Source organism: Carassius gibelio, chromosome A1, assembly GCF_023724105.1.
Source record: "Carassius gibelio isolate Cgi1373 ecotype wild population from Czech Republic chromosome A1, carGib1.2-hapl.c, whole genome shotgun sequence".
NCBI lineage: Eukaryota > Metazoa > Chordata > Actinopteri > Cypriniformes > Cyprinidae > Carassius > Carassius gibelio.
In genome coordinates this window covers 10,099,228-11,224,472 of record NC_068371.1, presented here as the reverse complement: position 1 = coordinate 11,224,472, position 1,125,245 = coordinate 10,099,228, and the positions used below count along the sequence as shown (strand labels likewise).

General features: G+C 36.5%; 12 protein-coding genes and 2 long non-coding RNA genes across 20 annotated transcripts in view; 10 read left to right on the top strand and 4 right to left on the bottom strand.

The window, feature by feature from the left end:
* LOC127990713 (partitioning defective 3 homolog B) overlaps positions 1-129,433 on the bottom strand; it is a 159,970-nt gene extending 30,537 nt beyond the window's left edge. The window contains exons 1-21 of the mRNA XM_052591522.1: positions 128,989-129,433; positions 119,606-119,707; positions 90,275-90,443; positions 79,344-79,444; positions 70,097-70,188; positions 63,721-63,807; positions 62,050-62,175; positions 58,896-59,329; positions 56,133-56,272; positions 55,680-55,805; positions 49,249-49,434; positions 45,500-45,673; positions 38,198-38,327; positions 36,694-36,823; positions 35,753-35,865; positions 31,778-31,822; positions 27,078-27,293; positions 25,098-25,281; positions 8,683-8,775; positions 7,763-8,023; positions 952-1,060 (exon numbers count right to left, since the gene is read on the bottom strand). Coding sequence (XP_052447482.1) covers positions 952-1,060; positions 7,763-8,023; positions 8,683-8,775; positions 25,098-25,281; positions 27,078-27,293; positions 31,778-31,822; positions 35,753-35,865; positions 36,694-36,823; positions 38,198-38,327; positions 45,500-45,673; positions 49,249-49,434; positions 55,680-55,805; positions 56,133-56,272; positions 58,896-59,329; positions 62,050-62,175; positions 63,721-63,807; positions 70,097-70,188; positions 79,344-79,444; positions 90,275-90,443; positions 119,606-119,707; positions 128,989-129,105 — 3,135 coding nt within the window. The 5' untranslated portion in view covers positions 129,106-129,433. The remainder of the gene's footprint in view (positions 1-951; positions 1,061-7,762; positions 8,024-8,682; positions 8,776-25,097; positions 25,282-27,077; positions 27,294-31,777; positions 31,823-35,752; positions 35,866-36,693; positions 36,824-38,197; positions 38,328-45,499; positions 45,674-49,248; positions 49,435-55,679; positions 55,806-56,132; positions 56,273-58,895; positions 59,330-62,049; positions 62,176-63,720; positions 63,808-70,096; positions 70,189-79,343; positions 79,445-90,274; positions 90,444-119,605; positions 119,708-128,988) is intronic.
* A 23,057-nt stretch (positions 129,434-152,490) lies between these two features.
* Positions 152,491-154,265, bottom strand: LOC127993157 (uncharacterized). Its single transcript, XR_008166231.1, has 2 exons — positions 153,849-154,265; positions 152,491-152,622 (listed from the first exon to the last, which is right to left on the bottom strand). It is a non-coding gene; the product is annotated as an uncharacterized LOC127993157 (long non-coding RNA).
* Positions 154,266-171,481: 17,216 nt separating this feature from the next.
* Positions 171,482-602,927, bottom strand: LOC127992420 (uncharacterized). Of its 2 annotated transcripts, none has more exons than XM_052591656.1 (2): positions 601,731-602,927; positions 171,482-171,807 (listed from the first exon to the last, which is right to left on the bottom strand). In XM_052591656.1, exon 1 carries the CDS (start codon positions 602,619-602,621, stop codon positions 601,734-601,736), a length of 888 nt encoding a protein of 295 aa, XP_052447616.1. In that variant the 5' UTR covers positions 602,622-602,927; the 3' UTR covers positions 171,482-171,807; positions 601,731-601,733. The 2 variants fall into 2 exon arrangements, with proteins under 2 accessions (XP_052447616.1, XP_052447625.1); XM_052591665.1 differs by lacking the exon at positions 171,482-171,807 and having other exon boundaries at positions 601,398-602,415; positions 602,478-602,927.
* LOC127991025 (ATP-binding cassette sub-family B member 6) lies at positions 187,361-200,920 on the top strand. Of its 2 annotated transcripts, none has more exons than XM_052591555.1 (20): positions 187,361-187,520; positions 188,676-189,231; positions 190,654-190,791; positions 190,883-191,072; positions 192,134-192,226; positions 192,329-192,521; positions 192,751-192,872; positions 193,481-193,590; positions 193,743-193,808; positions 193,946-194,071; positions 194,351-194,427; positions 194,528-194,591; positions 195,011-195,096; positions 195,200-195,257; positions 195,695-195,799; positions 195,951-196,125; positions 196,814-196,926; positions 199,079-199,173; positions 199,306-199,374; positions 199,467-200,920. In XM_052591555.1, exons 2-20 carry the CDS (start codon positions 188,716-188,718, stop codon positions 199,618-199,620), a joined length of 2,550 nt encoding a protein of 849 aa, XP_052447515.1. In that variant the 5' UTR covers positions 187,361-187,520; positions 188,676-188,715; the 3' UTR covers positions 199,621-200,920. The 2 variants fall into 2 exon arrangements, with proteins under 2 accessions (XP_052447515.1, XP_052447507.1); XM_052591547.1 differs by having other exon boundaries at positions 187,440-187,635.
* Positions 201,987-209,064, top strand: LOC127991804 (protein CNPPD1-like). The gene is made up of 8 exons (XM_052591614.1): positions 201,987-202,241; positions 202,598-202,700; positions 204,881-204,962; positions 205,069-205,189; positions 205,313-205,441; positions 205,588-205,649; positions 206,086-206,203; positions 208,411-209,064. Exons 1-8 carry the CDS (start codon positions 202,179-202,181, stop codon positions 209,026-209,028), a joined length of 1,296 nt encoding a protein of 431 aa, XP_052447574.1. The 5' UTR covers positions 201,987-202,178; the 3' UTR covers positions 209,029-209,064.
* On the top strand, positions 210,256-216,751 carry LOC127991955 (5'-AMP-activated protein kinase subunit gamma-1-like). Its single transcript, XM_052591630.1, has 12 exons — positions 210,256-210,640; positions 211,041-211,077; positions 211,192-211,298; positions 211,445-211,672; positions 212,225-212,270; positions 213,839-213,893; positions 214,309-214,435; positions 214,532-214,697; positions 214,830-214,867; positions 214,991-215,137; positions 216,264-216,357; positions 216,685-216,751. Exons 1-12 carry the CDS (start codon positions 210,623-210,625, stop codon positions 216,720-216,722), a joined length of 1,101 nt encoding a protein of 366 aa, XP_052447590.1. The 5' UTR covers positions 210,256-210,622; the 3' UTR covers positions 216,723-216,751.
* On the top strand, positions 218,119-228,731 carry LOC127991285 (reticulophagy regulator 2-like). 2 transcript variants are annotated; one of them, XM_052591568.1, is made up of 9 exons: positions 218,119-218,490; positions 219,527-219,630; positions 220,603-220,633; positions 220,751-220,880; positions 221,432-221,516; positions 222,858-222,995; positions 223,438-223,532; positions 224,141-224,276; positions 225,727-228,731. In XM_052591568.1, exons 1-9 carry the CDS (start codon positions 218,264-218,266, stop codon positions 226,491-226,493), a joined length of 1,713 nt encoding a protein of 570 aa, XP_052447528.1. In that variant the 5' UTR covers positions 218,119-218,263; the 3' UTR covers positions 226,494-228,731. The 2 variants fall into 2 exon arrangements, with proteins under 2 accessions (XP_052447528.1, XP_052447535.1); XM_052591575.1 differs by having other exon boundaries at positions 218,120-218,490; positions 225,730-228,731.
* Positions 256,188-302,833, top strand: LOC127990132 (E3 ubiquitin-protein ligase HECW2). Of its 2 annotated transcripts, XM_052591479.1 has the most exons (30): positions 256,188-256,656; positions 274,436-276,023; positions 280,526-280,633; positions 281,423-281,517; positions 282,920-282,995; positions 283,593-283,762; positions 284,224-284,366; positions 284,533-284,633; positions 284,997-285,676; positions 286,348-286,660; positions 288,084-288,185; positions 288,374-288,524; positions 289,873-289,973; positions 290,128-290,252; positions 290,569-290,754; positions 291,358-291,492; positions 292,459-292,558; positions 292,683-292,779; positions 292,860-292,943; positions 293,853-293,962; positions 294,888-295,008; positions 295,090-295,203; positions 295,414-295,566; positions 295,770-295,868; positions 297,268-297,397; positions 297,491-297,637; positions 299,181-299,295; positions 299,531-299,616; positions 299,709-299,821; positions 300,847-302,833. In XM_052591479.1, exons 2-30 carry the CDS (start codon positions 275,690-275,692, stop codon positions 300,956-300,958), a joined length of 4,401 nt encoding a protein of 1,466 aa, XP_052447439.1. In that variant the 5' UTR covers positions 256,188-256,656; positions 274,436-275,689; the 3' UTR covers positions 300,959-302,833. The 2 variants fall into 2 exon arrangements, with proteins under 2 accessions (XP_052447439.1, XP_052447447.1); XM_052591487.1 differs by lacking the exons at positions 299,181-299,295; positions 299,531-299,616; positions 299,709-299,821; positions 300,847-302,833 and having other exon boundaries at positions 297,498-297,633.
* On the bottom strand, positions 316,667-358,858 carry LOC127992683 (Krueppel-like factor 7). The gene is made up of 4 exons (XM_052591674.1): positions 358,486-358,858; positions 330,384-330,990; positions 326,530-326,653; positions 316,667-321,858 (listed from the first exon to the last, which is right to left on the bottom strand). The coding sequence occupies exons 1-4, from the start codon at positions 358,672-358,674 to the stop codon at positions 321,807-321,809; spliced, it is 972 nt and encodes a 323-aa protein (XP_052447634.1). The 5' UTR covers positions 358,675-358,858; the 3' UTR covers positions 316,667-321,806.
* Positions 359,107-363,948, top strand: LOC127993260 (uncharacterized). Of its 2 annotated transcripts, none has more exons than XR_008166332.1 (4): positions 359,107-359,170; positions 360,352-360,440; positions 360,569-360,967; positions 361,056-363,948. It is a non-coding gene; the product is annotated as an uncharacterized LOC127993260 (long non-coding RNA). The 2 variants fall into 2 exon arrangements; XR_008166384.1 differs by having other exon boundaries at positions 360,352-360,453.
* On the top strand, positions 437,635-444,936 carry LOC127991549 (uncharacterized). 2 transcript variants are annotated; one of them, XM_052591587.1, is made up of 9 exons: positions 437,635-439,041; positions 439,508-439,671; positions 439,760-439,896; positions 440,085-440,178; positions 440,336-440,680; positions 440,815-440,992; positions 441,515-441,642; positions 441,854-441,904; positions 442,108-444,936. In XM_052591587.1, exons 1-9 carry the CDS (start codon positions 438,930-438,932, stop codon positions 442,420-442,422), a joined length of 1,524 nt encoding a protein of 507 aa, XP_052447547.1. In that variant the 5' UTR covers positions 437,635-438,929; the 3' UTR covers positions 442,423-444,936. The 2 variants fall into 2 exon arrangements, with proteins under 2 accessions (XP_052447547.1, XP_052447557.1); XM_052591597.1 differs by lacking the exon at positions 441,854-441,904 and having other exon boundaries at positions 437,639-439,041.
* Positions 446,785-457,654, top strand: LOC127992842 (NEDD8-conjugating enzyme UBE2F). The gene is made up of 10 exons (XM_052591685.1): positions 446,785-446,997; positions 448,235-448,384; positions 450,208-450,237; positions 452,861-452,926; positions 453,716-453,783; positions 454,288-454,358; positions 454,603-454,660; positions 455,289-455,321; positions 455,431-455,493; positions 455,727-457,654. Exons 2-10 carry the CDS (start codon positions 448,267-448,269, stop codon positions 455,775-455,777), a joined length of 558 nt encoding a protein of 185 aa, XP_052447645.1. The 5' UTR covers positions 446,785-446,997; positions 448,235-448,266; the 3' UTR covers positions 455,778-457,654.
* Positions 460,087-678,078, top strand: LOC127990397 (receptor tyrosine-protein kinase erbB-4-like). Its single transcript, XM_052591497.1, has 27 exons — positions 460,087-460,421; positions 577,161-577,312; positions 608,700-608,886; positions 628,977-629,111; positions 629,609-629,674; positions 631,673-631,791; positions 631,976-632,117; positions 632,322-632,435; positions 633,915-634,041; positions 634,999-635,072; positions 635,718-635,808; positions 637,257-637,456; positions 639,704-639,836; positions 640,330-640,423; positions 642,082-642,236; positions 642,939-642,983; positions 645,006-645,138; positions 647,182-647,304; positions 647,401-647,499; positions 650,918-651,103; positions 662,585-662,740; positions 663,043-663,118; positions 665,048-665,194; positions 670,425-670,522; positions 670,640-670,810; positions 671,932-672,232; positions 674,898-678,078. The coding sequence occupies exons 1-27, from the start codon at positions 460,322-460,324 to the stop codon at positions 675,722-675,724; spliced, it is 4,251 nt and encodes a 1,416-aa protein (XP_052447457.1). The 5' UTR covers positions 460,087-460,321; the 3' UTR covers positions 675,725-678,078.
* Positions 678,079-884,481: 206,403 nt separating this feature from the next.
* Positions 884,482-1,093,923, top strand: LOC127990556 (receptor tyrosine-protein kinase erbB-4-like). Its single transcript, XM_052591508.1, has 28 exons — positions 884,482-884,766; positions 990,380-990,531; positions 1,010,050-1,010,236; positions 1,020,997-1,021,131; positions 1,022,197-1,022,262; positions 1,026,555-1,026,673; positions 1,026,875-1,027,016; positions 1,027,160-1,027,273; positions 1,027,358-1,027,484; positions 1,028,168-1,028,241; positions 1,028,796-1,028,886; positions 1,029,174-1,029,373; positions 1,032,238-1,032,370; positions 1,040,133-1,040,226; positions 1,040,861-1,041,015; positions 1,043,215-1,043,259; positions 1,043,811-1,043,943; positions 1,045,807-1,045,929; positions 1,046,043-1,046,141; positions 1,053,424-1,053,609; positions 1,086,491-1,086,646; positions 1,086,964-1,087,039; positions 1,087,556-1,087,702; positions 1,088,333-1,088,430; positions 1,088,515-1,088,685; positions 1,088,948-1,088,953; positions 1,090,332-1,090,632; positions 1,091,506-1,093,923. The coding sequence occupies exons 1-28, from the start codon at positions 884,688-884,690 to the stop codon at positions 1,092,285-1,092,287; spliced, it is 4,191 nt and encodes a 1,396-aa protein (XP_052447468.1). The 5' UTR covers positions 884,482-884,687; the 3' UTR covers positions 1,092,288-1,093,923.
* The last annotated feature ends 31,322 nt before the right edge of the window (positions 1,093,924-1,125,245 follow it).

The window sequence follows — 1,125,245 nt, the reverse complement described above, 5'->3', positions numbered from 1 at the left end:
AGGATTACTGCAGCTGAATTTGCATTTGTGCCCAGCAGTGCGGTGTGTAGATGCGGGATGTCAAGGGACGGGTCAGATCACTTGAAGCTCTGGGCGACGCAGACACACACACCCACACAAACTACTACCTAGAGAACATGCTAACTAGACAACATCAGGATCTAAAAATACATCTGGCTTCATACAGTGTGCATGCAGGAGACCATACCACAATATTGCAAGCCTTCAATTTTACAGCAAAACTGTAAAAAAATCTTTCAAAAAAAAAGATACAAAGGGTTTGAAAAAGAAAGGTGGGGATATATGGAAATAAGTGGTTGGGATATAGTTTGCAGGGCAGATCAGAAAATAAACTAACATGATTAAAGGGTGAAAGAGGAACTCAGAGTTGACTTTGAAGTTCTCAAAGTTGCATAGGAATTCAGAACACAGTTTCATTTTAACAATGTCTGACAGTGCACTTTTGAAAGTGGCACTTAAAGTTCAAATCTGGGATTGAAACATTTGAAAAATGTAGTGAAAGAAACAAAAGGAGGATCATAACCTTCAGAAAAGAGCAAAAAAGTAATATAGGATTTTTATTTTATTTATTTTTAATGTCACTTGCTGTATATGACAAATCGTGGGGTGTTCCATTTTTTAATAAAAGAAAATTATGTGTTAGCTCAGCAAATATGACATAGGGTTTATAGTCTTAAAGACAAAACAAAACAACAACAAAAATATTATAATGCTCACATAATGATTATTCTAGTGCTGTGCAGTGTCTAAGCAGATGAACAGATTAGTCTGAGTACTTTAGATCTGGCCCCAAACACACCACGAGATGAACCCCGATAATCTGAGCTTTGAATAAGTGCCTGAGAAAGCAGCCAGACCTCAGTCTGTCACTTCCTGTCTGACAGAAGAGAAAGAAAGAAAGAAAGAGCAAGAAAGCACACAGGCACTCACTCGTGAAGGGTCGTACTCTGGACGTCTTCGGGCTGTCAGGTCATCGTAGGATGGAGCTGGTCTCACCTGCTGAAGATGATTCCTGATTTGCTGCAATCGTCCTTCATTACTGCATAATGCGGACAGACAAACAAAACAGTTAAAAGACATTCTCCATTCAAACACTCTGGGGCCTATAATAAACAACGCAAGGTGCAGCGCAAGTGTGTTTGCTAGTTTCAGTACATTGCCGTTCGCATATTCCCATCCAGCAACACGTCGTTCAATTAGCAAATGCATTTGCGCGTTCAGGCGCATTGCTGGTACAAGCTGAAAATAGACTGGGCCATAGACCAACTCAAACCTGGTCTAAAGTCATGTTCATTTATGATGTACTGAATATGTACTAAAACTGAACAAAAATGTATAAAAACTACAGAAATATATATATATATATATAAAAAAGATTATTACAAATGAGTATGAGTATTAATGTATTAAACCCCAGTATCAGTAGCTCAATGATATTAATGATATTAAACAGTATCTCAATGATATTAAAATAACATAATAAATGATTCTAATACCTAATATTTTTATCTAATAATAAGATTTTAGATACAAATATACAACTGCAATCATTATAAAAAGACAGTCCTTCAGAAGAAAACGTAAACAAACATATGGATCAAAAGTAAGGAGAAATTAGTAGCAAATATGTCACCACAGCAAAAACATTAACCATTTATACCATAGTAAACTTGTCTCATCCTACGGTTAAAAAAAAAAGGGTTTGACTTGAGGCCGAAGTTAATGTGAAAATCTGTTTGTCAGATTTCCAAAATGAATGCAGCTAAAATAAACCGCACTTGATGTAAAATTCAGTGCATTAAATTATCCATCTGTAAGCTCCATAAACGCACGTAACCTAAGGGCATGCATTGATTCAGAGCAGAACTAGCATAATAAAAACAACATTTAAACTGTCAACTTTTACTTCAAATGAATGATACAGCGACCATATAGGAAATACATTTTTTTTTTCTGCTAATCAGATGAATATGTAATTGAATGTTAATAATTAAGAATTATAATATATAATTATAAATCTAACTTAAATATATACTTATAATTATATATAATTATTAACATTACACACACACACACACACACACACACACACACACACACACACACACACACACACACACACACACACAGACACACACACATATATATATATATATATATATATATATATATATATAAAACAATTAAAAATATATTACATATACATATTCATATATAACTAATTATAATAATACTATTAATAATAATAATAATAATAATAATAATAATAATAATAATAATAATAATAATAATAATAATAAATATTATTATTATTATTATTAAGGTATAATTACATAGGCAATTACATTAGAAAGTTATTAAATATATTTAATGACACACTTAAAAATAATTACACATATTTCTTGTGCAGTTAAATAGTTATTAAAATAAATGTAAAGACATTTTGTGGCAATTAAATGTGTAAAATAATATGAATAATTTATTTTAGTGCATATGCAATAACATATTAAATTAAATGAATGCAAATAAATAAACACATAAATAAAAGACGATCCAAACAAACCTAACTTAAAGTGAACATTTGAAATTACCTGGTAGTGCTTTGATTCATGTTCAAACATAAATAAATAAATAAATAAATAAATAAATAAATAAATAAATAAATACATTCTTTGAACTTATGTATGCAAAAAATGCCTAACTTTCTAGAAACTTCATCCACAGATGTTGTCAACTTCAAAATAATTGAAACTAGTAGAGGCAGCAATCTATGGCACTCCAGCAGCTGGTGGAAGACAAGAAGAGCAGGGAACGACATCCATTATCTAATCCCACAGAACGCAATTAGAGCTGCCATTTTGATTGAGAGTCCACATGACCCTCTGAACGAGAAACACTATCAATGTTTAATTAGCTCCCGTCGAGCACGTATGCATCATATTCATATTAGTTACAGGACTGGAGCCGACCTGAAGTGCTTTAGAGGGACTGGCTGAAGAAACACAGGGATAAGAATACTGCAAAAATACCACACATTTACATGGATGATTAAACACACTCATCCACGAACAAATGAGAGACCATCTGAAGACTGACTGTCATCACCAGTTCATTTAGTGTATTATGATAGTGAGTAAAGCCGGAGATATTACCTTTCCCTCTCCGAGACTGAGAATTAGACAGAGCAATCTGAGATCATCATCACAGACCGAGGCTGTTTCCTGCTGTGATTTACTCATTTACATTACATTTGAGGAAAGCTAATTAGTGATTGTGTTGAGCAATAGAATGCAGTTCTTACTGTGTGTGGGCTCCAGTCATGAATGTGAGTTATTATCAATGAATCATTCAACAGTTTTCTAACTCTCAACACAAACATTAATGGCCTTATCATACACCAGGCAGAATGCGGCACAGGGCACAGTGCAAGTGTATTAAGCTGCATAGTTGGCACGTTGCTATTTTGAGGAACTGAAAATAGACTGCGTCATAGACCAACTCAAACCTGGTCTAAAGTCTTGTGCAATATTTTTTCTTTGTTATTTAAAGAGTGCATTATTTATATGCGCCTATAGATGGTTGCACAATGTGCGTACACTTTGCTTATTTCACACAGCAGGACACAAACATTTTAAAAAATGAAAAAAATTACATTCCGCCATGTAAATAGCGAACCCGCCATGGCGCGAGCGCAAATGGTTTTTAAAGGGGATGGAAGATGAGACTCTGATTGGTTTACTGCATGTTACGCCCCCAAAACACCCATTATTTATTAAGAGAATAGGGACAACCTGTTAAGACCATGCGCCCGGTTATTTGACCGTCGTTAAACTAGCAAAAGTGGATTCGGACTGCACATTTGGCGTGCGCTTTAGACCATGCGCTTAGATCGTTAAAACAGGGCCCTAAATATTTATGTTTAAAATATCTTTATGTAAAACATATTTAAAAATATGTATTTAAAATATGAATTCATTAAAAATATATACTAAACATTTTTATATATTTTGTTTTTTCAATTCATAGCTGAAACATTGTGTCATGATAATTTGGTTTAATAATTCTAAGCCAATTAATTAAATTAATAATAATAATACTGTTCAGATGATGTTATGATAAGATGACAGATTTTGTGGTGCTTAAAAAAAAAAAAATCTAATTAGACTTGGTGGACAGGGGACTTTATTTAATAAAAATGTTAAATAATACAAATATTTTTGACCCAGATTCAACTTTTTTTTTTAAAGATTTTGTCACCTTGGAATTACAAGGTTCTATCTGCATTCTGAGCAGTTGCGAGATATTGAGCTTCAAAGTTTTTGCATTCCAAATAGTGATACGGGATATGTGGAACAAGTCTCTTTTGTACATCAGTCCCAAAACGGACACAACTTATACAAAAATAAAATAATAAAATAAACAATTTTTTAGATAGAACCTCATATAATTCCAAGGTGACGATTTACATCTTTAATTTCGCTGTTGCTTTCACTTTTATTTTAATAAAACACAAATATATATTTCTAGTCTTTCTGACAACGAATGCTAGTCTTGGATCAGTTTTCACTAACTAATGAATATGATTATGTAGATGGGGGAATTAATCCACAATCTGACTGTGAAGCTGTCAACACATGGAGCCCGAGCAGCCAAATAATACATGAATGAATAGATATTGACATACAGGTAATACAGTGTCTCTACTTCCTTGTTCATTTCATCTCTATAACTCTATCTTACTTCTGCAGGACATATTGTATAATGAGATCTGACAAACAGGCTGCCATCATTACCAGCTGGACACCACCACACAGGCCAGTAATCAGGAATGACACCCTTTTCTAAACACACCTGCCATTGAGGTCTTAATGAATATGTCCGCTGTTCAATTACACAGTCTTGCTCTGCCTTGATAGGGCTGTCAGAGATGTGTATGGCCAAAAAGAGACATTATAGGAAATGCTCACAGAAATGAGATACAAATAGCTTCTGATGTATTTCTTTGAACATCCTGTAAATGTAGTCAAAGGTTAAAGGCCCGTTCACACCAAGCACGATAACTATAAAGATAACGATAAAGATATAGTTCGAAAAATCGTTCTCAATATTATAGAATAGCGGAGTCCACATCACAACTATAACTTTAAAGGCACAGAGAAACGATATCATTGGAATCACTTTCAGAAAGATTTTTCTTTCTGATGAATGATAAAAACATTGCCAACCAATCAGAATCAATCCTGCGTGTCCGCTTATACACAAACAATATCGTTCGCTGGTGTGGACGCTAATATCATTATCTTTATAGTTATCGTTCTTGGTGTGAACTGGCCTTAAAGATTACAGTTAAGGTACTGTCAAACTTTCGTTCTCACAGTGATTGCAACTAAAATTTAACTGTAGCATTTTTTTTTTTATTTGGCATATAAATAATTTGTAATTATACTAGAACTTACTACTGAATATTATTAATATTATAAGTAGTATATTTTTAAGCACACTTTCATCGGGAACCTATGGTGTAATGGAAAATGTCTGTAGAAGAAATGCTGAAGTTGGACTGTGCACTAACCCTTTTTGTTAGGGTTGCGCCTTACTTCCTAAGCACTAAATTTATGGGAAGATGTAGGAATACAAGCAAGATGGCTACAAATCCATCTTAACAGCATTTACTGCTCCAACGTGCTGGAGAACAAGGCAGAGGTGGAGGAAAGGCGTTGAGAAACAGCAGTTTCTTCAAAGAATTAGAGTTGGCCACAGTACACGGCCGGTGGGCCATTAGTTCGATTAAGCCCATTCCTCAGCGCTGGATGCTGTCCAAATATCTGGAGCTGAGTCCAGCTTTGTTGGCTGCCACTGACTCTGCATCAGCATTTTCTGCCGGAAAATGGCCATGCGGCGCTCAAACTCTCCTAAACAAGAAAAGCGAGGCTCTATTTCCCATGTTTGATCAGCACTAACATTTATTAGTCACATCTATTATACACCAAATGCCGGCAAGAACAAAGGGCTGTTAGGAGCAGTCAGGCGACACACGCGAGAGAGAATGGTAATTAAGTACCCTGCTAAAGTAGATGAGACATCAGCACTTGGAGAAAGCGAGACCGTGAGATGAGGAGGGGGCCTTTGCATATCTGTCTGGCTGTTACTTTGTGGTTAATTGACCGTCTCTTTCCTGCCATCTTTCTCTCTTATTTGCTCTCTGATATGAAAATCGAGGGTCGTGCACACACACACACACACACACACACACACTGAAAACGATGTTTCGATTCATAGCTCTGCTTCAGACGAGACATTTCTCACACTTTCTTCTTGACACACAACTCGTACCCGTGTCGCTGTAAGTTACCGAAACCACACATGAAAATGCGAAACACAAGATAGACACGCGTTTGTGCACCAGAGCGGTTCTCTCGTACTGTGACGTGATAGAAAACTAGCGCACAGGGCGGGTCTAGAAATTTAAATGGACGTGAGCTCAGTTACAGAATGTGGTTGTACTCCCATAAATAACTCTACTGTGTTTGAACGTAACAATATTATGAACTCAAATGCAGGACTTACAACAGTATTCGGCTGCTGTGTGAACGTGGCATTGGTGATAGGATTACAGCTCTACTGAGCTCAGTACAGCGCACGGAAGATAATCTTGTACCAATCGATGACGGGACAAGAGCAAGAATGAACACGGCCCCCACGGACACTGCAACACTCACGCATAATTAACGCCAGACAACAAATCAATGCTCTCTGTCGTTGAGACCACTCAGCCTGGACTAAAAACTCACCAGTGAGACATACATTCCCTCTGTAAATACAGTCTATACAGCTAAACAGTAAATCACAAATTAATTCACAAAAAGGCCAAAACGTTCGTTACGTTCGACGTGCCTGGATTTTCGGCATGTTGCATGTACATCGCCAAAGCTAATTTTTTTATGCTTTCAATAACCGGATCAACAAGTTTTATAACGTCCACTGATTTACTTTTACTGAGTGACAATACTGAGGAGTTTGTGAAAATCAGTTTGAATAATAATGACAGTAATATTGAATAGTAGTATTTTACTACAACAGTAAAACAAATCATATGTATTATGAAAAATAAATAATATATATATATTTTATAATAGTACATTAACAAAATATATAAATATATAAACACTTATAAATTTATTCATGAGTAAATATATTCAACATTATTATTATTATTATTATTATTATTATGTTTTACTTTTTTATTCTAATAACTGTGCAATTATTATTGTCAAAAAGAACTGCAGAATGAACAGATTTGACCGATAACGATGATAATAATAAAAAATAAAAAGAATATTAAATATATATAAATATATAATTAATAACAGTAATACACTAAAATATTATACAAATTATTATTGTACATAATATTTTTTTAATAATTTTATAATAATAATATTGTCCAATAATATATTATTATTATTATTATTAGTATTATTATTAGTATTATTGTTATTATTATTATTATTAGTATTATTATATCACATGTATTTATTGTTGTACTATAACAACTGTCTTACTATTATTTTATTTTATTAATATTGTGTCAAAAAGCAAAATAATTAAATAAATGGTTCTGCTATTGGTTATTGCATACTTAATCGGTACTAATCTGAAAAAAAAAAAAAAAAAAAAACACTTTTGCACACTACTTTTATACACGTTAGTCATTAAAAAAAATATATGTATTGGTCCTCACCTGTCAGTGTTTGGAGGAGCGGTTCTTTGCTTATTCACTTTTGCATAAAGCCCCTCTAGCGCGTCCTCATTGGGTGGCTCTCTATTGGGGGCGGGGAGAGGCTGAGTGTAGTTATGGGTGGGAGTTCCAGGTGGATAGGGGGAGTGGCTGGAGGCGGGAGGTTCTCTGAAATTGTCGATGCGAGCATAGTTGGGATCCAGGTCATCGTCCTCGACGTCCGGGAAGATGGCGCGGTCAGGAGCAGGGCTGTTCCTTTCACTCCTATAGAGTTGAAAACCATTTGAAGTGCTGAAATAGCCTTGTCATTTGTAACTTTTTTAACTAAAACTATTTGCTTCCACAAACCCTCACGTTTTTTCACTAGATTCTTGCAACACACTTTTCTTATTAAAAACAATTAATTGTGTATGTGTATGTATATATACAGAATTATTGACTAAGTTAATTATGAAATAGAAAGTAATACTAGAACTCAAAATCATATCCATGATTATGATCCAATCATATTGTCATGATTTAGTCATGATTTGAAGGAAAAAAAAAAAATTCCCCCCAGTTTCAATTTTTTTTTTTATAGAATTGTGTGATAACATTTCCACTATTACTATCATATTTACTTCTAGTATGTCATAATTTTGATGTTTTATCTCATAATGCAGAAGGGTTAAACATTAAAAAACAAGTCACGTTAACATATACTTATATGATATGACTTTTAATATGTTTCGATTAAATCATTAGTCTTGAGTCTTTAATTACTATGAAAAGAACAACCAATTAAACCAACAGGGCAATTATCATGAGTTCAAAACTGGTTTAATCATTTCTACAGCTTTAGATTGATACATTTGCATAGTCTTCTATTTTCTAATTGAACTCTGTGGATGAAATAAAACATGTTATATAAGTGGTGAACATACTTTGACAGAAACATCTCAGGTTCACTCTTGTACACCTCCTCTTCGCTCAAAGCTCCCATTTCTTTAGCCTTGGGTTTGTTTTTTCTCCCAAACCTGGATGAGGGTTTGAAGAAAGCAAGGATGGAAGGAAAGAAAGAAAGAGCACAGACAAAAAGAGAAAAGGGGAGGATGTATTATTTTTTCAATAATGAATGACTCAACAGATTCCCTGTTCTTTCAAGTACCAAAGCAGAATTTACTCTAGGAAATCTAATGATTGGTTCCCCATGTACCAGCCTGAAAACACACACACACACACACACACACACACACACACACACACACACACAAACACACACACACACACACACACACGCCTGCAAAACCAAGCAGTATCAGTGTCCAATGCCCTGCAGTGATTTTTCTAGCCCATCTCCACGCCAAACCTTCAGAAACTCACATATTCTTCTGCTCTGTTCTGAGGTCAGGTGGGGTCTCCATGCTGACAGCATATAAAGACAGAAGAGGGAAAGATTATATAAAGAGTAAAGCTAATAAAGACAGAGAGTGGATGAGAAGATCACTCGATCTCAGGCCAGTGAGGCCGTAATGAAACATCAGTGTCAGTTGTAAAAAGAAACAGCTTCTGGATCATCAACTGGATGATCAATGTGAAACTCATGAATAGCTCCTTAGTAGTATTAGTCTTTATCTACATAAAAAAAAAAAAAAAAAAAAAAATTAAGTTGTATTAGGGATAATGCTTTTTCCCCTCAAATCCGAACTAATAAAAATATATAAATATAAAATTAAATTGATAAAATAAAATAAAATATTTAATAAGGAATAAGTCTTGAAGCGGACCAAATTAAAAATAATAATAATAATAATTTCAACAACTAATACCATGATGATGCAAATGTACAATTCAGCATTACCAATAGTGGATAATTTAAATATATATATATATATATATATATATATATATATATATATATATATATATATATATATATATATATATATATATATATATATATATATATATATAAAACACAATTATTAATTAATGTTGTGAAATTTAAATCTGTAAATCTTCCAAAAATAATTAATGTGTAAATATGACTATTTTGCATTACAGCACTAAGAATTCAATTGTAATGCATCATCAAAAGTAACTGCAGAAATTTGGGGTGGAGGAAAATGTGCTAAATTTTCATGTCAAAAAAAAAAAAAAAAAGATTAAAAAAAAAGATTAAAAAAAAATTCTTAATGGTCCTAAAATAGGCTTATTTTCATTATGAAAATCTATAATCGTTTTTTTTTTTTTTCATGTGAAAAACGACCTGAGAATTTCTTGACAGTCTTCATGAGATTCACCCTGACAAACACACATATGAATAAAAATGACAGCTGTGCAATGTCTATTAACAAATGAGTATTCAATTACATTTCCACAAACACACATTTTAATCAGGAATAACCACAAACCTCGCTCCCAAGATTCCTAATTGTATTTTTTTATTTGACACAGATATCACACCCGAGGACAAATATGCATGTTTGCTCAAGATAAGCCATGACTACATGTTCCAAACACTGGCTCATGAGCAATTCAAGTGTCCGGTTGGATCCAGCATCATCTCACCGTGTCTCTGTGCATTAAGCCTCAAGAGTACTCTATTTCCCAGCCCCACACACGCACTAATGACTGTATTTATCTCATTAGGCTGGAGCGATCTAATACCAGCAGCTGGCATGCTAGCTCTGCCTTGCCCTTAAGCACTCTCATTAAAACCAGAGGGAGTCGTGGCCTGAATATCAATGTGCCGCAGTCCTGCTCAATCAAAGTGAGCGCAGCGCAGTTCATCATGCAACACAGAGCTCACATAACTCACATACTTGATTACTGGCCACTTGACATTTGTCACTGTGACCATAACACAATACAGAGTAACCTGATCCTTCTGAAAACTGATCATGCTAACTGCAGCTTGCACAGTTATTATTGTTAAACATAATAAATAATATGGGATCTACAATGGCATGTCCAAACAAACTACTTTACATGTCATATGTGACCCTGGACCACAAAGCGAGTCTTAAGTCGCTGGGGTATTTTTGGTAGTGATGCGAGAGTATTTAAAATATAGCTTTGTTTAATCATTCAGATTTTCACTGGTTTGGAATTTGCATAATCCTCCTTTACTGTGTTTTTGAGGCTAATTATATGTAATCCATTTAATCTGTCAAACCTCTCTTTCTCATTGCTTTATTTATTGTTACTTTATCCTTCATTTCTCCTTGTCCAAATCTCTTGTACACTCAGTTGCACTGTTTAGCCTTGTTAATCACCTAAATGCCATTAAATGAAGTCAAGTATAAACATGCCTTTGTACCAAAAAACAGTGAATGGGTCAAAATTATATATTTTTCTTATATGCCAAAAATCAATAGGATATTAAGTAAAGGTCATCTTCCATGAAGATATTTTGTAAATTTCCTATCATAAATACCTGTATATCAAGACTACATTTTTGATTAGTAATATGAATTACTAAGAATTAATTTGGACAAATGGAAAAAACATGATTTTGGATTTTTTTTTTTACCCTCAGATTCCAGATTTTAAATAGTTGTATCTCGGCCAAATATTGTCCAATCCTTATAAACCACACATCAATGGAAAGCTTATCTATTCACTTATTATTCCAATAAAGACTGGTTTTGTGGTCCAGGGTCACATATCTGTTGGTTTTTGGCCATAAAAAGCTGTAAATAAGACTAACCTTCATTCTGACAGTCAAAAGTCTGGTTAAGCGAAACTAAGGAGTAGCTAAGCACTAGGTTTACTGACACCAGTTTGCAATTCAGGCAATGGGCCTAATCATACACCCGACGCAATGTGGCGCAAGGCACAGCGAAAGTGTTTTTGCTAGCTTCAGCCTGACGCAGTTCTCATAATCCCGTCATGCACTGCGTTGTTTAAAAAGCAAATGCATTGCGCACATTTGTGCACCCATGGGTGTGCTGGTCTAAAAGAGCTGAACTGAAAATAGACTGCGCCATAGACCAACTCAAACCTGGTCTAAAGTCTGGCACAATATTTTTTCTTTGTTATTTAAAGAGTGTGTTAGTAATTTGCAACTATAGCCGGGTGTTAATGTAAATAGCATTATGTATTTAATGTAAATAGCATCTGAATTTTTATGTAAATAGCAAACCCGCAATGGTGCGAGCGCAACTGTCTTTTAAAGGGGATGGGAGATGAGACTCTGATTGGTTTACAGCATTCAGGTGGATTTGATTGTCGCAGTGAATGTGAAACATGCCCTTGGAAGCTGATTACATTTCTAAGTGTTGTCAGCACAAGGTTGAAGTACGTAGACCAAAGTAGCATACTAACATTTTAATACGGTCTAAATTAAATTAGCAAAGTGAATTAACATTACTTTGGTTGTTAACCTGAGATTAAAATGGTCTATGTAGCTTTTGGGAGACTTAACATTTAGGCGGTGGAAATTACAGGCTAACATTAATGGCGAAGATGGTGTGAAATCAGACAAAACGACATGAATGTTGATGAGAAACGTGTGTGCTGTAATTGCAAGTCTAAAACCCAATTATGCTGTAATGTAAAGTACAATACCGAAGCTGTCTTCGTAAAGAGCTTTTTCTCTGGCTGTGTGCTGGCAGCTCTTGGTTTATCGATTGACAAGTTTACTGAGTGTTGCAATTTATCAGTCTAAACCTGAGGCTCATATTTTAGCAGACAAAACCTACATTTTCACACAGACAGACGGCTGATCCATGGGAACTGGGAACGTACTGCTAAGATGATCATTATGTTTGCATATATTAATGCCTGCTTCTCCCCTGCCTAGTTTTAAGGATCTTTCTAATTAGGTAAAACTGTCAGGAATGGATCTGCTTCTTTCTTTTAAGATTTCCCATCTCTGGTTCCTGTTCCCTTTTTTTGTTGGCCAACTAGTCGCTTTTGATTTACATTAAATCTTTCATTAAATACATACTGTACACTACCATTCAAAAGTTCGGAGTCTGTACAATTTTTTTATGTTTTTGAAAGTCATCTCTTATGCTCACCAAGGCTGCAATTATTTGATAAAAAATGCAGTAAAATTACTTATATACTCAAGTCTTCAGATATGCTTTTATTTAAAACAATGTTTTTTTTCAGGATTCTTTGATGAAAAAGTTAAAACAACATTTAATTACTGTTACTTTTAAATACAGAATTTAAATGTCTAAAATGTAATGCGCCCTTGCTGAATAAATTTGTGTGTGTGTGTGTGTGTGTGTGTGTATGTGTGTATATATATATATATATATATATATATATATATATACACACACACACATACACACACACACACACACCACACTTGCACCACAATTTATCTCTAATCTGAAGATGCATGTAGTATATGGTTTGTTGAAAATAATGCGTAAAACAGACCTACTGGCTTCCCATATTACAACAGCAATGATCAAAAAACATGCACAAACAACACAGAATGCCATATGCATTCTAGTATACCAGTCATTTACACCTTTGTCACCTGGGTGTTGAAAGTGTGTGAATGTAGGTGAGATGAACAGCACTTGGGCTGGGCGGTATGACAGTATATATCATTACTGCAAAATAAAGTGTCTGTCATTAGAGATTTGCTATATTGTGTATTCCGCAGTATGCAAATATGTCTGCGCAACATATTCCTGATTAAACAGTATACAACTTTGAGTCATAGGGAAACGTGCATGAATGAGAAAAAAAGAGTGGTTCGCAATTGGTAGATTTAAGTGCAATCACAAAAGGTGATCAGACAATTTTTACCCAGACGATAAGGCACAAAAACGAAAAATTGGTAGCACTTTATTTTACAGTCCTGTTCCTCATGTACATACTATGTACTTATTATAGTAATTACAATAACTATGTAATAACTAGGTACTAACCCTGAACCTACCCCTAAACCTAACCCTACCCCATGTAGTTACCTTGTATTACCAGAACTTTCTTAGATAAATACACTGTAAGTACACTATAAGTACATGTAAGTACACGTACTGTAAAATAAAGTGCAACCGAAAAATTTAATCCAAGCAACTGCAAGCTATTCCCTATGAAAAATCCTAAACTCTCCCTAACAATCACCTTGAACACCCTAGCAACTACTAATCAACACCTTAGAAACAGTTTAGGGTGCCAGCTGCCAATTAAGAAACACCCAAAACCCTCAGTCATCTCTGTTTTAGTTGGTAGAAAAGCTAGTACTAAACAAAAATGTATATTTCAATATGGATATAACAGCATGAGAAAAGGCATGTTTATACTTGACTTCATTAAATGGCATTTAGGTGATTAACAAGGCTAAACAGTGCAACTGAGTGTACAATAAATTTGAACAAGGAGAAATGAAGGCTAAAGTAACAATAAATAAAGAAATGAGACTGAGAGGTTTGACAGATTAAATGGATTAAATATAATTATCTTAAAAAAAAAAACAGTAAAAAGGGGATTATTATGCAAATTCCAAACCAGTGGAAAACTGAATGATTAAACAAAGCTATATTTTAAATACTCTAGCATCATTAGCAGTACCAGAATTCAAAAGGAAAAAAGCTTAAAAATGTTAGTGAGAAAACATTGACAAGACTCCTGAACAACGAAAGAGCTACAATCTAATTGCAAGTCTTCACAAGATCCAGCCAATCTGACAACACAAAATTACTGTGGTAAGAACACCGTAAAAATGCCATACTACTTTCATTACTGAAACCTCCCCTTATTAGCAGTTAATCACTACTGGAACAGTTGACACTCAATATTTGTTCAATATTACACAAAATTTTATTGTTGACCACAATTATTGACACGTATAAAAGTTTAGTGTCATTTCCATCAAATGGAGTAATAGTGTTTAAGATGTTAAATGATAAGAGCAGTCTAATCCACTTTATAAACAGAAAAAAATGGTCTCTCATTCTGAATGGTTGAAATCACATTAGCCGCTTTTCCACTGTCGGGCCAGTGCTTTAAAAGGGCAAGGCGGGGCAAAGAAGCCTCGGACCTGTAGCACCGATGCCAAAATATTTAAGCCCAAGGAGAAATCATCGCCTAATGGTTACAGAGTTTGACTCCTAACCCTAAAGTTGTGTGTTCGAATCTCGGGCCGGTAATACCACGACTGAGGTGCCCTTGAGCAAGGCACAAACCCCCAACAGCTCCCAGGGTGCCGCAGCATATATGGCTGTATGTCAAAATTGCTGTTTTCCACCGTCAGGCCAGAAGCTCTGCTGTGCTTCACTAAAACCTGTCCTTTGCATGCCTCTCAGGAACAACATCATGCAACCCCATCATTTCACCAACAAAGAGAAGTTATCAGAAAACTAAGGCCCCGTCCACACGGAGACGGAGCTTACCCCAATCCGATCTTTTTTTTCCTCGTCCCAAGAAATATCCGCGTCCACACGAAACCGCAAAATGGTGTAGTATACATGCCAGACCAGTATGTGGCGCTGTAATTCTGCCACAGAGATACACTAAAAACAGAGAAGAAGACTTGGACTATGCTCGTAAACCTTGCGCGTGGTACACAAACGAACATGGAACAATACATTTATTAATTCAGTGTTAATGTTAGTTAATAAAAAGACAACCGTTCAGTGTTTGTTCATGTTTTTGTTGCTGTTACGTGACGTAGAGGTGTCTGACTTGACGTGAGGTGGGAGACGTGGGCTGATGATGTCATCGTTTCAGAAAATACACGGATTAGCCGTCCAGACGAAAACGCAAAGACGGCGTTTTCAAATTTATCCACTTTGGGACCCGGTTTCAAAAAATAGCGGTTTCACCTTGTGAAAACGCCGGATCCGTGTGGACGAAATGCCTATCCGATAAAAAATTTGTGCGTATTCACAGAAACGCGTCTCCGTGTGGACGGAGCCTAATAAGAAATACGTCACTGGAACTAGTGCGATCACAAAATCGATAAATGATAAAAGCGTCCATTTGTTTAAATCCAAAAGCATTGATGTTTCACAATGTTAAGTGATACATTGATCATAATGAATTAATTTATCAGGATTGAAAATAAGTCATAGAAATAAAGCGTTACGAGTCTCCTTCTGTTTATTTGTAGCCACTGTAGCCTATAGAATGATAATTTCTATATTTTTATAAAAGCTCCTGAACAAAAACCATTATTATATTTTTATGACATAGGCTATGCAGAGATAAACTCTTGAGATGAGACTTATGACAGGTAAAGTATGTTACTAAATAAACACACGATTGTGTTAGAGAATAAGAAGCTGAGAAGTTTTGAGCTCAACTTATTTTATAAAGTTTTTAATGCTGGCGTTATAACTGTTATAGCTTATAGCTGTTATCTATCTATAAGAAATAATCTGCGGCACTGATGCTCTCCAGATGCAGAGAAACTCCGCCTTTGTTAATAACAACTCCTCTAGACCAAGCTGGCCCGCTTTGGCCAAAGGTTTTCGTCGGGCCAAAAAACCTAGGCCGTTGGCTTAGAGGAAGCGCCGACGAGGCACGATCAAGCCCTGTAAGTTGCAGTGGAATCGCGACTGGCCCTGGCATCCACTAGCACACCCGCTTTTGGCCAGGCAATGGAAACGAGGCTATTATCTCTCTTATCATCACCAAAATTGCAGACTATTACAGAAAACCAGTATGTTCAGACACTGCACTTCTGATGAAGTTGTTAAATCTTTTGTTCACCAGTGTTAGTAGGTGAGAAGCACATTTTGTGACATAAATCTTCATCTTTCTGGCTTGAAATGTTTAAAATCATATGCGTGTTATGTTTTACACTGTTGACCAATCTGTAAAGTCTTGTTACAGTTTTGAATGGCATGTGTCCAGGCTGCAGATTGTCGCTTCCATAAAGTATACATCAATCAAAACAGCCGGCGAAGTTCTGCAAGAAAGACACTTTGACTGTCGGTTTGTCAGCATGCATCTGTCACTTCCCACCAGACTGGAGCAACAACTCTGTATCTAATATTCAAATAGATGATGTTCATTGCAATGTAGAGGGTTGTGTTATTTGAGCATCTGCCCAATACTGCTATAGTTTTTATAAAGGGTTTGCAGCAGAGTCAATATCTGTGTCTGTATCTATCTCAAAATATGTTTAGAGCTGATTAGACTTCAGATTTTCACATGATATGGTTTTAATGATTTTAAAACTTGATCGAATATTAAAAAAATAATAAAAAGTTGAATCTGCCATGCATGCTGGTCTTTTATATTTGAGCATATTGAATCTCCATAAGCCTTTTTTTTCAGCACTTGCTAATATTAAAAAGGCGTGAAAGTAAAGGTTAATGTGATTTGACCACTTTCATGCCAGGCCTGTCTCTGATGGGAAAGAGGCAGTTAACCTTTACCGTCAGAGCAGCATTCCCTGAGCCCGGGCCTGCTGGAGAGAAGTCCATCAATCACACAGCTGTCTCATAACATCGTTCACAATGAATGCATGCTGGAGGTTGAAGACGAGGAACAAGTGTCATGAGATACTACTTGTGGTTTCCAGACTAAACCTTGACAGACACAATACAGCAGTGTTGTATTACAACACTTAAATTGACACTCTCACTGTCTGTCTAACACACAAGTGAATGCGCACATACAGTAATATGAGTGCAGTTATGAGTAGCACTTACATATCCTGGCCATTCATACTCCCATTGTTCACGAAAAAACACAACTATATTAGTAATGCACTTTTATTATCCTATATACAAACACGATTCCAAAAAAGTTAGGACACTGTACAAATTGTGAGTAAAAAAGGAATGAATAATTTACAAATGGCATAAACTTATATTTTATTCACAATAGAATATAGATAAAATATCAAATGTTGAAAGTGAGACACTTTGAAATGTCATGCCAAATGTTGTCTCATTTTGGATTTCATGAGAGCTACATATTGCAAAAAAAGTTGGGACAGGTAGCAATAAGAGGCCAGAAAAGTTAAATGTACATATAACGAACAGCTGGAGGACCAATTTGCAAATTATTAGGTCAACTGTCAACATTACTGGGTATAAAAAGAGCCTCTCAGAGTGGCAGTGTTTCTCAGAAGTCAAGATGGGCAGAGGATCCCCAATTCTGCAATGAAAAATAGTGGAGCAATATCAGAAAGAAGTTTCTCAGAGAAAAATTGCAAAGAGTTTGAAGTTATCATCATCTACAGTGCATAATATCATCCAGAGATTCAGAGAATCTGGAACAATCTCTGTCCGTAAGGGTCATGGCCGGAAAACCATACTGAATGCCTGTGATCTTTGGGCCCTTTAGACGGCACTGCATCACATACAGGAATGCTACTGTAATGGAAATCACAACACGGGCTCAGGAATACTTCCAGAAAACATTGTTGGTGAAGACAATACACCGTGCCATTCACCTCTGACAGCTAAAACTCTATAGGTAAATGAAGAAGCCATATCTAAATATGATCCAGAAGCGCAGGCATTTTCTCTGGGCCAAGGCTCATTTAAAATGGACTGTGGTAAAGTGGAAAACTGTTCTGTGGTCAGACGAATCAAAATTTGAAAACTGGCATGGGCAGCTTACACTTCTGGAAAGGCACCATCAATGCTGAAAGGTATATCCAAGTTCTATAACAACATATGTTCCCATACAGATGTCGTCTCTTTAAAGGAAGACCTTGCATTTTCTTACATGACAATACCATACCACATACTGCATCAATTACAACATCATGGCTGTGTAGAAGAAGGATCCGGGTACTGAATCTTTCACCTATAGAAATCATTTGGCGCATCATAAAGAGGAAGATCTAAGAAAGTTGAGCAACTAGAAGTCTGTATTAGACAAGAATGGGACAACATTCCTATTCCTAAACTTAAGCAACTTGTCTCCTCAGTCCCCAGACGTTTGCAGACTGTTATAAAAAGAAGATGGGATGCCACACAGTGGTAAACATGGCCTTGTCCCAACTTTTTTGAGATGTGTTGATGCCTTTAATATGATATAATATAATACATGGGACTCAAAAGTACATATATATAGTTAAATGATCAATCTGCTCATTTCCATACAATGAAAGTGAATGGGGACCACTGTCAAACAAGATTTTCAAGGCAAAATACCAAATGAATAACTATTTCATATACAGTCTGTCTGTTATAGAGAGCTAAAGTGTACATTCAGAAAACTTGGAAAACAGTGCATAAGTCATATGGACTCATTTTGGGATGCTTTTCTCATGCTTTCTTGTCCTTTTTGGAGCTTGACAGCACCTGGTCCCCATCTTATAAACTCAAATATAAGCATAATGATTGTCTTCATTTTACAAAAGTTTTGTTTATATATAGTGACTGGGTTTCAGCTTAAAGTACCATCTTGAGTTGTCAAAATACACATAGGCATATCATTAAATGTCTAAGATTTAATACCTCTCATGGCAATTTAGCTTAAGCATTTCATTACGTTCAAAATAGATGTGCACCGCGTCGAAACCCGCGTGAAGCTTGAAGGCACAGACGAACCTAAAAATGAACCCCCACAAACAAACACGGAAAGGAGGGCCTGCCACAAGTGATTAAGTGTGCATAAGCTCATTAATATTCATAAGTCCCTGCACCTTCTCTGCTAATAGGAATATGTGTTTTTATTCCATAACGTCTGACTGACAGAACACATCGGCATGAATAAATGAGGAAATCACTGCAGAATGGGGTTTAATTTTAGAAACAGATTTCAGTAATTAGCCTCTCCCGGGCTGCACTGAGCGATTGTGTTAACAGCTTCATATGTTCCCACTCAGACGGGAAATAAAATGTGATCTGTCCATCCCGCACCCTGCTGAAGCATGTGTGCCATTCTAAATATAAGCTATAATTCTAGTAGTCAATAAACAGATATGGAATCCATTATAAACGTCATTGTATGATTATATGTGCACCAAATGTCATAACCACGCACTGTGTGTGTGTGTGTGTGTGTGTGTGTGAGAGAGAAAGTATATTGTGCTCATGTGTGTGCTAAGACAGTTAAATAGTAGCTACCCTTATCTCCTTTCCCCACACATCATTTGTTGTAAATCGGCTCTTAAAGGTAAAGTTTGTAAGATTTGTTTTAAATCAAAATGCATTCTCTACCCAGTTTATTGTTCATTGACTACAGTAAGTACACCATTCATGGGTTTATTTAAGTGTAAATATTAAGCCTCCCAAGAACCATCAAAACATTTTGAGCAATACGCTCAGAACTGTCAGTCATTCCAGCTAAGCCAGCAGCAAGATCTTGGTGCATGGCTGCTGTAGAGATGGCAACTGACCTCTCCGCCCACTTTGAGCTTCAAAAAGGCTCTTACAAAATCTACGGGTAACGTCACGGACAATACGTCCATGTTTTTGTAAAGTCTATGTGTACAAGTAACCCTATTCCGCGAGAAAACCGCGGACTTGGCAACACCGAGCGGCAACCTTCCAATCTCTCTTGTGAAACCAACACGGTCGTGACTAAAACTGCAATTAATAAACCGGCAGCTAGAGGCTGCCTCCAAAAGGAATTAATTCCCATAGATTCCCAATCTTAAAAAGCCCAACTTTACAGCAGAAAAAAAAATTGTTTACAGCTTGGTACAAAAAGTGGTTTTGGTATATATAGCTAATTGTGCCCTTCATGACAACTGTGAGGGCAATGAATATTTTTGTGTAACTCATCTGTTTAAATTATATTAAGCCTTAAAGTTCTCCATAATTATGGCCGTGGCTACTTGAGTGAAACGTATGCATTTCTAATTAATTTCTAATTTTATAGCACCCAGAAAGAGATCGGGATGGCCCCCTTCAAATTTTTAATTCAATAATCCGGCCCTCAAATGAAGTTAATAAAACCGGTCAGCCTTAGTTACTGCATCAGCAAATAGTGAAAAAAATTCAGAATGTTTTTAGGCCAAATCCGAGCTCATGATGGTGAGTTTTACACAAGCAAATACCACTAAAACTTTCTTCAGGAAATGTAAAATCTAATTTATAATGTTAAAGTTTTGCAGCATTTTAATTAGAAATATAATGTTTCTGGGTTCGATTGTCAGTCGCTATTCCTTGTTTTCAGAATGGGGTAAGTATTAGCTGTTTAATGGGCTGTGCAACTCTAAGTCACTGTAATTGAAGCCACAGTTGAATGTTTCTCTATGGAGTCGTAAAAGACTATTCAAACGTGCCTGCCATTACTATACACAATCACAAACACAAATGATCTTTGAAAGAATCTAAAGCAAACCAATTGCAATTTAAATAATTTATAAATGTACAACTTTTGCAAAAAAAAGCTACAACTTTAATAACTTCAATAACACAAAACTGTAAGAGCACCATAAACTCAACAACATTCAAAACATGTCAAGAGCGAAGCAGGAGAGAGCTGACTTTCTTAAAAAATCGTCCAGGGATTAAACACAGCCAAATGCTAAATTTAAGTAAATTAAAGAATTATCTCCTTTTCAGATTACTGTCAAAGTCATCTGCTCATTCATAAACAAACACTAGAAGCATGTTTATAGCTATACTAGAAGGTGTCTAACTGTTGCTGGCTTAGGAATGCAAGATGAGGGGTGGTGTGTAATCTCGATGTGCAAACACAACTCTTGTATGATGCATTTTGGGTAGAGGAAGTACAGGCGTATTAATAGGCTTAATGTAGCATTGGATTTGTTAATTCAGATTTGGAAAGTTACACGGAGTTGAAGTGGACTGATCTGAAAGCAGCAGACGTGAGTGTTTTGTATCAGAGCGTGGGTTAGTATGACACACCAGAGAAAAATGTGTGCTCAGTGTCAAAATAACCACATGTGGTTATTAGCATTAGCATTTTTAAAAGGTTGAATACTGTAGTGCATGTTTTAAGTGACTTTCAGCTAAAATATGTAGTTAACAATCACACTAAAACATCCAATATCATAAAAAGACAGTAACATATTTTTTTAAGTAAACAAGTATATGTCTATTTTGGCAACACTTTACAATTAGGTTCATTAGTTAAGTACTTTAGGTAACATGAACTAAAAATGAACAATGCTTCTACAGCATTCATTAATCTTAGTTAATGTTAATTTCAACATTTATTAATGCATTAAAATCAAGAGTTGTGCTTGTTAACATTAATTAATGCACTGTGAATTAGCATGAACTAACAATGAACGACTGTATTTTCATTAACTAACTTTAACAAAGATGAATCAATACTGTATTAAATGTACAGTTCATTATTCTTTAATGTTAATATATCAACTAACATTAACTAGTGGAACCTTACTGTAAAGTGTTACCAAAGAGGGGAGCACGTGCCTCTTACCTGGACCCTTCATTTCTGAACACTACCTGCCCTTCACAAACCCCATAGCACAACGAGGACACCAGATCCCCTTTGGACACTTTTATTCCCTGTTTTGGTAAGTTTTTTTGTTAATAAAAGCCTCTCCAATGCCTGACACCACCCCACTGTGTCTGTCATTTGCTCCTCTGCCACAATACACACACATATACATATACATATGTGTATGTATGTATGTATGTATGTATGTATGTATGTATATATATATATATATATATATATATATATATATATATATATATTACAAAATAACTTTTGTAAAATCTTGTGGAATGCTAGGATTGTCAATGTTAATGAATTATTAATAATTTCAAGTTGAAATTTTGTGGCTTATTTTCCACCTCCTGGGTGAAAAATGTATATCTGATTGTTTAGAATGAAAACTCCATTATTACTTATCCCTAACAGAAACTCAATAATACAGAGAGCTTTAATCTCTGTTTCACAGACATTTTGCTTAAGCAGTGAAATACCTCTAATTGTGGAAACACTGAAAAACAAGTGAATCGAAAGATATAATGGCAGGCAGCCAAAGCATGAAGCTCCAAAAATCTGATGCTCTATTGTTGTCAAGTTGAAAGCAGCCTACAAATCTATCTGTAACTGCAGCCCATACAAACAGCACATCTGTCTTCAAAACCACACGATAAACACAACATTTTCACCCCTAAAAGGGAAGAAATAAAAATCACCAGTAAGTTGAAAAACGAACCATGAATCACACTCTCACATGTTTATAATTTGCCTTTTTCTTTCGTTTTTAGATGATGAAAAGCATCCGTGAAGACATTACAATTAGATTAAATTGCACCATAACACAATGGCTAATTAAGTCATTTTTCAAATTCAATAAGGAAGCAGATTGGAAAGCAGAGATGTGATACGAGTTGTCTGGCAAAAAACCCTCAATGAATACGTCCAAGCTGTTCGGCTGACTGATATTTGGCCACGAGATTGAATCTCTGGGAATTTTATAAGCGTTAAAGAGAGACGAAGAGTAAGATTCACATGACTCGCATCAGGGTTTCAACACGTAATTGTCGTGGCGCTTTGACCTCAGCATGAAAGCACTGCAGTCACAAAAGGATGATTTTACAATTTAGTAATGTAGCAAGAAGTGTAGTGTACACAGCAAATGGTGAAAATAGTATGAAACAAAGGAAAGCAGTAACATATTTAAACTAAAAACAAGAGTCCTTGACGGCCATCCATTCTTTTCTCGGATTTTACACAATCTAGTCAATTACTGGGTGGACAGGATCTACACCTTTTCATGTTGAACATCTAATTTCAATCAGAACAATGTCATTATGGAAGTCAAACGGTTTGTGGATACAATTTCTCGTTGACTTTGTAAGCTAGCAGCGACAAAAAAGGTAAAAAGGATAAAATCACACACACCAAAAACCAAATCAAAATGAAGGTTTCCATGCAACTACAAGGTTCTACTGATCAACTGTTAGTCAGAGCTGGAAAAACAGAGGTCAGTCCTCACAGAGGAGACATCTGGAGGTCTATAGTTCAGAGACACATGCGTTGTCATTCAATCTTGTCATCTTATTTGTCTCTGCTTATATTTATAAAATCACACAAAGACAGCATACAGCATACAGTTAGTTCACTTTTCTTGTTCTCAATTATATAGGAAGGCCTCCTTGTTCAGCTGAATCAGAGGGCCCTTATGCAGTACCATCAATCACCCCCTCGAAAATCCTGACTATCTATCAATAGATCAGCACAAATTTAGTTCTATATGAATATTTTCTAACTTCATTTGGATCATTAGGATTAAATATATTTTCTGTTAAGAGCTGCCAGAATCATTTGGCAGAAATCACTGCATTTCTTGTGAAGATTTCCTTTTATAAATTTACACTAGAGTGAAACTGTGATTTGTGTGCGAATTTATAGCTTTTTTAGACTAGTCAAGTTTTAGTCGACTAAAAGTCTCGTCATTTAAGTCTAGTTTTAGTCAAAAGAAAACTCAAGGTATCGTAGTCAAGTTTTAGTCGACTAAAAGTCTTTTAATTTTAGTCTAGTTTTAGTAAAAAAAAATGTTAGTCTTTTTTTAAAATAACACATTATTACTGAGATTATTACTGATAAACATTTCAGTAAAAAAGTGTTTCACATATCTCAAACATTGGTCAAATGTAATAATTACCTGACAAAATACACTTGTTGGATGATTTTGGTTGAATGCAAATGTTGTCTGGTTTTTCGTCGAATTCTTTCTACGCACACACTATTTTATTTCTTGATAACAGACCGCTGCTAACTATAACACACAAATATCGAGCCTCTTCCTTCGACCTAGCATGTCGTCGTCGCTCGTCACTCGTGTTTGCTTGGGGTGTTGTGTGTTCAGCAGTTTCGTGTTGCAGCCACAGGCTGCCAGCAACAGGAGTATGAGACCTGTAACTTGAGCAAAAGCGCAAAGCCATGAACTCGTTCTGAATATTTTAAAGGCGTAACAGCTGATGAAAAAGCAGAGACGATTGTAGACAATTACAAAACATTTTCGTCTCGTTTTTTTTCGTCAACAATAATGCATGTTACCTTAGTCTAAAGCCCCGTTCACACCAAGAATGATAACTATAAAGATAACTATATTAGCGTCCACACCAGCGAACGATAACGTCTGTTAATTCTGAGCGCACGAGTGTCTGCCGCTTTAAATCCTTGAGCATGTTACAGCAGGATGGATTCTGATTAGATGTCAATGTTTGTATCGTTCATCAGCTGGAAAAAAAATTGTTCTGAAAATGATTCCAATGATATCGTTTCTCTGTGCCTTTATCGTTATAGTTGTAGTGTGGACTCTGCTATTCTTTAATATTGAGAACGATTTTTAGAACTATATCTTTAGCGTTATCTTTATTGTTATCGTGCTCGGTGTGAACGGCATTTTTGGACAGTTGTGCAGTCTTGTCATCGTCTCGTCTTAGTCGTGAAAAAAAAAAGGTAGTTGACGAACATATTTCGTCTCGTCTCGTCTGAAGAAATTAACACTAACCTCAACAATCCAAATCCTTTTTTCTTTGTCTTTTTCTCAGGGTCTTCTGGCTCATCCTTCTTTTTGCTCTTTTTCTCTTTCTTCTTTTTGGTTTTCTTTTTCTTTACCTTCTTGTCATCGTCTACTTCCTGTCGAGAGGAGCTGCTGGCAGGCGTGTCTCTTCCAGAGTCTTCCTCAGAGTCATCTGTTGGTGAAGAACAAAGACATGAGCGAACACCTGATGAGGTCTAATCATGAGGAATCAAACAATAATCCCTGAGCCAGACTCTTGTTTCTCATGAAATGATATAGACAATCTTCATGGTGTTTTTCCTGTAAATCAAATACAGATTTGAAATGTGGCCTGGAAATATCTTAGTGTGATTCACCCTCAGGCTCCGGTTGATTAAAGAAACTGATATATTAATTCATTACACCTTATAGGCTCCAATCGAAGGCATCTCTAGTGCTCAAGTTCTGTCTCTATTTCTTATTTAAAAGGGTCTTTAGTGTCAAAGAGAAAGAGCAGGGGTGATACATGCCGTTAAATGTGCTGGCTTGTTGATGGAGGTTCACACAGAAATCAGTGATACTTGCATTTGCTGATTCACTCTTAACTGGCTCACAAAACTAAATGAGTCACGGAGAGTCAAATCCATCTCTCAAATGAGCTTCTAAAAGTAAAGGAGCTTCTCTGGCACCCAACTGCTTTTAAAGTCTACATGAGACAACATTTGCAACCCATTTTACTTCCATAATGTGACATTTCTAAAAGTTCAAGTTTTATATTTTTTATTTTATTTGGAATATTGTGCAATTATGACAATAATAGTGCATTTCAAAATCATGCTGACTATAATTTCCATAATGCAACAGGATATACAATACTGAAAAATGCTTATTAAGGCTTATAAGCTGATGGGGTGTTTTGCTGAGACTAATGAATGTGAAGGGGCCAGATGCACTTTTGGCAAAGCGAGAAGGGGTGGTATGCAGTTTTAACTGTGAGCACATGTTTGGCAAACTCATGACACTCACTACTGTGCTCAACAACATGCATTTACTGGTATGCAGCACACACATTTCTCATTAATGTACTTTAGCTGCTGGGAGCAATACATGCAGAAAGCCACTGAAGGCCTTCTGTTTAAATGACAACACAATTACAGAGTAACACTGACAAAATATATTTTTGAAAATAAAAAGGGTTATCATGTCGCATTAGACAAAAACAACTGATTTCACCAAATTTCACAACATATGTCATGTTGGTTGTAATGATGAGTTGATAAGTAACTTACAAAACATAATACAATTTTAATAAATGAATACTTTTGTTCTTGATTTAATAAGTTAATTATTTAGATAAGTTAGTTATCATGTCGCATTATTTAAAATAAAAATATATACCAGTTAAAAAATAATAATGAATCACATCAAATAATCATAATAAAATAATAAAATTATTAATATTTAAATAAATGGTTTTAAATCAGCTCAGATTACACAACAACAACAACAGTTTTGTTACTGTTAAATACTGAAAACTAAAATTAAACAAAATGTGTGTAAAACAAATTATTTGTCTTGGCAACTAATGGAAATGTAGTTATTTTAAATTACTACATTTACTAAAACTGAAATTAAAAATACAACTAAATAGAAAAATATTAAGAAAAATGAGCGAAGCACATAACAAAATTACTTTTTTACAAAATTACAAATTAAAACCTAATCTAAAATTAAAGATGAAAACTGAAAATATAACAATAAAAGCTCATTCAAATGAATAATAAACACTACAGTAGTATATAAATAATAAAATTACACTGATTCTGACTAGTCTTAACTATTTTAATTATTATAATAATAATAATAATTTATTTTGTAAGCATTTAATTAATACTGCATTTCATTATTTACATATTTGTGACTTATTTATAATTATTATTTACTGTTATGTAACTCTTTCAAGGATTTTCAGTTCTTCTCTGAACTCACCATCCTCGGGTTCAGACGGCCCTTCGTAGGACTTGTCGATGGCGTGGCGAAAGCTGAGGTTGCAGCCTCGGCCCCTCACCATGTGTGTGCGTGGACGATGGTTGGGCAGCTCGTCCTTTCTGACCTCTTCCATCGCTGTCTGGAGACTCTCCAGAGAACTGGACTTCTGCAGACCTAACCTGGGTCCCAGCGCCGTCCCGTTAGAAGAGAGGGGTTCTGACATGGGGAGACGGAGGGGATGTTAGTGATGGAGGATGGTAATGAAAGCGAAAGTTCAAAGATGAGGTCAAGATTAGAAACGTAACATATAGTGCGCCCTGCAGGACTAGCCAGCTTGGATCATCAAGAAGATACCCGGTGGTCTAAGCTGATCTTTTCAACAGGGCGGTCATAAGTGAACTGAAAATGCAACAGCTGTGCGGTGAAATGAGCTGAAAATCTAATGGATTTGGACACATTCAAAGAACAGATGGAGGTGAAATATGTAAAGACTTGTGAAGGGTGGTTGTTGAAACCTCAAGGTGAGGATGCAAGAGCATCACAGAATAAGTGAGGTGTTGGAAACATGTACCAGACGTTCAGAAATATTAAACAGAAAAGTAGTAGAAGTAGTAATGCAGGGGAGAGGAGCATTAAATGAAGTACTATGAGATGAAGACCAACCATGAAGCCGTAAACAATACAAACGACTGAGAACAATGACACCAGGAGGAGGAGGAGAAGATGGGGGATTGCAACAAGCACAAACAAGAAGATGAAATGGAGGAATAGCACAAATCCAAGGGCTCCAAACACTGAAAGGGCAAAAGAAAGTTGGGGAAAAGAAGAAAAGAGAAATGCTTGGTGCATGAGAGGTAAAAAAGTGGCATGCAGGAAAGAGAAAACTAAAAATCTGTCATCATTTATTCACTCTCATGTCGTTCCAAACATGAATGACTTTGAGTGGAACTCAAATGGGTGTTTAAAATCTCCCCTTTTATGCTTCACAGGAGAGAGTGAGTCATTTGGGTTTGGAATGAAATGAGGGTGAGTAAACCATGACAGGGTTTTCATGTTTGGCTCAAGTACTATACTTTTAAGAAATATATTTTTCGAAAACCAGCAGTGAAAATGTGTATAGAAAATGATAAAACAATAAGCCACTGAAAGACACATGTAATTTTACCAGAGTAAAATAACATTTATAAGCACAAAACTAATTTGACTCTGGAAAAGTCACTGTTCAAATGTAAAATCTAACTTTTACAAACCATCAGCAACAGTAAAATGATAAAAAACACTTTTTTTTATGTAAATTGTGGAAACCAGCGGAAATGACACCATAACTGTGAAACGGTTGTTATCTTTGAAATTTTTTTTATTTCACTTTATATTTATATTATAATCTTACTTTATGAGAGATTTTCCTTTCTTTAAACATTTTGATAAAAATCTATCTCTGGGACAAAAAAAAAAAAAAGAGCTTGTAGTTAAACAAAACACAGAGATGTACACTACCTTTTAAAATTCTTTATATATATATATATATATATATATATATATATATATATATATATATATATATATATATATATATATATATATATATATTTATGTGTTTGAAAAAAACATATTGTATGCTCATAAAGGCTGGATTTTATTACTAAAAATATTACTAAAATTTAAAATAAATGTATCCAATTTGATTATTTAAACATTTAATTTATTCCTGTGATGCTAAAGCTGAATTTTTAGCATCATTCCTCCAGTCTTCAGTGTCACATGATTCTTCAGAAATCATTCTAATATGCTGATTTGCTGCTCAAGAAACATTTCACAGTATTATCCATTTTATAAACAGTTGTGTTGCGGTATTTCAGGATTCTTCGATGCATTGACAGCTTTTTTTTTTTATTTTCTTTTGTCAATATTATAAATGTCTTCAATGTCACTTTTGATCAACATAATGCATCTTTGCTGAATATATTATTTATTTATTAATAATTATTTCTTATTTATGTAGTGCATATACAACTTAAATTCCCAACTGGTTGCAGCTAATTCGGTCTGTCTTCAGATTCATAAATGTAACTACCGACTAAATATGTTGAAAAACTTCATGACTGGTCCTTGTTCTTGGATTTCATAATGCACAAATTAAGCACTGGATACAAATATTGAAATTCCATGAAACGCAGCCGTAACCGTATCTAAGCAGTGAAATGTTTCAAAAATGTAGGTTTCATTTCCACAGTGCTACATGCATGCACGCCGACACGAACAAACATGCATCACAAACGGTCCTCCCTGGGATCTAAACCAGCACAACATGGCTGCTCTAAACCTGAATCAACAACAAACCAGCAAGAAAGAGCAAGAAACAGAAACAGACCGAGAGAACGACAGCAAGACAGGGAAAGTCATATGAACAAGTTCTTATAGTAAATAAAACGCTAATTGGCGAAGTCTCTCCGGCAGACAGATACCTGTATGCTGCCATTATCACGAAAAGGAAAAAATAATGAGACGGAGAGAAAAACAAACAAATCAGCAGAAGCAGCGCTGCAGGGCCGAACAGTAACTGGGCGGCTGCCATGCAGCTCCTGGAAGAGAGATGAATTGGAGGATGTTGAACTGTGAACTAAAGCGCCACAGAGTCTCTATGAGTGGTCTTCATTTAGATGAGAGGGGCCACAGGAAAATGTGGGTGTGAGAGAGAGAGAGCGGTGCCTCCAGCAACTTTCATCCATCCTCTTAATGGACATGTTCTTCTCTCCTGTGGACCGAGACTCGCTCTTCATTGTATCAACTAACACACACATATACAACCATACACACGCTTCTTTGTCTGCAAGAAGGAAAGTTATACTTCACTAATTTGTGTGCATCAACAACTCTTTATAGAAATAATGGATTATGATTTCCAGGATGCAATTTTCTTATGAATTATGACTAACCATAAAGGGAACATCACATGAGTGCAATGTTTTTTAGGTTGCTTTAGGTAAGGCTGATTCTCAATAACATACGCAATATATTTGGCTTCGACTTTTTAAATAAACTGCAGCATAATTCCATATTATTGTTCTAGAAATTATAAAAAAATAACTAATAAAATGACCTTAAGCTATTCATTTTTAGTGAAATATTTAGCAGACACTGTAAAAACCTAATAATAATTAATAATAATAGTACCTGCATAATGCTGAACTAGATTGTGAATTCACAGAAAAAAAATGCATAAAAAATGCTGTGTTTACTGCAAAGCAGATGCAATAAAAGAGAGAGAGAAAAAGAAAGATGTCTTGGAGTACCGCAGCGGTTGGCTTGGCCGGCACTAGCTGGGGGTTTTTAGTCAGATTAAACTCAGAGCTGCCACGTTTTCAAGACCATCCTAATAATGAAATACGTCAGAGAATATAAAGGACTCTGGCGTAGGTACAGCGTGCCAGAGGGAAGAGAGAAAAAAATGAGTGTGTCAGCACAGTAGCCTGCAACCTGTCAATATCTATCGGATCCCACATCTGTAAAACTACACTCCAATCAGCCTTCCATGTATTTACCAATGTCCCTGACCCCTGAGAAGTACACAGAAGAATCACAAATAGACTATGCATGAAAATTTCAGATTTTTTTATGCATGCACTGCTGTGAGCGCAGCTAAATTTCAGTCTGGACTGTGTGCATGTGGTTTTGATTATTTAATTTATGATCCAATGCCATGAGTCTGAGTCTGTGCGTACAGTACATCTGTGGTCAAGTTTTGTACAGTGTATATAAATATAAAAAAATGTTACAGTTATACAATTTTACATTCTCTCTCTCATTCTCTCTAAATATAATAAAATTACATCTCTTTAATTTTAATTATATATATATATATATATATATATATATATATATATATATATATATATATATATATATATATATACACAAACACACACACACAAATGCATATACTGTATACAACTATAAAATTATACTGTATTTGAATTTATATTCACATTAAACATTTATTTAAAAATATAGAGTATAATATATAACAAGTCCCGATTAAAAATCTGCAAAGCTATGTGACAAGATATGAAAATGTTATACTATTGTTTATTTTTACTGAACTAATATTTTGTAACAGACTTTGCATGTGTCTGTGGTCACTGCTTTCCCTTTGTCTGTCTGTTTCCTCCACTAACTCAATCACTCCTTGCAGCAACTCACTCTCTCACCTCACCGGACAGGCTACAAATGGCCAACAGTCGCCTTCCGTTTATCTTCATTTGACTTGGCTGAGACACAGACAATGATCTGGAGTCAGATTACTGGCCTGCGAGTCAACTGACACAGCTCTTTACAGATCGCATGCTTGATCTTAGGCCAGTCTTGTAGCGTTTGACCACAAATGAGTTGTTGGCTTTTAAAGAAGTATGGTGCAACTGATGTTGCAGGGCTGTTAAACTATACAAATTGGAGAAGCAATTGCACACTTATTGTTTGTTAATAAAATGAATTACGTATTGAACATTGGTATCTTTTATAATTTTTCTGTTGCTGCGATTAATGAGAATTTTTTTTTGTATTTTACCAGGTTAAAGAGGGCTCCAACTTACTCTCCTTAACATGCCTTACAAAACTCCTTAACCATAGTAAAATCACATTCTCATGTGGCATGCTGCTTTTATATGTGCAGTGTGCGTGTGTCTCTGTGTTCAAGTTCTTACCAGGTCTCTGTCCTTGAATGGAGGCCACATTTCTCTCACCCGCCCCTGAAATACACAAACAAAACATCCATGAGCTCATCAAACTCTCATTTGTGTCTCCCAGTGGACATTCCAGACTGGATGTAACTTCACAACAAGGTCATGTTATGTGTAAATTTACAGCACACGTCTCTGGTAGATCTTGTAGAACTGTTCTAGATCCTATACTGACGTAGGAGCTTATATGAGGGCGAGTAAATGCTGACAAATATTTCTATTTTGGGTGAACTATTTCAAGTTTTATTTTATAGGATTTTTAAACCATATTTATATACTATAAACTATAACTGGAATAAGCTGTTGTTATTCATATGAGTCCTAGCATGACTTACAACTGTCTTCTAAACTACACCTTTATAAGAAGAGAAAGTGATATAATAATACACTGGACTGTTAGAAATCTCTTTTGCTTAATTTTAAATTTTTCCACATGTGTTCTGATGTATGGATTTAGCTCCATCTCTCTCTCTCTCCTGCAAGTAGCCACACTTGGTTTTTAATTAGGAAAGGCTGTGCAGGGTCAGTTACGCTTCTGTACAGCTGAGAACATCTGCGGTTTGCCTATAAACACACAACAACACACAGACACACACACACACACACACACGCTCTCTCTCTCTCTCTCTCTCTCTTTCAAAAAAGTTCAAGTTACATTGTGCACACATAGCAAAATTCATAACAAAAAAAAAAAAAATATATATATATATATATATATATATATATATATATATATATTTTTTTTTTTTTTTTTTTTTTTTTTCTCTTCTCTCTCTTTACAGCAGCTTTTAAAAAAGAAATGTCCTGCACTTTCCAAGACTGGATTTAAAAATAACCACAGTTAACATATTTTAATAACACTTTTTCCTGTGATTCAAAGCTGAATTTTCAGCATCATTACTTCAGTTAAATCATTATAATATGCTGATGCTCTGCTCATTTTTGGGATTTATTCATTTATTTGTTAATGTAAGATAAAATGATGAAAACACTTGAGCTGCTTAATATTTTTGTGGAAACTGCAATACTATTTTTTCAGGATTCTATCATGAATGGAAAGTTGAATAGAACATAATTTATTTAAAATAGTCATATTTAAAATCAATGTAATGCATCCTTGCTATATTAAATAATTTCTTTTAAAATAATCTATCTGATCACAAATGTTAGAACTCTCTTTTCTTTTTCACCTTCAGTTTGGTCTCTTAATCTTGTTTTAAGAATGCTCAGGTTTCTTTCTCTTACTTTCTTTCTTTGTGGAAAACAAAAAAAGGAGAATTATAACAAATATGATTTTCTGCAGTACATATGTGCGATTATATCTATGTACACTAAGCCACAATGACACATTCAAGACCGTAGCACCTAATGGAGGAAAACAATTAATTATTAGTGTGTTTGAGCCTGAGTGTGAGTGGTTAAAACAGTGTGTCTCTGCGTGTGTGTGTGTGTGTGTGTGTGTGAGAGAGAGAGAGAGAGAGAGAGAGAGAGAGAGACTAATCCGCACAAACAGGATTGAGCAGTGAAGACCAGCTGCTGCCACAGGCATTGCACCATGGGATACAATAATGGGGTTTCATTACACTGCAATTTCTCTTAAATAAGCCTTTTCATCTTTTATGAGCTCAATTTCACCAGCAGAGAAATAACACTGGAAGAGAGGCTTGTGTGAGCCGGTGTGGGTTCACACATGCGTGTGTAAATATGGACACATATGTGAAAGAACACAGACGGGGCTGATGAAAAAATAAGTAAAAAAGAATAAAACCCCAAACATCCTAACAACAATAATGCAACAATGGCGAACTATACTGAAAACACAAGCAACAATGAACACCCTAGTAACTATCCCAATGACCCTCAGCAATCACTCATAACACCACATCAAATCCCAGAACTCCCTAGCAACCACCCATAATCCCTTATCAACACCATGGCAACAACCCTGAACATCCTAGCAATACCCAAAACACCAAAGCCACATGCAAAATGCCCTAAAAACCACCCGACACATCACAGCACCATCAGAACCCCAAAACAACAACTAAACACCCTAGAAACATGCATAATGTCCTAGCAACCACCGATCAACAACACTTTCTTAGGAACCACCCCGAATTCCCAAGCAACATACAAAATGCTCTAGATAACACCCAAGATAACACCGAAACACCTAGAACATCCTAGCAACCACCCAAAATGCCCAAGAAAAAAACCCGACAATGTTAGCAACACCCAAGCACCCTTCCAAAATGCATCACACCCTAGCAACCACCCAAAACATCACAGCGATACCTCATCAACCACCTTAAACACCCTAGCAACATGCAAAATGGCCTAGAAAATCAACCACAACACCACAGCAACACCCAGAACACCAAGAAACATGCAGCACAACCTAGCAATCACCCCAAACATCCTAGAAACCAGTCAGTAAACTTAGCAACTGTTTAAAAAAGACCTGCCAACCACACAAAACACATTAGCATTGAATATGTATTATTTTACTTTTATTTTAACTAAAATGGCATGCAAAAAAATTAAAAATCTAGTTATACATATTCTGATAAAACCAAATTTGCAGGTGTGTTATACTTCTGCAAGAAAGTAAAGGTAAAAGGCCTGAAAGCAATCAGCAAATGAGAAATTAAGAGCATTTTCACATGAACTCCAGACTAAAAAAAACACACAGCTGCTAATGATGCGACTGGCAGAATAAACCTCTTTCCGACAGACTCAAGCTGAGCCAAAACTCTGAACTCCAAACGCTAGCCTCCAGAACTCCAGCCAAATCTCTCACAGGGACCGCGCTTGACTGAGGAAAACCTTTGTCTTTCAACGTTTCGCAAAATCACAGAGGAAAACATTGGCCAGGCTGAAATTACATGCCTTGAAGATAAGAAAAGTGGACCCTTGGGTGATGGATAGATTACTGTAAGGGTTAGTAGAAAGCTTGTAAATTTAGATTAATAAATATTTTGCCTATTTTTGCATTTGGATAAAAACATGACCTGTATTCCGCTGAAGGCAGTTAATGCTAGAGTGAACATCTGTAATTGCTCCCAACTTCAGTAACTTTAGCCATGACCCTGACTGGAAATCTATTACCCAAAAACTCATCCAAAAACAATCACTTATATCAAAATCATTGATGCAATGTGCATACATTATACAGCTTTGTAAGTTATGCCTTGAAACAGAAAACTTTAAATAATTGACCTTAAAATATAGGTAATGCACCACAGTAATGCTAAATGTATGCAAAAAGAAATAGCAACTGAACCACAGACCACAGGGCCTATACAGAAAAATTGAAAGAGTAACTTAAAGAACAAAATGAAAAGGCGAGAGAGAGAGAGAGAGAAAGAGAGAGAGAGCAAGATATAGAAATAAATAGAGGAGAAAAGTTTTAGATGGCAGCAAAGCACGACACTATGAGATGTGTGTAATGAAAACCAATCAGCTTTCAGCAGTGAGGAGATTAGCACAGTGGCAGTGGCGCTGAGGCCAATACTCCACCCTAATGAAAAGTAATTGGAAACGGGCAAAAACTTCCCATTGTGGAGCTCCGAAATATCTCTCATGTTTCTGACAGTGGTGGAAAAGAGAGAGGATAAGTCATCAGGGTCATCCGTGGCTAATACTGGGAAATGTGTAGCTATAGGGCTTTATTTTGTGTTCAATTTTCACTGTAATTCAGATATACAGACCAAAATCTTTCAAATGGGCTTCTAGGTCTTAATAGAACTTTTAATCTTTGTCTATAAGGCTTTAATGCACAAGATTTCACCTCAAACACCTGTCTTATTCACTAACCACCCACAATCCAAGTTAACCAAGCGCTAAATGCACTGAAATAGCTTTGTATTGAAATTAAGTCATTGTCGGCACAGAATCAGTTTTTAGCAGAGGTTGTGTATGTGTGTTTCCTTTCCATACCTAAATCCATGCTCTTAGAGGACTTGCTGGTGGGGTAATCTGGGACGTTCTGTCTTTGAGGGTTTTGTTGGTCGGTGGGGTGGATCATATATGAAGCAGGCTCCATTTCAGCCCTACAAGACACATATCACACTTTTTAAAAGCTACGCATTCTCTGCTGATTCTATAATAAGCATAAAATACCATGCACTACATCTCAAATATTAGGGTGTAAAATGTTTTTGAATGAAGTATTTTAGTACTATTTTTAAATACTATTACAATTTCAAATTTCATATTTTTTTTGTTATATACTTTAAAAATGTTTTATTCCTGTGATGCAAAGCTGAATTTTCAGCATCATTACCCCAGTCTTCAGTGTCACATGATCCTTCAGAAATCATTCTAATATGCTGATTTACTGCTCAAGAAACACTTATTATTATCAATGTTCAAATAATAATAATTATCAATAATAAATTATAATAAATAATTGAAATGCTTCAATAATAATAATTATCAATAAGAAATTATACAATTTACTAGCAAGTATATTTGAAAGAGATCTTTTGTAACACCATAAATTATTATTATAATTTTTTTTTATTAAACTTACAGACAACAGTAATGTGTAATGTAGTGTAACACGCAGAAACATTGGATAAAATAGTCAATTATTTAATATGTAATTATAAACTAATTACTGATATGTTTTAGTACTGAATGACAAAGTATTTACAACCGGCCTTCATCTCATTTATGTCTACTTATCCTGCAAATAAAAGTTTCTCTGTGGGTCTATACAAATAGTGTATAGACCCACAGAGTGTGTGAATAAAATTTGGTATTTCACCAAATATTTAATGGTACAACTAGATAATGACATAAATAACTCTTCTGCATGGTATCTTTACAAAGCAATGTATTATCTCAAACTTTACTCTTTAAGCACTATAACTAACCGATCTTGTTGGTGTCTGTGTGGAGCGTTTGTTTCCAGCAGGTCCAGATCAGAAGGTGGAGGGGGGAAACCCTCTTCATCGTAATCTTCCTCTGGAAGTTCCATTTTTTCGTCATTGGATCCATGCACAGCTGTTTGGAAATATGAGTTTTGTTGTTATATACAATTATTACAGCTGATGTTCGTCACACAAAGCCATTGATTTGCTACAGAAGACTCAAGTTTTTGTAATTTTTAGTTTTTTTAGTTCACTTTTATGGTATGGGAAACAGCAATGTACAATATAATTTTGTGTTCCACTGAGAAACAAATTCATACAGGTTAAAAATGACAAAAGTGTGAGTTATTTCTTAATGAAAGTCCTCCCAATATGTGGAATAAGACACACTTGACCACGTTCACTGTGTTTTGAATGATCTAACATGTGAGAAACACATTGAGACCTTCTCTACGAGCGCACAACGGTTTGAACAATGACGGAAATATCTCCATTACGACTCAATTTTCTGCACTACCGTCCACGTTTCTTCCATCATTTAGCAAGTTATCGTAAAGCGAGTGCATAGTGACTGTGTCATATATATGCAGCGACATGAAATATTAATGCTGGCGCTGACAAAAACATGTGATTAAAACTACACATGTATATGCAGAGTTCTGTTTTAAATTTCTCAGATTCTACCAAATCTAAATGCAGGGAATGTGGAAAGCAATTTGAATTTGAAATGAGATGTGTGTAAACATCACATCCCTCTTTGTGCGACTAAAGTACAGTCACATACTTTGACGGACAAGGGACGCTAATCAGTAAACAATGGTTTCCCAGAAAACACGGGAAAAGCCTTTTGTGTTGGCACGGCAACTCTCTGGAGAATCGGCGGGAAAGAATAGTGGGAATTTAAAACAGTTTGTTATCCGTTCTCGAGCACTCGGCACAATTGCGAGTATGCTAATAAGGCCCACTTAGAATCCATTTCATCAGCTTAATGATTTCAAGGTCAGACCGCATTGCATAAAAGCAAAAGGGAATGTAGCAAAAATATTGTCATTGGCTTTTTCAGTCCTATTGATGAGATGGGCAGATATCCAACTTGTAGATGTTGAAAAAGATAATGGAAAGCTATGCTGGCATGGAAAATGAGGCGACATTGAAAATAAACTCATTTTGTCCCCTTACAGAGAAGCAAAGCACTTTTAACATGCTGTTGATGATGAGCGCATGCTTTTTTGTTGCTGTTGTTGAGCACTGATCAATTTCATTTGTCTTTAACAGTATGATAGCATTTTACATTACATAAAAGCAATTATTTCATCATTTGGTGTGCATTTAAGAAAGCAGTCAACAAGTTAAGATGCATTCACACAGGACATGATTTGGCAACCACCAAGGGAATCCGCCACATGATCCTTTTGGATTCTACAGCTGACTGTGAAAAAGGAATGAATAGTACAGCAACTTTATGTCACGACCTAGAGCAATTTAATCAGTGGCAGTGCGTACTTACCAGAAGTAGGCTCGTACATACGACTGCTTGCTGTGGACGGTGGAACCGAACTGTTGGTGTGGTTGCTGTTAGGAAGCTGATGAGCAGGAGAGTCGTTTCTGGTGACAGTTTGACTGCTTTCTTGATTTTCCTAAAGAAGAGGGTGAAACGTTGTAGAGAATTCATTTTAGCATCCAACGAAACATTGATCTGGAAGATGCTGATTGGGAAAAGGTCTTGAGAACAAATATGGACATTTTAAAAGCATGTTGACCAACTTCCTTATTGGGTTCATGCAATCAGAAAGTCAACAAGTGGAACATCTGCCATGAAGCACTAGAAAACAAGGTTAAGGAAATGGACGTGGTTTGGGTCTACATGATGACACACAAAAATCATAACATAATGCAATTTACATTCAAGTATATTCAAATATGGAGTGCAAAACTCATAATACACACTCTGTTTTGTGTTTTCTTACTGCCATAAAAAGTGGAGCATCATGTCCTGCTGCTTCGTATTTGATGTAAGCAACATACACAAAAATTCAAAAGTTCAAAAGATATTAATACTTTAATTCTGCAAGAATGCATTCCATTTATCAATAATGGCAGTAAAGACATTTCTGATGTTATAAAACATTAAAATAAATACAGTTATTTTAGAGCTTTCTATTCATCAAAGAATCCTGAAAAAATCATTATTTCCGCAATAAATATTAAGCAGCATAACTGTTTCCAACATTGATAATAATAAGAAATGTTTCTCAGCCAACAAATCAGCATATTAGAATGATTTCTGGAAGATCTTGGGACACTGAAGACTGGAGTAATGATGCAGAAAATTCAGCATTGCATCACAGAAATAAATGACATCTTAAAACATATTCAAAAAACAAAACTATTATCTTAAATGATAATAATTTCCACAATATTACTGTTTTTAAAAATATTCGGCATGAAAGACGGGGGAAGTGAGGGGTCTCAATGACAGCCTACGATTGCAAGACAAACTGTAGAAACTAAAAAATAAAAAGACTTTCTGTGAGAGAACAACGCTGATATATAAATATATAAAAACACCGGGGATGTAAATGACAAATAGATAAAAGCAACCGTATGACATAGATAGAAATATTCATATTCCAAAGGCATTCCCATCAGACAGTACTAGTCAAGACAGATATGGAAACATGTGTCAATATGAAGACGTGAGGCCACCGAATGATGCGTCCTTATGGATTATTCTCAGAAGACAAAGAAGCTAAAGCTGTCACCCGTCTGGGTGTCTACAACCCGGAGGGGGAATGCCATAGACTTTATACTGTCATACAAACCATGTGCTACACACGCAAACACGCTACTTACGGTAAAAAAAAGCCCAGACTGACTGGAGGGACATGAAAGGTATGAGGATATCACCATATCAAAGTGTGCTTAAATGCATTCACACCATACTATTCCGCATGGCAAAAAACAGATGAAAGCTTCATTCTTTTGTTCCGGCGCTAAGCCTCAGTTGGAGGATAGTCATTAGTGGGGATGATGGCTCTTTACATGTGGAAATGTCATTCTTGTCATCTACCTCCTGCTCACTGTCTTACAGGACGCACAGATATCATCGATGGACCAAAGGACCGATTCTCAGACTCTTTTTCTCCACAGAAACTGCTTCTCATGAAAAATGACTCTAAAACCTGAGACTAAGCAACACTTTTTCTGTCATTTCACTGTGATCAGTGCCTTGGCAACGGTTAACATGTTATATGCATGTGTTTAACATGCATAAACTGAGAGCTGGCAGGAAGATATCAAAAGATACTTGAAGAATGATGGGACACCGACTGCTAGAATCCAGACGGAGGGAAACTAAAAATGTAAAGTCAATTTAAACAGTCGATGTTATTGATTTACGTGTTCACCTCCCACCGACTTCAACCGCTGCATCGTCCTTATTAGTGAGGCTTTGTTAAGGCAAGGATCACTATTATTTTTGCTCATACTGATTTGAACAAACCGCTGACCACTAATCTTTGGTGCAAAACACATGTAACACTATTTGGAAACACGCATAAATGACACCTCGAATTTAACAACAAATTTAGCCTTAATCAACCTATTAATAAAATTTCAAATGATATCAAATAAACAATTGTCAAGACAGCTTAAGCAACCAAGAGCAACTTTGCAACTTAACAACAAAGCAGTCTTTTAAACATGGCATGTTTTACATGGTAACATGACCACATAACAGCGCCATAGCCCAAAACTCTGTATAACAACGCATTAGCCGCCACCCAGAATACCCTAGCAACTGCACAGCAAACCCTGACAAGCATTCACAGCACACAAGCATCTGAAGATAATGTCAAAGCCTAATTTCTCTGAGCATCAGTCAATGTGTCTGTAACATGATCATTTTCTCATTGATTTAAAAATCACCTTAATTTTAGGTGTACAACTCCCACAGCACACACACGTACACACCAAGAACCTTTCTGACAACTTCAAAGGCTGTGCGCTGCACGTCTTAATCAGACAACAATCACAAGGTAGCTTGGGTCTACAGTCGAAGACAAAGAACCAGCAAAGCAGCCTCTGGAACAAGACCCTAAACCCATGGACATCTCCACCCCCTCCACACACGGACAGCAGTGAGGGTGATCTGAGGTTAGGGACCCCCAGGGTAGCCCGGGGCTGCCTTTCATTAAAACCTCAAATTTGCCTTTTATTCAAGGAACCCACGGTGTAATCTGATTAACTTGCTGAGTAAGAGGAGATCCAGCGAGGTAACGGGATTAGACAGCAGACTGGGTGGAGAAACAGGAAAGAGAAGAACATGGAGGACGGAGGAAGAAAGATGGTGGTTTCACATGAAATCACTCTAAAGTACATTTCTGTTCATTACTGAATTAATTACAATTGCATTCAGAATAAATGCATGAGAGGGATCAAAAGTGACAGTAAAGACATTATACTTCTTCTATTTTTTTTTTTTTAAATTAAATTATTATGCAACACACCCGTTTTATATATTTCCAAACATACACACACATACATACTCAAATATAATTTATATTATATATACATAATATTTATATACAAATAATTTTTTTTCTTAAACATATACATGCATTTCATGTGTGTATTTATTTATATATATATATATATATATATACACACACACACACACACCTAATAAATATACACGGTACACACACATATGTATGTTTATTTTTTTATGCGATTATTCATTATTTGGCAGCAATAATTTATACTTGCATACATATACATCACTATTTTTTACTAAAATGTTGAAATCAAAAATTTTATCAAAAGTTCTGTATTTTATCTTGAATTGAGGAACCAACCCATGAAGTTTTGTCCACAAACACTTTTGATTCTCTAACCTCCCACTCATTCTCTTATCATTTAACTCTGTCTGAATGATTAATGGCATATTGATCACTCCGTCTGCATGTGATTAATGAAGAATGCATCTCAGCAACATATCACCTTCTATCGAGCGTCATTACCGCCCGCACGTTCACCATCCTTCCACCAGCAGATTGGTTTGAGGATAAGCTAATGCTCCCCAATAACACTCCACCCACCCAAAGACAGACCGCTGAAGGTGGAGTCAATAACCATTTGTCTTCATATTCATTGGGTGGTGATGAGGAGCTGCCCGAATTGATGAACCGTCCCAGATTAACCTTGGATATAAAGATTCCAAACTCAAATCCAGCTGCGGAAACCTAAGCATGTGACCTTTGAGGATCGAAAGCAAAGCTTCCATCAGAAAAAAAGATTCTGCTATTATCTCTTGGCTGAAAACTGACATTTAAGTGAGCTGCTGATGCACGGAAATGGATTCTCCTTCCCAATAAATTAGCCTTGACACTACTTCCAATAATAGAAAGGGGGGGAATAAAACCTTACATTAAATAACTCTATTTCTTAAAAATATGCTAAAAATATGCTTAGATAAACACACCTATTTTCTGAAATGATCAGCATTTTTCCATAGACAACCGGAGTTCAGAAAGGTATGCATCAAAAATATTGTTTTAGTTGCCTCTCTTTCTTTTTCATGTGAAACCACTTCTATTATCAAGGATATTGTCATGCAGGTTTAATACACCAACCGGCAACTACTTAAACTTACCACCAGTTTAACAAAAGGGGGACCCCAGTGAACATGGCGGACCCCCTGAAACACAGAGACATGTCAAACTGACAATATTAAAAGAAGACCAGACTTCTGTGCTTGTGTCCTATTAATGCAAGCACCAACTAAACAAACTCATGAATAGAATTATACACATTAAATGTTTCAAACATATATTTAGTGAAAATATACAGGATAATATGGAATATTTTTAGTGTATTAACTAGATTTATGAGTATGTACAGTATTGTTCAAAATAATAGCAGTACAATGTGACTAACCAGAATAATCAAGGTTTTTAGTATATTTTTTATTGCTACGTGGCAAACAAGTTACCAGTAGGTTCAGTAGATTCTCAGAAAACAAACAAGACCCAGCATTCATGATATGCACGCTCTTAAGGCTGTGCAATTGGGCAATTAGTTGAAAGGGATGTGTTCAAAAAAATAGCAGTGTCTACCTTTGACTGTACAAGCTCAAAACTATTTTGTACAAACATTTTTTTTTTCTGGGATTTAGCAATCCTGTGAATCACTAAACTAATATTTAGTTGTATGACCACAGTTTTTTAAAACTGCTTGACATCTGTGTGGCATGGAGTCAACCAACTTGTGGCACCTCTCAGCTGTTATTCCACTCCATGATTCTTTAACAACATTCCACAATTCATTCACATTTCTTGGTTTTGCTTCAGAAACAGCATTTTTGATATCACCCCACAAGTTCTCAATTGGATTAAGGTCCGGGGATTGGGCTGGCCACTCCATAACATTAGTTTTGTTGGTTTGGAACCAAGGCTTTGCCCGTTTACTAGTGTGTTTTGGGTCATTGTCTTGTTGAAACAACCATTTCAAGGGCATGTCCTCTTCAGCATAGGGCAACATGACCTCTTCAAGTATTTTAACATATGCAAACTGATCCATGATCCCTGGTATGCGATAAATAGGCCCAACACCATAGTAGGAGAAACATGCCCATATCATGATGCTTGCACCTCCATGCTTCACTGTCTTCACTGTGTACTGTGGCTTGAATTCAGAGTTTGGGGGTCGTCTCACAAACTGCCTGTGGCCCTTGGACCCAAAAAGAACAATTTTACTCTCATCAGTCCACAAAATGTTCCTCCATTTCTCTTTAGGCCAGTCGATGTGTTCTTTGGCAAATTGTAACCTCTTCTGCACATGCCTTTTTTTTAACAGAGGGACTTTGCGGGGAATTCTTGAAAATAGATTAGCTTCACACAGACGTCTTCTAACTGTCACAGTACTTACAGGTAACTCCAGACTGTCTTTGATCATCCTGGAGGTGATCATTGGCTGAGCCTTTGCCATTCTGGTTATTCTTCTATCCATTTTGATGGTTGTCTTCCGTTTTCTTCCACGTCTCTCTGGTTTTGCTCTCCATTTTAAGGCATTGGAGATCATTTTAGCTGAACAGCCTATCATTTTTTGCACCTCTTTATAGGTTTTCCCCTCTCTAATCAACTTTTTAATCAAAGTACGCTGTTCTTCTGAACAATGTCTTGAACGACCCATTTTCCTCCGCTTTCAAATGCATGTTCAACAAGTGTTGGCTTCATCCTTAAATAGGGGCCACCTGATTCACACCTGTTTCTTCACAAAATTGATGACCTCAGTGATTGAATGCCACACTGCTATTTTTTTGAACATACCCCTTTCAACTAATTCAACTAATTGCCCAATTGCACAGCCTTAAGAGCGTGCATATCATGAATGCTGGGTCTCATTTGTTTTCTGAGAATCTACTGAACCTACTGGTAACTTGTTTGCCACGTAGCAATAAAAAAATATATGAAAAACCTTGATTATTCTGGTTAGTCACATTGTACTGCTATTATTTTGAACAATACTGTATGCTCAAAGGACATGCACTGATATGATGAAGTGCAGTGCTTCTCAGATTTTGGAATATAAACTGTACATAAATTGCACTGTTTTGAACTCGTTTTTCATGCATTCTAATTTCTTACAATTATCACATGTTAGGTAACTTAGTACCCACTTTATTGTCGGATATTTTTGTTAATTTCAAATTTGATCTGGTATGGCACTACCATTCAAAAGTCTTGGGTCAATAAGATGTTTCAGAAAAAAATCTCTTATGCTCACCATTTATTTGATCAAAAAACCATAAAAATAAGAAATAAAATTAAATTAAATAAATAAATAAATAAATATATTTTTTTGTTGTTGTTTTTTATAAATAGTCAAAATCTTTACAGTCACTTTTGATCAATTCAATGCATCCTTGCTGAATAAAAGTATACAATTCTTTAAAAATAAATAAATCTTACTGACCCCAAACTTTTAAACGTATTGTACATATTACATTAACAAGTTCAATACAGCATGACTGTGTAAACTGGATAAATTTCTCAATAAACAAAAGAAAGAATCACACCACATGCTCTTTACAGAATAAAAAGTGAAGATCCAAGAAGAAAAGCCCAGAGGGTTAGAAGGAAACAGAGTGCATGCAAAGATGTAAGAGTATTTTATTTGAAAAGAAAACTTCAGTCATACAAAAAAAATTCAAAAGAACAGCAGACATGGACAATTAGATGTTCTAGCAATAAGTGAAAACAGTAAATGAAAATGCAAGCATGTGCACAATGTTAGTACAAAAGCAGAAAGCAGAAGAGAAGAACAAGCGCTTTCTCATGAAGTCAGAGAGAAACAAGGAAAAGAACAATCTTCAATGTGTCAAAAGAAAATGTATCTACAATGATTATATTTGAAGGAATTCCTCCGCAAACGTCCATAACAACACTGCAATGCCTCAAAGAAAACTCAGTGAAATATTGTCAAGAGCTTTGTTTAGGAAAATGGACAGTTTGGCTTTTTTAACCGAGAACATTTTTTTATCTATTGACAGTTTTTTTTTTAACCAGATGCCTATTTTTTTTGTTGCTTATAGGATAACAACAGTACTTTAAAGTAAAATGGGGATATTAAAACCTTTTCCCTTTTTAGCCAAAGCATATGTGTGCATTTCCTTGAGCACAATAACTAACAATCAGAGGTCACCTGAGAGCCTGTGATGCCGATAGTGGTGATACCAGCGGCCTACAGCCAGGGACTCGGGTTCAGAGGCCCTGCGGGAAAGCGCTCTGTAGTGGTACGCATGGCATACCTGTACAGGTGTGTGCTCCAGAGCACGCAGAACCACCAACTGGATGGTTCCTCTGAGGTTCCCTTCAGTCGACATAGAGTGGCGCAGGGTCTCCATGGCATCATGGTTGGAGCGTCCGATCAGAGATTCGCCATTAACAGCTATCAGTTGGTCATTGATACGCAAGCGACCGTCCTGCAAACAAGAGAAGTTAAAACACCAATGTTACATGTACAAGCTACTGAGAATTTATAAAAGTTTAACCTCTGTAAAAAAAGAAAAAAAAAATTATATAAAGAGTTGTCAGCTAGTAGCTATGCTAAACCTTGCCTAAACGAGTAGCAAATCATTTCAAAGGTCTAAGTTTGTTTTTTTTGTTTTATTATTTGCATTACTGAATCACAAAATATAGTACTAGTTACAGACATATTAATGGATAAAAAAAAACTTTCAATTTTACTATAATACTAGTATATATACAAGACAATAAGAGAGAGAGAGAGAGAGAGAGAAGGTAGATATATAATTTACATAAATATTCAGTTAAGTACAAAACATGAGACTACAAATCTTATTATTAGTTACATGCATTAACCAGACTTACAGAGCTTACATTTTTACTATAATAAAATACATATCTTTTACCCATACATTTAGTTTGCATTTAAATTTAAATATAAACAATCCAAAATGAGTCAAAAATGTAATACAAAACAAAACACAGACACACACAAAATAAAAAATAAAAACAAGCAACTAAATAAATGAATTCATTAAAAAGTAAAACAAGACTAAAAAGACTACCATTTACATGTTTGCTATAAGGTATATAATTTAACAATAAATACAATAATTAAAAATGAAATATTAAAACATGTAACAAAAATCATATCATATTACTTGTTATAGGCAGATTAATTATATTAAAAGCCCTTAAATTTTTACTATTTTGTTATAATATAATAAAATAATATAAAAAAACTTAACCCTCTAACACTAGCATTCTCTATTCTTTTTATATTATATTGTACTTGTTTTCTTTTTATTTAGAATAAAAAAAAATAAAAAAAATAAACTGACTCTCTAACACTAGCTCTAGCTATTCTGTTTCTTTCCTATCAACTTTTTATATTTTTTTATTATTATAATACATACATAAATAAATAAATGAATAAATTACTATGGGTAGTGCGGCAGACTTAACGGGACTTGTTATATTCATAGCAGTATTTAAATGAATTAGTTATTTAATATTATTTACTTCATTAAATAATAATAATAAATAGGTTCTAAATACAGCATTAAAGTTAAAAATACTTTTAGTCTTAATTGTGAATTCATTGTTCTTTGGAATAGGTTATTTTCAATGAACCACCACAATACTGTTACCAATAAATTTTTTAACAGACTGAATTACTGTCACACTCAAGCATGTAGTGAAGTTAGGACCACAGCTACTTTTAGCTAGCTTCTCCCAACAATGAAGCCCTATAGTGTGATTTAAAAACATTTATGCAGCGCAGCCTCACTTTTAAATGTTTAACGCATCCCACTGTGAATTCATATACAATTGCAGATGCATATCATTAGCGTGCAAGGGCCAGGCCGGAATCAATTGGATTGAGGTTCACAGCTGTGGTTTCCTAAATAAAACTCAGCTGAGGAGGAACAAAAGAGATTAGCAGCTAAAAGCCACTGGAGCCGCTAAAGACTCCTGAGAGTCTGTGTCACAGTGGATGAACCTGACCCCTGGGCGAGGTCACTGACCACAGACCACCGATACCGCTCTGGGAGGGGGTCTCAGGCAGAACAGACACAAACACTTGTGTCCATCTATTGAGTAAATATACTCATGCATACATAAGCAGACACTCTGGAAGCTCACAACCCAAGATAGCCTTCAGCATGTTTTAATTCATTAACTGGCAGAATAATACAACAATTTATTGCAGAAATGAGCATGCAGTTTTTAAAATTCATACCCATTTGATCTCAATCCCGGAGTGTAAATGCTAGAGGAGCAACAGAATCCAGAGAGAGAGTGATAAGGGTGAACATCAGAAGTCAAATGAAGAGCTCAGCCTCTGAAAATGTCTATTTCTTTGAGCGTCTCTCTGATGGGGGCCTGTGATGCAGCTTGCTCTCTGAGCCCACTCTCCACTGGAGTGCTGATAGAGGCCAGAGATGCAGCTCCACCTGTGAGCCCACTCTTGATTACACTGCTGATAGGAGACAGTAGATGTGCCCTTATCTACACACAGACACAACACCTGCTGCCTGGCTGGACTGATTGAGGAGAGGAGTATTCATATTTCTGTAACAGCATTTGGTGAAGTTCACCTATAATCACAGATACAGCATATCCCAAACCACTTAAAAAGGCTACAAAAAAAAAAAAAAAAAAAAAAACACTTTTCATCATTCATCTAATTTTGTTTTGTGGTTTAAGGCCACTTTGGGTGAATCACAATTACCATAATAACGTGTATTCTACATAATAAGTAAGGATTGTATTGCTTCCCTAATCATAGTACTAGTTACAGACAGATCAATCTGAAAATATTTGGACTGATTAACTTTGACTGAAAACTATGCCTCATCAATGTGCATTTTCGTATCGATGTAAAATATTGCTTTGTGAATTGCTTATTGATATTATGCAAACCAAATGTTCAACTTGAATTTAAAGAATCTTAAAGTGATAGTTCACCCAAAAATGAATATTACCCCATGATTTACTCACCCTCAAGCCATCTTCGGTGTATAAGACTTTCTTCTTTCAGAGAAATACAATACATTTATTAAAAAACAATGTCATGACTTTTCCTAGTTTTATAAATGGCAGTGAACGGTGGTCAAGATTTTAAAGCCCCAAAAAGTGTATCCATCCAACATAAAAAGTGTTCCACACAGCAAGGGGGGTGGTTAAAGATATTGTTTTAAATATGGATATTTTTTTTTCTTACACCACAAAATCATTGATTAACTTCAGAAGGCATTTATTAACCCCCCAGTGCCATGTGGAGCACTTTTTATGATGGATGGATGTATTTTTTAGTGCTTCAAAATCTTGACCACCATTCACTGCCATTATAAAGCTTGGAAAAGCCAGGAATTTTTTTTTTTTTTTTTTTTAATAACTCCGATTGTATTTGTCCGGTTACATGGAATGATTCGTTCGCGAACCGGATATCACAAACTGCTGTGTTTTGAAATCTCTCACAACAGACCCGGAAGAGAAGACAATGCTGAATAAAGTCTTAGTTTTTGCTATTTTTGGACCAAAATGTATTTTCGATGCTTCAACAAATTCTAACTGACCCTCTGATGTCACATGCACTACTTTGATGATGTTTTTCTTACCTTTGTGGACATGGACAGTATACCGTACACGCAGCTTCAATGGAGGGACTGAGAGCTCTCGGACTAAATCTAAAATATCTTAAACTGTGTTCCGAAAATAAACGGAGGTCTTATGGGTTTGGAACGACATGAGGATGAGTTATTAATGACATAATTTTGATTTTTCAGTGAACTAACCCTTTAATAGGAGAATGAGCCTAATATCGTCTTGACTATCGACAGAGACATCTGCTATCGTCAATATCTCTAACTATCGTCGACACACGATATTATCATCGATACACTATATTATCGTCTATCGGCTCAACCCTACTGAGCCATTCTGTAGTGCCATGCACAGGATTGAAGCGACATTCATGACTGAAGCTCTTGATGACTGGACGTTGGATGAATGGGTTGCTCTTTACCTTGTGTGCAGCGCCGCCGTGGATGATGGACTTGATGAAGATGCCCAGGTCTTCTCCAGTCTCTCGAGACTTATTACCCTTCAGACTGACCCCTAGACCAGCTGAGCCGGAGTCATTCAAAGGAACTTCAAACATCAGCTGCTCTCGCCCGTCTTCAGACAGAAGTGGACCTGCTGGTTCTCCTTTCTACAAATAACACACACACACACACACACACACACACAAACACACACACACTTAGGTCAGTATCTCAGCTGACTTTCAAAACCAAATAAATCTTAGCATTTATCCCGGTTTAGTATACTACCCCAGTGACTACAACTGCATTACTGCACATGTAATTTTATTGACAATGATTCTATAGAAATCATTCTAATATGCTGATTTGCTTAAGAAAAATGTCTAGTATTATTAATGTTGAAAACAGTTGCTTAGTTTTGTGGAAAATGTATATGCATCATGAAAAAAAAAACAGCATTTATTCGAAAAATATTTGCAATAAAGTTTTTATTTTAGAGATGGATCCCAGTTAAAATGAAACCAGATGTACCAAAATGCACCAATGATTGATGAATATATAAAGCAGGATTAGGATGGAATGAATGCATGTCTAATGGAGAGGCAGGAAACACGTTGGGGGTCATTTGATTTGTACATGAAAGAGCAAGAGCATGAGAATGAGTCAGTTCACAATGAAACATAAAAAGCTTTTGACAGAGATACATTTGGGAGGGAGGGGTTTGGGGACAAAATTTTAGAATAATATCTCATTATTGAACACATTTATACACACACAACCATCCACACATTTCATTTCTCTTTTTGCATTGACTCTTAAGGGTGTCAGTGCCGTGGTCTTTGACCTTTCTTCACATCATTTCCTTCTTCTATCCACCATCACATCAATAAAACATGGCAAAAAGAGCTAGAATAAAGTGCAATGCCTAAATGTGACCGACATCCTCCTGGAAACCACATTAAGCAACAGCATTATCCTGTTACTAAGCTACTGTGGAAATGGGCCAGGGGAAAAAGAAACAAAAATGACTTTGTAGGAGCACAGAGTTGGGCAAAAAGCATTAAGTAAGAGCTAATGATGAAAAATAGGAGGGCCAATGGGGCAAAGCTTCAAGTAGTCCTTTTAGCATGTCCTCTTACTGAAGATAATGTGTCGTACATGGCCTGAGGCAGACTACAAATCAGAGTTTTAGCACACAATAAAAGGCCTGTTTGTGAGTGAGGTCAAGCTTTGGGTCCAGCGAGAATATCAGATTGTCTGATGCCTCCTCACATGAGGAGGGAGATGACGCTCTGGTGGTCCTATCGACACTTGAGGCCCAGACATCACATGATGACCTCCTGAGGGCAAATACACACTAATATCCTCTCATACGTTCAGTATGATGGACTGTTTTAACTAAAGAACATGAGTATTGCTGGCAAAAAATATCAGCAGCACTATAGAGTAATAAAGGATCCGTGTCGAGAATAAGTGGAATGAGTTAATCAGCACTGACAGATAAACACAGGCCTATGGGAAACGCATATCCACCATATTTGGGCACCTGCAACTCTAAATTAATAACAATATTAACATTAGTGTTAGCAATTAACATTAATATTAACTACTACTACTACTACTATTAAAATATGAATATAAATTAAAATTAATAGGCTAAACTGAAATAAATAACTGTATTAATAACAATTAACATATTAATTAACATGATAAAAATTACAATATATCCATATCACTTAACTGTCAATAGATAAGTATGAATACATTCATATTACAGTATATTATTAAGAATTAACATTAAAAAGATACTAATGGACTAATATTGACACTAATATGAATTCATGTCAGTACTAAGAGTAATTACATTATAGTATTATATAGTATTCATATTTATATTGATCGATAATATGATTTTTATATATATATATATATATATATATATATATATATATATATATATATATATATATACCACTTAAAGCTGCAGTAGGTAACTTTTTTAAATATATATTTTTTACATATTTGTTAAACCTGTCATTATGTCCTGACAGTAGAATATGAGACAGATAATCTGTGAAAAAAATCAAGCTCCTCTGGCTCCTCCCAGTGGTCCTATTGCCATTTGCAGAAACTCCATCGCTCCCGGTAAAAAACAACCAATCAGAGCTGCGGTCCGTAACTTTGTTTGTGTTCAAAATGTAGAAAAATTTATATAATAAGCGAGTACACCATGAATCCATTTTCCAAACCATGTTTTTAGCTTGTCCTGAATCACTAGGGTGCACCTATAATAAGTGTTTATATTCGGACTATTTTAGATTGCTTCGGGGGTACCGCGGTGGAGTAAGCCAGTACCTTTGTGATTCTTCATAGACATAAACAGAGAGAAGTAGTTCCGGTTACGATGTTCTTCCGCAAGACGCAAGCAGTTCTGTTTATTAACCGCTAGAGTGTCAAAAGTTCCCTACTGCAGCTTTAATATGTAATAACTAAAATATAATACATCATAAATATCAACAGTAACAAGCATAAGAAAATGTCTTCTTCAAATAATAATAATAATCATATGTAAATTAATATTTAATAGAAATAAACAACATTAACTGACATTAATATAGGATAATATATTATACATTATACTAACAGGATAATATCAGTTAATATCCATTGATAATAACTGATAATATTAATATTCATAAATGTTATCAATAGTAATATTACAAATTTATATGTTTGTGTGTGTGTGTGTGTGTGTGTGTGTGTGTGTGTGTGTGTGTGTGTGTGTGTGTGTGTTTTTTAGGAGAAACAACTAAGACAAAACTGATACTTCAGTGAATATCATCAACATCTGAGAAATTTTAAGAGGAAGAATTTTGAGAGGAAGTCTTTGTATCATTTACACCAAAATAATCCACGGGAAATGTGTTTTGATGCCCTGGTTGGAAGTCAATGCACCTTCACCCAGATACTGACCAAAATTAAAACTGATGTCAGAAGGCCGTTTGCTTTCACATGAAAGCATGTACAGTTACAGTTTATATCACTCAAAGCTTTTTTAAAAAGCCCACTGAGTTTGGAAAGAAGTGGCCGTGACCCAAATAACAAATATAATTAAATAGGTCAGACAAAAGCAAAACACATCCTGTGTGTAGGAAGAGAAATTATTATTGAGACCATCTCAAGGACATCTAAAGGCTCCACCAGCCCTGTGGCCGACCTCTCTTCTGTGAGTGCAACTGTGTGCAATGTGCATCCTCACAGAAAACCTATATGAATCAAATGGCGGAGAACAGCAGCTCAAACATCTAACTATACAGGCACTTCAGAGGCTAGATTATGACTGCAAATCGGTTACAAAAATAAATATTCAGCTTTTACAGCAAATTTCCCGTGAGAATATCACATTACAGTGGTGGTATTAGATATAATATACTCGGATAAACACACTGGTTTAGATCATTTAGCTTGAATATACAGTCTAGTGGAACACCACAAAAATCACTAAATAAAGCCATTTTATAATTAAATGAAAGATATGTTTGTAGTCCATGCTGGAAAAGATCTAAATACATGTCTAGTGGGCACAAAATAAAAACAAAAAAATAAATAACATTACAATTTTGATGTTTGGCTGATTTATTGCTGCTGGCTATCAGGTATAATTCATATGTTCCTGAAAACATTAATTCCACCTTCTGCATTCATTTACCCTTACAGTACATGACAAATTGATGCCAAATCCAGTCGGCTTAGCTTTAATGCAATGGTCATCTCTAGACATTTATAGTTTGCCAAAGCAATCTCTTTAATATACATTTTCAAAACAAGCCCACAAACTCTTGTATATGTCTGATACTTGAAAATGAATTTCTATACAATGATTCAGATGCTCTTTAAAAGAAACACGTGACTCCACCACCGTTCATCAGATTTAAAATACACAACGCTTATTAAATGCAAGAAACATGTTGACTTCAATGTTTCAAATAACTTCTACGAAAATAAAATGCCAAAATATGGTTGAAATAACATTCCATCGTTGCTATTGCTTAACTTTCCCCAAAGCTGATAATCCAGTACAATAACAACATTTAAATTGATAAAAATGACTATGTTTTTGGGAATGTACCATGGTATTCTTTCAAGTACCTTATCGTTTAATAATCAGCTCTGACCAGTGCAAGACCATCCTATGCCAGTTCATAACTAGTTTGTGACGTAAGATGATTTTAGATGGTTTTTCCAGCAGGGCGGGATGTTTAGCACTTGCTTTTGCGTATCCAGGATGACCAGTCACATCGACCAGATCCCACAGGGATTCAGTCAGAAAAACAAGACTTGACTCTGTCAATGATCACAAGTCACGCCGACTTATCCATCACCAACTGGACATGTTAACAGGATGGACATTTATGGTATAAGCTATTTTCTTGCTGGATTCTCACAGGTCGTTATAAAAGATGCTTTTTTTTTTTTTTTTTTTTTGCTAATGGCTGATTATTAGCCAAATCCACCTTTGGGAATTAAGATTGTATATTTTTTTGTTGACACTGGGTGGTGGTCAGTGGGACGAATTCTGTGTGAAATTGGGAGTTTATGGAGGATATTTCAGGTTTACATGCATTCATCGGTTGGAATCAAATACAAACACACACACACACACACACACATACATGCATATCCTCTAAAAAAAGGCAGAAATGTGAAATCTACACAACACTGTCATTATATCTTTTCTAACTCTTCCATTTTTCCTTTTGCCTGCAGTCGAATTTCTGCCGTAATTTACCCTGGCTAAGCAGTGGCACAGCTAAACCATTTTCAGTTTGAATAGGGTGGAAAGCATCTTTTCGCTCTGAATAGATACGGCGGAGAAGCTCTTTAGGACGCTTTTTGTGCCTAACCAGAATTAATGCTCCAATAATAGTCAGTGTCAATGACATACAGCTGCTCTTCTTGAACAAATCTAGCACAGCAAAGATTTAACAAAGTACAAAACAGCTAAATCCATTAATAAACCGCAAATGTAACCATGCATTCGTTTTTTACATTAGCAATTCAATACACAATGTTTATATAAATAAATAATATTATGAAATAATAATTAGTATATTATAATAATGAAATATAATATTATATTTGTATTTGTTTTCAAAGTAAATTTTATAATAGAATAAAAATAATAAAATACAAAATAAATGCAATATATATTATATATGGCTCAGGCAAGGTCTGTGGAGTTTAATTAATAAAGCAGTTATGGCCTGATTTGTACAGGTGGTTCAAACCCCGGCTCCACCTGACCGAGTGTTGAGGTGTCCTTAAGCAAGACAGCTAACCCCAGCTGCTCCCGACGAGCTGGATGGCGCCTTGCATGGCTGACATCGCTGTCGGTTTGTGAATGAGTGAGCGAATGGGTGAATGTGAGGCAATTTGTAAAGCGCTTTGGATGGCCATGGGGTCTGTTGAAAGCGCTATATAAATACAGTCCATTTACATTTCAGTAATGCATGAGAGAAATGATTGTTTGTGTATGTGACCCCTCTAAACCCGAAGCCTTTGATGAGCAGACACTACGGTGCAAATGAACTGAATATAGACCACTGATCTATAATGGAGAACTGAATTGCTCATGACGTCATAAAATTGGACACAACAAAGAGATGTGGTCTTTCTTCCTTTGATGAGGAATCAATGGGTGCCACAATTGCATTTTTACTCTAAAGGGGGTCTGATGTTTAAAAGAAAAACATTAGGTCAGCGATCAACATCTGTGAGAGGAGATGGACCAGCACTGGCCCGAGGCTTCCTGTTAGACCGCTGTCAAGTTCCTGTCACAAGCTGATTCAACACTTTCAGTGTAAAGGAGGGGATTGCTTGGGTTTATATGGTTGTTTGGATTTGCCATAAAATATGCATATATATATATATATATATATATATATATATATATATATATATATATATATATATGTATATATGTTTGTATATAAAATTTCATGATTATAATTTGTTTGGTCACATTTTACATTGGGGGACAATTCTCAATATTAACTACAGGTTTTGCCTCAAATTCCTAGTTTGCTGCATATAAAAAGTTGTTAAGTTTAGGAATGAGGTAGAATTAAGGGATCTAAAATATGCTCAAGCAGAATAAGGGATTAATATGTGCTATATGTGTGTGTGAGTGTGTAAGTGTATGTGTGTTTGTGTGTGTGTGTGCGCTAGTAATATGAATGCTAATAAACAACTAGTTAATAGTGAGGACTGGTCCTTAAAATATAATGTTACCATTTTTTTTTTTTCAAACCTAAGTTTACAGTTTTCATTATACAAACATTGTGGTTTTCTAAGATATAATTCGAGGTACCATTCATTTTTGTTGTGCCTTGAGGTTTGCAAATGATCTTACCAGTTCTCTGGGCAAAAATTCCTCATGTCTTCCGACTACAAGAGACACGGTTTCTCCCAGTTTGGTGCTCCGCAGCATAGCCACCAGTTCCTCTTGTGTGCGCCCTGTGATGTCCACTCCATTTACCTAGGGAAAGAGAGAAAATGATTTCTTGTAACTGCCAATACAGAGAGCAAAAGTTCCATTTAGACTTCTCAGAGATGAAAAACATGTCAGTGATAATTCCATCTCATGGCCAGGTGCAATACAAGACAGACAATTGGCCTAATTATGTCAAGGAAGCATTATGTTTTCTGAGACAATATCTTTAAATTGAATTTAAAACAATACCTTTTGATTGCATGACTGGTGGGAAAGGAAAAGCATAATTTAATTTCCCATAAATAAACTGCGATTTTGCAATTTTCCATGTTGTTCTCTCATGATTGCATTGATGCAGGATGCATGTAATACCTCCAGGATACGGTCTCCAGACTTGAGCCGTCCATCTTTAACAGCAGCTCCGCGGGGCATGATGCTCTTGACCATAATGGGTCCTGGACCATGAAGGGACGAGTCTCTGGTTACCACGGTGAATCCTAGGCCCTCAGTACCTGCAAACAGAGGAAGGCCAGAAACATGTATTTAATGACCCAGTGAACCAGAAAACCTGAACTGAACATATCTTACCCTCCTGTATGATGCAAAATAACATTCTCCTTAGGATCCGGTCATAGTAAAAGTGTGTTTGAATTTATACCCACAGTTCACACTCACTGTAGTACCAAATAGAATTGAGATCTTTTAAAGACATGTTGAAAATCTACATAATTGTTCCACTAAAATCCCTTCCACAATAGATTAAAGAGTTGAGGATGTCAACAGTTATAAAGACGAGTCTCGAAATATATCATTTAAAAGCTCATGTCTTAAGGGGGTCGCACACCGGACGGGAAGCGCAGCGCCGCGTCGCGTCGCGCCACGTCTTTAAAATTCGAACACATTATTCTCTATGGGTGTACACACACCGGCGGCGCCATTCGGCATCTGTCCGCGGCGCCCAGCTACGACTCAGAACGCTGTTCAAATTTCTGCCGCGCCACAGAGCGCCATCCGCAGTTTTATATTAAAAAACCCAGATGTTATAAACTGAAACTGAAATTAAAACACAGTACACTTGTCTCATTCAAATAAAACATTACAAAGTGTTTGGTTACGTTTTCAGCTGCACAGTTGCCTAGACAACAGATACAACAAAACAATAACAGACTTATTATAATAACACAGATTCTTTTCATTAATTAACGTTCAAAACTCAGCTTTTATCAATTAAAATTATATATTTAAAATAATAATAATAGATTTAGTTAAAACTCTCCCATCTTGCTGCGAAATTGAGCTCACGCATACAGAATGTGCGCGTCCGGTGTGCGATACCTTGAGTTGTCCTACATGTGGCGCGACGCGACGCGGCGCTTCTCGTCCAATGTGCGACCGCCTTCAATTGTGGTTGTATTTTTTGACTAGCAACGTAAAATACCCATGCAAATTTTAAACTAAAAAGAAACGTAAAAGAAAATAAAGAATTAGACCCATAAAAGAAATTAAAAGTACTTTGTCCAATATTATTGCATTAATTTTCAATATCCATTTCTAAAACATTTAATTAGAAATTTACTTAGAGTGTCACTATTAGCACTGAATTCTGGTTAAAAAATGACTGCCTACAAATATGGGTTTTTCAAAAGTGGATACTGATGTCTGGAGAGCAAGATGGTGAAAATTATGTACAGAATATATACATCTACATACAATTTAATAAGAGCACAAGCACCAGTTACCGGTTATGACCCTCATTGATCTTTACAGATATATCCAGCTTTATCAGATCCAAGATCAGGTCAAAAGGTCAGTGGCATGCTGATGATAGCCTTCAAGCACTCTGGACTGATAACCTGTGTTTAAGCTGTTGTTTTCTCTGCAGAGGTTTGAACACCTCTGTTTCCAACCCTGCACGTTGATAAATGTTTCCTTACAGGGATTAGACAGCTCTGCACTTTAATTTCACACGTGAACACATCTACAGGAGATGAGAGATGCAGAGAGCAGGATGCAGGATGAGGAGAGAGAGAAAAAGAGAAAGAGACAGAGAGATGGTGTGAAAGAGGAGCGCTAGAAACAATGACAAAGGGTGTGGTCTGAAAAAAAAAACTGATTAGAGACATTGGAAGCTGGAAAAAGATGGAAGAGTGAATCTCACAGAAATATGTCAGGGTCATATTTCACCCCAAAATAGTAAGGGACTTTTTTATATTTATATTTTTTGGTATATTTATTATATAGTGCATACATACTAATATTTAACACACACACAGACACAGACACACACACATATATACACATATATATATATATATATATATATATATATATATATATATATATATATATATATATATATATATATATATATATACTGTGTGTGTGTGTGTGTGTGTGTGTGTATGTATATATATATATATATATATATATATATATATATATATAGTGTGTGTGAGTGTGTGTCTGTATATATATATGTATATATATTTTGTTTTTATACAAAATTAGTATTCATTCATTCATTCATTTGTTTGCTTGTTTATTATTTATTGTTTGTAAAATCTGCATAAATTAAAAGCTGTAAATTTAAATTAATAAATAAATAGTAATTCACAGCACATTTATCCAGACACACAGAAAGAGAAGAAAAAAAAAAAAAAAAAGAGGCCTAAGACCTAATCATGCTAAGAAAGCAATTCCCTTAAGTTTCTCATCCACAGGGACACGTGCGATTACTGAAGTCTCTCTCTCACACACACTTGAGAGAGAGATGTCATAAAGGATAGCGGCCAATCCAGCATAGTAAAGACGGCAAATGATGAAATCTTGATTCCCAGAAGAGCACCTGACATTAAAGTTTTAAACAAAAGCAGCTGTCAATCAGCTGAGAGGAGGGATACAGACAGAGAGGTGAGAAAATAAGGAAGCAGTTTTGACAGCTCATGATGGCACCTTGTGGTCAACTGGGTGGAGTTTCCACTATTCGAGCTTGAAATCAACATAAAATGACATTTGCGACCCATTTAACTTGCATAATGTGGCATATTTTTGAGTGAAAAAAATGCTACAGGAAGAATGATTTTAATGATTTTTTTAAATTCAGTGAGTTCAAATTTGAGTTCACATCCAGCTTACCTTTCTTCAAATCGATCTTCATTTTCTTCCCAGGCTTTTTGTTGTTCGTATTAACTAGTGTAGTTAGGGCAGGGGTCTTTTTGGGGGTGGGGCTCTCGCTGCGATCTTTCAGGGTGGGTGACGCACTGACCGGAGGAGAAGGCGTGGCTCTGCGATGGTCTGTTTCAATGGGGGTGTGTCTTGCAGGCTGAATCTCCTCCTCCTTTTGGGGCGGGGTTTGTGAGGCAGGTGGCTCTGGAGATGGCGTAGATGTATTGCTTATGAGTTTATGAACCAAGAAAGGACTCTTGACCTTAGGGACCACAGGGTCTGGTTCAGTGTTGTTGAAAAGCTGCCCGATGAGGCTCTTCTCATAGCGGAGCTTGTTGGCGACAGGAAGCACCTCCAAACGTATGGTGGGTGAAGACATGGCTTTGCGAAACACCTCTTGAGACCTGAAACATTGAGAGTGAAACTTTGTCTTACTGTACTGTAATGCATATTTGTAGATAATGTGAATAAAAAGGTGTTTAGTGCTTCAAAGACTCAACAGCCTTCTTCATTATCACCATTCAAGAGCCTTTTCCCTTAAGGACTTCCAGTGGGAATCACTTCTCAGCACTTCCATCTTACTACAAAAGAACTACGTGGAATTCACCTTTATGGGCTTGTGTTCAAATTGTCAACCAAGAGAGTGTGGTGCATTACAGATTTTACAGGTAGTTCACAATGAGATTGTTAAGATGCATTTAGAAAATAGATGGAAAATAAGTGGAAATTCATGTTGACTTTAACATGAGTAAAATAGCATTGAAAATAAAAAAATAAATATATTTTGAAGCTTAATTCAAGGTTTTACAAACATTGTATAAATTCGTACAGCTTGTATTTTACAAATCAGGCCCACTCTAACATACAAGTTATAGCTTTTAATGCTGGCAAAACGACTAATTTATTAATACTGATAAGCAAAATAAATAATAAACTTGCCCAACTATATGGTGTTTACTGGTACCAAGGAACATACTGATCAAAGACTGTTCTATATGCAAAACACTTGCATGTTAATATGGAATTTAAATGGACTGATGCCAAATTTCATATAACACAATTGAAAAGGATGAAATTTCTGATTCGTTTGCGTAAAATTATGCTAACTACATGCAACAGATCTGCAGCAAAATTTGCATAAATCAGCAAATTTACAATGACTACTAATTGAGTCTGGCTTCTGTATCTGACCACCAAAGTCCTGAGACCATGGACACAATTCAAGTTCCATTTCATGCTGACATCAACCTCGGTAATATCACTGGGACTGAATCTCTCCATTTCTTAATTGTTCATAAAATCAATAATGTAAATTCTTATGCTTAATGATAGAATAGTATTAATACTAATAATCCAAATAAACAATACTAACACCAAGCATAAAAAACTTATTTACTTATTAACTGTAGGTTGTTTTACACATACCATGCAATGTAACAATCATATTACTATTACATGAGAAAAAAACTGATACTTTAATATGGAATTTAACCCTCTGGAGTCTAAGGGTATTTTTGGGGCCTGGAGAAGTTTTATCATGCCCTGACCTTTGTGCTTTTTTCAGTTGCTTATACACATCTAAATGGCTGAAGTCTAATCTCACTGTAATCAGCACAAACTGGGCTATAATAATATGTGAGCAGAATGCATGTACATGATTGTGTTTTTGAGAAAAAAAAAATGTTATGCGTGGTTAGTGAAAAACTAAAAATGAAAAACAAATCAATTGAATAAGGCAATAAAACACATAAAGAACATTGGTTCCCGGGACTTTTGAGAACTGGAGCTTGTAGCCTAGAATTTTTCTTTCTAAATTATGTGAAAATCATCTTGCTTACTCACTCACAGAAAACAATATATTGATTTAAGTTTTCTAAGACACTTTTTTTGGTAAAAGTCATATGCGAGTAGGCATCAACTACCATGAATATCATTGTGATTTACACATGAGAAGACAAAGGCTGCATAATGAGCCTGTCAGTCAGCTTGTGTCACTGAGAGGGAGGAGTTACAAGAAAGAATGTGAGGACAAAATAAATCGATATAATTTTATTTATTTAGAATATATTTAATTATCCCACAATATAATTTAGTATTCACTTTTGAGTGCAGATAAAAAGTTTATTAGGAACAATCAAAGCCAACTTTCAAACTGAATTTTTTGCATCAATACTGCGGGGGCGTGATCGCATTAGAAGATAATGAATGGAGACGTGAAAAACAGACATCGCTTTGTTTTCATATGGATTACTTTATCACATATTTTTGTTTTCGGCAGCACTTGTTTAGTGTAAAAGTAGACATGTCAAGCTTTCTATAGATATCTCTCATGTCTCTTCGTTGAGTATTCACGAAGTTATACTTCATTTTAATGACGTGTTTGTACATGAAGATCAGTGCAGACAAAGGCTGCAGACAGCACACCGTGTTTGTTTTCTTTATTTTGTTATGTTTTATAAATGACTCATAACACGTATACTCGTTAATCAACTCCAAAGGGATAATGAACTTTAGTCAGGATACCATACTTGGCCACACGTCACTTCACACTCACTTTAATTAAAGTCTAACATTACTAAGACTAGATATCAGAGGAAAAGAGAATACGAGTCATGTTGCATTGAATGTGATGAGCAAACTTTCAGAGTTCAGTTCAGGATGCTGCAGAAGTAAAAACTGACTTGCTTGATTGAAGTCTTTTTCTTTTCTGCTTCAAAATCTTTAACTCGTACTCATTTATCCAACTCTTCCTCTAATAGTGCCACTTCGTTTAATCTATCGCCCTTTTGAAGGCTGTTCGATACCACTATAGCCACTTAATAGGGCAATTTCACACTCGTGGCAAGAGCAAACCATTCTCTTTTGTTGCGTTGAAGTTACAGCACTGAAACTCTGCAGAAAGGTGAGGAAAATGAGAGAGGATGGGTAGATAAATAGGTTCGGTACGATTGTGTTTGCACGCTACGAGCGAGTAGGACAGAGAACAATCGCATGAAAGCAAAACCAACACAAAAGATGGATAATAAAAGAAGAGAATGAAGTGGAGAGAAAGAAAGCGGGTGGATGATTAGTAATCCACATGACAACAATGAAAGTGTGACGGATGGAAGAGTCAGACACTCACTGAGCAAAGGACTTGTCTATTAACTCGGTGTCATTGATCTGCACGATGCACTCGTCCTCTTCAAAGATCCCCTCTTGTTCGGAGCGGCTGTTCTTCTCGATGGCTCGGATATTTAGACCCAGAGTCCTGAAGACAGAAGCAACAAACAGAATTCAGACAGGGAAGGGCATTCAGGAAATAACTGAAAGTATTAACTTGTACAGAAGAAACAGAATTCCAAATGAAAATAACATCTATAGTGTTAATACAATAAATACAATGGTGGTGGAACTGTGGCCTAGTAGTTTGCTTATTCTGCAAATGCAGTGAGAGGTTACATAAATTATCTGAAGTAATGCAATTAAAAAAAAAGTTATAAGATACAATTGTAATAAAATAAAATTGAATATCTAAAAATGGGAAAACAGAAAAAAGTAAATGATAAAAGTATATGAAGTATATAAAAAAAAATGGATTGTGGAATATGACACACCAGGAAGGCAAGCATTATTTACTTTTTTATGATTTGAATGAAAAACGGTCTCTCAATATTAGAGACATCAGCATCTTTCTGTTTTGAGAACTGCTCAGGCAACCATTTTAATGATCAAAGCTTTTATGTGCTGTTACTTCCTTTAAGACTTGAGGGTTTCCTTTGGGTCTTACACACCCTAAAGCTTAGTTCAGCAGGCCACCGAACAGGTTTGCCCACCTACAGAGAGAGGGTCTATTTCCATCCGGAGCTCAACAGGGTGCAGAGGCCTCAACAACAGGAAGCTTGTCATCGTCTACCCAGGGAGGACTTCCTGTCATGCAGCATGTGTGTGTCCTTGCCCTGAAAACCTAACTTTTGACCCATTCATGCAGTCTGAAAGAGCCATTCTCCTAGCTACTTCCTCTAAGTGTTTGAGTGTGTGTCTATGGGCAAATATGAATGGGACACTGTTGACTTATAACATTAAAATTACAAAAGTGAAACTACTAAGTAATCCACACATGCCACAGATAGCGTTTATAAATGTGAAATAAGGTGATGCTATTCCTTTATAGAGTAAAGGCCCGTTCACACCAAGCATGATAACTATAAAGATAACGATAAAGATATAGTTCTAAAATTGTTCTAAATATTATAGAATAGCGGAGTCCACATCACAACTATAACGATAAAGGCAAAGAGAAATGATAACGTTGGAATCACTTTCAGAACGATTTTTCTGATGAACGATAAAAACATTGCCAACCAATCAGAATCAATTATGCTGTAATGAGCTTGAGAATTTAAAGCAGCAGACGTGTGTCCAATTAGAATACACAGACAATATCGTTCGCTGGTGTGGACGCTAATATCTTTATCTTTATAGTTATCTTAAAACATATTTATGTTATTCACATTTAATTAAGTTAGACTAATGGTCAGTTATTACTGTTTTATATAATGGCCAGTGCTGAAGAAAATAAATAAGGTCAACTTAAAGTAATTGAGAAATGGTCGGCTGGCATTGTTTTATATAATGATGGAAATTAAATAAAATACTCATAGGATAAAATAAAATCAATGTCAATACTCAAAAATCGAAAGGGAGAATTTGCACAACAGTGCATCTCATGGTTTATTATCAGGCAAGTGTGTAAAGACACCACAAATCTGTGTGTGTACGTGTGTGTGTGTGTGTGTGTGTGTGCAAGCTTTACCTTCCACTCAGTGAGGAGCAGTATGATATGACTTTGATGCCCAAAGGCCCGAGGTCTCCAGAAATATCTACTGTCCGTGTTAGACTTCTGCAGAAAAAAAAGAAAAAAAAACACAATGGTCACGGTGGTTAGTTACATTTTTCATGACAGAAAAAAAGAAATAAAAAACCTGAAAAATATATTTTGGAAGAGGAAACTTTCAGAGGAACGCAATTACATTAGCAGAACAATGGTCACATTTCAAAATGACAAGCCAAAAAACCATTACGGTAGAAAGTGTCTTGGATATCAATGGAGTATACTTCTCCTGTCACCTGCATCATTTCCTCAGGTCTAGAGCTCTCGAAGTGTGTGTAATGTTATGCTGTTCAGTCAGAATCCTCCGACCTTGCTCTTACATTGAAACACAAACAAATACACACAGGATACACTCGAGTTTTATATTTAATGAAAGAAAACGGAGCGCTGTTTGTCCATGCAAAACCTCACACAACAATTGTATGATGCTCTAAAGGTTTTTTATGTGGTTACAAGGGTATTCTGGGTGGGAAGAGCACACAGCACACAAATAAATTAGAAAACAGTAGATTTTGTAATTTCTTAACTGAAACCTTTCACCTTATTGGTTTTACTTCTTTCATGGATGGATGGATAGATATCAAAAGAACTATCAAAAGTACTCGACGATAAGAATAAGAAATAATAATTATAACTGAACTAAACTTTTGTTTTATCAGTTCAATTGACCCATTATTCTTGCAGTTTGGTACAGCCACTGCCATCAGCATCTGCTTCAATGTACTTGCACAGAGAATGTTTCTGGCCTAAAGCAGTCAATGCATTATAGACACAAACCCACACACAAAAGTGTTCACAAAAGTATTAACCAGCTACTTCTGTCAACACACACTGAAAATCCATTTGCTGTTTATGACCTGCGGGACGACATTAATGACCAAACAAACGAGTCAGACGCCAGAGTCACTGCCATTCAGTGTGTCTAAGATGAGAGCCGAAGGCAAAAGTGCCTACCTGCATCTCTCATCGCAATAAAGACAGAATGGAGGAGAGGAGAAGATGAGAGACAGAGGAAGCCAGAGAGGGGATGTGAGCTCTTCCATCTCTGTCAGAAAAAAAAAAAAAAAGATTCTTCTCGAAGATTCAGACAAGCTAGACAAATTGCAGTTACTTACTAAATAAAACTTTTTATTTTATTTATTTTACAAATTTTAACTTATTTTTGGATGGATGGATTTTTTTTAAATTTATTTTACAAATGTATTTTCCTTTTGAACTATTTGTATTTATTTCAAATTATTACATTGTATTGTATTATTTGTGGTGTTGTCTGATGTTTGATATTACTCCCGTTTAAATTTGATGATTTTTTTTTTTTTTAACAAATCACTTTAAAAAAATATTATCTGAAAAAAATATTACAATTATGAAATATTATTACAATAATTTATTTTTAATACATTTTAAAATGCAAATTATCACTTATGAAAAGCTGAATTATTATCATCATTACTCAATGACTTGCTGCTAAAGAAACACTTATTATTATTTTCAAAGTTGAAAATAGTTGTACTGCTTAATTTTGGGAAATGGTTTTATGTATTATTTAATGAATAGGAAATTCAAACAAAAGAACAGCATTTTATATGAAATAGGCATTATAAGTCTTTACTGTCAGTTATGATCATTTTAATGCATCAGTTCATAGCTGTAACCAAGGAAACACTGTGCTGTTCCACAAGCGCCACCTGCTGTCAGAGAATTTAGAGTTTTCAATAAACCTGTCTGCTAGTGAAAATACTGTTGGTGCAAATAAAAATTTAAAATTTAAACAACAGTAGAAAAATCCTTATCGTTGTGCCATGCACACAAAAATTTCACACAAAAAAGAAAAGTTTGTCAATATCGGTTGCTGTGTATGTGGGCGCCTGAATAAACTTCCATGTGACTTTCTGCTGACAGTCTAGTTACAGCCTACTTTCAATGTAACATTATGAAGCGCTGCCGCATCTGCTAAACAATGATGTAAACTACCAATACACACAAACAAACTCGACCAGCTAGTGAGATCAGGAAACATTCATGCACACGACTTGATCTGCAGAGTTCATAACCACAAAAATAAAACCTCCTCTTCTACATTTGCATTCCTCCAAAAATAAAACCCCTCTGCCAATTTGCAGGTGCCCAGTGTAGCACAGAGCATCCATGAATTTACATGAATGAAAACTGAGACTGGCAGCAGCTCACCAGACAGATGCAGAGCTTATTACTGCTCAAACACCACAATAGCACGACACACAGAGAGTGTGTTTATGTGCGCTGAGAGAGTGTCAAAGAGGGAAAAACACTTTCTCAATTTCTGTGATCAATTTGAAGATAAAAGAGAAAAATACTTCCTGAAATATTTTCTAGTCCCATATCACAACTCCACAAATTATCTGAAAAAGAAATGAAAGATGCCCTCAGAAACTGAATAAACCTACACAAGTCATCTATGCATATATATATATATATATGCATATATATATATATATATATATATATATATATATATATATATATATATATATATATATTGTTATTGTGTGTTTATCATTTGCATTTGTCTTATTTAGTCTGTTTTTTTTTTTTTGTTTTTTTTTACTTTATAGTATTAGTGATAGTTTGTGATTACTCTTGCTTAAATTTGAACAATCTCATATTACAAACATACAATATATGCCTGGCTGATGATAAAAAAATGCAAAAAATAATAATAATAATGTGGAATGTTTTAATTATTTTTAGTTATTTTTATATATTTTAAATATAAAATATTGGCATTATTTTATTTTATTTGTGTTGCTTTCTAAGGTGCTTAATATTATTATTGCTTAAATTTGAATAAACTCACATTAATAACAACATTTGCCTGATGGATGCTAAAACAGTCAAAAAAACTCCAATAGACTAGAAGGATCCGAAATGTATACGAGACTAGATTTCTTTTTTAATTTATCACTATTATTTGTGTGGTTGCTTTGTTAATACCATGTGTAAATCATAATAAAAATTTATAAAAAAATTAAATCTGTGATTGAGAAACCAAAGTACAGACCATTCAATAATATTTTCCACAGTTTCTGTCCACTGGACATTTATGGAAAGACATATTTCAGTATTTGGTGGCTGAACAGTCAATGCACTCTACCAGTCCCTCAACTCCCCATTTTCATTTTTGTCAAATTCAATGGCATCTTATCTGACTTTACCCAGAGCATCTAACCAACTTGTGCCGGTAATATCCATATCCAGCTAAAAAAAAAAAAAAAAAAATTACATTAATATAAAGACTGGACCTAAAAAAAAAAAAATTTTTTATCTCTCATAATACACAGAACCTAAATAAGAACTCTTACTGAAACCTGATTGAATCCCAGAAGGACCTGAGGGGCTTCAGCTGAGGTGATGCACTACTGTAGAGCACTTCAATCTTTAATGAACTGTAAAAGTGTGTGTGCGTGTGTGGGTGCGTGTGTGTGTGTGTGTGTGTGTGTGTGTGTGTGTGTGTGTGTGTGTGTGTGTGTGCGCACACGTGTGCATCAGTAATACTGATTGACAGAGGTGGTGAAGAGAGGCAAGAGATAAACTCCATCCCACTCTCCAGAAGATGTGATGAGGTCACATGACCTGTGATAAGAGGCACGAATTGAGAAAACGTAATGTAGTTACGCCTCCCATTCTGTGACTATGGCAACAAGTGTAAATATTAACTCCAAGAATGATGATATATACACATAAGCTCTTGTGCTACTTGTATATCTCAACGTGAAATCATCTACTGAAATCACAATGCTCAGAAGAGCCAAAACTTACAGGCTGAGATCAGTTTAGCCGTTTCTGCATTTCAACCTGATAAGAATTTCAATAAGAAAAGCAGCTTCTAGATAAGCATTAAAAAGCTCATTTAAAACAGAAATTAAGCCTGGCTCTTAAACATGGATAAACTGTTGAAATATTATATTATTCGGTTCAATTGTTATAAAAGCGCTTTGCTAGGTTAAATCGCTTGAAATTTTACCTCAAGCCCTTTCCAAAATTGTTTATTTTGTCCAAAGCTTGAATGTTTATATTTATATATTTATGCATTTAGCAGACGCTTTTAACCAAAGCCACTTAGTGCATTCAGGCTATACATTTTTTACCTAACATGTGTACCCTGGGAATCGAAACAACAACCTTGAGCTGCTAAGCAATAATGATCTACCACTGAGCCACAGGAACACTAATTTAAGAATGTATAATATAACAAAAAGTTATGGCTACCTGAAGTTGGCTGATGGCTAAAGTTTCCTGGAATGGAATTTTGAGAAAATTGTGTTTAAAGTCAGATGGGTTTCACTTTCACCTCTACATAAAGGGTTAGTTCACCCAAATATTATTAAAGAGCAACACAGATGGGAAATCAAAAATTACCTGTATTACAGTGTATGCTGTCCATCAGTGTAAACAATGTGCAAAGTAATTAAACCAAAAAGTACACGATTTATAAAGTTATTGGCTTCTAAAGTAAGGAGTCAACTCTGAATCGCTGAAAGGAGTCGTTATAGATTTCAAATCTTTTGCCCATCTCTATGTACGTCACTAGGAACACTTTGCATAATAATCTCTGCCTACCGTGTTGGGAGAAACGGAACTCTGACCTGCCCCACCCCCCACACAGACGCTCTGGTTGGTGTGATAGCATCATGTCGAGGAGACGGTGTATTTTTAATTGTAAAGGCAAGTTTGTTTTATTTTCAAGAAGAACCAATGGCTAAAATTCATTTTTACCACAATACCAGAGCTGTACAACAAATCCCTTTTGTTGTGTTCACAACATTTCTCTGATGACTGCTTTTCTAATCTCGGTGAGTACAAGGCGGGATTTTCAAAGCGTTTAGCCATAAAAGAGTGTTCTTTACCAAATGTATTTAGAACAACGAGCATCTTCGAATCACAACGCGAAGTATGATTATGGAGTTATTTGTCTGATTTCTCCCGAGCGTCTTATAAGTATGTGTGGTGTCTGCAGCCTGTCTGCGCTGATCGTCATGTACAAACATGTCATTAAAATGAAGTGTAACTCCGTGAATACTCAACGAAGAGACATGAGAGAGATATCTATAGAAAGCTTGACATGTCTACTTTAAAACTAAACAAGTGCTGCCAAACAGATATTCTGTGATAAAGTAATCCATATGAAAAAAACGCTATGTCTGTTTTTCATGTCTCCCTTCGTTATATCTTATGTGACCACGCCCCCGCGCTGAACGCGCTATTCAGATTCAAACTGAAGCGCGCGGTTTGAATACACCCACACAGAAGAAAAAGCAGCGAGACTGTTCAAGTTTTTTTATTTTACTGTTTGCTTCATGATGAGAGGAATAAGACATAATTCACCCCAAACAGATGCTAACGCATAGTTTACCGTGGAGGTGTGTGCGGAACAACCAATCAAACCTGACTATGTTAGTTGACCAATCAGAACACAGTATGCTACCGAAAGGTGGGGTTTAAGGAAACTGAATCTTTTGAACAGCTTCACGCGAACCGTTTGGGGATCTCTGAGAATTGAGGTAATTTTAAAATGATATTTTGACAAAATGACAATGTTTTTTAACCTTGGATGGATTTAAACGTAATGTACAGGACTTATAAACAGTGATAGGAAGCTTAGAATTTTCATCTTACTGGCTCTTTAATGACTCACCCTCATGTCGTTCCAAACCCGTAAAAAAAAACTCGAAAATATATTTCGGTCCAAAAATAACAAAAATTAAGACTGCTGACGTGTTTTCCAATAACAAAGATAACATGTCAGCAGCGTCATACGTCAGCAGCATCGTGAACACGCTCACAACACACCCGGAAGAGAAGACAATGCTGAATAAAGTTGTCATTTTTGGAACAAATTTTTTTTTCGATGCTTCAACAAATTCTAACTGACCCTCTGATGTCACATGGACAACTTTGATGATGTTTTCATTACCTTTCTTGGACATGGACAGTATAACGTACATAAAGCTTCAATGGAGAAAAAAAAGGAACCAAACTCTTTTTTTATTTTTTTGTTAACAACTGTTTTGGAACCAAACTCTTATATATAAACAGCATGCAAAGACCACACCCAAAACACACAGGGCCCCACAAACACACACACACACTTAAATAACCTTAATCTGACAACAAAGAGCTTTTCACAATACAATGATCCAAAAGTAATCTCAGGACAGATTGCGGCTTACACTGATCATTGAATTATTATTATTATTTATCCCTGGCTTAAGAGTGCACATACACAATAATGTATATATGTGTACACAAACTCCCTCACCTTAAGTCGAATTGTCCAGTTCTGGAGTTGGGGACGTCCACCTTGGGTTTGTCCATGGCTCCTCCCTTCACAGCGGACGCATGACCAACACCCTGTCAACACAAATATACACTCACCATGACTTCAGTTTCACTAGAGCACCCAAAACAACCACACCGAGCTTCAAAGTTTCATAATCAGAACCATCCCAATGTGGTTGAACAGTTCTGCACTGTCCTTGACGTCCATATGTCACTACCTTTCACTTCTTTTTAAATGATTAATATCTCATCTTGTGACAGCGATCAAAACAGATAAAAGGCAAATAACTAGAAAACAAACACAAAGATAAAGAAAAACTAAATGATGCACCGTAAAAGGGAAGGTCCACTTTCCTCACCGTGAAGACGCCACTAATGCTGGTCCAGAATGTACCCAGTTCTCATCCCAACACGCACACAAACATGCTCCCCCCCCCCCCCCCTACACGGGACGCAGCAAACAAAAAAGTGACCTAGATTATCTGAGTAGAAAGCGATTATCCCCCGCTAGGCCACATGCTCCTGAGGGCTACTGGGGCAGCAGAAGCAGTGGGGCTATTGTTAATGTGCATCACCCTTCTTTACTGAGTGCACACATGAGACATAGAGAGACTTTAATGGGATGGTCCGATGACATAACAGTTTAGAAAAGGGAAAGCAGAAAAAATGACTATAGTTTCTGACTTCATGTTTTCAACATTGATAATCATAAGAAATATTTCTTGATCAGCAAATCAGCATATTAGAATGATTTCTGAAGGATCACGTGACACTGAAGACTGGAGTAGCATTTTAAAAACATTTTTTTTTTTTTTAATTGCAATAATATTTCACTGTTTGTATATTTAAGTGTAGTCAGAACATGTATTATAAACTGCAAAAGCAAAAATGAATCTACCGCTGTTGAAATGCTCTCCACAAACAATTTGGGCTCACGTAATACACGTACTAACTTGTGGTTTGCACATGTTCTGTGCACCTGACATTAATTGCATTATATAAAAGTCACAGCTTATAAAAAATAAAATAAAATAAAAAACGGATGATTAAAAAAAACAAAAAATGTGTGGCCTTTTTTATACAAGAATTATGAGTGGGTAAGTAAACTCATGGGAATACAGCAATTGAATAAATGTCAAAGCCCAATGAGACAGAGAGAGAGAGAGAGATTTGCATCACAATTGTGTTTCTCCATGAACTTTGAGTCCATCTCATCCATCTAACTGTGGAGCTGACAGATAATATACTGTAACAACAAAGCCTGATCATCAATCTACTGTACATGATAACTCAGCACAAATTCTAACATAAGACCTAGACAAAAAGACACTAACCCCAAACAGTTAAGAGTACCATGGTGCCTTAGTAATGCCATGGTATTCTTGGGGTACCATACCATACACATATACAATGATATTTGAGCCATTTAAAGGGTTAGTTCACCCAGATAGCAAAATTGTGTAATTAAGAACTTACCCTCATGTTGTTTCAAACCCGTAAGACCTCCGTTTATCTTTGGAACATAGTTTAAGATATTTTAGATTTAGTCCGAGAGCTCTCAGTCCCTCCATTGAAGCTGTGTGTACGGTATACTGTCCATGTCCACAAAGGTAAGAAAAACATCATCAAAGTAGTCCATGCGACATCAGAGGGTCGGTTAGAATTTTTTGAAGTATCAAAAATAAATTTTGGTCCAAAAATTGCAAAAACTACGACTTTATTCAGCATTGTCTTCTCTTTCGTGTCTGTTGTAAAAGAGAGTTTTAAACAAAGCAGTCTAGATATCCGGTTCGCGAACGAATCAATCAGTTCACCAAATTGAACTGAATCGTTTTAAACGGTTCGCATCTCTAATACGCATTAATCCACAAATGACTTAAAGCTGCAGTAGGTAACTTTTGTAAATATATATATTTTTACATTTGTTAAACCTGTCATTATGTCCTGACAGTAGAATATGAGACAGATAATCTGTGAAAAAAAATCAAGCTCCTCTGGCTCCTCCCAGTGGTCCTATTGCCATTTGCAGTTACAGACCGCTTCCCGGTAAGAAATCAACCAATCAGAGCTGCGGTGCGTAACTTTGTTTGTGTTCAAAATGTAGGAAAATGTATATAATAAGCGAGTACACCATGAATCCATTTTCCAAACCGTGTTTTTAGCTTGTCCTGAATCACTAGGGTGCACCTATAATAAGTGTTTATATTCTGACTATTTTAGATTGCTTCGGGGGTACCGCGGCGGTACATAAACAGAGAGAAGTAGTTCCGGCTACGATGTTCTTCCGCAAGACGCAAGCAGTTCTGTTTATTAACCGCTAGAGCATCAAAAGTTACCTACCGCAGCTTTAAGCTGTTAACTTTTTTAATGTGGCTGACACTCCCTCTGAGTTCAAACAAAACCAATATCCTGGAGTAATTAATTTACTCAAACAGTACACTGACTGAACTGATGTGACTAGAGAACTTAAGATGAACACCGAGCCGAGCCAGATAATGAACAACAAAACTGACTCGTTCACGAGTCAAGAACCGTTTCTGTCAGATGCTTCCGATTAGAGAATCGAGGAGCTGATGATACTGCACATGTGTGATTCAGTGTGAAGCAGACTGACACACAGAGCTCCTGAACCGAACTGATTCTTTTGGTGATTGATTCTGAACTGATTCTGTGCTAATGTTATGAGCCCAGGTAAACTGAAGGCTTGAATCAAGGGCAATCATCGCAAATGACGCCAATACGTCGAGCGCAAAAGAACCTGTGAACCATTTTCTTCAACCGGTTTATTGAATCGAACTGTCCGAAAGAACTACTGGTGATCCGAAAACCAATGCAACCTGTTCTTGACTCGTGAACGAGTCATTATCTGGCTCGGCTCGGTGTTCATCTTCAGTTCTCTCTTCACAGCAGTTCAGTCAGTGTACTGTTTGAGTGCATGCATTACTCCGGGATATTGGTTTGTTTGAATTCAGAGGGAGTGTCAGCCACATTAAAAAAGTTAACAGCTTAAGTAATTTGTGGTTAATGCGTATTAGAGATGCAAACAGTTTAAAACAATTCAGTTCGATTTGGTGAACTGAATGATTCGTTCACGAACCGGATATCCAGCCTGCTTTGTTTTGAACTCTCTCTCACAACAGACACGGAACAGAAGACAATGCTGAATAAAGTTGTCTTTTTTGGTATTTTTGGACCAAAATGTACTTTCGATGCTTCAAAAAATTCTAACGGACCCTATGATGTCACATGGACTACTTAGATGATGTTTTTCTTACCTTTCTGGACATGGACAGTATACCGTACACACAGCTTCAATGGAGGGACTGAGAGCTCTCGGACTAAATCTAAAATATCTTAAACTGTGTTACAAAGATAAACTGAGGTCTTACGGGTTTGGAACAACATGAGGGTAAGTTATTAATTACATAATATTGATATCTGGGTGAAGTAACCCTTTAATGCTCTGCTTTTAACACAACATTATCTATCACTCATTACCTATCACAACATTATCTATCAGTTAGCATTTAATGTTGATTTTCATGAACAAGCTTCTTTTTCTCTGAAAAGTTTCTGATTTGATCCAAAACTAAAGTCTTGATGGCTTCATTGCAATATTGTTCCAGGCTGAATGTGAAATCAAACCGAACCGACTAGAAACAAGTACTTTTTAGTCCTGGAACAATAATCCATAACCAGACCACATCAGATTTTTAGATTAGGTTTAGGGTAATGAATTTTATCTTTAAATGAACCTCAGCAGGTTGTTCGAGGACTTTCAGATCAGAACGCAATGTATCACTTGTGTAAATCACGTGTTTGAAGTACACACTACAGTTTCTGATCTAATGTGATTCCTTTCTGAAAACTCCCTGGAGGAACTCGGAGCTTCATGTTCATGTTATAGCAGGAAAGGGGAACACTGAAGCTCCCCCAGTCCCTTATCATTTATCCCAGGAGCTCAAGCTCACAGCCGGCGGTCTCCTCCACTGAAGCACAGCACACCGTTAAATGATTCTAGGAGTTTCTCTGGGCTGCTGACCTCTTTCTGCAGCTGGATGTACAGGAGAGTCAGGTAATTATGAATGTGGGATGGTGATTCTCTGCCCCGCTTTGTTGGTCACAAGATGATTATCAGCACATATAAACATGAATGTGAGATGTGTAGTTATGGTCAGTGCTCTAATAAACACCCAAGACCTTTAATAGATTTTTGTACAATGCTATGATCTGGGGACATTCGCTTTGTTGGTTCTTGTTGGTTGGTTGGATTTTCTTTCTTTCTTAATTTGATCATTCAATGATTGGTTTATTCTTTGTTTATTTCAGTAGTTTACTTGTTTCCAGAGACGGGAATAAATACATGAAAAGGTATAAATTAATAAATATTGTGTGGAAAAATGCATTTAAATACAAATACAGTATTTAGCATTTTGAAAATACATCCCTGTAGGCTGAAATCTATCTGGAATTATTCTGGAGAAAGAAAAAACAAACAAACACATTTCGATGTGCAAAACTGCTTAGAAACTTTTGATTTCATTTTACATACCTCTTAGAATTTTTTTTTTTAAAAGCATATTTATTTCATGTTAAGTTTATTTTGTTGTATATAAAGTTTAATCAAATGAGAAAGTTTATCTAAAATTAAAATTTCACAATTACAAATTTATTAAGATAGCATTTAACACTATTTGCTCAAAGAATTTGCACTATTTTGTTTTTGTTTTTTAACAATAAAACAAAACCTTCTTCACAAATTAAATTGTTGATGACAGACAGAGATTAACGTAATTATTTTGTCTCTACATAAACATACATTTTCACAGATGGGTGAACACAACCACCTCCATCTCTTTCGCCAAGCATTCGAATAATGTATCTCTTAAATTGTGGGTGTAGTTGCATCTGTTCAAATGTGCATTCTTATTATTTAGCTTGGGTTAAACTAATTAATTTCACTTTGTTGGATCAGCAGCTATGCTAATGATGTCTTTATTTGTTTCTATGTTTTGCCACGGGATGCAACTAGGATTTACACAAGCTCCAGTCTGGATCCAGAACACCTGACAAGAGAGGATGCTGACCCCTCAGAGGACAAACAGAACTAACAAATATTTCTACAAGTGCGACTGCATCATATAATAATTATTAATTATTAATAATATTAATAATGTTCATCATCTGGCTGACTACGTCTTCTATTAATTTTTCTAAAAATCCTGTCATACGTGCACAAACTGACAGTCACCACTTATAAGCAACTACTAAATATTGTAGAAACATAATTTTCTGTAAAGTTGCTTTGTAACGATTTGTATTGTAAAAAGCGCTATGCAAAATAAACTTGAATTTAATTGAATTGATTTTGTAAACGTGACAGATTTTTCATTAAGCTCCAAGCTTGCACTTGTCTAAAATGTAAAATGCTTACATTTACAAAATGAGCCTGCAATATCAGAAATAATGAATAAAGTAATAGTCCATGTTAAATAGAAAAAACAATTAAAAGAAAATGTTTAGTGAATAAATAAAAAAAACATTATTTAATTATGTTATCATATTTATAGGGTTTGTTCTAATGTCACAAATCATAATCTCAAATTTACTGCATTTTCCTGCCCACTAAAGGCTGCACGGATACATTTCTTACCCCAATAGGCCCTATGTAAACGATTTTTTAAAAATTCAATCGACTCACACTGTATATCAGTGCCAAGTCATTTCACCCAGGCCTAACATGAAGCAATGCTTTAAACACATTTGACAAGCTAGGTGATACAAAACAACAACAGATTAAAGGTGCTGTAGGGAACTTTTGTAAAAAAATATTTTTTACATATTTATTAAACCTGTCATTATGTCCTGACAGTAGAATATGAGACAGATAATCTGTGAAAAAAATCAAGCTCCTCTGGCTCCTCCCAGTGGTCCTATTGCCATTTGCAGAAACTCCATCGCTCCCGGTAAAAAACAACCAATCAGAGCTGCGGTCCGTAACTTTGTTTGTGTTCAAATTGTAGAAAAATGTATATAATAAGCGAGTACACCATGAATCCATTTTCCAAACCGTGTTTTTAGCTTGTCCTGAATCACTAGGGTGCACCTATAATAAGTGTTTATATTCGGACTATTTTAGATTGCTTCGGGGGTACCGCAGCGGAGTAACCCAGTACCTTTGTGATTCTTCATAGACATAAACAGAGAGAAGTAGCTCCGGCTACGATGTTCTTCTGCAAGACGCAAGCAGTTCTGTTTATTAACCGCTAGAGCGTCAAAAGTTACCTACCGCAGCTTTAACTATCAAAACTGATTGGCTAACACTATTCGGTGCTCTTTTCTTCTTTCATGTTAACTGAAGGCAAACCTGAATGATGCACTATTTTAACATCAATCGACAAGTTTTAATTGTATTCCAGTAAACTCACTTAGTCAATGAAGCTCACAGGATGAATGTTGGGGGGAGGGTGCATGTCTTTCATGTTTTGAATTTCAAATACTGCCAGTCCTTGCTTTTTTCCTTGTTTTGTTGGTTTACCTTTTATTTTATTTTACCATTATTGTTTGCTTGTTGTTGTTTCATTAATTAGTTTGTTTGTCCATTCATGTATTGGTTTATTCTTCGTTTGTTTGTTTCTTTAGTTTGCCTTTTTGATCATTTGTTGTTTTTTATCTTTATTTTGTTACTTTATTTGTTCATTCATTTATTCTTTAGTTGGTTCATTAGTCACTTATTTTTTGTTTCGGAAGTTTGCTTGTTTCTTTGGTTTATTGCTTTCTTTCTGTCTTTCTTATCTGTAAAGGCGGCTCATACGCGGTGCGATTCTGAATGTCCAAACTTCTTAAGCCCTCGCACATTTGATGATTGATTTTATCCGAAAATCATATGGAGGCAGTCACACGACATGAATTTACTACGATTTTACAAACTCACTGGCATTCATGAAAATATGGATTCTGAGGACAAAATCATTTTCTTTGTGGCAGCTACGGTTTGTGATGTCCAAAAAAAGAAACTGAAAAGCAGAGAAAAGCATGGACTTTCTGTTCTTCATAAACAACTCGAGGTGAGAAGGCTGTTTATGAATTTCTAGTCATTTTGCCAGGAATACAACAGGTAAGTTATATTCATTCATAAAGCTGAAAGGCAAATTTGGCACAATTGGGAATAACAAATAAAATATAAGGCTGTTTAAAACTAAAATTACTATATAGACTATTTACATACATGATATGTGGGGTTTATCATCTTCTAACTGCGACAAGCATCCAATTTTTTTTTTACATGTTTGAAAATTATCGGGAGGTCGGGAGGTGCTAGTAACATTTTTGGATCGGCCCATAATTGTTCTTACACGGTATGGGCCGCAACAATGTGAGCATCTCCGCTTTTCTACTGAGAGAAACAACAACAAAAATCGCACTGTGTACACCAGCCTTAAGTTGTTTGCTATTCATGTTTTATTAGATTACTTGTGGTTTATTTTTGTTTTGAAAATTAGTTTGCCCTTTTTCATCATTCATTTGTTCTTTCTTTAGTTCATTTGTTTGTTTGGTTTGTTCATTTATTGGTTGATTCATTCTTGTTTAAATTTTGTTGTTGTTTTACTTTAAATAGTTTGCTTGTTTCCTTTTTTTTTTGGTCTTTGTTTCCTTTTATTTTTGAGCAAATAAATTCAGCCTTGGTGAGAGACTTCTTTCAAAAACATTATAAAATCTTACTCAACCCAAAATTTTGACCTATAGTGTAAATTTACAAGATAAAAAAATGACACATGCAGATATACGGCATAATGTTAAATATTACAGCATTAATGAAATTGAAACTTTAATGAAATTCAACTTAATTTTTAGTGGGGTTCAGGCTTATCAGGTCAGGTCAGGTCAGGATTTTCCAGTGCATCACTAGAAATAGCATTCCTATCATCTAACGTTAAGCTGGCCTCTGACTTTAGGAACTGATTGATTGATAGAAATGTTGATCCAGTCCTAGCTGTATAAATTACGTTCTGACTAGCTAAAACAAAATAGCAGTGCAGCACTGGTATTGTATCTGGAACTAAATTCTCTAAGAATTCTTTACAAGTGTCACCTGAGTGCTGAAGAAGTCGTACAGGAGGAATTGGAATCTGCAGCGGTGGCACTGACAGAAGAAGATATTTATTTGGGTGCAGAGAGAATAGGCATTTATTTATGAACCCTCACTAAGTGCTGTCGTTGATGCATTAGCATGCCCTTACCCTGTCATTGAGGAGTGCACCGCAATGATTACTGTCACTCACAGCCATCTGGGACATACACTTTCTTTTACCGTTTGATGCTAATATTTTAGAAATATTTGACAGTTTTATGTAATCCTAAAACACTTCTGTGTGACTCCGAGGCACATACAGCAAAGTCCTAAACAACTGTTCACTCAAATTGAAACTTACACTACTATTCAAAAGTTTAAGGTTGACAAGATTTTTAAATGGTTTCGAAAACTTCTCCTCTGCTCACCAAGGCTGCATTTATTTGATGAAAAATACAATAAAAACTATTATATATATAATAAGAAATATTATTACAATTTAAAATTACATTTTATAAGGTATTCAAATAGAAAACTGTTATTTGTTCCTGTGATGCAAAGCTGAATTTTCAGCATCATTATTCCAGTCTTGTGTCACAGGATTCTTCAGAAATCATTCTAATATGCTGATTCGCTGCTCAAGAAACATTTCTTATTATCAGTGTTGAAATTGGTTGTGCTGTTGTCTAATATTTTTGAAAAGAACACAATTTATTTGAAACTGAAATCTACTGTAACATTATTAATGTCTCTACTTTTGATCACTTTAACACATTCTTGCTAAATAAAAGTATTAGAAAACTTTTGAGCAATAGTATATGTTCCGTTTGTCTTTCGAATGTGATAGCAAAATGAGTTGTTAATAGATGACCTCAAATACAAAGAATGAAAGATGAAAACAATCATGGAAGAAAGTAAGATAATGATGCCAGAGCTACAGCAAAAGGTCAAACTTAAGCTCAAATACAATATGACCATGAATGTTGAGTTTTCAGTGTAAATTCTGCAAGCAAGGACAGGATTCATCAGATTAATAAGTAGTCTTGTTTTACTTCCAAAACACAATATAAATTTGGCCTTTATTTAGTGTAACTGAACTGAAAAAAAGAAAGTTGACACTTTCCCAGACACTCCTATCAAACATCAGTTCACTCACAGTGGACTGGGGTCTGCTGGGGTCCTCGGGGTCCATTGAATTGACATCCAGGGGCGGGGCGAGGGCGGGGTCACTGCTGCTTCGCACGGATAGAGGAGTGGCTGATGGGGAAAAAGTCAAAGAACACATTTTTAAATCTAGAATAGAACCATACTGCATTTTAAAACCTAGGTTAAGTGTAAAATGTAAGGACTTAGACTTTAAAAAAGCACTGTGGTCCATGACAATCATTCAGCACCAAACATTGTTATTTTAGTATCATTGAGATACTATTATAGGTTTTGTTAATACTTTGAATTAGATTTTATCAATATATTCCGTTTTAATTTTGTGTGTTTTTTTGTCATTAGTATTAGCCTTTTTAATAGGTCTTTGGTTTTATTTCAGTTGATGTAATGTTTAGTTTCAGTTAACAATAATTAAAACAATAACCTATAAAAAATATATAATTATTTGTTTAATGTGCCATGGTATTTACATAGTGCTTCAAACAATACCACTGTAGCAGCACATTAAATTTCAGAAGTATTATGTCTCATTATGCCTGCTTTCATGTTGGCGAGTTTAGTTTGATTTTAATGGTGTCTAAAAGATTGAATGTGTGTCTGAAAATAAAAGCAAAAAGTGTGTGACCAGCACTTGTCTGTTTGAGAAGATCAAACTGAATAATGGCATAAACGCTTTTTGAACAGCACCAAGAGTGTTTTCATTTTCACACACACATTAGATCATTTAAACACGATTAAAATCACACTAAACTCGCCACATGAAAGCACAACAATAAAGTCTCACGGAACACATCTGAATGAGTAAGAGCAGCCTTCTTAAACATACTTAGTCCTGCCAAATGTCTCCCATCACACACATTTGTCTGGTTGCAATAAAAGGGACAACAGCCACTAGGCTCTAGGCTCAGCAGAAACGGCTACGGGAACAGGATGCCAGATCCGTCAAAAACAGCTCTGGCTTTTACAGGAACAAAATAATACAACAGAAAAAATGCAATGAAGGAGTTTGATATCAGCACTGTACAACTCTTCCATACTAAAGAGGATCTCCAAGTCCTCCTGAGATAAGGCCGGGGACACCGTGACATCTCTGGTAGCAAGGTCACTGCTGGTGAACGAGATACATGAGCTGAATCATAAGAAACAGGGTTTTGTTTTTTACCACAGGGAAAAACTGTTTTATGTACCATGTATATATATACGAGTATGAAAAACATATACTAAGTAGCTAAAATGACTAATTCAGAAACCGTAAACACACTAATGAGCTCATTAGCATATGACTGTCCTACATTTACATGTTAACAACTAGAGCCTATGTAGTCTTGAGCAATTACATTCACCCTAATGAATTTCGGTGTGTACTACATAGGTTAGCTATTTATGCTACATAGTTGTTTTCTTTTCTTAAAAAAAAAAAAAAAAAAATCTGATTATGTGTCACCTTAGGTTTGTACATATAAAAGTGCTCTTTTTTTATGTGCAAGGAAAAAGGTTCAAGCAAAATAGCAAAAATAACAACAGGTCTGGAAACACAAATGCTTCCCCTTATTCTTTATTAGATGCATTTAGTTTAGTTTATTTTTAGTTTCTTCTTCACATAAATACTGCTCTGACTGCCTAAACATATATATATATATATATATATATATATATATATATATATATAAACAAAGATTTTACTTCCTAAAATTAAATAAGGAAGAATGTTTTTAGGGTAGTAACAGGGTGTATAAGTTTATACATTGATTTGGAAAGTGAGATTTTGCCCTTTTTTATTTTTTCAAAGATGCATTAAATTGATCAAAAATGACAATAAAACACATTTATAATGTTACTAAATATTTGTTTCCTGAAAAATGTATCACAGTTTCCACAAAGATGTGAAGCAGCACAACTGTTTTCATATTTATAATATTAAGAAATGTTTCTTGTCAGCTTATTAGCATGTTAGAATGATTACAATGATTTCCGAAGAATCATGTGACACTGAATACTGGAGTAATGATGCTGAAAATTCAGCTTTGAATCAAAGGAATAAATTGCATTTTAAAATATATTCTTATAGTTAACCACTTTTTAAAATTATACAAATATTTTATCATTTGTTTTTATGAATAGTCTTGGTGAGCATAAAAGACTTTCAATGTACAGTTTTAAAGTAGCTTCCTACACTGACAAGAACTCATTATTATGTATTGATAAAAGTGACAGAACACAATACTGCTGACTTCTGCCAGCCGCAAATAACAGAAAGTACAAGTCTGACACTGAAAAGCAAAGAAAAAAGCACTGAGAGAGAGAGAGAGAGAGAGAAATCAAGCACAATGTTTAAAAAAAAGTTAACATTTTCCCTTGTCAAACAGACACTTCCATCAGCAAAGACTGTTCATATCCTTTAGTCTGCTACTAGAAATCATCAAAAACGCTTTTGGTATGATCCCACTAGCACAGAAACACTCATTAAGGAGAAGTTAGCATTTTCTGGGAGTCATTAACACAGACTCTGTGTTCTGTATTTTTACCTCTGTCATTTTAATAAGGTACTGGTACCAAAAGCAAGCTTTAACACGTCTCCTAGTTTGTTAGGAAAGCCATTGGTATTGCTTTTTGAGCAATATATCAACTTATCAGGGCCATCTTTAGATTTAACAATGAGCTACTGAACTATATTTCTCTGCATTTCAATGCTGATGTGCAAATGAGAGAGACAGGTAAGGCCAAAGAAAAAGACTTAGAACGAAAGAAAAGCCTTCTCAGGCCTGAGATGAGTTCATTTATATGACAAAGATATATGTCCCAGTGCCCTTAGTATCCTTTTCCATGAATATTATATTTTAGGAGTTTTGTTTGTCCCCTCCGTGTGTATGCCACCTTAGAGCAACTCTTAAACCATAACCTTCATTGCCATCATTTCTCTACACCACGAGACCTCCAACATCCACCGTTAACTACACCCTATAGACCTTACGAAGGACGCGCGCAATAAGAAAGTTCTTAGACCTTTGTGATGTTTACGAATTCTCATAAAGGAGTGGTACATCTGTGCAGGGTCTGGATGAAGAGTTTCCCTCAACTCCAATCAATCTTCCCAAACCTGCAGAATCTGGTGGAGCTTGGCACTAAACTCCAGGCTCAAGGTTAATCGTCAAGAGGATTGTTCATGCAAACTCATTTTAGGCATTCATTTTGGCTTTATGCCCCTTAAAAGAAGACAGAGGTAAGAATCTGTGGGAAATCTGTAAATGCCAGAGCTATTCAAGGTAAAACCTTTAATTACTGGCTATTCTGACACAGGAGTGGAACAACCCATCTGGTGGGTTCATCTTCAAGGAAAAGCACAATATTTGGAGTGTGCTATGAATATGTGCTTCCAGCTGAATAAATAAGAAAGCCAGTAATCAGGCTAAAATAAGGAGAATTTGAGTGAGAAAATATTATTAATAGACTAAAGGTTAGACATTCACAGACCTGAAGCTATACATCAAATGTTTTAATAAGAACTGTTTGCCTTTTATATAGGCTATAAAAAAGTTGAATTACATATTAATTGTCTTATTAAAGTTGTGTAAAGGTAAATAACTAAAATGTGTTTAAATGCTTTTATTAAAACAAACATTAATACTTAAGTCTGCTTTTAAATTGACAATGTTTTTACCAGTTGTTTTTCGTAAAAAAAAAATAATAATAATAATGTTTAAAATGTACAGTAGTTTAACCAGGACATACAGTACTGTAGAAAAGTACACTTTGCCATATGAAATACTGTAATACATATTAGGGCTGTCAATAGATAACATTTGTTAAATGAATTAATCACTGCCTTTTTTAATTAATCGCGATTAATCACACAAGCATATACCATTTATCTTGTTTAAAGTAAACCAAGTAAAACAAAAAAATTAAGCTTATTTTTCAGAAAACTGTATTTTCTGCTAGATTATTTCAAAATAAAGTTAGATTTCTTTTACTGGCTATGCTAGCGCTCTCTCTGCTCAAAAAACGCACTGACAGTAAATTTCTATGTAGTATACACTAGTTCCTGTTTGCTATAGCGCTACTGTGCTGTAACATGGTGTAGTACAGCTGTACTGGGCAATTATGTTGTTCAAATGAAGCTACTGTCTCGAACTTCTGATACATGCAACATGATTGCGTGAACATTTCTGAGCGGCAAAAATGATAGATTTGTAAAGCAATATACTGTGAGAGGGCCGTTTGTTACCGTGTCCAAGACGACTCAAAGTAATTAACCACAAAGTTCACAAAACGATGCACTCCACTGAGATGAGCGAGAGCGCTTCTCTGATGCCTTTGAAGTGCAGTTGGAAACTTTCTATTTCCCACTTATGAAGACGTGAGCCCTTCATGTGAACGCTGCTGCAGTCTTAGGCCCACCCCAAATTCTCATTGGTCGAGATGACACCCATCCCAAGCCAGTACGGATCAACATCCCACCCCTCCTGTGACCAATGGTTTGTCTGTATGTGTATTCAGAGCCAGTCAATCAATTAATACCCAGCCCTAATATGGATGGAAGGAAGGATTTTCAGTAAACATTGATTGCCTTCCAAAAAAAACGTATACATCTTAATTTTCAGTGGTTACAGAGACAAGAAAATTATCCAAACACATCTGGCGCCTCTAGCATATTGGCCAAGATCATGTGCAGGTAGAATCCAGAGTCTGGATTTCATCAACACAATATATTTACGATGGAGATTCACCATCCTGAATAATGTGCTGTGTTTATATAGAGATACTTCTGTCAAAGATTTTCTTGGTGGAAAATCAACTTAAATGTCAAGTCCCGAATTTATCTACACGCCTCAGATAGTTTCCCACTCAACTGCAATCCGTAAAGCATTGTAAAAGTGATCAGGAATCTGGGTGCAAACTTCCAGGATGAAGGACAGCAAGGCGAATCCTCTTGACCTTTGACCCCTGAGAGGTCTGTCATGTGAAATGGGGTCAAGTGGGCACATTCTTTTAGTCAGGCGTCGTCTGTTTGGCACGGCTCTACGCTGCTCTAAGAGCAGTTGAAGTTATCAGCCCCCCCACACCCCACCCACCCCCCCAAAAAATAAAAGGAAAAACAGCATGCACCAAGAACCAAATTCAAAGAGAAGTTTGATATCGACAGTCTGTTAACCTGTAATTCAGTTTTATTGGTAATCAATGTCTGACAGGTATGAGCTGCGGCCCACCTCAGGTGCTGCTGGGAGCCGTGAGAGAGAGCATGTGTGTGTAATGAGAGCGAGTAGGTCAGGGATCGATGCTGCTGTAATCATAGTGCCGTGCCGTAGAGACAGTCAGAGCTGAGACCGATTTGACCTGTTTCTGAGGACTGTTATGGCTCGAACAGGAACAAACTCATGGTCTCTGGATGGCGGAAACAAACCGCCATTCCATAATTACGTCTGAAAAAACCCCTTCCTCAATCCTTTCCTTGTGCACTGACTAAGTAAACATGAACAGCAGGTTTAATTTGTTTAAAGTGCACCGCACTAATGTGACACCCATGGTTGGAATGTGTTACCCATGACAACTGATCACATATCTTTGAATGCATCATGATCTCACAAGAAAAACAAGCTTATATGCTTTTAAATCCTTAAGTGTCTCTCTTCAGTTCCATTTTAAGCTAATTATAACTGCTATAAACTAACCTTCCACATAAAATAAAAGCAATTAAAAAAAAAAAAAACATACAAACGTAAAGCTTAATCTTTCAAATAAGGCCTATAGAATCAGGAAAATGTATTAAAGGGGAGGTCTACTGCTATTTCATGCATGTTGAGTTATTTACACTGTTATGTGTTCAAGTGTTATGCTAACTCATGCTAAACATGAGTTATACAATTGTATGATTGTAGAACAGAGTATTTCTGTGTCAAATATACTCCTTCCTTTTTTGCACAAGTTTCAGAGAGTTAATTTTTATTTTGTTTTTCAATCTTGGCTCTTCATGTCGAAATGAAGGCAGGGTTTTTCCTGGCTCAAAATGAGGCGGAGGGGATCCCATCCTGATCGTGTACACAATGTAACCACCCTTTAACTGGCTGAAACAAACACTTTATACACGCAACATATTTTAGGTGCTATAATAATTATATAATTGGAAAAAAAAAAAATATATATATATATATATATATATATATATATATATATATATATATATATATATATATATATATATATATATATATATACATATATATATATACACACACACAAACACAATATGTTTTTTTCAAAAACAAATCGGTTGAACATGAAATTAAACCAAACATACCAACTAACTACCCATTTAGAGTATAGGTGAACTTATAACATTAGGTTATTAAACATTTCATGAAAACCAAAATGTTTATCCACTCCTTATAGTCTCCAGGTCCACATCACTTTAATCCAATATACATTTATCCACTTAAAGTGTCTTTCCAGAAAATAAAATATTTTCTTGCAACCTTACGTGAATTGTTAAGAAAACATTCCCAAATTCCATTAAAGTAACATACAAACCATATACTACTGTAATCGTTTGTTAAATATAAATTCTGTTTTGTAGCATGTCTAATTATTTGATGCATAAAAAAACTGAATTTATTCACATTTATTCTTAAAATAGCCTTATGAAATGTTCTCTTTTTCCTCAGAAATGGTGTGTTGTGTATCTGGTTATCAAAGGAAGGTGTAAAACAAATGTAATGTATCTTTAAATTATTTAAAATTAAGCTTTTTTTGGCAAACAAAGGGGATTTACTATTCAAATTAAAACATGAAAGAAATGTTGTGTGATAATTTCTTTAACAAATAAAGTTTAACAAATTTTAGTAGTAGTAGTACTAGTAGCAGCAGCAGTTGTAGTACCAAGCGGCAACCTCTCTCTCTCTTGTGAAGCCCATACAGAAGTGACATAAACTATAATTCATTGACTGGCCACTTGAGGATGGCTGCAAAAGGGAGTCAATCTCATAGACTCCCCATGCTAAAATGCCTTACATTACAGCAGAAAAAAAAAACATGTTTACAGCCTGGTTCAAAAAAAAAAATTTTTGTTCTATATAGCTAATTTTGCCCTTCATGACAACTGTGAGGCGGGTGAATTTTATTTTAACTCATCGGTTTAAATTATATTAAGCCTTAAAGTTCTGAATAATTAGAAAGGTGGATTGCCACTGCTGTCACCGCCATCGAGCTAGGTGGGCGTGGTTTCAGCATCCAGCTTCTGCCTTTTTGCCCATTTTTGATTATCCGGGATTTACACGCGGTGGCACGCTGCCAAGATGGTGACAGCCTGCTCCACCTACTTTTGGCTTCTCTTCTGAAACCTATGGGTGACGTCACGGACACTATGTCCCTGTTTTCATACAGTCTATGAGTAGTAGGTACATTCTGCTAATGTATTTAAGTTAAACCGGACTTTTATTTTGACGGGTTGCCGTGAATACCTTTATTTTTCTTTGTGTATATCATATGACGCTATAGTTTTACTCAAATGAAATGGTAAAATACTCATGAAGTGACTCTCAGAACAGTTCTGAAGATGTTGTTTGTGTATTTATGTCCTCATTTAGTGAGATGAAAGATTCAGGGTTGCCAGGTTTTCACTTCAAAACCCGCCAAATTGCTACCAAAAACTAGCCCAAAACTACACCCGTCGCACCATGTTAAAAAATAGCATTTCGGGGGGGTAAAATACACATTTTTGGCGAGCTTCGACTGGTAAAATGTGCACTCCAGGGGCTAAATATCAGTTGTTGAGGTCTTTTTAACCCGCGCAACAGTGATAAACAGTGATATTCCGCGAAAACCACAGACTTGGCAACACTGCAAATGCTGAAATCACTGCAAACGTCCCGCGTACTTCAGTGTGTATAATAAACAAAACTGCACCTCATTCATTCATACAAACATATGATTGCGTAATTTGAGTTAATGCTCAGATCGTGTATGAACTAAAAGCTCTGATGGGAGCAGTTCAGTGACGCTTGCACGTGACTGCGACAACAAGAGATAGCACAAAATGTATTATTTCTCTATGCAGGTGCAAGTGTGTTGACAAACGTTTTATAAGCAAGGCCCAGTTCTGCAATAGATTTGCACATCGTTTGATATTGGAAGATGGAGCGGTCCCAGCTATAAAAGATCTGCATCATTTAGAACTGCAGACAGTAACGTTATATGAAACGGCATCAAATGTCTATTTTGTTAGCATATAAGGGAAAGTGCTCATCAATCTTTAGCGCCACCCACAGCACGCCTATAGGAGCTTGGCTGCTTTGAAGAGAATCGGAAAGCTGTATTTTTCTTTCCTTTATAATTAATTATGATAAAACTAAAGACTTTTTGGAGCAATGAATGATGCTATACCACTCTATAGGTTCTCAAGATCAACATGAGATTGGGTGAAACTGTGTGTGTTGTGTCCCATTTAATGTCATGAATTTAAAAACAGGAAAATTATATCATATATGACAAACATATCTGTATATTTATAACATTTCTGGTGACAAATGTGAAAAATAAATGTTTAATAAAAAAAAATAAAAAAACGTAGTGTATATACACATACATTACATGTTGCATGTTAATTTTTGTTTTCCACAAGCTGAAGTGCCAATTCAACCCATCTCTTATGTCTTTTCACTCTTTGACTGACATCTGTCACACTGCCAATCATCCTCTGTATCCTCTTTAACCTCACATTTACTCAGCTCTTTAATGTATGTCTTTGACCCACAGGCTGAGTGGTGACCCACTGCCCCTATCTATAGCTATCTTCTTTCAGCAGTCACCGCCTGTCACTCAATCTTATGCTCCACATCCCGACATAATAAAAAACAAAAACATTTATTGTTTGTTTGGTTTTAATTGGGAGAATCTCATAGTGCTTTTGTGCAGAATTCTCTGTTTAACCCTTAGAGACCCACTGTTGGAAACAAAAATAATCATGGATCAAAACAACAGCTCACCCTATTAAAAAAATAATAATAATAATAAATAATTATATATATATATATTTTATATAGGGTGAGCTGTTGTTTTGATAAATATTTTTCTGAATATTGTGAGGTATAGCGAAAAGAAACAACAAATGCTGGATACTACACTTAATTATTTACTTGCAATAAGGAAAATAAAGAAACCATTCCAATAAAGTGAGACATATTGACAACACTTAACCATTTTTTTGGGGGGGGGGCCTTTTCATATAAAAGCCCATTATAAATCACAATTAACTAAATAAAAATGAATTCAAATATTATTGAACTATTATTAAATATTCTATTTTTAAAAATGCAATAAATGTTTTGTTTTAATATTAAAATTAATATACATATATGCATAATATATATACACATAAATGAAACATATATACATACTAGGGATGCACCGATATATATCGGTTTCAGATTAGAGAACCGGCTTTACCGACGAGATGCGCATTAATCATCGGCCGTTATATATCGGTGCACCCCTAATAGATACACACATACACACAAAATAAAACAAATTTGAATACAAATTTAAATAAAACTAAAATGACAAAATAAAGAATACAAAAAGGAAAATAAAACAAAATGTAGTAAAACTGATGCATATACTTTTTTTTAAATGTAAAATTCAACAAGATGTTTGTTTATGTTCATTTATAGCAAACATCTAGGGACAATATTGCCCTCCAAGTACAGCAACTTAAAAGGACAACATCCACATCAACTAACCAGATTATCAGCGTACACTGTTCTGAAGTCAACCAAGCTCCGGCCAAGCATATACGGATTCAAATGCTGCCATTATTCCTGTTTGCACCCCAGACACACACACACACACACACACACACTAATTAAGTTAACCCTGATCCCGTGAAGGCCTTTCCTCCTCTTTAGTGCCACTGATTCAATAAGCCTCCTTTTTGACTTCCCTGTCTCCCCTGGCTGCGTTTCAACAACAGATCCCAAGTGCTGACACACACACACACACACACACACCGACACAGCTCCTAAACTACATTGTGCACGGTTCCTTTGTCCCGGCATCATTTAATTGATAAATGAGAGAGACGAGCATTGTGTGTGCAGTTGACTGTGGACTTTTTGTAACGTAATGACATGGCAATGTTTGAGGTGTACACTGGGGCATCTGCCTCCAGTCTGGCTTCAGAGAGGGGCATTATGGGAAGGTTAGCCATGGCAAGGCTGAGTGAGCAGTCAAAATGACGGATTCAGAAATGGCAAGTGTAACATTTGCATTCATTTGAATTTATACAGCTGTGACAGTCACGCGTTGAGCGAGAATTAGCCACAAATCGGTTGCTGAGTAGTTGCTAGGCCATTGTGGTTGGTCATCACCAACAAGTCTTAAAGGGATAGTGATCCATAAAAAAAAATAATTCTGTTATCATTTACTCACCCTAGTGTCTTTCCAAAGACATTATACAAAACAGCGGGTTAACACTAAACCACATAAACCTACACTAAAACAGCTTCAATTATGGGCTGCTAATAATGCAATTAAACATGCACTACAACTCTGTTCCTAAAAACTGTGTAAGAGACACATGTTAAAACCACCACACACACTCATGCTGATATACACATACAGATGTGTTCTCCATTCAGTCGGCCTGTGGTCACTAGAAATGAAAGACACTTGTGAATTTTGTAAACAAAGTACTGTTTAACCCTTAGAGGCTTCAGGGATTCAAACTTTTTTATAATAATTTATAATTGTATTTTGAATAAGGCTTTAAAACAAACTTCAATTTAATTTTGACAATCTAACTTATAAGATCAAAGACATTATTTATTTGGCAGAAAAATCAATTAATAGAATTCAAATAGAATAGAATCCAATAGAAATGATTCATCTTTTTCTTTGTGATTGATGTGAATGTGAATTCCAGCTCTGACATACTTGATTTGAGTGTGGAGGGGGTGACCTCTATCTCACTGCCCAGGTAGGGCTGCAGGACGCTGAGCTCAGGTTCAGAGGGGTCAGGGCTGGAGCGACCGGACGCCACACTCCCTCCAGGACTCACCATCGCCCTCTGCTGGAGCTCCGTCTTCTCAAACACAGCCTTCAGCTGAGGACAACAAACACAAATCAGATTAGAAAACAGAAAAAAAAAAAAAAAAAAAAAACATCACTAACTTACAAACATTCAAAATTTATACTGTATATACACATCACATTTATTTTACAGGACACACAATGCTGAAAACAAAGAGAACTGGAGATCCCAATATAACAGCAACAGCATCGATCAAACGGTTTCTTTATTCCACAAATCATTCATCTAACAAAATTACAGCATGAAAATGGTTAACACTGAAAATGACATTACTGATCAAGCTCATATATGTAAAAGTATACACAAAACAAAAAAAAGGCACACAGATTTGTTCAGTGGAGGGTAGAGTGGCTTATCGGTGTAATGCTGATAATTCATTCTCACTCAGACATATATGAAGTGAAAAACACAGGCCAATATTAATAGAAAATAATTACTATGAATGTAATACTGGAAATACTGGAAATGTTTTTGGACACTTCAGCCACACTTTTTTTATGCAAATTAAAAAATAATAATAAATAAAAAGAAAATAAAAAAAATGCTTCATTAACACTCAGTTCACAATAGTTTTCATTTAAAATAAAATAAAATAATAATTTATAATAATAATAATAATAATAGTTTAATAAAATAAAACATTTCTTAAAATATGTATTCTAAAATACTTAATTTTAAATATTATGTAATAAAAAAAATATATAATGACTTAAAAATCATACCAAAACAAAACATTGCATGAATATATTTAGCATGTCCTGATGCTGGCAGTCTAATCACATAATGAATCAGGAAGATGTTAAAAATCACAGCTGATGCTACTGCTGGTTCATTCTCCACACTGGAAAGGTCAAGTTGAGTGCATTGCGTTGTGGGATACAGTGCTCCCTGATGTGTTTGCGATTCACATGTTGGCAGATATAGGCAATCCTGGTTTTCCATTCAATCAAACCAAGCAAACAGTATGTATGTTCGGAGTATGTTAGTATGCTATACAGAAAATAACACACACACTTATCTCTTGGTGAGAGATGTTATTATTCCATCAGGTGCCTCAAATGGCCGAAATGTAATAAGTAATTACTAATGAGTTAATATACACAGCCATCAGACAATAATTAGACACATTACACCAGCAACCGCTAATTGTCTAACGTAACGGCTGAAAGCCCATGTGAAATGCATCAGTCGAATAGCTTACAGCATTTTTCCAAATCGTATAAATACGACAGGCAGTATGATAAACAAATCTAAAATGAAATTAAAAAATAAACCCCAAGCCGACAAGTGTCTGTTTGTGAGCACATGCGTTAGGCATCAATGGTCAAATTAGATGTGACAAGGGAATCAGAAGCTGTCAAACGTTATCTCACGGTAGCACTATGAGCTGAGGACGATGTCGGTAATGAGAGAGAATATGTTTGTGTGCGCTGTGCTCTCTGACCGTCTCCGATTGGCACGTTGACAAGCGGTCATAAAGCCGGCCGTCTGATGAATTCATTCGCCAGCCACTAATGAATTAACACTTCCCTTCTTTGCCCACACTCGCCTTTCCAATCACGTCAAAGGCCTGGCAGAGGAAACAACAGCTTAATGAAAGACAAAAAAAAACGCCAGGGAGGGTGAGACGGAAGCTCGATATGAAGTCATCTGCATCTGTTTTTCAGGAAAACAATAACCGGTGACACGCGACAGGAATACGCATCATCAATCATGGGGAAATATTGTGCCCGGTCCATGTGATTCGATGGCCTGACATTTCTCGTGCTGAAAAACAAACCGAAATCATCCGGATCAGATGGCAAATGTGGGAGAGTGGGGGAAAGTAATCTTGGGGAATCACTTCTCCTCTGGTTTGATAGATGGCCGTCTCTCTCCGGTTCTTCCTCTAAGTGCCTCATACCTGATCAAACTCTATTTCTGGGTCTGAAGTGTGTGGGCTGGGATATCCATCACCACAGTTGTGTGTATGCATGCTGCACATTATTCCTGAAAGATCGTAGAGGTGTGTGACTCGATAGAAATAAGTGTGTATCGGTTTCAGCCAATCAAAGAGCTGCAAACAGAACAACAACAAAAAACTATGAAAACTCCTTCCCTCATAATAGCAGTCAAGCAGGTCACAGATGTGTGAGGTGAGGGCTGTAACACGGACAAACTGAGCTTTTCTATTCTATTGAGAGGCATTCATCAACGACACAACCTCTGAGAGGATATGTGAATGTATATTTTTGTATTAAAAGGAATATAGACTGTTAGGTTTCAACAGAGTAAGTGACATTTCTCGATCTTAGGAAAGAGTTGCTGGCAGAGCCCCAAACTGTAAAAATGCTGTTTGATTTTTCAATTTATGATTCGATTTCTACTGGGAAATGAACGTACGGCCATACACATTCATTGTGTTGCTTTCTAAGCACCCTGCCATGACGGTTGGGTTTTAAAGGCGTGCGATCATTAAACATTTGCTTGTTAACATCTAAAGCTCACTTAAATTTGTTCTAGATCATTAGATGCGATGTTATGGTGCCTTGGTCTGAAACTGGGTTCCTTACAAAAAAACTAAAAACAAATACAAAACACTGTCTGTTCAATCATTAAGTCAACGGCTCAATCACATGAATAGAAAACCCATTTTACCTCAGTTAAACATAAAAAAGGTAATTGAGTGGGGAAAAAAAATCTAAAGTGTCACATTGTTTTGTACATAACTGTAAAACTGGGACATATAAAGTTACAGTTGTGAAAAAAAATGTCAATTTGGGGCATTCAAAATCAATTTGTTGCAAGTAAAGTTAAAATTATGAGATATACAATCAACTTTGCAAGATAAATTCTCATTGTGGCATATACAGTCACAATCGTAAGAAAAAAAATCACTTTTGTGACAAAATTTTTCATAATATAAAGTAGTTGTGGAATATAGTTAAATGTAAAATATAAAGTCAGATTGTGGCACAATGTCAAAACTATGGCAAATTATGAAAAAGTCATAATAGTGAGCTGAATGTGGTGGCATATAAAGAAATTTAAGATAAAAAGAAAAAATTGTGACGATAGAGCATACAAAGTCCAAATTAAATTTTAAGTTTAAAAGGGACATCGGATGCACATTTTCCAAGAGTTGTTATAATTCTTAGCGCTTTCATGAAATGTCTGTACTTTAACAGGTTACGTAACAGGTTAAAACGCTTGCTTGCTAGAAATAGAACCGACGCCTATTTTTACCGCGAGACACGCACGTGTTGGAAGCGTTTCCAGGCAAAATATAATAGGAAAATGTCATTTTGTACACAGATACATATGAATTCCTGATATTTTGATATTTGAAAGTCTATAGGTTGACATAAATTCAGATATAAATGTAATTTAATAAATAAATAAATAATTATCGATTTTCAAATATTGCAACTGTCCAACATAATCTATTTCGCCGTCAATACTTTTGACGGTGTCCTTTATCAGTAGGCGTAGGTGTGTAAAAAAAAAGTTGATATTGTTGTAATGAAGACATAAGCCTGGTCTGTCAACGGTCTCCCTCTACAGCAGCAGCGCGCCAGCGCCGCGCCAGGCACGGATCTGCTGTGTAAAGACACAGAAAACACGAGGCAGCCACCATGCTTCTGGGATGCTTCAGACACCCGGCGCTCACGCCACGCAGCCAGTGTGTCACCGGCCTAACTGTCTGACTGTCTGAGGGTGGAAATATGCTAATACAGGAAAGTCAGTCAACAGTCGTAGGCCGTGCCTGAGCTATATGATGTCATACTATTCAGATAACACTATTCAGGGAGTGAATGGATTTTAATCATTGCAGGGTGGTTGTGTCCACAAACTGCTAAGACAGATTTATATGTAAACACTATGTAAAAAGGAATTCTGCATTTAATTTGTGAGAAATTGAGATATAAAGTTACACTGACAAAGACACGATGTGACTATGAAACAGTTTGTGGCATATAGTTAAAATTGTGAGATATACAATTTAAAAAGTCTGAGATTTAGTAACAATTTTGAGATTGTCACATTGATGCATAAAAAGTCAAAACTGAAACATAAAGTCACAACTGAGACATAAAAAAAGATTATGTAGCATATAAATTCTAAATGTCACAATGTGCAAAATATAGTCAGTCATTATATAATGTCAAAACTGTGGCAAATACATTTGAGACATAAAGTCACATTTTAAGTTAAATGTGAGATACAGAAAGAAAGATGGATAAACAGAGAAGAACCAGTTGCCCAAACAAACATTGCAACTTTCTTCTCATGTGTGGCAAAATCAAATGAATTGATTTGCATTCAAGTTAGCAGCCATATCACCCTGTCTTCTCTCAGCTCAAATGCAGATAATGGCCTGAGGAAATATGATGTCAAACAATGCTGACTAATGTCACTTCCTCCTGTAATCCATTATCTTCTCCACCTACATGCTGATGAGATGGAGCCTGTTGTCATGCCAACCCCACCTGCCAATCAACACCTAGGTCATGACAGGATTTCACAGGTACAAGTAAAAAAGCTGTTAATTTGTCAAAATGATAAGTGATTTTGAGCATTACTGTGGAGAGCAGGATCGTCTGTAAAAAGCTGATGTAAGACATCAGGAAGGCAGAGAAGAGCTTACTGTTATTTCAAGCTTTTCTTCCAGAATTTCTCCTCTGTTATTATAGCACTATGAAATCCATTTTAGTTTTTCTTAAATTATGTGCGTTCAGTTTATTATTATTTTTTTTCTGGGTTGTGTTGTAATAAAAATAAGTGGGTTGTTTTCATTAGAATTCATACAATTTTAACAAATTATTATTATTATTATTATTATCATTATTATTATTATTATTATTTTCAACAATAGTACCCAGATTGTGTGTTGTCTGTATAAATTTTTCTGGATACTGAAATGTGTAATTTTATACAAATATATTATCAAATACATTCATTTTGTAATCAAATAAATGCATGAAACTTGAATATTTAAAACAAATAAACAAATTCAATTTGAAAAACTAACAAAGTTCTGCACAACAGAGGCTTATGGTTTAAATAAATGAAAAATTGTTTGGCATTGTTTGATATTCCTTAAATATGTTGTCATGTTTTAATAAGCTGTATTTTTTGTTTCTGTACAGTACAATGTACTGTAACTTATTTAACTTATCAATTTATTTAAAAGCAGCCTATTTGCAGTTTAATATTCATTGACACTAGTCCATATTGCAATGTGATTCATTATACAGCCTTATTTTTTATTTATTCATCCAAGTTTTGCCAAATTCTGTGACATTTTGCATTATACAGTAAATACCACTGATTCTGTTATTAGAGTCCTACTTTATATCACATTCCTAATTTTTGCTCCTGTTTCCTGTAGTGTCTTTCATCTTTTCATTCGTGTTTTCTTTCACTCCAGATGACAAATAAACCTGACAAAAACACTAAATCTATCTAAATCTCCCACCGTGGTTGCCCACAGAGGGACATCGACATCAATCACACCTGTGTGACCTGCGCTGAAGTCTTCACAAACACAGGTAAAATCCTTGGTATGTGATTGTGGGTGATGCCGTGTAAAAAAGGCAGGAATTACAGGGATTAAGGAAAAGAAGACCAGACTAATCTGAGCTCGGCAGCCCTGTGTCATGAACATCGGCTCCAGGTGTGTGAGATTACTTCTCCAAAAGACACACCTGGGCCGCAGCTTTCACCTGCAGTGAATATTGGGTAACCGCTAAAACACAAACACACATGTATGAGAGCTTCCAGCCTAAAACAGGGCATCCCACAGAAAAATGAATACATAAATACACATGGTAATATACAAAAGACATAAAACATTCTTCATCAGTAACAATTGGGGATGTAACGATTCCCTCAACGCACATTGTGAAATGATTCACAGTACTGATTTCACAAATGATTTTCTTCATGATTTAACTAAATGAGATTTAAAACAAGTTACAAATAAAAAGGTGTCTTTTTATAATTTTCAGACAAAGTCTATGTGCATTTCAATGTGAAATTGAACAAAACAAACAAATAAATCAAATAAAAGAAATATCTTCGTATAAACAAACTAAGACTTTGCCTGTGCTCTTTCCATTTAAAATTTAGATGCAACCACTACATTTTAATCACGATCCAAAAAAAGATGCTGCAGACATGCAGTATGAACAGTTTTTGTTTAAATTAGATTGCATAATTTCGAAATTTGAAGCAAAAACAGAACGGTCTGACTTCAGCTGCGTGAAACTGTACATACTACATAAAACATATCTCCATGAAACAAAAACAGCTGATGGGCTGCATGAGAAAGCAAATTCAATGTCTGTAATAGGGTTTTGTTAATAGACAATAGTATCGTGTATCGACGATAGTCAAACATACAGTATCAACGATTGCAGATGTCTCTGTCGAAAGTCAAGACTATATCAAGCTTATTCTCCTATTCGTGTATTAAATTATATTAATAATAATTTGTATTACTTTTTGTTTTTATTAGGCGGCATATTATAATTCGGCTATCAAACTGCCCAGCTGTTTCACTTCAGCACCCCATTGGGGCGGGGCAAGTGCGTTAAATGCGTTAATGATTTTAATGCCTTATTTTTCACCATAATTAATTTATCTAGTTAACGTGTTAAATTACCAGCCCTAATATATATACAGAGAGAGATACAGAGAGATCATAAAATACACAAAATAAATTGTATTGTATTGTATTGTTTATAACTTGTATATCACATTTAAAAGCAACTCATGTTGGCCCAAGTGCTTTCCAATAAAACAACATATAACCAAAACTAAAACTAAAGCAAGAACACAAAATAACATGATAACACAATAACACAAACAAGACCATCAGATATATAACAACTATCTCACATCAAATGCCCTGGCAAGTGCCCTCTAAATAAAAACAAATATATGCATAAACAAGCAAATAAATGCAACATAAGAAATAAGAAGTAAATGCATGAACAAATAAAAGCATAAATGAATAAATGCACAAACAAATGGATTAAATAAATGCTAAAAATTCATAAATAAATAGTCCTCTAAAAACACAATTAAAGAAACATACCTGGATAAGTCATGTTCAAAATAAATGTGACCACATAGCAATCAGATTCTATATTAATATGCCAATCATTCATTTATAGAATGATCTGGGATCATTATGTTGCTTGCCAACTGCATAAAGCCTATACATATGCAAATAAAATTATTAATACATTTATTTAATTCCTTATCTTATTACTGCTGCTTCCATTTCATATAAGCAATAAGGCTTATCATTTTAATACAAAGCAGTGTGATAAAAGATGACAATGTTCAATAAACAAGTGAAAATGTATTACTGTGTATTTTCTCATATTTATGACATTGCAGCCTAACAATGTATTCTTTATTTCATTTTCACTTTTTCAGGCCTTTTTTTAATTCACACACACACACACACACACATCTAATCTCAGTTGAATTCCTCTTTAACAAAGTGTTGGAGACGCAGAGACAGGCTGTGAACACTCAGGAAATGAAGCACCTCATTCACAGTCTTTGAAGAGAACATGACACCTGACCTCTGCTAATCAAACGCACCTACAGCTCTGCCTGTGTGTGTGTGTGTGTGTGTGTGTGTGTGTGTGTGTGTGTGTGTGTGTGTGTGTGTGTGTGTGCTTGAGAGGGAGAGAGAGAGAGAGAGAGAGAGAGAGAGAGAGAGAGAGAGAGAGATCAACGTGACTTGAGTGGCCACCAGAGACAAAATACTGAAGCAGTACCATGATACAATGATTTATATATTTTTCTTTATTCCACACTTTCATTAGAAAGCGTAGATTATATATTTACAATTTAATGTATTATTAGATACTTCACTGAATAGCATTACCACACTTTAACTAATCAAATCAAATTAAAGATACTCCATATATCATAACAATGTTTTAGTCACCCTAATGGATTTTTTTTCTCTTGGATTTCAACATAAAACAAAATATATATATATATATATATATATATATATATATATATATATATACAGTATAATAATTTGGACTATAATGGAATTATCTGTTGGTCATTATAATATGATCAAGAATTTTACACCATAACGACTTTGAATTGGCAAACAATTATATCAGTTATCAATAATCAGTTATCAGTATCAATTTTGTAAATAAAATTCTTATTTAAAAAAAGAGCTTCCCCTAAAGTAAACAAACAAACAAATAAATAAATACAATCCAAATAAAACACAAACTATGCATGTCATGTTTAACCAAAAAATTAGAACTATGATCATAAGCGAAACTACTGAAATATCAATTTAATTTCAGACGTACTCATAGAGGTAAAATATTATATGTATAAGTGGGTTTGCCGCACCAAAAAATTAATGAATAAATAAATAATCTTTGGGAACTTGTGCTGTAAATGAATTTTGATGGAAATAAAATGGAGAGTTAAGCAAAGAATGAAACTGAGAAAGTGAGAATGTGAGAGCGAGAGTGGGTCAAAGAGAAAGCAGTTACAGTGGCGGCTGTGCTCCACAGGTATCTGCCGCCCCCTCTTCTCCTTAATCACTCCTTCCATTTGACTGTCAGCCCCTCTGGAGCTTCTGAGGGGGGTAAATGTGTCAGTGAAGTGGGGGACAGATGGAGGGTCTTACATGAGGGTGAAAGAGAGCAGCTGACATTAGCTTAGCACTAGAGAGAGCTAATTATTAGACTGCTGGAAGGGGAAGAAAACATGACGGATGTGTTCACATGAGCATTGTGATGAATGAGTGGGCTTTTTTAACGTGAGCTACTTTGTGGGAAACAATGTGCCAAAATCCCCGCTGGGCTGTGGTGTGTGTAAGATTAATGACAAATTTACCCTTTCTCTTTATGAATGCTTATAAATAATAATAAGACCTGTCACTTCGCAGGGTGCACTGTGCAAGCACAGCTGCCTTTTACTGGAACCTGCAGTAAATCAAAGCATCTATATGTGTGTGCGCGTGGAGGGTGCTGTTCTCCATTCAGATCCGTGCTTCAGGGGGTTTATGAGGAATTGCGGCTGCGGCACATGTTTGGAAACATGCTGAATGCATGTGAACTTGATTTTAGCTCTGAAACTTGTTTGCACTTCTGAGCAACAGGAAACACTCAGCTAGGTCAATAACAAATAATGACAAAGAATAAATAATGACCACCATAGCAATAATGACAAATAATGACCACAATAGCAAGGCTCTTAAAGCCAGAAAATGGACTTATCTGCTTTTTAGGGTGTCAAAAAACTGCCTGCAAATGTCAAGGTTGCACAAATGTGTTTTGTTCTCCATGATATTCTGCCGACACTGAACTGAAATAGTTTTTTATATATATATACATTTTGCAGGCAGTTTTTTGACACCCTAAAAAGCAGATATGTCCATTTTCTGGCTTTAATAGCCTTGCTATGGTGGTAATCAAACACACACACACAAGCACAGCTTGAGACTAATTGACTACAAGGCATTTGACATCCCAGTAACTGGAAGCAAGTTGTCCATCTCACTTAAACGTTTGGCCTCTTTGTTCCTAATGTCTGACCTGTGGGGAAAAGGGAGGATGCACTGAAAAACAGAAGCACACGGGCTCCGTGGAGGAATACAAAGTGTTAATCAGGCATCTTGCATTGCCTAACAAGCCGGAAACATCCAATGCGGGTTCAATCTGACCTAATCATCCGTCCATCCAACACCCCCTTCCAATCTCTCAGAATTTCACACACACTAAAAACAGCATAGCTTTAGTAAAGCCTTAAAAATAGTCAAAAAACAAAACAAAAAAATAAAAATAAAACTTGAACATTTGGAACCAATCCTAAAGGATATTACTGGGAATTTTCTTTTAGGCTTCTGACATAACACAAAACAACTACTAGATCAACAACAAACTAGATCTTGCAGAAAACACAATATGATAAAATGCCTTTAAAGCAATTCTTTTATGATTTTTTTTTTCCATCCTTTATCTATCAAGATGTTACTACAACACAACAGCCAACAGGACTCTGACAATGAAATATGAATCAAAAAACCCTGTAATAATTACAGTTTATCGCCTAGGATCGTATTTGACTCTTAAGGGATTCTTGCATTACTCAACTGGGATTATGGGATTGGCTCCAATTAGAAAACCCCACTAGGAATTCCAATAAAATATTTAAGGCATGTGAAGCTAATTCAAGCAAGTGTGTGTGTGTGTAAATGGTTTAACGTGTGAATATCATTAGTCATTGTCTCTAAAATTGCAACAGGTTAAATGAAATCCATTTAAACATGTTGCCTGCTGGTATCAGCCATAGGTTTATCTCCCAGCAGAGGGCACACATACACACATCCTTTACCAGCCTCTGGCACAGTGCTGGCAACATTCACATTCTAGTGTCATTTACTGAATCGTTTTTGTTTTTTAAAATCTCTTATGCCAACCAAAACTGCATTTATTTGATCAAAAGTACAGTAAAAACAGTGAAAAAGTTAAACAATATTACAATTTAAAAACAATTGTTTTGTATTTTAATAGATTTTAAAATTTAATTTATTCCTGTGATGCAAAGCTGAATTTTCAGCATCATCACTACTGTCTTCGGTGTCACATGATCCTTCAGAAATCATTCCAATATGATGATTTGCTGCTTAAGAAATATTTCTTATTGTCCCAATACAACATTTACATCTCTAATAAAAGCCATTACTTTATACTTAACCATGAGAGACAAACAAGTACAATCCATCAAGTCTTTGAGACGTTCTCAGAGAAATCAGAGGTGACAGCATGTATCTGATAAGCCCAGACGAACCACGTCTGTTTCAAGAGGGCTATTCAGACTCATTACTATCTCATCAAGAAAGGCCCATTCGTTAAGATGATTAATTAGAGTAGCAGACGCCTGTGAAAATTGACAATAATAATAGAGGGCGTGATGACTGCTGATTGGTTGGCAGGGCAGGGACCCATGTGCGGGTTTCTGATTTTAAATTGCAGTCGAGCTTTTTGCACAATGTGTTTTATTAGTTTTATCCTCCGTGGATGACTTGCTAACCTCTTCTGAAGTGGTGCGCGGGGAGCACTGATATGTGTGACTTGTCACTTGTGTGAAGAGTTAGCAAATTAACAGTGAAGAGGATGAGCTGAGATTCAAGAAATGCTCTCAAGCTGTCAGTCAAGTGTTACTAAGAGTGTGAGGCCTAATGAAGACGCCGTGGAGCTCCGCTGGAGGCCTGGAATTAACAGTTTAGAAAGGAAACTCAAGTGCAATGTTGGCACATTAATTAAAGCAGTGGTGCTTAAAAAAAATATATATATATATATATATATATATATATAATAATAATAATAATAATAATAATAATAACAGTTATCACAATAATAATTATAATTATCCTTATCATTAAAGTATTCATTATAATAATTATTTATTTTAAGCCCCAGTTATTATTATTATTTATATTATTATTAGTAATAATAATAATAAATGCATTCATAATTTGTATTAATATTATTGCAAAAAAAATTAATCTTATCACATTTATTTTATCTACAAATGTGTGTATACATATATATATACACACACACACACACACACACTCACCTAAGGGGTTATTAGGAACACCATACTAATACTGTGTTTGACCCCCTTTCGCCTTCAGAACTGCCTTAATTCTACATGGCATTGATTCAACAAGGTGCTGAAAGTATTCTTTAGAAATGTTGGTTCATATTGATAGGATAGCATCTTGCAGTTGATGGAGATTTGTTGGGTTTACATCCAGGGCACGAAGCTCCCGTTCCACCACATCCCAAAGATGCTCTATTGGATTGAGATCTGGTGACTGTGGGGGCCATTTTAGTACAGTGAGCTCATTGTCATGTTCAAGAAACTAATTTGAAATGATTCAAGCTTTGTAACATGGTGCATTATCCTGCTGGAAGTAGCCATCAGAGGATGGGTACATGGTGGTCATAAAAGGATGGACATGGTCAGAAACAATGCTCAGGTAGGCCGTGGCATGTAAACGATGCCCAATTAGCACTAAGGGGCCTAAAGTGTGCCAAGAAAACATCCCCCACACCATTACACCACCACCACCAGCAGCCTGCACAGTGGTAACAAGTCATGATGGGTCCATGTTCTCATTCCGTTTACGCCAAATTCTGACTCTACTATCTGAATTTCTCAACAGAAATCGAGACTCATCAGACCAGGCAACATTTTTCCAGTCATCAACTGTCCAATTTTGGTGAGCTCATGCAAATTGTAGCCTCTTTTTCCTATTTGTAGTGGAGATGAGTGGTACCCGGTGGGGTCTTCTCCTGTTGTAGCCCATCCGCCTCAAGGTTGTGTGTGTTGTGGCTTCACAAATGCTTTGCTGCATACCTCGGTTGTAACGAGTGGTTATTTCAGTCAAAGTTGCTCTTCTATCAGCTTGAATCAGTCGGCACATCCTCCATTGACCTCTAGCATCAACAAGGCATTTTCACCCACAGGACTGCCGCATACTGGATGTTTTTCCCTTTTCACACCATTCTTTGTAAACCCTAGAAATGGTTGTGCGTGGAAATCCCAGTAACTGAGCAGATTGTGAAATACTCAGACCGGTCTGGCACCAACAACCATGCCACGCTCAAAATTGCTTAAATCACCTTTCTTTCCCATTCTGACATTCAGTTTGGAGTTCAGGAGATTGTCTTGACCAGGACCACACCCATAAATACATTGAAGCAACTGCCGTGTGATTGGTTGATTAGATAATTGCATTAATGAGAAATTGAACAGGTGTTCCTAATAATCCTTTAGGTGAGTATATATCTACAATTTTCAAAGTCATGAAAATAAAGAAAACTCTTTGAATGAGAAGGTGTGTCCAAACTTTTGAACTGAACTGAACTGTACTGTACGTACGTACGTACGTACGTACGTATGTATGCATGTATATATACACATATATATATATATATATATATTAGGGGTGCTCCGATCACGATCGGCCCGATCGTTAATGCGCATCTCGTCAGTCAAGCTGGTTATCTAATCAGCGGTTAATTGCATCAGGTGCGTGGTTTCACACAGAGCTGTTACTACACAGAGCCGTTGTTAATAGAGAAGATGCACCAAAAAACGCTGAAAATGAAGTGGATTTGCGCATCTTCTCAGTTAACAACGGCTCTGTGTAGTAACAGCTGCTCTATGTCAAATCACGCACCTGATGGAATTAACCGGTAATTAGAGAACCGGCTTTACTGACGAGATGCGCATTAACAATCGGCCAATCGTGATCGGAGCACCCCTAATATATATATATATATATATATATATATATATATATATATATATATATATATATATATATATATATATATATAAATATAAATATTAGGGCCGGGACTCGATTAAAAAAAATAATCTAATTAATTAGAGGCTTTATACTTAATTAATCAAAATTAATCGCATTTTAATCGCATATAAATATTTGAGTGAGAAGTGGGAAGTAATTTTTTTTTCACTTGGATTTATAGTATACCATTGAATAATGACTGAATACATAAGCTTAAGCAACAAAATATTGTTTATTTTTGTTCAACCAAGTCTAGCAGACCAGTGCCACTTTTGCCATGGAGTGCAGCAATGGCATATTTAGAAACAATTTAGAAATAGTACATTTAAGAAATTCAGGAAGCTTATAGGTGCTGGAACCTTCTGTAAAGTGTTTTTTTTAAGTAAAATACAATACTGTCAATTACATTCAGAACATTTGAAACACTGACTATTAGAAAACATCTCTCTGTTGCTTCAGAGGCCATAACATACTAAGTCCAACTCTCAATAACCTTGGCCAAAACGATAAAGAGTTCAACATAAACTGTTGCACCAACAAAATAATACTACATAGTTCAACATAAAGTGTAAAGTCCACGCTAGCTGCTATATGTTTTGCGTTGAGGTGATACTTGAGGCTCGATGTGCTGCGGTGATATGCGAACGCTAGTTGGTGCTCCAGTATAATCGGTCCGCCGAAACTCATCCAGTGAGAAACGTTCCGCGGTGCAAAAATAAGTTATTAAAAATGCGGGAATTTTATTTCTGTAATTAATCTTAGTTAACGCGTTATTTTTTGTGTAATTAATTAATCTCAATTAACGCGTTAAAGTCCCGGCCCTAATATATATATATATATATATATATATATATATATATATATATATATATATATATATATATATATATATATATATATTTATATTATATATATATATATATATATATATATATATATATATATATATATATATATATATATATATATATACATACACACATACATACATACACACATACATACACATACACACACACACACACCTCAACTATTCACAATTGTCAATTAAAAGTCTATATCAATTGTGTGTGTACTTTGTGTTAGTATGAAATATCTAATACATGAGAACATGGACTTATTCTTGATCAAAGTTAGTCAGAAGTATGTTAGTACAATTTCAACACAGATGTTTTAATCACTCTAACAAGCCATCCATAATGAAGCCATCTGCTGAGGAGTGACCACCTGAAAGTAAAAAAAATGTAACACATAGTCTGGTTGTAAAACATGCCAATCTCATCAGAGAAACCTTAAGAAAGTGTCAGATGAGAAAGTCAGTAGAGACTAAAAAGACAGACACTGACTCATGCCGGGTTAAAGCATGGAAGGCTATGGAATCTTAAATGAGCAGAGAGTGAAGTCCCAATTCATCTCTTATTCATCTTCTCTGAGGTCTGGAAAAACCGATAAGACTTAGTCTAGAAAGGGGTGATGGAAAAAATATTCAGAGTAACCTTTACAAAAGTAAAAAAGGAACCATGATATTACTCATAAATTGTATAATGCAAAAATCGACTACCATGACACTTATGATGGAAACTGACCAATGTAATGATAGTAAATATTAGGGCTGCTCCGATCACGATCGGCCGATCGTTAATGCGCATCTCGACAGTAAAGCTGGTTCTCTAATCAGCGGTAAATTCCATCAGGTGGGTGATTTCACATAGAGCAGCTGAGCAACTGAGAAGATGCGAAAATCCACTTCATTTTCAGCGTTTATTTGCGCATCTTCTCAGTTAACAAGGGCTCTGTGTAGTAACAGCTGCTCTATGTGAAATCACGCACCTGAGGGAATTTACCGCTGACTAGAGAACCAGCTTTACTGAAGAGATGCGCATTAACGATCGGCCGATCGTGATTGGAGCAGCCCTAGGAAATATTATGTAGATATACATTTTATAAGTGTGCTTATTTTACACAGTATTTACTCAAAATAAATATATATATATATATATATATATATATATATATATATATATATATATATATATATATATAAACAAAGACTTCATTGTAAAGGACAAAAGGACCTGGTTAAATGAGAGTTAAATATCATGTTCAAATCTATTGCTATCCTTTTAAAACAAAAAATTTGCAGAAACGGCTAAATATCCAAATCTGAATACAATATATATTTTTTTTTAAATGCCAAACATCTGCCATTAATTAATATAATGCCTATATTGTGCATCCTTGCGGTTAATTAAACAGTAAAATGATATTACCATTGGAGACTAACAATGAATTTTGGTACTGGCACTGTACTATTTGTACAGAAACGCTGTATCCATAACACACGAGTATTGTAGCAAATAAGATAAATACAAGTCACTGAAAGTTTCAAATGAAGTTCCCAAACCCAAACAGTGAATGAAAAATGAGTGCGCAAATGTACATCAGCAGCTGTTCTTTGAAATTAGTCACTCTAAATTATCCATGTTTCATGTTTGCTGCTAAATATCTGATTAAAAAAATAAGTTCTTTATTTTGTGTTCAAAAATAAACTACTGGCAAAGGACAGTCTTCTCTCATCAAAGCCTCTGTTCTCAGAGTCGAGAAACATTCCCCCAGTCTGAGAAATCAATGCTGGGAAGAGGACAGAGCAAAACACATGGAAATGAGAATGCATAATACATATATGCCCAATGAGATCGAACCTGATTCATACTGCCGGATTCCTTTCTTCTGCTAATAGGAGAAGCCAAAAGCAGCTCATGCTCTTAGAAATGCAAAGTGACAGCATCAGCCCACCATCACAACTACAATGAATATTAATATTTAGTATCAGGAGAAACATAAAAAAATTTAATGCCACATGCCAAGCCATACATCACTGATAGTCGTGCTCAAAGGCAAGCAACTCTCTACTAGGGATGGGCATTTTGGGAAATTTCTCATTTCGATCATCGATAGGTTTCAAAAATGACTAATCGATTAATCGTGGGTGGGGCTTATGCGGGGGGTCGGGGCATGGTCATAACGCATATAATGAAAAAAATCTGAAGATTGTTATGAAAATGAAAAAATAAAAAAATAAAAATCTGAAAACATGAACATGATTAGGACAGGTTAGATAATGATTATGATGAAGCAATGTTATTAATAAAGGAGCAAGAAATATCTGACTGAGGTGAAGAGTATACCAATAAACAGAAGATAATTCTATGACACATCCTATGATAAATCAGATAACAGATACATATCAGACGTAACATTACAACTTGTATCAGCATAGGATGCTAAGTTATGCGTTAGACAGAGAGAGAGAGAGAGAGAGAGAGAGAGAGAGAGAGAGAGAGAGAGAGAGAGAGAGAGAGCACGCGAGCTCCCGCTGATGCGTTTTCATGACAGTGCGCTGAAAGATGGGCAAGGACAGATTTTACTATAGATTCCTATAGTTCTCATTATAAATGTATGGCAGATTTGTGCTATATTTTCATCTAAGCTATATAATTTAATAGTTGTAATTAAGTTTTATTTTTAAGTTAAGTTTTATATTCCATAAACCACCTGCGCGTTTTCGAAGCCATATGAATTGAATTATGCCCACAAATATGACGGGAAAAAAAGCTCGGCTGCATTATTATAACATCAGTAATAAAATATCAATAATAGTAGAAAAATAAAACATTTAAGAGCAATATCATTATTGGGCATTGCTTATATGAGCATGAAACGAATGGATTTCAGCATAATTGTTCATGTTAATTAAATCAGACGTCGACTAGCTCTTGCAACTTTTATCTGAAAAAAATTCACCGATGCAGATGTGAACTTGACCGAAAGTGTAACTCGATCGGATTGTGCTTCACAAACACGAAAGTACAATAAATTCACATTAGTGTCACTATCGTTATTTTTCTATGTATTTTAGGCTAATATTTAATTAATATGTTGTATTCAATTTGCACTTTCTGATCAACCAAAATATTATTTAAATATTATTTAACAGCATGGAAATTACTGATTATTGCTAAATAATTGAATGAGATTTGAAATATATTTAAGATAAAAACTATGACAAACAAATAATTTTGATTTTCGTCATCTCTACAAATATAATGTAATTAGGCTACAAATATATCCAGTGCATTTTTATTTTATAAAGACCATTTCATTATTTGTCTGTGATTTAACAATTAAAACACAAAGATACTTTTTCTTTTTTTACTACTTTATTCAACGGCATTTTTTTTAACAAAACACTGACTACGTTTACATGCAGCCAATAACCCGGTTTAAAAACCGGTATATTATACCTGGGGTACCCCTTTTCTAACCCGAATATTTGGTCTTGTAAACGCGTTTTGGCATATCCCCATCAAAATGTGTGTTCTGCCCATGTTCTATTCGCAAGGAATCTTGGTCTTTTGAGTCTTTGGATACAGGAAGAAGAATCGGAAATTACGCATATTGCGTCTTACGTCCAGACGCTAACCGTGCGTCGCCGTTTACATCGGGATATTGGCGACTGATTACACATTCCATGTATACAGGAGTAACTCTCTCTGCTCACGCATGTAAACGGGTTATCCCGAATGTTTCAGAAACCCAAATACTGACCTTAACCCGACCATAACCCGAATTTTAACAGCTTGTGAACGTAGTCATTGGCAGCATATTTTGATCCAGCGGTGAAACGTAGTTTGTAAAAGATAAGAAAAAAGTTTACCAAGTTTAACCAAACAACTATTATAAGGTATAAAGCAGAGACCAAATAGCCTAGATATTTTAATTATGGCTAAAACTCAACACTAAAATAATATTATTAAAAAATAAAAAAACATAAGGCGGTCTAAGTGCTCAGATGAGAGCCGAGTGCGCAGCCTGTTCACATTTAGTGATATAAATTCGCTCTGCTGGAACAGATGTTGCAGGAACAGCCAGGCACCACTGGACAAGTAAACCTTCTCTGTCCCTGAAACTAATGGGCAGCAAATCTTTCACCACCATTTCAGCGAATAGCTTTGTCGTCTTCTCGGTTCTGCCTGCGTTGCATTTAGGTCTTACGGCAAGTGATTCAATGCTTGTCTGAGTTGCCGTTCTGTTATCGCCAGATATTTTATGTACAAATTTTAGATGATAGCGCATTGTATTTGTCGTAGATTTGTGTGAAAGCTTGGCGCTGCACAGCTTACCCTGAACTTTTTTTTCATCGTTCTTCTCAAAGGGAAGCCAGCCATCACTTTGAGGCCATTATTATGTCTTCTTACGTCTTTTGAGGAATCAAGTGGGAAGCTAACCAATCAGAGATCAGGGCGCCGCCCAACGCGCTGCCAATAACCAATCAAAAAAAATTATAATAATTTCGATCATCGTTTACGTGAACTCGAGTACTCGATCACTGTTGCACATCCCTACTCTCTACACTGAGAGTAAATCACTTGCATACTGTATGTGACTAAATCTTCACTCTGAGCGACTAAATGAAGTCTAGCGTAAGCCATTGGCTACTAAATTTTTATATTTTACTTTACAGTTTGTCAGTTGGAGGCCAAGTATAAGTTTAGCACAGATATATTTTCACTCGCTGAATGCTCTGATTGAGCGCTTCAGAGTTTCGTTATCCAATCAAGTCATTTTTCAATTGATCTCAATGGATGTGCAGCACATGTGTATTTGACACACCATAAACTCTAACATGAAGGCACACAATTTGCTGTTGCTTTACTGACAGTTTCTCTTATACATGTAAAGAGACAGAGTATAACATTGTTCATCGTTGTATTTTCCTGTCAAAATAATGGAGTTCATTTAGAATTATTCAGCTTAAGAACAAGCAGAAGATATGCAGGTTTCTCCTGTAGTGAACGGAACTAATGTGCAAACCGCGATCTCATTGGCTGGCGCTCAAGTCTCTGTTTTGATTTCAGCAAATCAGTTCGAGCGAATGCTGACAACATGATATTAATGAATGTCATACTTTGAGATCATAAACCAGTGGTCAGCACAATCAATAAATAAATATATGTGTTTTTATTGGTGTATTACTGGTTTATAATGGTGAAAGTCTTTGCGAAAGGAGACCCCACCCCATTTTGGAGGTTCTGCCCAATTTTGGAGTTTACGCCCTATTTTGGAGATCTCCGGTCTGCAGTTATACCCATTTGGGAAAACCGATCTCATCGATTCCACTTGTCGGAGAACGCAATTCTCACAATTCTAAAAACAAGATTAGAAAACTAAACAAAATAACAATTTACAAAATGTTAATTGCTTAAGTCTTTTTAAAAATGTATACATATATATTCATTTGAACTAAATGTAAATAAAAAATAATAATAATAATAATTAAATTAGGGAGTCAGTGTCTCAGTTAGAATCTTTTAAATGAACGATTCAATAATAAATACTTTTTTAAACAGGCAGTTGTCGCCGCCTAGTTGCGGAAGAAGATAAGCGTTACAATACATACACATATTAAGATACTTTCGTTTTGATCGCTACTGTAGAGAGAATAAGTTTTTATACCCAAACTTTAAACTTTTATATCAGTACTGCTCTTATCTAAATGTCTGTAACAAAGAAATAATAATGTGTGGTTGAAAAAAAAACTGTTTGTGTTGCTCTTTCTGGATCAGCTGCAGCATGATTAATTAACATGGACAGCAACGAAACATGCTTCTCGCGCTCCACTGACACTCGCGATGTGAAACAGCTGAATCGTTGTCATTCCCGAATCACATCGCATGGGTGTTTGAATTGAGATCGCCATCTTTAATTGATTAATTGTGCAACTCTACTGTAAACACTAAAAACACTGTTCTGCGAGGATATCGTCATGTTCTCACGAGACCAGTCAGATCTCGTCACATCCCTAACGATACCCATCAAAAACATATTATTATTATTATTGTTGAAAATAATTGTGTTGCTAAATATTTTTGTGAAAAGCATGATACTTTTTGCAAGATTATTTTTTAATTTGCATCCTTGATGGGAAAAAAAAGCACTTACTGACACCAAACATTTGAACAGTAATCGGTAAATCTAGGCTGAAATATCATAGACCCAGAACACCTTAGCAACCATAAATTACTGCTCCACAAGCCACTTCGAACACCTTAGCAACTGCCTAGCAATGAAATGGCTATTAGCTGCGCATGGAACCTCTTCTGTGTTATGGCTGTTGCCATAGAAACAAATGAAAACATAATTATGGTAATTCAGAAAAGAATCCACAAGTCTGTCTACCTAAGGAACAAAAAGATACATCATAGCACATTAAAAACACACAAAAGACATTAAAGATCTAACTTGAAAACGTAAGGCCAAAAAATCTATCGAATATAAAAATATTAATAAATGAATAAAAAGTAGTTCAGATCATTGGCCATCATATTTTCAGTCGATCTCTGTACTGTAATTCTACTCACTCCTGAATGCTTTAAGTAGCTGAAACTGTGACTTTGTGGCATCAAATCAAAGCATGAAATCATTGCTGCGTTTTGTTCATCAGTGAAAATGAGTTCCCACAGCTATCTCCCCAGTTTCTGAATAGTCTTAACCAATCAAATACTTCATATATTATGATTTTTTTTTTATTAGAATCATCCTTCTGCATTTGAAAAGTAATCGAATTAACCCGCAAGCTCACATTAGCTGAATAGTGCTTAACAATGCCCGCAAATTGAGAAAATCGCAATATTTAAATGTTCAGCTCGAGCAATCAGGCTCTATTCAACGAGCATGATCACACTCTCAATGACGACAGATGTGAAATGAAAAAAAGACAAATGTGCTTCAAAATTAGCAGCATGCCAGTGATGCTAACTATTGATTTAAAATGCATGCTGGCCTGCTATATATTTTAAATGTTTGTGGACTAGAGACACACCACAATGAATATTAATTTGCACTTTACAATTACATCAATTACTCAGAAGTCATTTATTCTGATTAGCTTTTGAAATATGTGCTAATTACCACCGCAAATTCATTAGGCCTATTTACGAGGAAAAAAAAAAACATCACAAGGAAGACTTGGAGGAAAAAATTAAATTATTAAATAAATAAATAAATAATAAAGGGACAAATGTTTCAGAAATGCTAGATGAATCAAAAGCTGGTAAATTACACAATTGCACAAAAACAGAAGGATCGGAATTAACATTGGAGATAATTAAAACAATCACAACTGTCTTTTATCTCTCAGAACCTCTTTCTTAATCCTTTTAATAGCTAACTTCACTCTTGTCACACAGAAAGGAAGATAATGAGTTATAGGATTATTTTTTAAAATGCATAACTATATATATATATATATATATATATATATATATATATATATATATATATATATATAGGTCACTGTAAAAATGAAAAACAGATGACAACTGTTACATAAAAGAACTACTATTGCTACTGTTGCATAAAGAATACTGCGACTTTCACATTAAAATGTTTAAATGTCTGGTGTCAGTACAACTTTGTTTGAAGAAAACTAATACTTTTATTGAAGAAGGACACATTAAATTTCTCAAAAGTGACAATAAAGATATATATAATGTTACAACAGATTTCTATTTCAAATAAATGCTGTTCTTTTTAACTTTCTATTCATCGAAGATTCATGAAAAAAATATATTATGGTTGACAAAAATAGTATGCGGTTTTCAACACTGATAATAATTTAAAAGCAAATGTTCTTGAACAGAAAAATCAACAAATTAGAATTATTTCTGAAGGATCCTGATTTCCTGATTCTTTTTGTCACAAGAATAAATTACATTTAAAAAGACATTTAAAAAATTCAATTATAATATTAATAATATTTCAAAATATTTCAGTTTTATACTGAAATACTGCCATTACGGTCTCACCTGTCTGATCACCAAAAAAAAAAAAAAAACAATTGCAAATTAAATTGTTTTAATAGGCCTCGTAAAATAAAAAGTACTTAGATTTTTCCAACCAAAGAACAAAAAAAAAAAACTCCAATCTCCAATCAAAATAAATGTTTATTTTTATTTTATTTTTTTATTAAATACCTCACATATACGTTTCAGTTCATTAAGTAGCATTTAAGATAATCATTTTCCCCATCAGAATCAGAAACGTTTGGTCCCAAATAACAATGTAAAAGCCAATGGGAAACCTGTTCTAATTCCATTTGGAGTTTTTTCTGACTAGGTGCCGAATAAAACTTTCTTCTCTAATGGCTGTTAACCTGTCCGTTCTGATGGGCTGCTATGACAGCACTGGCACACAGGGACAGGCCCATAATGCATCAGTGAGTGACAGTGAGTGGAAGTGAATGATAGGGCTGTACAGGTAATGCGGATCTTGGGAAAGTAAAGTGCTCTGTTATCATAGGGGCATAGGTGCTTTATCAGAGAAACTTTCTCTCTCTCACACACACACACACACACACACAATCACCATTCATCTTAGACAAAGTGATGAGTGGCTGTACGCATGGTAAGCTCGGAAAGGTGGGTGAGGAATCCTTTATGGTCAGTATGATAAGGCCGGATATCAGGTATATTGCTGTATTGAGCTGCTCTTAAACATTTGTCTTTGAAGCTGACAGCAGTGTAAAGCATGCAGAATGAGGGCGGGAGTAAATATAACCAAAACCTAATTAATCCAGGAAGTTGCCTCAGAAGTGGCTCTTAAAATTCTTATTTATCAGTTTAATAATTTAAGAAATCAGTATCCACCACTCACTCAATGAGCAAAAGTGCAGGGTCAATCCTTCTTCATCGGTCTCAAAACTTTAAATTAAATATTTCTGTAGATTTTCTGTAATTAAGTGTATGTTTCTTTTATAGAGCCCCAAAGGAGTTGTTGTTGCACAATGATCTATATAATGATCTATATACAATCAGTATATTATATATGGAACAAAACAGATTTTAGTAGGCTGGTATATTAACCTTATTTAATGAAATATACGTTTACTGTAAAGTTAGATTTAAAACATAAAACCTAAAATGTTACTACAATATTTTTCTAGGAAAGTTCAGGCAATAGCTAAGTCTTTAAACATTTTTCTTTACAGTTAACTTTTAAGTTAATGTTTTTCCTTTTACTGTATTGTTAATTAACTTATTTTGCATTCCACTTGAAAAAGTAAGTCATACAAAATCAGATTTGGTCTGACATGACGGCAAGTAAATAATGATCATTTTTGGATGCCTTTCAGACATCTACCCACACAAGCAGACACCAAAGATCATCATAATCAACCCAAAATGAGCGAAAGTTCATAATACCAGCACAAAAACAGAATATTACATTTCAAAGTGAAGAACTGGAGTGATTAAGTGTTTCATTGACTAAAGGAAACAGTGCAGCACATCCTCCCAGCATGACCTCTCCATCTCACAGAGTCCACCAGGCCCCCAATTACAGCAACTACACGTCATTCATCATCCCGCACTGAATATTCATGGGCAGGGCCCGAGGGTCATCTTTTCTTGCTGGGGGTTAGAGGCATCAGAGCAGGGGTTGGGCCATAATCTGATTCCATCGCCATGGCAACTTCACCCTAATCAACCTCCGTAGGAGGTGAAGAACAATCTAATGAAGATGCTGTTACTCTCTCGCACTGGCTTTCTATTAAAGTTGATTAGCATGCGCTACTAACGGTGAGACCTCATCTCAATGGAATGTTTCCAAAAGATGACAAAGATTATTATAAGATACGAAAGCCGCTTGACTGCATAATGGGCAATAATGGGCCCAGGCAGTGTGAAAAATGGGTTTGCAAGAATGGTTTTTCAGTCTAAATGGAAGGAAAACACTTTCAGGAGGAAAAGGAAAAATGCGTTTCGAATGCAATATCGTGCAGGAATCAATAGCAGCGAGTTAAAGAGTAGAAATTTATCCTCATTTCCTATTCAGCCTAAACTTTATGCCAGAAAGTTTGCCGATAAGCTGTTTTATTGGAGTCAGAAAGTCTCTGTTCCAAATCTAAGTGGGCTGCTTATAGAAACAGCAATTTTAGGTATCGAAATGCTTTGGATATGAAGACAGATGTAAACAGGATGAAAGAAAATTATTAATGCAAGCTTCACTTTGCTGTTTCTGGAACTCAGTGTTAAGGGTCTGTTTAAATTAACCCTAACACTGTGTCTACACCAGATGCGACAGTCATCGCGTCGCAACAGCTAAAGTCTGTCTACACTGGATGCGACCATTGCAAATCATTTGAATTTTGTGTCAGTACGTCATAGATAGAATGAGGCAGCAGATTACTGTCAGGAATCTCGTGTACTTTCCGGAACTCATTTTCACCTGGTGGACAACAAACTGTCAAATGGACCATGTCTCGAGACCACAATATCAGAAATTTGAGAATTAGCAACTACCCAGAACACACTTTCAACTCCATGGCAAAAACAAAAACAAAACACTCAGAACACCTAAAGGCATAACAACACCCTGGCACTAAGAACATTAATGTATTTTCATAAATATTAAATGAACAGAATCTCTCCTCTCTTATACACAAATACTGTACACTCACTTTTCATGCATCTTCATGCGTCAACATCTGTAGATCTATTATTTGTAATTCGTATATCCATATCACAACAAATGCACACAAACCATACGAACAAGAACAATAAATTAGAAAGGAGCTTAGAGGGAAATATCAAATCATTTTTCCATGTCCCTAATAACTAAACGGTTGAATTCTGCCAACAACTTCTTCCCCAGAATAACAATTTAATTCCTAATAAACTGAACCAGTTTTAAGATCTAAAAAATATGAAAGTTCTAATGAAAGAAGGAACTTAATCATTAATAACTTTGAATATCATATGAATATTTTAGTAGCAATTATTCAACCCGTCTGAGTAAGAATTTATAATCTGTTCCATATATGCGACTAGACTTATTATTATGCTTATTACTTAAATTGAAAACAATTTATATGATTCTAAAAAATAAAATAAAAAAACAAACCCATAAATGCCGTCAAACTGGTTCCAAACTGGAGCCATCCATCCATCCATCATCTTCCGCTTATCCGGGGCCGGGTCGCGGGGGCAACAGTCTAAGCAGAGACGCCCAGACTTCCCTCTCCCTAGCCACTTCCTCCAGCTCTTCCGGGGGGACCCCGAGGCGTTCCCAGGCCAGCCGGGAGACATAGTCCCTCCAGCGTGTCCTAGGTCTTCCCCGGGGCCTCCTCCCGGTGAGACGTGCCTGGAACACCTCCCTGGGAAGGCGTCCAGGAGGCATCCGAAATAGATGCCCGAGCCACCTCAGCTGGCTCCTCTCGATGTGGAGGAGCAACGGCTCTACTCTGAGCTCCTCCCGAGTGACCGAGCTTCTCACCCTATCTCTAAGGGAGCGCCCAGCCACCCGACGGAGAAAGCTCATTTCGGCCGCCTGTATCCGGGATCTTGTCCTTTCGGTCATGACCCACAGCTCATGACCATAGGTGAGAGTAGGAACGTAGATTGACCGGTAAATCGAGAGCTTTGCCTTACAGCTCAGCTCCTTCTTCACCACGACAGACCGGTACAGCGACCGCATTACTGCAGAAGCTGCACCGATCCGTCTGTCAATCTCACGTTCCATCCTTCCCTCACTCGTGAACAAGACTCCAAGATACCTGAACTCCTCCACTTGAGGCAGGAACTCTCCACCAACCTGGAGTGGGCAATCCACCCTTTTCCGACTGAGAACCATGGCCTCGGACTTGGAGGTGCTGATTCTCATCCCAGCCGATTCACACTCGGCTGCAAACCGTCCCAATGCACACTGAAGGTCCTGGTCTGAGGATGCCAACACGACAACATCATCCGCAAAAAGCAGCGACGAAATCGTATGGTCCCCAAACCGGACACTCTCCGGCCCTTGGCTGCGCCTAGAAATTCTGTCCATAAAAATTATGAACAGAACCGGTGACAAAGGGCAGCCCTGCCGGAGTCCAACATGCACCGGGAACAGGTCTGACTTACTGCCGGCAATGCGAACCAAGCTCTTGCTCCGGTCGTACAGGGACCGAACAGCCCTAAGTAGGGAGCCGCCGACCCCATACTCCCGGAGCACCCTCCACAGGATGTCGCGAGGAACACGGTCGAATGCCTTCTCCAAGTCCACAAAACACATGTGGACTGGTTGGGCAAACTCCCATGAACCCTCCAGCACCCTGGAAAGGGTATAGAGCTGGTCCAGTGTTCCACGACCGGGACGAAAACCACACTGTTCCTCCTGGATCCGAGGTTCCACTATCGGCCGAATTCTCCTCTCCAGTACCCTGGCATAGACTTTTCCAGGGAGGCTGAGAAGTGTGATCCCCCTATAGTTGGAACACACTCTCCGGTCCCCCTTCTTGAAAAGAGGGACCACCACCCCGGTCTGCCAGTCCAGAGGTACTGTCCCCAACCGCCATGCGATGTTGCAGAGGCGTGCCAGCCAAGACAGCCCCACAACATCCAGAGACTTGAGGTACTCGGGGCGGATCTCGTCCACCCCCGGTGCCTTGCCACCGAGGAGCTTTTTAACTACCTCGATGACTTCAGCCCGGGTGATGGACGAGTGCCCCCCCGAGTCCCCAGCCACTGCTTCCTCAACGGAACACAAGTCGGTGGGATTGAGAAGATCCTCGAAGTATTCCTTCCACCGCCCGACGATATCCCCAGTTGAGGTCAACAGGTGCCCATCTCTACTGTAAACAGTGTTGGTAGGGCACTGCTTCCCCCTCCTGAGGCGTCGAACAGTTTGCCAGAATCTCTTCGAGGCCAACCGATAGTCCTTCTCCATGGCCTCACCGAACTCCTCCCAGGCCCGAGTTTTTGCCTCCACGACTACCCGGGCTGCAGTCCGCTTGGCCTGCCGGTACCCGTCAGCTGCCTCCGGAGTCCCACAAGCCATCCAGGCCCGATAGGACTCCTTCTTCAGCTTGACAGCATCCCTTACTTCCGGTGTCCACCACCGGGTTCGGGGATTGCCGCCTCGACAGGCACCGGAGACCTTACGGCCACAGCTCCGAGCAGCCGCAGCGACAATGGAGGTGGAGAACATGGTCCACTCGGACTCAATATCTCCAGACTCCCTCGGGATCCGGTCGAAGCTCTGCCGGAGGTGGGAGTTGAAGATCTCTCTGACAGGGGGCTCGGCCAAACGTTCCCAACAGACCCTCACAGTACGTTTGGGTCTGCCGAGTCTGTCCAGCTTCCTCCCCCGCCATCGGATCCAACTCACCACCAGGTGGTGATCAGTTGACAGCTCCGCCCCTCTCTTCACCCGAGTGTCCAAGACATATGACCGAAGGTCTGATGACACGACCACAAAGTCGATCATCGACCTCCGGCCAAGGGTGTCCTGGTGCCACGTGCACTGGTGGACACCCTTATGCTTGAACATGGTGTTCGTTATGGACAAACCGTGGTTAGCACAGAAATCCAATAACAGAACACCGCTCGGATTCAGGTCAGGGGGGCCGTTCCTCCCAATCACGCCCCTCCAGGTGTCACTGTCACTGCCCACGTGAGCGTTGAAGTCCCCCAGTAGAACTACGGAGTCTCCAGTTGGAGCACTTTCCAGCACCCCTCCCAGAGACTCCAAGAAGGCCGGGTAGTCCGCACTGCCGTTCGGCCCGTAGGCACAAACGACAGTGAGAGACCTATCCCCGACTCGAAGGCGCAGGGAAGCGACCCTCTCGTTCACCGGGGTAAACTCCAACACATGGCGGCTGAGCTGGGGGGCTATTAGCAAACCCACTCCTGCCCTCCGCCTCTCACCATGGGCAACTCCAGAGTGGTAGAGAGTCCAGCCTCTCTCAAGAAGTGTGGTTCCAGAGCCCAAGCTGTGCGTTGAGGTGAGCCCGACTATCTCTAGTCGGTACCTCTCGACCTCCCGCACAAGCTCAGGCTCCTTCCCCGCCAACGAGGTGACATTCCACGTCCCTAAAGCCAGATTCCGTGTCCAGAGATCGGGTCGTCGGGGGTCTCGCCTTCGACTGTCGCCCGATCCTCTATGCACCGGCCCCTTACGCTCCCTCCTGCAGGTGGTGAGCCCACAGGAGGGCGGCCCCACGTCACTCCTTCGGGCTAAGCCCGGCCGGACCCCATGGGGGAAGGCCCGGCCACCAGGCGCTCGCATACGGGCCCCAACCCCGGGCCTGGCTCCAGGGTGGGGCCCCGGCTGCGCCATGCCGGGCGACGTCACGGTCCTTGATTTTAAATCTGCCATAAGGGGTTTTATGAACTGTTCTTAGTCTGGCCCGTCACCAAGGACCTGTTTGCCTTGGGAGACCCTACCAGGAGCATATAGCCCCAGACAACATAGCTCCCAGGATCATTCGGGTACTCAAACCTCTCCACCACGATAAGGTGACAGTTCAAGGAGAGGCAAACTGGAGCCGAAGTTCCTGAAATAGTGATGATGTCATTGGTGTGTAAACCAATCCGCTCAAGGCAGGGAGTACAGGTTAAACAAGTCCCAGCTAAACGTCGGTTTAACACACTGAAGTAACTTGTTTTGCTAGTTCCCAGTGCTTCTAGACGTAGAATGTCCAGACAGCTAAACAAAACTTGGCAGACTCCAAATATATTACAATAGATTTAGTTATTAATTAAAGACTTAACATTATATTCAGACAAAAACTAAATTAATAATGCACTAAACAACCTGAACTCAGATTTCCTGCAAGTAACTTGTTACTTGCAGGAAAAGTAACTGCATTCAAACCAACCATTCATTTTAGAGCCAGACATGCTAGATAACAGTATTCATAACATGATAAAAAACCTCTCTGCCCAGCTGTAGTGTTTGTGAACAAGTACCGCGATAGACTTACCTTGTCTTTGTCCTCCACCAGGTCTATTAGCATATCATCTGGGTCCAGGATCCCCCCGTCCATATACTCCACATGGAGCGTGCGCACCAGGAATTCCCCATCCTGTTGAAAACAATAGATCCATTAGAAGTCCCCAGTTCAACAACAAAACAAAAGAGTAACGAGGAGTTTGAAAGTGAAAGTGACGTGACATACAGCCAAGTATGGTGACCCATACTCAGAATTCGTGCTCTGCATTTACCCCATCTAAAGTGCACACACACAGCAGTGAACACACACACACCATGAACACACACCCAAAGCAGTGGGCAGCCATTTATGCTGCGGCGCCCGGGGAGCAAATTTTTGATAATTATTGATATTGAGTGTCCAGGGAATATTTCTGCAGTGGTTTGGTTCTGACTGATTGAAAATCCTAGGACTAGTTTGTAGGTTTGAGAGTTAGGTCAATTTTACGGAAAAACGGTGCGTCGTAGAGTAAAAAAAGGCACAGAGCAATTTTGTTTGTACTATCCCAAGGCTAACAACGATGTATAGTTTTTCAGTCTACGTCTAGTTTGCAAAGATTGTTAAAATTAAATGTTAATTTGTCATTCAAAGATTTGATTAAATTATAGAAATGCGTATTTGCTAAATGCTGACGGCAAACGAGAAAGTGTTTGCCTTTCTATTACTAATAATAATTTAAAAAATGCAATCGTTATAATACTTTATGTATACATTTATTCCTTTATTTAACTGTTCTATCGGATTATTAGACAGACTTATATCCGTATTAGAAAGAACTGTTAATGACAGTAAACAAGAGGGAGAATATGAGCACTGTATGCTCTGCCGATGCTAGGGCTGCACAATGTGTCATTTAAGCATCGCAATGTACGAATCCACGATAGTCACATCACAGGATGTGCGATGTAGGTTGTCGTAGTTGTTCCGTTATTCATTAACTGTATGGGCTATTAAATTGATTAAATGTTAGTAAAGACTTCTATAATGATTAAAAAAAATATATATTATATATATAAAATAATATATTTCAAATCGCCTAAATTCGTTTGAACTTTCTATTCATTGAGAAGAAGAATTGCACTGTTTTCCACAGAAATATTAGTCTCAAAACTGCTTTCAAAATTAATAATAAGAAACGTTTCTTGAGCAGCAAATCAGCCTACTGTATTAGAATGATTTCTGAAGAATTATGTGACATGGAAGACTGGAGTAATGAAACTGAAAATTAAGCTTTGCATCACAGGAATACATTACATTTTAAAATATATTCAAATAGAAATATGTTGTTTTAAATTGTAATACATCACAAAACAGATAAAATGCGGTGATGATTTTTTTCCATTGACCCTGACAAGACAACAGGATGAGATGGGTTACAAGTTGAAGGAGAACTTCAGTTTATGGTGTGAACAAATACCATCATGTGTACACATGTAATCAGATAAGATAATCACAGTTGAGAGTTTGTCATAGTTTGAATCAGCTCATTACCAAACAAACCCGCCGAACGACTTTCCTACTTGAGCTGCGGTTTGGAAACTACTATAAATGTATTAAAAAATGTGTTTGGCTGATAATGCATGACATAACAGATCCAGATCCATGCCTTTTCAGTAGAAACCTCGATGAAACAGTAAACACACAATTTACAATCATCATGTCATGTAACCTTGCTGAATATCAAACAGCAGTCAACAAAACTGGTGCACTTTGATACAAACAATGGAAGTTATTTTGTAAAAACTGCATTATGTTTTATTTATTCATTTATTTTGAATTCAATTTAAACCCAAATCAAGTTCAGTCAAAACTGTGTGAATGATCTATGATCGTCTTAAAGACATCAAACAAACCAGTAATAATTTACACCATATGCCACCCAATTATTTAATACATTTTATGGAGTTACATTATAGCAAATGAAAAAAAAAAAATTTCAACATTTAATGAAATTACATATTCTTTTTCTGATACATAAAATAAGCTGCTAAAATTAATTTGCACGTTTTTTAATTAGGTCAGTCAACAAAATGTACAGGACTCGATAGAACAACTACACTTTATTTAAAATCTAAACTTTTTTAAAAACCTTAGATTAAACAAAGTGTATATAGTATAGTATAATGTTAAGCCACGTCAGAATCTGGGGCTATTTTCATGGCAAAAACTCAATTAATAATACAAATATCACATAAATACAATAAAACCAAGCGAACAGACGTAAACAGTAAGTAATATTATAATAAATATTATATTATAGCAATATATATATATATTTTAATTAACATACAATTACATTTCTAAAACCTTTTCAGGCAACTAATAGTGTAAGGATTTTGAAAAAAGATATACATCAAATCTAACATATTTAAGAATTAAATTAAATTGTACTAAATAAAGAATTGTACTATTTCTGTACTGAAAAAAATGGTGTTGGATACTTTGAAACAATTTTCACTCAAAATGTGCGATTCAATTTCACAAATAATTACAAAGAAACTACAAGCAACATTGAATTTAAAGGGGTCATATGATGCTTTTTTTAAAGAATTTGGTGTAACAGAATGTTGTCATGCTTCAATGTCCAAAAAACACATTATTTTTCAAATTCTCTTCATTATTGTAGGTCTTCTATGCCCCACCTCTCTCAAACGTGTCGTTTCCTACAAAGTCCCTCCTTCTGACAAGAGCAGTCTGCTCTGATTGGCCAACTGACCCATTGCATTGTGATTGGCCGATCACAGCAAGCACTCATCAGAAATGTAACTTTCCATAATCGTGAGCTTTATCTTACAAAATAAATGTAAAGACAGTTAATAAAGTCCTCAGGTCAAGCCCGAAAGGGGAACAGATTGTTGTGACTTTAGTCTTTACAACTTTACAGATCTTCTTTATTCACCAAGAGCTTGTAACAGTCCAAAGAGAAAGGAAAAATTGAAATCGCATCATATGACAGAAATTTTGATTTAATATTATTTTGAAAAACATATTCCAATAATCTGTTTTTAATTATTATTTATAAACTTTGAAAAAAAAAAAAATTGTCACTGATCATGACTCCTTTGTCGGGATGGTCAGAAGATCTTCTAGCTTAAACTGAAGAATACTGTAGGTTTATCTTTGCAAACAAGTAAAAACTCTGTAGAAGTTCAAAAGAAAACCAGTGCTCAAAAAAAACTCCATATTTGTTCATCAAAGCAGCTTCAAATCTCAAAGAAACACTTTAAAATGGAAGCTGATACCATCTGAGCACAGGGGAAAAAAAGCAGTTCCTCCAATCCAGAATGAAAAATCAACTCAGATTAACACACACTGGTATTCTTTTTTTGTTACAATTCTCCACCTCAGTCTCAGCAGGAAGCAGCGGTCTACATCCACCCTGCTGGTGTGGAAAAGTTTTCATGCTGTTCAGGCAGATATGTCCATCTGATGGGACAGTTTTCAGCTTCATGAAACCATCTGAGCAACATTTGCCATGGAAGAACTCACCTGGTGCTTTTTTACTGTACATACACCCTTTATACTTGGGGGGGGGGGGGGGGCACATGGTCCAACAGCTGAGGTACAAGCTTCCCACAGCAAAAAACTGTAAATATGAATTCAGATTCATTATCAGTAATATTACATTATACCAATGACATGGAAATATGGAGTATGGGTGAAACTATATGACCTAAACTATCTTGTTCGGTCTTGATCAATGTTTTTCCACAACAAATCATCAAAACGACATGAGAAACCAAACACACAAGGTTTGATTACCTGTGCATGAAACGGCAGGAAGTTCTGAGAAGTTGTTTGGTCTCAAATGTCAAACACAACCAGTAATCAGTCTCTCCATCTATGAGAACTGAGAAGTCATTTCAACATCCATTAACTGTAAATGATTCCTCAGAGCTACAGTCTTTAAATAGGGAGATTTTCTTTTTTTTTTTTTGCTAAGACAAGCACATTATGATTTATTTTGTGTACGGGTTAATAATCTGAAGAAACTCCTAACACAAAGTATTAAATGTCAGCATAACTCATCCTGCATGGTTTATGCTACAATTGTGCTCAAGTGACTCATTGCACTTACATTTTTTTGATAAACTGACTGAAAAGACTTGCATTTTGTCATCATTTATTACACAATGGCATTTTTACATTTGCTTTGACCTTACAGTTATTAATAAATCAACGCTAAACTGTCTCAACAACATTTGCAAACAATTTCACCTTCATAACCTGAAGTGTTCCCAAGAGAACCAGGATTTTCAACAAGAAAAAAAAAATGACAGGATGGTGAAATGTGAGTAAATGGAACAGTTTTTGGAGCAGAGGTGTTGAAAAATAAGGTTTGGGCTTATACTCTACTTTTAGAGGGTTTAGATGATACCAAAATTAAAAAATAACTTCAGAAGCTGAGAAATTCTGAAAAGAGATTGTATAGACAAACTGTTCTTCTTTGGAAAACAAGCACAGATGAACAGTTGACAATAAAATACCAGTAACATGCATTAATGATGTAAATACGGTCAATATATAGTGATTGCATATAATGATTGCATTTTGTCAGCCGTATTGCTTAAGGCCTTAGACTTTCTATCACGTGATAAAACAGAAAAAGAGAAAACTACAGACACACTGGACTCACACTTGTTCTGTAAAAAAAGAAACAGTTCACACAAAAATAAATGTTTGCTGAAAATGTATTCACACTGAATGGGTGCCATCAGAATGGGAGTCCAAACAGCTGATAAAAACATCACAATAAGTCACAAGTAGTCCACACAACTCCAGTCAATCAATTAACATCTTAAGTGAAAAGGTGCATATTTCTGAGAAACAAATGAAACTGAAAAAGTGACGTGACATTGAGCCAAGTATGGTGACCCATACTCAGAATTTGTGCTCTGCATTTAGCCCATCCAAAGTGCACACACACACAGCAGTGAACACACACCTGGAGCAGTGGGACGCAATTTATGCTGCGGCACACAGGGAGCAGTTGGGGGTTCGGTGCCTTGCTCAAGGGCACCTCAGTCATGGTATTGCATGACTCAAACCCACAACCTTAAGGTTAGGAGTCAAACTCTCTAACCACTAGGCCACGACTTCATTAACAAGATTTTGAATTTAAAGGCCATGTTGGAGGTTAACTATCACTTTCGATTAATGGGTACATAAATCACTTAAGATATGTATATCATTTTTAAAATGTCTCAAAAATGGTCTTAAAAGACCTATTTTTTAAGTTTTTGGTATTAACGTTTTTTTTACGCAACTCAGTGATGACGTCACATTGGGGAGAAGTTGAGGAAAGGTAGCCTCAGCCAAGTATGATGCCGTGTTCCAGGCAACCCGTAACCCATGTTTTCCCAAAGTGAAACCCGTGAAAGTGCACTGGAACAGCAATTAAACCCGTGACTTCCCACCAGTGAACTCGTATCTTGTACTAGATCGATGTACTCCGAGTTCTGAGGTCACACAGCACGCGAAACAACAATGACAGCCCCTACGAATAATTAGATAATAATTAAAAAGTGGTAAACATTGAAAAAACGATTTTAAGTCAATGTAACGTTGCAATAAAATACATTATCTAGTTACAATTCCTTGCGCTCAGAAAGTTTGGCGTAACTTGCCTGGAAGTCGTTAGTAGTGGTATGAAATAGTGATTACGAGCTCAAAAACCTGACTGGGATGAGGAAGAGGTGGCACGAACCAACACGTATGATGGCCCGCTGCTGTATAATTTCAATCAAGCCGGCCGTGAGAGGGCAAATGAGGAACTGCCAAGAACTGATGTCCATCAAATCCTATGCATGGTCCGAGGAGAATGAGTGGAGAGTTGATGAAGTGTCCTGGTGAGTTGCTATCATTTAGCATCACAGCAATGAGCACTGAAGATAGTCTACAAGCAGCAGTGTACAATAACGACACACACACACATATATATACACACACACACACACACACATATACACATTTTCAGCAAATTTTAATTTTGGGGTGAACTATAACTTATAACCTATTGGACCATCCTATTGCATTGTGACATTTAAAGCCAAAGCAATTTGTTGTAGTGATGGCTGCTGACGATGAAGGCTTTGTGCTCTTGGAAGTGTGCCACTTGCAGTGATCTCAGCAGTGCTGCCTGCCAAGTCAGCTCTCCAGCCATCCTCAGAGGTTAAAAGAGGCCTGACAGAGTCCAGCTATGGCAGGATAATAAAGAAGTTTTCCTCTGCTGTCGGTGAGGTAATCTCAACCGGTGTGTGAGATCTTGCTGTACACGTAAACATTATGGAGCGGAACAGATAGTTTTACTTCCCTGTGGACTACTAACTATTTTCAAAAGCATTGCAGTAGCTCAGCAGGTTGAAAAGGGTGGATTTACCAGTAACAGTTTTCCTTTAAAAAAAAAAAAACACGTTTGTTTTACACCAAATTTAATAAAATGTTATCCAACTCAATTTCACCATTTTTTTTTATTTCTCAACCTCTCCCCTCCTAACACCTGAAGAGACCACTTTTTTCTGTGTTTTTCAACTTTAAAATGGTCTGCCAATTGCAATAAATAACGAAAAAAAGCATTGTTCTTTCTTTAATATATCATATAGATTTATACAGTAGTTATTTCAATAAAGATATATTGCCCCCCTTAGCTTCAATGTACACTACTGTTCAAAAGTTTGGTTACTAAAATCATACAACTGGCAACACAATTGAACATAAAATATGCAAAGATTTTGATTTTCTGATCGTTACAAAGCACAACCACTGCAAATACACGCTGCATCCTAAATGGAACTGGAGAAGATCTAAACGGGCAGCCAAAAATTGTAACTGTGCAGCCCTGGTAGAGTTAACCTTAACTTATTCAAATAATCATTCAGCGACATTAACTAAATGGGACCCTGCCCTTCATGAATAATTCATAATGTGATTACATTGTTGATATCATTATAAATCGGCCATACCATAAACTAATAACAACTCATATCTCAAAGTAAGTGTAAAATAAAACATCAATCCATAGCAGTCACATTAGCATCTCAAAATTTGCAACTAACATCAACACAAATTGCCCATTTGTTATGCGAATATGCACAAGGTCTAATCAAGGAAAACTGCATCATGGATGCACCGCTATCATAGATGATGGGCTCAATCCTTCAGTGACGCATGAGACCTGAGAGGTGGGTTGACAGAATAGATAAAGCTCCCACGTCTACCTGGCACCATCCAATCCCATCCCATCCCATCCGACTGTACCAATCTCAGCCGATAACGTCCATCAGTCAGGCATACTAAAACCTCCCATAAATTCAGCCTTCTCAGCCCAAGAGCCAAGACAAAATTAATCAAACACAGCCTGCCACCTGCATTTGGAGATAGGCAGCGATTAATGACACGGCTGTGTTCATCAAGTAAATCCTGCTTTATTTCAACAGGAATTTAGTGCAGAAGCTGGACAAAAGGAATAGAACAGTTAACGGTGACCAACCATTGCAGTATTAAATAGGACTGGTGATCACAAAGGAAAACACAAACAGGTTCTGATTCCAAAGATCCCCTCTATAGTGGAATAGAGTTGAGATGTGTTTGTTTATTTCTAAATTAATGACAAAATTAAGAAGATCTGAGTATCGCGTTAATTAATTAGAAGATCTTAAAACTGCACTACTTATTATTAAGCAGCAATATTTCACCCATTATAACCTAGAACAGGGATACTCAAATCTGGCTCACGAGATCCACTTTCCTGGGACTTTTATTTTGACGGCACTAAGAGCGGCAGTGCCTGAGCGCACTCTTGTTTACTGTCTTTGTTAACAGTTCTGTCTAATATGGATAGAAGTCTGTCTAATAATCAAATAGAACAGTTAAACAAATGAGTTAAGCTATACAAAAAAGTATTGTAACGATTGCTTTTATATTATTAGTAACAGAAAGGCAAACGTTATAATACTTTAGCGTTTGCCGTCAGCATTTAGCAAATACGCATTTATATCATTTAAAAAAATCTTTGAATGGCTAATGAACATTTCATTTCACAAACCTTGCAAACTTAGTTGAATCCAGCTGTGAGATCTTGTAAAGTGTGTATGTGTATCTAGCATGATGGCATGTTCTCTGTGTGAGGTTCTGTCTGTGTGAACTGAATGCTTTAAACTCGTGAATTCAAATTATGCTGCGCTTTATTCATTTGCCCACTGTCATATTCATGAAATTTCCTCTGTGTGCTGTATGTGAAATGAGTTTTACCCTGACTTTATTTGAAAAATCTGATTCCCAATGCACACAAACTTCCCAGAATACAGAGTGCCCCGTTGGTAACAGTTTACTTCCTTTTTAATTATATTTTTATTAAATATTTATGTATTTGTAAAAAATCCTTTGTCATCTAAAGTATAAGTATGTTTAATTTACAAAAAAAAAAAAAAAAAAAAAAAAATTAATCCTTTGACAAATGATTTCGAATTTCTTAAATATTAATAAATAAAAATAATAATAATAATAATTATATAGGCTTCATATCGGCTATCGGAACCCTGCTTTCCAAGATATCGGCATCGGACATCAAAAAAACAATATCAGCCAACCACTAATTCTGAACAATCATGACTTTTACTTATAAAAATGTCAAATACTGCAAATAACAAACACCAAAATAAATGTAAACAATGCAAAAGTAATCACCAAATAAACGGTCTACTAGAACACATTTTACACTTTTAAGTTATGATTAAAAGAAAGATTACTAAGAGCATGTTTTACAAGAAAATGCTATTTCTGTCTTTTTACTTTACTTTTTTTTTTTTTTTTTTTTACTGTCATAAACATTCACACCAAAGTGAAGTGAAAGTCACTTCTGGTAACAGGTCTTTCAGTAGCCGACCTAATTTCCCAGACATATACTCTGCAGTCTTAAATATCATATTTGCATGTTTAAGGCGCTGGACAAAACTTTTACTCCGGTATAAGAATACAGAAATGTCTAGCGATACTGAATATTCAAAACATTAGCCAGAAATCTGAAAAATGTCAGTGTTGACAGCTTGAGGTCACATGATCTGCGGACACACCCTGTTACCAATCGTACTATAGTGAAGGATTCCGTTTGGTATAGAAACGTCAGCACGGCATACGTAATATTAATGAGCTCCGATTTCCTTCTCAGGCAGCCTTAAGTGGGGTCTAATTAATAATCATGAGCCATGCCTTCGTCATAGTAGGATTCGCTACCCCGGTAAACAGGTGTAGTTTTTTTTCAATAATTCAAAACAATTGTCTCAAAGTAATCATATTTAAACTATCCACAGTGAATATGATACAATAGTTATACAATATTGTTTATCTGTTTTTCAAACTTAAAAACAAAGCGTTACCTGTTCAATAATCTTCTTGTATCTTAGAGTGGCTTGATCAATCAAATCCCGTACCATCCAGCTGTCTTTACACGGGACGACAATCCTCGTTTCCCCGAAATTTACAGTCACTTTCATCGTAACTGCGTCATCAAACGTTCAAATATCCCCGTGGTTTGTTTACAGATTCACAGATTCTCTTAAACCGAGCGCAGAAAAGACAACAGGTGTCATCGGTCAACTGTTACAGGTGATCTTCTTTCTCTTTGAAGTGCTACGAAAGATTGAGTAAGCCAGTACTAAGTCCATGAACGGAATAAGTGTTCAGTGGTCATTCCAAACCACAGTTGGAACAGAATTAAAAGTCCTGGATGACAGAGAAAAGTCTCGATATATCTTTCCCGAGTTCACGCGCGCTGACGTCCAGAGTGAAACCGGAAGCTGGAGAGTGAATAACTCTGACTGTCGTGATTGACGGCCTGCTTTATTCAAGCTAGTTCATAGAGAATCGTTACTGCTGAAAAGAGGGAGTACTCTCGCTGCTAAATAGCTTGCCAAAGAATGAATAAGTAGTACTAAAGACTGACAGGGAAATGTTCTGAATCTTAGTGAATAAAAATAGAGCTTCTCCTTGCTTGTCACTAAGTAATCCCTTATAATGTCGTTTGCATATTCAAAATATACAGAAATATCAAAGGAGGAGGAGATCTTCCTTTAAAAGATGGATGGAGTTTTTGTTTGTTTTGTGTTCCATTTGTTTAACTTTTAATACGTTTGTAATTGGTTGTTTAATTGCAGGTTCCAGTTGTGACTACATGCCCCACTATTACCAAAACTTTTTATATAAACTGGATCTTTTTCCTTGGAAACAACAGTGGAAATAGCTGTTTTGTTGCAGAGACTTTATGGTATGTATGCAGAAATGTATTATTAAATGTAAAGGTTTGAGAAATATCATTTGACTGTGAAGATGTGCAATCAAATTAGTTGTAAAGTGCATCTAAATAAAAGGGACCTATTATGCAAAATTCACCTTAAAATTTATGCATTTAGCAGACGCTTTATCCAAAGTGACTTACAGGGCATTCAGGCTAACAGTTTTTACCTATCCTGTTTATATTATATATAATATTAATATATAATATATATTTATATATCTGTTAACATGTTTATATCATCGCCAGAGCAGGCCCATGTGTATTTACAGAGACCATAGCTATGTTGTTATTTTTATTTTCAACCCAAAAATGCTCACCATCTGTATAATTCATAAACGCACATTTATTGCTTCTTAAAATAAATAATGACATAGCTCTGGTCTCTGTGAATACAGTCAGAGACAATGGTAGCCTTAGCCACATTAGCCGTGCTGCATTCATTTATTATTTTATTATTAGCCGTGCTACATGCTATAAAGCACATTCAGAAAGGCGAATAAAATATAAAGCATACTTATGTGTTCTGGATATGAAGTTGGATCACAAACAGTTGGTACTGATCCATCTTTGAGAATTCTATTAGTTGACTTGAGGTTATGAGGTTATGTTTGGGCCTTATACAATACAAATCTAGAACATCATTATGGAGTAGTTGGAAGATGTTAGCCCCGACTGGCCCGTTTAGCCCTTGCATGTACAGTGGAAATGTGGGAAAATAATTTCTGACTGGCATAACTGAACAAATCAAACAAATGTGAACATGGAACGGTGAGGCTCCCTTCAGGGACCCATGGGCTGCACCCCAGTCAAGCCCAAGGGTTAAGTCCGGCCATGGCTCTGTGACTCATTCTTCAGTTTCATTACAGGAGTACCCGAAGCACAAGCTTTATAGGCTCCACCCTTTTCTGGAAGGGGGCGGGGAGAAGCAGCTCATTCGCATTTTAGACATACACGAAAACAGCGTGTTTCTGCGCACACCCAAAAAGGGTAATTTTGGGCATGGTATAGTAAATGATCTGTGTAATCTGAGCTGAAACTTCATAGACACATTCTGTGGACACCAGAAACTTAAATTACATCTGGTAAAAAAGTGGTAAAAAGGTCCCCTTTGTTTCCACTATAGACCTCTGGTTACCATTCACATCCTGTCTATTATATGAATAACAAACAAAATTTCCCAAACTGTAGACTCTAGACATTCTTTTTGAAATATTAGTTCACAGTCCACAGGCTCTGCATAAAGACAATGGGTTATTCTCAGAGGACTACTGTGTGTCCCATTTGGCAAGTGTTTCATTGACCCAATTATACCATCAACCTTCCTCTACACCCTTCCAGTCCTATAATCATCCATACACATGAAGATGTGACGTCTTTAGTCTTCTCACAGTTTGAATAAATTCTAAATAGCATTCATGTTCTGTGATCAGAATCAGAAAGAGCTTTTTTACAAGGAATTTGTTTTGATTACATAAGCTTCCAGTACACAGAGACAACAACACAGACCAAAAAAAAAAAAAAAACCTTTGCAACTAAACAAGTGTATAAACAATTGTGCTATAAATGGTAATGGAATATGATTGAGTAAGATGCAAGGATGTACTGGGATGGAGTTGTAACAAATAAATATAAGGATATTTCACATTTTTATTGATTGCCTGGGGGAAGAAACTGTTCTTGTGCCTGACTGTCCAGATGGCAAAAATTCAAAGATGGTGTAACTTGGATGTGAGGGATCCAGTGTGATTTTCTGAGCCCTTTTCCTCACTCTGGATTTATACAGTTCTTGAAGGGTGGGCAGGGGAGTACCAATAATTGATTAGTTGATTAGTTCAGATTAATTATGCTGTATTTTTTTATTGCCCCCCAGACTAGAAGTCTTAAACTACTATTCAATGGTTTGGCATCAGTAAGATTGGTTTTATATTTTTAAGTGTTTTAATCACAAATACAACTAAACAGTAATATTATAATTTTTTGTTCAATTTAAAATACATGTTTCCTGTTTTGATATAATTTAAATGTAATGTATTTCTGTTATAATTTATTTCTTGAAAGTTCACAAATCCAGCATTTAAATAAAAATTTTTGGTAACAATGTAAAAAAAATCTTTACTGTCGCTTTTAACAAATGAAGTGCATCCATTTGAAAGATTGTTGCTGATGTAGATGTTTTCAAACAAAATCTTACTGACCCCAAACCCTTGTGTTATTGTGCGTGTTTAGACAAAGTTATTGAACCCTTTGAGTAGTAAACTGTTCTTGTATTGTATACACCAATATGAGAATAATACACTGGATAGTAAGCTGGCACTGCTAGGCCTGGGCCATCCCTTCATTATAAAAGGAGATGCCAAACTGTGCCATCTGGAGGGGTGTCTGTGTCAGCCAAAACCCAGGCTTGTCTCTTTCTATTATCCGATTTTTCATATACGCAATTCAACAGCACGTTTAATGGTAGTATTACCATAACCATTTAGAGAAAGTTACAGTTTACAATCCTGTTCCTCCCCATAAAATATAATGAGGAAAATATAGTGCAAGATGTTTTTGGAACATTGATTTATTTAGAAAATGTAGATGGTCTCACAGTACATGAGGTTTATGAGGAACACATTTAAAGCGAGCATGACAGATGTGTCAAACATGAAAAATACTGCTTAGCCAGCACAAAGGAGTTAATGGTGCTTGTGTAGCTATCCGAAAACCATTATAACTATAAAACAGCATGCTTCAAGTGCTCAGAATTGTTTAAGCATGAGACCATTTAAAACATCTCTAGGGTATCAAGCAATCGTTTAACATGATGGCTACAATCAGCAGGAAGCGATAACATAAATCAACTATTAAGTCCTTATATAAACAAACTTTTCACTGCCAATTAACTTTTCATTGTCTACAGCTTTTAATAGCCAGTCAAGTGCTCTCATTTGTGTCATATCATTTATTTGCATAAATTATTTTCTTGTTCCATGTTGTTTTAATGCCTGCAAGGTGATTAAGCTGGATTTGAATTTTAAGTAGCTGCAAACCAATCTATTACCTTCTGGCAATGTGTGAAAAAAATAAATATTAGGAGATAATGATGGTCAGCCAATTGTCTTCGGCACATCTTAGGCCAGTACTATCTCGAATAAATTTGGTGAACCCAAAATCCAGAATGTCAGTCAGAAGTCATCCTAATCCTCCAGGACTCCACTGAATCACAGTAAGAGCTGCTTTCTCCAAATAAGTAACATTGGGAACAGAAGTGAATCATCATGGGGTCCCAGTCTGTCAACATTTTCTCGGGGTGGCCATGTGCAATTATCCAATATTCCAAGAAGAATTAAAAAAAAAATGGTAAAAGAACAACCAAAACTATTATTGCATCAACGGTCATTAGAGCAACTTGAAAAAATTTCAAGGCAAATATGAAAAAAAAAAGTCTTTATCAGTGACGGATAATGGGAGAAATTCAAAACATTCAAAGTGGCAGTTTCAGTTAAAAAAGTCAGTTGTTTGGTCTAAAAAAGGAAAAGTTCACCCAAAAATGAAAAGTTTGGGATCATATTCATGTACTCTGTTTTGCATGTAATGAAAGTCAACTGATTCCAAATATATTATTTTTTACTTATGAATTCACATATTATCACTTTTGTTGTATGGGCCAATAAAAAAAATACACAACACGTTACACATTTTTTGAGCATTTTTTTTTAAATATCGTTTTTCTAACCAAAACTAAATTTTCTGCAAATTTGGTGTAACAAAAATAGTCTTTTATATAATTTTTTATCATTCGAATAAATTAGCTAAATTCTGCACAGGAACTGCATCATTTTAATAAATTAACAATCTCAGATAAAACTGCACAGGTTTAAAATAAAATAAATGTGAGTAAATTATGAATTTTAATTTTGGGGCAAATTATCCTTTTAAATCGACTCTTGCTTAAACTAACACAAACTGAATGATTCCCAAACCCATTGGCTCTATATCACCTATATGTTGATGTTCAGAACAGTCAAAAATGAAATGTCTTGGACAACATCCTAAACAAATAGCTGTAAGCCGAAACTGCATTCCATATACCCAACATCAACTAAAACTCTACATGGTATTGATGGCGTCGTAGTGTGGGAGTGCTTTTCTGACTCTTGCTGGCTCGCTCTGTTCCGGCACATTCTGAAGGAAAAATACATCTGAAACTGAAGTTGAGCAGTCAGCATGTGAATGATTTTAAGCAAAGAAAGGAAACCTAAATCTGAATTATACAAAATGAAACAAAAAGTATGTGAAGGCCTAGTCAAAACTAGTCAAGATGCTGAAACAAGGAGTTTCTGGAACATTCCTGGAGTTCCTGGGGGTTCTGTTGAAAGCTTAAATTCCAACAAAGTGATATAAGAAACCAATATCAAATTTCAGAAGGCCATCATTGCTGTTAACTGGTTGTGTGAGGGAAGAATTACATTTCACATAGTGATAACAGGTGTTCGAAAACATCATTGAATTATTTAGTAAAACAGAAAGATTATTTCTTAAGCTTTCCTTTATCTTATAATTTTTTTATTAAAATCAAAAAAAAGAAATAAGCCGCAAAAGATCAAAACAATGAGGAAGCTCATATTTTTTCATGGCACTGTTGTGGGAGTGTAATATCATTTTACCACTCTCTTTTTGTGTGGAGGCAAAGTATTATTTTCATGCCTATAACCTCAGTCTGTAGTGTTTTAATTAATTGGGCTTTATTAAATGGCTTATTTTTGATTGCACTGGCAAGTATGAAAGTAGTAAAGAACTATTCTGCAGCTGCTAGACAGTAAGCATAATTTCATTGAGTTCATGGAAAGGGCAACAGAAAGAATGAGAATTAGTTTTGGTTGAAGAAAAGCTGTTTATCTTTTCCTTATTGTGAAATATTATGCTCAGTAGGGATAGAGGCCTGCATGCAAAAAAAAATAGCTTGTTTAAACAAATGCTCATTCATGCTGTTCATCAAAAACATGTTTATTGCTTTAAATACATGGTTTTCTTGAAATAAAAGCGATTATTATGTGCTGAGTTCAGAATGGAAAAGCATACTCATGAAATAAAAAATTGGCATTTTAATGATTAGCTGCTTCTATTTTAAGTAAACTTTGTAAAAAAATATATTATTTTGGTTATTGTTACAAAAAGACACAAACATCTGTACTTTGAATCTGTTTAATAAATGACTAATTCACATGAACCATTTGAAAGAACCTATACATTTTACAAATAATTGCAATGACAATATAAACAAAAAACGAACTTGGAATCACAAGCTTCAAACAGCTGGCTTACGGGTCACGTCACTTAAAACCGTTCTGTTCTTGTCCCTAGCATCGGTCAAGCGGTTAGGTGACTTGCAGCTCCTGTCTGTCAGCACTTCCTTGTTTGAATTTGTACCCAACAACTGTAAAGTTGTTCTTCAACCCCGCAGCGGTTACTTACCCAATGTGCTCTCCACTCCATTTAGAGGCCAGGTTATTTCCCTGTTAGCCCTCGCCATGACGGACGGTGAGCTGGGTCCCAACTGTTTGGGCACTCAGGGTGTACATTGAACACTCTTTGTGTGCTTTGGAGGCCACTCTAAAGTGCTGCCAGTTACAAGTCAAAGATTATCTCACTGGAGGTGCCATAACTCTGGCTTATGCCTCGGCTTGCTTGTAATGCCCTATAGTCATTAGGGCCCATTCCATTAGAGAAATGGCCTCCTCCTGTACTTGGTCCAGTGAAATCTCTATCGGAGATATTTGTGTGGCTAACAGCTGGTCTTTGTTAGATTTTATAATTTGGAAATCCCTGCCCTGCAGATATCATCTGCTTAATATCTACCCATTTCCCCCTCAGGTGGTTAGAGCCAGGGGCGTAGCAGCCATTTTAAAAGTGGGGGGGACAGCTGTATGGTGATTTGACCCAAAGCTGATGTTCATAATAAATTCTAAATAGAATACCAATTGGCATTTTACTTTTTCAAATTTGGGAACATGACATGATAGCTTACAGGAACCTATTTTTGTTAAATCATACTCAAAATTTAAAAATACTGCAGGACTTTGAGACCAATGGGAGACCATCTATAATTTTTTTTTATTTTTTATGAAATAAAGATATTTTATGATATTTACAATATTTCAGTTGCACTACATTTGAACAATAACTTTTTTTTTTTAACAGTTGGACAAAAACAGGTGTTAAATGAGTATACAGATTACATCTACAGTAATTTTATACAAACATACATTTTATGAAAAATATGAGACAGATGATCTGTGAAAAAATCAAGCTCCTCTGGCTCCTCCCAGTGTCCTATTGCCATTTGCAGAAATACATCACTCCCGGTAAAAAACAACCAATCAGAGCTGCGGTCCGTAACTTTGTGTGTTTTCAAAATGTAGAAAAATGTATATAATAAGCGAGTACACCATGAATCCATTTTCCAAACCGTGTTTTTGGCTTGTCCTGAATCACTAGGGTGCACCTATAATAAGTTTTTATATTCGGACTATTTTAGATTGCTTCGGGGGGACCGCGGCGGAGTAACACAGTACCTTTGTGATTCTTCATAGACATAAATGGAGAGAAGTAGTTCCGGCTACGATGTTCTTCCGCAAGTCGCAAGCAGTTCTGTTTATTAACCGCTAGAGCGTCAAAAGTTCCCTACCGCAGATTTAAGATAGTCAATCTGCTTTTTTTTATACAAATCTCACCTGTACACATTCTGGAGAGGTTGAGCAACTGACCCCTCTCTCTGCCAGTGACGTCACAGCCTGCCCTTCCTACAGACTAGTTAGGACATAAAGTAACAGTTATGAATTAAAAGAATAAAATTTGATAAAGTATTGTAAGATATTCGTTGCAAAACAAATATGATTTATTGTGAAATGATAATTTTACTCCGCGAGCAGCACGTAGACAAACAAAAGACAGCAGAAACCAATAACATTGTTACGTCTTATTTAGCAGACGCTTTTATCCAAAGTGACAATTAGGAGAGCATTTAACACACTGAATCCGGCGCGACATGACGAGGTTCATACGGGTTCAATAGGTTAAATCATAACATGAAAACTTTATCGCGCGATTCGTGTCATCGCGACATACTGTAACATACTTACAGTGTGTGTTTGAAAAAAGGATGTAATCGTCCTTTGCTTTTTTCTGGGGTGCATTTTATCCCAGACGTCCTAATAGCAAAGTGAACGAACGAACGAAAATTCAGAAGAGCAACAAGAGATTTGAAGCTCATAGCAGACGCGCCCAGGAGATGATTCGCTCTGTGATTGGCTGAATGTTACTTCACTCAAATCTAAGTAACAAATCAGAGAACACTACAGGAAATATTCACGCTGGATCATAAAAAAAAAAATTAGCAGGGGTCAGAATCACCTGTTTCTAAAAGTGCGGGGGACGTGTCCCCCCGTCCCCCCCGGTTGCTACGCCCCTGGTTAGAGCTATGTCAGGTAGACCTCAGTTATACTTGGTTCTCTTCTGTGGCTCAGGCTTACAAAGCTCTCGCTTATAACACGGCGCTGCTGCATTCACCATGGGTCATCTAAGATGATGCAACGAGAGTTACCTTTCAAAAGGGAACTAACGTAACCTCTGTTTCCCTGAGACAAGGCAACAAGAGCTCCGTAAATAGCAGTGATATAAGCTGCATGCAAATTTATGAGTGTTGCTTCATTTGAGTGGTTCTGATGAAATGGCGCTCTGATCCTGTCAGGCCACCCTGCCCATTCTGCTGAGCTAGAACGCCATTGGTTTGTGCAGCTACAAAACTGGAACAAATCAGGTTTCAGTACAAGAGTAAAACAGACTTCGCACAGAATATGAAGAATATTAAAAGCTTTGGGAGTTCGCTGTCCACGGTGGTCCTAAACCTGTAATAGTTTATAATATAAAATATAATATAAATATAATCTTGTCATTGTTTATAAAAAAAAAAAATTTGTCATCACACACCCTATGTTATGCTATTTCAAAAGCAAAGAACGTGTATTGTAGGTTTGAAGGGTCATGTATCAAATGTACTTTTGTAAGGGAGCACATTCATTCACAAGCCCTTCCTGTTTTAAGTGGAACTATGTGGTTTAATCTTTGTGTACCCAGTGAAGAAAAGGGAAGAGATCTGTTTAATGCACTGTGTGTCTGTTCAAAAAAAAAAAAAAAACCCTCCTTTATTTTATCTCATGACGACGAGATTTTGACTGGACATGACTTTCCCACAAGGCAGTTCTGCTCTCCTTATCAAACCAACAAGAGAGATAGTTTAAACATCATAGGAATGAAATATATCAGGCCCGTTTTAAACTTTCCAAGTAAGTGATACCAAATTATGAAGTACTAGAGTACAAGATGTATGTTTGTTTATCATGTAAATTATTTATGCATGGTTGAGCTCCACATTCCTTCTATTATTATGCATGCACATGACTTCCATTGCACTCAGTGTGGGTGTATTTAATTGCATCTTGCGTGTGTCAGAAAAAAAACAACTTGATTGCATTTTCAGAGGTTACCGAAAGCCTTTTTCTCAGAAGATCTTTGTGGACATTGTCTTGGCTCTTATTCAATCATTCTCATCAGTCTCTCCTCCACATCTGGCCAGTATCTTCCATTTAATCCATCTCCGGCCCCTACAGACACCGAGCACTTTCCCAAAGCAGAAGACGTATTGTTTGAGAGGCATATGTTCATTACACACAGTTATGGCAGGCTGGGACTGGATGTGTCAGGATATGACAGGTTTGTGCAAACAGACAGGATTGTGTCATCTGTTTTTATTGCCTAATCTGGGCTTTGGTGGGTACCAAGTGATGTTTTAAAAATCCTAAATCAATTTCCACCTCATAACCAAAAAAACAGGTGGGGATCCCAAATCTGTTTGCCTTGAACAAACCATGTCTGGAAAGAAAACAGCTTAGCGTAGGGGTGACAGCAGATATTGGATATAAAGAAGAGCTGTTAGTTGCCTATTTAACTCCCTTTTTTATTTGGCTTGATTTTTGTCACTTTAAATATAAAACTTATTTAGAAAAATGTGAGACTATGTTGGGTTGATACTTAAATTCAATATCTGTTTTTATTATATCTTTAAACACACTTGATCGCTATTTCTATACTTCTAATATTTTAGTACATTTTGAGTAAATATTGTGTAAAACAAATTAAATTGAATAGAATGTGTTTGCTAAATTATTATTTTTTTAGTTACACAGGCACATATGGCCATTAAATTGTAGGGAATTAATTAATTAAATATATTTTTTATTTAATATATTTGCTTATATTAACTGACATTGCAAAATATATCAGTTGTATTAGATATTTATATTAGAAATAATTCTGTTATGTTGGTTTCGTGTGTAAGAAAGTTATAGTTTTGAGGTTATCTATAGGAAGTTTTCTTTTACATATTGAAAAACTGTGAAAAAGAACTGCTTTATTTTTAACGGTCCATTGTGAGCTTTCAGGGAAACCTGTGTGGGCGACTATGATAAAGATCTGTTCCTTCAATCACAAAACCATGAACAAAGCTATCCTTTAAGTAATGAAAACAGCATTTGACCATGTCTACAAATGGCCCACACAAAGCCCCTCTCTGTTCATGGCTGATCAAAGTCAAAAAGAGATTATTAGACGAAGAGGTGCATTTGGGGTTATATTTTTGACCCTGGATTGTAAACGCAATTACTGCTCCTGCTTCATTACTTTAATAGCCAAATATATCATCCTTGATCACTTCTTTATTAAAAATACAAAATACCAGGTACATTATACGACCAGCTGAAAATTGAATTGAATTGAAAAATAAGTTTACATAATACAGTTCTGAAAATCCTGAAAAAGTACAAAACTAAGCCTTATTGAATTCCTTTGAGAACCAAAAACTGACTGGTGAAAGTTGATAGATTAACTTAATTGACCTTATTCCTAAGTGTCAATGTTTACACAAACTGCTTATAAAGCCACAAAAACAAAAGTTGAAATGTTGATCTGTTCATACTAAGCTAATGTAGTGATTTAGAAATTCACAACTTTTTAAATAAACATCCATTGAATTAAATTATATCATATATAATACTATTAATTATATTACATCTGTAATTGACCATGAAAAATGACAGATTGTAATTTTTTAGGATAACCATTCCTTTTTATTTTTTGTTTATTTTATTTTTTCACAGCTTATGTTAAAAGAATAAATAAAAAAATTGTTTTTTTCGACTTGGCCTGTTAAAAATGAAAAAGAAAATAAGCTACAACCTAAAATCTTTACAATTTGACAGATTCTCATCTCTAGCATTACCACAGACTTAAACCTTTGCCTAATGGATCAGATTAGCAGATTGTCCCACATCTTTCCCCACCTTGGTGCTGTCTCACTCAAACTGCAATTTCCGCTACGTTTGGGGAGCTGCTTAATTAAAGTTCATTATGGCATGCTAACACTTAGCAAAGAGTGAGCAAATTTTGTGATGAAGAACTATGGCATTTCCGGTGCGAGCATGACATTCCTAATTTCACGACAATTGCTTCTATGTCTAACAGTTATTTGGACAATTTTGATATACATTTCGAACAAAAGCAAATAGGGTTGAGGTAATGCCACTAAAAACAGGAACTGGCTTGGTGAGGTTGTGATGAATTGAATTGAATTTGGGGGGTAACACAATTGTCGAGCCGAGGCAACAGCTGGCTTGCGTGAAAACTCACTGGTTTAATATGACTGAATGGTACTGTTCATTTATCACAATGAAAAACCTTGTTGGACTTTGCAACACATGCTCACCACGTTAACTGACGATGCTACACTAATACATTCTTCTGCTTTTTGGAGCCAGCTGGATGCTTAACGCTGTCATAGTAGCTTACTTTATTAGTTTACTACACCTCACAGAATTATACTAATGCTATATTTCTCTTTTAATGTCTCCTTTAAACTATTTTGGTTGTACTTGTTCTGCAAGTCTCTACATGTTTTTACGACTGTCAGGATATTCAAAAAGTACTAAAACTAAACTAGCATTTAAGTTTTCCAAGTTATAGTCGTTATTTTTGGGTTATTTTTTCAACCCAATTGCTGAGTTGAGCCTTAAGAGGGGTTATTTTTTTTAGTGTTTGTGTGGTTTTGTGTTACCCAGCTCCTGGGTCAAATGTAACAACGCATTGTTTGGTTAGGTTTTGTTTTACCCAGATCCTAGGTCAAACTCAACCCAGTGGATGAGTTATTTATCACAGGGTGTTTGCGTCCTTTTCAAGACGTCAAAGTTTATAATTAGTTTTCTGATGTAAATTTCTAGAAAATGAAATAAATGATGGAATAAACTTCATTTAAAATGTGGTTTAACTTTTTTATTTATTTTATTTTTGTAATATTTATATATATATATATATATATATATATATATATAGATATAGATATAGATAGATAGATAGATAGATAGATAGATAGATAGATAGATAGATAGATAGATAGATAGATAGATAGATAGATATAGATGAGATGTCCTCACTAATATCATGAAATGCATTTGTGCAGGTATGTTTTACGTATTTTATATGTGTATATAATGTAAATGTAAACATAAAAGTATGTGTTATACTTAACAATATTTTGGGGACAAAATAAAAATTTGGAGACATATGTTAAAATCCAAGTGGATATTATTATATAGTAATATATCAACTAAGGTAATATATATTATCAATGTGGTTTTGGAAGATTTTATCATATACATATATGTAATGAATTATACATTACTGCCGCAGAACTACAATTGCGAGTACATTTTCTGCAGTACATTTACTTGCAGGAGTGTAATATAAAACAACAATGCAGGAACAAACCATAAATAAATCTTCTCTGTGCAAAAACATTGTCTCGGTCTGGATAGAAGGCGAGAAAAAATTTAGAAAAAGATGCATTTTCACATTTATCTACATCAATATGGAGACAGGACTGAGTGTAAACCTGGGGACACAACTAAAATGTGTATTCTATCTAAAATATAAAAGATATATTTTGAAATGTATTTAAATCACAGTTGGGGTAAGATGCAAAGATGCAAAATTAAAAAAGAATTTAGGAATTTTAGTTAATTTTTATAATCTTTTTCCATTATATATTTTAAATTTGCTGTTAAATTAATGTCCAGGACACTTTGCCTAATAATAAAATGTATTGTATAGTTAATTTTCATGCATATTTGTACACATAATGACCTGGGGACAGAAATGGATTTGGAGGAATGGCCCTTCAACTGCCGGAACACATCCCTGATCTTAGGAGCCCCTAGCATGGCATGAACTTTAACCTCTGTCTTTAAAGTGCTGGCTAAGATGACCCCAAAAGTGCTGAGCTTTCAAACCAATAGTATGGAAGATTTTGGTTGAAAAAGAACATTAGAGTCTCAAGAGAGATGAGAAGGAAAGGAAGGAAGAAAGGGTCCAAAGAATGAGAGTCACTATGAAAGGAAAGAGCTAAGGATAAAGGAAATCATAAAGTCTGCTTTGGTTGATGTTGTTAAAATGACTCCAGAGGAGCTGAGAGCTGCTTCTAGCATGCGTTTCCTTTTCAACCTTTGTATTTAGATTAGTTCCACAGTTTCTAATTATGATGCATATTGCAAGTGTTTTGAGAATGCATTGTTCAGAGGAAAACAAATCTGTTCATGTACGAGGGTCAGCTTTGAAAGGAATTGATACAATAGCACAGAAATTATGTTCTGCATGAAGAAAATACTTTTTGCATTGTGCCATTATTTTTTATTCTCAATTCTCATTACTATAGTGCATCTCATTCACATCAATGTCCATTCTCATTAGATTTCCATTATTGCATTTTTTTACTATCTACTTAATATTATGATGTAAATTGACTATATTACAGTCAATATAAATACATTCATATTGAAAAGATGAATATTTATACATTTATATTGACTATAATATTAGCAATTATTTTTATCATTTATTTTAATATACAGTTTTTTTTTTTCATTACAGTATTTATATATTCATTCATTCATTTAGCAAAATAATGTCTCAAAAATTAGTAATAGTCCAAAAAACAAAAAGTTCAGTCACTTTTTAATAGAGACTTTTGATTGTTTGTTTACTCTAGGCTGACCGGTCAGATGTGTCTTTTTCATTTTTTAGCCTATTTTGAGCTAAAGAAGTTGGTTTATGATAACTTTTCTGTCAGATTTGATTAATTTGAAATACGTTATTGAATCAGAATCCTGATAAACAGTTTTCGAAATTGTGGTCTTTTGTAATTCAAGAGCTGTACTTGTTTGACTTGTATGATGGGAGAGTTTCCCAAATTGAGCAAAGAACTGCAAAGCGTTACACAGACCAGAATCAAAGTATGTGTGCAGATTTCATTACAATCAAAGGAAATGCAAAATAACTTCCTTTTAAGTTTGCTCAGCCTTGTAGAATAGTAGAAAGCAAGATAAGAGCACTCCAGCTCGATTATGAAATAATCTCTTTATCATGAAGCAGAAATAATTCTAGGCAGAAAAAACCTTTTCTATTGTTGTGGTTTGAAGTGTTTTTCAGTTCTTTCCAAACCACAGCAAAGACAAAGTAGCTCATTTTCTCAGGATGAGAAAGTCTGTCTTGCCCTCTGTATCCCGTTCCCCAACAACAGATCAATTAGAATTGAGTTGCTGTAAGCGGGATGTATTGATCTATGATCATAATTTCCATAAATGCCATGAGTCCAGAGACACAATTGATCCAGGCCATTCTTGGACCATTTTGTCTATATGAGCATTATTTGCATCATAATGGGAGACACCATGGCTATAGACTGAAGAAACATTTTTACATGTAGATCATGTTATGGGAAATAACAATCACAAGTTAGACCTCTTTTTTGTAAATCACTTTGGATAAAAGCGTCTGCAAATTGACTAAATGTAAATGTAAATGTGTTCTCTCAACTGCTTGTCAGTCTCATTAAGAGAATAAATAGAGATTGAATGGAGGCTTTCAAACATCTTTATCCTCCAAACTTATTTCTTCCTCTTCTTCAATCCCGTGTTTATTCATAATGATTGCACTTTATTTCACAAGTGCATAAATTGTTGGAACAATAAAAAGCTCCTCTAATTTTAACATTGGTGACATTTTTTACTGTACATCTCCTAGTGAAATTGGTTATTTGCTGACAATAACTCCCTTTCAAATGCAATGATGTGTTTTGAGCATATACATTTTTATTAGAGAATGCAGTGAAGTGTCAAGATCTTTTGGAGGTAAATGTTGTTGAAATGTCACTAAAGTAGTTTAATAATATTATTTTTTCTATTCTGTTGTTACCCCTCATAATGCCCCATTTTGCCATAATAATAATATAGATTTTTTTTTTTACATTCTCTAGGGCAAAACTTGCCTCCACCATGCTTTATTTCTACAGTACATGGTTTCTAAGGAGTTGCTATGTAGTTGCTAGTGCATTCTGGGTAGTTTCTAAGCTGTCTCTTGTTCAATATGTATATTTTTTTATTTCATTTTATTATGCAAAACTCAAAAGTATGATTGCTTAAAGGCAAATATTAAATATATTGGGTAAACTGTATGTTCAGCGTATTTGTTGTAAAAAACTGGCTAAAGCAAAAGTATTTTAAAGATAAAGGTTTTAGATGGAAGGACACACACAATGTAAAAACATTATTTCAAACACTATTCATTCTTATCGCACGGATTAATATTAATCGTGGCCCTGTTTCAACATCCACAAAGGAAATCAATAAATGTACAGTTTCACACAGTGCTGTGTGTTAAAACAATCTTAGAAGGTCAGCAGCTAGTCAGTCGATGGCCGGGAAGTTAAAATATCACTTCAAGTCTTCAGAGCAAATAGCACATTATTGTCTGAGATTCGTCTTTTTCCAGCCCAGCAGGGAACTGGGATTGAGGCTGAAGACAGTTTTCTTGGTTTTAGCAACACATTGCCACCTACAGTCGTAAACTCTTCTTTTAAGGCACTGTTAAATGTATTCTGAACACCACATACATTTTTATTTAGTTTTGGTCTTTTGGCACTTTATTCAGAGGAAAATACGAATGTATTTCTATAAAGGACAGGATGAGAGAGGATGTGCAACTGCGCAGTCCACGTCTTTGACAAAAATATTAATTCATTCATTTAAAAAATAAATACAAACAAACGTGAAGTTCAAAACTTATCCAGTAACCGATCTGATCACTTCTGTAAATTCTTCCGGTTAGCAATGACAAAAACCGGTTAAACAAGTGAGTAAAAGAACCGGCTCATTGAGTCATTCGTTCAAAAGTTAAAGGGATAGTACACCCCAAAATGAAAACTTTGTCATTAATCACTTAACCCCCCATGTCTTTCCAAACCCAGAAAAGCTTGGTTTATTTTTGGAACACAATTTATAAAAAGATATTTTGTATGAAAGCCGGGACGCTTATGACTGTCCCATAGACTGCAAAGTAAGTTACACTGTATGAAAGACATTGTTCGAATAGTCCATCTGCCAACAGTGGTCCAACCGTAACGTTATGAAGTGGCGAGGATACTGTTTTTAAGCAAAGAAAACAAAAATAATGACTTTATTCAACATTTCCTTTGTCAACAGTCTCCTCCGTGTCTCTCCACATCATTCAAACTGTATACGCTCTTCTGTGTCGTTTACTGTCAGTTTGATTGATGTGGAGAGACACAGAGAGGACTGTTGACAAAGGAATTGTTGAATAAAATCATTCTTTTTGAAACATGACGTCCTTCATACTTTTCTGGACTTTGACAGTGTAACTTTCTCTGCAGTCTATGGGACAGTCACAAGCCTCCCGGTTTTCATTCAAAATAAATTTAGTCTTAAATTGTGTTCCGAAGAACAACGATTTTTTACGGGTAAGTGATTAATGAAAAAAAAAAGTGGAGTATCCCTTTAAACTACTCATGTTTGTGAATCACTATATAGAAATGCATCATGATTGTTATTGTTGTGAATCGTGTTGTATGCTTTGATGCACTAAAGATACATTAAGATTCAAGAACCGATCATTTGTTAGAAAAAGGTGGCTCCGATGCTCAACTGTGCATGTAAATTTGTTTTTTTGAATATATAATTTTTTTTCGTGAATGTGAATTATGCATTGTGCTCCATATTTCTTATGCTGCAGCGCTTAAATTTCAGTAGTGGGGAGCAACAGGTACTCCAAAGTAAAATTTTACTAGATTTGTACATTTTCTTTTGTTTGCTTGTCCTAAAGGTGCCAAGATGTTGCCAGTGTGGTTGACATGGCGTTCCTATAGCCTATATCAACCGGCTTAATGCCTGTTTCACACATGCTCCGTCTGCAGTGCTTATGCGGTCCGTGTGTGTTATGTATGAGGTGTAGAAGCAGTACAGACTTAGCCTATACTGAAAGGGCTTTTTCAGCACTGTGATCCTCTTTCTTTTCACAGAAATATTCACATTTAAACTCAACGCACTGGTGGACCGCAACCACGCGCAGTGTGAAAGCTCTAATCCGTTAACATGGGTGTGTAAAAAAAAACTCAATGCACACACACTGCAGACAGAGTGTGTGTGAAAAATATATACATGTTATTAACAAGAGAATCCCAAAATCCATCTTCTAAACCATGTTTTTACCCAACCCAAATGCACTTTGATAAATCTGCAGTAATGGAAATTTATGTTTTAGAATTGTCCATGTGGATTTGGATTGGAGCAGAGCCGAAGCAGAAACAAAACAATACTCTTCTGCAAGATACATGTAGATTGTTTAACCGATCAAGGTCCAGATGTTGCACAGTGTTAATTTAAGGTTAAAGATTTGTTTCTCTAATGTCAGACAGTCATCTAGACCACAGGAAAAGTGTGTAAATATAACATCAAGGTTTCAACCATTTCCATTTTGTTAACAAACTCCAGTATTGATATATACAAGAGAAAGTTATAATGAGATTTACCAAAGCAAATGCAGATAATCCAGGGAATATATCTTGTGTGTGTCCCGGGGGATTCAATTACGGCAAAATGACACGATCAGACATGATGGATAACTGGCTGCAACTAAATGTGTTTGGACTGCAGCTTCACAAACAGTAATGCAGTGAAATGCGGGAATGTGTAATGGCCTTTTTGTGTACAAATGTGTCTCAATGTGCATATACTGTATATGGATGCATGTGCGAGCTGTTTTCGGACTCAAAATGACCAAATCACTGCCAGTCATCATTTCTTTCACTGTCATTAAGCATTAGTCCATTTTTCTATCTCTACACCATTACCTTGATTGAAAAATGGTAATGAAGATGCACAATGAAGAGAGCTAATATCCTGCAGTCAATAAAACAACCTAATAAAGTCAGTAGACTTCCATCTATGCACCACAGCACCAGACAGCTGAAGTTTATTATCGCACAGATGACTCAATTACCTTCTCAAAACAAGGTGAAAGTCTTTTGATGACAATGGTGACTAGTATCTCAAAAGGGATTATTAGGGATAATTGTTTGTTAGCAAGCATCACTGTTGCCCATACTTGATCAAAGTTGTTAAGGTGCAGTCACATTATTCATTGTCCGTGAAATTTTGCGTGTGAAATCCAGTCAACTGTGAAATATTTTCCCATGCAAATTTCACTGTACTGACCAACAATACACTAGAAACCACTTCGAAATAGCAGCTCTAGCGACATGCTAAAAAAAAAAACACTCAAATACAGGCTATCCCCAAAAAACTACAAAGATCCTGCTGTCTGTTTAAACTAAACACCCTTGCTGGTGAGTTTTGCACAGGTAAACACCACATCATTTTAATTAAAAATCTAGTTAGTGACATGCTGATAACATCAGTGATTTTATTCTTTTTAAATTTGAATGTGTTTAATCATATAAGATTAGATGTGCACAGTGCGGTAGGTCTGTACGGAAAGCCGCGGAATATCCTGTGGAGACACCATATGATGCATGTCTTCAATAACAGCACATTTCTAATCAGCTGGAAAGGAACGCTGATGGTTTTTAAATCAAAGCCCCTCTTTTATAACTCCATCTGTTTCCTCTGGATATGGCTGGCATTTAGTTTCTTGGTTGTAAAACCACATTTGATTTTGTCTCGTTTTTATTTTACTCACAACTGTCCCTTTATTTCAGGTAGATTAATATTATCATTTTTTTAATATATAATTTTTTTTTGTCTGTTTAACAGCATTTCCCACAGGAAAGGAAAATCACAAATTGGATCTTTAACATCTCAGTTGTTTCTCCTAGACGAAAAAATGAGATTACATGGACAGCAAATGAAGACTGAACACCTACTCAAAATCCTGCTCCCAGGAACCCAAGAAGAAAGTCATTTGTGAGTTTGAAAAATGTCCGATGTTTCAGGATGGGCACATGATTTTCACCCTGAGCTTCACAAGTTATTCTGTGTTCTTGATTTCCATCAGATTCCATTGTCATTGCTATCATGATGTTTGGTAACAGCCACATACTGGTAATAAAATACAAATATTGTCTTAATAAAGTCTTCTAACTTTTTGATTATTTGGCACGCATTGTGATCTTAAGGTCATAATTTTTTAATGCAAAAATAAATAAATAAAATGAAAATACTATATTGTTTCTTTATTGAAAAAAATATTTTTTACAATATATCAACAGGGTTCCCACAGCTGACCAATAATGCATCTCTAAGACTTTTCCAGTTATTTGTGATTAATCTATCTATCTATCTATCTATCTATCTATCTATCTATCTATATATATATATATATATATATATATATATATTATATATATATATATATATATATTATATATATATATATCTCAATAATGTATTATTAATAATTTAAGTGTAAATACATTTATATAATTAACACAATATACAGTATATGTAACAATTTCATTTTAATCAATTTCATAAATGATTTAATACATATGCACTCAAAATTAACAGTTTCTGACTGATCAAATATTTTAGAGGAGAGAATAGTTAGAAAATATAGACATTTGCATTATTCCCAGACCTCACAATCAAAATGTAAAAATTTCATTACATTTTCTTTGTAGAAATACCGAACCACAATCTGAAATCAGAGATTTCAATATGAATTCATCACTTATCAAATTCCTCCATGACTAAATAATCTGAGCTGCTTTCAAACTTCACTTTATATATCTATACCCTTACTGTGTCAAAAAATTGTCTCACTTGTGACTTTTTCTATTTCTTTTAAGGAGCTGTTGGAGAAACAACTTTCAACAGTTTTGATACTTGAATGAAACATAATCGAGAACACAGTCAAGTCTCATAAGGTGGGAAACAGTCAGCCCAGAAAAGCTCATGTTGAGCAGGTGTCCTCGAGCACCTCATTCCCACAGAATGCAGTAGAAATCCAGCTGCACCTCCCAAATATTTGATGGTCTCAGAAAAGCCTTTGATCATGTGACTTTCTGAGTGCTCAAGCTCTGAAATAACAAACCTTGGCTTAAACAAAGACAAGCTCTAGCAGATGTGTGGGAGCAGCAGGCTTCAGATCAGTCAACAGACACGTAAAGCTGCCTGATGCACTTCTTTTGTCATCCACATCCACTCAGAGCCAAGCTTTTGGCCAGTATCTTTATCGTTTCTAACCACGTTGCTGCCGTACAAAGAAACACAACTGAAAACATCATGTAGCTTGCAGGTATGTAGGAAGCAAGAACCACAAACAAGGTTAACAGACATGAGATACATAAATATCAAATGGAGACTTTTGCTTAAAGGAATAGAAAAGTCATTGCAATAATTTTTATTTCAACTAAGACAGTTTAGCAGAAAGTTGATACTGTGAATGAAGGTAATTAAACAGCAGTCACTGCAAAAAGTCTGTTATATGATTCAAATAACAATAGAGATTTCACGCACACACACACACACACACATATAAAAGAGGAAGACACCAGTATTATATACTGGTGTCTTCCTCTTATATATGTGTGTATATATGAGAGAGAGAGAGATAGAGAGAGAGTATATTAAAGGCAAAGTATATATATATATATATATATATATATATATATATATATATATATATATATATATAAATAATTTTTTTATGTACTTAGGCAAATCTGATTACTAGTGTCTTCCTCTATTTTTCTTGATATAGAAAAAAAAATTAAGCACAAAAAAATAATCTCCGTTTTCTGTCCATTTAATCTGTGTCCATTTACTGCCATCGATGAAGAACAAGTGAGATATTAAATATATATTTTTGTGATTTACTTATTTATTTATTGAATACAAATATTTATACAAAGTACATAGTATGCATGCTACAAAATTTACCTAAACGTAGACTGAATTTGGAATAGCATATTAACATGCTAATCTTTCTGTCATATTAAGATGGGCCTGAAATAGTAAGAACGCTAATATGCTATTCTGAATGCAAATGAAACATAATTACAGCTGGCACTGCCCTCTACTGGTGTGAGACTCTCTGGATGACAGGCTCAGAGCTCATTTAGCATGTTTAATAATGAGCAGCTGCTGTCTGTCTGTGTCTGCAGGGAGTAGAGGGGTCACGGATACCTGCTTCCTGTGGTCCCCAGCAGATGGCCCTGCTTTCTGGCACAGGAGTCGCAGACGCCACCGGCCCGTTCAGATCCCCTGGGCCAAATTAGAGGCCATTAATGGAGTTACTGAGAATGGCATAATAGAGTTGATAGGCAGCTCCAGCTGATCTGAGATCTGTCCTCTCACAGCTTCCTTCTCGTGTCGGAGCACAGCATGTTGTAATATTCTGTGAAAGACTAACACAACACACCACCTGATACACACGCTTTATGCTTGTGAGGGAATCTGCAAAAGTGAGGTTGAATGTTGTTTTGGTGTTGTTGTTGGAAAATTGGCAATTCTTGACTCTATCCGACTTCATGAACATGAGCTGAGTAATGATACACTATATATATATATATATATATATATATATATACATATATATATATATATATACATATATATATATATATATATATATATATATATATATATATATATATATATATGAGAGAGACAACAACTTCCAACAGCAGCTCATTGAGCTTAAGAAGGCCAAACTGGCCTTAGAAGAGAGGATGCTTGCACTAGAGGAGATGAGTTTTGCAAGGCCCTCAATTTCTGTGCCAATTATCTTGCCAGAAGACACAGGTAATGTGATTTATTGTTTCAGTAATTTGTGCAATGTGAAATGTTTTCTATATGTAGTTATGACTCATCTCACAGTACAATGTATTTTGCAGGTTGTTCGGAACTGAATAACCTAAATTAATAAAACTATGCAATGTTTTTTTTTATTAATAAAGCTATATGAAGTGTTTTTGATGTCCATGTGTTTGTTGAACCATGCACACCAGGCCTAAGACCATATGAAATAATATAATAATTGTTATGAGTTCTTCCAAATGTTTCTGAACTAAATGGCTAATGGTTGATGATTATTTTCAGACATAAGCATTTAAGTTTCAATATTATTAATATAAAGTCTATATATTTGGCGTGACAGATAACACAAATATATATACAGTACTTCATCTAGCCAATACATTTCTACAGGTATAGACAAAAAAATCAACAACATTTGTTACCAGTACTGTTCTATGTATACATTTTTATAATAAGCACAACCTTTCATCATTATGAACAGAGGATTGATTAAAGGAATATAATATGTAATCTATACAGTTTCTAAGCATGCCACACCTTCACTTTCTTCAAGGTAGGGCCTAATGTCATTACTGAAATTGATGATAGGCAGTGGGATATGTGAACATTATCACAGCCTGATGACCTTCACATGGTTTCTTCAATTAAGCTAGGATTAGTATACACCTCACTAGACTTGCAGAGGAAATCATGGCTGCACTACAGCGTGTTCTTCAATTGAGGGTCAGAGAAAGACAAAGACAGAGACGACCACGAAGTAGACTGGTGACTTTAAATGCCTTCATCAGACAGCATCAAACCCCCTTGGATATCCTTGATCAGGGTATCTTCACATTTTTTAACAGCAAATTTAATGACTTTTAAGACCTTTTTAAGTCCTCTAAAAGGTAAATTTAAGACTTCATCTAAACAAAACAAAAAAAAAGGAAAATGTTCAGTCCGACAACACAGATTGATGTGGCGAAGCATTAGTGTGGCACAACACATCACAACCACGCTCAAGACAGGTCAAAGGGGCGCGGAAACTTTTATACCGAGTGCTGATTGACCTTACAACCCTGACATGGTTGACTATGTATAAACTATCAGCCTTTAAGGTACTTCAGGTAATTTCTAAATTCTGGCCCCTCATAGCAGTTTGAAAAAGACATGGAAGACAGCCCCAGGACATTACAAAAGCCCATTTCATCATACTTGATCTAAATTATGGTTAAATGTTGCTGCCTAATAGCCTTGAGCTGGGTTTAGGGGTTCTCCCCCAAGAAAATGTTGTTCAGGGTCTGATTAGTGTTTTCTATGTCATTTCAGACCAGATAAATGCAAGCACATTCAATAATCTATGCATAGACCTAATGAATGACAGACAATTGTAGGAAAGATCAGGATCAGAAATTTATTGCATGTTCCAGTTGTAGGAAATCCATGACTTTCCAATTTACTGTGGGTCCATCCATTGACACAGAAAGCATGTTCCTTAAATTAAGTTCCTTGGTGCCCTCCTGAAATTATAAAAAAATAAAATCAAAACAAAGTCCACCTCAAGAATGATAACATTTTCATTCATGTTCACTCAGATTAGATGGTTTGTCTAAAGTAGTGATTCTCAAACTGGGGACCACTGGAGGTATGCCAGATTACCAAAGAGGTCTGTGAGCAAAAGTCATCAACCAAAAATGACTGACATGGACTGTGACACCGTTGAACATTTCCAATTCACTTCTCATGACTTGTTTTCTAATCATGCACATTATTAGCAGGTGAAGTTAGCCATGGTTTCAGAAGACTAAAATGGCCTGCATTTTTACATGCATTAGGGATGATCATTAAGCCAAATATGTTAAGTTTTTTTTTTTTTTTTTTTAATTGGCTAAGTGGTCCTTGATTTGAAAGAAAAAATGTTTGAGAAACAAGTTTAGCCATAATAGTGAATGCTCACAAATTGGGCCTATCTGATAGGGTTCAGTGTCAACGTTGTTAACCTAAAATTGAGAAGCACAATTATTTGGAGTCTAATTATGAACTGGGCTACATTATTTAATTCAATTCAATTTTACTTTTAACATAAAAAATATGCAAGAAGCATAATGCATATTGAATGCTTTATACAATAAAGTTATTTACAGCACTGCCTTCCATCCATAATGCAGTAGTCCTATGCCTAGATGTCACCCACCCACAACATTTTTTTAACTGATTGGCTGGGACAATATATCGATGCATTTTGAATCGAGAAATTATTCTGGATCGATTCCAATTTTTCTGAATGCATTTCGATTCTCTCTCGAATCGATTCTTAGTTTAGTTTTTAACAGCAGATGCCACTGCGTGATTTATATGCCTTACACACACCACTTGAACCTACTATAAAATAATAATTAATAAAGTTCGAAAAGGTTGAAGCGAAGTACAAGGGTGTTTGCAGTGGGGCATTTACATTAATCTCGCGTCATTAAAGCAATATATCAATAACATTCTCAGACTCAGCAGAACGCACGAGCGCTCTTCGTCGTGAGCATTTGAGTGTTCGGTTAAAAACTAGCCTAGAGCGCAATGTGCAAAAACTAAGCTCAGAATCAATTCGCAACGCATTCGGAAAAAAATTAAATCAATCCAAGAATTGTGACGCATCGATATATTGTCCCAAATATTCATTAGGAAATAACAAAAACACATGAAGCATTTTAACATATTCAAATAATTTTAAATGTTACTTTTAGAGTCTTACCTTAAAGTGCTCCAGCAAGTCTTCTGCCGTTGAGGGGCTCAAAAACTGAGAACCAAGATAGCGAGACCTGACAATCGTGGTCTTGTCCACAGGTTTATCGTCTTTGCCCATGCTTGCGATTTCGCAAACTGCCGTGGTGGCGAACCATCAACGCAACGCGTTCATCAATCACTTACTCGTATGTCACCTATGGAATGATGCAGGTTGCACCTACGAAGTGCTGCCCCCAAATGTTGCGCTGGTCAAATTGCGGTTGAAAAAATAAATAAAAATGACGAGTCGGACATGAAATTTAAGATCCCACATGAAATTTAAGACATTCATATGGAAAATTCCAGGATTCAAGACATTTTAAGACCTTAAAAATCGAAAATTGTATTTAAGACATTTCAAGACTTTTTAAGGACCCGCGGGGACCCTGTTGATGACATGGCTATAATAAGGCGATACCGTCTGCCAAGAGGACAAATAGCCCAATTGCTAAATAGCATTGGACCTCAGCTGATGCGTGCCACCAGGAGAAATTTTGCCTTGTCCCCTGAAATCCAACTCCTATATCAGCCTTGAGATTTTATGCAACAGGCAGTTTTCTCCAGGTACTTGGTGATGGGCTAGGACTATGTAAGGCATCAGTTTCAAGAGCTGTTCAAGCGGTCACCAATGCATTACTTCCACTTGCTGTGGAACACATTCAATTTCCAGCATCAAGACAGGACATCACAGAAATACAACAGTATTTTTTAACACATCATCACATCCCACAGGTCATTGGAGTGATCGATGGTACCTTGATCCCTATCCTTACACCATCTGTGGATGGCCATATATATTTAAATGCCGCAAAGGCTATGCATCTATCAACTGCCAGGTGATCTGTGACCATAAGGGTTTGATTACAGACATTGTGGCAAGGTGGCCCGCGAAGCACACACAACTCCTTCATGTTCACCAATTCATCTGTTGGTCAGGAGGCACAAAACTTACAGGGACAGTGGAGGCTGCTTGGGGACAGTGGTTACCCACTGAGGCCATATCTCTTCACGCCTGTGGCTAATCCTATGAATAACAGGGAGACAAATTTCAACGAGGCACACCGTGTTGCACGTAGTATTGTGGAACGCACAATAGGGAGGTGGAAGATGCGCTTTCGGGCAATTCACCAGTCCAGCGGTGGTCTTTTGTTTGCTCCACAAAAGTGCTGTGCAGTAATAATAGTAACAGCTATGCTGCACAACATTGCAGTGCAGATGAGAGTGCCCTTACTTAACAGGGAGGAAGATGAAGAGGTGGAGGAGGAGGAGGATGTGGAGGACGAAGATGGCATGGGACCACATGGCCAACCAAGAGATGCCCAATACATGGCTGGCTTTCGTGCACGTCAGCAAGTCATTGACAGATTTTTTTGAATTCATTCCTATTTTGCCCAGTCTTTGAAGCAAATTTCCCACATTACTTCTTTTATGATTTTTTTGTTGTTGTTGTTGTTGTTGTTGTTGTTCATTCATTTAATTTAGATGTGTTTTTTTTTTATCTTGTTTTCCCCTTTTTTATTTATTTCATTTATAAATTCATGTAAACAAAAAACGAGTACAATAAAGTGTACAATAAAGTACAATCAAAATATTATTATATTACTCGCGTTGCAGTGTGTTAAATCTAGATTAAAGTGTAATCTGCTGGTTGTCCTGCAGGTGTCCTCATAAATCTGTCTTCTTACGATGCACTTGGGGATGTACGATTACTCCAGAGCACTCGTAGATCTGCGAAGATTTTCAAGTGCTACTTAAGTTACGATGCTTTTAGGAAACAGTCCGTAATATTAAGATCAATCGTACGATCGTTTTTACGATCAATTTAGGCTTACGATGCTTTTGGGAAACGCAGCCCAGGACAGGATTGTTGCCTTGGAATCCGAGCTAGGATGTTGAGCACATTAATGGTACTGTATGCCCTCATATAAACATTGTTTCTCCAGCTGTTTGCTGTTTTGTAGTTGTGATCCTGTCAAGACTGGTCTAAAATGGAACTTGCCCATGATGCTCTTTGACAAATAACTGTATGTTGTCACCTGAATTAGAAACGTGGCTCTTCAGGGGCATCAGTACGTGAACATTAATTTTTTTTTATTATTTTTTTATTGGTTTGTTCATTACTTACATTTTTATCATATCTATATATATCTATCTTGTGTATTTCTTGCATTTATTGAATGCTTAGTTTCTTCTTTCTTTTGATAAATGTATTTTTGTCTTTACTACTTTCTTCTTAATTGTATGTATGAACACCGTTTTAATATTAGTCTGTGGAATACTGTGGAGGCACTTGTGTATTCATTTGTTTTGGTGTATTCCTTCACCTGTTCTTAACACGCCTATTGTGAAGACTAATGAAGCTGTGGTTGAAATGGCTTGATCATTGCATCTACAAGGTAAACATTTGAAACCAAAATGTTTACATGACCAGTTTTTAGTTTATACTTTAAAAACTATGCTGGAGTGAGAGCTGGTGGAGAACATCTGAATTTCTCCCTCGAACTCATGACTGGTAAGGAGTCTTTTATTGTTATTTTGTTTAAATTGTTGGTCTAATGGTAACCTGTCCTAAAGATGACTGGAGGTATGAGTGACCATCTAATGCCTATCTGGGAGATTTCATTTACCAAGAAGCCTCAGTGGTTTGTGCTAATCTCGTTCCTCCGTGGGTGTTTGTGGAAAGCTGTGCAGCTGCTATGGGCCCCAGTGGGGAAGCCACCACCATCTGTTTGCCTAGAACATCGGGTGAGCAACGTTTCCAGATAGTCCTTTTGAGGACTTTACTATTGTGTGCCATTGAGTTAAGCTGTTAACTACAATCTTGAGATGCATGATGGATGCCAAGCTGACAGAGTCCAGGTTCATGTCCAGGATAAGTTCCAATTTCAGATCGAAGCATTCACATTTGAGCATGATTCCAGCAGAATGGTGAGTCAATTAAGGCCCCAAAATCAAAGATTTCTAACAATAACAGATTACAACTAAGTTTATTAATTTGAAGCCACTTCCCAAAGCAAACCTTCTGTAAAAGTTTGCTCTGTCTGGTACACATTCAAACTACCATTAGCGATTACTGTTGATCTGAAGCTATTATGTAATCGTTAGGTGTGGTTCTGAAGCTCCGCCATCATTGACATGGAAATATTGTGTGATTTGTTTCTTCAGTCCATCAAGATCGGACTCATGTAAAAATTTAAAGCATCTCTTCAATGTGTTCTAGTAAAAACACAGCTGCCATTCACAGCTGTAATTCTAATTGAAAGCAACACTTAAAATGTATATTTACAAATCTGCTTGCTTTAAGTTCTACTGAATAAAGTGCCTTCTAAATAAACATAACATGATTACACTGCTGAATTGCCGAGCTGTAGCAAACATTTCCACATCACTACTATCAGATGCTTTCTTAACTGCTGTTTTTATTTTTATTGATGTTACATTTACATATTCAACTAAAAGGGATTTTTATGCTACTGTACCACTATGTTGCTACTCTGGTATTTCAAAGTTCTTATCTAAGTGAAGGGAAGGTGTGCTGATTCTTAGGTATAATTCTTGGTTATCGCCATGGAGTGTCGGTAAGGACAAGGAGACAGGAATTCCAGTTTGGTTACTTTAATATCCATCAAGTTTGCCGGTTACATTGGTATGTTGTAGGGATGCACCGAAATTTCGGCCACCGAAAATTTTCGGCCGAAAATGGCCTTTTCGGTTTTCGGCCGATAGACTTTTATCACCGAAACAACACGGCCGAAATGTTGTGATGACGCAAACAGAAACCGCGACCTGCACGTGCACCTGCATAGCAAAGACAACGAGCTCCACGCGACATTCACTTCACACCAGTGAAAACATTCTCTCTCTTCGTATTCCTTTATTCGCAGCACTAAAACGTCTCCTAACAAAGAGATTAAGACGGACCACGAAGTGAAAACAAAGAAAAGTACAGTCTTATAGAGTCTGTTAGCACACGTCTCACTGAGATCTTTTCGGATCCTCTGCACTTCATCGCGAATGTGCTTGATCCGCGTTATAATGACCATTACTTGTATGCGGAAATAAGGCAGCGCGCACGAGAAATGATCCAGGCCGCGCAGGATGCAAAAAACCCGCGTGGAGACGGAGAAGCGCCAAGCGCAGGAGACAGATCAGAGCGCAGAAAAAAAAGACTCGTCTCTGCACCAGATGAGTGCCATGCACCATCGTTGTCTGATATGTTCAGTGGAATTCCGCAAGAAAGTGCCTCAAATAATAATAATACGTTGGCTATTTTGTTCTTATACACACACACAAACATATATACATACATAATATCAGATTGTAGCCATATTTATGCTAGATTTTCTGCTAGATTTCTGCTTTAATTTGATAAAAATGTTTATTTATGCCCTGGCCCTATTTAAATACACTCTCTCAAATATTTCTCAAATGTCAGGCAGATGACAAGCTCAACAGCTAGATGGTTATCTGTCTGAAGTCCCCATCCCCAGAAGTGATAACAGTCTTGCCTACTGGAGAAGTAATGCACTTTCTAGTCCTAGAAAAATTTAAAATGCACTTCACCTAAATGCACTTTGTTTTTATGAGAGAACTGTTCGTTTTAAAACCTTTCTGCAGGCCAGTAGGCCTGTACATTATTATTAAATATACACATGAGTGGGATAAATTTTTAGTTTGAATTTTATTTTATACTGTGCATTGTTGCAATGTGCTTAATAAATATTTACATCATTTGTAATTATGTATTTTTATGTTTTTTTTTTATAAGTTATGTAATTGTAATTATCTTTGAAACTTTAATATTAATTTATGCAATTGCAATGTCTTAATTTTAGTAAAGTTAGTACACGGTCATAGCAATAAATGCAATGGTACTAATAATTGGGATAATTTATTTCGGTGTTTCGGTTTCGGTTTTCGGCCTTGGTTTTCTCTTTTTCGGTTTTCGGTTTCGGCCAAGAATTTTCATTTCGGTGCATCCCTAGTATGTTGGCATTGCTCTATACAAACTTGTGCATGGTCATATGGATATAGGCACGAGTGTGTATTTGTGGTCTAAACAAAGGAAAGGAGAAATAAAATTACATAAATCAAGTGATTTAGAACAAACAAGATAACATTATCAAATGTAAACAATCAGTTTAGCATATAAACTTATAGAATGTAAACCTTAGAAACTAAGCAGCATATGTAAACATATGGAGATATGCATTAAATGTACATTTGAAACATTAACCACACTTCTGAACTGATTACACATTCGAATTAGTTGGAAATATTGCACAATCACAATAATGATTTGAATATGAAGATTCTACGTATACATATTTGGTCTACAGCGCTTATGTTTACATAAACAAATGATCTTGCGGAGCCGCGGGTCTTCCGTGCGATCGTCTAATCTTATACATAAACATCTCAACAAATGATCTTAATCAGCGTTAACAACACCATCCAAGATAAACAAACACTTACTTTTGGTCATTAACGCACACGACTTTGACAGGAATCAGGAGAAAACAACACAAACCATCTCTTTCTGACCATGCAAAACGAAGCTTAAAGGTTCTATTTTAACAATTGTCCGATAACACAGTGATTTGATTGGCTGTCCTGTCGCGTGATCAGTGCATGATAACTACGGTGGCCTGGATGCTTGTTAACCTGGATACCCAAGAGTGTCCAGCAGATGGTGCAGTTGACTTTACTTTTCTACAGCCGCCCCTACATTTGCTGTGCAAATGTAATTTCTAACCTCCTTGTTTAGTCTGTTGCAGGGTCATTATCTGGAATGGCGGGCAGTGTGATAAGACGAGACACTGGTCGATGGTAATGCTTGTTTTTTACTTCAATTTCTGCAGAACGGATGTTGCCATCTGATCCAGGGTATATGGTTACTACTTTGCCGACAGGCCAAAGAGCTCGGGGGAGTTGGTAGTCAATTATCATCACATCAGTCCCAGGTGTGAGGTTGCTGGAATCTCTCATCCATTTCTGCCGTGGTTGCAGGGTGGGCAAGTAATTCTTTATAAAACTTGTCCAAAATTGATCTGCCAGTACTTGTGATTGCCGCCATCTTTTCCGACTAAGAATTTTGGAGTCTGGGTAAATCACTTGTGGTAGTGATGCATCTGGCCGCCCCATCAACAGGTAATTTGGGGTCACTGGATCTGGATCCGCTACATCAGAAAAAACATAACCCAATGGCTTTGCATTGAGTATAGCCTCAACTTCTATAAGGAGTGTTCTGAGGACTTCCTCTGTGAGAGTTTGGGACCCGATGATGGTACGCATGGCAGTTTTAACAGAGCGGATTTCACGCTCCCACATACCTCCAAAATGTGGGGCATTTGGGGGATTGTATTGAAACTGAATCTTCTGTTTTGCTAACTGGGTTTGGAGGTCTGGGCTCATGGAACTGAAAGCTGTCTGTAGTTCCTTTTCACCTTCTCGAAAGTTGGTGCCCTGATCTGACAGGATTTCAGAAGGCATTCCACGTCGAGCAACCATACGCCTAAGGGCCATCAGAAACGAGTCTGTATCCATGTTACTCAGTAAATCCAAGTGGACACAGTGGGTCGTCATACATTAAAAAAATATTCCCCACCTCTTTTCATTACTCCTTCCTCGCTTTACCAGGAATGGGCCGAAGCAATCTACACCTGTGGAGTAGAAAGCTGGTTTCATCAGGCGGAGTCTGGCGGGGGGAAGCTCTGCCATTTTTGGAATTTTAGGTTTAGCTCTCCACTTTTGGCAATCGACACAGGAATGCTGATGGCGCCGTATTGCTTGTCTCCCTCTGAGTATCCAGTAATATCTTCGCATTTCTGTAAAGACCCTTTCTGGACCAGGATGGCCGAGTTTAGTATCATACTGCTTTATAAGGAGGCGGGTAATAGGGTGTTTTGGGTCCAAGACTATGGGATGCAGAGTACTGTAACTCAGGTTGGTAGTTTGCCGCAGTCTTTCTCCTACACGGATGAGTGCAGTTGTTTTATCCAACTCTGGTGACAAAGTGAGCAGACGACTGGACAAAGGGAGTGGCTTGCCAGTTGTTAGGGCCTGATATTCTGTAGGGAAACTGTCTAATTGAGCTTGCCTCAAAAGACTTGATTCAGACTGCTGGTACTCCAGTGCTCCTGGGTCACCCGTTTCCCCCACCAACCCCTGACTGGATCTGCAAGTAGCTTCCCGAAGTTCTTCAAAGGTCGAGAACTGGGTAGCATCTGGCAGTGATAATCCAGTACAAGTCAAAGTGAGGCCACAAAACTTTGTGTTACGAAGCTCGGTGGGGTCCTCATTCAGCCCAATGGCAGGACTTTCTGGCCATGTTGCGGGTGGTAGGTAGAGGAAGTCTGGCCCTTTATACCATCGATTGGGTTGGGATAATTCAAGCAAGGTTTTGCCACGTGTGATGTCATCTGCAACATTGTTTCCTGAATCTACATAGCGCCAGCAGTAACCTTCTGTGAGTTCTTGTATCTCGCTTACTCTGGTTCCTACAAAAACTTTAAATCTGCAGGACTCTGATTTTAGCCAGGTGAGTACTGTTGTTGAGTCACTCCACAAGAATGTGTTCCTAATTTCCAATGATATCTCATTATGAAGTATCTTGGCTAACTGCGCTCCAGTGAGGGCGGCACAAAGTTCAAGCCTAGGCATTGATTGTTGCCTTTTTGGAGATACTCTTGATCTGGCATGGATAAATGCCAATTCCACTAGGCCTTGGTGTTCAGTACGAAGGTATGCTACTGATCCATAGGCTGTCTCAGAGGCGTCGCAGAAGATGTGAAGTTCTCGTTCTGCCTCTGGGATGTCCAGCATGGCTGACACATAACAACGAGGTATGGTGATCAGTGGTAGATGTTCTAGTTCTGCTTCCCATTTTTGCCAGGCTTTTAGCAGATCTGATGGAAGAAGGGGGTCATCCCATTCTCTTTCCTTCACCCACAGTTGTCGCACTAAGGTTTTAGCCCTGATTGTGAAAGGTATTATGTAGCCTAAGGGGTCGTACTGGCTGGTGAGAACATGGTAGATATTTCTCATCGTTACCTCATGGTAGGATAGAGGACGATGGCGGTAATGGAGGGTGTCTACCACACAGCGCCAGTTTAATCCCAAGGTCATCTCTTGTGGATCTGACTGGCTGAGAGAAATCCACAACTCAGTGTTCTCTGACCTAGCCTCTTTGGGGAGATGGCTAACCACTGAGGCCTCATTGCTCGCCCACTGATGGATTTCAAACCCGCCTGAACCCAGTAGGGACCTTAACCCATTGATCAGCTCCTTGGCTTCTGTCAAGGATGCAGTACTCTGTAAACAGTTGTCAACATAAAAGCAGCGTTCAACTGACTGTCGTAGCTTATCACCAGGTTGGCAATGAGTAAAAACGTGTCGCTGTACTGCGATTGTCGCACAACAGGGGCTACAGGTTGTGCCAAATGGAAGAACCTGCCACTCGTACACATCAGGTGGGTTTTCTGGCTTTAGGTCTCGCCACAGGAACCTTAGGAGGGGTCTGTCTCTGGGGAGCAGGCGGACCTGATGGAACATTCCCTTTATGTCTCCACTAATGGCTACTCTATGTTCTCTGAAGCGGATCAACACTCCAAGGAGAGAGGGGTCTAGAGTAGGTCCAGGTAACAGCTGCTTGTTTAGATTTTGACCATTGTAGGTGTACGAGCAGTTAAACACCACTCTATGTTTGCCATTGTGGGTGACAATATGGTGGGGTAGATACCATGATTCTGTAGATTGGGCTGCTTCTTCAGGTGATATCTTAGTGGCGTAACCATTTTTCTCCAATTTCTGGATCTCGTCTTTGTACTTGTTAGCTAATGTTAGGTCCTTTGCCAACCGACGTTCAGTGCTACGGAGATGGCACATAACAGCATCCTTTGGAGCATGTAACAGAGGCATAGTTTTAACTCGCAAAAGTGGAGTGGCGTATCGTCAGTGGTGTCAAAAGTATTGGCATTCATTACTCAAGTAGAAGTATAGATACTAGGGTTTAAAAAGACTTTTGTAGAAGTTGAAGTATCAACTCAAGCTTTTTACTCAAGTAAAAGTGTAAAAGTACTGGTTTAAAAAACTACTTAAAGTATAAAAGTAAAAGTAATGTAAGGAAAAAAAATGCCATTAAGAACAAAAGCTTGGGCCGTGCCACAAGGGCCTATTGTGCACTACCCCACCTCCTCAAAAAACTTTTTTCTAAAGGCCATAGGCCATAATGACTATAATGTTATATTGAAATGTTCATGTTGAAAAATTTGGGAGGCACTAGGCTACCTGTTTCAGCCACATATATGCCCATTGAAAATGAACTCATTTTAGTACAATGCAAATACATTAAAGAGCTAGAGATATGATGACTAGTTGCCAATAAGTATTGTTATGGTGCAAAAAGTCAAACTTCAGAGGCATGTCATCAATAACCTTGAATGGAATGTAAATGTACATCCAAGCTTAGCTGCAGGACTCTGTGAGGGCAATGGACAAGAACATTGGTGCAGGCTAAGAAACAATTACTCTTGTGTGGTTGACTATTTACAATAAACATTATAGTGCTGTCAAAATGAATGATTAATCTAAGTGATTATTCAAAAACTAAAAATGAAAAATAACTCATAATCCTGATACCTTCTTGATTGATAGCTTCTTGTATTCGGTACATACGTCTGCTATGTCCAGTGTTCGGAGGGTAACGAGTTACAAAGTTGATATAGAGCTTCACAGTCCCACCCACAGCCCGAGAGAGCTCTGGTGCCGGAAGTAAATTTCCCATTCATTTCTCCCATTCACTTTCGGAAAAATCCGTATCTAAAGAGTTTTAGAGCATGTGTGAGGATAACCAGCTACGGCTGAACTCATAAGCATATAACATATCATTTCAAGTGAAAAAATTAAGACAAAATCCAAAAAAAGTCAAAGGTACAAGACTGTGAACATATTTTCATTTCGAGCGCAGGAACTACTCATCCCATAAACCACCGCGCCCCATTGAATTCGACTGAAGCCACAACTGCGAACGAGGCAACGAGCCTTTTGAGCGACATCCAAATCTGATGACGGCCGCTCGCGCGAACTTTTTCCTCCAGTGAATTTTATTTTATATAGTGAATGTGCAGTAATAGCAGTTCTTTCAGTATTAATCGTGTAAATAAATAGTGTTTTATATATGTATTGTGTATTGATTTTTATTTTATCATCGTGTATTTTATATTGTGTGCGTGTGTGAAAGTGGTTAACGATAACGTCAGCAATGGTGCAATGCTTTGTATCTGACTGCAATCACTGCTCAGTTGTCAACACATGTCTTTGCCATTACACAAATGTTCAGTAAATGCACAAAAAGGTATGTCTAGGCTAAATATTGTTTTGACAGTGGCATTATAAAATGCTTGATATGACTCATTTCATATGGAGGCTACAGTAGCCTAGCTAAAGTGGACGATAATGCTAACTAAAGTTACCAACCTCCCTGCAAAACTCTCAATGGCAGCCAAGGAGATCATGATTGCACTGATATCTCTACCGTGCAAAAACGCAATACAGGTTTTTATTTTATTTTATTTTTTTATTAATGATCTTCAGTCTTCACGGACCTTCGAGGGGTTTAACCAGACGGTTATACGAGCTCCACCAATCAGATGCATCACTGTGGGATTGTGGGATTGTTCAGGATTGTGGGTAATGAAGTACTTAGCCAAGACATAGCGAATAAAAGGCATTTAGATCAAAACAAGGTTAGTGCCCCCATGATCTTTTTACGTTTATATGAGCATATACTGTTGCTTAGTACAGCCGTAGCTGGTTTTAAGTCTACCATGTATGGTATATATGCTTATACCCCAAATGTCAATGCAGAAATTGCATTGAATTTTTAGTTCCGGCACCAGCTGTGGGTGGGACTGTGATGCTCTATAGCCTAGATATCACAACATTGTCATTTGCGTCATTAATCGCAAACGATAATTTATTAAAACGTCTCACTACCCAACTACCTACAGTAGCTTAATTTGTGGAGGACGAAGAGAAAGCACCCATTTGGCAAATGAGCCAGTAGTGAGAAATAAATAATAACTTTTAAGTAGGGTCCAGTGCCTTTTCGATACTTTTAAAATGTACTGGCGCCTCAACATGCCTGAACCGATACTTAAAAAAAAAAAAGAACTACAAAAAAAAACTATGGATAACATTAAAGAACATTACAAATATTTAAAATAAATCCATAGCTTTCACCTTGGATGCTCTCATTTCCCAAGTTGTGCTTCCCTTAATCTAAGGCTAATAAATGTATTTCACAATCTGGGTCATTATTTAATACAAAAGTACACATAATGTTTCTACTGTATCTCTGTCACTCACTCTGATATTTAGTTAAGATGAGTGCTGTCTGTCACTGTCTTAAATCAGTTCTGTGAATGACTGTATGCTCATTCTTTATAAAGTAGCAACAATCTCGTTTTTAAAATACAGTACTGTGCAAAAGTCTTATGGAAAAGAAAGAATAGTGTTTTCACCATAAAAAAAGTGTTTTAAGCCAGTTATTTATATCTTTTGCTGCAATGTGTCAGTAGGACAGTAGTTTGCCATTAATTTTAATAATAATCTAGTGCGATTTTGAATGCACAAGCAGTTTGACGATGGCAAAATGAATGTTTGGAATTGTAAACTGATATTTTATACTGACAGTGACACTCTACAGCAAAATATATAAATAACTGGCCGAACACCATTCTTTTAAGTGAAAATACTGCCTAAGACTTTTGCACAGTAGTGTATGTACGTATGATTAAATGAAGTATATTTAAATAAGTGTAAGGAAACAGCTGTTTCGTGATTAGCGGTGACAAGCGAAAACTTTACACTAGATGAGAAACCGACTGATCGTGACCTTTTGTAAACTGTATTTATGACAAAGAACTTCACAGATACAGATATTCTAACAATCTATCGGTAAACACACACCTTGTGTCCTCTGTCTCTGTTTGAGCTCGCGCTGCTCCAACGTGGTCGGCGGATTGAAGAGCGCGCTGAAAGACGGGAGGAGACCGGATTGACGCCGGTTTCATTTGAAATTTAAGCGGACGGACTCTGAGGCGATCGGATACTACTGGTTCCAACCTACTTTTAAGAAATATATTTTTTGATAAACGAACCCAAAACTGTCTATGCAGTGTGATGTGACTTGTGTCATGTGCAGGTGTGATGGATCGCGTATAGACCAATAGGGTGTCGGAATGGTATGTGTATACTTCTCATCCAACCACAATCAAATTCACTCCATCCTGATCGCGCGATTTATCTGGATAGGGTTTTTTTCTTTCTCTCTCTCTGAACGATAACAATCCGGAATGAAATAGCAGTAACGAAGCTATTTTTTTAAATGTAAGGAGTAGAAAGTACAGATACTTGCGTGAAAATGTAAGGAGTAGAAGTAAAAAGTCGGCTGAAAAATAATTACTCAAGTAAAGTATAGATACCCCAAATATCTACTTAAGTACAGTAACGAAGTATTTGTACTTCGTTACTTGACACCTCTGCGTATCGTTCAACTCCATCTACTTTTACTCGGACAGTCTGTGTCTCCAGCATGTTCAGTGCTTCTCTGTCCTGTTGTGACCTTATTACCATCTTTTCACAGCGATAAGGCAGGATGTCCATCTGCCATAACCGTTCAACGTGATGAAACAGATCTACAGATGGGGAGCAGTTGGATGTGAACAGACAATGGGATACTGAGAGTTGATCCTGCAGATGTTTGGAAGGGCCTTGCAGGGTCCAGCCTAGGCGAGTTCTGACTGCAACTGGACCCCCAGGTGGACCCAGTCGCACTGGTTCAATTGGGGTGATAAACTCAGGGTGATCTGAACCAATAAGAAGAAGTGGGCAAGCTTTCACCAGAGGTGGTATAGGAGTCCCTCTCAGGTGTATGTACCTTTCCTGCTGGGTACTCACAGGGTAGGTGTATTCTGCTAAACCAAACTGATCAGCTGTGAAGGCCCCCTGAATGCAATGCAAGCGCGATTAGCGGCTACCACGCTGTTGATGCTAAATAGCGAGACCAGGAAATGAAAATAAAACTAGTGACAACAAGTTTGTTTCTGTTGTAGAATATGATAGAGGATATATTCACGTGTTATAGGAATGAAAATTATGGTGTATAAAATTGATTTTTAAGATAAAGATAGTCTATTAAAAAAATAACGTGACGGAGCTCAAATGCAATACACACTGCAGCAACAAACAGGAATTGACGAATCAAAATACATTTTATGTTTTATGTATATGTGTTACTATTTTATTTACTCAGGTTCATATTTGAAAAAATTAATTAATCAGCAAATTTGCATCCTTGCATCCACTTCAGAAATTAAGACCAAGATATGTGGACTTGTGAAACTGGGACTATGTGTAAAGAATAAAGATAACACGATTTGGTCACACAGATTATTTTTTAAAAGCTGTGGGCAATTATAGTGGATTTTTCACTGGAATCGTTGTTGTTTTTTTCAGTTCCTGGTCTTGTATAGCACTGAATCATGCCTTTAGTATTATTATCAACACTTAAGTATCTTAAATATACTTAAAGTCTTTTATTTGTTATAAACATCTACATTTTTCCCTCATTCTGTGAACAGTTTCTATGTGGTAAAGCATTTATTCTGCACAGTTATTTTCTGATAAAATAATGTTTAAGCTATACATACTGTATATTCATACATGACTGAAGGGACACAATGATAATAATAATAATTATGCATTTATGCTGTCATATAAAGAGAACATTTAGAGTTATAGGGTCAGATTTAAGATTCATATTCATAACCTGAATGGTTAAAATATATTTTACAAATCTGTTTTAAAAGTCCAACAACTATTTTATTTTATGACCACTTATAACCACCACTTCAGAATCCAGAATAAGCTGCTGAAATGACCTCTGTGTTCATTCATTTTACAAAGATAATCTGAAGACGTATATGTATTATTAATAAAGGAGTCCAGACTCAAGGCCATTACACAGACTAACAGGTACTTAATTGTTTCCTCAGTGTCTGGGACTTGAACTGCAACAGAAAGGTAATTAAATGTCCTCCTCCATTATGAAGATTTCATTGATGACAGGGGTCTTCATAAAGGGGGTTAATTATGAGCTCTGACAGGGTTCGTCTCGCTTCACGACAGGAGGCCTTTTGTCATCTTTATCTGAGTTGGTCTACCTTCCTCATTCAAATACTATAGGAATAAGAGAGTACAATAACTGAAGTGCTTTATTGGGCTTCTCTTAAGCATTAAACAAAAGAAATTACACCGTGCAAATCTAGAATGACATTTACAAACTGGCAAAAATACAGAAACAGTAAAGAATTATAAAAGTGTCAAACTTTTTTTTTTTTATGAATACTAAAATACATTTATATACTGACACAAAAAAAAACTAATAAAATAAAAATAATAAAATGTAATAAAAAAAACAATAATGAAGTCGTTATGCTTAAAAAAAAGTCCAATGGAAGAAAAAAAAACATGTTAAACATGAGTTATTGAAAAACAATATAACACCCTTTTAATAATATTGTATATATTATAGATATGCAAGATAAAAAATACTAATATTTAGTGAAATCTAATGCACATACATATAAAAATACACATTCAAAATATATGATCTTATAGGTAATATCTCAAGAACGTTTGACTCCTAGATTTTATCTGAAAAGGTTTTTATTTTTATTTTGTGCAATGTTTGCAGGTACTTCTTACTCTATAGTTATGTCATTAAAATTTGCTCACCTTATGGATTTACTTCAATTTAATTTGTTATTTTATTAAATGCAATGTCAGTTTAATTCATTTTGAATCATTTACTTTGAGTACAAACATTTTATGACCTGAAATCATCTGAATTTTCTTTTGAAGACAAACACGTTTTAATTTGACAATACCATTTAGTAAGTTATCATAACTGCCTATAATAAAGCATATAATTATGCTAAAGCATATAATTATGCTTTCCACTTGAGCATTCCCTCTTTGCCATCGTCAGCATCTCTTTCTGGGCATTTGGAGGGCAGCAAAATGCCACACCATAAAAACTGGAGGCATTAGTAAAACACACAAAAATGACACAATATCAGCCGGCTACAAACAAACCATTATCATCTATGTCCTACTTCATATTAATAAAGCTTCCTATTGCTTTTATGGCCATTTTAATTACGTCTGTTTGTCTTCCTGTTCCCATGAGCCCCGTGCATGGATGCAGTCCATTTCAAATGCAGACATGGACCATAAAACTCAATCACCAAAATATAAAATTGGATTTTAATGCAAGTGGCTGTGTATTAGTCTGACTGCTCCATGATCTCTAATGTGAAATATAACAAAGCTTGGAACAGTGACGATATCAAATGCATTATTCAGAGGACAAACAAAAGGTTTATATAACCAACTTAGGATATACACTATCATTCAAACATTTGGGATTTATGAAGGTTTTTGAAAGAAGTCTCTTATCACCTTATTGAAAGGTGGTTTAGCACTCATCATTCAGAAATCATTTGGATTGAAGTTGGATTTTTTTTCCTCCAAATCATAAAAGCATACTCAGACACATACACCAGTGCATTTCCACATCTTTTACAGTGAAACACTGAAAAACTGAATTGTTACCATGCTCCGAATCGCCGAAGAGTTCTGCATCAGCCCTTTTAAAAGTTGCTGGGACCATTGCTACAGATGGGACCCCTTGAAAAGAAATAAGAAGCTAATGGGCTTTAACCAACTAACTGCGAAAGAACTGCATCAAAAGAAAACAGTGTTCCAAGTATAATTACACACAAAAGTCCAATTGCAACCACCAAACCAGCCATGATTTTCAATTTGATAGATAAATATTTTTCTTTAATTTAAAAGAAGGTGAAAAGTAAGGGTTGTGACAAAAACCTACATCATTGTATATACAGTGGACCCAAAAGGTATTTGAACTAGGGTTGGTAATGTAACGCGTTAATTAAATTAATTAATTATGGAGAAAAATAATTAACACGTTTAACACTTGCCTCGCCCCAGACCTATGTGGATCATCTGCCATTTCATACAGTCGACTGATGACTAATATGAGGCAGAGCAACAACTTACTGCATGATGAAGCCTAGAGAGAATATCCCTCAAATACAAGATATGGGTCAAAATGCCTGTTTTAAATTTTGTCTCATTTACATCACATAGTTAAGAAATATCACACGAGCTGTAGGCTAAGTGCAATATCACACGAGTGCAAATGTGATATTCATCGTTTACAACAGTTCATTAACAAAATATTAATATTGTGTTTCTTTTAGACACAATGTTGTCTGTTTTGCTTGATTTTGCCAACCAAAATATAAAGACAAAATCAAAACTGTTCATCTCAGAGCAACCCACAGCGGCATTTCATTTCTTAATCCACGTTTTGAATGAATTGGGTGAACCCTGGGCGCTGCACAGACCGATAGGTGTAAGACATTAAAGTACCGCGAGAGCGAATCAAAAGCACAAGGAGTCGTCTGCCCTCTAAGCTCTTGCTGTTCTTTGATGTCACACACAGATCGGTCTGATTGTGATGATCCACTTCAAGTCGAACAAATGATTCAATGAACCTTTCATAAAGAACCCTAAACAGGGGCAGTTCTAGAGGCGGGGCCACAGAGGCCCTGGCCCCTGCTGAAATCTGATTGGCCCCCGTTCCATCAATCGTCGACGAGAAGAGCAACTGGAGAATTCTTCACAACGACCACAGATGCAATTCCACCCCTAAACAATTTGCGGCACTCGTGGCAGTAATGTGTCGATGCAACTTTGGAAAAGAAGCAGAGGTCTTGGCTTCATATTATATTTGCTTGAAATTTTGACTGTGAATGGCTTTGGCTTGAGCGATACCAGAACATTCTCTGACGTTATGCCAGTAGGCAGGAGAAAGAATCCATCTATCTATCCAACTTGAAGACAATTCTTTGGGAGGCACAAATCCTCGTGTTGGTTGCCATTAAAATATGCAGGGATATTTAGCTGCTGCTCTCACTTATTTTAGGTATGTTAACTAAATTGTGGAAGGACTGTCAAAGTAAACCAATAAACTTGTTATCCTTTGGCACGTACGATCACACAGGTGTGATTAGAACTTTCAGTGTGTCACGTCATCAACTGCTGAATTTAAAGACGCTTTCGCTCTTTCACTGGTGCTGAGCCAGATCAGACGCGCTGAGCACTGGTCACATGACTCAAATCACAAATATTAAGTGTTTTCAAGCATATAATGCTTATTTTAGGTTTAAGACATTTAAATACACATAAGTACAAGCAAAACCATACATTTACAGTTTGTAAAATACACGCTGATGTCTATGGAAATGGCAATAATGATCCTTACAAATATAATCTGACTTCATGTTATTATTGATATCATATACAGATTGTGTAGGTAACTAAAGTTTACTCTGCCCTTCTCTGAGTATACCAGAGACCAACTGCAACATGTTTCGGGAGGAGAGGATGAATGTGCGTGTTGTAAATCTCACAGCTCAGATTCAGCGCAAACTAACATTCAAGTTTATTTGTATAGCGCTTTTTACAAAACAAATCGTTACAAAGCAACTTTACAGAAAATTATGTTTCTACAATATTTAGTAGTAGCTAGTAGTTTGTGCACATTTGACAGGATTTTAGAAAAAATAAAAATAATAATAATAATACAAGACGTAGTCAGCTAGACGATGAATTATCAATATTATTAATTAAGTTAATATATGATTCAGTCACACATTTAGCAATAATTGTTAGTTCTGTTTGTTGATTCAGGGTTAGCATCATCTGAGGTCCTCTGAGGGTCAGCATCATCTCTTCTCAGGTGTTCTGGATCCAGACTGGAGCTTGTGTAAATCCTAGTTACCACGGGATGTGAATCCCGTGGGGAAACATAGAAACAAAATAGAGACATAATTTGCATAGCTGCTGATCCAACAAAGTAAAATTAGTTTAACCCAAGCTAATGAATAAAAATGCACCTTTGATCAGATGCAACTACACTCACAAATAAAAGATGCATTATTCGAATGCTTGGCGAAAGGGATGTGTTTTTAATCTAGATTTAAACAGAGAGAGTGTGTCTGAACCCCGAACATTATCAGGAAGGCTATTCCAGAGTTTGGGAGCCAAATGTGAGAAAGCTCTACCTCCTTTAGTGGACTTTGCTATCCTAGGATCTACCAAAAGTCCAGCGTTTTGTGACCTTAGGGTGCGTGATGGGTTGTAACGTGGTAGAAGGCTAGTTAGGTACCCAGGAGCTAAACCATTTAGGGCCTTATAGGTAAGTAATGATAATTTGTAACTGATACAGAACTTAATAGGTAGCCAGTGCATAGACTGTAAAATTGGGGTAATATGATCATATTTTCTTGACCTCGTAAGGACTCTAGCTGCTGCATTTTGGACTACCTGTAGCTTGTTTATTGACAAAGCAGGAGAACCACCTAGAAGTGCATTACAATAGTCCAGTCTAGAGGTCATGAATGCATGAACTAGCTTTTCTGCATCAGAAACAGATAACATGTTTCGTAGCTTGGCAATGTTTCTAAGATGGAAGAAGGCAGTTTTTGTAACATTGGAAATATGATTTTCAAAAGACAAATTGCTGTCTAATATAACACCCAAATTTCTGACTGTAGAGGAAGTAACAGTACATCCGTCTAGCTGCAGATTGTAATCTACAAGATTCTGTGTAGTGTTTTTTGGTCCAATAATTAGTATCTCTGTCTTATCCGAATTTAATTGGAGAAAATTATTTGTCATCCAATCTTTTACATTTTTAACACACTCTGTTAGCTTAGATAATTGGGAAGTTTCATCTGGTCTCGTTAAGATATATAGCTGAGTATCATCAGCATAACAGTGGAAGCTAATTCCGTATTTTCGAATAATATTACCAAGGGGCAACATGTATATTGAAAATAGAAGGGGACCTAGGACGGATCCTTGTGGCACTCCATATTTTACTGATGATAAATGAGATAACTCCCCATTTAAGTAAACAAAATGGTAGCGATCGGACAGGTAGGATCTAAACCATCTTAGAGCCTGCCCTTGAATACCTGTATAGTTTTGTAATAAATCTATGAGTATGTCATGATCTATGGTGTCGAACGCAGCATTAAGATCAAGTAAGACTAGAAATGAGATGCAGCCTTGATCTGACGCAAGAAGCAGGTCATTTGTAATTTTAACAAGTGCAGTTTCTGTGCTATGGTGGGGCCTAAAACCTGACTGAAATTCTTCATACAGATCATTTTTATGCAGGAAGGTGCTCAATTGAGCAGATATGCTCTGCTCTAGCAGTTTTTAGAGCCTGTCTATAGCTGGACATACTGTTTTTCCATGCAATTCTAAAAACTTCTAAGTTAGTTTTTCTCCATTTGCGTTCAAGACTACGAGTTACTTTCTTGAGAGAGTGAGAATTACTGTTATACCATGGTACAGTACGTTTTTCTCTAACCTTTTTCAATTTGATCGGAGCAACAGCTTCTAATGTATTAGAGAAAATAGTGCCCATGTTGTCAGTAATTTGGTCTAATTCATGTGTATTTTTGGGTACAAATAGCAGTTGAGATAGATCAGGCAGGTTATTTGCGAATCTTTCTTTGGTGACTGGAACAATAGTTCTGCCCAGATGGTATCACTGCGACATATAGTTAATATCAGTGAGACGCAGCATGCACGATACAAGGAAATGGTCTGTAATATCATCACTTTGAGGTACAATATCTATAGCAGTAAGATCGACTCCATGCGATATAATTAAATCTAGTGTATGATTAAAACGATGAGTGGGTCCGGTGACATTTTGCTTGACTCCAAAGGAGTAATGTATCATTTGCATTATCAACGTGAATATTAAAATCTCCCATGATTAGCGCCTTATCAACTGTAACTAGAAGGTCTGAGAGGAACTCTGCAAATTCTTTTAGGAATTCTGTATACAGCCCTGGTGGTCTATACACAGTAGCCAGAGCAAGAGATACATTAGATTTCTTTTGCATGTCCGGCAGAGTAACATTTAGCAGAAGTATTTCAAAAGAGTTAAACCTGTATCCTGTTTTCTGGGTAACATTGAGAATATCACTATATATTGTTGCAACACCTCCGCCACGACCAGTCTGACGGGGCTCATGCTTATAACAATAGTTTGGTGGAGTAGACTCATTTAGACCAAAATAATCATTTGGTTTTAGCCAGGTTTCAGTCAAGCAGACTAAATCAAAACTATTATCTGTGATCATTTCATTTACAATAACTGCTTTTGGTGTGAGTGATCTAATATTTATGAGCCCAAACTTTAAAAATTGTTTTTGTTCATTTACTTTAAATTTTTCTGGTTTAATTACGATAAGATTTTTTCTAGATCCTACATTATATTTATATTTTGACCTCACTATTCGGGGAACAGACACAGTCTTAATAGGTTTTACAGCGCAAGTACTTTCATCATTTAAGCGGGTGGAACAAAACTCATCATAATGGTAATTTGAGAATTGTTTACTAGTCGCATGGAGCGAAGTGTCCTGGAGATGTTGTCAGAGAGCAGCTCCGCTCCGACTCTGCTGGGGTGTAATCCATCAGCGCGAAACAGTCTAGGACGCTCCCAGAAAAGATTCCAGTTATTAACAAATAGCAGTTTCTGTTCTTTACACCATGACAACAACCATTCATTTAAAGCAAAAAGTCTACTGAACCTTTCGTGTCCTCGTCGATACGTGGGCAGTGGTCCTGACACGATGATCGTCGCCGCGGGCGTCGTGCTGCGAACCGTCTCGATCAGGCTGCTAAAGTCCCTCTTCAGCGTCTCCGTCTGCCGCAGCGTGGTGTCGTTAACCCCGGCGTGAAGCACGACCGCTCTGAAAACATGGCGGCGCCCATCACCTGGTATAGATCAACTAACACGGTCGATATAAAAGTGTTTAAGCTACCAAATACATTTACTTGCACATATTTCAGAATCGGAATATCAGATATTTCATAATATAGTGAGTATGTTTGCAAATGTTTTGAATAAAACAGGAAAAACGAAATAAAAGTGATCCATGTGTCATTCAGGTCTATTTTGGCTGTGTTGTGTCACATGACAAGCACGACGCGTCGCCATGGAAACAATATAAGGCGGTACATTCTTTACGTGGCTGGAGTATTCTGTCTCTAGAGACTCTGTTTTTTGTTACCCTTGTCGCCACTTTTCGCTCCCAAATTCCCCAATGTCTATATTCATGTCAGGATCAGGGATATTAATTGGAAAAAACCACTGTGCAGAAATGGTGGCTTTAGAGATCATTGCAAATCAGAACATCACAGAAGTGCTGTGTTTGCTTGCAATTTCTTAGCCATCTTGGAATGCAATTGCACAGCACGATTCATTCATTGAGAAAAGCATGAATGCACATGGCAATGCAAAATACACCAGTAGGAACATTCAAAATGAAATTTGTGTGTGTGTGTGTGTGTGTTTATTTGTTTATTTGTTTATTTATTTGGGTCCCCATTAGCTTCCACAATGTGGTTGCTAGTCTTCCTGGGGCCCATAAATGTGCTGAAACGTATGTACAATTAAAAATACACAAATATAACATACATATAACTTACATATAACATAACCACATGTATACATTTATCCACATATACACATTCACACACATACAACATTTGAAAATGTCAGTACCTATATAACAGTCACAAATTAACTGGTGTAATGCTATTAATAATAATCTGTTTTAGAGTCTTCTTAAAATTACATATGTTGGATATATGCCTTGTTCTTAAGTCCAATTTATTCCAAGCAGATGACGATCTAACTAAAACTGTTCTTGTCATACAATTGGACCTTGCGGATGGAACCACTAACAGACCTGAGCTCACCTGACGCGTAACATGTGCGTGACAATTCCCACTAAAAACCAATTTATCTACAAAAGATTTTGGATTGCTTTTAAATAGAGCATTGTGCATATAACAGAGAAGACTTATATTAAGTTTGTCCTCCACCTTTAGCCAGCCCAAACAGGTATGCATTTTATCCACACTGGAGCGAAAAGAGCAACCAAGGGCTACTCTTGCGGCTCTGTTCTGAATAATTTGTAATTTTTTCAGATGTCCCTGTGCAGCACTGGACCAAATTACTGGGCAGTTCCCTTAGATGTGACAGAACTAAGGATTGGACAACTGTTTTCATAACTAATGGTGGACAATATACTGAACATCTCCGGGAAAAAGCAATGCCTTTGGCCATTTTAGACACAATGTGGTCAATCTGATCAGCCCAAGAGAGCTGACTATCCAGCTTCACACCCAAGAGTTTAGTCTGACTCACCTGCTCTACCACAGATGTATCAATAATTAGATTTAAGTTGCAAGGCTTGCCAAGCATACGTTTAGTACCAAAGACTATACATTTAGTTTTAGATATATTGAGAGCTAGTTTATTAAGTTTCACCCAATTTGTAATGGCATTAAGTTCATTCTGCAAGGTACAACTTATATCAGTTATTGTAGGTGATGCATAAAACATTGTAGCATCATCTGCATACAGTACAACATCTGCTCTTGAAACAGCATGTGGCAAATCATTGACAAACACAGAAAACAACAATGGACCCAAACAGCTGCCCTGAGGAATACCACATGACAACTGTTTACAATCAGAAAAGCTCCCAGAGAGATAACTGCATATCAAGGACACAGACTGATGTGAAAACCCATAGCACTTAAGCTTAGACAGTAAAATGTCATGGTCAATAACATCAAAAGCTGCTGTGAAATCCAGCAGCACAGCACCCACAAGCTTTTTGTCATCCATAAAAGTTAGCCACTGGTCTACCATTTGTACCAATGCAGTGTTAGTGGAGTGTCCTGGCTTATAAGCATGCTGTGAATTGGAGAGCAAATTATTTGATACAAAGTACTGCATCATTTGATTAAAAAGTAACTTTTCAAATATTTTGCTCAATATAGGTAAAATGTTAATTGGTCTACAATTTGATTCAGTGAGACCTAATCTATCATCTTTCACTAAAGGTATAATTTTAGACTGCTTCCAAATTTCCGGAAACACCCCACTTATCACAGATCTATTAAAAATGTGACTGATAGGCTTGCATAAGATATTAGCAACAGTTTTAAATATTTTGCCATCCAAGTGATCTATACCTGCAGTTTTTTCCTCCGGTAGAGAGAGCAACATCTTTTCAACAATTTCCTCTTTAACTGTACCAAATGTCATTGAACAAGATTTATTCCTCATAATGTTCTTCACATTACTACAAGGTGAATCCTTAGGGTATGATAACATACTAGATCTTAAATTTGCAGTTTTCTTTATAAAAAATTCATTCAAATTATTTGCTATATCTAAAGGTTTAGTGATTATTTCTGCTGCTGTTTCCAAATACATATTATTTCATTTATAACTTTCCACAATTGCTTACTATTATTTGATGAGTTACTAATCTTTTGGCTAAAATATATTTTCTTTTTTAATCTATTTAATTTTGTCACTTTATTTCTCAACTTACAATAATACCTTTCATCCATATCACTTTTAGATTTTAGAGTTTCAGCTTTGGCATTATCCCTTTCCCTCAATATAGATTTTAGCTCTGCATCTAACCAAGGAGCATTATTGCTTTTTATCTACCTTTTTCTAATTGGTGCATGTTTGTCAACTATTTTCACAAACCTATCCATAAAAATACATAAAGAAGCATTAACATCCTCCTCGTCACAAACCGCCGACCAACTGGACCTCTCAACATCTTCCACAAACGCATTAGGATCGAATGTTTTATAAGACCTACGATAGACAATCCTTGCACCAAATTTAGGTAATTTAGTTTTCTTTGTTGTGATGATTAAATTATGATCACTGCATCCTACTCCAACTGAGATGACATGTGAACACAACTCATACACATTGGTAAAAATGTGGTCAATGCATGCTGATTTAAATTTACCATTCAAAGAAATTATTGTGGGTTGTGTAACAATCTGCTTAAGGTTAGAAGCATTAGTTATAGTAATCATCTTTCTACGTAAATAACACTTCTTTGAAAACCAATCAATGTTGAAATCCCCCAAAAGAAAGATATCTTTGGTTTGAGCAGATGCCTTCTCAATGTTATCACATATCTTTTCCAAGTAATCTATATTTGAACTGGGAGGTCGGTAACAGCAGCCCACTAAAATGGGTTTGTTAAACTGAATATTTAACTGTAACCATATCATTTCAATATCGCTGCCCATCAAATCTTCCCTTGGAGTGACTGCAATATTTTCTCTAATATAGAATGCAACACCCCCACCATTTTGATTTCTATCTTTTCTAAATAGTCTGTACCCCTCAACAGCTAGCTGTGAATTATTAAAACTGCGGTCTAAGTGTGTTTCTGATAAGGCCAATACATGAATCCCATTGGAACAGATGTTTATAATTTCATGAACCTTATTTCTGAGACTACAAATGTTCAAATGAGCTAAAACTAAACCTTTCTTAGGCAAGTTTGAAAGTAAATTTGACATATTAATAAGATTAAAACATCAAAACAAAACCATCAGGATAAGAATCTAAATAAAGGTCATGAGCAGTTAGTCAGATGCTTGCTTTTGTCCATTTGCCGGCCAAATTATAAGCTTATCGTACCTTAAGCTGGCTCTTTCACCTTTCTCTCTTGCCTCTTTCAGTTTTGGCAGCAGTTCACGTCTCCTTTGCTGCACCAAATCAGAAAAGTCTTCATTGATATAAATGTTTGTACCCTTTAATTTCTTGGTGGAGGAAAGGATGCGCTGTCGGTCTTTCAATCTAAGAAGCTTCACAACAATTTTTCTTGGCTTTCTTCCCTCATGGAATTGGCCAATCCGGTGGACCCTTTCCATCTCAATTGTAGAACTATCCAGACCCAAGTTATTAGACAGCATTTGTTGAATCTTCATTTCTAATCCACTAATTGTTTCGCCTTTTTCCTCCGCGATCCCATCAATTAGTAGATTAGATCTCCTTAACTGATTTTCAATGTGATCCAGCTTCTCAAACAGATCCTCCAATTCCTGCTTTGATTTTAAAATGCTGCTCTCAAATGATCGAATTTTTATATCAATGTCATTCTTCTTAGCTTTCATCTCATCCATGATGCCTTGTGTGAACTGTAGACTAGTTTTTAGTTCTTGTACATCTCTAATCACACCATCCAACCTTTTTGCATTTCCATCCATAATGATTTGAATGAAACTCTTGAAGTTGTCCTGTTGTTGTTTTAACATTTCCTTATAAAATTCTCTCTGCTGATCCATCATGTGGGTCAACACACCCATAGTTACAATATCATCCTCTGATGGTTGTTTACTACCTTTGGGAGGCATGATTCCACAATCCCAAGATGTACTAAGATAGGAGTGGCAGGCCCACCAAACCCAGAAGCCTCTCAAACAGTTGAAACAATGAAAACAGTCCAATTCACTCGCCGCACAAGTCCAATATTCAAAATGTGAAGACTAAATGTGTGTGTGTGTGTGTGTGTGTGTGTGTGTGTGTGTGTGTGTGTGTGTGTGTGTGTGTGTGCGTGTGTGTGTGTGTGTGTGTTGCATTGTGTCCTTTATGCACAGTATAAATAAATTAAAAAAAAAAAAAATCATTAATAACTTTACTGACTCATATTTTTTTATTTGAGCGTTTGAAAAAGGAATGACTGCCGAAATGTATTTGCACCGTACTGAAAAAAGTATTTTATGTGCTTGAATGTACCCTGTACTTGGCCCCTGAATGTAACATGTGGCCCCTTATTGGCCCCTGTTACAGAAAGATCCTAGAACCGCCACTTGCTCCTAAATGATTCAAACAAATGAATAAATGGCTCAATGACTTAATCATTAAGACATTTACCACCACCTACTGACAGTTTTAGTTTATTATTTAGAGTTTCATTTCATTAAAGAAATTATTTAATATTTCCATAGTAATAATAAGAAAATTAAGAAAATTAATTAAATGTATAGTTCACCCAACCAAAAATGACCATTCTGTCATCATTTACTCATTACTTTTTGTAATCTCTGATGACCAATAATTTTCTTCTATTAAATTAGGATAAGACAGACTTTACTTATTGGACCAAAAAAAAATTAAATACAGAGTCTAGACTACAATTTGCAACTAGACGGATGTACTGTTACTTCCTCTTCAGTCAAGACTCTGGGTGTTATATTAGACAGCAACTTGTCTTTAGAAAACCATATTTCCCATGTTATAAAAACAGCATTCATCCATCTTAGTAACATTGCCAAGCTACGAAATGTTACCTGTTTCTGATGCAGAAAAGCTAGTTCATGCATTCATGACCTCTAGACTGGACTATTGTAACACACTTCTTGGTGGTTGTCCTGCTTCTTCAATAAACAAGCTACAGGTAGTCCAAAATGCAGCAGCTAGAGTCCTTACCAGGTCAAGAAAATATGATCATATTACCCCAATTTTACAAGTCTCTGCACTGGCTACCTATTAAGTTCCGTATCAGTTTCAAATTATCATTACTTACCTATAAGGCCCTAAATGGTTTAGCTCCTGCGTACCTAACTAGCCTTATACCAAGCTACAACCCATCACGCACCCTAAGGCCAAAAAATATACTGGACTTTTGGTAGTTTCTAGGATAGCAAAGTCCACTTAAGGAGGTAGAGCTCAAAAACTCTGGAATAGCCTTCCTGATAATGTTCAGGGTTCAGACACACTCTCTCTGTTTAAATCTAGATTAAAAACATATCTCTTTCACCAAGCATTCGAAAAATGCATCTCATAATTTGTGACTGCAGTTGTATCTGATCAAATGCACATTCTTATTCTTTAGCTTGGGTTAAACTATTTGATTTTACTTTGTTGGAACAGCAGCTATGCTAATGATGTCTCTATTTGTTTCTCTGTTTTGAAACTTGGATTTACACAAGCTCCAGTTTGGACCCAGAACACCTGAGAAGATATGATGCCAACCCCTCAGAGGACCTCAGATGATGCTAACCCTGAAACAACATACATAACTAACAAATATTGTTACTTACTATGCAATCACATTATAATTGCTGTTAATGGTATTTATCGTTTGGTTGACTATGTCTTGTATACATTTTTCTGAAAATTCCTGTCACTTGCACATAAACTGATCACCACTTATAAGCTACTACTAAATATTGTAGAAACGTAATTTTCTTTTAAGTTGCTTTGCAATGATTTGTATCGTAAAAAGCACTATACAAATAAACTGAATTACTGAATCAAATGAATTGAATTAAATATACACAGACAAAATGACAAGAAGTTACATAAATAGACTAGCAGGGTTTTTCTTTCTTCATGTGTTAAGTGTGCAAAAGCATGGAGTAAGTAAAAAAATGACATTACCCTCAGCACAATGCAAAACAAAGAAAGGGCCTGAGTTTGCAAAACCACACTGCTATATTCTACACTTACTATTGCTGTAGTATTCTACAGTATATTTTGCACAATATGTAATTTTCTTCTGTATATATGGAATATCTGGATGGCTTACAACAGAGCACACTGCACATATACTACTGTGCAATGCAACAACGTGACCTTCCATTTCCATTGTGATGTGTGGACCTGAAGTAATGACAGCATTTGTCTGGTTTACTCATTTTATCAGATTGCTAAATGAGAATGCATTTTATTTATACTGTTGCACAAAAATATTAGGTAGTAGCGGGTAGTGTAGGCAGTGTGTACAGGGCACGTTCATGACAAACATTGTCTGTATAATATTGCTCTCTGCTGGTGAAATTCCAGTTTGCAGCAAAAAGAGTTAGCATATTTAAAGTAATAGTTCAGTCAAAAATGACATAGTTTACTTGTCCTCAAATAGTCTCAAATTTGTAGGAATTTCATATTTCTGTTCAACACAAACAAGATATTCTGAAGAATGTTTGTAACCAAACATATGTTATAACCACTGACTTCCATTGTATGGAAAAACAATGGCTACTAGCAACTGTTTTACACAATAAATGTTGCTGTTTAGTCTGTCTCTTAAAATAAATCAATAATAATAGTAATAATAATAAACGTACACTGAAAAAAAATGATTAATTGAATTTACAAAATTTTTGTATAGTAAGTGGTTGCAATCAATATACTTTACATTTAAATAAACAAATTTTGCTGAAATTGAATCAACTAAATTAGTTTGTTTAAATATAGCTAAAATAAATTGATTGCAACCACTTAACATTACTAAAAAATTAGTAAATTCAATTAATCATTTTTTTCAACTATTAACACCTATTTATTCCTCCAGGAGGTGCTTGGCGCATCTACAGAATTGTCCAATGAGTCGCATTCAAATGTCTTATAAATATGTCTTACATTTCTTTGTCTTACATTTATGTTCCAAAAAGTATAATAATTTTAATTATTGTGTCCCCAAATTCTATATTTTACATACAATGGAAATTCACAGCAAAATGGCAAGCCGGGTTAACATGTAATCTTTAAAGAGGGGGGGGTGAAATGCTTGTTTTCACTCAATATCCTGCTAATCTTGAGTACCTATAGAGTAGTACTGCATCCTTCATAACTCAAAAAGTAGGGGTGCTCCGATCACGATCGGCCGATCGTTAATGCGTATCTCGTCAGTAAACCTGGTTCTCTAATCAGCGGTTAATTCCATCAGGTGCGTGATTTCACATAGAGCAGCTGTTACTACAGAGAGCTGTTGTTAATAGAGAAGATGCGCAAATCCACTTCATTTTCAGTGTTTTTTGGTGCATTTTCTCAGTTAACAACGGCTCTGTGTAGTAACAGCTGCTCTATGTGAAATCATGCACCTGATGGAATTAACCGCTGATTATAGAGAACCGGCTTTACTGATGAGATGCGCATTAACGATCGGCCGATCGTGATCGGAGCACCCCTACCAAAAAGTCTTTAGTTTTATTTTATTCATAAGAGGAAGATAGTCTGTACCAATTTTTCCCGGAAAAACACGACCGACTGGAGGCGTGACGTGTGGGCGGAGCTAAAGAATCACGAGCGCCAGTAGGCTTTTGCGTTGAGAGCGTCTGGAAGCTGTGACTTTACCGTAAGGGAAAAACCATCATCCAAAACAAACCATGGCTAACAGTCAGATTCAGCGTATATTTATGATCCAGAATCAGATCCCGAGGCTGAAACTGAACAAGAGCAGCAGCAGCAATGACTCGCTCCGAGCGGGGCTCGAACCCAGGTCTCCGATGGGAGGCGGACGCACTAACAAGGAGGCAGAGATATTTTAAGCAGTTTTACTCACCGCCTGCGGTTCCAACACACGATCGTGACCCTTTTTCGTTGGGATTGCATCATCCTTAAGAAATAAACGATATGCAAATCCATCGTCAAACTGGGCCTTGTTTGTAAAACAAGCATTTTCGAAATGCAGGGAACAAACACAAACACTTGCACAACTCTGTTGATGCTCTGTAAAAATAAACTCCATCCACTGGTCCCTTAATGCTGTTTTTTCTTTGGTAATCTGTGCAGGGTTGTCTTGCCCTGGCAACCAAAAACACACTCCTTTTGTGACATTTCGCGACGCTCTCGCTCTGATCAGTGAATGTCTGTTGTGCTCTCAGTGCTCTACTATACGGGAGCGCGCGCTCTTCTGGCAGACGTGCCCTCAGGACCCATATAAGGAAATTCCGCTCCATCTAACGTCACACAGAGCCATACTCGAAAAAAACTTTCCGAAACTTGTGACAAACCGGAAGAGGTACTTTTGGAACAGAAATACTCCTTCAAACGTACAACTTAATTTTTGAAACTTTGTCCATGTTTAGCATGGGAATCCAACTCTTTAAGAGTGTAAAAAACTCAGTATGCATGAAATAGCATTTCACCCCCCCTTTAAAATGTTCAAGTGTCTATTTTCATGCTTCTAGAACTTATTTTTTAGCTACTAGTATAAGCTATCCCATTACTTATTCATTAGCGACTAGTGCTTATTCTTTAGGTTCTGGCAACTTTTTAAAGATAGTCTACTATTTATTTATTAGATACTAATTCTTATTTATTAGACACTAATATTTCACTAATGACTACTAGTAATTATTATTATACCATTTTATTATTAGTAGTATACTATTATGAGGATCGGTCATTCCGATATCAACTATTCAGTTCTGATTGTGTTCCAATTGTGACTTGTTGCTTTTTTAAATCATACTTGTAAGTATTCATTAGATACTAGTTGTAACATGGAGTCAGGGGCATTCGGATCCTTTCTAAATGTTTATTAGTATACATACAACCATGCAGAGGTCTATCAACAGCGTCAAGGATATCACAGATAATCTGAATCGAGGTTTGTTACCAGGCTTGGATCAGGGCAGGCAAGTAACAGGTCACAATCAAAGCAGAGAATCAATAGAAGAGGGACAGTCCAAGATAATGTATTACAAATCAAGAAGCAAATGCTCAGAAATGCTAGACGGGGATAAACAAGACTTTGCAATCATTGACAGTCCAAACACAGTATATATAGGGGAGTCGTAATGGGGAACACCTGGCGCTGATTAGCCCTAAGCACGGGATTATGGGAAATGGACACCAAATGCAAGAGTCCTGAGAGGAGTGCCCTCTACTGGAGTTCATGAACACTCCAGCTGATGATCGTGTCACTATACATAATCGTTACTAATAAATGTCACACCTGCTTTTTTAGCCTGTAGAGTTCAGTCAAATTATTATAAAAAATCTTACATTTGGAATAAGAACTACTATCTAATTAACATGTATCTACTGAATATGTAGCTAATCAATAAGTATATGAATAAGTTCAGTTCAGTTCATCTTTTTTATTTTTTTATAAATCTCTTTTTCAAGAGTGTCCTGGCCAAGATAGGCAGCAGTACAACCATACATACACCACAGAATACACAATAACATAAGACAACTAAAATAGCAGATACAACAACCACAAATCCGTAGCATTTCATGCAGAACAACTACAGCCAGATGTGGCTGCTTCCATCCTTGAGGTGACCCATTAGATGACACCAGCCATTCGGAAAAGATTTCTCTGCACAAGAAAATCTAAAATCCATCCTACAAGATTAAAATCCAATCTAAATTAATCAATGAGTTGCTCAACTAAAATGTTTGGCTGAATGGTTTTAAAAGCGGATGAAAAATCAATAATAAGTAACTTAACAATGTTTTTGGCTTATCTAAATGCTAAAGTTTAAGAGAGTTACTACTAAATCCTCTACACAGTTTACGCAAAGTGAAGGGGGTCTGAAGATCTCTGTGTACTTTGCATAATTTCTCTCTGAACTAAATATTTTAAAAACATTTCATAACTAAAGATCTAAACATCACAAATCATCAAATGTCTGTGCACTATGCATTTTTGTCACTGGAATCACTCAATAAAGACTAGAATACTAGTGTTAGGGATTCTGAATCATTGTAGACTGCTTCCACCATGCAGGTAGGTTTTTTTTTTTTTTTTTTTGAAGGGACAGACACATTTTTTTTCCTAGCGGCTCAGCAAAAAAATACATAAGCATGGTCCCTGTTTACCCGTACATTAAATTTTCAAACACTAGATTTCCTGTTTAAAATCATAAGTAACAAATCTTAAATACAAAATATTAAATTCCTGTGACAAAACTGTCTTAACTGAATCCATTCAAATTAATTATATTACTGGTTTTCCTACTCTCCTGACCTTTTATTAAATGCATCCCCTCCCAAACAGAACCTGAATTCCCTATTTTCAATTTTGACTCAAAATCTTCTTATAAACTGCTTTAGCTCTCTTAATTTCACACTTAATTTATCTGTAGCCTATGATATTTTAATGTGTTTCTCTCTTTAAAGGCGAACGATTTTGAACAGTTTCACAGGTGTTAACATATCCTCACAAAACGTCATATACTGTGATTACAAATGGCATCTGTTACTTTATCAGTGTCCATAAAAACAATCCAATCTGTAGGCTACATTTCACGTAGCCTTTTAATCGAAACGTATCATCCAACCAATAACAAATACTTGTTTGTAATCATATGTATTAGTGTCTATTTATTAGGTACAATCTAATTAATAAACACTGTTATATAAGAATAAAGTACTCTCTAATGACATGTAGGCCAATAGTTTTAAAAATAAATTAATAAAAAATGGAACAAGTGGAACATAATATCAAAGCTGATATCTATTTCCATAGATGTGGATGACAAAAATTGGAAATGTGTTTTTAGTAACAACTGAATAGTTACTATCTTATAAATAACAACTAATTAATAATCTTTTTAAAAAGTACTAGAATCTAAAAACTTATTCAACAAATAAATAATAGTACCTAATGGAACAGGTATTAGAACCTAAAAAAAGTAGTAGCATGAAAATGGATTCTGGGATTCTGGGATTCAAGTCGTGGCCTAGTGGTTAGAGAGTTTGACTCATAACCCTAAGATTGTGGGTTTGAGTCTCAGGCTGGCAATACCACGACTTTGGTGCCCTTGAGCAAAGCACCGAACCCTCAGCTTCTCCCTGGGCGCTGCAGCATAAATGGCTGCTCACTGCTCTGGGTGTGTGTGTGTGTGTGTGTGTGTTCACTGCTGTGTGTGCACTTTGGATGGGGTAAATGCAAAGCACAAATTCTGAGTATGGGTCACCATACTTGACTGTATGACAAGTAACTTTTCACACAAATACATATCATAGCAAAGCAGCTTTACAGGAAATTAAGTTTCTACAATATATTTAGTAGTAGTTTGTCAGTGGTAACTACTGTATGTCAAATTGATTTACATAGGCTAAAATGTATGGGAAAGTTCATTTCATCAAACAGACGAACAGCAATGATTATATTTTGCAATCAAAATCTAGCAAAATTTGGTAGTTCTGTTGTTTCAGAGTTGGCATCATCTGATGTCCTCTGAGAGGTTGGCATCAGGTGTTCAGGATCCAGATTGGAGCTTGTGTAGTTACCACAGGATGTCAATTTCATGGCAGAAAGAGAAATAAATAAAGAAAATAAATAGAGACATAATTAGTGTGGCTGTTCCAACCAAGCAAAATTGATTTGTAATATTTTGTAACTGATACGGAACTTAATGGGTGGCCAGTGCAGATACTGTAAAATTTGGGTAAATTATCAATTTCTTGACCTGGTAAGAAACTCTGGACTCTAGCCGCTGCATTTTGGACTAAACCTGTAGGCCTACATTTAATGAAGATGCAGAACAACCACCTAGCAGTGCATTACAATAGTCCAGTCTAGAGGTCATGAATGCATGAAGATTTTCTGCATCAGAAACAGGTTTATATACTAAATGGCTTGACATAATCGCAATAATTAACCTTTTTATTTTTAAAAGCTCATCGAGTAATCACAACGACGTGTTATTGGACCATTCTAATTAGCGCTGAAAAAAAGTAACACTACCCACGCCACCTGTTGACATTACATCAGAGTAGGATATTTAGTGCGCTAGGACCCTGAGAAGTGTGAGGTCTGTCTGCCCCGGTGTTATTGTGTAGGCAGGCTGTATTATGTCATGGATAGTGAACAAGGTGAGTTTATGACCGCGACAGCAAACACAGACGTGTAAATGTTTTAGCTGCAGTAACGGTCATCTGAGGGGATAATTATTCAAAGACGCACTTAAAGCAGTGACATTTGAAAAAGGTTAGTTCATAATCTTTTTTTTTATTATTATTATTAACGTGGTATCATGTGGTAATACTATGGTATGATATGATAATAAATTACTCATAAAGAATAACTTTATTTTTTGGACATGGTATAGTAGCGAGGCAGTACCGTGTTATGAGTGCAATATATTTTACTACGGTGACGACGTTAGAGTTTTAGTAAGTTCGTCACAACTGTTTGACTTCTGTATATCACATTTAAATATAATATATTCTTGTAAAAGGTTTCAGAGTTTATTGTTGTTGATGTTTTTTGTTGTTGTACTATGGTATTATCCTGGTATTATTTGAAGTACCTTGGGTTGCATGTAAATACCAGGGTATATGAATATGTTAATAATTTTTGAACCATAGTAGTAGTGTCACTGTACTATGCCATGCTATTTTATTGAATATTAGGCCTATAGTTTTGTTATATTTAGATATTTTTTATTAGAGTTAAAATTTTAAGATGTAAAAAAAAGTTATAGTTTTAGTAATTTTATTTTGTATTTTTGCCATTTAAAATGTATTGTTAAAACTATGTATTTTTCTTCATCATTTTGTATTTCATTTTAGTTATTTTACTACATCAAGTTAAACAAAATAAAAATAAGAAATGTTTTCTTGCTTAGTTTTTCCATTTAATCTGAAGTAATGATTTTCTTTATTATTATTTCAGTTGTCAGTTGTTTATCTATAATAATGCAGGTAGTACCATGGATGTGGTACAGCCACAGAACTTTATAAATTTACTTCAGTAGTACCATTTTGGAGCATGTACCATGGTAATACTAATTTTTTTGCACATGTCCATGAAAATACAACATCTTCCACATGTACATGACACTACTTAGGTATTTTTTGTCATTTGTAGTAAATGCCTTGGAGTTAAACACTGTAGTATATGAATATGGAAACCATACTGTACCATGGCATTCCCATTACAATCCCTATACTATGGTACTGCCACGGTATATTTTTGTTGTGGGAAATAAAAGTTAATTAGGTTTCTCACCATTTTGTTTTTTCCAGATATTCTTTTTGTGGGTCCACCCCCACCACCACCATCATCATGGTGGAGATAAAGAGTTACTGTGAAGCAGGAGTCTCCATGCAGCATGTCTGGACAGAGGGCGGTCTGACTCTCTGCTTCTACTTCACCCTGGTGCCATCCGTTCTCCTCACCCTCTCCTTCCTCTTCGGCACTTTTCTGTGTATATGCTACAGACGCTACGGCACAGACATGGAGCCCAAGTTCATCCCTCGCTCTCGACTTTACCTGCTCCAAGTGGGCCTGTCGGTGCTGCTCGTCCTGCAGGCTCTGGGCTGGATGGTGTTTCGAATCATTCGGAGCGGAGAGCTACCGGGATACGTGGTTCTGTCGGGCTGTCTCTCCATGCTGGGCTGGATTTGGGCCGTGGCCCTGCTGCATCTGGAGAGGAGGAGGGCTCTGGTGAGGGACAGAACCAGAGGACACAGTACGCTACTGTTGCTGTTCTGGGCCGTAGCATTTGCGGCTGAAAACCTGGCGTTTGTGTCTTGGATGAGCCCTCAGTGGTGGTGGACTCTGGAAAAGTCTGATCAACAGGTACGTGTGTGTGATCGGTTAGGGAGTGGTGTTTATGTTAATAATGTTTATTTGTTGCAATAATCGAAGTCAATTTTTTTGACTTTTTATCATCCACCAGTTGGAAAGTAATGGCTTATTTCTCCTAAACTTTCTTCATGTTGAGTTTTGTCAAGTTACATGCCAGGTTTTGTCAAGTTATGCAGATTATATTACAAAGGGTTCTTTTTAGTGCTTTTAAATGTAATTTCTATTGTAATTATAATGCATTTCTGTGCTTTAATAACCTTTGGCACTGATGCCATTGTTCTGTCTGAAGTGGAAATATTTCAAAGTGGTGACATGTGGGAATGCTGCTCACACAGCATGAATCGGCATTATGGTAATAATGTGAAATTTATGATAAATAGAGGATCCAACAAATGACTCCAGTTCTATCAATTCTCTCTTGATGGTCATTAACAATATTGTTGAGTCATTATGTGTACTTAAATAGCAGGCAGGGCCATGTGCCACTGGCTGCATTCCTTCCTGCCACACCCTGACTGTTTAAGATTGACCAATCAGATAACAGTTTCTGCGAAACTTCATGACATGGCACTTTTACTCTACTCGCTCTTGCTTTAAACTATGAATGTTGAAAGCAGAAGTTAAATGCATGTTTAAAAAATGGCATCTAATTTACCAGATTTTCCTAAATAAGCATTTACAAAAATAGTCCAGTTTTCAAATAATAATAAAAGGCTTTGCATATATACATGTATAATAAAATAAGATAAAAATTATTATTATTGCATTAACTATTATAATTATCTCAGGACAAAATACAATAGGATAGAATTAAAATCAGGATAAATATAGAGTAGATAGATATATGTATTATACTATGTATAATCTAAATATTTTATATTTACAAATATTGTTAAAACTTTAATAGATGAGCAATAATCATTAATTATTAAACATGAATTCAATTTAGAAATTACATATGACTGTAATTAATTGTAATATAAATAATATGATTATAAATGTTAGTTGACGTAAAAATGAATCTGAAACTATTTTATATTTTATTAAATTAGGCTTATATATTTTATATTTAAAAATGTTTTTGATTCTCTTTTTTTTATGCATTTTGTTCTAAATTTGTTTTAAACACAACTTACGAGTGCTACAGATTTTTTACTTTAAGTTACTAATTAAAGGAGATAAATTCACTGGATCGAATTCCAATTAATTCCACACCACAAAATAACATTTTATTAAAGCCAAAGAAACCACAAAAGCTAAAGTCCTTTGTTTTAAAGCTAATGACTAAAACTCTCGAAATGTGAGACATATTATAGTAATGTCATACTTTAATTATTATTACACATTATAGTAATGTCATTCTTTGTCATAATCACTGTATACATAATGTTCATTGTGACTTTATGTCTGCAGATGGAGTTTGCTTTCTGGTTAGTTCGATACTTCGCCTCAGGATTGCTGTTCCTGTTAGGCCTCAAAGCTCCAGGCTTGCCACGCCGACCGTACATGCTTCTGGTCAATGAAAACGAGCGAGATGTGGAGCACAGTGTAGTAAGACATTAGATTCACTCTCAAATCTGCATGAATGCATCTTATTCTCTTCATTATTAATCTCATTAATACATCTCTTGCATCTTTTTAGCCACTCTTGGGTAATTCTGATGAGAATCAGTCTACTTGGAAAGATTTTGGGAAGAAGCTCCGTCTTTTGGTGCCGTACATGTGGCCTAAAGGGAACGCCCTGCTCCAGCTGCTAGTTCTGCTTTGTCTCGGGTTGCTGGTAGTGGAGCGTGTCATCAATGTGTTTGTACCCATCTTCTACAAGAACATAGGTACACAATAAGAGTCTTACTCTCATAAATAGCTCTATTCAGTTATTTATGCGATGGAAGGGAAATACATAATTGCACTTTCGGTGCAGTTGTCTTATCTCAAATTGGATCCTTAGCCCTATTTGCATGCATTGGCTGTCGATTTCATGCTGTATCAATTCATGCTTTGAAACGAATTTAGAATTTTTTTTTTCATATACAATGAAAATACCCATTGCTTTTTTAGAATAATAAAATTTAGAATAATATTCATATTATATAAATAATACTGCACACCTAGTAAATGTGTCAAATCTAAAATATGGTGTAATTCTGTGAAGCTTAGAGAAAGTATAAGCACAGGATCATAGGCTTGACATTTATCCTGCTTGAATTCGTTCTAAGAAACGCACATAACTTCAGAAGTAATCAACTTTCATCTGTGAATATTCAATATTTTAACTACAGTGTTTTTCTTTCATTTTTCTTGACTGCAGCTGTAAAGAAAGACTTGATTTTCAAAAGTCAACGAATTTGACAGATGAATGAAACGTCAGTTTCTGAGTAACGTAATTATTTTAAGCTATGAAAAAAACATAATTTCCTAAAATAAATATAATTAACTTCACACAAACACACACACACACACAAAACATTTCTCCTGCAAATTGTATAATTACAGAAATGTCTGTCAAAAAACTGTCTGTCGGTTTATTAGTACTAAAACATCAATATAACACACTTCACATCAATCACTGAATACTTGCAGCTAAAAAAATAAATAATTGTTACCTTAAAAAATCCATCTCTTTTTAAATCCACATCATTCATCGATCATGTCACAACATCAATGTCTCTCAAAAAATAACATGCACAATACATTCTCATATGCTGATACATAGATTCGGGAACGTGAAAAGCTTAAAGCAGCTATCAAAGTGTAATCAAATGTTTAATTTTCCAAATAAACGTTTTAACATGATTTGTTACATTTAGCTACCCTTTTGCAGATTTGGAGACTTTTCCAAATTGATTATTAATCTCTTTTACATGCTAACACATTGATTTTCCTCCTGTCCCAGTGAACCAGCTGACAGATGGGAGCTCTTGGAAGACTCTGGCGACTACAGTGTGTGTTTACGGGCTCCTGAAGTTCCTGCAGGGAGGTGGAGCTGGTGAGGGGAACATCTCCTAATTTCATGATATCTTTGTAGCATGACATGGAATATCCTTTAGAATCTAACCACAGTCTGATCTTCATTTGTATCGATCTCCAGGTGCGTCTGGGTTTGTGAGTAACTTGCGTTCGTTCTTGTGGATTCGTGTGCAGCAGTACACTAACTGTTTGGTCCAGGTGCGTCTCTTCGCTCATCTGCACTCTCTGTCTCTGCGCTGGCACCTGGGTCGCCGCACAGGGGACGTCCTGAGAAGCATCGACAGAGGAACCTCATCTATCAACAGCCTGCTGAGGTGAGAGCTAGCTTTACAGTATCTTGATACTAGAGACCTTCTTACCTCAAGGTGTTTGCATTTAAATGCAAGAATAAACAAGGTCAATTAGGTCTGTGTGCAATATTAATTCTCGGATGCATTAGCATGTATGTATATAAAACTTAAGAGCCGACAGTATGCTTTCGCACTAGAAGTGATCTCAGTTTGTATTATCTTGAAATATATATTTTTGTTTATTTTCCGACAGCTACATCGTGTTCAGCATCTTCCCCACCATTGCTGATATAGTCATCGCCATCGTCTATTTCATATCCAATTTTAATGCCTGGTTTGGCCTCATAGTGTTCGTTTGCATGGCCCTCTACCTCAGTAAGTATTTAACAATGGTCATTTCTAAATGTGAATACATGAACACACACATTGCTGAAGATGCTATAGTTGCTTCTTTTCTGGTTTCTTTTCATGTAGGATTGGTTTTATTAAAACTTCATTACTTAAAGTATTTGTTTATTCATTCATTCATTTATTTATTTATTTATTTATATAAACAACCATTTTGAGTTTTGTTCAATAAATTTAAGACATTTCAAGTCAAAAACGGATATGAAAAATATTGAAATGACAAAAGCACATAACAAATTACAAAAAAAAAAGATCAAAATTACAATGAGAACTGAAAATATCAAACTTCATGTATAATATAAAATCAAATTCAAGCTAATTAAAAAAAAAAACACTTATAGTATTTAAATAATGCCAAAATATCAGTCAGTGTACCTCTTTGTGCCGCTTCTTGAATTCTTTTGATCTTGTGAATAAAATTTATTATACGGCATACTGCTGTATAATATACCTAAACTCTGCAGGATTGTTTTTGATTCTTTCGTCTCAGGAGTCACTAATGAAAGAAGAATGGAAATACTTGGATTATAGCATTTGATTTATTGATTAATAGTTGTAATCTGTGTGTCTGTCAGCTCTCACTATTGTAATCACTGAATGGAGAACAAAATACAGACGAGATATGAACATACAAGATAATAATGCCAAATCGAAAGCTGTGGACTCTTTATTGAACTTCGAGACAGTATGGCTTTGCTTTGTTCTCTCTTTGTTTAAGTAAAGCATCTGAATGTGTTTTATAAAAAAAATATGCTATATGCATTATTGTGAAATACAATATAATGCACATAATAAAACATTGCATATGCTGTGATTAAATTATGATATTGTCGACAGGTGAAATATTACAATGCAGAGGTTTATGAAGTAGGACGCTTTGAGGATGCTATCTTGAAATATCAGGTAATATTTTTTTTTTAAACGATCCACACATAATTTGTTATATTTCATCTGTATTTTATAGGTTATTGATTTTAAATTAATTTAATGTTGGAAGAGCTCACTGTAATATAAATAAATGCAATTTTTCTTTTGCTTAGGTATCGGAGTGGAAGACCAACGCCTCTCTGGCGTTTTTAAATCAAACGCAGAACCTCATCATCGGTTTGGGTCTTTTGACCGGATCTCTGCTCTGTGCGTACTTCGTGACAGAGGGAAAGTTTCAGGTACGAACAGTCAGGACACCTCAGATATCAGACCATTGGTAGTTCATTCTGAAGCCATCAAGTAAGCTATGTTTTATAGCAGAAAAATTTGAATGTTGCTTCATAAATAGCCTACAGCTTGGCTAATGCACTACATAACTTCATTTCAGAGGTTCTCAACCAGGGATTTATTAGATTGTAATTGTCATAAAATTCCATATAGTTATTTTTATAAAATGTAGTAAAATAAAACCTTTTTTTTTATTACTATTGTATATGTGACTCCTCATGGTCTTCCAGGTAGGAGATTATGTGCTGTTTGGGACGTACATCATCCAGCTTTACACTCCTCTCAACTGGTTTGGAACATACTACAGGTATGAAGCTTTTGTCTTGGCTAATAGTTTATCTCAGTGTATAGATACATATATATTTTTTAAAAGAACAAAGAGTAAACATGTATCTTTCCTGTAAAAGAATGATCCAGAACTCTTTCATTGATATGGAAAGCATGTTCAAGCTCTTCACTGAGGAAGAAGAGGTGAGTGGATGAATTTTTCATTGAAATGTATTTGATAGATACTGCGCCCCGCACATGACATGCAAGAAAAAATAAATAAATTGTGCGCGCGATTTTCTAATTCGTTCCTTCAATGTACTACAACGTGCACATGATTACTATTGTGTTCCCTCGATTTACTATTGCGTTCGCTCGATTTGCTAAAATTTATCGAATCGAGGGAACGAATTAGTAAATTGTGCCCACAATTTATAAATCGAGTGAATGGAATAGTAAATCGAGGGAACGCTATAGTAATTGTGTGCACGTTTTAGTACATTCAGGGAACGAATTAGTAAATCGTGCACACAATTTAGCCTTATATTTTTTCCTGCGTGTCATGTGCGGGGCTCTGTAGATAGAAGCTTTTGTATAATTAATGACATGATGATTTGATTTAGGTGAAGGATGATGTCAACGCAGGAAACCTAGACTACACACAGGGAAAAGTAGAGTTTGAAAATGTCTTCTTCAGCTACACAGAAGGGTTAGCAGCTTCAGTTGTATTCATTTTATTATTATTAGAAAAACTTGGGTAAAAAATAAGCAATGTTCATTCAGCTTTTAATATGCTTTGGATATTTTTGCAGCAAGGAGATTCTAAAAGATGTCTCTTTCACCGTACTTCCCGGTCAAACAGCTGCACTTGTAAGTCTATTCTGTTCTATTCTACTCTATTCTCTGCTGCTCAGGAAACATTTCTTATTATCAAGAACTGTGCTTCTTAATATTTTTGTGCAAACTCTGATATACTACACACATTTAAAAGTGTGGGTAAGTAAGATCTTGTTAAAACTTAAAGATATTAATACTTTTATTAAATGAATCGAAAATGACAGTAAAGACATATACTGAATGTTAAAAAAGACTATTTATTTCATGGGAGATTTTTTTTTTGTTTCATTTCATAAAATAATCATGAGAAAATATTGTCATTTCCACAAAAATGTTAAGCAGCAAACACTAATAATAAAAAGAACCATTATTAATAATTGAGCACCAAACCAGCATAACAGAATAAATGAATCTTAATTATTCCGCTAGTGTATGTGTAACCACTTTAGGCTTGCTTTGGTTTATTTCAGATTGGACAGTCTGGATCAGGAAAGAGCACCATCGTTCGTCTGATTTTCCGTTTTTATGATGTTCAGGGAGGGTGTATAAAGATAGACGGCCAGGACATCTCAAAGGTGAAGCGGTCATTGATACAAACACAGAAGGGCACCCAAATATTCCCTGTAAAATCCTGCTTCGACGATTTCAATTCCTGTATTTTATGTTTCACGTTGTTTTGCACTAAATATGGGAAGCTCTTAATTTATTTGTCTGGTTGCATTTCAGGTGAAGCAGTCCTCTCTGCGCGCTCACATTGGCGTCGTCCCTCAGGATACCGTCCTGTTTAATGACAACATTCGAGACAACATCCGCTATGGTCGTGTTACCTCTACTGACCAGGAGGTGGAGGAGGCTGCGATTGCCGCTGACATCCATGACAAAATCATAACCTTTCCGGATGGTGAGAATCATTTAATTGTACACAAAAATCCACAACTTTTCAGCATTGAAAGCATAATTCAATGGTAGAAAATTCATATAAAATGTAATAAGATTATTTTAGATCAATGCAATGGACAGAGCATTTAATTTAGTTTTTGTATGCCACAGAGTTATTATAAATGGCATTGGGCGATGTCTACTAAATTGGCGTCAGACAATGTCTATGGTGAAACATCACAATGGACGATGACATCATGGCAGACTCAACTGCAGAAGTCCAGCATCATGATGTCTGGACGATGACATCATCCATTGGCCCAACTCTAATTATAAATAAAATTAAAACCATTTAAAAAAAAAAATTATTGGAAAAAAAAAAGAAAAAGAAAAACATACTGGAAATAAAATTGTAAAAAAATATCTCTTTGCTTAGGCAACATTTCTCATTTTCATTTTGTTTAACCTAATGTACTAAAATAAGATATACAATAAAATATAGTTTATACTAATAGACAGATTTTAAAAAGACAAAAAGTAATGACATGGAAAAATCATACAACTAATTTACTAAAACACAAAATTAATAATATTAATGAAATCTAAAATGGTATCTCAGTGATGCTAAAATTAAACTAGTATGCAATCCATTTTGAGACTGTATAGTATTTAGATTATAGCTGATATTCATAATTGATATTTATTTGCAGGCTATGACACTCAGGTGGGTGAGAGAGGGCTAAAGTTGAGCGGAGGAGAGAAGCAGAGAGTCGCCATCGCTCGCACCATCCTCAAAGCGCCACAAATTATCCTCCTCGATGAGGTACAACATCACCAGTGCATTATGGGAGAACGTGTACACTATGAGGGAATTATCCCAGTTTTGCCTGGTGTTTTTTTATTTCTTGTTGAGAAGTTGTCTAATTGCTTTAGCAAGTTTTGGTAATGCTGTGGAAATACACTATTGTTGAATGATTATTAAGCAATAAATATTTCCCATTCATAATATCACAAAAGATAAATGCTGGGGAAAAAATTAATGCTGCTCCTTTGAACTTTGAAAAAAGTTCATTTTCCATGAAACTGTTTTATAAAAGTTATATATCTTTCAAATATATAAAAAAAAATTATCTGATTCCAAACCTCGCAATGCAGTAAAATCACAGTCTGTCAGGACAAGTTTAAAGGGATAGTTCACCCAAAAATCATAATTATGTGATTAATAACTCACCCTCATGTCGTTCCAAACCCGTAAGACCTCCGTTTATCTTCGGAACACAGTTTAAGATATTTTAGATTTAGTCCGAGAGCTCTCAGTCCCTCCATTGAAGCTGTGTGAACTGTCTACTGTCCATGTCCAGAAAGGTAAGAAAAACATCATCAAAGTAGTCCATGTGACATCAGAGGGTCAGTTAGAATTCGTTGAAGCATCGAAAATACATTTTGGTCCAAAAATAGCAAAAACTACGACTTTATTCAGCATTGTTTTCACTTCCGTGTCTGTTGTGAGTGAATTAAAAACAAAAAGGTTTGTGATATCCGTTTCACGAACGAATCATTCGATATAACCGGATCTTTTTGAAACAGTTCACCAAATCGAACTGAATCGTTTTAAACGGTTCACATCTCTAATACGCATTAATCCACAAATTACTTAAGCTGTTAACAAATCAATATCCCTGAGTAATTCATGTACTCAAACAGTACACTCACTGAACTGCTGTGAAGAGAGAACTGAAGATGAACACCGAGCCGAGCCAGATAACGAACAACAGACTGACTCGTTCTCGAGTCAAGAAACGTTTCTGTCAGACGCGTCCGATTTGAGAACTGAGGAGCTGATGATACTGCGCATGTGTGATTCAGCGTGAAGCAGACCGACACACAGAGCGTCTGAACTGAACTGATTCTTTTGGTGATTGATTCTGAACTGATTCTGTGCTAATGTTATGAGCGCAGGTAAACTGAAGGCTTGAATCAAGGGCAATCATCGCAAATGACGCCATTACGTAGAGCACAAAAGAACCGGTGAACCAATTTCTTCAACCGGTTTATTGAATCGAACTGTCCGAAAGAACCGATTCGCAGAAAAGAACCGAACTTCCCATTACTACTGGTGATCCGACAACCGATGCAACCGGTTCTTAACTCGAGAACGAGTCAGTCTATTGTTCGTTATCTGGCTCGGCTTGGTTTTCATCTTCAGTTCTCTCTTCACAGCAGTTCAGTCAATGTACTGTTTGAGTAAATGAATTACTCCGGGATATTGATTTGTTTGAACTCAGAGGCAGTGTCAGCCACATTAAAAAAGTTAACAGCTTAAGTCATTTGTGGATTAATGTGTATTGGAGACCCGAACCATTTAAAAAGATACAGTTCGATTTGGTGAACTGGTTCAAAAAGATCCGGTTACATCGAATGATTCGTTTGTGAATCCCGGAAATGACAAACTGCTTTGTTTTGAACTCGCTCACAACAGACCCGGAAGTGAAGACAATGCTGAAAAAAGTCGTAGTTTTTGCTATTTTTGGACCAAAATGTATTTTTGATGCTTCAAAATATTCTAACTTACCCTCTGATGTCACATGGACTACTTTGATGATGTTTTTCTTACCTTTCTGGACATGGACAGTATACCATACACACAGCTTCAATGGAGGGACTGAGAGCTCTCGGACTAAATCTAAAATATATTAAACTGTGTTCCGAAGATAAACGGAGGTCTCACAGGTTTGGAACGACATGAGGGTGAGCTATTAATAACATAATTATGATTTTGGGGTGAAGTATCCCTTTAATATTCGGTTAAGATTTGGGTCTAATGAAATTTCAGTGAGTGGAGCTTCTCAGCTATACTGGAAAGAAATAGAAAACAAGTAACCGATTGTCTTCATGTGATTTCTTTGTGAATTGATTGACGAGATTTCAAAGTACTTTTATCTTCATTGACTAAGTTACTGATTCTCTATCCATAGGCCACATCTGCTCTAGACACACAGACTGAGCGAAATATTCAGGCCTCACTGGCTAAAGTCTGCACCAACAGAACCACCATTGTGGTGGCACACAGGTAAACCCATCACTGAATTCATTGAGAGATGTTTCCACTCAAAGCATCTTCCATCGATTATTGTAGTGAAAAAACAATCATGAAACTAGATTCCAGAAGTTCTTAACACCATCATTGACATGCATATTATAGATTGTCGACTGTCATTGGAGCCAATGTGATTCTTGTACTTCGTGATGGACAGATTGTGGAGAGAGGAAGGTGAGTTTATTCACTGGTATACTGAATGCAAATTCAGATGGGTTAATACATGAACTATGCGGTTTGAAGCCCAGTATTATTATTTGTGGTAGACATGAGGAGCTGTTGGCGAAGGGAGGCCTGTACTCGGACATGTGGCTGAAACAGCAGCAGGCGCAGGATTCAGACTCGGCCTCTGACACGGAGACGAAAGACAGGAAATCTGAGAAACTACAGCCACAAACATCCACTGCAGGACACAACTGACATTAGACACTTGGGACATGCAACCAGATCTGGTTTTGTGTGTATTTAAAGCTCATAAATAGATGATAATTATTCAATATCATATTATGTTTTTACCAGTTCTTAAAAGTGGTACATAATGCCTAAGGATTTATTTATTTATTTATTTAAGTCCAATTTGATATTTCTTTGCAATAACGTCCCACTCCTTTCCCTCAAAGTGCAATAATATCTCTAATTAATATGGCCATAAATGTATTATTTTTTACATTTAGGATTTAGTTATAGCCAGAGGGGGAAAATCTTTTTGTCAATTTTAATATTAATTTCTGACATTATGTGCACATTTGCCTGACTTTTTTACTTTCTTTATGATCATGTGTGTGTTTTAAGATCATGCTGTAATATGTGGAGTGCTAGTTATTGCATATATGCAATAGATTTCTGTAGTGTACAACTTCAGTTCAACTAAAGGGGCAAAAGAAGCATGTTCATTTTATAGGACTGACACTAAACTCAGGGGAAAAGGTTGAAATGATAATCATCCCCCATTGGGATGTTGTTGTTCACTCATACTGTATTTAAATACAGTTAAAAACACAAAAGTTTTTTTTAAGTACATTTTTATTGATTATTCAAAGAACAGGTGGAGTTTGCCTTGGATAAAATAACTCAGTGGTAAATGGATAAAGTCAGATTTTTTTGTATGTACTTTACTGTACAGTAAAGACAAGAAGGGCATACGTGAAGCGGAGTGGTTCTTTGCCTCCACAAAGTGCATTTAATATCCTTTAATGGATGGAAAACCATTGATTATCCCTTACAAGTAGGTTATATTACCAAGCTAACTCTCCTAGAGTCTTCATGACAAAACTGTAATTAATTTTCTCAAATTAAATTGCAGTAACTTAATAAAAATTTTCTAATTAACTTTGAAATTTGGTAGGTTTTTAGTTCCCAGCCTGCTTTGCATAGGACTGGACAAGGAAAATAAATACTGAAAATAAGCTTTATTTTATGTTTTGTGTTTGTAGTGCAGGGAAAGACATTTCATGCTTAATGCTGTTATGCTTGACATTTAAAAGAATTTCTGTTTGTTGTTATATCATCGTGTTGAAAGTGCTGGTGGTTTGGTTGTTGGAGGCTATATTAGATAAATACTAATATTTTACCTGTTTATTATGCCAAATAGCTACATTTAGGCTACATTTAGAATGTGATATGTAAGCTGGTGATTTTTTTCTTGAAAATAAAATTATTAATAATAATAATTATAATAATAAAATAATTGGATTAGGCCTAATTGATTCTAGGGCCACAACTCAGCTTAATGTGTTCAATAATCAACCTTTCAAAAATGTGTAACGGATAAATCAGAAGAAAATCAAAAAGATTGATGCAAAAGGTTGAGGATTTTTTTTCATTCTTTCTTTTTTTTGAGCCAACCCATTTTTTTTTATTTTTTTTTAGAGTGCATGCTGCTCATTGTATGTGTGCAGAGTAAAACTGAAAGTGCTTATACTGACTGATGTAGATTGAATCACTTGATTTAATAACAGCTCTTTTGGTATTTAAAAAAAAAAAAAAACTACTGTCAAGATTAACTAATGACGGCGTGCATTGTAAATATTTTGTTGCTGACCTTGACACTGAATCTTTAAAATAGTTTCAAATTAATTCAAAAGACTACATTATTCACTGATGCTATAACATATGAGCGACGTTATCGAAGATATGGCTTATGAATATTAAATAGGTTACGTGATTGGACTCTAGACCAGACGACATAAGGTTCATGAAGCTTTCGCCATAATAGTACAGATAAACTGGCACTACCATACTGATTTAGATTAATATTGTATATCAGTATTACATTGCCAGTTTGCCTAGAGTCTAGAAAATGCATTAACTTCCTCTAGGGGGCGCCTGACGGACAAAAATACGAATCCTCTCCTGAATCTCATTAAAATCGCAGCGTGTTTTTGTTTGTTATTGGGTATATTTATACACTAAACAAATAATCGTTTAAATCTATTCCTCTACTTCTGTGAAGTAATTGCATTATAAATAGATTTTTAAAAAAATGCTTTCAAATAAAAAATATTTTTTAAAAGTCACAGAGATTAATCATATTCTACTGCGATCGGTCAATCAAAAACAGCGATGAGAAAAGTAGCATTTATCATAGACAGTAAAAGGCATTTATCACATTGGCGTAGTGTTCCGTGATGCTGGGGAACTTTTAACAGCACTTGTTAAAATGGGGTTAGTTAAAATGTAAAACTATGTATTTATTAAAAAAATAATGAGACCCTATTAAAATGTTTGACCCAAAATCGGTCCAATAAGTCCCACTCCTGTACTCCTTCTCTAGTCATGCTGATCCACATGACATCCACTTCCACCGCTGTTATTCTAATTCTACGCAACTGAGCCAAAGCACAAACACTGTCTTGCGTAACAGTGGTTGTGAATTCGTCGCAACGCAGCTGTCGCGTCAGAGAGAGGGCGCCTCCACGACGCCTTCCTTCGGCCTTGTCGTGTTTTCAGTCCTTTTAATTTAATGCTGGAAGCCCAAAATGGATTTTGGTGATTTATTTGACGAGCGGACGTTCACCTTTTCTGACTTCCAGGAGTTTACGGTCAGTATCTGGGGTGTTTTTGTTCTAGTGGCTCTGTTTTGGCGGGTGACAGAAACTCACGGGAAACGGACTAAAATAGGGTTTAACGTCTTCTTTCATATAAAGCCCAGAATGTTAGACTGGAAGAAAATAATTATTCTTAAATACAGCAAATATCTGCTTTATTTTAGTTTGTAAGACAGTACCTAGTTGTTGTGAGTATAGTTCGAGGCTTCCCCAGGGGCCCTGTGTTTGGGTGTGATAAGAAAAACACACCATAGTGTTGTCGTTGTTTTCCTGATGTTAAGTAGTCTTAATAAAAATGAAGACCTTTGACATTTAAACCATGAAACGTTGTGTTCTGTTATCATGATTAGTTTCTTCCTGGACATGAGCAGTGGTCAGAGAGAGTGAGGAAACGACTGTATTATGGTCTTGATTCTGACAGCCCGTTGGATGCTCTATCATGTCCCATGACAGGTGAGTCAACTAACCTTATTGCTAGTAAAACTAGTGCCAGCGTCTGTGGTTGTTTCTGCAGTGCCAATTATTGATTTACTCCTTGTTTTGTCTCATGTATTAACAATTATTTTATTTTTTTAAACGTGTAACATACAAATTTGGATTGGACCATAAGTGCATTTTTCTTCTTCTTTTGTTACATATTTTAGTTTAGAATACATTTTAATAAAAATAATTAAGAATTATGTGCACATTTATTTTAGTATTCAAACTATTTCGGTTATATTATGCCTTAATTATATTCATGTTTACAATGATTAGATTTTAAAATCTAAAATTTTAGGTCAGGCCAGAGCCATATAGAGAGAGAGTTGCGACAACGGAAGTTCGAAATGTTTGGTTGTCACGTGATTCATGAAGACTTCAGATAGTTCCAGGAAGTGAGATGAGTGACAGAACTGATTTCTGGTAATAAGGAGTCAATAAATGCATTTATTTTATATATTTATACAACACACCGACATGTGTATGTAGCATGAGTATGTAGTTACAGCGATGTTGTTTTTAAAATATCAAATCAGGTCATTTTGGAGGATTAGTGTTCAATTACTGTTATTTAAAAAACTTATTTCAGGCTAACGTTAAGTTGTATAAACACGGGTTGCTGTTACCTTTTTACGTTACATATTGTTCTTTTTTTTCACTGATCTCATGTTAACTAATGTCATATTGATGACTTTCAGATAGTACAGAGACAGGGTGGTGACAGGTCATTTTCAGCTCGCACCGCACAATGGGTCAATTAACTGTCAACAGCAGTAATTAGCATGTTAAGTAAACGTAAAATGAAGCTTATTGTTTACATTTCTTACAATTACATATAGTACTATAATTATGTATTATATTATATCTAATGTAGAATTCTTACAACACTTACTTATTCATGTACACAATATATTCAGGTTTAAAACAACTTAAGCATACTCGTATATAAACATGTACACTGCCATTGAAAAGTAATGATGCTGAAAATTCAGGTTGGCATCACAGGAGTATATTCCATTTTAAAATAGAAAACAGTTATTTTAAAAAGTAATTATATATTACGAGATTACTTTGTAAAATAAGGAAAAAGCAAAGCCTGGCAAAACCCAGGGAGCTGAGATTCCCCCCTGCTCCACGATGCACCCCAGACCTGTAAACAAACAGCAAATCGCTGCTGATCACATCTATATTATTTTCAGATGATACATATATAATAAGTACAAACTGGTACTAGTTGAAGTAATATTTCTAATTTTGAAGTGATGTGACATTTTCAATATTTAAAATTAGCAATACCATGTATTCTGCCTCTTTCAGTTTCAAAGGTTGAGGAAAAAAAGAATGAGGACACTCAGAGAAGGGAAAGTGACAGTGAAGAAATAGAGGACATGGCTAGAGAGGAGAGACAGGGACAGGTGACACTACTTAGTCAGCATTCCAGTGAACCATCAGCCAGTTACCTGGGTCTATTAAAAAAATTAAAGAGACAAGAAAATATATAATTTTTACCACTTCCACTCACCGCTGTCACACGCAGTAAAATGTTGTATGGAACTAATAGGCTATGTAACGTTAGCTAACTTTACCCACCCTGCTAAAAAACATGTTTAGACTCCTTTTCTCTAATTACAAACACAATTGGTGAAACTGAATTAAGAGAACAGATTTTACAATTAATAGGGTGTTCGTTACTAACTTTATTCAGCTCCAATCCTAGCCTAATCCGTTAGTTATCTGATAACATCCCTTAAATCTACTGATTTAATGAGTAATAATCTACTAGAAGGTTTTAATATACAATCAATTATCATTTAGATGTACTGATAATATACAATCTTATTATTTAACCGTCTTCCCTTTATAAAGTGCGTTGCAAACGGTTTGTTCTGCTGCATCTCTATGGCGTGGCATCAGTTTGCTGCTACTTCCTGGAACTTATGAGAGCCTCCACGAGCCGCCATTGCTGTAAAAAAAGCATTCCATTGGAGTCAATGGATTGGTCGCAACTCTTTCTATATGGCTCTGGGTCAGGCAAAGTTTCTATATCAAAGCATTCCTAGATAGGGCTGTTTTTAGGTAGATATATATATAAAAGAAATTCTATTAATTTTTTTCCAGTACTGGTAGATCACTCATCATTGTATTTCCTCTAGATATTGCTGTGGAACTGCTCCAGAAATCTGCCCCAAGTCCCATAAGGAAACTCCACAAGAAGTACGCTGCACACGTGGCCAGGTAGGATCGCATTATATCTTTTGATTTCAAAATGTAATTTCATTATAATAAATTGTGTATAAAACATTTTCACTGGATTAACATTGAATCCTTTTTTGTGTTACAGGGAAGCATGTATATCTCCCTGCGCTATGATGTTGGCCTTGATATACATTGAAAGACTGCGACACAGAAACCCTGAATACCTACAACAGATCTCATCCTCAGACCTCTTTTTGATATCCATGGTATGCACATCCAAGTATTCATTTTTTTTTTATGTTTTAAAAAGTCAATTTGCTATTTTAGTCAGTTTCAGTGACTGTTTAATTGAGAGTCTAATTTCTCTGAATTTCTCATGTTATCTCCAGATGGTTGCCAGTAAATATTTGTATGATGAAGGAGAAGAGGAGGAGGTTTTCAATGATGAATGGGGCACTGCGGCCAAGCTGGATATTCAGACTGTCAACACTTTGGAGATTAACTTCCTCAATGCGATCGTAAGCGTGACCCTCCACCTTTCCAAAGAACCACGGCTGTTTACAGTAGTTCGACTTGTTTTTTAAGGCTAATTCTGGACTGTTGCATTACTGGTTGTGAGTTTTCTATCGAAATTGATATGAATCAAAATCTTTCACATTTACAGGACTGGAACCTCTTCACTGAGCCCAGCGACTTCTTTAAAGTCCTCAGTCAGGTGGAAAGCAGGTTGGTTAACATCCAGTACTTTATCTACATCTCAAACTATACTGAGACAAACGTTCTTCTTTTTAAAAGATCAAGGAGGATTTTTAATGACATGATCTGTTTTAATTGCCCATAAGTATTTATGTCTTTTGCAAACTACACATTGACTCGCTTAGACTTAATGCAGTTGCCCTTGTCAGTCTAATGTTTATAAAAGTTGGTTTAGCAGTACATTTCTGTTTCTCACAGTTCAAGGCATTCACACATGCTCATTTTGTTGTTTGGTTATGTTCCTATATATATATATATATATATATATATATATATATATATATATATATATATATATATATATATATATATATATATACACACACACACACACACACACACACACACACACACACACACACGTGTGATATTAAAATCTGTATTTCAATGGACTTTGTCCTTGTAGCATTGCGGAGCGACAAGGTATGAAACGAGGTTGGTTCACCTACACAGATCTCTGTGTCCTGATGGAGCAAACCAATTGGAGGGAAGCACTATCAGTTATCTACCAGCACTTTACCAAGGTGAATAATCACAGTTAAAACATGTATGAGCTCCAAAATACAGTAGAAGCTCATATAGGTTTCATAAAATAGCCCATATGACATCACCTAAAACACACTCACACACACACATATATACTGTGGCAATGTCTCCAAAATGCTTCAAGAAACCTGTAAAGCTACAGTTCTGTACAAAGTTTTAGGCACTTGTGTAAAAATGCTGTAAAGTGAGGATGCCGTCAAAAATAATGCCATAAATAGATTTTATTAATTAAGTTCTATTAACTTAATTAAATTAAATCAACATTTGGTGTGACCACACAATGCGTTAAAAAAACCTTTCATCCTGGGTGAGCTTTCGCATTGTTTTTCAGGTGGCTTTGCCAGTCGGTGTCTTGAAGTGTCTTGGAGACATTGTAACAGTTCTTGTGTATGTAGTCTGTCTCAGTTTGTTCTGTTTCTTCCTGTAATTCCAGACAGACTGGATTATGGTTAGATCAGATCTCTGTGTGGAGCACTGGCTGCTGTCAGACTCCTTGTGCCAACAAAACATCCACACTGGATTATTACATTTAATGGCAAAAATAATGTTTGGAAATGTAAACTGATATTTCCTACTAACACAATACAGCAAAACAGAAATAACTGACAGAAAACCATTTTTTGGTGGTGAAAATACTAGTGGCCTGAGACTTTTGCACAGTAGTGTATAGACTTGAACAGTTTTACTGTGTTGCAAAAGTTGGACAAAATTGTATTTATATTTATTTATATATACAGTATACATATATATACAGTGGGGATCGAAAGTTTGGGCACCCCTTGCAGAATCTGTGAAAATATGAGTAATTTTCAAAAAATAAGAGAGATCATACTAAATGCATGTTATATTTTATTTAGTACTGTCCTGAGTAAGATATTGTACATAAAAGATATTAACATTTAGTCCACAAGACAAAAAATTATGTGCTGAAATTATTAAAATAACCCCACTCAAAAGTCTGGGAACCCTTGGTTCTTATACTGTGTTCTGTTACCTGATGATCCTCGACTGTCTTTCTGTTTTCTGATGGTTGTGCATGAGTCCCTTGTTTGTTCTGAACAGTTAAACTGAGCAGCTTTCTTCAGAAAAATCTTTAAGGTCCTGCAGATTCTTCAGTTTTCCAGCATCTTTGCATATTTGAACCCTTTCCAGCAGTGACTTTATGATTTTGAGATACACCTTATCACACTGAGGACATCTGAGGGACTCAAACACAACTATTTAAAAAGATTCAAACATTCACTGATGCTCCAGAAGGAAACAAGATGCATTATTTCACTGGGGGTGAAAACTTTTGAACACAATGAAGATGGCCAAATTTGTCTTATATTGTTGAAATATAATTTTTTTCCGTTTAGTTCTGCCCTTCGTAAGCAACAGAAGATACTTGTATGTTTCCCGGTACACAAATTAAGTAAAATTTACCTTGATCTTCAAATTCCAGAAGTTTTCACCCCCAGTGAAATAATGCATCTTGTTTCCTTCTGGAGCATCAGTGAATGTTTGAATCTTTTTAAATAGTTGTGTTTGAGTCCCTCAAATGTCCTCAGTGTGATAAGGTGCATCTCAAAATCATAAAGTCACTGCTGGAGAGGGTTCAAATATGCAAAGATGCTGGAAAACTGAAGAATCTGCAGGACCTTAAAGATTTTTCTGAAGAACGCTGCTCAGTTTAACTGATCAGAACAAACAAGGGACTCATGCACAACCATCAGAAAACAGAAAGACAGTCGATGATCATCAGGTAACAGAACACAGTACTAAGAACCAAGGGTTCCCAAACTTTTGAGTAGGGTTATTTTAATAATTTCAGCATTTTTTTTGTCTTGTGGACTAAATGTTAATATCTTTAATGTACAATATCTTACTCAGGACAGTACTAAATAAAAAATAACATGCATTTAGTATGATCTCTCTTATTTTTTGAAAATTACTCATATTTTCACAGATTCTGCAAGGGGTGCCCAAACTTTCGATCCCCACTGTAAATAATATGAGCTTTACTTTAAAATCATTGGGAAAAACGCAGGAAGCCCTTAAAGCCTCTTCTTTTCACAATAGCTAGTTTCACAAGTTTTAGAAGATGGTTGACACACGTTGCATTCCCAAATGCATAAGTAACGCTTTCCGATTTAATAATCACACTAAGACATTGTTGACGTTGTGTTTTCTCTCTTCCCTGCAGGTTACCTGTATGTTGGGTCTCCTGTACTTGACTAGCGTAGCCGGTTTCATTGCTTCTTCTGCTGTCATCCACAAGCTCAGCTGTATTCCCAATACCAGCCACACTTACCTGGACCCGATGAAGCACACATCCACTCATAAACCAGCACTTCTCCCTGAGCTCTTGCCAGACACGCAGCACCCAACATCAAACCTCCATTGCTGCAGCCTGACCAACAATAACTTGAAGCCACTGCCGAGTGTTGTTCTGTCAGAACAGCAGAGTTCTACCTCTTCATCGTGTCAGAACATGGTGCTTTGTTTCTGGGGCTCCATCATCTCCACTCTTTCCTACTCAAACTCCTCGTTGGATATTCAGCCACAAGACTGTTTGGTATCAGAAGTGATCTCTCACTGTCACACCGGTGGTTTCCCCCACTGCGCAATAGCTCGCAATGGCTCGGCGCTTCTTACTTCTCCATGGTATGCTCGTCTCACAGCACTTTTAGCTCCATTTAGCGAAGACTTGATATTTCCGGACCCCCATCTTAGCTCCATGCCACCATTTCAAAGACACTCATGTTGCCAAGAGACGACTTTGCCATTTGGGAAATCACCATCTCTTCTGATGCCTGGCTAGATGAGTAAAATAAAACCAGCAAAGTTTACATACACAGTCAAGTCCATTGGTTTCCTTAATGTTGAATACAAACCAGTCATATGGATTGGTTATAACTGGCTTGTGGTGAGATATCAGTACGTTGGGGAGAAGGTTGTAAGGAAGTTTATTACAAAAGTGGCATATGATATGCTGATTGACAGTTTGAGCTTTGATGTGTGTGATGCAGTGTGTGCCAATGCAGTATGAATGAACAGGCTTTCTTTTCTCTCTCTTTCTGGATGGGCTAGTTTGGTTTATTTTAGCTGTTAAATTAAACCTCCAAGAAAAAGTAATGGTAAGTAGTTACAGAAGTTAACAAAAGGGCCTGCTGTTATGTGCAGAAGTGTGTGTTCTTGTTTTGAATAGCTTGCCTGGCTTTGCGCTACATGGCATTGTCCAGAGGAGGACTCTATTGTTTTGAAGTTCCTTCCTGCGAAAGCCTTTATTGTCAAGTTGGGAAATAGGTTGAATTTAAGCCTGGTTTTGTTCACTTGGGTTCAAAGAGGAAGGGTAGAAGGAAAGCAAAAAGGGATGTCAGTTATACAATTTAGTTAGATATTCTTAAGATTTGTAATGGTCAGATGGTTGATGCAAGCATTCATCATAGATTGCTTTAGTTAACTGTTCGAAGAAATAGTCCTCAATATTTTGATAACCTAAAGTAGTAAAGTATTGAAATTGCAGAGCAGATTAATTTAATAGATTCGGGCTCATCGCTTGACTTTTCTAAAGTTTAATTTTGGATTTATATTCATTAAACGTAATGTAATTAAATTATATTTTATTACAACTTGGACATAAAAGAACCCTTTATAATATCTTTAATAATGATATATGTGATATAATGATACATATCTACCATTATATGTTAATAACTTCTAAAGTCAGTTAGCCATTTTCTGTCCCAATTTTGTACATTTGTAGAGAAATTATACATACATACAGCTGCAACAATGCAAATAATAAAAATATATCAATCTCAAACTTGTTTTGGTCTTTTCTGGGTTTATTTATTTATTGTATGTGTCTATATTCTTTTTTATACATTTTTAGTATGAAGTACTTCAACTTAAACTGAACAACAATGAAAACTGTTCGTGACTAGTAGAAATAAATTGTGTAATGATTTATTATATTTTATTTCAGTAAATGATTTTTGGCATGGATTTAGTTACTTCATACTTAATTTTAACAAAATAATAGCCTATTAAAACCCGTTTAATGGCTAAATATTTGAAGTAATATTTAAGAACATTTTTAGCTGGCAGGTGTGGCATAAAGTTAATTTTGGAATGAATGGTCGCGCGCATATCACAAAAGTCACACGCTATATTTAGAAACAACCTGCGCGCGCTCCAACGCGTCTGCTCGCGCTGTCGGTCAGTGTCAAACAATACACCTTTACACCACATTTAACCGGACTCATAGCCTAAAACAAGTGGTTTTCGCTTCACCACTGTGCCGTCCATCGGACCTACAGTACTGCGTTTAGAGGGAGCATAGTCGTGTCTTAAATAACGAGCGACCTCAATTGATCAGCGAGCATGCGCAGGAAGCGGGTGCACACGCACTAATGGACACTGTCACGCAGGTAAGTGACAGCAGCCAGGTAACAGAGTAAACAAAACTTTCTGTGTTAACATAAAGGGTTGAAAGAAGCGTATTTTTATTTTATTTTTTAGAAGGGGTATAATGGTAATACATTTTTTTTGCGTTATTTACAAAACTACTATTGCTGTGGTATCACATTGTCTTTTAGGAAAATGTAATGTAATGTAATAAAACTATGGCGGTCTGGAAGATCAGTTAAATAAACTTTATTACGATGGCATAGCCTATATTAAAGTACCATAGTACTGATAGCCTACATAACTACTGAGGAATATAACAGCAAGGGAAACAGTAAGATAATGCTCATAATTGTTATTAATGCATTTCTGGCAGAATCAGATTTTTTATTTTATTTATTTATTTATTTTTGTTCCCGGCAGGAGAATTGTCATGAGGACTATTTCATGAACAGAACAGGTACTGTACTGCAGTGTTCCTTAAGTCTGAACTTAAGTCTGTTCAATATTGGACATTTACTCACAGCATCTTTAAACATCCGATGTTGTTTGGTTTGTTTTCATGTCTCTCCAGACCCCGATCCAAATGCAGAAGCTTATATGAACTTTGTGAAGAAACACTGTTGTTATGATGCAATTCCCACCAGCTGCAAACTGGTCATTTTTGACACCACACTGCAGGTTGGGATACAATGAAAATCCTTGGTGTAACAGAAAATGTTATTGTTTAATATGATATATATATATAAAAAAAATGGGATTCTCATTAACAACAATAATTCATAAAGATCAAATATTTGTTTAGAATTCATCTGCTGTATTGACAGGTGAAGAAGGCCTTTTTTGCTTTGGTTGCAAATGGCCTGAGAGCAGCCCCTCTCTGGGACAACAAACTGCAGAGATTTGTGGGTAAGACTGAACTTGCTGAATGTGTGCATATTATTTTTATCTATGAATTGTTCTCTTGTTTATTTCATTCCCTTGCCATTTTCGCAGGTATGCTGACAATCACAGATTTCATCAATATTCTTCATCGGTATTACAGGTCACCTATGGTGGGTTGTGATCCCTGCCTCTTCTCTAATGATCACCTTGTGTTCTTCTTCATTATTTAAATCGTATTTATTTTGCATTGACTGTGTCCACATAATGCTGCATCACAACGCAGATACTGTATCTTTGGTAGAAGATAACAAAGTGACTTGAAATAGATTTGGCCTAAACTCTGCAACAGAGACAAAATGTATTTTTATTTTATTATATATTTATTTATTTTTTTTATATATATTTTGTTCCTACCTTTTATAGCTTACATTTTTAGGGTTAGTAAGATTGATTGATTAATTGATTGATTTATTACTCTTTTTACCAATGAAGCATTAAGACCTTTAGAATGTTACAAATATTTATATTTCAAGAATTGCTGTTCTTTTGAGCTTCAATAAAATAAATTCAGCCTTGGCGAAGATAAGAGAAATAAATAAATAAATACAAATGTTTAAAAAATCAAACCGGCCCCAAGCTTTTAAACAGTAGTCTATATTTATATATACACATTACACTGTGTCATTCTTCTATATTTTATGATTGTTTTCTTTCTCTTGTAGGTTCAGATCTATGAACTGGAGGAGCACAAGATTGAGACATGGAGAGGTGATTCATTTCAAAGTAAAAAATCTGAACTTCACAGATGATGCTGTCCAGTGCACATATTGTGACCAACCCAAAATACAGTCACTACCAGTTCATTATATTTATGTCTTAAGGGATTATATAGGTTTGACTTACTAAAACATTTAAATATACTATACATGTTTATAATAAGCATTCTTTAGTTAAGATTTTAGGATAACACATGTATTAGTGAAACATTATCAGGCTGCCTGTATCTCTAGAGTGCTCAATATACACTCGCCTAAAGGATTATTAGGAACACCATACTAATACTGTGTTTGATCCCCTTTTGCCTTCAGAACTGCCTTAATTCCACATTGCATTGATTCAACAAGGTGCTGAAAGTATTCTTTAGAAATGTTGGCCCATATTGATAGGATAGCATCTTGCAGTTGATGGAGATTTGTGGGATGCACATCCAGGGCACGAAGATGCTCTATTGGGTTGAGATCTGTGGGGGCCATTTTAGTACAGTGAACTCATTGTCATGTTCAAGAAACCAGTTTGAAATTATTTGAGCTTTGTGACATGGTGCATTATCCTGCTGGAAGTAGCCATCAGAGGATGGGTACATGGTGGTCATAAAGGGATGGACATGGTCAGAAACAATGCTCAGGTTGGCCTTGGCATTTAAACGATGCCCAATTGGATCTGGGGGCTTAAGTGTGCAAAGAAAACATCCCCCACACCATTACACCACCACCACCAGCAGCCTGCACAGTGGTAACAAGGCATGATGGATCCATGTTCTCATTCTGTTTACGCAAAATTCTGACTCCACCATCTGAATGTCTCAACAGAAATCGAGACTCATCAGACCAGGCAACATTTTTTCAGTCTTCAACTGTCCAATTTTGGTGAGCTCTTGCAAATTGTAGCCTCTTTTTCCTATTTGTAGTGGAGATGAGTGGTACCCGGTGGGGTCTTCTCCTGTTGTAGCCCATCTGCCTCAATGTTGTCCATGTTGTGGCTTCACAAATACACAAATACACATACCTCGGTTGTAACGAGTGGTTATTTCAGTCAAAGTTGCTCTTCTATCAGCTTGAATCAGTCAGCACATCCTCCATTGACCTCTAGCATCAACAAGGCATTTTCGCCCACAGGACTGCCGCATACTGGATGTTTTTCCCTTTTCACACCATTCTTTGTAAACCCTAGAAATGGTTGTGTGTGGAAATCCCAGTAACTGAGCAGATTGTGAATTACTCAGACCAGCCGTCTGGCACCAACAACCATGCCACGCTCAAAATTGCTTAAATCACCTTTCTTTCTCATTCTGACATTCAGTTTGGAGTTCAGAAGATTGTCTTGACCAGGAGCACACCCCTAAATGAATTGAAGCAACTGCCATGTGATTGGTTGATTAGATAATTGCATTAATGAGAAACTGAACAGGTGTTCCTAATAATCCTTTAGGTGAGTGTATCTCACACAGATGTCATTGACCATCATTGTGTGATTATAGGGCACATTTACTGCCTAGTGTTACTTGAGATGAACGACTTGCATTTAGATATTTTTTCAATGTTTCTCTGTTTCTGTAGACGTGTATCTGCAATATCATGATCAGTGTCTTATCAGTATCACACCAGATGCGAGGTATTAAAACTTTGTGCTTGCTTATGTAGTTGACGCAATTGAGTTTTCTTGGTGGTTGTCAGTGTTTCTGGCACCATGTATGATAAGAATAATCATAACTTGCTTATGAGGTGCTACATAGACTTTCCTATCTATACTGCCATTTAAAACTTTTGAGGGCTGTTTTTTTTTTTTTTTTTTTTTTGAAACCATGCTGAAAAAAAATGTATAAAAAAAATCAGAATGCTTTGTATAAAGTTCAAAAGAACAGCATATATTTGAAATATAAACTCTATTGAAACTTTATCTTTGATTTAATGCATCCTTGCTGAATGAAAGTATTAATTTCTTTAAAAAAATAAACTCACTGACTTTTGAACAGTAGTGTATGTATTTGTAATATATTTTTATATGTATATTTTCTGTCTGTACACAGCCTTTTTGATGCAGTCTACTCTTTACTGAAACACAAAATCCACAGGCTGCCAGTCATCGATCCACAATCTGGAAATGTCCTTCACATACTGACCCATAAGAGAATCCTCAAGTTCCTTCATATATTTGTAAGACGAGTAAATCCAGTAATTGATTCGATTTGAACTCATCATGTTCATCAAGTTTATAAATGTGTATACGTATGATTTTCTCTTCATCACCAGGGAGCTGCAGTGCCCAAGCCACGCTTCTTGAAGATGCAAATTAAAGATGCAGGAATAGGAACTTTCACAGATGTGGCGACTGTCTCACAGACAGCCTCTGTGTACGATGCACTTTCGGTGTTTGTTGAGCGACGTGTGTCCGCTCTCCCAGTGGTGGATGACAATGGTACATCTAACTCAAAACACAAAGTAAAATAAGTCAAGTTACAGGTCAACAACGGAATAATTGTGCTTCATTTTACTTTGATTCCTTGCGTTTGTTTTTTATTATTATTTTTTTATTTTTATTTTTTTCTAGGCAAGGTGGTTGCCCTGTATTCCAGATTTGACGTGATTGTGAGAATCTTTTCTTTTGTTTTAATTTCAGACGTTAAAAGCAAAACTGGCTTATTGAGAGAACTTGAAGCCAGTATCTTTTATGGTGATATTTAAGTTGTGTGATACGCGCTCTTTTGGTAGAATCTTGCAGCACAGAAAACCTACAACAACCTTAGCATGAGCATGCAGGAGGCCATGCGGAGGAGATGCTGTTCTGTGGAAGGAGTCATTAAATGTTACCCTGATGAGACTTTGGAAACTGCTATTGACAGAATAGTCAAGGCCGAGGTAAGGAAGTGTATTCTAAACTGTTGTTTGAGTTTTATTTATTAGATTTTGTTATAGGGATAGTTCACCCAAAAATGAAAATTTGATGTTTATCTGCTTACCCCCAGGGCATCCAAGATGTACATTACACTGTAAAAACTAAAGGTGCCTCAGGTATCCTTTTGAGTACTCCAGGAACCTTAAAATGTATTTTAAGTGCCTCAAAGCTCTTTTTCTCATAATATGGTTCCTGGAGGAACCATTATAGTCTTTGCAGTTCGTGCAGGAACTCATGGGATCCTTGAAGCACTTTGTTCCCAGCTCTGAGGTTCTGGAGTCACCCTTTCATTACACTGAGACCTCAAAGTGCTCTGAAGGTTCCTGGAGGAACTCACATTTTAAAAAAGGGTTACTGTAAGCTCTGTTAACATTAAAGTGGTTCCTGGAAGATCTCACTTGTAAAAGCCAGCATCTGGAAGAACCAAGAGATTAATGTGACAAAAATTTAATGTGACTGATTATTATTATTATGAATAATTACTTTTTAGGAATGTGATGGAACAATGACTTTTGTGGCACTTTCCATGTGAAAAAAAAAACTAAATGTAAAAATCTTCACACTTCTGTCAAAACATAAATAAATAAAATAACTTATTAACTTAAAATAGTTTTATTGAAATAGGCTAAATGTTAAATCATTTGAAGGTGGATAGTTTACCTTGAAACTTTAAAGCAAACATTAAAAATATGATTGAACTAAATATGACTCATTACGCATTACTTTAATAAAAAAATATTCTAATTATAACAATCGGTACAATAGTAGCTAATATTTAGAGTTTTTTTTTTTTTTTTTTTTTAAGTTTTATTGTATGTTTTAGCCGTGATTCCCATCCTCTTACATTATAAGACTGATAGACTGCAACGGTTTGAGCTAAAAATATTGGTTTGTGTTCTACCGAAGAAACAAATTCAGCTACATCTTAGATGCCCTGGGGGTAAGCAGATAAACATCAAATTGTCATTTTTTGGATGAACCATTCCTTTATTTACTTTTTTAAATTATTTTGTTTTAAATGTGTGTTCTGTCGTGTCTTATTTTCTCTGTCATTTAATTTGAGCGGTTTATTCTTGGTTCTGTGTGCAGGTCCATAGGCTGGTGCTTGTGGACAGAGATGACGTGGTCCGAGGAATAATCTCTCTCTCAGACCTGCTGCAGGCCTTCGTTTTATCTCCAGCAGGTATTGATGTTCTGTTTTCCTAACCTGAGAAGATGTTTTCTCCTGGTCCCTCATCTGACCTGCACTAGTAAACAGATAAGCATTACTCTGCCTTCCTAGCCCAGCTTTGTCAACACTTACATTGCCATTCCGCATAGCACTAGTCAGACATTTGGACACCTACTTTTTCTTAATTAGGATTATTTTACATAAAATCATCAAAACTATTCGATAACATGGAAGTGTGGGGAAAACAACAGCAACAACAACAGCTATCTTTTATTTGAAGTGCGTAATGTAAAGTTTTACACACTGTTTTTTATTAATAATAATACCTTTTATTTATAGGCACATTTCAAGACACTCAAGGACCCCGTACAATATAATACAAAACAATAAAAATACAAAATACTCTATTGTATCTAGACTATTGTATATTGATTCACACGTATGCTTGACATTTGTAGATCATTTTTCTTCACCAGCTAATTTATTTGGAAGAAAGATGTTCAATAATAAAAATTATTTTTACTTAGAAATGACTTTGTCTACTATTTGTCTAAAAAGGTTTGTTTAAATGTTTGACTGGTACTGTAAAATAATTTTGCCACAGTATAGCTTGCCTTTATTAATATATTCTCTTTAGTCATTAAATCATCTGATGGCATCATGTGTCTTGTTATGTGAAGCTCCAGCTTCCATGAATCACAGCCTAATACCTTTTGGTTTCCACAGTGCTGATGTATTTTCTCTCTACTTTTAGATATTCACAACCAGTGAGCAATGAAAATAATTGAAAGCGCTTATATGCAGTACTAATCATCAATTGCTGATGAATAGAGTACTTTCCGCATGCTTTGTGCATGACCTGTTTGTTAGTTGTATGAGTATTTGAATGTTTGAGAATACGCTGGTGGGTCAGAGATGTGACCTGGGGCCCTTTGTTATGGACATTTAACACCAGTGTGGTTGGAAACACAGTCACTGTCTTGTGCTCGCTGTATGATCTAGTTCAAAAAGCATGGTAATACCATGCTACTCTTTGTAAGTGCATTCTCTTATCCTATTTTTTTACAATATATGTTCATATTGTAAAATTTCATGTTCATTTACAGTGTGTAATATATTAAACAACACATTTTTTCATTTAACTGAGAAAGTATGATAAATGAGTACTGTTGCATTGTGTTTTCTTGTATGAGTGAGCACATGGACTGGGATTTTGATCAAATTGATCATCTAGTTTGTCTTAAATTTTAATTACATTTTATGAAATAATTTACATTTTATGTTTTAACATTTTTGTTAGTAAAAATGTTTAATGAATAATTCATATAAATAATTCATATATATAATTCATATAAATATTGTATCTTTTATATTTAGTTACATTAATATTTAATTACATATGTTTTATTTAAATTATAATAAAATGAAACAACAATGCATAAATGTATTTACACTGAAATATTTTATTTCTGTATTTTAAATTATTTACAATCAATTCAAGCTCAGTAATGATAATATCCTCCCTGCTTAATCTATCTATCTATCTATCTATCTATCTATCTATCTATCTATCTATATATATATATATATATATATATATATATATATATATATATATATATATATATATATATATATATATATATATATCATAGTATAAGTATTTTAATTAAAAATAAACAACACTGAATGAATAACTCAAATTAAATAAATGCCAAGTTCAATTCTTGGCGTTTGTGTGTATATGCTGCAGCCAGCAGATGTCACCCATGGGCGCAGTAAACACTGAGCATGTGACACTGTCAGAGCCTGTAAGATCCGCGGTGCGCTTCTGTTTTTTCTAATAATCCATGACGAGCCTCCTCTGACCAAACCCCGTCATCAACACACACAAACAAACAACACTGGACAAGTGACAATGGCGAGCAGACGGGCCTCGGTGTCCTCCTCATCGGCGGGTCTGGAGGCCTGGTTCCCCGCGCCCGGTAGCGCGGAGGACGAGCCGGAGCTGCGGCGGCTTCGGGAGCGGCTGCGCGGGTGGCTGTCGCAGTGTGAGCCCGCGGTGATCTGCGCGCAGCGGCTGCTGGTGTGGGAGAGGCCGCTGTACAGCAGCATCGCCGCGCTCGCGCTCAACACGCTGTTCTGGTGAGACACGAGCGAATAACGGCTGTTCATCCTGACGAGTAACGTTAGTTAGTAATCGGCTTAATCTGCTCGTTAGTAGTTGCTTCGGGTCGAAGTTCTCCCGTGTTGCTTTTTTGGCAGCTTCGCTTTACGCTTACTGTTCTTCGGACATGTGCTAATTTGTTTTGTTTTGGATACTATCATTACTACAATACCATGGTATTCTTGGGTGACCGTGTAAATACCATAGTAATTGTACTTTACCGTAGTATACACCAGTACTATTGGTTTTGGACGTCTTACCATCGTTACTGTGCCATACCATTTACTAAAAGTACTTTGGCAGTACCATAGTTCAGTCATTATGATATCGGACGGCAATAATGTATGCCATAGTCATATACAGTACAGTACCATGGTATTTACAGTAGTACCATGCTATTTACAGTACATGGTACTGTTTTTGTATGATATGTTCAAAAACTATGATAGCATCTTGTCCAAAAAACATAATAATAATTTTTTTTTGTTAGGGGTAAACACCATGGTGTATGATTATTGTATTATTGAACAAATGTCAGTGTAATACTGTGTTTGCTTTTGGACATTTACTGCGGTATTACCATGACATTTTTCAAACAGATTTTACCACAAAAATATGTATTTTACCATGATAATACCATCTGCAACACGGAACTTCCACCGTTCGTTTAATATATAACATGCAATATTTATAACAATATAATATGTATTTTATACATATGAAATAAACATCAAAATATAATATTTAGAATTATATTTATAATAACATAATAATAAACATAAAATAAATTTCTACTTACACAAACACAGTGCACAGAAAGATATTTATCTGTCCATAATATGGTAAATGTATACCAATGTTACCTTTGTTCATTATGGTGATAATATCACAGTTAGAAGGCAATAACTATGGTCAATTTTCATAAATGGGAAAATTACATACATGACTTATTTCTGTCATATTTTGTCATATATGTCAGATAGTGATGTTTGAACAGATATATGTGTGTTTTAGGCTCCTGTCGTCCACATCTCTGAGACCCTTGTTCCTCCTGAGTGTGTCTCTCATTGGACTGACGTTACTGGAGAGATGGAAAGGCAAGCTGCCGCAGATCACCGGTAATCTACTGATGCCACTATATTGTGTATCTGATTCATAGCAACACATACAGATGCAAACTGAAGGAGTGGGGATATAGCTGACATATAGCTTATATATAACACATGTTTTGCAGCATTGTGAAGATGCTTTGATCTGCAATGCTCTGAAATGAATAGTTTTAAATTAGTTAATCGGAATAATTTCAACTTGAACAGTGACGGTTGTTAAGTAGATTGAAATCTTTAGAGCAAGAACTAAAAAGCAATCAAATCTTGCCAAAATGAAGGCATGTTTTACACACCACAAATTTAAACATTTGGATTATTATTATTATTATTTTGATTTATATGCCCCAATGTAACAATAATAATACAGAGCTATTCAATAAATACATAGAATTTATTTATTTTTTTGGTATTATGTTGCTTTTATAATTATAAATATGTTTATAATGCTGCAAAGTATAAATGCTGTTTATTTGAACTTTCTATTAATCAAGTAATCCAGACAAAATCTATTATCACTTCCACCAAAAATATCAAATAGCACAACTGTTTTCATTATTGATAGTAATAAGGAATGTTAATGATTTCTGAAGGATCATGTGACACTGAAGATTGCAGTAATGATGCTGAAAATGTAGCTTTGCATCACAGGAATAAATAACAGTGTAAAAAAAAAAATCATGTAGAAAACATGACTTCATATAGAAGTCATTTAAATTTAATTAATTATTCACAATATTACAGTTTTTACTGAATTAAACAAATACAGCCTGTAAAACCTTTTAGACTTATTGTTACAGACACTGCTATTGTAAAACATCTCTGTTTTCAAGACACAAGGAGGGATTGCAAAACTGGTCCAATGAGAGTTTAACATGTTTGAGATCGCATGATATTTTAATTTTAAGATGCCCATACAGTCACAGTTTATTGTAGGAACCTCTTTTATTTTGCTCTTACTGTGTGCTCCTCTGTTCTCTACAGTGTGGCATCCAGAGCCGTCTGTCGTTGAGAGGTATGTGTCTTGATCTGTGCATGTCTCAACAGCACCTGATCTTAACAGATTGTTTCCTTATTAAATTAGTTTCAATTTGTCCGAACTGCAGAAGTAAATTTGTAAATGCTGTTACAGAGAAACGCTAAGTGAGCAGCCACGTTTGTTAAGCATCGAGGAGCTCAGCCATCATCTTGCAGAGAGTTACCTCACCTTCAGGCTTTACATCCAAGAAATGCTTCAGTATAAACAACAAAACCATGGCAAGGTGCGGAGAATGTTTTTATGTTTCAAAGTGACATAAAAGGGATAAATCTGTCTTTATTCATCCTCATGTCATTCAAAACCTCAAAAGTCTACACCATTTAAAAGTTTGGGGTCAATAAGATACATATTTGAATTTAATAGTTTACTTTAGCAAGTCTGCATTAATTTGATCAAAAGTGGCAGTAAAGACTTTGACAAGGTCTTTAGAATTCATCAAAGAATCATTAAAAAAATATAAAGCAGCACAACTGTTGAGAATAATAATAAGAAATATTTCTTGAGCAGCAAATCAGCATGTTTGAATGATTTCTGAAGGATCATGTGACACTGAAGAGTGCAGTAATGATGCTGAAAATTCAGCTTTGCATAAATCACATTTTATAATGCTTTCAAATAGAAAACAATTATTTTAAATCATAATACAATTTTACAATATTACTGTTTTACTGTATTTGTGATTCAATAACTGCACCCTTGGTGAGCAGGAGAGATCCCAAACATGTTATGTCCAGAAAGTGTTTACTGATCAGTCGTTCTGTTTCTCCTCATCAGTTCTGCATCATGATGTGTTCAGGATGTGTCCTGCTGGCCATGGTTGGACATTACGTTCCCGGGATTATGATCTCCTACATCATATGTGAGCAAACTTCCCTCGGTTGTGTTTGTTGATATCCATACATTACTTTTTCACACACGGCTGCCCTTTTGCACCAGCTACTTAAATTGCACAACACACAACTATTCGAGTCCACTGACTGGCTGTACGGCCCAATAGAATACACTTCACCCCTCTAGAAGTCACTTCGAAACAGAGTAAGAGACACACAATGCCATTAGGAAACTATGACTTCTTTCATTAACTCATAGCAACTTATATCGGGGGTTGCCCCCCTTGGTAGAAATCGCGGTCATGGGGCATCTAGATTGTACTGAAAGGGCATTTTAGTGTCGGTGATTGAAGTGGCAGGGGCTTGAGCCCCCCGGCCTCCCCCCCGTGTAAGGCACTGGAGTGTATTATTACTCTCCTTGTATATTTTCTTTTGGATTGTATACTGTTTTATGCATGCATTATGATAGTTGATAAAACCTCATCTATATCATGCTTGATATCTTCGAATTTGTATTTTGAATATCTAAATGGTAGGGTATATTATAGGTTGATACCTGTGCAACATATTAGTATTACAAGAATCTTTAATAGTTTTTGCATTAACAACCAATCCAATTACATATGCAAAGCACCATGCTAGAAATCAAAGAGTCATATACTTTCCCTCCGAAAGTTAAAAGGGGTCTTATTATGCAATTTCAAGTTTTCGTTTCTCTTTGGAGTGTAACAAGCTCTTCGTACATAGATAAAATACCCAAAGTTGCAAAGACAAAAGTCTCAAACACTAAGAGAAATTCCTCGTCCACGTCCTGAAACGCCTCGTTTAAACATGACCCCACATGTTTACATCACTGTGTGGGAAGATTTGCATTACAATGCCCAAATGTTCACGCAAAGAAAGAAGGCATCACTTTTTTCTCGCTGTAGTATTGTTGTTGCCGTCGCCATCACCACCATGTCATGGAGACGCTGTGTATTTCGTGAAACTATTTAGTTTGGCCTTCCAAAAGAGGACGATATTCGCTTCACCATGCCTAAAGCTGATATGTGCTGTTCGCTCAAGAAATACATCAACTTTGGATCGTCGGATCGGCTTTCACCGTGGACGAAGTATATTCGGCCAATCACAACACACTAGATAGCTGGTCAATCAGAGCACACCTCGCTTTTCAGAACGATGAGCTTTGTAAAAGGCGGGGCATAGGGGAGCAACAGTAATGTAGTCTCCCAATCACCACCGAGGCAGAGTAACATCTGTGGAGTTCATAACTTTTCAAACCCAGAAGAATCCGGTTGCAATTCCAACACCAAACTTTTGAATGGTACTGTATGTAGGGGTTAACTGTATTTTTCTCTGTCCTGCATTAGTGCTGAGTGTGCTGCTGTGGCCGTTGGTGGTTTACCATGAGCTGATCCAGAAAATGTACACCGGACTGGAGCCCATACTGATGAAACTCGACTACAGCATGAAAGGAGACACACAGCGCCGCAAATACGACAAGAGAAGTGAGAGCGTTGCCTTTTAGTCTCTTAGATTGCTAAATAAACACAATATTATTTAAACTATATTATGCACAGAATGTTTGGTTAGGAAATAAGTTTTACATAGTGGTGACAATTAATTATATAATGGCTGATAATTAATCTGGTATGTCTGATATTTTTGACACGCCTGTTCATGAAATCAGGCATCAAGGCATTTTAAATACAGTAAATTATGTTACAGAAACATGGCATGAGTTTACAGCTTGGACTTAAATAAATATTCCCCTATATTGTCTGAATCCAATATTGGATTGATAACAACAATAAAAACTGTTCAATATTGGTGCCAGTATATTGTGCGCTCTTGCTGCTGATTATCACAGTTGATGGCTCATCGCAAACCGGGTTGTTAGTGTGTCACTTCCTGTTAGAATGCGCTCAGGAGACGTGTGTGTTTGTGCAGGGCTAAAGAAGGAGCAGGGAGAGGGTGATGAACCGAGGGCAGAGACGGAGAGCGAGAGCGAGAGCGAGGAGGAGCTGTCATGTTTCGCCCCTACTGTGAGTGTCCTGATACAAGGTCCTTCGTTTCATGTTTGATGATGAGGAGACTCACTATATAACATCTTAAAGGGGCCATATTCTATATGCAAACTTTTAGAACTTGTAAATATATTGTAAGTGTATGGATACAGGCTTCAGTGTCACATGATCCTTTAGAAAACGTTCTAATATGCTGATTTGCTGCTCAAGAAACATGATCAATGCCGAAAAGAGTTGTGCTAATGTTTTTGTGATACTTTATTTTTTTTTTTTTTTTTTTTTTGATAAATAGAATGTTCAGTTACGCTTTATTTTGGAGACCAGTTTTCAATACTGTACTGACTAACTATTATCATCGACTTTTGCCTCAATAAACTCTTAAATCACTAATAAACAGCCAATATTTTAATAAGATGCATGCTAATAAGCAATTAGCTAATAGGGAGAATTTTGAAGCTCTAAAATAAAGTGTTACCAAAAGTTCAAAAGAACAGCATTTATTTTATTTTATCTTTTATAACATTCTAAATCTCTTCTGATCAATTTAATTCATGTTTGTTGATTAAAAGTATTAATTTTCAACAAACACTACTGAACAGTGTAATTGTGGTTGTTTGTTCGAGCAGGTGGATGTGAAGACTACGGCTCTGGCGATGGCCATCACAGACTCTGAGCTGTCCGATGAGGAGGCGTCCATACTGGAGAGTGGAGGATTCTCTGTATCTAGAGCCACTACACCACAGCTCACAGACGTCTCTGAAGGTACTCTACGCTCTTTCATGTGCTTGAAGAGTTTAGTCAGACTGATTCAAATAAATGGGTCAGTACCACAGATGACAAACATTTAACATGCGTTATTTACTCCATACACTACCGAATGTTTTCAAATGTTTGGGGACTATATTTTTCTTTTTAACGTTTTTTGAAAGACTATCTTATGCTTATCAAGCCTGCATTTATATGATCAGAAATACAGTAAAACAGTACTGTTGTATAACAATACAATTTAAAGTACTTTAAAGTAACTAAAATGTCATTTATTCCTGTGATGCAAAGCTGAATTGTCAGCAGCCAGCTACTACAGTCTTCAGATTTGCTGTTTAAGAATAAATGCTTATTATTATTAGTGTTGAAAACTCTTGTGCTGCTTATTGTTTTTAGAAAACAATAAGCCATTTTTTCAGGATTCTTTGATAAATCGAAAGTTCAAAAGAACAGCATTTATTTGAAATAAAAATTATTTATGACATTACAAATGTATTTACCATCACTTTTGATCAATTTAATGTATCCTTGCTGAATGAAAGTATTAATTTCTTTCAAAAACAAACACATTTTATTTTTACATTTTTGAATGTAGTGTATAAAATATAATATAATATATTTAAAAAATATTGTCTTTGTCGTATTGTGCCTAAAAATGGTACATTTTTTACTGAGCAATAATACATGAAAAATAAAAATGCATATATATATATATATATATATATGAAACATAAGTCAACATGAAATCAAAATGTATACTATTTACTTAGCACACATTGCTAGTCTTAATGATTAATCAATGGAAATGAATCCACTGAAAAAATAGTTTGTCTTGGTAATCTTTATCAAAATCTGAACATTTGCTTCAAGTCTGGAATGGCATTTTTTCTCTGATGATGTCAGTTTGATGACTTGGGCAGATAATCCTTAACCCCTCCCATTCATTAGTTTCATTAGTAATCCTTAACGTCTCCCATTAGTTTGCTAGTTAGCGAGAGATGGAGATGAGGAGTGCTAAAATAAAACTCCGCTCTCTATTCAATATTCCGCTTCAGTTGGAAATACATCATAATAGTCGGCAGCTACTTCTAGTTCATGCAGACTTTAAATGCAATGTTGCCTAAAAGTTCTGAGCTAGTCCAGACTGTATGCTAATAAGAAAAAGCCTCTTTTATTGCACACGGGCAACAAATATTTGTGTAATAATTCTAAAAAACAATGTTATGTCAATTCAAATTGCTGCTGTATAATAGTTGCTTTGCACAAATTGCACAACAATTCATAAAACCTATTTGTTTGATTTAGTTAATCATTTAACTGTTCTTACTAGGACTGTCACTTAAACACGAACAACCAAGAAAGACTCTTTAATTATTTTAACAGAAAAAAGCTTTTACATTCTGCTTTATCAATGGTTTTACTCCAAAACTGTCTGTGTTTTCATCAGCAGACCTGGATCAGCAGAGCGTGCACAGTGAACCGGAGGAGGCGTTCACTAGAGATCTAGCGGAGTTCCCGTCGGTGGATGAACTGCCTTCTATTGAACCGGGGCTGTTCCATTTCCCGTTGGGTGTCCTGGGGTCCGAGCAGACGGGAGCGTCCGGCTCCGAGCTCCAGGAGGAACCGCTGTCTCCTGCCAGCCTCCTCATCCAGCACTTAGCATCGCCGCTCCACTTTGTCAACACGCACTTCAATGGACACAGACAAGCAGCGGGGGCAGACCAAAGCATTGTGGGTACTGATAAAGAGGGAAGGGGATTGGCTGAGGATGTTTCGAGACCCACTCGGTCCCTGGAAGCCCTTAGTGAGGAGATAGTGAGCACGGCCATCTCTACTGTTGTACAGAACACTCTCTCAGCCCTGTTGCGATCTACAGAGGCTAGCGAAGGCGAAGGAGAAGGAGACCTGGCTTCGTTTCTTCCCACCGAACCGCCTCCTTGTCCGATTGAATCGTCCCTCGAGTCACCATCATCCAAAGAAGCCAGTGTAGAGGAAGAGGAAGAGGATGGTGACGTCACCGAAGCAAGCACCGAAGAGCAGCCGGATCTCACGCTCGTACCCGCGGAGGAAGAGGACTTTGAGCTTCTGGACCAAAGTGAACTGGAACAAATGGACGAGGGGTTGGGCCTTGGTGTTGATGGACAGGAAGTGGGCGGGGCTTCCACAGAAACACCCCCAAGCAGTCAGCAGCACGCAGACCAGCATGATTCTTAGCTTCCCATCATCTAAACTGTTTATTTTATTTATAGTCTTTGTAGATACCATATACTGACAAAAGATTTGTGAAAGGGAATTTTGCGGTCATCTATGCCTTTATTTTGTCGTTATCGGGAGTGAGATCACTGTGATTGTTAATGCCTCCGCAGGTGAATGTCCAAAATGTAAAATGTATGACACAAATCCTTTTTTTGACAGATCCAAATAGCCTTCAGCCTCAACTCAAATTTTAAAGGTGATTTAAAATAAATGTAGTTTTAATCATTTACTGTATCTTTTGTCAAAGACCACATGTCTGCGACAGATGACAAGAGCCCTCTGGTTCATCAATCCCACGCTGAGTGTTGTCATAAGTCCTGGGAACAAGCCATTTGGGCTGAATTTTAGGACTGTGGAAGGAGAGGATGAGTAGGATATGACTGAAGACTGAAAACATTAGTGATGTCAAACATTTATTTTCATCATCATAGCTAAACTAATATATTCTATAATATATTCCTCTGAAATGGATGGTTTTATTTATTCAAATTGGTTAAAGTGAAGAATAGTTCACTATTAAATATGCCTCAAATAAATGCTTGTGAATAAATGAGTGACAAAACTTTAGCACATTTGGCTGCATTCCAGATTAATTTATTGGATTTTAATTGGATCGTGCCATTTTTAATTGGACACCCCCCCCCCCACACACACACACACACACACCATGTAGGTGTTTAACTCTGTTCATATTCATTCAATATATTATAATTGGATGCACTTTAGCATTTTTGTTTGTGTGCACTTACTAGTTTACTTATTACTTATTAGTTTGCAGGACTTTTTCCTGGATACCAAATACCCTACTGTTCAAAAGTTTGGGTCAGTATTTTTTATATATTTATTTAAAGGTATGAATACTTTTAAGCAGCGAGGATCAAAAAGCATTCATATGATTGAAAGTGATTAAAAGATTTCTATTTCAAATTCATAGAAATGTTTCTTGAGCAGCAAATCAGTATATTAGAATGATTTCTGAAGGGTCATGTGACACTGAAAACTGAAGTAATGATGTTGAAAATTCAGCTTTAGCATCACTGCAATAAATGACACCTAAAATTTTAGACTTTACATTTTTTTAATTCTAATAATTTCACAATTTGACTGTTTTTACTGTTTGATCAAATAAAATGCAGGCAGGGAGAGCATAAGTGAATTACTGACTCTAAACTTTTGAACGGTAGTGTATGTTGTATTGCATTGTAAAATTTACATCGAAAGGTCACAGATTGCCTGAAATATAATTCAAATGATAAACAAACATTTTTGGGTGTAGTTTGTGCATGGGCTTGACTGAATTATTATTATTATTTTATTTTTTTATTTAAATGCACATAAAAGGGGAATCCTAAGCAAATGATTGCACCTTATTTGTATGTCATTGAAAGACTTACACAATAAGTCATCAAGTTATTTCTAGAATTGACAATGTAAAGCTCTTCTAGAATATTTGGGCTTATTTTTAAAGAAATTGATTATTCGTTTCTCTTTATGTCAGTTCAAAGGCCATAGTGACTCCTTACATGACATGACACTGAATGAATATTATAAGATTTTATGATCTGATATATATATATATATATTTAATTATTAATAATACTAGAGGGAAATATCTTTAAAACTGGAAATGTGTATATAAAAACAATCTTTCACATACAAAGACAGTTTTACAGATCTGTTCATTGATTAGAGGCAGGTGGACATTCCTTTAAAGTCAAAAGTTATTCTTACACTTTGTCTTAAAGAGTCATAGTGTAAATATATATATATATAGAATATATATATATGTAGAATCTGATTAGTCTAAAATCCTGCAGCAAATATGGTCTGCATTGCTGTGATTGTATTTTTTATTTCAATGTGGAAAAAACAAGCTCTTTGCCGCATTGCAGTTTTTTTGGATAAGAAACCGTGTTTTTGCTTTGCACGATAGAGTGCGTTTTGTCTCTTCTCCTGTAGATAACTCTAAGCTTACACATCTTATACAGACCGCAGAGATTTGTGTTTTCTGATATTTAAGGAGAGATTATCCTTGTGTAATATTGATTGTTTTGCTCATGTTGTTACTGCTTATGATAAAAAAAAACACTTGGAGCATTTAACTACAAAATGTATTGTTGAATGTCATTTTTCTACTCTGACTTTGACCTCCACATAATTCTAATATACACCCATAAGCTGGTTTTCAACTTCAAATGCTTTGTGTTCATTCAGGAAAAATAGGGATGGTTTTCACTGAATGGGACTGATATGTAAATTGTGAACTATAGGAGAATTGGACAATCCTGGTGTCCAATCAGGCCATCAAATATACAGATGAGTTTGTTTCTTCTTTGGAACACATCACATTACTTGATGAACTGAAGTCGTGTGAACTACTTGTGGATTATTGTGATGGTTTTTATCAGCTGTTTGGACTCTCATTCTGATGGCACCCATTCACTGCAGAGAATTCATTGGTGAGCAAGTGATGTGTTAATTTTCTCCAAATCTGTTCCAATGAAGGAATAAACTAATCGGTAACACTTTAGAATACTGTTTCTTACTTACTACATAACTTATAAGGAATTATTGAAGAACTAACAGGTGATTATTCATTAACACTTAACTCACTACTGTTAACTACTAAGGAAGATGTGTTAATTAATCAGTATGTAATATAATTTTATGATTGTGTTAAGTAACAGTTAGCTAATCAATATCTAATGTATTCTGTCATACCTCCTGAATAACTACTATTGATTGTCTACTACTTAGGGTTCTAGAAAAATAACTATGAAGTAACTACTAATGAACAGTTTTACACTATTACATTGAATTTTGACCCTTTCATATAAATGCTATTAGCAATAATAGTAGTAGTATGAAAATGCAATATTAATAAATGCAATACATTTTATAGAGGTTTTGCCTATGTAGTAAATTGTTTTGTGAGTGTGTTTTGTAAGAAATCACCTTCTAGTAGGAACCCCACTCCAGTGCCTTGTGATAACTTACCTTAGTTTTTATATTTTATATACAGTACTGTATGTGTGCCTCCTCAGCATATACCACATTATATATATATATATATATATATATATATATATATATATATATATATATATATATATATATATATATATATATACCAGGAAAAGTGAAAATACAGGTACCCAAATTGTAATTAATAAAGAATTATAAAATAATTATGCAGGACTTATTTTGAACCTGAAACATTAGGCCTATTCTAAAGTGAAAATATTGGGAACCCATTAGTAATTAACAAAGAATTATCAGATAATTCCTGAAGAATTACTTAGAATCTGAAACAGTATTCTAAAGTGAAAACATAGGCAACCCATTATTAATTAATAATTAATTATCAAATAATTCTGAATGACTTATTTTGAACCTGAAACATTTTGCAATATTTAGCTGTGCGATTTTCTCCTATCCAATGAGTGGCATTACAACCATAGATACACAAAAGCACAGCATGAAATTACAAATCACATCCATTTTATTTGTTTGCTGTACTCCATATCTTTAGAATCCAGAAGTTTGCAAGGAACATATCCAAATTCAGCCCTTTATCAATCGATCTTCATCTTCATTCTCAGTAACAGCGACCATCCCTCGAGAAACGTTACGACACGGTTTACGGCACTGATATCAAACTCTCATTGGTTCTCACCTAATTCGTCACAGATTGCGACATGCCGTGTTTCAGTTGATAGACATTTGAAATCAGTACTGCGCCAGTGCGCCTTCACGGAGAGAAGACAGATTCATAATTTCACGGATTAATAAATTAAATTCTGCTCTGTACCTTATAAAAACTATTACCTGCAGAGAGGACTGCGACTGGAACTCATTATCATTTGAACTACTTTTGGTACCACTTTTGATCTTTTCGCAAAAAATAAATGATTAATGTTACGTTTGTCTGTTATTTGTTTATTTATAACAGTAACGTTATGTAATTTTAAGAAATGGTTATTGGTAGGTTTAGGAGTAGGTGTAGAATTAACGTTAGTGGCTCAAAATAACGTTTTAATGTTATATTTTTACTAAAATTGTGTTTTATTATGTTTTATTCTTTTAACATTCTGTATAAATTGGGTAGGTTTAGGTTCGGGTGGGGTTACGCATTTTTCTATGGATAACTGACTTGTCAGAGAACACGTTCTATCTGTACGTATTTTAGGTTGTTTTTATGTAAATTTAGTTATGTATCGAACCTGTAATTACGTCCGGATAATACGTAAATAACACTGTAAATACGTAAAGGCACATAGGTATTGGACAGTTTTAATTTACGTCTAAATATGTACGTTTTGATTGTGAGATCAGGCTGAATTATTAGATAATTCCTCAAGAATTACTTAGAATCTGAAACAGTATTCTAAAGTGAAAACATAGGGAACCGATTAGTAATTAATAAAGAATTATCAAATAATTCCTGAAGAATTAATTAGAATCTGAAACAGTATTCTAAAGTGAAAACATAGGGAACCCATTAGTAATTAATAATTAATTATCAAATAATTCCTGAAGAATTACTTAGAATCTGAAACAGTATTCTAAAGTGAAAACATAGGGAACCCATTAGTAATTAATAAATAATTATCAGATAATTTTGCAGAACTTACAGAATTCTAAAGTGAACCTAGTAAATAATAAACTACATCATTTTGACTAAGAACAACCTATAAAAGTAATCATAAACTTTGTAAAATACTCTCATCTGTTTATTTCAGATGAGAACATTTCTTAATACAGCATATTTTATTCCATTTTAACATGTATACTGCCCACATTTTAATTAATGTAACAAACATTTCATAATCAAAAGTTAAACATTAAGAAGCAAACTAAATCCATATTTCATTTCCATTATAGGCTAATAATTGGGCAGTAACAAAGTTGCTACTGTAGTAGTTCTTTGTACTTTTCCTTTTACTCAAGTAATTTTGAAAATTAACAAGCCTACTTATAATTTTACTGGAGTAATATTTTATTGGGGTATCTGTACTTTTACTCAAGTACTTGATTTGTGGGACACAGCCTGATTATTATAGTTTTTTTTTTTTTTTTTTTTTTTTGCGTATAACTGTTCAGAAGTAGTTATTTCATAGTTATTTTTCTTGAACCTTAACTAGTAGATATTTAATAGTAGTTATTCAGGAGGTATCACAGAATATATTAGTTACTGATTAGCTAACTGTTACTTAACACAATCATAAAATTATATTACATACTGATTAGTTAACACATCTTTCTTAGTAGTTAACAGTAGTGAGTTAAGTGTTAATGAATAATCACCTGTTAGTTCTTCAATAATTCCTAATTAGTTATGTAGTAAGTAAGAAACAGTATTATAAAGTGTTACCAACTAATCTACATCTTGAATGGCTCGAGAGGGAGTCAATTTTAGAAGAAGAAATATATCTACATTAGCGTTCACATCAGTGGACAATAACGTTGTTTTTGTTATAATCTTGCACTGTAGTTTTGTTGTCTGCTCAAGCTCTCTAAAGTTCATCAACTAAAAAAAAAAAAGCTTTGAAAATGATTCCAACAAATTCGTTTCTCTGTGTCGTTATCTTTTTGGTTGTGGTAGTCTTGCGTAGCCAGATCTTCAGACCTTCAGACTGACGGAAGAAGGTCTGGAATCCATGGCTGCTTTCTTTGGCCAAGGCCTGCCCATGAGGCTCTTTGACCAACATGTCAAACAATCAATCAGAGTTCATTTCGTTCATTGTCACGTTTCGGGGAGTGGAAATGTTGCATCCTTAGTGTAAAACTCTATGACGTATTTTAAAGATTCTATGCCACAAACGTTCAATATTTTGCATACTTTTGAAACTCCAACGTTTAGTCGATCCTGATAAGCACTCATCGTAACACTTTCTTCTCTCGTGAAAGGGTTTGGCAACACGGCATCAATCTCCTGGTGTTTCCTTCTTCAAATGATGATGTTTTCCACATACTGCATGAGGTTTAATCAAAATAACCAATACTACTACTACAACTACAACAAGAGAAAAATACTAAACTAACACATAAAAAAAACCCACGGTATGTAACAGATGTGAAGACTTATTATGTTTATGGAAAACAAAAACAAGGAATCAATGTAGCTGTGGTTGTGTTTGTCATGGTTGTGTTTGTCATGTTCTTCATGTTTCCTCGTGTTTCTTGGCTGACCACTCCTTTTTAAGGTGTAACTTGCCCAGAAATGACAAGACTTATAAAGTTGGAATGCAAAAAAAGATGTATATAAAAAGCATGTGGTTGTGTGAGAGACATTCAGACACACTACTACAATGGCTCTGACAGTGATCAGTTTCCTGTGCTTTGCAGCTTTGCTACCTTTCCTAGGGTTGGGGGGACCTGAAGACTGCTCAGGTAAGATTTCTTCTCTAAAGCCAGGATTTCTGCTTAAGATTAGGGAAAATATGACTGGAATAAAACCCATTCAGGTCTAACATATTCAATAATGTTTGAAAAGTATAATTTAATATGTTGTTATAGGACTCTCTGAGACTCTTTTACAGCATGTACAAAACCTCTCCTTTAGAAATCAGGGACCTGAAGGTGTCTGTCACTAATAAATTTGCTAACACGAAAATCACCTAACAGGTTGTTGGGTGTCTTGCGGAAAATGATTAAAAACTTCCTTATCCCTGTTCTATTTTGTTATTTTTATTTCAAATCAGTGCTATTGGTTATAGTTATGTCTGTTTTACAAATATTTTACCAATGAAAAGCATTCTAAAGAGCTTGTGACTAAACCTCTTAGTTGTAATGCCATTGAATCCTCAAAATGTCAGTTAAACGACATAACTCCACCCGCCTCCATTCAGAATGAAGTGCCGTGCATTTTAAAGCGAGAAATCTACAGCTTCTTCACAATGCAAGGGTAAATAAAGAAATGATGTTTGAATAAGTATAGCATCTCCTTTACTCAAGAAATTCTGTTTAGAAAAATTAATGTTTTTGTGTGTTTAAAAAGCAGAGAAGGGTCTTAGCATTTGCTGTCTAGTTAGCTAACACACTTTTATACGTTTGAAATATCCTGTGGATAGCAGTTTATTTATTTCATGAGATTTTGGCCAAATGTATTAAGCAACAAGAGAAACTGAGCGCCCGTATAGCCACAATAAACTTTATAACCAGCAAACTGATGAAAACATAATGTGATTAATTAACTGGCTCAGATGCGGTTTTTCTATGATGGATAAAACACAGATCTCCATCATTCTGTCATCAAAAACCTTGATAACTCCATTTTAGTATGATTTTCAGAAATTAAGTGCAAGTGTCTAATTATATATAAAGCCAAAATACCAACATTAATGACACATTATTTAATTATAAAAACACCCCCCCCCCCAAAAAAAAAACTCCCATTTATGGAAAGCAAAAACAAATACTCAATGTAACTATCATGGTTGTGTTTGTCATGTTCTTCATGCTTCCTCGTGTTTCTTGGCTGACACACCTTGTCCAGAAATGACAAGACTTATGAAGCTGGAATGCAAAAAAAAAAAAAAAAAAAAAAAACTCTGACAAGTGATCGGTTTTCTGTGCTTTGCAGCTTTGCTACCTTTCTTAGGGTTGCGGGGACCTGAAGTCTGCTCAGGTAAGATTTCTTCTCTAAAGCCATGATTTCTGATTAAAATGAGGGAAAATATGACTGGATTCAAATCCATTCAGGTCTAACATATTCAATAATATTTGAAAAGTATAATTTAATATGTTGATATAGGACTCTCTCTTACAGCATGTACAACATCTCTCCTTTAAACAGGAAATCAGGGACTGTTCTCTATGAAGGTGTCTGTCACTAATAAATTTGCTAAGACGGACATCACCTACTCCACTACTGTGAAAGAGGGAATCCCGATGTTTGGGGTCTTAAATCAACTACACAAAACGAATAGCAGCTTTAAGTATGGCACAAAATATTATCAAATTATTTTGGTTACATGTACCTCCCAAGCAGTAAAGAAAGTATAGGATAGTAGGGTAATAGGTTATTGGAAATTTTTTGACATTGTCAGTCTATTGTACAAGACTCAAGAGTCAAAACCACAAGGAACTGTTGTACTGCTAATTTCATTTGTTTGTGGTAATTATGCTCCATTTACGTTTTTCTATTAGCTTCACCTACACTATTGACGATAACTATGGCATATTTGTGAATGGTGTGAACGGAGTGAATGGATCTACTGAAAACTGCACATATTGGGAGCTTCTGTCACAGAGCGGAAGCTCTATAGAGCCACTGAGCGTGGGTAAGTGCATGAGTTTAATTAAACAGCAGGCAGTATGGGTGCAAATATGTTGGAGCAAGAACATATTTTTTTTCACTTTATGTACAACACAAATATGAAATTCAATTTCCCTCAATCTTTTACAGGAATTGGCTGCTACCTAACCAAGAAAAATGAAAATTTCATTATGAATTTCACCACTTGGCACTGTCCTATTTATGGTTATAAATAAGACTTCTCTGATTCTGATTAATCTATATTAATGGCATACGATATTAATCTTGTATCAGACTTCTGTAATAATCTTGCGTGTATCAATGTAATAATAATAAGAAAAAAACCATCAGTCTAATAATAATAAAGTCACTAATGGAACTGAAATCTGTCTCACACCTTTCCACAGTTGTGACTAACTACGCGACTATAAGTAGCATCAGTCCAAAAATACGTCATGACGAGGAAAAACAACATATACAGGTCCTTCTCAAAAAATTAGCATATTGTGAAAAAGTTCATTATTTTCCATATTACCAATTTTCATATATTTTAGATTCATTGCACACCAACTGAAATATTTCAGGGCTTTTATTGTTTAAATACTGATGATTTTGGCATACAGCTCACGAAAACCCAAAATTCCTATCTCAAAAAATTTGCATATCATGAAAAGGTTCCCTAAACGAGCTATTAACCTAATCATCTAAATCAACTAATTAACTCTAAACACCTACAAAAGATTCCTGAAGCTTTTAAAAACTCCCAGCCTGGTTCATTACTCAAAACTGCAATCATGGGTAAGACTGCCGACCTGACTGCTGTCCAGAAGGCCATCATTGACACAGAAAGACATTTCTGAACGAATAGGCTGTTCCCAGAGTGCTGTATCAAGTCACCTCAGTGGGAAGTCTGTGGGAAGGAAAAAGTGTGGCAAAAAACGCTGCACAACGAGAAGAGGTGACCGGACTCTGAGGAAGATTGTGGAGAAGGACCGATTCCAGATCTTGGGGGACCTGCGGAAGCAGTGGACTGAGTCTGGAGTAGAAACATCCAGAGCCACCATGCACAGGCGTGTGCAGGAAATGGGCTACAGAGAAGCAGCACTGGACTGTTACTCAGTGGTCCAAAGTACTTTTTCGGATGAAAGCAAATTTTGCCTATCATTCGGAAATCAAGGTGCAAGAGTCTGGAGGAAGACTGGGGAGAAGGAAATGCCAAAATGCATGGGCCCGTGTTCATAAAGAATCTTAATGTAAAACGTAGCTCCTAGTGACAAAATTCTAAGAAAATTCTTAGAAATGTGGGCGTTTACTCTTAAAATTAAATAAAAAATCCTAGTAAAGAAAAAAGTAATTCAGAAAGCATCTTAACCCTTAAAAGAGGTCTTAAGGTCAAACTTGTTAGGAGCACAGACGAGGACTTTTAAGAGGCTTGAGAGTTTCTTTAGCAGAGGAGAAAATGGCAGAGAGACGAAGAGGCAGAAGAAATGTTTTGCAGACCATGGATGACAGTGAGTTAATTAGACAGTATAGATTATATAATAATTTATAAATTAATATATAAATTAAAGTAATCACTACATTACGATATTTGGCAACTGGCAAAATGCAACAATGCAATAGCGATGATTTGGGTCTGTCACAACCTTCTGTAAGAGTGATCACACAAACAATTATAGCACTTTCAGAACATCTTATTGTGTCGCAGTTCATTTCGTTTCCACTGGACATTCCCACCTTGCAGGCTCAAAAAACTGCATTTATGAATATAGCAGGCTTATAGGTGCGCACAAGCAGGGGGAATGAACCGTTAATAGTTTGTGCCATACGTTGCCATGTGTGCTTCTTGTCCCTTGCTGTGACACCCGGCCCAAATTTTCCTTTAAAAATGGCCTTGTGTTCATCCACTAACTGGGATGAACCTATTCTTAAAATCACTCTTTTTTTCCTTCTTGGACAACCAACCAATCATAGTCTTCAAAAGATTGTGTCATACATAGCAACGGGGTCAACCCCGCCTCCTCACTAAGATGAAAGTTTTTGTCTTTTCATTACTCAGAGTTGCTCTCAGATCGGTCCCGAGTCTCTTTTAAGCTAAGACTCCTACGTAAAAGTTTTTAAGCTAAATTAAGAGTTTTGAATACGGGCCCTGAAGTCCAGTGTCAAGTACCCACAATCAGTGATGGTCTGGGGTGCCATGTCAGCTGCTGGTGTTGGTCCACTGTGTTTTATCAAAGGCAGGGACAATGCAGCTAGTTATCAGGAGATTTTGGAGCACTTCATGCTTCCATCTGCTGAAAAGCTTTATGGAGATGAAGATATCGTTTTTCAGCATGACCTGGCACCTGCTCACAGTGCCAAAACCACTGGTAAATGGTTTACTGACCATAGTATTACTGTGCTCAATTGTCCTGCCAACTCTCCTGACCTGAACCCCATAGAGAATCTGTGGGATATTGTGAAGAGAAAGTTGAGAGACGCAAGACCCAACACTCTGGATGAGTTTAAGGCCGCTATCAAAGCATCCTGGGCCTCCATAACACCTCAACAGTGCCACAAAACCACTAAATGGTACAAGACTATTTTTTTCATTTTGTTGATATTGCAGTGGTGAACAGTTTCATTCTCCACCAGCATCTCTCCAGAGCTCAGAACAAAAGTCCTCTCAGCCAGAAAGAATTTCGAGAGAAACTTGTATCTGAGCTGGCTGCAGTTTCCAGTACCTCAGCTGCCCAAGACCCACCTGCATCACATGCACCAGAGCCAACTGCATCCACAGCACATGCCCCAGACCTGCCTGCATCTGCCACAACAGCATCAGAGCCATGTTTACCAGAGTACTTTGGGTCAGATGCCAGGAGTGGGACGAGAGTTTGTGCTCTGTGCAAACTTTCAGGCCTCAAAGTAAAGACTTCTGCGTACTGTACAAAATGCAGTGTACCTTTGTGCTTGGTGGCATCCAGAAATTGCTTTAGGAAATGGCACACTGATGGACACACTCAGACTGTCTAAGTGAGCTCTTGTGTTCCATTACTTTTTTTCTCAGATTTGTATATTATTTTTGCACTTTTTTTCCCCCTCTTTACATTTTATTTACTTTGAGTTTTTTTTGTGTGTGTGTGTACAATAGAATGCAAGAACAGAACTTTTGCTTATTTTGCTTATTACATGACATGAGTTTTTTGAGGAAACTTGGAGACATAAGACATTCTGTCTCCTCAGGTAAAGCTACAGAACTTGGAGACTCCAACGCCTCCTTTAGGTTAAAGCTAAATAACTTTTGCTTAGAAGATGCAACAAAATTCTTTTTTTATATATTTTTACTGTCACCTAGTGGAATCAAAAGAAACTTTCTGCAGGGAAATAGACCTAACTGGTCCTAAATAACAGACTCCTAAATAAAAACTTACTTTAAAAAAATAATACAAATCTGACTTTGTTTCTGTGTTTATCACAATATTGTAAAAATACAAAATATGCAATATCTTGTGCTTGTGTTAAACTTCCGGGAGTTTTCTGTAAAATAAGACAATTTTTATAAATTTATTCCAAAGTATGTGGGTAGGGCTGTCTTTTAAGTTCAGGTATGCCTACTGATTTCAGAAATCAAAAATGGTGACTGTAAAAGTACACTTGGAGACTCCAATGCCCCCTTTCAATTAAAGCTAAATAACTTTTGCTTAGATGTTATCAAAAAATTATTTTTTCTCCTGTTTATTGCCACCTAGTGGAATCAAAAGAGATTGTCTGAAGCGACATAGACCAAACAAGTCCTAAATTAGGCCGGTGACACACTGGATGCGTGGCGCAAGCGTCTCAGCCGCGTGGCGTGTCGGTTTTTAATTCGGCTCACATGTTAACAGAATCCGCCACGCTTCTGGGACGCTTCTGGGACGCTTCAGACACGCGGCGCTCACGCCACGCAGCCAGTGTGTCACCGGCCTTAAATGCAAGAATACCATATAAGCATAATCTCATTAAAGAGCAATAAAATCACACAAATTTATACATATTATAAAACATTACTCAAGACTAAAGACTTAACAGATTAATCAGTAATCGTGTTAGCATTGTTTTCGTGCACTTACTTTACTTTCCGATTAAGCTATGTCATCACGTATTACATCAAATTGGAGTTGTTCAAATATACTCATATTTTTCATATTAAAAAATAACTAGTTTCACCATCTTAAACATGACATATCCTCCTTCCAGATAGCAAATAGCATGTTACCCAGGTCTGGCCAACTTCTCCCACATTTTTCTGGCCCACATACTGCGTGGAATGACACTGACGATTCAACCTGAGTCTGGGTGATATATGTCAGCCACAACTGAACCGAATCTAGGCTATATCTCAGAAGTGGCGTGGGTGACTTCTGGGCCACATCTGATGTCACCAGGGACGGACTGGGAGTGAAAAGCGGAGGGGATTGAAATAAATGAATTATTGTATGAACTAAAATACTTGAAATCAATAGAAAAGGAGCAGAATGCAAAATGTATAATATGACAATAATAAGCATAAACCTAGAACCTAGAAACCTGAAACAACTTAATTCTTCAATTTGAGTATTTTCTCTCTCTCTCTCTCTCTCTTTCTGTGTGTGCGTGTATGTCATGTTAATCAGACTTATCACCTTATAGACCATATAGGCGATTTCATTTACTCTATTTTCTAACTCGATAGGCCAATCTCTCAAATGTAACCCATTGTAGAATCACTGCTGTCTCTTTGTGAATGAATGGAATATTCATGTCAGACAATGCAAAGTAATAAACAGCAGTGAACATTCGGACTAGGGGTGTCCTGGGATTTTAATAGTGCTCATCTAGCAGGGATGGGCAACTTTGATAGTGACGAGGGCCAGCATTTTTTCTCCTTTATATCGAGGGGCCAGTTTACAAATCCACTTCCACACACCTTTTACATCATTTTACTCAATTTTCCTGTTTATCAAAGGAAATTAAAGAATAATTTATGTCATTTGTTTTTAAAGATTTTAACTATATTAATTAACTATAAACCTTGTGCAGTTTGGTCAATTTAGAAGGGAAACTTTGTTGTCAGTTGACAGTTATATCCCCCATGCAAATAAACATTTAAATTTCATTGTCTGTACATTTTTGTATTTTTTATTACAGAACATTCTCAAATCAACTTAAGAGGACAGATAAAAAGGGCTTATTAGAAATAAATAAATAAATAGTTATTGCAAGTACCATAAAATAACTGGGTGACTGTAGGATTTTTAAGATAAAATTTAAGAGCTTGAAAGACCTTTTAAGACATGCAATTCACATTTCAGCCTTTAATTTTTTTTTAGGGAATTGTGAAAAGAGTCAGTTATTTTATTTATATTATATAAACAATTAGGCTATTATTAATCAATTATTACATTAAATAACATAAATATATCTTAGTGTCTTAAAGGTGCTGTAGGGAACTTTTGTAAAAAAAATATTTTTTACATATTTATTAAACCTGTCATTATGTCCTGACAGTAGAATATGAGACAGATAATGAAAAAAATCAAGCTCCTCTGGCTCCTCCCAGTGGTCCTATTGCTATTTGCAGAAACTCCATCGCTCCCGGTAAAAAACAACCAATCCGAGCTGCGGTCCGTAACTTTGTTTTTGTTCAAAATGTAGAAAAATGTATATAATAAGCGAGTACACCTTGAATCCATATTCCAAACCGTGTTTTTAGCTTGTCCTGAATCACTAGGGTGCACCTATAATAAGTGTTTATATTCAGACTATTTTAGATTGCTTCGGGGTACCGCGGCGGAGTAACCCAGTACCTTTGTGATTCTTCATAGACATACACAGAGAGAAGTAGTTCCGGCTATGATGTTCTTCCGCAAGACGCAAGCAGTTCTGTTTATTAACAGCTAAAACGTCAAAAGTTCCCTACCGCAGCTTTAATTGTTTAGATTTTTATAATGCATTAGCTTTTTCTCGATCCACTGGTTCACATTTAAAAATATGTAGCAAAAATGGCAGAGGGCTTATTGAAAAAAAAAAAAATCATAATCTGAAAAGATCATCTGTTCACCAACTTGACTGGAGAATGCTGTTTTCATGGTCAGTTTTTCATTTATTATTTGCCAATGTTAGTGAATGTTTACATTAGAAAGCACGTCCTACTCACAGACTGTAAAAACTCTGAAATTAATACGTGGAGCGGCTGGAAACTAGCGACCTCTGCTGGTTGGAGATAGTATAAACCTGAACGCAATCTTGCTTCAAGTATCCCAGAGTGCAGTCTGGACGATGGGGCGGGGCGACACGTTGGGGCGGAGCGACACGTGTCGCCCCGCCCACCTCAGCGATTATTGGTTTATGATTAAGATGAGCTTATTGGTGTACAGATGAGTGACGATTTTACAGCTTATTGGTATAGAGAATTATGACGCTATTAGCAGGATTGGAATAAGGAAGTAGACACTCAGATGAATACACTTTTAATATAAATTAAAAAGTGAATATAAATGTTGTGTTTTTGCATTTATTGTTGCATTTCCACAACATCCCGTCTAAATATAAAAAGTTTGGGATTACGACGAACAGAATAGAAATAAATGGTCTACTCCCTCAATGGCTGTAGTGTAGACGCTACCTCGGCATTACTCGCTGGTTTGAAAATGACACGGCAATATTATGCGAAGTATGGTTATGTAGATAGTCATGGAGTACCTTGATTTATATATTCAAATTATATATACATACATATATATATATATATATATATATGTGTGTGTGTGTGTGTGTGTGTGTGCGTGCGTCTTGTGTGTAACAAATTGTCACCAGTCTCTGAACGTCACAAATAATATTCTGAACATTCCCTTGGCCCCTACGAAAATTTACCATGGTTCTGCTACAGTAACTATAGTAAAACTATGGTGTTTTTATAATTACAGCTCACAGTAATTAATATGCCAACAAATATTTTTACTACAATAAATCCATGGCTGCGTTCGACACCATAGATCATGACATACTCATAGATCGATTACAAAACTATACAGGTATTCAAGGGCAGGCTCTAAGATGGTTTAGATCCTACCTGTCCGATCGCTACCATTTTGTTTACTTAAATGGGGAGTCATCTCATTTATCATCAGTAAAATATGGAGTGCCACAAGGATCCGTCCTAGGTCCCCTTCTATTTTCAGTATATATGTTGCCCCTTGGTAATATTATTAGAAAATACGGAATTAGCTTCCACTGTTATGCTGATGATACTCAGCTATATATCTCAACGAGACCAGATGAAACTTCCCAATTATCTAAGCTAACAGAGTGTGTTAAAAATGTAAAAGATTGGATGACACACAATTTTCTCCAATTAAATTCGGATAAGACAGAGATACTAATTATTGGACCAAAAAACACTACACAGAATCTTGTAGATTACAATCTGCAACTAGACGGATGTACTGTTACTTCCTCTACAGTCAGAAATCTGGGTGTTATATTAGACAGCAATTTGTCTTTTGAAAATCATATTTCCAATGTTACAAAAACTGCATTCTTCCATCTTAGAAACATTGCCAAGCTACGAAACATGTTATCTGTTTCTGATGCAGAAAAGCTAGTTCATGCATTCATGACCTCTAGACTGGACTATTGTAATGCACTTCTAGGTGGTTGTCCTGCTTCGTCATTAAACAAGCTACAGGTCGTCCAAAATGCAGCAGCTAGAGTCCTTACCAGGTCAAGAAAATATGATCATATTACCCCAATTTTACAGTCTCTGCACTGGCTACCTATTAAGTTCCGTATCAGTTACAAATTATCATTACTTACCTATAAGGCCCTAAATGGTTTAGCTCCAGCGTACCTAACTAGCCTTTTACCACGTTACAACCCATCACGCACCCTAAGGTCACAAAACGCTGGACTTTTGGTTGTTCCTAGGATAGCAAAATCCACTAAAGGAGGTAGAGCTTTCTCACATTTGGCTCCCAAACTCTGGAATAGCCTTCCTGATAATGTTCGGGGTTCAGACACACTCTCTCTGTTTAAATCTAGATTAAAAACACATCTCTTTCGCCAAGCATTCGAATAATGTATCTTTTTAACTGTGAGTGTAGTTGCATCTGTTCAAAGGTGCATTTTTATTCATTAACTTGGGTTAAACTAATTTTACTTTGTTGGATCAGCAGCTATGCTAATGATGTCTGTATTTTGTTTCTATGTTTCGCCACGGGATTTACATCCCGTGGTAACTAGGATTTAAACAAGCTCCAGTCTGGATCCAGAACACCTGAGAAGAGATGATGCTGACCCCAGATGATGCTACCTTGAATCAACAAACAGAACTAACAATTATTGCTAAATGTGTCACTGAATCATATAATAACTTAATTAATAATATTGATAGTTCATCGTCTAGCTGACTACGTCTTATATTATTATTATTATTATTTTTATTTTTTCTAAAATCCTGTCAAATGTGCACAAACTACTAGCTACTACTAAATATTTTAGAAACATAATTTTCTGTAAAGTTGCTTTGTAACGATTTATTTTGTAAAAAGCGCTATACAAATAAATAAACTTGAATTGAATGGTTACTTTTTGCAAGGAAGGAACTATACAGGTTCTAAAGAAGTTGCCCAAAAACACTTGTTACTTTCTGTTATTTGTTTTCTGAACTGCAATACTGAAAACCTCATTAATCCTCACAATCCTGTCACAACTAAATTAAGAATCCATTATGAGCAATGCATAGCAAATGATGTTATCATCAAATATGAGAAACCTTAAAGAATGATAGACTGATGTAAATGACTGAAACCTGTTGTCATGCACGTGTTTTCCATAGCTTTTTTATTAAAACATTATACACTGCAAAGTTGAACTTTAAATGACATCAATTAATACATCAAAACCAGTTGATCTCAGTCCATTCTCTATTTCCCTTCAATGAACTTAACACACAAATGTGTTTCATGCCGCAAAAAAAAAAAAAAAAAAAAAAAAAAAAAAACTGTCCTTGGAACAAAATCCTGTGTAAACAACAGCCCAGAAGATCACCATGCCGTCCTCTTCTCTGTACCCTGGTGGGTTAAACTTGAAAAGGGCTCTGCACTGCAAGCATTCCCTGATGCTGTACATCCGTCTGAACTCGTTCCGGTCAGGAGACAGGAGGACAATTCTTCCAGTTGGCCACAACTTATAGTGTAAAGACAAAATACATGAAAGATAATAATAATAATAAAAAAAAAGTTTAACAGCCTTCTACTACAAAATTCAATTGGAGAATGAGCATTAAACGGGGAAATCTTACTGTCTAGCCAGGCAAACTGTGCCGCTTTCCGAAAAACTTCGGAGCACATCCCTAAACCATCTGCAAACCAGAGAAAGTGTCAAATATGCTGAGTCACCCGCCGACAAAATAACTTCCCTGAGGATTTCCAGTGGAAGCTGTTGAATCAAAAACATACATAGGTTTATTTATACATGTATATAAAAGTTATTAAACATTATATAAACACTGAATACAGACAACCTTGCTTTAAAACTCTCATTAAAAACTCTTTAGATTGTTGTCACAACTGCATACTCATTCTTTTATAATAACACTAATAAAATGTTAATATATACAGTACTGTGCAGAAGTATTAGGCATGTTAGTATTTTCACATTGAAAAAAAAAACAGTTTTAAGCCAATTATTTATATCTTTTGCTGTTGTGTGTTGTGTGTAGGATATATTAGTTTACATTTCCACACATTCATTTTGCCATTAATTGTAATAATCCAGTGAGATATTTGTATATATTTGTATGCATGACCCACATGAAGATCTTTTACATTGAATATAAATATTTCTGTCTTATATGGTGAACAAAATCCACATTAGATCGCAAACAGAAGTTATTTAAAACACTCGCTGCTGTCTGAAAATGAATTAAGCTGAAATGTTTTTAAATGTCTTTGATGCTGATGTTAACTGATAGCTATATATTAAATAATCCACAGTGCTGACCAATATAGTACTTGTACATAATACCAGTTTCATATCTGAACAACTATGTAGCTGTAATAACTAAAATACCTCTGCATGTACACACATATGTAATTATTAGTTCTTAATGAATGTATGTGCACAAATAACCTGCTTTGCTGGACTCTGCCTGAAGACATTGTCTTTTGAATGGTGAAGTTCCTCCCCTCAGTGGTTGAGCTCTAAAAGAACAAATGTCAAGAGGTAGGTATATTGCTAGATATAGTACAGAGTAATGTTTCATGTAGCAACATTCAAACAGCTACATGCATTTGCGGAGTGAAGCTGTCCAGGAGAACAGAACACCACCACCTCCTGATCATGTCATCCTGAAAAATAATAATAATAATAATATACACACAAAAATCATGCATGTCTGTTCAAATAACTTGACAAATGTGATGCCATACCTCTGTAAAATCGAACCTATGAACTAAGGCCATGTACAGAGTGTACTGTTACAATCCACAAAGAACAATAAAATTAGCAATTTATAACAATTATTAACAATAATTATTCAAATTGAACGTACCATGGATAAATAAATGATCGAACATCGCATTTCATATTATAAGATATTTACACAACCACTTTTACTCACCTCAAGCAATCAACGGAATAGCGTTATTACTCTGCTGCTGTAGTTGCCACCGTTCTGTTTGTTTCAACGCAAACTGCCCCCTGCTGGCTCAGAGGAAAATGTCAAAGGCGGGGAAAACAAATATGGGCGGGGCGACACATGTCACTCCGCCTCGAAGTGTCGCCCCGACCCATCGTCCAGACTGCACTCTGGGGTTACTCTCTTGCTTTCAAACGTGACTTACATTTCAGATATTTAAAAATTGATCATCCGAGTCTAAAATGATCCAGCGGGCCGTACCTTTTTGTCGGCTGCCAACCAGGGGCGGAGCCAGAAGATGTAAACATTCGGGGCTTAGCCCAAACCTAGGGGGCTGCAGGGGTGTACTCCGCAGGGGAGATTTTTTTCCCCCATTTATGTCAGCTAAATGCACTATTTTTCAGGCTGTTTGAGATAACAGAATGCCTTAAAATCTATACACTATCTGGGAAAATGATGGTTACTCAGAAAAAAAAATATTCACCCAGTAGAGCCTACAAACTATTTTGTATTTAATTGTTCTCCAGCTATATTTCTCAATTAATCTATCTTCTTATCCCACTAATGTACCGAGAACAGTTGTAAAACATGCCCTGAAATAACTTAGCATTTGATACATTGGGATATATTGCTTTTGAATCTCTCTCTGGCCGGTGAGGTTTGCTGTTACGAGTTCCTTTTAAAAAAAATTGTTATGTCCATAATGTTAATTTCAGGCGGTTAGTCAGTGAGCTCGCTACGACGGCGGTGAAATAAAAAGCCCACCAGCCCCTAATGACAACGACGAAGAAGATGATTTATATTCTTCTTCGTTAGTTTTTATCAGCAGTTGGCAAACAAGCGAAGTGATGCGTGATGCGTGATGCTTTACCGTCCGCCACAACGCACAGTAATAGAGCTTTTGTTTCTTTTTTTTTGCCGCTCCAGTCTGAGAGACTGAGAGGAAATGAAACAAAGTTGAAGTTATTTTAAAAAAGCTAAAAGATTCGGGGCTTTTGACAAAACATTCGGGGCTTAAGCCCCATTAGCCACACCCCGCTCCGCCCCTCTTGCCAACGTCACTTTATCTGACACTTTCTCTTTGATGATGAATCAGGAGGCCGACGACCATTCATGACTTCTCCAGAACATCCAGATGGCCAGTCCTCCCCTGTCTGCAAATATGATTAAAAGATATGAATATGAGACAAAACTACAGAATGTCACTCTTTTATTATTGGGTGATTCAAGATCAGCACAGGGAAAGTTTCCACAAGAAACTGTGTCCTGTTGCATTCATTGTTCAGATATTAAAAGCAGGGAATGTGATGTACAAGTTATAGCCATTGCTTCTGCATTCTGAATCTTGCATGTGTTGACACACACACAAACCAGAATGAAGATGAGGGAGCTGACTTTCAGAGAGACAAGCAAGCAATTTGGATGCTAAAAGAAAAGAGGAACTCAGTTAGCGCTATATCAAAAATAATGCAATAAGAAAAAAGAAAGAAAAACACCCTGATAGCTCAGACAAGGACTTTATCAGGGCAAAGAAGTGGGATGTCTTAGATTGTCAGTCTCCAGATTTAAATACTACATGAATTTCACCAGCTAAAGTGAAGACTAAAGGCATAAACTCCCCAAACCGAGCAACAGTTGAAACTGGCTTTGTTAAAGGGGTAGCCGTGATTTTGCCAAGTAAGACCATTAAGATCATTTGACGATCCTGGATCAACATTATTTTCCAAAAATATAGACTTAACCCAACCCCTACCCCTAAACCTATCCGTATAATTTATTCCTAAAATCAGTGGGAAATGATAACTGATTAACAAGCGTGTAGAAGCACCTACCCCTGATTGTAAGTCTAACACAGATATTTCTTGAAAAGTTATATCTCAATTCTGATTGGTTGATAGTTGGTGAGAATGACCACGTTCCTCTCAGATGTTCCCAGAACTACAGTAAACAGATTGAATGAGTGAATCTATCACTGTCACTTTACCTCTCATTGCATACTGTAGAATACGCGCATTTCCCTTCGGTAGACTTCTGTCGGTCCTGATGTCCTGCCATGAGCTTCACTACAGGAACTACACCCTCTTCAGCTCGATCTCAGAGTACGTGGCCAACACATTTGATATGTGGTCCAACAAACAAGTACGATATCTGCAGATCTAAGCCTGAAATTAAACTTGACCCAGTTAAAATGTACTTCACATTTAAAGAGTGATACACAATATATTCATAAATATATTCAACCACCACTCACATTTTCTTTCAAAGATGTATAAATGTAATATTAGACATTATGTAATTCAAATAATGAGAAAATATTTCTGTGCCAGGTTATTAAGTTACCAAACAACAGGAATGATTTTTGAAGGATCGTGTGACACTGAAGACTGGAGTAATGATGTTTTGCCAATCAGCTTTGCCATTACATGAATCAATTACATTTTGAAATATATTACAGTGGAAAACAACATCTGTTAAATTATATTGGTGCATCCCTGCCTTTTTAATATTAGATATATAGATATATAGACAATATCAGACAAATCAGTTGGTTTTAATGTATACATTATGACATAATACTAAGATGGTCATAACCATTAACAAGCTAATATTGCTTACTTCACAATCAAATCCTGATGGATAAAATCTAATTCCTCCCTACATTTCCCAAAGAATCATTTATTTTACCCAGAAACATTATGGCTTTTAAATATGTTGTTGATGCATTTCATGCTGAATAACTGTGTGCACATTGTTTGAAACGGTCTTGTCTTTGCTTTAGACCGTGTGATTACTCTGCCTCATCAAACAGAAGAAACCATTGGCCTCAATGCAGAGGAATGTGCCCAAAGGTAAAGCACAACACAAGACGAGGCAGCTGTGATGTTTATATGAAGAATCATACCTAGATGTTGATTGTATGTTGAAGTCGTTTTAACAGCTCTTCTCTCTCCTTTATTTTAGGATTGCAGTGTTCTGCACTCCACCCACTTCATTCTGCTTTGGTACAACACATCCTCGAGCCAGCTCGGCTATCAAACTTCACCATCTTGAAAAACTTAAACCTGTTGTGGGAAATTAGTTTTTAATTCCTCTGACATACTAAATCGCACCAAAACCTGATATTTTTGCTATATGTTGTTGATGAATATTGTGGTTTTTAAACGGTGACACTGTTTTTTATACCATGGATCATAATAATGTTATTGCGATTTTTGAAATAGGCCTACCTCAGACTGTCATGTTAATACCAAATATGGTAATGACATCAGTAATGCTAGTCATGATCAACTGGAGGGATTTAGCCAACCATTCAAGCTGTGGCTTTCAGTTTTGCATTTTCAGTAACATTCCTCACATGTTTCACTCGTTTAGGTTCCAGTCCTCGAGCTCAACTCTAAAACCGATGAGGAAGAAAATATTGAGATGCTAGAGAGGTTCATATTTCCTGCACAGGAACCCACTGGAACACAGGAAATACCGAACAACATTCCAAAAGCAGAGTGAAGTTCATAACTGTTCCTAAGGCTGTAGTTTTCCTTCATGCTTGAAGGACATTTTGAGCTTACTCAGAGATCGATACAGGAGACATATTTGTTGATGTATAATATCAATATTGTACAGTTATGTATTTAAAAAAAAAACTGAATGAAACAATGAAAGAAGAATTTTTTATCATAATAAAAAAGCATGACTTTGACTCACATATATGAATATATGAATAATAACTAATGAATAAATTATTACGAATATTTCCTGGGAATATTTTGTGGGAAAATGCATCCGTTATTCTTCCCCAGGGTTTACCACGACAAGTCTGGATTGCGCTATATTACTTAGACGCTTGATGGCGATGTTGTGTTTCGCCACAGTCGAAGATATCCATTCCATCCCTGATTGGCTAAAAGACAGAAACACAGTAGACAGAGCTCGTGCTTTGAAAGGCAGAGAGAGAGGAAATAAAAGCAAAGGATGAGGTATATTACACTGCTTTTGGTCATTTTTTAATTTGATCCAGAAACGCCAAACAAGTGGAACTAATACGTGGTATTGCCAGGGTACTTTTTCTACCTGTCAGTAACATGACTCGAGGTGAAAAGCGTAAAAAGTTATGATATGTTCTTATGAAGCGTCACCAATCAAGTCATTTATTTACATATTTTTCACACACACACACACACACACACACACACACACACACACACACACACACACACACACACACACACACACACACACATATTGAATCTGTGTTAAAGGGATAGTTCACTCTCAAATTAAATTTTGGTATGTTTTAGCTTACCTCAAGGACATCAAAGAAAACCGTTTTTGTCTATGACTCATATAATGGAGGTCCATGCCCTTATGAAACAAAAATATATTGCAGTATATTTGAAAATATCATGTAATATATTAGGCATATATTCTTATATATATTTATTTTTTCCAATATATTGCAATATATTGAAAGCGGCAATCATTTGTATATTTTGCAATATATAATATAATATATGTGTCATCAATATATTAGTAAATGTATTCAAATATATAAAATATTAGAAATAAAAAGGGAAAATAATATATTACAATATATCACAATATATTTTAAGAAATATATTGGTAAATATATTTTCCTTTCGTAAGGGTGGTCACCACCTCAAAGAGCAGGCACAGAGGAGTGAAAATATCAAAAATATCAAAATGGGAAATACTGCAGAAAAGGAAACCTACATCTTGGATGTCCTTGAGGTAAGCTAAAACATAGCAAAATTTAATTTGAGAGAGAACTATCCCTTTAAATTGGATGTATAAATTACCATTAAAATGTTTTGGGGTAACGCTGGGTATTTTTTAATGTTTTGAATTTGATGTTTTTTATGCTCAAAAAGACTGAATTTATTAGAAAAATAACAGAAACAGACAGTAAGAACAGTAAAATTGTATTAAATTACGATTTAAAAGAACTGTTTACTATTTGAAGATACTATTAAAAAAAGTCATTTATTCCTTATGCAAAGCTGAATTTTCAACGTCATTACTCCAGTCTTTAGTTTCATAAGAATTTTCAGCAATCATAAAATGCTGATTTGCTGCTCAAGAAACATTTCTTATTGTTAACAGAACAGTTCTGCTGTTTAATATTTTTGTGGGAACTGTGATTTAAATATTTTTTTTTTTTGTTTGTCACGATGCTTTGATAAATAGAAATTCAAAAGACAAGCATTTATTAGAATTCTTTTTTTGGTAACATTATAAATATCTGCACCATCGCTTTTGATCAGTTTAATGCAGATTTGCTGAATAAATGTACTGTTTTTTTTTAAAAAACAAAGAAAAAAAAAATTACAGACCCTGAACTTTTAAACATTGGTGTATGTTTTTATCCCAAAATTCTAAATTCACTGACTGCTTTTAGATCAGATAGATCAGATGTAGTTTCATATTCTTGCTCGTGTGGCAAATGTATGAAGATGATTTGAACGAGGCAGGTGGGAATCAGTATTCAGCATCACACAACATCACATCACAAAGTGTATTTTGTGTGATCTCTGACAGAGACGACAGAAGAGGGAGTCAGTCCATCTGTTCAGAAAGCTTTCGCCTCCATGATCGGAGAGGGACTGGAGGAGTGTGTGGAGGAGGGGGAAAATGATGAAGATGGAAAGATGGATTGGAGAGACACTGGAGAGGAGGATGGTGACGATGATGATGACAGTGACGATGATGATGAAGAAGAAGAGGAAATATGACAGAAATCAAGTCACACCTAGAGATATGTTCGCCCTTGAAATGGAGCTGAACCGTGAGAACAAGAAAATAATGATGGTCAGTACATCGCTCTGCTAGGTCAGCATTAATAATCAATAAAAATAAATGACACTTTGATCTAAATAATTTAAAAAAATTGTAATTGATTTGATCATTCATCATCTTTTGCTTAAGGTTGGGAACTACTCTAGAAATAGATTACATTTCTGAATAAAGAAATAGAAGAAATATCCTAAATTATTTAGCTTTAATGTTCATATACATGTCATAATGCACCATTGATGCATACAATTATTATTGTAATGATTAGTAATGATTTATGATAATAAAAATGTGTACTTGTAGTAAAATTAACAATTGTTTACAAAAATTTAATCTAATGTTAAATATAACAATTGGTTAATTGAATGAATTAATTATATTTTGCTTAATAAGTTAGGAAGTACTCTTTTATTATTTTTATTTTGTTTGCTAAAACATCTCCAGGCATTAATAATCACTATCATGATCATTTTGTAGTATTGATCCAATTTCCAAGTTTGTTTTTTAAGCATACTAGCTTCATTATTTTTAGAGGAGATAAGGAGGATGCCATCCTGATGTGCATGGAGGTCATTCACAAAGGAGAGTTTTGTTGGTTTAGTTATTTGGGGTTTAAAATTCCTTGGTGTGATAATGAAAAGTTGATGTAGGTCACTTGATCGAATAAACCCAGTCTCCCGCTTCTCTCAGCTCCTGTGGAATACAAGCCACTCTCCATGCTGGCTATGATCTATGCACCTCTCAAAAGATATGGGAAAGTATGAAGCTCCCATATCTGATCACAGTTTATTCAAAATCTTAGGTCAAGACTTTTTGCACCATAATTTTGTTTCATGATATTCTACCCTTTTGCTGACCCTTAATAATAAACCATTTTGTTACTGTACATTTAGGATTTGACACACTGTATGTAAGTGGCCTCTGTTATTAGATGTTCCGATGTAAATTGGTGTTTATATGTAAATGTTGACATGTTAATGAGCTCATAGTTGTGCCATCAAAGCCATATAGTGCATATCTCCACTTTTATAGTTTTAGCCATGCAATGGCGTGGTTAAGAAAGGTTTTGTAAGTGAAAAAGACAAACTTCATGATGGCATGCAAAACAAAGTATTATTTGAAACATATATACAAATCAGTGCTGAATTAAGTTAGAAAACTACTGTGTATTTTCTTTAAAATAAAATGCTTACAAAAAAGTGAAAATAAAAAATTTTGATCCAGAAAAAATAGAAAAAAATAGTGCATAATGAATTATGTTTTGCTTAAAGCTGCGAACTACTGAAGAAATGAAAAGTTCTGAAAAAAACATTTTATTTTATAATGCACACTTGAAGCATAAAATTAGTATTCCGTAATTATACTCCAGTTATTTTTTTATTATTATTAATAATTTTATTTTGTTTGTATTATTACTATTATTTGAAATCTAAATATTAATTCTGAATGGTTAAATAATTAAAATGTATTAATCTGCAATAAAATTAGCTAAATGTTTACAAAAAAGATGTTATATGCACAAATAATTCTTTATTTATTATATTTTGCTTAATAAGCTGCTCTAACAAATTAAGAGTTTCTGAATAAAGAAATATATATCTTTTTTTTTTCTTCATGGGTATGATGCCGAAACCCTCGCACAGGACTCTTCAGCTGCCCAGCAGGTGTGATTATGTCATAGTCTTGTGTTTATGGTGTTGCACTTGTGTGTGATTATATGTGTGATGTTTTACAGGAACTAAAGCTGGACTCTTCTGCCTGCTCAAGGACGCACTGATGATTACATTGATACTGTATTGACGTTGCTATCCATGCTCCTTAAGGTCAGAATCGGACTTCATGTCTAATATAAAGAGAGCAGTGTGTGGCTAGTGGCAAGTATAATATGATATATACATAATGCAATTCAATACTGGCAGAGATTTACACAAATTGGTAGAAATTATAATGTTCACTACTGTTCAGAAGTTTGGGGTTTGTTAAGATTTTTATTTTTTTTAAAGGAAGACACTTGTGCTCAATAATGGTACGTTTATTTGATCAAACATACAATAAAAACAGTAATATTGTGAAATATTATTACAGTTTTAAATAACTGTTTTTTGAATATATTTTAAAATGTAATTAATTCCTGTGATGCAAAGCACAATTTTCAGTCATCAGTCTTCAATGTCACATGATCCTTCAGAAATCATTGTAAATGATTACAGAAAATACAGTTTTGGTGGAAAAAATGGAATTCTGCTTTTTAAACAAAACTGAAATACTCCACACATCGTCGCACAAGGGGCAGGACGTGTAAAACTCTTGATAAACTCAAGTCTAATGAATGGTTCTCTTTGAGAAACAGTGTGAATGTTTCATTAATTGATTGCAACGTGCTATTTATTTGATTGACAAGTGACCATTTGGGGTTCTTTCTCAACAGAGAACTTGTCTTTTGTGAGTATGCGCATATTTGGAATGTTTGTCAGGGATTCTTATTCCTGTGGCAAGATGTGGATCCCAGAGTTCATTGTCAAGAGTCTCTGTATAATATCAGTCGGGCTTTACACCAGCTTGGACTAACCAACACATTTAGCCATTCACTACTATGAGAAATCCCTCCCCCTCCCCACACTCAAACCGGATGTAAGATGCTTAAAATTTAATATCTGTTTGATCCAACATGCATCCATAATTAATCACAGAGACCTCCCAGATTCTCAGCATGAGAGACACATTCATAGGCTCTGTGCTGTATATATATATATATATATATATATATATATATATATATATATATATATATATATGTATATTTATCCCTTGCATTTGTTTAAAAAGCTTTGTGAAATGTAAATGATTTCTCGTCATTTGAAGGGGATTGATGATGATCTTATGAACTTATAATTTCCATGCATTATTTGATTTTGATTTATGTGTGAGCTCAGGTGAAGAATGAGGTTTAAATATTAAGAAGGTTAAAAAATGTAAGAATTTAATTTAAACCGGTTCACAAAATGAAACTAATTAGAATTGTCAGCTTAGTCAAATATTTATGGAGCCTCAAAGCACATTTACAGTTCATTACATGGTGTTATATTTGAGCAGAATCCTATAGCCAGAGTCTGACTGTTTACATGCTTTTAAAAGGATGAGGTGAGGATTATATGGAAATACCTAGTACTTTATATTCATCTACACACTCTACTGAAATTAATTAAACTCCAGGCAGACTTTGTTCACACTGTGTTTTGTAAGTAATTCAGCCTTAGGTGTGCTAACGTTTTGTAAGGGTAATGTTATTACAGTGGTTGCAAGGTGAACCCAAAAATGAACATTGGCTGAAAGTACTCCATCCACGATGTTGAGGAGCTATTCATTGGAACAGATTTGGAGAAATGTAGCATTACATCACTTGCTCACCCAACGGTTTCTCTGCAGTGAATGGGTGCCGTCAGAATGAGAGTCCAACAGCTGAAAAAATTATAATAATCCACAAGTAATCCACACGACTCCAGTCCATCAATTAACGTCTTGTGAAGCATAAACCTGCTTGGTTTGATAAAAACATTTTCAACAGATTTAAAATTTTAGGTTACTTATTTTAGGTCTCTGCCCACATATCACCCCTCTGTCTGAAAAAGAATCGTTTGACCTAATTGAATCGGTTCGTTTGGGTGATTCATTTCCATGAATTGTGTCCAAGCAAAAGGTTCAGTGGGTACTTTGTGTCTTCACTTGAAAGTGTTTCAACAGGTTGTTTCCACAATCTATATTTTAGACACACATCTTTTACAGCACTCTGTTACAGCGCTTTTAAGACAGAGTGGCATTTTATGTTCAAATTTGTTGAAAAATACATGTATAGTAGAATACTGCTGTTTACATCTTATTTGACACATGGTGCCTTTTAGATTTTTCTTGTATTCTGTCTGTGCAGTTATCATTTAGGTCTTTGGCTATTGCTGTTTTAAGCATTTGAAGAGTTTTTTTTTTCCAAAACACTATAAATCTATTTTGATTTGAGTAAAAATATTTTTCTTTACCAAGAAAATGGCAAGATGAAAACTATTCTTTTCCGTTTCAAACTTTTACATAGCATCTTTAGGTTATATTAACATAAACAATTTCAAATCCAGATTTAGATTTTCAAAGATTTATTATGAAATTGTATATTTTCATGTACAATTTATCATGCAGCCCTTGTTTGTTGATCACAAAGTATAAAGTAGATGAGGAAAACTAGGACGCCAGGTGTATTCAAAGCACTGCCATTACTGTCTAGAGTGCGTGGAATGGTGCGCTGTGATTGGTTGAGCGGTTATATTGCGTCCTGCAGAGAAAGGAGACCAGCGTTTGTCAACCTGACCTAACTCTTCGGGTATCTAATTTTGCATAAAATTAAAAGTTTGTTTTTCAGTACTGACTACAATACTGTTTTTGGTGTAGACTCAACTATTTTTAAAGTGGCTTTTATCACGTTTTGGAACCAAACTCTTAATTTCATCTTGGGTGTATTTTTAAGATGGTGGATACAGTTTAAAAATGCATTTTACTATTTATTATTTTATTTAATTTGCTTAATTTCACCCTGCTTAAAAAAAAAAAAAAGTAACCTTCCCAAAATCAAAAAGCTGTTTTTTTCAGTCTGACCAAGCTGGTTTAGGCTGGATGTCCAGCTTGTCTCCCAGCCTGATCAGCTAAAGAAGTGGCCAAAACCCCTCTAAAACCAGCATGCTGACCTGATCTGGATGACCAGCTTAAGTCTGGTTTTATTTTATTATTTTATTTAGCAGGCATTTTGCAAAGGGACGAAAAGCAGACTCGGCTGTCTGTATATAAAATCGGTATCTACATTTATATAAAATTTGTGTGAACAGCCCATAACACAACCCATTCGAATCGTTTCGATCGAATCATTCAAAAGAACCGGTTCACCAGCATGACTCGTTGGCGAATTGAACGTCACAACAGTGTGAGTGAACGCCTCCCTTTTGTAAACTGCACGGATGCTCAAAACAAAAAGCAGATGCAAAGCTGGTGGAAATAATCAAACACTAATGCAAAGCAACGTTTACCACAACGCATCTATTACGCGTTCAGATGAAGCTGTACGCCCGGTCACGAGCGAGTGTTTTCGGTGGATGTAAAGTGGCATTGAGCGAATACGGGGCTCTTTGTAAATGAATAAGAGATGAACGCGGCTGTATCCAGGCTGGCAGACCGCGCGCACGGACGCAGATCGACACTGCGCAGTAAATATCAGCTGGACTGGGTTTGGGGAGGTTGGGTCGGGTTGTGGAGCTGTTGAGGCGGATGGTTTAGGAAGAAGAGAAGGAAGAAGCGCGCTGAACCCGCACAGAGGCCATCAGCTGCGCACATCAACTGCGTGCTTATTTGAGCTCTCAATTCACCATCACCTTTATTTGACTGTAAGTTACAACGTTTACATCTCCATACGGGTTTCATTTAGATTTATTGCTAAATTAATATATGCATTAATATGCACCAGGAAATATTTACGTTTTACTCTATATTTTAGACTTTAACTGTGCCATGAACTGATTGTCGGATAATTTGGCCCTCACAAATGCTACAGGTTCTGGGTGTTTTACAGTTGGTTTAAGGATGAACACAACAGAAACCTTATGTGCATAGAATTCAATTCATTGTTGGGAGAATTTGGACACCAAATGGTTCAGGGTTTCATGTGTGCATATGCTTGAACCAACTAGTGACACACTAGGTTGAAAGTTGGTTATTTTTTCTTGCACAGAGTAAATCACTGCCTCACACAACCAGATTCATTTGACAGTATTTATGCAGATTTTGTTTGTGTTAATTGCCAGAATTGATTGGCAGTGTTGCATAGGGATTAAAAAAGGAAAATGCAAATGTGTAATAACAAGTGTTTGTTTGTTTAGGGTGTTGATTGAGCATTTGTTTTTATACGTTAAATCTACATCTGTATTTTATAAAATATGCATACATACTTGTAGCTACTTCAGCAATTCTGAGGTTCAGTAAAGAAACCTCCAAAACAACAGTGGCTGTTGTAGGGTTTTTGAGTTGAGTCCTTATGGTCCTTTAGAGTTGAAAACATGACATTTCCTTATTTATAACAGTTCTGTTTTACTGAAACTTGCTTTTTTGGAGCAAGCAACTAAACCTAAAGTAGAACCTAAGGGCCATGTAGCCTATCAATAATACTATAAATAAGAGTCTTTCTGTTCCAAATTTGTTCCAGAATATTTAAAGTATCCTACTGTCAATCCTCAGTTGAAAAAATCTAACCTAGCAGTTCTCACAAAAATCTAACAGTTCTCTCAAATTTTATGCCAATTTCTACTTTACCTTTTATTTCTAAAATCCCTGAGAATGTAGTTTCTGTCCAATCACAGTGTATTTTTATTTTTTTTGTCTAATGAAATCTTGTAATCGTAACAGTCTGGTTTAGGAAAGGTCATGCACTAAACTGGTTCTAATATTATTTGAACAATAGAACATTTTCTGTTTATATAAATGATGGTCTGTCTTGTAAAGCACGTTTGACCTGATTCCCCAAGGATTTATTCTTGCCCCCGTTTTCTTTATGAGTATTATATACAGAGTATTATTTCATTTTTTATGCAGACGATACTCAAATATGTGCCAATCAAGCATAATGACAATGCTGGACTGTGTGCTTTAATTGCCAATTAGTTTGTCAGACATTAAGGCATGGATATATCCCTTAAATTTCTCAAGATTAAAACTGAGGGAATTGTGTTTGGACCTTTAGCTGTCTCTGGAAGCTTAAATCAAGCGTTGGGTAGCTTAGCTGCTTATGCAAAGCCATCTGTTAAAAACGTAGGTGTTGTCTTTGACTCTGCCCTGTTATCTGATAAACAGGTAAATGCAGTAGTGTAACCCGCAATAAAAAGGCAGCCTACATGAATACACACAAATATAAACACTGAAACTCATGATATTGCAAGACAACGATAATAAATATGAAATGATAAGTTAAAAGAGTTTGTAGAAACACAGACATCTACATGGCATTGTCCTGATGCTTCCCCTTTAAGAAATCTGCACATAGTGCGTTTGCAGCTATAGTGTGTATCATTTGTATAGTAAAGGTCGAATTGGAGAAGAAGCTGAGAAATCAAGTGATTAATGTTGTTTAACTTGTTAAACGTTTATTTAAAGATGCTAAAGATGAATAAATAATAATACTTTCCTGGTTTGGATTCAGTTTTGGGTAAACTACATCTGTAAATGAGTTGCTGAACTTGTTCAATTGTATTTGCTGTTTAGCAAAGTAGTCCGCTGTTACATTGCTAAAGCTATGAATATGAAATATTTATGTATGCTGTCTGTAATGAAATTTCTTTGTATTAAACACTGAAGTAGTGAATACAAAATGCTATTCTGCTTGAATAATAGTGAAGTTGTGCTTTATGGTTTTGAATAGTTTAATAGTTATTTTAATTATTTGTATTGATGGAGTAATATGATGTTCTTATGGCCTGTTGTGGAGGTGAGGTCACATTTTATGTTCCAGTTAAAACCTTTGATGTTGGACAAAGATTATTTCGTGATATGTGTGTGAGTGTCGAACCGATAAGTGAATTTGGCCAATATCTTAGAGACGATAAATTATGCATTATTTCCTGCAGAGACACTTCAGATGCATACTGTTCACCGTGATGGTTTTTAATTGCTTAAAATATCATTGAAAACACTTCGAAAGTGAAAATAGTTTGGTTTGTTTTCCTTGTTTCAGTGCGTTGTTGCGGGAAGAGCCAAGAGCGCATCCACAACAGAAGTTAAACATTCTGATTAGCACGTAACTTAGTCCGAGTTAACATGTGGATTTGGTCTTTTTGTATGTATATAAGTTGTAATATTATATTTATGTTGTATAAATATCTGAATATATGATACGTTTCCCTGTCAAATAAGCTGGCAGCACTTCAGTTTACTGGTGTTCATTCAGCTCTTCAACTTCAGCACACACAGCTTGTGCACAACAGCAATGCACAACATTAATAACTATAATCTGGAATGTCATAAACATAATATTATAAAGAGAACATTACCATAATAAAAAAAAAGGGATGCATAAAAAAGGGATTTTAGGGCTGCATCGATCCGATACTCGGGATCGGTATCGGCTCCAATCCAGGCATTTTCTACGGATCGGGTATCGGGCAGACGAGACCGATCCAAATCCGATCATGTGTATACTATTCTGTGTTATTGTTGAGCTTCATGAAAGGCACAAAAACATTATAAAGCACCAAAACATTTTCATGGACATATTTCAAGTGTTCTGGAGCTATTCCATAGTTCAATGTGAGTTACAGATTAATATTGAAGTCATTTAATTCAGTTCACATAAACTCTTCTCTCCGCTGCGGCTGTCTTTCATCCTTCATTCAGCAATCAAACTGCATGCAAACTGTAGCGTTACTACAGTCGAAGAGATGAAACTCTCTTCAAGAGCACACAATAACTGTAATATTTTCCTATAAAGATATTGAGATATATATTCTATGTCGAGATCTATCAAAATATTGCCGGGCCCTACCCCTGACAATGTAAAGCGCTATGAGTGCCTAGAAGAGTGCTATATAAATGTAAGAAATTATTACTGAAGTGTAACAATTTTATTTAGACTATAGGCTTATAATTCATTATAGGCTATAATAAACCTGTTTTAAAATACATTTTTAAAACATTTTCATTGAGGAGTAGCCTAACAATTTTTTTTCCTCACAGGCTGCGAGTCACAGTGTGTCAGTTATGTGATGCGCTATGAAATTGTTTGCGAAGAAGTGCACTTTAAGTGGCCTTTAAATTTATTAATATTATATTATCTGCAAGTACATTTATTTTTTATTTTTCAATGTGCATTACAAGTGCACATTCAATACAATTTGCCGCACGTATTTTTCTAATTGTGTTTCCCTGGTTTTTGTAATAGTTTAAATACTTTTTTTTTTTTATTCAGTTGTTTCAAAAATTTAATGAATTTTTTTTATTTTTTACTTTTATTATTTTTTTAAATGTAATTTATAATAACATTGACAAATTATCTATGATGTTTTGGTTGACAGTGTATGGTTACCGAGTTTGTGTGCCCATTCGCTTGATGAGCCCAGAATTTTTTCCCTAAATGTCTCATGGCATTTGTTATATGGCCATTTCCTGATCCTGCCTTTTTTTTTTTTTGAAGGAAAGTAAAACAGATATACACACAATGAAGAATATTGATGATCTTTTAGATTCTATACCATAAAGGTTAAATTCAAGGCTTCTGAAATTTTAAAATACCCAAATAGTTATTGTGGTGCATGTGTCGTCCCATCAGGCCATCGTTTAGCCTGAGTGGTCTGAGAAGGGTAAGGTCTGTCAGTGGAGGCATTAGACAGGATTTAGCCGTGCTGGCTCAGACCTGGAGCACTGAGTAAGTCATCCGCTGCCTGAATGGCTTCGAAAGGAAGTGCGCCTAGGACTGGACAGGATGTAAGATCATTAGCTAATGCATCTTAGGTGAGGTGACCATTCCTGGCAGTGTAACAGTCACAGGCATCGGCACAACAAACAGATCGTCTGAAGTCTGCGGGCAGAGCTGATATCGCCCTTGCCCATTACTTTATGCATGCTGGCATAGTCCAGTAACCAGCAGTTAAAGTTGTATGGACCGTACTAACTGGACGAATGGAGGGGTAAGGTTTATGGTTGCATGTTCAATTGTTTCTTTGCTTGTTTAGCCTTCGAAAGGTTTTATTTCTACGTTTTATGGTTTATACTATGCACTGTGGGCTTGTATTCCCAAAACATAATCGGCAGAAGAATGTGAATACTAATGATACATTCAAGTCTAAACTGACAGACGACAAAACAATGGACTTTGATTTTACGAATAACAAATTACATTAATGGAGGGATCCATATATTTATATGATCATCAAGTTTCATGAATATCATAAAGGCAACATACACTGTACAGCTAAATTCAGTTGCCAGTTCACCTTTTATACAATTTATAACTATAATTTAGTCATTTTGTCCTTTGATTTTGTCATTTGTCAACTTTTTTTTCAGTTAGTCAAATCATACTCAACGGAATAATGTGAATTTTAATGGAGCATTCAATTCATGTCAGAAACATTGCATTTATGAATTGAATGTGCATTATCTTGACAATGTTGTTATGAATTTGAAATTCTGAACCTTCATTTAAGCACATTGCATAAATATGTGGCACATAGTGAAGGGCTGGACGATTATGGCTAAATTCAAAACCTCGATTAATTGAACATTTTACCTCGATTACGATTAATGAACGATTATTTTGTTTCTGTTTTTTTTTTTTTTGCCCTCATAGTCCACTGCCAAGGTTTGTACTGTAAGCAGGGCCATAGCTGGGGATAGCAGGGCCCCGGTGAAGGTTGTACCAGTGGGCCCTGTTTGAAAGTGTTTAATTTGTATGTTCGTTCTGTTTATTTGTTTGTGCTATTTACACAGTGTTTAAGTTTTTTCAAGTTTGTAAGTGTCCAGTTACAGAAACCGAATAATTAAATGTAAAATAGCACTGTAAAATTTAAACATACAGTCAAACCAAAATTTATTCAGACACCTTCAACTTGTCTCACATTATCAGTTTATTTGTTAGAGTTTAGAAACTCAGAGTTAAACTGTCAGAACAAATTCATCTTGATAATTTCAGATAACTTTGATTGTTATCCATTACATATCTTTCTATCAAACAAAACTTCATACAAGAGTCAATACTTTGTTGGCCAATTACCAAGCAATGATTAATTGTGTTCAGTGTGAAAAGGCCTTAGCAATTCGGTGAAGGAGAGCTCAGTTCAGTGTTACTGTCTGTGAGACGCGGCTCTCTCTCTCGTGCGCACCGAGCATAGCGCGAGTAACAAGCTGCTCAGTTCAGCTTTTCCGCGTCTTGTGTTTGAATCCTTTAAAGTCTTTTGAATGGTTACATTTGCAAGTGGCCAGGCTTAATAACACGTGAAAATGATACGCTTTCATGACGACACGCAGCAGCGTTCTGTCAACTGTCCTGAGCATCTTTTTAGACTGGCCTCAGCCAGACGGTTGAGATTGACTAGTAAAGGGGATATTTTTTCCTATTGAAAGCGCGATCTGACATCATAGCTCACTATCAGCAGTTATTTTATCTATGTTTGTATCATTTCTTATAGATTATTGCTCGGTGTAAGAGATAAATAAAGATCAGATAAAGATAAATTAGCACAGTACCAGTATGAGTGATTGCGTGTGTGAATTAGCTCGCGTGCTATCACTATGTGTTGAACAGGCGTTCACCTCCGTGTTTTGCTTTTATGCCACTGATTGGAGAGCGGAGTCATGTGACTACACACGCGGTAGTATGGTTTTTAGAGGGAAGTATTAACAGGATTAAAAAACGGGAATAACCGACATGGGAAAATAAAGTCGGTTAGAGGTTCTGAATTTCGGTTTCGATTACTTTTCGATTAATCATCCAGCCCTAATGTAGTGTCTATATTGATTCAAATTTGATGAAATTATTATTTTTCCATTTACCATATTTTTCGGACTATAAGTTGCACCGGACTATAAGTCGCATTTATTTAGAACCAAGAACCAACAGAAAACATTACCGTCTACAGCCGCGAGAGGGCGCTCTATGTCTTCAGTGTAGACTACAGGAGCACTGAGCAGCATAGAACGCCCTCTCGTGGCTGTAGACGGTAATGTTTTCTGTTAGTTCATTTCTCTTGGTTCATGTCAAATTAATTTTGATAAATAAGTCGCACCTGACTATAAGTCGCAGGACCAGCCAAACTATGGAAATAAGTGCGACTTATAGTCCAGAAAATACAGGACAATAAAACTAGCTAAAAGTGGCATGTACAAGATACGGCAAAATGCTTCTTTCACTGATTAAGTTATTATACTTTTCCCCTAAAGCATCTGTAATCACAAACAAAGTACGATCAAAATCCTTTTAGCCTATCAAGGGGTAAAAGACAAGGTCCCCCTATATATCTATAGCATTAAGAATCTATTTAAGGTGATATTAAATGATAACAATATGAAGAAACTTATGAGCATCATATGAGACAATGTCATACGATGTTGTAATTACAACTAGTTGAGAATAAAATCTATAGACATAAAATACTTAAAGCATATCACAGTGTTAACATTGAAATTTAACCTATATAAGTGTGCACTATTAGGCGCATATTCAATCGTTTGTGCAGAGAGTGGAAGCTGCGGGCTTCAGGACATTAGTGGAAACATATTAAATACTAGGGCTGGTCCAAATACCACTTTGACCTTTGAAGCTTTGGTAGTAATCAACACCATATATTTGAAGCTTCGGAGGGAGGAAATGAACATATTCTTCTCTCTAATAAAGGCTGGAATCTCTGTGTGTCTGTCTGTCTGTTTGCATTTATATTATGTCAGAACTGTTCAAACAATTGACTTCACGCATGGTAGGTGTGTTGCTGCAGACCCAAGGGAGTGCAGTGTCGCATTTTGGTGCAATATTGACACACGACACATTCAGAATTGATCAACTTTTAATAAACTACAGAAGAGCGCAAGCCGGGAGCTGTGTGCCTCACGCGGGCAGGGCTTATATGCTCATAGACAGACACTGCACTAGTGATACAAAACACACAGGTCTGTTAAGAGCAAAACTTTAAATATAGACAAATTATTATTTGGCAGGGCTACTGTATTTTTTTATGGCTGCTGTATTCACAAGTATTTTCCAAGCAAATTAAGTGCACTTTTTTTTATCATGAGTAAAATTACTGATTAACAATTTGATGTTGTCATTTTCAATGTTCACTGTTCATTTTGTGTGTGTGTTCTTGTGGGTGGGATGTGAAAAAGGGGAAAAATATAAAATTAAGAGGTGCATTGTTGTTTGCAAATCCAAGTACTTCATTAATGTGGTATGTTTTTAAATAGATTCAAAGTCCTGGTCTGTGTAGTTCTGCTGTGTGTGGGACATCAAGAACATTACTGACCTAGTTTTTCTTTATACTTTACCCTTCTGATTGTATCCCAATCATCTCAGCGTGGGGTGCTCTGGTGTGAAAATATCCTGCTGACCATCACATAAAGAACTCACATCAGAGGAGAATAATAAAAAATTAGTTATCTAACACTCCCTGTCAGCTCCTCTGGTAGTGTGAAACTCCTCTTCACCCTATTTAGTTTCACCTGCTACCAACACCTACTGTGATGCTCTCAAAGCAATCTGAGACTAATTGATGTTTTCTCCTGCATGGAGCGCGAAATCTCCACTTTACGCATGCACTGTGAGATGTAGGTTACTACTGAGTGAACCACTGATAAGGGTTGAAGTATATTTTCTCATCAAAACATTACTTATTGCTTTTGTAACTGCAGGTTTAATGCATTTGTTTCCTGCATTAAATAGTCGGTATAAATGTATATATAAATGCCACCTCAGATGCAGATTCTTGTGCCATCTCTGTATTGCAAACAAAAATTTTGTGGATAAAAATTTCATTTAATTGGTAGCCCTATAGTGTCTTATCTTTTACATTTATTGATTAAATGTATGAATTTGACAGAAAAGATTAGGGATGCACCGATACTTTAATTTTTGGTACTCGTCGTTACCAATGCCAATACCTTTATTTTCATGTTGCTAGGCTTTTTTAGCGGGGCTTTAACAAATTTGTGATTGCCTCAGAGTCTGTCCCCTTAAATTTCATATGAAAACGGTGGCAGACCAGTCTCCTCCCCGTCTTTCAGCATGCTCATCAATCCGCAGACTGCGGCGAAGCAGCGCAAGCGGACTCAAACACAAACAGAGGCAAGGTGTTTGTTTATCGATAGATTGTTAGAATTTCTGCATCTGTGCAGTTCATTGTCATAAATACAGTTTACAAAGGTAACAGGAGAGCAATCGGTTTCCCATCTACTGTAAAGTTTTTGCTCTGTTCACCGCTCATCACAGCTGTTTCCTCCAGTGAAAATTTAGCCCTTACCACATATGAGCACATACTTTAATTATACTTATTTAAATATACTTAATTCAATTATAATTACTTTATATATACACTACTGTGCAAAAGTCTTATGCACGTTAGTATTTTCACCCCAAAGAAAGGTGTTTGGCCAGTTATTTATATATTTTGCTGTGGTGTGGCAGTCGAAAATATCAGTTTACATTTCCAAACATTCATTTTACCATTAAATTGAATAATAATCTAGTGAGATTTGTGAATGCACAAGCATTCTGACAACAGCCGGTGCTTCACATGGAGACCTGATCTCACTAATCCTGAGACCTGATTAAATTCTCAAGTTAATTGATATTAAAATTAATGGCAAAATGAATGTTTGGAAATGTAAACTGATTTCCTACTAACACACTACAGCAAAATATATAAATAACTGGCTTAAAACTAGGGATGCACTGAATCCAGGATTCGGATTTGGATTCGGCCGAATTACTGGGCTTTTTGACGGGGTTCGGTTTCGGCCGAACCTTAGTTATTTTTTTTATCGAACCGAACCCTAGATTTGCACTATGCTGGTCGTCGTCACGCGGCCGTTGATTGCGTGAAGGTGTTTATGAGGAGGAACACGGCCCGACAGTTCGCTCTAAACCAGGGGTTTTCAAAGTCTAAGACAGAGGGCCTCCCTTTTGACACAACTTACCCAATGGCGCCCCCCCCCCCCCCAACACGCACACACACACACACACACAAACACAAAGATACAACACACAGAACAATGTCAGACTGTTTGCTCACTTTTATTATTATTTTTGCAGTTATTTTTAGAGTAATAACAAGTACCGTAGGTTAATATAACGTTTTTAAAACTAAGAATAATGAAACAAAAACAATGATGGATATTTTTTTTTTTAGCAATTTACAATTCCAAGAACTGTCCACCCCAGTCAAAACAGTCAGATGACCTGTAACAGAGGGTGTGGAAAGAACTTTAAACAAGGTCAAAATTTAAACATCTCTACTATTGATTAATATGCTTACATAATTATATCCCTACCTTAATGAACGGTATGCATTTGATTCCTTGCTGTGCAGACTAATTCGTGGTTGCAGTGACGTCAGAATCAGATGAAGGTCATCCTCCACTTGAAGACGTGAACGATATTTGTTCTTGATGAATGTCAGAACAGAAAATCCTGATTCGCACAAATACGTTAAAACGAATGGTAAAATTTTCCTCAGTGTCCTTTGTGAAAGTTCAGGATATTCATTTTGAATAGAGAGCCAGAAATGTCCAAACTCAATTATATTTTTAATTTATTATTATATTTTCTAAAAATTATAAATTATATATTTTTTAAATCTACCTCTGTGCCCATTGAAAGCCTTTTCAGTACTGCTGGGGACATTCGTTCCCACACTCGCAACCAGCTCTCACCTGTCAATGCAGAGCGTTTAAAAAAAAAAATTAAACTCATTTCATGTGAAAGATTAGAGGTTTTACGTTAATTTAATAATGATGCAGGAGATGTGTGTGATCTTCCGTAATATTTTTCGTAATATTTGGCTACTGTTCTAATCGTAGCCTATTCTACTGTTATAAACGAAAACTAAACAGCCTACTATCCATGTTTATTGAGTTAATGTTCAATTACATTCATTTCACTTAAGTCACCAAACATATTCTGATTTGTAAAAAGAAAAGAAATACACTTTTCTTTGCATTGCTGCACTTTTATTGAAAGGTTTTGGTTGTTTACGTGGGTAAGCATGAGCTTGGTAATTGGCAAAAAAGTTTTTCTCATCATCCTGGCATAATGTTGCCTATTCTTTTTTTCTTTTCTTTTTTTACAGTTAAAATAAAATAAAATGAAAAATACATTGCTGTGGACGTTGCACTGTAAAAAAAAAATATGCCTCTCCATCATAAAAATTTCTAGTGACCCGTTGCACCTAAAATTTTTAGTTGGCCCAATTTAAGTTGCGGAAACCAACTTTTTTGTGTTGTGCTGACTACCCCTGCATGTAGACTGAACTTGAAATAGAATGTTGTGTCAATTAAATATTTTCTGTTGACTAAACATAGCTTGTTGGGCCAACAAGCAGACTCAAATTGAAATAAAATGTTGTATTAAATATTTATTCTTGGTCAAAATAGTCTATTTTTCATTATTTCAAATAAATTACACACTAGGCTTTGATAAAAAAAAAAAAAACATTTTATTTATTTATTTAAATACATATGAATTTGCCTGTTAGGCTCAAGTAAAATATTACACAAGTATTCAACCAGTGCCGAAACAAACATCATGAGGGAATTTGTGAAGTCTCCCAGATTGTCCATGACAACTTCCTCCTCCACTACTACAGCCACATTGACCACTGTGGGATAAGGTCCTGAGTTGGTAGAACTGTCAGTCACTTCATTTTCATGGCCTTTGTGTGTGGCCCCAGTGCCTCAGTATCCTGTGAAACACAATAAATGTCTTTTAGTGTCAGACTGAAAGCATAATGTCTTATGCAATCACTACTGCACCACAAACAGTAATACCATAATAAAGATATTCAAATTAATTACCTTAATAGTCTTTGAAATTGAAGCTGGCTCTCTCAAGTACAGGGGAAGACCACGAAGAACAGCAGACCTTCAATGAGTAGTTAGATCTGTGGTCTGCCAAAAAGACCATCAATAAGACATTATTAAGTCGCTTAATTAACAAAGGGGTTACACATATACTCTACCAACAGTTTAGGATCACCTACTCTTTTCACCATTGGGCGTCATTTCAACCAACTTCATGAAATAGTTTCCTGAAATACAATCAAGATTACAATCTGAGAGGGATAATCAGCTAACAAGTGCAGCAAGTCTACAGATCCCTTAAAGAGATACTCCACCGAAAAATGTAAGTTCTGTCATCATATACTCATCCTCATGTTGTTTCAAACCTGTATGAATTTCTTTCTTCTGCTGAACAGAAAGGAAGATATTTAGAAGAATGTCAGTGGGGTATCCCTTTAAGACTGTTTGAATAACATTACCAGAGTCTACTTTGGTTAGATACTGAGAGTGGTTTTCTAACAGTCCTAAAATAGGTCTCAAACATGCTGTGCGCACGATGGCTGTTTTTTGTTCAGTCATATTGACCAAAAGCATGTCAGGTGACTTTCATGAGGCTGATCAAGATTAACCAATGGTGAAATGAGTCAATTCTGCCCAGTATGTAGGTGCTGGTCAAACGGAGCTATATGATAGGAGAAAAACAGCTTAATACTACACCAAAATATTTCTCTCTAATGCATACATGTTGATCTCAAGGTCTTAATCAGGGAAGTTGACTGCTTTGCCCATTTTGTTATCCATACCAATTGAAACAATAAAATAGCACCATAATCAAAATCTCAACCAAGGTTCCATGTACACTCCATGTAAATAAGATAACGTAAACAATACGTGTGGCATCCCACAAGCAAAAAAATAAGCCATCATCTCTGAACGCCATTTATGGCATACATTATATTATGTATTTGCGGGATTTGTACATGTATTGTAGATCATCAAAATCAAGTATACATTGAACCTTTTTGACAAATTCTGATCATATAATATAATTCTATTGTTTACATAATGAGCAATGGATAAATGTCACAAGACAATTATCAACTCAACTGCCAGAGACCTTGAAATTAAAATGTTGAGTTTTGCAGTTAAGTTTTTGTGGATCAGTGAGCTGTTGGCAGTTTGTTCTCTTAAACAGGTATCAGTAAATTATGTTACACTGTTTAACACTGTTATATTTTATACAAAGAAATGATTAATATACCTGGGCATCCAGTTGTTCCAGAAGTTCATCCAAGTTGTTCCACCTTCCCAGTCTTGCTTTTGGCTCTGTACATCTTTAGCAACCCCTGGGTGTGATTGTCCAGCGATGTCAGGAATGCTGACTTCAGGTCAATACGGTAGATGCGGAAGAATTCAGCACAAACCCGTGGGTAATGAAAGATTCAGAAGCAAACAATTAAAAGCAAAGCAAATTATTTCTTAGCCTAAATTATCAGTCACTCTGTGATAGCAAAAGCACAAGTTGTCAAGACTAGCTGTCTGTTACAGTCAATTATCATATATATCATAAGCCAAAATGCAAATGGAATTTGAAAATATTGACCATTAAAAATATTAAACGGAAACATGTAACCGTATGGAAAACTGATAACGTTAAACAGCTTACAAATCTGATAACATTAGCAGCTATTAATTTTCGTGTTAGCACAACTCTTTATTTATTTTTATCAGACTGAAATGTTATTTCACTCTTGCAAATTGAGGCTTTGTGCAAAGTACTAGCTGCTAACACGAAGGCACATGTGCTTTGAATGCCACTAACAGTTAGAACTAACGTTAGCCTAAATTATCAGTCACTCTGTGATAGCAATAGCACAAGTTGTCAAGACTAGCTGTCTGTTACAGTCAATTATCATATATATCATAAGCCAAAATGTAAATGGAATTTGAAAATATTGACCATTAAATATATTAAACGGGAACATGTCATGCTTAATAACCGTTAGGGTCGACTTTAAATCACATGCCAGTTGGAAAGGAATGCTAAGCTTTATGAGTTAAACGTTATTTTCCAGCACTGCTAATCACTGTAGGTACTCACAATAAAGCTATTTCAAACTTTGTTGATAGACAATCGATATATTATTAACCTAAATTTGCTCATTAACTCTCAGCACAAGGTACTCACCAATGCAATGTCGTGACTCCAGCCTGCTGCAGCGCTGCCTGGTAGAACTCCTTTGCGCATGCTCAGACGATTGACACTGTTCTCTCTTGCTCGGCCAACATAATATTTTTTGTGCAACGTTAAAAGTTATCTCAACATAATTATTTATTTTCTCTTGATGAACATTTTGTAGTACAATCATGGAAATCATGCAATCATTGACCAAACATATTTTTCTTTTTTGACACAACCATTATGTTGAGCCAACATGTATTTCCTCATTTGTACAACTTTTTGCATCAGTAATTTTTTACAGTGTGTTTACTTCAATTAATGTGTTTTACTGTGTAAATGGAATAAGGATGCGAGTAGGATTCGGTATTCGGTTTCGGATTCGTCCGAATCTTAAACAGTGGATTCGGTATTCGGCCGAACCCCAAAAATCTGGATTCGGTGCATCCCTCCTTTAAAACCCTTTTTTTTGGGGTGAAAATACTAATGTGCCTAAGCCTTTTGCACAGTAACCTACTGTACTTCAAAAATGACATTGTTGCTACTTTATAAAGAATGAGCATACAGTAATTCACAGAACTGATTAAAGACAGTGGCAGACATAACTAATTTTAACTAAATATCAGAGTGATTGACAGAGATACAGTAGAAACATTATGTTTGGTTTTGTATTAAAAAATTACCCAGATCGTGAAATAAATTTATTAGCTTTAGAGTAAGGGAAGCACAACTTGGGAAATGAGAGCATCCAAGGAATGTGTAAAGCTATGGATTTATTTTAAATATTTGTAATGTTCTTTAATCCATAGTTTTTTGTGACTCTTTTTTTAAAGTATCATTTCAGGAACCATTTAGACACCGGTACCATTTTAAAAGTATCGAAATGGCACCGGTATCATAAAAAACCCAATCCTAGCAGGGAACGACTCGTTATAAATTATGTGATTACGGCGTACTATTATGGTGATTTAATTTGCATCATGCTCACTGTACGCTGACCCTCGCGTACAAAAAAAAACATAATTTTAAAGCAAACTAAACACGTTTGCATCGGTGCAGGATGATAGAGACAGACACTTCTAGCCTAGCGCATTTCATACAGTTTGCTAGTTCCACTTAGTTCCACTTATATGGCTGACGTTTAAAATAAATGTTGTTTATAGTGAATGCCTATATAATTTTACAAGCCCTTTTCCTCACTCTAGAGCTGTAAAGTTCTTGGAGGTTAGGCAGGAGGGCACCAATAATCCTCTCAGCAGCTCTGACCATTCGCTGGGTCAGTTTGGCTGAGAGAAGATAAGGCATGATGATATTGATATGACCGAGATGAAATGACCGAGATGAAGTCCACAAATAAGATCCATGCATAATTCCCAGGTCTGTCGAGGTGTTGCAGGATGTAATGCAGTCCCATGATGGTCTGTAGGTAAACTATAGAGGATCCAGCAAGGGTCCAGTGACATTCTTCGGGGAAGGCTAAGACCAGTTTTTCTAATTATTTCATGACCACAGACCTGAAAGAGACAGGTCTGTAATCATTAATCATTGTAATCAAGTCCACTGATTTGGGTTTTTTGGGGACCGGAATTATAGTGGAGCTTTTAAAGCAGCGGGGAACATGGGAGAAGATGGGGGCCAGTTAGTCAGTAAAGACTTTTAGACAAACTTTTAGACACTGTGTGCTTTCCACAACCATGAAGTTCTAATATTTGGTTTCCTAAAAGCTTAACTAACCAACACCCAGCTAATTTGATTCATTTATCTTTAACATGCCATTGGAAAGAGCACAAGCTACATCTCACAATGCTTTTCACTGTCTGCTGTTGCTGTTGTAAAATAGAGCAGCTGCTCCTCTGAGGATTTTCTGAGAGTGGCGTACAGATGCAGTACGCAGGTGAAGTAATGATGAAAAGTTTCATTTGAAGCTTTGCATAACTGTGACGAGGGCTAATTTTAGCTTTAAAAAATGTGAAGACAGAAAAAAATCCTTGAAATGTCTGATGGTGTCGGTGAGCACAGCGCTTCTCAAGTGTTAGTGTGACGTCTGAAAAACTGTGGTGAGCGTAATCTGTATCTATATTAAAAAAGATTATTCTGTCATCATTTACACACCATAATGTTGTTCCAAACCTGTATGAATTCCTTTCAATTGTTGAACACAAAAGAAGATATTTAGAAGTATGTTGGTAACCAAACAGTTGATTGTAGTTATTAACTTCTGTAGCAAAAAAAAAAAAAAAATTATATATATATATATATATATATATATATATATATATATATATAGTGGAAGTCCATGGCTACTGTCAACTGTTTGGTTATCAAAATTCTTCAAAACATCTTCTTTTGTGTTCAGCAGGACAAAGAAACTAATAGAGTAATGACAATGAATAGGTGAATTCAGCAAATTATCATTATGAAAACATAATTTAAATAAAAGAGATATTTTTTTTTTTTTGGTCTTTTACCATCGTTTGAATGTCACCACATCCAGCACATGTGTAATGCAGCACATTTATACTGGCTTGCATGTTCTGTTTGACAGTATGAGCAATCCTGCGCTCTTGAGAGTAAGATTACAAAAGCATGCTTCACGGAAAGGTAAACATACTTCACCTGTCCCCCCTCAACCACCCTTCTTCCCGTTTTCATTGAAAATGACATTTCCCAGGAAAGTTCCTCGCTGCCACACTTTTAAACAATGCAGCAGAGATGTGTGGGAGAGTGAGTGAACACCATGGTAGTTACATAAGAACCAGACCGCCCAGTGGGACCTTCTCAACTCGACAGCCTTACTTGCCCATTTATTTATTTTTATCTTAAGCCACATTCACAACAGCATATTCACATGGTTAACTAAACTGCCATTAGAAATGTTAGTATACTTCCGTTCAAAAGTTTGGGTGAAAATGTAGAGTGAAAAAATGTCATCATGAATGCACAAAAGAGAACAAAGGCGTGTGTCAAAACTTTCAGTGAATAATGACAGACAATTTTTCTCTATGAAGTTTAAAAGCACCAGTCCTCATGCACTTGGATTTTATCCAGAATGTTCAAAATTCCTTTTGTCTTTCACAGAAGAAATACTGACATACAGGTTTGAGTAAAGGATGTGTAAATAATGCCATTTTTGGGTAAACTATTTTTTTAAGATCTCTGCACCAATCAGAGTACATCTAACCATGTAAACAGTATATGGCTACAGAAGTCATTAAAGTATTATGTTTATGATCTTATGCCTTGGCTGTGTTCATATGTCATATCTGATAAATGGTTTTCATTTTGTCTCTATCATTTGCTCTGTCTCCTCTGTAGTTATGTAACTTCCCCTGCAACGTCTGATCTTGATCACATTTTCTCTCCAGACTTTCATTGCTTTCTCTTCTGTTTCTTGTTTGCTCTGTCTCTGTTTTTCTCTCCACTTCTCTATATCTGGGTAATTGGATCCATATTAAACCAGAGCACTGTGATTTGTTACAATGGCTTCACTCTGTCAAAAGCAAACTACTTGTGGTGTATTTGAAAACATAAAATGAAGAAATTAAACATTTTTGGAAATAAGCAGAACTGTATTTGTTCTTTTTTTTTAAAGGCAGCATCTAACTGATAAAGTCCCCATTCGAAAAAATGCAATGGCGTATTATGGTATTAGAGGCAAATGTTTTTATATACCATATGCGTCTTAAGTGTCAAGTTTTGAAATTGAGATTTATACATCATCTGAAATCTAAATAAGCTTTCCATTTATGTATGGTTTACTAAGATAGGACAATATTTGGCCGAGGTAACAACTATTTAAAAATCTGGAATCTGAGGGGTGCCAAAAAATCTAAATACTGAGAAAATCACCTTTAAAGTTGTCCAAATGAATTCTTAGCAATTCATGTTACTAATCAAAAATTACATTTTGATATATTTGATATATGTAGTGTAGGAAATGTACAAAATATCTTCATGGAACATGATCTTTACTTAATACCCTAAAGAAAAATGGTACTGATTAATCATCACAATCATGTTCTGTAGTGTTTATTTCAAAACATCGCATTGGGATGGGGCAATATCTATAACTGGTCTATAGACACAGTGAGACAGCTCGTGGATGATTTTGGCAGTTGTATAGAAGACTTTTGCGTTTGGTTGTTGGCCAGGATGTCCTGAGGTAAGTTGGGCAGGCCACGTCACTCTGTGTTTCACACCCTTTTGGAAATCTGCACAGACAACTCGACCAGAAACAGCTAATTTAGGAGCCTCTATGCTTTTAGAAAGCAGGGCTGACTGAGAGAGAGAGAGAGAGAGAGAGAGAGAGAAAGGGAGGGAAAAATGGTAGTGTCATCATTCAAATAAGAAAGAGCGTTACAAAAGGATTACCCAGTGATGCTTCTGGGCAATATTTTAAGATATTTTGTGTGTGTGTGTTTCTACCTTTTCAATATATTCATTTTTCCCTTTTCTTTTAGACATCACTCGTCCTCCCACTATGTCTGCTGCTACCTGGCCCATTGACCAAACTCCAGCATGGAATCCCACCATGTCTCAACCCATATCTTGGACCTGAAGGCAAAGCGGAGATCAGATTTTTAACATCCTAATCTTATCTTAATCTTATTCCACATTTAGCTTCTACAAATGGACAGGAACAATCCTGCCTGCATTAAACGAAAGGAAGAAGTGATGTCCATAGCAGGCCATTCAGACAGAAACAATTATGATACTGAGAAAGTTCCTATAATCAGTTCATTTGTGTCTTTCAATGCTTTAATCCCTCAGAGACTGTGAATATGGACCGTTGAGGGTCCTGACTGGTGTCCAGCAGTGTTTGTTTTCTTTTTCATTTCTGGATTGGATGCTTATGTGATACTTCAGTGGCATAAACACAAGGACATTGGGTATTTCGGAAGTGGGTATATAATTGTCTTTTTAGTTGCAAAAGCCCAATTCCACAGAACTTGAAAAAAATAGAAAATCGTGTCAATCCAAATCTCAACCTTGAGTTAAAGCCCATTGGCACATAGAAACAACCTCTGCATGACTTCCACCATTTCTCAAAGACTTTGTAAATTAACTTTTGAGAGATCTGACTTGCATTGGATACTCTTCATTTTAGATGTTTTTTTTTTTTTTTTTTTTTTTTAAGGAAGGAAAAATACTTCTGCCAATAAGGGCATGTTGGCACTTTGTAAGGCAACTACAGGGCTAATAAGGCCACTTGGCACACAGAAACAAGCCCTGATATACTTCGATCATTCCTCAAAGACTTTGAATGTGAACCTTTGAGAGATCTGACTGGCATTGGATGCTCTTGGAGAGTTTTTTTTTTTTTTTTTTTTTTTTTGGAGGCCCATCAATCCTTCAATCTTCTGGATTAGTTGTGTTTAAGATACCATAAACCCTAGATTGTTAGGAGTTTTGGAAATCAAGTTTACTCATCGTTTTAGATGACACCAACACTTTCAGAGAACTTAAGGAAGGAGAAAATTTCTGTCAACTAGTGCTGTTGGTGCCTCTTGGCCGTGAACCCATATCCCGACCCCTTTCTCTTCTTTTTTGGCCATTTGGCACCTATTTCTTACCTTCATCTCATCCCGACCATCACCATTCGCCCCTCACTTGCCACGGCAGTCCTCCCTCCCAGTTCCTGCCCCCACCATCCTCCTCCTCATCACCCTACACCTTCCCAACACCACACTTCCCACCCCTCCAATCAAGTCACCATGGCCACAGGTACTACCACCACCGCCCGTGAACATCTCCTGGTGGTGCGGAGGCGCACCCCGCACATGCATTACACACTGTGCCCAGAAAACCTTCGCAGCCTTTCGGCACAGGGTGGCTCTGGGAATGGGGTGAACTCTAGAGAAGGAGTTTCTGAACCGATGGGCCTGCAGCGGGCAAACAGTGACACTGACCTGGTGACATCGGATAGCCGTTCCTCCTTAACTGCCTCTACATACCAGTTTACGCTTGGGCGAGGGCAAAACCTGGTCATCTCTTGGGATATCAAGGAAGAGGTGGATGCCACTGACTGGATTGGGCTGTACCACATTGGTAAGAGGCTTTGGGGTCTGGGTAAACTCTGTTGAAAGTAATTCCTTTTTATGGAAGGTAGACTTATATTTATTTATTGTTAATTACTTTGCATTCATTTTTATCACTGGCTCTTTTACTTTTGTTATGGAAACACTACTTGCAGGACTTTTATAATGCTCCAATGCATGATTTCTGTGGAGCTAACAGAATTACAGAAAATAATAAACACTCCCCCAGTCTAGTCAAGACTTAGCTTTGTTTGATCTAATGTTGTTAATTAAGGATACTCAAGCAAGCAAATTGTAATTACGTTTGGAGGTAAAGGTTTGTTGTCTAAAAATAGTAATTTTTCATGCAAAGCATGTAACCTATCGATGTTGAGCAGTTTAGAATGTTTAGTTAAATTTTTATCAGGGGTTCATTTTTATCTGGTTAAAGTTAATTGAGTAAATGTTTAAATTACGTTTTGAAAGATATATGAACAGGTTCTCAAAATTAGAGTTAGAGAAAAAAAATTCTGGGGTGAAAAGGAGGATGAATGCTGTAAAAATATTATTCTCTTTTGCTGCTCCATTGATTTGAATACAGACATTCTCTGACCCAGAGGTTTTTGTATGACTAATTGACCAATGACAATAGTCATTGCATGAGTGGTTCTGGTAATGGTATATTATAATATAAAATAAAATAATATATAAACATCCATGTTTAATGGGGACATTCCATAGCCATAATGGTTTTTCTACTGTACAAACTATTTTCTATTTCCCTACCCCAGTATTGCTATCTTTGTGGGGACAATTTGTTCCCCTAAGTTTAAACCTGAACCACACACACACAAACGCTTATTTATTGATATTTAAGTTAATTAAATATTTTAACAAATGAATGGTGCTTTGTCATTTGATTGGACTCAAACCAATGTAAAATTGTTTTCAAATGGGTAAAAACCACTGATCTATAATGACCTCATGAAAGTGAAGCCACTGCGCACCATATTGGTAATCCCTAGTGTGCGTAAACATTCTATTGAATTAATAGGAAATTGTATTTTTTTATGAGAAAACATCACATCACAAGCCAGCGTTAAAACATTCATTACAGTAGCAAACATCATGAACATGTTAAACATCAGACAGACACAACCTCAACATGTATATAACAAATGACAAAGTGCTCATTCTGAAATCTGAAGAAAGATTTATGCTTTGTATACTTTTATTTTCCTTGTAAAGTTATTCATTGTTTATATCATTTTGTTATAATGTTTTTATACTTAATTCGGCGCTAAGTGCAAATGTTTCAACAGTGATTTTGTTAACATCATTAATTTGGAAGCAGGTAATGATTTGAACGGTGGTTAAATTCATTATTAATTTAGCTTACAACATTTTACATGCAAACAGTATTGCTAGTAAACATATTTGCACGATGTATGGAGGTAAGAGGAAAAGAAAATTCCATCAAAACATTTCTGAAGATGGTCAGATCCTCTCAGAGATACATTCATATAAACCACGTTTGTCTTTATTTCGAGCATTTAACAGTGAGCTTGATCTGCCTTGTACAGTGTTTTTTCCTCTTTACAGACTTACAGACACAAATTACATTTTGTGAAATTATTGCAATGCACTTTGTTTGCAATTCTGGAATAAAAATAGGCCAGAATAAAACAAAAAATCTATTCTGATTTATGGCTGGTCGACTGGTGCATCTCTAGAACCCAATACTTTCCCACACTTCTGATGTAAAACAAGTAGGTGGTACTTCAGCTTTTGCGTGTCATTTGAATTAAATGTTCTTGTTTTGGGTTGGTGCATATATCGTCTGTTCTTCTGCTCTTTCTTGTTGTGATGGTTAGCGGTGCATTAGCGTGGATTCCCCGTAAATTAATTTGTTGTCTGACTACATGAACCGAACCGTGACATCTGTATTGGGATGGTTTGAGACAAATATTTTTACCAGTACACCCCTACATTACAAATAATATAACAGAAACCATACATTTCTGCCTTGCACAGTAAATACTGTCATACTACCCACTGTGTGGGTTTATTAAGTTGATGAAGCAAGTGAATGAGCAAATTAAAACAAATGGATTGCTGACTCTGTTATGCACTGGGTGAATTGCACGGTGTTATTAGCTACATTTTATCTTGTCTTCTCCTCCGCACTTGCACTGATGGTTGAATCTGTTTACTCAGCACTATTTCTTGAAATTATAATTGCTATTATTAAAGCTCCAATATGTAGGAATTTTGTAATAAAATTACGAAAATAACTTGCACAGTGTGATATATTTCCTCCAGTTGTGTACTTACAATATCTCAAGAGTCTCCAAAGATTTTTTATTTCAGAGAAATTCCGATTTTAAATAACTGGCCATCCCAGAAAAGAAATGTCGCCTCTCAGTGACGCAATGTCCGCTCTATACGTTTTTTCCGGTGTAGACCATGTGATGTTCCACCACACCGGAATATCACATGGTCAAATGCGGAAGTGGTGGTTATGTTATAGCTGCGCGTATGGTTTGGTTGTCGTTGTTATGGATCACGATTACTCTTTGGCGAGTATTGAAGTGCCAGTAAAACGTAAGCGTCCATATTCGGATACACGCAGACTGTGTGACAAACGGAGGAATAAAACCAGGATAAATATCGGCCAGGCGTTTACGAGATGGAGAGAGCTGCGCGAAAATCTTGGACTTGACAGAGACTCTGCTCTCGCGAGTGTATTGATAGACAGGTAAGCAAATCAATTATTTATTTTGTTATTGTACAAGTAACGTAATAGTTACAGTAAAGATGATTTTTATAGATATGAATTACACCACATGCCTGTACATTCTGTCACTGTAGCATTTTTTTATCACTAACGTTACCTGTGAGAAAATAACATAACGTGGCAAATGGACTGTTATATTGCTCTTTCAGCGTAAGAGAGGACCCGGGAGAGAGGGGTTACATATAGTATATCATTTCACGTTCCTTGCAGTTCATTAATTATGATGACATAAAATAATACGATCAGATATACAGGTAATACAAAAACGAATAAATTACCTCATCCGTGATCATGATTCGTTTATCCAATTTAGATACATTGCTATGGTGAAAACGCATTAAAAAGGACATCTCCCATCATCACCTGCTTCATAGCGTCATCAAGCTTTGCCTTTGTTATTGTTGGAAATTTGTTATTGTTGGAAAAAATTGCATACTGGAGCTTTAATTCTGATTATCACAATTTACATTGAATGATGTTTATATCATTGTTTGATGCAAGTGCATGCTGTATTTTTATATGAAATAAACAAGCTGAAATCACTCTAACAGAAAAACATTTTGTGCTTTTCTAAAGTATTGAGCCACAAATGTCAACTATACATCGGATTGGTTTCTTCTTTAAATTATAAAAAAGTAAAAATATGAATGGTATTATAATGTTATACTAAAACTTAAATTAAAATAATGGGGAAAATCCTTAAGATAACATGTTGAGCACACAGAATAACATAAGTGGACTTTGAATGATTAATTGCCGTTTTGAACGATTACGTAATGGTGGCATCCTTAATTGTTATCGCGTTTAAAAGTTTTATTAATTGTTCAGCCATAGCTCACATGCTTTTTTCAGGATTTATGGATGAATGAAAACTTGTGAACAGTGTTTATTCAAAATAGAAATCTTTTCTAACAATATAAGTCTTTACTATTACTTTTTAAATTAATTTTACACATCCTTGTTGAATAAAAGTATTGATTTATTAAAAAAAAAATAATAAAATACTGACCCCACACTTTTGAATGGTAGTGTTAAAAAAGATTCCTATTTTCAATAAATGCTGTTCTTTTTTAACTCGTTATTCATCAAAGATGAAAGATATGCAATGTTTAAAACATTAAAATAGTAATGTTTCCAACTTTTGACCAGTACTGTACTTCTGTATGATAACAGAAAACTGGCTAGCAGAAAGAGCATCACAGCTTGAGCTAGTTTGTACCTCGTAAATTGTCGATTAAAGTGCTAACTCGCTTAAATTTTTCATATCTTAATTTTACTGGCTTTATATAAATGTAACATTTATATGCCACATCATGCATAACATTACCAATACTGGTTATTTAATGGTTAATTTATGTTTGACTATTCTATATTATGCATGCACGACTGTACTGAGCTATATTTCTGTTTTCTGTATGAAGTAGGATTTTTTAAAGACCCAATCAGATGGAAGCTGGTTGTTTGTATGATCAGGGGCATGTTGAGTTGAGCACTTAAACAACTAAGGTCCATTACCTTCAAGACAAACCCTTTACCATTTGTTTGTTCTCAAGACCCTTAGAAAAGACTTTAAGCCCTTGAGAGAACAGGCGTGAGGTGTGGCACTATCGATCAGCCAACCCTATGTTTTTTCACAGCTGTGCGTTTATTATGAGATCTATTGACTCCTGGTGGAGGCCTTTCTTCTTCGTCATATTTATGAATGTCAAATATTTACATGATATTTCCTGACCCAGATGAGACGTGTCTCGCTAACGTTTGGGATTCGAAGAACCGTGGGGTGAACGGCACTCAGAGGGGACAGATCGTCTGGAGGTTGGAGCCCGGACAGTACTTTATGGAACGTAAGCGAGAGTTTTGAAAGGTCATATGCACTTCCTTTTTCAAGGATCTGGGCTTTTGTTGAAGAATGGGTTTGACGAAGTATATATATATATATATATATATATATATATATATTTTTTTTTATCAAATAAATGCAGCCTTGATGAGAATAAGAGACTTCTTTCAAAAACACCCTAAACTTTTGAACAGTTGTGTAGATACTTAAAATTTTGCCTAAAAAGCAAGCTTATAGCAAACTAACTAGATATTCAACAGTAAAAGAACATATTATGTGAAGTCTTATATAATTTTTTCATGCAAATCTGTTAGTTCTCTTTATTTGAGATTAATCTGCCTCTTTACAGTATGTAAAAACATAACAAACAATGCTAGAATGCTTTACATGTTGGTCAGACAAACGTGTCCTGTACCACTCTGCAATATATATTTCTGTATATTCTGTATATTTCAGTGGACACTGTAAAAAAATTTTTTTTCAAAGTTGTAAACAAGTTTGACAAGAAAACACTATTTCACATTTTCTACTTTACGATTGTATGTTCAATTCAACCTCAAAACGGAGTCAAAATAGTTTCCAATTTTTCAGTGTAGCAGCCTTGGAACTTGAATACACCACTTTGTTTCTCAGCAGACTGATAAATCCTGTGCATACTGATTCCTGAGAATTACATGAAGCCAGCCAAACAGATTTCAGCTTGTCCTTTTGAGAAAGCGTTGCCATTTTTGTGTGGATTATGGATCAGCCATATGAGCTCTTAGAAACATGTACTTGTGTTTATATTTCACAGCGGAGACCAAAATCTGTTTCAAATATTACCATGGAGTGAGTGGAGCGTTGAGGGCCATAACACCCTGCATTACTGTCAAGAACCCTGGAGTTACAGTAAGTGTGTGTGTCTGTGTTACGTATTTGACTTAAAAGTATTAGGATGTTTGTTGATGTTGGTTATTTTATAATGCTTCGAAATGGTGCACAAGTGCTGCAGATACATCTTTCTTAGTCTTTCTCTGCCTGCGTGTCTGCAAGCTGAGGTTTGCTTTATGTGCTTTATCAGGCGCTGGAGTTGACTAAACTCCACAGAGACATATCATGTTCGCAGGCATGCAGGGAATGCACAGGAAGTAGAGAGCGCTCTTTGATATGCTGAGTGCCTGGCTGCCGACAAAGCCACAGAACTAGTGTAAAGGGCACGTTCCACCCTCTGTGACATGAGCCTGAATTTAAACCCCTTGTTTTTGTCCTATGGAAGTGATTGAATATGTCAGATCATGTGATCTGAGGCGTGCTGAAATGCGGATCTGTGACTCCTCGAGCAAATAGAGCATGAGATGAACTTATGAGCTCATGAGATGGAGATATGTTCTATCATCTGATTTTTTAACTTGTATTTTGAAAATGTATGTTTAGGTCAAATTAATGTTGCTACTTTGTATGGTTTGGATTGATGCAGAACACGTTTTGAGAGAATACACACCCCAAACAACTGACTTAAGTGAGAGTTTCATGTGCAATGGTTATCATATGGAAATTATAATAGCTCAGTCTCACCATCATTCAGAAGCCGTCAAGTTGGGGCTCTGCAGCTGAACAAGAGTCTCTAATCATAAATCAACACACTGCCACATCAATGAGCAGGAACATTATAATGCTATTGAAATATTCATGACAACGATCCTGAACCCCTCTCTTGCTAATATATTACATAGTTTCAACCAAAATGCAGCTGTAATGTATTAAATTGAATAAATATGCGAAATCATTATTAAATACATGAGATCTCCATCAAGAAGATATATTTATTTATTTATTGTTTTGCATTGAAATAGGGGTTAATGCCAGATTAACACAGTTTTATTGTTATCGCTATTGCAGAAACTATTTGATATGATTTCAAATATTAATACAGGTCAGGGATTCTCTGGGCATTGTAAACCATAAACAAAAAACTAAAACCATAAAAAACTATTTTGAAATAAAATAGACATTAACTTAAATACAATTATATATATATATATATATATATATATATATATATATATATATATATATATATATATATATATATAAAAATTTATAAAGCAACATAATAAAATAATAAAAATAAAATATTTATAAAATAAAAGTTACAAAAACAACAAAATTACTAAAACGAAAAAAAAAAAAATCTAATTTAAAATACGAACAAAAGCTGTGATAGTATACAGTTTCTCAGTGATCCTGAAATAACACTGTTGTTTATCTCTGTGTGATGTTGTGTAATAGTGTGTTATTGTGTGCTCTACAGGTCGGGGCGGAGGGGCAGATGGATGGACAGTCTGTCACTGAACACTGCAGGAAATTGGTCAGCTTTACTCTGTCAGGTAACAATGCTTGGTATTTACGACACCTACTCTCACTTTAATAAAAGAGACTGAAGTTTTCTTAATGAAACTGATTTACGTATACATAAATTGAGAGGCAGCACTATGATTTTCCCACCCAATCCATCCTTAACCATGGTAAAATCATTGCAATGCACTGATATCTTTATATTGATATGTTGATCTTTATACTGATATTGCATGATATCTTTGCTGTTAAAAAAACACCAACAATGGATACATTATAACAACACTAATGGTCAATAAATTATAACCTTTTTTAACTAACAATAAACAATTCATGCACCAAGTAATATAGTTAATTTGGCTGAATGTATTCAATATTACAGACTAATTTACAATTATTTAAAATGTGTCTTATCCTACCTTAAATCTCACATATAAAGCAATGTGTTGTCTTTTTAATTAAAGCTCTTCTATATATCTGCCCTCTAATGGCTATGAACAGCTAGTGCACATAGAAAGATAGATAGATAGATAGATAGATAGATAGATAGATAGATAGATAGATAGATAGATAGATAGATAGATAGATAGATAGATAGATAGATCACGTTGTGTGTGTTTATATTGCAGACATCAGGGCTCAGGGTCTGAAAAAGGGCATGTTTTTTAATCCGGACCCCTATCTGAAGATGAGCATTCACCCTGGGAAGAGGCACGGCTTCCCTACATTCACCCACCACGGCCAGGAGAGGCGGACCTCCATCATATCAAACACGACTAACCCTGTGTGGCACGGAGAGGTACTTTCTATTCATATGTGATCCCAGACTGGGCCAGTTAATGATGTGTGCTGTTTGCGTTCACTTCTTCAGCGCTTAACCTCGGATGCTGCAGGGTGACGCCCCTGCTGTCAGTCCACTGTGAGGAGCTGAGAAGTTAGTGGGATGTGACCAAACAGGGGTGACTCTGAAACCAGAAGTTTTCAGTAAATGCATTGTTCCCTTGAGCAAGGCTTCAGATTTCTTCAGAAATTACTGTTGGTTAAATTAAGTTGGTAACATTTCCTAAATGTTTTTTTCTTCTTTTTATATATATATAAATGGTACATTTATAAATGTTGTATTTAAAGTAAATAAGAGTAAAGTTCTGTAACCATACATGAGACTGGGTATTGTAGGATTGAATATTATGTTACCTCCACTGCACAGAAACATAACTGTAAACCTTCATTTTCATACTTCTTTTCTTTTTTCCCCTACAGAAGTACACTTTTGTTGCTCTGATGACAGATGTTTTGGAAATTGAGGTGAAGGACAAATTTGCAAAAAGTCGGCCAATCATCAAACGCTTTTTAGGTCAGCTGACAATCCCGGTGCAGAGACTGCTGGAGAGACATACAGCCGGGTCAGTATCACCTGTCAGTATCATCAGTAACACCTGCTGTTCATTTCTGTCTACAGAGGTTTATCGAAACATAACTTTTTTGCATCCCAAGATGTTACATTTAGAGGTACATACTGTATGTGGTCATATTTTCATTGACAAAACAATATTTATTGTATGAAAAAAGGGATCAACATGTGAGCTACACCCTTTCACGTCGTCTACCGACAGAACATGTGAGCGGACAACTTCTCTTCAGGGCGGAGATCACCTCCAACGGACATGAAGGTAAGGATTACATTATGCTTACAGTAAAACGTACAGTATTCTTATTTTTACAGTAAATGAGCCATGTTCAGCCGTTTAATGAGCCATGTTCAGAATTGTTCTAAAATACTACCATTAATGTAATTCTTGTAACTTATAACCAGCCTAATAAAGTATATTACTTGGTCGAAATATATATTTATTAATTTAAGGGGTTTTTAATGGGTCCCCTTCAAGCCATGCCTCAAAATAGCATTTTTCAGAGTTCTGTGGTGAACAGAAATTTCAAAAACAGATATATTTTGTAACATTTTAAATGTCTTCACTGTCTGTGTTGATCAATTTAATGTATCCTTGCTGAATAAAGGTATTATGCTTTTGTAGATGCCATGGGATCTCTGCTGGGAGCCTCCTCTATGAACGGAGATCCTGAGAGCCCATCGGACGATGAGGATGTTTTGCATCCTTCATCCTGCATTGCCAGGGGCCCCTCGCCCACCGGCTCCGAAGGGTCCCTGCAAGGTGATGCCTTTAGGACTGACGAGTGCATGATGGGCCCTGATGAGGGTCAGCTCTTGAGAGATGGAGCTCCAGAGTCTATCGAAGGAACCCCGGGCCACAGTCATCGGCAGGCCTCGCTTAACGACTACCTGGATGCTATTGAAGCTCCTAAAGGCCTTGGAGACAGACCGCTTGGGGCCGCCTCACCTAAACTACGCTCAAGTTTCCCCACGGACACGCGGCTCAATGCTATGTTACATATAGATTCTGATGAAGATGAGGAAGGACACGCCTCCAGGGAGATGACATTGACCAATGGCGCTCATCGGCCTGATGGACACACCTCCTCTGAACAGGACAAAGGGGAGTGTCCCGTGAAAGAGAGGCTTGAGGCAGAAGCAGCGAGCAGCGCCACAGATACGTTGGCCAAGGCATTAGGATCGAGCAGTGGCACCACAAAGAGCCAAAATGGAGGTGCTGAGGTTGGTCAGGATGGAGCTGCTGCCTCTGGAGACTCGCCCAAGAGCACCGGCAGCACTCAGCAATCAGCTCCCAAAATACTGGTCTGTAGGGCCTGGCTTCCCACCATATATTTTTTTTTTTTTACCTGTTATGGGAATACGTTTTATCAGCCTATTTTCCATGCAGGTTTTATATATATATATATATATATATATATATATATATATATATATAATGTACATTTTTATATGGATAAGTTTATTTTAAACCTTATTTATATTAATTTGATACATGAAATTTCTCTGAAGATTAAAAATACTTATTAATACCAGAGTATTAACTGGGGAACAGGTGTGTGAAAACCCCCCCAAAAAACAAAACCCATATATATATATATATATATATGTGTGTGGGTGGGTGTGGGTGGGTGGGCGTGTGTAGTAAAAATAAAATTGTAATACAATTATAATCTGTAATTAATTTTTATGGATTTTTAAAACCCATTTATGACATGTTATTTAAATATGTTTTCATTAAGGTTTTATATTGTTAATGGTTATTTATTTACAAAAAAAAAAAAATCCCCCTAATTTTATTTATATATATTTTTTGACAAACTCATAATTTATTTTACATTTTATAGCACACCTCATGCATGTTAAATCACTCGAGCAGTTTCTTGTGATGATCATCATCGTCGTCATCATTTTCCCAATTTATATTGTTATGTAGTTCTTCCTTTGCATCATTTCACCTAATACTTTTCTTACAGGATGAGGAAGGAGTTGCTCCCAAGGTGATCACTGGGGAAGAAGGATCATCAGAGGTCGCTACCCCCGAGTCCTCAGCGTCTGTCAACAGTGCAGCTGGTGAAGAGGGCGGAGCCACAGCAGTTAAGCAGCCGGAGCAGGGGAACTCCAGTGAGGCAGCCAATGAGGGGGAGGAAGATGCCAAAATCTGGCAAAGGAGGCAGAGTCTGCAAGCATCAGGGAACTCATCACAGGCTGAAGGGATGGAATTAACCAATGAAGTGAGGAGGTCAGCTGATGCAGCACAGGTTGCCGCAGTAACAGAAGGAGAGACAGGTAACTTCCTGTGTGATGCTACCTCATTTATTTTGTAAATCTGGAGAATATTATGAGTTGTCATCAAACTTTCATCAGCTTTTCCCAACAGTTTTTACTTTTCTGCATATTGAATATAAAATAATAAAATAAATAAATTAAAAAGATAATAAAAAATAGTAATATTATAAATAATAATATTAAACATTTATTTTAATTGTATTATGTAACACATTTAAATATTAACTATTAAGAACATAAATAATAATAATACTTTTAATAAAAAATTTATATATATATATATATATATATATATATATATATATATATATATATATATATATATATATATAATTTGTTGTTGTTGAAGATGATGATAATATAAAATATGATGATAGTATTACAATGTCTATATATATATATATATATATATATATATATATATATATATATATATATATATATATATATATATATATATATATATATATATATATATATATATATATATATGTGTATGTATTTATATATGTATTTTAATAAGGATAATTTATTTTATTTATTGTAATATCTTTTTCATTTATTATTATCATCCTCATCATCACCAACAACAAATCTGATACAATACTTGACTGTCACGATCATTACATGGAGTGCCCATGAACTTTTGTAGAGCGCACTCCAATCACGACAATTCCACATTAACCACCAGATGTCACTCGGACTCTAGCACCTCTTATCTGTTGCACCACACCCTAACTACATGTCCCATGAGTCTCTGCATCACAATCACCCTGCCACACCTGCACATCATTCCTCAGTCAATCTCCTTGCCACACCTGCACCTCTTTTACACACACACATAAGCAGCACTCTCACTCTCACTCTCTGCGAAGTCTTGATTTGCTGTGTCTGTTATTTCTGAGCGTTTTCCTTGTGTTGATCTCTCTGTACCTGACCTTTGGATTGTTTATACCGACTCTGATTATCTGCTGCCTGCCCCCGACATCTGCTTGTTCCTGTTTTCGATTCTGGTTATCCCTATATACCTGACGCCGTTGCTGATCATTGCCTGTCTGACCATTCTCATTAAAAGTTCTGCACATGGATCCGAACCTCTCTGTCTCATCATTACTTTGTCATTTATAATTTTTATTATAATAAATATTGTTTTAAATATTATTTGTTCTATCTATCTTTAAATATGAATAATAAAAATAATTATGATAATAATACATAAAAAATAAACATCGCAATAAAGAATAAAATAATTATTAATTATTTAAATATATTATATACATATTAAGGACATGAATAATAATCAAAAAAGTAATATGTATAAACATAGAAAATATTGTAATAATATATAGAAATAATGTTATATTAAATATATATACACTATTATTCAAATATTATTAATTCTATTCTGTTTGCCTTTCTGAAGGAGCCAGTGCTCAAGTGAATGGCCATCAGCTGATACGATCTGTTCCTTCAGTGCGTCATGATATCAGCCGCTATCAGAGAGTGGACGAGCCTCTTCCACCAAGTGAGGGAATATTTTTGTCTTTGTATGATTTCCTTAACCTGTCCTAAACGGGACATAATCATCGAAAATTATATTTATTTTTTGCTCTTTTGAATGAGGGTATTTACGTAATTATATTTTATTAACATTTGTATTTTTATATTTAATTTTTTAACATTATAAGTGGACTTTAAATGTGTATGTTGAAGACTGGGAGGCTCGTATTGACAGCCATGGCAGGATTTTCTATGTGGATCATGTAAATAGGACCACCACCTGGCAACGGCCGACTGCTCCACCTGCACCTCAGGTCCTACAGAGATCCAACTCCATTCAACAGATGGAGCAGCTCAACCGGAGGTCAGTCACACGTGAAGACAATATTCACACATCAGTGTGTTTACTTCAGCAAGTATCTGTCAAGGTGGAATGAAATCAGCATTGATTAGAGTGAATTCTGACAGAAGGAGTGTTTTGAGTGCACGGTGACCTTATCTTGGGATTTATCCGAGTCCAAAATACCATTTGTTAATCTTCACTTGTATGGAAAAACAGCTCTTTAAAAATGTCACCCAGCAGTCACCACAGCAACCTAATCTCTTCTGCCATTATCATGCTCTATCAAAACATCTCTCACATGCTCTCTCTCATCTGCGTTCTCTCCCTTAACTCGATTTCAGTTCATTGTACTTGATTAGCATGCATTTCACTTGCAAAAGTAATTGTGGCATAGCTTTGAACAGCATCCAAAATGAACAGTTCGCCAAGCAAAAAAAAAGTCAGCAAAAATTGTCAAATCAGTCTTTTTAAATGTCGTTTTTTCTTTTTCTTTGAGCCCTTGAGAACAGTATGTGGCAATATTGCCTTCACAGCTGAAAATAATCCAAAATACACTGTCATGGTACGCTGCCGGAAGGAGCGAAGGAGACGTGGATAAATTAAACTGTCCTTTATTAAATCCAGCACATAGGGCAAATCCGAGGAAGGGAAGAAAGAACACGTACACAACTGGTAGACCAGACAAAGGAGGAACACACAGACTGGAACTAAATACATGACTTAAAGAGGGAATAACAAAGAACATTTGGAGGAACACAGGTGCACATAATAACTAATTAGACAAAACGAGACCAGGAACAGGAAACCCATATATGTCTAGGAAACATGGGAGAAATCTGGCAACAAGCATGTGAGGAAGGAAAACACAGCATGAAACAGTCCAGGAATTATTTGTGGCACATACATTTTTTTTTAATTCACAGGTTTTTAATTTAACTAAATGTAATTTAGCATCATTCATTTGATTTCATTTGCAAAAATTATGTTTATACTATTTAAATGAAATTGAATGAAATTACATTAAATTACATTCATACATTTATAATTAATTCGAATTTCCTTGAAGAAATCATTGTAATGTGCTGTTTTGGTGCTCAAGAAATATGTCTTATAATAAAATGTATGTATATTAAAAACAGTTGTGCTGTTGTAGTAATAATAATAATAATATAATTTAATAATATATTTATTATTCACATTTTTGTGTCTGTGTTAACATGTTTTTTTTTTTTTTTACTGCCAGCCAAGATAGCAATAACTGATTTAGCAATAACATATACATTACAGAAGATAAAACACAATTATCTTTGTGAAAAGATTATTACTTGAGAAAGGCAAAGTAATTTAAGTACCTTTTTGTTTTGTTCAGGTATCAGAGTATTCGGAGGACAATAACCAATGAGAGGACAGACGAACAGGCCGCAGAGATGCCTACAGACGAAACTGACCTGCTGCTTCTCTCCATACCTGGTACTCTCTCACAACAGAAATACACACACCACGTACATGCACTGCATTTAGAGGAGCCTGGTTCCTCTAGATTAATGTAAATATGGAATAGAGAAAAAAGATATTTTGATTTAACCCAACATCATTATCACACTATAGTTGTATTCTCTTTCAGAGTACCGTCGGGACGGTGTGGTTGGGCCTTCTAGCTCTCGCTCCCGCCTGTCTCTGCTGCTTCAGTCCCCCTGCGCCAAGTTTCTCACCAGCCCGGATTTCTTTACCGTACTGCATTCCAACCCTGTTAGTCTCTCAACACATTAATTATTCACACATTTATTTATTTTTTACCCCAAGCTGATTTTCAGACCCTTGAAATAAATATGTGGTAAATCATGCCATAAAAACAACTGATTCTCACTTCTGTCATTAATTTTGTTGAAACGTTTCTTTAAAATGTCATGTGATATATTGTTACATAATAAATCATTGTTATTGACTGTTGAAGTTTTTGTTGAATTTGTTGTTAATTTTTGTTGAATTTGTACTTTTTAAAAGGCCACAAGCATTACTTAAAGACTAAGAAACACTCTTGTCTGTTTTTTTCCTTCTTTCTCAGAGTGCCTATCGCATGTTTACAAGTAACACATGTCTAAAACACATGATCAGTAAAGTGCGGCGGGATTCGCACCACTTTGAGCGCTACCAGCACAATCGAGACCTGGTTGCCTTCCTCAACATGTTCGCCAACAAACAGCTAGATCTCCCGCGAGGCTGGGAAATGAAACACGACCACATGGGAAAGGTCTGGAAACAGCCATCTTTCCTCCCCTTGCTTTTAATTTAAAATTTTCTAAATAAAATATGCTTTTATATGATTTTTATATGCCATTCATTGTCTGACTTTCTCTACTAAGTTTGATTCATTTTAAATTTAGTACCTTATATTTTACAGTATATATATATATATATATATATACATATATATATATATATATATATATATATATATATATATATATATATATATATATATATATATATATATATGAAATATAAAAAACAGTTTGCTATAAAATTAGAAACAAACAATATAATTAAAATATAAAATGTTATAATTTAATATTCGATTGTTATACACTATTATTTAATTTTCTAGACATTCATTATTTTCTATCGGGAAGAGCTTTACAATTATACACTTATAATGGACACTTATCAGGAAAGCAGGCGGTATTCCAGATAAATGTTTAAAATGCGTACATCCTTAACACTTCATGTAAATATTTCATGTGCTAGTGTTTTACTGACGCATTCTTGTAAGTGCTTTAACATGAATGTGAGGATTACGTTTGTGCTTTTAAATCCTTCGACCCACTTGCTCGACATGATTATGTCTTCTCCTCAGCCTTTCTTTGTGGACCATAACTGCAGGGCGACCACCTTCATAGACCCACGACTGCCGCTGCAGAGCGCCCGTCCCAGCAGCATCCTTGCCCACCGCCAGCACCTCAGCCGCCAGCGCAGCCACAGCGCAGGGGAGGTGAGCACACGACACCTGGTTTGAATGCAAAGGATAGTTTTAAAATGTTCTTACCAGGTTTCTCATTGTGGAATCTGATCTTCTGTCACGTTGTGTGGAGAACATATCGCCCTCTCAGGGCTCTTTAGATATGCTGATTAATTTCGTAGCGTCGACTTTCGCTGTGTCCCAGCATGCACTGTGTCATTTTCACATCAGTCCATCCAAAATCCATCCAAAGTCCCCTGTGTGAACGTGTTTTCCAGTTAAATTCAATTCATTTCAAGTTTATTTGTATAGCGCTTTATACAATAAGAGAAAATTACGTTTCTACAATATTTAATAGTAGCTTATCAGTGGTGGCTGTCAGTTTATGAGCGTATGGCAGAAATTTTATTTTAATTAATAAAAGACATAGTCAAACAGACGATGAACACTATTAACAGCCAGTGGGCCATATGTGGATGCATGTAAGCATATTGTGTCTAAATATTATTCCACTAATCTTAAAATTCTCTGTTCTCATTACATAAAAAATGCAAATTAACCCACTTAATTAAAAAGTCGTACTTTTCAAGTTTTACAATCCACTTAGCTTTAGCAGAAGCACTGTCAGATCTTTAGTCAGAGGGCCCTTAATGAAGCTTTCATCTTTACAGTACACTCACTAGGGAGCAAATACACAGCGAATTATACAAAAGCCTCATAATCCGTATCTTGATACGTTTCTTAATACAGTGATTAACATCTTTCCTTGTAGCTATTATTTTTTTATTTGTTTATTTGTTTACATTTGTGAAACATTGTTAAACATTTGAGTTGACTGTTTTATTTCATAGACATATCAATATACATATTAAATGAAAGGCATTTTTAATTCTGTGATACTCATACAGTGTTTCTGCAGTACAATGGTGTTTTCTTGTGTGACTTGATGTGGATGTGAAGTACATAGTGGTCACTTCCTGTTTGGTTTCTGTGCTTCAGGTGGGCGATGACCCTCGGCATGCTGGACCCCCTGTACTGCCACGCCCCTCAAACACTTTCACAGCCAGTCGCAACCAGTGTCAAGATATAGTTCCTGTTGGTGAGTCATTTCAACAGAATTTGATTTTTTGGTTTTATAAAAATGCGGTGCCACAAAAGTTATAACTTTTTTTGTAGAGTCTTCATTTGACATTTGACTAATTGCTTTGTTCCTCTCTTTATAGCCTATAATGATAAAATAGTGGCATTTTTGCGGCAGCCGAACATATTTGAGATCCTTCAGGAGAGGCAGTCTGAGCTCATGAGGAATCACTCACTCAGGTGAGACTCACACAATTCGTACAAAACAAACCTCAGTCCTGAGCTATTGATTATGAAATGTTGAATTTTCTAATCCACAGGGAGAAGGTGCAGTTTATTCGTAATGAAGGAGTGTCAGGTTTAACTCGCCTCTCCAGCGATGCAGACTTGGTGATTTTGCTCAGGTACTTTTCCAATGACTTCAATGATTTTTTTTACCCTGCAAAAAATGTCTGTTAGGAATATCACATTTTTGTAAGGTTTAATATTGGCAAAATAATATTGTTAAAAAAATAAAATAAAAACATTTTACATCACCTATAGTTTTTTTTTTTTTTTTTGTAACAAAAGAATGAAGATTTTTCAAAGCATATATTTTTCAGCTTTAATGCATTTACAGTGTCAATAAAAAAAGCAGTCACATGTTAAAAGTTTGTTTTAATGACAAAAAAAATTATATTTAAAAAAATTATAATTTTACTTAAAATCTGCAAAGGAGTGGAAAAGAATTTTCAAATGGTCAATTTAATGAAAAAAAAAAAAAAAAAACCTTGGAAATGTCTTTTTGGATTTAGTGATTCACCCAGCGATGTAGTGGAAAACATCTGGGCCATGTTGGCTTTTTCTTCTGTCACTGGCCTTAATTCTATCCTTAAAATCAGGATTCGCCATAAAATATTGTTTGCAAGATCATTCATATTCGAAAATGTGCTGAGAATTGAACAAATAGTCGAAATGTCGTTTAGAGAAAGATACGAATCATGCCTTTGTGGCAGTTTTTCTTGTGATTGAGGGAAAAACAAGATGTCTTCACCCTACAGATGGTTTTCAAAAGCAAAAATGCTACAAAATACAAATATTTCATGAGCAAGTGTCTAGCATCTAGCAAAACATGCACTATTTTTGGAATCAGCACTCCAAAATTAGTACAAAAAACAAAACAAAACGTATTGTATTTCATTTAGCAAATATAATACATCTGGTATAATTATTATATTTTGGCTTCTCGGGTAAATTTATCTTTTTTGTCTTTTCCTGGATACATGTGTTTGCCTCCAAACACTAATAATCTTTGCCTCTTTTTCTTGCTGTAGCTTGTTTGAAGAGGAAGTGATGTCGTATGTGCCACCTCATGCCTTACTGCACCCCAGCTACTGTCAATCACCACGAGGGTCTCCAGTCTCCTCCCCTCAGAGCTCTCCTGGTCCGTTCCTCTCAGTCACGTTGGAAAAAATTCAAGAAACATTTATGAATAGTATTGCAAAACGATTGAATACCTTACATTTCAAAATGGCAAATATAAGAGAGTCTCTGATTCTCTGGTGCTGCTCATCTTTCCACAGCATTGCTTTAGTTTGGTCGTAGAGCTTGACATGCAGTCCACCAGATTTCCTGGGTATTTTTTGAGTTCGCTGCCAAAGCATCAAATCCGCTGAGTGGGATTTGATGTGTAGTTGGAGTCCAGGGTTTTTGGCTAATCTCTGCACGCTGGTTTTTAACCGTTACACTGACACTCAGATTTTCACAAGTCTGTTTGGAGAGTGGCAGACATCACGTTGCCAGAGGGAATCATGGTCTAATTCACCATGATCTGACTTTAGTCACCGCTGACACTCTGGGATTACAGTGTCCGCTGGTTATAGCGGGTTTTGTGAATTCTACACTCCTTTTTTGGTTGAATAGAAAGCATTCTTATACAATTCTGCTGGACTTTATACTTAGGAATAGCATAATTTTGGACCATATCCAGTTTAAACAACAACAATACGACTACTACTACTAATAGTAATAATAATAATAATAAATTATTGTTGTTGTTTACATATTGTCTACATTTTTAAAGCTTTCTTTATTTTTGTTTGTTTTACTTATCCCTGTATATATCCCCCATATATATATGAGGAGATATAATGGAAATTTCAGTTTTTTTTTATGTTTAATTGAAATAGTCTGAGTCTAAGAAAAATGACTGATATATAAAAGAGAACTCATTTGTCATCAAATTTGACAAATAAAGCTGCAATTGTTCTGCATTATCTATACATTTTCTGCACATTTATTTATGTTTGATTACAAGATTTTCATTTTTTTAGCTGTACTGTATTGTAACTTTGATCTCTTCCTATTAGGTACACAGCGAGCCAACGCACGGGCACCTGCACCATACAAACGGGACTTTGAAGCCAAACTTCGGAATTTCTGTCGCAAACTGGAGACTAAAGGCTACGGTCAGGGTCCAGGCAAAGTGAAGTAAGCATCTGTACAGGTAGCCTGAGGTCTTGTTTTATAACACATTGTCAAACTCCCGCTGACTTGTTGTGCTTGTTTTAGGTTGATGATCCGCAGAGATCATCTCCTGGAGGATGCGTTCAATCAGATCATGTGCTACTCTCGCAAAGATCTACAGAGAAGTAAACTCTATGTCAGCTTTGTTGGAGAAGAAGGGTCAGTGTTTCCACAATGTTAAAACATAATCAGACTTTGCACTCTATAACAGTTAAATAAAGAAAGATAAATTGTCAGAAATAAATTAAACTAATTGTGTAATTATCTTCTTTTAAAATTATTATTAATGAAATAATTAAAAATAAAATATTTACTGAGTTGATTTATTTATTTTTGATTCTAAACATATGCAATTTTGCTCCCGTTCAGACTGGATTACAGTGGCCCCTCAAGAGAGTTTTTCTTTCTGGTGTCTCGGGAGCTTTTTAACCCATACTATGGTCTGTTTGAGTATTCAGCAAATGACACTTACACCGTCCAGATCAGCCCCATGTCTGCCTTCGTTGACAACCATCATGAGTGGTGAGTGCACAGTTGCTTTTAAGTACAGTTTTTACAGTTTTTTGCCGCATGTGAAGCTTGATTTGATTTGATCAATGCACATTCGATATTTTGAAGGTAAGGTTTAAAAGGGGCTCGGCTCGATCTGTGCCTACAAAATCTTTTAATAGACCAAACTAGCCGAAATGTATCCAATGTTTTTTTTCAACATGTTCTGTTGTCAGGTTTCGGTTTAGTGGCCGTATTCTGGGTCTCGCTCTTATCCATCAATACCTACTGGATGCCTTCTTCACACAACCTTTTTACAAAGGCCTACTTCGAATGTAAGTTAAGCATTTATGTCCCTTTTTTGTCTATTTTTTTTTTTAGAAATAGACAGTTATGAATTTTTTTTTCTTATAATTTGAGCAAAAAAAAAAAAAAAAAGTTATATAGAGTTACATAAAGTTGAAAGCATTAGCATTAAACCTTTAGCATTAGGGTTGGACCGACAGATGATGCCATTATCCATCATCAATGAAAATAAATGAGAATTACATTTTAATGATGTAATTGTTTTCAGTTTTTTGCCACTTGGCCATCTAGCTAACTAATTTCCCCCATTCCCATGATGTCATTGTCCGTTGCGATGTTTCACTTGTAGACATTGTCTGATGCCAATTTGGTAGACATTTGGTAGCACAACTCTATTTAGTATGAAGTGTTCTGTTCAGGTGTCAAGATTTGTGCCTTAAAACTATTTTTATAAGTATATATTGTATTTTTTGTAAACAAATATACAATTATGACAAAATAAAATGAGCATGGCTTGCAGTGCTTAAGATAAAATAATGTGTGAAATAACATAGAAAATATTAAAAGAATGAATCTCTAACTATATTAATATTAAGAATATTCAAAAAAGTAAAAAATGACCGTGAATTTAACGGTAAAAGACTTTAAAAATGCTACAGTACAAACCTGTTAAATGGTTAACTGTAAATTCCCCTAATATATATGGTAAAAAAACTGTATTGGATATTATATGTAATTTTACAGTAGTGTACCATTTTTGGAAGTGAAAAAGAATGTATAATTGACAGTGAATAACTGTAAATTGACATTCCCAGAATTCCTTCATTACTTTTCAAATTTGATGTTTTTTTGTTGTTGTTGTCGAAATAACTATGTTTCTTCTTAGTTTTTTCTTATCAGTTTTGTACATTAGGGTTGTATATTAACATAGTACAACATAATGTTGTTAAAAATAATTTTTATTGCAGTTTATTTCGGTTTCGTGTGTTACCATGATGGTTTTTAGTGTTTGTGTGAATAACACTGTGCACCTTCTATGTATGTTATTATTTTAAAAGCTGCTTGTGATGGGCTTTGGTTCATCATGTGACTTTCTCATCACCACCTGCTTTTGGTGGTTTTCAGTGTATTACAAAGGTACAAAACAGATTTCAGTACTTCAGTAGGCTGATGTATTAACATTATATCAGTTAAGGAAATTATGGTATTTAACTCTAAATGTAAGTTAAAACTTTAAAACCTCAAATGTTGCTACCGTATTTTTCACAGTAAAATTCTGGCAACCCCAGCTTTTTGTGTGTGTATTTAAACGATACTAATGTGAACTTGACATGTGCGGGTGCTTGAAATAGACTTTACACTTTCTGTGTGATTACCTAGATCACGAGCATTATTTCATGTTTGTATGTGTGTAACCTGTGTGTGTAGTCCGTGTGATCTGAGTGATCTGGAGTATCTTGATGAGGAGTTTCATCAGAGTCTTCAGTGGATGAAGGACAATGACATAGAGGACATGCTGGACCTGACCTTCACGGTCAATGAGGAAGTGTTTGGACAGGTCAGTGTGTACACAAACAGTGTTTAAGCTTGCACAACCTCTCTCCATTGGCTCACAGAATTGTGTGTGTGTGTGTGTGTGTGTGTGTGTAAGATCACAGAGCGCGAGCTAAAGCCTGACGGTGCAAATATCCCAGTGTCAGAGACGAATAAGAAAGAGTACATCGAGTGCATGGTGAAGTGGCGTATAGAGCGCGGTGTCGTCCAACAGACGGAGAGTCTGGTGCGAGGCTTTTACGAGGTACTGAAATCAAATCAACACTCCGGAAGATTTCAGTCACATAAAAACACTCCACTTCTGCCATGTAGAGTTGCCATGAGATATTTCAGAATCTCTTATTTTTATTATTATTATTGGAGTTCTGTTTGATAGATTTGGGTCAATGTACAATTTTGGTTTCAGATGTTTTGTTTGCTTTAATACTTTAAGACTTTAAATCATTTAAAAACTTGGGGTAATTAAGAATTAATTTTAAAGAAATTATTATTTTTATTCAGCAATTTAAAGTGACAGTAAAGACATAACTACACAAATACAGTGGGTATAGATTATATTGTTTTTGTTTTATCCAGCTGTATTGACTATAACATCCAAAAAGATACAACACCAGCATAACATAAAAAAAAGTAAATATTGTGTGATTGATTTCTTTAAGAAGTTTTAGATATTTTTTTGTTCAACAGTAATGGCAGTATCACATACATTCTACTAAATAAAAGTAATATTTCTAGCACAATGCCTTTATGTAAAAATGAACTTTTTATTTTGAAGGGTTGATGTGAAAACCTTTAAATTGACACTGGTTTTCCTCAAATGAAATAGAAACTCAGAACAGTTCTGGTGATGTTGTTTATGTATTTGTCCTCATTGAGACGGCAGATGCTGAAATTACTGCAAGCTTCACGCGCTTCAGTCTATGTAGTAAACAAACCCGCATGTCTCTGCCATTCATTCATTCACACAGAGACGCGCAGGACATGCAAGATTCAGATTTCAACCAACTTTTGCGGCTGAATATTTACAGATACTGGTCCATAAGGAGATTTGATTTGATTAATTTATGCTAACCTGTGACTGTTCCTTATTGAAATGTAAGTTTCATTTTCATGACTGGATTTTGAGTCCGCGTTTTCTGCTTCGCGGAAATCGTACCACCGGTACTTAAAGAAACCTGGTACCGGTACATTTTAATTTTTTAGTACCAACTTGGTACCGAAGTACCGGGTCTTTTGACAACACTACAGCCTTTAGTCTGTTGGGATATTTATGTTTTTAGCATATTTTTACCAAATAAATGCAGCTTTGGTAAGTGTAAAAGACGTCCTTCAAAAACATGGAAAACATTTTTTCACTCTTATGCACTTTCTTTTTCTGTGTGTGTGTGGAACATGACGTAATTCTGAAAAATGTCTGTCTTTAAATTTCAGCAGTGCTTCTGTTGCTGTTTCACATTACCTTTAATTAGCATCTCTGACAAAAGATCACGTCAGCCAATGAGGAATGAAGTGCATTTTTTAAATCCTAAATTATTTAGAGTAACCTTGAATGAAATGAGAAAGATTCGTTAATTAATACAACACGGACGGTTTAATGTATGTTTGATGAGTTTTATTTCTGAATTGTTTTAATTGTCTTTAGGGTATAACTAAGCAATGATACGTTTACTATTGTCTTACCCATCAGGAATACAAGTTACTAATTATCTAATAAAACCAAGAATTTCACATCATATTTCATCATATTTGTGGAAGCTGATGTTCTATGGCTGTGTTTATGGCTGCAGGTTGTAGATGTGCGGCTGGTGTCTGTGTTTGATGCACGGGAGCTGGAGCTGGTGATCGCTGGAACAGCGGAGATCGATCTGGCAGACTGGAGGAACAACACCGAGTACAGAGGAGGTACAGGCTGACAGCTTCACTACAGCACTAATAATGGACCAAATGATTACCGTATTTATGATATTACCATCATGGTGTCCAAAACTGTGGTACAACCATGGTATCACGATGTGAAGCAAATGATTTATGGCCGAAATATTATCCAGCAGATAGACCGTGGGATTTTACAGCCTTTGCTAGCCGTACAGGTCACATTTGGAGTTTATTGGAACAAGTTTATTGGCTTTCCCTCCAGGTTACCATGACAACCACATCGTGATTCGCTGGTTCTGGGCAGCAGTGGAGCGGTTCAACAATGAGCAGAGACTCAGATTGCTCCAAGTGAGTGATGAAAGAGAAACGCAAGCTCTTTTTATTAGCTAGAGTATAGTCTGTACACTTGACCTGTGGCTGAAATGTCTGTGTTGTCTCAGTTTGTGACGGGGACGTCCAGTATCCCGTACGAGGGCTTCGCCTCCCTAAGGGGCAGCAATGGTCCACGACGCTTCTGTGTAGAGAAATGGGGAAAAATTACATCTCTGCCCAGGTAATCTACTTCTCAATTCAAGATCCGTTTTATAAAAGTTTTAAATAGATGTCAGAGCCCTTTATGATCCCATGAAGTCTGCAAGCATTCATTTATATTTAACGTCCACGTTTTATTTCAATCATCGTGTAATGCATTTCATCATGTATCATGCCAGCTACAAAAAAATCTAATAGCATTTGACCAAAACGTATTTATAGGAATCTAAAAATATATAAAATATACATTTATATACATATAAATGACTATAAACATAATGGGGTCTGTAAGTTTTTTTTTTAATGCCTTTGAAAAATGTCACTTCTGCTCACCAAGGCTGCGTTTATTTGATCAAAAATACAGTAAAAACAGTAATGTTGTGAAATATTATTACAATTGAAAGTGATTTTCTATTTTCAAATATTATAAAATGTGACGTTATAAGTGAGTTTTCAGCTCCAGTCTTCCGTTGTTGCATCATCTTTAAAAAATCATTATATTATGCTGATTTGCTGCTCAAGAAACATTTCTTCTTATTATTTCTAATTATTATCAATGTTGAAAACAGTTGTGCAGCTTGATATTTTTGTGAAAACTGATGCATAGAAAAGTTCAAAATGCATTTTCACGTGAAATAAAAATCACATTATGAATGTCTTTAATGTCACTTTTAAACAATTTAATGCCTGATGTATCCAGTGTTACATAAAAATGGCACACATTTATCTATTAAGTCTCATTGATGAAAATGATTTCTGATGTAAATCACTTGTTAAATCCATCTCACATGAGAATGTTTGTGTTAAGATTGTACAAACAATATAAAAAAGAAAAATCACAGTTCATGTTTAATGTATGAAGTCCAATAATGGCACATTTGTCTCAAATAAACCTTTTTTCCCCCCACAGATCTCATTGCTTATGTGATCCACAAGATGGCACAATCTGGCAATTCATAAAACAGTCCCTGAAAAATTGTATGGCGGGAAATCTATGCGATCAGAAAATGAGAGTCATACTTAACTTGTGTTTCTTTGCCGTTGTAGAGCTCACACGTGTTTCAATCGTCTGGACCTCCCCCCGTACCCCTCGTTCTCCATGCTGTATGAGAAGATGCTGACAGCAGTGGAGGAGACCAGCACTTTCGGTTTGGAGTGAATGCTGACCTTTGCACTTTGAGCTGAGCATATATATATATATATATATATATATATATATATACACATTTCCACCACCTGTCTAGAAGAGCAAAGAAAGTATCCATCTAAACAGACACCAGAAGCACTTAGTTGTATATTTTGTACACCGGATCACTTAAATATACTCTCTTGGAAAGAATCAAACAGAAACAGTCAGTCACACACGTGTGAGTTGAACTGTGTGGATGTTCACTGAATGTTTCTCAGGCGTAAACATTGATGACGCCGCCTTGATCGGCTCTGATTGAATCGAGGAGGATGTGACCAGCCAAATGAAAGGATGAGTTACTTTCACTGAAGAACAAAACAAAACCAAAGGACTTTGATATTCTCATATTCTTTTTATCTTTAAAAACAACTTTTCTACATAGCATCGAAATGCAACGTGAAAGAACAAATATTGTGTTGTGAAATCTTTTTCAGATGTCTCAGATCGCCTCGAACACTATCACACACATCACATGACAGCGCTGCCCTCTGCATTCAAATGAAATGTACCGTGTATGTTCTCTCTTCTTTTCATCCTATTCATACATTAGTCCATGTCATGTTTGTTTTGACACCATATGCTATCCAAGGAGCAGTCATGTCAGATTTGGGACACTTTTGAATGAATTTGGTTGTTTATATACTCCCACACGCAGTGTTTTCAAAGGGCTTGTTACACTGAAGTGCACTCGCAGACCTACTACAACATTATGAATGTGACCACTATGTGCAAATGATAAAAAAAAAATGAAAAACAGATTATTTTTTTTACTTTGTAGCCCAACCTTGGCCTTTCTTTTGTCCTCGTATAACCTAATTTTATTTCTGATGACATTTTGAAAGAGAATGGTCACATACTGTACCTAGTAAATAAAGCTATCGATAGAAACAAAGTCAACATGAAATTAAAACGGATCTGATTTGTGTTATGAATATGCCTCATTATGGTATGATCACATTTAATAACATGAAGTAAGATGGCTTTTGTTGCCATTTCATGTTGTCTTCCATATCCTTATATAGCTTTATTGTGACATTCATGTTTGCTTATATTTTTTTTCTCCTCCAATCCCCTTACCTTCTCATTTTTCACTCTCTTCTCTTGAGTCTGACAGTGTTTTCTTGTATAATGTGAAACTTGAATATCAAACCCACAAAAGCATATCAAGACATTCCAGACTTTTCCATTTGCGTTAACTCAACCCAGCCTTTTATAAAACACTCCCGTGGCTGCGGGATGCTGGATTGTACTCTAGTTCTGAATGTTTTGTAACTTAAATTTTGTGTAAGAAATGAATATTGCTTCCAGTGAAAACTGGTGTCGTTAAAACTGCCATGGGGCTTTATAAGGACCATCAAATTTTGGAATAGCAACAGAAGAATTTGATTATAGCTGGCTAGATCATTAATACATACCAGATAGATCTTCGTTCTTTTTTGTATTACGGTATTTGCAGTGCCATGCTGACACCGTATTTGTGCTGAATGTACCAAAGATTTAAGGCTGCCATAGACGTGTGGATTTGAGGGGAAGTAAATTAATTTTCCATCTCTAAGTCAACTGTTCCTTTAAAATGTACTCTGCCTTTCTAAAGACCAGAGGCTTCAGACAGAGATCCCACTTAAGTTCTGGCTTTCTGCTGATGTTCATTACTAGAAAGCTGCTGCTTTTGACTTTCTGTACGACTTTAATTTTGCACCATTCACGTGCTCTGAAACAGGTGACTGTTGATTGGATAACAGCTTTCAGAGCTCCATATTTTGGTTTTTCTCTTTTTTTATTATTATTTTATTTTTTATTGATTCAGCTCAGCTGATGTTATAAAGCTGTTTATCTCACGGAAAATGCCTCAGAGTCTTGATTCCATAATCAGATGGGTTATTGCTGATTTTGGTCTTGTTTTGATGAAATGACTGTGTATTCAGATTAGTCAAACCAAGTTGTCAAACCATATAAAAATTCCATTCCTTTTATTTTTCCCCCGTGTAAGTTTTTTTATTTTATTTTATGTATTTATTTTATTGTTATTAACAAACGGTCTTAACCCAGTCATGGCAAATGCAAAATTAGATTTAAAGATTAGATTTTTTTTTTTTTTTCAGTGAATCATCTTGTTTAATCACATGGCTCTTTTTAAGTTTCCACTGTTCACAGTGACCAATGACATGTTTATGTTTTCTGTGAGTTCAAACAATATTCTTAATAAATCAATAGTTCACTATTTGAATATAAAATGCATCCAAAATGGTACTTGTATCTGCATTATGATTTATGAGATATAATTGTAACTTGTTTCCTTTTTATTTTTTGGAATCATCTTGCACACTGAACTAGAATTACATACTATTTACAGTAGCCATGCTAAAAAGAAATCGAAACCGTGCATAATGAACCTTATTGTTTCAGTCTAAAATTATTTAAATATAAATAAATAATTAAAATAAATAAATTCATACTATATCTCTCAATGTGATGCATGCATGGCCATTTGTGAACAGCAGATGGCAGACCACCCACTTGGTTTCCTGAGTGGGTCTCCTGCCAAAAGATTTTCACAGACTTTCAAATGTCCATCTGAAATGTTTATTAACCTCTGAATCTCACTGAGAGAGACCTCAAAGCCACTTTATTAGCCACTACACAGAAATGCACAATGATGTAAGATTTCAGTCAGTCTAACAATATGCCAGTCAACAAGATGAATGAAAATAGATGCTAATTAGCACTTTCCACTGTAAAGAGTGCACATCCACCACTGGGAGAGAAGCTTGTGTTTGCTGCATGAAAGCGTGTGCTGATGTGGGTGCTAGAAGCGCTCTCGCTGTACAATCACACAGGCCTTGATTGCTGGCTGTGTGAACGCCAGGCCCACCTCCTCTGTTCAATGAGGCAGTATTTTCAGGGTCCCTTAGAAACCTATTTCAGCTGTTTTATCTGTTCAGTAGCGCTTTGCTGACACTAACCATAAACCCTTGTGCTTTTAGTGTGACATGGACCATGCTCTATTTGTGTGTGTGTGTGTGTGTGTGAGTGGGGGTGACCCTGAGCTGTAACAGCTGGTGTGTAGGATCCCATGAGACGTGATAAACTCATCCAATATATAATAATAAATCAAGGTTACTTGTTTTTCCACAAAATACAGTAAATGCAATCTCTCGCATTGAAGCATTAAACGAGCGTTCCCAGATTCAGTGATTGACAATTTTGACTTGCCATTCCATGCACTCTAATATCTCACAAATGTGCACATGCAGATGCGCGCACACACACACACACACACACACACACACACACACACACACACACACACACACACACACACACACACACACACACACACAGACATATTGAGTTATTGACCTTGAGGGACAACAAAAGCTCACAAGTATAGGTCTCTGCAGGAAAGTAATGGGAGTTACCTGATCAGGGTGTTTTTAGACCATGATAGTGCCTCTGAAAGATTCACTGCGAATCATTTTGCTCAGGAGAAATTATGTACCCTCCCTCCCCTGGGTGGAGCAAACAAGAAACCTAAATAGAAACCCTTGTAGTCAACAAAATCAAGACTGATATTCAATATTTAGGAGTATTTAATTTTTTTTTTTTTTTGAAATTTGGACCCACATTATGTTGTGTCTTTACCTACTTACATTTAAAATAATAATTTGATACAGTGCTCTTATTGTGTACATACATGTTTGTATACTGTACTTATATTTAAAAAAAAAGTACAGTCAATGACAGACAGGAAAAAGCAATAAATACTGTGGCAATATAATAATAGGCTAATACACTTTAGTACTATGGTATATAGCCTAGGATACTATGTACTAAATACTAAAGTACTTACAAGAATATATCATGTTCATGTTACATGTTCAAAAAAACTAAATATTAGCTTTTATTTAAGTGACATTGTACCATGCAGCTACTATGGTTTTACAGATGAGGACAGTGGAAATGCCATATTTTTATTTAGCCTATATAAAAATAATTAAATGTTATCGAGGAAATGCAAAATGTCAAATCTTCAAAGCCATTTCTTTACCCAATATACTTTGATAAATCATTTAAAATGATTTACATTTGTAACTGTCGGGACTAATTTTGCGATACACACATCATTCGCTCGTGCGTGTCAAGCCATAAACGTGCACAGAGATAAGTAGTTTTGTAACGTTCTTTCGTAAGATGCATGCAGCTTTTTCAATTAACCACTAGAGTTGCTAAGTAAAACACCAAGTAAATACCATGGTAAAGGCTATACATTAAATATGTTAATCAGATATTATCATGGTGATTTGGACATATACCATTGTATCATTCCAGTACCATAGTATTTGAAATGCAAAATAATGTATCACTGTACCATGATAAAATCACAGTATTTTTTTTTTTATAGAGAGTTGCCTACTGTGTTTTTGGACACTTTTGCCAAGTAGAACATGGTTTTGTATCAACAGTTTTTTAGTCCAAGAATAACATATATTTTTTTAACTAATCAGATTTTAGGGTTACGTTCATAGATATGGTTTATCTTTAATAATATTCCTAATTTCTTAGTTCCTTTCAGTTTTAAGAGTAGTTCCTGCTTGTGACTGGGATTGAGTATATGTTTATTTAATGTGTTGCTCTAGAACAGAAAAGATCCCGAAACATTCAGCTTGCCAAAATCACTTTTCATAACGGTGAAAATAAAAGCCTTGAAAGCTCCTTCCCAAATAAATGTTGTATTGCTTAGGCTACATACTGTATCTATTCAATCAAGCTTTATCTTGAGATGGATTAATGTCTTTCTGCAAAATACAGACTAAACGTGAACCATGCAACAGACGGACATCAGTTTCTCCGTCTAACAATTTAGCAGCCACAGCTCACCAGACACCTTATCATCACACATTTACAAAAAACACATCTGTTCTGAAGTTGACATATAGCTCTGATGCGATTGGCTACATTGTGGAGGACAGGAGTATGCATGATATAATAACAAAGCAGGAATGGCATGGACCTCCACGGGTCTATTTTTGCAGGCATGGCAGGAGGAAGTGGAATGGAAAGGCTATCTTGAATTATGCATGGCCTGAGAGAAAGACAGAAAAAAACTGCACTTCCTCTAGTGGGACACCAGACAAAAGAATGACAAAAGCATGCTTTTATATTTAGTGTTTATGTGCTGTATGTATATATGCATTTCTATGAGCTGTGCTATGGCATGAGGAAAAAAAAATAGCTGCACAAGCTATTATTATTAATAATCATAGTAACTATTTTATTGTGAATGATCTTGCTTATGGAAAACTAGCTGCAACAATCGGTTGCTAGGGTTGTCTGAGTGATTTTACATGTGTTCCTATATGGTTGCTAAAGGTTCTGGGTGTTTTTTTTTATTATTTTGTTCTGTGTTTATAGGATGGGTGGTTGCTAGGGTGTTGCTATATGGTACAGTATTGTTCAAAATAATAGCAGTACAATGTGACTAACCAGAATAATCAAGGTTTTTAGTATATTTTTTATTGCTACGTGGCAAACAAGTTACCAGTAGGTTCAGTAGATTCTCAGAAAACAAACAAGACCCAGCATTCATGATATGCACACTCTTAAGGCTGTGCAATTGGGCAATTAGTTGAAAGGGGTGTGTTCAAAAAAATAGCAGTGTCTACCTTTGACTGTACAAACTCAAAACTATTTTGTACAAACATTTTTTTTTTTCTGGGATTTAGCAATCCTGTGAATCACTAAACTAATATTTAGTTGTATGACCACAGTTTTTTAAAACTGCTTGACATCTGTGTGGCATGGAGTCAACCAACTTGTGGCACCTCTCAGCTGTTATTCCACTCCATGATTCTTTAACAACATTCCACAATTCATTCACATTTCTTGGTTTTTCTTCAGAAACAGCATTTTTGATATCACCCCACAAGTTCTCAATTGGATTAAGGTCTGGAGATTGGGCTGGCCACTCCATAACATTAATTTTGTTGGTTTGGAACCAAGACTTTGCCCGTTTACTAGTGAGTTTTGGGTCATTGTCTTGTTGAAACAACCATTTCAAGGGCATGTCCTCTTCAGCATAGGGCAACATGACCTCTTCAAGTATTTTAACATATGCAAACTGATCCATGATCCCTGGTATGCGATAAATAGGCCCAACACCATAGTAGGAGAAACATGCCCATATCATGATGCTTGCACCTCCATGCTTCACTGTCTTCACTGTGTACTGTGGCTTGAATTCAGAGTTTGGGGGTCGTCTCACAAACTGCCTGTGGCCCTTGGACCCAAAAATAACAATTTTACTCTCATCAGTCCACAAAATGTTCCTCCATTTCTCTTTAGGCCAGTTGATGTGTTCTTTGGCAAATTGTAACCTCTTCTGCACATGCCTTTTTTTTAACAGAGGGACTTTGCGGGGGATTCTTGAAAATAGATTAGCTTCACACAGACGTCTTCTAACTGTCACAGTACTTACAGGTAACTCCAGACTGTCTTTGATCATCCTGGAGGTGATCATTGGCTGAGCCTTTGCCATTCTGGTTATTCTTCTATCCATTTTGATGGTTGTCTTCCGTTTTCTTCCACGTCTCTCTGGTTTTGCTCTCCATTTTAAGGCATTGGAGATCATTTTAGCTGAACAGCCTATCATTTTTTGCACCTCTTTATAGGTTTTCCCCTCTCTAATCAACTTTTTAATCAAAGTACGCTGTTCTTCTGAACAATGTCTTGAACGACCCATTTTCCTTAGCTTTCAATTGCATGTTCAACAAGTGTTGGCTTCATCCTTAAATAGGGGCCACCTGATTCACACCTGTTTCTTCACAAAATTGATGACCTCAGTGATTGAATGCCACACTGCTATTTTTTTGAACACACCCCTTTCAACTAATTGCCCAATTGCACAGCCTTAAGAGCGTGCATATCATGAATGCTGGGTCTCATTTGTTTTCTGAGAATCTACTGAACCTACTGGTAACTTGTTTGCCACGTAGCATTAAAAAAATATACGAAAAACCTTGATTATTCTGGTTAGTCACATTGTACTGCTATTATTTTGAACAATACTGTACATGGTAGTGATTTTTAGTGTGATGTAATGTGGTTGATAGGTGTTCTGGATGGTTGCAATATGGTAGTTAAAGTTTTCCGGAAGGTTTTTAACATGTTTTATGTTGTTGCAAGGGTATTCTGAGTAGATTTTATTATATTGTTAGGGGTTCTGGGTGTTAGGTTTTTTATATTAGTTTTTAGTGTGTTATATGGTCGCGGTAGGTTCTGGGTGGTTGCTAGGGCATTGCTATATGGTTGCTAGGGTCTTTTAAATAGATATTAGTCTGTTGTTATATGGATCCCATAAGTTCTGGGTGGTTGCTAGGGCATTGCTATATGGTTGCTAGGGTCTTTTAAATAGATATTAGTCTGTTGTTATATGGATCCCATAAGTTCTGGGTGGTTGCTAGGGCATTGCTATATGGTTGCTAGGGTCTTTTAAATAGATATTAGTCTGTTGTTATATGGATCCCATAAGTTCTGGGTGGTTGCTAGGGCATTGCTATATGGTTGCTTCGGGTTTCTGAGTGTAGTAGTAATGTGGTTGCTGTGTGTTCTGGGTAGGTGCTAGGTAGGGTGGCCATATACACCGTTCATATGGGACACGTCCTGGGCCAAAAACATCCAAAGCAGTTTGACCAATAACATGTAGGTACAGTATTGTAAATAATTGACCAATCATGGGGCTGCGTAGGAGAAGGTGAGATCCACAGGGAACGATCAAAGCGATGCAAATATGCGAACATGTTTGTCCGTTCGTTTGAATTGAAACGCCGCTGCGCACCGATAAAAAAAGACACCAAGTGTGAGAGCGATTCGAAATCAGAAGGAGCAGTCTGCTCTGCTCTCTGAATATCACACAACGATCGACCTGCACAGTGCAAACAGCCAAAACCTGGATATTTTAGGCAATATTAAAATCCTGGCCTCAACGAGTGGTTGCTGGGTGGATTTGGTCTGTTACTACAGTATGCTGTAGCTATTTGTTCTGAGTGGTTGCTAAGGCATTATCATATGGCTTCTAGCGTGTTTTGAGTAGTTTTTAGTGTGTTACTATATGGTTGCAGAGGGTTCTGGGTGGCTTCTAGGGTGTTGCTGTATGGTTGCTAGGGGTATTGGGTGGATTTAGTCTGTTCCTGTGGTTGCTGTATTGTGTTTTAGGAGTTCTGAGTAGATTTAGTTTAGGTGTGTTCCATTCGACTGTAAGTGGACTGTGAAGTGGACTTCAGAGCTGGGTATTCCGCGATCTTGAGTGAGATTCCAATCCGAAGGGAGTGAACATGTTCAGTCCGAAGGGCACTGTGAACGGCATAGGGAATAAGGGAACATGAATACATTACTTCACAGGAAGTGAAAACTGTAAATCACCCAATTGCCCACCGGGTCACCAGTCAGAACTAACAATGGAGCAGAGCCGTTGAAAGAGTTTTTAAAGGCTCTGCAATAGAAGGGTTCATGCAAGTATTTGAGTATTTACACATTTTGTTATTATTATACAAACTCTAGTATTTACCACTACAATTCTTTAATCGTCAGTTAGCCATACAAGTATAATAAACATATATATTTAGACTATAATTATTAGATATATAAGATACATAGATACACATGAAAATCTTAATGTTAGCCAGTGCTAATCAAGCAAAAACTAAATTCTGTGCAGGTTTAGAGAAGTTCGGGGAATTTAAAATTGTGGCACTATGATAAAAGCCCCGTTGGGCGATAAGTAATGCATATTTGATTTAGCCAAATGAAGGCTGATTTGAATAAAAAGCTCTGTGTGAAGTGTGTTTCTCATGAGCAGAAGCAGCGGGTCTGGATCTCTGGAGACAGGTGTTGACTAATGAGAAGCTTTTTCTGAATCCAGCCATGATGATTAAGTGTATTTACAACAGGTCAGCTTGACACATTTCCAATAACTGGGAAATATTTCGACGCTTTTTGATTTGCAGGACAACACTAAAGAATAATTTAGTAATGAAATGTATGTATCTATGTAGCTCACCACTGACTCTCGTGACTTTCTGGTGTCTCCTTCAAGGACTATTCAGAGTTTAAAGAAAGAAATTCATCAACCAGCTAGTAGTCAAAATCATTGTCAGAATGTATTTTTTCCTCTTTTCAAGACTCATGTTCAATACATCAGTTTTCAACAAAACAGTGGAATGGAAGACCCAGCCTCAATCTTCTACCTTCTAGTAAAACAATATCGGAAAATGTTACTTCATATCTAACAATGCCACTTCACTTCTTGTTTTAAACTTTTTTTTTTTTTTTTAAAGTTCACTCTGAGGTGGAAACTAATGACCATATAGTAATTGCAAATGTGTTGATAGGCTCTGCTCCTTTAAGACAGTTGTGATGCTTGCCCTTTAAGATCAATCACCTCAAACAGGAAGCAGTCAATGATTTGCTAAAGGAGAGTCTTAAAATGCTCCTTAAAAACTCTCCTTTGTCCTCTATCTCAGCTCCCTTTTTAATAAAAATAAATAAATATATAAACACACATATTTTAATATTTTCATGTGGTTTATGCCAAAAAGTATTTATTTATTTGTCGGTTTATTTGAATATTTATTGTGGATTAATTTGAAGCCAAATGCTGTTTTTGTTTTAAACTATACTATCACTGAGATTCTTTTATATATATTTTTTAAAGTTCATATTTTATTCATGTTTAAACATATTGAGTATGGTTTACCATTGATGGCCTACACGTCAAGCCATCATGTAAAAATAAATAAAAAAGTAAAACTACCAAACTTTTTTTTTTTTTTTGGTATCATTATATAGTACAATGATCTTTTTAAGTAAGTCTTTATGTAAACACCACATATTCCTGTGGTAAATATTCATAGCGCATATCAAAGAATCACCTGATACCATCATTGCACCACCATGACACTTTTTGTAAGTTGTTTCTAAATGTCTAAACCATAATAAATGGTGTTGTTTCTTTACAAATATAAGTGAAATAGAAACCATTGTAATGTTTAACTAACCATGGTAATGCGAATGGTGTTATTTGTGCCTATGTGTGATGACTACAAATATACCATAGTTAAATTATGGATACACTGTAAAAAAAAAAAACTTTGGCTTGGCACACTGATTTAATGCTTTAGTTACGATTTTCGAATTACGCTCTTGTGTGATTGAATTTAACTGGATTGAATGAATGAGTGATGAATTTGTTGAGGGTGGTGAATTTAGGTCTAAAGCAGAGTGCCGTAGTAAACCCTCGCAGCTACGCCAGGCTAGTTTATAATAAAGCTGTAGTAAGGAGCAAGATAAGCAGAGATGCTGAACTCTATTTCTAACTTGGCAGACTTGTAAACACTGCCAAATGTGACGACAATGTCCCGTAACCGCTGCCAGTTGCCTGCCAGATACCTGACAGCTCTCAATGATTCTGCTGTTTCCCCGCCAATAAGGATGGTAAAGCCTGTCCCGCTGCATTAAGAGCCCTGAAGCTTCCAGATTTTTCTCCCGCTTTGAAAACGCACCCTTAGCACCACACTGACAACATTCAGAGGAGCTTGTTTTGGTATTACCAAGATGCAGCAGCTAAATCTCAGAGCGTTCCAGTGTTTTTAAGGTAGTGAAGCTTTCAGATTCTTCTCCTGCTTTGAAAACGCACCCTTAGCGCCAGACTGGCGACATCCAAAGGAGAACGTTTTGATATTACCAAGGTGCAGAAGCTAAATCTCAGAGCGTTCCAATTTATGCGTTTTTAAGACAATAGTGAGGTTTCTCAGAATTTGAAGCTTATAATTGTCAATTATCGCAATTGTATTGTTTCAAAGAATGAAAGGGGACACCAAATAGTCGAATTTTATAAACATACAGTTGGTTGAAGAAGTAGTTGACACCTGAAAAATGTGATGCATTTGAAGAAAAGGCTTCCATTGAATTCAATCACACTGAGATTCTCACTTAGAGGACTAATTCAATTAGGCTAGAATCCACCCCTTTGTCTTGGTGCCTGGATGAATTAAAGTTTAAACAGACTTGATACGGACTGTCAGACCCCATTAGAAAACAGCAATCTGACAAAAAAAGAGACGGAGTGAGAGCTATGGCACAAAGCTACTAGTGCCAACGTTATTCAGGCTGTTGGTATAAATTAAACATTGACTGTTCTCATACGACTACAGGGACACAAACGCTCCACTGATTATATGCTGTCAGCGTGCAGCAAACACAACCAGCAAAAGTGAAGGTCAAACACGTCAGGACTTTACATGAGAGAGAGACTTCACTCTACTGTTTGATGGATGCCGCTATTTCATCTGACATCACCTTTCTTGCAGCTTTCCAAACATGAAATGATGCAAGAGATGAGGACTGGATGACAGATTTGCTCAAAACTCAAATCCTTTTGAAGACAGCACTACAGTTTAGGAAAGAAACCAACCGGAAAATACCATTTTAGAGACCCTTAGCACTTCATAATAAAGAATATAAAACCTATAATATATGAAAACTGTTAAAAACACCTTGTGATAAATTTTGCTATCTCCATTTATTTCGAGGTCTGCATCAGACTCTGCTTCTGGAATTCTGTGAATATGTATTTTTAATACACACTGTCGTATGAGCAACGAGTAAACAGAAAGATAACAAAAAGGTCTCCCGCATTGATTCTGGATCACTGCGAATCAGTTGTGAACTTCTGCTGAACACAATTCATTGAGTATCTGATTCAAATGACCGTTACGATTTAAGATAACTATAACAATAATTAGATTCACATCCACAGACTTGTACCATGATGGTGGCTTAAAGATTAGATTTAAAGATTTTGCTGGTACCAAGACACTGATCATCAACTTGAGTTGTGTTGATCCTGAATTTATGAAGCATTTGCACATGAAAGTGTGACATTAGTAACAAACAGCCAATCATATGCCTTGAAACTCTGATTCACTTCAGTGTGATTCAAATATTAAAAGATTGATTAACATGAAGGATTTAAACACATTTACACAGCAAGATGAAACGATTTATCAATGAAAGAGGACAACTTAAAGAAAACATTTAGCCGTATTATGGGATTACTTTTGGGCCAATAAAAATGAAAATGTCTTTGAAACTAACTAACTAAATAAATAAATCCTTCACACAACAACAAACACCGCATGAGCAGTCATGTCCGATTCCCCGGCCGAAACCCTTCTAAAACCAGCCTGCTGACCGGTTATGACCAGGCTGGATGACCAGCTAAAACCAGCCACCTAGGTTGGCTTTAGAAGGTTGTTTTTTTTTCAACAGGGGATTCGGATATCACGGCTCATGTAGTGTTTGTTGTTGTGTGAAGGAAACACCTGCATGCACTTGCAAGATGGAATCATATACCTCATGAGTTTCTGACGAAATGGCAAGGTTTATTTAAATTCGTTTGTTTACATTATTGTCACGGTCTTCTTCGACTGGTCCTGTGTGAACACAGGATTCAGAATCAGGGACGCTTGTTCCATCATGAGCTCGGATTTCCTCTGTGCTAGAAAAGCATTATGCCATCACTGTATATGTCTGATATGATGAGATGTGAAATCGGAGAACAGGTCAGTGCAGATATAGGGCAATGAGTATTTCTCTGTGCGGGTCTTTGCGCTGACATTTGATCGTGATGAATTTTAAAGCAGGATCAAGGGGAAGCGACAGTCCAGGGCGGTTCATGAAGACAGTGGGAGGTATTGTGCCTTATATGTTTGTTCAGGACTGCACTGAATCACAGAGTGGGATCAGAAGACCTTGGGGCTGAAGGGCAGTGTGTTTAGTCTATGCAGTCAGTGTGGGGTGTTTTTGTTATAAAACTCCACCCCTCTCACCCAGGCTTGTATTCACCCAGCTATTGAACATTCAGTAAGAATATATTGGTATAGTGTCCACACTGTAAAAATATCTTACTCTTCAGACTCAAAAAAAAAAAAAAAAAAGGTGCATATCCTTTGCACTCCTATGGATTCTTTGAAACCAGTGGTTCTCAGTTCCAGTCCTCATGTACAGTACCAACATTTTATATGTCTCTTTTATTTAACACACCTGATGCAGATAACCAGCTCGATAGAAGAGAGCCCTATGCATGACCTGTGTTCCTATGCATGACCTGACATGGTCCCTACAGTGTTCATTGCTCACTATTCCCTGCGCAGAGGAAATCCCTTGAAGATATTAATTCTCATTATTGTAATATTGAAAACAGTAATGTTTTCAGGTTGTTCAAGCTGTAGTTTACAAGCAGTCTACAAACAGTCTGTAGTAACTGTCTACAATATTTACAACTGTCCTCAAAGCAAATGTCTTCAGAGTACAATTAAAGCAAACTCTACAGCTGGGTTGTGTGGTATTACAGTATCTCTCCAGTCACTGTCTTTGATCAGAACATCCCTCCAGCCTCCCTGTTTCCAGGCAGTAGAGCCCCCGGAGCTGCTCTCATCTGTCATTTTTTCCCTTTACACATCCTTCAACCCTCTCTCCCCCTGCTTCTAAGAAATATTTCTCCCGGGACTGTCTTTGTTTAAAGCAAATAGGCAGAATCCAAGCCAAAAGCAGAAAATGAGTGCTTCCATTCATATACATGCGTTGTTCCTGGTTCTGAGGCCAAGAGCTGACTAAGCCAAGGCAATGCTGAGTAAATCTGTTGCATTCAACCTGCTGCTATTTGAAAAAAAAAAGAAAAAAAAAAAAACAGAACAGTAGATTATTACTCAAGTTTGCTGTGTATATACATAAATATATTTCATACTCAAACAGAACAATGTATTTTGGCTGTAATCTCACAAAATCATGTCATTTTTCAACCTAAGATCAAAGGAAAAGAGTAATACATTTTTGCATTAAGAAGATTAAGCCTGTTATTAAAGACCGTTTATTTTAAAATGTTATATATTAAGTAATAACATCAATATTTTTTATTATATGATTTTTAAAAAGATACAATGTAATAATAATAATAATAATGTACATAAATACTACACCGTTTAAAGCGACTCTTTCCAGTGCATTTATTATATTAATGAGATTGTTTTGTAGTATGGTAATGAGATCTGCGGTTTAAAATGTGCTTAATGAAACAAATGCTGTAATTGCCTTCATTTTCACAATGCAAAATCTAATTTCTTGATTTTTGGGTGAAATATGACCTGCACATGATCTAGACAGGCTTTGTGTGATTCACCCTTCAGGTGAAAGGAGAGTCATATCCAGAGATTTTTCTCTATTGCGAACGGATTCCCAGTCCCCAAAGCACTCTAGACATGAACCATCATGTCAGTATAATTGTAAAATGATAGGCAATAAGTCAGAAAGATACAAGTGAATGAATCGTAAGATGAGGGTGCCCGTTTCAATTATGTACATTAGTTATAGATGAGGAACCTTTTGGGATTAACCCATACCAAATACATTTGCAGAATTAATACACTGTGGAAGGCCATTTTCTTGTACATAATTGCACCCTAATTATCCATTAGTTATTGAATTACCCTTTTATCTGTTTGTCACAGGCAAAGGCTTAATAAATGGAAGAGAAGTCATCAACTTGGTTATCAACGCTCCAAATTTGCAACACAGTGAGCGAGGGAATATACAGAGAGAGAGAGGGATGGAGAGAGATACACTACAGCAGCAGAGAAAGATGAAGACAGACAGAAAGAGATGGAGAGATAGAGAGAAAGATACATACATATATTCATGAGTCTCTTCGGGATGTAATTAAGAATCAAATAGCTACAAGGAAGCCATTAGTAAGAGTGGAAGGGAAGTTTTAAGAGACTGTGCAAGTAACTCAGAAGAGTTTTGCTTTACGCTGTCTCTGCTGATGTACAGCAATCTGAAAAAAATAATTTGGCAAATGATTTCAACTGAGAATGCCCCCCCCCCCCCAACATCCATTTATAATAATTTATATTGTACTGTGAATAGTGTATTCGGAGTTTGCTTACGTTAGTTAATTTGAAACCGAATGTGACCATAAAAATGTAAAATATCAAAATATCTATGAAAAAAAAAAAAAAATATATATATATATATATATATTGTGGATTATTGATGTATTTAATCAAAAGTTGGATCTATACTTTTTTTTTCTCTCTTGGTTGAAAAACAGTTTTCACTTGGAAATGCATTGTAATTGGGAAATTATTTAGGAAATTATTTAATAATTATGTTTCAATAATAATAATAATAATAATAATAATAATAATAATAATAATAATAATAAATAAATAAATAAATAAATAAATAAATAAATAAATAAATAAATAAATAAAATATTATTATTATTATATAATATGATTTGTGGATGTGGATGCAGTTTGCTTAACTTATTTGAAACAGAATCCAACCACAATATCAAAACTAAAAATGCATTAGCAATTTTAATTTATTATACACTGCATATTACATGTATTTTTTATATAAAATATTGATTTAGAAAAAATATATATATTTGGCTTTTTATAATTAACTTAGAAGTTTTGGTACCAAATTATAATATAAATACCACGCATTCTGTTATGAAATTCTGTAGAATCTTTCATGACATTCAGACTTCAACTTCGGGACATCTAAAAAGGCTTAAAAATAACAGGGAAACTACAATATCAATAAGATTCTACCATTTATTACACATAATGACATTCTTAAATAAAAATGCTTGACTTAACAGTTCTTGCATAGATATATTACAATACCAATTTAAAAAAGAATTATGAAACAAACCAGTAACAAAAATAAACTCTTTTCCTTTTTTTTCTTAATAAAGAACATTGTCATACTAACATCATATAATACAAATAATATATGCAAACACTTTTTACAACAAATAAAACATTAAACAAACAACAGAAATTATAATAAAAATAAAAATCGGCATAAATATAGGAGCAAAGTGGAAAGCATGAAATGCCTGCATAAAGCAGAGGGATTGGAACAGATTTAATTTACAGCAGGAAGTGTGGAAAAAAAGCTTTTAACCGGAAAACTACACTACAAGTGCAACAAACATTGGAAATTACTCTGTTTATCAGCGTCATACCATCCATTTGAAAGCTTTTAGCACAGTGTTTTGAGCAATGGAAGGGTACAAAGAAAACAATGCTTCAGATGTCTAGTGAGCAAACCCAGACCAGCTGCTAATGTGAATGTACAGACTAATGCGTCAATCCAAAAACAATGTACAGACCTCTAAAACGGACTAATCATAGTACCACGAGATATGAAATGCATTCAGACTCCTAATTTAGTGATCCCTGCATGTTTAGTAGTGTCTCAGCTCATGTTAGATCTTCAGGATGTAACATTTTCCATTGTAGAATGTAAAAACATACCTGCAAGTGTGCATTACAAATAATTGCATTATCCCACAGCAAAAAGGTCAGTTAGTTGTCTGTGTGATTTAAAAGTGGGTAACATATAAGGTTTATAAACACTTGAGAAAAACTAAAGACAGTGCACTTAAAGCAAAAAAAAAAAAAAAAAAAAAAAAAACACTGACAACGAGCTTCTCTGTGGGGTTTCTCAGGACCATTAAGACAAACTCATTAGCTAGTTTTTGCCAAGGTAACATCCCTAATTGGTCCGGCTGGAGGATGTTAAAGAAGGATTTTAGGAAAAAGGGGCACTTAAAGTTAACAAATGGTCAAAAATTCCACAAGGAAAACTACACGTGAAGATCATATATCCTTATCGGTAGAATTCCAAAATTTGTCAAGCTCTATGAGAATTTTAGCAAACGATTTGCAGTGTGAACACTCTTTCTATCCCATGAGCATTTAAGTAAATAGTAAATCCTCACAAAACCTGATGAAAAATGCCTAGGTCATATTTTACCTAGAATTGCCTATTAAGAAGACTATTCAAATATTATTTTGCTTTGTGACAATATTGTCATGACTGACAATTTCCCCAACTTCTCATGAACAAACTGCAGTACAAGAGACTGTACAGTACACAGTACACACACACACACACACACACAAACTACACTAAATCAGGCTGATGTGACCCTGGACGACAAAACCAGTCTTAAGTGTCGAATTTTCAAAATTGAGATTTATACAGCGTCTGAAAGCCGAAATAAATAAGCTTTCTATTGCTGTATGATTTATTAGGATCTGACAATATTTGGTCAGGTTACAACTATTTGAATATCTGGAATCTGAGGGTTGAAAAAAAAAATAGAAATACTGAGAAAATCACCTTTGAAGTTGTCCAAATGAATTCTTAACAATGCATATTACTAATCAAAAATTAAAAAATTAGGAAATTTACAAAATATCTTCATGGAACATGATCTTAATATCCTAATGATTTTTGGCATAAAAGGAAAATCGATAATTCTGACCCGTAATGTGTGTGTGTGTGTTTTTTTGTGTGTTTTTTTGCTATTGCTAAAAATATACCCCAGCAACTTCAGACTGGTTTTGTGGTCCGGGTAACATATATTTATTTAAATGAGAATTAGGTAATGGTGTCACTATGCAGAAAAAAGTCTTACTTAATCCAAATCTTTCTTTTAATCTTTGAGGTGAAATGTGAAACATGTTTTTGACCGGTTCTGTGATAATCATTTTTTTTATATATATAATTATATGTGTTTTACCCTTCTTGCCAGAGAATCTAAAATAAACACCTGATGCCGTTATTTGCATCTATCGTTCGGATCGATCTTCTAATAGTTGTTGACAGGTTTCATTCATGTAAATATTGGATTGTGTTGCCCAAAAATATGGAATAAAATGATGCTTTAATTGCTAGTCTGCATAGCCCAAGATCATGTTTGCTACAATTTCGTAACATTTCAGGTTGCGTCCTCTATGAATAGCATGTTTCACGCACTAGATTTTAACTGGAAAAGCGGCCAGTATGATGGTCTCTTGAGGACATCAGATGCACACGGCTCTGTTCTGGATTCAGGTGACCTTGTGTCTTTGTTATTTTTCATAGACTAATGTGGCCAGGGAGGGAGGTAAGCTGACACCCGGCTACACAGTGAAATTGACTGTGTCGGGCAGTTGCGATAAGATCTCCTGGTCAGCATAAGTGTGGCATGCGGCCTCCAGTGTGGTCCTACTCCGTTCCACCCCATTGAGGGGCTAGCCACTGCTGGGAGAGCCCAATTTCTTTCTCATTACCCAGACCACCATTCTGTCAGACGTGCCTCCCGTTGGTCCATGTTAGACAAGTGAGTGAGAAGGACAAGGCACTGACAGACGGTTTGAACAAGACATGAATATCCTTGTCCAGCACCAATTGTTGAGTGATATAAATCAAATGGTATTTAAAATCTTCAGATATGGTTAAAACCATCACTGATTTTGATTTTGCATCTGATCTCACACTTTGAATAAGCCAAAGCATCAGTATCTGCATCATGATGTTTATATACAGTATGCAATGATTAAAAATAAATCACATACATTTGATACATTTTTCAGTTCTGGGCCTCTGAGTTCAATCATACAATGTGGTTTCCACCACAACGCACACAAAACAGGATGTTGGGAAAAAGGGATAGTTCACATAAAAATGCAAACTGTCATAATTTACTCACCCTTATGTTGAGTCTAAATCTGTATGACTTTCTTTTAGCAGAACGCTTATAATATTTAACAAATATTATGAAAGTGAAGAGGAACTAGTGGAGCTCCGAAAAGACCAGCTGCAAAAGTAGTCAAAACAACTTAAATGAAAAAATCTGAAATGTTATGCATTATAACTATGCTTGAAAGATACATTTCATCACTTTTGATATCCCAAAATCCATTATTTTGCACGTCTTGTAATAGTTTGTTGCAAATTTGAAAATGTGAAAAAGATATTCAAGACCTATTGCACAAAGTTAGTAAAATTTTGGTCTGTTTTTAGACACAGAAGTCTTGAAATATAGTCACATGGACTATTTTTATGGTGCTCCCATGTCATTTTATTGAGTCTGACAGCCTATTCCTGTTTTTCACTGTAGGAAAAAGAGCATTTTTCAAAACATCTTCGTCTTACACTAAGTAAAGAAAGTCTTACACGTTCAGAATGACACAAAGGTGAGTAAACGATGACAGATATTAAATTTTATGTGAGCTCTTCCTTCATCAGCAAGCATTTCTGTAGATCTTTATGCATGAGCCACAGTGGGATCTATCTGGAGCAGATCAGGCCTTTCAGTGGTCTGAATGATTGCATAAGTGCAGGGCCATCCACAATCAAACAACCTTACATTCACGAACACTTTCCATCCCACACTTGATTGTACGTTAAAATTTAAAACTCACTTTTACTATACAATTTCCACACTGTACAGCCATTTTTTACCAGCAACACAAGGTAGATATGTGTAAGTAAAAAACAAAAAACAAAAAAAACATGTCTAAACATGTATATGTCACCTATAGGACCAGCAAAACACAACACACACCTTTTTTATGATGCTTTCATCCGTGCAAACTAAAATAATTGATGGGAAATGTCTGTCCGGAGAGTTTTCAGGACATTCTGTGATGCATTTACAAAATCTAAACTTTGTGATCGCAAATCTCTGCCTTGAATGATTGAAGTCATTGTTCTGTAATGAAGTCCGCAAATAAACCATGGTACTTTTCTCGTTTCATGCTAGTCCTAGAAATTCTGAAAGAACCCAAGTTTATGGGAAAACATTTCATGGGTGCTAAATAATGTTGAGGAATGCTCAAAACCTGTGCAACAACAACATTGCTTTTCTTTTCTTTTCTTTTTTTTTGCCACTAAAAGTTTGCGTTTCTATAGAAATGAAGTCCACCTTAGATGCGGTCTGTGCCAGTGCAGAATCCACTACTCTTCGCTTGTGCATATGGCAGTTATTTCTTTATATTTTTTTTGGTCCATTTTTATTTCGTTATCTTTTGTCTAATTTGTACACATCCACAGGAGAAAAGCAAAAAAGAAGTCTTCTGAATTATATAACATAGTCATCATTCAAAAAGATATCTTCCTTATTTTTTTTTCCTTTATAAAAAGTCACAAAGTGTCGCTGCGCAGCAGTTGGTTGGCAGGGAGGGATTTCAAAGAGAGATATTGGTCCATCTACGAAGAAGGTGAGAGTGTTTCCTCCACTGCCCCTATTAAGATTCACATTTGAGCATTGGGTGATTCCACTTGGTTGCCTTTTGCCTTTGAAATCCAGATTTCTCTGGATGGACATTCCACTTTAGATCTTGGTTGTGCATTGGTGGGATCAAAGCAGAAAGGTAATCCTTACTCAAAATGAAAAAAATTAAATCCTCTTTGGATTGACGTCCTACCGCTATGATATTTTCCAAAATTTCTCAAGGAGATGCATTCGGGACACGTCCTACACGGTGCAGTAAATCAAATCAATGTTCAATTGTAGCTTGTCCGTCTGTCACAATCTGTGTAAGATGTACTCTATGTAAAATTGACGAAAGCTTTAAATGGATCTTGGAGACACTGGAACACAATAATAGTAGTAACTAAATTGAGTCATTGATTTTTTTAAGTATTAGGCAAATACCTACTGAAGCACATTGTCTTTCAATGACATACGACGTCGTACCACCTTCTCAGATCTGTAGACCTCCAAATTCTACAAATACACTTGGCCGACCAAATCTCAAGACCTGTTCCCTCATGGGGGGCCTCTCTCTGGTGGGATGAGCGAATGGTCTGAGTGGTATCCGACTCCTTCCCATAATCCCTCTCTTTCTCTCCCTCTACTTTCTCTCTGTCTCTTTCTCCACCTTGCCATTTTGCCGCATCCTCCTCTTCCTCCTCAGATGTGCCTCTTCATGTGCAGTGCCAAGTGATCAGATCGAGAGAAACACCTAAAGGGAAAGAAAAAGCTAACTGATTAGGAAACCTGTGTGATCTGAAATCTCCATCTTTTTTAATCTAAGAACTTATTTTAATTTTAAAGAATTTATTATAATAGCTTTTAACTTTTTTTTTTAATTCTGTCTGTTAAATAACTTTAGTAACACTTTAGATAAGGGAAAACTATTCACTATTGATTAGTTGCTTATTACACTGTGTCTACACCAGCTAAAGTCTGTCTACACTAGACGCGACAAAGTGACCATTGAAAATCAATTGAAACTTGTGTCAATACGTCATAAATAGAATGCAGCAGCAGTTTTCTGTTGGGGATTTGTCTATACCTAAACATAACTACTACTACAACAGGTAACACTTTAGAATAAGGTTCCATTAGTTAATGTTAGTTAACTACTTTCGTTAACATGAACTAAGCAAGAACAATCCTTCTACAGCATTTATAAGTCTTAGTTCATGTTAATGTCAACATTTACTAATGCATTATTTAAATCAAAAGTTGTGCTTGTTAACATTAGTTAATGCACTGTGAATTACCATGAACTAACAATGAATAACTGTATTTTCATTAACTAACATTAACAAAGATGAATAAATACAGTAATAAATGTATTATTCATTGTTTGTTCATGTTAATTAACACATTAACTAACATTAACTAATGGAACCTTATTCTAAAGTGTTACCCTACAACAACTACCTTACTCATAATCTATAAGAAGCAAAGTAGGATTTTGCGGGACATTTTTATTAATATTGAATATTCCTAATCTTTGATTATTGGAGCATCTTGACCCATCCCTAAAACATATGCTTTCATCCTAAGTCTCAACTGTCCTGGAACGGCAAGGGGAGAAACACGAATTGGGAAATCACGGGTGTGTTTTTAGCAGGGTCACAGATGGCAGATTAAGCCTCTGCCAGGAGGCACCAAACCAGCTGGTGTACCTCCACCCTCTTCCACACCCCCACCCCGCTGTCCTGACAGGGGGTCCGGACACGGTCGGGCCAGATTAAGAATGGGCCTGAGGGCCATCTACAGGTCTAGCATCTCGGTCTACTGTATTTACTGTTCAGACAAGACGGGGAGCCCCATCCGCATGTTGCTTTCCACTGTTTACGTCAACTCCATAATTGTAATGGTAATCCGGGGCTCCCTGGACAAGGACAGAATGGATTCCCCAAGGTGTATGAGCAGCCAGGATGACAAGAGAGGGTGGAGCTGAGCTCAAAGTGAGATGCGCAAGTCTAACAAGCATGAAGGACCTATTTATACATCAAAGCAAAGACAAATTAAGATTCACTTCAGAGGTGGAAACTCTTGGTCAATACCAGGAGGCAACAGTCTCGCAGGCACTGCACCCAAATTGAAAATATTCTGAAAGAAAGCACAGCTCTACGTGCTTAGCTTTGTACCCAAATGGAAATGCATTCATTTTGTATTTTATTATGTTTCTTTTATGAAATTAAAAGTCCTTCCATGTAAAGAATGGTGGAGCATTTAGAGTCTTCCAGCATGCATTTACAGTAATTAATGCTTTTTTGAGGAGTCTCCAAAATCTTTTAAATGTATTAATGTCTTAGGCCACATTCACACTGCAGGTCTTGATGCCCAATTCTGATTTGTTGACTTCACCAAATTACATCATACCTCATACAACCATCTTACATCATATTTTAAAAGTGACCCATATCCAATATCTGCATTTACACTATACATAAAATAATTAAAACCTCAAAATAACTCTCTTGGTTAAGACAATTGTGCCATTGAAAAGAGTCATGTGATCGCATGTTGATATCATTGATATAATTTTGATATAATTTGCTGCCGCCATCGCTTTTTCAATGTCGTACGACACACATTGACAGGGGAATATCCATTCTGTCCGCTTATCTGTTCATATCAGATTTATTTTCACATATTAAAGAGGCCTGTAACCAATCTGAGAATATCATAGTCCATGATATATATATATATAGTGTGTGTGAGTGTGTCTGTGATCCTGGACCAAAAAAAAAAAAACAGTCAAAGGGGTCAATTATTTTAATTGTAATTTTTTTTTTTAAGCTTTTGACCAAGAGGTAACAAATATAAATTAAAAAACAGTGGTCCTAAAACTGATCCCTGAGGAACCCCACGATACTTTGAAATGTTCAGACAAGGTATTATTAATTAATAGATACTACAAATTTGAACTTTTGATGGCGCAGTGGATAAGATGCATGCCATTGGTCGGAGAGACCTGGGTTCGAAACCACTGGTTGACACCAATGTGTCCCTGAGCAAGACACTTAACCTCTAGTTGCTCCAGAGGCGTGCGACCTCTGACATATATAGCAATTGTAAGTCGCTTTGGATAAAAGCGTCAGATAAATGTAAATGTAATGAATTCTTAGCAATGCATATTACTAATCAAAAATTAAGTTTTGATATATTTACAGTAGGTAATTTACAAATTATCTTTATGGAACATGATCTTTACTTAATATCCTAATTATTTTTGGCATAAAAGAAAAATCTATAATTTTGACCCATACAATGTTTTTTGGCTATTGCTTAAAATGTACCCCAGCGACTTAAGCCTGGTTTTGTGGTCAAGGGTCACAAATGTTCAGAAAGGTATGATTAAAAACCATTTCAAAACCATTCCAAGTTCTAGATAGATCAACAATCGCTTAATCTATTTATGAGAATCTGGTAATCTATTGTATCAAACGCAGCACTCAAATCCAGAAGAACTATTTCAGGATCTACTATGTATAAATAATGATTATATATTAAAAAAATAAAGTTTGTCTACTGGCCAGTTCAAATTAATTGATTCACTAGAATGAATTGGCATAAGAAATAAAGAAAATATGTCATGATATTTTAACTTCCCCAACACTAATGTGAGTAAATTTAATAGTGGAAAAATGGGGCAGATAATTCCACTTGTCACTCACCATGTTCAGTCCGAAAGCTTATTTACAAGATCTGGTGAATACAGAGAAACCATTGTCTGAATAGCAGATGTTTTTAATCATTAAGCTACATTTAGCGGCACAGGTGACAGGTGGACCATCTTAGGTGTAGATTTGAAAATGAAAATATTTCAGACTATTCATCACTTTTTTAGAATTGTGATGAATAAGCACACACAGGGCACCTGTGTTAGATTTTGCTATGAAAAATAATGTTTAAGATATAAATCAGTTAAAAAAAATTGCTGACCAAGAATTCCCAAAATCCCTACAAGGTAAATGAGGCTTAGTAAGAATTAAATGAGTCTTATTTAGTATTTAGTATAGGCCAAAATAGTATTACGATATACACTACTGTGCAAAAGTTTTTTGTAATTGTTTGTAATTTTGTAATTTCACCAACAAAAATGGTTTTAATTCAGTTATTTCTGTCTTTTGCTGTAGAGTGTCAGTAGGAAATATCAGTTTACATTTCTAAACATTTATTTTGCCATTAATTGGAAAAATGCAGGGAGATTTTTTTATGCACAAGGAGTCTGACAGCAGCCAGTGCTCCACACAGAGATCTGATCTCACCATCATCCAGTCTGTCTGGGATTACATGGAGAAACAGAAAACTTGAGATAGACTAAATCCAGAAGAACTGTGTCAATGACTCAAAGACGCTTCAAGAACACTATCTGCAAGGCTACCTGAATAAGTGGATCTAGGATCAAATTTAGCACAAGAGCTGTTTTAAAAGCAAAGTTTGTTTACACCAAATGTTGAATTGACTTAGTTAATATAAGTTAATTGATAAATAAACATTATGACATTATTTACATTATATAATACTTGACAGAATTTTTACACAAGCACCTAAAACTTTTCACAGTATTGTAGCTTTGTAGGAAGGTTTCTAGAAACATCTTGGAGACAATGCCACAGTTCTTCTGGATTTAGTCTCACTTTTTTTCTTTCTTTTTTCTTCATATCATTTCAGACGGACTGGATGATGGTGGGATCAGATTTCTGTGTGGAGCACACTGACAAACAAAAATCTAACTGAATTACAACAATTAATGGCAAAATGTAAAATGATATTTCCTATTGACACAACAAATAGAAATAACTATCTTAAATTTTTTCTTTTTTTTTTTTTGTGAAAATACTAATGGCATACATACAATACTAATTTGTATGTGTGTATATATATATATATATATATATATATATATATATATATATATATATATATATATATATATATATATATATAGCAGAAGTGCAACTAAATAGAATGCTCTGTTTAAACATTTGTTTAATGTTTACATTTTTATTTTTAACATTACAAACAAGTATTACAAAATAGTATTTTTTTTATTAATTGTAAATATAGCATTATATTTATTAATTTCAACATAGTATTTTTTTTCATTAATATATACGGTACTGGGAAACGGTCTAGTTGCTGGTCACCATTAAATTGTCTTGCATTTCAGAAATTAATATTACATGCCGTCTCATTCATATTGCATGTATATTGTTTCCAATTGAAAATGGAAATAAAGGTTGAAAATGTAAATAAATTAACTTCATTTTATTTGTTATAATGTGATGTTTATTAATATAAAGTTATAACATAAAGTGTAACAATGTGACATTGTAGCATTTGTTTAGGCGTCACATTCATGATTATCTGGAGTTTTGAGTCTCACCTGTCGCAGTGATTGCACTTGAAAGGCTTAGCGCCGGTATGTTTTCGGTAGTGCCTTGTCAATTCATCGCTTCTCGCAAACCGCCATTCACAGCCTTCCCATGAGCACTTGTATGGCTTCTCTCCTGGTACGGACACACAAACAGACATGCACACACCTGATTAAACAAACGCTTCCTCATGGGGCCTTGAAATCAACGGCTCGGTCCAGCCAGCCGTCTAATTAATTTGTTTTAGGACGATTTGCCTATCAGAAGAGTGTTGACACAGTTGGAGTTTATGAAATACATGATCGTCATTAGGGCTCACAGCTGTCGGACCAAATGAACTCGCACTCGATGGGCTTCCAATATGATCTCCAGTGTGTTTAACAGATGTGAGAGGCTGCATTCACATTTTTGATGTTCTATGTTTTCGTGGTGGATTGGAGCTGCCTCGCAGGAGAGCTGTGGTTCGTGTGGGGTCTCATCACTTCTTCATTAGCGCTGCTGAACGTAACGTATGAAATGGGGGGCAGGCAGAGTTTATTTGGATCTCTGGGAGAGGTGATAATTGGAGTAGTAATGATGGGTAATGGGGAGGAACCTCATATTTACTGTCAACCAGCTGGCCCTGTCTCCTCTGTTGCCACATCTACAAATCTTCTGAAACAAGACTGTGGCTTCACATAAATAGCTTGACAATAAAATAAGTCAGATTTTCATGCAAAAACGGCTCCTAAATTTAACTCATAGTCATTAAATCAACATTAAAAGAAACATTAAATCACCATTGATCCTATTTACATATCAGTCTATGGCAAAAAAAAATATATATATTTTTTTTATTTAAATAAAGAAACATAATATAGAAAACTAACAAAATGAAAACAACTTTCATTTTTACTTTTATTTACTTATTTTTTGGGGTTATTTTTAAAACATTACTTTTTGTTTATTTATAAAATAAATGTATTTATTTTTAAAACATAAATTTACTCAGATCCCACTATGTAAATAAAATGGCCTGTGTGTTACTTTCATGTTGTCTTCTTGTCTAGCATCGAAAACTTTCCATGACGGCCACAATTTCATTCTGAGCTGTAAAAACAACAACAAGTTATATTTAGCTCAGGATTTATGTGCTAAATTGCATCCCCCTTTCACACACATTCACAAGCTAGCCACATTAAGCAGGACAGGTTTAGACCTGTGTTCGCTATGACCACAGCACCAGCCAATTATAAGTCAGGGAGGCATGGATGCTCGAGTTTGTCGCCTAGCAACCGGGCAGGAGCGTAACGTAGGAGGCAGCAGTGGAGCCGGCTCGATCTGGCATCGTCTGTCCCTCTGAGCCACCAGCCAATTACGGCTCATACTGGCAGGGGAGGATGCAGTTGCCTGGCAACCAGGATGTTACATGATACATATATGTACAAGTGGATATAGGTGCGTATGTGCGAGTGCATGCATACATGCTCGTGGGAATAAAAGTGGACGAGGCTAGCAATGTAAGCTGATACCAGCACAGAGACCTGAGAATCGTTCCCAATTATAGAGTCCCGTTCAGAGACACACCAGTTGCCTGGCAACTCCCCACCCCCAACACACAACCTTTCCTCTCTCACACACACTTTTTCTCTCTCTGAGCACCCTTACAGGTGCCAGAGTCTCGCTTAATTAAATTTTCTCAGTTAAGCCGGAGACAGAAAGACTCATTATGATCTGTGGAGCTCGTGGCAGCACCAAGCAGAAAGCCTATTTCTGCCCTTCACCTCTCTTCCAAGTTTTTTTTTACGAATCAGACTTCGTTATAATGGAATCCAGAGTGAGAGACAGAGTGGAAACGAGTGTCGCCAGAGTTCCACTCTTCACCCCTCTGTGTCTCCCTGAAAATTCGCTCTTATCTTGTTCCCAAAACCCATTCATAAAACGCTCCAGAGGGCAATGTCATTTCCATTCACTCCACCTTCAGTTCTGTACAAATCTCAATCACAGAAAAAAATGCAGTTTTACTTCGCAAAATGGAATTATGATTCGCATTATTGTGGCAAGTAAGCAACAGGACAGTTAGAATTTTGACTTTTGCTGCATATAATATAATATAATATTTTTTTACGCACAAGGAGTTCATACAAAGGAGTAATATAATGTCATATTTTTGAGTAAAAACATCTAAACATTCTTTAATATTGTTTGGCATCAGATTTTAACAGTTTATTGCTTTGTTTTTTTTCAATACAGAAATTGCTCAGAAATGCTATGGCTAATGAATAATGCGGTTTTAGTTAGCAAAGAGGAAATACAATTTGATTGATACAGCAAGCAATCAAGCAGAACAGTTTTAAGACTGTTTTTATATATTTCTATTGTTTTTTTTTTCTTTCCATTGGCACATTAAAATGTCCCCCACCAATGTAGCTCTCAAATATTATTTGTGTTCCAGAATATTTACCATATTATAACACTTTTGGCTTTTGTGTGTCTCTTTCACATCAAACCTGGTGTGACATGTCAAGCTTGACTATGCACAAATTAGATTTAGGTGCTATGGTGGGGGGGTGCAATATTTTCAGAGAATTGTTACTTAAAGCTAGTGTGTGACTCCAGAAAACTTGGAAAGCACACAAATCATATCAAATACTATTGCTTTTTGGACCTTTGCAAGGTGTCCTGGTATTCTTGTGCATTCCGGACCATCAGTCCTTGCATCATAATATGTATGCCTAAAATGCTACTAATACATCAGAAGGGAGCCATTAACATGTGGCATTTTCTGGTTTCAAGACTTGTGGATCTGCCCTGGTGTGTTAACAGGCACGTAGCAGGCGTAGGGAAATATACAGGCGGGTATGTCTCATTCCAGCCGGTCCATCCATCATGAGGCAGTTATTCACTCCGTGGACAGCTTTGGGACAGCCGTCTGAGTGCTTTTGGATTGAGATCGAAGAGACAGAGAATTATGGCCATTTCCTGCGCCATTCGAATCTGCTGAGGAAGTACTGTCGCAACCTTGAGAAAATATTTGCCGCCGAAGGGGCTGGACAGGCATGCTGCCATGGTGACGACGAAGTACCATTAATTACTTCAGTTTGTCACTTATTGTGTAAGTTACGATTGAATGCGCATAATAAGAAAAATGTATGATAAATGTGGAGGAAATTACTGAATATATATTTATATAATGCAAGAGCAAGTAAAGTGGTTGTTTCAAACTGCAAAAAAAAAGTAAACACTTAATTAAATTAGGAACTACATCAAAAAAATGATTCCAGGTATTGCTAAGTTGTTGCAAAGCAAAGATATGTTTTGGCTTCCACCGTTAATAAGTTTATAGTCTGTGGTATTTTCGGTAGACCTTCGGTAGAGTGAATCATTGACTCTATATATGATTCACTTAATTATTCTACTCATTTATTCATGACTCATTTATTCAACCCATACTTTATATACACAGACATAAAAAGATTATAATAAAAAAAAAAAAACATTGGTTGAATGAATGATTCAATGGCTCACTCAAATACAGTAACTTGTCTCGCTCCTGAATGAATCAGTGCTTTAGAATAAAACAAATAAATTCTACAGTACAAGTACTTCAGTGACTCACTAATAATGAAAGTCCCTGATCTAAAAGTCAGTGTTTTAGAATAAAACTGTTCTATAATTGATTCAATGACTCATTCATAAAGCCAGTTAATTGTTTTGCTCCTGAACAAATCAGTGTTTTTATATGAGTCAGCTAAGTGAATGATTCATAGACAGTCACTTGCCATGTACCAGTGTAACTTTGTAATGTGCAGGAAGGGTCGCTGAAAAAAATGCAAAAATCTGCAGAATAATCCCTGTAAATGATTCAAAAAATATGCATGCTTACCTGTGTGTGTCCTCTGATGCGCCTTCAGATGTGAACTCTTGGTGTAGACCTTCCGACACCCGTTAAACTGGCAGCGATGGACCCTCTTCTTGTTCTCTGCCATCTCACCGGCCCCGATTGTGCAGGTGCCACCCTGTTCCCCGTCACTCTGTGCACCACTGCTGCCATGCTGGGGAGAAAGTGGCACCGGGTGGGCTGCCACAAGCTTGGCAGAACTCAATCCCACCTTTCGGGCCACTAGCTTGAGCGTTAGGGTCCCGTCGGGTGAGGCACTGAGGGTGTGCATGGGTTTGACTAAGTGACGGCCCAGTTCTGGAGATGAGGGTGGTGTTAAGGAGGTGACAGCGTTCAGCTGGGCTGCGTTAACCCCTAAGGTGATGTCTGGAGAGGTCGAAGTGGAGGAGAGGGTTTCTTTACGTGGGGTGAGGTGAGGAGGAGGAGGAGGGCTGGGGGGGTTGTTGAGGCTGGGAAGGAGGGGGTCTAACAGGTCTTCATCTGCATCTTCCTTTATGAAGGACGGGGTAAGAAGACCATCCAGTTCCTCATCGAAAAGGTCGGACAGCCATTTGGGCTCCGTCTGCAGATAGCGTTCCAATTCCAAACATGTCTGTGGAAAAAGATTTATGAATTTTTATTGACCTGAACATTTCAAATGATTCGTCTTTTTTGTGCAAGCAAGAAACACCTACACATCATAAATGGCACGATTTATTCAGAAAACTAAGTAAAGATTTCATAATGTTTTTTTTTTTTTTTTTTTTTTTTTTTAAGTAACACATAAATGTAATAATTTATTCTTAAAAACCTTTGTAAAGCATTTGTAATTTTACAGTTTAATGATAAATACATATGTACAGTGTTTGTAAAACCTTTCTTAATTCACGTTTAAACATTTTTTTTTTGTAGTTTATTCTTAAAAACTTTAAGTGTTTGTAAAAAAAGTCTTACGTTAATCATTCTGTAAACAGTTCAGTTCATTTGTAAATTGTTGCAAGAACCAATTAAATAAAAAATTTTCATTAAAAAAAAAACATTATTTGCATTAAATCTTTATGCAAGAATTACATTGTAATTTACACAGGCTTGTTGCGCTTGTTTCATGAATTAGATCTGTTCATCATAGTCATAAAACTTACTTCACATGCTTTTTTAACTTACTTAACATGGCCTGCTGAAAGCATTGTATCTTGATGTTACTCAGATATATCAAAAATGCAGTTGTTACTTGACACCGGATCCATTTCTTCTTTTAATATCACTTTAAATATCACATTTATGCTTTGTTTGTACCGATTAAACAACTCAAGCAATCAAATGAAAGATAAAATCATCCAAGCTAATCTACCTCACTAATGGTGCGTGCAACATGATTTTTTTCTTCTTTTTCTGACTAACCCCTTTCTGGGCCGTTAACTGGGTACTGAGACTGCAACTGCATATCATTTGCTTCAGCAGGTCTTCAGGAATAGATGGTTACACTGTGATTGATTACACTGGCTAGACTGGAGCTCTCCGGAGCTGAAGAAACAGACCTGGCCTGAATTGCTTGTTAGAGCGCTTTATGTGGAGCAAAACTGGCTATTCAGACAGAAGGGGAGAGAGGGTGTGAGAGAGAAAGAACCATTAGACATGTATTCCTCTTTTTTGGATGGGCTTTTATATTTCAGCCTATAGAATTGTGCGCAGAACAGCAGTGTCAACACAATATAATTTAATGGCAACTCAAGATACTTCAAGGGGCCATATAAATGAACATTAATAATGTTCTTTCGAAATTAAACGACACAAAACCTCTTTGAGTGTACACTATTTTTAAACTGTAATCCCATTTTAAAAAATCAGTAAAATGCTCTGTTATGACTCTTGCATGTGTGTGTGTGTGTGATATATATATATATATATATATATATATATATATATATATATATATATATATATATATATATATATATATATATATATATTATAATTATCGAAATAAAGTTGGAGCCTGAAAAATGCACATTTGTAAATAATAAGTTACAAATATAATTATAATATGAATAATATGAATAATAATAATAGTAATTCCAAATAACAATTTGTAAATAACTGAATACATTTATATAAAATTATTTATATAAAATTATTATAATTTATTCTAGAAAGAAATAGAAATAAAGTTAGAGCCAAAGTTAAAGTAAGTTTCATAAATCCAAATAATAGGCAAATAGTTTGTAAAAAATACTTTTTTTTTTATATTGTAAAAAATAAAATGCTCCAAAAGTGCATAATGTTTCTCCCTTAAAGTGCTTTTTTTTTTGCAATAAAGTTAAGTTTTTATTTTCTGAAATGTTTTTCATAACATGACCCAAACCTTTTACAAAATGATAAAGAAGAGTAACCTATCATCTCAGACGAACACTGGCCTCGAGCTATAAATGTCTCGCTTGAATCTCTGGTTCCAAACACAACAGCGGCTCGGCACAGCTTCTGTTGCTAGGCGATGTTGTTTGCTTGTCATTTTATGAAAGGATCATCTGCCATTTTTTTTCTCAGTGTTAAAAGCATTTTAATGTTTGTGCTGAACTTGAAGGTTTCAGAAGCCAAGTAAACAGAGCATAAACTGACATTACATGAGACGTCACCCAGAATATCTAAACATGACTGAAAATGTTATAGTTAGAAGACACAGATCTTCACATAACCAGCTCAGGGCAATCTGCTAAAAGAACCATTTCACTTAACTTGTTAAAAATAAATATTTGCATTTCTACGGAGCCCCTCTGGTCCCACATTGTCAAAAAAAAAAAAAAAAAAACACTATCTTGTGGCCTTAAGATACTGACTCGTGGCCTCAAGATACTATCTCAGGGCCTCAAGGTACTAACTCGTGGCCTTTAAGATACTGTCTCGTGGCCTCAAGATAAGAAACTCGTGGCCTCAAGATACTAACTCGTGGCCTCAAGATACTATCTCGTGGCCTCAAGATAAGAAACTCGTGGCCTCAAGATACTATCTCGTGGCCTCAAGATACTAACTCGGGGCCTCAAGATACTATCTCGTGGCCACAAGATAAGAAACTCGTGGCCTCAAGATACTATCTTGTGGCCTCAAGATACTAACTCGTGGCCTCAAGATACTAACTCGTGGCCTCAAGATAGTGAAGTGTCTGACACATGGAGCCTTTGTTATTAAACTGGACCCTGTACTGTAGTGCAATGTAATACTTCACATTCTGTGCAATATTGTCTGTTTTAATATTCAGTGTAATATAGTTTGCTGCAGTTCTGCTTCTAATTATTTACTAGTTCGGTTCATCACAATCTATTCAATTCAGTTAATACAGTAATGTAAATCTTGTAGGCTGCATATCCATAGTCCTTTATAATTGTTCTTCATATTTTATAGCATATGTTTCTGAGTTAAACAAAACAAAGTAATTGCAATGTTACATAATACAACACACGGTTAATCTTTGTAACGTAAATCTCCTCAGATGACATAGACGCCTGACAACTTTGTTGTTGTGATTAACGTAAACACGCAATTAATATTTTGCAGCCACGTGACTACAATGGATACCTGGAGGGCAACAAACGCTGACAAAATTAATCCAAGTGTGCATTCAATCACACAACAACTATCTGGCATGCAGGCAACAATTGTTAACACCTCAAAACACCAACTTCTGTATATTAAAACTGGCAACGTCCTGGCAAGATCCTATTTATTCATACTTTGTACGTGACGTCACAAGTGCTGGCTGGAAAATACCAGGAAATACACAAAAATGCATACAGCCAGATGGAGGTACCATGACCTAAGCCTAGAACGACCTCTGCTGACGTTTTATCGTAGGCTACACAGACATGCTTTTCCAAAATGTGAAACACTTCAATAATTAAGGAACCAGTCTGCACACTACTATAGGTTAACTTAAAATCAGAATCAGAAATACTTTATTGATCTTTATTGATATTGATAACCCGGGGGACAATTCTTGTGTCACAGTTGATGTGCACATCAAGACATTTAAAGGAATATAAATAATAATAGAAGTTGGTTAATAAACAAGTAGCCTATATACATGTAAAAAGTATAAATAGATGCTATAAAATATGAAGAAGAATTATAAAGGACTATGGATATGCAGCCTACAAGATTGACATTACTGTATTAACAGAATTGAATTGATTGTGATGAACAGTACTAGTAAATAAATAGAAACAGAACTGCAGTAAATTCTATTACACTGAATATTAAAACAGAAAATATTGCACAGAATGTGAAATATTACATTGCACAACAGTACAGGGTCAAGTTTAATAACAAAGGATCCATGTGTCAGACACTTCACTATCTTGAGGCCAGGAGTTAGTATCTTGAGGCCACGAGATAGTATCTTGAGGCCAGGAGTTAGTATCTTGAGGCCACGAGATAGTATCTTGAGGCCAGGAGTTAGTATCCTGAGGCCACAAGACAGTATCTTGAGGGCCACGAGACAGTATCTTGAGGCCAGGAGTTAGTATCTTGAGGCCACGAGACAGTATCATGAGGCCACGAGAGAGTATCTTGAGGCCACGAGTTAGTATCTCGAGGTCACGGGACAGTATCTTGAGGCCACGAGAGAGTATCTTGAGGCTACGAGACAGTATCTTGAGGCCACGAGTTAGTATCTCGAGGCCACGGGACAGTATCTTGTGGCCATGAGACAGTATCTTGAGGCCATGAGACAGTATCTTGAGGCCACGAGACAGTATCTTGAGGCCACGAGACAGTATCTTGAGGCCACGAGACAGTATCTTGAGGCCACGAGACAGTATCTTGAGGCCACAAGTTATTATCTTGAGGCTATGAGTTAGTATCTTGAGGCTATGAGTTAGTATCTTGAGGCCACAAGATAGTTATAATTTTTTTTTGACAGAGTGGGACGAGAGGGGCTCCGTACATTTCTAGAAATCTGATGTTTTCTCTTTCACAAACACACATACGGTTTCTCGCTGCGCCCTGGACTGATGGGCAATTAGTCACTTAAATGAAGCAGTAAAGAGATACTCTCCATTCACTGAAAGCTCTGATGGGCTCGTGCATCTCTTTGCATGTTTCCCAGCTCAACCAATGACATTTAAAAGCCTCTGCTCAGCATGCCGGCAGTGGTGCGCGCTGTATGGGCCCTTTGGACACACGCTGACACAGGAGGGATTGATTTTCTAATGTGCCATAGGTCTGCAGTGGTCTTGGTTGTCATGCCTGCATGCTGTTGAACCGTCTCACGTATGACAGGAACACAGGCAAACTAAGTTCATAGGAGTTTGTGTGAGCAAGTCACATTGAGAAAGGGCAGACGTGTGCATGTGTTGGGGGAAAAGGGACAGATACATTTTGAAGATGAGGCGTTTGTGAGTCAAGGAGAGCAGGTTTTCCTTATCGCTCTTTTGCTTTTCTCCGTCTCGTCACTCTTCCACTTGCCCCTCCTCCCGCAGGCCCAGAGGAAGTGACATTCAGGGGATATTGTTACTAAAATGGCAGCAAATTCAATGCGACCAGTGCCGTCTGGGTCGCTTTGGGCTGTGTGATTTAGTGGCAGACTTGGATGCCAATCGAGTCGAAAGCGATGCAATAAAAGCTACACGACAGATTTGCAGATCTCCAGATCTCCGACAATTTGGATGTTTAATCAAAACTGATCGCAACTCAACACCACAGTTTTGACATAAAATAGGCACTAAAAAGGCAAAGCGTCAATCTGTTGGATAACAGATGGCTTGAATTTCATGTTGTAGTTCCTGTGTGGGTCACTCATGATCTGCGAGAGACTGTGACATAAAACAAACCTCAAGTCCCAAGTCAAGGTCATTCTGTGTCTTCCAGGCATTTCATTGCAATCAGAAAGCCAAGCCAAGCAAGCTGATATGTATGAATTACTGTAGTATAAACAGATCAGATTTTCATCAGCAAAATCCAATTAGATGAAACACCATTAGAGTTACATAAACTTTCTAAAAATCATTTTTTTCTAGATTCAGTAAGACACATTCAAGCAGTTGTACAATAGCAGATATACACAACCTGAGAAACAAACTGGTAATCGTAAACGGGCAACATTATTAAATTTAATTATTATTATTTATTATTATTGTCGTTGTTGTTGATTTCAAAATAATACATAATATATTATCATTAATAAAAAATATGATTATAATAAGTACTAACAATATTGAGTATTATTATTATTATTATTGTTATATATACAAATCATAATAAATTATTTAATTAATTATTTTGAATAATATTTAAATACATGTAATGCTATGACAGTATACAATATTTCTCCTTTTAAAAACATATTTTACATAGATTTAGCTACAACACAAGTGTCAGCATCCCTTTACCAAGGTAAAAATAACTGCCATGACTGATCAATGATTGATCATGAATATGTTTTGAAAGCTCACAAACTTTTCATTTTTTAATCTGGTGGTCCAATTGGTTAGAATTTGCCCATATAGTGTTTAGTTCAAAAACACTACACACAGCTCTGAGGCATTTTTTTTCTTTTTCTTTTACATTTCCACTTGACATGCTGTCTTAAAAATTCAAAATTCAAGGCACAAGATGTTTATAAATATGACAAGATGTGATGCGTCGGTAAAACATGTTCTGATGCATATGTACATTGACAGGCAATTTAAAAATAGTGCAGACAGAACTCGTTCTACCCTTGGCTGATTGATTTTTCATACTTGGCTGAGTATTTATGCAAAATGAGCATCCCCAGTGCCAATCACTATACTAATGACAAAAGCATCAGCACATAAATACAACAAAAAATGAAACACATCATCTAACACTAATCAGATGTGACATTTTTTTTTCTTTTTGTCCTAAGAAACCAGATCTTGTTCCAGATTTCTTTCAACTGGCTGTAATTGGTCATGTCATGCAGAGGTTTCAACATTTGACTGAAAGTGAAAACCTGCTGTGCCAATACACTACTGTTTAATTGCCATATATGGTTCCATAAAGAACCTTCAACATCCATGGAACCTTTCCAATGAACAAAATTTTCTTTATATTGGAAAAAGGTTCTTTAGATTATTAAACAATGTTCCTCAGGCTAAGAAAACAAAAATAGATTATTTTAAGAACTGATCACTGGAAAGTGCTTTTGGAAACCTACAATGGTTCTTCAGATTATTAAAATGTTCTACACACTACAGTCTTAAAAATAAAGGTTCCAAAAGAGTGTTTTGCAGTGATGCCATACCACATTTTTGGTTCTCCAAATAACCTTTCGGTGAACACAATTATTATTATTATTATTTTTTACATTTATTATTATTATTTTTTATTTTTTTTTATTTTTTTTGTGTGAAGGTTTTTTATGGAATCAATGCCAAAAAAGAACCTTCATTTTTCATTTTTAAGAACTGTTTACCGAAAGGTTCTCTTGGAAACCTAAAATTGTACTTCAGATGATTACAACATTCTTCACACTAAGAAAATGTTTACTTTTAAGAATTGTTCACTGAAAGGTTGTTTTAGGAACCCAAAATGAGATCGCTGCAAAAACACCCTTCTGGAACCTTCATCTATAAGATTGTAGTTAAGATATGGTACACAAATATAACAAAATGCAAATAAATAAATCATCATCAACTTCAGCTGCTTGTCTTCCACCTTATAAACCACGCAAATATCGAACAGAATCTAATGTCACTGGGTGCAGAAACCAAGCAAGTGAAGACCCCCTGCCGGCATCTCGCACTACGTTGTAGAAGGAGCGACTGTCAAACACCGTGAGGTTTGAACTGATAAAGTGAGTCATCTGTGACGTGCCCCGCAGCGAGCACAGCTGAGAATATGAGAGTGAGAAATGACTCACATAGGTGCTCTTTTTTTTGGAAGCCTGTCCATCGATGCCGATTTGTGACCTGTTCCTTGCCACGGGTTTGACACTGATCCATCATCTGTAAAGTGACAAACCTAGCTCGCGATCAGTTGTTATGGCAGTGATGTTGACATGTCTGTCTTCCGTAGTCGAACCCGCTGCGTAATTATCTTTTCTGCATCTGTGCACCTATGACAACACGTCACTTCCTCTTGCATCTCAGCACGCCCTCTAGCTGTCTAACCCATCCCAATGCTGCCGTATATTCGGCATAAACGAAACAACGGGTGAGTGCAATATAAACCCGGCTATTGCTTGCACTATATTAAGTTTAATGTACGGTAATTTGATTTTGAGAAAGAAGTCGGAGATATCCCCATACAATCTTCCCGTCGCACCATGACGCTCAGCGGGAATACCGTGATGCGGTGCGCCAATTAACAGCGAAGCACTGCCTCCCTCCAGCAGACAAAGCTAATAAAACAAGCTGGTTATAAAAATGAATGAGGAGCCCGTGGAAGAGAAGCAGCACCGACATCCAGACCAAATGCAAACAGCTGTTAAGCTAGTTGACAGGGAAATGCTCTATTAATTTTTGGGAGATGATTTAGCATCAGCTGTCCCCAGCTAAATGCCATTGCATAGCAGAGATGCACCAAGCTCTCTGAAAACATGGGAACAGGGGTTATCTGTCAGGTCAGGTTGTTGATCTCTGTCCTAGAGCATTTGTTAAAAGGTCCAAAACGTGCTTGTGGAAAATAATCGTTCCCAGCGAATGGAATAATCGTTCGCTGCACAGGACGCATGATGTTTCCACACTGTCCTCCATTTAAAAGCATGTGCACCTTAATGCATTATCCCTAGTGCTGTGCTGAAAATCTTTTAACAAATTTGGTGTTTCAATGACCAGCCTTTTAACAATAATATTCTATATTATCATAAATCCTGGACTCAATCCTTTTATCACCTTGTTTCTTTCAAATATAACCAGTTTGCATTTCTTTTTCTAACTAATTGATCGTAGGCCTCATAGATCTGAGCTGCACCTCAGTTTTTGATTGAGTAAAGCGTTATTTGTGGAACATTTTGGCAATATTCACCCAAAAACTGGGGTACATGAGTTCAGATCAGTGAGGCCTACAATCAGTTCCAAAATGGAATACAAGCCCTGTGCTAACTGAAAGAAACCAAAAGAAAACGAGTTGGGTAAAAATAATGAAACCAGTATTTTATTTTATTTTTGAGGGAACACATCAACTATAATAAGATGGATGAAAAAATCTTCGAAAAAAGTACAAAAGTTATAGGTTTTTTTAATTTGGGTAACTAAAGCAGTCACTAAATTTTATTCGAATGTGCTGACATTAACTAGCATTTTGTTTGGGTGGTGGGGGAATCACATTTTCTCCAAACCAAAATATATGGCTAATTTACCATTTTTGTGAAAAATTAATACTTATGCAGTTTCCTCGGTTACACCAGTGTCACCAATACTGCATTTGTTCCCCAACAATACTATGAAATATTATTACAACTTAAAATAAATTCAGCATCAACATTGCAGTCTTCAGTGCCACAAGACCCTTACGAAATAATTCTAATATGCCAATTTTCTGCTCAAGAAATCTTTCTTATTATTATTATTATCAGTGTTAAAAACAATTGTCCTCTATTTTTTTTAGGATGTTGAAGGTTCTTTATGGAACCATATATGGCAATTAAACAGTAGTGTATTGGCACAGCAGGTTTTCACTTTCAGTCAAATGTTGAAACCTCTGCATGACATGACCAATTACAGCCAGTTGAAAGAAATCTGGAACAAGATCTGGTTTCTTAGGACAAAAAGAAAAAAAATGTCACATCTGATTAGTGTTAGATGATGTGTTTCATTTTTTGTTGTATTTATGTGCTGATGCTTTTGTCATTAGTATAGTGATTGGCACTGGGGATGCTCATTTTGCTTAAATACTCAGCCAAGTATGAAAAATCAATCAGCCAAGGGTAGAACGAGTTCTGTCTGCACTATTTTTAAATTGCCTGTCAATGTACATATGCATCAGAACATGTTTTACCGACGCATCACATCTTGTCATATTTATAAACATCTTGTGCCTTGAATAAAAACTTATGCAGTTTCCTCGGTTACACCAGTGTCACCAATACTGCATTTGTTCCCCAACAATACTATGAAATATTATTACAACTTAAAATAAATTCAGCATCAACATTGCAGTCTTCAGTGCCACAAGACCCTTACGAAATAATTCTAATATGCCAATTTTCTGCTCAAGAAATCTTTCTTATTATTATTATTATCAGTGTTAAAAACAATTGTCCTCTATTTTTTTTAGGGAACTTTGATACTTAACGATTCCAAACTTTTAATTGGTAATGTGTTTTGTATTTATTCGTGTTACATATTTATAAGGAACATCATTCCTCACTGTAAATTGCTAAATGAGTAACGTAAATAGTATTTTGTTGCAATTCTGACCATACCAACTGTCTGATATACATCTGACAAAACACATGGACGTTGATTAGCCATCGGACAGAACAAAGAAACCCTTCCAAAAGGCTTTTTAAAAGATCGGGCACTGTTAGATATACACCGACTCCATGATCTAGTTACTCCAATGACACGCTCCTGACGAATGGGCTTAGAAATGAAACTCATCCAGCCTGTTCTCTGATAAGTCATTGATCTGTAATGTAAGACTTGGGCTAAATGGAGAGGGGGGCCACAAATGACCACCTGCCAGTGCTTTGATTCAGGAAGGGACTGACCAGCTGGCGGCACCCTGAGACACAATCCCACTTCAGGCCGCAGTCGATCGATAAGACGGCGGGAATGATGGGGCCATGTGTGATCTCATTCAACAGTGGCCCTCACAACTCGCCCTGCCTCCCATTTACAGCCTCGCCAGGCGGCAACTAAAACTAACCTACATCTCATCTGTAGGAAGATCGTGGACACACACTCACACCTAGTCTCAGGCATGAACAACTGAAGAAATGTGAGAGCCAGATAACTTTAGGCTTTATAGTGAGTTAGAAGCATTTACATGACCAAGTTACTAATCCTTTGAATATTAAACAGGTCAAAATGGGACACAACATGAAAAAATTAAAGGCTAAAATAAACTTAAATTCATTGCTATGTTTAATATATTATTTGATTTGATTGAATCATTTGATTTCGATGAAGGAGACAAAATAAAAACGACTACAACTTCCTTGAGTATTGAAGTTTGCTACCATCACACTTATGCAAAAATGCATGCTAAGTTCAGGCACTGTGTTAGCCAAGCATCTGCATGCGTGTATTTAAATACGTTTCTGATCTTGCTTGACATTGTAAACCTAAAATGAACAACACAAAACATATTAAATTATTACCCAGACTCCAAAGCAGTTTCTAAGCACCCCTTCTGACATTTTCAATGGAACGACATTGATCTAAGTGTACGAATGCTCACATTATCAGAGCGGGCCGTTTGCTGAATGTAGGCTAATGCCTCCTGACACCTTTAAGTAACCATAAAGGCAAAGCTGGCATTCGTGAAATGGATCCTGAAAAACCCTGTTGACATAAGCATTAATAGGAGCGTATGCAGTGAGGGACAAAATAAAGGCCTCCACTAAAGATGTAAATGTTTCCGCTGAGGACGTTTGTCATCTCCTTGCTGATATACTGTATGGACCTGTCCTATTCCAAACACGCCATTCGGCTCCGTCGCATATAATGGTAGAAGAGCATAATTACTTAATTATGTTTGTGCTTATCAAGGAACCTCTGCAAACAGAATATCTTCATTTCCAAGTTTTAGTGGCGCTGCTTGTCGCAGCTCGTTTAAAGATGTTAAAGGTGTGGAGTAGCAAGCATTTCGGGCCTGATAAACCAGTTGCCGGCAATATAGCAGATATGACATAACGCCAATTAAGAAATCACACTCTCGCACAGAGGCCCTGGCATATTTTTACAAGCCAAAGGCAAATAAAGCACTCCAAGTGTTCTTGTCCCTCCTGAGCTGTAGCGCTAATCTTATGCTCGCACTTATGGGGGAAAGGCAATGTAATTAGCAATAAACCAGCACTCTGATGTGTGTGGATCAATCAGCACTAAACCATTTGAAGCTAGTTTTACTGCGGGAGGAGGAAATCGCTTGAAAATAATGTGCTTTGACCATTAATTCTTATAATGTGACTGTTCCAAGCTAAACCAGGGTCTCCAACAGCATTTTGCTTTGCGCCCTGTCCTCCCTATAAACATATAAATGAATAAACATAAATGTAGAAGTAAAAAAATATGTATAGCACCTGTCATTTAATATTTAACTTAATAATTTAATATACAATACAAAAAGGAATAAAATATTAACATTCTCACCCATCTACATACATTCTCACTAATATACATACAAATAAACAATTTAAATAATAAAATTTCTAAACATTTAGAAATATATACATCAATTTGCTTTAATATAAATACTATTTAATATATAATTTTTATGTAATATATAAATATTTTTTACTTACAAATATTTAACTATGCTATAATTATTTAATAATACATATCATTGATTATTTAATATTTAATATAACAATGCATTATAAAACATAAACATTTAAATAAAATTATAATGTATTATAAATATCTACACACACACACACACACACAGACACACATATGTATTATAATTACCAAATAAAGGCAAAAAATTACATAACTGAACATAATGAGAACCTGCAGTTCGGTAAATGAATCAGGATGCTGATTCTGATGTTCTGATTTTGGTTTGTCCAAGAATCAGAAGTACACTCCTAGTGTTTCTAATTCACCGAAAAGAACTTGCACACAAGAATCACTTGTTCATGAATCAGACTACACTGTTCACACTGTATGTTTTTGATTCACCAATAAATAGGCTAATATGAATCACTTGTTCATGAATCAGACACTGTTCAAGCTGTATGTTTCTGATATACTACTAAGAACAACCTCAGAGTCATTTATGTGTAATGAGCTGTTGATAACTGACTGCAGGCTCAGTTGACTTCTGATACCAAGTCAATGATAGTGACTTTGCATTGTTTCAGGCATTTTTGCACAATAGAGCCATAGTGCCAATATAGTGGCTTGTTAAAAACCCCAGGTTAGAGGTCACTGCATGGGTACAGAGCCCCAGTCAGACACTTCATCAGCAATAATATGCCAGGCGCACAATAGCCCTTTTTGTGGGCTTTGCAGCTCGCACTTCACCAGTGTTCTCTCCACACTCGTTGCATGCGTCAAGGGCTTTGTCACTCTAATTGTCAGAGGGAGTTCATTTGAATATGAATTAGTGTTGACATTTTCCATTGCAATGATTTGGGTGGAAGCTAAAAGGGAGTAGGCGCTTTCCTATCAGCACGTCGTATTAATCCACAAAAATTGTGCGAGGGCTAAATCAGGATTTAAGGAAGAATAAACATTAGTGGTGTGCCTTGAAAAGTCAATCCAGTATATTTTTCATTGATTTGAATGCTTGAACCGTGCAGCGATGCCTCTTGAAGGATAATAATAAAAGATGGGGTGCCAGAGATAATCCGAGTGACAATGCCATAGCACTGTATGGGATCCTCTATCTAGCTTTAACAGGATTTGGTTGTTTATGTGTTTACAGGTTGCCTTACGGGCCACAGACTGGCAATGCAAACTAATCTTATCAAGATCCACCAATTTTCATTAAAGCACTTAAAGTATTATGCCCCAGCATGAATCCATTGATAGCGGGGGAGTGAAGGGGTGTTGCTTATTCAAACCGAGAGTTAACAGCTTGTCACCATACAAGGGGCGTCTGTCTGCCCTGAGGATGGGACGACCTGTTGTGGAATGAGGCAGCGGGCCTAATCCTCATAATGAGAGCCACAAAAACCAAAGCATTAAAGCATGGAGAAAAATAAGGATAATGGGTGAAAAAAAACTAGGAGACATTCCTTAATGAGCTAAAGGGAAATGCTTTTTCAGACAACTTGATCTGTGGATCTATGATCACGTCTCAGCTTTGACAATGTAAACAACACATCCCCACCCAAACCTTAAACTGCTTTCTGTAATGTGTTCTGACATGTTGCATGGTGGTTATGATTATTAACTGGAATTAAATGGATTGACATTTATTCATTTAGCTGACACTTTTATCCAAGGCGACTTACAATTGCTATATATGTCAGAGGACACACACCTCTGGAGCAATTAGGGGTTAAGAGTCTTGCTCAGGGACACATTGGTGTCTCACAGTGGATTCGAACCCACATCTCTCACACCACCCCATTATTACTAGGAATGGTATTGGTGAATAATGATTCAGATTCTTTGAAAGTTCTATTAATGATTGGGCTAGTACTTAAGTAAACCAATTCATGTTCTAATTTCAATAAATAATTTAATTTAAATAAATGATATATTATTATATATCAAAATACTACTCAAATAAGTTTAAATATCTTTTGCATACTCTCAACACTGTAAAAAGTTTATATATATATATATATATATATATATATACACACAACAAAAATTATTCAAATATAGAAAATACGATTTCAGACTTTCTAATTCAACATTTTCTTTTTAATTAATGCGTTATTTGCACTTTATAATTATTAGTGAAATTTACTAGCAATTAATGTCTGAAAATAGTTGCAAAGTAAATCCTACACCATTTTTTCCTCCAGTGTGCAGTAAATATTCTGTAAAAAAAATAATAATAATGTTTTTGATTTGAGCGATTTTGTGTCATTTGTCAAGTTGTGTTTTATTAGCATTGTATAGCTTCTGGCCATCCTGCTCATTAAACATTAGCATCAGCCATTTAAAACCCATACTGGTCAACCACTTTCTTCCGCTGTCCTATAAAAGCAAAATTCCCATAACATTAAATAAAGTTTTGTACAAATTCATTAGGACACTAGAGATACTGTGTCCATATCTTACCTGCACGAGTCAGTACATTAGCCGCATTTCCACTGTCGGGCCAGTGCGAGCCAGGGCTTAAAGCGGGCCGGGCAGGGCTCATAGCCCCGAGCCAGTAGATCCGAGGCCAGAATAGCGCAGGGTTTCCACAGTGGAGCTTGAAGCACCGCTGCACGTCACTAAAACACGCCCTTTACACGCCTCTCAGAACAACGCCATGCAACTAGGGGTGCTCCGATCACGATCGGCCGATCGTTAATGCGCATCTCGTCAGTAAAGCCGGTTCTCTAATCAGCGGTTAATTCCATCAGGTGCGTGATTTCACATAGAACAGCTGTTACTACAAAGAGCCGTTGTTAATAGAGAATATGCACAAATCCACTTCATTTTCAGTGTTTTTTGGCGCATCTTCTCAGTTAACAACGGCTCTGTGTAGTAACAGCTGCTCTATGTGAAATCACGCACCTGATGGAATTAACTGCTGATAAGAGAACCGGCTTTACTGACGAGATGCGCATTAACGATCGGCCGATCGTGATCGGAGCACCCCTACATGCAACCTCAAAATTTTACCATCAAAGAGAAGTTATCAGAAAACTAAGAAATAAGTCACTGGAACATGCGCGATCACAAAACGAAGATGATAAAAGCAGCCGTTTGTTTGCATGCTTTGTTATATATTCAAATTCAAAGCATCGATGTTTTAACTATAGAATAAGTGATACATTGATCATATTGTTTTAATTTATTAGGACTCAAAATTATTCACACATAAATACACTTATTTCTATTTTATTTATTTTTAACGCTCATGAAATAGCCTGTTTATTCAGTCGAGTCTGTTTATGTTTATTAGCCACAGTAACCGTCACATTTAGAATGAATGATAATATCTCTATTTTTGTAAGCTCCCGAACAAAAAAAAAAAACATTATTATGCTATATTCTTTTATGATAGGCAACGTGAGCTAAACTCTCGAGACGAGGCTTGTGACAGATAATATTAAGTTACTTAATAAATACACGATTGTGATAGAGAATAAAAAGCTGATGATTTCTTCAAGCAGTCATATTTTACCATGTTCACTATGGTAACAAGTTTAGCGTGCATATCTTTTACATCGCTTATAAATATTTCTGCCTTGTTTAGTGATTATAATCCACATCAGATCAAGTTATTTCAAACACTCGCTGCTGACTGAAAGAGAGTTTTGAGCTCGACTTATTTAAAAAAAAAAGTGTTCAATGCTGATGTTAAAGCGGTTATCTTTCTGAAATGATCCTCAGCGCAGACTCTCTATTTTTATAAAAGCTCCCAAACAAAAATAATTATTATATTTTGATGATATGCAACGTGGAGCTAAACTCACGAAACGAGACAACAGATAAAATGTTACTTAATAAATACACAATTATAATAGAGAATAAGAAGCTGACGTCTGATTTATCCAAGCGGTCATATTTAGCATGTTTACTATAGTAACGTTAATGTTTAGCATGCATAGTTTTTTTACATCGCTTATAAATATTTCTGCCTTGTTTAATGATTATAATCCACATCGGATCAAGTTATTTCAAACACTTGCTGCTAACTAAGAGTGAGTTTTGAGCTCAACTTATTTTAAAACATCTTTAATGCTGGTGTTAAAGCTGTTATCTGTCTGAAATGATCTGCGCTGACACTCTCTAGACACGGAGAAACTCCGCCTTTGTTCGTAACCCCTCCTCTAGCCCCAACTGGCCCGCTTTGGCCCAAGGATTTCTTTGGGCCGAAAAAACCTGGTCGTTGGCCCCAAGGAAGCCCCGGCGAGGCACGATCAAGCCCCGGAAGTGACTGTGGAAACGCGACTGGCCCTGGCACGCACTAGCACGCCCGGTCCTAGCTCGATAGTGGAAACACGGCTATTGTCAAATGCATCTAGATTAACTGTGTAGGCCAAGTTTCGAGTGACAAGTTGACAGCTGCACCCCCTCTATCAGCATGAACCATGGTACCATCATGAAGATTCTCCCTGGTGTCCTACTCTCTCCTCCTTTTGATTTGCATTACAAAGAGCAGGATCAAAGGACTCTGGTTGGGTAAGCTGGCAGTGAACATCCCTCTACAGCGAGCCATTGTGTTGTTATGCAGCGCACATTCGACACAGTGCAACTGGCCTGGTGTGAGGAGATTCTCAGCGCTGCTCTGACGTATCCGATGCAGCTTTTAGTTTTGGCCAGTTTCTGACCAAAAGGCGAGGGATATTTGGGGTTTATGGTGGGGATTGCACAAAATTCTTTGGTGGCTTGCTTGCATGTTAGTCTTAAATATCTCAGTAACTCTAGTAGCAAGAAACGATCGTTATTTCTACAACTGAAGGCTGCTCTGTCTGTGAGGATTATGATATTGGAAGAGATGAACAGAGAAGTCTCATCTTAAATAATAGGTGATTACACACATTCACATGCCTGTTTTTCATTCAAATCAACAGTATTTTTTTGGGTAGATGTCATATGTGACACCCATTTTCGTATATTAGACTATATATAGCTGGCCTTGTGGGACCTAAACATATTCCTAATACTCTAGGGTATCTCCATGCTTAGGAATTAAACAATACATAAAACACATTTTAAGACTTTAATTCCATTTTAGAAATAAGACCAACTTTGACATAAAAAAGGAAGAAAAACGTATTTAGCAGTTAACAGCTAAAATCTTTAAAATATATGGTAGGGCTGGATGACTCATTTTTTCTTTTTTTCTTTAAATATGTCCATCAATGCTGCAAAGGTACAATACGGTTGAAAAGTTATATGTTATTAAGATTTGTTTAAAGGAACTAATAATTTTATTCAGCATATTACAGTTCTGAAGGATCATGTGACACTGAAGACTGGAGTAATGATGCTGAAAATTCAGTTTGGCACCACAGCAATTAATGACATTATTATTACATTAACATTAAAAAACATTGAAAATGTAACGAAAAGCCTTTACATTATCATAAAAGATATCTGCAAACAACATTTAAGACTTATACAATGCTATTAAAACGTTTAATGGCCCTAGAGTTTGAAAATTGTTTTTAAGGAACCCTGGATCCATTGTATAGTGTGATCCAGATTTATAAATTCTAGTGAAATTGGCCACATGCTTTGGCTAATTTTTCACATCGGTTGATTATCAAAGTCTATCCATTTAAAAATCTTCTGACATCTTGACAGTAAAACGTGTTCTGTTTCCCATACTTCTATGATAGTGTCTTCATACACACCTTACTACAACTGCAAACAAACTCTTTTCTCCTCAGTATAATGTCACATACTGCCTACAGGATGAAAGTGTTGCTGTAGTTAAACTCATCCCCTCTTACCGTAGACACACACAACGTTATAATAAATGAACAGATCCACTGTGCCGACTGCAAGCGGATGCACCTCAAGGAAGTGCAGAGCTTTTCATATTCCCTCCATCTCAGGGAAGCGCGACAGCCCCCACCTTTCCTTTCCATGGTGAGTTCATTGAGTTCAGTCCATTATGGCAGAGCTGCTATAGCCTACTTACTGTGGCCATTTTGAGTCATCGCAAATAATTTACAGCTAAGTTTTCCATTGTCTTTAGAGTAGACCGAAGATGCAAGATGGAGATCTCAAAACTCCCACTCTTGGACCAGTTTTCTCATGCTGACCCTTCTCTGTTGCTGTATGTGATTAACATGCCAGCTAATGGAGCACGGTTAGTCACACTTTCGGATGGCAATGCTAGCCTATTGTTCTCGAGCCACGTGTGTAATGTTTCAACCTCCAAGGGATGAATATGAGTTTCTGAGCCAAGAGTGAAAGCGAAACCTTGGGATTTGAGATGGGAGGACAATCTTTTCAAACCTGCTTGAGTTTGTTCACATCTGCTGTGATTCAATTGATTCATAATTGGATTCATTAGAAGTAGATGATTACATACCATTAAGCCCAGAGCATGAATACATGGTGCGTGAGAGCTAGAGAAATACTGTAGATTTTGACTCTTAAATGCTTTTAAGGACATCTGTATGTTCATACACAGAAATAAATGAAAGGATAACGACAACGGTGTTGGTTGATTTCAAATGAACGTGACACATATGTAAATGAGTACACACAAACTAACTTAAAGATGGTCTCATTTCAACTATTACTCAATCCCACAGGTATTTCTAGCAATGCATCCCAAAATAACTTCCGACCCAAATAGCTCTCCCATGCTAAAACAAAGACAAACCTCCTTATGCCACAAGAACTCGTGAGTTTCTGCATGCTCTTCTAAAGAAGAATTGTGAGAACCGAAGCTCTGTGTTTCTTCTTTTAAGAAGAGTGAAAATAAAATACAAAAAATTGACATGCATTACTAAAATGAAAAATTACTTTTAACAGATTTTATATTATTTGCCATTTTGCATTATATTTTGTTAACACGAGATAATCAGGATTATTTCATTCTACTGAAATATTTTTTCTTTGCAATTATAAATAACATCAAAACTGTATATACATAGGTTGAAAATCCCTTTTCTAAGTGATCAAACTTAAAATTTCTAGCTAGCAGAAAACAAAACAGGCTAAAAAACATCAATGATTTGCTTAGCTTTAAATATTAATAACCAATCTCTCATTCAATCTTATTTGAGTTTCTTTTTGTGGGCTTATAATTAAGATACAACACGCTGCCAGTGTTGTGCAATCGTGACATGAACCAGTTCAGCTTGACTGATGTACATCCAAACTCGGACAGTGCTTTGCCAGCCTTCCTTTCACTTCCTCCAGTAAGCAGCAACTAAAGGAAGAATGCCTTTTTCTGCTTCAGCTTAAGGAATGGGGTGGTGGTGAGACTGGGTTTTGTTGTATCCAGGTGTTACAATGCAGGCCAATACTGGAGCCAGGTCAGGTCATATGGAAATAAAGCTGGCTTTGCATATATGCCATGGCTGAGTAAGTCGCATATGCACACACACACACACACACACACACACACACACGCTGTAGAAGTGCTGAGCTAAGCGATATTTTGTGGAGAAATCCCTCATCTGACACTCACATGCATGCATGCTGCTTGCATATAAGCTTTCAGACATGCTTTCCCAAAACATTTAGAACCTTTAGAATGTGCAAATGTCTCGTTATTGTAACAATTGCACAGTGCATGTTTTTCATGCATAACTGATCCAAACTCAATCCATGTTGAACAAAAAAAGCTGAATTTCTCTCCTTTGTAGAATAGTGTTCAACTTGCCTCTGTGCAGCAATAGGTGGAGTGACTGACTGAAGCTTGCATAAACCTTGATAAACAATGCCTTTTGTCGTTTCATGACCCATTTTGAGGTTGAATTGTTGCCGGCGGTGATTGATGGCTTCAGATGAAAAAAAAAAAAGAAAAGAAAAGAGATGGGATATTTACAGAGAGAACCTTGTCCTTCATTGTATTTCTCAAGGTCTGTTGGAAGACTTTCTCTGGAGCTATCACAGGAGACACTGGCTGTGAGATTCCATGCATACAGAGACCGATGAGAAGAACCACACCAAAACAAACTAGCTGTAACAAAATGTGGTTCCTTCGCAAAGTTTTTCTTTAATAATCCCGCTGTCAATGGCAAACAGTATGATTAAAAATGTTATTGTTGATAATACAACCATTTTAATTCTGTAATGTTTCAAATTTCCAATTGAAATACCAAGTTTCTAGTTATTTTTAAGATTGAAAACACTGGCATATCTTGCACCGATAAATTGTGCACGGTAATGTTTCAAAATGAAGTATCTTATGTTCATTAAGGCTGCATTTTTTAATTAAAAAATGGGAATAGGAAGTAGATGGGACGTAGAAATGGGAATATTGTGAAATATTATTACTATTTAGTGTTTTCTATTTTAATATATTTGTGAATGTAATTTATTCTTGTGATGACAAAGCTGATTTTTCAGCATTATTCCAATCTTCAGTGTCACATTATCATTTAGAGATCATTCTATTATGCTGAATTACATTTCTTCTTATTATCAATGTTGAAAACAGTTGAGCTGCTTAATACCTTTGTGGAAACAGCAATGCATTTTTTATGGATTCTTTAATGAATAGAAAGTCCAAAAGAACATTTATATATATATATATATATATATATATATATATATATATATATATATATATATATATATATATATATATATATATATAAATATATATATATATATACAGAGAGAGAGAGAGAGAGAGAGAGAGAAAATTGTAAAAAATGTAAAGTCTTAGTGGTCATATTTGATCAATTATTTTTTTTTTTCTGAAGGAAACTATTCTGACCCCAAACTTTTGAACAGTAGTGTATATTAAAGTAACTAGTGTCAATTTTGATTCCACGTTGACTTGAAAAGACCAATCGTCCTGAAACTTTCCACATGAAGGTGAGACATTTACATTTCTTATGCACTTTATTGCCGGTCCAATCATTCCCTGCCTTGCGCCGCCTTGTAAAAGTTTTACATTCTATCTTAAATGAAGTGAAAATCGCTGTCAAGCTGTGCGCAAGAGCGAGAAAAGTGCTCAGTTCTACTCGGCCTGTTAATCAAAGCCTTGAGTTCAAGTGCTGTGTCTCCCGTCTGCGCTAGATTCGGGACTCATACATAAAGATGCTCCACTTCACTCCTTTTCCCCCATTCCGCAGCTCTGGGTGCTGACACTTACTCCAGAGGCCTTCTACAAATGAGTGCACCATCTCCCGTCTCCTCTTTCATCAAACGCTAACCTTTTCATCACCCTTCAATGTGGCAGCCATCATGGGCAATCATCTGGCCCCAGTCAGATTAATGATCTCAGTGCCTACAGTGGGTTGTATACTCACTGCTGTAGTGCAGGAGTCTAATTGGATTGCTAGGGGTCAGCTTGAGTATTGTTACAGGGTGACCCTGACAGTTGCACTTAAGTTTGGCAGTGGGAAGACTGTTGTCATTGTTTAGATAAGTTTCATATGCGACAACAAAGTAAGTGCATGTGAGTTTGTGATACAAAGAATGGGGAAAAACATTAGATGCTCTGACACAAATGTCAATGGTGGTAGTGGAGCCGTGGCCGTTGGGTTACCGGACAACAATACATACATGTGCATACTACCCTTTTGGATCATTTTATTTATTCATTTTTTCTCAATAAATGTATAATTTTATTCAGCAAGGATGCATTAAATTGATCAAAACATTAAAGATATTAAAGACTAAATTTTTACAAAAAATTATATTTCAAGTAAATACTGTTCTTTTGAACTTTTGATTGATCAAAGAATCTGTAAAAATAAAATGTATAATGGTTTCCACAAAATATAAAAAATAATATTTTATGATTTTGTAAAATTGTAAAAAAATAGTATTGATAAGAAATATATCTTGATGCTTCATCCAATTAATATATAAGAATGATTTCTGAAGGATCATGTGGCAGGTGAAAATTCAGCATTACCTTCACAGTAACTAATTTAAATGTAAAATATACTACAACAGGCAAAAGTTAGATTAATTTGCAAAAAAAAATAAAATAAAAGTTAACAACCCCAAACTTTTGAATACATATTTCACATATGTTGGTAATACTTTAACAGAAATTTATCAAAAAAAAAAAAAGTTTATTACATGTTAAAAATTGCAATAATTATAAATAATAATAATACAAAATCTATAAATAAAAATAATTAACTAATAAATAGTTGTACAATTACACAGGATCTGAACATTCAAAACATTAGTGTATAATACATTTTTTTGATTGTTTCATAACCCTGAAGATAAAGATAAAAACAGGATGTATTTACCGTGCTGAAAACCACTGAATCCAATACAGGTCATGCTGACACCCTTTATGCATTCTTGTAGGTTTTTTTGGGGTCATGCATTCTAGGGTTAAAAACAAAATTGATGTCACAAGCTTGCAAAACAGCCTACCGAATATTATTTAAAACGAGATTGCTGCACAATTACTGAATTATCAGAAGCTGACAAGCATGTCATGCAAGAGCCGAATGCAACCACATTCTTAAGTAATCTTGAGAAAGCACCATATGTCTGCTTGCAGGAGCCAAGACTACTGATGAAACAGGCTCTGTTTTTTACACCTGAATTCCACCCGCAGAAGTGAACCTGTCAGGAGGTACAGCGAGACATCTCGGCCGAGGCACTAATGATATCTCTGCATATTTAAAGACGCTTCACCTCTTGTAAGGCCCATTTCTCACTCGAGCCGACTGTCTTAAAGCAGTAGACATGCGCTCTGCATGACAACTATATTGCAATAACTCCCAGCTTTGACTCATGCGATGGAGAGTGCTGTTGCTTTGCCATTTTCAATTGCCGATGCTTGTCAGTAGCAATGGGATCAGTGCATTGATGATATCTCAAGCAACCAGATCATTTCAGCTCCATTACACGGCATGTTATCCCAAAAATCTGTCACTGGTTTCGATGATAAATGAGTACTGTGATGTAGTTAATAGGAGCCAGCACATCTGATAATGTAGAGGACTCAATTTCAGAGCCGTGCAATCAAGCGAAAAGTGTGAATGGAATATCTAAAGGGTGCGAATGGACGCGTTTATGGATGCATATTGGTTTGGAATAAGTGGTTATGATAGCTAATGGTGTCTCAATAACATTAGGGGGTTGTGGATGCAATCTGAAAGTCCCTTTTGTGTAACATTTTATGAAGGAAAACAAGTCAGTCAGAGGACAGACAGTATCATTTTCTTCTCAAAGCGAGCCACATCTACTAAACAAGTCTATAAATTATTCTTAAGAGGAGGAACTCTGTGTATTTTATTGAATGATCCTTATGGTCTGTCACCCAGCATGAAGACATGGCCCACAGAGCCATGTGATCCGGAAACCTCTTTAAGATTTCACGGTGATGTGGCTGGATTTGGCTCTCTCCTGCGGGCTGACTTGCACACTGTAAGAGGGCAGCTGTAGTGCTGAGAGAATTACATTACACACATTTCAGCAGTCATCGCCTATGATAATGGGAATCTGCTCGGATCCATGGGCCTAATCGAGGAGACTGATATGTGAGAGCTTGTGGCCACTGCCTGCACTGGCCCGACCTTGGGTTGAAGATGGTTTTGTGGGATGCAAAACTAAATTCCAATGCAACCAAGAATTGGAAAGTATATGGAAATACGGTTTCATCTTTTCTGTCATTTTTTCTTTCGGGATTCTCGGTAGCCAGGGTTTCAGAGTGGCAGAGACTGCAGCACGGAATATGCATGCTTGGCACTTTTGCTCAGTGCCTCCTGTCAATCCTCATAAGCATGCAGCTACAGGAGCTATTCTGAAGTTTGGGACATGGGGCTGTGACACAGGATAGATTTCAAAGGGGAAACGAGGAACGTGGTATGTTTTTGGATGTTTTTTTTTTAGGCTTGGCATTCAGGTTTGGCTACTGTAAAAAATTAGGTGCAGAAACATTGTTCACTAAGAAACTGTTAGTATGAAACAGCAAATAACAGACTGAATAGAACAAATTCTGAAGTAGAACAAAATAAATGGTAATTTCTTGTAAAACATAAAAAAAATCTTTATTTACAGCTCTGAATAAAACAAATGACTCCATGTTTGAGTCACTGAATCATTTACTCAACTGATTTGTTCAAATCATTTAGTAACGTCACTACTGTGTATGATTTTTATTATTACATTTATTTATTTATTTTTCATTTCATTTTTATCATTTTTTTTCGCTGTTTTTCTTTCGGCTTTGCATTAAGGGATTGGCTAAACTGGAAAACAAAAAATAATTTTCACTCAGAAATTGTAAAGTTCACAAACATTTACAAACAAACAGCAATTAACACAATTACTAAAGTAGAAAAACTGAAATGTTTTCTTGTAAAACATGCTACAATAACCATTATTTTCAACTTTGAAAAATATTTTTTTTAAGTATAATTGGGAGGTATGAGTTAAACTGGTATGGTTTATTATTAGACTTTTCTACCAACTTTTCCTTGGGGTGTTTAGTCAAGAAAGCAACGTAATGACTTTAGAGAAGCGTTTGTGTAAGTAGTTGACACTGTGAAACACACAATGTGCTGCCATAGCACAGTGCATTAGGCTCTTTGGAGAGTCATTACAGTTTTAGTTTGCCCTGGCCTGAAAAAAACGTCTGTGTTGAATCAGTGTGCGAAAAGATCCAAAAGTACAAAAACATTTTCTTACTGATTACAATCCTGACATGGAAATGTAAGAACCTTTTATTATAAAGGGTAAAACATCCTCGCTGTGATTATAGTATTACCACATAAATTAAACGTTGTAAAGTTATTTCAGAGAGCTGTAAGTGTAATTTTCCTTTTTTGCTTGTCAGTCAGACTTCTAATGGTTATTAGAAGTTCATTGCTTGCCATATGACACATCGTGTAAAAACAGCTGGGAAGCATCATTAACTAGCACCATTAAATGACTGAAACTTCATGCTGTGGAAAAAGTACTATTTTTAATATCTACACCCATTAACATTTTTTTTTCTTAATCTCAAAGCTGGGTAACGTGCAATGCAGCAGTAGAAATTTTACTATAAAGTTTACATGTCTAATAGCGTGCAAGACTACTTGACAGTATGCAATTAGGAAAATACAGAGCAAGCCATAATGGAGAAATTAAAACTCACTTTTTTTGTGTATTTTTTTAAGTATTTGCACTGATCTCAGAATTATCATTTGTTATTTATAATTGTATCTTTTGATTGGCATAACTTTTCAAATAAAATAATATGTACTATTTGCAAAATACTTAAATATTTAATTAATTAAATACACACACACACACACACACACACACACACACACACACACATATATATATATATATATATATATATATATATATATATATATATAAAATAAAAAATAAAAAAATGCATTAATGGGCAGTTTCTGTTCTGAATATTTCTGCAGGTTACACCAGTTTATATTGTACAAGATTCTGGTCATTTCATCCACCCCTAATACTTATTATTGTGGTTAAATGGGGAAACATCTTATGCAGTCATTCTTTTACCACACCACAACATGATATTGCAGCTGCAAGCAAAACCAAGACCATTTTAAAACCAAGTCCCAAAATATCAGACAGTTGAAATAAAAGCGATGAGAACAGAAGACATTTCAAGTTCCCCTATGTCCCAAAATAGATGTTACGAGACAAAAGCTCTCCAGAATAGTCTGATGTGGCACTGTATCCCATGAGTTCCAGAATGGTCATTCAGTTTCAATGGGAAGAGCCGCCATTCTCTGTTCAAATATTGCAGATACCCTTCTCCACAGGAGTAGGTAAGTCACACTGACATTCTCTTCAAGGTGAGATTTTTTTGGATATCCTCTGTCATGGCTATAGGGCATGTGATGGTTGATGGAGTGGCTTCGGGCAAAGAACTTTTGTTCTATATTGAATCTTGCGACTACACAATCCCTCCTCAACACTTTTCAATAGCTCTTGGCTTGACAAATCGTACATAAAACAAAATGAATGGGATTTTTCTTGTAATATCATATGTATGACCTGAAATGGTCTCTGAGGTTGCTTCGAGAGCAACGTGTCAATATGTTGACTGACATTTCACTTAGCTAAAGGATGATTTTACACAGAGTCTCACAAGTCATCTCCATCCACAGAGTCAATTCTAAAAACACAATCAGAAGCTTAACCTCAGGTGAAAAGCTGCAGCGTCTAGAGAATAAGAAGTCTTGTAGGCCTATTAAAGCTTGGAAGAAGGTCTCTAACTGTTCTGGCCTATTTCTTTCCACTTACTAGGGATTACACGGTTTGTGAGCAATATTTGCTGCTCTGAAAGAAGTAGTCTGGTTTTTAGGATCACTTAGCAATATAGAGCACCAAGGGCATAGGAGCTCTGTTGAGGTCAAATGTCAGTCTTTGAGCATTTCTTATTCATACAAACCATTGAAAGTCAATGGCAAAGCCAAACACTGCTTCTCCAGCTTTTATACACACACCTATAGTCATTTTACCACAACACACTGTAGTTGAGATATCTATGAATTTTTCTTCTTCAACATCAAGATCTTAGATAAAACATTTTAGGAATTTTGAAGTGCATATTTTAGTTTCAGTAAATGGATACCATTCTACAATTTGTAATTGCCTTTAGATTATTTGCAGTTCACTAAACTGTCTTGAAAAGTGGGTTTTTAAAATAACACATATTTCAATTAACAACATGTATGTGCATATGGATTATCATATTAAATGTATAGGCTCTTACATACAAGCATATCCATTTTCAAAATGACCAATATTGCATGACCATCTCAAAATTTAGGGCTAGAGCCATAATGACCAAATAATTCAACCAATAAATCAGGGTGCCAAAGCACCCATCATTGCATGCACATGCATTCACTTTTCATATAGAGAAGAATGCAATGCATGGCAGTGAAATCACAACCCATAGTTTATAAAACTGGCTGAGCAATCTAAAAATCAATGCACGTTGAGAAGGCAATGCACCGGCATCAATGGATGGACCATACATTGCGCCTTCAGCACTGCGGAGAGCTCAACTCTGCGCAAAGCATGCCTCCATCCATGCGCTCGCGACACATCACAGTCATTACTCACATGTGCACGGACGGTGCAAACCAATTCTTTTCCCTAAATGGATTTCATAAATCTCAAGTCATTATGAATGCACGGCAGTGCTTAAACCAACGTCCATGCAAGTGTCAGTGTGCTTTGTCCACACGCCGGATGGCTCCACGAAAATGAGTTGAGTGTACGTAAGACCCTTTACAGTTGTAAAGATGCGCACTATGTATAGTCATGCACGTTCAACTGCCAGACACATTATGAGTTAATCACGCGCCTGTATTTATATATAATGCAGTAGAGCCGAGACTCTGTGCAAGCCTGATGGGACTGAAAAAAAGAAAGAAAGAAAAAACCCTGATAGGACAGATGTAGATCTATAATTCAAAGAGTCTATCTTTGTATTATTCAGATCTTAATTCCCCAGCATGTTTAGCTACATTGCACTTGGTCGCAAGAAGTAAACTGTATAGCATGAAAACATTAACATATTTCAAACATAGGCTACGGTATTTTAAGATGCATATGCAATAGAATGCAGAGTTGCAATTATGCAAAACGCAATAAATATTGTTTGTCGCGTCTTCCTAAGTTGAGTGAACACGCACGAGCGCACTGACACGCGAAAAAAAAAAAAAAAAGTTGGACAAATTGCAAAGACAGAGATAAAAGCAATTCACCTGCTGCCAGTTTTCCTCCAGAGACGGCATCGCAGAGAAGTAGCCAGTGTCATGAACAAGTTGAAGTTCTTGAAAAATACTGTAATTGGCCAGAACATCCATTTTTGTGCAGCTAAACGGTACGTTTGAGAGACTTTGATTATCTGCGCGAGGAATCCGCGTTCGCTTCACCGCGAGCGATTGAAACATTCAGATCAATCGCGAAATCCGAAACGTTTCAGTTCATTCACGGTCACTAAAATATGTTTAAAAGTAAAGGATCCATCCATGCAGGTTTGTTTTCTTTCCTCACAATGTTTCTGGAAGGGGAGAAGCAGGAGCACAGTAGCTCACAGGTTACTGTGTCAGCCAGTGTGGAGCCAGCGTAGCGTCTGCGGATGCCCGCGAATCGAGGGGGCGTGCATATCTGTCAATCAACTTCGTGCGTAACCATATACGGAAAAAAGGGAGGACAACTTTAATGGCGATTCAGAGAGGCTGGGCTAAACTCGGATAACGGGAGGAGTTAGATTTTGTTTTGGATCTCTGATTGGTTCTTAGACATGTCACTCACAATATACAGGCCTTTGATAGCCAAACTATATTTTTAGACCTCTATATAAAACACGAATCAGCGTTCGAGTCTCATTCGAAGCAAGAGCTTCCAGAGAGCGGCAACGTGGTGTCCAACACACAGACCTGGGTGGTAAAAATACATTTTTTTTAAACGTGACACTTTAAATGTTTATAACAAACATAAACAGTGCTCGAAATATCACGGTTAAAACGACAGTCACTGTAACTGTGATAGTAAAATGTTTTTGCAATCCATGTTTAATTTGATGTATTATCTCTGCCGTTTCATCGCACAAACGGACATAAGTACATTTGTCTGATAAAAGTTAAAATCGTCTGCAGAGTTCTGTCAGAGATAAACGGCTCAATATGACTTGCTTTTGAAAATCCCTCAATGTAAAAACCATATGATACATAATATTCATGCATACTTATTCATATTATATTTTTCTTCAAGATACTTCAAAGACTAGAAAATGTCATGATAATTTATTTTTGTAAATGCTATATGGCTTATCTATCTATCTATCTATCTATCTATCTATCTATCTATCTATCTATCTATCTATCTATCTATCTGTCTGTCTGTCTGTCTGTCTGTCTGTCTGTCTGTCTGTCTGTCTGTCTGTCTGTCTGCCTGCCTGCCTGCCTGTCTGTCTGTCTGTCTGTCTGTCTGCCTGTCTGTCCGTCCTTCCATCTCTCTCGCTCTCTCTCTCACTCTCTCTCTGTCTGTCTGTCTAGCTAGCTATAGCTATATATAGCTATATAGCTCTCTGTCTATCTATCATGCACTCTATAACCCTGACTTTTGATTTGCTATGTGCCACTTAACTTACATGTTATTTACATGGAAATCAGGAGGCATATAAGCTTGAGTACCTCTTTGAACTAAAAGTACTCCTCAGCCATCTCACTCTGAGTCACCTGACCTTGTGTCATGCATGTAATTAGATAAGTGGAACCTATAAACTGTGAGAGCCTCTGAAAGGAAAATCTTGACCAAACCTGTTCGCTCTTTCACTTCAGCTGGAAAAAAAAGAGGGGGGAGAATTGTGGAATATGCTTTAGTTGTTATGGCTCATTTGATTTGAATTATTCATATTCTTCACCAGATGATGCTTTGGCTCTTGGTGAGCATGTGTTATTTCTTTCATCTGGTACCTGCACTGCAGATGGAATGAATGAAGTATGAATTAATTCATGAATTCACCAGTGAATCCAAGATTGACCTTAAAAAATAAAATAAAATAAAATAAACACTCTGGAGACAGAGGAGATAAAGAACAAATGCGTTTCTCTCTTCTACAACAGTTTTCATCCAAGATGGTCTGAGACGCTGGGATTTTCCTCTGTGCTATTAAAACAGAAGGCTGGAGGACAAGGGGATTGATCCATTAAAAGTGCGATATTAAGGTTTTAGTATATGAACTAATCTCACTTCTCGATTTGACTGACCCATTTGGATGTAAGATAGCATATGGTTCTTTAGAGATTGTAAAGGATGCTTTTTATATGTTCTTCAATTTAGTGCTTCACAGTTGATTTTCTGAAGAATGAAAAAAGAAGAGGAAGAAAAAAAAATCACTGAATCATCACTGAAGAGTTGTATTCATCATTGTCTGTAAATTGCATTTTTAATGTGTTTTGAAAAATTTAGATTTAGAAGATGAGCTTGATTACTTTTTTTATTTATTTTTTATTTCTACCTTGAGATATTATTTTCAAGAGAGTGTGAGAAATTTGTCCCTCCTGTTATCTGAGCAAACATTCATCTCTGCTAAATCAACTGTGCATGTTAACTGCATGTTATGCAAATATGTGGAAATGAGAAGTTTGGAGGCAGTTCGATATGAGCGAGAGACTGGAGAGATAACGTAACTAGAAGAGTGACCGACTGTGAAAGACAGTTGGAAAGTGAGAAAGTGAGGTAATTGTAATCTGTCTCCGTGTAAAAGTATACTTTTTCCTTCAGCGTGTGTGAAATGTAGCTGATTTGCTCTCTTTGTGTAAGCCAGGTTTATGTGTGCCTGCCCAGCCCACCCCTGTGCGTCCACAGTGGCAGCGAATGCTGTAATCTCATTATTCTGCTCTGGGAGGCTGGCTGTCGGCCCTGGAACTACGATTTACACATGGCATTTCAACAGGGAGGGGAGGGCCTGCTATCGATGAAGCGCCCTGTGACATTTATCCATTTGACACGTTCCTCTCTCTCTCTCTTTCTTTTTCTAACTTACATGCACAAACACCAAATGTGCTTGCCATTTCACTAGAACCATAACACAGCTATATAATGTTTATTGGCACTATAGTTTTAGCCAGCATCATAGGGATTTCAACAAACTAAGAGATAAATGAATATTTCACCCCAAAATGTAGAAGTCTTGTTGATGAACCATGTTGATGTCAAGAAACGTAATGACAGAAATTTTACACATCTGGGAAAACTAAAGAAATAAGCGTGCTATATTGTTTTGTGTTCCACAGAAGAAAGATAACCATATATGTTATACAGGTTTGGAATAACTTATGACAGAGTAAATATGACACAGAGTTGATTATATTTTTTAAAGATGCTGCATGTCCTGAGTCGCAGAACTTATATTTTCTTTGGAAAATGTAACATTTTAGTTTTTAAATCGTAATCTGACTAAAGTAATAAAAAATGAACTCATAATGACCTCACAGAAATTCTGCTTTTACTCTTCTGAGCTCTGCACAACTCTGCAAGTCTTCTCCATTCTTTTCCAAAACGCTGCTAATTTTACATTAATATTAAAGCAGATGCACAGACTTTAAAGGATATTTAAACCAAAGAGCCAATTACCGTCAACATACTGCTTCAGAAAACCTGTCATCTGACTTTTCTCTACAATAAGTACATTCATATTGACCTGATTTTATGGCAAAGGCAATAATGTGTCCATAACCACTCAGAGGAACTGACAAATACATTAATCTCCACTCTCCTGCATTTCGTTTCACTGCTGACATAGCTATTTACTGACAGTTAGTGGTATTTCAGCATTAATAATGGAAAAGATGCCATCCACCACACCACCATGAATAGGCTAATGGCAGCAAACTGCATATTTGGAGTTTTTCATCTTTCTTGTAATGCCACAGTGCAAGAATCAAGAATAAAAAATAATTGATGTGCATGAAATTACATTTATTAGCTGCCATTGATCGATGTCTTTTGAAAACACAACATTTTCTTTTTTCTTTTCTTTTCAGGGCAAAAATACTGGTTATGAAGATAATTTTTGTAGTGTTTTGAATGTTGAATAGCCACAGAGCATAAATGGAATGTTGGACTTTATTTTTGCAATAGATTTTTGAGGCTTTATCTCGAAGATGTACAAGTAATGGGAATATCATTATTGCGGACTCTGAATGTTGAGGCTTCCATTGCACAAGAAAAGAGAATAGAGTGCTACAAAATGCCCTATCAGCTCGCTCTCACAGTTAATGCTGCGCTGGGGCTTCTCATGCCAAGTGAGTGGAATAAACAGCAGAAAGCAGACAAGAGAAAATGCAGACAGGACCACAAAGGGCAGAGCCTCTCAAGCCAATTAAATGAGAGAGAATGGCACACAGACAGGAAATTTCTCCTGACCTCCCTGCCTTCCTCTGAAAGGTTACAGGGATGTAAATGTAGTCTCTGTGGAGAATATTGATAATCATGCTTCTCTTTTGTTGGGCTGTGTGGTTTTGTAATGGGCCCAGGAGAGATGGGATTTTAGAATGCAATTCAGAGACTTAGTGATTTTGTAGAAGATACCGAAGGTTTATATGCTTTACACTTAGTGTAAAATTTAACAAATTAGAAATATCACAAATTAGTTCTCCTTAATATCTCATATTTTCTTGTAGGGGGCATTGAGATGAGTGAATGAGTTTTTCAGTTTCCTGGTTAGGTTTTTCATCTTGAGAAAAATAGCCCAGCAATCTCTCATGTGTCTCGGAGTTGTCTCAAATTGTGCTCAGATATGTAAAGATACAAAAGTCTGCAGTCTAAAGTCAAAATGAACTCAATTTAATCAAATTCTCCCTAAATCAAATTACCTCAGCAATCCACTTTTGTTTTATGCTCTATGCTGAACCTGAGCATTAAATCTTTGAGCGAAGCACTGAGAACAAACAAACAAGCATACAGAGACTGAGTTGTTGCAATCAATCCACTATCACTGAGTTCAGTGATAATGTATGCAAGTCAATATATTTAAATAAGTCATCTGCATGATGACAAAAGCCATTTGAAAGAGCATAATTTTCATTGATCAAGCTCCCTTCAGATCTGTATGTTGTCAATGTTTGTTAAATAGCTTTAACAAGCATTTAAAAGAGCCTTGTGAGAAATCAAAAGAGTGCTTAGTGGGAATCTACATAAAGACGAACCTGCATTGATCCAAACCCACTGTAGCTCTTTTTGTGCTGGATATGCGAAATGAAAGAAGGCAATTATAACTCTGCTTTGTATAATGTTGACATAATTCAGAGATTAATTCAGATTTGCCTCAGATGAGCAGTGAACAGTTCATTTATGTGTGTGTGGACTGTGTTAGGTTTGTGATGTTTGCATGGTGACTGAGCACAAAAGAGAAGTCAGAGGTCACAGATTTGAACCATTCATCAGAAAACCATAGCAACAGTCACAGCGTAGCAGCTGTCAGGTAATGACACTTACTGACTGGTGTGTGTCTTTGTGTAGAGGGGGATGGTGGTGTCTTTACACAAATCATTCATCAACTGGAGAGTGACATATGTCTCTTTAAGTGCCAAACCATTACTGTATACAAACCATTCAAATCTCACAAATCTTTCAAATATACCATAATTTTCACTAAAATACTATGTGTTCTTGTAGCTCAAGTGGTAAGCCATTGCAAGGTTGGGGGTTCGAATCCCAGGGAACACATGTTAGGAGAAAATTGTTACCCTGAATGCAATGTAAGTCGCTTTGGATAAAAGTGTCTGCTAAATGCATAAATGTAATAGAAATGTAATGTTTACTACACTACAGTTATTGTTACTGTAATAAAACTACAGTTATTGTTACTGTAATTGGTTTGGTTTTTTCAACCACTGTCATTAAAACAAAACAAACAAAAAAGATAAATGATACATATTAGTACTATTTACTACTTTTAATTTTGTCTGAGGGTGTACAGACAAATTCTGAAATATAGTTGTTTGAATTTAAATGTATTTTTATGGAAGATATAATAATTTCAAAGCAGCAAATGTAAGTTTTGCATTTTAGTCAAATGGTTAATATAATAATGAAAGGGGGGATGAAAATGGAAGTTAACTTAAAATGAATATTGTTATTTTAAGTATTTTTAATCTAAATAAAATGGTTGATATGACATTAAAAAAGTGCAATACAGAAACAAGCGCATAATATTCACTGTGCATGCATTAGCTTTTCATATTTCTATTTTATTTATTAATCAATTATCCATTATACAATATTTTGATTTGAAGAGAGCCTGTAGACTTTAGTCATCATGGGGGCTTTATTTAATTGGACCCAAAGTGGTGGAAGTACAGACAGTTTTTTGAGCTTTTGAAACATTGAAAATCAAGTTTACGAATGAAACCCTAGTTCCTCGAGGGAACGAGACATTGCGTTGAACACTTTGGGGAACGCCTTTGGTGAGACCAATTCTGAATATTGTGTGCAATCTCTCCAATGGAAGGGCATGACATCACGGGTGGGGTGACATAGCGACCAGGAAGCTATAAAAGCACGTGCCACGCAGCTGGCTTCAGCTTCGAGTAGGGAAGCAAGCGCTGGCAGGGGTGTGAGTAAGGCGATGCGACGCAGCATCTCGTTCCCTCGAGGAACTAGAGTTACATTCGTAACCTTTGTGAAGTTCCTCTTCAGGAACTTGAGCTGCATCGAACGCTTTGAGGAATGATGTGCCCACGCTGCCAGACTTCCAAATCCCTGCCTAGAATGTATCCGAAGAGCACAGAGCGACACACCTGCTGAGACGGCCTTAGAAGCCACCATACACTGAGTAGAGTGAGCCTTGACTCCCAAATGAGGGTATAGACCAGCAATGGCTGCCACGTACAACTTTAAGGTGGAGTGAGTTAACCCCCGCAGAGAGCCTAGCTTGGAGAAACTCCATAACTGTACCAACTGGGCAGTTAACAGGGTCAATCTGGCCGTCTCTGCACCATGAGGTGAAGAGTTTCCACCTCAGGGTGTACAGTTTCCCCGTAGAGGGAGCTCTGGATTGGTGGAGGGTCTCAAGAACCTTGGTTGAGAGACTGGATGCTATGAGCTGTGCCCCCTCAGGGGTCACACCCACAGTTTCCACAACTCTGGGTGAGGGTGAATTATCTTGCCCTGCGCCTGAGAGAGTAGATCTGTCCAAATCGAAATCTCCCATGGAGAGCCTTCGATGAGAGAAATCAGATCTGCAAACCATACTCGGCCCAGCCAGAACGGGGCTACTAACAACAGATGGACCCCATTCCAGCGTACTCTCGTCAGAACTCCCGGGAACAGAGCAATAGTGGGAAATGCATGCAGACGAATCCTCGGCCAGGTCTGTACCATAGCATCCGGTCCCAGAGGAGCTGGATGAACTAGAGATAACCAGAGGGGACATTGCGATGTCTCCCGAGTCGCAGAGAGGTCAACCTCGGCTATGCCAGACATTCTCCGTGTCTGCTTCACCACCTCGGGGTGAAGCCTCCATTCCCCGGGTCAGTGCGCACCAACACATGGTGACCTCTCAGGTCTAGGAGGAAATGTTTTAATTCTTGATACACAGCAAGCATCTTTAGACAATTGATATGCCATGTCAGATGGCGAAAGCTCCACAGACCGCGGGCAGGGTGGCAACACATGACCGCACCCCAACCGGTGAGGGACGTATCTGTCGCTAGCGTTACTCGCCGACAAAGAGCTTGCAGCACCGGGCCCTGATTTAAGAACCAAGGTTTCTTCCACATGTCTAAGGCATGAAGACATCGCCAAGTGACCTTGATAGTTCGAAGTGGATCCCCCCTCAGGGAAAAGCCCTTGGACTTGAGGCACCACTGTAGGGGTCTCATGTACAGCAGGCCAAAAGGTATCACGTTGGACGCAGCTGCCATCAGACCTAATAGTCTGAAACTGTTTGACAGTGAGTGACTGGCCTTCTTTGACTCTCTTGACTGACGTGAGGATCGACTCGATCAATGCAGGAAACAGATGTGCCTGCATCGTGGTCGAATCCCACACTACGCCTAGATAGGTGGTCCTCTGAACTGGAGAAAGTACATTCTTCTTGGCGTTTAGTCTCAAACCCAGCTCTCCCGTGTGTGCGAGAACGACATCTCGATGTCGAACCGCCATGTGCTCTGATTGAGTTAAAATCTACCAATCTTTGATATAATTCAGAATGCGGATGCCCTGCATACGCAGAGGAACCAGAGCCGCATCTACACATATTGTGAATGTGTGGGGTTACAGTGCAAGGCCGAAAGGAAGTGCTTTCGATTAACGCGTATATGCGTTATGAGTCATTTTCTCCTTATAACCCCGAAAAGAACTCAAATTACACTTTCAGTTTTAATCGTACAGATAAGAGCAATACATCAATCGAATCTTTAAAGGGTCTTCTTTTTTTGTATACAGACGTAATAACATCAAAACTTTGTGCACTTATAAAATAAAGATAACAAACAAGGTGTGCTGTCTGCAGCCTTTGTCTGCGCTGATCTTCATTTACAAACACGTCATTAAGATGAACTGTAACTCAGTGAATAGTCAACGAAGAGACATGAGAGATATCTATAGAAAGCTTGAAATGTCTGCTTTTAAACTAAACAAGTGCCGCCGAAAACAAATATTCTGTGATAAAGTAATCCATATGAAAACAATGCAATGTCCGTTTTTTATGTCTCTCTTCATTATATCTAATGAGACCACGCCCCCGCGCTGAACGTGCTATTCAGATTCAAACTGAAGCACACGGCTTGAATACGCCCACACAGAAGAAAAAGCAGCAAGACTGTTCTTCAAGTTTTTTTTATTTTACTGTTTGCTTCGCGATGAGAGGAATAAGACATAATTCACCCCAAAAAGATCTGATGTGGTTGAGGATTTGAGAAATGGATTTCCTCAGAAAAAAAAGATGAAGTGCTTTATTCAGCAGAGATCATAAACATCAGTAAGTCTCTTTTTATTTATTTATATACTTGTACTAGTTTTCACATAATGTGTAAACATTTTACTAGTTAGACTTTTTCCGAATACTTTTTCTAAACTATAATTCCTGAATACATGTATAATTAAGTGAAATATTATGAAGTTTCAATAACAATACACAATACTATACCAATCAAAAGCTTGATGTAAATAATATAAATGTAACTAATAAAGATAACTGTAACAGATGTAACAGACAATGCTGTTCTTTCAGTTTATCCCCCCTAAAAAAACAGAAAAAAAAAACAATTCTCAGCTCTTTTCAACATTAATAATAATAATAATAATAATAATAATAATAATAATAATAATACATGTTTTTTTGTGTGACTGGAGTAATGATGCAAAGAAATTAGTTTGAAAGTCAGCTTTGATTGTTCCTAATAAACTGTTTAACTGCTCCCTCAAGTGGATATTAAATCATTTTGTGGGATAATTAAATATATTCTAAATAAACTACAAACATAAAATTATATAGATTTATTTTGTCCTCACATTCTTTCTTGTAACTCCTCCCTCTCAGTGACACAAGCTGACTGAGAGGCTCATTATGCAGCTCATTAAGCGGGCCTTTGTCTTCTCAGGTGTAAATCACAATGATATTCATGGTAGTTGACGCCTACTCGAATATGACTTTTACCAACAAAAAGTGTCTTAGAAAATTTTAATCAATATATCGTTTTCTGTGAGTGAGTAAATAAGATGATTTTCATATTATCTAGAAAGAAACATTCTAGGCTATAAGCTCCAGTTCTCAAAAGTCCTGGGAACCAATGTTCTGTATGTGTTTTATTGCCTTATTCAAGTGATTTAACATTTTTAGTTTTTCACTAACCAAGCATAATATTGTTTTTCTCAAAAACACAATCATGTACATACATGCTGCTCACATATTATTGTAGCCCAGTATGTGCTGATTACAGTGAGATTAGACTTTACCCATTTAGATATTTATAAGAAACTGAAAAAGCACAAATGTCAGGGCATGACAAAACTTCTCCAGGCCCCAAAAATACCCTTAGACTCCAGAGGGTTACAGTGCAAGGCCGAAAGGAAGTACTCAATATTGGTAAGAAACGTCCTGTATTGTGGAAGGATGGATATGTGGAAGTATGCATATTTGAGATCTATTGTGACAAACCAGTCCTCGGATCTGATTTGAGCTACAACATGCTTGATGGTGAGAATTTTGAACTTCAGTGACATAACATGTCTTGTGGAGGGACCACCTCGATGGCCTCCTTCCTTAATAGGGTATTCACTTCTTGTTACATAACCAGAGCCTGCTGGGGGCCGGTATGAGCTATGTGGCGTGGGCATCTCCCGCCCAGATGCCCCACAAGAGTGACAAGGGAGGAAACTATGGAACGCCGCCTGTTTGCGTGCCTCCTGGAACCTGTCGATGACAGTATTGACTGTGTCGCCAAACAGGCCAGAATGCTGAAGCAAGGCGTCCAGGAGGCAGACCCTGTCTCGTTTTTTTTTTTTTATCTCTGACAGGGTCAGCCACAAATGCATCTCCTCGGCCACTAAGGGTGCCATAGACTGCCCAAAAGCGCGAGCGGTCTCTTTAGAGGCGCGGAGGGAGAGATCAGTGGTCTGTCTAAGCTTTTCGATATCTTTGGACTTGATCCCCTCGTCGATATCTCCCAGCAGGTCGGCTTGATATGCTTGAAGGACTGCCATAGTGTGAAGGCACGCCCCAGCCTGACCTGCTGCTACATAACCCTTGCCCACCAGCGTAGATTTCGTTTTAAGTGGCTTAGTAGGCAACACCGGAGCCTTTAGAGACGATGCCAATCTGGGGGACAGATTGCCCACGACCGTCTGTTCGACCCGTGACATCAATCTACAACCCCGCTCTCCCAGCCCCATCACATTGCCATAATATTGTGGCTTGGGGCTGAAGTGGCGGGTAGAATAAGGGTGATTCCACGATCTCATGATTTCGTCATGGAGATCGGGAAAGAAAGGAAGGCTCCGGCAAGGAAGTGGTTGCCTCGGCCGCAGAAAGCGTTCATCTAGCTTGCTTTTCTGCAGCTAGGTGTGTTTCTCAGCATGCCAGTCGATTTTTAACCTACTTACTGCGCGAGTAACCACCTCCAACAGCTCCTCATATTGGGGCGATAGGTGTGGCGAATCCAAGCTAACAGTCTCCACATCAACCTCCTCGGAGGAAGAGAGGTGAAGTGTTGATCCTCTGCCTCAGCAGAAGCGGGGTCAGCACCGCAGGGAAGGCTGGTGAAGGCTCCCTTCTCGAAGAGAGCCCTCCGGGATCGAAGCGTCCGCATTGGCAATTGTTCATTGTATCAGATCCCAGGCAAACCTGTGATATACTGTGTATATGCCCGCTCGTAATGTAGCGACGGCAGGGAGGAAAACATAATTTATAACGCGATCTGGAATCGCCCCTTACATGCTTTGTCTTTGCCTTGCTTTTTGGCATATTGAGCTGCTTTTCATTTTTAAGACAGACAACAATAAATAAGACTGACAGGACAGACTTTTTGACATGCAAACACAGAGTGCTTGCTGAAAGACGCAAAGCTGAAGCCAGCTGCGCGGCACATGGTTTTATAGCTTCCTGGTCGCTACGTCACCCTGCCTGTGATGTCACGCACTTCCATTGGACAGATTGCACACGATATTCAGAGTAGGTCTCGCCAAAGGCATTCCCCAAAGCGTTCGATGCAACTTGAGTTCCTGAAGAGAAACTGTACATTTCTAGTGGATAAAAACTCTTAGACTTTGCCTAGAACCTTCAAATGCTGTTGATGCTGACTGAAGTTTACTGAAACTTTCTCAAGGCAATATATTTAGGCAGGAAGACATCAAGGTACAAAGAAATACAATGTTTTTAAAGGTTGCGTAAATCTGTCCTTTGCTGCTTGTTGTATTGTGCTTGTGAAAAAAAAATGCATCCCATAGAGCTGATGGGGGGAAAGAAAAACTGACATAAACTTATTCTTTTTCCAGATCATATTATTGTAAGGGCCGTTTCATAGTCAACACATCAGTACACATACGCATCCCCGAGGCTACGCATCCCCGAGGCTACGCATCGTTATGCTTCGGCCGCCATTATGCGTCGGTGCGTAGCCAAATGTGTCGTCCTAGTTTTTGATACGTGACGCGCCGATGCACGCAATACTATGCGTTGTCGGTGGGGGCGACATTGCAAGTATTGTACAATAATTCAAGTATATTGTGTTTACAGAAGAAGAAGGTTTGAATACAATGGCGGGCCAAGAGGAAAAATTATGCGAACTTATACGTATTCATCAACATTTAATCTCTGCGTTGCCTTTGTTGCCACCGATGTAAAATCAGCAACATAATACACTTCTCTTCAGTTGCCATTGTGATCTGAATATCACGCGACCCGACTCTACTAATATCACCTGACTCTGAAGGTAGTTTGCTGTTGAGGGACCTTCAAACTAAAATTCCATCTGTTAAGTCACCTACTGACCGTACAGTGAAGTTTCAGACACAGGCTACACTTCAGCCAATGGGAGAAAGATTGTCTGCACATCCATCTATCCAGCAGCTCAGGCCATACACACACATCTGCTCTGACTCTGGACAGTCTTTATCATGAGTGAACAGCTCCCTCAGTTCATGCGAGGCTACTGATAACAGGTTTCTCCAATCAATATACAACATGCCCCCGCAGACAATCTCAGGCAATGTTTTCATCAGTGCTATACAATTCTGTGAAATAACTTCTTTTTTAATTATGTCATTACCCTTAGGCTTCAGAGGAAATCATAACTTGTCCAGTCTGAGGTCAACTTAGGCAGAGAATCCAAAAGCTGCACTTGTCCACAAGTGGATGGAGCTATTAAATTTGTATCAAGGTCTACAGGTACTTATCAAGGCACAGATATTTGACAAAACAAATTGCCACTTTATTTACTATAATGTTGTAATCATTATATAGATAGATAGATAGATAGATAGATAGATAGATAGATAGATAGATAGATAGATAGATAATTGCATATATTTTATTGTTTCTAATATATAATGAAATAAAAGATGGGTGAGAATAGTCTTGCTGTCAGTTTGTTGTTGACTGAAGGAGGGTAGAGATCACATGTTCTGTGTCTGATCTCAGTCTCCTGACCTTCATGTGGCTTCAGTAATACACATTCCAAGAAACACTCAAAAGATGACAGTAACAGCACAAAGTGAGGTCTTTTATAATAACATCTGGTCTATCCACCGATCATGCTGCTTTTAGGGGGAAACCCAGCATACCATGTGTCATATGATATGTGAATTTATAAAAACTCAGCTGCACATGTAACTCTTTTTATCTTTGAGCACATGCTATTTATATGCTCACAAACATAATTATTATTAATATTTTATTATTATTATTATCATGATGATGATGATGATTATTATTATTATTTTATAAGCACATAATTTTTGTCATGGCATAGCAAAAATATTATGTAACCTTTTATTTTACTTTTTGCAGTCTAGTTACTTAATTATAGCTGTCATAAAGTCATTATCATATGTTACATAGTGATTTACAGATTAATCATTTATCTGCTTTCAATTAAGAATTTGAAAATGTATGAATCAAAGTTCCATTACATTAACTGGTTATCCATTAAAAAATTATGTAAAAATGCCTGGTAGTGCTATGAATAACATTAATAGTTAATTTAACACACTTTTAATCATACACCCCTTTATGACAAATAAATAATTGTAAGTAGGCTATTCTGAGAGATAATAAATGACATATGTCTGCTAATATCTACTTTTTTTTTGGTGCGGGGTTTGGGGAGGGGAGGGTTTTTTTCCCACTATATTTTTGCATTATATGTTGCATTATATATATATATATATATATATATATATATATATATATATATATATATATATATATATATATATATATATATATATATATATATATTACCTCCTGTTAATCAGACAGCCTCTGTTCCTAGAGTGTCTCTGCCATGGAATTCAATTAAGATGTCAGATTGTGAGAACTGTAATGGTGAACATAGATGAAATCCTTTTGGGACAGTTAAAAGCCTCAGAATCCATGACCTCCAGAAATGAGAGAGAAGGATAGATGGCTTTTTCAGAGAAGATTCATAACTCTTTGTTCTTGTAGATTGAAACTGCAGTACACATTTGATTATATGGTTTAAAGCTAGATTTAACCAGGCAGAAAATCATAGCAGCTGTAGTAGATGACAGTGCAATAATCTGGAGGAATTGTCTTTCTATCATGGAATCATATAAACCTTCTGCTTGTGCTGTTCAAAACAAAAGCTACCAATATTGATTCCTTTCAAAGCTTAAAATTAATCTGGGAATATTTTTATAGGGAACATGTGGTTTAAAGATTCTGCTGATAGCAAGGTTTGAGCGGGTCATCAAGGTACAGTATTTTCTTTTAGTGCATCAATATGGATTTTCAAGTTCTTTAGTGCTTTGTTAATAAGTCCACCTCCATAAATTGTATTTGTTTTTCATCCATAAGTGGCAAAAAAAGGATAAAAAACCTAAAGCAAAGATTGTCTTGTTCTGTGTTTCACTGATGTAAAGCTTTACTCTTAATAATTAATCCCAGATAGTAAGGTTTCAGAATGTTAACACAAGCATTACATTTTCATTTTTTTTTCTTCAGTCACAGAAATGCAGCGCATGCAGGTTTAGATGTTTGAAAACTGTATGTGTATGTGTGTGTGTGTGTGTGTGTGTGTGTGTGTGTGTATATATGTAATAATAAAAACTCCATAGTCGTCGGGAAGAAGGAGGCGGGAACTGGCACACAATCAAATAACACTTTAATATTCAAAATAAACAAAAAACAGCGCATCAGCCCCTCGCGGACGACTGGTGAGCATAAATAAAAACCAAAACATAAAATAATGTCCCAGGCCTGGTCCTCTCTCGTCTTTCACTATAGTTGCTCCAGTTTTATATCCTTCCATCTCCTACGTGGGACTCGATACCGGCGGTGGAGCGCATCTCCAATCACTACACCTGGCCTCACTCCTCGTTCCCACGCCTCTCGGCCCCGCCCCACTCGCCACAATATGTATATACAAAAATTGTGGCCCCAAAAAAAGATGTTGACCCAGTTTTAAGCATATACTTGCAAGCCTTTTATTGCATAGACATCACTTCTGTGAATGTAACAAAATTATGACATACTAGTTTGGTAAAGATTTTAGATATCAAGATAAATAACATACAACATTTGAAAGCTTTGACTTTTACCACTTTGACCATCATATAGAAACAGGCATGTTTTTTGACAGTTAAGCGATTCTCAGTGTGTTTTGCAGATGAATAAATACACAAATGACAGGTGGTTGGAGGTCAATGTTGGCTGAATGGCATCCATTGTTGTTTGTCCAATGTTGTTCTTCAACATATCTTTGTTTCTGTTCCAAAGAAGAATGAAAGTCATACAAGTTCAGCTAAGTTTAATTTAACTTGTAACATTCCATTAAACGTTTTATCCGTCAATTAACATGAGTTTGCAGTGCAATGGGAGATGCAACCTACTGAAATAACCAACACTAAGTGCCCTACCGAAGGGCAAAACAACGATTGGGCAGGAAATGGTTCATAGCAGCCCATCAGTGACGTTCTAGCCTGCAGCGTCTGTGTCAGAACCCTAACCGCTAGACTGTCATCATTCCAGATCATGTGGTCTGTACTGCTCATTTTATTGCAGACAAAAGAAGAAATGAGCTAAATCATATCTCAGCCAAGCCGCTCACCAGGAATCACTCTAAGAAGATGCTGCTGTGCTCATTTGAAGTAATTAGACCCTTCCTGAGATAGTTCATCAGGGATTGCCTCTCACCCAATCAGCTAGACATATACATCCTCCTCCACCTGTCTGGACCACAGGAATCTCTCCTGGTAGCTGTCAAAACCAATGTTTTATACACTTACGAGTTGCACTACCATGCCCTCGTTAGGTATCATACCTTCTTCAACGATGGGGGCAGTAGTTCTCTCTGCCTGGGGGCCCATATCATCTCTGTCACAGGGGCCCGTACCTTCCCCCATGGTGGAGCTCATGCAGTATTGATGAAGCAGTAGTGCTTTATGGGGACACTGTAATTAAATCCCTTCATAAGGCCAATTTTGGCTGGGTGGGCTCATAACCTTGCTTGGCTGTATGTGAATCAGGGGCCCATGAGACAGAGTTCATTAGGGTCTGAAACCACATTTGACAGGGAGTATTGGGCCAGGGTGAAGCTTGCTGTTTATCTTAGGCCACAGAGGCTAATGATGGGGGTGTAATGTGTGTGTGTGCGCACGCGCATGCTATTGAGCCAGCCTTGGGGGTACAGAGATTCCATTAATAGGCAAAAGGCATGGTACACCACTTTCATTATTAGAGCTTTTGAAGCTGGCTGATTGCTCACGGCTCTGCATACAGCTGGGGGCTTATTTAGTTATTTATTTATTTGTGCCCCATCCTGACAGAGATGATAGCACTCCAAAAATGTGCTTTTAGGGCAGTCATAAACAAAAATCGTATATGACATAAAGGTGACATAAATGCTAATGAAACTTTATATGGCCCAACTGTCGTTCCCTAGATGAACTGTTATTCAATTTATCACCAAGAATAGTGGAAGTAAACGCACAAATAACGAATACACACGTACATTTGCACATTCTGAAGAAATTACAATGCTTTTATAGCAGACAAAGAGTAGTGTTAATGTTTCATAGTAGGTAGATTTAGGTTTTTATATGCGGGTTTTGTGTCAATTAAATGTCGCATCTTAGCGGCCAACATGTTGCTATATCACAATTTAAATAACTGTTTTATTTTTTAATTTGCGTAAAAATAATATGTATTCATGTAATGGTAAAGCTGAATTTTCCACTATTCAGTGTCGCTTGATCCTTCAGAAATCAGTCTAATATGCTCATTTGCTGCTCTAGAGATATTAAAGAAATGTGAGATATCAGTTTGAAAACGGATGTGCAGCTTAATATTTTTTGGAAACCATGCTACATTTTTTTCTACATGTATTGCATGTAGAAAGCATTGATTCATTAAAACAACAGCAAAAAGTAAGGAAAAAATTATTACATGTTACTATAGGATTGCAAACACACACACACATACAAACCGCCTTTTGGACAATTAATAAACGCGGATCTCAAATGGACTTGTGGTGATCACCGAGGGACCAGCTGAGACTGAGTAGTGCAAGAAGCTCATTTAGTTGATGCAAATTTTTCATGCATTGAGCTCTGTTTCACTCCATGGGTGTGCACTAACATGCCGAGGAGGCTGTCAAAAACCTTGCTTTGATCGCGCAGCAATGGGCCCCAACGGTAACATCACAGCAAGGCAGCAAAGCAGGCAGTTAGGGAAGAGGGTATTATTACACTTAGCCAAGGACTGCTGTGCGTGCATGTGAGTGTGTGTGTGTCATTTGCTGGCCTGGCTGCAGGAGTTACAGCCAGATTGCTTTGATGAGATAGGAAGATCTTAAAGTAGGTTAGAGCCAACATGCACACGTTCCCCTGGAAAATCCCTTTACAAAATATGATAATCTCAGTCAGGACCTCTGACCCTGTTCAAACAGCGACAACCACGGTGGCAACACTGTCCCCTTTGTTCATCTAAACACTATTCTGTCATCAGCAACAGCTGTAGAGTATAGATACAGCCTGAGGTCACATGTTAGTTTACTACTGTCGGATTTTATTGGGCACAATCCTCTGATTTTGTTTCTAGACATCTAGAATGAGTATAAAGAATATGGTCAAGCCCCATGTGGCACAAAACCAAAATATAATAACTACGACAAGTAAAAAATAACAACAAAGGAAAAATGTGATATGAAAGTGCCACACAATATAAATGTTGTCTCGCTCTGTGTGCCACACTCTATGTGACACTTTAACTCTGTCCTTTGATGGCAATTTCAAGATTTCCCGGAATCTTCCACAGTGTATTAGTCAAACATTTGTTCCAAAACACAGTGTGCAGACTCGATGTCTACTGCCTACACGATCAGCTTCCTACTAAGGCAGCAGTCATGGAACAGTCAAGCTGCTGATTTCAAATTTTCTACATAAGTGGCTATTGGCTACAAACAGTGCTGCTTACACAAAGTGTGCGAGACTTAACTTGATTTATTTTTCATACTTTGTTATTTTGACACGCAATGTGAGGGGAATGCTGATACTCGCATAAATATATGGGAGAACAATATACTTCTCAGGATTTTGTTGACAAAATATACAATTAAGACACATCAATTGAATATGGTGAAAAAAGTATGTTCAGATTTATCACAATAGTATAAGACAACATGGTATTTAGATTTAAGATTTAATATTGTGATATTTACAATCTTAAATCGTAAATCTAAATATCATGTTGTTTTATAGTGCAATCTCTTATTTTCTACTCAATGCGACATTTAATGAACTGTAATTAAGCTATAAGTGACAAAATATATTTTTATTTTTTATATTTTCTTATATTATATTTTTATGTATTCTTCATTTTGTGTTATTTTAGTGAAAAACATTAACATGCCTCTTCAAACTTGATATCACTTTTACTTGATGAATTTAATATAATTTTTGTACTGAATTTTATTCATGGTATTCATGACATGTGTTTTTCATCTGATTGGTTAAGAGAGCTGACTGAAAAAAAATAAATCTTTAATGCTATGATATATATTTAATATTCTCAAATAGCTAAAAAACACTTTAATCTTTTTTGTCCTTTTTGGAGCCCTGTATGCTGCCATTCTGTGCTATTCTGATTTTAAATGTTGTGTTCCATGGAAGAAAGCATTTTTTTTGTGGGTTTGAAACAACATGAGGGTGATTAAATCAATTTGCGCTAACTTTTATTTTAATATAGCCATCTACAGTAGTATTGTGGGAATCAGATCCCACTAAGACAACGTGAGATTAAGTCAACAAGAGTTTTTACAAATGTCACAAGATAATCCCAATGCAATTTCTTTTTTAATGAACTAGGAGAGGTTTCATTGCTCTTTTTCATGATATAATTAAATTTGTGTTCGCTGAAGTCATACAGCTATCAGGTTGGGAAAAAAATTTGTGAAAAAAATACAATTCATTCCCAATCCTATCTGAGCTATCGCTGTTGTTGAATGCGATAAATTGAAAACCTCAAATGTACCTATGACTGTCAAGTGTGGCTATTCCCTCTAGCATGGCTGGCCTGGGACCTTATGATTGTCTTATGATTGCATTGGATCCTGATGGTTATGGGGAAAGTGGTGTCTGCAATAGGGTTGATTACATCTTCTTGGACCAATGGGGAGCAGGTGAAGTGCTGGAGTAATTAATATATCTGTATTTTCAAGCCTGTATTGTCATGCTTAGGGCCTGTGCTTGGACAAATCAAGAGTATGAGGGCATTTTCTTTGCCTGCGTGAGCTAATACACTAATACATGGAAAGACAACACACATGCACATAGACGAACATTTTCACATTCTTCTCTGCTCTATCAATTTCAGATTTGTGTACCTTGCTAATTCCTTTACCTTCCTTTTGCTCAGAATTTGCTTTGATTTTCTGCGACACACAACTTGCCTCGTTCAGCCTATAGAGCACCAGACACTCGTTATCAGTGCTAAAGTGCTAATACCCCATCTAAACCGGAAGCAAATGATGTGGCATGACATGACAAACACCATCTGCTTTCAACACAATGAGCAACATCACAATTATTAGCGTTCATGTTTTGATGCATTGCTAATGGTGTAGAACAAGTCAGTCCTTTGTGAGAGCAACATTATGCAATGCTACGAAACTAGTATTCTTATAATACACAAAGCTTCATTCAAGTACGCAGCACTAAAAAATAATATAATAATTGGCGCAGGATTTACTTTGACATAGTTTTCACTCAGAATTAAAATGTGTGGGTAGTATTAGCCAAAATCATGCATGGATGCACACTTTACAAATCCATTGGAAATTGTATAACTTTGGCACCATTTTCATCATTCCATGATTTGAGACACACTATTCCTAATATCCGCACTGTTTAGGATGACTAATATGCAAATTGAGATGTTGCCACGGCTAGAAGCACCGCATTCTGACAAACTTTCTATCACTCAGCTCTTCTCAGCCAGCCCAATCACGGCATGTGTTTACTTAATTGGAAGGCACTGAAGGATGAAAAGACACTACTGGTGGTGAACGAGGCACAGCATCAGAGAGACATACACGCTGCAATATGACACTAAACGAAAGCCGATGCTGAATAAACTTTCCTTGACCAGAAATAAGACTTATTAAGGGGTAAGTCGGCTGGCGAAATTATAACTGTATCATATTAAATTGCAGGCTGATGTCAAAGGTTAGTGTTAAAGGAATATAGTTCACCTAAAAATGAAAATGTTATTTAATCAGCCTAACATTGTTCTAAATCTTTTCACAGAAACAGTTTATTTGATTCACATAAAGATTTTTTTCACAAATTGGACAAATCAGTTAGGCTACTCATGTTCAAGTTCATGTTTCGAAAGTGACTTCTCTGTTAGCAGTGCTTCATACTTTGCTATACACTATCGCTATACAAGTCTGCAAAATTTCGTCTTAATTTCATGTGACCACACCTTTAGTCTGCTCATCACACAAACCTCCATAATGTTACTCCAAAAGACTTGAAATATAGCACATTGACCACTTTTTGATGCCTTTTTGGTGCTTTTTTAAGCTTGGAAGATTCAGTTCATAATAATGTTGAATTTATGGCAAAGAGCAATTTGTAAAATAACAATTTCTCCTTCTGTGTTTCACAGAATAGAGAAAGTCATACAGGTTTAGAATGACACGAGGGTGAGTAAATGATGAAAGAATCTTTCAATCAGAATTGAAAGACTTTTTAAAATGAAACAAACATCATGCTTATCTTTGTTCTTTTTTAATATCCTTCCTCTTTTTTAATCAAATCTAGATTTGAGAGTATAGACTTATCAGTTGTCACTATTAAAATGCTGATTTGGGTTTTGCTCGGCTTGATGCAGAGATGACTGTGATGTTTTTCCTGTATAACAATAACAGCAATATGACCAGCCAGGCTAACTGCTCTGATCGAATCAGTCTCTAGATCTGTTGTCTTCCGGTACTGTCGTTCAGACTCAAATAAGACCCAAAACACCTCAGCTCAGATATTAATCCCCCCACATGCTCAAACAGAAGGAGGGAAGAAGACAGAAAATGAGATGGATAAAGGTAAACAGAGGAACAGATGAAAAAGAAAGAAAGTTAGAGAATGACACAATCAGATGAGCCAGGTGACTTGGCGAGGGCTATTATAAAAAAAAAAAAAAATATATATATATATATATATATATATATATATATTTTCTATTTTTCATGAAAAAAATTCAGAACTTATGTATTCGTTGAGTTATTTTTTTTTTTGTTTGTTTTTAGATGACCGTTATTTGGGAATGTACTGCCTTGTCATGTGACACAATGCAGTCACAATAGATCTGTATTTACATGGATCTCTTTTATTTAGTTTTTCCTGTTTTATTCAAAATATTCACAAACATGCTCACTATACTATGAAATATCTGCTATTCCGATTCTGAAATATGTGCAAGTTTTATTTTACAAACTGTAAATGTATGGTTTTGCTAGTACTTATGTGTATTTAAATATCTGAAACCTAAAATAAGCATTATATGGTTGAAAACATTGAATATTTGTGACATGTGACAAGCACTCAGCGTGTCAGGTCTGGCTCTGTGACAGCCAAAGTGCGAAAGTGGATTTAAATTCAGCAGTTGATGATGTGATGCACTGAAAATTCAACTCACACCGGTGTGATCGAATGCTTCAGGGACCAGCCAAGACTGATCACACCGGTGTGATCGTGCGCGTTAAAGGTTTAATAAAGATTATGTAATATGATAATGTGTCACGATACTGAAAACCGTGATATTCAAATCATTAAATATCGAGATTGTGTTAATTTAGGGTGTGACGATATACCGGTATTGGTAATGACCATGATATTGAAACACATGACACTTACGATAACGCGACACGCAAATAGCCTGCGCCAGTTCCTGGTTGACCTCCCAGGTGGCAGTATTGCTCCTTAACGCTGACACCTGTCACACAAGAAGAAGACGCAGCGTGCGACCACATTACTGCGTGAAGAACAAATAGTATCCATGCTGCGGGTCTGGAGATGAATATATCTCAGAAGAACCATGTTCAATATTGTCCAGACAGTAAACTACAAATATTTTACTAGTCATTGAATGGGAAATGTTACATTAATCTGTTCACAGCAGTTTCCTGTTTTCATTTATTTAAATAAGAGTGATTCTTTTAATAAGTACCGTGTTTTCCTTACCCGTCTAATTTTTGTATTTTTGTATTTGCAATCAAGTGGTCAATGGCCAATACTGCCTTTTGAGTAGTAATTGATTTCTTTGTTCAAGTCTACTACACGATTAAAACTGATCTAGAAAAACTGAGCGACCACATTAAAATCTGTAAAAATGTTACGTTGGTCGCGGTGCCATTCACTTAATGTCTTATCTGCTTTGTTTTAATTAGAAGCGTGTGCATGACTGCATGACTTCATTGACTTCATTTACTCTGTGTTTATCAGTATCCTTATGTTTATCGGTTAAAAATAAAAACTAAATAAAAGTAAAAAAAAATAATTTGGCTGTTTAATACTGTTTAATGCTGTTTAATAAAAATCTAATACCGTGACAGCCCTATCTCCGATGTTTATGGAGATGTGAGCTCCAGGATGTTAGTGGCTGTTCAGCTCTCATGAACCTGCCGAGAGCAGCCTCCCTCACTTGGGTCAGATCTTCTGGAATTTGCAGCTGGCTCTGATGTCTCTTCAGTGGTAAAACATGAGAGACACACTGAACAAAATGATGAACGCAACACTTTTGTTTTTGCCCCATTTTTCATGAGCTGACTTTTTCTCTGTACACAAAAGGCCTATTTCTCTCAAATATTGTTAGTGAGCAATTCTCCTTTGCCAAGATAATCCATCCACCTCATTTACAGATGTGGCATATCAAGATGCTGATTAGACAGCATGATCATTGCACAGTTGTGCCTTAGGCTGGCCACAATAAAAGGCTACTCTAAAATGTGCAGATTTACTCAACATGAGGTGATGGTCATGGATGAGTGGCACAACAATGGCTCTCAGGATCTCATCACCATATCTCTGTGCAGCCAAAATGCCATCAATAAAATGCACCTGTGTTCGCTGTCCATATCATACCCATACCATAACCCCACCACCACCATGGGCCTCTCGATCCACAACATTGACATCAGCAAACCGCTCACCCACACAAAGTCATACACGCTGTATGCCATCTGTCCTGTACAGTGAAAAGCGGGATTCATCCGTGAAGAGAACACCTCTCCAAAGTGCCAGACGCCATCGAATGTCGAGCATCGAACGAGCATTTTCCCACTCAAATTGGTTACGAAGACAAACTGCAGTCAGGTTGAGACCCTGATGAGGACGACGAGCATGAAAATGAGCCTCCCTGAGATGGTTTCTGACAGTTTGTTCAGAAATTCTTTGGTTATGCAATTCAATTGTTGCAGCAGCTGTCTGGGAGCTGGTCTCAGACGATCTTGGAGGTGAAGATGCTGGATGTGAAGGTCCTGGGCTGGTGTGGTTACATGTGATCTACGGTTGTGAGGCCAGTTGGATGTACTGCCAAGTTCTTTGAAACGCCTTTGGAGATGGCTTATGGTAGAGAAATGACCATTCAATTCATGAGCAACAGCTCTGCTGCACAGTCCTGCAGTCAGCAGGCCAACTGCACGCTCCCTAAAAACTTGCAACATCTGTGGCATTGTGCTGTGTGAGAAATCTGCACATTTCAGAGTGGCCTTTTATCGGTTTTGTAGTGTTACCATTGTGGTGAAAAATAGAGCCTGTGGTTAGGTTGAGGATGGTTAACAAAAGACTTAAATTGAGTGTATTTCCCATATTATATGAGTTGAAAAATAGAGAACATTTTGAGTGAATTTCTCTCTAATTATAAGTTGAGAAATATCGATATTTATAAGATAACTGAGATAATTTAAGGCAACTGGAAATGTATTTTTAAAAACATCACTTAAATGTTTTTGTGTAATCTGTTACAATATATTTTTTTGAGTTCTGTGAACTTATTAGAGTTTACAGTTTAGTATTTAGCATTGGAAAAATGGTGTGTTCCTGCTAAAAATGAATAAATAAAAATAAATAAATTGGTTAGCTGGTTTTAGCTGCTCATCAGGTTGATTTTAGAGGGGTTTGAATAGTTCTTTAGCTGGGAGACAAATAGCTAAGAGCTTATAGCTTAAAACTGCTAAGGGTTGCTTATGGAAAACTTTGTGAATGTCCTTAAGTGGCCCATCCAGAGCCTGGGTTTGAACCCAATCAAACATTTCTGGAAAAACCTGAAAATGTCTGTTGGCCATCATCCAACCTGACAGAGCTTGATAGGTGATGTGCAGACTTTGTCACGTCATACCCAAAAAGACTTGAGGCTGTACATGTGCTTAAACTAAGTACTGAGTTAATTATTTATGCAAAGTACTTAAAAAAATTTATTCCCCTTTTTAATAAATTTGCAAAGTTGTCACATCAGATTTTATTTATTTATTATTTGCGCTTTGTCATTAAGTCATATTAGATTGATGTGAAAAAAGTAATTTAAAGGCTTTTAATTTCCTTAAAGGGTAAGTTCATCCAAAAATGAAAATTATGTAATTAATGACTTACCATCATGTCGTTCTAAACCCATAAGACCTCAGTTCATCTTCGAAACACAGTTTAAGATATTTTAGATTTAGTCCTTGAGCTTTCTGTCCCTCCATTGAAAATGTATGTACGGTATACTGTCCATGTCCAGAAAGGTAAGAAAAACATCATCAAAGTAGTCCATGTGACATCAGAGGGTAAGTTAGAATTTGCTGAAGCATTGAAAATATATTTTGGTCCAAATATAACAAAAATAACGACTTTAATCAGTGTTGTCTTCTCTTCCAGGTCTGTTGTTAGTGCAACTGCTGTGACTGTTCACGTACAACGCTACTGACATAATTTTAATTTTTGGATAAACTAACCCTTTAACATAAGGCAGCAACATATGAAATGTGAAAAAATATATAATAATGATAATAATAATAATAATAATAATAATAATAATAATAATAATAATAATAATAATAATAAAAAAGGGGTATGAACACTTGTGCAAGGCACAATATATACACTGTAGTTCAAAAGTTTGGGGCCAGAATGTTATCATTCTAATCATATGTAATATATTTGATATCATTATATTTACTGTATACTTATTTCCTTAATAGTGCTTGAATGGAAGGCTTCATTATAATTTATGTATCCTTCCACAAGAGGATATTCTCCCTGTCATGTACATAATAACAGAATGTTATTCTCTGCACCGTGGACAGGTGTTTTGCATCATAACTGTTACTATATTGTGTGTTTGTAGCAAGCTTAACACTTGCCATAGAATGATTTAGAGAACAGAACGATGAGGGTATGCCAGCTGAGGAGAGCAGCTGGACTCACGAGTGCTTGTCACCTTAGCTGTATGTGTCGTCCTCTCAGCCCCAGCAGCTCTAATTGATGATGCAGCGTCTCAGTCATGCTCTCCAGCCAATCTGCTGCCTCACAGATGGCTCTGTGTGGGCCACATGTGAGAGCCACTCACCCAATATTTGCTTCTAAAGAAAGTGCTGGCTTGTTTTAATAATGCTTGGTGTTTGGTCGGCATGAGATGTACATACAGGTGGCTTGCTTTGCCCGAGCCCTTTTTTCAGCACCTTGTCAGATCGGTTTTAGACAGTCTGCTTGACTCTGATATTATATGGACAAGTAGCATTGTTTGATGTTGGCTTATGAATATTATCATGTCTATATGTAATAAATAAAAGGAAAATAACCACCACTTGGATGTAAGGACTGATAGATCAATCTTTCTTAAGCACTCAATGTTTTTTTTTTTTTTTTTTTTTCAAAAAAGATGTATATAAAAATATAAAAAAGTAAAGGAGAAATGTATGAAATATAAAGTAAAATACAATATTAGATTTTACAACTTGAGCGTGAGTAAATGATGACAGAATTGTAATTTTTAGGTGAACTATTCTTTAAGATATACTGTATTTTCTCAATATTTTATGCAATTAAATGAGTCTTTTGGACAGACAGACAGGCAGATAGATTTTGTTGGTGCAGGTCATGTCATAACAAACAGGTGTCTGGATCAGAGCATGTTTGCTGTTGTGATGTCCTCATAAAAACCTGATTAATGACTAGTAATCAAGTTAACAACTGCCTCCTACCTGCAAAAAATCCAGCCCATGGTGCAGGACTCAAAGCAATCAACCCTGCAAATTTAATCAAAGAAGTTCGGTTGAGTTTTTCAAATTGCACTTTTAAAGGAACACTTCCCTCTAACCTGACCTGAAAACACTAACAGGTTTGAAATGTTTGAAAATATTTTCCTAAAAATCATAAGATTGTTGAGATCATCAAGCACACAGGATCTTCTCTGGTCAGCATATGGGAGAGCTAGATTCTCACATTTTATGAAGCAGATGTGAGTGATTAGTAAAAATATCAGAAAATCAATGAAATATTAAAAAGATATATTTACTTGAGATTCAACATTGCATAAGATGTTAACTTGTTTTAATAGATTGTATCTTAGTGTTAACTAAGTGTATTTTGTCTTCTTGTATGCAGATCTTTTCATTTGTTTTCAACTTGTTTATATCGAAAATATGTGGAAAACATTTATAATATGTATAATACAATTTGGTCAAAAAGCTGCTCAATTTATATATTATTTCTAATATTTTATTATATTTCAGCTTAATTTTATTAAGTCTCTTCTTTAATGCAAGTTGTTTTTCACCTGTTTTATCACATAAAAATAACAGCATTTCTCCTTAAAAAGCTGCACAGTTTTTCATTTGATTTGCTTGTCAAAATTGAATTCTTAGGGTTATAGATGAGTACAAACAGCAAGCAAGCATCACTAAATATGTGAAGCTAATGATAAAGCATTGGACAATTAAACTCTTTGGGCAAATTAAACATGTGGGCTCAGTGTACTTCCTGTTAGCTGCAGGATATGTAAAACAGTCCTTCTAATCTGGGTTTGTGAGCATCTGCAGTGTTTTTTTTTAATACTTATCCTGGATTTTGCAGAATGTTTAATGAGGCCGTTGAGGCAATTTGGCGAGACTTGAGTCTACTGTCCATGTTAAAGACAAGTCTGCTGATTTGTGCCTAAGGGGACATTTTGCACCAAAACAGCTCAGCCTCTCTGGTGGGTGAAGGCCACTTGAGACAGACAGTTAGGGGGTGTGGGGTTTGTTGGAGAGAAAGAGAGGCACAAATATATGACAGAATTAGAATTACAAGCCACAAATAATTGATGTTCTAAAGCTTGATTAGAGACGGTCTGATGTGAGAGGACATTTGAACATTTTCTGATCATGACGCTCGCCCATACAAAAGTCGCCACCATAAATCTAGGATGTGTGGGTGGTTGTCAGGGCATTGTTATGCAGTTGTTAAGATGCTATTCAGTTGCTATACTGATTGCTAAGACGTTGATAAGTGGGTTGCAAGGGTGCTCTGGATGGTTACTTACTGACCCAATATGAAACTCTGGTTAGGGTTGCACCAGCCATTTGGGACGTAAAGTTTGCACTAGATGCTTAGTGATTACTAGTCAGTTTGGACTATTCAATTTAGTTAAAACCATTCGTTCTCAATTATAAATAATATATACATTTTATTTTATTTTTACAAACCATGCTGAAAAAAAAAATCTCATAATCTCTGCTGACACATTCCAAGCATTACCACATGGGTACATTTAATTTAAAGTATTTTAACTTCATATAGTTGTTTGTGTTGGTGCTTAATTTTACACTATTTAATAATTTAATAAGCTGCTTTTAATTTGTAAATAGATGTAGAGTTGAAAAGAAATTTGGACATAACTCTCACTGGTATTAAATTGTATGTTAATAATAATTATTAGGGAACTGTGTAAGCGCAGAGCAAGAAAGTAATACTAATACAACAAACTTGTATTTGGGGGAAGTCGTGGCCTAATGGTTAAGATTTGGACTTGTAATCTAAATGTTGCAAGTTCGAGTCTCGGGCTGGCAGGAATTGTAGGTGGGGGGGTGTATGTACAGTGTTCTCTTGACCCTCAATACCATGACTGAGGTGCCCTTGGCACTGAACTCCCAACTGCTCTCTGGGTGCCGCAGCATAAATAGCTGCCCACTGCTCCAGGTGTGTATTCATGGTGTGTGTGTGTTCACTGCTGCTGTGTTAAAAAACCCACCAACCAACTCTTGATATAGCTTGAACATAGGAATTTCTGCCCGCCAACAAGATGGAAATTGTAAGTATGTTAACTTAAAAAGAAGTAGAAGCAATTCATGACTTGCAAGCAAAAATACTTGTTGTTAGATTTCTGTTCAGATAATCTAGTATATATGCAATAGCAATAGGGTTCTTGCCCAAACAAACAAAATATTAATGCACAAAGAGACGGGAGCTGTTTGGTCCCTCGCTCAGACACTCAAGCGCAGGAAATGTTGTAGACAAGGGGGCTGGGGTGGCAGGGGACCCTGGGATAGCTTGAGGACTGGAGACATCTTGTGTCTGGCTTCCAGCTCCTACACACACCAGAGAGAGGGCTTAACCTCCTGCTGAGCCTAGCATCCCACTCCAACACACACATGCAAAGTCCACCCACATACACTGACAAACATCCTCAGCACATGCACAAACCCCACTCCCACTCAGATGTTCCTTCCTAAACAGCACACGCTAACACACAAACATGCTCGCCATCCCACCAGGAAGAGAAGAGACGTTTGAATTATTTATCTCTGCTTCCCTAGTTTTCCAGACTTGAACCAGCCAGAAGGTGCCCTGAACTGCTGAGACCTCTACGGTGGAAAAAGTGGCTCTTCTATGGCATCACTTTGAAAACCCCATTCAAGTGTGTTGATAAGCAAATAAGACCCAAATCTTACCAACCCCAAACTTTTAAATTGGAATGTATTGAGCAAAGAATATATGACAGTTGGAATAAGTGTACATTTTGCCCTAGTTAAATTGGGGTAAAATGTCAGTTTTGTAATAGAACAAACAAACCAGCAAATATTTCCATTTATTACCCACAGAATGATGCATTCCATTGACTGAAATACTTGCATAAGAAGTAATACATGTATGTTGCTTTTGTATATATGTATATATATATATATATATATATATATATATATATATATATTTTTTAAACTCTTATTTGTATTTATTCATTGTAATAGCATGGAAAAGAGTTACCAGTAGAATTTACAGTTTCTCTCTTTGTGCTCCATAGAAGAATGTCAGTCAAACAGACTATTAATGACATGGGGGCGAATAAACAATGACAGAATGGTGGTCTATTCCTTTAATAATAAAATATGAAGTAATGGATCTGTGTGGTCTGTGTTCCGATGGATGATATCACTGCTTTGCAGGAGCGGAAAAAAACTGCAAGTCTGATGCGTAGGAGTGAACTGGCCTTCTCTCACTTTCTTCCAATGATTACCCCTGCACTCCAACTCCCTGATACATCCGTCTTAAGTCTTCTGTGCTGTCACAAGGCATGCACATCATAACGCATGGAACAAATGCACACACCAGCTCTGCAGCAAAACCTGTGAGCTTACTGTCAACATTGGCAGCTGCCTTCTAGAAGATATTGTTCCCCATCATGTTGCTAAGCTAATGACACGGCTCTTTTAAGCATAAAAAACACATGTATTACTATTTAAAAGTTTGAGGTTGGTAAGATTATTATTATTTTTGTTTTATGTTTTTGAAATAATTCTTTGATAATTGGACAAAAATATAGTAAAAACTATAAAACTGTAAAATGTTATCACAGCTTGTAATAACTGTTCCATGTGAATACTTTTTCAAATGTAATTTATTCCTGTGATAGTAAAACTGAATTTCAGTAGCCATTACTCCTCGTTGTCAAATTAATATGTCCATTTGGTGCTAAAAAAAAAAAAACATTATTTTAGTCATTGTATCCCTCCATGTTTTTTTTTTTTCAATCTGTGATAATGTTTTCAGCATTTTGATTTATGCAAATTTCAATGGAAAGAATAATTTAAAAACTTTAGAAATGTCTTTACCACCAATTTTAATCAAAAAAAATGCATCCTTACTGAGGATATTTCTCACAAATCATCTGCCATCTTTTCTCTGAACTTGAAAGTATTATTTAATAATAATAATATTTATGCTCATTTTTGGAACAGATTTACATGTGAAGTGCACCTATATGTTTCCATCTACATATTTTTATGCAAATGTATGTACTGATCTCATTGCACAATATCTGTTGGTTAAGTCATTCTGAAATGTCAAAAAGCCAAAGTCTGTCATCACAGTGATTTGGTATAATTACCTTCCAGAACTGTCTCAAATGAATGTATTCCTCAAGATCAGGAATCCACCTCTGAACACAAGATAACATGACAGTGTTAATCGTGTCTATTATATACAAAAAAGAGCCACAATGGCTTCTCTAAATGAAGAAACTTCTGTTTTTCTTACTGATATTTGGTGCCAGTTTAGCAGGAAGTGACAATTTTGTTCTCTTGAACTCATTGGATGGAAATGGTGCTTTATTCACAAATGTTTTATGCGATATTCCAATTTTACTCATATGTTAAATTCACAACTTTGAATGGAAACAGAGCTAATGATGGCTTAAAATGCTGCCCAGAATTTTGGAACAGAGTCACAGTAAAAAACAAAGACTACAAGAGCACTATACAAACTGCATCACAAACAGCTCTGTTATACTGTATTTAGAGAATGAAAAGTACATGCACATAGACTCTCATACTCACAGATGGTTAGTACAGTATGCCACATTGCACCATGCGTGTATTGTCACACTAGAGCACTGTTGCTCAGTCTCGGCTGTTTCTAAAGCAAGTAAGAGTGGATGAGTGTTTCCTGTGGAGAAGGGTAGTGAGGTTGAGAGCGGGCGTCTGTGCAGGGCCGTAGGGTCAAGCAGATACTGGACTTTACCAGCGGGAACCTTAAGACCTAACACACTCTCTGCTGAACTCACAGCCACAATACACACTCTCAACAGTAACTTTGGCCATAGAGGTACTATACAGAAAACAACACAAAGGGTGTGCAAGGAATTTCAAACTACAATATCTCATGTTTCTGGCTTATGTGCACTGCTATATAATTTTGTTTGTGGTATGCCTAAAATACCCAGATGATCCACTAAATTTGGCAAAGTGGGTTGTACATAACCACAACAGACTGTGTTGAATGTTATATCCCACAATGGAGTAAAAAAATAAATAAGTAATCATGAAAATAAATAAATCCTCCCACCCTTTCTCACCAAAGCTGCATTTATTTGATCAAAATACAATATTGAGAAATATTGTAGCTCAACTGGTAGAGCACTGCGCTAGCAAACAAGCAAGCGCAAGGTTGGGGGTTCGATTCCCCGGGAACACTTGATATGTAAAAATTGATAGCCTGAATGCACTGTAAGTCGCTTTGGATAAATTTAATTTTAATTTTTAATTTTAACTATTTGCTTTTAGAATATAATTTGGCAATATTTATAATATTAATATTGTTATAAATTATAAATTTATAATATAAGATGTCAAAGCTGGATTTTTAGCAGCCATTTCTTCTTATATATTCATTATCTCTAATATCTTCCAGTGTTAAGAACAGTATTCCACAACATTCCACAAGTGTTCCGTTTTATTACAGATAATCTCAAAATGCAAAATTGCATCTGATTAATCTGGATTTCATAATAGCTTGTCACTACATCCACAATGGACTCATTGTCATCACTAATATTTCTGAAAAATACAAAAGAAGATTGAAGAGAGTTGGAGCTCCTTGAATGTCATCGTATGACCAGAAAAACAGGAACCCCTCTATAGACCTTTTTCACATGTTATTTTATGTTCCACTGAAGAAAGAAAGGTTTGGAATTTATTGGATTTGTTAAAATATTTTTTTGGGTACTATTCGTTTAAGTATCCACAGAGATATGGGACATCAGCATTGCACATTTACAGCCAGCCTTAAAAACCTAACAACTCCTCTGTTAGCTTATCATACCTTCTTACGCACACTAAGAAGGCCCTATTTAACCTGCAATGTTTAGAGATTCTGAAATGCAACCTATTTGAGTATCGATTGTGCCTTGAGCCTGCCCGCATAACATCCCTGAATCGGCCCTGCAGGAAACAGCGCTGTCCACAGGGGCTATCGCTCTGACTAAAGCAGGCAGCAGAGGTCAGCACCCATTGACAGCACTGGCACAGCGTACTGTAGCTTGCTTTCTGCTGTTGGGGATCGGAAGCAAGTGGTCAATAAATCCGAAACCACTGTGGTCTGCAAGCTTCAGACAACAGATCTGAAAGACAAAGCATTTATACATACATACATAATAGCATGTGGCACTCAGATGGGAAGTGAGCAGCTTAATTTTCAAAACCATAATCAAAGTGGCATGACACCCATGATCTATTTTGGGACAGCTATGTCTGTTCGACCTAAAAGGAAATTCCCACTGGAATATTGTATTGAGAGTTTGCTCTTTTATCGTTTAGGAGATGAAATAATGTTAACAGAATAGTTTTTTTTTTTTTTTTTTACTTTTTTTTTTTTTGACATACGATGAATTCGTAAATGGAATGAGTAATACTTGAGTACATCTTTACATTTTTTTTTTACTTTTCCCACATCTCATCTTCTAAATAGAAATGAGATCAAATCCTTAGGAAGTGGAGAGTTTTGGGTTGCACTTTATTTTACAGTACGTGAACTAACATGTACTTATAGTGTACTTACAGTGTATTTATCTAAGAAAGTTCTGGTAATACAAGGTAACTACATGGGGTAGGGTTAGGTTTAGGGGTAGGTTCAGGGTTAGTACCTAGTTATTACATAGTTATTGTAATTACTATAATAAGTACATAGTATGTACATGAGGAACAGGACTGTAAAATAAAGTGCTACCGAGTTTTGCTTGAGATTTACATTCAAATTTTGTAAGCAATTAGATTAGAAAAAATTTTATACTTTTATTCAATAAGGACACATTGTTTAAAAGTTACAGTTATTATTATTATTATTTAATAAGAAATGCTTCTTGAGCAGCCAATCAGCATATTAGACTGATTTCATGAAGTACCACGTTATACTGAAGACTAGAGCAGTGATGCTGAAAATTCAGCTTTGCATCACAAGAATATTCTATTTGAAAACAGTTATTTGAATTTTGCTGTTTTTTCTTTCTTTCTTTCTTTCTTTCTTTCTTTCTTTCTTTCTTTCTTTCTTTTTTACTGTATTTTTGTTAAATGACTAAATACTTCTTTCATAAACTTAAAAAAATAAACAATCCTATCACCCACCACTTTTGAATATTTCACAGTATTACTGTTTACTGTATTTTTTATCGAATAAATGCAGCCTTGGTGAGCACAAGAGACTTATTTCAAGAACATAAATTTACATACATTTAAAAGCTCTGTATTTTCACTGTAAGTCAACATTGTATTAAAATCAATTTTTATGTCTTCTAAGACATTTCAGGAGAAAAAACTGACACTAAATATTTAAATTGAAACTCAAGCTTTTGATTTTGATATCAGATTTTGATATCTTGGCAACTCTGAGCAAGGTTTGAGATATAGTTAAGACATATGATCAATACGATTTCTGGGAGTCTTTTTCTCAGGAGAACATCTGAGAAGCCCATAATTAGACAGATGCCTTTGTTTGCTCTCAATATAATCATATCATTCTAAGAGAAGCAATTGAGATATTAAAAAGATCTCATTTGTGATTTTCTTTCCAGCTGCTTCAGTCATTATATGCATGACTGAACTATGAACTGTGATGAAACACCCTTTGTTTTCCACACTTATACTAATATCTGTGTAGTACTGTGTCTTTGTTAGAGTCTGTGATGTCTGCACCAGCATCACCCCAAGCACAATAGTCAGTAAAGCCATCAAAGAGTTTGTGGGGTTAAGCGCCCGTCTGGCATTATCCACACTAAGGATGCTAATGCCATTGAAATAGCCAGATCCATGAATGTAAATCTGGATTACTGGCTAAAAGGATAAAATCCATGTCAGCCCTAATCGAGGATGATTTCTACTGGTGAGCATGGCAGAACTTAGAGCTCAGCGGAAGAAAATGCATTGAAATTGACACTTAACCTGCAGATGCCACTTAGCAGGCTTACTGATGGAGATAACAATCTCTCTTTGTGTGTTTGCACTAATGGAATAAAACACTTCCATACTTACCGTCATGATTTGCTGCTATACCAAAACATTGATTATTCTGATTCAATAACCCTGAATATACATAATGTTGCCATGGTACAGTGATGTGTTAGATGGTCTTACAAATGGTACTTTGATATTTACTACACCAATGCACTGAAGGGGAATTTAGGTAAACCATGGTATTAGATGGTTACAGTACTTTGAAATGTACCATGGGTTTGTGGTATGCCATGGTACTAACAAAGGACCATTGTTTTATCATGATATTGTAAAATTTTTCTAATTTTTTTTTTTCTAATTTGCATAAAAAACAATGTGTATTACATTGTTAACATTCAAATAAATAATGTTTTTTTTTTCCTTTTTTTTTTTTTTTTTTTTTTTTGTAAATAGCCAGGCAGAAAACCATAAAATGATGGAAATCATAAAATTATGTTAAATGCCACAAAATAATGGTTTTAACATGGTTCATTTCCAGAGAAACATGGTAATACTGTACTGTATAAAATTGGGATATTTAAAAATAGTATTATTTATATACTACTATAGAATTTTATTTCAATGTTTGAATAATGTCCTTTATTTTTATATTTGTATCTTTTAATTATAGCAATGCTATGCACTTTTATTTAGATTTTTTTAATTATTATTTTATTTTATTTATTTTTATTTTAGTTTGAGTAATTTTATTATTTCAACTTAAGTATTATTTATATACTATTATATATTTGTTATATTTTAATAATTGTAATTTTTGTATATATTTAGTTTTCATTATATTATAAGTTTTAGTATATATATATATATATATATATATATATATATATATATATATATATATATATATATATATATATATATATATATATATATATATAATTTTTATATTTATTTTATTTAGTTTAGTAATTTTAGCTCTTTGTATTATATTATATTATATTATATTATATTATATTATATTATATTATATTATATTATATTATATTATATTTTTATTTATTTATTATACAGTTTTTTCTTTGAGTTTAAGTTATCAAAAACAACATTACATACCATTGTACGTCCTTGAGCTGAAAAAAACTAGGCTGTCTACAGTAAATAGAAATATATGCTGGTTCTAATTTTATAAAGCCAATATTTCTCCGGCAGAGACATCACACTCTTAGTGCAAACTGAACTGTCTTCTGTCACTTAGAAAACAGCTTCTATGATGAATTGTGTAGAAACATGCATTTGTGAACTGCAATTTCTTTACAATATTTTTTCTTGCAACAAGCATTGGCTACTCTACCCACCCTAGACACCAATATATATATTTTCTTTTTCAAAGGCTGATTCATAAATCCACCCTTCACACTCCTTAATATGTGGTTACAGCCATGCTTTACACATCAGTTTTGCGTACACTCAGCAGCCCACTTTGCTGTAATGTGCAACGCTTCTTTTTTCATAAATAAGTGAAAATGCCTGAGACTAGGAGCATTGCAATATGACAGGTGCCTATCAAAGAAATAACTTGTGACACGTGGTAGAACCAAGTCATTTACAATGCCTCGCTCACTCACCTTTCAGTCCTCAAAGTCAGACATCTGTAGGTTTCTTGAGGAAAAATATGAAAATGAGAAGACACCTCCCTCCCATGCCAATATTACCATATATAAAACGTTCCTGGTCTTTGCAGGTGGCATATGCAAGTGGTTGTTGTACACACGTGGTCAAATGGCTTGGTGGTTAGCTTACTAATACAAGTGGTTCATTTAGAAATGCAATTACATAGGTACATGAAAGCATATCTTGCACATAGGTCTGGAATAGGGTTCTTATTCACTGTGCTATGAAGCAGATCTTTTTCTCACTGGCAGCGGGGTTATAGTATTCTTCAAGGGTTTGTGGTTGCAAAGGCATTGATTGTCGAAATAGAGTACTCTAAGCTCTGAAAAAGACCTTCTCTTGCTGTATATTTCTGTTTGGTTATCTTTCCCAACAGACCTCCACATCACTGACCGGGTATCTAAACTAATGCTGTCTTTTTTGGGATATTCCTGCTTAAAGGAATAGTTCATCCAAAAATAAAAAAAAAAAATATGAAAATTTTACATTTTTTTCTTCTTCATTGGAACAGGTCTGGAGAAATTTAGCAATACATCACTTGCTCCCCAATGAATCATCTGCAGTAAATGGGTGCCATCAGAATGAGAGTCCAAAAAGCTGATAAAACTTAATAATTTACAAATAATCCACACAAATCCAGTCTACCTGTTAACTTCATGTGAAGTGAAAAACTGTGCGTTTGTAATAAACAAATTCATTGTTATGATTCAAACCATTGCGGAAGTCTTCTATCTCCAATACTGGTTTCTGCAGTGAACATGCTGTCTTGACTGATATGGAAGCATATGGGTAGCAATATTCAATTTGGAATGTAATATGCAAAATGACAATGCAATATGTAAAATGGCAAAATATTTAAATTTACATTTTCCAATACATTTGTGCAACGTTTGGTGCAAAATGAAAATGAAAATTAAATTACATAATTTTCATTTGCCATTTCACACATTCATTTTAATATGTAAAATGAATACTAATTTTAACGCTTTGTAAGTTGCAAAATTAAAATGAAAATTACAGAAATGATTAGATATGTATAACATGTTCAAGCAAAAACTGTGGCAAAATTATCATTCAAATGCTATTTTTCTTAATTGCATTTACACTCACAGTCAACACTCTTACGATTGCATTTTCATTCAGTGTCCCGCAATGAATGTAGCAAAATTCAATGTGCACATTGAAAATGGATTCCAAGCTGATCGCGTCTCCGCCCACTCACGCCACGTCAATCACTGCATGAACAAGGCGGACAAGGCAAAGATTATCTATACAGAGAATGGCCCAAGAGCAAATACATTTTTCTGGACATTTTCAACATTCATTGTGATGTGCATTTAGATGATTTTGGTAAGAATAAATTTGATTTTGGTTTCAAATTTCTAAGCAGCAAAAACTTTTTAGTGCTAATGGAACGAAATGAAGAATAAATGTAATTTGTGCAAATCTAACGGGAGCAATTGATATTTCACTTTGTTTAATATTATCAGCTCCCATTTGAATGCAGTTGAATAGAGTGTTGGGATTAATATAGTAGTTTTGTAACTCTTAAACATGGCTACAAAGCAGTATTTTCCATAAAAAAATCCCCAGTATGATAAATGTAACAAAAAAATTTGGTAATAGTTTAAGAATCAGCCAAATCAAAAACTGATTTGCTGACCTCAAATCTAAATATTAGGAGAACAATTTTATATATGGCAGTTACCACCCCTGAACCGAGGTAACATGTTTCTTTCAAGCACAAATTGCACCATTTACTGTGAATGACCCCTTTTTATTTGTTTAATAAGAAAACAAAAAAACACCTTAAATACATAAAACGCAACTGAAAACCCTTTAAGTCTCCAAAGTTATAAAATGTTCATCTGGGGAAATTTATCTTTGGAGTAAAAAAATAAGATAAAATGTGTAATTTTTGACTGAATATCTGGTGCTGCAGCATACTGCCTTTATCTGCTCCTGAAGTCAATCAGCAAGAGATTCTAGTTGTTTCGGAGAGCAGAGAGGAGCGTAGTTAGTTTTACTCCCTGTCTGCCCACTCACAGTCCAAGGTGACAAGCCAATATCCTCCTCTTCAGACGGCCTTCTTTTCTGACCTAGATTTCTCACAAAGCTCTTGGAAAGCCCACATACATGTTCACATGCTATCCCTTGTTCTCCTTTCGTATATTCTGCTCCATATTTTTGTGACATTCATGCATTCAGTGCATGCACACAATGATTTCCTTACATTGTCAGAATAATAGTCAGAGACTTACATAAGTGGGAATGCCAGTGAATGCATCTGTGCACACACATATATCTTTAAATTATATCTCAGTATTTGCAGGGAAAGTCTCCTTGAATGATAAGATTCTCATTTGAGAGGAGACAGTCTACCGGCGGAGGAGGAGGGTGACATATATGGAGCGCATGTAGACAACAGTCTGTTTAATATTCATGATTGTACACTTGCAGCTTGACATGTGTACAGCAGATGCTCGTCGTGAGTATGTGTGTGTGTGGGTATTTGCATGTGGGTGGGCTGTGTTTGTTTCTTGTAGGTAAGGAAAGGCCATGGTTGCATTGTGTTGGTTTGTGCGTGTGTGATTGTTGTGCATCTGTGCAGAAGCCGAATAGATTTTGGCTGGTACACCTGTTTTTCTTGATGGTGCACATTAGGGGAAAATGAAGGGGTTGGAAGGTACAAAATGTATCTGGGTAATGCATGAGCTCTTTACTCATGCAACATAATGGAAAAGTGTATTTATCACACTGTGACTCCAGCCAAAAGTTTCAAAACAAGAATAAATTTTGCCGATATGAAAAATACCTGTGGTTTTCATGTTTGTGATCTGGGTTATGGTCAATTATTTGTTTTTTTTCGTGTGAAGTTTAAAATTGCAACAGTGCATGCTTATTTTTTTTTTATGTTTTTTGTTTTTTTTATTAGAGAGAAAAAAAAAATGCTGTACATCAGAAGCTAAGGTTTTGTGTAAACTGCAGAAATCCTATTTCTCTCTAAGAATGTTTTTTTTTATGTTGGTCAAACATCTAATCCTTTTTGATTGGGACTTTTTTTTTTCTAAATTCTGTCCTCCTGTCCTAGTGTTAAAACACAAAACCATACTGGCATACATTTAGAGAGATGTCAAATGTATTAATTAATGTTCATTTTTACCTGAATGGGTTTTACTGTTAAAAAAAAAATATATATATATATATATATATATATATATATATATATATATATATATATATATATATATATATATATATTTATATATATATATATATATATATATATATGTGTCTACAACGTTTTGAATGCCACAGGGTATCAGACTCAATGTGGAGGGGGACAACCTTGACTCCAACTTGACTCTCAATGCTTTAACCTGTTAGCCTTCACCCCGATGCCCACATCCTCAAAACCCCTCAACTCGCATGTGTCAGTGTTTACAATAGATTAAATGAAATGGGACAAATTTAATCTTGACAAGCTATATATCATTATAAAGATATAAGCCTCAAGCATCGACGACAGATCGCTGTTTTTCAATGGAAAGCTTATAAAGACTGTATTTGCTACATTTGCGTAAGCAGTACACTTCAAAACATGAATAATGGAAACGCAGTACATACCAGATTCGTCGTAGATATAGTCTCATAAAAATATTTGCAGAAGCTTAATTTTTCATGATATCTTATTCAGGTTTGATATAGAAACTCATGAACACGGCCGAAATGTTGTGATGACGCAAACAGAAACCGCGACCTGCACGTGCACCTGCATAGCCCAGACCACGAGCTCCACGCGACATTCACTTAACACCAGTGAAAACATTCTCTCTCTTCGTATTCCTTTATTCGCAGCAGTAAAGCGTCTCCTAAAGAGATTAAGACGGACCACGAAGTAAAAACAAAGAAAAGTACAGTCTTATAGAGTCTGTTAGCACACCTCTCATTGAGATTTTTTTGGATCCTCTGCACTTCATCGCGAATGTGCTTGATCCGCGTTATAAAGACCATTGACGTTACTTGGATGCGGAAATAAGGCAGCGCGCACAATAAATGATCCAGGCTGCGCTAGATGTGGAGAACCCGCGTGGAGACGGAGAAGTGCCAAGCGCAGGAGACTGATCAGAGCGCAGAAAAAAAGACTGATCTCTGCACCAGATGAGTGGCATGCACCATCGTTGTCTGATATGTTCAGTGGAATTCTGCAAGAAAGTGCCTCAAATAATAATAATACGTTGGCTATTTTGTTCTTAGGCTACTATATATATACAGACACACACACAAACATACATACATATTATCAGATTGTAGCCATATTTATGCTAGATTTCTGCTTTAATTTGATAAAAAATGTTTATTTATGCCCTGGCCCTATTTAAATACTCTCTCAACTATTTCTCAAATGTCAGGCAGATGACAAGCTCAACTGCTCAACAGCTAGATGGTTATCTGTCTGAAGTCCCCATCCCAGAAGTGATAACAGTCTTGCCAACTGGAGAAGTAATGCACTTTCTAGTCCTACATAGAAAAATTTCAAATGCACTTGACCTAAATGCACTTTGTTTTTATGAGAGAACTGTTCATTTTAAAACCTTTCTGCAGGCCAGTAGGCCTGTACATTATTATTAAATATACACATGAGTGGGATACATTTTTAGTTTGAATTTTATTTTATACTGTGCATTGTTGCAATGATTGTTGCAATGTGCTTAATAAATATTTGCCTCATTTGTAATTATGTATTTTTATGTATTTTTTTTTTTTTAAATAAGTTATGTAATTGTAATTATCTTTGAAACTTTAATATTAATTTATGCAATTGCAATGTCTTAATTTTAGTAAAGTTAGTACACGGTCATAGCAATAAATGCAATGGTACTAATAATTGACATCATTTCTTTCGGTGTTCCGGTTTCGGTTTTCGGCCTTGGTTTTCTCTTTTTCGGTTTTCGGTTTCGGCCAAGAATTTTCATTTCGGTGCATCCCTAGTAACAAGGCATGATGGATCCATGTTCTCATTCTGTTTACGCCAAATTCTGACTCCACCATCTGAATGTCTCAACAGAAAACGAGACTCATCAGACCAGCCAACATTTTTCCAGTCTTCAACTGTCCAATTGTGTTGAGCAAATTGTAGCCTCTTTTCCCTATTTGTAGTGGGGATGAGTGGTACTCATTTTCTGCTGTTGTAGCCCATCTGCCTCAAGGTTGTGCGTGTTTTGGCTTCCCAAATGCTTTGCTGCATACCTCGGTTGTAATGAGTGGTTATTTCAGTCAAAGTTGCTCTTCTATCAGCTTGAATCAGTCGGCACATTCTCCATTGACCTCTAGCATCAACAAGGCATTTTTGCCCACAGGACTGCCGCATACTGGATGTTTTTCCCTTTTCACACCATTCTTTGTAAACCCTAGAAATGGATTTGCATGTGAAATACTCAGACCGGCCCGTTTGGCACCAACAACCATGCCACGCTCAAAATTGCTTAAATCACCTTTCTTTCCCATTCTGACATTCAGTTTGGAGTTCAGGAGATTGTCTTGACCAGGACCACAGCCCTAAATGCATTGAAGCAACTGCCATGTGATTGGTTGATTAGATAATTGCATTAATGAGAAACTGAACAGTTGTTCCAAATAATCCTTTAGGTGAGTGCATATTTCCCCTTATGTATAAGCACTGGCATTAACTTTGAGGAATGCAAATGTAGTTATATGTTCTTTATTTTATTTATGTATTTATTTATTTTTGCGATTACCATGAAAAAAAAAAATCTGCTTAGATTTTGTAATAGTGATTAAGTAGGATTTGAGGTTAAAAATCCATGATATTATATGGATCAGACATTATATCAGAGGAACAGCAGCTTCAGTCTCCCCAAGCAAACCGTGAATCGGCAGTGTATGCGTTTGCAGCTCAAATCAATCTTGGTTTATGTGTCTAGAATTAGAAGCAGTGTGCAGTGAGGTGTTGCGTCCGCCACTACATTCACACTGCTGAGGAAGCATTAAAAACTCCACTGCTAATATTGTGTGTATAGTACAGGTTCCTTCAGACAGCGGCACCATTATTAGCTTTAGATGAGTACTGGTAGTGCTGAATATTATATGTGAACGCCCTGAAAAACTCAATGGAGGAGAATGATTGTGCTGCTTTGTCTGTGTAATGATGTCCCTGCGCTCGCCTCCACCTGTTCGAATTCACCATATATTGTACGATTGTGTGCAAGAGAGGAATACAGGTGTGAGAAGAGAGAGTGGTAGACTAAAAGCTAATGATACCGTCAGCAGCCCTCGGCTCTTTGAAGAATCTTCCAGCACTGTGTGCTAGTAAAGTCGACAAACACTCCATCACTGTCAGCTCTCAAATTCACAGGGAAAGCCTGTTTCCTCCAGTCAACACAAATCTCAAAAAGCCCTTTTGTGTCTGTCAGTCTCCAACACTTTCATTTTGACAGGTAAACACAAGAAAAGGTAATCGACTAATGCTAGGGGGATACAAAGAGGAAATACTAGATCAGCTTCACGTGTCCGTGTACATTTGGGATATTTTCCCTTTCCCATCGTTGTATTAATTTAAACTAGGGTTATTAAACCTCCATAATCTTAGTGTTCCATTGAGGGAAAACTCCATTTAGGAAAATAACAACAACATATGGGTGGGGAGTATCCACAATGGTAAATTGAAAGTGAGACATTTTAAATTGATGGAAACTATTGCATTACAAAAATACTCTTCCAAAATCATCTTCGTAAGTTGTATCTATTTTCCAATTTGTTTATTTTTCAGAATGTCTCAAAATCATTAAAATTTACAAAGTGAATTTATTTAAAGCAATATTCAATATATTAAGACTTATTTTCAAATGTATTTTGTCTGCACAGGCAAACAAAAATACTTTTGAAAAAAAAAAAAAAGAAAAATCTTCTTGTGCATTAAGGCGCGTAAAAATATATGAAAACAAGTTGTTTACTATGGAGTATTGCTTCTCAAGTCTTGTTGGCATGTTTTTTTTTTATTTTTATTGTGCATTAAGAAAAAGTCTCCATGCATTTGCTTTCCATTTAAACAATTAATATTAAAGAGTTGCGATTTGTGATCTTTCTTTCAAGTCTCAGGTTGTAGTCCCAGCTTTTCACATTATTTTATGTTTTGTTAATAGCATCAATCAGTCATGCCATTGTTAACTGCTCAAATGTTCATACTAAAGCAAAATATGACACATTTATCACATTTCTCTACTATTGCATGCTATTTAAAATCATCATACCACCCAGTGTATGCCAGTGTAAATGATGAACAGTATTGCCATTCCCAACAAACCCCACCTGGGTCATGCAGGTCACATTATATTGAGAGCTCGTTTCATTGCACAGTATCCCACCATTATATTAGATGTTTCACAGTGTGTTGAGACTCTCAAACCTGTAATTACATTTTGAATAGTCCCACTGGCTGAAACCCAGCATCCAAGCTTTTGGATAATTGACTGGCCGTAATGGAGAGGAATAAAACATCAGGAGAATGAAGGCAGCCGGTACATGTGAAGGAAGAAAAGCTGTTGGGTGTTTTGCTGTCAAAAAATAAAATAAAAATAATAATAAAATGTGTCTTTGTCTTGAGGGAGACTTGTGGACTAAAATCTGATTTGTTATGTTTGGGTTTGCTTTGTCTCAATTTGTAAAACAAGACGTCTCACAATATAATATACATACCGGAGGATAATTTGTATAGAACTGTTACTGAACACTGCATATTTATTTTCTGATCCAGATGAGACGACATTTCACTGGAGAAAGCAGTATAATGGACAGAGGATTCATATTTTAGCTAGAAACAGTGGGTTGAAGTTAAAAATGTCTCGATGGATTTGTTTATTATATTCGATGAAGTGAAGTTAAATGATGGACTGGACTCATGTGCACTATTTTGATGTTTTTATCAGCTGTTTGGACTCTCATTCTGACGGCACCCATTAACTGCAGAGAATTCATTGGTGAGTAAGTGATGTAATGGTAAATTTCGCTAAATCTGTCCACATGAAAAAACAAACTCAACCACAACTTGGATGGGCTGTGTTAGAGTTTAATTAATTAATTTAGTTTTATGGATTATATTTTGAAATATGCTGTAATTCAAAACAGAATAAGTTAACATTACGTCAACTGAAGTGAAGGTTTTTTTTTCTGTTTTCTTTTTTCTTCTCTCTGTAAACCACTGGGTCAACTATTTAGCAAAGGCTTGTTTTCCTCAAAATCTCAAATCAAACTTTAGTTCAAAAAGCAGTGACATAAGAGCAAAGAGATAAGGATGACAATAAAAGAATGTTTGAAGGTCAAGGATGCTTGAACCCAGAACATTACTCTCAATTAACTGAATTATGGTGAATTATGCATAAACGTCATGTGAACCAAAGGAACCCTCTTTGACCAATATAGCCTATGCAAGAAAACACTAACATAAGATTTTCCTTTCCAGTTTGCTTGGATATAAAAAGCTGGGTTAAAATTCAAAGTGAAATAACCATCTGGCAGGAGATTTGTGGTGAAGAGCAAAACACTCACTATGTCAGGAAAAGCAGAGTTAACAGAAGCCAGAGGCAACGTCCAAGTTTCCACACTGCAGCTGTTTTCTTGGCATTACAGATATTTCTTAAGACTGTGGGGGATGCTGATGCTTGTGAGATCAAGGATACGTTTTTCAAAGATGTTTATTGAAGATTAGTGTGTTTCTCCATTTAAAGCAATAGTTCACACAACAATGAAAATTCTGTCATTTGCTTGCCTTCATTTCATCTCAAACGACAGCTCTTTTCTCTAGTAGCCTATGGTTGTCATTGTTTTTGTAACAATATTAAGTACTGTATACCTTAAACAAGACAAATTTAGCTGAGAAGCTCTTTTTTAGAGAACATACGGTGTCTCTGTTGTATATGACATAAAACTATTTTTGACATGATTAGATTAACAAAAGTTTCTCCAAGGCTAATGCATACTTGATTCAGTAAATTTGTACAAAAAAAAAAAAAAAAATTAAATTCCATTCAAAAGTATGCTGTCATTTCGATGTGTTTTTCTTGTTGTTTTAAATCTATTCATATTTTAATCAGCAAGGATGCATAAAAAAATTGATCAAAATTGATAGAGACATTTTTTGATAAAAATAATACATTTTATGAGCAAATCAGCATATTAGAATTATTTCCGATAGATTCTGAAGGCTTGAGTTATAATGAAAATTCAGCTTTTCCATCAGTGACATAAATTACATTTTACAATATATTAAATTAGAATATGATTACATTTACAGTTTAAATTCTAATAATAATTAGAATTAATAAATTCTAATAATTTTTGATCAACTAAATGCAGCCTTGATGGTCTGGTAGCACTTTATTTTACAGTCCTGTTCCTCATGTACAAACTATGTACTTATTATAGAAATTACAATAATAACTATGTAATAACTATGTACTAACCCTGAACCTACCCCATGTAGTTACCTTGTATTACCAGAAAACTCTTAGATAAATACACTGTAAGTAAACTATAAGTACATGTTAGTACACGTACTGTAAAATAAAGTGCAACCGATCTTCTTTCAGAAAGATAAGAGAACCTTAGTGAGCCAATTAAAAAATAAATAGATAAATAGATACAACAAAAAATATAAAACTACATTAAATAAATAAATAAATACATTATTTAAATAGCAAACTTTTCAATATTTGAATATTTTAGGATTCATCTTTTTTTTCTTCTTTTTTTTTAACAACCCGAAATTTACTAGGTTCAAGAATTCTCAGTTTTTTCTTGCTTGATTGTGAGACATTTTGCTTGATTTCAAGACATTTATTTTCTATATTGAAACGTTTCATAGCAAATTGTGTTAAAATCTCTTGAATAGAACTGTAAATAGTAGCACTTGTGTCCCACTGAAGAAAGAAAGCATTGCGGGTTTGGAACAACATGAGGGTGAGAAAATAAAGACAGTATTGTCACGTTATAATAACATGATAATAATAACATGATAACATGTTTTTCTCTTCATAATGAATGCACCACTTCCACTCAGCTGCAGTTCATTTTCCCCTTTTTACCTCATTTCGTTTGTCCCTCCCTTTCTCTCTTTCTTGTCTGTTTCGGAGCTTAAGGGCCTGTAGCTCTGCTTCTGTTAATCGGCATAACCTTTCTGTGTGCTTTGTTGGTGACACAGAGGCTGGCATAAAAAGATGGTTCTCAGCATCTGCGCTGGCTTTGTGTTTTCTCTCCCAGTGCCTTTCGATTTCCTTCGCAGGAAAAAGGCAGCTCTGTAGATAGTGGACGCTTCCCATTTGAAGTCTGTCATCGGCGAAGAAGAGGAAAAGGGATTTGTGGATGAGGAACCCTACCTTTCATCCCACGATGCCTTGCCCTGAGGAGGGATATCCTAATTAAAGCACAGGCATGCTGGTATAAGATGGAATAGAGGCTCATGTAACTGTGGGTTTTCGCCCTGGTAGAAACTGGCACTGATGGAGGAAAAAATCTGGGTGGTGGACTTCAAGATCGCTTTCTCTTTTCGGTCTTGTTTGAGGTTTTGATCTATAGGCTGTGGATTGTATGGTATCTTGGCCTCATGGTCGGCTATATGCAAGATCTTGAATCTGTGGCTTAATTGCCCAACTTCTGCTTAGAAACCAGGAGGGGAGGGTTCACACCGCATCCTAAAGTGATTGCTGCACACTGCGATCTTAAAGCATGTCTCTAATTGTACGAGGGCCTCCCTTGAGGAAACCCTACAGAGAGAACTAGGAGAAACTCCAAATGTCAGAAGTGTTTGGGATCACTTTGAATGGGATCTCTTGAAAACTTTGCTCCTCAAAAAGACTGCTTTTCAGATACCCCTCAAAAAGGTTGCATTATATGTAGATGAAAAGCCAAGTAACATTAATTTGAGGACCAAATCCAGTAAGTTCATTCAATCACTATTGCTTATAAACAGTTTGTTTAAAACCCCAAACACGTAACTTTTAGCCTATAAATAAATAAATAAAAGACAGGGCATAAAAAGGCAGGTGGTCAAGCCCCCTTGGATGTGTGTGTGCACGTGTCTGATCAAAACACAAAAAAAGGGGGGGGGGGGGGTAATGTTGTGAAATATTCATACCATTTTACATAATTGTTTTCAATTGTAATACATTTTAAAATATAATTTATTCCTGTAATGGTCAAGCTGAATTTTAACAGCCATTACTTCATTCTTTTAATGTTACATGTTCATTCAGCAATCATTCTAACATGCTGATTGGTGCTCATGAAGCATTTCTTATTATTAGCAATGTTCAAAACATTGATGCATAATATTTTTTTCGGACACTGCGATACTCTTTTTAGGATTATTTGATGAATAGAAATTTTAAAAGAACATCATTTATTTTAAATAGAATTATTTTGTTAAGTTATACATGTTTTACAGCCACATTTAATCACCTAAATACAGGTTTGCTGAATAACAGTATTAATTTAATTAAAAATAAACGGACCCCAAACTTTTGAATGGTAGAATGTGTTTATTAGATATTTTTTGTTTAAGTTGAGTCTCTCATTGTGTATTTCTGGAGTTGCTGCCTATAGTGTTCCAAATCAATCGCTTGGTTCCTTGACAGTTTGGATGCCGTCTGTGTAGACAGCGAAAATATTTATGAGAAAGATGAAATTCTGATATGATTTTAACAATCTCTCAAATTTGACACAAAAGGCCTTCACAACAGCCACCACATTCCACAAAACCAGCCAGGAGAAGGAAATCGAACCTTAAGCATATTAAATGGACAATGTCCCCGAGGCGCTGATGCCATTTGCACTACAATCGTCAACTATATATTTCCCTCCATGCAGTTTTTCATTCTGTTTTTATGTCTGCTTCTGTGATAAACATGTCCAGTTTCGATCCGGTGTGACAGTGTAATTGAGTGAGTCGCACTTCCCTCGTCGAGTTGACCGTCAAGAGGCATTTTAGTCATTCTCTTGCTCAGTTGTAAATCCCAGCGCGGCCTTGACTCGCTAAACCTGTCTTCCAGCCTATTTTTGCCTCACCTTGTGTTTATTTTCCTCATAGCTTTTGGCAGATTTATCCATGTTCTTCTCTGTGTTTTAAATGGCATGCGGCTTATGTCATAACTGGCCGTACCCTCCGTGAATTGTAACGATTTTCGGTTTATGTCTCTCTTCCCGTTCTCTTTATTTCCTGCCTCCGTGTTTATAGCTGAATTGTGGGAATGAGACGTGCAACCTTGGCTTTAGGACAGATGGTCATGCAGCCTGACAATGAGGCCAGAGAGAGGCAGACAGAAATGGCACAGTAAAATAATTGTAAGATAAAAAAAAATATATATGCCTCATTTATTTATTTATTTTTGTGTAGGAGAGAAAATATGTGGAAGCTAATTTCCGACACAGAAGAAAAATATATAAAAAAGGTCATTGCGACTTTTTATCTATCGCTTGAACACGCTCTCAAGTGGCCAAGAACACAAGTGTGGGTAGTTGGGCAATAGAGGCAATAAACTAGCAATTCAGAGAAAAGTAATCTGACTTGTGAGTCTATGGCTTGCTATGAGATATAAATTCGCAATTTTGAGGGTAAAAAATGTGAATTGCGAGGTTATATCTTGCAACTGTGAAATATTTAGTTCTCAGAATTTTGAGTTTACAAAAAAGATGTAAACTTACAGAAAGGTAAGTTTACATCTCACAATTAATAACTAGCAATTTGTAGAAAACAAAAAAGCCCAAACTGAGAGTTTGAACTCAAAATTGAACACAAAATTGCGATGAAATTGTGAGTTTATATTTTGCAATACAGATTTTTTTTTTCTAATTTTGAGTTTACATCTTGTAATTGCGATATATATATATATATATATATATATATATATATATATATATATATATATATATAATTTTATTCTGGTGAAATATATGATAATAAAAGTGTTCAATCACGGTAGAGGAGACAGTGGCAGCACTGAGGCTGGAATATTTAAGTGAGATGTGCAGAGAGAGTCAGATAATGGGGAGAGAGAGACAGACACATTGAATACAAGCTTCATCAGCTGCTTAAGAGCTAAAAACATGCCAAAAAATAAAGCGTCAGACTTAAAAGATCTTCGTAATTAATAAGACTATGTAATGACAACTGCTGAAGTTCACCACGGGATGTCACATCTCTGCACATGTTCAAACAAACTTCAAATCAAAAAATTTGCTTTTGATTTAGTGATTGTTTTGATGGTGTTATTCTCTTTGTCTTTTTCGATAACAGACGGATCTGTCTCACTTTATGCGAGCCGCCCACTCATGCAGCAAGTGTCATCTGTATGTGTGGCATATTAAAGGCCTGTGGGAACTCATTAGGGTGACAGACGCAGGGCTTACTCTCCCTCCCTTGGATTGCCATGTCTGTGCCATGACGGGTTCAGAACGTGCAGCGAGAGGGCAGAGGTGGCGTGCAGTGGGGATGAATATTTTTCAGTCGGATGTAAATTGGTGTTCCAGCTGCATTTGATATTCATGTTCAAAGGTATTTACTTCAACTATGGGCACTTTTGACCTCAAAAGTAAACTCTTAAAATACACTTTTTACACTTTCATGAGTTCAGTGTCATTTTCAAATCTCAAATGATCGTGTTGGCATTCTGTGGTCAAAATTTTCATAAATAAAATAAAAAAGAAATACAGCTTAATTGGAAATTACACTTGAGTACTTGTTAAGAAGTGTACTAACTTTTAAGAAAACATTATGAGGGGCAAAGTTGCTGTTAGCAGTGAAAAAGACATCAACACTAATCATTTTTGGAAATTCAAATCACTTTCATAAAATATTACTTTCACTCTTTTAAATTTAGTATTTTATTTTAATTAATACAATTAATTTAATTTATATTATATAAAATAGTTAATAGAAAGTAATACATTTAATCCATTTAAAAAAAATTAAAAATAAAAAAGTTTATCTATAAAATATATAAAGTTAATAAGTTTTATATTCCTTTTCAAATTATATTTATTTACATAACATTTCAGTAAGGTGTTAATAATTTCCCCTTTTTGTATTTATTTTTTGTATTTATTTTTTTGTATTTAGTCAATAGCTACATTAATAGTTACATTTTCAACATTAGTCAACAAATCACCACTAAATACCTAAATAACAATGACTGTTGCAGACTTGGAAATACACTTTAATTTGAATTTTCAGGGTCTGATTCTTCTGAGCTGAATGGTCAGAACCTTTTTGAGTTATTTCAAGTTGCAATTTGGGAACAACCAAAAACAATGACCTCCATGTAGGTGAGTTGCTTATTTTAGAAAAAGCCTATTTGTTTTTCAGAATTTTGACTTCCACCAACATTCATTCCGGTCATTTTTGGGCCATTTGCAAACATAATAGTGGGGCATTATTGCACTGACAGGGTTGGCCCACCAATCCTTATGTCAATCAAGCCCTAATTACTGTATACTGTGACTATTATCTCACCCATATCTCGCCATGATTTAGGAGAAGAGTGTCTCCCTCTGAAGCCCACTGTGGTTTGACAGTGTTACTTATATCGTATATTTCATAATATTATTTTTTTTGCCTTTTTTTCTGTTCTATGCATTATTTTGAGGAGACACTGCCTCCTTTGCTTCCTTGGAGAAAACGACTCTGGAGTGTTTGTGTGTGTGTGTGTGTTTTTTTTTTTTTTTTTTTTTGTGTGAGTGCTTCAGAAGTGTGTTCTGTGTAAAAGGTACTTTCCTTGGGGACCAGGTGACTCAGAAGTTTAACAGATGTCATAATCGCACACACAAACACACCAAAGCAGAGGTGAGAGAGAGGATCACATGACTGAATTGAGATCGAGCATGTCATGTGTGATCGGGTCAAATATATGCAGTTGCTAAGCCAGTTGCTTGTGTGATGTGCACACATGATAATAAAGCCCCCAGAGCTAATGTGCTTGTACTTGTTGTTTGGGATGAATATGTGAATAATGAAGACATTGTACTGATAGTATCATCATCATTTCGGTTTCTGTCAACAAGCACGGGTCTTGCTGGAGCAAGAGTTTTAATCATCCATGACATGCAATCTGTAGAGCCGTCTTGTTGACAACAGGGTAGTGCTTATGTCTGTCTTGAGGCCAATAGGTTTTAGGTATGATGAGGGATTTCTTTAAGGCAGTTTCTTTGGAGGTGAAGTATCGCTTTAGTGTGCAACTAGTGTCAACAAACAGAATTGACAAAATGGTTTTCTTAACATATCTACTATTGGTCAGTGATACAGTTCACCACACCCAAAACGCATGCGTTTGGTTCTTTGTAATGTTCTTGTTTCATGCTAAAATAAACAGAGAAATTAGACATTTTTTGATAATATTGCAGAGCTATCAAATCAACTTATGAATTATGAATACACAAAATGTTGAAATTTCTGCTCTCTTCCCTTGGAGACAACATTTCAAACTCTTTCATAACCAATTTAAAATTCATTATAATTTCAACATGTATGCAAATTAGAAGACTTTAACTTGGTGATAATACCTTTGCAGAAAATGATGCATAGCTATTATAGAAACCAGCATGTCAGCAGGATTTAATTAACTGACGAGTAAACAACAAGCATGTTAAAGGATATGAATTAAACATTGCCAGTGTTTACTGCACGCTTAACTACTTTGTGCACATTTTCTTGAGTTTGATTTGAGTGAATCATAATTTGTTTGATTGTTTTTGCTAGATGTGCAAATGTGTTCTCTTTCACGCTTCAACAATGCAGATTCCCTTATAATTTTTGAATTAATATCACAGATTAATTTGTTTCCCGCTTCCAATTTGCCCCAGACAAATGGCAGATTCAACCCGCCACAATGATCAGCCACAACATAAAGCTGGATTCCTACTGAATCAAGGCACTTGACATTCACATCTGCAGAGGTCTCATTATCCAGACGGCGTCGTCTTGCCCGTATCCGTCTCTTCTGAATGCATTTTGGCTTTTACAGCGTTCTCTTTTCCTGCTCCATTATCTGTGTGATCTTCCTCTCCCTCTCCATGTTGCTGGAGGTAAATGCGGAATGTCACACTCAATATTCTGGATGTGCCGTGATTAATTCCCTAGAGTTTCTCTTGGCCAGTTTACTAGCAGCCAGCCTGTGGTCGTCGGATGCTCCTTTGTCTCCTCCAATTCCCATTACGCTTTGCTGGCACTGACCTAATTTCCTTGCCACCCGTTTGGCTTCCAACTTGGAGCCCACCGCTGTCACCGGCTGAACTGCCCCACAGGGACCCATTCACAAACTGATGGGCAGTTTTATAGCCCAGTGTTTTATAGCTATTTTTTTTGTTTCTGAATTGTTTCAGTCAGCTATCTCGGTTCATCTTTTGATTCTAAACCCCCAGGGTACAGCAGTGCAGGGAGTTCGAGGAATCAAATGAATCTCGCCATATTTTCCACCTCTATAAAAAAAAATTAATAAATACACTGCAACAGTTTGTCAGCTTTGCACCCACAGAGGCATTTGCGGTGCACTGACCAAGGCCATAATCTCCTAAAGACGTAAAGTGATTAGTTTGGAAATAACACTGTTGCTTCAGGGACGCTAGTTTTATGGGCCAAAGCTCGAACAGTCGAATGGAATTATAACTTCAGAGGCGATTTTCTTGAGGTGGTCTCTTCGCACCCATTTTCAATCTGATAAATGTTTTTTTTTTTTCTACCAAGTATATTCCTGTCGCTAGTCACTTGCATGTTGTTGAGCTACTAGCATTACCATCCTTGTCCAAGCATACATTTCCTGGCAGTGCTACTGAACAGGGCTCTGAAAAGCTTCTATTGAGCACGACGAAAGTTCTTTCAGCCCTTGTTTCAATAGATTGGTTTCCTACGCAAGCTACGACTATTCAGGTTCGTCTTATTTGTGGATTATCTGCCATGTGCTTTGTTTCTTTTCACTCCATCACCTATCTTCAGACTTAATGGAAAATATTAAGGCGGCCTCTATTAGCATGACGCATGCCTGTTCAGCTTTTGACCGGAATGGGCTGCAATGCAAATAAGTTCGCGGGAATAGCCCGGGAACCTTGTATCAGGGTGATCCCGGGGGTGCGGCCTCTATCGCCTCGACGTATCTTAATGTACGTCTTCCAGAACAAATTGGCCTCTTTACTTAAGAATTGGCAGTCACCCATGAATATTTGATAGCGAGCGACTGTTGATGGCCGCATACAATGAGTCCCTTATCTTATTTAGCCAGCCTGGCAGGCTCACGCCTCACAACACTTCCTCTGAGAGAAGGACGCTGCTGAAAAGGTGTGCAATCCAATACGGCTGCTGCACACCAAAGCCAGTGGTTATCATTGAGAGCGCAGGGCCATCTAAGCCTTTCCCACTTTCCCCAACCACTGGGTATACAGGATATTAGCTCGAACATCACATATCACCTTTGCCGCAACAGCTAATAATACAGCAGGCTGGAAATCAATGAAGCCGCCCTAGATTTTGGCTTGCCGCTCTCCATAAAGGGATCTAGAGGGCAGTGAGGTTTTCGTTTTCTCACCATTTCACTCTTTTTTCTTATCATAGGGGAAGAAAAATGGGTGACTGTGACTCAAAGATCATTTCTCCTGCTCTGAAAGTGCTAGCTGCTCTCTCCAGGGTGGTGAGTGTTTCACTGGTGTCTATACTATGCTATAACAGTAACTGTCTCTCTTCATTAGTGCACAGGCCTTTGCCTCCTTAATTCAGCAACACAGGATTGTGCTGAGTGCGCAGAGGAGGATTCTGGGTGGGCTGATAGAGATGAGATCTGGTTTCACTCTCAAGGCCAGTGGTGGGCAACCTCATCCGAAAAGGACCCCTAAGGCTCTGTGTTTTCACTCTAAATACACCTGCTTCAACAAAAAGGAAGTGTTTTTATTGCATTTTGATTGATTATTGTTTAATAGCGTTTCCTCTGAATCAAAGCTCATTTGTCAGAGAATTGAACTCCAAAGCATGATAACAAGACAATTTGTTAAAACAATCAAACATATGCACAGATTAATAGTTGAAGGAAGATCAATGAAAAAAAAAAATGGATCGATAGGATTAGTTTTAATTTCAAGCTGACTCATCAAGGATAATCATCTAGGTTTGCAGAATCTGTTAAATGTTATTTATAGATTAGATCTTTCATCAACTTATCTACACACTTCCAGCCATTCAGAGCAGGGAGTCACAAGTAAGTTGCAAGTCATTTAGCCTTGGTTTTGTCCAAAGCTACTTAAGACACTCATGTTACATGGACAATCTCCTAGGAAAAACCTGGGGTTAAGTGTCTTACTCAAGACCACAACAGTGATGGGTCATAGTTTACTTCTTAAAGGTCCCGTTTTACGCGCTTTTTTGAAGCTTTGATTGTGTTTACAGTGTGCAATATAACATGTGTTCATGTTTCGCTTGTAAAAAAACACAGTATTTTTCATACAATTCACCTATCTGTATAACGCTGTTTTCACTGTCATAAAAACAGGCAGATGTCTTCCTTGCTCTATAAAGTCCCTCCTTCAGAAATACGTGACGAGTTCTGATTGGGCCAGCGGTTCCTGTGTTGTGATTCGACAGCAGCTTACAGCACACTGCCCTCCTGCAAACACTAGTTTTGGAGTAGTTTTGAGAAGCAAGTGGGCAGGAGTATGTGCTGGAGATGTACTTATAATCACAGGAGCGTTTTTACTGACGAGATGCGCATGAAAATCTCATTCGTTTTTTTGCACAGCCCTAACATCTAGTTAACAAAGCTAAACAGTGTTGCCCTTTGTGTAATAAGTTACAGAAACTGTTAAACCCACCAACTTAAATAATAAAATACAATTACCGGTTGTGGTCCATAAACAACGCCTTCTCCAGACAAAGAGGGAACTGCTCCATCTTTCAAGAATAATCTTTGTGCCTTTCAATTGAATTGAATTGTGCGAATCTGGTATTAAACTGATTGAAAAAGTTGTCCTCAGCAAGCTGTCCTCAGCAAAATTTGCTGCACATAGTTTTACATGTGGATTATAATTTTCCGGAACCGAGTTAAACATAAATTGTAACCATTAATCTCAAAGTACAGCGTCCCTGGGAAGCCCAAACAAAGATGATTGGACTCAGAGATGAAAATAACAGCGTTTCAACGACATGGCAAACACAAATGCAGCTCTTCATTCTTCTCCGTCGGAGCCTGACAAGGCCACGCCCCCCTTTTTGTGAATTCATGTGGGCGGAGGTTAGTCAAATAAACTGTTTTAGTGACGTCATTACTGCAGGAACTAGAGGGCTGTAGTCCAAACGGATCGTTTTTTGTATAGGCAAATTCTGTTAAATCCAATATCTCGCTTGGCATTGAACTTAGAGCTTTAGAATTTTACAGATATTATTTATACTCTAACAACAACATTACACACTAACTAAAGTTTAAAACATGGAATCACGAAGAAGGGGACCTTTAAAAGTGTTAAACCTGTAGCCTTCTGATTACAAGCCCTAAACTGTATTGTGATATAGTGGATGTTCAAAGTATTTACACAATTTTTGAACAGTTTGCTACAACCTAATCCGTATAAATTTGTAAAATGGAAGTTATCTTAATCCTTTATTGTTGACAACTTAACAGTGGATTTCTAGTTCCCACATGCTTTGCTTTTTTTGAGTGAAAGGAAAGACTTCGTGTTTATAGTATGTCTGTGTGGCAACATTGCTCTCAATAAGGCAATGCCTTACTTTAGCTCTTTATTTCCACCCATACTGTTGCCATTGTGCCAGTAATCACATTAATAATTAATAAAGTTAAAGTCTCTTAGCTTGGCATGCCTTCCTTTAAAATACATCATTAAATGAAAACACAAGCGAGTTACAGAGTTCAAAAAGGCACTTTTAACTCCGCCCTCTTTTAAAATGCAGATTCCTAAAATGTAAATGGATGTAGTTAGTAAAAAGAATAGGGTACTTAAATTCAGTTTCCTTTTAGTTCTGCAAATCTCCTTTTGCTGAATACTGAAGAGCTGTGTTTTGTGAGTGAACATTAGGTCAACAGGTTAAATTGACACCGGTGCTGTCATTCCCCCTTCAACAGTCTCTTTCAACAGCTCATTGTCTCTTTGTGAATTTAAATCTCTGTTATTGGCTTATGACATAGAGTAGCCAAGGCCAAAACTGAATATGAGGACTGATTAAAGTGGAATGAACTATTTTCCCTCCCTTTTTATAACACATTTCAAAGCACTTCTGATAGACTATAATATGACTACTGAAATATTAAGACACATGCTCTTCGGATCTCACTGGTCTACTCATTGAAAAGAAACTCATCTGATGCCAGAATCGATCTATGTGCTTTCTTTATGCAGTCAGCTGCTATTCATTGCAATGATTATGTGCTTAAAGGAATCTTCCTTTTTAAACTCTCAGTTATATAAGGTTATTTAATCAGATAATGGAAGTTGTTTTACAAAGCCTCCTGCTTTCTTTTATGGAACTCTTCTGCATATTTTATATGCTGTGATGTAAGATTTGACATTTGCTGATATAAAGGTACACACAGGATCATCAGCCTCAGACTCAAAACTAAACCAGAAATGAGCTCTTTTTTAAAATTCATAATGCATTTCATTTATATATTGTGGCGAGGTGAGGAACTACACGACAACCGATAGACAGAGAAAATCCCCGAAGGGTGGATTTATTGAAAAACTTTGTGCTCTGAGTGAAGACGGTGCTCTCCGTAGTGCTCCAACTCCCTCGTGCTCTCTGTGCCTTGAGTGGTGGATCCCGTGCTATGCTCTCCTGGTTGGGGCTGACGGTCACACGCTGCTCTCTATAACAGAGGAGGAAAGAGTTAGTGTCTTCGTCGGGAGACATTGCTCACCATACTGCTTTCCTCCCCGGCTTAAGTAGACGCCGATTAACGAGCTGCAGGTGCGGGCGCTCAGCCCGTGACGAGCTAGTGCCGGTGATTCCACTGTGTTGCCAGGGCGAGCGCTCGGGACACACTTCACACTCCACCCCCCCCAAGCGTCGACCTGCGCCTGCGGAACAATGGGGAGATATGGGGAGGGTGGGGAGTGGAGCCTGACAGACCTGCGAAAGCTGCCCCTATCCTGGAGAGGCCGTCCGCGTTGGCGTTGGCTGTCCCCGCCCGGTGTTGTACGGTGAAGTGGAAGTCCTGGAGCGCAAGGAACCACCGGGTCACCCTGGGATTGGTGTCCTTTGCGCGGGCCATCCACTGCAGTGGCGCATGATCTGTCAGCAGGGTGAACCGGCGGCCGAGGAGGTAATAGCGAAGCTCCAGGACTGCCCACTTGACAGCCAACGCTTCCTTCTCCACGGCGGCATACCGTTGTTCGGTCGGGGTCAGCTTCCGGCTAATATAGATCACCGGGTGTTCCTCGTCGTCCTGGACCTGGGAGAGAACGGCTCCCAACCCGGTGTCTGAGGCGTCGGTTTGCACCAGAAAGGGGCAGTTGAAATCTGGGGCTCGCAGGACTGGCTCGTGGTGAGGGCTGACTTCACCTGCTGGAATGCCTCTTCCGCTTCTGGACTCCAGGCTACCTTCTCGGGTTGCCCCTTCCTGGTCAGATCTGTCAGGGAAGAGGCTAAGGAGGAGAAGTTAGGGATAAAACAACAGTAGTATCCCGCCAACCCCAAAAAGGCTCGTACCTGGGTCTTGGTAGTGGGCCGCGGTGCCGAGAGGATAGCGGTCACCTTCTTTTCCTGGGGGCGGATGAGGCTATGACCCACGCAGAAGCCCAGGTACTTGGCTTCGGAGAGAGCCAGGTGACATTTCCGGGGGTTGGCGGTGAGCCCCGCCCGGCAGAGTTCCAGCAGCACCCTCCGGAGCCGCTCTAAATGCTCCCCCCAGGTCTCGGAATGGATGACCACGTCGTCGATGTAGGCCGCGGCGTAGGCCATATGGGGCCTCAGCAGGACATCCATGAGCCTCTGGAAGGTGGCGGGGGCCCCGTGCAGGCCGAAGGGAAGGACCCGGTACTGCCAGTGGCCACTGGGGGTTGAGAAGGCTGTCTTGGGCTTGGCATCCTTAGACAGAGGGACTTGCCAATAACCTTTGGTGAGGTCGAGAGTCGATATGAACCGGGCCCTTCCCAGTCGATCCAGGAGCTCATCGACCCGGGGCATGGGGTAGCCATCGAATTCAGAGACCTCATTTAGGCGGCGGAAGTCGTTGAAGAACCGGAGGGTGCCGTCGGACTTCGGGACCATTACGATGGGGCCGGACCAGGGACTCCGCGAGGGCTCAATTACCCCCAACTTCAACATCTCCTATACCTCTGTCTCGATTGCGTGTCGCCGAGCCTCCGGGACACGATAGGGCCGCTGCCGGACGATAACTCCTGGTGGTGTTCGGACTTCGTGCTGGATGACGGTCGTCCGCCCTGGCAGGGGGGAGAACACATCCAAGAACTGACCGACCAGGTGCTGCAATTCCGTCTTCTGGGCCGCGGAGAGATTGGGATCCATGTCTACAACCACGGGAGAGGTGGTGGCGAGGGCCGAGAGCTGGGGTCCGGTCCCCACCCAGCGCTTCAACAGATTTATATGATAGAGCTGCTCGTCTCTTCGGCGACCTGGTTGGCGCACTTTATAGGTGACGGTTCCTACCCGTTCGGTGACCGTGTATGGGCCCTGCCAGCGTGCCAGGAATTTACAGGCGGAGGTGGGGACCAGAACCATGACGTAGTCTCCCGGCTGGGACTCCCGTGGTTGGGCGGCCCGATTGAAGAGGCGCTGCTGGTCTTGCTGGGCCTTGGAAAAGTGCTCCCGGACCAATGGCATGACCCTGTCGATCCGCTCTCTCATGGCCTTGATGTGCTCGAGGGTGGTCCGACATACCGCAGGCTGTTGCTCCCAGGCCTCCCGGGCGACATCTAGAAGCCCTCGGGGTTGGCGGCCAAAGAGGAGCTCGAAGGGCGTGAAGCCGGTGGAAGCCTGGGGCACCTCCCGGATCCCGAACAGCACATACGGGATCATTTGGTCCCAGTCACGTTGGTCCTCGGCCACGACTCGTCGCAGCATCTGCTTAAGGGTCTTGTTAAAACGTTCCACGAGCCCATCAGTTTGTGGATGGTACACGCTGGTCCGGCTCTTCCTGGACTTTGAGGAGCTTGCAGAGGTCAGCCATGATCCGGGACATGAAAGGGGTGCCCTGGTCGGTCAAGATCTCCGCTGGTAGGCCAACCCGACTACTCAGTAGGAAGAGCTCCTGTGCGATGTTCTTTGCAGTGGCCTTGCGGAGGGGAATGGCCTCTGGGTAGCGGGTGGCATAATCCACGATAACTAGGATGTGTTCATGCCCCCGGGCGGACTTCGGCAGCGGCCCCACCAGGTCCATCCCGATGCGCTCGAAGGGCACCTCAATGATAGGCAGCGGGATCAGCGGGCTGGGGGGAGGAGTATGTGGCGATGTCCGTTGGCACGTCGGGCAAGCTTGGCAGTACCGCTTGACATCCGCCTCCAGTCCTGGCCAGTGGAAGCGATCCCGGATCCGTTGCGCGGTGTTTTGAGCGCCGAGGTGGCCAGCCATCGGGTGGGCATGGGCGAGTTCCAACACCGTCTGGATTTTGCTTCGCGGTACCACCAGCAACGTCTTTTCCTCCCCCCTTCGCCGCGCGACACAGTAAAGCAGGCCGTTTTGGATGACGAAATGGGGGGTGGGGTGGGGAGCCGGTTGTAGATCCTCTCCTTCTGCCACCCGCACTTGAGACCAGCAATGCTTGAGGCGTTCGTCCCCATGCCGCTCTTTGGCGAGCGTTCCCCCTCCCGCTATCTGCTGGAAGACATCAAAGAACAGGTTAGAGTTTTGGGAGGGGGACTCACCTCCTCGAGGGCTGTCCGACGTCAGCAGCGCGGGGCGTCGTCGAGGGCGCCTTGCTGATCTCCGGCGTCGGCGGTTCCCAGCCAGGCTAGCAGGCTGTGTGCTGGAGGTGAGGAGCTAATCGAATCCCGGCCAATCCCGGCCCAGGAGAACGGGTACCGGTAGGCCCTTTAAGATTCCCACTTCGACGGGCCAGGAACCAGGTGTCGCGGTGATGGTCACTCGCCGTGCTGGTACATGTCTGGTATCCCCGTGCACGCACGTTATCGCCAGCCGGGCTCTGGAACCTGTTCGGGGCAGAAGGACAGTTGGTTGTATCAAGCTTACCCCGCTGCCCGAGTCGAGGAGGGCGATGAACGGCCGGCCATTGATGTGCACCTCGGCTCGCGGTGCCTCCGGCGGCGGATCGTGAACTGAACAGCCTGCTAGCCACGTCCGTCCTGGGGAGCGCGGCGGCTCGGTGGGCATCGGCTCATCCTGGGGGCCGGGAACCGCAGGCCTGCTCACGGGTCGCTGGGTGCCCTCCGGCGAGCGTCGCTACTGGACCACCCTTCGGGGAAAAGGCGGCGCTCACTCCCCTACCTCCCGGTGTTGGGCGGCCTCCGCCAGCTCAATGGCCTCCACGAGCTCGTCGAGATCGGTGGGATTCCTCATGCCAGCCGCCTGCCTCAACGCGCGGGGGAGGGCGCGGAGGAGTCGGTCGATCACCACACGCTCAGCTACCTTGTGTGCGGAGGGACCCCCTGTCAACAGCCAATGTTGGGCCAACCGAGTTAGTTCTGCTGCTTGGGCGCGAGCGGGCTGTCGAGCTCGATATTCCCAGTCATGGAACTGCTGCGCCGCACAGATTGGGGAGAGGCCTACTCGGCTCAGGATTTCCTTTTTCACCTCTCCATAGTCCCGGCTTCTCTCAGCCGTCATGGTGAAATACGCCCGCTGCGCTTCCCCGGTCAGCAGCAGCGCGAGAAGTCTGGCCCACTCGTCCTCTGGCCACGCCTCCCGGATCGCGGTGGCCTCAAACATTTGAATATACATCTCCACATCGTCGTGCGCCGTCATTCGCGGCATCAGCTGTATGGCTTGGACACGGGGGTCAGGCAGCGGCGTGCGGTGGGCGGCGGTGCGGAGGGCGGCGAGCTCGCGTTCGGCGTCTCCTTGACTTGAGGCCATGTGCTCCATTATTTGCTGCTGGCAGATGCTCACCTCGGTGAGGTGTTTAAGCAGCTCTTCCATGCCGGGGGAGGAGCGGCTGCCTGTGGAAACAGAGCAGAGGGAAAAGAAAAAACCAATAAAGAAAAAAAGAAAAAAAAGAAAAGGGTGACGGTGACTTTAACGATCTCCTCGGGGGTCGGTTGTCGTTTCCACCTCAAACTTCTGCTCGCATTCTCCACCAGTGTGGCGAGGTGAGGAACTACACGACAACCGATAGACAGAGAAAATCCCCGAAGGGTGGATTTATTGAAAAACTTTGTGCTCTGAGTGACGACCGTGCTCTCCGTAGTGCTCCAACTCCCTCGTGCTCTCTGTGCCTTGAGTGGTGGATCCCGTGCTGTGCTCTCCTGGTTGGGGCTGACGGTCACACGCTGCTCTCTATAACAGAGGAGGAAAGAGTTAGTGTCTGCGTCGGAAGACATTGCTCACCATACTGCTTTCCTCCCCGGCTTAAGTAGACGCCGCTTAACGAGCTGCAGGTGCGGCCGCTCAGCCCGTGACGAGCTAGTGCCAGTGATTCCACTGTGTTGCCAGGGCGACGCTGACGAGCGCTCGGGACACACTTCACAATATATATATATATATATATATATATATATATATATATATAATTAAAAAAATTTATCTAAACAATACTAGGTTTTATTATTCAGTTGTTAAGTGTTGACGTAAGAAGTGCTTTTTCCGCCGTTTATGAGCACTATTTATTCATATTAAACATTTATGCTAAGCGTTTTCAAACATTTTACACATTTTTAAACGGCTCACAGCATCCCAAACACAAATAAGTTGTATATATTTTTTTGTTTATATTTATATTTATATTTTAATTGTCTGTTTGTTTGTTTGTTTATTTATTTAAAAGGGTCAATCCACATTAATAAACATAAGGACAATGTCCAAATGTAAATAGATACAGATATAGCCGTACAGACTAATTTTCATCTGGAGTCCCTGGCAGGTTGTTATTATAAAACTGTAAAAAACATTGCATACATACACATTAAAAACATAAACAGATTACATAGACACAGTCAACATCAAACAAGCACCAGTAAAGTCACATAGGATATATCAACCTGTGAGTGAATAACTGCACTACTGCAGATTATGACAACATATTTGATTGTCTGTCTATCTGGTATTTTGGTATGAAGATAAAGGTTAGGATTATAATTTTTTGGGGCAGTATTATATCACATTGTGAGTGTATATTAGCACCTTTTGTTGTTTTTTCATGGTATCTGATAGAGCTTTTGGACATGGAAGTGGAGACACGTGCAGTCAGACTTTACAAGCGGATTAATTGTGAAATTCATTGTTGTGTTGTTCTTCTTCTTTTAGTGTTTTGCTGTGAGGTTGCTAGATATTCTAGGTGGTTGCTATGGTGGTTGCTGCCATCTTTCAGGACCAAAACACATTATAAAAAATAAATAAATAAAAAAATAAAAAAATAAAAAAAATAAAAAATTGCATCACACTTCTTCTCTGTGATAATTTATGCATTTAGCACAAACAGTTCCAAAATGGACCTAAATGTGGATTTGAAGTGGATTGCAGGGGACTATTTTTGAAAGATTCCCTCCCTTTTTTTTTTTAAAGGGACAATAAGTAACTTTTTAGGTATTTTATTATCTAAAATCAATATTTTTATTCATAAATATGCCCTCAATGGTGTACAAATACCTATGCCAATGTTTAAACTAATCCTCGTAAATGAAGAATTTATTATCTTTATATACATGGGACGGGTAGGTCGACGGAGGCTTCCATGTAGTTCCGCCATCTTGCAAAACTATAATAGCAGAGAGGGACAAAAAGTACTAAGCCAACGCGTTTCCACAACGCGTTTTCGGTCAGAGCCAGAAACGCAGGTGCAGAGCAGTGAGAGGCGCTTGAAACTGCACTGGCAAGTTTAAAAGTCTGGATTGCATTCTTATTATGGACCATACATATGCCGCGCCACAGGAGAAGAAAACATAGTCGCCAAAACAGTCAAAAATAGAACGTAAAAGGAAACGTGACCGTAGATTACAGAAAACAAGAGTTAATGTCGGGGAAGTTTTTTCTAGGTGGAAAGAGCTAATGCTTGATAAAGATTTCAAAAGAGACGCTGAAGTGGCCAGTTTTCTTCTCGACAGGTAAGTCAGTGTTACAATCTATATTATAATATTTTTTTTTATATCTAACAATGCATATAATTCAGAAAATAGAACGAATAAAGAAGACATAACTACTAATTACAATATTTCATGTTTTCCACAGTCAGTAATTCATACTGTAACATTCGTTTGTTAGTTGTCATGTTGCAGTTTGTTTGAAATAACACACCTGTTCACCTGAAGGAAAACTCGACGAAGTGCTATTAGAAGACATCCTGTCAAAGCTTTTTGGTACATATCGCCTACCGTAGATGCAACGCGCATTTGAAAAAGCGAGGCGCTGGAGAGCAAAATTAGTTTGAATGCAAAATATAATTTCACCACTAGATGGGAGTAATTCTTACTTACTGTCCCTTTAAATCTTACAAAAACGAAATTGTGAAATAAAAAGTTTAAATTACTTCACTTAATTTTATCCAATGCCAGAAATAAGCTTCTACACTGTTGAGTTGACTTAATTCAAACAAAAATGCTGTTCAATGAACTTTATATCTATCAAAGAATCATGAAAAACATATAACACAGTTTCCATAAAAAATATTAAGCAGAAGAAACATTGATACTAATAAGAACTATGATTAATAAGTGAGCACCGATAACTGCTAATAATTGCAAATCAGCATATTACAATGATTTCTGAAGGATCTTAGTTGTGACTCGAATAATGATGCTGAAAATCCAGCTTTATATCCAAATAATAAATGATTATTTCAGGAATAAATATTTTAAAATACAAGAAATTATAAAACAGTTACTTTAAACTGCCTCTTTAAATTGCAACTCAAACTGTGACTTACTTTAAATGGTGACTCAAAAAAACCAGAATTGACTTTTAAGAACATTAAAAATTAAAAAATAATATATATCATACAAATTATTATTATTAAAAATGTTATTGTAAGACCAGGAACATGTATTGAGAAAGTAAATTGTGCCTCTTTTGATTTTATGTCAAACTGAAAAATGTCTTGGTGCACCTTTTAACTTCATCAGCAGCTCAGCTGAACAGGATGAATAGTGAGGTGTTTTCAAGGCAGTATTTGCATGCAATAGCAAAAGACAGACTTGGCCTTGATTGCATAAAGCATTGATTAAACGGGAGCAGAGGGAGCTCCTCATGGTCTGTCCATGCAGCTCCTCTGAAGCATGAAGCGCAGGAGTTAAACAGAGAACACATGTATCAGGAACCCTGTGGCCTTCGTCAGCGGCTAATTAAATCCCAGCCTATTCATTCTGCCTAATGTGGTTTTAATTCAATTACACGCAGGGTCAGGGATGGGTTCTCTGAAGCAGTGGAAAGAGAGAAACAGGAGGGACGCTGTTGACAATGGACACAGATGACGTGAGAAATAACTGCATTAAACTCCTGGACGAAGATGGAGGCAGATATGAATGAGTGAATTATTGTGGTTTACTATAAATGACACTGTATGTTTCATTCTGCATTACATTTCGCAAAGGTGAAGCAACTTGGTACATGAACGTAGTAGTCATTACTCTGCCTCTCCTTGCCATGTTCATCAGAGACTATGAATAATACATTCTCTTGAGTAGGATCCTTTCAATATATCAAATCATTGAGAGAGAGAGAAAAAAAAAACTAGCCTGAATGATTCGTTCACTATTCAGGCTCACTCAGATCTCTCACTGAGCCTGGTCACACTGGTTTTGAGTGAATAATGACTTTAATCTCAGTCCATTTCAGTCTACACAAATGTATCATATAAATTCAGTGGATACAGTGTATGATATATATTATATATATATATATATATATATATATATATATATATATATATATATATATAATATCATGTGGCCATTTGTAAATTATTATGGGACTGGCTTCCGGTGTCATTCATTTAAAGGCTTTTTGGCTGTACAAAACACCTAATTTTGCTACTTGATATTGCAAACTGGTGTGTCTAACCGTATTATTTTAATGTATTATCCTAATTATGAATACACTGGTTTGTAGTGCAAACAGTTTTACCTTTTATTGCGTTATTTCCCTACTGCAGCTAATAAACCGACATCTTGCAAGTCAACGGAAAATTTCCGCATTGAAAAATAAGTCGGATGTTTTTATTCACTGGTTTATTACAGAATTTAGTTATAATAAATTTCTGATTTCGGAGATAGTCTGGTGACAGTATGGCTTTGTGAGACTAATGTTTTCGAATGTTTTCGAATATTTGAGAATTTAGAATCTTTCCTTTCCTGGTTGACTAGCAACCATGTTCCAAAAAACCCATGAAATGTTGCTGATCAAGGTGGGTCTGTCAGCTAATAAGCTTAGACCAGTTACCATGTTCCAAAAAAGCGTCTGGCATGAACTGAATTTCCCTTGAGAGTACCCATAAAATCATGCATACACTGTAAAAAATTTCTTGTTGTTTTTACAAAAACTTTTTGGCAGCTGTGGTTGCCAGAATAATTTTGTAAAAATACAGAAAACTGTAAACACATTTACGTCAAAAACTGTTAATTTTACAATATAAAGCTGTAATTTACAAACAAGAAAATGTGAATATAAACCAGTAAATTCAACAACACACAAAATTAAATCTATTTTGTACCTTGAAAATACTGACAATCACCATAATAATAAAGATGGTACTGTATAAGAGAAAGCCACATGAAGTATCAAAGCTCATCACAAGTAGCTTCACCACAAGCAGAAGTATATATTAACATATAGAAGGTGCACATTTATGGAAACACAAAACACCATCATGGTAACACACGTGATACTTAAATAATGCAAAAAACTTTCATTAAGCAACAGAAGATGTAACATAAAGCTCAAATGTACATAACTGATAACAAGAACTATTTAAAAACATGATTATTTAAACAAAATACTTTCAAACGTGGAGTGTCACGCAGGGAATTCTGGGAATATCAGTTTACAGTTTTAGACTGTAAATTATACATTGATTTGTTATTTTTTTACTTCTAAAAGCTGTATAATTAACAGAATTTTACTGTAAATTTACATTAAATGCTTTGTTAGATCTTTTACAGTTTTTCCCTGTATATAGTACGGGAACTTACTGTTAACCTATTATCAGTTTTTTTCCGTAGCGTTTTTACAAAATTTTACAGTTAAAATTACACTTATTTTTTACAGTGTAGACATAATGCTTTGTTGTTATTCAGTCATGTTTTTTCTTATTCTTTTCTTTTTTTTATGTAACATATATTTATGCAAGTGTTGGCATTTTAAATCAGTACTGAATGTTGATATTGCTATCTGTGCGTCCTGTGTGAACATGTTTGATGGAGATCATAAACTCTATTTAGATAGAGTCAGTTTGGCTTAGTTGTTGTTTGTTTTTAAGTGTGATGTGTCGGGACAAAACTCCCACAAATCCTGGCACAAGCTAAATACAAAGCAAATAATGAAAAGAGAAGCAACATACCATTAACTTTTTTGCCTCTTTGTGACAAAGTGCACAGAAATATTGGGCTATAAGAAAGCAAACAAGGATATAAAGCTATTACTGGATGAGATTAATTGATCTCAGATCCTATAATGGTTTAATTGACTGGAAAATAGCAGATGGTTTGATAGCAGAGTCATAAAAGAAGCTTGTCAGCAGAGCCTTAATAGGCTCTCTGGCCAATTCCAAATATTTTGCCACACATTGTATTTCAACCGTCCAGCACTAGCATTATTTTCTTTTAAAGAAAAAAAGAAAACAATGATATATATTCACTTCACAGAACTATAGAGGGCTCATATGTTTTTTTTTCTTGGATTTAGTTGAATATTTTTTATTTTTTTTTTGTTTCTGCATTTTAAACGTAATATAATAATAATAATAATAATAATAATAATAATAATAATAATAATAATAATAATAATAATAATAAATAAAGGAAAGGATGAATAGAATGCTTGCAAAAAATTTACTGTTACTGAAGTGAAAATAAATGGAGACTTAAAGATTTTTACATTTTCCGAGAGTGCTGATTTGGTTCCCAGGGCTTGATTTCCAGTTGCTAGGATGTTGTGAGTTGCAATTGTAGTGATGTGTCGATATTTGTGTAACAGCTTTTAGGGTGTTCTGTGGTTGATAGGCAAGGTTTCAGAATTCTGAATGTATTTTAGAATGTTCTTATGTGGTTTCTAAGGTATTCTGCATGCTTGCAACTGTGTTTTTAATTGTTGTTAAGTGGGTTCTAGGGCAGATGCCTTCATTTCAGCTTTGGTGTTCTGTGTGGTTTCTAAGTAGTTCAATGGGAATTCCGAACGTTTTTTAGTGTCTTGCTATGCAGCTTCTGTTGTGTTCTGTGTAGTTTCTAGGGTGTTGCTACAGTAGGTGGTATTTTGGGTGGTTGCTGGTGGTTCTTGGTTGTTGCTAAGGCATTTCTAAGCTGGTATGTGTGGTTTCTTTGTATTCAAGTGTTTTGTAGTATACGTTTTGTAACGTGTACTTTCTAGGGTGTTTCTGGGTGGTTTCTATGGTGGCTGGTGGTTGTTAAGTGGTTGCTAAAGTATTATGATGGTAACTAGAGTGTAGCCAGTTAGTTTCTACCAAAATACTGTAATTACATCAGTTATTGATAGTACTGTATTATCAAACATCCATCAAGCAGTGTAATAACCTTTCAGAAGTGTTCTGGAATAATTTATTTTGATAAGCCTTGACATTTCTTTGTAAAAGGGCTGGTTATTATAGTCATCTTAAGATCTTTTTTTTCCCATTCAAATGCAAATGTAATCAATATATAATAAATACTAGACTGTGTAACCATAGTGAATGGGGGTTTATACATGGAGAGTTTAAACAAATGAAAAATGTCTTCCCATTCCTAACTACCCTCTACAAAGGCAAATGTGCCCTAGAAAATAAGCAAACACCCACTCATCAACACGTGCTAAGCACCTGCAGCATCCTGACCTTTGTTGCACTGAGAAAAGGGCTGAGCCATCTTTTTTTTTTTTAAGTGCTGGTGGGTGGATGCAATGTGGCAGCCATTAAAAATTAATTCAGGCCCCTGAGGTCCCAGACCACCCATCAATCTCCCAATGACCATGGGTGCATCTTACTTCGTGACAGATGCCCTGGAAATGGACAGGTTGCATGTGACTTGAATAATCTCTGGGAAAACTGGAGCACGGTCAGAATGTGGAAGAGAGGAGAGTCCGCCAATGGGGCCTGTCTCAGTTAATCCTGAAGAATGGCTGTAAAAGCATCGGAGGAATAGGTCTTGAGTGAGTCTAGACTGGATGTAGCAAATGCTGAGCGGGCAGAGCTTTAATTGATGAGTGTGCATCTGTCACAGTTTTCTGAAAAGCTTTTGTATTGCTAATGCAAATAAAGAGAGTGCTCGTAAGCAGATTTCATAGCAACAGTTGCTTTAACAGAAAGCCTTCGCCAAAGTGCAAAAGCTGTGGATGTCTCACAAGACAATCTGAAAGAGATACTTCACCCAAAAATGACAGCTCTTGCCACTGCCAGCTGACTTTTTTTTTTCTCCTCCTGTTGAATCCTATAGGAGATGTCTCGCAGAATGCCCAGGCTGTTCCTCTCCACACATTGGTTCCTTTCCAATTGGTTGATGACTGTCTACCTGAGCTGATATCAAGGTGTGTGTGTGTGTGTGTGTGTGTGTGTACAGTGCCCTCCATAAGTATCAGAACAGTAAAGACAAAATTGTTCTGTTTACTGTGGAAACAAGAAATATGTAAATATGATTAAAAGATGAAAGAGACAAAACTACAGAATGTCACATTTTATTATTGTTGTTATTAATATTAACATAATATTTTTTATTATTATTTTAGTATTATTGGGTGATTCAACACAAAGCTGTTTTACCAGCTAAGATCAGCACTTTTAGAGTTCCATCTCCCTATCTGATGTGAGCATAAGTATTGGAACAGTTGCCTCACAGGCCTTTCTAAGTGTTCAGCTGTGTCCTGTTGCATTAATTCTTCAGATATTAAAAGCAAGGAATGTGTCTCATCAGTTATATCCATTGCTTCTGCAATCTAAGTCTTGCATTCGATGATGACACACACAAACCAGGATGAAAACGAGAAAGCCGACTCTGAAAGAAGAGAAAGCAATTTGGATGCTAAGAGAAAAGAAGAAGTCAATTAGAAATATAGGAAAACAAAGGGCATGGAGAAATCAAGAGTTTGGAAACTACTGGCGACATTAGCAACCAACCACAACCTGATCGGCTGAGAAAAACAACAGTAGGTGATGACAAACAAATCATAAAAGCTGTGAAAATGAACCATAAAATACATGTCTGTAACATCCCCAACAACCTCCAGAAAGCTGGGGTGATGCTCTGTCAATCTACAACCCACAGGAGAATTTGACACAGAATTACAGAAGCTACACAGCAAGATGCGAACCTCTGATTAGCACCAAAAATAGAAAGGCAAGTTTCTTCACAAATGTGAGTTGACGGGCCGATGAGACAAAGATTAACCTTTATCTAAGTGATTGGAAAGCAAAAGTTTGGAGAAAAAAGGGAACTGCAAATGATCCTAAGCGTACAACCTCATCTGTAAAGCTTGGTGGAGGTGGTGTCATGACATGGGCATACATGGCTGTTTCTAGAACAGGACCTCTTCATTTTAATGATGACTTAATGTATGATGGCAGTAGCAGAATTAATTTGGAAGGGTACAAAATCATCTTGGCTACCAATATTCAAGAAAATGCCACCAAACTCATTAGAAAGCAATTCATATTGGATCAGGACAATGACCCAAAACACCCTGCCAGTTCAGTCAAGGACTTTATCGGGGCAAGGAAATGTAAAGTCTTAGATTGCCCAAATCAATCTCCAGATTAAAATCCAATTGAACGATAATTTCACCAGCTGAAGAGGTAACAAAAGACAGAGATGCCCCAAAACAAGCAACAGTTGGAATTGGCTGCATTAAAAGCTGGTGAAAAGCATTTCAAAGCATAAGACCAAGAGTCTGGTGATGTCTATAGGCTGCAGACTCACTGCTCTGATTGCATGCAAGGGACCCTCAACTAAATATTAGCTTTTAATCTTCTACATCTGCCTTAAATTCAACTGTTCCAATACTTATGCTCACATCAAATAGTGGGATGAACTCTAAAAGTGCTGTCCTTTTTAATTGGTAGAACATGTATGTGTCGAAAGACCTAATAATAAATTGTGATATTCTGTAGTTTTGTTGCATATTCATCTTTTAATAATATTTGCAAATGTCTTGACTCCAACTTTATTATAGCAGAAATGCGTTTGGACTTGTGCTCTATTTATCCTCTCATGTTCAGTGTCTTTTGTAAATGGAAGTCATCACATCTCTCACTGTACAGCAATAACAGAAACATCCATTCACTCTGGGTCTCCATTTTCCTCCAGTCTCAGGTTATGTAACAGAGGAGCGGTCGTCATGGCAACCCCTCCACTCTGGTGCCCCGGCGGATGGTTTGATGAGCTGCCAGCAGTAGGGTCACAACTAATGGCATTCTACCTGTCTGCCATCAACTATCTGTACCCCACACGTTCCATCATCACTGATCCAGGACCAGACTGCAAATTCCAAACCCCTTCACAAGATCACACTCCTAGATTGAATTCTGCTCTTAGATCAACATGCACTCCTGATTTAACGAAAATAAGAGGCTATTAGAGATTCAACTGGAGGAGGCCTCCACCTCCAATGGGGATTTACCGAGATGGTTATTAAAGAGTTTGAAGAAAGCAAAGGCAGGGAACACCCATAGGAAATCAAAAAAAGGAGGTATTTCTTAATATTCTACGCCAGTAGTTTTCATTTCAGCACTGCATGTTTAATGTCTCTCTTATCTGACAAGCCGTAGTTCAATACATGCATTTATTTGATAATGAGTTGATGATTCAAACCGGGGGTTTAAATAAAGGATTTATACAAAATGCGCATTTGAGATACCAATGAGATTTAGTGGAGACTTTCACTGATATCTACTGTTTCTCAGATGTATCTCCAATAAAAGAGACCCCCATAATCTCAAATGTGACTGCATATAGAGATTTTCTGCTTCTCAGATGTTCCCCATGCAAAAAATCCCCAGTGTCACATGTGTCTCTTTGCTGAGATCGTCTGCTTCTCAGATGCTTCTCCTTTTAATAAAAAGCATGCAAATGTGGCTTACAATATTAAAACTTACAGACTCCAATAAATATGTGGATTTATAAAGGAAATCCATTTTCTTACAACTTTGTCCAGTCTTTACAATGTGACAGTCATTCCCAATATGTCTGCATAGCATTTTGATGAATGCAACTGAAAAAGGACTTGGTGCAGTCCATCCACAAGATTGTTGAATTCTGGGCTTAAAAATACAGACACACATTCAAACAACACTGTAAAAAAAAAATAATAATATTACAGTTTTTTTTGATTGCTAAACGACAGTGAGCACAACTGACGCTACATGTGCAAAACTCTAACTACAGTCTGCACTACCAACAGTCACCTGAGCTAAACAGTTCAAATCACCTGCAAAACTCATTCCAAGCAACACAACTCTTAACACATGGCTCAAAACAGGCTCAGTGCAGCCAAAGACTACAGATAACCCTCACTGAGATAACACACACTGTCACTCAGAACACACTCAGAGGAAAAACGCTAGCATCAAACACCAACACAGAAAATACTCACTTTCATCTTTACAGTTTGAACAATTTCAGTGATTTCATACAAAGTAATATTTTCTTCAAAGAAAAGCGTGACATTCTTTCACAGGATTTATTTACATTTTTAGAACATAAAAACTCTTTAAGGTAAATGAAAATTAGCAGTTTGCGTCAATAGTCTTTAGTAATTTACAGAATTACAGTAATGAGGAAAAAAGGTAGAAACTAAAAGTACATTCTGTAATTCGAACAAACAATTGAGGGGCTAATCCTGAAATTGCAATCAGCAGTTTTTGAAAGGCATAAGGCTGAAATCTATTCTGTTTTGAATCTGTGGTTCACAGTTTTGACAGCAGTGTGTTAGCATTTGAACAAAGTGCTGTAAATCCACAGTGTTGTGCAGATTGTGGTTAAAGTCATGGGATAAGTGTGTAAAGTTTTGAAAACTGTGTTCAAGGATTTTGAGACTTTTGGTCCACATGAACTGCTGCTGTGCAGACTGTAGTTAGAGTTTTGCACATGTGACTCCATTTGTGCCCACTCTCGTTTAGCAATCGAAAAAAACTGTAATGACAATAATAATAAAAATAATAATTCAGACAATGCTTTTAAAATACATAACATTTTAAAAGGTTTATATATATATATATATATATATATATATATATATATATATATATATATATATATATATATATATAATATAGTACAGACCAAAAGTTTGGACACACCTTCTCATTCAAAGAGTTTTCTTTATTTTCATGACTATGAAAATTGTAGATTCACACTGAAGGCATCAAAACTATGAATTAGTCATCTGAAATGGTCTTCCAACAGTCTTGAAGGAGTTCCTCGAGAGATGCTTAGCACTTGTTGGACCTTTTGCCTTCTGTCTGTGGTCCAGCTCACCCCTAAACCATCTTGATTGGGTCCAGTGACTTTGGAGGCCAGGTCATCTGGCACAGCACCCCATCACTCTCCTTCTTGGTCAAATAGCCCTTGATGCCTTCAGTGTGACTCTACAATTTTCATAAACATGAAAATAAAGAAAACTCTTTGAATGAGAAGGTGTGTCCAAACTTTTGGTCTGTACGATATATATATATATATATATATATATATATATATATATATATATATATATATATATATACACACACACACACACACACACACACACACATAGTACACATATATTATGTAAATAAAAACTTTTATTTTGGATGCGAGTAATCGTTTGACAGCACTAGTTTATTCACACAGCATTTTCTTCAAATCAATTACTACTTCAGAAAACTGAAAGAAGAATTTGTACCTTCAGAACTTCATCTGAACCCAGGTTCTGTCAGCAATATCAAATATCCACGCTCCAAACAAACTCTGAGGGAGGTGCTCATTCGTTTTGTGTGTAATTTGTATAAAAAGGACAATTCCAAACGTTGTGGAGAAGCTCACTAAGATGGCTGACATATTCGTGGGGCTGTTGTGTTATCTGCTATAGTGCAGTGTTAATTTGTGAATGTTTTTATAAACATATATGTTCAAATTATGGTTTATTTATGATCTCTGTTATGATAATTAGTTAACAAAACGCTTTTGTCATTTTTTAGTTAAACCAACAAATCAATTTTTTTTTTTTTCAGTGTTGCAGTATCTTGCACAATTTCTTTATGATGAGAAGATGCCAAAATCTGCAATTAAAAGCCAAATCTCAATATAAACTCAAACATTTCCTATCAAGTTGTACAAGATCAGATGTTCAGCTTTAATTGCAGACTATGGTATTTTCTTGTCAGAAATACATTTATTTATTATCTTTTATTCCCCCTAAATGGACAGCAAACAGGGACAGTAACCTATGCTTCTCAAATATTTCTCTTCTACTTCTGAATATTTCTCCTGACACAAGATTAATCTTCAAGAGTTTCAGTAATGTCTCGAACAACGCTTGCATTTTCCAAACAAAAGTCTGAAATCTCAGTATGAACTCCAATGTTCTTGTAATTTTAGGAAAAACATCTGAAACAAAGCTCATACTATAAAAGCAAAATTCTTCTGGGTTGGGAAACCTGAGCATAATTCATGGCAAATTTTGAAGGGAGACAATTCTCTGGTTAGGAGCTCATTAAATATCATTAAATATTGATTGAGGCGGTGATACAATAGGAGTGACGCATGTTGGAAGAGTATAAAAAAAATCAATACAATTTGTAATGCTATTTTAATTAAATTCCAAAAGCAGGAATTTAAAAAGGAATTTGACCACGTCACTTCAAGAAGCATGTCAAGGCCATTGTGACTACATCTACAGTCGTTCTTAATGCAGAGCCCGGAGGTGGTATGTATTCAAGGTGGTGAGTGTTATTCTAGGTTTCACTAACCCAAAATGTAACTCTTGCTCAACAAATCCATTTGCTTTTCCCTTTGCAGCATGACTACAGCAGTGATCAAAGGTTTTCATTAAGGAAGCGATGACAAAGGAGCACAGGCACAGGTCAGTGCTTTTGAAAAATATATGTTTAACCTCTTTACCATCACCGTGGTTGTGGATGCATTAAACATTAGGACTGATTTATTAGCCACCTGCTTCTGCTGAAGGGAAAGACCCGCCCCCTCCAATCATGACCAGAATGAACTAAAAAGAATGAGTTCAAATCAATGCAAGATCAATTTATCTTATTTCACACAAGGCTGACTCTTACGGATTAAATGCAAGAAACTAAATTGATCAACATTAGCAAAAGGATTTTTGACACAATGCTTGCAAATAGTAAAGAGACTTGAAAATGTATCCATAATGCAGTTGGTACATGCTTACTATTTTGTGAAAAGTAGGATATGCCATAGAATTTGAAAATATTTTGTATTTAGAAGTGCATATACTTTCACTTTTACTTTACTTTTAAAAATGAATAAATTAATTCATGAGCAATATATACAAATAATTAACATATGTGTGTGTGTGTGTGTGTGTGTGTGTGTGTGTGTGTTACTAGTTATGCACATTAGGGTGTTGTATGTTACATTCTATGTTGATTTAATATTGCATGATTGTTGTCATTGTACTGTCCTGATAATGTGTTGTGTTTGTGTGTATTCATTATTTTCCATGCCATATACTGAATTTACTGTTGATTCATTTTTATTAATCACGTGGACTTCTACATTACCACTTGTATTGTAATGGTACAGGCACCATTGTCATATTGTGACTTTCTTCCAGATTGCCAGTTGTTAAATCTAAATAATGTGTTTTTTTTTTTAAACCAGCTTTGCATATAATTGCTCTTTAATGTCATTGTCCTTAGTAGTGGTCATCAGTTTAAAAGTGTCCTAAATTTGTTTGGGTTCTGTCAATCAAAGTCTCAAAATGATTGAAAAGACATTCAGGCTTCCCAATCAAGGAAAGATGCACAAATATCTCTCTTTCCCCCATTCCTCAATGACTTTGATATATGCCTTTGCCAATGAATCTCATCTAATTGTCATTATGGGGTGTTGGGCAGTAATTAAACGAGGGCTTAAATGTTGCAGCACACTACTATATTCTTTAGCCAAAGATGCACACAAAACACGCGCACACGTACGTCTCTGGAGTAAATCACACTAACAAGGTCAGATTTAGGGGTCGGTCAGACACTGGGCTTAGAGGTGACGGCAAATGAGAATCAGGAGGAATTTGCAGCATTGCTTAAGTCAGAGCATAATTGTTTAGATGACAGCAGAGAGACGGGCATTGACAAACCCACATTAATCAAAGCAACCACATCTGCACTCTAATCGTTATCCTCATTTACCTGCAAATGGCTGATTCGGGATTTATATTTTTAACCCAAACAAATTTTAATCACATTTTGCTTTAATCAATTGCTTTTAAAGAGATGATGAGTAATTTGTTTAATAATCTAGCACCTGTAATTATAGTCGGTTATTACAATGTTAAACTGCCCAACACAAACACATCATAGAATGCCAATCTCTCTCTAGTAAACATCTAATGGATTTTGTAGATGGACACTAAAAAAAAAAAAAAAAAAAAAAAAAAACAAGGTTATCATCTAATTGTGAGCTGTTCTCATACTTTACAGTGCATTTAGATTTTTAATAACAATGCACTTCTCTCTATTAAGGATGAGGTTCAGAATATAACCAAATAAACAAATTCGCTTAACAAACTAAAAGATGTATGTAGATTGTACTACATGTTAGCTTGCTTATTTTGCTCAAGTGCATGGTCTTTTTAAAGGGATAGTTCAGCCAAAAACTAAAATTCTGTCATCATTTACTTATACCTACGCATTGTTCCAAACCTGCATGCGTTTCTTTCTTCTGCTGAACATAAAAGAAGATGTTTTGAAAAATGTGTAACCAAAAATGTCCATCTTCTTTTGACGATCTTCCAAGGTATCTTTATGCTACTATAATACTAGAATGTTGGCTAACAATGATTTTGGGAATCGCACCCCTGAGTGTTTTTAACATGTTGTTATGTGGTTCTGGATGTTTACTAGATCATTGTAAGATGACTTTTATAAAAGTGGTTGCTGTGAAGTTGGTATGGTGTTTTGGTTGGTGCTTGCTATTGCATTCACAGTGGATGATATACATCTATAGTTTAGTATTTTACCTATTTGAATGTCTGCCAGTTGAAAATCATAATTCAGATTTTTTAGATAAGTAATAGCACACTTCTCAACAAGTTTCATGATTTCCTTTTCTCTTTACAAGAAAAGTTTATTAGTGAAATTGTTTTGTCTGGTGAAAATTGTTGACAAACTTCTTTTGGATTTCAGTGTGAAAGAATCTGGCATCTTTACACAAGATCTGGTGACTCACGCATTTCTCAAACTTACAGTGCAGAATAATGCTTTGTTATTTGAAGACTTGTGAGCCTACGTTTTTGAGTAAAAGGGTTTAATAAAAGTATATAATAAAGTGTGTGAGTGTGTTTGTAACGTCACACCACTCGCTTACAGTGTAGACAAAAACTGGAATGAAACACAGCCTACACATTTAATGCAAAAGCTTTACAGCTAAGCACCGCATTATTTTATGTTTTATCTTGCAGATAACCTTAATGGGCAAGTTCGTAAAAGCTGTGATGAAATGATGTTTAAACCTACAGTATACATGAATAATACATATCCGACTTCATGGCGCAGACATCTGAAGGTAACTCTGTTGTCTCCTTGATTATAAAGTTTGTTAAATGTCACATTACCATAAGAATAAATGTCAATACTGTAGGCAATGTACTTGTGCACATTATAGTGAATTTTTAAAATAATTATAACTGAATAATAACTGTAACTGATGAGTGATGTTCTAAATAAAACAATACAAAAATGACAGTCTATGTAATATTTTTTTTTTAGGTTAAATTGAGTTTGAATAAATGTTCAGTTTTCTACAAAACAGAACATGGAAGGTGCACATAAATCTAACATGTTATATATATATATATATATATATATATATATATATATATATATATATATATATATATATATATATATATATTTTTTTTTTTTTTTTTTTTTTTTTTGTGTGTGTGTGTGGTTGAAATAAACACATATTAATATAAACATTTCCATATTTAATTTTGACAAAAATGAAAATGAGACAGAAATTGCCTTAATGGATTTCAATTGATTAACAATAGCAGATCTTTAGCTTCTAAAAAATCATTCATATGTGTCACGATTTCTATTCTGTGGCGCAAATAAGCTAACATACTTCTGTGTGACTCGTGCTTTTAGAACCTTGAGCGACAGTCAAATGAATCCCTTTGATTCGCTGAAACGAACCATTTGAATGGACTGATTTGCTAAATTAGAACTCATTTACCATGCTGTTTCATGCCAAAAAGAATAAAGTGCATCTTCTTTTTGTGTATGCTCTGTGTGTGTTTATCGTTGACAGGTGAAGCAGTGGACGCAAAGACTGATGTGATCAGCAGTGACTGATCTACAGGGCTGAGAGGTGCAAAGGTCTACGGGTCCAGGCCTCTCTGCCCTTACACCTATAAACCCATCCAAACACAGGCTGGTCTGATTGATTCGTGTATAGACCAAACGTGTGGCCAATAAATAATTAAAACCCTTAAACCATGTGGCTTAGGGAATTGGCTGCCTGATGACCAGCTTTCTGACTTATTGACAAGGCAGCTGTCATGTGAAGAGCTCAGGTGATTCAACAGCCAAACACAAGGCATCAGAGGCCTAATAAGTAGGCGGGGCTGATATTATTATTCAGCTAATCAGCATGCATGAAATTTAATCTAGTAAAAATGTTGTTGCACTGAATAGATTGTTTGTGACCCTCACGATTTGGTGAGGGTTTTTTATTTTTATTTTTTTTTATTTTTTTTAAGTCTCTTTAGAAGGATATAGTTATCCTGTATGAAATCAGAGAAGAAATGTCAAAAGAATTCTATTGCAACAAATTATGTGTAATAGCCTAATGTTACGTTATAATAAAATAACAAAAACACAATGTTTTCTCAGGTTGATAGGCCTATACAGTATTGTGTCGTCATATATAAGGAGGGTTGGAGTTGAAAACAAAAATATGTGGTTGGTTATCGTTAATAACAATAAAAAGTGATGATAATTTGTAATGTCAGACTGTGTATATATCCTAATGCATGACAATTTATTAATTGGTGCACTGCCATAGCGCCAGTATGAACATGGTCTGCTGTCTGATAGCGCCCCCTGCTGCTCATTGCATATTCTTGAGGAGAGGCAGATGCTATCTGTCTAAATTTTTTCCAGCAGTAAATTTTACTAATCGTAGATCTGTTTTAAGAGTCGATTTCTGTTTACTTTACCCTGTTATTTACTCTGTTATCACGGTTTTAAGAAGAAGCTTTTGCACAAAACACGTCAATGTTACTTAATTAATTTATTATAGTCTATGCCTTTGTTTCAATTAAACACAAAGCTCTCAGAAATAATAACAATAATAGTAATGAAGTAAAAGTAATTGTCATAAAAATCTTAATGGTCTGAAAAAATTTCTCTTGTGCATTTTTTTTTTTTTTCATGTTTGTTTGAATGTGTCCTGGACACACTTTTGAGATCCTGAACAATATATGTAAAATATATACAGTATATCTATCTATCTATCTATCGATCTATCGATCTATCGGTCTATCTGTCTGTCTGTCTGTCTGTCTTTTTATATCTTATATATTTTTTTAAAGTGATATAAATAAATGTTTAAATAATTTTCTAACGTTTTTCTTATCTTATTTTTATTCTCACTACAATTTATACTCAATGTATAACTCTGTTTATCTCGCTCCATTAGAGTGAGCGCTGCAGAGGAGTTGCCCTGCAGAGGATGATGTAGCCAACCTGGTTCTATCAATAGCTGTGTCCAAATTCAGGGTCTACATCCTTCGGAGGACGCATTTGAAGGATGTTACGTCACAGCGCCGCGACGAAGGCTGTCCAAATTCGTAGGATCCTTCAAATGCGGCCGACAAATGCGTCCTCCTTTTCCCCGAATTCGAAGGATGGGTGTGATGGATCCTTTCGCGTCCTACCTATCCCATAATTCTTTTCTGCAGGACGAAGCGAGCGGTAGCGGAGTGGGGGAGGAGTATTATTTTCGATGTTTTTTAAAAACTGGCTTTTCAAAAAGATATATTTTCAGTGGTTTTCTAGTTAAGCATTTTGTTTTAGCATTAAGCATTTTTTTTTTTACATGTGTACGTGTATATGTAAAAAAAAAACGTTTACTTTCGTAAACTAGCTTCTTCCTTACTGCCTGTGTGAATATCCCCTTACACACAGTTTATTTGTTAGTGATTGAAGCTGTTTTAACGCTTCTAAGGACGAAAGAGCAGACAGAAGTGTTTATAAAGCTCCGGGGAGAGAACGATGAGCTCTTCACCCGCTTCTTGCTTGGCGCTGTCACGGTTGCTAGGCGACAGGATATGAGCAACGGTTAAGGGAGGGAACTGAAAGAAGGGTAGGCTGTCCAAATTCACAAACACCGACTTCCGGTTTTTGCGGTCGTCGGAGGACCCATCCTCCTTCAACCGGGTAGGAAGGATCCTAAGGAGGATGCAGACCCTGAATTTGGACACATAACCACATTTTTAAAAAGTATCCAAAGAGTGATTTAATATAAGTTGTATTATATTGAAGATTCTAATATTTTAGCTTGTAGTTTTCTAAAGGGGTGCTGTTTATACTATTTATATTCTTTAATTTTGTTGCTGCTTGAAAAATGGATTTAGGGACCTTAAAAATGCTTGAAAAGTGCTTAAATTAAACTCTTCAAAATCTGTACAAACCCTGACTATGAAAAGTGACTCTTCATATATTAAAAAAATGCACAATCTAGCCTATATGCTCCTATATCCTGTAAGTTCATGAATGATTAAAAATGAAAATGTGAATTAAAACGAAAGCTATTAAATGTCTTATAATTAAAATATGAAAATTAAAATAGAGAAATATATTAAGGTGCAATTTTTACGACCATATCCATCAAAATAAAGGACAATGTGAAAGTCTTAAGCAACCACTGGTTTAGATGTACATTTATATGAAATTTTATTCTTAGCACCATGCTAGTCTACCGTAGCTTTGCCCATTAAGATAAAAATAGTGCTAAAAACATTATTGTTCTCCCACTTTCTAACCCTAACACAACAACTTATGTTTTTTCTGTATTCAAAGCTAAAGAGAAGTTCAGCATACCCCCTGAGACAAACATGTATGTGCTGGATGACAGTGGAACAGAGGTTGATGAAGAGGTCTTCAGCGACATCTTGGAGGAAAAAGCAGACATCCTGTGGACCATTGTTAATGTTCTTTCAGTTTCTGGTAAATGTTTGTACAATTACAGTGTAACAATACCAATGTGTTAACATTGTAATTTATTTGCTATCACAAAACCAAAACAGTAGCTTCTCACCAATGTCCGATTTGTGCTTTCTCTGTTAAAGGACCACTTTGCATATTTCCAACCTTATCTCTTATCTGTCAGTGTTCATATAAGGATTTGAAAAACTACATTTGAGATAAAATGGATTAGCCGGTAAGACTGTTGACCCGAGTACTTCTCAAAAAACAGTCAGTCTTGCCATCTAGTAGTTAATGTATCATGGCCTAAACTGCTTAAAGTCTGGCCACATTAACTACCAAAACTCATGTAATTTATAGATGGCAAAGAAAAAAGTTTCCTGGAAGCAGTCTCACCATGCCTTTTTTTAACCTCTCCTCACTTAAACCTGTGGAAACATTGACTGAAATATTTTTTTTTTAATTATGATCTTTTTGCCCTTTTCAGACTCTCCCATCCAGTCCTCGTGCACAAACACCTTGTCACTATCATCACCCTCATCAGACAGTGATGCTTCTCTGATGTCCCCAAAAAGACAGCGCATTGATGACACCTTTGTGATGTCCCCAAAAAGTCTACATACTGATGACAGTTCTTCACAAGCCAAAGAGGTGATGTTTTTTCAGAAAATTTCTCTTTATGTTGTAAACATTACATTTACCTGTTACTGTTACCATAACATTTTTACCTGTTGTCAAGCTTGTCAAAAGAATTCTGGAACAAAAGCCTGGAGGTGAGAAAATCCTTGCAAAATATACAATGACAGGAGAGATGAAGGACCGAGCACGCCGTGATCTCGTCAGCATTGTTGTTGCTGAAATGTTTGAAAAGTATGGGTAAGTAAAATGCTTTATGGTGCATGATTTGGTAAAGTGTATATTCATAGAATTCAATTGCAGATTTGGTAGTTGTAATCAAATAGGTGATTATCATTAAATGACAACCGTGGCCAATGAGCTGTGGCCTTGCGCAGATCATAGGTTTTCCGGTGTGTTGGTTTTAATACACAACATTTATTCCACAGACGTGCTCCCCCTATGGATAAAAGAGCACAGTATGCATTGGGGATAGTAACACTGTTCCCCTCTCTAAAAGATCCCTACTCCAAAAAAGGCTATGTGAGTACATATTTAAAAGTAAGATTAATCTTAATAAACAAATGAATAATGTTCTGGTGCATTTTAGAAGTCTAACACTTATTTTCTAAAGATCTCTATTGATTCATGCTGAAACTATTTTTTTATACATTTCCATCTTTGTTGATACTGTCTTTAGGAACACTTTTTTGACATAGACAGCAATGAGGGCTACATTGCCTGGAAGATTAAAAACACACAGCGAGAACTCAGCAATGGCGGTACCAATGGGGGTAGGAGAAGGAGCTCTCACACTACAGGCAGCAGCGGACCAAACTTAGAGAGAGAAGTGACTAAAGTGCAGCAGTTGGAGGGAGACCAGTGTCGAGAGGCCATATCTCTACTGAAACACAGCACAGACAACGAACAGATCTTCATGAAAATGAGAGAAACCTTCCAGCACAGGCAAAAGTTGATCCATGATCCTGAGCAATGCAGTACAGTGCTTACTGTGTTCCCAAGGTTTCTTGACACAAAAGGCCTGGTAAGTTGTTTTTTTTTGTAAGCACATTTATTATGTTTTTGCAGTGTCAAGAACAGCTGTTCAAAGATGAAAACGGTCACCTACCACTATACCACCATCATCAAATACACATATGCTTGCTTCCTCCCCTTTAGGTGGCGCAAGACTTTGACCTGTTGTTTGGAGCTGAGACTTCATCAAAACTCCTTGAGAAATGGGATTTCCTGAAGGCCAAAGTAATAGAGCAAGCCAAGGACATCAGCAAGACACCCCTGCTTGACCATCTCATCCAGTCTGCAGAGGAGAACACTGATGAGGATGACGAGGTCCCAGGTAAATAATTTACATGAATCTGGTGTGTATCTTTCAAATGTTGACTTAATTTATTTACCATGACAAATAATTGTGTAGACAAATAATATATTTTTTAGGGCTGCAACAACTAATCGATAATGAAAATAATCAAGAAAGAATTTCATTATCGATTAGTTGGGTCTGTGACATCACTGTGGAAAATTCCAGTCAGTGATGTCACTTCACAATGGTGTAAAACGCATTTCTATGCATAAAACGCATCTGAAAAACAGAGCAGAGATCACAGAGTTAGCTGTTGTGGGAAAATTGCACAATACAAAACATGATAATGTTTTATATTATTATACAATTTATTATAAATTGACCTTTAAATCCAACCAATTGATTAATAATTGACAGGTTAATCGATTATCAAAAAAAATGTTAGTTGCAGAACTAGTATTGTTATTGAAAAGAGTTTTGAGTTTTAATATTGATGTAGTATCAAAGGTTTTGGTCAGGTGTATATCATGCTTTAAGCAGGTGCTTCTGCCTTCTCAGGTTGGGATAGTGACATGGCCTCACTGCTACTGCTGGTCTACCTACTGCCACCACCTCCAAGTGGAAAGAAGGGAGCTGTAAAGATCAGTACCCGGGAAGCTGTGGACCATGTAGTCAAATTTCATAAGGTCAGTGTGTCCTGATCTCCAATGGCAATAGCCATTGTCAAAAGGCAATTGTGTAACCCCCCAGATTATTGATCTGTTTCTTTTCAATGCCACCTCCACAGAATTTTAAGTCTGATAATTTATGTTTTGCCTCCTTGAAGTGCATAGCGACTAGAGAGTGGGGTTCACCTCTTTTCACTGCAGTCTTGTGCTCGTTCATTCTTATTTTCAGTTGTCTGTTTGTCTTGCCAACGTATTGGAGTTTGCAGGGACATGTGCTAAGGTAACCAACATTAATGACCTCTCTGTTTAATTCCCTCTCTTTGTGTGACCGTGGTACAAAAACCTTGGTTGCCTTATCACATGCTGAATATATCCTGTATGGGAAAGCTAACTGTGCCATCAAAGGTTTCTATCAGAGTGTGACTTATCCATCAAAATGTGATGTTCAGTGTAGATTCATTTCAGTTTATTGTTATCTTACAGTCATGTCGCAGCCTTCAGGAGCACTCTGGTCCAAACCAGCGGAGGCAGCCCTACATCCTGGCAGTTGGGACGACAAGAAAGCACATCCACGAGTTCTACATTGCATTGGATGGTGATCTCCTTCCCTGCAAGGGCAAGTCTTCCCTGTCAGCCTTTGATGAACTTTTCAAAGCACATTATGTTTTCGGCATCTCCTATGACCAGGCCTTAAATGGCATGTACACATTTGTGCAGACCACCATCTACAACATTGATGTAGGTCATTCTCACGAAACTCCCAGAGTCAAGGACCTAAGAGCTAAGCTCCTCAACTAAAGAGTTATGATGTTCAGATGCTTTGTTTGCAAGTCTAGTTTTGTTACCGTTCAAATGTTGATCCGTCATCTCAAAGTTTTCCATGCCTTTTATCCTGGTAAGAAGTTTCAGTTGATGTGTGACCAGACTGGATGCCACCTGAGATTTTGGACTTTTTCAGGGTTTAGAAAACATCTCCATAACAAACATAGCGCTAAAAGTCTAGATCAATTTGAGAACGAACCCGTCATAGTTGAGAACGAACCCGTCATAGTTGACGTATCTGATGAACCCGTAGTTAATTTAATTCCAGAGCAACCAGAGAATTCTCAAAGCTGTAATGAGACCAGGCGACATACCCAAGAAATGTGTGCATCCCTTATTGCAAATCTCCAAGGCTGTGGTGTGGCTACTAATGTCATAACGACTGTTGTTGAAAATATGGAGGAACTTGTAGAGGAATTGCATTCAAACGTTAAAGATGATGTTGTAAAATTACTCTCTAACGATGAGGAGATCAGAACAAAGTTTGACGATTATTTTGACAACCTTGAAAATCCATTTAGCAAACTGAACACTGAGGCAAAAAGGAAAAAACATTTCAGTGAGAAATGGGGTATTGTAGAACCTGTTGAGGTAGCCCTAGGAGTGAGGTATGACACTAGAAGGAATCGAACTACTGGCACATATGATCAAGTTCCCATAACAGACAAATTTGTTTATATTCCTCTATTGCAAACTTTGAAGTTCATATTCACCAACCAAGAGATCTGTGATCATTTTGTGCAGCCTTGTGAGAAAACTGGGTTTTACAAAGACTTCTGTGATGGTAACTATTTTAGAGATCACCCCCTCTTCTCTGAAAAACCAAACTCTCTCCAAATACAGATATTCTACGATGATTTTGAAATGGCAAATCCTCTCGGATCCAAGCATGGTATCCATAAGGTTGGAAGTATATACTTTGTTTTACGAAACCTATCTCCAAAGATAAACTCCGCTCTTATGAATATTCATCTTTTAGCCCTTTTTCATACTGATGATGTGAAGAAGTATGGATTTGATTTAATCTTACAGCCCCTCGTACGTGATCTGAAAGTCCTTGAGTGTACAGGAATTGAAGTTCCTTTCTCTGATGAACCAGTTTACGGAACAATTGCACAAGTAACTGGAGACAATTTGGGATTGCACACATTACTCGGGTATGTTGAATCATTCAGTGCAAACAATTTTTGTCGTTTTTGTCTAGTAGACAAACAGACCTCACAAACGGTTTTCAGGGATGATGATCCAAGAATAACATTGCGTAATAAAGAACTGCATGATCAGCATTGCAATGACCTCATGGTAGATCCTACACTGCCATCCACATTTGGAGTTAAGCGACAATGTTTATTCAATGATCTACAGTACTTTCATGTTTCTGAAAATTATGCTGTAGACATTATGCATGACATATTGGAAGGAGTGGGGCAATTTGAGCTGAAGTTGCTGTTTGCTTACCTCTCAGACAACAAAATCATATCCAAGACAGATGTTTGTAACCGAATATACTCATACAATTATGGCTTTGTTGAACGAAAAAATCGTCCAACCAGAATAAACTTGGAGCAGACTGGAAATGGAATTGGTCTCAATGCCATTCAAACTTTTTGCTTAATCCGGAATATGCCCTTGATCTTTGGAGATGTTTTACGAGAAGGAAATGCCCACTATAGACTCTTGTTGCTTCTGTTGCAAATTATGAACATTATATTTTCTCCAGTTGTTACTGATGGAATGACAGTATGTCTTAAGCATCTCATTGTTGACCATCACCAACTTTTCAAAGAGCTTTACCCACATCGTAGAATGATCCCTAAACATCACTTCATGATTCATTACCCCAGAGTCATTCGAAAAATAGGTCCAATTCTACATGTTTGGTCAATGAGATTTGAAGCCAAACATAGGTTTTTCAAGAACACAATCAAAAATTTCAAAAATGTAACAAAGTCATTGGCCCAAAAACATCAGATGGCTATAGCATACCATTGGGAATCAATGCCATTTAAAAGTATTGACTGTGGGCCAGTAAAAACTGTTCAGCTCATTGACTTGCCACATGGTGAGATGATTGCAGAAGAACTGCAGGTTGACTTAGACTGTCAAGTTGATCTGACTTCTTGGATCACTTGTTTTGGAACTGAGTATCGTCCAGGCCTTTTAGTTTGCACGGACAAAGAGGACGATTTGCCTGTATTTAGTCAGATAAAAGACATCATTGCATTTAATCGAGAATATTTTCTTGTAACAGAGGACTTTCAGACACTTTGTTTTGCAGAGCATTTTCATTCCTTTCATGTGACACAGGGAAATGATCAGAATGTTTCCATGCTTAAAGTTGATAAATTGCACTTCTTTAAGCCGTTTGATCTGCAAACTACTTATGGTTTTGATAGAGATTATCAATATGTGGTTCCTGTACATGTGTTTGTATAAGTTTGTGGTTTTTGAACATCCATGAACTGTTAAATAAAACAGACATAAAAAGCACTGACTTGGAGTATTTTTAATTCACTGATGGTTCTAGGTTTACACTGCAGGTGTTGGAAACTATTGAAACATTGTAAATAAAAAAGTACCAGCTTTAGAGTACATTTGTACTCTCCAAGTGTTAAATAATGAGCACTGCAAAGGTTCTAGGTTTACACTGCAGGTGTTCAAAAGCACTGAAACGGTGTCAAAAAGTGCTATTTATAAGAGTACATTTTAACTCTCCAGGTGTTCAAATGTAACTATTTTGAGAGTATTTATTTTACACTTTTTACAGTGTTCAATGAACACCGAACTCTTGGACCTATATATACACTGAAACCAGTGTTCAGTGTACTCCTATAGAGTACATTGAACACTCAGATTTTTGCTGTGCAGGAGGCTGCCTCGCTCTTCTCAGCTACTCCATGGATTTTGAGCTGGAATATGGAGAAAGCACCTCCAAACTCAATGAAATCTGTCAAGAAGTTAAATAAACCAGCAAAATGTTGAGTAAATTGATGTTCAGGAAACCTGCATTATATATACTTGATGAGACAACCAGTGTGATTGAATGGTATCCTAGCACTAGAAATCTTGAGTGGAAATTATGATTCTTGATTCACAGTTTTTGCAGCCCCACAGCCTTTTTGGAAAGCTCATATACAATCCATTTCCCTCCTAGTCTACAAGAAGATCTATGACTCTGTCACATACTGTGTGTGTGTGTGTGTGTGTGTGTGTGTGTGCGTGTGCGTCCATCAGGGTAAAAAAAAAAATCCTGTCAAAAAGTCTGCAAATAAAGAAATTAATGATTGTAAAATACCACTTTTAAATATGTATCTTAACAATATGAGGAAAAATATTATATAAATCAATTAAATGCTATAATACTTAAAAGACTAAGCTGTAATCATGCACACACACACACACACACACACACACATATATATATATATATATATATATATATTTTTTTTTAATTTAAATTATATGGATGTACAGCACTCTCTCCTTCTTCAATACCATGACTGAGGTGCCCTTGAGCAAGTCACCGGCCGGGGTGCCGCAGCAAAAACTGGCTGCACACTGCTCCGGGTGTGTGTTCAGGATGTGTGGCACGAATGTCTGAAGTGTTGGATGATTACGCCACTGTCAAGGTTTATTGACTTGGTAAAAAAAAAAAAAGGTTTCTTGGAAAAGGATCCCGTTGAGGCCCAGAGACAGTGTCAGACCATCACAGACAGGCAAAACAGACAATCTCAGCTCATAAGTCACCTTTATGGAAAATCATGCTCTCAAAGAAGCAATAGTCAATGGATTTGCTTGTGTGTAATGTGTTTAATTACATTTACATTCATAAATAGATGATCAGGAGTGGTGTGAAAATCTAAATAATCAAGTAAACACAAGAAGTTTTTTTTTTCAAGTATTTCTGAAATTTTAATAGACCCTAAATAATAACATCGTAATGATTGTAATTGTTTAAACATTATTTAATGTGTATTATTCAACTTTTTCAGGTTGTTGGAAGCAATGGGGACCTCTTCAAATTACACAGAAATAAAAGTGTTAGTGAAATATTTTATTTATTTGCTTCCAAAATAGATTTTTCTGACCTTTGGACCCCTGTCTGTTTAAATCGTTTCTCAGTATTTCTAAAAAACAAGAAAGCATTTGTGCTGTAGGCTATTTCTGTTCCCAACCTTTTGAACAACAAAAATAAACAACAATAACATCAAACTTGGATTTATGATGTCACGAGTTTAATGTTTCTATGAGCACGACTAAAAGAATTAGCTATATAATAGTGTTCGGCGGAATTTGTATTTGTGGCGTTGGATTCCATACGGACTTCTTATTAAACGAACAAAACAACTTCCGGCTTCTAAACCGCTCAGGCAGCGGAAATCATTCAACTCAGCGGAACTAATTTGCGCAGCATTCTACTCAATTCTGTTCCTTTTAACGCCATTTAATGTATTTTATTTGAAGTATTTTGGGGGGAACGGTGCGAAATTCAGTTTGAGTGTCCTGATTATGGTGTAAACGGGGCAGTTCAGTGACTCTTGACAGCGGCAGGTAAGTGTAAAATTGACCGCAGCCGAGCTATTTTACATTTTAAGAGTTGTGTTAGGAATGTAAAGATCCTTTAACCTCTATATTTTAGCATACAACAATATAATAATTTCAGTTCCAGTATAAATAATGCACTGTGTGATAGGAATCAATGTGTCGCTTCTAATGAACATGTTAGCACAATAACGGCTCAAACCAAGCCGGTGACTGATGATTATTAAAGTTTGTATGGTCTTATTTCATAACAACTGCGTCTGAAAAGGTAATTGTAGTCTTTACAATATAGAAATTGGTTAAGAGTTTTACTAATCCCGCACAGAAAGTGCTGCAGCGGTAGCAGGGTAAAGTAACAGATGGTAATACCATGGTATATTTATACAGTTGAACTGACAGATTACACTGTTCCTATACCAGGGTATTTACATGATATTCCAAGAAATTTAAAAGCACAAGCTTAGAAAACATGTTATTACCATTTTACACGTCCACAAAATGTTTACGTATGTAGTACATATTAGTGATATGCTCTTACTGTGAAACCATGAAACCAAAACTTGGTGATACCATGGTAAAGTTACTTTGTATTTTGTGTACAACTTAAGTTGTATACTTTTGTATGAATATATAATATGAGTCAGTATAAAAATAACTGTTGTGTGCTTCATGTGAACTCCAGTTCAAAAGCAGTCTGTTCTTAATCAAGGAAGTAAACAAGGAACAAAACTGATGACATAAGTTTGCATGATTTTCGTATAATTTCGATAATTCATTTTTCCAATACAGTAGCTGCTTGTTTCAGAAAACAACAAGTAAACTTGAATAAATTAACAGAAAAATAAATAAATACAAAAAAAAAAAAAAAAAATTCTGAAAATGTCATGCCTACTCAACAGTATTGTAGTGTACTCAACAACAGTACTGTAGTGTACATAGCTATTGGGTTTGAGGAACCTTTTTTTTTATTATTATTTTTTATTTATTTAAATAATTTAAAAAATACTCCCTTTAATAATTTAGTACCTGATTTGTTTTTGGCTAAAATTATTAAAATCATTACATGATTACTATAGTAAAAGAACATATTTAGCAGAAATATATGCAGCTTTGGGGTCTCTAGCTAGTTTTTTTTTTATTTTCTAATTTCACTTCAATTTAAGTTAATGTTTTAGTATTTTTGTGTTTATTTCTTTGTATATAATATGATGTTCACCATCATTGTGTGTGTTTGTGTTCCTCAAAGGTGTGTGAGAGTGTGTATGTTGGTCTGCTGGTATGCTGACGTTAGCCAGTAAGCTGAAAAGGGAGGAGGGCATGAGGGGCGGCCGGACCCTTGCAGGCTCCAACGATTCCGCTCATAGAGTGTCCATCAGAGATCGACTGCTTATCAAAGGTACCAATCACAGACCAAACACTCCCCCTGCCTGCTGGGATCATACACTAGAGCAGCGGTTTGCGCTTGGTGGTTCACAACCAAATTTTTAGGCCTGTTCTGATACGGTCACGGGTAAATTAGGCATGGACTGTTTGTGTGACATGACTTTATTCCCAAAACTTTATATCAAAACATTAAAGGGATTTTTCACCCGAAAATGAAAATTCTGTCATCATTTACTCACCCTCAAGTTGTTCCAAACCAGTATGAACTTCTTCTGTTGAACACAAAAAAAAAGATGTTTTAAAGGAATCAGTCCAACCTAACAGTTCATGATCCCCAATTGACTTCCATAATATATATATTTTTTTCCATGCTATGAAAATCAGTGGAGACCATCAACTGTTTGATATCTATCTATCGAACTTTCATCTGTCCATTCTGTTTATCTATTTGTCTGTCTATCATGATTTAACACATTTTAATTGGATTATGAATGACACACTGCAAAACTCTTTTGAAAGACTAGAGCAGGTCTGATTTCAGAGAGCGTGATGAGTGAAGTTGCGTTGTGCGGGGTCTGTCTGCTGGGAGTTGCGGTGCCAGTAAACTGGTGTAAGGTGAATGTGATGCAAGCCAGATCAGGAGAGCAGTAGACTCTATTTATAACAGACTGAGAGGAGGAGTCTGTATGCCATTACCAGCAGCTTAAAAAGCAGTTCCCACCCACAGTCACACACTCAGGCTATTTTAATCAGTGATGCCATTGGATCCACTCCATCTTAACATTTAGAGATGGTACCATGAGAAAGCATGTGGCCTTATATAGCTATATACAACTGTCCAATAAAAAAAAAATATTTCGAATATTAATACTAGGGATGCACGATATTGTTTTTTTTCTTTTTCCGATAACTCATTTTAGTCGATTGCTGATGCCAACACTGATATATTTCCTTTTGTTTGGAAACAACACCAAGTCTCTTCTGTGTAGCGATTATGAACAAATCATTTTGGATTTTGGTTAGTTTTTAAATAAAAACGTACTTGTTAGAATTAAATAAAGAATAATGAAGTTATTTTATGATGAGAATACCTTGATAGCTTTGATATAAAATAACTATAAACCAACCATCGATCACTGAATTATTTTTCTTCAGACACATGCAATGGTAACCTTAATATTTTATGTGAAGATTTAACATTTGTAGATGGTCTAATGCAAAAGACCTGTAAAAAATTCTGAAAATTATTATAAAGCTCCTACTATTTAAGCTTTCATAATCTGATATACATACATACAGTACAGACCAAAAGTTTGGACACACCTTCTCATTCAAAGAGTTTTCTTTATTTTCATGACTATGAAAATTGTAGAATCACACTGAAGGCATCAAAACTATATACACAACAAAAAAGTGTGAAACAACTGAAAATATGTCATATTCTAGGTTCTTCAAAGTAGCCACCTTTTGCTTTGATTACTGTTTTGCACACTCTTGGCATTCTCTTGATGAGCTTCAGGAGATAGTCACCTGAAATGATCTTCCATACACATATACACATGCTGCTTTATCAGGCATTACAAGCAAGATGAAATTACAATGATATCCACATTTTTCTGAAGACAGTTGTTTTCCTTCAGAAATACAGTGATTTAAAAACACTCCGCACCGTGTATTGATTTTGAAACATGCAGTGCTCATGTTTATTCAACAAAATCAAAGCTTTTTAGAAAATCTATCTGTGGCTGTTTGTAAAAGCTGGTTTTATAAGTGTCTTTGTTGCCCATCAGTACTGAACGGTGAACACTAATGTTATGATTTGATTTGTGTTTACAGAGGTTGCAGAACTTGAGGCCAACCTTCCAAGTGAGTATGTTCAGGGCATTTTTTTTGCACTTTAAAGGTGTCCTATTATGCTCCTTTACAAAGTCTTGATTTTGGGGGTGTACTAGAACATGCTCTCATGCTTGGTTCTAAAAACCAATTATCTTTTACATAATTTACATTATAACAATACCTTTCTCCCCAGCTTTGCACAAACGGCTCAGTTATTTCCGGGTTTGATGAAAAACTAAATGTGATGTGAATGGTTAGCTGTCCCAGTGCGTTGTAATGGGATTGGCGAATAGCTTAGACGGTGTTTCAGTACTGCCCCGCCCCTTGCCAACGCAGCAAGTTTCGGATGTTCCGGTATAGTTAAGGATGGGGTCAATATTGTCATATCAGTTTGTGCCGGATTCAGACCCTGACAATATTGAGCAAGAGGATCGCGCTTAAGGATGTCAACAACTGCTTAAAAATAACTGCATTTACTATGTATAGATAATTGTATACTTATTATGTTTATTGTTTTTATAGCATTATAATGTGAATTGCAGTGAAACTGTTATACATTTGAATTTATTTATACCATAGTCCAGTGTTTCCCACAGATATATTTCCACTGTTGAATTGGTAGAGATCAAGGTTTCCCCGGTAACGGTTGAATACAAACCGGCGCTTCACTCACAAACGCTGCTTTATCAAACATTACATGCATGATGAAATTAAAATGACATCCAATTTTCTGAAGACAGTCGGTTTTCTACAGAAATACAGTGATATAAAAACACCCACACTAAATGTATGGGTAACACTGTAGTCTCATAACTGAAGTGTAAACTCTGCACATAACTCATTATTCTAGATTGTACTGTCAGCAGTTTATTATAAAAAATATATATAAATAACATTTTAATAATTTGTAACATATTTACATAAATAATTATTCAGGTGCATGTGTAATAACTTGCGAAACTTGACGCTACAGCAGCACTAGTTCTCCGTCGTTGTCTTGTCTGATGCACCATGACTCGACACTCTCACTCCCCAACCATTTGAATTACTGTAGATGGGAATTATTTTAATGATATTCTAATGTGCTGCTTTATGACATCATAGAAATCGTGGAAAACAACGCTGTAGTCCAAACGAGCCGTTCAGTGTAGGTCTTTGGAAAGGGATTTTTTTCAAAAACTAAATATCTCACTTTGGAGTGGACTTTAAAATTTGTAACTTTGTAGATCTTTTTAATGCTCAAACATACACACTATACACTGAGTAAAATTCAAAAAGTGAAAAACCATAATAGGACCATTAAGTGTGTGTTTATATATATATATATATATATATATATATATATATATATATATATATATATATATATATATATATATATATATATATATATATATATATATATATATATATATATATATATATATATATATATATATAAATCCAACTGCGCTGTCAAGTTAGCAATGCTGGAACTGATGTGTCTGTGTGTGTGTGTGTGTGTGTGTTTGTGTACGTATACTTGAGCGCACACTGGAGGGATCAATTCCTTATACCTGCAGACTCAACTTTAAACACTTATTGTCTTATTAATAATGCATCACTGTATAAAGGTCTGCTCTTATTTGTGTACACTCACAATGAAAAAAAACTTTGTATTTTTTTTTTAAAAAATAAAGAAAACCAATAGGATGTCACTTTCTGCCATTTGAGTTTCCTTTCTGTGAACCAATGACAAAGTCCAGTTGTGCATAAGTCCATTGTGATCATGATAATTAAATACATTAGTTATATACTATATATTGCACACTAATCTTGTATTAATAAATAAGCAATAATATTAATAATAAATTCTATTGCACATGAAAATCTCTTTTTGCACATAAATATGTGAAGTGCACAGTAACTCAGCATATAGGCTACGATACGTGACACACTCCCCCCCCCCCCCCTTGTTTATCTTTAAAATAAATCAAATATATTTCAAGATTTTTTTTTATGTATATATGTACTGCAGATATATTATATATATATATATATATATGAAAATCATATCAAACCGTGACCTCTGAACCAAGGTACATACCGAACTGTGACATCTGCGTACCGTTCCACCCCTTATATATATATATATATATATATATATATATATATATATATATATATATATATATATATGGGTGCATTCAAAAATCAAATATAAGATTTTCACTTTAGCCATGGCATAAAGTCGTTCCACTCAAGTGAGACAGGTCCACATGCAATTGCAATGCATATTGGTGCAAGATATTTTTATAGGGTCACAAAAAGCATATGGAGTGGGTATAGAAAAGAATCTCCCTCCCTTAAAATAATCACATTTTGTTGCTCTTCAGCCTGAAATGAAGACGGACACAGTTTTTCCTTTTATCCAGCTTTATTTATGATTCTTTTTTTTTTGAAAGAATATTATAGAGTTTGAATATCGGCCATAACATGAAAATATTATTGGTTTATCAGAATTGCCATGGTTTTTAATTTTGGTGCATCCCTAATGCTCTTTCTTTCATACATCTACAAACCTGTTTGTATGTGTCAGGTGTTATGCGGATGTTAAATTCCATTTTTTGTGATTTAAGAACTATAATAAACATTATTATTATTCTTTCTGCAGATACCTGTAAAGTTACGTTTCCTGATGAAAACAAACTCTGTCACTTCCAGTTGGCCATTTCACCAGGTAATTCTGATCTCTTTTCTAAAAGGTTAAATTGTTCAGCTGACCTATTCATGCCCGATATTAAAGGGGTAGTTCACCCAAAAATGAAAATTACCCCATGATTTACACACCCTCACCCCACTTTCTTCTTTCTTACGAATATACGATCGGAATTATATATAAAAAAGTATCACTCTCTTGTGAAAGTGTACAAAAGTATAACGTTTTAAATATGTATATTTATCTTACAAAAATGGAGCTGTCTGGAGTACTTTTTATGATGGATGGATTCACGTTTTTGGCTTCAAAATCTAGACTACCATTCACTGCCATTATAAAGCTTAGAAGAGCCAGGGCATTTTTGATATACCTCCAGTTGTATCTGAAATAAGAAAGTCATATAAACCTTGGATGGCTTGAGGGTGAATAAATTATGGGGTAATTTTCATTTTTGGGTGAACTGTCTCTTTAAGACCTTTTACAGGTCTTTTGGTCTTTTAAGACCAGTTTACAGGTATTTAAAATAAAACATTGTATGCCTATGGACCCCTTCACTTTCATATAACCTCGTGAAACAATAAGATACTATCTTTTGATAATATAACTATATATATATATATATATATATATATATATATATATATATATATATATATATATATATATATATATATACATACACGTATATGTACAGTATGTATATTTTTTTAATGTTGCTCTTTGTGTGTATTGGCCTTTGCTCCTCTTTTTTACATTGCAAGGTTTTTTTTGTATTTTGCAATTGAAAATATAACTTTACATTTCTGTCAGATGAAGGCTATTACCTTGGTGGAAAGTTTCAGTTTGAGATTGAAGTTCCTGAAGCCTATAATATGGTGGTAAGTGCCTCTGACATATCATGAAGTAATTGGGGGAAATGCCACACTTATTCACTCTTCGTGCTACAATGATTTTATTAGTCCATTTGTTAAATAGATGTTTATGGGCATTACTGATGCTCTGCAGTGTCTGAATTCAATAAAACAGCTGCCTGAGCATGCACACATATATAACAACCCATCCCTGACCTCACAGCACCTGTTATAGCCCAGCAGAGGCCAGGAATAGATTCAGACATGGACCCTCAATCCTGGCATCTAAGTTTAGAGAAAACCATGAAATATTACTAAGGCAAAGGCATTACATATAGCATTATACAGTGATTATATATCTGAGTTAAGTGACTAGAAGTAAATTATATAGCAATTTAAATGAAATGCACAGTTGATCTTATAGACTACTACTTTTGTACTTTTCATGGTGCTTTTAGTATTGTTCATTTTAATTTTATTTGTAACAAACAAACATTTGTAACATAACGAAACATGTTCCGTTTTCCACAGCCTCCCAAAGTCAAGTGCTTAACTAGAATATGGCACCCTAACATTGCAGAAACTGGGGAGATCTGTCTGAGGTATATGTCTGTTTTTGTCATCATCTTAAAGCTACAGACTCAAGATTGTTTTGATTCTTTTAACAGCTGTATTTGTGATCTTCAAATTATATAATCATAATAATAATAATAATAATAATAATTCCTTACATTTATATAGCGCTTTTCTAAGCACTCAAAGCGCTTTACATTGTCAGGGGGTATCTCCTCATCCACCACTGGTGGATATTGTATACATGTTAAAATCTCTGCTTTTTGTTGCAAGTTTATTGCGTGAGCATTCGATTGATGGTACTGGATGGGCACCCACTCGTACACTACAGGTAATTTGTGTTTTTATAATTCATCTTAGGAAATTAATTACAGTTACTAGACAGACATGTATTGAAATGCCTGCCTCCTTTTTCTTTCTTTCTTTCTTTCTTTCTTTCTTTCTTTCTTTCTTTCTTTCTTTCTTTCTTTCTTTCTTTCTTCCAATAAAATTTAAATTAATGGAGCTCACGTCTTGCATATGGCACTGCATTCTAAAAACACTGTTCTTATGCTAAAGGTGCAGTATGTAATATCGAATACTGAAATGTGTACTGCAGTCAAAAAAAAAAAAAAAAAAAGGAGAGCATTGTTTCTCCTGCCACCCCTCCTCAGAGAGCACATGGGCACACATGGGTTGCCAGATACCTCAAGAAACAAGTGCAAGTGACCGTGTTACCCAATGAACCGGATTTTACCTCAATAAATGCCTAATTTGCTGCTTATTAATAGTTAGTAAGGTAGTTGTTAAGTTTAGGTATTGGGTAGGATTAGGGATGTAGAATAAGGCATTTATATGTGCTTAACTAGTTGTAATAAATGGCTAATATTCTAGTACTATGCATGCTAATAAGCAACTAGTTAAGAGACCCTAATTACATGGTGGCTTGTCTGTGTTTTTCCACCGATTTTTGTCTCTAGGATGTAGTGTGGGGACTGAATTCACTCTTCACTGTAAGTACACACACTGTCTTCAGGAACAGTATTTGATCATCAGGGTTTTATGCTTTAGAAGGTCATCTTTGAGTGTAAACACCAATAGACATTAGTTTCTCTCTCACAGGATCTTCTTAACTTTGATGACCCACTGAATATAGATGCAGCTGAACATCATTTACGGGACAAGGTAAAGAATCAGCACAGTCCTAAACACGGTTACAAAGTCTATCAGTTTCTTTTGGAAACGTAATGGTTAAAGAAAAAAAGCAATACAGTCATCCTGATATGATGTATATTGGCAACAAAAATAGTAGAGATTATATCATAAATGTTTAATATATAAATTGCCCAATGGGCAGAGCATTTGTGGGTTCATGTTTTACCCAAACCCATCAAATTCCTTAATGCTTCCTGTTTTAGGAGGATTTCAGGAACAAAGTTCAGGACTTCATCAAAAACTATGCAAGATGATGTTTCTGTCGAGCCACTCTCACATGCATGTGACTTTGCAGCTATACGTCACTCCAGACTGAATCTCAAACTATTAAAACATACTTGGGAAAGAAGAAAGTTCAAATATGTGATGAATGACACAACAAGTCCCTGATCAAGATTTGGGAAGGGGGAGATGTGGGCCTTAATGTCAATTTCCGATGGATTTTTTTTTTTTTTGAAGGGGACATGCTTGCAGGTTCTTCTCAGTCAAGTTTGCTTTGACTTCCCTCCACAAAAAAAAAAAAAAAAAAAAAAAAAAGAAGTGCAACGATGGTGATCATGAAAATGAGGAGGTATAACCTCTCTTGATGTCACCTCCTATGCTAGTGCCTCTGTGTTTTTTGCCACATTTAACTGGACATACGTTGTAAGCCAACTTCTGTAGCCTGCTTCTTCTCAAAACTTGACAACCTACAAACACTGAGATTAATTTGTTCATGAGTGATGTCATAGAAACCCCAAAGTTCCATTGGTTCATTAGTTCTGGGGGAGGAGTCCACCGAAGAGGATTCGCAAAAATATTTAGCACTGGTGTCTCGCAGAATACGTCAGTGGATTTCCGAGCGGATTCTTTAAAGCCATTACTTGTAACTGAGCACCTCTCTTCATGTAAAGTCACTGCAGTTATCAGACTACTCCGTATCAGATGTGCACACGTGCAAATATCAGAATATCTGTGTGTGCCTCTCAATGAGTTATGAAGCCGTTTCAGTTCAAATCTGTGAGATGTTTGTGTGTGAATCTCACCGATGTCTAGGTCACATTTTTATGGAAGCTCATTTCCGTCACATAAAAAAAAAAAAAAAAAGACAATGTATTGTGACCTTTTAACTGCAAAAAAATAAGAACTCAGAATTGAGGGAAAGTCCGAATTCTGAGGTGGAAAAGTCTGAATTACGAGATATAAACTAACTTACTTTCTTAATTTCGAGTTTATAACTCAATTCTTTTTTTTGTTGTTGTCAGAATTCTAACTGTTTCTCGCAATTCCAAGTTTATATTTTGCAGTTTATTTTTATTTATTTTTTGCCACTGAATAAAAAAAAGAAAAAAGGTCATTTCAATTTTTAGTCTCACAATTCAGAGTTTTGTTCTCGTGTTTAAATTGTGTTTAAATCTCACAATTCTCAGAATTGAGTTTATACCTTATGCTATTATTATAGTCCGGTGGCAGAAACAAGCTTCCCAACATTTTACCCCAAAATCAAAGGGTTAAAACTAGAAATTCTGTTTTGCATGTATTGAGATTGAAGTCACTATAGTACTGATAAAGATTTTGAGTTGAAACAACATAACTTTTTTTTTTTTTTTTACGATAAACTAAGCATGTTTTCCTCAATTTTAAACATATAATATTTTTCTGCATTAGGGCAGTGAGAATTTTGTGGAAATTATGCTTAATTATAATCTAATAATAATAATAATAATATAATAATAAAAAGCTAAATATTATTTCTTATTACTTTTAATTTTGGGGTCAAATATAACTTGGACATGTTCTGGACTGGTTTTGTGAGATTCACTCTTTCTTTTGAATGCATTTTTGTCAGTGTATACACGTTCAGCTTTACTGATGTGTGCATGTACACAAGAATACCTGTATGCTTGTACTGTGTTTGTGTGCAAGTGTGTGTGTCGGTGTGTTTGTGTGTTTGAGCGTGGGAGACTGGGATTTTAATACATGTCTGATTTGGTAGCATGCACTGGGCTACTGAACTGCTCAGCCATAAAGCCTGTTCAATTAGTGAGGATTTACTTTATTTCATTTGATTTCTTTTTCTCGTTAGAGGTGTATATCCATTTGTAAAGTATATTAAAGAAGAATTCTACCACTAAGTAAAGAATTGGAGTAATTTGTGTGTAAACCTTTACAGTTTTTTTTTTTTTTTTTTTTGCTTTGTGCATATATTATCATTGGTTTTGTTTCAATCTAGTGAGCTGCTTACCTAGACATAATTCTTAAGCCTTGTATAATGTGAATTTGCACAGAAATGCTAGGCAATGATTGGAAAAGGGTATATAGAATTGGAGCACCACATGATTTTTGTCTGGATTTGCAGTCTGGAGGAGTTGACATTGGATGCTGAAAGTCGGTCTGCAGATCAAAGTTGACAGATTTCACAGAAAATGATGGGCACAGACTCCGATCTCTTAGCTTCAGACTTGCGGTCTGTCGGTCGGATGATTTAAGAACATGTTGTTTTCATTTATTATGCATCAGCTAGCATCACTTTTTTTCTTTTTCTGCTTCTTTTTTTTTTTTTTTTTTTTTAGTTTGTGTTTGGATGGACTTGGAAGTCAGTTTTTCTTTTTAACTATTTACAAAGTCAGCAAGTTTATGTTACCTTATGTTTTAAAATCTATTTAGATTTTAAAATTCATCTGTATTTGAGTTTTCAGGCTCATGTTTGAATACCACTGCACTGCATAGTTCGTGCTGTGCAGTATACACTGAATATGACTTAAAGCTGCAGTAGGTAACTTTTGTAAATATATATTTTTTACACATTTGTTAAACCTGTCATTATGTCCATTATGACATAATCTGTGAAAAAAATCAAGCTCCTCTGGCTCCTCCCAGTGGTCATATTGCCATTTGCAGTTCGTCCCCTTGGAATTATAAGGTTCTATCTGACATTTTTGTCAAAATTGAGTAATTCCCATATTGTTATTCTGTGACAAATTATTTACATTGTCATAGATTTGTATTTTTATTTTTATTTTTTACGTTGTATACATTATGGGATTTTTATTTAAAAAACAATAAGGTTCTATCTACACAGTCGAATGGAATGCAAAAAGCTCAATATCTCAAAACTACTTGGAATGCAGATAGAACCTTATATAGAACCTTCCAATGGGACGAGTTACAGACCGTTCCCGGTAAGAAATCAACCAATCAGAGCTGCGGTCCGTAACTTAGTCTGTTTTTTCAAAATGTAGAAAAATGTATATAATAAGCGAGTACCCCATGAATCCATTTTCCAAACCGTGTTTGTAGCCTGTCCTGAATCACTAGGGTGCACCTATAATAAGTTTTTATATTCGGACTATTTTAGATTGCTTCGGGGGTACCGCGGCGGAGTAACCCAGTACCTTTGTGATTCTTCATAGACATAAACAGAGAAAAGTAGCTCCGGCTACGATGTTCTTCCGCAAGACGCAAGCAGTTCTGTTTATTAACCGCTAGAGCGTCAAAAGTTCCCTACCGCAGCTTTAATGTTTTTTTTTTTACAAAATAGTTTATAGAACTACGTTATAGAATATTGTATTGTATCTATAATCATTGCAGAAATAATAATAATATTTATATTATTATTTTATATGTTATATATATATATATATATATATATATATATATATATATATATATATATATATATATATATATATATATATATATATTGTATTTTAAAATATGATATTTAATATTTCAAATAGTCTAGTTTTGTGAAAAAACTAACACTTCAGTCAATTAATAATATTCAAATAATGAGATGCAAAAAAAAAAAAAGTATTTTATTGTGTCTGCTTTACTGGAATCAATACTGTATACACTTCTTGGTGGAATATTGCACATGTTGGTGTTCAGTGGATACAAAAATTAGCATACTTTGCACGGTAGGTACAGTGTAGGCTGATTTCAGGTATATTGTAATCAAGAATTCACCCTGCTGCAGAAAAGCATGCTATCCCAGACAGTTTTTGGACACGTTTTTAATTTACACCAGATGGCGCTATTGTTTAAAAAAAAATGTTTCTGCATATTAGGTTGCAATGTGTAGAAAAGCATATTGAAGGAATACTTGGATATGTTAAAATATATATTTGAAACCTCTATTTTCTAAAGCTGGAATGGATACGATAAACCTCTATCCTTACAAATTATGATAAAGTGTTAATACCACTGAATGATTAACATATTCTTCTACCATGATATGCAGGCCACATTGTTCTTCGTATAATACCAGTTATTGCCATTGTACATGTTCAATAGCTATCTTTTAAAAAGCATTAAGTTTAGCAAAGCTGATGCTATTTGATTTTTTAAAAAGAAAAGAAAAATCTAATTGGAAAATTGTATGAAACTTTAATTAAATTAAATATTCATTCCTCGCGATCTATGACTTGATTCTGTAGTATAAGAATTAAATCCCCACATAATAAACGGTTCTGTGTTTGGAGGCGTTCTTGACATTGATTAATTCACTTTTCTGTCCAATCAGTGCTTAAGTGGGCGGTGTTCAGGCGCTCAAGGCGCGCGCCCGGGCACGGAGACCGTAACTCGGTCCGGAATTCAGCGCAGAGTGATGCCAGTCCCAGTCACATTTAGTCAAGGAATAATTCACTTTTACCTCCTCTGTCATTTAATCTAATCAAGTGATCCAGTTTTACTTGCAGACACACACAAAGGCGCAACTTCAGGCCATGCGCTCTATGTGAACATCTGCGCAAAGACGCACAGACTGAAATACATTTGACAGCTCACCAACTGGACTTTGGAGTGGACATGTGAAGAAATGGATATGCAGCCTCTTCTTATGATCAAAATGCGATTTGACATCATCGTCGTCCTCATCCTTACTGCTGTGATTGTTCCTCTGTGCACCTCGCAGTCAGGTGAGCTTCCAACTCCCGTGCGTAAAAGTGCTTATCCATCCTTCGTATAACTTTATGTTCTAGTATAGCATTTAATTTGATGCACGGGCACATGTCAGTCACACACACACACACACACACACACACACACACACACACACATATATATATATATATATATATATATATATATATACATATATTACATCGGTGAAGTCGCGATGATCCTTTACTCTCACTCGGGCAGCGCAAATACTTCTGTGCTAAAGTCCAAATGCCCATAAAACATCCTGGCGCAATTCATAATGGAATTCAGTTTTTTATGTGTGTTTAAGGATCCTTATAAGTGAAAAGATGTTAAAGCATTCGTCAGAGATGTATCAATAGTGAAGACTAATATCATAAATCCACTAGCCTAAAGATAAATCACTGCTTGCAGCGCTATTAGGCGCTTGCGCACACCGTTACGTGCCTGAATACGGATATGTTTCAGTCTTTCTCTTTTCGAAATGATCTTGTTTCTTGACTGATTTTTGTGTTTTTTTAAGTGTGAATGAGCAGTTTGAGTTATTTCGTTCCCTCTCCACACGATGGTGGCAGTCAACCGAGAAACAGCAGGGCAGCTGAAGCTCGGAGCCGTGCGTTTTTACGCATCTTTCTTCGTGATGTGTAATGACTGCGGAAGCGCTCTGAACCTTTAAGAATGAACTCATTATGTATTAATATTAACTGTTTTTAAACAACACACACATATTATCATATCTTAATTATTGATACTACTATGAATATCTTCTTAATATTTTGTGTATTTAATTTCTTTTAATAATTATATATTATATAAGTAGTTCTAATTATTTATTATAAAATTGTCAGAATTCTTTTCTGCAATTCGGAGAGCGGAACCCCCCCCCCCCCCCTCGATTAATAATGAATTAATGAAAATGATGTTATGGTTGTATGTCGGCTGCCTCTTCTCAAGGTTACTGCACCTGCAAAATATCAGTACACTGAATATTTATAAGCTCATTAAGTGTTGTTCTAAATAATTTGAGCTATGCTGACTGTAGTGCAACATCTTTTTATTAACACTCTGCTGTGGTTTGAGCTCATTTCAAAAAGTAGCATATGTAAATTTGTTCTACATTAATTTGTCATGGTTTCATAGCCCTGGTTTGGTGGGAAATCATTTTAAATCATGTCCTTTAAATGCCTCTCAAACATGCGTCAGCTCACACCTCTGTCAAGAACCATATGGCACCGCATTTGACCCAGGCTTCCATCTGACATTTAAGTGTGATAGAAAATTACTGCTGGTAGACCTGAGAATATGATCAAATTGTTAATCATCTTCAACCGATATTAAGATTGGTTGGAGAGTTCATGCGAGCTGAGGGAGTGAGAAGATTTCCTGTTAATTAATGTCGTCCTTGCTCTGATGTCTAGTCTTGAACTTTATTCAGAACAGCAAAAAGTTTCTTTCTTGGTGGAATATTCCAATGTTAAGACAATTATTATTTGTAACAGCCTCTGATAGGATCACATGGATCACTTTCTATCTTTGATTGAAACATTTTCTTTACTAATACAGTTATTATTCACACATCTGGTATTTTGGTCATAGGTATCAACACTGCTACTCTTAATGTAGGAACATTCCTATTGGAAGGGATAGTTCAACCCCCCACCCCCCGCAAAAAACAAACAAACAAACAAACAAAAAACGGGTTTACTCTCCCTTATGTTGTTCAAAACCTTTGTGACTTTTTAACATTTTCTTTGGTGGAGATATTTGGGAGAATGTTTGAACTGCTAACCATAAACTTTCTCGAATGGAAGAACGCTTAATGGAAAAGCAAGCTAAGCTCTGTTTACTTTCATTTTCAATTTAATGCATCCTTGTTAAACAAAAGTATTAAATCCTTTTCACCCCTACACACATTTTTGGCCATTATAATGTCAATGTCTTGTGGCTAACCATTTAAAAATATATATGTTTTTGAATGTTGATCCATGCCTTAGACATTCATAGTGTATTAGTGAAGATGTGGCTCACTTTCTTTCCTTGTTTTCTCTCATGAAAAACAAGAAGAGTCACTGTTTTCTGTATCTGCGTTTAAATGGTTTGTTTCTCTTTTCATCAATATTTGACTCTGGTGATGTTTTGGCCCTTGACCCATGTGTGCAAAAACTTCTTTCTCTGTTTAACTGAGCCCATGCAGAGCTCAGACTCTCCACCAATGCAAACGCTTGACTTCTTTTTCAGCATCTTCTTACTGACCCTGGCGCTTGACATCTTGACATCTTCAATTTCCCGATTCTTGGTATGAAGTAAACCAATAAAGCCTGTTGTAATCCACAGACTCCGGCTTTTTTTAAGAATGGTAGAATGGGGGGAAAAAAGCTGAGAGGATTTTCTTTTCAGTGGCTATAGTGTTTGTTTCTCTTCCACTTGTAATTCCTCTCAGAAAACAAATGCCCATGGGCCTCTTTCTGTAGGACAGGGCTGCCAATACCCCCTCCTCGCTCTACAAGTCTTTCAGACTTGCTTTCACCCTCCCTATCTGTTTCTCTTTCACCATCTTCTCTGCACCACATGGCTCTGTGCCCTCACAGTCAGCTGTAATGCTAGTCTTTTCCTCATCCTGTGCGTGATGCAGCCATGCATTTCTTATTGAGCTTTAGCTACGAGCGCATTATTGTTGGTTTATATTGTTGTTTAAGACCAATAAGCAGGTTCATCATTTTTTCCCCCCGATCATCAGGCAATAGAAAGACCCTTGGAAATTTCTAAACAGAGATAAAGTGTGTCCTGTTGACCCTGCGGTGCAATGCCTCTGCAATAACTGACGTTTTTTGCAAATAAATAACTCAGAAGATTTATAGTGAGATGCATGATGGAACTTTGCTTCGAACTGTTCTTATTGTATCAATGAACCTATAACTTTTATGTTCTCTGAGGAAAATGTGTACTTGTGTCACCATGATAGGGTGTTGTTGGTGGTTGCCAGAGTTGCTATGAGGTTGCTAGGGTGCTGTAAGAAGTTGTAAGCATACTGTAGGTGGTTACTGAGATGAAGTGAGAGATTTGGGTGTTCCTTTTTTCAATTCTTATCCTTGTCAAAATATCTATTAGTGTTCAAACATTTTGGGTTGGTATTATTATGATTATTATCTTTGTCTCTTATGCTCACCAATTTTTAAAATAAAAAATATATATATTTCCAATTTTAAAATGTTATTTGTTTCTGTGATGCAAAGCTGAATTTCCAGCATCATTACTCCAGTCTTCAGTGTCACATGATCCTTCAGAAATCATTGTAATATGCTGATTTGCTACTTAAGAAATTAAAGTCTTAAAAGACATGTTATCTTTATTATTGGGCGCACCAGAAAACATGTCAGCAGCATCGTGAATGGAGGTCTTACGGGTTTGGAATGACATGAGGGTTAGTCATTAATGACATACTTTTCATTTTTGGATGAACTAACCCTTTAAGACGGTGCCTATAGTTTGACCAAGTAAGCCAATAGACAATCAGTCTTACTTTTATGATTGAGATCGGACCAATCTACCTTTAAAAAGTTATGACCAGTCTTGAAGAAAACACTTTTTAAGACTATTCTAATCAATTTACACAAATGGTCCCTGGTCTCCTTGCCAGACCAACTGAAAAGTGTCCCAAACCCCTCTAAAACCAGCCGACATCCCTCCTGGCCAGGCTTTGAGAGTAGCAAAGTCAATGTAAATGATTAGGTTTTAGGGTTTATTAGCATTCAAATCATGAATGAGTAAAGCTAAGGAAGGCATCACCAATTCATGAGCATATGTCTGAATCAGGAGAGCCACAGCAGTAGTGTGGAGAAAAATATGGTACTGTAAGGTGAGCGCAAACAATATTGCATTCCACAGTTGACTGGGTTGGTTAAATTTTTTGGTTAAATCTTTATTTCTTTTGTTGGTCTGCCATCTAGGTGAGGTTGCTGTTACCGACCTTGGCTCTGTCTTTCTTCAAAACCGAGACATTACATCTGAGTTTTATGTTCTCAGTGGGGGGTTGACATACTTCTCCACTGATCCATCATTTGTTCCAGCAGAAAACATTGCACTCTAATTTAAGATGAGCATGACTGTAATTTAAAGCGACAGCATCTTAGCCTAGAACAATAAAGCACGACAAAAGCAGATGTCTGTAATTTTAATTTGATATACAGGCGTTCACAAAGAGATATCATCATTTCTGATTCTGTTCCACAGATAATTATTAGGCTTAAATCATCAATTAAAAGTTTTCTAAGTGTCTGTTATACTATGCATGACTTTAAGTGGATTTTATTTTAAAATGAATAATAGTGATAATGTAAGACACATGTTACACTACTGTTCAAAACGTTGGGGTTGGAAAGATTCTTTTAATGTTTTTGAAATAAATCTCTTATGTTCACCAATGCATTTATTTGACCAAAAACAGAGTAAACATATTTAGATTGTGAAATATTAGTACCCAAATGAAAATAGTGGTTTTCCATTTATAAAGAAACATAGAATATATTTAAAAATGTAATTTTTGTCTGTGATGCGAAGCTGAAATTTCACCATCGTTACTATAGTTTTCAGTATCACAGGAACCTTCAGAAATCATTCTAATCTGATTTTCTGGACATGGAAAACATGGTTTTTGTGGAAACTGTGATTATTATTTTTCAGGATTTCAAGTTAAAAAAAGTAGCATTTAATTAAATAACTAACTTTTTTGAAACATTGTAGAAGTTTTTACTGTCACTTTTGATCAATTTAATGCATCCTTGCTAAATAAAAGTACTACTTTATTCCCAGAAAAGCTGTTTGCAGTGAGCCATGATTTTGAACATATTAAATAAAAGTAACACAAGTTAACTTCTGTTGTGTTGCTTATAGCTTATGCTTATATGTTAAAAAGTCATCTCAACATTTGTTTGTGCTGTTCTAGATTTTGCATTCTGCAAATATGTGATTGAATCTAACATTAACTGTGGCTCCTGGAATCCTTCACAATGAGGATAAAAACTGCTGCCGTGAGATGTTTTAGTCGTGCAATGAGAAAGCAGCGCTACAGTGGCGTTTCTGTTGTGAGACTGGCTAGGTAATGTATATTCCACCGAACTCACTCTCTCTCTCTCTCTCTCTCTCTCACACACACACACACACACACACACACACATAGTGCTGAAGGAATCAAAGGTTTGTCGCAGCTGTGTTGTGGCTTTGCAGGTTGTCTGAGCTCATGGATTCCCCAGGCAAAGATCCTAAATAAAGACATCCTGCTGGCTGCCTCAAACTTTTGGCAGAGTCACAATAGAAAACCTTTTTTTATAGCATCTGTCCATAAATGCATTTTGTGTGTTGGCTGAAACCCATCATCAAGTCTCAGCTGGGTGACAGTGCTCTCTGCATCTCACTCAGGGACACTGAGAATTGTTTCTCTTCTTCTTTTCAGTTAGTCTCAACTTATTTTCAGGGCTAGAAACTTGTTACATTCACTTTCTTCTGCTGGAAATGTCAGCAACTAAAACAGACAGAAAGATATAGATTATCACTAAAATCTTGCATTCTAGAATATAGCACACCCACTTTTTTAACTGCCTTGTTTTAGGAAGTATTTTTCTCCATAGGTATTACAAAAAAATTGTTTGGTAAATAATTCTAAGCCTTTTACTAAACTAATCAAGTAGGAACAAACTGTAAAAATATGTGTACCATTTCCATGGTAATAGTGACTTCTCTGATTGGTGGATTCATGGTTTTAGTGTAGATTGCACATTTTAGAGTGGCCATGTATTGTGGTCAGCCTGAGGCACACCTGTGTAATAATCATGCTGTCTAATCAGCATCTTGATATGCCACACTTGTGAGGTGCATGGATTATCTCGGCAAAGAAGTGCTTACTAACATAGATTTAGACATATTTGTGAAAAATTCGAGAGAAATAGGCCTTTCCTGTACATAGAAAAAGTCTTAGACCTTTGAGTTCAGCTCATGAAAAATGGGGGCAAAAGTGTTGCGTTTATAATTTTGTTCATTGGATATACCATCACTTAACCCTGAAGTTCATTGTAGATCTGCATTGATAGGTTTATACTTTATTAAATCTATTACTATGTGAAGAAAATTAATAGATTTTTCATTTACTGTTGCGCTTTGATACAAATTGGTGCTGTTGCAGCTCTACTTGGATTATTTTTGACATTTGATCAGTTGCTTATGCTTGTCCTAATTTGAAAACATTTGAAATAAAAACTTATGCAAAATGGTTACATTTAAATATAAAATCTGCCATGTCGTGTTCAGTCAGCTATAGTAAAGTACACTTTGAGATTCAGACAGGAATTTTTTTTATTTTATTTAACACAATTTTGAGACCATTGTTGTCAGATTTCGCTTGTGATTCCAAATTTAACTGTAAGCTTGGCGAACAGTTTTGGAGAATTTGATGTTTCCCATTCAAAGAGATAGGAGCTATACTTTCATGCCCGAGAGGAGTTTCAAATATGGCCACTTATGTGAAATGACTAACCTTAAAGGACATTGTCTCAGGTCAGGCATGTGGAAACTAAATACTAACATTATTTCTAATTGAGTATTACTGCAGTCCAAATGCTACACATAATTCCTGTTATTCCTGTTCCGAGAAATCATGTACGCGGCAAGAATAAAAACAGCCGTGCTATTGCATGTTATATTAATAGGCTGCAGAATGGTTTACTCTTATGTCTCCATGGTTGCCCACCAGCCTAAGATAAAACTGAAATAAACCACTAAGGCTAAAATGAAGTTGAAGGTTAATGTGAGGGCAAAGAATTGGATTCGTCCAAATGCTTTCTTAAACTTTGTGTGAATATCTTAATGATTCAGCTACTGGCTCATCATTGATCTGATCATTTATTTTCACAATTGTGCAACCAATATTGATCTGCAGCCCTTTTCTTCAAAGGTGAATCCTACGCATAGGAAAGTTGCTTGCCCTCCAGCTGCACAAGTGTCAAGTTGAAAGAAAGTCAAATAAGGCTGGACTTCTTAGTCGTAAGACCTGATCAAAATCCAGCTTCTATTTGTCTTTCTTTCTTTCTTTTCTTTTAAACACCATACCAGCTTCTAAGGCTATATTCATGGTGAGAATAAAGTGAAATCAATCCAGCTTCTATTTGAAGTCCTTCATTTGAATTCTCCGATCGAAGGATAAAATGGCCTTGGTTTTTGCATACGTCCACCGCTTGAAAATGAGACTGTTCATACTTCTCATACTTTCTGTTCCAATCTGGCACTGTTTTTTTCTACAGATATACACTACAGTTTAAGTGGTTAATTTTATAAATGTTTTTTTTTTTTTAATAAATGTTCAAAGACTCTTATGCTGCCCAAGGTTGTATATCTTCGGTTGAAAATAAAGTAAAAACATATAAAATGTTAAATAAAATTGCAATTCTATTTTAATGTATTCTAAAATGTAATTTATTCCTGTGATGCAAAGCTGAATTTTCAGCATTATTACTTCTTCAGTCTTGTGTGTCACATGATCCTTCAGAAATCATTCTAATAGGCTGATTTGATCAGAAACGATTCTTATCAATGCTGAAAACATTTCAAATCAGAGTACTAAGTTTGTGGATATGTTTTTTTTTCAGAACTATTTGATCAATGTAAAGTTCAAAAGAACATTATTTATTTTAAATAGAGCTGTTTGTGACAATTGAAAAGTCTTTACTGTATACTTTTGATCAACCAAACAACCAATCGAAACAACACCTAATACACTCCACTAGCATGTCACCAAAGTTTGCATGGGGGAAATACACCTTTTTTTTTTCTTCTTAAAAAAATCTACATATGATTCATTTAAAACAGGGTTTTTAAACTATTTAAAAAAAAGTGAATAAATAAATTATTTATTCACTTATGCACACACACACAGAATGTCCTCAGAGACAAAGTGATTAACTGGCCTGACTAGGGCTTGGGAAATTCGCAATGATGGTGCTGTACTCGAGGGGAACCAACCATTGCTCTCTCAGCTCCACCAATCAGACCCCATATTCCTCGTCTCCTGAAATTGACAACTAAAATTAGTCTTAGAGCTCTCTTTCCCTCCGTTTCTCCTTTGTTACTGATCTGCCATTGTTTCACCTTGCCCTGAGGGATAGTTTTTTTTATCCCTGCATGAGTTATTAAAGTGAGAAGAGAGAGATTTGGTTTAATGTGCGTGATTATGAGAGGAGTTTGAGTGTTTGTTTCCTCTTGAAAAGCTTATGCTTTTTCATTAAAATGCAGTTAAATGTAGTGCCTGAAGATCTACAGATAAGCAATGAATCCTCCAAAAAGGCCATAATTTACAAGGAAAAATCATGCTAGAGTTACTTATGACACTTTTTGTGGCACTTAGCTTGAATATGGTACAGAATAGGGCCGAAAATGGTTTAGTTTTTAACAAATGTCCAAAACCACAGTTCTCTGGGCTCCTCTGCCACCAAATTCAACCGCAGATGAAGCAGAGGAATTTATGCTTGCTCATTTATAAAATGGTTAGTTCCAGTCCTTGGTTCTGAATGGCCATCTTCTTCACTCATTGGTTCTGTGCATCACCCTTAGCAACATAAACAATACATATAGTTTCAAACTGATCCATGTACTATGTATTTCAGCTAAATTAAACTGTTTATTATTTATGCTATTATTTATGAGTGACCCCTCATGGCATTAGGTTGCATCATTCATCTGTAGGCCATGTCCTTCCTGCTGTCAGAGAAACTCTATATGTCCATGCAGACTCGTGCTGTGCCATGAATTGGTCTGGTTTAAACTAAAAGATGGAAAACAGAAATTTTATAAAACGGTTAACAGTGGTAACCTTTTTCTAAAAGCAAAAAAAACCTTACTGCATTGTGAATAAGTCACAATAAGTTGTGAATAAGCCTTATTCGCAACGCAGCCACTCTTGTACCTTATTGCTTATGTGTACAATATGAATAAGAGATACAGTACAGAGGGTGCCAGTGTACCTTTTTGATGCTTTTCTTCTATTTCCACAGTACTAAGCCTGCTTTCTTCTTTTAAAGAGGCCTAAGATTTAAACCCTTAACCGAGGATGCTGGGATATTCACAGTAATGGTTCTGTTAAAGAGCTTCTCTAGGTCATTTATTAGGTCTAGCTGGACAGTATTAAATGAATCACAATCACGCCAGACACTTTCATGGAGGTGGTCTTCCTCAAGACACTCGAATGAACTGAGCAGCTGAGCTTGACAGAGGAAGGTCATGAAATAGTTTAATGCCCCATCACACCAGACAACCTCTAACGCTTCAGGTCTTTAATCCCATTAATATTAATAGTTTAATTAGATTGTAATTATACAAGCCACTCTCATTTTTCATTGCAGTTGAGCCTAGATCACATGAAAAGCATGTCCAGGTCACAGAAAAAAATAAAATAAAATAATATAAGGGCATTTTAATTCTATTAGCATTGGGGTTAGTCTATGGATAGTTAACTTTATATAAAAACAATAGAAGTCAATGTTATGTCTACATTTAGCTACGTGTGTGCATTTTTGTGACATATCAGGACACAAACTGTATAATGACAAGGGTATGACATAATAGGTATTACAAGGAGAAGGTGACTTTTCAGGACATTGCCCCATGTTCCCAATTTTCAAAACGCATATAAATCACACAGAATTGAGTGTACTGAAAATCTGAAATAGCACAAAGTTTCCGGTGAGGGTTAGGTGTAGGGTTGTTTTAGGGCGAAAGAATATACAGTTCGTACAGTATAAAAACCATTACGCCTATGGGATGTCCCCACTTTTCACAAAAACAAACGTATGTGTGAAGTACTTAAGAAACTGTCAAATCAAGTCTGATACAGCAGCAACTACAAACCTACAGAGAATTTAATTGCATTCTTCATTAAGCTGTAATTTAGAGAAATCATGTGCTTGTGCATGTGCTCTCAAATAAGAAACAATTCATGTTTTTGATGTGCTTGCAAACTGTTTGTTTCCTTATCAGTGCAGGTTTCATGTGCATGGCCTGAACCCCTTGCGACAGAGATGTGTTGTATGGCAGGGTGAACGCAGCTGGGCATTGTGGCTTTCATAAGGCAGCATAAAACTGGCCAGTCAACTTCAGCAATCTGTCAGATAAGCCCTCATATTGTTAATACCACCTACTGTATAATGAACCAGCGTGTTGCCACCAGCGAGAACCATCATGCCACATAAAACAATCTACTTATTGTTCTGTGCTGTTCTTGGGTAATTCACCTAACTAATTAGCAAAATTCTTTCAGGGCCACTTTTTCCCTTTGTTTTTTTTTTCCCCTTAAGAAATCCACATTCTGTAATGAACTACACACACAAATAGTGCAAATTAAGAATACAGAATATTTCTACATTAGAGGTAAGACAAACACCTTGAAGAATATTTCTCTAAATTATATTAGCACAGTCTCACAGGGAAACATTGCCGTAGTGATGTTTATTACTGCAACAGCTAGATATTGTTGGGATTGTTCAGTATCTTTTCCTATACACACACACACACACACACACACACACACACACACACACATATATTCATCAAATAATTACAATTCCACAAAATAATTACTGTTTTCAACATTGATAATAATAAGAAATTTTTCTTGAGCATCAAATCAACATATTGGATTGAGTTCTGAAGGATTATGTAACACCGAAGGCATTGTGATGATGCTGAATATTCAGATCTTATTCAGATATTTTAAATTCAGATATTTTAAATTACATGTTAAAATATATTCAAATAGAAAACAGTTATTTTACATTTTAATGATATTTACAAATTCTTACTTTAGCTTACTTTTTGGTGAGTGTATCTAATTGTGCTCATAACAAGAAAATGTTATATTGCCTAAGAATTATTTAAAATTGTACAGCACTTTGGTACAAAACTTTAAATGTCTTTAAATGTATTTTATAAATAAACCTGAACTTGAACTTGGGATTTGTGCTTCTAATCCTTAAAAAAAAAAAAACATCTGGGACTCGGGAGTTGTGTATTAGTGGGGAGTGAATGCTGCTTGTTGCAAAGCCCTGCATTTCAGCCCGAGCCCGACGGGCCCCGACTTATTTATGCCCCGCGGGCCGGGCCTCGGGCCTTTTTGGGTTATCCTACAGCACGAGACCCTGCTACCGCGACTGTCAAGACTGGCTCGCTCTGTGTTAAGTGTCCCGCCAGCAGCAGCAAACGTGTCTTCAACACAGCGGGAAGAGAGGAGGACGGGGTTAAAACCTTCCACTCTGGAGCCTATTCTTTTTCTCCACGATGCTCTGTAAGAGACTGTTCTAACTTTTCATTTGACTGGACTTTATTTTCATTTAACTGTTGGAAACTAATGGAAAAAAGAATGGACATGTTCTGTGGTGCATTTTTGAGGTAAGATAACCCGCAAGTTTGTTTTTAATTAATCTAATTTGTTTAGATTAATTGCTCGTATCTCATTTCGTTTGCGAGCGCTGTTACGAGCCTGCCTCAGTATTTAAATTTTTTTATTTTATTTTACTCACTGTGGTTTGATAAATAAACATTTATTAAACTAACTGTATGTGTGATATGCTTGAAGTGTTTTATATCTATGGATTTTATTGTAGCCAAGTAAAGTATTAGCGTTCATTTGAGAGGCTTAATTGATTAAATATGTTTTAGGCTACTCGCTGTCGACTCAGCTGTTTAATGTTAATTGTCATTTTTTTTTAAAAATGCTTCAAACATTTTTCTAAACTAACTTGATGAAGAAATGAAAAGAAACATAACACAAAACTGACCCTTTTTTTAATTGCTGCAAATAGGGCAGGCTTCCGCTGTGTAATAAAATAAATAAATAAATAAATAAAAACACGGGCTCTGGCTCGGGCCGGACTCGGGCTGATAATTCTGATGAGCTGTCGGGCACGGGTCGGGCTAGGGCCTGAGCGTCTCGGGCCAGGGCCGGGCTCGGGCCTATATTTGAGGCCCATGCAGGGCTCTAGCTTGTTGGTGTATTTGACTTTTGTTGTCATTTCATGATGTGATTTTTTTTTTCAGTTTAGGTAATGTTTTGTTTTGCTGTACTGAAACCTTTAAACATGTACAGTTGCAGCATATTTAAAATATTAATGATTGCATTTTGAATGTTCATGCAAATCAGTTCTGTCAGTCTAGTTCATGTGTAAATGTCTTAAACTGAAGCTGCATTGATCTTTACTTTGAATTTGCTGCCCAGCGTGAAACGCCAAGTCCTTCAAAAGTGCTCTGATTTTTGCACAGCATGAGACAAACAAGTTGAGACAAACTAGCTATGTGAAGTTTTAAGTTTTCATTTAGGGTTTATAGGCTTTGGGGTATATTTGGACATGCCCCTTTTCTAAACAACCCTTTTATAGCTGCTCAAAGTGTACAGTTCAAAATGTTTTACTTTTTGATAATTAGTGACCTAGATAGCCCAGAGTGGTTGAATTCCTTCAGATTTCTCACAGACATTTAGGGCCATGAGTCAAACAGGCCCACTGAGTTTCTTTCTGATCGACCTCTATTAAACTGGTATAATAGGTGCTCAAATTTCACTGGCCAATGGCAGTCATGTTTTCTGAGACATGTTAATGTTTTGGTTTGGTTTCTGATCGGGTGAAAAACCTAGGACTAGTTCACAAAAGTAGGTTTTACAAAAAATCTTAAATACCCCAAAATTTTGTGACGACCAAATCTGATAGTTTTGTCTGTCGTGAGCAAAGGATTCAAGTGATATACAGTAAGGCATTTGAGGCTTAGACTAACAGTTTAGGAGTTAGGAGCAAATTTATACTTTTGCTGTAGCACCCCTATCAGACCGATAGGGAAGAGCATTGGTGATGTTGTAATATTCTGTCAATATTCTATATTCAAACTTATGGTTTGGTCTGTCAGTTTTGCGTGGAGATTGTTGATCCTTGGCCATTCTAACAGTTAAAGTAGGGTTTCAGTGCTATTTGCTTGAACCCCTTAAGGAAAAAAAGACCTTTGCTTTTATGCATTGTGTTCAGACATCATTTGCTCATTTTATAGGAGTGAATATTTCAGAATAATGCATTGTCATTTGAATTCAGCTTAACTTAAATGTTTTATTTTGTAAAAAGAGTCATTGTTGAAATGCACTGGCAACGGTATGGTAACAGATTCTTAGCATTTTATTTCAATGCTCTTATTTTATGTGTTCATATATTAATATTAAAAGGTGTAGAGATCACAAAATGGTGAGTATTTTTTTATTTTTTTTTAACAGGTTTTGAGATCTATGCAAAAAAAAAAAAATGTTTGAATTAGACTTGATTACTATGTTGTTTCATAGAACATTTTATTTTAATTATTATTATTATTATTTATTTTTTTTTACAGATTTTAAGATTTACACAAAAAGTTTTTTTTTTTTTTTATTTAGTTGGAGTTGATGGCTAAATTGTACATAGGGTGACCACCTGCTAATAAGCCCAAGGGGGGACAAGGGGTATGTTTCTGAAGGACAATGTGGGACACCTTGCACGGGGGTGCCCCCACCCCATGGGCAGACTCACTGATAGTCGTTTACCCATTTCTAGCATATACCACCTTACATGGTATATTAATAATGCCCTATTCCCCCAAACATGTGTAATTGCTGATGTATGCTTATGACAGAATTTACAGATGCACTTCCACTTACGATTTACTTTAGCTATTTTATTTATTTTTCATTACAATTTATTCACTTTAAATAAATTATAATATACATTTATAGGATTAAAATGAATTGTAGTTGCTCAACACCACAAGAACAGTTAAAAAAAAAAAGTCTAACATCACAACTCAAGGGAAGGGAATTCACTCATTCACTAATCCCTATATAGTGTATGGCAGCTGAGTTCACTATACCAGGAAGGAGTGAACAAATAAATAAGTGAACGGATTCGGACAGTGACGTATAGCCTACACTGCGCGTGAGACTTGGAGCTGTTGCAAAAACATTGCCATATGTACTTTTATATAACATGTACCTAATTTAAGAAAATAATAGGCTACTAATAGCAATAATACTCAAAATTACTTTATATTGCAGTTATACAAACTTCCGGTTCAGCTTTGTGGTTTCATCGATGGTATATAGTAAACAAAAAAAAAAAAAAACAAAAAAAAAAAAAATATATATATATATATATATATATATATATATATATATATATATATATATATATATATATATATATATGTATAAACGTTCATAATTGTGTATTTATTACTTTTAGTGTCTTGACACTTGCTCAAGCAGCGTTTTGAGCTCAGATAAGATGGTTGTAGAGTGTCCTCAGGCGACTGTTAATTTTACATCAGAATACACTGTTCTTAACGGAAAAATGTAAATTATCCACCAAATTATCAACATTTTTGTAAGTAAACAAAGATGCCACCTCAGTAAATTAGTCAAATAGTAAACTGAGTTATTGCCTACATAACATATTTTAATACAAATAATGTAGGAAAAACGTTAAAACAGAAATAATAAAGATGTAAACTTCATCTCTCATTCAAACTCGCTCACTCCCGCTCTCGCAGTATAGAGTGCTGAACTGTCAAGTAATGTTCGTTTGGCTGCCTGGGGCTCGAGCAAACAACTTTTTTTGAGCAAGCATTGATTATGCGTGACACAGTCTTAATTTGCGGGACGCATGAATTGGGCTTCAAACGCTGTGCGCGCACGCGCTACGCGGGACAGGTAGTCACCCTAATTGTACAATACAATACTTTGTAATCGGCTCAAGTGTAGTTTCCTTCTATTAAAGAATTTGTATCAAACAGCATACTGTTTCACATGCTTTAACGGCACAGTAAATGGCACATATTAAATACCACACAGTATACAGTAAATGCATTTTCCTGTTTTGAACATATCTAATGCGTCATTCACTAACAAATTGCTAATTTAAACCTACAAATTTATTCAAACTGATTTGCAATTAATTCAAAATATTTGATTCTTATTTATCACTTGATAGTACAGAAGTACATTGTCCTGGGCTATGAATCTGGGGAAATATGCTATAATTATAAACAAAAAAGAACACTTAAAGTGTCACTCAGGGTCTTCTAGGAACTCTTATGGGTCATGATTCAACTGAATCTAAATCCTTTTTCTTCATTGAATGAATTGAAGCAAACCATCCATGCAAACTAATCTGCTAAAACGAATGAGACTTGGCAAAGCTACAGAGTGAACTTCCAACTTGCTTTGTGCCCTATCATCCGTTCTGTTTATTCTTAAAGTTTTGACCTGGAGGCATTCTCTTACTGTATAGTAGTTCTTTGCTACCTGGTCAGTTAGTAAGAGTCAAGCCCCAGCTGATTTGACCTCCATTCTGCTTAATTGGAAGTTTGTGTGTCCAGAGGGGAGTTATTGATTGTGTACTGATGTGCAGGGGGAAGATTAGAGGCTTTTGTGATTTTTCCCTCCTTACTTCGAAAGCAGAGGAGGTTTCTGTGCTTAGCCAGATTGGTTAAGGCAGCCTTAATTATATATACAGTATTGTTCAAAATAATAGCAGTACAATGTGACTAACCAGAATAATCAAGGTTTTTCGTATATTTTTTTATTGCTACGTGGCAAACAAGTTACCAGTAGGTTCAGTAGATTCTCAGAAAACAAATGAGACCCAGCATTCATGATATGCACGCTCTTAAGGCTGTGCAATTGGGCAATTAGTTGAATTAGTTGAAAGGGGTGTGTTCAAAAAAATAGCAGTGTGGCATTCAATCACTGAGGTCATCAATTTTGTGAAGAAACAGGTGTGAATCAGGTGGCCCCTATTTAAGGATGAAGCCAACACTTGTTGAACATGCATTTGAAAGCTGAGGAAAATGGGTCGTTCAAGACATTGTTCAGAAGAACAACGTACTTTGATTAAAAAGTTGATTAGAGAGGGGAAAACCTATAAAGAGGTGCAAAAAATGATAGGCTGTTCAGCTAAAATGATCTCCAATGCCTTAAAATGGAGAGCAAAACCAGAGAGACGTGGAAGAAAACGGAAGACAACCATCAAAATGGATAAAAGAATAACCAGAATGGCAAAGGCTCAGCCAATGATCACCTCCAGGATGATCAAAGACAGTCTGGAGTTACCTGTAAGTACTGTGACAGTTAGAAGACGTCTGTGTGAAGCTAATCTATTTTCAAGAATCCCCCGCAAAGTCCCTCTGTTAAAAAAAAGGCATGTGCAGAAGAGGTTACAATTTGCCAAAGAACACATCAACTGGCCTAAAGAGAAATGGAGGAACATTTTGTGGACTGATGAGAGTAAAATAGTTCTTTTTGGGTCCAAGGGCCACAGGCAGTTTGTGAGACGACCCCCAAACTCTGAATTCAAGCCACAGTACACAGTAAAGACAGTGAAGCATGGAGGTGCAAGCATCATGATATGGGCATGTTTCTCCTACTATGGTGTTGGGCCTATTTATCGCATACCAGGGATCATGGATCAGTTTGCATATGTTAAAATACTTGAAGAGGTCATGTTGCCCTATGCTGAAGAGGACATGCCCTTGAAATGGTTGTTTCAACAAGACAATGACCCAAAACACACTAGTAAACGGGCAAAGTCTTGGTTCCAAACCAACAAAATTAATGTTATGGAGTGGCCAGCCCAATCTCCAGACCTTAATCCAATTGAGAACTTGTGGGGTGATATCAAAAATGCTGTTTCTGAAGCAAAACCAAGAAATGTGAATGAATTGTGGAATGTTGTTAAAGAATCATGGAGTGGAATAACAGCTGAGAGGTGCCACAAGTTGGTTGACTCCATGCCACACAGATGTCAAGCAGTTTTAAAAAACTGTGGTCATACAACTAAATATTAGTTTAGTGATTCTCAGGATTGCTAAATCCCAGAAAAAAAACAGTTTGTACAAAATAGTTTTGAGTTTGTACAGTCAAAGGTAGACACTGCTATTTTTTTTAACACACCCCTTTCAACTAATTGCCCAATTGCACAGCCTTAAGAGCGTGCATATCATGAATGCTGGGTCTTGTTTGTTTTCTGACAATCTACTGAACCTACTGGCAACTTGTTTGCCACGTAGCAATAAAAAATATACTAAAAACCTTGATTATTCTGGTTAGTCACATTGTACTGCTATTATTTTGAACAATACTGTATATATATATATAGAGAGAGAGAGAGAGAGAGAGAGAGAGAGAGAGAGAGATTTTTTTTGATTTTTAACATCTTTATTTATACAAACAAGATTTCTCTACAATAGAATAAAAAAAAATTAAAAAAAATAAGTTATGAGTGATTTCATGAAAACCATTTAACTCAAACCTATACCACAATACCACATATCGTCTACAACAGAGCACAACACATCTTTATAACACCAGATGAAAATGAATTCCTCTATATTATTGATAGAAGAATAAAAATCAAAATCAACCTTCAGTCTGGCTTTCATCATTCTGACAAACAAAGTGCTAGCATCACAATCAAGAGACCCATCTACTTTATTTCTCCTGCTAATATAAATAGCCATTTTTGCTTGACCTAAAACAAAATTGAAAAGCTGGCATTTCTGTCTGTATTTTTGACTGTATCTATATCCCAGAATAAACATCTCTTTAGTGAAAACTTCTCCAAACATTGTGAACAATTGTTGTAACAATGTAAAAAAATTACAAAGTCTGCTACATTCTGAAAAACAATGATACACTGTTTCCCTTTGCAAACAGAAAGGACAATTTTCATTTACATTAGCATTAATAACAGAGATAAAAGCATTGACAGCCACAATTCCATGTAACACTCTCCATTGTAAATCCCCGACTTTTTTCGTTAGGGGTGGTTTATAAAGAGTTCTCCACTCAGGCTTGACCTCATCATCAAGCCCGAAATGTGCTCTCCAGGGAGTATCAACTCGCCCATTCAATTTGTCTTTATTTAAAATCTTGACCAAAGACTTATACATAGATTTCCCTGTCATTGTGACCACATTATTTGTGAGAGTTTCTGTTAACTCTAGCATTGGACCAGAGCAGTTTTTAAAATCAGGAGCAAGAATTAATGAGGGGAATATATCATTACTATCCGGTTGACAATGTCCATTACAATATTCATTGCACAAGGAGATTTCAGTCTTTGTGAGTTCACCTTTCAAACTGTTAAGTAAGTGATTTACAGTCCTAATAGATCGGACTCCTATATGAGAGGCTAGTTTTTCAGTGTTAGACAAGTTTGGGCCAGTCATATCAAAAACATGTTTCAGAGTAACAACTCCCGCTGAAATGAAACGCTGTGCCATAAAAGACCCAGCTAAGAGCTCGATGTTAAAACGTGTCCCATACAGCACTGGCTCTTTCAACAACCAAAACAGTGAATCACTGCTGGTCCTCACTTTCTGGAACATCCCCCACACAGTAAACACCCCCTGATAAAACTTAGGAAGGTTGCAAAGTTTGCGAGTCTTCAGATCCATTAAAAATAATGACTGAGCTAGGCCCAAATTCCCACTTTGGCTCAATATGGTGTGGGCCAAGGGTCTCCAGACAAGGTTTTCTGGTCCAAACAGAAGTCTCTGTATAAATTGAAGTCTGAAAGTAGCACCTCTACTAGCGAGATGAACAAGTCCTTGACCCCCTTCTTCCTTGGGCAAAAACAAAAGGCACTGTGGGACCCAATGTAAACGATCCCAAAAAAAATTAACTAACACTGCTTGAATTTTTGCCAGCAACTGTGCGGGAGGATCAACACACATCAGGCGATGCCACAACAAAGATGACACTAGGTTGTTGATCACTAATACACGCCCCCTAAAAGACATGTGCGGTAAAATCCACTTCCATTTCTTAAGACGTCCTTCAATTATTTCTAAGACATTATCCCAATTTTTACACACAAAAGAAGGGTTTCCTAAAAACACACCAAGATACTTAAAACCACCCTTAACCCAAGACAACCCATTAGGCAATACAATCTTTTTAACTAATTCAACACCAAAAGATATGGCTTCACTTTTTCCCCAATTGACTTTTGCAGATGACAAAACACTGAAATCATTTATACACTTAACAAGAACATTAATGTCATCTTGAGTCTTGACAAAAATCACCACATCATCAGCATAAGCAGATAATTTAAAAACAGAATTGCAACCAGGAAGAAATACACCTGAAAGGAGCCTTCTTAATTTGTGTAGGAAAGGCTCGATGGCTAGAGAGTAAAGCATTCCAGAGAGAGAGCAACCCTGCCTAATTCCTCTCTGAACCTTAAAAGGAGCACTCAATCCTCCATTAATCTTTAGTAAACTCTCAATGTCTCTGTATAAAACCTGGATCAAGGCTATAAAACCTGGACTAAAACCAAAAGCTTCCAACGTTTGCCATAAATAATGATGTTCAACTCTGTCAAACGCTTTTTCTTGGTCTATTGAAATTAAACCAAGTTCACAACCCAAAAAACTGGAGAAGTCCAAAACATCATGAATTAGAATAATGTTGTCTGAGATCAATCTGTTAGGAATGCAGTATGTCTGGTCCACATGTATAGTCTGCTCCATTGCTTTTTTCAGTCTCATGGCTATTATTTTGGAGAGCAGCTTGTAATCAGTTGACAGTAAAGCCACTGGTCGCCAATTTTTAATCTCTTGCAGGTCACCTTTCTTAGGAAGAAGAGTAAGGATCGCCCTCCTGCAGCTTAGTGGTAAAAATCCTTTTTCAAGACTGTCCATTAGCACAAGTAACAAGTCTTTACCAATTTCATTCCAAAAAACTTTATAGAAGTCCGCAGGAATCCCATCAATACCTGGAGACTTGCCACTCTCTAGGCTCTGCAGTGCGGCGTATAATTCAGCTTCTGAGATTGGAGCACCCAGCTCCATGTTAGTCTCCTCTGAGACCTGTGGTAAACCCTCATAAAAGCCCTGTGCTTCTTCTTGTATGTCTTGAGACTCTTTCTTGAACAGCTTCTCATAAAAGTCAACAGCACATTTACGAATCTCTGCAGATTCATGCAGTAGTTGTCCGTTATTGTTTCGCAAAGAATGGATGAGTCTCCTTTTCCCATTCTTTCGTTCCAGAGCAAAGAAAAAATGAGAAGGAGCATCCATTTTAACCACATTTTGAAAACGCGAACGGACCAAAGCACCTTGAGCAGAAAAACCCAACAGGTTGGACAGAGTTGTTTTTTTCCTTTTGAGACTTGTAAAGTGTTCTTTTTCTCCCGTGGAGTCTGCCAACTCTTGCAGCTCCGCTATTTCATTCTCTAAGGCTTTCATAGATCTGTTCATATCTTTAGTCACATTTAGAGTATATTGTAAACAAAGCTGTTTAATTTTACTCTTTCCTATGTCCCACCACTGTTGCAAAGAAACATATTCAGATTTTGTATTTTTAAAACCATCCCAAAAAAACTTAAAAGTATCTCTAAAAGAAATGTCATCAAGCAAAGCTATATTAAAATGCCAAAAAGCACTATTACATTTCACATCTTTGATAAAAATTGAACACTGAACCAAAGAATGATCAGAAATACCAACAGGATGTATTGAACAATTTCTCAGAACATTCGTTTGATGTTTGAAACAATAAAATCGATCCAGTCTAGCTAAAGACAGAGAGTTATCTTTAGCATGAGCCCAGGTATATTGATGCTGGGAAAGGTGAAAAAACCTCCAAACATCACATAAACTATTGGATTCAATTAAATTGATTAAACACTTTTTGCTTGGACCATGAGGTTCTATGTGATTTCTATCAGCACTTGCAGCAGTACAGTTGAAATCACCCCCCAGAATCATATAACAATCATCTGAACAATTCCTTATGACATTATCTAAAGTGTTTAAAAATAACACCCTTTCAGTTCCCACAGTTGGAGCATACACATTAATAAAAATCAATTTTACATTTTCAAAGACAGCATGTAGCTTTAATAACCGGCCCTTAATAATTTCCTCAGTAACAGAAGATGTAGGTGTAAAATCTTTAGAAAAAAGAATGCCAACTCCACCGCTGTTATTGCTCTTATGACTAAGATGAACTTCCCCATCCCATTCTTTCTTCCAATCTGCTTCATTCTCTACTGAACTATGTGTTTCTTGCAGAAATACAACATCACATTTTCTCACTTTAAATAGATTAAACAGAGCAGCCCTCTTCACATCCTCCCTTGCCCCATTAATGTTTAAAGATCCAAGCTTTACTTCACACATATTAGATGAAGAATTGTATTGAGCTTGCAATTTAAACAAACCAGAGAAAAGAGCACAGAGAAAAGAGAAGTACAAAAGAAAATTAACCATCATTAGCTATTTGCGATCTAACTTTGAGCATCAATTTCTTAAGACGATAGATTTCCTGATCACTGAAAATAGACTGATCAGTCCGATCAGTATTTTTCATACACAGCTTAACTGAATCGAGAAACAACTTTAAATCCGGGAAGAAATCATCAACTCTAACTGATCTCATGCCTTTAGTGTCCTGTAGGAATGAACGGAGTCTAGTGAAAGAGTAAACGCTGTCCTCTTCCACCTGTGTGTCAGCACTAAACTCACACACACTCTCCTGCGAGTCCATCGGCTTCTCTTCAGACTGCGAGCCGTGCGCTAATGTCAGCTTTGAAACTTTACTGGCCTGGTCTGCGTTCTTCGTGTTATCTAGCTCCTTTCTTTTAATAGACTGTTTAGCCAGCTCGCTATCACACACCACATTCTCTTCATCAAGAAGCGCTGATTCAGCTAATCTAGTAACGATATGAATACTATTAGCGCCTACCTTTGGATCCTGTTGAACTTCCAACTCCCTTTGCTTGCTCATTAATTCCTTCACAGGATTTCTTAAGTCACTTTCCTCACTTGCAGTTCGTTTATTTCCTTCTGTGGTAACTGAAACGCCGGCTCCACTTGTGCTCGGTTGTTCCGCCACCGCGTCAGCGGTTGACTCCGCTAACCTCTCCGGGCACGACCGGACCAGGTGTCCTACAGTTCCGCAACCGTAACACTTCATCATCTCTGATGTTGCATGTACTGTGTAATCATATCCATCAATCTTAAACTTAAACACCAAGTTCAGCTCTTCATCATTGTTTTTGAGCACCATGAGCACCTGCCTCCTAAACGACATGACATGTTTTAAATGAGGGGATTTACAGCTCATGGGGATCAACTTAATCGGAGACACTAGCTGTCCGTGTCTTTGTAACTCTTTAGCCAAAACTTCATTTTTGAAAAAAGGCGGAACATTAGAGATAATTACCTTTTTTGCAGGATTCACTAAAGAAAGAACAGGTATGAACGTATCCTGAATTACAACTCCATTCTCAATTAGCTGATTTGCTTTATCTATATCATCCAAAAAAATCACAACCGCGCTATTCATCCGCGAAGCAGATTTGATGCTTCCATAACCGACCTCTTTTCCGACCACTAAACTGCAATCCTCCACCGAACAACCGGGCGGCGGAGACAGCTTAATAGCGTGCCGGCGTGTGAGCTTAAACAAACCGAGCTGATCGCCCGCAGCCATGCTGCAGCCGCCGCTCTAAACAACTCACAATATCCTACACTAAAGTTCAAACAAAAATAACGATCAAGAAACAAAATAAGAAAGAGAAAAGTTTAGAAAACTCACTCACACTACCACGCGCTCTATCTCCAACGCACCCACCACGCTCTCACATCCACGCTCCACTCGCCCCACACACGCACACAGAGAGAGAGAGAGAGAGAGAGAGAGAGAGAGAGAGAGAGAGCACAGAGGTATGCAAATACATGTGTTGACTGGCAGGACAGCCTATCATAGCCCTCGGACCGAAGGGTATGTTTGGGATATTTTATGCTACTACACCTTTCACAGATGATATAAATACATATAATAGATTTTGACCACTTACGTAACTTAATGATTGCTATCATCACGTGAAGAGACTTTCAACCAGCATAACAATATTATTTTGAAACAAATAAAATTTACTTACACATGTAGTTGCAAACCCAAATTAATATATTTTTTTTTTTTGTGGTAAACACAGAAGGAGAGTTGTACTACTTGTGCTTTTCCACGCAATTAGTTCATGTAGGGTTTTATAAAAGCGTTAAAAAAATTATGCAGGAGTATTATTAGTGGTTCATTCAAAAGATGATGAGATGACTACTTCTGTCATTTCCTAATGTGAAATAAATTACTCACACAAAGCTTTACTGTAATTTTTTCTTTCGTAATTTTTACAGAAATAAAACCCGTAAAAATGTTACAGTAAAAACCTGTTGATTGGTTAAATGTAAGCTTCTTTACAATACATGTTAAAAAAAATTGTAAATGTAAATGTTTGCAGTTGCTAAGCATCCATAGATTTTTGATGCATTTCAAAAACCTCGAAAGCATCAACCTTAGGTGCCAGAACTGCATTAGCAGAAAGCACAAATATTTATCTGATAATGTGTACTTCTTGAAAAGCTGAATATCATGTTATGCTTCTTTATGTCTTACTGCAATATCACAGCAGTATGTATGTATATACATCACAGAGAATTTTAGAGAAGAATGGATTATACAGATAGCATCGTGCTCTATTTTTATGTGCCGCTTCCGGCAGTGAACTTATTAATGCCGTAGAGCTGTGCTATGGAGGATTTGCCATACAATATAACTTAAAATACACATGCTGAAGACATGCACAATGTTTCTATTTCATACAAATATTCTGATGCTGATTTTAACACCAGCACTTGCCCAAACTCCAGCACACTATGAGTAGACACTGTTTTCTAGTGTCTTTTTATTCTCTAGTGTCTCACTAGGACTCTTGTTCTTGGCGCCAGTGTATCAGACTCAAGCTCAATGCTGTTAGCGTTAAACAGGCTCCTAATTGGACATGTGTTGGCTAATTGTGTCCATGACGTATGGACCCTGGGGCGGCAGGACTACTAATTTCAATAGGGGTAAACAAGCACTAGGTCTTTACTGGCGGCTACGTTTTAATTAGAGGCAGGACCAACAAATGTGCTGACATAGTGCTGCAGAGAAGGACAGGAAATCAACATTGTTAGCATGCTATCTGTTTCTGCCAAACAGTCACAAGAGTCGTCCAATGCCCCTTTATCATGTCATTTCACAGCCGTGCTGTCTATTGAGGAAAACGGTGCCGTTTCAATTTCACCCGCGCTGTTTGTCTAGCGTCCTCATGGGGCTGCACTGCACTTTAAAAAGGGCAGCTAAACAGAACATGCTCTCTATCATTGTGGTACATTGCTAACGGGAGCAGAATGAAGTATAACAGGATGTACGTTTGGGTGAATCTGATGCAAAAACATACAGGCCGTTTTGAACCTCAAATCAACTGAGGAGGAATAAGAAATCAGTTTACAGAAAGAAATGTAAGCCTTTTTTCAGCAGCATCTTTCCTCACCCATGTCTTTTGAAACCGAATTCATGACCTGTATGCTTCTTCATTAGATTTACCCAATATTTGTATAAAAGATTGATGTTATTGCGGGTTCAAATAACATTGGGGTCATGTAGAGTTTAGCATTAGCTCTTATTATTAGCATTTTATACTCTTGCCTCTGTATCGCAACTTTTTATGAGCAGTGTGGCCATGTAGGTTAAATCTCAGGCTTATAATCCAGCACCCGCTGTCATTTAATCAACCCAGGCTCACTGGAAAAATGTGCCTGTGGCGACATGATAATATGTTGCTTCTTGTATATTTTGTGACATTTTCAAAGTAAAAATGTCCAGTCAGTCGTGCTTAAAATGCATTCAGTTTAATCTAAAATCTGGCAACGTTTTATTAGCGTCACTCAAAATGTCCGGTGAGTGGCGCTAAAGGTTAAATCTCGCTTGAAAATATTATACTGCCTATGCTAAATCCTAACCTAAACCAATCCGATAGTGTTAACAAAAGCAAATGTTAGATGTGAGCTAAAAACCATGCCATTTTAGATTGCTTGTACGTCTTTCAGCTATTTTGTGGAATGACTCGTGACAAGCTTACTATATTAGAAAAGCCATACATATGTAGCTAGTTATGCGAGGCAAATGTTAGATGTACAGTATTGTTCAAAATAATAGCAGTATAATGTGACTTACCAGAATAATCCAGGTTTTTTAGTACATTTTTTATTGCTATGTGGCAAACAAGTTACCAGTAGGAGCAGCATTCATGACATGCACGCTCTTATGGCTGTGCAATTGGGCAATTAGTCGAAAGGTGTGTGTTCAAAAAATAGCAGTGTGGCATTCAATCACTGAGGTCCATCAATTTTGTGAAAAAAAAACAGGTGTGAATCAGGTGGGGCCTATTTAAGAATGGAGCCAGTGCTTGTTGAGCATGCATTTGAAAGCCTGAGGAAAATGGGTTGATTCAAGACATTGTTAAGAAGAAAAGTGTACTTTTATTAAAAAGTTGGTTTATAGAGGAGGAAACCTATAAAGAGGTGCAAAAAGTTATAGGCTGTTCAGCTAAAATGATCTCCAATGCCTTAAAATGGAGAGCAAAACCAGAGAGACGTGGAAGAAAACGGAAGACAACCATCAAAATGGATAGAAGAATAACCAGAATGGCAAAGGCTCAGCCAATGATCACCTCCAGGATGATCAAAGACAGTCTGGAGTTACCTGTAAGTACTGTGACAGTTAGAAGACGTCTGTGTGAAGCTAATCTATTTTCAAGAATCCCCTGCAATGTCCCTCTGTTAAAAAATAAAAATAAAATAAAAAAATGCATGTGCAGAAGAGTTTACAACTTGCAAAATAAAACATCAACTGGCCTAAAGAGAAATGGAGGAACATGTTGTGGATGTGGATTCTTTTTGGGTCCAAGGGCCACAGACAGTTTGTAGGACGACCCCCAAACTCTGGATTCAAGCCACAGTACACAGTGAAGACAGTGAAGCATGGAGGTGCAAGCATCATGATACGGGCATGTTTCTCCTACTATGGTGTTGGGCCTATTTATCGCATACCAGGGATCATGGATCAGTTTGCATATGTCAAAATACTTGAAGAGGTCATGTTGCCTTATGAGGACATGCCCTTGAAATGGTTGTTTCAACAAGACAATGACCGCCAACACACTAGTAAACGAGCAAAGTCTTGGTTCCAAACCAACAAAACTGATGTTATGGAGTGGCCAGCCCAATCCCCGGACCTTAATCCAATCGAGAACTTGTGGGGTGATATAAAAAATGCAGTTTCTGAAGCAAAACCAAGAAATGTGAATGAATTGTGGAATGTTGTTAAATAATCATGGAGTGGAATAACAGCTGAGAGGTGCCACAAGTTGGTTGAGTCCATGCCACACAGATGTGAAGCAGTTTTAAAAAACTGTGGTCATACAACTAAATATTAGTTTAGTGATTCACAGGATTGCTAAATCCTAGAAACAAAACGTTTGTACAAAATAGTTTTGAGTTTGTACAGTCAACAGCAGACGGTGCTATTTTTTGAACACACCCCTTTCAACTAATTGCCCAATTGCACAGCCTTAAGAGCGTGCATATCATGAATGCTGGGTCTTGTTTGTTTTCTGAGAATCTACTGCTCCTACTGGTAAATTGTTTGCCACGTAGCAATAAAAAATATTATTCTGGTTAGTCACATTGTACTGCTATTATTTTGAACAATACTGTATTAGTTTTCAAATAATGCACTGTGGTAAAAGTGTTTTGAGGTCATAACAGTGTTGTGCAAGGAAAAACACAAAAATAAGTCTTTATTAATCAAATCTGTCCTGTAATCATATTCTGTGAGAAGATGAATAAAGGTTGTTGGTGTTTTGCCACTAGTCTTCATTTGAGCTGGAAACTGCAGATAAATTTATGTAGAGTATAGGTACGGTTTTGGTGTTTTGCAGAAATGCATGTACAGGCAATTTTTTCCAACGAGGCTTGGTTGCATTTAATTAAAACTAGAGAGCAAATTTTTTTTTTTTCTTTTTTTTTTATTGTGCTATGCCGGCGTTCAGCCCACCAGACGCTGAATTGGTCATTAACCATGGTGTTGGCTGCACAGAGTCTCATAAATCTCTTCAACATTTCCCTAGGAGGTTCTTTTATCCCATTTCAGTTAAATGGAGCTATAGGGCACCAATGCGGAAGTGGCTTTTTCACCTCAAATGACCTTCCAATATTGTGATGTGAAGTTTAGGGAGCCAAATGTTGAATGTGGGTACAAATGAAGCACTCAACAAAATGTTGGAAGGTCTCATATGTTCTGAGAAATAGTGTACAGTGTTTTCCTGGTATTTTGAGGCTGAATTAAACACCTGAGCTCCACATGGAAAGAAAGCGGCACAATAAAAGTGAACACACAAATGTCCTCGCCACACTGTGTTTGCGAATCTGGCTCAAGATTTATGGGCGCAATAATGGAGGCTCAGTGGGTTCATTGCAACACATCGACACACTCTCTCTGTCATCTGACATACTTTATGTGTCAAAGCCAGAGAGGGAAGAGAAGGGGACTGTATGTGTGTTTACACCTACTGTGTCCTGTCACTTCATCCATCCATCAATATAACATTCTCTCAGTTTGTGTTTTGTATCTGCTACACCACGGCTAGCACTGCCTCTGCGTTGTCGCACCATTTGAGACATTTGTGATGAACATCAAACGACCACGAGGCTCTGGTCGAAGAGAACTCATGTTTTTCTGATGCTTGTTTTTCTGCTTTGCCTCAACTCGCTTTATTTATGCTTTTAGTATCTTATTCTTTGTGAGTCTCTTGAAGTTTTTCTTGAGCTTCTCTTGTATATTTCCATTACAAAGTACACAAAGCAATGTTTAGTCATGAAAAGGTTTAGGCACACTACCGTTCAAAAGTTTTGGTTCAGTAACATTTTTTTTTTTTTTTTTCATGAATAAATGCTTTTATTCAGCAAGGACACATTAAAGCATTTCTTTTGAATTGCTGTAAGACAGTGTTTCACAGTTTCCACAAAAAAATATTAAAACAGCATATTAGATTTTGAATGATTTCTGAAGGATCATGTGACACTGAAGAAATGGCTGCTAAAAATTCAGCTTTGTCATGAAAGTGATAAATTACTGAGAAAACAGTTATTTTAAATAGTAATTTTATTTATTTATTTATTTATTTTTTGGCAAGCATTATTTACTTTAGAATGATAGTGAGGCCTTTGGTTTTTACAGCCACTTTGCAGAAGGTTTGCTTATGTAGAATGCAAATGAGATATGAGAGCTTAATTGAATGGCATATGAGGGTGACTAAATGATTCCACAGGTGTTGTTGAACTGTTATCCAGACTTCCAATGATTCTTCTGTGATCGCTGACCCTGAGGAAAATAGATAGAGTGGAGCTTGAGTGAATTATGCATGGTTTTCTCTGCTAATCACATCTCTTAGGGAGCCATGAAAGTTTCTTGCTTCCTTCAGAATAATGCCAAATTTAATATTGTCAGCTGTGACTGACAGATTTTTTTTTCTTCTTCTCTGGTTAGACAAGAGCAACAACAGGCTAATGTCTCAGACATCACATATCCTCCAATGTTTTCATTTGCCTTTTAGGAAGTTTTGCCAGCTGCTTTGAAAATTATGTTTGCTCATTCAACCAAGACCCGTTTTTGTAAATTGATACACAACAGACATATTTAGGCAAATCAGCCTGCAATAATCCCAGCAATCATTTTCATTCTCCTTTAATCATGTTGCATTCGGTGACTCAACAATTTCATAACACCCGGTAAATTTGTTACAATACAGATGCTTCCCCTCCAGCGCTGATATCCATCCTACAGCTCTGACACGCCAACATTTAGCTAAAACGCTTATGTTGGAAATGATGGATTTGCTGTCAGTTTCAATACTCAAGACTGCCTAAAGCACGGGTCCCGAACTCGAATTAGCTGTATGCCGCTAGCCAGATGGTGTTCTTCATCGGGAGCAGTTGAACAGTGTTTTAACCTCGAATAACCATGAATTTTAACTATACAGTTACTAGGATAATTATACAGTCATTGGTGCATTTTTTTTTTCAGAGCCAAGCGACTCATTTCTACCTCATACCATACTGCAATCTATCTAGAATCTAGCTAGTCACTTTTAGTACCAAATTACATTTGTGTTTTAGGCTTATATTAAGCCATTTGGGAAAATAATAACAAACTAATAAAGATACACTTTACATTTCAAAACCTTGGGGTCAGTAATTAAATGCATTTTTCTAAGTAACAGTAAAGACCTGTATAATTTTACAAAGATTTCAAATGAATGCTGTTCTTTTGAAATTTCTACTCATTAAAGTGTCATGAAAATAGTGTAGCACAGTTTTTTTTTTTTTATTATATAGGTAATTTGAAATTGTCCATATTTTGTCCAGTATAAATTAATCTTAATTTATGAAAGTATAACTGCTTTTATATGATATTGCCTCTATTTATTTTAGGAAATATGTGGTGATTATAAAAAATAAGACTGTCATTAAAAGGATAGTTTATCCCCTAATTAGTAAATAAATAAATAAACAGACAAATAAATAAATAAATAAATATTGGTTTCATATTCACTTACCCTTACGCCATTCTTTTTTTCTTTTTTTTGCATTTAACAGAAGAGAAAGTACAGTAGGTCATATTTCCATTTGTCCATTCTGAGGTATTAAAAGAGATGGATATACTGTATCTTGGTGACTGTTCATTCACTTATGTAAAGAACTTTGCGAGTTTAGAAAAGGACTATATAAATGTAAGGAATTATTATTTATTATCACTACAGCGTTCTGACCTCCTTATGACTTAAAATATAGAATGCTGTTTGATTATCCCATCAAAGTATTTTAACTTTGCAAGAACAATACCATTGCAGAGGTCAAACAGATTTGGCCACAAATTAAAAAAAAAAAAGATAGTACTGTATGTCTACTTTTGAAGTATTTGAAAGCAAAATTTTGGCGGAAATAGTGCATCACCTAAAATCGTCAACCTGCTATATTGACACACTTACCAAATATTTTTACCAAGTGTGCTTAATTGTTTAGAAGGAGATCTCTTAGAAGTGGTGAACGCCTCACTTCTTTCTGGGACATTTCCAAACTCCCTGAAAACTGCAGTTGTTAAGCCCCTCCTGAAAAAGATAACACCATTTTGAGCAATTATAGACCAATATCTAATCTTCCTTTTATAGGCAAAATTATAGAAAAGGTAATTTTTGGTCCACTGAACAAATACTTAAACTCAAATGGATACCTGGACAATTTTCAATCTGGTTTCCGACCGCATCACAGCACAGAGACAGCACTCATTAAGATAATAAATGATATTCACTTAAATTCTGACTCTGGCAAAATATCTGTGCTGGTATTGCTAGATCTCAGTGCTGCGTTTGACACTGTCGATCATAACATACTACTAAAGAGACTGGAAAACTGGGTCTGGCTTTTTGGGATGGTACTCAAATGGTTTAGATCATACTTAGAAAGAAGAGTTTATTATGTGCATCTAGGAGAGCATAAGTATAAGTGGACATCCATGATATGCAGAGTCCCACAAGGGTCAATTCTTGCACCGCTCTTGTTTAGCCTGTGTATGCTCCCACTAAGTCAAATAATGAAAAAGAACCAAATTGCCTATCACAGCTATGCTGATGATACCCAGATTTACCTAGCCTTATCTCCAAATGACTACAGCCCCATTGACTCCCTCTGCCAATGTATTGGTGAAATTAACAGTTGGATGTGCCAAAACTTTCTTCAGTTAAACAATGAAAAAACTGAAGTTATTGCATTTGGAAACAAAGATGAAGTTTTCAAGGTGAATGCATACCTTGACTCTAGGGGTCAAACAACTAAATATCAAGTCAGGGATCTTGGTGTGATTATGGAGACAGACCTTAGTTTCAGTAGTATTTCATGTATTAACTGTATTTTATGTAAAAGCATTTTCTATTTTTTAACTGTATTACATTCATTTTAAATAAGTAATCCAAAGTTTTAAAATTGCTTGTTTTTATTTTTGTATTATTTTTCTTCATGACTATTTTTCTTTCTTTTATGTTAAGCACTTTAATATTACCATTGTGTACGAAATGTTCTATATAAATAAACTTGCCTTGCCTTGCCTTGTTTGATCTCATTTCCTGGAGCGTTGAGAGAATTTTGGAAGCCCTGCTTTTTTAATAAAGGTGGATTAATTTAATAAGTTAGAGCTTCAGTCCACGAAGTGTTTGTTCCATTTCACATGGGGAATTTGTTGAATTAAAATTAATAATGGCAGTTTTAAGTAAACTTGGTAAACATCCTCAACTTTCCTTATTAAATTCAACTCCTTTGTAGGGATTCATTTCTGTGATGATCTAGTTAGCAATTATAAAGTTAATTATATCAGCAAGATGGCTATTTAGCTGTACTGTATTAACCACGCTAGCCTTGTTCCAAAACTTAGCAAACTAAGCAACTTAGCAGTTGATGTATTGACAATGGCATTTTGCTAAATTGAATGTGACATTATAATAAGCATAAAATTGCATAACACAAACAGAAAGTATAGTGTGTGTGTGCGCGCGTGTGCGTGCGTGTGAAAAAAGTGAAAGTGAAGTGACATTCAGCCAAGTATGGTGACCCATACTCAGAATTTGTGCTCTGCCTTTAACCCATCCGAAATGCACACACACAGAGCAGTGAACACACACACACACACTGTGAGCACACACCCGGAGCAGTGTGCTGCGGCGCCCGGGGAGCAGTTGGGGGTTCGATGCCTTGCTCAAGGGCACCTAAGTCGTGGTATTGAAGGTGGAGAGAGAACTGTACATGCACTCCCCCGACCCACAATTCCATCCAGCCCGAGACTAGAACCCACAACCCTTCGATTGGGAGTCCAACCCTCTAACCATTAGGCCACGACTTCCCCTGTGTGTGTGTGTGTGTGTGTGTGTGTGTGTGTGTGTGTGTGTGTGTGTGTGTGTGTGTGTGTGTGTGTGTGTGTGTGTGTGTGTGTGTGTGTGTGTGTGTGTGTGTGTGTGTGTGTGTGTGTGTGTGTGTGTGTGTGTGTGTGTGTGTGTGTGTGTGTGTGTGTGTGTGTGTGTGTGTGTGTGTGTGTGTGTGTGTGTGTGTGTGTGTGTGTGTGTGTGTGTGAGTGTGAGTGTGTGTGCACTTCACAATGCATTCTGGAAATGGTTCCATGAACCATGTTTACTTCGCATTTGGTCAAAAGAAAGCATATGCATAATTATTCTGTGTAGTTTTTGGAACAGCCCTCATGTCAGTCGAGTAAAAAGCATGTTAATACCATGGTATTTTGTTTTAAGAGATTGTTCATGGACAGTTTACTGTGGTCAGCACACCAGTCTGAACTAACATTATCCACACAGGTGCATTAAAACTTTAAATTTATTATTTTGTCTCTTAAGTAAAAAATTTATTATTTAAGTCCCTGTAAATATATATATAAAAAATGTTACAAAACAAACTGCAGTAGCTGGGTTTTCTCATAGGTGCTTAAGTATAAGATGTTAGCGTTTAATATTGATCAGCCAGTGACCTTTGAGTCTTTCTTCTGAGTAACAGAATTACCTCCCATGTGCTGTTGGGTTAGGACTCTGCAAATGTCCATCACACACCCCGTATTGCCTTAGAATTGTTCCCCTGGTCCACCTCGCCTTGCCTGCAGAGGAAGAAAATAATATAAAAGCTTTAAAATATTATACAGCTTTGAAGACACACAAAGTGCACAAAGTTGAGCAGATGTGGGTGGACTATACTCTGAAGTGGTGAATAGTCTTTCTTATCATTTTCTTTAATTTGTTGTCTATTTAATTTGACTTATTTCATACAACAATTGGTTTTTGCTGCTTTTTATTCAGTGGAAAGTAAACTATGTGGAGAAGAGAGTGGGAAATGATTGAGAAAAGAGGTGAGGAAAAATTATGTTCGTAAGTAAAGCCTTTATTATATAATTTATGTGTGGATTGCATACATTTTTATAGCGATGATGTTTGCATGTATTTATAATTTTTGGTATATATGACTACATTAACACATTAACCCCCCCCCCAAAAAAAAAAATATTAAATTAAAATCTGTGCTGATAGTGGTAACATCATATTGTATAATTTCAGTCTGTATGCGACTGTTTTGGCTCAATTCTCCAAGTACCTTTTTTTGCCATCTCTGAATGTTTCCTGGTGAGGTCTGAATGAGATATTCTCTCTTAGTCATAATATCTGGGAATAGTACCTGTATCTTTTCACAAAATGTATCTGATAATTTGATCTGGCTGTTACATATTCAGCATGCCTTTTATAGCCATTCCCATTTCCCCAGAGTGAATCATATTCATAATCTGATATTAGTCATGCGGCACGCTAAGATAGGTTACCCCTGAATAAACAGATGGGCTCCAACATTGAGTAAATACCTTATAGGGTAAAGAATAAACCATAAATAAGTTGATAAAGAAATGTTTCAGATTAAGATTGGCTTGCCTTTGTGTTTGTACATGTTCCTGCAGTAGGTGTTTTTTGCAGTCTAAAGATTTGTGCACGCGCACATACGCAAACATATTCAGCAGTACGTTTTGAGATTGTGATTTACTATTATTTTTGTAAAGATTTTTAGACTTTTGCTATCTGAATATCCTCTTTAAATAGTGCCAAGTCTCTTCTGACTCCTCCAAGGAGATAGAGTGAGTGCTAACATTAGCAAAAGGTATAACGAGTCATTGGAGTAAGTTACGACTAGGCGTACTTCCTGAAGTCTGACATTCCCCCTGGGCTTTGCCTTTCACTGTAAATAACTTTGTAGAATCAAGAGAGTTTAGAGAAGCTTCAGATCAGGACTCTCAACTTACAGTACCAATAATGGATGAATTCTAAATGAATTCTAACCATTCTTAACAATAAACGTTCCAAAATGGAAATTTTTATGTCATAGAAGAACCACTTTTTGGGTTTTTACAGCCACAGAATAACCATTTTTGGTTCCCTGAAGAACCTTTCAGTGAACAGTTCTTAAAATAACCATTTTTTATTTAACATTTACAAAATCTAAAGAACCAACATGAAATCCAGAGGTTCCATGGATGTTAAATGTTCTTTGTGGGGCCATAGATGCCAGTAAAGGACTTTCATTTCCAATATTGCCATACTAAAAGTTATAGATGGTGAGAACTTTTTGCACCTTTTTTTACACCATAGCAGAGTATAAAAATGGATTTGTGGGCCAATTAAACACTTTAGGGGCCTGTATGAAACTCTTCAGCATTTGAAGACCCTCTGCTCGAGATCTGCAGCTCATCTGGACTCAAAAAGGAGAGATTTGAGGTATGATGAAGGTAGAACAGTCAGTAACATGTCGATAAGTAGTAAGGGGTCTTTCACAGATAATTTTTGTATTTTAGAAGGTCCAGGACAATAAAGTGGTTGGAGTCGCTGTATAGTGCAGACAGTTTTGTTGATCATAATAGAACTGATCTAGTTTTTTTGTTGTTTTGAAAGGTTTGCTTAGTGGAGACTTTTTTATGGACCTTATCCAGCTTTGAACCATGTTTTCTTTAATGGATCAGTAACAAGGACAAGAGTGAAAGAAGCACTTGAGCTGCCTGCATGTTGTTTGGAGAGTATAAAATTGAAGGTTCTTCAGATCATTGATTTGTTTTGGGAGTTTTTTTTTTTCTTTTTTTTTCTCAGTTTTTTAAAGCACCAGTACATACATCATTTTATAAAGAATATTGATAGAACTTCTCATACTATGCTATAACATTTTTATTTCTTCCTGGAGATTTTTTTTTTTATGTAAAAGAAAGCAAAACTCTTCTCAGCCACTTTAAAGCCACCTAATCAAAACATAGTTCATATTTTTTTATGAAATAGTGCAATTATATTTTTTAAATATTATAAATCTGTTAATTATCTGTGCAAATAATTATCATAATTATTATTTAATGTGTCCTCATAATCTTAAATCAGTGTAAATCAGTGGCATCTACACTGAAAATAAACAAACAAACAAACAAACAAATAAATCAATACTTGTAATAAAAGAAACTTTAAAAAAACATACTTATTATGTTATGTTTTTACTCATGTTTACTTATTTCTCATTTTCGTTTAGATCAACTTGATGCACTAAAATAACTAAAACTAAAATTATGGAAAAATATATAGACTTTTTTTTTAAATAATGAAAATGACAAAAACACAACACAAATGAATAAAAAACAAACATAATTACAAATATTAACATAAAAGCTATAACAGTATCTCAATAATAGCAAAATAATATGTTTTCAGTTTGACTTCCAATGGTTTTCCGCCTGTGATATTAGACATCAGATGTCTCTGCTGGTTTCTGTACAGTAGCTGAACAACATCCGGAGGTTTTTTCCAGGTCAGCAGGCTATAAAAAGAGGTCACAACAATTACCTGCCTACAAGATGTCCATGAAACACTTTTTATAATGTAGCTGATAGGAAATATTGTGTATGGGGGTGATGCATTTGATCTGACAGTCTAATCTTGCTTTAAAGAGTCTGAGATTTTGCTTGGTGAATAAAACATATTTCCATTTTTATTTGACTCTGTATTGCCTTTGTGTTTGTATATAAAGTTGCTGCTGGCAGATGCTTTCTCACCAAGACATCTTATAAATTGTCAAATTCAGCATGAATTCATGCCAGAGGGGAAATAAAAATGGATGTTGTCTTTGTAGTGTCATGAAAAGCTCAGTGGTTAGCTCGGAGGCATGTGCCGCTTTTTGCAGATGACAAAGATATGTTTGTGAAGATGTTTATGTGACTACTATAGGGGCAGGTAGGCTTGATGAAATAACACATTTTGGAAACCAAATACAATGCCTATTAACACAAATAGCAACAAGCAGGACAAGTACTTTCAGTGTGTCACACACCAACCAAACTACTGCCATCGAAATGACTAACAAAATGCTAACACATAGGTTTACCAATTATATTAGATATTGGTTTGGTGAAGCTAGTGGCACAGATATCATATACTTCACTTTTAAGGTTTATTTAATCTATGTTGTCTACAGAAACATTGTTCCAGGCACTTTCTTGCAAGCTGTGTATCTTTCTCTTTGGTGAACATGACAAGTGAGACAGAGGTCGTGACCAAGATAACCCTCTTGATATTGTGGTGTTGCCTCTGTGTTACACCTGGACCTCCACATACTGCTAAAAATAATGTAGACTTTCTTCCAGGGGTTTAAACTCACTGATCCATTGCTATGTGCCAGTCTGAATAAAATCCTGCAGCCATGTATCGTTAGGACTGGATTTCCCCAATGTATGTTATAATCTGAGAGACTCATGATTGATTAATGAGTTATGTGGTGTCACCATATATATATATATATATATATATATATATATATATATATATATATATATATATATATATATATATATATATATATATATATATTAGAGCCCGATCGATATGGATTTTTGGGGGCCGATGCCGATATTAACTTGAAAAGAGCCGATTTATAAGCCGATATTTTGATTTTGAAAATAAACTGGATATTAGACCCATTTCCTATAAGCTGCACTTACATAACATTCAATGGCAAAATATCTGCCTGTTCTATGTATGTGGGCTGTATAAACCATTTTCCAGAAGGGATTTATGTAAAAAAAAGCCTTAGATTACGGTCTCAATCACTAAACAATTGCACATCAAAAGTATATATTTTTTAACGATCAAAAAACAGTCTGATTTTAAACATTTAACACTTTTACTTTCTTCCAGTTGAAGCTGATTTTAACAGTCTGTGTGTGTACTGTAAATAAATTATAATACTAAAGTTAAAGTTAAAGTATTTGCAGAAGTAGTCCCACACTTTTGCTGCTACATCATTCACCTTTTTCAGCCATCTGTAGGGCAGAAAGAGAGACATAGAAAGAATAAGCATGTGTATTAATAATATCACCATGTATCATTACTCATGTCATCATTAGAATTATAATAATAATAAACAGGGATCTCCTACATAGGCAAAAATGAGAAATATATATATTAGTGCTGTCAAAATTAGCGCGTTAACGCATTCGATTAATTTGAAATATTTAACGCGTTAAAAAAAAAATAACGCAATTAACGCGGTTGCAGTTTTTTTTTATTTCCAGTTGTGGCCTATGTGTGTTCAACTTGCAAAGAAATATGGATAAGACCAAGGAAGGACTTTTAGACGGAAAGTTTCAGTATAAAACTCTGCCGGATTACTCTTCAGTCTGCCACAAGAAACATTAGGCTACTCTTCATTCAGTCTGCCACAAGAAACAGCAGCGTTAAAATCGTGAACTCAAATGTCATTGTTTAAAAAAAAAAAAAACAATGACTGTAACAGTTCGTAAATCAGACCTTTCTGTAACGCTAACGTTAATAAGCTTAAACGAAAATAAGGAAATAATTGTGTAGCGGAGTATTTTTTGTACACAGTGCCGCGAACTGTCAATCACTCCTGTGCGCGTGCATCACTGTCCTCCTCAGCTGCAGCAACTTGCGCTCTCTCTCTTCATCAAGCTTTAAAACAAAAAGGGGACAAAAAGATCATATTGTCTTTGTGCATAGGCTATAGATTAATTAGATAAATTAATATCTAAATTTGTGCCTTGCCGTCTACCGTATTTTTTTAGAACTTAGAAAAAAGATGCTGCAGCCAATGAGCAGCCAGCGGGGGCTGCAGGACGACTCAACCTCCGCAGACAGTTTTTAATGTTTATCAGACAATAAATACTCAAGATTTAGCTTTAGTATAACTCACAACGAGTTTCCCACACCTTCTCCGGCCACGTTGAGTTGTTGACACTTAACAGTGGGGAAAGTAACACATGCGCTATTCACTTGTATAACTTAAGGGTGAATGGGTAATGTAGTTTCTGCTCTGGGTGGGATGAATTACTTGCATTGTGAAGGGCGCTCTGAAAATCGGCAGTGCAGGTAAAAGATTAAAACCTCTATTAAAACAGATGTCCAAATGAGCGTACCGGTACGCTGAAAGCACGTTCTGGGCGAACGGAGAGGTGGCGGTACGCTCAAGAGCTATATTTGGAAGTGGCGGTACTGAGTACTGGTGCGTACTGGTCCACTTAAAGCACTGGCAATGACTATACTTTGGAATTTTTTTGCAGTCCACTTAGAATTCAACATGGAAATCATTTTTGTTTTTTATTGGCATTGATTGTTTTGAAATTCAAATGGTACTTACATGCCTGTGTTTTTATTTCTGTAATAAATATGGCTTTCAAACCAACAGTTAATTTGGAGGATATTGATGGTTTATTGCAGGTATGTTGTTTACATGAGAAAATCTGTGTTACAAGTTAAACAAAAATTCCAATAAACAATCATATTTTGAATTTAAATAGTTTCTTTGTCTTGAGTTTACATTAATTATTTACATTTTACATTTACATATCCAAAAAGTTCCAGTCTTTTAATTGCGATTAATCGCGATTAATCGCGATTAATTTTAAAAAATTGTGCGATTAATTAGTTAATTTTTTTTAATCGATTGACAGCACTAATATATATATATTTTTATTTGTCAAGCAATAGGTATTAACCTCCTTATATTTAACAATATTATTTCAACATTTTCCTGTTATGTCTGTAAAGCTGCTTTGAAACAATATGTAAGAAAAAAAAAGAAAAGAAAAAAGCGCTTGTTCAGCTCACATTTATTTACATGTCCCCTCTGATTTAATCATTTCTGACGCACCTACTGTAGTTACTGTAACTACACTATATTTGCTCTCACAGACACATTCACAACGGACCCGTATATCTTCTCCTCTTCTCTTTGTGCAGTCTGAATCAAAATGGTTAACGTTAGTGCCATGAACACACCGCTGTCAATTTTGAGAAGAACCACCTTCAAACAAGTTAATAGCAAGCATTTAAGGGGCCTGCTAAAAAGGAAGCTATATTAGCGTTAGAGTAACGTAATCAGCCTGAATTCACCAAATTGTTCCCTGGGCCTGAGGGTAGCCTCTTCTTCCTTGCTTCTCTCTTAATTCTCATCAGCAGGACTAGCGCTATCGCTCGCTTCTTACAACGGGACAGATACATGTTTGCTGCTGACCGAAAAGAGGAACAACAGACTATGAAAGAGCTCCCGCTAAAAGTTTTTAAAACTCCGCCTACGCCATAGCGCAGAGCAGGGCAAATCGCGTTGTATCTGAAGGGCAACGCTAAACCCAGCGGCCAAGCGCTGTGCATACCGCGTCCTGTGTGAAAGGCCCATTACGCGGTCATTATGTGGGAAACACACCGCAATAGAATAAGCACTAAACGCTAACTTTATAGTTCGACCTCTTATTAACGTTCGCGCTCTTCCACTGATAAACATGGTATTAGCTTTGTGGCTAATCTAATATAGCAATGCATTAGCGGCTGTAAGTGATGTTACAGAATATTTAGAAGTGATAATGATAGGACCGTTAACTAGAACTACCACACCGTTTTTATATACAGTGTATGAACTAAATCTACAATCATTTCACATGACGAACGACAGACTCACCTGGGTGGCTTGGCTGATCGCTTTCTTCTTTGTGGATTTCTGGCGCTGTTGCAACTCTGGAGCTGCAGACCGCCCTCTGGTGGGCAAACTATGCAACACTCATAACATGAGTGAAGAATATGAGACTGTTTCTCATGTTTCATTGGCCGTTATAAACGCCGATGCCGATTTAAATGCAATTAGCTCATATCGGCCGATAATATCGGCCGGCCGATATATCGGTCGGGCTCTAATATATATATATAATGCTGATTTCCTGTTGAATAAATATTTCAGGATTCTTAGAAAGTACAAAAGAACAGCATTAATTTGAAACATAATTATTTTATACCAATATATTTGTCACTTTTGAAGTTTAATTTATTATTGAATAATTAATATGGCAATATATGTATTGTATTTTATGCTTATTATAGTATTTTATGCTTAATTTCATTGATTTAAAACAATTAAATAAAAAATATTCAAATCTAATATTTTAAATATATTTTATAAAAGATTATGATATTAAGCATAAACTATTTAATGTGTAGACACCTATTTTAAGCACAAAAATGTAATGACAATGTTTGTTTTTTTCACAGTTCTGACTTTTTTCTCTATGAAAGAATACAATATATTTAAAATAGATATTGTTATTATTCAATTGCATACATTTTCAAATATACTTTTACTATATGAAATATAATTAGATTTGATAGATTTTTGTTTTGCCTTCCTTCTTAGATGCATTTTTTCAAACCCACAATGGATTCTGGGACTATGCTGCATACTGTTTGGAATGGCTTTATCTTTGGAAATGTGTTTTTATGTGGATAGCTCACTATTAAAATAGATTTTTATTACACCAATAAATGATGTTTGATAAACAGAGCTTTATGACAATAGCACACAAAATCTTCTTTTTTTTATTTTTAAAAGCTATGTCTCAAAGATTCTCTCATTATTCTTGGCTAATTAATGAGCAAAAATGGCTTCTTTTCAAGGTTGAAGTTTCTAAATTGCCCCCAACCACTCAGCAGAGATTGTTTGCTGAGGATATTGACTAACTTAACCTCCTGCTGCGTTCTAATGAACCACAAACTAGCACAATAGAAGTAAGTTGACCCTGGCAAGTACACGATTTTAAGAAACAAGGCTATTTTCATGTTATTTATATTTGATAAATGAGATAAGTCCTGAATGCAACATGAGAGCTAGTCTTGTGATGTCTTAAACAGCTTTGTATGCTCTTATCAAATGGTGTTGCTATGCGCTGGGGTTTTCATGGACGAAAACAGCATTCATTGCTAATGCAGCCTGGCTTTACAATGTATCCCTCGTGCACAAGAGCAACTTATTGTTCCATGACAACCGCAACAACACCTCAACACAAACAAGATATTTGATATGCTATTGAGAGAGGATATTTACATCTAGCACGATAGTGCTCAATAAATAGCCCGTCCAGAAGATGAGGTATGATTGTCAAAGCAATAACATTGAGAGGCCACGAATGTTTGATGTGCTTCACAGCAGGCCATGAATATACATCATTCCCCAATACATTATCCTCTAACATACCAGTAATACTTGCAGCAAAAATTGTACTCAACTTGATATCATGGCATGAAATGAGTAAATCACTAGCATTTCAGGTTGATGCAGAAACTGTTTCTGTGTTGAGAAGACTTTTTAGAGGAAGCATCGACATTAGTTTTTCTTGCGTGCCTTAGCAATTACTTTTCTCATCCTCAGTCTCTTATTATGGACTTGGTTATACATAGAAGCAAATTAATTGAATATTGTCTCAGAGTGCCTGTAACTTAACGTGCTTAATGTTAGAGGAGGTGTTCAGTTATGCACTATTTTAGGATTTGAAATTAATAACAACAAAATTTCACCCCTTTCTCCAAGTGTCAGCTGCCTTGTCAGGCACGCTTTATGATGAGGTGAATATATTAATCTTGGTTAACTATAGTTCACTCATGGTAACTTGCAATTTTTATCTCACTATGACAGAAACCTTGGTAAGCCATCTTGCGACATGCTTACAACTCCTGCCAACCATGTTTGTGTTTATTCCCAGCTCTATGCACCTTTGATAAGGTTCATGTTAATCTGAGGAACCATCTAAAGTTTCCAATGCAATGTAAAAAAAAAAAAAAAAAAAAAAAAAAAAAAAACTTTTATCTCTGAGATTTTTTATGGGCAAAGCATTTCATTAGTTCTAGGAATATTGAAACATTGAAAAAGCTTGCAGTTTGTAAACTTTGTTTATTAGAGAGCTGTAAGTTTGGGATTTTTTTTTTTTTCAAATGACTGAGGAAAAAACACTTTTTATTATTGATTTTTGAAAGAAGAATAATGAAACCTTCAACATTAGGTTGGTAAAATGCAACCCAGGCTCATTGGAAAGCATGTGAACTTGATACATTTTTACAAAATTTCAACAACATGCCTATACATACAATTCACTGCAGTTGTCAGCTGAAATGAACTCTAATAGCAGAAAAACACCAACAACTTTATTCCTTTTGATGCAAATTTCGGGGCAGATTATCGGTTAAAAAGATGTACTTTTGCATGGTTCCTTGCACAATACTACGTAATGAGCTCAAAACACTTTTTACGAAAGTGCATGAAAACATAATACATTTTTATTTTTGTGGCTTTTACAATATAGTAAACTTGCTTGCTAGCTCACCAGGTCCAGCATTGCACTTGCAACATAAATCATGACACTTGATTTAACAGCTGAAAGGCTTGTAGAAGCAATTCTAAAACAGTAACGTTGTTTCTTCAGCAAATGTGCAAATGTGTAATCTCACATTTGCTTTTGTTAACAGTATCTGTTAGGTTCCGTGTAGATGGTATGTTATTTTCAAATGTAATAGGCCATTAGTGTCACTTGCTGGATATTTCCAAACTGCTGCAATACGTAAAACAACCGACGTAATAAAACTTTGTCAGATTCACATTCATCTCTTTCAGATTAAACTGAACATGCTTTTAGGGCCACTCACTGGACATTTCAATTTGAAGGGTTGCGAAAATGTACATGAATCAACATAATATAATTTTGCGGAAATGTCATTACAAGCATGTTTTTCCAATGAGTCTGGGTTGGTGAAATTAGTTTAATGCTTGTAAAGTGGGCAAAACTAATGTATAATTTTTCGGTTAAACATTTCAATATTTGTTTAAATAGCTCCTGCAATACTCCTTATCTCTGCTTCCTCTGTGTAAATAGATTAATTATCTCGCTGTTCAGGCTCAGGAGGTGAAGCTGGAATAGGGGGTTAAGTGTCCTCAATGCTAGCAGCCATCCAATAATGAAGTCAAATAGCTGCAGACTTGTAAAACCAGACATCACAATGTTTGAATAGCTTTGCTAATGACGGACCTGAATGGAGCGAATTTGACAAGGAAATGAGCTTCATCACTGCTGTGATGTTGTGGGCTGGTTGGTTTGTGTGTTTAGTCTGTGGGGAAAGAAAAGGAGCGAATGTTTTGGAGTGAAATCTGTTGCACAATTGTTTTTTATTTTTTTTTGGCTTGTGCTACACTTTGTTGCATGAAGACATTTCCATCAGTTTTGTTTGATATTTTGAAATGCAGACTTTGTTATTTTTTGGAATAAATGAAACATTTTAATTACTCCTAATCCTTTTAAACAGGCTCTGTCAGCCTCAAGCATGGCTAAACTATTATATGCTAGTTCGTTTTTCATGCTTTTTTCCCCCTGCATTTTGAAATGTGACAGAACATGACTCATAATGTAATTTAAGTCTGTCCATGTTGCCACAGTGGAGTTGAAAGCAGCATTAGCCTTGTATTAGAATTGCATTTCTCTCATTTAGTTTAAATATCGTTATTGTGGAACTTTGAAAATAATCTTAAATATGCAATATTAGCATGTTTCATGCCAGTCTGTATGATATAAGTCTTAGGACTGTGATGTGTTTAGACTTTTGTGTTGTTTCATTTGGGAATAAATATGTCCCTTATGAAAATTAACAACAACAACAAAAAAAAAGAGGTTACTATAGATAAACAATGGTAACCACAAATGAACTATGGTTTTGCTACAATACTGAGACTTATTTTGTCTTGTTTAATGAATTGTTTGATTAAATTATTCAGTGATTCACTAGTTTTCTCCACCTACTGGTATATTGATATATCCTGCACAAAGAGTCATTGAACAATTCAATGAACAAATCAGAATATGTATATATGTGTGTGTGTGTCTGTGTGTGTGTCAATGGATTCAAAAAGATTCAAATTAGTTGGTTGAATAAAACAATCTACCAATATTCAAGTAATTTGGATAGTGTGATCATGACATGATAGGGATGCTAATTAATAGGTTTTTATCCGGTCCTTGTACAATAAGAAATTCCAGTTAATTTCACGATGAGCCTAAGGCTTTTTGTAGTTTTGTATGTGAATATAATTCATATAAATTTGTTCCAAATATTTTTCTTTTGAGATGTTAAAGTAAAAAGCTCTGCGCTCTATGTAACCCTCTTCCACATCTGTGTATCAGAGTTTTATATTACCGTTCAGACTTGGCCGGGAATCAAAACTGCAGCATCTTGTGTTTAATTTCATGCCTCTGAGCTCTAATGCCATGCTGGAGAGCTGAGCAATGTGTGGGAAAGACCGAGCTGATGGTCACTGACGGGCTGCTGGTCACTGTCGTACCGCGTTTGTACGCTAGTGAATTGTGGATGGTGCCAGTAACGTGCGACATCCCATAAGAGCTTGGACCATTGGCGTAAATGCCTGGACATTAGTATTCTGCTGGGATGGAACTGTAACTAATGGGTTTCTAGGTGCAGTGGGATATAAAAGTGAACTGAGATTTAGAGAAAAAAAAAAAAAAAAAAAAAAAAATCATCATGGCTGTTTTCGTGCAGGACTACCTGTTCAAAGGTGAAGTGTGCCTTAAATAATTATTGTCCTCAACAAGCCTGCAAAGTGAATTAACAGTTAATGTGCTAAACAATACACAAGCTTGTTTAAAAGTCATATCACAATTCAATTCAATTTCATCTTTAAGGTTTGCATTATTTTTGCCTCAATGTTTGAAGCTCATTTAAAGCTCTGCAAACAATTGCATAACATAAATGTTATTACTTACCAGCTTTTATTTGTGTTGAATTAGTTATTTGATCCATGCAATTATTATTTGATGCATATTATTATCTTTTTATTTAGTTGCAATAACTAGCAATTCAGTGCTGTAACTTTCATGCATTGTTCTCATGCATCACCTTGAATGACATCATTATCATTCGTTTGAGGGGAATAAGGAAGGTGTAAGTTAGTTTAAAAAGTCTTTATAACTATTTATACACTTCTTTATACAAGTGTCTGTTGATGACTAAATGTTATTTAGAGTTTGTATAACAGTATGATTTACCAGCATGGCAAAAATAATCAAAAATGCTGTAAATAAACAAAGGTTATTGAAGTTTGTTTTGCAAGAAAATACTCATTCATTCTTTCTATTTGAAAATGTCATGCTTTAATGCAGTGTCACTTGCCATTACTTTGTAATTAGTTGTGAAATTTTATAAAAATTAGTGAAAATTGTTTCACCACCAATTGTTGTCGATGTATGTCAATCCATAGAGTCAAAACTTGGAATTAATGAAAATAAAATATTTGGATACAATGTAAAGCAATTGAGCATATTATAATAAATTATTTTCTGAGGTATATGAATAATATTAGTATATTTTGGCGAGTAAGTTTTGCATGGATGAATCCACCCCTACTTTTCTTAAAATAAAATAAAATAAAATAAAATCTACCAAAAAAAAATTGGCATTTTTATTTCATGCTGGTCGTGACACAGAAATTACATCCTTCACCTTAAAAAAAAACAGCATCTTTTGTTGAGGTTTGTAGTATTGTAAAAGGCCAGTTCCTGTCTAAGCGATTTGCTCTGTCAGTTTCTAAAACGATGCCTTTTTAGCAATCTCCGGCTGTGATGAGATGGGTTTTCTTCATTGTGTGCACCATGTCATCTGTCCACCACACAAAATGCTCCACTGCTCTACGTAGCCCATCAAGACAGTAATTTAGTGCTGTCTGTCATACAGTTGCTGTTTCACCCCTTCTCTCTCTTCTGCTGTCATGTGTCATATCCCTCATCCTCCTGGTTCACCTCCATGCCCCAAACTATACCCACTGGAATTTTTAGATGTACTCTTACACAATCCAGTGGAGGGGTTAACTGATGTTCCCTTTAATATGGCCTCTCAGTTCCAGGGGAATAAGGCTTCACTCTGTCGTTCTGTGGAAGCAGTTGATGAGCTGAGCTTTAAGTCATCAGTGGCGTGACTGCCGGTCATGATGAAATAGAGGTGTTTTGATTAGTAGGTCTTATGCCGTGTGTTCTTTACACTTTAGATGATTTACTGATTTAATTCACTTTTAATTCATTGAAAATCTCATTGCAAACCTGCCTGCAGCATTGACACAAAAGCACATACCAGTTGGTTTTCACCTCACGACAGCTGCCTTCCATCTGACATGTCCCAGTATGAACCTGTGTTTTTGTATTCCAGTACTATGGTCCATTAGAAGACCCAGAATACTTGCTCAGCTTGAGTATGACCAAATTGTCAAATGACTTATTCACTTTTCCAGAACCACAGAGTGTACACAATGGAGCCCATGCCGGCTAGTTACCAGAGCTTTAGAATGCTCAGGAAAATATATTCGCAAGGTGAGTCCTGAGTCTGTCACGTATAAAGAGATAATGCTTTCTTGCTCTTTTTCTTTATCATCTTTGGCTCTTTCTGTGGCTTTATGAGCAGGGAAAGGTAAGATATGGTGACCAGGTTCCAAAATCCACATTACAGTAGAGCAATAGAGCTGTTCGGCTACAGGTTTTAAAACCATGGGATTCCTCAGGAATTTCCAAAATATCCATTTATATAGGAACTACACCTACTGTACTACAATGCCGAATTTGAATGCTTTACAAATCGAGAAACCATAGTAGTGTGCAGCAACTTACAAAATGCAGCAACTGTATCAACATCAAGAGTCACTTTTAGGGGACTGTATATCATTTATGCTGGAAAGAAAAACACAGAATATTTTTAAAGAATATTAGGCATTTTTTATTACTATTATGAAACTGAAACCACTTTTATAGAAATCAATTGTAATTATTTATGGATCTTAATTTTAAAAGGGGTTATATGACATTATTATTAGCATTATTTGGTGTATTTGGTGTAATGCAATGTGTTTATGTTGTTTATTGCCAGCTATCCAATGCGTTCTGATTAACAGTGTTGTAAATACAACTTAACCATTGATTTCTAGTTGTGTCCTTTTTTGGAAGGCCAGACAAAGTAGGTTCGCTTTCATAACAAAACACACAATGTCTACAAGACATGGCGGCAGCAACAATACTACAGTAAGAATCAAAGTCACGCCTTATTTCGTTTGAGTGAACATTTGGATGGTGTTATACAAAAATTGCCACATTGTGACGTAGACATGTGGGAGCATGTTACAATGAGCCATTTTAAAATAAAACCGTAATACTGTGGAGAAATCGAAAGCATTGCTAGGGTTAGAAGAGATAAGGGGCTAAGCCACGATTCTGAAATGAAAAAAAAATTAAACTTAAATAGACAACTAAACAAAATTACGTAATTTATTAGAGTTTCTGACAATATGCTAATTGCTGCAGTCTATTTAAAAATATTAAAGATTCAGCAAATAATAATAATAATAATAATTCAATATTCATAGCATTTATTTATAGAATTACAATATTTTTCTGAAGCGTCAAGTCACTTTACTTTGCTGAAATCAGTGTTTATTTCCAAACCAGAAACTCTTATCCCTGTACTTCTCTCATTATTTCAAAGTTTGTAACACAGAAATAATGATAGGTTGAAGTTTGTGAGCTTGTTTCATACCTACTGCAAATGTGAATGTTATAGCATGATTGCACTTAACAAAGGGTTAAATCTGCCATACATTGCTAAAATCACTTTTATAAGGACACAGTTGTGAAAACAACCAGCCTATAATGGTAAAAATCCACTCACTCATTGTTTTATAATTCCAAAAAGTCATAACCAGGCTCTCTACACAAACAGTTCCAGACTATGATGACAGGGTAAGTTCATCGCTGGAGTTGTGTAAAGATTGCCTCTGAAATTTGTGCGCAAACATCCAGACTCCAGACAAACTAAGCATCATGCATGCAACATATTTTGTTTTCCAAAAAAGCTTCTTGGCTCTCTGTAAGGGTAATGTTGCTAAAGCTACCATTGTCTCTGCCTGTTTTTACTAATGCTGCCTTCACATGCTACCAGAATGATCGTGAATAGGAATGTGTGAGGTCAGCAAACATGATAACAGTAACACCAGTATACCCGCGAGCATGAGCTCTTGAAGCTCTGCACTCTTCTGAGAAGGGAGCAGGGTTGCCAGGTTGGCAACAAAACTTTCCTCTGTTGGGAATGAAAAGCAACCCATGTCAACAGTGTTAAAGTAGGATTTGGGAACACTGGAAGGGAGGTGGGAGCTCCATCTTATTTTCATTTAAAAGGGACATTTATGATTAAAGATGTAAAAACGAGTCAAGTCTGATTTATTGTCAATTCTTCAATTGCTTACAAATAACACTAACACTCTGTGTGGTATTTTGAGATAATACTTCGCATACATACTCTGGGGACATCATAGAACAATTAAAAATATTGTATCAGTGCATTTTATGACACCTTTAATAGTCTAGTGGTTTTATTGTCCTTTAGGAATAAGATTGCATGAGTGATTGACTGGAGATTGCGATCTAGCTATTTTTTCAGAAACATAAAACAAGGCTTCATAGCAGCGTTTATTGGAATGAACATCTTGAGATAAGTGATAGTCTACAAATCCAGTAGCGCAGACTGCTTTTCAACAAGGATAGATGGATGTCTAGTACTTGGAGAACAAATTAAAAGTTATTAAACATATTTTATCTGGGAATCTTCAAAAAGATCAGTGGCTTTTGACTAAACATCGGGCTTAAGCCCCCCTCGCCCCCTTGCACTAAAATATTATTACAATTTAAAATACCTCTCTTTAAAATGTCTATGGAGAAACTGGATGTGAAAGATACTTCCAGAATCAAAATGAAACCACACTAAACCTAACCTGTTGCAAACCTTTAAATTTAAATCGAATGCATTCCTATTTGGATCTCTTCATGCTGTGTGAGAAAAGTCTTATGACACATAGGTAGCTTTTGTTTTTATTTATTTATTTATTAGTTTTATTTTTATTTTTGTGGTATTCCAAAAAATACTGACATCTTTGATATAAACTTCTGGATCACATTTCCAAAAGGGCCATTTCAGATAGACTCTGTCCTGTGTACAGACAGTAATAGCACAAACTCTGAGAATGGTCAGATAATCTGGTAAAAAAAAAAGGAGAGCAGAAGATGATGGACAGAAATAAAAAAGAAATAGCAGAGGAAGGAAAGCAGTTTTAAAAAACCGTGTAAATAAAAACTCTGCCTGACTCACTGAAATTCCCTAAATACACTGTGCTCATGGATTCAGAAAAGTCTTTCTTTTAATGATGCCTTGAGAGTTGAGTAAGTGTGTGTTTGTGACTTGAAGCGGCGAAGTGCACCTTTCAGGCTGGTCAAACTGCCAACAGCCTCCTCCATTTGTTCAGTGTGAGCATGTTTGATCCTGTTCTCCCAGACTTCTATACTGATGGTTCTTTTGATTCGGCTGTTTCAGTGCTCCTTTGAGATGCAGCAAAGATTTGAGAGTATCTGTGTCTGATCTTAACCTGGCCAAGCCAACTAATGTAGGCTACTCATTGGTTTGAAAAATGGAGCGGCTAAACCAGAAACTTTACCTTAAAGTGCATCAGGACTCCAAAAAGATATAGCTTGATATCGACCAGAATCAGTCTTTTGTTCTATCTCTGTACTCCTCTTATTTTTTTCTCTATTGAATTCCCTTCTGTTTTCTTGCCTTTCTTGGCTTCTTGTACTTTCATCCTCACTCAGTGCTTACACACAGAGTCAGACTCAGATATATATATATATATATATATATATATATATATATATATATATATATATATATATATATATATATGTATGTATATATATATATATATATATATATATATATATATATATATATATATATATATATGTATGTATGTATATATATATATATATATATATATATATATATATATATATATATATATATATATATATATATATATATATATTAAGTAACATTTTAAGACATTTTAAGGCCTTTTATTATGTATTAAGATTGATCCATGATTTTGGTTTTGGGTAATCTTGTGTGAAAAGAAAATGTAAGCATTTTAGAAATGTTTATTGACTGACAATGTGTGAAAACAACACAAATTATGTTAATGGTATGGTCACAACAGACCGAAGTTGTGCAAATTGTCTGTAGAGTTTTGAAAATGTAACTACAGATTGGACAAAAGGTTGTTGGCAAAAAAAAAAAAAAAAAAAAAAAAAAAACATAATGACAGATTTTTCAATTTTGGGTGACCTATCCCTTTTAGTATCAACATGTCCATAAATTCAAGTGTTGGGTTGGCTGTATTGCATTTACAGCTATTTTTCAATGGCTTTGAATTTATGGGATTAAATATATGATATTATAATTATTGCTATTAATATACTACTGCATACCTAGGCTGCAATAAATACAGTAAATAAAATTTTAGATGACTGTTTCCTGTTTCAATATATTTTAAAATGAAATTTATTTCTGTTATAATAAAGCTTAAGTTTCAGCAGCCATCCTTCCAGACTTCAGTGCCACAGATCCTTCAGAAATGAAGATTAACTTAACTGAATACTAACACATTAAAGTGAAAGAACTAGTTTAATAGTGGTTGCGCTGTCAGAGATACTGTAGGCTTTGTCCGTTTGAATAATACATTTGATGATATTTGGAGATGCAATTGTTGCCATGCTGACGAGGAGTCAGTCCATTACTTATAATTGGGAAGTTGGAATCTGAGAAATGACACAAAGTTACAATTTCTGTAATTTTGCTACATATACAAGAGTTTTGTGGCATGACTGCGGTAAAGTATTGTTGCCATAGGTATTAGGAACCATGTGTGACTTATCCGTCTTTGTAGTAGAAGGATGAGGTCTGCAGAGCAGGGTTTGATGTATTTACTCTCAGCACCACAGAACACCTGTCACAGTTTATCAGAAGAGTTCACCATTCACAATAATGGATTTTTGGACAACACAGTGCAAACAGGGTAAACTGTATATTAAACGAGGAAATAATATAATTGAGCATACCTATTTTTCTATCTTTTTTAACTTTTGTAAAATGAAATGTAAAACATTAAAATGCAATCAAATATTTTTTCCCCTCTGAATTAATTAACCCCTAAACTGTCACTCACGTTTTTGAAGATAGACTTGAATGTGCATGATACAAACCTAAATTTTTATAATTCATGACTGAAAACATTTTGTTACGTGAATTTGATGTGCCATTTACATGGAAATGCAATGTCTGATTTTAAAATGGGTTTTAAAGGATGAATTTTGAGATTTTATGTTTTCAAGTGATACATAACTTCTGATGATTTCTAAAATGTGATAGAGAAAAAGGCAACGGGGAAGTCTTTTTTTTTAAACAAAGGTCAAAACTCCTTTTGTAATGTAGATTTCTGAGGGTGCACTCTTGTCATAAATTAATCTATTACTTTTCCTACATAATTTTTAACAAAAAATATTGGTAAATATATATATTTGGGAGTCTTAGACCTTTCCAACGATATATAGTTTGTCAAGATTAGATTAGATTTGATTGTAATATTGTATAGTCAATGTAGGAGTTCCGTATTCGGGACAGGGTGATAGTTAAAGCTGCAGTAGGTAACTTTTGTAAAAATATATTTTTTACATATTTGTTAAACCTGTCATTATGTCCTGACAGTAGAATATGAGACAAATAATCTGTGAAAAAAATCAAGCTCCTCTGGCTCCTCCCAGTGGTCCTATTGCCATTTGCAGGAATGCATCCCACCCGTTAAGAAACAACCAATCAGAGCTGCGGTTCGTAACTTTGTTTGTGTTCAAAATTTAGAAAAATGTATATAATAAGCGAGTGCACCATGAATCCATTTTCCAAACCGTGTTTTTAGCTTGTCCTGAATCACTAGGGTGCACCTATAATAAGTGTTTATATTCGGACTATTTAAGATTGCTTCGGGGGTACCGCGGCGGAGTAACCCAGTACCTTTGTGATTCTTCATAGACATAAACAGAGAGAAGTAGTTCCGGCTACGATGTTCTTCTGCAAGACGCAAGCAGTTCTGTTTATTAATCGCTAGAGCGTCAAAAGTTACCGACTGCAGCTTTAACAGGTTAAACTTTAAAATATGCAAATTGGACAATCTTTGCTTTTTTATATGTAGAAATTTGAAAATTGCATCAATTGTTGTAATTATCTCAGTTGTTGGTAATTGTCAGAGCCATTTGTGAAAAGGTTATTTAATCAAGTGGCCCATAAAATGCCAAGAATCTCTCTGACAATCACCAACCGTTTTGATTATATAATTATTTTGGATGTTTTTTTTTTTGTTTTTTTTTTAAATCTGAAGCTATTAGAATATTGTGAATCATCACTCTTATCTGAAGTGAATTCCAGATCTTAATTTAGCAGACTTTGTTAGATGGATGCTCATCACACAACACCACAACAGCCTCTGGAGTATCTGTTCCTCCCTCAAGTCAAAGGTGTTCAGGTGAGCAGACCAACAATTTCGAACTGCAGCTCAGGAAAAGGCACAACAACCACTAAAACCACTCAGTTGAAGGTCATGTGTGTGACTGTTGACTCCAATGGGAAGAGAGAGACTAATCCTGCTTAATGATCAGCTTCAAATGGTTGACCGGAGGAAACTGCACATGGCATTGATATGGTGAATGTCTCAACTTGTGAGTGCTACAGAAACATTGTGTGGGCTTGTAATCTATACGATGAATGACAGAGAAGGATTACACTGATTAACGAAACTCATAGTGATGGTCTCCTTCAGTTTCAAAGGCCAGATTGAGAAAAAAAAACAAAAAAAAAAACAAGTCAGTCACAAGATATTGTGTACAAAAGGTTGTGCACAAGAATTATTTATAAATTCCAAATCAATTCTCAGCTTGAATTAGATTCAGCTATGAAGCGGGGTAACTGAAGTAGCAAGCAGTTGCAAAATTAAAATTTATTAACATTTGAATTAATTATTAGTATTATATTTTAACTTGAAAAGTCAAGACACACTCTGAATGATGGTTTGACAATGTCTTGTTTTTAAGTACTGAATTTTTTTTTTTTAATTTGGACGGATGAATGGTACAATAAATGGATAGATGGAATTATAAATTGATGGATGGATGGATCGATTGATAAATCGTCCCCTTGGAATTATAATGTTCTATCTGCATTCTGAGTAGTTTTGAGATATTGAGCTTCAAAGTTTTTGTGTTCCATTCGACTGTGTAGTTAGAACCTTATTGCTTTTTAAATAAAAACTCCCATAATGTACACAAAATTAAAAAATCTATCACATAATGTAAATACGTTGACACAGAATAAGAATATGTGAATAACTAAATTTTGACAAAAATCTCAGATAGAACCTTATAATTCCAAGCGGACGAAATGAGTAGACATGATGGATGGATGGAGGAATGGATTAATGGATGGATGATAGATGATAGAGTAATAAATTGATGGCTGGATGATAAATGAGTAGACAGAATGAAGGATGGATTATACAGTAGATAGATAGATAGATAGATAGATAGATAGATAGATAGATAGATAGATAGATAGATAGATAGATAGATAGATAGATAGATAGAAAGATATCACACACACAAGAAAATGTAATAAATATATCAAGTCATTGTCATTAATATTGATTCCTGTTGCATTCTTGTTCATGGTATGTAAAGTTCAAAGTAGTACAGTTTTGTAGGCAGGTCTTCAATATGTAAAGGTTTATCTTCTCACTGCTTTGTTATACAACAGCTTTCAAACCAGACTGTAAGGAACTTAAACAAGTGTAACATTGCATTATAGCCATAAATCTATTCACCTGTAGCTAAATGAAGCCTAGCAGGGAAATATGTCCTGAGTCAAACGCCATGTGGCTTCCAGCCCCATTTGTACACACACAACCACAAACAAACTGACCTTTTGAGCCTGAAACAGAAGCACTTGATATAAGATCTGGCCATCAAATATCACACAGCCAACATCTGTACTGGCCGAATGTACAGTTGTTCCTCTCGGGCTGGTGAACCAAGGACAGATTTGCAGCTGCGTGTATTTTAGAGCAAACTTTTTCAAACTTTTTGTAGCCAGAGACCCCGTACAAGGGAGAAGATTTTCATAGACCCCGATCCTGTGGATGCTCATGAAAAACACAAGATAGTCTTCTTTCATTTTAACCAATAAGAAATGGGTTATTTTAATGGAAAATGTTGAGAGTGCATTATAGTAATACGAGAAGGCGCCAGCACAAATCTTTTGGCTTACAGCCAATATACGTATATATAGACGGTTTCATCGGGCGCACGCGCCTGGACCTAAGTTAACTTCCGGTCTGTGTTGTGTATATCGGTCTGGCTGCGGTGCCATCTACAAACGCAGTTAAAGCCAAGGTGATGAGTAGACTGAAGTTGGGCTCAGGTGGCTGTGCTGCGGGATGTGTTTCCCATACATTTATTTATTTTTGGAGACTCGCAACAATTTTAAAACTGATCGATTTTCAAAAAGGCTTCTTTTAATAAACATGAGTAACGTAACGTTACGTAACGTACTGCACGTTTAATAATAATAATTCCTTACATTTATGTTTAAATATCAAAACGAGGCAGGGGTGTTTTTATATCGCTGTGCATGTTATATGCGTGATAAAGCAGCGTGTGAGCGTACCAGCTCTGCTTTGTTTACAGCTGGGTCTTGGGGAAACCTCTATTTCTCGCGCTTTATGTCTATGCTTTAAAACATCTCCTGTTGGCAAATAATGAATTAGCATTTTCATTAAGTCCGCCTGATCCACACAGAAAACACATTTTGTTTGTTATCAAAAAATATCTACTCTAGAGGGACTTGGCTGTTGTTATTGATTCTATTTGGAGTCTACCGGAAGTTAAGTTAGGTCCACAAAAGCGCTCACGCGCATTAACGTTTGTTTATGTTGATGCCGTTGAAACCGTTTATATATATATATATATATATATATATATATATATGTGTGTGTGTGTGTGTGTGTGTGTGTGTGTGTGTCTGTCTGTGTTTGTGTGTGTGAAGTGATAATGGCTCTGCGCTCCCTCAGATATTCTGTGAAACAAACTTTGTCCTGTGTATGCACCGATGAGTGCTTATTATTACGGGTATTTATTAAATAATTTTATTTAGTGTATTTCAGCTTCTGGGATATGCTGTAGCGCAACTGGTAATGCAAGTGTTAACTAGAGTGGCCGCTATCAGCTCCTGCAAATGTGTGCAGCCATATATGAAGTGTTTCTTGCAGGTTATAATACATTGAGGAATTAATATGACTCTTTAAGTATGCCATGTGACCTGTTAATGGGGAAAAAATAAATAATTTTTCGCATTGCCTGAAAAAACACCTCATGCGAGCATAAAAACTTTTTTGCTATTGTGGCGAGTGGGGCGGGGCTGAGAGCCGTGGGAACAGAGCGAGGCCAGGGGAGTGATTGGAAATCAGCGACACTCATCGGTCACGAGTCCCAAGGAGAAGATGGAAGGATATAAAATAGTAGCAATGACAGTGAAGGATAAGAGAGGACCGGGCCTGGGTTTTATTTTTTGTTTTGATTTTGTTTGTGCGCAGCAGTCGTCCGTGAGGGGCTGCCGCGCTGTTTCGTGTTTTTTTTTTTATAATTAAATTCATTTAGATTTTCTTCTGTCTGTGAAATTGACATGTTTCCACTAGCCGTATTTTAAATTCTCTATTTTAATTTTCTTAGTTTGAAGGGAAATGGAAACACGTCTACTGTCTTGTCAAACAGACAAGGGAAATATATTTAGCTATGTAAACCTTGAAGTGCCTGCTTTTAAGTGTTTATGCTTTGCCTATTTGAAATTAATGCATTATTTAAGTCACTTTGGAATATAAATCATTGCATGTTCCTAAAAATTTAAAACGCAAGTTGCAGTCTGGAAAACACGGTATAGCAGATTATTTTGTTTAAGAGGACATCGCTCTTGTTAGTGCGCACAAATCCCTTGTGACGGTGCTATCTTTAAAAGGTTGTTGTCCTCTTGATCGGGGCCTGAGAATGGATGACAGAGGTGGTGACGGGGGAACCTCCTTTTTTGTTTATCAGGTTTAGGGTGAACTACAAAAAGGAGTCTATTACCTCTCTTCATAACTGCAATGCATTGATAGAGATCTTAACGATCTTCTGGCATCACAGGAAAGCCTTTTTTGTGCCTGTCAGTATGTGTCGTATTTACATATGCTACCTATGCCATTATTCATTAAGATTAGATATGATCGGCTGTGATTGGTTCATGTGATAAATCCCACTTCTTTTTGCACATTCGCAATGCTGTCTGAATAAAAATTATAATGGTGTTAATGGGAAGACTAATTAAGAAAAGTAAGTAAACATCTCAAACAGATATATAACCACTTTAAGTCAAAATAAGACTTGAAGTGGCCTGAAAACAAGTATTTAGCCTGGTGAAATTTAATATAAATCTCAGTGTCTGTGACCAATATTCCTTTTTTAATGTAAAAGAGGCTCACTTGGCAGCTTTTGTATGACTGCATAGTTTCTCAACATGAGGAGGTTTTTAAGAGCCATTGACACTGATTTCTGGCAGTTATGTGTCTCCCATTGTCAAGGCCAAGAAAGTAATCAAACGGGTGTGCAGGTTCTTTATCGTTGAAGTTCAGATCCATTCAAAGGACTGCCTGTTAGCAGTATTGCGAGCTTCATTGACTTGACTGGATATTACTGACAGATCAGTGTTCTGTAATGAACTATTTTAAGCTGCTTAAGTATTGAAGAGGGCCAAACCCCCAGAGTGATGTGCCCTCCAGGGCTTTAGTAGGGCTAAAAAATGACGGCCATTCCCAGAGATTTATTTACACACTGGGTGGCTGCCTGGCGCTGTCGCTCTGTAGTAAATTATTTTATACTGTAGGTGGGCGTTCAACTAAAGCCTCTGGTAATTCAGTCTCAGTCCATCACATCAATAGGAAGCATGTTGAAATGTGATTTAGTACACTTATAATCGATGCTAATTGTTTCCGTTCCTTTGCTTATGGGTGTCTGTGGAGTTCTAAAAGGATACTACATTTCATTAGGGAGAAAGGGTGCTGCTTTGGATGGTTTACCTTTATGCAGAAGTGTCAGAACCAGTGTTTTGAGCCAACTTCAAATTCAACTTGACAAAATAAAACAAAACGGCATATTCAAATGATTTCTGAAGGCTTACGTGACACTGAAAACTGGAATAATGTTGCTGAAAATTCAGCTTTACATCACAAAACATAGAGTATGTTGTAAAATAGATTAAAAAAAGAAAACGTTAAGTTATTTTAAATTGTAAATAAAAACAATATTGTATATTTTAGTGTATTTTTCATCAAATAAATGCAGATTTTAAGCACTTTTGAATGGTAGTGTTTGTATATACTCCAAAATATAAATAAATAAATAAATAAATAAATAAATAAATAAATAAATAAATAAATAAATAATGGCTGACCTATAGGCCCTTATGACAGCAAATACTAGTGAAAGAAATATAACTGGCACTCAGAGTTCATGTTGGTATTAAACACTTTATCGTTTAATACTGAGAAAGGCCAATGAAGGTGGAATCAAAGTGTGGAATCTCCGAATCTCACAGCATTTCCTAACATTTCCAATGCCTTTTTTTTCTGTCAACACTGACAATGCAATTCAAGTATTATGATTGTGCAGAAGTTTGCATCTTAAGTACATTTATCTTGCATGATGTTTAGATATTCTCTTATTTATTTTAGAGAGCTCTACAAAAATTAACTAAAGACAAAAGGTCATCATATGTGCTTTCTTATTTCCTTTTCTGATTGATAATCATGGATATTTATTTGCATATTCTTGACTTGTACATGGTGTTCCCAGAATGCCCATCATGAATGGGGAAACTGGATTCTGTAAGATAAATATCAGAGGAAAACGAATAGTTTTTTTTTTTTTTTGATGAAAGCTTCATTAGCAATTCCCACTTGTGAATGGCAAACAAAACTTACATAGACACAAACTGTAAGGTAGACTTTGAAAGCCGTAAAACTATATAAGTTATAATAAAAATAAATTTAGCCATAAATAAAAATATGACTAAATGATAAACCTTTTTAGACCATTTCATTTAGTCCTATACGTCTTATCTAACTTCCAGTAAAGGCCATTCCTGAAACAGATTGGTTTCAGCCTTGAATAAATTATTCAATTTCATTTTTCTTAATACATAAAGATTTCAGCTCTGCAAAAATGATTGATGAGGAATGAATTAATAATTCAGAAATTTGGGAGCCTTGTGGAGAATTATGCCAACTGGACTAGAAACTACAAGAGACAAAAGAGGGACAGACAGAAGAAAAAAAGTATACGAGGAAAGCTCTGATGACATTATAAAAGTTTTACTGGCAAATGGACAGAAAATTTTTTTTTGTAATTGCTTGTTTTTCTGTTTGTGATAGAATGACTCTAATGCATGTGTAGAAAATGAATATACATATTATTTTAATTATTCATGTTAGGACTTTAATTAGGTCTTTATATTAGTGGTAAATATGTTAGAGACCAGTGGAAAGCTAAACTCAATACAACCCATTGAGATCTCAGAAGCTTTATTGTAATTAAAGCATTTAAGTCTTGAAAGGAAATCTATGGCACACTCTGTATAATTACCTAGTTAATGGCTAATGAGTCATTAATTTTCTTTTTCCATATAACAATTATCCCTGATGTCGTAAGATGCATGCAGTTTGTTTCTGTCTATGCTAATTGTTCAAAATTCAAGCAAATGGAGAGTAACTCAACTGTAAATTAGTCTCTGCATACCCCATTTTTTTCACATGGTTTACCACATCTACCATCTGTATTCCGTCTTAAGTACTTTGCATTCGATGCACAAGTAAAAAATAAGGTCATCATATAATGTTAAAGTTTATTAACTGCATTTTATGCTGATCAGTTATTCAATATTCATTACAGTTACATACTGTACATTTATATATGCAGCGAACTGTGATTAATTTAAGACTTAAAGTCATTAGTGTGCCAGATTATTCAATAGACATTACAAATGTATGTGATTATGATGTTTTAGTTTCCAAACATACAAACATAAATGCCAATAATAAGCATATTACTAAAATAAAACATTGGTCCAATGGTAGGGAAATGATCGGTCAGGAGGATTGATTATTTCACATGCCTTTTTTAACACATTATATTTTGATATAATTAATTCTGATAAATGATTGTGTTAAACTGCTGACATTAAAAACTAAGTTAGTCATGTTTCATGTTTGTTTGGGTAGGTTAAAGGATCTTAGTAAGGTGTTGTCAGTGGAATTGCAAACTGTTCTGTGAGTTCCATTACTATTAGCAGTACTATTTCTAAGTGGCATCGCACCTCCAATTACTGTAATATCCTCGTTTATAAGAGTAAACGCTTGCAATATAATATTTAAAGTCCATTTTGCAAGAAATACTGAGTAAAGAACTATTATTAGTCTAGGTAAGCCGCAGTAGCTCTTGGAGTGTTGGTTTGTAACAGTAGTGTGTAAAAACTTGTTTATAGACCCATGAACACCTGTATTTCCTTATAGATTTGTGCGTGGGTTTGTATTTGAAGTATAATCGCTGCACTTTTCAGATATGGAAACCCTGACTGTGTTAATCACAGCGCCTCAGAGCTGACATCAAACATTTTCATCAGTTCACCTGCTGAGCCCCTGCAGACCGAAGCCCATTGTGAGGGCCTGAGGACACACACACACACACACTTCCCAAGGGCACTTTCCCAGGGCACTTTCCCCAGCACAACTCGCTCAAAACTCCCACACTTGCTGTGCCATGTACATACTACTGAGCACACTAAGGCAGCGTAGATTGCAAGTTTCTTTCAGTATAGTCGTTCCAGAAAAGCAGTACCATTTAATGATGTACGCTATATATTTATACATATTTTAGGGGTTTATTTCAAAATAATATTTAAGAAATGTCCCGTAATTAAATCTAAATGTAGTTTATTTGTAATTGTGAATGTAATTCACTTAATAAGAATTAAGAGTTAAATTGTGAGATATAAAGTCTGAAGTATGGCTTTTCCTCAGAATTCTGAGGTAACATTCCACAATTTTGCCAAATTTGGCTCTTCTAACTTTTTTTTTCTAAGAATTCAGAGTTTACAACTTTATTTTCTTTACTTCTTGAAATAAAATAAAAAATAAAAAACTTAATTGCGACTTTTTTTTTTCTTATCACAAATCAGATTTTATATCTGGCAATTACAAATGTTCTTCTTAGAACTATGAGAAAAAGTCAGTATTGTGAGATAAACCTAACTGAGGTTTCAATTACCTTTATTTATTTATGTGTTTGTTTGTTTGTTTGTTTGTGTGTTTAGTGGAAACAAGCTTTCATAATAGTTTGAGATTTTTTTTTAAGATCAATGCTTTAGACAGTGTTGACTAAAAGATATCGTAAAAAAAATATTAATCCTGATGAAATTCTATTGATATTTTTTTGTTTTACATTGTGTTCCTTTAATGCAAAAATCATATTGTTGACTTATGAATGGAGATGACAGTCATAATAACTAGGTTTTTAATGGAAGCTTGTTTCCACCACTGAATAAAAAAATAGGAAAGGTAATTATTAAAATTACAATTATTATTATTATTTTTTTTTTCAATTGATTGATATGAACTTGCAATTGTAAGAAAATTGTTTTAGAAAAATAGCAAATTTATATCATCTACTGTATTTCCGGGAAAATAATTCAGAATTGTGAGAAAAAGTTCAGAAACTGTGAGAGATAAAAGTCACAATGACCTTTTTATTTATTTATTTATTTATTAGTATTATTAGTATTACTTTTATTATTATTACCAACTGTGTCTGTGAAGTCAAGTTAACAATGTTTCCAGAAATTGTGTCCCCAACTAAGAAAGCCAAGGGCAACAGTTGCAAGGAACTAAAACTACATCGGTGACAGAAATACAGAGAGAGAGAGAGAAAATAAATAAATAAATAAATAAACCTTGGTAGAAACCAGGCTCAGTCAGGGGGCCAGTTCTCCTTAAAGTGTTTTTAGAGTGCACTCATTTTACAGAGTGACAAACATATTGTCCTCCCTACTGCATTCAGAAAAGTGATACCATATCAAGTGCTCTTCTAACTATTTTCCCAGAGCTCTATCTGAATTGCGTCACCCCATAATACAGTATCCATCAGTGAACTCCTAAAACACCCGGCTTGCACTTCGTTCTCAACTGAACATGTCCATTATGTTAATAACAGCCCTGAGCTACACACATGGAGAACTCAGATTTCTTTTATTCGTCTTCCCCGCAGTTCAGGCTTATCACAGTTCTCATAATTACGACTAATTCAGTGATAAGGCTATCCACTGAGATCCACAGTAATTATGCTTGGAGGGCATTTCTCCAGCTCTTCTTAATAATCACGGTAGTCTGCACTCCGCTGGGAGGAGAGAAGTGGCTCTCAGAGACCAGCTGATGCCCCTAAGGGAGCAGTTTGGAGGACAGAAACACATCCTCACTGGTGGAGCTGAACTGGATGATGAGGTCTCAAGGGTGTAAATAGGGCTAGCAAGACTTTAGCTTAGCCAAAATGCTGTCGATTTTGCACCACACAAGTGCTAATCCTATAAACCTAACGTTATTCTTCCGGTTATGCATTTCTCTTGAGGGGTGTTTGAACCATTTTGTTCTTTGTACAGGTTGTAATTTTGTGTGTGGCCATTGTGTAGCAGCGTTAACAAAGTATCACAGCCAAGATCAAAGTCTAGGTCTGTGTTGCTCCGTACGGTTTCGCCTTAGTGTCTCTGTTTATTAATTTCGCCCTGACATTTTCTCTGTGTTTTAGAAAAAATGATCTCTCAAAGCACACAAGCTCATCTCCATCTGCTCAGTGCCATTATGCATGCACCGTCACTATTGTGTTTTAAGATGCAAATACATCTGGCTTCATGGTGAGCCGACACTCTCTGGTTTCGCTCTCATATCCTCGCTCTTAATGCACACGCACACTGAGCTGAAAATGGCTGAAAGTTGCGGCTCAATCAGGGCCTAATCTACTCACTTTTTTGTGCTGACTGGCCTTTGGCACATGTTAACCAGCTAGCATTTACTTTATCATGTTGCCATTTTGATGTGTGTGTTTGCATAAATGTTTACTTAATTTCTAAATCTAAAATGTCTTTCTAAAATGTTCCATTATGAATATTAGGATGAAAATCTGCAGATATTTCTTGCAACGTTTTAATGTATTTTAGCATATTGAATTTTAGGATTTATTTGAAGTTTTAAAAAAAATCCTTTTATTAACTTTCTTCGTACACATTCCTGCTTTCATCGGCCACTACAGTGTTATTTAATTTTTAATATATAATTATAGAACGTATTAATATTTTGAATGAGCTTTTAATTTCAGATTTTCAGTTTATATTTTAGTTTATGCTTTAGTAATGTTATGTGCTTTTTTGTATAAGTTGTAAATATTTGTAAATATGAATTATTTTATTTTTATTTTATTTATTTATTTATTTGTAGTAATTTTAGTACTTCAACTTCTTTCAGTCAGTTGAAAAGTTATTGTTATTATAGTTAATATTTATTAATTTATGCATGCTTGCATGTATGTATTTATTTATTCTTTTTTAATTTACTTAATTCAGCTTTATTTCAGTTACTGGAAATATTTATATTACTGTTAAAACATAACAACAGTGATGGACAGTTAATTTGGACATTCCAAATAAATGTTTTTCATGTTTTTCAGTTTGATAAAAAAAAAAAAAAAAAAAAAAAAAAAAAAAAACCTTAGTTTAATTAAGTTTTAGTAATTTTGTTGTGCTTTATTTTCAATATTTCTATATACATAGCTTTAAAAAACACTGGTGGACAGTTGATTGGTTTTTTTCAAATAAATATTTTTCATACTCTAATTTAGACTAGACTAAAATGGTCTGATCTTTCATGACTTGAAGTGATTTTAGTAATTTAGTGTCTAATTTAATACAAATTATTTTATACTTTTCATTTTTCTGTCCTTTTTTCTTACTTTTTTTCAGCAACTTCTCTAACCAACTGACTGGAATTGTATTTGTATATGTAAGCGATAAAAAAATCTGTTTCTGTTCTATTTCCATCTGAAATACAATATGGAAATGAATTGTGTTAAAGATGATTTTCTTGTTTGGAAGCTACAATCCCAAACATCACATACTAGAAAATGAACATGATCTCTGATCGTTGGCTAAAGGCGATTTCTGTGAATGCAGGCCAGCTCTTGGCTTGAGTGCAGTCGGTTAGGCTCATGAATGCCACGTCTATTTCTTTAGGTGCGTCTTGGCAGCTGTGCATCACTCCCATTTGCATCCATAATTCCCTGGCAGTCTGTCGCATCACTCTTCGCTGTGGTTGTCCCCTTTATGCTTTCGAGCCAGATCCCAGATGTAGCAATTCCTAAGCAGTAATTTGTCTGAGAAAGGGAGTTAATTAGTCTTGGTCTGAACGTCATGTTGCCCTTGTGTGTCATTTGTTGTGCCTCTGTCTTTGTGAGATGTTGCAAACAACCATCAGGGAAAAAAGTAAGTCAAAGTCTTGCATTATCCAAGAAACTCCCAAACCATAGGGTTTTTTTGAGAGCTGCTCCAATTTTGGCCCCTTGGGATGTTTTTAATGATCATATGTTTAGATTTCAGTTGGAAATTGAAACAGATGTAAACAAAGCCCATGGCTATGTATTAAGCTAAATACACCTGTGCTAGCAGCTATGTAGGGATTTGGTTGCAAAGCAATGGAAAGTATCTTAATTATGTTCCAAAGTGATTAGCCTTTCAAACGATATGTAAAAAAAAAAAACAAAAAAAAAAACAACAACAACCATGAGAATAAAGGAGTTTCGTCAGGTGTTAATGTTTTTGTATTTACTAGTTTTGTGTAATGCTTGTTTTGTTTTGTTTTTTGTTTCATTTGTTTGTTATGGTGGTTTCATCAGGTGTTCAGAGGGTGGGTTTTGCATTTGTATTCATTCATTCGCTCGTTCATTCAGTCACTCATTCATTTGGGAGGTATTCAGGTGCTTTTAAGGTAGAAAACATTTGCATGTTTTTTATTTAATTTTAATAATTTTATTTATTTATTTAGCAATGCTAATGCTAGTTACTTTAAATAGATATAATAAATGAAAATATATTTTATTTTCATATTATTGATTTATTTATTTATTAATGATAACGGTAATTACTTTAAATAGATTTAATGAATTATTTCTTTATTTATTTATCCCAATGATAATGATAAAGAATTTTAAATAGACTAAAGAAATGGTTTAAACATTAACAAGTTTTTTTAAAAAAAAGGTAAAGTCAGTTACTGATATCTCATCTGTAGTATGGTGATATATTCTCAACTCTAAATAAGACTGCTTATGTGACCAGTGATTTTATTTCAGCTGAAATTAGGCTGTCTAGGTTAAGCACCAGCTATCTGAGTGGCCAGATTGCTACCCTTTAGTCAAAATATTTATGCTGTGACTGACCGCGGGAGAACTATTCATCTCAAACAAGTCTGGCTTCTCCACTAGAGAGGTGTTTAAAACTGACCTCTGTTTCCCCAGAGTCCAATCTGAATTAATTACAGACTGAAACACTGTAACCTCATCTCTCTCTCTCTCTCTCACTGGATAAAACAACTAATTATGAAATCATCTGAATAGAAAGGAAATGGAGGAGTTCTTACTGGGTGATGATGTTAATGGAAGAGGTTGCTTTAAATTAAGAGCATATCTGCAGACATCTGAGACAGTGGTTCTCTTTCCTATTCTGAACTGCTCAAGATATTGAGGGAATGTGTCAGACATAAGGGAACATTTCAGAGAAACTGAAAGAGTAAGTTGACCTGGGTCAATATAGTCAACACAAAACCTTGTGCAAATGCATTATAACAGAAAACACTGAAAGCTAAAGAAAGTAAAAGGTCAAAGTGTTGCTGCACATACAGTCAAATTTGATGCTAAATGTCATGAATTTGTTCCTTTGAAATGTGAGTGTCTGATATTGTATCTGTATATATAAAATATAATTTAATAATACAAATATTTGAAATGTATTTATTGATATTATATTTATTAGATAGATAGATAGATAGATAGATAGATAGATAGATAGATAGATAGATAGATAGATAGATAGATAGAATTTAAATTTTCTTATACACGTAATCATTATTATAAATAGGCTTAAAGCACCATCTACTCAATATGCTCTTCATCAGTGTTCAATAACACAAAGCTCCTCATCTTCACATATCTGTTTGAAATACCTGCGGTGATATGCCATGTAAATGTCAACAGGACATCAAGTGAGCTTCCTTTGTCCCCTGAGGGTGAGAGATGCATTAATCTCCATAATTGCTGTTTTTTTTCCCTCTTGTGGTGTGGATTTAACCTGGTGCTATTGAATGGAGGTTTAATCAATAGTGCACAGTCTCTTTCACATCATTGTCTTGACTTTTAGACTGAAATACCATGGTGCTACAGTATGTCTGTGGAAATTAGCTCTCCACTACACTGCCGTCCAAAGCCAAAGGGCAATAACTACACATTTGGTCAAAATTGAGTTAAGTCCTAAATTGGGCTTTGTGACATCTGTTCTGTCTTGTGACAAAGTCTAATACAAAGGCAGACCACAGTAAGTGAAGTTACTGCATTCAGGCTTTGACACCGCAGATACTGCACAGTCTGCTTTGGTATCCAGTGACCAAATGATGGTTGAACTCATGTTAAAATGTAAATATCCAGAGATGAGAAATGAAGATAGCAAAATATTAACTCATAGCAAGGCAAATTACAGCTTTAAAATCAGTTAACATCAGTGTTGGGCAAGTTACTCTGAAAATCAAATTACTGATTACTGATAAGGCTACTCCAACATTTGCATAATCAACACCATTTTATCTTATTATTTTATTGTAGTTTGGTAGCTCATTCAACCAGAGAAGAGCAGAGATGTGGTTTTTATTTTATTTTGTTTTATTTATTTATCATTTAAATGTTTGGGACTCCGAATTCTTGTGGTGTCAGCCGTTAATTAGTGTTGTCATAGCATGATTTTCCTGTGGCTCTGTGAAGAAATTAGTGACATTACTTATTTTAGGAATTTTGTGAAGAAAATTATTAATCTCATAAGGCTGTCCTCCCAATTTTTTTTTTAGCTATGAATCTGTAACATCACACCATTAACACCTGAACACAATCTGCCTCAAGAAACCTCAAGAAATACGTTTGTATAGTGTTTAAGTACTGGAAGGTAATATGCAGCCACCAGTGTTACTGAGTTTAATATGATTTGAGTGGGTGTTTATATATTTATTTCCCGCTGTGTTTGTGCCTGTGGGGAGGCCAGTCAGATAATGAAAAAGAACTGTGCTCTTTTTGTAACCCACAGGCACAAGTGTATCAGGGCCACCTCGTCTTCAGCCCAAATGTTTATCATGTCTTAAAAGCTAATGCTCTTTTAGTCGGCTATTCTTTTAACAGCACTAGAGAATTCATAGGTCTTGTGTCTACATTGAAATAATTATTGTGAACATTTAGTGACCTGTGAACTTTGACTACACCATTATACTCAATACATCTATTCAAATTCAAATTAATAAGTACATACATAAATACAAATAATTTAATTTCATCTAAATTATATATATATTTATACACACACACACACACACACACACACACACACACATATATATATATATATAGAGAGAGAGAGAGAGAGAGAGAGAGATCAACATATTTTAACATGTTAAATTGGAAGCCTTGATAATTATAAATTTGAATGTGGACTGTTAATGCAAATCCTTAAAGGTCCCCTTCTTCGCGATCCCAAGTTTTAAACTTTAGTTAGTGTGTAATGTTGTTGTCAGAGTATAAATAATATCTGTAAAATTCTAAAGCTCAAAGTTCAATGCGAAGCAAGATATTTGATTTAACAGAATTTGCCTAGTTTGGACTACATCCCTCTAGTTCCTGCAGTAATGAAGTCACTAAAACAGTTTTTTGACTAACCTCTGCCCACATGAATACACAAAAAGGGGGGCGTGGTTTTGTTGCACTCCAACGGAGAAGAAGGAAGAGCTGTGTTTGTGTTTGCCATGTCGTTGAAACGCTGTTATTTTCATCTCGGAGTCCAATCATCTTTGTTTGGGCTTCTCAGGGATGCTGTACTTGGAGATTAATGGTTACAATTTATGTTTAACTCTGTTCCCGAAAATTATAATCCACATGTAAAACTATTTGCAGCACATTTTGCTGAGGACAACTTCCTCAATCTCAATCAGTTTAATGCCGTTTTAGAAAAAAGATTATTCTTGAAAGATGGAGCAGTTCCCTCTTTGTCTGGAGAAGGCGTTGTTTATGGACCACAACCAGTAAGTGTATTTTATTATTTAAGTTGGTGCGTTTAACAGTTTCTGTAACTTACTACACAAAGGGCAACACTGTTTAGCTTTGTTAACTAGATGTTAGGGCTGTGCAAAAAAACGAATGCGGTTTTCATGCGCATCTCGTTAGTAAAAACGCTCCTGTGATTATAAGTACATCTCCAACACATACTCCTGCCCACTTGCTTCTCAAAACTTGTCCAATCGCGTTATCAGGAGGTCAGCCTTCTCTAAGCTGGTGTCGAATCACAACACAGGAACTGCTGGCCCGATCAGAACTCGTTACGTATTTCTGAAGGAGGGACTTTATAGAACAAGGAAGTCATCAGCCCATTTTTGTGACAGTGAAAACAGCGGTATACAGAAAGGTGAATTGTGTGAAAAATACTGTGTTTTTTTTTACACGCGAAACATGAACACGTTATATTGCACACTGTAAACACAATCAAAGCTTCAAAAAAGCGTGAAAAATGGGACCTTTAATACTGTTTATTGTATGCTATGTCCTTAATATATCGTTTAATAATTTTAAAATCAGGCATTTTTTTTAAGCTTATTTTCCATAATCCCTTATTCTATTCGTTCATGATGAATCTTTCATTCTTTTTAATGAAATATTTTTACTTTTATTTAAATCTTTTACTTTAAGTTTGTTCAATTATACTAGGTATTGCCGATATATGCAATATTTTTTATGTATTTATATTGTTGTTGTATTCATCTTTATTATATTTCTTCATAATATTTACTTCTTATTATTCACAATTTACGTTTTTCTGTTTGATATATTTAAAAAATATATATGTAAAAGAGGCCAGCTGCAGTGAGATTTTGTTTATTTTCTAATGTCATTACTCCCCATTGAGTTAGTGACTAATTAACACAATTTCAGTTGCAAACCCATCCATTCACAGCTCTACCCCATGTACGCCTGTGCTGTTACTTCCCTTCTGCTTTTGGCAACATGTTGTCTGAGTCTGCCCTCACAGATTTTACTTACACGTGCATCAATATGTTAGTGCTGTAAGTTGTGAAAGAGTTGCCACTATGAAAGGCCTCTGTTCTCACATTTAACAAAAGCATGTATCATTAACTGCCGCTGCAGAAACCCTTAGATAAACATGGAGATCTTACCTCTCTAGTTCTCCATAATGAAAGTGCTTCACGGATTTCACACTATAGAGTTTACTCACTGTTTTGGCTCATCCGTCCAATTTTTTTTTTTTTTTTTTTTTTTTTCATTTTGTGTTTCATAAATTAACTCTTTTGATAACCATTTCTGTTCTGGTGAATTTATTATTTTTATTTATTATTATTTTTTTTAAACATTTGATAGTAATCTATCAAATTAGATATTTATTAAGCAGATATTTGAATGCCGCTCAATGAAGTGACCAGATCTGGTGTCACCTAATGGGGTGTATACAGATAAAGAAAAAAAAAGCTCTTAGCTCTGTGGCTACCCTGTAGGAGATAGAGACTAATAATGTGCAATGGTCAAGAGGTCATAATTTAACTGGCAGTAACATTTGAAAACACCCTTATGGACCAGAGCTAAATCTCAGAGCAGCCACACATCTCTTGACCAGAAGCGATCACAATGATTGACAGCTTCTAGTGTGACACAGTGAGAGCTCATGCATGTGTCAATTCTTTCATTAGTGGGTTCCTCTGAGAGAAACCACTAGCACACAGAATCCCTAATTAGTACAGAGCTATCGCTGGTCTGACGGACATAATTATGTGTGGGGTTTCTAGAGTTCCCTCTTTACAACCCTAATTGTTCTAAGGTACTTTGAATCATTTAACTCCTCAAGCATTTAACTTCTTATTGATCCCAGAAGACTCTTCTCCAAACTCTGAATTTTTTACTGTCTGCATGGGCAATTATTTTCTAATGAAGCACAACAGACATGGAACAAAAAATTAACTTGCAATGTCCTTTATGAGGAGCGACTAATTTAATTAATTAATTAATTAATTTATTTATTTATTTTAGCTAAAGAAGTAATTTATATAATTTTGTTTATAAGATTTTATTGGTGATTTGAAAATTGGCATAACAACATTCAATTAAAAATAGGACATTTTCTATCTATATTTTGCAGGCATAAAATTAAATAGCTTGTTGTGTTAAGATGGTGGCTGCATTAATGGAGTTTATGTTATGTTCATAACGTATATATTAGGGCTGGGCAAGTTAATTCCCTATTTTCGCTAATTATTTTATTGCACGTTAACACAATTTTTTTATTATTATGAAAGTCCATTGCTCACTGGCTGTGAATACACATACAGACAAAACATGGGTCACGGGAGGGAATGCTCCTGATCAAATTATTTAGGCTAAGCATCAGCATTCACAAACCACACAGTTATTTTTTATAGAAAATAATGCATCGAGCTCGTTATCATGATTAACACTTTTTCTAATCTGTGAACACTTCTCCTTTGCCAAAATAACCATCCACCTAATATGTATGGCATATCAAGATGCTGATTAGACAGCATGATTGTTGTACAGGAGTGCCATAGGGTGGCCACAATAAAAGGCCACTCTAAAATGTTTTAATGTATTGGGGGGCCCGAAAACCAGTCAGTATATGGTGTGACCACCATCTGCCTTATGCAGTGCAACACATCTCCTTAGTGTAGAGTTGATCAGGTTGTTGATTGTGGCCTGTGAAATGTTGATCCACTCCTTTTCAATGGTTGTGCAAAGTTGCTGGATATTGGCAAGAACAGGAACATGCTGTTGTATACGCCGATCCTGATGTTGACATGTCTGTTGAGTATGCTGGCCATGCAAGAACTGGGATGTTTTCAGCTTCCAGGAATTGTGTACAGATCCTTGCAACATGGGACCATGCATTATCATGCTGCAACATGAGGTGATGGTCGTGGATGAATGGCACAACAATGGGCCTCAGAATCTCGTCATGGTATCTCTGTGCATTCAAAATGGCATCAATAAAATGCACCAGCAAACCACTCACCCACACGAAGTCATACACGCTGTATGACATCTGCCCAGTACAGTGAAACCCGGGAATCATCCGTGAAGAGAACACCTCTCCAAAGTGCCAGGCGCCATCGAATGTGAGCATCTGCCCACCCAAGTCGGTTATGACAACGAACTGCAGTCAAGTGGGGACCCTGATTAGTACGATGAGCATCCAGGTGAGCTTCCCTGAGACGGTTTCTGACAGTTTGTGCAGAAATTCTTTGGTTATGCAAATCAATTGTTTCAGCAGCTGTCCAGGTGGCTGGTCTCAGCTGATCTTGGAGGTGAAGATATTGGATGTGGATGTCCTGGGGTTGTGTGTTTACACGTGGTCTATGGTTGTGAGGCCGGTTGGATGTACTGCCAAATTCTCTGAAATGCCTTTGGAGACGGCTTATGGTAGCAAAATGAACATTCAGTTCTCTGGCAACAGCTCTAGTGGACATTCCTGCACTCAGCATGCCAATTGCACGCTCCTTCAAAACTTGCAACATCTGTGGCATTGTGCTGTATGATAAAATTTGCACATTGCACATTGCACATTTTAGAGTGGCCTTTTATTGTGGCCAGCCTAAGGCAGGATCTGCCTTCAAAACACCTGGTGAAACAGTTGGACTTTAACGTGCGTCATCACTACACGGCATTTGTTCTGGCTTTTGTTAACACAGAGCTTGTTCCAGGACTGAATGCGGCAATGTTACTATGTCCCCAACTTTACATACATACAGTATATATATATATATATATATATATATATATATATATATATATATATATATATATATATATATATATATATATATATTAAGCTGTCTGACATTGGTGAAATAGACTGTGGACTTTCTGTAGCTTGAGCAGTGGAGCATGATGGCGCTTGCTACTCCAAGGTCACAAGTTCACTTTCCAGGGATTGCACATGGTAAATTTATATTTAAAATGCAACACAAGTCACTCTGGATTAAGACCAAACAAACAATTAAAAAAAACCCTGCCAATTGAGTCAATCTAATGGTGATATCTTATGATTTTTAAATGAAGTAGCATCCCCAATGCATGCCATAATGGCAGCATTGTTGATGAGCAATTTAGCTGTGTGCTATTTTTTAACACACATGTGATTAATCGGGCTGCATCAGTGATTCAGTCACACATTGGGCAGGGATTTCCTAGACTCTGCCCATAATAGTGAGCAGACAGCATGGAGCTGGGTAACAGGGTCTGGCAGGCCGGGATACAATTTGGGCATGTAGTGCACCCACAGATGGTTGGACAGCACAACCCCACAGAGTTGGCACATATTAGATCTCCATGTTTTGAGGTTTGTCAGAAGACTATAACAACATAGTCTCCTCTCATTTGAAGTAATGCAACCTTTTTGAGGCTAAACATTTAGCTTTGACAGATATAGCATTATTTCTCCTAAAGCTAAAGTCAGTTGTCTTGAAGCAATTCTGCACTACATTTCAGTTATTAGCAATACGGGTAAATGTTTCCGGAATCTGATGTCAAGCATACAATATAATGATCCATAAATTAGGTACAGCTCGGCCATGACTTCGACCGCCTTGTGGGAAAGAGGGCCGTTTACAACCCAGATTAATGTTCCTCTGTGTTTATTCTTTATTACAGGTTAAGGGTTAGTAATAATTATACAACAGGTGACATCACCTTTTTCAAGCTTTTAGTGGACCCCTTGGTGGATAGAGAGACGGAGCAATAACCACCTTTACATATTGTGTAAAAATGAGTGTTGCATTTTAAGCCTGGCCTATAATGCGATGTATACTGTATATTACCATATATATTTGGATACTTTATTATGATGGATGCATTGCAGAAGTATTAAAATAATCATCACTGATGATCAGAGTCAGTTTCATTTTACTCATACATTTTAGTGTGGAAGGTTCAATCAATTGGATGAATTGTAGCTTTGGTTGATGTAAACTTGATATTGTATTTTAAATATGGGGATTGTTAATATATGTAGTTATTTAGCACATTACCGTGATTTACAGTTGTAATTTAAAGTATTTAAAATATATATATAAAAAAACTAAAATAAAATATATAAAAAAAGTTAAGATCTTAAGAAAAATATGAATGCATGCATTTTTATTATATATATATATATATATATATATATATATATATATATATATATATATATGTATATAATAAAAATACATATATAATAATAAAAATACATACATATATATATATATATATATATATATATAATTTCATTCCCCGATCACAAAACTTCTGTTTTGAGATTTTTTTTTTCCATTTGTTGATTGGAATGAACATTTGATTTACAGTGAATATTTTATTTTATTAATTATATATATATATATATATATATATATATATATATATATATATATATATATATATATATATATATATATATATATATATATTATTTACAGTGAATACTTTGTTTTATTTATTTACTTTTTTCATTTATTTATTTTTTGTCATGGTGGCAGTGATGATTTGATACAATTATAAGGATCTTGATTTCAGTGTTGGGTGTAAGCAAGTTTAACTAAGCTTAACAACACCAGCATCACAGTAGCTCACTCATTTTCAAATGGTGTACTTTTCTCAACTTGTCTTTTCAACGAGTAAATGTACTCAGTTTTAAAAGCTGAGTGAGCTGGGTGAATAACTAAACAAAGTAGGCTACATGATCATTTCTGTCATATGTAGTGTACAAAATACTGTATTTGAACAAATATTGCATATTCATGTTGATTTCTGTACTATAGAACTAATAGTGGGTTTATACAGTTCTTTGCTGTGGAAGGCATAAATGTTGTACTCACTAATGCATCACCATCAGTTGTGGCAAGTGATCTGGTAGCTTCTGTCTTGGCTTTGTCGGCCCACATGTAGCTGAGACTCTGTGTACCAGTCGTGCTCAGAGAAGGGAGAAATGAGTGGCAGGTGGACACGTTTACTCCCAGCATGCCTGTTGCTGGCAAAGGATTGACACAGTCTCTCTACTGTTGCCCAAGCTGCCCTTGTTCCTCAAGCATGGCTTATCTGGCTTATCATGCCACTTTATTAGGTACATCTCGTACCGGGTACCGGGTTTGACCATACATAGATTCAACAAGGTGTTGTAAACATTCCTCAGAGATTTTAGTCCATATTGACATGATAGCATCACGCAGTTGCTGCAGATTGGTTGGCTTTACATCCATGATGCAAATCTCCCGTTCCACCAAATGCCAAAGCTGCTCTATTGGATTGAGTTCTGGTGACCATGGAGGCCATTTGTGTAAAGTGAACTCGTTGTTAAGAAACCAGTCTAAGATGATTTGATTTTTGTGACATGGTGCATTATAATGCTGTAAGTAACAATACTCAGGTAGGTTGTGGCATTTAAACAATGCTCAGTTGGTACTAAGGGGCCCAAAGTGTACCAAGAAAATATCCCCCGCACTGTGCAGATGTAGGCAACGTCACTTCCTTAAGCCCCACTCGTGGCATTATTAAGAAGACGACAACAAACAAAGTTGTGCGGGATTTATACTTTCACCTTGCTCCGCTGACTGCGAGCACACCCTCCCAAACAGATGAGGCTTTTATAGTTGTTACGTTCGCCATTGTAATATTCTTTGAAACAACAGGGGAGCGACGGGGAGTAATTGTCCTCTAAAACCATCAGGAATCACCTTTGAGAAGAAGTCATTTGCCAGTACAAGTCTTGTGATGAATGAGTTGATGAATTAATCATTTATTATGTACAAACTTAAAACAATCTTAAACTACTGGCTGTATTTTGCATCAAAGACAACTGTAAGCAAATAGTGTATAATTAATATATATGATATTAATATAATGAATTCTTATTCTATTTTATACAATAAAAATAAAACATAGCTACTTCAAATAAGAAGCCTTGGAGAATCTATGCGAACTCCCCCACAAAAAAAAAAAAAAAAAAAAAAAAAAAAAAAACTTTTATGTCAAAAAAGTACCTGATGGAGTTTGAACTTCACATTAAACTGCTTCTGTTTCACACAAATGCCGGCACAGACGTGCATGTTCGACTAGAATCACCCTGAACTCGTGCATGTTCGGATGTGGAGCTATGCCGAAAGTTACCAAAAATGCTGTGCACTCCACCATGCAATGCAAACTTCCAGCAACACTGCAATGACGTTTCCACACTCACCCAAGCGAACATGTGGAACTTGCGTCGAGTATATAGATCTTTCTTGACACTGAGAAAAGGTTCGTCTTTGGGAGAAAATTTTGATTTTTAAACATTTATTTAATTTTATTTATTGTTTTTATTTAAATGTATGTGTGTACTTCTAACATGTTTGGTTGGTAAAATAAATTTTGTAAAATCAAATCAGAGCATCTTCCGTGTCTGGAATTGATGTATTCTTGAGTCTATAAGATAACAATAATATAATAAGGTAACCTTGTTTGAAAAGGATTTGGCTAAAAGAAAATTTTGGTTTTGTCTATACTACTAGGTACTTGTACTATATTTACTGGGTTAAACAGAATGGCATTACTAAAAAGAGACTAAAATATAATTTTCATTGACTAAAACTAGACTAAAATGTCAACAATTTTCGTCGACTAAAACTAGACTAAAATGTCATCAGTTTTCATTGACTAAAACTAGACTAGACTAAAAAGAGTATGAACGTGACTAAAACTAATGAAAACTAAAATAACAGCTTCACAAAAAAAGAATACACTAAAACTAAAATTAAAACAGGCCATGATTTTCAATTTATACAGAATCGTGCAGCTCTAATTTAAGTTTTTTTTTTTTTTTTTTTTTGTTCTGCATATAATAGATATATTATATTATATAGACATATAATATAATATTGATAAATAACAAGTTGATTTATATATTTACATACTATTTATATATTATATATTTCATCACTGAGGATTTGTTAAAAACAAAGTCTAAAAATCTTGTCACCATCCTGTATACTGTCCCTAAAGAGCTAGTTTAACTGTATAATCTCAAAAATGCACTCTCAAAAAAAACAACAACAACAAAAAAAAACAAAAAACAAAACAAAACTGAGACTGTGTAATGCTGAACAACTAAACATTTATTAACATAAATTAGTATGTAGCCTACATTAGTATTTACACTAACAAAAAAATACTCTACCACAAGGAAACAAATCTAAATAAATAAATATAATAACCTTTTTCTATTATAAACACTATTTACCCTCCAGTAGACTCACGTTTATGTTGACTGCAAGATTCTAAGTTAAGGTAAAGGCTAATTGACATTCAGTTACTTGCTAACGTAGCATTCTATCTTCCTGGGTAACACATACTATCACCAGTTAATACTATTTCCCACAGTAGAATCTGCATTTGAAAGCCTGGTCAGTTACTACAGCTAGTTTATTTGTGTTGCTAGCTAGTTATTTTGCTTACTTACACTCTGACTCTGCTTTAAGGGGGAAAAAACTGAATATTAAAATGTTTTTACTCTGGCCTTTGTATGTGGCAGAGAGACAGCCCTGGTAACTTACCATCGGCGTTGTCAACATGCGCGCGTACACACACACACACACACACACACAGTGCGCGCATCACCCGCTCGCTGCTAGTGCAAGCACAAAAGTAGTCCCGGCCCGCGCGTATAGCATGTCAGATACCCCGCCGCCAATCAAATTCCGCCGTTTCTTGTACTGTCGTCATCCTGGCCGTTAGAATCGATCCAAATAGGAGTGCAAAGATCCAAATAGCAGTTCAAAGGAGCTTGCTAAGTACTGGTGGGGACAAATTTGTCATCTCAAAATATTGATAGGGACTAGTACCTAGCGTCCCCCCCTAAACCTAAGCCCATGGATAAAACTCAATGTTCTTTTAATGCTATTTTACTTTGAATGTGCCACAAAATGCAGAAGATGCAATCAATGATATTCATTTTACAGAAATGTCACCATGTTTTTCCAGTGAGCTTGGCTTCTAATTTTTACACTTGCTGAAGTAAATGTGAAACTGTACAAAAATCTAGACTGCTGTCGGTGGTTAAAAAGGGAATGCAAAGATTTGCTAAGGTGTTGATATGGGGTTAATTATTGGAAGATTGAACAACCAGTACCAGCAGTCAAATTCTAAAGCAATCCATTTTAAAATGTGTAGGAAAAACATTTTTTCCTGATCTTGCCTGAGCTCCTTCTGTAGATGTTATTGTTCTGAGGGCTGTTTAGAAGATGGCTGTCAGAAAAGCTGGAACTTATAAGTGTGAGGCCATCCTAATTTTCAGCACAAGCAGATGGATCTCATTACAAACTCCATCCACTGAAGGTGTCAACACTGCTGATCACCATGATTGATTTACGATGAATCTACTTAGAATCTACTCAGGCGTACAAATGGGAAATCTTGGTTTCCTGCTGTTGGCTCTACTGGAGCTGGAAGGTTGGTCAGATAAGGATTTTTCAAGGACTGTTGGGTGATGTATGTCATCAACCAGGTGACTGAATATTTGCACCTGTTTATCCCTAAGGAAACGTCAAGGGAGGTCTCAGATTAGATTCGGTTTAGTCAGATTATGAGAGGTTTACACCTTCTTGCTGCATTATTTGGCTTGATTGGTCAACAAATGTCTGTTTTGGGATGATATGCTGAAATATGGATATTCCCTTGTGTGTAAATCTTTATGCACAATCAAATGAGTGAGTGAGTAAATGAATGAATGGATGAAACAGTTACAGATTGCTATGGCATTCAACAATGAGATGCAAGAATGAAGAGCAATCGCAATTCAGTATGATAATTTATTGACAAATCAAGCCTAATTACAATAATGTGTAAATGGTTATTTACACACTTTCAATTCAGTTATTTATACAGAATGTATATTAAAAATATACAAAATGTATATAAAGTTTATGTAACTAAAAATATTAAATATAAACTCAGTGTTGTTATTGTTTATTGAAATAAAAGCTGAAATAAAATAAAATATAAATGTTAAATGAAGAAAAATAGAATCAAAATAATTATAAATATCACATTGGCAACTAACTGAAATAAGCTGAAATAACCTTGAAGTTGAAGTACTAAAACTGAAATAAAAATAACTGAAAACAATTTAGAATATTTTAAAATTAGTAATAATAAAAATAAATGACAACACTTTTTTAAACTGAGAATATATTTATAAAATAATTCAAATTATTAATAAATACTGTAATAATATATATATATGAACATATAAATAAATATTAACCCCATTTTGGCATGGGGACATATATGACTTACCCAAAATAAACAGTTGCTGCTCACGTGTCTTTCTGACTAGATACATAACCAACATATATATATATATAGGAAGATGACACTCAAAGGTTTACTGTTAAAGACTCCAAATTACTCAGGCTGTTATAGGGCTGTCAATGAATATTCTAAATTCGAATATGTATTCGAATAGTTAAAAAAAAAAACAAATTTCGAAGGTGAAAATTAATATTCGAATTAAAAAAAACAATATGGAAAAAAACGTCCGCGGTAGTAGAGGCATGGTTGTCTGCTTTGCGAGTGGGCGCGCTAGCACGCCTGAGGGCTCAGGGACAGGTCACAGCCTCGCATCTCTGTGAGGCTCAAATGTGCACCCAAAGGAGCATGGCATAATGTGTGGAACTCCAGCTAAACAGTTACGTCTTGACACTTAACGTTACTTTGCATCGCCCGCCGCAAGCTCTTTGTCTGCAACATGACAAGAGGCCATAACGGATAAAATAATTTCGTTCATTTGTAAGGACATGAGACCGATCAGTATCGCGGATGGGGCAGGCTTCGGGGAGTTCTGTAAAGCAATGGATCCTAGGTTTGATTATTTATCGTTTCATGTCATGGAAAAGTTCCATGTTTACCACAGCTCAGCTCGCTCGGAGCATTCAATGTCAGTTCTATATGCTGTAAAACTTCAATTAATATTAATAATATTTGTTTCAATCACTGAATGAAGCCTGCTATATTTTGGACAACAGTCGCGACCTTAAATTGCTTGCACAAAAATTTGCAGTCTTGGCCATTAGTCGATTTCCTTGTTTTTGTGTAGGTAATACATTGTCATATATATTTAAACTTAAATAGACTATCTATACAAGTAGTTATGTCTCTTTGTATTATTTTGGCCTGTTATTGAAGTAATGTGCGTCATTTACAACATGCGCAACCAGATGTTCGAATAGTTCGAATATTCGTGTTTTTTTTAGAGGGAATATTCGAACGTCATTTTTGAGCAATTTTGACAGCCCTAGGCTGTTATGAATATGAAGATATATAAGCTCAAACATAAAAGGAAGAATTGTTATTATTATTTTTTTGTAATGTATAAAAAATTATGTGGCTGTGATTAGTGTTTTTAGAAATGATGAAGCCCAAGCAACAAGTGTGCTCATGCTTCATTTCAAATTTGAGGATGTTATCTTTTAACCATCACATTTTATGAAACATTTTCTAAGTTTAAAGAGCCACACAGATGGGAAATCAAAAATTACCTGTATTACAGTGTATTATGTAGCTGTCCATCAGTGTAAACAATGTGCAAAGTAATTAAACCAAAAAGTACATGATTTATAAAGTTATTGGCTTCTAAAGTAAGGAGTCGACTCTGAATCGCTGAAACGAGTCATTATAGATTTCAAATCTTTTGCCCATCTCTATGTACGTCACTAGGAACACTTTGCATAATAATCTCCGCCTACCGTCTTGGGAGAAACGGAACTCTGACCTGCCCCACCCCCCCACACAGACGCTCTGGTTGGTGTGATAGCATCATGTCGAGGAGACAGTGTGTTTTTAATTGTAAAGGCAAGTTTGTTTTATTTTCACTGCCAAAGAATGAAAATCAGAGGAACCAATGGCTAAAATTCATTTTTACCACAATACCAGAGCAGTACAACAAATCCCTTTTGTTGAGTTCACAACATTTCACTGATGACTGCTTTTCTAATCTCGGTGAGTACAGCGGGATTTTCAAAGCGTTTGGCCATACAAGAGGGTTTATTACCAACTTTATTTAGAACAACGAGCATCTCCGAATCACAACGCGAAGTATGATTATGAAGTCATGTGTCTGTTTTCTCCCGAGCGTCTTATCAGCATGTGTGCTGTCTGCAGCCTGTCTGCGCTGATCGTCATGTACAAACACGTCATTAAAATGAAGTTTAACTCCGTGAATACTCAACGAAGAGACATGAGAGAGATATCTATAGAAAGCTTGACATGTCTACTTTAAAACTAAACAAGTGCTGCCGAAAACAGATATTCTGTGATAAAGTAATCCATATGAAAACAACGCAATGTCTGTTTTTCATGTCTCCCTTCTTTATCTAATGTGACCGCACTGAACTCGCTATTTAGATTCAAACTGAAGCGCGCGGCTTGAATACGCCCACACAGAAGAAAAAGCAGCGAGACTGTTCAAGTTTTTTATTTTACTGTTTGCTTCGCGATGAGAGGAATAAGACATTATTCACCCCAAACAGATGCTAACGCATAGTTTACCGTGGAGGTGTGTGCGGAACAACAAATCAAACCTGACTATGTTAGTTGACCAATCAGAACACAGTATGCTACCGAAAGGTGGGGTTTAAGGAAACTGAATCTTTTGAACAGCTTCGCGCGAACCGTTTGGGGATCTCTGAGAATTGAGGTAATTTTAAAATGATATTTTGACAAAATGACAATGTTTTTTAACCTTGGATGGATTTAAACCTAATGTACAGGACTTATAAACAGTGATAGGAAGCTTAGAATTTTCATCTTACTGGCTCTTTAATTTTGAGTTTAAGAAGGCTAATAAAAGGCTTATAAAATAAATAGGGCCCCCTGTAAGCTCCCCTGCATTCTATCGTCTGATGTCTGGCCCAGTAAACTGCCTCATACATGTTTCTATTGTCCTCACTCGACAACCCTTCCCACTTCTACAAGGTATAAGATGTAATCCTCATTTTTATTTTATCATTGTTCTTTTATGTTTTATACAACCATTATTAGCCTTCATTCTGGCATTACATGGCTTACCAATCCACATGGCTTCGATCCCAATATACATTCACTCACCTATTATCAAAAGTCTTTCTAGAAAACAAAACAAAACATTTTAATTTTACTCAGAACTTACTTTAAACCACTGTTTGTGAACACAAATAAACCACAGCAGACCAGACTGAATAAGAATGTGTGTTTTTCTTCGATTCAAAATATCATACTTTATCTATTGATTATTTTGCACACCTGGCATTATGAAATTGCTGTGACTGCAGCTGAGTTTTCATAAACAGTGGTTAAAATCTTGAAGCTGGAGTACTATTTAATGATACAAAGTTTTTCTAGATTAAGTAAGAGTGTGATATTTAAATGTGCCTGAATGTGAAACAACAATAATCAGAGGTCACCAGCAATCTTTGCGTGTTAGAATTATAAAATAACACCGCTATATGCTATAGCGAAATCCTAAAACCTCTAGCAACATCTAGCTCTGTTTAGTAATATTAAACAGAAAAGCATTGTTCACAACTGTGCATGAACTGAAAACCATTTGTTAATTTAAAAAAAAAGGTATGAGTCCATCAAGCTACTGACTGTTTACATTTTAGGAAGCATTTAGTGATGCTAAAAAGCTCTTATTTAATCATGTAAAGTGGTTTGTAATTGTCAACTGGCTAGACTGTGCCAGCAAATTACAGAAATGGAGAGATCAGTTCAACACCATACAATCTGAGTTAATGCTTTACAAATTATGGGCTGATGATGTTGGCCATCGCAACTGCTACTGTACATGCTATCGCTGTGTCTGGATGTAAGGCTCATTATCTGCTGAGATGGCTTTGGCTGCACTTTATTCTCTGTTTGGAGCCTTAAGTTAGAATTCTGATTCAGCTAGTGTTAGATGTCTTTTTTTAGCTTCATGCGCAATAAAGAGCTGCTTTGTTGTTGCAAACAATAGAAGACATTTGCAAATTGTTTCCTATGATGGATATTAGGTAAATATCCACTTCATCCAGTGCTCTTTTTTGCTTTCCGTCTTATAAACTATCCTGTTAATATTGTGGTGTGAGAAACCAGTGCATCAGTGAACTGTCCTAATGAATTATGCTGAATCACAAGCAATTTCAGACCTTTTCGTGAACATGTTTGAGCAATTAAAATAATTTTTAATTCATGAATCTGACATCACTATAGTTCTGATTCTAAACAGCTAAAAAAAAATACAACACATTACTTGATTGCTGAAATATCATCAAAGTAAAATATCCTCAGGTCAGTAAACACTGACACAAGGATTTTTCATTAAAGGGGGGTGAAATGCTCATTTTCACTCAATCTCCTTGAGTACCTAAAGATTAGTACTGCATCATTCATATCTCCAAAAAGTCTTTAGTTTTATTATATGTATAAGAGAAAAATAGTCTGTGCCGATTTTTTTCAGAAAAACACGAGCGTCTGGAGGCGTGACGAGTGGGTGGAGCTAAAGAATCACGAGCGCGAGTAGGCTTTTGCGTTGAGAGCGTTTGGAAGTTGTGACATTACTGTGAGGAAAAAAAAAACATCATCCAAAACAAACCATGGCTAACAGATTCAGCCGTTAATTTATGATCCAGAATCAGATCCCGAGGCTGAAACTGAATGATAGCAGCATCAGCAACGACTACAGCAGGACGTCTCTATGTGGTATGTATTGAAACTGTATATATTTGCTTAGCGGTTTTGGAAAATGACTAAGTTCCACTTTCTGTCGTCTTTATTTTTTTTTTCTTTAAAGGTGTACAAGGTTTACTTGATGTGCTTATGCGCCGAGAGCTAAGTTAACAACACAGAGATATTTTAAGCAGTTTTACTCACCGCCTGCGGTTCCAACACACGATCGTGACCCTTTTTCGTTGGGATTACATCATCCTTAAGAAATAAACGATACGCAAATCTGGCGTCAAACTGGGCCTTGTTTGTAAAACAAGCACCTTCGAAATGAAGGGAACAAACAAAAACACTTGCACAACTCCATCGATGCTCTGTAAAAATAAACTCCGTCCACTGGTCCCTTAATGTTTTTTTTTTTTTTTTGGTAATCTGTGCAGGGTTGTCTTGCCCTCGCAACCAAAAACACACTTCTTTTGTGACATTTCGCGACGCTCTCGCTCTGATCAGTGAATGTCTGTGCTCCCAGTGCTCTGCTCCACGGGAGCGCGCGCTCTTCCGGCAAAGGTGCCCTTAGGACCCATATAAGGAAATTCCGCTCCATCTAACGTCACACAGACCCATACTCGAAAAAAACTTTCCGAAGCTTGTGACAAACCGGAAGGAGTATTTTTGGAACAAAAATACTCCTTCAAAGGTACAACTTAATTTTTGAAACTTTGTCCATGTTTAGCATGGGAATCCAACTCTTTAACAGTATAAAAAACTCAGTATGCATGAAATAGCATTTCACCCCCCCCCCCCCCCCCCCCCCTTTAATATATTACTGGGGCACAGTGGTATTTTACTGGGGCTTGAGCACCAATGCCCATGGATATAGGCATGCAAAGAAAAATGTTCTTAAATGCCCCAAAATGAAAATTCTGCCATGATTTACTCCACTCAAGTTGTGTGACAGTTGACAGTAGCGGGGTTGGATAGCTGCATCAGGCAGAGATGTGATGGATGGTTGCATTATCTTTTTGACACTACATATGGCATGCATACTCTGCCTGTACACACTTTTGATCAGTTGTTAATTAGCCATTTAATTACAAGAGGTGTGAAATACAGAATTAATAAAAAACTGTGTATTCAGTGTCATAATATATTCACTGAGCTATTAAAAATAATAATAAACACCAACAGGAGGCTATTCATGCTAATAGGCTTAATTGCCATCTCTAAGTATACCCACACATAAACATCTTTACATACCTACAAATTACACATTTACACCCACATGCAAATTATATTTCCCTCAAGGTTTTCAGTGTCAATTATGTTATGTACTGTGGAAACCTGTCTCTACCTCAGGGTAACAATAAACAAGAGTAATTGTGACCATTTTCTTGCAATTGTGACTTAATAGATTGGATTTGTAACTTAATTTGTATCATAATTGTAATTTTATATCTCATTTACTTTCTAATTAAATTTTTTGTTTTAAGTTTCACTCAGCCTAAAATATTTATATATTTTTAGATTAGAACTTGCATGATGGCTCTTGTGGGTTTTGTATGACATTGAGTATTAGCTTTATCAGAATTCAATGTCATTGTTTTAGTCTTGGCTTTAATAATATAAGTTAATAATGGAATCAGTAGAGGGAAGTAAAATGGTGTGAAATGGGATGACACAATGCATGACATGTGTCCTAATTTAAATCATTAATGCATGGCTGCATCTAGGGGCAGAAGGGAGAAGGACACCAGAAAAATCTTTTGACAGTTTCTGGCAACACAATGCATGGCTCATCTTCTTAAGCACTATTCGGACGGGACTAGTTTTCTAAACTACGTTTGAGTTTCGATTCTTACCACCCGACGTCTGTGATTTTCATGTACCAATTCGGACGGGACTAGTATCTCTGTGTTTATTACAGAGGTGGGAGGGTCTGATTTGAGCATCTGGGCTTCACAGAGATCACGCGCTCTGTATGCGTGCATTGCATTCATTCAGAATGATTGCCTTAGTATTATTACACAATAAATACTAAATGGCTAGTATAGTAAAACCATGTTAATGTGTGGTTCCTTTAGTTTAACTTGTTTTCCTTTTTATTTATTTTTTATTTTTTAATTAAATGTAACGTTACATAAATGAACGTGAGTAATCTTACCTGATGCTGATATTACAATAGCCGGTATTAACAGTTTACGCGATCTTGCTCTTGATTTTATTATTTGTATTATTTTTTTATTATTATTTATTTGCCACTAATCAAATATATCAAACATCCGCGCAGTAAGAGCATCTACGGTAATTCACGTTGGCCAAAACACACAAGGAAACGCGCTGTGAAATAAAATATCACCGGCAATCACAGACATTCGCATTCGGACGGGATTAGTTTTCTCAGAGGATCACTGAGTTTGCTGAAAAACGGTAGGTAATTTGCTCTGGAATTACCACAGAGGTTGTGTGAGAAAAACACAGACGTGGCAGATTCGGGCGGGATTAAAATCACCAAGTACGTCTGTGAAACGCAGATTTCTCTAACGACCCCCTGTAAAACTAGTCCCGTCCGAATAGGGCTTTAGAATCATCTGGGCATTTCTGTTCACATTCTATATATGTACTAGATAGAACTTCATAGGTTGATGGGCTGTGCTCCAAGATGCTGCCTGCATTTATTTGATTAAAAATACAATATATATATATATATATATATATATATATATATATATATATATATATATATATATATATACATATATATATATATATATATATACATATTTTTTTTTTATAGCCGTTTTTTGTTTTAATCTGTTTTGCCCTTACTTTCACCTTTGATCAGTTTAATGACGTCAACATTTTATATTATTTATTTATTTATTTATTTATTTATTTTTAAATGGCAGATCTCAAAGCTGTCTTTTAGTGAAACACAAGATTTTAGTTTTGAATATCATGATGCAATACAATACTTTTTCCACAGGAATGAAATTTGACACTGCTGGGTTCATCCTCCATTCATTCATACTGTCTGGTCAGCAGCCTGGTGGGGTGAATCCAAGATGAATCTGTCTGTTAATCCTAATCTGTGTTGACAGGTATGTTCAGTATCTTGGCCTGGTGTTGGTGCCAGTCTCGCTTTGCCAGCCTCTCAACTGTGGCTGCCACATACAGCATATGGCACTTTAACTGGCCAAGTTTGTAACTAAAACCAACATGGATCCAAAACAAAACCAGATTAAAGGTCATAAAGGTCAAAATTACACACCAATTTCATGGCCTTAACAAACCTTTGGAAGACATTGATGAAAAACGTGAGGCTATTACTGAAGACTAGCAATGGCAATTATACGACTTCTTATGATTGTAGGTGTGTTAGTCCAGTCCAGTTCTACATTTAATCATCATCATCATTATTTTATTCTTATTTACAATTATTGTTAGTGAAATATAATTGTTTCAGCCATTTTAAAAAATACTACTACCACTAATATAGATGTTGGAATGTAATGCCAATTCTTTTTCTTCTTCTTCTTCTTCTTCTTCTTCTTCTTCTTCTTCTTCTTCTTCTTCTTCTTCTTCTTCTTCTTCTTCTTCTAACAATAATTATGCATCTTAATTATAATAATGGAGGGTGTACAACAGAAAAAGATGTCACAAACTGATGTCACATCACATCCTGCCACCTTTTTACCAGTTACCACTCCTTTAGTCATCACCTGTCTCTTATGTTGTTTGTTGCGTTTATATATATATATATATATATATATATATATATATATATATATATATATATATATATATATATATTTTTTTTTTTTTTTTTTTTTTGCCAGTTCGTTAACCTTAATCCTTGTGTGTGGCTTCTCAGTGTAGAGTAGTGTTGCAACATCTGCTTAATTTCCGCAAACCGGTTCTTTTCGGACAGATGGACTCATTGAACCGTTTCAAAAAGCCAATTCATTGGTTCTCTATGCATTTCTTTTCTAACAAACTCAGTGCCATTTGCCGTGAAAATTGTGTAAATGCATTGAAACATTCAAAAAATAAAGCTATTTGTGTGAATGCATATTGCTGATTATTGCCATAATTCATTTCACGAGTTCACGCTTACATATAATTAGCTGAGGTGTGGTATGCATATTTGGCGTGCTGTCCGGGGAAGGGCTTATGGTGTTTAATGCTGTTTGTGGTCAGTTTCATTTGCAGATCCTTTATGTCAGATATGACTGACTAACCAATATTGATAATGCATAAAAGTCCCTGATTTCGCTTAAGCAACTTTAAATATGATGCATGCACAAAAAACTATTGTAAAATTTATTTACATCACTCGACAGAAAGGTTTTTGCAAGCTTTAATAAAATGTAAAATAACAGCATATTTCTAGGACAGTGGTTCCCAACCTTTTTTAACTCATGGCCCACACAGCCAAACACATATGTTTCCGCGGCCCACTGCAAATGAATTTAAACGATCCCGCTTTTTGTGTCGGGTTAACTAAGTACTCGGAAGCAAGGCTGTTAATTGTCTTTATTGAATAAACTGGTAATGTATTGAATAAACAGAAAATATACATAACGGATCAGCAAGCCCCCAAAGGCTCGGGTTGACATTTCAAAAACGGGAAAACCAAATCCAGGCAGAGGTCGGCAGCGGGTAGAACGTCAGCGAGCCGAAGAGCCGTCAGAGGGAACAGGCAGAGCTGGGTTGAAACGAGCAGTCAAAACCGGCAGAGAAATGGAGCACTGGACAAAGCAAGACTAGAGTCAGACTCGAGTGACAAGCGCAAATCGAGAGCAGGCAACAACAAAAAAAGACACATTAAAGGGAAACGGAACTGCAATATGTAAATAAATTTAAACCAACAACCATGAAATAAATTTAGCTAAATGGATAACATGCACAAAAAAAAAATCTCAACTTGTTTACAAGACAATTAGACATGAGACTATAAACAACAATCTTTGTCACTCACCTAATGCGAAGGTTGGTGTTGTTTAGCATTTACTAAGCGCTGTATGTCGGGCTGAAGGGAAGAAAGTTGCAAGCGGAGATCAGGCTCGATGTTAAGCTTATTCCGGTATTTTGTCTTGAGTGCCACCAATGCAGAAAATCCTGCTTCACATAAGTATGTTGTCGGAAATGGCATCAAAAATTTAAGAGCTTTGTCAGAAAGATCAGGATACTCGGAGAATGTATGAATCCAGAAATCCGTCAATGTTTTTTGAGAAAACGTCATTTTTAAAGCACTGTCACAAGACATGTCAATGAGGCTGTCGTGCTCTTTTGCACTTAAACTTGTGACGGCTCCCTCACACAAGTTTGCAAATGGATTTTCCATCCAGGCAACCTGAGCATCTGGAGATGGAAAGTAGTCACGCAACTGGCTCTTCAGTCCTTGGAGATGCTCCTCAATCAGCTTTTTAACCAAGGTGGGTAGGCTCATGGCTTCTTCTGTCAAAAGATGTGACAAATTTTCAAACGATTCAGAGTTTGATTTGCGAATTCGTCCGGCCCAAATGTCCAGTTTCTTTATTGTGGCTTCTATTATTGAAACGCTGTCACTGATTTGCCCTGAAGACTCAAGTTCACACCATTTAGGTGATTGAAAATATCAGAAAGGTAGGACAATTTTGCAAGCCACTCGAAATCACTGAGGCGGTCTGAAAGGGGAAAATTTGAGTCAGATAAAAAAATCCGTGCTTCGTTGCGTAATTCAAATAGACGAGTAAGCACCCTGCCTCGTGAAAGCCATCGTACCTCAGTGTGTAACAGAAGCTGAACATGGTCACTTCCCATTTCTTCACAGAGTAGTCGAAACAGACGTGACTGAAGGGGCCTAGTCTTTATGAAATTGACGATTTTAACAGCCTCATCCAAGACGCATCTGAGATCTGTGGGCATCTTTTTGGTAGCTAGCGCCTCCCGATGTAAACTATACATATTTTTTTTTTATAGCCGTTTTTTGTTTTAATCTGTTTTGCCCTTACTTTCACCTTTGATCAGTTTAATGACGTCAACATTTTATATTATTTATTTATTTATTTATTTATTTATTTTTAAATGGCAGATCTCAAAGCTGTCTTTTAGTGAAACACAAGATTTTAGTTTTGAATATCATGATGCAATACAATACTTTTTCCACAGGAATGAAATTTGACACTGCTGGGTTCATCCTCCATTCATTCATACTGTCTGGTCAGCAGCCTGGTGGGGTGAATCCAAGATGAATCTGTCTGTTAATCCTAATCTGTGTTGACAGGTATGTTCAGTATCTTGGCCTGGTGTTGGTGCCAGTCTCGCTTTGCCAGCCTCTCAACTGTGGCTGCCACATACAGCATATGGCACTTTAACTGGCCAAGTTTGTAACTAAAACCAACATGGATCCAAAACAAAACCAGATTAAAGGTCATAAAGGTCAAAATTACACACCAATTTCATGGCCTTAACAAACCTTTGGAAGACATTGATGAAAAACGTGAGGCTATTACTGAAGACTAGCAATGGCAATTATACGACTTCTTATGATTGTAGGTGTGTTAGTCCAGTCCAGTTCTACATTTAATCATCATCATCATTATTTTATTCTTATTTACAATTATTGTTAGTGAAATATAATTGTTTCAGCCATTTTAAAAAATACTACTACCACTAATATAGATGTTGGAATGTAATGCCAATTCTTTTTCTTCTTCTTCTTCTTCTTCTTCTTCTTCTTCTTCTTCTTCTTCTTCTTCTTCTTCTTCTTCTTCTTCTTCTAACAATAATTATGCATCTTAATTATAATAATGGAGGGTGTACAACAGAAAAAGATGTCACAAACTGATGTCACATCACATCCTGCCACCTTTTTACCAGTTACCACTCCTTTAGTCATCACCTGTCTCTTATGTTGTTTGTTGCGTTTATATATATATATATATATATATATATATATATATATATATATATATATATATATATATATATATATATTTTTTTTTTTTTTTTTTTTTTTTGCCAGTTCGTTAACCTTAATCCTTGTGTGTGGCTTCTCAGTGTAGAGTAGTGTTGCAACATCTGCTTAATTTCCGCAAACCGGTTCTTTTCGGACAGATGGACTCATTGAACCGTTTCAAAAAGCCAATTCATTGGTTCTCTATGCATTTCTTTTCTAACAAACTCAGTGCCATTTGCCGTGAAAATTGTGTAAATGCATTGAAACATTCAAAAAATAAAGCTATTTGTGTGAATGCATATTGCTGATTATTGCCATAATTCATTTCACGAGTTCACGCTTACATATAATTAGCTGAGGTGTGGTATGCATATTTGGCGTGCTGTCCGGGGAAGGGCTTATGGTGTTTAATGCTGTTTGTGGTCAGTTTCATTTGCAGATCCTTTATGTCAGATATGACTGACTAACCAATATTGATAATGCATAAAAGTCCCTGATTTCGCTTAAGCAACTTTAAATATGATGCATGCACAAAAAACTATTGTAAAATTTATTTACATCACTCGACAGAAAGGTTTTTGCAAGCTTTAATAAAATGTAAAATAACAGCATATTTCTAGGACAGTGGTTCCCAACCTTTTTTAACTCATGGCCCACACAGCCAAACACATATGTTTCCGCGGCCCACTGCAAATGAATTTAAACGATCCCGCTTTTTGTGTCGGGTTAACTAAGTACTCGGAAGCAAGGCTGTTAATTGTCTTTATTGAATAAACTGGTAATGTATTGAATAAACAGAAAATATACATAACGGATCAGCAAGCCCCCAAAGGCTCGGGTTGACATTTCAAAAACGGGAAAACCAAATCCAGGCAGAGGTCGGCAGCGGGTAGAACGTCAGCGAGCCGAAGAGCCGTCAGAGGGAACAGGCAGAGCTGGGTTGAAACGAGCAGTCAAAACCGGCAGAGAAATGGAGCACTGGACAAAGCAAGACTAGAGTCAGACTCGAGTGACAAGCGCAAATCGAGAGCAGGCAACAACAAAAAAAGACACATTAAAGGGAAACGGAACTGCAATATGTAAATAAATTTAAACCAACAACCATGAAATAAATTTAGCTAAATGGATAACATGCACAAAAAAAAAATCTCAACTTGTTTACAAGACAATTAGACATGAAACTATAAACAACAATCTTTGTCACTCACCTAATGCGAAGGTTGGTGTTGTTTAGCATTTACTAAGCGCTGTATGTCGGGCTGAAGGGAAGAAAGTTGCAAGCGGAGATCAGGCTCGATGTTAAGCTTATTCCGGTATTTTGTCTTGAGTGCCACCAATGCAGAAAATCCTGCTTCACATAAGTATGTTGTCGGAAATGGCATCAAAAATTTAAGAGCTTTGTCAGAAAGATCAGGATACTCGGAGAATGTATGAATCCAGAAATCCGTCAATGTTTTTTGAGAAAACGTCATTTTTAAAGCACTGTCACAAGACATGTCAATGAGGCTGTCGTGCTCTTTTGCACTTAAACTTGTGACGGCTCCCTCACACAAGTTTGCAAATGGATTTTCCATCCAGGCAACCTGAGCATCTGGAGATGGAAAGTAGTCACGCAACTGGCTCTTCAGTCCTTGGAGATGCTCCTCAATCAGCTTTTTAACCAAGGTGGGTAGGCTCATGGCTTCTTCTGTCAAAAGATGTGACAAATTTTCAAACGATTCAGAGTTTGATTTGCGAATTCGTCCGGCCCAAATGTCCAGTTTCTTTATTGTGGCTTCTATTATTGAAACGCTGTCACTGATTTGCCCTGAAGACTCAAGTTCACACCATTTAGGTGATTGAAAATATCAGAAAGGTAGGACAATTTTGCAAGCCACTCGAAATCACTGAGGCGGTCTGAAAGGGGAAAATTTGAGTCAGATAAAAAAATCCGTGCTTCGTTGCGTAATTCAAATAGACGAGTAAGCACCCTGCCTCGTGAAAGCCATCGTACCTCAGTGTGTAACAGAAGCTGAACATGGTCACTTCCCATTTCTTCACAGAGTAGTCGAAACAGACGTGACTGAAGGGGCCTAGTCTTTATGAAATTGACGATTTTAACAGCCTCATCCAAGACGCATCTGAGATCTGTGGGCATCTTTTTGGTAGCTAGCGCCTCCCGATGTAAACTGCAGTGGACAGAGCTCATGAGCGGCGCAGCTGTTTTTACGCGCGCAACGACTCCGTTGCGATGTCCCACCATGGCTCTTGCTCCATCTGTGCTCAGACCCACGCATTTAGACCAGTCTATTCCATTTGAAACAATGAACGCATTCAAAATATCAAATATGGCAAAACTATTTTAGATAGTCTAAGTTGGCGGGTTGTTATTAAACCAATCAGCGAGCTCGAATAGTGAACGCATAGTAACAGTTTATTATTTAATTTCTCATTATTTAATTATATATTATATAATTATTATATTATATATTAATTATATATGATTTATTTGATTTTGACTAGACATTTTTTATTATATAAACAATATTACAATTTCTATTAATAATAATTGGCGGCCCCCCTGCAATACCGTCACCTCAGTGTGTAACAGAAGCTGAACATGGTCACTTCCCATTTCTTCACAGAGTAGTCGAAACAGACGTGACTGAAGGGGCCTAGTCTTTATGAAATTGACGATTTTAACAGCCTCATCCAAGACGCATCTGAGATCTGTGGGCATCTTTTTGGTAGCTAGCGCCTCCCGATGTAAACTGCAGTGGACAGAGCTCATGAGCGGCGCAGCTGTTTTTACGCGCGCAACGACTCCGTTGCGATGTCCCACCATGGCTCTTGCTCCATCTGTGCTCAGACCCACGCATTTAGACCAGTCTATTCCATTTGAAACAATGAACGCATTCAAAATATCAAATATGGCTTGGGCAGTTGATTGCGCCGGCAGCGGCTTACAGAAAAGGAAATCTTCTTGTAATTCTCCATTATGTACATAACGTACAAAGGCAAGGAGGTTGGAAAGGTTTGCTATATCGGTCGATTCATCCAACTGTAGGGCATAAAAGGGACTCTCTCGAATGTTTTTGACCAACTTCTGAGTTATATCATCTGCCATTTCATTGATTCTTCTCTCGACTGTATTATCTGAAAGTGAAATCAGATTTAACTGCTTGCGGGCCTTTTCTCCACACATCACGCCAACCATTTCTTTCGCAGCAGGTAAAATCAAAGTTTCACCAATTGTGTGCGGTTTTCCAGCCTTTGCAATGAGATTTGCAACACGATAAGATGCCTCCACTGCTTTACTGTTGTCGTTGCCAGAGAACGCTGTTTCAAGAGTTTTTTTCCTGCTTTGGTACTCTTTAAGTTTGTTCTCAAAAAATTCTATAGGCTTGGATGCATATTCACTATGCTTTGTTTCCAAGTGCCTTCGTAGTTTGATTGGTTTTAAAGCTTCATTTGACAGTATTTCTGAGCACACAACACAGAGCGGTAGCTGCTCGTTCTCTGCTCCAACATATGTAAAACCCAGCGCTAGGTAGTCGCTACTATATTTTCTTCGTTTAGGTTTATTTTGAGGCTTTTCAGTGTCATGCTTACTTGTTGCTGAAGAAACGTCTGTATTTTTCCTTTTCAGCGATCCTGTTGTCAACCATTTATCCATTTTTAAATCTGCTTCAGCACGTATGAATCAAAACTATTTTAGATAGTCTAAGTTGGCGGGTTGTTATTAAACCAATCAGCGAGCTCGAATAGTGAACGCATAGTAACAGTTTATTATTTAATTTCTCATTATTTAATTATATATTATATAATTATTATATTATATATTAATTATATATGATTTATTTGATTTTGACTAGACATTTTTTATTATATAAACAATATTACAATTTCTATTAATAATAATTGGCGGCCCCCCTGCAATACAGTGGGCCGCGGCCCACAGGTTGAAAACCACTGTTCTAGGACATGCCTTGGGCTTGCACAGTATCATCAGCTCACTCATCAGAATCTTCGGTAATCCTCGGCAAACTTCGCCACGGCTCATTCGGTCCTTATTAAATCCTCTGTTATCCTTGGCAAACTTCGACAGTTGGTTGAACCGGATCAATTGGTTCTTTTTGAGTTGTGCTTCCTGCGTCATCAGCTTGAAACTAAAGTTCGATTCAGTTTGATTTATAAACCACCTCGACTGGTTACTTCCTGAGAACCGGCTCAAAAGAACAATTTGTCTCTCTATTTGTTAGCTTTTACTTAATCAGATATTTCTCTAGTTATAGTTTCCCTTTATATTAGTTCTGCCATCTGTCTTGTCTCGTCCTGTCCTGCAGGCTGAGCTTCCCTGGCCGCTTACAGTAACTGGACCGGTGCAGTGCCTTTGTGACCACGTGTGTGCAGGCTCTTTTGCTTTGTGTTCCTGTCATGCCATCGCTGCTATCCTCTGATCTTGCTCTGTCCTGTCATTACTGCTCTCTGGCCAACTGTCATCTCAGGCTGGTCTCTGGGGCCATTACCTCGGTCTGCCAGTCTTTGTGCTACTCACCTGTCTATTGTTTGGACTCTGTTCACCCCCTTCCTCACCCTCTCCTGTCTTGTCTGCTGTTTTGTTCATAAACCCCTGAACACTAATTTCTGCTTTTGAGTTCTCCATTAGATACCATGACACATATGCAAAGATGTCTCTTTAATACGGACAACAATAAAAACACCACACGTATTCCACATATTTGCAACTGTTTTCTGAACTTTTTTGACCTTTGCTAATTATTTGCCTTACCCCCACATGCACAGAACAGCTCTCAGATGGGAAATTACTACCTTCGAGTGGTCAATTAGCCATTTTTATTCCATTAAACAAATTACTTAAGGATGCTGTTTTTGAAGATGGTTTCAAGGTAATGTCTCACATTTGCAGACCGCACAGGTCCTTTTTGATGTTTGCTCCTCCTCGCTGAAAAGAAAGGCACATCAAATAGTTCCTAAGTACTGGGACCCGGCCTTGATCTTGTTTGTGGAGTATTCTGTCAGGGATTTATTTATTTATAAGGGGAGGGGTGCTGTGTCAACATCTACTAGCTGTTTTTTAGCCACTCTACAAAACTTCACATTTTTAAGCCTCGTTTTTCAAATTATAGTCTTTGTAGCAACTATCAAAAAAGCATTTCTTCCTTCTTGAAAGTAGGAACATTTGAAAAATCAGATCAAACAGAGTCTGATGAATTAAATGGGACATTTCAGTTTTGTTTGTGGTTTTTGATTGCATGTGATGACATTTTCACACCTCTAGTGTTCTTATTTTCAATGTTATTTTAGTATTATTTATTATATCATATATTAGTGTTTTCCCTTTATATCTCACCTCAACTTGTTTTGTGTTTTTAGTGTCTATTTTTTAATATGTCTTATTTTTATTTAGAGTTTCATCAATATTTCAATATTTTTTGAATTTATTGTATTTAATCTCTATTTCAATTAACTTCAATTTAATAGATTTGATTAAGAAAGAAAGAAAGAAAGAAAGAAAGAAAGAAAGAAAGAAAGAAAGAAAGAAAGAAAGAAAGAAAATAAAAAGTCAGCATTTTTAGCCACTGATGCCATTGTAATATTTGCATACTTCATTATGACTGGTCTTGATTCTTGGTTGCATTTGCATATTGCCTTTATACTTTTGGCAGATGCTTGGCAGATCCAAAGTGACTTATATTGCTTGCAAGGTACACATTTATATTTTTATATCAGTTCTTGCATCATGACACCTGACAAATATACATTTCACCCATGTAGCATCGAATAGTACACTAACAACAATCTTATCTTGACATAACCCCAGCCCCAAACCTATTTAATGATTTACACTGCTGAATCATTCATATTAACAATATTTGATCTTCAGCCGAGGTTCAGTAGTCTTTTGCTCTTGTTTATATGAACGAGCCAAACAAGAACAACTGCAACAACAACAACAACTTTATTTCCGTTTTCGAAGATTTCCCTTTCTTGTCAAACCCACACACAAGGTTGTTCCCGGTGGAGTGCCATAGAGCTCTGGTAGAAGATGTGTATCCCAGGTCAAATGCAGAGCCATGTTCTCTGGAGAGTCATTACTGCAGCCTGTCTGCTGTGGGGGCAAAATTAATGGAGCAGCGCTCAGAGTACCCAGCCTCACCTTCAACACCACCACATCAAGGCCTTCTCTATCAGCGCTTATCTGTGTTTCTCAATGCATATCTCCCTTACGGCTCTCTTTATACAGACTTTTCAGGAAATGCACACATGGGATAGTGGCAGTTCCCTGTCAAGGGAACTTCGAACTGCGTCCTCTGAAGGGACACTATGGGGAACACCTCGTCTTGACCCGTGTCTGAAGCATACTTTGAAAAATGCCAACGTGTTGGCCAGCGACAGCCTCTGATGTCGCTACCGGCGCGACTATAAATATGCGCCCGTAGGACCCGTCACTTATCTTCTTCTTTTTCATTGACTGTTTTGTTTGAAGCGTGCATCTGAGAAACGACCAGAACGGTAAGAGGGATCTATTATTGTTATCATGGCATCCACTAGCAAGGCGTTTAAACAGTTTGTGCATCCATGTCAGCTTTATTTGACACCTGATGACACACACAGTCTTTGTGTCTCTTGTTTGGGTGAAGAGCACGCGCGCAATGTCCTTGAGGGGGCAATCTGCGCGCACTGCGAGCGTTTTTCTGTAAAAAAGCTCCGCTCTCATTTGTCATCTGGATCTCGCGGCTCAGGACCCACCGTTGCCGAGGCATGGAGGAGAAAGAGCTCGTGGGGATCACAGGTGGATCTCGCTGAGGAGCCTGGTTTCTCCCAAGGTTTTTTTTTCTCCATTTTGTCACGGATGGAGTTTCGGTTCCTTGCCGCTGTCGCCTCTGGCTTGCTTAGTTGGGGTCACTTCATCTACAGCGATATCATTGAATTGATTGCAAATACAGTATTGTTCAAAATAATAGCAGTACAATGTGACTAACCAGAATAATCAAGGTTTTTCGTATCTTACGCTCTTAAGGCTGTGCAATTGGGCAATTAGTTGAATTAGTTGAAAGGGGTGGGTTCAAAAAAATAGCAGTGTGGCATTCAATCACTGAGGTCATCAATTTTGTGAAGAAACAGGGGTGAATCAGGTGGCCCCTATTTAAGGATGAAGCCAACACTTGTTGAACATGCATTTGAAAGCTGAGGAAAATGGGTCGTTCAAGACATTGTTCAGAAGAACAGCGTACTTTGATTAAAAAGTTGATTAGAGAGGGGAAAACCTATAAAGAGGTGCAAAAAATGATAGGCTGTTCAGCTAAAATGATCTCCAATGCCTTAAAATGGAGAGCAAAACCAGAGAGACGTGGAAGAAAACGGAAGACAACCATCAAAATGGATAGAAGAATAACCAGAATGGCAAAGGCTCAGCCAATGATCACCTCCAGGATGATCAAAGACAGTCTGGAGTTACCTGTAAGTACTGTGACAGTTAGAAGACATCTGTGTGAAGCTAATCTATTTTCAAGAATCCCCCGCAAAGTCCCTCTGTTAAAAAAAAAGGCATGTGCAGAAGAGGTTACAATTTGCCAAAGAACACATCAACTGGCCTAAAGAGAAATGGAGGAACATTTTGTGGACTGATGAGAGTAAAATTGTTCTTTTTGGGTCCAAGGGCCACAGGCAGTTTGTGAGACGACCCCCAAACTCTGAATTCAAGCCACAGTACAAGCCAGTGAAGCATGGAGGTGCAAGCATCATGATATGGGCATGTTTCTCCTACTATGGTGTTGGGCCTATTTATCGCATACCAGGGATCATGGATCAGTTTGCATATGTTAAAATACTTGAAGAGGTCATGTTGCCCTATGCTGAAGAGGACATGCCCTTGAAATGGTTGTTTCAACAAGACAATGACCCAAAACACACCAGTAAACGGGCAAAGTCTTGGTTCCAAACCAACAAAATTAATGTTAAGGAGTGGCCAGCCCAATCTCCAGACCTTAATCTAATTGAGAACTTGTGGGGTGATATCAAAAATGCTGTTTCTGAAGCAAAACCAAGAAATGTGAATGAATTGTGGAATGTTGTTAAAGAATCATGGAGTGGAATAACAGCTGAGAGGTGCCACAAGTTGGTTGACTCCATGCCACACAGATGTCAAGCAGTTTTAAAAAACTGTGGTCATACAACTAAATATTAGTTTAGTGATTCACAGGATTGCTAAATCCCAGAAAAAAAAAAAAAATGTTTGTACAAAATAGTTTTGAGTTTGTACAGTCAAAGGTAGACACTGCTATTTTTTTGAACACACCCCTTTCAACTAATTGCCCAATTGCACAGCCTTAAGAGCGTGCATATCATGAATGCTGGGTCTTGTTTGTTTTCTGACAATCTACTGAACCTAATGGTAACTTGTTTGCAACGTAGCAATAAAAAATATACTAAAAACCTTGATTATTCTGGTTAGTCACATTGTACTGCTATTATTTTGAACAATACTGTAAATGCACAGACACTATTTAAACTGAACAGAGATGACATAACTGAATTCAATGATGAACTGCCTTTAACTATCATTTTGCATTATTGACACACTGTTTTCCAAATGAATGTTGTTCAGTGCTTTGACGCAATGTATTTTGTTTAAAGCACTATATAAATAAAGGTGATTGATTGATTGATTGTAGAGAGGGACTTTTCCTCTCACACTCTCTGGCGGCAAACGAAAGCGAACTTCGGGAGGAAGATGCGTAGTCATTAATCCTTTTTGACACTGAAGTTAGTGCTCTGCTGGGTTCTACCCAGAAAGAGCAGGAGATATTTGAGAGTGGTGAAGAAGCTGAGGCTGAGCTGCTCATTTCTCCTGCTCTGTGTATGGGGAGCTGTTAGAGGTTGTGGATCGTGCCGCGGCAAAATAAAAAAAATAATAAAAAAAATAAAATAAAAAAAATAAAAATAAAAAAAAATAATCTTGCCATGGAAGCGTGCCAGAAAGGTAACGTCGCGAGGTAGCCTCGATGAGTGTTATTTATCTGACCATAGCCCGCCAGCCCAGGTGAGCCTCCCATTCTTGCCTGACTTACATGTAGAAGTCAAAAAGGAATGGAAGAGGCTGTTTTTCTCTCGCATCCATCGGTTTCAGCATACGAGTTATGCTGATATCGATGGCATGCACGAGAACGGCTATGAGAGGATGCCCCCTGTAGAAGAGATGCTGGCTAGCTATCTCTCAGTGGGGGAACATCCTCTCTAAAATCTCCCTCTTTGCCATCTATGCCCTTCCAGGATACATCCCGCTTAAATGGTAAATCATACGCAGCAGCAGAGCCCGAACAACAAAGGGGTCCTGGCCCATCTCGATCTGAGGATCGAAGACGGGCGCAGAAGGCTAGTGTCGTGTCTCGCGCTCCTCCCCCGCCTGAGGGCAGGGGCAAGAGGAATCGCGGGTCACGAAGAGGTAAGCAGGGTCTGAGGGATGTGATTCAGATGGGGCAGCGTTCTCGTCCGGATCGGAGTGATACCTAGGAGTTCGTCACTTCCTTTTGGATGTTTTTAACTTCTGTTTTATTTATCCCCTGCCTAATTCCCCTGTAGCCACCAGCGCTCCACCTGATCGGGGTTAGGTGGAAAGTTTCTCACATAACAGTCTCCTATCCTGGACCTGTTATGTTTTTGGTTGGTCCTATTTTCATAGTGACCACCTTACTGACGGTCCGGACCAAAAGGGGGCGCCCCGTAAAGCGGCACTCCAGTACAGGAGGGTGGGTGAGTATGTAACCCTTTCTGCTTATGGGTGTTATGTTGCTGGTGGTTATGTCTACTAACAAACTCTGTGAGTTTCCTTTACAGTGCTCAGTTCCAGCCTTGTGCTCTGGCCACGATCACAGGCTTTCGGCATGCGGCCGAGCCGCGTGGGTTCGCCCCCCCAGGGCGCGACACCCACCACGGAGCGTGTTCCACATGCGGGAAGCAAGCGCTCTGCGGTTGCTCGTCCCACACCCCTCCCGAGGAGCCTGGCTGATCGTCAGAACTTCACAGCACTGCAGGGAATTTCATGGATATCTGGCCAGGTCACCCTGAGGGGCCGCCTGGCCGCTTGGCGCATCCGGGGAGGTGGTAGTTACGGAGTCCTTCTATATGTACTGCCTCAGGTGATGCTCCCCTCGCTTGAGGGTTGGAGCTTGCCTCTCCCGTGCGATCCAGCGCCTCTGCGATGCTTAGGAACCTTTCTGTACACACGCTAAGCCTGTGTACTGTCTCAAAACCACATGGTGGTCAGTGTGCACGTGAACAATTTGCGCACTGTCTCATGTCCACGTAAGTGGTAAGTGTGCACGCAAGGCTCTGCGCACTTTCTAAAATCCTGTACGGTAAGGGTTAAGCGCTCCGCTTCGTTCCCTTTCTTAAGATGATTAGCCCCGAGGTTCCTTGGGCTTCATTCAACCAGTGTGTATTTGTTATACACCCCAAGCATCGCTTCCCTCAACATGAGGGGCTGTGTGGACTCCTGCATATTGTGGTTTTTTCAGATAGTAGACTTCACCAGGTCTCTCTGAAAGCGAGCTCCCACATACTGTGGTTGTCAGGTAGTAGGCCTCACCAGGCCTCCCTGGAGTTGAGTTCCATATTACCTTCCACTGAGGTGGTTATCTGGTAACAGGTAGTAGGCCTCTCTAGGCCTCTCTGTAGGTGAACTCCCACATATTGTGGTTATCAGATAGTAGGCTTCACAGGTCTCTCTGAAGGTGAGCTCCCACATACAGTGGTTGTCAGGTAACTTTTCTGTACACACGCTAAGCCTGTGTACTTTCTCAAAACCACATGGTGGTCAGTGTGCACGTGAACACTTTGCGCACTGTCTCAAATCCACGTAAGTGGTAAGTGTGCACGCAAGGCTCTGCCCACTTTCTAAAATCCTGTAAGGTAAGGGTTACGTGCTGCCCTTCATTCCCTTTCTTAAGATGATTAGCCTCGGGGTTCCTTGGGCTTCATCCAACCAGTGTGTATTTGTGTGCCCCTCAACATGGGGGGCTGTGTGGGCAATTCTCGCGGTAGTTTAGCAGCGCTCCCCTTTTCAAAAAGGGTCGCCTATGAGCATGCTGCTCGGAGCTCGGAGTCCTCCTCTCATGGGAGACTGAATTATCATTTTTTTCATCAGAGCGCTCCAGTACTACATACTGTTTTGAGACACACTGTGAGAGCAGACATTCTGCTAAGGCAGGGGCTGAGGCTCGGGGAATGGCGCCTTCGCACCAAGGTGTTGAAGCAGAGTTAGAGAGGTTGGCCAGACCTGGGTGGATCGGTTTTGCGGCTCAAGAGAGCGTCACACTATCCCCTCTGGCTTCCTCTGACTCATCCAGCTCCATTGGGGCTGGATGCCATGGTACAGGCGTGGCCGAGGCTTCATCTGTACGTTCCGTCCTCCAATTGCTCTGCTCCTGGGCCATTCCATCTACGAGCTGCTCTATCAGAGTGCCAAGAGAGCCCCTCCTTTGTGACAGGCAGAGTTGGTAATAAACAGTGCTAAGTTCTTAGCCGTATCCCTTTAAAGGAATCTTTCGTTATTCCAAGCCTTCAGCTCTACCCGGGCTGAGGCCCTTCAGGTAAGTTGGGAATGTAGCTTAGGCCATAAGGGATAATGTCATGGACAACCGTCGAACTGTCCCAGGGGCGACTCCCGGTGAAATGGTAGAGTTGGTACTTAGTGTTTGCCATGATTCTGGCCTGCAATCCTCTCAGCATGGCGGCGTGGGTATACTGTTCCCCATAGTGTCCCTTCAGAGGACGCAGTTCGAAGTTCCCTTGACGGGGAACGTCTCAGGTTACGAATGTAACCATGGTTCCCTGAGAGGGAATGAGACACTGCGTCCTCTAGCTCCCTGCCATGCTTCGGACGCAAGCTTCACGAAGAAGATAAGTGATGGGCCCTACGGGCGTGTATTTATAGTCGCGCCGGTAGCGACGTCAGAGGCTGTCGCTGGCCAACACGTTGGCGTTTTTCAAAGTATGCTTCAGACACGGGTCACGACGAGGTGTTCCCTATAGTGTCCCTTCAGAGGACGCAGTGTCTCGTTCCCTCTCAGGGAACCATGGTTACATTCGTAACCTGAGATGGTTTTCCATACTATTTCTACACCACTTCTTCTCAAGTGAAAATATAGTTGTAATTGATGCTTTAGGCACTGTGTGGCTTGCAAGAGGAGTTCCTGGCTGGAAGAACCTAGTTTGACTAGAACTTGTAGTCAAAATACTTTTGCCTCAGAAATAACTAAAAAACGACCAGCATGCTTAAACAGAAGAGTCATTTTTACAGTTTGGTGGATTTTGGACTGAGTAGGTTTGCAAAATTCTTCCAATTGTTTTTTTTTTTTTTTTTTTTTTTTTTTTTTGACTTGTCAAATGTATGACATGTATGTCTATTAGAAAAACTAATAGACAAGTTTGTCAACCCTGTTACATGACATTTTTACGCTAATGACGCCTATTACTTGCTAGGAAAGAACAACATGCTTGCAGAAAATTAACATTCAGAAATAATTTTAATAGATAGTGTAAGATGGGGAAAGTTTAGCCTGGTAATACCAGACTCTGCTACTTCACTTTGCTTCGTAGACAGAAGCGAAATGAAATTGAGCGGAAGTAGGAAGTCTGACGTAGTCAGGCTAGGGAAAGTTGTCCCCCTTGAAGGGATAGTTCATCTTAAAGATGAAAATAACCCATTGATTTACTCATTCTCAAGCCTCAAAGGGGGACCAGAGTGGCGTTCAAGATGATGACGCAGGATGTAGGCGTAGCACAAGCTCCGCTGAGAAGTTTTGAAAAAAGAAGCGAAGAGGAGAGAACAAAACACCGTTCACAAATTAGAAGTAGAAAACAAGGATTTGTAAAGAAAAATGTTGGAGAATTTCAAAATAAGCCTTTACTGTAAACAAAACTTGGTTCTTCCAAGACTAGCATATTCCCACTGGAGCTTATGCTACGCATACATCCTACATCATCTGCTGGAATGACACTCTCTCGTGAAGTTTGAGAGACTTAAAGTAATTTTATAGTTTCACAAATGAAAAAAAAAAGTATTGCAAGTTATTGTATTTTATGTCAAAATTAATAACTAAATGTATATACTAATACGTCAATTTGCTCATTTAGAATTATGTATGCAACATTTATTTCAAAGTGAATTTGAGAAAACATTATTGAGGAAATGGGAATTTGTCTTTTGAGTGCTTCAAAGTGTTATATTATTACGAATTTGTGTCAGTGGGGTTCATCTATGCATGGGAAACCATGTGGCATGAAATGTGCATAGTATTGTTTCATGGAGACATAAAATCCACCAAACTGTAGGAATGACCCAGAAGTGTGAAGTAGTTTTTCACTCGGTTGGCCCTTCATTATTGTGAACAGGAGGATTATGGCTATAGAAGACAAGAAGAATGATGAGATGTCATTGAGTCAGACTGTGGGTGGCAAAGACTGGTCACTACGCTTCTGTTATCTCAAATAAATGATTACCCTTCTATATTCATCATTGCTGCCATTTATCTGAAATCTTTCTAGGGAAGCACAGACAAATTTAGAACGACAAAGTATAAAACACAACAGGATTAAACTCCTGTTTAAATGGTTGCTTGGACATTCACAGTGTGTGAGATTATTGGTTGTTGTACTGTAATTTACGGAATTGATCATGAAAAAAAAAATCATTCAGAAATGTGCAATCAAACAATTATGCTTTGTGTTTTACTGCAGAAAGTAGAGTAAGAAACTTTTGCCTGTAAATGAAGTGCCATATTCGGTATAATGTTTTCACATGGTTTAGCATGAAAATCAGCCTGATTTAGCATCCTGGAAAGTTCAATAAAGGGAAAATGTGGGGCCTGTTTAAATTGAAGTCTTTGAGATCTCATCTTTATAACAGCCTGAGGCAGCCATTTTTTTTAGACATGCAAGCACAGCTCCTATTCATTTAAATTGAAATTCCCAAGCGTTTTTCATTTCAGCAAATTGCTAATTAAATATGAAAGCAAATGCATCACAAATTTTGCCACTTTAGCTCAAATTTGGCAAAACAAAGATTCATTTTTTCATCTTGGCAAATGTGTTTGGACAAATATTAGATTAAAAAAAAAATGAACAAAATTATACTCTTCATCTCTCAAAATTGAACTGGCACAAGAATAACTCATCTGAGCTCACCCTTCAGGCATCACGTCCATTCTCCACCCAACATAACAAGATGGCTCTCAGAATAACCATTAGCGATATACATCCAGTTCTCTGAAGCATCAAGCATAGAGAGACAGAGAAACTTTGATCAGAATTTAATAGTAATGCGTTTTATGATGATGTGTAATTTATTCAGAATGTGGAACGTTTTAGATGGGATGGTGGCTTTTCTGTATAATTCTTTGAGATACAATGCATGATCCCTGTATACTCAATGTGTTTGTGAGAAGCTATAGGATTCTAGTGATATGATGCCATCGAACCTTGGCATATGCTATTATGAAATAAGATTACAGATGTGCAATGAATTTAGTCACATATGGTGTGAAGGGCAACACACAAACACATACTAACACAAAGTCTGGAGAGGGAGTGCAGAAATAATTCTTATGACAGTTTAATGCAAGCAAACATCTGTCAGCACCACATCTGGAACAGGTGCCATTACCCAGGACAATAAATAAATAAATACATACATTTTTCACTCTGATCAAAACTGGGGCTTTTGGTTGAGTTTGAGGAGTTTATTTTTTGCATGTTTTTGCTATAGACAATATATGCAGAATCTATCACAACACATTTTTCTCGCTAGACCTTCTCAAACCCAAATTACAAAGCATCTTAGACACCTTTATTCTGAACATGACCTTTAAAGGCTCCATGAAATTAGAATTGGAGAGTTTTCTCTGTCTTTTAGTTCATGTCTGTTAGCTTCGAGTACTGTATGGTTACACAGTAAAATAAAATAAAAAAATAATAAAATAAAAACTTTGGTAGTTTTACAGTTTAAAAAGACAAAACAATATTTGAATCTGGTTTGCGAGCGAATCACTCGATGCGACTGGATCTTCTTGAAACAGTTCACCAAATCAAACTGAATAGTTTGAAACGGTTTGCGTCTCCAATAAGCATTAATCCACAAATGACTTAAGCTGTTAATTTATTTAATGTGGCTGACACTCCCTCTGAGTTGAAACAAACCAATATCCCGGAGTAATTAATTTACTCGAACAGTACACTGACTGAACTGCTGTGAAGAGAGAACTGAAGATGAACACGAGCCGAGCCAGATAACAAACAAAATATTGACTTGTTCAAGACATCTCTTCAAGATTTTCAATGGGGTTTAGGTCTGGGCTCTGACTAGGCCATGCAAGGACATTCAACTTTTTCCCTGTGGTCAGTTTTGCTGTGTGCTTTGGGTCATTGTCATGTTGGAAGGTAAACCTTCTTCCCATTGACAACTTACTGGCAGAGGCCAACAGATTTTCCTCACGAATTTGATTATATTTTGCCCCATCGATTTGTCCCTCTCTCCTAACAAAGGCTCCAGTCGCTGCTGCAGAGAAACACCCCCATAAAAGGATATAATACCACCTCCATGCTTTACTGTAGGAATTCTGTTATTTGGATGGTGAGCTGTCTTGGATATCCATCAAACATATCGTTTGGCGTTGAGGACAAATAATTACATTTTAATCTAATCTGCCTCATAATCTTCAGTGTGCATTTTGGCAAAGCTCATTCATGACTCCATGTGGTTTTTCTTGAGGAGTGCCTTTTTTTTAATCCTCCCATACAAGTCACATTCGTGGAGACATGGTGCTATTGTTGTCACATGCACACAATGACCACTCTATCATAAATTCCTGCAGCTGCGTCAGAGTTGCTTTTGGCCTCTTGGTCGCCTCTCTGACCAGTTTCCTCCTGGCTCTTTCATCCAGTTTGGAGTGAAATCCTGATCCAGGGAGGGTCTGTGTTGTATACCAAATAACTTCCACTTCTTAACAATAGATGCCACTGTGATTCTAGGCATTGATAAAGCCTTTGAATTATTATTATTATTATTAGGGATGCACCGATATCACTTTTTTCAGTACTTGCCTGATACGCTACTTTTATTTTTGGTACTTGTCGATACAGAGTACAGATACCAATATTTTTATTGTATTTGTAATTATTTTAAATATTGGGTACAGAAACCAAAAAGTATGTATAATGTTAGCTGGTTCACTTAATTTATTAAATAGATACAGTCAACCCAAAATTTATTAAGACACCTTCAGCATTTCACATTATCACAGTTTATTCTCTATAGTTTAGAAGATGGTAATAAAATGTGACAACAACTCATAATTAAACTGTGTCAGAACAAATTCATCTTGATAATGTTAGATAACTTTTATAGAAAGCTATGTAATGTATTACAATCAAAAATGTATTATTCAGACAGCTGAACTTAATTTTTTTCCCCCAAACTTGGTCTGAATAATTTTTGGTCCCAAATTTGTATCATTTGTACGGGTAGTCCACTATTTGAAGAATTTTGGGGTATAATTTGTCACAGTTTACTTATTTTGCTATCCTTACTTACATACAGTACATGAACTATAGTGTCCTGCACCCACTAGTAAAAACAATATATAAAAAAAGTATATCTGGTCTCTGAATAATTTTTGGTTTCTTCCTTCTCCTTCTGTTATTTTCACACTTAATTATGCCCATGACAATATATTTTACTAGTTTTTGTTACTTTCTTTGATCATGCTTTTGCTCTATGGTTCATCATATGCAATTTAATAGCATTAGAGCTGCTCCATTGGTGCGACTTAGTACTGTAATGATGTGATTTGCTGTAATAATGCAGGGAACCACTTGTTATACATATCCTGTGATATTTTTCATAAATAGAAGTGTTTTTTTTTTTTTTTTTTTTTATCTGAAACGTACTGCGATGTATATTCCAATGCCACTCATATAATGCAGAAACACTCAAGCCAGCAAAACTAGCTCAACGTGTGCATGTATTTGTACTGGTGTACAAATGTGTGTACATGTATTTTTACTTACTTGTTTTTGACATATCTGCCCGAACTACAAACTTTCCAGTGATGAACTGTATATTCACATTGCATAGATATCCTACGTAGACAACCTTAATCTCTAATAACTCCATTCTGCTGTCTGTTCTGTTGTCTGTGTTTTATTTTGTTTGTCTGAATATGGCACTTATCACTGTGTGGTATCGGCATTTGGTATCAGGGCATTTTAACGAATACGAGTACAAGAGCTCAGTATCGGGCCTGATACCAAAACCAGTATCGGTAATGGTGCATCCCTAATTATTATTATTATTATTTTTTTTTTTTTAAACATTTTTTGGTATCCATCTCCTGAATTGTGCTTGTCCACAACTTTATCCCGGAGATGGGTGCAAAGCAAAAAAAAAAAAAAAAAAAGATATCTTAAAGGGGGTGATTCTTTTCTATATCCACTGTACTAACAGGTGTTACAGACCCTAGATTCAGTTGCACGGACATACAAAATGAGTGGACAGCTGTAAAGCTTTTAACCAGCTGAAACTAACTCTGCTACCACCACTTCACCGCACATAAACAAGCACACACTCACCCAAAGACACCCGCTTTCCCCCCAAATCCCCTATGGAACATCTGACAGCTCTGCCTTCAGCTTGTAATCCATCTCTGGGAGCCACAACACCCAGTGCAATTATTCTTTCTTGCTGACTTTACCTGGAAAACATAATTGAAATAAGCTGTTTTTATTCGTACCACTTAAGGTAAATCTTTAAAGAGGAAAAATTGAGACTCTAACAAGCCAGTTTCCTGTTTTATAATGACACAAGAAATTAATGCACTGTCAAGGGAAAAAACTTTAGTGGGAAACTGGTAATGTTGCTTACCCTTTAAAAACTTACTAGAATAAACTTTAGTGATGACACTAATGGGCCAATTAACATAGTTCCAAAAAGAAGGGATCAAGTGTTTTGGTGTTGCTGTAACCACACATTTTTGGCTGCTATGTGAATTTTCCTAACGTGTCCATTTCCTGTATATCTTAGTCTTGTAAGTTGTTTTACAAACAAAAACAAACAAATTTACATTGGCTCAACAAAGTATATTTTTTTTTTAGCAGAACTAAAAATCTTTTGTTGAGAATACTCAAAAGTCTTAATGCATCAAGTTGCTTTTTACAACTTTTTTAAGTGTTCGCAACAGTGTTTTTTTTTTTTTTTCTTCAAATTTCCTGTAATGCTTTTTCTGCACACTGCATCAGCTCCATCCAGTCCTTTCAAGGTTCCCAGCCTGAAAAAAACCTTTACCAAACTGTGCAGTTAGGTCTATTTCTTTTCTCTTTTCATCAGTTCATACGTTTTCCCTCATTCTTGCCCTTATACTTGTCATGACCTTTCTTTATCCGGCCTTTTTTTTGGTCCACAGAGGTTTGAAGCAAGTAAAAGGGTTGGTAAGATTCGGAGGGGGTAGCCATTAAACAGTTTCCCTCTCTCTTTTCTCTGTGTGACAGTACTAGTGTGATGTTGTCCCACAATGCCTTCATTGTGCTTTATCGACAAAGTTCCTGTCAGTTATTGGTAGCCTAAAAGAACAGAGGAACCCCAGAGTGAATGAATGAGTAGCAGATCCAGTAATGAGGACATGCTCTGCAGTCAGATCCTTGATGGGGTGTTTGATGACTGTAATATTTCACTGTATTACAAACAGTTTTCTCAGGTAACATAAAAAGCATGTCATAAAGTCACAACTAAATTAGCTGGTTTTATTTGAAGTCAGTAAGACTTAATATTGTTGCTAGACTTACTATTGATCATACTTGGGGTAAGGGGTAACTTGTCCCAGAAACCACTGAGAACACCTTAGCAACCACATACAAATGCCCTGGCAACCACTCAGAAGGCAAATATCATACTATATTTACTTATATCACCATAGAAACCACATAGGAATCATCTACCTTTATATTATATTTTTGTTTTGTTTTGTTTCTTTATTTAATTGTATTATTACTGAATAAACTTGCCTACATGGAATGACAGCAGTGTGCAATTTTTTTAAATTCAGACCAGGTAGGGCTCATTTACTGCATAACCTCTCGTAAATTTTATGACTCTAAACTCTGCAAGCATTTTTGCAAATGTCAAAGTAATTTGTGAGGTGTAAAGATGGCGCATTATGCACATGAAGCGAGTATGTGGTGTACATGTAAAGAAGAAAGCAGCTGTGAATTGCTGGCACAGTCAGGCGTATCAAGTGGTTCCAGTCCAAGTGATTGTTTAGGATTAATGGTGGAGTCTCCATTGCATGTGCTTTCTATGGAAACTCAAGTCGGAGATAGGCCCTTGTGTGTGGCTGTTAGTGAAATATACAGGAACGCCAGAGCAGATTGATTAATGGCCCAGTGCTGACTCCCAATCTGTTCTGACAGCGACTCACGTCAACTGTATTAGTTAGTGAAGATGCATGTGTATGTAAAACAGAGATATAAAGACTTGTATTAAGGTTTCAATCACACCTATCTCCAGCTCTTGGTTAAAGAGAGGAAAACTGGCCATGTGTACCATGGAGCAGAAAATATTAAGCCTGTTTCCACCAGGGAATAAAATAGTATTTAGAACACAATAGATCAGGGACTCTTACACTCTTCTGTCACACTCTTCTTCAGGTTGTTGGATAAAGAATCCCACCCAATAATACAGCTGTCTGCTATACGTGTTACATGTAGTGCTGAATACAGCTGACAAAGAGACAAACAATTCATCCTTATACATGCTGATATGCAGTATGAAGGACAGCAGGTTTAGGACCACTATCATTCATCATTTGAAAGTGACTCCTTCTGCATTTCCTTTTAAACCTGACAAGTGACTGTTTATATGAATAAATGAGCAAATTAATCATTCATTCATTCAACTGATTTGTTCCAAAAACACTGATTCAAAGAACAAAACAAAGGACAAACACTTACTTATTCAGGAACAAAATAATTTACTGTATTTATGACTGTTCTGTCTTTATGACTGTTTACATATGTTTATGACTATAATCTAGTTCAAAGGTCCTGATTCATTCGGGAACGAAACAAGTGCTTTATGAATGAATCACTTAATCATTAATTAAATCTTGTTCAAAACAGTAATTTAGGATTCATTTAGGAATTTGAGTATTGCACTGAGACTCACAACATTGTATGTTCTGCTAGGAATTTGTTTGAAACTATTTTTGTTGGCAAATAAAAAATAAATACATTATTTATCAAGCTATTATGTAAAAGCAATATTGCTAAAGTATAGCACATAAGTTGTGTAATATTTATAGTGCGTTTATGGTACTTTTTTGAAGCATTTGGAGTTGGACGAATGTAGTTACTATGAGATGTCATGTATCAAAAAGTTTTGTGTGATAATTTGACAAGAAGGAGAACAAATTTTGATCATGTGATCAATTTTCATTTCATGCTACAGTGAGTGCAAACAGGCATGTCAGCAAAATGAAAGGGAGTGCAATCAATTTTATAAAAATTAGCCTAATATTCATTCATACCTTAATCTGATTAGTGTAAATGACCACACATTCCTGTTTGATATCCTCCTGTTTGTCCTGTCTTCCTGGCTGGGATTTCTAAAATGTCTAGGTTTTGTTTTTGTTTTCCATGATCCATGCTTTGCCATTGTTTCCATACTTGCTGAATGTAACAACTTAAAAAACAGTTTGACCAGTATCATGTAGGCATTGTACACAGTTGACCAATCGCAGCATGTGGGAAGGTGGGATCTATTGAGAAAGTCAAAGCTATGAACATACACTCACTTATAATTTATGAGGACTGTGGGAAGCACGTCAATAGGAAAACAAAGCCAAAACCTGGACCTTTGAATATTATAGGGAAAAATTGGATGTATGGTCACCCTGCTTTTCTGTCATCTGTAGCACCTTTCACACAGTAATACCAGTAAATTGCCATAAAATTAACTTTACAAATACAAAAATGTACTGTTCACACAAGCAGCAACGTTCTGTGTTTTTTTCCTGGTGAAGCACCATTCACACATCAATTTCAAAATACCAGTTAATTATGTGACATCATTAACTGGAAATGACCTCTTAAAGGCTGTGCCATGTTTGTAAACATGAAGGGGTATACTCGGTCAGTGTTTTTGTTCACGTTTTCATTTTTGTGTAAAACATTCACATTCATGCAGCTGCTTTGGCCCTAGAGAGATTTTTCTTTGACGTCCGTAAACAGTGCAGAGTAAATGCATCAGAATGTTATGATTGGCCCACAGTAGATGTCTCACATCAGCGCGTTCAAAATTTGTACTTGCTCATACGTGTTAACACACAGCTCACTACCAGTAGTTGACTGGTAATGTTGCAACTTCTCATACCGTAAATTGCCGGAACGAATTACCGGAAAAGGTCCTGCTCACGCATAATCTCCTAACAGTAATTTACCATAAAATCTGTACGTGTGAAAGGGGTCTGTGATTCAAATTTCATCATGTTCAGCAATCTGTAGATACTTGCCCAGTCCTAAAAACATCAGAGTGTGAAGAGTGTTGACGATTAACAGTTGACTATTAATGAGTTCTCTGATGTGTAAGTTATGTGTCAAAGAGTCAAGTATAAACCAATGTACACAACATGCAGTGTCTAATAGATTCTGATCCACTGACATATTGATGATTATTCATCTGTTAAACAGAATAATTAACAACACTCATTGCTAATTTTGCTGCCAAATATCATCATCTACTATTTTCAACCATCATTTTAAAAATTTAATTTAATGGCCATAGAAATACCATTAAAGGAGTGTCCCAAGTAATATCTATCACTGTTTGGAGACACAGATAAATAGATATGTGTGCTCTTTTGACTTACCTAGTACTAAATAATGACTTAGCAACAACCCAGAACACTAGTTTCATAGAGATAAATCTTTTTATTTTATGTTGTTGTTTTTTTTGTTTTTTGTTTTTTTTACAAGAGTGATGTAATTGCTGGCCTCCACAGCAATTACATAACCTTTCTCCCGCCCCTATATCATAGATGGGTCGGTTGGCTTTTGCAAGCAGATATAGAGAAAAACAACAGTAGGGTTCCTGTGGCATGCTGTGGGTGAAGAAGAACAGTGTGACATGCTTGTGTTGTTGCATGTGTCATTAGTGCTACTGTGTATTGCTATTGTAAATTAAATATTAAAGAAGGGCATTTGGGAGTCATATGCATATACTGGAGGAAGATATTCAGAATGCTGCATTATTGTAATTGCAATAATGCAACCAAGGAATATTACACTTATAAACTGATGTATTTGTGCCACACCACTACTTTAAATGTGATTCCTGCTCATATTGCAAAACTCAGTGCAACAATTTCCTCATTAACTTTAGGTTTTGCAATAGCCTGAATCCACTATCAAATTTTAGATTATAAGAGATCAGAATCCAAAAAAAATAGGTAAAATAAGATATATTTCAAGATAAAAGATATATTGGTAAAATGCATCCTTACGAAAAAGAACCAGAGCCGAAGGTAGTAACTCAGTCAGCATGTTGACACAAAATCTGCTCATGTCCAGATGGCTTCATCCACTAAAACCAGACCGCTTGGTTAAACTGGAGTGACTTTAACATACATTACTGCAAGCAAATGTGCCAGCTATGATGTAACCTTGTCCCTTGAATGGAACTGCTACAGGCCTAGCTCGTGAAAATGAGCTCATATGTGAACAACAGGAATTGAACTCATTACATATGTACATTTAACATTCTAAGTAAGGTTTTACCCTCTGTAGATGGTTAACTTTCACCTCTGATACTAAATAATTCACACTTTTGGATCTCGCATTATCTCCTCAATAATGGTACATGCTAATAAATGCATTAAGGTTTAAGAGATTCAAGACACGACTTGCATTCCTGAGTACGGCATGTGGTAGAGTTCAGTTTGTCCTACAGGGTAATTTAAAGGAACAGTTCACCCTATCACTCACAAATGGAACTTCTGCAGTGAATGGGTTCTGGCAGAATGAGAGTCCAAACAGCTGATTAAAACATCACAATATTCCACAAGTAATCCACACGACTCCAGTCCATCTATTAACGAGTCCATCCAGTGAATTGAAAAGCTGCATGTTTGTAAGAAACACATCCACCAAGACTTTTTTAACTCCAAAGTGTTGCCTCCAGCTAAACAAGTCCTGTCTCCCAAATATTGCTTTCTCCAGTGAAAAAGTCCACTCGTCTGAATCAGGAGAGAAATATGCACAGATCATGCAAGTTGCCTGATTATACTTGATCACATTATTAAAATTCATGATTTAAAATTATACTTTCAGAAAAATTACACTTGGTGTGCAGCTATGAACCCATAGTCACGTGATTGTCCCTCCTGCTTTGAGAGCCACTATTATCAGCTCAATAGGACTATATTGTACTCCGTGTCAATTAGATTTTTAGTTTCCTTGCAATTTATAAAATCGGTCTTCGATCAGTAGAGCTCTGAGCACCTTACATCATTGTACGTGTATTATTTTGTTCTTTACTTTGCAACCATAGCTTCAGCTACTCCGTCATGTAGTTTAACAAATTTGATCACAGGTTTGATTGATTATTATTACAATTAGAAATGAAAAGTTTTTTAGATGTCTTTTTATGTTTGGATATCAAAATTATACAATAATAAAAAAAAATGTTTTCTTGCATTTAATCTGACTAAATCAACCTGACTACATTGAACTGGACCAAAGAATAGACCATTAAAATTCATTCTTTCTGAATTAAGCGGTTTTATTCCAGTCAAAGTTATCGTTTAATGTCTAAATCAGCCTGAATTACTTTTGATTGGATGAATAACAAGGCATTTGAGTCAGATCAAATAGAAATCACACTTTTCATTCCACATTCCAGTGGACTTGTTCCTTTGATGTGATTTTAATTGTTATTTTGCATCCCGCTGACTTTCATGCTCAAAAAAATTAAAGAAGAAACTTTTTTTTTAATATATATATATATATATCTTAAAGAAACTGAATAGAAATCAGAACATTGCATCATTACTGATTTTTACCCATATCCTGATTTTGTCATGTGATCATGTCTGTTTCTGGTCATTGAAAGCCTGCAGTTTCTGAAAGCCTGCAACATGTCACGTGATTTCCACCATTTTTTGGATTTTTATAATGACCTGAATTTTAATAGTTTCAAAGTTCTGTTGTAACACACAAAAACCCATTTAAACCAATGAATTTAACTGGCTCCACCAAAAAATGAAAAGCATATTTCTTCAACAGAATGAATTCAGTGAAGGTCTTGATAAGATACTTTGAACTTATACTTTTAAGCATAGTTATAAAAACTCAAGGCTGCAATTGTATCTACAATTCTCAAATATGAGAGCCGGGGATGTGTCTTCTTTCTGTGCTTCATACGCTGATTCATATTATTGCACTTGACAGAGTTCATTTCCAAGAGGAAACCATCAAACTGCCGGCTCATCGCTGGGGATATTACGGTCAATTTTGATATGAACAGCCTAACTGCAATGGAACACATTACATTCGGAAGCCTGGAATGCAGATGCATGATTATGTCTACTACAAACATCAATTTCCATCACATTACTCAACCGAATGTTCCTTGTCATGTGCACAACACTGCCATACCACCCAACGCTTCTTTGTAGATTTGTTGCTCCATATACTTTATCCCAGCAGCAAAATGCCATCAGTAGATCTCAAGTTTGATGGATTGGGAGAATAATTCCACTCCCAACATGGTTTGCATGCTTCAGTGACCTCCTACAATAGCCGTCCACCTGAGATATGAATTTTACTATAATACATTCAGCAACTGTGACTGTTAATAAGAATATGGATTACAGCATGAATCTAATTTATGGTCACCTGATTATTTATTGGCTGACTGCATTATGTAATTTCCACTTCATGTCATATTTCTGCTATTTACACCCTTTTTTTTCTTTTTTTTTTTTTTTTTTTTGCAATTTAAGCAAATTATTGTTGATTCAGATTATGTGAACTAAGGTTCATGTCATTAAAAAGGCAGCAAACTTCCTTCAATTCATTCTTAAAGGATCAAATTTGGATCTCAGTTTTTGTTGTGATTTGCATTTTAGGCAATGGCAGGACTATTTTTAAACATTACCTAGATGTCCTTTAAGTGAAATCTTAAGAATTATACTATATAATTTTCTGACCGAGAAGAGAAAGCTGTGTCGAAGATCATCACGGATGTCCTTATAGCCAAATGGGGTTGGTGTCACTTGCTGATATTGGTTTAATCAATGGCATTTATTAAGGTTTGTGATAGAGAATGATAATTCAGGGCACACTGGAGTTTTTAGCATGAGGAGAGGGCGGCTCACTCTGACCCCGTCAGCTAATGATGGATGAGGGACTGCTGCAATTTCATTGGCCAATCTCTGAGCCGTTAAGTGATTGCCAACATTCCGGAAAAACAGTCTGTTCCCTTATAATCATAGTTGGACTGAGGAGATTCATTAAGGTGAATGTTATGAACAAATTTGTTGCACATCCATATGAGCTTTGCAGATACAAAAATTATAAGTGTGTGGAATGGTGATCTGTCACTCCATTGATCCTGCCTGGATCCCATATCCTCAGATTCTGTCTACATATGCTGTTGAAGTATGGAAAGGAATAGGATCATAAATGATCATGGATTATTTGGTCAGTGTGAGCAGGGAGCAAAAGGACACATTCTCATTTATCATTCTTAGATTTTGAGTACATCAGTCACCCTTATATTGAATGTTTCATTTGAAACACGTTTGCCTCTAAGCCGTAGTAAAGTAAAAGCTCAGAGTACTAAAAGTTGAAGGCCAAGATTGCTGAGGCCTTACTGAGCAAATTCTGTAACATGCTTCATAATGTAACATTTCTCGGCAACTGCCAAATATGTGTAAACGTTGGCTTTGGTGAGTAAATAAAACACGCTAGTTATTTGGTAATTTTAGGAAACGCAACATAAAGTAAATGATAAACTGACTCTCTCTGATATAAATGAGTTACAAGTTATTTTAGAATTATTAATTATTATTCATTATTATAGTATTTATTAATATCAATGAATTAATTAAATATTTTATATTTTCAATTTTCATTTTAGTTTAAGTTTGAATAATTTTACTGTATGTGCTACTGTATTATTTTGTCATTATTATTATTTTTTATATTTTAAACTTTTCTTGTTTAAATCTTTAATTCATTTTATTTCAGTTATGTTGGGATAACTTATTTTATTTGAGTTAATTGACATGGCAACATTTCTTAAATATTTTGCATTTTTAATTTTTCAATTGATTCAATTGAATTCAATCCAGCTTTTCAATTGATGCATTTTATTTATTTTTTTTGTAATTTTTAGTTTTGGTTTTTGTTAATGATATTAACACTGGTTCACAATTCTAACTGAAATCATGCCAACCATCAGCTTGCACGTTTTTAAAAATTCGAAGCCAGTTTTCAGAATAAAAATGAAAAAAAAAAAAATCTCAGTTAACTTTATTTATTTATTTTTACCATGAGCCAAAACTGGACTTCCATATTTGAAAGCTTTTATCTAAGGGTTTACCAACAGAATGTTTTTTTTCTTTTTCTAACTTACTATGCCATTTGTGTTCTGTGTGTTAAACCCCGGTGAAATTTGAAAGTTGGACACTGTTTTATTTTAAATTATTTTATAGCCCCAGTCTCCATGTTTAAGCAATTTCACTAAGAGAGAGAAAACAAGTAGACCTTTATTTGTGAGAAACATGGTATCCGACAGCTCGCTGCTTTCCTTACCAGCTGCTTTGCTCACCCATAGATACTGTATGTGGTATATTCAATGGAATTTATTCTCCATCTGTCCAGCAGAGGTCTAAATCTTGGCTCTCAATACACTATGGCACTGCTGTGTCATCTGAGACTACCTAACTGTGACAGTGAATGAATTTAACGGGGAAGGGTGCAATTTGTCCACAACAATAATATGGAGTGGTCCGCTCTGCAGGCGGTGGGCCGTAATATAGCTTGCTGTAATGTAGAGAAACAGTCACCCTCCGGGGTTCAATAACTGCTTATTACTCCTGCCTCCACTTCAGAAGCATCACGATCACCATCAGCCCCGGTGGCCTCCCACATTATAACTCTGCGCTATCGACTGGAGTTTCTATTATTTTCTAAGCCTGTTCAGCAAATCCCTGTTTGTGGTCATGGTTCCACAGGTCTGTGATCTAATAGACGATGTTAGGGAATTGTCCTCTCCAGCTCTCATTTGTCTTCATATAGAGGCAAGAGTCGAGCTGGCCGATTTTCAGCAACAGATTATAATGACATATCGATGAAACCAGCTTCACAACTTGTTCATACAGTATATATGATATAATCATTTTACCACAAAAAAAGAGGGATCATACAAAATACATGAACTTTTTTTTATTCAATACTGACCTGAATAAGATATTTCACATTTAAGATGTTGTCGAAGAGAAAATAATAATAGAATTTATAAAAATGACCCAGCTTCAAAGTTTACATAGACTTGATTCTTAATATTGTGTTGTTACTAGGAAGATCCACAGATTTTTTGTTTTATTTGTTTATTTTTTTGGTGTGGGTGGGGGGTTGAGGGGTGGATCTCAAAAAGGGATCTCAATTGGTAAGATACTGCAAGTTGTGTGTATATACTCAATGAACAGCTGGTGTAAAACCATTTTAGTGGTCTGATCAATCTTTCTTTTATCTCCTCTATAGTGTGTCCTGGCACTGATAACAAGCTCAGCACACTGTCAGATTTGGACCAGCAGTACAAAACTCTTCGCAAGTTCTACGAGAATTGTGAGGTGGTCATGGGTAATCTGGAGATCACCAGTATTGAAAGAAACCGCAACCTGTCTTTCCTCAGGGTGAGTACTCACAACTTAAAACAGCAATATTGTGAAATCTTATTAAAACATGTAAAATAAAAATAAAAAAATAAAACTGTTTCTATTTCATAATTATTATTTTTTGATAAGATTGTGTATTACTGTGATGCAAAGCAAAATTTTCAGCATCATTACTTCAATATTTAGTGTCACATGATCTTTCAGAAATCATTCTAAAATGCTGATTTGCTGCTCAAGAACCTTTTGTTTTTGTCATCAATGTTGAAAACTGTTGTGCTGCTTAATATTTTTGTGGAAGATAAAAACTTTTTGAAATTGAAACCTCTTATAACATCAGTCAGTCAGTCAGACAGTCAGTCAATCATTTATATTTGAATTTAGATGGCATTTTATTACGTGTGACTAACAGAATACCACATACATATACAAATAGCAAAAGACTATTTACTCTCAATATGAACACTCCAGTGACATGACATTAGAGAGCAAGTCATCGTGTATTTCTGGATTTCAAAGGCAGTTGGAGCTTTTAGCAGTCTTTTGTATGGGCGCTGCAATTACTGGCAACACTGATGGTTAAATAGCTCTTTTTCATTTGCATTAATGGATGTTACTTTGGTTCCAAACCTGGTATAGCTGCAGAAATTAAGCAAAAAGGCTGTATAAGGGTTTTTTTTTTTTTTCATCCTAAAACCAGGTGTATTACTTATTCTCAGAGAAATCAACTGGCTTCTGAGTCTTAATAAATTAATGACTTTTCATGGAATTCACCCCATAATGGCTCCCTTAGGTGGTGCTGGAGACTGGCAAACCAATTATTGAAATTTCAGAATTTTCTTTTTGTTGATTATTTTCAGAAACTGAAAAAAAAAAAAAAAAAAAAAAAAAAAAAAAATATATATATATATATATATATATATATATATATATATATATATATATATATATATATATATATATATATATATTATTTGCTTGATTAGTGCTTAATTAAGTTTTTTTTTATTTTATTTTTTGCTAAGCAATATAGTTTAATAGCCTAATAAATGTTTGCGGTTAGTATATTTGTTGCATAATTACACACCCACAGGTGTCTTTTCATCAGAATTAGATTCGTATAATTGATGTGAATTGCACCAATGTCCGCTTGAAATTGGTGGTCCAAGTTACTGTACACAAATATTTTGAGTGCAACAGTATTTTTCATCCAGTTATTAACATTTGCTTAAATGCACCTTGTTTGTATTTTGTCGTGACCCTCTCTGCCTTTTTTCGTCATGCCCTACATTATGTACGAAAACAACTGAAGGAACAAAGCCATGTTTCAAAGGTCTCTTGTTTACTTTTGTAGCCCTGATGTTTTCCCATCAATCTACCGGCATCCAGGATCAGGGTGTGTATCGGCAGATAGTGTCACTTTGGCCTGTCAAGTACACCCACGGTCCACTGTCAGGTTTTATCCTGGTCAAGGCCTGAGCGTTCCAACAGCAGCTAATGATGTTACAGGGTTTGACTGAGTCTTCATTAAGGTCTGATCAATCAGGCTGCTGGCTCCCTCCATGCCTGCTTAGTGGGAATACCAGAGTGGCTCAATGTCTGAGCTGCCAGCTTGTGTTAATATCAGGAACTGCCATAGACAATTGCCTCTTTGCATTTGTTGCCCTGTCACTGCAATCCATAGATGCAGTTCATGTGGAGAGACAGATCTATACAGTGGTAGAACATCTCTCAGGTCGTTTTTTCCCTTCTCTTTAAAATCCATCTCAAATTCCAATCTCTAAATTGAAAAACACACTCTATAGGGGTATCTCTACCATATTATATATATAAACCACTTATTTCCAATAAATCAGTTATAAGAAACACAAATAACGCATGCTACATTTTATTTAAGCATTTTATAGTGTATATATTTCAGGTGCTGCACATTTGTTGCATTTGTTGTATGCATATAGAATGCATATTCAAGTATTTGGCCTTGAATGCTATGCATTTTCGGTGATAAGCACAGGAGAGCATTAGAGTTACTCACAGTGATAGCACAACCAGCAAATAACTGACTCAACACAGACAAAAAGCGACACAGACTGGAGTAGTGAGTAGTTTGAACAATGTAAACAGACACTGTACACAAATGAATCCATCTGTGTTACAGAGCACTCTTTATTTCTAGCCAGTTTCCACATCAGCAAGAAAACTTGACAAAAATGATCTATTATAGGAAAAGGTGTCATGGTTTTGACCTAGCAAAGTAATGTTCAAGGCTTTTCCCACAAAACTCCAGAAATGATGATGCCCTGAACAGTGGATTTATACCGTACTATTTTATGCTGAGACAACCAATGACATTTAGACATTTTATAAGTCCAAATGTGTCGAGACTGAATGTGTTTGTACCCAGTTCATATACATAGACTAGGGAGACGTATCCTCCTCATGAAACTCCTTCAGTCCAAAAAAGTGATGAAATTTGGTTAGTAATGCAAACAAATGAGACTTTTGTAAGATTATATAGTGCAAAACAATACAATGAATGAGAAAATAAAATAAACAGATAAATGTTCCTCAAAGCCTGTTGTATCCTATTTGATGCTGAGTATGAGTTTAACATGATTTCTCAAAAAAAAAAAATATATAATACTATATATATATATATAAATAAAATAAAAAGATTTAAGGATATTCAAGTAAACCTGATCTGCTTCAATCCAGTAAATGTTCATATTTAAATATTAATAACAAAGTTATTGATGTTTCTTTTGTAAAAAAAAAAAAAAAAAATAGAAAAGAAATTCACAGCAAAAGTACGTTAACAACCTGAGGGTGGATATATTTGAATTATATTAAATTGCTTTTTAAAAAGTATGAGCTATCAATAAGAAGACAGAAGGCATGAATCCGACTGTAGGTTTTTAAGCAAAGTTGATTATCTAGGGGCCTTAGACATTTTTAGTTATGATAAGTAGACTTTATAGGATTAAAGATCCAATGCAAAAATCTACATATGATGGTCTGCTAGAATTACCACATACACATTATACTGCATTTAAATAAAAAAATAATATATATATATATATATATATATATATATATATATATATATATATATATATATATATATATATATATATATATATATATATATATATATACAATGGGGCTCGAAAGTTTGGGCACCCTTAGCAGAATCTGTGAAAATGCGAGTCATTTTCAAAAAATAAGAGAGATCATACTAAATGCATGTTATTTTTTATTTAGTACTGTCCTGAGTAAGATATTGTACATAAAATATATTAACATTTAGTCCACAAGACAAAAAAAAAAAAAAAAAAAGGCTGAAATTAATAAAATAACCCCACTCAAAAGTTTGGGAACCCTTGGTTCTTAATACTGTGTTCTGTTACCTGATGATCCATGACTGTCTTTCTGTTTTGTGATGGTTGTGCATGAGTCCCTTGTTTGTTCTGAACAGTTAAACTGAGCAGCGTTCTTCAGAAAAATCTTTAAGGCCCTGCAGATTCTTCAGTTTTCCAGCATCTTTGCATATTTGAACCCTTTCAAGCAGTGACTTTATGATTTTGAGATGCATCTTATCACACTGAGGACATTTGAGGGACTCAAACACAACTATTTAAAAAGATTCAAACATTCACTGATGCTCCAGAAGGAAACAAGATGCATTAAGAGCTGGGGGGTGAAAACTTTTTTGAAAGAAATGAATACTTGTATTCAGCATGGACAGATTAAATATATCAAAAGTAAAGACATAATGTGTCTAAAATAATTCTATGTCAAATGCTTGTCCTTGGAACTATTCTTTTAATCAAAGAATCCTGATTTAAAAAAAAAAATTTACACAAAAGGCAGCACCAAGAAAGTTGTTTCTTGAGCATCAAAAATGCAAATTAGAATGATTTCTAAAGCATAATGTGCATTGGGCACTGAAGACTGGAGTAATGATGCTGAAAATTCTTCACAGAAATAAAATACATATATATTACATTAGAAATAAAATATTTTTTAAGTCTAATAATATTTCACAAATTTACTAGTTTTATTGTATTTATGATCAAATAAATGCAGCCTTGGTAATATTCTTTCAAAACCATACAAAATAAAATAAAATCAAAAATAGAATCAAACTTTTGAATGGTAGAAGCCTACAATATATATTAAATGACAAATGGCATCTAGTTATATTTCTGCATGTTTTACAATCACTTATTGTGCACAATTTTATATGTACACATATATTTATTTTTTGAATCTTTATCAAAGTATCAAATATATTTACAGTGTATTGTTAGTGAGTATAAGATGTCCGTCTTCTCCCTATAGCTGTTCTTTCACCCACTAAAAAGCTGCTGCATGGAAATATCCTTTTCCAAGAGGTAAATGAACCAGGATGTATTTTTACTAGAGATGATGCTACTTGACTTCTGAACCTCTCATTTACAGATATAGAATTTCACTACCTCCTCACTAACACTTAACCCTCTAAAATCCCTTCAGCTGACATAATGAGCCCAAAGAGAAAGAGGAAGGGTTCAAGAGGGCTTTTGGAGAAAATGGTAATTGTGTCTGTGGGCTAATAGCACTGTCTCATTATCCCACTGCACTGTCACTGTAACATTGTCGGAGGAGAGCATACAGTATCAGCACAGCCTTGAGCTCACTAACATTAGTGTAATTATAGCTTCTTCTTTTTTTACACTGTTAGATTAAGTGTCTCTTCACCTTCTCAAAATTTGCTATCACAAGTTCATAGCATATTAGTGTTTACTAATTACATACTTTAACTTTTCTTTATGCTTGAAATGCCATGAAATAAAGCCCATTTTCATGGCTCTGAGGTCATATGTTCAACTTAGTTTCTTGTCATAACTTTTCGTGAGGACTGGCATCTAAAGTCAGTTCGTGAACAAGAGGAGAGAAAAGCAAATAATAATAATAATAATGTTCTGCGGTACTTTTACACATCTTTTACACTGGACAGCAGTTACCTTTTTTCTGAGGGTACAGTAATTCTGTCAATACTATCAGTAAACAACTTTCTAAATTATTCAAAGAAAATATTTTCCCCCTCTTAGTCTGGTAAAGATTTTTTTTTTTTTTTTTTTGGGAATTTTGAGAATCAAAAAGGTTAGCATATGATTTTAAAGGGGACTTTGGATGTCCATTCTCCACAAGTTGGTATGATTCTTTAGGGTCTTCATGAAATGTATGTAATATATTTTGGTTAAAATTCCTCAATGGTCATGTAAAACAACACTCTTTGTACCCTCTCAAAAACAGCTATGTTCACAGCAACCTATGTCAGTGCATGTCTCTTTAAATTATAATGAACTACTGAAAACCACACCCCTCTCTTCTGTGGGGTGTGTCAACAAAAGACACACAAATTTCTGCCTTAGACATAGGCTGCATTGCAGTTCACTTTTTTTAATGCCCTTCACTCGCTAACTTCTCTCCGTCTCATTTTTACTCAGATGTATGTCATTGATTACATTGCATGAGTGCCCACTACTGGCAGAACCCTTGGTATGGGCTGAATTGGATTGTCCTAAACCCTTGATCAGTTGGTTTATTGTTTACTTTTCCCCGTACAAATGTTTGGTGCACAATTCTTTACTTTATTCTATATTCTTTGTACTATATTCTATACTATACGAGTTGTTTGGGGTGGGGATAAATTAAACACAATCTGCGATGATGTCGTAGTCGTGTTGCATTGTGGTCTACTACAGAGCGGCTTGAAGTGTGCATATGAAGCAGACTCGCTCCCTCTGTCAAAATGGAGGGTTCAAGGGTATGTCCATGTAAACTTCCCTCGTCCACTTCAAAATGGCAGCAGGGATTCCCCGAGGATAAGTGCTTAGGGAAGTTCACAAGTGTGTGTCTAAAAGGGAACTGGAATGCAGCCTTAGTATATGGCTCAGAAGTGGTCTTATTCAAATAGCTAGCTATCTATGGAAGAAACTGGCTGAAAATTGAAAAAGCTCATTGGATGACACAGTTTCAGACTTAGACAGCCCATAATACACTGCCTGTGTGTTTTCTTTTCAGCCTTTCTGAGCTGGCAGACACATCAGAAAATAATAATTAATTCATTCATGTTTGAGTGAGGTTAGTTGTTACTGGAAGTTCTGGACCTGTCACAGCAGTTTGTTTAATTGATTCAATTCAATTCAATTCAAGTTTATTTGTATAGCGCTTTTTACAAAATAAATCGTTACAAAGCAACTTTACAGAAAATTATGTTTCTACAATATTTAGTAGTAGCTAGTAGTTTGTGCACATTTGACAGGATTTTAGAAAAAATAATAATAATAATACAAGACGTAGTCAGCTAGACGATGAACTATCAATATTATTAAGTTATTATATGATTCAGTCACACATTTAGCAATAATTGTTAGTTCTGTTTGTTGGTTCAAGGTTAGCATCATCTGGGGTCCTCTGAGGGTCAGCATCATCTCTTCTCAGGTGTTCTGGATCCAGACTGGAGCTTGTTTAAATCCTAGTTACCACGGGATGTAAATCCCGTGGCGAAACATAGAAACAAAATACAGACATCATTAGTGTAGCAGAAATGAGTCAAATCAGACAAATCAAAGAGTCTATCAGAGCTGTGTGCATTGAAACATGAGCTGAATTCCTCAGGAAGTCATAAATCAGTTCTAGTGCCACAGGAACCAAGCAAGATAACCAACCAACCAACTTGTTCACACAACAGCTTTCAACATTAACACCAATAGAACAATTATTAACAATTTTAATTCGAAGAAGAGATTGTCAAATTTATTGTTCGTGATTGAAATGCAACGCTGGACATCACATGTAAACCCAGGAGATCAAGTTAAATACTTGCATTGACTTCCCCCTCAGCCAGTGAAACCAGACTGAAATTCCTAAGGGGGAAGGGCTTTAAACCTTTGTCTTCACAGAAAAGTCCTTTGCCAGAGAATGGCAAAGAAACCCTTTTTATACATTATATATGGACCAGAATGAACTCAAAAAAGACTTATGAATGAATCATTCCATTGCTTAACTCCATATTCATTTATGTGTAACCCACACATTTGACTATCATGTATAATCACTTATTGTGTATGTCTTTTGATAACTATAGGATACATAAACATGTCTAGTATTAAAATAATCGCATTTTCTTGCTTGATATTGTCCTGACAATCATTTATTTGTAAAATATATCATAATCATGTTATAGGAATCATGTCCAAAATTAGACCCTGTGAGGCAAGAACCACATGCTTGGTAAGATAAACAATGATTTATGATACCCCAGACCCCAGGACCATATCTGATTGGTCAAGGCAGCATTTGAGGGGTGGCCAACAAGGAAGTTTAAAAACTTTGGACACGATTAAATCTTGCTTTTAGTTCTAGTCTAGCTGCTGCTATTAGCCATGTCGGCTTTTAGTCTAGCATTGCTTGTGCTATCAGTCATGCGGGCTTTTAGTCTGCTTTTAGTTCCAGCCTTGCTCGTGCTATCAGTCATGCCTGCTCTTAGCTTTTAGCTTGTAGCTTTAGCTTGTAGCATCTAGCCATGCGGTTAATCATCATTGTTCTTTGAGCGCGGTTCCAGCGTGCCTGCCTGCTGCTACTATGCCACGATGAGAAAGAAAACAACCTAGTCTCGTCAAACTTTATTTCTTTTCTTTTCCGTTTGAGAGTTTCGTGTTCTGAGTTAAGTTTTGTAACGTCCATTCAACTTCAACCAGCGAACACGACTCTGCACTTTCAGCCAACGCTCAACAACCACGGGCTTCCCAAGACGTCACTTCACTACTGAACTTCCAGCCAATCAGCAACACCGGGATACCCCTTTCAACTGGAGTCCCTTTCACAGCAAACGAAGGCAACGTATTCCCAGATATTTGTTGTGCTGGTGTATCTAATATAATTTTAACCCCATTGAGGAACTCAATGCGAGCGCTAATTACGTGATTGATGGTTGTTCATGTCTATGCAATTTAACGTATTGCTGTTAACTTGGGATTCCATATTTCCATTCTCTTTCCCTAACTTTCGACCTTCCTGCAACTTGTGTGAATGTGTGTGTGAGTGTGTTTATGTGTTAGATTAGTTTATATGTCTTAGATTTATCTAATAAAGCCTTATTCATATTGAAAAGAGAAGTATCTTGTGTTTTGTGCTTACAAGTTAATGTCTTAAACTGCCGATCTTGTTACTGTGCTAATTGATAGTGTTTTCACTATAGTTTGGATATTAGTATCCAGCGCAGATTTGATGTTAAACGGCTCGTTCACTGAACCGCAGGCGCGTCTCCGTGAACAGCCGTGAAACAGTGATTCTGTTCAAATTCCCTTTAAAATCTTAAATGATTCCCTTTGAGCTAAATTGACCTGTTTCCCTTACATTTATAATGGTGGAGAATGATTGCGGGCAGTTTAATCTAAATTGTGAGCATAAACCAAGTTATTTAATCTTTGATTTTGCTAAAGGAATGAAAGATGAGAAGCATGCGAGACCTGAGTATGTGTGTGTGACGCGTGACGTAAGCAGCGCGCGCCCTCCCGCTTGAATGAAAGGAGCTAGAGGAGACTTTAACTCGAGTCCGTCTCCCTGTTGTTAACAGCAGTAAGTGAACTTAAAAGTAAACATCTGAGAACGTACAATAAGGTAGAATTTGAGCGTGTTCCTCATTTGTGTAATGCCTTGTTTTATAGCTGATTTGATTTCACTGCGTGTTCCAGTGTCTCAAACGCTATCTCAGTCACTGTTTGCTGAACGGAGCTAAACTGTTAGTGTTTCAAAAGGGATATAAATCGGTGAATAAAGAATAGTTTTGAGCGGGTTCCTCAATCTATTTATCAAAGTCCCCGTATTCATATTTCATATAGTTTGATTGCCAGTGCGTGTTCCACTGCCGAATCAAATTTGATATTCGACTCCCCTAAGTTAACGTTAAACATTAGAGAACAATGTTTGCCCATTTGTATCCGTTCACAAAGTGAATGCAATCTCACGTAACACTGCGTGTGTCCGAGAGTAATTTGAATGGGAGTTTTTAAAAGCTTGATCAAGTAAATTTTAACTGTGTACCAACAGCGAAGGAAAACTTTTATGTTTGTGTCCAGAAAAAACTGGCACGGAGAATCAAATTGCTGAGATTGATATAATAACTACAGCAGGAAGCTGCTATTTGAATTAAGATAAATTTAACTCTATACAAACTGAGAGTTTAAGTGCCACATCGCAAAACCAACTGAAAGGCGGTGTTGTTATTTGTACAGTGTTGAAATGAGCCGACATTTCATGTAACATGCTTAACTGTATTTGCAACAATGCAACGATTCATGTGCTAATCCACTAGAATGTGTTTTGGTTGCCATAGTGACGACCGTGACCCGGAAGCCTAACGTACTTCCGGAGCAACTCTGAACTGTGCACGCGCAGTGCACAAACTCCGCGGTGTCGCTAAGCTAACGAAACCATTGCATTTACATTGAAGTCTATACTAAAGCCACTAGCCTCAAAGGTTAGCCGTTAGCATTACCATCCAGTGGTAGAATAATGTGTGTTTGGGCAACGCTGACGTGATTTAACCATTTTAAACATCTTAACTAACACTTGTTAGTCCCTTTCTTTTTATCGCTCTCTTTTCTCACTAGACCACTTATTTTCATTTTACTAGAAAGGGAAATACTGACTCACAATTATTAATTGTCAATTTGAAATTTAATTGAAACATTAAATTTATTTTGAATCATTTAAAATTTCCCTCTCAGATCATTTCATATGATCTTTTATTTCTAGTATTCTCTTTTGGGTCTAATTATTTTAGGAATGAATAAGCCTTGAACTTTGGAAGTTAAAGTAAACTTATTCTTCCTAATTTATTTATTACCCATCTGAATATATGCTATTCAGACCTTTACTTATTTGAATGCGTTTTACCCCTCTTCCTGTTTTGGTTATACACTTAACCACTATTGTTTTACGTATTGATTTCCTCTTTTTAATTTCATTTTTGCATATTTTGCCCATTTATTAATTTTTTTAATTTTCCTATTTCTTACCATTTCTTTTGTGTATCCTAGCCTGGGAACGACAAACCTGAGCCCTAAAAGGATACATTGTTATCCCTCACTACGAGTTCAAATAAATTAGAAAGACAAATCTCTTTCACTTAAAGTTTATTTTGTTTGATTAGTTGTGCAGCAACTAACACAACGCTCTCCTTGTAGTTGAGATAACCGCTACTGAGACTTACCATCTCCGTCCTCTCTCTCCTTTACTTTCCTCTTCTCTTTTTACATTTGTAGGACATGTAAGAACCATCAATCAATTCTAAGTGAAGTAAATACACAATCGTGCCAAAGACGACGAATCATCCTTATGAATTTGATTGTAATCATCCTCTCATTTGTTCTTCATAACCTCCCTACATTTGGAAACGCAATCCAAGTTTTAGCATCTCATCCAACGTTGAGATCAATTTAATAGAGATACGTGTTGAGCAACTGTCGCCTTCGCTGACTCCCTGGTGAGCGGTCCAACTGAAAGGTGTACGGTGTCAATCCTGTCAGACTAAGAAAAGAGATATCAGAATTATTATTGTATTCTTTTGTCCAAAGCAAGAAATATAATAATATCGTTTATGTTTTTGATAACATTTAATTGGAAAAAATAATTTTCCTCATTTGAAAAACAGAAATTTTGCTTGTCATTTGAATTTGTTTTTCACCTCTGTCTCTCTTTTCCTTTTCCTCATTAGAGTGACAAAGTCTTCGCATCTCTAGTCTACTTAGACACCCTGAGACCAACACAGTCATCACCACATTTCACTAGTGGTTCACAATCACTGATACAACACTTAGTTGTCCCACCACACATAGGCTTTTACTCCACACAGATCTGTGTCAGTCTCTCTTCTCCCCAGCGTGCCAACATGCCGCAGACTGCAGACCCCATTTCCCATGGGGAAGATGTGAACATTTGGCTGAGAGGCATAACAGACAGCCTCACTCCAAAGACATTTGAACTGTTATTATTTTTAATAATAATCCTAATCCTGAGAAGATTCCTGACACAAGATTCAAGCCAGAACAACAACCACGAGGAGCTAGTCAAGATCACAAGCTCACTAAGCTATGCCTTCACAACCCAGCTGGAACTGAGCGACAAGCACATCACCCACCTTCAAGAGGAGCTAACACGTGCTCAACGTCGCATAGACAAGCTGGAAGTGAAAGTTCAAAATCAACTCAAAGCACCCAGCGAGAGGGAGCAGGATACAACAGAACAAGTTATGAAGCTCCAAGCAGCCCTGGCAGCAGCTCAGCTCGACCAGCAACATGCAACGGCTGCTCAGAAAGACCTGGTAAACAGACTCCAGTATGCCGAACAGCTACTAGAGAAAGCCAAGATAGACATCAGAAACAAGAACTCTGAAAATAGTGCTTTGAAAGACCACCTTGAAAGGTACAGAACTGAAACGGACAATCTGACCCAACAACTAGACGATACCAACGATGAGCTCTACATGATCAGAAAAGAACTCCAAAATGCTTACAAGCACAAACCAGAGCCAAGGAAAGAGAAACCTCTCTTAGCCTCATCACTGCTGAGCAGAGCAGAGTCCCACGTCCAAGAACTGGCATATGACGAAAGGAGCGAAGGGCCACAACCCAAAACCTCACCTGCCTTCGCCACACAACCCTTTCCTGCCAACGAAAGAAAACCTCCCGTCCAAGGCCTTGAAGCTGCAAACGGGATGACAATCAAAGACCTCAACAAGCTGTCTAAAAACATCAGCAGGTTCAACCCGAACTCCACAGAGAGCCCCGACATCCAAGCTTATCTGCGAGATATCGAATTTTACCTGGAAGTGAGACCTCATGTGACTGACAGAGACTGGTTATACCTCCTTAGAGCCACGTCCAGCTCCGAGGTACGAAACTTTCTAGATCGACAGCCCAGTCAAACCAAGTCAAACTACCAGCGACTTCGTGAGGTCCTGATTAAAGAGTGTACAGACCCAGAGTCTGAACATGGACTGTTATCTGCCTTGGAAACCAAACAAGGTCGTCAAGAGACTCCACAAGCTTATTACAACCGACTCCGACAAGCCTACTTTGGTGCACACAACAGCCCTGACCTTGAAGAGGATGTGAACTTCAAAACCCTCTTCCTAAAGAATCTGCACCCCGGAGTAAGTCACCATCTAGGTGTCATGGCCTGTCCGAACTCCATGACCATCCAACAGTTGCGTGACCTAACACAGAAGGCCTATAACAAGCAGAAGTTGGCCTCAAAGAAAGGTAACAAAACATCCACACTCTTGAACTCTGTCAACAAAGACTCAAGCCAGGACGACACCCAGTGGCATCACAACACCAGAGTCTTCCATCAAGAGCACAGAGAACGTGACGCCCATATCCACGACCGCTTTCAGCCCAACTGCTGGAAAAATCCATGGGACCAGCCACGCTTCTCAAGAAACCAAAAGGATAACATCTGGAAACCTAACCAGATATCCAAAGGTAATCACCTGACTCATCCAAGAGCAACTCGTGTGGGTAAGCGACAACAAAACCCACCTCAGCACCACTCAGACATGCACAGTGCTGAGTACTCACAAGAACATAACCGCTTACCATTAGAAGACACGGAACAAGTCATGGAACAACTAAGATAGTTCCTTCAAGACAATTTACATGCAGGTGACCACAAAGTTGAGTCATGCTCGCTGTGACCAGAGGCAGAACGGAAGGCCGGTGATCACCTGGTGCACCGCATCAGAGATGACAAGCACCTGTTCAACAACAACCCAGAATGAACAAGTCTTTAACGGCCAACTGTTGATGAAAAATCTGAGGTACTAAAGGACATAACCTCAGTCACTAACAAACTGTCAAATGAACTCCAACTCCAAGTGCCAAATTCCCTGTCTGTGCAACAGCAACCACCAGAGCACAGAAGGTCAGAAAGTCTGCTACAGCCAGAAGGCATCACAAGAAGAATGCAACATAGGAGACAAAGTTTTGCAACTCAGCTTCACACAGCCATGCCAAACTGCCTCCGACTGCGTGCTAAAGAACTTCCTGCCTTGCTGGACTGACCCTCATTAGACCATGGACACGCCCTCATCCAAGCCAAGGATGCAGAGAGCCAGTCTTCAGTGACATGCTAGAAAAAGGGGGAGACAACACAGATTTGAACAGATCTGACCACACATGCACTACACCAGTAACACACAACATTACCTACACCCAGAGGTAAACACATCTACTGATAAAACAGTCAACAAACATATTCTTCCCACAGGTAGAATATCCAACTTTTAGCGTAACAAAGTTACACATACCATCCATGAAGAAACGTGCAGCCATCCTCACAATAGGTAGAACACCTGACACTAAGTTAAGGTTCACGACACACTAGCTGCACCTGACATCCTAGCTCAATAGTAGTTGTGACACATGCTAGGAAAACCCACAGCAGCCTTGTTTTGTTTTGTTCTTCTTTTACCTATCCTTCTCCTTCCCCTCTTTCCTGAGTAGGTGAAACGCCTAGACACCCTGCGGGGGTCGAAGGTCTGATATTAGGATTGACTCGCAACACCTAATATCCGCCAGCCACTCTAAACTGAATGGAAGCCAGAGAGCTCCATGCATGATAGGTCAATTCATTGAATTGAAAATGAAATTACTAGAAAACTAATGGTAAACATGTAAAGTAAGACAACCTAGAAGAACCAAACAAAGTTAACCACAAATTTGATTGATGAATCAAAATAAAAACAATTTCCAAGACGATCTAAACTATCCTCAATGTGCTAAACTACATTGACTAATTGAACTTAACCACGTGTACCTAAATAGCCTGATGCCTGCACCAGTACAGTAACTGTCATGGAGGTGTTGTCTTGCTGTTTGCTGTGTTTGTCTGCTTCTTCTGCCTTTGTTTCTCCAGCGATCGACGATGTCTTCACCTAAACACCTCGCCGATCGAAAGGGGGATATATGTAGCAGAAATGAGTCAAATCAGACAAATCAAAGAGTCTATCAGAGCTGTGTGCATTGAAACATGAGCTGAATTCCTCAGGAAGTCATAAATCAGTTCTAGTGCCACAGGAACCAAGCAAGATAACCAACCAACCAACTTGTTCACACAACAGCTTTCAACATTAACACCAATAGAACAATTATTAACAATTTTAATTCGAAGAAGAGATTGTCAAATTTATTGTTCGTGATTGAAATGCAACGCTGGACATCACATGTAAACCCAGGAGATCAAGTTAAATACTTGCATTGACTTCCCCCCCAGCCAGTGAAACCAGACTGAAATTCCTAAGGGGGAAGGGCTTTAAACCTTTGTCTTAACAGAAAAGTCCTTTGCCAGAGAATGGCAAAGAAACCCTTTTTATACATTATATATGGACCAGAATGAACTCAAAAAGACTTATGAATGAATCATTCCATTGCTTAACTCCATATTCATTTATGTGTAACCCACACATTTGACTATCATGTATAATCACTTATTGTGTATGTCTTTTGATAACTATAGGATACATAGTCATGTCTAGTATTGAAATAATCGCATTTTCTTGCTTGATATTGTCCTGACAATCATTTATTTGTAAAATATATCATAATCATGTTATAGGAATCATGTCCAAAATTAGACCCTGTGAGGCAAGAACCACATGCTTGGTAAGATAAACAATGATTTATGATACCCCAGACCCCAGGACCATATCTGATTGGTCAAGGCAGCATTTGAGGGGTGGCCAACAAGGAAGTTTAAAAACTTTGGACACGATTAAATCTTGCTTTTAGTTCTAGTCTAGCTGCTGCTATTAGCCATGTCGGCTTTTAGTCTAGCATTGCTTGTGCTATCAGTCATGCGGGCTTTTAGTCTGCTTTTAGTTCCAGCCTTGCTCGTGCTATCAGTCATGCCTGCTCTTAGCTTTTAGCTTGTAGCTTTAGCTTGTAGCATCTAGCCATGCGGTTAATCATCATTGTTCTTTGAGCGCGGTTCCAGCGTGCCTGCCTGCTGCTACTATGCCACGATGAGAAAGAAAACAACCTAGTCTCGTCAAACTTTATTTCTTTTCTTTTCCGTTTGAGAGTTTCGTGTTCTGAGTTAAGTTTTGTAACGTCCATTCAACTTCAACCAGCGAACACGACTCTGCACTTTCAGCCAACGCTCAACAACCACGGGCTTCCCAAGACGTCACTTCACTACTGAACTTCCAGCCAATCAGCGACACCGGGATACCCCTTTCAACTGGAGTCCCTTTCACAGCAAACGAAGGCAACGTATTCCCAGATATTTGTTGTGCTGGTGTATCTAATATAATTTTAACCCCATTGAGGAACTCAATGCGAGCGCTAATTACGTGATTGATGGTTGTTCATGTCTATGCAATTTAACGTATCGCTGTTAACTTGGGATTCCATATTTCCATTCTCTTAAACTCATCTTTCCCTAACTTTCGACCTTCCTGCAACTTGTGTGAATGTGTGTGTGCGTGTGTTTATGTGTTAGATTAGTTTATAGGTCTTAGATTTATCTAATAAAGCCTTATTCATATTGAAAAGAGAAGTATCTTGTGTTTTGTGCTTACAAGTTAATGTCTTAAACTGCCGATCTTGTTACTGTGCTAATTGATAGTGTTTTCACTATAGTTTGGATATTAGTATCCAGCGCAGATTTGATGTTAAACGGCTCGTTCACTGAACCGCAGGCGCGTCTCCGTGAACAGCCGTGAAACAGTGATTCTGTTCAAATTCCCTTTAAAATCTTAAATGATTCCCTTTGAGCTAAATTGACCTGTTTCCCTTACATTAGCATAGCTGCTGATCCAACAAAGTAAAATTAGTTTAACCCATGCTAATGAATAAAAATGCAACTTTGAACAGATGCAACTACACTCACAATTAAAAAGAAACATTATTCGAATGCTTGGCGAAAGAGATGTGTTTTTAATCTAGATTTAAACAGAGAGAGTGTGTCTGAACCCCAAACATTATCAGGAAGGCTATTCCAGAGTTTGGGAGCCAAATGTGAGAAAGCTCTACCTCCTTTAGTGGACTTTGCTATCCTAGGAACGACCAAAAGTCCAGCGTTTTGTGACCTTAGGGTGCGTGATGGATTGTAACGTGGTAGAAGGCTAGTTAGGTACGCTGGAGCTAAACCATTTAGGGCCTTATAGGTAAGTAATGATAATTTGTAACTGATACGGAACTTAATAGGTAGCCAGTGCAGAGACTGTAAAATTGGGGTAATATAATCATATTTTCTTGACCTCATAAGGACTCTAGCTGCTGCATTTTGGACGACCTGTAGCTTGTTTATTGAAGAAGCAGGACAACCACCTAGAAGTGCATTACAATAGTCCAGTCTAGAGGTCATGAATGCATGAACTAGCTTTTCTGCATCAGAAACAGATAACATGTTTCGTAGCTTGGCAATGTTTCTAAGATGGAAGAATGCAGTTTTTGTAACATTGGAAATATGATTTTCAAAAGACAAATTGCTGTCTAATATAACACCCAGATTTCTGACTGTAGAGGAAGTAACAGTACATCCGTCTAGTTGCAGATTGTAATCTACAAGATTCTGTGTAGTGTTTTTTGGTCCAATAATTAGTATCTCTGTCTTATCCGAATTTAATTGGAGAAAATTGTGTGTCATCCAATCTTTTACATTTTTAACACACTCTATTAGCTTAGATAATTGGGAAGTTTCATCTGGTCTCGTTGAGATATATAGCTGAGTATCATCAGCATAACAGTGGAAGCTAATTCCGTATTTTCTAATAATATTACCAAGGGGCAACATTTATTTCATCATATTTTACTGATGATAAATGAGATGACTCCCCATTTAAGTAAACAAAATGGTAGCGATCGGACAGGTAGGATCTAAACCATCTTAGAGCCTGCCCTTGAATACCTGTATAGTTTTGTAATCGATCTATGAGTATGTCATGATCTATGGTGTCGAACGCAGCACTAAGATCAAGTAAGACTAGAAATGAGATGCAGCCTTGGTCTGACGCAAGGAGCAGGTCATTTGTAATTTTAACAAGTGCAGTTTCTGTGCTATGGTGGGGCCTAAAACCTGACTGAAATTCTTCATACATATCATTTTTATGCAGGAAGGTGCTCAATTGAGCAGACACAACTTTCTCTAAAATTTTAGACATAAATGGAAGATTTGAAATAGGCCTATAATTTGCCAGTACACTAGGATCTAGTTTTGGTTTCTTAATAAGAGGCTTGATAACCGCCAGCTTGAATGGTTTTGGGACGTGTCCTAAAGTTAACGACGAGTTTATGATATTGAGAAGCGTTTCTTCTGCTACAGGTAACAGCTCTTTCAGTAATTTTGAGGGTACAGGATCTAATAAACATGTTGTTGGTTTAGATACAGTGATAAGTTTATTTAGCTCTTCCTGTCCTATGGTTGTAAAGCGCTGCAGTTTATCTTTGGGTGCGATGGATGAAACTGAAGTGTTAGACGCTGTAGAATCTACATTCGCTATTGTATTTCTAATGTTATCTATTTTATCAGTGAAGAAATTCATAAAGTCATTACTATTTAACGTTGGTGGAATATTTGAATCAGGTGGCATCTGGTAATTTGTTAACTTAGCCACTGTGCTAAATAAAAACCTAGGATTGTTTTGGTTATTTTCAATGAGTTTGTGTATATGCTCTGCCCTAGCAGTTTTTAGAGCCTGTCTATAGCTGGACATACTGTTTTTCCATGCAATTCTAAAAACTTCTAAGTTAGTTTTTCTCCATTTGCGTTCAAGACTACGAGTTAATTTCTTGAGAGAGTGAGTATTACTGTTATACCATGGTACAGTACGTTTTTCTCTAACTTTTTTCAATTTGATTGGGGCAACAGCTTCTAATGTATTAGAGAAAATAGTGCCCATGTTGTCAGTAATTTCGTCTAATTCGTGTGTATTTTTGGGTACAATTAGCAGTTGAGATAGATCAGGCAGGTTATTTGCGAATCTTTCTTTGGTGGCTGGAACAATAGTTCTGCCCAGACGGTAACGCTGCGACATATAGTTAATATCAGTTATACGCAGCATGCACGATACAAGGAAATGGTCTGTAATATCATCACTTTGAGGTACAATATCTATAGCAGTAAGATCGATTCCATGCGATATAATTAAATCTAGTGTATGATTAAAACGATGAGTGGGCCCGGTGACATTTTGCTTGACTCCAAAGGAGTTTATTAGGTCAGTAAACGCAAGTCCTAATGTATCATTTGCATTATCAACGTGAATATTAAAATCTCCCATGATTAGCGCCTTATCAACTGTAACTAGAAGGTCTGAGAGGAAATCTGCAAATTCTTTCAGGAATTCTGTATACGGCCCTGGTGGTCTATACACAGTAGCCAGAGCAAGAGATACATTAGATTTCTTTTGCATGTCTGACAGAGTAACATTTAGCAGAAATATTTCAAAAGAGTTAAACCTGTATCCTGTTTTCTGGGTAACATTGAGAATATCACTATATATTGTTGCAACACCCCCGCCACGACCAGTCTGACGGGGCTCATGCTTATAACAGTAGGTGGAGTAGACTCATTTTGTCAGGGAAAGGAACAGGACCCAACTGCGGTAGAATGAATGAGGCGTTTTATTGAGTTACTCAGAGGACTTAATCCATTGGAGCATGAGAGAGTCAGCGCTCTGCATGTACAGCCAGCTCGAAGATCCCTACGGCGACCGCCGCACAGCAGGGAGGAACAGGTGGCAGATCAGCGCTGGCGAGCCGAAGCGTCCGAAGGCAATGCACAGGTGAGTCGAGACAGGCGCCTGGTTGATGAGGACTACTGAGTACGAAAGGCAAGCAGGGAAAAAAACAAAAAAAGCAGGCCGACTAGATAGAGAAAAGATACAAAAACCGAAGTCAGGCAAACTAAGACAAGCAACTAGAAGCTTACTCTAGCAACGCTTACGGACTGACACAAGATAGCAAACACAAGGGTAAGATAAAGGGAAGATAATCAGAGTAATACAGGGTGCAGGTGAGGGAGAAAACGTTAACAGGGATAACAAGAGGGGCGGAGAAAACATAGCGAGAATAGTGAAACACCTGGAGAGCCAGCAAAACCCAAATCATGTGCTCCAGGACAGAAAAGGCCTCAGCCCCCACTGAGATCATGACAGTACCCCCTCCCCCAGGAACGCCACCAGGCGACCTAAGGAAGGGGCTTACCATGTTTGCGGCGGAAGTCGTCGATCAGCGACCGATCCAGAATGTCCCGAGCTGGGACCCAACTCCTCTCCTCCGGGCCGTAACCCTCCCAGTCCACCAGGTATTGAAAGCCCCTGCCACGACGACGAACATCTAGTAATCTCCTAACAGCATAGACAGGAGAACCATCCACTAGACGAGGGGGAGGGGGGGCAGGGGAGAAACTGTTGGTATTAAGAGGGGATCTTAAAACTGGTTTAACCCTGGATACATGGAAAACAGGGTGAACCCGACCAAGAGAGGAGGGCAACTTGAGCCGTATCGCAGCCGGATTAATGACCTTGGTGATCTGGTATGGGCCAATGAACCTGGGTGCCAGTTTGCGAGAGACAGCCCTGAGAGGCAGGTCCTTGGAAGACAGCCATACCTTCTGACCACAGACATAACGGGGTGCTGGGGTCCGGTGGCGATCAGCCGCTGCCTTGGTCCGCCTAGAGGCCTGGGCCAGGGCCTTCCTAGCCTTCCTCCAGATGCGGCGACATCTTCGAACAAAGGCTAGGGCAGACGGAACTGCGGCATCGGGTTCCTGAGAGGGAAATAAGGGAGGGGAGTAACCAACAGAACATTCAAAGGGTGACATACCTGTGGATGCTACTGGAAGAGTATTATGGGAATACTCAATCCACGTGAGCTGTTGGCTCCAGGAGGCAGGGTTACGGAATGCCAGGCAGCGGAGAACTCGCTCGAGATCCTGATTGGCTCGTTCACACTGACCGTTGGTCTGGGGGTGAAATCCTGATGACAGACTTGTAGAGGCCCCAATCTGTCGACAAAATTCTTGCCAAAACCGGGAGACAAACTGGGGACCCCTGTCAGAGACTACGTCCACCGGAAGCCCATGGATACGGAAGACGTGGTCAATTACCAGTTGGGCGGTCTCCTTGGCAGAGGGGAGTTTGGGGAGGGGCACAAAATGAACCGCCTTAGAAAAGCGATCCACCACTGTGAGAATAACAGTGTTACCATTTGAGACAGGCAAGCCAGAGACAAAATCTAAGGCAATGTGTGACCAGGGGCGAGAAGGAATGGGCAAGGGTTGAAGTTGGCCAATGTAGGGACGGTTAGAGACCTTGTTTTGGGCACAAACTGAACAAGCCAATACAAACTGCCTGACATCCTGGCCCATTGAGGGCCACCAAAATCGCTGACGGATGGCAGCCAGAGACCTCCTGATTCCTGGATGGCAGGTGACCTTAGATTCATGCCCCCACTGAAGGACCTCGGGGCGTAACACTGCCGGCACGAACAACCGACCCGCTGGACACTCAACTGGTACTTCCACCCCTCGTCCGGCCTCCTCCACCCGCCGCTCGACGTCCCAGGAGAGCACCCCCACCACCACTCCATCCGGGAGTATGGTCTCGGTAGGCACCTCCTCTCCCGGGCACTCGAACTGACGGGATAGAGTATCAGGTTTGACGTTCTTAGCCCCAGGCCGGTACGAAAGGGTGAAGTTAAAACGGTCAAAGAAGAGTGCCCAGCGGGCCTGGCGCGGACTCAACCTCTTGGCCGAACGGATGTATTCTAAGTTCTTATGATCCGTCCAGACCAAGAAGGGCAGCGCCGACCCCTCCAACCAGTGGCGCCACTCACCCAAGGCCAACCTCACCGCCAGCAGCTCACGATTACCTATGTCGTAGTTTCGTTCAGCCGGGTTAAGGCGATGGGAAAAATATGCACAAGGGTGCATCTTCCCATCCTTACTGGAGCGCTGGGACAAGACCGCGCCTACCCCAACCTCCGACGCGTCCACCTCAACAATGAATTGCCGTTCAGGATCTGGAACAGAGAGAACAGGAGCAGAGATAAACCGGGACTTTAAATTATCAAAGGCCTCCTGAGCCTGCGTACTCCAGGTAAACGGTACCTTAATGGAGGTGAGCGCCGTTAGGGGTGCAGCTACCTGGCCAAAATTCCTGATGAATCGCCGATAAACGTTGGCAAAGCCCAAGAACCGCTGCAGAGCCCTCCTGGAGTTGGGGACTGGCCACTTGGCGACAGCCTTGACCTTGGCCTGATCAGGCTTGATCTCCCCTTCTGAGACTATAAACCCCAGGAACGAAACGGACTTGGCGTGGAACTCGCACTTCTCCGCTTTGACATATAGCTGGTTCTCAAGAAGCCGTTGGAGGACCTGGCGCACATGCTGAGTGTGTACCTGAGGGGAGGGAGAAAAGATGAGAATATCATCAAGGTACACAAAGACAAACCTATTAATCATGTCTCCCAACACGTTATTGACCATGCCCTGGAAGACAGCCGGAGCATTAGTAAGCCCAAACGGAAGGACCAGGTATTCATAGTGTCCCGTGGGGGTATTGAAGGCTGTCTTCCACTCATCGCCCTCACGAATACGGATGAGGTGATAGGCGTTGCGGAGGTCTAATTTAGTGAAGACCTTGGCTCCCTGCAAAAGTTCAAAGGCAGATGACATTAACGGCAAGGGGTACCGGTTCTTTATAGTTATGTCATTTAACCCTCGATAATCAATGCAAGGACGCAGAGAGCCATCCTTCTTCTTAACGAAGAAGAACCCAGCACCAGCAGGGGAGGATGAGTGGCGGATGAGTCCGGCCCTTAAGGATTCCTGAATGTATGAGTCCATGGCCTCTCGTTCAGGACCTGACAGGGAAAAAAGGCGCCCCCGGGGCGGAGAAGTGCCTGGAAGGAGATCGATGGCACAATCAAACGGTCGATGAGGAGGGAGCGAGGTGGCTCGAGACTTGCTGAAAACCAGCCGCAGATCGAAGTACTCCGCCGGTACCCCAGTGAGGTCAGCAGGCTCCACCTGAAAAACAGGAGTGACAGACACAGGAGGAGAGGCAGAACCAAGGCAACATGCATGACACGACTGACTCCATGAAACAATTTGACTGCGGGACCAATCCACATGAGGGCTGTGCTGAGCCAACCAAGGATGTCCCAAAACAAGTCTGGCATGAGGGGACTTCAGAAGGTACAGCACAACGGACTCATGGTGATTGCCCGAAACAACAAGACTTACACGAGGAGTGGTGTGAGTGATGGTGGCGACCGGCTGACCAGAAAGACCCCAGACTGTGATAGGAGAAGGAAGAGAGACGGCTGGAATGCCCCAATTCTTTGCAGTGCAATAGTCCAGGAAACTGGCTTCAGCGCCAGAATCAATAAGAGCCTTGCAGGAGTGATCTGAGCCCTGGTACTTGATGGTGGCAGACAGTTGGGTACGTGACTGAGGGGAGATGAGGGGAGAAACGCCCACTAGGACTCCCCGGTTGACTAGTGGGCTCTGGCTTTTAATGGACATGACTGAACAAAATGACCTGACCCTCCACAATACAGGCAGAGGCCCTTCACCAGCCGATGTTGTCTCTCCTGGGCCGACAAATGCAGTCGCCCCAGCTGCATGGGTTCAGAATCCATCTGGGGTGATAGAGGCGGTTGTTGGGGCTTGAATGGCTGGGTATCTTCTAGCCCCCAAGATGGACGGGAAGTCAAACGTCGTTGACGTAGATGAAGACGGCTCTCGACTCGAATGGCCAAGTCAATAAAACCCTCCAGGGTCTTGGGCAGCTCGTGTGTAGCTATCTCGTCCTGAATGTCAAAGCTCAGGCCCTCCCGAAACATAGCCCGCAGCGCCTCCTCATTCCAACCACAAGAGGCCGCTAGAGTCTTAAACTGGATGGCGTACTCCGTAACAGAACGCCCACCTTGACGGAGCCGTGCGAGTCGGGAAGCAGCCTCATCCCCCTTCACGGAGCGATCAAACAGCTTCATCATTTCACAGCGAAAATCTTCAAAGTTTGAACAAAAATGGGCCCTCGCGTCCCAAACAGCCGTTCCCCAGTCGCGAGCTTCTCCCGTCAGCAGTGTGATGACATAAGCGATCTTCAAACGCTCTGTAGCGTAACGGCGCGGTTGCAGCGCGAACACCAACGCGCATTGAGACAGGAAAGCCCGACATGAATTGGGATCTCCGTCATACAAGGGCGGATTATTAGCGTGCGGCTCGGGCTCGAGCTGAGCGAGAGGCTGAGAACCCATCGGGGCGGCGGATGACAGAACACTTTGTAGTTCACGGAAGCGATCACTTAATTCGGCCATTTGGGTAGTGAGTGTCTCTACCTCCTGAGCGGTGGACGAAAGCTGGCTGGCTTGGTGGCCGAGGAGAGCGCCTTGATGAGCGATAGCCGATCGAACGAACTCTTCACCCGCTGGGTCCATTTCTGGTCAGTCCGTACTGTCAGGGAAAGGAACAGGACCCAACTGCGGTAGAATGAATGAGGCGTTTTATTGAGTTACTCAGAGGACTTAATCCATTGGAGCATGAGAGAGTCAGCGCTCTGCATGTACAGCCAGCTCGAAGATCCCTACGGCGACCGCCGCACAGCAGGGAGGAACAGGTGGCAGATCAGCGCTGGCGAGCCGAAGCGTCCGAAGGCAATGCACAGGTGAGTCGAGACAGGCGCCTGGTTGATGAGGACTACTGAGTACGAAAGGCAAGCAGGGAAAAAAACAAAAAAAGCAGGCCGACTAGATAGAGAAAAGATACAAAAACCGAAGTCAGGCAAACTAAGACAAGCAACTAGAAGCTTACTCTAGCAACGCTTACGGACTGACACAAGATAGCAAACACAAGGGTAAGATAAAGGGAAGATAATCAGAGTAATACAGGGTGCAGGTGAGGGAGAAAACGTTAACAGGGATAACAAGAGGGGCGGAGAAAACATAGCGAGAATAGTGAAACACCTGGAGAGCCAGCAAAACCCAAATCATGTGCTCCAGGACAGAAAAGGCCTCAGCCCCCACTGAGATCATGACACATTTAGACCAAAATAATCATTTGGTTTTAGCCAGGTTTCAGTCAAGCAGAGTAAATCAAAACTATTATCTGTGATCATTTCATTTACAATAACTGCTTTTGGTGCGAGTGATCTAATATTTATGAGCCCAAACTTTAAAAATTGTTTTTGTTCATTTACTTTAAATTTTTCTGCTTTAATTACGATAAGATTTTTTCTAGATCCTACATTATATTTATATTTTGACCTCACTATTCGGGGAACAGACACAGTCTTAATAGGTTTTACAGCGCAAGTACCTTTAGCATTTAAGCGGTTAGAACAAAACTCATCATAATGGTTATTTGAGAATTGTCTTACTAGTCACATGGAGCGAAGTGTCCTGGAGATGTTGTCAGAGAGAAGCTCCGCTCCAATTCTGCTGGGGTGTAATCCATCAGCGCGAAACAGTCTAGGACGCTCCCAGAAAAGATTCCAGTTATTAACAAATAGCAGTTTCTGTTCTTTACACCATGACAACAACCATTCATTTAAAGCAAAAAGTCTACTGAACCTTTCGTGTCCTCGTCGATACGTGGGCAGTGGTCCTGACACGACGATCGTCGCCGCGGGCGTCGTGCTGCGAACCGTCTCGATCAGGCTCCTGAAGTCCCTCTTCAGCGTCTCCGTCTGCCGCAGCGTGGTGTCGTTAACCCCGGCGTGAAGCACGACTGCTCTGGGGCTCTCGCCGTCCTTCAGGATCGTGGGTATCTGCGCAGAAACATCGAGAACACGAGCACCAGGCAAACAATGAGTGTGCACTTTACCTTCGGCTAACGTAGCACTTACGTGTCGGACGATGGAGTCTCCGATGATCACAGCGTCGCGTCCTGTCTCGCGGAGGGGAGCGAAGCGGTTCTGGATGGAGAGCTCGAAGGCAGGAGGGGGAGAAGTAGTCGCCCGGGACCCGGCTCGCGTCCTCCGCTGTGGATGCACCCAGGGTCCGTGGTGTCCCGGCGTCGCAGTGAAGGACATCTGGGAAGATCGCGTCCTGGGTGCACCGGGCCTGCGCAGAGAAACACACGGAGTAGACGTGGTGGGACTGTTAACAGCACGCTGTATACTTACCCCGGACTTGTGAGCGTCAGCCCGGGATGATTCCAGCGCGGCTCTCCGCTCTCTCAGCTTGGCCTGCCTCTGTTCCAGGTCGCGAATCTGCTTCCCCACGGCCTCGAGCTCGAGCTGCACAGAGTGGAGACATTCATCCGCCATTAAAGCAAGTAACAGTGAGTACAGCAGTGGTAATGTGTGAGAATAGATTATTAGCAATGTAAGCGCAGTTAGCAGCAAACACGCTTGCTGATGCTAACTGGCTAAAAGCTAATAGCGGACCCGGGAGATCAAAATAAAACTAGTGATAGCGAGGCGCTCTGATTGTTTTTGTTGTAGAATACAATAGAGGATATATTCACGCGTTATATAAACGGAAACAATGATGTATAAAATTGATTTTTAAGTTAAAAATAGTCAATGAAAAGAATATAGTGACGGAGCTCAAACGCAGTACAGCCGTCAACAGCAAACAGGAAGAATAACTGTTTGACATTTTAATTGAAATCCACATCAAGCATTCTCATTTCTGTTTTTGGTGCAAGAAATGTTTTATCTTGAAGCAATGATTCAGAATCATTATATTGTTTCACCAGTGTTATTTTAGTGTTATCTGCATCATCTTATAATGCAGTGGTTCTCAAACCTGTCCTGGAGTACCCATGAGCTTTTATTTTAAATGTAAATTTGTGTTCGTATTTATTATGTACTACAAATACAAATAATTGACACATTTATTACAGCTTATTGTCTCAATTTATTATTGTGTCATTCTAATCCTATGAAACGTACAATAATAAACTATACATATATATATATATATATATATATATATATATATATATATATATATATATAAGAAGCAAAAAAATATATAATACGAACACAAATGCCAAATGAAGTTGAATTTAATGTGTTGCTTGCTTTCTTAATAATTAATAAATTTTAATTGCACTTTCTGCTCTAAAACCACATTTATTTACCCTGAGTAATCTTATTTTCAGTTTAAGTTAAACAATAAACTACATTTATTTATTTAATTATTTTATTTATTTATTTTTTCATTGAAAGTCTTATGAAGTGTGTCCGTTCAGTTTATCCATGGTTGTCTCATTACAGCCAGCAGTGTCTTGACACGGTTTCTGAGGTGAGATGAATTCCTCAGCAATTATGGACACCTGGAAATTATTACAGCTAAACGAAAAGCTCCGATAATAGAAATGACCATAATTGAATGCAGAGCATTCGTATGAATGACGATTGAACTGTGTGTCTTAATCTGTCAAATTAGACAATATTGACCTTGGCATAAACGAAGCTGAAGTGTAATTAATTCTAAATCAATTACACAAAATCTTTTTCTAAAGACTTTTTGCCTGCAGATTGATTTTTAGAACAGCACCAAATGCAGTAAAGCCATTTATTGGCTTAAAAAGTAAAATTAAAAATAAAAACAAAATAAAAATGTCCTTTTATGAATCTACTTCTGTGTAATTTAGATTCATAGCTATTTTCAGAAATGTATGGTTTATCATTTACAATATGCTTTCTTCTCCAGTGGTTGAATGATTGCCTTTGTTTGTAAAGATATTTGTAAAAGTCATGATTGCTATTTGAATGAAGGCAATGATCGTGTGAGACAGCAGGCACTAAAGGAAGACCCATTATTGTAGTTATGGAAGACCAAACTTTGCTTACAGCATGCATTGTTATTAAAATGAGTCTTCAATGCTGCTTAATTTAGCCCTCCAAATTGTTTTCCTTTATGGATTTTTAATATTTGGCAGATAGAGCTAGTTTCAGGCAAATATGTGCAGTGTCATGTAGCTTGCCACATGGAGTGGAACAAACAGATTGCATTTAACAATAGAGATGACATTTATATTATGTTTTTCTTCAGTTTGAATGCAGAACAGACCGTGCCTGCACGTAAAGACGCCTTCACCACATTCTGTCATCTAAAAATGGATGATTGTGACCCTGAAACTCATCCCACTTCTCACTGCAGGGTTCTGTCAACTACCCTCCTCATTCACTGTCGCATATCTCTTGCGAAATATGCTCTCCTACCACTTTCTTGCTTGTAACTGGAGTTGTTTTGTTTGTTCGGAATATTCTCCTGTTACATCTGCTGCGGTCTCGCTCAAAAGACCTCAGCTTACTTTCATCATGCTTTTAACAAAGACAGTCAAGTATTTGAAAATGCAGATTGTAAAGTCATTAGATCTCCAAATATTTATCGTTTGCTGGAGAGGTTTTACTAACAATTTCTGTAAAAGAGTTTGCTCTTTTGTAGATCACAGGACAGCAGTTCTCTAACATTTAAAGGTTAACCTTTCTTTTAATGTTTCTCCTAAATTTCATTAGGAAAAAAAAAATTGATACAAATTAATTATCTGTGGACAAAGTATAGAGGTATTAGTGAATGGATAGCAGATCAAGGGTGCATTTCCGAAAAGCTGTAATAAAACTGTAAATTATTTGTATAGGTCATAGATGTGTGTGATTGTGTGTGTGTGTGTGTGTGTGTGTGTATATGATAAGAATTGTGCATTAATAGCTAAATTATTGGCAATGGTTCTACTATCTAGGCTTACAATGCTTTTGGGAAATGCAGCCCAGGGTTATTACAGTATAGTTAAAAACTAGAAATAAGATCATTAAAAGTTATTTAAAATAAATATTAACTGAAACAAAATATATATTGTAGACATGTAAAAAATTAAAATAGAAATAGCTAAAATATAAAAATCTATATTCTAAAATGTATAAAAGCAGAAAATAAAAAATTAAATTATAATCTATCCATATATATACTGCATATAAAGTAGTAACTAAACTCAAGTTACTCAGATGCAGGTCATTTTAACATGCATCTCTCTCTCTCTCTTTCTCTCTCTCTCTCTCTCTCTCTTTCACTCTCAATAACGAATTAAAATAAATGGTGTAATTCATTCAAATAAACTGAGTCTTACCACACTACTTAATTTCTGTGTCTGATTTAAAGTGGGCAGAATGCTAGATCTAACGAGCCGTAACTGACGAGTTTCAGGTGGTTCTTTGCCTCTACATTGTGCGGTAAAATCATTATCTCTTACATATACTACATTTCACATTACTGTATAATCATCAATGTTTTTGATCAACCAATTTTTAATAAAGGGATATAATTGTTTGAAATCATCCACCATTACTTGAGTACCTATTCCTAAATGTAATTATTTGACCACAATTAAAATTATTTTCGCTCTTTTACAGCTTCAAGGTTTGTGATGCATGACATTGGACAGCCTGTTTATTCCTTTGAATATCAGCATTCATATGTTCATTGTATGTTTAATGTCTTCTACATGCACCCTGTTGACTTTTCTCCTGGGAAGTGCATAGATAGTATAAACTAATTTTAGTGTGTGAAGGGAACAGTTAGAATAGCAAAAACTTTTCATGATCTCATAGCCTGTCCAGATCTCTTAAAGATACAGCTTCCCCTTAATGGTAAAGTTACCCTTAATGCACAAACTTTAATGCAGATAGTTTTACTGAAAAATAATACCAAAATTTCATATATCGATATTATATCTTCCTTTCTTTTTTTTTTCTTTTTTTGGATTTGTGTTTATTTATTTATTTTCACCAACTTAGAGTAACTTTAATTATTATTATTATTATTATTATTATTATAAAAAAAAAAATTGCCTCTGTTGTGCTTCCTTTACACAAATTTACCACAGCTCATATTGCAAATTTTTGTCTTACTTTGGTACCTGCAAATTTTCATTTTGTTGTTACTGTATCTTGAAAACAAGATAGTGTTTAGTGATTTTCTGAAGCTATCTGTCCTTAACTAATACGTACTGTAGATCTGGAATGTAAACCTGCCAAAAATAATTTTCTGTATTAAAAATACTCACAGCGACTGTGTTTATGCATAACATTTAGCTAAAGCGGTGTTTGTTAACATGCGGCTCACTGTGATCCTACATTATTCAAAGTTACGTCAAGCTCCTGTTTAAAAGAGCAAAACCTCCACAGGCACATTGACAGTTTTCACGTGATGTCACACCCTCGTGATGTCCACTGACCACCAGTTATTTTTATGAGGTTTGCATTAAGTAATGTAGTAGACAGTGATATTTAAAGGCCAAACGCAGTAAACACCTTATCGACGATGCATACTTTGTACAGGCAAGCAAATGAACCCAAAAAATAAACTCAGTGTGTAATAAGTGTAATATTAAATGTTTTCCCACAGAAAACCATTATAAAGGTGACACTTAACCATTTAGTGCAGTGTTTTCATATTCCGGGTTCATTTGCTCACCTGCATAAAACACACATCATCAATAATGTGTGAACTGAATTTGAACTGTTTTTAGTGATTGAAATATTGCAGCGGGTGATATATATGGATTTCTAATGGCCAAAACGTGCATTTTGTTCATGTCTTTATTTTATTCTTTTGAGAGATGATCTAAATATTTTTGGATTGGAACAGATAGAAAATTGACAGGCTTGTGCTGCAGGTCTATGACTGTTTTGCTTGCCAGGTCTTCGAGCCAATCACGTGACCAAAAACTATGCATTAGGCAGCTTAAACCTCATTTAGAAATAAATTATTTATTGTTTACTGCTTGCTAAATTGGCTTAAATCAATTATGAATTGCGGCGCGGAACTGTAACTGCAGTTGAATCAGACTGTGTTTTTAGGAAGGTAATAATAATAATAATAAAGTCAGTTTTCTTTTTCTTTTTTATTATTTCTTTATAAAGTTAAAGCACTGGTCCAGTGATTGTTTTAATGTCCAAAGGGTAAGAAAACAAATTAGTTTCAAAGTACTGTTATTTGAGAGGGCTGTGAAAAGCAAGGTAATCCTTTAATTAAATAAGGCAAATTAGAACCAAATTAGAAACTATCCCCATGTCCTGGAGGCCTGTGTAAGGTGAGGATTGTTGTTTGTTGCTAGGTAACAGAAGCTGCTGATGACAATAACAAACACAGATTTAGTAGTGAGGCCATCCGAGATGTGGATGAGTTTGAGATTGGGAGAAATTTATCTTTGCATTACTTGCTCACCAATGGATCATCTGCTGACAATGGGTGCCGTCAGAAGAGTCCAATCAGCTGATAAAAACATATACAATAACCCACAATAATATACAATATCAGTCTTCTATCCGTTATATTGCTTTCTTCAGTTAAAAAAAAATAATACATCTTGTCTGAATGAGACATATGCACAGACCAAGCACTGTTTACAAGTGAAAACAGTTCTAAACAAATGTGTTGATTAATTTTGATGTGAGAAGGCAACAGTGGATGGACTGTTTAATTGGAGGAAGCATTATTATGGATTATGGACTATTTTGGCCAGAAGTGACACTTTACATTTAAAATTATGGATTTGTTTCTTATAAACACACACATTTTTGCTTAATGAGATGCAAATTTCTGAACCAGAATCATTTAGACTATTGTGAAGTGTCTATCAGCTGTTTGAACTCTTATTCTGATGGCACCCATTCACTGCAGATGATCCATTGGTGAGCAAGTGATGTAATGATAGATTTCTCCAAAGCTGTTCTGATGAAGAACCTGATCTTTATCTTGGATGACCCGAGGTAAAGTAAAAAGGAAATTTTTAATTTCAGGTGAATTATATATTGTATAAATCCTCAGTAGAATCTCTCTGTATGTATGTATGCATATTTAAAACATTACAATTCATACAACAATTATTTTCACCTGCTGTTGGCCTTGAAGTCCCATCTGAAATTTGATATAATAATGATCTCTAGTATTGCAGGTATGCGACAGCTGTCAGTGTGTGCTTGGTCAGCTCTTCAGATGGATTTCTATGACTATAGTTCCAGTATGTGTGTGTCCGGTCACTACAGCTATATCACATTCACTTCTTCTGCATGAAATAGACCTGTCCTCTGTGCCTGCTAATGATACGCAGTATGAAACAGTGATTGGATGTCAACATGATTGATGTGGTGTTTAGAGGGAGGGTCCAGCGCTCTCTTGGGCCATTATCTCTTCATATTATACAAAGACTGTCTGATGAATCGACTAATAGACTTGATGATGATGTTTTGGTAAAGCCTTGACTAAAGGCCAAACTACATCCTTGAATAGCCTAAAGAAAATGATTCATGGCATTCACCTAAGAAATGTACAGTAACTCTACTATGCATTTGTTCAGTTTAAAATGTATATATTTATTTGTATCTCTGCAGTCCATCCGTGAGGTGACGGGTTACGTGTTGGTGGCTCTGAATCAGTTCGACTATCTTCCTCTGGAGAACCTGCGGATCATCCGTGGCACTAAACTGTATGAAGGACGCTACGCTCTGGCCATCTTCCTCAACTACAGACGAGATGCCCACTTTGGCCTTAGACAACTCGGCCTCAAGAACCTGACAGGTATATTCTGCTAAATCTTACACATTTTTCTGATATTGTAACTGTATTGAAGTTTCAGTTTTTGCTGTTTGTATTTATGTCAAAATTTGTCAGAAAAGGTACATCTATTTCTGAAAAAGATCTGTAAGATTCTACCCTGACAGCATTTCCCCAAAACAACAGTTTGAAATGTGCATTTAAGAAGGTTTAGCAGTTTAAAAAAAATAATAAAATAATATATATATATATATATATATATATATATATATATATATATATATATATATATATATATATATATATATATTTGTTCAAGTAAAGCAAGTTATTAAAAGTTGAACTTAAAGTTCCATCTTAAAATGCTTTATAGATGCTTTTTTAGCTTTTTTTGTTATTCAACAGTCAACATACACTACCATATAAAAGATCTGTAAGATCAATTAATTATTATTATCATTATTCCTTTTGTTCTGAAAAATGAATAAATGAATTCAGCAAGGATGCATTCAGTCCAAATGAAGTATTAAAATACATTTGAAAAATATTAAAATAGAAAATGTTATTTTAAATATTAGTTATTCTTTTAACCCTTTCACTTGTGAGATTAAAATATTCTAGCGGTCCCCCCCAGAGTGACTTTTTTTTAGGTGACCTTCACTTTAGAATTTTTTACTTTATTGTTTCCATGGCGATGCATCATGCTTGTCACATGATACACCGCGGCCACAATAACAGAGTATGATAGATCCTTTTATTTTGTTTTTCCCCTTTTATTTTCCCAAAATATTCACAATCTTGCTTACCATATCATCAACTACCTGATATTCCAATTCACAATATGTGCGAATGAGTGTGTTTTGTCGTTTAAAAACCATTCTAAATTATCTTGATTGTGATCTGTAATGTGAGATGGACGCCGCCATGTTTATTCGCACTGCAGTTCAGGATTTATCACATGTGAATTCATCAATTTCTCCCAAAATACATGCAAATTAGTGGCTGGAGAACTGGGATAAGAATATAATTAACTTTATGTTTACTTACACTACACGTATGTGTATCTGATGTTAATAAAACATATCAGCAAATTATATTTTAATGGATTGTTATTGCTGCTTCCATAAACATCTGGGCTGAACTCTAAATGTATTGTTTTGCAAGTACATGTTTATTTAATTGTCTGAAACCTAAACTAAACAGTATGAGGTTAAAAACACTTCATAGTTGTGATTATATGACAAGTGCAGTGGCGTCTCAGCAGCAATAAAAAAAATCAAATCTTACTGACCCAAACATTTAAACAGTATTGTATATGCAATTGTTGGATAGAAGATAATGAAGAGTAGTTGTTAATTATTTTTCATACTGCAGATTGGATAGTGTTAGTGCATTAAGTTTATCTAAATGACTTAGTAGACTGAGTCTATGTTTGTAATGTTTAAATGTCTGACTGGTGTATGTGTATGTTGTGGTCTTAGATTAAATTAACATAGCAGGGAATGGTGTATTTGAACACAGGTCTGATAAGATTGCTTTTGATAATGTCTTTCATGCAATGCAGTGTGGCGGCTGTGATAATCATGCAGATGATGTCTCTCATATAAATTATCCACTCTTCGTTATATGACTCCATTTTATCTTATGAGTGTATCGTGTTTTATTTGAGCATGTTTTACAGATGTTTTATTTTTTATTTTTTTCTTCAGCCTTGCTTGGTTGCCTGATAGAAAGACTTTTGTTTATATCTTATAACACGCAATATAGAAACTCATTTAAGAACAATATTTTCAGATCCCAGGTGGGATGCATAAAGAGATGGAGAGAATAAGAAACAGCTCAAGGAGTCAAACAACCAACAGACAAATAGAAGAAGTTGGCTGCATCTCAGAGCCAAACAGCCAGAGGCGTGATAATGGTTGTCTGACTTCTGATGACTCATGGACAGCCAATGGAAGACCAGAGGAGTCCCGCAGGTGGTACGGGGTCACAGTAGGTGATGGGAAGAAAGTTAAGAAAACCACTAGCATGCCCAGTAGTCATATTGCATAATCATGTATCATTAATCACAAATATGGTTTTAGCACTTTAATGGCTGATTAAACAATTTCTTGGTATATAAATAAATAGAGCATTGATAGTCTGGGTATCTCACTGCCATTTTGTCTTCTTTTCTTAGTGTCTCCAAATATGTATCCTTTTATTGTTTCTCCCATCATTGTGATGAAGTGTCAGGTTGCATCTTTGAATTAATTGGGTACGATGCATGTACTTCAGGATTCAAGAATTTTGAAGTACATCCTATTCAATTGTTTTGATAAAGGGGAAACGAGATGCATTTCTTGTTTCCACATTACTTATACTTCTGACATTCTGTTTTAAATACTATGACTATTGGCAGTAAACAAAGTGTCCAATATTTGGCTTCTGACCACTGAAAATACCTTACAAATACTGTTGTCTGAGCTCCACTTATGACATTTGTGTATCTTTTTTTTTTTATTTTTACATTGAAAAACATAAAAAACATTAAGTAATAGGCTATTTTCTATCCTGGTTTTGAGGCTGGCTCGAGAATTGCTCCGTTTTTACGGGCGTGCCACAATGAAGACTGGGAAGTAAATGCCCAATGCCATGATTGGATAACAGATGCACACATAGTGCAATAGATGCACACATAGTCAGGACAGATCAAGCAATCTCTAACAAAGCAATAGTAAAAACATAGTACAAATGTTTTTTACTCACATTAGTGTGCTGCGCCATTCTTGTTGGATCCGATTGCACAGCATTGCCTTTTAATCTCAGTCTTTCTGCAAATCCAGCGTCGACCTGTTTCTTGTTTACAAAGGAATCTGCTGAGAAATGAAGCGAACAAATGCTCAATGTTTTACTCATGTGAGCTGGAACTTAATTAAAAATAAAGTTCAACTACACATTCCTAATATTTGAATCCGAAGGAAGATTATGCAATGATTTAGTTCTTCCACAACCAGACACTGCACAGTATTTTTCTATCTTTAACAACATGTTTATTGCTTTGTATTATCCATTTTAACACCACTTATGATATTTCCCTACTATGTCATAAGCAAATATTTTGTGGAGACCGCATTTATCTTATCAATTACAGATAGGCACATTCAGGATCTGGCGTTTGCTGGGCCTGGTGTCAATGAAAGCTTTTATTTAAAGGGATACTCCTCCCAAAATGAAATTTTTTTAATTAATCACTTTCCCCCGTTCCAAACTCATAAAAGCTTTGTTCGTCTTCAGAACACAGTTAAAGATATTTTGAATGAAAACAGGGAGGCTTGTGACTTTTTTATGATTTGCAGAAAAGGTAACTTACAGAAATATTCACATTTTATGTCAATTATGCATAATCAAATGTGCCTAGAAAAATAGCAACTAAAACCTTGACAGAATGATACGTTTTGTTCTCTCTTTTTTTCATTTGAATTTTTTTTTTACAGAATAAATAATACAAGCCATACATTTCTGCTTTGAAACCTCTGCAGACTTAGAGTGCATCATTGGAAACACTATTTTTCTTACTTCTTACTATCTGAAAGACAAGTTTATTTTTTATATGCCAATTATGCTGTCGATAGATCCTAATGCACATTCAAACTGGAGCATTCGTTTAAATGAGTTAGTTACTGTTTACAACCACAGTTTATCAGTGGAAAATGTGCACTAGAATCAGAATAACTTCATTCAACACCCAAAAGCTTGCAAACAGAATGTTCCAGCCCAGTGTTGCAGGACGTTGCACACTATTTATGATACTGCAACAGAGCACTTCATAAAAAACAATGCTGTATATCATAACCCCTATAGTCAGCAAGAAAATGACTGTGTCCAATGATGGGAAGAGCTGCACATTTGAGGTAACAGTTGCCCTTTGAATTCCTCTCTAAATTCTTTAAATCATATTTTTAAGCTTTGAATTTAGCTATTCCTCCAGCGTTGCTGGTAAAGTCTGATTGTTGAGGCAGTGGTAACCATGTTTCTGCAATTTTCAGTATGAGTTTTAAGAGATGAAAGTTGTTCTTCAGCCCCTTGAGATATTCAGCACATTGATGATGAATGACTCCTTTGATTATGGCCATGTGCTCCCCTCTCATGGTTCCTCTACACGGCTCTGCTGCTGCATGATCAATAGCTTTCATAAGCAACTCATGATACAATAATGGCTGTAACCTTATTTTCTGTGTTCCTTCAATCAAATGTTGCTCTTCTTTGTCTATGCACTCTTAGATGACCTCTATATCCAGCATTTTATTATTACACATATTACACAGTAATGAAAGCAGTCTAGTAGACTGTAAATTCTCTAATGATTCCATTGTTGAATTACACACACACTCCACTTACGTACATGCCAAGAAGTCCCAGAGTGCACTGTGCAAAGAAATTATGCAGAATAGAGTTGTGTTGGTATTCAGCAATAGGATAAACAATGATAATGCACACACAATATTGTTATCGTGGACACTTCAAAATATCGTGAATAATTATTTATTACAAATTAATCATTTTGTATTTTTATTTAAAAAAATGTTTTTTAATGCATTATAAGAATACTTCTCCCATCAACTGGGTACAATGCACAACACTGGTGTAAGAAGTGCATGGCAGAATGAGTGAAAGAGACTTTTTGACAGCTGATGGTGCTGATGGAACAGCAGAAATGCCACCATTAAACTGTTATTCCTGTAACCAAAGCCGCTGCACTACTTTCTGTTTCTGAAGAGGATTTAAGTGTTTTAACTAGATAAACACTTAAAATAGTCTAACACACATAAACACACACACACACACACACACACACACACACACATTTAGTCGGCATAGGAAGAGGGGTTGAAGCCTAAGCAGTAAAGAGAAGAGAAATGAAGACATTAATCTATGGTACAATTTGATATTCTGCAGATCTACAGCTTGAAGGAAACATCAGTTTCTTAGTTCAAACACACCTCTGTAAAAAGGTGCAAATTATAGTCTTGTCTGTCTGAAAGGGAGTCCTGATGTAACCTGAAGGCTTAAGTTGATCTTGCCTGAAGTTGGTTGGTGAAAAGGAACCAGTTTGAGTATCTTGAAGTGGAAAGACTCTAGGCTGAAAGCAGTTATGTAATTCTAAAATATTAATTTGAAAGAGTTTGTTTCAATACATAAGCAAAACACTAAAAGAGGAAAAATTATGATGATGGGGAAAATTGGGTACTTGTCCCTTCATTTCTCAAGTTGTTAAATCTGGAGGGAGACAAATTAGGATGTACTGTACAGTAAAAGGCTACATTTGTCTGTTTCAAGGTGAATTTAGAGTGAAAACTCTTCATCCCTTTGAGTTGTAAAACAATCTGATCTTGATGTGTGTCTTTGATACCACTGTAACCAGAGGCTTGGTTTTCTCTAAAACATGTTGGGGAGGGGTATTCCACTATTTGTTTAACATAACAAATACTCATGTGTCTGATCCACCTCATTCATTACACCATTATTTAACATTAATTAATTCATTAGTCAGCATGAACTGCCAATGAAAAATTATTATATAAAGCATGCATTAATTTAATTTCATAATTATTTAGTTTTATAATTGGTGTGTGTTTGCTTGCACAGGGTGTGTGTGATGTGTCATGTGCAGTAGTGCGTAGATGTACTTGTAGTCAGTGCATGTTGCATGTTGTGTGCTGCATGTTGCTCCTGCCTGCTACTCTCTGCTTTCAGCTACTGCTACCGGCTAGCCCCTCTAGTGGAGGTGAATAAGAGGAGCCGAGTGCGTAAGCCTCCTCCTGCCGGTACACAGCCTCTCTACCACCAAGACTCCTGCAGTGCCTCCACGTGGCCACACACAGATACTGGGTGCTGCGAGGCCCCAGGCTAATCTGCAGGGGATCTCGGAGCAGCAGTGGGCCCCAGAGGCACGACGTGCAGGCCCACCGGTGTGTGGATACGCCTGGCGTCTGTCAACCACTGCCCCCATCTAGGGGTCAAATAGCATGGGCCGATGGGGACGGCAAGGTTGGATGGCAACCTGTCTAAGAGAAGGTCACTCTGAAATAAAATCGGGTATGTGAGGAGTTGCGCCCCACAGTCCACTATCAGCATAGTAAAGCCAACCATGGAGCACAAAGACATCCCAAATCCTATACTTCCAGCAGCGGGAGTCCGTAGGAACATCTCGGCGGATGGTGGTGCTGGTCCTCCTCCTGGAGGATACCATGACAACGAGACCTTAAACTTTGGGATTGTCCCGGGGAGGGTCCTGTCCGACTACATACCCCGTCCAATGCAATCATGCGCTGTCGGAAACCAGTTGTTATGGGAACCTTCAACGCATGCAAAGCGAGAGAAGAAGTGAGGTTGATAGAACTTGCACATTGTGCAGAGAAACGGGGAGTGGAGATCCTGGGGGTCCAAGAACATAGGAGAGTGCACACTGATGGCCTAATACTGTACTGCAGAGTGGAGAGATGCACGTTTATTTCCACATCAGCATGGAGGAATGATGCCCAAGCCGCAACAGGTGGTGTAGGGTTAATGCTGGGCCCACAGGCACGTAAGGCTCTACGTCGGGTTTACCACCACACCGACAGGATCATGTGTGCAGAGTTCTCAGGTAACCCAGTAACAACAGTCATAGTCATGTACTCACCCACCAACGTGGCGCCATTTGACGAGGTGGATAAGTTCTTTGAGGACCTTGTAAGAGCGGTCCGCGGCGTCCCAACGCACAACTTCCTGGCAATTCTTGGGGACTTCAATGCGAGGCCTGGACCAGAGGACGTACCCTTCCCCTACCACAACTCTACCAACTGCAATGACACCTACCTCACTGCCTTCCTCACGGAGCACGAGTAACTGGCGGCAAATACCATCTTCCAGAAGAGAACAGGAAAGAGGTGGACCTTCCGGGACCGAGCCTCAGGAATGCTACTACAGCTAGATTACATCCTAGTGAGGAAGAAGTGGAGGAACTCCATTGTGAATGCTGAGCTATACAGCACTTTTAGTTCTGTGGGCTCAGACCACTCCGTGGTCTCAATGAAAGTTCGCCTGAGCCTCAGGGTTCCCAAACCAAGTCCCAAAATACAGTATAACTGGAAAGCTTTCTCAGGTGACCCTGGCCTTCTAACCAGATACACAATGGAGGTGAGGAGACGATTCCAGCAGCTGGACAGGGGAGATTTGACAGGAGATTTGTCACAGTAAACAAGGAGGCAACTAGACTGTGCGTGCCTAAGATGGAGAAAGTCAGAACCTCCCTGCGATCAAAACATCCAGAGGTCATAGCAGCACGTGGGATGGTGGAGGAAGCCCGCCTCAACTTTGAGCGGGAACCAACTGCGGAGAGGCGCAGTGAGCTGAACGAAGCCAAACAGTTTCTTTTCAGAACCTATGATGCCATCAAAAGGAAAGAACTGATGGAAAGAGTGTGGAGGGTGCACGCGGCGCAAGGGGAACCGCAGTATGGGGAGGCCTGGAGGGTCATCAATGAAATGACGGGGCGGAAGAGGACAAAGGAGGGACAGGTGAAGGGACACAGCCCGGAGGAGATGGTGATGACCTGGTCAACCCACTTCAAAAGGCTGCTGGGGGAAACAGCAGACGCGGCTGAGGAAGAGGAAATACCATCAGACCTCCCAAACCTGAACATCAACGATGGTCCCTTCACACTCAGTGAGCTCGTCAAGGCAAAAGCCACAGTAAGAGTGGGAAAAAGTGCTGGTCCGGATGGCATACCCCCAGTGGTGCTGAAGAACTGTGACTTTGATGACATCATTCTAGAGTTCTGCAACCTTGCTCTGCTGCACAATCGACTGCCTGATATGTGGTCTCTATCAAACATCGTGCCAGTGCCCAAATCTGGAGACCTCTCGAAGCCGGACAACTACCGAGGCATCAGTCTGACCTGTAGTATTGCGAAAATCTTCAACCGCATTATTCTGAACAGGGTCCGTCAAGCAATCGACTCTCACCTGAGAGTAAATCAGAACGGCTTTCGAGAAGGGCGAACTGCTAGAGCCCAGATCTTGGCACTCAGGAGATTGATAGAGGAGGTGAGGAAGGACAACCTGACTGCAGTCCTATGTTTCATAGACTTCAAAAAGGCATTTGATTTGATTCACCGAGGTACGATGGTGAAGATCCTGAAGGCATACAGAATTCCTCCGAACCTACTCCGGCAATAGAGTCCATGTACTCAGGAACAAGGGCCAGGGTGGTGACCCCAGATGGCAACAGCGAGGAGTTTGACATCCTGGCTGGAGTTATGCAAGGGGACACACTAGCCCCCTTCCTCTTCATCATAGTCCTTGATTATGTGCTCAAGAAGGCAATCAGTGGGCGAGAGCAGGAACTTGGCTTCACACTGACACCAAGGAAGTCAAGTCGACACCCGGCAGTAGTCTTGACAGACCTTGACTATGCAGATGACATCAGTCTGCTCTCCGACAACATAGAACAAGCACAGGAACTACTACACAGGGTAGAGCTAGAGTGCACCAAGGTTGGTCTTAGGATAAATGCAAAGAAAACTGAGGTCATGACCTACAACGTTCCACCAGAACATCAACCTCTGATAACAGCAGGAGACACTGTGCTGAAAGAAGTTGAGGACTTCGAATACCTGGGCGCATGGGTCAACTCAACTGAGCAAGATCTAAAAGTGAGGGAGGCTCTTGCATGGAGGGCCCTGAACGGCATGAACAGTGTATGGAACTCCAACCTTTCCCGCCAAATCAAGCTCAGCTTCTTCTACGCGACGGTAGACTCCATTCTCCTCTATGGCAGTGAATGCTGGACCCTGAATCCAACCTTAGAGAAGTCCCTGGACGGGTGCTACACCAGGATGCTGCGTTGACGGGCCACTGCTGTGCATCGTCACGAAAGCTTATCTTTTTCACATGTTTTTACGCCTTACCGCTTGTGGATTTAAACATTAAAGCATCCAAACACAAGACGCGAAAAAGCTGAATGGAGTAGCTGGTTACTGGTGTTCGGTGCGGATAGAGAGAAAGAGAGCCGCGTATCACGGACAGCGACACTGAACCGAGATCTCTTCTGCGAAGAGATAGGTGTCTCAAAACACATGAACATCGAATTTGCTTATTTTTGCTCTTGTGCCGACAAATACATACAAAAAATGTAAAAATATCCACCTTGGAAATTATGCTTGAAAAAACTGTCAGTTATTTCTTAAGTGAAAGTAAACAGTTGAGGGAAAAAAGGGGATGTGTATTATATTGGATGCGTTTAAAATCACTCACTGCTCTTGACCGAATTAGTTTGTAGTTTTAACAGTCAAAGCTAAAATTATTCAGACACCAGGGATATTGTTTTATATATATATATATATGGCAAAACTGTTATAATGTGAGAAATGTTGAAGGTGTCTGAATAAATGTAGGTTTGATTGTATATTTCATTTTTACATTGAAGACTATCCAGTGCTATTTTACATTTAATTATTTGGTTTCTGTACCTTGACACCTACAAACTTGAAAAAAAAAAAACTTAAACATTGGTGTGAAACAGGCGTAATGTTGTTTGCACCTTGTGCAATGTGGAATTAGTTTACAGTTTTTTCAAGCACTTTGTGATGCATTTTGGAAACAGGAGATGAGCCCATTTTCTAATGCACCACCTAGCTTGATAAATCCCTTCTCAAAGACTTACTGTTTGTCAATTTGATTTGGGTAACACATTTATTCTGAATGCCTTCGGCAGAATTCGAATTAGCCATTTTAATCTAGATTAATCTAGATTAATTTCAAGATCACAGAGAGATTAATCTAGATTAAAAAAAAAAATCTATGCCCACACCACTAATATATATATATATATATATATATATATATATATATATATATATATATATATATATATATATATATATATATATATATATTAGTATTATATATATATATATATATATTAGTATTAATTCGAATTCTGCCGAAGGCATTCAGAATAAATGTGTTACCCAAATCAAATTGACAAACAGTAAGTCTTTGAGAAGGGATTTATCAAGCTAGGTGGTGATTGAAAAAAAGTTATTAAACCTGTTATGACCACACTTTGTTTTTTAACTTTTCCCAAAATCATGATGATAAAGTAAATTATGATAAAAGCTTCAGCAATTATTGCCACATGAAAATTTAATGCGTTCATATGCCTAATAAAAGCATTATTCAATTGATTAATCTTGTATCGAAAGGGGCCCTTTTATATGTATATTCCACTGTTATATGTTCAATGCATAATCATGAATAATTCCATCTTTCCAATAGCCAAATTTTCTCTAATAATGAAACATTTGACATGAAAACATGCACTAGTCATTTAATATGCAAACTATGCATTATCTTCTTACTCAACAGAAAATGGCAAATCATAACTTACTGCGACTAGTAATTCTGGTTTGTACATGTCTTTTGTTTAAATATTGTTTTAACAAAGCATTTAATAAAATACCTGTTGTGCACATGCATGTATATGTTTCTTTACCCTTTTTCTGATCTGTGTAAAGGTTATGAAAAATATTCTATAGTTATGAAATGCAAAATATCATTCTAATTTATAATTAAATATAAATTCTGTCATTTACTCACACCATGTTGATCCATTTTGTATAAACAGTGCATAACAAACCCCACCCCTTCCCCTCTAAAAATTTATCTGTTGTATGAAAAAAATAAATGAGTGTATTTTCCCCTTTAGAAAAACAAACAAACAAACAAACAAAACAAAAAAAATCTGAAATTAGGGGTCTATTCAAATAGAAAAACAACTATTTTGTTTACTATTTAATCAGAGTATATATAACTGGCCATTTGAAAGTTGCTATATTTACTTGGTGATATAAAATGATTAAATATTTATTTGTTTTCTGAAGGTTTGGTGGTTAAGTTTGGTTTGACTCCATGATTCCACCTTGTTTCAATTATTTATTATGTTACACAAATCTCCATTCAACCCAACACTTGTTTTGTTTCCTCATATGTATGTTTGTGCACATCCCTGGTGGCTATTAATGCAATAGCCTTGATGTGAAACATGCTTGCCACCCACCCCCACAGAGCCTCTTGGGCTAGCATGGCCAGTCCTCTGCTCTCCTCACACAGCCTTGGCTGCTCAGTTAGTAAACACTTTATCACTTCTGAGCTTCTGTCCATGAACCCAAGGCTGGGCCTTCATTGTGTGGATGTTTTTCATCCAGCTGGGCCCATTGCGGATGCATTTCAGTGATTTTGTGAACATGATTTGTACTGAAGCTGCACAGCAGCTGCACAGATTCTTTTTGAGTTGTTCTTTTAACTTCAAGGTCACTTAAGCGGTGTTGTTGGCTGTATGATGTGCAAAGTGAGTTGTGAGCACCATATTCACCTTATTTGGGAAAATTCAGTGAAAGTTGCAATGAAACAGAAGTAGTGACAGACGTTTTCTAGAATATACTGTCAACATCAGTTGTTGGAGGCAGATGGAAGCAGCTGAATGCAAACTTGAAGCAGTGAGGCCTAAATGATTGAAGAGGTCCTGCCAAACGCAGGGACCTCTTAAAATAGTAAAAGTGGATTTGGACATGCCCTGAGTGCACCTGCACCGTGCGCTTTACACTTTGCGTTGAGGTTGTTAAAATAGGGCCCAAGAACTGTAAAAATATTTAATTCAGTTTCTATAACCTCAAACATTCACTTGGTGATGTAAAACCACTAAATTTAAATTTTTATTTTCAGAAGGAACAAAAATAGAAAACAAAGCAGAAATTCTACAATAAAAAGCCTCTCTGTTTGCCTCTTTAGCTGCTGTTTTGCTATAGCTATACTGTGCCTAGCTGAAATAAGCCGTGAACATAAATTAACTTTCTAAAGCTGTCACCTCTCACCCTAAATAATGATAGTTATTAGTACTTTGATTTTATTTCCAAAGCTATTGTAATAGCATTACTTCTTGAATATGAAATTATGTCAGCAAACTGTGTATTTCCTACCATCAGTCAAGAACAAAGTGGGTACAGCAAGAGCGCTTTGTGGGTAATAATTGGTTTGCCTCTGAATCTCTCAAAAACAAAGCCCGTTCATTGCAGCTGAATGTGATTAAAACAGCTCTCTGAGGACTTTGTGCGGTGGGGATATAAAGAGATCTCCTGACTCAATTCTGGTGGCAAATTGCATTTTGGGTGTTCCTTCTCTCGGCAGCCCTTCTTCTTCCTTTTATACCTAATGCGAAGCTCCACCATTAAATGTTTAACTCATCATCCCTATGGAGTGCAGTCGGAGCATTTAATGTCAAACATAATTGCAAGAAACTTCATGAAATAGTCAAAGGTCTGTCATTATTAGGCGGTTTTGGCATCAACAATTTGTGTTAATCAAGGGAAAACGTAATAGATTGTCATTTTTTGGGTCATTTGGGTGCTTGAGTTTTGTTAAGGTCGTCTTTATTCTGTTCTGTATAGTTGTAAATAATCCACCCTACTAGCATATAATTAATAATAAGAAAGTTTTAAATGCCCACCCATTGCTCATTAACAGACTTTCTTATACTTACTGCACGTACATTTCTAGAGGTAGATTGGCATGAAGATTGACATTTCCAGTATGAAAGCCTTCAAGGAATAGTCATGCACAAGTCTTTGAGAAAACTATGAGTTGTATTTGTGAAATGCCAGGATGACAATGAGTAACTGGATTTATTGGATTCAAATCTTTGCAAGATATGTATTTGAGACACTACTAAGAACTAAAACAGAAATTCATGTTCAGTCCGTGTATAATCTGTACATGTACTGCAATTTTTGGACAGACATACATTTGAATTGAATTTCCGTTTCAGTTTATTTGACACTTTACACTACTATTCAAAGAGTTTGGTGTCAGAGTGATTTTGTGTTTTTAAAAGAAGCCTCTCATGCTCACCATAATGCTGTATTTTGAAGTGTTAACATATGTATACTTTTTTAATGTAATTTATTCCTGTGGTGATAACGCTGAATTTTCAGCATCATTACTGCAGTCTTCAGTGTCACATGATTCCTCGGAAATCAAAAATAGTCCTTCATTCATAACTGCATGTGTAAAACTTGTGCTGCTTATTTTTGTGAAATAGTAACATTTTCATGATGCACGTTCTATTTACATTATAAATGTCTTTACAGTCATTTCTAATGCATTTACTGCATCCTTGCTGACTAATATTATTTAACTTCTTAATCAATAATAATAATAATACAAATCTAAAAAAGGTGCAACAGGTGCATAAACCTCATATTCTCTAAATAATATTTTAAATATAAATATTTTGTAACATTATAAATGTCTTTATACCATTACATTTATCATCACTGATGTGTTTAATGTGTCCTTGCAGAATAAAAAAAAATAAAAAAAATATTTTCCTTTTCTGCTACTTTACTTATACTTATATATATATATATATATATATATATATATATATATATATATATATATATATATATATATATATATATATATATATATATATATATATATATATATATATATATAAACCCTTTCAATAAGCTAAGATTATGTGCAATAATGCTGCAACCTAGTGTGTTTGTGCAGTAATTCACAAAGGAAAATATCTGCTGCAGTGCTTCCTAATGTACCGTAATCTACTGTGACAACAACTAATTGTGTATTCCAAGAGGTTGCCAGTTTGTTTTACCAAAGGGGTTTGTGTGTTACTGGTTTGACATTGAGAAATGTCTTATTCGTTACTGTGAGACATTGTAAGTGTAAGTCAGTTTGCTTTGAACTCTTCAGTGTCTCCGTAATCGAGATGGCATTCATTGTGTCAAACTGAATGCAGTGTATTGGATATAACAAGCCACCCCATGTCCTTTATTCATTATCGGCACAATGCAGTTCGCTGGAGAGCTGCAATATCAATATCCCAGTTGATCTTTGTCTTCTCTTTATGAATGGACCCAATCTCAAAGGTACCTGCTCGTGAGGTCAAATCCACCTTTCACCAAACACAAAAATGTATAGGTGAGAAATGTAAGGTGCACCTGCAAGCTTGGTCTTGCAGAATGGCCTGTGAGATTTCAGCAGTATCATGGGTCTACCAACCTTGCAGTCTTCCCTTTTTGAGACCCTGCTGCTGGCTGTGATTTCTGGGACGCTATGCTATCACTACCAGCCAAACTCCCCTCCCTGTGTGGCTGAATAATGAGACACATTGTGAATGTGGAAGGGGGGTTGAATGGTGGAGGGAGGCAGTGACAGAGGGCTAGTCTGAAGAGGATATTTGTGGAAGTGGCACTAAGCAATGGGGAGATGGAAATGGAAATATTATTGGCATTTATTTTGATATAAATAGTGTGATTCTGCAAATCTCTCATTTTAATAGGACCTTGTTTTCTTCAGCAACCATTTCAGGCTCTATGGGAAATGTAATAAGGAGTAGCAAAGTGACTTGATGATATCGGCATGTCAGTCAAGCCCTCAGTAGTAAACATTCTCAGTGTTTTTGACTCAAAGGACCTCCGTTGTCCAAAACAATATTCAAAGGCTCTCCAATATAAGCCATTTCTGGTATTTTTTCTGTAACCATGACAAAGCTGTTTTTTTAATTAATTTATTTTTTATTTATTTTTTTATAATAGAAACTTGAGGTATTTAGATATTAAATTAATTAACCACAGTTAATTTTTGGATTTCAGAAGTTTTAAGAACTGGATGTTGTTCTTCAGATTAAAAAAAATAATAATAATTATAAAAAAATAAAATAAAAAAAAATTAAAAAACAGTTATTGACTAAGGAAAACAAAATGAATTGAAGTAATATTTCATAATATTACTATTTTTGGTTCATTAATGGAGCATGTATAATATACTTTTTCAAAAAAATATTACAAAATCACACAGCCCCCAAACTTTTGAATGGGAGTGTACTGTATTTCAAAGTATTATAGTATTATTTTCTGATTGAATCACTGTACCATAATACTGCAGCACTACTTTTTTTCAAGAGCAAATGTTATAATGAAATGCCTTTTATCATCTGTTTGGTGAAGAAGAAGAAAAAAAAGTGCTTTTGTGCTATTCCAACATGCTGCTCGTCTTATCGAATTACCACAATTCGCAAAACTTGGATTTACAGTAGATTCATTTCCCATTATGAGCACCACATGTTGTCGTATCTTTTGATTTATGGCCTGTGATTGTTTTTAACATTTGCCAGCAAAATCCCTCGGAGATACTGAGCTGCCAGTCGAAAAGACAGCAAACATAAAGCAAAGCAATCTTTAGAAAGTTTTAACAGCTGTTATTTATTTATTTATTTATTTATTTTTCCCTTGCATATTATTTCAATTATCGGGACGATGCATCACATTTGTCACACTGATCGACTGTGAAGCAAAAAAATGTATGATGACTGAAATTTAATCAGAAAGCTTTAACACAATTACGGATATCCACGAGGAGGCCCTCCTCCACACAGTATGCACTCTCAGATATGCTCACATTTGTCATGCAAAACGATCTCTCTACTGCTGTCAAAGAAACTAATGGAAAACACTGGGATTTCTTTTAGAGTTTTGTGTTGTGACATTTATTTATTTTTATTTTTTGCTCTTTTAGCCAAAGAAAGGAAACTGGATTAATTATTTATATTCCTATGTAGAATATATAAAAATGCTCAGGTTTTTTAACTCTGTCTATATTGTGAACGAACAATGAGGTGTAAAAGTGTGTAAATTGTAAATTGTCCTTTTAAAAATGTTCTTTCTTTCTTTCTTTCTTTCTTTCTTTCTTACTTTCTTTCTTGGAAGATTGTTTTATCCTCCAGGAGGATAGATTGTTTAGTGTCCGTGGCGTAAAGATGATGGAGAGCGATTAATGTTGCTGTGAAACTTTACAGGTACAGGGCGAGCGTGATTTCACCAAGTACAACATGTTCCTGAATCAACAACCTTTGTTGATCCTGCAACAACATTCCAATCATCCAATCAGAATTGAGATATAACTTTTCAGGAAATATCTGTTTTAGGCTTACAATCAGGGTTGCTACTACACCCCTTGTTAATCAGCTATCATTTCCCACTGTTTTTAGGAATAAATTATGGGTAGGATTAGGTTTAGGGCTGGAGATTTTGTTTAGTCTATATTGTTGTACAATAACATTGATCCAGGATCATCAAAAAATTTTGCTCCAGGAATATTGTAATGCTCTCCTGGCGGGCCTTCCTGCATGTACTGTCAAGCCTCTGCAAATGATCCAGAATGCAGCAGCGAGGGTTGTCTTCAATGAGCCAAAAAAAGCTCATGTTACTCCTCTCCTCATCAGGTTACACTGGCTACCAGTATCTGCTCGTATCAAATTCAAGGTACTGATGCTTGCCTACAAGACGATCACTGGCAAGGCACCAACTTACCTAAACTCACTCATCCTATGTGCCCTCCAGAAGTTTGCGCTCTGCAAGTGAACAACGCCTTGTGGTGCCATCCCAAAGAAGTTCAAAATCACTCTCACGGACTTTTTCCTGGACTGTGCCCAACTGGTGGAATGACTTCCCAATCTCAAATCGTACATCTGAGTCTTTACTCATTTTCAAGAAACATCTAAAGACTCATCTTTTTCGCCTGCACTTAACCTACTAAAAAAAAAAAAAAATAAATAAAAAAAAAAAAAAAAAAAAAAAAAAAATATATATATATATATATATATATATATATATATAACTGGCTATGCATTCTATACTAGACTAACTGAGACTTGTCATGGCACTTGTATTCTGTTGTTGTTCTCTTGTTGACCTGACTGCTTCTATTGTTCTCATTTGTAAGTCGCTTTGGATAAAAGCGTCTGCTAAATGATTAAATGTAAATGTAAATGAATATGTCTTGGAAAATCACGATGAACACAGGTACAGCCTCCAATGTGTTGCCAGATCCAGTCATTACATTAAGTGTCTTTGGACTTGTTTTTTCTCTTAATGTGACACTTTAGGAAACTATATCGATATTGATATCTTATTTCCAAAACACAAGATTTTAACTTATTTAGGTTTATTTATTTATTTATATTAGCAATATCTGGCAACACTCTATTACTGGCACTTAAATTGAATAATCAGTCATCAAAAAAGGCCCATAGACAGTCTTGGCAGTTTCTTCACTACTAGTGTCATCTAGAGGAATTACAAAAATAAAGCATGTTTTCGAACAACCTTTGCAAACAGCTCATATGCGCATCATGAATTTCTGTTCCCATATTGGTCAACAACTTTTGTTTCAATCTGCCACGTACCAGACTCTCGCTATTGGCTGCACTAAGGTACCAAATGCAATTATTAGGAAAACGTTTTGCTTACACGAGGTCTCTGCACTGAATTTGAAGGTAACTAAACCTAAAATATTAAGTAGTTTTAAACATTGTTTTATATCATTTTTTTTTTTTCAGACCATAAAATGTGCAAAACAAAATCCATACGCTTAGAATTAAAAAAAGGTAGCTCAAGCCAAAAAGAGGCTGTACTATCATAGCAAACTGCTATGTGTGTTTGGATGTGTACCAGGTCCGATTTCTTTCCAGACTCATTCATTGTGTTTGGAAAGCTCAGTACAGTACGATCAGCCAACCATGCAAGGTGTCTGATACACCTTTTCACACTCTTAGAAGGGAGCCTGGCACCAGAGAGGCAGATATGGACCGCAGGCTGATCTTGCTAAAGGCGAAAGACAATTATGGTCATTTACAGATAGAAAATAAAAACACATTTTTATTCTTAGTTATTGTAATTAGTCACACTGAGAATGAGACTGATAAATTGAAGTTGAATCTGAAATTGAATCTGGCCACTTAAATCTGCTCATCAGACTCGCATATGCTTATCACAACCAGCGTGACAGTTTCCACCCATCTGAATGGTGCATGGAAATCTGAGAGATCTCTCCAGGATAACATAAACTTTTGAGATTATAAGTTGTATGCTTTATACTATTATATTATTTATTAATGTTTGATTTAGCTTTCATTAATGTATAGTTATTTTAAATTTTATTTTTAGTTTGTTTTAGTCATTTTGTAATGTACTTTTGTCAGTATGATGAAATTATGGTCGTGTTTATATCGTTTTCAGATTATTTGATATATATATTATATTATTATATGTATCAATATCTTAAGTTAACTTTATCTTTAAAAATGTATTTTAGCTAACAGTTCAGTTAACAACAGTTTAAGTAAGGCAGTGCTATAGTTTTAGTTTGTTTTTCATCTTGTTCATATTCCATCCATCCATCCATCCATCATCTTCCGCTAATCCGGGGCTGGGTCACGGGGGCAACAGTCTAAACAGAGATGCCCAGACAAAGGGCAGCCCTGCTGCAGTCCAACATGCACCGGGAACAGGTCTGACTTACTGCCGGCAATACGAACCAAGCTCTTGCTCCGGTCGTACAGGAACTGAACAGCCCTAAGCAGGGGGCCGCAGACCCCATACTCCCAGAGCACCCTCCACAGGATGCCACGAGGAACGCGGTCGAATGCCTTCTCCAAATCCACAAAACACATGTTGACTGGTAGGGCAAACTCCCATGAACCCTCCAGCACCCTGGAAAGGGTACAGAGCTGGTCCAGTGTTCCACGACCGGGATGAAAACCACACCGTTCCTCCTAAATCCGAGGTTCCACTATCGGCCGAATTCTCCTCTCCAGTACCCTGGCATAGACTTTCCCGGGGAACTTATCCTGGCGCAGCCGGGGCCCCACCCTGGAGCCAGGCCCGGGGTTGGGGCTCGTATGCGAGCGCCTGGTGGCCAGGCCTCCCCACATGGGGTCCGGCCAGGATCAGCCCGAAGGAGTGACATGAGGCCACCCTCCCGTGGGCTCACCACCTGCAGGAGGGAGCGTTAGGCACCGGTGCATAGTGGATCGGGCGACAGTCAAAGGCGAGACCCCCGACGACCCGATCTCTGGAAACTGAATCTTGTTCATATTGTTTTTTTTTATTTATTTATTATTATTTCAGCTTTTATTTAAATTAAAATAAATTAATAAATAAATAGTGTTCCCACTTTATACTGTGTCTCTAATACCTGTGTACTTACATAGTAACTAAATGTGTATGTAGTATGTAACCACAGTGTAAGTACACATTGGTACATAGTATCTACAGCTGTAATATTTCTGTAACTACACATATTTAACAACCCTCAGGATGGTTTGTTTAAGTACAAATGTGTAACAGGACATATATAACTACATTTTGTAACAACAATATGTTTAAGAGTTACTGGAACAATTTGATCCAAGGGCTGGAAATGTGTAGGTTTAGAGATATGTAAAGTGGGAAAAGTTGGATTTGGAGTTGGAGTTGGTGCACCACTGTAATACCAGTGTACTTACATTTTAACTCCTCAGGAACTGTCCACTTAATATAAAGTGTTACATTCTGGACACCTACCAAAATTTCTATGTAAAGTCTAACTTACTGGCTTCTGCTGTGTAACATCAGAGTAATTACATGATAAATCTAACATAAAGTGTAACACTTTCATTACACAGTTGTACTTTCATTACCAAAAAGTGTTGTTACCAATGACCTGTTACACATTTGTACTTACACATACCATTGAGTGGGTTGTTACATATGTGTAGATACACAAACATGTAGATATTATGCACCAATGTGAACTTACACTTTGGTTACATACTATGTACACATATAGTTACTATGTAAGTACAAAGGTATTAGGGACACAATATAAAGTGTGACCTAAATAGTTTTAGTTTTAGCCAACAAAAAGAAACACTGCTTTATTGTGTACCTAATAATTTCCTGGCTAGTCTGTCTTACTGTTACTTACTGCTAGACCCAAAAATGAAGTGAACATTATGTCATAATTTATAGACAATATCAAAACAGGTGCCATTTATTTTGAGGGGGGACATAGCGCAGCACACCTTCCATGCATATTATTTCACAAACAAAACAAAAAAAGAAGAAGAAAAAAAAAAGAAGAAAAAAAAGGTGTGGCCACTGTGTTAGGGTGTCAATCTTCAGCTACTATACTTATTATAACAAGCTGAATTCTTTTTTTTTTTTTTTTTTTTTTTTTTTGTACCAGAAATCTTGAATGGAGGTGTGTATGTGGATCAGAACAGGTTCTTGTGCCATGCTGACACCATCCACTGGAATGACATCATCAAGAACCCACGTTCTGAACTTCTGGTGGTTCCTTCCAACAACAGTGGCAACTCATGTGAGTACTTCATTGAGCAGCATTTGTCAAATATTAATTATACTGCATAAACACCCAAACGATGGAGCAGGTGGCCATTGTGGTTCTCTCTCTCTCTCTCTCTCTCAAAAAAAAAAAAAGAAAAAAAAAAGATTTGTAATAGTAACTGTCAAAGTTCCATTTATTTATTTTGTGAATGTTGAGCAAAGTCCTTCAAACTCAGTTCAAAAACTATTACATCTACAATAGGGAGCTATTCTGTGCACAAAAAGAAAAGAAAGAAACTGCCTGTCAGTAGTACAATTCTAAGGCTGAGTGGATACATTTTACTACCAGTAGAATACGAGATGTGGTATGAATTTTACAAGCTAAGTCAAAGACGAATTCAAGTTCGCTTCTAGTGTCTGAACTATTTCTAAATAATCGTTGTTTATACATTGGAATGGACAGAGTCAGTTATATTGACATTATATGAAGCACTGAATGTCATGGTTGATTATTCTAGATTCTTTCCGCAGGCAGACGGTGTCACAGATCTTGTAATGGACGTTGCTGGGGTCACCAGGAAGACCAGTGCCAAAGCTGTGAGTTTGAATTCATATATCTACATCTACAATATTCCACAGCATTATTATTCTCTATTCAGTTACACTATAGCAGTTTTAAGATTATAATAATCTCTGGATACTTACTTTATCTCAGATGCTCTTCTTAAAATTCCTTAGGGAAAACAAAATTAAAAGTATCATAATAAGTATGAATGCTATGCATACTAAATATACAGTCCTCTGGAGCTAATGATGGCTTTCTGTGACTCAAATGTAAGTCGCTTTTGGATAAACTGTCTTGAATAAAAAGTTGACCACACTTAAAATTCCTCAAGGAAAGATAGATCAAAGTATCAATATATTTGAGCATTAAAAAGCACTTTTGTATGCTAGTTATTTAGTCTGCTTTTTTGACTGTTGTGTCCAGACAGAATTTCATATTTGATTGTCTGCATCTCCAGTATGTGCCGGAGTAAACAAACCTTTATTATTTTGTATTTATATTTCTTTGTTTCTCAGGGTGGTTCTGAAGTTATACATTTTCATTTCGTACATCTTTTCTAATAAAAGGCAAACGTCTGCTGTCTGTTATTGTCAGTTTGAGCCTCTAGGCGAGTAGCTGTGATAATTAACTGGTAGGAGGGTTATCAGAGTTTCTCTACTGTCTGTAACCTGCCGGTGATACAGCTTATAGTGTGGCTGATAATTAGACCAAAATAAAAGAGTGAAAGAAAGAAGGACAAAGAGAGACAGGGATCATAATCTCTTCTTGAGCTCAGGGTGTCAGAGCCATGCTCTTTAACACCATAAGACATTTGAGACTGCTGTAGATGGCATGAAGTATTTCAGGTCATGGAGATTACTGACTGATAAGACAGAGTGACAAACTTTTTATTCGACAGTGTCTGTTTTGGTTTTGCTCAGCTGTCAGAAAGAGTGTATTGAGTGTACTGAGCCCTTATGTCAACCAAAAATCTAACTCAAGTATAACATTATCTTCTAGATCTATGCTAAGAATATGATGTGCGTGGCCAGTATATCAGTAGCAGATTATCAGAGATTATCAGCATCGGCCAAAATCATGCCTGCCATGCCAAATTGAGTCAGTTCCAGCTCCTACAAATAATTTCATTTATATATTTATTTTGCAATGGATTGGAGTGCACATTTTATGTTTTAAAATACAGTACAGACCAAAAGTTTGGACACACCTTCTCATTCAAAGAGTGTTCTTTATTTTCATGACTATGAAAATTGTAGATTCACACTGAAGGCATCAAAACTATGAATTAACACATGTGGAATTATATATGGAATTATATACATAACAAAAAAGTGTGAAACAACTGAAAATATGTCATATTCTAGGTTCTTCAAAGTAGCCACCTTTTGCTTTGATTACTGCTTTGCACACTCTTGGCATTCTCTTGATGAGCTTCAAGAGGTAGTCACCTGAAATGGTCTTCCAACAGTCTTGAAGGAGTTCCCCGAGAGATTCTTAGCACTTGTTGGCCCTTTTGCCTTCTGTCTGCGGTCCAGCTCACCCCTAAACCATCTCGATTGGGTTCAGGTCCGGTGACTGTGGAGGCCAGGTCATCTGGTGCAGCACCCCATCACTCTCCTTCTTGGTCAAATAGCCACTTGATGCCTTCAGTGTGACTCTACAATTTTCATAATCATGAAAATAAAGCAAACTTTTTGAATGAGTAGGTGTGTCCAAACTTTTGGTCTGTACTGTATATAAGTGTGAATTTTGAGCAAATATTGTGCAGAATAACTTTGTTTTATTTTCCGGAATTGACAGTATTTGTCAAATATATTTGATTTAATTTATAAAAAAAAAAAAGAAAAAATGAAATTTGAATTAAAATGTATCATTATTTTGTTAGTTTTATCAAACAATTATAAGTAAAAAAAAAAAAAAAAAATATATATATATATAGCACGCATTTATTGCCACTTGGTTTAGAAAATATACGGTGAGAAAACTATTTTTGATTCTTTCTTTCTCCATCTATATTCACAATCGTACAGTGACAAAAACGGTGTGTGCAGAGCAGTGTGATGGACGCTGTTTTGGGCCGTACGTCAGTAACTGCTGCCACCGTGAATGTGCAGGAGGCTGTTTTGGACCCAAAGATACAGACTGCTTCGTAAGACAGCTCTTCCTGTATGGTTTCAAAGTGTAATAAATGTAATGACAAATGCCTGTTCACTTTTAAAATAATTTGAAAGGTAATGTGTTGCACACTGAACGCTCTGCAGAGGTCTCACTTCATTATAGGCATGTATTATTGATCAACCACATGCTTATATGATTGTTTTTTTTATTCTCAGGCTTGTACCAACTTTAATGACAGTGGGGCCTGTGTGACACAATGTCCTCAGCCATTCGTCTACAATCCCACAACCTTCCAGCTCGAACACAATCCCAACGCCAAATACACCTATGGAGCTTTCTGTGTCAAGAAATGCCCACGTAAGTTAGGTTTCTTAAAGGAATGGGATTACTGATTTATGAAATACACACTTTCTAAAGGTCTCTACTCTTCATTTGCTACAATAAATAAATAAATAAATAAATAAATGGTTTGGCCTGATTACATTTCTAATCTTCACCTCAGACTATATCTTTGCACAGCTGTCTTATTAATATTCTAATATTGTGCTGTCTGGAAATCAGATAACTTCGTGGTGGATCACAGCTCTTGTGTCAGAGCCTGTCCGAGCAACAAGATGGAGGTGGAGGAAAACAACATCAAGATGTGCGTCCCGTGCACTGACATCTGCCCGAAAGGTCAGTGATATCCACAGAGGTATTTTAGTTCTCATATTGACTTTAGTGTCATGATGATACATAAATCCAAGTCCCTTTAAGACAAGTCAGTTCACTTGGCAGTCATCTTGGGGATATCCCTTTTTGTGCAGGACAGGTAACAGTAAATCTTTAGTGTAAATCAGTGTTTCTCAACTGGTGGGTCACAACCCAAAAGTGGGTCATGGAGTGTACAGTCAAAGAAACAACATTAACAACGTGGTTTTATTATGAAATACGTGTGAAAGACGTGTGTAAAAGCTGTTGACACTTCTGTCAGATGCCGTTTAATTAAAGAATGCTAGAGAAAAAATGCACTGTCCCGATTCAGTATCTGCAGTCAGATGAGATGTTGTCAGGCTTAATGTCAGTGTCATTATTCTATTGTTACGGAACTTGTTACGAAAAAAAAATAGTCTCTCACTTCAGAAAAACGAACTCATAGCGTGCAGCCGTGCACTCTTCAATTGCACACACAAATGCTGTGGCGCTTGCTGTATATCATTTCCCTAATGCACAATAGAAACCACGAGCATGCAACGTGTGAAATAAAAGTAAAGTACAAATACAAATACTTTTTGTTAGCTGGTTAGCCGGGAAGGATTTGCTTGAAGGTATGATATTTATTCTGTTCAGGAGCTGTTTCTATTTTTAAATAAAAGTTAATGTTAGTATTGTGCATTCAGCATGGTAATTGTTGTTTCCACAACCCAAAAATGCCATGCTAGTTTCACTTATGTTTAAATGACTGTGGTGGCTCATACCAACTTAGCTATATTAACAAAAACTAGTTTTGGACAGCCTAATATGCTGTTTATTCATCAATATTAGTAGTTTAACTTAAAGGCCAGAGTTTTATTCCTACTTTCTCCAAAATAAGCATTATGCTTTCTCCCATTAAATTTCCTCCCATTAAAAAGTCTCTGAAATGAAATGATGCTGGTGCTCTGATGTCTCAGCCAAGCTTCTTAATAATCTAAACGAACAAGACTACCTAGAGTAACCAGAAATACCCTTCTAGTCAGTCCATCCAAAACAGCACTAACCAGCCATGAAGATTCTTGCTAGTTTTATATGGTCTAAAAAGCAAGTGCACTGTAAACAGATTATTGGTCTATTCTGTAATGACTGTAATGAAAGTTTGTTGTTTTCAATAGAGAAAAGATTAATTAGGGATGACCACAGAATAAGCAGAAGTGATAATGGGCCCAAGCACCAAACTGGGTCATATTAGTCAATCTCAATATGAGTTGCATTTCATTATAATTAGGCACACAGTGAGGGGGAAATTGACTGGGTTGATGTTGAAATATCTCTTTTTCTTCAGTGAAATATGATCGATCCAATGTTTCAACTCTTTTTTTTTTTTTTTGTTACAACAGAGAAATGCATGTCTTTGAGAATGTGGTTGTGCTGTGTAAATGGTAAATTGTTGTTAAATGGGATGTTTGTGGTGTTCAGTGTGTGATGGTATAGGTACCGGCAGTCTTCAAACGGCTCAAACTGTAGATTCCAGCAACATTGATAAGTTTGTCAATTGCACCAAGATCAATGGCAACCTCATCTTCCTCATCACAGGCATCAAAGGGTGAGTCCAGTCTTTATCTACTGTATGCATGGCTTATACAGCCTTCAGATTTAAAGTTTTGTCTTGGCACTTTTAATGAGCCTTTTTCTCACTAAGGTTCAAAGATGGTAAATATTCCCTAAATACAGTGGCATGCAGACATTTGGGAAACGGTTGCAGAATCTGTGAAAATGTGAATAATTTTAACAAAACTGACCAAGATCACACCAGAGCAGTGTGAGGAACTAGTGATATCCTGCAGCTGCAGATGTTCTGAAATCATTCAAAGCAAGTGTCTCTACACTTCCTACTAGTTTACGACAGCTGTATCCCTCCCAAATGTTAGTTGTGAAGATCTTTCGTGCTATAGTGGTTACTGTTCTCTAATTTTGATCATTGTGTGCAGTGTGAATCACTATAATGGTTTTTTTGTTGTTGTTGAAATGCCTTGGATAGTTTGTCAAACATATTAGTTGAACAGTGGTATACCTACAGCTGATAGTCCTTCAGATTTTAAGCAATGAAGATTAACAATATTTAAGAAAAAAAAAAGAATACAAAAAATTTAAAGAGTGTTCTCTAATTTTGATCTCTACTGTAAGTAATTTATTTTGTATTTAAAATGTTTAAGATTATATTTAAAGCAATAATATAATACATAACAATGTATACATTATAATATGTAATGTTATATATGTTTTAAATAAATATTCCAGGGTAAGGCATTTTACTCATTAGGATTAAATGTGGACCACATTTAAAAAGTGAACGACCTCAAAATAAAAATCTAATTTCTACAATTATAATCAAGCACTTTGTCTTGAACATGATCTTTGATTCTAAAGCAGCCTTAATTGGTAAAAAGAACAGGTTTCTGAAACTGGTGTAGGAGTGTAAAATGTCTTAGGCCACATATGCACGAGCGCACACACATTCATAACCTCTCTTCGGGCTTGTTTTGTGTCTTATGTTTAACAGGGACATGTTTCATGGTATAAAAGCTCTGGACCCTGATCGGTTAAATGTATTCCGCACTGTCAGAGAAATCACAGGTGAGCAACAGTCACCATTCATCACATGACAACCCATTAAGCCTGTGTAGCCTTGCGTGAAACCATTAACTTTCTCTATTTCTTCATACATTAAGAATACCCTTTGAGTTGGGAAAATTCTTTGTCACAAATATCTTATCTTTACACACTACACACAATATTTATTTGTTTATAAAGCCTCAAAGGAATGAACTATGACTCATGCTAAAAGCCTTTTGTCACTTTCAGCTTGTTCTTATGATCGTGCCAAATAGCTAATGGAGTGAAGCAGCGTTTTCAAAATGAAACTCAGAAACTGCTCTCTTGTGCGCCATTGGTGTACCCTCAGTTTAGACACATTTCTGCCAATACGAGCCAACAAACAGATAATTAAAACAATGTGCTTCTGAAGAAATGATGGTAATGGCAACCGTTCTTTTAATTAGCACAGTCATGTCCCTTAATATACTTTCATTTCAATGTAATGGGATCATTTTATGCTGTCAGACAGGCTGTAAATAATTTTGTACTGTACTCACTGGACCTGTGGCAATATCCTAAGCCACTGTCTGCTGTCATAGCAACAAACATTGTAATCTGTCTTATACGAAGGTATTTTTTTTTTTTTTTTTAATGATTCACTTCTTTTTCTCTCTGTTTTTGTAGGTTTCTTGAACATCCAGTCTTGGCCAGAAAACATGACAGATCTTGGTGTTTTTTCAAACCTTGCCACCATTGGAGGACGCTCTCTTTATAGGTAAATCAGCACACATTTCTAGTTAAAAGTTGGGCTGCTGATTTAGCATGTTAATCTAATTAATTAGTTATAGGATAAAAAATTATGTATTAAAATTAACACACTTAGTGTGTCTGGACTGCCCCTGCCCCACACTCATCCTAAAGCAACACTGCAGACCGCTCATGTATGACATCAAAGTACGGTGATTGATTTGAAAGCATATGGAGCCGTCTGCTCTTTATTGCTCTAACTTTGATGCCATACACCGATCAGTCTGTGCAGCGCCACTTCAAGCTGGTGAAGAACATGATGCAGCCTATAGAATCCAGTTATATGCCCCTAAAATTCAAATAACTTCAATAAATAACTTATTCATCAGAACTGCCACATACTGCCAGTTTTAGTTTCTTATTTAGAGTATCATTTCATTTAAAATGATTTAACATTTACACATTGCTTAAAAAAAACAAAAAAAACAAAAACAAGAAACATATTAAATAATAATAATAAAAATGAAGGGATACCCCCGCCCCCCACAAAAATAAAATAAAAAATAAAATAAAATTGAATGCTACTTTTAAAATATCTAAAATATCTCAGACAAATTGTGCAGTTATTATGTGATTAATAAGATAGATTAATTAATCACCACATATTGCCATTAAATTAATTAAAAAATATTAATAAATTTGCAATGTCACTGTATTGGCAACAATGATGTACGTGTTATCTGTATGCTCTCTAAAGAGGCACTACAACCTGAGAGCATGTGCAGCAAAATCTTGCAATGCATGTCTTATGATTGCGCCAAATAACTGATAGCTAATGTAAAATAGCCAATTAAAATATAAAATGTTTAATTAATGTTTACATATGATTTATTTGTGATTTGTAATATATATATATATATATATATATATATATATATATATATATATATATATATATATATATATATATATATATATATAACCAGCTATATTGACTAAATGAAATGACTTTATGTCAGTTATGTAGCTGAAATACGGGTGGATTGATGCTACCCATGAGTAAAGTCTGTTTTACTCACTCAACTCACAAAACCTTGTCCAAAATGCACTGCTGGACTAGTTTAGTGAAATCTAAAAAGGCCTTTGCACTTTCAGTAGGTTCGCAACTTGCTGTTGTCCCAAATGTACTTTTGCCCTGTCCAGTGTTGGGTTGAAACTTTCCACAGATTTGCTCATACTCTAAATTATTTGAATTATCTTTTAGAAATATATATTCAGAAATGTCCTCATAAACTACTTCTAAAAATTCCCTTGTTTAATTTTAGATAAAATTGAAAATGTTATCCTTCAGGATGTGGCACTTAAAATAGTTCCTGTAGAATTGTTGTCGTATATCAGAGATGTCCTCAATTATAGCATGCATTAATGTGAAGAAAAGAGAAGCCAAATTTGCTGTCTGTGGCTTTGTTTTCTCAGTGGTATTTCTCTGCTGATCCTAAAACAGCGCTGGATCTCTGCGCTGAAGTTCCAGTCTTTGAGAGAGATCAGCGCCGGTAACGTCTACATGACCAACAACAGCCAGCTCTGCTTCTACAACACAGTGAACTGGACCAGTCTGTTCCACACCAGCACCCAGAGAGCTCTGATCAAGAACAACAGGGACCCAAGAGAGTGTAGTGAGTGTTGATCAATTTCAGCTCTCATCTACACCTCCATCTGTTCAGTAACTGTTATTTCCTCTAAAAAAGATGTCATGTTTGAAGCAAGAATAATAATAATAATAATAATAATAAAAACTACTTGGCATCCTATAGTGATACATTTGCTTGAAAAGCTTCCATCAGACTTGTTAGTCTCTAAATAGACTTTAATTAGGCGGAAAATTGAGACTCAAAGTTGTTACTATAATTTAATTGCATCATATGTCTTAGTGAATTTTGTAATTAATATAATGGAACATTTATTTATTTATTTATTATTTATTTATTTTTTTGTTGAGAAATTGATATTTTTATTTAGCAATGATGCAATATAGGGATCAGAAGAGACAGCAAAGACATGTTTCAAATATTTCAATTTCAAATAAATGTTATTTTGAACCTTTTATTCATCAAAGAATCTTAAAAAAAAAAAGAAAAAAAAGAGAAGACAAAAGAAAAGAAAACTGTTTTCAACTTTGGTAATGAGAATAAATGTTTCTTGAAGAGCAAATCAGCACAGAACGATTTCTGAAGGATCATGTGGCACAGAATGGATTAAAATGGAAAACAGTTCTTTTAAATTGTAATAATATTTCCTGATCTTACTGTTTTTACTGTATTTTGATCAAATAAATGCAGCCTTGCTGGGCATAAAAAAAAAAAGTTTCTCAAAAAAAAAAACAAAAAAAAAAAAAAAACTCAGTATTATTCAATTAAGTATTGAACTATTCTATATTCTCACTGCTGTAGCCCCAGAATTTGACTTTTTATCTAATGAAGATGTTGCCAGACAGAGAGCCATTTCCAGCGTACACTGCCAAGCTGGATGTAATTAGTGTGCTAATAAGTCTGTAACATTAGGATCAATGGCTCTGTTAGCTGACTAATTCATCAGACTCTTTTCCACACCACTGATCAAAGTGCACTGATCTACACAACTGATGCCCACAGTGTTTTCACACACAAGCAACATGTTCATATGAACGAAAATGTGTTTGCAAACCCTACTGAGGAGTAAGAATCACTGTTTTATGTAGCTGGTGAATTTGAAACCTGTCCTGTTTAAGGTACAATGACACTGCCCTTCAGTGATGCAAAATAAGTTGGGCCCATTTAATGCAAAAAAAAAAAAAAAAAACAAAAAAAAAACAACAACAACCTTCCATTAAATCTGAATACATATTGTTTAAAAAAATGATCATTTAGTTTGAGCTATTTTGTGCATATTGCTAAAATATGGAAAAATATATTAAATTAAATTATAGATTAAAATATAATCAAATTAATCACAATAGTAATAAATTTAATGCATAGTTTCTGGATAAATGTATCAATTTATTTGACCCACAAACTTTTGAACAAGAATGCATTGTTTGTGTGTAGTGTTGTCATGATACTGGAATTTCTAACTTCGATACGATACCTTGAAAAATATTGATATTCGATAAAATGTTCAATATACCGAAGAGAAAAAAAAAAAACTGCCACAATATAACATTTAATTTAAAGATAAATATAACAAGTCTAGAACATGACAATGAGGTATATTTTACAAGAAAAATAAAAGGCTTGAGGTAGTGCACTTGTACAAAATCCTCTCAGATTGACTTGCATTTAAAAACCAGTAAAAGTGCAAGTAAAAAAAAAAAAACATAAATAAAGTGCAATCTTTTGTATTTCCAAGTAAAATCAATTCGAATCACAATATCAACAAAAGGATTCTTAAACTTAAAGCAAAAACAAAATCAGTGCAATCTTATGCGTCAAGTAATAAAATAGTAAACCAAATAATTAAATGGAATCCGTTACTGCAATTATATGCAAATTTTCTGTACAGAGGTGAGTGAGTTTGACACCCATTGTTGTATTCTAAAGTTGTTCTGTCTGTTAATATTTCTTCATTGGACCAGAGGTAACATAATCGGTTGTATTTTTTTACCTACTGTTATCAACGATTAAACTATACTGTAACAAATGCATTGCTCATTGTTCATAAATGCTGGTTAATATATTAATGTTATTTGATGAACAGATTTTAATGCCAGATTCACAAATTATAACCGATCCAAACAAACATGCGTGCATCTTTGCGTGCATATTTAATGAATACAATAAATACATTAGCATATTTGTAGAATGGAAGTGTCAACGTTCCAAAATAAGAAACTAATAGCAGTGTTTTCTTTCTTTCTCTTTGGATGCGTCTGTTTTTTTTTTTTTCAGCTAATGAACAGATGGTTTGTGATCCGTTGTGTTCAGAGGGAGGATGCTGGGGTCCCGGTCCAGACCAATGTCTCTCATGCAAATACTTTAGCCGAGGAAGGACATGTGTCAAGTCCTGTAATTTATATAATGGGTGAGTATGTGTGCAAACAGATCAGTTGCGGTGTCAGTTTGCTTATCTGTATAGCTTGTTTTTCTTCAAAGTTCTTGCTTTTCTATTTCTTAAACCACTTTAGCTTGCAGTTGGCTTAATATGAATGTGTTTTTCAAATGCAGATTTTCTGCAGTATGACTTTCATGATCAGGCTATCAAGATCAAGGGATCAAAATGCTTTTAATGCTATTTATAACTCAAAGGAATAGTCCGTCTCTCATACTTATCAGGCAGGCTGAAAAAAATAACATGGAGATGTGGAAACAGGCTTTAAAAAAAGAACAGGCAAAATGTCCAATGCTAGTCTTTTGTTAGCAAATGTAGTGTAGGTTTTGTGTCATTCAAGAATTAGTTGAGCATTTATGAAATACTTTTTTTTTGTGATGAAAATATAGCTTGTAGTCATTGCACATTTTATGAGAAAATGTTTATGCATTTTTGTTATGCATAACCTCTAAAGTATCTGTTCTAGGGATGTTCGAGAGTACGCCAATGGCTCGGTTTGTGTTGAGTGTGACAGCCAGTGTGAAAAAGCCGGAGAGAAAAGTTTGACCTGCCATGGCCCGGTAAGAGCCTAAAAGCCATCTAAGACTATTTGTTACTGGGATTTTGATTTTACTTTAATTAAAACTTGATATCCTTTGACATGGAACAACAGAAAAACAATCTTAGATTTCTTAGAGTCGATTGCATTCTCATCTCATCACAGCTCCAGACTGAATATAAAGTGAAACAGAGTGATATTGATTAGAAACAAATTAAGCTATCTACTTACAGTCTCAACATTATTGATTAAAATCATGTCTGTATCCTCATTCAAAATGGTTACATTATCAGACTGAAGTAGATGATGCAAGCCTTGGCTAACCATGCTGTATCATACAGATGCATATTATTGTTGCAAAAACTTTTTATACTTAAATTTATACTTAAGAGGCAAACCCCTAACACAAAATCACACGGCATGTCCAAAATGTCCTACATCTGTGTTATGGATATGAATGATATATAAAATAATGTTTTTTTTTTTTTTTTTTAAGATACTCTAGGTGTGCTTTTACTTTCCTTACCTATTGGACTTATGATTTTTGTTTGTTGCATGGTTAAAATGCTATACTGTAGTCGAATGCTCAGCAATTCTGAAGTTTGGCGTCAGAACCTTTTGAGAAAATGGGCATGTTTTTGTGACATATCAGGACACAACTCTGTATAATGACATGGGTATGACACAGGTATTACAAGGAGAGGGTGACTTATGAGGACATAACCCATGTCCCCATTTTTCCAAACGCTTATAAATCATACAGAATTAGTTTTGTAGAGAAATTAAAAATGCACAAAGTTTCCTGTGAGGGTTAGGTTTAGGGGTAGGGTTGGTGAAGGGCCATAGAATATACAGTTTCTACATTATAAAAACCATTACACCTATGGGATGTCCCCACTTTTCACAAAAACAAACATGTGTGTGTGTGTGTGTGTTTGTGTGTGTGTGTGTGTGTGTGTGTGTGTGTGTGTGTGTGTGTGTGCGTGTGTGCGTGTGTGTGTGTGTGTGTGTGTGTGATAAGACATGTTCGCTGCCCGCTTTAAATCAAACACAGAGATGAAGCAGTGTGGTAAGATCACATTTATTTGAATTAATTATTGAGAACAAGAATGAGAGAGAGAGAGAGATAAAAGTTACACATGTGAATTATTTGCATCTAATCTAATTCTTTCCTTATTAATTCCTTGTTTTATTTTTGTACCATTATTATTACAATTGTTATGATTATTTTACTTTCTTTTATGTCAAGCACTTTGAATTACCATTGCGTAGGACATGTGTTATTTAAATAAGCGTGCCTTGTCTTTCCTTGCATCTGAGAGTCTCTCTGTACAAATAAAGAAGCTGTGGGTTTAGTTACTTCAATAACACAGATTTTAGCCACTTGTTGCTGAGAAATATAATTTGCTCCTGAATATTTCTGTGTGTGCGATCTCTGATCTTGAGTGATCTATGTGTGTGTGTTAATGAAAGCACAGCATTGCATAGTTTTTCTTTATAGTAAACCTGAGCCAAACTGAACCGGAAGCTATTAAATAAACATTAACAAAGGGAGCATACAGCTACATGCCCATGCCTGTTTCACTAAATGTTTCCTTTCCACTTGTAAAACAGTACGTCATTCTCTTGAGACACTTTTCATGTCCTAATCTTTCGTCTTCCTCTCTTCTGACATTAAAGGGGCCAGATCACTGTCTGAAGTGCTTGCATCTCAAAGACGGACCCAACTGTGTAGAGAAATGCCCTGATGGTCTGCAGGGAGCAAACAGCTTCATCTTCAAATATGCTGAGACCAACAATGAGTGCCATCCCTGCCACCCCAATTGCACCCAGGGGTATGACTGATTGCTTGTGTTTGCTCATAAATCTATTTGTAAGCTTCTTTTCTTTCTTTAACTGCATCAAACACAATATGCCCAGAGCACTTACCTAACTACCCATGTGGGTAAAGCCTTTGTGATTACCACATTCAGTCTTAGACAAATGAGCTTGGGGGATTTGAGAATGGAGAGAACAGGTTCCTGACTTCCTAGATCAGTGGTTCAAAACTGTTTTTTCTGCAGGACCCAGATTTTTATGCTGGACATCAATGGATGACCCAACACAGTGATTAAATAGTTTTTTTGGACACAATCATCTTTCACACTTAAGACAGAAATTTCTTTGATACATGGATTGGTTGAACATGTAGCTTGTAGCTTGAGTTTTCAGTCACTTTGCATTCCCTTGTTAGTTGAAAATTCAGTACTCAAACACTTTTGCATAGAATAAATTAAGGCTATTAAAAAAGTAATAATAATTGTATAATTGTATCATAATAATTTGGCTAAAATAAAGTTTTAAAATTGTCACATTCGTAACAGTTAATCACTTTTTTCTCCTTTTTTAATTTTTTCAATTAAGGCTACTCATTTTGTTTTATTCATTTAAGACAGTATGAGAAATATATGGTGTTTATTGCTTTAATCTAACAGTCTGTTGCAGTGTAACTGAAATAAGTTGATTGTAACTTGATGATATGATATTCTATGTTGCAGTTGTAGTGGACCCCGAGTACAAGATTGTGCTGGCATGTTGGACAGGTAAAAGCTTTCACAAATGCAGCCAATTTCAGTAAAAAAAAAAAAAAGAAAAAAAGAAAAAGCCAAATAAAATTATTTCCTGCACTGAGAGATTATTTGGGAAATTAAATACAAAAAAAAAAAAAAAAAAAACAAAGAAAAAAAAGTATGTATATATATATATATATATATATATATACGCGCTAATTTTGACAGCACTAATATATATATATATATATATATATATATATATATATATATATATATATATATATATATATATATATATATATATATATATTAGTGCTGTCAAAATTAGCGCGTTAACGCATTCGATTAATTTGAAATATTTAACGCGTTAAAAAAAAAATAACGCAATTAACGCGGTTGCAGTTTTTTTTTATTTCCAGTTGTGGCCTATGTGTGTTCAACGTGCAAAGAAATATGGATAAGACCAAGGAAGGACTTTTAGACGGAAAGTTTCAGTATAAAACTCTGCCGGATTACTCTTCAGTCTGCCACAAGAAACATTACTCTTCATTCAGTCTGCCACAAGAAACAGCAACATTAAAATCATGAACTCAAATGTCATTGTTTAAAAAAAACAAAACAATGACTGTAACAGTGCGTAAATCAGACCTTTCTGTAACGCTAACGTTAATAAGCTTAAACGAAAATAAGGAAATAATTGTGTAGCAGGGTATTTTTTGTGCACAGTGCCGCGAACTGTCAATCACTCCTGTACGCGTGCATCACTGTCCTCCTCAGCTGCAGCAACTTGCGCTCTCTCTCTTCATCAAGCTTTAAAACAAAAAGGGGACAAAAATATCATATTGTCTTTGTGCATAGGCTTTAGATTAATTAGATAAATGAATATCTAAATTTGTGCCTTGCCGTCTACGGTATTTGTTTAGAACTTAGAAAAAAGATGCTGCAGCCAATGAGCAGCCAGCGGGGGCTGCAGGACGACTCAACCTCCGCAGACAGTTTTTAATGTTTATCAGACAATAAATACTCAAGATTTTGCTTTAGTATAACTCACAGCGAGTTTCACACACCTTCTCCGGCCACGTTGAGTTGTTGACACTTAACAGTGGGAAAAGCGACACATGCGCTATTCACTTGTATAACTTAAGGGTGAATGGGTAATGTAGTTTCTGCTCTGGGTGGGATGAATTAGGAAGCTTGCATTGTGAAGGGCGCTCTGAAAATCGGCAGTGCAGGTAAAAGATTAAAACCTCTATTAAAACAGATGTCCAAATGAGCGTACCGGTACGCTACAAGCACGTTCTGGGCGCACGGAGAGGTGGCGGTACGCTCAAGAGCTATATTTAGAAGTGGCGGTACTGAGTACCGGTGCGTACTGGCCCACTTAAAGCACTGGCAATGACTATACTTTGGAATTTTTTTGCAGTCCACTTAGAATTCAACATGGAAATCATTTTTGTTTTTTATTGGCATTGATTGTTTTGAAATTCAAATGGTACTTACATGCCTGTGTTTTTATTTCTGTAATAAATATGGCTTTCAAGCCAACAGTTAATTTGGAGGATATTGATGGTTTATTGCAGGTATGTTGTTTACATGAGAAAATCTGTGTTACAAGTTAAACAAAAATTCCAATAAACAATCATATTTTGAATTTAAATAGTTTCTTTGTCTTGAGTTTACATTAATTATTTACATTTTACATTTACATATCCAAAAAGTTCCAGTCTTTTAATTGCGATTAATCGCGATTAATCACGATTAATTTTAAAAAAAATTGCGATTAATTAGTTAATTTTTTTTAATCGATTGACAGCACTAATATATATATATATATATATATATATATATATATATATATATATATATATATATATATATATATATATATATATATATATATATATACATACATTCATAAATAATTTAAAATAAAATGCAATATTGAACTAATAATATTAAATAACAAGTATGCAGTGCTGTGGGTTTTTTTCTTGTTTTTAGGGATAAGGCATGCATAGCAGTAAAACTTGATATTTTCTTTTGATCTTCCAGGACTCCTCTGATTGCAGCTGGGTTAATCGGGGGTCTCTTTGTGATGGTCATCATAGCTCTGGGTGTGGCCGTTTACATCCGCAGAAAGAGCATTAAGAAAAAGAGAGCTTTACGTCGTTTCCTGGAGACTGAGGTGAGACAGGCCTGTTCTCATAAATTTACATAAATCAGTAACCACCGACTAAAACAGAAACATTCCACACAATATACATAATATCTTCTGTCTCTTCTATCTGTCACAATGCATCAAAATCCTTCCCTGTCTACAGCTTTTTTTTTTTTTTTTTCATTTCTTGGTGAGCTGCATGCTTAAAAATTCCCCAGCACACACTCCATAAAGTATTCGGTGGAAGGCCTTCCTTAAATGCATGGTAGGTTTGTTGGGTTAATGCATAGTCCTGTTGCCCTGAATGACTGTGCAGCCTATTAAAAAACATGGCCTGTCTATGCTGGTTTGGATAATTTGCAGGTGGAGCATCAGTGTTATAGACAGCTGTCACCCTGAGAAGATGCCCTGTATCCCAAAAGCTGACAGACACACTCGCACACTAGAATCCTGAAATCCGTTTTAGCAAACCTGAGGCTTCTGTTCAAGTAGAAGGTTATATGTTTCTGCCAAAAGGAAAGCGATTAGGAGAGATCTAGACCACCCAGTTTTTTAATAAAACATGCATCTGTCGAATGTTTGCTAGTTATCTCTGAAAATGTTCTAATTTATTTTTATTTTTATTTATTTATTTAGCTTGAATGGACGGAAGAGTTGAAATTATGTTGAAACATTCCTTTTCTTCAGCTGAAAGCTTTACAATAATATTAAACCACTCATACACTATCCTTTTACAGTGAGAAAAAATAAATAAATCAATTGTATGTTTGACAGATGTTTCTCTTTCAGCACCACATATCTGGACAGCTCCCTCTAATGCGCAGTCTGAATGCTGGATTCCAGCACCACAGAGATGGACAGCTCCACACTGTGTGTGTTCAGTCTGCACTTCCATAAAACAAAGTGACAGCCTTCCATTCTGTGCTGTGATTGGTCACTTAAATTAACAGTTAGCCCCAAATAATGGATAACAAAATTTTCATGTATACAAATTGTTAAAATGTCACTATAAAAGTGCCTTTTCCATTACCTAAGATTGAAAGTGCTGAGAGGACTGCCTGTATAAGGTATGCTGGAAAATTTCTCCTTCGTTCTCATAAATAAAAACAGTGTATCCAGGGACAAAAGGTCATTATTTGAACTGTTATCAAGGGTTTAATTCCTCCATTCAGAGAAACAACAACAACCAAGAAAGACATTTAGCAAATACTTTTTTTTTTTTTTCAAAACAATGTATTTGCTGTACTTATTACTTGGAAAATTCCCAGTATAATATATATAATATATAATAATTCATTCAACTCCATAATTGTTCCATTTTCATAATATATATCATATTATTTTTCAATTTTATTTTATTGTGATGTAGCAGCCTAACTGTCAAGTAGGAAAAAGTACTTTGTACATTCTGCTAAAGTTCTTTATTTGGATTCCACAAAATAAAGACAAACAAGTGTGGAACAGTATGAATATGTGTAAATAATAGTGTTTTTATTTATTTATTTATTTATTTATTTATTTATTTATTTATTTATTTTAACTTTGAGTTTCCTAACAGGGGCACAATGTTGATAGCTCATGGATCAAGCTTTATGGTGTTTAAACCTGCAATCCTTTGGTTTACAGCCAGATCTAGCACCACTGCACCACACAAAAAAAATAAAAATAAAATAAATAAATAAATAAATAAAAAACACTACCTTCTTCTTAGACAGGTCTGAAATCAGTTTATTGCGGAAACACAAGCTACTAAAGAAGTCCAAACACACACACTCAGACACAGAATGTTTTTATTTTTTATTTTTTTATTTTTTTATTTTTTTATGCAAGCCAGCCCCCAATGAAACTACAAATGCCACTTTGTATTTAGCAATTATATCTTTGTACATCCTTTCAACCTTTCCCTCTTCTCTACCCCTCTTATCTTCAGTAGCTTGGTTCCCTTCACTGCATAAACAAACTTAATTCTGAAAACATGGTTAAATGAAACTTCTAAGAGTTTGTTTTGGAGCTCTGTGTATTTGTGCATTCAAAAGTTGTGAATGATCTAAGGCTTGGTTGTTCAAGCAGTTGGTGGAGCCATTGACCCCCAGTGGTACCGCGCCAAACCAAGCCAAGCTGCGTATATTGAAGGAAACTGAACTTAAGAGAGTCAAGATTCTGGGAACTGGAGCCTTTGGCATGGTCTATAAGGTAACACTTCTATGTTTATTGTGTCTTCCTGTCAGCATTTGTTGTTTTATATGATTTAAGGGGTTTGTTGGCTAATTCTAATGTCTTCTTTATAAGGGAATCTGGGTTCCAGAAGGGGAAACTGTGAAGATTCCAGTGGCTATAAAGATACTCAATGAAAGTACAGGACCTAAAGCCAATGTGGAGTTTATGGATGTAAGTAAAACACCTTGATCTTAATAATACCCCTTTAAACGGTTGTTTAAAAGTCAGTTTAGCCATTCAGGTTGACATCAATCAAACTTGATCCCATTTACTTTTCTTAATAAACATTCCTGGTCTTAATTTTGCATAATATTGTGTGCATTATTCTAAAAAAAAAAGTTTATCCTTGTTAAATTAGAAATATAGCTTATTTTACCTCACCACATCAAATTTGGTTTAACAATAACCAAATCAGTTGTTTTTTTTCAGTCACATATTTTATCACAATTTTTGTTTTTGTTTTTTCTCGTTGACACTCTTTGTCTCTCTTGCTCTCCCAAGATTCAGGAAGAGGTCAAGCTCCTTTCAAAAAACATGAAAATGCTGCCTCATGTGCTGTGGACAGTGTTGGGTGTAACACAATACTGTAATTAAATTACTGATCCACTGAAAAATTAAGTCTAAATTATGTCTAATAAAAATAATCACACACGATTCTGTTGATCTTTATATGCCATGATCATTTATGTGTTATTCTCACCTACATTAAAGTGTTTTTTCATAAACCTGTACGGATTTTACTAGTTGGGCTTTTTCTTGCCAAACTGAAATAATATATTGATTAACTTTTCTAAAGCTTTTTTTGTTATTCAGATATGTTGTTATTTGTTAACCAAAGAAGGTTTTTTTTTTTTTTTTTTTTTTTTTTTTTTTTTACAGTATTACAGTTGTTTTAAAGCTGAAAGGCTAAACCAGTATATGTTTGACTCAAATTGAAAAATTATAGAGTTTAATTTCTATTAAGGTTTATAGGGATTTTAAGTTGTAGCCTATTTAGTGATTTGAATAATTAAGTTACTTGTTGAGTAACTAAATTACTTTTCAGACAGAGTAATTAGTAATTTAATTTAAATACAATTTGATGATGTAATAGTAGTTAATAACTTTTTGAAAGTAACTTACCCAACACTGGCAGCGGATAACTGCAGTTGCCTAGGAATTTCTTTGTGCATGTTTCTGTATTCTGTTAACTGTGCACATACATAAGCAGTCAAGATGATGCAGACCTACTTATGAAAGATTCGTATTCATCACTGACTATGTTGTAACACTTACATATTTATTTATTATATGTGCATTTATGAAGGCACTTTCTTCCTTTTGAAACATACGTCTATGAGTGAGACAGGGCAGCAGTTGCAGGTGAGGTCAGGCTCACTGATAGTTATCTTTGCTGTAGAAGGCAAGAGTACAAAAGCATTTGCAGAGAGACTTGTTATGCTCCGTGTAGGATTTATGCTTACAGTGCTGTCATTTGCTTTGTTGTTAATACATTAAAAAAAAAAAAATATATAATATAAAAAAAAAAAAATATATATATATATATATATATATATATATATATATATATATATCATGCATGAGTTGTTCATGACCTTTCCCTGACCCTTTGAATGAAATGAGCTGTTTATTTGTTATTTGTACATGAAGAAATCTATTTAAATGGCCTCTTCATATGTAAAACGAGATACAGCACTATGAACTGGAGATTTGCTGTCAGCTCCAGTCAAGTTTGAACATTTCGATTCATAATAGCCTTCATGCAAAGCTGCATTACAAAGACAGGTTCACAAAGCATAGTGCAAACAAAGTGCCTTATGTAGAATTAAATAGAAAAGGAAACTATGCACAAAATTCCATGATTGTGTATTGTGTATTTGCAACAGAAAGGCGTAAATGTGTGGATAGGGATGAGATTATAGTCTCCTGTATGAGAATTAATGCCTCAATGAACTAATTAAATGCAGTTACCCCTAATGTCAGCTTGTTAGGTGTATAAGACATCTGCAAAATCTGATTATTCAGAAATGGAAGAAATACAAAATAATCATCAGTCGGCCTCAGTCTGGAGATCTCGCCTCATGGGGTAAGGATGATCATAAGAATGGTGAGGCATCAGCCCTGCACTACACAGAAGGAGCTTGTTAATAATGATATTAAGGCAGTTGGGACCACAGTCACCAAGCAAACCATTGGTAATACACTATGCCGCATTGGACTGAAATCCTGCAGCGCCCACAAGTTCCCCCTGCTCAAGGAGGCACATGTACAGGTTGGTTTAAAGTTTGCCAAGGAACATCTAAATGAACCAGAGAAGGCTTGGGAGAAAGTGCTGTGGTCAGATGAGACCAAAATTTAGCTCTTTGGCATTAATTCATCTCGTCGTGTTTGGAGGAAGAGAAATGCTGACTATGACTCCAACACCAACACCATCAAGCACAGGGTTGGAATATTATGCTTTGGGGCTGTTTTTCAGCTAAAGGCACAGGGCGACTTCACCACATTAAGCTGCAAATGGCCAGGCCCAGGTACTGTAAAATCTTGGACGAGAAGCCTTCCCTCAGCCAGAACACTTAAGATGGGTCATGGATAAATTTTCAAGGATTACAATGACCCAAAATATTCCGCAAAGGCAACAAAGGAGTGGCTCAAGAAGAAGCGCATTAAGGTCATGGAATGGCCCAGCTAGTCTCCAGACCTCAATCCTATAGGAAATCTGTGGAGGGAGCTGAAACTTTGAGTTGCCAAATGACTGCCAAGAAACCTTAAGGATTTAGAGATAATCTGTAAGGAGGGGTGGATCAAAATCCCTCCTGATATGTGTGCAAATCTGGTGACCAACTAAAAAAATCGGACCCATATTAAGTGGCCTTAACTACTAAGTACTTACATTTTAATTCATATTTTAGTACAATTTACTTGTTGTGTACATACATGTTTTTACATTGTACTTATATTTAAAAAAACTACATGTAATTACATCTGTATTTAATTTCTGTAATTACATTTATAATTACACTGTTGACCCATACTTTACACCTTAACCCACCCTTAAACTTACCCATACCTCCAACCCTCTCCCTAACCTTACCCCTATCCCACCTCAATAGCAGCAAAAGTGTTTTACAATACAACATGAACACAATAAGTACATTGTACTTATTTGTTTATGTAAGTACATAGTGGTTAAGGCCACCTAATATAAAGTGGGACCAAAAAACCATCTCATTTCTGTGCTTGCCATCAAGGGTTTCTGCACCAAGTACTAAATCATGTGTTGCTTAAGGATCAAATAGTTATTTCACTCACTGAAATGCAAAATAATTTCTAACCCATCCATCAACAAGGAATTCGATTAGTTTTTTTTCAGTAAAGTGTCTTGACATTTGTTTCAAAAGTAAAAAAAAATATTAATTAAAACAACATCTTAAAAGTGTGCACACATATACACAAGATGCTGCAGAATATGCCAATGAACTGTCAGAGATTTCTGTCTAGCATGTTTACATAAAATAATGTTTTATCTCCCATGAGATACATTTACTTTGTGTGGTTCAGTGACCTGATCTTTTCTGTTTCTGGACATTAGGAAGCACTGATCATGGCCAGCATGGAGCATCCTCATCTAGTGCGTCTTTTGGGGGTCTGCTTGAGTCCCACTATTCAGCTGGTAACTCAGCTCATGCCCCATGGCTGCTTGCTGGACTACGTACATGAACACCAGGAGAACATCGGCTCCCAGCTGCTGCTCAACTGGTGTGTGCAGATCGCAAAGGTAAGCAGAATTTCATGTGTTTGTGGTATCAGTTAGAAAGTGTCCCTGTATGTACTGTAGGAGTTATATACTGATGATTTCTAGATCATACATGGAAAGTGACCAATGCCTGTCAAGCTCCAATATTCTGATTGGCTGTGCATTAAAACTGTTTATCTGATGATTTAAAATAGGCAGAATGCTAGATCTAACAAGCCACAACTAATGAAAATAATACGTTTTACCATTTACGGTCAAATTGCACTATAAACATAAGTGAGAGCTGTTGTTTAATACTCACATAGTTGTGGATTGTCCATTACTTATATGATTCATGCAGTATATTCCATCGTCTAAAATCATGCTATCATTTCAGATCGCTCAAACACCACAGTGTTTTCTAGGTAACATCCACCTTTGAATGGTTTAATTGTATTTGTACTGCACATTATGGGGGACAGTATAAACACACACACACACACACACACACACACACACACTTCTGCATATATTTTACTTTATTCACTAAGATCATGTTGATCAATTAAAAAAAGAACATAATATACAAACTATTTTGTTGGAGTACTTCTTAATCTTGTAATAAAGGGCAGGCTGGGTAATTGAAGGCAACATGAATTTTAAAGGCTTCCATCAGTCTTCATTTCAGCTTGGAATTGAAAAACTAACCATCTGTGTCTTTTTAACTGAGCCATTGAAAACTTTATAGCTGCATTTATTTTTTGTTCTTTCTTTTTGCAAATACTGAAGCAACACTGAATGAAAGTATCCTTAAAATTTAATTTAATATATTTATATTCATATTTATTAACACACCAAGTAGCCATTATATTACAACTGCCCAGCCAAGAGTAATGAGCGAGCACACCTGGCAACCTAATATTGCCACAGGTGCAGTTCACAGAGCAGTATATATAACACCCAAGGACCGTCTTTCTGTAAGTAGAGTGTCTGCCCATTTATCTGTGTTTCAAAATGGACAAGTTCTGATGGCACGGCTCCTCAGAACTTCTATCTCGGAAATGAGTCGCCTTGTGGGTTGTTCATGTGCCACAAACCATCATCCAGCTGTGTGTCGTCCACAGCTCAATGATGCCTGATGGCAACTGAGACTATCACGCATTGTTCACAGTGACTGCAGGGCCACAGTGCAAAAAATCACCTGCACCTACAGCAGTGGTTAGCAGGACAATGCTTCAGAGCACACAATTAATCACAACCTTCTGCATATGGGCCTGCATGCCCAACGACCCAGCCGTGTCCCCATGCTAACTGCACACCATCACCAAAAATGCATGAAATGGACCCAAGATCATTGAGATTGGACCCTGGATGATTTAAAGAAAGTGGCCTGGTCTGACAAATCAAGATTCCTGGTGCATCACGTCTACAGCCGACCATGAATTTTTTGTTTACCAACAGAGGCTTTGGCACCTTCTTGGTGCACTGTTGGGCAGACACAGGCTGGTGGTGTTACAATTCAGTCCTTATTATCCCAATAGCACGATCCCTGACAGCTTTCAGGGATCTGAACATCATTGTGGACCAAGTGCACACATTCATGCCCACTGTGCTTCCAGCTGGTGATGACCATTACCATTAAACAGGATATTGTATCATGCCACACACTGCCACACTGTCAATGAGTGGTTTTAGGAAGATGATGGCAAATATCTGTTAATGCCTTGAATGTGTGTTTTTTTTTTTTTTTTTTTTTGACTTGGAAAAGCATGTTTGTGCTATATCACCACCACTAGGGCTGTCACGATATTAGATTTTTCATATAACAGTTATTGTTACCATAAAAATTCACGGTATCAATATATTGTGATATCTATAGAAAAGATGGGGTAAAAGAGATATTAGATAAATTACTTTTTACTTGCTAAGGTTTTTTTATTTTTTTTTATTTTTATTTTATTTTATTTTTTTACCCAGCAAACATAAGGATACTGATAAACACAGGGCAAAAAAACTCTGGTTTTCTCCGTCTTCTTTGAAGCTCCTATGAAATAACAAGATGGAAAATACTGTCAAGTTCAACTGTATGATTAATAAATATTAATAGTAACACTTAACAATTAGATGTCATTTGTTAACATTAATGTATTGACTAACAGAATGAACAATGAAAAATACATTTCTTAGACAATGCATTAATCTTTGTTCATGTTAATAAAAATAGTCATTCATTGTTCATGTTAGTTCAGAGTGCATTAATGTTTACAAACACAACTTGAGATTTTAATAATGCATTAGTAAATGCTGAAATTAACATGAACTAAGATTAATAAATGCTGTGGAAAAATGTTTCATTATTATTAATGTTATTTACAAATGTTAATTAATGTAATTAATGTGATTGCAAATGCAAAAATAAGACGAGTAAAGAAAATGCGGTATCACCCTTAGTAATCACCATTTACTTAAATATACGACAGGCGTTAAGGCACACTATTGCCACCTGGGAGCTCAGCCAGGTAGTGGCACTGGAGTATTTACATGTGGTTTACATGTGTTATCTTAAGAGAACTGTTCATTTGAAATATTGCGGTATATCGTCACACACCAAATTAACACGATATCGATAATCGTTGCTTTGAATATTACATTTATAGTCCATACCAGTATATTGCGACACACACCCCTTACCACCACCCTGCGATGTACTGGAACTGGAGGACCTGCTGTTAACATTATGGTACCAGATACTCCAGGAGACCTATCTCCACCTTGTCAAATAAATGCCCCGTGGCATAGAGTTTTTTTTTTTTTTTTTTTTTTATTATTTGGCAAACTAAAGAAGGTCCTACAGGTTAAGTAGTCCATGACCTATTCAGATTTATTTATCTGGAGAGGTCAATGGAAAAAGTCATAGGGATTCTGTGTGTCCTTGTTCTATTTCACAGCATTCCCGTTTAGGTTACCTCAGTTCCACCGCCATTTAATCTGTCTGTTGTAAATGGATTGGCTGAGTTCAAGAGACGGTGCTGGTTTGTTGTAACTCAGAGCTTTGGGCTTTGGCTTAATGGCACCTATTAATCAGGTTGTAGGTTGAGTAAACCACTAGATAACCTTGCCTATTCCTACCCTGGTATTCTGCTGGTGACACAGATCTGCTGTAGAGTTTTTCTCGGTCACGCTGTGAAAATGTTAAAATACTGTTACCAGCCAAATTCTCAATGAGCTGCCAAACTGTTCCTGCACACACTGAAATAATGACCTCAGCATGGGAATGAGATTAAACTCATTATGAGATGATGTATTTAAAGCAGGTTATGTGCCAGATCATACGGTTAGGATTTCTCAGTTGAAATGTTAACCTGTGTGAATCCTTTCCACATTGCAATAATCATATTGGCAGGCTCAATCTGTCAAATGTTACTGACTAACTCTCCTTGACCATGATATAGTTCAGTTGACCAGTCAGAAGTGACGTTAACCCCCTGTGAACAACAGTTCTGACAATGGGCAGACCTCCAACACACAAGCATATCTCCCAGCATGCTTTGATCATTATAATTGTTGCGCCTACACTGGTTCTTTTTTGCAAGAAGGAGTTGCAACAATGCAAATGTTATAATTTATATTTTCCTTCCACCAGTATTATAGAGATTTTTTTTTTCTTAGGCACAATAGGGCATTTTCTGTAATTTTGTTCCTTTTTGTCTAGTGTTATGATCACTCTTTGGAAACCTGCCACTGTGAAAAATGTTTCACCATTGAGGAACCCCACATCAGAAATTTCCCATTGTGCCAAAGGGATCCTCTTCCAAGATTCCCTCTTTTGCAGACTCTGTGTTTTCTGCTGAGATGCATGATTGGAATACCCACTTTAGTTGTTGTGTTTTGTTGTTGTTGTTTTTTTTTTTTTTTTTTCAAGTGCAGAGAAAATAATGACTTATGGCTTTCCATATTGATTCCCTTATAAGAAAATGACTTTTTTTGGGATCTGTTGATCTTAGCACACATATATATATTCAGTAATTTTTTTTTTTTCTAATTCAGTTGTAGTTTTAATTAATTGAATACTTCAAGTTAAAAATAAAATAAATGAAATACATTAAATTAATATATACAATTAATGCAAATAGCATAGCTCATATATATATATATATATATATATATATATATATATATATATATATATATATATATATATATATATATATATATATATATATATATATATATATGTATATATATAGTGACATGGATGGAACACAACCAAAAAAAATTATCTGTATACTTTATGTATGAATATCTACAAATAGTTCTGACATCAGGTTGGTTAAAGGATCACAGGAGTGAATATACCAATGGATTCTGCTCATCCAAAGTATCATACAGGTAATGTGGTTTCTAAATGATTAGTGTAACTGCTAAACGAGATTTTTCGTGAGCCTCTTAGAACGACTCCTCTCCTACTTTAATGAGTGTGTAAATGTGTGTTTGTCTATTACACCGTAGGATTTTATTTGTAGGGTTTGGGGTTGTAAGATGTTGACACCACTAGTGACACTGGGCTTAATTTGTAGATAATTGCAGTTTGTAATGAGAACGAACAGCCAAGGGCGAGTCAGCACGTGTGTCACTGAACTTGTAGCCATTACCAGAAACGAAACATTGAAATTAATGGCATTCTGGTTTAGTCTGCACTTTTATCTTTTCATGCCATTTAATCTTAGCTTCTTCTTCTCTTGGGACTCCAAGAGAGGGTTTCTGAGGCCTTCATTACAACCTATTATTATTCTTTCTAACATTTCTCAAAACCAAACGGTAATAATTTATCACATCTCCTTTTGTGTAACTTTTGGTAATGAACTCAAAGAATGCAATTATACAAACCAATTTAAAGCATTAGATATTAGATAAATTGGTACTTATTTATTGCAACATTGGTTCTCTCTGGGCTGCACAGTCAAATGTTTTAGTTTAATGACGGTAAAGCTGCATATTTCATAGAATGTCTATATCAGTGGTTTTCAACCTGTGGTCCGCGGTGGTATTGCAGGTGGGCCGCCAATTATTTTCTGTTCATTTCCAGTCCATTCTAGGGCTGTGCGATTAAAAGAAAACGTCCTAAAATCACGATTTGAGCGTGCGCATATGCCTAACTCCAGGTTCACACACTGTCTGTGATGCGCCTTTTTTCTGAGCCAATGTTGACGGATCAGAGCGTTCTCACTGCGGTAAAAGGCTAGAAATAAAAACGTGCGAAAATAATTCATGTCTAACACATGAGCATAGAGTGAATTTGTTAGTGAACAGGATGCAGTTTAAGTGAGAGGAGACACGTTTTAAGTGTGCACACTCTCTCCTCGCAAAGCAGCGTGTATCTGAGCAAGCACGACCGGTTTTGTGACAGAGCAAAGGAAATCTGCTGCGAACAGAGAGATTCGCACTCGTGCATTATTTTAATGTGCTTTCGCGTTATATTTATGCGCTCTCACTGCTGACCGCATACACATACTGTATACACACTGCAAACACCTGAGGCACCGCTACAATTAATGAGCTCCATGAACAATGCATGGCAAAAAAAGAAAAAAAAAGTCCCTGTATACAGGATTTATTTTTATTTTTTTGCCACAAGTCTATACATTTTTTTACATCTTCACTATAGTGATAATTTTGACTTATGTCTGTTCTAGAGATGTTACAACTTTTTGATAAAGCTCTGATTGGTTTTCTTTTGGAAATATGTTTCAAATTAATCCTGAATGCATTTATGGCTGTAAAAGCACAATTGCAAAATTGATCAAAAAAATCGCGATCGTTTTTTTTTTTTTTTTTTTTTTTCATATCGCACAGCCCTAGTTTATTCAATAAATATAGTTTAAAATCTAGCTTCTGAGTACTAAGTTATTAACCCAACAATAGCGGGGTCAGTTAATTTTTTTGAAGTGGGCCGCGCAAACATATGTGTTTGGTTGTGTGGGCCGCGAGTTGAAAAAGGTTGGGAACCACTGGTCTATATTATATATTAGATTTATTTAAATTAATAAAATAATTTCTATAAATCATATTTTGTATATTTATTATAGTAACCTTGTTATATTGAAAGTGAGTCCACTGCAATACAATGTTATCTTAGCATCTTTGCATCAGATATTATTTCAATACTTAGTTTTAAGGTTTCAGCAATTTTGTTTTGTCTTTTTTATTTTTTAATATATCTGTATAGATTTGTATTATTTATTTATTTTTATTTTTTATTTTTTATTTTTTGCATGGTTTTAGTTTTATTTAACTATAATAAAGCTCAGCTGAAGTTTTGGAATTGTTGTATTAGCCACATTTTCTATTGTTTTTGTTTTTATTATTTTGTTCCTTCTTAAAAAAAAATCAAGGTTACTTTGTGACATTTACTCTCCTAAATATAAAAAACAAGATTTATTATTTTATTACCTGAGTGGTGACATTTCAGCAGATGCCATGAGAGGGGGCAGTGGGACACTCAGGGAATAGAGGAGCTCACCTTTGTTCCTCAAATCCTGGCAGTCTGCACTCTTTGGTCAAATCTAGCCAGCCATGATACCAAAAACCTTGTATAAATGGATTAGACCCTCTTTTTATGCTTTGTCACTTTTATTTTACTCATTAAATTTTGTCTACACTGGGGAACTACAGAAACGTGTTTTTCAGGTTTTTTTTTTTTTTTCATTTTTCTTTGTTTCATCGTGTTCAGATCATGTGCGCTACATTTCTTTTTTTTTTTTTTCTGAAAAACTATTTGTATTGTTAGATTGTGCCTCTGAAACTGTATGTTCCTGTACAGCATGGTTTTTTAAATCCGGTCCTGGAGGTTCCACTGCCCTACAAAGTTTAGCTCAAACCCTTACTTACCTATGATTTTTTAGGATCCTGAAGACCTTGATGAGCTTGCTTAGATGTGTTTGATTAAGGTTGGAGCTAAACTCTGGCTCTTGCCGAAGGTTGGGGGTAGAGATAAGACTAGCTTTGGCCTAATGGTTAGAGAGTTTGATCCTAATTCTGAGGTTGTGGGTTTGTTGGCAATACCACGACTAAGGTGCCCCTGAGCAAGGCATCGCACCCCCAACTGCTTCCCGTGTGCTGCAGCATAAATGGCTGCTCACTCTTTCGGGTGTGTGTTCATGGTGTGTGTGTGTTAACTGCCGTGTGTGTACTTTGGATGGGTTAAATGCAGAGCACAAATTCTGAGTATGGGTCACCATACTTGGCTGTATGTCACTTCACTTCACTTCACTTCACTTCACTTCAATGTCTCTAGAATACAACGAGATGCTTCAGGAGACTCCACAGGGAAATTTTCAGAATTATATTGCCATTGCATCTTTTTCAGTATGTTGAGTGTATTATTCATATGTTTAGGGAATACACATAGAGTTTCTTTGAGATTTATAAACATGTTTGTTTGTGAGTGAATGCAAATGGATAACTCGAACAAAACAAGTGCTCAATCAAGCACAATGGATGTTTTCAGAGATTTTAGACTTGTGCGTTTCCTGTGAGGTTGACCACTGTGTCCACCAAATGGCAACATATCACTTTAGTTTGTGTTTCTGCTCAAAACACAAATAATATATTGGAAGTAACCAGGAACATTATTCTTTTTGTTGTATATTTTATATTCAGTCAGTAGTGTAGCAATGTGTGACAATGTCAATAAGCAATGCATTTCCATTTTGGAGTTTCATTATTTTCCCAATATAGAGATGCTGCTTTCAAGCCATGTCATAGTCATTGCATTTGTGAGATGTGCGAACATGAATGCAACAAAATGTCACAATAACAGCTGAAAAGCTCTTTTTAAATTAAGACTTTTTTTTTTTTTTAATTTGAGATTTTTCATTTAAAAAAATAAAAATGATCGTTTTTTTCCCCTTTGATCAATTCATTTTGTACACATCTTTTTCCTGTTCTTGAAGAATAGTAATTTATTTAGAAAATAAAACTTGTTGTTTAACCAGTTTATGCAGTGACAGGCGTGCACAATAACCATATTACACATCGCTATCTTTAGCTGCATTATAATCAGTGTTGGGGAGCAACTAGTTACATGTAACAGAATTACGTAATTTAATTACAAAATAAATGTTAAAAATTACAAAGGGGGTTACATCTTAATATTTCCACACACATACAGATTTGATTTAATTTATTTCCCAAATTACACTGACTGCTCTAAAATATGATAAACCAATGTTGCATTAGTTTAGGACACAGAATAAAACACATATTAATTTGATTCTGCAAGTCTGAGAGTAATCAGTGTTGAGCACTACTGTAAGTTTAACCCTGCATGATTTAAATGTTTCAAAATGATTAGATTTGAAAACATTCATTAGGAATATAAGAAAAGTGATCAAAAAGTAATCAAATGTAATAATTTAAGCTAATGTAATCATATTACATTTTAAATAGGGTGCTTTGTAATCTGTAACCTATTACATGTCCAAAGTAACCTTCCCAACACTGATTATCATGATAGCATGCATGCCTTTGATTGTAACATTTGGACATATTTGAGTATATATCATAGGTTTCTGTATGTTCTTGCATTATGTTTAGTACAAGTCACCTCTGTAACTTTCTATTCCCATGTTGATGTTGAGGGCTTCTCTCTCATTCCAGCCCACTTCCTCTTACCCCCCTTGTCAGAATTATTGTCTGCAGAATTAAGCATGCCTTTGCCATAGTGCTTTGTTTTCTCTCTCTCTCTCTCCCTCTCTCTCTCTCTCTCTCTCTCTCTCTCTAATTAGTTCCAAATAATCAAGTGAAGAGTATTTTTTTTGTTATTTGCCTATCCAGAGGCGAGCATGTGTTGTAATAGGGCACTGAGGGACCCTTCCATTCCACTGAAACTTTAACCTTTATTAATGCACACATAAAGGCTGGTGCATAAAAGAGTGAGATGAGGAGATGCTCTATGAATGCCCCCGAATGCACCTCACGCCAGCATTAAGTCTCGCTCCCTGGATCGGCATGCAGAGGGCTTGTTATGCTAAATGCAGGCAGTGTTTTGATTAGGTTACTCCTACTTTCATCTGGGTGCTCTCAAACAGTGGACACAAAGGACTGCTCTTTGCTGCCTGTTTTATCTCTGCAGTCTTTCTGTGTGTGTGTGTTTGTGTGTGTGTGTGTGTGTGTCTTTTTCTTCAAGTGAAGTTAAAGGTCTGAATATACAGAAAGCTCAAGGCTGTTAAAAGCATTGGATGCTTCTAGAAATGCACTGCAACATTCAAGGAAGCCTATATTAACTGGATAAAGCTATCCATTAGCATTCCTATTTATCTCAGTGGATGAAGCTTTGTTGGCTAATGTTGTAGTTAGACTAGCTGGATCTCGCTAACTTTGACCTTAAGCTTGGCAGCAACCACACCAGTTATTAATATAATATCAAATAGTAATAATAATAAAAATAATACAACTGCAAATTGCCTATTGTATCTATGCTGTCATCTGAGTGTATTTATTTAAAATTGACATCTACATTGTTAAATCACTCCCTGTAGATTCAGCATGACTCTGTTTACTGTATTAATATACAGTATGTCTGCTTTTACTATGCATGATCATCATCAAAAGAAAAGGTCTGAAGAAAAGGTGTAATCTTTCATCAGAATGTCATGGCAAATTCTACCTTTCAGACCTTGAGAATTCTACTAATAAAACCTTATAATTCTAAGGGGACGCTATGCAAATGATCTCTGTTTTGACAGCTGTTAAAAAAATTACAATAATCCAACAGTAATCCACATGACCCCAGTCCCCCAGTCCAACCTGTGAAGAGAAAAAAAAAAAATGTTTGTTTGTAAGAAGAAAAACCATCATTGAAACATTTTTTTACTTCAATTAACTGCTTCCAGCTAAAATATCAGTCCTCTATCCACAATACTGCGTTCTCTTGAAAAAGTCATCTTGTCTGAATCAGGAGTGAAATATGCAGGGATGAATCACCATTCACAAGCAACAACAGTCCAAAATAGTTCTAAACAATTGTGTTGGTGGATTTTTATGCGAGAGGACAACAACATAAGGACTTTCACCGGAGGAAGAATTATTAGAAGCATTATTATTTTGGCCTTTATATTTTGTCTAAAAGCTACATTTAAAAATTAAACTCTTTTAGATGGATTTGTTTCTGACAAACACGTTGCTTTTTGCTTCACAAGATGCTAATTGACTGGTGTGGAGAACTTTATTATTAGAAACGTTTTGGACTGTTATTCAAAAGCATTACACATTCAAATATTATATGTAAGTATATGTATAATCAATCTGACTTTATATTTAAATGTATTCATTATTTGTATTCATAATTATTATTGAATATGTACACAACTATTTCTCAGACATATTCCATTAAGTTTACAAATTAATTAATGAATAGGCAACATTACTGAAAAATAATAAATGTCAGTAATACATAATAAGTGTTTCAGGCAGACCAATCGGCCAAAACAGTACAAGTAAACACCTTTTTTATTGTATGTATTTATTTGGCTACTTTAGGAGAGCCAACATGGCGCTATGCCAATTCAATTACAATGCAGTAAAATGAAAGTATATTTAAAACACATTACTTCTGGGATTGGACAGTCAATCAAGGGAAATACTGATTGCTACAAATCTTAGCATACCTGAGCCAAGTAGTATTCATACTGTCCTGTGTCTGTTTAAAAGAATTAGAAATCCATGGATCGTGTAAGACCTTAAACGCTTGATCCTTCAGAACAACAGCAATGGTCACGGCGTAGGAGATGAGCAGAACAAGCCTGAGGGAATGCATTTCTGTTTAACGGTTAATGAAAAAATAAATGGATGATATGAAAGACTGTGGAAAGACTCTACTCATTTAGAACAGTGCTGCGTAATTTATCCTATGAGATGCTGGGCTTGCACTGCTGTTGACACAGTTATGATGTGGAATGGGTATGTTTTATTACCATTAAGTGACTTGAGAATGTGCATATTATTCATGCCAAATTAGAGAATAAACAGTAAGAAATGGTGATAGGGACATCTAAAGCCAAGTCCTACAATTTAAATGGAGCAGCACTTAGAAAAAAAAAATGCATATTGCTATGCATATGTTTCTAGTTTTTCAGACAATTACTGTTTTGGACACAGCCTAATGGTCACTGTTGTCTTCTGTTGAATGCTGAAATATTAATAAAAACATTGGAAATATTCAAACCAGTCATTTGTTTTTCTTTGACTTCAAGTACTCCCTTGAATTGTTTTTGTTGTCCCTTAGGGTGTCTTTTTGCCCTTTTCTTCCTTCTTCTTTTTTTTTTTTTCACAATCTGCCCAGCTCAGTTTCCAACTTGTGTAATGTAGTACACTAAATTTATAATTTTATGAAATTAACTTCAGTTTTCAATTTTATTTTTATTTTTAACAGACTTCCCATGTTCTGAATGCAGTGATTCATATGTGTATTTATGATAATCATAGTGTTTTTGGATTGAAGCTCTCAGATCTCCTATTTGGCAGGGTATGATGTACCTGGAGGAGAGGCGGCTGGTGCACAGGGACCTCGCGGCCCGTAATGTCCTGGTAAAATCTCCAAACCACATCAAGATCACTGATTTTGGACTTGCTCGACTGCTGGATGTTGATGAAAAGGAGTATAATTCCGATGGAGGCAAGGTCAGTATTGACAAGCTGAGACACACTAGTTGTGAAAAAAAAACTCATAAAACTTAATATGTGTTATGGATACACTGAATTAATTTTAAGCGATTTTGTAATTAATGTGGGTTAGACGTAATAAATAAATAAATAAATAAATTGCTAGAAAGAATGGTAGTTTCTTGATTGTATTTCGAATTTATTATCATTTTGCAAATTGGACTGTTCTGATTTCAATTTCACAAATGTATGTTTTAATTATATGTGATTGCATTACTCCATTTATTATTACATCCTGATGAGAATTCTCTCTCATGCAGATGCCCATCAAGTGGATGGCCCTGGAGTGCATTCATTACAGGAAGTTCACACATCAGAGTGATGTATGGAGTTATGGTAAGTAAAACACTTTTACAGTGTCCTAGTTTTACTTAAATCAGTTAGTAGTATAGTATACTTTTAAAGCAATCCTTTACTATTCAATGATAATAACTTATTTGTAAGTCAAAGCTACTCTTAGCATAGGAGAGTCAACTTATACATATTTAGGCTCTAAATTGAACCGGGAATATTTATTTTTAAATACAGAATACATTTGGGGCTCAGTAAGTTTTTTTTTTTTTTTTTTTTTTTTTTTTTTAAATTAATACTTTTAATCAGCAGAAATGCATTATTTGATCAAAAATGACAGTGATCTAAAATAGTAAACAACACAACTGTTTCCAGCATTGATATTAAGTAGAAATGTTTCTTGAGCAGGAATTCAGCACATCAGAGTGATTTCTGGAGAATCATATGACACTGAAGACTGGTGATGCTCAAAATTCAGCTTTGAAATACAGGAATAAATTACTTTTCAACATATAACAGTTATTTTAAATTGTAAAATATTTTTTGATCAATAAACGCAGCCTTGATGCATAACATTATTAAAAAAAAATATAATGACCACAAACTTTAAAATTCTACTGGTATTGGTGTCTGTATATGATATAATATATTGATTTAATGGTGTTTTTAAATTGTGTATTCTGATGCAGTTACATTTTAAAATGACAGATTTTGTTTGTAATATATTCTCTACATTGTTTAATATTTGACAAAGCAATATCTTTTAATCATTTGTTATATATTATTATAATGTATATATAACAAAAAGATTCAGTACTCGCGTTGTTTTGGTGTTCAGGGCTCATGCAGAGAAAGGTGCTAAAAAATACATACAAAATATGTCAAAATATCCACCTTGGAAATTATGGTCGAAAAAACTGTCAGTTATTTCTTAAGTGAAAGTAAACATTTGAGGGAAAAAAATGGGATGCGTTCAACGTCTCTTAAAGTGACCGTGCCTAATTTAGCTACTAGCTGCTGTAATGTTAATCCAAGAAAATCACTCACTGCTGTTGACTGAATTACTTTGTAGTTTTAACAGTCAAACCAAATATTATTCAGACACCAGATATATTTTTTGATACATATAACAAAACTGTAATAATGTGAGAAATGTTGAAGGTGTCTGAATAAATGTAGGTTTGTTTGTATGTTTCATTTTTACATTGAAGACTAGCCAGTGCTATTTTACATTTTATTATTTGGTTTCTGTACCTTGACACCTACAAACTTGATAAAAACTTAAACATTGTGTAAATGGCACAAATAAATAAAAATAAACGAACATATAAATTAAACAATTTCAAACAGGGCCCACTTTTTCAAGCACTTTGTGATGCATTTTGGAAACAGGAGATGAGCCCCTTTCTAATGCACCACCTAGCTTGGAATATATTGGAACATTCGCATGAGCTATTTTAATCTAAATTAATTTCAAGATCACAGTGAGATTATATATATAGAGATATATATAGATATATATATATATATATATATATATATATATATATATATGTATATATATATATATATATATATATAGATATATATATATATATATATATATATATATATATATATATATATATATATATAGATAGATATATATATATATATATATATAAAAGGATATATATATATATATATATATATATATATATATATATATATATATATATATATATATATATATATCTCTATATATATATATATATATATATATATATATATATATATATATATATATATATATATATATATATATATAGAGATATATATAGATATATATATATATATATATATATATATATATATATATATATATATATATATATATATATATATATATATATCCTTTTATTTGTATTTTCATTTATTTATTTTACTCAAATCTGTCTGTATACCGAATATGGTGTGTTGACTATTGTCATTCAGGGGTGGCTATCTGGGAGCTGATGACTTTTGGAGGAAAGCCCTATGATGGGATTCCCACACGTGAGATTCCAGACACCTTGGAGAAGGGCGAACGTTTGCCCCAGCCACCCATCTGCACCATAGATGTTTATATGGTGATGGTGAAATGTGAGTGTCATGTAGAATCCTGAATGTGATCAGTAGCTCAAATTCTACAGAAAGGTACTGGCACAGATACAGTTCAGTGATGGAACATCATGGTGGTGTGGTTTTTGTAATTCACTGTAAGTTACAATAAATTATCATTTTTATACTAAAAACTTGATATTTTATTTAGCAAGATACATGCCGTCACATGGATTTTAGCCCATCCGCTCTCCATGTTTAGCCAGACAGTCTTGTGGACTGTGGAAATAAGCAGCTGGGTGAGCGGTGGGGTTTCTCAGCCAGTTCAATCAAATAAACACAAAGAGATGAAATGAGACACAGACTGAACCCATTAATTCTAATTACATTTTGACTGTAAGCTGTTGTTTGTGATTCTACTCGCTGTGACATCTGTAGCCCCACGGACAATGAAATGTGAAATATTGATGGAGATGAAACGTGGTGTGATTGCGTGAGTAATTGCTGCTCATTTGGATAATGTGTTTGAGTGTGAGAACTGAAAGGAAATTAATTGGGAGGAAATAAGGAGCAGGCTGCTGCAAGGTGAGGGCATGTTACTTCCTGTCAGAGATATAATGGAACTGTAAGAAGTTCAGTAATTTGGGTTAATGTGGAAAGAAAAACAGCTCAATAAGATGCAAATGAGTCTGTCTATCTATCTACAGAGCCCTCCACTAATATCAGCACCCTTGATAAAGGTGGCTGTGAAAATATGAGAAAAGGGGGACGTGAAAGTAAATCTGCATCATTTATCTTTTGATCTTTCATTCAGAAAGTAAAACATCTGAAAGTGGAACTCAAATTATAACATTAATGTTTTTCTCCTATGCATATAGGCCAACAGTTATTGGCAAACCTAGAAATTATTATGAGAAAAATTAGGGCCGGGACTCGATAAAAAAAAAAATAATCTAATTAATTAGAGACTTTGTAATTAATTAATCAAAATTAATCGCATTTTAATCGCAGATAAATATTTGACATGAGAACAGATCGAAGTAATTTTTGTTTCACATGGATTTATAGTATACCTGTCACACACCTGGACTCATTTAATGTGTTTTTGCCCGTGACCCAGTTTCTGTCTTTCCGTGTTTGATTAGTTCCCAGGTGTGTCCATTATCTTCCTCATGTGTTCCATGTCCCTGTTAATTTAATGATTCCATCCACCTGTGTTTCCCCAATTATCTGTTGTTCATAAGCCGTGTCCCTTCAGTTCTGTTTTGTCGGGTCTTCTCACTTGTGCTCACTTGTGACCACTTGCTACTTACGTGTGTCTACCTCTGTGCTCCATGTTGGATATCCCCTGTGTTGGATATATTAAAAACCTTATTCCGTTTATCCTCGACTCCGTATTCCTTCAGGCAGCGTAAAACCGTGACAGAAGACCCGACCAAAAAGAGAAAATAGAAAACTGCGTGTTTTTCCCTCCGTTTTGTTTTTGTGTTTTCAAAGTCTTTTTGTTTCGTAGTGTTCTATGGATCCCCTCTATCGTCCCGAATTCCTCATCCTCCTGCTGAAGCAGGAAGGACGTTCTCTCGAGGACCATACCAGACAGTTTTTCCTATTAGCTAATGCCACCAGCTACCCGGACGGCGCGCTCTGCACCTTCTACAACACCAGCCTGAACTCCAAATGCAGAGCGTTGTCGTCCGAAGATGGTCCTCGAGAGGATTTCGCCGCATTTGTGGAGTGGACTCTGGCGAGAAATGGGTCATCTCTCACCATCTGCCCCATAGAGGACCTCGCCAGCCCCACTCCCGACCCAGAGACCAGCCAGCCACCATCACGCCACACGGAGCCAGAGCCCACCGCAGCCGCAGAGCCCGAGCAATCCATTGACAGGGAACAGGATCTCGAGAGCGCGACTGACCAGGTGTGTGAGCCGGCAACACCGTGCATCGTGGGAGTCCTCGTGGAGATCAAGGGCGTGGAGGAAAGCCCTGCCCACACTCCTGCGACTGAGGGTGAGCTGTATACAGTCTCTGAAGGTCATAAGGAGCAAGCTCTGGATCTGATGGACTGGTCTATGGAGGTAATCCCTAATTTTCCTGTTTCCCCGCTGGTTACGCCCAGCCCTGAGTTTTCTGTTTCTCCGCTGGTTACGCCCAGCCCTGAGTTTTCTGTTTCTCCGCTGGTTCCGCCCAGCCCTGAGTTTTCTGTTTCTCCGCTGGTTACGCCCAGCCCTGAGTTTTCTGTTTCTCCGCTGGTTACGCCCAGCCCTGAGTTTTCTGTTTCTCCGCTGGTTACGCCCAGCCCTGAGTTTTCTGTTTTTCCGCTGGTTCCGCCCAGCCCTGAGTTTCCTGTATCTCCGCTGGCTCCGCCCAGCTCTGAATCTTCTGTATCTCCGCTGGTTCCGCCCAGCCCTGAGTTTTCTGTTTCTCCGCTGGTTCCGCCCAGCTCTGAATCTGTGTCTCCGCTGGTTCCGCCCAGCTCTGAATCTTCTGTGTCTCTGCTGGTTCCGCCCAGCTCTGAATCTTCTGTGTCTCCGCTGGTTCCGCCCAGCTCTGAATTTTCTGTGTCTCCGCTGGTTCCGCCCAGCCATGATTTTTCTGTTTCACCGCTGGTTCCGCCCAGCCCTGAATCTTCTGTGTCTCCTGTATTCCCTCCCAGCCTCCCTCTCCCGCCTCCTCCCAAACCTGCTGGTCCCTCTACTCCTCTTTCGCTGGTTCCGTCCAGTCCTGATCCTCCTGTCCTTCCTCCCACCCTTCTCCTCTCTCCTCCTCCTAGACCAGCCAGTTCCTCGTCATCCCTGCTGGTGCCAGTCAGTCCCGCAGCTCACCCTCAGTCCGCGCCATCGGGGCGCGGTGGTTCGCCGCTGGACTGCCAGTCTCCAGCTCCGCCTTGGCGTGTTAAGGCCCTGTCTCCGCCTCCAGCCTCCGAGCCCTGGACTCCTCCTCGGTCCTTCGACCCAGCGGCTCCGCCTTGGCTCTTAGCTCCCTCGTCTCCACCGTGGCCTGTCATCCCACCTGCTCCACCGGGCTCCCTCGTCCCTCCGGCTCCACCTTGGTCAGTCGTCGACCATCCGCCGCCTCGGGACTCCACTCCTCTGGTTCCACCTCGTCACTCCATCCCTCCGGCTCTGTCAGGCTCCTCCTTCCCTCCAGTTCCACCTCCATCCTCGGTCACTCCGGCTCCACAGCGGTCTGCCAGGACCCCGCCTCTGCCTTGGTCGCCTGAGCCTTCAGCTCCACCTAGGCCCTCCGGATCCTCAACGTCACCCTGGCTCTGCGGCTGTGCTGCTCCATCTTGGGCTCCTCACCCACCGGTGCAGTCTCCGCCTGTCGGCCCCCTGGTGTCGTCGACCCTTCCTTCACCATGGCTCCTCCCGCCGTCGACCCCACCTTGGATCTCCGTCCTGGCTGGTCTCTGGTGGACCATCTGGCTCCTCCTGCTCCTGTCTCCTCCCTGGCTCCTTCCTCCGTCGTCTCCTCCCTGGCTCCTCCTTCTGTGGTCCCTGTCTGCTGGCCCCCTCCTGGAAGTCCGTCCTCCACCGGAACCTCCTCCCAAGTTCCCACCTACGCCTCCCCCTGTTGTTTCTACGGTGCGAGGACGCACCTACCGGGAGGGGGGAGTACTGTCACACACCTGGACTCATTTAATGTGTTTTTGCCCGTGACCCAGTTTCTGTCTTTCCGTGTTTGATTAGTTCCCAGGTGTGTCCATTATCTTCCTCATGTGTTCCATGTCCCTGTTAATTTAATGATTCCATCCACCTGTGTTTCCCCAATTATCTGTTGTTCATAAGCCGTGTCCCTTCAGTTCTGTTTTGTCGGGTCTTCTCACTTGTGCTCACTTGTGACCACTTGCTACTTACGTGTGTCTACCTCTGTGCTCCATGTTGGATATCCCCTGTGTTGGATATATTAAAAACCTTATTCCGTTTATCCTCGACTCCGTATTCCTTCAGGCAGCGTAAAACCGTGACAATACCATTGAATAATGACTGAATACATAAGCTTAAGCAACAAAATATTGTTTATTTTTGTTCAACCAAGTCTAGCAGACCAGTGCAATTTTTGCCATGAAGTGTAGCAATAGCATATTTAGAAACAATATAAAAAACAGTACATTTCAGAAATTCAGGAAGCTTATTAGTGCTGGAACGTTCTGTAAAGTTTTTTTTTTGTTGTTGTTTTTTTTTTTTTTTAAGTAAAACAAAATACTGTCAATTACATTCAGAACATTGGAAACACTGACTATTAGAAAACATCTCTCTGTTGCTTCAGAGGCCATAACATACTAAGTCCAACTCTCAATAACCTTGGCCAAAACAATAAAGAGTTCAACATAAACTGTTGCACCAACAAAATAATACATAGTTCAACATAAAGTGTAAAGTCCACGCTAGCTGCTATATGTTTTGCGTTGAGGTCACTGATCTATATATATAACTGGATCGCTCATCGCGTTCTAAACTGCCAACAGGTAGTGAAGCCACCGGAAGTGTTCGATCCGCCATCTTACTTCAGTGCTTCAGTATAATCGGTCCGCTGAAACTCATCCAGTGAGAAACGTTCCGCAGTGCAAAAATAAGTTATTAAAAATGCGGGAATTTTTTTTTCTGTAATTAATTAATCTTAGTTAACGCGTTATTTTTTGTGTAATTAATTAATCTCAATTAACGCGTTAAAGTCCCGGCCCAAAGAAAAATATTTCTGAAGCATATTGCCTTTCAAATGGCTGGCTGGCTTCTATGGTATGATGAAGAAAATAAATAAAAATAAATAAAAAGGTTTTTGGCAACAAACCCACCAGATAATTTCAAATAGGGTTAAAAAGTACCCCATACCCATGGTGAAATAAATGGCTGGATTTTTACTGGCCTATTTTTCTGCTGGAGGTCCTGGACATCTTTGTTCAGATACATTGCATCCTGAATTTAATCAAATACCAACAGATAAAAAATCTAAACCTGACTGTCTCTTTTAAAATATCTTATAATGGGCCAATGGTTGGATCTTCCATCATGAAGCTTCTGCCATGGCCATCCCAGTTCCCTGACCTCAACCCTATAAAAATGAGTGAGGTGAACTGAAGAGAGAGAAAAAAAAAGCACCAACATGTAGCTGGGAATCTGAAGACCCTGGAGAGATTCCGTATGAGGAATCTATCTCTCAGTCAGTCAAAATAAAATTTAATTTGAGTAACTACATTGCAGTGTCTTTAAAAACTGTGTAATTGATAAATTGAAGTTACTACTGGCATTTCTTACTGTCTTCGTCTCTAGGCTGGATGATTGATGCTGACAGTCGGCCTCGTTTTAAAGAACTTGCTGCAGAGTTCAGCCGCATGGCACGAGACCCTCAGAGATACCTCGTCATACAGGTGAGAATACAACTATTTTTGTATTGTGACTCACCTTGAAAATCAATACTTTTGTCCTACACCACCCGTGAAACTCAAGGTGATTGCAGAGAGTGATGGTGTCGTTTCTGCTTTCAGGGGGATGACCGCATGAAGCTGCCCAGCCCCAGCCACAGTAAGTTCTTCCAGAATATTCTGGACGAGGAGGAGCTGGATGACCTGATGGACGCTGAGGAGTACTTGGTTCCTCAGACCTTTAATATCACTACCTCTTCACACACATCAAGACCACCAATGGATACCAGTAAGGTAAGAATAGCTCTTTGCTTTGTTTACAATTTATTTTATTTTTTTTCATGACCTGATAAAATGTATACCTTGATTGAAGTGCAAGTAAAATATAATTAAGTGAATAAATAAATAAAAATGTTTAAAGGTAAAGCCTTTTAATATTTTTGTTTTTCACTGCACGAACCAATGGCCATGCAGTTAGATTTCGTAATTGAAAAGCTTCAGTATTTGGAGAAAAAGGAGTTTTCCCCAAAACGTCTTAGCAGACGCAGTACAAGTGAAATATCGATAGGGAACCCCTGTTATTTGACAAACTACTTGTGATTATGCTGTTAATTGCCATTTTTCTTTGTTTTAATATATCTAAATGTTTGTGTTTGTTTGCATTTTTTTTTTACATCAATAACACATTAAATATAGAACTATGCAAGCTTGTCCCCAAAGACACTGCTTATATACAGACAACTAGCCGACTCACACTCAGCTCTGCAAGACTATGCTGCTTCACCAGCTCGATTTGACTTGAGAACAGCAGGACTATGGTGGTTCACCAGCTAGACCAGCACAAACCAGCCTGGACCAGCATGATATTCACTGTAACTGAAGTTCATGCTGGTCCAAGACTGGAGTTGTGTGAATTATTGTGAAGCTTTAGTCAGTAGTTTGGAATCTTATTCTGATGGCACCCATTGACTGCAGAGGATCCATTATTGAGATAATGATGTAATGCTAAATTTCTCTAAATCTATATCAAAGACGAAACAAACTCTGAGGGTGATTAAAATTTCTGCAAATCTTAATTGAACTATTCCTTGAATTAAAATGGTTACTTAATCATTCAGGGAAAATAATTTTGGCTTCCATTACTCTCATACTAACCAGCCAAACCTTGATACACTTATTTTGGAAGTACTAACTAATTTTGCAATTGTTTTCCCCTGAAACACATATTTCCACATGCACTAAGACAGCCTGTCCTATCTATTCTGGTTTTAGTACACAATTTTGTTTTCTAGCAGTGACACTCCCTACAATTTTCAACCGCCTTTTTATTTGTAATTGAAAAGTATAATTATAAGACTTGGATTTAGACACCTAAGGTGGATGATTCATCCAAACTTTTTTGTTTCCCTATATAGACACAACTGAGGTGTCATGAGAGAGTTTTTAGCCCAGAAGACGGGATGGGGGCTTGTTCCCGTGAAACTTCTGGATCAGTGAGTGGCATATTCCTCCCTGGTAGCACACAAGGTATGGGTCATGACACCCTTGAGGAACAACAGTGTAATGGGAGTTTGAAGAAACAGCCCGTGTCCAGCTCAGGAGACGACTGCGATGGCCAACGCTATAGCGCTGACCCAACTGTCTTTCTCGGAGATAGGAATCCAAAGACCACTGATGGAGATGGGTACATGAGCCCTATGAACAAGTCATCCTCAGGTAAAAAAAAAAAAAAAAAAAAAGTCTTTTAAATGTCTTTTTGAGGAATTGCATTCAACTTGACTCAAAATTATGAGGGGGCATGTGAATGTTGCTTCTGGGTATACATGAATTATTTTGTTGTAAATCACCTCTGAAAGACTTATTTCACATTCTTTGGTCGATAATATTGCAGTCATTTAATTTCAAACTCAGACAGTTTAAAACAAAAGGGTGTCTGGAGTAAAACATTAACCCAGTGTGGTGGGTTGAGTAGGTTGCAAAATCAATAGATTCTGAGTTCCTCCATTACAAATTTTGTCAGCAGTTAATGGTCTCATCCTTCACCTCAAAGGCCTTAAACTAAAGAGTGCCAATGAATTGTGGGTGGTTAACTACAAGTGGGCTACTCACAGTTTTTTTATGGTTTTTATGCTAGTATCAGTAGTTAAACTACTGACAGGAGGCTTTATGTCACTAGCACAAACAGTGGTAGCAAAACTATAGCTGAAGCCATTTAATTACAGTGTATAACTATTCAAAAGTTTGAGGTCAGTAAAATGTGGTTAATGTTTTAAAACTTTTTTTTTTCTTTTTTCTTTTTATCGTTACCAATTGCATTCATTTGATTTAAAAATACAGTAATAAAAAAAATAAAAATAAAAATAAAAAAAAGGTTTTAAATGTAATTTATTCCTGTGGTGGTAAAGCTGGATTTTTAGCAGCCTTTACTCCAGTTTTCATTTTCACATGATTGTTCAGAAATCTCAAGATTATATCTATCAATTTTGAAAACATCAAACTGTGCTGCTTAATGTTTATGAAAACCATGATATCTTCAGGATCTTTGATGAATAGAAAGTAGAAAAGAACAGTATTTACTTAACAAGAGAAATCTTTGCAACAATCTATAAGTATTTTGATCAATTTAATAAATCCTTGCTAAATAAAATTATACATGTATTATTAGCTTAATATGTAGTTTAATTGAAATGCTCTGTTTGAAGAAGTACACTTATTAACAAACTTATTATTGTTACTCTATTAACAGATTTATTATTGCCTTAGACTGCAGATTTGAAACACTTATTAATCAATATAATGTGACAAAAACTAGAATGTAGCTTGCTATGATGCTGCACTGCTATTTGAGTAAACAAACATCTTACTGGTAATGCTACAATGTATTAAAAACAGCTATTACCTTAATGAAAATTGTAGCTGAGTAGTGTTGCTACTTTTGGTGACCATATTTACATAATTTTCAATCAAGTTTCAAGTTCTTTTTGGCCTTTATTCTGAAGATGTTCACATGAATATTCCTGTGCACATGTAATCAGACTATTCAGAATAAACTAAGACTGAAGTTCTCAACTAGAGATGTGTATGCTCATTTAATATGCGAACAGTAATGTTCATTCATTTCCTGAAAAAAGGGATGTAAATGTGATGTTAAATGTAGGTCAGGAGATGCGTACAAATGTAGGCCACAATGTTTCTTTCTTCTCTCCAAAAATGCATTTCTTGGATAGTTCTGTATGTGTCTAATATAACTAAGAATTATAATGTTTGTAAATGCACTGATCCATGAGTGCTCAATTAAAGATGATTCATGTTGAATAAGTTAAGATAAGCTTAACATTTCAAACATTTCTAAAGTCATTTTTGATTGTTAGTGTTGGTTAAATTGGACCATATAAGTTCAGCAGCAAAGACATGAGCACAGTGGAGCAGTCAGTCAATAAATGGGAAAATAAAGTAACTGACATTACTTATTTGAAAAAGTAACTCTCATATTTTCTTGTAAATTAAAAAGTAATGAATTACTTTACTAGTTACTTATAATGTTACTTGTGATTTGTTTTCCCTAAAATTTTTATTTTTAACAAACTATTTAAAAATGTGATTAATTTAAATAACACTGACATAAAATATAAACATTAGATGGAAAAGCCTACACTTTGACTTAGAAATTATAGATAGATACTACAGCAGTAGATGTAGTGGGCTAATATGTCTTATTTTTCAGTGTTACAATTGTAACACTCTGACTTCTTGCATTTAATTTAATATTATAGTCTTGTCCTTATTAGTGAAAATATATAAATTGTGTTATTAGTTAGTGCACCTATATGTGACCCTATAAGTATCAATTTTTCGAAATTCTGAAATAAGCTTTCCATTGATGTATCGTGGTTTGGTAGGATAGGACAATATTTGGCCGATATACAACTATGTGAAAATCTGGGATCTGAGGGTGCAAAAAAAAAAAAAAAAAAAAAAAAAACATAAAAAAAAAACAGAATCAGAAATTATGTTTTGATATATTTATGGTAGGACATTTACAAAATATCTTCATGGAACATGATCTTTACTTAATATCCTAATAATTTTTGGCATAATAGAAAAATGGATAATATTGACCCATACAATGATTTTTTTTTTTTTTTTTTTTACCCCAGCAACTTAAGTTTTGTGGTCCAGGGTCACATATTTTTTTCTTGGATCACAAGATGACTAGTGCATTTTAAGTAGTCTGTGAGTTATGAAGGTAAATGTAATGACATGAAAAAAAAATAAAAAATAAAGATACAAGTCTCCCCTACTACAATTATTAGTGACAATTATTCTGTATACAGTATAGAGCTTTTGTCATTCTATTTTCATTTTTCTTTTGTGTCTATAGACCATCTTAGTCCTGTTGAGGAGAATCCTTTTGTAAACCAACGGAAAAATGAAAATATTAATGCACTGGACAACCCGGGTTACCACAGCACCCCTGATAGGAAACCCAAGGGAGAAGATGAGTATATCAACGAACCCCTATACCTAAACACATACAATAACATTAGTGGTACAAACCCACTACGGATGACAACAGCAGCCAACACCGCAAGTAGCCACGTTATCCTCTCAACACAAACTTGGAAAGCCCACCACCATGGCCAGGGAACACATGTTCATTTCGCTGTTCCACCTGTTCAACCCCCCCAAACTAGATCGATGAGCCAAAATGGCCAGCATTCCCAGTCGCCACATGGTGCCGAATCCAATTCCTCTAGCATGTCTGGCAATCCCTCCTTGTTAACCCAAATCTCCCTTGTCAGCCAACAGATCCAACCTTGTCTTGCAAGTCAGTCTGGCTCTTCAACCCATTTGGCTCAAGCAGTAAAATCTGCAGTCACTAGTAAAAGTATATCCGGCCTTCCCGGCCACCTTGTCTATCCAGGTAACATGCTTCAAGCAGGTCATACTGGGACTGTAATGGTCGACAGGAAGTCACAGAAGAACTTTGATTATCCTGACTACTGGCAGCATAGTCTACCACCCAAAGTGACTCAGCCAAACCCTCAAGACCCAACGCAAGTGTGCAAAAGCAAACCTCTCTACAGCCACAGCATCCGAAGTCGCATCGCCGTGGCTGACAGCCCTGAGTATATTTCTGAGTTTAACAAGAGACCGGGAACAGTTCTGCCGCCTCCACCGTACCGGCATAGGAATACGGTAGTGTAACAACGCAGTTCTAGAGAGCCAGATTCTCCTACCAGCACAGTACTTCAGGAATTAAGGATGGAGACTTATTGGATGTTAAAGAAAACTGATCAACCAAAGTGCCTCTGAACTATTCCAAAATCTATTCCATCTTTTCTATTCCAATAAATCAGAATGTAACCAGATATACACCAGATAATTTAACCAAAAAATGAACATCCTGTCACCATTTATTCTGTCATGTCGCTCCAAACATACTTATGTTCAAACCCAAATTAGGATATTTTTAATGAACCCTGAGTGTTTTGTTTTCCTTCCACTGAAAGTCCCAAAAATAAAAATAAAAATAAAAAAATAGTTACAGCCAAATGTATTACTTTTTCTTACTTTCCTAAAGACAACAATTTACATTCCTAACAAGTCAAATTATTATTATAAACACCATATACATTTTGTTTAATTTAGTTTACTTACTTTAAATAAAGATATCTTCAGAAGACATTTATTGTAATGTCTCTTTAAAATATGCACAGAAACACAGAAGAAAATATTAAAACCCACAAACATTTCTGCAGTCAGTAAAGCTAATATGTATTCTGCACATTGACACATTGATGTACTATCTAGGCTAACTAGTTTATTTTGTATCTTTGGGGATAGTTATTTGCTTTTAGCCAAACCAGAACTGGAAACCATCGATTAGGTCCAATATAAAAATACAAACACCGTAATTTCACTTTTCCAGTGTACACCAGTGTTACACTCTGGTATTTAAAAATGTTCATTTAGACATCATAAAATGTGCTTGCTTGACTAATGAGGTTCGTTGAGCTTCTATTTGTCACATTTGATGTTCTGTATTTATGTGCATTGGCCTCTGTTTATATGTGAATAAAAGTCTAAATGAAACCATGTCATGAAGTATTTAAGTCTTTTCAGAAGAATTGGCTTAAACCACTCAATTCATTTGGATTTCTTTTTACGATCTCTAAGTTTTGATGGAAATAACTTTCAATGGAGGGACAAAAATCTCTCAGGTTTCATTTAAAATATGTTAATATGTGATTTAAGAAGGTTTGGAAGGGCATGAGGGTGAGTAAATGATGAAAGAATGTTTAAGAATTTTTGTGCAAACGGACTCTTTACTTCTCACCTGTTTCTCCTAAAGTTAGGACATTTAATGTGAGATTGTGGGAATTGGTGTCCAACTTGACTAAAAGGAGGGGGAAAACAATGGGGAAAACACTTGCTCTTGTACCTTTTTTTTTTTTTTTTTGGTAAAAGGCAATTGAGTTTATTATGGTTTATTTCTGGTGTCGTAAGTTTAGACCAACTGTCTTTTTGACCATTATCCATTCTGTATTGTTGCTGTTGATGCTGTAAGCTATATTCTCTTCCATTTTTTTGGCTGATGGACATGTATTACCAATCTAGGACTCCCCCCAATGAAACTGGGGTACATTAACTCTTGTATGTGAAAGAGACAATAACGTGGTTTGTAAATTGGCGTATCATCTTGTAATATTTAATTATTAATGGACTACTCTGGTTGGTTACCATTTATTTTCAGTCATGTTCTTCTTCACGTTGTTTAAACTTACCAGTTTCCCTCAGTTTTGTACTCGTATATAGAAATTATAAAATCTGATACAGGCAGAGAAAGAGCACACGGGGCAGCCATACAGCTTCTTGAGCAAACGGGAAATGAGTGCCTTCCTCAGTGTCACAAAAGAATCGGTGGACGTGCCAGTGGTGTGATGTGACCTGGAATCTTTAACTGCTGTAAATATAAGTGAAACCAATTTGGATATTTACTACTGAGCCACCCATGTTCAAATAGACTCACCCAGAGCCGGGAACCATGTATTGAACATGTTGTTGTATTTAATTCATCTAGTAATGAACTTAATGTCAATATTGATATTCTGGAAGGCAATATTACAGGTGATGGAGGACACACTACTACTGGTCTCCAATGGAGAATTTTTCAGTGTACTCAAGACAGAAAATACTTTTTTCTGAAATGTATCTTGCTCTCAGTGAGAGTGTGACTGTATTGTGGCCAGGGAGAAACTGTGCATATGTTTTAGAAACTGTAATGGACATTTGTCATTACTCATGTCAGTGTCATGGCAGATAAGAAGTTTGGTCCTATATGTACCATGCTAAAACTATGTGACTGGTTTGCCTCTGACTGAACAGCTATGGGAGATGTATCTACATTTGTTGGGCTTTTCTGTTATATTCTTCTTTCCTTTTTTATTCTTTCTTTGTACTTTTGTTCGTTTTGGGGCTATTCCAAAAGATGCATCTCATCCCTGTTGTAATTCTATTTGATGGAATGACACAATAAAGGTCTTGTTTGAGATTTTGAACTTGTTCTTACATTTCTAGTGTCTGAGATGACTGAGATGATAAGGGTCTTTTGTTGTTGTATGGTACAAGCCCAAGCTTGTTCACTACACTTTTCAGGTATTATCCATCATATCTGAACTTGCTCTTACAAACAAGTAATGTGGTGCTATTGGATCTCGCCAACCTCCCTTTCTTTGCCAGCAAGTAAGATGTGTACTTTTGCTGCTTCAGCTACTCTGCAAAAGACAAAGAACTAGTTTTAAGGAGGTAGAGTATTTTAGCTCACTGATCTCTGTGCACGGAAACTTTATTCCAGGCAGAGGCAGTAAATGAATCAAACCATCAGCACATGGAGGTTTACCACAACCCAGACCATTCCCCTCAAAGTATAAATGCCTGTGGATGTTTCTCTTTTTCCTATGTATCCCAGCATTATAGAAATGCACCATACTATCTATAGTTTCAATGAAAGTATCATAGCTCCAATGATTTCCTTGCTAAGAGAAACGCTATTGTTATTATTGCGCATATGCTGGGTTCAAGGTCTAAGAGCTCCATAACTCGTCTTGTTTTCCAGTAATGCATATTTTTTTGACAGTATCAGTTATTAAGACTTTCCTATCTCACTCATAACATTGTGATGATCTTCATGCGCCATACCGGCTTTGCTTCTTTGTCCTTTTAAATGTCTCCTTTTGTGTTGGTGACCTGTAATAAATGAGCATGTGTTTAAAAGTGGCAGCTGTGTGAAGTGATTAGGGAGAAAGGGAATTCCAGTGGAATGAGAAACACAGTAACACAGAACTCTAGAGCTTTTCCAGACCCTAGAGTGTGGCCTACCTAGACAGCATGATTAGGCATTACATACATGCTCATGATGCATCAAAATTATAATAGCTAATTCTGAATGATAATTTAAATGGTAACTTATTGAGGACTGCAGCAACGTTATGAACATTTTTATCCAAGACGGTTTATCACATATACGCTTTTGATGCTCAGAAATATTCACGCAATCATGCTGCACGTATCAGAAGATCTGCATTCCGGCAGGTAAGTGCACACACTTACTGACATATATATATAAGTGAACCGCACTATTTCCCACCTCTTACAACTGAGCCAGGGACTGCTAAATGGAAAGATCACACTAATCAAACGAAATAGGCTTTGGGGGTCAAACGTGCTCCGGCACGGTTAAGATTGCCCAGTGTGAGCACACCCTAACTATTCTCCCGCATCCCACAAACACACGAATCTCTACCCACCGTGTTATATATATATAGCAGAACATTTTTAAAAAATATTTTAATTTGTGTTCCATAGAAGAAAAAAAAAACGGAAACTTTGGTAGAAGGATGACATGAGAGATTGTTGACAGAATATTTGTTTTTTTGGTGAACAATGGTCCATTATTGCCTGCTTATCAGAGAATGTGAGTGATGTCTAAAAGATCCATGTAAAATATTTTATAGTGCCAAATGAAATCATTAATATACAATTAAGTTATACATAAATAACCTAAACTTGATATAATGAAGTCACATTCAAGCTGTCGACCAGTGCTTTGGAGAACTTGTCTGTGTCCTCTCACATTCTCAAATGCAAACACAGTTCTGCTCCCCTGTGTCCTCCTTTAGCACCCCCCACCATGATGAAACACTTTCCTCCTGGCAAGGTGAAACTGTGCTGAAGCTGTATTATTAATGAGAGACAGAGACTCTATCAGATCAGGCCATGAATTGTTTGAAGTAAGCTGTTTTCTTTTGTGTGTGTGTGAATATGTTGTCAGTGCTGCTTCTCCCTGGTGTGACATGGCCACAATGACATTACCAAACCCAGCCAGACCAATTCATCAGATCTCTCTCTCTCTCTCTTTCTCTGTAGCCCCTTTCACACTGCGATTCCAGCAAATACACAGGTAATGTGTCCCGGCAATTGTTCCCGGGTCGGTAGATTATGCACTTTCACACTGCAAGTGATTATCCGGAATGTGTGCGTGCTTTCACACAAAACCCGTAAAGGTCCCGTAACGACACATGACCTCAGTACGTGACATAGTATACAAGTTGAAAACGTTAGGCACGTTATACTTTCATTTAAGCTCGCGAACGATCTCAGCATCAGCGCAGAAAGTGATAAATTAACTCTGCTTCATTACAGTTTGCACATATTTTTTCCTCATGAACGTTGATCTTCCTTCAAAACATCTGGTAAAAGAGTCGCGCGATAACGTGCGTCATCACTACGACAAGGCATTAGATTGGGCTACTGAGTGAACCCAGTAATGATGAGCGATACCACATATTTTGTTTTCGATGCGATACCAATACTTTTAATGGCCAGTATCGTCGATATCGATACAATACTTCTAAACTGAACTTTATGAAATTTAGATTATGACATTTATTTAATTATTATAAGTACAATGGGTAATTATACCTACTTCATATTTGAAATGCATTTTAACATTCAATACACTTCAACTTAGTAGGTTATATTTTTGTTTATACATGGTTAAAATATGTTTACTGTAGTGGTAACCAAGGAAATCTACAAATACTATAGTTAAACTATGTTCATTGGCAGTCATTAGGGACTGCCAGTAATAGGCTGTTCCATGCATAAAATGCAACCGTATTATTAGGAGAGTGTATGATCTTTATTAACAATACAGAATAGAACATGAGCAATATTAACTTTTAACACTGAAATTTAAATAAATGTACTTCACAAACTAGGGTAAAATTTCAATAAGTTTATTGTGAAATAACTCAAACATATAGCTTTTTTTTCTGCATTGTTCTGGGCTGCCTTTTCCAAAAACAAATACTTTCTTATTATAGGCTAAACTCTTGGGAAACACTGCTCTATTTAAATGCACTGTCAGAAGTGAGTGAACGCTCTCTGTAATTGATTGATTCTGCCTTGTAATATTTGTGTGTGTAGAGATGAGCATGAAAATCCGTTCCACACAATTATTTGCTAACCTGTTAAATTTGTGCAATTGAGTTCATAATAAATTTTGTTTAATAAACAAAATAACTGGTAAATAAAAAAAACACTTTAATATCTATATTTTTTATTTGAGTATCAAAACTTTAGATACTTGCATCAGTATCGATATATCGATATTTCAGGATCCATTTGGCCATCCCTAGAACCCTGCAATATTCCGGTAATTTGCCGGGTCCGACGTGCAGTGTGAAAGGGGCTTGTTTGTGTGTGTGTTTGGTATGGGGGTACTAGCAAGATAATACTACTCCTACTCTTATCAAAAAATATATAAAACACATTCAAGGTATTTTGCCTGACAACAACACCAGAACCACTCAGTAAAGATCTCATTTATTTCTTAGAATTAAACTCAGACCCAAAAGTGTATCTAAATATATATTCTTCATCTTTGTAGTTTCAAATATAATAATAATAATAATAATAATAATAATAATAATAATAATAATCTAACCATTAATATGTTTAATAATTATATAATTGTATTTTATAATATAAAAAATATATATGTATCCACTCTGGCAGATCATTAAAACTTGATACAGTTCTAAGTGGTTTCCAAGGGTACTGAATGTAATTCTCATTTCTGTCTTCACTAATCAAATATTTGTGTCTTCTGATTAATGTATAGATCAACATCTACAGGTGCAGAAACTGATTTGAAGATGGAAAATAAAATAAGTAATGACACTCACTTCAACACTATGCTGAGAGGTGAATAATATGTAATGCCAGCTAACCTAAACATTTTATTTGTTAATTTTACATTATAATACTTCAATTTTGTCTTATCTAAAGACATGTATATGATTGGGATATATAACAGAATGCAATCAATGTTACTTGTATTAACCAGTCTTGATAAGTCATAAAGAACAGGGATTGGTGAAGGGCTAGAGAAGAACAGAGCGACTTCTTCATGGCTCTTGTCACCAATTATTCCTATACTGAGTTTTTTACACTGTTAAAGAGTTGGATTCCCATGCTAAACATGGACAAAGTTTCAAAAATTAAGTTGTACGTTTGAAGGAGTATTTTTGGAACAAAAATACTCCTTCCGGTTTGTCACAAGTTTCTGAAAGTTTTTTTTGAGTATGGGTCTGTGTTACGTTAGATGGTGCGGAATTTCCTTATATGGGTCCTAAGGGCACTTCTCCCGGAAGAGCGCGCGTGTGCCCGTAGACCAGAGCAGAGACATTCACTGAGCAGAGCGAGAGAGAGAAATGTCACCAAAGTGTGTTTTCGGTTGCAAGGGCAAGACAACCCTGCACAAATTACCCAAAAACCCAGCATTAAGGGACCAGTGGATGGAGTTTATTTTTACAGAGCATCAACGGAGTTGTGCAAGTGTTTTTGTTTGTTTCCTGCATTTCGAAGATGGTTGTTTTACAAACAAGGCCCAGTTTGACGCCGGATTTGCATATCGTTTATTACTTAAGGATAATGCAGTCCCAACGAAAAAGGGTCACGATCGTGAGTTGGAACCGCAGGCGGTGAGTAAAACTGCTTCAAATATCTCTGTGTTGTTAACTTAGCTATCGGCGCGTAAGCATATCAAGTAAACAACATGCGATGTATGGTGTGTGTGTATTTAAATACATGTGTTTACCTGGCCACATAATGCATTTCAAGACTTAACTATAACCGGTTCTATTTCTTGGCAGCAAATGTTTTCCGCCTCAGTTGACATCAGACTGCACTTCCCACATGTAAACCTTTAAAAGAATAAAATAAAAAAATGTGGAACTTTGTCATTTTCCAAAACCGCTAAGCAAATATAAACAGTTCCAATAACTTACATACCACAAAGAGACTTCCTGCTGTAGTCGTTGCTGCTGCTGCTCTTGTTCAATTTCAGCCTTGGGATCTGATTCTGGATCATAAATGTATGGCTGAATCTGACTGTTAGCCATGGTTTTTTTTGGATGATGGTTTTTTCCTCACGGTAATGTCATGTTTTTTTTTTTTTTTTTCAAACACGTCAAACTGCCTAATACATTTTACTCTGAACTAATTTTTATTTCATTTTATTTTTATCATTGATTATTATTAATACTAAATATACACTACTGTCCAAAAATTGGGGTTAGTATGTTTTTTATTTTTTTTATTTTTTATTTTTAGAAATAAAATTGTAATATAATTATTTTATTCAGCAAGGACAAAAGTCAATTAATCAAAACTGACAGTGAAGACATTTATAATTTTACAAAAGATCTCTATTTCAAATAAATGTTGTTCTTTGGAACTTTCTGTTCATCAATCCTGAAAATAAGAATACAAATTATCAACAAAAGTATTAAAGGTACAATTTGTAAGATATTTTCAGTAAAATATCCAAAAACCACTAGGCTAGTGTTATATATTTTGTCCAGCTGATTACTAACAATATCTCTAATGCTTTCAACTACTTGTAAATCATGAGAAAATTCCCATTCTAAACAGTGACATTGAGCAGTCCAGTCGCCTGTCAATGACGATAATTACCCTTTGTGACCGCCTTTACTGACATAGAAACAACATGACAACAATGTTGTGGACAAATGCGGAAGTAGCTTCACGACAAGCTTAAACTAGAAAGAGATGCCGATCTCATTTGTGTTTTACTCAACAGGTGAGTTGTTTTGATTCATATCTTTACAGAAAACGTATGCTATTATAATGATCAACAAGACTAGTATTATGGGGCATACACGCCAAACGTGGGGCATCGCGTTTCTAGACCCGCGCGAGGATGTGTCTGATCCATAGTCTGATCGCATCTTTGCATTGACTTTGTATGTAATCTACTCGTGCAAATTGTTGAACTCGCGTTAAATCCATGAATTATCTTTCTAATGTGGCTCTTAACTCAAAATTGCCATTAGCAGGTAAAATACGGCAAGTGCAAATAGTAAAACAGCTAACCATGTAATTGCTTGTGATGGAGTAGGATGCATAAAATTATTTTGTTGGTGTGAAAAATCAGGGATATGTATATACACTGTAAGAATAGAAATGACATGTGAAAAAAGTTGCATTGGCTAGTCTTTAATTTCAACAACAACAACAACAATGACAACAGATTTGATTTAATTATATAATTATGTTATTAAAATATAGAACATAATGGCTTTATGTGAACATAGACCTTAACAAATTGATATATTTCAAAATGAATATGTATATTCATACATAAAAGGTTAGCACAATTTAACAAACTGAATTTGTTCTCAAATCCAGCCATGCATAGAGGCCTTGCTATCATTTTATTGTTTTCTTTCTCACACAGACATTGCTCTTTCTTTCTGTACTTACAAAACATTATCTCACACAGCTTTTGAATTTCAGCTTAATTAAGAACATAATGAGTTTCTCTTTTGTGCCACAGCCACTGCTGTGGCAGCTCTGATTTACCCAGATTTAACGGATTCCAAAGCCCCAGTCAATTAACACAAATCCAGTTGAACAATAAATATTAAAGCGATTAATGGTTTTGAAAGCCAGGCTGCTGCCTCACATGCTGGTTTATGCCACATGTGGCATTTGATCTGTCTCCTGTGATCTCACTAGAGTCTCAGTCTGAAGTGAAATCTGGCATCTGACCCTCCGGTACTTGATTTGATGTTCATTGCATCTGTTGCTGCCAATCCAGTTAATCGAATGCTAATTAGCTGCATTTGCTATAAGGCGAAATTATGCTTATACTTAGGGTTAGGGATTTGATTCAGAACTCTAATCAGTAATACAGGTGTGCATGGTTTCTTTCTAAATGTTTGGACTTGGCAGATGCAAAAGTCCTAGAAGACGATATGCAGTGTATAGATCCACAATAGTAGCTTTTCTATGGCCCACTATGCATAAGTCATCGGCCATATTGGAATGGTCAGAGCCAGTCCGTGAACACTCAAAAGCTAGTTGGCTATGTCTAAAAAAGTAGTTATAGACAATATGAATATCTAAATCAGTGATAAACTTATGCATTAAAACTTTACCATATAGTTTCAAAACTATAATATTGTATACATATAAAACTCAAACCAAACCAACCACACTGTGAAAGGTTATCCTATTTCTTCAGGAATTATTATAATTGTTTTTTTTTTTTTTTTTTTTTTTTTTTTTTTTTTTTTTTTACAACCAAAGACTGCACAGTGTGGTAACATATTATAAAACTCATAGATTTTTACAATGAGTGACAACAACTTGGCCGTTCCAAGATGGCAGATGCGTGGTAACCCCCTTATTAGCAGCTGCTACTATAGGCAAACGGACCGTACATCTGCAACCATAGTTGAATATCTACTGTATAACTGTATAGATGTATTTATTATATGTATAGACAAATTTAATTTAACATCAAAATGGTAGCATTGTAAAAAAAAAATGCCGTAAAATGCATTGCACAATTGGTTTTTCAGTAAGTTATGAAACGACGTTGTTTAAAAATAAATAAATCTTGAGGTACTTGCTAGCAAAAGTACGTTGTGAAATCTGCTGGGGTGTTAAAAGATTCAGGCTTACATTTTATTTCCCCCTGCTTTTCTTGTAAATAGACTCTACTATTAAAAAGTTTGTGGTCAGAATTTTTTAATGGAAATTAAGAACATATTAAATTGATCAAAAGAGACAGTAAAAACATGTATAATGTTACAAAAGATGTCTATTTATAGAAATTAATACTTTTATTAAGGTAGCATTTAATTGATCAAAAGAAATAATTAATACATTTGTTACAAAATATTTTAATTTGAAATAAATGATGTTCATTTGAACATTGTATTAATCAAATAATCCTGAAAAAAGGCTCTACAAAAATATTAAACAGCATACCTGTTTTCAGCACTAAAAGGGTTTATTATTATTATTATTATTATTATTATTATTATTATTATTACATGTTGGCTGAGCAAAATATGCAGGGATCTTACAAAAACAAAATTTGTTAATTGCTTCTGATTTATAAGAGTTTATTCATAATTTTTAATAGGTTTGGAGAACTATAGCTGATTTAATAATAACTAAATTGTGTTGGTTTTGAAAATGTTGAAGTGGTTATAAACTCAGAATGGCATGATGAAAACTGAACAGAAGAAAGAAAGGTTGATTATATTGCATCGTTCTAAGTTGCCTTGAAATGTGAGGATGAGGGGCTTTTCACTTTGAAGGGACTTCTGAGGAATAGGCTGATGGGAATGCAAAGCAGCAAATTGTTTGGGACGACTTGATTGGGGTATTCACTGTGCCAGTGTAACTTCATAGCTTTAGAATCGTGTCTTCAAAATGTACTACTTGTGTTGGATAATTATGCTTCTTACAGGAAGTCCCATGGAAGGCTGGGGCAGCTAATTTCAATAACGGTAAACAATTGCTGGCACCTCTTTGACGGTCATGTTTTAATTAGAAGCAAATCCAGCACATGTTCTGACATTACTTTGGAGAAGGACGAGAAAATGAAAGCCTGCCTAAGGTTATTTATGTCTGCCAATTGGCACAAACACATGCACACAAACAGACCTGTCTAGAAATTTGTTTTGATGCATTATTTGTGTTTATACAGTGTTGGTCTCTGTGTCTAGTGTGGATTAAGAAGTCCTTAGTAGACTTGTTCTTGTTGAATAATATCTAGATTAGCAAATCCTCTGTTAGATTCTCTTTGTTGCCACTGAAATACATACACTCAAAATTGTCTTGGATGAATGTAAACTTGCATGTTATTTCATTCTTTCTAAAGCAGATCACAAAAGGAGATGCTTAGAAGATTGCTTATGCTGCTCATTTTTCTATAATGAAAGTCAGGGGCGACCAAGGGATCAAAATGATAAAAACATCATAAAAAGTAGTGTATATATTCTGGAGTCATATGCTTTTTACGCGAAGAACGGACCACATTTTACTAAAACCACTTACTAAATCTTACTATCTTACTAAAGATCTTCTCTTCAGCTTTCTCATTTTTCACATTCTGTATCAGGAGAGAGAAACAGACCAGTCCTCCCTCATAATGCTGCATCTGAGTAGCTGAAGAGAGTGAATCAGAAAATAGCTCTGATTGTAGATTATCTGGAGTTTATTGCACAGTAAACCTAATGGTCCATAGCCTCTGGAAAGTTCTATAATCTGTGTTTATGAGCTGATTTCTTCTCCACTGTCACTTTCCTATAGTAGAATAAAAAAAAAAAAAACAAAAAAAAAAAACTGTGGTGAAATACACAAATATGTGGTGACAAATATTTTTTGTTACAATAATGTACATATATTTAAGTACTACTACTACTACTACTACTACTACTACTACTACTACTACTAATAATAATAATATATTAAAAACATATATGTAAGATTATGTTTTATGAGTTTTTATAGGTGGTTGGAGAATCATTTAAACATAAACATAATGGGGTAATTTTAAATAAAGTGTCCTTGCATATTTGATATATTTGTTTACTATAGTGTTAACAGTGCATTATTACAAGTAACTAACCCAATATGTGTGAACAAATCACATTTATTATATTGACATATTTTATTGACAGTTTATGACAAATACGTAATACAGCAGCAAATAATAGCAGGGTGAAAAAGATGAAGTGCTTCATAACGAAGAGCGGAGGTGTTGCTATTATTTAGTGTCTTTGAAGTTCATTGTCTGCATCATTCCATGTTTATGAAGATGATTATGACACTAGGGAGGAGGGTTTAATTTAATTCTTGTAAAGTAGGCCTGTTGTGCTGCAGTTAGCGCTGTGTTGAATTAGCATCCACATTAGCGCTGTGAGAAAACTTAACTGGGTGTTCATGGCCAGAATAGATGTTTCTCAGGAGAGGTCCTCTCAGATTAAAGACAGGCATTTAGCAGTTCCTCACAGTGATTCTGTGCACCATATATCACACTCTTAGAGTTGGTGGTTGGTTTTCACACTCGCTTGTGGCCTGTAGGTAGTCTGTGTTTAATGATGGAAATGAAACAAACAATATATTTACTTCAAAAGACACTTATAATGTCTTTTATGTGATTTAATAGTGATTAACAGCTCATCTGCCACAGTAATTTAGGCTAATGTCTTTGAATTATCTTCATTCGTGGGATTTTCTTAGCTAATATTGTTGTATGCAATTATTCAGTTCATTAATCGACATGTCATGTAATTAATTTGATCACATTTTGAATAGATTGACAGTCCTGATTATTATATATAATTTCTTATTCTTCCCATTTTCTTTAACAGTTTTTGAATGACTGTTAACTCCTCTTCCCAAGATATGAAAACTTATTAAAAAATGATACTGAGAAGTAGCAGGAGGACTTTGCTGTGAGTCATGCGAATATAACAACAGTTTCCTTTTTCCCCTTTTTTCTTCCTTTCCATTTCTTTTCTTATCTTATAATTTCCCATTGGCATTCATCCATCATGTTATGCTAGGAAAAAATAAATATTTTTCATGAACAGTACAAAGTGTAACTAAATCAAATTATAAGATGTGACTGATTCAATTTGAACACATTATGCCTTCATCTTGCTTATACCTCACTAACATTAGGCAGACGATCCTGAAATCTGAAAATCATGGCACATTCAAAAATCTGAATTTCCTTTGCTATTTCAAATTCTCAAACATACTGATGTAGCCTGAAAATCTTAAATTTATAGTGCAAAACTCTCTTCCTATATGGACAATTTATATATATATTTTTTTACTATGAATAAAAAAAAAAAAATAATAATAATAAAACCTTCCATACACTATACTGTTCAAAAAGTTTGGGGTCGGTAAGAGTTTTTCTAAGCAAGAAAAAAAAATAAATAAAAAAAATAAATAAATAAATAAATAAATAAAAATAAATATTGAGAAATATTACAATTTTAAAGAAAGGCTATAAAATAATGCAAAAGTTAAACATTAGAGTCTCTTCAGTTAAATGAGTGCAATTCACTTTCGTAATTAGCAGTACATGTGCATTTGTTGTTGCCATAAAACAATCTGACCTTAAATAACATGGACCAGTGGTTCCCAAACTTTTTAAAGTGGCATACCCCCTGGGGCATTTTACTTTGAGGTCATACGCCGATCGGTGCTGTGCTGATGCATCTCAAATGAGCTTAATATGTGCATCTCAGGGAAAATAATGTGCGTCATACAATTGCATGCGTCTTTATTGGATGCTCTGTCACACAGTTACATGTACCCTGCCACTGTCCTGTCAATCATCTTGTCACAGTTAACATCCTCCACATTTCATTTCATTTAACCTGATAACTGTCACTCACGTTTTTGAAGATAGACATGAATGTGCATGATACAAACCTAAATTTTTATAATTCATGAGTGAAAACATTTTGTAACATGATTTTGATGTACCATTTACATGGTAATGCAATGTCTAATTTTAAAATGGGTTTTGAAGGATGAATTTTGAGATTTTATGTTTTCAAGTGATATATAACTTCTGATGATTTCTAAAATGTGATAGAGAAAAAGGCAACGAGGAAGTCTTTTTTTTTAAACAAAGGTCAAAGCTCCTTTTGTAATGTAGATTTCTGAGGGTGCACTCTTGTCATAAATTCATCTATTACTTTTCCTACATAATTTCTAACAAAAAATATTGGTAAAATATATATTTGGGAGTCTTAGACCTTTCCAACGATATATAGTTTGTCAAGATTAGATTAGATTTGATTGTAATATAGTATAGTCAACGTAGGTGTCCCGTATACGGGACGGGGTGACATTTAACAGGTTAACTTACTACCATATCGGAGGGAAAAGAAGTACTGAGAACTCTGACCATATTTTCTGCATATTTATAAAAGTTTACATTGCTGTTGCAGATTAAATATAAAACAGATCCACCAGGTTAAATTATGATTATTAGTAACTGTTGGTTGTCCACATCCACCATGTTTGTATTATTTATTTGTTTATGTGTTTGTAGTTCTCAACCGAATCATTCATCAAAACATAAAGGATTGTGGGTCTTAATAGCCAAAAAAATCGACCCGGAATAGTAGACCGTCCAGGGACTTTTGGCAAACTCTTTTAAACATACTAAGCTTTGTGACACACTTATTCTAATCTCACATACTATTTAACAATGGGATGCAGATATATATATATCCACTGCTCACCAAACTGAACAGACATATGAGAGGTTGCGTAAGAAAGAAACAGTAGCCATTCAAAGTAAGTGTATCATCAGAATACTTTTAAACATTGCATTTTAAGGTAAAAACATATTTCTTTATACATTTTAGAAATGTCGGGTTTTATATCTTGCGTAATAATGCTACATTGTGTTCAACACAAACCAGGTTTATCCTCTCTGAAAGTGCACTAATGTAGTCTGTATTATGTTATCTGTAATCTTGTGTGGCTTTGTTTGGGAGGTTGAGGTCATGTCACACAGCCAGTTTCTGTTGACATCTGCCTAATTTGAGCCGGAACACCAGTTGGAATGGATAAACTCAAACAGCAAACATAAGGTAAGCTTTTCCCCTATTGTAAAACCTTTTTTTTTTTTTTTTGATCACAACCCATAATTTTGAGAATCACTGGGGGAGAACACTGAACAAAAAAAAAAAAAAAAACAATAACAACAACAACAACAACAACTAAACTTTATTTTACCCTCCCACCTTATAATTGTCATCGATTTAACGAACACTTTTTCTTTCAAACAAACACGTATTGTCATAAAATGGCAAATCTTTGTGGAATCATTGCTGTTTGTTCACACATCAAATAGTTTGCGGATGTGGCTGAGTTTGTTAGTGTTTGTGTATGTGATGAGGTCACCATAACTGTGACTCTCCCGCCTGCAGATTGTCCACTGTTTATTTGCTAAAAGAAGCTGATGAAATGATGGGAAATGTCTGAGTTTGCTGCAGTGGATGATGCATTTAGGAAGTAACATCTTGCCATTCCTGAAAAAAAAAATGTACTGCACAATTTATTTCTGTACTTTACTGTAGTTTAACATGATATTATTAATGTACTGTTATTCATGTATGGTATGAAATTGAAATTAAGAAACTATCAATAGCAAAGTCTTCCTCTTACACAAACAAGTCCCCATACTAAAGAAGAATGACAAATAAGACCTCTTTATGTATTTTTCTACAGTAAAGTAATGTGATTTAATTGAGCTTAGTTTTCAGCTGAAAAAAAAAAAAAAAAAGCTATTTATAAGATATTAAGAAGATATGGGAATGTTAATAACCAAACAGCTGATTGAAGTTCTTGACTTCCATATTAATATATATATATATATATATATATATATATATATATATATATATATATATATATATATATATATATATATATATATATATATATATATATATATATATATATATATATATATATATTACATTGATGGTCTACTATTTCAATATATATATATTTCTCTCCATACTATTAAAGTCAACAGGGATCTGTCACTGTTTGGTTTCTCACACATATTTGGAATAGATGGATGGATGGATAGAACCAGATTTGTCTAATGAGAAATATGAATAAATGATAAGGAATAAAACTCTAGACACGTCAATGTTTTCATACCAGGTTTGTCAAAGAAATCAAAGTCTGCAAAAGTCAGAGATCTCAATATGAACTTCATTGACCTGTTTATATTCATATTATTTGTATGTATTCTTACTGTATGCCAATTATCATCTCATGTGTGTCTGTTTTATTTCCCTTAAGAGATTATAGTAACAAAAAAAAAAAAAAAAAAAACCTTTGAACACAGGAAAATAAACCTCTGGGCAATAAAATCTTCCTCTACTTCTTTATAATTTAGTGTGGGATGCATATGAAAACATCATATTGTTAGTGTTTTTTTTAAGGATATTGTTTGAACTGTCAGTGTTTACAATACACCAGGATTTGATAACCAACAAGATTTAGCATTAAAACATGCCTGCCTTTCTTTTTTCTGTGCCTGTCTCCATCTCCCTGTGTACGTTTTGTCTCTGTTGTTTTGACCACACTGACTCTGGTATAACAGAGTCTTACTCATACTTCCTGATAGTCTCATATTTCCTCAGAGCTGTTTTCTTATTCCAGCAGACTGGGGTTTGCACACGTAGTGAGTTGCGTACCCAGAATGCTTTTTTGGCTCATCATAGACATGTTTTAAGGTTTTATTTGAACATTTTACTGAATCTATGTTCTATAAAATGTGAAGTAGGCAGCTAAATAGGTTATGACAATTCTATTGCGCAGGGGTTGCTCTTTCATAGCTTAGGAGACTTTTCACTTATGTTTCATGTAATTATAAATTCTATAAAATAAATAATGATTTGTACTCATCATACTATTTAAAATGCTCCGATACCAAAAGCTGATATCACACAACATGTAAACAGTGTTTGTTCTGTTGTCTGTCTTTCTTTCTGAGACCAGAGTTGAGTTATGAGGGAAAAGGATTGTTGAATAATACAAGAGATTTGTTCAAGAATGCTGATTAATTCAGTAATGAAAGAAGTACATCTTGAGTGAGTCATTGAATCATTCATTCATAAATTACGTGATTTTGTTTAGCTGGCTAATGTTTTTTCTTCAGAATCATGAGAGAACCATAACTCGGTGTTTTCACAATCATGTTATATTCAGTTATATTTTCCACACAAACAGCTCTTAGATTCAAGTTTTTATGTACTGTAGCACGTTGATTTTTGACCCAAACCTAATTATATGAGTCACTTTGGAATACAAGGCACAGCTTTTTCAGATGAAAAAAAAAAAAAAAAACAAACAAACAAAAAACAATAAAAAAAAATGTATTATATATTTATTTTAGTAATACCAATCAAAATCAAAACATGTTTTGCTTACCACAGTATGTCCAATTGCATGCTCAGGTTTATTGTTTGCATTTAGCATTGTTTTATCCCTCGAAACAGATCTGTAACCCACCTTTGAGTTGAAATCTAGTTCAATACTAGATATTCTGCTCTAGGGTCTTATAGCTACATTCTCTGCATGCTAAGCATTAACATTCATATTTAATCAGCTTGATTAATTAAGCCTGAGCATGTTATTTTACATGTGTCTTAAACTTCTAAAGCCATGTCAGGACATAATTAATTTAGGTAATTCTTATTTTACTGTTGTGAAATGTTCTTCAAAGCCTTTCAAAATACCACATTCAGAGATAATTATCATAATCAGATACTACTACAGGATCATTGTTTCATAGTTTCAACTCCTGTCTGATTATAAAGGACTGTGGTGCCAGGGGTGATGCTGGCCAAATGAATGTCCTTATGAACCTGAGAATAACGCTTTAAGGTCCGTTCGCACTAAGGATGATAACTATAAAGATAATGATAAAGATATTGTTTAAAATATTGTTCTCAATATTAAAGGATAGCAGAGTCCACACCACAACTATAACCATAAATACAAAGAGAAACAATATTGTTGGAATCACTTTCAAAGCGATTTTTCTTCAGATGATGAACGATAAAAAAGTTATCAGAATCAATGTTAATCAGAATCCATCCTACTGGAACAAGCTCAAGAATTTAATGTGGCAGACCAGCATCTGCTTAGAATTAACAGATGATATCGTTCTCTGGTGTGGATGCTAATATATTTATCTTTATAGTTATCTTTATTGTTATCATTTTTGGTGTCAGCGGGGCTTTACACTTAACCCCAGATTCTTCCTGGAAGGCAATTTAACTTTTGATAGAAACGCTACCAACAATGAGCGAAAATAAATTAAAGCACCAGTTGATATTTCAAAAGTAATCATGTATCAATTTCATTGTAGTGGATTGCATCTGTAGCATTTGTGGGGGTGCTTGAAAAGTTTATTGCTGGATCATAAATTTGGTTTATGTTGTATTGGCTAGTCTCACATGGAGAGGTCATATTTCAGTAACTTTTGAAGTATTGAGTCAAAATTACAATTGTGCAAATGTTTGTTTTCTGAAAGAGTTGGTTTAAAGCATGCAGTCACCTACAGTATAATTTAAAGGGTGTTTTTAAAGGAATAGTTCACCCTAAAATGTAAATTTTACAAAAAAAAAAAAAAAAATTACTCACTGTCTGGTAATTCAAGATGTAGATAATTTGTTTCTTCGTGTGGATTTATGTAGCATCACAACACTTGTTCACCAATGGATCCTCTAGTCCATAAACTACAATATTGCTTTCTCCTGTGAATAGGTCATCTCATCTGAATCAGGAGAGAAATATGGACAGATCAAGCACCACAATCCAAAGCAGTTAACCAGATATGTCAGTAGAGTTTGTGAGAGTGGACTAGAGTCATGTGGGTTATTTGTGGATTAATGTTTTTATTAGCTGGTTGAACTCTCATTCTGACGGCGCCTACTCAATGCTGAGGATCCACTGGTAAGCATGTGATGTAATGCAAAATTTCTTCAAATCTGATGAAAAAAACAAACTAATCTACATCTTGGATGGCCTGAGGGTGAGTAATGTTTCAGTAAATTCACATTTTTGGGTGAACTGTTCCTTTAACTGTTGTCTTTGAAGGGTTTTTGCAAGCAGTGGCTTTCAGGATGTCAAAAATAACCTTGATGAGATGGGCTCTCCATTTTGTTTATGAATAATGTCCATCCTATGCAAAGACTATAATCAGGATGCATCATTTAAAGATTTCTTTTGGCTAACAAATGCCTTTACCCTTTTCCCCTCTGTTGCTATTTTTCTTTTTTCTTTTTTTTTCTTTCTTTTTTCTTTTTTTTTTTATTCTCTCAGCACTCCCTTAGCCCCATATATACTCTGACACCAATCCACTGGACAGGTTAAATGACAAGACCTTTTGTAGCTGCTGCAGTGCCTGGAGAAATCACCTTTACACTGCCATTGTGAAAGAGCTAATGCACCCAGAACTGCTCACTAAGACACCACATCAGGCTAAGCTGTGGAATTATTTATATAAAATGAAATATATAAATATATATATATATATATATATATATATATATATATATATATATATATATATATATATAGTTGTAATATTTTGAGAACAAATGTCAAAATGACAATATTAAAATCATAGCATAGCAATACAAGATTACTTATGCATATTGTGCATAAGCAATTTGTGTGTATGTGTGTGTGTGTGTGTGTAGTATTTTTGAACAAATAAATGTAGTCTTAATTAATACATTCAAAATAAATTAATACATTTTCCCCAAAGATTTAAACTTTTTTTTTAGATATGTATATTAATTTGATCAACCTCAATGATAAATTAATTTGATTTCACCCTGCAGAAATTGTGGTAAATGGTTTGTGTATAGACATCAAATCTGGATTGGTGTAATCAAGCATATATATATATATATATATATATATATATATATATATTAGGGCCGGGACTTTAATGCGTTAATTGAGATTAATTAATTACACAAAAAAATAACGCGTTAATTAAGATTAATTAGTTACAGAAAAAAAATTGCCGCATTTTTAATAACTTATTTTTGCACCGAGGAACGTTTCTCACTGGATAAGTTTCGGCGGACCGATTATACTGAAGCACCAACTAGCGTTCGCATATCACCGCGGCACATCGAGCCTCAAGTATCACCTCAACGCAAAACATATAGCAGCTAGCGTGGACTTTACACTTTATGTTGAACTATGTATTATTTTGTTGGTGCAACTGGCAGTTTATGTTAAACTCTTTATTGTTTTGGCAAAGGTTATTGAGAGTTGGACTTAGTATGTTATGGCCTCTGAAGCAACAGAGAGATGTTTTCTAATAGTCAGGGTTTCCAATGTTCTGAATGTAATCGACAGTGTATTACTTAAAAAACACTTTACAGAAGGTTTCAGCACCTATAAGCTACCTGAATTTCTGTAATGTACTATTTCTAAATTGTTTCTAAATATGCTATTGCTACACTTAATGGCAAAAATTGCACTGGTCTGCTAGACTTGGTTGAACAAAAATAAACAATATTTTGTTGCTTAAGCTTATGTATTCAGTCATTATTCAATGGTATACTATAAATCCATGTGAAAAAAAATTACTTCTCACTGTTCTCAGATCAAATATTTATATGCGATTAAAATGCGATTAATTTCGATTACTTAATTACAAAGCCTCTAATTAATTAGATGAATTTTTTTGATCGAGTCCCGGCCCTAATATATATATATATATATATATATATATATATATATATATATATATATATTATTATTATTATTATTATTATTATTATTATTATTATTATTTTATTTTATTTTTTGGAGGGGGGGGGGTGGTTGACAGACTTTGGTCATCATTCACTTGATGAATGAATGATAGAATGAATATCCCCTTTTGTGTGTGACAGCAGAGACTAAACACACCTTTATAACAGCTTGATTGTGAATAAATGATGGAAGAATTGTACATTGTGGTTGAATTAGCCTTTTGAACTAAACAAAAACAATCGCACTAACCTTTGCCATATCCAAAAGACAAAGTAATGAATTATAAAAGCTCTTTCCTTCTTTTTTCTATTTCCCAGTTTTGTCCTAATTATATAGCCACACCCATTGTTAAATCTTACTGGTTTAAAATCCTGCTTTGTATTAATGTAATTTAATTATAAAATAGATTGGATACATTCTGATGTATCAGATTGAGTCATTTTGCACAGCAGTTCAGTGTGGACAGCTATCGGTTGTTGGACACTGTCAAATGTGTTGTTAGTCTCAGCTTCAACTGTATATAGTTTACAAATCATGGTGATATAATAATAATGCTTCCTTACCTAAAAAGTAAAAATGAAAGTGTATTTTGATGTATTAGTTGTTTTGAAAGTTATCTCCCAAGTGGACCATTGACACTCTATCTACAATCTCAATTAGCAGTGTCAATGGTCCACTTGAGAGATAGGTGTCGGTAATGCTCTTATAAGTCTGTGATCTGCCACAAAGCAAGAAGAAGAAGATGCATTACGTGCCTGCTGCTGAGAACAAATTCCAGAAGATGCGCTCAAGAGATTTCTAACAGTTCGGACATTGCGTGAATCAGAGGTAAAAAATAAAATAAAAAATACTGTTCACCTTATCCACCTTGCACAGGCCTATCGTTTTGTGTCTTTATATTTCTATGTCTCATCATGAGCCACAGGGTTTAATTTTTGTGTTTTTTTTTTTGTTGTTTTTTTTATGTTTTAGCCATGATTCCCATCCACTTCCATTATAAGACTGACAGACTGGAACAGTTTGTGTTAAAAAGCTTCGTTTGTTTTCTGCTGAATAAACAAAGTCACCTACATCTTGGATGCCCTGAGGTAAGCAGATAAACATCCAATTTTCATTTTTTTTGGGGTGAACTATCCCTTTAAAGACAATTTGATTAAATAAATAAATAAATAAATAAAATTCAGGGTACCTGAAGCCCACCTAAGTTGATAGGATATCCAATTCCATGAGAAACTAGATGGAAGGAGAAAGAGGTAGAGGTTGACCTGAAAAAAAAGCTTTTTCCCTCAGAAATTCCCTTGATGAGCTTAGGCTTTGTGAAAGCATCACTTCCTGCTGACACTTACTTCAAAAGGTTTGTGGGATGCATCACTCTGTTTGTAGGAGTGGGCGATATAAAGTGGGTGAATTGCACCTTCCGGGCTGGTCAAATAGTGGCAACCTCTTCCATTTCAGTGAGAGCCGTGTTTGATTGTGCTTTCCCAGAAGTCTTCCCTGCAGGATCTTTTGATTGTCTTTTCAGGACTCCTCAGAGACTCGTGCAAATCTTTTTGTGATCAAGCTGTCTGATACGCTCATCTATTTCCAGCCCGAAAGTCTAAACACCAGCTTTAGCTGAAACACACTTTTCTTGTACAAAATCATCATTAGATTCAGTTTGGGTTCATCCACATGAAGTGAATTCGCCATTTTTCCAAAACCAGGTTTATAACCACAATTTATAATCACGGTTTCACTTTTCAGCTTAATTTCTTCAGAAAAAGACGCCTCAAACCCTGTTCTAAAATAAGAAATTCTAACTAAGCTTACTTATAAAATAATTGATTCTGACCCAATTGTAAGGCAGCATTATATATATATACTTATATTCATCTTTGTGCGGGTTTACACACAGTTAGTCTTGACATATGCCTTAGCAGGCAGACATTGAGACATCCTATATGTAATCTAGTGCAATTTTTTCTCTCTCTCTCTCTATTTACAGACATGACCCCTCGGAGTAAGCAATTGCTCCATCACCAGAGGTTTTTCCTCAAAGGTCTACCTTCAGTAACTAAATGGGATAAAATGTCACAGGATAGTACCATACAACTTCTATTATATTGTAGTATGCTATGTGTATACTGTGAATAGTATGTGAATTTTCTGTAATCCGGATTACCTACTATATTTGCTTAAATTTTCTGAACACACTACATGGGATGCACTCCATGTGACATTTCATCTTCAAATGCATGAATGAACTGGAGGCGGGAATAGTAATTATAGATGTAACACTTATTTATATTTTACTGTAAACTACAAACTATTGCTGTGTATCAAAAACAAAATTGTTATTAGAACATAAATTGTACCTTAAAATTTATGGTACATTTCCAATTAAGTCTGACCTTTATCTCTGTAGCTCTTTAAACAGTAAAAATTGTTTATTTTTTTTTAATATTAATAATATTTCAGTGGTATAATATATATAAATAAATTACATTAATAAAATTAATATATAAATCTTGAAAAAAAAGAGTTAAATTTGACTGTAAAGCAGCTCTAAAAAGAAACTGAGTGTATTGTTTATTCACATTTCTTCTTTTCTTTTTTACTTTGGTGAACTTGTACTGAACCCATAGTTCCTTTTATATCTGGACAGCTTTGGACATCTGCAGCTGGAAAACAATTAATTTTAGATCTGTTTTACTGTCAAATAAATAGCAAAACATGCTTTTGTTCAGCTGGATGAGCTTTGCTATCGAATAAAACATAGCACTTCTACTTTGTCCAATATCTACCTCAATCTTCCTAGAGTACTTTAGAACCCAACCAGCATCCAACTCAGCATCGACATACAGTAGGTAATAGAATAACATTATATTTACCAGATTTCAATCAGTGCCTCAGTGATTTAAAACCTCATTGATCATTATTACCTGATCAAATTGCATAAATCACATAAGATAGGTGTGTTTCAGAATTTGACCGTGGCTCACATACTGTGGAGATGTATTTGCTATCTGACCTCTGCTGCAAACACTTTTGTGTGCGGTTATGCAACTACAGCACCTCAAAACTCAGATGGGCACCTTGCTGTGATTTAAAGTTAGAGATGTCTGTATTTTATCATCAAACAATACTTTGGGGAATCTGTACCAATCTCAAATATTGCTTTATGATTATCTGGGGCAAATGGACAGCCAGGTTTCCAATGGTCAGGGATGGTTATCTGTTAAGTTTGCAATTTTGAAGAACATTCTTGTTTTATTTAGTTTCCTGCTGTGACGGATTATGTGACTTTTTTGCAAGTAGACCATAGAGGTTTGTATTTAGTGCTCAACAAAGCATTAAGAAAAGTTATGTCATGAATATTTTTTTTTTTTTTCCATCAAACCAGACTTTGCTGATGCTGTCTATTCTGCCCAAAAAACAAATGCAATACAGATAAACAAATGATAAAGCTTGGCTTATTGAATATCAGGTCCCTTTCTACGAAAGCACTTTTTGTAAGTGATATAATTGCTGATCATAAACTAGATGTGCTCTGTTTGACAGAAACCTGGCTAAAACCTGATGATTACATTTAAATGAGTCTACCCTCCAAGATTGCCATTATAAACATGATCCATGTACGAAAGGTAAAGGGGGAGGTGTTGCTTCAATTTATAATGCTATCAGTATTTCTCAGAGGGCGGGCTAAATAAATAACTTGTTTGAAGTAATGATGCTTCATATAACAGTTTACAGAGAAACAAGTGTACAGTAAATGATTAATCCCCTTTGATGTTTGTACAGGCTACCATATACAGGCCACCAGGGCACCATACAGACTTTATTAAGGAATGTGCTGATTTTATATCCGAGTTAGTGCTGGCTGCAGATAAAGTTTTAATTGTTTGTGATTTTAATATCCATGTTAATATTGAAAAAGATGCTTTGGGATCAGCATTCAGAGACACTCTGAACTCTATTGGGGTTAGACAACACGTCTCAGGACCTACTCATTGTCGAAATCATGCTCTAGATTTACAGTAATACTGTCTCATGGAATTGATGTTGGTGGTGTTGAAATTATGCAGCCAAGCAATGATATCTAAGATCATTATTTAGTTTTGTGCAAACTTCATATAACTAAAACTTTAAATTCTACTTATTGTTACAAGTATGGTTGAACATTCACTTCTAACACAAAATACTGCTTTGTAAGTAATCTTCTTCAAGGATCCCAATTCTTTAGCATATCCAAAACCTCAGAACAACTTGATGATGCAACAGAAACTAAGGACTCTCTATTTTCTAGCATTTTAAATACAGTTACTCCTTTAAGCTTAAGGGAGATTAAGGAAAACAGTCTGACACCGTGATATAATGAGCACACTCATACCCCAAAGAGAGCAGCCAGGAAAATGGAGTATAGCTGGAGGAAAACAAGACTAGAGGTATTTTGTGTTGTTTGGCAGGAAAGTACCCTATCCTACAGAAAAACATTAAAAACTGCTAGATCTGATTACTTTTAGTCTCTTTTAGAAGAAAACAAACATAACCCCAGGTACAGTATTTATTCAATACAGTTGCTAAATTAATGAAAAATAAAGCATAAACTAGTGTTGACATTTCACAACAGCACAGCAGTAATGACTTTTTGAACTACTTTACTTCTAAGATCGATACTATTAGAGATAACATTGTAACCACGCAGCAGTTCCAGTCATTCTCTACCATAGGAGAGGAAGAATTGTATAAACTTGTTAAATCATCTAAACCAACTACATGTATGTTAGACCCTATTCCATCTAAGCTCCTAAAAGAGGTGCCTCCAGAAGTCATAGATCCTCAAAACCTTATTAACCTTACCTTATTAAGCCTATCATCAAAAAAAAAAAAAAAACACAACTTGAACTTCTGATTTTTTCTGACCCCCCAACTATTTTAACTGAAATGAGCTGGATGATGGCATCACTGAATTCAATGATGAATTGCCTTTACTTGCCTTGACTTTATCCAAACTGGCCCCCATCATATTGTGTGATGCACCATCTTTATGGTAGGGGGAATAGCTGATGGCAATCACAGTGAAAGGCAACATTTCATGCACTGGTGCCCTGAGTGGGACAAATGAGGGTGACATTGAACCCAACCGGTTTCATAGCCTCATTAAGCTGAAATGAGTATTCTGAAAATCCCACACTCTGTTTTCCCTCGACCAGTACAATATTCCATTATAATTCCAACCTGATGTACAGCATTCCTTTTATTCACCTTTAACATTGGAAATCAGTCACAGTGCCCCTTCATATCTGCCATTTTATTATTTGATTGCAAAGTGAGTTCCAGAACATAAGCATTGGAGTGTCCAGGCTCACTGTGAGTGTCCTGATGAAAAAAGTATAAGGCGGAATTACTTCACACGTTGTGCTTTTTTTTCAACTAATATTAAACTTAGGGCTAGCAAAGCCTGATAATAATTTTTGATACATCATTTAATATGATTTTTGTAAAAATGATGTATGGATAGAAGAGTAAAAGTCCAGTAGCCCTAAATGTAAAAAAAAAAAAAAAAAAAAAAAAAAAAATATATATATATATATATATATATATATATATATATATATATATATATATATATATATATATATATATATATATATATATTCTTATGTTAACTTAGGTTTGCATAAAATAAATAAAATCACACATACAGTACATATAAAAAAAATATACACTATCAATCAGATGACAAAAGGAGTGTAGTAGATCATGTACAGCAGGTTTTTCAGCAACATTTTGGTCATGATAATAATTTAGAGGCATTGAAATCGTGTGCATTAAATGTGATACAGGCTTGATAGGCTTATAAACCTAAAAAAGATCGGGTTAAAAAGGATGCTTCTCTTCGTTCATGCAACAAAAAAGAGATGAATGATTATATGAGAATTTCACTTTAACATAGTCTTTTGTTTTAACTGTGTCTAAGTGTTTAGCCTTATAAATATCAAAGTGCATTTTATTAAATTATAGACCTATAAATGATACTGTATTACATTTTAAAGAGATTTTATGGGGAAAAGAAAAAAAAATTAAATATTAAAGCAGTGTGAGGTTTACATTACAGTTACTATAGTTATAGGGTATTTTATGCACAATAAAATATATTTTATGCATAATGTGCTAATGTTATTGACATCTTTAATCATGCCTCGTTCAGTCAAATTTCAGAATTTTATCTATTTATAAAACCTTCATTCATTAAAAACCTTGTATTAAATACAATATGAAAAATAAAAATGTTTTATACATGTACACACAAAAATGCATAAATACACATACATTTCCTAATGTCTCTTTTTTTTCCCTATAGCTTTCCAGGCAGTTATTCAAGCCATCATGTTGCTTAATGTTTTGTTTAGGGGACATTTCTCCATTAAGCTAGCATGAATCTGCACTCCACAGTCAGGGGTTCCTGAGGGAGACATTTGGAGGACGCAGATGTGTTCATGCTAGCAAATCCAAAAGAGAACAAGGTCTCTTGGCCGCTCATACTGATAAACTGCCTTCGGGTCTGTTTGGAGGGGACTGAAGAAAAGGATATGAGAGAGGGAAACCTGGTAAAGCTCTTAAAGTAAATATATTTGAGTGTAAGAAACTTTATTTTAATCCAAACACATCTGTAATAGTACACAATGTTTTGTGCTTTACTTTTGTAAGTGTGTATAGCAATATAACAACCTTCATAATCATGGGAAGAAGGAGGCAGGAACCAGTGGATATTTCCAATAAAACTTTAATAATAAAATAAACACAAAACAGTGTAACTGTCACACACCTGGACTCATTTAATGTGTTTTTGCCCGTGACCCAGTTTCTGTCTTTCCGTGTGTGATTAGTTCCCAGGTGTGTCCATTATCTTCCTCATGTGTTCCATGTCCCTGTTATTTTCATGATTCCATCCACCTGTGTTTCCCCAATTATCTGTTGTTCATAAGCCGTGTCCCTTCGGTTCTGTTTTGTCGGGTCTTCTCACTTGTGCTCACTTGTGACTACTTGCTACTTACGTGTGTCTACCTCTGTGCTCCATGTTGGATATCTCCTGTGTTGGATATATTAAAAGCCTTATTCCGTTTATCCTCGACTCCGTATTCCTTCAGGCAGCGTAAAACCGTGACAGAAGACCCGACCTCAAAAGAGAAAATAGAAAACTGCGTGTTCTTCCCTCCGTTTTGCTTTTGTTTTGTCACAGTCTTTTTTTTTCTTAGTGTCTATGGATCCCCTCTATCGTCCCGAATTCCTCCTCCTCCTGCTGAAGCAGGAAGGACGTTCTCTCGAGGACCATACCAGACAGTTTTTCCTATTAGCTAATGCCACCAGCTACCCGGACGGCGCGCTCTGCACCTTCTACAACACCAGCCTGAACTCCAAATGCAGAGCGTTGTCGTCCGAAGATGGTCCTCGAGAGGATTTCGCCGCATACGTGGAGTGGACTCTGGCGAGAAATGGGTCACCTCTCACCGCCTGCCCCATAGAGGACCTCGCCAGCCCCACTCCCGACCCAGAGACCAGCCAGCCACCATCACGCCGCACGGAGCCAGAGCCCACCGCAGCCGCAGAGTCCGAGCCATCCACTGACAGGGAGCCGGATCTCGAGAGCGCGACTGACCAGGTGTGTGAGCCGGCAACACTGTGCATCGTGGGAGTCCTCGTGGAGATCGAGGGCGTGGAGGAAAGCCCTGCCCACACTCCTGCGACTGAGGGTGAGCTGTATACAGTCTCTGAAGGTCATAAGGAGCAAGCTCTGGATCTGATGGACTGGTCTATGGAGGTAATCCCTAATTTTCCTGTTTCCCCGCTGGTTCCGTCCAGCCCTGATTCCCCTGTATACCCTCTCAGTCTCCCACTCCTACCTCCTCCAGTCATTTCCTCTGCTCCATTTCCGCTGGTTCCGCCCAGCCCTGAGTTTTCTGTTTCTCCGCTGGTTACGCCCAGCCCTGAGTTTTCTGTTTCTCCGCTGGTTACGCCCAGCCCTGAGTTTTCTGTTTCTCCGCTGGTTCCGCCCAGCCCTGAGTTTTCTGTTTCTCCGCTGGTTCCGCCCAGCCCTGAGTTTCCTGTATCTCCGCTGGTTACGCCCAGCCTTGAGTTTTCTGTTTCTCCGCTGGTTCCGCCCAGCCCTGAGTTTCCTGTATCTCCGCTGGCTCCGCCCAGCTCTGAATCTTCTGTTTCTCCGCTGGTTCCGCCCAGCCCTGAGTTTTCTGTGTCTCCGCTGGTTCCGCCCAGCTCTGAATCTTCTGTGTCTCCGCTGGTTCCGCCCAGCTCTGAATCTTCTGTGTCTCCGCTGGTTCCGCCCAGCTCTGAATCTTCTGTGTCTCCGCTGGTTCCGCCCAGCTCTGAATTTTCTGTGTCTCCGCTGGTTCCGCCCAGCCATGATTTTTCTGTTTCACCGCTGGTTCCGCCCAGCCCTGAATCTTCTGTGTTTCCTGTATTCCCTCCCAGCCTCCCTCTCCCGCCTCCTCCCAAACCTGCTGGTCCCTCTACTCCTCTTTCGCTGGTTCCGTCCAGTCCTGATCCTCCTGTCCTTCCTCCCATCCTTCTCCTCTCTCCTCCTCCTAGACCAGCCAGTTCCTCGTCATCCCTGCTGGTGCCAGCCAGTCCCGCAGCTCACCCTCAGTCCGCGCCATCGGGGCGCGGTGGTTCGCCGCTGGACTGCCAGTCTCCAGCTCCGCCTTGGCGTGTTAAGGCCCTGTCTCCGCCTCCAGCCTCCGAGCCCTGGACTCCTCCTCGGTCCTTCGACCCAGCGGCTCCGCCTTGGCTCTTAGCTCCCTCGTCTCCACCGTGGCCTGTCATCCCACCTGCTCCACCGGGCTCCCTCGTCCCTCCGGCTCCACCTTGGTCAGTCGTCGACCATCCGCCGCCTCGGGACTCCACTCCTCTGGTTCCACCTCGTCACTCCATCCCTCCGGCTCTGTCAGGCTCCTCCTTCCCTCCAGTTCCACCTCCATCCTCGGTCACTCCGGCTCCACAGCGGTCTGCCAGGACCCCGCCTCTGCCTTGGTCGCCTGAGCCTTCAGCTCCACCTAGGCCCTCCGGATCCTCGACGTCACCCTGGCTCTGCGGCTGTGCTGCTCCATCTTGGGCTCCTCACCCACCGGTGCAGTCTCCGCCTGTCGGCCCCCTGGTGTCGTCGACCCTTCCTTCACCATGGCTCCTCCCGCCGTCGACCCCACCTTGGATCTCCGTCCTGGCTGGTCTCTGGTGGACCATCTGGCTCCTCCTGCTCCTGTCTCCTCCCTGGCTCCTTCCTCCGTCGTCTCCTCCCTGGCTCCTCCTTCTGTGGTCCCTGTCTGCTGGCCCCCTCCTGGAAGTCCGTCCTCCACCGGAACCTCCTCCCAAGTTCCCACCTACGCCTCCCCCTGTTGTTTCTACGGTGCGAGGACGCACCTACCGGGAGGGGGGAGTACTGTCACACACCTGGACTCATTTAATGTGTTTTTGCCCGTGACCCAGTTTCTGTCTTTCCGTGTGTGATTAGTTCCCAGGTGTGTCCATTATCTTCCTCATGTGTTCCATGTCCCTGTTATTTTCATGATTCCATCCACCTGTGTTTCCCCAATTATCTGTTGTTCATAAGCCGTGTCCCTTCGGTTCTGTTTTGTCGGGTCTTCTCACTTGTGCTCACTTGTGACTACTTGCTACTTACGTGTGTCTACCTCTGTGCTCCATGTTGGATATCTCCTGTGTTGGATATATTAAAAGCCTTATTCCGTTTATCCTCGACTCCGTATTCCTTCAGGCAGCGTAAAACCGTGACAGTAACAGCCCCTCATGGACGACTGCCATGCACAAACAAAAACCAAACACAAAAATAAAGTTCAGGCCTGGTCCCCTTTCCTCCTTGACTGTCTTAGCACCTCTTTTGTATCCTTCTGATCTCCTCCGTGGGACTCGAGACCGGTGAGTGGCGCAGTGAGGTGTCTCTCATTTCCAAATCATTCCAATTCGTCAGTGTGTACTATATTGGTGAAATGCCTTTTTATAAACATTTTACAAAGTAAAAGTCACAAATCCTATATTACCTGTGATTTGTGGAGTAAAACGTTTGCAAATCCACTGGTTTACAGTAGAAAGATGTAGGTCTGATTTGAAAGGCTCATGCAGGATGGACATTTTTGTCGTGGGGAAGTCGTGGCCTAATGGTTAGAGAGTTTGACTCTTAACCCTAAGGTTGTGTGTTTGAGTCTCAGGCTGGCAATTCCATAACCCCCAACTGCTCCCTGAGTGCTGCAGCATAAACGGCTTCCCACTGCTCCGGGTGTGTGTTCACGGTGTGTGTGTTCACTGCTGTGTGTGTGCACTTTGGATGGGTTAAATGCAGAGCACAAATTCTGAGTATGGGTAACCATACATGGATGTATATCACCTCACTCACTCACTCACTCACTCACTCACTCACTCACTAACTCACTTTTATCTGTGTCCTCTCTTTGGCTGGAGTCATTCTGACATTACGGAGGTACGGTGACAAATACCATGCGCTCACCTCTCAATCAGTAAATGAAGGCAGAAACAGGCCTGCGGAGATAGTTCACATTCTCTCACTGAGAGCAAAGAGCATTTCCACAGTGTTGATTTTTTAGTCCCAGCAGGGTGTATCACATCCTGTTATGCACAGACAGCAGGGCCTCTGTTTGGATCTGGAAAATATGGAAAACACTTCAAAATTCCGGAGCACAGATAATTGGGTTCCCTCTAACCTGTTAAATCAATTCATATCTCTTACTGAACTCCACTACCTGATATAATGGGCCACTAGAGCAATATCCTATATATTTTTTTAATATTATCAATTTGACTGCACCAACATTGTCTGATAAGATCAAAACTTGAGCTGAATAATAACACTGTTGTCTTTATATAGCTATTTGAATATGTTTCATAAGTGAGCTGTTTAGTCATTTAATTCGTTTCATAATCGATGAACTTTGCAACCCTGACACTGAATTGAGTAGACAGTTGCCTTTTGTGGAACTGCTTTATAGCTGATTTGAATTAGTTAAATAACTTATGAAATTTATTACACTGACACTGGTAATCAACAAAAATTGAATATTGACACTATTGTCTTTTTTAGTGCGGCTTTTTTTTATAGTTTGTTTCATAGTTGAATGTAACACTATGTAACACTGACATTTAGTCAGTAAAATCAAATCAACATCGAGCCGAATAATGGTGATATTGTCTTCTATAGAGCTGCTTTATTTGAATTGTAGTAGGTAGAATAATGACACCAATTATTAAATTGAATTTGTTTAAAAATATATATATTTTTGACATTATGATATTGTTATTATTATTGTTTTGTATAATGCTATATTAAAAAAAAAAAAAAAATGTGACTCGACTTGCCACATCCTATGACAGTTACCACCCATATTGTTTAAACAATGGCAGTTGTTAGTGGTTCTTTTAATTATCCAGTATTCAGTATATTATTCCTTGTAAAAGTCCCCACTGGTCACTCACTAAGGTTTGTGCTCATTGACTAAACTACAGTATTTAGTCACGGTGATTGTTTCGACCATGAGCCAGTGCTGGATTTCAGCCAGCCTTCTCCACAGGAGAGCTAAAGTACTTCAAACTGATCTCTGCTATTCACACATTCACACATGGCAGTCTAATGAGAGTCATTATAACCAGAGCTAGAACAAATTGAACTGAAATATATTCACTTCAACATGCTGTTTTTCACTAAGGTAATTAAAGGTGACCAAACGGAATTGGATAAAATATGATTGATTTTGCACCACAGACATCCTAAATATCAGCTGTTGGCATTCCATTTAATTAATTATTTTATGCTTTTTATTCATTAATTTTGGTGGGATTTTAGAGGATTTTTATTTATTTATTATTTTTTTATTTCAAGTGCCCCATTTTTAAGGTTTTGTTTTCTCAAAACGCTCCTCAAATGGTTTGTTGGAAGCACTTTTAAGATTCAGTCTCCTCCTCCTTACCATGAACCCGCTCTTCTCTGATTGGCCAGATGGCCCAGTCTGTTGTGATTGGTTTACATATAAACTACTATTTATCATATTTACGCGTTGTGATTTAAGTGGGACCAGCTAGTCCAAATAAACTGGGTACTGAGGCATATTTCAAGAGCATATTTCAAAAAACTTTTCATTGGGCAGATAAACCACCTGAGCAAAAATATTCTTTATACCAGACCTGTACAGCACACACACAAAAAAAAGTGTGTAACGTTTAAATTCAATGTGCTATTTACATTTGATTTGATCCTTGGTGTAATTAAATACATATTTAAGGTTATCTGAGAAAACACTGTTACAGTGCTGTGTGTCAAATCACTGTTTTAAAATAGGAAAATATTATTAAGTAGGAAAATAGTGTATCAATAATGCAAAAGCGGCTAAAGTGGGCTTTATGCAAATGCATTACCCCATGACATGTTGCCATCTCGGAAGTGGGATTCGAATTACTAATGACTTATATAAACAGATTTGATTTCTTTTTTTCCTCCTTTAGATAGGTCTATCTATTTGCCATTTTTAGTACAGTATATGGAGAACATAAATTAGAAATATTTGCCTCATGTTATCCACATCATGGCTCACTGTGTCAGAACATGTAATCTTTGACGCTGAACTTGCAATGTAGACATGCGATGAGCCATCAAAAATTGAAGCGTGTGCACTTAACAGTTGAAAAATGTTCTTGTCTTTCTTATATCACTGTGCTTTCATGTGTTATCATAAACCTAGATCTCAGGCTCCAGCAACAGAAAAGGTCTTCTATGGTGAATACACAAGTTTGTTGGGTGACCTCTCACTTTAATGTGTTATTATTCAATGACATGAAATAAATGAGATTTTAATCAATTCCTTGCATTCTCAGCATCAAGATTGGCTAGTATTTACATTGAGCAGGCATTTCACGCTAAGAGTCTGTGTCCCTTTAACGATGGATTTGGTGGTTCCCAGGCACCAGGAGGCTTTAGTTTGACTGACAGCTGCTAGAGCTACACAGCCAGAGATGGGATCTCTACACTGCTGCACTTGTTCTTAGGTAAATGGGCAATACAGCAGGAGACTCTTTCATTAGCTGACTCCTTTGAGAGAGACCCACACATGAACCATCATTAATTAGTGCAAGGCCATCCCTAGCATTAGCTGCTGAATGACAACTAGCTCCGGTTAGCTCAAGGAATCAAAGTCCTGGACTCTGAACTGGAATCTTTTTTTTTTTTTATTATTTTATAAACACCTTCAATTGGTTATTTGCTGTGTTATGCAGAAAATCCCTTTCACCTTGAAGGAATAGTTCACCTTCAGTTGCTGGTCCCCATTGACTTGGATAGGTTTTTCTCCATACTATGGAAGTCAATGAGGACCAAAAACTAAAGGTGTTTTTTTTTTTTTTTTTTTCATAAGCATTAACTTAATTTCAGAGGGTAAGCCAACCTGCTGTGGACATGAATTGTGGCTTATCGAGAAGAGATTTGTATATATTTGTATTTGTATCACAGTTTACACAAAAACAAAAAATAATAATAAAATAAATAAATAAATACAAATGAAGATACATATTAAGCAGCACAACTGTTTTTTTTTTAACACTGATAATAAATATAATAAAGCAGTAAATTATCATATTAGAATTATTTCTGTAGAATAATTTGACCTTTGCCATCACAGCAGTTTAGTATATATATTAAATAGAATTATATATATATATATATATATATATATATATATATATATATAACATAAGACATCTGATTTTGGTAGTAGAGAGCTCTAAAATTTAAATCTGATTTTGGTAGTAGAGAGCTCTAAAATTATAAATATAATATACTGTCTGTTTATATATATATATATATATATATATATATATATATATATATATATATATATATATATATATATATATATATATATATATATATATACTATTTCAAAATTCTACTGTTTTTTTTTTATTTTTTATTATTTTTGCAACCACAACCACAACAAAAAGATTGTAATACCAAAATAGAGGCAGAACGTATAAGCGGACAACTGAGCTAAAGCACATTGATTCTTTGTTTTATTTGGATGTTGTTCCAGTGATGCCAACAGGGATGACTTCATTGTCATGTTCTCATAGAGAAGGCAATATGTTTCAATGGCAGACACAGCCATGATTTGGGCACCCAGCATGTCCACAGATGGCTGGGAAGATAACTGAGAGGGTGACCATGTGTGTGGCTTATGGAGTTGGCACAGAGCAGGACTTATGTATTTCCATTGATGTGCATTTAAGACTACAGTACATTTGAGCAACTAGTAGTCTTCAGCTTGTTCCTGCGTGTTGTTTACATTCAGTACTCGATACCCCCAAGAGACATTCAATACCGAGGCTGTCACACTCACAGCATCTTCCTAATTAGTGTTCAGGCTATATAACGATGTGACTTGATGAGCACTGACTCTTGCCTTTAATTGTCCTGTTGTTGAGATCCGGTTTGCCTGCGTTACAATAGAAGGACAGAAATAAATGGCAGGTGGACATGTTTATTCCGAGCATTCCTGTTGATGGCGCATGGCACAATATATTGTGATATATTATTTCAATTTAAAATAATTGTTTTTACATTTATTATACTTTAAATTATCATTTATTTCTGTAATGCAAAGCTGAATGTTTTTAAAATATAAATATTTTGTAATAACAATATACACTACTGGTCAGTAATTTGGGGTCAGTAATTTTTACAATACTTTTATTTAGCAAGGATGTGTTAAATTGATAAAAAGTGATAGTAAAGAAAATATATTATTATAATTTTTATTTTTATTTTGAATAAATGCAGTTCTTTTTAACTTTTTATTCATCAAATATATTAGACAGCAGAACTGTTTCCAACACTCATAATAAATCAGAATAATAGAATGATTTCTAAATGATCATGTGATAGACTGGATGTTACATGTGACACTGAAGGCTGGAGTATTGATGCTGAAAATTCAGCTTTGCGTCACAGGAATATTTTTTTTTTAAAGTATATTCAAATAATATTTCACAATATTACTGTTTTTCCTGTGTTTTTGATCAAATAAATACAGGCTTGATGAGCAGAAGAAACTTATTTCAAAAACATAAAAAATAGTAATGTTTCCAAACTTTTGGTCTGTACTGTATATATATATATATATATATATATATATATATATATATATATATATATATATATATATATATATATATATATATATATATATATATATACGTATATATATATATATATATATATATATATATATATATATATATATATATATATATATATACAGTACAGACCAAAAGTTTGGACACACCTCATTCAAAGAGTTTTCTTTATTTTCATGTTTATGAGAATTGTAGAGTCACACTGAAGGCATCAAGGGCTATTTGACCAAGAAGGAGAGTGATGGGGTGCTGCTCCAGATGACCTGGTCTCCACAGTCACCGGACCTGAACCCAATCCAGATGGTTTAGGGGTGAGCTGGACCGCAGAGTGAAGGCAAAAGGGCCAACAAGTGCTAAGCATCTCTCAAGGAACTCCTTCAAGACTGTTGGAAGACCATTTCAGGTGACTACCTCTTGAAGCTCATCAAGAGAATGCCAAGAGTGTGCAAAGCAGTAATCAAAGCAAAAGGTGGCTACTATGAAGATCCTAGAATATGACTTTTTTGTTATGTATATAATTCCACATGTGTTAATTCATAGTTTTGATGCCTTCAGTGTGAATCTACAACTTTCATAGTCATGAAAATAAAGAAAACTCTTTGAATGAGAAGGTGTGTCCAAACTTTTGGTCTGTACTACACATACATATATATATATATATATATATATATATATATATATATATATATATATATATATATATATATATATATATATATATATATATATATATATATATAATTATTATTTTAAATAATAATAATAATAATAATAATAATAATAAACCAACCACAAGGTTGAAGAAAAAGAAAAAAAGGTTTCAATTTCATATCTTTTGGCTAAATTGCTGTTGGAGATGTTCTGAGAAGTGACTTAATATGGCTAAATGTATATGTTTTGCTGTTGGAAATGTTTTCTCAGTAATCAGTAATATAGACAGTGGTGTCAAAAGTACTGGCATTCATTACTCAAGTAGAAGTATAGATACTAGGGTTTAAAAAGACTTTTGTAGAAGTTGAAGTATCAACTCAATCTTTTTACTCAAGTAAAAGTGTAAAAGTACTGGTTTAAAAAACTACTTAAAGTATAAAAGTAAAAGTAATGTAAAGGGAAAAAAAATGCCATTAAGAACAAAAGCTTAGGCCGCACCACAGGGGCCTATTGTGCACTACCCCACCACACTAGTGAAGTCTGAACACTGAAAACTACTGCTCCAGAGGAATTTAATCAAGTAACGTTTCGACCTTCAGGTCTTCATCAGCCGCATATATGCCCATTTAAAATGAACGCACTTTAGTTCAATGCAAATACATTAAAGGACTAAATATATGATGACTAGTTGCCAATAAGTATTGTTATGGGGCAAAAAGTCAAACTTCAGAGGCTTGTCATCAATAACTTTTAATGGAATGTTTGTGTACTTCCAAGATTAGCTGCAGGAATCTGCAAGGGCAATGGACAAGAACATTGGTGCAGGCTTAGTAACAATTACACTTGTATGGTTGTCTATTTACAGTAAACATTATAGTGCTGTCAAAATGAATGATTAATCCAAGTGATTAATCAAAAACTAAAACTGAAAAAGAAATCATAATCCTGATACTTTCTTGATTGATAGCTTCTTGTATTTGGTACATACATCTGCTATGTCCAGTGTTCGGGGGGTAACGAGTTACAAAGTTGGTATAGCTTACTTATCACAACATTGTCAATCGCATCGTCAATCGAAAACGCTAATTTATTAAAACGTCTCGCTACCGAACTACGTACAGTAGCTTAATTTGTGGAGGGCGAAGAAAAAGCACTCATTTGGTAAATGAGCCAGTGAGAAATAATAACTTTTAAGTAGGGTCCAGTGCAGTACTTTTAAAACGGTACCGGCTCCTAAACGGTGCCTGAACCGATACTTTAAAAAAAAGAACCACAAAAAAACTATGGATAACTTTAAAGAACATTACAAATATTTAAAATAAATCCATAGCTTGTTGTGCAAGTTGTGCTTCCCTTAATCTAAGGCTAATAACTGTATTTCACAATCTGGGTCATTATTTAATACAAAACCACACATAATGTTTCTACTGTATCTCTGTAACTCACTCTGATATTTAGTTAAGATGAGTGCTGTCTGTCACTGTCTTAAATCAGTTCTGTGAATTACTGTATGGTCATTCTTTATAAAGTAGCAACAATGTTGTTTTTAAAATACAGTACTGTGCAAAAGTCTTATGGAAAAATTAGTATTTTCTCCCCCAAATGGGTTTTAAGCCAGTTATTTATATCTTTTGCTGTAGTGTGTCAGTAGGAAATATCAGTTTGCCATTAATTTTAATAATAATCTAGTGTGATTTTGAATGCACAAGCAGTCTGACAACGGCAAAATGAATGTTTGGAAATGTAAACTGATATTTTATACTGACACACTACAGCAAAATATATAAATAACTGTCCGAGCACCATACTTTTAAGTGAAAATACTAACGTGTCTAAGACTTTTGCACAGTAGTGTATGTATAAAGTACGTATGATTAAATTAAGTATATTTAAGTAAGTGTAATTAAAGTATGTCTTCGTTCATATGTGTTAAGGGCTAGATTTTCGCTGGAGGAAACGGCTGTGGTGTGATGAGCGAAAACTTTACAGATGAGAAACCGACTGCTACCTCGTGACCTTTTGTAAACTGTATTTATGACAAAGAACTGCACAGATATGGATATTCTAACAATCTATCGATAAACACATACCTTGTGTCCTCTGTTTGTTTAAGTGCGCATGCGCTGCTCCGTTCGCGGTCTGCGCCTCTGCGGATTGAAGAGCGCGCTGAAAGACGGGGAGGAGACCGGTCTGACGCTGGTTTCATGTGAAATTTAAGCGGACTGACTCTGAGGTGATCGGATACCGGTTCCATACCCAACCCTGCTTTTAAGAAATATATTTTTTGATAAACGAACCCAAAACTGTCTATGTCCTGGCTGGACTGTGATGTGATTTGTGTCACGTGCAGGTGCGATGGATCGCGTACAGACCAATAGGGTGTCGGAATGGTATATGTTTATACTTCTCATCCAACCACAATCAAATTCACTCCATCCTGATTGGCGCAATTTATCTGGATAGGTTTTTTTTTTTTTTTCTTTTTTTTGAATGATGACAAGCCGGAATGAAAACAAGCCGGAATGAAATAGCAGTAACGAAGCTATTTTTAAAATGTAAGGAATAGAAAGTACAGATACTTGCCTGAAAATGTAAGGAGTAGAAGTAAAAAGTCGGCTGAAAAATAATCACTCAAGTAAAGTATAGATACCCCAAATTTCTACTTAAGTACAGTAACGAAGTATTTGTACTTCGTTACTTGACACCTCTGAATATAGAGCAGCATTAGAAATGCATTTCTTTCATTTCAAAGAGACAGTCGCTAGCATCATGTATGTTTAAAGGGAATAAAGTGTTGTGGATCTAAAATCCTAAGCTAGCCCTCCTGTTGTGTTCAAAACTTGTTAATATGGTCCTGTTCCATAAAAGAAAGAAAATCATATAGGTTTTGAAAACATGAAGATGAGGAAATGATGAAAGATTTGTAATTCTTAAGCGAACTATCCCTTTAAGTTCACCTAATAATCTGCAAAGATATAAGATATGAGAAAAACCGTATAGGGTAATTACTGTAAATGCCAGTCAAATGAATAAGTACTAAGCTTGTCATACTCAAACTGCCATCTAATCTTTTGAGTGAATTTAATTCAAAAAGTTTTCTGCTAAAGCACTTATTTAGATCATCTCTCAGACATTTATGAGACATTTGCAGGGCATGACCAGTGCATAATATGAGAGAATCAGGGAATAGATCAGCGTGCTGTCAGGTGCAGTGATTAATAGTCTGATTAGCTCTGTAGTATGATCCATGTTCAATCCATTCACCAGCTCCCATTCTGTCCACAAACATCCACATTTGTTAAGATAGAAAAAGTTCAAACACAAGACATGAACTAGATGGGTTCAAATATGAGTTTACATATTTTGGCATCCATGCAGATGCGTAAAAAAAAAAGGGGGGGGGGGGGTGAACTGAACAGTATAAAACCCTTAATTTATTGCCATTTACTGAGCATAACTAAGCCAATGATTTCAGTTGCATTTAAGTTATCATGCATAAACATATTTTTGAGTGTGTCAAACAGAGGGAGCTCAGTTTATCCACGCAGAATGCACATACATCTCAGAAATCTGGAAGCATATGTGGTTATTTACATATGGAAATTACAAAAAAATATTTATTTACACATGGAAATGATAATTAGTCACTACTAAGTGTACTGTTATTGCTCCCCATGAACAGTCAACCCACTGCAAATTCCATGGCATGATTTTAGCATATATTACATATAGTTATGCAGTTAATAAGTCTCAGTGCTACTGTGTGATATGTAGGTCTGTGGGTGGCACACAGGACAAAAAATAAATAAATACAATAAAATAAAAACAGATGTAGACTAGAAATATTAGGCTATTAGACAAGAGTATTAGAATAAATATATTTTAATTTAAACTTGCAAAACCCCACATGATGTTAAATTGAAAGTGGGATTTCCCATAGGCCTTACAGACAGATTTATGGACTAGGGTGGAAGAAGTGTTTGAATTACAATGTATCACATTTCCTGCCATTTTAATTCAGCATCCTGTGGTGTTTTGTCTATGCGGCCAAAGTCTCTTTAAAACAATCTTGTCACTTTGCAGCTAGCTATGAAACGCCTCTCGGGCATCCAAGTGCAGCTCCTATCTCTTTGAACGGGGAAACATCAAATTCTCAAAAACTGTTTATTAAGCTTACAATTAAATTTCATATTTGAAATCACTAGAGAAATCTGACAACAACTGTGTCATAAGTGTTGTTACTTTTGCTCAAAAAGCACTATTAAAAAGCTTATTTCTCAGGCTAGATCATCCAGTGTGCATGTGCAACCGGGACTTCTAACAGCAGCTGAAGTGACGCACTGACTTTACAGATTAGCAATTGGCTCTTTCATTCAGAAGGCGGGACTTCCTGCGATTGAGCGGCCATATTGAGCTTTGCATTTGCCCCATTCCAAACTGTGAGTGACATGTCTTGAGTATTCTATAGTCTTTGAGGTGGCTCAAACAATCAGAATCAAGGACTGGAACTATTTGTTTTATAAAACACTATATAGACTACACTGTATAAATTAAACACTGATTCTCACTAAAGCAACTGTATTAAAATTCTACAGTCAAGAGCAGTGAGTGACTTTTATTCTTTGTGTTTTATTAACATTAAAGGGACAGTTCACCTAAAAATGAAAATTCGGTCATCATTTACTCACTCTCAAGTTGTTTTAAACCTAAATGACTTTCTTTCTTCTGTTGAACTTAAAAGTTATTTTGAAGAGTGTTGGTCACCAAACAGTTGCTTATTCCCAATTTTCTTCCACAGTTCAATTTTTCCCCCCTTTCTGTCAAAGTCACTGGGGACCAGCAACTGTTTGGTTACCCATATTCTTCAAAATATCTTATTTTGTGCTGATTACAATAAATAAATTGGTTTGGGACTACATGAGAGTGAGTAAATCTCTTTTGGAGGGTTGTCTACAAACCGGAAGGTTGGTGATTTAATCCCCAGCTCCACCTGACCGAATGTCGAGGTGTCCTTGAGCAAAACACCTAACCCCAGCTGCTCCCGACGAGCTGGATGGCGCCTTGAATGGCTGACACCGCAGTCGGTGTGTGAATGAATGGGTGAATGTGAGGCAAATTGTAAAGCGCTTTGGATGGCCATGTGGTCTGTTGAAAGAGCTATATAAATGCAGTCTATTTACCATTTAATGACAAGCAGTAGCATGTTTACTACTATTAATCTGCCTGTTGCTTTATACTGTGCTCAAATCAAATATACAGACACACGACGGTTTATCTCAAGACTGTTTACTTTCACTTCAGACATATATTTGTATGTAAACCTTGTATGTTTTCAATTAATTGTTTTTTTAAAATTACGTTAATTCGATATCGATTCTCAAAAGCCATTATCGATCGTATTATTTCAGCTAACATTTAAAAGAAGATTTGATAAATGTGAATCTTTTCATTAGTCTTTTCCACTAGACTTTTTCACCCTGAGCATCACAACAGAAAGCCTGTCACTCATTCAGTGCTTATCATGGTGGAGATACTGTTGACAAGAACCAAGAACAAAGCATGATTTGCAATGCTCAGATAAAATTCTATAGTAATACCACAAATCTGTGGAAGTATTTGACATCACACGTAAAGGAGCTATAATTTTCGCAATGAATAAATGAACGGCAGATAGTGCAACGCAAGCGCGGGTGACGCTTGTGGTGTTTTCAGCCTTTGTCGTCTCACTGTGATGATATGAATAAACAAATTTCATCCCCAGCTGCTCTGAGAGTCACTTCATTAACATTTTATTGTTTAATTTGACAAAACTATCGTCATATGATATCACATGCACAGGGGCTGCAAGTTCCTCTTGGCAAACCGTCAAAATAAAAGTTTATTTAAACGTGAAGAAACAGTTAAAATATATATTAATATTTAGCAGTCTTAAGACTCAGTGTAACAAGAATGCTACTACTAATAATAAATATTAATAATTATTTATTTTTTAAGGAATAATCATACTTTTGTTTTCTTTTTCATTTTAACCAAAAACCTCTGTTGTGCAGCACTGTTTGTGCAAAAAAAATAATAAAAAAAAAATAATAATCATTTTCATTTGATTAGGACTAATTAAATTGTTTTATGCCTTCATCTGATTACTATAAAAATTAAGAAGAACATTTTGTATGGCCCTATTACTGTTTATATATATATATATATATATAAATGTGGTAGGAACGTCCTCAGAGGGATTGACATGATGAATGTCATGTTTGCTAATGCATATGTACAGATAGATAGACAGATAGTGAAAGAGACTGTACTGCCATGTATTACTTCATTTTCTCAAGGGCGTTTTGATTGAGGACTCTTTTTATGATCAATTAAAAAAAAAAAAAAACATGCCCCATCTCTTTCTATGGATATCCTTGTAGCATGGGGAATTTGAGATCAATATAATTAAACTTTTGGTTCACTGACATGCTTCGAGTGCTTCAGGAAATCAGACAGTGTGGTAGTTCGCTAAATAAGAAATGTTACCTTGATCTTTTATTTATCAACCTTAATATTGCAGTCATTCTTGCCAGAGTTTGGTAGTGTGAATCCAGAACACAGCTGTTTATTAGTCCACATCTGTGTTGACAGGTGTGCTAAGATATGCTTCCCTGACCTCAGTGACGGTTTCTTGGTGCCAGATTGCCACCCTTGGCAGCAAGATGTTGTGTGAGGGATCAGGGGGCCTGATCCACACCAGGTTTGCTTGTGAAACCCACATTCTTTAATCTAAAAAAATAAAAAATAAAAAAAATAAAATCCAGTCTTAAGATCAGAGCATCCGACCACAAAAAACACCCACCACATGACAGAACAATAATCCTGATTGCTCTTGTGAGGTAGACGTAGTGTCAAAAAAAAAAAAAAAAAACACTGGCATGTCTATAAGTGCTCTGTTTCCTTTAATTAAGCATTACAAGCTTATAATTATCTTACAAAATTATAAAAGGCAGGCGGTACTCTTTCCCAACCTCTTTGTAGCAGTGAATTTTACCGCTGAAGAGAAATTAGTGGTAATAATTAGCACTTAAGTGATTGATTGATGCATCTGGGCATATAATCAGTTATTGAAGATGAATTTATATATAAAATGTCTCTATTAGAATTTTTTTCTTCTTTTTCTTTTTTGCTGTTCCATCTAAATGATGAGTGGTTAGTGAAAAATATGCAGGTTTTTGCACTGTAGAAATGGTTCAGCTGTTTTGCCCCATGACTTTAGAGATTTCACACAGGAAGCTTTAATTCAACTTTTGCGAAGCAGGAAAAGGTGCAACTGTTCCCTCGGTCCCTTTAGTCCCTGAAAATCAGGACACTGGCTTGATGTTGTTTATTGAGTATTCTGTCAGGGATTCTGGGGGAAAAAAGTAAAAGATAGCTGCCACATCATCACTGCTTGCTCCTCTTAGACTCTCTAAAAAACTTCTCCCACTGGTAACTTTTCAGACGGGTAGTAATGGGCTTTGAACCAGCCAACAAAAACTAGGGAGTCTTTTTTGTTAGCCTGAATATTTTATGTGGATTGGAGATTCTCCAAACACTTTGTGCTCCTGATACTAGGGCTTGTTCTCTCGGACACAAAACCCACATACATGCAAAATAATTAATAGTGATGACCAATTGTGTCTGTTGTTCACTACCGCTTTTCCACTAAACTGGTGTTGGTTCTCAAGCTGTAGTTGCTATTCGACATATGCATAATAGTTTTCGATCAGTTTACAATTTAAAGAAAAACCTAATCTAATCTACTCTCTTAAAAATAAAGGTTTCTTATGGACATTAATGGTTCCATGAAAAACCTTTAACACCCATGGAACCTTTTCATTGCATAAACTGCTCTTTATAGTGGGGGAAAAGTTTAGATAGAAAAAAATGATAAAACAAAGTTCTTCACTGAGAAAAAGACGGTTCTCTTAAGAACTATTCACTTGAATTGTCTTTTGGGAAGCAAACATGGTTCTTCTAAGTCATCACTGTGAAAACACCCTTCATTATTTTAGAATGCATGTGTTTCTCAACAATACAGTATGTTATATAAAGAACAGATTAGAACTGAACTGAACTGAACTGAAAATGTAATTTTACTGTCTCTTTCTCTTTCTCTTTCTCTTTCTCTTTCTCTTTCTCTCTCTCTCTTTGGTATTGCATCATGCTTTTGAGAGTAGTCATTTTAACTGCAGAGAAAGTATATAGCAAACAGATTTGGTAAGCTGTTCCACAGAGGGTCAGATGTAGGGCAAAAGCCATGGAGTTTTTTTTTTTTTTGTTGTGAACAGCTTGAGCACTTCCAGTGAGTCAGCCGTGCACTTGGCAGAATGATTTTTTTTCAGTCTCTGAAGCAGTTCTGCTATTCCTCAACTCAAGAGCAGACGGCATTGGAACCATTCATTTTGGCTTATTCTTTGCCACTGAATGACAAAGAATTTTAAGAGTATTCTGGAAGCCACAAACCACTTCTATCTGAACAGAGCAACATATTAAAATGGTATTTCAGTGCTGAGTAATATGGATGTGTATCTATGTATAATTATGTGACAACAAAGCATGTATATTTTTCCCCATAATTTTGGGCACTTGGTTTTATCAACTTTCAAAAAAAAAAAAAATAAATAAATAATAATAATAATAATAATAATAGATAACATAACATTAATAAAAAAGAACAATTAATTAATGATTTCCTATTTAAGTATTTTATTTAATAGTTTAATTTATTTATTCAATTTTAATAATTAAAGCTGCAGTCCATAAGTTTTTTGTTGTTTTTGTTGTTGTTAAAAATGATCCAAAAATCAATATTTTAGCAAGTACATAACCGGCCAGTGTTCAAAACTATCGCCTTACTTCACCCCCAATTCACAACGGTATACGATTTTATTTTTTTTTTATTTTTTTTGAGTGGTTCAGGTTGGTTTTCACGGGACATTCGAACATGCCACTGTGTCATTACCTCACTTCTGTAAACACAAAGAAATTGTCTTGGGTAGTAGGCTATTGCATGTGAGGAGCCTGCAGGTGGCGGATAGTTTATAGCCTTTTCTCACAACAGCCAGAATAATTAAATGTATCAATTTGTGGTGGCGGATTGTAATTAAGGGGATTATGTTTTTAAGAAAAACTTGTGAATGAAATTAAATTATATTCCCGTTATAAATTTGCTTCTGATTACAGATACCTTGGGATTACAACAATTTGTATTTAAAAGAAAACCAATTTGAAGGGAGCATAATTAGCTTTTTGGGTTAAAAAATGTCTTAATATGAAATTCAAAGAGTATGACAATTAGATTAGACTGTGCTTGAATTGAAACCTATACACATATACACTTTTACTCATAGTCACCAATGCTGATGTTGTTAACATTAATCATTTGAGAATAAAGTATAGCGATAGTTATAATTTGAACTGTTTGATGTGAGATGAACTAAGCAATTTAAGGTCAGATTAAACATGGTAGACTCGTTACTTAATTTTTCAAATGGCAATATATAGTGCAAAAATTCTTATTTTGGGTCATAATCCAAGACGTAGGCTAGAATCTGTGATTGTGAAGTACAGTAAATATCCATACCGGTGCGGTGACTGGCTGCCAGTCTGCCAAAAATACTCTTCAGAACACTAGATTAATCCGCGCTGGAGCTGTGCCAACTCGTTTAAAATAGATAATTCTGCTAACAGCTGCAAATCCAAGTTTTCAAACAGAGATGGCGACAAAGAGGCAAATTTATGGACTGCAGCTTTAAATAAATTTTATAATTTAAGCTTAATAATGATTTTCTTTGGAACATTTTCATTTGAATATTGTCATTGGTCATTTTTACACTTTTATAAGTTATACATTCATAAAAAAAAAATACACTTCGTGCAAGTGAGTCATTAATTTTCTAAAAAATGTTTTATGTATATCTGAGAGAGAACACAATTTGATTATTTAATATTTTTGCCATCGACAATGTGACCTTAGTTTTTCTTTACTGTTAGAAAATTGTATAATTCTTGTAAAGGTACAACTTAAGAGTCCAATGCTGAACTGTGGAAGGTCAAAGCGAGCACTAGAGGCACTCAAAAAGCTGCGACCAATAAAGACGACTGAATGGTCAGGTAGATGGTTGATTTTACACATGCTGTAAATACTGGGCTTTAGTATTGAGGAATCTGTCAGTGTCATTCTCATAAATTGCCCTCACTTTTCTGAACATATGCTGTAGGAAAGAGGAATCGCTCCATTAAAAGAACAAATGTGAATGGACCAGTAAATCCTGATGGGAATGGATGATAAATCTGAGAAAAAGGGAATGGTACAACCACACACTGGTTAGAATTTGGAGAGACTTTTTGAAAAGAAAAGGACTCTATTATTTAATATTCTTTCCTAGGTAAGTAATTATCTAAATGTTATTCTGACAATAATACAATTTAAAATGGGAAAATAATATTAACCTCTTAACTGTCATTCCCTTTTTTTAAACATAGACATATTGAACTAAATATTTAGTAATATAAAATTGCTATAAAATGTAAGCAATATGTCTAAGTTTTATTCCAAATTTGAAGTTGATTTCAGAAAATTTAAGGATCCTGTAATATTTGACTTTGGCGCTATATCAAAAATATCCACTGGGGGATGGGCAGGGTGCGATTTGCCGGGGAGGATGCATGGAATTTCCCCCTTTCAGGTCAATGTATCCCTGCCTTTGCTTAATTATATTTATCCCCGGTGGGGGATTGAGGCAATTGAGTTGCTAAGTTGGCGACTTTGTAGCGATTTTGTTTTTTTTTGTTTTTTTTTTTTTGCAAAAAAGCAAGTCTCTCTGGTGCTGCCGTATGAGCGCGAGGTCTCTCTTTCCCAGCGCAAGCCTCTCTCTCTGTATTTGCTGTGTTAAGCTAGCGCAGAGAGGAACAGCAATTTCAGTAAAAAAAAAAAGATATCTTGTTGCTTTTAACTCTATTTTACAAGCAAGTATAGCCGACATCAGTCACAGCACAATCTGGCTTTATCGTATGTGTATTTGATTCCATTAGTGCAGATTAATGTTTGAGAGCTGGTTGTGTAGTCTTAATTGACGCGTTTCAGTCATTCATTCCGTTGTCTGACAACAGAAACATTAAAATAAAGTGATAAAAACATTGAGAACATTCTTTATTGAGAATTTAATTAAATGGCTAAATTAAAATTGCGATGTGAGCATAGGGAGGCAATACAATACGACGCACTTACGTCATAAATGTGCTAATTAGCATATGACGTCATATAGTTAATGTTCTCATGATTTATGTTCATGAATTAAAATGTTTGAAAACATCCCACCCTCTGTTTTCTTTTCACAAATCACACCCTGGTGACAGGTACACTTTTTCTTGCATTTTCCTATCACATATTGATATATTTCTGTCACATCATTGCTTATGTCATAAAATAATCACAATATATGTAACTTTCCAGCGATATGTGCTTTGTCAAGGTTAGAAGAAGTGTTATATGTAAAATATTGTTAAATTCTGTAATAAATTTTACAATATGACACTTTTCACCACCCACTAGGGAAGGAGACCGTTAAATTATTAAGATTTGATTGAAACAATGTCTGATGACTAAATGGTTTTCACAGAATGAATTTTGTGTTTAAGCTTTCAATTGATACATACTTTAGGATAATTGCTAAAATATGTGAAAGGAAAAACAGGCCATAAAAAAGTTAACAGGTTAAATTAGAAGGATTTTCACTGGTAGTATCTTGAAATTAAACTGCAATCTTACCGCCCTAATGAGGTACTTTGCACCTTGTTTTCATTCAGTTGTGTATATTTCAGAGATCTCTTTATCCAATGTACCTATAAACATCTGTCATATCTCTATATAAATGATGCACGGGTTACACATATTAATTACATTTCAACATGCTATTCACACATCATTTTCAACTAAATCACCTGGAATCACACTCTGGGCCTTTGACCTGGACTACAGTTTGCTGCAATAGCCTTTGCATTTAGTGTTGAGTCTGTTTGTGAATGTGTAAAGATCACTGCAGTCAGCACCAATGAAGCTCTCTTTCCATGGTTAATGAGAGGAAATAATTTCTGTGCACAAGCAGCTCACTGAAAAAAAGATGATGTTTGGGAGAATGGCAAATTTCAATGTGCAGAACATGGAATATTAACTACTAGGAGCGCCAGTGAACAAACAGTGACTTATTTACACACGAAGATAAGCTCACAGTCTTATCTAAATCTTAGGCAACAGCAAATAAGAATTTCCATGCACTCCTGGTGGTAAGATTACAGCTTACACAAATCTTTTTTTATGAGTATAAACAGGTGCATCTCAATAAAATAGAATGTCATGGAAAAGTTCATTTATTTCAGTAATTCAACTCAAAATTGTGAAACTTGTGTATTAAATAAATTCAGTGCACACAGACTGAAGTAGTTTAGCTCTCATTTAATAGAAACCCACCAATTCACTCTCTCAACAAATTAGAATACTTCATAAAACCAATAATAATAATAATAATAATAATAATAATAATAATACAAATAATAATAATTAAAAAAAAATTTAGTGAATTGGTGGCCTTCTGGAAAGTATGTTCATTTACTGTACATGTACTCAATACTTGGTAGGGGCTCCTTTTGCTTTATTTACTGCCTCAATTCAGCGTGGCATGGACGTGATCAGTTTGTGTCACTGCTGAGGTGGTATGGAAGCCCAGGTTTCTTTGACAGTGGCCTTCAGCTCATCTGCATTTTTTGGTCTCTTGTTTCTCATTTTCCTCTTGACAATACCCCATAGATTCTCCGTGGAGTTCAGGTCTGTTGAGTTTGCCGGCCAGCCAAGCACACCAACACCATGGTCACTTAACCAACTTTTGGTGCTTTTGGCAGTGTGGGCAGGTGCCAAATCATGCTGGAAAATGAAATCAGCATCTTCAAAAAGCTGCTCAGCAGAAGGAAGCATGAAGTGCTACAAAATTGCTTGGTAAACGGGTGCAGTGACTTTGGATTTCAAAACTCCTTAGCCCAGGCAAGATGCCTCTGACTATGTCTGTGGTTCAGGAGTGGCTTAACAAGAGGAATACAACAACTGTAGTCAAATTCCTTGACACGACTATATGGCTTGACCCCAGCCTCAGTCCATTCCTTGCGAAGTTCACTCAAATACTTGAATCGATTTTGCTTGACAATCCTCATATGGCTGTGGTTCTCTTGGTTGGTTGTGCATCTTTTTCTTCCACACTTTTCCATTACACTCAACTTGTTGTTAACATAATTGGATACAGCACTCTGTGAACAGCCAGCTTCTTTGGCAATGCTTGTGGCTTACCCTCATTGTTGAAGGTGTCAATGATTGTCTTCTGGACAACTGTCAGATCAGCAGTCTTCCCCATGATTGTGTAGCCTAGTGAAATGAACTGAGAGACCATTTTGAAGGCTCTGGAAATCTTTGCAGGTGTTTTGAGTTGATTAGCTGATTGGCATGCCATCATATTCTAATTGGTTGAGATAGTGAATCTGTGGGATTTTCTTAAATGTGAGCCACAATCATCACAATTAAAAGAACCAACGACTTAAACTATTTCAGTCTGTGTGTATTGAATTTATTGAATTTACACAAGTTTCACACGAGTTGAATTACTGAAATGAATGAACTTTTCCACAACATTCAAATTTTTTGAGATGCAGCTGTAACAGCCCATGAATTGCCTTGCCAATAAGGAAGATTTTATTATTATTAAAATTATTTTATTTCCTTATTTTGGTCAAATACAATGTAATTAACATTTAAGAGACCTTTTTTTTATTTTTATTTTTTTTGGCTTCAAGATCATATTTACCTCATACTTATATTAATTAAACAGAATAAAGATTAAACAGAGTAAAGTTATAGCAATACTAGAATTAAGTAAAAAAAAAAGAAAAAAAGTCAAAATTATGAAAAAAAAAGTAACAAATATTTTGAGAACGAAGTCAACATTCAACACTTCAACCTTTAGAATGTTTTATTGTTGGTTTTAAATAAAAACAAGAAGAATTAAAGGTTGGACACCACAAACCCTTTTTTTTATTATTTATTTTTTTACATTAACATTATTCACACAACATACTACTTTAACCTCATATGACTTTGATTTCATGATGCTACACCTTTATTTTCAAAATATTGACTTTATTCTCAAAATATGACTAATCTCATTTCCCAACAAATTTATTCTCAAAATATTATGACCTTAATCTTGTTAACTTATTATTATTATTATTATTATTATTATTATTATTATTTATTAATGTATTAATTATTATTTTTTTGTTTTGTTTTATGTGGCCCCAAAACACGGTTCTATACTATTAATTGGGTTGCTACAGGTTAAGGACAATAAATTAAAATAAATAGTTGTTTTTGCTTCCACACTGAAAAAGGACAAGGGCAAGTTGAGTGCATTGTGTTATGGGATGTCGTCATTCACCTCTCCTTATCTTCTGCATTTTAAATAAATTACTGTAGCCTTACTAATGCTCTTTCATACTCTCTGTAGCTTTCTTTTTTTATCCCCCATCTTCTTCTAGGTCTGCATACCTCTGATCAAAATCAGTGTCCATCTGTCAGGAACCTTACTGAAAAATATTATCAGTATTCTCAGTTAGTACATAAACAGTCACACATGTCATCTGTTACTGTGTACGGCTGTAGGAAAGTGTGAATCCCGTGCACTGCCACTGCTTGTTGTGCCATCTATATCGGTCACTGAATGTAAGACAGCTACATTTTCGTTCACTCTACACTCTGGATATAAATGATGATAAAAATAAATTTTCCCTCTAAGTATTAACTTACTTCCAGTCGTCTTAGCAGCTGTCTTCATTTGAGTCGCACTGGTTCATCATTCAAAATGAGATTTTGGCTGTATGTCTCTGTGTATCTTCGTTCATCCTAAGGGTTTTGCACATTAACATAAAACAAAACATATTTAATTCAGATTCCAGGATCTATTTGCTTGTTTTACAAAAGATAAGGATAAGTGGAGTTACACTCTTTTTACTGTTATACACAAAATGTGTGTAATATTGAGCAGTACCGTACAAAAGCTTGTCCGAGGTTTGTCATTGTTAAAGTTTGGGGGAAAAAAAAAAGAAACACTTTGTCTTGTCTTTGTCTACATATATATAAAGCAGGTTGGAATTCTAAGTAATAAAAATTTAAATATTTTGTTTAAAAGACACATCAATTTTTGTAGAGCCTCAGGTGAACCAGGTTCAGTTTTATTTGGACAGTTTATGTGATTCAAGTGGTTCACTCAAGTAAATCAAGTAAACTACTTGTGATCCATTAGATTCACTGATTCATTTGAGGTTCTGCATAGAAAACCTTTTATATAAACCATCCAAATGATAAAACTGTCAGTTTCACTGTAGAAGAGAAATTAGGATTTGGCTGTTGCATAGAGTGGACTGACAGGGTTTATGTTAGTAATGATGTTAATATTCAAAATATATATTCACGTTGTGAGGTTGGGTTTGTGCACGTATAGGGTGAAGGACAGTTTAGCCAGCATTGCCTTTCATGGTGTCCAGTTTTCCCAGAACTTTTTGAAGCATTTGACTAAAACTAGTTCAACTGTTCAATGTTTTAAAGACTATTTTTACAATTTATTTTATTTTATACATGGCACTGCATTGCAGATAAATACACTTAAAAATATACACTCCCTGCAAATTGGAATCTCTCTTAAGATGGTCATTTACTCATAATTATTTTATTTTAGGTTATTTTTATTATTTGTTTTCATTATTGAAATGAAAATAATTGTGATAATATTATATATATAATGACCGACGAATATGGGATATCGCTTCGATAGACCAATCTACTTCGAGTGTAAACTAAACGAGCCAATGCACATTGGCATGCAATTATTGCATCCAGCTGTCGCTGATCACTGCGTGAGTATAAGAGGGCAGCAGGTGCAATGCATACCAGCTTTTCGCTTTCAGAGGCTCCTGGGGCATATGGTGGCCACAGCGGCACTTACACCGCTCGGCCTATTACATATGAGACCGCTCCAGCACTGGCTTTATGGCCGAGTCCTGAGGTGGGCGTGGAAGCGCGGCACTCACCGGGTCCAAGTTACACCGGCCTGTCGCCAAACCCTCACTCCGTGGTCAGATCTGACATTCCTTTGGGCAGGGGTGCCCCAGAGCAGATCTCCAGGCATGCTGTGGTTTACACGCATGCCTCCACCACCGCCGGGGGGGCCACGTACAATGGGCATGCAGTCTCAGGGGTTTGGACAGGCCCGCAGCTGCAGTGGCACATCAATTGCCTAGAGTTGTTAGCAACGCACCTTGCCTTGAACCGTCTCAAAGGTTTCTTACGAGGCAAGCCGGTGCTGGTCCGATTGGACAACACTGCGACTGTTGCGTACATCAACCGCCAAGGTGGTCTGCGCTCTCGTCGCATCTCGCAACTCGCCCGCCACCTCCTCCTTTGGAGTCAGAAGGTTCTGAGGTCACTTCGTGCCGTTCACATTCCAGGCCTGCTCAGTCGTACAGCCAATAAGCTGTCTTGAGCAATGCTCCCGGGAGAATGGCGACTCCATCCCCTGACGGTCCAGCTGATTTGGAGGCGGTTCAGAGCCACTCAGGTAGACCTGTTTGCTGCTCCAGAGACCTCTCACTGCCAGGTTTTCTACTCCCTGACCGAGGGAACTCTCGGCACGGACGCACTGGCACACAGCTGGCTGCGGGGCCTACGCAGGTATGCGTTTCCCCCAGTGAGCCTTCTCGCACAGACATTGTGCAAAGTCCGGGAGGAAGAGGAGCAAGTCTTGCTAGTAGTGCCATATTGGCCTACTCGGACCTGGTTCCCCAAACTAGTGCTCCTCTTGACAGCCCCTCTTTGGCCAGTTCCTCTGAGGAGGGATTTACTGACTCAGAGATGGGGCACCATTTGGCACCCGCGTCCAGACCTTTGGAAACTTCATGTTTGGTCCCTGGACGGGACGCGGAGGTTCTAGGTGACCTACCCCAAGAGGTAGTTAACACCATCACTTCGGCAAGAGCACCGTCTACGAGACACGCCTATGCCTTGAAGTGGAACCTGTTCGTTGAGTGGTGTTCTTCTCGCCGAGAAGACCCCCGAAGATGCCTGATTGCGGTCGTGCTATCCTTTCTGCAGCAAGGGTTGGAGCGAAGGCTGTCTCCCTCCACCCTCAAAGTCCAGGTTGCCGCTATTGCTGCGTACCATGACCCTGTGAATGGGAAGTCTTTGGGTAAGCATGACCTCATCATCAGGTTCCTTAGAGGGGCAAGGAGGTTAAATCCATCCCGGCCCCCCTGTATACCCTCTTGGGACCTGTCTCTAGTGCTTAAATCACTACAGCAGGCCCCATTCGAGCCTTTGCATTCAGTTGAGCTAAAGTTTCTTTCATTGAAAACTGTGCTCCTGCTTGCACTGGCCTCCATCAAGAGGGTAGGGGACCTGCATGCATTCTCGGTCGACGATTCGTGCCTAGAGTTCGGGCCGGCTGACTCCCAGGTAATCCTGAGGCCCCGGCCTGGCTACGTGCCCAAGGTTCCCACTACACCCTTCAAAGACCAAGTGGTGAACCTGCAAGCGCTGCCCCTGGAGGAGGCAGACCCAGCCCTGGCTTTGCTTTGTCCTGTTCGAGCATTAAGGTGCTACGTGGACCGGACGCAAAGCTTCAGGACCTCAGACCAGCTCTTTGTCTGTTACGGAGGCCGGCAGAAGGGGAATGCCGTCTCTAAGCAGAGGATGGCCCACTGGATTGTGGATGCCATAACCCTGGCTTATCAGGCTCAGGATGTGCCCTGCCCGTTCAGGTTGCGAGCTCACTCAACTAGAAGTGTTGCATCCTCCTGGGCGCTGGCTCGTGGCGCCTCGCTGACAGATATTTGTAGAGCTGCGGGCTGGGCGACCCCTAACACGTTCGCTAGGTTCTATAGCCTTCGTGTAGAGCCGGTATCCTCCTGTGTTCTCACCTCAAACGGGTAGTGGCACTGAGAGGCCCCGGTTAGTGTCGGCTTGCTAAAACTGCTCCAGAGTGTCCGTGCTGTAGACCATGTTGAGATCCTCCACCACCCTAGGCAGCTGGACGCAGCGGAACGTCCGGCGCCAGGCCTTCATGATGAATCCGTGAGAAACATGGAAGGCTGGGCTCCATATTGAGACCTAAGCGGTACTCGTATGTGTATAGTCCACGGTATAGCCTTAGAGCCCGTGTTTCCCTGGCAGACTTCTGCCTTCCCAAGAGGGTTTTAATCACCTCAAATTTCTCCGTATACTCCTAAACGGATGCTATATGTGTATTTGCCTCCGAGACCTCCTTCGGGAAGGATGGGGCTTCCGCAGCGTCCCGGCTCCAAGCGGACCGGGTACATTTTCCCAGTGTTATCCAATCTCACCCAGTGAGGTAGTGCTTTGACAATGGTGAGTGGAGCTACTTGTTCTGAGCCCCGGCCTACACCTAATAGGGGCGCAGGCGGCTCGCACAGGGCACTGGAAGGGGCAGCACCCATGGCGCTTTGATAGGGATCCCATATTCGTCGGTCATCCGACGTGGCGTCGAGAGTGACCGACTGAAAGGGAACGTCTCGGTTACGTATGGTAACCCTCGTTCCCTGAAGGAGGGAACGGAGACGCCACGTCCCGTCGCCATGGTTGCTGTACCGCCGCTGAGCTGCCGGGTTCCCGGCTCGGCTCCTCAGCGAAAAACTGGTATGCATTGCACCTGCTGCCCTCTTATACTCACACAGTGATCAGCGGCAGCTGGATGCAATAATTGCATGCCAATGTGCATTGGCTCATTTAGTTTACACTCGAAGTAGATTGGTCTATCGAAACATGTTTTTTTTTCTCTGCATTTTATTTGATTGCATTTCATATGCACTTTTTTAAATGACAGCAGCATCTTGCTCTTCATAGTGGTGATTGGGTGAGTTAAATGTGATTTTGTCCTGAATTTGGCTTTCTCGTTATTTATAACAAGTTTCTTGTTTCTATTAATTTAAAACATATCTCAACTTAATTACCTCTTGTTTATTTGTTCTTGATGAACTGCCGTGATTTATGCATTCATAAGTATCTGTAGTTTAAGTAATAAAACATCGGTCTTGAAGTTCGAACATGGCCTCAAACAAATGACATGAGTTTGAGTCATTTCCCTTTTCATATAAAATGCTTCCAGTGTAATAATATTTAGTTTAAAGCACAAATCTATGGGGTTTAACACCATGTTTGGGTACATATATTTGATGCTTAACCCTTTGAAGAACAGACAACATCAGTAAGCAGGGTAATTGCTCAGCAGGTTATCAAGTGCATCCAAACTGTGACTGTGGAAAAAGATCTGCTTGGTCATTCTGAGTAAGTGCCTTACTTTGACATTAAAGGGGTTTTATTGCTAGCAGTTTGTAATATGGTGTTGGCCAATCTGAGGGCAATAGGCTGTATTCTGCTCTGTAGAATAAGGAGACACAGTTTCCTTCAGGGTTTTAATAACATCTTATTACCTCTTCTTTCTCTTCAGTACCATCAGCTCATACATTATAACCATATAACAAATAAACAGACTTGGTTATAGATCATCCATTGAAACAAATAAATGGAGCTTCCCCGAAAACTCTCTTGGTCCAGTTTCAAAGTCCCACAGACACAATTAGATCAAGTCATGTTTTGTGGGAACAACTTAAGCATTTATCTTCATAATTATGAAATATTTGCTGTGCCTATGTTTTTCTGTTGCATCACTTATTTTTTATTTCGCTAGAGGCATCAAACTATGAGCAATAGAATGGGATGAGAACTTAGTTGCAGTGTGGTGCAATTAAAAATTTTCAAGCTACACATATTATTATTATTATTATTATTATTATTATTAATATTTTTTATTCCCTATATATTTCAATATTTTTATTATAATACTATATATATATATATATATATATATATATATATATATATACCATTATTTTTTTAATGTACTTTTTAAATGTATATAATCATTTTATTTTATTTTTTTATGTACTAAATCCCTGTGACTGCAAATCTGTCTTAAGATGGCTTTAATGGCATGTTGGAATGCTCTCAGATACATTTTCACTAACCTTCACATGACTCTTACTAGAACTGACCATCTCTGATCGATGTCACTAACTTTCTTTTGAAAAACACCTCTCTACTTTCTTGCTCTCTCTGTCATTCTGTCTGATCTAAAAGTGCATTAGTATTAATATGCAGTACCAATATGCAATATCTTGTCATCCGCCGTTCTTCAGGCTGTTACATTGAAGTGAAACTGACTGACTGAACACACTGATCTTTACACTCCCTGATGCCAGTTTGCTGTACTGGGGCCATCACAGATTAAAGAACAAGTGTATTTCTGCAAGTCTGAATCACCAGCTGTCTACATTGTAGATGCTGTGGAATTTTATATGCAAATTTGGATTAAATCCTGTATTTCACAGGTTAGTTATTGACAATTATACAACAGTCAGTTACACTTATCTTATCTGATCAGCCAAACTGAATAAGCGGAGACCTGTCTCCTCCAGGCTGCGTGGGTGTCAATCTGAGTGGAGGCGGGGGAAGTGACGAGGTTTTGCGAGAGCTTGAGGATCCAATGGCATAATGGAGTTTTAATGACAAGCTCTTTTAAATACGTATCATTGGTTAAATATTTGTAAAACCCTCTGATTTAAAATAATAATAACAAATCATAATAGAAATATGAATTTTGGTTAATTTTTCACGGATTCGGATCAGGCTTGTTCCAGAACAAATTAAGCCCTGGGTCTCTCTCTATGCAGATATATAGCAGATATGCAGATATATAGACTCTAGTGCTAATAAAGATAATAATAAAGAGAAAGGAGAAGGACTGGATCCTGTCATGCCAGTTTATGTGTGTTGTACAGTGTCTTCTTCTGGCGGTGACTTGTGGTACTGTTCTACTGCTTGTTCTTGCAGGACTTGACGTACCTTGTAGCAAGGTTAGAGCCAGGTTGAGGTTTCTCCCAGAATGTATGGCAGTTTGTCCTTCTGTTGTATCTGGTTTTAGTCTTTGTGCTGGTTTGTGATTTGGGGGAAGGATGTTTCTCTAATTTGTGTGTAGTTAGGACATGTTGTTTAAAAGTGCAGTTCTGTTTCCACTTCATGTTATGTGCAGTGTGCCTGCACTCTGCCTGTTTCTATAATGATGTTATGGTCACTAAGTCTGTGCATGGTCAGGACTTTTCTGTTTAGGGTCTGCCACTGTGTTTAGGTATTAGCCAATTTATACGATCTGTTTGGAGACAGACAGCATTCTAATTTACTTTTTTCAAGTTCAAGTTCAAGTTGAGCTTTATTGTCATTCCACTAAATGTGTGGACATGCAGTGGAAAGAAATGTTGTGTCTCACAGGACCACGGTGCTACATCAATACAGACATACAAAAATGAAGTAAAACAGTATAAACCTTTATACAGTATAAAACTAACCTATTGCCAGATGTTGACTATAAATATTATATAGAAATGTTTACCTATACATAAGCTAAAAAATACAGACTGTACGAATGCTTCACATATTACTATACCTACACAGCTAACCTACTGACAGATTTTGACTAAATACTATATATAAATGTTTACCTATACATAAATTTATACAAAATAAAAAATGCTACACTTAAACACTATCTATACACAAATAAACTGCTTACAGATTTTGAATATGAATAATTATGAATGTTTACCTATGCATAGACTGAAAAGAAAAACAATATATAGACTATATGGATGCTTCACATAATACTGTACATGTGCAAAGAGAAAAATTGTCAAGCTGGCTGGGGAACAGTGCAGGATGATTTGTAGTGCACGAGCATGTAAACTTACACATATTTGAGTCTTTTGTGGGATTATGTACACACAGCAGTGTGTTTGTGTCTAGTGCGCTAAGAGGAGAATTGCACAAAAGTGTTTCAGACAGTTTTTTCTGTTATGTGGTAAGGTTGGGGTGTGTTGGGGGGTAGAGGAGGTGAGATGGTCCATGTTTCAGGAGGTAGAGGGTTTCTGTGGGGTCTCAGAGGAAGGTGGGGTGGTTTGCGTTCAGGGCTCTCACAACCTGGGGGGAAAAGCTGTTGCGCAATCTTGTTGAGCTGTGCTTCTGTCCAATGTTTCAGATATTTCTCTTTCTGTGTTTTAATGATTTGATTTAGTCTAGCTGGGGTTTTGGATTGTGGAATCCTTTCTTAGGCCAGCTGGCTGAGGGGTCTTTTCTCTGGGTTCAGTTCATGGTAGTTTAATGCTTTATGGTGGAGGGTCTCAGTGTGACTTTTTAGGTGCGCATGGAATTTAATGGCTTTATTTTTTATTATTCAATTAGTAATAATAATAATAATAATAATAGCGGATTTGGGAAATAAAAGAAAACTAGTGATAAGGCACTCTGATTGGTTTTCATTGTAGAATATGATAGAGGATATATTCACACGTTATAGAAACAAAAAATATGGCATATAAAACAGATTTTAAGATAAAAAATAGTCTGTAGAAAATAACGTGACAGAGCTCAAACTCAAGACACACTGTTAAGAACACTGCATAGTTGTGATAATAAGACAAAATCAGTGCACGTATCTCTCTGGCTTAGTACCAGCTAGAGCGTGAAAGGACAGTTTGAATTTGGCAGTTACGCTACGTCACCGAACGTTCTAAATCCCATATGTGGGACCATACTCCCAGGGGCATGGGAATACTACTCAAAGGGTTAATTCAGAATTTTTTTATTAAATTGTTCAAAAATTAAAATAAAAAATTATACTATTTCAACAGCTGCTCTTTTGAACTTTCTGTTCATCAAATAATCATGAACAATTTTTACAGTTTTCACAAAAATAATTAGTAGCAGGGATTTTTTCAGAACACATAATAATAAGAAATATTTCTTGAGCATCAAATCAGCATATAATAATGATTTCTGCAAGATCATTTGACATTGAATAATAAATTACATTTTAACAAAGTATAAAATAGATTAAAAAAAAAAAAAAAATTCACAATATTGCTGTTAGTAATTTATTCCTGATAAAATAAATGCAACCTTGATGAGCATAAATATTTATTTCTAACATACTGTATTATTACTAATGACCTCAAATGGAATTTGTTGTTTGTCTGTAAACCCAAGTCTCTATCATCCAATACATCCATAGTCCTTAAAGCACTCACTACCAGAATCATTGATGAATTGTTAAATCAGAACCATAATTGGTGTGACTCATCACACAGTGCTGGTTGAGTTGTATCATTGCAGATCATAGACAATTAGATTATTGTTCTATGTTTTTAGTTATTTATAGCTGCACTGAAACCTTTCTGCAAAAATAAATAAAGAGCAAGAGCAAGAGCAAGACATGTGATTAATAGAGAGAAAGAAAAAGATCCTTGGGAATATTTTGGAATAATCAAATAATTGATCTCTTTTCAGAAGTGGAGCTCATGAAAATATCTCTTGAAAATGAAGCTTTTGTGAAAACATATTTGGATGAAGTGACCTAGAAATGGAATCAATAATGGCCTCATTTAAATTACAGTATGACTGTCTATTTTCAGAGGAATGCAGGCGTTATTTTAAACCCATATAGATGTTTAAATTAGGTATTATAACAATTTCTTCCTCTTATTTTAATGGATCAGTGGCATCAGAACAACTAAAAGCGTGTGCAGATTAACATCTGGTGGTCAGAAATTGGTACAAAACTTGTTTTAATGCTGTAATGGCAATAGAACAGCCAAAAGACTTTACAAATGAACATTCAGTGGTCAGAAATAGGTACAAAACTCATAAACTGTGATTTGAGAATGTCAAAATCTTTCAGGTAACAAACATATTATATTATATTATATTATATTATATTATATTATATTATATTATATTATATTATATTATATTATATTATATTATATTATTTTATATTATTCACTGAGTGGATTCATTGGAATATACATGGGCAAATAATGACAAATGAATAATTCATTAAATTAGCCATCAATAGCAAAATGGACCTGTTGACATTAAATGCAGTGATTGGCACTCCGTAACTGTTGTGTAAACTCTCCAGGTGCTCATTCAAACTGCTGACATAAAACTCCATCATAAATCAACTCCATTAAAAGATTTGAGAGCACTAATAAAACAAGTTTTTTTTTTTTTTTTTTTTTTTTGCTTCATCAGTTATGCAAACATTCAGTTTAGGAGTTGTGTAGGTTGTGATTACATTCTAGAGGCTTATATATACATTAGTTGTGAAATTTCTTTTGAGAACAGTTTAATCCAAATGACATTTTTATTGCTTGTGAGATCCCGAAAACCAACATATATTATCCCTACGTCTCTGAGACATTCTAACAGACTCAAAGCAGATTGATTTTTTAAGTACTTATACTTTTTTAGTGAGTCTTACAATAAAGAAAAATGGTGTAGTGGTTTATCTTCTGAGTTGGTAGCCCCAATTTTAAGCCCCTTTGCTGTGTCCATGAGTGAAAATCTCAAACAAGGGATGTGATAGAGCAGGGGTGGGCCAAGAGAGCCGCTGTCCTGCAGAGTTTAGCTCTAATAAAAAATCAAACGCACCTGAACAAGCTAATAAATGTCTTCAGGATTACTAAGGCTATAGGCAGGGTTTTTGTTGTTGTTTTGTTTTCCGGGTTGGAGCTTAACTCTGCAGGATAGCAGTTCTCTAGACTGAACTTGCCTACCCCTGCTATCAAAGTACTATTGTTGCAATAAGGCTCCCATAAATCACTTTGAATTAAAAAGCATTACAAATCATTTTTTTTTTTTTTATATATTTTCCAAAATCCTCTGGCAATGTGACGGAATAGCTAAAGCTCAGAGCTTGTTCAAACCCCATCAGGAACAAACCAAGAGGCATCACCATTGAGCCTTTGAGTGAGTCACTTAACTCCAGCTTGCTCCAAGGGGATTGTCCTTATAAACTGTGTACTTAAAGTTCCTTTGGATGAAAGCAGCTGGTAAATGGACAATTACAACACCTTTGTCCCCGAACACAAAGATTTCTTCATGCTGTGTGAAGCAGCCAAGGATAAATCAGCACAAGGAAAAGCCTGCTTAAGCAAACATGCCAAATGAATATATGAATATCTGAACTAAGATAATAACAAAATAAAAATATTAATAATTGATAAAAAAAAAATCTACCATCCCTACTTACTATTAAATATTATTAAATTACCGTATATTATCATAATATCATACAATTATTCATCTTAAATTAGAATAAATAAATAAATAAAATATTAATTTATGAATCTGCTTTTTTATTCAATGTGCATCAGAATGTATTACAATTACTGTTTTGTATTTTTTATTTAAATTTATTTATGTAATTGTTATAAAAAGAATACAAATATTTATTCTGGCGGAATAGTCAATATGCAGAAAACCAATGTGAAATTACAGCACAGATATGGAAGTGTGACCAAAAGTCAGAAAAAACACTGAATCCTTACACATGGCACATATTTATTTAATTATTATGAACAAGGCACACTTATTTGATTTATTGTGGTTTTTAATACTGCTCACTCACATGTCTATATTTTATTGATGAGCTGGAAAATAAGAATACCAACATCTTTTTAAAGGGGGTGTTTAATGCTATTTCATGCATTCTGATAAATAGTTGCTTTATTTGGGTTACGCAAGTTGTAGGGAACCCTTATACAGGCACTTCTCCAGAAAGAGTGCATGCACACATCAACCAGAGCAAGAGCAAGAGTGCGCCCATCAATGTCCTTCATTCGGGTTACGCAAGTCATAAGGATCTAATTCTGGATCGGAGATATAGACCCTTTGCACGTGACATCACGCTCTACTTGCGCGAATTCTGAACGCCATGACGGACGGCAGAAGAGCTATGCTGTAGGATGGATGGCAAGCCAAATGTGTACGAGTTAGTGTTCGTTCATGTAATAAAATTGTTATTTTTTTAATTGTATGTAGGTCCGTAAAAACGGAGGAATAAGGAAGGTATCCAATCCTGCGATCTTCAACTTCTTCAAATATTGTTTTTTGTGAGCTCCTACCAGATGCCCTACCTCGACCGATAATGGTACGACAGCTTGTTCAATAGAAGAAGCCATAAAATGTTGTGTTATTTATTTTAAATTGATTGAAACTTCCCGCTCGTCTACTAATATTTAGCTTGTGCTAAATAGTGATTCGGTGATTCTGCCATCCGTCATGGCGTCATCATGTGGTCATGGTCATGTGTTTGCAAAGAGTCTATATGTCTGTATAACAAAGTTCGTAGATCGGGAAGAACGAGGCAGGAACTGGCAAACATTTTAACACAATACTTAAATAAACAAAACTAAAGTAAAAAATGGCAGCCCCTCAAGGAGACTGCCACATAAAACAACATCATAAAATCCAGGCCTGGCCCTTTCTCATCTTGCACTGTCGTCACTTCACCTTTTATCCTTCCTGAGATCCTCCATGGGACTCAAGACCGGTGAGTTGCGCAGGTGTTGCTCATTATCATTCACTCCACTGGCTTCAATCCATTCCCATGGCTCTCGGCCTGTCCCACTTGTCACATACCTGTGCCCCCATTGCATCTCGTGGGTGGTACTCCAGAGACTGTGCTCTACTAACCACCCGGGACCCCATCACGGCGGCAGCAGGACCTGGGGGTAAGGTCAGACAAGGTGAGAGAAAAGGAGATGTAACGATGAGGCGAGACAGAGACGAGAGAGGAGAGAAAGGAGAAAAAAAAAAATCTCTGTCCGGTTTCCAGACACACTGCTGCTTGGTCCTCAACCAGCTCAGATGCTCTCACTTGTGGTGCAATGTGATGATACTGGACATCTTTGGTGGACAGCTCGATGCTGCTCTGCCTCCTGACGGATGGCGATGGCTTTTCCAGTTGAGGGCAGCTGGCAGCGAGTCCCCTGTTCTCTGCTCCTCCCCAATCATGGCAGACGTGAGCAGGCTCAGGTCTCCAGGCAACGGCGCAGACTCCTCTGCTCCTTCTCAGACAGCAGCCACCCCTACTCGACCCAGGAGCATGGCAGTGAGCCCTCTGTCCCACCTCGTCTTCCATCATTCCAGAACCACTACATCGGGCAGCCACTGGTGGTCTCCACTTCTTCCTGCTGCCTGATCTCCTCAGCACCATGACCTCCTTCAGCAGCGAGGTCTCTCTGACAGCATGTCCTTCCTTCCTCCTGGTTTAGACACCAATGTAACAAAGATTGAGGTGGGAGCCAGCGAAACATTTAAATATTTAAACCTCAGCCCCACCTATGAAACCTGTAAACTGAATTTCCCAATTCTAACTCTATAGCAATACCAAATCTATAGCGGTTTGCTAAAGCATTGCAATTTCCTAAAATACAATCAGTTGGGTTTCCCAACTCATTTTGCGTCAGTCCTATCCGAGACATAGTAATTCTTTTCTGTGGCATAAGAAGTCTGCAGCAATGCACATGCGCAGTTTAGAGGGAAAATTGGCCAGAACCTCAATAATATATGATTGATATTCCAACATTTCTCTCAAATTATTTAAATTGCACTGATGGGCTAGTCTTTGAAAAAAACATTAGTAGCGTTGCAAAGGCTTCATTCAGGAACCAGCTGTTTTTTTTTTTTTTGTTGTTGTTTTTTTTCTGATTTGGCCCAGAAGTGACAAAAGCACATCTGTTCTTATCTGGCACCAGTAATTCATGCTCTAGCCACGTATGGTACACGTTTTTGGGGAGAAATCTGAAGTTGGCAATTTTGTATTGAAAAAAAAAAAAGTGTTTGAAAAAAAAAGTGATCTAATTATAATAATCAGTGCTCACCAATGATGTAAAAGAAAATAAATAAATGGAAAACAGATGCTTTTAATTAATTTTCATTATATAAAATGTATCATTGGTTATAATAAAAACAATATAGTGCCATCACATTGTGGCTTTTATCTGCAGTCCAGACGCAGTGTACATTTACGTAACAGTGTGACAGCTATCATGTGCACCTCCATCAGCTCCTCATATAAATGTACTGATTTGATCTGATCGGTGAGCAACATAGTAACGCCACAGTGCTTTCCTCCACCAAACTGTCCTCACAGACGACTAATTAACACAGACATTGAGACAGGAACTGGATGACAGTGTGATTGATGAGGTCAGCGGGTCTCTCTGCCCATTATCTCCTCAAAAGAAATTAAAGCTGACTGATTAGTTGCATAGTCTCTGTTGATCTCAGTCAGATATGTTTTGATGGTGTAAATAGAGGGCACAAAGATCTTAAAAGATCTTAAACACACAACTTCAGTCCATCAGTTGAAATTAAAGAGATGCATTTTTTAAAGTTATTGAAAACGGTATTGTTATTGTAATCTGTGAAACCAGTGATGTCATGCACATACATATTCAGTCTATAAGCATGTGTGCAGATGTGTAGTGATTCTTAAAAAAAAAAAAAAAAAAAAAAACAATGACATGTGGTCTGGTTAATTAACTTAAGCTTTAGGGGTTCAAACCTCTGCTTTCAAATAGCTATTGGTTGCATAAACAGAATCTCGATTGTCTTTTGATTTAATGTCCCATTTCCCAATTTTATTGGTTTCGACAAATGGGCACTTGACATTTAGTGACTTGAATAGTTAAACAGATTAAACACCATTGATTTAAGAACTTGGTTAAATGTAATGTAATGAAGTACTTACTTGAGAAGTTATTAACCTTTTAGTCCTTACATAATTCAAATGCTTCCATATGTATTGTATTTAATATTATAGTTTTGGTGACTTTTTTTGACTGATCATATACTGGACTTTACAGTTTGTGTGGAGTTCAAGTTTCCTTGGTTTTCAGAGAATAAGGGAAATACTTTACCATGTTTTAATGGTTTATTCAGATGCAATAGATTCATTTTCACTAGACAAATTGCTGAAAATAACGTTTAAACAGAAATCAATCAATTTACATTGTTACATGGTCCTGTCAGCTGTTTTGAAACCGACAATCACCAGAAACCTTTTCCAGCCTAATAGAGATTGTGTTAAAAGCTAAGTGCATTTTAAGGTTAAATTGAAAAAAAATTATTTAATTGACCCTCTTTATGCATTTTAACATTATTCTAATTTCCCAGTGGCAAACATCCAGATAAACTAGAGCAGGACCTCTGAGCTTTGTATTCCAAAAAACTAATTTACCCTGGATTTCAGAAAGCACAGCCGAAATGGCATTTGACACATGGAGCAGTAGTTCATAGTGCTGAGCTTGTACTTTCTAGAACATGGTGGACATCGAGCAAGGCTACGACAACTGAGACATTATGTTGTTATGCAGAAAGATTGTCAGATCTCATTTCATTTGTGACTTTGCCTTGTTGTTTTGGGAGGCTGAATTCGACCTTCATTCCACAAGCTTGACACACATCTCTCCAGAGAATGCCATTACTCTATCAGTGTAAGATATTTTGCCAGACTGAAAACATACACTGTACTGCACACAAATGGGCACAGGGAAATATAATGCTTGCTACACTGTCCAAAAGATTCAAGAATGTTAACCTGATAAGTCATAAGTCAACCTCATGGGATCAAAATAAATATTATTGTCCATTAATTTATTATCTATTAACTGACAAGCCTGTGGGGACATTCAGGGATAGTATTACTAGCCAGAGTATTATTTAAATAAATAAGATAATAATAATAATCTGCAGTTACTGGGTTGCAATATGCAGAAATATATATTTTTTAATTGTATAGCAATACTACTATTAAAATACTGTACTTGCATTAAAAAAAATCTAAATATGCAAACATATTAAACTACTACTACTTCTACTACTACCACTAATAATAATAATAATAATAATAAATATAGCTGCAAGCAGCGATGTCGGGCTCAAGCCATCAGTGCAACGCCACCCTGGTGGCATCGGGAAAACTGTGCCCAGCGGGCAAAAGCATTTACAGTAACCCTCTGACAATCAAGTTTTAAGGGATGTGGCAGTTAAAGGGTTAATCCGACCAATCTAGACTTTGAAATCACATACACAGAACAATATATATAACTTTAGTAACACTTTATTTTAAAATGTATAAAAAATGTATAAGGTGTGCATTGTAGCTGACACCTATATGAACACATTACAATTGTTTTGTGACTACAAGTCTTTCTTCTCAAATGCTATTGAGTAGTCGCGAACGCGGATGGGAGAATGGCGCATATTTGTTTTTTTTTTTTTTGAGCAACTGGTGCTCCCTCTGGGAGTTGGTGCTCTACGAAGACTGCATACTCTGCATATAGGGAGCGGCGGTACTATCTGGAAGATATATTCCTCAAACCATCGTACAAGTGAAGGTGATGCTAGTCCTTCAAGAATCGCTCAAAACCTTTTCAAGTGTACAGTTTCCTTTTATTGCATCTTGAAATAAATATTTCTGAATTCTGAATCAAACTGGGTTGTGTTTATTGATTTATTTTATAAGACAACTGAAACTTTAATCTCCTTTGTAATATATGTGCTTTTAAACCAAGAACAATGTAATTAGAGATGTATTCCTGCTTAATAATGACTATTATTAAGGGAAAAGGCTTTATAATCATGAACTATTTACTAATGCTTAGCTAATGAGTGCAGTTATTATAAAGTGTTACCAATGCATTTACTAATGTTAACAAATTAGACATAATTATACAGTGTTACCAAACCCTTTAATAATTTATTAGTGTTTTGTAATGATTTTAATGACCTATAAGCATTTGTGAAATAGTTTTGCTTGCATTGCAGCTTAATCTGTCAGTTGAAGAGTTTTACTGTTACATCCATGAGATTAATAAATGTCATGTCACGTCACAGGTTGTCATAGGTCAGTATCAAATGAGTTTGAAATTATAATTTGCAGCACAAATAAGGCTTCTTAGGATGTTTTTAAATCCCAAAAACTGTCAGAAAAGGATAAGGCCTAAGAGATTTCTTAACCTGTAATGAAAGGAAAAAAACACCACCATTAGCAACAACAAAAACAATAACAATTTAAAATATAGATTTTTTTTCCTGATTATTAAAGGAATGATTAGGTCTCTCTCTCTCTCTCTCTCTCTCTCTCTCTCTCTCTCTCTCTCTGCCAGACAGCCCCTCCCTACAATCCACACACACTGTCAGTCACCAAAGATTCACAGTCACCAACCCCCTCACACTCACACTCCCCCTCCCTCTCCCCCTCCCTTTCCTCACACAGACGGAGTGGCCAGAGTGAGATCATGTCAGTTGAGAAGTCTGACAGTTTTTTCTTTTCTTTTATCCATACAGTGTTGTAAAGTCATGAAACATACATATTTCCTCATAATGATTTGATCTCTGTATGAAAACATGCCTTGAAGTGTTTGGAAGCTGCAATTTAGACATACAATACAATTAATGTTTCCCTTCTTATTGTCATTTAAAAAAATCACCACGTCAAAACCGTTCAAGCTAACCAAAATCCGTTCGCAATTTAAGTTCCTCGATGTTGTTTCTTCATGTAGTCAAAGTTTGGTGTGTATAGTGTACTTCCCATGTGAGGAGTATGCATTAATTCACAACTGTAAAATCTCAAAAATACACATTCAAATCAAAATAGCTGACTTCCTGTTGATCGTAGCTTATGACTGTGAATTAGAAAGTTGTCCGTCTTGATAAGAACAATTTAAGTACCGAGTTTGGTGTCTGTAGCTAAAACTAAATAAAATGCATTATTATTATTATTAGCTGTACACTTGCTAAACATTTTTAAATATAAACTTATGCAATTGTGTGTGTATATATATATATATATATATATATATATATATATATATATATATATAAATTCAAGTGTACAGTTTTCTTTTATTGCATCTTGAAATAAATATTTATGAGTTCTGTGTTTGTTTATTTTATTTATTTTATTTTTTATTTTACATTTTTTTTAGGGAGATTACAGCCTTTAATCTCCTCAAAATAAATGTGCATATAAACCATGAACAATTTAATTATAGCTGTATTTATAAAATGCTTACTAAAATATTAATTTTGGGAGAAGGCTATATAAAGCATGAACTGACTATTTACTAATGCTTAGCTAAGAATTGCAGCTATTATGAAGTGTTACCAATGCATTTACTAATGTTAACAATTGAGACATTATTTTAAAGTGTTACCAAATCCTTAAATAATTTAAAAGTGTTTTGTTATGATTTCATTAACCTATAAGCATTTGTGAAATAGTTCTGCTTGCATTAAAGCTTAGTCTTCATCTGTGAGCTGAACAGTTTTACTGTTACATCCTTGAGATTATGTAAATTCAAATAAATGTCATGTCACAGGGTGACAGAGGTCAGTATCAAATGAGTTTGAAATTATTATTTGCAGCACAAATAAGGTTTTTTAGGATTTTTTTTAATCCCTGAAACTGTCAGAAAAGGATAAGGCCTAAGATATTTCTTAAGATGTAATGATAACAGCACAATTAGCAACAACAACAAAAAAATAACTATTTAAAATACAGTTTTTTTTCTGGTGATTAAAGAGATGTTTAAGTCTCTCTCTCTCTCTCTCTCTCTCTCTCTGTCTGTCTGCCACTCAGCTCACACCCCTCCCCCACTCACACTCACACACACACACAGAGTCAGCACACATAGTGACAGAGTGAGATCAGATGTCTGACAGTTTTTTAATTTTCTTTTAATCATACAGTGCTGTAAAGTCATGAAACTATGCATATTTCCTCAGAATCACTGGTTTTCTAAATGAAAAATGTTTTTTAAAGGTTTGGAAGCTGCAATTTAAAAATAGAAGACGATTAATGTTTCACTTTTTACTGTCATTTCAAAAAATCACCACGACAAAACCGTTCAAGCTAACCAAAATCTGTTCGCAATTTAAGTTCCTCGATGTTTTTTCTTCATGTAGACAAAGTTTTGTGTGTATAGTGTACTTCCCCTGTGAGGAGTATTCATTAATATTACAACTGTAAAATCTCAAAAATACACATTCAAATCAAAATAGCCGACTTCCTGTTGATCGTAGCTTATAACTATGAATTAGAAAGTTGTCCGTCTTGATAAGAACAATTTATGTACCAAGTTTGGTGTCTGTAGCTAAAACTAACCCCCCCACTTTTGACAAAAGGTGGCGCTATAGAGTGCCTCTTCCACGCCCTTTTCAAAGCTTTTGCCATGGTTTAGCTATCTTTAATACTGATATCTGTTTCGAGTTTCATGTAAATCTGAGCTTGTTGTCTGCCTAAAAATCACCAGAACAGAACATTCAAGTTTGACACGTTGCCATGGCAACACTATATTAGATATCAATATCCCCACAACAGATTTTCTTCGGCCGTGTTTTGTCATTATTCTGATGAAGTTTGAAGCAAATCAAGTAAAAATAAGATGCTGAATTCAAAGCGTTTTGAAAATGATTCACTTCCTGCTGCCAGTTGGTGGCGCTATAACTTTGACTCCTAATAGTCACATATATACGATCGGTATCATACAACGAACAAACAAATTAAGTTTGATCAAATTCAGGAAATGTATGTGGATGTTATTAGACATTTCCTGTTTCTCATTTCTCGCCATAATTTCAACGCCTCGCCACGGGCAAACCGTTCGAGATATCAAAAATCTCTTCGCAATTTAGCATCCCCAATGTCTTGAGATCGTGTTCACCGAGTTTTGTGGTGAACGGGTGGAGTTCCTCAGAGGAGTATATCAAATTCCAGAGCATGTGTTTTTCATAAAACCCTAAATAGCCAACTTCCTGTTGGGCGGAGCTTATGACATGCAGTGTGAAAGTTGTTTGGTTTGATGAGTTATATATATGTACCAAGTTTCATATGTATACGTGCAAGTATGCATGATATATGGCCCTCAGTACTACAGGGGGCGCTGTAGAGCCCCTGTGCCACGCCCGTGTATCAGACTCTGCCCGGCCCTAATGGCCGCAGGTTCCAAGGTGTGTGCCAATTTTCAAGAGTTTTTGAGTATGTTAAGGACCCCAAAAGCCCCCGAAACCTTGGAAAAAAATTAGAAGAATAAAGAAAAAAAAAAAAAAAAATAATAATCCTAAGGAAAACAATAGGGCTCTCGCCCTCCAGGCTTGAGCCCTAATAATAATAATTATTATTATTATTATTATTATTATTAGTAGTAGTAGTAGTAGTAGTAGTAGTATTATATTCATGATGATAACAATTTGTAAAAGGGTTATTGTATAATAAACTTTGTCCAAATCTATCAATCAGTAGGGACAGCTATTTTTGACTAAATGCAATTTGAAAAAGTAATAATTATTTATGAATATGAATTTAGATTAATAACAAATATAATATATTCTGTTAATAAATAATAAATTATAATATTTCATTAATTTCAGTAACACAGATACAGTATAGTCAACACTGCAGTTAAACATTTACATTTTTTATGATAATTTGCTGTAGAAAAAGTCCAGATGATGTCACTTCCTTGTCAGTTAATTATATGTGTAGTGTGCATTACGAAGCAAATATATGAATCTGTTCAACTAATTTGTATCATAACCATCGAGTAAATAGACATTGCCTTATTTGTTTTCCTTTCGTAGACAACATTCATTGGTCTGATAAAGACAAGCATAATACACCGAAATGAACTATGTGTCCTTGTTAAAAGCTTCTTTTGTCACACTGGCTCATGATTGTGCCAAATAGCTAATGGGGTGAAGGAGCATTTTCATGATGAAAACCCAAAGCAATGAGGAATAGAAATTACTCTGTTCAAGAGGACTCTGTCTGCATCTTTCATTTAAAGCTACATTTGCCACACAATGCAATATAAACATTTGCCCAATACAATGTATTGCTTATTAAGAGCTTTGCAACTGGAGAAATCCTATTTGATGATATTGAAACACATTCATTGAACTGACTTTGTTTTGATCCTTTATGACCATTTCTTTGTTAGAAACACTTTTTTTGTTACACTTTTTTTTAGCTTAAGAAAGTTGTAAATGAACTTCATATAAACTCCAACTCCAGTAACACTATTATGTAAGCTTTCATGAGCTGTAATATATCTTGGTGTTTTGTGTTTGTGTATTTATTTATTTACACCACAGCAACTATTTTCCCCACAAATAATGATTAATTTAAAGGGGGGGGGGGGGGGGGGGTGAAATGCTATTTCATGCATACTGAGTTTTTTACACTGTTAAAGAGTTGGATTCCCATGCTAAACATGGACAAAGTTTCAAAAATTAAGTTGTACATTTGAAGGAGTATTTTTGTTCCCAAAATACTCCTTCCGGTTTGTCACAAGTTTCGGAAAGTTTTTTTTCGAGTATGGCTCTGTGTGACGTTAGATGGAGCGGAATTTCCTTATATGGGTCCTGACGCACTTCTGCCGGAAGAGCGCGCGCTCCCGTATAGCGAGGCTGAGCAGCACAGACATTTCACTGATCAGAGCGATTCACTGATCAGAGCGAGAGCGTCGCGAAAAGTCACAAAAGAAGTGTTTTTGGTTGCCAGGGCAAGACAACCCTGCACAGATTACCAAAAAAAAAAACAGCATTAAGGGACCAGTAGATGTAGTCTATTTTTACAGAGCATCAACGGAGTTGTGCAAGTGTTTTTGTTTGTTCCCTGCATTTCGAAGATGCTTGTTCACAAGGCCCAGTTTGACGACAGATTTGCGTATCGTTTATTTCTTAAGGATGATGCAATCCCAAGGAAAAAGGGTCACGATCGTGTGTTGGAACCGCAGGCGGTGAGTAAAACTGCTTAAAATATCTCTGCCTCCTTGTTAGTGCGTCCCCTCCCATGCCAGAGACCCGGGTTCGAGCCCCGCTCGGAGCGAGTCGTTGCTGCTGCTGCTTTCGTTCAGTTTCAGCCTCTGGATCTGATTCTGTATCATAAATAAACGGCTGAATCTGACTGTAAGCCATGGTTTGTTTTGGAATGATGGGTTTTCCCTCATTCGTAATGTCACATCTTCCAAACGCAAAAGCCTATTCGCGCTCGTCATTCTTTAGCTCCGCCCACACGTCAGGCCTCCAGTCGGTCGTGTTTTTCCGGGAAAAATCGGTACAGACTATCTTTCTCTTATGAATATAATAAAACTAAAGACTTTTTGGATTTATGAAGGATGCAGTACTACTCTATATGTACTCAAGATTAACAGGATATTGAGTGAAAACGAGCATTTCACCCCCCCCCCCCCCCCCCACTTTAAATTGTTATTAAAAGTATCCCCAATCACTTACAGGAAGTCCTATGTAATTTTGTATACATAAAGCCTTTCACTTTTGGATTCTAGCCAAGAAATCCGGTGCATCCAGAACATCCGGTGGTGCCACAAAATGGCGGCCAAGACACTGAGCTCTGCAATTCTTCTGTTGTTTTTGTTTGTTTGTTCTGTTCGTTTTTTGTTTTTTTGGCATACTTCTTCTATAATTTTTAACATAGATTAACATCCCAGGCAATATTTTTCGGTTTTTTGATTATTTGGACGTTTTGTTGGGCATTCTAGTAGGGGTTTGAGCTGTTTTGTTCAAATGCGCGTACAGACGCAGAAGAGAGAAATGCGCCAGTGCCCTGGTGAAGCTCCGGCACGCGGCTTTTGGACTGTTCTTCCAAGCATTCATCTCGCAAATGATCATTCCCTTCCTAACAAATCGGATGAACTTCTTCTCCTCACCCACACCAATAAGGACTTTTCAAACTCTGTGAGCGCCGCGATGCAACAGCTGGCCAAACAAATAACTGAAATTGAGCAAAGCTACCCAGAATCTATTTTAATTATTCTTGGAGATTCATGGAGAACAAATCAAATCGCTCCTGTGAACTGCCAAAATACAAGCAGCACATTATGTGTCCCACCAGAGAAAGTAATATATTGGATCACTGTTACACAGCAATAAAACATACATATCCTGTCCAACGGGCAGCTTTGGGGCTCTCTGATCACTATTTGGTTCTTATACCTTATATCTTATACCGGCCTACTGGCAGAAATTGAAATCAGCTAAACCTGTATTAAGTTAATGAACTTAATGAAGTTTTAATGAAGCAGAGAGTGATTTACAAGCTTGTTTTGACCTCACTGACTGGAATGTTTTTGAAGCTGCAGCCACCGATCTGGATGAGTTCACAGAGACTGTAACTTTATTATATAAGTTTCTGTAAGGATATGTGCATGTGACAGGAGTTTGAGCAGCTGGTTGTCTGGTGGAGTCTTAACAATCTAGAGCTCAACACGCTCAAAACTGTGGAGATGACAGGGGACTTCAGGATAAAACCCCTGCACCCCCCTACTCACCATCAGGAACAGCACTGTGAGTGCAGTGGAGTCATTCAGGTTCCTGGGCACCACCAACTCTCAGGACCTGAAGTGGGAAACTCACATAGACTCCATTGCCAAAAAGGCCCAGCAGAGGTTCAACCTTCCACAGGAGCTGCTGAAACTATTCTACTCTGCCATCATTGAGTTTGTCTTGTGTGCATCCATAACTGTCAGGTTTGGTTCAGCTACCAAATCAGACATCAAGAGACTACAACAGAGAGTCAGAACTGCTGAAAGGATCATTGGTGCCCCTCTACCCAGCCTCCAAGATCTTTACATCTCAAGAATGAGGAAAAGGGCTCAAAAAATCATGGACCCCTCACACCCATCCCACTCTCTCTTCCAACTGTTGTCTTCTGGTCGGCTCTACAGAGCACTGACCATCAGAACAGCCAGGCACAAAAACATTTTTTTTTTCGCAAGCTTTATTCCATCTGAACAATTAATCTCACAACACCCATCACAGCTAAAATAGTTATCTGACATATTTATATTAAACTGCACACAATTATCTTTTTTACCCCTATACTTCTATTTCTGTATGAATAGAACAAGTTAAATTCCTTGTCTGTGTAAACATACTTGGTAATAAAGCTCTTCTGATTCTGATTCTGGAAAAAAAAGAAGGCCATGCTGCGGTTCCATTTACAAAAGTTATTGGAAGGGATTTCAACCTTTAAATCTTTCCTATATGTTCTTTCAGCTTGGCAGAAAGATGGCGAAGCGAGCCTAGGAAAAAGGTCGCTATTGAGACCACATCCTACCCATAGGGAGGAGACATGCGGAGATACTGATATGGACTGACCCGGGGGGCAGTACTACATATGGAATGGTCTCTGAGGCAGATCCTACCTTAGTGTAGCAGCTGCCAGAAGGGACTGACAGCGCGGGTCTGTCAAGGGAAGACACGGGTTTACCAAGAAGGTAACCTTACCATGGAATAATACACATATGGGATTACCCGTAGGGAAACAAGTTATATGGACACCTAGAGCACATGCTAAAGGTGCTCGCATCCCCGTGTGAGGGGGAATGGCACAGCAATCATAACACCGAGCCAGTTATTCCTGCCAATTACCTGTTACCCAACAAACGGGAAGAAACTGGCTCTACACAAAGGTTGTAAAACCTTGCTAAGTTGTTAGTTGTCGCCCAGCCTCAGCTCGACAGATGTCTGCCACAGAAGTGCGTGTGGAGTGAGTCCTCACCCCAAGGGGTCATGGCTTACCTTGGGAATGGTACTCCAAGGTGATGGCATTTACTATACAGTGTACCAACCTCTGCTTGGAGACAGCATTCCCTTCTGCTGACACCCAAAGCAGTCCAGGAGCTGTTCAGAGCTTCTGAAGCTCCGGGTGCAGTCCACATATATACGAAGGGCTCTTATGGGACTCAGCAATGCCAAGGCAGGATCTGCTTCCTCCTAGGGCAGTGCTTGCAGACTCACCATTGGTCTTATGAGGGAGTGGGGAAGGAATTTCAGCTCAACCGAATCAACGGCTCAAAGGAACCCTTCTGAAGTCCAGCCAGGACAATATACTAGTAGGCATGGGGAGTGGCTCAGCATGCAAAATCACTAGCCAATTTTTATTGCTGTTTTCTCTTAAACTCAGAGATGTTTGGCCTCCCAAGTGAGACCCCATATATTGTATCATTCAACATAACTCGTAGTGACTGACAGATAGGGAACAGCAATCTGCACAGCTAAAACAAAGCAAGGACATGTACAAAACATTCTTTTTCCACTTTCGTTGTTTTTGGTCTCCTACTTTGATTATTTCTGGATGCTAAAATAGAACTGAATTTGTATTCGCTCATAGTATGTAAAAGAGATCCATGTTAGAAACTACTATTCAGGACCAGCTCTATATCATAGTCAACAGAGAAGGTAATTCTGCATCAGCACACTCTTACCTGTAATGTCTGATGAAGATGTGGACAAGACGAGAGATAATTCCCTCCCACAGTATTGAACTGCCAAGGTATGCTTAATGTAATTAATGTGAAAATAAGTCTGTGGTGTGTGCGATCAATGGCTGCTTGGGCCGCCTCATTTATTAGCCTCTTTTCCACACTACTGATCACAGTTGACCGATATATTCAACCAAGTAGTTTCCTCACACTACACATCAAAATAACACTGGCAAGGTTACTGTAGTGTAAACTTTTTTTTCATTTCTTTCTAATAAATGAGTGCATTTCTTATCTTTGTGATTTTAAAATAATTGAAGGATGCACAAACTATGGTTACTCATTAAATACTTTCAACAAATCAAATCAAAGCACAAATTTCTTGAAATGAATGTCTTATGAAAAAAGTCACATTACCTAGGAAGTAGAAAAAGAAAGGACAAATTGCAAAAAGGTCTTTCTAAGAAACACTAACATGTTTAGCCTTTCATGTTTCAGGCAGGATCTGAGTCATGTAACCATGTGTCCTCCGGAACAGAAAACAAGCTCTTTTTTATTTTTATTTTCGAGAAGTGTACATGATGCTTTCTCCACCATTCCGGGGGACTTTCCTCACCATCTAGCACGGGGGATACCAATTAGCTGCTCAGCTCAGCTCAGCTTTTTGCATTTTCTGAAGTTACAAAGTAGGTACAGTTCAAGTTGCCATCGCTTCCTTTGTAAAATAAAAATGGTGGGGACATGGTACACATAAATGTATGGTTTTAGATCTGGGATCAACAAAACTGGCTGTGTCCAGTAGCTCCTCTGTGATGGGGTATGAGTACTTCTTCTTAAGGTACTCAAGGATGCTGGTTTTGATTGGTTTGGTCAGCTCTATGTCATCTTCCTCCTCAGCCAGCACTCTTGAATTAAGGATGTGAAGGATAAGCTTCTTAAATAACATGGTCACATTCTCTTCTCCTGACAGGGCATCTGTGAACTCCATCAAAGGGGAGAAAGCTTTGTTGACAGCCTCTAAGACATCCAGGTCAGCCCGAGATGAAATAAGATGCCTTGAATTAGCTTTTATTATCAGTGAGGACCTGTGTGGTGGCTTTCTTTTGCTCAAGGACCATCAAGGACCCCGCAGTCATCATCTGCATCGATCCCCATTCCAACTGGAGGTAAAAGCACTTACTATATTTTTGCTTACCCTCAATGCCCACACTGCACATTGATATTTCATTTCATTTAAAATAAACACACACACACACACACACACACACACACAAAATAATTATTATATTATTAACAGTTTATCTTATACATCAAGCTTTAACAAACTGTAGCAAAATTTCGTGGGGAAGTCGTGTCCTAATGGTTAGAGGGTTGGACTCCCAATCGAAGGGTTGTGGGTTCTAGTCTCGGGCCGGATGGAATTGTGGGTGGGGGGAGTGCAAGTACAGCTCTCTCTCCACCTTCAATACCACGACTTAGGTGCCCTTGAGCAAGGCATCGAACCCCCAACTGCTCCCCGGGCGCCACAGCATAAATGGCTGCCCACTGCTCCGGGTGTGTGCTCACAGTGTGTGTGTATGTGTTCACTGCTCTGTGTGTGTGCATTTCGGATGGGTTAAATGCAGAGCAAAAATTCTGAGTATGGGTCACCATACTTGGCTGAATGTCACTTCACTTCAAAATTAATAAGAGGAGAAATGCCTCTTAAACTACTTATCTAATATCAGATTAATAACACCTCTAGAGCATTCTAAGGGTACGTCGACATGAAGCCAGAGCTTTCCCTATCAAATCTTTTCTTTCCCCTTGTCTCAAGAAATATCTGCGTCCACACGAAACCACAAAACTGATACAAAACAATGTAGTTTACATGCCAGACCAGTATGTGGCACTGTAATTCTGCCACAGAGATATACTAAAAAAGGAGAAGAAGACTTGGATTATGCACATAAACCTTGCACGCAGTATACAAACGAACATGGAACAATACATTTATAAATCTGTGTTAATGTTAGTTAATAAAAAAGACAACTGTTCAGTGTTTGTTCATGTTTTTGTTTCTGTTACATGACGTAGTGGTATCTGACTAAGGGCAAGACATGGGTTGATGACATCATCATTTCAGAAAATATACGGATTCGCTGTCCACATGAAAATGCAAGGGTTGCATTCTCAAATTATCCACTCTGGTTTAAAAAAACAAAAACAAAAAAAACAGCAGTTTCACTCTCCCAAAACACCAGATCTGTGTGGATGAAATGCCTATACAATACAAAATGAGCTAAAACCATCCCCATCTGGACAGGGCCTAATAATGACTCAATATAGTATTTTGTTACATTGTAATGCTAAGCACATTGTTACATTAAGAAGGTGCTATATGAACAGTTTTTTGTGTTTTTGTCAAAGTATTTAGTGTTCTTCAGATGAATATTATTTATAAAGCACCCTTTTAAACACATGTTCTTAACAAGAACAACAGCACATACAAGAAAAGGAGAATAAAAAACACAAGTCATAAAAAAGCAAAACAAACAGAAAAAATATAGTAGTCAGTCACCACCCAGACATGCTCAATTAGATTTTTGAATTTTATAGCAGTGTCCATTAAGCTAATGTGCACATACCGATTACAAGGTGAAGCAGGTTTCCAAAACATTTCTACCATGTCCATCCATGAGTTGTGCAGCTTTGACAACATCACGCCATAGTCGTGATGGCCATGAGGTTCTTTTTCAAAATTTCTAGTCTCAAATATTTATCCTAGAGGGAAATTAGGTTACTTTAAGATCAAATGCAGAATTTAGCTTGAGTCTACTGCTCAAACTTAAAAATAATAATAATAATAATAATAATAGGTAATGGAGCCTTTTTTACATTTTCGTGTTTCTTTCCAAATAATTAATGGACAAAGTAAGTAAGTCTTTATATGCCTCAGATGTAAAGTTATTCGCTGTGAAAGTGACGTCAAAATGAATGGCAGTCAATTGATTGCTAACAGCAGGTGGGGGTCTGCTAGCCAAAGGCGGCGACCGGGGGTGCTTCCAAAAAATATGAAACCCTGCCCCCCTGGTATCAGATCAGTCATTTCATTCACGAACGATAAGATCTCTAGATCTCGTTCAGACTCATGTGAAACTCGTTCATTGAAGGGCGTATTCGGTCACTACATTCAACAAATCACATGCTCTGTCAAATCTTATACTCAAAGGCTATTTGCTCGAGGTTGAGTAATACTTTGACAGGATGTAACAGTTCAGTTACCCAGTTCACCGAGATGCGTATGCGCTACTAATAGCGCCACGCTGCTGTGGGGAGGGAGGGACTTCAGTGAACGAGAAATATGAGTCAGTGGATTGTGTGAACGAGAACGATTCGTTCACCTAAAAGATTCATTCAAAAAGAACGATTTGTTCACGAACGACACATCACTAGTTGTCGGCGATTCTTCCTATTGTAAAGTGTGAACACAGCAGTGACTGAATGCTGGCTAAGATAGTCATACAGTGTGAAAAGAACAGTGACCCAACTACTTTGTGCAGTCTGAACTCAGCTTTACTATCCTGAGCATACAGCAACCTCTGTCAGAGTCATAGCTTTGTGGACAGCATATCAACGTGAAAGCACAACCGCACCTCATAGGTTTGAACATCGACAACATAGGTTTGAGTCCCAGCTAAAGGTACTTTCCTGCTATTGTTTAGCTCTCACCTGTCCAACTTTTTCCATGTCTCTAATCCTACTTTTTTTTCCAAAACCTTCGTAAGCCTCAGAAGTTCGTAAAAGCGATCGTACGACTGATCTTAAAGAGCCAGTAAGATGAAAATTCTAAGCTTCCTATCACTGTTTATAAGTCCTGTACATTAGGTTTAAATCCATCCAAGGTTAAAAACATTGTCATTTTGTCAAAATATCATTTTAAAATTACCTACATTCTCAGAGATCCCCAAAACAGTTTACGCGAAGCTGTTCAAAAGATTCAGTTTCCTTAAACCCCACCTTTCGGTAGCATACTGTGTTCTGATTCGTCAAATAACATAGTCAGTTTTGATTGGTTGTTCCGCACACACCTCCACAGTAAACTATGCGTTAGCATCTGTTTGGGGTGAATTATGTCTTATTCCTCTCACCGCGAAGCAAACAGTAAAATAAAAAACTTGAACAGTCTCGCTGCTTTTTCTTATGTGTGGGTGTATTCAAGCAGCGCGCTTCAGTTTGAATCTGAATAGCACGTTCAATGCGGCGGCGTGGTCACATTAGATATAATGAAGGGAGACATGAAAAACAGACATCGCGTTGTTTTCATATGGATTACTTTATCACAGAATATCTGTTTTCGGCAGCACATGTTTTAAAGTAGACATGTCAAGCTTTCTATAGATATCTCTCTCATGTCTCTCCGTTGAGTATTCACGGAGTTACACTTCATTTTAATGACGTGTTTGTACATGAAGATCAGCGGAGACAGGCTGCAGACAGCATACAAGATGCTCGGGAGAAAACAGACACATAACTTCATAATCATACTTCGCGTTGTGATTCGGAGATGCTCGTTGTTCTAAATAAAGTTGGTAATGAACCCTCTTTTATGGCCAAACGCTTTAAAAATCCCGCTGTACTCACCGATATTAGAAAAGCAGTCATCAGTGAAATGTTGTGAACAAAACAAAAGGGATTTGTTGTACTGCTCTGGTATTGTGGTAAAAATGAATTTTAGCCATTGGTTCTTCTGATTTTCATTCTTTGGCAGTGAAAATAAAACAAACTTGCCTTTACAATTAAAAACACACTGTCTCCTCGACATGATGCTATCACACCAACCAGAGCGTCTGTGTGGGGGGTGGGGCAGGTCAGAATTCCGTTTCTCTCAAGACGGTAGGTGGAGATTATTATGCAAAGTGTTCCTAGTGACGTACATAGAGATGGGCAAAAGATTTGAAATCTATAACGACTCGTTTCAGCGATTCAGAGTCGACTCCTTACTTTAGAAGCCAATAACTTTATAAATCGTGTACTTTTTGGTTTAATTACTTTGCACATTGTTTACACAGATGGACAGCTACATCATACACTGTAATACAGGTAATTTTTGATTTCCCATCTGTGTGGCTCTTTAATATCAGAGATGTATAAAGTACTAGAGACCCTTACTTGAGTAAAAGTACAAGTGCTCTATCAAAAAAGTGACTTGAGTAGAAGTAGAAGTGCTCTTTAAGCACCACACTTAAGTAGAAGTACTAAAGTATTCAACATTTTTTGTAAGTATTGCAAGTAGTCTATTTTAAAATGTACTACTCAAGTACTGAAAGTAAAAGTAGAAGTATTGTGTTATGTAGTTATTAAAGAAAGTAGTCAAAATTTTGAACATTTTTGTTCAAAATAGTAATTGTTTTTACTATTTCAAATGATTAACCTAATGGACAATCACAATTCCTTTGACTGTAACTTCTTGTAAACAAAAAACGGTTACTAGGGTTAGTTAGCCCAATTTGCAAAATGATGTCATTAATAACTTACCCTCATGTTGTTTCAAACCCCTAAGACATCAGAGGGTCATTTAGAATTTTTTGAAGCATCGAAAATACATTTTGGTCCAAAAATAGCAAAAACTACGACTTTATTCAGCATTGTCTTCTCTTCCGTGTCTGTTGTAAGACAGTTAAAAACAAAGCAGTTTGTGATATCTGGTTCGCGAACGAATCATTCGATGTAACCGGATCTTTTTGAAACAGTCCACCAAATCGAACTGAATCGTTTTAAACAGTTCGCGTCTCCAATACGCATTAATCCACAGATGAATTAAGCTGTTAACTTGTTTAATGTGTCTGACACTCCCTCTGAGTTAAAACAAACCAATATCCCGGAGTAATTCTCAAACAGTACACTGACTGAACTGATGTGAAGAGAGAACTGAAGATGAACACCGAGCCAGACAAATGACTCGTTCACGAGTCAAGAACCGTTTCTGTCAGACGCGTCCGATTCGTGAACCGAGGAGCTGATGATACTGCGCATGTGTGATTTAGCGTGACGCAAACCGACACACAGAACGAACTGATTCTTTTGGTGATTGATTCTGAACTAATTCTGTGTTAATGTTATGAGCCCAGGTGCAGTCAACGGCAATGACGCCATTGCATCGAGCGCAAAAGAATCGGTGAACTGTTTTCTTCAAGTGGTTTATTGAATCGAACTGTCAGAAAGAACTAACGTTACTGGTCATCCGAAAACCGATGCAACCGGTTCTTGACTCGTGAACGAGTCATATCTGCCTCGGCTCGGTGTTCATTTCTCTCTTCACAGCAGTTCAGTCAGCACGCGCACTCTTCTTAATCGCTTGATTCGCACAATGATGTGCCAGCTTCATCAAACCTGCCATGCCATCTACAGTTCTGGCAGTGGTTTGTAATGGAATGATTCGTAACATTATTATAATTGTAACGAGTAACGATGCAGCACATAAAAAAAATATCGGAGTAAAAGTATTAAACTCAGCGAAAATATGTACTGAAGTAAAAGTGGAAGTAGGAGAAAAAAATAATACTCTAGTAAAGTACAGATACCGCCTTTTAGTACTTAAGTACAGTAGCGAAGTAGTTCTACTTCGTTACTATACATCTCTGTTTAATATTACGGTCTTTTTCCCAAAAGCATTGTAACTTAAGTAGCACTTGATAATAAAATATATTATATATAATTAATATATATAATATACTTAATAAAGTATATTATATATAATTATGTAAAGTATAATATAATATAATATAATATAATAGACTATATTATACTATACTATACTATACTATAATATAATATAATATTGTAACGCAAGTGAAACAATAACGAACAATCACAAAATGACTCGTAGAAAACGCTGTTACCGCTAAGATCAATCGTTATCGGGAAACCTGGCCCAGACCATTAAAAGTGAGAAACACGTTGTAGTAAAAACTCTGAGCAGTAAAACATTTTTATAATGGAGTCTTGCAAGAGATTTCAGCAAGACAGTAAAGAGATCTCCTATGTTTCTCACATGTTTCTCTCCCATTGTCTTTTTGGAGTCTTTTCTTTCAGAACTTTCTCATGTCTCAGTTGTGTCTACTTTAATTTATCCTGAATGCCCTGTGCAATCATTTCTGAGTTGTGATGGCCTGAAGCCAAAATGTGTCCAAACGATGGACACTGCATATTTCTTTTGTACAAGATGCTACTGTTGCTCAGTTGTTTGAGTTCTCCTCCATGTTGCTTCCATGCTGCTGACTGGGTGGGGTGGAGTCATGTGACTACACACGTGGTAGTATGTTTAAAAAATGTATATGATTGTGTAATTAATTAAGTAAAAATGATTAACAAGAATTAAAAAAAAATGAAATAACTGACACAGGAAAATTACTTTTAAACTTTTGGCTTGTGTTGTTTTGCATTAAAATGAATAAAATATGTGACCCTTGATGACAAAACCAGTCTTAAGTGTCAATTTTTCTTCTTAATTTACACCATCTGAAAGCTAAATAAATAAGCTTCCCATTGATGTATGGTTTATTAGGAACGGACAATATTTGGTCGAGATACAACTATTTAAAAATATGGAATCTATTTGAAAATCTGGAGAAAATTGCCTTTGAATTTGTCCAAATTAATTCTTAGCAATGCATATTACAAATCAAAAAGTATGTTTTGATATATTTGCGGTAGGAAATTTACAAAATATTTTATTGGAACATGATCTTTACTTAATATCCTAATGATTTTTGGCATAAAAGAAAAATCAATAATTTTGGCCTATACAAAGTTATTTGGCTATTGCTAGAAATATACCCCAGCGACTTAAGACTGGTTTTGTGGTCCAGGGTCACATATGTAGAAGGATTCAGAATAGCTATATTGTCTCCTATATTTTTTATATTTTCTCTATACTGAAGTATTAACTGATTTAATACTGATTCAGTGTCTTTATGTGTGAATAATTGATTGATTTACTTAAATAATTAATTAAAAACACTGATATGTTCATTAACAAAACAAGTGACTGTCTTTATGAGTGAGTAATTGATTAATTTACTCAACCAAGTCATTCAAAGGCTCTTATTCAGTTAAAAAAAAGTAAATAAATATATAAAAATTGGACAAAGTAACTGCCGATATTGTGTCCAAAATGTAAGTTAGTCAATGTACATTATACATTACATTAGTAAAAAATTAATGCCCTAGTTCTGTTCATCCTTCAGCAAATGTCTTATAGGGCCGATTAACCTCTTTGGTCCTCAGCCTTCTCTCTTTGTCTCTATTAACTTACATCTATCCAGATTGATGCATTAATTATTCACCTAAATGTAGTAATTCAACTAGTTCAAATAAATTTTCTCCATGGTATGGGTCACCTTAACCTTTAATTTGCTGTATAATGAATGGAAAGGTTGAATTTGTTTCAATAATGAGCGTACTGTCTGTGCTGCCAATACAGTAATTAAGGTAAAGTGTTTGTTAATGTGTACCTGAATTAATAAGTGGTTTTAACGATAGTGAACCTACTGTTTTATGGGTTAGTTGTCATCGTAGTAGCACACTATGACACTGATAAAATCCAGACATAGTTATGGACATTAAATGCTGCCCAAACCATTTTTGAATTGGAAGCTACAGTAAAATGATTAATAAACAACTTTTATTTTCCTCGTCATTGCACTCTCAGTTTCACAAGCTGAGAAAAGGGGCTTCTTCATTTATTTAGCTAGGCACTTTACAGCCATACCTCAGCAATTGTATGTGTCTCATATAACTCATGCCATTAGTTGATAAACTAAACTATTAGGGTGAAATGTAGTTAAAAGAAGAAGGACAAAGTAGTTAATTCAACTACTGAATAATTATTTTCTTTAAGAGTCAGAAAAATAAATGGAAGCTTTAGCCTAAGTTCTGCTAGGAAGACTCAATCACTTCGTCACTAATTACCTTCATCATTATCCAATCACGTCTTTATACTCAAAAGATCGTACTTACACATGTTTGAGTTCGCAGATGCCGACGCGACAACAACCTCCACCCTCCCCACCACCACCAGGATGGTCCTGTCCTTACCTTCCAGGGGGGTCTGCTGCGCCCCTGCCTTCGTCTTCAGGCAGGAAATGCAGATTCGCTACCCTCGGAATACGAACCATGGATGGGGCCTTCCGCCAAAGAAATTTATAATTGTGCTCGCTGAGCTGTCAATAAATGTATGCTTCGTACATTCTTCTATCTCCCGAGTCTTTCTGGTAGAACTTATATGTTGTTTTTTTAAACTTAGTTTATGGGTCAGAAAAGTTCATTAAATTTAAACAATGAATGGAGGGGAGCATGGTGTATGTTTTCTCATACTTTTCTTGTTGTAAAGAGTTATGATGCTATTCCTTATGAAGATACAAAATAGTAATGCCAGAACTTTTTTTTTTTTCCCAGGCTAGCGCCGTTAGAGTATTATGATATCATTATATTGAGCATAATATTCCCTAACTTTTGTGAAGGCTGCTCTGACTATGATGGTGTATTGTTCCAAAGCAAGTTACAAAAATATATTTTAGTTCTAGGGTGTAATTTTGTCTATTTTCAAGATAATGAGGCTGTGAGAAAATTGATGTCCGCCCAGCATGTTAATGTTAATTATATACATCAGTGAGCAAAGACACAAATGAAAACCCACAAAGAATAAAGAGGGAGAGAAAAAAAACATCTACATCTACATCTCTCATTTGATGCTCATAGATTTACATTCAGCACTCAACACAGAACAAAAATGTTTTCTAAATTAAATTAAAGGAAAAACCTAATCATATGCCTGGCTTACCAACACTGAAAACAACTTATGCCTTTAACTGAATCAGGGGAAAACTGCACATCAAATTATTAATACTGGACAAAAGTGTGTGTGTGTGTGGGTGTGTGGGTGTGTCTGTGTGTGTGTGTGTGTGTGTGTGTGTGTGTGTGTGTGTGTGTGTGTGTGTGTGTGTGTGTGTGTCTGTGTGTGCGCGTGTGTGTGTGTGTGTGTGTGTGTGTGGATGGCAAGCGCAGCCTTTTATGACATATATTCAACAAATAAGTATAACCTTTTACCTTTTATTACTCAAAGTCTTTATTTAGATAAATCAAGCATAAGAGTGGGACAAACAAAGCATTGAGGCTCATTGGGTGATTCTCACAATCCGCATTCAACATCCAATATTTTATGGAGCCTTTCTGTACTGCAGCTATTTTTAACTGCCCTTCAGTGTTCAGAGAGACTCCACAAATACAATATTTACATTTAATCAATACAAATTTTATCTCACAAATAAACCTGTGGATTTTGCATGACAGCAGGAATGCTGGTCTTGGCAGGTGATTTTAAGTTTGAATGTGGAACTTCTGAAAATGCATTGCTGAATAATTTTGGTGCTTTTAAGCAACTGCTATACGACAATAAACTGAAGCATTTTAAATGGGTTTTATGGGTGCTGACGGTTAGCATACCAAAGCATATGCTAAACATTGCATCTCCATTTTAAAGCACCTCTGAAAAATAAATAAATATAATTAAACTGAACTGAAATGGGTGAACTTGGAACACTAGTTGACTTTTTTTTTTTTTTCTTTTTTTTTTATAAACATAATTTCTCAAAAACTCAAACATGTACATAAATTGTAAAAAAGAAAAAAGAAAAAAATATTGTCAGGGTATGTCCAATTTTGACTGTTCTCTAGGGGCCATATTCCCACACTATTGATCTGCTTGAATATACATTAATGTATTTTGTTTTGTGTCTTTTGTAAAAAAAAAAAATATATATATATATATATATATATCACAGCTATTTTGTTAGAAATGTGCAGATATTAATAAGACAGATATCTTCAATAAAAAAGCTATAGGTAGTCCAAAATGCAGTAGCTAGAGTCCTTACCAAGTTCTGTATCAGTAACAAATTATCATTACTTACCTATAAGGCCCTAAATGGTTTAGCTCCTGCGTACCTAACTAGCCTTCTACCACGTTACAATCCAGCATTCTCCCTAAGGTCACAAAACGCTGGACTTTTGGTAGTTCCTAGGATAGCAAAGTCCACTAAAGGAGGTAGAGTATGTTCAAAAAAGGAACATATTAGGAAAAGTACTAATTTGAGAATAGAGAGTAAGAATCAAAATTGTGCCGCTCTTCCCTAGCTTTCCTCCCTGCAGCTCAGTATGGAGTACAGCCAATGCAATTACAATACAATACAATACAATAAGGGAAGACCTGATGTGGGCGCTACTGAGAGTGTACTTAAAATAGATTACTTTGGGAGCCTGGGCAGCTGATCAATAGGGATGTTGATTACAATAAGCCCCCAGACACTCAGACCACACATTATTTATCCTCTGTGTCTGCTTAAAAATAATTAGAAATCTATGGTGCATACAACCCATTAATGCATCTTATCCTTTTGTGAAAAATGCAAGCGGCATAAAAAGGGAAATCCTGCCTAAGCTTTTGAGCAAATTAATTTTCTTTTGACGGGTATTAAAAGACTATATGCAATGCAGTAATTAGGACCTCATGTCAGGTTCATTTATGAACATGAACGAGATGTGGAACAATTTAGCTTGTGGGAGTCCAGGAGTAATACATTGTCAATATATATTGGTAATAAGATCAATATTAGGAAGTACTGAGACTCCTTAGGAACATAGGCTTTTCAAAAGCTTGGAACAAGATGAAATAAAAATCATATATGCATCTTCCTTATGAAAACCATAATGCACACTGTAATTTTAGACATGCATTCCTACAGTAGAGGTTAACATTTCTCTGGAGCTAAAGAAGTCCATCAATGTACATCCAAAAACAAAATATTTTCAGTACTGACCAGGAAAATTTAATTAGATTGGTGATAATTAGATAGATATATAAATATATATATATATATATATATATATATATATATATATATATATATATATATTTATCTATCTAATTATCACCAATCTAATTAAATTTTCCTGGTCAGTACTGAAAATATTTTGTTTTTGGATGTACATTGATGGACTTCTTTAGCTATATATATATATATATATATAACCATCTCACATAGTTTTGTGCTGGTGCAAGATGGTTTGGGTGGTTGATCAGGCACTGGGAACAGTTTGGTCAACCTGTTTAGAGCTGGTGGACAAGCTTAACTATATGGGACCTTAAAAAAGGACCTTAGTGGTAATAGTTTGACAATCTACTTAGGCTTATAATGCTTTGGGAAATGCACAGCTTGTAAAGGCTGGCGTCTACATATGTATTTTTATCAATAATCACACACCTTGTGAGAAAATCAAGCAGGAATAATTGTAAATTCAGTAAGCAGAACAGTTAATATCACAGCTCTACATTGCATTATATGACCTGACATTTATCTAAAGCTTTCAGAGTTAAGGCTGACCAACTTTTGAACCAAATGTCAAAATATCTTAGGTCTAGGGAATAAGATAGATTTTTCCCATTATTCCTCTGCTTCTTTGTAATCTCTTTTCTACACATCATCTGAAATGTCACTACTCTGGCAGCAAAACATTTCCGTTTGCAGAAACTATAAAATGTAATACAATATATATATATTAGAATGATATATATATTTAATTAGAATGAGCATCACTTTGTGAGAACTAGAACAGACCTTGCTAAGTACAAGAAATCTCCCAAAATCCAGCCTTTATATATCAGCTAGTGCAGTGACATTTTCACAGATTATCAGGTGGTTCAGGAGCTGAATAGAGATTGTGTTGAACTGCAGATACCTTCATTTTGGCTATATAGCAGGACAAAAAGATGCGAAATCTTGACAGTTGTTGTGGCAGAATTGCAGTGTCAGCATTTCATGAAAATGCTTTGTCTCAGGATTTCCTAATAACGGGTTATTATGTTAAAGTTATTTTGGCTTTTGACAAGCTATGGGTTGCATTAAGTAAGTGCTATAACCTAAAACAGACTGACAGCCTCAGTTATCTACATCCAGTAGCCTTGGACCATGGCTCATGGAGTATGGTTAACTTGAAAGCATGCTTGAGGATAAAGTGGCACAAATCAGTTTTTTTGTGTGTTACTTGGTCTCCTAATTCCCGCTAATAGCTCCTCTAGATACTGAATCGGAGCCAATAACAGCAGGTGATTGGAACCCAAAACCAATTATTTTGTTGCATGTTTCAATAGAAGTCTCCTAAGTGCAATGAGTACTGCTCAGCTAGATCTAAGTAATATAATGTATAAACGTGTTATGGAACTAAACTTTCAGAATAAATGTTGTTATTATTCCCCTTAAAATTCTAGCATCCACTGTTTTGCCCAAATATTTGAATAAAACACACTACTATCAACCTCCACCTTGTCTATGGATATACTTTTAGTATGGGATCAAATAGCTCTAACAGAACAAGAAACACCATGAAGAATAGTCATGCGTTCAATTCGCAGAGAGCACACATGCTAGTAAATACAAAATGAATAATGTACAGTAAATGCAAAGCATCTGCAAGGTCACTGAAACCTACATTTCATCTAGACTGTATGACATCAATGACAATAAAACTAAGTAGACCCAAATCTCATCATGAGAGCTCTGCAAATGAGCAGATGGGTCAAGTATTGTGTTGCACTGCTGACAAATGTATCTCAGTCATAGAGTAAATGAGAGCCGATTTAGATCAGACACATTAATTCTAATTAGTTGTGGACAGAGCTGTTTGTGATTCAGGTCTTTGAAATATTAACATCCTATAAATAGTGAAATATCAGTCGAGATGGACTGCACTTTGATTGCCTGTGTAATTATGAGTCGTTCTGATGATGCATTGTAGTGTGAACAAAGGGTGAAAATTAGTTGTGTGGAAATGAGACGCAAAGCAAAGTGAGGCCAAGCCAACAAAAATGCCTGTCAGGGACATCAGGACATTTCCACTAAGATCTCTGATGCACGCTACTGACTCAAGAGCTGGAGGCCAACAAATTTCCTCTTCCCTTTCTCTGTGACTGTACAATAAAATGTATTCAGTTTTGACCCAAATGTATTAATGGCTTTATATTGGAACAGATTATTTGTTTAATAAATAACTATACTTGGTTGTATAACTTAGGAATAATGCAATAATGTTCAATGGAAAGTGCAGAATGTTTTCAAAAATGTATATTTTAATAAATTAATAATTTAGTTTAATAATTTATAAATATAACTAATCAAAGGTATGTCACAATGATTTCTAAAAATATATATATATATATATATATATATGCTTGATCTGTTGTGTGAGTCACTACAGCTTTAGAATGTAAAAAGTAACTGTCCTCCTTCTGCACTTGAAGGTCAGTTCTCTCATCCTTGACTAGTTTATTATTTTTTTTTAAACCAAATGAACATCACTCTTTGCACACATTACCTTTCCTTGTTCCTCACATGCTGGTGTTCTTCCCTTAAGGCTGAATGAATGATTCTGACAGTAAGTCCAGATTTATAGAACATGCTTCAGAATTTGATGAACGACAAGAGAGCACTTGAGACCCATGGAAATCCCTAAAATATAACCTGCATTATCTGAATGGATGGAATGACTTCCATCTATCATTAATCCAAGGGAAATGTGTGAGATCCACCACAATCAAAGCCTTTTCATTTGTATAGCCAGAAGATAATCTATGACGTGGCTCAGATATACGTCAAATATTCAAGACAAGGAATTGATATTCCTTTTTTTTTATGGTATTCTGTAGGTTCCTTATTATATTATCTTTCATCATCTGCATTCATCACATCTACAAGCGGTTATCACATTAATAATCCTACTCAATGACAATGATATTTCTTATGAAATACTCCAGACGCAAATACGACTGGAGACAGAATAAATGTAAAAGACTGAATGGTGTTGGAGGCATTGTGCCACAGTTTGACACAAGTGGGCTCACCCGCTTATGTCCTATGGGGAAGCAATTCTGTTAAGTGTGCCTCAGTTTCATATTCAGATTCAAATATTGCTGCTGAAAAGCACCTTCAAGATCATAAAATGGATAATATTATACATCGCTCATACTTGATCGACTCTTATGACCATATCTGATGATGGTATTGTCACATTAGAGTAGCTCTATTTTAAAACCTAGAGAGCTACCAGTCAAGAAGACGTTACGTCATTATAGGCATACTTTTGACAATTGTGAATTGTAAAATAATATATCACATATTACCTTTTTTGTTTGTTTTCTCATGTGTTTGTGGTTTGCCAAGTATATATTTTTTCTAAGTAATGCTAATTTGCTAAGTTATATATTTTTCTCAGATTCTGTATCAAACTGCTAAGATCAGATTTTACTGGAATTACTTTAAGAGCTGCAATAAAACTGCCAACAAAACAAAAAAAAGGGACCTTACAAGGGAGCTGCCTTCAAAGGCAATTTACAGAAAGGTACCTCTTAATGTTTTTGAACAGAACTTATTTTATTCATGTTTATGTTTGTGGATGCACTTTTGAACAGTTGTCAGTTTCTGACTGTTTATCCTGACTGCAAACATCCACGTTTCATTATTTGATCACAGAAACAATATTAGAAACAGACTCATCAGTATCTAGGGCGAAGATAAATGAAAAATGGAATTCCTAAACACGGTGTTTACTGTCTAACACAGTGTTGCTCTTGGACCTGGTTTCATCACAGCTGCCTCAAGAGTACAAATCGCAGATTCTCTACCAAGAAAAGGTTTCCATATAGAGAACAGCCAGACTGGCTATTCACTCTGTTCTGAGTGATGCTATGCCTGTTCATGGCTGTGAATCTCTTATTTATTTCTTGCTCATGCAACATGCTCAGTTCCAGAACGCTATGGCAACATGCAGAAGGGGTGGATGTGAGGTACATAACAATAAAGATAATCCAGGGTGATAAAAAAAAGGATAGTTCAGACTCTGAAATGAAAGCAGTTTGAAGCGATTGTAAAACAGCCCCATGCACTACCTTAAATATAATCGCATATATGCTAAATAACTACATTACTTTGGAGATTATAAATAAGTCAAATCATGCATTGCACACTGAACACAAAAAGCAATAAACCACAAGAGGCAGTGCTCATCGATATTCAGTGACCATCTATGCCATGCATTGTGTAAAAACACATTGTTGTCTTGTCTACTGATAAAGTTCCATTCTTGGCCAGAATATGTTATAATCTGAAGCAGACTTTAAGATCAAGTCAAAGCAAGGTACAGGAATTAAAAAAAAAAACTACATTTTAAAGTAAAAAACTGTTATTTTAAATTGTAATAATATTTAATATTATTGGTTAAGTATATATATATATATATATATATATATATATATATATATATATATATATATAATCTTTAATTGTTTAAACAACTAATTTGATTATACTGTGCTTTTTAGATTACATTTTTTAACCTTTGAACAGTAGTGTATATAAAGTAGGTTAGATGATTGATACTGCATTGATAATCATCCTTTATATACTGTATTTTATGATCAATAAAATGATTGAAAAAAAAATATTGAATATCATATATTAAAAATAAAGGAATAAGGCTTAATGTTTTAACATTTTTTTGTATACTATCATATTTTTATTTTTTATGTTTTTCAGAATATTGTGCACTCCTTTTATTAAGCAATAGGCTAATTCTAAGAGAATTAACAAAAAGACAGACGTCAACACTTGATCAGTAGATTTAGTAGAATTCTGGATAAAGGCTGATGTTATGTCGAACTGAGCAAAAGAAACAAACAAACAAAAAAATACATAAAATAAATAAAACAAACAAAAAAACAAACTAAAAAAAAAAAAATCAGCAGAAGGCTGTGTTATTTTTAAATCAACATTATGTAACCATTTGACAACACTCAGAACTGTCTATGTAAACTGACATACTGACTTGACTGGTTAGCAAAATCGTGATGTAGGTTCCACACACACACACACACACACACACACACACACACACACACACACACACACACACAAACACAAACACACACATGCATATAGATCATTCTGTGTATAACTTGAGAACTTCAGTCTAGAATGATGAAACTTTTCCTCCTGGCAAGGTGAAGTTACAGTATGCTGATAGTGCAGCTGGATCATTTACCAAAGGAGAGAGAGAGAGGAGAGAGAGTGAGAGAGAGAGAGAGAGAGAGAGAGAGAGAGAGAGAGAGAGAGAGAGAGAGAGAGAGAGAAAGAGAATCAGTCTATTAGGCTGTTGTGATAGAGCTACTCCAGGAGCATGCTGAAATCTAGTGTCCAGCTACACCAGTCTCTATGTGTGCCGTATGTGACTAATTTAACAGGACACTTCCTGAGCACCCCATGATGCTGTGGGTTCCATCACAACATACACATAAACCACAGCTCTCAATCATGTACTGATATTCTCTGAAAAATGACTTGTATTATTGTATGTCATGTTCTCTATCTTTTTGACCAACAGCTCTTTTTTCCTCATTAGTAATGCTATCTTCAGAAAAATGAGCTGCTGTTCTATTGAATGAACTTTGTTAACACCATTTGCATTGAATTTCAACATTCTGTCACAAAACAATCATATTTTTGATTCATCGTTTGAAAAGGAGAGGCAACTTTTCTGTGAATCATACTTTAGGTACACTTGTGACAAGGCTGTAAAAAAAAAAAAAAAAAAAAAAAAAAAAAAAACCTTAAAATTACTTATATAAATTCTTGTTCATTTTATGTAAGGTATATATAATTTTAAGTTATTTATCTGCCTTTTTATGCTTTGACACTGTTGAGAATTGGTTAGCCTTAGGGAAATAATTGGATTTTATACTGTTGTCTGGGGTCCACTTGTGACGTTTGCATGGTTTTTAACTTCGAAAACATCAAAATCAATAAGTAGTAAGCTATTTTCTAATCTGGTTTTGAGGCCGGCTTGAGAAATGCTCAGTTTCTATGGCCACATTTAAGACTGGGAAGTAAATGCCCACTACTATGATTAGATAACAGTTTTGCATAGTAAACTAACTACAAACTAACTTCATAGTTGGAGCCTTTTGTGACTTTAGTTAGACATACACATATTCAGGACATATCAAGCGTTCTCTAAAAAAGCAATACTGACACACAATACAAATATTTGCTGCACTATTCCTGTCTTATCCGGTATAGATGGAACAGCATTGCTTTTTAACCTCAGTCTTTCTGCAAATCCAGCGTCAGACTATTACTTGTTTACAAAGGAATCCACAGTGAAATGAAGCGAACAAACGCCCAATATTTTACTCAAATGAGCTGAAACTTAATTTAAAGTTCAACCACGCATTTCTCATATTTGAATCTGAAGGAGGGTTGTGAAACGACTGTGTTCTTCCACAACCAGGCACTGCACAGTATTTTGCGATATTTAACGACATGTTTATTTCTTGGTTGTTCTGGGGCTACAGAATTAAGCAATGATGTTCTTCTGTGGAGGGGGTGTTTAACCTGTAAGTTTGATTGTTGTTGAACAAAATGGTTTGTTGAGTTCCATATGCAATGGTCTCTGATTGGTTAGCAGGCTCAGTGTGTTTGTTACTTGCAAACAGCCTAGTGCATGTTGTCTGGAAACATCACGACCCATTACCATTATGGGTAGTTGCATGTTCCTGGGGATGGGTTTTATGTAAATGTCATGATTAATTATGTCACAAACCCAAGAAGAAGCTTATTGTCATACCTACCAGCCATTTTTTGTAGTCCTTTTTGTAGAAAAAAAAAACATCTCCCTTTGCATTGAACTCTGAGCATTGTAACTTTGCAGACATTGTTCATGCTCTAACAGCAACATTACATACTAACTTAAAAAAAAAAAAATACAATAATATATATATATATATATATTATGTCATATATAGAAATATATATATATATATATATATATATATATATATATATATATATATATATATATATTTCTTTATCAATAAGTATTTGACCAGAGGCTTAAATTTAAACTTCTCTTGATTAATCTTCTTGACTATTGCTGACCAGTGCTGATTGTGACATCTACAGCATCACTGTACTGGTTTATCATAAATACTTTGGTGACAAGGAAGCAGTAGCCATTTACATTAATGGATGGTTTTACCTGTCAGGGAGTCTAGTGACAGCTACAGCACTGTGTGTTGTGTGGGGGTTGTATAAACATGATGGCAGCTCCTGCCTTTGGGAGATTTCAGAGACATGTCCTAGCACTATCATCCTTTTCCCACACACAGATTCTTATCACTTTTGCCTTTTATACATAAAGCATGCCTCTGTTTGGGTTCTATGGGCTTGTCAGTTTCTGATCAGTGTTTTAAAGAGCCACACAGATGGGAAATCAAAAATTACCTGTATTACAGTGTATGATGTAGCTGTCCATCAGTGTAAACAATGTGCAAAGTAATTAAACCAAAAAGTACACGATTTATAAAGTTATTGGCTTCTAAAGTAAGGAGTCGACTCTGAATCGCTGAAACGAGTCGTTATAGATTTCAAATCTTTTGCCCATCTCTATGTACGTCACTAGGAACACTTTGCATAATAATCTCCGCCTACTGTCTTGGGAGAAACGGAACTCTGACCTGCCCCACCCCCCACACAGACGCTCTGGTTGGTGTGATAGCATCATGTCGAGGAGACAGTGTGTTTCTAATTGTAAAGGCAAGTTTGTTTTATTTTCACTGCCAAAGAATGAAGATCAGAAGAACTAATGGCTAAAATTCATTTTCACCACAATACCAGAGCAGTACAATAAATCCCTTTTGTTTTGTTCACAACATTTCACTGATGACTGCTTTTCTAATCTCGGTGAGTACAGCGGGATTTTCAAAGCGTTTGGCCATAAAAGATGGTTCATTACCAACTTTATTTAGAACAACGAGCATCTCCGAATCACAACGCAAGTATGATTATGAAGTTATGTGTCTGTTTTCTCCCGAGCGTCTTATCAGTATGTGTGCTGTCTGCAGCCTTTGTTTGTGCTGATCGTAATGTACAAACACGTCATTAAAATGAAGTGTAACTCCGTAAATACTCAACGAAGAGACATGAGAGAGATATCTATAGAAAGCAGATAATTCAGTGATAAAGTAATCCATATGAAAACAACGCGATGTCTGTTTTTCATGTCTCCCTTCTAATGTGACCACGCCCCCGCGCTGAACGCGCTATTCAGATTTAAACTGAAGCGAGCAGCTTGAATACACCCACACAGAAGAAAAAGCAGCGAGACTGTTCAAGTTTTTTATTTTACTGTTTGCTTCGCGTTGAGAGGAATAACACATAATTCACCTCAAACAGATGCTAACGCATAGTTTACCGTGGAGGTGTGTACGGAACAATCAATCCAAACTGCTTATGTTAGTTGACCAATCAGAACACAGTATGTTACCGAAAGGTGGGGTTTAAGGAAACTGAATCTTTTGAACAGCTTCGCGCGAACCATTTGGGGATCTCTGAGAATTGAGGTAATTTAAAAAGAAATTTTGACAAAATTACAATGTTTTTTAGCCTTGGATGGATTTAAACCTGTTGTACAGGACTTATAAACAGTGATAGGAAGCTTAGAATTTTCATCTTACTGGCTCTTTAAAGAAATTCAAAGCTCCTACTGTTAAATTATTGGTGAGAAGTACATCAGTCCCAAGTGAACAGAGGACAGAACCTCCTGCAAAACCACTGATGTAAAAATCCAGTTTAAGCTGGTATGTTGGAATTGGTATTGTTATGGAAGTAAAATGGGAACCACCAACTTTCTGGATACCCACATTCGTAAAAAGAAAAAAGAAGAAAGAAATGTGTACAGGTTTGGTACAACTTGCGGACGAGTATGATGACAAAATTGTGATTTTGGGTGAATCTATTTAACATTGAATAATTATTTAACATGCTCCCATACATGATTTATATTGTGACTTTAATGTGTGTGTACATAAATAAAAGGACATACTTTAGAAGGAGCTTAAAAAATATATACAGTATTGTTCAAAATAATAGCAGTACAATGTGACTAACCAGAATAATCAAGGTTTTTCGTATATTTTTTTATTGCTACGTGGCAAACAAGTTACCAGTAGGTTCAGTAGATTCTCAGAAAACAAATGAGACCCAGCATTCATGATATGCACGCTCTTAAGGCTGTGCAATTGGGCAATTAGTTGAATTAGTTGAAAGGGGTGTGTTCAAAAAAATAGCAGTGTGGCATTCAATCACTGAGGTCATCAATTTTGTGAAGAAACAGGTGTGAATCAGGTGGCCCCTATTTAAGGATGAAGCCAACACTTGTTGAACATGCATTTGAAAGCTGAGGAAAATGGGTCGTTCAAGACATTGTTCAGAAGAACAGCGTACTTTGATTAAAAAGTTGATTAGAGAGGGGAAAACCTATAAAGAGGTGCAAAAAATGATAGGCTGTTCAGCTAAAATGATCTCCAATGCCTTAAAATGGAGAGCAAAACCAGAGAGACGTGGAAGAAAATGGAAGACAACCATCAAAATGGATAGAAGAATAACCAGAATGGCAAAGGCTCAGCCAATAATCACCTCCAGGATGATCAAAGACAGTCTGGAGTTACCTGTAAGTACTGTGACAGTTAGAAGACGTCTGTGTGAAGCTAATCTATTTTCAAGAATCCCCCGCAAAGTCCCTCTGTTAAAAAAAAGGCATGTGCAGAAGAGGTTACAATTTGCCAAAGAACACATCAACTGGCCTAAAGAGAAATGGAGGAACATTTTGTGGACTGATGAGAGTAAAATTGTTCTTTTTGGGTCCAAGGGCCACAGGCAGTTTGTGAGACGACCCCCAAACTCTGAATTCAAGCCACAGTACACAGTGAAGACAGTGAAGCATGGAGATGCAAGCATCATGATATGGGCATGTTTCTCCTACTATGGTGTTGGGCCTATTTATCGCATACCAGGGATCATGGATCAGTTTGCATATGTTAAAATACTTGAAGAGGTCATGTTGCCCTATGCTGAAGAGGACATGCCCTTGAAATGGTTGTTTCAACAAGACAATGACCCAAAACACACTAGTAAACGGGCAAAGTCTTGGTTCCAAACCAACAAAATTAATGTTATGGAGTGGCCAGCCCAATCTCCAGACCTTAATCCAATTGAGAACTTGTGGGGTGATATCAAAAATGCTGTTTCTGAAGCAAAACCAAGAAATGTGAATGAATTGTGGAATGTTGTTAAAGAATCATGGAGTGGAATAACAGCTGAGAGGTGCCACAAGTTGGTTGACTCCATGCCACACAGATGTCAAGCAGTTTTAAAAAACTGTGGTCGTACAACTAAATATTAGTTTAGTGATTCACAGGATTGCTAAATCCCAGAAAAAAAAAATGTTTGTACAAAATAGTTTTGAGTTTGTACAGTCAAAGGTAGACACTGCTATTTTTTTGAACACACCCCTTTCAACTAATTGCCCAATTGCACAGCCTTAAGAGCGTGCATATCATGAATGCTGGGTCTTGTTTGTTTTCTGACAATCTACTGAACCTACTGGTAACTTGTTTGCCACGTAGCAATAAAAAATATACTAAAAACCTTGATTATTCTGGTTAGTCACATTGTACTGCTATTATTTTGAACAAAACTGTATCACTTAAAGCATTTAATATGGATGAATTTGCCTACAAACTCATGGCGAAATTAGCAGATTGTTGTGTTGTGAACCATAATGACCTCCACTCATATTGCATTACATCACATGTTGGCAGCTCATTATAATGTGTTGTGACAGTGCCCTGCCTGACTGACCCATAGCAGCCAATCCACACAATGGGAGGTTGACCCGACAGCAAATTCACACCGTGTTGTCATCTCCAGTAAACACATGTACACAATTAGGTTCTTCCGGCTTAGTCGTCAGGTTTTTATTTACTCATCTGATTGTGTCTATACCCAAAACCAAAATAAAAGTAACAGCTATTCTGTAGCACCTTGCTCACAAGGTCCTTAAAGGCTATCATCTCTGAATTTTAAATGTCCTGCCCAGTGATGCTGCTGTGCTGTCCTTTACACTGGCTAGCAGCAGACTTCCCTCTTAAATGGAGGTGTCCAGCTGGATGCGATGTCCCATTCATCAGCCGAGCCAGGTTTGATGAATCTCCCAGAGTAAGAGTCTTATGAAGACTTATGAAGCATGATTCATAAAGAACTAAATAATGTAGAAGCAAGCTAAATCACAGTTGTTCCATTTTTATCTCGCACTGGCTTTTGATAACATTATTGGTTAGGTTTTGGGTAGAATTTTGTGTAGGTGGTATCGTTTTTGCACTTCTCAATGCTTGGAAAGTGTCATGAAACATGCAAGAAACAACTTTATATAATTTTGCAGAAATGTCGCCACAGCCATGTTTTTACATTAGCAAAAACAATCTAGTTAGCTATGAAAGCAGAGATTCTCAGCACATTTACTTCTCAAACACATTTCAGAGATGATATGAGTGCCTCTTTGAATACAATTCACATCAATGTATTCTCTAGTCGAAGCTTTTCCAAATAATTTTGTGGGAGGGGGTGTATCTGTTAGCATTGCTTTGAGCTGCAAGCAATAAGCATTAGCTCTTTCTCCTAATTGGACCTGTGTCAGCTAATTATACCTCTGACGCGCGGCCTCCTGGGAGGCAGGGCTGCTAATTTCAATAAGACTCAACAAGAACTAGCTTCCCTCTGATAGTTGTATTTTAATTAGAAGGAAGGCCTACACTGAGTGCCTGAGAGAGGGTCTGTGACTGCTTTGATATATATACACATACATACATACATACATACATATATACATATAAATATATATTACACAGACAGGCTTGTGATACAATTCACATTGAAGAACATGGGTAGAGATAGGAAGAACAATCTCCAATCTGTCCGGCAGATATATGGAGAAGCACAATCAGCCTCCTTATTTTCTCCGAGAGCCAACTGTGCGAGCACGTTCCTCATTAATGCTGCCCGTTGTAATATTTAGGTATAATAGCTTCCGCATTTGGCAATCATACACAGCACACATTGATCCCATGCAGACCATGATCAAACCGTGTGTATTCCCGCTTGTGATGTAGCAAGGGCAGAGAGGAACACACAATCTGAAATGCGATCTGGATTCGCCCTTCAGATGCCTAGTTTTAGCTTTGCTTTTTGACATACTATTGCTACTTTAGAGGAGCTAATAGTGACAAACAAAAATAAAAAAGACTGACAAGACAGAATGACATGCACATACAGAGCGCTTGATGAAAGTCGAGAAGCTGAATCCAGCTGCATGGCACATGCTTTTATAGCTTCCTGGTTGCTACTTCACCCTGCCCATAACGTCACGCCCTTCCATTGGATAGATAACACACGATATTCAGAGTCGCTCACGTCAAAGGAACTCCCCAAAGCATTTCGATGCAGCTCATGTTCCTGAAGAGGAATCTGTGGATCTCCTGAATATAAAACTGTATGATAGCTTCATGTCTTTATTTCTCTTCTCTATATTGCTAAAGCTTTAACCCTTTTTCTTATGCCCACTGTATGTATGTGTGTGTATGTGTATGTTAGACTTGTTTGGTGTTTAGTGTTGTTAATAAAGTCAACTTGTATCCAGTGTTAATTTTGACAGCAAATTCGGATTTAGTCTTAGTCTTAGTCTTTTGATTAACACCATTTAGTTTTAGTCACATTTTAGTCATCTGAAATGTTTTAGTCTTAGTTTAGTTTTAGTCGACTAAATATCATAAGAGTTTTAGTCTTAGTCTAGTCTTAAGTCTTTTAGTCTTAGTCTAGTTTTTTTTTAGTAGAACAAAGTCAACTTAGTTGACTTGACTAAATGTTTCCATCAGTCTGTTATGGAATGGTATTTATAAAATAAACATAAGGCCTGCTCTCAATGAAAAATATACATGCTCTCTGAAAAAGAAGAAAAAGATTCGTCCTGAATGATATGCAATGCATATGACATTCTTTCAAGATGAAGTACAGTATTATTAAAATAGACAACCACCTATATTATATTTGTATTGTATGTTCATTCTATTTCTTTATTTGTGCTATTTACACAAAGTTTACATTTTTTTAAAGTTTGTTTTTGTTCATTTAAAATAGCACTGCATAGTCTTAACTGTAAAATAAAATACACAATCAAACCAAAATGTATTCAGACACCTTCAACGTTTCTTACAATATCACAGTTTATTTGCTGTAGTTTAGAAATTGGTAATAAAATATGACAATAACTCCGGGTTAAACTGTGTCAGAACAACAAATTCATCTTGATAATGTCAGATGCAATGCTTAATTTGGTTCAGTCTGTGGTGTGAAAAGGTTGCATTAGAAATTAAAGAAAGAAACACTTAAGCAAAACATGCTCAGGTCCCTAATAAATTTTTTTTTGTGTGTATTTTTTCGTCACTAGTAAAACAATATAATCTATTCTATCTGATTTTGGATTGACTTTGGATAAATTCTGGTTAAAACTACAAAGTAATTCAATCAAGAGCAGTGAGTGATTTACTTTCATTTTCATACATTAAAGACACTGCAGCAGAGCTAGTAAATTAGGCGCGGTCGCTTTAAGAGACAAATGCATCCATTATAAAGATACGCATCCGATTTCTTTCCAACTCTTTACTTTCACTGAAGACATAACTACAGACTTTTTCGAACACACTTTCCAAGACGGGTATTTCGACATATTTAGTATGTATTTGTTGTCGGTACAAAAACTTTGAGACGCGTCTCTGCTTGCTCCCTGAACACCAGAACACCGCGCTGCTGAATTGAGCTCTTTCACTTTTCGCTCTTTTTCTTATGTTTATTTAAAATGCGATTTGTATTTGTTCGTTCAGGTGCAGGAGGACGCAAACGTCCTGAAGGACAGCTCGGTTCAGTGTTGCGCGAGTAACCAGCTGCTCAGTTCAACTTTCCCGCATCGCGCGGGGCTGAAGCCAACTTGATGTGTTGAATGCTTGGAGCACGTTATAAAACGTATTCTTAAAATACACATTTCTGTTTTAATAAATGCTCATATTAAAACATAGCATTACACATAAGTAGGTACAAAAATAATCAGTGATACATTTACGACCCCATAAAAATTTGGGTCGCAATGGCATTTCAAAAGGTCGCAGTGTAGTTCCCTGAGTAAACAACTTAACTGTTATGAAAACGTCCTCGAAACTGTGCGAATTTTTGCAAACTCATCTTTGTTCTCTTTTCTGTGTAACTGCTGCTTTGTTTAGCTGTTGCGCTTGCATTTGCCGCAGCTTTTTAAAATGGCTCGGCTGCTTCTGCATAGATCAACCTACCCTCAAAGATTCGCTCTGATTGGATCTCTTCTCCATTCGTCCCTCCCATATATTTTCGTCTCATTTTTATTCGTTGACTAAAGTGTCAGTTATATTTCGTCACGTTTTTCGTCATCATATCTTACTTTTTATTTAGTTTTTATTTAGTTTTCGTCCGTGAAAAAGGTTAGTTGACGAATATTTTTCGTCATAGTCTTCGTCAACGAAATTAACACTGCTTGTATCACACTTGAGGTTGTTCATTGTTTGTTCATAACTGGAGTCCCTAATCATGCAGATTGTTGCTACATGCTATGAGTAGTACTGTACAGTAAGAACTCTGCACTGGACAAAAAGATTAAACTATTAATTTTGAATTGATTACTTTCTGTAAACTCAAAGATGTGGATTCAGACAGTAATAAAATCACCACATGACCTTGTGTTTGTCAAAAACAGCAATTATTTAGGCTGGGGATTTTTACATGGGTGGTTCAAGAAAAACACAGACAATCTGGATTCAGACGGCAATAAAATCACTGACTATCCCCCGTAAATGGTGAAAATCCATTACGCCCCCCTGAGAAACAATTTCCATTTGAAAAGGTCTTTAGAGTGCATTTTGAAACTTGTTTTGAATGTTTTCTTTGTTTCTGAAAAATATATTGACCAAACTGACAGTTGACATGATTCTATGGCACACTTCGATCCTTATAAAATGCCCCTTCGGAGCATCTATACTGAGCTGTGAAACAAAAACATATGCACAGATATATGTCATGCTTTTCAGGGCCCTCAAAAATGGTCACTGGTGAAAAATATAGGCCTACTATAAAGTGACTTAGTGTTAGTTAGATAGATAGATAGATAGATAGATAGATAGATAGATAGATAGATAGATAGATAGATAGATAGATAGATAGATAGATAGATATGTATATAGGATATTAATAGTTGTAATAATAATAATAATAATAATAATAATAATAATAGACACAATTTCACTACTTATTGTATATGTGTATGTCTGTGACAAAGAGTCCTCTTTGACCTCCATGTCAATCAGTTTGACGGTTTTGTCTTTCGCAATACCATTGTTTTTTTTTTTTTTTTTTTTTTGAGAAATTCACTTTCTGTCATTGTGTGTGTGTGTCTGTGTGTGTGTGTGTGTGTGTTTGAAAGTCTATATAAAAGGAATCCTCCGGGGAACATCTTTTTCTGCCACTTAGACTGTCTGTACATCATAGAGGAATGAACCTGCTTACAATGATAAACCAGCTCGGACCTCTTTATTTTCCCATGTGTTGTCTTACCACCATTTTTTAGCTTCTCTAGACCACTGTATGTCCATATCTCTCCTTTCCAGTCACCTTTCATCCTGAGTTCATCTGCTTGTTTTTACCAGTATGACTCAGTCTACTGACTCATCGTGTCTTTATAAACAGGCGCTGATTTTTACAGAGGTACTGTGTGGTAATCAGCAATAATTTTCCCTTCTCTTACTCGGGAACACTTTCCAAGGCAGCCCACTAGGTTTTTTGAATAGAGTAAAAGTCTGAGAGAAAAATAGACAATATTCTCACCCTTAATGCTGCCCACTGCTGTCTTAAAGCTGCAATATGCGATTTTTGTAATTGAGCACAAGAGGGCGCATTTCCAACAATAACAAAGACGAAGCTTGATGACGCTATGAAGCAGGTGACGATGGGATATGTCGTTTTTAATGCGTTTTCACCATAGCAATGTATATAAATTGGATAAACGAATCATGATCACGGATGAGGTAATTTATTCGTTTTTGTATTACCTGTATATCTGATCATATTATTTTATGTAATACCCCTCTCTCCCGGGTCCTCTCTGACGCTCCTTGCACTCACTCCGAGTGGGGCTAGAACCTGGGTCTTCGGCATGGGAGGCGGACGCACTAACAAGGAGGCTACATGTTTATGGTCAATGCCGTGTTGTTTAACGTGCTCAAACCAATCGTTCAAAAAGTAAATTTGAACGAAAATTTGCAAGTAATGAGTAAATATATTTTTAACAACACATATCCGATTGTATTTAATTGTACTGCCATAATCTCGGTCACACACGTGATAAAAATCCTTACCTTAGTACAACGTGATAAAAATCCTTACCTTAGTACAAAGAACAATATAACTTTGTTTATAAGTGCTATTATTGAAACTGAAACAGTCCATTTGCCACTATATGTTATTTTCTCACAGGTAACGTTATTGATAAAAAAATGCTACAGTGACAGAATGTACAGGCATGTGGTGTAATTCATATCTATTAAAATCATCTTTACTGTAACTATTACGTTACTTGTACAATAACAAAATAAATAATTGATTTGCTTACCTGTCTATCAATACACTCGCGAGAGCAGAGTCTCTGTCAAGTCCAAGATTTTCGCGCAGCTCTCTCCATCTCGTAAACGCCTGGCCGATATTTATCCTGGTTTTATTCCTCCGTTTGTCACACAGTCTGCGTGTATCCGAATATGGACGCTTACGTTTTACTGGCACTTCTATACTCGCCAAAGAGTAATCGTGATCCATAACAACGATAACCAAACAATAGAGCTTGGGAAACTACGTCACTGCACATTGCATTCTGGGTAGTCGCGGCCATTTTTTTGGGACACGCTTATCAGTAAAAGTGAAAGTGAAAGTGACATGACATACAGATCAAGTGTAAGATTACATATAAAGAAAAACTCAACAATGAAGCAAAGATGCGGTATTTAGAAAAAAAATCAAGACAATGAACGAACTCAATCTGCACGAACACAATGAGTGGTCGGATGATCTTAAAGAGCTGCCACTCGTAACCTTCCCCAATGTGTTTTCTTACCTTGTTTTTAGTGTCAGAGCGTACACCTCTGATCAGTTTAAAAATGATAAATCTCTCGAGTCTCATCTGCAATTTACAAATGGATCGGTGCAGAACCTACAAATTTTCCGTGTCAACGAGCGAGTTACACTGCCCCTTCACTTTTTAATATGCGTTATTGTAAGCTGTACAAATTAACCTCAGTGTGTTATGATGCACAAATAAAGAGATACAGAATTGATCAATTTTGCCGTTTATTACTGTAACAGGTGGTATGCAATATGCATAACACTGATAATGCAGGAGATGTGGTTCATGCATAGGTAACATTTAATGTAAGTCTGTCAAATTGATTAATCATATCCAAAAAAAAGTTGTTTATATAACGTACATTTCTGTATATTTATATATATATATATATATATATATATATATATATATATATATATATATATAAATGCACATACATGCGTGTGTATATAACAGACCAAAGGGACAATCCTTCTTTTCCTTCTTACTGCTGCTAACCAAGCTATGTGACACCGCTTTGTTAACTCGGAGACCTGAGATCAAGGTGCGGTTTTCCAGCGGGAAAGCTGAAAAATCGCACTCCATTCAGATTATTTTCCATGCCGGTCATGAGTACGAGTATGGCAGTTAATTACACAACAAGGTTTTACCATTGTAACTTATTTTTTAGCTGTAGAGAGGCGACATTTCTTTTCCGGGACGGCCAGTTATTTAAAATCGGAATTTCTCTGAAATAAAAAATATTTGGAGACTTTTGAGATATTGTAAGTACACAACTGGAGGAAATATATCACACTGTGCAAGTTACTGGAGGAAATATATCACACTGTGCAAGTTATTTTCGGAAATTTTATTACAAAATTCCTCCATATTGGAGCTTTAAGAAATACCAAAACAAGTACAACTGATTAATCAACTAACCGTCATCTCCCAGATTGTTTTATTATTTGTAAGGGATAATGTACATCCAGTCGGTTGTTCTCGCAGACTAAACCCTGACAGGGTGATCAGGACCCCAACGGGAAGCGGCCACATAAGTAAATAATTAAATGCAAAATATTGATTTGAGCAATATAAATTGTGTTTCGAAGATGAACAAAGCTTTTACAGGTTTGGAACGATATGGGGGTAAGTTGTTAAGAGGGTGTGAAACCCTTTAAGAAGGCCCTCTATGACCCTCTAGCGACCCTTCACCCTTTGACTTAGAAGATGGTGAAACACAATGAAGAGAAGTGTTGATGCAGTATGGGTGAATATATCTCCACCTTACTAGAAACAGAACGTCGAATAATGGGTCTCTTCAGCAAGGAAGGGCAATAGAGATCTTATAATGAAGGATTTGCAATAGATGCCTCTCCAGTTCTCTGTTAGTGTGGCTGTAGAGTAAAAAATGAAAGGGTTCTGCATCTCACACCCCATTAAATCTTCATTCTCTCTGTGAGACAGGAATAACTCAACCGGTCATGTAAAAATCCTTTAGGTCATTTTCCATTAGTGTGCTGTGAAGTCACTGAAACTTCTGTTTAGTATCGTCAGGCTTTTATTTTTTATTATTATTTTTTTAAATTGTAATAACTTGCAAGACAAAAATGTGGTGTAGTTAATAGTTTTCACTTAGAAATCATTAATAAATTTTGCAAACAAAACAAAAGTAATGTAATGCATAGAATCCAATATGAAATATAACTTTTCTTTTTTTCCTTTTTTTTTCTTACACAGTGTAGAGCATTTAGTCATTAATAGAAATTATATTCTATAAACAGTGTTACTTTGGTAATGTAAGAGGTTACAGATAACAAGTTGACCTATTTAAAATGTAATAAGTAGTGTAACTATTTCAATGAGATATTCTTATGGCTTTGAAATGACAAAGGGGTGAGTAAAATTATTATTATTAATTATTATTATTATTATTATTTTTATTTTTATTTATTTATATATTTATTTATTTTATTTTATTTTTTTTTGGGGGGGGGGGTGAACTATACCTTTAATATACCATTCCTGTTATGGTGTAAAAAAAAAAAAAAAAAAAAAAAAGTCCTTAAAGTTTGTGAATGTCATTTAAACATTTACGGTATGTTAGGAAATAGTAGAGGATGTCTTTTTTTCATTTCCTGTGAGATTTGGAGATGCTAGAATAACTAGAAGAGTTGGAGTACCTGCAAGCATCATAATAGACTGATTCCTGTATCATAGTGAAGGGTACTGTAACTATAGGAAAGAAAGACCTTGAGCTCCATTCACAAAGAAGTTAAAATGGCTGTAAGTCTCCTTTTTTACTTATAAAGTGCTCAGGTTTGCATATGGTTCAGAGTGGGAGCACCTACTGCATTAAAACCATGCAGAAAGCTCAGAGAATCATCTTTGAATCCAGAAAAACTGCTGCATATAACAACCAGTGGTACAGGTCAAAAGTCACAGTCCCAAACCACTGCTATCAGAACATACAAATCTGAGCATACAAGTTTTGTCAACAGGTGCACTTTAACATGGTGAATGCAGGGACTGTGAGAAAGCAGGTGCACATAACCTTGTGTGTGTTTATAAGGTTTATGAGTATAACAGTTGCACATATACAGTAATATATAAGGTGATGCATATTTTTGATGTGAAAAACCTGTTGGGGTTTAAAGATACTTGGAATTTGCTCATGGATCATGTCTTAAAATGCATTAGTGTGCAGCCTGGAAACATTCCTACATCCCAACAGCACTTAATACATTTGTCTTCCTGTTGTATGAGAATCAGCTTTGGTGGTGGAAAATGGAAAACTGTATATTCTTCCTGAGAATTATTAATGTCTGCAGAGACACAGAGAGCTTCTTCTTCTCTTTTTCTAAATATCATTTAGTTTAACAAAAAAGGGGACCGTATTTTCCCCTGAAGAGGAGAAATCCTTCTTTATTGTATGATGAAATACATTGTATTTCACATTCTAGTGCAGACAGCATAGGTAAGCACTGGTGTATTAAAGCATGACTGTGGACAAAAGGGCATAATGCATTTATAAACATTTCCTACTTTTATTTTCTCTTTTGTATTAGTTTGTATTTGCTGTAATATCCATATTAAATTCTGATTAGTTCATTATTTTGTATGTTCTTTTGTGTTCAACAGAAGAAAGAAACTTAAACAGCTTTGAAGCAACTTGAGGGTGAGTAATTTTCATTTTTGGGTGAATGATCCTTTTAATTAAATTATGCATAGGGCCCGGGATCTTGTGCAGCGCCCCTGGGTGCACCCACTGCGCAATGTGCCGTCGGAGTGACGTCTTTTTCATGTAATTTTTGGACACCCAAATTCGGTCCAAATGACGTCCAAAAAAATTACCCAGTTTAAAGGTCAAATGTTGAACATCAAGATGACGTAAGAAGTTGGGTCATGGTTGGACATCCAAATAGTGGACTTAATTTGGCCACATTAGCAAAATTTTGCTGTTGGAGAAAAGGGTCAAATGATTATTGTCTAAAGTGTAGCAATATATGACGCACAGCTCATACAGCAGTCACTTTCAAAACAAAGCAGGTTTCTGGAGCTTATTGCCACAAATCCACATGACCAACTTGAAACTGTTGTGAAATCTCCATGAAGACATCTTTCACACTAACTTGCTAAATGTGACTGCACCTTTAGTCTTTTATCAAAGACACACTGAACGAACAATAATGTATTGAGCTTTTTAGATGTAATTAGTATTCCTCTGAAATATACTTTATGTAAACATGTAAACTGAACATGATACAGCATTAAGAACTATTATTAATGTGTGTTTTTTTTTTCATTTATTTATTTAATGTGGTATATTTTTGGATATTAAAAACAAAACAAGATGGCACTTTGAATTTATACATCTGGAGTTGATTGGATCATGAATTGATTTGAAAATGGATGTTAGGTATCAGAGTGGAGCCAGATCTGAATGTGAGTTTGTATTGAATTGTGAAGGACAATTGCCCTTTTTAAACACCCAACACCCATTTTTGAGGATTTTTTTCATCCAGAACTTGGAGGCTGAAGGTTGAGCTCGCCCTTGAGGTTCTAGATGTATCCCAGTGATCAAGCTTCTTTTTAAAATCATTATTTGCTATTATTGCCATAAACTTTGGACTCAGAGATGAAGAGGATATGTATGCTAAAAACACAAGAATGCTGAAGTGATGAGCAGACGGAGATGAGCATAAGCTCATTGACAGAATCAGTGTTTTGAAAACAGACAGATGGAAGTTTAAGTCCTAGTGAATAAATACAGGGACTGTTGTCATATTTATAGAATATTAGATGTTCGAACATTCAATCTGTGTGGATGTGGGTGTCTTTGCTGTACAACACCAGCTTTGAAAAACTATTCTTTCTAAAAAAGGCCTCAAGTTATCAAGATTAGTAAGTGATTACTTCACACTACTCTCACACATTAACGTGTACTTTAGAAACAAGTGTTTGTTTTAACATGCACACTGATGCAATTTCTTGCCCCATAAATTTGTATTGTAAGTGCAATAATGCAAATATATATATTTTTTTGTTCGTTTTTATCAATTGATGGTACAGAATTGTGATATTGTGGCTATTACAGATTTTATCTGTCAAAAAATCTGGAAAAGAGATAAGTTGTAATGAAACCAGAACTGTATGGACGCTTTCTAAATAATTATCCCTGGTCTTATTGTGCGTGATTCATCAATGTTTATTACAAATGAAAGAGTAGTTTATCTTTTAAAATGAGCTGGGGAGCTGGGGAAGATGCTTGTCTGTGTATTTAGTACACAAAATATATTGTTGGCCTCAAACAATCCCATCACAACAATGCTGCTTTTCCCCACCTCACAGCAAGAAAGACATTCTAGCTACTATATATCTGTTGTAAGTCTTTGAAGACGATAGCTTCCCAGAGAGAGAGAGAGAGAAAACATATTAGCATGCTGTGGAAGTCATTAATTAGCTTAATAACTAATCACTGGGAGTGTAGAACATTTCATGTCCAGACACATTAGGTTTTAAAAATCCATTGTAAGACAATGAGTCTGGTTGATTTTAATGAGTTCACTCTTTGGTGGATTGTAATGAGTTCAGATTCAGCTTAATTGATAATTTACATGGATTGTGGCATGACTGGGATAAATACATAAATTACTATGGAACCTAATTTATATCCTACATATTTATACACTGCATGGCTAAAAGCGTAGTCTACAACTTTTGATTTGCATACAGGTTTGTCAACAGGTTTTAGGAAGTGAAAAAAAAAAAACATGAAGAAGCATTCGTTCAATTCCTTCCTCGCCGCACTCAAGGGGATGGGCCTTCAGCCTACCAGCCTCGCCCCGGTCCTTCAAAAGCCAGGGAGGTTAAAAAGCAGGGTGTGGCGGACCATGCCCCCCCTCATAGGGATTGGGGACAGGTTCGCCGTGTTCAGCAACCTCCCAAGCCAGACCTCAGGACTATCATTAACAAGAAGAGAAAGTCCTGATGGTCTGTCTGGTGCCCATTCTGGGGGGGGTAGTCCCTCACGTGATGGGGCGCGTTCGAGATCTTTTCGCCCCTTCCCGTTACCCTCACAAAACCCCTCCATCCCCACCACCTCTCGTGCCTCAGGGGGCAGTGGTTTCCAGTGAAATATTAGACGTTCCAGTGTTTCCTGCCATCATTCAGGACACAGAACATCTAACATCCCTTCAAAAGAAAGTGTTAAAATTGGTACCACTCTCAGAGAGTCAGAACTTCTGCCAGGTATTTCTGCGTGGGTATTTCTGTCCTCCACGTTTCAACAGCGTGGTCTCCACTTCCATGTAACCAGAGCTGATGCAGGTACTGTCACAAATGGTGCAAACTCTTCTGAGCAAAGAAGCCAAAGAACATGTTGCTCTTCCAAAGAGAGAGTCTGGCTATTACAGCAGATACTTCCTGGTTCCCAAAAAGGGTGTCGGAGTGTGTCCAATCTTAGATCTTCAAGACTTAAACCGTACAGCCAAAGCGCTCATGTTCAAGATGTTAACCATCAAGACGGTCGTGTCGCAAATCCAACATCATGATTGGTTCATCAAATTGATTTGGACACATATCTTTACCTAAAAATTTTGCCACGCAGGAAATTCCACGATATTGCATACTAGGCCCGACCTGTGGAATCTTCATGTCTGGCCCCTGAATGGTACCAATTGAGAAACACAGGGCTTTTTTCCGGATGCTATTGATAACATTCTAAGTGCTAGGGCTTCCTCCACTAGACAGAGTTATGCCAGTAAATGGGGTGTTTTTGGAAGGTGGTGTGCTGTACACAATGTAGATCCAGTCAACTGTCAGATTGGTTCAGTTCTGGACTTCATGCTAGAGAAATTATCAACAGGCAGATGCCCTGCCACTCTTAAGGTCTATGTGGCCACTCTTTCGGCTTACCATTCCTTGGTTGATGGGATGCCACTTGGGAGACACCCTCTGCTCTCTCACTTCCTTTGTGGGGCCAGACGACTGAGGCCTAAAGTAAAAATCAAGATGCCTTTTGGGACTTAGCTATTGTTCTCGAGGGTCTTGTTGAAACCACATTTGAACCTTTAGAATCAGCATCTAATAACCTTCTGACTCTAAAAATGTTTTATTTTTTTCTCATGGCAATAATTTCTTTAAAGAGAATTGAGGATATGCAGGCTCTGTCTATTTCTCCATCATGCTTAGACATTGCCCAAGGAATAGTGAAAGTGATTTTGCATCCTCATCCTGATTACCTGCCTAAGGTTCCATTTTCGACTGTACATCCGGTCATTCTAGAGGTCTTCTGCCCTCCGCTGTTCATGACGCTGGAGCAGGAGAAATCTTATAGACTGTGTCCAGTCCGTGCTCTTCAGACTTAAATCCACTGCACTAGCCAGTGGCATAAGTCAGAACAACTGTTTGTCTGTTATGTTGGTGGTAACAGAGGAGCAGCTGCCACGAAGCAGACCATGTCTCATTAGGTCAGGGATGCTATTGCTCTTGCTTATGAGGCACATGGTCAAGTTTTGCCAATAGGTCTTAGGGCTCACTTCACCAGTGGGGTGGCCTCCTCTAGTGCTTCAAGATTCAAGATTTTTATTCGTCACATACAAAATTATATACAGCATATATAACCAGTAGTGAAATGTGAGTCAGGTCCGCTCCATGGACAGTGCAATTATTAAAGAAAACAACACAGATGAAAATATACATAAATAAAGCTATGTAAGAATAAAATAAAAGTAAACAATAAAAATATAAGAATAAAATATAAAAAATGTATATTGTAGAATTAAATATAGAACGCAAAATAATGTGCATGAGTGTAAACTGTAGTCTTAAATATTAAGATGTACAGGGATGTACAATGTGCATATATGCATTTTACTGTAGTCTTAAATATTAAGATACCCAGGAATGTACAAGAAGCAAATGTGCAAAACAGGGCGACACTGTCAGTGTGTCTATGTGAGGTAGTGAATATAGTAAAAAGATAAAGTGAACATTAAGTGGAGGCATGAAGATGTTAAGAAGCTGGTTTAGAGTTTAAGAGCCTGATGGCCTGGGGGAAGAAACTCCTCCTGAGTCTCTCAGTTTTTGCCATCAGGCTACGGAAGCGCTTACCAGATGGCAGCAAAGTGAAAATATGATTACTGGGGTGGGTGGAGTCTTTGATGATTCTAGCAGCTCTACTTCTGCAGCGTTTGAGGTAGATGTCCTGCAGAGAGGGGAGAGCCGACCCGGAGATGCGTTCAGCTAAGCGCACAACTCTCTGCAGGGCTTTGCAGTCTTGACTGGAGCTGTTCCCATACCACACTGAGATACACTGAGTCAATACACTTTCTATGGCCCCTGAATAGAAAGTTTTCAGGATAGCTGGTGAGACCCTGAATTTCCTCAGCTGTCGCAGATGGTACAGTCTTTGCCTGGATTTATTAACCTGTGTTTGAATGTGAGTAGTCCAAGTGAGGTCCTCCGAGATGTTTACACCAAGGTACTTGAAGCTGCTCACCCTCTCCACAGGGGTCCCGCTGATCATAAGAGGAGTGTAGGGCTGCTGCTGTCTCTTCCTGAAGTCCACAATCAGCTCTTTAGTTTTGCTCACATTCAGAGAGAGACAGTTGTCCTGGCACCATGATGTCAATTTCTCTATCTCATCCAAGTATGCAGTCTCATTATTGTTGTGAATGAGGCCCAGAACCACAGTATCATCAGCAAATTTGATAATGGATGTGGAGCTGTGCGAAGACACGCAGTCATGTGTGTAAAGAGAGTAGAGCAGGGGACTCAGGACACAGCCCTGTGGGGCTCCTACATTCAGGGTGATGGAGCTGGAGGTGTGCTGGCCTAGTTTCACCGCTTGAGGTCTGTCGGTGAGGAAATCAAGGATCCAGTCGCAGAGTGAAGAATTCAGTCCGAGGTCCATGAGTTTGGAAGCTAGCTTTATGGGTACTATAGTATTAAAAGCTGAGCTATAGTCAATAAATAGCAGCCTTACATAGTTCCTGTTATTGCTGTCGATGTGTGTGAGAGAAGAGCGCAGGATGTGAGAGATGGCATCATCTGTGGATCTGTTTGGGCGATAAGCAAACTGAAGAGGGTCCAAAGTATCCGGGATGGAGGAGCAGATGACGTTTTTAACCAGTCCCTCAAAGACCTTCATGACTATTGATGTGAGGGCAACTGGACGATAGTCATTCAGACAAGAGGGTTTATTGTTTTTAGGCACAGGGATGATGACCGATTTTTTGAGTGAGGTGGGAACCACCGATGTAGCAAGAGACTCGTTAAAAATGGATGTAAACAAACCAGCGAGCTGATCAGCGCAGGACCGCAGAACACGGCCAGAAATCCCATCAGGTCCAAGGTGCTTTCCTTACATTCACTCTCTTTAGTGCCCTCCGAACCTCGTCCTCTGACACGGTGATCACATGATGATCGCTGATCTGACTGCTGCTTCCTGACGCGCTGATCGGCATACTCGCACTGCTTCGATTGCTTTCGAAGCGGCCGTAGAAAGTGTTTAGCTCGTCAGCCAGCGACGGATCTGCTCTCGCCTCTGCAGAGGATTTATTTCCAAAGTCACAGATGGTCCTTAGTCCTTGCCACATGCGTCGGGAGTCATTTAACTGGAAATGTGACTCTATGCGTTCCCTGTGTCTGTGTTTGGCGGCTCTTACTGCGCGCCGGAGAGCATAGCACAATGCTTTGTACTCGCTCATGTTTCCCGGCGTTGTAAGCAGCAGTGCGTTTGTTTACTGCTGCACGGATTGATCTGTCCACCCATGGCAAGAGGTGCCCCCTTACAACAGGTTTGTGATGCGGCAGGTTGGTCCTCCCCACACAGATTCATAAGATTTTATAGTTTGGATGTTCATGCTACTCCGGGCTCTTATGTCCTTGATTCAATAGCCCTGTTTTGCAGGCGAGTGCCAATGACGTCATCAACCGAGGCTATAATACCTCCAGGTCTATTGACGTGTTACACACATTATTCACAGCTGGTCATGATTAAGATGTTTCCCAATGTGCTGAGCAGCGCAGCATCTCGGTCCACTTTCTCAGGGAACAGGGATACAGTTAAGTAACCGGGAATGTTATTTTTGAAGAAAACATTTATTGTAACATATTTTTAATGTAATATAGTTCAGTATTTAATGTAATATAGTTCAGTACTGTAATATCTACAGTTCAGTTAAGGTTGCCAAACAGTGGAGAAACTTGAATGGAGTCTGTGCTATTTGTTTAATAAAACAGCATAATAAACCAGGGAAGTCAGTCAGTCAATCATTCAATCAATCAGTCGAATGAATACGTCAATAAATCACAGTTTCACAACAATAGTTATTTTCATATAGCAAGCTAAACTCATTTGCAACTCATTTGGTTTCAGAATTTTTAACTATAAGTGTCCTTTTCACAAGAGATGTGCTTTACACTGACCTTTTAATCTACTAGAAAAATCCAACGTTAATTAACTGAAGAACTGAAATCTAGTTTATAGAATCTCACTGTGACTTAATTTAATAATTATGCATGATGAATCTGCATTTAGTAGGTCCGTTGCCTATTGGTTCTACCTGAGGGAGGTTAGATGCTTTCAGGTATTTTCAGAATTATTTCTGTTCTGTAGCATTACGTTCCAGTCTTGACCTGATATGGCAATTTTGTAATATCAGTCCAGAGTTACTGAGGTCAAGACAAGACTAGCTGTTTGAAATGGGATAAAAAAAAGGTGCTGTTAAAGCTTTTAGAGATACTCAGTGTTAATGTTTTTCACATTTAGTTCAAAGTGATCTCATTAAGTCATAACATCCCTTGAGATAACTCAAGGATTTCTTTATCTTTTTATAACTGGGTAAGCCCTTAGTTATGCATAATTCTTGATGTGGTTTCAAGTGAGTTATTTCACCCCTAAGAGGGTAAAAATTATTAAGCTCAGTAATTGCTGTCTGGCTTTTTCTCTTGTGGTGTGGATTAAGACTGTTGTTTTTGAATGAAGGTGCATTAAATGGCTTAGATACTTTACTCTACACTACTGTTTGAACTTTTATACTAGAATGTCAAGTGTGTGATATAATGACTGTTGAAATTGCCCTGATTACCTCTCAGGTGTTGATGGACATGTTGAAAGAGTGTTATGTGATGTGGGGTTTTAGGCTGGCATGAAATGAAAGTTCACCCTATCTATTTTCTAAATGCATGTTATATAAAGGTAACTTAATTTAATTCATTTTAGGCTTTTAAGGCAACATTTATGATTCTGCCTCTTGACTGTAGACAGTGAGCCAGCTCACTAGTAACAGCAATATAGGGCTTGTGTGTTTCTACAGTACAATGGTAAAGAGAGAGAGAGATTCTATTCTACAGTAATTCTGCACTTTTGTTCAAAAGTTAAAAGATACTTGTTAATTTAAAGGGAGACAGGGAGAAGAAGAAAAAAAAAAACAGACAGAAAGAAAGAGGATGAAACATTTACAAAATAGCCCTAAGAATAATGAAGTGATGCACAAGAGAGAGCAGAGGGGATGAAAAGAGGAAAATAAAGTGGTTTGTGAGGAAACCCTTTACAACTCTCCCATTCTCCTCTAATGGATGACTTCCTCAGGCAATGATGTACCACGGACTGAATACCAAATGAGCTTGGTGAGTTTCGTGGAATCTTGAGAATGTTTGTTAAAGGGTTAGTTCACCCAAGAATGAAAATTCTTCCATCTTCTACTCACCCTCAAAGCATCCTAGGTGCAAGTGACTTTCTACTTTCAGAATAATCCAAAAAAAATTGTCCTTGCTCTTCCAAGCCTTTAAATGGGGTAAGCGGGAGTTTGTTGTCAACAGTTCAGAAGACGTGAAATACAGTGCGCACATCTGTAATAAAATGCCCCTCTCACGTGGCTCTGGGGGTGAATAAAGTCCCACTGTAACAAATCCATGTGTTTTTGTAAAATAAATATCCAGATTTGAAACGTAATGGACTCCTTTTTTCTAACATCTGCTGACTGTGGGATGCGTATGACATGCAGGTGGAAGTTGTGTCACGCACATGCGCACCTCTGGGAAATGTAGGAGCAAAAGAAACAACGTTTCCTTACTTTAACAAAGGAAAACCAGTTTCCTCTTGGCATATTTCAAAACCCTAAAATATATATTTCTTTACAAAATCTCGTTTTGTGCTAATTCATGACCAGATCATTCTAATTCATGACCAGCATTTTGTTTTGTTCTTGCTCCGCGCATTCCCCACAGTCAGCAGAAGTGAGAAAAAAAAAGTTAAATATGGATATTTATCTTACAAAGGCTGCATGCATTTGCTACAGTGGGGCTTTATTCACCCTCTGGAGCTGTGTGAGGGACATTTTATTACAGATGCGCACACTTTATTTCACATCTTCTGAACTGTTGACAACAAACACTTGCTTACCCCCATTGAAAGGCTTGGAATAGCAAGGGCAATATTTATTATAACTTGGTTTATTCCGAAAGAAGAAAGTCACATACACCTAGGATGCTTTGAGGGTGAGTAGAACATGAATTAATTTTCATTCTTGGGTGAACTAACCCTTTAAATGTCTCCATGAACATCTGATGATCATTAATAGATTGAACAATTAAATTCATCCTCAAATAATAATCATCATCAATCAGCACATATCTGCTGTTTATTAATATACTGTACAGATATAGTCTATTTTTTTATTTATTTATTTTTTTGGTAAATGGCTTATGTTTCTGATTATGTTCAAAATTGTTTATAGAAACATTTACAGGAAGATTTCCCTCTACCTGCATATTGTCTTATTAGGCCGTTTCCAATTTTTAATGAAAACTCCCCTGGTATATAACAGTCATCTCTCACTGTAAGCCTCCAAAATAAACAGAAGAGCAGTTTAGATCACAATACTCAGTCTATTCACTTTTTCTCATTTTAGCTAATTATATCACTGGTCTTCCGGGAAGAAGGGCAGATTATTTAGCTGAATTCAGATTTTAGTTGTGATTTTAAGTGTGTATTAAAATAAAATAAAAATAAAAAGTTTTGAAACTGATTAGATTTTAACATTTACATTTACATTGAATCGTTTAGCAGATGCTTTATTTTAGTTTTTTTTAATTATTATTATTTTTATTATATAAATGAAAAGACAAGAAAATGAAAAATGCTGGTATTAGTTGGTTAAATGCAGGCGAAAAAGATGAGTCTTTAGACGTTTCTTGAAAATGAATAAAGACTCAGCTGTACGAATTGAGATTGGGAGGTCATTCCACCAGCTGGGCACAGTCCAGGAAAAGGTCCGTGAGAGTGATTTTGAACTTCTTTGGCACCACAAGGCATCGTTCACTTGCAGAGCGCAAAATTCTGGAGGGCACATAAGATTTAACCAGTGAGTTTAGGTATGTTGGTGCCGTGCCAGTGGTAATCTTGTAGGCAAGCATACGTACCTTGAATTTGATGCGAGCGGCTACTTGTAGCCAGTGTAACCTGATGAGGAGAGGAGTAACATGTACTTTTTTTGGCTCATTGAAGACAACCCTCCCTGCTGCATTCTGGATCAATCGCAGAGGCTTGACAATACATGCAAGAAGGCCCGCCAGGAGAGCATTACAATAGTCCAGTCTGGAGAGAACAAGAGCTTGGACAAGAAGTTGGGTGGCTTGCTGTGACAGGAAGGGTCTAATCTTCCTTATGTTGTGTAAGGCAAACCTGCAGGGCCAGGTCGTTGTAGCAATGTGGTCTGTGAAGCTTAACTGATGATCCATCAGAACTCCTAGGTTTTTGGCTGTCCTCGAAGGAGTAATGGTTGATGAGTCCAGCTTTATAGAGAAGTAATGGGTTAGCTGGAATCACCAGGAGTTCTGTCTCCATAAGGTTAAGCTGAAGGTGATGGTCATTCATCCAGCTAGAAATGTCAGTCAGACAGGCTGAAATGCGAGCAGCTACCGTCGGGTCATCAGGCTGGAATGAGAAGTAGAGTTGGGTGTCAGAACATTTCTTCAGTCTTTCAGTGGAGGGAAAAAAAGAAAGAAACAGGTTATAGCAGCTGGTGGCAACACTCTGCCACAGCAGTTTGTGCCTATTTTATGATTGGCTAATTCGTATAATTTTTTTGTATGTTTTCTTATACTTTCTTGAAGACACAGGGCGACAGGGACAGCCCGGAGGGCAGCACCTCATATTAATATGCTCGTCCTTCGGACAAGAATCGCAACAATGATCTGTGGTGCGAAAGGATCACCACATGATCTCAGGGACAGATGCACCCGAAGATGCGTTCCTGCATCAACATCTTGAATGGTAACCAAGTGAACTGTTTGTTTCAAGACATGCAATTTTAAGATTGGTTGTAACCCAATACCTTTCTTGGCCTCAACGAATTAGTGCAGCTGAGAACTTCTGGGCCATGTCACCAAAAAGGCTGGTCTGGGTACACAGGGACCTTGAGAAAACAAAATTTGTCGGCATCCCTCATGTTGACTGGACACAATCAGAGGAAATGCTCCTGGACCACAAGTGTAGACATCGCACAACCCAGATAACTCGCGGTAACCATGGGGAGAGCAGCTGCGGTTCAGATTTCTCTTAGAACTTCCAGTTTGTGACCTCCCTCATCCAGGTCCCTCACTACTTTAGCCTGAAGAACCTGCATTATGGCCATAGCGTGTAATGCGGAGGCAGCTTCTCCACAGGTCGTATAAGCATCGCTAGTCAGACAAGTACCTACGGACCCTGGAGGGGAGGCATGTTCCAACCCTCCCTGGTGTAGGCCGTATTAGGACACAACTCCATCGCAGCTGACCGCTATACTATCTGCACCACCATCAAAGGTATTGAGGGAGGAGGAACCAGCAGATCGGTTTCCAGCAGTAAAAGCTCATGACCTGGTGAGCTCCTCATGCAAGCTTGAGGGCTCGGGACGTGGTGGGAGTCTCCACTCGAGCCCTACCCCTATGGCCACTCAGGAAAGCATAGCCGTTATTTCCAGATCCGATACAGGTATTGCTACAGTCCCAGAAGACAGCATTGCAGCCTGATGTGTGCAACCCACTCTACATGGGAAACTATCATCGCTGAAGCTTCATACCACCAAATCTTTTTGCTCTGAAGTATGCGCTGTACCTGCTGCCTACTTATAATCAGAATCAGAATCAGAATGAGATTTATTGCCAGGTATGTTTACACATACGAGGAATTTGTTTTCGTGACAGAAGGTCCACAGTACAACAGAATGACAGCGACAGAACATAAAACACATAATAAAAGAATAAAAAATACAAATAAGTAGATAGTGAATGACAATATACAAATGACAATTGTAGGCAGGTATATTACAAAATGAAGTTATGTATGTACATATATATTGTGTGCAAAATTTAAGTGTATACTAAGTATGTGTGTTAGTTAAATAAAGTGTGTGTGGATATAAATATAAAGTGTAGTGTGTTCGCCGTTATTATCAGCTGTTCATAAGATGGATTGCCTGAGGGAAGAAACTGGTCCTGTGTCTGGTCGTTCTAGTGCTCAGTGCTCTGTAGTGTCGACCAGATGGCAACAGTTGAAAGAGGGAGTGTGCTGGATGTGAGGGGTCCAGAGTGATTTTGACAGCCCTTTTTCTCACTCTGGATAAGTACAGTTCTTGAATAGATGGGAGAGTTGAACCGATGATTCGCTCAGCAGTCCGGACTACTCTCTGTAGTCTTCTGAGGTCAGATTTAGAAGCTGAGCTGAACCAGACAGTTACTGAAGTGCAGAGGATGGATTCAATGATGGTGGAGTAGAACTGTTTCAGCAGCTCCTGTGGCAGGTTAAACTTCCTCAGCTGGCGGAGGAAGTACAACCTTTGCTGGGCCTTTTTCACAATGGAGTCAATGTGAATGTCCCACTTCAGGTCCTGTGAGATGGTGGTTCCCAGGAACCTGAATGACTCCACTGCAGTCACAGTGCTGTTCATGATGGTGAGTGGGGGGAGTGCAGAGGGGTCTCTCCTGAAGTCCACGATCATCTCCACTGTTTTGAGCGTGTTAAGCTCCAGGTTGTTGAGACTGCACTAGACAGCCAGCTCTTTTACCTCCTGTCTGTAAGCAGACTCGTCACCGTCCTGAATGAGGCTGATGAGTGTGGTGTCGTCTGCAAACTTCAGGAGCTTGACAGAGGGGTCCTTAGATGTGCAATCGTTGGTGTACAGGGAGAAGAGCAGTGGGGAGAGAACGCAGCCCTGGGGAGCTCCGGTGCTGATTGTACGGGTGCTGGATGTGTATTTTCCCAGCCTCACTAGCTGCTGCCTGTCTGTCAGGAAGCTGTTGATCCACTGACAGACGGAGGTGGGCACGGAGAGCTGATTTAGTTTGGGCAGGAGGAGGTTTGGGATGATCGTGTTGAAGGCCGAGCTGAAGTCCACAAACAGGATCCTCACATAAGTCCCCGGTCTGTCTAGGTGTTGCAGAACATAATGCAGTCCAATGTTTACTGCATCGTCCACAGACCTGTTTGCTCTGTAGGCAAACTGAAGAGGATCCAGCAAGGGCCCAGTGATGTCCTTCAGGTGGGCCAGCACCAGTTTTTCAAATGACTTCATGACTACAGACGTTAGAGCCACAGGCTTGTAGTCATTTAGTCCTGTAATTTTGGGTTTCTTAGGGATGGGGATGATGGTGGAACGTTTGAGGCATGAAGGGACTTCGCACAGCTCCAGCGATCTGTTGAAGATCTGTGTGAAGATGGGGGCCAGCTGGTCAGCACAGGATTTCAGACAGGCTGGTGTAACACAATCTGGGCCTGGTGCTTTTTTCCTTTTCTGCTTCCGGAAGACATGGCGCACCGCATCCTCGCTGATCTGCCGCTGATCAGCCGCAGCTGGATGCAATTATTGCATGCAAATGTGCATTGGCACGTTTAGGTTACACTTTAAGTGGATTGGTCTCTCTAAGCGAGATCCCAATTCGTCAGTCATCCAAAGTGATGTTGTGAGTAGTCTCAGTTTCAGAAGTCATGCCCACGGACCGTTGGCTTAACGTTTGATGTATATGGGTCATAAAAGTGGAAACACTTAAGCAGTATTGAAGTCATCATCGGATTGGTTGAATTATACAGGATTTCCGGGAGACAAGTGTGTTGCGTTCTTTAATGTTTCACCTGGAAACAAAAATGCCGTGGCGCCAAACCCTGTCACGAAAAAAGAAAGCCATTGTGTGCCAACTGTGACGACGAGCACTTATCAGGATCAACTAAATGCTGGATATTCAAAAGAATGTGAAATATTTAAAGTTTATGGCATAGAATCTTTCAAATACATCTGAGAGTTTTACACACTGTTTTGTTATTGTGGCGACAATTCCACGCCTCAAAACATGATGCTGAATGAAACTAACTGTGATTGGTTGTTTGATAAGTCAGTCAAAAAGCCTTGGCCATTGAAAGCTACCATAGATTCCAGACCTACAGCCGTCAGTCTGAAGGTCTGGCTATGTGAAAGGGAACAAATGTTCTTTGTTCAAGTTGGTTAAAACATTAATTAACATCATCTATTGGAACTTTATTGTAATATGTTACCAAACTTTTGTATTATTTGAGCTGTAAAGTTGCTCTTTTTTTTTACAATAATTTTAGTGTTATGTTGCCATGGCAACATAATTGAAAATTTTTACTTTTAAGTCACACTTATCTTTTGCGGTAGTCAGCAAGTGCTGTCGATTGAGCTTAACTTATATTGAACCCTTAATATTGAGCCTTTAGTGTATTACACAGCAGAGGGTTGACACTGCTATGCACAAACTTCTTTTGAAGCAATTAAGATCCCCTGCTTCAAAATGAGGAATAGTGGCTACTACAGTTACAGTAAGGATCTGAAGCTGTAGAAATTTGTGCTGTTGCTTCATTAGCTTAGTCCACTGAGAGAAACTGCAAGTGAAACAATCCTCCTTTAATTAGCACAAAGCTATACTGTAGTTACCCTTTGTGACTGATTAGCCTAAGTAATGACTAGCCATGCTCAAGTTTACTCTTTTCGCTGACACCTGAAGCATTCGGACAGGCCCATGAGTAATATGAAATGCATAACTAATCTCTTCATTTCCTCTCTTTTCTGCGTTTTACACCAGACAAGTTTTGCAGAAACAAACCACCATTTTCAGTCAACTGCAATAAATGTACAATTCTACAATTAAAATGCATAGCCATAGTCCTACTGTAATTTCCTTTCTGTATGCTGTTTCACTGATTTGTGGTTTGTGGAATTGAATATCGTATTAATTATGGTCATTGTTTTCATATTTTATCACTAAACTTGTCAATTCAGTGATATTTTCCAATATTTGCTGATTTACAGTGGTGGTTTTGCAGACATCCCAAGTCTCCCGGAAGTTCCGGGAGTCTCTTGCATATTCAAAGCGTCTCCCTGAGACCCGCAAATTACTTAAAATCTCCCGGAATCTAGACCGAGATAGAAACAGATACTGTGTTTCAAACCGTGTAGCGTGCGCACAGCAGAGAGGGAGAGGGAGCGAGAGACCTTGCGTGTGTGTGCTAATGTGCGTGTGTTTGAAGCGCATGTCAGACAGAGAGCATCCTGATTGGCCTGTTTCTGCAAATCAACCAATCAATTGTCACTGTGGGCGGGCTTTTATCTCTTCTCCTGAACAAAATTAATCAGTTATGTCTATCTAGAAACAGGAGCACCATGGCAGAGGGAAAGTGCCACAAAAAAATATATATATGTAAGACACATTTTACGGCAGACTACACGAAAGTGTACCCGTCTTATAGATGTAAAACATAATGACAGTCTTGCTCAAGCATTGCCCATGGCAGGTTAAATGATTGCAAAAGGCATGTTGAGATGAGTTGACAAGTTTCATTTCATCTGCATATTATTCAGGCTAGTTGCCAAGGCTACATGAAAACAACAAACTCTTAAGACCTGTTTAAAGTTGCAATGGAAAATAAATAAAAGCAGTTTACATAAATTGTATAAGCAGATTATATAAATAGTAAAAGTAATCTACATATTTAAACATAATTAACGAATAATTGCATAGGCCTAGAGCTTATAGAAATAATATTTTATACTATATCTTTTAGGGATCACAACATGTTAGGGAGGCTAAGCGCAGGGAAGTTCTCCCATTCAGATAGGCAAAGTCTCACTGAGAAGGTGACTACAGCTGAGATGTATTTCCTTTCTTTTTTTTTTTTGTGTGTGGGGGGGGGGTGTCTTTGGGATACCTCCCTGAAATGACTTTTTGCAGGTTGGGATGTCTGGGACAATGTGGCGCATTTGTGAGATAAATACAATTACAACTACAAACCTGATTCCAAAAAAGTCCAAACTGTAAGTAAAAAAAGGAATGGAATAATTTACAAATCTCATAAACTTATAGAATACAGATAACATATCCAAGTGAAACATTTTGAAATGTCATGCCAAATATTGGCTCATTTTGGATTTCATGAGTGCTACACATTCTAAAAATGTTGGAACAGGTAGCAATAAGAGGCCGGAATATGGAGTCAATCTAACGCTGTGTATATAAACATTTTGCAAAACATTTACATTTTTCAAAAGAAAATAAAGTTTTTCAAACGAAAATTAAAGTATTGAGGAAAATAAATTTGATTTTTGCAAACAAAAATTAAGAATTGCAAAACATAAATGAAACACCGCGAAAGCAATGATTTAGCAATACATATTTTCCATGGTCATATCTATTAAATTATTTGCAACGCTGCTTTTATTTTGCGTGTCAGTCTAGTTTGAGCTTGCAATACGATTTTTCCTTTGCGCTTCACTTTTCTTCACGTCTATCTTTGTGGCACTGTTTTGACGTGGGGGCGGAGTCAAGGGACGGGGGCGTGTACAACATGATCCAGCTCACTGATCCAGGTCCTGTCATGATGAGCAGAGACTTTTCGAGTGGATCGTTTCTTTTTATTAAAAATAGCATTAAAACAGACATGTTTTCATTTTATTTACTTTATTAACAAATGTATGTGTATTAGCTGTGTTTGCTCAAGTTAAAGAAGTTGTTAACATGAACATCTGCTGCTTATTTCTCTCGATGTGCACACTTTTATAGCATTAAAATGTGTATTGTTTCATTTGGTTAACTGCAAGTGTTTTTTAAAATCTCTTGACTTGTGGGAGGACGCCAGCGCACAGAAGTGTTCTTTGCTCACATTAGTTCAGAGTTCAGAGGAAAACGTAGCCCTGAAGAGTTACAATACACGAACTGAAAGTAAAATATAGCCCTGATTGAAATAATATTATTATCAATTATATACGGTTAGCCTATATGAATGAATGAATGAATAAATGAATGATGCATTTATATAGTGTTTTATTGTGTATTGTTGTCCACCCAAAGAGCTGTACAACCATTTGAATGGTCTCTCCTCAACCACCAGCAGTGTGCAGCATCCACTTGGATATATTATATATAACGTATTTCTTTTTAGTCTACACTAAAAACAGAGCGACCTCTCGGGGCTGTAGACGGTAATGTTTTCTCTTGGTTCACGGTTCTAAATAAATGTGACTTATAGTCCAGTGTGACAGTATGTTTTTTGTCCTCGTCATGACATATTTTTGGACTGATGCGACTTATACTGATGCGACTGATGCTAATAATAGCCTTATATGAACATATATTACACAAAAAGACACGATCAACGGACTGTGGGATGGATAAAACATATTTTATCAATCTCTGATAATGGTTGCTCTGGTCACTCTGGTTTGTTTATTCATTGAACTCGTGGCCATGACATTATCACGTTCCCATGAATTAATATCTCGTGGCTATGACAAAACTAAACCAAAAAAACAAACAAAAAAATCATTTTATTTAATTTGATTCATTTATTAATTTATGTAAATGAAAAACGAATTTGCGATCGATCTGACTTGAGTCGTAGACCTCTTTAATGAAGTGAACTGCATTATTTTATATCAAAACTAGCAGTAACTCTGAACTAATGTAAACAAAGAATGCTTCTGTGCGCTGGCATCCTCCCACAAGTTAAGAGATTTTAAATAAACATTTGCAGTTAACCAAATGAAACAATAAACATTTTAATGCTTTAATACTTAAACATTTGTAGTTATGATTATGATTATTTATAACACACAATGAACACCATAGTAAAATTTTACATTTACATTTATTATGGACCATATATCTTGACATTGTTTAAGATCTGCACAGTATCTGTCACAGTGTCTGGGTTGTTGTTCCCCGGGGTTCCACTAGATGTCCTCCTTCTCACGGTGTCTGTCCCAGATCACTTCCTGTTCCCTTATATGGTCACCTTCCTCCTTGTTGCGTAATTGATTGTTCCCCCCACCTGTCTCCTGTTTCCCCATTATCCTTCTGTGTATAAATACCCAGTCTGTCTTAGTCTGTGTTACGGAGTCCTTGTTTAATGTTATGTTATTTCATGCCCGTCATCCTTGTCTTGCCTTGCGTTAGTGTCTTGTTTATGTCTGCTTTTATCTTCTGGTTTTGACCCTGCCTGGACTGTTTACCCTTTTGGATTATCCCTAATAAACGACGTACCTGCAAATTGGTTCCTTCTCCTGTGTTTCCCATAACACTAACGTGACAGAAGGACTCCGTCAACGTAGGAACCAGCGGTATGTCACTTTTCCGTTCCCCAGCCAAGATGGCGGAGAGGCGGGTCAAGTATCTTCGGTTGACCGCCCTCCGTCAAGAGGGCAACGAAGTGGGTGCCCTGGCTCAAGTGTTCTGGTCCCTGGCTGAAGGCATGGGATACAATGATGCCGCCCTTAAAGACCACTTCAATGGCGGGCTGGATGATCCAGTGCCTCAGGAAGAGATGGCGCAGTTGGAGACGCTGGAGTTCTGGGAATTCGTGCGCTACCTGCAGTTTTGGTGTCGGTGGGATGCCCCAGCCACTCCTGTCTCTTCCGGCAGGGTGGTCGTCAGCCCAGCACCACTGCCCAGGAAGGCCGTCAGCCCAGCGCCACAGTACAAGATGGCCGCTAACCCAGCGCCAATGCCCAAATTGGCCGCCAGTCCAGCGCCACAACACAAGATGGCCGCCAGCCCAGTGCCACAGCACGAGATGGCCGCCAGCCCAGCGCCACAGTACAAGATGGCCGCTAACCCGGCGCCAATGTCCAAATTGGCCACTGGTCCAGCGCCACAGCACAAGAGGGCCGCCAGCCCAGCGCCACAGCACAAGAGGGCCGCCAGCCCAGCGCCACAGCACAAGAGGGCCGCCAGCCCAGCGCCACAGCACAAGAGGGCCGCCAGCCCAGCGCCACAGCACAAGAGGGCCGCCAGCCCAGCGCCACAGCACAAGAGGGCCGCCAGCCCAGCGCCACAGCACAAGAGGGCCGCCAGCCCAGCGCCACAGCACAAGAGGGCCGCCAGCCCAGCGCCACAGCACAAGAGGGCCGCCAGCCCAGCGCCACAGCACAAGAGGGCCGCCAGCCCAGCGCCACAGCACAAGATGGCCGCCAGCCCAGCGCCACAGCACAAGATGGCCGCCAGCCCAGCGCCACAGCACAAGATGGCCGCCAGCCCAGCGCCACAGCACAAGATGGCCGACTCAAAGCCTGAGTCTCCAGATAAGGTGCACGATGCTGTTCCGGAGGCCAAAGCGGTTCCCGTTGCTGTTCCAGAGGCCGAGGCGGTGCCCGACGCTGTTCCAGAGGCCGAGGTGGCACCCGATGCCGAGGCTGTTCCGGAGGTCGAGGTGGTGCCCGACGCTGTTCCAGAGGCCGAGGTGGCACCCGATGCCGAGGCAGCGCCCGATGCCGAGTCGGTGCTCGATGCTGTTCCGGAGGCCGAGGAGGTGCCCGAGGCCGAGGCGGTGCCCGAGGCTGTTCCCAATGCAGTTACCGAGGCGGTGCCCGAGGCTGTACCGGAGGTCGAGGCAGTGCCCGAGGCTGTTCCGGATGCCGAGGCGGTGCCTGATGTCGAGGCGGTGCCCGAGGCTGTTCCAGAGGCCGAGGCGGTGCTCGAGGCCGCTCCTGAGGCCGTTACCGAGGTGGTGTCCGAGGCCGTTCCAGAGGCAGTGCCCGAAGCCGAGGCATCTCAGGTCTTCACAGACAGTCCAGAGTCTATTCAGAGTTCCGTGGACTCTCCGGAGTCGGGTCAGGTTCCGGTGGACTCTCAGGAGTCGAGTTGGGTGCCAGTGGACCCTCCAGAGCCAAGTCAAGTCACTGGATGGTCTGCTGCTCTATTCTGGGGGACTCCTGTCTCGACCACGTGGATGTGGTGGTCGTCTGCTCCGCCCTTGGAGACTTTGGCTTTGACCACAAGGCTGTGGTGGTCTTCCGCTCCGCCTTGGAGGGCTTTGACTTTGACCACAAGGCTGTGGTGGTCTTCCGCTCCGCCCTGGTGGGCGCCTCAACAGGTCCTTCATGGATTTCTGTGGGTTGTTTTGGTTTCTGTTATGTTTCTGTCTGTTCCCCTCAGTTTGTCTGGCCCTCCGTTCCTCCCCCTGTACCTCCTCCAGTCCTCCTCCCTCCTGGTCTCCCTGTTTTATGTTTACATTTCTGGTGTTTGTCCCCCATGTGTTCCTTTTCCGGCCCTCCGTCCCTCCCCCTGAGCCTCCACCTGTCCGCCTCCCTCCTGGTCTCTGTGTTGTGTTTTGTCTTGGAGCGTCTGGGAGCCGCTCCGTAGAGGGGGGGTACTGTCACAGTGTCTGGGTTGTTGTTCCCCGGGGTTCCACTAGATGTCCTTCTCACGGTGTCTGTCCCAGATCACTTCCTGTTCCCTTATATGGTCACCTTCCTCCTTGTTGCGTAATTGATTGTTCCCCCCACCTGTCTCCTGTTTCCCCATTATCCTTCTGTGTATAAATACCCAGTCTGTCTTAGTCTGTGTTACGGAGTCCTTGTTTAATGTTATGTTATTTCATGCCCGTCATCCTTATCTTGCCTTGCGTTAGTGTCTTGTTTATGTCTGCTTTTATCTTCTGGTTTTGACCCTGCCTGGACTGTTTACCCTTTTGGATTATCCCTAATAAACGACGTACCTGCAAATTGGTTACTTCTCCTGTGTTTCCCATAACACTAACGTGACAGTATCTTACTATATATTGTAAGTGGTTAGGTGTAGAGTGTTATTTGAGTATTCCCTGTGAGGTTAATATTCATTTTGATGTGAGCTAGTTAATAATTTCATCTTTGCAACTACATTTCAACTAACTCTCATTAGAGTATTAGAAGGCTTAGGTTAAGGTTAGGTGGGTAGAATGTTGATCTGCTGTACTTACAAAGTGAGTTATAGTCAGTTGAGGAACCATCAAAATAAAGAGTTAGCATATTTAGCAGACTTATAATAGTCCACTGACTGCTAGTTGACGTACTGTAGATACTTATCAACAGCTATCAAAAGGGCACCATTAAAATAATCAAACTGATATTACAATAAAAAAAATTCAAAGCAAATGTGTCATTTTACACATTCATCTGATCTGATAACCGAACTTAGGGCTGTTTGAGAAAAAAAAAAAAAACTTATTATTATTATTGGTCTATAATTGCTTTAAGTAAAGTAGCATAAAAAAAGATGGCAAGATATGAGACTTAATGTACATTATAAGTATGAAAAATATAATCCATTGTAACCTAATCGGATGCAATGTGTTCCCTGTATTATAAATCATCATACTCTTAAAATATATAACCACAAATAAGTAAATGTTATAATACATTAAAGCTGTTCTTATGAATATTCATAAGATGATATAACATACTTTATATATATATATAAATAACTATATATAAATATATATATGTATATATAATGCATTATGCATTCATTATAATGCTGTAAGAATGCTCTTATAATGTATTATAAATATAGGATTCATAGCTGTGTTACCCAGATTTTTAATTACCATATTCCAATAATTGGTGATATAGACAGAAAATTGTTTAAGAAGAAGGGGGAGTTTTGAAGTGATAAATCACTTTGAATCCTTTACAATAAGACTTGGAATGTGTGTTATTTTTTATTTTTTTATTTTATTTTTTTATATATATATATTTTCATGCTACCTGAAAAAAACAAAAAACAAAGTAAAACATTTTATTCGTTTTATATGCAAAACTATTTTGGTGCTTTGTTGGGCAACTTCAACTCACCACTTGATTTGTGTCTCCTGAAGTAGAGCCAGTGAACAACCACTGCTGTAGCCGTCATTTGTGACATTTTGAGTTGCGTTGATTTAATATAACATAGCTTTATATGGTGCATTACACAGAGTCTTACAAAGCACAAAAAAGTGATAAAATGAGATGTGAAGGATTTAGATAATGTGTAAATTCTCTTCGAGTTTACTTGGCATGGCGGCAGTGAATAGATTAGGGTGCATTTGGCAGTGTCAGGTAGAGATGTAATGAATAGCCTGATTAGCTCTTTGGCAGGGACACTCATGCAGATGGTAGGCACACTTTCCTCTACCCTCCCCTTTTCTCTCTCTAGTCCAGGGTCTCTCATTAATCAGTGCAATTACCAGAAAAATTAAATAAAATAAAGCATATTAGTGTATTTAACCCTTGTCTTCTGCTAATTTCTGAAAAAAGGCATTTGCCAGGTTCAGTATCAGCAAGAATCTTACCTGTGCTTTATGTTTAGATTGTTTGTACTCATACTTTATCATACTGATCTGATTTGTGTGTAAGGAAGAGCAGGGATAATTCTAATACCTTTTGTTCATTTTTGCTATTTTTTTTTCTCTCAAACCAGAGCAAAAACAGGGATTCTTAAGGGTTCTTAGGTTCTTAAATTTTATCTTATCTTATATTTCTTATCTTTATATGTTAACTGTCACTCACGTTTTTGAAGATAGACATAAATGTGCATGATACAAACATAATTTTTTATAATTCATGACTGAAAACATTTTGTAACATGATTTTGATGTACCATTTACATGGTAATGCAATGTCTGATTTTAAAATGGGTTTTGAAGGATGAATTTTGAGATTTTGTGTTTTCAAGTGATATATAGCTTCTGATGATTTCTAAAATGTGATAGAGAAAAAGGCAATGAGGAAGTCTTTTTTTTTTTTTAAACAAAGGTCAAAGCTCCTTTTGTAATGTAGATTTCTGAGGGTGCACTCTTGTCATAAATTCATCTATTACTTTTCCTACATCATTTTTAACAAAAAATATTGGTAAAATATATATTTGGGAGTCTTAGACCTTTCCAACGATATATAGTTTGTCAAGATTAGATTAGATTTGATTGTAATTTAGTATAGTAAACGTTGGCGTCCCGTATACGGGATGGGGTGACATTTAACAGGTTAAAAGGCTGAGTTACAGTCATTAGTTAACATTAATATTATGAACGTTTAAAATAATCCTTATTAACTGTTAAAAATTTACTTGATGACATTATTATTATTATCACTATTACTATTATTGTTGTTGTTGTTGTTGTTGTTAACTGTCATAAATTTAAATTGATGTTGTTGTTGTAGTTGTTGTTGTATTATCAGTTTGGCATTCTAGATATCTTATAGTCGTTTAGTGACAGTATTGGGAACATATACAATGTCAGTTTGTTTTGAAATTATAAGCATTTCTATTTATAAAATTACACAAAAGTCATATATCAACATTGTATACATACAGTAATATGGAGGATTTGGAATATCTTCGGGATAATAAAGTTGCATTGACAGTCTCAGCACACTTGGATTCTTCAAAGGTCGTTTTGACAGAGTGGTTAACCGTAAACAGAGGGAACATGGCGTAACCGGCAAATTTAAAGGACATACTGTATTCCCTTCAGCGCTTATGAGTTCCATCGTCTCTGTGTGAGGGAGAGGACTATCTTTAAAGGGCGTCCCACCAGAAGAATATTATGCACACACACTTACAAACATTGAAGTCTGCTGGATTGCAGCTGTGTCTGTTTTATCGTCATCACATGTAATCTAATACTATAAACAGGTTTTTGATTTAGCATTTTAAATTTAGCTTGATTTTTACATAAGTGGAGCTTTCCAATGCATATCTCAGCTCAGGTGTTTTGGATGGTTTTCAAGGCGTTGCTGTGTAGAGTGCTCTGGAATGGTTGCCAGGGTTAGAGCATCACTGAGTTGCTAGATGGTTTCTTATTGGCCAATGAGGCTGTGCTCAAGTTATTTAAACTCACAGAGAGGTACAGAGCACCCCTAGTGGCACACCCAATATATATAAATTACAATTACTGTGGAACCACTGATGTCATATGGACCATTTTAACGATGTTCTCACTACCTTTCTGGGCCTTGAACATGGAAGTTACCTTGCTGTCTATGGAGGGTCAGAAAGCTCTCAGATCTTATTAAAAAATATCTAAATGTGTGGTCCGAAGATGAACAAAGATCTTACAGGTCTGGAATGGCATGAGGGATGAGTCATTAATGACATAATTTTCATTTTTGGGTGAACTATCCCTTTAAAAATTAGATTAGAAAATGTAAAAATGGTGAGCAGTTGTTCTAGTTGCTTTAAAGTTCACAAGTGGCATCTAGATGCTCAGTTTCATGGACGCAGGTTATAAGAGTGACCTGTTTTTGTTGTACACAGTGTGACATTTGAGCATGCTCTAAGAATTATTTATGCAACCGTGTTGTATTTATTCTAGTCTTAAAAAGCCTGAAATCTGACCTTTAAAAATATGTGGAATAAATAAATGTACAAACACACACACACACATATTTTTTTTTTTTTTTTTACATTGATAGGGCTCTAAGATCCCAACACAAATCCCACTGTACAAATAAGATTTCAGTTTATTAATATTACTTTGATTAATACATTCTGCTCTACAACAGTAATATATCTCTGTTAAATTTTTCTCAAATTAAAACAAACTTTTATTTTGGTGGCTTCTATTGAAGAGCATTTAGTTTATTCAGCTGATGATAATTGTATTAAATGACATGGGAGAAGTGCTAACTCAAAGCAGCTCTGGAGATGAAGTCTGTGTATTCATGTCCTCATATAGTGAAATGGCACAGGCTGAGAACACCACAAGAGTCATGTGTGCTTCAGTAAATATGTGTAGTAGACTAAACTGCACTGGTCATTCAAAGAGACTCGTAGAACATGCAGAATTCTTTTTGCAGTCTAATATTCACACTCATCCATATCATGCTAGCCTTACCTTGATTTATAGTATTCAGCCACAGTTTGACAAAATTCTGTGACATTTTCACAAATTTAATTTTTTTTAGACTGGATTCTGTCCATATTTTCCACAAAATCATAGAGCCCTATGAGTCAACGTGTTTATAACACAGTGAGTGTCAATTACGCATTTAAATTAACTGTTACAAATGTATATGAAAACAAAAAGATATTAATTTCATTGACTGATTTAAAAAATATATATATATGAGCAGCTCTGTCAGCATTAAAGGTCAGGCCTCTTGAGATGCAGTCCAGAATGGATCTGTGTGTTTATCCTGATCTCTGTTGACAGGTGTGTTGAATTGGGTACGAGTGGTGTCAGTACCAGATTAACTGTTCCAGCCTCACACCCGTGGCTGCCACATGCTGCATATGGAGTTTGAACTGTGCCAGGTTTGTCACTCTGCCATAATTGAACTGCTCTCAACCCAGAGTAAATCCCGGAGTCTGTTTGCCTCCTCTTTACATTCAGCTGTTCTTCTCCAAATGTATTGTTAGTATTGTTAGTGCTATTTGTTCAGACATAAGTGAAATAATAGACCAGTTATTAAAATATATAAAGAAATAATCAGTGGACCACCGAGGGCACTTTGCGGCCATCAAACAATATCAAAGCAACATTTTTTATACCTCTTTTTAGCACAAATTTTCTAATTTGCTTAAAGAAAATTCAGACAATTTATTATTGAAATTGCTTATTTATTTTTGCATTGTAGCATTATTTCCATGACAATTAAATGGACATATACATATTACAATATTTAATTTAATATTAAATCATAAAATATGACAATTTAATGTTTGAAATTATAAATGATGATCTATTTTTATGTAATACCAGAATATAAATTTGAGAAAATTAGCTTTTTTATATATAAAAAAAATAATAATAATAGTGTCACAATGCAATAAAATCTGAACATTGGGGGGGACCATCCCAAATCATGTATGTCTATGGTGTCTATGGTGGTTACGGCCCTGGTACATGTTATATTATAATTTTATTTTGTATTATGATACATACATTTGTAAATATTTCCCAATAAGAGGTTTACTTTTTAGTTTTGAGCAAGGCCTTTTAATAAAAACGAATACATAAAATAATGGAGTTATGAGTCTGAGGACTGCATTGCTGTTTCAAGAGAATCTCTTGCAAATGCAAACACACAGCAGACTGATAGCCAGAGGGCAATATTTCATTCAATACTTTCTGCTTTCTTTGAAAATAAAGTTTGCCGCCATTATTGCTTCCTGTTTCCATTGATTATGTCCACACAACATGTGCTGGTAACTGGTCTGTTAGAACTAAACATACCTCCCTTTCTTTAAGATGTCTAAATTTTAGGGCTGTCAATCCATAGAAATATTGTGCTGACGATAGAATGGGACAATAAGATTTTCTTTTTCTTTTAAAATGAAAAGCAGTTTGTATTTTTAAACGTGTCTTTAGATCTTGCATTCTGTGCAGCTTTATAAAGATGATTTTAAATACAAGAATGCGTTGACACTGCCCATTATCTTCACTCTTTATCCACTTTAATAAACTATTGTTTATCTCTTTTCCTCTTACAACTGCTCATTTCAATTTCTGCTTGTCTCAGAGCCCGGCGGGGAACTCTGAGACAGTCTTAATGAAGCCCAGAGGAAGAGAGGCATGTTAGCATGCCACATAATTGATTGTGATTGACTTTGTCAGGTCTGCAGAGGACTTGAGCTCAGCAGAGCTACAATAAAAAAAAATCCATGAATAGTTTCATGCACAGGTCCAACAGAACTTTTGGTATACTGTATGCCTTTGTCCCTATCAGGGATCATTAGTTTTTTTCATGTGCTGTTGTTAATTGAAATAAAAATATTAGATGAAAAACTAATTATTAGATGAAAATAATGATGATAATAATAGAAATGGTGCCTTGGCAACTAACTGAAATAAGCTTATGTTAACTTGGTGATATGATTAAACAAAACAATAAGTTAAGGTTGTGTTAAAATATTATAAACAAAATCTTATACAAAAATGACAAAAGCACATAAAATGACTAAAACTCTAAATAAAATAATATGTATATTCAAATTGCAATTACAGTTAAATGTATACTAAAAATGCAATACTAAGTATACTAAATTTGTGTATACCAACGTTTTACAAAATATTATTAGTTACAATATTCATTATGATCAAATAATTAAGTATAGTATTCTCCCATACGTTATTATATATTTTGGCACATTATTATTATTATTATTGTACGACTTTGACTACTAATTTTTTTTTTTTTTTCTTGGAAACACATTTTTATTCTTTTATATGAAAAAAGCACACTGCACTTTTCCACTTTTCATTGGGTTTCAACCTTAAAAGCAGAATTTGTACTGAAACAGCAATGTATGCAGAAAAAAAAATACTGTTGAATTATTATTCATTTAATTTGCTTCATAGAAAAAGTTAAGAGAACACAAACTAAACACTCACACCAAACCTTTCACATTTTCAAGTTATGCAGTCATTCCTATTATCTTTCAAATTATGTGGTTGAATGAAACCGTTACATCTAAAATGTATAGCAATAATGCTCATGCCTCTCATGTGAAAGTGGTATAATTTCTCCCTTTGGGAGAGTAGAATAGTTTATAGAAAGAGTATTTGCGGTGTAATTACTGCACAGCATCACATCTGGTGTAGTTGCATTACCTGAAACAATGTGTGCTCTAATATAAAAAACTAACAGCAGGGAGAACTGGGTCACTTCAGTGGCTTCAATTCCACTGATTTAATTCTCAATTATTTTTAGTTGTAGTCTAGTCTTTGTGTGAAGCTGTCATTTTAGTTTTTATTAGTTTTAGTCATGTTCATACTCTTTTTAGTCTAGTCAAGTTTCAGTCAACTAAAATTCTGAGCATTTTAGTCTTATTTTAGTCAGAATTATCCATAACTATATTCGTTTAGTTTTAGTCGATAAAAAAAAACTGATGACATTTAGTCAGTTTTTATTTTAGTCTCTTTTTAGTAGTGCAATACTATTGAACCCAGTCAGTATAGTATAAGTAACTAGTAGTATAGACAAAACCAAAATGTTCTTTTAGCCAAACCCATTTCAAACAAGGTTATCTTATTATATTATGGTTACCTTATAGACTCAAGAATACATCCATTCCAGACACAGAAGAAACTCTGACTTGAATTTACAACATTTATTTTACCAACCAAACATGTTAGAAGTACACACATCGGTCCCTTTCTCTGTGTCAGACTTAACTTTGTTTGATGTCATCTTCTAAATAATGCCGCGAGCGGAGTTTGAGGAAGTGACGTCACCTGCATCTGCACAGTGTGTCCTGAAGTGAGACACAGGAAACAGAAATACTGCAAAATAATAATAATAACGTGATTAAACGAGACATTTTGTTTCGTCTAGTTTCGTTCAACGAAAATGAAGAGACATTTTAGTGTCGTTTTTAGTTTGTAAACCACATTTAGACTTGTTTTTATTCATCAACAATATTGCATCATACATTTAATTATAATCATCGTCACATTACCAGAATTTACTTTGCGTATCGTTTTTCGTCATGTGATAAAGGTTGCAGGGTGCAATGCCATATGGTGTTCATGACATGCTTTCACAAGGTCTGCATACATTTTACACTCGCGGCTTCTGCAATGAGTCACATGAGGATGATGCTCTCCTGTCTGAAGAGAAATATTTGCTTTTTACTTGTATACTCTGCAATTGCTGGTGTTATGAAGCATTTCAAACAGATGGATGTGTAATTGGTGATGTGGACGCAGATGTTGGTGAAGGCCATTGTCCTCTCTTTTCCAGGTAATGAGTCTACTGGCCTTCAGATTGTCAACTACATACTGGAGACTGGGGCAAGTTGTCACATGTTTACCCCAGTGAAGGTTTTTCAAGGTAGAATTATTTTGGAAATTATTATTTATTTATTTTTTGTATAGATACACACCTTTTTAAGTTTTTAATGACAGTAAAAGTAGACAATGATGACAATTAAAGGGGCATTGATGAAGTTTATATATATATATATATATATATATATATATATGTATATATATATATATATATATATATATATATGTATGTATGTATGTATGTATGTATGTATGTATTTATTTATTTTTTCCTCATTAGTGGTCACTGAGTTGCTACTGTATATTGATGGTCAAAGGGGGAATTCCTATGATTGTATGTCATAACGTTAGACATCTTAATCTCCCTTTATGTTGAATATTGTAATTTTTCCTTTACAACCATTGTCAAATTACTGTTGCATGCTGCAGCGGTTTAAGATGTAATTACCTTGCATGATTGTAATGGGGGTCTGTAAACATTATAATTAGTCATCATTTGTTTCCCCTCATGCATTTCCCTCTAAGCAAATTATAAACAGATCAGTCAGTTGATCCACAGAGCAGTGATTTAACCACAAGTGAGATCTATATTCTTTTTACTGTTATACAAACACTGAAATGTGTATTTCTTATAAATGTGGTCTATAACTTTGTTTGTTTAATATGATAATGGACCAGTAATGATTATGGCATGTAATGACCACTGAGACCTGAAACATTCTCAAATGCTTTATTGGGGCCTAATGCTTGATATCAAAGCATAAAAAAATATCTCTTAATTTTGTGATATATTATTATTATTATTATATATATATATATATATATATATATATATATATATATATATATATATATATATATATATATATATATATATATATATATATATTTTTTTTTTTTATGTTATCAATGTCTGGGATAAACAAATGCAAAGTATAAATGGGACTTTTTTTTGGCAATTCTGAGTGTACATCTAACAATTCTGACTCTTTTTCTTCCAATTCTAAGAAAATAAATAATAATTGTGATATATATATATATATATATATATATATAACCTTAAACTGCATAAACACATTGCATTACACCAATTACACAAAATTATGTTATTTTTAGCAAAGTCATATGACCCCTTTAAACAGTATTAATTTATTTTATTTTATTTATTTATTTTATTTTATTTTTTGCTAAACTGCTTGCCATTTTAAACATGTTTTGCACTGCATAAAGTTTGCTGCACATCCTTCACATTTGATGCCTAGAGCTTTAACTCCCAAAGCAATTATTCCACACTGACACAGATGTGTTCTTGACTTTTAAGAACGAATGCAGGAAAAATGAGAAGCAAAGACATGCTGAAAGCAACAATACACAATATAGTGTATGATTCCTTTTTGTTGTTTGTTGCTACATTTTAGTATCACAGCATACTTCAAAGCTTTAAAAGAGCTGCAGTGTCTTTCATCAAGTCCTGTTGGGCAGAAAAAAATCAGGTCTGGTTCAGTAAACATCACAAATGAAATCATTGTTGACATTTCAGTGCATGTTTTAGTTATTCTCTATTCACTGTGGTGATGTAAAATTATTCTGTAAAGCATGTCATGGGACTATTCATCATGTTTGTATCTTCCAGCTTCTCCAAAACACTGTTGAACGTGTCCTGTGTTGGCAATATGACTACATTACTAATGTCAAGTGAAATAACATCAGTATAGAGGCAGTTTTTCCACCAGGGTTATTCCACTGAAAATGACTGCCTTGCATAATGATAATCATTTCTGTTTTATATACTACATATTCATTTATTTACACTTTCAATTTCTTTCAGTTCTTTTATTTGCTTATCATTAACAAGATGTTGCATATTTGAAACTCTATCTAAAGTGATCTATTTTTTAATTGTAGCGCATACTGAGCCACTGCAATCACTTTAAGATGCAGGCTACATTAATGTATTATTTGCAATGTAAACAATCTATATATACAAACAATTCGTTTTTTATTTATATGAATAGCTCAAAGCACTTTTGCCCTGCTGTAAAAAAATGGGTCAAATTATAATTTTGCAGTGTAGTCAAGTAGATCCCAACGTTAAGAGTTGAGTTGCCAATTTTTGAATCGTGGTTGTTTTGTCATTGTGTTGAACCATTACACAAATATTTGAATATATTTGTTTTGCTGTTCATTCTTGAAGTTTACCACTAATCAGCATGATGTGTCTGTTTTGATTAGCCATGAATCATGACATCAGTTGCACTTGTGCTATACTGTAGAAGGCGACAACAGCAAGGAAATGCTTGACTAATCTTAAGCACAGTTCACATGACACTGGCAGATGCATACCAACAGTATGTAAAAGTACAGTATGTCACTTTTTATACCAACCAACGCCAACAGACGCTGACAGGGGTAACACACTGATCCGAAAAATCCTGATGAACTTGTCTGTTGTTGTTTGTTGGCATATGCCTGTCCAGTGTGAACATTGGCCTTTAATCAGCTACACATTTTTTTTTTTCTGTCATATAACTGTAGTGTGCGATTTTCTCATTTAATAACAGCTATGTCTTCTTTAAGTCATACAGTAGTTTTTTTTTTTTTTTTTTTTACTTTCAGAGTTGAGCTTTTTTAAAAAGACATATTATAGATATATAGATTAATATACACTATACAAAATATGTACGTTTTTGACTCATACAATGTAAAACTTGTTCACATTAAAAGACTTAGATTTAGCCTGGACAAATGCGTCAGTAAGGCCCTCTAAATCAAACAATGTTTTGTTTTTTTTTTTGTTTTTTTTGTTTTTTTGCGTTCAAGTCCTCCTGTGAAGTTCCTATTTTCAAGTTGGGAAGTTGTAATAACAACTTGCATTCTAGTTACTCTGGTGTGTGCTTCCCAAAAGCAACTATGGTTGCAAGTTCCATTGTTTCCTAGTTTATTAGTTACCTAACAATGCTTTTTGGAAATGCACCCCTGGTTGGAGCCTTTTTTCTTTTTTAATCTTTTTATTTAATTCATGAAGATTCTATACTTTCACAATACTATTGTACTTTGTACATCCAACTTACAGCACATGCAAGAGGGATTTTTTTTTAAAACAGATTTACCATCAATGTAGATTCTACATTCATTGCTTCCGACATGTTTTGTCACTGACATGCCCCTAACTTGGAAAGTCAACACTTAAAGAAAGTTTAGACATTTTCACTATTCATGCGCATTCAACTGGTAAATACAATCTTTCTGACATTAATTGAATGCACCATTTCTTCACCTTTCTTTGTTTTATTTTTTTCCCCTGATTAATTTGGTGCAATATATATATATATATATATATATATATATATATATATATAGATAGATAGATAGATAGATAGATATATATATATATATATATATATATATATATATATATATATATATATATATATATATATATATATATATATATATATACAGTATTGTTCAAAATAATAGCAGTACAATGTGACTAACCAGAATAATCAAGGTTTTTCGTATATTTTTTTATTGCTACGTGGCAAACAAGTTACCAGTAGGTTCAGTAGATTCTCAGAAAACAAATGAGACCCAGCATTCATGATATGCACGCTCTTAAGGCTGTGCAATTGGGCAATTAGTTGAATTAGTTGAAAGGGGTGTGTTCAAAAAAATAGCAGTGTGGCATTCAATCACTGAGGTCATCAATTTTGTGAAGAAACAGGTGTGAATCAGGTGGCCCCTATTTAAGGATGAAGCCAACACTTGTTGAACATGCATTTGAAAGCTGAGGAAAATGGGTCGTTCAAGACATTGTTCAGAAGAACAGCGTACTTTGATTAAAAAGTTAATTAGAGAGGGGAAAACCTATAAAGAGGTGCAAAAAATGATAGGCTGTTCAGCTAAAATGATCTCCAATGCCTTAAAATGGAGAGCAAAACCAGAGAGACGTGGAAGAAAACGGAAGACAACCATCAAAATGGATAGAAGAATAACCAGAATGGCAAAGGCTCAGCCAATGATCAGCTCCAGGATGATCAAAGACAGTCTGGAGTTACCTGTAATCCCCCGCAAATCCCTCTGTTAAATAAAAGGCATGTGCAGAAGAGGTTACAATTTGCCAAAGAACACATCAACTGGCCTAAAGAGAAATGGAGGAACATTTTGTGGACTGATGAGAGTAAAATTGTTCTTTTTGGGTCCAAGGGCCACAGGCAGTTTGTGAGACGACCCCCAAACTCTGAATTCAAGCCACAGTACACAGTGAAGACAGTGAAGCATGGAGTTGCAAGCATCATGATATGGGCATGTTTCTCCTACTATGGTGTTGGGCCTATTTATCGCATACCAGGGATCATGGATCAGTTTGCATATGTTAAAATACTTGAAGAGGTCATGTTGCCCTATGCTGAAGAGGACATGCCCTTGAAATGGTTGTTTCAACAAGACAATGACCCAAAACACACTAGTAAACGGGCAAAGTCTTGGTTCCAAACCATCAAAATTAATGTTATGGAGTGGCCAGCCCAATCTCCAGACCTTAATCCAATTGAGAACTTGTGGGGTGATATCAAAAATGCTGTTTCTGAAGCAAAACCAAGAAATGTGAATGAATTGTGGAATGTTGTTAAAGAATCATGGAGTGGAATAACAGCTGAGAGGTGCCACAAGTTGGTTGACTCCATGCCACACAGATGTCAAGCAGTTTTAAAAAACTGTGGTCATACAACTAAATATTAGTTTAGTGATTCACAGGATTGCTAAATCCCAGAAAAAAAAAAAAATGTTTTTACAAAATAGTTTTGAGTTTGTACAGTCAAAGGTAGACACTGCTATTTTTTTGAACACACCCCTTTCAACTAATTGCCCAATTGCACAGCCTTAAGAGCGTGCATATCATGAATGCTGGGTCTCATTTGTTTTCTGACAATCTACTGAACCTACTGGTAACTTGTTTGCCACGTAGCAATAAAAAATAAACTAAAAACCTTGATTATTCTGGTTAGTCACATTGTACTGCTATTATTTTGAACAATACTGTATATATCATCATCAATATTCCAATTTAATTATTATTTTAAGATTAATTGTGAGGTTCTATTAATTAGAAAACCCAAAAGTCTCTGAAAGTGTATTCGGAAGTTGACTTTTTTTTTTCAAGCATCAGAATTGTTTGCTTCATCATGTCTGATGTACTTTCTGCAGCACTGGTTTGTATCTTCTGTATTACGAAATATTTCTGGCTTGTTTAAATGTTAGATTAAATGTGTTTGTTGGAGCACATACTTGTGGGATGTATTTAGATGATGCATCACTTCTTGCTGTGTGATGTGCCACACTCTAAATTTGGCTTGGTGTGATCTTGGCAAAGCCATCGTTACATAGTTGGGTAAGTTGGATGCGGTACATAGGCCTGGTAACAGCTGGAGTCAAATAAATGTTCCATGTCCCTTGGCACAGCATGATAACAAATTAGTTTTTGCCAGGATTTTGCCAGTTGGGAATCTTAGTTTCTCACTATTTCAAATAAATATGCTATTTTACTTTCCTACTTTGGATGTGGATGTGTTATATGGGTAATTTTTGTTCCTTTGACTTCCTTGTCCTAAAAAGAGGCTAAATTGCACCTGATTTTCTCTGTTTACCTGACACAAGCTGAGATGCATTATCATGAGGAAGGGGTCATTGAAGCAGAAATAAATTAAACTAGACGCAACCTTTTTAGTTGACTTGTATCATAACGTTGAGTGAGCTAGAAAAGGAGCCAAAATAGTAGCGTCAAAAGTAACACACTTTTAGATCACGCAAACACTGCTCTTAATAACTAGCTTTATTTACAGCCTTGCCGCTTTTGTTGCTGTTTGTTTAGACCAGCTGATGTAGCAGATGGTCCAGGCCTGACTGCAGAAGGTGTTTGATGGGTGGAAATAGGTGTATTTAATTACATGTCAAATCTGCCACCCCAGTATGAACTAAAGCCGACTTGTCTGTTCCTGCTCCCAGGGCCTCTGTTCAGTCTGTTCATCTGGCATCTCACCCTTAACCTGGATATTTCTACTACTGTCTGCAGACAAAAAATTTAATAAATGAAAAAAAAATGGAAAAACTATGGTTTTACTAAATTATGTGTTTGTTTGTTTTTTTTGTTTTTTGGACATGCTCAATGTTAATGGTATGATATTCTTAGAAGTAACATATAAAGTTACCATGGTATTAGGTACATACTTATCATTGAGTACCATGGCACCCCAATTAGTCATGCTTATACCATTAAACTGGCAAGCTACCATGAACTCAAATAATTTTCTGTATTGATTTTTTCATAGGTGTTTTAACCATATTTACAAATGTAAATATGGGAAGAAATTTTTTTCCACATCCAAACTTGAATCTGATCAAAGAGTGCCCTGGACAATAAAAGAGAATGAGATTAAATTAATACTATATGTTAAATCAGTTATTAAGCAAAAAGCGCTAAATTATTAACTAATGGACTAACAAACCTTACTGATCCTCTCATTTTGATAACAATGCACTTATGTATTTATTTCACCAGGTCAATCAGAAGATAAGTAATGTTTTGCCTTTGGTTTCTTCTTGCTTGTTGGGTTTATACCTGCAACTTGTTAAGCTTGTGTAAAAGCTTGTTGAAGTGCCACCATCAGTACATTCTAGCCATTTCCACCGCATATTCTTAAATATGAGATTAAAAAGAGGTAATTAAGAGATGTTACGTCATAAATATGAGATAACAAGTCAAAATGTCATAACGACTTCTCATAAATGTTAACGTTTGTCACAATAAACTTTTATCTCATAATTATGACTTTTATGTAATCATTTAGCTTTAGTCTCATATTTAGATTTAGTATCTCATAAGTATGACTTAAAAATCATGAGATGCTCAGTTTTGTAACAAATAAGAATCGCTGTCTTTTTATTATCACTGTTTACTGCTATGTGTAAAAAAATTCAGTCCATAAATACTCACAGACATTTAGTGTTTACTTTCTTAAAAAAAAGAATAAATAAATACATAAAAGTTAAACCCACAAATGATATCAGATGACGAATGCGCTAGACCACTCCTCCCTCTCTAGCTCTCAAAGCACCCCCCCCCCCCCACCCTCACCCCGATCTGGGTGCCTCCTCCTGTCTGGCTCTCACAGTGCTTAATGAACTGAAGTGTGGCTAATTACTGCGCTATCATTTCAAAATGGAAACTATAAACATTTCCATTAGCCCTGGCACCATTAGCACAACAATTAGGCATCTGGGGGATTGATTAAAGATATCACTCAGCACAATGTACCAAGCTACTATCGAGCCATGCACACACATACCTCTGTATATCAATATCCGCTTGCATGGCTAATCTCCGGGCATTCCGGTGTATGCATCTGTTGCAGTCCCTCAGGATATAGGGCAGATGCTAATTTGTTTGCTGGAGGCAGAAACTGGTATATTAAGGCACCAGGAGAGGTTCTGCAGTCCCTGATGGAAGCTGTCAAAGATCACACCTGCTAAACAGTCTCTCCCTAAACATCTGAATCAGCCGCTGTGTTGGTCACCCAACAGAGAACAATCAATTTTCATTGGCAACCCTGGTTATTTGGTACGAGTGTAAAGATATAATAAGATCACTGAGCAGATGATGATAATGTTCAGAAGACGCCAATGGGTTGAGTGCTCACTGGAAGTATTTTGCAGGGAAATGTTGTACTGATGTTGTATTTTATATTTGGCTATGGAGTTTTATCTTGGATTACTGGCTCTTGATGTTATTTTTGTGCTTCAATCTAAATTTAAAATGGTAGGGGAGAGCAGGGGCGAAAGTACCATTTTTCAGAAAAACTTCACTTTAAAAGATTATGTTGTATACAGAGATATATTTCTGCTGTGGCCAGTAACTCAGAAGTGTGGTCTAACAATACCAGGTGGTATTTTGTAGAAATGTAGAAAGACTTCAGTATAATTTCACTTTGAACATAAGTTGAACATTGTTACTTTCGACCCCATCGGTTGGGATGAAAGTAACACACAGGTGGGTCAAAAGTAACACAACAATATAAGCTAGATTTTTTTCTGTTAGTCTTATTTTTCTTAAGTATACCTGATTGTGACTTTGTTAATAAGTAACCGCAAACATATTTTATCCTTTATCTTTGCAAAAAAATTATTAAATTACATTTTCATATTTTCATTTTAAATTTAAGTTTAAGTTTCATCATGCCTTAAAACCTGACTGTATTTTTTATTGTAAATTTCAATGTATTTTTATATAATAAAAAAAATTCTACAGAATGCACAATATAAAAATGTAATCACATTAGCATAAAAAAAAAAAACTCTAAACATGATGTAACAGTAGGCCTATTTATGTTTCCATCCAGTTGTTTTTATGCATGAATTGAAAATGTGCATTAAAACATCTGGAACACTGCAAATTCACAGGTGGAGGTGTAAAGGCTAAGATATGGCTAAAACCTAAATATAAATGTGATGTAGCAGCTGCCCAGAGAGAGATGTTCCTCTATGTCCAGAAATGCCCTCTCAAAAACATCTGGATAAAACCAGACCTCTGTCTGTCTTTCTGAACCTCACTAAGACATATTCTTTTGGTATAATATGACATAAACATTTGTAAGAAATGATGCAAGACACAGAAATTCACAGTATAGCTTGCACTGGAACAAAATAAATACTTTTTGTGACTGTAGCGGGACAAAAGTAGCAATTGTTACTTTCGTCTCGACAGGAACTCCTGACATTTAAACTCGATTTAATTTTATATAAAAAATAAAATTAAAAAAAAATTGAAATGCAAACTTTATGATGTGTTAAAGCACTAAATAACCTGTAGATTGATCATTACTGTGACACATGAAACAAGAAAAACAACACGACTAATAAAAAAAAAAAATTACAGCTTCAACAATTTACTTTTTTGTACTCAAAAACAGTTTTGCGGACCTAACTTCCGGAAACGATGAGGAAATTTATTTTTAAATTTATTTTCCATTTTTATTTTAAAGTATGCTGATTTGCTGTCCTAGAATATGTATTTTATTATCATCAATAAATTCTGCTTCTTTATTTATTTATTTTGTTTCTGAAAACGGTTTAGTATTATTATTATTATTTTACTTTTGTAACATTATAAATGTCTTCACTGTTATTTTAATCAATTACACTAATTTGTGCATCAATTATTACAGATTGTGTTAAAGCAAGATAATGCTCACAAAGCGCCTTTAAAATGCATGTTTCTGAATTAATTAAATCTTATTCTAGAGAGGGTTTATCAGTTTATCTTTCATTGCATCAGTGTGTTAAGTGTTACTGATTAAGAACCTGATTCTGTGGCAGCATGTTCAGTGTGTCAGATGCTAATCTCTTAATTCCTGCATGTACCTAATTTGTCTCCATGGTTTTGTCACTGCATCTGGATTTATGGTTTCACTATCTGTCCTACAGACTCATAGCTTATAGTCAAGAGTGGAGTTTGACCATGCCCTATGGACTTCATCAGTAGTTAATGATGATATAGGATTTGACCGGCTCTTCGTTAAGGTTTCAAATTAAATTCGTTTTCGTTCTTCGTTTGGGGGCAAAAAGAAGTTCAAAAAGCCTGAGCAAAGGTATACTGTTTTGGAACATACTGACACCCCCGTGCTGCTGGAGGCATGGTGTAAATTAATATAATCATGCAATCGCGATGCTCGTCTGTATCCCCTAAACAAAACAACTATGAAATGATGAAATCTAGGCAATCTGGGTGTGAGACAGGCACCAATGGTCAGAATATTATAGACAAAAGAATAATAATAAGCAGCAGTTCAGAGTCAAGTATCATGTTTGCAATACAAAATAACCATAATCAGTCCTTTACAGGAAAAGTGAATGTCTCAATGTCATTAAAACTTTAGCACGATGTGGAAAACAAATATTGGAGTCAGTTTGTTATTTTATTAGTGTTCATTTATTTTATTAAACTGGATAAATTGTTGTACATTTTTATATTTAATGTGGTGATTTAATGATTTACTTTTGATAAAAAACATAGGTTTATTATTGTTTGTTCTTTTTGTGTCTTTACACATCAATGTATCATCACGAGCCGCAGAGTTTCATTTGGATTTGTCCGTGCATTTTTTTTTAATTTTTTTTTTTCGTCATAGATTTTGGTATCATTTGCCATGCACTGTACGGCTGAGAGACTGCAATTACTGGAGCTAAAAATCATAGTTAGTGTTCTACTCAAGAAACAAAGTCACCTACATCTTGGATGCCTTGGGGGTAAACATTTTTATTTTTTTATTTTTATTTTTTGTATGCGTGTGTGTTTTTTGAAAGACTTTGTATTGTATTAATTTAATGATGTATCTTTAACCCGTTTTTACTTTTTTTTTCTTTCTGTACACATTGCACAGATGCCAAAGGTCCCATGTGCATTTCTGCATAAAGATATATTAAATAAATCTATGTATCCAATTTCATTTGACATTTCTCAGCTGTTGTTTTGAGTTATTCAGTCAAAGCACAATTATACAGCATCAGACAAATGTTTGGATGAACATGGTCACTCTTTATAATGACTATTTTGCTTGTATACTCTATAATAGTATACCATAAAAGCTTTTGTGCGGTGTTAATTTCATCAACGAAGATGAGGACAAAAAATATTCATCAACAAATCTTTTTCTGTGACTAAGATGAAATGTTGACGAGCTAAAACTAATACATGCTGACAAAACTATGACGAAATGTATGCCGCATCTTCGTTAACGAGACAAGACAGGACTATAATTTTATTTGAGGACTACCTGACATTCAAAATACATCCTATAGGCTACTGTCTTGTCTTTCAAAATGTGTGTCCCTGTCCTTGGATAGCAATCGGATAAGGTATATTTGCATATCTATTCTCAGTATGGCAGCCGGTTGGGCAGCCGCGGAGGATGGATGGCTACCATAATGAGAAACACCCCACTGCAGCCTTCAGATCGAGGTGGGGCTGTTAAAGGTAATTCAGACAAAAAATTGTCATCATTTATTCAAGTTTTTCCAAATTCAATCCTTGATTCAAATTTATCATAAAGAGAGAAGAATGAATGATTATTTTTGTTTGAAAACTACATATCAAATAGCTACCAAAATAATTGTTGGTAACTGCAGGTTGACTAAAATAATGACTAAAAGTTGACAAAAATGACTTTTCGTCAACTAAAACTAGACTAATTCTATGAAAGACTAAGATGACTATTAAGAATTTTTGTCTCAAGATAAAGACAAAAAAAAAAAAAAAGATTGATCTTTTATTATCATCATTAGGAGCAGCAACAGTAGTCATAGTATATTGTATTATTTCATGTTATCATTTATTTATTTATTTTTGCATATAAAAACAATTGTTTTTGTTTTGTTTTTTTGGAGGGGTTCATATATCTGACACCATTTCCCCCCATTTATCTGTAATTTACTGTCCTCTATAGCTACTCTACATATAACAAGCTTTAACCTCCTAAAGATTTATTATTAATTCAACATAAACCTGATTTTGTATGCTGACTGAGCCTCTATACTGATAAGAATGGGTCTTCCCTTAATTTATATTTTCTTTGATCATATACTGCATATTCTTGCAAATTATGTTCTTTTGATCTTTTGGCTATGTTGCTTGCTTCCTTTTTATATGGCTGCAGATTTAAACATGTAGATTGCATTTGACCTTTTGGATACAAAACCCATAACCCATTTTACTGTAGGATATTAGGATATGCCACACACTATTATATATTATATTATATTTTATATGGCAAATCGGGGCTAGTTGCATAAACATTTTGTAATAGCTTTTTTGAAAATGCCAATCTGGCATTAATTGATGAAGGATGATCACTTATCAAATTTAACTGAAAAGTTGAGTTTAAGTTAAGATAAAAAAAAATAAAATAATAAAAGAATATTTTAAATAAACTATATTCTTTGCCTCTGTAATAATAGATGAGATATTCCATAACTCTTCGGAGCCAATAATTCACAGTGTTTACAAAGAAAATGACATTAATTGACTTAAAAATAAACATACTATAAAACATTTTTAGTGTGTGACAACTAGCCCCAGTCTCTGCTAAGTGTATATTTTACAAAGTATAGCAAGACCCATCCTGAACAGTACCTGGAGTCATTTTCAGCACACACTGTCTTTTGTTTGCTGGCTGACATCATGTGCCATCTCTCTCTCCACAGTTCTCATTGTGTCTCAGTGAAGTGTCCACTTGTCCTCAAAAATGAGCTATACTTTCATTGAGAAGAGTGCTGAAACCTCTTGACTCTTCTACTTCTCCACTTTAGCAGTGGATACTCGGTCTTTTTTGGCTGTAAACTAGCCTGCCAGTCGTTTCAGTGAGAGGCAGCACACCCAGTGAGAGAGAACAGCAGCTCCAGAGGACTTGTGGGGGAAAAAATGCTACAATTTCATTATCCCTGCCACGTGTAGTGTAACATTAGCATAATTACAGTTTTTTTATGGGCAACATTAGCACACAGTTAGCACATGCTGGCTTTCACTTCATTGCAGTGTAAGTGTGAGAGGAATGTTCAAAGGAATTAAGATTTTGCTGATAATGTACATTCTGCCTAATTTCAGAATTGAACTTCAATCGAGAAGGAACTGTTTTTCGTCTCTCTCTCTCTCTCTCTCTCTCTCTCTCTCTCTCTCTCTCTCTCTCTCTCTCTCTCTCTCTCTCTCTCTCTCTCTTTTTTTTTTTTTTTTTTGTCTTTTTAGAGGACTCAAACTCAAACTCAGTTCTTGGGGTGCCACAGCGCTGCACAGTTTTTTCTCCAACCCTATCTTAATTGATTCAGTTAATAATCAAGTTCTTCAGGAATACTAGAAGCCTCCAAGCAGGTGTAAGTTAGAGCTGGTTGGAGCTAAATTTTGCAGAGCTGTGGCCCTCCAGAAATTGATTTTGAGATCACTGATGTAAAATTAATTGACTCATTAATCTCATGTGATTGCACATTATTGCACATCAATTTGTATGTATGTATCCTTATCCTTAACCTTAACCTTAATTCCACTGATGACATTCTGTTACAAGTGTTCTCCAATGGCTTGGAATGTATATGTACATATGCTACATGTATGTTCTGTTTTCCCTCCTTCATTGTGCTTTTGGTTCTGTCCGTGACCAAGTTTTCTTGTGTTGTATTGATTAGTCATTCTGTTCACCTGTCATCCAATTATTGACTCATTAGTCCCTCATCTGCTTTAGTATTTATAGTCCTTGCATTCCTGAGTTCCTTTGTCCTGTCTCTGTCAATGTTAAGGTGTGTTTATCTGGTTTCCTGTGTAATATTTGTATTGAAGTCTGTTTTTGTATATATATATATATATATATATATATATATATATATATATATATATATATATATATATATATATATATATATATATATATATATATACTGCACGTCTTTGTGCGCACTTTCCCTCTGACCATCCATGACATAAATGATTGATTGAGTCATTGAGTGATTGATTGATTGACGTACACTACTGTACAAAGTTTTGGGGTTGGTAAGAATATTATTTGTTGATTGATTGATTGATTGACGTACACTACTGTACAAAGTTTTGGGGTTGGTAAGAATATTATTTGTTGATTGATTGATTGATTGATAATATTGTATTTTTCTTCAGCAAGGACCTAAATGGATCAAACATAACAGTTACAACATTTATTAAAACATGCTACTAAAGATTTATATATTTAAAAAACTTTCTATTCATGAAACAATCCTAAAAAGTATAATGGTTTCACACAAGAACATTTGTAATGATAATAAATGTTTATTGCGTTGCAACTCAGCATGTTAGTATGATTTATTACTGGAGAAATTCAGCTTTGAATTAATTAAAATAATTAATATATTTATATCTATTTATTTAAAACATGTATTTATACATTTATATTTAAAGAGGTAAAGCTCAGAAAAAAAATATAGTATTGCATTTTTATTTATTTATTTATTTATTTTTTATAAAATAAATGTACCCTTGGTGACCATACATTAAAACATTTAAAATAATAATAATTATATATATAATTATTTTAATGGTAGTGTAAGTTTATTGTTGTTTTGTAGCTAAGCAGCTGTGGTAACTGTTGTATGAAAAAAAGATGAGCAATATATGCTTCAAAATTTTTACGTTTGTGTTTGATCAGTTTAGAATGACATATAGGGGAGTAAATGAAAATATGATTTTCATTTTCGGGTTAACTACTCTTTTGACCTCTATTTTTCTTTAAGGCACGCTTCAGTTGCAAATGTGCAACCAATACCACCTGTCAACACAGTGGTATTAACACACAGAATCCCTGTGGTGTGTTTGTGATAGAGGACTTTCTCCAACACTTGTGCTGCTGTTACTAACGTCTGGCTGCTGCTTACCGTGTCATTTTGATGAACACAAAAGAAGGATGAGCAGTGTAGTGTCACACTGTTCCCACTCACAAGGTACCACAGTTATGACTTTTATGACACAGATGCCATTTATTGCATCATAACCATCTGATATTCAATTTCAGACCTGAGATGCAATTATTTTTCCATTGATCAAATCTGGTGTGATTCAATATGCCATTTGAAAGGGCCTTTGGACATGGTTCATGGTGGATTAAACTACAATGCAACACTTTGTCACTTTTTTCAGTACTTGAGGGGATGTTATGCAGAAACTCATAGCACAACGAGAATCCATCCTTTAATAAGGTGTAAGCGTAACTGGGTGTTTCTTGAACTGTGGGCGCTTCTGGCCCTGTGGACTTGGATGAAAACAACTTCTTAAACACTTTTTTTTTTACACTATTTTTATTAAATCTGTCTACTGGCAATGTCCAACAGTGTATCTACAGTACATGCATCAAAGAAGACAAGTTATTATTATTCTTTTTATTACATTCTGCAAGGAATGAAATGCTGAAAATAGTGTTAATTTTATTTTATTTTTTTGGAAATAAATGTCTCACACTTTGTCCAATTTTAGCTAGTATTTTATGTATGCAATGTAAACAGTATTAATCATATTTTCACACTTTTTGCATAATTTGGAAATGATCAGTTTGATTAAATGACAAATATTCTGATCACAAAGTTATACTGACCTTGTTATTTTACTTCTACGATTTAATCTCACATGCTTTAATGATTATGTTGTGTTGTTGATAATCAAGTACACTAAATCTGATAAAACGTTATTGGGGAAACCAAGGTTGATTATGACTGAAAAGATGGCACAACTGAAATACAATCTGTGGAAGAAAACTACAAAGGTCTGCATATTTACACAATAAAATTATGGCTTATTTCACTTTTTTTCAGATTATCATGGTTTAGTAATTCATATTTTATTATGGATTTTATATTTCAAGATTGAATGTCTGAGTCTAGGACATTGGTAAAACTTTAACATCTACTGGATAAAAAAGACTTTGCAAGATTACTACTACTACAACTACTACTATAATATGAAGTTTTGGTTATAAGCTACCAAGACAGCTTTAAAGGAATGGTTCACCCAAAATTTAACCTTTTTCTTCATCTGAACAGATTTGTAGAAATTAACCATTACATAACTTGCTCACCAATTGATGTGCATTGAATGGTTGCCGTCAGAGTCCAAACAGCTAATAAAATAATCACAATAATACACAAGTAACTCCACTCCATCAACTGCTGTCTTCTAAAGTGAAAAGCAGCATGTTTGTAATTAACAAATTTATAATTAAGGTGACATTAATTGATGGACTGGGGCATGCAGATTACTTGTGAATAATTGTGGTGTTTTTAGTAATGTTTGAGTGAACTATTCCTTTCTTAAATTTGTTAGTTCCATAATAATCAACCCCTGGGACATAAAAGTGCCTGTAGTTGAAGAAACACCCAATGGGTTTTATTATTATTATTTTTTTGTGAATTTTGTTATATTTACACGAGGTTATTGTAAACCATAATATATGTGATTGAAGACCAAGACGTCTGATTTCGATGCCCCAGAGCAGCGCTGCCATTTGTTCTTATCAGCAGTCACATAAATGGCTGCTGCAGGAGATAAATTTAATTCCTATGGCATATAAATGCTGTTAAGGCTTTTTTTTTTTTTTTTTTTTTGATAAGGAAGATGGTGGTTTTACCTTGTGCTGCCCTAACTCATGTCTCAAAATCATGATTTAGATTGGAGATGAATCATCAGCTTTGGCAAAACCTTTGAATTATGTCATGCTTTTAGGCATCACTGACATGCACCATCTGTTCAAAAGCATAAGCCTTAAAGAAAGTTAGTAGTCCTATCATACACTTTATCTCAAGTCTTGATGATTTATTACCCTGATTTATGGCCTGATTTATGGCCGTACAGTCCGTGTAGATTGACAGGTAGTCAGAAGTGTGCATGGTCAGTTTGGATTGATTTATGACTATAAGGCCTGTCAGTCAAAGCGGTTGCCATGCCACTGGGTCCTGTGACCCTTGATTGACATGGCAGAGGTGTGTAAATCAAAAGATCAAAGAGATCTCAGATTTGACTTGTGTTGTGTTTATTACTGGATATATGATGGTTGTATCTGTTACCAGAGCAGTGGGGGGTTTCTTATGATGGTTGAATCTGTAACCAGAGCTGTGGGGGGTTTCTCTGAAGTCCTGTTGTTCACACCTAAAGACAGTGGGAGGTGTTTGGGTTCTTCCTGGAAAAAAAAAATGGCTGTGCAAAAGTGAGGGTTTTGACATCTTGACAGGATCAGTGTTTGCTTGATCTATATGGTGTTGATACCTAGGCACCAACAGGCCACATGCTCCCCGTCTACAAACACATTTGAAAAGGAGGACGATGTCTGGTGTCTTTCCAGGTGAGAATTTCAAAGAGTGAGAGAGACAATTATCTAAATCATCAACTAACCAAGCCGCTGAAGAGACAGATAATTGAATGTTATCTGGAATTAATAAAATCAAACAGGCATTCCTTAATGTTAAGAAAATACTATCCATAATATGTGATGTGTAAAAGGAGTTGAAATCTCACGCTAATTTTAAAACCGACTTTAAACACATACACACACACACACACACACACACACAAATTGGTTTTCCATGTTCTATGGGACATCCCGTAGACGTAATGCTTTTTTAGACTGTACAAATTGTATTTTGCATCACCATACACCAACCTTACACTTAAACCTACCCCTTACAGAAAATTTCGTTAATTTTAAGATTTTCAAAAACACTTCATTCTGTATGATTTATAAACTTGTTTCCTCACAGGGACAAAAACAATCCCCAAGGATTTTGGATATTGCCATCATTGTTCCCCATAACATGGGGTATACCTGAACCACACAAACACACACACACACACACACAGTGTTATGTGAGAAATGTTTTAATTTAATAATCTAACCTGTAGTATGTGTATTGTAAATGAACAAATATACATTTAGCTTAAACTCAGTAAAATAATTACACCTACCATTTTAAACATGTTTAAAAGATTACACATTGTGTGTCACTAAAGCAAGGCACACTGTCTATTGTCTTAAAAAATGTTTAAATAACCTGATGACCAGCATTGTTTCTTTAGATCATTTATGCACACAAGTGCTTTTTTCGCACGAGTAGAAAACTCTTTGGATGTGTTTGGCAAAAACATAATTTCTACATCTTAAATGCATGACTGAACTTTTCTCATTCGACAGAAATACTATTTTCTAATTATTTACCCGGCCTATAACACTTGGTGTAAATGTTCTTACCTAGAACAGAAAACATACACTTTGACTATTTGACTATTTTGTAGGCATCATGTAATATTTGGCACCAGCAGCTGTGATTTTCAAAATGAAAGAAATGTACAAGCTAAGGATGTTTCAACTATTATCATCATTTCCTTTTGACTCTGATAAACTGGTAATGAATTTTCTATGCACGTGACACGATATACAGTTCTCATACTATTTGTGTAGATAGTTGTGCTAAAACATTTATGACTATTTTTGCATGGCAGCAGATTATGTCAAGGGTGTTTCACATCTAAGAATCACAATGTTTTTTAAATGACATTTTTCTTACACCTCAAGATTTAGCCATATCAAGATTTTGGACGGCCGTTCACAATTTGTTTGTTGGACTGTACGTTTTTAGGTGATCTCTGTGTGGTGTCATCATAATAGGAATAAATGAAAATTAAGAAATTAAGTTACAGTTTTTCTCTCCGAGATATTTCTTTTAGTGCAACTTTGTGTCTGTCCAAAAAGTGTGATCACATGAAGCTTCGACACAACAAAAAATTAAGTCTAGCTGTTTTACACTTAAAACTATTACAACCTAAACAAATGAAACGGTTCCACTGAAAGATGCCCACTCGTTTAAGTTTGAGCATGTTAAAGTTTCCACACTCCTGTGTAGAGATAAATTTTATCCATAACCTTTTGTGTATTCACGTGACCAAATCACTAAGAAAGAGAGTATAGAAAAAAAGCAAATGTTTACAATGCATATAAAATTCAGAATACAATTGTTAAAAAAAAATTATGTTGATTTGTAAATGGTATTTTTATTAATCTACTAGATTAAGTCATCTTGTTCAGATAGCAGGTGAAACCATTTTGTTTGAAGACTCCTGTAAGTTCATGCTAACTCTCGCGTGGGAAAGAGAGCAGGGTGAGCACATCCTATTCATTTAAGAAAAAGTATTAAACATTTGACCAAACTTTTTTATTATTTTGACAAAACACAACAACATTAAAGAATGTTATTCGTTCCTATGGCCATCTTCTTTGACTCAAATAAAGCAACATCTCTGGTGTACGCAAGCATCTACAATGTGTGTATGTGCTAAACATCTGTTTCTCCCACTTCTGCCAGATTTGTTAGATGGGCTTTTGTTGTAATACAGACACATTTGAGAACTACAATGTTCTCACTTTTGTAATGGTTATAGAAAAATTCAAAAATAACTCTTGCATACGTAGCAAAACTGACAAAAAAAAATCACTGAATTATGAAATGCAAAAGTGTGTACGGCATTTGACAAAACAGGATTTTAGCTGTAATGAGCACATAAGACAAACATTGTCAATGTGTGACTTGTAAATATATTCTATTTTATTTTATTTATTTATTTATTTTTACCAGAGATAGTCGACTGATCTGTTTACATGTTGTTTTGCCGTTTTCTGATGAAGAGTTTTCTCTGACTGTGGTCAAACATACAGTGCCTGTTCATAGGAATTTTTACAGCATAAAAATATCCCCCCTACATCTAGAGCTCTTGTTCATATAGCTGATGATGATGTTCACATTTTTATTTGTCGTACTCGTTAGTTTCAACATTTCTACTGGACATTAAAGAGTAGGCCTATGTGTACTCCCTTTATGTCAGAAGCATTAACATCTACTGTGTGCTAAGAATTTTCTGCTTTCTCCACTTTTGGTGGATTTACTAGAGGGACTATGTGACCTTGTTGTAATGTGATTACGTTTAAGATCCATATGATTGCACTAAACCCCCTTGAATAGGTTATAGACATACTCTTTTATACAGGAAATGTTTCCACAACAGAAATATGTATCAGAATAACAAATACCTAATTTGAAAATATGAAATCCTCTCTTCTAAACTATTGTGAAAACTTTTAATGTTGATCCGGCCCACCAGCCGTGTATCTTTTTCATTGTTTTTTAGATAAAGACTATTCTCAGAGTTTGGTAAACGGGCAAAAACATGAACAAAATGTAGTACAAGATGATTAAATGATTGTCAAGAGACTGTTTAAACTGAGATTGTGATGCACTTTAGAGCTTTTTCTGGTCTACCAGTGTCACAAAGACACAAAATTTTCAATCAACTTGAAAATGAGTCCTGCCATTTTCTGTTCTGACTGTTACACTTAATACAAACCCGTCTATTACACTTAAAGTTAGACATTAAAAGTCATGGATGCCACAGGAACTATTTCCTTTCTCTGTTTCTCTAAACATCAGACTAAATAAACCAGAGATCACATGTAGAAATAATTCATTGAAAGGGGCATGTTTTAGTCCATTTTAGATGGTCTGCACCAACACATGTTTTAGATGTTTTAGGTATTCATCAGACTAACAGGTTTGATTCGGGAAACACACACAACTGGAACTGAGTGTTGTCATGTCTTTATAATTGATCTACTTTTACTTTTAAAACAACACAGTGTGAAATTATGGTCTTCGACAGCATGGGCCCCTGAAATGTTGTAGTATATCTTTGTTTTCACAAAATATCTAAACATTTATCTATCTTAAAATATTAGTTATTACGTGTTTACAAAGTTGTCATGTCTGACGTTTACATTTTTAAGAACATCTGATATAGTTTATCATCTTTTAAATTTTATAACGTATATTTCACCAAACCTTGACGCCTGAAAAACGGGTTTAGCATTAGTCCACATTTCAGTTGTTAGCCAGAAAATGCAAGTGAATAGTGTTTGTTACTGTTCCACATGTTTAACACCACATTACTCCATTGTGAAGATATGTACTGTATAAAAGGTTTTTCACTGTAGTAGTCCAACTCTGAAACCAGACCAAACAAAAATGAGCTTGAGCCTTAGTTGAAGCAGAATTAAAATGTTTTCTTTTTATCTTTCCATGATTTGTGCGTGTTGTTCTGAACCATGGTTTCATTTTAAACATCACAATCGTATTGTATTGTCCTGTATGATTGTAAAGAGTTTTGTGTCAGTCTCTGGATTTTTTATTTTTTTTTGCAAACAGAACTGCTGTAATGTTAGCGAGCTCTTTGTGTTGTCTGCTTTACTGTGTTTATATACGTCAGATTTCTTTAAATTTGCTCGATTAAAGTATTTAACACAGTTTTGGGTAATGTGAGTGTGTGTGAATATAGAGGATCTTTACAAATATTTTTTCTTGAAATATCCATCTAACACTCTGAACCAAGACTGCTTCTTTTAAATATAACATTAACACATTTTTCATGAGTACAGACCCATTGTTTCATAAACCACAAAAGATTAAAATGTGATTCAACTTTTTATTTCAACAATAGATTTTTGAATATACATTCATACATTGAAATAGTGAAGAAAATGGTCAAATTGGCATTACTAACAAACAGTAATAATGACATTACAGGTGGTCTAGCCAGAAAAGAAAATCTCTACAGGCCAGCATGTTTTGTTCTATTATGTAGTTGACGTAAGTTTGAACAATTTCACATGTCATGGAGCCATAATTTTTTGAAACCAACAATGTACATAAATCTGTTACACATGTACACAGACAGAGAACCTCGTTAATGTCCATCTCATCGTCACATTCAGACATCACATCCAGAATTTTTCTAGTCGTTACACAGACTGCTTCTTTACTGGTAATAAACATACTAGTCAAATTAGGCCATGGGTTATTTTTCAGGCTTCTTACAACATTCATTTCATTCTTAAGATTTTTTACACACTTGGTATCCCCGGTACAATCATGATTTGGATTCTCTATGACCGCATGCATTAGTTTGATCATTTGTTCTCGGTAACGCTGTTTAAACATAGTGTCTATGTAGTCTGTTACATGACACGCTTCCCCCGGGGTGCAGTCGCACTTCAGCTGATCATCCGTAGCGGCGCCAGAACTCCAGTTGCAATCCATCTGCTTTTGCCCAGCGTCAGACATCCTTTTCAGAATTTAATTCAAGAGATAGACTTTGTACCCTAATCAATATAGAATTTTGTCACCATTTCCCAGAATCTGGACTGACTGTATTAATCCACGACGATCCAGGCCTTGTGCAATTTCAGTTTCAATTTCTGGTTTATGGTTCAGATCCGTCGAAGCCTTATTATTTGAAAAATTAGAGAGTGCATCAGTTTCAGACAAATTTTATTGTTGAAGCTGATTCTGTCAGTCCATGTAGATAATGTTTTGATCAACAAGATGTTGCAGTAGCTCCGTTAACCGTGCTGTAAAACCCTTGTTCGCAGATCTAGGAAAACCTGCGATAACTGCAGAGTTTATGAGGTCAGCCGCTCACAGGGGATGAAGACTAGCCATAGTCACGAGGAAGTAGTGGTGGATCTTCTGTACATTTAAAAAAAAAAAAAAAAAAAGGGTGGCCTTGTTTCTACGTTTCAAATGTTGCTTGGTTGGTTGTTGAGATGGGGGTGTTGCACTCTAAAAGTGGAGGAGGGTGAAGGGGCCTAATTAGGGATGTGTTTTGACCGGCGAAGCCTAGCTTATGTCACCAAAGAGAATTCTGTCATTTTCACTGGAAGATATTTTGATTATAGATTACGAGGTTTATTAGGATTTTTGTTAAGACACTTGTTTCAAGTAACAGTAATGTATTGTGGCTTGGGAAAACTTAATCCAACAGCCATTTATTAAACATAGAGCAAGGAACACATAGAAGGGTGAGTAAACACTGAAAAAGAAACATTACAACATCATTGTTCAGGTTTGTTATACCGAATACACTATTATCTGACTGATCATTCGGTTTTAAAATAAATTTAAATTGACTGAAACAGCTTGTTTATCATTGAAAAAATTGTGTTCAACATGGGTATGTCACATTATTCAAAATATAGTCTCTTTTTGCAGCATTCGTAAGGGTTGACCTCAGGAAGAGGCCAGTCACGATCAGACTCATCAAAATTAAAGTTTGTTTCAAAGTCCTCCCGACGTTTATTTATCTGCATGAGATTCCAAAACGTAGAGCTTCACAATCTGCAACTCTTTGTCAAACACAAATCTCCCCACACGATCATAAGACACGGTGAAATCTTGTTTCACAATATCTTCATCTTCAATGAGAACTTTTCTTATGCTCTTCCCTTGATTTTTTCCTTGGTACAAAAGTCAGCTCCTCTCTCATTTCAGCAGAACTTCTTGGCGGTGTTACACACATCATTCTTCTAGATGTTTCAGGACTGTTTGGAGCAGCGGCCGCCATTGTAACAGGAGCATGCAGAAAGTCTTCTGTGGTTAACTATATGCCCCTAAAGCTTTTTTAAGTATCACACTTGGAAAGTAGGTAGGACCCCACAAGTGTGAAACAAACAGGGATGTGACACCTTCAGTAGTCATAAAACATTGGATGCTTTAGCACATTCAGTGAGATTATTTTCTCTTAAACAATGTATGTTTTCCTTGCGAACAAAGCATCAAAATTATCTTTCTAGTAAATCTAAAGTACACTGTTGCATGGTGGTTTTGTTTACACCTTAAGTTTGTGATGACCACTAATATAATTTAATAATGTACAAATCGGCAGAGAACTATAATTATTATGAATGTGTTAATGTTATATTTAAAAGAAGCAGTCTTGGTTCAGAGTGTTAGATGTATATTTCAAGAAAAAATATTTGTAAAGATCCTTTATATTCACACACACTCACATTAACCAAAACTGTGTTAAATACTTTAATCGAGCAAATTTAAAGAAATCTGACGTATATAAACACAGTAAAGCAGACAACACAAAGAGCTCGCTAACATTACAGCAGTTCTGTTTGCAAAAAAAAATAAAAAATCCAGAGACTGACACAAAACTCTTTACAATCATACAGGACAATACAATACGATTGTGATGTTTAAAATGAAACCATGGTTCAGAACAACACGCACAAATCATGGAAAGATAAAAAGAAAACATTTTAATTCTGCTTCAACTAAGGCTCAAGCTCATTTTTGTTTGGTCTGGTTTCAGAGTTGGACTACTACAGTGAAAAACCTTTTATACAGTACATATCTTCACAATGGAGTAATGTGGTGTTAAACATGTGGAACAGTAACAAACACTATTCACTTGCATTTTCTGGCTAACAACTGAAATGTGGACTAATGCTAAACCCGTTTTTCAGGCGTCAAGGTTTGGTGAAATATACGTTATAAAATTTAAAAGATGATAAACTATATCAGATGTTCTTAAAAATGTAAACGTCAGACATGACAACTTTGTAAACACGTAATAACTAATATTTTAAGATAGATAAATGTTTAGATATTTTGTGAAAACAAAGATATACTACAACATTTCAGGGGCCCATGCTGTCGAAGACCATAATTTCACACTGTGTTGTTTTAAAAGTAAAAGTAGATCAATTATAAAGACATGACAACACTCAGTTCCAGTTGTGTGTGTTTCCCGAATCAAACCTGTTAGTCTGATGAATACCTAAAACATCTAAAACATGTGTTGGTGCAGACCATCTAAAATGGACTAAAACATGCCCCTTTCAATGAATTATTTCTACATGTGATCTCTGGTTTATTTAGTCTGATGTTTAGAGAAACAGAGAAAGGAAATAGTTCCTGTGGCATCCATGACTTTTAATGTCTAACTTTAAGTGTAATAGACGGGTTTGTATTAAGTGTAACAGTCAGAACAGAAAATGGCAGGACTCATTTTCAAGTTGATTGAAAATTTTGTGTCTTTGTGACACTGGTAGACCAGAAAAAGCTCTAAAGTGCATCACAATCTCAGTTTAAACAGTCTCTTGACAATCATTTAATCATCTTGTACTACATTTTGTTCATGTTTTTGCCTGTTTACCAAACTCTGAGAATAGTCTTTATCTAAAAAACAATGAAAAAGATACACGGCTGGTGGGCCGGATCAACATTAAAAGTTTTCACAATAGTTTAGAAGAGAGGATTTCATATTTTCAAATTAGGTATTTGTTATTCTGATACATATTTCTGTTGTGGAAACATATTTCCTGTATAAAAGAGTATGTCTATAACCTATTCAAGGGGGTTTAGTGCAATCATATGGATCTTAAACGTAATCACATTACAACAAGGTCACATAGTCCCTCTAGTAAATCCACCAAAAGTGGAGAAAGCAGAAAATTCTTAGCACACAGTAGATGTTAATGCTTCTGACATAAAGGGAGTACACATAGGCCTACTCTTTAATGTCCAGTAGAAATGTTGAAACTAACGAGTACGACAAATAAAAATGTGAACATCATCATCAGCTATATGAACAAGAGCTCTAGATGTAGGGGCGATATTTTTATGCTGTAAAAATTCCTATGAACAGGCACTGTATGTTTGACCACAGTCAGAGAAAACTCTTCATCAGAAAACGGCAAAACAACATGTAAACAGATCAGTCGACTATCTCTGGTAAAAATAAATAAATAAATAAAATAAAATAGAATATATTTACAAGTCACACATTGACAATGTTTGTCTTATGTGCTCATTACAGCTAAAATCCTGTTTTGCCAAATGCCGTACACACTTTTGCATTTTTTATTTCAGTGATTTTTTAGTCAGTTTTGCTCCGTATGCAAAAGTTATGTTAGAACTTTTCTATAACCATTACAAAAGCGAGAACATCATAGTTCTCAAATGTGTCTGTATTACAACAAAAGCCCATCTAACAAATCTGGCAAAAGTGGAGAAACAGATGTTTAGCACATACACACATTGTAGATGCTTGCGTACACCAGAGATGTTGCTTCATTTGAGTCAAAGAAGATGGCCATAGGAACGGATAACATTCTTTAATGTTGTTGTGTTTTGTCAAAATAATAAAAAAGTTTGGTCAAATGTTTAATACTTTTTCTTAAATGAATAGGATGTGCTCACCCTGCTCTCTTTCCCACGCGAGAGTTAGCATGAACTTACAGGAGTCTTCAAACAAAATGGTTTCACCTGCTATCTGAACAAGATGACTTAATCTAGTAGATTAATAAAAATACCATTTACAAATCAACATAATTTTTTTTTAACAATTGTATTCTGAATTTTATATGCATTGTAAACATTTGCTTTTTTTCTATACTCTCTTTCTTAGTGATTTGGTCACGTGAATACACAAAAGGTTATGGATAAAATTTATCTCTACACAGGAGTGTGGAAACTTTAACATGCTCAAACTTAAACGAGTGGGCATCTTTCAGTGGAACCGTTTCATTTGTTTAGGTTGTAATAGTTTTAAGTGTAAAACAGCTAGACTTAATTTTTTGTTGTGTCGAAGCTTCATGTGATCACACTTTTTGGACAGACACAAAGTTGCACTAAAAGAAATATCTCGGAGAGAAAAACTGTAACTTAATTTCTTAATTTTCATTTATTCCTATTATGATGACACCACACAGAGATCACCTAAAAACGTACAGTCCAACAAACAAATTGTGAACGGCCGTCCAAAATCTTGATATGGCTAAATCTTGAGGTGTAAGAAAAATGTCATTTAAAAAACATTGTGATTCTTAGATGTGAAACACCCTTGACATAATCTGCTGCCATGCAAAAATAGTCATAAATGTTTTAGCACAACTATCTACACAAATAGTATGAGAACTGTATATCGTGTCACTTGCATAGAAAATTCATTACCAGTTTATCAGAGTCAAAAGGAAATGATGATAATAGTTGAAACATCCTTAGCTTGTACATTTCTTTCATTTTGAAAATCACAGCTGCTGGTGCCAAATATTACATGATGCCTACAAAATAGTCAAATAGTCAAAGTGTATGTTTTCTGTTCTAGGTAAGAACATTTACACCAAGTGTTATAGGCCGGGTAAATAATTAGAAAATAGTATTTCTGTCGAATGAGAAAAGTTCAGTCATGCATTTAAGATGTAGAAATTATGTTTTTGCCAAACACATCCAAAGAGTTTTCTACTCGTGCGAAAAAAGCACTTGTGTGCATAAATGATCTAAAGAAACAATGCTGGTCATCAGGTTATTTAAACATTTTTTAAGACAATAGACAGTGTGCCTTGCTTTAGTGACACACAATGTGTAATCTTTTAAACATGTTTAAAATGGTAGGTGTAATTATTTTACTGAGTTTAAGCTAAATGTATATTTGTTCATTTACAATACACATACTACAGGTTAGATTATTAAATTAAAACATTTCTCACATAACACTGTGTGTGTGTGTGTGTGTGTGTGTGTGTGTGTGTGTGTGTGTGTGTGTGTGTGTGTGTGTGTGTGTGTGTGTGTGTTTGTGTGGTTCAGGTATACCCCATGTTATGGGGAACAATGATGGCAATATCCAAAATCCTTGGGGATTGTTTTTGTCCCTGTGAGGAAACAAGTTTATAAATCATACAGAATGAAGTGTTTTTGAAAATCTTAAAATTAACGAAATTTTCTGTAAGGGGTAGGTTTAAGTGTAAGGTTGGTGTATGGTGATGCAAAATACAATTTGTACAGTCTAAAAAAGCATTACGTCTACAGGATGTCCCATAGAACATGGAAAACCAATTTGTGTGTGTGTGTGTGTGTGTGTGTGTATGTGTTTAAAGTCGGTTTTAAAATTAGCGTGAGATTTCAACTCCTTTTACACATCACATATTATGGATAGTATTTTCTTAACATTAAGGAATGCCTGTTTGATTTTATTAATTCCAGATAACATTCAATTATCTATCTCTTCAGCGGCTTGGTTAGTTGATGATTTAGATAATTGTCTCTCTCACTCTTTGAAATTCTCACCTGGAAAGACACCAGACATCGTCCTCCTTTTCAAATGTGTTTGTAGACGGGGGGCATGTGGCCTGTCGGTGCCTAGGTATCAACACCATATAGATCAAGCAAACACTGATCCTGTCAAGATGTCAAAACCCTCACTTTTGCACAGCCATTTTTTTTTTCCAGGAAGAACCCAAACACCTCCCACTGTCTTTAGGTGTGAACAACAGGACTTCAGAGAAACCCCCCACAGCTCTGGTTACAGATACAACCATCATAAGAAACCCCCCACTGCTCTGGTAACAGATACAACCATCATATATCCAGTAATAAACACAACACAAGTCAAATCTGAGATCTCTTTGATCTTTTGATTTACACACCTCTGCCATGTCAATCAAGGGTCACAGGACCCAGTGGCATGGCAACCGCTTTGACTGACAGGCCTTATAGTCATAAATCAATCCAAACTGACCATGCACACTTCTGACTACCTGTCAATCTACACGGACTGTACGGCCATAAATCAGGCCATAAATCAGGGTAATAAATCATCAAGACTTGAGATAAAGTGTATGATAGGACTACTAAAGTTGAAAGACTTTTTACAGTCTGGTTGCAGAAGAACATGTTGTTTGCTATGCATGTGTTTAGTGGATTGGTGGATTAATTCAAGTGATTGATTTATGTGATGTGCATACTGTAGGTTTGTAAACCTAGATAGCTTATATTGTATACAACTAAAAATGTACAAGGCTCCTACTAGGTGCAACAAGGCCTTTTTTAAAACATGTCTTTAAATGGCAAAAGTACTATGTGATATGAATGCATTCTGTAACTAGCAAATAATAAATTTCAATACAATGTTTCTGGGGGAAATTTTTTTAGTTAATGTGTTCAGCCAAACTTTTCTTTGGAATGGTAATGTATTTTGCATTGTAACCGGAAAATTATGAAAACCGAAGAAATATATAATGCACACAAATTACACTTGCACTTAAATATCCTCTACCTTTCCAGTCAGGTCTTTATGAGTGACAATTAAAAGTTCAGGTTTTAAGTAAGTCCATTATGATGGATTTGTGTAGCAGTTTAAAGCTTGCCTCTAGTTCATGCATGTATTAAAACGGATATTCAGTAAGGTTTAATTTATGAGGCTTTTCAAATTGTTTCCCTTTATGGATTTTTAATATCTGCCTGTGACAGATGGTTTAGGGCAAATATGCACAGCGTCATATCGCCCGCCACAGGAGCAGAACAAACAGATTGCATTAAACAGTCACAGTGACATTTATATTGTTTTGGCTTTGATTGAAATGCAGAGTGAGTTGTTTTGACTGCTTGCTGCTCCTCAAGTTTCACAGCTCAGGATATCAAAAGGTCTTTCAAGCAGTTGCCCCAGACAGAACCCAAAAAGACTTTGAGCTACATAAAAATCAGAAATAACACCAAAGTTTTCAAAGTCAATAATGCAGAATGTCTAGCACTTTCTATGCTGAGAAAGAGTGATTGATCTCTTACTATATTAAGGGATAACGCTGTCCAGATTGTATTTAGCAGGATTACAGCAACACAGGTGGACTGCTTTATCAAGAAAATAGTTTGAGAATTATGCCTACCTACAGACTAGACTTGGGTTTTTACTTAATTTTTATTTTTTTATAGTTAATTGTGCGAATGATGAGCAGAAATAGACTGACTTATGTAGTTTTTGATGACCATGATGGCTACAAGAGTGGACACTGTTTTCATAATTTTCCTGCTTTAGCAAGTTAACTGAATAATGGAATTTTTTTGTTTGTTTAATTTAATAAACCCACAAAAATAAAAATGTGGTGGACTGAGTCACTGCTGGCTGAATTGGAGAGGCGATTTTACCTAACAATTTGGAGAGAAGAGAAGATAATGTTAGGACCTCCGAGGAATGCTGTCCCTTTGTTATTCTAACTGTATGGACCATTTGGTTCATATCTTTACAGATAGTTTCTGTTGAGTGCATCTGAGGCACAGTCACAAGGCTATGCAACTGAATGAAGAAACACATGATTTTTAACAGTTAGCAGAAGCTAGAGATTATAATAGCACAAAATAAATAAACACAGTATGTACAGAAACACATCACTTTGCTTCAGAAGGCATTTATTAACCCCCAGAGCCATGTAGAGCACTTTCTTATGATGGGGATTTTTAATGTAACTCTGGTTGTATTTGTCTGAAAGTCATATACACCTTGGATGGCTTGAGGGTTAGTACTGTAAATCATGGGGTAATTTTCATTTATCATTTTCACACTATCTCTTTTAGGCCCAATCTGCATAATAGCATCAGAACAAAGTCGTGGTTCATCATGAACATTTTGGTCATTAAGTGGTAATCACAGCTCCATTAGTGTTTCTGCAAAGACTCTTATTAGGCAAACAGCCATAATATCAGCAAAATTTAGTTATTGATGTGGACAAATGTATCTGACTTTGTTATGGAATCATTTGCTAGACCAACATACTGTACATAGAAACCATTCATTTACAAGGCCTGATTTACAAAAATATATGTAAATTTCAAATGCCATAACAGTGCAAAATGTGAAATGGCTTCTGGCCATTTGCCCACTTTACAGAGGACCACAGACACTGCTGCCACTAGGACCAAAGCACCTTCACAGAGCACAAATTTTTTTTTGTTGTTCTTTTTTTTTTTATTATTGACAAGTGATTTTTATAAAATGTAGATCACTATGTTGTCAGTTGTTCAAAAGATTATGGCAATTATCAAAGTTTGATCAAATTTTTGTTTAATTTTCAGATGAAAGATTATAATTGACTTGTTAAATTACCCCATTTATTACATTAGTACATTTAGTAGATTCTGACTCTAATAGTAAAATAACAGCTTTGAAGTTAATTAAATATCTCTAGAGAGTTTTTTTTTTTTTTTTTTTTTGCAGAGCATGATGAGCTATAATATTTGTTTCCTGGAACAATGATGTAAACTGCATGTTTACAAAATGGTGTAGCTTTAGTAAATGTTCCCTTTTAAAAAATACTAAAACCAAAAAGAACTCTTAAATGTGTTGTGGTAGTCTTAAAGAAGAAAACTGAATAAACAGGATAGCAGCAAGGAAATTGCATTATCAGGTTTACAGCCGAGAGGAAATATAATAAGAAATCCTGAAAGGGAAATGAGTGCTGAGATTTCTGATCGAAGCAATTTAAGCAACATTAGAACACTGTAGAACACTGAGCCTAAACTCCACCTCCACACCAACAGCTGTTTGATCTGATTGGTGCTGAAGAAGAGGTGCATGTCTATGCGTAACTGGAGGCTGATCAGGTGTTTAGATACTCAAACACTAACCATTTACTTATTCTTAGCTCAACTTATCTTTTGAAAACTACTGTATGGATGAATTTTGATAAAAAAATAAAATAAAATTCTTAGCCCAAACAGTTGTAATAGAGGTTTGAATGAATGCTCAAGAAGAAAGAGATAGATAACTGAAGCAGGGGAGGGAGATTCCTCAGAGGGAAGGATTAGTTTGCGCAAAGGGTGAATAGGCAGTTGAGAGTTCCAAGGCACCTCATATCCCCGTAGAGCTAATCTAATGTGCAAATACATAAAAAATGAGGTTTCTTGCAGATTTTATTGAGTTTTGAGATTCTGGAAGGATTGTAAGCCACTATCATCATAGATATCTCCAAGGGTGTCTACTTTATTATGAGTCCTTTGTGGACAATGAAGTGGAGTACCGCCTGCCAAAAGATTATTATAATGGAAAGTTGTGAACATATTTCAACATCCCTCCATGTGGAGAGGAGGTGGGTTACAATGGAACCAAACCGAGATTTACACAGTCTAAGCATAACCCACGAAAAAACAAGATACTTCCATTTTTACAGATTCCTCGATTTATACAGATTCCTTTATACAGGATAAACAATAGATTCCTCAATTGCTCTCCAAGACACAGAAGCGTCAGGATCAAACCAAACTGATAAAGGGCGGAGGGAAAAGGCTTGAGCATACAGTTGGGGAAAGGAAGATCTCCAAGTTATCTTCGTCTTTGTAAGGTAGTCAGTTTAATATGAGGGCATTTCCCATCCCATATATACCGTGAAACACATGCATCAAGTTTGTTCCAGTAGCCAACACGTGGAGCGAGATAAATCATGGAAGAAAATAAATTAATACGTGGGAAACCATTAATTTGAATCACAATATACAAGCCATAAGAGAAGTAGGATGACGAAACCAATTTTCCAAATCTGTGGATACTTTGGCTAGAATACTATTATAGTTTGAGAGAATTTCCTGCAGGGAAGGAAAAAACATCTACAGTATCCCCAAGTACTTAACGTTTTAAACCAATGGAATAGATACAGAAAGGGAAATGCGATCAATTTTAGATTTGAGGAGAAGTAGACATGACTTAGTCCAATTAATTTTTGAACCCAGAAAGAGATGCAAAATGATAAAATAAATTAAACTGATGAGGAATAGAATGTTCCATTGTTCCGGTTCTCCAAAAACAATAAAATATCATCTGCAAACAAAGAAATATAATGATGACTATTCCATTTAATTATTGGAAAAATAGTTTCAGATTGTTGGATCACTTGAGCTAAGGGTTTCTAAGAATAGGGCAGATAACAGTGGAGAAAGCGGGCAACCCTGACAAGTACCTCAGTGTATGAAGAATGGGTTAGAGCAAACAGAACCTGTGAGAACAGAGGCTGCTGGATTGGCCTACAAAACTTTTATCATATTCATGAAACTCGATCCTAGACCCAGATTCTTTAGAACCACCCAGCTCAGTCACCAGCCCTCTCACCAGCTCAGTGAACATCAATCTGTCTACTCATCTGAAGTACTTACCTAGATTTCCCCACCTGTCCTTCTGCCTTCGGCAGTTCATATGTCCTCATATCCTTATACCTGCAAGGGAAAAGGAAACCAATTATCATGAGAAGTCATCTAGACTCTTTATGAAATCTGGATACTTGGATAGTTGCTGTTTGAAATTCCCCATTGGATCTTTCTGTTTGACTATCCTACTAACCCTTATGAAACAAAAATATATTGCAGTATATTGGAAAATATCATGTAATATATTAGGCATATATTCTTATATATATATATATATATATTTATTTTTTCCAATATATTGCAATATATTGAAAGTGGCAATCATTTGTATATTTTGCAATATATTATATAATATATGTATCATCAATATATTATTAAATGTATTCAAATATATAAAATATTAGAAAATAAAAAGGGAAAATAATATATTACAATATATCACAATATATTTAAGAAATATATTGGTAAATATATTTTCCTTTCGTAAGGGAAAGCAAAGACTGTCTAAGCTGTTTTTCTTTAAGTTATGTGATGTATGTCCAGTCTGAACGTACCTGCCTCAGTTTGATTCTGCTGTAAGAATAAACATATCCCAGTTAACTTGCCTGTGCTTATCCCGGTGCGTTTTGTGACAGAGGACTAGACCTTAACTTAACAGCATGAAGAAAGTCTATTTAATAATTTTTTTAAATATTTATTAAGGTCTCATTTATAAACATTGCGTACTCACAGAATTGGCATTGAATCATACGCAGGCAATATTCCATGGACATATCGTGATTTATAAAAAATAAACTTGCTGTACATATGTACGGACAGTCTAGACCATGCGTACAAACTCTTTGTCCTGGATTGAGAAAAGTAATGAAGTAAACAACAGTTTCCATTTCGATATACACATTTACATCAAATACTCCACTCAAATTAATGGAGATAAATACTGAAATTACATAATTTAAAAAAAAAAAAAAAAAAAAAAAAACATAATTACATAATTTTATAATAGGCTACATAATTTTCCTGTGGTATCCTATGATTTAATGACAGCGAGGAGCGCTATAGGTGCACAATAATTCATCTTTAAACTAAACTACAGCTCACGTTATGATACATAGTTTAGCAAGAACAATGATCAATGATGCGCACTTACTTAAAAATTATGGTGTACACAGGTGGATTCAGAAGTCGAATGGTCCATTGTCCGGTATAGGACTAATGATAATAGCTTACTGTACAACCGCAGAGGTGTTGATGTCATGTGAAGGCGTCTCCACAACATAATGAAAAATACCACTATATTTGAAGGATTTAACTAGGAGAAAACAGAAAGATTTGCACGTTTCCTTTTTAAAAGACTTTGTCTGTGACTTGCCGACTCAGACAAATGTATTTACACTGCAATAAATATGGGCCTATCTGTTTCCACTAAAAATAGCTAAAAGATGTTCAGCAACAAAACTGCATTAATTTAATTTGATTTGAATTGTTTAAATCAATTGAAATACTATCTGGCCAGTGCAAAAGAATGAGATCAACTCTATTCTAAAATATATCTGAGAACAACTTTAAACCATTTTGTTTTTATGAATATTTCATATATTTATTATAAAACATAACAAAGGTACTGGATAATTTTTAGCAATAAAAATGTATGCGTATGCCACAAATGGCATTATAGTCCCCATCTCATATTTCCTTAATGTCTCAGTGTTAAACATGGTGTCACATGCATGTGAATATGCACGAAAATGATATGCAGATGAGGTTATGCATAATAAAACAAGGGGCTGTAAGCTTCATATATGGTTACTTCGGGGAGGAAACAAGGTGGAGATGCACATACGCACAATCTTCCCCTGACTGGGATTTATAGAGAGAATTTTGCGCAGGTCCTGGCTTTGTTGCATACGTATACTTTTAGGATGAAATCTATGGAGAGTTTTATAAATGAGACCCCTGGCATTCATCAATCTTTTGCCTCAGGGTGGTGGTCCCAACCAGTCGAGAATCACCAGATTAATTTTTCAGAATGGCTGGTAACTCGAGCTATGTCCAAGAGTTCATTGACTGACGATGGGATCTGACTTGCTGTACCCATGGCCAATTCATGTTGGACGCTGGAGTCCTATATCAACTTTGCCCTCTGGATAGCTGAATCAACATTCACCGTAGGTGAAACACCGATCATGGCCATTAGTACTAAGTCATCACCACCCATTGCTGCTGGTCCTACGTCCTCGCTCATCAAGTCTACTGATCCCAAGTTATCATCTGTCATGGCAGCCGACAAAGTACCTTCTTAGAAACTAACCACTGTCCGTCGATCTCATTCTTATCTGGCTGCCTCTAAAGAGACTGCTTAAGTTTGTACTTTCACTCCAGAATCCACTTCTGTCTGTAACCCTGACCCAAAGCTCATTCAAGTCCCTGTGTCAGTTCCTGAACCTGTTCCAGTCCCTATGTTTGCTCCAAAAGCCTGTCGAGGAAGGTAACCTCTCTCACTTCTTCCCCACATAAAGCGGCTGTTTCTAACACAGTGAAACTATCATTTCAGAAGTAGTGGATTCACCCATCATATCTGTTAAATCCACTCTAAAGAGTTTTACCAACCCAAGAAATAAGGTGAATCTGAACACCAAGGACCACTCTCTGTACTCCCTTGCTCAGAATGGTTGGTCAATGGTGGACTTTGTGTTAGGAGCTAGGCAAAAAATTATCACTGGTGGATTCAGAGCTACTAGCTTTGTTCCTAGGTGGTTTAGAAAATCTGTGGTCCAGAATGCCAACATAAGGACACCCTTGGTTTTAGTATGCGAGGATGAATGAGATACCACTCCATAAAACGTATTATTACACCTGTGTACATCATCCTCTTTCAAATGGGATTCTTGAACTAACAGTACAGTATATCAATCTTTCTACTTCGCAAAAAATCCAGAAAACATGTACATTTGTGCAGGCCATTTAGGCCATTAATATTACAACACCAAATATTAAGGTCAGTTATAGGTGTCAAACAGAATTACTGCATAATAAAACAAAATACACATTTTAAAATAAAACCAGTTGAGTCTACCATTAAACCACCCCACCCCCACCCTTCCAAAAAAAAAAAACATAAACACATTCCCATGAACTATGGCAGATCAAACTAATGTACTTTTGAAACCGCGGGCGTGTGCCGGAGGCCATGTGACGTGCGTGCACGCTGCGCTTGATCTTGGCGTGAGCGTGGAGCACGTGGTCCTTTGTTCTGTCCTCGCGCGGTATTTGAAAGGTTCAACAAACAATGTTCCAGAATTCGTCTTCCTTGCGTGGAGAGGCGAATAGTTGAATAAACTTAGTAAAGAAAAGAAAAGAAACAACCAAAAACGAAAGCTTCTAAAGGAGCCATTAAAATGTTTTTTTCTCTCAGCCCCTGTGCTGAGGGGGTTTGCGCTATAGGCCGCGCGGAAGCAACGTTGGTCGCACAGGAGAGCAGCGTGTCCGAGAATGGAGACGGAGAAGAAGAGAGAGGGCGGACCTTGTTCGGTCGTTCTTATGCCTTGAAATGGTTCACGCCCCTTTTTCGCGTAAACAGCCAATGAAAGTCCGCGATCTGAAGCGGAGGGAAAAGTTCCTTTGTCTCTGTGAAGACAGCCCCCCTGGAGATCTAGGGCTTGTCCAAATTCCAGGGATTATTCTAGCAAGTTTGTAATTCAGATAACATACATTTTTCATTACTTTGCTCTAGATAAATGGGTCTGTCAGAGCATGACGATCACAAAGATACTAAGCATAATATATATATGATCAAAACATGAAGTTACATTCAAATGTTGAATTACACATATTTAAAGATTTGCTTAACACATGATAACACTGCAGATGTTGGGAAACATCTAAATGTACCAAAAGGGAATACGTAATACATTTATAGAACATAAAAACTAACAGGTAACGAATTCATTCCATAGAATGCATTGGGGAGAAGATTTGGCTTCTCTCCTCTCCAGTGTCCAGGGTGGTCGTAAAGTTTTACGACCTGCAAAGATGGGGGTTGCAGAAACGTGGCTCTAAAAGTAAGGAACTTTACGCAAGGTTTCCTTTTGTGTATGTTGGAATGTGGTTGGGGGTTTTCATTTCTTCTTTGAAGCTCGCATGGGCATCGTAAATAATTTAAGTCCAGCCAGGCTGGCGCCAGGCCAGGCACTTGGTGCAAAAAGAGTTTCATTTGGAAAATCTGAATTAAACACATGAATCGATGATCTGCATATCCGTTACACTAAGAACAAACCATTATCTGCAAGCACCCCTTATGATCTGTGGCATCAACAGAAACCTGCACATTACTGAAGCACCAACTTTGGCCCCATAATAAAAAATAATTATATATATATATATATATATATATATATATATATATATATATACAGTGGGGATCGAAAGTTTGGACACCCCTTGCAGAATCTGTGAAAATATGAGTAATAAAAAAAGAAATAAGAGAGATCATACTAGATGCATGTTATTTTTTATTTAGTACTGTCCTGAGTAAGATATTGTACATAAAAGATATTAACATTTAGTCCACAAGACAAAAAAAATATTAAAATAACCCCACTCAAAAGTTTGGGAACCCTTGGTTCTTAGTACTGTGTTCTGTTACCTGATGATCCTCGACTGTCTTTCTGTTTTCTGATGGTTGTGCATGAGTCCCTTGTTTGTTCTGAACAGTTAAACTGAGCAGCGTTCTTCAGAAAAATCTTTAAGGTCCTGCAGATTCTTCAGTTTTCCAGCATCTTTGCATATTTGAACCCTTTCCAGCAGTGACTGTATGATTTTGAGATACATCTTTTCAGACTGAGGACATTTGAGGGACTCAAACACAACTATTTAAAAAGGTTCAAACATTCACTGATGCTCCAGAAGGAAACAAGATGCATTAAGAGCTGGGGGGTGAAAACTTTTGGAATTTGAAGATCAATGTAAATTGTACTTAATTTGTGTACCGGGAAACATACAAGTATCTTCTGTTGCTTACGTAGGGCAGAACTAAATGGAAAACAATTATATTTCAACAAAATAAGAAACATTTGGCCATTTTCATCGTGTTCAAAAACTTTCGATCCCCACTGTATATAAAGGAGAGAAAGATAGGACGAATACAACTAAAACAAATAAAATAACAATAATAGTAATACGTATACTCAATGAAAGCTTCTAGTAACTATGAATTAAGAAGTGAACATTAAAGTGAACCAGAGGTGTCAAGTAACGAAGTACAAATACTTCGTTACTGTACTTAAGTAAAAATTTGGGGTATCTATACTTTACTTGAGTGATTATTTTTCAGCCGACTTTTTACTTCTACTCCTTACATTTTCAGGCAAGTATCTGTACTTTCTACTCCTTACATTTTAAAAATAGCTTCGTTACTGCTATTTCATTTCAGCTTGTTTTCATTCCGGCTTGTCATCATTCAAAAAAAAAAAAAAAAAAAAAAAAAAAAACTATCCAGATAAATCGCGCCATCCGGATGGAGTGAATTTGATTGTGGTTGGATGAGAAGTATAAACATATACCATTCCGACACCCTATTGGTCTGTACGTGATCCATCGCACTTGCACGTGACACAAATCACATCACAGTCCAGCCAGGACATAGACAGTTTTGGGTTCGTTTGTCAAAAAATATATTTCTTAAAAGTAGGGTTGGGTATGGAACCGGTATCCGATCGCCTCAGAGTCAGTCCGCTTAAATTTCACATGAAACCAGCGTCAGACCGGTCTCCTCCCGTCTTTCAGCGCGCTCTTCAATCCGCAGAGGCGCAGACCGCGAACGGAGCAGCGCATGCGCACTTAAACAAACAGAGGACACAAGGTATGTGTTTATTGGTAGATTGTTAGAATATCCATATCTGTGCAGTTCGTTGTCATAAATACAGTTTACAAAAGGTCACGAGGTAGCAGTCGGTTTCTCATCTGTAAAGTTTTCGCTCATCAAACCACAGCCGTTTCCTCCAGCGAAAATCTAGCCCATAACACATATGAACGAACACATACTTTAATTACACTTACTTAAATATACTTAATTTAATCATACGTACTTTATACATACACTACTGTGCAAAAGTCTTAGACACGTTAGTATTTTCACTTAAAAGAATGGTGTTCGGACAGTTATTTATATATTTTGCTGTAGTGTGTCAGTATAAAATATCAGTTTACATTTCCAAACATTCATTTTGCCGTTGTCAAACTGCTTGTGCATTCAAAATCGCACTAGATTATTATTAAAATTAATGGCAAACTGATATTTCCTACTGACACACTACAGCAAAAGATATAAATAACTGGCTTAAAACCCTTTTTGGGGAGAAAATACTAATTTTTCCATAAGACTTTTGCACAGTACTGTATTTTAAAAACGACATTGTTGCTACTTTATAAAGAATGACCATACAGTAATTCACAGAACTGATTTAAGACAGTGACAGACAGCACTCATCTTAACTAAATATCAGAGTGAGTGACAGAGATACAGTAGAAACATTATGTGTGGTTTTGTATTAAATAATGACCCAGATTGTGAAATACATTTATTAGCCTTAGATTAAGGGAAGCACAACTTGCACAACAAGCTATGGATTTATTTTAAATATTTGTAATGTTCTTTAAAGTTATCCATAGTTTTTTTTGGTTCTTTTTTTTTAAGTATCGGTTCAGGCACCGTTTAGGAGCCGGTACCGTTTTAAAAGTATTGAAAAGGCACTGGACCCTACTTAAAACTTATTATTTCTCACTGGCTCATTTACCAAATGAGTGCTTTTTCTTCGTCCTCCACAAATTTAAGCTACTGTAGGTAGTTCGGTAGCGAGACGTTTTAATAAATTAGCGTTTTCGATTGACGATGTGATTGACAATGTTGTGATAAGTAGGCTATACCAACTTTGTAACTCGTTCCCCCCCGAACACTGGACATAGCAGCCGTATGTACCAAATACAAGAAGCTATCAATCAAGAAAGTATCAGGATTATGATTTCTTTTTCAGTTTTAGTTTTTGATTAATCACAAGTTATTGATGACAAGCCTCTGAAGTTTGACTTTTTGCACCATAACAATACTTATTGGCAACTAGTCATCATATCTCTAGTCCTTTAATGTATTTGCATTGTACTAAAGTGCGTTCATTTTAAATGGGCATATATGCAGCTGATGAAGACCTGAAGGTCGAAACGTTGCTTGATTAAATTCCTCTGGAGCAGTAGTTTTCAGTGTTCAGACTTCACTTCTTTATTTGTCTATATCATTTAGTTGTCTTGCACCTGCGTCCTAATTGGATGTTTGGGATGTGCACACCATTTTTGTATTTTCATATATGCGGCTGAAACAGGAAGCCTAGTGCATCCCAAATTTTTCAACATGAACATTTTAATACAACATTATAGTCATTATGGCCTATGGCCTTTAGAAAAATGTTTTTTGAGGAGGTGAGGTAGTGCACAATAGGCTCAAGCACCTCTTCTCTGAGCAGACAGTAAATGTCCAAGTTCACTCACAGTTGGTGGATGAATAGGATCTAGAAAAAAAACTCTTGCTTCTTCTGGGGAGTATAGCATTTTAGGTTCACCTTGATTGAGAACGGCCTTCAGCATTGCAGGATAAAGAAGAAAATTCTAGATGCCAGCTTCTATCATTTCCTTCCTAACTGGAAGGAAACAAATACACTTCTTTTTGCAGTGACCAGAGAAAAATCTTGAGACAAAGACAGCGTTGCTCCATCGGATGTTTTCACTGGGACGTGAAGTCTGGTGGACCGCAAAATTAGCTCCCTGTCTGTATACCACAACAGTTCAAAGATGAAAACCCATGGTTCAGCGCGATCTGAGGAGAGCCTTGTGTTCACGAGATGTGCTTGCTCCACTTCAATCTCTTTACTGGCAGAGACGGGAGGCAGTAGCGATCTTTAAAAAAATATATATATATGGTTGTCCTTTTCAGGAACCTTTAGGCAATCCAACCAATCGCATATTGCAGCTCCTATTGCGATCCTGTAAGTCCAAAACCTGTTGCTCAAGATCTGCATGATCTGCGACAACTTTCTTCTGTTCTCTCATCTCCCCTGTAAGAAGATCCAATTTAGAACATAGCGAATGAACACCTGACATGTGAGAAGTGAACTCGTTCCGCATTGCTGTCAGTTCAGTTTTGAAAATTTTGAAAGTTAAGTTTTTTGGATTTCTTCTTAATCAAGGAAGCTGATGGGGACAACTCCGGCTATGTGCCATCAGGCAAAGTATTATCAATTAATAAAACGGAAAATAAAATGGAAAAAATCTGCAAAAAGGGGCCAAAGGTACAGAGCTCTTCTCAAGTGCTAATAGGTTCATGAGCACGTCACGTGACCCTTTAACCAGATCTTCTTAGTTAACTTTGTCAAACCAGTTCAACAAGTCGTACTGAATCGTTTGAAACGGTTTGCATCTCCAGTACGACAAATTACTTTTTTGTCCATCCACAAATTACTTAAGTTATTCAGTTTCTAAATGTGCCTGACACTCCTTCTAAACCAATATCCTGAGTTATTCAGTTACTCGTAACAGTCTATTGACTGAACTGCTAAAGAGAACCAATGATGGGATATGCATGAGCAGAGCAGCTGGACTGAGTCTCATCCTGCTGGGACTTGTTAAGGGACGTAACATTTCCGTCACACACTGGAGGCATTCAGCCAATCATAATGCACAGGATAGCTGGCCAATCAGAGCACACCTCACTTTATTAAAATGATGAGCTTTATAATTGACGCGTTTCAAAAAGGTGTGGCATAGGAGAAACAATAATGTACATTATATGGAAAATAATGTGTTGTTTGAACCTTAAACCACATCAAAGCATTGCAGTACACCAAATACACAAAATAATGTTCTTTTTAGCAACGTCATAAGACCTCTTTTATGTTTTTGACAAAAATATCTTATGCTCATCAAGCTACGCATTTATTTGGTCAAAAATACTGTAAAACAGCAATATTGTTGAATATTGTTAAAATGTAAAATAATTTATATTTGAATGCATGATAAAATTTTATTTAGGAATGTACACGATCTTCCAGGAAATCATGCTAATATGCTGATTTGTTGAAGAAAATTTTCACATTATTATCAGTTTAGAAAATTATTTTGCTGAACAGTGCAGCCACAAAAATTTGAAGCAGTTAAAAACATTTCTTGAGCAGCAAATCAGCATACTAGAATGATTTCTAAAGAATCATATGACACTGAAGACTGTAGTAATGATGCTGAAAATTCACATTTGCATCACAAGAATAAATAACATTTTAATCTTACACAGAAAAAAAATAAAGTTTTTTTCATTGCAATAATTCACAATATTACTGTTGTTACTTTATTTTCGATTTAATAATGGCAGCCTTGGTGAACAATAATGAATCCTAAATATCTCGATCTTCAGTGAATATCCATTTGGATTATATTACAGGAGAAAATAGTATCTCATGTGGTAAATGTTGCATGAAAGAATATCAATTCTGCCATTTTTTTAGTTCACATGACTATTCTGTCTCAAAATCTGGTTTATTTGATAATATATTAGTACAAATGATAGAAGACCTATAGGCAATGTAAAAACATATAATAGCAATAACGTACAATTGTCTGTTTAAAATGACCATGTGTTCGGTTACTTTAGTGTGCTGTGCAACCGATGTAAAGTCTGAGAACTGTGAAATACCCACTGGGCTAAAGCAGTGTGTTGAATACTAAATGATTGGAGCTTTGCATGACACATTTCACTCGTCTACTGTGAGGATTTATGTTGCATGCTTCAGTTATTATAATCTTTGGTAAATATGTTTTAATGTATCCGTATCAGTAGGATTTCTTCTAACAGACAGTCCTCTGCCGTAAACTTCAGCTAGACAGCATCTCCTACATGGACAACTATGATTTGCATCATCAGTCCCTGTGTGACTCTATTTGCTGCCATGAGTGCCACTCCAATGAATATTTCATGACTTGAGATGTCTTTGCGATCAGCATGATGAAACTGCAATGCCGTCAGTAGATACTGATGCAGAAGTTTGACTGAATGTTTTTGTATCATTGTGACTGATGTAGCTGGGTGCAAGGGTTTACTATGGACCAGAAGGATGGACTTTATAAAGACTTAAGTGCTGCAATATTAATATTTCAGCTGTTATACCAGGCAGCAATGAGATTAAACAAAGACCGAATGTAGACTTGGAGAGCATTGTCGACCAAATAGACACTTATCTATTTATAATCATTGCTCTTCAATGAGCCTACATTGTTATTATTAATATATTTGTTAAAATATGTTATTTATTTATCTATTTGACTTAATCAAACCACAGATTACAAAACCAGATCACAGATATGTATTTTTTAATAGAATGTAATTTGGAACAAAATATTCTTATTAAATCATGGTAGCATTGAAATGAGTGGAGTAAAAAAAAAATAAAAAAAAAAAAAAAAAAAAAAAAAAAATAAATTCCTTATTGCATCCATGTCCACATTTAAAACCAAATTATTTAAATTATTCACATTTTCCTAGCATTATACTTGCACATCAACCTTATTTTGCAACTTAAACAATCTAGTTTATTTTAATGTGCAAGATTTCTACCATTTATTTAACATGGTTAAAGTACAGTAAACAAGAAAACTATGTGCACTCAAACTGTTTTGTACAGGTAGAATAACTGAACGACATTAGAACTTTGCACATTCAAGATGGCCGCACAATCTTTTATATTAAAAATAAGGTTGATACTGTATTGTATATCTCAAAGGGAACTTGTGACGATTGGGTATTAGGAAAACACAAGCCTAGGATAGATCCAATTGCAAGTATGATGTTTAATAACAAAAAGGGTAATACAAAATAAACAGTCTTGGGAGACAAACAAAACAAAAGAGGAAACCGGATGAAACGGAATGTAAAACTCGGAGGAACGAGGAAGGCAGGGGTAAGTCTCGGGAGACGAGAACACATAGGGTAAGTACTCCATACAAACAACAGAGAAGGACAGCTATTTATAAGGAGACTAACAACAAAGGATTGTCTGCACCTGTGCGATTAATTGGAGTGCAATTACTGTGAAGACAGGACCAGACTAGAGGAATTAAAGTGCCTATGGTGAAGTGCCTAAGGAGAAGTGAGCTCACTAGGGAACACCCAGGAAAACAGAGACTGACAGCGTGACATTATCCCCTCCCCTACAGAGCAGCTGCCAGATGCTCCAACTGAAACCCAGGAAAACCGAACATATAAAGAGGTAGGAGGGAGGTGGAGCGGCGGCGGACTAGAGGGAGGGACGGAGGGTCAGAAAACAGAGACAGGAGAACCAGATAGAATGGGAAGACAAAGACAGGACAACCGGGTAAAATGTAAAGACAAAGACAGGACAACCAGGTAAAATGGAAAGACAGAGACAGGAAAAGTGTAACACAAAACAAGGAGTCCATGAGGGTGGTGGACCGGTGGAGGATCAGGGGGAGGGACGGAGGGCCAGGTCCAAAGGAGGAGATAGACAGAAAGCAAAAGAAAACAAAAACACAAAAACATGGGTCCATAAAGGACATCATGTGATGACCCCCCCCCCCCCCCCGTGCGGAGCACTGGACCATCACCACTATGTGGTCACAGCACAAGCCCCCCCAGGGCAGAGCGGAAGACCACCACGTCCTCGTGGTCGAGGCTGGAGTCCCCCAGGGCGGAGCGGAAGACCACCACCTCCTCGTGGTCGAGGCCGGAGTCCCCCAGGGTGGAGCGGAAGACCACCACGTTCCTTTGGCCGATACCGGACTCCCCCAGTCCGGAGCGGAAGACCACCACGTCCCCGCGGTCGATGCCAGAGTCCCCCAGGGCGGAGCGGAAGACCACCACGTCCTTGTGGTTGGCCCAAAGGGAAGATGAAGATCACCGGTGACTGGCCTCGGTCTCTGGAAAGTCCATGGTACCTAGTCCTGACTCTGGAAGGTCATCAGTGACTAGCCCTGACTCTGGAGAGTTCGCTGGAACCGGATTCGACTCTGGAGAGTTCGCTGGAACCTGACTCGACTCTGGAAGGTCAACAGGAACTAGCCCTGACTCTGGAGGGTCAACGCTAACTAACTCTGACTCTGGAAGGTCAACGGTGACTAACCCTGACTCTGGAGGGTCCAAGAACACCGGACTCAACTCAGGAGGGTCAACAGAGAACTGACTCAACTCTGGAAAGTCAATGGGCACCTGACTTGACTTGGGAAGGTCAACAGGAATCTGACTTGACTCTGGACTGCCTGTGGAGAAGTGAGGCACCTCGGCTTCAGGCACCGCCTCTGGAACGGCCTCGGGCACAGCCTCGGTCACGGCATCGGGAGCGGCCTTGGGCACTCATCGGGAACGGCCTCGGGCACCGCCTCGGCCTCCGGAACAGCAACGGGAGCGGCATCGGGCACCGCATCAGGAACGGCCTCGGGCACCACCTCGGCCTCCGGAACAGCATCGGGCACTGCCTCGGCATCGGGCACCACCTCGGCCTCCGGAACAGCATTGGGCACCGCCTCGGCCTCTGGAACAGCAACGGACACTGCCTCGGCATCGGGCACCACCTCGGCCTCCGGAACAGCATCGGGAGCGGCATCAGGCACCGCATCGGGAACGGCCTTGGGCACCACCTTGGCCTCCGGAACGGCCTCGGGCACCACCTTGGCCTCCGGAACGGCCTCGGGCACCACCTTGGCCTCCGGAACAGCATCGGGAGCGGCATCAGGCACCGCATCAGGAACGGCCTCGGGCACCACCTCGGCCTCCGGAACAGCATCAGGAGTGGCATCAGACACTGCATCGGGAATGGCCTCGGGCACCCCCTCGGGAACATCCTCCTGGATGGCAGTGGCCCACTCTGAAACGTTCTCAGGGCTTTGAGGAACGGTAGACGCCTGTCTCCTCCTCCTCCGCCCTCTAAGATGGCGAGTCGGTGGCACCTTGTCTGGAGACTCAGGCGTTGAGTCGGCCATCTTGTGCTGTGGCGCTGGGCTGGCGGCCATCTTGTGCTGTGGCTCTAAGCTGGCGGCCCTCTTGGGCAGTGGCGATGAGCTGGCGGCCCTCTTGTGCGGTGACGCTGGACTGGCAGCCATCTTGCATTGTGACGCAGGGCTGACGGCCATCTTGTGTGGTGGCGCTGGACTGCCAGCCATCTTGCGTTGTGGCTCTGGACTGGCGGCCATCCTATCGGAAGAGACAGGAGTGGCTGGGGCATCCCACGGAAGCCGATGCTGCAAGTAGCACACAAACTCCCAGAACCCGAATGTGTCCAATTGATCCAGTTCCTTCTGAGGAACTAGGTCATCGAGTCCAGTGTTAAAATAGTCCTTAAGGGCCGCATCGTTGTAGCGATGCGGCCAGGGACCAAAACACCAGTGCCATGGCACCCACATCATTGCCCTCTTGGTGGAAAGAGGTCAACTCTAAATATTTCTCCCTCCGCTCCACCATGCCGGTTGGAGAGGAGACATGAAAAGACATACCGTTGGATCTAGGTTGATGGAGTCTTTTGTGACGATTGGGTATTAGGAAAACACAAGGAGAGGGTAGATCCAATTGCAAGTATGATGTTTAATAACAAAAAGGGTAATACAAAATAAACAGTCTTGGGAGACAAACAAAACAAACAAAAGAGGAAACCGGATGAAATGGAATGTAAAACTCGGAGGAACGAGAAGGCAGGGGTAAGTCTCGGGAGACGAGAACATATCACACATAGGGTAAGAACTCCATACAGACAACAGAGAAGGACAGCTATTTATAAGGAGACTAACGTCAAAGGATTGTCTGCACCTGTGCAATTAATTGGAGTGCAATTACTGTGAAGACAGGACCAGACTAGAGGAATTAAAGTGCCTATGGTGAAGTGCCTAAGGAGAAGTGAGCTCACTAGGGAACACCCAGGAAAACAGAGACTGACCGCGTGACAGAACTATTCGTTTAACTTAATTAAGCCTCCTGAACTATTAAACATATGTTTCTTTTTAAAGTGCAGGTAGGATTATTGCTTTAACATGCAACAACTGGGCCTCAACATCCTGACAGAAATATTTGCCTTTGTATTGTTTTGTTACTATCTAATCTAGAGTTAGAAATTGTAACCACATAAAGGTGTCAACTGCGTAATAATACACATTGTATGAGATATACAATGGCAGGCCTTTTATACCCAACTTTACTTACTGCCCCAGTGACTTGACTATTTCAACCATTTTCACTGGAATTTATTTATTTAGTTATTGGTAGCAAGCCATTCAGAAATGAGTCATTCTCCAATCAATAAAGACTAGTTTGACAGCCGTCCTGCCCAGCCAATAACCACAAGACATGTTGACAGGTCATAATTAATATAGAAAAATAACTGTATGAACAGACAGATGGTTACACACAATAACGCATCCATTTGTCTTATTTGTGCTAGTTAAGAGCAATCAGTGTCTCACTTGACAGGAACAACAGCAGTATATCTGACGGCATACATGGTTCAGTTTTAAAACTTCAAGGGCCGCCTGTAGCCACTTCATTCACTGGTTTAGATCTGTATAAGTGTACTTATACTCTGTATAAGTGTACTCATTTCATGTTATGTAGTAAATGAGGTTTAAACTGAGTTTTATAACTGTTTTGAAGTGAACAGGTATTTGGCCGTCAATAACAATAAATCTGCTAGTAGATCCTCTATGCCATTATGAGCTACATATAAATAAATCATTTTCTGTAGATGTGAAGAGCTCTGAGGAGAATCTCTAAATTGCTGTCTCATAATTACAGTCATTTTGCAACATCATTAAATTATGATCAAATGATGGATGAGAGTGTTTAAACTATATTTCCAGTGCAGTCAAACTGTCCCTCGGTATTTAAAATAGCAGGTGCAGTTTTAGCAAAAAAAAAAAAAAAAAAAAAAAGTCCCTTTTTAAATAATAGTAATAATAATAATAATAATAATTATTATTATTATTATTATTATTATTATTATTATTATTATTATTATAATGGGGGTCCCTGGGTGATTACTGATGGTTTGTAAGCATATTATTTGTTATATTTCTATATGATTTTTGAAGCATCAACAACACTCAGACATTTTCTCTCTCATTTCAGAACAGCGCTTTTCCTAATCTAATTGTGCATCACGTAAATAGATGAAAGTGTTTCTCTGGCCTCCTGAGATTATTGGCACACGGGTGTTTAATGGCTTCTTTGATGACAGTGTAATGTCTACCTACCTGTTTCCATTTCTCTGCAGTGTTCTCTCAGCAAAGCTTTGACACATAGCCTTCATAAGCAGCTAATAAGATAATAAACCCCATAACTTTAATTGCACACCCTTCAGAGATCATATACTTTTCATCATTGTCTTCCATCACACATTTCTCCAATAGAGAATATGTGAACCTAGATCAAGTTTGCATGGTGTTAAATGAAACCATATTGTAAATATAATGATATATTTAAAAATAATAATATAGTTAATATTAAGTTATATTAGTAATTTATTAATATAAATATAAATAGTTATATTTATAAAAAAAAAAAATTCAAAGTATTAATAGCATTTGTTTATAATTAACTTTTCTTAAACACATTTATATTATGTTTTTATAGAATACATATTATTTTAAATTAAGTGTGTATGAAAGTATGTTTTTGACCGTACATTATAATACAGTACCTTAAAGATGGACGGACGGACAGACGGACAGATAGATAGATAGATAGCTTTGTGTGTGTTTTGCTCTTCATGTGTTTCCATGCCTTTATTTGGTCCTCTCCGTTCCTGTCTTAATAGTTTCCAATTTGTTCCAGGTGTGTCTAGTTATTGTCCTCGTTTCATTGTGTATTTAGTTCGAGTCTGTGCAGTCTGACTTTGTCTGGAATCATATATCTAACCCTCCCGCCACGTGTGTTTATGGTCCTGCCTGTTCCATGTACTTCTCTATTTGGTTAAATAAAGACCGTTGATCGTTCATCTCCTCCGTCTCAGCAATCCTTCATCTCCAAGTTTCCACCACTGTAGCAGTGACCAGTGACAAGGTCACACTAATATCAACCATATAGATTATTGCATACAGTAAATTTCATGATACTCTTGGATTACCATTTATAAGGTCAAGTATACATGCAAAGGGTTGTGCAATAACATCCACAATGTTGAAGTGAGTTTACTTAGCACACCAGCAGGGTTGGGGAGTATCGGAATACATGTAACGGCGTTACCTAATCAGGATACAAAAATCCAGTAACTGTAATCCGTTACAGTTACGTCAAAAACCATAGTAATCAGATTATGGTTACATTCTGAAAAAGGGGGAACACTTTCAGGATTACAATGGTTTCATTTAAAACTAAATAAATCAGTATTTTGACATAATAACACTATATAAAGCGCAGCTTGATTAATGACTCACGTGAGTCACGTGTGCCACCCGCTGGTGCATGCGCAAATAACAGCTGTCTGCAATCTCCTCAGACGCAGGTTGAATCACTGCTGCAAAAACGCGTTCATTTCATGGAAATTCCGCTGCTATTTTGTTTAAAAAGAAGAAATTGCAAACAACATTGTACAGTGCAAACTGTGCCTTCCAGCAAACACTTTCTTCATCGAAGGATTCGACATCCAACCTAAAGAAGCATTTGCACTTTTAAAAATTAGTTTTATATTTGCAAAGATAAAAAAATATAAATATTTGTATTCTCTATTTTCCTTTTGAAGAAACATATTCCATTGTCCCAAAATTGTTCTTATTATATTTTCATTGAAAAAAAAAAAGAATCTGTATTCTCTATTTTCCTGTTGAAGAAACATTTCCTTAAAATCCTTTCTTATTATATTTTCTTCAAAATAAAACAAAATAATCTGTAATACCAATACCATGCACTAGATGTATGTATAGTCCTTTACATATATATTAATTCAGGGCTGTGAAATTCTTAATTAATAAATGTTGTTGTTTCTAAAAAATGATATTTGACCTTGAAGTAATCCAAAAGTAATCCAAAAGTAATCAGTTACATTACTTTCATATTGTGGTACTTGGATTACGTTACTGAATACTTTTTTTTTTATGAAGTAATTAGTAACTGTAACGGAATACATTTTCAAAGTAACCCTCCCAAGCCTGCACACCAGTGATGCATGGGTCGATATTTTCAACTAACCCGCCTGCAACTCGGACGCAAAAAAAGAAAAAAGAAAATATTGTACCGGACCCGCTTCCTGATCCGCGTTTTTTACAAGTAGTAAATGCGTCATCCCTTTATATTAATTTAATTACTTAAATAGGCTATACTTACTTAAATAGTGCGTTATGACCGCACACAAGGCTTGACACAAAGAACCGGTAATGATTATGATGTGTCTTAGCACAGAGACATTTAATTGTTTAGTAATAAACTGGTGTTTTTTGTGTCGCTGCTAAGATGAAGTTGACCATGAGGACTCACCATGAACGCCAGAGAAAATGCACATTTCATATGGATTACATATTCAGATTATAGCCTATTTATTTTGGTTTGAATATTTTTGTTTAAAAGTAGACATTTCAAGCTCTCTGTAATATATCGCCTATATTTATTTTTAAACCCACCAACTAAAAGATTAAGACACTACCTGACCCAAAATATCACCCAAAGTTTATTCAGCTTTTTTCAAACAGCACGCGCGCTCTCCAAATGGAAATTGTTGAATGTTGAGGAGGCGTTCGTGCACCAGTCAACAGTTTGATTGACGTACGACTCAGTCTATCGACTTACGCTTTTATTGCTCTCCTCCGGACTATTGGAAATAAGTTAACAGTACGCCTATGGAAGTATCCGTGTATGTATTAGGCAGAGTCGCATGAAAAAGCGGGACAGATGCTCAATTTGCGTGAGGCGGGACAAAGGGTAAAATTGCTGTTCAACGTAAAGCAGGAAAGGTGGTCACTATTCGTGGCAGTTATTCAGCCAATAATGTGTAGGCCAATGTATTTCAAAATTGTGTCTAGCACTATATAAATTACAAAGGTTTAATTGGCATCTTTATTTCAAACGACCCGACCGACTGCGATCCGAATATCATGACAAATATTTTTGGATGACTCGTAACCTCAGGCACCCGCTCATTTCGGATCAACCCGCGCATCACTGTAGCACACATTTTTATAAACAATTAATTTATTTTATTTGTGTTTGTTTACTAATGTTATGTAGTTTTCCTGCATGATGATCCTGCCCATTAGGAAAAGAGCCAAACTGAACAAAACACAAACAAGGAACCTTTCCATTGACTTCCCATCTGCTGGCTGTCTGAAGCCTTGTGTGTTTTGAATAAATAGCAAACACAGGCTCAATTTACTCACTGTGTCTCTCATAATCCCTTATCATTAATGAAAATAGTCACGTTCAAGAAAATAAAATAAAATGGTTTAAAGCTGAGAGCGGAGAAAACTAACTCGTACCTAGTCTTCATAATCTTATGTTTATTCCACGGTCTTGTAAGCCAATACATTTCTTAGGCTTTGCCTTGTGTGTCCTCATATATATGCACATTTACAAGCACAGTGCTGTGTATTAATTCAGCTGACATGTAGCATCAATTACACATTCTTGGCTGTTCGTGATGATCCTGCTGGATTTGTTTTCAATTGACTAAGAGCTCATTGGAGTTCAACAAATTATTTGTATTATCCGAATGTGTAATATATACTGTATTGGTCCTCTAGAAGATGAACTACTTTTACTACTATATTACTTCTACCTTAAAAATAATAATAATAATAAATTTAAGAGTTCAACATTTCTATAGCTTAAACAGTAAAGCTTGGCCGCAAGTATCACCAAGGTTAATTGCAGTAACCGAGAACTGTAAACAAAGCTCCTATGACGAAAATAACCTGGGAATGCTTGAGCATTCTGTCCACATTTTGTGATACTGTAATGTGTATGGTTTCTCTTCTGTTTCTTTGAGCTTGTTTGATTCTGTGCATCAATTAATTTGTCTCTATGGTTCCTGATTAGGTTTAGCCGGTGTCTTGTGTTTCGTTATCTATTCCAAATGTGTAAATATAAGCCCTCAGTTTGTTTTATTCGAACCAAAAATGTGAACACCGTCTTATAGAGAAAGTATTGCACAGCAAGTAAAACTTCCTTACCAACAATGAGGGATAAAATGCTGATGACTCCCAGGTGATTAATGAAATTAAGGATCTGTGATTGTTCTGTTTGACCAATCATACATGTTATTTGCATGGTTGTTTGTTTTGTCTCACCCATGGCAAACTACCACGTTGACTGAATATACTTAACAATCTCTAGTTTGGATTGATCAAACTAAATTATGGGGTAATTAAATATTGATTATAAACATGGAGAATGCGGATATCAAAATGCTATGAAAAATGAAGTCCACAAAACTTGAAGATTCTCTTTGAGCTTAATGATAAAGGAAAATATGGTTAATGTTAATCTCTACACTTTTTCAAATCTGTTTCATATATTCAGGTTCTTATTTCATAACTGTAAATCTCTTTAATGCTGTTGGGATGGACTGATGTGACTTGCATTTCAAATTGATATTATCCCAATATAGAAAACCGCCCATTAATAATGAATTACTTACATTAGTAGGCGGCAGAATATTTAAGACCAGCTTCAAACGCTGCTTCACTTTTTAAAAAGGCGTCCTCTGAAAACACGTAAAAAAAAAAAAAAAATTGTTGCAAAAGGCAGTGAAGATGAAAATAAACAACATGCTAGCATCTTCTTGAGCTCTCATGAAAAATGAAAATACACTAAATATTTAAATGTTATATAACGTTCAGAATCATCACATATGCCTACACACTGGCCAGTAATCAATTAAGAGAGTATATAAAAAATGAAATCTCAAAAATAAACATGCTTCAACAAATTATGCATTTGCAGGGGTTGTGCTAAACTGTATTTCTTTAGAGTTCTGCTTTCCATTGGATTCCTATATGCTTTTCTAGTGTTTGTTTGTTTGTCTTGGAACTCTTTTTCTCAAAGTGATGTATCACATCTTTACTGAAGGCCTTTGATGGACATGACCGAGAGCAGGTGAACCATTTGTCTCGATTACAGGCCAAATACCTCTGAAAGAGTCAGTGAGTGGCATCTAATGGAGTCCTGATTGGTATGTGTGGACTTTATGTTTGTGTCTGATCGTTGTATCCAAAGAACCGTTAGGGTCTCTGTTTTCTTCTCTCTGCTCTGTTTTCTCATGCTCACCAACAGCCAGTAGACTCCAACAAAGATTCTCATTTCTTTTGTGATATTTGTTTTTATATCGTTACTAATCCATATAACAATTTAGTTTCAAAATTACTTTCGATAGGATGGATTATAATAACAATATTTTATTTGAAATTGTACAGCTTTTTTTGAAGGTGAAAAAATAAGTCATCTTATAATTTACTGTGAAAAATCGTAAATTGACATCCCCAGAATACCCTGCGTGACACTTAACGTTTGATGTTTTTTCCTTTTCATTTAAATAATGTTTCTTCTTTTTTTCTTACCAGTTATCCCAATTATGTTACATAATAGCTAATTATTGCCTTTTACACAAGTATTATGCAAGTACATATACTTTTTGTTTTATTTATAAAGCTCTATATACAGTAAATAATGCACCAATCTGTACATAAATCATCTGTTCCAGATGTACAACATATTATTAATATGATTTGTGTTTTTCTGAGTCTAATTCTGTGTAATTACAATGTAATTATACAATTATTGTAGCAGAAAATAAGTATATTAGAATGATTTCTGAAGGATCATGTGATACTAAAGACCAGAGTGGACTAATCACAGGAATTAATTTTTTTTTTTTTTTTTTTTTACTGTCATTTTGATCAAATTATTGCAGTCTCAGTGGGTATTTCAAAAACATTAAAAGTTCTTACCAACCTCAAATTTTTGAATGTTAGTGAATATGTGTTAGTATTACATTACCATTTTTTTTTTAAATTAGCTTACAAAATACAAAATACAAACTTAGCTCTTCCATTGTTTTAGCAGACTAGCAATTACCTGTACTAAGAACCGAAAAAAAAAACAAAAAAAAAACCCTACTATCAATCTACCCCTGCCCCTGGGGCTTTATTTTTCTAAACAAAATGATTCCAAAAATGAATTTCCACTATTTATATTTGTATAACTGAATGAGGGAGTCCCGTGTGGCTGCTGCTACTCAATTTTCCACCAACCCCATGATCTTCTGCTGCTAGGTGAATTCTGGACTATCTAGAGCTGTGAAGCTCTGTTCTCTATACAGCCAATGCTGAGATTAATTATTTATGTGCTTGGGACCATCGGGAGCTCTGAGCGGAAGTCAGATCTGAAACACAGGAGGCATGAGCGGCTCATAAAAGAGCTGCTGCTAGTTATCCATTCATGCACTATGGTATATAACTTCAAACGCTGATATAAATTAACGCAACAATGCATGAGTAATTTAAATCCCAGAAGTATAAAAATATGCTTAGAGGAGGAGGGGTTTTCAGGTACTCCCAGCCCTCTTGTTTATTAAAGAGTGAGAAATGCAACTTCAATTTTATTTTATTTTATTTATTTATTTTTTCTGTAGAACTGAGAATCAATGTGTCTCACAGTACGAATAGAACAGATGTTATTGTGTTTTCTGTTGGGTGACCATGTGGACCGTTAACACTGTATAATTTCAATGCAAATTCTTTTTGTTTGGGTATTTATTTATGAAATAAAAACTTTTTTAAAACTTCTAAAGTTTGAACTCTTTTTCTTTATGAGTTTGCTGTTTATTTGTTTGTGATATCCCTTAAGTGAGGGTCTATCGTGCTCTAATGCATGTGGCTTTAACATCACTTTCATTTGCCTGTCTTATTGAATTTACTACTCTTCCATTAAACCTGATTGCATTTTCGTGTCACCTCTACACAGTATCAGGGGAGATTTCATAAAACAAAAAAAATAAATAAAACATGGACTACCTCCATTACCTAGCAATTTAGAGGTGGCATCTTGATGCATGAACCGTGGAGGTACACGACTGAATTGTTTACTGAAAATGTGAGAAAAATTCCTCTTCAATTACGGCCATTCTGTCCCTCGTTTTCTCTAGTGCTGTTCTGCTGTGATCTACAACAACCACACCTTCTATTATTCATGTATTAAATACTTATCACAATCAGTCTAGCAATGTTATTAAACCTCTCAATTTCCAAATACAATTTTGATATTATTTAAATGATACTTTTAAACATGTCTCAGTACTGTTCATCATAAAAATATGTAACTATGGGCTCTCCCAGCAAGCCTTTCATGTCTTAATAATAGCAATGATTGATTTAAAGAGCCTCTTATTTATACTGGTGTAAAATATCAGGAGGTAATTGTAAAACTAAGATTTAAGCAAGTCCCTGTGAGTTTGTTTTGGTACTGTAGGTCCAGCTGGTGTGTGTTGGCTCCCAAAAGTCATTATTTATGTGCAACACGGTAGAGCAGAATCACCCAGGCATACCGGTGTTGGACAGATCTGCTCCTCAATAACAAGTCTCTTCACCTCTATATAGGCTGTTCTCAGTCACTGCAGAGCGACAGACATGAACAACAGATGATCTTGATATGAGCCCGAAAGCCTTTCGATCATTTACAGATCTAGAGATTCCTTCTGGGATAATAGATAACCACGGTCCAGATGTTAGACAAAAACTCTTATCCTTTTGGATGTATGGAATTATAAAACAGATGATGTCTTGGATATTCACTGTTTGAAGCCATTGTGAAACATTAATGTTAGTTATCTACAGACTAGATAAATATATCTAGCACAGAGGTATTCATTTTATCTTTCTTTCTAAATAAGTTAATGTACTGTACATCTACACAGACTTACTGTAGTTTTATTTATTTATTTATTTATTTATTTATTTATTTATTTATTTATTTTAAGCATTTAGCAGACACTTTTATCCAAAATTTAGCAGACGCTTTTATCCATTTTTCATATAAAAATGGTATGTTAATACTATAATCATTCATTCATTTATTCATTCATTCATTCTAGTAGCAAGGCATCCTTCCCCTTGATCAAATTCTAGTGTCTTCTAACAACCTGACAATGAACGTGGGAACATGGAGGTGGTTCAGTTATGATGACAGGGAACACTGATCATAATTAAATCATTTTTTATTTAACTTAAATTGTGAAGATAATGCCTCTCATGCAAAAGTGTGCTTGATCGCTGGAGGCGAAGATGGTACAATGCATTGCATAATTGGATTTTATAGCTGATGATGACTTTTTGCTTGGGCCTGTGGTGTATTATCAACATCGTAATTTATGAAATGCAGTTAAAATGTGCTCAAGGTGACTGTGCTGTTGAACTGTTTAACTACAAATGATCTCAAAGCAATCAATGCTGTTTCATGACTACATATTTGTTTTGGGATTTTTTATAATTTCTAAATAATTACTCATTAAATATTCAATTTCACATAGCGGGTATTTGCTCAACACCATTTTCACCTGTGTTTTGGCTGATAATTTACATACGAAATGCCATTTTGGGAGCCTAAAAAAGCTTCTAAAACTTTCAAAATTAGTTTAAAAAAATATGAGTTTGAGAATTCCGTTATCATCTCGATGTTAAAAATAAAGCAAAGATTATTGAAGTAGGTTTTACTGGAAAATTCTAATTCAGTCTTTCTAATTCTAATTTTCATGTTTAATTTAATGTGGTGCTTGCCTAATCTTGTGAAAGTTTTCACTCAGAAATTGTTCATTCAGCAAAAGTGCTTTTGTATCAGGGTCAGTGTTCAATAACTTGCATCTGCTGATATAGTTCACAGTGTGGGTGTTAATTACAAAGAAAGTCAGAAAGCATGTTTGGAGAAAAACAAAAACAGATTGAAAAAGAGCTCCCCCACTCTTCCATTTGCATTGTTGGAAGTCTGTACTTAAACTTTGCGATGTAATTACAGGGCACTATCCATATAAAGAATATAGATTGGAAAGATGAATTCTGCATATCTGCGAACAAGAAATAGTTTGTTCTGTGTCTCTTAATGGCCCCTATCATATGCAAGGCGCGGTGCAAGTAGTATCAGCCCGATACAGTTCTCATTTTCCTTTCCTGAGCCACGCTGTTTAAATGGAAAATGTATGTGTGCCCATTTATGCGCCATGGGCGTGCTGGTCTAAAAAGAGGTTTGTTCAGGCACATTGTTTTTTTTTTTTTTGCTTTGTTTTCTCTTGAATTTATTAATCAACACTGGTGGAGATAACATAACAGTTACTCCACCTATTGATTTTTTTGCTTGCTTTGTTATATCATTCATTTTTCATTGAATAACCCAATTGGATTACAAGGACTCATCTCATGAGCACTCATTTACATTTAACATTTAATCATTTAGCAGACATTTAGAGTAACATGTACTCATTGAACAGGTTGTCTATTGTTAAATGTATGTGGGGGATCAGTCAAGAATCAGACATTACTGAAAATATTCGAATCAGGAATGTCAGAATCAAATTGCGTAGTTTGTACAAAAAAAAATGTCTGTCAGAATAAAGAGTAGGTTGTAGGTTTGAAATACCTGCATTGATCTCTTCAGGCTTTTACATTTCTATTTATTTTTAATTTCTCTGATAAATAAATGTGTAAAACAAAAGGCAAGGTTTTAATTTATTTATTTATTTATTTATTTATTTATTTTTATTTTCTTTGCGCACATTGTTTCAAAGAGCAATACTGATGTGTAGGGGACCCATTTAATCAAATGTTTACCACAGGAATGGTACAGCAGGATAGCCATTACTCTTCCTTACTGCTTTGGTTTTCAATTTGAAAAACACTTTTACACTCCATTGGTTATTTGACACAATCATGACCCAAGTAAAACTGACAACAGGCTTTGATTGTGAGTCATAATTTACTCTTTTAATATCCCATTAGACTTTATCAAACAAATAAATATTGTCCACTATGTAAGGGACGAAACATGGTTGTAGCAATGGTTCAAATGCTCAAAATGTGCATAAGCAAAATGTTTGTTGCAAAATGTTTGTTTGTTTTCTTTCGTTTTTCTAATAAGTTCACATCTAAACATTTAATCAATTACGGCATGTTTTTTTAAATGTTTACTTGTATAAATGATTTTGTAAATATGTCCTTAGATTATTTTTTATTTTTTAATTGAAATAGTACTTTGATAGGAAGATCTTTTTTTTCTCTCTCTCATTATATCAACATGTGAGGGCAACTGTTGCCACAGTGGTGTTATGGTTGTTGGACAGCACTGATAACGTCTGTATTACTGACAACACAGACTTCAACACAATAAACCTATCCAGCATGTTCCAGCACAATACACATGTACCTGTGAAAGCTGATGGAGATGTTGACAGGTCTAGAACTATTTCCTTCCCATAGTGCCACATTGGCAGGCTGTGCTTGAGGTAATTAGTGTGATAATAAGGCTGTGGTGTGTGGGATCAATGGCTCTTTTAAACAGATCATCCATAAGCCTCTTTTCTACACCATCAGAACAGTCTTATCTCCACATCCCAAGAGCAGCATGGACGGTGCCGCAGAGTGTTTGCATGGGGTCACCTGAAAATTTGTATTTTTTATTTTAAAGAATAATTCAAAAGAAGTGAAAATTCTGTCATCATTTACTCACCCTTGCACTATATCCCACAATCCAATGCGGAGTAGCGTCGAGCTGGAAGTGACAGCGGGAGCGAGCGAGTTTGAATGAGAGATGGAAGTTTACATCTTTATTATTTCTGTTTTAACGTTTTTCCTACATTATTTATATTAAAATATGTTATGTATGCAATAACCCAGTTTAATATTTGACTAATTTACTGAGGTGGCATCGTTGTTAACTTACAAAAATGATGATAATTTGGTGGATAATTAAATTTTTTTTTTCGTTAATAACAAAGTGTATTCTGATGTAAAATTAACGGTCGCCTGAGGACGCTCTACAAACATCTTATCTGAGCTCAAAATGCTGCTTGAGCGAGTGTCAAAATACTAAAAATAATAAATACATAATTATGAACGTGTTTATGTGTGTTTATTTTTGTTCTCAGTACGTTATTTTAATAGCATTTAATGATTATGAACTTAAAAGCATTACAAATAAAATAAAATAAATAATTATATAACGTTACCATCGATGAAACCACAAAGCTGAACCGGAGGTTTGTATAACTGCAATATAAAGTAATTTTGAGTATTATTGCTATTAGTATTATTTTCTAAAATTAGGTACATTTAATATAAAAGTACACATGGCAATGTTTTTGCAACAGCTCCAAGTCTCAGGTGCAGTGTAGGCTATACGTCATTGTCCGAATCCGTTCACTTATTTATTTGTTCACTCCTTCCTGATATAGTGAACTCAACTGCCATACACTATATAGGGATTAGTGAATGAGTGAATGAGTGAGCGATTTCAGCCACAGCAACAGAATCCCATTCCTCTGTCACTCAGTCTTGGACTTGATTTCCCATAATTATTGTTTGGACTGTTTTGCTGGTTTATCACTTTTGCCTGTGATTGGATCAAAATTGTAGCTCTGAATAAACACTTTATTTGGATCCTCAGCCATGTCTCAGTTCATGACAAATGTTTTATGAAAGTTACCTGCCTGAATATTCTTTACCAATCTATTTGAATATTTAGTACTTTTGAAGCGTGATTGCGTCCCTTAAATGTTTTTGTCTGTTTTTTACTTATTTTAAGACAGACAAATGTATGAAAATGACCTTGTCTTAACATTCATTCATAGCTCATGAAACATTGTTTTATGGAAATTACCTCTCTCTTATTTTTTCAGGTTTGAATGTTATGATGTTGAGTTCATTTCCAAAGATCCCAAAGTTGAAACCACAATACAATAACTGCTTTTTTCATTTATTATTAATTAAACATACAATAAACAACAACATGTGCTTACTGACCAGACAGCCCATATATGCGACCATGTAGATTATATACTGACCATATGCTAGTTTATCCTGTTTCCATCCATCCTTCCAGTAATTATTTTGAAATTCATAGTGTGCATTTCATTACTGCATTTCTGCCTCTTAGTCAATTCCAACCTTATTTTATTCTTCTGTAAATCGATAGTCCAAACATACACTCCATTCCTTTCGGACTCACAGGATCCTCAAAAATACAGATAAAATAGCCATTAAAATTGTTCCACCTTCAGAACTTTATTGGATTAGCCACATCTGAAGAAAACATATGTAAATTTGCTACCTGTAACTCCACATTTACTGGATTAAATACTATAATATTATAAATTAATAACATAATAATTAAACAAATTATTTATTTTACCCTGAACTAGGGTTAACTCAGATCTGTCAGCTCTGTTTGTATGTTTCAGGCTCACAGTTTCCAGTTACAGGTTTAAACACATTTACGTACATGTTTACAAATGCACAACAAGCAATTCAGTTTGATGGTCCTTATCACTCTGACTTCCAAATTGCATCTATTTCCACTAAATGAATTTGTTGGCTGTACTCAATTGACTGGGCAGCTCTGGTTGAGTGACTGATATATGAACTCATTTACTTGCTCACTGATGTATCACTGTATGATTTATTTTTCAGCGTGAGGTTGACTGGGTGTATCTTTCATGAACATATTTATTGGTGGATGAGTGAAATGATCTAGAATCTGCTCTGTGTATGGATGCACACTATGTGGAAATGAGCAGCCTGGCAAATACTATTTGTGTATGTGTGTGTGTGTGTGTGTTTGTTTATTTATTTGTTTATTTTATGTGTTTGTTTGTTTATTTATGAAATATGAGTGTGCAGAAAAATAATTTCTGACAATCTGAGGTCACTCAAGTTAAAGGTGAATTTTATAATTTGTCACTCTGTTGAGAATATCTTGTGTGTTAACTGTGAACATACTCTGGGTTTATCAGAACGTACTTCCAGATGCGTTTTTGGAAACAGTATACCACAAGTAAACCAGGTTTGGTTTAATCAACATAGAGTTCAGGGTATATGTGACGGTAAGTTAAGCTTGCTTTCTGGAATCCCCTCCGGATTCCACCATCATCTGTGCCATGGTTGCGTTAGTATGTGTGAGCCGGCGCCAGTGCAGCACTTACGAGGGGGTGGCTGAGGCAACGAAAGGGGGCTATAACATAGCAAAAGTAAAAAAAAAAACACTGTCAGACCAATATTATTAGATTCATTATTAGAACTAATAGAATACAGGGTTCACACAGATAGAGATTTGGTTGCGAGGCAGGTCAGTGGAAGGTCAGAAGGTCAGGTCATTTTTTTTTTTTTTAGATGTTTTTTAGATGCATGTTTTAGAAGCTGAATTTCTCGGAATTTGAGCACCATGTTTCAGAATAATGTATACATATACTATATATAGGCTATTATGCACGAGAATTATGCGCGAGAAGCTGCTAAAGACCTGAGACGAGAGCTTATAATTCAAGACGTCGTGCAATGTTAAAAAGGAAAGAAGGAAAAAAGAAAAGAAGGAGGAAAAAGATGTTCTTCTTCCTGACCCCAGACTATTTTAGGAGCGGTTAATTCCTTGAAAACATTTTTATTGTTTGCAAGATTTAAGAAGACAGACATGATGCAACTCATTGTAAAAAGAAAAAGCTTGTAAAAAAGATAAATAAAAAAAAAAAACACATTTTGTTCACAATAAAATTGATCATGATCTGGATCACACAGAAATGCACAGCATTTCAAATTCTTGTGTAATTGGAAAATGATATGTTATCAAAGGTGTCTGCTCAAGTTAGGAAGATTAATTCTGAGATCCCAATGGAATATTGTCAATGTGGGTCCTTAACCAAACCTATATGTCACCCTAGGTTGGGGTCTCCAAGATTCTTGCTTCAATTGAATTCTCTACCTCTGTCAAATGCTGTTATTAAATACAAGCCGAGATCTCCAGAGCAGAACACCCACAGATCCATGGAGAAAGCTTGTGCGACACAAAGCACATAATGAGAAGTTCTTCAAGCTGGAGGCGAAATCACAGAAAGCCTGATGTGGATGCTGTGCTGGAGATATTGTTTACCAGCTAGCAGCATATCCCACAGTTTAGCTTGCAGTTGGAGGCCAGGCATTTGTTGAGACTTTATTCTCAGAGTGCCGTGTTCCAGAGGTTATATGTCTTTTAAATCATCTGTGAGATGGTCCTACTGTGTTCACCTCCACTGCGTTCTATTTAGGACTGGACACTTGATATAGAGGGTAGGGTCTTTCTTACTGTGTTCAGAGAGGCCATAGCTGTTTTATTTGAAGATAAATCAATTTCCAAAACTTTTGTACTCATACTGGTGACCATGTGCAACATGACTAGAGATACTGCTTGGAAAATTACACATTATGGTGTGGTGGAAAACAAGCAGAAGGTGGATGATGTTATTTTTTAAGGGGGAGAGAAGGACATTCATCAAAGGTTATTTGTCTTTTCGATTGAATAAATCTTTCCTAAATTTATTGGTCGCTATTTTGTTTAAGCTTGTTTAGACAAGCCAGTTTCATGATAACTTGTTTTTGGCATCAAATGAAGTACCCACAATAAACTAATTTAATATTGCACAACTAACAATACGAGTAGCTGTCTGGTTATACTTGTTAAGAACTTTTTAAGGCAGTTAACTATTTTTATTCTACTTGCATATTTCTTTTTTTTTTTTTTTTTTTTTGTATAAACCCTCTAGATCAGGGGTGTCAAGCTCAGTTGCTGGAGGGCCGAAGCCATGCAGAGTTTTATTCCAACCCTGGTCCAACACACATATCATGTAGTTTTCACATATGCCTGAAGGACTTGATTAGTTGGATCAGGTGTCTTTATTTAGGGTTGAATCTAAACTCTGCACAGCTTGATAGATACTTTTAGATCCAGATAATCTAACATCAATAATACATCAATATTTTTTTACCCCATTTTCCCACATATAGTTGACAACATTATGAATCATGCATTAAAGGGAAAGTTCACCCAAAAGTGAAAATGTGCTTACATTCCAGGGGCCTGTACCATGATGGTAGCTGAACAAATTCAGAGTTACAGGATTCGTTTTGAGTTGACAAAACCAAACCTCTCCAGTCCGGCTTTGTTGGTACCATGATGCTGATCATCAACTTTCTTTGTCAACTCAGGCTTTGATCCTGAGTTTGTGGAGCACGTGCACATGAATATGTGACATCACTGGTGAACAGCCAATCATGGCCTTGCAATACAAAGCAAGATTTACTTCTCGCAAGAGACCCAGCGAGATTCAAAACTGAAGGTTAAAGGTTTTGCTAAAGGTTAAGAGATTGATGAATATGACAAATTTAAACGTCATATGAAATATGAAGGAGGACAAATAAAATAAATGATCTTGCTTTATCAGTGAAGTCACAAGTGAAACTCGTTAACTTAGTTTACACATTTGAAAATATATAGTGATAGAGACTCGAACTTGTAAGGTCAGATTTTTTATTTTTTAAATAGTGCATTCTTTTGATCTGTATCTTATCTCTATACATTACTATTTAAAATAACTGTTAAAGTAAAATTGCTTGTGTGTAAAAGATAAATATTAATATGAATCACAATAATTATATAAATCATAAAAAGACTCAGTAATTATTATTATTTTTTATTATTATTTTTTTTAGCATTACTGACCTTTCATTTGGAGCAAGATAAACTGGAGTGACTGTGTCAGACATGTGTCACTTCTCTCACATCTGACTGGTCCATCTTCAGTTTGAGATCTCTAACCCAGAACATACACTCCACAGCTAACCTGCTCCGGGGCAGGTTAAGTTACTATGGCAATAAACGCAGCTAAAAGCCAAGCCACTTACATGGTACCTAAAACCCAGGATTGGTGCAAACTAAACTGAAATTTACCTGGCTAGCCAAATAATCTGGCTTCATGGTACAGGCCCCAGGTGTATGTTTCTTAATTAAAACAGATTGAAATTAATTTAGCGTTACATCACTTAATGATCAATGAATTATCTGCAGTTAATGGGTGCCATCATAATGAAGAATTAAAGAAAAAAAATACATAAAGAAAAAAAATATTGTGTTTCTTGCAGTTGCAATTTTTTTATTTTCACTATTCTGATTTTCGTTGTTGTTGTTGTTGTTGCAACTGCAAGTAAATTGTCTTTTTATTTTATTTTATTTTATTTTATTTTATTTATTTGTTTCTGTGGTGGAAATAAGCTTAAATAGAAACATTCCTTTGAACCAGCAGTTTATCGGCCTAAGCCTGGAGCTTAGTCGCTTCACCAGCACTTATTCATTAATATTTAAAAGAAGCTAATACTGTACTGTAGCTAATGTTTTATTTATTTTATTTGTATAAAAATGTTCACATTAGAAGCATGGGATGTACCTTTATACCTTCTTGGAGTGCTGACTTTACCAAAACAGGCTAGAATATTTAGGAAGAGAGTTATGTAGATGAGCACTGCAGTCATCCAATTACCTAGTGGGATCAGCTCTACTAATAGATGCATAAGGTCGGGATCCAGTGACTAGATTGGGTGGATTAAACAGCCTGATTGGATTGGTCACCCCTGGTTGGTCCGTTATGAAAAGAGCTGAGGTGTTCCGATGGTGGATTTGAGTGCAACAAGCCATAGAAAACATTCCGTGTGTGGGATGAAATATTTATTTATTCATTCATTTATTTTAATGAAGGAAGCAAATGGAGATTCGTACCATGATGCATATTCTTTTTTCAAAATGTTTTCTGTTTAGCTTTGAGACTTTGAGGGTCTGAAATTATTCCATTTCATTTTATTAGCTGACGTTTACCTCACAATGAGTCATATTGTATTTTTTTTTTATCTTATTTTTTGTATTTTTTGTATTTTTTTTCTGTTTACAATTTTGCAATAAAGGCACCAAAAAAAAAGTTTTTGACAGCATTATGATTATTGAGATTATTGTTAATTTATCCATCAGTCCATATTTTGTGCTTAGAACATATAGATAGAACATCTATGATTGGTTCTTGCTTGACCAGAAGGAACTGTTATTATTTTGATAATAAATATATTTAAAACAATTCATGCAAAATCAAGATTCAAGACTATTTTATGTGTCCCTAGGGAAATGTAATGCTACCACAAAAAAAAAAAAAAAAAAAAAAAAAGAAAATATATATATATAATATATATATATATATTATAAACTAAAAGCACAATAACAACAGACTCTGAATAAATACAGACATCATTGCATTCATTATTACAACTGAGTTGTAAGTGTCATTCGTTTAGAAATTACAATGGCCATGCAGTATTTTTGATTCACTAAAAAGAACCAGCTCATAAAAGTCATCCACTGTAGATGACAAATTTACGTAAAATTTGTGATCGCTATTGCATCATCATTGAGTTTAATCACATATTTTGGTAATTCAGAATTGAACAGCTGGATGATTTTGAAACAAAACAACTGTTTAGTATTTCTTAACATTCTATTTTTAGAGTCACTGAATGAGTCAAATCCAAATGATTAGAAAGAATCTGGAAAGAATCAAAAGCTCATTGTCGTTATGGCTCTTCTAGGGTGTGTAGTAATTAGGGTAATCAATTATATCTGTTGAAATAAAATTTTCAATTAACAATGTTTAGAAGAATTTATTCTTTTTGGGATTGACTCCCAGGTTTAATAATAATGTCAATAATAATTGGCCCTTATGTCTAATAATGTTAAGGTCAATGTTACCTAAGCAGCCAATGCTAGGATTTCATTTATTTTAACTTGACTGTATGTTTAATTGGCTAAATTACATTTAATGTTCATTTTGTGTGCTGTGTGGCAAGTATCCAGCATTCATTTTAGTATACTTTTTTCTTATTCTTCTTTGTCATTGTGGATAAAAATTAAAATTAAAATTAAAGAATTAAATATGGTCCTAAATCGGCATACTGAGTTTTGATGAACATAGATTATTTATAAACAGGGGTTAATCTTTACTCTCTATCGCAAACACTCTCCATTTCATCCTAATCTTTGTCCTTTGTGTGGATCTCTGGCGAAAACAGGTGGGATTATTGACATTTACTCATGTAAATTTTGTGAAAGGTAATGTTGTATGCCTTAGTGGTGACATTTCTGAGGATGTTTTGAAATTGCTTTATGAAACAGCAGAGATAATGTAGGAGTCTTTTTCTGTTCTCTGGGTTTGGGATATTTTGACACCCAGGTCAAAAACATGGTCAGCGTTAACTTAGGAAAGCCTATGGTAAATGTCAAGTCACAAAGAAAAAAGAGGATGTAATGAAGAGAGCTTTACTCAAGTTCAATGCTATACAAAAGTTTAGTTTATCACGGCTAATATATATATATATATATATATATATATATATATATATATATATATATATATATATATATATATATATATGTATGTATGCATATATTTACACTCACCGGCCACTTTATTAGGAAAACCTTTCAATTGCTTGGTAACACATATTGCTAATCAGCCAATCACATGGCAGCAACTCAATGCATTTAGACATCTAGGTGTAGTGAAGACGACTTGCTGGAGTTCAAACCGAGCATCAGAATAGAGATGAAAGGGATTTAAGTTACTTTGAACGTGGAATGGTTGTTGGTGCCAGACGGGCTGGTATGATTTTTTCAAAAACTGCTGATCTACCTGGATTTTCACACACAACCTTCTCTAGTCTTTCAGAGAATGTCCCAAAAAAGAGAAAATATCCAGTGAGTGGCAGTTGTTTGTATGAAAATGCCTTGTTGATAACCGAGGAGAATGGGCAGACTGGTTAGAGATGATAGAAAGACAACAGTAACTCAAATAACCACTAATTACAACCAAGGTATGTAGAATACAATCTCTGAACGCACAACACCTCGAACCCTGAAGCTGATGGGCTCCAACAGCAGAAGACCACACCGGGTGCTGGTCCTGTCAGATAAGAACAGGAAACGGAGGCTACAAAATTGCTCACCAAAATTCGACAATAGAGGATTGTAAAAATGTTGCCTGGTCTGATGAGTCTCAATTTCTGCTAAAACATTCAGATGATAGGGTCAGAATTTGGCGTAAAGAACATGAAAGCATGGATCCATCCTTCCTAGAGTCAACAGTTTAGGCTGGTTTTAATGGTGTAATGGTGTGGGGTAAATTTTCTTGGCTAACTTTGGGCCCCTTAGCACAAATTGAGAATCATTTAAATGCTACAGCCTACCTGAGCATTGTTGGTGACAATGTCCATCCCTTTATGACTACAGTGTACCATTCTTCTGATGACTAATTCCAGCAGGATAATGCACCATGTCACAAAGCTCAAATCATCTCAGACTGTTTTCTTGAACATGACAATATACACTGTATACACACACACTCACTGGCCACTTTATTAGGTACACCTTGCTAGTGATACACACACACATACATGCATGCCTCACTGTCATGAATTTGGTCCCTAAAGCTCAGATACATCACTGAGACAGAAGGAAATATAATTTTGCAAATTTTTAACTGCACAATTACAAAGTGAACGCTTGATTTAGATCACACTCCTCCCACACCGCTTGTGTACTGCATATTTCAACAACAATCTTTTCCCAGTGTGCATTTTTTTTTTCATCCATGGCGGCTGTGAATGAGTGACAACTGTGCTGTCAGTCTCTTGTCTGTTTGAAAGCCTTTGGGGTAGAGAGATACCTGCTGATTATAAATTTCCTTGTGTGAGGGATTTACTGAATACTCAAAAACTGTCAACCTTTCTAAAGGTTTTACTACAGCAAAAGTATCTTCAGTGTCATATGATCATTCAGAAATCATTATAATATGCTGATTTGCTGATTAAGAAACATTTATTCTTATTACCAATGTTGAAAACATCACAGTCATTACATTTTGAGGTATTGTGCAATATATATATATATAACTAGATTCAGGCATTTTGCTCATTAATGCTTTTTTTTTATTATTTGTTTATTTTATTTTTTTATTAACTTTTCCAGGTGAAGCAAAAATGGAACACAAACCTGATTAAAAATGTCACTGGATGTTGGAAATTAACACACCAACAAAAGTATATTCAGTTGCCATGATTGGTCAATAGCATAAATTAATATCTGGTGATGCATTCTAAAGAGCTTTTACAATTTCAGTGAGTGCCCTCGTACACCTTTATATCCATCTACCCTCCTCTAAACAACTCACAGTCGCATTTTAATCCATGATTAGCATAAAGCCATAAATCATTGAAAAGGAGGCCAACTAAGTATTATGACACAATGACCTAGAGATGTTGTGAAGGCAGTGAGCAAGATAGAAGGATGCAGAAAAGATGGAAGGTAAAGTGGATATGCCCTTACCTTTAACCTCACTAACACTTCACATTCTGATAAGATGTCAAACACATTTAAAAAGTCTGGGAGGGGATGTAACGAGACAGGGCCCAACAAGTATTCCTGATGCACACCACTACAGAAATGTCCTTGAGGAAAGTCCTTTTCTCCTTCTCTTCCCTTTTTTGTATTTGGAGAGTTAGGTTTCTCTTAAGCTCTGATTAATACAATTTTATATTTGCTTTAAAGCTCATTTTTAAACTTATATTTTTCTTTTAAATCATATTTATAACACCATTTTCCATGTATGTTTTATTATTTTCATGCTTTCATTTTAATTAATATTATGAGTAGCTTTCTGTGTCATCCTTGAACTTGAAGCACATGCCAATTGCATTGCATATAAAATTTACTTAATACGAAAGTAAAAGGGCAACGTCACGTTGTGACAGACAGTTATCTTGTCAGGAGAGATTAAATGAAGAGTTGACCCATAAATTGATTTCCATCTATTTAATCCACCAAAAAAATACCAATCAGACAACACACTTTAAACATCAAATGATCAATCATCTCATTGCTTAATTGTCTTGAAAATAGCACAATTGCAAGGTAGAATTCTAATAACAAATTTATTTGTCAAATTTCATATTTAATGCACATAACTATTTTATTCACACTCGTTTAAACCACTCAAAGTTCACCTATGATTTTTGAATTAGCTTATTGACCCATATTGTGTGTGATAAATAGATATATTACATATGCAGCATTCACATTGCATATGCCCAAACTATCTTTTCTCAAGGACATTCCTGTAGGGGTATGCATCAGGGATACATGTTGGGCTCTCTCTCTCTCTCTCTCTCTCTCTCTCTCTCTCTCTCACACACACACACACAGGCAGATTTGTTTTTATGAAAAGTGGGCATAATGATCATATGCTGTGTTCAAGTCATGATGGAATGCTCAGATTTATGGGTCACACATAGACATCACCAAGCCATATTCACCTGTTGGGAACCTTGGGGATTTTCATTGAGCTGCAGCTTTCTAAGCATGCCAATTAAAGAATCATGTCAATAGAAAATTAGTATTGTTCATCATATCCAGTTTTTCTTTTTCTTGTTTTTCTTTTTATTGTGCGTGTGTGTTTGTTTAGTTTTTTTTATTTTTGTATTATTTGTGTGTTTGTTAATTTTTCTTCTTCTTCAAAATTAAGAAATTTTGAATGTTGATGGTGCAAATTAATTCTATGCCTAGTGTATGCTGTTAAAAATAGTGATAATACTTGTTTAACCACTTTTTTACATACCACAGCACAGTTCCTATCATTCTCTGTGGCAGCATGATGAAGAGAAAATACAAAGAAAAAGCATAATTTAAACACCTAATGTTTATCCTTTGTGCTTCATTTTGTTGCATTAGTGCTAAAAAAATAAAAATAAAAGCCCCTTGTTTTTTTGTCAGAAAGTGAATGTGAGAAAAAAAAAACAAAAAAAAAGTAAATGGCTTAGTGAATCCATTTTATTTGGACGTAACTCACTTTGCACATCATGTTGCAATTATGATTTCTGCATTGTCCTTCATGGGAGTGGGCGGTCACTTATTATTATTTTTTTTCCCATTTCCATGGTAACAGTTACTTCTCTTTTCCTGAAACTATCTTCTTATGCTTTTTTTTTTTTTTTTTTTTTTTTTTTTTTACCAAATTTATAATGCCTCCCATTTAAATTTAATTAAACATTTAATCATCATCATTTAATCAATTAAACAATGAATCATCAGGACAAATTAAACAAAGTATTCTCTGTTGGCCTGGATGACTGAGTATCTCCACAGACATATTTGTGTTCAGTATATAACATAGTAACACAATGGGACCTGGGGTCTTTTTTTAGGGCATGGGGATGAGGATGTGTGGGTTCCTGGTGAGGGGGTGCTTAAGGCATTGATTTCCATTACAACTGCCCCAGTGTGCAAATAGCAAGTTCTCCACCAAGACGGGGTTGATGTTTGCTTAGCGACAAAAAACCATACTGGTTATTTACTCTGCTCAGCACTCTACTTGGTCTGTTCATGGCTGTGCATCTTTTATATATACCATATTCAGATCAGACTTTCGGCCACAGGTTCCTTGGAGGTGTTTAATTTTTTATACCAGCTGAGACCAGTCCACCAGATTTGTTTGATATCCTCGGATGTAACATTATGGTTTGTATTCAGTTAAAATAATATTTCTCTAGAATAAACCCACTAACAAGAGAATGAAAATCAATTACTTATTTAAATATCCTTCAGATCCAAACTATAAATACAGAATAAACCTTGATATTGTTGTCTTGCAAGAGTAAAGCAAACACTTGTTTTGCTTTGATCTTGATTAAATGCATAAAACTTTGCTTTGAAAGAATTTGAATACAAAATGATACCAAAAGCAAGAGAAAACTAAAGCCAAGGGTGAAGATCAATAAGTAGACTCTTATGTATTTACAGACCTTGCCAGTAAATGTGCACCTCTCTTGACCTTCACCTCAAAGTCTTAAGAGCAGCAAATGCCAAGGAATTATTGAGTCATTCTTCCTTGTATGAATGCCCCTGTTCTTTCCTAAGAGCAACATTGGAACATATTGATCTGCACAAAACACCACAGTGGCCATCATCAGTTCATCATGGAACTGTAGAAGGACATTTTTTTTGTGTGTGTTATTGTTTTTTTTTTTGTTTTTGTTTTTTAGAGTGCACATGAGTGTATTTAGCTGATGTGAATGGATTTTTTTTCCTGAAATAGTTGTATTGATATATATGATGATTACAATAAATAAATAAATTAATAATAGGAAGATTCTCAAGACCTGCACAAATTGCAATTCTGACTTTTTTCCCTCTGAATTCTGAGGTAACGTCTTAATTTATTTATTTTCTGCCACAGAATAATAATAATTTTATTAAAAATACTTTTTTCTCATATTTGTGGTATGCATCTCACCATTTGGACTTTTCTTCTCAGAACTGTGAGAAAATAGTGTCTGATAGAAATAGGCTTCCATAATAGCCACTGTTGTCTCTGCACAGAAGAAATAAAGTCATAATGCTTTGAACTTGGAATCACATGAAGGGCGAGTAGAAAATCCCTTCCACTTGACCGTACAACTTCCCAAAGTTCTGGTATTCTTATAGGATTTTTTTTTAACCTTGGTAATGCTACACTGAACTGAACTCAGTGTAGCACCAGAAAAACATGATTTTAATGCTTGTGTATTTATAATACTAAAAATAGTGAATGATAGACTTTAACCCCCCACTTTAACTCCAAACACCTGCTCTGATGTAGATCATGGCTTACAGAGGGAATTGGTTTTGATCATGCTGAGTCACCATTAAGAAAACATTCTTGATTGTAATGTGAGGGCCTCTAGTGGTTAGGGATTGAACAGGTTAATGAAGTTCAGCCTGACTCAGATGCATGAATTTATGAGGTACCAGTGTCACAGTGCCACATTATATACAGTAACCATCCCATACAGAGAGATCATAACTCATTTAGATGCTCCTTAATATAATTTTAAAATCACTCTTGGTATTAATAACTAAAGATCATGGTAAGACTGTAATAGGAAAATGTTACTTCATTTTAATTATATCACGCAAGAAAACATATGGATATAAGAGTGTGAATTTTTAAGTTAATAATTTACACGTTTTATTTGAATAACTTTGTCATATTTTCCCAAATTAATTTGTTTATAATAGGTCACCTGAAGATGGTTGTGTGTTTCCTTTTCAACCTATCATTGTATTTATGTACAGCAGTTTTCAAACTCTGATCCCGGGACCTTTAGGAAGCTGCAAGGAAAAATAAATAATAAAGAGAGAGGGGGAGAAATAATATATTTTTATAATATATTTTGACATTAGCGTTTCATTCTGCTTTCATTTAAAGACTAGAAATCATGAAAGTAAACTGTAAATTAAGCAAGAAAAAAACATAAAATTGACAGACCTAGTTTTTATTGATAAAGTGAAATAAATAAATAATCCATTCACGTTTATGCCTCGTTTATTTCTAGGTGTTCTTCTTTGCAATGTATATATTTACCAAGATAGTTTGTATGTGCGTTTCTCTTACCCACTCTTGTCTGTCAGTTTTATTATAAAACAAAACTTTCAATATAAAGCTGCATTGGAACAATATTTACAGTGCTATACAATTAAAATTGAATAATATTAAAATAATTATTTCGATCTCTTGTTTTGGCTTTAGATAAAATTACTGATGTATTTTTTATTTTTTTATTTAAAAGATATCATTTTGCAGATATCATATTGTCTTTACAAAATTACACAATTTTACAGATGAAAATATATTATAAAGGGAATCCCTCAAGAGGATCATCATATTTGGGCATGAAAGAGTTTAAAAGGCGCTGACTGAACAACACTGAAAACAGGTGTATATGCAAAACAGTTGTTGGTGGGCGTGGCCTCACTTGTTATAGGGCCTCTTTTGACCATTCACAATTCAGATAGGCGGTGTTCAGCACAAGGAGGGGCGTGTCTTGACGCTTAAACCGAAGTTGCGAATCTGTCGAGGTAATTAAATGGTTACAAGTCCCTCAATCCGGATAATCAGACACAATTACTTTTCAAAAAAACTAAAACAGAGCTTAAGCAAACACGTCCAGCTGTGTTTATTGTAACATAATGTGCTCTGCAACGAAGACGTGAGTGTGCGCGCTGGAGACGCAGTCGCTGGACTGTCAATGCCCGGATTCTCTATTGATCATGCTAATGTATGGAGATATAACTTCTTAAAATAAGCAGAAATGTGGCCGGCTCGCTTTCTTCTCTTCTTCTGCCTCGTCGTCATAATTGTGGTGGTTCAGAGGAGCAGCGGGCAGTCAGGTGAGTGATTGTACCGGTGCGTAAAGGGTCTTGGCAAGGTACGCACTTGTCCGGTGTACGCTGTTATGTACTACTTTGCTGCACTATGTACTACTTTGCTGCACTTGAACGATCGGAGATTGAAATGCTCCAGTGTATACTTAAGGTGTAGGCTATCCATCGACTCTTCATGATGGCCAGAGTAGGAATCAATTGGAATCACACATACAAGATTCAATGCAGCACCATCTCTCTTTGTTAGTCCAGTGCTTATTTTGTAATATTATCAAATTAGTATTCTAATATCTATATGGAGTACCAGGTAACCTGGTTTCATCGATACTTATAATTTCTTAAAACAGACTGGCTCATGTTAGTTCAATATATTTTTGTAGCAGATTGAATTTAATATTGGACATGATGGTGATGATTTACAAGTGTTATGTGGATTACTTATAATACTCTTGCTTATAACTTTTGACCAAGACTTGGCACTGTCACCAAATTCATAAGGTGTTGTCAAAGAGGACATTGTGCCAACAGTGTCACAAAAAAAGTTTAGTGTCAATACACCAAAGCTGAGATACAACCTTAGTCTGGCATGCTTGGTGTCAAACTTGATAACATGTTACCAGAGAATGTTGTATTGTAATATATAAAAAAAAAAAAAAAAGATATTTTAGTCCAGCATGGTTTGAAGATGATCTGGAACTAATTTGGTGAACATCCAACTCTGAGGAGGAGTTAGAAAAAGTAGTTTTTAATACATTTCATAATTGCTGATGCCCAATATGGCTGACCTTCGGTCATGATTTTAGACCTAACAATTCAAAAGTTAAAAGCAAAACCAGTAATTGGCACCGTACACAAACTGTTTAGGGATGCCATTGATAAATGACAAGATTAGTTTCATTATGCCACAGCTTTGCAAAGATTTGTTATGTTAGGCTTCCTTGTTGCTAGATGTGTTGATGTGTCACATGAATGATTTGGTAAATCAGACTGTATATTCAGTTTTGACGAGAATAGTCTGACGGTGATTTGATCCAAATAATATAAAGTTCAGGTAAGTGCTGTAGCTGGAATTTCTTTTTTTTTTATGAGATTGAAAATGGTGGAAATTTCATGACTTGGCATGTTCAAATGAATAAGGACATATATATATAATGTATATGTGTATTTTTTTTTTTTTTTTGGCCTGTTGGTGGCGCTTAAGAAAATGAGATAGCACTGGAATCCTGGGCCTGTATTCATAAAGAATCTTAATGCAAAAAGTAGCTCCTAGTAACAAAATTCTAAGAACATTCTTAGAAATGTGGGCGTTTACTCTTAAAATTAAAGAAAAAATCCTAGTAAAGAAAAAAGTAATTCAGAAAGCATCTTAACCCTTAAAAGAGGTCTTAAGGTCAAAATTGTTAGGAGCACAGACGAGGACTTTTAAGAGGCTTAATAGTTTCTTTAGCAGAGGAGAAAATGGCAGAGAGACGAAGAGGCAGAAGAAATGTGTTGCAGACAATGGATGACAGTGAGTTGATTAGACGGTATAGATTATATAATAATTTATAATTTAATATATAAATTGAAGTTATCACTACATTACAATATTTGGCAACTGGGAAAATGCAACAATGCAATAGTGATGATTTGAATAAACAGTGACAAACAATTACAGCATTTTCAGAACATCTTATTGTGTCACAGTTCATTTAGTTTCCACTGGACATTCCCACATTGCAGGCTCAAAAAACTGCATTTATGAATATAGCAGGCTTATAGGTGCGCACAAGCAGGGGGAATGAACCATTAATAGTTTGTGCTATACGCTCCCATGTCTGCTTCTTGTCCCTTGCTGTGACACCTGGCCCGAATTTTCCTTTACGAATGGCCTTGTGTTCATCCACTAACTGGGCTAACAGTAAACACTGTTCCTCTGTCCAGTTTGACTTTCTCGCCCTTCTTGGTTTTGATTCCATGTTTGATACATTAAAACTAACATTCAAACCGATACTTAAATAGGACAGCAATCACTGTAACTGGAAAGAGTGGAACAATTTTTTATCATTCTACAGTAAGTCAATCAAATACCTTATAGAAAATTAAAAGCATGGTAAATAAAAAAAAGGATTTAGATACACACATATAATGTGTGTGTGTGTGTGTGTGTGTAAGAGAGAGAATGGTCAAATAGGAAAAATTATGCATGTAAATTCAAAGTGAGAATTAGAATAGACCCTATACTTAAAATCACTCTTTTTTTTTCTTCTTGGACAACCAACCAATCACAGTCTTCAAAAGATTGTGTCATACATAGCAACGGAGTCAACCCCGCCTCTTCACTAAGATGAAAGTTATTTTTTCTTTTCCTTACTCTCAGATCGGTCGTGAATCGCTCTTAAGTTAAGACTCCTACGTAAAAGTTTTTAAGCTAAATTAAGAGTTTTCTGAGAGGATTCTTAGAATCTTTATGAATACGGGCCCTGGAGTCTGTGTGATACATTTCACAACCTTCTAGCATATATGGATCTATGGGTTGTCAGACATCCAGTCAGGGGAGAGTTAATTTCTAATATGTCTATGCGCGTAAAGGCGCTAGGTGGAACGCAGCGAGGGAGTGCGCTCAGCGGAACGCGCATTTCCTGCGGGCTTGGCATCGCGCTGCATGCCCCTACGCTGTGTTCAAATAGCTGCTCAGCATATTTCTGCATCTCTACTGTGAGAAGCAACTCAGCGTTGGCGGTGCATAAATAAAGTTTTGTTGTGCTGTGTATGAACAAAGAGAAAAATGGAAAGAGGTTATCATGACACAAATATGAGTGTTATGACGCAATATGGTGTCAAGCATGTATTCAGGGAAGCAGACGTGTGTACTGTTGGTTTATGTTGCTGTTCTTATAATGAATATAACGCTTGACGGATTTAGAAAATCCCATCAAAACATGTTCATAATGTACTTTACCTTAAAACGAAATTGTGATATTGTTTTCATGAGAATTAATATTTCCCATTAAATTTGAATTTTATTAATGAGATTTGGGTTTTATTACCATTATTCTTAATTAACATTTTCATCTGTGTATTACAGTAAAAATAAAGTAAAAAATTGTGATGATAAATAATCAATCATCTGTGATTATTTGAAACGGTCAATATTGCTTTAGATCAAATTTTGTTCAGATACAGTATCAACTGAACAATTGAATGCATCTCTGCTTGGAGTGCATCTTGTATTTACTAATTAAATGATAAGGTGAAGGTCAATTGGAGGACTGTAAGATCACAATAGTACCAGCATGATTTCCAATCACTGGAGTCTATTTGTGGAGGGCTGAATTTAAAATCCCTCATGCAGGAAATTCTTGACAAATTATTTCAGGGTCACCAGGTTTCATATTTTTGCTGTTCATTTCTCCCCCCTGCATGTCTTCCTTTATATCAAACTTCTGCTTCAGCTCAATTTCAGCAGATAATTGACACAAAACCTGACCCAGGTTGAGATGTGACATTTAAGTTTTAAAGGATACTGACTCTGGAATGCAGTCAAATTATTAATCAGCGTCAACTTGGATTAATCTCCCTTTGAGAGCCACAATGAGTCTCCCAGTAATTAAGCTTGTCATTGATATGGTGTCTAGACAATGAATATATTTTAATGAGAAGGAAATTTTGTTTGCAATTTCATCCAAGCTTAATCCTCTTATTAGTAATTTATTTGTCATGAAGTCATAACTTTAAATGACACTTGTTGTCCATGCCTTTCATTACAGGGACATTTACTGTAGTAACATGGACACTAAATGATTAATAATGTGTTGTGCAGTTTTTTTTTCCATGGCAGCAACAAAGTGTATAAAGTGCGTTTGTGTGTTCTGGTCATTTGAGTGACAAATGTTTTATAAACAAGGCCCAGGTAGACACTGGATTTGCACATCATTTGCTATTAAAACATGGAGCGGTTCCTGTGATAAAAGACTCCATCAAAGTACTATTGTATCAGATTTCTTTTTTTTTTTTTTTTTGTAAATCAGTGAATATATGTTAACTAAAACAACACAAAACATCAGTATTATAGCTCTGCCCACAGCACGCCTCCAGGAGCTCAGCTTTTTCCGGAAAGAATCGGAAAGCTGTATTTTTCTTTTATAAATATGATAAAACTAAAGACCTTTTGGATATATGAAGGATCCAGTACTAGTCTATAGGTACTCAAGATTGACATGAGATTAGGTGAAACTGTGTATGTTATGTACTCTTTAATCAGCAGCAGTGCTAAATCCGGAAGCGGGTATACTAACTTGCCGGCAACCTGCCAAAATAAAAGCCTGCTGATTTTAAGTTTGAATATGATGAAAAGGCTTTTATTTATTTTTAGACGCTTTTATCCAAAGCGACTTAAAATTGTGGAATACATTAAGTGATTTTTCTTAAAGAGGCAAACAAAGAAAGTCGTAGTAAATATTAGCATTTTATTTTTAAGTTTACTATAAAATAAATGTATTTAATACTAGGACTGCCTTTGTGCAGTAATATTATAACTTTTATTAAGTCATTTTTTTATAGTTATATTTAATGGGTCACTCTCTATGCAGTCTGAGAACCAAACCAAATCTCCAGGTTCTGTATGTATGCATTTATTTATGTATGTACTGTATTTATTTGCTTATTGGTTATTATATTTTTTTTTTTTTAAAAATAATACTTTTTAGCATTTTATGTGTGATATAATTTAAACACCCAACATTTTATTTGATTTAAAAATGTATTTGATTTTACTGGACATGATATTGTGAGAATCACAAACATGGTTTAAAAATGATTTGTCATGTATTCAAATTTAAAATTATTATTAAATCATTTATAAAATGTTCTTCTGAAAAGTTATGAAAGCCTTGATCTTTCTAAAGTGCCTGGAAGCAAACATCATGAACGTGTCAATTATTTGGTGTGGAGTAAACCACTAAGTCAATTATAATCTATAGGATAGCCCTTTTTTAAAGGATCTTAAGAATAGGCCAAATAATTATATTTTTCTCTAGCTTAAGGGGTTATTGTTGTTTTTTTCACCATTTGACATTCTTCTCTGAAAACAATCATCTGCTGGACTCTTTCTGTGGTTGTAGCATGGCATCTGTACTTTTGTTTCCAAGACATTTCACGAGTTCACCCTTACATCTTATCTGAAGGCGAATAGTAGGCATATTTTGGCGTGCTGTCCTGGGGGAGGGGTCCGGGCCCGGAGCATAGCCCGAACCCAAATAACTCCCCCTATCCCCAATTTGGGATAAATAGATTAGAAGTGAGGAGTTGGGGTGGAGGAGGGATGCCGAAAAACTGTCGTGGGACAGGAGGTAGGAAGACTGGATATATATACGCTTGTGTGCTATTTAAGATGATTAGCTAAACGAGATGCACCTGTGCCAAAGTGGATGATTATCTGATCGTGCTTCTCCCGAACTTTGTTAATAAAACCACATTTCCCCTTCCTTCTTCTTCAATGTCTCCTCACTGTCTCTCAGACTTTTTTCCATCCTCTCAGAATTGTTTGGCTCAGTGTCTCTCCTTCAGCTGCGATGTGTTACTTCCCATGCTAATGTGATCATTAATACAAGCACACACACACACACACACACAAACTGCATATAAGGACAGCTCAAGTTTTAGCCTGGATTTTTTGTAGGTTTTCCTATATCTGATTTAGCACAATTAAATTAATCTGAGTTTCAAAAGTAAAAAAAAAAAACGCAACTCCATATACTCCAATGTTAAATTATGATTATGCTTTTACTTGAAGAAAATGAAGTGAGTGAAATGAGTGATGGTGAAAACAATGTGAGTATTTTTCCAAAATCTGAAAATGTTCATTTTTGGGGGGTTTCTTGAAGTTGTTTTTTACTGAAGTTGTCATGCAACTTTTCTGTGTTGGTCTTTACTTTATTTGACTAGCTTCTATGAAGTGACAGATAAACTTTCTATATATTCTATACTTTTAGTATATATTAGTTTTATTGGATCCATGGCCTTCGAGTCAACAAGCAAATATTAGCCTTTGTATCCCAACTATCCATGATTATATGGTCAGTTGCATTTTATTATTTGTATTCAGGATTGTTTGTCTCTGCTGTCAGACTTGTGTGCCTTTTTGGATCGCAACTCACTAGTTTTAAAAGAAAAGAGAAGAGAGTCGTCTTGGGGCAGTTTATTGTGAAGTAGCGTGGTGTTGTGCAGGGTGGAAACACTGTCCACTTTGTCCTTTTAACCTCTTCCCTATGCACCAGTGACCTGTTATAAATGAGCTTGTGCTCAGAAATGGCAGCTGTGGTAGCGGATGGCAGAAAAGGTAAAGAGGGAATGAAGGAGAGAAAGCAAAAAGGAGAGAGCGATAAGCATTTGTACTCCAGCATATCTGTGTCTTCTTGTGTCCATCAAGCCTTATGGCCTTACTTTTTTTGCTCTGTTTAGGTGAGATAGAGGGCAGATGTCACATTGCAACCCTATAGAGATATCAATGCAGTTTCTCTCAGTTTAAAGGTTCATAAAACTCCTACTGAGACGGTGGGGCGATAGTGAGTCTCCTTGGATTACTGGTTCAAAAAGACCTTGTGTGAAACTATAATCATTGCTTAATGTTCTCAGTGGAGAGCTCATCACTTATTTCACTCAGAGCAGTGGAAGTTTTGGATGAAAGGATATCAGCTTTCATCAACTTTATTGTGAACTGAGAAGTGTAATGCAGACTTAAGTTAGAGTAGATGCTATATTTACTGAGAATATTTACTGATATATATACACACAAACACACATGGTTTTACTACCTATATATAGCTGGCCACTGGCAAATTCTTGGGGTCGGACATTGAGTACTTGTATTGTACACCATTTTACTATTTGAATCCATTTCTTATTTTATCTCTCTGGGATATCCAGGACCTGGAATGATGGAACTTGCATGTAACTGCTGGAAATGGGCTGCACATTGCATGAATGTAATTTCACACACATGAACAATTTAATGTTTCACAGAACTGTAATAACCTGGCTGGGTGTACTGTCTGAACAAGAGCTGGATGTTATATATATATATATATATATATGTATACAGTAAGTAACAATATAAAAACCTTCATAGTAACTGGAAGAAGGAGGACCGGAACCAATGGACATTCAAATTAAGCTTTAATGATAAAAATAAACACAAAACAGCGTGACAGCCCCTTACAGATGACTGCCATGCACAAACAAAAACCAAAACACAAAATAAAGTCTAGGCCTGGTCCTCTCTCGTCCTTCACTGTTGTAGCTCATCTTTTGTATCCTTCCGATCTCCTCCGTGGGACTCCAGACCGGTGAGTGGCACAGGTGTATTATAAATGTAATACTGTGATATATACTGTACTTTTACAATAATATACAGTGAAACATACAGTAAAATACTATTTTAGTAATGCTGCTCACCCCTAGTCTGAGCTTTGCATCATCACCATGTGCAGAAGAGATGGTAAATTCTGAGCATCACTGATGCCATAGATGTGTGTTCTTTTATGTGTCAGTGAAGTAGGTACATAGAGAAGCATCTTTATCATAACTGTATAAAAACATCAAATCTCAGTGTCTAAGGCATACTGGAGAGCTGTAACAAATTGATGTCCCTAATGGCATCAGTTTGTGTGAAAGATGGCATTTGTGCTGTACTTATGTTTTTATACTTTTGTCTAGCTGTGCAGAAAGCAAGAAAAGCTTCTTTTTTTTCTGTACTGAGAAATTTTAGAAAACAAAATTTTTGCACTGGTTTCTTTAAATATGTTACGTGTCTGTTTTATGTGTTGGATTTATGTACAGCAATTGAGCGTGAAATTACAAACTAGTGATAGACTGATTTTAACCAAGGCCAGTATTTATTTTTTTTTACTTTATTTATTTTGCTCTATTCATTTTTATTTTTTTTATTGTATTTATTTATTGGGGAAATTATGAAAAGTTGAATCTTTATTTTACTTCAGTAAAAAATAACAGAATACTTCTTTCTCTCTTGATTTACTCTTTTTAATTGTTGCTCTTAACAGAAGGAAATGGTTTGAATAGAGAGGTTTATTAGGGTGTGTGGTTAACATCTCTCACCTGCCATCTGTGTCTGTGTCATTTTTAGATTTGGAGCAATTCTCAACGATTATTTAGTGTGGGTTTAACACTGAAGAAAGCTAGAAGAGAAAGAGATACTAACAAATGTAACACGATCATCTGACATGAAACAACATCAAAACTGCAACGTTATGGAATAAAATGACTGATTAAGAGGTAATAATTACAGTCAGGCTTTGGGGTTGATCGACTCCATCTACATTTCGATTTTCATTCTTAATCCAATTCATAGAGTTTTTTCAGCTTTTTGTTCAAAATGTTGTTTCTTTATTTTTTTATGAAACACATTAGGTGTTTAAAAAAATCCATGAAGCTAGAATATATTTTTTTTTTTTTTACAAGCAGATACTCTGTTCAATTCAATTCAAGTTTATTTGTATAGCGCTTTTTACAAAACAAATCGTTACAAAGCAACTTTACAGAAAATTATGTTTCTACAATATTTAGTAGTAGCTAGTAGTTTGTGCACATTTGACAGGATTTTAGAAAAACTAAAAAATAATAATAATACAAGACGTAGTCAGCTAGACGATGAACTATCAATATTATTAATTAAGTTATTATATGATTAAGTCACACATTTAGGAATAATTGTTAGTTCTGTTTGTTCATTCAGGGTTAGCATCATCTGAGGTCCTCTGAGGGTCAGCATCATCTCTTCTCAGGTGTTCTGGATCCAGACTGGAGCTTGTGTAAATCCTAGTTACCACGGGATGTGAATCCCGTGGCAAAACATAGAAACAAAATACAGACATCATTAGCATAGCTGCTGATCCAACAAAGTAAAATTAGTTTAACCCAAGCTAATGAATAAAAATGCACCTTTGATCAGATGCAACTACACTCACAATTAAAAAGATACATTATTCGAATGCTTGGCGAAAGAGATGTGTTTTTAATCTAGATTTAAACAGAGAGAGTGTGTCTGAACCCCGAACATTATCAGGAAGGCTATTCCAGAGTTTGGGAGCCAAATGTGAGAAGGCTCTACCTCCTTTAGTGGACTTTGCTATCCTAGGAACTACCAAAAGTCCAGCGTTTTGTGACCTTAGGGTGCGTGATGGGTTGTAACGTGGTAGAAGGCTAGTTAGGTACGCTGGAGCTAAACCATTTAGGGCCTTATAGGTAAGTAATGATAATTTGTAACTGATGCGGAACTTAATAGGTAGCCAGTGCAGAGACTGTAAAATTGGGGTAATATGATCATATTTTCTTGACCTCGTAAGGACTCTCGCTGCTGCATTTTGGACGACCTGTAGCTTGTTTATTGAAGAAGCAGGACAACCACCTAGAAGTGCATTACAATAGTCCAGTCTAGAGGTCATGAATGCATGAACTAGCTTTTCTGCATCAGAAACAGATAACATGTTTCGTAGCTTGGCAATGTTTCTAAGATGGAAGAATGCAATTTTTGTAACATTGGAAATATGATTTTCAAAAGACAAATTGCTGTCTAATATAACACCCAGATTTCTGACTGTAGAGGAAGTTACAGTACATCCGTCTAGTTGCAGATTGTAATCTACAAGATTCTGTGTAGTGTTTTTTGGTCCAATAATTAATATCTCCGTCTTATCCGAATTTAATTGGAGAAAATTCTTTGTCATCCAATCTTTTACATTTTTAACACAATCTGTTAGCTTAGATAATTGGGAAGTTTCATCTGGTCTCGTTGATATATATAGCTGAGTATCATCAGCATAACAGTGGAAGCTAATTCCGTATTTTCTAATAATATTACCAAGGGGCAACATGTATATTGAAAATAGAAGGGGACCTAGGACGGATCCTTGTGGCACTCCATATTTTACTGATGATAAATGAGATGACTCCCCATTTAAGTAAACAAAATGGTAGCGATCGGACAGGTAGGATCTAAACCATCTTAGAGCCTGCCCTTGAATACCTGTATAGTTTTGTAATCGATCTATGAGTATGTCATGATCTATGGTGTCGAACGCAGCACTAAGATCAAGTAAGATCTTAGTTCTTTCTTTGGATGATTTGTATGTTCAGATATTCATGTAACAAAATATATACTAATTAAAACCTAAATAGGGACGTAGTAGTATACTTAAAGTATGATGTAGAGTTCACTTAAAGAAAACTTATGAGTATACTTGCAGAATAAAACTACTAGACTAGTAGTTCATGAGACTATACTTCAAAGTGTACAAAGTATTTAATTAGTAAACTATTAGTCTACATATAAGTTCACTTTTAGTATACATGCATTACAAACTACAAACATAGAGGTAAACTAGTTGTACTCAAAGTGTGTCTACTGTTATACTTAAAGTATACTTAAAAGTATACTTTTATATACTAGAAAGTGGGCCATTTTAGTCCCAATGAGTATTGATACAGTACACTTACAAGTATAATATAGAACACCGATATTTGTATACTTGCTACATAAACTTATGTATGCTGTCACTTACATTACTTAAGTATACTTAGTAAAATAAACTTAAAGTATACTACTTTTTCTTAAGGGACTTTCTGCAGCTGGATGACAAAGGTCTGAAAAGTCCTTTGTAACTGAAGGAGAAACTTGATTTAGCCTGATTTTGGGATTATCATTACAGGTTTTTGAATGGCCTTTTTTGACTTTGCTACCAATCAAAACACCTTAGTAACTGGACAGCAACACCCCGGCAGGGACGGACTGGGACTAAAAATCGGCCCTGGACTTTGACTAGGCCCGGCCCAAAGCAATTGGCGCGCGGAACTTGACAACAACAACAATAACGCCTGGCATGAGTGTCACAAGACTTTAACTGTGGCTCATGATACTATACTATCCAAATTATAGCAATAGCACTGATGTTGACTAGATGTTGTGTTAAAATAAAAAAAAAAAGAAACCTCTAGGCTGTGACTATCTGACTTGGGGCGCTTAAAGTTATTTAAAGTTGAGCTGGTCTTTCTCTGCTCTTGGTCTAAGCTCAACCAGAATAAACAAATGATGAAATGCATTAAAAAAAAAAAAAAAAACAGGTTTTATTCCAAGATAGCATGGAATAGATTATAAAATATTATGTTATAACAGCATATTATACAATCTATTCCATGCTGTCTTAAATTGAATTTATTACTTAATAATCTTAATTAATTTATGCAGTAATTAATCTTAGTGCACAAATAATAATGTCACATCTAAATGAAAATACACCATTACAAATGTAACTTATGTATTCAAATCTTAAAAGTTTGTAAGCATTAACTGTAACGTTACCAACATTTTTAAAAGTAAAAGCACAACATATTTCTTAATATTAGCTACTGCATGTGGCATTTTATAGCTAAAATGTTGAAGCTTATCTGTTTTAACTACTGTAATCATTAAAAATGTGGCAACCTGAATATCACCTTCCTAACATCATCTCTAGCAAGTAACTCTCTTTCTCCTCTCATGTTCCATACTTGGATCTGGATCTGCCTGTGGAACCAGCTCATCTTTCTGGCCCTCATCACTGGTGGCATGTTGCTGCATAACTGTCTGGCTCACTTTTTCAATGCTGCTAATATTTAACTGCGAGGTGCTGCTGCTGACTATGCTGCAATATTTCAGAATCTAAATGCCGCAGTTTTTTTTTCTCTCGCGATCGCCTTCTCAGCCCCACCCTTTTCTTTCCGTTTTTTACCCGCGGCTGCGTTATGCATATTGTTTGTTTATTTCTATGCTTCTTCAATCGAACGTCTTTGCTGATGGTTTCTTCCTACTCTTCCACTTCTTCTTCTCCTTACTTGGCGGCCAAGGCCCGACAGTAAAAGAAAGAGTGCAGCTGGCATCCAACTTAAAGGTGCATTGCTGCCACCTACAGTACTGGAGTATGAAACAGATTAGTGGGGAAAAAAACAACAACAGGTGATGACTGCGTGCGTGGTGGGCCGAGAAGGGTCTGGCTGCAGACTTGCACTTGCACTCTCAGACATGCATTCTCAGACTTGCACTCTCAGACACTTGTGCTTCCGCTAGCGACGTCACTTGCAGTATTTATTATTATTATTATTATTATTTTCTATTTATTGATAACTTTTTGTTTGAATCTTTCAACATTTTACAACAGTAGCCAGGTGGTAAAGACAAGAAAAAAGAAACTAAATTACAATGTCACTTGCAATCGCTACTTGCATTCTCAGACTTGCACGCTCAGACACTTGTGCTTCCGCTAGCGACGTCACTTGCAGTATTTATTATTATTATTATTATTATTATTTTCTATTTATTTATACGTTTTTCTTTGAATCTTCTCAACATTTTACAACAGTAGCCAGGTGGTGAAGACAAGAAAAAAGTAACTAAATTCCAATGTCACTTGCAATTGCTACTTGCACTCTCCGCTACCTGTGAAGTCACTTGCAATCAACACAAATCGTGCTTGTTTCCAATGGAGACAAGACGCTGTGGTGGTGACAAAACGATTAAAACTAAATTAGTAGGCTTACTACTATAAACAAAGTCTTTAGTTAAGCGTTTTCCTCCTGTAGAAAAAAAACAAAAACAAACACTTAATATGGCATAATGTATTACGATACGGTAAGTTCAATTAAAATACCAAATTCGATATATAGTTATTATTTAATGTACAACAAGGCAAGCAGATGGTTATGAACACAATGCAAACGCTAAATGTGGCCTAATAACAGACTAAGATGATAAAGACAATTCATAGGCATAGCCTATATGTCTTGTTGTTGACTCAACGTATATACAGACCAGCAAATATGAACGTGCATTAAAGGGGGGGTGAAATGCTATTTCATGCATACTGAGTTTTTTTACACTGTTAAAGAGTTGGATTCCCATGCTAAACATGGACAAAGTTTCAAAAATTAAGTTGTACATTTGAAGGAGTATTTTTGTTCCCAAAATACTCCTTCCGGTTTGTCACAAGTTTCGGAAAGTTTTTTTTTCGAGTATGGCTCTGTGTGACGTTAGATGGAGCGGAATTTCCTTATATGGGTCCTGACGCACTTCTGCCGGAAGAACGCGTGCTCCCGTATAGCGAGGCTGAGCAGCACAGACATTTCACTGATCAGAGCGATTCACTGATCAGAGCGAGAGCGTCGCGAAAAGTCACAAAAGAAGTGTGTTTTTGGTTGCCAGGGCAAGACAACCCTGCACAGATTACCAAAAAAAAAAAAAAAAAAAACAGAATTAAGGGACCACTGGATGGAGTTTATTTTTACAGAGCATCAACGGAGTTGTGCAAGTGTTTTTGTTTGTTCCCTGCATTTCGAAGATGCTTGTTCACAAGGCCCAGTTTGATGACGGATTTGCGTATCGTTTATTTCTTAAGGATGATGCAATCCCAAGGAAAAAGGGTCACGATCGTGTTTTGGAAAAACATCTTCAAATATCTCTGCCTCCTTGTTAGTGCGTCCCCTCCCATGCCAGAGACCCGGGTTCGAGCCCCGCTCGGAGCGAGTTGTTGCTGCTGCTGCTTTCATTCAGTTTCAGCCTCTGGATCTGATTCTGGATCATAAATAAACGGCTGAATCTGACTGTAAGCCATGGTTTTTTTGGATGATGGGTTTTCCTCTCACGGTAATGTCACAGCTTCCACATGCTCTCAACGCAAAAGCCTATTCGCGCTCGTGATTCTTTAGCTCCGCCCACACTTCACGCCTCCAGTCGGTCGTGTTTTTCCAGCAAAAATCGGTACAGACTATCTTTCTCTTATGAATATAATAAAACTAAAGACTTTTTGGAGTTATGAAGGATGCAGTACTACTCTATATGTACTCAAGATTAACAGGATATTGAGTGAAAACGAGCATTTCAGCCCCCCCCCCCCCCTTTAAGTGATTTTAAAAGGATCAGCTCCGTACAGGCAAGCAGACGAGTACAGAACGCAGTGCGATAAATTGTACATTAAACATTTTCCTCCTATAGAAAATCATTATGAATAAAACACATAATGTAGCTTAATGGACAAAGACAGTAATATAAACGAGTTGTGGACAGTTTATTCTATATGGAAAAATGCTTAACGCGTTGCATTTATTCACCACCACAGCTTCTTGTCTCCATTGGCAACAAGCACGATTTGTGTCGATTGCAAGTGTCGCAGGTAGCAGAGTGTGCAAGTAGCGATTGCAAGTGACATTGAAATTTAGTTAATTTTTTTCTTGTCTTCGCCACCTGGCTACTGTTATAAAATGTTGGGAAATTCAAACAAAAAGTAAAAAAAAAAATCAATAAAATAAAAAATAAAGACTGCAAGTGACGTCACTAGCGGAAGTGCAAGTGTCTGATAATGCAAGTCTGAGAGTGCAAGTGCAAGTCTGCAGCCAGACCCTCTTGGGTGGGCCGGCCCGCCGGCCGCCCTAGAGTACTGGCCGTTCTGTGATTCTCCAGATCACACAGATGGCCAGTCCGCCCCTGCACCCCGGCAACTACTCACGGCACGGCAAATGGATGGCAAATTGTTGTCTGTTCACTGGTCAAATATTTAAAGATTTTGGTTATAGTCCAACACTGATTCTCTAGGCAATGCGATCTTCATATGACAATGATAATTTTGATAATGGTCATGATGATATTCATTATTATGTCCTTTGTGTATGTGCTGTGACTGACAGTTCCAGCTGTTAGAATGGATGTGAGCAGCCCTGTAGGTGACTGAGGGAAGAAAAACAATATTTGTGCACAAGATGCCATTGAGAGATACAGTATGTAGCATCATGTTTACTGAGGTCTGATGATGATATTTAATTGTTATATATAATTTTCAGAGGAACAATGATTTGTGATAGTATTTCATGCTTGCAGACTGGGAACATGAATATATTTATTTATGAGATTAACTAAATGTATTTGTATATTATGTTACAAATATATAAATTAAAATATTAAAAATAAATGTTCATATATGCAAATATATTTTGGATAAATGCATTTTTGCTTTTCATAAAGATCATTGTTCACAGTTTTATTCAGGATAATTTGCCCCCAAATATTGCCCCATGTATTATTATTATTATTTAATGACAGTTGAGAACCACTAAAATATTTGCATATATGTTATATTTTATTTTAAATGATAAAGTATTTATACACAATTGTAGTATTTTGTACAGATTTTTTATTTTTATTTTTTTATAAATAAATAAAAAAAACATTTATAATTTTATTCTGAATTATTTTCTGAATTCTGAATTTAAATATTTATTTATTTATTTATTAAAACACAAACAAACAAAACAAACATTTTATTGCAGAAAGAGAATCACACTTGATTAGAGAAATGGGAAAAGTTGAATGGGAATTAATGAAATATATATATATATATATATATATATATATATATATATATATATTTTTAAAGTGTGCATTGAGGTTATTAGAATTTAAGAGGAAAATGTACTTAATTATAATGAAAATAATGTCACAATGTAAAATGTCAATGGTCCTCCTGCTGCAGTGATATTTATTAAAACATGATATATTTTTGGTTTATTGTTAGAAGGGAGTAAAAACACCCGTACAGAAGAGTCCACACTGAAACTGCCTTCCTAATTAGGCAAATTTACTGGAAATCAAAATGGAAATTTAGTAGCGTGCACGGCACCACATGTTTTGTGCCGAAGTAGCCTGTGCTCCTCATTATGGACAGCCCTGACAATATGTTGCCTGATTGGACAGATTGCTCATCAGGAGAATCCAGGTCTTGCTAGTCCACCTGGGACCCAGTATCATTTTAATGATGCCTCTCAGCATTCTGGAAGAAAATACATAAGTTCTGTAAACTTAAACACATTTGCATGTATATATTATTTTACTAATTGTACATATATATATATATATATATATATATATATATATATATATATATATATATATATATATATATATATATAATGTAATGTAAAAATATTTATTTGTTTACTTTCTTACTTTAGTTTTTGTACTGCTTTTAATTAATTTGTATATACATATATTGTAACGGGAGGAGCAAACCACAGACACAGTTGGGGTGGCATCAGGCCTTTGAGAGGCTTTTATTAACATAAAAATAACCAAAAGGGAATACGTTTCCAAAGAGGGTCCAATATAAACAGGGAATCTGGTGTTCTCGTTGTGCTGCGGGTTATGCGAAGGTCAGGTAGGGCTCAGGAGGGAAGGGTCCAGGTAAGGGGGCGAGGGGCAGCGGCTTCTTCCAGCAGCTGCATCCATCTCGCTGCCCGCGGCGCTTGAAGGGACTAGATGACCCGGCATCCTGGCCCGACAACTGTGTAATGGGTGCGGTTCTCACATGAACACAAGGGTGGTGATTAAGGGATGGGGTGACGATTATAACTGAGGGAGGGGGGGGCTGATTCATCACAATATATATATATATATATATATATATGTATATATATATATATATATATATATTAGAGGTCGGCCGATATATCGGGCCGATATTTGTCATTTTTATATATATCGGCATCAGCCGATATGTCGATATCCGTGTTTATTAGCACTGATTTAAAGTCAGGCACGTCGGCGGGCAGCCCCGTGTTTTTGGTACAGTGGAAAGTGCTTTTGGAACTTTTGGAAGATTCAACAACAGTCCTGGGAGATAAAGGTAGTCAGAGAATTTCACTCTATGTAAATGGGGTGGAGAAGTTGGCAGCTCTCACAAACACTGCAGCGTGATTGAGGGCTACGTTACTCCGCCCCGCTCACAGACAGCAGTGTGCTCGGAGATACAGCTGTCCTGGAGCTGCCCAGAATGGTGAATGACATTTGTTCGGAAGCATGGTTTGATGCAGACATTAGCCATGTTTCCATGATCGATCGTCATTTAAATTAACAATCAATTAATAACCTTAATGCTGCAAAACGTGTCTGCAGCGATATTATTATTATTATGTGCAAAAGCCACTTGTAAAAAAAGCTTTCTCTCCCGAATTAAAGGGGTTTTAGTCTGAAAAAAAAAAATGCTAGTAGCAGGACTGTAAAATTAATAGATGTGATTATGATCATTTGATAAAATGAAGTGAGCACACCATACGTATGAGATCATTTTATTTTCCCGTCGAGACCGCTAAATTCCCCTCTTTAAATGGTTTCGTGGTGCTCATTGTTGTATTATAAAACGCAATTGCAATGTTTTCAAATGACACTATAGTATTAAAAATTAAATGATCCAAAAAGTAATGGCGCTTGTGGCTGTGCTGCACAGTCAGTGAACTGCTTTTTTCACATCAGACATTTTATGCAAGTATTATGACCAGTACTTTTTTGTTTGATCCTGTTCTGCAAAATGCTCGATTTTAAATTTTTGCGTTCCACTAGGCCTATTTGTTTAAAAAAAACTGGCATTTACAGTGCATTCGATTGTGACAGTGCATGCGAATGCAGGTTTGGGGAGATGTATTTGGAGGTTATTGCTCACGTCTCGTTCTGCATATATACAAATGTTTCCATATTCGCAATGTATCTGAATGTTAAAGGGGGGGTGAAATGCTCGTTTTCACTCAATTTCCTGTTAATCTTGAATACCTATAGAGTAGTACTGCATCCTTCATAACTCCAAAAAGTCTTTAGTTTTTCCCTTTAGTTTTTCCCAGAAAAACACGACCGACTGGAGGCGTGACGTGTGGGCGGAGCTAAAGAATCACGAGCGCAAGTAGGCTTTTGCGTTGAGAGAGCGTTTGGAAGCTGTGACATTAGCTTGAGGAAAAAACCATCATCCAAAACAAACCATGGCTAACAGTCAGATTCAGCCGTTTATTTATGATCCAGAATCAGATCCCGAGGCTGAAACTGAACAAGAGCAGCAGCAGCAACGACTCGCTCCGAGGGGGGCTCGAACCCGGGTCTCCGGCATGGGAGGCAGACGCACTAACAAGGAGGCAGAGATATTTTAAGCAGTTTTACTCACCGCCTGCGGTTCCAACACACGATCGTGACCCTTTTTCGTTGGGATTGCATCATCCTTAAGAAATAAACGATACGCAAATCCGTCGTCAAACTGGGCCTTGTTTGTAAAACAAGAATCTTCGAAATGCAGGGAACAAACAAAAACACTTGCACAACTCAGTTGATGCTCTGTAAAAATAAACTCCATCCACTGGTCCCTTAATGCTGTTTTTTCTTTGGTAATCCATGCAGGGTTGTCTTGCCCTGGCAACCAAAAACACACTCCTTTTGTGACATTTCGCGACGCTCTCGCTCTGATGAGTGATTGTCTGTGCTCAGCCTCTCAGTGCTCTGCTATACGGGAGCGCGCGCTCTTCCGACAGACGTGCCCTTAAGGACCCATATAAGGTCACACAGAGCCATACTCGAAAAAAACTTTCCGAAACTTGTGACAAACCAGAAGGAGTATTTTTGGAACAGAAATACTCCTTCAAACGTACAACTTAATTTTTGAAACTTTTTCCATGTTTAGCATGGGAATCCAACTCTTTAACAGTGAAAAAAACTCAGCATGCATGAACTAGCATTTCACCCCCCCTTTAACCTATAATATTTTTTATGTAAACTAGACGGAAAAGATCATCCTCTTCACATGAGCAAAAACGTCCTTGGCATAACAGCAGAGTGGACCGGTATACTACGGTCTATTTAAACTGACCAGTGTAACTTTTTATATGTTTGGTTGACTTTATTTTAATAATGAACAGACTGCGATGTAAGTTTGAAATTAGAATGCACTTTAGATGTTCTGTGTCATTTATACCAAACACGAATGTTGCTGGTTGCTAGTGTGTTTGCAGCACTACTGTTATTTATTTTTTATATATTTTATTTTTTATATTTTTCAGTTTAATTGATTTTTATTTATAAAATTATATTTATTTTATTGAAATGTATAAGTTAAGTTTACATATATATATATATATATATATATATATATATATATATATATATAGGTTATAATGTTGTGGTTTATCTCAGAGCTGGTTGGCTTAGTTTGTGGCTTAGAAATCTTCACCGAGGAATGTTTTTTAAAAGCATTGTGGAGAAAATGAATGGGAAAAAAAACTTCTGGAACCAAGGCCACTGATAAAATGTGTGGTCACTGTCATGCTCTGTTTGCGCTGAGGCAATCCAGTGTTTCTGTCATCACACACAGTTCTGAGCCATGGTGCTCTTTTATAGTCCTTTTTTTTCAGCGCCAGTCAATTAACACTAAATCCCAATTTTACAATTAATACTGAAGTGATTAATGGTCTGAAAAGCACGCTGCTCTCTTACATGCTGGTTTCTGCTATATGTGGCCTGAGATCTGCCGGTGTGTGCTCAGTAGAGTCTTATTCTGGGCTGTCTGTCACATTGGCTGGCAAAAGAGCTATTCTTTGTGAAATGAAAGTGTCCAGCTGGATGTGATGTTCAATTCATCAGCTCCAGCCCAGGCTGGTTTGATAAATAACATGGATGCTCTCCTCCATTGCATGCACACACACTGACACAGTCTAAGCCACAATTGTTCTACTGTGTCAACTGCGCAATTATATGAACTAAGACATTTTTAGGGCACAAAAGCATGGAAATAAACTGACATTTAATTTTAGTTTTAAACTTTGTTTATATATTCACTGTAAAATATGCAAAAACAAGACAATATACTTTATATAGAACAGAACAATTCAGCAAATGTGCAGTGATAAAAGATGAAGAAAAAGTATTATAACAACTTATTATATTAACATATTTTTGCAATATGGTATCCCATACTTTTTCTTATAGCTTTGACTATTATGGAAAAGTTTTCATTTCAGGGAGAGACACTTTTAGAGCAGTTTAATCATAAAATAAAAAAAATAAAAAACTTTTCAGAAAATTTGAGTTTTATACTATTCGTGGAGTCATGCATCTTCCTGGGTACTTTGGGAAATCGAACTAAAGTCAGACCTTATGATGTATCTGCCATTTTTTTTTAGCATATTCTCAGATATTAGGAATGATTTTGTAGTCATCTTTCATTTGCAAAGAAAAGTCCAGCTGCTATTATCGAGATTAATATTACAGCATTAGTCATCTATTGCTATTCAGATATTGTCATATCACAAATATATTTATACTATATATGATCCTTCAGAGATAATTCTAATATGCTGCCTTGGCATTTAATGTACCAAAATTTGTACCCTTTAGGTACAAACAAAAGTACCGCCCCAGTAATAGCTAGAGATGCATGATAAATATCACACTATTTTTAATGCGCATCTTATCAGTAATGCTGGTTCTGTAGTCAGCGGTAAATCTATACGTGCATGATTTGACCTGGAGCAGCATTTACTACAGAGAGCCATTGTTCACTGACAAACTCTGTTAACTGTCCAAAAACTTTGCTGCTGATTTACAGATTTATCACTGATTACAGAACAGACATTACCGACAATGTGCGCATAAAATATTGTGCATCCCTAGTAAAAGCTTTTGTAATATTTAGTAACACCGAATTTTTCTGAGAGTGTTCAAAGAACAGAATTTATGTCACAATGTTCGAGACTTGAGATCCAAGTGCGAGGGCAAAACATTTTTTATTTTGCATATCTCAGTATAGCAAGCAATGACAAACGAAGGAAGACGATGGCATAACTCCAGATGAATATCGTACAGGCCCCACAAGCTGCAGTGACTCTAACCCAGCGCAGGAATCCCAGGTGGGCGAGGAATAAGGTCCAGACCGCTCAAGTGCAGTAGCTCTAACCCAACGTAGGAAACCCAGGTGGGCAAGGAATAAGGTCCATACCGCTCAAACTGCAATACTTTAACCCAGCGCAGGAATAGCAGGTAGGCGAGGAATAAGATCCAGAAAATATCAAATGGAGGAACAGGAACAACAACTAGACAGGAAAGACAGATGATAATTAATGAACCAACAACACGAACAGGATGCCAGCCAAAGGCAGGGCAAATGAGCTGCAGCTGGCGCTCACAGACCGCAGCTGCGGTGTTAGTTAACAAACGCACACAATCAGACAGAGGCACAGACCCATGAACCATGACAGTACCCCGTCCCCTAGGAACGGCTCCTGGCGTTCTCAGGAGAACCTACCCGGCGATTGAAATCATCGATTGAAGTATTGAAAATTTGGAAACAAACTGAAGCCCCCTGTCAGAGACCACGTCCATCGGGAGGCCATGTAAGTGATAAACGTGATCTATGACAGCAACCGCTGTTTTTATGGCAGAAGGTAATATAGGCAGAGGAATGAAATGAGTTGCCTTCGAGAAACCGATCCACCATGGTCAAAACCACCGTGTTTCCCTCTGAGGGAGGGAGACCCGAAACTAAATTAAGTTAAATGTTGGACCAGGGTCTCGAAGGAACTAACAACAGCTGAAGGAGTCCAGCAGGGGGTCGATTGGAAGACTTCGAAACAGCACAGACAGAGCAAGCCAAAACAAAAAGACGAATGTCGCGAGCCAAGGCTGGCCACCAAAACCGTTGTTTAACAAGTAACTTGGTACGATAACCCCGGGATGGCAAGCTACTTTGGAATAATGACCCCACTGGATAACTTCAGACCTTAAAGCCTCTGGCACAAACAACCGACCCGGTGGGCATCCGGGTGGGGGAATTACCCCTTGAGAGGCTGTGCAAACCTTTGACTCGATCTCCCATGTGACTGCAGAAATAAACACTTTCTGCAGTGCAATAGGTTTGGAAAAAGACGGGCGATCCGAAACATAAAAAAATACGGGATAATGCGTCCGGTTTGATATTTTTAGAATCTGGATGATAAGAAATAGAAAAATCAAAACGACCGAAAAAAAGAGCCCACCGAGCCTGCCTAGAGTTTAATCTTTTAGCAGACTTGTATGTATTCAAGATTTTTGTGATTGGTCCAAACAACAAAAGGAACCCCCCAACCTTCCAACCAATGACGCCACTCTTCCAAAGCGAGTTTGACTGCTTGTTTGAGTTTGAAGTTGCTATATATCAGAGAATTTGTTTTTTTTGTTTTTTGTTTTTTTTCGTTTTCACAAGTCAGTTGAAATGAGTAGAACAGACAGGTGTTCGTACACAACTTTCGATATTTATTGCACGTCAACAGACAGCAAGAGTTTTATCCTGCACTTCAAGTATTATCTTTGTAAGAAAAGTGTTTTTGTATCTTGTATCTCCATCTTGAAAATGCCAACTTTTCATCGGATTGCTCCTTACTCGCCATTTCTGCTGCTGCTGCGAATCTCTGTGTAGCTGTTGCGTGTGTGTGTGTGTGCCGGCATGTGTGTAAAAACACTGGCTCTGACTGGCTACCATGAAACACATGACTCTGCCTTAGCCAATCATAATCGCTTATCTTGTTATTAGCCCACCTGATAGTGCTCACTCGCTGTGTGAGGCAGGGGTGCGTTCAGATTGCATAGTTTATTAAATCAATGCATAGTAACGCACCGCATTTAACGTTCAGTAACGTTAACGCCGTTGTAACGAAGGGAAAGGTAATTAGTTAAATTACCCCGTTACTGAAAAAATAACGTTGTTACCTAACGCCGTTCTTTTAAACGCCATTATTCCAAACAGTGGTTACCAATATCATAATTACGCTCGGCGGGGGACAAAAGGTGAGAAAAACGCACAAGGATGCACCCTACGGTCCGTGAGGGAATGCTGGGATAGAACCGCGCCAACCCCCACCTCTGATGCGTCAACCACCACCATGAACTGCTGGTAAGGATCAGGAGCAATAATGTTGTGAGATGAAACACAGCAGCTTTTGAGCTTAGAAAATGCAGCTTCCGCTGCACTAGACCACCTGAAGGCAGTCTTGATGGAGGTTAAGCAAGTCAAAGGAGCGGCTAGCTGGATGAAATTGCGAATAAACCGCCGGTAGAAATTGAAAAGCTCGGAAACCTCTGCAGGGCCTTACGAGACTCTGGGGTTGGCCAATTCTCGACAGCCTAGATTTTGTGGGAATCCATATGCACCCCCTCGGCCAAGACGATGTATCCCAAAAAAGGAACAGACTGTGCATGGAAAACACATTTCTCTGCCTTGACAAAAAACCCATTCTCTAACAGCCTCTGAAGCACTCGCCTGACATGTTGAACATGTTCCTAGAGAGAATGAGAAAATATCAGTATGTCATCCAGGTAGACATAAATTAACTGATCTACCATATCTATCGCACAGACCCATGAACTGTGAAATTTACTTACATTTTTTTTTTGTCATATTATAAAAGTCTCCACTGTCATATATATGTATATATACTCCAAACTTTTGAACAGTGTGTATATATAGTATAGTATATTGTGTTATGAAAAATATCCATCCACGTTATGTACAGTATAACCTAGGTTTGTAGCGAAATACCGGTATGACAATATACCATGATATTAGTGCTGGGTGGTATACCGGTTCATACTGAAAATCGCTGTATATTTTCGTGTATGATATTAATTTTTAATATACCGCCATATCGGTATATTGTATTTAATTACTCAACATTCGGAATGAATGTTATGCTGTGCCGCAGCCACGCGACACTGTTTCAGACACACCCTTTACAATGTTGCAGTTCTAAGCAGTGACTGTGAGGCGTGGTGAGGGTAAACTCAGCAGTGCTCTGGTGTAACGTTATAACGCCTGTTTCACACATAGTCCGTCTGCAGTGCGTATTAATGGATTCCAGCTGCACGGGTGCAGTCTGTTTTTGCTGTGCTGCAGGCACTGAATTAAAGTGATAGCGCGTTGTACACGGGAAAAATTAACATGGATTGACGTGGAAACGCAGTCATTTCAAACTAAATAATACAAATTTAAGCCTACTGTTTTTCACACGCAACACATGGGTTTTTGGCTTTTAGATAAACAAGGAAATCAATATCTATGTTCACTTTTATGGAAGCAGAAAAACAAAGTTCATTAAGAACCGTGTGATTGCTTGTGATAAAGATTTAAATGCTAAATGCATGAGACTGTTTCTGTATGTGGTGTTTTAATTTGAAATATTTTAAAAAGGAAAAGTCATAGGCTAATTATTGTGTTTAAATGTTTTGCTGCTTGCTTGAGCAGCTTATTATACAAATCTAGAAGTAAAATGCATGAATAATGTGTTGTTTGTATTTATTAAGTTTAAACTAATGTTTATATCTATGAAAGATTGTTACTGTTCTGTGATAAAAGACTCACAATGCTGAAAAAAATTGTTTTGATTTCATATCATGTAAAAAAAAATACACACTATATATATATATATATATATATATATATATATATATAGACACACACACACACACACACACACACATATATATATACCGTGAAACCATATAACCATGATATTTTCTGAGATGATTATCATACCGTGAAAATCTCATACTGTTACAACCCTAATATAACCTTAGTTTGGATGTTTTAATGATAGATCCTGCAGTCAGCCAAATTGCAGAGGTCATTGAAGTACTGGACATTCTCTTCATGTTGTGAATTATGTTCTGAAGAATGACATAATGTGCTTCAAATAACTCTGAAGGAACTGTGAAAAACTACATTCTGTTGAAGATTTCATTATTGGCAGTATCACAGCATATTACTTCTGCTATCCTTCATAGTTTCCTGTAAGGGCTCATATGATGTTGCTAAAAAGAACATTATTTGGTGTATTTGGTGTAATGCAATGTGTTTATGTTTTATGTTAAAACATTATTTTATATGTTATGTACATTATTGTTTCTCCTATATGCCCCACCTTCTGAAACTTGTTGAGTTCATCGCTTCTCATTTCAGACAATTCAGTTCAATTTTGTGTACTGGTTTGACCGGATAACTAAGAAGATCTGGTTAAATAGAACAATTAATTTGCAATCCAGACAGACCATACATTAAAAATTAGGCTTTTTTTTTTGCATCCAGTGGGGACATAATTACTGATTATATTGATTTATACTGTCTTTTTATACGTTGCGTATTGTGCTGTGTAATCATAAAACCATTTTTGCATTTGTGATGGGAGAAACAACAAGCCTACACTATACTCCACAAAAACTCACATTTGAATCATCATTGGCAGATTATTTCAACATAAAAAACATAACGTTACTTAGTCAGAAACACAAGACTGTCCTTGCAAAGTTGGAACTGCCTCACTTTATAGAAACAGCCTTTGTGCCACAGATGCATTGTAGGATACTGGTTCAGGAAACATTCCTCATCTTTCATAAAATGCCTTGCACACATCTGAATATTTGGGTTGAACTGTTCTGGAATAGTGTTGTAAATAAAATCTAACCAGTGATTTCTAGCTGTGTCCTCTTTTGGAAGGCCAAACAAATTAGTTTTGCTTTCACAGCGACTTCAGCACATGGCTGCGGCGGCAACAGCGAGAATAAAAGTTACACCTTCTTTCTTTGGGTGAACATTTGGGTTGTGTTATGCAAATCAGCCCACATCGTGAAGTAGACATGTGAGGACGTGTTAGAACAAGCCATTTTAGGTAGGCGTGGTTGACTCTTAATTTATATAAAGAATATCTTTTTGGATTTGAGACTCTGAGATCTTATTTATGCACTAAGAGCTGGTAACACTCCAAAGAGAAAGGAAAGCTTGAAATCGCATCATATGAGCTCTTTAACCTTAGCTCTCGGTTTTCAGGCAGAGGAAGGTTTGTGTAAGGTGAGGCAGACGCTTTAACCATCCCACATGGTTTAACTTTTAACATTTAACTTTCCCATAGAAAGTGACCCTTGACCTCTGACCAAACTGTCAATGTGCTATTTAGGTATTATTGCCTTTCCACAGGCTTCCTAACTTACCAAAAGAAAATCGCTGTCTGAAAGTGCATCATGACTTAATAAAAACAAAAACCGAATAAACAACAACAACAACAACAACAACAAAAAACAGGCTACAGTAAGATGTTTAGGCCTCTTTTTGTAGTTAGTTTAGAAGAGCAATAATACATAGAGCAAATAATTTATTATAGAAATATGTTGATAATAATAGAAATAATAATAAACATGTATTATTATTATTATTATTATTATTATTATTTATTTTCAAATATTTATATTTTCTGAGAAAATAACTAAAATGCTTTGTGAATCAGTGTTACCACTCACACATCCGTGCTTTGTACTCTTGTATACATCACTGTTTAGTGCATATTATTTAACTTTTTTACTTTTAGTCTATTAGCATTAAACACATTACTGATATCTCTCAAGTCATATTTATTAGTTTTTCAAGTTTTTCAAAATGTTGCTCTTATCATGAAAGCAGCATCCACACTTTGTCAGAGTTGATAAAGCAGCACGAGTCTTATGACTCTGTCTGATATAATTTTTTCTTGTTGTAAAATCACACAGCCACATTTATTTTATTTTATTTTACGAATTCATAGAAAGTCAACCTCACATGCATTTTCGTACAAACTGTTGAAATTCATTACACTAGTATATCAAGTAGGAGGTTTATAGTGCCAAAAGAGAGACTTTCAATATCAGACTGGGAAAAGCATGGTACAATTTTTTTATTTGGCTACATTTGAATGGCTGTCAAAGAAGAAAGACCTTTTCTGTGTAGGTTCAACTTCTACAAATAGGGGCAAACTGTACTGTGACCCCTTGGTATTAGCATGCATCAAAACACTGTTTGAAAGGTGACACACATAGGTGCTAAAGTACCATCTCTGTCTGTTTGTTAACTCTAATCAGATGGCCACTCAATGTGCTGAATGCCATGAGCATCACCTCTAACAGCACTAACATTCCTCTAACGGTCATGTTTTAATTAGAGGACAGTCCAACACATGTGCTGACAGAGCATTTTAGAGAGGGACTGCAAAACAAAAGGGCGGATCAAAAAACCAGAGAATAATGCTATCTCTAACTGCCAGTCCACTCTCTGCACATGAGTGCATTCTTACTGGTGGAGTTTGCACACAAATATTATGTGAATTACATCACAATTAGCCTGTTTTGTAAACTTAATAAAATTATGTGTTTTTAGAGGAGTTACCCTGACTAAATATTACCATAAAAAACATCATGGTAAAACCATGGTGATATTAATTGTTAAGCAGTATGGGGTTTTCGATATACTGTATTAATGTATAATGTATAATGATATCTTTCTTTTTTCATTTTTGTAACAAATATCTTTTTTTTCCAGATCTATGGCTACCATGGTCAGTTTTTCTGTTGATATTGTGCTCATCCACCAGCAATATGACTTTTTTTTTTTTTTTTCAAAAATAAATTTGCTGTGAAGAAGATGAATGGGCACATTTGCCATGGGCACAAATGCTATATATTAAAAAACATTACTCAAGAGCAGCCACATATTTGGAGCAATCGTCATAATACACTGTAAGGTATCACATCACATTCAGATGTAATCGTACAGCTGTGCTCTATAGATGGCATGCCGATATGTGGGTTGGAGCATGTCAAGCGCTTCCATGCGCGTGTGTTTGCCGTACAGATTGGAATCAGGATTTATGGATGTAATAATGGAAGCTCAGTGGCTTCATTGAAACACACCGACACGCTTTCTCTGTCATCCTACACACTTATCTGTTAAGCAGTATCTAATGGCCAAGTGAAGGCTGTTTTTGAGCAAACATGGAGATCGTGGGTCAGAGATAAAAGCAATGCTGCAATCCACACTCTCCCACCATGACCCGACCCTTCATCACTGCGTCCTTATGAACAGTCTAATTTCCTTTTTCTGACAACAAAGCAAGCTTATATTCTAATATAATGAAACACATCTTGAAGTTATGCATCTTTGCAGGTATCTTTTAAAAAAACAAGCGCCTCAGATTTATCAGATGTTTACGTCGTATAGTAGGTTTTTGTTACACATTTGTTTGGTATCAAACGGCTGCTACCATTTTTATCTCTGCTCAGCATTGGTTGTATCAACCCCCGTCTTATTCGTTTCCTATTGTTTTCTCATTCTTTGTCATTTTTGCTTTTTGTCTCTTCCTTGTTTCAATCAGCTCTTGATAAATGGTTCCATTCACGCTGAGTTTGTAGTAAACAAGACATTCATTTCTGTTACTCAACTATCTGCAGTCTCACTATGTCTCATCTGCCTTCCTTAACTACATTTCAATGACATTCTGTCTCTCTCACAATTCTTCAGTCTTTCTTATATCTATTTCTATTTTCCCCCTCAGTCAGTTTAGAGAGAAGAGAAATGCTTATTAAATATGTGTTTCAATCAATACTAATACTACTCCATCTTTCAGTGTAACAGTAGCATAGTGTAGTGTTTAAAATAGTGTATAGAGCTTACGATAACAAGTTACCTTCTCCGGTAACACTTTATAATAACTCTATGCTACTAATCATTAGTTAAGCATTAGGAAACAGTTAATTCATCATTTTATAAAGCATTAATATACATTTATAAGCAGTTTATAAATAAAAATATAAATGCTTTATAATTGATTTAAAAGCATATCTAGAATGTATTTAATAATTGTTTTTTCATACTTTATTAGTGATCAATTTATCATTTCTAAATTAAGTATAGCATTATTTACACACCAGTTATTAAGGAGTTGTCAGTGGTTCATAAGATCACTTATAAAATGTAAGTAAATGATTAATAAACTATTTAAATGTGCATTCATAAATCTTTTTATTCAGACATATAGTAATAGTTACTTATAGTGTTAATAAATGGTTTATTAACATGTATTTCTACTATAATTCAGGGTTAATTCAGGTAGTTATAAAATATATGTAGTTGTTAGTTAACTATTTTTGTGAGCTCATCTAAAATGAGGAGTATTTATGCCTTGTAAAGCTTTTACAAATTAGATTTAAAGGCTGTTAATATTTATATGTTCTGTATCACTGTGTTGTGTTTGTTTCTGTTTTTTGTTTAGAAGATAACTGAGCCTTTAAATATCCTTTATAAATGCTTTACAAGGCATTAGTAGTCCTCACTTTAGATGAGCTCACATAAATAGTTAACTGACCACTACTAAATGCTTTATAACTACCTGAATTTACTACATTTCTTGTGATCTTATGAATCACTGGCAACTCCTAAATAACTTGTTTGTAAATAATGCTATACTTCATTGAGAAATGATAAATTGATCATGAATAAAGTATGAAATAACACATTATAGATATGCTTTTAAATCAAGAATAAAGCATTGATATATGTATTTATAAACTGATTATTACTGTCTATTAATGCTTTATAAATTATGAATTATCTGTTTAGTAATGCTTAATAAATGAATAATAGTGTGCAGTTATTATAAAGTGTTACCCATTCTCCTTTTAGTAGTAATGACCAAACACAAAGCAATTCTTAGCATCTGAGGGAATAATCTCTCTCTCTCTCTCGAATAATTTATATATATATATTATTATTATTATTATTATTATTATTATTATTATTATTATTATTATTTTGTTTTGTTTTGTTTTGTTTTTTTGTAACACTTTAGTTTAAAGAACACATTCACTATTAACCAAGAGTTCTCCCTCAATAAAGTTCTAATTTGCTGCTTATTGATAGTAAGGAAGATAGTAGTAGTAATTATGTTTAGCTATTGGGTCAAGGGATCTAAAAATATGGTCATACATTAATATGTGATTTATAAGTACTAATACACAGTCAATATGCTAGTAATATGCACGCTAGTAAGCAACTAGTTAATAGTTGATAGCATTCCTTAATCAGATTTTTTTTTTCTATAGCAGAATATGTAGCTGTTTAATATTGCTGCTTTTACTTATAACTGAGATGAAAAACTGCATTCTAGTTGTTTTTATATATACATGTATAGTTTAAATATTTCAGTGTGATTTGATTTGGTCGTATATACCTGCTTAGCTTTTTTAAATATGATTTTATTTCAGTTTTTGTTTAGTAATTTTGGTACTTAAGCTTTTTTTTTTTAATTTAATATAATTTTATTTTACTAATAGTTTTAGTTAACATTAACAAAACTGAATCTTTAGGATTCTGTGAATCTGTAGGATTGCTAAAGTTAATTTAATATATTTCATAAAATATTTGTTACATTAGCTACATCCATGAAAAATTAGAACATTTTTGTTGACAGACCATTGACACTGATCATTTTATTCAGTTCCCTAAAATTTAAATTGTTATTCCCCTATAATCTTCACCTTTAGTGAGCCGTTGCATTCTAACCAGTCCATGAGCTAAAATTGGCTGCGTCCAAAATTACATATTTACTGAGTAAGTACTTCTTTGAATAAAAGTATGTGTAAAAAGTATGTTCTATTTGAGTGTATAATTAAATTAATCTGTACATACAATACTATTCATCACGTTGTCAATGTCATTTGACCTAATACCAGCATCAGTTGTGTTGCTTCATGGCAATTCACATATCCTATCCCAGGGCCTCAAGGGGATATTAATGTGACCGTCATATGCACTCAGCCTCTTCGGAATCTCACCAGATAGAGTAGATCACCCAGGGCCTTTATGCCTACTGTTTGATGAATTCTGCAAATTTGGACATAATGTACTACTCAGTTCACAAACTGTTTTTTGCCTACTATATAATAGGGAACCCTGAGCTTTCAGATACAGCCAAAGTAACATTCTGACTAGCTTTGTGAATTTGATCAATTGATTAATTGAAATGATTTTTCTTGAAAGAACAAGTTGCTCATGAATTAGATATTTTTTTTTAATGAATGTGACAAGGCTGTGATTTTGTGACAAGGTAGATTTTGTAACTGACACTTTGCAGAATGAGAGTTATGGTGATATGCTGGTCAGGCAAAGTTATTAACTGACATTAACAGTCTCAAAATGGTCAAATATTGATTGATTAATCAGCCTGGCTGATATACTGTATCAGCCTCTCACTACATATGATACCATCACTTCACCACGGTACTATAAAAGTTTTGCTTTAACTTTAGTAAAGTAAAGATTTGTTCTTCAGTATACTCAGTAATATTGAATAATTTAGTCCATATAAAACATCTGCTTTTATTATATTTAATAAATTATATTTGCAGTCAGAGTTAGGGTTGTGCATTTGTGCCTTTTTCTTCTTCTTCTTCTTTTTAGCAAAATTTCTTAAGTGAAGCTTTCTCACAATCCACTTTTATAATCTTTCATTATTCCCAGTTAAGAATATTTGAATGTTTCCGTGTTACTCTGGATATTAATGGATTACAAGCATGGTTGGCCTCCCCATCAGCAAAGCAGTTCACCCGCTACCACGATGCTGATGACTTGCTAATGTGCAGTGCATTAGTATGAAACAATGGATTTATTGTCAGCTGTGGCACAGAGAAGTGGTTAAGATGAAAAATCAATTGCACCTCAGAGACTGTGGTTCTGGATTAATGTGGAGAGCAGAGACATTCACTTACAGCTTAAACAGTTATTAACATAAAAACATATCGGTCTGATAAAGTATGAGCTCTATGTATATAGATGCAGGCTTGTTTTCCCCAATTCACCTTTTTTATAAGGGTCAGAGAAATTAGGTACATTAGTGTTTCCCTTTTTGTTCAGTAATGATGCTTTTTTTTTTTTTTTTTTTTTGGTGGAGTGAAGTTATCAGTATGTGTGTATTTAAATACAATGTTATGTTTCTTTTTTTTATTTGACAGTACAACACTACGTGAACTTACGTTTCTTAGCTAAGCTTTGGATAAAGTCCAAAGTTTTCTGGTGAACAGTGACACAGTTTCTGAAAATGTGCTCACCTTTAGATGTAGATGAGTTTGTTTCTTCATGAGAACAGATTTGGATCATTTGGATCATTTGCTCAGCAGTGGATCCTCTGCAGTGAATGTGTGCCATCAGAATGAGATTCCAAACAGCTGATAAAAGCATCAAAATATCCACACAATTCCAGCCCATCAATTAACATCTTGTGAAGTGAAAAGCTGCATGTTTGTGATAACAAATCCATCATTTAGCAGTTGCTTGGCTAAAATCAGAGTCTTCTATCCATAATATTTATTTCTCCAGTGAAAAAGTACACTTGCAAATAATGCTTGATCTATGGATAAAAGACTAAGGTTTTAGCAGATCAACTGCTAAATGATAAATTTGTTTATCAGAAACATGCAGCTTTTCACTTCACAAGATGTTAATTGATGGGCTGGAATTGTGTGGATTATTTTGATGCTTTTATCAGCTGTTTGGAATCTCATTCTGATGGCACACATTCATTGCAGAGGATCCAGTGGTGAGCAATGTAATGTTACATTTCTTTCAATGAAGAAAAAATGGGTGCTACTGAGATTATTTTTTTATTTCTAAAGTAAAATCATTGTAGCTGGTTGCATAATATCCTAATCCACAATTTACAAATTGACCAAACTTGGACTTTGGTTTAGATTTAGACATGAAAGTATTAATTTCTACATCATTTTTTTTTTTTTTTTTTTGTCAAAAAACATTGTTACTGCTTTGGTTGAGAATTAGGTTGAGATACTGTATATTCCATTCATTTATTATTTAAATCTAAATGCACACTGTTGGTTGTTTTTCTTCTTCTTCATAATTTCGTTTAATTCAATGCATTACTTGTCATTCTTTTGTAGTAATTTGTAAAATTTACAAAATATTTCTGAGTGAAAATTGTAAATTAATTAATTTATTTATTTATTTTAATTTTAAATTACAGTTGTTTTTGATAGAGTGGAGAGAATAGATACATGGAAAAACATGTGCATGAACAAACGACTTGTATGTGAACTCTTTTGTAAACTCTCTGTACATCCTAAGCCGTATGCCATGTGATCCCGTTATTCACTGCTCTAAGCATGCTTGGAATCTAGGCATGCGCTTTAAATAAAATGACTCTAGCGGGGAGAGTCTTGTAACTTGTAATAGTCACTCTAGTGATTCCCTTGGAGGAAATTCTCTGCTGATTGCTCTTCAGAATCCTGGAGATTCAAGTTGGAAGCCAAACTCCCTGTGTAGCAGTTTGAGTTTCCTTCTTTTTGATTAATATTGATATATTTCATTTTCAAAGAAAAAATATATTTAAATGATGCCAGATATGTGCTCAGATTGAAAGTCAATTCACATGTTCTCAGTACAAGATGAAAGAGGCATTGCGTTAAAAACATTTTATCTGAACTTTTAACAATTTATCTGGCAAAGGCAAGGAAAGTTTATTTATATAGCACATTTCGCACACAATGGTAATTCAAAGTGCTTTACATAAAAGAAAGTAAAATAATCATGAAGAAAAATAATAACAAAAATAAAACAAGCAATTTTAAAACTTTTTAAATTATTTAAAATTGTACTTATTTAAAATTAATTTAAAAACAGTTAGAAACAGAAAATGATTTTACATAAAAAAAACCCCCTGAAAATACAATGCAAACAGTTTGGACATAGCACAGTGCAATGGGCAATGTTTAATGCATTGTCATAGTTATATAAAACTAATACAACAAATAAATAAATAAATAAATTAATTAATCAAGATGTCAAAGCATAATTTCTCATTTTTTGTTTACTAAAATAACAAAATAAACTAAAAATAATTAATAAAAAATGTATACGAGTGTAGACATTTAAAATAATAGAAATGACAAAAAGTAAATAAAAATAAAATAATTGTTTTAATTATTAACAAAAACTATAGTATAGTAATATATCAATTATGGATAAATCATTCTTCTCTGTTTCATATTGTAGACAATTAACAATAAATGTATTTTTACACACTAGTTAATAAAATCAAGCAACAAAATGACTATCAATGGAAAGACAAATCTGTTGGATTATTTCATCGGGTTGCAGGTTTGTTTCACTCAGAACATTAGCCGGCCTGCTGTATCCCGGGACAGGATTATTGACTTATGAGCCAGGTGGTCAGGCTTGGAAAAAGAGAGGATCTCGATGTGAGATGTGATTACGTTTTGTGACTCGTGTATGGCAGAATTACAGGAATGATGGGTCTGGAACATGGGCAGATCTTATTGCACCAGCTGCCTTTTACATCACATAGCAACAACCCTGCTTCCTCCAATGTCACCAGCAAGGACGGAGGTTAACGTCTTAACATCTGGCCTTGAATATTCGCGCACTGAAAACAGGAGGATCTACAGTTGAATAGTGTTGTCACGATACCAAAATTATTGTTTCGATACCGATACCTAGTCAAGAATTACGATTTCGATACTTTTTTGATACTTTTCCTGAAAAGGGAAAATACACTCTCAAATATCATTGCTGTGCTTTATATAAAACCGGGACAATATTCTAATCATATAAAACACTTATAAATGAACATATGAACAGCAGATATATTAAACATTTTAACAAAATATGAAATATCAAAACATTAAAAATAAATTAGAGCAATGAGATTCAAGGAAAAGAGAATAAATTTTTTCAAGCCGTGGTTCCCGCTTTTATGAAATTATTTGGCCCGCCCCAGCCGCAAATAAAGTAAAATTTCTTTACCCACGCCGACCCGCGCATCGGGGACATGACGGAAGATACGTTGCTACTTAGACCTTTGTATTGTAACCTTGTCAAAGACCCTAATAAAAGTATGAAAAAATATATTCCAAATATTTAATATAGGCTATATGAAATTGCACTAGTGATGGTTCGCCCATGAACGAATCCTTTAGGTGAATGACTAGTTCTCGTTCAGTTAACTTATATTTCTCTTTCACTGAAGTTCCTTCCTCCACAGCAGCGCGCGAGCACGGCGCTATTAGCAGCGCGTGAACAGCTCTGTGAACTGTTTCATCCTGTCAAAGAGTTACTCAAGATGTGACGGAACATGTGATTTGTTGAATGTAGTGAACCCATACGCCCTTCACTGAACGAGATCGAGAGATCTTCTCATTTGTGTACGAGTTTAAAAAACTGATAAATCTCGTTTATGAATGAAATTAATGAGTATACAGGGTCAGCGAGCCAAGCATGTAAATCTCGATCAGCAATCAGCAGATACAAAGCGCAGTTATAGGTGCTGTGCAGATACGCTCATTTTCATATTTAGCATACAGAACATTACTCCAAGTTTCATCCCCGATTAATGTGAATATTAAATATGAACTGTCTGACCAAACAATTAAAATGTTAATTATGCAAGAAAACATCGTGCTTTGTTCATCTGTACAACTTATTACGTGCGATTATGCACACATTTTAGTAAAGCCAAATCAGTTTAGTAAAGCCACTAATGCAGCCATCTCGTTGTAGTGCTTTTTTGCTGCTTGAGTAAGGAGAAAAAACACAGACATCCATAGGGAGGCACTGGAAGCGTGCGTTGCACACACCAACATGAAATACGTCTCTTACAAATATGGAACGCAGTCATTCTTTGAAGTATTGATACTAATAAATTTAGGAATCGTGACGTTTTTAATTTCTGAGAATCACAATACTTTTGAAGTATCGGTGCACCATGCAACACTACAGCTGAATTAGCTTGAGTGACAGTTTTATAGGCATGTGGGTTATACACATGTAATGTAAATATAGCATCAGTGTTTATGCACTTCATCACAGTATCATGCTGTGCTGTGGTTCTACGTCAAGAAATCATAAAATATAACACTCGTTCCCAAAGGGAGTATCTATTGCTCATTTAGTTTAATTCTAGTGAAGAATGCATGCTGTTAGAGTCAAACGTTAAGTGTCTTGTCCAAGAGTGGTAGTAATTAAAGTGACTCATCTATGGGTTGCACAGACTAGTCGACTTCAATGCTCTGCTATGCAACTTTAAGCTTGACAACAACTAGTCCCTAACCCTATAGACGGCGCAACAGGATAATAAACCTTTGAAATCCACATTTATGCTTTTTCCAAAAAAGCTAAAATGACAAATAAATACATACTTCGAAAGTGTTCCACAAGACACGTGTGATTATATAATCTCGATGCTCGAATCGGAAGAATGCACATTTTAAATTGCCATTCTAATTTAATGCACTTTTGCATTATAACGCACACACACAGGCTACAGACATCACATCACAGTACATCACGCGCAGATCACGCAAACAGAATCATTCGGTAGCACAAAATGTATTATCAACACTGTTATGTGATTTCTCAATTAATTAGCTTAGAAACTGAAAAGTTCTAGCATACATTTATTTATAACTAAAACCCACAGCTTCACTGTAAGAGAGATGCTACCAGGTAGAATAAATCCACACAACCACTCTCTCACTAATGCATTCATACAAATGTGATCTTTACTGTGCTAATTTATCTGTATAGAAATATAGAGAAATATAATGACGCTGACTAGACTTTTTTCACATAAAGTCATTCAACCACTAGACTCATCTGATAGGCCTATATAGTTTAGATCTACTTTGAAATAAATCTGCAATAGGTTACTCTGCATTCAAAAGCTTAATGTCGGTAAAAAAAAAAAAAAAATAAATAAATAAAAAAGGGTTCTCACCAAAGCTGCATTTATTAGAGTATAGTATTTCTTAATTGTCTACCTAGGTGGACATGTTTCTTTGGCTCGTTGCTAAAATAATCAAATAAATTAATCCAGCACTGGCTATGTTTTAGTGAACTGCAAATTGGCACAGCTTGACAGAAAATCCAGGAGGCTTTTGTGTTCTCAAATCAAATTGTGTCGCTATGGATCAGAGTTTTAGTTCATGGATACAGGAGTCCTCACTAATGCAGCAAGGATTTTACTTGAACCCCATAACCCACAAACGCAACCTGTTGCTCCGTGACAGTTTACACAAAACAAATATTCAGATATGGTTGATGAGTATCTCCAGAATATTCTGGAGAGAAACAGGGATGAGTGTAAAAAGTACATAACTAAAAATGTCAATGTCAATATATATATATATATATATATATATATATATATATATATATATATATATATATATATATATATATATATATATATGTGTGTGTGTGTATGTATGTATGTATGTATGTATGTATATATATATTAGTGCTGGGCAATAATTAAATATTTTAATCGCGATTAAATCGCATGATTTTCTGCGATAAATCACGATTAATCGCAGCATGCGCAAAATTCAATAATGAAATCAAAAGTAGTGTATTGTGTAATTTTATTCTTTCAAAGTTCTGCTGTATGAAAAAAAGTGCAATACAATTTTGTTTGTCAAAGCTTTAAACAAATAAAGTGCTTTTTTTTACAACAGTTAAAAGTTAGTAGCAGTTAACATTTCTTGTAAATCTTAAAGGGGGGGGGTGAAATGCTCGTTTTCACTCAATATCCTGTTAATCTTGAGTACCTATAGAGTTTTCCCGGAAAAACACGAGCGCCTAGAGGCGTGACATGTGGGCGGAGCTAAAGAATCACGAGCACCAGTAGGCTTTTGAGTTGAGAGCATGTGGAAGCTGTGACACAGATCCAGAGGCTGAAATTTAACAAGAGCAGCATCAGCAAAGGCGGTATGCTATGTGGTATGTACTGAAACTGTATATATTTGCTTAGCGGTTTTGGAAAATGACTAAGTTCCACTTTATGTCGTCTTTTTTTTTTAAGCTGTACATGTGGAAAGTGCGGTTTGATGACAACATCGCATGTTGTTTACTTGATGTGCTTACGCGCTGATAGCTAAGTTAACAACACAGAGATATTTGAAGCAGTTTTACTCACCGCATGTGGTTCCAGCACACAATCGTGACCCTTTTCCTTTGGGACTGCATTATCCTTAAGAAATAAACGATGTGCAATCCGAAATGCAGGGAACAAACAAAAACACTTGCACAACTCCGTTGATGCTCTGTAAAAATAAACTCCATCCACTGGTCCCTTAATGCTGTATCTCTTTTGGTAATCTGTGCAGGGTTGTCTTGCCCTGGCAACCAAAAACACACTCCTTTTGTGACTTTTCGCGATGCTCTCGCTCTGATCAGGCTGTGCTCAGCCTCTCAGTGCTCTGCTATATGGGAGCACTTAGGACCCATATAAGGAAATTCCGCTCCATCTAACGTCACACAGAGCCATATTCGAAAAAAACTTTCCGAAACTTGTGACAAACCGGAAGAGCTTTTTTTGGAACAAAAATACTCCTTCAAACGTACAACTTAATTTTTGAAACTTTGTCCATGTTTAGCATGGGAATCCAACAGTGTAAAAAACTCAGTATGCATGAAATAGCATTTCACCCCCCCTTTAACTTAAACATTAATGTAATCATATTAAATATAACATTAACGTATAAATAAATAAAAATAATGTTTTATTAAATAAAACATTAAAGTTTTGTTTAGTTTGTAAAAAAAAAAAATATATAAATTATGTCCAGAACCTCAATCATAACATTTTAACTGGCCCCTTCCGAGCAACAACATCAATCTCCTTTAAGATACTGAGAATCTCAGTCCAAAAAAAAATAAAAATCTTTCAGTGATGCAGGTTGAGTGGACACAATTAACTTAATTTATCCATTCTTCCAACTTTACATTTACTTACTCATCTGCACCTAGCCAGTTGCTAAGACACACAAGGTCATTCACATTTTCAGATCAGAATCAGAATGAGCTTTATTGCCAGGTATGTTTACACATACAAGGAATTTGTTTTCGTGACAGAAGCTCCGCAGTACAACAGAATGACAGCGACAGAACACAAAACACATAATACAATAATAAAAAATACAAAAAAATACAAATAAGTAGATTTGTATTGAGATGATAAAGAGAGACATTTTGCTGAAACGTGCGCTAAACATTTTATTCCTGTTGCACAGCAGTGGGACATTTCAAATAAAGTCAGCACACCTAGCACAGATAGCGCAAGAAATATGATCGCTACTGCTAGACATCTGCCTTTTGAACACGTCCTCTGCGACGCGCACAGTCTCCAGCGTTCTGTCATAGTATCTCTGCACAACAGCGCGTTTGACAACGTCCTGGCCAAATGCAGAAAGGTTGTGGGCCATTTTAAGCACAGTGCAGCAAGTGCTGCAGAATTAGAACAAAACAAATTGATTTGTCACTTATACAAGAAATTCCAACCAGATGGAATTCGACTCTGGACATGCTTTTCTGTTTTGCTGTAGCTTATCCCAAGCAGCCAGTAGCCTACTGATAAACATCCCACCCCTGTGACCCATGGTTTGTGTTGTATTCGGTTGTTTTATTACAGTATAGCTATGTGTAGCTACTGAAACGCAGGGAGCAACGGACTTTCAAAATAAAAAGTACGTTAACGCGCGATAAACTAATTGTCGGCGTTAATTAATTAATGCGTTAACGCGATAAAAACGTGTTAACTTGCCCAGCCCTAATATATATATATATATATATGAAGAGTTTCGTTGCAAAACGAGATATGTCCATTTTGAGAAATGTTGGTTATTTGACATTATTATTTAAGACATCAACAGTCAAGTTCATTCACAATTTTTTGTACATTAAACTATTACTTGAGCTCCGTGAAGGCCAGGGACACAATATTCTTCAAATCCATGATATATTTTATTTAATTTTATGTCCATAAATAGTTCATAAATAAGTCAAAAACCATGCCAAAATGCAACATATTTATCTTAACATTGTCAAATTGGTTAAGGGGGGGGGGGGGGTGAAATGCTCGTTTTCACTCAATATCCTGTTAATCTTGAGTACATATAGAGTAGTACTGCATCCTTCATAACTCCAAAAAGTCTTTAGTTTTATTATATTAATAAGAGAAAGATAGTCTGTACCGATTTTTCCCGGAAAAAATGACAGGCTGGAGGCGTGATGTGTGGGCGGAGCTAAAGAATCACGAGCGCGAGTAGGCTTTTGCGTTGAGAGCATCTGGAAGCTGTGACACAGATCCAGAGGCTGAAATTTAACAAGAGCAGCATCAGCAAACGACGTCTGTATGTGGTATGTACTAAAACTGTATATATTTGCTTAGCGGTTTTGGAAAATGACTAAGTTCCACATTATGTCGTCTTTTTTTTTTTTAAGCTGTACATGTGGAAAGTGCAGTTTGATGACAACATTGCATGTTGTTTACTTGATGTGCTTACGCTCCGATAGCTAAGTTAACAACACAGAGATATTTGAAGCAGTTTTACTCACTGCATGCGGTTCCAACACACGATCGTGACCCTTTTTCGTTGGGACTGCATTATCCTTAAGAATTAAACAATACTCAAATCCAGCGTCAAACTGGGCCATGTTTGTAAAACAAGCATCTTCGAAATGCAGGGAACAAACAAAAACACTTGCACAACTCCGTTGCTGCTCTGTAAAAATAAACTCCATCCACTGGTCCCTTAATGCTGTTTTTTTTTTTTTTTTTTGGTAATCTGTGCAGGGTTGTCTTGCCCTGGCAACCAAAAACACATTTCTGTGACATTTCGCGACACTCTCGCTCTGATCAGTGAGTCTGTGCTCAGCCTCTCAGTGCGCTGCTATACGGGAGCGCGCGCTCTTCTGGCAGAAGTGTCCTTAGGACCCATATAAGGAAATTCCGCTCCATCTAACGTCACACAGAGCCATACTCGAAAAAACTTTCTGAAACTTGTGACAAACCGGAAGGAGTATTTTTGGAACAGAACTCCTTCAAACATACAAATTAATTTTTGAAACTTTGTCCATGTTTAGCATGGGAATCCAACTCTTTAACAGTGTTAAAAACTCATTATGCTTGAAATAGCATTTCACCCCCACTTTAAAAAAAAAACAATACATATATGGAATAATATATGGAATAGTATATTCCTAAGATTGATTAATAATAATAAGATCAGAACATACACAACATAACTTTTTTTTTTAGTTTTTTTTTTTTTTTTTTGCAAAACGCAATGCAAAGGCGCGTTTACGTGCGTCTGGAGGTCTCGCGGCGTGAAGGCGTTTAGCGCGGCGTGGAAGACGCGAATTTGCCTCATTCACGCGTCTAGAGACACCTTTGACTTTCACAATAGGGGTTTTAAGAAAGATTTTCTAAAGAGCATTTGCGCCAGACGCTCTATTCGCATTTGGTGTGTGAACAGCAACCTCCCTGGCTTTCTTCTTGACATCAGCGGAGACTTGTTCCCTGCTGCATTTTTTTATTGTTGACAGATGCAGGAGTATTTTATCCTGGTCCACTTTTCGTTAAATCATTGAGCAAACTTGGAGCACTTCACCGGCGGTGACTCTCTCCTCGCGTGACATCCTGAACGTTCTATAGCCTATATCACACTTTGTAAAGAAACTGGGCTGGCGGATATCGCATTTTGTGAAAAAATACATTTTGTAGTAGGCTTAAAATTTACATTTCTAAATCCTATTAATGGCAACAATTAACCCATAGATTAATAAGTGTAATTCACTCTGGTTTTCCATCATGATCATGGATAGTAAATACATAGCAAACTTTTCTTATGACTATCATGACATAAGAGCTCAAAGATGAGGGAAACCTCCAGAGAGCTAAACTTAAAGGCATAGTTCACCAAAAAAATGAAAATTATGTCATTAATGACTCACCCTCATGTCGTTCCCTCAAAACCCGTAAGACCTCCATTCGATCATCAGTCAATCATTCATTCGTTATCTGTCTCGGCTCGGTGTTCATCTTCAGTTCTCTCTTCACACCAGTTCAGTCAGTGTACTGTTTGAGTACATTAATTACTCCAGGATATTGGTTTGTTTGAACTCAGAGGGAGTGTCAGCCACATTAAAAAGTTAACATCTTAAGTCATTTGTGGATTAATGCGTTTTGGAGACGCAAACCGTTTCAAACGATTCAGTTCGATTTGTTTAACTGGTTCTAGAAGATTCGGTTACATCGAGTGATTTGTTCGCAAACCGGATATCACAAACTGCTTTGTTTTGAACTCACTCACAACAGACCTGGAAGAGAAGACAATGCTGAATAAAGTTGTAGTTTTGGCTATTTTTAGACCAAAATTTATTTTTGATGCTTCAAAAAAAATCTAACTGACCCTCTGATGTCATTATGGACTACTTTGAAGATGTCTTTATTACCTTTCTAACTACATTATACCTTACACACGTTTTCAATGGAGGGACAGAAAGCTCTCTGACTAAAATATCTATAACTGTGTTCCTAAGATGAACGGAGGTCTTACGAGTTTGGAACAACATGAGGGTGAGTCATTAATGACATAATTTTCTTTTTTCGGTGAACTAACACTTTAAATCATGGTAAGTGGTGTATTTTAATTGCTTGTGAACTCTAAGATAGCGAAACTATTCATGATACTCATGATTATGCAGAAAGGAAGCCTTAGCCTCTAGAGTTATAATGACAGACTGAATGGGTAATGCAATAGTAGTGGTTATTTGCATGAGCTCTATGTGTTGTTTTAGTACCCAGCAACTTAGAAGGGTTGTGCGATATTCAGCAGCTAACAGGATGCAAAATTGCATTTGAATTTGAATATAAGGAAGTGGAATGAAAATTAATTGAAATTCCAAAACAATACAGCATGTTCCAAATGTATGTATAAAGTGTCTTGCAAAAGTATTCAAACTTTTTTTTCACAATTTGTTATGTTGCAGCATTATGTTAAAATGCTTTAAAGTACTTTCTCCCACGTCAATCTACTCTTCTTACACCATAATGACAAATCTTAAAAATAGATTAGTGAAAACTTTTCAAAATTCATTAAAAATAAGAAAGAAACTGGAATAATTGTGTTGCATAAATATTCTCACCCTTTTCTGGGGCACTTGAAATTTAGGTCAGGAGCTTCCCATTTTCACTGGATGTTTCTGAATGTTAAGATGTTTCTACACATCATTTGGATTTAACCTGTGGCAAGTTCAGTTGATTGGACATGATTTGGAAAAGCACACACCTAACCACGTACAGTCTGAAAATCCATATCAGAGCAAAACCCAAGCCATGAGGTCAAAGGAACTGCCTACAGAGCTGAGAGACAAGTTGTTTTGATACACCCTACAAGACTACAGTACAAAAAAATTCTGCTGCATTGAAGGTTCAAAGGAGCATGTGACCTTTATAATCAGAGTTGATGGCCTCCTGGCAAAACTGAGCAATCGATGGAGGAGGCCCTTGGTTGGAGTGGTGACCAAGAAGCTGATGGCATATAACACTGTCCCTGCTTATCTTATTACAAATGCGATGGCAAAATGGTAATGGGAGACACTTTGAAATTCATGAAGTCAAAGCTGTCATTCTAAAAGCTGGACTGGACTGCTACACGCCACAAACACCCCTGGCTGTATCAATGTCCAGATGAAGGTTTTGAACCCTCTGTGAACAATATGTTCCCACAGCCATGGGAGCTATTACCATGAGCTAATGCAAAGTAATGTAGACTCCTCTATCTATGCAGTGACACAAAGGGCCTGAAGCAGCTCATCAAAATAAAGTAGCTGCTTTAGAGCTGCCTGTCAGCCAAGTAATGTCTTTATCCTCATCTCCCGCCCATTTACAAGGCTTCCTGGGATTTTCATTATGTACTCTGACACAATCGAATGGACAGAGGAACAGACAAGGCCTCGGGAAAGAATCTTTACACTCCTCGACACAGAGAGCTTGAGATGGACTGAGTTAAAGCCCATAGCTAATTGTTGTTTATCTGTCATATAGCTCAGCATGAGGGAACCATATTTACATTTTTATCGCTGAAACCATTGTTAAATCTCATTGCCATTATTGGTTAATGACTTAAAGTATGTAGCTGATTTATTTTTCACACATGTAATATTTAACAGCATGATTCCATTCAATTTACGCAAGAAATTTAATGTATTGGAGTAGAGATGATAATGTCCATTAATGAAGACATCATGTGTAATAAGCATATTTTGTTGATGCAACATATTTGGCACTATCTAGTCAATTTATTTTGCTTGTCCAGTGTTGTTAACTGAGACTAATATATATATATATATATATATATATATATATATATATATATATATATATATATATATATATATATATATATATATATATAGAGAGAGAGAGAGAGAGAGAGAGAGAGAGAGAGAGAGAGAGAGAGAGAGAGAGAGAGAGAGAGAGAGACAGAGAGAGAGAGAGAGAGAGAGAGTTCAGGAACTCGAGCTGTATAAAGAATGAATGGGGAATGCGTCCGGTGAACGTCTCTGAACAACGTGTATAATCAGTCCAATGGAAGGGCGAGACGTCATAGGCGGGTGACTTCAGAAACTAGTAAGCATAAAAGCATGAGCGGCGAAGCCGAGAATCAGCCTTCTGTTGTCAGCAAGCGCTCTATGTGTGTGTCAGTTGCTATCTGTTTGTGAGTCTTATCTAGTTTGGTTTGTACACTGATAAAATCCATTGTTGAGCTTCAATCAAGAGACGTTTTGGGCGAGAGCAGGCAGCGTTCAGGCTGTGTGTTTTCCTTGCCAAAAAAAAAAAAAGTAGGGACACAGCCCCAGCCAAGTGTACTTCACTTTCACTTTCAGTTACCGCCCAGAAACGTAGTGGTGCTAAGAGGCTTGCGACCTCCTGGGAGGTTTCCAGAGCAGCTAGTTCAGCCGTGTCCTGCTGGTGCGCCGCTTCAGGGCACCGAGCTAATTGCTCTGATGCTTCCCTTAGTAGACTATTTGGCAGCATGAAAACGCTGCCAAATGTGTCTCAGTGGGTCCTGTACACTGAAGTGAGAGGCCACAGAATCCAGTTGTGGTGATCCCCAAGCAGGCTCTGGTAATGGAACAGAAGTAGACTCTCTGAGGACGGAGGCCATCGAGGTGGTCCCTCTGGGTTGCAGAGTCCGGGTCTTACAGCCGGTACTACACTGAGGTGTTGTGTCCTTTTTTAGATCTGTGCTTTTTGAACCGTTCAGTCAGAGGGACTGAAGTTCAGCATGCCTGCACAGGCCAAGTCCGAGGACTGGTGTGTCACGATCTATCAAAAAGATGCACTTATCTCCATCCTTCTTCATCGGAAGTTCCTGAGGTTTTGCTTTTGGGGGCAAAAGCCTACCAATACGGATCTTCCACTGGCCTTGCACTCTCACCCCACACTTTCACGACTCAACGACATTGAGGATTGGTTGATATCAGCTCAATCTGAGCAGATTACGGTTCGGCACCAAGGTGTTCTCCTTGAGGGGAAACCCACTTCGCACTACGTTTTTCCTGAGGGGAAACCCACTTCGCGGCGCTGCCTACGTGCCTTGGATAGGTGGAGGAAGCCTTGGTTCTTGTCTCAGGGCCCGATGCTGGAAGCTCCTTGTCGCCGCGTGATCCTAGTGACGGACACATCCCTCACCAGCTGGGGTGCGGTCATGAGTGGCCACCCTGCCCGCGGTCTGTGGAGTGGTCGCCATCTGACATGGCACATCAACTGCCTGGAGTTGCTGGCCGTGCTTTGTGCACTTCGTTATTTCTCCCAGACCTAAGAGGTCACCATGTGTTGGTGACCTGATTACTTCAACACACATGTGATTTTTTTTTTTTTTCTGTATGCCCAACCCTGAGCCCACCTTATGTTTCGCACTACAAAGGTCCATAAAATGGTCTTACAGTCATCCTCACTTTTTAGCCAGGGAAGAGTTGTCAGAGCTCTAATTGTAGGCACAACCTGGCCATGGCACCCGGAGAGCAGAAATGAGGCCGACACGTCTCCATCAGTTGCCAGGGTTAAAAGTGTGAATGAAGTGTTAATGCATGCTTTCCTTCTTTCGGAAACTTGTGCGGCAATTTTAAGATTAAAGAAAGAAAGAAATACAAATTATTTCAATTGATATACAGCTGAAATAAAATATATTACATTTTAAACATAAATTACGTTTTAAGTACTAACATGTCTAAGTAATTAATAAAGTTACAGTGTATAAAAGTATTAAAACATAAACCTAATAAAAAAAAAAATCTAAAGCACTGTTAAATTAAAAAAAACTAAAATTTAAATGAAAACCAAAAATGTAAAACATAAAAACTGATTTAAACTGATTTGAACTGAGGCAATACAGTGATCTGTAAACATCACCTTTAAGAGTGTCAAAACGTTATTATTGTTTAAATTTCATGAAAGAATGGACTGAATTTGAAAGATAAGACTTTGTTTCTTATCAATAATTATTGGTTATTATTTAATGGGAGATGCGCTACAAATAATGTTTGGTATAGAGAAAAATCTGCCAACCCTGGGTTGAACTTTGATTGATTCATTGAGTCATATAGACCCTGGATATATTTAGCTGTTTTGTAACTGTTAATAAGTTACTGTCACATTAATTTTGAAAGCCCTAAATTCAACACAAGGTATTTTCTTCACACAGCTTTTTGAATGACAGGATATAACTGGCCCTGATCATTGGCTGATTTTCAACAATGGATCGTATATAACCTATACACACACACACACACACATTTGTATAAAATATATAAATAATATTAAAATAACTGGTTAGCACATTTTGACCCTTGATTAAACAATTTTGATATCAATATAATTTCTATAATTTTATGTAATGCAATTTTAACAAGAAATAATCTTTTAGGGTGAAACGAACCAACAAATTGTATTGCACATCACATAATTGATTAAATCCACGCCTAATACTTTGTGATGTTTGTGATACAAGTGTATCTTTTGGTTGGTCAGACAGCAGTGGTCTTGTCCATTTGTTTAGTGGGAATGTGTTTAATCCCACTCTCCCAGAATTCCCTCCTGCAGGTTCCTTTGATTTGGCTCTTTCACAGCTCCACTGAAACCCAGCAGAGGGTTTCTACAGATCTATTGATCTCAGAGGGTATTGAGGGCCACACAGTTTGATATACTGAACCATTTACAACCACAAAATCTCTCTTTCACCTGAGACTTTCAATGGATGTGTCCAGATCGTGCTGTTCAGACCTTTGTCTTTCACACTGCACTTTTCCAGCAAATGCTTTTTTTTTTGCTTATGTCTTATCAAACAGCATTCAGAAATAGAAAGTCATCAAGATTTGTGTGACATCCGTTCTGCTGAGATGCATTTATGTGATTGGATCCACAAAAATAAAAATATTGAGTGGAAAGTTATACTCCCTAATATTTTGGGATATGTGTGTATATATATATATAAGGCTTCTTTAATCAATAGAACAATAAAAAAAAAAAAAATGGTTTTTAATTGAAATAGAAACCTTTTCTGTCCCTTTTGATCAACTAAATGCATCCTTTCTGAAGAAGAAAAAAAACATTCGCTGAATTGTCTCAATAAAATTTCTCTAGATCAGTGATCCTCAAATCTGGCTCACAAGATCCACTTTCCTTAAGAGATTAGCTCTAATGCTAATCAAACACACCTGGTTTTGCTAATCAATTTCTTTAGGATCATTAGCAAATCACAGGTAGGCTTGTTTGATTAGAGTTGGAGCTAAACTCTGCAGGAAAGTGGATCTCACGAGCCAGATTTGAGGACCCACACATCTCAGCTGAGCACAAATATTTCCATCCATCCAGTAAAGAAAAAAAAATGAAAAAAGTGAATTTATAGAAACTTCATTTATCAAACTTTGCTTGTCGTAAAACTTCGATAGAGATGGTAAATCCATAATGTCTTCATTTAGATGGAGGAATAGTCTGTCATTTCACAGACCTCGATGGATCGTAAGAGGCGAAAAGAGCACAGTTAGTGGTTTGCTGAGGTCTGGAGTTCAGGGCCATATATTTTTAGCTTGAGTGCCACATAGCACCTGCTGGACTGTATCAGAAGCACAACCCAAGCCAGACATTATAGGCTATGTTCAGAAAAGGTTGCTACCTTACTACTATTAGTATTGCTGTAGCATGTAGTATAAATACTACAAATATAAATATTAAGAGTTAGAAGTTTATTCGACGCTTATCAACCAGACCCTCGAGAACTATAGATAAATCCCAAGAAGGCATCTTGGTTCTGCTGTAGGCCTCAGTCGCCTTGCCCCACGAAGGAAGCTAGACAGCAGAGGTTGCCCTGTCAACCAAGGCATGGCAAGCCGATAGAGCGGCCACATACACCTTAAGAGTGGCAAGGCATGTGCCTGTTGATAACTTCTCTTGCATGAAGTCCAGAACTGAAGCAATCTGGCAGTTGACTGGATCTACATTATGTACAACGCCTCTAGTGGAGGAAGAACTAGAACTTAGAATGGTCTCAATAACATCTGGCGAAAGCCCTGTGTTTCTCAATTGGTACCCATCAGGGGCCAAACATGAAAATTACACAGGTCGGGCCTGGGATGGAATATCGTGCCCTCTGTCTGAGACAGAAGGTCTCTCCTCTCTGGAATTGTCCATGGCGAGCCATCGAGGAGAGATATTATCTACGAGAACCACACTCTGTTCGGCCAACGTGGTGCTATCAGCAAGAGGCAAAACCCTTGTTGGCGAACTCCAGCTAGAACTCCCGGGAGCAGAGAAACTGTCTGTTGGGAGGCGAAGAGGTCCACCTCCACTTTGTAAATTTTTTCCAAATTTGTTTAACCCTCTGGAGTCTAATGGTATTTTTGGGGGCTGGAGAAGTTTTGTCATGCTCTGACATTTGTGCTTTTTTTCAGTTTCTTATAAATATCTAAATAGGCTTAATCTAATCTCACTGTAATCAGCACAAACAGGGCTATAATAATATGTGAAATGCATGTACGTACATGATTGTGTTTTTGAGAAAAAAAATGTTATGCGTGGTTAGTGAAAAACTAAAAATGTAAATAAAAATAAAAAAACACATAAAGAACAATGGTTCCCAGGTTTTGTGAACTGGAGCTTGTAGCCTATAATTTGTCTTTCTAAATTATGTGAAAATCATCTTGTTTACTCACTTACAGAAAACAATATATTGATTTAAATTTACTTACGGGTGGAGTTTGCGTTCCCCTGTCGATAGTGTCTGTCTGGACAGTAAAGCTGCTCCCACATAGAATGTAAACAGCCCTGTTTGACAGGAATTTGACCTGGACCCCAAGAAAAATCTGCCATGCTATTCTGTATAGATTGCGGCAGCGCAGACCTCCCTGGTGATTTATATAAGAGACTGTCGCTGTGTTGTCCATCCATAGTAGGGCATGACAGCCCCTTAATTGATGTAGAAAATATTTCAGAGCCAATTTGATGTGCCAATCGAGCTGATGACCCTCCCATTCCCCTTGAGCTGGATGGCCAACAAAGACCGCTCCCCAGTCCATCAGGGAGGCATCTGTCGTCAGCAGTCTGCGACGGCACAATGCCCCTAGAGTGGGACCCAAGGCAAGGAACCAGGGTCTGAGCCACAGAGATAGTGTACGAAGCACGCGGCGCATCACTTTTATTTGCTTTTGAGGATTGACTCTTGGATGAAATCCTCTGGCTTTTAGCCACAACTGAAATGGTCTCATGTGCAACAGCCCCAGAGGAATCACCATAGATGCTGAAGCCATGAAACCTAACATCATTTGGTACTGATGAACAGTGCGATCTTGGCCTAGCCTGACCTCTCTCATGGTCTGCCAAATGGTCTCGATTAGAAAGGGAGACAGTTGTGCTCGCATCGTGATCGAATCCCAAACGATCCCAACATAAGTTGTTCTCTGGCCATATAAGAACACTTCTCTTGGTGTTGAATCTCAACCCTAGAGAAACTAGATGAGCTAACACGATGTCTCTGTGTTGTAGCGCCATCTCTTGCGATTGTGCTATTATTAAACAATCATTGATGTAATTCAAAGTCAAATGCTCTGAAGTCATAATGGAGCAAGCACTGCATCCATGCATTTTGTGTATGTGTGGGGTGATAAGGTTTAGGCCAAATGGAAGAACCTGAGATTGGTTTCTGATGCACACATGCACAGAATGACCTGAAGACAAAAGACCTGTGGCTTATATATTTATAGCCCCATGTTGCGGGTGCACTCTGATGACGTCATCAACAGAGGCTATATTACCTCTGGGTCAATTCTATCGACGTGTTACACACATCATTCACAGCTGGTCACGATTAAGACGTTTCCCAATGCACTGATCAGCGCAGCATCGACTGTAGCTTTCGGAACTGCCCATTTAATGTGATTTGCTTTAATGTACATGAATATTTAACTATTTTTACCTGTAGCATTGATCTTAATGGAGCAAAAATAAATGTTTTCTGGCCAAGAGGCTCTAAAACGTCTCAGGTACATACGTAACCCTAGATGCACTGACAGCAACTCCAGACAGTTGATGTGCCAAAGCAGTTGAGGTCCTGTCCAGGACCCTGAAGCTGCCTGCCCGTTGCATGTCACGCCCCAGCCCGTGTTAGAGGCATCTGTTGTGACCACAACATGCCGGGACACTTGTTCTAAGGGCACGCCGGCCCATAGAAAGACAAGGTCTGACTTATAAATCTTAAGACTTATAAGTCTTAACTTTTATAAATAATATCTCTTTGAATTTGAGACTTTAATGTTTGCAACTTTACAGACCTTTATTGACCAAGAGCTTGTAACACTTGTAACAAAAATTGTATCGCACCATATGACCCCTTTAATATAATTTAATTAACTATATTATTATTAGTATTAGTATTATTATTAATGTAGTTTGGTTGGGGAAGTCGTGGCCTAGTGGTTAGAGTGTTGGACTCCCAATCGAAGGGTTGTGAGTTAGAGTCTCGGGCCGGACGGAATTGTGGGTGGGGGTAGTGCATGAACAGCTCTCTCTCCACCTTCAATACCATGACTTAGGTGCCCTTGAGCAAGGCATCGAACCCCAAACTGCTCCCCGGGCGCCGCAGCATAAATGGCTGCCCACTGCTCCGGGTGTGTTCTCACAGTGTGTGTGTGTGTTCACTGCTCTGTGTGTGTGCATTTCGGATGGGTTAAATGCAGAGCACAAATACTGAGTATGGGTCACCATACTTGGCTGAATGTCACTTTCACTTCACTTTCACTTTTTTCACTTGTACCATTTGTTCATAACAGATGGTCAGTGTTTTTAGTGTCACAATAAACAAATGACTTATGACAAATGACAATTTTCACAATTATGTAGTTTCAAAGTACGTGTTATAAAAATATAGATAGAGATTTAGGACAAGGTATTTCCATCTATCTTTCTTTGGTTAGGGTAGAAGGGGAAACATTTTTGCTTTTCTAACCCTTACTAAAGTTAAAGTGATAACTCTGAAAGTTAAAAACAGACAGACACTCTGCGTATGTAGAGGAGTCAGTATAGGCTGGACACAGTGTTTATGGAGGGTTATTAATAGGAGGAACAGCAAAGCAGGGTAAGTGCAAAAAATCTCTCACTACTGGGTTATGTATATCAGTGACACCCTGGCAAACCACAAGCCTTGTCACCCACCCATTGCTCAGCTGCCAGTGAGCAGTCTCTGGCACTTGGGAACTCTGAAACTGGCAAAGCAAACAAGCATATCGGGCAGCTTTGTGTAAGCACAGCTGTGTTCATATGATGACGGGCTAACAACTCGTATGTCTTTTTTTTTTTTTTTTTTTTATTATTTAGTCAGATAACTGGTTTATGAACTTAAATATCTTTTTTTGTCTGAAGTGTGGTTTGGAATACTTCATCTGTAGTTGTGTTCAATGTTCATGGAAAAATTATGAAAAAAAAAAAAACATCTAATTATTTCTCATTATAGTCCATTCATTATTTTTAGCACATAAGTAGGAATTGTGTTTGCTTCATATTATTTATTTAATTTATAATAATACATTTAAATTCAGTTTATTTATTAGTTCATACCTAAATCTAAATTGTTTAGATTAAGATTAATTAAATAATAAAATGTGTAGCAAAGCTGTATAGTTATGTGCATGTTCGCTATAACTAACTGGGCTCATAAAAACAAAACTGCACAACCACATAGGTGCTACCTGATTTAGCAATTGAGCAGTTGAAAACTGAGAGTCATCATCATAGAAATTAAAGGAGATTTTATATTTCCTAATTATGTTACCAAATGTACAGACTAAAAAGTAATGACCCTAGAATGGACCCTTGAGGAACCCCAGAAGGAAGAGAAACTGTCCGATAGCCACTAAAATTTTCCTGGATTTAAGATATGACTTAACCTGTTATCCTGCACCCCGACTCAGGCGTCCTCCACTCGTGTCACTATTTACAAATAGATTAAATGGAATGGGACAAATTTAAAATGTAATCTTGACAAACTATATATCATGTTGTTTTTCAATTGAAAGCTTATAAAGACTGTATTTGCTACATTTGTACAAGCAGTACACATCAAAACATGAAAAATGAAGTTCTTTAGTTCAATTAGAAAGGTAAAGGTCCACTGAACGACATCTCATGGAGCAGGTTTAGTCCAATGTAGCTATAACGTTGTAATATGGATGATAATTCCTTTGTTTATGTTTCAGTTTTTCAGGGACAGTAGTGTTTGTGTCTGTTATGGAATAACTCACGATCATAAATTGTGTCTTGTTGGTAAAAAACGGCATAGTTTTGCAGCATACAGTGTCACAAACAGAGTGAGATGATCCACAAAAAAAAGTGAAAGATAGGCGAAAGATAGTTTATTTATTTCTGGCGCTCTCTCGTGATGGCTTTAACGCCAGGTGTGCTCTGACACACCTGTCTTCTGATGGAGGCGGAACTTAGCGATCGCTTTTTTCTTTATTTGTTTTATTTTTAAACAGTTTTCATATATGTGTGAGTATGTTTTATGTTGAATGTGCCTATATCTGCATGATTACCATCTGTTTGAGTGCAAATCAACTCATTATTACTGTGTAATAACAGCTATCAATGTAAATGCTATCTATATAAATAGAGAGCGGTTTATTTACATTATGGCACATTTGTATTATTAGCATCTCTATAACTGGCCATCAGCTCATCAACACATATTTTCATTGTAAATCATTGTAAATGCTGCATTTCTAGCAATCTCAGGATGTTCTGTAATTGGCATAAAAAAGTAAATCATTCTTATTGTATTTTTCTAGTGCTCAAATATATAACTTATATGATGTCCATTTTACCATAACCAACAAGACCACCACCAACACCTTCTTAAAATGTACAAAAATAGTCCTGTCTTACACCTACCAGTGCCTCACTGTCCTGAAGATAGACACAAAGCCCTTTCTGAAAACTCCTCAGACAGCCATCAGCTAAGTCTGAGTAATGAAAACTATTAACAGCTCTAATTAACTCTCTAGATCACATTCAAACATGCTTCTTTTTGATTTGATAGACTGAGCTTGAGTTACAAGGAGCTCCAGCCAAATGGTTCCTTGTAAAAAAAAAAAATATATATATATATATAATTATAATAAAAAAGATTGCCTGGGCAACAGAAGCTGGCAGCCATTCAGTGTGTACTTCAATCTTCAGAAGATGTGACAGTCATATTTAGATTCCCAGAGTACAAGTCCCAAAGGCCTCATTACTCCGCCAGTGTTACATATTTCCTCAATAATGCTGAAGTATCTCATTAATACGCCATTGATCTTTACTTTGGAGTTTGTGCTCACAAGTTCACAGTACCAATGGGTGCCAGCAGAAAAAATGTTTCACTGACTATATATATATATATTAAAAAATAGTTGTTTTTTGCAATTAAAATATTTCACAATTAATAAATTTTTCCTGCTGTCACTGTGACATGACAAAGGCTGCATTTACACTGGGACAAAAAATAAAATAAAAAATCAGATTTTTTGCTCACATCTGACACAGGTTGGAACTTCTTGCACAGGTGTAAACACAAAAATCCTCACGAGATCAGAATTTTTTTCATCTGATCTGAGCCACTTTCAAATGTGGTTTTAAATCAGATGCATATCCAATATCTGGAAACCCAACCTACATCTGAACACATAATCTGTTTCCCCGCAGAACTACTAATGCAAGGGTGGCACGTTTGACCATAAAGATTGTGGGCCCTATCATACACCCGGCACAATGCGATGCAAGGCCCAGTCCAAGTTTCAGTCCAGGGCCGTTCATATTTCCCTGTCCAGTGCCACATTGTTTAATTAGCAAATGCATTTGCGCTCATTTGTGCACTTATGGGCGTGCTGGTCTAAAAAAAAAAGGTGTGTTTATTTAAAGGAGCTGAAAAGAGACTGTGCCATAGACTAACTCAAACCTGGTCAAGTCAATGGCGCAATATTTTTTTGTTATTTAAAGAGGGCGTTTGTAGAAAATGTGCCTCTGCGCGGGTCCACAGTGTGCGTTGACTTTGCTTATTACACACCGGGATGTGAATCACACGAACATGCCAAATATTAAAAACAAAAGAATTACAGTGTATAAGAATATTATTGTGTAGGCTACATAAATATAAATATGTAATGATGGATAGTCATTGCATGTATTAGAATTAGGATACCTATTTGCAGTTCAGACTTGTAACAGAAATGAGTCGAACCAGACAAATTTAAGAGTCTATCAAAGCGATGTTTGAAACAGGAGACCCCAATTCCTCAGGAAGTCATAAATCAGTTCTAGTGCCACAAGAACCAAGCAAGATGACCAACCAACTTGTTCACACAACAGCTTCAACATTAACACCACTAGAACAATTATTTACAATTTCAATTCAAAGAAGAGAAATTTGGTGCCAAATGTGTTGTTCGTAATTGAAATGCAACGCTGGACATCACATGGAAACCCATGAGTTAAACACTTCCATTGACTTCCCCCCACCTAGCAGAAACAGACTGAAATTCCTAAGGGGGGGAAGGGCTTTAAACCTCTGTCTACACAGAAAAGTCTTTGTCATGAGAATGGCAAAGAAACTGCTTTTGTACATATATATATGGAACAGAATGAACTCAAAAAGACTCATAAATGAATCAGTCCATCGCATCACTCCATATTCATTTATGTGTAACCCACACATTTGCCTATCATGTTATAATCACTTACTGTGTATGTTTTTTTTTAAATAACTATGGCATAGCTAAACGATTTATAATTATGTTTGGTATGTGTGTGATCGAATATTCTTGCTTGAATTAGCCCTGACAATAATTTATTTGTCCCATGTATCGTATTCGTGTTATAGGAATCATGTCCAAAATTAGACCATGCAAGGCAGGAAAATTCGGACCACATGCTTGGTAAGATAAACAAATGATTTATGATACCCCCGAGCCAAGACAATATCTGATTGGTCAAGACAACATTTGAGGTGTGGCCAACAGGCCAGTTTAAAAACTGAGGACATCGTAAAATCGTTGCTTTTAGTTCTAGCCTTCCTTGTGCTATCAGTCATGCCTGCTCTCTGCTTTTAGTCTCTGGCTTTTAGTCTCTGCTATTAGTCATGCCTGCTCTTAGCTTTTAGCTTGTAGCTTTGCTACCTAGCTTTAGCTTTTAGTCTCTAGCTATGCTTCTGCTAGCTTGTAGCTTCTAGCCATGCTGTTTAATCATCACTGTTCTTTGAGCGCGGTTCCAGCGTGCTTCGGCCTGCAAGCCTGCTGCTACTTAGCCACGATGAGAAGGAACACAACCTTGTCTCGTCAAACTTTATTTATTTTCTTTTCCGTTTGAGAGTTTCGTGTTCTGAGTTAAGTTTTGTAACGTCGAGTCTCTGACGCCTGACCTCGGGTGCCCGTTCAATTTCAACCAGCGCACACGACTCTGCACTTTCAGCCAACGCCCAACAACCACGGGCTTTCCAAGACGTCACTTCAGCGACTGAACTTCCAGCCAATCAACGACCTCGGCATAGCCCTTTCACCGAGACTCCTTTTTCACAGGAGACGCAAGTAACTTTACCTCCAGACTCTGACATTTGTGCTGGTGTATCTAATATAATTTTAACCCCATTGAGGAACTCAATGCGAGCGTTAATTAAGTGATTGATGGTTGTTCATGTCTATGCAATTTAACGTATTGCTGTGAACTTGGGATTCCATATTTCCATTCTCTTAAACTCATCTTTCCCTAACTTTATATCTTCCTGGAACTTGTGTGAATGTGTGAGTGCGTGCGTTTATGTGTTAGATTAGTTTATATGTCTTAGAATTATCTAATAAAGCCTTATTCATATTGAAAAGAGAAGTATCTTGTGTTTTGTGCTTACAAGTTAATGTCTTAAACTGCTGATCTTGTTACTGTGCTAATTGATAGTGTTTCACTATAGTGTGGATATTAGTATCCAGCGCAGATTTGATGTTAAACGGCTCGTTCACTGAATCGCAGGACGTCTCAATGATCAGCCGTGAAACAGTGATTCTGTTCAAATTCCCTTTAAAATCTTAAATGATTCCCTTTGAGCTAAATTGACCTGTTTCCCTTACAGACTATTACTACTTATAATGATGATGAATGACATTTTACTTCACCCCACACCTTCTTCACCTCTGGAAACTTTGGTGGATTCCTGCTTGTCCTGTAGATTATCTGAATTCGGACAACCCATTCCAAAAATGCCCCCCGGCGCACGGACCGTTTTTCCGTCGTTAAAATAGCAAAAGTGGATTTGGACATGCCCTGAGTGCACCTGCGCCGAGTGCTTTACACTTAGCGATTAGACCATTAAAATAGGGCCCTGTGTTTCAAAGCCGGTGTGCTGTATGCGCTCACATTTTTTTGACATGGAAACTTTATATTGCACATTTAGGAGCTGGTTTTCAAACCCTTCTCTGTGAATTTTATAAATGCTACTTCAGTTAGTGTCATGTAACTGTACGTGAATATAGACTATCTGCAAAGTTGTGAACCCAACAGTGCATGATAGATAACGTTATTGTCTATCAAAAAAATAAATAAAAAAATAATTAAAAAGGCTCTCAATTGCCTAAACGAGTCGTCAGGAATTTGAATCTTATTCTGTTATGGCTCTACGTCACAAAGTAACACATTTACATAATATATGCCCACATTTTAAGTCCCTAACTTGGCGGCCCACAAACACAGTAAAATTTCCGTGTGGTTAGCATCATGTCAAGAAGATGCTGTATCCTATGCTGTGAGTAAATTTGTTTTATCACATCTCATAATTACCACAAACTTGTCAAAACTTGACACTTACCACTGAGAAATGTCCTGCTCCAGTCATGCTTGTGAATCAGTCTCTTGTCAGTCAGCCAGTTAAACCATTTTATCATCAGACCCCGACTCAAGCTGGTAAGGTACAATCCACACCATCTTTTCTATGTACTGACAAGTGTGCAGCACTGTCAATAAACCATTGACAATTCCATCATGGCTATGGGCATTTCATTTCCGACATGCACGGTACGCGTTAGACCAATCCAGAGCCGATCTCTCTACGACAATATTAGCAACCTAAAAAAATGGCATAATAGGGGCACTTTAATGTCCAACACAATGATGAGTTTCATTCTGCATTGTGTTAGTTGGGTACACAGCTAAAGCCAACATTTAAATGTCTATTTTATTCAAACACAAACATTCAAACTCTTATCATGTTTAACCCAATGTCAACTGGCAAGATAAAACCCAATCTGAAAATAGCTTGTGTTCAGCTTCAGATAAATAATTCAATTGCATATTTTTCCTCATACTAAAGACTTGAGCGGTGGAAGTGATTGATGAGGTGTGCTTAAATAATTGAAACTCAGGAGTCTCATGGATTTGCCAACTAGACCAGGAGCTCAAGAAGAGAAGAGACGAGAGGATAGAAGTCTCTAAGCTGTCCCAGACAGAAGATATGATACTCAGATATGATATGACAGAACAGCAAATGTGTTTCTGCTGGAAGCATGCTGGCTATTTTCAGATCTCAGCCAGAATTTTTATATCTGCATGAGACCTAGTGTCTGTGAGGATTTTCGTGATATAGTTTACAAAATTACTATTTTCACAGTGAACATAAAAAAAACTATTTGAAAAGGATGATCTCGTCCACCATATGTGACCCTGTACCACAAAATCAGTCTTAAGTCACTTGGATATATTTGTAGCAATAGCCAAAAATATATTGTATGGTTTAAAATTATAAATTTTTCTTTAATGCCAAAAAACATTAGGATAGTAAATACAAATCATGTACCAAGAAGATATTTTGTAAATTTACTACTGTAAATATATTAAAACCTTTTTTATTATCATTAATTTAGTAATATGCATTGCATATTTTGTTTGGACAATTTTAAAGTTGATTTTCTCAAATTTCTTTTTTTTTTTTTTTTTTTTTGCACGCTCAGATTCTAGATTTTCAACTAGTTGTATCTCAGCTACTAATATTGCCCTATTCTAACAAACAATGCATCAATGGAAAGCATATTTATTCAGCATTCTTGAACTAAAGCAGACTATGAAGCCAGACAGTCTACTGAATTCTCATATTGTCTCCTATTTAAATAAAATTACTTTGAGCAGCTAACTTAATGATTCTGATAATTCCTTTTTGTAAAATAGGTGATTTGTGATTTTTGAACAATTATGGTTATTTTAAAACAAATGACTCACTCATTCAGTTTTGAAAGAAAGGCAAATGTTAGCTCATTAATTGGAGAGCCCCTTAAAAAGACAATAGGTAATTGCTGCATGTCGTTGGTAAAAATGCATGAATAAACAGAATAAATTATCTGGAACTGTGATGCATGTGCACACTTCAAACAATTATACAGCTTGTCCTATGCGACCACACTTTTTAATTTAAATGCAAAATTTATATGTATTCCTTGAATGTTTCTTTCAGGTTCATTCAAACCCATTCTGGCATCTAATGACTACAGATACCTCGAACTGAGTTTGGATTCCTTTTCTTAACCTCTTGTTAGATTTTTTTTTTTTTTTTTTTTTTTTGCTGATTATGGAGACTGGTACAGGAATAAGACTCACTAAAGAGATCCATATTAATCATGTCTGGAGGGTGGCTTTCCTCACGTTTTTGCTAATCATGCTACTTTGAGGATTCATTCTACTGGAGAGAGGAAAGAAAATACTTCCTGGTTCAGCCGAGGAAATCCGTGTAAGGGTAAGGGGGCAAGGTCACTGCTTTTGGAAGATTTGTCCTTTCAAATGAATGCTGTCAGCATAAAATGAAATGCAAAATGACATTGTCCAACTGCATTTTTATATTTCCTATAGAACATGTGAGTGGTGCTTGGCTGTGCAAACTCAGTAACAAGATTCCTTTAAGTCCATTTTTTTAAACGATATTAATATTATTAAACCTAAAAATAAATAATAATAAAAATACAGAAGAATACAGACAAAATGTTAGCTTCCAGTTGCCTTCATTTCTTCCTGCAAGTCACTATGAAGATTGATTATAGATATAATAAATTGCTCTTGAAGTACATAACATTTTTATGCACATTTTGCCCATGACACCCTTATGAACATTCATTCACCCATTAATTCATTCATCCATTTAATTGAAATAAAGTTCATGTTTTTTATTATTTATTTGTATATTTTAGAATATTTATTCAAAGTACGGCATTACCTGATATTATTAAATCATAGCATTAGATAACAGCAATGAAAGAAAATATGTTTATCTGACCTGATCTAACCTTCTCAGTTAATTCATTATGACCTGACATTTCCTCCCGTCTGCTTTCAAAACATTCAATCTCTTAATATGCCCGAGCTTATCTCCATCTGTTCAGGGGCATTATGTATGCACTGTCACTGCTGCGGTTAAGGATAAGAGCACATGCTGCTTTTTTCTATGTCAGAGGCCTTGCACTTCCATCCACTTCCTTAATGCACAGGCGCATCTGGGGCACTCTGAGATCTGTGTCCTTATCCGAGCAGTTCTCAATTCCAGGCCTTGCGACCCCCTGCTCTACACAATCTGTATGTCTCTCTTATTACTTCAGACATTTGTTCTATTCCAGTGTAAGTGCCCTGTGAAGTGAACATCACAGGATATTCCGCCATGATTCCAGTTCAAAGCGAACATATATGTCCCATTCAAAGTGCAGTAAAGTGTGCGAGATGTGAATTTAAATTGTATTATTTACCGAGGTATATGATATCACACTTATCCGTGTGTAGAAGAAGCTGTGCAGAGCAAATCCTTGAATGAATGTTACAAAGTGAAGTAAACATCAACAGATTTCCCCTGCTCGGGGAATAGGGAGCAATGAACTCTATGTAGATGTCAATGGTAACGCAGTTCATGCATGGAGCTCACTTCTAACGAGCTGATTATCTGAATTATGTGTGTTAACAAAGAGAGACATACAAAACAGAGCAGGGGGTCACAAGGACTTGGATTTGAGAACCGCTGCTTATCCAATGCTCCTCCAACCCCTTACAAAAAAGTAGTATATTTCAAGTTTATTTTATTAAGCATACTTAAGTAAAGCCCAAGTATATTTTTAAGTATACTTTATGTAGAAAGTTTAAAAATATACTGTGTTCTAGTGTTCTAGACTAGTAGTTGCATCAGTAGTTCTTTATGACAGTTCGATTCAATAAAACGGTTGAAGAAAACGGTTCACCGGTTCTTTTGCACTCGACATAATGCCGTCATTGGTGATGACTGCAAGCCTTTGGTTTACCTAGGCTCATAACATTAGCACAGAATCAGTTCAGAATCAATCACCAAAATAATCAGTTCGGTTCAAACGCTCTGTGTGTCGGTTTGCTTCAGGCTGAATCACACATGCGCAGTATCATCAGCTCCTCGGTTCTTGAATCGGACACGTCTAACAGAAACGGTTCTTGACTCGTGAACGAGTCATTATCTGTCTCGGCTCGGTGTTCATCTCTTTCTTCACAGCAGTTCAGTCAGTGTACTGTTTGAGTACATGAATTACTCCGGGATATTGATTTGTTTTAACTCAGAGGGACTGCCAGCCACATTAAAAAAGTTAACAGTGGATTAAGTCATTTGCGGATTAATGTGTATTGGAGACGTGAACAGTTTAAAACGATTCAGTTCGATTTGGTGAACTGTTTCAAAAAGATCCGGTTACATCGAATGATCCGTTCACAACAGACACGGAAGAGAAGACGATTCTGAATAAAGTCATAGTTTTTGCTATTGTTGGACCAAAATGTATTTTTAATGCTTCAAAAAATTCCAACTGACCCTCTGATGTCACATGGACTACTTTGATTATGTTTTTCTTACCTTTCTGGACATGGACAGTATACTGTACACACAGTTTCAATGGAGGTTACTGAGAGCTCTCAGACTAAATCTAAAATATCTTAAACCGTGTTCCAAAGATAAACGTTATTAATGACATAATTTTGCAAATTGGGCAAACTAACCCTTTAAGTAGAAATTTGGGGTATCTATACTTCAGTAATTATTTTTCAGCCGACTTTTTACTTCTACTCCTTACATTTTCACGTAAGTATCTGTACTTTCTACTCCTTACATTTTAAAAATAGCTTTGTTACTGCTTTTTGGGCTGAACATACTAATGTACCTAAGATTTTGCACAGTACTGCATCTTAAAAACGACATTGTTGCTACTTTATAAAGAATGATCATACAGTAATTCACAGAACTGATTAAAGACAGTGACAGACAGCACTCATTAAAACTAAGTATCAGAGAGATTGACAGAGATACAGTTGAAACATTATGTGTGGTTTTGTATTAAATAATGACCCAGATTGTGAAATACATTTATTAGCCTTAGATTAAGGGAAGCACAACTTGGGAAATGAGAGCAAGGTGAAAGCTATGGATTTATTTTAAATATTTGTAATGTTCTTTAATGTTATCCATAGTTCCCTTTCGAGGAAACTACGAACTGCGTCCTTTAAGGCCCGCTTTGGGGAACACCTCGCCGTGACCCGTGTCTGAAGCATACATTGAAAAAACACCAACTTGTTGACTGGCGACAGCCTTTGACGTCACTACCGGTGCGACTATAAATAAGCACCGGGAGAGCACGTCATTATCTTCTTCATCTTCACTGACTGTTTTGTTTGAAGCGTGCATCTGAAAGAACCGGTAAGGGCGATCTTTCTCTGTTTATCATGGCGAAAACTAGCAAGCGGTTAGACGATGTGTGCATCCGTGTCGGTGTTATTTGACACCTGATGACACACGTGATCTTTGCGTCATTTGTTTGGGTGAAGAGCACGTACGCCATGTCTTTGAGGAGGCAATCTGCATGCATTGTGAGCATTTTTTCAATGGGAAAAGCTCCGCTCTAGTTCGTCTCTCTTCTGAAAGAAAAGGGGAAAAAAGGCAGCCATCTGCTTCTCGCAGTTCAGGTCCTGTCCGCGTTGAGGCATGGAAAAGAATGAGCTCTTGAGAATACAGGTGGATCTGTTTGAATGGTTTAAAGAGGGATTTCCCTTTCGTGATCGTAAAAAAAAAAAAGAAAGAAGGGCGGCGGACGAGAGAGAGCCTCGGGAGGATGATGTTATATCTTTAACACTTTCTGATACTGAGGTTAGTGTGAAAAGCAGGAGATATTTGAGGATGGTGAAAAAGCTGTCCAGCCAGGTCACCCTGAGGGGTCTCCCGGCCAGGTCCTGTCGCATCTAGCGGGAAGTGGAGGTGGCAGTCACAGAAGTCTTCTTGTATATGCTGCCTCAGGTGATGCTCCTCTCGCCCGAGGTTTGTAAAATTGAGCTTGCCTCTCCCATGAGATTCAGCACCTCTGCGATGCTTAGTAACCTTTAAGTACACACCCTAAGCTGTGTGTACTTTCTCAAAACCACATGGTGGTCAGTGTGCACGTGAACACTTTGCGCACTTTCTAAAAATCCACAACTGCTAAGTTTGCACGTAAGACTCTGCAAACTTTCTGAAATCTTGTGCGATAAGGGTTACGCGCTCCGCTTCTTTCCCTGTCTTGAGATTATTAGACCTTGGTTCCTTGGGCTCCATTCAGCCAGTGTGAATTTGTTTATACACTTCAAGTATCGCTTCCCTCAACACGAGGGGCTATTTGGGTGATTCTCCTGGTAACTTAGCAGCACTCCCCTAATTCCAAAAAAGGGTCGCCTATGAGCGCGCTACTCTGAGCTCGGAGTTCTCCTCTCATATGAGACTGAGTTGTCTGTTTTTTGTTTTGTTTTTTGTTATCCCCAGAGCGCTCCAGTATTGTTTCCATAGATCGAGTTGATGACTCTCAGGCATACTGTTTTGAGATGCAACATTCCATGTATGAGCTGCACTATCAGAGTGCCACGAGAGTCCCTCCTTAGAACAGTATTTGAAAATCCATGCTATGGTAAGTCTGCACGTGAAGTCTTTGCACACTTTCTGAAATCCACGCTGTGGTAAGTTCGCATGGTGGTATTCTGCGTTCTTTCTAAAATCCTATATGGTGAGGGCTTTGCGCGGTTGCTTTGTGCCCTTCAGGAATCTTTCCTGATTCCAAGCCTTCAGCTCTACCCTGGGCCGAGGCCCTAACAATTAAGTTGGGTATGTAGCTTAGGCCTTTTGGCCGTAAGGGGTACTGTCACAGACAGCCGTCTAACGTCCCAGGGGAAACTCCCATGGAAATGGTAGAGGACACAGTTTGAAGTTCCCTTGAAAGGGAACTGTCTCAGGTTACGTATGTAACCATAGTTCCCTGAGTAGGGAACAAAACACTGCATCCTCTAGCTCCCTGCCATGCATTGAATACAAGCTTCAGACGAAGAAGATAATGACGTGCTCTCCCGGTGCTTATTTATAGGCATGCCGGTAGTGACGTCGGAGGCTGTCACCAGCCAACAAGTTGGTGTTTTTTCAATGTATGCTTCAGACGAGGCATTTTTCCCGTCATTGCAACGCCATTATCGTTACTGAGAATGTAAAGTGTCGCGTTACTACAATTTGGTTGAATAAAGTGCAAGGTGTCATGCTTTGGCTAGTGGCTACACATCAGCTGCCTGACACCATCGAAATCCGATGATGATTGGCTGGATGTGTGGTGCCCTGCTCACGCTGTTTCACTGCACGCCCCGACAACCACTAAACACAAGACGGCATCAGCAATAATGGCATTCTCAAACCGGAAGTACCGGGAATTAAAGGCAACAATGTTTCTGTAACATGCATGGTATGCCTAGGAAAAAAGACTTTAACCACGTCTGCCTCAAGCAACTTAAATCTTATGAACCACCTCTCATCAACACATGCTAACATGTTACTGTAATGATGATTTAATGCTGTGTTCACACAAGACGCGACTTGCGCGAATAAATCTATTTTTAAAAGTATTTCATGCGAGAATGTAGTTGTTTTAAACTCAAATATGTGTTTTATTTATAAAGACAGCGTCTATTTAAGAATGTGTTTCGCTGATTTTCGGAGGTTGTCTATTCGCATCTTTGCATTGACTTAACATTAAAATCACTCGCGCCGGATGCTCTGTTTGCATCTGGTGTGAATGCACCATAAGAGTTGGATAGTGTTCTGTTCATTGTGCAGTAATGTTGGGCCTAATATACAGTTACAGAGATTTGCACTAATGGCCAGATTTCCCTTTGTTTCTTTTTACCCAAGTTTAAATTTATTGGTTTTAATTTTGCCCTTGAATTTTATTTTCAATATTTATTTTGTATATGTTTTATTTCTATGCATATCATATGGCAGGCTGCAATCTATTGAGTTCAAATAAATAAAAAAAATTCTAAAATACTTAGTGTTTTATTCTTCAATCAGTTAATATAAACATCTTATATATTAAAGATGTTTTATGATATAATAGCATTATGGAACATAAAAAATAACGTCACAGTTACTTTGCTGAGTAACTAATTACCTTTACAATGTGGTAACTGAGTTACTAACTTACATTTAATGAGTAATTTGTATAATTTGTAACTGTAACTAATTACTTTTTTAAAGTACCATGACCAACACTGGTTATGATGATTTGCAGCACTTGTGTTGTCAAACTGATGAAGATGTTTTTTTTGTTTTTTTTTATTTGCTGGTGTTTTTTTTTCAATTTGCATGTGTTTTCTTAAATTGCAGTGCGTTGAGCTATCTCGGGCAACCGTATAGTTGGTCTTAACAACTAATATTTCTTCATAAATACCTTGGTGGTTGAGCAACTTTGTTGATCATGTTTTGGTAAATACTGTACCAATGTAGTGCTAGAAAACCAAACAAACAGTAAAATAAAAAGCAACATCTCCTGATGTATTGTCTTTTGTGAGTTTGATTTTGGATTACTATTATTCATTCATTTATTTCTTTATTTATTTTTGTTTGGCAGATGTGTAACATTCACATTTGCATTCATAATTCCCTTGCAGGCTGTCATGCCACTTTGCACTGTGGTCCCATCACATTTGGAACAGATGCCAGATGTAGTCACTGCTGTGTAGTAATTTGTTTGGAAAAGGGAGTTAATTATTGCCTGTGCACTCATCTTATTGGAAATGACATTTTCTGTAATACCAATTTTTGGAGTATCTTTCAAGAATGTAAAAGGGGAGGTGCTGTGATATCAAACTCTGTGTTGAAAACCCCCCTATGATTGTACAATGTAAGAAGGAGAAATGTAAGAAATAGAGGAGGAGAAGGGGAGGCGGAGGGATGCTGTAAGAATTGTCACTGGGACACCGCAATGACTGCAGCTTATATAAACTGAGATCATTATTTTGCTTGCATTACTCTTGAGATTATGTTAATCTATCATATTTACCATGCAAAACCACACAGAAAATGAGTAAAAAAGCATATCTGGAAAGTGCACAGAACTTATAGAAATGCTAATTTCACAATCAACTGTATCAAGCCATAATTTTATGGCAATAAAGACAAGAAAATGTTCTTCACATATGCACTAAGGCCACCAAGAATCACCACCGCTGTTCACGGTCCGTTGCAATTTCAGCAGACATTTCTATTCAGTCATTTACATTAAACTTTCCAGTCAGTTCAGATTGTTTTTTTTTTTTGTTTTTTTTTTTTGTTGTTGTTGTTTAATGTGTTTTGTTGCAAGAAGGATGCATTTTATGTGGTTGGAGCAATTTATTAAACTCAGCTTTATTACAAGACGATACTGTGTAGATTATTAAATCTCAATTGCTAATGCCAATGCTCAGCCAGAGGAAAGATTCAGTTATATTTGGAAAATGGCTGGTTGCACAGTAACGATTACAAAATATATTTATTATAAGTTCTCATATATAATGTGTAGTATTTGAAGACTTATTAACAACAGGATAATGTCACATGCTTTAATTACTCTAAAATATATTTGGCAGCTATCCCAGAGGACATTTATTTGCTCTGAGGTTGCTCCATCAGGCTCAGGAGAGTTAATCTTAGTTATTATTTGTAGCAGATAAATAGTCCACTCTAGTGGCTGAACAGAAAAAAGGCTTGACGCTCACTTTCCAAAATTATTCCATTGTCCACAGGATAGATTTCCAAACTGAAATAATATTTATTACAAAAAAGAATGTTTATACAAAATCAAAAAATCAAACTCTCATATAAATAAAGGATTGAAAAGATATAAAGTGGATTGAATCAATCTGTTTTCTATGGAGTCAGACCGTGAGGTCAAAGACTGTTACTTCCGGTTCTGGCCACGCCTTTAGGTGAAGTCACAGGTCCTTTATTCCCACCTTCTGCTCCAATCCCTAGGTGGTGCCAACTCACATAACATTGGGTGCAATAGTTAATTATTTAACAAACAAAAATAAACCTTATTTTAGCTCCTACATATCCGGCCCCTAAATGTTTCAAACTTAACATTGAACATTTACATACATTTATACAAGGAGCTATTAATAATCTAAGTAATCTAATTACAAAAAAAAAAAAAAAAAAAGAATATATACTTTCCATTCATCTGATCTCTATTGATCATCTTCTTCCAACAGCAAGCACAGCTTTGTGATGGGCCGCTCCATAATGCTGGTCTTTGTCTGCAGTTTGACTGACCGGACCATCCCTTTTGAGTCAGGTTTTGTTTCTAGTATTCTTGCAAGTGGCCATGAGGATCGTGGAGAGGTAGGATCAACCACCACCACAATATCTCCAACTTTGAGATTAGTTCTTGCTTTACACCACTTCTGTCTCTCTTGCATTAGTGTTAAATACTCCTGTGTCCATCTCCTCCAGAACAAATCCGCCAAGTATTGCACTTGTTTCCACCGGCGCCTGGTGTATGAGTCAGATTTGGAAAACTCACCTGGAGGCAGAACAGGCTGAGAGTTATGCAAGAGAATGTGGTTAGGTGTAAGAGCCTCCATGTCGAAAGGGTCAGAGGATACAGTGGTGATTGGGCGGTTGTTAAGAATTGCCTCAACTTCACAAAACAATGTCTGGAGACCTTCATCGTCTACAACTTGTTGGTGTAAAAGGGAATTTAAGACCCATCTTGCAGACCTGATTAGTCTCTCCCACACGCCACCGTGATGAGACGCCCCTGGTGGGTTGAAACTCCAGTCAATCCCCCTTTGGAGCATGGCCCTTTGAATCTTACTGCTGTTCAGATTGGTAATGGCCTTTTTGAGCTCTCTGCATGCACCAACGAGATTGGTACCATTGTCAGACCAGATATGTTTTACCTGGCCCCTCCTACATATTAATCTTCTTATAGCATGGATACAGGAGTCAGTGTCCAGGGAGCTGGCCATTTCAAGATGAATGGCTCTGCACGACATACATGTAAAGAGTACGCCATATCTTTTGACAAAAATTCTTCCTCTTTTTGTTTCTATTGGGCCAAAATAGTCCATTCCAACATTTGTGAACGGTGGAAGATCTGGTAGAGTTCTTTCTTTTGGCAAATTAGCCATCTTTTGTTCCTCAGTTTTGCCTTTCAAGCGTCTGCATGTCACACACTTAGAAATAATTTTTCTTGCTGCTGTGTTGCCATTGATGATCCAATACTTCTTACGCAACTGGGCAAGAATATAATTTCTTCCACAGTGACCATACCTTTCATGAATGTGGCGTAGTAACAAATTGGAGGTGTGGGAGTGTTTCGGAAGAATGATGGGATGCTTCATGCTTTCTGACATCGTCGCTCTTGACAGTCGTCCTCCAACTCTCAATAATCCATCTTTTATCATTGGATCTAGTTTGTAGAGGGTACTCTTTTTTTGAACATTGTGTGGAGTCATTTTTAGCTTTTCAAAATCATTTGGGAAAGCTTGTCTTTGAGTGTAGGATACAATTTCCTTTTCTGCTCTCCCAAGGTCTTTCATAGACAAGAACTGACCACTAAGTGTTGATCTGAAGGTACGCAGCTGGGAAGCCAGTTTTTGATGTCTAGAACGAGTGCAGACATTGGTGGAAAGTTCCTTCCTTTTAGAAGCGAGTGCTAACAGGCTGTCTCCAAGCTTTTGGTACCAAGCAACAGCTTTAAGCAATCTGGTCCAATCTGAGAAGTAAGAAAGAAGCTTTTGGGTAGGATTCTGTTCATTTTTAGTGACCGTGTTGCACACAATGGTAAAACCTTTGACCTCTGGGTCATCTTGTCTAAGGGACACTTGTTTACACCCTTTAGTTAGCCAACTGTGATCTGGTTGCCAGAGGAATTTAGGGCCACATATCCATCTTTTGCTTTCCAGAAACATTGGTACACTCAGCCCCCTGGATGCATCATCTGCCGGATTGTCCTTACTGGACACGTACCTCCATTGTTGGGTGCAGGTATTTTCTCTAACAAATGATACTCTGTTGGCAACATAAGTGTGAAGTCATTGGCTATGTATTTCAACACTGCCTCACTATCTGTCCAGAACAGTGACCTTTTCAATGGCAGCTGCAGTTCTGACCGGAGCATCTTGTCAACTTTGACAGACAACACAGCAGCTGCCAACTCAAGTCGTGGTATCGTCAACTGCTTTAAAGGGGAAACTCTTGCTTTTCCAATCATGAAAGATACATGGATGTTACCTTGCTCATTGGTCATTCTGATGTAGCTTACAGTTCCATATCCAAGTTCGCTGGCATCAGAAAAATGATGCAACTGAAAGGACTGTGGCTTACCAAATCCATTGGGTTTCTTACAGCGTGGCACACTGAAGGCTGCCAACTTGGGGAGGTCATGAATCCAACATAGCCATTGTCTTAATTGAGACGTGGGTATTGGCTTATCCCATCCATAGCCTTCTTTGCACAATTGCTGTAAAAATTGTTTGGCTGGAAGAGTGAGGGGTGCCAAAAGTCCAAGAGGATCAAAGACAGAGCTCACCATTGAGAGAATACCTCTACGGGTATGGGGTTTTTCATTGAGTATGATGGTAAATCTAAAGGTGTCATCTTCCACGTTCCATTGAAGTCCCAAGGCATGGTCAACTGGTAGTTTGTCCTTATCTAAATCTAAGGACCTAATGTTGTCCCCTCTTTTCTCCTCCTCAATGGCCGACAAGACGGTTCTACTATTACTCACCCATTTGGTGAGTTGAAAACCTCCCAAGCTGCACAAATCCACCAAGTCTGATCTCAGTTGCACTGCTTCCTGTGCTGTGGGCAGAGACACTAGGCAATCATCCACATAAAAATTATGCATTACTGTGTTGGTTACTAGAGGTCTAAAACAGCTGTTGTCTTCTGCTGTTCTCCGTAAGGCAAAGCTAGCACAGCTTGGAGAAGAGACTGCTCCAAAAAGGTGCACCAACATGCGATGATCTATAGGACTTTGCTTAATGTCCCCTTCTGGCCACCACAGGAAGCGTAAACAGTTCACATCTGATTTTGAGACTCTTACCTGGTGGAACATAGACTTTATGTCCGCCATCATTGCAATGGGTTCTTGACTAAATCTAAGCAGGACTCCAACCATTGAATTGGTAAGATCAGGCCCTTGCAACAGTTCCGTGTTCAGGGACACACCTTGATATGTTGCACCACAGTCAAACACGACTCTAATTGTATTCTTTTTAGGGTGGTAGACTGCGTGATGTGGAATATACCAGGTTCTTCCCTCCACTTGATCCACCTCTTCCTGCGGGACCACCTCAGCATATCCTTTATCTATCATGTCACTGACAAAGGATGTATATTCTTTATGGAATGAATCACTTTTCTTAAATTTCCTTTTCAGACTCAGAAGACGTTGCATGGCCATGTGACGGTTGTTGGGCATTATCACATCCTTTTTCCGAAATGGTAAGTTGAGTGTGTAGTGTCCATCCAATAGTGAGATTGACTCATTTGCAATTTTAAGGAAACTTTTGTCATCAAATGACATTTCACGTTTTTCATCTGAGGCCTTTTCATTGAAGTCATGATTGTACTGACTAATCAGAAGCTTTTCCAAATTTGCTACAGATATTCTGTTTATGTCAGCAGATGGAGAGTCACAACTTATGCTGGATTTCCCTCCTCTTAAGGGTCCATTAACTACCCAACCAACTAAAGTCTTGACTGCATAAGGGCCCCCACCTTGACTGTTTACAATCTCCCATGGCTCTATAACCTTTGAGGCATTGGTTCCTATAAGTAGCTCAATGTTGCCATTAATCTCAGGGATATCAACCTTTTGCAGGTATGGCCATCTAACAAGATCTTTTTTGGTGGGTATGTTTTCCATGGTGACTGGCATTTCCTTCTGTGTGAATACATCAGGCAATTGTATGAAATTGGTTTTATCCAATCCAGAGATCTCTAATCCTGTGATTACATAAGTTGGCATGGACTTCTCGTGACTCATTGTCTTCAACAGGATATTAGTTCTTTTACCTTTGACGTTCAACTGAGACATCAGACGTTCGGTACAAAAGGTAGCGGAACTTCCAGGGTCAATGAAAGCATAGACTGAGACGATTTTGTCACCTTTAGCAGCTTTGACTCTTACTGGAACCACTGAAAGGACATTATCCTGTATACCGGCCCCAATATTCCCACCAGCTGGCTGCGTAACGGCAGAGGAGTTCACGGTTTCTTTAGTGTCAATTTTCTTTTCATGCTTTACTTTTTGCTCTGTTTGCTCAATGTGAAGGACGCTTGGGTGCTGTTTAGAACATGATGTACAGGTGAGCCTCTTCCTACAGTATTTGCTGATGTGACCTTGATGTAGGCACCCAAAACAGATTCCTTTTCCTTTGATGAATTCTATCTTTTCCCTGTGCTTCTTTTTCTCGAATAGCTTGCACTGCTCCAACGTGTGATTGCTGCTGCTACACAAATGACATAAGACTTGCAAATGGTTGTCAGAGGATTGCTGAGTAGAATGGAAAGCAGGTGCAGAAACACTAGTTGCAAAGGTACTTCCACCAGACTTCGGCTTGACTTTAGTGGGGAACTTGTCTTTAGTTTTGATTAGGGGTTTATCTTGAATATCCCCGAATATTGGGTCTGAAGCCACTCTCACTTGCTTTTCAACAAATAGGACAAGATCTTTAAATTGAGGCCTACTGTTATGGGTTTCTTGAAATTCCCAAACCTTTGATCGCCATCTTTCCCTCAGCTTGTAAGGAAGTTTCAAGACCAAGACTTTCATGTTGGATGACAAGTTAATTTCATGTGAGTAACTCATGTCCTCCATTGCATTACAACAGCTCCTCAAAAATATTGCGAAAGCTTGCAGAGATTTAGAATCCTCAGGTCTAATCGTAGGCCATTCTAATGCTTTCTTCATATACGCAGAACACATGCTGAATTCATCTCCAAAGTTTTTCTGTAGCAAATCTCTTGCTCTTTCATAACCTTTACCTGGGGTCATGTGAAGACAACTCCTTACCAGATCTCTGGGAAAGCCACTGGTATATTGATCAAGAAAGTACAGTCGGTCAGCACTGCTATCCGTTTTTAGCTCAATGCCATATTCAAAAGCTCTTATGAATGGTCTGTACTTCAAAATATCACCATCAAAGATTGGGATATCTCTCTGAGGAAGACTTGAAAGCTGATGCTGCTTCACTAGAAGGGATGTTATGTCATTTTGGCGTTGAAGGATGTTTACCAAGCTGCTCAGATGTACACCAGAACTCCCAACAGACTCTGAAGACTGATCAGAAGACTGGTCAGATGCACTGGCTGTGGCTAGGTTTGACTGTGCATGGAGATTACCTGGACCAGGTGGTTGAACCTCCTTGGCTTTCTTCCTGACTGCATTGTGGCCATTTGAATGCTGTGGGATAGGACTGGGTTGAATATCCTTGGGACGAACACTTGGGGTTTGCACAACAGAAAGAGCTTTAGCGACCTTATCCAAAGAAAGGAATTCACACTCTGAAGCATAACTCTTTGAAGACATCTCAGCAAGATAGGATTCCATTGGCACGTTCACGTCGTGAGGATTAGATGTTAAGCCTGTTGCTGCTGAGGCTCCGTTATATTTACCAGCGGACTTCAAAACTGCGAGTTTGGCTGATGAGGCATCTAGCTGTGCTTTCAGCTCCAGAACTTCAAGTTTTTTCTTTAATGCTTGCCTCTCTTTGTTAAGTGCTTCTTCTCCATCCTCCAAGTCATGTTTTTCTCTGAGTGCAGCCACCTTTGCTAAAACTGCAGCTCTCTCTGCTTCCACCTGTAGACTTGCAGATGCAACTGAAAATGCTCTTGATTTGGATTCACGACTGGAAATTTGAGATATGCTGTCTTTAGGGGCAACTTCAATCTCCTGAGGTTCGACAGCCTTAGATACTCCAGACAGCCACTCAGAAACAGAAGAGAGAAAAGTGTTAATGTCTGCCATTTTAGGTTTAAACCATTCTGCTTCATCTTGCCTTGCTTCCTCTTCTGACAACAACTCCTGATAGGTTTCATGTAGAGATTTAAAATCATCCAATAGACTCACAAATTTATTCAAATTTTCTTTCACTTCTTGCTCACACGAAGCATCTTCCATAAGTTCAAGCATTATATTTTTCCTTTTCGTTAAGTGGGCAAGCTTTCCTTTTCTAGCATTTCGTAGCTTAGGCGCATGACCACTAATCTCTACATCCATAACAGTGCTTGATAAGTCACCCTTGACTTTCTCTTCATCAAACTCATTAGCGGTGTCTTCCATACTTGTCACTTGTTTGCTAGTTCAGCACATGGAATCAATATGCATGGATTTGCTATGTTGCCCGGCCCAGCAGCAAACTGATATAAAATCATCCAATGATCCACTTTTCCTATAGTAGACTTCCAACAATTTGCACGGTTTTACAATCAAATCACTCCATAAGCAGATTTCCATTACATATGAATTTCTGTTCTGTTTCCTCTTCTATCATTTCAATGACTTGATTCAAGAAATGCATAAAGCCGTACATACCATGCGGTCCAAACAAACAGTCAGTCCATGTGTTCATTGATTTCCATGCACTTCACTTCTTCAGTTACAAGCACATTTTTTTGAGATATCTTCAGCTTGTAGGAAGTAGTCTTTGACTTTTTGTAGCAGATAAATAGTCCACTCTAGTGGCTGAACAGAAAAAAGGCTTGACGCTCACTTTCCAAAATTATTCCATTGTCCACAGGATAGATTTCCAAACTGAAATAATATTTATTACAAAAAAGAATGTTTATACAAAATCAAAAAATCAAACTCTCATATAAATAAAGGATTGAAAAGATATAAAGTGGATTGAATCAATCTGTTTTCTATGGAGTCAGGCCGTGAGGTCAAAGACTGTTACTTCCAGTTCTGGCCACGCCTTCAGGTGAAGTCACAGGTCCTTTATTCCCACCTTCTGCTCCAATCCCTAGGTGGTGCCAACTCACATAACATTGGGTGCAATAGTTAATTATTTAACAAACAAAAATAAACCTTATTTTAGCTCCTACATTATTCATTTAAATTCCTCAAGAAAAGTCTAACTGTAGCGATCTCCTCAAGACACACATGCAATTACTCTGTATGTTTTCTGAGAAAAATAAGACTCAGGGTAAATGTCTCAGTTTGTTCTCCATTTAAGGTCACTGCTGGCTATTAAGGAGATCCAATTTGCATTTTCTCTTTCCTTTGGGTGGTCATGCTTTATGTATTTTATTTTCTCTTTTTTTCAGTGACCAGCAAAGTTTGTTATTAATATTTAATAATAATCTTCTGCTTAATATGTTCAGGGATCTATTATTATTATTATTATTATTATTATTATTATTCAATTATTTATTTTGAAAGACAGGCACATTCTGTTTTTGGATGTAAATGAAAACAATAAACTTGGTGGTATAATATTGAAGATGTTTTAGTGTGCTTTCTAGCTCAAAGCTTTGTGGGATGTTTTGAACAAAAAGTCTGGCCTTTGAGCCACATATGATGGTAAATGATACTGTCTGCCTCCTCATGTCAGACCTTCAGGCATGGTCAGAAAGGCCAAGCAACACTGGCCTGTGGAGAAGTCAGCAGAGGTCAACGTCATTCGTAGAGAAGCCATGAATTGAGCTGATGTTAGTCACAGCAGGGCAAGATCAAAAGCTGTTAAAGTTTTACATTTACTTTTGAATTCAGTGACTTAAACATCTCTTGTAAAATAAAGCACATTTTGGCTTTATCTTGCTTTATTTAAAACTCCATTTATTAAATAACTGATAAATTATTAATTGAAGCTAAAAAATGTTTTAATAATAAACTTGACAAATATGTGGTAGTTATTTGAAGGAATTTTAAATAAAATATCTTACATAAAAAAATAAAAATAAAAAATAAAACATTTAAGAATGTTCATAATTTAAACAATTTCAAACATGCAGCCATAGTGAACATTTTAATTTGATAATTTGATGTGCAGTAATGGGATCACCACATTTTAGAGACAATATAAAGATAACATATCAAAATACATCAAAACTCCACAAAGCAAAAGAAATGGCAAACAATAACTTTCAGTCAGTTCAGTCTTTTCATTTCACCCCTCATCAGTGAATTTTGCCATCGATGTATTATGACAGAATATATATATATATATATATATGTGTGTGTGTGTGTGTGTGTGTGTGTGTGTGTGTATATATATATATATATATATATATATATATATATATATATATATATATATATATAGATATATATATAGATATAGATATATAAAACAGAGACAGCGATTGTAAATGTTCTATTTTAATTTGGATCCAGAAATTCTGTGATTTGTTAGTCACCTCAGGTCAGATGTGTGTGTCTGAGAATGAAAGCAATTTATATCAAATCTATTGACCTCCAAAGTAAATTGAAAAGTCTAAAGGGATATTTACAATTTTCTAAATATTTACTTACTCCCAGGCCATCTGAGATGGAATTGAGCATGTTTCATCATCGAAACCGATTTGGAGAAATGTAGCATTGCATCACTTGATCACCAGTGAATACTCTGCAGTGAATGAGAGTCCAAACAGCTGATACATAACAATAATCCACATAACTCCAGTACATCAGTTAATGTCTTATGAAGTGAAAAGCTGCGTGTTAAAATCCAATTTAGAGGCATTTAGTTTCTAGCCAAAATAAAGCTCACCATCCATAATAACACTTCCTCCAGAGAAAAAGTCCATCCCTTGTTTTCCTTTCACATCAAAATCCACCAGCATATTTGTTTACAACTCTTTTGGCCTGTTATTGCTTGTAAACAGCGCTTGATCTGTGCATTTGTCTCTCCTGATGGTCTGGAGTAGTGTGGATTACTTCTGGATTACCGCGATGGTTTTACCACCTTTTTAAGATCTCATTCAGCCAGCACCCATTCAATTTATATGAAATGTAATAATGTAAAATGGAACTGTGGGTAAGTTAGGCCTTATCTACACAATGTCCATTCGCACAAGTCACTTTTTACGATTGTTTTTAATGCTCAAAACCTGTTACAAAATTATTGAATGGCAAAGCTGCAGTAAGCATGTCATTTTGCGTAGATTAATTTGATATGCCACAAGCTGTGTATTTCTACTTCTTTTTTTAGCAAAGGGTAATTGGAGTGATCGACATTAACATTGAGAAATATTGCTTCTAACTTTGTTTAAATGACTGCAGCATCACATTATTCATTATTCATGGTCTTTTACTGACTTTTCCCGCCATTTTTGGGGGCCTTTAATTCCCTAAGCAAATTACAATGTTTATTTGTGGCTCATGTCACAGTATTGAAGCTGTGAACACATCATTTAGTAGTCCTTTTGATCTCATTCAGTGCACGGCTAAGTTGCTTCTTCACAAGAAAAACCCCATGCGCTGACCTCTCCTTCCCCTTGCACTCATATCTGAAATTAATTAGCGGTTGAGGCACTGTTATCTCGCCTTTCTTTTTACAGCTTAATTGACTAATTTTGAAATCAAAGAAGTTGCAGTGAAACACTGGTGGGTTTTAGTGTGGCTCTTTTAAAAGCATGTCTCAGCACGTGACTTGCAATAATGAACACTGGGTAATTAAAGGCATATTTTTGAACCATGTGGATGGATTTCCTGCTGTTCTGAACTATTAAAGACAAACGGGTGCTCTGACCAGACACTGAACTTTCTCAGATTACTCCGATGTCAGTGCCAAGTGACCCAGTGCAAAATCAGAACAGTTAACCTTACTGTCAGGCTCAGATACAAACACACTAAGTGATGCAAATTAATCCATTGCGCCTAAGGGCAAGGTCACACATTGCACACGTGTGGATTAAAAATGGCCAGGATGCATAAAGAAATATTCCTTTTATCAACAGTTTTGAAGGGCTATTTGAAGCTTCATATGAAACACTATTGTCAACTTTTATTGATAATTTTTCATGCATGGATCATTTCGAATGAACTTTGAACTAATCTGAATACATTAAATTACACTTACCAAAAAGAAGTATTCAAGTTTATTTTATTAAGTATACTTAAGTAAAGTTCAAAAATATTTTTAAGTATACTTTAAGTAGCAAGTATACAATTATCAGTTTTCTAGTAGTATACTTGTAAGTGTACTGTTTCAATACTCCATGGGACTAAATTGGCCCACTTTTTAGTATATAAAAGTATACTTTAAGTATAATAGTAGTAACTTTGAGTACACAACTAGTTGACCTCTATGTTTGTAGTTTGTACTGCAATTATACTAAAAGTGAACTTATAGGTATACTGATAGTTTACTAATTAAATACTTTGAAGTATAGTATTAGTAAATTAATAGTTTAATAGTTTTATACTGCAAGTATACTCATAAGTTTTCTTTAAGTGAACATTACATCTTACTTTAAGTATACTACTATGTCCCTATTTAGGTTTGAATTTGTATATATTTTGTAATATGAATATCTGAACACACAAACATCCAAAGAAAGAACAGGGTATCTGCTTATAAACAAAAACTTTTTTATTCTAGCTTCAAGCATTCTTTTATTTATTTTTTTTAAAACAGTTTTTGTTACACTTTAATCTGGGTAAATTTTATAAAAAAAAAGAAAGAAAGAAAGAAAGAAATAACATTTTGAAAAAAAAAATCTGAAAAAAAAAGACTTTGAATTAGATTCAGAATGATAATAAAAATTTCAGTCGATCAACACCCCAGAGGTTAACTGTAATTATTACCTCTTCATCGGTCGACATGCATGTTATTCCATAACGTTACAGTTTTGATGCTGTTTCATGTCAGATGATTGTGTTAGATTGCATGTGTTAGTATGTGTTAGTTTATTCTTGTTCACTTGTGTGTTTTTTTTTTGGAAATTATGTGCAGAAGATGTGTATTAGCGCCCTCTACCATATAATAATGAAAACATAAATATATTTAGACTAGAGGTGGGTATAGATTAATTTTTTTTTAATCTAGATTAATCTCACTGTGATCTTGAAATTAATCTACATTAATCTACATTAAAATGGCTCATTCGAATACTGCCGAAGGCGTTCAGAATATGTGTGTTACCCATATTAAATTGACAAACAGTAAGTCTTTGAGAAGGGGTTTATCAAGCTAGATGGTGCATTAGAAATGTACATCTTCTGTTTCCAAAATGCATCACAAACTGCTTGAAAAAGCTGTAAACTAATTCCACATTGCACAAGAGGGGACCCGGTAAAGATTGTACCAGTGGGCCCTGTTTGAAATTGTCTAATTTGAATGTTCATTTATTTTTATTTATTTGTGCTATTTACACAATGTTTAAGGTTTTTTCAAGTTTGTAGGTGTCAAGGTATAGAAACTAAATAATCCAATGTAAAAAAACACTGGATAGTCTTCAATGTAAAAATGAAATATACAATGAAACCTACAATTAATCAGACACCTTCATCATTTCTCACATTATTACAGTTTTGTTATATATATATCAAAAAATATATCTGGTGTCTGAATAATTTTTGGTTTGACTGTTAAAACTACAAAGTAGTCAAGAGCAGTGAGTGATGTTCATTTTCATTTTCTTGGATTAACATTACAGCAGCCAGTAGCTAAATTAGGCGCGGTCCCTTTAAGAGACGATGAACGCATCCAATATAATACACATCCCATTTTTTTCCTCAAGTGTTTACTTTCACTTAAGAAATAACTGACTGTTTTTTCGAGCAAAATTTCCAAGGTGGGCATTTTGACATATTTTGTATGTATTTGTCGGCCCTAGAGCAAAAAATAAGCAAAAAGTTGGGTCAAGTCAAGTATACGTAAATGTCATTTTAAGGATATTTCTGAGGAGTACACAAAGCCCATTTCTGAGAAGTACATAAAATGTTAAGTAAAAGCATTCTTTCCTATTTTTAGTTTAAAAGAATTATACTAATAGCACACTTGAATAAACTTCTTTTTCGTTAGAGTAATTATGATTCCCTACTGCCAAATTTAAGAATTTCCTCTATTCTATAAGTTAAAAATGAATTGACCCCAATCTTAGATATAGATTGGTCATGTTTACTGTCCCTTACCAATGTCCTTATGTTATCCGATTGCTTTTCAGTTTACCACAGCCTAAGTGAGTTTTAATACTATAGATCTACCTGGAGAGAGCGACCCATTAGCATTTCCATTGATGTCAATGGCACTTGCTTGGTTAGCAATTGCACATTAGAAGTTATTGCATTTTGACAAAAATACCATTCAGATTGTCATTTTAATTTCCGTTCGCTTTACTTGCTACAGTTTAGAAGCTAGAGTTGTGATTTTTTTTTATTTTATTTTTTTTATATACTATAGAATATATAGGATGCAAATGCATATATATATATATATATATATATATATATATATATATATATATATATATATATATATATATATATATATATATATATATATATATTATTATTATTATTATTATTATTATTATTTAAGCTGAATGTTATCACATTTATTGCTTCTTTAACAGAAGACCATGTGTTAAGGAAGAGAAGCATACAGAATGAAGAAAATTGATGTCCAGATCGTAAAGTATGGCATGAAAGTGGGATGAACATGATTTGTGTGGAAATCTTTTACAACCCTCACATTGTCCTCTAAAGGATGACTTCTCTAGGCTTAGGGATGACATGGCTAGAATGTTAAATAAGCTTGGAGGAGTTTCACATTGTCACACTATGTCACTGGGGCATCTGGATGAAGTTAATCTCGAGGGCCCTTTGAACAGCATTAGCCTACTGAACCCTCCAAGTGTAGTGACTTTCCTTCCCAGTAATTTTGCCCATATAGTTTCTGTGGCCAGCTATCACAAACATATCCACCCCAAAACAATCAGATGTTTTAAAATCAGTTAATTTCCATTTATCAGTTATTTTCTGAGACATGGCATCAAGTGAAATAAATGAAACCTTTTGTCTAATTTCTTACCAAAAAAAAAAAAATTAAAATTAAAAAAGGTAAATAAATAAACGTATTTTCTCAGTGAATGATTTTTATCTTTTCATCAGTCCATGAGACTAATACAAATGTACTCTTAGAATATAATTTTTTTTTTATCTGGCCGAGTGTCAGTATGTGCTTATTGAGTTAACCCTGCTGGGAGAGTGCAAGCAAAAAAAGCTTTAGGTCTGTTTAAATAAAACATCCCAAATAACGTATGTTAAATCTCGATGTTATCTGGCTTTTTGGGAAGCATGCACGGTTTCGGGCTGTTTGCAAAGGATGGATGGCAGGTAGTATGAGTGTACTGTATATGTATACTTGCGTGCAGTGTCGCTGATGGGGTTGGCTGTCAAACAGAAGGAAACCAATGGTAATTTTTCTGCATCGCACTGTTGCATCTAAATGGAATTCATTCAGGCTGTTTAAAGTGTGTGTGTGTGTGTGTGTGTGTGTGTGCGTGTGTGTGTGTGTGCGTAAATATTTTATTTATAATATATCAAAGAGGAAATATAATATTTTTATTTATTTATTTATTTATTTATTTATTTATTATGAATATTTTGATGATCAGAGCATCTATATAGTTGCCATGTAATAAGTGTGACTGGTGCATTACCTGCTAAACAAAGTGTCCCTAAACATGGATGCCTGGGAGAAATAATGAGACAGCAGCTTCTCATAATGTAACTAGTGCTGGCAGAGATGGTAACAATTTAGAAACTCAGTGTGCCTGCAGATGGCCAGGCATCCAGTGGAAGCCAGGAGTATGTCCACATGGTGCTGGAATAGTGCAACATTGGTATGTTTCTGCAAAATCTGAAATGTGTTCTTGAACAACACCTCATATTTCTTTTGTTTGCAAAATATTGGTTCAGATTAACAATCGAAAGAATTTTTAGCATAATGTTGATTGTCAATCTCCAATCAACTCTTAACCCAGTTAAAATATCTCAATAATCACAATAATATAAAAGTAATGACATCCACAATTTGAATCCACATTCAAACATGAACATCCAGTCCATCAGTTAATGTCTTGTGAATTGTCAATAAATTAGAATGTTGAGGAAAAGTTCATTTATTTCAGTAATTCAACACAAATTGTGAAAGTCATGTATTAAATAAATTCAATGCACACAGACTGAAGAAGTCTTTGTTTCTTTGAATTGTGATGATTTTGGCTCACATTTAAGAAAACCCCACCATTTCACGATCTCAACAAATTAGAATATGGCGACATGCCAATCAGCTAATCAACTCAAAACACCTGCAAAGGTTTCCTGAGCCTTCAAAATGGTCTCTGACAATCATTGACACCCTTCACAAGGAGTGTAAGTCACAAAAATTAATTTCCAATAACTGGCTGTTCCAAGCATATTAACAGAAAGTTGAGTGGAATGAAAAAGTGTGGAAGAAAAAGATGCACAACCAACCGAGAAAACCGCAGCCTTATGAGGATTGTCAAGCAAACTGGATTCAAGAATTTTAGAGAACTTCACAAGGAATGGACTGAGGCTGGGGTCAAGGCATCAAGAGCCACCACACACAGAAGTGTCAAGGAATTTGGCTACAGTTGTCATATTCCTCTTGTTAAACCACTCCTGTACCACAGACAACGTCAGAGGCATCTTACCTGGGCTAAGGAGACGAAGAAATGGACTATTGCCATTGGTTCAAAGTATGCATTTCATTTGGAAAACAAGGTCCTAGAGTCTGGAGGAAGGGTGGAGAAGCTCATAGCCCAAGTTGCTTGAAGTCCAGTGTTAAGTTTCTGTGATGATTTGGGGTGCAATGTCATCTTCCGGTGTTGGTCCATTTCATTTTTTTGAAAACCAAAGTCACTGCACCAGTTTACCAAGAAATTTTGGAGAACTTTGCTTCCTTCTGCTGACCAGCTTTTTGAAGATGCTGATTTCATTTTCCATCATGATTTGGCACCTGCCCACACTGCCAAAGCAACAAAAGTTGTTTAAATGACCATGGTGTTGGTGTGCTTGACTGGCCAGCAAACTCACCATACCTGAACCCCATAGAGAATCTATGGGCTATTGTCAAGAGGAAGATGAGAAACAAGAGACCAAACAATGCAGATGAGCTGAAGGCCACTGTCAAAGAAACCTGGGCGTCAATCCCACCTCAGCAGTGTCACAAACTGATCACCTTCATGTCATGCTGAATTGAGGCAGTAAACATACCCAAATATTGAGTACATGTACAGTAAATTAACATGCTTTCCAGAAGGCCAACAATTCACTAAATTTAATTTGTTTTATGAAGTATTCTAATTTGTTGAGATGAGTGAATGGGTGGGTTACACATTCAACATTACACATTCATGACCTTAAATGAGAAATATTCACCAAATATCATGAATACATTAATAGTTTAAGCAGTGTTTCAAACAGTTTGGGACTCGAGTCTAGGTTAAACTGACCCCAACACAACAAGAATTAATCTGGTCCATCTTTACTTGCTGGTAAATATCATGGGACTAGCTTGGAATTTACACTTTTATCAGTTTAGTTTAGAATTTGAACATTTACCTTTTGTCTTTAAGCTAAATAGAATAATTATTGCCAGCTCACACAACTATGCAAAGCAATAGTCTAGAAATGTAGCATTCACCTTAGCATCAGAGACTGGCAGGCAAGTTATAGGGGTCATATGATGCGATTTAAAAAAAATTCCTTTCTCTTTGGAGTGTAACAAGCTCTTGGTGCATGAAGAAGATCTGTAAAGTTACAAAGACTAAAGTCTGAAATCCAAAGAGATATTCTTTATCAAAGTTAAGACTCCCCCCAAATGGCTCATTCAAACACGCCCCCACATGTCTACACCACTATGTGGAAATATTTGCGTAATGCCGCCCAAATGTTCATGCAAAGAAAAAAAGTGTGGTTTCAGTAACCGCAGTTAGTGTTGAAGCAGCTATGTAAGGGAGATGTTGTCTGTATCTAGGCAAAAGCACTTTATTTGGCCTTCCGAAAGTAGGTGCATTTAGGAATATTTAAGTTTACTTAGAACAGAAAAGCTATGCATTTTATGGACAACCATTTTGTAAACCTAGGAGAGGAGGTAATTCTGGCTTTGCTACAAACAATCTGGAACTTCTGAATAGCTACTGTATGTTTTGTTATTAGTTTAAGTATTTGCTATTGAATGCTCATATGCAGAGGGACTTGTAGACAACGACGCGTTTGAGAGAGGTGGGGAATAGAGAAACTACTAAATTTAAAGTATTTGAAAAAATAATGTTTTTTGAACATAAAACCATGTCAATGTATTCTGTTACACCACATGCACAAAATAATGATCTTTAAAAAAGCATCATATGACCCCTTTAATGCTAAAGAAGAAGAGAAATCATGCACCTAAAACCCAAAATTTCTTTATATAAAAATATACAGTTAAGATGAAAAGCTTCATCTATTGTGTGTCCAACCTTTTTTCTCAGGGGACTTAAAGTCTGTTGTGCATTCAGGGCTGAAGTTAGCATTAGAAATGCGGTTTATATCAGTGATGTGCTAATCATAACCTGTGGTGATTGCCTAGCACAGAGTAGTCCTGCTATCTTCATGCCTTAAGCTCTGTGCTAATCAGTGATTTGTACTGCATACATAGTGGTGTGCAACTAATGGAGAAGAATTGTAAATTTAACAGAACGATAGAAGTCTTAAAGGAAATACAAGTTGATAAGACCACTCCTCCAGAGTTACTCCAGCAGCATCGTCCCACTGAAAGACATGAAAAGCAGACTTTGGATAACTAGTTTTGTTAAAATATTTAAATCATCTTTAAGCATTGCTTGCTGAAAATAACAGCATAGAACTTTAAAAGATTCACCAGCAATGAACTTTAAAAACTGTCGCTCAGTCTGTCCATCTGTATCTATGAGCTCTATGGACTTTTAATGTAATTAGAAGCAAAAAAATCATCAGACTGCTGCTGCAGGTATAAAGACTCTTTGACCGCTTTGTCCCTTTTGGTGTAATGCTGTCAGGTTTTGCACATATACAGTTAACATGACTGCGAAGGATGTTCAAGAACGTTTCACTTTGATTGCCTCTGGGTTTCTCTTGTGTACTTGTGCAATAATAGTATTAGCTCTTTTTTTTCTTTCCATTAGGATAATCACTATGCTTAGCTTCTCATTCACAATGCCTTTCTCTTGAGGGGATTGCAGAGGTTTCGGTTGTTACATTAATGTTGTAATTACATTGGGAGGAATTTGGTTGATTGCTGTCATAAAGACATTGTTTCCGTCAAACCACAAGCCTGAATACACAGTACATTAAATATTACATAATAATAATAAAGAAAGGATTAGCTGTTTTAGACAACAAAAGTAAGGAGCTCAAGGGCATGTTGATGATCTCACAAAGTTTACTGTACACCGTAACCATAACCATTACTCAAGAAACATAATTCAGCATGGCAGCAACTTCTCAAAAACAATGAATTTTACATCCCTTCTCCAATCAACAGATGCTGCCAATAACTGGTAGATACATCTTTGATTTTTCTTTGAAAATACTGATTCAACTGCCTGCTGTTCTTCAGAAAAATCCTCCAGCTCCTGCACATGTTTGCAAAAATACACTAAAGGCAGATTAAAACTGAGTTGTAAATTGAAAATTAACCTGACAAGAAATCAGTGGTTGCCTTGACAAGAATTAATTGGCCAATTACCATACAAAGTAGCATTACATGAAAATGTTAAGTACTTAATAAATTAAAACATTAATTTGAGACAAAATATTATTCAACAGCACTGACTCAACCTAAATACATAAGATTGCAACTTTAGGACACCTTTTTTTCAGATTCTGACATGTTGGTGTTATATATTTCACTTGGATGTTATGCAGTAAGTTGCACTGTGTAATGCGGGTGAGAACTTTGATCATCATTTCAGGCTGCAAAGCAACAAAAGGTGTTAATTTGGAAGGGAGGTGATTCTTTTCTATACCCACTGTATGCATGTATTTACAGTACATGCCTTGACAATATTAAATGGCTGAACAAAACATTTTGCACAGTTTTTTTTTTCCCCCTTAACAAATTATGTTTTATTATCAAGGTTCGGGAGGAGTGCATCAGATACTTAGCCTAATTAGCAAAGCTGGAGCGCACCAAAGTTAATCAACACTATGATGCATATACAGCTGACTTACCTCTATACATTGATGGTTTATCAGCATCCCCCCTACACCCCATCTCCTCACTTGGAGTTCCATATTACACTTATATGGGGGTACTCTAGGTTTGTTCCAGGTCCTGCTGGTCCAGTAACATATCCTATTTGGTAAAATCACTGTCATACAATACATACAGGTCTTATATTTTGATTAATAATTAACAATTACTTTTTATGGTGCCCATTGGTCCAGGAACATGTCCACTTTGGCAATATCATATAAAGTATAATAAAGTACATTAAACTGAATAGAAAATCAGACTTAAAACCCACACATCATGTAACTGTGCAATAAAAAATGTATTGCATTGGTTTTTCTATTTATTTTTATAAAGAACAAAATCAACCAGTAAAGAGTATAAACAATAAAGTATACCATCTATAAGAGAAACATAACAGATAGACACATGTAACTTAATCATAACAATTTTTTTACAGATGTGACAAAGAGCAGTACCACAGTAAAATGATGATGCATTGCAGTTGCAGTCCACTCTGGCAGAATATAATAGAAGTGTGAGGAGCAGGGCATAATTTAAGTTGTTAAACACTGAAAATACTATTCCGATCCACTCCCTCAAGGCGCAGGTTTCTCATTCAAAACACGCATCACCGGAAACACGGCATGTCGCAATCTCTGACGAAACCAATGAGAGCCAATGAGCGTTTGATAATGCTGAAGATAAAACTTGTTGTAAAACTTCTTAACTGCACATTTTTAAATAATTACTATAGCTACAGAGAAAGGAGATATATATCGCAAGTGAATGCGGTTTGAATTTGGATCTGTTCCTTACACCAAGCATCAAATGGATACAGGATATAAATAAAACTAAAATACTTTCATGATCATTTTATTTAATGCCTGTGCATGACAGTATACTAATAAAAATTATGTGCCCCACTGTCTATTATAGATCAGTGTGTGTCCCATAGTAAACCAAATAAATATTACATGATAACGGTCTCTCTCTGATCTGTCTCTCTTTCTTTTCATGTAAGGATTCTACGATTATTTGTACCAAAAATACTAATATAAAATTTAATAAAATTATAATTAAGTGCAGTTTAATGCACTTGACTGATTTGCTTTTAATGATAATGTTTTATTCTGTTTTGACTTGTCATTTCAAAGACTACATTTTAACAATACTACACGGTACATTAAAATGTCTGTGATCATTTATCCATTATCATGCAATAGTGTATTTATCTTTTTTATCATGGGTCACATAATATGCTGCCAGATCTTAGCCTGATTTGGGCCACATATCACCTGACTGATCTGGGCCACACTCCTCCCACCAACAATCAGCACTCATATTGTTTGCCGGATCCCAGCCAGAAGTCATTGCCACACATGGCTCAGCTCTGGCTGAATGGGTACATGCCATTTCCAACAGGAGGCCAGCAGTGCCACCTTGAGGCCACATGTGGGCCAAGTCAGTTTGCTATGTGAGTTGTATTGTCATTAAGGTGCATTTGCAAAGGAGTATATGGGTTTTTTTCCTATTAAAAATAATAATAAACAAATGTTAAGCATTCTCTGGGTTCACAGTCAACAGTCCCCATGCTGTGCCATGAATTCCAAGGTCAGAGTCAGAGCCATGTTCTCTGGGGAGTCATTACTGTAGCCTGTCTGCTGTGGGGGCAAGATGAATGGAGCTACGCTCCTTCAACACCACCACATCAAGGCCTTCTCTATCAGCACTCATCTGTGTTTCTCAACCGATATCTGTTTGCTCTTTAAACTCACCCTCCCATCGTTTACCTCAGCACACCGTGGGCTGCGTTCCTGGTTGAGTGCCTGTTTTGGATCAGTCTTTAAAGCATTTTCAGGTTTATTCCTTTGCGCTTATGACTAAGGGTGTTGCTATTTCATTTTCTAGGAAAATATGCAGAAAAAATGACAATCTACTCACTGTTGCATGCAGTCAAATGTTTTGCATCCTTGACATTTCTACAGGGAATACCATCAAATATGCACAAGTAAAAGCATTGGAATGAGAGAACGAAATGAAAAAGAAAGTCTTTAAGTGAGCTGTACATATGTGAACTGTACATATCTTTGAGTTGTGAAGTGAGTGTTTCTTTTGAAAGCCACCCCCATGTTCTCCTTCATCCTTGAAAAGGGGAGGGATACGGAGAAAAACAGACAAGAGGTGAGCAGGAATGGCTGCCCCTTCTGAACAGGACGCTTGCTTGACAGGTTTGAGTGGGTGAACGGGAGGTTAGATGATTATTTTCACTATGTTCAGCCCTGGAGAACTGATTTACCTTTCTCATCTCTGTACTGCCACTTTTTTGAATGCTTAGTTTCATAAAGGGTCTTTTTACATGGCTGAATTTTTGCTTTTGAAAACAGCAGGTACCTCGTTGTGAAAGACTTGCTGCAGAAATGAAAGGTTGAAACACAAGGTGAAAGTTAAATGGCTTAAATGGTATTGAAATGTATTATTTAATGTATTGTTTTTTATCATTATGCATAAAGCAAAGAGTGGTCATGTGCTCATATGACATTTTAAATTCATTTACAGATCTAAAAGCAGTTCAAGATAATGGTGATGCCTGACTAACAGGACACATCAGGGCCTGCTATAAATCTGCAGTATGTTGAAGATTCTGTCAGTGTCAGTCATAACTTCATTGACACTCCCATAAGGAATCCTGCCCTTTATGATGCCATGCAGGGCCATACTTAAAAAAAAAAAAAAAAAAAAAAAAGTTTCTGAAACTTATTTGAACCACAAAGGAGTGGTTCAAATAACTCTAGGCATCACTATGGGGAACAGTATACCCACGTCGCCATGCTGAGGGGAGTGCAGGCCAGAATCATGGCAAGCACTAAGTACCAACTCTACCATTTCCACGGGAGTTGCTCCTAGGACATTTAGACGGCTGTCTGTGACAGTATCCCTTATGGCCAAAGGCCTAAGCTACATACCCATCTTAATTGTTAGGGTCTCGGCCCGGGGTAGAGCTGAAGACTTTAGAGGGGTACGGCTAAGAACCTTGTATTTTCTACCAAGTCTTGTCTTTCACACAGGGGCTACCGCTAGCTTATGCATATGCTTGCTGAAAGAGCTGTCTCAACAGTTCTCTAGTAGCAACACCCTGTTTAGATAGGTATCCAAGGATACATAGGTGTAGGGCCGCCGAAGATGAATGGAGCTTTTACCAACTCAAGAAAGGGCACAAAGCAACCGCGCGAAGCCCTCACCATATAGGATTTTAGAAATAATGCATAATACTAGCGTGCAAACTTACCACAGTGTGGATTTCAGAAATTGTGCAAAGACTTCACGTGCACACTAACCATAGCATGGATTTAAAAATACTGTTCTAAGGAGAAAGCTGCCTCATCTGGATCACATCCATTAGGTTCTGCTTATTTCCTCATGACCTACGATTCCTCTTACACCTGCATGCTTCTGTGCCCGTCTTTGATCCTCATATCGAGACAGGCCAGGACCCCTATAGCCCCTTTCACACTGCCATTCTGGCAAATACAGGGGTAAAGTGTTCCGGCAATTGTTCCCGGGTTGCTAGATTTTGCACTTTCACACTGCCAGTGATGACCCGGGATATGTGCGTGCTTTCACACACAACCCGTGAAGATCCCGTAACGACACGTGACATCAGCGCGTGACGTGTAATCTATGAGTCGAAAACTCTAGGCACGTGATACTTTCACTGAAGCAAGCGAACGATCTCAGCGTCAGCGCGGAAAGTGAGGAACTAACTGATCTCTGCTTCATTACAGTTTGCACATATTTTTTCGGCACGAACGTTGATCTTCCTTCAAAACAGCCGGTAAAACAGTCGCGTGATAACGCACGTCATCACTTCGACACGGAATTAGATCTGCCTTATGTGATGTTGCTTTGCTAAAAAGAAATTTGTTGGTTGGACCTGTTCAAAATCTGTGTGCTGACATATGCAACTATCATAAAATCATTTAAACCACCTTGATTAATCTTCATTCATTTCTGTTTATGATTCCTTTGTGTCTGAGGTTTCATTATTGACAAACCTATATATATATATATAATATATATAAGCTTTAAAAATGTGTAGCTACATTAAAGTGTGCATCTCCTAGTTGTACTGCTTTGTTTTAAGTATGGTACACAATTTCAAGTTTATGTGATAAACAAGATCAAAAGTAATCTAAAAGTAAATGACAATTTTTATCAGGCATCTATTTATGTTCAGGTTGTTTTTTGTGGGGTTTTTTTTTTGTTTGTTTTTTTTACTTAAATGGCATAGAAAAGGACCTATACATTGCCTTAAAGAAAAAAATTGCTAAACATAAACATAGGAACCTGTAAAATTTAGACGGCACTTAGAGTCTTTTGCATCTGAACTCTTTATGTGTGTGTGTATTATTTTATGTTTGTATTTAAAACCTGTTGTAAACAGTAATGTTTCATGAAATAGCAAAATGTTTAGGCTCAATCCACCTTGCCTGATTTATAAATCTTCCTAACACTGCTTTTACAGTTAATAGTTGAGCGCTGCTAAATAAGAATTACAATAGACGTCAATGAGAGCCACACACACATAATGTACATAGAAATACTCACAGGCCTCATGGGAGAGCAGCAGAATAATGAGAAGACACCTCTGGCAGCTTAATTACTGCACACATCTGTCAGCATCACATATGGTGCAGGTGCCATCACCCGAGACAAAGTTCCTTTCAATGCTTCCGATATTCAAGAAAAACACAGGAAAGAGTGTCCCTGCTTGACGTTGGGAAACATTATTTCTGGTCTTTCTGTGAGTTATGAATTAATTGAGAATTATTAAAGTGGACAGAGCTGAACTGTGTTTGGGGAAATAATGTTCCTTTATAAAAAATTTTTTTTTTTTTTTTTTTTTTAATGTTGCCTCTCTCTAATAGCGAACATCTGAATGATTAATATTGCTTTCACCTTATTTTTAGCTTTTATATGCAATAATTTTAAATGTAATTCAAAGGCCATTTAAAGTTAACTTTCTCATTATAACGATGTTCTTTCAGGGGAAGAAGGAGGCGGGAACTGGCGGACAATCAAACAGACTTTAATAATAAAATAAAGACAAAATAGCGTAGCAGCCCCTCACAGACGACTGCCGCGCACAAACAAAAAATCAAACACAACTAAAATCCAGGCCTGGTCTTTGTCATGAAAGTCACATACTTGATGTTCCTGATAAGTGTTTATTGTCAAAGATATAAAAAACACAGCTTTTTCTTTCATAAGGGGCTTTGGTGTTACAATGGCTTTATTTCCAGAGGGACCATTAAAGAATGTGGCACACGTCTCATGAAAGTCCTGTAGAATTTAACCAGAATTTAATCAGATGACAGCTTCCAAAGTGTTTCCATTTTTTTTTTTTTTTTTTTTTTTTTGTCATATGCCAATTCAGCCAGTGGTCCATGGCTGTGAAGCCTGAGGCTGAGACAATTGTCAAGTTAGTTAAAGAGATTTCACTAGTGCTCAGATTGCCAAGATTAATCAATCAAATGTAGAGGTTTAAATATTAATTCATGTTTTGCATCAAGTTCTCTCTCGATCAGTTTATATGAGCTATGCTGTCCATATTTATTGCTTTTGAACTGTCAACAATTCTCTCATTTTTTATATCTACAGTATCTTTAATTCCCAAACATTTAGAGAATTTAATACAAAACATATTAGTGAAATATAACTGTTGATTCTCTTGACCTCTGTTGGATCAGAAGATGATGCTCTTTTATACATTTTGAAAGTTTACTTAAAAACCATAACCTTGCTGCTCCTACATCAGCCAAGGTCAACGAGCAGAATTACAATTATTTTAGAACAGTTGATACAGACATTCGGCTGATGTGACCTTGCTTTTCGTCTTGTGCCCTTCAGCACTAACTCATTTAGTTTTGTACAACTGCACTGCTTTAACCACAGGATTATCAAAGAGTGCATGGCTACAAAGGTGACGCAATCCATGCGACATCCTTCAATCCTCATGCATTATGCATAAAACATAGAACACTTTCACGGACCAGTATAATGCAAAAAAAAAAAAAAAAAAAACATTAGGTAGAGTTTTATAAGTTTATAAGATTATATATATATATATATATATATATATATATATATATATATATATATATATATATATATATATATATATATATATATATATAAAGATTTTCATTTTGTATAAATTGTATCTTAATTTTGATCAATATTTTATCAACCCATTGCATGTATTTAATAAACAAGCAAATATATTAGCAGACAATGTAATAAGGTGTCGGCACATCACTTGTATTGCACGTGAACTGGAGGGCGCAGAAACTCAGCTTGTGCCTCACAGACAGTTTTGAGAAATATAGGCTATCTATTATAGAAAGCTTAAAAATGTCTACTTTTAAACGAAAATATTCAAAACGAAAAGAAATAGGCTACTCTCTGAATATGTAGGCCTAATCCATATGAAATGTGCATTTTTCTCTGGCGTTCATGGCGAGTCCGCGTCGTCTTTGCAGTGACACAGGAAACACCATTTTATTAATAAACAATTAAATGTCTCCTTGCTATTTTTGACAAATTCATAATCATTTCTTTAGCCGTTTTTTTTTTTTTTTTTGTGGCAAATTTATGCATGTGGTCGTGCGCTTGAGAGCGGCTAGTAAACACCCATTATTCTGATCGGAACAAAGCATGACAAATTCTACATTTATTTCATTTTCTCCATAGAAATGAGAGGCCATGTCACAAGTCAAATATTTTTTTTATTTACAATATTAGTGATTGTCGGAAGAGATGGCTTCCCTTGGCTTCAGGGAGAAAACGCCACTGAGAACGGGGATGGTCATTTCTGAAAAAAAAACAAATGAAAAAAAACAAAACAAACAAAAAAACAATTAAGTATATATGTCATATATATTCACTAAATAATTATTCACTATTATTTAGTGATGTGCTGACTTAATGCTAGCCTAGGCCTCTTCAGCCACAGGACTACGGTGAATAGGCAACAGCATACAGAAATAAATAATGCTAAAATGCTGGGCGGAAGTATAAGGGATTTAAAACCATTTCTTACCTCGATTTAAAGTGCACCAAGCTTGGCCTTGCATTCAGGTGTGTTGCTGATGAATATATTTTTATTTTTTTCACGTTTTTAAGTACAATATTAGGTTAATCCAGGGGGGGCTGATGGGGGGGGGGGGTTGGGCTGCAGCCCCCGCAGCACCCCCCTTCCCGCGCCATTGTCAGAGACCAAGGTTAATGTGTATCAGTGATATCCCATGATTTTCTCACAAAGCACTGGCTATACACAGCTGTCAGGGATTTAATCATCTGTCCATGTGCACCCATAAAAGTCCTGAGCCACGTGTGGGGCGAAGAGCAATTCACAACTGACGATTCAACTCTTTGACTCCAAACTCTACTAATGAAAAACTAATGAAATTATTCTCACATGCTGACTGCACATAATTTGCGAGAAGATTGTTGTTGCCATTCAAATAAAAAAAATTATTTTGTGGTCTTGCCTCTCATTGTATATTTTCACGAGGTTATGCACCAACAAAAACATCATGTAATTTTACTTCTTTAAAGTTTTATTTTTATTTAAGATCCACAATAAATGTCACTAAAACAAATTCCTTGTATGCGCAAGCAACTTGGCAATAAAGCTCTTTCTGATTTCTGATTTCTGATGAGTAATGTAACCATCCTACAACAAAAGGGGCATTACAGTTGTGGTCAAGACAGTGCTACATTTGGGTGCCTCCGAGAACTTTGTTTGAAGGTTAGGATATACTAGTTGAATGGCTATAAAAACTTTTTATGTAAAGTGAACATCAACCTTGATGATTGGCATAAAAAGTAAATTTATCCATGGCCATCCCATAAATATTTCAGTTATTTTCTCAAGGTCCATAGCAATGCAGTGAAAATTGTCGTATTTATCAGCACAAACTGAAGCATGAAACTTTTTTTTTTTTTTTTTTTTTGGTTCTGCTTTAATTTGTTTATATATAGTGCAATATGGACTCTCCACTGTTTTTTAGCCTCTCCAGGTTTTCAGCTGGTTGCAGATGAATCCATGAGTAAAATAATAAATAATACTTACAGTATTACTTACTTATTATTTAAATAATACTTAGCTATTTTTTTTAACTTTTCTTTATAATTTAATGTAAAATGTAATATGATTTGTTTTCATTTCTGCGTGTGTGTGTGTCCTTTATTTTATAGTATTCAATTCTAGTACACAATTTCTCGTGAATGGTTTCACGGTTCACACTGCTGAATGACTAACCCAGCAGCTTTCAACTTGCTGCTCACTAGTCAGATTCAGATTCAGAGTCAGGGCTCTTGGGTTCAGCCCTCAGCCGATAAGGCTGTAGTAGCAAGCTGATAGATGGCATAGACTCCGTGTTGGTCTGTATCTGTTTTGACAGCAACCTCCCACTTTCTCTGGGCTTTGTGAATGTGTGTAGATTACCACATCATACACCAATGAATTTTAATCTACCTGTCTCCTGCATTCCCCTAATGAGAGGCAGGCTTCTGTGTGCATAAGCAGCTCGCCGAACCATGGACACGACAAACTCCAGAAACATCACATAGAATATTAACTGTTTGGGAGAGTAGTACACTGTCACACTCATCTGTACCCAGAGCACCTGCAAACTCTTGGCCTTCACATATCAGGATATCATGAATAATATGATAATATACATGGTTGAACATTTAGTGCTTATTTATTAATAGCCAAGAGTTGTAAATGTCTTTTGTCAGATGTCTTTTTTTTTTTTTTTTTTTTTTTTTTTTGATTGTCATTACCAGATTGTAACCAGATGTCATTACCAGTTGGTTAGTTTTAGCAGGACTAGCCCCTGTTGTAATTTATCATTAAGAATATAAAGTCCAGCCCTAGGTGATTGACTCATATACAATGTTTTGGCGTGACAATGAAGCAGTGGTTGACCATTCAGTTGGAACCCTTGATGTTTTGTGGAAGGGAAAACATGGCACCAAGTGCAAAGCTGTAAAATTTATGTAGATAGCATATCTCAGACCATTTGTCCTTGGGAGATTTTGGTAAGAAATATTTGGTATTTTAGTTTGGTATTTTAGCAAATGTGAGCAGTTTGTTGATATCTCTTCTGAAACTTGACAGGCAGTTTCTCATAAGGAACTGGAGATTTAAGCAAATGACAGCTTCGATGAGAAACAATTTAGACTTTGGATGTGTCCGAATACTGAATCTGTATTCGGAAAAGTACAGAGAACTTATAGCGTGTTGTATGGTAGCCCTGAAGAGAATAAGAAGATGGGAGGAAAAAATATATATTTCAGTGCTTTCTCTTGCAAGTATATCGTTGGGTAATTATACTGTATATAAATTCCGGGCATCAGGAAGCTGCTATTAATATGCGGGGCATTGACATTTCTTTTAAATGTGCACTCGCTTTTTACTTTCACTGTCGAGATTCACGATCACACAAACTCTGTATGTATACTACGGAGCGGCAGTACCACACATTTCATCAGATTAGTTTTTTTTAGTGGACCAAAAGTTTAATGCAATCAATTTTGATGTGTATTTTATTTCATTTTGATGTGTATTTTATTCATTATCCTGATTAATTTAGACTGCATAACGGTGTCAAACCTGAATAAATCTGTAGTGCTTCTATTGATTTTTAATGAATACAAAACACCTTACAACTGCACATTTATACCACAGTTTTTTTTTGTTGTTGTTGTTTTTTTAATGTAGGAAAAAATACATTAGAACAAGTAGTTGGATTTGTTCAGTACCCCAAGTGTTCTGATTAGTAACCATACGTTTAAATTCATATGTTTCTGATTTGCTGAGGAGGTCTTACTATTATTGAAATACATCATGCTGTTCTGAATTGACAGGATATGTTCCAGTCATACGAGAGTGTCCTGAAAAGTTTCCTTCACAGAGTATTTGTCTAAGAAAGATTCCAAACTGTACTTTTTGTAATGCCAAATCACATTTCAACACTTGGGGGTTTGTTGAATAATTATAAATAATTTGGAACATTTTAAGTATTACAGATTAAGGAATGGATTGATTTTGACTTTAGGAAGGATTGATTTTGACTCTAGGTGTTCACATACCCTCCTGTGACAAACTTATGATTATATTACCATCTTCCTCTGTAATGTGCTGAACTTGTGGTAATAGAAGTGAAGGCAGTGTCAAAGTTTTAATGTCAGTCATTGAATGATAGTGAAATGAGTCATTATTCTCAGTCCATTGAGTTCATTTATTGCACCTCGCTGTAATAACCATATATCAGAGACTCTGTAGTTTGGAGCTTTCTTCACTCATTCACTCCCATTCTGTATTTATTGATTCATGGTTTAAGGTCAGACATCCAGGTCAAGTCATAAAGCTCATAATGTTTTATTAGAATGAAACCTTGCACATGCAGGAGAAAATCTCTTTATTCAATGATGCCAGTGGCAAACCAAATTTAAAGGTATAATTGTTGATCAGCAATCTCTCTCTCTCTCTCTCTCTCTCTCTCTCTCTCGTTTGCTTTGAGCATGTGCGGGCATCTGAGGAGTGTGTGGGCGTCTGAGTGAGTTGCGGTCTGTTTGACCTTTAGGTTTAAAAAAATCCGGAGCTCAAACATGTAATGTTGTTTAGACGTCAGACTTTCCTGATCCTGGAAGCTGTATTTCAATCTTAGAATACTGCAGCAAAAAGCAATTTGCTGGGTAAAGAATATATAATTTATATTAGTACTGAATCAATGAGGTGTTTTACTTGCAGGAAGTATGGACATACAAAACTTGTTTGTTCAATGAATAATGAGGATAGTACTTATGTGACCGAACATATGAAGGCGAAAAAAATCATGGTGACAGGACTGAACAGAAAATAAAAGCGCCTATCTCTGAAGATGGTGAGAGTGCTAGTGATCCTGTAATGAACAAACACTTTGATGACGTAGTAAAAACTTCAGTGAATACCGCTGTAAGTGTAAAAACAGTGTGATTGTGAAGTGATTGTGAAATCGTGAAGTGACATTAAGCCAAGTATGGTGACCCATACTCAGAATTTGTGCTCTGCATTTAACCCATCCGAAGTGCACACACACAGAGCAATGAACACATTGTGCGTGATGAAGTAGAGAGCTCTGACGCAGGTCATGGTGAAATCAGTGAATTGGAGAGATCTGTAGAGAGTGCTGAGCTCGTGAGTGCTGGTGATGAGCCAGTAGATTCTTAGGCATCAGAACTGAATTCAGCACTGGAGGATATTGGTATGTTGAGAGAAGGAAGTTAAGTTCAGTCTATGGATTCTGATAGTGACACTTCTGATATAGCAGAATCTCAGGGAGGTTCTGCAGAGAATTGTCACAGTTTTAAATCAAAGCATCCTTATTATACAGTTCGCCAAATAAATGACTTTCTTGATGTGACCTTCAATCGAAGACCTAAACTTGAAAAATACTTCCCAGATTTACAACCTAAACATTACAGGTTAAAAAAAAAAAAAAAAAAGATATGAGAACTGTTAAAAACAGAGATTAAAAGCTTGTTTTAGGAAATATTTATGGGATCATGATTGTCATTGTATTTTTCTGGGTTTTTTGGATACCCTAGCATTTATTTTCCCATGACATTCATAAATATTGGCACAATATGTTGGGACAGAACTAAGACGCTCACTCTGCTCAATTATTTACATTTTAAAAAAGCAGACATTATTTTGCTTCAAGAGACTCATTCTGACTTACAGAACCAGACACAGTGGAACTATGGTTGGAAGGGAAATATTTTAATGTCATGGGACTAATCTTAGTGCCAGTGTTGCTATACTTTTTCCTCCATGTGTCTGTAATCAACCAGTTATGTTTGAGATAATTCCTGGCCAACTTTTAAGAGCAGATGTTATGGTTGGATGAATAGGGTTTTCCTCTTTTTAATGTATATGCTCCAAATGTTGGACAAGAGAGTAAGATTTTTTTATTATTATTATCTGCTGCTTTGTCATAGTACCCACAGGATAATATGGTGGTAGTAGGAGGTGATTTTAACTGCACTATAAACCCAGATTTAGATAGAAATCATGATGAACCTCACCCAAGTTCTGCAGAAATAATAATAATAATTAAAAAAATTGATTATCATGATTTTGTTGATTTATGGAGAGACAATTCTCCTGGAGTTAAACAGTATACCTGGTTAACAAATAACTCAAATTCTTTGTCTGGAGCGAGACTTGACCGATTTTATGTTGCTAAGAGTACTAGTGGTAGGTTTTATAGCAGCTTAACAGTACAATCTTTTTTATCTGACCATCACTATATATATGTAGCCGTTTCTGTCTTGTCTTCTAAAATCCACAAATCACACTGGTACTTTAACAACAGATTATTACAGGATCACTCTTTTATTCACTCTTTTTACCTTTTCTGGCAATCTTGGAGAGAGGCGAGACATAGTTTTCCAAGTCAGTGGTGGGACTTGGGCAAAGTGCATATTAAGTTGTTTTGCCAGCAATATATTGCCCATAATACCAGAACTCCCAAAGAAAAAATAAAGTCACTAGAAGAAGATATTCTGAAACAAAGTAGCCATTGTGACTGCTGATTTCATTAAGAGAAATAAAGTCCTTCTAAAGATGTTGTTGGAGGAGCAAGGAAGATCAGCCCTACCAAATATTCTCAGCTAAATGAAATGGATGCTCCCTCTGCATTCTTCTTTTGTCTTGGAAAAAACAAACAAACAAAAGAACAGAAGTATTTTCATAAACTGAATCTACCCCAAGGTGGTGTGGTAACTGATCAGCAGGAATCCATACTCAATGCTCTTTTCTTTTATAAGGAGTTTATCGTGCTGAACTGTGTGATAGAACAGCAACGGAGCAACTTTTGTGTGATCTACCACATGTATCAGACGAAAATCGGCAATTTCTTCACAATCCTTTATCCTTTGCTGAACTTTCTCTGGCCATCCAGGAGCTCAGCCCTGGGAAATCGCCTGGTTTAGATGGTCTCTCAGCAGAATTTGAATGTATTTTATGGAATTTGATTGGCGATGACTTGTATGAACTCTTTGTGGAAAGTTTTAACCAAGGGAAACAATCCACTGAGCTGTCGGAGGGCAGTTGTAACATTGATTCCAAAAAAGGAGATCTTGGGTTCCTTAAAAATTGGTGACCTGTGTCACTGATAAGTGTTGATTTTAAAATTTAGTTTAAAGCAATAACTAATAGTAGGGGTGCACGATATACAGTATACAGTAAAGCCGGTTATCTAATCAGTGGTTAAATTCCATCAGATGCCTGGTTTCACATAGAGCAGCTGTTACTACATGGAGCCCGGTGTTAACTGACAAGCTGCGCAAATCCAAGCTGATAATGAATGATCCACATGATACTGTTTTTCACATGTTTTTTGAATGTCCAAGACTTGGTCCTTTATTCATAATACTTGAAAATTGTATTAAACAATATATTTTATGATATCAATATAGAAGGATGTGGCAACAACAATGTGTTCTTGCAAATTTTTCTAATTGGCTAAATAAGCTATTTTTAAATCCCATCAATGTAAAAATGCAAGAAATGGTGTTGATATGGTAGCAATGTTTAAGTCTTTAATAGAATCCCGGGTGATGATTGAGTATACATATTATCAACATACTGATGATGTTGCTTTTTTTGAATGGAGGTGGGGTGTGAAACAGTTCCAACACTTCCAAATAAAATACTGTTTACATATAACATTCCCAAAGCAAGTTATAGCCATTTATTGCAATACCGTTATCTGCGCTTTTAAGTGAAAAACAGACCAATTACATTTATTAACAATTGATATGTCCAAAAATGTTTAAGGAGCAAAGAAAATGTAAAGGGTGTTATATAAAAACAAAACAAAACTTTTTTTTTTTCTTCAGAGAAATAGATTTAAATCTGAGTATGAACAAACACAAACTGTGCAGCATGTGGTAAAAACAATTGCACAAATAGTCTTCTGCAACAATACAAACAGTGCAAATGATTCACAAACTACACACAAAATGAGTAAGTAATATTCAAAGTGCAACAGAAAAAATAGTGCAAATTACCTTTATGAAATATATACGAATTATTTATTTAATATACATAATATACATGATCGATCCGCTGGCTGTAATCTGTGTCAGGATTGATTTTACCAGGACATCACCTAGCGATGCGAAGACATAAATTTCAGTGCTTTCAGATATGTACAACTGATCCATCCTTGTTTTTGATTTGTTTTATGTCAAAGTACTCTGGCGTGTGTTTTTCTCGGCTTCTGGGCTTCTGGGCATTCCAGCAGATGATGTAGGCGTAGGGTAAGAAATATACAATTATGTAAAATATGGATATTATAAATATCTCAACATATTCCTTTAAATATTAGTTCATAGTGACTCTAAAGGTTTTCACAGTGCACCCAAGACCCGTCGACCCGGGACCCGTATAGGAGTAGGAGGACTTTCTAGGAGTAGTCCGTCGCAGTGTAAAATATGTCACTTCCTGTTGCCAATAGGTGGCGCTATGACTATAACTGAATATGGGCATGTCAATCTGTTCAGGTTCGGAGTCTTATCAAACATGTGATGTTTGGGGCAGATTGGACATTGTATGTCTGAGTTATAGCAACTTAATTTTTCATGGCGAATATTCGAAATTCGCCAGGCCACCACGGACATGCCCTTGCCTAGGCATACCAAATTTGGTGTCGATCTGAATAAATCCCTAGGAGTTTGTTAAAATACAACGCATGGAAATGACAAAAATTACACAAAATTTGCTCATAATATAAAAAATAACCGACTTCCTGTTGGGTTTAGAATTTTGCTCCAAGAGTCTTTTTTGTAGGTATTGGTGTGTTACATGTGTGTGCCAATTTCCGTGCATGTACGTGAAACATAGCTGGAAGGCTGTTGATTTTTTTAGTATAGGTAGTGCTGTCAAGCCATTTTGCTACACCCTCTTCCGAATCCTATATCAGATGTAAATTTTTACCAGGTTTGACACGTGTGCAAAGTTTAATGACTTTATGAGCATGTTTAAGCCCTCAAAAATGTGATTCATTTGGAAGAAGAAGAAGATACAAGAAGGTCCTCGCACCATCGGTGCTCAGGCCCTAAAAAGTGATCTCTCTCTCGCTCTTTCTCTCTGCCGTTAGAAGCAGAGTGCGCAGACTCATAGTTAATGCAAGTGGGCACACGGTAAAGGGTTTAAAGGGTTAGTTCACCCAGATAGCAAAATTATGTAATTATTAACTTACCCTAATATTGTTTCAAACCCCTAAGACCTCCGTTTATCTTTGGAACACAGTTTAAAATATTTTAGATTTAGTCTGAGAGCTCTCAGTCCCTCCATTGAAGCTGTGTGTACGGTATACTGTCCATGTCCAGAAAGGTAAGAAAAACATCATCAAAGTAGTCCATGTGACATCAGAGGGTCAGTTAGAATTTTTTGAAGCATCGAAAATACATTTTGGTCCAAAAATAGCAAAAACTAAGACTTTATTCAGCATTGTCTTCTCTTCCGTGTCTGTTGTGAGAGAGAGTTCAAAACAAAGCAGTCTGGATATCCGGTTCGTGAACGAATCATTCAGTTCACCAAATCGAACTGAATCATTTGAAACGGTTCGCATCTCTGATACGCATTAATCCACAAATGACTTAAACTGGAATTGCTTGTGACTTCTCTAGATGATACGTTCTATTTCACATACTCATTGGATGCATCTGCATCTTCTGTCTAACTGTTAATCCGTATCCCATCTACAGATTCAAGCAATGTTAGCTGTTTCTGCTACTTTTAGTGCAAAACTTTTTTTCAGGGTTAAAAGGAGAGAATGACAGAAGAAAATTGTCTGGGACGAGTCATTATATCCTATGTCTGCTAAATACAAATCACTATTTTAGTTTGTAGTAATATTTTATAATATATTTATTTTATATAATACTATGTTATTAATGTATGGAACTATTATTTAAAATTATTATAAATGTAAATACATTGTTTAATTAGTTAATATTAATAAAATTATTATATTATTATATCATATTACCATATTGTATGAATATCTAAGTACTGTGTTACCATCACTGTACCAACACCTTTACTGTACCATTGTGATGCCACATTATTTCTTGTACCAGTTCTTTCTTCTGATTCCAAGTAAAAGTTTAAATAGACCTTTATGTGATGTTAAATGGGATTTATATCAAGTCACTTAATATGAGCATAATATTTGTGCCTATTGCAAGGTTCACACAGACATTGGTCAGGTGCTTCAAAAAAAGGCTTGCCATTGGTGAGAAAATAAATAAATATATACATTTGTTGTACCATCAAGTTTGAGCTATATGATGAAGGGCATTGTAATGAAATCAGCAGTAATGTTTTCATCTGTCAGCCCATCAGTGCTGGTGTGGTGCTCAGTTAGCTTTTTAATAATGTCATATACAGATCTTTCAGACATCAGGGATTTTTTAGGCACTGAAATTTTTGATGTTATGCAGGGTTAAAAAGAGAAATAAGAAAGAGAACGAGTTTTTGTATTCCAGTTTTAGACCACTACGTCAATATGAAAACTTTTGTAATATATATATATTTTTGAACATATTCAGGGTAAAGAACCAAAACAACTCTTAAAAGTGTCTGTTTCAAAGACTGTTTGTCAACTTGATGGATGGAGTTTCTGTGTCTCACACTGAGCATATGGTTTCACCAAAAAGTAGAGGCAAAACCTCTACCCTCATCATCCTGAACTCCATGGTCCAACAACGACATTACTGAAATTAAAGAAAAGGTGTCCTTATTTTCCCGCCACTCAGCTTTCTGTGAAATAAATTAGTTGAGACCTCCATGAACAGCACAGCAGTAGGCCATATCAATATTGTTTTTCTTGGCAGCGGCTCCATGCAGGAATTCAAGGAGTCAGTGGGACAGACATACCCACTACATTGAGTACAAAAGGCAAAAAAAAAAAAGATTAATAATTTGCGCAAAGCGGGGCATGACTGTGTGCATGTTTGTGTGGGAAATTAGAAATGGGAGTTTTGTATTTACCGTATTTATTGGACTATAAGTCGTACCTGATTATAAGTCGCATCAGTCCAAAAATACGTCATGATGAGGAGAAAAACATATGTAAGTCGCACTGGACTATAAGTCGCTTTTATTTAGAACCAAGAGAAAACATTACCGTATACAGCCGCGAGAGGTCGCTCTATGCTGCTCAGTGTACCTAGGCTACAGGAGTACTGAGCAGCATAGAGCGCCCTCACGCGGCTGTACTGTAGATGGTAATGTTTTCTCTTGGTTCATGTCTCTTAGTTCATTTCTCTTGGTTCATGTCAAATTAATTTTGATAAATAAGTCGCGCCTGACTATAAGTCGCAGGACCAGCCAAACTATGAAAAAAAAGTGTGACTTATAGTCCGGAAAATATGGTAGGTATCTACGGGCATATATCTAAATGGACATGTATCACACACTTAATATGCATCCATTTAGATCTATCTATGAGAAACGTTATATAATAAATATAGTTTCTAAATTTGTTTATAATGAAATCGACCATTTTGAATGTATTACAGTCTTGTGCTATTTAGTGCAATGTCATGCTTCTGAGGTTGTTGAACACAGTAAAAGATATGAAGAATATATGTGTGTGTGTGTGTGTGTGTGTGTGTGTGTGTGTGTGCGTGTGCGTGCGTGCGTGTGTGTGTGTGTGTGTGTGTGTGTGAACCAAAATTTATTCAGGCACCTGTAGCATTTCACTCATTATAATTATGTTTATTAGCTGTAGTTTAAAAAAAAATGGTAATAAAATATAACAATAACTCAGAGTTAAACTGTGTCAGAACAAATTCATCTTGATAATGTTAGATAACACTTAAGCAAAACATGGTCTGTTCAAAGTGTCTGAATAATTGTTGGTCCCCAATTTTTTTTGTCAATTTTACAGGTAGTTCACTGTATGAAGCATTTTTTTTTTTTTTTATATATAAGATGTCGCAGTTTGCTTTATTTTGCTATCCTCACTTACATAAACAAACTATAGTGTCCTGCACCCACTAGTTAAAAAAAATATATAAAAAATTATATCTGGAATTCCGATTCATGAGAATCATGAATACTGATGCAGAAGTTATACAGTGAGTATTTCCTGTCATGTATTTCACATAAGCACACGTTAGCATTCTCACATAATTACTGTACATGTATTTTCTACTCACATACGTTTACAATAATAGGCTTTGTGGTGCTCGGCAGGCATGGGCCAGCTGATACAGCAGATGATTCAGGCTGGACCCAGGAAGGTGTTTGATGGGTGGAAATAGGTGTATTTAATTGCATGTCAAGTCTGACACCTCTGCCAGGGTTAAAGGGGCCTGTCTGTTCCTGTGCCTGTTAGCCCTCACAGCTCCTTCAGCCACGACTCCTCACTGTCCCTGGACATCATCGCTAATAGCACACACACACACACACACAAACACATACACTCAAAAGCAATAGATCTCCACTGGTTTCACACAGAGCATGGAAATATGCATTGGACATCTCAAAACAGTACAACACTACAGTTAACATAATAAGTAAGCAAAAAAAGTAAATTTCTACTTACCTTTAACCAAGTGACAGATTTTGTGCAACCCTAGAACACAGTTGAAGACATGCATAGTAAAACTACCATCTCCATCACCGTCACAAAATTGCCCCAGTCCCTAAATACAGCTACAGATTGCAATAAGCCACTTGAACTATAAAGTTAGAAGCTGTGAAGAAAGAATACCTCACGCCACGTCACTAATGCACATCTGCACAACTAATACGGATTCAGAACACAGATGTGAACTTGTAGAACTTAAATCATACCATCTACTGTACATTCAACATGCTGTAGCTACAGTCGGCTCACATACAAAACAAGTAGCAGTTAGAAAGAAAAAGAAGTATGAATTTATGCTTTATTTTTTCCAAAACAGAAGTCATTTCAAACATTCAAGGCACCCTATTTCTTCATAATATTTTCTCAAATAGATATAACTGAAGTGTAAAATTATTTTATTCAGAAATGTAAGGTTTGTGATTTTTATTATTATTATTATTATTTATTTTTTTTAATTCGTTATATAAATGAATAGGCCATTTATTTGGAAAAAAGTGCAGTTAGTTCGATCTATCTATGTATCTATCTAGCTGTCTGTCTGTCTGTCTAGCAATGTTTCTATCTGAATGTGATAATATGTGCTAGCAACTGCATAGCAACACCCTAGCAACCTCTCAGAATACCCTATCTGCATAGGAACCACCCCACAACCTTCAAAACTTTCAAACTGCAAACTTCAAAATTAAGTCAAACTACTTCAAACTTCATATTTCATACTTTTAGAACTACTACAAACTTTACAAACTTTATTTTAACCTAGTTGTATTTTATTATACACATTTATATTTTTTTCTTTCTTTCTTACCCTCATATCATTTTTGGAGTGCACTCCAGTATGACTATGAAAATAATTAGAAGAAAAATAATAAATACATACATACATATATTCTAAAATTCATTTTTTGATATCACTTTATTTTACAGTTCAGTGTACCTATTAAAGAAAGTTCTAGGTAGTATAAGGTAACTACGTGGTTAAGGTTAAGTTTTGAGGGTAGGTTCAGGGTTAGTACCTAGTTATTACCTAGTTGTTGTAATTACTACAATAACTACATAGAAGGAAGAAGACTGCAAAATTATTCCTACTGTGCACAATTCATCAATGTGTGTTACACTAAAGAAAGTGATTTCTGATATTTCATTTACATATGAGAAGTTTCCACAATACAGTTATCGTGTACTATTTTACTTTCAAAAGAATATTCTGCTTTACATGTAATATCATTAAATGATTTGCAAACACTATTTCATGTTTTCATTAGGCATGAGTTCTATATCAAAACACCCCTCAGCTTCAAAGAAGGTAGAGCATTGTGTTAGCTGTGCAAAAGGTTGTGGGTTCAATTCCCAAGGAACACACAGTGATAGCCTGAATGCATTGTAAGTCGCTTTGGATAAAAAATGCATAAATGTAAAACTGGAAAACTGTTCATATGACAATAAATAAATAAAAAGATGGTACAGTGTAGTTTAACCAGTTCAGTTATTTGTAGGCTCTAAACTGTTCTTGCATAATCCAAAGCTTGTAAAAGTCCTTTGTATCTTCCAGTTTTACACTGTTCTTTACCTTTACCAAAAAGGTGCATGAAATCCCATGCAATATCATTCAGATTATCCTATTACTGAATCCTACTGGATCACTCCAACCTGAAACAAAGAAACAAGGAGTTGAGATGTCCATATGAAGCCTGGCATCGGCGAGATTCCAAGCAAGGATTAGTCTCTGGGATCAGTGGAACAATCACTCATCAAATACTTCATTAAAACCTGCCATACAGCCCTCAGTGCTCAGCTGGGCGAAAATAAAGAGAAGCTGACATTAACACTGTTGCCAGGCACACAGGCTTTTTTTAATTGAAAAAGTGGAAAATACTTCTTTTATCTGGTTGTTGAGGATGGCAGATGTTTAGTGTTGCAAAAGCAGGTGAGAAGGGTAAACACACATGAACTTTTGCTCAGCAATTTTGCTAATTACTTTCTTGAAGTAATGACCTGTGTATTTTAACACAATGTGTGCAATACTGAAGCATGCATTTGAACAAAAAGATTTATGATTGTGGCCTAAGGACACTGCAGACATTGTTTAGAGAAGCTAACGCTGCCTTGGAAGGTTTCCAGTGGTTTTCCTTTTTTTTTTTGGTAATTTTCACCCATCCTTCTAATTTTTGTTGGCTTTCATAGCTGTAGTTATTCAAAGCATGTTATTTAAGCAAGACCACATTAATAAACCTTTTTTTTTTTTTTTTTTTTTTTTTTTTTATTGACCCGTCTGATCTTTAACAGTTTTTTTCTCTCTTTCCCTCTCTCTCTCTCTTTCTCCTCTATAGTGTGTCCTGGCACTGACAACAAGCTCAGCACGCTGTCGGATTTGGACCAGCAGTACAAAACTCTTCGCAAATTCTACGAAAACTGTGAAGTGGTCATGGGTAATCTGGAGATCACCAGTATTGAAAGAAACCGCAACCTTTCATTCCTCAAGGTGAGATTATCATTATGGTTTTAAACAGCATTTTATGTCATTATAAGCAAAATCGAAGAAGGGCACCTCCAACGGGCAAATTAAGAATCTTTGTCCCAGTAAATGGCACATTTAATTTGATGCAAATGAAAATGGTGTCCTTTTTCACAGCCCATGTTTTTTCCTATACAAAATTTGTAAAAAAAAAAAAAAAAAAAAAAAAAAAACCTTTTAACGTTTTGTCCACTGAACACAAAAGTTCAAAAATGATGTCATGATAAAAATCTTCAGGTATTTCTTTACTTGGAACAATTACTTTTTCATAAAAAAAATTATAGTTCACCCAAAAATGTAAATGCTGTCATATATATATATATATTAATAAGTTTATTAATAATTTCATAATCATTAAAAAAAGAGAATGGGGAAAAAAACTACATTTTTACGTTTTAAGGTAGGGGTCACCAAACTCTGTCCTGAAGGGTTGTTGTCCTGCAAAGTTTAGCTCCAACCCTAATCAAACACACATGAACCAGCCAGTCAAGGTCTTACTAGGTATTCTTGAATCTTACATACAGGTGTGTTGGGCAAGTTGGAGATAAACTCTGCAGGACACTGGCCCTCCAGGACTGAGTTTGGTGACCTCTTTTGTAAGGAAATAAAGTTTGCAAAAATGTTTTTGCTTCTGCCAATAGTTTGGAGATCTACTAGTAGTTTGTCTCTTATACATGGATGGAACTACTAAAATGTGTCTTGCTTTAGAGTGGCAGCCTTCTCTAGATGTAAAGATGTACATACACTACTGTTCAAATGTTATTTTATCAAAAATACAGTAAAACATTAAAATTGTGGAATATTATCACAATTAAAATAATTATTTTATGGTTTGCTGTATTTTACAATGTTATTGATTCATGTGAAACAAAGCATAATTTTCTGCATTACGCCAGTCTTCAGTGTCACATGATCCTTCAGAAATCATTCTAATATGCTAATTTGCTGCATTCAATAAACATTATTCTTATTATATGGTAATAAAGAAATGTTAAATAGCATCCTAGCGTCCTGTCATAGGTTATAATGTTAGAGACTTTGATTGACAGCTCATTAAAATCTCATCAAGCCACCTGATTGTTACATGCCAGCTGAGTGGGAACATCAAGTTCACTGTCCAAGCAAGCACCGTAGAGACAGATAACCTTTGTTTGCAACTGAAATATGTGAAAAATGTAAACTGTGTGGGTTGATGTTGTTCAGTCATGTAGTTTTTTGCAGACTGAGCAGGAATTCCATCACAGTGGGGCTTTCCTTTCGGTGTAATAATGCTCAGTTGTTCTGGCTGGCCCTTGTTCTTTTACACGGGTCATTCCCTCCAGTCTCTATGGTCATTGTGAAGAGTGAAGTGGTTTCGGGCAGTAGTAAGGAAGTTAAATTTTCTTTAAATAATATCAGGATTGATTTCAAAAATCTACAGCTCCACAGTCTCAGAGGAATGTTTTTTTTTTTTTTTTTTTCAGATATGTTAAAGTGAGCCTTTTAAATTAGAATTAATGTGATTTCTAGTTTCACAGATTGGATCAAAGTCTTCACAATTTGTAGAATCATTGCCCAAAACGGTTGAAACGTGAAATTTAATTAGATTTGCTGATAATTGCAGTTCAGAGTCAAATATAAATTAGGCGTGTTGTTGCATGTATGTGCTTAGAATGTTGATTTAAGTGATCAGTAGTATATAATCTGATCTTTTTCAGATTCTTTTTATAGATATTTCCTTGTAGTTACATCAACACAAGCATCATAATTTGTTTCGAAATGACGCTTTTGTGCAGGTAATCATGATGAGATATGTAAAAAAAAAAATATTTATACCATCTAATTTAAAGGTTACATTGAAACATTTATACCCTCTTTTTCTCACCAAACCCTCTCAGCCAAATAGTTTAATGTAATTTCCAGTTTCACATATAAATATTTAACATTTCATGTTGACTTTAATGTATTATTATCTCTATTTGTCCAAAGGTTCAACTGTTTTACCTAAATTAAAATCCTTTAAAATCAAGGGATACAATTAGGGAAGTCGTGGCCTAATGGTTAGAGAGTTGGGCTCCCAATCGAAGGGTTGTGGGTTCTAGTCTCGGGCCGGACGGAATTGTGGGTGGGGGGAGTGCATGTACAGTTCTCTCTCCACCTTCAATACCACGACTTAGGTGCCCTTGAGCAAGGCATTGAACCCCCAACTGCTCCCCGGGCGCCACAGCATAAATGGCTGCCCACTGTTCTGGGTGTGTGCTCACAGTGTGTGTGTGTGTGTGTTCACTGCTCTGTGTGTGTGCATTTCGGATGGGTTAAATGCAGAGCACAAATTCTGAGTATGTGTCACCATACTTGGCTGAATGTCACTTCACTTTCACTTTCAAATTGTCTTTCTGTATGCAGAACTTTGATTGGTCATTAATCAAACTCACCGATATAACAGGTGATTGTTCTCCAGTGATTGTTCTGTTCACTGTATTTCCCAGAGGAGTTCACATTCATGTTTGAGATTTACATTCAGCTTTAATTAAGAGAGTTTTATGCTGCTGATTATTATTTTAGTTATTTCCCCCCTATTATTAAACTCCATTGTTTGAACTCGAATTTCCAAATTATGCTTTTAAGGATCTCATAGACTCAATGCTACTATTGTTGCATCTAGTTCGAGTGCTTTTGAAAGCTGAGAAAATTTTAATGCACATTTAAAATTTACATTCTTTGTCTTCCTGGGAAACAGTAATGATGCATTAAATTGAAATGTTTTAATATTGTTATTATTATTATTATTATTATTATTAAAATATTACTGTTTTACTGCTTTGTTTAAGTCAAACAAATGCAGCCTCGTCGATCATTGGAGACTTCTTTCAATAACTCGTTCCAGCAGTTTGCATTTAAAAAGTTTAAACTCAAAGGATACATAGGGTGCAGGAGATGCTGGCTTCTTTGCCAAAACAAAGTATTCAAGCTATCTTAGAAGTTATTATTATTTTGCTTTTATATCTACAGTACAGCACTTTTAAAATGTGACATATTAAAGTAGGCACAAGACTGGGTAATATTTATATTATTTCAAGGATGTATTTCATAGAGCAAATGTTTGAGCAAAGGCCAGAGCTTGTTAAACTCCTCAGTTTGTAATAATGTGCAGGCCATATAAATAGGGTCAGGATGAACCAGACTGTATGATGGATAGTTCTATGTCCAGTGCCCCGCAGCGGTGTAGAGTTGTGTCCTTATTAGTGGGTAAAAAAGATGGGAGGATGGCTAAGGTGAGCTGATGTTTAAGATTCTGCTGGAAACTGCAGCACAACAGCTTGTCCTGTTCAGTTACAGTTCATGCTTGGTGATGTGGCAATATATTGGCTTGGTTATAAATTGTAGTAAGCCACCTACCTAGAAAGCATTTTTAGACACCACCCTAAGTGGATTCTTGCTACTCTAAACCGTAAGATAAAGTCAATTTGGCTTAAATCTAAGGTACCATCACCAAAAATGCATTGCAAATTTTTTTCATTAAAAAAAGGCAGTAAACATTAATATAACATCAGTTGAAATATAAAATATAAACCCTAAATTACGTGACTGATAAGAAAAAAAAGCATGTGTCAGCAATAAACAGAGGTGGAAAGTAACGAATTACCTTTACTCCCGTTACTGTAATTGAGTAGCTTTGTTGTGTACTTCTACTTTTTAAAGTAATTTTTAAAATGTGTAATTTTACTTTTACTTAAGTATATTTTGTTTGAAGTATTGTACTTCGCTACATTTTAAAACACATTAATTACTGAGTAAAAAAAAAAAAATTAATAATAATAATAATAATAATTCGCTCCCTGGAAACTACGTCAGTAAATAATGGGCAGGAGAACAAACTGGCGCTAAAATCACAAGAAAGATGCAGACGGACAAAACAGGCGTTAGTGGTGCAGACACCGCTGAAAACGAAACCCAGTCATATTCTGAAGTTGAACTCGAAGGAAATGAAGTGAACCCCTGGCCATATTTATGCTCTATGCAGTGTAAGCTGTGCTTACCTAGAGAGACCAAACTAGCAGCTTATAAAATCTCGACATCAACCCTTCACAAGCATGTAGAGGTAAGCTAAATAATTGCAACGTTGCATTGGTGGTTAAAATGAAGCTTTGACATTTTAGCAAGAGGTTTTGCACAAATTAGCCAAAAAGACTGGTGCGGAGTGTGCGATATATCTGGGATATATCGTCTGCTATAATATCATTGTTGTTTTAACAATGTGCGCGCGCATTTACAGTGCGTTCTTTCACTGTGTGATTCAGTCTGTTAAAATGCATTTAAACTGATCACAAAATTGAAGATATAGGGGCATAAAATTTACATATATAATTTTCATATAGTAAATCAAAATCACACAAAGAATGCCGTCTTTTCCTCCAAAAATCATCATGATTATATATATATATATATATATATATATATATATATATATATATATATATATATATATATATATATATATATATATATATATATATATATACATATTTTACAACAGGTCAGTAAACAAGTTCATTAAGAGACTTGCGTTTTAGATACCATATTGCCTGTTTTTGCTCTATTTTTACAACAAAAAATAATTCCAAACACAGCCACCAAAGCACAGTTTTGCATCTCTGAGCAACATGACTGTTTAGTTCCTGAATGAATCAACCGTTTAAATGATTCGGTTCAATTGCAATGACTCACTTATTTACAGTGACTTGCTGACACATACTGGCCATTTTAAGTTCACAATTAAAGTATCTTTTGATTTTTTTTTTTATAATTTATTTCTTATCATTTCAAATGAGTATTCAACATTTTATGTCTTGTATATCAAAACATTATTCATGCATTTGTAACTGCAGGTTAAATGCATTCTTGTCCTGCACTAAACAGTGTGTAATTACATCTAAATGCCACTTCCGATGAAGCTTCTGCATTTCGTCTGCATTGAAAAGATGAGTTTGTTGATACTGATTTGCCTGGTAACACCCCAAATGTCTTATTATTCTAAATAACTGATTTCTTTAATTAAAAACAACTAGTTTGAGATTAATAAGCCTGTGCCAGGGGTGCCAAACTCAGTTCCTGGAGGGCCATATAGCCCTGCAGAGTTTAGTTCTAACCCTGCTCCAGCACACATATCATGTAGTTTTCAAATAAACCTAAATGATTAAATTAGCTGGATCAGGTTTGTTTAATTAGGGTTATATCTAAACTGTGCAGGACTGTGGCCCTCCAGGAGCTGAGTCTGACACCCTTGGTCCCATTTTTGCCTCGCCGTCACTGTTAAAATGTAACTAAGTAATTTTTACTCTGAGTAAATTTTAAACAAGCTACTTTTTACTTTTACTTGAGTAGATTTTTAGACTGGTACTTTTACTTGTACTTAAGTAAAATTTCATTCATGTAATGGTTCTTTTACTTGAGTAGAATATTTTTGTACTCTTTCCACCTCTGGCAATAAATAAATAAATAAATCACTAATTAATTATTATTATTATTATTATTATACACTAATTAAACTAAATTATATAATAGATTGTTGTTGTTTTTCCACTTTAGTATAACAGTATTTATCTGTAAAGTTACATACTATTGTACTTTTTGTACTGGTAAGGAAACTTACTGTTAACCAGTAAACCGGTTTTTACAGTTGTATTTTTACAATGATGAATCTCTGTCTTGTGTGAATCTTAAATGTCATTATATAATTAAATGTGACATAAAGGTCCCGTTCTTCGTGATGCCATGTTTTAAACATTAGTTAGTGTGTAATGTTGTTTTTAGAGTATAAATAATATCTGTAAAATTCTAAAGCTCAAAGAATTTGCCTACAACGAACGACATATGTGGACTACATCCCTCTAGTTCCTGCAGTAATGACATCACTAAAACAGTTTTTTGACTAACCTCGACCTACATGAATACACAAACAGGGGGGCGTGGTCTTGTTGCGCTCCGACGTAGAAGAGGAAGAGCTGCATTTGTGTTTGTCGCCATGTCATCGAAACGCTGTTATTTTCATCTCAGAGTCCAATTACCTTTGTTTGGCGTTCCCAGGGATGCTGTACTAAGAGATCAATGGTTACAATTTATGTTTAACTCTGTTCCCGAAAATTAAAATCCACATGTAAAACTATGTGCAGCACTTTTTGCTGAGGACAGCTTGCTGAGGACAACTTTCTCAATCAGTTTAATGCCGGATTCGCACAAAGATTATTCCTGAAAGATGGAGCAATTCCCTCTTTGTCTGGAGAAGGCGTTATTTATGGACCACAACCGGTAAGTGTATTTTATTATTTAAGTTGGTGCGTTTAACAGTTTCTGTAACTTATTAAAGGTAACGCTCTTTATCTTTGTTAACTAGATGTTAGGGCTGTGCAAAAAAATCGAATGCGATTTTCATGCGCATCTTGTCAGTAAAAACGCTCCTGTGATTATAAGTACATCTCCAGCACGTGCATTCAGATCAGGTTTGCCAGGTTTTCAAAACAAATCCTCCCCACTTGCTTCTCAAAACTAACACAATCGCATTTCCAGGAGGACAGCGTGCGTTAAGCTGCTGTCGAATCACAACACAGGAACCGCTGGCACAATCAGAATTCGTTACGTATTTCTGAAGGAGGGACTTCATAGAACAAGGAAGTCATCAGCCCGTTTTTATGACAGTGAAAACAGCGATATACAGATAGGTGAATTGTGTGAAAAATATTGTGTTTTTTACACGCGAAACATGAACACGTTATATTGCACTGTAAACACAATCAAAGCATGTAAAACAGGACCTTTAAAGGAGCTATGTGGAGGTTTTTACTTTAAAAAAATCTTTAAGATAGAGTTTTCATTTGTACATGTATGAGCCAACCATGATGTAAAAAAAAGAATGACACCACGGTTGCCTCTATCAGCCTGTAGGCTCAATTTTGTGTGGAGGAGTCGGGCCCAAATTGGCGCGAAAATTCACAAAATGTGATGTCATGCGCGTTCTCGTCTACTTGGGCTTACAACCGTATGGCAGGCCAGCCATTATAGTAAGCAGCAGCATTATAGTAGTTTTCAGATGGACTCTGTGGATGGAAAGATGCGACCAGCCCCCAGCAACACAATTCAGACACCCTCGTAAGTAAAAAAAAAAAAGAGAGCGACCGGCGTCGGGCAAAGAGTCAACATTGGAGTGGCTTTTGATTCTTGGCGGGAGCTCTGGTCAGCGCTGGTTACATAGTTAAAGGGGGGGTGAAATGCTATTTCATGCATACTGAGTTTTTTACACTGTTAAAGAGTTGGATTCCCATGCTAAACATGGACAAAGTTTCAAAAATTAAGTTGTACGTTTGAAGGAGTATTTTTGTTCCCAAAATACTCCTTCCAGTTTGTCACAAGTTTCGGAAAGTTTTTTCGAGTATGGCTTTGTGTGACGTTAGATGGAGCGGAATTTCCTTATATGGGTCCTAAGGGCACTTCTGCCGGAAGAGTGCGCACTCCCGTATAGCAGAGCACTGAGAGCACAACAGGCATTCACTGATCAGAGCGAGAGCGTCGCGAAATGTCACAAAAGGAGTGTGTTTTTGGTTGCCAGGGCAAGACAACCCTGCACAGATTACCAAAAAAAAAAAAACAGCATTAAGGGACCAGTGGATGGAGTTTATTTTTAAAGAGCATCAACGGAGTTGTGCAAGTGTTTTTGTTTGTTACCTGCATTTCGAAGATGCTTGTTTTACAAACAAGGCCCAGTTTGACGACGGATTTGCGTATCGTTTATTTCTTAACGATGATGCCATCCCAACGAAAAAGGGTCACGATCGTGTGTTGGAACCGCAGGCGGTGAGTAAAACTGCTTAAAATATCTCTGCCTCCTTGTTAGTGCGTCCACCTCCCATGCCGGAGACCCGGGTTCGAGCCCCGCTCGGAGCGAGTCGTCGTTGCTGCTGCTGCTCTCGTTCAGTTTCAGCCTCTGGATCTGATTCTGGATCATAAATAAACGGCTGAATCTGACTGTAAGCCATGGTTTGTTTTGGATGATGGTTTTTCCCTCACGGTAATGTCATAGCTTCCACATGCTCTCAACACAAAAGCCTACTGGCGCTCGTGATTCTTTAGCTCCGCCCACACGTCACGCCTCCAGCCGGTCGTGTTTTTCCGGGAAAAATCGGTACAGACTATCTTTCTCTTATGAATATAATAAAACTAAAGACTTTTTGGAGTTATGAAGGATACAGTACTACTCAATAGGTACTCAAGATTAACAGGATATTGAGTCAAAACGAGCATTTCACCCCCCCTTTAACTTTTCTTACCTCAAACATGCTGATGAATCTCAATGAACCGTCAGTGGTTGCTGCGGCAACCCTGGTTGATGTGGTCATGCTTGTAAGAGCGTGCGCACTGAGAACGAGCATGAGACTGGCTGCATTTCCTCTAACGGCCACTGTTGTCAGTAACGGTTAGAAATTTCAGAACCTACGCAATGCTCCTTTAAATAGATCAAAATTGGTATCAAAATAGATCAATTCATCAGTTTCGACACAAATAAAAAGCAGCACAACGGTTTTCAGAACTGATAATAATAAGAAATGTTTCTTGAACTTCAAATCAACATATTATAATTATTTCTGAAGGATCATATGACACAGAAGACTGGGGTAATGATGCTAGAAATTCAGATTTGCATCACATGAATATATATATATATATATATATATATATATATATATATATATATATATATATATATATATATATATATATATAGTTAATTGTAATTGTATTCATATTTTGCAATATTACTGGTTTTACTGTATTTTTAATCAAATAAATGTAGCCTTGGTAAGAGACTTAACAATCCATGAACGCCAAGCTTTTGAGCTGTGGTGTCCATAGCCTCCTAGGTAGTAGACAGTGAGGCAGTTTTAAACACAGCCTGTATAGCCCTGATAAACTGCATAAGCTAATGTGTAAATAAAATAAGGGCCTTAATTTATCACAACTCTGAGGGTGTTATAGTGCCGGTCTCTGACCTGATTGCACTTAATATCAATCATTCTGAATGAAAAGGGCAAAACTGATCAAATATCAGCAGTTATGTAGTAATAACTTCTGCCCTTTCTTAGAAAGCCACTGTTGTTTCCAATTCTAGCCTCTGCAGTTTCTTATTAGATCCGACACAGCACTGTGGTCCACTGAGGTCTCAGAGGTGAAATAATTTCCTGAGAGCAATTACAGGCACCAGAAATTCCCAAGATTGCCATTATGTAAAAATGTATGACTATAAAAGCAAATTATAATTGAACGATCACCATTTATGTGAATAAGGCTCCACTTTCTCTACATCACAAGGGGGAACAGTGATCATTTAAGCTACCAATTTAATGTACACACAAAAAATTATGTCAAAATGCCCATCTTGGTAATTATCCTACTGCAGACATAGCCAGCTGAACGTAGGCCTACTGTATCAGTCCACTGGATTAGTGATGGGTCGTTCTTGAACGATTCGTTAATTTTGAACAAAACTTTAATGTGACTCAGGAAGAATGACTCCTCTCCGGGAATGATTTGTTCAGTCAGCCTATACCCAAAATCCTATAGGTTCTGTACTGGTATTAGTCTAGAAGTTCACCTGTTTCAGTCAATGCAGTCTTGAGCTGGAAAGAGAATTGATTAGTTAATCTCACGAGTCTTCGTTTTTTTTTTTTTTTTTTCATTTATCACGTGACAGACCCATAAGCTTTAACCTCTGCTTTAACGACTTTAGATAAGTCGGTAAGATAAGTTTAGATAAGTATCCAAGGATTTTTGTTTTTTCAATGTATGCTCCAGGCACGGGTCACGACGAGGTGTTCCCAATAGCAACCCCTATGCAGAGTATGCAGTGTCTCATTCTCTACTCAGGGAACCATGGATACATTTGTAACCATAAACATAGCACATACTGAACCATACCGAAACAAACTAAACCGTGAAAAAGTTGATCCATTCCACCCCTAGAAAATTGTGTTTTTTGAACCTTAAACCGCATGAACACATTTCTTTACACCAAATACACAACATAATGTTATTTTTAGCAACATCATATGACCTCTTTAATCTCTCTAGCTGTTATAGATGAGAGTTCAGAGGGGCTGGCATCCTCAGCCCTGCTGATACCCTTGCTACCACCAGTGCTTCGGGGCTCAGTGGGCTCCAATGAGCAAAGTTCCCAGCAGCTGCCTGGTAATGGTACAGCATGGGAATGCTCATCCCCTCAGATGAGGGCTTTAGAGCCATCAGGTCTGTCATTCCTGCCAGTAATCTTTTTCAGGGCACGAAACTGACTACTCCAAATACACCAGAGGCCAGTCTTGTGAGACTGTTTCCTTTAGTAGACCTCTTGGCACCATGGAAACTTCTGTCAAATGTGTTTCAATGGGTCCTACGGCTTGTGTGTCCCAACCAGACTCTGGTAGTGGAATAGGAAGTAGTTACTCTTGTGAGCAAGGAGGCCACAGAAAGTCTTCCTTCTCTCAAGAGGGTGTTCGGGTTCTACATCCAGTACCTAATTTTTCCAAGGAAGGATGGGGGATTGTGAATGATTCTAGGTCTGTGCAGACTGAATCATTCTGTCAGAACATTCACATCCAAGATACTGATGTTGAAACAGGTTGTGACTTAAATCAGGACTGGTTTGTCACCATAGAGGACACATATATCCATCCTTCCACAACAAAGGAATTTTCTGAGGTTTGCTTTTGAGGGCAAAGCATATTTGGGTACTTCCTTTTGGCTTAGCACTATCACCCCGCACTTTCAGCAGTGCATGGATGCAGTCCTGATTCCTCTGTGATTCCAGGGCATCCACACTGAACTTCATCAATGATTGGTGGATATTAGCTCAATCAGAGCGTATAGCAGTTTGGCATCCAGATGTAGTTCTCACTCACATGAAAGAGCTGGGGTTAAGGTGGAACATCAAAAAGATTGTACTTTCTCCAGTACAGAGAACCACTTTTCTCTGTGTTGTATGGGTTTCAACAACAATGCAGGCGCATTTGTCTCCTGCTTGTGTTATTTGATTCCCATAGCTGTGAACAGTGTGAGACTGGGCCAGTCACTCACTGTAATACAGTTCCAGAGTCTGTTGGATCTGAATGTAGCAGTGTCCAATGTGATATATTTTGGCCTGCTGTACGTTACACATTTGCAGTGCTGGCTCAGTAACAAGTTTTTTTTTTTTTTTTTTTTTTTTTTTTTTTACCAAGGGGCAACCAGGTTTGCATGATCAAGGTCATGCAGCAATGATTACATCCCTTAGACATTTGTGGGAAGGTCACCATCTCATGTTGGCACTTAAATTGCCTGGCGATGCTTGCCATCTTTTGTGCACTGCAACACTCCCTTCCAGAACTGAGGGGACATCATGTGCTTGCCTGGATACCTTGGTAGAGATGGGGTTGAGACTGCATCTACACACCTTTTCCTCGATTGATCTGCTCCATGGAGTTCTGGAGAAAGTCCGTCAGGACGGGGTCTGTCTATTTCTAGTAGCCCCATTCCTGCTGACCTGAGATTAGCTCTCAGACCTAGTGTCTCTCCTCGATGACTCTCCCTAGGAGATTCCAGTGGGGAGGGACCCTCTGACTCGTCAGGAAATTTAATCATTCATCCCTGCCTGGAATTATGGGTTTGGCCTCTGAAGGGGCCCAACTCATAGAATCCAGTCTCTCAACTGAGGATGTTGAGACCATGCTCAACTTCAGAGCTCCCTCCATGAGGAAACTGTACTCTTTGAAGTGGGTTGTGTTCACTGACTGGACTGAACCCCTCCACCTGAAAGGTGTATGTAATGGCCATAGCTGCTTATTGGCAACATGTTTCCTTTGTTGTGCTTGAGGCCAGGAGAAGCATGGTGGCTTCTAAAGCCTTTTCTTGGGATTTTCCTGGAAGATGTGTGTGTTGAAGCGGGCTGGCCCTCTCTGCTCACATTTGTTAGATTTTACAATCTAGATTGGGTACCATTCCTGACTCTCAGGTGCTTCTGTATTAGCTACAGTAGGTAGACATCCAAAAAAGCCCCTTTCACTGCCGCATGTACTGTCACCACGGCGTCTGTAGAGTGCGTTTGCAGCTTTTGCCTGCTGAGTGATGCTTTAACCAAGTTATCAAACAAGCGCATCAAAGCACAATTTCACAAATAGACGTCAGTTTTGACTCGATGATGTGTTACATTTGATGGCTTCAGTCACGGAAAATGAAAGAAAAACACTATAGTTAAAATATTTATTATATTTAATATTTAATATTCACAGATGAAAGTTTGGTACTTATGAAGTTATAAACATTTCTTAGAACGAATTCAAGCATGATAAATGTCAGGACACTGCCTGAGCCTGTGCTTATATTTCCTCTAAGCTACATGGTATTAAACCATATTTTAGATTTGACACATTTAAAAGGTGTGCAGTATTATTTATATTATATGATGTGTTATATTATTCAAAAGAAATTGTGGTTTACTTTGCATCGGAGCATTAAAATGGTAGCCTATTTTAGTGGGGTAGGCTACATGGATTAATATGCAAAATGTCCTTTTCATTTATTAAGCATATATTTTAATTTATATTTAAAAATTCATTTAATAAAACAACATGCATTTTTGTTACTCGTTACCTGTCCTTTATTTTGACAGATAATTTATTGGGAAAAAGACATTTGTCTGTACACTGATTAAGATATTGTTGCATTTTTAGTAAAACATGAGGCACTGTATAATTTCGTTCACATTATTTAGGCCTAATTAGCCTAAACAAGAAATGAATAAATTAAACCTGCACGATTTAGCTAACTCTTTGAAACTCTAAAGAATGGATGGATTAATAAAACGTCCTCACAATTACACTCAAGTTCTCTCATTATAATCAACAAAATTCACACAATGTAAATAAGAGCTTTATTAATTGACAACTTAAGTGATTTTAAAGGGAGCCTCCTTTACTTGCTTTTAGTGCTGGGCGATAGCATATGGCCTAAAAAAAATAATAATCTGATTTATGATTTAAATCGATTTTAAAATCAATATTCAATTGTTGAATATTAAATATGAAATATTCAATATTGTTTATCAATTTGCACTGGCTTCCAATAGCTGCTCGCATTAAATTCAAGGCATTGATGTTTGCCTACAAAACTACCACTGGCTCTGCACCCATTTACCTAAATTTGTTACTTCAGACTTTTGTGCCCTATCTACAAGTGAATGTCACTTGATTGTGCCATCCCAAAGAAGCACAAAGACACTATTACGGACTTTTAAATTAAATGTTCCCTCCTGGTGGAATGACCTCCCCAACTCAATCCGGGCAGATGAGTCCTTAGCCATCTTCAAGAATCGGCTTAAAACACATCTCTTCCATCTTTATTTGACCCTCTAACTTTAACACTCACTATACTAATTCTAAAAAAGTAAAAAAAAATCTAACTACCTTTCTAATCTTTTTGCATTCTATTTTCTTTTCATTTATTATGCAATTGTATATGTGTGTGTGTGTGTGTATGTGTAAAGACCTCTAACACTAGCTTGCTCTATTTGAATATATATATATTCAAATGACAAAGACATTTTTCAAAACAAGTTTTAATATAGTTCTTTATCATTCATTTACCAGTCAAATTTATAACTGAGACAAGATGAAAAAAAAAAAAAAAAAAAACAACTGTAATGTTATTACCTTAATGCTGGAAAGGCTTTATTATATATATATATATGTATATATATATATATATATATATATATATATATATATATATATACATATATATATATATATATATATACACATATATATACACACACACACATATATATATATAACCCTATATATATATATATAATGTAAACAAATGGTTTTGGATTCCATTGACTTTCACAGAAGGAATAAAAAATACCTTGGAACTCAGTGGGACCCAGATTTCTTCAGTTACCAGCCTTCTTCAAAATGTTATTTTAGTGTTCCACAGAAGAATGAAGTAAATACAGAGTTAGTATGACATTGGGTAAACTATGAGAGAATTTTCAGTTGTCGGTAGACTATCCTTTAAAAATGCATTTAGAAAATAGAGTGAAATATCATTTCCATTGCATGCCGTTGTTTAAACAATGTTTTTCTACTTCCAAATCATTGATGACCAACTTTGATACACCAAACAATTCTGTGTCTTTAAATTGAATGTAAAACACCTACTAAAGGATGTCCATACCCTGTTAATTTTACAGATTTTCTGTTAATGTATTTGTACATAGCTAAATGATACAAGACCTTAATTTTTGGGTGGAGTCTCTTCTCTAAAATAGACATGATCCAAAATCAGCAGAATTACTGACACTCACAAATCATCTGACAAAGTGAGAGAGTTTGGTAAAGCCTCCTGTGTTTCTAATATAAGTATTCAGCTGTTCATGTTTCTCCATGGATTTTTAATATCTACCCTGTCACAGCTGGTTTTGATCAAGCACATGTATTGTTATGTCACCTGCTACTAAAGTGGAACGAATAGATTGCATTTAACATTGACATTTATATTGTTTGCTCTTGGGCTGGAATGCAAAAAATGTGATTGCTGCCCTCTCAGCTTTATGATTACCACATTCGCTCAGCGTTGATGATAACAAGTCTGGATTGTTGGCCTGCCTGCAGTAAATGTGTGTGTACTATTTATTTATTTATTTATTTATTTATTTATTTATTTATTTATTTATTTATTTATTTATTTATTTATTTATTTATTATTTTCAGTATACTATTTTGTATGTTATTTTGTTTATACAATAATACAGAAATCCAAAACTAGTTGTTTGATTGGCGTGTGGGATTTGCATCACTTTTAGCATGCTCCAAAATATCTTATTAAATATTATAGAAATTATAGACCAATTTCAGTTTTTGAGAACAGTGATGACATTTTTGTGGGCGGAGTCTATCTAGTAGCAGTAAAAAAAAAAGCCAGTTTTAATGTAGCAGTAAAAAAGGTAATTCTGAGTTTATATTTCAAAATTCTGACTTTTTTATTTATTTTTTCTTTAAATTACGAGATTATATCTCAGAATTTTGGTAGGAAAAATCATTATTTCTTTTTCCCTTGGCTCAGAATCATGAGTTTATAATCCCACACTTCTGTTTTTGTTTTTGTTTTCCTCAGAATTGACAAACTCGCAATCGTTGAGTTAAATCAAGTTAGAAAGTTAGAACTAGGAGAACGAGGAAAAATATTAGAATTGAATCATAACATAGGCAAATACTATGTAAAATATTATAGATTTAAATAGTATTTCATGCTTTAATTAATTTAACAGAATATGTATTTCAGGCAACACGAACATTAGTCTGATTAGTGTGAAGATGAATGCATAAAACTGAACTCCATGACTGAACCCCATGAATACCCACTGCAAAATTTTAAAACAAATGTAAAATTCTAATGATGCCTGGAGGAAAATATGCAGGTGTATAATGTGTGCGAGCATTTGGGACGTGGGTGTGTTTGAGTCCATTTGGTTCATTGCTGCAATTGAATCGAAAAGTATCCGAAGGGAGGCAGTTTTTCTCTGTGTGAGGTGAGAGATTGTGACCTAATGTGTCTTTGCAGTGTGACAGCAGCTTGCGCCGAGAGGTGTTTGTCCTTTAATGTTGAAGCAGTGTTCCATATCTGCAAACTTCTTATATGATTTTACTAGGTATAAAGGTGACCATAGGTGAGATTTTGAAAGTAATAAAAAATATGTTTAGTTTAATATATATGTACTTTACACATAAACAATACTGTTCTGAAGTTTTATTAGAAATATAATTATTTTCTGATATTATAATACGTCTTTACTGTCAGTTTTTATAAATGTATGGCATCCAGCTGAACTGTTTTTTTTTTTTTTTTTTTTTTTTTGATCGTAAACTTTTTAACAGTTATAAATTTTGAAGCAGTTTTTATTAAATATTTTACCTTTCCTGTGATAAGATTTTGATATAATTTTTTAACGTTGTATGTACTACACAGGTTAGGATAAACATTATTAATAGCTCAGTCAGTCATGTAATGGAAATGTGTTTAACAAAATTAGCCATATTTATTCACATTATCTTTCTTAATGCATTGTGGCAGTATTTTTGTGAACAATTCATCAGTGTTTGTTATTCCAAGGAGGGAAAATAAATATTAAAAATATTATTTTTTTCTATTTTTCTATTATTAGTAGTAGTAGTATAGTTTTTATTATCATTGTGACACTGGTGGGTGTTATGTTTTTGTGTTTGAACATATTAACACAAACAAAGAGTTGTCAGTTGATTAAAATTTTGCTGATTAATCTAATGAATTGCTTATTAATCACACATTAAATTATAATAATAAATTATCATTATTATTATTATTATTATTATTATTGTTGTTGTTGTTGTTGTTGTTATTAATACGAATTGTTTTTACTTTTATGTTCAAGGTTTTTTTTTTTTTTTTTTTTTTTTTTTTTGTTAATATATAATTATGTAATTAATGAAACTCTAAAACAGAAACTGCCAGTAGTTGGTGGTGAATGTATCCATAAGTCAGTGAGACTTTATATTTTTACAAGAAGTCATTTATGGTCATCAAGCCTGCATTTATTTAATCAAAAATTGAATATACTTTAAAATATATTTTATGCAATAATGATTTATTATCAATGTTGGAAACCTGTTATACTTTTCACCTGTGGTTATTTGATAAATAAAAAGTATAACAGGTTAAATAAAAATAAAGGTAAAATAAAATAAAAATAAATAAATATAAAATAAATAAGCACCACAACACTTTCCAACATTGATAATAAATCAGCATATTAGAATGATTTCTTAAGGATCATGTGAGTAATGATGCTGAAAATTCATCATTTTATAACAGAAATAAATGATATTTTAAAGTAGGACTATATTAAAATATAAAAACAATAGTTTAAATTTAGTACAATTTAATTATTCTTTTTAAATAAAATGGAGCAGGTTACTTTTGGTATGAAACAAAGCATTTGCTTTTACGTTTTATAATTTTTAAGAAATTCTTTTTTTTTTTTTTTATTAAGTCCACCGACCTTAATTTACTCACCTGTCTAGTTTGTTTGTCAGTGTTATGAGTGGTCATATCGCCTGTCAATCAAACTCCTGGTGAAGGGTCAATTGAGCAAAAACAGACAATATTGCGTCTAAATTGTAATACAATTTCTTATATATTTCTTATTTATTGTTTATTTATTGTTATTTATTAACTGTTGTATAAAGTCAGTATAACATTTTCACTCGTTTTATTTGGGACAAAACACCACTCGCGTGACATTGCACTCATTGCTCATGTGATATGTATTAATTATATCTTATGATAAATGTATGGGACAAAAAACTTTCCCCCAATCTCTTGAATTTTAGAGGTATAAAACTGCATTCTACAGTCTCCAATCAACTATAGATCAGGGCTGGGCCACTTCGGTCCTGGAGGGCCTCTGTACTGCAGAGTTTAGCTCCAATCCCAATCAAACACAATTGCCTGTAGCTTTCTAGTGGTCTTGAAGACATTGATTAGCTTGTTGAGGTGACATTGATTAGGGCTGGAGCTAAACTCTGCAGCACAGTGGTCCTCCAGGACCGAAGTTGCCCAACCATGGTATACTGTAGGTAGTCACTCAATTTAAAATCTTCCCTGTCTCCTGAAATCTAAAGAAATCTAAAATCTTGTCTAGGGCACCAACAGAGCCTAGGCCTGCACTGAACGGACGTTCAAAGACAGAATTCTAAATATAGCTTGTTTCTCTTGTTTCTATGATGCATTAATCTATAGGTGAATTTGCATTGGACACTGCTGACAAACCAGCCAGTGTACATCAAAGTACTGTGAGAGCTCTAGAGAGCAGAATGCTCTGCATGCTTTCGAATTGTTCTTGCGTTACTTTGAGGTCAAACAATGATTCAAGTCAAACAGACTGTATGAATTGTAAGATGAAGTACATGGGGCAGGGTTGTTAATGGCGTTAAAAACCGGAATGTGTCATTTTATCCAGTAACTATTTAATTTTAATGTGTTAAATTTAAAGCCCTATAAGTACAAAGCCAACAAGGTGCAAATATATAAATGAGAAAGCACTGGGGCAAAACACCTAGCACACCAATTCTAGAGATTTTAATTTAGTAGTGCACTGAAAAATAGATTTATTCAGTTTGTTTTTGTTTTTTCAATCGAGTGACACTTTGACTTATTATTTGTTCCTCATCAGTCAGGCGGTATGAAAGGTATAATCAAGATAATTACTGATTACGGACTTCTTCCTCCATTCATTGTCTCTCATGTCATGTGAAGACAATGGAAATCGTAGTTTCTGCCCACACTATGGGATGCGCTAGATTTGAGACTACTTTATCTACTAACAACTATGACTTAAACACAGATGTCTTGAATTGAATGGAATCCTCCATAATAATTATCCTAAAACTTCATAAGACTCACAAAAAGACAGAAACTGCTACAGGATTATCATAGTAGAGTGACTGGATCTGATGGAAAAACGTACTACATTACTTTGAGATACATGTATATCACAGACCTGAATGTTTACCATGGTATTACCATGTTGTATGTCCAAAAAAAAAAAGAAAAAAAGGTAAAAAGCATTAAAGAGATTCCTTCCTTCAGTCCTCCCATTCCATTCCCATTGACTTCCATTATGTTTGTTTGTCTATACAATGGAAGTCAATGTGGACCAAAGCTCTTTGGTTACCACCATTCTTCAAAATACCTTCTTTGACTTTCCAGAGTTAAAAGAAAGTCATACAAGACATGAGAGTGAGTAAATGATGACAGCGTTTTCCGTTTTTGTGTTGACTATCTCTTTAATGCTAAATATTTAGCAGTCATTTTATTATTGACCAATCAGAATCCAGTATCCAAGAGAGTATTATAATAATCTCTAGCAGAGTGTCACCGCGTGGACTTCCGGTGATCCTGATGGGTATGCGACAGCTGTCAGTGTGTGCTTGGTCAGCTCTTCAGATGGATTTCTATGTGACTATAGTTCCAGTATGTGTGTGTCCGATCACTACAGCTATATCACATTCACTTCTTCTGCATGAAATAGACCTGTCCTCTGTGCCTGCTAATGATACGCAGTATGAAACAGTGATTGGATGTCAACATGATTGATGTGGTGTGTAGAGGGAGGGTCCTGCGCTCTATTGGGCCATTATCTCTTCACATTATATCAAGGCTATCTCGTTAGTCATGCATTTGGTGCTGCTCAGTTGCCATGATGACTGAGGGCATCGAGCCTTTGTGGAACCGAAAGCAGAGGATAAATCTCTGCTGAAAGTGCTTTATAGTGATATCCTGTAAGAATAAATTCTGCATACTTTTGGCTACATTTCATAAAAAGGAAATTAAATACACTGGATTTTTTGCTTAAATTGTGAATCACGTTTAAAATCTCTCTCTCTGTAGTCCATCCGTGAGGTGACGGGTTACGTGTTGGTGGCTCTGAATCAGTTCGACTATCTTCCTCTGGAGAACCTGCGGATCATCCGTGGCACTAAACTGTATGAAGGACGCTACGCTCTGGCCATCTTCCTCAACTACAGGCGAGATGGCCATTTTGGCCTTAAACAACTCGGCCTCAAGAACCTGACAGGTATTTGTGTCTGTCTGTGAGTCTCTGTTTCTCCCAAAGCAAATTCCCATCACACTTGGTTTTGTGCAGTAAAAGTCTTTAAGAAATAAACAGGAAAGAGGCCCACAATATATATCTGAAAGGGTGGATCAGGAATCAGTTGCTTTTAATACAATAAATTGATCGATATTTGTTAACATTGATATGTTGATCAGTATGTCTTCATGTAGAAGGCAATGTGCATTAGTCATTTTAAAGATTTGTCACGACATATTAAAGAGCCACAGAACATTATTTATTGTTTGAATGTATTTTCACCATGTGAGAACATGATGCATGGCTTGTTCGACATAGCAATAGTAATGAAGGTTGGGTGGGCCTTTGCAAAGGGTCAATTCAGTAAAACAAATTTTATTTTTATTTCTCAATATTTTTTCTTTTTGCACTTCAATTTTGTACAACAACCTAAATCTAAGCTAAAATACTGAATAGAATAAAAATTACAAAGATTTAGTAATAATTACACAAATTCTGACTGCAAAAGAATATTTTACTCAAACATTATAATATAAAGGAAAAAAAATAAAGTTTATAATAAAATATAAAATAAAAGTGTACCAGATAATACTCTAAATAATAAATAAATTATTTAATAAATAATTCAATACACAATATTAATAAATATTTGTACAGGATATTTGTTGCAGTGGCTGACGATCTCTCCTCCTCACTGAATAATGCAAATTTAACCACATGAGTTGTAATTATCTTTGAAATTAAATCAACATGAATTTCCAAATCAGGTTGTTTATCATATTTTAGAGTGGAACTTCAAGTTGTTTTGAGAGTCCGAATCACATTACGTAGAATTTGCTACATAACCCTTTGACCACCTTCAGATAGGATGTGCTTGATTTGATGTTAAACTCTCTAATAGGTGCTGAGTGTGAGGATGATGCTGTAGGAAAAGTGAATTTGTTTTTAACTCCCTCTCTTCACGCACGCACACACACACATAGATAGAGAGAGAGAGAAAGAGAGTACTTCTAAGCATGTTTCCCATGTCCAAGGCCTTTTTTTAATTATCTAGCTTTAATTATTTATTTATTTAATTTGTATTTTCTTATTTTATTTGACTTTTATATATATTGCATTGCATTGCAATACATTGTGAATACAATGTACAATACACATAATGAACAATGAGTCATGTTTCTTTGACCACAGCATTCTTTAAAATATCTTCATGCACAGGTTTTATTTTGGGGTGCACTGTCCCTTTAACCCATAGTTGTTAACCAAATAAATAAATTGATATGAAATATTTATTTTCAATTGAAATTGTTGTATTATGTCAGAAGAAAGAGATCTCTAAGAAACAGATGTTTCCGGATGAGTTGTCAGCTTTACAGTGTTTTCAAAGTTAGCAGTCTTTATTCATAAAAATTTGACAGTGGGATAAAGTCAAGTATTAAGAATTCCAGAGGTCTGTGTAATAATTTATGACATTACCCTGGAAAACAATAATAAAGAGGACATATTATATTCCTCCATGCCAGTATTTGCAGACTATCTGATGAATAGAGAACTCTCACGGGAGTAGGTCTCAGTATGTACCATGAAAAGCAATTAGGCCGGAACCATTAATGCATACAGATTAGAGTCCATATCAGATGATCCAGCCTGAATAATGGTGAAACAAATCCCATATCTGAGCAAAACAGCAGAACCAAGATAGTAATTGCCTTTCTCCTTTAGAATGAAAGAAAATCACAAGCTGGATTGAGAACAGATGTAGTCTAATGTTAGTATCCATATACATGTAACTGATTATCACAAAATGTTAGACATGGGCACACAGACAAAGAGATAGTTGTGTGGAGTACAATTTGCATGTTTACCAAACCTAAAATCTTGCAGGGATACAAATAAAAGGCTTTTTTTTCCTTTTACTGACATTTAGAAAATACACATATCCACATGCTTTAGTTTTGTCCTCCTATATCTTATTGTTGTCTGTTTGAAATCATGCCAAGCAGCTGAACGCAGTCTGAAGAGAACATGTAATTTCTCTCCCCATCTGCTGGCTGTGTGTTCACCCAAACGTTTGCTAAACAGCAGCAGCGTTAGTTAGAGCAATCCTCATCACGTTAAATCATCATTTGCATTTATTCCCAAATGCAACAATTGACATATGTGACCCTGGACCACAAAACCAGTATTACATTGTATGGGTCAAAATTATAGATTTTTGTTTTATGCCAAATATCATTAGCATATTAAAGATCATGGTCCATTGTGATATTTTTTTACATTTCCTACTGTTAATATATCAAAACTTAATCTTTTATTAGTAATAAGTCATGTTTGCCCTCACAGATTCCAGATTTTCAAATAGTTATATCTAGGCCAAATATTGTCAGATAATCCAACTAATAAACCATAAATGAATGGAAGCTTATTTGTTCAGCTTTCAGATGATGTATAAATCTTAATTTCGAGAAAAAAAGAAAAAAAAAAAGTCACTTAAGAGGTTGAAGGTTTTGTGGTCCAGGGTCACATATAGAATATAGAAAATGAGAGATTGAAATTAATTTTCATTACAGATATTTTAACATACAAAAGCAGTCCACATAAATTGCTTAAAATTAATAGGCTAAACTATTTTTACACCTTAAAGTTGGCACCCTGATGATGGCAATTTGTGTATTTATTTTCTTGTATAAAAAAAAAAAATATTATTGTTGTTGTTGTTCTTGTTGTTGTGGTTATATTTCAATAGTAATAAAATTTGAAGTCACTCTGAGGCCTCAGTGGTTGAGAACAACTGTGCTATTCTAGAAAGGCTCTTTCAGGCCTACTTTATTGTAGGTATGTGTGATTTTTATTGTCCACCGGTTTAATGTTTATTTTCATGTATTTATTGCTGTGTGTATGTGGTACCAGTCAGCCTTCGAGTGAATGAAATCACCATAGCCTGCATACGTTAAAATGAATGTGCTTGTTTACAAGACAGTATGACTACATATATTTACCGTCTCAGTGATTGTTAAGCCCTGTTTATTATCCATGCTACTGTAAACCATTACAGATTATTGATAGTTACAAGTCTCATCAGTTAGTTTGAATCCTCATCTAGATGCATGTTCACAGTATGTTTGATTAGGAGTCATGAACTGCATTTTTTTATTATTTTGTTATAATGTTCTCTGAGGTTCACTTTTTAATGTTTGCATTATTTACATCATTAAAATCATTATTTAGAAGTATAGCCTATTTTATGTCCAGTTTTTGAGCCTCTGCGAAATGGTCTTTTTTTATAGGTATTCAAAACTCGCAAGAAAATGCATAGTGATTTGATTGGTTAACAGTAACTATTACATCATAAAGGGGCACATTCCACAACCTGTCATTTTGGCAGACTGGCTTCAATAAAAGCTGTTTTTAAACTAACAAGAATGTTTTGAGTTTTGAAACTTACAGAATGTTTTTTTTTTTTTTTTTTTAATACATTGACCTTTTATATGTCAAAAGATCAAGGGAAATTTGATTTCTCAGTTCATGATGCCTTTTGATTAAATGAGCAGTCTCGATGTTACTTCCCCCCACACACTTCTAAACATCAGTGAGGCTCATGTTTTTAGGTTTAATTTTTCCACCAGTTAATGCTAGGTGTTCATATGCTGCACAAACCCTTTAGTTCAAGGTGGAGGTCATTCTAGCCCTGTTTAGCCTACAGTCATTTTAGTGTTTTTGTCTGGGTTTGTTTTGTATTTGCTGTGCTAAATAATGATTGCATTTGAGCTATTACTCCTACATAAACATGACCTTTACACATATTTACTAAGGAGATAGATATCTCTCCTTTTTAGTTCAATTGCATGATGTATTTATGTATTTATTTTGCTGTTGTTTTTTATGTATTGTTTAATGCATCCCAAGTAACAGTTGAGAAAAAAAAAAAAAACATTTTACACAAAATTAAGAAAAACATGCATTATTTTATTTTATTTGGCTTCTTTTTAAATTATTTTAGAAAATTGCATTTATATGTTATTAAAATCTATTTAAGTTTAAGATTAAACTTATTTTGTCCAATGAATTGTACCATTTGTGTTAAAGATATAATGCATGATCACCTTTGATTTGTTTGTTACCATGCATCTGAATTAACAGTTAAGTTAGAAAAAGAAAATTTAATTGCAAAAAATTAAGAAATAAAAAATGCAATAATTTTTTTATGTTATTTAAATTTATATAGTATTATTTAATTAAGCTTATTTTGTCTTAATGCATGGTTCTTTTAAATAGAGAACTATGTTTTAAAGTAAAAAAAATAAATAAAAAATAAATACCGTTTTAAATATCTAGTCTTAAATCTTTGAAGCAATATAAATTCAATAGTTTAAAGAAAGGCAACAAATTACTTGCAAAATTACTTTATTTTGATGTTTCTATCCATTTGAATTGAAAGTCAGTTAAAACCAAAAATTATTTTACTTTAACATGTCTATGGCGATGCAGTCACTATTACTCAAGGCAACTTGACAGTGCACAGATATCTGTGTCAGTCGTCACAGAGAATAACTTTTAATATTGTTTTAGTGGCATCATTCCTGATAGCAGATTGTGGAACAAACCCAAATCTATAGACAGCAAACTGCCAGCTTGACAATTCCTAAAGCCTTATATACATAACATGTATAAAGTATTAGAAACATTTTGCTTTCAAGGCCCTTCAGACTGCATTCGGGCACCCAGAATAGGTGGACATGAATTTTTAAAATATGATCTGAATTTTAAAATTTGCAAGTCAGCCAGGGCTAGCTTATTAACATCTTGGAGCTTTGTCATCTAACATCTTCAAATGTACAGTACGCCGGCAGGGTTTGGCAGTAAATATTCAATATTTTAATAGACTCTCAGTCTATGAAGTTCCTGGCAGCTCCTGAATCAATAAGAACGTGACATGTTACTAGAAATTTGGACATTTGGAGTTGTTTTGCACTAGGAAATATTTCATTATAAATATTTGGATGGATAGAGGTATTTTAAACTTTAGTGTATTGCAACGCAAACAAAAATATATTTAGTTAACACACATTTAGCTTGATGTGTATGTTCAACAGTGCTTAAAAACTTATTTTATTTAATCTAGTGGTCAAGGCACTATTTTTCTTTTTAGTTACTACTAAAATAACCAAAACTGAATAAAGTTAAACAATTAATTAAAATAAATAATTTAGATTTCTTTCAAAATATGAAGAAATTAAGATACATTTATTTGACATCCTTATTTAACTACATATACAATAAAATACAATGGGGGGGGGGGTCATCTATTTACTCCTAAAATGCTAAAATAAATATTGAAAAAAACTAAAAAAATATGTGTAGAAAAATAATATCTTCAGTGTTGTTTTAGCACATAGCAGCTTAATTGGATAAGAGTAGTAAAAAAGAAAAATTGTGACAATTGTGTGTGATAAATGTTTCTAATGTATCAGCTTATGCATGGTACAAAAAAAAAGGCAATTTGAAAGGATGGATACAAAAAGGGGGAGAATCAAGTATGTGTCCTTTGTAATGATTTTTTGTATTGCCTACATTGTAACACTGGCTGCTAGAAAATAAAAATAAGGCATTTAATTAGGTTTATGTTTAAAACAGGCAAAATAATCTACAAATAAAATGAAAATATACTTTTCAATTTAATTTCTCACCTGAATTTATCTTGTTTTCAGAAAACATATTTATAGAAAATAATATCAAAATAACAATTTTATACATCCAGTGTTTGACTGTTGTGATTACAAAAAATGTATCTTTCCTAATGGGACGTTTGAGGCAGCAGGTTTTTAGTGTTTCATCAGGTTCCATGATGTCTTGTTACACCAGTAATTGTATTATTAGTTGTTTTTTTATTATTATTGTAAGAAAATTAAGACAAGACAACAAAATAAGCTGCGTTGTCAAGTTCACATTTGAGCTCGTGTTTTTACCCTCCGTAAGGCTTCAGCCATATCAAGGCTCCTCCAACCCTCCCAGTCTGCCCCCCTGAGACCCTGCGGTTGGCTGTCATTTCTGGGACACTCTGCTATCTCTGCCAGGCAAACTCCCCTCCCTGTGTAGCTGAATAATGAGATGCATCATGAGGTGTGGCTGAATGGCAGCGGGAGAGAGTGATGGAGGACCATGGGTCATGGTCTGAAGCCTAAGTAGAGGATATTAAGGGCCATTAACTGACAGCGACAAAGTGAACAGAAGTCTGTCATTTTCAATAAGAGTTGTCATGTACTGTGCAAAGCTGAGGAAGTTTATTGTTTATTATTGGAGCATCACTTGTCTCCTAGTCAAGTTTGGGCCGGAGAAGTTTATGGATCTGTGAGCAATTACAGTGCTTTATATGATTTGTCTTTGTCCATATAAAAAAATGGAGCACGGAAGACAGTTTAATTCATGCATTGATAATTGTTCCTGTTCATGAAATGAAGTAGTTAATATTCAGACACTTTACCTGCATGTTTATCTTTAACCGCATGAAAACTGATTACTTGTCAATGTAGAAAGACAAAATCTTATTTTTAAATTCATTCATTAACCTGCTCTTGATGTGAAGCTTCATGCCTCCTCCCCATATGAAAAAAAGTATGTTCTCCAAACGTTTACCTGAAAATATTATCTCTGAAGGTTGTTTGAACATTCAAAACTTTTTTTTTGTTGTTCTTCTTTTTTTATTATTATTATTTTACATTTTAACAATGCTTTTTTTTCTGGTTATGTGAACAATAAAGGAACATTCAATTTAATAATTTTATAATTTTGCATACATTAGGGTAACATTAATTTTGCATGTTCTCTTAAATGAAACAAGTAATAACATAAAAAAAGTCAGAGAAACATCCAACTAAAAATTTTAAGTAGAAAAATGTCCATGAACAGTGTAATATGATAAGGCACTGACTGTTCATATTTGTTTGAAGAATTATATTTAATATCTATATTAGACAATACTGATCTTAGATGTAAAAAAATATATATTATTATGATTATATATATACATACTGTACAAATATATATATATATAAATGACTATATTTATTTTAATATAACCATGCTTAATGCAGGTTCTAGAGAAAACACATTAAAAAGCATGATTGGCTCTTTTACCATGATTTTTATTTATTTTTATTTTTTGTGTGATTATTTTTCTTCATGATTATTTTACTTTCTTATATGTAAAGCACTTTGAATTACCGTATGAAATGAGCTATATAAACTTGCCCTTCCTTGTTAAAAATAGAATAAAATATATAATAATTTATTATATAAAATACAATTTGCTTCAATCAGTCTCTGCAATATAATGCTTGTCAATAATTTCAGTATTTTATATGTTATATTTCATACTTAGAATTTAACAGCTTGTTTATATATATATATATATATATATATATATATATATATATATATATATATATATAATTTTTTATTATTATTCTTTTTTCTGTGATTTTCAATTGATATAGAAATGGTGCACTGTGCTCATCTTTGACTCACAATGTATTTGTGCCATTTAATTGACTGAGTTATGTTTACAGATGGAGGCAGACAGTTCATGTTAAGAGGTGTGCAATAATGTCGCTCAATTTCTCTGGTTTATTAGGACCACAGTACTGTATGTGCAATGTTTGCCCTTCAAATGACTTCTTAATAATATATTTTTATACATTTTGATTAAATCCACTTTTTTTCCCCAGTAAATTTTCCTTCAAAGTCACTTTATCATTCCTATTCTCTCAAATGTATAGCATTCTCATTTAAATATAGATTTATTACGTTTGTTGTTAAAGCTTTTTCTCCGCCTTCTCCGTGAAGGAACTGTGTGCAGATGAATTCATCAAAGAGATGTTAATGATGTGAAGTGTTTCACATGCAGGCTTGGTTTCCAGCTGTGAATGTCAAAAGTGACTCTTTAAAAATGTGTTAATATGGTCTGTTGTTCCATTCACAGGCTCAACCTTTCCCCCTATACACTCCACTTCCATTATCATGGAAGTGCTGAAAGAAAATGTAAATATTTCACTTTCATTCAATGGAAGTGAAATTGTCATGTTAAAAATACCCTTGATCATGGCTGGGTTCATTTTGAATGCAGGAATGATGGCTCTGAGACCTGCTAATCTCACAGTGCTGGTCAATTAGGTTTTTTGAGATATTGAACAATATGTTGTCAAAAATAAATGTGCAAAAAATCTAACTTTACCTTGTCGCTGGGTCAGTAGCCTAAACATTGGTAGCATACCTTATACCCCTACAACATGCATAGTACAACTTTAATTTAATCTTATGCTCTCCCCAGCTGCATTTAGTTGATCAAATGTATGATAAAACACAGTGATGTTGTGAAATATTATTACTACTGTATTTATATGTAAATTATTCCTTTGATGCAAAGCTGAAGTTTTAGCATCATTACTCCATTCTTCAGTGTCCCTTGATCCTTTAGAAATCATTTAGATCTACTGATTTCTGCTCAAGAATTGTTTGCGTTTATTAATTAATTCTACTTATTATTAATCAATATTAAAAACAGTTGTGCTGCTCAATATTTTTGTGTAAATCATGATACTTTTTCCCTTCCTGAACAAATATATTGATTTCTTTAAACAATCAAACTGTATATACTGTGTATACATTGACAAATATTTATAAATTATTATTATTCATTATCGATGTTAGCATTAGGATTGTAGTGCTCAGGTTCATTTTAATTCATTTTATCATCCATTCTATGTGGGTTTAGCTATTGAAAACATGCAAAATTGGGCACTGGGTGAAGTTTACTGAAGACGAAAGGTTTTATAGTTTGATATAATCAGTTGTGTGGGTTCAGTTATGAACTCTGTGCAGATGGGAGATGTTCTAGCAGAACTGTCCAGCCACATAACTTATATAGTTACATTACTTTATTATGAAACAGCAGCCAGTGTCTGAATAATAAAATTGCTTCATTAACTTCATATTTGTTTCCCTTCAAGAGTGAATGAAGCTATACTAACATATTTTAAACAACCAGCCATGGCTTCATTCATCAGACAGTTGTTTGAGGCTATGAACCAGACGTTCATAATGTAAATAGACTTTTTTAAAGCGGGCTTAGAGTACACAGTTTTCATAGAAGCACTAGGTTTCTGGACCGGCAAAAAAACACCTCATCATAAAGCAAATGTTCCCAATCTCTACAGACACAGTGATATACTGTACTTACAATCATGCTTGATCTTTTATAAGCTCCTTAACTTGGGAATTGGGGTGATTTCATTCTTAAATCCTGTTCTAAAAAGAGAGATTATTTTCATTACACTTCTTTTATAAATCGTTTAAACTGCTTTCATAGAGTCTATTTCAGTCAGGGTTATAATCTTAAAGTGACCTCAGAATGAACTGTAGACCATACAGAATGAACTGTATGTCTTTTATATGCGCATAAATTGTCAGAGGTGGGTAGTAACGAGTTACATTTACTTCGTTACATTTACTTGAGTAATTTTTTGGGGTAACTAATACTTTTTGGAGTATATTTAAAGATGGGTACTTTTACTCTTACTTGAGTAAATTTTTTGGGGAAAATCTGTACTTTTACTTTGTTACTGTGGGCGATGCTCCTCTCTTTACTTTATCTTAATGCGATAAATGTTGTAAATGCTTCAGTTTATTCCAATCGCGCAGTCTACTTTTCTCTGGACAATGACGATGCCCATTTGCACATGATTAATTCATTTGAGTCAATTCTGTTCAAAGGCTTGATCAAACCAGTTGGCAAACGAGTGAATTGGTTCATGAATAAGTTTGAATGATTTGTTCAGTTCCCTGCAGCTTCCAAAAGACAAAAAAAATAGCCGATTAAGATTTTATTAGTTTTAATACAATCACACGAGTACGTTCAGCAAGTCATAGCAAGCTGCTAAATTCAGATCTGTGATCACTTGTTGGCGCTGAGCCAGAGATGGATGCTTTTTGACAGCACTGCGCATTATAACCAATCACACAAGATTCTGTGGAGCTTTTGAATGCAATGGCCAATCAGAGGTGTTCCGATGATACATCGCTGAAATGCCGGTGCTTCCTTCACTCGCTCACGGATTGGAGACCTCTTTTTGGCGAATTCTCTTGTCAGAAACAACGAAGTTCATGTGTGTATGAATCTATAATTAAGATATTGATTTCACAGTGTTAACAGTTTCAGTGATTTTAATGGGAGTTTCTGAGAGTAATTTAAATCTAGACTGTCAGTGAAAATGATCTTTAATAGTGTAAATGTTATTTGCTATCTTTCTGAACAATGAAAGATTAGTAGCAATTTTTATATCACATTAACTTAAATTCACATTTAATATTATGGCATAACACCTATATCTGTTACTTAAGTAAAAAAAAACAGGGTTTTGGAGTAAAGGCTGATGAAATATATACACTTATACATGCACACATACATTACATACATTATCTGTATAAATAAAAATAGGCTCAGTATATATGACCAAAAGTAACTAGTAACTAACTACTTGAGTAGATTTTTTATCCGATACTCTTTTACTCTTACTTGAGTAAATATTTCTAGAAGTACTTTTACTTTTACTTGAGTACAGTCTTTGGGTACTCTACCCACCTCTTGTTTATTAAACATTTTTATGCTGTTTAGTATGCTAAATGGCTCAAATGTTGTCACTTATTCAGAAATGCTTGTGATTTCTAATTCTCCCTCTTCTCTGCTGTAGAAATCCTGAATGGAGGTGTGTATGTGGATCAGAATAAGTTCCTGTGTCATGCTGACACCATCCACTGGCAGGACATCATCACGAACTCACGTTCTGAACTTCTGGTTGTGCCCTCAAACAATAGTGGTAACACATGTGAGTGTTTAGATGTGTTTAAAGATTAAAACTGGGCTATAATAATTGATGATTTTCATTGATTAACTGAAACTGTTTTGTGTCCTTTCAAAAATTGTGTGTGGATGTATTTTTCAATCTTTAACAAAGTTAAAGAAGTTAGGTAAGGTGCTTTAAAATATTCAATATAATACTGAAATATTGGTGAAACTGGTGACACTTTATCTATCTAATATACTCATCATTAATAACTTTTACAGACTTTATTACATTATTGAAATTTTAACAGGTTATTAGTTAATACATTGTAAGAAATGTCATGCAACATTAAATCATATATAAATATATTTGTATATAGCTTGGGTTCAGAAGCTTGGGTTGGTAGGTGTTTTTGAAAAGAAGTCCCTTATGATCAAAAATACAGTAAAAGCAGTAATATTTATTATGATGTAAAATATTTGAATGTTTTTAAAATGTAATTTATTCCAGTGATAGCTAAACTGAATTTTCAGCATCATTACCCCAGTCTTCAGTGTCACATGATCCTTCAGAAGCCATTCTGATTAGCTGCTCAAGAAACATTTCAATATTATAAATGTTGAAAACACTTGTTGCACTTTTTTAGGGATGTTTTGATGAATAGAAAGTTCAAAAGAACAGAACATTTATTTTAAATATTTATTTTCTAACAGTTTAAATGTAATATTAATGTAATATTAGTTTTCATTTACAAAAAAAAAAAAAATACATATTCAATTTGTCATTTAATTTAATATTAATTGCTTAAAAATGAACTGCTTAGTTCCTGTGGCTCAAGTGGTAGAGCATTGCACTAGCAGTATAAGGTTGTGGGTTTGATTCCCAGGGAATACATGTTAGGTGAAAAATGTTAGCCTGAATGCACTGTAAGTCGCTTTGGATAAAAGCATCTACTAAATGCATAAATTAAATTTCATTTTAATTTAATAAAAAAAAAAACTGAATGGGAAAACTAAGTGGGAACATTGTATGAGATAAAACCAATGGCGCACTGAAGAATGTTGTTGTTTAGGATAAAAGTTAAGATGTACAGATGTTATTCCACAGGCAGAAGGTGTCATCGCTCCTGTAACGGCCGCTGTTGGGGCCCCCAGGAGGACCAGTGTCAAAGCTGTGAGTATTTAACACATGCTTTATCATTTAACTTGCACACAAAAAAACATACATACAGACAAATTGCATTATATTAAAGGGTTAGTTCAGTCACAAAATAAAATGAACCCATAAATTAATCACCCTGAAGTCATCTTAGGAGTACAGTATATGACTTTCTTCTTTCAGACAAATTCAGTTGGAGTTATTTAAAAAAAAATCTTTAATCTTTCAAGCTAACTCAGCGTGTGTTGCATTACATCAGTCCTTGTGAAGTTTAATAAAAAGCTCATCCGTAAAAAAACCTGTAGCGAATTGATGCGTTTTTATAAGAAAAATAATCATATTCAAATTAGTGCTGTCAAAATTAGCGCGTTAACGCATTCGATTAATTTGAAATATTTAACGCGTTAAAAAAAAATAACGCAATTAACGCGGTTGCAGTTTTTTTTATTTCCAGTTGTGGCCTATGTGTGTTCAACATGCAAAGAAATATGGATAAGACCAAGGAAGGACTTTTAGACGGAAAGTTTCAGTATAAAACTCTGGATTACTCTACAGTCTGCCACAAGAAACATTACTCATCATTTAGTCTGCCACAAGAAACAGCAACATTAAAATCATGAACTCAAATGTCATTGTTTTAAAAAAAAGACCGTAACAGTGCGTAAATTAGTCCTTTCTGTAACGCTAACGTTAATAAGCTTAAACGAAAATAACGAAATAATTGTGTAGCGGAGTATTTTTTGTACACAGTGCCGCGAACTGTCAATCACTCCTGTACGCGTGCATCACTGTCCTCCTCAGCTGCAGCAACTTGCGCTCTCTCTCTTCATCAAGCTTTAAAACAAAAAGGGGACAAAAAGATCATATTGTCTTTGTGCATAGGCTATAGATTAATTAGATAAATGAATATCTAAATTTGTGCCTTGCCGTCTACGGTATTTTTTTAGAACTTAGAAAAAAGATGCTGCATCCAATGAGCAGCAGCGGGGGCTGCAGGACGACTCAACCTCCGCAGACAGTTTTTAATGTTTATCAGACAATAAATACTCAAGATTTTGCTTTAGTATAACTCACAACGAGTTTCACACACCTTCTCCGGCCACGTTGAGTTGTTGACACTTAACAGTGGGAAAGCGACACATGCGCTATTCACTTGTATAACTTAAGGGTGAATGGGTAATGTAGTTACTGCTCTGGGTGGGATGAATTAGGAAGCTTGCATTGTGAAGGGCGCTCTGAAAATCGGCAGTGCAGGTAAAAGATTAAAACCTCTATTAAAACAGATGTCCAAATGAGTGTACCGGTACGCTACAAGCACGTTCTGGGCGCACGGAGAGGTGGCGGTACGCTCAAGAGCTATATTTGGAAGTGGCGGTACTGAGTACCAGTGCGTACCGGCCCACTTAAAGCACTGGCAATGACTATACTTTGGAATTTTTTTGCAGTCCACTTAGAATTCAACATGGAAATCATTTTTGTTTTTTATTGGCATTGATTGTTTTGAAATTCAAATGGTACTTGCATGCCTGTGTTTTTATTTCTGCAATAAATATGGCTTTCAAGCCAACAGTTAATTTGGAGGATATTGATGGTTTATTGCAGGTATGTTGTTTACATGAGAAAATCTGTGTTACAAGTTAAACAAAAATTCCAATAAACAATCATATTTTGAATTTAAATAGTTTCTTTGTCTTGAGTTTACATTAATTATTTACATTTTACATTTACATATCCAAAAAGTTTCAGTCTTTTAATTGCGATTAATCGCGATTAATCGCGATTAATTTTAAAAAATTGTGCGATTAATTAGTTAATTTTTTTTAATCGATTGACAGCACTAATTCAAATAGTAATAATTACTTTAATCTATCCTGTGCTCACAGTTGTAAACTAAGCAGTTCCGGGGAATGACATATGAGGTCAGCTTTGCACTTGCGCCGCTCAGAATTTATGTAGCGGAAACGCAGCAGAGAGATCAAAACAACGGTCACTAATTAGAAGTACAAAACGAGGATTTGTAATGAAGAATATCTGAGGATTTCAATATAAACCAAAAGGAGACTGGTTTTCCTTTGCTCCTGTTAACGTTGGTTTTCATGAGACTCATCGGGGCATGCGTACGTACGTCATTCTCCCGGAACTGCTTCCATTTTACAACAGTGAGCGCAAGCTAGATTAAAGTTATTATTAAGTTTTGAATATGGATATTTTTCTTACATAAACACACCGATTCGGTACAGGAGGCCTTTGTTAACCCCCTGGAGCTGTGTGAGACACTTTTATTCAGTGGATGAGCTTTACATTAAACTTTTCATGGACCGATTGAGTGCAACGCCCGCTAAGCTGCATCAAACGGCTTGAAAAATCAAAGAACATTTTTAAAATAACTGAATTTGTCTGAAAAAAGAAAGTCATTTACATCTAGAATGACTTCAGGGTGAGGAATTTATGACTTAATTTTCATTTTTATCTGAACTAACCCTTTAAGACTTTCAGTGTTATTTGACCTTTGTCCCTTTTCGGTATTATAATATTACTGATTTCATAGTAGCATGTCAACTTATGCTATCATAAATTACTGACATTATAATGCATTCAAACTGAACAATATCTATGCACTTGCTAAATGTGTATATATAATTAAAGTAAATAACAATTCAATTATTTATTTTTAATTTTGTGTGTCTCTGTGGCCGATTTCCTCTTGTGATTAAGGGATAAAACACAACTTAACCTTAAAAATAGTTTTCAAAAGCAAAAAAAAAATGCTTTGAAATGCACATATTTTGTGAGAAAGTGTGACAAGCTAGAACAAAACAGGCACTATTTTTCTAATCACCCCAAAATTAAAAAAACAATTCATGAATTTCATTAAGCAAAATTAAGCAGGGTGGTCTGACAGACATTAAATGCCATATGAATTTTAACATTTATGAAAATGAGACTGTGAGTGATAGACTAAGAGTCTTTACAGTAGCATTAGCAAAGTCCAATTAATTTCCTTAAACTGTTCTTTTTGGACAGATCGGCTCATTGAACCAGTTCAAAAAGCCTATTGATCGGTTCCTGATGTAATCAAACAATAAAGTTTTCTACGCATTTCTTTTCTAACTACTCAAATTCAAATAAGTCATTTGTGTCAACACTTATTGAAACATTAAAAAAATAACTTTATTAGTGAGAAAGCATATTGCTGATTATTACCATATAATTCACTTAAGTTAATGGTGCTTGTGGTCACAGTTTCATTTGCGAATCCTTGATCCGACTGACTAACCAATATTGACTTGCCTACAACTTGGATAAGATTCCTAGAAGTTTCACACCTACAGCATACATTACGGACATTGATGCATAAATGAGGATATATTCTACATGTATACTGTATAAATAATGAATAAACCTTATAAACTCTTATAAACTCCTTGATATCACGTAAGCAACTATAAATATAATATGCATGTACAGAAAGGTTTTTGCAGGTTTTAATAAAATGTAAATTAATTACAGTAATAATACACATATTTCCAGTACGTGCCAAAGGCTTGCACAGTATTGTCAACTCACTCATCAGAATCTTCTGTAATCTTCTTACAGACTTCGCGTCAGCTCATTTGGTTCTTGATGAGTCATCTGTAATCCTCAGCAAACTTCGTCAGTTGGTTGAATCGGTTTAATCGGTTATTTTTGAGTTGGATGTGCTACTTCGGCTGTGCGCCCTGCATCATCAACCCAGAACTTAAGTTCAGTTCGGTTTGACCGGTTAATTCCTGAAAACCGGCTCAAAAGAACAACTCAAGAACTGAACATCACTAATCAGTATGTTGTTAAACAACAGTACGATCTATTGAACTCACAGTACTTCTGTTTCTCACAGCCTCATTTTCAAATTCAAGTTTATTTGTATAGTGCTTTTTACAATACAAATGTATAAAATGTATAAACAAATCTTCATTTAACTTTACAATTAAAATTCTAAATAACTTACATTTGTTTTAGAAAAAAAAAATTATATATAACTGTATATCAACGTTTAAGACATAAAAAAAAAGCCTGTGGTGATGCGCTTGTGAGTGGGTTGCAGAGACAAAGGGAAGACCACTGTATAATTATGCATACTTAAAGAGAATTAACGATAAGCTCCAAAGAGTTTCACCACTAATGGGGGTGGGGGGTTGCATCGTCTGACAAATAGATTTAAGGTTTATGCTTTGTCCTGGTGACTTCTGACATATTTACAGAAAAGTACAATCATAAGTAAGTCCACAAACGTGGAGAGAGCTTCACTTTTGTCTTTTTGGTTGCAGTGACAAAAACGGTGTGTGCAGAGCAGTGTGATGGACGCTGTTTTGGGCCGTACGTCAGTAACTGCTGCCACCGTGAATGTGCAGGAGGCTGTTTTGGACCCAAAGATACAGACTGTTTCGTAAGTCAGCTCTTCCTGTATGGTTTCAAAGTGTAATAAATGTAATGACAAATTCCTGGCCGATTTGTTTTTACAGTAATTTCATGATGATGTTGTACTGTAATATATGTTACACACTGAAAGCTCTGCAGAGGTTTCTCTTCATTATAGGCATGTATTATTGATCAGCCACATACTTGCATGACTGTTTTTTATTCTCAGGCTTGTACCAACTTTAATGACAGTGGGGCCTGTGTGACACAGTGTCCTCAGCCATTCGTCTACAATCCAACAACCTTCCAGCTCGAACACAATCCCAACGCCAAATACACCTATGGAGCTTTCTGTGTCAAGAAATGCCCACGTAAGTTACACTGGTTAGTTTTGCTTTGATTAAATAAGAAATCAAAGATTTTTTGGGGTGTTAATTGTCCTTTTATCTGTCCCTTTATCATTTAAAGACGCATCTTTCACAAGTATGCTCTGTCATTCTTTGACATACTGTAGATAACTTCGTGGTGGATCACAGCTCTTGTGTCAGAGCCTGTCCGAGTAACAAGATGGAGGTGGAGGAAAATCACATCAAGATGTGCGTCCCGTGCACTGACATCTGCCCGAAAAGTAAAGAATATCAAATTTACCATACATGCCATGATTCTTTTCAAAACAGAAAATAACTTCTACACTTTTGTATGTGGTGTTCAGTGTGTGATGGTATAGGTACCGGCAGCCTTCAAACGGCTCAAACTGTAGATTCCAGCAACATTGAGATGTTTGTCAATTGCACCAAGATCAACGGCAACCTCATCTTCCTCATCACAGGCATCAAAGGGTGGGTAATGTTTAAGTCTTTTAGTCTGACAGTGTCAGATATTCCCAGATGACATTTGTGTTTCTCTTTGAACAACTATGTGCCCTCAAAAGCTGCTATAATTGCATGTCAGCTTCTCCCAGCATGCCAGCAAGCACTGCAGCAAGGTGTTTTTGATGTACATAAAGCTTATGTGTTAGTCTGCATGTTGACAGAAGAAAAAATCTGTCATCATACAGTCTATGACCTTGATGAAAAGTCAGTTTAAATCCTAATGAGATCAACCTTGTTGTTATCAGGACATTATTACTCTATAAAAAACTGTTTACTGAGCAAAATATTCTCAAGAACAGGGTTTTTCGGGGTTTCATGTCCTTAAATAACTTTTTTTCTCTATTTAAAACAATATTTGCCTGGGGATATTTGTGTTTCTTATATTAAAGTGCTCATAAATGCATGTTTTTAATGATTTTATGAGCTTTTGCATTATTAATACTGATCATTTTTGAGTTTCCATTTAAGTAAACAAAATGAAATAGTATGACTGAATCAACCTGACTCTATATAAGTTTATGCAAACAAAATTATTTTTAAGGGTTTAAGGTGAAGTAGAAAAGTTCATTTTTAATGTGCATGGTGTAACTTGTATACAAATGCACTAGTTGCACTCTTACACTCATTAATTGCTTTGCTTTGTTAAACAGAGACATGTATCATGGTATCGGTGCTTTGGATCCTGAGCGATTAAATGTGTTCCGGAACGTCAGAGAGATAACAGGTAGAGAGTTGTCATTAATCATCAGATATTTGGTAAAGCTATATGCAAATAAAAAACACATGTGGTGTCAAGCTTACAGTTTGCATTCATGTCACTGCATCAGTATTCATGGATCCTTATTTTTACAGCTAATGGGATTTTTTACAGTATTTATTTGTTGAGTTTAATAGGTTAGAAAAACTGAACAGTTATGTTAAAAAGGCTTTTGTTTAATTCAAATCTGGTGTGTGCCTCAGTCAGATATTATATTGCAGTTATTGGAGTGAAACGTAATGAAACTGCACAATAAGAAAGACCTATGACTGTCGTCATGTAGTTCCCATGCCAACCATATAAACGCACCTCCGATTCTGATGCACAGAAATTTTCAACCATGGAAATCACCCCTAATACTGAAAAATTGTGGTGGGATATTACATTTCTACATTCCTTTATTACTTTTGCAAGTTGTGGGCTAATTTTTCTTTGTCTTTCCTTTGTTTTTACTGCTACATCAAGACATTAACAACTTTTAAATAATAGGTTTGTTGCTTGTTTGGTAATTCCGTCCAAAGGTTACTTGAACATCCAGTCTTGGCCAGAGAACATGACTGACCTTGGTGTCTTTTCCAACCTTGTCACCATAGGAGGAAGAACACTTTATAGGTAAGATCAGTTTCTGTCAGGCACATCTGATGTATGAGCTGATCAGTAAAATATTTTTGCATGATTATGATTTCATGAACAACGTCAGTGGGATGGACTTTAACATTATCATACATTCAGCTTTTAATAGATTTCATTTACAATGCAAAATCACATTGGATCAAAATAAAATCTGTCTGCTGCATGACTGTCAAATAAACAATCCAATGATATGAAAGAGCAATAGGTTTGGACATTTTTATTGATTTCCTATTCTTGGTGATTTCCTCATGTTTTTGTTTTCTCAGTGGTATTTCGCTGCTGATCCTAAAGCAGCGCTGGATCTCTGCGCTGAAGTTCCAGTCTTTGAAAGAGATCAGTGCCGGTAACGTCTACATGACCAACAACAGCCAGCTCTGCTTCTACAACACAGTGAACTGGACCAGTCTGTTCCACACCAGCACCCAGAGAGCTCTGATCAAGAACAACAGGGACCCCAGAGAGTGTAGTGAGTGTTCTAGCCAATACTATCAAGCAAAAGAGATGGGTTTAGTGCTCACTTTAACTAAAACAGGTACATCCCTTTTTAATGAAGATATACTTTGTGACAATTTAAAACTGTCAAATGTGTCACTATTTTATGGTAAGACAAATAAGTCAAATAAGGAAAAATAAAAATCGCCATAATTTCCCCAGCTGATTAACCACAGTACACTAAGATAGCGGTTTTACGTAACAAAATTTTCTGAAAGCATATGTTGAAATAAGTGGTGTGAAAAAGTTTTGGCCCCCTTCCTGATTTCTTATTTTTTTTTGCATGTCTGTCACACTTTAATGTTTCAGATAAAAAAAAATATATTATTAAAAGATAACAAGTGAACAAAACATGAAGTTTTTAAATGAAGGTTTTTATTATTCAGGGAAATGAAATCCAAAACTACTTGGCCCTGTGTGAAAAATTTTTTGCTTCCTAAACCTAATAACTGGTTGGGCCACCCTTAGCAGCAACAGCTGTAATCAAGTGTTTGCGATAACTTGCAATGAGTCTGTTACAGCACTGGGGAGGAATTTTGGTTCACACATCTATGCAGAAATGGAATTCAGCCACATTGGAGGGTTTTCGAGCATTAACCGCTTTAAGGTCATGGCACAGCATCTCAATAGGATTCAGGTCACTCCAAAGTCTTAATTATGTTTTTCTTCAGCTATTCAGAGGTGGACTTGCTGGTGTGTTTTGGATCATTCTCCTGCTGCAGAACCAAAGTTCGCTTCACCTTGAGGGCACGAACAGATGGCCGGACATTCTCCTTCAGAATTTTTCCATTTATCACAGCAATTCTTCCAGGTCCTGAAGCAGCAAAACAGCCCCAGACCATCACAGTACCACCACCAAATTTTACTGTTGGTATGATGTTCTTTTTTCTGAAATGCGGTGTTACTTTTACACCAGACGTAATGGGATACACGCCTTCCAAAAAGTTCAACTTTTGTCTCGTCAGTATTTTCCCAAAAGTCTTGGGGATCATCAAGATGTTTTCTGGCAAAACTGAGATGAGCCTTTATGTTCATTTTGCTCAGCTGCGGTTTTTATCTTGGATCTCTGCCATGCAGACCATTTTTGCCCAGTCTCTTTCTTATGGTGGAGTCATGAACTGAGGCATGTTGTGGGATCTTTTGTGACTTCTTGGATGGGTCTTCACTGTGCTCTTGGGGTGATTTTGGTCGGTCGGATACTCCAGGGAAGGTTCTCCACTGTTCCATGTTTTTGCCATTTGTGAATAATGGCTCTCACTGTGGTTCACTGGAGTCCCAAAGTTCTAGAAATGGCTTCATATAATTTTCCAGACTGACAGATCTCAATTACTTCCTTTCTCATTTGTTTCTGAATTTCTTTGGATTTTGGCATGATGTCTAGCTTTTGAGAATCTTTTGGTCTACTTCACTTTGTCAGGCAGGTCCTATTTAAGAGATTTCTTGATTGCGGACAGGTGTGGCAGTAATCAGGCCTGGGTGTGGCTAGAGAAATTGAACTCAGTTGTGATAAACCACAGTTTTAACAGGGGGGCGAACACTTCCTCACACAGGGCCATGTAGTTTTGGATTTTGTTTTCCCTTAATAATAAAAACCTTCATTTAAAAACTGCATGTTGTGTTTACTTGTGTTATCTTTGATTAATACATTTTGTTATTTTTTTTTTTTGTAATCCCTTAAATGTGATGCTATGTGAGGATTTGTGAGTTTTGCAGTTATTGTAAGTGATCTATAAAACTTTCAACCCAGTTAACATCATAGAGAACTTGTGCATCTTGTGATATATCTCTCATGTCTCTTCGCTGAGATGCAGTTCATTTTAATGATGCGTTTGTAAATGAAGATCAGCGCAGACAAAGGCTGCAGACAGCACACCTCGTTTGTTATCTTTATTTTATAAATGCACAAAGTTTTGTTGTTATTATGTCTGTATACAAAAAAGTACTGATTCGATTGATGTATTGCTCTTATCTGTACGATCAAAACTGAAAGTGTAATTTAAGTTCTTTTTGGGGTTATCAGGAGAAAATGCCTCATAACGCGTATACCTGTTAATCGACTCCAGAGGGTTAATAATGGACTAGTCTATTAGGTCTGTCAGTTCAATACACTTCAGCTCTGGGACACATATATGACATAAAGACAATAATTTTACAGGCCAATATCTTATGTACAAAAATATTTCCCTGAACTAATGAAATGGAGCACAGACATGTCCGTAATGGAGATGTTGACAGTTGCAGAACACTACCCACAGTGTTGCACTGCCAAGCTGTGCTTGATGTAATTAGTCTGATAATAAGTCTCTGGTGTGTGGAATCAACAGCACTGTTATCTGGCTCATTCATTGGTCTCTATTCTACACTATAGCAATCACAGTAGATTGAAAAACCTGGATTGTCCAACAGCCACTGCTTTACATTTACTTTTGACGGTCCCAGCTGATTATATGATGGACTTTCATTCAGTCAACACAGAGTTTTTGTTTGGGACTCATATATTCAGTAGTAATAATTGTATATCAATATTTGATTATGCTTGAATTAGTTCAAAAAGCAAAATCTAACCTCAGCAATATCTGATTTAATGGTATAAATGTGATGGTTTTAATGTGTGCAGTTTTCTATGCTGACATATTGGAACATTATTTTAGGGAGGAACATATAGATGTTTAGCCATACACTATCATATGAATGACCTCAAAGTCAGTAGAGGTGGTTTAAAATCCACAAAACTTTAGTTTGCATGCCATGGGGTCTTTAAAAATATTTAATGTGCAACTTGTTCCCATATAATGCCCATTTATGAGGGTGAAATAAATCTGTGAATGTCTTCTGCAGCTCAGCAAAGGATGGTTTGTGATCCGCTGTGTTCAGTGGCAGGATGCTGGGGTCCCGGTCCAGATCAGTGTCTCTCTTGTAAATACTTCAGCCGGGGAAGGACATGTGTGAAAGCCTGTAATCTCTATGAAGGGTGAGTAAAAGACAGTTTGCACCCAGACTTCAGATTAAATGGGGTCAGTTATTCAAATGTACATAGCAGATTTAAAACAAAACATTCAAGTGTCCCAATCATTGACTTTTACTAAAAGGATGTAATTTACCATTCAATGTTTTTTTTTAATTATTTAGATAAAACCAGATAAAAAAACTGAGCATTTATACCTATAAACGCCAGTGGGTATTGAATGTACGTATTTTCGCATTTACTTGCCGATTATGATTTATAATATCATACATTTCTAGGCAATGCCTTTCACTCACTGATTTAGCGGTTATCAGTTTAATAATAATAAAAACATAAAAAAAAACTATTTTATGTTTAATTTTCCCCCTGCTGTTTGTACCAAATTGTACCAAACAGTGACGTCAAAACAGAGGTAGGTACTGAATCGTCATGTTTGTGTATCGTTTCACCCCTGATATGGTTCCTGATATAGTATCAGCCGTTGAACCATGTAATCATGGGTGGCGCTAGGGAGCGGCTAGCAGGTACTTCAGCACTATGGTTGGGTATCGTTTGAATTTTATTGATTCCGATTCTGCTTATCAATTCCGATTATTTTCGATTCCTAGTTTTGATTCCAATAACATAAAAAAATCCAGTATAAAAAAAAATAAGTTAAACATTTAGAGGTCAAACATGTATTCTGTCTTTTTACAAAGCATTCTGTTGCAGTTGAATAACATGAGCAAAAAGCAGTATCCTACAAAACACTGCAATAGGAATTTTGCCTGTGCTTTAAAGGTCCCGTTTTACGCGCTTTTTTGAAGCTTTGATTGTGTTTACAATGTGCAATATAACATGTGTTCATGTTTCGCGTGTAAAAAAACACAGTATTTTTCACACAATTCAGCTATCTGTATACTGCTGTTTTCACTGTCACAAAAACTAGCTGATGACTTCCTTGTTCTATGAAGCCTCTCCTTCAGAAATACGTAACGAGTTCTGATTGGGCCAGCGGTTCCTGTGCTGTGATTCGACAGCAGCTGAGAGCAGGCTGCCCTCCTGGTAATGTGATTGGGCTAGAACATACGTGCTGGAGATGTATTTATAGTCACAGGAGGAGCGTTTTTATTGACGAGATGCGCATGAAAACCGCATTTGTTTTTTTGCACATCCCTAACATCTAGTTAACAAAGCTAAACAGCGTTGCCCTTTGTGTAATAAGTTACAGAAACTGTTAAACGTACCAACTTAAATAATAAAATACACTTACCAGTTGTGGTCCAGACAAAGAGGGAACTGCTCCATCTTTCAAGAATAATCTTTGTGCAAATCCAGCATTAAACTGATTGAGATTGAGAAAGTTGTCCTCAGAAAGCTGTCCTCAGCAAAATGAGCTGCACATAGTTTTACATGTGCATATTTAACTCGGGAACCGAGTTAAACATAAATTGTAACCATTAATCTCAAAGTACAGCGTTCCTGGGAAGCCCAAACAAAGGTGATTGGACTCAGAGATGAAAAAACAGCGTTTCAACGACATGGCGACAAAAACAAACAGCTCTTCCTTCTTCTCCGTCGGAGCGCAACAAGGCCACGCCCCCTGTTTGTGAATTCATGTGGGCGGTGGTTAGTCAAAAAAACTGTTTTAGTGACGTCATTACTACAGGAACTAGAGGGCCGTAGTCCAAACGGGTCGTTTTTTGTAGGCGAATTCTGTTAAATCAAATATCTCGCTTGGCATTGAACTTTGAGCTTTAGAATTTTACAGATATTATTTATAATCTAACACCAACATTACACTCTAACTAAAGTTTAAAACATGGAATCACGAAGAAGGGAACCTTTAAAAAAACATAGCAAAAACAACTAGATTAATATACATTTCAAAAAATTAAGTGTTAAAGACAAGTAAACACTCAGAAATAAGATAGGAACAAACAAATCAATTAGCAATATCATAAATAAATACAACTAAACAAAATTTCAGGTACATACACTAATTAAAAGTTTAAAAACACTGCATAGTTTTCTTTTTATAAATAAAATACACATTCATCTTTTAAAATTATTAAATATATTCAGTCAAGATCAGTAAATTATTTTCTTTTGTTCTTTGATTAACATCTGACATTAACATCCTGATTGGTTGAGTTCACGCAGCATTGGTTGAGTTCAACCACCATTTATTCGGATCAACATTTTCAATATATTACTGTTATTGTGACATGAAATGTCATTTTAAAAGTATTTTAGGTGAGAATGTAGTTCGGTGATCTCGGAGAGGTGAGCTCCACGCGATCAGCGAGAGCTCAGTAATCATGTACCCGCCGAGAGCAGCCTCACCTCGGCTAGACCTTCTGATATGTGCCACTGGCTTTAGTGGTTAAACATAAAATATAATTACGTTTTGGGTAAATCTAACAGGTAATATTTGGTCTGTATTAATTTTATCTATATGTTAAAATGAAAATAAAAATTTTGTTTCATTGTAATGGCTGTATATATACACATATATCTGAACTAAGAGCATTTCTGCAGCTCTTATTATGTTGTTTAAATGAAAAGGAAAGGAGGCAGTGGTATTTGATATATTTCGTTTTATTCTAAATGTACGGTGAGGAGAATCGCAGTAGTCAAGGTGAGCTGACTGATATTATCAAGTACGCTGCTGTTTGCAGAATTACCGGACTTGCGTCATCGCGGACATCACACTCCCGAGTCGAATGCACAAAGTCTGAACTACCGAGGATGCACGTCCAAAATCAGCTACTTTGTATTGAGAAACGCGCGCAGATCTCCAGTCACCAGTCTATTTCAAGAAGTCCTCACTGCAGCCTGTAGCACAACGATGTAGCTGGATCAGATCCGATACATACTGGACATTGTCACACGCGTGCGCAGTGGTACTTTAGACCACGAAGGAAACGCAGAGAGTAGCAGGTCTGGGGGGGAAATAGTTCCTGGGGAAAAAAGTTCCTGGTAAAAATGTTCCGGGTAATTTCAGTGGAAACGCAGCATAATATGAATCCAAAGGATATGTAGGCTGTTTTTAAACCCCATCAGTTACAAAATTGGATTTCCGTCTGACCTGCATGACTAAAGCAATGGTCAACTGGCATATTCGCTCTCTCTGAAGTACATTACTTCAGGATTTACTATTGTTGTGATCTCATGTGAGTGACGGGTTGCAAAATAAATAAATAAGGCATGAAAATCAGGCCAAATATGAATGTGAATAAAATCATGAAACAACATTAGAATCATTCCCCAAATGCAAAACCTATATTACATAAAGTTTTGTGAACATTTGTCAAGACAAGTCAACACCATCAGACATAAAACCTGATGGAGTTGACATCCGACAGAGTTGACAAAATTGATTATTTTTGCACATCAACTATGTGTTGTACAGTGAAGCAATTAGGTTTTACCTTCAGCAGTAGCTGCATTAAAAATCATTGCAAAAAAATGCCAAGATTTATCCCACATGTTTACAGAAAATATTACACTGGGATGAGGAAAATTACATGTGAACGCTGTGACCAAAAAGTCCTCAATATTGTTTGTATAAAAAATAAAAAAATATATAACTTCCAGGACTGTGTGTCCTACTCTAATATTCACAGTGAGCAGGAAATAGGAAAGGGTTCCTCTGAGATAAGGTTGCCACTGACATTACCTGATTTATTCAGAAATATAAAAACTTCTGATGGACTCGGACTCAAAGTGAGGACTAAACTTTGTTGGATATTTCTCATGGGAAATTTGAATCAAGATTTATTTTTTTGTATTGTTTGATATATTACAGATCTCTGCCTTTCAATAGAAATTCAGATTTCTGAAATGAATGCACTTTGCTTGACAGTTTAACATTGCGACCTTATGCTCTGGACAGGTTAAATTACATGTATTTCCAAGTGTAGAGCATGTATTTAAAATAATACTAAATAAATAATACTAAATAAAAGCAATGAATGCAGATTTCCTTTGGATGTTACTTTTTAGGTACTTTTATTCTGATCAGCTTTTCATTTTTAACGTAAAAAGGGCTTTTGTGCGTAAGGCATGAGTTGTTCCGTATCTCAAGAATAAGTACGGTGTGTGTGTTTAAAAATGCAAATTATGTAATTGATTTAAATGTGCATAAATTTACATCAACTTCCCAAACAGAAAATGTAACATTGGATGAAGCCAAGTAAAAAAAAAAAAAAAAAATTCATTTGGTTGACATGGATAAATTAATGTTAATTTTGTAAAAAAATAATAATAATTATAATAATAAAAATAAATAAATAGTACATATATTTCACTAATAACACTCACTGTGAGGGTAACGTTTGAAACACCACAAGTTCTGACACTAGACTATTGGGTACAGCCATGGTTACTGCAAATATATATATATATTTATTTATTTTTTTTTATTTTTTTTTTTTATTAAAACTATCTATCATTTATATTGCCTTTCGCCCTCAGCCACAACACAATTGTGTACAAACTTCTGCCTTGGGGATGGGTGAACAAAGATTAAAAGAATCACAGAGAAGGATGGATTTCATCTAAAAGTTACTTGTCTGAATGCAGAAAGCATTAGCACCGTGTCTGACCATTGCTACTGCATAGGCCAAAATCCAGCTAATCGTTCCTTGGCCTGTGTGGGCTCAAAACACACTGCCATCTGTGAATGACAACAAATTTACATTCTGGTCCACTGGGAACATCATAAAAGGACTCTTTGGTTGGCACTGCTTTTCTGGTGTTGTCATTAAACAATGACAACTCTGACCAGCATCTGAATAGGAGTCCCCATGGCAGAAAAATTTAATTTAGTTCCTAACAATAATCAGCTGTGTCATATTTTAGTGGATGAACGGGGGTCTCATTACACTCAATTAATTGTGCTTTAAATCAGCAGCCCCAGTGTCAAACATCTCCAGTCACTCAACCAAGAGTTCAGACCTGAGAGCAGTGTTATGTGTTTTTCCTGAAGGAATTTGGGTTTCAGGCTCTGATTTCTCAGAAATTAATTTAAGTGAAAATAAAATGATTATTTAGTGAATCTATTTCAATTAAGTTTGGTTAATAAAATTAGATTACATTACAAATATTATTTTGTTAGTTGTAGGTATGTAGGTAAGACAGTACATGTAGGTATGTAGGTAAGACAGTAGATAAAGTAGATAATTCTGATTATTTAGGGAATTTGAATATGTTTCTTACATTTAAAATAAAATAAAATAAATAGTTTAAAGAGCTGTACAGTATGGTGGATGGGTAGATAGAAGTAGATATTCTGATTTTTTTGCTGAATCAAATTAAACAGTTAAAATAAAATAAAAGAATTGTTCTAAGAGCTGTAGGCAGGTAGGTAGATGGGTAGATAGAAGCCTTAATAGTTCTGATTCTGATTATTTGTTGGTTCATTTAATTTTTAAACTAACCTCAAATTAATGTAATAGTTAAGATTATAATTATTTCAATTTAAATTGTTTGGTTAGTAAAATAAAATGACATTAATTATACATTAATTAATTAATTAATTAATTAATATACAATAATACATTAAATATATTATATATTAAATATACTGTTGCTAGTTGTAGGTAGGTAGGTAAGAAGGACAGTAGATGAGTATATAAAGTAGATCATTCTGATTATTTTGGGAATCAGCTTGTATGATGATTCCTAAATTTAAAATGAAATACAATAAAACAAACAATTGATAGTTGTATATATGTAGAGTGGTAGATAGTTCTTATTCAATTAAATTCAAATTTATTCATATAGCGCTTTTCACAATACACATTGTTTCAAAGCAGCTTTACAGAAAATGCATGTGTCCACATCACAATTTAGAGTTATCTGTTATCAGCAATGAGTAAGTAATCCAAGTAATGTTCATTTCACAAAAGAACAGTTCAACATAATAGAATCACACAATTAGCTGACATGAATTAATGTTAGGCAAATGCTCATTAAAGTGAGTATTATTACAAGTGTGATCATAATGATAACAATATAGAAAAGATATTATATTTATTTGGAGAATCGATTCATGTTATGTTTGCTAATTTTAAAAAATAATAATAAAGTAAACAAAAATAAAGTAAGACCCATTCAGAATTGTAGTTGAAGTCTTATTTAGTTAATTTAGTTTGGTTAGGGAATGCTGCTTTTGACACCATTGATCATGACGGGAATACTGTGTCACACTGGGTACCTACACCTCCAGGCATTTTCTTGTGGTGTTCCTCAAGGCTCGATTTGGGGTCCACTATTATTTAACCTATACATGCTTCCTTTAGTTGGTGTAATTAACCAGTAAAATATTTAATTTCACCAGTATGGAGATGACCAGCTCTTCCTTTCACATGCACAGATGCCAATAATTCAATTTCCACACTACTTGACTGCATAGAGAGCATAAAATGTGGATGTCCCAGAACTTTTTGCAGTTAAACAAATTTAAGACAGAGATTCTTGTTATCGGTAATGACGTTCGGAGAGGGATCTATTGCTCCACATCTTGACTCTCTATCACTAAAAGCAAGAACTTAGGAACTACATTTGATAGGAACCAACATTTTTGAGATATAATTATCACCTCAGAAACATCTCCAAAGTATGTGACATGCTCCCCCTTCTGGCTGTGAGAAATTTGTTCATGCATTTGTTACGTCTAGAGTTGACTACTGCAACAGTGTTTTTGCTGGGTTACCGAAGAGCTCTATTGAACACTTACAAAGACTTCAGAATGCAGCTGCTCAAATGCTAACTTGGTCTAAAATTAGAAGTCACATTACTCCAACACTCAGATCCCTTCAATGGCTGCCTGTATCATTCAGAACTGAATTCAATATCATTTTATTAGTTTTTAAATGTTAAATAAAAAGTTGTTAATTTGTTAAATTAATATACTCCAGCAAGATCGCTCCAAACATCAAACAGTAATTTGTTGGTTCCGCCTAGGCTCAGCTAAAAATATATATATTTTTTTTTTGTATTGTAAATCTTCTATCCTGTAAAGCACTTTGTAAACCCTGTTTTAAAAGGTGCTATATAAATAAAACTTTACTTACATTAGCACCCCTTTTTACTGTCAGTTCTTCCAGTGTGAGAAACTTCAAACCTTTAGAACTCGTAATCTCTATTTACAATGTTTTAAGATCTGGGAGGTTTCTTTGATTCCCACTCTGTTATTGACAAAGCACCATCTTTCCCTTTTCTTTTATAACAAGCTCACAAATTTTCCATCTGAAACATGGGCTGATGAAAATGAACAAAGGAAAGGGTATTGATGGCCCTGCTAGGCAGCCCCTCTGCTGTGTCTCCTGCAATCTGAGCTGCCATCTGGTTAGATAAAATTTAAAGAGGGCTGTTTGTTCTTTCCTCTCAGACCAGTGCCGAGAAAGATTTTTCTAATTAAAATGCCATTATTTGTTCATGGATCTTACTCAGCCGACTGGTGTATTAGCAAAATTCTTGCCAGTGTTTGAATGTAGTGTCTGTGATTCAGCTGGCCCTGGCTCAAGAAGACATGAGTCTGAGACAAAACAAAACCTGCTGTGTGTGTTGTTGCTGAGAGAATACATCACCTTTGAAATTCTTTTGATTGATAAAATAATATTTATAAGACAATTATTTATACATGACCATATTCCTTTATTATTTAATTTTAATTATAATTAATTTAAATAAATATTTATATTATTTTAATGTATAATGTTTAATTAATCCCTTTTGTAGTTGTATTTTTCCAGGGACTTATTTTGTGTGTATATTTTAGAGATGTTCGAGAGTTTTCCAATGGATCTGTGTGTGTGGAGTGTGACAGCCAGTGTGAAAAGGTTGAAGATAAAACTCTTTCCTGTCGTGGCCCTGTAAGTAAACCAAGCAGTGCTATTTGAGGTGCTCAAATTGACATCTTTTCATAAAAATGCATTAACTTGCCTTGATTTTTCCCTATGAAATTTCACCCTACATTTTTGAGTAAAATAGACTCTGAATGTCATTTCATGTTGACGATTTTTAAAATGCCTTTTAATTTTGCTTGAATATTGAGTCCCAACCCATCAGGGCCATCATGATATTTTTGATATTCTTCAGTAAATTAAGTTAACAGTCCTCTATTTTGTCTGAAAAATGAACAAAAAAAAATGCAAGTGCATAAGTTTTAGACTGTCAGCTTCATATGATAACCTTCCTGTCCATCTCAATTCCTAAGATGCATAATTAGCAACATCAGAGATGTCAGAGAAAGTAAGAACTCGTCTCAAAACAGGCAATTACTTAGATCAAATATGTATAAATTTGTTTATGTTGTAAGCACCGCAATGTGTTTTAAGTAAAAGTTTAATGAAAGTTCCTCAAACTTATTAGAGAGTGTCAAAAAGTGCCATGGGCAAAATAAATTTATGATAAGCATCAATAAAATATTGTAAGTTACTCCAGTATGACCCCTAGACAAATAACATTTAATAGGTCATTCTCGTTTGTTTGGTCTGGATGGTTTAGGGTCCAGATCACTGCTTGAAGTGTTTGCATCTCAAAGACGGACCCAACTGTGTAGAAAAATGCCCTGATGGTCTGCACGGAGCAAACAGCTTCATCTTCAAATATGCTGAGACCAACAACGAGTGCCATCCATGCCACCCCAACTGCACCCAGGGGTACGTATCTGCATACATGTGTGTTTTCCTACAGGCTAGTGCTACTTAACACTGAGAGCCTTTTCTGTTGAGGCTTGAATAATATTATAATTGTTATGGCAACTGCAATAATTGCATTACAAGCATCTTACCAAGACTTCTTGCCTTGTTATTGAGGAGCAAGATATAGTGGTAAATGCTATTTGACAGTAGTTACAGCAGCTTCAAACATGGCTTATCTAATCATTTTTACTTTGTACACTATTGTTCTAAAATTTGAAGTCAGTAAGAATTCATCTCTTATGCTCAAACCAGGCTGCCTTTGTTTGATAAAAAGAAATACAGTAGCAATGCAAAATATTATTCAAATTTAAAATGTCAGTTTGTCTATTTGAATATATTTTAAAAAGTCATTCTTTCTGTGGTTAGGGTTACATGAAAAGCTGAATTTTCAGCATCGTGTCACTTGATCCTTCAGAAATCATTATATTATGCTGATTTGTTGCTTAAGGAACATTTCTTATTATTATTCATATTGATGTTGAAAACCTTGTGCTGTTTAATATTTTACCATAATACATTTTTTCTATCCCAAGAAAATGCATTATTTGATGAGTAGATAGATCAAAAGAACAGCATTTGAAATATAAATATTTTTCTGTCACTTTTATACAATGTAATGTGTCCCTGCTTAAATAAAGGATTAATTTATTTAATTAATATAATAATAATAATAATAATAATAATAATAATAATAATACACAATAGTGTAAATAAAGATTTATTAATGTGTCAACTTTTAAAACAAAGTTACAAGAACATATACTTTAAATGTTGCACAATAATACAAACAGTAAAAATAATAATAATAATAATAATAATAATAATAATAATAATAATAATAATAATAATAATAATAATATCACAACATTTTATTAATAATTAGTTAATTATTAATAAATTAATAGAATAAAAAAATACTATTTTATGAAACAAAAGTATTACTACATGTTTAATCGTTACAAATTGTGAAGCTTTTTTATCACATGAATGTCAGAATTATCATGAATTTGTTATGAAAAATTTGCTTGAATAATATACCTGTACAAAAAAATAATAAAAACACATTCCACACATACAGTAGCTTACTCACTTTTCTATAAAATAATTACTAATTAATTAATTAAAAGAAAAGAAAAGGAAATGAACCCAGTTTTCATGTCACTATCTAAACTTTGAGTGCCCAGTGAGATGGTGAATTTGAGTGCAGTTCCACGTGCCTTCAGTGTCAGATCCCGTAGATCTGAGGCAGATCATCCTGCACATGGACATACCAGTATGAACCTCTGCTTTGCTCGGGTCTGTCTTGGCTCTCAAATCAAAGCTCTTGCAATGCTCTAGGACACCATAACAAAGCGCTCGTGAGCCCTTCATCTTGTGGGTGACAGTCATCACTGCTGGTTGCTGTCAGGCATGCGCTCTTCAGCAATGTTCTCTATGATTACTGAATCAAGTCACCACTGTCACAGTTCTCCAACATTCCATTTCAGGCTATACTGAAGCTCATGCAAGAGGCTAATGCTAGACAGATGACTAGGTAGATCAGCAGTTAACATCGTACACATACATTTACAAAAGCGAGTGATATGCACAATGGTTCAAAGGATTGGGATCGGTAGGTGTTTTTTTTTTTTTTGCTCACTAAGGCTACATTTATTTAATCAAAATGACACTAAAAACAATAGTATTGTGAAATATTGTTACAATTTAAAATAACAGTTTCCTATTTGAGCACATTTTAAAATTTAATGTATCCCTTATTTTTCATCATTATTACTCCAGTCTTCAGTGTCACATGATCTATTATTAATCAGTCTAATATGCTGATTTTGTGCTCAAGTAACATTTGTTATTATTATTATCATTGTTGAAAACAACTGTGCTGCTTCATTTATATGTGTGTGTGTGTGTGTGTGTGTGTGAGAGAGAGAGAGAGTGTGCATGTGTGTGTGTGTGTGTGTGTGTGTGTGTGTATATTCAGTTCAAAAGAACACCATTTAATTGGAATATTTGTTTTGTAATAATGTAAGGGTTTACTGTCACTTTTGATGACTTTAATGTGTAAAAGTAATTTAAAAAAATACAATAACATCATCATCTTTAGTAGTAATCCCTATCATAATTGTGTTATTTTAATTTTAAATCTTGTCTATGTCACAGGTGTACTGGACCCCGGATCCAAGATTGTATTGGAATGCTGGACAGGTTAATGCCTAAAAGTTTTATTTGTATTTATTTATTTATTTTTCTGGATCTAAGCTTATATAAATTATTTATATACTAAAGGAAGGTCAAAAGCAAAAAAAAAAAAAAATTCATAACTACAGATCTGACACTTCACTTCAGGAAACTAAAAATCAATTAATTAAATACAGTCAACTCATTACAGAATAGTTCCAAGTAGCTTTTGTTTCCCACTGAAGAACTTTTCGTATCTTTGTTGAGAATAGAACGTATTTTGATAATTGAGTTGGTCTGAATGTGTGATAATTAGGTGCTATGATTTGAAAGAAAATGGCACTATTTCTGGAAAAGCAGTAGGCCTTTAGGTTTTTACCGGGAGTTACCACTTTTTTTGCACTTTTAATATTAACAGAAAAAGAAAAAGAATGTGACACTGAGTAATTTTGAATGACTGATGTCATTGATAATGAAATTTTACTAGTTGGGCCCTTCTCTGCCAATAAAAATCTCAAATGAAAAACTGAAATGTTCTTAAAGTATATTATGTTTCATGTTCTTGTGTTTTCCTCCAGGACTCCTCTGATTGCAGCTGGGGGGATTGGAGGGATGTTTGTGGCTGTAATCGTGGCCCTTGGATTTGCTATCTTTTTCCGACGGAAGAGCATCAAGAAGAAAAGAGCCTTACGCCGTTTCCTAGAAACAGAGGTGAGAGCTAAAAATCGGACAACATTTTAAATATTTTGAATAATTTGGATGCAGTAAATACATCTGAAAAACATTTAGTCTCAGGAGACACACAGTCAGAGAGAAAATAAAAAATGTAGACAGAAAGCCTGGCCAGTGAAATTGGTGTGGTGGTGCATGGATGGGTCTACAGGGTCTATAGTCACTCTCAATTTTCCATTTGAAAGTCTCCCTCTCACTTCAATGGCAGGAAACCTCAAAAGGAATAATGGAGATCATTTTCAGATCCTTAAATGGAAACTCATGAAAGTTCTTCAAAATGTCCTGCAGCCAGTATGTGTGTGAGTATGTGCATTTGATATGACATTCAAGTCAATATTATGGAATCTGCAGTGCTGTTAGCTGTTAAGGAGTGTAGAGCACCAAATTGATCTGCTGTTTCGTTATCTATTTCTTGAAGATAAATCCAGTTCCACTTCTTTCTTTTTTTCTTCTTTTTCTACAAGAAAACTCAATATCAGAATTAATATTAAACAATTTGGAAATGAGGTCGGTCCATGGCAGATAATGGGTGTTTTATTTAAATGGTGATTTTCTAGATGTCACAGTGTCTTTGCAATCAAAATAAATCAATAAAGCAAAACTAACTGAAAAAGAATGAGAACTTTGGAGAAGAAGGGTTAATATTGTAAAAGTTTTTAGTTTGGGGTTTAAATGTGGAAATGGAAAGATATTTGAAAGTGCCAATGGAAGTGAATTGCCTTAACACTTAAAGATATGTCACCTATATAAAAGGGTTGAAATCTAAGGAAATGTAGCAATCTGAACGTAGAGATCCAGACATAAGTGCAAGAATAGGATGCAGTAGCTCACATACGGTAAATAATGAGGTGCAAAGACCATGAAAAGCCTTGAAGGTTAAGTACAGTATTTGAATACATGATGAGATGGGCAAGCTCTGTAGGATGATATGAAGTTGTGTATGTTTTACTGACTTGTGTATGTTTATCTTTACTTTATAAAGATACTGTAATTTGGCAAAAGTTTTAGTGGCTAGTCAACCCTCTACAATGCAAATAAATCATTGCATATGCAACTAAATGATGTCTAACATTAGCCATTGGCTATACATTCTTAGATTTTACTCACCAGTGTGTGAGTTGAAGGCCAAACACTCTGAGCTCTTCAGAGTTTCACTCTCTGTCAAGCGATCTGTGCTATTTTTCAGTTCCTCTAAATGGATGCGCAGCATACCTGTATTTGACCTAACATAAACTAGTGCGAAGGAGCATTACTTGGCATCGTTTTGCTGAGAGCACAGAAAGAGAGAGAGGGTCTTTCATACCATGTAAAATTGTAAACAATATTATTCGTTTTATTTTCCTGTATTGTTCTGTGGTCTTTACAATTGAGAAATGGGATGAACGTGAGGTCAAAATGCTTTGTAGTTTTGAGTTCAGGGTCCTAAAATCTCTGTCTCTGTTGTATTGATATGAACTTGGAACTCCGTCTGAGATTAGAAGCAATTCCATTAACCTCTTGATAATTCTAAAGATCAGCCTAAAAATGGTGAGTCCAAGTTACATGATGTTAGTGAAAAAATCCCTGTAAAAACACAGGCTTTATTTGAGAAGTAAAGAACGGGAGCAAAAAGACTGAACAATGCCAACTGAAAACTTACAAGCCAAAACCAAGAATAAAACCTACAGACTATAACCAAGTGAATAAATTTGTATGTGATGACAATAATGAAATCAGACTGAAAATGTGTCCAAAATGATGCCAACCTATGGCTGGCAGATTAAACTAAAGTATACATTATAGTTATGTATGAGTTTGTGATTATGTTGAGTGATTTTGGTGTTGTAAATGTCTTTTGAACAGTTGGTGGAACCTTTAACGCCAAGCGGCATGGCGCCCAACCAGGCACATTTACGTATACTGAAGGAGACGGAGCTCAAGAGGGTAAAGATCTTGGGAACTGGAGCCTTTGGCACTGTTTACAAGGTACTCCATTCACTTTTATGATTTTTGTGTTTATATGAGTTTTGTGTTTTCTCAATAATATATTTTTTACAATTCAGCATGTAATTGACTTCAGCTCTCATCTTCTTTATAAGGGAGTCTGGGTTCCAGAAGGGGAAACGGTGAAGATTCCAGTGGCTATAAAGATACTCAATGAAAGCACAGGACCTAAAGCCAATGTGCAGTTCATGGATGTAAGTAATTTACAATTAAACCTTACTTTACTTTTTACCATGATTTGCAAAACAAGAATGCAAGAACAGACAACTAAATGGATTTACTGAGAATGTCCATTTCACCCACAGTGCAAATCAAATAACACTAAGCCACACAATAATTTCTGTCAATTACAGTACATGCATTGTTAAATACATTTAACATTAGACTAACCAAGTTAAGCTATTGCTTTTAAGGCTATATTTGAGAAGCTATCTTAAAGCAGGGGTATCAAACTCAGTTCCTCGAGCGCCACTGCACTTCAGAGTTTATGCTGCATTCACTTCGTCATCGAAGGTAGGAAATTCAGAGCTCTGTGTCGGGTTTTTCAAATGGAACGCTCACTCTTGGGAAATCAGTCCACCTCACTCAACCCCAAGTTGAGAATTCAAGATGAAGTAAACTGGGTAACACTTTATAATAACTGCACACTATTAATCATTAATTAAGCATTAGTAAACAGATAATTCATAATTTATAAAGCATTAATAGACAGTAATAAGCAGTTTATAAATACAGATATAAATGCTTTATTCTTGATTTAAAAGCTTATCTATAATGTGTTTAATAATTGTATTTTCATAATTTATTCATGATCAGTTTATCATTTCTCAATGAACTATAGCATTATTTACAAACCAGTTCTTTAGGAGTTGCCAGTGAGTCATAAGATCACAAGAAATGTAGTAAATTCAGGTAGTTATAAAGTATTTAGTAGTGGTCAGTTAACTATTTATGTGAGCTCATCTAAAGTGAGTCTAGTTATGCCTTGTAAAGCATTTATAAAGGATATTTAAAGGCTCAGTTATCTTCTAAACAAAAAACTGAAACAAACACCACACAGTGATACAGAGCATAGAAATATTAACAGCTTGTAAATCTCATTTGTAAAAGCTTTACAAGGCATAAATAGTCCTCACTTTAGATGAGCTCACAAAAATAGTTAACTAACAACTACATATGTTTTATAACTACCTGAATTAACCCTGAATTACAGTAGAAATACATGTTAATGTAACAACAATGAGTTTTACATAGTAATTAACTCAAATGATATATAGGGAATTTGAATAATTAATCAGGAATATGATTAATTTAAATCTCAGATGACAGTTACATTAAATTTGATTGATTATGAAAAATAGCTCAATTGCCTATAACAATAAATAATCACAGGGCACTGTAACTTACTCATTAATATGTCAATATTACATTCTTCATATCAATTATTGTGATATCTCTTACTGTAAATTACTGCAAATCAAACCATGGTATGTCCAGCAAACCACTGTAGACCTATCAATTTTCAATAAAGTTATCACGCCTTATAATTCAAGGAAAAGTATTCTCTGGCCATGAAAATATTATCCTATCCTTTAGTTTCTAAATTTAGAGCTTGTAGCTATAGATCAACATCTCAGTGACTCGTAATGTGAGTGGGGTGGAGTCCAAGCCAATCGTCAGTATATGGGTTTTTAATAATTAAACTAGTAATACATCAAACTACAAATCACACAGAGTAAATATGCGTACGACAATACAAACAGTAAGCTTTATACAATACATAACGAATCCAAATAAAAGAGAGAGAGAGAGAGAGAGAGAGAGAGAGAGAGAGAGAAAATAGAGTGAGATCACATAAGGAGCTCAGGTATGAAAATCATAGTCAGTAACTTTTGGAAGCCAACAACAAATCAGATCATAACAACACTTTAAACCAGCATTTAAATCTCCATAGAAAAGTGATACTTGCATGGCCCAGCGCGTGAGCGTGGTCTTTTTGTGAAGCTTTGTGCGCTTGTCCTTTTGAAAACAGCGTGCGCGAGGCCATGTGACGCGCGTGCACGCTTCGCTGGATCTTTGCGTGAGCGTGGAGCACGTGGTCCTTTGTTCTGTCCTCGCGCGGTATTTGAAAGGTTCAACAAACATTGTTCCAGAATTCGTCTTCCTTGCGTGGAGAGGCGAATAGTTGAATAAACTTAGTAAAGAAAAGAAAAGAAAAGAACGAAAACGAAAGCTTCCAAAGGAGCCATCAAAATGGCTTTTTCTCTCAGCCCCTGTGCTGAGGGGGTTCGCGCTAATGAGCGCGGCCTATGGCCGCGCGGAAGCAACGTTGGAGAGCAGCGTGTCCGAGAACGGAGAACGAGAAGAAGAGGAAGAAGAGGAAGAAGAGAGAGGCGGACCTTGTTCGGTCGTTCTTATGGCTTGAAATGGTTCACGCCCCTTTTTCGCGTAAACAGCCAATGAAAGTCCGCGATCTGAAACGGAGGGAAAAGTTCCTTTGTCTCTGTGAAGACAGCCCCCCCCCCCCCCCCCCATCCCCCCCCCCCCCCCCCCTGGAGATCTAGGGCTTGTCCAAATTCCAGGGATTATTCTAGCAAGTTTGTAATTCAGGTAACATACATATTTCATTACTTTTGCTCTAGATAAATGGGTCTGTCAGAGCATGACGATTAGAACAAGACTAAACATAATAGATATATGTGATCAAAACATGAAGTTACATTCAAATGTAGAATTAAACATTTAAAGATTTGCTTAAAACATGATAACACTGCAGATGTTGGGAAACATCTAAATGTACCAAAAGGGAATACGTAATACATTTATAAAACATAAAAACTAACAGGTAACGAATTCATTCCATAGAATGCATTGGGGAGAAGATTTGGCTTCTCTCCTCTCCAGTGTGGTCGTAAAGTTTTACGACCTGCAAAGATGGGGGTTGCAGAAACGTGGCTCTCTTTGAGGAGGTTAAAGTGAGGAGAGACATTTCCTAAAGTATGAGCTTGCAACTTATACTCTTCACATAACAAGGATTAACCATTTTATGCAATCCATAAACATAATTAAAATACATATTAATAATAAAATGAAAGTAAGGAACTTATACGAAAAGTTCCTTTGTCTCCAGTGTTGGAATGTGGTTGGGGATTTTCATTTCTTCTTTGAAGCTCGCATGGGCATCGTAAATAATTTAAGTCCAGCCAGGCTGGCGCCAGGCCAGGCACTTGGTGCAAAAAGAGTTTCATTTGGAAAATCTGAATTAAACACATGAATCGATGATCTGCATATCTGTTACATTAATAAACCATTTATTAACACTATAAGTAACTATTACTATATGTCTGAATAAAAAGATATATGAATGCACATTTAAATAGTTTATTAATCATTTACTTACAATTTCTAAGTGATCTTATGAACCACTGACAACTCCTTAATAACTGGTGTGTAAATAATGCTATACTTAATTTAGAAATTATAAATTGATCATTAATAAAGTATGACAAAACAATTATTAAATACATTATAGATATGCTTTTAGATCAGGTATAAAGCATTTATATCTGTATTTATAAACTGCTTATAAATGTCTATTAATGCTTTATAAATTATGAATTAACTTTTTCCCTAATGCTTAACTAATGATTAATAGCATGCAGTTATTATCAGACATGGGGACTTGTGACTTGGTGACTTGGACTCGAGTAGACTCGAGTCGCTATTTTTAGGACTTGAGACTTGACTCGGGACTTGACTTGACTTGAGACACGATGACTTGAATGACTTGAGTGTTAATCAAATCATGTTTTCAGTTTGAATATAAAATATATAAATTATTTTTTTAAATAAAGTTGATTACTCAGCTGGAGCGCAGGCTGAGAATAGCGTCGTGACTGGATCAGGACACTATCATCAGTCATGCCCTCTCTACCTTACACACACCACGCCCACTTAAATCAGATATAACATCACATCAACATGTCAGCCTGAGAGGTACCGAGGGTCATCGCTTTTGTCTTCAATAGTTCGCGACTAAAAACGCGTGGAAAACGCTAGTCGCGCCGCTTTCTCCTTTCCAAAGCGCTCGGGCAGAAGTGCTCCTGGGGCGTCGTGAGCGCGTTGCTTCCATTATGAGCGCGCATACCGCGCGCCTACATTGGAAATAACGAACTTGCGCGCGCAAAAGACGTGATGTGAACGGCTCCTAATGATCCGCTAGCAGGCCGTCAAAAAACGCATTGAATGGGGCGGCGCTAGGGCTGGGCTAAGGGGGCATAAGCCCCGAATATTTTGTTACTTTGTCTTTCTCATAGAGCAAAACAATTAATCAGAAAAACAAATGTAGCTGCCGCGATTACCCAATCATGAGAAGTACATATTACACACACACACACACACACACACACACACACACACACATATATATATATATATATATATATATATATACATATATACATATATACAGTACAGACCAAAAGTTTGGACACACCTTCTCATTCAAAGAGTTTTCTTTATTTTCATGACTATGAAAATTGTAGAGTCACACTGAAGGCATCAAGGGCTATTTGACCAAGAAGGAGAGTGATGGGGTGCTGCGCCAGATGACCTGGCCTCCACAGTCACCGGACCTGAACCCAATCGAGATGGTTTAGGGGTGAGCTGGACCGCAGACAGAAGGTAAAAGGGCCAACAAGTGCTAAGCATCTCTCAGGGAACTCCTTCAAGACTGTTGGAAGACCATTTCAGGTGACTACCTCTTGAAGCTCATCAAGAGAATGCCAAGAGTGTGCAAAGCAGTAATCAAAGCAAAAAGTGGCTACTTTGAAGAACCTAGAATATGACATATTTTCGGTTGTTTCACACTTTTTTGTTATGTATATAATTCCATATATAATTCCACATGTGTTAATTCATAGTTTTGATGCCTTCAGCGTGAATCTACAATTTTCATAGTCATGAAAATAAAGAAAAGTCTTTGAATGAGAAGGTGTGTCCAAACTTTTGGTCTGTACTGTACATAACAAAAAAGTATGAAACAACTGAAAATACGTCATATTTATATTCTATACTCTGAGAGAGAGAGAGAGAGAGAGAGAGAGAGAGAGAGAGAGAGAGAAAGAGAGAGAGAGAGAGAGAGAGAGAGAGAGAGTGTGTGTGTGTGTGTGTGTGTGTGAGAGAGAGAGAGAGAGGAGAAATGTAACAGTTTAATGTTGTATATAAACTGTGTTTGAGAGAGAGAGAGAGAGAGAGGTGTTCAGAGAGGAGTCTGTTGGATGTTTAGTTTTATGGACTCAATGTTGAAAATGTAAAACATTTCAAACACTGTTGGCAGAAGTGAAAAATAAATAATTTTAGGAAGTTACAATTTTGTTTGATTCCATGATGTATTTTACTGAACATGAGTATTTACAATGCAAATCCAAATTATTTTACTTTACTGACAGTTACTTATATCTTGTCTTTTAACTTTATTAAGATCAGATTCTGCAGGTAAAATAACAATATTAAGGTGACTTGACTTGGACTTGACTTGACATAGCTTGTGACTTGACTTGACTTGACTTGCCCAAGAAAAAAATACTTGGGACTTACTTGAGACTTGAAGGTTAAGACTTGAGACTTACTTGAGACTTGCACATGTGTGACTTGGTCCCATCTCTGGTTATTATAAAGTGTTACCGTAAACTGTACATATGTATGCAACAAAGCTCAAAACTCGAAGGAAGCGAGAACCAGCAAACGTAACTTTAATAACAAAATTAACAAACAACAAAATTAATGTAAGCGGCAGCAACCTCACAGCAAACTCTAGTGTGTATCTCTCTGTTTGCACTCTGGAGATTTTAAATCAAAGGTTTACAATGTGTTTTTGCAGCTGTGAACACTGTAGCCAGTCACAGACATATTTGTTGAGTTCTTGAACGCAGTGGCGAATCAGAGTGTTTCTGTAAATCAGAATCCACTCACCTCTCAAAAAGCAGGTGTTCTGTTCAGTGCTGAGTTCTGCAAGCTCATCTTCTCATTGAAATAAAGAATAGATATATGGCCAGCTATGGCTTAATGGTTAGAGAGTTGGCCACGAAGGTTGCAGGTTTGAGTCCTGGTGCTGGCAGGAGTTGTAGGTAGGTAGGTAGGTGGGGAGTGAATGAACAGTGCTCATTCACTGATTCCACTCTCAGTACCCATGGCTGAAGTGCCCTTGAGCAAGGCACTGAACCCCCAGTTACTCCCCGGGCGCTGGATATATAGCTGCCCACTGCTCCATGTGTGTTCACTTCTCAATGCTGTGTGTGTGCACTTGGATGGGTTAAATGCAGAGCACCAATTCCGAGTATGGGTTACCATACTTGGCAAATGTCACGACTTTCACTTTTCACATAGAAATGATGTAAATAAGAGATGTATTGTTCAGTTTAGAGAGATTCATTGATTATTATAAACTGAATTTTCTAAGATTGTGATAAAATGAAATGAGTGAAAGCTTTTCATTGCTTATTAAGGGATTATATATATATATATTCTTGGCTATATATAATCCATTCAGAATTTAAATAAAAGTTTTTCATGATGCTAAGAGGACTAACATGATAATCATAATAAAGGATGGGATAAAATATGACATGTCAAAATATATGTGCATGAAGCATGAAGGCTAAAGCACCCTCACTAATTTCAGAAACACCCTCAGTGATTTGATTCTGGAACAGAGCCTGATCTCTGATGTCAGTGGGACCTGAGACTGGTCTGTGTCTCAATTGTCACTCATTAATATTCGCTCCACTGCCCCTGCCCTGGCTCACACCATTATATATATAGTATCAATTTAAGAAGAAAAAATAGGGTCACTCTTAAAAAAGTTGTAAAAAAAATTGGATACCCCTGTCTTAAAGTTAGCAATTTGTATTGAATGTAAGGTGTCAGGTGAATCTTTTTTATTTTATTTTTTTTATTTTTTAACCAGGTATGTTTTGCAACTACTTTCTGTAACTACATTATTACATAAATGTACACTATAGTAAAAGTTAAAAGTTTGGGTCGGTAAGGTTTTGAAAAAAGTATCTTATGCTCGTATGCATTTATTTAATCCTTCAGTGATCACTCTGATATGTTAAACTCCTTCTTGGGAAATATTTCCTACAATTATCAGTGATTAAAACAGTTGTGCTGCTTAATATTTTTGTGCAAACCTTCATGCATCATTTATTTTATTTTTTTGAGGGGGGTGCGTTCATTGATTAATAAAAAGTTTGAAATGAAAGAACATCATTTATTTGGAGATGTTTTGTAACATTATAAATGCCTCTACTGTCCTTTTTTGCCCATTATTGTACTGTGAGGTAGTTGGCCATAAACGCTAGTTTGACTCTTACCCTAGTTCGTAATACTAATTGGACCTGGAGTTTACTTACTGCATATCGAGGGTGTTTATGAAAACAGCACATTTTCAGTGTTTTGGTTTTTGTGTTCTAGGAAGCACTGATCATAGCCAGCATGGAGCATCCTCATCTAGTGCATCTTTTGGGGGTCTGCTTGAGTCCAAATATTCAGCTGGTAACTCAGCTCATGCCCCACGGCTGCCTGCTGGACTACGTACATGAACACCAGGAGAACATCGGCTCCCAGCTGCTGCTCAACTGGTGCGTGCAGATCGCAAAGGTAAGAGTGCCCATGTGCCCAGTGTTATTTTTTATTTATTTTTGCCTTTGTAGTTTAAAATGAACTTTGAAAATCATTGTCTCAAATAATTAATCTGTGTACCCTTCCCAACGCTTGTTGTTTTGATATTTGAGAGTTCACAGTAAATGCATTTTATTTGATTCCTTGCAAGTTTTTATACCGAACTCACACATCAGCTGGCTGCTGAACCACTAAATACTCAACTGCTTTGGCTCAGTTGGGTACCACATCAAATACAAGGACGCTCTTCGAAGTACTTTGAAGAAAAAAGCTCCAGTGTCTCAAGCCTCAAATGAGTGCAACTGCCCCCAACCGTGTTTAAAGAGAAAGTCTTCTTTCTACAGCTCTGTGATTGAAACATTATGTAATGGACTGGTGTATGAAGGAGTTAAGGGAAAATATCAGTTTCCCAATAGGCTTTCCATTTCCTACTCAGCAATGCATGAAATATTCATTCATTGTTGTTTTATTCTACCAGTTGAGCTGCGGTACTTAAATAGTCAACAGTTCTTAAATTAAAGACCAGTTTGTGTCATTTGCCAATCTAGCTTCACACTCCTTTACCCATGATTCCGTATTTCTGGTTTCCATCCCACATACAGTGCCCTTCATAAGTATTGGAACAATAAAGAAAAAATTATTCTGTTTGCTGTGGAGTCAATAAATATGTAAATATGTATAAAAGATAAATATGAGACAAAACTACAGATTGTCACAATTTATTATTGGGTGATTCAACACAAATATGTTTTACCAGCTAAGAAGATCAGCACTTTTAGAGTTTCATCTCCCTATCTGATGTGAGCATAAGTATTGCAACAGTTGCCTCACAGGTCTTTCTAAGTGTTCAGCTGTGTCCTGTTGCATTAATTCTTCAGATATTAAAAGCAGGGAATGTGTCTTATCAGTTATATCCATTGCTTCTGCAATCTAAGTCTTGCATTCGATGATGACACACACAAACCAGGAGGAGGCTGACTCTGAAAGAAAAGCAAGCAATTTGGATGCTAAGAGAAATGGGAAAAGAGAAAGTCAATTAGAACTATAGGAAAACAAAGGGCATGGAGAAATCAAGAGTTTGGAAACTATCAGCGACATCAGCAACCAACCACAACATGATCGGCTGAGAAAAACAACAGTAGATGATGACAGACAAATCATAAAAGCTGTGAAAATGAACCCTAAAATACGTGTCAATAAAATAACCAACAACTTCCAGAAAGCTGGGGTGATGCTCTGTCAATCTACAGTCCACAGGAGAATTTGACACAGAATTACAGAAGCTACACAGCAAGATGCAAAAGGCAAGTTTCTTCACAAATGTGAGTTGATGGGCCGATGAGACAAAGAATAACCTTTATCTAAAGTGTGGAGAAAAAAGGGAACTGCAAATGATCCTAAGCATACAACCTCATCTGTAGAGCTTGGTGGAGGTGGTGTCATGGCGAGGGCATGCATGGCTGTCTCTAGAACAGGACCTCTTCATTTTAATGATGACTTAATGTATGATGGCAGTAGCAGAATTAATTTGGAACGGAATTTGGTAAAAAATCTTCTTGGCTACCAATATTCAAGAAAATGCCACCAAACTCAGTAGAAAGCACTTCATATTGAATCAGTTCATTCAAGGACTTTATCAGGGCAAGGAAATGTAAAGTCTTAGATTGCCCAAATCAATCTTCAGATTTAAATAAAAGTAGACTAAAGACAGAAACTCCCCAAAACAAGCAACCGTTGGAATTGGCTGCATTAAATGTTGGGGATAACAATTTCAAAGCATAAGACCAAGAGTGTGGTGATGTCTATGGGTTGCAGATTAGAATGATTTCTGAATGTGACACTATAGACTAAAGGAAGGCATGAATAAATTACATTTAACGTTAAGATAGACAGACAGACAGCCCATTACTGTTGACAGTCTGCCCTTTGTGCATTGAACCCAACCTGATTGAATTGCACATAGTCCGCCATGTTTATATTGTCACTATAGTGCCTATGTTTACACAATGACTATTGTTACATGTGCATGAATAATGCAATAATTTCCGATAATCAGATAAATGATTTAATCCCATTATGATGTTTACATGTCAAGAGCAAAGCTCTTCATTCCTATTTACATGCAATTTCCATTATATTATTTGCTAAGAATTATTCATTATAAATGCAGATTTGTTCGCCGGTTCTTGTGAATAGGCTCGGACATTTTGTTGTGAAGCACCTAAAAATGTCACAATTTCTGTGTTTTCATTCATCAATGCACTGCATTATTTTAACGTTGTGCGTGAACTCTGTTTCCTCAGCTCCCCAGAAATGCGATGCTTTCTTTCCCACCAACATTTCTAATCTGCGTATTATTGCAGGTGCGCTTCATTTCATTCATGCACGTCACGAGCACATGCACACTTTAGTCAGAGGAGCAATAATGCGATTGAGGTGTTTACATGCCTGTATATTTCGATTAAAATTGGCGTACACCACCTATGTTAATACAATTATTCTTGCTGCGATTATGAGCTTAATCACATTATTTAGATCAAAGTATTGCGTATACATGAGGTAAAGTTTAATCGCAATATTGCCAAAAACTCATTATAATCACATTAAGAGGGTGCATGTAAATGCACTCATTGTCTGCACCAGACCAGAAATGTGCTGAAGAGTCTTATATATTTGTGCAAATCATTTTATGCATGGGTCATTTCAACACAGGATTTGTACAGCATCTGTTTCTGAAAGATGGGTCAGTACCATTTGTTCATGCGCAAACATCATATCCAGAACAAGTAAGAATCGCCTCATATTTTCTGAATATTTTCAAAATGCATTTCTGGTTGTGCTTGTCATCATGCTGTACAGTTAAGGGGGCTAAAGTTACAACGGTCGCTCAGTGTATTCACAGAGAGCAAGGCTGTCATTAGTTTTATCCTGAAAACGATCACTGTCTGCATATATAATTAATAATTTCTGACATTTTGGCTTTGTGACATTCTCCGGTTTTGTTGTTGACAGACAATCTGAAGTGTGAGCTGTATAGGTTCCGCCCTGGAAAGGGGGCAGAAGCAGCAGCTCATTTGCACTGAAAGGCACACGTTTTTGCACACACACAAAGAGGGGCAAATTTGCTATAATAAAAGATTGGTGGGGTATTTGAGCTGAAACTTCAAAAACACATTCTGGGGACACCAGGGACTTGTATAACGTATTGTAAAAAGGGGCATAATTAGCTCCCCTTTAAGGCTGAATCAGTGTTTGATTTCTCTCCTGCTGTGATCCTTAGGATATTAATCTCCTGAATCATCCATTAGAAAACCCTGCTGTGTTCAACAAGTATCCCGTGATTCCTGCTCATTATGTTTAGATCTTGCCGTTGTGTTTATCTATCATACAGAAACTGTGTGTAGTGAAAGGGCGGGCTCCTCTTCCTGCTGTGTTCTTGGAGAAACTAGAGACTTATTATACTGTGAGTGAATTTCCAGACCTGTTGCTTTCTCACGCCTAGACCCGAGGAACATGACATCTGAGGTGAAGAGAGAGTTAGATGGAAGAGAGGGGACTGATGTTGACACCTGCAGTGTAACAAGATATTTGAGTTGGATAGCAGCATTTTCAGTGTCTGATATTCACCAACTTCAGACGGATTTCCTTCTCTTTTTTTAATGTCACATTTTACAGCTTTGATGATTTACTTAGCATCTTTTGTCTGAGAATATAATTTTAATTAGTCAAATCAGTGTATTACACTAAAGACCAGGGTAATGGCTGCTGATAATTCAGCTTTGCCATCACAGGAATAACTTTATTTATTATTCTATGCTTTAACACTCAAAGAGGCAGATTCAGTAATACTTTCAAAATACTTTATTCTGTATAACGCTTTTAATATAGATTATTCTGAAAAGGGATAGATAGATAGATAGATAGATAGATAGATAGATAGATAGATAGATAGATAGATAGATAGATAGATAGATAGATAGATAGATAGATAGATTATATCCTTTTTTAAGTAAATTGATACATTTTTTGTTTGTTTTTATTTTTCTCCATTTACATTTGTGATATAATAATATGGGAGTCAGAGCCTTAAATGTAAAGCAATTTGAAATTAGACTGTTTTGCATATACCTTAGCTTATTTAAAAATCATAACAATTATTAATTGTTTTATCACTGCATGATGAATAAAAGAGTGTTATAATATTGTTTATCAAATCCATCAACTAACATCTTGTGAAGTAAAAACTTGGATGTTTGTAATAAACAAATCCATCATTATGGCGTTTTAAAGCATTGCATCTCTCATAAATCAGAGCTTGGCAAGAGTAATATCACCTATAATAATACATCATACATGTTCTATTATTTGTATATATTAAAGGCAATGATGTAAACTTTAGGCTACTATATGATACGAATGAATGGAATAAGCACAGCATGCTCACCAATCAAACAGCTAGTTTGCTCATCTCAGTCTCTCAAAAACCAAACCAGTTCTCTCTCAAGAATAGGCTAATAATCAACTTAGATACAGATACATTTTCTACTTGGCCTACATGTTTGCGTCTTTATCTTTTGCTGGTTTACGTTGTAACAATCCACTTACTCTTCATCAACAATTACAATAAGGGATTTTACAGTACGCTTCAAGGGCATTGGATCCATTTGTGACTGCAGATATCATTTTGATCAAATCAAAAAAGAAAAACAACCAAAAAAAAAACACATCATACTTCATAAATTACTTAAAGTGCGTGTATTGACCTCATTTCTCATCTTCTAAACACCCTTTTTCATTGTACCCCCACCTAACTTACATTGCACATAACCCCGTACCTTTAAAACAATTACAAATTACATTGCATAATCGACAAGGAAATTCAACACCATAATAGCCTTCAGAGTCCATTAGAACAATTCACCAAGTCCGTTTTTCCCAGTCTCTTCCAATTCAGACCACTTTAAAACACGTTCATTTTGCGGCCGTTTGACTCCACAGCGATTAGAAGCAGAACCAAGTCCGTTTTTCCCAGTCTCTTCCAATTCAGACCACTTTAAAACACGTTCATTTTGCGGCCGTTTGACTCCACAGCGATTAGAAGCAGAACACAGCGGTTCACACATTTAAACCCCCGCTGCTTACCACACAGGCATTTTGCGACCGCGCAAATCACTCGTGGAAAATATCGTGCTCGGACCAAAAGTCCACCACCGGGCCCATCGTTCCGACTTCCGATTAAGTGAACGCAGGTCTTGCTTCGCCGGGCATAAGCGGAACTGTTTTTTTTTTTTTTTTCTCCGTTTGCGTTCCCCTTATATACATCCGAGTCCACCCATCATTAACATGTTCCACCTCATACTTTCTCCTCCGCATCACGTTATCGATCTTCATTCCCAGATCAGATATACACAGAGTAAATGAGACACAATATGCATACAAAATACATGACGATAAAAACAATAATAATCAAAAAACAAAACAAAAATCGTTCATGTATACAATAACATGCATGAAACAGACTCAGCTAATGGGCACCATTACATCCCCCCCCCCCAACCTACGGCTTGGGGCTAAAAAAAAAAGGTTTCAAATTAACTACATTAACTGTATCTGATTTCCCATCATTCAACACCCCGCTAATTCTATACGTTATGGGACCTAGTCTTTTCTCTACTTTAGCTGGCCCTAACCATCGTGGTGCAAGTTTAGCAGAGAATTTACTTTCAGCTTTAGACAAAGGATGAGCCCTTACCCAGACTAGATCCCCGACTTCAAAGTGTGCATCTCTGTGTCGTGCATTGTAATATCTAGCTTGTCTAGATTTGGCTACACCAATATGTCTATGCACCTCTTCCTGTATTTCCTGTTGCTTCTGCAGAGTGTTATATGCTGACGTATCCGGCATGGGTTTAATCAACCGCTCAAGTGGGCCTTTTATATTCCGTCCTAAAGCTAGCAACGCAGGGGCCACCCCAGTGGTTTCATGAACAGCTGTGTTTATAGCTAAACGGAATTCCGGTAACCATTTATCCCAATCCTGATGATGCTGACCAACATATGAAGCTATCATTGTTTTCAAAACTTTGTTTACCCTTTCAGTTAAATTAGTTTGAGGGTGGTAAGCTGTGGCTAATTTCTGTACCACTCCCCAGGATTCACACAACTTATTCATAACTTGGCCAGTAAACTGGGGTCCACGATCTGAAACCAGAAAGGCTGGAACACCCCAACGGGTAAAAATTTCATTTTTCAAAATCTGACAAACTTTTGGTGTCTTAGCATCCCTCAAAGGGAAAAGTTCAACCCACTTCGAATAGTAATCTACAACCACCATCAACATCGTATTACGGGCCTTACTCACAGGGAGCGGTCCCATAAAATCGACACCAAGCATTTCCCCAGGGGTCAAAACCTCTACTGTTTGCATCTTCCCTACTGGTTTTTTGTTATCACCTTTATACCTCTGACAGGTAATGCACGTACGAACATGATCCCATACGTCTTTCCTAACTGATGGCCACCATGCCACTTCTAAAATCTTCAAAAGGGTTTTCATTCTACCTAGGTGGCCACCAAATGGACTATCATGAAAATAGAAAAGAAACTGTGATTTCAACTCTATGGGAACAACCAATTGATAATTAGACCCACCATGTTTAGATGGCACAACCCGATACAACACTCCTTGTTGTTCTTTATAACCAATGCGTCCTGAAGTAAAATCTACATCAGGCTGCCTTAAATCTTCACACATAGTATCCGCTCTTTGAGCCTTCTCAATGTCATGCATGGTTACAGGTAGCTCTGCCCACAACGTTTTTGCCACAGCAACACACACGTCACCATCTGGCAACTCTGGTGCCCTGGACAACGCATCGGGCACTATATTACAGCACCCTTTTCGATAATGTACCCGAAATGTGAATGCTTGCAACCTCAAGATCCATCTTGTCAGTCGTGAAGTAGCTTTTGGACAATTAAAAGCCCAAGATAAAGCACTATGGTCTGTAAATACATCAAAGGTATTGCCCTCCAAGTAATAACGCCATTTCTCTACTGCCCAGACCACTGCCAAGCATTCTTTTTCTGCCGTTGAATAATTGGTCTCTGCTCCTGTCAATGCCCTAGAGGCGAAAGCAATAACTTTTTCCTCACCGTCCAATTTTTGCATCAGGACAGCCCCCAACCCAACATTGCTGGCATCAGTATACACTTGAAATGAATGGGCCGAACTTGGAAAAGCTAATACTGGTGATTGCAACAATACCTGCTTTAACTTCTCAAAAGCTACCTGACATACTGGTGTCCAATCCCAACGTTGCCCCTTCTTCTTCAAATTATTCAAGGGAGCAATGATATCTGCCAGGTGGGGAATAAACTTATGATACCAACCCACCATGCCAATAAAGCGCTGTAAACTTTTCAAATCCATTGGCCGAGGGTAATTAGAAATTGCCTTCACCTTCTCTGGATCAACCTCCACACCATTACCTGATACCACATGTCCCAAAAATACTATTTCGGACATGAAAAAATGGCACTTTTTTACATTCAAGGTAAGGTTAGCTACATGAAGCTTTTGGAAAACAGCCTCTAAATCTCGCAAGTGCTGCTCTGATGTCTGTGAAAAAACAATCACGTCATCTATATATACAAAGCATATTGTCCCCTTCAACTCTCCAAGGATATTTTCCATGAGCCGTTGAAAAGTGGCCCCAGCGTTCCGTAGTCCAAACGGCATAACCTTAAATTGAAATAACCCTTGAGGCGTTATCACAGCTGTCTTTTTCTTACTACCCTCATCCATGGCCACCTGCCAATACCCGCTCTGTAAATCCAATGAACTAAAAACCTGTGCACCCTGCAACGACTCTAAAATTTCGTGCACCAAAGGCATGGGATATGCATCATGATGGGTTTTCGCATTTACCTTACGGTAATCAACGCAAAAACGAAAAGTCCCATCCTTATTTGGTACCAAAACAGCAGGGGAAGCCCATGCTGATGACGATGGCTCAATAACACCCTCTTCCAGCATCTTTTTAACATGCTCCATAACAATTGCTTGTTTCTGAGATGATACCCTATAAGCTCTCTGTCGCACCGGTACCTCATCAGTGGTTAGAATCTCATGCAATGCAATATCAGTTTTCCCCCTATGCTCAGTCCACACCGACGACCACTTTTCCAGCATTGGTCTCACAATTTCAGGTTGTAAATTTAACAGTGGGTGTGCTGACAAACTGCCATTGAGCTCCTCAGTGGTGAAACTCCTCCTCCTTCAATCAGTGGTGAACCAGGTGGAACAAATCTTCCAGGTGATCTGAGCGTGCCAGTACCTGGCTTTGTTGTCTTTAGACCGCATTTAAGGCACCACAAGACCAAGGAAACCATCTTTGTCATCAAGGTGACTGTGCAAGACCAAGCCTTCCACAATACTGTGAAGGACAGCCGGTGAGCGCCATATTGGCCATGTTTGGCTAGACTGCCTTAAGCAGTCAAACACAAACTCTTGAACTCTTGTTGACTTTGATAGGACTTTTGCAGTGGTATTTGTAACTTCAAATGTTGTTTGTGGGGTAATCAAATTCCAAATTCATTGTTTGACAAAGAATGTGTTTGAAATTGTTAAAAGTAATTTCAACTTTGTAGAAATCTTAACAAACAAAGTTCTTAATTCAGTTAAAAATGTATAGTCTAAAATTATTTGGCTAAAGATACTTTGTTAAAAGATAAGAAGGTTCTAAAAATTTTAATAATTGATTGTTTTGTAAAGGATATATAGTTGTGTGGCTACAATGATGCCTTAGAATAATTCTTGACTATGAAAATACTTCTTAAAAGTGGAAACCTTGTATTTTGTAATGACAGTACTGTGTTTATCTGAGGAGAATGTGAAGAATTGTTTAGTTTGACTGTCAACTCAAATAATAACTGGTATTTGTCATTTCTTTTGAGGTTTTTCACCTGTTTACTGCTATCAAGGAATGGTAAATAAAAGACAAACAACTGTTCCCATGGCTGTTTATTGAGTGAAATCCAGTTAAAAGCTTCATGTGGAGGGATTGTCCTTTTCAAGTGGGGAATTGCACAAGGAATAGATCAGAACTTGACAGTGAAAAACCGTCTCCGCCTGGAGAAGGACCAGAAGAGTGACCACACGTGTCCAAAGAGACAAATAAAGACTGTTCCCGTCCTGTTGCTGTGATTTGAAATGGCTGATTCATTACTGGTAGAACAGCTAAAGACCGCAAGGACATCAGCGAAACGTCAGTTTTCTAGGTTGGCCAATAATGTGCTACGAATGCATACAATGATGTCGGAAGAGGAGCTTCGAGACAATTTTAAGAAGATCTCTGAAGAAGCTGGCAAAGTCCTGGAAGCCAACGATGATGTAGAGGGGCAATGTATTGAAGAAAGCTCCGATGCAGAGGAGTTGAGTGAGCAGCAAAAGAGGGACTTGGTCAAAACAGCTAATGAGTGTGAGAAGAAATTGCAAGAGCTAAAGGACCTCATACAAAAGACATTGTGGGCAAATTTCGGGGAATATGAACTGACACAATCAATTACAACAGCAGAGTCGCAAGCAGAAAACGTGGGAGCTGTGGACCCAAGTAGAAACCCAGATGCATATCACTTCATGATCGGACAGCTAGAGAAATTTGTGAAGGCTGCGAAGGAGGTGCATAAACATTGGAAGTGCTGGGCCCCCCCAGCAGAGCAACAACAGTTCCAGAGTCGTATTCAAGGCCTTGAGACTGTCCTGCCAAAACTCTCAATAAGACAAGCAGACTTTACAGGGGCACATGTCAGAGAAGAAACAAGCAAATTGAGTACTAATTCAATCAGTTGTGTGGCCACACCAGCAATTAAGTTAAAGCCAGCTGCCCTCCCAAAGTTTTCTGGCATCCGACGAGAGTTTCACCGGTGGAAAAAAGATTGGGAAGCGCTCCAGATGCAGGGAGAACCTACTGGATCCAAAGAGGTTAAAAAGTTCCAACTTCTCGACAGTGTGGATGAGAAGATAATACGAGACCTCCGCCTTACAACTTGCATAACTGCTGAGGACATGTTCCGGGTCTTGGAGAACCGCTTTGGTAATAAGACAACTATAGCCCTTGAAATAGTAGAAGAGCTCCAAAGACTCCAAGCAGTTAAAGGTAACCAGCCTAGGAGGATTGTTGAGCTAATTCAATCTGTAGGAAAAGCCCTGGTCGATCTGAACGAGCTTGGCAAGACCGGTGCAATAAAGAACCCTCTTGTAACAAAAACGATAGAGAGTAAACTTCCTGATGGTCTGAAGAAGGAATGGCTTCTTCATGTAGCTGGCAAAGATGATGAAGCAGAGGAGGACAAGCGATTTGACTACCTCCTCAAGTTTCTTCAAGGTCAAGAAGCCATCTATGAGAAGCTGGACCAACTGAGAGAGGAGGAACCAAAACCAAAATCTGAAGAACAGCGTGCTGCAGAACACCACTATTACCTTTGCCCAAGAGCCGGTACGTTCAAAGGGAATGTTGTCCAGGGGTCCAATAACCACGGCAAAGTGGGAGGTGACACAAGAGAGTGTTACACCCAAGCTCAAGAAGAATTTGTTAAAAGTCTCTCACCTGAACTTGCAGAGAAGTGTCGCAATGCCTTTTGCAACACCGTAGTCAGTTGCTCTCATTTGTCCAACCAAAGCAGTCTTCTAGCAGAGAATGGAATGGTGGAGTGGCCAGTCATCATGATGCTCTTAGAGGTCACAGCCAATGCAGGACAAAAAGTTGGGACTTTGATCGACCTGGCATCGGATACAAACTACATAACTCATGATGCAGCAGATCGTTTGAAGCTTAGAAGTGAAGCCATAACCCTTGTTGTCCATGGCGTGGGAGGAATGAAAGTTCAAGTTACCACAAAACGGTACCTCCTAAAGATCCGGATCCGCACAGAGCAGGGCAACTTCAGATCCCACCAACTCCTCTGCTATGGTTTAGACAGCATTGCAGATATCCATAAACATGTGACAGCCAAAAGACTCCAAAAGTTCTTTCCAGATGTCCCCCAAAATGAACTGGTGAGACCAAGACAGATACAGCTTTTGATAAGCCATAAGGAAGGGCGACTGGTCCCACAGAAAATGCGCACCATTGGGGACCTTGTACTATGGGATGGGCCATTGGGAAAGACAATTGCAGGGACACACCCTGGTCTATTTGAAGAGGTTACAGTTACAGCACACCAGTCCAGAGCGCACTTCGCCAGGTCTATGAGAACAGCAGCATTGATGCATTGATGCATTGATGTATGAAGAACATATCTGCACCAAACCTACCATCAAGTCGTCTTATTCTGCTATTACACATCGGGATTTTATTGAGTGGTGGCGATGGGATAGCATTGGCGCCCCCTGCACTCCAAAATGTGGAGGATGTCGCTGCGGCAGTTGTCAACCTGGTGGCAAAGAAATTACTCTGGCTGAAGAAAGGGAGCTGGAAGTTGTAAGGGGTGGCCTGACTTATGTTGGTGCTGATGACCACAGTGATAGTCCACACTGGCATGCAAGATATCCTTGGCTCATGGACCCATCTACATTGCCAAACAACAGAAAAGCAGTGGAGGCAACCTTCCTCCGAACAGAGAGACAGCTCGACAAAGAACCGCAGTGGAAAAAAGCCTATGGAGCTCAAGTCCACGAAATGGTTGACCGCCGGGCTGCAAAGAAGTTGACCAAGGAGGATCTAACCAACTGGAATGGACCTGTCTGGTATATTAGTCATCTTATCGCACCCAACCCCCATTCTGTTACAACTCCGGTAAGACTTGTCTGGAACAGCAGTCAGAAGTACAAAGGCCAAAGTCTTAATGACCTTTTGATGAAAGGTCCTGACGTTCTCAACTCGATTAGAGCTGTCCTCCTCAAGTTCCGCCAAGGCTCCTTTGCCGCTCTAGGAGATGTCAGAAAGATGTATAATTCTGTGTGGCTCGAGGAGAGGGAAGTCCATCTACACCGGTTCTTGTGGCGTGATTCAGAGGACGATGAGCTAGAACAATACGCCATAACCAGAGTGAATATTGGGGACAAGCCAGCAGGATGCATAGCACAACTTGCTATGAGGGAGACCGCTAACCTGCCTCAATTCAGCCACCTCACAGAGGAATGTCAAGTATTACATGAGCACAGCTATGTCGATGACATCTTGACATCCCATAACTGCAGTGAAAGGCTCAAAGTTGTAAGGGAAACAGGTCAATTTAGCTCAAAGGGAATCATTTAAGATTTTAAAGGGAATTTGAACAGAATCACTGTTTCACGGCTGTTCACGGAGACGCGCCTGCGGTTCAGTGAACGAGCCGTTTAACATCAAATCTGCGCTGGATACTAATATCCAAACTATAGTGAAAACACTATCAATTAGCACAGTAACAAGATCGGCAGTTTAAGACATTAACTTGTAAGCACAAAACACAAGATACTTCTCTTTTCAATATGAATAAGGCTTTATTAGATAAATCTAAGACATATAAACTAATCTAACACATAAACGCACGCACACACACATTCACACAAGTTGCAGGAAGGTCGAAAGTCAGGGAAAGATGAGTTTAAGAGAATGGAAATATGTAATCCCAAGTTTACAGCAATACGTTAAATTGCATAGACATGAACAACCATCAATCACGTAATTAGCCTTTGCATTGAGTTCCTCAATGTGACTAAAATTATATTAGATACACCAGTACAACAAATATCTGGGGATACGTTGCCTTAGTTTCCTGTGAAAGGGACTCCCGTTGAAAGGGGTATCCCGGTGTCGCTGATTGGCTGGAAGTTCAGTAGTGAAGTGACGTCTTGGGAAGCCCGTGGTTGTTGGGCGTTGGCTGACAGTGCAGAGTCGTGTGCGCTGGTCGAAGTTGAACGGGCATCCGAGGTCAGGCGTTGGAGACTCGACGTTACAAAACTTAACTCAGAACACGAAACTCTCAAACGGAAAAGAAAAGAAATAAAGTTTGACGAGACTAGGTTGTGTTCCTTCTCATAGTAGCAGCAGTAGGCAGGCACGCTGGAACCGCGCTCAAAGAACAATGACGACTAACCGCATGGCTAGATGCTTATAGCTAAAGCTAGGTAGCAAAGCTACAAGCTAAAAGCTAAGAGCAGGCATGACTGATAGCAGCAGCTAGACTAGAACTAAAAGCCGACTAAAAGCCGACATGGCTAATAGCAGCAGGCAGACTAAAAGCAAGGCATGACTAAAAGCGAAATTACATCGTGTCCAAAGTATTTAAAACTTCCTGTTGGCCACCCCTCAAATGTTGCCTTGACCAATCAGATATGTTCTTGAGTCTTGGGTATCATAAATCATTTGTTTATCTTACCAAGCATGTGGTTCTTGCCTCACAGGGTCTAATTTTGGACATGATTCCTATAACATGATTATGATATATTTTACAAATAAATGATTGTCAGGACAATATCAAGCAAGAAAATGCGATTATTTGAATACTAGACATGACTAGGTATCCTATAGTTATCAAAAGACATACACAATAAGTGATTATACATGATAGTCAAATGTTTGGGTTACACGTAAATGAATATGGAGTTAAGCAATGGAATGATTCATTCATAAGTCTTTTTTGAGTTCATTCTGGTCCATATATAATGTATAAAAAGGGTTTCTTTGCCATTCTCTGGCAAAGGACTTTTCTGTGAAGACAAAGGTTTAAAGCCCTTCCCCCCTTAGGAATTTCAGTCTGGTTTCACTGGCTGGGGGGGGAAGTCAATGCAAGTATTTAACTTGATCTCCTGGGTTTACATGTGATGTCCAGCGTTGCATTCCAATCACGAACAATAAATTTGACAATCTCTTCTTTGAATTAAAATTGTCAATAATTGTTCTATTGGTGTTAATGTTGAAAGCTGTTGTGTGAACAAGTTGGTTGGTTGGTTATCTTGTTTGGTTCCTGTGGCACTAGAACTGATTTATGACTTCCTGAGGAATTCAGCTCATGTTTCAATGCACACAGCTCTGATAGACTCTTTGATTTGTCTGATTTGACTCATTTCTGCTACATATATCCCCCTTTCGATCGGCGAGGTGTTTAGGTGAAGACATCGTCGATCGCTGGAGAAACAAAGGCAGAAGAAGCAGACAAACACAGCAAACAGCAAGACAACACCTCCATGACAGTTACTGTACTGGTGCAGGCATCAGGTTATTTAGGTACACGTGGTTAAGTTCAATTAGTCAATGTAGTTTAGCACATTGAGGATAGTTTAGATGGTCTTGGAAATTGTTTTTATTTTGATTCATCAATCAAATTTGTGGTTAACTTTGTTTGGTTCTTCTAGGTTGTCTTACTTTACATGTTTACCATTAGTTTTCTAGTAATTTCATTTTCAATTCAATGGATTGACCTATCATGCATGGAGCTCTCTGGCTTCCATTCAGTTTAGAGTGGCTGGCGGATATTAGGTGTTGCGAGTCAATCCTAATATCAGACCTTCGACCCTCGCAGGGTGTCTAGGCGTTTCACCTACTCAGGAAAGAGGGGAAGGAGAAGGATAGGTAAAAGAAGAACAAAACAAAACAAGGCTGCTGTGGGTTTTCCTAGCATGTGTTACAACTACTATTGAGCTAGGATGTCAGGTGCAGCTAGTGTGTCGTGAACCTTAACTTAGTGTCAGGTGTTCTACCTATTGTGAGGATGGCTGCACGTTTCTTCATGTTGGGTATGTGTAACTTTGTTACGCTAAAAGTTGGATATTCTACCTGTGGGAAGAATATGTTTGTTGACTGTGTTATCAGTAGATGTGTTTACCTCTGGGTGTAGGTAATGTTGTGTATTACTGGTGTAGTGCATGTGTGGTCAGATCTGTTCAAGTCTGTGTTGTCTCCCCCTTTTTCTAGCATGTCACTTAAGACTGGCTCTCTGCATCTTTGGCTTGGATGAGGGCGTGTCCATGGTCTAATGAGGGGTCAGTCCAGCAAGGCAGGAAGTTCTTTAGCAGACAGTCGGAGGCAGTTTGGCATGGCTGTGTGAAGCTGAGTTGCAAAACTTGTCTCCTATGTTGCATTCTTCTTGTGATGCCTTCTGGCTGTAGCAGACTTTCTGACCTTCTGTGCTCTGGTGGTTGCTGTTGCACAGACAGGGAATTTGGAACTTGGAGTTGGAGTTCATTTGACAGTTTGTTAGTGACTGAGGTGATGTCCTTTAGTACCTCAGATTTTTCATCAACAGTTGGCCGTTAAAGACTTGTTCATTCTGGGTTGTTGTTGAACAGGTGCTTGTCATCTCTGATGTGGTGCACCAGGTGATCACCGGCCTTCCGTTCTGTCGCTGGTCACAGCGAGCATGACTCAACTTTGTGGTCATATGCATGTAAATTGTCTTGAAGGAACTCTCTTAGTTGTTCCATGACTTGTTCCGTGTCTTCTAATGGTAAGCGGTCATGTTCTTGTGCATACTCAGCACTGTGCATGTCTGAGTGGTGCTGAGGTGGGTTTTGTTGTCGCTTACCCACACGAGTTGCTCTTGGATGAGTCAGGTGATTACCTTTGGATATCTGGTTAGGTTTCCAGATGTTATCCTTTTGGTTTCTTGAGAAGCGTGGCTGGTCCCATGGATTTTTCCAGCAGTTGGGCTGAAAGCGGTCGTGGATATGGGCGTCACGTTCTCTGTGCTCTTGATGGAAGACTCTGGTGTTGTGATGCCACTGGGTGTCGTCCAGTGCAAGGCTTGAGTCTTTGTTGACAGAGTTCAAGAGTGTGGATGTTTTGTTACCTTTCTTTGAGGCCAACTTCTGCTTGTTATAGGCCTTCTGTGTTAGGTCACGCAACTGTTGGATGGTCATGGAGTTCGGACAGGCCATGACACCTAGATGGTGACTGACTCCAGGGTGCAGATTCTTTAGGAAGAGGGTTTTGAAGTTCACATCCTCTTCAAGGTCAGAGTTGTTGTGTGCACCAAAGTAGGATTGTCGGAGTCGGTTGTAGTAAGCTTGTGGAGTCTCTTGACGACCTTGCTTGGTTTCCAAGGCAGTTAACAGTCCATGTTCAGACTCTGGGTCTGTAAACTCTTTAATCAGGACCTCACGAAGTCGCTGGTAGTTTGACTTGGTTTGACTGGGCTGTCGATCTAGAAAGTTTCGTACCTCGGAACTGGACGTGGCTCTAAGGAGGTATAACCAGTCTCTGTCAGTCACATGAGGTCTCACTTCCAGGTGAAATTCGATATCTCGCAGGTAAGCTTGGATGTCGGGGCTCTCTGTGGAGTTCCGGTTGAACCTGCTGATGTTTTTAGACAGCTTGTTGAGGTCTTTGATTGTCATCCCGTGTGCAGCTTCAAGGCCTTGGACGGGAGGTTTTCTTTCGTTGGCAGGAAAGGGTTGTATGGCGAAGGCAGGTGAGGTTTTGGGTTGTGGCCCTTCGCTCCTTTCGTCATATGCCAGTTCTTGGACGTGGGACTCTGCTCTGCAGAGCAGTGATGAGGTTAAGAGATGTTTCTCTTTCCTTGGCTCTAGTTTGTGCTTGTAAGCATTTTGGAGTTCTATTCTGACCAGGTAGAGCTCATCGTTGGTATCATCTAGTTGTTGGGTCAGATTGTCCATTTCAGTTCTGTACCTTTCAAGGTGGTCTTTCAAAGCACTGATTTCAGAATTCTTGTTTCTGATGTCTATCTTGGCTTTCTCCAGTAGCTGTTCGGCATACTGGAGTCTGTTTACCAGGTCTTTCTGAGCGGCCGTTGCATGTTGCTGGTCGAGCTGAGCTGCTGCCAGGGCTGCTAGGAGCTTCATAACTTGTTCTGTTGTATCCTGCTCCCTCTCGCTGGGTGCTTTGAGTTGATTTTGAACTTTCACTTCCAGCTTGTCTATGCGACGTTGAGCACGTGTCAGCTCCTCTTGAAGGTGGGTGATGTGCTTGTCGCTCAGTTTCAGCTGGGTTGTGAAGGCATAGCTTAGTGAGCTCGTGATCTTGACTAGCTCCTCGTGGTTGTTGTTCTGGCTTGAATCTTGTGTCAGGAATCTTCTCAGGATTAGGATTATTATTAAAAATAATAACAGTTCAAATGTCTTTGGAGTGAGGCTGTCTGTTATGCCTCTCAGCCAAATGTTCACATCTTCCCCATGGGAAATGGGGTCTGCAGTCTGCGGCATGTTGGCACGCTGGGGAGAAGAGAGACTGACACAGATCTGTGTGGAGTAAAAGCCTATGTGTGGTGGGACAACTAAGTGTTGTATCAGTGATTGTGAACCACTAGTGAAATGTGGTGATGACTGTGTTGGTCTCAGGGTGTCTAAGTAGACTAGAGATGCGAAGACTTTGTCACTCTAATGAGGAAGAGGAAAAGAGAGACAGAGGTGAAAAATAAATTCAAATGACAAGCAAAATTTCTGTTTTTCAAATGAGGAAAATTATTTTTTCCAATTAAATGTTATCAAAAACATAAACAATATTATTATATTTCTTGCTTTGGACAAAAGAATACAATAATAATTCTGATATCTCTTTTCTTAGTCTGACAGGATTGACACCGTACACCTTTCAGTTGGACCGCTCACCAGGGAGTCAGCGAAGGCGACAGTTGCTCAACACGTATCTATTAAATTGATCTCAATGATGGATGAGATGTTAAAACTTGGATTGCGTTTCCAAATGTAGGGAGGTTAGGAAGAACAAATGAGAGGATGATTACAATCAAATTCATAAGGATAATTCGTCGTCTTTGGCACGATTGATTGATGGTTCTTACATGTCCTACAAATGTAAAAAGAGAAGAGGAAAGTAAAGGAGAGAGAGGACGGAGATGGTAAGTCTCAGTAGCGGTTATCTCAACTACAAGGAGAGCGTAGTGTTAGTTGCTGCACAACTAATCAAACAAAATACACTTTAAGTGAAAGAGGGTTGTCTTTCTAATTTATTTGAACTCGTAGTGAGGGATAACAATGTCTCCTTTTAGGGCTCAGGTTTGTCGTTCCCAGGCTAGGATACACAAAAGTAAAGAAATGGTAAGAAAAAGTAAAATTAAAAAAATTAATAAATGGGCAAAATATGCAAAAATGAAATTAAAAAGAGGAAATCAATAAGTAAAACAATAGTGGTTAAGTGTATAACCAAAATAGGAAGAGGGGTAAAACGCATTCAAATAATTAAAGGTCTGAATAGCATATATTCAGATGGGTAATAAATAAATTAGGAAGAATAAGTTTACTTAAACTTCCAAAGTTCAAGGCTTATTCATTCCTAAAATAATTAGACCCAAAAGAGAATACTAGAAATAAAAGATCATATGAAATGATCTGATAGGGAAATTTTAAATGCTTCCAAATAAATTTAATGTTTCAATTAAATTTCAATTTGACAATTAATAATTGTGAGTCAGTATTTCCCTTTCTAGTAAAATGAAAATAAGTGGTCTAGTGAGAAAAGAGAGCGATAAAAAGAAAGGGACTAACAAGTGTTAGTTGAGATGTTTAAAATGGTTAAATCACGTCACCGTTGCCCAAACACACATTATTCTACCACTGGATGGTAATGCTAACGGCTAACCTTTGAGGCTAGTGGCTTCAGTATAGACTTCAATGTAAATGCAATGGTTTCGTTAGCTTAGCGACACCGCAGAGTTTGTGCGCTGCGCGTGCACAGTTCAGAGTTGCTCCGGAAGTACGTTAGGCTTCCGGGGTCACGGTCGTCACTATGGCAACCAAACCACATTCTAGTGGATCAGCACATGAATCGTTGCATTGTTGCAAATACAGTTAAGCATGTTACATGAAATGTCGGCTCATTTCAACACTGTACAAATAACAACACCGCCTTTCAGTTGGTTTTGCGATGTGGCACTTAAACTCTCAGTTTGTATAGAGTTAAAATTATCTTAATTCAAATAGCAGCTTCCTGCTGTAGTTATTATATCAATCTCAGCAATTTGATTCTCCGTGCCAGTTTTTCTGGACACAAACATAAAAGTTTTCCTTCGCTGCTGGTACACAGTTAAAATTTACTTGATCAAGCTTTTAAAACACTCCCATTCAAATTACTCTCGGACACACGCCGTGTTACGCGAGATTGCATTCACTTTGTGAAGGGATACAAATGGGCAAACATTGTTCTCTAATGTTTAACGTTAACTTAGGGGAGTCGAATATCAAATTTGATTCGGCAGTGGAACACGCACTGGCAATCAAACTATATGAAATATGACTACGGGGACTTTGATAAATAGATTGAGGAACCCGCTCAAAACTATTCTTTATTCACCGATTTATATCCCTTTTGAAACACTAACAGTTTAGCTCCGTTCAGCAAACAGTGACTGAGATAGCGTTTGAGACACTGGAACACGCAGTGAAATCAAATCAGCTATAAAACAAGGCATTACACAAATGAGGAACACGCTCAATTTCTACCTTATTGTACGATCTCAGATGTTTACTTTTAAGTTCACTTACTGCTGTTAACATTGAAGAGACGGACTGGAGTTAAAGTCTCCTCTAGCTCCTTTCATTCAAGCGGGAGGGCGCGCGCTGCTTTCGTCACGCGTCACACAAACACACACTCCAGTCTCGCAAGCTTCTCACCTTTCATTCCTTTAGCAAAATCAAAGATTAAATAACTTGGTTTATGCTCACAATTTAGATTAAACTGCCCGCATTCTCCACCATTATAAATGTAAGGGAAACAGGTCAATTTAGCTCAAAGGGAATCATTTAAGATTTTAAAGGGAATTTGAACAGAATCACTGTTTCACGGCTGTTCACGGAGACGCGCCTGCGGTTCAGTGAACGAGCCGTTTAACATCAAATCTGCGCTGGATACTAATATCCAAACTATAGTGAAAACACTATCAATTAGCACAGTAACAAGATCGGCAGTTTAAGACATTAACTTGTAAGCACAAAACACAAGATACTTCTCTTTTCAATATGAATAAGGCTTTATTAGATAAATCTAAGACATATAAACTAATCTAACACATAAACGCACGCACACACACATTCACACAAGTTGCAGGAAGGTCGAAAGTCAGGGAAAGATGAGTTTAAGAGAATGGAAATATGTAATCCCAAGTTTACAGCAATACGTTAAATTGCATAGACATGAACAACCATCAATCACGTAATTAGCCTTTGCATTGAGTTCCTCAATGTGACTAAAATTATATTAGATACACCAGTACAACAAATATCTGGGGATACGTTGCCTTAGTTTCCTGTGAAAGGGACTCCCGTTGAAAGGGGTATCCCGGTGTCGCTGATTGGCTGGAAGTTCAGTAGTGAAGTGACGTCTTGGGAAGCCCGTGGTTGTTGGGCGTTGGCTGACAGTGCAGAGTCGTGTGCGCTGGTCGAAGTTGAACGGGCATCCGAGGTCAGGCGTTGGAGACTCGACGTTACAAAACTTAACTCAGAACACGAAACTCTCAAACGGAAAAGAAAAGAAATAAAGTTTGACGAGACTAGGTTGTGTTCCTTCTCATAGTAGCAGCAGTAGGCAGGCACGCTGGAACCGCGCTCAAAGAACAATGACGACTAACCGCATGGCTAGATGCTTATAGCTAAAGCTAGGTAGCAAAGCTACAAGCTAAAAGCTAAGAGCAGGCATGACTGATAGCAGCAGCTAGACTAGAACTAAAAGCCGACTAAAAGCCGACATGGCTAATAGCAGCAGGCAGACTAAAAGCAAGGCATGACTAAAAGCGAAATTACATCGTGTCCAAAGTATTTAAAACTTCCTGTTGGCCACCCCTCAAATGTTGCCTTGACCAATCAGATATGTTCTTGAGTCTTGGGTATCATAAATCATTTGTTTATCTTACCAAGCATGTGGTTCTTGCCTCACAGGGTCTAATTTTGGACATGATTCCTATAACATGATTATGATATATTTTACAAATAAATGATTGTCAGGACAATATCAAGCAAGAAAATGCGATTATTTGAATACTAGACATGACTAGGTATCCTATAGTTATCAAAAGACATACACAATAAGTGATTATACATGATAGTCAAATGTTTGGGTTACACGTAAATGAATATGGAGTTAAGCAATGGAATGATTCATTCATAAGTCTTTTTTGAGTTCATTCTGGTCCATATATAATGTATAAAAAGGGTTTCTTTGCCATTCTCTGGCAAAGGACTTTTCTGTGAAGACAAAGGTTTAAAGCCCTTCCCCCCTTAGGAATTTCAGTCTGGTTTCACTGGCTGGGGGGGGAAGTCAATGCAAGTATTTAACTTGATCTCCTGGGTTTACATGTGATGTCCAGCGTTGCATTCCAATCACGAACAATAAATTTGACAATCTCTTCTTTGAATTAAAATTGTCAATAATTGTTCTATTGGTGTTAATGTTGAAAGCTGTTGTGTGAACAAGTTGGTTGGTTGGTTATCTTGTTTGGTTCCTGTGGCACTAGAACTGATTTATGACTTCCTGAGGAATTCAGCTCATGTTTCAATGCACACAGCTCTGATAGACTCTTTGATTTGTCTGATTTGACTCATTTCTGCTACAAAGTCATTACAAAGAATGTGGAGCTGATTCTAAAAGCAGGAGGGTTTGCATTGAAGCCTTGGGTCTTCTCAGGCCAAAGTAAAGGAGAAAGAGAAAAGGCATCACCAAATATTGTTGTCCTGCCGAACCAGCTTAAGGAGGAAGAGAACAAGGCGCTCGGTCTCGGCTACATTGTGGATGAAGACATGTTGCATGTCATGGTGAGGGTCAACTTCTCCAGGCGGAGGAAAAAGATGAGACTTGGACAAAACCTGCTGCTTGAAGAAGTACGAGCACAGACACCAGACCCGCTGACAAGACGTGAACTGCTGAGTCAAGTTGCTGGCTTGTATGACCCAGTTGGCCTAACAACACCATTAAAGCAAAAAGGGGCTATCTTGGTCCGAAGGGCATTCCAAGAGGCAAAACCAAAGTGCAGCATGGTCAAGGACACATGGGACCTTCCCCTGTCGGATGAGCTCCGCAAAGATGCAATTGGAATTTTTGAGGAGTACGTCCAGCTAAGCAAAGTAATGTTCCCAAGAGCCCTTACTCCACCAAAGGCAACAACTGAACCAGTGGCTGTCACTTTTTCAGATGGTAGTGAAAGCTCCTATGGTGCTGTCCTCTACCTGCGGTGGAACTGCAACAAACAATTAACAATTCGACTAGTGGAGTCAAAAGCAAAGCTGACACCTCTAGACCAGAAGGGGGATGCGGTCAAATCAGAACTTTGTGGTGCAGTTTTTGCAAGTCGCCTGAAAAAGTACTTTGAACAGCATACCCAGATCCAGATAAAAAGGTGGTACCATTTGTTAGACAGTCAGACTGTTCTTGGAGCTATCCAGCGTGAAAGCTATGGATTTCAGACTTTCTTCGCTAATAGAATTGGAGAGATCCAAGAGAGCACACAGCTACAGGACTGGTGGTGGATCCCTGGACCACTCAACATAGCCGACATTATCACTCGAGGAGCTGGGCCAAAGGAACTTGATGCGCATTCAGAGTGGCAGCAAGGGCCAGAGTTTCTACATCTTCCAGAGAGCGAGTGGCCAATTATGTCATCAAAAGATGTGTCTGTAACAGCTCGAGAAAGCATTAACAAAATGCAAAAGAAGTCGTTTGTGGCTGCACTCACCAGAGCTCAAGCGAAAAGTCTTCCAAGTCTTGCGGGACGACTTCCTGCTGGTGCAGCTGTCCTAAACCTAGTAGATGAGAGGCGCTTTAGTAGTCTTAAGTGTCTAATCAAGACGGTTGCTTTCATCTGGAGAGCCGCCAAAAGGTTTACATCTGCAACAAAGTCCATTGAGACCCCAAAGTGGGAGGCGATTTCCACAAAAGGAGTTATCACCGTCACAGAACGTCAAGAGGCAATAAGAGACATCTATCTTGCTGCTCAAGAAGGGGTAACATTTCCAGTCACTACTACGGACCGCTTGGTTGTGTACAGAGAGCCAGAATCTGGGCTACTAGTCTGTGGTGGGAGAATCCATGGCTTCAGGGAGGATGGCGCTGCAGTTCCCCTTTTGCCTTTCAATGCATGGGTCTCTACTTTAGTGGCAAGGGAGGCGTACAATGAGGGTCATGAAGGTGTGGCTGCAACCTTGCTGAAAATGAGGAAAGCCTGGGTCATCCAAGGGAGGAAAATTGCTCAAAATGTAGTGGAGAACTGCCTTTTCTGCAAAAAGTCAAGAGCAAGAAGGTGCAAACAGGTGATGGCTGACCTACCTCTTGAAAGAACCACACCTGCAGCTCCATTCGAGTTCACTACAGTCGACCTCTTTGGACCGTACCTTGTCAAAGATGACATCAAGAAACGGGTCTCCATGAAAGTGTGGGGTGTCGTCTTCAGTTGTATGGCCAGCAGGGCAATTCATGCAGACCTGGTCAACACAATGTCGACAGAGAGCTTTTTGATGGCTTACCAACGCTTTACTGCAATAAGAGGGCACCCAAAAAAGATCTGGTCCGACCCGGGGACAAACTTCATCGGCGCTAAACCTGTCCTAAGAGAGCTGTACCAGTTCCTGGATGCTCAGAATAGAACTTCAATAGAAGAGATGTCGGCTCAAAAAGGTACCAAATGGGAGTGGACAATTCACCCTGCTGACTCACCTCACCGCAATGGGGCTGCTGAAGCCGCTGTCCGCATTCTCAAGAAGGCACTGCAGAGCCTGGGCAACAACACTGGCCTCAGCTACAGCGAGCTTCAGACAACACTACAACTTGCTGCAAACCTTGCCAACGAATGCCCAATAGATGCCAGGGTGCAGACCCATGAAGAAAGTGTGCAGTATGTGTCACCAAACACACTTCTCCTGGGCCGAGCCTCTTCAAGTGGTGAGATTAGAACATTTGACTTTGCAAATTACCCTTACAAGAGACTCCGAGAGATGCAGAACCAGGTCAACAAGTTCTGGAGGTCTTGGAGCCAGCTTGCCGGCCCAAACTTATTTCTGAGAAGTAAATGGCACACTTCGCATCGCAATGTTGCTGTCGGAGATATTGTCTGGTTGTGCGACCAAAATGCAGTGAGGGGCCAATTCAAGCTAGGACGGGTCGTGAGAGTCAATCCAGATGCTAAGGGCATTGTTCGAGACGTGATCGTCAAAGTGGTCCAAAGCTCCTGCCTTCCTGTCACAAAACCTGCACTAAACAGTCCATCGATCAAAGTCCTGAAAGAAGCTTTCCAAACCACAGTCCTGCACAGAGATGTTCGACGCCTGGTTGTCTTGCTACCAGTTGAGGACCAAACTCTGAGCTGACTGGCAGTAAGCAGGTGCTGATTTGCGATCTTTCCATCGGTTCCCATGGGAAGATCGAGTGGGAGGTGTGCTGACAAACTGCCATTGAGCTCCTCAGTGGTGAAACTCCTCCTCCTTCAATCAGTGGTGAACCAGGTGGAACAAATCTTCCAGGTGATCTGAGCGTGCCAGTACCTGGCTTTGTTGTCTTTAGACCGCATTTAAGGCACCACAAGACCAAGGAAACCATCTTTGTCATCAAGGTGACTGTGCAAGACCAAGCCTTCCACAATACTGTGAAGGACAGCCGGTAAGCGCCATATTGGCCATGTTTGGCTAGACTGCCTTAAGCAGTCAAACACAAACTCTTGAACTCTTGTTGACTTTGATAGGACTTTTGCAGTGGTATTTGTAACTTCAAATGTTGTTTGTGGGGTAATCAAATTCCAAATTCATTGTTTGACAAAGAATGTGTTTGAAATTGTTAAAAGTAATTTCAACTTTGTAGAAATCTTAACAAACAAAGTTCTTAATTCAGTTAAAAATGTATAGTCTAAAATTATTTGGCTAAAGATACTTTGTTAAAAGATAAGAAGGTTCTAAAAATTTAAATAATTGATTGTTTTGTAAAGGATATATAGTTGTGTGGCTACAATGATGCCTTAGAATAATTCTTGACTATGAAAATACTTCTTAAAAGTGGAAACCTTGTATTTTGTAATGACAGTACTGTGTTTATCTGAGGAGAATGTGAAGAATTGTTTAGTTTGACTGTCAACTCAAATAATAACTGGTATTTGTCATTTCTTTTGAGGTTTTTCACCTGTTTACTGCTATCAAGGAATGGTAAATAAAAGACAAACAACTGTTCCCATGGCTGTTTATTGAGTGAAATCCAGTTAAAAGCTTCATGTGGAGGGATTGTCCTTTTCAAGTGGGGAATTGCACAAGGAATAGATCAGAACTTGACAGTGGGCATAAAACTGGCTGAGACGTCGACTCCTGGACAGCATAGTAAAAATTCACTTGAGACGCTTGCTCTCCCCATTGCAGTGAGTTACCAGCCTTCTGAATAAACTTATATTCTTTACCCCCTTGTAAGATGTACTTCCCAAGGTAAGGCTTTAACGTAACCTGACCTGCACAAAGAAAATCCAACCCCAGCAACAACGGCATATACAACTGAGTGTCATCCAATATGTAGATATTAACAACTAAATGGGTATCATGTAGGTGAACGAGTAAATTAATCTTCCCTATGGCTCGGCTTTCTTGCCCATTAGCCATCATAAACTTTTGACCGATACAAGGATCCAAAACCTCATTCTCCTTCTTAATTCTTTCCCACAAACTTTTACGCATCAATGAATATGTACATCCTGTATCGAACACCGCATCTCCTTCGCAACCCCGAATTCCAATGGGTGCAACCAAAAGGTCAGGAATTGCTGAAACAATGGCCACGTCAGCGTCCCTTCCCCTATCGTGTCCCTTTTTCCCTGTCTTTCTCAAAGAGCGATCCACACCAGTCGACTGCACTCTGGACCAGTACTTTTTGGTATTGCTCCAATCTTTTTCAATCAAGGAACCTATCTTTACCAGCTGTTCAACCGTAGGTACCAAACCTCTCAATCCACTGGCCAATCTGGGGTTGCAAGCATTAAGGATACGCCTAACTATTTCCTCTTCTGTCATATTTGGTCGCCACTTTAAACACAATGCTCGGTAATCATATGCAAAATCTCTCAAACACTGTGTTGGAGCCTGTACTGTTGTTCGCAACTGTTCCTCAATCTCAGCTTCATAGTCCATAGGAAGAAATGCTTCTAAAAAACTTTTCTTAAAATCTTCCCATGTATTTACCTTAGCACGAGTTGCCAGCCACCAACTTCGGGCTGGTCCTTTCAAAACAGTATTTAACACGCCTAATAACTCTTGGTCACTCATTGGTCTTAGAGATAAAAAACTTTCACACTGTTCAATAAAATCCGTAACATCAACAGACTCTCGAAAATCACCAAACTGTGGAAAATCCATCCGAATGGGAGGCTTCACGGGCGTAGCTTGAGACATAGTTCCGGAACTCCCTGCTCGCCCACTAACTACAGTTGGCGTGGAACTATCTGCAGGTGTCCAGGACAAACGACTCTTCTGAAAATTCCTCTTTAGCTCTTCTTCCCATTTCTTATCTCTACGCTGAAGACATGCTACTAAAGTCTCATCTAAATATTTCAATTTATCATCAATATACTGTTTCAAATTCTCAGCCACTCTGTCAATTGAAGCTCGAACTGCATCTTCTCTATTCAAGATACTATCTACCGACTGCTTATGATGTTCTTCCAAAATATCCAAACGTTCTCTGAGAAGTTCTAACTGCTCGTCTACTGAATTTTCTTTCTTTCCTACAACAACCTCCTCTTCCTCCCTCTGATCTATATACATCTCATCCAAAAGACTAGCCAGCTCACTAACCTCATTTCATGACGTTTTATCATGGCTCAACTGGTCAACATGTTGATCACCTTGATCTATACTTTCCTCCAACGATACACTCTCCATTTTCCCCCCTATGTTACATTTATCACTGATTTGTATAGTGATACAATAAATAAATCCTATATGCAAATAACAACAAAATTAAATTTGCTTACAGCACATCAGGAAAAAAACAAAAAAAACAAACAAAAACCAATTCATACATGCAGATCACCATCACTAAATACATCCAAAGTTTCCCCGTACTGGCCACCACTCTGTAACAATCCACTTACTCTTCATCAACAATTACAATAAGGGATTTTACAGTACGCTTCAAGGGCATAAGTTGGATCCATTTGTGACTGCAGATATCATTTTGATCAAATCAAAAAAGAAAAACAACCAAAAAAAAAACACATCATACTTCATAAATTGCTTAAAGTGCGTGTATTGACCTCATTTCTCATCTTCTAAACACCCTTTTTCATTGTACCCCCACCTAACTTACATTGCACATAACCCCGTACCTTTAAAACAATTACAAATTACATTGCATAATCGACAAGGAAATTCAACACCATAATAGCCTTCAGAGTCCATTAGAACAATTCACCAAGTCCGTTTTTCCCAGTCTCTTCCAATTCAGACCACTTTAAAACACGTTCATTTTGCGGCCGTTTGACTCCACAGCGATTAGAAGCAGAACCAAGTCCGTTTTTCCCAGTCTCTTCCAATTCAGACCACTTTAAAACACGTTCATTTTGCGGCCGTTTGACTCCACAGCGATTAGAAGCAGAACACAGCGGTTCACACATTTAAACCCCCGCTGCTTACCACACAGGCATTTTGCGACCGCGCAAATCACTCGTGGAAAATATCGTGCTCGGACCAAAAGTCCACCACCGGGCCCATCGTTCCGACTTCCGATTAAGTGAACGCAGGTCTTGCTTCGCCGGGCATAAGCGGAACTGTTTTTTTTTTTTTTTCTCCGTTTGCGTTCCCCTTATATACATCCGAGTCCACCCATCATTAACATGTTCCACCTCATACTTTCTCCTCCGCATCACGTTATCGATCTTCATTCCCAGATCAGATATACACAGAGTAAATGAGACACAATATGCATACAAAATACATGACGATAAAAACAATAATAATCAAAAAACAAAACAAAAATCGTTCATGTATACAATAACATGCATGAAACAGACTCAGCTAATGGGCACCATTACAACGTGGCGCACACAAATTTGTTTAGTGACGTAAAAAATAATTTTGTGATTGTTACAGATACAGATTCAAATACAGATACAAATACTGGCTGTTACATACAAAATGTAAATATGTAATGTCATAATTTACATATGTCATTTTTGCATTAGGCTATGAATTAATCGTTTATTGATAAAACTATTTAAAGTATTTCAAAAGCCAGCATTAATCTTTTCACATCACCTCTCAAACAATCCCTAATCCAGGCTGAACAAGCACTTTCTTTCAGCCTGATGATAACTTTGGAAAATGCAGAAAGCCTCTAAAACCCTCCAATTATGCAAGGTATCCGCTGCACTAATAGATGTATGGAGTTTGGATTTGGAGGATTGAAAGACTGATTGGATTATTAATTTCAAGATGGCTGACTATGAAAAGAGCTGAGGTGTCCATTAGTGTGAACTGGGCTAATTCAAGCTGCCTGCAGCTGATGGGACTCTGTGCTCATGAATGATTTAGTAATGTTTGCTTTTGAAGATGTGGGCAAAGGAAGAACTCTTGATCCAGTACTGAAATAATACTAATATTTTTATGCAGATATTTTTTTCCAGTTAGTCATCTGATTTCAGTCTTATGGGATTGACTGGGCTAGTTTTATGTGGCCATCTTTCTTTCTTTGAAATGTGTCCATTTTCATGCTTTTCGCAAATGTGATTTTGAGCAAGGCGTGTCTTTTTTCAGTCAAAAATCTGAATCTGAATTTAATATTTTGGATGTGTTGTCATTCAATGTATGATAATATGTTAAATTTAAACATATTTAGCTTTTCATGTTGTAGTTTAAAGGAAAAAGGACCGTGAGAGTGTAAAATCTGTTGCATAATATTTGTGTGTGTGTGCGTGTGTGTGTGTGTGTGTGTGTGTGTGTGAGCTTGTTTATGTGGTTAATGAGGACACAAATTTGTATAATGACATGGGTATGACACAGGTATTACAATGAGGAGGTGGTTTATGAGGACATTTTTAGTGTCCCCGTAATTCAAAACGCTTATAAATCATACAGAATTATGCACAAAGTTTCCTGTGAGGGTTAGGTTTAGGTGTAGGGTTGGGTGCAGGGCAATAGAAAATACAGTTTGTACAGAATAAAACCCAACCTGAAAAGAGTTTGTGAATCCCTCTGGCAATGCAAGCATAGTGATTTTTTTTAGATCATATGCAAAATTTGAAGGTTTAAAGATATAGTTAAGGACCGAAATATATTTTTTAAATGTTCTTTAGTTTAAAAAATCACAATAATCCACAGCTAATCGACGTGACTCCAGTCTATCCATAAACATCATGTGAAGTGCAAAGCTGTGTTTGAAAGAAACAAATGAATTGTTAGGACATTTTAACTTTAAACCATTGTTTCTGGCCAAAATATGTGTCCATAATAAGTAATAACACTTCCTGCAATAACACAGTTAGGTCTCATTTGTTAATATTATTTATTGCATTGGCTAGTATTATAGCATAGAGGGCCAACACCGACTGCTCTGATCATAATGGAGATTTATTAGTGAAAAATGCCTTTTGAGTTATGACTTTTATCAAATTACATTTGCCAAAATAGTATGTAGATTATGAATTATGTTTGAATGAAATATATATATAAAATATATATAAAAAATAGACATGAAAAAAAAAGATGTAAACAATGTAAAAAAACAGGAGTCTTTAACAAATGAAACCCTATTATAAAGTGTTAACATTATTGTTATGTGACCAACAACATTATTGTTATGTGTCTTCTTTGGCACAAATAAATGGTATTTCAATGGTCAAAAGTGTGTTGATGCTTATTAAAAACTCTTTTCTTCTACTTCTTCATCATACGCATTTACTACAACCACGTACCGTGACACAAACACTCTTCCGCACTCTTCTTTTGAGATAAAGCTTTCTCTCTCCAATTTTAATTAAGCCCTGATGGTAATGCAGGTCTAATATTTGTTATTTCCCATGCCATGGAGTTAGAAAGTGTTGTAATAGGGCACTGCGGGAGCCTCTTCGCTTTTGTTCAGAGAAACTTTAACCTCTAGTAGCGCAGATGTAAAAACAAGAGAATGGAGGTTAGGGGTGCTGCTCGAATCCTCTGCCCTGCTTACATGCACATCACGCCAACGCTTGGACCTGTTCCTCACACTAGCAAAAAGCCTGTAATACTAAATGCCGGCAGCTTTCGGCGGGGTTTACTCTCGCTTTAATCTGACTTCAGTCAAACTGAACACACAAAGGGCTGCTTCTCACTGCCTAGCCCATCTCTTTGGTGGAATAGAGAGCTTCTGTATAGAAAGAAACATCAGAGGTCAGCAGCAGTAAAGCTCATTTTTTAAATGCTAATTCCACTAGATCCAAATTTTTTGATCTCAGAATGAAAAATCTAATGGGAAGATTCAAGATTGTTGGATACTTGGGTGTGGACTGCATTCATGAGAGCAGCTGTGTCCTGTAGTGTTTCTGCTGACAAAATATTCCTTTCTTATTGCTTTACTAATATATATATATATATATATATATATATATATATATATATATATATATATATATATATATATAGGAGACATACATTATTTACTATATCTTTACTCAACTCTTCAGTGTCACATGATCCTTCAGAAATCATACTAATATGCTGATTTGCTGCTCAAGAAAGATTTCTTATTAGTATAATTTTTTTTTATTCCTTAATGAATAGAATGTTCAAAAATTCAAAAGTTCGGCATTTATTTAAACATAAATCTTTTCTATCAATATAAATGTATTTAATGTTATAATTGTCCATGTTAATTAATCCTGAATAAAAGTATTGATTTCTTTAAAAAGAAATGCTACAGACTCTAAACTATGAAATGGTTATGTAGTTTAAAGCCTTGGCAATACAACGTCAAACTGTATTAGAATAAATTTTGCCTCATCTTGACATGAGATATACATTGAAAATGTCTCCAAGGCATATATTTAGTATATTACAAAGCATTGCTATAGATTTTGAATCAGATGCTGTGTTCTACATGGACAGCTCAAGATATATTTTATATTATATGTTGTGTCTCTTCTTCTATGTGCCCTCTGTGTGACAATATTTGAGAGAGGGAGAGAGTGAATGCGGGAGATTGTGTGTAGCAAGTGTGCAGTAGCTGCTCTCAAAGCAGTGTATGTGGTGTCATTGTGTGATGGATAGGTCAGTGTCTCTCCCCGTATCACAGTGAAAATTTATTTTAACACAGCTTTTCTCGCTCTGCTCTTGTCTGACTCATGAGTGTTCACATACATTCTCAGACAGCTGTATATATAACTCTGAGCAGCAATGACTATTGCCTCTGGAAGAAAAAGTCACCAAATGACATCTCTTTGTCTGGATTTTGCTGTGTGCTTGGTTAATGCTTTAAATACACCATTATGAAGGCAAAAAACATCTTCTTTTCATAGGCATACCTTTTTATTTATTTATTTATTTGTATGCATAGTAGATGTTTTGCTAGTAACCATTTTTGAAAGGCTCTTAAAAGAATGAAATGCATTCAACATCGTACTGTAACATTGTCAGGGCATTATTTTTTACAACCTTCAGAGATATATGAGAATACTCATACTCAATACCACAGTGGGTACGGAAAGTATTCAGACCCCCTTAAATTATTCCCTCTTTGTTATGTTGCTGCCATTTGCTAAAATCATTTAAGTTCATTTTATACTCTTCAATGTACACGCAGCACCCCATATTGACATAAAAACACAGAATTGATTACATTTTTGCACATTTATTAAAAAAGAAAAACTGAAATATCACATGGTCCTAAGTATTCAGACCCTTTGCTGTGACACTCATATATTTAACTCAGGTGCTGTCCATTTCTTCTGATCATCCTTGAGATGGTGCTACACCTTCATTTGAGTCCAGCTGTGTTTGATTATGCTGATTGGACTTGATTAGGAAAGCCACACACCTGTCTATATAAGACCTTACAGCTCACAGTGCATGTCAGAGCAGATGAGAATCATGAGGTCAAAGGAACTGCCTGAAGAGCTCAGAGACAGAATTGTGGCAAGGCCAAACCAGATTGAACTGAAATAATTGAAATTTTATATCAAATTAGAATGATATTTATTGGATGCTTGCTGAATAAAATAATTAATTTGCTGGCCCCACACTTAAACAGTAATGTATGTATTGCTTTTTATTCATATTTTTTATTCCATTGGTGCACATGAATGAAAATAAATCAAAATCATGCTTTCTTGTTTTTTTTTTTTTGTTTTTTTTTTTTGGGGGGTATTCTTGACATTTTGCCGGTATTCTTGACATTTTGTTTGTAAGCATCATCTTCACATCAGCGTCTTCCTCAATGCTCCATTACTCTGTTGTTGTCTTTCATATAGCCGTCATTCAGCCACAGTCATTTCTATCATGACTCCATTCAGCATTATCCAGAAAAAAAAATCCCGGTGGTCTATTTCCTTGAACCTCACTATCAGTGATTTTCTTCAAGCATATGTGGAGGTTCAGCAGCCCCTCCAGCACAGCTCCTCTCTCCTCCCAAAGGCCACGAAGTTTCATTTTAATTGAAGATTAACATAAAGCAATAAATCATAGGCAAACTTCTGTAGAGGCACTAAGATAAGTATTAATGCACAGTGACCCAAAGCAGCCAAATGGGAGTGAACATGGATAAAGAGCAATAAGGAGATGCCATTTCAATTTTGATTAGAGGTCCCACTAATTCACGGTCTATATTTAGGAAGGGAATCTAATTTGACATTCACATATTTCTTGTGGTTTATATGAAAGGAAAGATAAAATAGCTTTAGTTAATGTTGTATGATCTCTTTTACTTGTTGCTGTGTGGTATTAACCACTTCTGCAATTCAATAACAATTGTTAAAATCTCCTCTTGGGCAGGGTATGATATACCTGGAGGATAGGCGGCTGGTGCACAGGGACCTCGCGGCACGTAACGTCCTGGTAAAATCTCCAAACCACATCAAGATCACCGATTTTGGACTTGCTCGACTGCTGGAAACCGATGAAAAAGAGTACAGTGCGGATGGAGGCAAGGTCAGTGTTTGAAACTTGATCCATATTTGTCTAATGAAATTCTTACCATCAAAATGCACCAAGGCAAGGGCGAATCAAATCTCTAGATGATTTATGGGGAAATCAGCAGTAATAATCTGTGTAAGCCAGCAGTTTTTTCTTGTAAAGAACTTTCCTAAATCCCTTAGAGTGAAAGTTTGACGGTTCTCATTGGGACTCTTTCAATGTTACATTTCATACCTTCCCCAAATCAATTAAAGTATCGAGTGTCTGAATTGTCATTTTCCATTGATATGGAAATGCTCTTTGCATAACCAATTTGTAATTTTCTACTCTAGATGCCTATCAAGTGGATGGCTCTGGAGTGCATTCATTACAGGAAGTTCACACATCAGAGTGATGTATGGAGTTATGGTAAGCTATACAATTTTGTTTTACTACTTCTTTTTTCTGATTAAAAAAAAAAAAATATATATATATATATATATATATATATATATATATATTCGTATAAGTGTATAATATTATTTGTATTATTCTTTTAGATAATATTGCCAGTTTGATTAATTAATTTGTTTATTTATTAGTATAAATAATTTATTTGCGTATTTGTTATATTATATTATATTATATAATATTAATTATTATATAATAGTAATTATTATTTTTATATTAATTTATTTCTCAAAGGGTACTCTAAGGAGTAAATGCAACTTAGCACAGGATTTAGCTGTGTAAAACTGTAAAAAGTGGCATTAATAGTTTACATTACTTATTTTAAAACATAATATTGGGATACCGTTTTCTATAAGACTTAAGTGAAGATACCACATACTCTGTAGGTTTCACATCCACTACTATAGTTTCATTACCATCATGCTAGCTAACAGTGAGCTTTGGAGATGGATTATGTGTTTCACATTCATTCAGGGGTGACTATCTGGGAGCTGATGACTTTTGGAGGAAAGCCTTATGACAGGATTCCCACACGTGAGATTCCAGACATCTTGGAGAAGGGCGAACGTTTGCCCCAGCCACCCATCTGCACCATAGATGTCTATATGGTGATGGTGAAATGTGAGTCTTATTCTGAGATTTTCTTATATGTTCATATTGTATGTTTTCATTTTTCAAGGAAGTGTTTCAGAAACCTGTTGTTTAACTCCATTTGGTGGCACAGAAATTACATAGTTCACCTTTAATACAATTACGCTTTGAACTTTTGCCATCATTTAAAATGTAAAATGTGATTACTAAATCATAACTGGTAGATTTGTCTCAAGCACATAAGCACTTTTTATGTGCACACTTTCTGTTTGTCTTGGCACAGTCAGTTCCACAATGAAGTGAATAGAGATGAAGATTAAATCTGTTTGTCATAATCAGATTTGACAGGAAGCCGTGTTGATTCAACATAACAATTATAACACCTCAGAGAGGGGGATATTTTTGCATGAAATCCACTTATATTCATTTGTGCAATATGATTGGAGAGGAAATTAAACAAAATTAAGAAATCCGGATCAAGCAAATGTCAAACCCAGTATATCCACATATATCAAATTCATTTATAAATGTAGAAAATGTATTTGTTATATAAAAATGTAAACAGTAAAAACCACACTGATATATATTCAGGTAGATTTTACTTGAAAAGCTGAATTTTGTTGAATATCTATGACACATTGTTTGCCTCTTCACCTCTAGGCTGGATGATTGATGCTGATAGTCGGCCTCGATTCAAAGAACTCGCTGCAGAGTTCAGCCGCATGGCACGAGACCCTCAGAGATACCTCGTCATACAGGTGGGGATTGCTAATGTCTCTCTGTTTGAAACGGAAATTTGAAATGTGAAGCTAAGTTGATAATACTTTATGTTGTCATCTCAGGGCGATGATCGTATGAAGCTGCCCAGCCCCAACCACAGTAAGTTCTTCCAGAGTCTTTTAGATGAAGAGGAGCTGGATGACCTGATGGAGGCTGAGGAGTACTTGGTTCCTCAGACGTTAAATGCTACTCCCACTTCCCATATGCTCCACCCAAACCTAGTTTCAAATCAAGTAAGTACCACGCTATACATGGAACCAAATTATGTCAGTTCAAACAATAAAATCAATAAATTATTATTATTATGTGTGTGTGTGTGTGTGTGCGCGCGCGCGCGTGCGTGCGTGCGTGCGTGCGTGCGTGCATGTTTTTGTGACATATCAGGACACAACTTTGTATAATGACATGGGTATGACACAGGTATTACAAGGAGAGGGTGACTTATGAGGACATAACCCATGTCCCCATTTTTCAAAACGCTTATAAATCATAAAGAATGAGGTTTTTTTGAGAAAGTAAAAATGCACAAAGTTTCCTGTGAGGGTTAAGGTTAGGGGTAGGGTTGGTGAAGGGCGATAGAATATACAGTTTGTACAGTATAAAAGCCATTACGACTATGGGATGTCCCCACTTTTCACAAAAACAAACATGTGTGTGTGTGTGATGCAAGTACTATTAAAACTGAAAACCAAAAGTGTTTTTTTTTTTTTTTTTTCCAGTTTTCTGCCTTTTTCGTATGACATCATGTGTTGCTATTCCTAGAACATCTATGAACATAATTACATAAACATTTTAATTCTTAACATAAACATTGTTTCCAGGTTTTACAAATTTTCAGTCCTAGATTATCAGTGTGGTCTCAGACTTTTGTACCCTTAACGCATTTGTTTATTAATTATTTTATTTGTTTTTATTTGTTTATTTATTAATTCTGATGATGAATGCTTTATATGTACACAAAAGTTTGAGAAATGTTTTGGAATATATTTATGTACACAGTATAATATTTTGAAATACTGTTTAAAAAAATAGTGTATGTATTGTAGCATATTAAAATAAAATACAATAATAAATAATAACTTGATATTATAAATAACTGCTAATTGAATAACTATTTTCATATATCATTTTTATCCTAAAATTGTATTAATTCCTGTGATGCAAGTCTGAATTTACGCCAGTCTTCAGTGTCACATGAAATCATTCCAATATGCTGATTTGCTCCTTAAGAAACATTTCTTATCAATGTTGGATTCAGTTGTGCTGCTTAATATTTTAATGGAAACTTTGATATATCAAGATTCCTTGATGAATAGAAAAAAAAAAAAAAAAAAAAAAAAAAAAAAAAAAATATATATATATATATATATATATATATATATATATATTTTTTTTTTTTTTTTTTTTTTTTTTTTTTTTTTTTTTTGTAACAATACAAAAGTCTTTACTGTCAATTTTTGATCAATTTAATGTGTCATTGCTGAAAAAAAGTATTAATTTCTGAACACCACACCTTTGAACAGTATTGTATGTTTAGCTACATGGGCATCAGAACCATTGTACCTGGGTGGGACAAGACCCACTAAATTTTTAAGACCAGTGATATTGAACACTCACCTTTGCTGTCTCTAACTTAGTGCATATGTCAGTTCACTTTTCAGAGCTCCGACTCTCAAATCCATTCCACCTTTGGAATGACCTAATAAATTAAACACCATCCCACGTTTTAGCACATTTACAGCTTTCTATGCTGCTGCTTTCTCAAATCCATAACCGTTTTAGGCTTTAAAAGCAATTGTTTAATTAAAAAGAACCAGAATATATATATATATATAATATTCCCAAGTTAATTTTCTGTTCCTCCTGTGATCACAACCAGTTTGGGTATCATGGTGGAAGTTTGTGCCCAGAAGATGTGAGAGGGTCCCGAACTCATGAGGCAGGTGCTACAGAAATTGGCCCCTTGGTCCTGGCAGGTATGCAAAGATCAGGTCTGGACCCAGGAGACGAGAAACACTGTAATGGAATCTTGAAGAAACAGCCCACAACTCACTCAGTAGAAGACAGCAGCGGCCAGCGTTACAGCGCAGACCCAACTGTCCTTCTGGGAGAAAAAGGACAGAGGGAAGATACAGATGAGGATGGTTATATATCCACTATGAAGGACAAGATCTCCACAAGTATGCTCACAGATCATATATCATACACCGTCATTGTTCAATCACTCTGTCATTCCAAACATGTATGTCATTCTTTCTTCTGTGAAACTTGAAAAGTGAATCTAGTGGTAATTTATGCAATTACAATGAGTGCGGAAGTTTTGAGTATTAATTTAATCATGTCAAATATTTATGTCTTTTTAGAAAATGTGCTGCAATTTTTTTTTTTTTTTTTTTTGTATTTTAAATAAATTAATTTTACAAATTCTTAATTGTTTATTTTTATTTTATTTTATTTATTTTTATTAATAAATGTGCGCAGAACATATACTAATTTCCCATTGTGGGATTAATATAATTGAAACCAAATAACTGAATCAGTGAGTCTTACCAGACTGGATCAGTTCAGAAAATGTGGAGCATATAGCTCGGAAGTTCTATGGACCACTTTTATGATTTTTATTTATTTATGATTTTTTTTATTTTTTTTATGGAGATCTCCTCAATCTAGGTCCCCAATCACTTTAATTATATTTAAGACAAGTGTCCAATATATTATTGTCAATTAACAATGTATTATTAAGAATTAACAATGCTTCACTGAAGAAAGAAACTCTATTGAAAAGTCATGAATTGACAGTAAGCAAATATTATTATTATTTTTAGGTAAACTTTTCTTTGAAGTTTCACTTGTATCCACTTATAACAAATATTATTTTATTCATTATTTTACACCTGAAGAAACAAATAGTACACAGTATACTTGCCTATATATCTTTGTCTATATACTTGCCTATATATGATTTCACCTTTTAGCAATTCCTTATGTTTTCTTAAATTAAGAATTGTAAGTCTACAATATTTTACCCTTGCCATTGTCTGCCATCTCTGCAGATCATCTGAATCCCTTGGAGGAGAACCCTTTTGCAATAAAGCGTAAAAATAAAGACATTCACGCTCTAGACAACCCAGGTTACCACAGCACCCCTGATGGAAAGCCCAAATGTGAAGATGAATATATCAATGACCCCCTTTACCTCAACACATTCAACAACACCAGTGACATGAACCAGGAGATGTTAAGGAAAAATGGAATCTCTATCCCACTGCAGGTCAGCACAGCGGCCCACACTCCAGACACCCATTTTCCCAACATCATACAAATGGGTAAACCCCATCATCACAGCCATGGACTGCACGTTCACTTCGCCATACCACCAGTTAAGACTGTACTTCCTGATCAACATACTCATTCAGTTCAGTCGGTCTATGATCATGGCAGCAAATCTGGCCCTCCAGTCCCAGCAGGCCAGATTTGCCTAGTGAGCCATCAACCAGGGCACCCAAGCAAATCTAATCATTCACCCCAACAGTTTCACTTGGCAAAGTCCAGTAAAGGTGGCACAATGGGCCTACCGGGTCACCCAGTGCAAGTGGACAAGATGTACAAGAATAGCTTTGACAATCCTGAGTATTGGCAGCATAGCCTCCCACCCAAGGTTACCCCTCAAAACTCCCATGACTCTTCAATGATCTGCAATAACAAGTTCCTTAACAAGCAGAATGGCCACATACAGCCTGCTGTTGCTGAAAACTCGGAATATCTGTCTAGTATTAAGTCAGGAATGGTCCTGCCTCCTCCTCCTCCATACCGGCAGAGGAACACTGTGGTCTAGTGCCCAGGTCTCAATTCTCTGTAGAGCCTGGTTCTTCTACCAGCACCTTAAATGTCTTTCCTTGATCCTCTGGTGGTCAAAAATGGGACGAGAAACAATACAAGTCACTGAACCAACATAATGTCACAGAAAATATAACAGAAAAACCATGGGGGGAAAGGTCAACACAGCCCATCATAACACCATCCATTCCCAAAGACCTCACAAGTCATCCAGGAACTTTTTTTTTTCTTCCTCTACAGGTATTTTAAAGTTTTTCTTTCAGTATGACACATAATCAGATGTACTGTAACATCATTAATTTGTTGAAATTAGATATTAATTACACTCTTAAAAACAAAAGTAAAAAAAAAATGGGGTTTTCACAGCAATTCCATAGAACAGGAGTATCCAAACCTGCTCCTGGAGGGCCAAGAGTTTAGTTCCAACCAGCTCCAACACACTTGCCTGGAAGTATCTAGTGAGTCTCAAGACATTGATTACTCTGTTTCAGGTATGTTTTATTAGGGTTGAAGCTAAACTACTGGAGGACAGGAACAGGTTTGGACACCACTGCCCTTAGAAGAACCATGTTAGGTTCCCCAAAGAACCTTTCAGTGAACAGTTCTTAAAAGAACCAATTTTCCTTAGTTTGAAGAACTTCTGAAGAACCTCTTTCCATTATGAAGAACATTTTGTGCAATGGAAATACATTTTTAAGAGTGTACAGTACAGTAGGTGGTTCCATCTAGGTGGTTCCATTTGGATGTTTGAAATTAAAAATGTCATTCTGAATGGACAGAGGTGTTTATTTAAGAGATAGTAGGTGTGTATATGCACTTAAATTTTATATTTTTATGACTGGAACACTTGCACTTTTTCAGCTCATCCTTCATATGGCTAAAACTGCTCCCCTACTGGGGCGACTACTGTTAGACCTGAAAGGATTGTGAAATTATTGACAGTTGAGTTGCTCAGCACAATGAGTTAAATAGGAGACTGATAAAGGCACTGAGATGCATTTGCTTGTTTTGGAAATACAATACAATAATCTTCAATAATGGTCATCGACCATTTGGTGAGCGTTGAACTCACCTGTTGAGAGATGTGAAGAATTAATTATCAGGAAGAATGGCACTGAATGGTTTACAGGCTGTTTACATTAATTTACTTTATTGGTACCTGAAATGAGTAAGCACAGACAAAGGCTGTCTGGGAACTTAAATTCTCCTTTGACTAAATTTTTTACTGTTATTTTTGAGTTCTTACTGGTTAAAAGACATAATTCAAGTTAGTGGATATTCTATCAAAACATTGAAATCAACAAAATTTAAACCATGTTTTTCCAGCAATCAAATGTTTCATAATCATTCAAAATATTTGGCTGACATCAAACCACACTGTAAATTCTAATTAGTAAACCTTACTTTAAAAAAGCATCCAAACCGATGGCCTTGAAAAAAAATATAAATAAATAAATACAAGTAAAGTGTGAAATAAGAATTTATTTTTATCCACCTTTTTCCTCAACGCAGAAGTAAGCCTAAGGGTACTTCCATTTCTTTCCATTTCTATTGCCGCTATAGGTAAATAACGAAGAGAATAACAACATACATATTAGGCAGCAAAACAAACTGTTTTATACAGCTAAAAAGCTGGATGCAAATGAAGCCGGAAGCTAGAACCATAGAATTTACAAATGGCGGCGCCCATTTTTACGTAAGGAAAAAGGTGGATACTAACAAAGCTTTGTTTAGTGTTGTAAACAGACCATCAATTTCTTTTAATTCAGAACTTTGAGTATATATTAGTATACATAGTGCAATATATTATGTGTGTATTTCAAACAGCACATTTATTTAAGTTGAGCTAATTAATGTAAAATTTCCTTTAACTTGGAATTTCTTTATTTTATTTACCTGAGCAACAATCTAATTTACTTGCTAAAACCATGCAAACCTACTGCCTTAAAAAGATGTTTTACCCTAGTAACTCAAGTACTTCAAACATCCAGTACAAATTAATGAAAACAATGTTCAGTTATTCACACATACAAATAAACTTAAGGTAGTGACAGTTCGAAGTTAAATGTATTTTTTTATGGTTTTCTACAACTGCCATTGCTCATTTGCTATTGTGGTTTACAACAACAATGCAGTTTTAACTTCTATTACAAACATTTTGAAACAATGCAAAAACAATATAAATTAGGTTATGCTTTTTGTAAACAGTGTAGGGAGCAGTAGGATGAGTTTACTGTACAGGTGCATCTCAATAAATTAGAATGTCATGGAAAAGTTCATTTTCACACAGTTCATCAATGCACACAGACTGAAGTAGTTTAAGTCTTTGTTTTTTTTGTTTTTAATTGTGATGATTTTGGCTCACATTTAACAAAAACCCACCAATTCACTATCTCAGCAAACTATAATACTTCATAAGTCTTTTTTTTCTTTCTTTTTTTAAATTGGTGGCCTTCTGGAAAGTATGTTCATTTACTGTACATGTACTCAATACTTGGTAGGGGCTTCTTTTGCTTTAATTACTGCCTCAATTCAGTGTGGCATGGAGGTGATCAGTTTGTGGCACTGCTGAGGTGGGATTGAAGCCCAGGTTTCTTTGACAGTGGCCTTCAGCTCATCTGCTTTTTTGGACTCTTGTTTCTCATTTTCCTCTTGACAATACCCCATAGATTCTCTATGGGGTTCAGGTCTGGTGAGTTTGCTGGCCAGTCAAGCACACAGACACCATGGTCATTTAACTAACTTTTGGTGCTTTTGGCAGTGTAGGCAGGGGCCAAATCTTGCTAGAAAATGAAATCGAAAGAACTGGTCAGCAGAAGGAAGGTTTTCAAAAAACACAATGGACCAACACCAGCAGATGACATTGCACTCCAAATCATCACAGACTGTGGAAATTAACTGTGGACTTCAAGCATCTTGGTTTATGAGCTCCTCCACCCTTGCTCAAACCTACCTTGGTTTCCAAATTAATGCAAAACTTGCTCTCATCTGAAAAGAGGACTTTGACACGTCTGTATGCCTTGACCCCAGCCTCAGTCCGTTCCTTCTGAAGTTCACTCAAATTCTTGAATCGATTTTGCTTGACAATCCTCATAAGGCGGCGGTTCTCTCGGTTGGTTTTGCATCCTTTTCTTCCACACTTTTTCCTTTTACTCAACTTTTTGTTAACATGCTTGGATACAGCACTCTGTGAACAGCCAGCTTCTTTGGCAATGAATGTTTGCGGCTTACCCTCCTTGTGAAGGGTGTCAATGATTGTCTTCATGATTGTTTAACCTAGTGAACCAAATGGAGAGACCATTTTAAAGGCTCAGGAAACCTTTGAAGGTGTTTTGAGTTGATTAGCTGATTGGCATGTCACCATATTCTAATTTGTTAAGATAGTGAATTGGTGGGATTTTGTTAAATGTGAGCCAAAATCATGACAATTAAAAGAACCAAAGACTTAAACTTCTTCAGTCTGTGTGCATTGAAAGTATTTAATATACGAGTTTCACAATTTGAATTGAATTACTGAAATAAATGAACATTTCCGCAACATTCTAATTTATTGAGATGCACCTGTAAGTATGACAACTTCAGTACATACGTAAGTACGGCCAAACTTGAGCCATTGGTTCAAAAAAATGTTGTTGTTTGTTTGTTCGTTTGTTTCTGTCCCAAGTCAAGCATCACACTTTGAATGAACCTTGAATTAACTGATTTCACACCACTGTGGTAATCCAAATGTAGCAGTAATCCAAATGTACCATATTTGCTTCTGTGTATCTAGAATGCATTCTGATTCCAACTGAAGTTAGCAAATCAAATAAATGCATTTGTCTTTAATCTTCTGGTTAACAATTATTAGAAATTTTGAGTTTGTGCAATTCAGAGTGTCAGTACAGAGCCTTTGTCAAACCTGTAATTGCAACATGGAATTGGGCACATTTATTTTGTTATCATTACTATTTATTCACTATGGCTGCTATACAATTTCATTTGGGGCATTTCATTGTATTTCATAACACAATTTCTAATTAAAACAGCATTTGAACTTTAATTAGGAAGGTGTAGATGTTTTGTTATGTATCACAATGTCACATAACTGAGCTGTATTTTGTCATATTGCAAACACTAAAGACATTAATGTGCCACTATTCAGATCTAACATAATTCAGAAAACAGCTGTTAGTCTTTATCACTGTCAGTGTTCTAAAAAAGTGTTTATGTTTGTTGTTGTCTATGTTTTGTCATCTAATAACAAGTGTAGCACTGTAAGTGTTTCCAATCTGCTGCCCCTCAACGTTTCATGTTTCTGTGTAGCTTCTAATTAATTATTGTCAGAAGACAAGTGTTTTGGTTAAACTTTTGATGACAGTTTGCCCAATTTGTGGCATTTAAACACAAAGACATTACTGTTATAACTGATTAAATAATGGATATTGTGTTGCAATTAGGTGAACATTTTAACAGATTTTAACTGCCAGATATCACAACCTAATTTTGAGGCACCTTTATCATTATGAACCTCTGATTTACAAATAGCATTTTTGGTAAGAATTAATTGTTTTAGTACTGCATTACTGGCCAGTTTGACCTTAATGTTAGATGGAGTTTTTGTGCATTTGTACATGGATTTAGTTTCAAGTTTAGAGCATTATAAAGTGTAAACCCTTTTACGTGTTTAACTTTAGAGACCAATCCCATAATCTGGTCAAAATCAGTGAACACTTTCTGTAAGACTTTTTTAACCCAAATCCTACTGATTATCAGAGCATGAAATATAAGTGAAACATATTTTTAAAATTAAAATGTAAAATCTGTTTTCTACTTTAATATACTTTAACATATAATTTATTCTTCTGATGCCAAGTTGAATTTTCAGCAGTCATTACTCCAGTGTTATTGTCACATGATCCTTCAGAAATCATTCTAATTATGATTTTGTGCTCTGGAAACATTTGTTCTTATTATCAATGTGGAAAACAATAGTACTTAATACTTTTGTGGAAACCATGATACATTTGTTCCAAGATTCTTTGATGAATTAATAAGTGAACCACACTTTACAAACTATAAACAGTGCCTAAATTAATACTAATGGCATCATGTTGAACTGGCTGAAAATATTTTAATTTAACCATATTTAAAACAAATTTAATCATTTACTTGAATCATTAACTCAACATGTAAACTGATGCATGTGGAGCCACTGCAGGGAAGCATCTTTTTACACAAATTTAGCAGTTTTATGGACTGCCAAGAATCAGCGTATAAGATTCACACAGTTTACAGTAATTCAGTGTTCATTATATGATAGGCCATGTAGTGGGACGTACAGATTTTTGTAAAAATACAACATTTGTGTGCAGGAAAATGTAATGTAATTCTGAGCCATGAGAGTACAGGCATTTTGGGTGACCGCTCTTTAATAAGTATGTTCTTCGAAAAGAAAGTGAATAGTATTTTTGTAGACTGCTGAAAGATTTGGGGAAGTGTAAATATATATAGAGACTGTTGCATCAAGAATTATTATTATTTATTTATTTTTATTTTTTTTGCCATGACATGTTCTGTTCTGTTTAAAATGCACCATCTGTATTAATGGTCTGACAATGTGTCAGTAACTATCTTCCTCTGGCCTGTTTCTTTGTGTGTCATGCTCTGTTCTGTAAATTTCTTATCTTGCTGCTTTTATGGTTAGCTGTTGCCCTTTCCTTCTCTACATAAGTGCCCTATTTTCTCTATTCTTTATCTTTGTTAGATGTAAATATGACTGTTTAAGACTTATAACAAAATGCAACAATATCTACTTCTGTCAACCTAAATACTGATCTCTCTAGAGTGAACTATCTTTATTTATTATACATTTTGTTTTGTTTGTCTGCATTTGGTTTAACTGCTTTTTAGTAGATATGATCATATGTACGTGGTTCTCCACTGAAGCACATGTGGTAATATTTGTTTAAAATTACTGGATGGCCCCATAACTAGAAATGTGTAAAATAATTTACAGTAGCGTAAACTAAATATTCAAGTCACACTTAAAATGATTTTCGGTGTATTTGATAAAATATTAAAAGAACTTTCTTAGAATTAACATTTTTGAGTGGACTTAGTAAATGTATGAATTCAGCTCCTGGCAGTCAACAACCACAATGTGTCAATTTTTATTTATTATATATATATATATATATATATATATATATATATATATATATATATATATATATATATATATATATATATATATATATATGTATATATATATATGTATATATATATGTATATATATATATATATATATACATATATAATTATTATTTTTTATTTTATTTATTTATTTATCTTTACGTGTGCTATCATTTTGTAAAATGAATAAATGTCATTTGATATTTTGTTATTTAACGCTATGATATTCAGACATAAGTGTGGCCAAATGATCTTTGGGCAACTGTGGTTTAGAGCTTTGTCAGTTTTGTAGATTATTTTATTTCCTATAATAACATAAAAACAGATGTTAGATACAAATCTCCTTATGGTCAGTGGTTCAGATCATTCCCCTTTCTGCTTCCATTTTAATTGGTAGTGAACACTCTTCATCAAGCAGAATGCCAACTGAACATGAATATTTCATATTTGTTACATGATCCTGTTACAAAGTATATTTTCAATTTAATATGAATAAATATCAAATGAACTTGAACAAGAAAGTTTGTGGTTTACTGCCATTATAATGCATGAACTATGTTTGTTAAATGTTAATTCTTCTAATGATCAGCTGCAGATATCTCATAAGCATGATCTTTCATGTACTACAAATTAATTTGATTTGTTCTATAAAAAAGGTAAAAAAAAAAAAAACTGTTGTGCATGCATCAAAAAGCATTAAAACTGGGGTATTGCTGATTTGTTCATACATATCATGAATTCCAACACAGCAAAGTTTTAAATAAAATTCCCTACTCATGTGTATGAGTTTCAGCAAAGTCATCTTCAAGTCAACAGAAATCTTTTGCTGAACCCAGAGACTTTCACTCGGTTCATAAATAAACCACAACTGTCCAATGCTGGGCTACCTCTCTGAAGTTTCTGATATTAATACTAATCAGCCAACTGCATGCTGGGTGTTCAACATGTTTATGCAGTAAAACCCAGCTTGTTTAAAAAAAAAAAAAAAAAAAAAAAAGGAATGGCAAAAAGCTTTGTTAGTCTGTGCAAATGCATTGTCAGGTTGCTAGTGTGGTTGTCAGGGTGTTGTCATAATGTTGCTAAGATGTTCTGCATAGTTTCTAACGCTAGGTCATTAATCTGATTGCTTAGAAAAACAATTACACATTTCTTCTCAAGAAGCCCAAGCCCGCAGGGCTCAGGTCTTTTCGCACTTGAAATAGTTTAACTTTTTTTTTTAAAGGTCCCGTTTTATGCGCTTTTTTGAAGCTTTGATTGTGTTTACAATGAGCAATATAACATGTGTTCATGTTTCGCGTGTAAAAAAACACAGTATTTTTCACACAATTCACCTATCTGTATACTGCTGTTTTCACTGTCACAAAAACGGGCTGATGTCTTCCTTGTTCTATGAAGCCTCTCCTTCAGAAATATGTAACGGGTTCTGATTGGGCCAGCGGTTCCTGTGCTGTGATTCGACAGCAGCTGAGAGCAGGCTGCCCTCCTGGTAATGTGATTGGGCTAGAACGCACGTGCTGAAGATGTATTTATAGTCACAGGAGCGTTTTTACTGACGAGATGCGCATGAAAACCGCCTTCGTTTTTTTGCACAGCCCTAACATCTAGTTAACAAAGGTAAACAGCGTTGCCCTTTGTGTAATAAGTTACAGAAACTGTTAAACGCACCAACTTAAATAATAAAATACACTTACCGGTTGTGGTCCATAAACAACGCCTTCTCCAGACAAAGAGGGAATTGCTCCATCTTTCAAGAATAATCTTTGTGCAAATCCAGCATTAAACTGATTGAGATTGAAAAAGTTGTCCTCAGCAAGCTGTCTTCACCAAAATGAGCTGCACATAGTTTTACATGTGGATTATAATTTTCGGGAACCGAGTTGAACATAAATTGTAACCATTAATCTCAAAGTACAGCGTTCCTGGGAAGCCCAAACAAAGGTGATTCGACTCAGAGATGAAAACAACAGCGTTTCAACAACATGGCGACAAACACAAACACAGCTCTTCCTTCTTCTAGGTCAGAGTGCAACAAGGCCACGCCCCCTGTTTGTGAATTCATGTGGGCGGTGGTTAGTCAAAAAAACGTTTTAGTGACGTCATTACTGCAGGAACTAGTGGGCTGTAGTCCAAACCGGTCGTTTTTTGTAGGCGAATTCTGTTAAATCAAATATCTCGCTTGGCATTGAACTTTGAGCTTTAGAATTTTACAGATATTACTTATACTCTAACAACAACATTACACACTAACTAAAGTTTAAAACATGGAATCACGAAGAAGGGGACCTTTAAACCCTGTGTAATTTCAATCCTGGGTTATTTAATTTCATGTTTCACACTGCTCATAGTTTACCCAAGGCAAACAATTAATCCTGGGTATTTATAGACTGACGATTCATGTCACACATTCCTAAACCCCAGGTTATCATTCTTATAGAGTGCATTAGTGTCTGCCCACTTTTTCAGTGGCACTTGTTTTGGAAGCATTTTTACTGGCTATAATGGTCTGAGTTGGGCGGAGCTTTTGGCACACTTTGCTTGCTGCAACTCTCTAATTGGTGGATTTTTTTATTTTATTTTTTTTGCACAACATCATAGGTATTTCACCAGACATTCCACTAACAAACACGATTATTTTACAAATCAGTTCTATTTGTATCTGCTTTATTTGCAGTTGCAGTGTCAATTATTGGACGAACGCAGCACATTACCTTTTTGTCCATTAAGTTTTTCCTTTTTCTTTTTTCATTCATTCAAATGCTGAGATAAATGTTTACACAACGTGCTGTGTTTCCGTGACTGTCCAAAGCATGTGAATGTGAAGCAATTGTTTGGCTGTCTGTTGCTTAGCATGTAGCTGTAACATTATAACACTGCATCATTTCACACTGTATAAGTTTGCCACCGTGACCGGGGTTAGCACTACAAAAGGTGCTCCTTTTCAGGGTTTCATAGCCCTGGGTATTAAACGATGCTAACCTGCTTCTAAATTAATTACAAGTGTGCTCCAGAGTTGAAGCAGGGGTTTATGATAACCCGAGGTTAAACGCAGTGTCACTAATATTCATGATCATTCACGCCTACTCGCATATGCCCTTTTGAAACAAAGAGTGTCTTTGAACATTTGAATCAATATATAGTTTTCTGTGATCAAGATCAAAAGTCTTTATGGCCTTATTTCAGTTTTTCACTAACCATGTATAAACTTTGTTTTCTCAAAAACACAATAATGTACATACATGCTATTTGCATATTATTGTAGCCCAGTTTGTACTACAGTGTTTTCACGATTTAACCATGTATGTTTATAAGCAACGGAAAGAAGCACAAATATCAGGGCATGTCAAAACTTCTCCAGGCTCCCAAAACACACTTAGACCCCAGAGGGTTAGTTCGCCCAAAAACGAATCATTCAGTTCACCAAATCGAACTGAATCGTTTTAAACGATTCGCGTCTCTAATACGCATTAATCCACAAATGACTTAAGCTGTTCACTTTTTTTAATGTGGCTTACACTCCCTCTGAGTTCAAACAAACCAATATCCCGGAGTAATGCATGCACTCAAACAGTATCTGACTGAACTGCTGTGATGAACACCGAGCCGAGCCAGATAACGAACAATAGACTGACTCGTTCACGAGTGAAGAACCGGTTGCATCGGTGTTCGGATCACCAGTAGTTCTTTCGGACAGTTCGATTCAATAAACTGGTTGAAGAAAACGGTTCACCGGTTCTTTTGCGCTCGACGTAATGGCGTCATTTGCGATGATTGCCCTTGATTCAAGCCTTCGGTTTACCCGCGCCCATAACACTAGCACAGAATCAGTTCAGAATCAATCACCAAAAGAATCAGTTCAGTTCAGACGCTCTGTGTGTCGGTCTTCTTCATGCTGAATCACACATGCGCAGTGTCATCAGCTCCTCGGTTCACGAATCGGACGCGTCTGACAGAAACGGTTCTTGACTCGTGAACGATGCAATGTTTTGTTCATTATCTGGCTCGGCTCGGTGTTCATCTTCAGTTCTCTCTTCAAAGCCGTTCAGTCAATGTACCGTTTGAGTACATGATATTGGTTTGTTTGAACTTAGAGGGAGTGTCAGCCACATGAAAAAAGTGAACAGCTTAATTCATCTGTGGATTAATGCGCATTAGAGACGCGAACCGTTTAAAAGGATTCAGTTCGATTTGGTGAACTGAATGAATCGTTCGCGAACCGGATATCCAGACTGCTTTGATTTGAACTATCTCTCACACAGACATGGAAGAGAAGACAATGCTGAATAAAGTTGTAGTTTTGGCTATTTTTGGACCAAAATGTATTTTCGATGCTTCAAAAAATTCCAACAGACCCTCTGATGTCACATGGACTACTTTGATGATGTTTTTCTTACCTTTCTGGACATGGACAGTATACCGTACACACAGCTTCAATGGAGGGACTGAGAGCTCTCAGACTAAATCTAAAATATCTTAAACTGTGTTCCGAAGATAAAAGGAGGTCTTACATGTTTGGAACAGCATAAGGGTGAGTTATTAATGACATAATTTTCATTTTTGGGCGAACTAACCCTTTAAGTATGTGGATTACTATGAGGTATGTTATTGATAGCCTAATGTTAGGCTTGAAAATGGGACAATGAGTACACGTGTGAAGAAAATAAGCTTTGAACTGAAAAAACGTTTCTCTATTTATTTAAAGTACACAACAACATCTTGTAGAAGTAAGTGTCAGCTCACTAAGACAGGCCTGTGTTAGATCTACAGGGCATGCAATTAAACATAATCAGTCGGTATCTACTGCTCTGATGACAGCATTGTTGGACAACAATTGCTATTTAATTGGGGTTGCCACACTGACAGGAATGTTACTTCTTTAACTGTCAGGTGGCTGTGTCATTAAAGCTGTATCGGATGTGCTTGTCAAGTCTTAATTATCCCTTGACATCTTTGCATAACAGTCTTTCCCTTATTCTCTTATTTGTATTTCTATTGTTTGCCTGACTGAAAGCATAATTAACACAATATATTGTTTGAATCAGTTCATCCCACCTAGTCTCATTTGTTACAAACAAGTTTTCTTTCTGAGCTGTATCTTTAGGCTAATAATGCCTCATGTGGAGCATTTGGAAAAAGTCCCAACAGACATTTCCAAAACATTTATTCTTAAAACTAAGGAAACTCACTTTAAAGTGTACTCAACTTATTCTACCTAAAAGCTCCCATTCCTTGGATATTTTTGCAAGTATGTTGATTATATTAAAATGCCCCCAAAATTATATTTCTGAATTTTTAATATTTCCATAATGCATTTTGACTCAAATTTTGTCATATCTAGTTCCTTTTAAAATAGCAAAGAAAGTTAGCTTGCTTTTTTCTGCTATCTAAAATAGTCCAAGTGTACTTCAAGGCTTCAAGATTAATGGAATCAATTTTTCTTTGCTCAACCTTTTGATGATGCACTTTTCTCTTATTTCTTTCTTCATTAGAAGCTGTAGATATCAAATAGTTGCTTTGTACTGTTGGTTAGATAACATAAATGCAAGTATACTACATAAAATTGTCTTTTTTTTATTATTTTTTTATTACTGTTATAGTCCATCACACACAAATCTGAGTTTTAATGCATGTTGTTTTGGAAAAACCAAACTGTTTGACTGGATTCCTAATACCCAATCAGTTTGTAATACCTGCTCTCATGCTTGATCGCTATTCTCAAGTATTTTGCCCTGGTTGCAGGTTTAGACTTATTTTCTGTTCAGCGTCACACTAGATAAGAGACAGAGATGGAGAGTTGTAATTTCCACAGCATCCCACCAAGTTATGACACAGCAATCTCTATTTCCTGTATTGTAAAGATGTTCCCATACAGATGCACACCAGTTATTATTTTCACTGACCAGTAAGCATTGCCAAAAATACTGTATTTGTAGTAGTAGTAGTAGTAGTAGTAGTAGTGCAATATATATAACCGTGTGTGTGTGTGTGTGTGTCAATTATCTGATTAATCTTTATAAATTATAATATAATATATAATATTTCAAAGCCAAAAATATTTTTATCTAATTGATTAAGGTGATCTTAAAAAACCAATAATAACTGAAAATAATATGCAATGCTCTTCTGATAAAAAGGTAAAAATGGTAAAAATGATGCTCTGCAAATTTAAAGGGGGGTGAAATGCTCGCTTTCACTCAATATCCTGTTAATCTTGAGTACCTATAGAGTAGTACTGCATCCTTCATAACTCCAAAAAGTCTTTAGTTTTATTATATTCATAAGAGAAATATAGTCTGTACCGATTTTTCCCGGAAAAACACGACCGGCTGGAGGCGTAACATGTAGGCGGAGCTAAAGAATCACGAGTGCGAGTAGGCTTTTGCGTTGAGAGCATCTGGAAACTGACATTGCCGTGAGAATCAGATCCTGAGGCTGAAATTTAACAAGAGCAGCATCAGCAACAACGTCTCTATGTGGTATGTACTGAAACTGTATATATTTGCTTAGCGGTTTTGGAAAATGACTAAGTTCCACTTTGTCGTCTTTTTTTTTTTTTTTTTTAAGCTGTACATGTGGAAAGTCCAGTTTGATGACAACACTGCATGTTGTTTACTTGATGTGCTTACGCGCCGATAGCTAAGTTAACAACACAGAGATATTTGAAGCAGTTTTATAACCGCATGTGGTTCTAACACACGATCGTGACCCTTTTTCATTGGGATTGCATCATCCTTAAGAAATAAACGATGTGCAAATCCAGCGTCAAACTGGGCCTTGTTTGTAAAACAAGCATCTTCGAAATGCAGGGAACAAACAAAAACACTTGCACAACTCCGTTGATGCTCTGTAAAAATAAACTCCATCCACTGGTCCCTTAATGCTGTTTTTTTTATTTTCTTTGGTAATCTGTGCAGGGTTGTCTTGCCCTGGCAACCAAAAACACACTTCTTTTGTGACTTTTCGCGATGCTCTCACTCTGATCAGTGAATGTCTGTGCTCTGCTATACGGGTGCGCGCGCTCTTCCGGGAGAAGTGCCTTAGGACCCATATAAGGAAATTCCGCTCCATCTAACGTCACACAGAGCCATACTCGAAAAAAACTTTCCGAAACTTGTGACAAAAGCGGAAGGAGTATTTTTGGAACAGAAATACTCCTTTAAATGTACAACTTAATTTTTGAAACTTTGTCCATGTTTAGCATGGGAATCCAACTCTTTAAAAGTGTAAAAAACTCTGTATGCATGAAATAGCATTTCACCCCTTTAAACTATATAATAGTGTGTAGTTAGATAAAAAAGCTTTCACTTATATATTTTGGTTATATTTTTGGCAGCATGAAACCATCTGAATTTAAAAGATTTAAATAATAGTAATCATAAAACTTATTAATATGTGTTTGATTTTCAGAAATGTTTGGTTACTTTTTAAGAACTGTGTTGAGTAACAAAACCACTGGTTTACACATATTAAGTATATTTTATTTGTATGGGTTGAAATCTGGTAGAAATATTCTTCTATAAAAATACTTTCTGTACTTTACTTGAGTTCTTGTATTTCAGGCAACTTTTACTTTTACTTCACTACATTTCCTAATTAAAATGTATACTTTTATGTCCATACATATACAGATGCATAAGTATATTCGTTACTTACTACAAAATAGTCAGAAGAGCACAGACTGCAGGAAAGCAGGTTTGATGAATCAGTGATCTGGCGTTTGCAAGTTAGAGTTAAAAACCCTTTTGCTCAAGTTCAAACAAGTGTGCGTCGCACACAACCATGGATGACTGAACTTTCCCACTCAAGTCGAGGCTGGGGTATGCGATACACAGCATTGTCTGCAATGATATGGAAAGTATTTTTGTAATGATGCACAATCTGATGTTATCAAGTAGTCTAGTCTATACCACCGAATCACACACAGAGTGCACGCACATTAATTTATTTGTCTATTAAAACTAAATATTCCAGGCATTCTAATTCGTAGACAGCAATAACTCTTCTGTAGGCTTTTTAAATTGATATAAGTTAATGTAGGCCTAGTTCACTTAATCTATATCTCGAAAAGAGTTAAATTTTACTGCAGATGCATTATCACATTTAATAATCGTTTTATACAAGTTCAGTAAAGCAATAAGTGACTTGCATTTTAGACATAATATTGCTTGTTTTTGCTCAATTTTGCCGATGAAAGTAGTTCCAAACAAAGATCACAGCACTGTTTTGTGTCTCTGAGCAATGGACGGTATCTACTTATTGAATGAATCAACTTTTTGAACGAATTGGTTGAATAAATGATTCATTGATTCACTCATTAACACAAATGCTTTGTTTGTGAATAAATCAACTGTTTGAATGACTTGGTGGAAACTCAATGACTCACTCATTAACATTCATTTGCTGTCACCTGCTGGCGGTTTTAATTGCACATTTCTTTTTTTCATGTTTTAAATTATTTAAAATATCAGCATTCAAGGGTTTAGAAAAAATAGTTAGAACTGAACACAATCTTGCTACTTAAGCTGTGTATGAATTTTATATATATATATATATATATATATATATATATATATATATATATATATATATATATATATATTTATTTATTTATTTATTTATTTGCTTCTTTTCCATTTCGCATTTACTTGTACTTTTACTTTCAATACTTAAGTATGTTTAAGATTTAAAAAATACTTTTTGTACTGTATCAAATACTTTAAGACTTTTACTCAATTAATATTCTAAATGTTCAACTTCTACCAAAGTCATTTCTTGGTAAGATACCTGTACTTTTACTTGAGTATGACTTTAAGGTGCTTTATACACCACTGCCTATGAACTCATTTGCATCCCTTTTCCAGTATAAAGTCTGCAAGTGCTACAGAAGTGGTGGAAAGCAAAATGTTATGTAATCTCTTTAATACTTCTTTGCATTAATTAATTTGCTCATTTATTTAATAATAAATGTAGTTCCTAATGCTGCAGGATATAATGTTTCCACAGTGTAGTGATTATAGTGTGAGTTTGGATGACCATTAAATTAGTTTAATATGTGTGTTCACACACTTTCATTTGCAAGGAATGGCAGTTCATAAGTCTGCTGTGGGTCACCCATTGTCTCCGATTCCTCAGTATCTTAGTGTGAGATCTCATTAATACCATTACAGTCTCCCATGCTGGCATTATCCACATGGGAAACCACATTCCCATTCACCCATAAACCATCCAAAACCTTGGATCCCAAAAAGTCACCATAACATCTTTTCAGGTGTGCATTAATCTGACACCCACAGTAAGCCTCACCTCACATAGGTTAGTAAAGGAGCTGTCCATGGTGCTACCACCTTTGTTTTTTGTTTAGGATTTATTTATTTTTTATTTTATTTTTTTTATTTTTTTTTTGCTATATCACTGTCCATGGTCCTGAAAACACCCTATATGTGTATGCTATGCAGGTATCCCCGACCATTTAAAATTCAAAGGTCTATAAATTAATTAATACTTATCTGTGCACCCCTGGCCCTGGTTTTTGGCTCCAGGTCCCGTTATGTCTAATAATGGTGGAATGAGAAGGGGTTGCATAGAGGGAAGAGAGCACGAGACTCTTTGTGGCTGTCACTATGGGTCCTCTGCTATATCTCTCCGCTGCAGACAGATAGGAAGCATCACTATGCACCATGGCGGAGCTGTTTGTCTGTGGTGGTTGTGACACCCTCCGCTTGGGGGAAATGTAATGAGCTCCCCTGGGACGAGCTTTAGTCATTTAACATCCTGAGGAGAGAAGGGGCATCCAAACACACATACCTGTACTGTCCAAAACTTTGACTGGACACACATACATTCGAATAAACAAACTAAAAGAAAGCATAGGAACTCCAGAAAGTGTGCAGCGGGTTCCAAAAGTACTACTAAAGTAGTACGCGATCTGCTTTGACTGTGGAGTTATGAATATAAATGGAGAAAAAGTTTGAATGCTGGGAATTATTGCAAATGTTGGAGTATCTTACGAAAACATGGATCATCATTCATTCTCAAATAAAAAGATTCTATTCTATTATATTATAGATATATATAGATATATAAATAAACTTTGATTTGGGGGTGAAATGCAGGGTGTTCCTGACAGGTTTATTGAGATTCATCCATTTATCCATTCATGCATTTTAAATTATGTCAGAATTGAGTCACATAAATAGACAATAGATTGCGCCAAGTGGCTCGATTCTGCACAGAGGATCCTGTCCACAAAATGCCTTGTTTTGTTTCCAATCACAAATGTACAATTAAACGTGTGTTTTCAAGCCGCCCACACCAAGCCCATGATAGGTTAAATGGCTAGCGAGGAGAACAACAAGGCCGATCTGATTTTGTTTATCTTGAACAAGCTAATTAAAGTGTCGCAATTCATTATACAGGCTGTGCCCCACCTTGTCAGATGGAAAATAGGAATATCAATCATTTTGTGCCCTGGCTCAACCTTTTCCCTTAGCGGAACTCATTGGTTGCTGCCATGTCGGCCCTGTTTGAGACATCATTGAGGAATGGGTTTCCCCCAAAACACATGTCAGCTCTTCTTCGTCTTTGTCGGAGCGCTGTCATGTAAGCATGACCTCCCATATACCTCGGAGAGCACATCATGTGTGTGCCATTGAAGAGTCCTTTACCCCTTGTTTTGACATCATGCACAGTGAAAAGAATAGGATGTCATCTGTTATACAGAGTGAACTGTCACTCATTTGACAGTTGGTTTTCCTGTCTTTATTTACCGTTTTTGAGCAATGCGAAATACATTTTACATGTCCTACAAACAATTCGCTTCTGGACTAGACTGTGTCCAGAGCAGCAGCTGAGTAATTTTATTTTACATGCAAAAACATGTTTGGTGTCAAGAATGCACAAACAAAGGCCTGAGAGTCCACACTACAGGATACAGAGATATGTTTTGCTATATCTGGGCTATATAGATAGCATTATTTGGAGAATGATAATGTACATTTATCAGACGCTTTTATCCAAAGCACCTTACAGTGCATTCAAGCTATACAAATGTTTTGTTGTTGTTGTTGTTTTTACCAGTATGTGTGTTTCTTGGGAATTGAACCCACCTAACGCAATGCTCTACCACTGAGCCACAGGAACATGTAAGAAAAGTTTATTTAAGATTAAAAGAAACTCAAGCTTTACAATAAAAATAACAACAATATAACAATAATGGCTTTCACAGAATTTTAAACATATTTAAGTTTTCAGAAGAGGAATTAGGAACATTTTGAAATTAAATAAACATTTAATATATATTGGTATAATTTGGTATTTTACATAATATTCACAATTGCGAATATTTTTACACCATATTCAAAATGTGAGGATAATAATAATAATTAGCTAATAAAAAGCAGTCAAAATCTGAATATTATGGCTGAAACAAATTATAGTATCAAAATCTTAATCAGCTATTGAATGTGAACACTTTTTATTACATTGCAACAATGCTTGATTATTGAAGTATAACTGCTTTTCTGCCCTCCAGACACAAAAAGATCACTGTTTTTTATAGCAGCAATAGGCAGCAGCAGACTGATGTACTCCACATTGTAATAATCCAGTCCCAACCGGCGTTATACTGTAAATCACACAAAATTCTGCAGCACAGGCAATTACACAGCACATCCCTATTTTATTATCCTTCTGTTTGGGATATTTTACATGCTTTGCATTATGCAGGAGTAAAATATATCATCATGTGCAGTGGAGTGGGGTGATAGGTAGTGTGAAAGTTAAATAATAATTTTTAAAGAGAGCCTGAATCTGAATAAATTTTAGTGGAAGACCTAAAAGTAAAAAATAAAAATAAAAACCTTTGACTGTCCCTGAGAATTTTTTTGTGTAACCTTGAGAACATGAGAAATATGCTCACACGTTCCTATAAACCTCAAGCTCAGATGTGAGAAATAGGGTCATAAATAGTTTTCATTGATTCTGCCATTGCAGTCTTGTGAAACATACTATATCATAATGGAGTTCTTGTACGTAATCCTTGCTCTTTATGTCTGTAGTCTGAAATGGAGAGATGTCCTTTGAGATTTGATCAAAAAGTACAAGATCGAAAAGCTTAGAAGCATATAATACTCCTGATACAGTGTACGGCCACATATATTTACATTGAGAAGTAAATAGTTTTAGAGCATGTATAGAAATATGGTGTTTCTCATGATTGCAAAAAAAAACTTTATTTAAATGCTTATTATTATGAACTTTTTTTGGATTTTAGGTTACAATTTATATGTATAAGGAAAAGTATATATTTGAGATGGTGTGAATAGCTAAGTTTTCGTCTGTTTTATTAGCCATTTGCCTTCTCTTGTCTCTTTAAAATAATCTAGCATTTTTATAAAGCATCTCAATTATTATATTCATAAACAACATACAATACCAGAATGCTGTTTTAAATAATGAAGTTTAACATGTCACGCCACAGGTAAATGCAAACAACCTTTATATCCAAATATCTTTTAAATATAAACCTACCTAGGATGTGAATTAAAGAATAAAGGTTTAACAAATGTTATGATTAATCATAAATGAGTGTTTAATCAGTTCATGTTCAGATATTATTTAATTATCAGATAGATTCATTAGCATGTTTGATGGTTCTGCTCTCTGTGACACTGCAAGTACCACTTGTACTCAAAAGATTTTATTATGGTATGAATTCTCATAAGATATATCATCTGTTTATCTCTTTCTTCTTAAATGACGCTGAGATTGATGGCAGAAACTGTGCACATTTTTATGCTTTGTTAAGCAATTTAATATGTCATTCTGTTCGTAAAACATGAGAATGTCAGAGGTTTCCTCTCAAAATGCAGTTTCATTTGGAGTTAATTTGGAAAAGGCAAAGGTAATAATGAAAAAACCCTTGGTGCACTGCACTAACCAAATTTCAGTGATTTTTCTCTCTTCTGCATCTCACAGTTGTCCTGCATTCATTAGGATTGGAGTTCCACACTAGTACACCAAAAAATGACACTTTAAAGAGTATAAAGCAAAGGCAAAGCACATATTTTATAAAGAAACAACATGTTTGTCTTTCATTTCTGTGAATCAGTAAAATGTGAAAACCAAAAGTACATACTTTCAGCACTAAAAGCATGTTTTTGCAACAACAAAAAATACTCTCTTCAGAAACATATTTGCAGTTCATTTTCAGATGAAGATGGATGCTTGCTTTGTAGTAGGTTGTCAGGGTAGTCTGCCATGCTGCTGAAGAGGCCCTCATGGCTGTGGGCATTTGTCATGCAACATTTAATATAGCACTCCATTGCCTGACTGGTATATGTACTGATTTCTTTAGCGAAAACATGAAGTAGCAACAAAACAGACCAGTATTTGTTATCTTTACCAGTAATCTGAACTACAAGTCATCGTACCAGCTTTGTGACAAATGATTCTATCATATTGCCATTATAGTTGTTTTTACAGTTTTTATTAATATTTTGAATTATTCCTTATATGTTTCTTATTTTCTATATTATATAAAAAAAACTATTTAATGGGGGCATTTAATAATAATTTAACTGCTTGTTATTCTCTCTTGTTCTCTCTGATGAAAACACTCTGCGAATGGTATACAAATAGCTCAAAAACAAGCATTAACGTAGACAAGAGCTCAGATATGTGCAATATACTTCTGTTTCCATTTATCTGTGAATGATGAAATGGAAAACAGCAATTATCCTGTTTTGTGAGCTCTAGTGAAATCTAACATCAATGCCTGCTGTTTGAATGGGTCTTCATCAATACACAGAGATTGTCAAGGGGTGCAATTAATAAAGTTCACAATATTATGGACAGATACTTTGATTACACTGCTGCAATCAGAATCACTCCTCTTGCCATCAGTGATCCCACTTATCAGGTCTCTGTAAAGACACACTGCCAACCTGCACAGATGATTTGCTCAGATAACCCCCAGGTAGTCAAAATGGTTTTGCCCAATTAAGGCCTAGATCCGGCAGGCCAGAAGAAATTATTTGGCCCTGATGCGTTTGCCAGATTCGGCATGGACATGGGATGAATGACACCCCAGAATAGCCCCAAATACACTGGCCCGAGTCCGGCTGCCAAAACTCCCGGCATTGGGCCACAATCATGCCAATAATAATTGAAACACTTAGCTGGTACTGGCCTGAGTCTGGATACTGAAACTGGGCCAACATCATTGGCACTGGGCCACAATCATTCATTTCCAAATGTAGTTAAAGAAAAAAGAGAATGTTGGATAAAAGGAAAAGATAATATCAATAGGAATAATAATTTAAAAAAAATACACTAACAAATAACATAACATGAGCAGGTAAAAGATGTTTAGGTTTAACTGCATGATACATACTATTTAAGAAATTGTAAATGGAGACCCACCCCCAGCACTCAACCTAAACTGATCCGGGTCTGCAAGCCCATATCTCAGCTAAATTCAGACCAGCCCTTATTGTCCATAAACAGGTGGAATGTGGCTGATTGTGCCATGTTTCAGTGCAAATAAGGCCAGGTCCGCACATCCAAAGCCTAGCCAAATCTGGCAACCATTACTGGGCCAGAGCTAGCTTACTTTTGGTGAGCCACTGCCGGAACAGAGCCGAGTCAGCCGACACTCAGCCGCAATAATGCTGGTTACCTGGGGCAGCTCTGATTCTTTTTGTTGTGTTTTTCTTCAGTTGTTTTTTTTTTTTCAGTCCTTTGTTGCTAATTAATCATTGTGTTCAAAATGAATGCAGGTAACACAAGTAAATTCATCAAGTAATGCATAGAATTAAACATTAATTGTGAAGTTTTTGGACGGAATCACAGCTGTGCTGATATCAAAAGGCTATACTCATGCTTTATATGTAGTCATTTTAAATATGAGTAGTAAAGTCACTTCAATTTAATGAAATTACATTTTCACAAATGTTTACTTAATTTAAACAACTGCATCCAGCAAAACCATATAGTGTAGATGTTCACGTTTGCTAGCTCAGCATGAAGCTCAGGCTGGATGAAGGTCTACTCCATTTCGATACTCTTAGGGATTACAGGGAAGCCCAAGAAGGAAATCCTGCCTCAGTTCCACTCAGATTAGCTGTCAACCGTGTAGAAGCACAGCCACTGTCACACAGAAGCCAGGGTAATTAGCTTTAATAGCGAAACAACTCTGGGTCTGTTTGTAATAATGAATACACAGTGTGCCAGAGGCCAGGGAGCGTGAACGGCCTAGGAAACAGGCCAGAAGGACCTGTGAAATCAAGCTTGTAAATACAGACTAGCATCCTTTAGCTATTCTGGAGTGTTCTTTGAGGGTGACAACTAGGTTTTTTGTTTAAAACTTAAATACTTTTGGATTATTCAGTAAGAAATATGTTTCGCAAAAGTCTGAGACGTAAAAGCATCAGTGAAATAGAAAAACTATTTGTTTGTTTGTGTTTCCCAGAGTTTGCTACATTTTCCATGATCAAACCTATTCTGAAACTTTATTATGTCTGCTTTTTTACTTTCTTTGTTTGAATATGAATACCATAACTACAGATTTGAGTCCAACAGAAATAATGAATTCATGAAAACCTGAGCAAATTGGTATTCTCACTATTAACCAACCATTAACTATGACTTTTGCCTCAATTAACTCCTTATTTGCTGCTTATTAATAGTTTATAAGGTAGTTGTTAAGTTTAGGGTATTGGGTAGGATTATTGATGTCATGCATCAATATGTACAATATGTATTGTGTAATAATACAATATGTAATATTACAATATGTAATATGTACATATGTATAATATGTACTTTATAAGCACTAATAAACAGCCAATAATATATATATATATATATATATCAAAGTGAATATTGTCAGAGCCAACTTTAGTTTTTTTACCCCAATTCCCTTGCAATTGTCCACAGTATACTTTGAATTTATTTTGAACTCTGTCTGTGTGTGTGTGTGTGTGTGTGTGTGTGTCTGTGTACTTGTTGGGGGGTTAATATATTTAAAAAACTGATGTTCTCTTCAAATAGGCGTCGTTGTTGTTGTTTTTTTAATGCTAATACTAAAAATAATAATGTACTATTTGTCATTGTTGTTTAAATAAAAGTAACTTTTTCTAGTAATCATGAATGTCTTGAAAGCTGCAGTTAGTCCTCCAACTTTCAATGCTTGTTTAAACTTTCTGGTTTACATTCAAGTATATTTTGATCAGCCTTGTTTTCTTATACAATGTCAAAGAAAAGACAGTGTGTTAATAATAATAATATCTTTTTCAGCTGATGTACTGCGTTTGACTCACAGGTACTGACTCACAGGTTTGTTGGTACTGGATGATGATTATGTTAATGCAGTCTCAGCAAGCCATTTATAGCCTCCAGCAAGGAAATTACACTTTAATGAAATAATTAAAAGGATTCTTTCTTCAATGCCTGGTTTGGTCTCACAAATTATACATGAAACATCAAGCTTGAAAAATGCTACTTCAATAGATTGTAGGGCGAAAGCCACTGTGTGTCATCTAGCAACAGTATGACATCAGTCTAAATTTTTCATAAGATTATTAAAATGGTGCGGACCTCTGTGAAATTGTAAGTAAACCCAAATTCCGCAATTTCAGGCCCAAGAATGCTCAAAAAAAAAAAGCTAATGTTTCATTAAATAAAAATTTTTTAGACAAATTTTGTAATTGTGTAAAATTAGCCATTGTACAACCCTCCACAAACCCCATCTATGTCAATCAAATAGAGAATCAATAGAGAATGGTGTAGCAGCAGCATTGGCCAGCAGGGGACCAACTGTACTATGCCGAAACCTGACCTTATTGACTAGAGGCCTTAAGGGAATCCTTTGTCATATTAATTGCATTACTAATCCATTAAAATGTTGCTTCATACAGCTTGAGAAAACTGCCATCAGTACGCCTCTGTTACTGATCAATACCTCTCCGCTCAGCATTTTATGAGGGAGATATTGTGGTAAATGAGCCATTCCCGAAAGCTACATCACTGGAGATGCAAGGCAGCATTCTTATTACAAACCACTCAAGCAACTCAGCCTCTATCTTGAGCCAGCTGACAACCACCTTATATATAGCAGTCACCCCAAACCACACAGGCAAGCATTCAATTACAGTCTTAGTCAGGTCAGCAGAGTTGAACGCCACTGGTAAAGGCATGTCATGTAGACATATGGTGGTGGCATCCTACAATGTCCAGCCTTTAAAACAAGTAGTGTAGCATTCACAGGTTGTTGATTACGATGTGGGACTCCTGAAGATGAGCTGACTGTAAAACAAAAGGAATTTGACAAACTCATGCATTATGATAGCATGTCCTTGCAAGTTCTCTTTTTTGGAGAAAGTCACACTATATAAACCCGATTCCAAAAAAGTTGGGACACTGTACAAATTGTGAATAAAAACAGAATGCAATGATGTGGAAGTTTCAAATTTCAATATTTTATTAAGAATACAACATAGATGACATATCAAATGTTTAAACCTGTTAACTGTCACCCGTCCACTCTGTGGGACGTCTACATTTACTTCATTCTATTACAATTAAATCTAATCTAATCTTGACAAACTATATATTGTTGGAAAGGTCACAAATATATATTTTTCCAATGTTTTTTGTTTAAAATTATGTAGGAAAAGTAATCGATTAATTTATGACAAGAATACACCTTCAAAAAACTAAATTATAACTGGAGTTTTGACCTTTGTTTAAAAAGAAAGACTTCTTTGTTGCCTTTTTCTCTATCACATTTTAGAAATCATCAGAAATTCTATATCGACTGAAAACTTAAAATTGCTAAATTCATCCTTTAAAACCTATTTTAAAATCAGACATTGCATTACCACGTAAATGGTACATCAATATCATGTTACAAAATATTTTCATTCATGAATTATAAAAATTTAAGTTTGGATCGTGCACTACAAAGTCAATGTTCAAAGATTTGAGTGACAGTTAAGGGGTTAAACTGAGATAATGTTTCATTTTAAGGGGAAAATCAGTTGATTTTAAATTTCATGGCATCGACACATCTCAAAAGAGTTGGGACAAGGCATCCTCCTCTTCTTTTTATAACAGTCTGCAGTCTGCAAACGTCGAGACAAGTTGCTCAAGTTTAGGAATGTTGTCCCATTTTCAGGCTTCTAGTTGCTCAACTGTCTTAGGTCTTCTTTGTCGCATCTTCCTCTTTATGATACGCCAAATGTTTTCTATGGACTGCAGGCTGGCCATTTCAGTACCCAGACATGACATGGCATCCCAGTTTGATTAAATTTTGATTCGTCTGACCACAGAACAGTTTTCCACTTTGCCACAGTCTATTTTAAATGAGCCTTGGCCCAAAGAAAACACCTGCGCTTCTGGATCATGTTTAGATCATTTTTAGGTCTATAGAGCACGATGGATTGTGTTCACCGACAATGTTTTCTGGAAGTTTTCCTGAGCCCATGTTGTGATTTCCATTAAATTAGCATTCATGTATGTAATGCAGTGCCGTCTAAGGGCCCGAAGAACACGGGCATCCAGTATGGTTTTCCGGCCTTGACCCTTATGCACAGAGATTGTTCCAGATTCTCTGAATCTTTGGAGGATATTATTATTATATTGCTCAACTATTTTTTACCACAGCATTGGGGGAATTGGTGATCCTCTGCCCATCTTGACTTCTGAGAGACACTGCCACTCTGAGAGGCCCTTGTTATACCCAATCATGTTGCCAATTGACCTAATAAGTTGCAAATTGGTCCTCCAGCTGGTCCTTATTTGTTAATGTAACTTTGCTACCTGTCCCAACTTTTTTGGAATGTGTAGCTCTCATGAAATCCAAAATGAGCCAATATTTTGCATGACATTTCAAAATGTTTCACTTTCAACATTTGATATGATATGTATATTCTATTGTGAATAAAATATAAGTTTATGAGATTTGTAAATTATTCTATTCCTTTTTTCACTCACAATTTGTACAGTGTTCCAACTTTGTGTGTGTGTGTGTGTGTGTGTGTGTATGTGTGTGTGTGTGTGTGTGTGTGCTTACTAGGTCTCTTCTTTTATATCACACTTTTATATCTGAATATCACTATACAGAACAAATGACATAGACACACAGTAAATAAATGACAAGTGAAGTACCTTATCACTTCAATAGCTTGCATAAGGGTTACCAGCAATTTTTTTAGAGAAGGAAAAGCAGTCTGTGTTTTGGTATTCAAGCTATATCTCTCGAAAACATCTATTGGGAAGGATGGCACCCTATTAGTATGCAAGCGGTGGACGACTGCCTCATCTGCCAGGCCCTCAGAGGTGTCTCTCGGGCATGCTCATGGTCAACATCCCCTCACAGGTAGAGGGGAAGCTGACACTGACATCAGAATGGGCCAAAGCCCCCTAGGCTGTTCAACACATTGTGCAACACTTATGCAGATTGGCTCTGAGATGTAGTTCAGGAAGGGTCTGCATGAGAGTTGTTAATTAGTCGCCCACACAGACAAACCCAAAGTTTGAAATGGAAAATTATACCTTTATACTTAACTGGTGAATCATGATGTGTTCATGTTTTATTACTTTGCTTTGCTTTTTATATTTAAATGTTTAGCAAAGTATTCAAGATAAATCCCATAAGGAATAAGATGGACAGAGATCAGACTGAAACCAAATCTAATTTCCTAAACAGGTTTTTTTTATATATTTAAATGTATTTTTTTTTTATTAATATTCTTAATACTCTACACTTGTGAATGACACGCATTGCACTTTCTTAAAATTAGAATTATTTATTTAAGAAACCTAACCAGAGGTGCGTTTTCCAAAAGCAACTATGGCCCTGTCCCAAATGGCACCCTAAACCTTCCTCCGAGTCCGCACTTTCGTGACGTAATGCCGCTTTGACTGTTGGGTAGAAGTCTGCTAAGGAGCTCACCTCAGTGCAGGCTCGGCAGAAGTGCGGATCCAAGGCGCATAACAGCCACAAAGGGGGTGCTCGTGAGCACCATTTTAAATGCTAAAATGACAAATGGCACAACCTACAATCTCATGGACTGAACGTGCACATGAAGTGTTCCATTTGGGACAGGGCCTATGGTTGCAAGTTCCATTGTTACCAACAGTTCACTGGAACTTAAGATCATAGATGGCCCACAATGCTTTTAGGAAATGCACTTCAGCATATTGTAGCATCATCGGCCCAGCCAAATGAATGCTGCAGGGAAGATGTATTTTTTTAAGTCACCCCAGAAGTTGGCATCACATAGGTTCCTTCGACAAAAATCGAAATGGAGTTTTCCATTTTTTTTTTGGATTATTGTATAAAATAAGATCCGTGACCTGATCGTGGTTTTATGTTTCTAAAACATTTTGTTTATAAGGAAAATCTATGCAAATAAACATTTAATGATTTTTAAACCTTAAAATCACTAGAAGTAAAAAGTAAAAAAATAGGCTATGTTAAATACAGTATTAAGCCGTTTTTGCCACAAACGCCGGGGGTCTGAAGAATTGAAGTGTTCTTCAATCCTATGTTTATGTGTGTTTGGAGTTTAATGTCCCTGACAGTCTCTGTAATCACATTTAGCCACCTGTTATTAACCATCATTTTCAAGACTCATGAGTGGGCTTTTACTGAAATATTTTATGTAATGCAATAAACTGTAAAAATATCTTTAGCTTGTGTGTGAATCACACACCTTATTTTAGGCATTAGCCCATTAAAAAAAAAGCATACATTTATTTACTAAAAGTTGATTCAATTCAATTCAACACCACTGTTGATCCTGCAAGATGTGATTTATCTTTAAAGCAGCTCTACAGAAAACAATAATGCCTTCATCCAGCTGTTCTCATCCAATGGTGTCAATCAATGTGGTCATATCAATAAATTACTGAATATTAAGTGTCTATCAGACCACAACTTTGCAAACCCGAAGGGGACAGTTGCGAGGAGCACAAACTCCATTAACCTGAATGAAACTGGGAAAAAAAAATCAGGATCAGGATCAAATAATATTGTATCGTATGTTGTTAAACAACAGTACATTTCAGTCCATTGAACACTCCATACCTTTATTCATCACATTCTTGTTTTTATTCCTGTGAAAAATTAAATGGTGCTGCCCTGATTAAGGTCTATTTTCCTTCAAATTTTAAATATTGTTTTTTTTCTCGCCGAATCTTGTTCCTCTTTCAAGTCAACAGTTCCTAGTGGCATGTGTGTGACATTAAACAAGTGCAAAAGTATCTGTTAACAATTATTTTAATAGAAATGCACTATTCATAAGCAAATGTACCCATGACTGCCGTGCACTTTACACTTTGCATTTAGATCATTAAAATAGGGCCCTTAATCTCATGTGAATGTGCATCATTTTAAAGTACTATTTGGGCTGTTTTAAGATGTAAAACGTCTTCAAAGTGCTTCTTTAAATATGTCTGACTCAACTTCATGAACCCAGAGCTAAAATCATCGGATGAAGAAAAAGGGAAAACTTGATTGTGAGCAACGGCTTGAACACTTAGGAGCTAGACAGCAGCCATACTGGTTTCAACTCGCTTCTCTTTATCCCACCTCCTGTTGTGTTCTGCCACCATAATGCTTATCATGACGGGACCTTTTGACTGGGCACGAAAGACCAGCACGAGAGTGAGGAACACTGCTGAGACCTCTACATCACCGCTTCTGTGCATAACAACAGCTTCCACAGGGGTGGCATCATGAGAGCTACAAGGCTGAAGTATAACTGTAATGTGGGACAGAGATTAGGCAACTAAACATAACTGAGATCCAGTGCCTGCTTGTTACCATCTGACCGTTCAACGAGTTCCCTTTATGTCAGTGAGTTCTTGGGGACAGAGTTTAACAGAAAAGGACTACAGCAGAGGCGTTGGGTCTTGGGGGCGTTCTTTGCAGAGCTCGTCTCTCGCTGTGAGCTGAGGCTCGTAATCAAGAGTGTCAGGCTTTTCGGCCATCATCAGCTCTCCACCTGCTGTTTTACTGATTATAAGCAAATACATCAACATAGAGTGTCCCATCAATCAAAATCTTATGACAGAACCAAAGACAATTTTTACCATAGCGACCATAATGGGTAGACAGGAATATAAGATAGTAAAATAGTAATTATCAGAAATCCCACTGACAGGTAAGGAGTACCATCTGATGAAGATCTCTCACACTGGGCTGAAAGGAGAACAAAGACTGAACAGTTTCAACTGCAACAAAGTCTGTAACAGATATCTGAAGATGATATCTGCACACAACAGAAAGCATGTTTCTATGCACTTTGTCACCTTTTTCCTCCTGTAGGTTTGGCCAACGGTGCCAAGGGGGAACTTTGAAGGGTCAAAAATCAAAGACTTCTACTTTCCTGTCCCAAACCAATCCTGCGTAACAAAGGGGCTCTTTGGCTAAATGCCTAAGAGCCCCTAAAAATTCCTAAATGCACAGAAGATCTGATAGTGATCAAGGCCTGTAGGCCAAGATGTGTGTACACAGGGGGTCTACTAATTGTCCCACCTTTTGCCCAGTGGGTGAAGCTGTAATTTGATGTTTGGTTAGTTTGAATTTTTCACAGTTGGTTTTTAGTCACATGGTCAAGGAAGGGATAAAAAACGATTGTAACCTAACAATAACCTAACCTAAGTGTAGCTTCTAACTCTTTACTTTGCTTCTGTCTCTTACTTTGTGTCTCTGCCCTCTCTTTTTTCCTCTCTCCAGCCCCACACCATTTCATAAATTACCCAGATTAAATAAACTAGATAAAATATGTTTCTAAGGTGCTTTGGATGGTTGCTTACTGGTCCAAGTCAGAAGAGACCAAGCGCATTATATTCATTGGAGCATGCCTCAATTTTTATTTTATTTTTTTATTTTTTTATTTAAAGTATCATTTATATTTGTAATAAGCAATTATCATCGCAAACTCTAAGAATTACATCTAAAACATCTCCTCAGAGTTTAGAAGTATTTCTGCATTTTCCTTAATGTTAACCATATTCGCTTGGCTTTTAAGCATGCATTCTTGACCTTGAAAGTCAAGTGAAAAGCAGCAGCTGAAGTCCATATTTGTTTTAAAGAAAGATCTCATCTGAACCGACTAAAGTGTTAGAGTTCAGGGTTTGCTCTTATGTTGATGCACTCTTTACACAGCTTCAGAGTGTTTCAAATAACCTTAAAGTTGTCCATTAATACATTTTTGTTTTTTCTCTCAGGCCACAGAATGCCCAACAGAGTATAAAAAAGGAACACACCACCCACTTAAAGCAGGTTCATTGCAGTGAGTGAATGGAACACCTGTGATGTATTTAAAAAATGTGTGTTTACCTTTCTTTACTTAAGTCTTTTAACCGTGTCATGCTGTGTAGAGGGGTGTTCAGCATAAAAACGTAGGAACCATGATGTCTAAAGCAGAACAATCAAATTGTATGAGACTGATGGAACGAGAAAGATCCTGCTGAGAGATTTCGGCCGCTTGAAATCCTCTTTGCTTTTGTGTTTTTAGCTATAGACAGATAAACAGTCTGAGCAATGCAGGGGCCCATTCCGCACAACATAAGCATGTCTAAATCATCAGCTTTTAAAGCACACCACTAGCACTATATGGCCGGCCGTTAATTAAGCACTGTATCAGAAAACACAGAGAACCACCTAATAGGAATTTAAAGCAGTGTGTAAAGTATCTGCAGCCAATAAAAGAATCAACAGTCATCTTTCGCACATTGGGATTCTCTCAGACTCACATTTCAGTTAAATCTGCTTGAGCTCACAAGAAAATAATGCTACAGCTATATTCATGTCATGCGTCTTGTGATTGCATGTTTAAATTGTATGGAGAACATCTTTTAAATTCAGTCGAAGAAAGGAAGGCTATAAAAGATTTTGAAATCCTCTTTGTGTTGCGTAACATTAACAACAATCCATGATATTAATGCAAGATTATGCTTTTATTTTATTTTTATTTTATTTATTTTTTCTCCTGAGAAAAAGACCCCAATCTCACATTTGTCTCCTTTAGAGTTTCAAAAGTGATCTTAAATGTCACAAACAGAGCTAGGATTTGTCAAGATAAAAGCGGGAGTTCTGAGCAGTAAATCTTTCCTTGGAGTGAGTACAATCCGTTCAAATGTATCCAATAAAATTTTGAGAATACTGGGCTACCTGGTACATGGACCATTGCACTGAACTGTGTCTCATGTTACTTTATAATTAAACTGTAATTTGAACTGACAACCGATATTTTATTACAGTAATCGTGATGAATCATTTCAAGCTACTAAGCTGATCTACAATTAAAGTAACTTTAGTTACAATTGAAACTGACTACTTAGACAAATATATGAATCAAACACAATGCAAGTGGATCTATCAATGTTCTGTTAGTGTTCCAGATAAACACCAGAGCCATCCAGTTGAGTTTAAACATGACAGTATTGGCAGGTCCCTAGAGACGTGCTTAGCTTTCACAAAATAGGGTTCATAATAGACTTCTGTACTTCTATACCAAGCCCATATTGAGCGCTCGTGACACATGAAACTGCCAGGGCATGATGAGAAATAACCACTGTCAGCTTTTATCCGAGCTTCAAAAGATTTTAACCCCGGTGGAGAGATTGGACGTAGCGCTGCAGTGAGGCAGAAGAGATCACGTTTACGTAGGATGGTCCATTTTGTAATTCAGACTCATTGTTTTATCAATTCCAGGTTACATACTGAATGAGAAGCTAATATAGCTGGCAACTACAAAGTTATATGTAAGTTTAAAAAAAAAATATATATATATATATATATATATATATATATATATATATATATATATATATATATATATATATTATTGTATTTTGTTTTACATGCATGTATAATAAACCGTATTAAACTGTATATAATATAAATATAATGTATTTATATATATATATATATATATATAAATATTTTTTGTTAAGATAAACATACAAACATACATACAACATACAAACATTTACTTTTATATTACTTATATTTACTTATTTCATTTACTATATATATATATATATATATATATATATAAACAGACTTTTAACATTTTGAAACTATAAACTAATGCTTTTAAAATGTGTAAAATATTTTAAATATTTACATTTTATTTTAAATCATATGAAACTCTCTACATTATTTTCTAAGTGTCAGAATTTAAAAAAAAAATGAAGCCTCCCATGATGTTATATTCTGAAGGGAAAAGGTACACACTTCGCAATGTTTCCATAATTAATTTCTTATTGATTTTCATTTTTCATCATGCGTGCAGCAGTCTGTGCCAATATTTTCACAGGGAAGTTTGTGGATAAGTTAGAGCTCTCTCTCTCTATCTCTCTCTCTCTCTCTCTCTATCTCTCTCCCTTCTCTGACTGTCAATGTCCTTTGCTCACATCATCTCTCATTCTCCTTCACTGGGGCTTCCATCCACTAGTCTTGTGTTCTTTATCTGTTTTCCCCCTCTCTCTTTTCTCTCAGTGCATTCATATTCAGGTGTATGGTGTGGAACAATAAGTATGGCTTTACCCCAGATTAAGAGCTCTCCCAGCGGGACCCTAAAACAGGAGGCTGAGCACCCCCATGCAATTAAATCAAGTTCTTTTTTAATGAGGAGTGTGTATATCAAGTCCATTCAGGGACTTATCCACAGAGCCTGTTAGCATTGCTATCTGATTCGGAAGGGTAAGCAGTCTCAAGAGCTGGTAGCAAGAAAGCAGCGACTCCACTTTTTTTTCTGGGGGGAAGAAGTGTCCATTTTTTGTTTTGGGGTGCAGAAGTTGTTAATATGGGAAGTATGATGCACAATGTATTTTCTAACAGTTAGCAGCCCGGCTATGGCCAGAATGACAGCGAAAAAAGTGAAAGACACTTCAGAAGGGAAGGTGGATACCGGTCTGATAAATGAGAATGCAAACTGTCTGGTTTAGGGGTGTGTGGCTCACTGATATCACAAGTGTAGTTTCAGAGAGGGAGACACTTTGTTGGGGGAAACAGGAATATGAGTCAGGCCAAACAGCTTGTGTTCCTCGCTGGCAGAGGGTTCAGATAGGCTGCTCATGCCAATACTGCCATCTATAGGCCTTCCACAATACAGCATTCAGAGCTAGGATCATGAAAGCTGCTTCAGAACTCGATAAAATAAGGTTTTAGTGAAAAGACTATGCAGAACTGTTGCGGACATTCAGATGTGGGTATACTGGGATTTTCTTTTTCTTTTTTTTTTCTTTACTGAATGAGGGTTTTGTCTGCCATGCATGGAGACAGAGAAATTTAGATTTAGTTTATAAATAAATAAATAAATGTATTATTCATTTATTGGTTGATTTGTTTAATTTGTTAAGTAGAAACATAGTAAGATCATTTTATAAAGAAAAATGTATCTCGGACACATGCTACTATTATAAATAATGATTATGAAGCTTTGTTGTGCAGATTTCAAGGTGGACTGGAATCTATGCAATTCACTCCAGGCTTTACCTAGTCTTCGTTAACTGCTGCATTGTTTTGCTTAACAGATTAGCAAGGTAGGTGACATCCTCAACATCTTCAAGCAGGCATCCATTCAGATATATGGGTTCATCAGAACTTGTGTCGATGCACATCAAGTTTTGGTGCTTCTTATGTTAAGGCCTATTTTCCTGGTCTAAGTTGTCCAGTATATTGGTCTTCTCTTGTGGTATAGGTGAATATGTGTTGATGACAAAAGAGCTCCATCATCTGTAAAATCAAGGTCTTCAAGCTGTTGGA

Bases quoted from the DNA above. Each gene is read 5' to 3' on its own strand.
- LOC127991025 (XM_052591555.1), top strand. From the start codon at position 188,716: ATGGTGGAGATAAAGAGTTACTGTGAAGCAGGAGTCTCCATGCAGCAT. The intron at 189,232-190,653 runs GTACGTGTGTGT...TTATGTCTGCAG, and splicing joins TGGAAAAGTCTGATCAACAG to ATGGAGTTTGCTTTCTGGTT. The intron at 196,126-196,813 runs GTGAGAATCATT...ATTTATTTGCAG, and splicing joins AATCATAACCTTTCCGGATG to GCTATGACACTCAGGTGGGT.
- LOC127991804 (XM_052591614.1), top strand. From the start codon at position 202,179: ATGGATTTTGGTGATTTATTTGACGAGCGGACGTTCACCTTTTCTGAC. The intron at 202,701-204,880 runs GTGAGTCAACTA...TATTTCCTCTAG, and splicing joins TCTATCATGTCCCATGACAG to ATATTGCTGTGGAACTGCTC. The intron at 205,190-205,312 runs GTATGCACATCC...TGTTATCTCCAG, and splicing joins ACCTCTTTTTGATATCCATG to ATGGTTGCCAGTAAATATTT.
- LOC127991955 (XM_052591630.1), top strand. The intron at 211,078-211,191 runs GTACTGTACTGC...ATGTCTCTCCAG, and splicing joins CTATTTCATGAACAGAACAG to ACCCCGATCCAAATGCAGAA. The intron at 215,138-216,263 runs GTAAGGAAGTGT...TTCTGTGTGCAG, and splicing joins ACAGAATAGTCAAGGCCGAG to GTCCATAGGCTGGTGCTTGT.
- LOC127991285 (XM_052591568.1), top strand. From the start codon at position 218,264: ATGGCGAGCAGACGGGCCTCGGTGTCCTCCTCATCGGCGGGTCTGGAG. The intron at 220,634-220,750 runs GTATGTGTCTTG...ATGCTGTTACAG, and splicing joins GAGCCGTCTGTCGTTGAGAG to AGAAACGCTAAGTGAGCAGC. The intron at 224,277-225,726 runs GTACTCTACGCT...TGTTTTCATCAG, and splicing joins GCTCACAGACGTCTCTGAAG to CAGACCTGGATCAGCAGAGC.
- LOC127990132 (XM_052591479.1), top strand. From the start codon at position 275,690: ATGGCCACAGGTACTACCACCACCGCCCGTGAACATCTCCTGGTGGTG. The intron at 292,944-293,852 runs GTACTTTTCCAA...TTCTTGCTGTAG, and splicing joins GACTTGGTGATTTTGCTCAG to CTTGTTTGAAGAGGAAGTGA. The intron at 293,963-294,887 runs GTCCGTTCCTCT...TCTTCCTATTAG, and splicing joins CTCCCCTCAGAGCTCTCCTG to GTACACAGCGAGCCAACGCA.
- LOC127992683 (XM_052591674.1), bottom strand. From the start codon at position 358,674: ATGTTTCAATCGCTCGCGGTGAAGCGAACGCGGATTCCTCGCGCAGAT. The intron at 326,654-330,383 runs GTAAGCATGCAT...TGTCCGTACCAG, and splicing joins GCATCAGAGGACACACACAG to GAGAGAAGCCATACAAGTGC. The intron at 321,859-326,529 runs GTGAGACTCAAA...CTTTCCCTTTAG, and splicing joins AAGTGCAATCACTGCGACAG to GTGTTTCTCTCGATCTGATC.
- LOC127991549 (XM_052591587.1), top strand. From the start codon at position 438,930: ATGTATGTGCTGGATGACAGTGGAACAGAGGTTGATGAAGAGGTCTTC. The intron at 439,042-439,507 runs GTAAATGTTTGT...TGCCCTTTTCAG, and splicing joins TAATGTTCTTTCAGTTTCTG to ACTCTCCCATCCAGTCCTCG. The intron at 439,897-440,084 runs GTAAGTAAAATG...TTTATTCCACAG, and splicing joins GAAATGTTTGAAAAGTATGG to ACGTGCTCCCCCTATGGATA.
- LOC127992842 (XM_052591685.1), top strand. From the start codon at position 448,267: ATGCTGACGTTAGCCAGTAAGCTGAAAAGGGAGGAGGGCATGAGGGGC. The intron at 453,784-454,287 runs GTAAGTGCCTCT...CGTTTTCCACAG, and splicing joins CTGAAGCCTATAATATGGTG to CCTCCCAAAGTCAAGTGCTT. The intron at 454,661-455,288 runs GTAATTTGTGTT...TTTTGTCTCTAG, and splicing joins CACCCACTCGTACACTACAG to GATGTAGTGTGGGGACTGAA.
- LOC127990397 (XM_052591497.1), top strand. From the start codon at position 460,322: ATGGATATGCAGCCTCTTCTTATGATCAAAATGCGATTTGACATCATC. The intron at 629,675-631,672 runs GTGAGTTTGAAT...ACAATCGTACAG, and splicing joins GGAAGACCAGTGCCAAAGCT to TGACAAAAACGGTGTGTGCA. The intron at 637,457-639,703 runs GTGAGTGTTGAT...TTTTTTTTTCAG, and splicing joins CAGGGACCCAAGAGAGTGTA to CTAATGAACAGATGGTTTGT.
- LOC127992420 (XM_052591656.1), bottom strand. From the start codon at position 602,621: ATGGCGGATGAATGTCTCCACTCTGTGCAGCTCGAGCTCGAGGCCGTG.
- LOC127990556 (XM_052591508.1), top strand. From the start codon at position 884,688: ATGTGGCCGGCTCGCTTTCTTCTCTTCTTCTGCCTCGTCGTCATAATT. The intron at 1,087,040-1,087,555 runs GTAAGCTATACA...ACATTCATTCAG, and splicing joins GAGTGATGTATGGAGTTATG to GGGTGACTATCTGGGAGCTG. The intron at 1,087,703-1,088,332 runs GTGAGTCTTATT...CTTCACCTCTAG, and splicing joins CTATATGGTGATGGTGAAAT to GCTGGATGATTGATGCTGAT.